Genomic DNA, 1,153,433 nt, shown 5'->3' with positions numbered 1-1,153,433 from the left:
TTCCTTTGTTTGAGAAACGTCTGGTAGGCCGGAAACGAAGAAATGAGAACAATACTGGGGAGGTTGTAGCAAAAAGACAAAAAGTGAATGAACCTAAAATTACAAGCAGAAACAAAGAGGATTCTGTTGAAGATGTTGTTGGTTTTCAGTTTGAAAACAGTTCTGGTGTCAACTGCTATGCTAATGTAGTAATTAATGTTTTGTTTTCTCTAAAAAATGTAAAAGAAGAGATTGTGGTCAATTCTGATCAAAGATTTTGCAGTTTGTTAAATTCTGTGTTAGAGAAATGTACCACTGATAGAAGAAACATAGAAAGTGTGTCTGAAATTAGAAATCTGTTAGATAGATGTTCAGGCCAAACACAATTCTCTCAAAATATTCAGCAAGATTGTCAGGAGTTTTTAATGTATATGCTTGATGTATTACATGCTGAAGGTGTAGATGTAGATCAGCTGTTTGGGCTTTCTTATCAATGGCAGCATGACTGCGAGAACTGTATGGTATCAAGTACTACTAGTGTAGACTCAGAAAGATTTATATATTTAACTTTGCCAGACAGTAAATCAGTCTCCTTTAATAAGCTAGTAAAAGCTGCTAATCACAACATGGAGTGTAGCCAATGTAAATCTGAAATGATGTCCACATTATTTGTACGAACATATGGCCAGTACGTCATTTTAATGTTCCAACGATGTAGGCCTGATGGAACAAAATTGACAACTTTAATAAAAATTTTTGTAGCTTCGCAGTTGTCAATATCAGGAAGGACTTTTGTAACTACAGCAATTATATATCATGACGGCCCTTCAATATCATCAGGACATTACACAGCTTATTTAAAGTCTAGAAATGGCTGGTCATTCTGCAATGATTCTGTTTTAATTTTCAAAAAAAAATTGCCGTATGACCTTAAAAACTCTTACCTGGTGTTTTTAAAACCAAAATTTTAGGAAAATAATCTCGGGATATGATCTGTGGAATTTCAAGAAGTTCTAATGGCTCCTACACAATTTGGCCTTGAGGATAAGTGTAGTTCAGAGACATAACTTCTAATCATAGGATTGGACATCATGGAGATGTATGTGCACTTTAAATGAGTTCAGAAAAACTGTTTCTTTTCATAAGCTAATTGAAGCAGCCAATCAAAACATGGAGTAGAGGGAATGTAAGTCTGCAATGCTGTCTACTGTTTTACATTGCTTTGTGATTAAAAGTGATGTAGAGAATTAAATAATTGTAGTACTCATAGAGGTAGTGTAAGTCTGCTTCATATTAAGCAGTATCAGTGTCATAGGAAATGTAGAACATGACTGAGCAAGAAGGGGAAGATATTACTATTCCAGGATTGTGAAAATGATCTTCAACATTTTAATTCTGAAAGTTGCGGAAATGCCAAATGATGGGATTGGCTTACAAGAAATCCAAGAGTTATAAATATCTCTGACTAGATTTGGCCTTGTGGAAAATAGTGGTAGAGAGCAAGAAGTCATTTATTGCATGTAACGTGTTTTTAAAAACGATGGAGGTTTTCTTTCAGAAAGTGGCGGGCTGAAAGTAATAACAGCACAAAAGAGTGTAAGCTGTTCATAGGACATCCTTGGACGTCATGGAAAGTAAGTTAACTTTAAGGAGTTCTGAATTTTAATTTCTGATGTTGTATGGGTTTTTTAAACACAATCATTTTGATTGTGTTTTTTTTTCCCCGCTGTTACATGATGAATACCTTCAAGTCACTGTTTTTAGTGAATTTTGATACATTCTGAGAACAGCAAAAATAAACCATTTAACATGTATAATTAATTCTGTACTGTTTGCATTTATGATGTATATGTAGAACTGTGTAGGAGGCATGGAGAAGGTGAGTTTTCTGTAAGTGTTAAATTTATTGTATGCAGTGCTGCACTTCTACGTATTCTTTCATATGCTGGACTACATCTGCACAATGAGATACCTAAGCAAAGGAAACACAAGTGATGTGATTGTGAAATGAGCAAAATAAATTGCACATATTTCAATTACATCACCTGTGTTTCCTATCATTACGAATCACATTGTGCAGATCAAGTTTAGGTCTGTCCAGGGAAACATAGGAGGTTTCTACTTTGTTGAAGAGTGCAGTGGACATGACTCACTTCATTAGTAGACTTTCACAGATATTATCTCCTCTGTACACTTCAACAAGTGTAAATCTCATCTTGAACTCTGAGTAGGCCTCACCTCAAACAAATCTCTGGATAGGAGACATGTTATTGGCATACTGAAGCGACACTTTTCTGAAACAAGAGCAATGCAAAAGATGCACCATGTTTTAAGATAGGCCTCACTTCATCTGCATCAAGATACTGTTAGTTTAAAATGTATATCTTTAGGATTGTGTAGAGGACCTGGAGAAGCAGAAGCTTCTGTCAGTGTCAAAGTTGTTGAAAAACTATTTGTCCTTCAATATTTTCCCTTGTCTTTTGTAATTTTTAAATACATATTTTAATTTTTTTCAAATGTTGGTTCTCTCTTTCACAGATTGAAAGTATAGAAATAAAATGTGATTAATTTAACGGCAATTACAAGGTAAATAGTTGTACTCTTTTCGTTACATTTCTATCACATTCACCTACTATTAGATCCACTGCTTCACTTCTTTAATCCTCAGTTTCCTGCCTTTGCTACTTTCCTCATTCCTTTCTCTATTACCTATTTACTCAACTCCTTCCCCTCTTTTTCTCAGTCCCTCTGTTCTCATAGTTCCTCAGTCTTGTTCACTCACTCCATCTCTATTACTCTTAGTGTCTGTGAATTACTTTCCCAACTTTTTTTTTTTTGGACCGCTTCCCGGGAAGTTGCCCGGTTCGCAAACCAGCAGCGTTATGGCAGTCCACCATTTTGTGTTTCGGTCGAATCAAGATACAAGATGGAGGGCAAATAATGTTCAGAATGGGTAGAAGGGGGCACGGTAGATGTATCTTGACCCCCTTGGTTTTCTGAGGGTGGCTGAGGAGGACCATAGTTCTTCACTCTTGTTCACTCTCTCTGTTTCTATTAATGTCACTGTTTATGACTGATCAAAAAAATGTTTTTTAAAAAAGAACAGTAACTATAAGGGAAGGAAATAGACAGTTATGTTAAAAGAAAGACAGCTATAGGGAGTAAACTAAGGATACTGTTACCTACAATCCACTGCTGTTGATGTTACTGACCATGTCATGAATGATGTAATATGTGACATCATCAGCAGTGGATTGTAGGTAACAGTATCCTTAGTTTACTCCCTAGAGCTGTCTTTCTTTTAACATAACTGTCTGTTTGCTTACCTTATACTTACTGTTCTTTTTAAAAAAAAATATTTTTTTTGGTTAGCTTCCGGTACGCGTACCGGGTAGCGCTCCGGGAGCGAACTAAGAGAAATAGAGGTTGGCAGAGTTCCAAATATTCTACCAATTTTTTTATAATGGGGAGTTAGTTCTGAAAAGAACTTTTTTTTTATGTTTTTGTTGTTTTATATTTTTTTTAGTATTTTTTGAACATTTTTTTACTTTTTTTGTATTTTCTGAACGTTTTAAAATTTTTTTTGGTTTTTTTGGGGGGGGGGAAACAAAAACGATCCATTATAAAGGGCTCAACAGGAGCAAAAAAAAAAAAAAGAATTTATTTTTTGGTGCGTTTCGTACAAACATTAATATGATTTTGAATTGCTCGCAAAATCAAAGTGATGCTACTTTCTCTGTAGCAGATGAAAGTGCCACATTCCACGCACACTTGCTTTACGTGCCCAAACAACATTTGGATGTTTGCGATCATCTCCCTCGCCTCTGGTCCCGACACCTCTGGAACCACCGATCTTCTTGCCATTGGGAGGGGATTTTGTTGTTCGTCACGTAGCTGGGCAGCACTATAATTATTTGGGTGCCACCTACTCATATGCCGATGCATAGTATGATTGCCATAACTGTATTTTTTATCAGTGCCCCTTGACAATCTATCACCGCATATGCGGCAAAACACGTAACGTGCATTCACTTTCTTTTGCCCCTCAGGAATTCTGTAGAATTGCCAGATGTAATTCTCCTTTCGATTGTACCTCCTGGGCTCCTCTGGCAAAAACTCATGCTCTTCCTCCTCTTCCTGTTCTTCCTCTTCTTGCAAAATTACTTCTGCAGGTGGTCCTCTCTTTCTTGGATTTGGTGGAGGTGGTGGGCTAGCACCAGCTGAAGCTACTAATGAAGCCATCTCAAAGTCTCAATAAAGGGTCTTTCTCTCACCAAGATGAAAGTCAGAGTGATGAAAGAAGGAGGGGTTTTCATCATTTGGGAAAAACAAAAGTTCTAAACCAATGAAAAGTGTCCATTTTAGATCACATGACCTTGTATTACATCATTAGGAAACCAAAAGTGAAATGAACCAATGAAAAGTGTTATTACCGAGTCACATGACCTGCTATGTTTACGTTACGCGGTCGGCGCCGCGCCGCGGATCGCTTCCGGTTCGCGTACCGCTGCGCTTCCGGGTACGCGAACGTAGCACGTAATATGACGTATTACGCGAGAACGCGAAACGTCATGCTGACGCGAAGCGTCACGATGTTGTTTTGTAACGCGAGAGGTGCGCAAAAGGAACGTTTACCAGTTCGCGTACCGGGTCGCGCCTCCGGATTGAGCTAACGGGAAGCTAACCGGTACGCGTACTGGGAGCGAAACAAAAAAAAATAAAAAAAAAATTGTATAAAAAACATGTAAAAAATATTTTTCTTTTTAAAGAATAATACATTGTAAAGGTTTTGATATTAGCTATTAAAAAACCAATGAAATTCACTGAAAAAACCATAGGTTATAGACCATATATAGTTAGGAATTAGCATTTACAAAACCTTAAAAATTCACTGACAAAAACCATAGGTTATACACCATATATAGTTAGGAATTAGCATTTAAAAAACCTTATTTTACTCACACAAAACCAATGAAATTCCATATATAGTTAGTTGTACTAACTATATATCACGCACCCGCAATCCACTGCTGATGATGTCACATATTACATCATTCATGACATGGTCAGTGACATCACTGATGACATCACTGATGACATCTCAAATGACATCACTGATGACATCACTGATGACAAAATCCAGTGACTGTATTTTTCTGTAAAGTTAAAATATGTCTTACATATTTATGAATGAGTCGATGTATAAGTGTCTGGACGAAGGATTTAGTAGGTGCATGACTGAATGTATGAGTGAGTGATTAAATGTGTCTCACTGAGTGCATGGGTTAGTGACTAAACTGTCTTAATTTGTGCATCATTATGTCTGTTGTTCTGTAAACTGCTGCATGTGTTGATCAGTAGCTATATGAGTAACTATATAGGTTATTGATTGGTTGCACAAGCATTTGTATGGGAGACTGAGTGTGTGTGTGGGTGGCTGGGAAGTGTATGACTCTGTGCATAGATGTATGGATTCAAAAGTGCATGTTGGAAACAGCTGTATGGGCGGTTGACTGTGTGCATGACTGTATTGGTGAGTGAATAGATATCTCAGTGCTACATGTCAAATTAAGTACATATGTAAAATACAGTACATGTGAGAGTTGACATATATAAATAACTGTGCATAAGAGCCAGTGAATGTGTGAGTGGCTGTATGGATCATTGTGAACTTGTATCCAGGATTGTATAAGTGAGTAAATATGTTTTAGTATATGTTTGAATAAGTAAGGTGTGTTTAACTGTATAGTTAAGGAAACGGAGGTGTGATTGATTGTTTGCATGACTGTCTAGGTGTGTGTGTAACTTCATGGATGAGTGACAATCTGTGAGTCTGTGTTTACACTGAGTGTATCTAAGGTTATATTAGAGTCTGAAGAGGTTCATCGTATTATCACATGAATGATTTTATCAGTGATGTCATCAGTAATGTCATTTGAGATGTCATCAGTGATGTCATCAGTGATGTCATTTGAGATGTCATCAGTGATGTCATCAGTGATGTCACTGACCATGTCATGAATGATGTAATATGTGACATCATCAGCAGTGGATTGCGGGTGCGTGATATATAGTTAGTACAACTAACTATATATGGAATTTCATTGGTTTTGTGTGAGTAAAATAAGGTTTTTTAAATGCTAATTCCTAACTATATATGGTGTATAACCTATGGTTTTTGTCAGTGAATTTTTAAGGTTTTGTAAATGCTAATTCCTAACTATATATGGTCTATAACCTATGGTTTTTTCAGTGAATATATATATATATATATATATATATATATATATATTACCTACTGGCGGTCGCCAGTAGGTATATATAGTTAGGATTTTTTCTCTATGGGTTTTTTGAAAATTCTATGTCTAATAACTTTGGCGTTTGTGGACGGAATTGGCTGAAATTTTCTGGAAAATGGCACATTTTGTTTCTGAGCAGCCCCTGAAAATTGGGGGGGGGGGTTCGTCCAGGGGGGGTCGAGAAAAAAGGGGGGTCCCAAAACGTGTTTTTAACATTGAGTTTTCCATAGGGCGGTTGGCCTCACTTTTAGCCCGAACGGCTGAATGGATTTGCACGAAACTTGGCAAAATTGTAGGGACTGGTAGCCCGATGTGCCTTTTGTAGGTCTCAATATATGTGCTACAGTGGATTTTGAGAAATTAACGTTTAAAAAAAGATATATATCTGTAACAGCGGACCGGGCAGCGCTCCAGGACGCGTACTTTTCGCGCAACGGAGCTTTGCGAAGCGAAGCTGATTGGCTCTCCGGTGTCTGTAAACATTCCAAACAGTACGTAGCGGCCGCCATCTTGTCTCTCGGTAGGATCGAGAGACAAGAGGAGGCCAAAGCGAAGGGGCAAATGACCATAAGGGGGCATAGTAGATCCTCGCTGACCCCCTAGGTTTGATGTGGAGGTTTTAAAAGGGCCCCGCGGGGCAAAAAAAAATAATAATAATAATAATCGAACGGCTGAATGGATTTGCATGAAACTTGGTAAAATATTAGGGACTGGTAGCCCGATGTGCCTTTGCTAGGTCTCAATATATGTGCTTCAGTGCATTTTGAGAAATTAACGTTCAAAAACAAGATATATATCTGTAACAGCGCTCCGCTTCGCGGAGATAAAATTATATCTGTATTACCTAGCTGTTGCTAACACCAGTTAGCGACGGCTAGTAGGAGATAGCGACCATCTTGGGCCCCACTTTGCATGTGAGTGATATTTATCACTAATGACATGCAAAGTGGGCATGCCAAGATGTTAGCGACTGGAAACAGTCGCTAACATCGCTATCTCCTATTATCAACTTTTGGAAATATTCGAGATAAGCGCGAATATCTCCAAAAAGTAACAGCTGCCCTGAGCAGTTCTTAGCCATGTTATCCAATGGGAGGTGGATAACATGGCTAAGAGCATTAGCTCGGTAATGCATGAATATCGCTGAGTTTTCAGCGATATCAATGCATTGCGGTCGTTTTTTATCGTATTTGCGATAAACCTTGATAATAGCAAGGTTTATCTGCGATCATTTCTGACGGTAAAAAAATCTTTGCAATGCATTGTTAGGGATAAATATCGCTTAACTTTGGTAATATGCCCCAACGTCTGTTAACGTTCGATTCGAAGGAAATCAGGAAGTGTTGAAAAACATTGTCTGCGCCATCTTGTCTTTTTTCAAATGCCACACTTTTGTCGTGCACGGCAGCCATTTTAGATGCCTTGACCAGACCCACTCTGTGCACGCTGTCGATCCTTAGCATGGCTCCCCACCCTCGCAAGCATCTCACCCAGGCAGTGGTCACCCCCGCTCTCTGTCTTATGCATGGGTAATAAACCTCCCCCCATCTGCGCTGCTCTTCCCTGAGAATCACACCCTGTGCCCGCCCGACACCTCCCTTTCGCCCTATTCACTACCGCACCCTCTGACACTTCTTTTCCTCTGTGTCCGATTGTCCAGGCCGGTCCTAGGCTATCAGCTAGCCCTGCAGATGTAGTTTATGGCCACAGCTGTAAAGAATCACCCCTCTTCAAAGGAGTTATAGTAGATCAAGGCCCACACTCGATGAGATCCGTCACAGCAGAAGCGTTGCTATTATCTGAAAACCATCCTGTATTGTGATTGGGGAGGGGACCGAGCGTGAAGCGGAAGATTCCAGGGATGACTCTTTGTACATCAAAGTTTTTACAATTATGTGTCACATTAAAAATATATAGCACTCCGACAAAGTAGTAAGATTATAAAACTTTAATAATTTATAAATATATACAAGAAAACAAAAATAGTAATAACATATAAACATTTTTAGGGAAAAACAACGAAGTAGCGGTCGGCTGTGCGAATAGTCCCAACGCAGCACAACGTCCAGATTTCCGGCGTGGGGCGTCGCGGGGGGTGGGTCATCAGTAGCAAACTGTTGTGCGAATAGTTCCAAGGCAGCAGAACGCGCCGAAATCTAGATGACACGAAAGTGATGTCTAGTAAGTTGCCACCCAGCAAATAACGGCGTGGGGCGTCGCGGGGGGTGGGTCATCAGTAGCAAACTGTTGTGCGAATAGTTCCAAGGCAGCAGAACGATGGCACCAAGGTGATGTCCAGTAAGTTGCCGCACTGGTTTTGGTATCCTACAATGCTGCTCCGAATAACGGCATGGGGCGCCCCGGGGGAGGCGGCGTGAACGGGCCTCTCCAGGTGGAGTGTCATCTGTTGTAGTGGGGCGCCCCTTTACCGTTTCAGTTGCCATTCCGTCCGTTTTTGGTCCACTGTGTCAAAAGCCGCAATTCAGCTGAGTTGCGCCCACTCTTGCGGTGCAGCGATAGGCGGCTGTCACAGGACTCTCAAAATGGCGGCAGGCTCTTTCCTTTTTGGGCCTGGTCCACTGAAATGGCCCTGGGACACCTTGGAAATCGGACGCTTGTCTGCTAGGTCTTGGACCCCATTCTCGAAAGCGTCCCCTCCGCCTTGAGGATTCATCAAAAGTTTTGGGGGCCCCCGACTCCTGTAGGCTTCTGGTGGGGAGCGGTTGCCATGATTGCTCGCGGAATGACCACGACGGAGCTACGAGATGGTGGTGCTCTCATGCTGACGCCAGCTTCAGTCTGAAACATCCAGAAACAAGGTGGGGCTTTCATCGTTTGGGAAAAAAAAAAAGTTTTCATCCAATGAAAAGTGTTGTTTTTAGGTCATATGATCAAGCCTTCCATCATTAGGAAACAAAAAGTAAAATGAACCAATGAAAAGTTTTATAAACAAGTCACATGACCTGTTATGCGGCATAGGGTATAAAATGCGGAGAAAATACGTTGGCACGTGAGGCGGCGTCAGTAGCGGACCGATGTGCGAATAGGCCGAAGGCAATACAACGCGCCAAGATCCGGATGGCACCGAGGTGGTGTCCAGCAAGTTGCAGCACTGGTGTGGCCATCCTACAATGCTGAAAGTCGGCGTGGGGCGCCCCGTTGGCCTGTGAGTTTGCGTCAGTAGCGGACCGATGTGCGAATAGGCCGAAGGCAGCACAACGCGCCAAGATCCGGATGGCACCGAGGTGGTGTCTAGTAAGTTGCCGCACTGGTGTGGCCATCCTACAATGTTGAAAGTCGGCATGGGGCGCCCCGTTGGCCTGTGAGATGGCGGCAGTAGCGGACCGATGTGCGAATGGGGCCAAAGGCAGCGCAACAATATTTTCGGAATAGAAGACACCACAAGGCGCTGAGATGCCAAGATCCGGATGGCACCGAGGTGGTGTCTAGCAAGTTGTGGCACTGGTGTGGCCATCCTACAATGGTAAAAGTCGGCGTGGGGCGCCCTGTTGGCCTGTGAGATGATGTCAGTAGCGGACTGATGTGCGAATGGGGCCAAAGGCAGCGCAACAATATTTTCTGACTGACACCACAAGGCGCTGAGATGCCAAGATCCGGATGGCACCGAGGTGATGTCTAAGTTGCGGACCGATGTGCGAATGGGGCCAAAGGCAGCGCAACAATATTTTCTGTATGGAAGATACCACTAGGCGTTGAGATGCCAAGATCCGGATGGCACCGAGGTGATGTCTAGCAAGTTGCTGTACTGGTGTGGTCATCCTACAATGCTGAAACTCGGCGTGGGGCGCCCTATTAGCCTGTGAGATGGCGTCATTAGCGGACCGATGTGTGAATGGGGCAAAGGTAGCGCAAGAATATTTTCTGAATAGAAGACACCACAAGGCGCTGAGATGCCAAGATCCGGATGGCACCGAGGTGGTGTCTAGTAAGGTGCACTGGTGTGGTCATCCTACAATGCTGAAACTCGGCGTGGGGCGCCCCATTAGTCTGTGAGATGGCGTCAGTAGCGGACCGATGTGCGAATAGGCATAATCAACAAACAATGTAAAACAGGAGCAATACGGAAGTACCCCTCGTCAATCTATGCAGTAACTCAGGAGATCTAAGTATCAACACAGCCACAGGATTAGAGAAGGTTTGCTTTTTTTAAATGAAAGAAAGTCAGGATCTGACGCCACACAATGAGACCCCAGCGAGACCGGGGTTACACATGAAAAAAGGGGATATCCGCAGCAGGAGTACTATAAGCAGGACATTATGTCAGGATGCAGCAACAGGATATTCAATCAACATTACACGTCTCCACCCAAAACAATACCCGCCCGCCGTGCAGTGAAACAACATAAAACACACACCATATACTCGAACCAGGATAAGGCACGGCGAGTTACCTCCAGACAAACCCGTGAAAAGGAGAGAAAAGGGGAAGAGAAAAACAAAAAACAAAAAAGAACAGTCAAGGCCATAGAACAAAAAATTAAACACAAGAACAACCCCCCACCCTGCACCTCTGCATACGGCCACGGCCTACCCCCCTAGCAGCGTGCCTGTCGCCCACATGTGAACCCGAAATATAGAGAAGAGAGAAAAAGAGAAAGAAAAGAGACAATATTCCACACAAGATAAAGAAAAACAAGGAATAAAGGGGAAAAAAGGAGGAAAATCAAACCCCCACGAAAGGGGAAGGTAGAAACAGGGAGGGACCCCAATACAGGCCTCCGCCCCCCCCCCGCCGCCCCTCGCCATCATAGTATTACCAAGGTAGACAATACGTATCAAAAAGCAACACAATCATAATCAGGATTACGGCCCAGCCCCTCAAACTACCCGTGCAAGATGGAAAGTCCCCCACGATGACACAAGGAACGAAACGTCATTGATGCACAGGAATCACGCCGTCCCAAGCAGAAGTATGTCACAAATATCAGGAGGCGGGAGAAGGCAATTAAATCGCATCGAATGGGCAGACCAGATCGGAAAAGAACAGGAAGCCATGCATAGTTCCAGGTAATTGCGTTATCAAAGTGAATCCGCCGCCATGTTATCCGTTTGCGATCCGGGGAACAGTGCGTAAAACAACAAGGACGCCCATTTTGTAGCGTCCGGCACCCACCGTGAGACTCTCCGCCAGGATATACGAACCTCTCCTCCGCTGCCAATAAAGTCAAAACAAAGTCCCAGAATAGCGCGTGCACAATACGGCTGAGCCGGAGCCACAAAAACAATGTCACACAACCAGGAGACCAGCGGCAGGTTGTTGTCCCCAGTCCGATGAGAACAGGCTCACCCCTGTAGCAATCCAGAACCAGGTCCGCCCTTCTAGCGCACGGGAGGAATAAAATCCCACTCCCCTCGGTCGATCGAGCGCATTGCCAACGCCATATGTGGAAACACCTCCGTGCAACAGTACTCACAAAAGGGACCCCCAATAGAAGCCTCAGCGACCGGTGTCAGGGCCGCCCGCCCCAGGATCAGGGAAAAGGGGGATGGCAGAAACAGTTCCAAAGCGGTAGCTTACAACAGAGGCAGCGCCCCCACTTCGTGATGCAGGAGCACAGACGGCCCCCCCCCCAAGGTCAGGATGGGGCAACAGCGGTACCGCTCCGCAACCAGAACCGAGGAGCTGCGATGCGGGGCGGAGGCAGCTCGTCGCAGGCCAAGCAGAGTCCCAAAAGAGTAGCAAAAAGCCAGCCGCAAATAACCAATTCCATCGGGGGGGGACCAAAGAACAGCAGACAGCATGTCCTCATGCCCCACAGGCCACATGAACGCCAGGTGCTTGGGGGCAGGCCGACCGGCATAGCGGGTCACCGGTACCTTCTAGGTCCACGCATCCATTGTTGTCGCACTGCCAGGCGGCAGTGAAATCACCCGGGGTCCCGGCTGCCAATCTCGAGCAGGCCAGAATCACGGAGGTCCGTAGCTTCGCCTCCCGAGCACGGAAAGCACTCAGAGTCGGGCGTGTCCACTGAGCGCACCATCCAACACACGGGGGCACCGGAGCTGTGCGGGGCGGGCGACGGGATCAGGCGGCGGGAGAGGAGAGCCGGCGGAGCCGGGAGCCCGAGCGACCATCTTGGCTGCCGGTCCGGCTCCGCCCCGGTATTTGATTTTTTAACGGATGAGAGCCCAGATGTCCTTTTCCTTACTGAAACCTGGCTTACTCATGACTGAGTGGCAGAGGCTTGGCTCACCCTCCCAGATGGCTATATTTTAAATAACATTACCAGAGAGGGGGTGGTATTGCTGTGGTGACCAAGGAAGCTTATGCTGTCAGTTTGATCAATTTGAATTTATTTTGAATTTAAAAACATTTATTGAGCGCTCTTATACCAAGCGGTTTCATGGCGCTTTGAAGATTACGACCAGCAAACAGCAGCAGGAGAGGACGTACTAGGTGGCAAAAGCACTAGAAAAAAGAAAAGTTTTCAAGCTTTTCCGGAACTCTAAATAAGAGGATGAGGTTCGGAGTGCCAGGGGAAGGGAGTTCCAGAACACAGGTGCAAGGGCCGCGAATTTCGCCCCGCCAGCTTTCTTTTTCTTAGAACGGGGTATGGCCAGGAGTGCCATGTGAGTAGAGCGGAGTTCTCTGCCTGGTAAGTAGAGACTGACCGCTGAGCAGATGAACTCGGGAGCAGTGCCCATCCTGGCCTGGAAGGTGAGGCAGCCTAGTTTGAATAAGGACCGCTCTCTCACGGGCAGCCAGTGCAGTGCCTTCAGCAATGGGGTGGCTCGGTGGAATTTGGGCAGTCCGTGAATCAGGCGGGCAGCCTGATTCTGCACTAGCTGCAAGCGGTGTATGGCATAGGCTGGCGCGCCGTTGTAGATTATGTTTCCATATTCAAGGCGCGAGAGCACCATAGCCATTACAATAACCTTTAGCGCCGGAAGGGAGAAAAAGCGGGATATTTTCCTGATTATCCTGAGAGAGAAGAAGCAGGAGGATACCCCCGAACTAACTTGGGAGTGCACAGAAAGTTGATAGTTAAGCAGAATCCCAAGGGTTTTAACTTTAGGGACTGGGAGTGGGGGGGCACCAAGTGATGAGGGCCAAAAAGATGGGGACCATGGACTGCAACCACCTCCAGTCAAGACCAACTCAGTCTTGTCTGGATTAAGCTTGAGGTGGTTGCAGTTCATCCAGTCCTGAATGAATAACATAACAGTTTGAACGTTCTGAGCGGACGAGGGGGAGTGGGAAAGATTGAAGATTAGCTGGAGGTCATCGGCGTAATTAAACACCGTGACCTCCAGCTGGTTTAACATAAAAATGAGGGGGTAGATGTATAGATTAAACAGAAGGGGGGAAAGTGAGGAACCCTGAGGGACGCCACACTCCACCTTACGGGAGGCGGCAGTGAAGTCAGCAAGGTGGACCGCTTGAGCCCTGCCGCACAGGAAGGACTCAATCCATGAGAGGGCTAAGCCCTCTATGCCCGCCGCCCTGACACGGGTGAGGAGGATGGAATGGTCCACCGTGTCAAAGGCGGCGGACAGGTCCAGGAGGACAAGGGCCTGCGGGAGATTGGTGTCAATGCCCTCGCGAAGTCCGTCCATTACCGAAATCACTACCTTCTCCGTGGAGTGTAGAGGTCGAAAGCCCGCCTGGCGGGGAGAGAGGCAATGATTTGCCTCTACATAAGTACTCAGGGTGCTGGTGACGTGGGTTTCCAAAACCTTTCCCAGGTAGGGCAGCAGGGAAATGGGACGATAATTGGAAGGGGATGAGGGATCGGCGCCAGTTTTTTTTAGGATTGGAATAACAACCGCTGCTTTGTGAAAGTTGGGGACAACACCATTGCTGAGCGAGTCGTTAAGGAGTGTGAGGGGAGGGGTAGGGCAAGCCAGGAAAATTTCTCTGAGGACGTGGGCGGGGCCGAAGTCCAGGGGGGAGCCCGACTTTACCCGTTGAAGCAACGGAGGAAGTGAGTCCATAGTCAACAGAGGAATCAAGGACAATATAGCAGATTGTGAAAGTGCCCTGTTTAAAATTAAGCTTAACTGCAATTTCACAATGTCTGGTCTTTTGATTTATAGACCCCCTGGGCCGTCAGGTACTTTTAGAGAAGACCTAGCGAACAAAATCGGACAACTGGCCAGCAAGGCGGCGAACTTTACTATCCTGGGTGATCTTAATCTCCACCGTGAGCTAGTTGGAAAGGCCGAGATTACGAGTTTTTTAGCGGACCTGGAAGATTTCCAGCTGTCGCAACTCGTCCTCGAGAACACCCATGTAGCTGGTCACTTACTTGACCCCATTTTTTCCAACCGTAGCTGCTTAAAAATCTTCCCCCCTGTCCCCCAGATGTGGACTGATCATTCATTTGTGTCAATCTCCCTGCTTTGGCCTGGTAGAGCCAATTTGGCCCGCCCAGCCTTAGTGAAAAAGCGGCCTTGGCATAGGTTAGACCAGGGGATGCTTGCCTCCTGGTTAATAAAGCACAAACCCCAGCTTCCATCAGATATTGAGAAGGCGCAGTCGTGTTTTCATGATTGGCTGGTGACTGGCTTAGATAGCTGCATCCCAGCCAAATGGGGAGGTAAGGGTCTTGGGACGTCGAACCCTAGGTTTAATGACTCTCTAGCTCAGGCCAAGAAGGGATGCAAGCAACTGGAGCGCGCTTGGCGCCGCTCCTATGAGGCATCTGCTAAACTAGCTTATCGTGCGGCGGTTAAGGAATACCACAGGCTCATACGCTGAGCGCGGGCTGAGTTTGTGGCTAACAAAATCCTCGCCAGCTCTAACCCTGCCAAGACCATTTTCTCCCTGCTTAAAAACATGAAAAGTGCTGGCGCAACTAGCGCCTCTCCTATAGCCTCTAATCAACAATGTGAGGACTTAGCTCACCACTTTGTAAATAAGGTTGAGCTGATACATCAGAGCCTATCCAATGTGACTACCCCCACTGGGAATGACATGCTGGCAGGGACGGACATAGTGGAGGACAATAACTTATCTGTCTTCCCTTTGTTGTCACCCCAGGAATTTGAGGCCTTAAGTGCGAAAATTAAGTCTGGCTCCCCAGCTGACCCGTTACCATCCGCTAATTTTCGCCAGCTTCAGTTACCTATCGCTCCTGTGGGCTTAGAACTAGTCAACCTGTCTTTGAACTTATCCGCCGTTCCAAGGGCATGGAAACATGCTAAAGTTATTCCATTGTTAAAAAAGCCATCATTGAACGTGGAAGATCCCGGAAATTATCGCCCAATATCCCAGCTTCCGTTTTTGCCCAAACTCGTGGAGGCGCAAGTGAATTCTATTCTGTCCAAATACATTGATGAGTGTAACATCTATGATCCGTCGCAACATGGCTTCCGCGCTTGCCACAGTACTGAGTCAGCACTCTTGGCCATCACGGAATCTATACGGATTGGGCTAGATGTGGGAGACTCTGCGGCTTTGGTCCTATTGGACCTAAGCGCCGCTTTCAACGCGGTGTCTCACACAATTCTCCTTGAACGCCTATGGGCAGTTGGAATTAGGGGTGCTCTTGACTGGATCCGATCCTTCTTGGCAGGGCGGTCTTTTCAGGTTTCAGTGCCACCTTTTCACTCTCAGGATCATGCTTTGTGCCATGGGGTACCTCAAGGATCTATTTTGAGTCCGCTCTTATTTAATCTCTATGTGAGGCCCTTGGCTGAGGTGGCTAGAGGCAGGGGGGTTGTCGCTGGTGTCATATGCTGATGACACCCAGCTGGTGATCGCTTTTTCTAAAAACTGCCGTGCCAATCTTGAGAAGTTTAAGGAGGATTTGTCAGCTGTCTCTGACTGGATGAGAGCTAATTGTCTCCAATTAAACATGAGTAAATCTTAGATTCTTCTGTTTGGGTAGGACCAAGATCTCTGGTCTGAACAGTGGTGGCCTGTTCACCTCAAACCCGCCCCTTTACCCAAGGAGGCTGTCAAGAACTTAGGCATTTGGCTGGATAGGGGATTGACTTTCGAGAAACAGACAAGAGCGGTTGCCGCTGTTTGTTTCGAGCTCTTGAGAGGACTGGGACCCTTACTGGGTTTCTTGCCCCCCAGGGCGCGCCAGACCATTGTGCAGTCTTCTATACTGGCTAGACTGGATTATGGCAACTCTCTATACCTAGGTGCCTATAAAGCTAGCATCAAGCGCCTGCAGCGGGTCCAGAACGCGGCGGCGTGGATATTAGTAGCCTTACCCAAATTCCATTCAGTGGCTTATGTGCTTCCTAAGTTGCAATGGCTGCCCATAGCAGAACGTATTCAGTTCAAAGTGCTGTGCATCTCTTATGAAATATTGATGCACCAAGCCCCCACTGGATTATCTGGCTTATTGAAGCCTTATGTGCCCAGGCGCACTTTGCGTTCTGTTGATCAAGGGCTTGTCTGTGTCCCTCGGGTCTGGAGAGCGAGGGCCGGTGGCCGTTCATTCGGCCTCCTTGCGGCCAAGCACTGGAATTCTCTCCCAGTGCAGTTTCGAGGCATTCCTAATCTACTGATGTTTCGCAGAGCAATAAAGCCCTGGCTGTTTCCTATTTCTTCTGTTTAGGTGCATGTAGGCTTTTCCGCTATTTCTCTGGTTTCTGGTTGCGCTGGGACGCCCCGTCACTGTGGCAGCCATGCGCATTACAAATCCAAAAAGAAAGAAATAGATAAAATATGCCCTAGCGTGTGAGTGGGGGCTGTTACCCTTTGGGAGAGCCCTATAAGCCTAAATTGTCTAACAGATTAATTACTTCTGGGTTAAGTAAATCATCAACAGCAAAGTTGAAATCTCCCAGAGCAGTAAAGTTGGCGTATTGGAGCGTAGAAGGGGCAAGTGCATCCCTAATGTAGACACAAACGAAGCTCCAGGACCAAGGGGCAGTAAAGTACACAACCTGCTGCGGACTGAGAAGAGTTGATTTTAAGGCAATAACCTAAGATCTCTGCTCCTTTTAGGGTGTAGAAATCAAAGGAGTTACATTGTAGTGAATCCCTAAAAATAATGGGCATTCCAAACCCACAACTTTCATCTCTGTCACGCCTAATTGATCGTATATACTGGCAGAAGTGCAGTAACAATATCAGGGTTAACCCAAGGCTTTATCCAGGTTACAGTGATAAATAAAACATCCAGTTGATTATCAATTAAATCATTCGCGTCTTGTGCATGTTTGCTTGGAGCTTGAACATTTATTAGACCTCCGGACAGGAGGCAGGAGATTGAGATTGATTTAAGTGGCTTGACTGATGTGGCTCATGGGAAACACCAATCTAATTTCTACATTGGATACAAGCGACGGGGCCCATTATACGATTAGGTCCCAGGTATGACAGTTCTTATTTGGGTTAGGCCTGAGGTACTCAAATAACAGAAGTTAGGACTTTTCCTGTTTTCAAACTGGCAGAGTGGCTGGCACTAGCCGTGGAGACACGGACAGATGCAGACGGGCTTGCCTTTGCAGTGCCTTTGGTGTGCCAGTGGCACGTCCATGCCACGGGCTTGCACATCCACGCCACAGGCCTGCACATAAAGGAAGCTTTAGCCCCGCCTCCAATAACAGCTAATGCGGTACCTTTCAATAATTGCTCACAATCAGAATACAAATTACGGCACAGTTAAAAATAAAGATAACCCAGGTTTTACATGCAACAACAAAGATCCTCCGTTTATAGCAGCAGCCTGGATCATGATGCCCTCGCACGTGATCATAATTTAGCTTTGATGCAGAGTTCCTAACACGGAGCACCTGTAATCAGTAGTGTCTGGAAAGGTAGTACCAAGCAGGCCGCATCCACGTTGCAGGACTGCACATAAACCCAGCTTTACCAATGCCTCCCAATAACAGCTAAAATTGACCCCCAGCCACATGGCCAGGCCCTGCCTGGACCAGGTCTCAAAATGGCCGCCACCCACATGGTCAGGCCCCAACAACACCCAAAAAAGTCGAAAAACACACAAAAATCACCACAATCCATTGCCATCTATGCCCTCAATGATGTTTAAATTCAAGACACCCCTCAGAAAGACTTGGTCCATGCACCACTCACTACCCCTGGGCCTAATGGAAGGAAGCAAGGCAAACTGGGTGCAGACCTGAGCACACTGCCTGGCTTCAAAGAGGGCCCTTGACCCCCAGCCACATGGCCAGGCCCTGCCTGGACCAGGCCTCAAAATGGCCCCCACCCACATGGCCAGGCCCCAACAACACCCCAAAAAGTCGAAACACACACAAAAATCACCACAATCCAATGCCATCCATGCCCTCAATGATTTCTAAATTAAAGACACCCCACAGAAAGACTTGGTCCATGCACCACTCACTACCCCTGGGCCTACTGGCTAGTGAGGCTTTACAGGCAACCCAATTAAAAAAAAAAATCAACATATAAAAGTGAGCTAAAATTCCATGACATAAATGAGAATTAAGTTAAAAAAAAAATCACAGAAACAGTTGTATCATGCACCCATGACTAACCCTGGGCCTACTGGATACTGCTACCCACAATATATATATATTTTTTACTTGTAAAATAAGTTTTAAAACTGTAGTTGCAGCAACTGCAATGCCCCAAACAAACAACACCAACTTACTTCCAAAAGTGATCCAAACTCCAAAGTCCAAAAAGTCCTCAAATACAAATATCCTGCAGCAGCCACAAAAAGTAATCCTTCCAGCTCCAGATCCAAATCCAAAGTGACCAGGACATGGACAAAGCACTGGGAGGAGCCTGCTGGACAGGAACAGGAAGTTGGAGGCTCTGGGGCACTTCCTTCCTCCCACCCCCCCCCAAAAATGGACTCCTTGCACCAAAAAGTGCAGCCAAATGTCAATCTGAGGAGTTATACTGATCAAAATCATAATTTTCAGAAGGTTTATGCTGCCTGCGGTGGATTTCTTGTGCAGAATTGCAATTTTTGGCAATTTCGGGAAAGCGAGCTGTTCAAATCTCCCGCCGGAAGTCAGCTGCGCGCCGCATCTATGTGTTCGGCATTGTTTACACCCGCAATACGTAATCGGGGGTCCTTATGACGTACTCGCGTTATCAAACTCATGACGTAATTGCGGTCGAAAAACTCTCACGCAGCAAGATCAAAAATAGAGCAGCACACGCAAACCGGGAGAAAAACAACTCGGCGAACACAGAATCACGGTAAGTCAACGCAGCGCGCGCGATATTGTATTTTTCAAGCGCGACCAAGCAAAAAGATCCGCAGCTTGCGAATTTGCGGATTTATGGGCAAATTTGCGCGATTCGCAGACCGCAGTTTGCCAAAAATCCGCAAATTCCGCAAACAAAACGGATTTTACGCCCACGCTTAATTGATTCATAAAGCATTCGAATAAAGTCTCTTTGAATTTGAACTCATGACTCTCATCTAGAATTTTTTTGATCTTGTAAAAGATAAATTGGCCTAAGTGTGAGGCGGTGTCACTCACATGTAGGAATCAGAAAACCATACAAGATGGTTTTGGTTTCACGTGGAAGGCCTCAGGTTTGAAGTATCTGGGTCTGTTTATAAATAGAGGTCTACATAATATGGTGGTTGATAATATCCAGCCATTGAGGAATGAGATGGAACAGGACTTTATGAGATGGCCGCCTTTTAGGTCTCTTTTTTGTGGTATGGTTTAGATGATTAAGATGGTGACGGCTCACAGATATAACTATGTTTTTGGTACGCTTCCCTTGACTGTTCCTGCGCATACCCTTCACTCTATAAATCAGAGCATAAAGGGCAGGCACGAAAACTCAACTTAAATCGTCAAGGTTACATATGGATTACAGATCAAGTGGACTTCGGCTTCCTGACATGTGGCTTTTGTATTTGGCTGAACATTTATAACAATTGGCTTATCTTTTGGTTCCTGTTCGGCCACATTGGGTGGCATGATAGCGGAATATTGCTAGGGCTCCTCCGACCATAAGAGATAAGCGGGCCACTTGGAGAGATTTGCATAGACTCTTGAGAGTGTTTAGGACAGTTCATGAGGACGCACCACTTTTGGAACAATTTTGTGAATTAATGTAGATCGAAAACAGATTAGATGGCTTTAATGGAAGCAACTGGGAATAAAAACAATTAGAGCTCTCCTTGATGGGGACTCGTTCTTTTCCTATGAATCTTTTAAATCAGAATTTTCTCTTCCCCAGTCACAGCTCCTAAAGTATTGGCAGGTGCGGCATTGCTTGAGAGGTAAACTAGGGCGGGATCTGATTTATCTATCAGCTTTGCTGATTGTGGTTTACATTAGCCTGTGGGGCTTTTCCAAGGGTGGTGTGTCTAATATGTACTAAATACTTATTGACAATTTATACTCATGAGATACTTATTACACGACTAAATCTTACTGGCAGGAATGGTTAGGAGGGGACTACTCGGAAAGTGACTGGAAGGAAATCTTGGATTATCATGATCGCTCTCTCAGAGAAGCGTGCTGTTGTAATTTTATATTGGTTCCTTCCCCTCTCACGCCCCCCTCCCCTCCCCAGGTTGTGGTTTAGCCCAGCTGTCAGACTAGAGGCAGCCTTAGAATGTTGCGTGAGATTGTCCACCCAGCTGGGAGCACCTGATGTGAATTTATCTTATTAAACCCAGAGAACTATTTACTGTTTCAAGTGTATTTATTACACTTTTTGGCGATGAGGGTCAAGGAGCTGAGCCAGGGTCAGCGTGGTGCCCCCCCCTGGATGAAATTCTGCTGGGACGGAACAACTGCTGCCTGACGATCAACTTACCCTGCGTAAGGACCTTGATTTTAATCACCACGGCGCTGTATATCTTCTTCGCGCCACTGCTTCGCCATTTTAATGAACATTGCGGGAGAGGAATAAGGTGAATTGTGAATATACGGGGGCCGCTTTTCGCCTATTCTGTGGTACTCCGTGATTCCGAATCACCGCTCTGGAGGTCCGTCCACTGTCTTCTACGGACGTTCGGAGGTGAGCTGTGGTGTGCTGCGTTGAGTCTGAGGCGTTTTCAACTGCCCCTCACAGCAATTGGGGAGGCGAAGCCGGCGGTGAGTCAGCCAGCGCTTGTCAGGCGATCGGCGTTCGTTGGGCGTTCTGTGTTGCCCCGTGAAGTGGAGGTTTCCATGCTGACTACGTGTCTGGTGAAGACTTTGCTTGTTGGCGCTGTGGAGGAGGCGGAGCGGCCCGGGTGAGCAGCGCCTGCCCAGCGTGTCTTTTCTTCGCTGTTTTTCGAGGTGTCTGCGGGGGTTCCAGCGGCGCTACATTAGTCAAGTTCCCTCACTCTGGCTGGGTGAGAAGGGTGGGTTGACTTTCAGAGAGGCTATTGCTGCACCATCGGGTTTCTTTTGACGATCTCTTCTGAGGTACTTGTGATCTTCACAGGAAGTTCCCGCCTACAACCGAGCTTTGTGGGAAATGAAGAGACAGAAATAGGACTTGAGTTGTTTTATTTTTTTCAGGTGAAGAGAAAAGACAGCCAGCATTGATTTTCAAAGTTTTTCCATCAGTGGGGTGGTTTATTTTCCTGTGTTTATTAAGGTTTACTACCTGAGCAAGCTTTCTCCCGTTATATTTAATTCCTTTCTCTCCTTATTCATTTCCTGGTTCACCTTTAGTCATTTTCATTTCCCCATCACATTTATTGTAACCCAGTGGATGGCCATGGCAGGGGCAGGAATGAGCCAGCCTCCACCATTTCTAAATGACCTGTGGGAGCCCGAAATACCATGGAAGAGATGGGAAGGGATTTTCAAGTCCTATCTCATAGCAATAGGAGGTGGGAATTATAACAATGTGAGAAAACAGCACATTTTGTTACACAATTTAGGCATACATGGGAGAAAAGTGTTTGAGGATATAACTGGCAGACTAGTTGATGATGAACAAGAAGAAGTTGAAGGGGTGAATGTATATGATTATACCTTGATGAAACTAGAGGAACACTTTAAAATTAAAATAAATGTTGTGCTGGAGAGACATAAATTCTACAAAAGAGCCCAGAAGAAAGATGAAAAAGTGATTAATTATGTAGCTGTTCTAAGGGGTTTAGCAGCTACGTGTGATTTTGGGGCACTTACTGATTCAATGATAAGGGACCAGATTGTGAGGTGTACTAATGACCCAAGAATACAAGAGGAACTCCTTACTAGGAACCCTGACCTGGAAGAAACATTGAGCATAGCTAAAGGGTTGGAGCATACAGCCATGTGTATGAAGGAGATGAAAATACATGAAGGAGCAATCAGAGAAAAAGTAGAAAGCAAAGTATCACATGAGGGGGAGACCATTTGTAAGGTGGGAGAGAAGGCTAAGGGTGATCAGCGCAGCAACCCTCAGGGATTACTCTGTTATAAATGTGGCAGCCCAAGTCATTTAGCGAATAACTGGAAGTGCCCTGCCAGGAATACTCTGTGTAGAAAATGTAACAAAAGAGGGCATTTCTCCAAGGTATGTAAAAACTTCAACCAGAAAGTACATATGGTGGAAAATGTAGAAATTGTAGATGAGAGAGAGAAAACATATATCTTCCAGGTGGGGGATGAGGAAGAAAATGAATGTAATGTTTATCCCACATGTGAAATTATTTTGGATGGTAAGAAATTTGTTGCTTATGCAGATTCATGCTCCCCTTACACACTTATAGACAAGAGGGAGTTCGATGAGAAGTTTGCAGGACAAGGAGTAGTGTTAGAGAAGGCCGACATAAATCCCGTTGGATACTTCAAGGAGCGCATACCGCTTGAGGGTATGACAAAAATGAGAATATCCTTTAAAGATAGGCACACGGTGGGGAAGGTGTATGTCTCCATGAGAGGTTCTAATCTGTTGGGGTGGAAAGATCAGAAGAAACTGGGCATTAAGCTAGATCCAAACAACAAAGAACAAGTGCTTTTAGAGGAACCCACCAGTGTAGCAGAAGATGTAACTCAAGAATTTAAGGAGGTGTTTAGTGAGGATTTGGGAGTGTTAAAGAACTATGTGCATAAGATTACTCTCAAGGAGGATGCTGAACCAGTGATACACAAAACATGCTCCATACCTCTACGCATGAGAGAGCCGTTGAAAATTGAATTAGACAAATTGGTCAGACAAGGGGTGATTAAAGAAATAGAGACATCTTCTTGGTTGGCCCCGGTCGTTCTCACGACCAAGGATGGAGGAAAGAACATTAGGTTGTGTGTAGACCTAAGGGACTTGAATGCAAACATCCTGATCGACCGGTACCCACTCCCCAGAATTGGAGAAATGTTGACCACCATACAGGGTGCCAGGTACTTCAGCGTTCTGGATTTGTCCTCGGCATACTATCAGGTAGTGCTACATCCGGACTCACAGACTCTGACGGCGTTCACCACTCCATTCGGCAATTACAAATTTCTACGGATGCCTTTTGGCTTGGCCTCGGCGGCAGCAGCCTTCCAACGGGTGATGCAACACGTCCTTAGGGATTGCAGTAAGACTATGTGTTTCCAGGATGATATACTAATCTATGGCTCCGACGTGGAAGAACATAATGATCCCCTCATCGCTGCTGTGCTGAGTGGTCGCTCCCCAGTCTCACTGCCGAGACCTGGTATCGTTGTGCTGCATTTTGAAATAATAGCGCCTGGAAATTACTTGCATTTTACTGCCTTGGTTGCTGCTTCGCTTGCTCTGAAATTGACATTGTGACTTTTTGATTTAAAACGCGATATCCCCCGGCGCCCTGCTCTGCTCTCCCCTCCATTTTGTTTGTTGTTGTTGTTGTGCTCTGTTTGCGTCCTCTTGAGCCCGCCCCGCCTCCCAGCTGAGCCGCCCTCCCACTAACTACATACAGCGCTCCCGTACCTGGAAGCGCTGCGATCCCCTCATCGCTGCTGTGCTGAGTGGTCGCTCCCCAGTCTCACTGCCGAGACCTGGTATCGTTGTGCTGCATTTTGAAATAATAGCACCTGGAAATTACTTGCATTTTACTGCCTTGGTTGCTGCTTCGCTTGCTCTGAAATTGACATTGTGACTTTTTGATTTAAAACGCGATATCCCCCGGCGCCCTGCTCTGCTCTCCCCTCCATTTTGTTTGTTGTTGTTGTTGTGCTCGGTTTGCGTCCTCTTGAGCCCGCCCCGCCTCCCAGCTGAGCCGCCCTCCCACTAACTACATACAGCGCTCCCGTACCTGGAAGCGCTGCGATCCCCTCATCGCTGCTGTGCTGAGTGGTCGCTCCCCAGTCTCACTGCCGAGACCTGGTATCGTTGTGCTGCATTTTGAAATAATAGCGCCTGGAAATTACTTGCATTTTACTGCCTTGGTTGCTGCTTCGCTTGCTCTGAAATTGACATTGTGACTTTTTGATTTAAAACGCGATATCCCCCGGCGCCCTGCTCTGCTCTCCCCTCCATTTTGTTTGTTGTTGTTGTTGTGCTCAGTGTGAGTCCTCTTGAGCCCGCCCCGCCTCCCAGCTGAGCCGCCCTCGCCCCTCCCCCTCCCCACTATCCATATATGACTGATGCATTTGCGCGCAGCGTTCACGCGCAGCGAGCGCGCCGAAGGTGCGCCAAAGGTAAGCCCGTCTACGCCCGTCCGCGCCTGGACCGCGCCCAGCGCCAGACCCCCTGGTTCCCGTAATGCCCAGCCCACTCGCATCACTTACGATGCTACCACCCTCCTAGCCCTTAACCCCGGCTGTTCCCCCAACTGCGTCCAAGCCGCTCCTGGTCACACCCATGGACCCTTCTCTTGCAACTCCTGCAAGTTCAACGGCACCACAACCAACTCCTCATCCACCAACACCAATCAGAGACCTGACACCAACCACCTTAAATGCATCCTGCTCAACACCCGCTCGGTCCACAGACACGCCATCGACCTCTGGAATCTACTAGACACCATCTCACCGGACGTCGCCTTCCTAACAGAAACTTGGATGAATACCTCTTCAGCTCCAGACATCACCATTGCCATCCCGGAAGGATACAAGATCATCCGCAAGGACCGCATCAAGCAAACAGGAGGAGGCATCGCTATCGTCCATAAAAACTCCATCCGCATCTCAACCAGCTCAGACGTCAACCTTGCCAGCGCCGAACACCTCCACTTCCAGATCCACACCGACCCCAAGACCACACTCAGAGGCACCCTCCTCTACCGGCCTCCAGGACCCCGTGCACAATTCAGTGACGACATCACTGACTTTATCACCCCACACGCCCTCCCCTCCGAGGACTACATTCTATTGGGAGACCTCAATTTTCACCTGGAAAAGAGCAACGACAGCAGCGCCACCACCCTTCTGGACAATCTCGCCAACCTCGGACTCAAACAACTTGTCACTACCCCCACCCACATTGCAGGTCACACACTCGACCCCATCTTCACCTCCAGCAAACATGTCTCACTCAGTCACACCACAGCTCTTCATTGGACAGACCACAGCTGCGTTCACTTTATCTACAATAAGACCACAACCCACAACCATCCTCAACCCACCCCGCGAAGAAACTGGAACAAAATCACCATCGACCAGATCTCTTCATTGCTTCTTCTAAACCCCCCCGCCCACTCCTCAAACCCTGACCAAGCAGCCATTAACCTCACCCAATGGCTATCCAACAGCGCCGACATCCTAGCACCGTTGAAAAAACGTCAAATCAAACTAGGCAGCAAATACGCCTCCTGGTTCAACGATGATCTTAAGAAATCTAAGAAACTCTGTCGCTCCCTCGAGAAGGCCTGGAAAAAAGACCCAAACACCAGCACCAGGGAAGCCTTCAAAAACGCCACCCGCACACACCACCAACTAATCCGGTCTGCCAAGAAAGCTGCATTCAAAGACCGACTAGATAACAGCGCCCACAACAGCAAGGAATTATTCAACATCGTCAAAGAATTTACCAACCCATCAGCCAACTCCAACGACATCACCCCCTCCCAAGCCCTCTGCGACTCCCTAGCCTCCTTCTTCCACAACAAAATTGCAGACATCCACAACAGCTTCGACAACCGACCCGGAGACCAACCCACCCAACCTTCTGCAGGACCTTCACCCCCCCTGAACATCCTTAACGACTGGAACCCAATCTCCACTGAGGACACCATCCGCCTGATGAACTCCATCCACTCAGGATCCCCAACTGACCCATGCCCTCACCACATCTTCAACAAAGCAGACTCCATCATAGCACCACACCTCCGAGATGTCATCAACTGCTCCCTCAACTCCGCCACCTTCCCGGAAAGCTGGAAACACGCTGAACTCAGCGCCCTTTTGAAAAAACCCACAGCTGACCCCACCGAACTCAAAAACTACCGCCCCATCTCGCTCCTTCCATTTCCGGCCAAAGTCATCGAGAAAGCTGTCAACAACCAGCTCGCCGCCTTCCTCGAAACCAACAAATCCCTCGACTCCTCTCAGTCCGGCTTCCGAGCCAAACACAGCACTGAGACCGCACTTATCGCAGCAACAGACGACATTCGAACGCTACTGGACAACGGAGACACAGTCGCCCTCATCCTCCTTGACCTCTCCGCAGCCTTCGACACAGTCTGCCATAGCACCCTGTTACAACGCCTCAGAAACATCGGAATACAAGGAAAAGCATTGGAATGGATCACCTCATTCCTCAACGGAAGAACCCAGAGAGTCCGCCTCCCACCATTCAAATCTGAGGCCTCTGAAGTCATCTGCGGCGTGCCACAAGGATCGTCACTCAGCCCCCTGGCGGCCATCGCTCGCCAACACAATCTCAACATCATCTCCTACGCTGACGACACTCAACTGATCCTCTCACTCACCAAAGACCCTAACACCGCCAAAACCAACTTACACAAAGGAATGAAAGAAGTAGCCGAGTGGATGAAGCACAGCCGTCTGAAACTTAACTCAGACAAAACAGAAGTCCTCCTCTTAGGCACCTCCCCCTCCACCTGGGATGACTCTTGGTGGCCAGAGGCCCTTGGAAAAGCACCCATCCCGACGGACCACGCACGGAACCTGGGCGTTATCCTGGACTCCTCACTCTCGATGACCAGACAAGTCAACGCCGTTTCATCATCTTGCTTCAACATTCTTCGCATGCTCAAAAAAACATTTCGCTGGATCCCCACTGAAACTAGAAAAACGGTCACCCACGCACTGGTCACGAGCCGTCTGGACTACGGAAACACCCTATATGCCGGGACCACCGCAAAACTCCAGAAAAAACTCCAACGCATCCAGAACGCTTCAGCCAGGCTCATAGACATCCCGCGCAAAGAACACATCTCTGGTCACCTGAAAAACCTCCACTGGCTCCCCGTAAATAAAAGGATCACTTTCCGCCTCCTAACCCACGCACACAAAGCACTTTACGAACTTGGACCCGAATGCCTCAACACACGACTGTCCTTCTACACCCCCTCCCGTCAGCTACGATCCTCCAACCAAGCCCTTGCCACTGTACCTCGCATCAACAAAGCCACCATGGGAGGTAGATCCTTCTCCTACCTGGCAGCTAAAACCTGGAACTCACTTCCCACTCACCTTCGCCTTACTCAGAACCACCTAGCATTCAGAAAGCAACTTAAAACTTGGATATTCGATAAGTAATTCCCATCCATTCCTCAAGCGCCTTGAGACCCTATGGGTATGTAGCGCGCTATATAAATCCTTTGACTTGACTTGACTTGAATGAGAACCTAAGAGAGGTGCTAAAAAGACTGAAGGAGGTAGGATTCACCACCAGATTGAGTAAATGTAAATTGGGGGTGAGTTCAGTGGATTATTTGGGCCATACCATCTCCGAAGAAGGGATTAAAAATGTGATTTGGTCAATGCTGTCAGAGATGCACCTACACCCACCAACAAAGAGGAAGTGTTGTCGTTTTTGGGACTAGCTGAATACATGGCCAAGTTCATAAAAGACTTTGCTGTCAGGACACATGCCATGAGAGAATTGGTCAAGAAAGACAACAACTTCGAGTGGGGTGAGAAACAAGAAATGGCTTTCAGAGATATAAAAAATGCCATAATTCAGGCACCTTCCATTGGCAAATTTGACCAAGATAAAGAAATAATAATAACCACTGATGCGAGCAACAGGGGAATTGGAGCAACCCTATCACAAAGAGGAGAGAAGCAACTTAGGGTAATTGCTTTTGCGTCAAGAACACTTACTTCTCCAGAAACGAACTATTCGACAGTGGAAAAGGAAGCACTTGCAGTATACTGGGCCATCAAACACTTCAAATTCTATGTGTGGGGGCACCATTCGAGGTGCACACGGATCACAAGCCGTTGGTTCCTCTGTTTTCAAAGAAGAACATGGAAGAAATTACCCCGCGCATTGCCAAGTGGGTTTTGGGCCTACAGGGTTATAACTTCCGGGCGGTGTACATTCCTGGACAACAGAATAGAGCAGCGGATTTCCTCTCAAGAGCTCCAGTTCGTAGTGAAACAGAAGAGGGAAAGGTGGAAGACACAATCCTGGAGATAAGTGTAGCAGCTGTAATGAAGGAAGATTGGGATAATCACATGGAAAGAGATGAGACTTTGAAGAAGGTGAAGAAGCACATTGTCATGGGTTGGCCGAAGAAGTGCAAAGAGTTGGAAAGGGAGATCCAACCGTATTGGAATGTGAGAGAAGATCTCTCAGTTGAGGCGAACTATGTCATGAAGTCGGGAAAACTAGTTCCCCCGGAGGGAGTGAGACAGCATGTCATCGCCTTAGCCCATGAGGGTCATCTGGGCAGAAGCCTGTGCAAATCCAGATTAAGAGCAGACTATTGGTTCCCGGAGATGGACCGAGAAAAGGAAGAGAAAGTACGTGACTGTTACGCATGCAGCATCAGTGACAAGTCCAAAGTTACCAAGCATTCACCTCTGATACCAGTGGAAGTACCTCTGGCCCCTTGGAAAAAACTGGGATTTGACATCACGGGACCCATTCATGGAAGAGGCCCACAAGATTGGTACCTATTAGTACTAATAGACTACTATTCCAACTGGATTGCTCACAAGTTTGTGGTGAACATCAGTACTAAGTCCGTTATTTGTTTCTTGAAGGAGGTGTTCTCGAGAGAGGGGATACCAGCAACACTTATAACGGACAATGGGGTCCAGCTGACATCGGACGAAATGAAAGAATTTTTGAGAGACTGTTCAATTTCCCATATCCGCACGCCGTTGTACTGTCCCAAGGCCAATGGCAAAGTGGAAAGGGCGAACCGTTTACTTAAGGAGAGCATCAAGTTAGCAGGAAAATCGGGAAAAAATATGGAAGTGGCGGTAATGGAGACATTATGGGCCTACCATACTACCCCCAACTCCACCACAGAACGATCACCTTTCGAGCTAATGAGAGGAAGAAAAGCAGGTTCTAAGCTGTCCCCACAGTGGATGGGGAGAGCCAATCACACTGAAGTAGATTCGGAGGAGATGAAGAGGAGAATTGAAGACAAGCAAGACAAGTACAAAGAGTGGTACGACAGAAAGTGGGGGGTGAAGGAAAGGAACCTCAGTAGAGGATAGTTGGTGTACATCAGGAGACCAGACAGAGTGGGGAAAAGTGAGGACAGGTTTTATGCCCCAGGAAGGATAAGGGAGGTCAAGAGCAATGTCGTAGTTATGCAGGACGGTAGAGTGTGGAGTCAAGATAAAGTGGTTCCTGTCACTTCCAAGAGTGATCAGTCGAGGGAGGTTAGGGCACAGCCAGATGACAGAGCTGCTATTCTGGGGCAGCGTAGGGAAAGTCACAGGAAGAAGACCGCTCCGTCCTGGCATAGGCAGTATAGCATGAGATGATCCCTTACTACATAAATGTTGCATATGCAGTATAGCATGAGATGATTCCTTACTACAGAAATGTTTTGTTTTGTACCTCTTTACTAGGTCTGGTTCTTGTATTATTGTCCGCCCGGCGGACCAATGTTTTCTCACCCTTATCGTCCCCTCTCCTTCCCTTTTCTCCTCTCCCCTCTTTTCCTTTAGGGAGGAAGATGTGTTGTAATTTTATATTGGTTCCTTCCCCTCTCACGCCCCCCTCCCCTCCCCAGGTTGTGGTTTAGCCCAGCTGTCAGACTAGAGGCAGCCTTAGAATGTTGCGTGAGATTGTCCGCCCAGCTGGGAGCACCTGATGTGAATTTATCTTATTAAACCCAGAGAACTATTTACTGTTTCAAGTGTATTTATTACACGTGCTTAAAGTTTGCTTATTTTGAAATTCTTCATAATTGGTATTGGTCTCCATCCAAGTTGGCCGACGCTCGTCTAGTTCCCAAGGCGGCATGTTGAAAGTGTTCTAGCATGGCATGTGATTTCTACCACATACTATGGTAGCCCCACCTTAGATACATATTGGCATTATATATGGGAAACACTTAGTTCCACTAGTTTTATCCCTTTTAAGGATTCAGATAAAATGGCTCGGTTTCATGACTTTCTGGATTGGAAAATACGACTTCCCATTGGCATAGATGGATGTTGTTGGCCCTTATGGTGCATTTGAGGCATTGACGTACAGCACAGAATGCATTAAGAGTGGATAACTGAGCTTTATAGGTTGGCTGAATATGAACGCTGAGTCTACAAGGTTCAGGATTAAATTCCTGTTTTGGGTCCTTTTTTGAGACTGAGACAAATGACTGTTATCCTTTGGCATTGTACTATTTTATTTATTCATTTAATTAGGATGGTGTTTGGAGTCTGGGATGATATGCCTGGGGTTTGAGGCGTAATATGTTTGTTTGTCTGGAGTACATTTTATGTGGGCGATGGTTACCCTAGGTATTGTCTACACTGTACTGGTTAAAAATGATGGCTCATATTATTCCTTATTGGGATCATATATCATGTGATCAAGCCTCTGGAGAGAGGCGAAACGCGTCATGGCGGGCATGCTGGCGATCTTATGCACAAAATAAAAGCGACAGAAATAATCAGCACCAGACTTGGGTTTTGCTCATCGTCATTTCTTCTCCTGCTAAAACATTGGCTGGATACGTGTTTTCAATATATATATATATAATTTTATTTAAAGTGAGGTACTTTGTAGATTACTTTGATTGTTATTACAGTTTTTTGTGCAATTTTGTTTGTGAAAATCACAATAAAGAAATGTTTTTAAAAGAAGTATGTGCTGTAGCCAAAAGCTAACAACAGAACTTAAACATAAATGTACAATATGCAGTATCCATATTTCCATTACAAAATCTTCATTTACTTAAAGTCCTTACAATATCATACAAATCCTTCTGACAGTTGACCACTTTCACCTTCACAGTGTAAGTTCACTCACCATGTTGCTCATAAAGCTGTCAGCCATTAACTCTAATAATACACCCCCCAATCTCTGGAACTATACTCAAAAAATAGGATGCCCTTCTCTCATCATCCTATGGCTTTGTGTGCTGCTTTATGCAACATTTTTGTTTTTGCTGAGATCACGGACATATAATCCATACAGCCACTAATGCCTTCTGGTGCTTGAGTGTCAAGAAACTAAATACAAAATGTGTTTTTATGTCCTGGGCACATGCTCTAATATAAGAAATTGTATTTGGCTTAAACCATGCACATTTTCCTGCCTATGTCCTGTTAGGGGATATTTTTCTTCTGATATTAGAGCACTGCTAATTCTTCTTTTATATCAAAGCATTTTATTGTTTTTTATAAGAAGAAAATAGAGGACAAAAACATAAACAATACAATAGAAAGAACTACAGAGGATGCATTGAATACAGTTGGGGGGCTGCCTCGCAGCTAGGATTGTCTGGAGGGACGTTTCAGAGGAGCCTTGATTGCAGGACTACAGTGTGATCTTTGTTGGGCCCCCAGCAGAGGGAGATTGCCAGCCTGCTCCCCGTCCCCCCGCCTGCCGTGAGGTTTCGTAGGATTCACTGGACTACGAGTCCCAGCAGCTCAGAGACGGCGAACACCTGAGGCTCATTAGAACTGCCCCAATAAAACTTCTCGCAGCTAGGATTGTCTGGCAGGACATTGCAGAGGAGCCTTGATTGCGGAACTACAGTGTGATCTTTGTTGGGGGCCCAGGAGAGGGAGATTCCAAGCCTGCTCCCCGTCCCCCTGCCTGCCGTGAGGTGTCGTAGGATTCACGGGACTACGAGTCCCAGCAGCCCAGCGACGGCGAACACCTGAGGCTCATTAGAACTGCCCCGATAAAACATTTCGCAGCATCCGCTGCCGCAGGTGCCGCTTAGCAGCTAGGATTGTCTGGAGGGACGTTGCAGGGGAGTCTTGATTGCAGGACTACAGTGTGATCTTTGTTGGGGGCCCAGCAGAGGGAGATTGCCAGCCTGCTTCCCGTCACCCCGCCTGCCATGAGGTTTCGTAGGATTCACAGGACTACGAGTCCCAGCAGCCCAGCGACGGCGAACACCTGAGGCTCATTAGAACTGCCCCGATAAAACATCTCGCAGCTAGGATTGTCCGGAGGGACGTTGCAGAGGAACCTTGATTGCGGGACTACAGTGTGATCTTTGTTGGAGGCCCAGCAGAGGGAGATTGCCAGCCTGCTCCCCGTCCCCCAGCCTGCCTTGAGGTTTCGTAGGATTCATGGAACTACGAGTCCAAGCAGCCCAGCGACTGCGAACACCTGAGGCTCATTAGAACTGCCCCGATAAAACATCTCGCAGCTAGGATTGTCTGGAGGGACGTTGCAGAGGAGCCTTGATTGCGGGACTACAGTGTGATCTTTGTTGGGGGCCCAGCAGAGGGAGATTGCCAGCCTGCTCCCCGTCCCCCGCCTGCCGTGAGGTTTCATAGGATTCACGGGACTACGAGTCCCAGCAGCCCAGCGACGGCGAACACCTGAGGCTTAATAGGCCTCTCCCATTGCCTGTATATAACAGTCTCCATTTCCCGCTACGTGGGACGCGTGCGGGCGTGTGCCAGGCGAAGCCCGGGACAAGGGCGGGCCGTCTGCGCCCATCAGAGGCCGAAGGAGGCCGGGCTGGGCCCCCCCATTTGGCTCTGTACATAGGGGTTGAATAAACTACGAAAGAGGGAGGTAATGTGTGAACCTCACAAACTTTTATTAATTTATAAGTGCTCCTGCCCTCAGAGTCCTAATTCAGTCACCACCCTCTAAGAATTTAATAGATCACTGTGTAAAATGAGTAAGCGGAGAGGGGTAGTGGGAACGCTGGATGACTTCATCATAAGGGCTGAATCAGTACTCATACACGAGATACAGGCAACCGAGAGAAGATTATCCCTGGATCCTGTCTCGCATGAACTGCGCCTGTCACTTGGGGGTCCACGTGATCCAACTCCATCCGACATTCTAAGATTGTCCCCTGTGCCATTTAGTCCGGGCATAGCAAATACGCACATACCGCCTTTATCCCCCTCTGTTATCCAGAATTTAAGTACTCCTGCTACCAATACACGAGGGAACTGTAGTAAGACAGCCACCTCATCAACTAGGGGAAAGAAAAATGCAGCAAAATTAACTCAGTCCAAATCCAAACAGAAATCGAAAAATGTTAATACAGGAGCCTCCTGTGGCAGCGGTGGCAGCGGGGCGACAGTTGAGATCCTGATGACAAACTCGATTGCTACACAGACTGATGATACCCCGGAAAATGGACTCAATGCAGTAGACATGGGCATCGTAATTCTGGATACTTTGATGGAGGGGTTTGAGTCAAGACTGGACGATTTAAGGGAGATTTTTGTTAAAAAACTTGATATATTATGGGAGAAAATGCCCAAACCCAATTTAATGGTAGCCAATACAAATGGGGGTGGGGGCGGGGGAACTGATACTAACCCAGCGTTGAACGGCCAAAACAACTGTAATGATGTATTACAACCCCGCAGTTGACCATACGGCAACCTCCCAAATTGTACCATGTGCAACCTGTGGGAACAAGGGGGCATCCTCCTTAACAATTGACGGCCCCATTAATAGAAGTAGTAGGACGATATCAGGATTGGAAGGTATATGTAAGCAGAAGGTGGGCGCAAATCAATATAGGTCCAGTATTAGCTACTCGCACTAATGATACGAAGGTAGGTGCGAGTAACTTTGGTACAAATCTCAATTCAGACATCTTACATCTCCCACCAGCTTCTGCCCCTTATGTGCTCGTCCTAACTGGTGTTCCCACGCTTGGTGTGGGCCAGAGAGAGACTTGGTCAAATCTACGAAATAAATCGGTAGATTGGCTCCACAAACATAAGAATTTTGACCCACGCATGATGGAGGAAATAATCATGGTCAGGAGAGTGGGGTGGGTCGGACCATCAGATAAGAGCATAGATGGGATTGTATTGTTTTAAACTTTAGCAGACCCCAACTGGTTTGACATTTATATCCATCAGAGAACAATCATTGGACCCTCCAACTAACATTAGTGCACTCCCTCTGGGCTATTTTTGTAAGCCATCCACAATCCCAAATAGGAGCATTGAAACAGTTGTGCCTCAGCTGAAAAGAAATCACGCACTCTCTAGTTTGGACACACAGGGTTGACCATCAGTCATGGCTTCTAACACACAAGCCCCTGATAGGCCAATCCTAAATTCACCATCTAGACCTAGTGGCACCCTAGAGAGGAAAATTACATCTAGAAGTGGCAATGGAGCGACCTTGAGTATCATCAACTGGAACGTGGCAGGTTTACGTTCCAGACTTGATAATCAAGACTGGCTAAACATGATTAGGGAGCATGACATCGTCATGTTCCAGGAAACCTGGGCCACAGAAGAGTTATACATCGAGGGGTTCAATTGTTTTTGCGTGACAGCCCAAACACATAGGATTGTGAGACCATCAGGAGGATTGTTCATAGGGATTAATGTGACTGCCGGAGGAAGTTTTGAGGCAATCTCATCCCGTAGTCCAGATTTCCAGGTAGTGATCTATAAAAGACGGATCCATTTTCACCTGGTAAATTTTTATAATAATGACTTTCATTCAGTTCCAAACAAGAGTTTTATTAAGCTCTTTGATTTTATTTCAAACCTGGATACCCAGTCTAATAATGGGGATCCCTTAGGTATTCTTCTGGGGGGTGATTTTAATGCCAAAACTCCTGGCACGCAATCTGAAAGAGGGCTGGTCTATTATGGTAAATCCACACGTAGAGGTGCAGAACTTGGCCAGTTCATAAGATCTTATAATCTGGCCAATGTCATGGATTTGGTAGCAGGTCAACCTTGATTAACCATCCAACTTTCAGGGGTAGGGGCTGTAGCTCCATAATAGATTTTATTTTCATATGTCCTTTGATAGAAAAACAGTTAGTATCAGCCGAGGTTATTCCCTCAGACTTCGGAGACCACAATCCTATTAAAATATTGATGAACACCGCCCCTAGGCCGATTTTCCAGACAGAATGCGGGGCCACAAATCTAACGTTGTCAGCTGACAACTTAAGATTACATTGGAAGCGGGTTGATAGTTCCAAAATATTTAGGAAATTGGCTAAGGACAAAATGCACCTGATTGATTCCTGTCTTTCATTGCAAACTTCGCCTGTAAAGATAATTCGGGATTTTGGTAAACTGTGTCAAACGATTAAAACCCTTCTCTCCAGACCCACTTCTCAAATGGCAAGCACCCCCAGATGGTTTAATCACGAACGCACGCATGCAAACAGGAATTTACGCAGGGCACTCTCAGCGACTCCAAGATGTATAATAGAAGTTAAACTGTCCAGAAAGAAGTATAATGAGGTGATTGGAGACAGGAAGAAGGATCTCTTGAGTGAGTGCTGGGAAAAACTCTCCGAGGCTGCCAACCAAAAAAAGGGTATTATATTTTGGGCAGCAGTAAGGGACCTTCGATCAATGGGCCAGACTTCCACCCCGATTAGCTGCAATATTTCTAGTGATGCATGGGTCGAACATTTTTCAAAAAATTATGCCACACTGTTATCAAGTGAGGCAACCCTTGCTCCAGGTAGCCCTGTACCTATAGAAATAAGTATTTTAGAAGTTGTAGAAGCCATCAATCAAAGTTTAGGTAAGAAAGCAGATGGGCTCCCTATTGATTTAATCAAGTGGAATCCGGATTTCTGGGCCCCTTTGCTTTTGAATGTTTTTAATAGCCTAACTGCGGCAAAATTACCCGATACTTGGGCCAGGAGTATAATAGTGCCGATTTTTAAGAAGGGAGACAGATCACTGCCATGTAATAATAGACCTATTTCCCTAATAGACAACACCCTCAAAATCTTAGGAAGAGTCCTGTACAATAAAATGTTGGCTTGGACAGAAGCGAATGCCATCTTAGATCCTTGCCAGTTGGGCTTTAGGCGTAAGGTTGGAACAATCGAACAATGTCTCAACCTAAATTTAATTGTTGGGAAATATACCATCACACGGAGGTCACCTATTTATATGGCTTTTATGGATCTGTCCACAGCTTTTGACCTAGTGAATAGGGCAAAGCTGTGGACAATCCTTCTGGCAGGAGGGTTGGATGAGCCATTAGTGCATTTTTTAGTGTATTTACATAAAGACCTCCAGGCTCAAGTAAGGCTCGGCATGGGAGGTGAGGTTTCGGGGACTATTGATGTAGGCAGGGGTGTCAGACAAGGCTGCGTCCTGGCCCCCCTACTTTTTATCATATATATCAACTGGCTGAATAGCTCTTTGAAAACGGCCACTCAAGACGTCCCATACATAAATGAGAAGTCCATTCCTGGGCTTCTTTATGCAGATGATACGGTCCTTATAGGCCGCACCCCAAACTCTTTGCGTCGCCTGGTCCAAAATTTTAATGATTATATGATAGAGATGGATCTGCGGGTAAATTTTAAGAAATCTTTTTTAATGTGCAGCGGGCCAGGGAAGCGTGAGATAGGCACTATCACAACAGATAGCCAAAAACTGACCTCTGTAAGATCATTTGTTTATTTGGGGTTGGCCTTTGCTGCGAATGGCTCCTGGAGTGAGCATTTAGCTCACTCCAGGAGCAAGTTCTCAAAGGCCATCAATTCGATCTTGAGCCTGCCCTGTCCTAAAACTACTGGAGCTCTCCTAGCAGTTCAGAAAATTTATAAACTTCAGTGCACCCCGGTGGCTACTTATGGAGCCGAGATTTGGGGAACAGTTAAACCTTTAGGTATCCAACAGGAAGAAAATAGGTTTTGTAGGAAACTGATGAGCACTCCAATCTCAATCCCTCAATATATATGTCATAAGGAGCTCAACATTAATTTATAACTGATTTTATTCGTGCTCGACCTGCACTTTTTTGGATATCAGTGTGGAAGAACGAAGCGGCATCCCTGACACGGCAGATTATTATTGATTGTTTACATTGTGATAAAGGATTGGAAATTCCATGGCTAAGAGGCGCGCTTCAAAGTTTGCGCAGTGTCAAAAGAGAGAATCTCTTCCTAGACCCCCATCTTAGCAGAATCAGCTTCAAAAAAGGAACTGCGGGACGCTTTATAATTTTTTTATAACAGTGAGTGGGATTTCGTGGAGTCAGGTAAAACAATTGTGCGCAACTATATGGTCATTGAACAGCATTGCCATCCGCTTCATATGTATTTGATCTTAGCCATGAGCCGTTGGGAAAGGAGCCTATTGTCCAGATTAAGGGCAGGCACAATTAGATTTGCACTTTGTTTTCCATTGGGCTACAGCCCAAATGTTAACCCAAATCTGTGCGCCTGTGATGAGAGGAGTGAGCAATCTATTATGCACTTTATATTCTTTTGTAAATATTATTTTAAATACTCTAAGCAGTTTCTTCATGCATATTTTAAAAAGAGAAGACCAATTACCCTGGATGTAGCATATCAGCGTATATTAGCTTTAGATGATGTTGAACTGATTTCCGCATTAGCAGCACTTTCCTTAAAATTGCGATCAGAGCACGTAGGTCTATGATGGATCCCTGATCACATTATGATACAATTTGAGAATATATATATATACCGCAAATGTCAGTTTCAGCCAGCAGAGTGCAGTAGAGAGCTGCAGAACGGGAGTTGCAGCAATCACAGCGAAAGCAGGCAAGTGATCGGACGGCGGTCGGGCGCAGTACGAACGCCGAAAACGCCATTTGCCAAACCCACTAAACTCGGCAGCTTGCATCAGGAGCAAAGACAAGCCAAGCCGACTCTCCTGACATTTGCAGTGCGATCTGAGCTAGGACTGGGGCGGCGGCGGTGGCGAGGTAAAAGCGAGGTGAAGGGCACTGCAAGGAGAGGCAGCAAGAGGTGAACTGCAGCGTGGTGAATTGGTGCTCGGAGAACGCCCGGCCCCTGCCTCTGGACTGCGGTGAGGCGAGGTGAGGTTTGGAGAGGCGCAGCGAGGAGGGGCGACGCAGGGAGAGGCGCTATGAAGTGCACTGTATTGATGCCCTGATAACGCCCTGCCTTTTGCTTCTAGCCTCTTGCCTCTTGCCTCTTGCCTCCCCGTCACCATACAACACCTGAGACAGCTTCCAGACAGCCTCCCTGCGTACGTTACACAACAAACCGCAAACACCAAACGGCATTCGGCTCCCCACCCACGAGTGAGGGAGGGTGAGGGAAAGCCGAGCTGCGGAGGACCATTGACAGCATCAAACGGTGAGCAGGGTAGAGTGGGGAGAGATATTCAGGCATCGTGGTATACCAGCATCAGCGGATCCCTGCCCTTAACGGGCTGTTAATTGCCTAACTAATAGCTGACATCATATGCCTACCTACCTAACTCCTGGGTGTAATTGTTGAACTTGTTGAACTTATAGGAATTTGTGTACAGCCAGAGGTACACTTGAGGCCGCTGATTGATAGCGCAATAATATTTACCCCACCTCCAAAAGTGGTTATAGGGGGAACTGAAGGCAAAGGCAAAGGCGTAGGGTGATCAAAGGAGGTAACAGAATCTTCAAATACACTTTGCCACCCTCCTAAGCAGCCATTTGATCACTTCTTCCATCCTCCCACTCTATCTTGTCCACACGGGATGAGATCCGGCAGGCTAAGGACAAGTGCACCACAAAAGAAAAAGAAACGTAGAGGGGAAATTGCGCTGACAAGTACGGAATCTGATCAGATTGTAAATCTGTCGCTGAGTGACCCTGAAATCTTTATAGACAATACTTCTCAACTTCCCGTGAAGGGTTCTGCCAGGCTGGCCCGCAAATCATTTAGAAACCAACCAAAAATAACATCAAAATTTGCCCTTCTGAAAGACGCCGGGTCAGTCGTCTATTCAAGCAATAAGGATATCGTGGGCTTGCCAATTCCCCTGAGTCCCATAGTAAACATCAAAAAGGGCAGTCTTGGTGGAAACGTGGTCAGCAGTCATCTGTCAGGCATCGGCAAGTCTGAAGTGGCAGCTCAACTCGAAGACAAGGTTCTGGGAAATCCAGCAACTAAGCCCACTTCAACCCACCAAGAGCTGTTCAATGCTACCCATAGTATAAAGGACGTTCAAACCGAACCAAATGGAGGGCCAATGAGAATTTCAGTTGTAACCAACCCTGCCCTTCGCGAGGCCAGTTTCAGTATACCATGCAGTCAAACTCGCGATCCCGTAACTTATCTTAAAAAGGCTAGTAAAAAGGAAACGAAGAAGGAAGACATTGACACCCTTTCTCCACTTGAGGACGGCGAAACTGATCACGTTCAACGGGAACATCACATAGCCAGTGTTTCTGAGCCCACGACACTCATAGAGGAAACTGATCCAGCTGAAAAAGATCTCTCCTATCTTGAGTCAAAGGAATGGGAAAAAATGCTGCTCTCATACGGAAATGCCATCCCCGGTAATCCTGGGCCATCGTCTTCACCAAAGGAAGTGAAAAACGAGGACTACACTCAAGAAAAAGCATGGGCCACTGCCTTAGACATCCTCCAAAGGTCAGCAGAAGCAATGACCTATCAAGCTAACAAAATGGATATCCAAATCAGCCTCCTGAATGCACTGGCCGTGTACGTAGTCAAAATCGACGACAAGATCTCAAACCTTAACAGCTTGATCAGACGGGCCCAGGCAGCAGCAGACCTCCCGCAATAAGGATGCGACTGCTCACCAATAATAAAGAAACTTTGCACACTCCCAGGGATAATGGAAAAACTTTTGGCAGATCTAAAAGAAATTACAAATCTTAAGCCCCCCCTGGGAAACTGCAGTGACGGCGTCCTTAGTGAGGACAACATAGTAAAAATGGGAAAAAACTCAAAGGAACGAGGAGTCACAGAAATCGATTTACCTCAATCAAATGATACATCGGGGATTGTCTGCCAAAAGAGTGAACAGCAAAAAAACACAATTGTCGATAGAGCAAATTCCACCCCTCCATCTCCAATCGAACAAGCCTGGGGAGATCCTGCGGGAAAGGGGAAAAGACAAAGGAAGCGGAAAGGCCGCAACAAATTGGGTGAGCGCAAACAAGAACTGAGCCTTTACCCGATGTTTAACACCCTTAGACGTCCGACAGCTACAGAGTGTGTTAACCCAAAAGAAACTGAGGAGTCCAGAACTAAATTAGAAGAACTACCAACACAGGTGGAAAGGAAAAGCAGGACGAGCGGGGCTTCCCCCACGCCAACAGAAAAGCTATCAATACGGACAATCTCAGGAAAAAAGGCGGGCAGCGGGTCAATGGAGCAAATCACAACTACTGACACGCCTCCTTCAAATACTCCTCTGCCACAGGACGTAAAGGGGCAGGGCCAAAATTCTAGCCACCCTGCAAAACAAGTCGACAGTAGCATCACTCCAAATCAGGTGCATACCAACAGTTCTGTAATAAACCATCAGGGCGCAAGCCCTGTGAGAGATAAGGGAGCTGTGGTAGGGAGAAAAACCCAAAAGAGCCCTAGCGATCAGAAGGAGGCACTGAATCTTGACCCCTCGACAAGTACAGATCATTGGCTCTGCGCCCAAACATCAGAGGCAAATTCAAGGCTGAATAGGGCCCCTCCATGTCGCGACTCCAACTTTACACTCTTCTACCCGGAGTACAAGTCCAAAGGCAGCCATGACATTCTCAATCGTGGTAACATCTTAAAGCTAATACAAGCCACTGGCCTGTTAAACGGCATAACCACATAAGATATCACATCGATAGAATTCATTGCACCAAGTCACGGCCAAATAAATGAAACCACAAAGGTCACTTGGAGATCGGCATAGGTTATGAATACCATCCTAGGGCACACAGACTCCTTCAAGCAGTGGGGCATACTGCTACAACCTGGTAGGGTAGCGGGATACCCACATGTCTTGCTGGTAAGTCAGGATCCTAAGCACACACGGGCAGAAAGGGGAGAAGTGCATTCAGTCCTCAGGGGCGCATGCAACAAAACTCCCACCCGCGACGACAAACAAAGAATACTGAGAGAAGACCAGATCACACCAAATAGGGATCGGGAAGAGATCGGCACATGGTCATGGTTGGCAGGCACCCTAAATACAACTCGCCTGTTACGATGACAAAATAACAGTGGAAAGGACCTAAATATGTGTCCTTTAAAGATATGTTCTTGGAACATTAACGGACTAGCCAACAAACTGGAAGATAAAGCCATAATCTCTTATTTCCAGGAATTCGAGATACTACCACTCCAAGAGACATGGCTTCTCGAACCGCAGCAAATCGAAGGTTTCAAAACACATCACATTCCAGCACAAAAACTGAAACCTTCGGGAAGAGGCAGTGGTGGCCTAGCAATTTACATATCCATCAAAAATGCAATCGCTTCATGGGATTTAGGTGGTTCATCACATTCCCTCCAGTGCGTGGGAATTTCCTTTATCTCTGACAAAGCCCAGCGCAGGACCCTGTTTTTAATTAATGCCTATGCCCGTCCGAACACAGCATCAAGGCAATCCGTCGCAGAAGAAGCAATAGCAACTGTACTAAGAGTGAAAATCGGATCCCTCGAACCAGAAATAATTCTATCAGGTGATTTTAACATGTGGCTAATGTCGGACCTGGGCAAAAACGAGATAACCAAATCACATGAAAGCATTTGGGTCATACCCCCGCAGGACCCCCCAGGTTGGCACAAGGACGACTCGAAAGGACGCTCCTTACAAGGCAACCTGGAAAATCTGGGCCTCAGAGCCTTACATGGGCGCTTTCTCCAGACAAGCCACCCTGCTTCTCCTATCTGAGTAAAAATGGCGCTTCGTTAATTGACTAGACCTTTGTCAGTCTTCCACTTCTTCACCAAATAACAGGGTTTAGCCTTGGAAGCAGAACTGAAAGCGACCACTGCCCACAAGAAATATCGCTTATGACCAGATTAATCCAACACGAAGAAGACAGGACACTGCCATCTGACTGCTACACGATTAACTTAAAACGAATTAAGTGCTCTTTCAGCAACTTTCAACAAATAGCAGCGGATGCTAAACTTATTATGGAGAGTACCAGTAGGCCCACAATTGATGAAATTGTTAACTGGTCAACATTTGCAATCGAACTGATCGATAAACACGCAAAACCAATAAGGCAGGTGAACCTGTACGGGCAAAGGCAGACGCCCAGTCGCAACCCCGCAATACAATCTGCTACAAGAAACGTGAATCGGACATGGCGGGCTTTAAAAACGAATCCAACGGATCCTCAGTTAGTAATAAAATTGAGAGAGGCTAGCAGATATCCAAAGAAGGCTAAAAGAGAACAACGCAGAAGTTTCTGGAACTCCTTCTGGGCTAGGCTGCAGTATGACATTAAAACAAACAATTCTGCTAGGTTCAGGCGAACCATCAACAGAATTTCTGGGCGAGCCCCGAAAGTCGCGTCCTCATGTATACTGGAGACTGAGTGGGTCGCCTCCCTGTATCTTCACTTTAATGACCAAAAAGTAAAAACCCTTCATCAAAATTTTAATGTCGAAGAAATTTTTGCTCAAATAGCGGCAGCTAAGCCAACTGATTGTAACATCAAATCCCCTTCAATGAAGGAATCTTCTAACGTCGGCCAGAAAACTGCACTACCAAACGTGTGCCCCACGACGCAAAGCAACAAAGAATCATCAACAATCGAGGCGGCCCAAATCGAAAAACTGATCAAAGAGGGTCGGAAGGACGGTGCCCCGGGCCCTAGTGGAATCCCTCAGGCTCTGTTTAAGGAGGACACAACCTTCTGGGCCTCGAAGCTAACCACCCTCTTCAACTGTATCCTGCAAAATAACATCATACCACCCTCCTGGCAGGGATCAATTTTGGCACCATTCTTCAAAGGTGGGGACGAAAAATCTCCCGGGAATTATCGCCTCATAGACCTCATTGACAATGAAGCAAAGTATTTTGCTGGTCTGCTTCTTAACTCACTTAGGGCATGGGCTGATGAACATTCTGTAATTCCTCCGAACCAAACTGGCTTTACAAGTAACACCGGCACCTCGGTCAATCTTATGACCCTCTCTTGTCTGATCGACCAGGCGGAGGTAAGCACTTGCCCACTTTATATGGGATTTATTGATTATAAAGCTGCCTTCGATAAGATGAACAGAGCTAAGCTCTGGCAGAAGCTGTACAGCCTAAACATCCCAAATGATCTCTTAAGAGCTATACAGCTTCTCCATCAGGACACATGGGTCAGGATAAAGATTGGGGACGGGTCGAGACTATCACGTCCAATTCCGACGACAAAAGGGCTCAAACAAGGATGTGTCCTTGCCCCAACACTTTTTAATTTGTTCCTATCCGACCTTCCTGAAGCCTTAAATAAGGTAAATTCTCATTCTCCCAAAGTAGCTAGTTTCCTGTTGTCAAATCTTTTATACGCTGATGATGTCGTACTTCTTAGCAAAACAAAGATTGGCTTGCAAAGACTCATGGACGCCACCTCTGACTATTCAAATAAGAATGAGCTCCAGATAAACAGCAAGAAAACAAAAATGTTGGCGGTACGTTCAGGAAAGGCCAAGAAGTTGGTTTGGGCCTTGAATCAAGAAAGGATTGCTGAATCTAAATGCCATAAGTACCTTGGTGTCTCTTTTAACAACAACGGTAGATACAAAACTCATCTAGAAGAACAAAAAAAGAAGGGTTCCGCGCTTGCTTTCGCAATCAGTTCTATACATAAGAAACTACAAGGCCCAACGTTTGCTCCAACAATTCAGGTAGCGCAAGCAAAAATTATTCCCACATTAACCTACGGAAGCAAGGTCCTAAAAGGCTTGGATAGCGGCCAACTGGACAAAATTATTGCAAAAATTTATAGAATAGTGTTCAAGCTACCAAGTCAAACATCACCGGCCCAAATTAGGTTGGAACTGGGAATCTGCCACCAATCACTTGCCAGAGCCATGTGTTTTCTAACGTGCTGTCATAAATTGAGGTCATCGAAGGAAGGCAGCCTAGCGCAACACCTATGGTTTTGCCTTCAAACGAATCTATGGCGAGCAGGGCATGCATATTGGGAAAGAGGATTAAAAACATTAGGCTTGAAAGACCTTTGGGGCATGCAAGTAAGCCATAACGAATTCAAACGTCTAGCGAAATTAAGCACAAAAAAGCTCTCTTCAGTGGAAGACAAGGCTCGGCTAGCAAAAAGAAGTCACGGATGGATGTCCTTGCAATCCTACGTCCAGTTGACCCCACAGGAGTACCTAACTCAACCATTCACTGCACAAATAAAATTAAGTTTCCTAAAGTTGAGACTGGGAGTTATCAACCTGTTGGTCCATTTGCCAAAATGGAAAGGAGCCCACGGACAGGAACAATGCAGACTCTGCGGGAATCACAAAGAAGACATAGTACACATCCTTTGTCTTTGCCTAAACCTGCTGAACGAAAGACGGTCCCTTCTGAGGACACTCTGGAACACAAACATGATTAGATCGTGTAGAGAGGCAGTCTTGGCTTGCTTTGACCCTCGGAACACTAAATTAAACTGTGCCCTAGTAAGGCTTTTGGAACAAGCAGAAAAAAAACTTGGTAAGGAGTGCCAAGCATGCGATTTCTAACCAGCACAATTACTAGCCTAGTTCCAACTGCCACCTTACTGTATAACGGACACGATCTCCCTTTTTATAAGTATGTTTTTATACATTTTTACAATTTTCATAACGCATATGATCTTATATTCATTTTTATATGTACTTCGTGGTATATCGTTCTTAAAATTCTGTAACTTGCAAAGGTTTCTTTTTGAATCATGCAATAAAGACTTATAATTTGAGAATTGTTTTAACCGTTCTACGTACAAATTATGGCTGTTCTTTGCACTATGCTCTTTAGATATATGAATATGAATTTTAATACTTGTATGAACTGTTTGTGATGTATTTATGTTTTGTGCTTTTATGGGTAATACTGTATCCGAATAAAGTTGAACTGAACTGAACTGAACAGTTTGGTTGAGTTATTATGACACATTCAAGTCAGTAGGCAAAATTTGTTTCGTTTACAATCTTTATTTCGATCTGTTTAGATCCTAAAAGATTACAACAATTTAAAATAAATTAAAAATGGTGTCAAACATAGAAAGGTTAAAAATAAAAAACAATGCAGGTAAACAAGGGTTAGGAACAATACAGAAAACATGTTTAAAAATCAGTTGCAGTGCATTACATTTGAAATCATCAAGCAGTGCATTTATCAGTTTCTAACTTAATACAGCGGTTACGAGTGTGCCACATTGCTGTTAAAAATGTTGCCACTGCAAACACAATTGGGGGGATAATTCTGTCTTTAATATTCTGTAGGCTGGGAGGTAGAGCCTGAAGCCAAGATTTTTGAGGAGGGGGACAAGCCAGTATTTCCTGGGTCTTCGGTAAGCTTTGCAAAAAAATATTATGTGCAGATCATTTTCTTGGGGGTATAGGCAAACTGGGCACTGTGTGGAGGCTTGGGACTTAGCCCAACGATCCGTAAATGTCCTAAGAGGAAGGGTGCCGTATCGCCACTGCATGAATAGTTTTCTAGTCAGGACGGGACTAATTCCATCAAGGACAAGCTCTAAGAGGTATGAATCTTTGGACTTGATGAACAGATTTGTTAGAGACCCCTCGCGTGTACTCTCAATTGAGACGAGCAACTTTCGCTCGTAATACTCTCTCGAAAGAAGTTTGCGCTGGGTCCTGCAACAAGCATTTCCCGGGTCAAGCCATAGTTCTGGCCTTCCTAGTGTCTCGCATGTTTGTTTAACATATCTCAGCCATGGGATTAGAGTAGCATTTGGTAAGCGTAGGATCTCCTCGAGCTCAACCCTGTAGTTCATTAATTCTGGGGTGCTCCAGACTCTACGCCAGAAAGGTATAGGTTTTAGTCCCAGCTCTTCAGTAATAGGTCTGAGACCCAGATCTAGTCTCAGCGGGAGGAGGGGGTGCTAGGTGGTAGGGCTGCCAGCTGCCTTATAAAGTTGTTCTCACTAATCTGCAGTGTCTGGACGATTGTATGACCCCACAGTTCTCCACCATAGGTAACAGCCCTTCTTGCCTGCATTTTATAAATATGAAGAAGGGGACCAAAAGGCTTGTAGGTCGACCTACTTGCCATCCTACAAATGCCACCCGTTAGCTGAACCAGTTTCATATTGGCCTTGGTGCAATGTGAATCCCATGCCATGTTCTGGTTGATGGTTAGCCCCAGGTATTCGAAGGAGAAGACCCTCTCTAATCTCAACGGCCCTATGGTAGGATTTGGGCGAGTTGAGGAGGGAGGGTTAAAGATCATGAATTTTGTTTTCAGGGCATTGATCTCTAGCCCACGCTCCACGCAAAAAATCGAAAACCCGTCCAAAACCGGTTGTATACCCATGGGGGACTTTGATAGCAGCAGGGTGTCGTCCGCAAACATGATAGCGGGCACCCTGCTGCCATTGAGCTTGGGAGCGTCGATATCGACCAACCTATTCAAGTGGTCGATCACCCCGTTGACAAAGAGGTGCTAGCACGCAGCCCTGTCTTACCCCTTTGTCAACGGGGAAACTACCCGAGAGTGCACCACCTCTGCCATACCTAACCCGAGCGAAATTCCCCTGCTGAAATCTTATCAAGATTAACAAAATGTCCGCGGAGATCCCTAAGTCCGGCAGGACCATCCATAGTCTATCTCTTGGCACTAAATCGAAGGCTGCTCGCAAGTCCACGAATACCGTGTACTAGTTGCCGCCCTCGATTGCCACGGTCTTCCAGAACAGAAGATTCAGACGGAAGATCTGGTCCGTGGTTGAGACCCCCCTTCTGAACCCAGCCTGATAGGGACTCAGGATAGCAAGTTCCTCAATCCAATTTTGGAGGCGGTCAAGTATCAGCCTCCCGAAAATTTTCAGAGTTACATCAATGAGGCTAATGGGCCTGTAGTTGGCTGGGAGCAGAGGCGACCCCTTCTTGTACATAGGGATAATCTCTGCGCCCAGCCAAGTACCAGGCACCTCCATGCCTCTCAGGACAGCGTTGAATAACGTCGTCAGGTAAGGTGCCCTTACATCGGGCTCCTGTTTGAATAGGTCTCCCGGTAGACCATCCAAACCAGGCGCCTTACCTGGTATCAACCCTGCAATGGCTACTCGCACCTCCTTTTCAGTGAAGAGGTCCCCATCTGGTACAATGCTGGTGGTCGGTAAGGGATTATTAAGGGCGCCATCGTCAACCCCGTAGAGGGACTGGAAGTGATCTTGCCAGGCCTTGGCTGAGATGTTAGGTTCAATTGCAGAGGCTAACTCCTCAGACCCCGTGTTAACAATGTGCCAGAATTTGCGTGAATCCGTAAGTGATAGTGAAACGGTGAGGTTTTCCCATTTCTCCTGTTCCCATTCGCTTTTAGCATGGGAAATCAGCGACTTGTAGACCCTTCTCCTGGCCCTAATCACAGATCTGTCTCTGCCTTCCTTAATCGAAGTCAGCAGATCTGATTTTGCCTTGCGGCATGCAACATTATACTAGGTGAGTCGGGTGTAGCGACCACCACCACTCTTTCCTGTCGAGAAGAGAACTTCAGCCACAGACTTAATCAGGTCCTCGTGCATCAACCACTGCTGTTCGTTAGTACCCTGCGTGGTTGGTTGCTCCGTTAGTGCACAAACCTTTTCAAGTGTGGGAATGACCCGGGCATAGAGCCCTGAGACCTTCTCTGGGTTTGAGGCAAACTTCTCCCATCTAACTCTCCGTCTGTTATTCGTCAGGACTAGGCCATGGGCGGGAGGGCCTGCCACCACCCCTCTGTCGTCTAGGCCAGGAAGGGCATATTCCAATTCCAGTGTGTTGTGGTCGCTGTCCTCCCTGGGTATCACCTGAAAGTCGCTAATGTATGACCACAAGGAAAGTGGGACCAGAATGTAGTCTAGTCTCGACTCCTTACCTACTCTATTATAAGTATATTTAGGCGGGACATCAGAATTTGTGCGTCCATTGCAGGCCTGCACACCATGTTTTAGGGTCATGGCAGTAATTTGGACGGCTAGGGGAGTCCAGGCTCTGGGTACAGGCGCTGCCGTTGGAGGTACGGACCATAGTGCGTCCTCCTCCTGGGAAAGTCCATCCACCAAACCTGAGAGGGGCTCAAAGTGGCAATTCAGATCCCCTCCAATTAGGAGGGGGGTGCCCTGAGAAATATCACTAAGGGCGGCCGAGAGTTCGTCAATGGTGTGTGACTCTTGTGTGATGCCAACCGGTCTAGAATAGATGTTTAACACCACAAGTCTGCTCAAATTCGGCCACTCCAACAAAAGACCAAGAATGTCCTCTGTGGCTAGCGGAAGCTCGGTGACCGTGCATCCCGAGTCGACCGCCACCCAGGTCGCAAGACCACCTGAAGGGCGCCCCCTACCCCCCACTTTGCGGGGATGGAGTATGCTGCAAAACCTGTGCTAGGGACTTCCTCTCTCGCCCAGGTTTCTTGGAACAAACATATATCCCTACCCTCGATGAATGAACTCCAATCCGGGGAGTATAGTTTGTTCCCCAGGCCAGCCACATTCCAAGATAGTATATTTAGGAGGGGCGATCTGGGGTTCAGGGTCAGAAGGGGAGGAGTGCCCTTATTAGGTGGACTCATTAATGGTGTGTTACAGTGGGGTCTTTCCCCTTGTTCACCAGGGGTTGTACTAGGACGACGAGGTGTCTGAGCTAATGTTTGTGTAGGGGGATTCAGCGGGGGTAATGGCATATTTTTCCTCGGAGATGTGTGTCCCTTGCTGCTTAATCCCAGTTTGGTTCCCCCCGCTACGGAGTTGTGCTTTGCTACCTTAGCCTTGCGCCCCCCAGGGTTTTGTGTCCCTCTTTTCCTTTTTGGGATGGCTCCTTCCCTTTCCCCCTGAGTAGGGCAACTAACTATATCAGTGGTGTCATCCGTGTTAGCCAGAGTGGCGGTGACAGTAAATGGGGGAGGAGGGGGCTGGGGTAGGGGTAATAGGCTTAACTCTACAGTGGCGCTAGTATCGATATCGTTGTCAGGAAAGGTAGAATTGGTTAGGTCAGGTATATCTAACGTACCACTAACCCCATTCTCCCCATTATCAGACACTATACGATCCAGTCTCTTTTCCGGGGTCCTAGCCTGCGCTATTGGACCCATGGAGGATCTCTTTACCCAGTCTATTTCTTGAGATATTCGCCTTTCCAAAATCATGATTTCATCAATGAGGAGAGACCCCGCTTTTGCAAAATAGGTGTCCAAAGTACCTTTTGCTGTCCCAGCAGCTAGCGTGCTCTTGCTCCTTGTCTCTCTCGTGGCCATAGTTCAAGGCCACGAGATTAAGGCACTGATCAATGGTACTGCGCCCCTTTCGGAACCGGTACTGTAATGCTGACAGAGTGTTATTGTCCTTTAGCCAATCAGATAATTTAGTCAGAACCACTCTGCCCAGGACCTTCACTGCAGAATCTATAAGGGAGATTGGCTGATAATTACTTGGTTCACCCCTATTCCCTTTTTTGAAGATTGGTACAATTACCGACTGTGACCAGGTCGTTGGGATACCAGATTTAGAAATTCTATTAAAAACATTGGATAAAACTTTAGACCATATTGCTATATTAGACTTAAAAAGATCGGCTAGTATGCCATCTGGGCCAGGGGCCTTGTTACTTGTCATGTTACAGATGGCTTCAGCTACCTCAGCCTCGGTTACTACTAAGGTATATTGATGAGTAACCCCTAAGGTTGAATCGTCAACCCCTACGGACACATGTTCATAGACTGACTTAAAATGGGAGAACCACTTATCCTCCTGTATACCACAGTCTAAAACATTATTACTTGTATCTACAAAGTAGGGTTGATTTATCACTGCCCAGAATTTGGCGCTGTTTTTTATAACATCAATGGAGGTCAGTTCTGCCCAAGCATCTTCCCTAATCTCCCGCCTCCTCTGTTCAACTGCTACTTTGTAAGCTTTCCTTAAAAGCGCCACATGTTTTCTATCAACAGGCTTGCATTTCAAGGCCTCCTTCAATTTACGGTTGGCTACTGAGCAGTTGTGATTGAACCAGCCGACTGGCCCTGCTTCTTTAGATTTTCCTTGATGTGTTAAATCAGACAATATCTGCTGGCAAACCCTTTGGAATGCCTCCATTACCTCGCTATCCCCAGCTTCCTTGTCCATACATGTATGCAACTCCACCCCCCTACTATTTAAAAGATTGCCTTGGAAATCCTTAGGGATGATTTTACACCATTTAATTCTCCGTGCCTGATCTATGGCCCTAATATCTTGTTTGTCAACCCCGTTCAGTTGCGTCCCGGATTTACTGAAAATACCTCCAACACGCAAAAAAACGGGATTATGGTCACTGAAATGAGACCAGACAGGGAAATAATCTACCAAATTATTCCCCAATGTTAGGCTTGTAAAGATTAAATCAATGGTTGACCCACCACCATTTCCCTTAAAAGTTGGTATGTTCACCTCATTCCCCACGGGTAACATTAAGCCATTTTCAGCTAAGATATATTCCAATAAGGTCCCTTGCTCCGTATGCTCAAAGTGTGAGTCAGCCTGTTCAATGGGAGCAAAGGGATCACTGAGCGGACATTTATCTGGGCATCTATGGATATTAAAATCCCCTAATAATATTATATAACATTCATTTTCAGATAACTCCCTATAGTCTGCTAAAAAGGAATGTAAAGCTGTTAAATTACTGGTGGTGGTAGCTCTGTCAAATGAGTTATAAAAGTTAACAATCAGGACATCATAAGCCCCTTTACAGATGATTTTAACTACCAAGCAATAGGGGGAGCCAGAATCAATCACCATGTGTTTTCCTAAGATATTAGCTGCCACTAGAGTTACCAACCCTCCCTTCGCTCTCCCTCTAGTGGTAGGGACCGCGGGGAGAGAATAGGTGGTATATCCATCCATGGCGAATGTGTTATTTGTGTCCCACGTCTCCTGCAAGGCGATGATATCTCCCGTTCCCAAAAATTCCCTCCAGATCGGGTCGTCTGCTTTATTTCTTAGCCCTACAATATTCCAGGTTCCTATCTGGGTGTATCTAATGTCTCTAAGGACATCCCTACCCACTGAGCTAATTTCTAAATCTTTCTTATTCCCGATCTCACAGGCGACATTAGGCAGTACCCTAGTATCCACACTTAAGTTTGCGGGGGAAACGGGATTGGTCTTATTTCCCTTAGCGGTTCCCGGTACTATTCCTGCCTCTTGTAAATTGAAATTGTAAATTGATACTTGTATAGCGCACTACTCACCCGCAAGGGTCTCAAGGCGCTTGTACGAATACCGCTGTGGAACCCATCCTGGCTTTCCCTGTGAGGTGTCCACTCCTGGGCACCCCCAAGGTGGAGGCCAGGCATCCTTAGCGTTGTGGGGGCCATTGTGGAGATTAAGCAAGCTATTGCCCAGAGTTACAGAGTGGGACTCCATGATTGGAATAGGCACTGAGGCGAGAATTATCAGGTCCGTGGAATTTTGAGCCCAAGACCCGCCGAGGCGGGGAATTGAACCCTGGTCCCGGGCTAGACCTCTGCATCAGAGTCTGCCGCTCTAACCATTGAGCCACACTTCTCCACTTCTCCACTTGTCAATCAACCCAGCCCAGATTGGACAGGCAATCATACTGGTTTGATATTGGGATGTTGAAAGGATTATCTAGGGGATAGGGGATTTGAGCATGGTTATAAGTGTGACCAGCATTCATCCCGCTGTCCCTAAACCTGTCTACATAATGACCCATGTCTCGACTATGTCTGCCTTCTCATCTCTGGGCTAAAGTCCACCTCTCCTCGCCACCCCTGTCCCAGTTATAGGTGTAGCTTTCCCTAGGTGTCTCTTGCCTAATTCTCCTCTACGGTGGATCGGATCGTTGAACCAACTCCATCTACAATCCTGCTGTTCATTGGGCATGTAAAAATAAGAAAGGGGCTTGGCCGTAACCGTAGTCCCTTTATTATCATAACGAGGATTCCCCCGGCAGATATAGATCCTCAAAGGCCACTACAATACAGTCTCCCTGAATTCTTTTCTTATTATGTCCTACCCAAGGTGCTCTCTCCACCATTAGGATATTGCCATGAAGGTTTGGTAGTAAGAGGTGATTGTTCGTTAACCAGTGGCATACCTTGTTTTTGAGCGCCTGATAAGTTTCTTTGTTAGGGGGTACCAGTTCTGTGACCCCCGTCAGGATAATCACGTAAGAAGAGGCATCTGGCGGTAGGTGAATGTTTCTCCGTATCAGGTTCTTTTGGGTTGGTGCAGGGCCAATTTTGGGAATGGGGATGGCAGGGTTATTTGTGTCAACTTGGTCACTGGACTTATTGTTTATTGGGGTTTGGGTGCTGACTTTGTTAGTCAAATGGTTGGGGGGGTTTGAAGTCAGATTCTTTGACGTCTTATTTTTTACCCCGGCTATGGACTTAGCCACGGGTCGAGGTTTACTGGCTGAAGCGATGTTAGTAGTGACCCTATTAGCGAGGCTACTATCATGATACCATATGTCCTTATGTATGTCATGGAGAACTTTTTCGATGCCATGAAGCCTAGCCTCTAAAGGAGCAAGTAAAGTTTTAATAATTTTTGTTATAGTGCAACCTATGGGCTCCTCCTCCCCATTAGCCGTCCCGATTGCACCCTCCCCTAATGTATCAGCAATGATGTCATCCTCAAGGATGTCCACCATAGAATCATCCAGAATTGTATCATTGATAATAGCAAGGGGTAGGCTAGCAGCCTCTGAGTGAGCCACCACTGCCCCTGTTTTCTCCCCACTGGGTTCAATATCCAAGACTCTCGTCTCTGCAGATCCTCCCTTCCCATTTAGTTCATTACTGTTTTTCCTTAGAGAGTCAACACAAGCTTTCTTAGCTCCAATGATGTTAGTATTAGTTTGCTTTCGTTTGGGGATTGCCCCCTCCCTCTTCCCCCTTTTTTGCTCATCGGTAGACACTACCAAAAGATCAACCTGGGAATTAAGCTGGTTGTGCTCCAGGCTAGTCTCTTTTGGATCGTGAATATCAACCTGAGGGTCGAGGGGTAGTGGGTCTAATATACATGGTTGACTACGGTCTTTCTCATGGATATCAGCGAGGACCTGTATTGGATTGGGTATAAGTAATGAGGTATCAGGCGTACGGGCTGAGCCAATATGACCCAAAGTCGATCTTCTAGCTATTGCTAATTCCTGGGAAACCCTCCTTTCCATGGGTACAATACCTTGATTGATTAAGGAGTTATTTCGCACAATGAAGTCATCTAAGGTTCCGGTCAATTGTTTTCTGCCTGCCGCAACCATACTTCTGGTTTTGCGGCACTCCATGAGCCTCAACAGTGCGAGAATTTACTCAACAAAATGGACAACCCTTTTCTACAGCGGCCGACCAAGAGCCTTGGCCCAGTCCAGTCTCTTCCGGCCTCTGACGGCCACAGGCTTCTCCCGCGCAGCAGGTTTAGTAAGTTGTTAATATAGGGACGTGAGTTAGTGGGGCGGGGCAAGCAGGGAGAGCGGCCCAGGTGCTGGTAATTCGGGCTGGCGGGCGCTCCTGGGAGTTGAAGTCCCGGACCCACTGCTCGCAGCCCTGCCTGCCACTCGTACACCCACAGTTGATGGTCACCACAAACACTGCCCTCTCCGCTGGCAAAGGGCTTCCACGAAGCGGGACCCGCGAAGCGGGTTCCGTGAGAAGTAGCGCTAAGAGAAGTAGCGCTAAGAGGCTAGCGCAAAAGGACTAGAAGCACAGGGTCCCAGCAGGTGAGCAAGTCTGCAACAAAGCGTTTACTAATACTCCCCAAGCCTGTGCTCTCTCAAGTCTACCTATGCCACGTTGGGCATTCCGAAGCAGTATTCTATGTTTGCAGTCCGCCCACTTCTCTAATTCCCATTTCCAGTTGACCACCCCAGACCTGCTGGGGCCTTCCATTTGCTTTTTAGTTCGCGTTTTGCTAATATATATGCTAGGTCTTGGAACCTTGGCGAGACCTTGGTCTTAGCGAGTGGGGGAACAGGTTGAGCAGCACATGTCTGGAGGTGCATGGGATCTCCTGCCCTGTGACGTGCGCTGTCTCCCTAACCACTTCTTGCCAGTACCCTTCTAGCTGTGGGCAGCTCCACATCATGTGGTTGTAGCTAGCTTCTATCTCTTTGCAGTGAGGGCAACTCGCATCATCTCGATGAAAATAGCGATTAATTCTGTCAGGTGTAATGTATGCTCTATGCAGGGTGTAAAAACTAATTATTTGGAATTGTGCACTATGGGATACCTTGGTGGCCCGGAGAAGCGCATTTTCCCAATCCTTATCCTCTATGGGAATCCCAAGGTCAGCCTCCCATTTATCCTTCAGTCCCTCCAGCGGTCTCGTGGAGTCCCACCGAATGGCTCGATAGAGGCACGATACCGCCTTGATGACGCCTCCTGCTAAGCTTAGGTATTCACATGTGGAGTGCGTAAGTGGTTCGGTTGTCCCCTGTCCCCAGTGTCTGCGCATGGCCCCAGTAACAGCCCCATATAGTAAAAAGTGTCCCTGCGAGATGTCCCAGTTTGTTTGGAAGGCCACGAACGTAAGCAGTTCCCGGTCACCATATAGGTCCCCTATTTTAGTGACTCCCGCTTGCTCCAATTCCTCTAATCCCCTCCAATGGCCCCCATGTCGGAGCACCTCCAGCAACGCCACCGACATCTCTGGGGAGTAAGGACGTTTGATTTTGGTCTTCTGGAGACACCATGAACCAGCAATTCATTATCACTCTTTGTTCCGAAAAGCTTATCTTTCGCTGCTTAATGGTGCCCCTTTAATGTGCTCAAGACATCCGCCCTATTTGGGGAGAATGGGGGCTCCCTCCTTTCCGGGGCTAGACTACCTGCCACCTATTGCGTAAAGCATTGGAGTTGTCCTGCCAGGTAATAGTTCTCCATATCTGGCACCACTAATCCTCCCTCCACCTGCACCCTTCTCAACGTAGCTAAGGCCACTCTGTTTCTGCTGGGCCCCCAGATAAAAGTAGTAATAAGAGAGTCGAGCGAGCAAAACCATGCACTGGTGATCCACACCGGTAGGGTGGTGAAGAAATATAGCATTCGGGGCGGGGCTATCATTCTCAGTAGGGAAATTCGCCCCGCCACCGACAGGGGTAGCGTTCACCAGAAAGCCATACAACCTTTTAGCGATCACAGAGCCCCCCCCCCATTCCCCTCCTGAACATCAGAGAGGTCATGATATACTTTCACCCCTAGGTATCTAAAACAACGCGGCTCCCACTGTAGGTCTCCGAGGCCCTCTGGGAGGCGGAGTATCTCTTGTCACCGGAAAGAGTCGTGACTTCTGCCAGTTAATGTCCAGAAAGTGTTCCGAACTCCTCCATCATGGGCCGGGCCACCCTTAAAGCTGCGACAGTGTCTTTTAGGAATAGCAGAATATCATCTGCATATAATGCAATGTGGTGTGTCTGCTCATCTAATCTAATACCCTCATATGGCATCCCCGAGCGAGCTACGCACGCAAGTGGCTCTATCGCTAGAGCCAATAATAGGAGGGAGAGGGGGCACCCCTGTCTCGTGCCCCTCTCCACCCGGTATTGCGTGGAAATGGTGCGGCCCATGCGGACCCTCGCTACTGGGTCCTTATATAGTATTTTAACCCACTGGACGAACTCCTCTCCCAGCCCCATTCGTGTGAGCACCACATACAAAAATTCCCATTCGAGACTATCGAATGCTTTCTCAATATCGATAGCAAAGATCGCCCCCTCCGGAACTTCCTCCGTACCCTGTTGTAGAACTGCGAAAAGACACCTGATGTTAAGGGATAAATCCTGCTTGGTCGGAATGGACCAAGGAGGTCATATGTGGTAGCAATCTTACTTAGGATTTTAAAATCTAAGTTCAGTATCGACAGCGGTCTGTATGCTGCGCACTCTGTTGGGGTCTTGTCGGGCTTGAACAGGGGAATCTTTAACGCCTCTCTCGTTGTCTGTGTTAGACTCCCACCCCCCCATGTTTCCGCGTATAGTACCACCAATCTAGGGGCTAGTTCTGCAAGGTATGTGGCATAGAATTCCTGGGGGTAATCCTTCAGTGCCTGGGGTTTTCCCTTGTGCCATAGCTTTGACCGCCCCCTGATCTCCTGTTCTGTTATTGCGACTCCCAGTAACTCTGCCTCCCCCGCCTCAAGGGTGTGGAGCGGGAGGGGTGACAAATAGTCTGTAATCCTATCTATTTCCCGGCTGCCAGTGCTCTTGTACAAGTGGGCAAAGTATTCACGGAAGAGGTTATTAATCTCCTCTTGTCTATGTAAGGGTCGTCCTATCTGGTCATGAATTGTCAATATAGTACTGCCCCGCTTGGACGGGTTGGCAAGCCATGCCAACAGAATCCCTGCTTTGTCTCATTCAGCATGCGTCCTATCCATGTATTTCTGGTAGTCAAAGCAGCGCAGATGCTCTTCCTGCACTGCCACCTCTCCTTTGGCCTCTAGTAGTTCCTGCCTCAATTCCGGGTGTTCCGGCTGTCTACGCTCTAAGTTCTTGAGTTCCACATCTGCTCTCTCTATGTCGGCTGTAAGCGTCCTATGAACCCCAATAGATGTTGCCATGCATCGCCCTCTGATTGCGGCCTTAAAGCCCTCCCATTCTGTGATTCTAGAGTCTGTGGAGGCCGCATTGTCAGCGAAATATTGTATGATATGTTCCTTAGTCTCGTGTTGGAAGACTTGGTCTTCCAGGGCTTCCGGCTTTAGGCACATGTAGGGAAGGGTTGTGATAGCGTCCCCCCCTTGAACCTGAGCATGAGTGGGTTATGGTCCGAGACTGTTCTGGTCAGGTACTCCGCCCCCCGAGTCGAGTGTAGAGGTCCAGTGTTCTTAAAAAAGTGTCTAGGTGTACATGCAAATCGTGAGTGTGGGATAGGTGCGAGTAGTCCCTGTCAGTTGGGTGCGTGGTGCGCCATGCATCCACTAACCCCCAGCGAGTTTGCCAGTCTTGAAAGGATCGAGCTACAGTGTGTACAGGAGAGTCCCGAAGTGGCGGGTGCCATCTGTCCATTTCGGGGTCTGCTATGCAATTGAAATCTCCCCCTTTTAAGTCCGCTCCAGTCATGTACGGTGCCAGGACCCGACAACGGCTCCAGAAATCGACTATGATCTACATTGGGGCCATACACATTTACAAGGTTGATATCCTGTCCATCAAGGCTCCCAGAGATGAGCACATAGTGTCCCTCGGGATCAATTTGATGCTCAATAGGTTGGAAGGAGACCCCAACCCGCACCCAGATCAGGACTCCTCAGGCAAATGCTGAATATGATGTGTAAAATGCTTGACCTCTCCAGCGCCTGCGCAGTGCCGCCCCCTCTGTGTCCAATGTGTGAGTGTCTTGGAGCATCGCTATCTGCCCTCCCGCCTATTCAACCGAGAGAATATGTTATACCTTTTGCTCATGGAGTGCAAGCCCCTAACATTCCACTACATTATGTTATAGGTGGCCTTTGTCGGCTGCACAAGTTTTCATACTCCCCCTGTTCGTACCCCGATACCCAGATCCACTTTGTGTGTCTCGCAGAAATCCCATGCGGGATGTCATGCCATGGCCCTTCCCCCTTTGAATGCAGCGCCCCCCGTTAATAATAAAACTAGATAAACGTCCCAACTCCCTCTCCCCCTAATACTACCATCCCAACTCCCCCTCCCCAGGACTAGTGAGAACGTCTCCCCCATCCAACCCATGCACTCTTGTGCCTGAACTGTCAAAGTTCAGAAGTGGTGGCTAGGCCAATGTCTGCCTGAAGGACAATCGTACTCTCCGCCCCCCAGACCCACCCCCCTCCAGTGTGAAGGTCTCGGGTACCTACGGAGGGACTCCTCCGGACAATGTGCAGAGCTATATAAACGCCATGTCACCCACCCCGCAATACAGTCCAGGCGGTACTTGCGTGCGCGATCCGCTTCACATCAGGTCATCCGCTGATCTGGGAGTTACATGCGGCAAGGCCTGACTGGCCTCCCCCTACCGAACTCGAGCTGGTTTCAGAGACTGAGTCCCTCTGCTCTTCCCCGGAATGCACCAGTGGGTCCCGGGTGCCCACCGCGCTCAACGAGGCCAACGCTGCGATCGCACTGGCTCTGGCCCGGTTCACCTCTTCCCCCGTCGGATGTGTCTTTGAGGTTGTTCCCCTGTCAGGAGAATGTGCCGACTCTTTTCCAACTGCGTTTTTGTCTGCTCATTGTGAGTCACGGGGATCCTGCTCCTCAATCCAGTCCCAAACACCCTGAGGAATAGTGAAGAATGTAGTGCTCCCGGAGTGCACTATGCGAAGCTTAGCTGGGAAGACCATATAATAAGACACCCCCATCTGGCGCAGTTTTCTTTTGACCGCCGTAAAGGACGCTCTCTGTTGCTGTACTTCTCGGGAGAAATCTGGGAAAATCCGTACAATGCTGTTGACCACCCTAAGTTGCCCTCTGAGGCGCGCCTGACACAGCACGTGGTCTCTATCTTTGTAGTGTAGTAGGCGGGTCACCACCGGCCTCTGCGGCCTGCCAGGCTGTGGTGCTCGGGTGGGAACTCTGTTCACCCGTTCCAAGGCGCAGAATGTCGATAATCCCTCTTCTGCCACGGCGGTGCGCAGCCAGTGCCTCAAGATACGCCACCTTGTCGTTCCCCTCAAATTTTTCGGGTAGGCCCGTGACCCTAATGTTGTTTTGGCGGGCCCTGTTTTCGGCATCCTCTGCGCGTTGTTCTAGAATCAGGACTCTTTTTTCTATGTCCGTGAGCTTGGGTGCAGTCGTGGCTACTGGCGGCTTCAAGCTTTCTATCTCCTCTTCTGCGACCTTGACCCTGTCCGCCCGCTTCCTATGGTCTGCTCATAGGAGACCCAGGTCTTCCCAGATTGTGTCAATCTTGGTCACTACTGCCATCCGCGATCGTTCTATGGCCTGCAGGATGCCATGGACGGACAGCTCCTCTTGGGGCGTTGTTCCTTCCTTCCTGGTCCCTGGGCGAGAGCTGGAGTCCCCATTGTCATCGCTCGGTGTCTCTTGCTGCTCAGTATCCCGTCTCTTGGTGGTCCACCCCATGCTGCCTTTGACGTTGGTACTCACTGCCCTTAATGTGGCGTACGCCAAGATGTGCCTGCGATCATGGTACGGTTAGTACCATGGTCCGTGCGCATCCTCTGCGCGTTGTTTCAGAATCAGGACTCTTTTTTCTATGTCCGTGAGGTTGCGTGCAGTCGTGGCTACTGGCAGCTTCAAGCTTTCAATCTCCTCTTCTGCGACCTTGACCCGGTCTGCCCGCTTCCTATGGTCTGCTCGTAGGAGACCCAGGTCTTCCCAGATCGTGTCAATCTTGGTCTCTACTGCCATCCGCGATCGTTCTATGGCTTGTAGGATGTCATTGAGAGACAGCTCTTCTTGGGGCATCGCCCCTTCCTTCCTGGTCCCCGGGCGAGAGCTGGAGTCCCCATTGTCATCGCTCGGTGTCTCTTGCTGCTCAGTATCCCGTCTCTTGGTGGTCCACCCCATGCTGCCTCTGACGTTGGTACTCACTGCCCTTAATGTGGCGTACGCCAAGATGTGCCTGCGATCAGGGTACGGTCAGTACTGTGGTCTGTTCGCTTCACCTGCTGCTCCTGATTCCCAAGGTCGTGGTTGTGCTCACTCCTGCTATGGAGTAGGTGGGAGCCGACCTCCCCGACCTTCCACCATTCCTCCACACTGTATCTGCACAGTGATATCCACTCCTGAACACCCTTGTTCCACTGTGCTTGTGGAGATCAAACTCCTGCTCCACCGCAGCCGCTACTGCCTTTAGACCTGTCTGGTCCAGTCAGGCCGTGCCACGTTCGTGCCAGTCGTGAAGTTCTAGCCACCACTGCAGGTCCTCTTGTTGCTCAGCGGGCCGGCACACAACCGATCAATGTCCCGACCAGCCTAGTCAAGCCACCGCATCCATGTCGCTCTCCCCCATGAGAAGTTCGATAGTGGTAGCAGCCGCTCCGCCCTCATATAAGTCCCAGCCTGCTATCTGCAACGCCACGGTCGCTGTTTCCACCCCCAGCTCTGTAGTTTAAGCCTGAGGAGGTCTCACCATCGGCGGCCATATGCCCGCCGGCTTAGTGCGCTGCTGTACCTCCGTGTCTGCAGCTCCCAGCGCTGTCTGCTGTTGACCACCAGGCGTTTGTCTTTGTGTCCTAGAGCCACCCAATGGCCCAATCGCTCCCTTCAGTGTCCGGCCGTGTGCCCCACCTTACTCACAGCTTTAGCCTGCAGTTTTCGCCTTCTCAGTGCGATCACCGCTCTATCTGCTTATAAGGCCGCCATTGTATAATTCAGACGTGCCGCCATTAGGGGTGCGGGGCGCCCTGATCTTCTGGCCGTTCTGGCTGCATGGGTGCACTGCTTCTTTTTAGTTCAATATCGGTCCCCTGAGCCCTAGCCGGGGCCGGGTGACTCTCATCCGCAGCTGAGGACCGCTGCTCGCCAGACTCAGGGTCCCCGTCGATGGTATCACAGCGCTACCTCTTTTCGCGGCTATTTCCTGGATCCAGCTGTTCCGACCAGGCCAGGTGATTAGCGCACACAGATTGGGGCCCCCGTGCACCAGACCCAGGGTCCTGCTCTTCTTCTGCTCAGCGCTGCCTCCGTACCTGTCAATTTTCCCGGCTCCAGTCGCGCTGTCAAGGCCCAGTGACCGTCGCTCTCTGATGGGGCCTTTTTCGCGCCAGATCCCAGGCTCTGCCTTATGCCCGCACAGTGCCTAATGAGTTGCTTCACGGCTTCAGCCGCCGCCGGTGCCCCTCTTCTGTCTCTGGGGCAGTGGGGCAACAGGAACAGCAGTTAGTCGCTCAGCAGCCTCTACGTGGCGGCCGTCCTGGGGTTACTGCTGCCGCGAGACCGCCATTTTGTGCATTGCGCAGCTTAGTGGGTCCATCCGCCGTGTGACTTCAGGGTAAGGCTTCAATCCCCGGCAATTATTGTCCCCAACGCCCCGGAGGTTCCGACGCCCACTGGTCCTGTTACCGGGAGTGGGGCCCCTCTACAGTGGGCAGGATGGTGCTGGAGAGGGGATCACCGGCGGGAGCTCCGAATAAGGCTCCCGTCCCCATTGGCGTCAGGCCACGCCCCCTCCCAAATCCTCCAGAAGTGTGGTTAGGATTTTCAAATATATCTTAGCATCTAAAGTGAGAAAAGCTATCGGTCTATACAAACTACAGAGCTGAGGGTTCTTTCCCGGTTTAGGTATAACTGCTACCAGGGCCTCGCTCATAGAGCGCATCACTGCTTGTTCCATCGCTATGTGATTAAAAAGAAGAGTTAAATGAGGAACTAGGTCAGAACAATAAGTTCTGTAAAACTGAGCTGTTAGGCCGTCTGGCTCGGCGATTAATTACGTTTTAGGCCCCCTATCGCCTGACGTACCTCGTCCTCCATGATAGGTGCCCCCAGCAGTTTATTCTGTGTTGCTGACACCTGGGGGAGGTCTTTAGTGTGGAGAAAGCTCAGCTCTGCCACTTCCTCTGCTGGCTCTGGTATGTATAAACAACTTGTTTCCCTGTTCATATGCCGTCTTTTTTAGTTTTAACAGTGTGAACTCTGCTCTATTGGTGTAAATTGCATTTAGTTTCCCCTTTAATGATGTAACTTGCCTCCGGAGCATTAAAGTTGGAGATGCTATGTGCTCCAGTTCACAGTTTTTCAGTTCTTCTTCTCTTGCGGGTTCTCTGTGTGTTTTTAGCTGGGACATCAATTGTATACATTTACCCCATATTACACCGTTAAAAGCATCCCAGTTATTTAGAGAATTAGGGGGCATATTACCAAGACTGGCGATATTAGATTATCGCTGCTTTAGCGGCCGTTTTCGGCCGCTAAGTGGCGATAATTATATCGCCCTATTAGCAAGCTGTCGCTAACTGATGTTAGCGACAGCTTTGAGGCGATAGCGAGCGGTTTGGAGCCCGCTTTGCATGTCAGCGATATTTATCGCTAATGATATGCAAAGTGGGCGTACCCAACCTGTTAGCGACTAAAAACAGTCGCTAACATCGCTATCGCCTATTATCAACGCAGGCGTAGCGATGGAAATATTCACGCTTAGCGCGAATATCTCCAAAAGCTAATGCCTGCTCAGACCAGTTCTTAGCCATTATATCCAATGGGAGGTGGATATTATGGCTAAAACCCTATTGGCGTTAATGCGTAAATATCGCTGTATTCTCAGAGATATTCACGCATTTCGCCGCTATCGCCGGATATTTTATCGCTTTAGAGATAACGTTGCTAACAGCACATTATCTCTGCAATAATATCCGGTGATGCTTGGCGATAAAAAAAAAAACTCCCTTAAATATCGCTAGTTGTTTGTAATTTGCCCCTAGTTTCCTTGGGAAAGTTTAGTTGGAAGTACTCTTGCTTTCCTGAGTTCGTTCTGCTGGAGTCTATCTCTCACCAGAGGCCTGGGGAAGTACCACCTCCCTGTCTTGGGTTGTGGTAAATACCACTCCAACTCTGCTGAAAACTGGGCATGGTCGGAGATTGCAATGGGGTGTATGGGTGATGCTCTTAGCTCAGGGAACAGGGTTTTACTAATAAAGATATGATCCAATCTGGAATAGGAGCGTTGTGTGTGGGAGTAGAAAGTGGTGTGATCTCCATGATTGGAGTGTATGGCCCTGCATGCATCTACTAGTCCCAAATATTGCATTGCAACTTTTAAGCTTCTCTGGAAACTACTAATCAGGGATATCTGGGGATGTGTACTGTCTATGCTGAAGTGCCATGTCAAGTTGAAGTCTCCCATTAAAATGATATCACCCTCTGTGAAACCACCCAAAACTACCAAGAGAGTGAAGAAAGGGTCCTTAATTGGTATTTGGGGCGTAGACTGACACGAAAGTGCACAGTTTCCCTTTGAGCCACCCATTAACCATTACCCATCTACCCTCCCTGTCCTCCTTGTTGCTTTTTGGTTGAAAGTTTGAGTCAGTGTGGAATAATAGCATCACCCTGTTGTGTTTGGTTGATGCCGAGGAGCGAAAGATCTGGGCATATTGCTTATGTTTAAACCTGTAGTCCTCCGATCAATTGAGTTGAGTCTATTGTATGGCTATAATATCAATTTGAGAATTAATTAAATATCTCCGAGTTTTTGTGACATTTAAGTGGGAAGTTGCGTCCCCGTACATTCCAGGACAAAGTGGTAATCATCTGTGTAGTCTAATAAGAATCATTCTCAGACCTCGCTCTATCCTAGTTTCCTCCCTCTCCCCCTCCCCTTCAGCATCTTTGATGCGTTCAATATATAGTACTTTGAGCATGACTGTTCTGTCCTTCAGGTGCATCTTGACTGGATTCCTTGTGATGACTGAGCAAAAAGTAAGAAATCCCCCTAACTCCCCCTGAAAAAACATAGGAACCCTCAGGTCCCAACCCTTGTAACCGAATAATGAAACAAACATTCTATGAGGCTATCCGGTCAGGTACCGCCACCAATGAGTAACTGTCAAACTAGATTTTGGGCCAGTGTCCTCCCAGTGTTGGCCCCACAGGAGTGTGTTACTCATGGACTGTCACCATCTGAGAGTTGCATTTAAGTCACCAGGCTGTCCTGTTTCCTTAACCCCCCTGGTTAGCGTCTCTTATATGACCGTGCATTTCTCTGGGAGAGCCATGCGCCTTCTCCCAGCGAGCCCAAGGGACCTCGAGTCAGAGTCCTACATCATTCTCGGCTGCTCCCCTCTAGGAGTCGGATACCCAGTGCCTTCATTGCCTCTGTTACATCGGACACATGGTGGGTTTTCTTATGACATTCAAATACTAGACCGGAGGGAAATGTCCAGTGGTACCTGATGCGATCTTTTTTAAATTTTTCTGTCACTGGGCGAAACATTTGGCGGCGGTCAAGTGTTGCTTGCACCAAATCTTGATATAGAGCACAGGAGACCCCCTGAAAGGACATCTTTCTTGCTGCTTGGAGTATAGCCTCTTTGACTTTGAATAAGTGGACTTTCACAAGGACATCCTTTGGTCTCTTTTTCTCTCCTGTCAGGGACCTCCCACCCAGTGTGCTCTTTTCAACTTGATTTTTAACTGCAACTCTCCAATTAATTCTCCAAATAGTCCCACGACGAAGGCTTCCAGGTCAGGACCCTCCACTCCTTCCTCCAGGTCCTTTATTCTGATGATGTCGCGGCGCGACCTATTTTCCTAATCTTCGCTTTTCAAGATGGTTGCTTGCAGTTGAGCCTTTGTATTTGCTCCTCTGCTTGGTGTGTGTGTTTTTCCCATTGTGATATTTTAGTTTCTAGGTCTATTATTCCCGCTCCCACTGAATCGACATCTTGCTGGAGCGTCGTCAAACAATCCTTTAATTCTATCTTTAGGGCCTCCAGGGAGTATGTGAGAGTAGTCTTGTGTTGAGTGTGTAATTTTCATTTGAATTCTCACAGGGAAGCAAGAAGGTCATCCTTCATTAGAGTCATGCCTGCCCCCTTCCCGAGCTCCCCTGGGTGCTCTTGTGCATCTGTCTTGGCGAAGTAGCTCGAAACCCTGCTGGATTGTGGTTAAGATTTTTTTGCCAGAGTCAAGATGTATCCACTGTTGCAGAAGCAGGGTGAATACTGCAGCGCACTGCATAGTCTTCGTCTAACCCCCCCGACTGGGGGCCTGCACTAGATGAGCGCTTTCGGCGGAACCAACTCACTGCGAGTGACTCTATGCTCCCACTTGCCGGTTCAATCACTGGAATGACCTGCCCATTCTTTCCTGGTTAATTTGGCGTCCCTCGGGTACCACTGCTTGTCTCCTGCTTGCTTCCTGTCCTCGGAGGACTCTCAACTCTTCCCGAGCCCTGTTTCTTGTCTCTCACTCAGGTGGGTCAGGAGGACGCCATTTTGGAGTCAGGCATCATTCTTCAACTACGATGGCTCCCTGTCGTCGTTTGGATCTGGGATGGCTCTGATATTTATGAACTGGTTGGGGTAGCCAAGACCATACAAGCCGGGGTTATTTCTGCCCCGATCCAGTTCATAGGTAGTTTAACTGCAAACATCTGTCCGCGGAATTGCCATCCCGCCACACCTCTCCAATGTGGGAGAGGTGTGGCGCCGCGGCCAGGGCGACTGACGCTGGAATCTGGGGATCAGGGTTCGATCCCCGGCTCTGGCGGCAGGTTAGCCCAGCACCATGTGACTCTGGGCAATAGCTCGCTTAATCTTCCCGACGGCCCCCAGCGCCTAGAGACCCTTACGGTGATTGTGCGCTTTACAAATGTGGATTATTATTATTATTATTCCAAAGTCAGGCATTAACGCCCCGGTCCCCGGCGCCAATTTCTGCCGTCCTGACTCTGCCGCTCCCAGCCCTCGGTTGCTGCTTCTCACTTTCGCTTTTGCTCCTTGTGCCATGCAGGCTGCCAAGTGGCAAAGCCAGCTGCTCCGCTGTCTGCACGCACCCGTTCTTCCTCTTCAAGGCTGTCCGTGCTCTGGCTTGATTCCGACCTCTCTCCCGGGGTTACGTTGCTATGTAAGCCCTCTCAGAATCCCGCTACGTCCTCAGAGCTGGGACCTCATTCACGCCGCCATGTTGTCCCTGGCCCTTTTGCAATAATCCAGAGTCATCCAGTAAATTCTTTGCAATCGGGCACCTTCCTCCATGGCCCTAGCCTGCAGCTGTTGACCCCTGCATCAGAGCTCTGAAAACGCCGCTGATTAGTGCCTCAGGCCCATCATTTGAATTAGTTGGTGGCAGAGCCTCTGCAGATTACATTCATTCGGCCATCTTGGCTCAATTATAATAGCACTTCCATTTTATCTCAGATTAAGAATTATGTCTGTAACCCTCAGAGCACTTCCAGATTATATTCACTAGGGTCAGGATGGATTTTTCAGTGCCTGCGGTGTATATCACAATTTTATTATCATATGCTGCTGATGTAAGAGTGCATTGAGCTACTGGTTATGCATGGGTCACTCTTAATGTGTCTAAGAAGAGGATCAATAGGCAGATACATACCTTTACTGAGTTGAAATCAGTCTGATTGAACACCATTTAATCTTATCTTTGCCTGAAGGCATGTATATAAGGCCATTGTCATTTTGATGAATTGATTGCCAAGAGCATAATGTTGTAGGGTTACTCATAGATAAGACCAGGAAACCTTATCGAAGGCCTTTTCTACGTCTAATGCGATTGCGGCCATGGGTGTGACGTATGTTTGCGCTCTTGGTGTCACAGATGCGGGTGTTGTCACTGGCCATTCAGCTGTTTACAAAGCCTATTTTTGAAGGGTGTATTTATTTATGTATTTAGCCATTCATTTGTAGGGGTTAGCAGCTTCCTAGAAAGATGTACTGTTGCTAATAGCCTAATATACTGATCCCTCTCTACACATGATTAAAGCTAATAAAGTGAAGTCTTAGGCACGGTGAGATTAAGTGATTTGCCCAGAATCACAGGTTGTTCAGCATCATTGCTGAGACTCAAACCCAGTTCCCCAGATTGAAGGTCGACCGCCCCCGTTAGGCCAACTCCTCTCCCCTAATTATTACTATCACATCTGTTTTTCCTGCTAAGGGTTTGTATGATGACATTGTTTGTAGCTAGATTGAAATTCATAATCTCACAGGATGTTTTATAAAATTATTTAAAAAATTAAACTCTCCATCACATCCAAAGTAAAAGTGGTTACTTGACGATAAAACATATATTTCCTAAAACTTATTTAAAATCTTTCTGTAGTTGTTCCTTTTCAAAACTAGGACTTGTTTTGTACAAAGATTACTTGTAGACCCAAATTGCAAAGAAACTTAAACAAATGTATTTTGGTCTGCAAAAATAGTGGAAGATATTGGAAGTATTAAGTAATACATGTAAAACAATTTCCACAATGTGAGGATGACCAGTCCATTCTATTACTTGTGCGTTATAGCTACGGCTCCCGGTTTTATGGTATTTATTTTTTTAACTTTCCATCTTTATTTATCAACATTTATTTTTTGGCCATCTTATTGCTATTTACCTATATTTATTTTGTGTTTTGTGAACAGATGAGGTGGTAACCTGTATATTTCCCCATTTATTTAGCGGTTAATTGTGCACTCATACTTCACGGCATGTCAGGTTTTAGCACATTATACAGCCAAAAATAAGATAATAAGATGACATAAATGAGCATATTAGCACAAATATATGTATGTAATAATGTAAGCAAATCTCATTGAGCTTTGTACCTCCCCATGCTGCCATTATGTAACGCTATTGGCCTGAAAGTCAGTAGCCTCAGCTTGGGTAGACACGAAAAAGAAGCCAAATTATCTGCATATTCCTGCTTTTACTAATAAATACAGACAGGAAACAATGTGTTCTGTCTGTATTTATCTGTAAAATCAGTACAAACTGAAAACAGGGAGCCCTATTTATAGTCCATAGTGCTTGTAATATGGCAAAAGGGTAGAATTGCCATGTTTTGACAGACAATCCTAAGCACCAACCTCCAAATAGGGTAGAATTGCCATGTTTTGACAGACAATCCTAAGCACCAACCTCCAAATAAGGCCCTATGTTTTCTTTGTGCGCCTTGGTTGTGTTTCTATTCCTTTTTTTTTTATTTCTAGCTTTCTGTTGTCCTTTGATCTTGGTCTAAAAAAGACGATGTCTGGTTTGACATGCTCCCAATAGTTGTATTAATTGGATAAATACGCATTGCGTTAACTATGGCTACTTTCCCACAGTTAAATACAATGGACCCTATTAAATTCGTATAACTGAAAGTTGACTTAACATCTGCAACCACCAATTCCACTAATGCTAAACCTTTGTGGGACAGCTCGTAATCCGCTCCTGGACGTCGCAGATGCCCCAGAGCCCACGTGACAGCAGAGAGAAGCTCCTCAACAACCACCTGATTGCGCCCGACATTGCCTGGTTCCGTCCTGGTTCCACCCTGGTCACTGCTGAGTGACCCAGACTCTGTCCCCTCTGTTCAGGTACTTTTCAACTTGGATCCACCCTTGGATCCCACCGGACACTTCTCCTTCACATCGCCTGCAGCCTCTTCAGCTTCAAGCACCAAGAATCTGCGTGACGAAACCCAACGCTACTTCGACCCTATGCACCCGCTTCCTGTGGGTGAGGTAACATTGCAACGCCGGTGTTCCCACACTGGTACACACCTCTAGGGCCTGTGTATAAAGTTTTGTCTTTCTAGGTTCAGCGGAAGTGTCCTAAAACTCTATTTGTGTAACTTTTACGCACCATTGACTAACATTGGTGCATGCGTGCGCTTTCAGCGCTGCACCCGAATCTCGCGTGCTTTTCCCGACTTCAGCATTGCTTGTCCCGACTTCTCCCAGCGATTCCCTAGGCCCTAGGCCTAACCACTGATCGATTGGTATCCCTTATACCATTTTTTTAGTATATGGTCTGAGTGGCCCCTCGCCCTCATCCATAATTGTGCAACTTTGTATGTTATACTGTGCTTTTGATTTAACGCTTGTGCCCCTTTATTCATAAAGAGTACTGGGGATTATTCTTAGAAATAAATACATATATTTTTATAATATATACTTGTGTGGTGTCCTTTCATTTGATATTACAGGATTGTGATTGGTAAAACAGCTCGCTTAACACGACCTCTTGAGTTAAGCCTTTAAGGCTGCTTAGTCTATGCTACCATTAAGATAGCTTGTCTACAAGGTTGACTTACAACCAGACACCATAAGGGGTTATTTGAACTGATACAAGTTGGTTCCAGAATTGGAAACATCATATATCAGGCCAACTTTTCACAAGTGGTGATTGTTTAATTACAGAATCCAGTAGGCAACTAACTACAACATCTATTTAAATATACACAATATCCTTTTAGTGTAGTTGCTCGAAGAACTTTTTTTAGATGAGTTATAGGTTTAGTACAATGGCCAAATCCTTCTTGGTAGTGAAAAAAAACTCTGAATAACAGTCTAAAGTGTGGACAGCAGAGGTCGCAATTTGAATTGTTTTGATTTATTTATTGCAGAGTTTTTGGTAATTTATGTTGTTGTATTTTGTGAAGAGGAAGTGAGAAAAAGTATTCATTGATGTCTGTGTTGACTACTGCCTTCAATTTACACTGCAGACAGCAGTGTTCATAATTCAGATTGAGTTGCTATTGTAGATGACAGTCCTGTAGGCAAAAGACATTGCTCCAGTGTGCGCTGTCCGCTCCGCACATACGCATTATCACAGGCTCCGCACATGCTTTTTGTTGCTTTGTGTATTGCAAACTGGGCATCTCAAGTCAACGCCACATGGCTGTGGGACCTTGCTGACCGCTCTTTCTGGCCTACACTACAGACAGCAGTGTTAACAATTTAGGTTGAGTCGCTATTGCAAATGATGCAGTCCTGTAGGCAACAGACATTGCTCCTAGTACGGCCCGCCCGCAGCACGCATCATCGCTGGCTGTGCACATGCTGAATGCTATTGATGTGGCTATGGGAGTGCACTAGAACTGATGGACCCTTTATGATACAATCTTTTTGTGTATTATTTCAGATCTACTGCCTGTGTCTCAGTATAACACAAGTTATGGTTATTTTACGATAGAATCTTTTGTGTATTATTTCACATCTACTGTCCCTACCTTACTGCAGCACAAACTATTGACCCTTTTATTATTAAATCTCTGTGTATGATCCAATGATTACTATTGTAGTTGATGCTAGCAGCAACTATTCCCTGAAGGCTGGTTTACACTCATCCCACACGCATCCAGCACAGACGTCACTGGATATGTGACCCGGGTAATAAAAAGGAGTCGAGCAAATGTGCCCGTACCCACTTCCACTATTTATCTGTGTCCATGTGCTCATTATCTATGCATGATACTGCCCCTGGGCCGTACCACATTACATTGTGCTGTGGATAGCGTATGCAACCATGTTACCTCTGGCAGAGGGGAAAACCTTGCTTATGTAACATTTAGGTGCATGGCTATCACAGGTGGAAGGCTACTTTACAGACCATGAATATTGATGAAGATGATGGTTGTATGTTGTGTGTAGTGTAAGATATGTGTACATAGCAAAAAGTTTGCAAAAAAGCTTTCTAAGCAGAAGAGGTGTGTCTCATCAAATGCTGCAGAGAGAATGACTAAAGTGGGTGGCGTTCTCTAACTGCTACAATTGGAAATGTTATGAACAAATCAAATGCTTTTTGTAAGGTCACATGGCAATCGCGCACCCAGCGTGCAAGGAGACCGCACCTGACGCGATTTTGAGAAAATAAATTTACTATAATATAAGTTTATTACAGTTAGAAATATATAAATGTTTAAAATATTTTAGATTATCGCTTGCTCTCATATACACTTATTTCGATATAGTTTAGAGGGGAAACATCCTTTACAACGCAACTTTTACCACGCAGTGCCTTTGCGACGCAACTTTTACAACGCAAACCATTACAACGCATTGCGCTGGGGGGCGCTCTAGGATAGGGAATAGGTTTAATTTACTGTCCAACACCTTCCCTGCTATCCACGGGGACTGGAGTTGGAATAGTAAATTAAACTATTCACTATCCAGCGCCCCAAAGCACTATGCGTTGTAATGGTATGCGTTGTAAAAACCCCATTATAAAAGCATGCAATGTAAAAGCATGCGTTGTAATGTCATACATCCAGTTTAGAGACAAAAAAAATGAGGTAATGGCGTACCAGTCACGACACCATATGTCTATCATGTATCACAGGACCTGGCGGCGTGCACTCATCGCATACGCAATGCGCAGCGGGCATGACCCCGTACATACATGACGTAACACACAGCTTGGTACTGCGTAACCGTCGCAAGTAGCAGCTGGCGCGACCTCATACGTATCTGATGTTATGCGGAACACAGTGCCACAAACCCGCCGGTACGAAATGCGCATCATTTAGGAGTTTAGCAATATGGCAGATAGGATTTGCGTGCTCATAGAGCTTGGTGCACTACAGGTACAGGACAGTTTTCTAAAAAAAATATCAATTTTTTTTGAAGATATAAAACATTACATAATTTTTAAAGTTAAAAAAATGATAACAGAGTTCCAAAATATTTTTTAAAAAATAGAAGAATATAGGTTTTATAAATATTAAAATACAAAATTAACATTTAAAAATCTTTCGAAATTCAGTGAAAAAACCATAGGCTTTACAGATGTTATAGTTAGGAATTAGCATTTAAAAACATTGGAAATTCACTAAAAAACGATAGGTTTCAGGGACGTTATAGTTAATTGATACAGAAAAGGGGGTGGTGATGAACAGAGTGTCTGAATTAAGCAGACCACTCTTACCCAGTCCAAAGATCAGGGCTTGATCCATCACCGTTATTTATCTCACTGCCCCATCCCAGCTCAGAACCTGGCTATATGCAAATTAGTCTGTCCCTGGCCCAGTGCATCATGGGAACAGGGCAGACCAAACTACCAAGCCAATTCTTCACCAGAAAGGAGACAAGCTACCGGGGACCGGTTTCTGGCATTTCAGCCTCTTCGGCCCGGCTTGCTTGAATCCTGATGGAGCAGTGAGAAAGGGACTCATGTCTGAGTATACCCTGCCACACCTATAGTGGCCAAAAACGATACAGAAAAGGGGGTGGTGATGAACAGAGTGTCTGAATTAAGCAGACCACTCTTACCCAGTCCAAAGATCAGGGCTTGATCCATCACCGTTATTTATCTCACTGCCCCATCCCAGCTCAGAACCTGGCTATATGCAAATTAGTCTGTCCCTGGCCCAGTGCATCATGGGAACAGGGCAGACCAAACTACCAAGCCAATTCTTCACCAGAAAGGAGACAAGCTACCGGGGACCGGTTTCTGGCATTTCAGCCTCTTCGGCCCGGCTTGCTTGAATCCTGATGGAGCAGTGAGAAAGGGACTCATGTCTGAGTATACCCTGCCACACCTATAGTGGCCAAAAACGATACAGAAAAGGGGGTGGTGATGAACAGAGTGTCTGAATTAAGCAGACCACTCTTACCCAGTCCAAAGATCAGGGCTTGATCCATCACCGTTATTTATCTCACTGCCCCATCCCAGCTCAGAACCTGGCTATATGCAAATTAGTCTGTCCCTGGCCCAGTGCATCATGGGAACAGGGCAGACCAAACTACCAAGCCAATTCTTCACCAGAAAGGAGACAAGCTACCGGGGACCGGTTTCTGGCATTTCAGCCTCTTCGGCCCGGCTTGCTTGAATCCTGATGGAGCAGTGAGAAAGGGACTCATGTCTGAGTATACCCTGCCACACCTATAGTGGCCAAAAACGATACAGAAAAGGGGGTGGTGATGAACAGAGTGTCTGAATTAAGCAGACCACTCTTACCCAGTCCAAAGATCAGGGCTTGATCCATCACCGTTATTTATCTCACTGCCCCATCCCAGCTCAGAACCTGGCTATATGCAAATTAGTCTGTCCCTGGCCCAGTGCATCATGGGAACAGGGCAGACCAAACTACCAAGCCAATTCTTCACCAGAAAGGAGACAAGCTACCGGGGACCGGTTTCTGGCATTTCAGCCTCTTCGGCCCGGCTTGCTTGAATCCTGATGGAGCAGTGAGAAAGGGACTCATGTCTGAGTATACCCTGCCACACCTATAGTGGCCAAAAACGATACAGAAAAGGGGGTGGTGATGAACAGAGTGTCTGAATTAAGCAGACCACTCTTACCCAGTCCAAAGATCAGGGCTTGATCCATCACCGTTATTTATCTCACTGCCCCATCCCAGCTCAGAACCTGGCTATATGCAAATTAGTCTGTCCCTGGCCCAGTGCATCATGGGAACAGGGCAGACCAAACTACCAAGCCAATTCTTCACCAGAAAGGAGACAAGCTACCGGGGACCGGTTTCTGGCATTTCAGCCTCTTCGGCCCGGCTTGCTTGAATCCTGATGGAGCAGTGAGAAAGGGACTCATGTCTGAGTATACCCTGCCACACCTATAGTGGCCAAAAACGATACAGAAAAGGGGGTGGTGATGAACAGAGTGTCTGAATTAAGCAGACCACTCTTACCCAGTCCAAAGATCAGGGCTTGATCCATCACCGTTATTTATCTCACTGCCCCATCCCAGCTCAGAACCTGGCTATATGCAAATTAGTCTGTCCCTGGCCCAGTGCATCATGGGAACAGGGCAGACCAAACTACCAAGCCAATTCTTCACCAGAAAGGAGACAAGCTACCGGGGACCGGTTTCTGGCATTTCAGCCTCTTCGGCCCGGCTTGCTTGAATCCTGATGGAGCAGTGAGAAAGGGACTCATGTCTGAGTATACCCTGCCACACCTATAGTGGCCAAAAACGATACAGAAAAGGGGGTGGTGATGAACAGAGTGTCTGAATTAAGCAGACCACTCTTACCCAGTCCAAAGATCAGGGCTTGATCCATCACCGTTATTTATCTCACTGCCCCATCCCAGCTCAGAACCTGGCTATATGCAAATTAGTCTGTCCCTGGCCCAGTGCATCATGGGAACAGGGCAGACCAAACTACCAAGCCAATTCTTCACCAGAAAGGAGACAAGCTACCGGGGACCGGTTTCTGGCATTTCAGCCAAGGGACAGACTAATTTGCATACAGCCAGGTTCTGAAACTGGGATGGTGCAATGAGCTAAAAAACGGTGTTGGATCTAGCCCTGATCTCTTGACTGGGTGAGAGTACTCTGCTTAATTCAGAGACTCTGTCCATCACCACCCCTTGTTGTAAATAATTTTGTCCACCCTAAGCGTGGAAGGGTATACTCAGATGTGAGTCCCTTGCTCATTGCACCATCAGGATTCAAGCAAGCCGGGCCGAAGACGCCTGAAATGGCAGAAACCGGTCCCCGGAAGCTTGTTTAAAAAATGGCAGTCATTTGAATATGGGTTATGAATATTTTAAGGACCCTCCTAAAGATGGATATTTATGTGAATACGGTTTGGTCTCATCACAACTTTGTGCATTGTGGGGCAATGGTTAGTGATTCCTCAAGACACGTCCCTTGCTGCTTCAGTGAGGTACATATGAAGACTACTAGGCATTTTATGTTTTTTTGTCTGAGATTAAATGATCTTCACTTAAATATATCTATAATTGTTTTAACTCCATTGTTAAATGCAACATTACTATTCTTTATTTATGAGAACTTAGTTCTTAATTTACTTTTAATTTTTAATGATATATGCCCACTATTTTACAATGTAATGTTGATTAACTTATAGATTATTCCTTCATAAACCTTGCATAAACTGCAGTTTACAAAAACAGTTTGATTGCCCATTCATTTTGGCTGCATTTTATGCCCTCTCAATAGGATGTGCATTTTCTACTAAAAGCCCCATCTCAACGTAGGAGCTAGAATTATACGTATTCTTCCTCTACTTTGTTAACTTGAAAGGCATCATAACAAGATCATGAAACAAACTATACTTCGTAGTGCCCATAAAAACAACAAGAAAACATATAATCAAAACCATCCAATTATGCTGCAAAAGTCCTAGCAACATTCCTGTAGCCAGCCATACTAGTGTGTAAATTCTTCAAACATTTTGTTGCTTGTTTCTCCATTCTGTTCATGTCACTCTTGTATCTGTTCTGCTCCTATACCAAAGAAAATACATTTTAGTGTTACCGAAAATAAACAGATTTCACCAAACCTTCTCTTCACAACCATATAGTAATATATAAGTACCTCCAAAGCACATTTGTACAAGTCGTCATTGTATGATACCAAAACCACCATCAATCAAATTGCAATCCCTTCAATCATCCTATACATGGATGGGATCAGAGTAAAAGTAATCCACTGCAGGGTATGGGAAGAATAATCCTTGCCTCATGGCCTTATTAGAATGTAAACTCACCTCATCGCTGTATATACTTCCCCCCAAAACTACCACACTTAGGCGAATCAAAAGAGTGAGCCCTGCCCCCTGGTACACTCCAGAGCTTAATCTTTTACGGAAGGAGTGTAAAAGAACGGAACGCTCTTGGAGGAAGGATAAGTCGACAGTCAAGAAGGATGCCTTCCATACCTCCTTAAAAAATTACAAGCTCGCTCTTCGTAATACTAAAAGCGCATTCTACCAGGAAAGGATTGCAAACTCCTCTTGCTCCAGTAAGGGAACTTTTATCATTTTAAAAGAATGACTTAAAACTCCGGACCCCGGATATAAGATCCCGCCAGACCCCAAAGCAGATGAAGAAAAATGCCTTAAGTTGGCCAAATTCTTCGAGGAGAAGGTTCAGAAAATCCTTGCCTCCATTCCACCCATTAATCTCAGCGTGGAAGATGGTATTAATATGAATCCTACCGCCCCCCGTCTAACTTCTCTGGGACCAGTAACTACCGAAGAGGTCGCAACCACGCTAGACACCATCAAAAGCGGTTCCCCTGAGGACCCTGTCCCGCTTCGCATCCTTAAGAAAGTCGCCCCTACCATCGTCCCCCCACTCACCCATCTTATAAATGCTTCATTGCTACAGGGAAAAGTTCCTCTCAGCTGGAAGGCGGCTGTCGTTAAGGCGCTACTAAAAAAACCCTCTCTGGACCCCTCGGATTTGGCCAGTTACAGGCCAATCTCTCTCCTCCCTGGAACCAGTAAAATTGCTGAAAAGCTAGTGAACAAAAAACTTTAGCAGTATCTGGAAACCAACAATCTGCTTAGATATTCGCAGACTGGATTCCGTCCAGGGCAGGGCACTGACATCACCCTTCTCGCAGCAGTGGAGGAGGCCAGAGCACTTCTGGATGCAGGGGGATCAGTGGCAGTGATCCTCCTGGACCTACAAAGCCCCAAGATCCCTCCGTTCTGATCAGGAATACCTCATTACCATCCCCAGATTCAAGAAGGTGCGCAAGGGTGGATGGCGCTTTTCTGTTAACACTGCCCGCCTTTGGAACTCCCTTCCCCGTGACCTTAGGACGGAACCAGACTACCTCCGATTCAGGAAGCGGCTGAAAACGCACCTTTTCCCCTGATCTGTTTTTCCCCCTGCCCTGGTTGACCCTCAGTTGTTTGGATCTTAGCGCTGGGATACTTACGGGTGACTACGCGCTTTATAAAATGTATTAATGATAATAATAATAATAACGTTCTCAATAGTTAAGAACACTTTATTTAATGCCATAATTGAATGTGAGAATTATGCTATTTCAAAGCTTATGTACTCATAGTTAATTCCATATCCAGCACTGGTTAAAAATTAAATTGCTTACTTTTTGATTCCGAGAACCAATTCACAGCTTTCAGATGTGCTCAAATGTCCTCTGATCTATAGCCCAGAAAAAAAGCTTTGGCAGCTGTGGCTCTCCTAAAGAACGGGCCGGAAAAAGTGGTACAGCAATGTCAGTCTTCTGCATTACCTATCACACCAAAGTGCTAACGCGAACAGAACTCTGCAGAAGATGGTTTACAAATGGAAATCAACACTTGCTGTACTCTCCCTCTCTTAGCCAGATGTAGGTCGCCCAATACCGGTCGGTAACGGCAGAAATTACCGAATTTCGGCCGTTACTGACTGGTATTGGGCTTTTTAGATGTAGGTGGCATTTTTGTAGGATTCGGTATTTTACCGAATCGGTAATTTAAGGATTCGGTAAAATACCGAATTCTTAACATACCGATTCGGTAAATTACCGAATCCAGGATGTAGGGAGCACTCAAGTTAGTGCATTCCTCAGTGAAGGATTCGTTATTTACTACCAACTACAAGTTGGTGGTAAATAATGAAAACCTTTGAAAAAGCATTTTTTTTGCTTTTCCAACAGTGCCACATAGTCGATCCAGGGGCGCTCCAACCACAAGACCCGGTCGCCTCTGTATCACCAAGAGACCAGAAAGTGATCTCATAATAACCAGGAAGGCAGACAAGATGTCTCAGGCAATGAAGAACCCTGCACGTACTATCTCCATTCGGACCTTTTATTGGCTGGTAGTCCGATAACAATATGGCGTGGGGTGCCTCCCATTGGACATGGAGACTTAGGCCTAATCATCGGACCCGGGGGGAAAAAAACCAACAACAAAAAAACACGTGTAGGTTAACTGTTCCGTCTCCATTCAATCAGCAGATTCCAGAATCTCACAGTACGAGGACTACATATTCTAGCTAGGTCTACCTTCGATGTTGCATATAGTGAAGACAACCACTCTGCATGGGTCGGGGAGTTCATATTGACCCAGTTTTTACAGATTTCTCTTCTTGCTAGTAGAATAGCATAGTAAAGAAATTCTCTTTCTAATCCCTTGATGTTATTGTTTAGGCCAAAGATAATTAAAGACCATGAAAATGGGATAGAGATTCTGAGAATTGATTCAAGTGATACCTTGATTTCTTGCCAATAGGTGGCGATGTTCGGACATTCCCAAAACATGTGTAGGTCTGAGGCTGCTGGGAAAAAGCATTTACTGCAGCATTTCCCGGATTGGAATTTCGAGAGTTTCTTGGGGGAGTAATACGCCCGATGTAGTGTAAAGAGTTGATTGCGCCTCAGCCATGCTGGTTTTATGATTTTGTAGAGAAGGGTGAAGGATTCTACCCATTTATCCTCTGTCTGGAATTCTCCCTCACCTCCCCACAATTTTATCGGTAGGTTGAGCTCGCCCTCCCCATCCTCTATGATATTCCAATAGTACAATGCAACTTCCTTGCCTCCAGCGGGTTTCTCAACTAGGTTGTTTTGTAGAGAGCTGTATCCACCCGTTATTATTTTTTTCTTAGTTTGGGTTCGCAGCCAGCTGGCCAGTTGTATGTGTACAAGCCAGGAGAGTAATGATGTTACCCTGACCTTGAATGTTTCCCATTTCATAAGGGATCCTCCTGCCACTAACTCCCCCCATCGTATTATTCCTGCTTCCCGTAAGACCATTTTAACCGTCTCAGTATATTGTGGGGAGAACCCAGGTAAATCCCAAATCGGTGCGTAGTTAGAAAAATACCCTATCCCGGCCTTAGATTTGATTTGTGTCCATTCTTTTATGGGACCCTGTAGTGACTTCAACCTAACTTTTTCAAAGAATTTCTGGTGTCCGAACTTGAATAAGAAGCCATTCAGTGGAAGGTCCGAGCCCAATAGCATTGCTTTAAACATATTGCCATTTGCATTGTCTAACGGGATCTTAAGTAGCATCCTGGAGTGGGTCCGATGGAACGCCCAAGCGTAGTATTCCAGATCTGGCAAGGCGAGTCCTCCCTTTTCTCTTCTCCTTCTCAGTTTCTTCCATGCTAGTATGCTTGACTTATATCCCCAGATAAATGAATTGATATTTCGTTGACATTTTGAAAGTTGCTTTGTTTCAAAAATGAATGGGATGGTGTTAAAAATAAATGTATATTTGGGGAGGATGCTCATTTTGACTAGACTGGTTCTCCCATAGATAGTGAGCGGGAGAAAGGACCAGGATTTCATCAAGGTTTTAGATTCACGAGAGATCCGATCTAAGTTATTTTGGGTCAAGAGATTTAGGTCTTTGGTGATTGTTATCCCCAGGTATCTCATTGAGGGTTTTACCGGAAGCTGAAGATTTGTGATATTCCAAGCCATTATTTCTGTTTTCCCGGCATTTATTTCGTAGCCTGAGTGTTTTCCAAATTCCTCCGCCCTTCTAATGACCGTTGGAAATGTCAGAGCCGGGTCCGTTGTGTAGATGAGAATATCGTCGGCATATAGTCCAACTTTCTTCTCCCATCCGGAAAAAGAGAAATGCGGGATATTAGTATCTTCTCTTATGGACTGTGCAAATGGCTCCACATATAAATTAAAAAGGAGGGGAGAGAGGGGACACCCCTGCCTTGTCCCTCTACTGATTTTAAAGGGATTTGTTTGCGTGCCATTGATTAGCAGACAGGCTCTAGGGTTGTTATATAGTAGGCCTATCGCTCTGCAGAATTTAGGGCCAAGTTGAAATTTTTCCATGGTTGCGTTTAGGTAGGACCAATTAACCCTATCAAAAGCTTTTGTAGCATCAAGTGTCATGATTGCAAGGGGTAAAGAAAAGGTTGAGGCGATGTCGATGGCTCCGACTAAGTCGTATGTTAAATCAGCCAGTTGTCGGCCTCTAATAAATCCCTTTTGGTCTTGGTGGATAATTGATCCAATCTCGCTTCCCAAACGTGCAGCCAAAATTGATGAAAAGATCTTATAATCGTTGTTGAGAAGCGAGATTGGACGATATGATCCACAATCTACTGGGTCTTTACCTGCTTTTAATATTAGGGCTATATTTGCTTCTCCCCAGGAACTAGGTGGTATCTCGCCTCTTATTAATATATTGTTAAATAGGTTCGTTAGAACCAGGGTGAGGGTAGAGTTAAGTACCCGGTATAATTCTCCCGGAAGACCGTCCGGTCCTGCAGCCTTCCCCTGTTTTAGTTGTTTAAACGCATTTTCAACTTCTATCTCGGTTATTTCTTTATCAAGATTTTCACTTTGGGGCCTGTTTAGCTTTGGAAGAATTACCCTATCTAGCCAATCCGATCTTTCCTCTGGATTAGTATTAATCTCTTCTGTATAAATGTTTTGAAAAAAAGCACTGAAGGCTTCACCGATGTCGAAATCAGTCTTCCTATTGACCGTTTCTCCAGTTACTCTCACTTCTTTTATATAATTTCTAGTCTGGTCAGCTTTTATTTTCCAGGCTAGTAGCTTCCCTGCAGATTCACCGTATTCAAAGTGAGAGAGTTTACTGGCCTGCCATCGTTTATTCAGTCTCTCCTGCAATAGCATTTCTAATTTACCTTTTAGTTCTCTTTTCTCCTCTAGATTGGGTGAGGGAGCTTGATCTACCGACTCCAAGCGAGTCAAATCTTGCTCTATTGTTAAAATCTCCTCTCTGTATTTTTTTTCCTGTAAGAGGCCCTGTTAGTAATACAGCCCCTTATGTAAGCTTTCCAAGTCTCCCATACATTTACCGAAGAGGCAGAGCCTATATTCCACACTAGAAAGGAGGCGGTTTCAAATATGAGGTGTTCTCTTTCCTCTTCCTCTAGTAATATGGTTCGATCAAAGGACCATGATGCATGGATGGGTTCCTGATCTAATTTAGGGCATGTATGTCTGCAACATGTGCACCCATACACAATTGAGGGGTGCAACAGGGTGTCAAAGTGACACCCTGCCACCCTTCAATGTTTTCCCCCTTTTACCGAATCGGTATTTACCGATTCGGTAATTGCCATTCATTCCTATGGGCCTCCAGGCCCATAGGAATGAATGGCAATTACCGAATCAGTAAATACCGAATTTTACAGATTCGGTAAAATTTACCGAAAAATTACCTACATACTATTTACCTATTCTTAAATACCGAATCGGTATGATTCGGTATTTAAGAATAGGTAAATAGTATTTACCTACATCTGGCCCTTAGGGCCAGATGTAGGTGGCCCAATACCGGTTGGTAACGGCCGAAATTACCGAATTTCGGCAGTTACCGACCGGTATTGGACATTTGGGATGTAGGTGTCCTAAATTACAAATTCGGTAATTTACCGATTCGGTATTTTAAAGGAATCGGTAAATTACCGATTCCTTAAAATACCGAATCGGTAAATTACCGAATTTGCAATGTAGGGAGCACTCAAATGAGTGCTTTTCCCATTTTAGGATTCATTATTTACCACCAACTATAAGTTGGTGGTAGATAAGGAATACCTTTGAAAATGCAAATCAGTGCATTTTCAACTGTGCCATGTGGCAGACATACATGCCCTTAGGGCATGTATGTGTGCCACATCTGCACACATGTGTAGGAACAACAGGAGTAAACCCATAGACCGCGAACAGGATGGGTATGTAGTATGAACAAAAACAATTCCCAACAGGTATCAATAGAGGGCAGTTAAACAATGTATGCAATCCGCATTACATCAACAAGGAGTCTCGAAAAGTTTTAAAAGCTTATTATTCACCAATTAGAAGAATGGTCTTTCACATGGCAATACAGTTAAACAGCACTGTACAGAGCAAATCATGTGACAACCCGAAGGCACTTGGTGAGTAGTGATATATACAATTGGTGATGGTGAAAGTGCAAGTGCTAAGGTGAACAGCGTGAACGACGCATAGTGACAAAGAATAATACAGTGATGGCTCCACAAGGTCAAGTTGCAGTTACTTAAAGCATGATTAAATAATTTTACAGGAGCACAAAACGTAAAATGCGCCATATAATTATGCTGTAATGTCGACGGCGTTTCGATCCCCGTGAGTCGGGATCGTCATCAGGACAGGGTTGTCGATGAGAACAGTGTTAATCATGTAAACGGAGAAGCGTGAATGATTGGAATCTGGGCCGTTGCTCAGGAATCGGCGGCTGATCGTGAATGAGTAGCAGTTAGTCCGATCAGCGAAGAGGCGCCTGAATATAGCAGGGCAGTGGAGGGCGATTAGGGCTCTCGGGGCTGGAACGGCTCGCAGTGGATGCAGGAGCTACCTGCATCCACTGCGAGCCGTTCCAGCCCCGAGAGCCCTAATCGCCCTCCACTGCCCTGCTCGGACTAACTGCTACTCATTCACGATCAGCCGCCGATTCCTGAGCAACGGCCCGGATTCCAATCATTCACGCTTCTCCGTTTACGTGATTAACACTGTCCTCATCGACAACCCTGTCCTGATGACGATCCCGACTCACGGGGATCGAAACGCCGTCGACATTACAGCATAATTATATGGCGCATTTTACGTTTTGTGCTCCTGTAAAATTTATTTAATCATTCTTTAAGTAACTGTAACTTGACCTTGTGGAGCCATCACTGTATTATTCTTTGTCACTATGCGTCGTTCACGCTGTTCACCTTAGCACTTGCACTTTCACCATCACCAATTGTATATATCACTACTCACCAAGTGCCTTCGGGTTGTCACATGATTTGCTCTGTACAGTGCTGTTTAACTGTATTGCCATGTGAAAGACCCTTCTTCTAATTGGTGAATAATAAGCTTTTAAAACTTTTCGAGACTCCTTGTTGCTTGTTGATGTAATGCGGATTGCATACATTGTTTAACTGCCCTCTATTGACATCTGCACACAAGCACGATTCAGGGGTGCAACAGGGTGTCAAAGTGACACCCTGGCACCCTTGAATGTGTCCCCCATTTTACCGAATCAGTATTTACCGATTCGGTAATTGCCATTCATTCCAATGGGCCTCCAGGCCCACAGGAATGAATGAATGATTCGGTAATTTTTACCAATTTTTTTGCTGCATAGCATTTACCAATTCTAAAATACCGAATCGGTAAAATTCGGTATTTTAGAATCGGTAAATGTACTTTACCTACATCTGGCCCTTAGTCTACATTCCTTCGTGAGGACCTGCATACCATTCAGAGGTTAGGATTATCAGAGAAACCTTGGTAAAACATAACTTGAGCATTGTTTTATATATTTATATCTTAAATGCAACAGTTCTGGGGTAAAAACCCCACCAGACAGATCCAATGCTCCGTCATCTAAAACAAGCTTGCAAGAAATTAAACACAAAAGCATTGCCATATTTCCTGAGATTTATTTTATGAGTGAATTTTAATTTGTCGCCCAATCAATGAAGTGCCACAGAACCTTATTGAAATGCCACACATGCAAGCCCCTCAGTTTTAGTGTTAGCCCAAAAAGATGGCATGAGACTCTTAATTTTGTGTAGTAAACGCAAATAACAGCTTATTTAAAGAAATTAAGTATCCTAGTAAGCAATTCCTTTCCCCATTACTTTTCTTGAAAAACTGGCAATCTTTGTCACGTGTTCCCAAGTGATCAAGTTCGCTATTCCAAGCACCAATAAAATGTTCCTTTCCAGTCAGACCTGTGTCTCTTATACAGCTCCTCAAGCCCTCTCATAGAACAGTGAAACATCGTTTGAAATGCGGAGGACATGTCAGTGTCTCTTTAAATCCTTCATCTGCTGCTTTGAGCACCACAGCCAAAACTCAGAACGAATCTGACAAATTGATTAGACTTCGCAAAAAGCAAATCCGGACGGATTTGCACGGCCATTTTTTGTTGCAACATTTGAGAGCAGGCACCATACCAGCAGGGCTCCAAATACATAACATTCCAGTGGTCTTCACGGAGGACCCGGAGTACAAGAAGGGGTTTAGCTGCATTGAGACTAAGTGTAGCAGAGACCTAATGGTCTTAACCGTTGAAACAGCACATAGAATCTCACAAAAGCAACTGGAGGAGATCAGCATCTTGGAAACAGAAATCCAAAATAATCAACTTATCACCGATTCAAAAGCACTATTGTTCAAAATTGAGAAAGAAATTCTAGAGTTCAAGGATTTCACGGTTAATCAGAAAAGTAACAAATTTGAACTTGACAAAAAGAATTTTTCATTGGAAACAACGTATCCATATCTGCATAAGGATTTCTACACAAGAACAGAATCAAGAAGGTTCCTCCAGGATAATCAAGGAAGGTCTAGGAATACGTTTCTCACCTTTTCCGATACCTCATCATCTTCATCAGGAGGAGATTCAGATTCTGGGGACATAAGGAATAATCAAAACAGAAGAGCAAATCAACAGAATCAACAACCTCAACCTCAACAACAAAATCAGACCACTTTTTTAGGGAGAGGCCAACGGAGAGGGAGAGGATGAACACGCTACAATCTACAACCATGGGAGATGACAACCCGCCGCCATTACTACAAGAGTTGAATTCTTCGGCAGTTTTTAATCTATCGGAACGAACCCTGTCCACAATGGAAATGGCTATACTAAACAAAGGACTCTCCTTCATCCCTACTAAACCAACTAATTTTGTCAGGATGAAACTTGAAGCGATGGAGTTTTGTCGCAAGATTCGTTTAAAAACGTTCTTTAAAGATACACCGGATCGCAATAACTTGGAAGTTACGGGACTTAAAAAGAAGTCCACTTTCATCCCTCCTTGTTTTAAAATTCCCAAAGAAGTATTAACATTTGAAAAAACTTTACTCTCGGGTATTTCAGCGATCGAGCAGAAAAAGCAATATGTAAAGTACAATCTCCAAAAAAGCGAAAAGGAGGCCTTGATGACGTTAAAAAACGACAAAACAGTTGTGATAAAACAGGCGGATAAGGGAGGAGCGGTAGTCGTCTGGGACATTAATAAATACAAAGATGAAATATTCAGACAATTAAATGACACCAATTGTTATAGAAGGATTGGGAAGAATCCCACGAATGATCTCCAAATAGAACTTTTTTCCATCCTTCAAAGAGGCTTTGACTGTGGAATTCTTGGACCGAAAGAATTCCTTTTTCTTCAAAACAAAACTCCGAGAACACCTGTGTTCTACGTCCTCCCCAAAATACACAAAAGTGAGACCAATCCGCCAGGACGCCCGATTGTTTCGGGGTGTGACTCCTTGATAGAACCAGTGGCAAAATATATAGATTTCTTTCTAAAGCCTTTTGTGGAGGAGGTCCCAGCACATCTAAAGGACACTACAGCATTCATAAACCAACTACAGACAGTGCAATTTGACAACTCGAAACAGCTACTAGTCACAATGGATGTAGTCTCCCTTTACACCCAGATACCCCAAGAACAAGCGTTGGAAACTTTGGAATACTTTTTGGAAACGAGACCTCGCCCCAGACGGGTCCCCACAGAATTTTTGCTGGAATTAGCGAAATTCTCTTTACAGAGGAACTTTTTTTCATTTGACTCGGAATTTTTCTTCCAGATAAAGGGGGTAGCTATGGGGTGTCCCTTCGCCCCGGAGCTGGCTATCCTCTTCATGGGACTTTATGAAGACAAGTTCATTTACAATGACAACCCCTATTCAGACAGCATTTCGAAGTACATGAGGTACATAGACGATGTCTTCTTCATTTGGACCGGACTTCAAGAACAATTGGACCAGTTCATCCTTTGGCTAAATTCAAGATCACAGGATATCAAATTTAGTGCCGAAGCATCGGACAGAGCTATCACATTCTTAGACGTGAAGGTTTTTCCATTCGAAGGAGGTTTAGGGACCACGTTATATCGAAAGTCAACGGACAGAAATAAAACCCTCCATTATACGAGCTACCACCCGAGAAGTTTGCGGCAAAACTTGCCGTTCGGACAATTCTTAAGGATACGGAGGAATTGTTGCTGCAAGGACGAATACTTCGAACATGCTCACAAACTGATGGAAAGATTAATTGACAGAGACTATCCAAAGAAACTTTTGAAGCATGCCCTTAAACGAGCTTGGTGGGTACCGAGAGAGTCACTATTGGAAAAAAGGTCAAAACCTGCATCCACCAGAATAGTGTGTGTAACAACTTTCTGTCCCAATGCACATCAACTAAAGAAAATGATTACTGGAAATTGGCATCTACTTCAGAATCTACATGAGGACTTTGCAGAACTACCATTGTTCGCCTTTAAGAAGGATATGAACGTGGCCAACCATTTAGTAAGGGCAGCCCTACCAAGCGAGAAACCAGCGAACCTCAGGGACATGCTCCAACTTCCACCAATAGTTGGACATCATAAATGCGGCACCTGTACGTGTTGCGAGCAGACGTTGGAAGGAACCGTCTTCTCTTTTGAAGGGATACATTGGAAACACAAGAGTTTCACTAATTGCAAAACAAAAAATGTGGTGTATGGCATAGTATGCCCATGCCCTAAGCTGTACATTGGCAAGACCACACAAGAAATTCGCCAGAGGATTACCCAGCATAAATCACGGGTAAGAAGAACAGTGGCATTGGTTAATCATTGGGTATCAAAAAACCATAAGGAATCTGACCTCAGAGGGACGGTAATATCAAAAATCGAAATGGACAAACGCGGAAGTAATTTAGATGCCAGACTGAGCCAACGAGAAGCGTTGTTAATTATGAAATATAACACTGCAATTAATGGCCTCAATGAAATCTCTGAAATCTTTCAAACACAGTAAGTCTAGTCCTAAGATTCTTTCATGCACACCCAGTGACAACTTGATCAGGTCTTAAGGAACAGTTCTCATTTCCTACTGAGAGAGTAGAATCTGGCCCAAATACTATTAGAGTCAGGTTCTATTCCCCTCCGGGATTCTCGAAGACATGACTAAGGCACCTTGAGTGTCTAAACTACATTTCCCAGAAGTCATGCAGCGCTGTACCCCACGTGACCACCAGGAAGTAACCACACTATCTCCACGGTCATTTCGAGCGTTGAGATCGACCGGAGAAGCACAGTATTCAGCCCGGCAGTTTTGCCAAAAACCAGCATTGACTCAGGTAAGAGAAAGTATCCTTAAGAGTTGCACGCGACAAAGATTATCAAAGTCGGCCGCGTTTATAACTCGTAGAGCCGAAATATCCATGCCGCTAGTAGAGGAGACGGCTAGCACAAGTAGCACCCATGAGCCTTGAGCCTGCACATTTGATTTTTATAATGCACCCCGTGGCTTCGCAACCGCGATGTTTAGAATAACACGCAGCATTTGACATCGCCGCCGCAAAAACAATTAATACGTGAAATTGTTTCACAGGCAGTTTCATCACGAAAAAAAGTCACGTACGACCACAAGCGAGGATAGAAAATTAGCATACGGCGAACCTGGGGCTACATTTGGTAAGTCCTTCGTGATGACAAGCCAATTTCTGCAACCCAGATTCAATAAATAGAAGCTGAATGCATTTCTCTATTCCAACAGGCAGGTCAAACCTCCCGAGTCATCAATAGGGGTAAGTGACCTCAGGCCACAGATCTGAATGTTTGATACATGAGTGTTACTAACATGTGACTAAGTGTTATTATTGACCTATCAGGTAGAGCATGGAAGGTTTCAACTTGGGTCTATGTAATTTTCAGATTCAAAGACAACTTCATCACATAAGAAAAAGGGTTTGCTGAGAAGACTTAAGGTAGGGGAGCCGACATTTGGTTAGGCACTTACGAATAATTTCTGCAGAGCAGCCATCCACAAATTGGTTTTTGGTTTTGTCTCGTAGAGTCTTTTTGGGTCCTGATGAGAACCCCACCAGTTTGAGGGTTCGAAACGCGTCGACCTTGTCCCAAGTCACAAGAACTAAGGAGTCATCATTGTTTCTTTAGTTTAAGTCAAAATCATAAATCTTAAAATTACTAGAAATGTTTTTTTTAATCAATTTCATTCTTGAAGTGTAATTTTGGATTTCATTACAGTATGACTACGGACTATTGTTTAGTTTGCGTGTGAGTATGAAAGAAGTATGTATGTGGTGTAAGTGAAACTTTTTCAATTGTAAATGTATTGTTTATTGTGTACATATTTGTATATATAATCAGTTTTTTTGTATTATAAGGTTTGTTGCACAAAGAATACTTTTCAAAAATTTGTTTAAAAAAAAATAATGCAAGCTATATCATTAAATGATGCAAATTAAAAATTAGGCGTTTATGTTTCATTCATAAGGGTCATTATCAAGTATTAGTTTAAAATCACTATCAGTTCTGGCACACATATTGTTCTTTAGATCAGTAACAGGGACGCCTCAAGCATGATTGGATTTGTGAAAGTTCTCAGGTCCATCAGAATCATAAGTTCCTAGGGTAGCAGAATTGTAAAATCCAAAGAAAGTCCAAGGAAGTTTCATTAGAACTAGAACCCAATAATGCAATCTCCAAACTGGTGTCACTACTACCACATTATCTCCCTGCTTTGTCAAATTGGATTTCCACTCTGTTGAGTAATTCTGGGCCACCAGTCCTCAAAGCTGCAAGAAGATGTCTATTGCTACCACATTCGGGTCCAGACTTGATCTGAAAAACTCTGAAAAGTGTTCATCCAGTAAGCACACAGATCCATGTAACAGGGGCCCCACCTGGCCATCAGAGCTCAGAATATCTTAGGAGGAAGACTCCTGTCGCTGAAATACACTAGATGCCTGGAAATCAGGTCTCTTTTACATTGGATTTCCTTGGAAAATACTCCACAGTCAATGCATTCTTCTGGTCAAGGTAATGGAGCTAGAAGTCCATGGCCACCTCTGCCAAGAGTCTGGAGCTAGTGCATTCCAATCGGTTTATGTACCTGGTCACATACAAATTATCCATATGGAGGAGGATCATGTATCTTGCTTTATCCTTCATGTGACATTTGATTGTGAATGAGACCTCTTAGAGTTCAGGTAGTTCATGTGGAGATGCAACTCTTCTCTGGCCCAACTTCTGTCTCTAGATATAAACAAGCATCAGGTGCCCCATTCTAGCCTGCTGATGTCCAACTACATCAAGTCATCTGGACTAGATCCAAAGAGGGACTTTACACACTACGCCTGTGTTGCAGCTACCTGATCCTGAGAAAGGGTGATTGCGCTAGCATAAGATGAGCCTTTTCTCAAATGGCGATCTTTAACCTCTGGAGAGCACTACAATTTAGGTTTAAATCTTTTTTATTGAGATTCATAAGCCAATAAGAAAGGCCCAACATTGCATTACATACATTATCTCTTGGGCGAAACAGGCCCTGGATGTCTAGCGTGCTGATGGGGGACAGAAGGAACCAAACAACAAATATAAAGGAAATTATTCTTATTCTACCCGTCCCCACCACCCCCCCACCCAACCCTCGTCCACCGGTCGGACTGTTGATGAAAGACCCCTCTGAGCAGCCTTGTGCGACTGTGTGTCCTGTCTCTCTACTGTGTGCGGTTCTGAAAGGCGCAAGAGGCGTTGGTACCTTGGACATGTGAGCTCGCGGAACTCAGAGGCCAGGAGAGATAGGAATGGTTGCCAAAGATCATCAAAAGTGGATCCCCTCCAGGCCAGAGTAAGAGTCATCTTTTCCATTCCAGGGACCTGCCACAGGCGCTGCAGCCAGCCCGTGAAGGTGGGGGTGCGAGGGGTTATCCAGGATGTTTTGTGTAGCAGAGCCCAGGGCAATCGCAATCTGACGGCCCGTTGAGATTTGTGCGGATATGTCAAGGGGTTCGGTAGGCCTAAGAGGACGTAGGCAAGAAACCTCTGGACTTGGGTTTTGAGGTGCTTATCTATCTCATCAAGGATTTAGGACCAATAGGGCTGTATATGCTCACAGTCTCAAAGGAGATGCACTAGTGTGCCCAGCTTCCCGCAACCCCGCCAACAGTCAGGGCTCTGTCAAGGATCCGTCTTGTGAATGCGTACAGGCGTGCAGTACCAATATGTGGCCACCTTCATCAGTGTTTTAATCAGCCCCATGTTGTGTGCCGAATGACGTGCCCTGTAATACACACCCTCCCACTCTTTATGGCTTAGGGTCCGACCAAGATCTCGCTCCCACACACGTGGCCCCTGTTATACATGTGTATTTGTGCCGGGAAAGCAGTGTCTTGTAAAGGTGTGAAATTAGATTCTTATCTGTTGTGCGTGTGATGAGTCATTTTTCGTAGGGAGTAAGGTGACGCTGTGCATGCGGTCTAATATTTGGGTTTAGTTCCCAGTGACGGAGCTGCAAGTACTGTAACGTTTCGGACTTGGGGATCCCATAGACTGCTCTAATCTGAGGGAAAGGGAGAAACCCCTACACATCAAATAAGTGCCCCAGTGAGTGACATTGTATGGGGTGCCAGCACGCAAGAGCAGTCTTGCCAACCCATTCCCAGTTGGAAGTCGAGATTGTCATAGAGTGGGGTGAGTGGGGAAGGGAAGGTAGTCAATTTATGTTTGCAGTTGGTCTGGTCCCAGGTTTCCAGGGTCGTCCTAGTAATGTGGGATGCATAGAGGTTGGGGGGGGGGGCAGTGCGCCTTGCGAAGGAAGGTTTTTTTTTGTAATGGTGTGGCCGCTAACGCCAGGCCCGGACTGGCCATAGTTGGCACCGGGCAATACCCCGGTGCGCCGCACGGGTGGGGGCCGGTTTTGGGCCCCTGAGGGCCGATTTTGTTACAGGCCCGTTTTTGCAGCAAAGCTGCAAAATCGGTCCTGTAACAAAATCAGCCGAAAACCGGCCCCTGCAAAGATTTCGGCAGCACCCCCAACCCCCCCGAGGAGGGGGGTGGGAGGTGGCCGAGCACTTTGCCAGGGCCGGTTTTGGTTCCCAGTCCGGCCCTGGCTAACGCCCGGTCCTGAAACAACCAGTGCTTCTCAGACTCAGCGCGGCTCCACTCGACCAGATGGCATAATTGTGCCTCGTGGTAATAGAGCTGAAGATCAGGGACACCTAGGCCTCCCTCCTCAGGGGGTAATGTAGCGATGATTCCCTTCATTCGGGGTCTGTGGCCCTGCCAAATAAATTGTGAGAGCTCGGATTGGACCTGCTTGATCCACATGGTGGTCTCAGGGGGAGAGTCTGGAACAAATATAGTATTTGGGGCAGTACCGTCATTTTAGTAGCGGCTACCCTACCTAACCAGGAAATCGGGTAGTCCTTCCACCGGCGCAGTTCCGAGCGTATCTGTGCCCGTAGCCTGGTATAGTTGGTAGAGACCACCACCGGCAACGTTGTTGCCAGCTGAATGCCGAGTAAGGGACAGTATCTTCTGCCCATTGAATGGGGTGCTGAGTCCTGAGGCGCGCCAGTGTTGGAGGCGACAAAGAGAGATTAGGCGCGACCGACTTTTCTACATTAACCTTAAAGCCCGAGGCCTGCGAGAAGCAGTCCAGCTCCGCCAGAAAGGCCCCCCGCGCTGGGACAGGGTCCGAGAGTGTTACCAGGACGTCGTCCGTGTAGAGGCTGATGGTATGAATGTCGCTAGATCTAGATAAGGCCAGTGGACCCTATCAAAGGCCTTCTCCGAGTCGAAGGTAAGGAGCATATACTCTCCTTGCATCCGAGAGGCTTGCTCTATCAGATGGAGAACCCGTTTAGTGTTGTCGCTTGTCTGGTGCTGGGGGATAAATCCCGTCTGGTCGGAGTCATTCAGCCCCGGCATGTAGGGAACCAGCCGAGAAGCGAGGATCCCTGTGTAGAGCTTAAGATCAATGTTAAGGAGGGATATAGTGCGGTATGCCCCTCAGCTAGCTTTGTTCTTCGTGGGTTTTGGAATAACAACTATGGTTGCCTCAAGCATATCCTCTGGGATTGCCCGGTAAGTGCAAAGGAATTGAAGAGTCGGGTTAAAAAGGGTGCCACTGTCGGGCAAAATGTTTTGTAAAAAGCCGCTGAATAGCCGTCTGGCCCAGGCGATTTGGCAAGTTTGCGGCGCGAGAAGGCAGCTATGACTTCCTCGACTCGAATATCGATGTCCAAATGGTCTGCCTTATCCTTCGTTAGGGAGGGAAGCTGCACTTCCGCTATGTAGGGGTCTCCAAAGGGACCATCCAGTGATTGTGCCGTATAAAGATGGCATAAAAATCACGAAAAGTCTTGGCTATGCCCGCATCATCTGTCACCGTCTGACCGGCAGTGTCACGTAGCTCGTGAACCCCCTGTTTCTGTCTGGACTCTCACATCTTGTGTGCCAAGAGGCGGCCGCATCTGTCTCCCCGTGTAAAAGGCCGAATATTCATCCCTGTCCTGATCGATAGCCACCAGCTGTGCCCACATCGCGTGCTTTTGATGCCAAATCCAGGGCTCCCTCGTTCTCTGGTGCATTTGCTCTAACTCTTTGGTCCATTGTGTAAAGTCTTCCCTCTTCCACTGGCGCACGGCGTTGTCTGCCATCAAGATTGCTATGAATTCCCCCAAATTACTGCCTGGAGCGCTACCCATTGCGTTGAGATGAGGGTGTCCCGATTATCGTTGTGCGTTAAGTAATCCTCTATGGCGTGCTGTACTTGTGTGACCACGTTTGGGCGGTGTAAGAGAGTGTCTCGCAGGCACCACTGATGGGAGGGTCGCTGCAGTAGGGGAAGTGTGAGTGTAGCTATGACTGGGGAATGATCTGATTAGGCGGCAACCAGTATCTCCACGTCAGTGACAAGAGTACAGATGGACTCCGAGCCCAGTAGGTAATCAAGCCTAGCATAAGTTTTATGCGCACTCGAGAAGGAGTTGTCGCGGCTGTGAAGGTGGAAGCAACACCAGAGGTCAACCATACCCAAGTCCCTCAGTCTGTCCAGGCCTGTCTCGGAGAGCGCCCCGTCTAGTTCGATCGCTTGTGGGAGAGGTGTGGCGCCGCGGCCAGGGCGACTGACGCTGGAATCTGGGGATCACGGTTCGATCCCTGGCTCCGGCGGCAGGTTAGCCCAGCACCATGCGACTCTGGGCAATAGCTCGCTTAATCTTCCCGACGGCCCCCAGCGCCTAGAGACCCTTACGGGTGATTGTGCGCTTTACAAATGTGGATTATTATTATTATTATATTATGTGCCGACCTGTTCAAAGTGTTGTCAAGTACTAGATTTAAGTCGCCCCCAAGCTGGATTCTACGTTCTACTGTCACTGTGGCTTCTATCAGTGCTTCATGGAAAAACCTCACCTGACCCTCGTTGGGAGCGTAGATGGACCCAACTACAAACGTCTGACCCTCTATAGAAAAATGATAGGTGAGTAGCCTCCTCTTAATTTCGGCCTCCTTCTGGAGGACTCTGCCCTGGAAAGCATGGGAGACTAAGATGCCCCCCAGCAGTTTTAGTGGAGCTGGATGAAAAGAGCTGTGTCTGGAACATGCAAGACTTTAAGCGGTGACAATCCCGGGCTAGTAAGTGCGTCTCTTGTAGGAGGCAAATGTCAGCCTTAGAATGTTCGAAGTATGAAAGGACTGCTCTGCGTTTAACAGGGTTGCTGAGTCCCCGCACAGTCAGGGTAAGGACACAAAGCTCAGTGGGGGCCATCTAGGGACCAGGGACCCATGAATACAGGTGAGTACATAGGCTGGGACTACGAAAAGAGGTAAGCACTAGGAGCAACCCAGTGGTGTCGGTGGGCATCTTGTGGATTAAAAATGGTGGACGAGGAGCGGAGCTAGAGGGCGCATGGCAAGATGGCCGCACCTCTGTGAGGCTCTGCCTGACCGAGTCAAAATCCGCTTAAAATCTGCTGCATCCACTGCTCTCTGTTCTGGTTCTTGGAGGATAGGGACCTCACGTGTCCTGCGGAATCGGGACATGCTGTTTGCAGCTCTCCAGGGCCCCTACAATCGGTCTGCTGAGTATCGCTGCCCTGACCGCGAGGCACTACAAGATGGCGGCCCTCCAGGGGTAGTGGGCCTTTCTCCCTGCCGGATCCCTGCCTGTGATACTCCCAGCTGTGCTTAAATCCCCACCTGGAAATCGCGATCTCTGGGCCCTCAGAGGGTGAACATTGCCGTGTGGATCCCCGCTGGGTGAGAGCGGTGAGTGCCGCGCGGGTCCGCAGACTGTGTCGGAGCTGCTCGGCCGGAGTGTGGAGGAGTGTGGAGGGCCGAGAAGAGAAGAATTGACCACCTGGGGCCTCCGGCTTGGAATTGCGGAGCGCCTTGGACTGCTGCCGGATCCGCTGCGATCCTGCTGGTGCTGGCGGTGGTGAGTGGGGTTGGGGCCTGGTGGCGGCCGGGGACGCGGAGGCAGTACCGGGCCTAGCGCTGGGCTGCGCACTGCGAGCTGTGGCTGGTGCGGGCGAGGGAGCACTGTAACGGAGGAGGTGGTATCCTACCTGGGGACCTGCGGCGACTGCACCTGATCCTACGCGGAGTGTGCCTGGCGCTTCCTGACATCGGCAGGGGGGTGCCTCCTGTTTGCACTGTGGGGGGTAGGCCATAAATCCCCGGCCTGGGTTAGCTGTTGACATCATCGGGGTCAGGGACTGCGGAGCTGCGGATGCTTCCTGCTTCCTCATTGGTCACAGCCATGGCACCCGGTGTTCTGGCACACTGAGGTGTGCTGTCTTGCACTGTGTTATGCCGCGTTCTGCTCCTGGGCTGCGAGGCAGATGTTAAGAGGCTGCATGGGAGGCTAGGTGTGGACAGTCTGTGACACAACGTGGAGGGCTGCGGGAGAAGGTGCATTCTTTAGTTGGAGGTGGTGCCTTGCCTTGAGAACAACATCGGAAGTTTTGAGGAGTAGTAGACGCCCCCGGCACTGGCCCTGGGTCTAACTGGTGCTGCCTGTGGGAACTTTGCTTCTGGAGTGTGCTTCGGAGTGGGCCGTGAATCCCCGGCCTGGAGTGGCGGCCTGCCTGTGCTGGCTGGGGACGTAGGCGTCATCCTGCTCGTCTGCCTTGGCTGTAGGGCTTATCGTTCTGCTCTTGCGATGTGGTAGCCTGCTTGGGTGAGTGCAAGGGTCGCTGTCTGTCTACGCTGTGACTGTGCTTATTGCGACCTACACTCCCTTTCCTTGGGGGGCGCCTGTATATTTTGGCCCGTGTTTACGACAACGTACAATTACTCCTATCCGACTGTGGTATCGACTGGGGTGCTGTGAGAAAGGGAGGTGATCATATGTAATCTGGGCCTAGTGGTCCCTGCCATCGCATTCCCCTCTTTGCACAGGCACACGACTGGTCCTGACAACATGGGCCGCACGGATAAAACTCAGCCAAAGCTCTCTTTTGAGACTAAGCGGCCACACAGGGCCTCGCAGAGGGCGGCCTGGATTCGGAGACTGATGCGGGGGTGGATGGGACCCCCACCTTGGAGGCCACCTTGGTGGCCATGCAGCGGACATTACAATCCATTGAAGGCACTATGACGGCGGTCAACCACAGATTGGATCATATGTCCTCCCAGCTTGAGAAGCAGAGTGCACGCATGGGGGAGGTGGAGCAGAGGGTCTCGGCCGCGGAGGATGGCCTATCCACGGTGGCAGACAAGACTCTAGGTATGGAGAAGATCATATCTCTCATTCAGGCCAAGAACGAGGAGCTGGATGCGCGTTCCAGATGCAATAATATCCGTGTCACAGGGCTGCCGGAATCCCTAAACGTGGGTAAAATGGAGACGTACATGGAGCGACTCATTGTGGACATTTTTGGGACTGAACAGCTGTCCACCATGTTCATTGTCGAGCGTGCCCACCACTCTTTGGCTGCCCGTCATGTACCCGGGGCCCCTCCCCATCCTATAATAGCCAGGTTATTAAATAACAGAGATAGGGATGCCATTTTACACATGGCCAGAGACAAAGGGACAATTGAGCACCAAGCTCGAATTTTTCCCGGATTTCACTGTTGCAGTGCAGGCCGCGCGTAGGGAGTTTGGTGCTGTGAAGCAATTTTTGCGTAAGGAATAAGTCCCATATACCATGCTATACCCTGCCTGTCTCCGCATTGGTGTGATTGCTGAGAACAAGATCTTCACCTCTCCCAAAGCTGCGATGGACTATGCAAAGAAATTGAAGCGCAGGAAGTGGGATTCAGCTGCTGAGCGCGATGAAGAGGAGTTGGGGAACCCGGAGAGCTAAGAGACTGTTTTTGATGGGCTGAATGGCCGCCTGTAGTCTAAAGCTCATGATCTGTTCCGAGAACTGCCCCAGGGACTGGACTTACTAGTATAGGAGATGCTACTGTTCTTTGTTCCGGGGGATGGAGGGTCTTAATGCTGTTTATATGGACTATCACACAGGTGCTATTAGCGCAGTCATTTTAGTCTTTACTTCCAGATGCTAGCCCTCTAATTGCTGATTCATTTTTTTTACGTTACTCCTGGAATCTGTGGGGGGCTGCACTTTTTCCTTTTTTGCTATTGGATACTGCATGCTCAGGTGGTGGGGTTTTGAGACGAGGATATGATTAACTTTTTATATTACTGTGGCAGTGCAGGCTATAATTACCTGCTTGGTGAGTCGCGAGGTTCATCCCCGCCTGACTATTTTTCTCCTGACATAGTATTGTATTAGCTCTGGCCCACTCATCTTACAGTTGAACTTGCCCCTGGGGACCTGCAGTGTTAGCTGTGATGTACTGTGTATGTCAACTGGAGCAGGGATGTTTATCTATTGACTGCTCGGTTAACTCCTGCTCTGCGGGAGGGTTGTGCTTTAGCGCCCCTGTGTATGGGTGTACCCCGCATTATGTTTCTTATTGTTGTACTGGGGGGTGGGTTGGGGTGGGCTCTGAGGTGGCTTTGGCAGAGTTGGGGTGCTGAAGTGGGTGGGGTGGACAGGGGGGGACTGGGTGTTCGGGGGGAGGGGGAAGGTGGCTGGGCTAAGCTATCTATCTCATCTGGCATTGTGTGGGGGGAGGTGGGGGGGTTCGGTTTGTCATTGATGGTTTGTGCAGTATTTGAGGGTGTGCTGTTGCTCTTCCATCTTGCTGGGCCTCGAGCGGGTTCAGTGTACTCAAAGGTTGTCAACTTATTACCACTGATTGATACTGGATAAGGTGGGTAAAATTACATGCATTACTTGGAATGTTCGGGGGTTAAATAACCCCAAAAAGACGAGACAGATGTTAGCCTATCTAGATCGGCACAATGTGCAATTGGCTTTCATACAGGAAACGCACCTTACTGACAGGACTGCGAACTGTGTGGCGAAAAAATGGGCTGGTGTGAGGATTGCTTCTTCCTATTCATCGTATGCAAGGGGCGTGATGGTATTGATTAAGAGAGGAGTGCCATTTGAGATTACGCATGAAGAAGTTGATAGGGAAGGCAGGTATATTATTCTTCAGGGGAGGTTATGTGGAACACTGGTTACATTGGTTAATGTGTACGGCCCTAATGTTGATGATCCTGAATTCTTCACACTATTATGGAACAAGATATTTGCATTGCCGATCTCTGCCATTCTTTTTGGGGGGGACTTCAATGTTGTCCTGGATGAGATGCTGGACAGAAAGTCGCGCGTAAATGCACACGTCAAGAGGGCTGCGCAGGCTGTAAGTAACGGTGTGAATGACTTGGGGCTTGTGGATGTGTGGCGGATGTGACACCCTGGGGTCAAGGAAGGGACTTGCTACACGTATGCTCATGACACTTGGTCCCGTCTCGACTATTGGGTGGTTACGCGCGATGTCGCAACTTGGGTGTCTAGGGTCTCGCACTTGCCGCGTACTCTATCGGACCATGCCCCGGTTTTGCTTGAAATGCTTCTCCCTAGTTACGCCCCGGCCCCGTTCAGATGGAAGTTACGACCTACAGCATTGCTAGATCTTGTGTTTAAGGAGGGTGTTCGAGAGGCTATTGAACACTACTTTAGTGACAACGCAGGGTCTGTGCGGAGTGAGTGTGTCCTCTGGGAGGCCTTCAAAGTAACCATTAGAGGGGCTTGTATAGGCTTGCAGGCAGGGGTGCTCAAATCACTGAGGAACTCTATGGTACGTCTGGAGCGTGAATTGCTGCACCTGGAGAGACAGTATGAGGAGGTCCCCGATGCGGCGACTTTGGCTGCCATTCGCTCACATGTCACCGAGTATAATGACGTAGCTGATCAGGAAGTGCGCCATCTGTCGGGCCGCTGCAAGGCTCGGTATTATGGTGAGGCGGGCAGGCCCGGGCGCGTGTTGGCTGAACGTATTATGGACCCTTGGGCTAAATATTGCGGTATTCAGGTGCTTACGGAAGGCGATCGGTCCATCCCTGACACTGGGACATCTTAGAATGCTTTGTCACCTATTATAAAACCATGTATGGCCATAACCCGACAGCTAGCGAAGAGGATATAGCGCAGTACCTGGCTGACGTTGCATTAGTATGGTTATCTAAGGGGCAACACGATTTTTTGATGCACCGTATCACAGAACAAGAACTTAGGGATGCCATCGCTGCACTACCTAACGGTAAGGCGGCAGGAACGGATGGTCTGCCGTCTGAATTTTATAAAGAGTATGCCGATTTGTTAATACCGAGACTTGCGGCTATGTATGAGGAGGCATTTGAACAGCAGCAGTTACCGGATACACTTAGGGAGGCATTGATTGTAGTATTGTTGAAGCCAGGCAAGCCACCTGACAAGTGCGAGTCGTATAGACCGCTCTCGCTCATGAACACCGACATCAAAATACTTGCTAAGATTCTTGCCATGCGCCTACATCTTTTACTAAACGTCATGGTCCTCCCGGATCAGTCGGGGTTTATCCCCATGCGGTCTACGGCGCATAACTTGCGAACGTTGTTATGGTCCTACATCTAGTGCAACCGGAACTTCCAGCGGTGGCAGTACTGTTAGACGTCGCCAAGGCGTTTGATTCCATTGCGTGGACTTACATGTTCGCCGTGATGCATCGTATGGGAGTGCCCTATTTCTTTACTAGCTGGATAAAGTTACTCTATACAGATCCGGTTGCTCGGGTGCGGGTAAATGGCCACGTCTCAGAGGTGTTTCCGATTCAAAGGGGCACTCGCGAGGGATGTCCCCTCTCCCCCTTAATATTCGCGCTAGTTTTAGAGCCCCTTGCGGGCATACTGAGGCAGAGACATGCCAGATCTGGGTTGGCCTTCCATCAACGGCCTTTAGCCGTGTCGATGTATGCGGACGATATGACCCTGTATGTTAGGGAACCGGAGCAGTATCTTGAACAACTTATTAGGGAGTACATCCCTTTTGAACGGTTCTCGGGATTGGCCATCAATTGGAATAAATCTATTGTCCTACCTCTTACCCCGAGTACGGTACCATTCACGTTGAATTACCCGTTAGAATGGGCCTCTGAACCTGTGCGGTACCTTGGTGTCTGGGTGCACCAGGACCCGCAGGAAATTCTCAGAGCCAACTACGGGGTGGCAGTGTCTAAACTCGAGGATCAAGTGGCTAGGTGGGTGCGGCTACCCCTGACATTTGCGGACAGGGTCGCTTTAATTAAAATGGTGGTTTTGCCGACATTTTTATACCTATTCGTGAATGTCCCTCTCCTTCTGAAGTGGCATTTTTTTGTATCATTGCGCTCCTTGTTGATCACTTTCGTCTGGGGTGGTAAGAAGGCCCGTGTAGGATGGGAGACATTGATCAAGCCCTACGACTTGGGTGGGTTTTCGGTGCCTGATATGCAGTTATATTATTTATGCGCTCAGGCACAGTTTGCGCATTATTGGCAGACTGCGCCACCCTTCATGCCACATGTCGCTGTTAAAGCGGGTGCGGTACAACTGATTCCCCTGCAGGCAATGATAGTCAACACCCATACAGTGTATGAGCATGGGGAAATAGACACGGTGCAATGCACGACTAAGGCGTGGGCTGAACTTGGAAGAAGATTGTAAAAAACACAGTTGATGGACAGAATGTAGAACAATGTCATACATTCACCCCAGTACAAGGATCTGGGCCTAAATCCATCGTTTTTTTGCACTCCACACCACCCTGGGTTAGACACTGGCTATATGCAAATCAGCTCTGACCCTGTGCCTCATGGGAACAGTCCAGTCCGAACTACCAAGCCATGTCTTTCCCAGACCGGAATCAAGCATCCAAGGACCGGTTTCTGGCTATCAGCCTTCATTCAGCCTGGATAGCTTGACTCCAGTGGCGTGGAGAGCCTGGGACTCACGTCTGAGCATACCCAGCCCACTCGGGGTGAAAATTGCAAAAAACACAGTTGATGGACAGAATGTAGAACAATGTCATACATTCACCCCAGTACAAGGATCTGGGCCTAAATCCATCGTTTTGTTGCACTCCACACCACCCTGGGTTAGACACTGGCTATATGCAAATCAGCTCTGACCCTGTGCCTCATGAGAACAGTCCAGTCCGAACTACCAAGCCATGTCTTTCCCAGACCGGAATCAAACATCCAAGGACCGGTTTCTGGCTATCAGACTTCATTCAGCCTGGATAGCTTGAATCCAGTGGCGCGGAGAGCCTGGGACTCACGTCTGAGCATACCCAGCCCACTCGGGGTGAAAATTGCAAAAAACACAGTTGATGGACAGAATGTAGAACAATGTCATACATTCACCCCAGTACAAGGATCTGGGCCTCAATCCATCGTTGTTTTGCACTCCACACCACCCCGGGTTAGACACTGGCTATATGCAAATCAGCTCTGACCCTGTGCCTCATGGGAACAGTCCAGTCCGAACTACCAAGCCATGTCTTTCCCAGACCGGAATCAAGCATCCAAGGACCGGTTTCTGGCTATCAGCCTTCATTCAGTCGGATAGCTTGACTCCAGTGGCGTGGAGAGCCTGGGACTCACGTCTGAGCATACCCAGCCCACTCGGGGTGAAAATTGCAAAAAACACAGTTGATGAACAGAATGTAGAACAATGTCATACATTCACCCCAGTACAAGGATCTGGGCCTAAATCCATCGTTTTTTTGCACTCCACACCACCCTGGGTTACACACTGGCTATATGAAAATCAGCTCTGACCCTGTGCCTCATGGGAACAGTCCAGTCCGAACTACCAAGCCATATCTTTCCCAGACCGGAATCAAGCATCCAAGGACCGGTTTCTGGCTATCAGCCTTCATTCAGCCTGGATAGCTTGACTCAGGTGGCGTGGAGAGCCTGGGACTCACGTCTGAGCACACCCAGCCCACTCGGGGTGAAAATTGCAAAAAACACAGTTGATGGACAGAATGTAGAACAATGTCATACATTCACCCCAGTACAAGGATCTGGGCCTAAATCCATCGTTTTTTTGCACTCCACACCACCCTGGGCTAGACACTGGCTATATGCAAATCAGCTCTGACCCTGTGCCTCATGGGAACAGTCCAGTCCGAACTACCAAGCCATGTCTTTCCCAGACCGGAATCAAGCATCCAAGGACCGGTTTCTGGCTATCAGCCTTCATTCAGCCTGGATAGCTTGACTCCAGTGGCGTGGAGAGCCTGGGACTCACGTCTGAGCATACCCAGCCCACTCGGGGTGAAAATTGCAAAAAACACAGTTGATGGACAGAATGTAGAACAATGTCATACATTCACCCCAGTACAAGGATCTGGGCCTAAATCCATCGTTTTTTTGCACTCCACACCACCCTGGGTTAGACACTGGCTATATGCAAATCAGCTCTGACCCTGTGCCTCATGGGAACAGTCCAGTCAGAACTACCAAGCCATGTCTTTCCCAGACCGGAATCAAGCATCCAAGGACCGGTTTCTGGCTATCAGCCTTCATTCAGCCGGATAGCTTGACTCCAGTGGCGTGGAGAGCCTGGGACTCACGTCTGAGTATACCCAGCCCACTCGGGGTGAAAATTGCAAAAAACACAGTTGATGGACAGAATGTAGAACAATGTCATACATTCACCCCAGTACAAGGATCTGGGCCTAAATCCATCATTTTTTTGCACTCCACACCACCCTGGGTTAGACACTGGCTATATGCAAATCAGCTCTAACCCTGTGCCTCATGGGAACAGTCCAGTCCGAACTACCAAGCCATGTCTTTCCCAGACCGGAATCAAGCATCCAAGGACCAGTTTCTGGCTATCAGCCTTCATTCAGCCTGGATAGCTTGACTCCAGTGGCGTGGAGAGCCTGGGACTCACGTCTGAGCATACCCAGCCCACTCGGGGTGAAAATTGCAAAAAACACAGTTGATGGACAGAATGTAGAACAATGTCATACATTCACCCCAGTACAAGGATCTGGGCCTAAATCCATCGTTTTTTTGCACTCCACACCACCCTGGGTTAGACACTGGCTATATGCAAATCAGCTCTGACCCTGTGCCTCATGGGAACAGTCCAGTCCGAACGACCAAGCCATGTCTTTCCCAGACAGGAATCAAGCATCCAAGGACCGGTTTCTGGCTATCAGCCTTCATTCAGCCTGGATAGCTTGACTCCAGTGGCGTGGAGAGCCTGGGACTCACGTCTGAGCATACCCAGCCCACTCGGGGTGAAAATTGCAAAAAACACAGTTGCTGGACAGAATGTAGAACAATATCATACATTCACCCCAGTACAAGGATCTGGGCCTAAATCCATCGTTTTCTTCCACTCCACACCACCATGGGTTACACACTGGCTGTATGCAACTCAGCTCTGACCCTGTGCCTCATGGGAACAGTCCAGTCAGAACTACCAAGCCATGTCTTTCCCAGACCGGAATCAAGCATCCAAGGACCGGTTTCTGGCTATCATCGGGGTGAAAATTGCAAAAAACACACTTGATGGACAAAATGTAGAACAATGTCATACATTCACCCCAGTACACGGATCTGGGCCTCAATCCATCGTTTTTTTGCACTCCACACCACCCTGGGTTACACACTGGCTATATGCAAATCAGCTCTGACCCTGTGCCTCATGGGAACAGTCCAGTCGGAATTACCAAGCCATGTCTTTCCCAGACCAAAATCAAGCATCCAAGGACCGGTTTCTGGCTATCAGCCTTCATTCAGCCTGGATAGCTTGACTCCAGTGGCGTGGAGAGCCTGGGACTCACGTCTGAGCATACCCAGCCCACTCGGGGTGAAAATTGCAAAAAACACAGTTGATGGACAGAATGTAGAACAATGTCATACATTCACCCCAGTACAAGGATCTGGGCCTAAATTCATCGTTTTTTGCACTCCACACCACCCTGGGTTACACATTGGCTATATGCAAATCAGCTCTGACCCTGTGCCTCATGGGAACAGTCCAGTCCGAACTACCAAGCCATGTCTTTCCCAGACCGGAATCAAGCATCCAAGGACCGGTTTCTGGCTATCAGCCTTCATTCAGCCTGGATAGCTTGACTCCAGTGGCGTGGAGAGCCTGGGACTCACGTCTGAGCACCACTGGATTCAAGATAGCCTGGCTGATGAGGATAATGAATCCGAAACCGGTCCCAGGATGCTTGTTTCCGGTCCATGGAAGACATGGCTTGGCAGTTCGGGCTGGACTGTTCCTAGGAGGCACAGGGTCAGACTGATTTGCATATAGCCATGTCTGAAATGGGGTGGCTGAGTGGGCTAAAGAATGGTGATGGATTAAACCCAGATCAGTTGACTGGGGTGAGTGTTTGATTTGCTCAAACGCTCCGTCCATCATCCCCTTTTGTATCGCTTTGTTCGCCCTAAGTGTGGCAGGGTATGCTCAGACGTGAGTCCCTTGCTCACTTGGCCACTGGATTCAAGATAGCCTGGCTGATGAGGAGTATGAATCCGAAACCGGTCCCAGGATGCTTGTTTCCGGTCCATGGAAGACATGGCTTGGCAGTTCGGGCTGGACTGTTCTCTGGAGGCACAGGGTCAGACTGATTTGCATATAGCCATGTCTGAAATAGGGTGGCTGAGTGTGCTAAAGAATGGTGATGGATTAAACCCAGATCAGTTGACTGGGGGTGAGTGTTTGATTTGCTCAAACGCTCCGTCCATCATCCCCTTTTGTATCGCTTTGTTCGCCCTAAGTGTGGCATGGTATGCTCAGACGTGAGTCCCTTGCTCACTTGGCCACTGGATTCAAGATAGCCTGGCTGATGAGGATTACGAATCCGAAACCGGTCACAGGATGCTTGTTTCCGGTCCATGGAAGACATGGCTTGGCAGTTCGGGCTGGACTGTTACCAGGAGGCACAGGGTCAGACTGATTTGCATATAGCCATATCTGAAATGGGGTGGCTGAGTGGGCTAAAGAATGGTGATGGATTAATCCCAGATCAGTTGACTGGGGGTGAGTGTTTGATTTGCTCAAACGCTCCGTCCATCATCCCCTTTTGTATCGCTTTGTCGCCCTAAGTGTGGCAGGGTATGCTCAGACGTGAGTCCCTTGCTCACTTGGCCACTGGATTCAAGATAGCCTGGCTGATGAGGATTATGAATCCGAAACCGGTCCCAGGATGCTTGTTTCCGGTCCATGGAAGACATGGCTTGGCAGTACGGGCTAGACTGTTCCCAGGAGGCACAGGGTCAGACTGATTTGCATATAGCCATGTCTGAAATGGGGTGGCTGAGTGGGCTAAAGAATGGTGATGGATTAAACCCAGATCAGGTGACTGGGGTTGAGTGTTTGATTTGCTCAAACGCTCCGTCCATCATCCCCTTTTGTTTCGCTTTGTTCGCCCTAAGTGTGGCAGGGTATGCTCAGACGTGAGTCCCTTGCTCACTTGGCCTCTGGATTCAAGATAGCCTGGCTGATGAGGATTATGAATCCGAAACCGGTCCCAGGATGCTTGTTTCCGGTCCATGGAAGACATGGCTTGGCAGTTCGGGCTGGACTGTTCCCAGGAGGCACAGGGTCAGACTGATTTGCATATAGCCATGTCTGAAATGGAGTGGCTGAGTGGGCTAAAGAATGGTGACGGATTAAACCCAGATCAGTTGACTGGGGGTGAGTGTTTGATTTGCTCAAACGCTCCGTCCATCATCCCCTTTTGTATCGCTTTGTTCACCCTAAGTGTGGCAGGGTATGCTCAGATGTGAGTCCCTTGCTCACTTGGCCACTGGTTTCAAGATAGCCTGGCTGATGAGGATTATGAATCCGAAACCGGTCCCAGGATGCTTGTCCGGTCCATGGAAGACATGGCTTGGCAGTTCGGGCTGGACTGTTCCCAGGAGGCACAGGGTCAGACTGATTTGCATATAGCCATGTCTGAAATGGGGTGGCTGAGTGGGCTAAAGAATGGTGATGGATTAAACCCAGATCAGTTTACTGGGGGTGAGTGTTTGATTTGCTCAAACGCTCCGTCCATCATCCCCTTTTGTAGAACTTGGAAAAAGGGCATAGCGTCTGCCGCTGCATGCTCCTGCAATGCCATTATTACACGAGGCACTGTTGGTGACGGGTGAAGCGGGGGCGCTTAAGGTCATGCATGCTGCTGGGATACGGGAATGGGGGATGTGTTTGTGGGTGGGACGTTCATCTCTTTGCCCGCTTTCATACCCGCTGGAGTGAATGGGGTGATGCCCACGTTTATTTACGCTAGACTTCGAGCGGCGCTGCGCGACTTGTACCCCTGCTTTCCGGATGAACCAGCGACACTGGGGGCGCTGCAGTTAGTCTGCACGGCAACCACTGCCACCAAGCTACTATCCCATCTTTACCATACTTCACAGGTCGATGAAGGTGCGGCGTCCCGAACCTCCAGAGATAGGTGGGATGCATGTATGCTGCAACAACTGACGGATGAGGAATGGGGTGAGAGCTGCCGAATGACTGGGTGTTTTGCGGTGAATGGTAATTTTAGACTTCTCCATTATAAATTTTTACACCAAATGTATTATACCCCATCAAAGTTACATAAGTATGGTTTATGTGACTCTCCCTGTTGCAAGCGAAGTGGTGCGGATGTGGCTGATTTTGCGCACTTAGCGTGGGGCTGTCCTAAAATTAGTAATTTCTGGGATGAGGTACTGCAGGCCCTGATCAGGATGACTGGTGTGCAGCTTGAACGAGATATGCGACTATGTCTGCTGGGCATTGTATCCGGTGTTCCTCTGAAAGTTCGTAAATTAGTGGCTCTGTCCCTACAAGTGGCTAAACGCCGTGTGGCTATATGTTGGGATGGTAGGCCCGCCCCCACGGTAACTCAGTGGCTACGAGATATGGCCTATTGTCATGATCAACTTACCTGCTATGCGGAAGGTCTGCCAGGTGCGTCTCGACATTTGGGGTCCGTATACTGATTATGTCTTAACACGAATTGATGATGACCCGCAGTGATATAACATTGTAGAGTCTGTGTACTGTTCAACCTTTTTAGGTTGGGGTGTTGCTCCACTAACCAATGCTTGTACATGGTAGATATGTGAATGATAGCTTTAAGTGAAAGAATATTGCAGTTCAATCTGTCTTTGATGTTTCATGTATAATGCTGCTACCTGCCCTGGACGTTCCTATTATTGTCGATAATGATGACTGTCTATGACTATTGTAATGGTTGAAATGCAACTGTGGATATGTTATATGATGGGGGCCTGCGAGCACCCCCGTGCTGCATTTTGTTTGTGTTCTTGATGCTTAAACTTGAGAAATAAAACATTAAAAAAAAAGAAAATGGTGGACAAGGGACCCTAAAAAAGAATGGAAAAAGGAACCCTAAACAAACAATAACAACAATGCGAAATGCAAGAACCACAAATCAGAAAAAAAGTCCGTTATCCAGGGATGACCAGAAAAACGTCACTGTGGGGTCCATAATGTGGCCAAGCATTGTCTCCCCCCTCCTGCCCGTCGCCCGCCCCAGTAGCAATGATGGAACTTGGGATAACCATCCCCAGTTCGATGCTTTAAGAATGTGTCTTCACCAGAGCCTCCGTCATGGACACCAAGACTGTCTGCTGGCCCTTTGCGATTTCCGCTGGTCTGGGTGCCGTGCTCTTCGCCTGCAACCTTGTCATTGCCAGCCCGATGGGGAGACATTAGATTTGACTGTAGAACTTTGCTGTTCGTCCTCGTCTTGGGGAAGCTCAACTCCCAGGAGCAGGCCGGCTTCTGTGAAGGAACGCAGCTGAAGTAGCTTGCCGTTGTACCTGAAGATGAGGTGAAACGGGTGACCACAGGAGTAGGAGATGCCCAGTTGGCGTAGGTGGGTTGTGATTGGCCAGAACTGCTGCAGTTTCTGGAGGGTAAGAAGGGCAAGAACCTGGAACAGCACAGGTGAATGGCCTTTGAACTTAATGGGGTACATGGACCTGGCTTTGTTTAAGATTGCTTTCTTAGTCCTGAAGTCTTGGACACAGACCATGATTTCCGCAGGAGGGGTATTGCCAGACCGGGGTGGTCCGACTCTGTGAGCATGGTCCAGTGTGATGGCTGCATCTGGAGGGTTACCGAGGACATGATTTAAAAGCTCAATGGTTGAAAGGGAAAAGGTCATCTGTGTCCGGCGTGACTGGTACTCCCGGAATCCTGATGTTATGCCTTTGGGAGCAATTCTCCAAGTCCACCTTCAGGTGAGTCTGTAGAACCACGTGTTGGTATCAGTAATTTCTAATATCCCCGGTGCCCCTATCCCCGGGTCTTATAAAAAATGTTGGGGACCGTGGGGGGAGCCACAATGCCCCCATGTTCCCGCCGGCTCCCCGCGTCCTTCGTGAGCCGGCATTGCTTTTCCACATGGGGAGATGCTAACTTGCATGTGGAAAAGCAATCTGGTTTGGATTTTGAAAGCGAGAACAAATTTCACTGCTCTGTCTTTCAAAATCCAAACCAAGCTTGCTATGGGATGGCGGGAGTCATGAGACTCCCGACCTCTCATAGCAATCAGCAGTGTCCCAGGGGTAGGCACCCCGGGACACTGCAGGAGCCAGCCCTGGGGCCCTCGAGGGCTCCAGGCGGAGGGCCACGCAGTCTGCCTCCCACAATACACAAATCCCCAGGGGTGGTGGTTCCCGGGGCTTGAGGGGGGTCGTTGAGGCCCCCACACTTCTAATTTTGCAGGGGGCCTTGGAGGCAAAAGTGGTGCAAGGGGGTTGTATATCTGGTACACAGTGTTCTGTTTTAGTTTGCTTCCCTTTCTGTCATGTAGAGGATCCTCTGTAAATATAACGGTTTCTGTACAGCCAGAACCTTTCAACCCTACCCCCAAACGGCTTACTGCCTGTTACCATAGTAACAGTTCATGGAACACTTAAGTGAGCACAGAGGTTAGAAGTTCACCACACTATGTTGCTAATCGAAACAGTTACTGTGCTGGAGTTATAACGTTTTTCTATAGGAACCGTTAGTCGTAGAAGAAGTCAGTGGAAAATATAATAAAAATAATAGCGGGGGTTCGCTGGGGCCCCCACAGTCCCGGGGCTTCACTCATGTTGCGAGGGGGGTGCAGTCGCCTGTGAAAATTATATCGGGAAAACAACAATGCGGCTTATTGCAGCTTTGCTTTAATATAATATGGAATAATGTTTATTTATTAGGCAGTGTTCACTTTTGCTACGGATACAGTCACTTTGTTACAGGAAATGTTGTATGGAGGACTTTCCTGAGGTTTATGTTGGTTGGTTGCGAGCTATTGAAATTAGAAGTGTTGTCAGCCATTCATTTGCACTCTGCAGAGTAGGAGGGACATTTGATTTGCTGACGTGTTCCAAGGAGGACTTTCTCAAGCTTAATGTTGATTGGCTGTAATCTGTTAAAAGTGAAAGTGTTGTTTGCGATTCCTTCCCTCTTCGCGGAGTATTAGGGACATTTCATTGGGTAACGTGTTCCAAGCGGGACCTTACGAAGCTTAATGTTCATTGACTGTGAAGCATTAAAAGTAGAAGTGTTGGCAGCCATTCCCTCCTCCTCTGCGGAACAACATGGACATTTTATTGGCTAAAGCGTTTCGAGCACAAGTTTGCTCCTTATTGGGTGGAACCGGTTCACTGTTGTCAGTGATTTTGTGACGCACTTGGAAAAGAAAGTAGTAGAGGGGAGGTTAGGAACACTATTAACTCTGTACAATGGTCACAGGGTGGTGGAGAGGGATTATGAAGGTAAAAATTGTTTTTAAATGTTTTAAGGGTAATTTATATAATTGCCGTGTGGTGTACAAATCACAGCGGAAAAATGACAGTTTTTTGCGCTGTTTTTTTTAAATCAAGTTTGCAGGTGACATACTTCCCAGGAGCACTATTTACTTCTAATGTGGTGTTTACTTTTCTGATGGGGAGGTGTGGTTGCGCAGCAAAAAATTCAGTCTAGGTTTGAAACAGTTTTTATTTAGCAAATACAAATAAACTTTCTTCTGAAACTGACGCTGTATGTATGAAAGTGTAACAATTAAAAATGGAATTTCATAAAATATTAATTAAGCGTGGCCATATCGTTCTTTTTTCTGCTATAGTTTGTAAAAGTGTTGCCTCATATTCTTGATAATCAGTTACTTTTAGATAAAGTAGAATGGAAGTACAACAACAAACACTCCTGCACTACATTATCTGAGGTCAAGAGAACAAGTAAAAAACAGTTAAATACAAGTGACTTTATATTACATACAAATGTATGCATTATTATTTTTCAATTTTGTATTCTGTAGAATTCAGGAACGTTCTGTCGTAGTGCTTTGAGGTCGCACACTGTTCCGCTAATAAATCACATACTCAAGAATATATAGGATAGTACGATTATAATATACAGTACTGGTTCTATATATTCTTTATGGAGAATGTGAATAAGAACCGCAAATAAGAATAGAAATTAGAAAATAACATTCAGAAATATAGGGTTTATCAAATATTTAAAGTAACAAAGTATGCATATAACTATATTTTTTATTCTGCAATTTCGTAAAATATGCTTCTTGAAAAAAATATCTGATCAAGTACGCTCTAATATTTCGTAAGCTGTATTACAAATGGTGCAGAAAAATCTCCTATTCCTCTTCTGTAACAATAGGACACTCTATTACAATATAACGATTGATACCATTGTTACAGTAAAAAAAAAGGAAAATAAAGTTATCTATTTAACAGAACATCCATAACGAAATACTTTCGAGCGGTAATTATTTTCTGAGCTTCTTTCTCCGGGAGGTCAAAAAGTTTGACCTTCGTGGCGACGGGTCACAAACTCCTCTGAGATCATGACTGTGAAAATTATAATATAAGCACTGCACCAACCGGTTTGCAGTTAAATACACTCATATGCAGAGCGCCTGAAATCCCTTTCAACACACCATGGCGCTGACGAGGCCAGATGAGGCCGAAATGCATACGCCACAATTGAAGAAATAAAGGTGTCGCTGTCATTCCCCCATGTGGCTTCTGCTTCTTTCAACTTTGGGAGGAGATTGCTTTTCATTCGATTCACGCGCTTTTCCAGAGGCGCGTTCAGTTGCCCATCCTTCACAAGCTGGCCTGGAGGTTCTGGTTCCTGCTTCGTCTAGAAGTATTCTGTTTCCTTCAAGCAATTGAAACGCCAGGCTCACCTACGAGCGCGAGTTAAACTGCAGCGGTGCAACGAGGTTATTAACCTCAGCCTGGTCAGGTTGCATTCCTTCCTGCCCCCGTTTTATGTTTACTCGTGCTGTAGGTCGAAGGATCAGGGGACTTGATTGACATTTTTTCTACATTTTTTACTGGGATTTCTACAACGCTGTGCGCAATTTTGAACTACCCGCATTCATTTTGGACAATTCCGAGTATGACCCTCTGCAGCACTTACCTGGACTCCAATGGTGCATCCTGGGTGTTTGAGTCCTGGATTCTGCTAGGACCTACACAATCGAGTGATTTCACCTGTGGAGGGGCGGAGCAAGCACTGCACCAACCGGTTTGCAGTTAAATACACTCATATGCAGAGCGCCTGAAATCCCTTTCAACACACCATGGCGCTGACGAGGCCAGATGAGGCCGAAATGCATACGCCACAATTGAAGAAATAAAGGTGTCGCTGTCATTCCCCCATGTGGCTTCTGCTTCTTTCAACTTTGGGAGGAGATTGCTTTTCATTCGATTCACGCGCTTTTCCAGAGGCGCGTTCAGTTGCCCATCCTTCACAAGCTGGCCTGGAGGTTCTGGTTCCTGCTTCGTCTAGAAGTATTCTGTTTCCTTCAAGCAATTGAAACGCCAGGCTCACCTACGAGCGCGAGTTAAACTGCAGCGGTGCAACGAGGTTATTAACCTCAGCCTGGTCAGGTTGCATTCCTTCCTGCCCCCGTTTTATATATACTCGTGCTGTAGGTCGAAGGATCAGGGGACTTGATTGACATTTTTTCTACATTTTTTACTGGGATTTCTACAACGCTGTGCGCAATTTTGAACTACCCGCATTCATTTTGGACAATTCCGAGTATGACCCTCTGCAGCACTTACCTGGACTCCAATGGTGCATCCTGGGTGTTTGAGTCCTGGATTCTGCTAGGACCTACACAATCGAGTGATTTCACCTGTGGAGGGGCGGAGCAAGCACTGCACCAACCGGTTTGCAGTTAAATACACTCATATGCAGAGCGCCTGAAATCCCTTTCAACACACCATGGCGCTGACGAGGCCAGATGAGGCCGAAATGCATACGCCACAATTGAAGAAATAAAGGTGTCGCTGTCATTCCCCCATGTGGCTTCTGCTTCTTTCAACTTTGGGAGGAGATTGCTTTTCATTCGATTCACGCGCTTTTCCAGAGGCGCGTTCAGTTGCCCATCCTTCACAAGCTGGCCTGGAGGTTCTGGTTCCTGCTTCGTCTAGAAGTATTCTGTTTCCTTCAAGCAATTGAAACGCCAGGCTCACCTACGAGCGCGAGTTAAACTGCAGCGGTGCAACGAGGTTATTAACCTCAGCCTGGTCAGGTTGCATTCCTTCCTGCCCCCGTTTTATGTATACTCGTGCTGTAGGTCGAAGGATCAGGGGACTTGATTGACATTTTTTCTACATTTTTTACTGGGATTTCTACAACGCTGTGCGCAATTTTGAACTACCCGCATTCATTTTGGACAATTCCGAGTATGACCCTCTGCAGCACTTACCTGGACTCCAATGGTGCATCCTGGGTGTTTGAGTCCTGGATTCTGCTAGGACCTACACAATCGAGTGATTTCACCTGTGGAGGGGCGGAGCAAGCACTGCACCAACCGGTTTGCAGTTAAATACACTCATATGCAGAGCGCCTGAAATCCCTTTCAACACACCATGGCGCTGACGAGGCCAGATGAGGCCGAAATGCATACGCCACAATTGAAGAAATAAAGGTGTCGCTGTCATTCCCCCATGTGGCTTCTGCTTCTTTCAACTTTGGGAGGAGATTGCTTTTCATTCGATTCACGCGCTTTTCCAGAGGCGCGTTCAGTTGCCCATCCTTCACAAGCTGGCCTGGAGGTTCTGGTTCCTGCTTCGTCTAGAAGTATTCTGTTTCCTTCAAGCAATTGAAACGCCAGGCTCACCTACGAGCGCGAGTTAAACTGCAGCGGTGCAACGAGGTTATTAACCTCAGCCTGGTCAGGTTGCATTCCTTCCTGCCCCCGTTTTATGTATACTCGTGCTGTAGGTCGAAGGATCAGGGGACTTGATTGACATTTTTTCTACATTTTTTACTGGGATTTCTACAACGCTGTGCGCAATTTTGAACTACCCGCATTCATTTTGGACAATTCCGAGTATGACCCTCTGCAGCACTTACCTGGACTCCAATGGTGCATCCTGGGTGTTTGAGTCCTGGATTCTGCTAGGACCTACACAATCGAGTGATTTCACCTGTGGAGGGGCGGAGCAAGCACTGCACCAACCGGTTTGCAGTTAAATACACTCATATGCAGAGCGCCTGAAATCCCTTTCAACACACCATGGCGCTGACGAGGCCAGATGAGGCCGAAATGCATACGCCACAATTGAAGAAATAAAGGTGTCGCTGTCATTCCCCCATTTGGCTTCTGCTTCTTTCAACTTTGGGAGGAGATTGCTATATATATATATATATATATATATATATATATATATATATATATATATATATATATATATATATATATATATATATATATATATATATATATATATATATATATATATATATATATATATATATATATATATATATATATATATATATATATATATATATATATTCACTGAAAAAACCATAGGTTATAGACCATATATAGTTAGGAATTAGCATTTAAAAAACCTTATTTTACTCACACAAAACCATTGAAATTCCATATATAGTTAGTTGCACTAACTATATATCGCGCACCCGCAATCCACTGCTGATCATGTCACATATTACATCATTCATGACATGGTCAGTGACATCACTGATGACATCTCAAATGACATCACTGATGACATCACTGATGACATCTCAAATGACATCACTGATGACATCACTGATGACAACATCCAGTGACTGTATGTTTCTGTAAAGTTAAAATATGTCTTACATATTGAAGAATGAGTGGATGTAGAAGTGTCTGAACAAAGGATTTAGTAGGTGCGTGACTGACTGTATGAGTGAGTGATTAAATGTGTCTCACTGAGTGCATGGGTTAGTGACTAAACTGTCTTAATTTGTGCATCATTATGTCTGTTGTTCTGTAAACTGCTGCATGTGTTGATCAGTAGCTATATGATTAACTATATGGGTTATTGATTGGTTGCCCAAGTATTTGTATGGGAGACTGAGAGTGTGTATGGGTGGCTGGGAGGTGTATGACTCTCTGCATAGATGTATGGGTTCAAAAGTGCATGTGGAAACAGCTGTATGGGCGGTTGACTGTGTGCATGACTGTATTGGTGAGTGAATAGATATCTCAGTGCTACATGTCAAAGTAAGTACATATGTAAAATACAGTACATGTGAGAGTTGACATATATAAATAACTGTGCATAAGAGCCAGTGAATGTGTGAGTGGCTGTATGGATCATTGTGAACTTGTATCCAGGATTGTATAAGTGAGTAAATATGTTTTAGTATATGTTTGAATAAGTAAGGTGTGTTTAACTGTATAGTTAAGGAAATGGAGGTGTGATTGATTGTTTGCATGACTGACTAGGTGTGTGTGTAACTTCATGGATGAGTGACAGTCTATGAGTGTCTGTTTACACTGAGTGTATCTAAGGTTATATTAGAGTCTGAAGAGGTTCATCGTATTATCACATGAATGATGTCATCAGTGATGTGATCAGTAATGTCAAATGAGATGTCATCAGTGATGTAATCAGTGATGTCATTTGAGATGTCATCAGTGATGTCATCAGTGATGTCATTTGAGATGTCATCAGTGATGTCATCAGTGATGTCACTGACCATGTCATGAATGATGTAATATGTGACATGATCAGCAGTGGATTGCGGGTGCGCGATATATAGTTAGTGCAACTAACTATATATGGAATTTCAATGGTTTTGTGTGAGTAAAATAAGGTTTTTTAAATGCTAATTCCTAACTATATATGGTCTATAACCTATGGTTTTTTCAGTGAATTTTCAAGGTTTTGTAAATGCTAATTCCTAACTATATATGGTCTATAACCTATGGTTTTTTCAGTGAATTTCATTGGTTTTTTAAAAGCTAATATCTACAGCTGTAAAATGTATTCTTCTTTAAATCCAAAAATATATTTTATATGTTTATTAATAATTTTTTTTAAATATTTTTTTTGTTTCGCTCCCGGTCCGCGAACCGGGAAGCTTCCCGTTAGCTCAATTCGATTCCGCGATCCGGTCCGCGAACCGGTAACAAATCAACATAGTTACGGTATCGCGTTGCCGCGTAATGCGTCTTATGACGTACTGCGTTAGCGCACCCGGAAGTGCCCCGGGGCGCGGACCGAGGCGCGAAACGCAACTCCCCGGAAGCGATCCGCGGCGCGAAAGCGCGACGTATCGCGTTGCCGCGAAATGCGTCTTGTGACGTACTGCGTTAGCGCACCCGGAAGTGTCCCCGGGCGCGGACCGAGGCGCGAAGCGCAGCGAACCGGAAGCTAACCGGGGAGCGTTCCGCAGCGCGTAACATGAAAGTTAGAGTCATGTGACTTGTTAATAAAGCTTTTCATTGGTTCATTTCACTTTTAGTTTCATAATTATGGAAGGCTAGGTCAGGTGACCTAAAAATAACACTTTTCATTGGTTGAGAAGTATTGTTTTTCCCAAATGATGAAAACCCCTCCTTCTTTCCTCACTCTGACTTTCATCATTGTGAGAGGAAGACCTTCATTAGTATATCAGAAATGGCTTCAGTAGTTGCTTCAGCTGGTGGACCCCCACCACCACCTCCACCTCCTCATGGGAAGAGAGGACCACCTCCCCAGGTGATGACCAACACTGAGGAGGAAGAGGAAGAAATGGAGGAAGAGGAGGGAGAAGAACCACAGTTCTTGGAAGAGGTGCCCCGGGTTTCCCATAGGAAAGCCAGTTTCATCTGGCAGTTTTATTCAATCCCTCCAGGGCAAAAGAAAGTGAATGCGAGGTATGTGACCTGCCTCATCTGCAAAGAGAAATTATCAAGAGGGACTGATAAAAAGTATAGCTATGGGAACTATACCATGCATCGGCACATGACCAGGAAGTATCCACTTAATTACAGCCGGGCGGAAATACGGGATATGGAACAAAACCCAACAGCAACTCCTGTGGCCAGGTCAACATCGTCAATATCATTGACACCAGCAGAGGCACGGGAAACTGTGCCAAACATCCAAGAGAATTTTGGGCACATGAAACATACTTGTATGCACTGTGGTGCGTTGATATCATGTGGTAACATGAGTATTAATGCCATCAACCTGGCTTATGACAATCATAATTGCCCTAACCGCCCCCAGTAATTTTTTTTTGCTCCTGTTGAGCCCTTTTCAACGCCTGTTTTTTGTTGTTCCCCCCCCCCCAAAAAAACCCAAAAAAAATATAAAATCGTTCAAAAAATACAAAAAAAACAAAAAATGTTCAAAAAATACAAAAAAAATATAAAACAACAAAAATATAAAAAAAAAGTTCTTTTCAGAACTACCTTCCCTTTCCAAAAAAATTGCTAGAATGTTTAGCACTCTGGCAAGCTCTATTTCTTTTGGTTCGCTTCCGGTTTAGCTTCCCGGTACGCGTACCGGGAGCTAACCAAAAAAAAAACTTTTTAAAAAAAAAGAGTAAGTATAAGGAAAGTAAACAGAGAGTGATGTTTCAAGAAAGACAGCTATAGGTAGTAAAGAAGAGATACTATTTAATAGATCTATTTACCAAAGAACAGACAGAAGATGGTATAATTGTGAAAAACAAAATAGATAACGAAGTGAAAGAAAAACAAGCATTGGCATAGCCAATAGGTATCGACTTTTGGACCTTCTAAGTCTTTAGTTATGCAGCATAATATCCTTGGTGCAGCAACATCAACTGTTGCATGGCTAAACACGTATAAGGTCCCAAAGGCGAGACCTATTGTCTATGCCAATGCTTGTTTCTTAAGTAGAATTGCAATACGTATGGCTCTTCCATGTAAAAAAATCTTATCTTGTGCTCTAAAGATTGCTAAAGTCTCGACAGAGAACAGGCTAGATTGTAAGTAGGGTAAATTGCGCTTGGTGATCTGTTTGAGGGAGCGTCTGCTTTGCCTGGTGTCTTTGGAGAGCAATTTTGATTGTTATACTGGACAATATAGCCCTAATGTAAATAACATAGGGGCATATTATCAACATAGGCAATAAAAGTTTTGCAGCTTTTATAGGCAGAAATGTGTCGCTAAAGCTGCTTTTGCGGCAGAAAACTGCCGCTAAAGCCGCTTTTGCACCAGTTTTCTGCCAATAAAAAGAGCAATAATTTTATTGGCTGCATTCATAATATGCCCCTTAGTGTGCTTCAACTACACAGAGAAAGCATTATGAACAAATAGTGATACAGTGATCAGTCAAAGACACTAAGAGTAATAGAGACGGAGTGAGTGAACAAGAGTGAGGAACTATGAAAAGAGAGGGACTGAGAAAAAAAGTGGAAGGAGTTGAGTAAGTAGGTAATAGAGAAAGGAATGAGGGAAGTAGCAAAGGCAGGAAACTGAGGATTAAAGAAATGAAGCAGTGGAACTAATAGTAGTTCAATGTGATAGAAATGTAACGAAAAGAGTACAAAATACTTACCTTATAATTGTCGTTAAATTCCTCACTTTTTATTTTTATACTTTCAATCTGTGAAAGAGAGAACAAACATTTGAAAAATATAAAAACATGTATTGAAAAATTACAAAAGACAAGGGCAAAGATTGAAGGACAAACAGTTTTTCAATAACTTTGACACTTACAGAAGCTACACAGTCCTAAAGATATACATTTTAAAGTAACACTATCTTGATGCAGATGAAGTGAGGCCTATCTTAAAACATGGTGCATCTTTTGCATTGCTGTTGTCTCAGAAAAGTGTCGCAAGACACTAAAATTTAAAATAATTGCTTCAGGATGCCAATAAGATGTCTACTATCCAGAGTTTTGTTTCAGGTGAGGCCTACTCAGGGTTGCAGATGAAATTTCAAGTTGTTGAAGAGAATAGAAGACATAATACATGTGAAGGTCTACCAATGAAGTGAGTCATGTCCACTGCAATCTTCAACAAAGTCCAAACCTCCTATGTTTCCCTGGACAGACCTAAACTTGATCTGCACAATGTGATTCGTAATGATAGGAAACACAGGTGATGTAATTGAAATACATGCAATTTATTTTGCTCATTTCACAATCACATCACTTCTGTTTCCTTTGCTTAGGTATCTCATTGTGCAGATGTAGTCTAGCATATCAAAGAATACGCAGAAGTGCAGCACTGCATGCAACAACTTTGACACTTACAGAAGCCTCACCTTCTCCATGCCTTCTACACAGTTCTACATATACATCATAAATGGAAACATTACAGAATTAATTATACATGTTAAATGGTTTATTTTTGCTGTTCTCAGAATGTATCAAAATTCACTAAAAACAGTGACTTGAAGGTATTCATCATGTAACAGCGGGGAAAAAAAAACACAATCAAAATGATTGTGTTTAAAAAACCCATACAAGATCAGAAATCAAAAATCAGAACTCCTTAAAGTTATCTTACTTTCCATGACGTCCAAGGATGTCCTATGAATAGCTTATACTCTTTTGTGCTGTTATTACTTTCAGCCCACCAGTTTCTGAAAGAAAATCTCCATCGTTTTTAAAAACATGTTACATACAATAAATGACTTCTTGCTCTCTACCACAAGATTCCACAAGGCCAAATTTTGTCAGAGCCATGTATAACTCTTGGATTTCTTGTTAACCAATCCCATCATTTGGCATTCCCGCAACTTTCAGAATTAAAATGTTGAAGATCATTTTCACAATCCTGGAATAGTAATATCTTCCCCTTCTTGCTCAGTCATGTTCTACATTTCGTATGACACTGATACTGCTTAATATGAAGCAGACTTACACTACCTCTATGAGTACTACAATTATTTAATTCTCTACATCACTTTTAATCACAAAGTAATGTAAAACAGTAGACAGCATTGCAGACTTACATTCCCTCTACTCCATGTTTTGATTGGCTGCTTTAATTAGCTTATGAAAAGAAACAGTTTTTCTGAACTCATTTAAACTGCACATACATGTCCATGATGTCCAATCCTATGATTAGAAGTTATGTCTCTGAACTACACTTATCCTCAAGGCCAAATTGTGTAGGAGCCATTAGAACTTCTTGAAATTCCACAGATCATATCCCGAGATTATTTTCCTAAAATTTTGGTTTTAAAAACACCAGGTAAGAGTTTTTAAGGTCATACGGCAATTTTTTTTTGAAAATTACAACAGAATCATTACAGAATGACCAGCCATTTCTAGACTTTAAATAAGCTGTGTAATGTCCTGATGATATTGAAGGGCCGTCATGATATATAATTGCTGTAGTTACAAAAGTCCTTCCTGATATTGACAACTGCGAAGCTACAAAATTTTTTATTAAAGTTGTCAATTTTGTTCCATCAGGCCTACATCGTTGGAACATTAAAATGATGTACTGGCCATATGTTCGTATAAATAATGTGGACATCATTTCAGATTTACATTGGCTACACTCCATGTTGTGATTAGCAGCTTTTACTAGCTTATTAAAGGAGACTGATTTACTGTCTGGCAAAGTTAAATATACAAATCTTTCTGAGTCTACACTAGTAGTACTTGATACCATACAGTTCTCGCAGTCATGCTGCCATTGATAAGAAAGCCCAAACAGCTGATCTACATCTACACCTTCAGCATGTAATACATGAAGCATATACATTAAAAACTCCTGACAATCTTGCTGAATATTTTGAGAGAATTGTGTTTGGCCTGAACATCTATCTAACAGATTTCTAATTTCAGACACACTTTCTATGTTTCTTCTATCAGTGGTACATTTCTCTAACACAGAATTTAACAAACTGCAAAATCTTTGATCAGAATTGACCACAATCTCTTCTTTTACATTTTTTAGAGAAAACAAAACATTCATTACTACATTAGCATAGCAGTTGACACCAGAACTGTTTTCAAACTGAAAACCAACAACATCTTCAACAGAATCCTCTTTGTTTCTGCTTGTAATTTTAGGTTCATTCACTTTTTTTCTTTTTGCTACAACCTGCCCAGTATTGTTCTCATTTCTTCGTTTCCGGCCTACCAGACGTTTCTCAAACAAAGGAAACTGAGGCAAATGTGGCGCATACTCTCTTCTTAACCTATTGTATTCCTTAACACAATCTAGATCTGCACAAATGTTTCTGACATCACAGTCAATCAAGTACAATCCCGATAAAGTTCTAACTCGTGACAATGCCACATATGCCATACCCTCCTTGAACACAGAACTGCCAATATTCACCAATGCAGTGTCTACACTTAAACCTTGCGATTTATGAATTGTCACCGCATATGCCAAGCAAACAGGGAACTGCTTACGGCGAACATATAAGTCTTTTACAAGCAAAAATCTAGCAGAACAACGAGCAATTAGCTGTACTTCCTCAATGCCATCAAATTTAATTTTTAAAAATTCAATTCCATCTCTATTTCTGTATTTCACAAAATCAACAACATTACCCATTGATCCATTTACCAGACCTCTTTCAACATGTAAATTCCTTCTTAAAATTATACGGCAGTTCAAGCACACATTCAGAGTCTTTTCAAAACCTGCAGTTTTAGATATACTCTTCTCTAATGAATCCAATTTTGTTTTCAGATTCTCAGACAAAATAATTGTTGATCCCATATGCTCTACTCTATCAATAGCTTCCACTTTCACAATCTCTTGCTTTTCTAAATGCAACATTTTGTTGTTAAATTTTGCACATTCTGCAAGAGTTGGCATCAAACATATTCCAGATTTCTTATCAGTAATTTTCTGAAAAATATTCTCAGGCACAACATCTTGTTCTGGATATAAATTTGACAGTAATCGTGCATGTAAAGCTTCTTTCCCATGCTCAGTCACTTTTCCAATTCTAACATCTTGTAGAATAGTCTTGTAAACTTCATCCTTTGCCTGACGCATATTTTCATGCAGTTCAGCATAATTGAAGTTTAACCATATATTGACGTTGCCAATGCTGCCTAGGCACTTCCTGGTATCTTCATGCGTGAGCATTTTGAACACAGGTTGCCCTTTCACTGGTGTCAGCTGCAGAAGATCTCCAAAAACAATGATGTGTTTGCCACCGAATAACACATCATACTCTGTTTTGAGAACTTCTTGCATCCTCAAATGCACAAAGGCAAGCATGACATTGGAAACCATGCTTACTTCGTCAATGATAAGAAGTTTCATTTTCCTCAAGATTCTTGAAACTTCAAAACAAGCATCTCCAGATAGCTTGTGATATTCTAATTTGTTGTCATGCTCCACTGGCAGCATCAGTAAACGATGTAAAGTAATCCCTTTAATATTATGTGCTGCCAGTCCAGTTGGAGCAGTGACAACACAAGACAGTGATGACTCTGTCCTTTCCTGCAAATAGCATGAAATTGCTTTAATGAGGAAACTTTTTCCAGTTCCCGCTTCTCCACTCACGTACAGTCGGACAGGCTTCAACGACGTACATGAGCACTCTTTCTTATCATGACTTAATCCATGATCAATTTGCATGGTAACTTCGTCATATATTTTCCTCTGCTCAACGTTGAGTTGCCTTTCCAACTCTTCTAAGTTAACCGCATCCTCTTGAGCATGTGCCATGGCTCTTTCCACCTCATTCATAGCAGTGGCAGCTTCATTTTCAATAAGAGGTCCTCCTAGTGGATCCTGACTCAATGAAGCAGAACTCTGACTGTCCTGAGAACTGTCTCTGGCAATCTCGGCTGCAATCGTTGCTTCCTGCTCAATTTCCGCATTCAACATTTCTACATATTTGGGAAAAGCAGGACATTCTATGGTCTCCTTGGCGGCATTGAAAGAGTCTTCGTAACAGAGGAAATCTCCAAGCAGTTCCTCTTCTGCACGCCAAGGCTTGAAAAGTTGCAAAAGTGCTAAATAGAAAAACTCCTTTTTTTCAGGAGATTCGCCACTCAATTTTCGATGGTTTATCAAGTGGCATTTTCTTTGCTTGACCAGACATCCCTCACTTCCTATTACAGCATACACTCCTTTCTCAGTATCTTCTTTGATGTTCCTCTTGAACATGTAATTTTGCAGAACCTCATACAGACAAACATTCTCTAGGTGACTGCTTCGATTTGGATAATATGTATCCAACATGTTTGTCTTCAAAATGTCGGTACTGTTTGGCTCCTTTTCCGCCAAATACTCAATTTCCCGCACAGGTTTGAGAACTCGATTACGCGTTGCAGCAAGACCAAGACTCGCCCAAACGATACTCCTGGACTTGGCATAGAGACTTGCTGAAGACAACCGGTCAGAACATTCGTACGCTCCGATTTCTCGATGCGACAACATCTTCAGACTGAAACTGTACAACTTCTTGCTGAGGCTCTTTTCATGGGAAATGTCCTCCCACATATCCTTCAATTCTGTCTTCTCTTTTTTGGTGATATACGACGTCACATACCGAGCCACAGCCATACAGTTATCAGCCACAAACTGTATATCCATGTTAGCATTCCACATGGACAAAATCACCGGGTTGTAGTCGTTGATATACTTGGACTCTTCGTTCCTCTTCAAATTGTAAGTGTTTTTAGGTGATTTCTTCATCACATTATGTCGCAGCGAAGACATCAAACTGTTTACTCTTCCTTTAGAAATCACCGGTCGTGGGAAGCCGAAACGACATTTGGTGTAGAACTTGTCTTTGTTTCGGAATTTACGACGGCAGTACTTTCCACATCGATGGCTTTGGAAACGCAGAACTTTTTCTCTTAGGCTTTTCTTCTCCTTTGCGTTTGGAACAGCACACGTAGAATACTGTTGGATGAAACTCATCACTGAGTCTTCTGGATCCGTTCCAAATTTAGGTGCATCCTTGATCCACAGCAACATATGTATATGAGGAGCTCCTCTTGCTTGGTACTCCTTTCTCCAGAAGAAATCCAACACCTCTCCAAGAGGTGGATTCTTCTTATTCATGATGAAAGACATCATAGCTTCAAATCTATGATTGAAGTACCTACATACATTGACTGGATCCAAAGAGCACAGTTCTCCGGGTGTCTTGAATTCGATGTTTTCTACGTTAGCATTTGCCTCTCGTAGAAATTGAAGTAAGTCTTCCCAGCCATACTCGGCACAACTCAGAGTGAGGAACCATGTGGGAGTACCTAAGTTCCTCAGCATACATTTTAAATCACCATGACGACGGTACCAGTACTCATTAGTACCACGCTGACACGCCATGAGATTAATCAGGTGAGATTCCAAAATACTATCTTGGACATTCACTTTATCCATAAAATCACTTGCCGAGATGTTTTGCATGTGTATACCACTTTTCAAGATGTGGTTCACTGCATATGACAGTCCAGACAGATCGCTTTCAAACAGGAGATGAAACAAATAAGGAATGCATTGTCGAAACCTAGCATCTCCTGCATACAATCGCAAAGTCCGGTATTCAGAAGCAGGAATTTGATGAGGTCGCTCATCATATCTTCCTCCCTGACCTGTTGGAAAAAGCTGTGGGAAACACCGAGCTTCCAAACTTTCCTCCCAAACACTAATGGGACTCCCTTTGGCTTGTTTCATTTGAAACAACTCAATAGCATTCCCCATGACTTCCTTTGAATGCAAAGGATGAACACTATAATGTTCATATATTTCCTCACTAGTAGAGGGTTCTACTTTCTCAATTTGACCAGCACACAAATCGCTATCCTCTTCCTCACTTACTTCCTCTTCTGCAACATATACATTCTTATAGTATTTATTATTTTTTTTCAAATACAATGTTGCCTTTTTAACTTTCCTAACATCTACTAAATCTTGCCATATTTTCTTATTCTTTGTCGGAACCCCATTAACTAAGATAACCAGAGGTTCCTCTTCCACTTTTTCTACTCCAATTGTGTTAATGTTTTTCTTCAAATCTAGAGGCAAATAAACAACTCTTCCCTTTAATCCTCTCTGTAAATCTGATGGAGGCAATTTCCCTGTCTTTGGCTCCATTCTTACAATAGCCTGAAAGGGATGGATACTTTGAATCAAAATAGATTCATAAGTATTTAAATCCTTCAATTCAGAAGGAATCTCAACCAATTCCAGATTATTATGAACTGCTCTAGCAGGCATCTGGTTTTGTTTTAATTTGTTACAACAATAAGTACACACACGTTGATCCAATCCCAAATCAAAACAATTTTCTACCATCAAGTATGTTGCAAAATCCTTCCATTCACTATTATTTTCCCTTTCACTTTTTGCATATAAATCCACTAACTTAGTCTGATTCTTATAATAAGTGCGTCTACAACACACACAAGTGAAATTAGGCCTCTCACTTGATTTCATGTCAAACGTCGCAATTTCCCTCTGGAAATTATCTGTACTGGAAACCTGTACACTATCTTCCAAATGACCCTCTACTTCTTGCTCAATTTCAACATTCTCCTCTTTACTTCCAAAGTAACAAAACTCAATTTCTTCACATATATTCTTCACATCTATTTCAGAACCATGCAAAAGAGCAGCGCATAATTGTTTCAGCATAATTGCTGGACTCTTAGCATAATACAACAGTCTAACTAACTTCCTCACTTTGTTATGATGCACTGCTAGCATCCTGAAATGATGAAAAACACTCTGGCATACTCTCCTGGAAAGACAAGCCAGTGAATGACCATGCAAACCTGTCACTTCTCTCACTCTGCAAGGATCTAATTCTTGCAACAACCTTATTTTCTGCTTCAAACTTTTCTTGTTAAATGACCGTACAAAATCACAAAGCAAATTGATGGAATCCTGTCGCACACTGCAAATACTACTACACTTCCAGGTGTACACAGGACCCTTAGCACGTCTTCCTAAAACCTCATTACCTAACAACTCTTCTGCCTCTGTTGTCACAAGTTTTTCTTTTTCAACTGGACAACCATCTTTCACTTCATAAGCACGACCACTGATGTCAACTGCATGCACCAAATCATTATCCTGGAAATAACTCTCTTCATTAAAAAATGCCTCACAGCTTGAACTATGTATCCATTCTCCAGAAAAAACTTCACAAAAATTACTACGATTAACTATTCTCTTCCATCTACTATTTCTTTTGAAATCAAAAATTGCCTTGTTTAGCTTCCTAATTCTATTGATTATCAAAATAAATAACTTACGTTTAATTTCAAAAGCCTGATCAATAACTTTCTCAACTTTTTTTTTTCTCCTATAAAAAACTAATTTCTGTTGACCTTTCTTAATATTTTTTAACAAATTGCCAATTATCCTGTTACGGAACATTCGTTTACGAATCTCCGTAAACTGTTGTTTCCTTCTACTATCATGCACAGATTTATCTCTTGCTCTAGCAGTAACATTTTCATTTGTCCTTTTCTTTCCATTTGATTTACTTGTGTTGTTATGGATTGAAACATTTTCTGTACTAATATTTTTTTTATTAGAAATATTTCTTATGAAATATTTAGAGCTCTTACCCGGTGCTTTCTTCATCGCTTGAGAAATCTTTTTGTTAGAGGACTGCTGCATTTTTTTTTTCTCCTGCTGTCTTTGACGTTTTGCAGCCTTCATCTCTCTTATTTTTGTAGGCATAGTTGAATCTGAGGAAAAATATAATAAAAATGTTATTAAACATTATTATCAAACAGTAAATCAGTAATAGTGATCAAAAACATAACACACTACTTGACATTTTAAATAGAAGATTTTTTAGTCCTTGCAAATTTACAATACAGAAATAGCAGAAAAGAAATGAGATTTATATTTATGTTACCTATGCTATTTTATATGTGAATCTGATCTAATTTTATGAGCATATTTTAATATTTTATTGAAGACACTACACATAACCTGTTTTTGAAGGTGTCTTTATTTTTAAATTAAACGGTTTACCTTTTTACTTTTTATTGATTATAAATTTTAAAAATAAATGTTTATAATTCCAAAGGCTCAAGCAGGTCAGCTTCCCATCCTATATCATATAATTCGGACAAATCTGCATCCTCATCACGCTCTTCTTCATCCTCAGGATTTAAATCATCCAATGGATCAACATCCACTGATGTTTCAATTACAAGTTCAATGATGAGGTCAAAATCAACTGATTGCAGATTGTCGCTCATGTTGAGGTTGTCTTTATCTTTAAAGAAAGACAACAACAATGAGATGTTGCAGAGTAAGAGACAAATCTCACAGATTATAATAGTAAAATTATTTAACAAGAGTAACATTTTGCAGCTATTATTTAGCCATGTCCAGCGATGCTGAGCAGGTGAAGCCTATGTCTAATTTTTCACTGAACAGGACTCATCTGTTCTTAACCTTGGATAAGCCTCAACGACTCTGTGTCCACTGCACATACTCAAATGTTAAAGTGCAGATTTATATTAAATGGCACATCCCCAGGCATGCACCAGTTAATGTGCACCACTGCTTTACCACCCATGGTGTGCCGCATTTACAATCAGATAGGAGAAAGCTGCTTCAAAACCCTGCGCCTGCTTGAAGCTGGCATAGGTCTTGACGCAGCATTGTATAGATGGGGCACCCCTGATCCTTGCTGGAGCTGCATCGCACTTACGATACAACTCCAGCAATGTGCCACCTTTACAGCACAGATGCGTCACGCATCTGTGCCTTTTTTGCCCCATGCTGCGCCGCATTGTAAATGCAGCACACCATGGGTGGCGGAACAGTGGCGCAGGATGACTGTCACATCCCTGGGGATGCGCCACTCATCATAAATCTATCCCTAAGCTTCTTATCTTGTTACAGATGAACTGCCATATGTATCATCAAAATATTTTACATATTATAAATAGCAAATTTTAAGGAATAAATAGCGATTCTTTACTATTCCTAATTTGCAATGAGCAAATTGCTAATTGCAAATTACCCATTCATTTCCATAGGCTAGGAGGCTCATAGGAATTAATGTTGCAAGTTGTGATTAGCAATTAGCTCATCACAAAATAGGATTTTTTTCAAGCGTGCAGGGGTATCTCAAGAACACCCTGCTGCACCCCTGAAAAAGAAATTTGGGAGCACATGTTACATCTACATGCCCTAATGGCATGTATGGGCGTCATATGGGACCTTTTTTTTTTAAAAAAAAAAATGCTTTTTGAAAAGAATTCGCAAATTACCACAAACTAGAAGTTGGTGGTAGTTTCCAAATCCTTAATATCATTTTTTACATATTTTTTTTTGATACATTGCATTTAAGGAATCACAAATTTTGAATTATTGACATTTTAAGTAATTTCCACATGTGCACTGTTTTCTAAATATAATTTGAAAATCGTTTTTGGGGAAAAGTAATGGTTTGCAAATTTATGACAAGGACATAATGGTGTATGCTTCTCTATAAGGCATTTCAGTATCTCTAATGTCATTTTTCCCATATTACATTATAAGACCTTTCCCCATGAAGCACATTCCTTGTAAATATGCTCCCACCAGTGCATTGCAAATTTAGATTTTGACTGTTTCAGACACATAGCCATGTTGAAAGTGACCCAAAAAAATTGCAAACGTTTTAAAAAAAAACATTCATGTGTCTTAATGACATTTTAAGTCATTTCCCCATGGACAATGTTTTCTAAGTGGCACAAAAGAGGTATACACATATCATAAATCTGTCCCTAGCATTATAAATGATTAAATCAGGATGACAATAAGATGTGGCCTATCCAGAGGTTTGTTTAAGGTGAGGCCTACTCAGGATTGCAGATTAAAGTTATGCTTGATGAAGAATACAGAGGAGATAATTTATTGTAAAGGCCTACCAATGAAGTAAGTGATTTCTACTTCATTGCACCAGTCATCATAAATGTATCCATAAGCTTCTTATCTTGTTAGACATCAACCGCCATATGTATCATATAACTATTTTGCATTTCCAAAAAAGCGAATTTTAAGGAATAAATAGCGATTCTTTACCATTCCAAATTTGTTTGAGAAAATTGCTAATTGCAAATTACCCATTCATTTCCATGGGCTAGGAGGCTCATATAAATGAAGGTGCAATTTGCGATTAACAATTTGCTCATCACAAATTAGGAATTTATTCCAAAAGTGCAGGGGTGTCTCAAGAACACCCTGCTGCAACCCTGAAAAAGAAATTTGGGGGCATATGGCGAACATAAATTTTAACAACATTCCTTTACCTCAAAAACGATTTTCAAATCATAACTTCAAAACACTACACATGGGAAAATTACTTAAATTGTCCTTAAGACACATAAAAGCGTTTTTTGATTGGCTTTCCTGCATGGTAGGGTCACTTTTAACATGGCTATGTAACATAAACATTCAAAATCAAAATTTTCAATGTACAGGTGGGAGCATATTTACAAGCAATTTGCGCCACAAAGAAAGGTCTGACATTAAAATGGGAAAAATAACATCAGGGACAGTCAATTGCCTTATAAAGAACCATACACCATTATGTCCTTCTCATGAATTTAAAAACAATTCCTTTTTCCCAAAAACGATTTTCAGATCATAATTTCAAAAAACTGCACATGAGAAAATGACTTAAAATGTCATTGAAACACATGAAAGCGTTTTTTTTTTGGCTTTCCTGCATGGTTGGTTCACTTTTATCATGGCTATGTAACACAAACATTGATAATTAAAATTTTCATGCACATGTAAGAGCATATTTACAAGCAATTTGCGCCACAGAGAAAGGTCTTACACTAAAATGAGAAAAATAACATCAAGGACAGTCAATTGCCTTATAAATAACCATACACCATTATATCCTTGTCATGAATTTAAAAACAATTCCTTTTCCACAAAAACGATTTTCAAATCATAATTTCTAAACACTGCACATCAGAAAATGACTTAAAATGTCATTAAAACACATGAAATCATTTTTTGATTGGCTTTCCAGCATGGTTGCGTCACTTTTAACATGGCTATATAACAAAAACATTCAAAATCTAAATTTTCCATGCACATGTGAGAGCATATTTACAAGCAATTTGCGCCACATAAATCATAATTTTCTCCTTAAAGCACACTATTCTCTATCTAAAGTAAAGAAATATTTTCTCACCTTAGCAAATACTTTGAGTTTGAAAACAGTCTCAGAAACACACCAATTTGTCTTCAGCAGAGCAAAAGGTATGCACTCCAGAGTCTGCAGCTATCAAAAGCACAGAAATGGTGTAATTCTTCACACATATTTCTCATGTCACCCAATCAAAACTCTTCCCTCACTTTTTTTCAAATGAAAACCCTTCCCCCTCTGCCCTTTCTGCCTATTTTCCATAGCAACCACCTCTTGGAGAAACTCTGGTGTTTGCAAATTCACACAACAATGTTGCAATTGAACTCTGAACTCTCAGTGCACCTGCATATCCAGTGCTTTCTTTCATTTAATGATTTTTTATTGACCACTCAAAATACATCTTTCAAAGAACACATCTCTACACCCTAACTTTCTGTTTTCATCAATCAAAATCCACCAATCACTGTTACTACTTCATGAACACAGAAACTCCACAGTTTTTTTCATTTCAAACTCACATTTTTTCAACTGCCATTTCATTGCCACACTTCATCTGACTGCAGGAGAACCTTCTCTCACCATGTTTTCTGTCTGGATTGTTGGTCATAGTTATATTCACTGGGCTCAAAGGTACGTTGAAAGCAGGAATTTACCTAACCTCAATTTACAAGATGTGGAAATTAAGTGGTTTGGCCACAGAGGATTAAAATGTCACCAATTGATACCATTGGTGAAAACCTTTATGCATTTGCCCAAACCTGACCTGTTAATTGTGCACTGTGGAGGTAATGACTTGGGCACTTTGACTGGTGTAGGTCTGGAAATGCTTTTAAAGGACACCTTTGAGCAATTGATGGCACTTTTTCCTCAGACTGCCTTGGTATATTCAAATATATGCCAAAGACAGAAATGGAGGTGGTCAAACCAATTTTGTCCACAAATTGAGAAGTCGAGGAAGCATGTAAACAAATCTGTTTCAGCTTACATGAGAGACCATGGAATGGGCTCCCTGTACAACAATAACTTGCGTTACTACATGCAAGATATCTACAGAGGAGATGGAGTTCACTTCTCAGATGAGGGCAACAGAGTTTTCACTCTGAATTTAAAAATGTGCATTGGTACCTACTTATAAGTACCAAAATGTACCATAAACCCAAAAGCTCTTCTCAGAGCTACCCTACATCTAATCACTCACAATTATTATTTTACTCTAACTTTTTTTACTAATTTTCAACAAAGTACGCTCCCTGGGGCGCTACCCGGTACGCGTACCGGGAGCTAACCTCGCGAAATTTAAAAAAAAAATGTTTTTTTTTCGCACATATGGGCCTCCTCAGCCACCCTCACAAAACCTAGGGGGTCAAGATAAGTCTACCATGCCCCCTTCTACCTATTCTGAACATTATTTGCCCTCCATCTTGTATCATAATTCGACCGAAACACAAAATGGTGGACTCCCGTTACGCTTAAGGTTCGCGTACCAGGGCGCTCACCGGTTCGCGTACCGGGTCGCTTCCTGGGAAGCGCACCATCAAAAAAGGTGGGAAAGTAGTTCACAGAAAAGCCACTGGAGACAATTTCACCAAATATAGATTAGCTCATACTACATACCAATCCCTACCATTTTCACAAATTTGATTGGAATTCCATTTAGCCATTTAGCCTATAGAACTCACTAAATACCGTGAGGTAAATTACTTCACAAAACACATCTGAAGTGTTGGAATTGACAACCAATTAAAATGTTACTTTCATTTTCTACCTTTTTTACCTGACATTTGATTGGTTATGTACCCGAATATATATAAAGGAAGAGAAGGAAACACAGCCATTTTGACTACTACTTCCTGGTGTACATTTCTATTAGAATTTTCATTAATAACTTCAACTTCTTTTTAAAGGTAAGTTGTTATTTTTAAAACTGAAGTATATTGAGCACTTTAAGTTAATATGGCAAACTTTTTCTGTTAGTTATATACTATCCCTCTGTAGTACTTATAAATTTAGATACACTTTTTTATATTCCTACTTCCACTCTGATACTATACACTGCCCAAAGATAAATTCTCTGTTAAAAACTGCCTATCTAAAATTAATCCCAACAGTGCCCTACCTCTACTAATATATATTTTTTTTATGCAAATTTCAGGAAAAATGGAAAGTGAACAAAACATTTCATTTGAAATTGTCCTTCCAGAGTCCAACACAGAAATCATTGATCCAAATGAGATTGAATTTATGGATGAATCTTGGGACCAAGAACTACTGCAATGTGTACAAGCAGTAGATAACCTCCTTGCAAATGAGGACATTTTACAACCTCAGAGACTACAATCTATATTCCATGATTATGAAATTTCTGACAATGAAATGTTAGAAAGTTTATTAAATTATGAAACACAATAAAAAAAACTTAAAAAAAAAAAAATAATCAACAAAACCAACAATCAATTAACATACAGCATTTGAAAAGTCTATCATTCATTTTTCATTGTGATACGCTCCCCAGAACGCTTCCCGGTTCGCGTACCGGGCGCTAACCACGAAAAAAAACAAAAAAAATTTATTTTTTTTTGCTTCGCGGGGCCCCTTTAAAGCCTCCACATCAAACCTAGGGGGTCAGGGAGGATCTACTATGCCCCCTTATAGTTATTTCCCCCTTTGTTTTGGCCTCCTCTTGTCTCTCAATCCTACCGAGAGACAAGATGGCGGCCGCTCCGGACTGTTTAGAATGTTGACAGACACCGGAGAGCCAATCAGCTTAGCTACGCGAAGTTCCGGTACGCTTAAGGTCCGCGGACCGGAGCGCTGCCCAGAGCGCGCTTACAGATATATATCTTTTTTTAAACGTTAATTTCTCAAAATCCACTGGAGCACATATATTGAGACCTACAAAAGGCACATCGGGCTATCAGTCCCTAATATTTTGCCAAGTTTCGTGCAAATCCATTCAGCCGTTCGGGCTAAAAGTGAGGCTAACCGCCCTATGGAAAACTCAATGTTAAAAACACGTTTTGGGACCCCCCTTTTTTCTCGGCCCCCCCTGGACCAACTCCCCCCAAATTTCCAGTGGCTGCTCAGAAACAAAATGTTCCATTTTCCAGAAAATTTCAGCCAATTCCGTCCACAAACGCCAAAGTTATTAGACATAGAATTTTCAAAAATCCCATAGGGAAAAAATCCTAACTATATATACCTACTGGCGACCGCCAGTAGGTAATATATATATATATTCACAGTATATGATCAAAAGTGGGGAACAGACTAAAAACCAGAAGCCGGTGACGTTGCTTATATATCTTTACTCTTTAGGCCGATGGGTCATGAACTCCACTGAGTTCAGCATAACGGTTAATATTATAATATACATATTAACAATATATGATCCCTAGGGGAAAACACAGTAACAACTGGAAGGTGGTGACATTGATTGTAAATGTTTAGGGTTTGCGCCGACGGGTCACCAACACCTCTCAAGCGAAGTACAGTGTCAATATTATAATATAGAAAGTCACAATATATAAGCTGAAAGGAGCCAGAAAAGGAGCAATGTTTCTTGTAATCTATCGGTTTCTGAAAACAAAGTGCTGACGTTACAGAGAAAAAGGGAAAAACATGCAATAACACTTTTTCTAGATATAAATGTTTAAATATTGACAAATAGCCATAAATTATAAGTATCTACTATGCTAATGCCATATTGAAACAACTTACAACTCCGGAATATGTTTGTTGACGCAAAACAAGAATCCGATGCTAGAAAAGGGAACCTGCATCACAGATTGGCGACGCAGAAATAACTCGCGAAAACGAAACTAATCGCACAATAGGTGTGGTTTGTATAGCTTTTGGTTGTTTAGTAGTCTATGGAAGGAAGATTCGGCTCTGCCTATGTAGATGTCACGTTTTATAGTTTACACGTGCTCACGTTTTAACTGTTTTACTTCTGCACGTGTTGGGAAAAGTTACAAACTGTGAAGCTGTAAAGGTTTCGGTTTCCATAGTAACATGTATAAGGTCATTATTATCCACATACGTTGGAGAGTTTAAAAAGTGTTACCTGGTAAACTGTGTCCTTTGCATTCTCATGATTAAAAACATCTCAATAGAAGACATAAAAAAATATATAGTTTACAACGTATTAATATTTGTTATCACTATGCTTCTTAATTAAAAAAATGCCAGCATTTGTAAAGCGTAAAGCTATACCCGGAAAGGTGTGCTGGCGCTTGGGGAGTTGGGAAGATTAAGCAAGGTGTTACTTACAGTGAAATAGTGGTGGGCTAAGATGCCGATGGACTTTGCAATCGAACTGTGAACGCTGTTCTTGAAAGTCATGTATTATAGGTGCTGCGTCATACTTTTACCACACTTATATGTTAATTACTGCTAATGAAGTTGAAAATATTCTTAAATTATAAGTAGGGCTCCTTGATTTATGTTTCAAAATCACCGCGTCTGGGGCCACACCTGTTTGCACGCCGCAGTTCCAGCCTTCCCTGCTTCGCGGGGACGCCGACTGACAGCTGGGGCTTCCGCCGGGAGGCGCATATTAACGAGCCCTTCCTCCGGTGGAGCGGGGGACAAAATCACCGCGTCTGGGGCCACACCTGTTTGCACGCCGCAGTTCCAGCCTTCCCTGCTAGCCTCCGCCGCCGCAGGACACACGCGGCCGCCGAGAGGGGCGAGCAGGAGAACTACAGCTCCCAGCATCCCCTGCTTCGCGGGGACGCCGACTGACAGCTGGGGCTTCCGCCGGGAGGCGCATATTAACGAGCCCTTCCTCCGGTGGAGCGGGGGACAAAATCACCGTGTCTGGGGCCACACCTGTTTGCACGCCGCAGTTCCAGCCTTCCCTGCTAGCCTCCGCCGCCGCAGGACACACGCGGCCGCCGAGAGGGGCGAGCAGGAGAACTACAGCCCCCAGCGTCCCCTGCTTCGCGGGGACGCCGACTGACAGCTGGGGCTTCCGCCGGGAGGCGCATATTAACGAGCCCTTCCTCCGGTGGAGCGGGGGACAAAATCACCGCGTCTGGGGCCACACCTGTTTGCACGCCGCAGTTCCAGCCTTCCCTGCTAGCCTCCGCCGCCGCAGGACACACGCGGCCGCCAAGAGGGGCGAGCAGGAGAACTACAGCCCCCAGCGTCCCCTGCTTCGCGGGGACGCCGACTGACAGCTGGGGCTTCCGCCGGGAGGCGCATATTAACGAGCCCTTCCTCCGGTGGAGCGGGGGACAAAATCACCGCGTCTGGGGCCACACCTGTTTGCACGCCGCAGTTCCAGCCTTCCCTGCTAGCCTCCGCCGCCGCAGGACACACGCGGCCGCCGAGAGGGGCGTGCAGGAGAACTACAGCCCCCAGCGTCCCCTGCTTCGCGGGGACGCCGACTGACAGCTGGGGCTTCCGCCGGGAGGCGCATATTAACGAGCCCTTCCTCCGGTGGAGCGGGGGACAAAATCACCGCGTCTGGGGCCACACCTGTTTGCACGCCGCAGTTCCAGCCTTCACTGCTAGCCTCCGCCGCCGCAGGACACACGCGGCCGCCGAGAGGGGCGAGCAGGAGAACTACAGCCCCCAGCGTCCCCTGCTTCACGGGGACGCCGACTGACAGCTGGGGCTTCCGCCGGGAGGCGCATATTAACGAGCCCTTCCTCCCGCGTCGCGGGATGCGCGCGGGCAGCGCCGGGCTGAGCCCGGGCAGAGGGCGGGCCGTCTACGGCCGACTGAGGACAGGACAGGCCACCCCCCTAAGATCATCCATCATGGGTAAGCGCAAACAAACATGTAATGGGAGCCTTCATAGCAAAAAACCCAAGATACCAAGAAAGGCTGATTCCATACTCTCGTATTTAACCTCTGCTGTTGGGGTTATTACTAAAGAAATTGCTATTGTAGAAAAAGAACTGGCCATCTCTCATACATTAGACATTACATCTGGCCCAGCCTCTGAAGGACATAAAATGTTGCCTAACCCAGATAGCCTACCTGACGCACCTGTGGTTAAATGCCCTAACATGGATCCTGGCACTTCTACCACCACACCTATAAATGGGAAAGGACAGGTCATAACTTCATCTCACGATACAATACAAGTATTAATAGAGAACCCAGTCAAGGGGGGAAGACAACATTTAAAAAAATGTACTGAGAAGACCAAGCACACAGATGCATTAAATGAACTCCAGGAAGAGGACTTGATTAATAGACTCAGCAACAAAATTGAAGGACTTGTAAATTTACATCTAGAGCCTATTTTAACCGGCATAGCGAAGGATATAATTGACGTTCTGAACACTTGCGTGGCTGGTCTGTTAAAAAAATGTAATCTGATAGAGTCCTTTTTACAAGAACAACGTGAGCATTCAAAAAGAGATCACACACAAGTGACCCTGCCTGCAGAGTCACATACGGCAGATGGTAAATGTGGCCCTCTGGCAGATAGCAATATACCCATTGTCACGACAGGGCCTAGTAGCTCGGCATTGGGGGGGACATATGAGGCAACCTCATGCGGGGAAAAGTGTATCTGACACCAAAAAAAGTTCTGACACCCCAATCATGCCAAACATTGATAAACACACAAATTTGCTACCATGCAAATCCAGGCTGCATCTTCCCCCACAAGCAGCTCCCCTGGTAGTTGTGCTAACAGAGGTTCCTCCCTTGAAAACTAAAGTTTATGAGAGTCCTAAATACTTAATGGAGAAGACCAAAAACTGGTGCTAGGATTATTGTAGTGGTGACATGGATATAGCCTCCCACATAAATGTGGTAAGAAGGGTGGGTTGGGTAGGCCCTAAAACAAAGACAATTGAAGGGGATTGGTTGGTGATAAACCTCAAAACCAAGAACGTGGCAGAGCGTCTACTCTGGGATGGCTCAAGTATTACAAATCTAGGCATTAGACCTTTACCTCTAGGGTTTTTTTATCCTCCCCCTCAGGTTAAAATAGGATTGCTCCCCGTCCTATGTGTTTCAAATGGAAATACAACATCAGTTCCTGTCCAACATGGTCACATGACTACTCAGCATATAAAAGATGCAAAAATTCCATTGTGTAGCATAAGCTATAATACCAGTTTAACATAGCCAGCTCCCTGCACACTCGCAAATCGTTTTTCCCCACTTTCCAACCTAGAAGAAAACGATTGACTAAAAAACAATAAGTTATCTGCAAATGTAAAGGAGGCAGGCAAACCTACTCAACTATGTAGAATAGCGAGTTGGAACATGGCAGGTGTAAAAGCAAAAATGGCGAATGACATCTGGATTAGCTATTTAAAAACATTTCAAATAATAGCTTTACAAGAAACTTGGGACCATCAAAATAGTTTTACTCTGGACGGGTACTCCCACTTTCATGTCCCAGCTAGGAAAAATGGGGCAGGAAGGGCCAGAGGGGGATTAATCACCCTGTTCTCTTTAGAAATAAAGGGATCGCTTACACAGCTAGACATAGGAGGTCAAAATTGCCTGGTTGTAGAACTCTCAGCACCAGATTCCGATAATATTTTATTTTTAAACTTTTATAACTCCAAGGATACAGATAAAAACCTCGATACGTTAGAGGATTTACTATTATTATATAGCAGTAGGTCAACTTCCTTCGAAGTAATCCTAATGGGGGATCTAAACACACACCCGTGCGAAAATAAATGTGGGAGCAAGACGTATCAAGGACCACAGTTTTCAGCCCACTCTCACTTTGAACATACCAAACAAGGGGAGGACCTGGAACATTTCCTAGCAAACCGGAACCTATACGAATCAGGGTGTGCTGAGGAGGGACAAAGGATCCCAACATTCAAAGGGAGGGATGGAGATACGGGCACAGTTATCGATTATATTTTTTTAACTTCTTTTATGTTAGGGTCAGTTCTTAGGTATTTCACAGAGGTTTCTGCCTTTAGCGACCATAACCCCGTGATAATTGAATTAGCAGCAGTGGGTGCATTGTCTTTAAGATCTGACCCCCAAAGGATAGCAAGAGGTCATACCAACGGACCAAGGGAGGAAATTAAAATGGGGAAAAGTGGTCCCTGAGGTTTTTACATCAGAAATCCTATCGAATACAGGGGCCGAGATAACCACCTGCTTAGATGACACGGGATTAGGCCCAAACATAATACACGCATTTGACGTTATTTGTGCACACATAAATCAAAAGCTGACAGTTAAGGATAAACGCAAATTCCAAATGGAGCATAGATGGTTTGACAAGAATTGTTCCAGGGCTCATACTGCACTACTTAAATCCCTGAAGATAGCTCCACGGGATAGGGGATTGGTAGCCCAAAATAGAGCTTACTACAAACAAGCTGTATTTATCCGAAAAAGAGAATTGCGGGATGAGGCTTGGACTGATTTGTTGTCAACTGAAGTTTTGAAAAACAGCTCTAGATTTTGGGAAGTAATAAATCAGCCATTGTTTGAAAATAATGTCAATACCGTGTTAGATTGTAACATCACTGATGAGGCTTGGATCGCCCACTTTGAGCAAATATACAGTCTTCCTCAAGGTGGAGATTACATTATGAACCATGCTGCAGACCGTGCTGTACATCGCCTAAGGTTTGAGACTGTAGAAACTGAAAGATCTATAGGGGAAATGACCAAAAGCAAGGCGCCTGGCCCGGACGGGGTCCCTGCTGACCTGTTTAGAGCCGCACCCAAGCTGTGGGCAAAAGTTCTAACAAATGTTTTTAACTCAATAGGACAGGATAGTATCCCCGGTACATGGGCCACATCAATAATTGTGCCAATTTTTAAGAAGGGTTCTAGACAGGACCCTACTTGCTACAGACCCATTTCATTGATCGACTCCTCTGTTAAAATTCTGGGTCGGGTTCTGTTGCATAGATTGAACGATAGTCTAGCTGATAGAGGTGTCCTGTCCAAAACTCAGTACGGTTTTAAATCAAAACATAGTACCATAGATCAATGTCTGAATTTACATCTTTTAATTAATAAGTATACTGTGGCCAGGGGGGGGTCCATGTACATGGGGTTCATGGACCTCTCCTCTGCATTTGAATTTGTAAACAGATCCAAACTCTGGAACATTTTGCTTGAAATGGGGGTAGACGCACCCTTAGTGCACTTTATAGCAGACCTGCACACAAACCTCACGGCTAAAATTAGAGTAAACTCAGATGGAAGATGCACCAAGCAGTTCAAGTCAGACAGGGGCGTTAGGCAGGGGTGCATTATGGCACCCTTGTTGTTTACACTTTATATAAACGCCCTAGAACAAACCCTAGGGGAGGTACTCGCAGATAGTCCGCGTGTGGGGGAAATGGTTTTACCAGTTCTACTATACGCGGACGACGCGGTCCTCCTATCGCAAACCGGGGTAGGCCTACAAAGACTGTTGAATGCTTTTGGTTCCTTCATGCAGAACCTGGACTTAAAGGTAAATGCAAAGAAATCTCAGGTACTCATTATAGGAAGAAGCAAATTGAAGAACAAAGCAAAAACCTTCTTCTGCAACGGTGAAATGGTTTGCAGGGTCCCCACATTTCCCTATTTGGGGGTAATTTTCGATCAGAACGGTACCTGGCGGGCACAAAATCATAGCCGCTCAGTGGCATTCACGAGAGCAGTCTCAGGGCTTATGGGTTTTAGTAAAAAATTGGGAGCCAAACCAATAAAGGCAATCTTAAAAGTATATGAATCCAAGTGCCTGTCGGTGGCAACCCATGGGTGCGAAATATGGGGTTACAACAGCGAAGAGAAACTACAATTAGTTGAGAACAAATTTTTAAGAAGCGTACTCTCAGTTCCTCAATCAACCCCCACTTTCTCAACCCACACAGAACTGGGACTTGGGTACATTTCTGACCGGATTAAAATCGCACCCTTGATTTATTGGCTAAAAATATGGGTGAACGACGAGATTCCCCTAAATCATTCAATAATCAGGGATTGCCAGATTTTGGACAAAGCATACAAAATTCCCTGGTTGGCATACATAAGAGCTGGATTTCAGAGAATTGGGCGCATTGGTTTATTTACCTCTCCGGAAACAATAACTAATAAAGATATCAACTCAACAAAAAAAGCCCTTTTAGAAATGTTTTCCTTAGAGCGGGAGGAAATAGAGATGGGAAAACCCAGGGTATGAGAAAACTATGCATTGGTCACCTGCATAGGACCGGAACCATATCTGGTTACAGTAAATAAACCATACCATCGGTTTCTGTTGACCAGATTTTGGTTTAATTTAATTCATTATACACTGGGTGTATACCAAAAATGGTGTTCCCCAGAACAAGCAGCCCCTTGCTCATGTGATAATTTCTCACCACAAGATACTTTACATTTTATGATGTTTTGTGAACATTTTAATGAGTCCAGGAGGAAATATTTATTGCCAATTCTCAGAGAGGCAGGATTTGTACAAGTTAGACCGGCACTAGTGTACCTAAAACAACTTGGCTCACCTAAAATAATGTTCCATGTTGCCAGCTTTTTAATTGCGGCTAATCGAATGAGGAGAAGGAATGTCACATTTCCACCGCTCTTGAATATCTGTGATAAATTGACCCTATGTTTACGCATACCCTCCCTTTTTATATGACATGAAATGTATTTTAAGAAAAACATTGCTCTATTTTTATGATTTTTTTTTAAATTTAATTCGTACCCACTGTAATTGATTGTATATTTTTAATTCACATTTGTTGTAACTGTTTGTATGTTTATATGCCTGTGTCTTCGTCTTTATATGATATTAATTTATCGAAAATAAAGGAATTGACTGACTTCTCATCCGATTTATGTTTTTACTGGTTTTTACAGATAAATACAGACAAAGGTATTTTTTTTCTCTGTATTTATTTTAAAGTGTGGATGAATACGGAAATTGGGTTATTTTTTGAGCATTTGTAAATGCTGTCAATGATGAGTAGTAGGCCAATAGGTCTGTCGTTATGAAAGTAAAAGGGTAAAAACAATAAAAGACTTTTAGAAAAGAACCTTAAAGAGCAATGTATAATAAAAGTTGCACATTTTAATATGAAGGTTGTGTATAGTTTATCATCTAAGAGTGTTTACATGAGTGAAAACGGTCAGTCTTTCAGCCAGGACTGCATATTTATCAGTAAAATAAATGTGGAAATATACTAATTTCAGATTCATTTATTTACAAAATCCGAAATATATATGGGTAAATACACATCCAATTATTTAAAAAAAAAATATGGATAAATATAGATGGAAATGTCCAAAAAATAAATACCATAAAACCAGGAGGTATAATTATAAGATATAACACACAACTGTTCAGTTTGTTTTTACTGTAAAAAGTATACACGTGTTTTTACTTAACAAACACTATAGGTTATAGGGATATTGTAGTTAGATATTGACATTTTAAAAAACTTTGAAATTAACTGAAAAAACCATAGGTTTCAGTTATGTTAAAGTTAGAAATTAGCATTTAAAAAACCTTTAAAATTCACTGAAAAAACCATAGTTTTGAGGCAGGTTATAGTTAGGAATTATCATTTAAAAAACCTTACAAATTCCCTGAAAAAGATGGGAGCAAGATGGAATCTACGTGAGTTCGTGACACTCTGCCGCTCACGCCGGAAGCGTTGCGCTCGGCCAGCCGCCCTGCGCAGACCTGACAGATGCCAGAGCGATGCGGAGACAGATTTCACCCGGGCGAGGCCAGACGCGCGCTCGAACATCAAAACTCCCATATCCGGGGGGGGGGGGGCATGCTGATCACGATCACGATTTCGGACGAGGTGAAGGTCCTTAGCGCAGTGTTGGAAGCACTACTCTCTATACCGGCTGCTGACACACAAGCGGGAGTGATTCTGCGCTATATTCTGACAGCGAGCATCGTCTCCTTTTTCACCCACGACCCCGCTGAACCCTTGGCCGAAGGTGAACTTAACAACGGCCCGACCTGGCAGAATCACCGGCACAGAAGTAACATGAGTGCCAGAGGGGCGCGGCGAGGCCTTAAAACGAAGATAATTGACTCTCAAAACTCCAAGGAATGCCGCATCAGCAGCTGTCAGTACTGTTACTTCAGGAGGAGCATCGGGAGGCACATCCAGCCACGGTCTTGAGGTTAGTGCTGGATCTAAACCACAGGGAAAACCGGCAATCAAGCCAGGTGGGGGCGGTGGCTAAGGAACTAAAAACTCTGATGTAGCTTACCCCACCCTGCTAAAATCTTCCTGGGTTTAAAAAAGACTTGCAACAACTCCACCATTATCACCAAAACCCAAACAACTGCTCAGGTAGAGGGGGCCACGACAAAAGAGAGCTCCAGGGGCGAAAACATACTAAACTCTGAAGAAGATGCAGGAGGCACTCTGGCTCTAGCGCCAGATCAGACCATAGAATTACTCGAAAACACAGACACCTTCCCCCTTCCAGAGCAACCCCCTGGCGACCACTCTGTACCGCAGGCTTTGAGCATTGGCAACAAAACCCCCCGCAGCGAGCAATCATCCCACGCTCCTAGCTCAGTGTCGACTAACGACTCACAATCTAAGGAGATTGACAAGGTTATTTGAAGCTTGGTGGTGCCCTCCTCTTCTCAAATCCCTGGACACCCGAAACTGGTCCAGAGCACTTTTACTCCATCTCAGACGGCACCCCTTCATCGTCAAGTGATAACGTGTCCGAAGGTGCCAGCGAAGGAGACAGCGAGGTCTCGCACAAAGACACCGACACTGTACAGAGACTTAAAAAGCCCAGCAACAGGAATAAGCGGCGCAGTCAGCTAAAATGGGATTACTCTGATTCGCAAGTATCATATCCAGCTGAGGAGGAAGACTACAATACAACTCAGTGGGGGAGCTCCAAAAACTTGCTTGGTGAGCCATCTGAACCTTCATTAGCCTCCATACTAACCTCAATAAAGGAGTTTCATGAAGAAGCCTGGGCCGATAACCGTGCAGCAAAAAACGCTGCCAAGAAGTTACAAGGTGGTCTAAGGCGGCTGAACAAAACCTGCTCTGACATCAGTGATCGCGTCACGATGATTGAGGCATGAACAGAGCACCTAGAGACAGAAAGTCTGGCCAACAAACAACTTGGAGAGTCCAACACAGCCTGCATGGTCGACCTGATGACAAAAATTGAGGATCTGGAAAACCGCCAGCGTCGAAACAACTTACGCTTACTGGGTATCCCTGAAGGGAAGGAGGGGGAAGACCCAAGGCGCTTCATCGTCAAACTGCTCCAGGATTCCTTCCCTGGTGACACTGGCTGGAACTGGGACCATGAAGTGCAGAGGGCCCATCGCTTCCCCTTCCATCTAAAGCAACAACACAATTCTGGAGGGCACCCAAGAGTTTTCTTGGTATACTTTGGAAATTTTCTTCTTAGAGAAATGGTCTACGACAAAGCCTGCTTCAATTCTAAAAAAGGTGCCAATGGAATAACTTTCTTTGCTAAGCCAGACTTCTGTCACCAGACAGTGGCGCCTAAGACAATTAATCTTACCTCTTCAACAGCAAGGGGCGGACGTATATCTCATGAACCCGGCCAGGCTCAAAGTCATCCATAATGGAATCACAAAAATGTTCCTTTCCGAAATAAAAGCCGGGGAATATCTAGCTGAACTGAAGTCCAAAAGCAGTAGGAGATGAACTAAGTTATAATTGTCAAACTTTCTCTCTTTCATACGCCACTGTGCTCTTCTACCTCTTTTTTTTCCCTCACTCCTCTTCCTCTTCCTACCACAATATTAGTTTACATATAGTAACTTGCAGGGGGGGATGCTTTGACTACTGACTACTGGCCACTTTAGAGCAAGAAATCTAAACTGGGCTTTCGCTTATTTTTTCTTTTTCTTTTTTTTCTTCTCACTCCGGGGTGGCTGACGGCCGGGACTCATGTAAATTCCCATCATTCAGGGTTTTCCTGATTGCTCAAATAAGGGGGGGGAGGGCACACAATCTTCTTTTTTTATTGGAAAAATGGGCTTAGGAATATGTTGTAATATATCCTTTAAGTCAGTCTTGAAACATGCTAAACAGAATGTACTCTCTTTTCTTTTGTTTTTTTTCTTTCTCTCCCGTTTTGGCACCGAAGGTTACTACAAATCCCTTCTAAATGGCTAACTCAGATACTTTAAGAATTGTTTGTGTGAATATTTGCGGACTCAATGATCGCTCCAAACGGCAAAGTGTGTCTCAGGGTCTTAGATCTCTGAGGGGAGACATTTTTTAATTACAGGAGACACACATCGAGGGCTCACAGAAACAACTGTTGGTTTCCTTACGCTTCAAAGTTCTGGGGGCAACTACCCAAAGCTCCAAAACTAGAGGGGTGGGCATACTTGCAGAGAAAAGACTCCCTCTTAACACTCCTCAGGTCAAAGCGGATCCTCTAGGCAGATGGGCCATAACTGAATGCCTTCTTCCTGGCAGTCTTCCCTTTACATTATGCTCAATCTATGGTAGCAATATGGATGATCCTGGAGTAATCAACTTCATATCAGGGGAACTAGCCCACTGGCCCACTCCCATAGTTCTATGTGGCGACCTCAATTTACATCTGCCTAATAGCTGGGCAACCGATATTAGCTGGAGGTACAATGGCAGAAAACCACTAGTTTTTCAAGCCCTGACCAACTTGGCTGAGACACATGGCTTGAAATATGCATGGGCTCACTTGAATCCTTCGCTCCTCTGCTACACCTTTTTCTCTGCTCCTCACCGCACCCTTGTCAGGCTAGATTACTTTTTTATATCATCCTCTCTTATTAATAGTAGTACTATTGAGACCGCCCCGCGTTTTCTAACTGACCACAACCCTCTTATCCTTAACATCAAGGGGTTGGGAAAACCGAGAACGCCCCCCTCCTGGAGCTTTGGGAAAGCTTTACTTCAGGATCTAGCTTATCAAACACACATGCGGGGTTGGATACAGGACTTTCTAGACGTAAACTTGGGGTCAGCTTCTCTGGCAATGGTTTGGGATACGCTTAAAGCAGGCATCCGGGGCGAGACGCTTGGTTTCTCAGCGGGCAGACACAAAAAGGAGAGGCTTTTGATAAACCATCTTCAGGAAAAGCTAAAGGAGGTCGAAACTAAGTTAACCCAAGCCATCCAAGCATGGCTAAACACTCAGAGTATCCAAGAAGAGGTTATTCTGGCTAGATCTAGAATAGGAGCAATCTTCTCTGAAAAAACTGCAGCAAAATGGGTGAATACACGGCACGAAAATTATGAATGTAGCGATCGCATAGGGCACTACTTAGCAGTCAGGACCCGACAGCAAGTCTCGAGTAATGAGATACACACAATTAAACTCCAATCAGGTGAAGAGACCAAAGACTTTGATCTGATACGAAAGGGTTTTCAGGACTACTTTGCTAAATTATATACCGAGGAGAATAAAGATCCGGCTGATATTTTTGAAAAGGACATCACTAGATATCTCAGCGGGATCAATCTACAAACACTCTCCGCTGACTCCAGCAAGGCTTTAGACTTAACCCCCACCTGGGAAGAGATACAGGAATCCCTTAATTCCCTTCCTGATGGAAAAGCCGCCGGGCTGGATTGCATCCTCGTAGAATTTTATAAGGTTTTCGCACCTCAATTCCCAAAAAATTTAACAGAGCTAGTGTCATCTATCTTCAACGGGGATGCACCTCCACCCTCCTGGTCTAATGCCAGGATAGCAATCTTCCCTAAAAAGATAAATCCCCGCTGGACATGAGCTCATACAGGCCAATAACACTTATTACCTGTGATTCCAAGATTTTCTCTAAAATACTGGGAAATCGAATCTCCTCGGTAGTGGAATCTCTAGTATCAGAGTGGCAGCATGGGTTCATCCCGAAAAAGGGCACAACAGAGCATGTAAGGAGAGCCATCACTCTATTTGACGCCGCACAGATAGCAGGGGACCCCATGTCTCTAATATTATTGGACGCCGAAAAGGCCTTTGACCGGGTCTCCTGGAGATATTTGTGGGCGGTCATGAAGAGGATGAGTTTTGGGTCAAAACTGATACAAGCTGTACAAACGCTCTATTTAAAACCCTCCGCTTGTGTCTCTATAAATGGGTAACTAACCGGGCAACTTGACTTCTCCCGTGGCACTAGGCAGGGGTGTCCTTGCTCCCCTCTTCTTTTTGCCCTATATCTGGACCCCTTCATCAAGCAGATTGCGAACAACCAGAACATCTTACTGGTTAATTATCAAGGCTGCAGCACCAAAATCCTAGCTTACGCGGATGATTTGGCCATTACTTCTCCTGATCCCCTAAGCGCCCTAGTGGGTTTGGAAAATGAGGCAAATAAATTCGGAAAAATATCGGGGTATGCTCTTAACAAAAACAAGACCCAGATAATAACAAATAGTTAAATCTCCTGGGCTGACCATAGGGTAGTTTCTAAAGCCAAATATTTAGGAGTCTCTATATCCTCTAATTTGGATGAAGTTGTTTCTAACAACTTACTACCGTTCGCCACACAAACCAGAAAAGCGCTGAAGCAAATAAACAACCTACACCTCACGTTAGTTGGTAGGTATTGTAGGAGAGTAGGGTCTGCTTTCCTATGGTCACCCTAAATTGTTGCTTTTTGCTTCACTGGTTTTCGACTTAATGTGGCTGTGGGCCTGCTAATCAGACCCACAGCCTGCTGTTCTCTCTCTAAATTCACAGACATGTTCTTTAGGTACATCACCAATTGGGTATTGGATCACCTTATCAGCCCCTGTACAGTGTACTATAGGTACCCAGGGCATAGATGCATCACAGGCCTACCAGGGGCTGCAGCATATCTTTTGCCACCCCTGGCTGGCTATCCAAACTGACACAACTGGCTGATCACTCAGCCGGGGCAAGTTTGTGTAATCACCCCTTGCTTAGATATAGTATACCTATATCTAACCCTATATCTGGACACATATATGCCTATAAGTCAGTCCATTGGCAGGCCTTAACAATCCTGGAGGCAGAGTGCTTGGTGTTATGTGAGATGGTGCTCTAGCATGAGCTGAGCCTGTCTGCAGCTTTCGGAACCATGTCCATATAGCTGTTCTGGGATATTGCCATACCATATACTCTTAAGTGCATTATAATCCTCGCGGTTATTACTAACTTTGGTTTGGCTTTATCAAAACATGTCATGTAAGGTGTCATACACTTTGGAATACTACCCCCTCACTAGTTCTGGCAACGGGGGTAGCATTTCACCCTTCTAGAGGGAGAAGGCATGTTACTTTACTTAAACGCTGTTAAATCTAACCAGAGCCCCAGCATCACAAAATGGATGCTGCTGCCACAGTCACAAGTCTGGCCTCCTGCTGCTGACCGAAACTCCGGCAGAGGAGGTCTGGACAAATGGTATCCTGTCACAGGGAGGTGTTACACCACCCCAGACAGGAGATAGTGGATTGAGGCAGGCAGGGCGAGTGAAACTAGACACTGCCTGGGGCGCACAAGGCTCCCCATGCATAGCCCAGATCAAACCGGTGCTGGGGCACTCCAGCCCCAGCTCTGGCGCGAAACTGGACAAAGGGAAAGGGGTGTAACCACCCCCTTCCTGGGTCCCACCCATAGGAGGGACCTAGCAGGTAATCCAGCCCCTTGATTTGGAATAAAGGTAGGAGCTGTGTCCATAGACTTTAGATAATCCTGACTGAAACTTTGAAACAACACTCTGGACCCTTCGACATCCCACTCGACGTGGAAGACTGAAGAATCTCCCTTGTGGTCAAGGAGTGACCACCCTGTGCAAGCAGGCACCATCCATCTCCTAACATCTAGCCCTGCCATTGATAACCTGTCCATCCCGTCTCAGGCAGAGGCCATTAACAGTTGGCTGTCTTCAACATGCGATCAGGTGGCCCCCCTCAGGCGCGTTAAAGTGAAGCGCTCCCACGATGCGAACAAATGGTTCGGCCCTGAACTTAAGGCGAAAAAGTTGGCTGCCCGTCAGGCAGAGCGCACTTGGAGGCGTAATTACAGCGAGTCCTCCAAACTCTTGTACAACTCCATTCAGGCGGAGTACAAGAGAGCTATCCTTAAGGCCAAGACCTCCTATTTTTCCGATAAGATCCTCCAGGCGGAGAATCAATTGAGGGAAATCTTCGCTACCGTATTTGAACTGGCCACTTCAGACAGAACTTCAGCTAAACCAGTCCCTTCTCAACCCTTATGTGACTCCCTCAATGATTTTTTTATAAATAAAATTGCAGATATTAAACTCCACATTCCACCCCCCTCCTCTGCTTTTATTGACATCATTCCACCGCCCAACCCCTATCATTTTGACCAATTTACACTGTTATCCGAAGAGACTTTTCTTTCCATCCTCCCTACTGTGAAATCTGGATCCCCAGTGGATGTCTGCCCTGCCCACATTATGTGTAAAATTTTTCAAACTTGCCCTCTCCCTCCCCTGACCTTTCTTAATGACTCCTTAAGAAGGGGAATTGTTCCCATCTCGCATAAGTCAGCCACGATTGTCCCCATCTTAAAAAAGCCTGGGGCAGACCTCACAGTCCTATCCAATTATCGCCCTATCTCCCTCCTTCCCTACTTGGCCAAGGTCCTTGAGCGGCATATCACCAAAACCCTGAGTACCTTTGTTGAGACTAGTAAGTTCTTAGCCCCTTCTCAAGCTGGCTTCCGCCCCCTGCACTCCACCGAGAAGGTGGTGGTATCCGTGATGGACACACTCAGAGAGGGGCTGGACTCCAATCTTCCACAGGCGCTGATCCTTCTTGATCTTTCTGCCGCCTTCGACACGGTTGATCATACCATCCTTCTTTCCCGTGTCGAGGCGGCAGGCGTTGGGGGTTCCGCCCTGTCTTGGGTTAGATCGTTTCTCAACGACCGTACCCAGGCCGTTCACTTAGCGGACTTTTCTTCCACAGCTCACAAGGTACAATGTGGTGTCCCTCAGGGCTCTTCTCTTTCCCCTCTCCTTTTTAATCTTTATATTTTTCCTCTTATTTTTGCGTTACAGCAGATGGAGGTCACAGTGTTTAATTACGCTGATGACCTCCAGCTCATCTTTAATTTATCTGATTCTTCCCTTTCTATCTTTAACTTCCAGTCAGTGATGGTATTCATCAGGGATTGGATGAATACCAATCATCTAAAACTTAACCCAGACAAGACCGAGCTTGTCCTGACTGGTGGGAAACTCAACCCTTGGTCCTCTGTTTTCTGGCCCCCCTTGCTCGGTTCCCCCCCTCTCCCTTCCTTTTCTGTTAAAACCTTGGGGATCACTCTAAATCAACACCTCACTCTCCATTCACACGTGAGCACGGTCTGTTTTTTTGTTTTACGCACCATTCGTAAAATCTCACGTTTTTTTTTCATTGTCAGCCCTCAAACTTATCCTTATGGCGCTGGTCCTTTCACGTTTAGATTACGGCAATGCACTTTACAATGGTATCCCCAATTATGCTTTGCGCCGACTCCAGCTTGTGCAAAACCAAGCGGTCCGCCTGGTTTTTGGTTTACCTAGATTTCAGCATATCACTCCCGCTCTGTGCTCCCTCCACTGGCTCCCAATCAAAGAGAGAGCTCTGTTCAAACTTGGCTGTCTTGCCTTCCAAGTTCTGGCTGGAACAGCCCCGGCCTTTATGACATCTCTTATTCACCCTTATGTTCCCAGCAGACAACTGCGATCCTCCGCCCTCTCTCTTCTGGTGGTCCCCCGCTTTAGGAGGAAGAGGACGGGAGGATGCAAGTTTGCTGTTCTTGCCCCGTCCTTTTGGAACTCCCTACCCCTACCTATTCGTTCCTCAGCTTCCTACATGGAGTTCCGAGGGAGACTCAAAACTTTTCTTTTTTTGCAGGCATTTCCAGCCTGAGCCAGCTTGGAGTATGTAGTCTGAATTGAGCTACCCCACAGCGCCATGAAACCTCTCGGTATACGTGCGCTATATAAATATGTTTAAATTCAAATTAAAAAAAAATTCAAATTCAAATTAAATTCAAATTCAAATCCAGCTCCCAATAGTTTGCTTTGTTGTAGCTCCCGCCGGAGCTCGAGCGACAGAGATCGACAAGAACCAAATTCCCTGACTTCCAACAGCCCGATCCACAGTCCCAGCAAATCTGAGACCCGTGGAGGCGACGTGAGGCGTGGGGCCGGCCATCTTGAAAAGACTGCCCGTGCAGCTCCCGAGGCACCCTCGAAGCTGTGCATTGGGGTTTGAGAAGCCCCATCCCCGAGCAGCTTGTGCACTGAAGATCACCCCTCCACACTCATCGAGTGCTGCGTGGGGCCCTTTTGCATTTTCCAGCTTGACACGACTGTCCGGTCACTTGCCCGTTGGCTAGTGGCCTCTACGACAACGAAACTACAAAACTACTCTGCTGGTCTGGTTGCTTCAGACTGGCCCTCGCTCCCCTAAAAAGGAGCCACCACTCTGACCTTGCTGGTCCGAGTAAGAAGCAATCTTCACATCCTGCATGGGTTGCGTTTGCCAAGGCCTGTTGACTCCGATCCAGAAGCCGACACCGCCAACAGCGAGAGCCTTTGTGGGTGGGTCCGTGTTCCACTCCAGTTCATCGTCGATGCCCCAGAGTCCACGTGGCAGCGGAGACAAACTTCATGACAACCACCTGATTGCGCCCGACATCGCCTGGTTCCTTCCTGGTTCCATCCTGGTCACTGGCTAGTGACCCAGACTCTGTCAACTCTGCTTTCAGGTACTCTACAACTTCAATCCACCCTTGGATCCACCCGGTCTCTTCTCTCCTGGCCGCCTGCAGCATCTTCATCTCCAGGCTCCATAGAACTCCACGACGAAACCCGACACACTTTGGCACCCATGCACCCGCTTCCTGTGAGTGAGGTAACGATCAAACACCGGTGCTCCTGTAGTGGTTTACACCTCTAGTGTCCTAGTTTAAAGTGGTTTAATTCTACTCCAGTCGGAAGACTTCCAAAACAGTAAATGTATAACTTAACGCACCATTGACATTGCATTGGTGCATGCGTGTGCTTTTAGCGCTGCACCCGAATCCCGCGGGCTACTCCCGTCCTAACTGCTGTTAGTCCAGTGTAGTCCCAGCGATTCCCAAGGCCCGAGGCCTTACCATTGTTCGAGAAGTGGTTCTTATACCACTTATTATGTATATGGTTGGAGTGGCCACCGTTCCTATCCATAATTGTGCAACTTGTGTATGTTTAACTGTGCTTTTGTTTAAACGCTTGTGCCTCTGGACTCATAAAGAGTACAGAGGATTATTCTAGTAATAAATACATATATTTTCATAATATATAACTTGTGTGGTGTCCTTTCATTTGATATTACAGGATTGCGTATGGTAAAATAGCTGGCTTCACATGCCCTCTTGAGTTAAGCCTAAGACTGCTTAGTCCATGCTACCATTAGGATAGCTTGTCTTTAAGGTTAACTTTACAACCACCACCATATGGGATAGTTTGGACTAATACAAGGTGCTCACTAGAATAGTGAACATCATACATCAGGCCAACTTCTCACAGGTGTAACATCATAAAAATGACCTACTTCCCCAAACTCTTATACCTTTTTCGCACTATCCCTCTAGAATTCAACAAAGCTAGCCTCACGAAATTTCAACAGATATATACACAATTTATTTGGGCATATTCACAACCCAGGAGGGCACTTAAATAACTATGCCTCCCAAAAGACCGTGGAGGTTGGGCCTTCCCTAACATCACCTTATATTACTGGGCCGCTGTCATGCAATATAGCTCGGAACTAATCAAAGAACTACCCGATACCTATTTGTAGGAGAGTAGGGTCTGCTATCCTATGGTCACCCCAAATTTTTGCTTTTTGCTTCACTGGTTTTCGACTACTGAGGCTGTGGGCCTGCTGATCAGACCCCCAGCCTGCTGTTCTCTCACTAAATTAATGACACATGTGCTATAGGCACATACCAATTGGAAATGGACTCCTTGTCAGCCCCTGTAGAATGCACTATAGGTGCACAGGGCACAGGAGCCACTAAGGCCTACCAGGGGCTGCAGCATATCTTTTGCCACCCCTGTCTGGTTCTTAAATTGACACAACTGGCTGATAACTCAGCTGGGGTAAGGTGGTGTACACACCCCTTGCTTAGATATAGTATACCTATGTCTAAACCTATATCTGGACACATGTAAACCTGTGAGCCACTCCTATAGTCAGGCCTCACCAATCCTGGAGGCTGGGTGCATGGTTTTTATGTGAGATGGAGCTCTAGCATGAGCTGAGCCTGTCTGCAGCCGTCGGGAACAAATCCCTAAGCTGTTTCAGGATAATGCCATACCATATACTATTAAGTGCCTTATAATCCTCGCGGTTATTTAGCAACTTTGGTTTGGCTTTATCAAAACATGTCGTGTAAGGTGTCATACGCTTTGGAATACCATCCCCTCGCCAGTTCTGGCGACGGGGATGGCATTCCACCCCTCTAGAGGGGTAAGACATGTTACTTCACTTTAATGCGGTTGATTTCTCCAAAGGCCTTAAGATCCACAAAATGGATGCCTCTGCCACAGACAAATGTCTGAACCCCTGGAGCTGACCGAAACTCAGTCAAGGGGGTCCTGGACAAAGGGTTTCCTGTCACAGGAGGGTGTCACCGCCCTCCAGACAGGAGATAGTGTATTGTAGCAGGGAGGTTTGAAAGAAACCAGACACTGCCTGGGGCGCACAAGGCTGCCCCTTGCATAATCCGGCCAAACCGGTTCTGGGGCACTCCAGCCCTCGTGCCAGGGCGGCCTGGATCAAAGGAAGGGGGTGTATCCACCCACTTCCTGGGTCCCACCCATAGGAGGGGACCTAGCAGGTAATCACGCCCACCAGATTCGAATAAGAGTGGGAGCAGTGCCAATGCACATCAGATTTCCTGGAAGAAACATTTGAAACGATATTCTGGACCCTTCGCCCTCCATCTCAACGTGGAAGCCCGAAGAATCTCCCTTGTGGTCAAGGAGTGACCACCCTGCAGCAGCAGGCACCATCCAGCCCTCGACGTCTACTTAGTTGCAGTTCCCGCCGGAACTCGAGCGACTGAGATCGACGAGATCAAGCCTGCCCAGCTTCTAACAGCCCGATCCACAGTCCCTGCAAAGCTGAGACCCGTGGAGGCGACCGGAAGCGTGGGGCACGCCATCTTGAAGTGACCACGAGACGCTGACCGTGCAGCCCACGAGTGACCCTCGAAGCTGTACACCGGGGTTTGAGAAGCCCCCACCCTGAGCTACTCCTGAGCCGAAGTTCAGCCCTCCACACTCGACGAGTGCTGCGTGGGGCCCTTTGGCACGATTTGGCTCAACGCGTTGGCCCGGTCACTTGCCAGCTGGCTTGTGGTCCCTGTGCCGACGAACTACCTAAAAAGACTTGTGATTCTGGTTGCTCCAGATCCACACCAGCTCCCCTGAAAAGGAGCCCCGACTCTGACCTTCCTGGTCCGAGTGAGAAGCAATCTTCCGATCCTGCGTGGATTGCTCTTACCAAGGCTTGTTTGCTCCAAACTTTAAGCCGACTGCACCGACGGTGAGAGCCTGCGTGGGACAGATCGTGACCTGCTCCTGGACGTCGCAGATGCCCCAGAGCCCACGTGACAGCGGAGAGAAGCTCCTCGACGACCACCTGATTGCGCCCGACATTGCCTGGTTCCGTCCTGGTTCCACCCTGGTCACTGCTGAGTGACCCAGACTCTGTCCCCTCTGCTTTCAGGTACTCTACAACTTGAGTCCACCCTTGGACTCCACCGGACACTTCGTCTTCACCCTGCCTGCGGCCCTTTCAGCTTCAAGCACCAAGAGCCTGCGTGTCAAAACCCGACGCCACTTCGACCCTGTGCACCCACTTCCTGTGGGTGAGGTAACCTTGCTCCGCCGGTGTTCCCACACTGGTGCACACCTCTAGGGTCTGTGTGTTAAGTTTTGTTCCTCTAGGTTCAGCGGAAGTGTCCTTAAACTTTAACTCTTTGACTTTTACGCACCATTGGTTAACATTGGTGCATGCGTGCGCTTTCTGCACATCTCCCGAATCCCGAGGGCCATTCCCGACTTCAGCATTGCTTGTCCTGACTGCTCCCAGCGATTCCCTAGGCCCTAGGCCTAACCACTGCTCGAGTGGCCTTTCTTATACCACTTGTTTAGTATATGGTTTGAGTGGCCACCCGCCCTCATCCATAATTGTGCAACTTGTATGTTTAAACAGTGCTTTTGATTTAACGCTTGTGCCCCTTTATTCATAAAGAATACTGGGGATTGTTTTTAGTAATAAACACATATATTTTTATAATATATACTTGTGTGGTGTCCTTTCATTTGGTATTACAGGATTGTATGTGGTAAAACAGCTCGCTTAACACGACCTCTTAAGTTAAGCCTTTAGGCTGCTTAGTCCATGCTACCCCTAGGATAGCTTGTCTAATAAGGTTGACTTACAACCAGACACCATAAGGGATTGTTTGGTCAGGTAGTAGGTGGTTCCAGAATTGGAAACATCCCCTACCAGGCCAACTTCTCACATTGGTGAGCAGCGGTGCGGATTTGAGCTTGCTGTTGTTTTACCATTGCAATCTTTATATCAAATTGAAAGATCACATCAAGTACCTCTAGGTACATATAAAATCAAAAGCTTAGCATATTAAGTTCTACTGAACTTAGTAGTTGTAGGTTGAAGGGAGTAGCACACCCCTGACTACAACTCACTAGCAAGGTCCAGTAGGAAAACACTTAGTGTAGGTAAGTGCACCACTTACACCTCACTAGTAACCATGTCTGACACAGGAAAGGCCTCAGGGTCTAGTCCTGTGACAGTTGACCCTACCCAGGCAACTTTTGGATATGACAAACTAACCCGCAGAGACTTGATTGCCTTGTGCAAAGCAAGAGGGTTAAAAAGGGGCAGAAGCCCCACCTGCCTAATCCTGGTAGAAATCCTAGAACAGGATGACTTAGAGAAGGCAAAAGCAGCTTCCCTAGATACAGGAACTGGAGGGAACCCCCCTGCAGTTGATCCCCTTGAAGAGGAGGATGATGATGACTTGGATGAGGACTCAGATGTTGAGGACTTAGGAGTACAGGATCAGGGTAGCCAGGTTCCAGTTGGTAGGCTTAGCCAGGCCAACTTGGACCTACTGGGGAATGGAGAGGGCCAGCACCTCCCCAGAACCCAACATATGATTCCCCCAGGCAACAGAAGAGTGAGATCTCCCTCAGGGGACTCTCATCTTTCTAGTGCCTCCAGAGAATCACAGAGAGGCATGAATGCTTCTCAAAAGTTAGAGCATAGGGCCAGAATGAGGGCTGTCAAACTCCAGATAGAGAGGGAGGAGGTAGCCTTGGCTCAAGCTAGACTTGCCTTGGCAAGAGAGCAGAAATTAAGTGGCTTAGATGTCACTGGTGGCAGCAATTTTCCAAGAGAAAAAGACAGGACCTATGATAATAGAAACCTGACCAAGATTGTGCCCCCCTTTAAAGAAGGGGATGACATCCACAAATGGATGACTGCTCTTGAGAGAGCCTGCATGGTACAGCAGGTTCCTGAGAATCAGTGGGCTGCAATTTTGTGGTACTCCTTTTCTGAGAAAGGGAGGGACAGGCTCCTCACAGTTAGACCTGAGGATGCCAAAAACTACTCTGTTTTGAAGAGTGCTCTCATTGAAGGGTATGGCCTAACCACTGAGCAATACAGGTTGTTGTTCAGAGACACCCAGAAAGCACAGACTAAAGACTGGACTGATTTTGTGGAGTGTGCCACTAAGGCTTTGGAGGGTTGGTTGCAGGGAAGTAAAGTTTCAGACTATACAGGATTGTACAATCTTATGATGAGAGAACAGATCCTTAATAACTGTACAAACCAGCTGTTGCATCAATACCTTATTGACTCTGATCTGACCTCTCCCCAAGAATTGGGAAAGAAGGCAGACAAATGGGTCAGAACAAGGATTAAGCAGAAACCCCAGAACCAAGGTGGTGACCAGAAGAAAACAGACCAGAAGGGTGGTAATCAGAATCAGAAAGATAAAGAAAAAGACCAGAAGTCTTCAGGCCCCCAAACTAATAGTAAGGAGGGTGGTTCCCAAACTGGTAACAAGAAGAAGAAGAACAAAGGTCCAAAGACACCTTGGTGTAATACCTGCAAATCAGTTTCACACTGGGGCAGTGAGTGCACCAAGGCAAATCCAGTTCCCACCACTACAGCTCCTAAAGCAACTGCAACCCCAAGTACAGTAAGCAGTGGTGGAACACAGTCCAAGGGTGTAGCTGGGTTGACCCTGGGTATTGAAGTAGGATCTGGCCTAGTCAGAGTCCCTACACAGGCAGTTCTCCTGTATGATGTGGACATTGAGTTGCCCACTGCAGTAAGCCCCACTAACCTGGGCAAATACAGGCAGACTCCCTTAATAAATGAGAAACTGGCTCAAGCTTACAGGGACACATGTGCTAGTGTCACCATGGTGACCCCTGGCTTTGTGGACCCTGGACAGATTGTACTAGGAGAGAGCTACCTAGTAACCAATGCAAGCAACTCCACTACCTCCCATAGTGTGGCAGTTGTGAACTTCTCCTGGGGAGGGGTTGATGGCCTAAAGAAAGTTGTGGTGAGTGCAGACCTACCAGTAGACTGTCTGTTAGGCAATGACCTTGAAAGCTCAGCATGGTCAGAAGTGGAGTACAGGACTCATGCAGAAATGCTAGGGATTTCAGAGCATGTCCTTGCCATGACAAGGGCTCAGGCTAAGAAGTGCCTTCCTGAACCAGTGGTGGATCTTGAGACAATAGACCAGCCACAACCCAAGAGAAGGAGCAAGAGAGGAAAGGCCTCGCCTTCCACCTTGCCCCAGGTTGAGGATCAGGTTTCAGAGGAAACTGATTCTGCAGTCCAAGAGGAGACTGTCTCTGAGGAGCTTGAACCTGACCAGGTTGAGTTTCTGGGGACAGGGGGACCCTCAAGGGCAGACCTGAGGCAGGCTCAATTAGATTGCCCTTCCCTTGAACCCCTCAGACAGCAGGCTGCTGCTGAGGCTGCTGGGGATGCCCAAGGTACCCATACTGTGTATTGGGATGAGGGACTCCTTTACTCAGAGGCTAGAGCCCCCAAGCCTGGCATGACCAGGAGGTTGGTGATACCTCTGCAGTTTAGGGGATTCCTCCTTACCTTGGCCCATGATATTCCCCTTGCAGGACACTTAGGCCAGAACAAGACGTGGGACAGGCTTGTTCCACACTTTCACTGGCCTCACATGTCAGAGGATGTCAAGGAGTTTTGTCGCTCCTGTGTCACTTGCCAAGCCAGTGGTAAGTCAGGTGGCACAACAAAGGCCCCCCTAATACCACTACCTGTGGTGGGGGTCCCCTTTGAGAGAGTTGGAATTGATATTGTGGGTCCAATGGACCCCCAAACAGCATCTGGGAACAGATTCATACTGGTGGTAGTGGATCATGCCACCAGGTACCCAGAGGCTATTCCCCTAAGGACCACCACAGCACCTGTGGTGGCAAAAGCCCTCATTGCAGTTTTCTCAAGAGTGGGCTTCCCTAAGGAGGTACTATCAGATAGAGGGACAAATTTTATGTCCAGCTATCTAAAAGCAATGTGGAAGGAATGTGGAGTAAACTATAAGTTTACCACCCCATATCATCCACAATGCAATGGGCTTGTGGAGAGATTTAACAAGACCCTTAAAGGCATGATAAAAGGATTACCAGAGAAGCTCAGGCGGAAATGGGACATTCTTTTACCCTGCCTGCTCTTTGCTTACAGAGAGGTCCCACAGAAGGGGGTTGGCTACAGCCCTTTTGAACTTTTGTTTGGCCACCCTGTGAGAGGTCCATTGTGTTTGGTGAAGGAAGGATGGGAGTTACCTCTCAAAAAGCCCAAACTAGACATAGTGGACTATGTACTTGGTCTCCGCTCCAGGATGGCTGAGTACATGGAAAGAGCATCTAAAAACCTGGAGGCCAGCCAAGAATTGCAGAAAGCTTGGCATGACCAAAAGGCTGTGCTGGTAGAGTTCCAACCAGGACAGAAGGTATGGGTACTGGAGCCAGTGGCTCCAGCAGCACTCCAGGACAAATGGAGTGGACCCTATCCTATTATTGAGAAGAAAGGGGAAGTCACCTACTTGGTAGACTTTGGAACACCCAGGAGCCCTCACAGGGTAATCCATGTGAATCGCTTGAAAGCATTTGTAGACAGGGAGGACATGAGCTTGCTCATGGCCACAGATGGGGAACAGGAGGAAGAGAGTGACCCTCTCCCAGACCTGCTTTCTCAGAACCCTGATGATGGTTCAGTTGATGGAGTAGCCTTGGCAGGCAGCCTCACTGACCAGCAACAGAGGGACTGCAGACAAGTTTTGCAGGCTCACAGGCAAATGTTTTCACTCACACCCAGCCAAACTGACTGGTGTACCCATGTTGTGGACACTGGTGACAGTCTGCCTGTCAAGAATAAGATCTACAGGCAACCTGATCATGTCAGGGATTGCATCAAGGCTGAGGTGCAAAAGATGTTGGAGCTTGGAGTGATTGAGCCATCAGAGAGCCCATGGGCCAGCCCAGTAGTCCTGGTGCCAAAACCTCATACCCAAGATGGTAAGAGAGAAATGAGGTTTTGCGTGGATTACAGGGGTCTCAATGCTGTCACTAGGACAGATGCTCACCCCATTCCAAGAGCAGATGAGCTCATTGACAGATTGGCTTCTGCCAAGTTTCTGAGCACATTTGATCTGACAGCTGGCTACTGGCAAATCAGACTAGCTGAGGAGTCAAAGGCCAAGACAGCATTCTCTACCCCTAGTGGACATTATCAGTTTGTGGTAATGCCCTTTGGTTTGAAGAATGCACCTGCCACTTTCCAAAGGTTGGTGAACCAAGTCCTTACTGGGTTGGATGACTTTTGTGCAGCTTATCTAGATGATGTTGCTGTCTTTAGCTCCACCTGGGAGGATCACCTGATCCACCTGAAGAAAGTTTTGGAGGCCCTGCAAAAGGCAGGCCTAACTATCAAGGCCACAAAGTGCCAGATAGGGCAGAGTAAGGTTGTATACCTGGGCCACCTAGTAGGTGGAGGCCAGGTTCAGCCACTGGAAAGCAAAATCCAGGCCATACAGGACTGGGCTCCTCCAGTTACCCAGACACAAGTCAGAGCCTTCTTGGGCCTGACTGGGTATTACAGAAAGTTTGTGAAAAACTATGGGTCTATAGTGACACCATTAAATGACTTGACATCCAAGAAGATGCCAAAAAAGGTTCAGTGGACAGTTAGCTGTCAGAAGGCATTTGAAGACCTGAAGAAGGCCATGTGCTCTGCACCTATCCTAAAGAGTCCTGACTACTCCAAACAGTTCATTGTTCAGACAGATGCTTCTGAGTTGGGGGTGGGAGCTGTACTCTCACAACTTAATCAAGATGGTCAAGACCAGCCAATTGCTTTCATTAGCAGGAGGCTAACCCCAAGAGAAAAACGTTGGTCAGCCATTGAGAGGGAGGCCTTTGCTGTGGTTTGGGCATTAAAGAAGTTGAGGTCCTACTTGTTTGGAACTCACTTCCTGGTGCAAACAGACCATAAGCCCCTCTTATGGCTTAATCAGATGAAGGGTGAAAATCCCAAACTACTCAGGTGGTCCATTTCCCTACAGGGGATGGACTTTACAGTGGAGCACCGCCCAGGGACTGACCATGGTAATGCAGATGGTCTCTCCAGGTACTTCCACTTAGAACATGAAGACTTATCTGGTCAAGGTTAGTTTAATGTCCCTGCGTTTGGGGGGGGGTTGTGTAGGAGAGTAGGGTCTGCTATCCTATGGTCACCCCAAATTTTTGCTTTTTGCTTCACTGGTTTTCGACTACTGAGGCTGTGGGCCTGCTGATCAGACCCCCAGCCTGCTGTTCTCTCACTAAATTAATGACACATGTGCTATAGGCACATACCAATTGGAAATGGACTCCTTGTCAGCCCCTGTAGAATGCACTATAGGTGCACAGGGCACAGGAGCCACTAAGGCCTACCAGGGGCTGCAGCATATCTTTTGCCACCCCTGGCTGGTTCTTAAATTGACACAACTGGCTGATAACTCAGCTGGGGTAAGGTGGTGTACACACCCCTTGCTTAGATATAGTATACCTATGTCTAAACCTATATCTGGACACATGTAAACCTGTGAGCCACTCCTATAGTCAGGCCTCACCAATCCTGGAGGCTGGGTGCATGGTTTTTATGTGAGATGGAGCTCTAGCATGAGCTGAGCCTGTCTGCAGCCGTCGGGAACAAATCCCTAAGCTGTTTCAGGATAATGCCATACCATATACTATTAAGTGCCTTATAATCCTCGCGGTTATTTAGCAACTTTGGTTTGGCTTTATCAAAACATGTCGTGTAAGGTGTCATACGCTTTGGAATACCATCCCCTCGCCAGTTCTGGCGACGGGGATGGCATTCCACCCCTCTAGAGGGGTAAGACATGTTACTTCACTTTAATGCGGTTGATTTCTCCAAAGGCCTTAAGATCCACAAAATGGATGCCTCTGCCACAGACAAATGTCTGAACCCCTGGAGCTGACCGAAACTCAGTCAAGGGGGTCCTGGACAAAGGGTTTCCTGTCACAGGAGGGTGTCACCGCCCTCCAGACAGGAGATAGTGTATTGTAGCAGGGAGGTTTGAAAGAAACCAGACACTGCCTGGGGCGCACAAGGCTGCCCCTTGCATAATCCGGCCAAACCGGTTCTGGGGCACTCCAGCCCTCGTGCCAGGGCGGCCTGGATCAAAGGAAGGGGGTGTATCCACCCACTTCCTGGGTCCCACCCATAGGAGGGGACCTAGCAGGTAATCACGCCCACCAGATTCGAATAAGAGTGGGAGCAGTGCCAATGCACATCAGATTTCCTGGAAGAAACATTTGAAACGATATTCTGGACCCTTCGCCCTCCATCTCAACGTGGAAGCCCGAAGAATCTCCCTTGTGGTCAAGGAGTGACCACCCTGCAGCAGCAGGCACCATCCAGCCCTCGACGTCTACTTAGGTGCAGTTCCCGCCGGAACTCGAGCGACTGAGATCGACGAGATCAAGCCTGCCCAGCTTCTAACAGCCCGATCCACAGTCCCTGCAAAGCTGAGACCCGTGGAGGCGACCGGAAGCGTGGGGCACGCCATCTTGAAGTGACCACGAGACGCTGACCATGCAGCCCACGAGTGACCCTCGAAGCTGTACACCGGGGTTTGAGAAGCCCCCACCCTGAGCTACTCCTGAGCCGAAGTTCAGCCCTCCACACTCGACGAGTGCTGCGTGGGGCCCTTTGGCACGATTTGGCTCAACGCGTTGGCGCGGTCACTTGCCAGCTGGCTTGTGGTCCCTGTGCCGACGAACTACCTAAAAAGACTTGTGATTCTGGTTGCTCCAGATCCACACCAGCTCCCCTGAAAAGGAGCCCCGACTCTGACCTTCCTGGTCCGAGTGAGAAGCAATCTTCCGATCCTGCGTGGATTGCTCTTACCAAGGCTTGTTTGCTCCAAACTTGAAGCCGACTGCACCGACGGTGAGAGCCTGCGTGGGACAGATCGTGACCTGCTCCTGGACGTCGCAGATGCCCCAGAGCCCACGTGACAGCGGAGAGAAGCTCCTCGACGACCACCTGATTGCGCCCGACATTGCCTGGTTCCGTCCTGGTTCCACCCTGGTCACTGCTGAGTGACCCAGACTCTGTCCCCTCTGCTTTCAGGTACTCTACAACTTGAGTCCACCCTTGGACTCCACCGGACACTTCGTCTTCACCCTGCCTGCGGCCCTTTCAGCTTCAAGCACCAAGAGCCTGCGTGTCAAAACCCGACGCCACTTCGACCCTGTGCACCCACTTCCTGTGGGTGAGGTAACCTTGCTCCGCCGGTGTTCCCACACTGGTGCACACCTCTAGGGTCTGTGTGTTAAGTTTTGTTCCTCTAGGTTCAGCGGAAGTGTCCTTAAACTTTAACTCTTTGACTTTTACGCACCATTGGTTAACATTGGTGCATGCGTGCGCTTTCCGCACATCTCCCGAATCCCGAGGGCCATTCCCGACTTCAGCATTGCTTGTCCTGACTGCTCCCAGCGATTCCCTAGGCCCTAGGCCTAACCACTGCTCGAGTGGCCTTTCTTATACCACTTGTTTAGTATATGGTTTGAGTGGCCACCCGCCCTCATCCATAATTGTGCAACTTGTATGTTTAAACAGTGCTTTTGATTTAACGCTTGTGCCCCTTTATTCATAAAGAATACTGGGGATTGTTTTTAGTAATAAACACATATATTTTTATAATATATACTTGTGTGGTGTCCTTTCATTTGGTATTACAGGATTGTATGTGGTAAAACAGCTCGCTTAACACGACCTCTTAAGTTAAGCCTTTAGGCTGCTTAGTCCATGCTACCCCTAGGATAGCTTGTCTAATAAGGTTGACTTACAACCAGACACCATAAGGGATTGTTTGGTCAGGTAGTAGGTGGTTCCAGAATTGGAAACATCCCCTACCAGGCCAACTTCTCACACTATTCCACAGTGTTACCCTCTCCCTTCCGACTGCTGGTTGGGGAGAATACCTGGGGATGTCTTCTACGAGAAACTACCTTTGGATACTTCAAACGAGCTAGATTTAAGACTTTGCTTAGCTCATTTAAGGTTTTCCGGAGCATCCGTAGACACTTTGGTATAGGCAGGTATAATCATTACTCTCCCATTTTAAATAATACAAATCTTCCCGATATCTTTGAAAAGGCCTACTTCTCTCATTGGTATAGGGCAGGCATTAGAAAACTAGGTGACCTAATTACCAGCGAGGGAGTTATCCCCTTTTCTGACCTTCTAGCCAAATTCAGCCTCAAGAGAGAGGACGCTTTTAAATATCTGTCTATCCACAACTTCCTCTCCAGAAAGGTTGGGGGTGCCTCAGGATTCAAGGAGGTGGAATTCCTTAATGTTCTGCGGAAACCACAGACTCCCCGGATTGGCCTCCCATACACCATTATAAATAGACAGACGCCTGATGACTTACAAACTTTCGCAGACAAATGGCATGTTAAACTGGATACCCCCGGAAATGTGTTCTTTAACCCACTCATTATGTCACAAAACATTTTACTCTCAGCAAAACTGCAAGCTCAGCATTTTAAAACAATTTTCTTCTTATATATCACTCCTAACAAAATTAAATTGCAAAGTGGGGGACTGGACAGGGCACTCTCTGTCCTAGATGTGCCGAATTCGGGGCCAATTCCGTGCACACCTTAGTTTCTTGCTTAAATCTTTCACCCACTCTGAATCGAATACAGGGTTTTTAAAGAGAAGTCACCTCTCAGCAGATAACCTTGAACCCCACCATTATCATGCTTGGAACACAAGCAGAAACACCACTCCTGAAAAGGGAGGGCTTAATTTTGATAGCAATGGCAGTTTGGAGAATCTGTGTGGCTGCAGCCTGGTTAGACCCGGAGCCTCCCTCATTTTCTCAATGGCTTGCTAGATACGTAGCAACATACCACCTTGAAAAAGCAATTTACTCCAAAAAGGGACGCAGGGGTCGGAAGAAGGGATTGGAGGTGTGGGACAAACTTACCGATTGGCTTACTCCGCCGGAGTAGATAGTGTAATGTTATTGCTGCTTCAGCTCATCCAACGACTGGCTGGCCGAGCAAGGTTTATCTCCCTGTAACTATTTTATATAAGAATGTACATTCATTCACTGTTATTCCATGTATTTATTTTTCACTTTCTTGATTTTTTTTTACTTACTGTTCGCTCGTGCCCTTTTTTCCAATTTCACAATGTATCTCTATCCTAATGTGGGAGAGGGTGCGGGGGGGGGATCATCGTCGGATCTTTGATGTGAATTTCATTTGTACGTATTTTGCAATTTGAATTAAAAAAAAAAAAAAATTCACTGAACAAAACATAGGTTTTAGGGGTGTTATAGTTAGCTGGACATTTCACTCATACAAAACCATTGAAATTCCTCCGTTATAGTTAGTTGCACTAAGTATAACTCGCGTGCCCGCAATCCACTGCTGATGATGTCACATATGACATCATTCATGACATGGTCAGTGACATCACTGATAACATCACTCATGACATCTCAAATGACATCACTGATGTCATCATGCATGTGACAATCAGATACACCTCATCATACACTAGTATAACCTTTGATCACTTACTGTAAAATACAGAGTACCATATTTGAATGCATTGATACACCGATACAACTTTCTAAAAACCAACTCAGTGATTCCTAGATCTACACACATCTAAACACTTGCCAATAGATTCGCTCACACATGCTAACAAAGATCAATAGAACACTATTAAATATACTTATACACCTACATCGGCATCACACACCAGCACACACCCTATTCACTTATACAGTCATCCTACCCACTTATGCAGAAAATTGATCATACTTACATTTACTAAGCTTCCCACTTATACAAACATCACTTTATTTATTCATCCAGATAATAACTCATACTTAGTGTGTTATAAAATCACTATCACAAGTATACAGTTTTCGATAAGTCACTCATACAATCACGGAGTCTTATGTATACTTATTTATATACAGCAAATGCCACATACATTGACTTTTATATTTCTGGTTTGTCAGACATATATCATTGACAAGTAGATTTACTCATCAACACATCCATAAAGAGATTCACTCACCCAAAGCAACTGTTTTCACATACAGTCTTAACATCATATATGTACCTAATGAACTATTTACACATCTTTAGACAGTCACACACCTTCCATTCAACTACACACACATGTATTCACTCATACAAATACTCTCTTAACTAATTAAAAACTAATATAGAGTTTCACATACCTAGTAACCAACTTATGCAGTAGTTTACACAGCAAGACACAGAGTAAAACAAATATTCACACAGTTAATTCACTACCCAATATATTTAGTGAGACACTTTAAATTACTCGCTTACACAGTCAATCACAGTAGTAGTAAATCCTCCATCCAGACACTTCTACATCCACTCAGGCTTCAATGCAGATTCCTATATATATATAATAATTATATAAATAACAGACCAAACCACATTCCCTGGATGATGTAATCAGTGATGTCATCAGTGACGTCATTTGAGATGTCATCAGTGATATCATCAGTGATGTCACTGACCATGTCATGAATGATGTAATATGTGACATCATCAGCAGTGGATTGCGGGCGCGCAAGTTATACTTAGTACAACTAACTATAACGGAGGCATTTCAATGTTTTTTTATGCGTGAAATGTCCAGCTAACTATAACACCCCTAAAACCTATGTTTTTTTCAGTGAGTTTCTAAGGTTTTTGAATTGATAATTCCTAACTATAACCTGCCTCAAACCTATGTTTGTTCAGTGAATATAGATATAGGTATACTATATATAAATAAGGGGTGATTACACCACCTTACCCAGGCTGCACGTGCAGACCTGTGGTGTCAGTTTGGAAGTCTAGCCAGGGGTAGCAGAATACATGCTGCAGCCCCTGGTAGGCCTAGGGTGTACCTATGCCCTGGGTACCTATGGTACTCTATACAGGGGCTCACAAGGGTGACCCAGTAACCAATCTGGTATGTACCTGAAGTACATGGTATCAATTTAGAGAGAGAACAACTAGGCTGTGGGTCTGATTAGCAGGGCCACAGCCATACTAAAGTCGAAAAACCAGTGAAGCACAGCAAAAAGTGGGGATAACCATAGGATGCAGACCCTACTCTCCTATACAACCCCCCAACGCAGTTACATTAAACTAACCTTGACCAGTTGAGTCTTCATGTTCAAAGTGGAAATATCTGGAGAGTCCATCTGCATTGGCATGGTTACTCCCAGGTCTATATTCCACTGTATAGTCCATCCCCTGTAGGGAAATGGATCACCTGAGTAGTTTGGGATTTTCACCCTTCATCTTTTTTAGCCATAAGAAGGGCTTACGGTCTGTCTGAACTGTGAAATGAGTACCAAACAAGTATGGCCTCAGCTTCTTCAGAGCCCAAACCACAGGAAACGCCTCCCTTTCAATAGCTGACCAACGTTTCTCTCTAGGGATCAGCCTTCTGCTAATAAAAGCTACTGGCTGGTCCTGACCTTCTTTATTCCATTGTGATAGCACAGCCCCTACCCTCAACTCAGAAGCATCTGTTTGAACAATTAATTCTTTGGAGTAGTTAGGACTTTGCAGAATGGGTGCAGTGCACATGGCCTGCTTCAGGTCATCAAATGCCTTTTGACAGCTGACTGTCCACTGAACTTTCTTAGGCATTCTTTTAGAAGTTAAGTCATTCAGGGGTGTCACAATGGAACCATAGCCCTTGACAAATCTCCTATAGTACCCAGTCAGGCAGAAGAAAGCTCTGACCTGAGTCTGGGTGGTTGGAGCAACCCAGTCCATTGTGGTCTTGATTTTACTCTGCAATGGTTGAACCTGGCCTTCACCTACAAGGTGGCCCAGGTACACAACCTGACTCTGTCCTATCTGGCACTTAGTAGCCTTGATAGTTAGGCATTTCTTCTGCAGGGCCTCCATAGGCTCAGTCTAAATATGGTAATGATTTCTATGCCTATATAAGGATAGGATAATCTGTACCTATATAAGGGCATGAATCGGGAAAATTTACACTAGGGTCCTTGATTCATTTACAACACCCACTCTACGATCTTAAGTTCAATAAAACTAAACCTATAAGCACTGAACATATCTAAAGCTGGTGTATACAATCCCACCCAAAATACAACATACAAAATTGCATTTGAAAAGGATTGTTTGAATGTAACTAGTATAGAAGAAGCACGTCTCTATAGACATGAAGCATAGTATACATTCTATCATTCATAAAATACATTCATGAAATGTCTCTGAAGCTTTACAAAAAGGAAAAAAAGAAATTCGAGACCATCCCATATCATACTTTATAAACGTTTTAGTACTAATTTTTAGGCCAAAAAAAAATAAAAAATCATTTTGAAATTTATTTTCAAAAGAAATCTTGTTCTCTAAGAATAGTTCTACTTTAAGCAGATTGCTCTGTGTCAAAAGTTCTATTTTGGAAAAAGTTCAAATTAGTAGATTGTTTAGAAAAATGAAGGCCGAATTTCAGAGTTCAGAGAACGCCGTGTGAATTAATCAAAAGTTATTCTCAGGAGTGTCAGGAGAAAACATCAGATCGTCTAGGCTGGCAAAGAAACCGTCTCCCGTAATAGGTGAAAGTGAAACCACTTCAGTTAGCAGATCAAAAGCGCAGAAGTGTGGATCATTGCCGTCAGCGTTTGATGCATTAGCAATGTCCGCAGTAGATGGTACCTGTATGCCTGTAGTCTCTCGTATCTCACCCTCAGTTAGACTTGCCGGTGAGACCTCAATGAATGCTATCATGAGAATAGGCGGCCGTTGGGGGCAACACGATGCATGAGCCGTTACTGGACCTAGCAAAGCGTCAACATCCGATGGCAGTACTGATGGAAGTGTAAGACAAATGTCTAACACGCATTCCTGTCCGCAAAGCAGGCAACGAAGAACAGGTAAGATGCAATCTTGCCAGATTAATCTGAACGATAGAAACCAGGTTGTGTTCAGATCTCTTAAACGAGCCAAGCTAAGAATCTGTGAAATTCTTTCACGATACCTCATGGCTAGGAGGCATTGTTCCATGGTAGTTTCAGTGTTGCTGGTGACCGGACTTGCCATATCGGAGCAGAAGGAATAAAAATAGAATTCCTGCTACTAGTCCCAAGATGAGAGGCAGGCCGCCGAACACAGAGTGCACGAAAATTGGAAAAATGCCTAGGACTGCTTTAAATGGTTTTAACAGTCCCGAAAAAATATTCTTAAATACATGTGGGATGCCGCTGGTATCAGACATGTTTAAGATTTGACTTAACATTTCTGTGAAATGTACTGGGCAGTTTGTTGATAATAATGCATGTATCTCTGCAGAAGACCTTGCAACTTGCAGATCATACGTTTCTCTAGGCGAGGTCGGTGGCACATTTTTTTGTAAAATAATGACTTTCATTCTGCTTAAAGTATCAATTCATATAGTAGAGATATTCAGTGAAGGCCATAATTCCGTACCTCTGTCTGTCTTGTGCGTTGGATACAATACTTGCATACAACAAGTGACCATGGACAACACACTAACTAGATAAGCTTTTCCTGGCAACATGCCACAACAGCTGTGATCATTGAGCTTAACGTAACTGCCATTGGATAGCTGCCTGAAAATTGGTTCTATCACTGTGGAGGGTGTACTGTGCAGATGGCATGAAAGGTTATTTGCAGAACCGTCGCAGGCTCCGTGTAAATTAATACCTTTGCACAAAAGTGTACAGCTTAGTGAGTTCTTACAATTATTACCACAAAGGAATACCTCTTTTCCCTTATTCCAACATTTGTGTGTCTAATGTAAAGTCCAAGTCGACTTAATGTATTCTTTACCCAACCTTTCATACAGGCCTGCTGGTTTATGCTGTAGACAATACTCAAACTGGAAAATCGTCACAGGTATCGTAATGGTGACATGTATTATCCATTCAATGACAGGCTTCTCAGAAACTGTTAATGGTAATCTTTCCAGTTTTTCAATGCTCAGCACCATATAGTCTGCTCCTTTTTGTGCCAACGAGATGTATTTATCTGTAAGGTTAAATACAGAAAACAGTGACGTGGTGTTGATTAGATGCCATGGCACGTAGCCTGAACGCAGATTTTGCAACGTCCAGCTCAGCTGCATTATAGAACGTAATTGAGACTGGCCATGTTGTGACATTAGCAAACCTTGCTCTATTATGTCGATTGCAGAAGATGATACAATGCTGTCCAAAGAATATATTCTGGAGGACTGTGTTGTTAACCTATTGTCCACTACAGAGAGAGTTTTCTCTAGATTAATACGATTAATTTCCCATATTCTTTCTGCAGTTTCTATTTGCGTTACTTTCCATGCTTCCTTGTACGCAGCATATATACCGGCGCATATGAAACGTTTTTGGCGTGGTTTGCGAGGCCCCATTAAGAAATCTTGCAAATCATTGCCTTCTTTAAGTAAAGATAAGTGTTGTTTGATTTCCGGAAGTGTAGATTTCTGTAGCCACTCAAGGCATAGCTTTCCTACACTGTAAGTAGTTACTATCCCTGGATGTTGTCTCTGGGAGTATCTTGGATCTGGCCTATTCACTGTCAACCCTTGTGTTTTCTTCAGGAATCTATCATGACAGTTATTAGTGTCGGTGGGCCAGATTAACCATTCTTTCCAATCGGGATCAGTACTGTTCTGTTTTAAAATATAGGGTACATCTAACTCCCCTTCTGTAGTATCATCACTGTCAGATGTGTGTTTAGGTATAGATGGTTTATTTAAATCTTTTATCTTAGCTAAGCCAAGACAAGAAGTTTTTTGAACAGTGTCATTTAAAAACATTATTTGTTCTGGTATAATGCAGGCTCTGAACAGGGCTTCTAAACCTTGCACCTGCCAGTCTTTCGTGCCCCAGACAGTTTTTGTCTCGATGTTGTCTTTCCAAAAGTCAAAACCTAATGTAGACAGTTGATCATAAAAGTTTGCAGAATAAATTTGTTTTGTATTGGTCAACATTGTTTTCATGCCTGTCTTATTCTCATTTTTTAAATAAAACGTTTCTGGATTTGTAACATTAACCCCTGTGAAGTATGGAAATTTTTCATAGAATGTTTTTGAGCTGCCTATTGGCGGCATTGGACAGTGTTCCCATTGATTATATGTATAAACATTCCTATTCCTAGGGCTTGCAGATTTATGCAAATAATGGTGACCATAATGATTAAAACAATACATTTGTTCATAATTTGATGAACCTTGTAAGTATTCATGTTCAGTAAATTTAGCTGACATTTCTAAATCTGACATCATATTATTAATAGTCTCAAAGACCCAATCATCAGAAAAAGTGTTTGGTGATACAAAGTCACTTAAAGAGATCTTGAACTGGTGCGGAATCTTCAGAAGCTCTACCGGGCCATAGATGTCATACTCAGTTTTGTCCCATGCTATACCACCAGGTATAGAAACGGCTGTGATGTTCACAGATGACAGATCTCTTCTTTCACGATGGGAAGATTTATGAGGTTTCAGGACCAAGTTGATTTTCTGACTTGCTGTGTCCATTGTATTATATTTTCCATCTATCATTCTTCCCAAGCTCAAAACCAGAATGAGCCAGAGGAGGAGGAATAGTACACCTAACACAATCCAAAATTCAATCCATGGTGAAACAAGATATATTTTCTCAAGTTGATGTAGTAGTTCTTTTATTTTTACTTTGAAGTTTTATTTGCTGGCGTATCTTCGGGTTCACTGGAATCCTCAGAAAATGTATCAAAGTTAATAAAATAGCCAGAGGCAGTTCTGTCAATTGTTGGAATTGCATCAGGATTGTTATTAATCTTTGGAGCTGCTTCTTCCTTTGTCATATTTGTATAGTCAGAGGCTACATCATTGTAGACAGGTGTTTCTTGACAAACGGGTATTTGGGTGTCAAGAGGCACGAGTTCCATGGCTTTGTTGCAAAGTCCTTCTTTTCTCACTGCAGGTTTATCAAAGGTGATAAGTCTTTCAATTTGAACCTCTTGAATAGTAGCGAGATTTGGTCTTCTGCTACTTCTTGGGAGTCCACTGGGCCTACTACTTATTATTGGCCACATGTTGTGGTTTGACCAGGTCGATTGATACAACTCTGTTCTCCCTTTTACCAGCAAGGGGCGGTAGTACTACTGATCTTGTTCCTTGGATTGCCAAGACAGGTACTGCTTTTCTGTAAGAACGCCCAAATTCCTTCTTCACCGCGATCTTCTCTCTTACTAGATCCTCAATCTTTGGAATCCAGATAGGTCTTGATGGGACAGGTGGTTTTTCTTCAGTGGATGTTGGTTTTTTTGTTGTGTTACTTAGACTCCTTCTTCTTTCGTTTAAGTCATGTAAAACAGCCAAACGATCTTTGACATCAAAGAGTTTTTGTTCCACCACTGAAGTTTAACAATCGAGGCCTTCGATTATCATTCTAGTACCAAACAATAATTCATATGGACTGATTCCACTGAGAGAATTTCTTGGCAGATTGTTAAGACTAATTTGGACACTTATTAGATGTTTGACCCACCAATCACCTGAACCTAATACCTTAGCTGTTATGGATTGCTTTATGTCAGGGCTTTTCTTTCCACTACCGCAATACCCTCAGGATGGAAGGGACTAGAATACCGCAAGGCAAAGCCCAAACTAGCCATGGCCGCCTCGTAAGCTCGAGAGCTAAACGCAGGACCCTGGTCAGAATATAGCGTGCCGATTGCGTATGTGCCGATAAGGACTCGCAAATCCAAATAAATCTTGTCCTAGTAGTTTTGGGACCGCATTTGTCCATTATGACGTTTGCGTGTAGATAGTCTATTGCTGTCTAATAGTGGTGTCTGGACTGGGCTGGCTACACTGTAGTCAGGTATCTGGTGGTGTTCAAAACTATGGCTTAGAAACCATACCATGCTTTTACAGTACTACTTTATAATACTTTTCGTATTATATGCCTTGTACTTTATAACCAGTATTACGATTGTAGCAGTAGTTTCTTATGCTTGAGAAAGAAGACTGTTCAATAAATACTTTTTATTGAAAACGCCCGTCTCTCTATTTCTATTTCTATCTCTCGAGAACATTTCTAGTGACCTCTGAGCTAGCTGGCACTCACAATTAAGTTTATTATATTCGGTAGAGACCTAGTCTGTAGTGTAGTTCCTATATTCCCAATAGGCTCTGTGCATTGGAATAACATATACTATAGTTTAGACATAGGACTGAAGTCGACTAGGTCTCTATCGTATATATTAGACTTAATTGTGAGTGCCAGCTAGCTCAGAGGTCACTAGACACTTTCTCGAATTCACAAGAAGGGATTAGTTTCTGACAACCGCATAAACATGACAACTTTGTTTCCCAAGAATAAGAAATCAATCTCTAGAGTCGCGGAAATAATAGATAGCTATTTTACTCAGTCATTTGTGCATGATTCGTTTCACCAGAGGTGCTGAGAAAATAGAGAGACGGGCGTTTTCAATAAAAGTATTTATTGAACAGCCTTCTTTCCCAAGAATAAGAAATGTACTGCTAAAATTGTAATTCCGGTAATAAAGTACAGAGTGCATAGTACGAACAGTATTATAAAGTAGTACTGTAAAAGCATGATATGGTTTCTAAGTCATAAATTGCCTTAAAACGGATAAAATACATACAGTGTTAAAATGATGGCTAAAAGTATTTAACTGGTCCTTCTAAAATACGCCTACCCCGGTGTACCTGACCTAAGACTAGCACAAGGGAAGAAGTAAGTGAGGAGTAGTTTAAGTTTAGTATTTTTGCAAAGAATCTAATCAAGAATTCTGTAAGGGTCTAATCAGCTCCGTACCTTGGTTTCGAATGAAGGAGGTCTTGTATCTCTCTCTCATGACTCGATTTCCCAGTAATCCGCAAGGGTAACCTGGAAACACTGGAGCTGGATTTCTCGGCAAGAGAAAAGAGAGCTTCTCTCAGTGCATCAGCTGGAGGGTCGGCTTCCTTCAGAACTTGCTGCTACAGGGTGTCGGGCATGTAGTTAGTCGATTTGCTCCAAACCACCGTGTGTTTGCTTGGGCAAATCTAGGCATATTTATACTATGAAGGTGCCGAGTTTGACGTGTGATTGGACTTAATAACGTCATAGAAGACTCAGTTCTTCGAAAACTCAATGATTTCCTAGATAAATTAGTATTCAGGCAAGGGGATGTCCCTAGCTGCGGAAGGCGGGTTTCTCTAAGAAATCGTTGCTGATTCTTGGAACATAGTGGAAGTAGACATACCGTATTTGGGCTGCATAGGCTCAGTCTAAATATGGTAATAATTTCTATGCCTATATTAGGATAGGATAATCTGTACCCATATAAGGGCATGAATCGGGAACATTTACACTAGGGTCCTTGATTCATTTACAACACCCACTCCACGATCTTAAGTTCAATAAAACTAAACCTATAAGCACTGAACATATCTACAGCTGGTGTATACAATCCCACCCAAAATTCAACATACAAAATTGCATTTGAAAAGGCTTGTTTGAATGTAATTAGTATAGAAGAAGCAGGTCTGTATAGACAGGAAGCATAGTATACATTCTATCATTCGTAAAATACATTCATGAAATGTCTCTGAAGATTTACAAACAGGAAAAAAGAAATTTCGAGACCATCCCATATCATACTTTATAAACGTTTTTGTATAAATTTTTAGGCCAAAAAAAATAAAAAATAACTTTGGAAATTTATTTTCAAAAGAAATCTTGTTCTGTAAGAATAGTTCTACTTTAAGCAGATTGCTCTGTGTCAAAATTTCTAGTTTGGAAAAAGTTCAAATTAGTAGATTGTTTTGAAAAATGAAGGCCGAATTTCAGAGTTCAGAGAACGCTGTGTGAATTAATCAAAAGTTATTCTCAGGAGTGTCAGGAAAAAACATCAGATCGTCTAGGCTGGCAAAGAAACCGTCTACCCTAATAGGTGAAAGTGGAACCACTTCAGTTAGCAGATCAAAATTGTAGAAGTGTGGATCATTGCCGTCAGCGTTTGATGCATTAGCAATGTCCGCAGCAGATGGTACCTGTATGCCTGTAGTCTCTCGTATCTCACCCTCAGTTAGACTTGCCGGTGAGACCTCAATGAATGCCGTCATCAGAATAGGCAGCCGTTGGGGGCAACACAATGCATGAGCCGTTACTGGACCTAGCAAAGCGTTAACATCCGATGGCAGTACTGATGGAAGTGTCCAACACGCATTCCTGTCCGCAAAGCGGGCAACGAAGAACAGGTAAGATGCAATCTTGCCAGATTGGTCTGAACGATAGAAACCAGGTTGTGTTCAGATCTCTTAAATGAACCAAGCCAAGAATCTGTAAAATTCTTTCAAGATACCTCATGGCAAGAAGGTATTGTTCCATGGTAGTTACGGTGTTGCTGGTGACCGGACTTGCAATATCGGAGCAGAAGGAATAAAAATAGAATTCCTGCTTCTAGTTCCAAGATGAGAGGCAGGCCGCCGAACACAGAGTGCACGAAATTTGGAAAAATGACTAGGACTGCTTTAAATGTTGTTAACAGTCCCGAAAAAATCATCTTAAATACATGTGGGATACCGCTGGTATCAGACATGTTTAAGATTTGACTTAACATTTCTGTGAAATGTACTGGGCAGTTTGTTGATAATAATGCATGTATCTCTGCAGAAGACCTTGCAACTTGCAGATCACACGTTTCTCTAGGCGAGGTCAGTGGCAATTTTTTTTGTAAAAGAATGACTTTCATTCTGCTTAAAGTATCAATTCATATAGAAGAGATATTCAGTGAAGGCCATAATTCCGTCCCTCTGTCTGTCTTGTGCGTTGGATACAATACTTGCATACAACAAGTGACCATGGACGACACTAACTAGATAAGCTTTTCCTGGCAACATGCCACAACAGCTGTGATCATTGAGCTTAACGTAACTGCCATTGGATAGCTGCCTGAAAATTGGTTCTATCACTGTGGAGGGTGTACTGTGCAGATGGCATGAAAGGTTATTTGCAGAACCGTCGCAGGCTCCGTGTAAATTAATACCTTTGCACAAAAGTGTACCGCTTAGTGAGTTCTTACAATTATTACCACAAAGGAATACCTCTTTTCCCTTATTCCAACATTTGTGTGTGTAAGGTAAAGTCCAGGTCGACTTAATGTATTCTTTACCCAACCTTTCATACAGGCCCGCTGGTTTATGCTGTAGACAATACTCAAACTGGAAAATCGTCACTGGTATCGTAATGGTGCCATGTATTATCCATTCAATGACAGGCTTCTCAGAAACTGTTAATGGTAATCTTTCCAGTTTTTCAATGCTCAGCACCGTATAGTCTGCTCCTTTTTGTGCCAACGAGATTTATTTATCTGTAAGGTTAAATACAGAAAACAGTGACGTGGTGTTGATTAGGCGCCATGGCACGTAGCCTGAACGCAGATTTTGCAACGTCCAGCCCATTATAGAACGTAATTGAGACTGGCCATGTTGTAACATTAGCAAGCCTTGCTCTATTATGTCAATTGCAAATGATACAATGCTGTTCAAAGAATATATTCTGGAGGACAGAGTCGTTAACCTAATGTCCACTACAGAGAGAGTTTTCTCTAGATTAATACGATCAATTTCTCGTATTCTTTCTGCAGTTTCTATTTGCGTTACTTTCCATGCTTCCTTGTACGCAGCATATATACCGGCGTATATGAAACGTTTTTGGCGTGGTTTGCGAGGCCCCATTAAGAAATCTTGCAAATCATTGCCTTCTTTAAGTAAAGATAAGTGCTGTTTGATTTCCGGAAGTGTAGATTTCTGTAGCCACTCAAGGCATAGCTTTCCTACACTGTAAATAGTTACTATCTCTGGATGTTGTCTCTGGTAGTATCTTGGATCTGGCCTATTCACTGTCAACCCTTGTGTTTTCTACAGGAATCTATCATGACAGTTATTAGTGTATGTGGGCCAGATTAACCATTTTTTCCAATCAGGATCAGTTCTGTTCTGTTTTAAAATATAGGGTACATCTAACTCCCCTTCTGTAGTATCATCACTGTCAGATGTGGGTTTCGGTATAGATGGTTTATTTAAATCTTTTATCTTAGCTAAGCCAAGACAAGAAGTTTTTTGAACAGTGTCATTTAAAAACATTATTTGTTCTTGTATAATGCAGGCTCTGAACAGGGCTTCTAAACCTTGCACCTTCCAGTCTTTCGTGCCCCAGACAGTTTTTGTCTCGATGTTGTCTTTCCAAAAGTCAAAACCTAATGTAGACAGTTGAGCATAAACGTTTGCAGAATAAATTTGTTTTGTATTGGTCAACATTGTTTTCATGCCTGTCTTATTCTCATTTTTTTTTGTTGTAACTTTTTATTATAATAAAACATCAACAAACAAACAAGGCAATATAACAATAGTGCAACCATCAGGCGTATGCTCAAGGAGGACGGGAGATACACGATAACAAAAGACAAAAGTCTTCGATTGCAGGTAAGGGGGGGCTGGGGGTGAGAATCACATATGGACAATAAAATACATCACATCATAGCAGGAATGCAGGTCAGGGCGATTGGGGAGGACTAGAGATCTCTGTGAGCGGGGGCGTACATATATCCCCCTATACGAGTTCCACTGAGTCCAAATTTTCCCCCATTTCCTGGGTCTACCTCTCGCCACATACACCGTTTTCTCTCTGAACATGCACCAGTCCATACTCTCTTTCCAGGCAGTCACTGTAGGGGGCCTCTGGGACCCCCATAGTTGTGCAATATCTCGTTAGGCTATCATATTGGCAAGAGTCGCCCATCGAAGCTGTGACACATCATAATCATTCGGTCCCAATACATTTAATAGACATTGCCGGGCTTCTGGCATCATCACAACACCCGTTACCTTACTCATCACTTCATGTATACGGTTCCAAAAATGCACCACCTCAGGGCATTCCCAAATTATATGAATAAAGGTGCCGAGGAGACCACAACCACGCTTACATTCGTTAAAATCCTGAATAACCGAGATAGGGACGTGCTACTGAGTCAAGCCCGAATAAAGTCAATCATAGAGTACGAGAATAAACGCATATCGCTGTATCCGGACTACACCAACTTGGTGCAGAAACAGCGATCCTCCTACTACGAGGTCAAAAAGAGGCTTCAGAAGGCTAAACTGCGCTACGCTCTGTTATTTCCGGCGCACCTGAAGGTGATCCACGATAACAAAACTCACTTCTTTGAAAGCCCCACAGACGCGGAAGAATGGATGGAGGTGATGGATATCGATGAACGCCTGAGCTCGGCACAGGGATCGCCGGCAAACGGATCTAAAGCAGGCTCAAGTCGTGAGGAGGACAGGACTGGCGCCCGGAGTAAGTACTCGAGACGGCATAGACCTACTACACACCAACAGAAGCAAGGACAAGAAGATGCTGTTGCAAAGGTGGGTTCGTTCAGAGAGGAGCGAAAGACAATCGACACGGACACTGAAGACAGCACTATCCACTCGGACTCGGAAAATAGTATGGTGCTATTCCCGACTGTAACGCCCGGAACGGCAGAAGAACTACTGGACAATGCTCACGAATACTCCTCATATGGACAGAAACTGCGGACTCAGACCAAATTGGTATCCTTTTCTGTATGACCTGCTGGTACAGCAAGGTGTTGGGATGGGAGGGAACCTGCGAACAAGGTACATTTATGTGTTTCTTTTTTGATGGTGCGTAACTTTGATCACACAGTGGGGGAGGGAGAGAGGATTGTACTGCAAATGGTTCACAGGAAGAGAAGTGCATGCTTCCCACGCTCCTGAGATACATAGAAATGGGCTGTTATATGTATGGAGGGATGACCCCCCCTTCGTCCCCCCCCTTTTTTCTCTTGTTCCCCCCGCCGTACAACGCCGCTACCAGCACTAGACAGCTCCACATTGGCTCTCCCGGCTGCACCGTTGAGCCGACGGCAAGGACGAGTATGGCCCTTAGGACACGGCTCATGCTTCGCCGACCCCCCATAAGCGTATGCACCGCAATTTGTTTAACTCTGTTTCATAGATTATCGTTTGGCACAGCAGGGTTCAGAGGCTGCGCCTCAAGAGTTGGGGTTTGGGATAGGGAGGGTCTTCTGGTCGACAATGAAGGAATACACCATGCAATGTACAAGGACACTCATTTCAACACCCACATTGGGATATGGCTGACACAAGAGGGAAATATAGGCTGGTCACCTGGAATGTTCGAGGGCTAGGGGTGGTCCAAAAAAGACACAGAGTACATGCTTTCTTGCTTCGCCAAAGGGCACACATAGTATTCCTACAGGATTCGCACTTAACACAGTCCGAGGCACTCCTACTACGGAAAAAATGGAGAGGGGCTGTATTCTCCACGACATACTCTGCTTTTTCCAGGGGGGCCACGATATGGGTACGACATGGTACTCCGTTTGTAGAGATAGAACGACGACCGGACGAACATGGACGTTATGTACTGGTGAAGGGCACCCTGGATGGGTCGGTGGTAGTTTTGGGTAGCATTTACGCCCCAAATTTTGACCAGGATAGATTCCTTATTGCAGTGGGCCGGGCGCTGGTAGACTAGGTAGATGTCCCCTGGTTGCTGGGTGGTGATTGGAACATGATCTTAGATGTGGCCCTGGACAGATCACACCCCCCCCCCCTTCAGGCGACAGGGATATACAAACTGTCGGAGTCGTTTGGGACATGGATTCAGGGATGGGGAATGACTGATATATGGCGTACACTACATCCAACACACAAGGAATACTCCTACCACTCCCCTGTGCACAACCTGCATACCCGACTGGACAGATTTGTCTGCTCCACCTCCCTCACGACTAAGTGTATCTCCTCGGACTATCTAGCTAAAACGTTTTCGGACCACAGGCCACTCACACTTGACATACACTGGGGCAAGATACCCTCACCAGTCCCTACCTGGAGACTTCACCCCCCACTACTTGAAGACGGCCCATTTCGCGCACACCTCTCCGACACCTTGACTGAATACTTCCACAAAAACTGGGACTCTACATCCCCGAACCTGATAGTGTGGGATGCGATGAAGGCTGTGGTGCGGGGGGCCGCTATTGGCTGACTAGTGGGACCAGACAGGAAATTTCCGATAAACTTTGTGAAGTGGAGGGTCGCATGAGGGACCTCGAAACTGCGGCGGGACTAGACCCTGATCGTAAAGATGACCTACAGCTATGTAACATTGAGCACGCTGAACTCCTGGAAACCCTAAGGGTGATGGACTATAGGAGCTATCTGAAACGCCAACAGGCGGAAGCAGACAGATCTGGGGCCTTACTTGCTCGCCTGATCAGGGACACCCCTGAGAGCCCTGCGATAACGAGCATTCGTGATATAACAGGCAAACAGGTACACACACAACTGGAAATTAACGCTGTGTTTAGGAACCACCTAGAAAAACTCTATGCTCCTCCCCCTATAGATGCCAGAGAGGACATGATGAACTTCCTGGGAGAATTAACAATCCCAACCTTAAACCGGGAAGTCCAGGCAGCGCTAGCTGGACCCATAACGCAGCAGGAAATAAAAGTAGCGATCCACACACTTAACCGGGGTAAAACTCCAGGTATGGATGGGCTGCCTGGCGAATTTTATCAAACGTACTCTGACATACTGGCACCCGTCCTTGAAAAAACTTACAAAACTGCTTACGAAGCGGGCCACCTACCTGCCACGACCATGCAGGCTCTGGTGATATCTATTCCAAAACCCGGTAGAGATACCCTAGACGTGAGTAATTATAGACCCCTCTCTATGCTCTCCATGGAGTATAAAATACTTAGTAAAGCTATCGCCCTGCGGATACAAAACCATCTCCCTGGCCTGATTCACACTGACCAGTGTGGCTTCCTCCCGGAGAGAAGCACCTCGCAAAACTCGAGGAGACTCCACGCCCTAATGACAACTACCCCCCAGGACTTACCACATGCTGGCTGCATAGCCCTGGACCTCCGACAGGCATTTGACTCTCTGACGTGGGATTTTATGTTCGAAGTCCTATGCCGCTTCGGCTTTCCAGATGCCCTCATAAAATGGGTTTGCTTGCTATATGCGAGCCCGACAGCTAGGGCGTGCACGGGACGGTACACCTCGGACAGTTATGGCATTTACAGGGGCACACGTCAAGGCTGCCCGCTGTCACCGCTGCTGTTCGTGCTGACGCTGGAACCCCTGCCAATCGCACTCCAAACCAGAGCTGCGGAGGAGGGCATACCGGTTGGAGACACTAATAACTTAGTCTCTATATATGCAGACGACATAATGGTGTTTCTCCGGAATCTACGTGGGGACCACTCGCGCCTGGCGACCATTTTCGAATGATTCGAGATTATCTCTGGATTAGCCTTAAACCTGGGGAAATCCCTAGGCTTCTTTTTCCGGGAGGGGCAACAGCCTCCCCACATACGGTTCGGTGCCTGTGAGATCCAGGTGGCACCGACCACATTTAAATATCTCGGGATAAATGTGTACCTGAACTCGGAAGACTAGATTGACGGTAATGTCCGAAGGGCAATCAATGGCCTGCGAGGCAGTGTGAACTTTTGGACATCCCTACCCCTATCTGTAATGGGACGAGTGGCGATCTCTAAGATGGTCCTACTCCCCCGGGTACTGTATTATTTTGTCAATCTACCGGTGCTACTCCCACAGCAAATTTTTACCACTCTAAATTCATTATTGATCAACCTCGTCTGGGGCTCGGGGAGAAGAAGAATTAGCCTTAAAAAATTGCAATTAAGCACCAGACGGGGAGGCCTGGGCGTACCGGGCCTACGGAGTTACTACTATGCAAGCCAACTCCAATGGCTGACACGTTGGGTGGCGGGCAGGGACCTACATGAGATCGCTTACACTACGGGCAAGTTGGCGCGCGGGGATCTCCACTCCCTCCTCCTACCCACTGCCAGGATCCCCAGAGACTGCCACCCACTCCTACATGTGGCTCTGTCCTGCTGGAGGAAGGCATTGAAATACACAGCAGGGACGCCTCCCTATGCGGATAACATCCCCCTCTTGGGACTCCCAACACCGCAGGGACACCTGACGCGACGCAGACTGCGTCCCTGGTCAGAAACTGGGGTGGATAGAGTAGGAGACCTGTTCGGAGACGACACTTTACTGGATCATGCCTCATTTGTACAGCTCACAGGAGCCCCACCCCGATTATACCTTTTACATGCCTCGGTGACACACTACATACGGAGAGCCTGGGCTCCGCAACGCGCAAAACCAGACCAACATGAATTAGTACATCTTCTACATCATATGGGTACGGGAGGACACCTGGTGAGATGGCTAAATGCGGGCATAAGAGAGCAGGTGGCGTCGCCCCTCACCACACTCAGGGAGATCTGGGCTGAGGACACAGGGGAACCCATAACTGACGGAGCATGGAAAATCATTCTTGGTCATCACAGGAGGGTGTCTAGAAACGTTAAGTTCAAGTTTATACAGGCCATGATTCTCCATAGAGCATATCTCACACCCCAGAGGCTCCACAGGATGTTCCCTGGCACTACACATTGCTGCCCAAGATGCCTAGAGGAGGAAGCACACATCCTCCACATGCTATGGACATGCCCGAAAGTACAGCGTTACTGGGGGACGATCAAAACCACATTGCACACTGTCACGGCACTACAGATCCCGGAGGGGGCATTACCCTGTCTGTTGGGACACAGGAAAAGACCCAAAACACGTAAGGCACAACTGCAATTTCTGGACCTGGCGCTCTTATTGGCACTCAGGGTACTTACTATGAGGTGGAAATCGCCCAGATCCCCAAATGCAGAATTATGGAGATCTGACTTGTTGAAATGGGGCAAGGCTGAAACCGCAGTGCTGCGGGGAGAGGGGGAAAAGGGCCTTCGCAAATACCCCATTGCGTTAGAATGGGACCAAATGCTGATAGAACTGGAAGAGGTAGACTTAGAAACATCACAAGACCCAGTGCTATGATTACACACACACAATAATAGATGGCCGAAGGGCACGAGCACGGCTACCGGATGACGTGGGTAGCCTAGCCTGCGAGCTGTAATAACCCCTGTAAAGGCGGAATTTCCCAAAATCGACGTGTAGAGTGTGTGCAGGAGAACGACCGGAAGACCGAGGGAGGGAGGATGGGGAGAGAAGGGGAGTTGGGGGGTTAAGCGAACACTGTAAGTTACATGTAAGATACTTGAATGCTGTAACTGAGATACACCCGGAGAAATGTAAGACATGATGAGAGAGAACCCGGATGATATGCTACTACAGTTAATGTTACAGAAAAGAGAAAAGACTGACTCAAAATGTATTGATTATATGTAATGTAAAAAAACTGATACAGTCATGAATAAAGAGTAAAAAAAAAAAAAAACACGCTTACATAAGCCATCCGCGGAATAGCCCATATGAATCAGGCGGGGGCCGGTGACATAAATTCGATGGAAGATCTTGAGCTGGACCAGGCGGAGGCGGGCCGGAATCGCAACCTCCCTGGGAGAGGAGATCGCGGACTGCCAGTCCTCGTCGTCTAATTCAATACCATCAGCAATCCAGGCGTCCCTAAGACGGTCAAGCAAGCTCGACCGGTCATTAATGATCCACATTTGTGGATTTTTATAAAACAATGAAATGGTACTATCCGGCACATGACCATCCAATATACGATCTTCGAGGGGGGAGGATTCCGGAACGTCACTACCCACAGGAAAAACAGAATTCAAGGCATGACGTACTTGAACATAACGAAAGAATTCCCTATCACTCAGCTGATATTCCACTTGCAAGTCCGAATAGGTCTTTACCCCTCCCTTAACCCAGAGATCACGTACTTTACTAATACCGATCGTATCCCATTTGTCAAAACCCTTAGTCTTCCACAGGGAACCCAATTTTGCGGAGGCATAAAGTGGAGTTGCACGGGTTAATCTATCCCTCCAGCCCATAGCCGCAGTCGCACTATGCCATATATGTACGGCTATAGCGGTAGGTCCTGAGAGACCTAAACGGGCGGGTCCCGAATAAAGCGCCCTGTTATAGTCACCACCCGGTAGTAGACACCTATCCATTTCAAACGCTGGATTCAACGCCGGACCATACATTCCATGGTTGATGGCAGCAAGTTGGGAAGCCCAATAATACCTTCGAATATCCGAAAGTGCTATGCCGCCATCATACCAGGGAAGCGTTAACTTTGGAAGAGCAATGCGCGAACGTCCGTCCCATATCAATTGCCTCTGCAAGGATTCTACCTCCCGGAAATATTTTGACGGAATCACGTCAAAACTGTTCTGGAGTGCATATAGAAATCGCGGTAAGGACATCATTTTAAAGAGGGCCGCACGCCCCAGCGGAGACAACAGCAATTTACGCCAGCTCACTACATCCGAGCGCAAACGTTGGAGTGGGGGGAGTAGATTACGGTCATAGCGAACCGCAGGGTCCAGCGAGATAAACACACCCAAGTATTTAAAACCAGACTGTGACACCTGGATGGGGCAACCCCGCGGCAGAAGGGGGATACCACCCGCGAGAACATAAATATAGGATTTCGATCAGTTGATAACAAGGCCCGAGTTCTTCCGGAAGGAGTTAAGCACGTCGAACAACACATTAAGCGATTTTTGGGGAGACGTGAGGTACAATAAAATATCATCCGCGTACAATGAAATACGATCGTCTAGGCTGGCAAAGAAACCGTCTACCCTAATAGGTGAAAGTGGAACCACTTCAGTTAGCAGATCAAAATTGTAGAAGTGTGGATCATTGCCGTCAGCGTTTGATGCATTAGCAATGTCCGCAGCAGATGGTACCTGTATGCCTGTAGTCTCTCGTATCTCACCCTCAGTTAGACTTGCCGGTGAGACCTCAATGAATGCCGTCATCAGAATAGGCGATTCAGAAAAGGGGGTGGTGATGAACAGAGTGTCTGAATTAAGCAGACCACTCTTACCCAGTCCAAAGATCAGGGCTTGATCCATCACCGTTATTTAGCTCACTGCCCCATCCCAGCTCAGAACCTGGCTATATGCAAATTAGTCTGTCCCTGGCCCAGTGCATCATGGGAACAGGGCAGACCAAACTACCAAGCCAATTCTTCACCAGAAAGGAAACAAGCTACCGGGGACCGGTTTCTGGCATTTCAGCCTCGTCGGCCCGGCTTGCTTGAATCCTGATGGAGCAGTGAGCAAGGGACTCATGTCTGAGTATACCCTGCCACACCTATAGTGGCCAAAAACGATTCAGAAAAGGGGGTGGTGATGAACAGAGTGTCTGAATTAAGCAGACCACTCTTACCCAGTCCAAAGATCAGGGCTTGATCCATCACCGTTATTTAGCTCACTGCCCCATCCCAGCTCAGAACCTGGCTATATGCAAATTAGTCTGTCCCTGGCCCAGTGCATCATGGGAACAGGGCAGACCAAACTACCAAGCCAATTCTTCACCAGAAAGGAAACAAGCTACCGGGGACCGGTTTCTGGCATTTCAGCCTCGTCGGCCCGGCTTGCTTGAATCCTGATGGAGCAGTGAGCAAGGGACTCATGTCTGAGTATACCCTGCCACACCTATAGTGGCCAAAAATGATTCAGAAAAGGGGGTGGTGATGAACAGAGTGTCTGAATTAAGCAGACCACTCTTACCCAGTCCAAAGATCAGGGCTTGATCCATCACCGTTATTTAGCTCACTGCCCCATCCCAGCTCAGAACCTGGCTATATGCAAATTAGTCTGTCCCTGGCCCAGTGCATCATGGGAAGCTTGTTTCCTTCCCAGTGTAAGAATTGGCTTGGTAGTTTGGTTTGCCCTGTTCCCATCATGCACTGGGACAGGAACAGACTAATTTGCATATAGCCAGGTTCTGAACTGGGATGGTGCAGTGAGCTAAAAAACGGTGTTGGATCTAGCCCTGATCTCTTGACTGGGTGAGAGTATTCTGCTTAATTCAGAAACTCTGTCCATCACCACCCCTTGTTGTTAAATGTCATCAGAATAGGCAGCCGTTGGGGGCAACAAGATGCATGAGCCGTTACTGGACCTAGCAAAGCGTTAACATCCGATGGCAGTACTGATGGAAGTGTAAGACAAATGTCCAACACGCATTCCTGTCCGCAAACCAGGCAACGAAGAACAGGTAAGATGCAATCTTGCCAGATTGGTCTGAACGATAGAAACCAGGTTGTGTTCAGATCTCTTAAATGAACCAAGCCAAGAATCTGTAAAATTCTTTCAAGATACCTCATGGCAAGAAGGTATTGTTCCATGGTAGTTTCGGTGTTGCTGGTGACCGGACTTGCAATATCGGAGCAGAAGGAATAAAAATAGAATTCCTGCTTCTAGTTCCAAGATGAGAGGCAGGCCGCCGAACACAGAGTGCACGAAATTTGGAAAAATGACTAGGACTGCTTTAAATGGTGTTAACAGTCCCGAAAAAATCATCTTAAATACATGTGGGATACCACTGGTATCAGACATGTTTAAGATTTGACTTAACATTTCTGTGAAATGTACTGGGCAGTTTGTTGATAATAATGCATGTATCTCTGCAGAAGACCTTGCAACTTGCAGATCACACGTTTCTCTAGGCGAGGTCAGTGGCAAATTTTTTTTGTAAAAGAATGACTTTCATTCTGCTCAAAGTATCAATTCATATAGAAGAGATATTCAGTGAAGGCCATAATTCCGTCCCTCTGTCTGTCTTGTGCGTTGGATACAATACTTGCATACAACAAGTGACCATGGACGACACTAACTAGATAAGCTTTTCCTGGCAACATGCCACAACAGCTGTGATCATTGAGCTTAACGTAACTGCCATTGGATAGCTGCCTGAAAATTGGTTCTATCACTGTGGAGGGTGTACTGTGCAGATGGCATGAAAGGTTATTTGCAGAACCGTCGCAGGCTCCGTGTAAATTAATACCTTTGCACAAAAGTGTACCGCTTAGTGAGTTCTTACAATTATTACCACAAAGGAATACCTCTTTTCCCTTATTCCAACATTTGTGTGTGTAAGGTAAAGTCCAGGTTGACTTAATGTATTCTTTACCCAACCTTTCATACAGGCCCACTGGTTTATGCTGTAGACAATACTCAAACTGGAAAATCGTCACTGGTATCGTAATGGTGCCATGTATTATTATCCATTCAATGACAGGCTTCTCAGAAACTGTTAATGGTAATCTTTCCAGTTTTTCAATGCTCAGCACCGTATAGTCTGCTCCTTTTTGTGCCAACGAGATTTATTTATCTGTAAGGTTAAATACAGAAAACAGTGACGTGGTGTTGATTAGGCGCCATGGCACGTAGCCTGAACGCAGATTTTGCAACGTCCAGCCCATTATAGAACGTAATTGAGACTGGCCATGTTGTAACATTAGCAAGCCTTGCTCTATTATGTCAATTGCAGATGATACAATGCTGTCCAAAGAATATATTCTGGAGGACAGAGTCGTTAACCTATTGTCCACTACAGAGAGAGTTTTCTCTAGATTAATACGATCAATTTCTCGTATTCTTTCTGCAGTTTCTATTTGCGTTACTTTCCATGCTTCCTTGTACGCAGCATATATACCGGCGTATATGAAACGTTTTTGGCGTGGTTTGCGAGGCCCCATTAAGAAATCTTGCAAATCATTGCCTTCTTTAAGTAAAGATAAGTGCTGTTTGATTTCCGGAAGTGTAGATTTCTGTAGCCACTCAAGGCATAGCTTTCCTACACTGTAAATAGTTACTATCTCTGGATGTTGTCTCTGGTAGTATCTTGGATCTGGCCTATTCACTGTCAACCCTTGTGTTTTCTACAGGAATCTATCATGACAGTTATTAGTGTCTGTGGGCCAGATTAACCATTTTTTCCAATCAGGATCAGTTCTGTTCTGTTTTTAAATATAGGGTACATCTAACTCCCCTTCTGTAGTATCATCACTGTCAGATGTGGGTTTCGGTATAGATGGTTTATTTAAATCTTTTATCTTAGCTAAGCCAAGACAAGAAGTTTTTTGAATAGTGTCATTTAAAAACATTATTTGTTCTTGTATAATGCAGGCTCTGAACAGGGCTTCTAAACCTTGCACCTTCCAGTCTTTCGTGCCCCAGACAGTTTTTGTCTCGATGTTGTCTTTCCAAAAGTCAAAACCTAATGTAGACAGTTGAGCATAAAAGTTTGCAGAATAAATTTGTTTTGTATTGGTCAACATTGTTTTCATGCCTGTCTTATTCTCATTTTTTTTTTTTTTACTTTTTATTATAATAAAACATCAACAAACAAACAAGGCAATATAACAATAGTGCAACCATCAGGCGTATGCTCAAGGAGGACGGGAGATACACGATAACAAAAGACAAAAGTCTTCGATTGCAGGTAAGGGGGGTCTGGGGGTGAGAATCACATATGGACAATAAAATACATCACATCATAGCAGGAATGCAGGTCAGGGCGATTTGGGAGGACTAGAGATCTCTGTGAGCGGGGGCGTACATATATCCCCCCTATACGAGTTCCACTGAGTCCAAACTTTCCCCCTTTCCTGGGTCTACCTCTCGCCACATACACCGTTTTCTCTCTGAACATGCACCAGTCCATACTCTCTTTCCAGGCAGTCACTGTAGGGGGCCTCTGGGACCCCCATAGTTGTGCAATATCTCGTTAGGCTATCATATTGGCAAGAGTCGCCCATCGAAGCTGTGACACATCATAATCATTCGGTCCCCATACATTTAATAGACATTGCCGGGCTTCTGGCATCATCACAACACCCGTTACCTTACTCATCACTTCATGTATACGGTTCCAAAAACGCACCACCTCAGGGCATTCCCAAATTATATGAATAAAGGTGCCGAGGAGATAACAACCACGCTTACATTCGTTAAAATCCTGAATTACCGAGATAGGGACGTGCTACTGAGTCAAGCCCGAAAAAAATCAATCATAGAGTACTAGAATAAACGCATATCGCTGTATCCGGACTACACCAACTTGGTGCAGAAACAGCGATCCTCCTACTACGAGGTCAAAAAGAGGCTTCAGAAGGCTAAACTGCGCTACGCTCTGTTATTTCCGGCGCACCTGAAGGTGATCCACGATAACAAAACTCACTTCTTTGAAAGCCCCACAGACGCGGAAGAATGGATGGAGGTGATGGATATCGATGAACGCCTGAGCTCGGCACAGGGATCGCCGGCAAACGGATCTAAAGCAGGCTCAAGTCGTGAGGAGGACAGGACTGGCGCCCGGAGTAAGGACTCGAGACGGCATAGACCTACTACACACCAACAGAAGCAAGGACAAGAAGATGCTGTTGCAAAGGTGGGTTCGTTCAGAGAGGAGCGAAAGACAATCGACACGGACACTGAAGACAGCACTATCCACTCGGACTCGGAAAATAGTATGGTGCTATTCCCGACTGTAACGCCCGGAACGGCAGAAGAACTACTGGACAATGCTCACGAATAACTCCTCATATGGACAGGAACTGCGGACTCAGACCAAATTGGTATCCTTTTCTGTATGACCTGCTGGTACAGCAAGGTAGTGGGATGGGAGGGAACCTGCGAACAAGGTACATTTATGTGTTTCTTTTTTGATGGTGCGTAACTTTGATCACACAGTGGGGGAGGGAGAGAGGATTTTACTGCATATGGTTCACAGGAAGAGAAGTGCATGCTTCCCACGCTCCTGAGATACATAGAAATGGGCTGTTATATGTATGAAGGGATGACCCCCCCTTCCTCCCCCCCTCTTTTTTCTCTTGTTCCCCCCGCCGTACAACGCGGCTACCAGCACTAGACAGCTCCACATTGGCTCTCCCGGCTGCACCGTTGAGCCGACGGTAAGGACGAGTATGGCACTTAGGACACGGCTCATGCTTCGCCGACCCCCCCATAAGCGTATGCACCGCAATTTGTTTAACTCTGTTTCATAGTTTATCGTTTGGCACAGCAGGGTTCAGAGGCAGCGCCTCAAGAGTTGGGGTTTGGGATAGGGAGGGTACCGTCTTCTGGTCGACACTGAAGGAATACACCATGCAATGTACAAGGACACTCATTTCAACACCCACATTGGGATATGGCTGACACGAGAGGGAAATATAGGCTGGTCACCTGGAATGTTCGAGGGCTAGGGGCGGTCCAAAAAAGACACAGAGTACATGCTTTCTTGCTTCGCCAAAGGGCACACATAGTATTCCTACAGGAATCACACTTAACACAGTCCGAGGCACTCCTACTACGGAAAAAATGGAGAGGGGCTGTATTCTCCACGACATACTCTGCCTTTTCCAGGGGGGCCACGATATGGATACGACATGGTACTCCGTTTGTAGAGATAGAACGACGAACGGACGAACATGGACGTTATGTACTGGTGAAGGGCACCCTGGATGGGTCGGTGGTAGTTTTGGGTAGCATTTACGCCCCGAATTTTGACCAGGATAGATTCCTTATTGCAGTGGGCCGGGCGTTGGTAGACTGGGTAGATGTCCCCTGGTTGCTGGGTGGTGATTGGAACATGATCTTAGATGTGGCCCTGGACAGATCACACCCCCCCTTCAGGCGACAGGGATATGCAAACTGTCTGAGTCGTTTGGGACATGGCTTCAGGGATGGGGAATGACTGATATATGGCGTACACTACATCCAACACACAAGGAATACTCCTCCCACTCCCCTGTGCACAACCTGCATACCCGACTGGACAGATTTGTCTGCTCCACCACCCTCAAGACTAAGTGTATCTCCTCGGACTATCTAGCTAAAACGTTTTCGGACCACAGGCCACTCACACTTGACATACACTGGGGCAAGATACCCTCACCAGTCCCTACCTGCAGACTTCACCCCCCACTACTTGAAGACGGCCCATTTCGCGCACACCTCTCCGACACCTTGACTGAATACTTCCACAAAAACTGGGACTCTACGTCCTCGAACCTGATAGTGTGGGACGCGATGAAGGCTGTGGTGCGGGGCGCCGCTATTGGCCGACTAGTGGGAGCCAGACAGGAAATTCACGATAAACTTTGTGAAGTGGAGGGTCGCATGAGGGACCTCGAAACTGCGGCGGGACTAGACCCTGATCGTAAAGATGACCTACAGCTATGTAACATTGAGCACGCTGAACTCCTGGAAACCCTAAGGGTGATGGACTATAGGAGCTATCTGAAACGCCAACAGGCGGAAGCAGACAGATCTGGGGCCTTACTTGCTCGCCTGATCAGGGACACCCCTGAGAGCCCTGCGATAACGAGCATTCGTGATATAACAGGCAAACAGGTACACACACAACTGGAAATTAACGCTGTGTTTAGGAACCACCTAGAAAAACTCTATGCTCCTCCCCCTATAGATGCCAGAGAGGACATGATGGACTTCCTGGGAGAATTAACAATCCCAACCTTAAACCGGGAAGTCCAGGCAGCGCTAGCTGGACCCATAACGCAGCAGGAAATAAAAGTAGCGATCCACACACTTAACCGGGGTAAAACTCCAGGTATGGATGGGCTGCCTGGCGAATTTGATCAAACGTACTCTGACATACTGGCACCTGTCCTGGAAAAAATTTACAAAACTGCTTACGAAGCGGGCCACCTACCTGCCACGACCATGCAGGCTCTGGTGATATCTATTCCGAAACCCGGTAGAGATACCCTAGACCTGAGTAATTATAGACCCCTCTCTATGCTCTCCACAGAGTATTCAATACTTAGTAAAGCTATCGCCCTGCGGATACAAAACCATCTCCCTGGCCTGATTCATACTGACCAGTGTGGCTTCCTCCCGGAGAGAAGCACCTCGCAAAACTCGAGGAGACTCCACGCCCTAATGACAACTACCCCCAGGACTTACCACATGCTGGCTGCATAGCCCTGGACCTCCGACAGGCATTTGACTCTCTGACATGGGATTTTATGTTCGAAGTCCTACGCCGCTTCGGCTTTCCAGATGCCCTCATAAAATGGGTTTGCTTGCTATATGCGAGCCCGACAGCTAGGGCGTGCACGGGACGGTACACCTCGGACAGTTATGGCATTTACAGGGGCACACGTCAAGGCTGCCCGCTGTCACCGCTGCTGTTCGTGCTGACGCTGGAACCCCTGCCAATCGCACTCCAAACCAGAGCTGCGGAGGAGGGCATACCGGTTGGAGACACTAATAACTTAGTCTCTATATATGCAGACGACATAATGGTGTTTCTCCGGAATCTACGTGGGGACCACTCGCGCCTGGCGACCATTTTCGAACGATTCAAGATTATCTCTGGATTAGCCTTAAACCCGGGGAAATCCCTAGGCTTCTTTTTCCGGGAGGGGCAACAGCCTCCCCACATACTGTTCGGTGCCTGTGAGATCCAGGTGGCACCGACCACATTTAAATATCTCGGGATAAATGTGTACCGGAACTCGGAAGACTAGATTGACGGTAATGTCCGAAGGGCAATCAATGGCCTGCGAGGCAGTGTGAACTTTTGGACATCCCTACCCCTATCTGTAATGGGACGAGTGGCGATCTCTAAGATGGTCCTACTCCCCCGGGTACTGTATTATTTTGTCAATCTACCGGTGCTACTCCCACAGCAAATTTTTACCACTCTAAATTCATTATTGATCAACCTCGTCTGGGGCTCGGGGAGAAGAAGAATTAGCCTTAAAAAATTGCAATTAAGCAACAGACAGGGAGGCCTGGGCGTACCGGGCCTACGGAGTTACTACTATGCAAGCCAACTCCAACGGCTGACACGTTGGGTGGCGGGCAGGGACCTACATGAGATCGCTTACACTACGGGCAAGTTGGCGCGCGGGGATCTCCACTCCCTCCTCCTACCCACTGCCAGGATCCCCAGAGACTGCCACCCACTCCTACATGTGGCTCTGTCCTGCTGGAGGAAGGCATTGAAATACACAGCAGGGACTCCTCCCTATGCGGATAACATCCCCCTCTTGGGACTCCCAACACCGCAGGGACACCTGACGCGACGCAGACTGTGTCCCTGGTCAGAAACTGGGGTGGATAGAGTAGGAGACCTGTTCGGAGACGACACTTTACTGGATCATGCCTCATTTGTACAGCTCACAGGAGCCCCACCCCGATTATACCTTTTACATGCCTCGGTGACACACTACATACGGAGAGCCTGGGCTCCGCAACGCGCAAAACCAGACCAACATGAATTAGTACATCTTCTACATCATATGGGTACGGGAGGACACCTGGTGAGATGGCTAAATGCGGGCATCAGAGAGCAGGTGGCGTCGCCCCTCACCACACTCAGGGAGATCTGGGCTGAGGACACAGGGGAACCCATAACTGACGGAGCATGGAAAATCATTCTTGGTCATCACAGGAGGGTGTCTAGAAACGTTAAGTTCAAGTTTATACAGGCCATGATTCTCCATAGAGCATATCTCACACCCCAGAGGCTCCACAGGATGTTCCCTGGCACTACACATTGCTGCCCAAGATGCCTAGAGGAGGAAGCACACATCCTCCACATGCTATGGACATGCCCGAAAGTACAGCGTTACTGGGGGACGATCAAAACCACATTGCACACTGTCACGGCACTACAGATCCCGGAGGGGGCATTACCCTGTCTGTTAGGACACAGGAAAAGACCCAAAACACGTAAGGCACAACTGCAATTTCTGGACCTGGCGCTCTTATTGGCACTCAGGGTACTTACTATGAGGTGGAAATCGCCCAGATCCCCAAATGCAGAATTATGGAGATCTGACTTGTTGAAATGGGGCAAGGCTGAAACCGCAGTGCTGCGGGGAGAGGGGGAAAAGGGCCTTCGCAAATACCCCATTGCGTTAGAATGGGACCAAATGCTGATAGAACTGGAAGAGGTAGACTTAGAAACATCACAAGACCCAGTGCTATGATTACACACACACAATAATAGATGGCCGAAGGGCACGAGCACGGCTACCGGATGACGTGGGTAGCCTAGCCTGCGAGCTGTAATAACCCCTGTAAAGGCGGAATTTCCCAAAATCGACGTGTAGAGTGTGTGCAGGAGAACGACCTGAAGACCGAGGGAGGGAGGATGGGGAGGGAAGGGGAGTTGGGGAGTTTAGCGAACACTGTAAGTTACATGTAAGATACTTGAATGCTGTAACTGAGATACACCCGGAGAAATGTAAGACATGATGAGAGAGAACTCGGATGATATGCTACTACAGTTAATGTTAAAGAAAAGAGAAAAGACTGACTCAAAATGTATTGATTATATGTAATGTAAAAGAACTGATACAGTCATGAATAAAGAGTTAAAAAAAAAAAAAAAACACGCTTACATAAGCCATCTGCGGAATAGCCCATATGAATCAGGCGGGGGCCGGTGACATAAATTCGATGGAAGATCTTGAGCTGGACCAGGCGGAGGCGGGCCGGAATCGCAACCTCCCTGGGAGAGGAGATCGCGGACTGCCAGTCCTCGTCGTCTAATTCAATACCATCAGCAATCCAGGCATCCCTAAGACGGTCAAGCAAGCTCGACCGGTCATTAATGATCCACATTTGTGGATTTTTATAAAACAATGAAATGGTACTATCCGGCACATGACCATCCAATATACGATCTTCGAGGGGGGAGGATTCCGGAACGTCACTACCCACAGGAAAAACTGAATTCAAGGCAAGACGTACTTGAACATAACGAAAGAATTCCCTATCACTCAGCTGATATTCCACTTGCAAGTCCGAATAGGTCTTTACCCCTCCCTTAACCCAGAGATCACGTACTTTACTAATATCGATCGTATCCCATTTGTCAAACCCCTTAGTCTTCCACAGGGAACCCAATTTTGCGGAGGCATAAAGTGGAGTTGCCGGGTTAATCTATCCCTCCAGCCCATAGCCGCAGTCGCACTATGCCATTTATGCACGGCTATAGCGGTAGGTCCTGAGAGACCTAAACGGGCGGATCCCGAATAAAGCGCCCTGTTATAGTCACCACCCGGTAGTAGCCACCTATCCATTTCAAACGCTGGATTTAACGCCGGACCATACATTCCATGCTTGATGGCAGCAAGTTGGGAAGCCCAATAATACCTTCGAATATCCGAAAGTGCTATGCCGCCATCATACCAGGGAAGCGTTAACTTTGGAAGAGCAATGCGCGAACGTCCGTCCCATATCAATTGCCTCTGCAAGGATTCTACCTCCCGGAAATATTTTGACGGAATCACGTCAAAACTGTTCTGGAGTGCATATAGAAATCGCGGTAAGGACATCATTTTAAAGAGGGCCGCACGCCCCAGCGGAGACAACAGCAATTTACGCCAGCTCACTACATCCGAGCGCAAACTTTGGAGTGGGGGGAGTAGATTACGGTCATAGCGAACCGCAGGGTCCAGCGAGATAAACACACCCAAGTATTTAAAACCAGACTGTGACACCTGGATGGGGCAACCCCGCGGCAGAAGGGGGATACCACCCGCGAGAACATAAATATAGGATTTCGACCAGTTGATAACAAGGCCCGAGTTCTTCCGGAAGGAGTTAAGCATGTCGAACAACACATTAAGCGATTTTTGGGGAGACGTGAGGTACAATAAAATATCATCCGCGTACAATGAAATACGATCTTCAAAGCCCGGAGTCCAATATATACCCCTCATAGAGGGTTCCCACCACAGCCAAGCAGCGAGTGGCTCCAACGCAAGAGCAAAGAGAAGCGGGGATAATGGACAACCCTGCCGCGTGCCCCTTCCGAGAGCAAAGGGCATGGAGACCCGACCATTAACCACTACCTGCGCCAGTGGCGTCTCGTACAGGAGTTTAACCCAACTAATAAAGCCAGCGCCGAAACCGAACTTGGCGAGTGTGGCCCAAAGATACGGCCATTCGATTGTGTCGAAGGCCATCGTGGCATCTAAGGACGCCAAGATGGCCGGTTCACTCAAAGTCGCTGCCCTCGCGAGAACACCATGCAAAAGCCTTAAATTCAATGCTGTGTTACGGTGTGGGATAAAGCCCGACTGGTCGGGATGAATCAGATCACTAATCACCGTAATAAGGCGGTTAGTGAGTAACTTGGCAAGAATCTTAGGCTCAGCATTCAGGAGCGAAATAGGTCTGTAAGATGTGGAACAATCCCGTGGCTTACCTTCCTTGTGAATCACCACAATGGTTGCAAGACGCTGATCCCGAGGGAGGAAGCCAGTTTCTCGCGCAGCCAAAAACATATCACGGACGTATGGCGCTAGTGTATCAGGGCATAGTTTATACAGTTCGATGGGGAGGCCATTGGGACCCAAAGCCTTTCCGGAGCGTATAGAGCGCACCGCCAGAGCTACCTCATCCACCGAGGGTGTGGCATCCAAACAGTCCCGATCAGGCTCTGACAAACAAGGTAATGCGATATCCCTAAGTAACGACTGAGAATCCTCCTCGGGTCTGTCGGACACCGAGGTATAAACCTCCCGGAAATAATCAGCAAAGCATCCAACAATGTCAACAGGGTCTGTCACACGCACACCATCTGATTTCTCAATCACAGGAAGCACACGACTCGCTCTCTCCTTTCTGTCCAACCAGGCAATCAATTTTCCTGCCTTATCGCCCACATCATACAATCGTCCCTGTGGTTCCCTACTCATCATCTTGGCAGCATCAGTTACTAAGGTTTTGTATTATAATTGCTTAAGATTGAGGATATGCAATGCGTCTCGAGTAACGTTGCGCTCCAATGCAGTCTCTAATTCAGTAATTTCCGTCTCGAGACGAACAACTGCCTCATTTTTACATTTCTTGGCACACCCTATCAAAGACAATGCCTGTCCCCTAATAACAGTCTTGAAAGCTTCCCACAATGAAACAGGCGAGGACACGGATCCCACGTTTTCAGCAAAATACAAATCTAATGATTTAATCAACTCAGTACGGGTTTTGGGGTTAAGAAGATACCAGGTATTAATCGGGGCCACCCTCCCTTCAGCGCCTGTATTCGAGTTAAAATAGAACCAGAGAGGGGAGTGGTCTGATATACCCCGAGCTAGGTGTCTAATCTCTCCAATCGAGGAGGACTGGGCCGCCGGCACCAGGATATAATCTGATCTAGAAAGACTACCATGTGCGCCCGAGTGGAAAGTGAACTGCGTCTGCTCTGGGTGCATTAGCCGCCAACAGTCCACAAGCCCCAATGTCTCCAAAAATTCACCCAACCAGGAGTGCGTAGCTGTAAGGTCTCTGGGTGGATAGCAATCCGCTCTGCCAGAGACGACTGAGTTAAAATCACCACCTAATATCAGAACACCCTCTGGGAGACCCAAAACCATCCGCCCCAAGTCTGCAAATGTTGTGGATTGTAAGCCAGGAGGAACGTACACCGACACCAATGAAACTGTTTTCCCCTCCCACCTTCCTACCAATGCAGCATATCGACCCCTAGCATCAAGAACCACTTCATCAACCAAGAGGGGGAGTGAGGTCTTAAGCAGTATACCCACCCCTCTAGAACTAGAAGTAAAGCCAGAATGAGCAACAAGACGATAGCCCCTCCTATTGAGAGTGTGGCAAGTATTCCCAATCAAATGTGTCTCTTGTAGCAGTACAACATCGGGCGAGAGGCGCCGCAAAAGCTGCATAACCACCCCTCTCTTTATCCGATCTCCCAACCCATTTACATTCCAGCACAGTAACTTCAACCCCCTACACCCCATCCAAACCCACGATGAACTCCCATCTCAGAACGAGCACCACACCAATGTCCGAAGTCGTAACAGTTCGTTGCCTTGTAAAAAGAAAAAAAGAAAACAACCCCCACACATTTCCCCCCCTCCCCCCAATGATCCTCAACACAACTCCCCCCACCCTGCACCCCTGCACAGACTCAGAAGCCACCCCAATTTGCAGTGTGCCTGTCGCCCTAGCAAAAACAACAACTAATCTACACAAAGAAACCCCAGAGGAGGAAAGGGTCCCTCCGTCCCCGCCACCCCCCAGGAGACACATAGAATGATCAAAGAGGTCAGTGAGCCGCAGCTGTCCACGGTGGATAGTGTTCAGGACTCAGGCACCATTGTCATTCTTGGTCCATTAGGCCCCCCTCTGCGCCACCAGCATGGTCTCGGCCAGCGCGACGAGCAGGCAACGTGTCCAACCAATCACTCGCTTCCTCAGGCCGGAGAAAAAAGAATGTCCGATCGTCGTATCCACACGCAGCCTGGCCGGGAACAACATCGCATATTTAAACTCCATGTCTCTAAGCCGCCGTTTCACCCCTTGAAATCCCATTCGTTGCTCCTGGACCGACTGGGAAAAGTCCGGATAAAAGTTCACCGCAGCGTTCTCGAACTGCGTAGGACCACTTGTCCCTGCAGCCTGCAAAATGGCGTTGCGGTCCCTGAAGTTAAAGATCCTTGCGATGATTGGACGGGGGGGGAAACCGGGCTTTGCCTGTCCCCCCGGCACCCTTTGTGCACGTTCGACCGCGAAGAATTTGCTCAGGCCCTTGGGTGCGAGATGATTGAGGATAAGATCCTCTACTCGAAGATCAGTAGAGAGTGAGCTAGAGTCCTCCGGGACCCCAATAATACGCACGTTGTTGTGTCGTGCACGGCCCTCAAAATCCTCCAAGCGACGAGTAAAGAAGTCATTAGCTGTTCTCAGGTTGCGGACTTCTGTTTGCAAGTCGGACATATCCGTCGTGAGGCTGGATGTCGTTAGATCAAGAGACTTCACCTTTTCGTTTGTCTTAGCCAGATCTGTTCTAATTAGATTGACATCAATGGCCACCGTATCCTGTTTCAGGGCCAGGGCTTCATATTGTTGGCCGATAGAAGTCTTGATGCCAGCAATGGCGCCCATCACGTCCTGTAGCGTTAAGTTCGCCGACATAGCAGGATCGTCGATAGCCTCCTCCCGGATCTTAGGTGCGCCACCGGGGGATCCTTTAGGAAGTGTGTAGTGGTCCATGACATTCGTCAGGGCTGAGCCTCTACGGAGGGTGGTCTTAACTTTCCGTTTATCACCCTCGGGCTTGCCAGTCATGGCGAGCCGGGTGCCCCGAAGGGAAGTTTGAGACCTGGTCCAAATGGCTCCTCAGAATTCACCCACAAGAACACCAGAGGCAGAGACGAATCAATATGAGTTCACAGCCACACTGTCGCTAGCCCCGAGCCCAATGAACTGACATAGGAGCCAGCCGCGTTCAGCATTCACCCCGATGAAGGGATACGATATGCAGGAGAAACGAAACCGAAAGTGAACTGGGGCTGCGGGCTGATCTCCGTCAGCCGTTGTTGTTGAATTATTGTCCGGGTAGAGCCACAACTCAAGGCCCAGGCGATCCCATGGAGAAGGCCACCAAATACAGGATGGCGTAACTCGGGAACCCGAAGTCCGATTTCGTCTCTGAAAGCAGCTAGTACATCAGCCGGGCTGTGTCCTCAATGATCTTCCGTCAAATCAGGATATTATCCAGGATAGATGCGGGAGGTGGCGAAGGGTCTAGGGAGCCCTGTGCTCACGCGGCCATCTCGGATGCGCGCGAAGCTCCTCCTCCCTTATTCTCATTTTTGAAATAAAACGTTTCTGGATTTGTAACATTAAACCCTGTGAAGTATGGAAATTTTTCATAGAATGTTTTTGAGCTGCCTATTGGCGGCGTTGGACAGTGTTCCCATTGATTATATGTATAAACATTCCTAGGGCTTGCAGATTTATGCAAATAATGGTGACCATAATGATTAAAACAATACATTTGTTCATAATCTGATGAACCTTGTAAGTATGTAATAACAACAAAGGAGTGACTGTGATTGAAATTATATCGAAAATAAAATAAAATAAAAGGGTGTGATATTATCCCGCTTTGTGCCGCAAATGTGATCAATGCTCACACACGTGCAAGCACCTAGCAAGGAAAAGAAAAGTCTGTCTCCCTGTGTGCGCCCGGTAGGTCCTCCTTAGAGGAAGAAACCTGAAGGGCCTAATAATCACCCAGTGCTGAAAAGAAGGAGGAAGAACCTTACTTATTAGAAGGACCCTCACTCACCACTAGTTGGTGACATGCTTCATCATTGGGTCCCCGCTGGGGTGACCGAGTGTCCCCCCAGCGTGCATCGATGCCTGGTTACAGCGGAGCAGGATGTGGTGAGTGCAACAGTGCCCAAATTAGGAGGTGACTAAAAGTGAATGTGTAAGTGTGTTAAAAAATGCAAGGTTGTGCCTTTACAAAAATCTTTAATAATGGCCAGCCTGCATTGGATAAAAACAAAGTGGACGGACTCCTCAGGTTCTAAATTAAGGAACCGGAGTCCTGGTCAGGATCAGAAATTGGTCAACATGTTTCTGCTGTAAGTTGCATTTAGCTCAGCATTCGTCAGGACCTTAGCAAAAAGTCCTCCAGTGGTGTGCGAGCGCTAAGGCGCACCCTCCCGGGAGGCTCGAAATGTGAAAAATATATACAGTGTTGAAAATCAGGAACGTTTCCGTGATTTAGTCTCTACAGTTTCAGTAGAGATACATAAAAAACCTCCTTGGAGGCAAAATCATGCCCCTTCGGAACAGACAGCGCGGGACATCTTCACGCGGTGTAAATTTTAACCTCTGCGGCTCCCCTCAGTGTACCTGCTCACTCGGCTGCTGTCTTCCGGGAGTGATGATGATGAACCTTGTAAGTATTCATGTTCAGTAAATTTAGCTGACATTTCTAAATCTGACATCATATTATTAATAGTCTCAAAGTCCCAATCATCAGAAAATATGTTTGGTGATACAAAGTCACTTAAAGAGATCTTGAACTGGTGCGGAATCTTCAGAAGCTCTACCGGGCCATAGATGTCATACTCAGTTTTGTCCCATGCTATACCACCAGGTATAGAAACGGCTGTGATGTTCAATGATGACAGATCTCTTCTTTCACGATGGAAAGATTTATGAGGTTTCAGGACCAAGTTGATTTTCTGACTTGCTGTGTCCATTCTAATATATTTTCCATCTATCATTCTTCCCAAGCTCAAAACCAGAATGAGCCAGAGGAGGAGGAGTGGTACACCTAACACAATCCAAAATTAAATCCATGGTGAAACAAGATATATTTTCTCAAGTAGATGAAGTTTATTTCTTTATTTTATTATTTATTTAGCGATTTATAAAGCGCCTGGTGACCCGGAGGCATCCCCGCGCTAATGATACAAGTGGAGACCAGAGGGGGAAGGGGAGCTTATTTGGGGAAAAGCAGAGTTTTCAGTTTTTTACGGAAGAGGAGGTGGCAGGGTTCCAGTCGCAGGAAGCGGGGGAGTGAGTTCCATCCTGCAGACGCTTTTACTGCGAACCGTCTACCGCCAGTGCGTGCCTTCCTGAATCTCGGGACGGTGGCCAGGCGTTCGTTGTCAGAGCGTAGGAGTCTAGGGGCCTTGTAGGGGGTGACCATGTCTCTCAGGATAGAAGGGCCAAGACCATTGAGGAGTTTGTGGGCAGTGCACATCGCCTTGAATTCTACCCTCTGCCGCACTGAAAGCCAATGTAGGGCCTTCAGCGCTGGTCTGGCAGAGGTTCTGGAAGGGAGGCCCATAAGGAGCCGGGCTGCCGCGTTTTGAGTTCGCTGGAGTTTGGCCAGGGTAGATTCAGGGGCTCCCAGATAGACAGCATTGCTATAGTCTAGCCGGGCAAGGATCAAACCTTGAATCAAGAGTTTCCTAGATAGGGGCGGGAGTAGTGGGAGGATTTTACGGATGGAACGCATAAGTCCGAAGCAGGTGCCTGCTGTTTTGGCTGCCTGGGTCTTCATGGACAACTCCGGTTCAAGCCAGACTCCCAAGGTCTTGATTTCTGGTTTCGGGGAGGGCACCTCACCGAAAGCGTCTGGCCAGACCGAAGGTGGGATGGTGGACCATTTCTTGCCCATGAGCATGACTTCGGTTTTCGATCCGTTGTGATTCAATGATGACTCGCACATCCAGTGGTGGATTTCCTGGAGGCAGTTCAACAGATTGTCCGGGTGATTGTCAAGATGAGAGAGTGAGACGACCAGTTGCGTGTCATCCGCATAGCTCACTATCTTGATTCCGAAAGGGGAGACGACATCCTCAAGGGAGGCCATATAAGCGTTGAACAAAGTAGGGCTTAATGACGACCCCTGGGGAACTCCACTAGTGAGGGGGAAAGGGGCTGAGCGGGAATTGCCGTCCCATACCTGGAAAGAGCGGCCTGATAGGAGAGATTCTATCCACGCAAGCGCCGTGTCCGCGAGTCCCGCCACGGCCAGCCGGTGGAGTAGGACACGGTGATTCACCGTGTCAAAGGCTGCACTGAGGTCCAGGAGGATCACTGCGACTGACCCTCCTGAATCCAGAATGCACCTAGCCTCCTCGATGACAGCGAGGAGGGCGGTGTCTGTACCGTGGCCAGGGCGGAACCCAGTTTGGGACCGATGTAGAAGGTAGTTTGATTCAAGGAACTGGGACAGTTGGACGTTTACCAGTTTCTCGGCTATTTTGCTGATACTGGGGAGCAGCGAGATTGGCCGATAATTGGCCAAGTCGGAGGGGTCTAGTTGGGGGTTTTTGAGAAGAGCCTTAACTACAGCGCTCTTCCAGCTCGGTGGAACAGAGCCCTGGGATAGCGAGATGTTGATGAGTTCCGTGTTGGTGGGGAGGATAGTGGGAACGACTGCTTTCAGGAATCTGATGGGTACGGGGTCAAGGGGGGAGCCGCTATTCAGTTTGGCCAGGGCTGATCCTACTTTGTCCAATGATACTGCCCTAAAGGCAGTGAGTTGTGGGGGCAGTATATTTCCTGTCTGATTGGTGAGTGCGTCAGAGTCCATGTGATTAGGTAGACTAGGAGGCGGGAGGGAGACTAGGATACGGGTGATTTTAGAGTCGAAGTAGGTTGCCAGTTCATCGCTTCTGTCCGGCGAAGATGGATTGTAAGAAGGGGGCGCCGGTATTTTCAGCAGTTCTTTGGCGATGAGGTAAGATTCTCTCGCTGAGTTGGTGGCATTCCTTATTCTGGTGTCATAATATGCGGCTTTGGTGCACCTCAAGGCGGCTTTGTAAGATCTCACCGACCTACGGTAGGCGTCCTTGTTAGTATGGAGCCAGTCCCTTCTCCATAGTCGCTCCGTTTTTTTACACTCAATGCGGAGAGTTCTTAGTTCTGGGCTGTACCATGGAGCTGACCCAGTTTTCCCGTTTTTTGAAGTAGTTCTTTTATTTTTACTTTGAGAGTTTTATTTGCTGGCGTATCTTCGGGTTCACTGGGATCCTCAGAAAATGTATCAAAGTTGATAAAATAGCCAGAGGCAGTTCTGTCCATTGTTGGAACAGCATCAGGATTGTTATTAATCTTTGGAGCTGCTTCTTCCTTTGTCATATTTGTATAGTCAGAGCCTACATCATTGTAGACCGGTGTTTCTTGACAAACTGTTATTTGGGTCTCAAGAGGCACGAGTTCCATGGCTTTGTTGCATAGTCCTTCTCTGTTCTCACTTCAGGTTTATCAAAGGTGATAAGTCTTTCAGTTTGAACCTCTTGAATAGTAGCGAGATTTGGTCTTCTGCTACTTCTTGGGAGTCCACTGGGCCTACTACGTATTATTGGCCCCATGTTGTGGTTTGACCAGGTCGATTGATACAACTCTGTTCTCCCTTTTACCAGCAAGGGGCGGTATTACTACTGATCTTGTTCCTTGGATTGCCAAGACAGGTACTGCTTTTCTGTAAGAACGCCCAAATTCCTTCTTCACCGCGATCTTCTCTCTGACTAGATCCCCAATCTTTGGAATCCAGACAGGTCTTACTGGGACAGGTGGTTTTTCTTCAGTGGATGTTGTTTTTTTTGTTGTGTTACTTAGACTCCTTCTTGTTTCGTTTAAGTCCTGTAAAACAGGCAAACGATCTTTGACATCAAAGAGTTTTTGTTCCACCACTGAAGTATGACAATCGAGGCCTTCGATTATCATTCTAGTACCAAACAATAATTCATATGGAGTGATTCCACCCAAAGAATTTCTTGGCAGATTGTTAAGACTACGTTGGACACTTATTAGATATTTGACCCACCCATCACCCGAACCTAATACCTTAGCTGTTATGGATTGCTTTATGTCACGTTTTTTTTCTTTGCACTACCGCATTACCCTCAGGATGGAAGGGACTACAATACCGCAATGCAACGCCCAAACTAGCCATGGCCTCCTTGTAAGCTCGAGAGCTAAACGCAGGACCCTGGTCAGAATATAGCGTGCCGATTGCGTATGTGCCTATAAAGACTCGCTAATCCTTTATAACAGTTCTGGCGTCAGCCGAGCGCTGGGGCCACATCCAAATAAATCTTGTCCTAGTAGTTATCGGACCGCATTTGTCCATTATGACGTTTGCGTGTAGATAGTCTAGTGCTGTCTAACAGTGGTGTCTGGACTGGGCTGGCTACACTGTAGTCAGGTATCTGGTGTTGTTCAAAACTATGATATCCGTAACAGGTATCGCAGTTGATTCCATATTCGTAAACCTGGACACTCATCCCTGGCCACCAGTACATCTCTTCTAGTTGTATTAGCGATTCTAAGATCCCTAAATGTCTCAGACCCTCTCCCATATGTGCTTTGTGTACCAAAGCAGCTCTCCGATTCCTGTTTGGAATTACTCTGTCCCCGACTCCAGGGATTCGAGCAAAAGGAACGGAGATTGCATCAATCATGTATGTTTTTGTGGGTGGATAGTTTAGAGGTAACGCTGCAAAGCTGCCTTCCATTGAGGCTTTTACTGCTAGTAACGTTTCACCGTCTATTACTCTTTTTGATTGAGTGATTGTAGCTACGGAAGCCGTTTGCACGGCTGCCTTCACGGCTTCATCAGCCAATATATTCCCTGCAACGTGAACGCGATCACGCTGATGACTCGGTGCGTGAATCACGTGAGTCTTTTGTAGTTCTTTTTGCAAGAGAACTACTTGTTCCCAAAGTGTTTTATGCTTGATTGTGCCACCTTTTGCATTTTTGAAACCGTTTCGAACCCAGTTCTGCAAGTGCTTGTTGTAAGACGCAGAAATACGAATCGCACACTATTAGTGTGGGGAATTCGCAATCAGTATTTTCAAGCGCCATCTTGAAAGCCTGTAGTTCAGCTCGCTGAGCTGTACAGTCTCCGAGTGATTGTGTTTTAGTGACCATAGGTCTGAATTTACCTTCACGCCAACTACCTTTAACGATCTCGCACGCAGCACTATAAGCTTGTTTACCCCCAATTGCGGGCTGTGCTGATCCGCCTGTATAGATTATACATCCGTAATGTTCTAGACACAGAATCTCGGTCGGCAGTGGACATTCGTATTCGTATTGTAAGAAGAATTCTTGTGTTTTTAAATAGGGTCAAACACGTATTCAACGTCTGTTGCAGCAAGAGGGTTAACCCATTGTATCCATCTTGGATGTAAAGCTTTTGCATTGGGAATGCTTGCTCTCGTCACTGCCTCTAAGGCAGGTACAGGTGTAACGATCCTTATGCGTTTACCCTGTGCGAGGGCTCTCTCCTTTGCTACTGCAGTTTGAACCGCCGTCAGAATTTTCTCTGTAGAAGTGAATTTTACTTCCGCTTGTGTGTACAAGTGTGATTTATATGCTAGTGTTAACTTTTTACCTTCATTAAAAGTCAGGTACGTGTATCCGCATCTCCCTGGGATGATTCGGATCACAAGATTGCACGCATTGTCGCGTGTCTCTAACTTTGTTTTTGCTAACATGTCTGTTTGCACTGAACACAAAATTTCCGTGTGTGTTTGAGTCCAATTTGTTGGTTTGAAATAAGGTTTGATTAGTTCCTAGAGAGGTTTAACCCTTTCTGCGTAATTCAGAACATATGTTCTTCCAAAATTCAGGAAACCTAGAATTGACTGTAAGTTCTTCAGCGTTTTTGGAGGTTGGAGCAGCACACATTTCTCTAGAAAGTTTGCTGCCAGGCTTTTGCCTTCACTTGATAACTCGTACCCTAAGAATAGGACGATGAGGTGGGCAATTTGTGATTTCTTGAAATTGAATGTATACCCTTCAGAAGCAAACCCAAGTATTATTGTGTTCACTCTTTTCAAGTGCACGTCCAAATCATCATCCGTAAGATAGATGTCATCGACATATGATAATGCCTCATCATCGTACGTTTGTAGTAACTCTGTTACTCTGGCTGAAAATAACCCTGGACTATTCTTGAATCCTTGGGGGAGACGGCAAAATTGTCGCTGTGTCCCCATAATTGAAAAAGCGGTCAAGCCTGCTTTCAGGTGCAATGTTTTGACAGAAAAACCCATTTGAAATATCTAATGTGGTTTTATATTTTTTCCGCACGATGTTATTCATCAGTGCTGCACTATGTGCATTCTGTACTGCAAAAGTTTTGCAGCAGGAGTTTAGATGTCTGTAATCCAAAAGTAGACGATATGAATTATCTGGTTTGGAGACAGGAAACAAAGGATTGTTCATTGACGAGGTGCATGTTTCAATCACCCCTTGGTATTCAAGTTGATTTAAAATCTCTCTGACTTGTTTCTTAGCTTCTTGCTTAACTGGATACTGCCTTTGTGCAGTAGGTTGATTTTTTACCTGGATTTTATGGTGAGGGGAATCCTCATCCCATCCTGCATGATTTTTATATAATGCTGGAGCTTGAGCACCCGCCCATTTTCTGGCATAGGTGTCTTTTTTATGAATAGGAATATGATTTAAGAAGGCTGGCATAATTACTTCCTCGCCATGTTGGCACTCCCTAACAAATTCAGGTGGCCAGTCTTGTTCAGCTAGAAGAATGTCATAGCCCTTAGAGAGCTTCTCCCAAAAGAGTGCTTTTATTTTTCTAGTTATGTCCCCCTCCATGCAGAGTGTTACTTCGTATAACTTGTGGGGTACAGTAACCCTGGTGTCGGCAGTTTCAACCTGAATGCATTCAAGTCCACTGTCTCCAGATGATCCATCTGGATCCTGTGAACTATGGTGACTTCTGCTGCACTGTCTAGCATTGTCTGGGCCCACTCCCCGTTCTTGAGTTGTGTCCTCAAGATCCTCGGCATTTCTGATCTTTATGCTTGCTACCTTCTTTTTTGTGTATTGGGTTTTCTTATTTTTTGGAACGTGCTGTTCTTCTTTGGACTTCACACGTTCCTCTTTCAGTTCTGATCGTCCTCTCCTCTCGGATTTCTGGAGGAAGTCTGAAAGGTACGAGAGGAACCAGTATCAGTATCTTGATATCTATCAGGTTTTCTTAAAGTATCCCTATTTCTAAGGTTATACCTTTTTTCAGAGGGCTCCTGTTGGGGAGACCTACCTCTGGATTGAGAATGTTTCTCTTTAGGAGGCTTCTGTTTAGTATTTTCCCACTTCTTTTTAGGAGTAGTGAGATTATTTTTAATAAAAACTTTTTCAGGATTTTCATTTTGCTGGGGTTTTAATGGTTTCCCACCCAAACTATCTCTTTCTAGTTCTTCATATGATTTTCAATAATTCTTGCAAGCTCATATGGTTGGTCTGTTATATCTGTTTCTTTTAACTTCTGGCGGATTGCCACTGATGCTGCTTCACCTTTAATGTTGGCTAATAATATAGCTGAGATCTGTTTGAAATCTTTTAGTAGTTTCATACCCAGATTTAAGGCAGGTTCTGGTCCGTATTCATTTTGAATCTGGCTTAGAACATCTGGTATTACAGCCATAGACGGAACACCATGTGTTTTTGTGTAGATTGAAGCAAAGACTGTACCCCAAGTGTCACAGTCCTCCACATGTGGTGCTATCCCCATTGGTAAACAGATTGTCAGATTTCTGTGTTTCTCATGAGGTGTACTATCAGGGAAAACTGCCTCAATTTGAGTAATTTTTTGTGCTAACCAAAACGGAATTTGTTGCCTTTTGGCAGGCATCTTACCAATGACTGATTGTATAGTCTGTGGTGTGATTTTGTTTATGTTCCCCTGGTGAGGGGTGTGCTGTGGAATCCTTACAGTAGGTGGGACTGTTAAGGTCTGCATGACATATTGAACCAATTGTCTATGTATTTTGATTAACTGTTTCAGCTGAGCTAACAGTTCTCTGCCTGTCATACTTTCTATGTCAGGATGTGGTGTATAGCTGGCTAGTACCGGCCATGTAGCTCCTGGTCTACCTAGTGGACCGAGCCTGGTAATGTGATTTTCATGTTTTAGGGCACCTTTAAACCAGAGCTGATGCTCTTGGTACGTTAATGGAATTTTAACGTCCTCGTAAGGAACGTATTCCTCTGGAGGTTCCTCTACTTTGTAGTAGTGGAACTCGTGTGTTCCTCCATATGCTGGAGGAAAGTGAATCCATGAATAGAATATGTATGTCTGCTGATATTCATGTGCCTCTATAACAAAGATTACTTTACCACCCCTCGATGATACTCCATTATTTATGAGTTTGTAAGTTATAGTTTTCCTTACGTTTACCGGGATGATTATAGCATCCGGGTCCTTCTGTAGGAGATTTCTGTCATCTAAAACAGGTTGAGCTGCAGCTGCAGCTAATTCTTCGTCACTATTCATTATTTGACTGAAGAGTTTTGCAGAACAAGTTTCAAGGACACAAATATTAGGTGCACAATATTTTGGAACACTGTATCCTTCAACGTTGAACAAACCAAAAAACTAATACATAGGATTTTCGTCCTACTCAGTTTTGGCGGATATTTAGCCTTTCACCCACTCCAGACGTCTATTGGAGTTTTTACAGGAGAAAGAGGTCTGTGTTTAAAGCACGACTGAGTTACTCTAGTATCTAGCGTTAAATTATCGCCTTACCAAACGTTGGGCGCCATGTAGTGTAGTTCCTATATTCCCAATAGGATCTGCGCATTGGAATAACATATACTATAGTTTAGACATAGGACTTAAGTCGACCAGGTCTCTATCATATATATTAGACTTAATTGTGAGTGCCAGCTAGCTCAGAGGTCACTAGAAACTTTCTCAAATTCAAAAGAAGGGATTAGTTTCTGACAACCGCATAAACATGACAACTTTGTTTCCCAAGAATAAGAAATCAATCTCTACAGTCGCGGAAACAATACATAGCTATTTTACTCAGTCATTCGTGCATGCTTTGTTTCACCAGAGGTGCTGAGAAAATAGAGAGACGGGCGTTTTCAATAAAAGTATTTATTGAACAGTCTTCTTTCTCAAGCATAAGAAATGTACTGCTACAGTCTTAATACCGGTAATAAAGTACAGAGTGTATAATACAAACAGTATTATAAAGTAACAGAAAAGTGGTTAAAGAGAGCACATTCCTAAAATACTGCTGTACATAAAGAAGACTAATAGGTCTATTTGGTAATTAAGCAACACTTGAACTATAATCGATCTGTGGTTTCAACATTTAGACAGGACAAATAAGCGGGAAAGTTCAATTTTTTCTTTTTTCTTTATTAGAAGATCAACAGCCGACACGTGTTTCGTCAGTACTATGTGTTAGTACTCTGACTTTTTCAAAGCAGTGTGAACGAGGTTAGCGCGTTATATCCAAGGTATGGCCATGTCCCAGTCAAGAAATGTAAGAGCGACCAGAAAAAGTTAGCATTAAGGTCGGGCAAGCAGTTGTAAGCATATAATCCGATGGTATCTCTTGAGGCAGATGTAATGGGCTGTCAACTAGTGTAACATGAGAGCGTTCCCCTGAGATTGTGGGGGCAACAAATCTCAAAAGTACGAGTCATAAGAGAAAGGGTTATAAGAAGACCATATATAGAGTAAGATGGTTTAGTGTCCAAGTCAAGTACAACTCGAAAGATCCTAAAATTTAACTGTTCAAAATAAGCGACGTCCCTCCAATAGCATGAAGAGAAGATATCACGAATAATATCGAGTTTGTACCATGTACGAGGTTGGATGGTAAAATACCACAATTAGTAAAAACAAGAGAACCTGAATTTGGCCAAAAGAGTGAGCGACGTCCCTCACCGACAGTTACAGCACGCTAGAGCCCAGCCCCACAATAGTCAGGGAGCGGTCGCGTGATGAGAGATTCCACGTGGTAACGGAATCCGAGGAGTAGTACTGTAAAAGCATGATATGGTTTCTAAGCCATAAATTGCCTTCAAACGGATAAAATACATACAGTGTTAAAATGATGGCTACAAGTACTCAACTGGTGCTTCTAAAATACCTGACCTAATCCTAGCACAAGAGAAGAAGTAAGTGAGGAGTGGTTTAAGTTTAGTATTTTTTTGGGGCGTGGCTAGCAGCATGGCCGGCTGAGACGTGTCCCGCCGGAGCTCCGGCCGGGCTGCCCACTGATCCGTCATTTATACCCCACTCTGGAAGACTTACTTCACAGCAGGTGAAGCCTAGGAACACGCTTCATCGGGGGCATCCTCTCTGGCGTTGAACACAGCGTGAATCGCCTGCAAATCCGCCGACACCGGCACCGGATCGGGTGCACCCGCTCCAATCAAGATGGCGCCGCCGGCATAGGAGGCGACAGCGGACAGGTGAACTAGCCCACGGAGTTCCAACCAGGTGCGGAGCAAGACCCGGCGGCAGCGCGGACAGACTGGATCCCGACCGGCGCCCCGGGGCGGACGAGTGTAGCCCGCCTAACGCGAGGAATCCCGAGTCAGGCCCCGGCACCCTTTACCAAGATGGCGGCCGCCTGCTGCAGGAGCTGGTGAGCGGCGGCGGGGATTAAGACAACCTTGCCCGCAACCGGGGGCGTTGTGCGGTGACGTGGCACAGGAGCGGGAGGAATACGGGGCTGTCTCCCCCCCAAACCCCCCCCCCCAGGCGACAGGGACCAGGATCATCGGGAGCGGCAGAGATCCCCCGCCCCCCGCGAGGTGAACGGGGGCGGGAGCGGAGGAGGGGGTGACCTCAGGGGGAGTGTCCCGGGGGTGAGGACGACCGGAGGAAAGATCTACAGGGGGAACCAGACATTCCACTCTGGGCGCAAGACTGTGGCATTGGCACTGAGGGGGGCGCGCCTCCTGCCCCCCCTCCCCCCCCCGGCACCCGCTCCGCTTGGTGAGTGGCGCAACGGCACCGTGTGGCCCCCAGGTGGCGGGCCCGACAGCAGGCGGCAGCAGGAGGCAGGCAACGGCAGGTAGTGACTGCCAGCATACACCGCGCCTGGGGAGGCACGGCCCAATACCGAACCATACGGTAGAAGAGACGGCGGGGGAGCTAGGCCTGGAGATACGCTCTAGTCCCCGAGAGCTGCTCCCTCCCCGTGGACTGGATCCTGGGCCCTGCGCTGGGGGTGGTGCAGTGGGGAAGCACCGTGATTGAGTGGAAGACAGGAGGAGAGACCCCCCGCGTACACCCCGCTGTGGTCCTACACAGGCAAGAGAATACGTCTTGGACACTCTGGTGGACACGGAGAGAGCGGCAACCTGTGACGCTTGGGTTCTGACCCAGACATAGCAACTTTCCGGCGGGCTCGGAGGGGGCGGAACGAGGTACCCCAGTGGGGGCGTGGAGTGCACGAACCAGCAGCCACACGAGGCTCGCCCCCCTCCCCCCCCCCTGGGGGCGACCCACGAACCGACGGCAGCAACCCAAAATAAAAGGTCTTCACGTGCGGGGGACAGCTGCTGGTGCTCATCTCCACCAAGCTGAAGGCGCCAGCAGAGATCGCGCCGTCATCACAGCCGGATACGCGGCGAGGGCAGCCATGGGGAAACGGGATCCGATCCCCAAGCCAACGAAGCAAGGCCCCATGGACAACTTTGCGACATCTAGGCCGAACACGGAACAAAAGATGGACACGCCGGGACCGCTCACAGAAACGGCAATGCTCCTGGCAGCCATCCAGGCATCAAGAAGTGATATCCAGGAATCGCGAGCGGCGTTGGAGGTAAAAATCGGAGAAGTGGGCTCAGAGATAACGCTGTTACGACAGGACTTTCGCAATTTAACTGAGAGAGTAACGATGGCTGAGAGCAGAGTCACAGACAATGAGACATCGATTACAGCGTTAAAAAAGGATATGGCAGAGTTACAGGCCTCCCATCGGCACCTACAATGGAAGGTGGATGATGCCGAAAATAGATCCCGCCGCAACAACCTCCGCTTCGTGGGCTTTAGGGAGGGACTTGAGGAAAGGGATGTGGCCTCCTTCCTCCACGCGTGGCTCAAGACTACTTTCCCTGCAGCTAAGTTCTCAGAATGTTTCATCATCGAGAGGGCCCACAGGGCGCTGCTGGCCAAACCGCCGGAGGGCGCAAGACCGAGACCGATCATCGCGAGATTCCTAAATTATGCTGACAGAGACTTAATCCTTAGGGAAGCCAGGAAGCTGGGGGAGATCAGATTCGAAAATACCACTATTATGATCTTTCCGGACTATAGCCAAGAAGTGTCAAAACAACGCCGCTCCTTCGACTCAGTGAAGATGAAATTACGTGCCTTGCAAATAGACTATATGCTTCTCTTCCCGGCAAAACTCAAAGTCATATACAAAGACAAGACCATCTTCTTCACGTGTCCGGAGGACGCCTGGCTATGGCTTGAGGAACGCCCGATCTTGAACAGTAGAGAATCTGTGGGTAGAGACGCCCTGGACAGATCACTGAGGGGAAGGCCGCGATGGGAACAGCCGAAGCCGCAAAGACGAAGAACCGGAAGGAACAGAGGACGTAAACCAGCGACGCCCTATCAGTCCCGAGGTGCCGGCGGGAGGAGAGGGGGTAGATCGACATCCCCGAATGACAACTCTGTGGAGGGCTCCAGGTTCAGCAGCCTACGAAATGGTATCCGCTCGGAGGGAGACGAGGAGGAGGACTCGGAGGGGCGGGAATCCGGAGAAGATGGAGAGAACAGCCGTGCAGAATCAATCCACCCCTTGGTCACCGAGATACAGCGGCTGGAACAGGATTCCTCGGGCCTAGGTCCTGCGGCGGACACTCAGGACTCGCACTCATGAATATGGACTTCCGGGGGACACTGAGATAGCAGCCCGGTACCGGGGTCACGCAAGTTGACACGCCTTCCTATGTTGTTTTTCTTGTTTTTTACAGTTGTTTGGTAGGTGATGGGGGGGAATGTGGGAGGGCGACAGGCCTTCTCCCGCGGATGGTTAGGTCCCTGGAAGGGCCGCGACTGGAAGGGGAGGGAGGCAGGGGGGACATGGTTTTTTTGCAATTGGGAGTTGGGGGTTCAAGGGGCTTGGGGAGGGAGAGGAACACAAGTTGAGAAACAGCGACTGCATGCCATAACGCACCTTACACTACACCACTTCAAGTGCCATTCCTGGAAGTACGAAAGGAATACACAATGGCAGACCCACTAGATCACAATCTCACTGGTGACACAGGCGTCACGATACTCTCTTGGAATGTGAATGGTCTTGGGTCAAAGATCAAAAGGGGCCTGGTGAATGCATATCTTAAGAGGCTAGCGCCAGACATTATATTACTCCAGGAGACTCACCTAAGAGGCACTCAATGCGCCTTTATAGCACGGGGTAGGCACGTGGTACTAGCGCACGCAGGATACACTGCAGACTCTAGGGGGGCGGCTGTCCTCGTTAAAAAATCCACGCCGTTTGCGGTCACTCGTACTTGGTTGGACCCGCAGGGGACATATGCAGGAGTACAGGGTACATGGAGGAGGCGCAGGTACACAATCGTCTCAGTATATGCCCCACCAAAACTACAGGCACGCACCCTTAATGCAGTCTCTGCTATCCTTCTAGACACGGCAGATACGATTCAGATTGTGGGGGGGGACTTTAACGACGTAATGTGTGCCGTGGGGGACAGGTCGGGGGCCTCACACGCAGCGGGGCGTGGTACGGCGCTGGCAAGACAAATGCACACTTTGGGCCTCACAGACGTCTGGAGATGGCTCTACCCGACTCAGGAGGCCTACTCCTTCTACTCTGGGGCTCACCGGGTCTTCTCCAGGTTGGATTATATATTTACTTCTAGGCAAGAAATCACGGTCAATGACTTGGCGGACTATAAAGCACGAGGAATTTCGGACCACTCCCCCCTATATGTACATTTGGGACATGGGAGGAGGGTAAAAACCATGGAATGGCGCCTGGGGACATGGGACCTGCAGTCGCCAGATCTATTGAAGGGAATTAGAGCAGACATAAAGGTATACGTGGCGGAGAATGAGGGCTCAGTGGACTCAGGGATCACGCTCTGGTAAGCATTAAAGCCAACCCTTAGGGATCGTATAAATAGCAGATTGGGAGCGGCGAGGAGGGAGTTACATCATGAGGTGGCGAACGAGGAGGCCACGATCTTAGCCCTCGAAACAGAATATCACCAGCGGAAAGAGGAAAGATTACTTAGGAAACTACTAGACACACAGAGGCACTATAGAGAACTGGTCACTGGGGAAGCACGCACACAGGCATTGGCGACACTCCACCGCCTATATGACGTGGGTGACAAATCGGGCAAACTTCTAGCATGGCTGAGCAGGAGAGAAAGGGCGGAGCGCTGGGTTGATAGGATTGAAGTGCTAGGGGGCAGATTAGCCTGTACGGACGAGGCTATAGCGGAGGCCTTTGCGGCATATTACGAGGACTTTTATAGAGCTAGGGATTTGGGTGGCGAGGCGGAAGCCAGCCAATATCTGTGCGACATGGAGGTCCCGACGCTGTCCCAGGAGGACGCCACGGACCTGGAAGCAGAGATCACACTAGAAGAAATAGAAGAGGCAATAGCGTCCCTGAAGCCGGGGAAGACACCGGGACCCAACGGCTTCCCGGCGGAATTTTTCAAACGTATGACGGACCTGCTGCAACGCCATCTTAAAAAGCTATTTGTCGAGGCATTCCAAAAGGCGAGCCTGCCGCCTGATCTAACCACAGCCACAATTGTCCCTATTCACAAGGAGGGTAAACCCAGAGACAAGTGTGCCTCCTACCGCCCGATCTCCCTCCTTAATATGGAGACGAAGATCCTGGCTACGGTACTTGCCCGGCGCCTGCGGGGGGTAATTTCTGATTTGGTCCATGCAGATCAGTCCGGGTTCCTTCCAGACAGGGCGACCAAATTAAACCTCCGCCGCACCCATAACTGGCTGCAGGAAGTCAGAGGGAGGAGCGAGCCCCACTGGTTCCTCTCGTTAGATGCCGAGAAGGCCTTCGACGCAGTCCACTGGCCCTTCTTGTTTGAGACGTTACGGAGGTTCAGCTTTGGCCCTAAGTTTTTACAATGGATTAGACTCCTATACTCAGCCCCGAAGGCACGAGTGCGCGTGAATGGACGATTGTCACGCGAATTCCGCATTAACAGGGGAACACGGCAGGGGTGCCCACTGTCCCCCCTCCTGTTCACATTGACGATTGAAATACTAGCAATCCGGATCCGACAGAATCAAGGGATTAGGGGGTTCACCTGGGGAGGCTCGGAAGCTGCCCAGGAAAAAATCTCATTATATGCGGACGACGTTCTGCTGTTTGTGACGGACCCGGATGACACGATCCCGGTCCTGTTCAAAGAATTAGATGATTTTGGGGCGAGAGCTGGTCATACTATCAACTGGCATAAATCGATTCTGTATGACCCACAGGGCCGAGAGCGGAGGGAGTGCCTACCTGAACTCCTTATTCACACCACAGAGGGATTCCAGTACTTGGGGGTATTCATAACGATAGACAAAACACTCTCCCTTAACAACAATGTGATGCGCATCGTGGCAAGTGCGAAGCTAGAAATGGACCGGTGGAGACAGCTTCCGCTCACCCTACTGGGGCGCGCAGCTCTGTACAAAATGGTCCTGCTACCAAAGTTCCTCTATGCACTGCAAAATGAGTACTACCCACTCCCTCCCACAACCTTGCCCAAAATTCACAGTGAATTGCGGACTTTCTTATGGTTGGGGAAACACCCGAGAATAGCCTTGGCCACACTACAACGCCACCAATACAGTGGTGGGATCTCCCTTCCCAACCTGGAGGCATACTACTGGGCAGAGCACCTTGCCCCGATAAATGAATGGTTACATGCAGCGATAGATCACCCTACTTATGCCCTAGAAAGATCACAATGGTCTCACACAAACGTTCTATACTACTTATACTGTGGTTCAGCGGGGAGACACCTTCTGCCGGCTACTAAGATCACGCTGGCCGCGTGGAACAGGGCGACCAAACGCATGGGATGGGACAAACGACCCACCCGACAGACCCCGCTATGGCACTGCAAGTGGCTGGGTGAACTCAACAAACTGACAGGCTTTAGACAGTGGGATACCATCGGCATCTCCACCGTAGGAGACGTGATTGCCAGGGGAGAACTCAAAACATTCCACGCTTTACAGGAGGACTTTGGCCTACACAACACTCAGTACTACAGATACTCACAGCTCAGACACGCTTGGAGGGCACAGAACATCGATCTGACAGACATCCCAGAATACGCCCCATTGGAGGGTAGATTACTACAGGAGCAGATTGGGAGAGGGGCGGTGTCCCTTACATACAGAACACTGACCAACACCACATTAGGAACCCTACAAGACTTGCGTCATAGATGGGAGGCGGACACGGGGGAAATGGAAGATCTGGACTGGGAGCTGATTCTCATGCACCCTCGTGAAGTCGCGATTAAGTCCAGACTCCGTCTCATACAGTTGAAAGTGCTGCATAGAGTATACTACGATAGGGTGAGATTGTACAAAATGGGGAAGGCCATGGATACGACATGCCTTAGGTGCCACCAGCCGGAGGGAAATTTCTACCACACACTTTGGGGATGTAGAATCATACAGTCATACTGGGAGGACATATTCGGGGAATTAGAGGAGGTCCTGGAAACTACTCTACCACGTGACCCAAAGCTAGCGTTGCTGGGGTTGACGACCGAAGTCGACTTGGCCCGCCCTCTGACCATATTTCTAGTGCTGGCCCTAGTGGTGGCCAAGAGAGACATTGCTCGCCGCTAGGGAGCGGCCGAGCCACCAGAAGTGGAGGAGTGGAGGAGGGGGCTCGACCTCTATATGGCGGCGGAGAGAGTGACATATAAGGCCAGGGGTTGCCCAAAGAAGTTCCGGAGAGTATGGACAAAATGGAGGCAATACCACGGATTAGAGTGAACCTACAGGAGCTCTAAAAGAGGGCGCTCCTTTACATGATGATCAATCCATGCATGATAATGGGGGCTGAGGTTGGGCCTCTTAAACTGTGACACGGTGGTACCCTATGTTAGTTCGACGGTGGTAATTTCATCAGGAAAGGGAGGACGGACTCTGGGGTGGGGGTGGGGGGCGGGCAGGGCAGGAGCTGTTTGTTAGGGGTTGTTATTTCTTCATCACCTGCATTTGTAACATGCTTTGGTTTGAATTGCAATGTTGCGGTTGATTGGTGGGCGATCCTCATGGGCAAAAGAAAAGTTGCGGATCCGACGGATACTGGCTGAATGTTGAAGCCAGCCCGTGTCCTCATGTATTCTCCTGTGATGCGCCTTGTGCAACAATAAAAATTTATTGGGAAAGTTTAGTATTTTTGCCAAGATTCTAATCAAGAATTCTCTAAGGGTCTAATCAGCTCCGTACCTTGGTTTAGAATGAAGGAGGTCCTGTATCTCTCTCTCAATACTCGATTTCCCAGTAACCGGCAAGGGTAACCTGGAAACACTTGAGCTGGATTTCTCGGCAAGAGAAAAGACAGCTTCTCTCAGTGCGTCAGCTGGAGGGTCGGCTTCCTTCGGCACTTGCTGCTGCAGGGCGTCGGGCAAGTAGTCAGTCGATCTGCTCCAAACCACCGTGTGTTTGCTTGGGCAAATCTAGGCATATTTATACTATGAAGGTGCCGAGTTTGACGTGTGATTGGACTTAATAACGTCATAGAAGACTCAGTTCTTCGAAAACTCCATGATTTCCTAGATAAATTAGTATTCAGGCAAAGCGATGTCCCTAGCTGCTGAAGGCGGGTATCTCTAAGAAATCATTGCTGATTCTTGGAATATAGTGGAAGTAGCCATGCCGTATTTGGGCTGCATAGGCTCAGTCTAAATATGGTAATGATTTCTATGTACCTATATAAGGGCATGAATCGGGAAAATTTACACTAGGGTCTTAGATTCATTTACAATAAGTCGACCTCAGTCCTACGTCTAAACTACAGGATATATCATTCCAATGCGCAGAGCCTATTGGGAATATAGGAACTACACTACAATGGGGGCTCCTGGGAGTTCCAAGATCTACCAAATAGGTAACCTCTCCCTTCTGTTTAACAATAGTGTGGGGTCCACTCGACTTGTCTTGGAGAGCTGCTGGGGCCACAGGCTCCAACACCCACACTTTCTGCCTGGCTGGTAAACAGTCAGTCAGCCTTTTGGTCATGCCAGGCCTTCTGTAATTCCTGGCTAGCCTCAAGGTTTTTGGATGCCTTATTCATGTACTCAGCCATCCTGGAGCGGAGACCAAGTACATATTCCACAATATCCTATTTGGGAAGTTTGAGAGGTAACTCCCATCCTCCCTTCACCAGACAAAGTGGAAAAGGGCTGTAGCCAACCCCCTTCTGTGGAACCTCCCTGTATGCAAACAAAAGGCAGAGTAGCAGGATATCCCATCTCCGCCTGAGCTTTTCTGGGTGACCCTTAATCATACCCTTTAAGGTCTTGTTGAACCTTTCAACCAGACCATTGCATTGTGGGTGATAGGGTGTGGTGAACTTATAGTTCACTCCACACTCATTCCACATTGCAGTCAGGTAACTAGACATAAAGTTTGAACCTCTGTCTGAAACAACCCCCTTAGGGAAACCCACTCTTGAGAAAACTCCCAAGAGGGCTCTTGCCACAACAGGTACTGTAGTGGTCCTAAGGGGTATAGCTTCTGGGTTCCTGATGGCATGATCCACTACCACCAGGATAAACCTGTGCCCAGATGCTGTCTGAGGATCCATTGGTCCAACAATATCAATCCCCACTCTTTCAAAGGGAACCCCCACCACAGGTAGTGGTATAAGGGGGGTCTTTGTAGTGCCACCTGCTTTGCACTGGCTTGGCAGGTTACACATTAGTGACAAAACTCTTTGGTGTCTTCTGACATGTGAGGCCAGTGAAAGTGAGGGACAAGCCTGTCCCAAGTCTTGTTCTGGCCAAGATGTCCTGCTAAGGGAATATCATGGGCTAGTGTCAAAAGGAAGCCCCTGAATGCCAAAGGTATAACCAACCTCCTGGAAGCACCAGGCTTGGGGTCTATACCATCTGAATACAGGAACCCTTCGTTCCAATATACTTTATGTGTGCCACTAGCATTCCCTGCAACCTCAGCAGCAGCTTGCTGTCTGAGGGGTTCAAGAGAAGGGCAGTCCAACTGCGACAGCCTCAGATCTTCCCTGGAAGGGCACCCTGTCCCAAGAAACTCAACCTGATCAGGTTCAAGTTCTTCTAGGACAGTTCCATCTTTAAGGCTCACAATCAGCTTCCTCAGAAGGCTGATCCTTGTGAGAAGTTGGCCTGGTATATGATGTCCACTATTCTAGTGGGCACCTTGCACCAGTCCAAACGACCCTTATTGATGGTAGGTTGTAAAGTGAACGTTATAGAAAGCTATCCTAGTGGTAGCAGTGGCGAGCAGCCTTCAGACTAAGAGTTAGAGGTGAGTTAAGCAAGTTGTTTTACCAATTATAATCTCTTAAATGATCAAATGAAAGCACACCACACAAGGTATATATCAAATATATTTGTATTTATTCTAAACACAACCCCTTGGGACTCTTTATGAGGTCAGAGATAAAAGTACAATACAAGGAACTTAATTAGCGTACGATAAGTTGCACAGTATACGTTATGCCTAGGGGCCTCACAAACCATTTACTAAAATAGTGGTATAAGAACCACGAGAGGAATATAAAACAGGCTTAGGGCCTGTGGAATCGTTGGGGCTACCGAGAACCCCCAAAGGTTAGGATGCCCACAGGAGACGCGTGCAGTTTCTAAACACAGCCGCGGGTTACCATTGACTTTCTATGGGGAACGAACAAGTTACAAATTTACAGTTTAAGGACACTTCTAGGTTAACTACAATGGAAACCTTTTAGACTAGAACACTTTGAGAGTCAAGACCCACGGGAGCACTGGAGTACTCGTGTTACCTCACCCAGGGAAGCCCGGTGCATAGGTATGTTTTGGTGTCGGGTTTCGTTGTCGATTCCAATGGAGAGCTACGAAGAAGTGCTGCAGGCGGCCTCAGAAAAAGTGTCCGGGTGGATCCATGGGTGGATCGAAGATCTGAAGAACCTGAAAGCAGAAGGGACAGAGTCTGGGTCACTAGCCAGTGACCAGTATGGCGATGGGAAGCTGCCAGCCAATGTCTGTTGATTTCAGGTGAAAGAGGTGAAGCTTGTCTCTTCAGCCACGTGGTCCAGGAGGTGTCGATGATGAACAGGAGCTGGATTTGAGCTGTACCATGAAGGATCTAGTTGACTGCAGTGTCGGAATCCAGATTAGACTAAACGAACCTTGGCAAACGCAATCCACGCAGGATGTCGAGATTGGCTTCGGTGCAGACCAGCAAGGTCTAGGGGACTTCTCCTTTGGAGAGAAGTTGGAGCACATCTGGAACACTGGAGTGGTGTGGCTCACTGGTTAGAGGCGGCAGACCCGTAAGCAGAGTACGGCCCGGGACCAGGGTTCAATGCCCGACGCGGCAGGGTCGTGGACCAGGGTCAAATCGGACTCGATAATTCTCGCCTCGGTGCCTACTCTAACCAGGGAACACACTCGGCAACTCTGGGCATTAAGCTTGCCTCATCTCTACAACGGCCCCCCACAGACCCCGGGGATGCCTAGTTTCACCTTGGAGATACCCAAGAAGGGACCATCTCACAGGGAAAACCAGGACGGGTTCCCCAGCGGTCTTCAGCGCCAGGATACTCCTTGGAGTCGCAGTGCGCTTTACAAGTACACCCACATTTACATTTACATTTACAATAAGGAAAGCTCACTAACTCAAAGATGGACCTTCGTAGGGGCTCACTAGCCAATGGACTAGGAACCGCGAAGGTAACTCAAGCAGAAATGCACAAAGCGGGCCCACGGGACACTCGTAGAGTGTAGGCCTCTGAGCTTTGGTGCTAAAGGTGCACAGGGCAGGGGCTTCAAATATCCCGATGCACAACTTCGGGATGCCTCGGGAAGTAGGTGCAGTTTGCAAAATGCAGGATGTCCAGGAGTTCCTGTCCCACGTCTCTCGTGTCAGCTACAGGTCTCAGCTTTGCTGGGAGCCCAGGTCAGTTTTAGAGATGTCTGGAAGTCCGTGTCCTGTGTCGCAGATTCTTCGGGATCCGGCGGGAGCCTCGAAAATGCAGACTGGCAAAGATTTAGTTGTTGCCTGTTTGAACAGGGTTGTCACTCCTTGACCACAAGGGAGATTTCTTCCATCTTCCAGTCGATATGAAATGTCGAAGGTCCAAGATATATGTTGCAGAGTTTCACCCAGGGTAATCTAAATTCCTAGGGACTGGCATGCTATTCGTATAGCAAGATTAGGGGTTGGACTAACTCTAGGGTCCCACCTATGGGAAGACCTGGGGAGGGGGTGGTTACACCCCTTCCCCTTCGTCCAGTTTTGCCCCAGAGCTGGGTCTGAGTGCCCCAGCAACCGGTTTGAACTGGGAAATGCAGGGAGCACCTTGTGTGCCCCAGGCAGTGTCTGAAAAACATTCACTGAATGCAACCCACCCTGCCTGCCCCAATACAATAAAGCCTGTCTGGGGAGGTGCCAGCACCTCCCTGGACAGGAAACCTATTGTCCAGGCCTCCCCTGCCGGAGTTTCGTCCAGCAGCAGGAGGGCAGACTCATGTCTGTGGCAGCAGCATCCATTTTGTGATGCTGGGGCTCTGTTTAACTTTAATCTGGTTTACCAGTACTTACATGTCTTCTCCCTCTAGAAGGGTGGAATGCTACCCCCGCCGCCAGATCTGGCGTGGTGGGTAGTATTACAAAGTGTTTGACACCTTACACAACATGTTTTGATAAAGCCAAACCAAAGTTATCTGCCATCCACCCCTCTGCCTACCGGCATCCATATCTACTGGCCACCGGACCTCCAGGGTCGATGTTTGCCCACCTGCAAGGTTGTTTCTCTTGACCCCTGACAAGCCCTTGCCTCCGCTGCATTGCCGCTCCCCTCCTGGGTCGAGCGCTGCGCTTTTGGTGAGGACGCTCTCAACCACACCCCCATCGATGACAGTCTCGTTCCGATGGCTGAGACAATCGCAGGCATCCCGCCTGCCACCACGCTAATCTCACCTAGGAGAAATAAGCCTTATGCCATAACGGCAGCACACCGAGGATTGCCCGTCTTGCCTGACCCTGTCATGGCGGCTGGCACTCTACTGAAGCAGTGATGTCTGGAGGGGGCTCACATATCAGTTTCAGAGAATCAATACGGGAGAAGAAACTAAGAGCAAGGTAATGATTCGGGATTGCAGAAGCATCTAGACAATATCTTTCATTTCCTCAGAGGGAACATACTGTTAATGTATATTTAAAAATACATAAAACATTATGTCCCCTCCAGAGGAGTTGGATGAATTTCGACGGAGGAAGGAAAGAATATCGAAGAGAGGTAAATTATCTTAATGGGTATATGTTTTATATATTTAAGAAAGAAAGCAAAAATATTTAAATGATTATAGAATGTGATATGATTACCTTTAAATACAATATAATAACGAGTTCAGTAAAAAACCATTACAAGAAATATAGGTTATTTAAGGAATTACTACGTGCAAAGTAATGATTATAAGCGATGTCATAATCTTCAATTTATCTTTCATTTCCACAGAGGGATCATATTGTTAATATATATTTTAATTTATATTAAACTTTATGATCCTTCAACTGGAGTTGGATGACTTACAACCAATAATTTCTTTTTTTTTTAGTATGCAAGTATTTCTTTTTTTTTTTAGAGTATTTTGCAGTTATATACAAGGCACGGCTTCATTAATACAGAAAGAACGAGGGAAAAAAGTATAAACAAAACATTCAAAGACCAAACTAAAAAGCAGTCAATAAAATATCAACAGGCGAGGTAGATATGACAACAAGCAAATTAGGACACAAAAATAGCATAAATTGGGGCATAGTGTACTTTCATGTTATGTGACATTGATATTGTAATTACACCGAGTTATTATTTCCTTATCTCTAGGCAAGCCTATATTTCATACAATTATTCCTCCTTCCATCGTGTTATGGGATCCCATATTAACTTACCTAACTTCCTTCCTCTTTTTCCCTTCCTTGCATATATCTCTTTCTCCACTTTATGTGTTATTAGTAACTTAGCCAACCATTTGTGAAAGGTAGGCGGTACAGGATCTATCCATGCAGAGGCTATACATAGTCTCATAATAGACATAGCGACAAACAAAAATTCCCTCCCACAAATAGGCCGTACATCCTCAACATTGACTCCTAGTAGAATAGTTCCTGGGGTTAATACAATTTCACTTTCTAAGATTTTGTTTATAAAACATTCGATTTCTTTTTTAAATAAATCTAGACGGGGGCATAGAGCAAATACGTGTTGCAGATCAGCATCTAAACTACCACACCTATAGCACGTAATACCCGCTAAACCTCCCCATTGTGCTATTTTAGCCGGTGTATAATACAAATGATAGAGTGTTTTGTAGTGTTGAGCCTGTAATGGTGCTGAACATAGTAATGAATTCCCCTTTTCTAAGGAGATACCAAAACTTTCAGAGCTGATTTTAAGATTATCCTTCCATTTTTCGCTCCATTTTTGGTGGTCATCTTGTTTTACTTTAATCAGTTCAGCATATAATCTTTTGATTGTGCAATCCTGCCCCCTTTGAATAATTTCCATAATAGCGTTACGCCTGAATCCCAAATCGCCACCTTTTTTATTCCAGAGAAAGCTCCTGATTTGGAGATATTTGAAAAATTGCCTAGTTTCTAAGTTGAATCTGTCTTGCAGATCTTTAAATTGGAGAACACCCTGATCCCCCTTTATATCTCCAATAGTTCTAATTCCCCTGTTTTCCCACTCTGCAATTATAGGTCCCGAAAAGATATCTTGTGGGAGGGTTGGATTGTGTAACAGTCTTGTGTATGAATTATATTTTCCTAGACCAATTTTTTTAGCAAAACTTTTCCAAATTTCAAATGCTGCTATTATTGTCTTAAACTTTGTCCTCTTATAATAACTAGCCTCTGTAAATTTCAGGAAAACATCCTTCGCTTCCATTCCCAAGGTTAATCCATAGATTGCTAATGATCCAAATTTACTCCACTCCTCTAATCCACAGCACTGTTCACCTCCCATTAAACCAGTCATGTTTTGTAAAGCCGCCGCACAATAATAAGATTTTAAATCTGGGACTCCCCAGCCTCCCCTTTCTTTCGGCAATGTCATATATCTGAGGGCCCTTCTCGTTTTCCCTTTTGCCCAGATAAATCTATTTAGTATACTCTCAAGTTTTTTAAATATTTTGCTATCGAAGAAAAGCGGTATTGCCCTAAATAAATATAAAAATTTTGGAAGAATGATCATTTTTACTATATTAGACCTTCCCACTATTGACAGGTGCAAATTATCCCATCTATCCAAATCTTTCTCTACTTTCTTGATTAAAGGGGTGATATTCCTTTCCACTAAGAAATCCAGATCTGCCATTATGATAACCCCTAAATACATGCCTTCTTGCACCACTCGGTTATCTAAACATGGGGTATATGAATTTTTTATTATCTGTGTTTTTGATGTATTTACTTTATATCCCGATATCTTTCCAAATTTCAACGCCTCAAATTCAAGATGTTCTATGGTTTCAGATGGATTTGGAGAAATAACAGCAATGTCATCTGCATACGCTAAGATTTAACACTGCCCAATGACTGTTGTTACCGGAATTATCATCTCAGATGCCTCTATTCTGCGTATAAATGGGTCGATATATATAGCAAACAATAAAGGTGAGCAAGGGCACCCCTGTCTAGTCCCTCTTTTTATACGGAATTGACCTGTGTTTCCACCATTCACTCGTAGAGTCCCTACTGGTTCTAAGTAAAGAGTTTGTAAAGCTTTAATAAAGCCTTGTTTAATTCCTGTTCTAGCTAAAGCATACCAGAGGTAGCCCCAGGAGACCCGATCGAATGCTTTTTCTGCATCAAGTAACATCACTGCAATCGGGTCTCCTGTGACTGACGCTACATCAAATAACGTTATTGCTTTCCGTATATGGTGGGTGGTGCCTCTCCCTGGTATAAAACCGTGTTGGCAACTACTGACAATTTTATCTATAACTTTTGCCAGCCTTGATGCCAATACTTTAGAGAAGACTTTTACATCCGCATTAAGTAGAGTTATAGGCCTATACGAGCCTGGTTCCTCCGGATTTTTACCTTTTTTTAGTATTACAACCACCTCTGCGCCCCCCCATGATTTAGGTGCTGTTTTGCCCAACTGTGCTCCATGCATCACCTTTATCATTTCTTCTCTCAAACAATCCCAAAATACTTTATAGAATTCTATAGGTATCTGATCAGGGCCTGCTGCTTTACCAGAAGGTAGGTTCCATATTGCCTCCTTAATTTCTTCTGACTGCAGCTCTCCCTCTAACCCATCTGCTTCCTCTTCCTCTAATAGGTCTATAGGAGTCTCTCGGAGATACTCCATCATTTCTTCATTGTCTTTTATAGGATCACGACCCTGTAATTCGTCGTCGTATAGCTTCTCGTAAAATATCCTAAAGACTTCTCTTATTTTATTCGGGTCTGAATGAACCGTACCCGAAGTATCCCTGATTTCCCTCACTATGCCTGCAGCTTCTTGTTGTCGTGTTCGAGTAGCCAGTATCCTGCCTACTGACTCGCTCAACTCATAGCACTTCTCTCTTTTAGTATTATAAATTTTCGCTGCCTTACTAGCAATTTCGCCCTCTGCCTCACCTTTAGCTTTGACTAAGTCAACCCAAGCTTTTTCCCGATCACGCCCCGAAACCACGCTGTTTTCTAGGCTTTCTTCTGCCATCAGAACCTTCAGAGCTAATTCTGAGTTCCTCAACTATGTTTGTTTCCTTTTATAAGAATTAAAACTCTTTGTTTCCCCTCGTATTCCAGCTTTAAAGGTATCCCAGACCACTCCAATTTCTGCTGTATCTCTATTAAAAGAAAAAAAATCAATAATCCATTTATTCATGTGTTCTATATACTTTTCGTCTTTCAATAACTCTCTTTCAAAGGTCCAGTTTGTATACTGTCTCGTACTTGTTTTTGTTATTATAGTGAGTACTAGAGGGTTATGGTCGCTGAGGATCCGTGGCAGCCTTTCAATCTTTGAGTTAGAAATATTAGTACTTGAAATAAAAAAATAATCTAGTCTTGCACATGTTTGATGCGGAGCAGAATAGTACGTATAACCGTTATTATCCATTCCCTTTTTCCCCCATACATCTGAGAGAGCATTGTTTAACACCAGGCTATGTAGTGCCTGAAATACTTTTTTTTTTCCTGCCGTTATACTTTCCAAAAGAGCCCAGTCCTAATCCGTCTGCTCCATTAATATTAAAATCGCCTCCCAGTATAATTTTTGGAGCCCATGTCGCTAACTCAACATCTAAAAATTGAAAAATATCAGGGTCGTCCTCTGTTGAGCCATATACATTTACCAATGTTATCCACTCTCCATCAATAAAACACTCAACCATCGCCCATCTTCCCCATTTATCTTGTGCTTTCTTTCTGATTAAGATATTATTGTTCCTAGCTAGAATCGCTACCCCTCTTTTTTTAACCCCTTGACTCGAATGAACTAGGACCTTAAATCCTAACTGCGACAGAGCATAGGCTTGTGATATCATAATATGAGTTTCCTGAATGTATGCAAAGTCCAGATTCATTTGTTTCAACATTAATGCTATTTTCGCTCTTTTTTGGGGATCGTTTAGCCCACAAACATTCCAAGTTACAACTCTAACCCCCATTATCCTCATTCTCAAGTCTCCTTTCCCTCCTACACTCTCTTCTATAAGTTATCCATATGATAATCCAAAATTTCATTATCACTAGCTTGGCGTTATTTATTACGTTACATCCTTTACTTTTTCTCAGCCCCACCTGTTCCCTTTGACTAAAAAATGTCTTTTTTAAACTCCCTCTCTGTATTATTTGTCGTGCCGTGCCCTGTTCCCCCTGTGCTTCCCACCCCGCACCCCCTTCTCTTTCCCCTCCCTCCCCACCCTTCCCCTTACTGGCAAATAGGTCAATCCTGACCTATATGTGACAGCCGCGTCCCCCCAGGGGAGTTTCCCCCAGCCACTCCCCATGCTGCAACATTTCGAAAATATAATCACATTTACTCAAAAAAGGACAAGAAAGGCTCAGTTATCTCTTTGTGATAGAGACTACTTCTTTTATACTCTCTGTGCGATCCAATTGTCCATTTCGGTCCCTATGTCTTCTCTCTTCTCGAAGATAAGTCAGGTATTCCTGTGCAACAATTTCAGAAAAGAAAATTCGAAACTGCCCATTGAGACCCACTTTGAGGCGGGAAGGAAACAGCAAGTAGACTTCGCAGCCAAAGTTCTGAAACGGTACTATAAGTTGCCGCATCCGCCATCTTCTCTCGACTGTTGTGTGACAAAAGTCTGGACGGGCAAAAAAAGTGATGTCTTTATATGTACGTTTCTTCGTAGGTTTAGCTTTCATTATCACTTCCTCCCTTAACAGATAGTTTCCTACATAAACAAGAATTGCCCTCGATCTTACGCCCGCATTGCCTTTTTTCTGTACAAGGGGGAAACGGTGCGCTCGTTGCACTTCCTTATCCCAATCCCATGCACCCATCTCTGGGAACGCACCTTTCAATAGTTCTACGACAAAGGCTCTTGTATCTCCCCCTTCTTTGCCTTCTTCCACTCCTAACAGTCTTATATTATTTCTCCTCTGGCGATTTTCAAAATCTTCCAGCTTCCATAATATGTCAGATTCAGTTTTTCCCTGGGTCTGCCTAAATTCCTGAATTTCTACCATCTCATCCTCCATTTTGCCAGTTCTTTGTTCTACCTCTGACAATCTGCCTGTTACTTCAGAGTACATGTCCTGTAAGTTATGGAGAGATTTCTGTATTTTTTTATTGGCCCGCTTGGCTCTTTGACTTTCCTGCCGTGCTTCTCCTTGTATTTGTTTCATTGTAGCAAGTAAAATGTCAAATTTGTCCTTGTACGGGTCAACTTCAGCCCCCTTGAGTATATTAGATATTTCTTTTTGCGGCATCTTTCCCTTCTTACTCCTGCTCTTACTCTCACTCTTATTATTGCTTACTAGAGTTCTTCCTCTAAATTTGCCCCTAACCTTATGAGTTTTATCTTTAATTTTAGATTTCAAATTACTTTCCTCTTCCGTCTTTTTTGAGCATAAAGAGTCAGCCTCAGACTCTTGGGCATCACTCATTGAAGAGTCTTCCAGCTCTACAGAAGAAGTGGGTGATGATTCCGACCCCTCTCCCTCCTCGTCCTCGTCCTCGTCCTCCTCCTCCTCCAGCAACTCACTACAGTCACTATCCTCGCTGTACATTGGGCTTTTAGACAGAGATACAGTTTTTATTACGCTCTTGCTTCTGTCCTTATCCTTATTCTTAGGAATTGCTCCTTGATTAGGTAATGGTGCATTCTAGAAGGGTGGAATGCTACCCCCGCCGCCAGATCTGGCGTGGTGGGTAGTATTACAAAGTGTTTGACACCTTACACAACATGTTTTGATAAAGCCAAACCAAAGTTATCTGCCATCCACCCCTCTGCCTACCGGCATCCATATCTACTGGCCACCGGACCTCCAGGGTCGATGTTTGCCCACCTGCAAGGTTGTTTCTCTTGACCCCTGACAAGCCCTTGCCTCCGCTGCATTGCCGCTCCCCTCCTGGGTCGAGCGCTGCGCTTTTGGTGAGGACGCTCTCAACCACACCCCCATCGATGACAGTCTCGTTCCGATGGCTGAGACAATCGCAGGCATCCCGCCTGCCACCACGCTAATCTCACCTAGGAGAAATAAGCCTTATGCCATAACGGCAGCACACCGAGGATTGCCCGTCTTGCCTGACCCTGTCATGGCGGCTGGCACTCTACTGAAGCAGTGATGTCTGGAGGGGGCTCACATATCAGTTTCAGAGAATCAATATGGGAGAAGAAACTAAGAGCAAGGTAATGATTCGGGATTGCAGAAGCATCTAGACAATATCTTTCATTTCCTCAGAGGGAACATACTGTTAATGTATATTTAAAAATACATAAAACATTATGTCCCCTCCAGAGGAGTTGGATGAATTTCGACGGAGGAAGGAAAGAATATCGAAGAGAGGTAAATTATCTTAATGGGTATATGTTTTATATATTTAAGAAAGAAAGCAAAAATATTTAAATGATTATAGAATGTGATATGATTACCTTTAAATACAATATAATAACGAGTTCAGTAAAAAACCATTACAAGAAATATAGGTTATTTAAGGAATTACTACGTGCAAAGTAATGATTATAAGCGATGTCATAATCTTCAATTTATCTTTCATTTCCACAGAGGGATCATATTGTTAATATATATTTTAATTTATATTAAACTTTATGATCCTTCAACTGGAGTTGGATGACTTACAACCAATAATTTCTTTTTTTTTTAGTATGCAAGTATTTCTTAATGATTGAAAAATATAGTATAAATAAGCTTTCGAGAAATACTTAGCAATAAAAGAGAATACTCTTTAACTTCTAGAGTGAAAATGGGCTAAAAGTATTTATATTGAGTAGTGCTTTCAGTAATTTTCACTCGTGAAGAACAAGAGGATTATCTTCGCAAGCACTTTTTTTCAACAAACTAATATAATTGTGTCTTCAAATATTAATGTGAATATTAATTCTTTCAATTTTTGTCGTTTTTTTGTTTGTCGTAGCACTTCTATTCTACTTTATCTGAATGTAAAAAAAGCCCAAACATTTAAAAAAAATGATGGGGCAACACTTATATAATGTAAACTTAAGAAATGAGTGCTTATGATAAAATAAAATAAATGTGGTCCAATGCGTGATACCAATGAATGAAAAAACAATATTTGCATTTCACCCATATGATGAATATAAAAGACTCAATAAAAATATTTTGAAAACTTGTGCATATTTTTAAATACCTTTAAAGTCAAGAAACTCGTAAGCAGAGTACAGTTTAAGTTAAAAACACCATACCACAACTAGTTTTTGAAACGCATTGTAAAATAAAATGTGTCACAAAATGGGCTACATACATGGTGAGTGTATCGTAACGTCACATAGAAAAAAAAAGCCAATCAAAATTAGCATCAGGAAGGTAGACGTAACCACACAACAGCCAATCAAATGTTTTTCAAAATCTGCGCAAGGAAAGGGATTTGTCGCTAATACGTCTTCTTACAATGCTTCACGACCAATCAAAAAGAGGTGTTGAAAGTATCTGTTTTTAACATACGAGCAAATCAGATAACCTTGCAAGTACACGCAGCGAGAGGCAATTATTAAAGATGACTTGCTTTCGCAAGACCCCGAAAGACTTCTTCCACAATAAGTACGCACTTCACTGCCAGACCCCATTTAATGATTATCCAGGCACTCAAGCCTAAACACGTCACAAATTATCTCTCATCACTTTCTCTTCTTTTTTAGTATATTGTGTGAGGCAGACTGGGTGTCCCTATGCCTAGAGCCCTCGAAGGCCCTGGAGACTGTCACGCCCCAGGGCCAGCTCCTGCAGTGTCCCGGAGCCACACGGCCCTCCTCCCAACATTTAAAAGCCCCGGAGGGTGGTGGTAAATTAATCGAGTCTGAATCCGATAGTACAGCCCACTCCGCTTACGCTACCAGGAAAACACAACAACACTACATGGCCCTGATTTCCATTGTAGTGATTTCTTAGTTCCAGGTCTAGTTGTCAGATCGGCACACACACTCCCTCATGGCTGTTATACACCCACACCACACCCATCCAGCACATACATCACTACACGTCACCCTACCTATAAAAGAGACGGGGCGCACGTGCTATACGCCATTTTAGAGTTGCTCCCATCGCTGTGATGGCCCTTCCTGGTGGTTCACACGCTTCATGTAGGCCCAAACTACCGAACAAGGGGGCCCACTACCACATGCATGGCCTCTTTGGTCACTGAGTTAGTGGTTTCCGAAGCACTGAGCGGGTGAAGAACCTGCGATGATGATGATGGGAGCACGAGTATGTCGTTAGCCATAGAGATATCAAGACTCAGCACCATATATGAGACTTCTTTGTGGCAGATCGGGACTACATGATGCAAAAGGTGTCCTGTCCATGAAAAGGTGAGCAGTGAGGCCTGGGTACGCATCGGAGGGAGTCAAAGGGCTGTAGCAGACTGGTTGCAAAAAAGCGATACAGCGATTTAGAAAAACGCAGTCCTATATAGTGTATCAAATTACATGTATATATATTTTTTCCAATAGCAGGAACGTTTTTATAATCGCTCAAACATCCGGAATATAAATTATAGAAATAGTTCTTTTAAATATGAGAGTGAACGTGTGTGAAAGGGCGATGTTATCAAACTCCACATTAAGACATTAACAATTACCAATCATAACATCTTTCTTTTACTATCTTTTAGATGTAGAGCTTCAGGGTGCATTATTTCCCAGCACGTGGTGAAAAACACACTGGTGACAGAAAGTTGAGCTGCGAATATTCTTCGCAATCACTCTGTCACTTCCTCTCTCCTTTGATAAAAAAATTACACACAATGTTAACTTACTTTTTATCTTACAGGTTGTGTTTCACAAATTGGCGTCCGCCCCAACACCTCCAAAACTCAATGTTCGAGGATTCTGCGATGATGCGTGGCCATCGTAACAACTTCTGAGAAAGCTGCTTCGACACGTAGTGCACCCTCTTTGAATCACACCAATAACACAAGGTGAGCAAAAAAGCTTGTGTCCGAAACAACGACAAGTCATCAGTGAAAGGAGAAAGTGGGACTATATTATTACTAACTCTTTTATACTATCTTTCAGATCACTAAACTGGAGGGTGCACTAAACCAGCACGTGCTTAGACACACAACGGAGGCAAAAGGTGAGCTACGAGTATTTTCTCCAGTATTAACTGCCCCGTCTATCACTTTCTCTCTCCCACGTTTTAATGTCGTCTTTTTCTCTCTGTCTCTTTTTCTCTCACATTGTTCCTCATTCTCTTTTAAAGTTATGGATGCTGCTGTCCACTCTGCCATGCACAACTTTACCTAAGAACAAGAAGTGAACTCTGTTGGCCACAGTGAAGCCTGCTTCGACACGTAGTGCACCCTCTTTGAATCACGCCAATGGCACTAGGTGAGCAAAGAAGCTTGTTTCCGAAACAATAACAAGTTATCTGTGAAAGGAGAGAGTGGGTAGTGTCCAGCACATTCACTGCGTAGAAATATACAATTACCTCCGAGCAGTGAGAATAGATAGGTTACAACAGTCTGACGAACAGATCTATAAGCTTCTTGCGCCACTTTTGTGTCACCTTTAACATGGAAAAAGTAGCGCAAGGAGCTTGTAAATCTGCCTCCGACTTCTCAAGAAAAACACTCACCTCCCGAATCTGCGAGTCAATGAGGTGCAACAGTCTAGGTACGCAGGGACAGGTCTACAAGAAAGTGCCGCAGCGTGCCACCGTAAGCCCTTTGGCTGCACCACGCTATGGCACTTTCAGAGCATAGGAATGCGACATATTTAGAAGAATATGTCGCATTCCTGTGCTCTCCCCTCCGCTGGCGCACAAACAGGCACCCTTGCACCATGGTGAAAGGATGCCTGCGCCAAGGGGAGATTGTTTTGTGCAGGAAGGGGCACCACTAGGGTGGCGTAGCATTCAGGCGCATCTCCAGATTTACGATTTCTTGTAAATCTGGAGATGTGTCTTGCTCCATGGGTGTTGCGTGGGAACACCCACAGCAACACCCATGAAACGCCCCTTCAACGCTAAGTGCTGCGTGTGAAGGGGCCATATTTACAAGGAGAGGAAAAGTCATGCAGGGTGGCTTTTCCTCTCCTTCTAAATATAGAGGAGTCCCTTGCGCCACCAGTACGTCACAAAAAGTGATGTACTGGTGGCGCAGGCCGCTTGTAAATCTGCCCTGCAATATTTACAACTCACCGCTATGCAGTGAGAGTGTATGTGATATATTACTTTGGAAGAAAAACAGCGCACAGACACCTCCTTACAGTGGAAGTTCAAAAAATACATTATCCTGAGTATACAAATAAATAAAGCGAAAATATACGTGTGCAGTTGTATGTACTAGGCTATTACTTTCCGATCACTAAACTGGAGGGTGCACTATAAAGCAGCACATGCTTGGACACACAACAGAGGCAAAAGGTGAGCTACGAATGTTTTCTCCAGTATTAACAACTCCATCGATAACTTTCTCTCTCCCGCGTTTTAATGTCATTTTTTCTCTCTTTCTCTTTCTCACTCTCTCTCACATCGTTTCCCTTTCTCTTTTAAAGTTATGGATGCTGCTGTCCACTCCGCCGTGTACAACCTTAGCTGACTTCAAGTTGTTAACTCTGTTGGCCACAGTGTTTACAGAAGGTAAGCACCTACCTACACTAAGTGTTACCTACTAAACCTCTCTAGGAGTTGTAGTCAGGGTGTGCTAAGCCCTTTGCTCTACAACAACTAAGTTCAGTAGAACTTAAGTATTATAAGACTTGTTATATGTACCTATGGTACCTTAATATGATCTTTCAAATTATATCTTAAGATTACAATTGGTAAAACAACAGCAAGCTCTTATCCCAACCGCTGCCCACCAATGTGAGAAGTTGGCCTGATATGTGATGTCCACTAGTCTAGTGGGCACGCTGTATCAGTCCAAACAACCCTTATGGTGATGGTTGTAAAGTCAACCTTATAGACCAGCTATCCTAGTGGTAGCATGGACAAAGCAGTCTTAGGCTAAAACTTCAGAGAGCATGTGAAGCCAGCTGTTTTACCATATGTAACCCCTTGAATACCAAATGAAAGGAGACCACACAGGTTATATATAAAATATATATGTATTTATTACTAACACAACCCCTCTGAATTCTTTATGAGGTCAGAGGCCAAAGCACATAACAAGTTACTCAATTATCATACAATAAGTTGCACAAAATACAGTCGTGCCCTAGGGGCGTTGCAAACCATATATTAAAATAGTGGTATAAGAACCACGTCACGAACAGTGAGTAGGCCTAGGGCCTAGGAAATCGCTGGGGCTACACTGAGCTAATGAGAGTTAGGAAGCAGGAGGCCCACGGGATGCGTGTGCAGTGTCTAAAAACACACGCGAGTTACCATAGGGATACAATGGGAATGTAAGAGTTAGAAACTAGTTGATTTAGGACGCTTCCGGATGAACTAGGAGAAAGCTACTGAAAACAAAGACACTTGGATAGTCAATACCCGCAGGAGCACCGGAGTACTCGCGTTACCTCACCCACAGGAGCCGGGTGCATAAGTGTCAAATTGTGTCGGGTTTCGTCGCTGAATCCTATGGAGGCCTGGAAAAAGATGCTGCAGGCGAACAGGAGGAAGATGTCCGGTTGGATCCAAGGGTGGATCGAGGATGAAGAGTACCTGAAAGCAGAGGGGACAGAGTCTGCGTCACTAGCCAGTGACCAGGAAGGAACCAGGCGATGTCGGGTGCGATCAGGTGAGGATGCAAAGATTGTCTCTGCAGCCACGTGGACCAGGAGGCGTCGGCAATGACCAGGAGCTGGATACGGACTGTCCCACGAAGGCTCTCGCTGTCGGCAGTGTCGGCTTCCGGATCGGAGTCAACAGGCCTTGGAAAATGCAACCCACGCAGGAATCGAAGATGGGCTTCTGTTCAGACCAGCAAGGTCTGGGGGCTTCTCCTTTTCAGGGAAGCAGGAGCAAGCCTGGAGCAACCAGGCCAGCAATGCAAATTCAAAGGTTCATCATCACAGAGTCCACTAGCAAACGGGCAAGTGACCGGACAGACGCGTCCAACACAAAAGTACCAGCAGGCCCCACGCAGCACTCGGTGAGTGTGGAGGGCTGTGCATCAGTGCAAAAGGTGCTCGGGGCTGGGGCTTCTCAATCCCCAATGCACAACTTTGAGGGTGCCTCAGAAGCTGCACAAGTAGCAATGAGCAGGTATTTCAAGATGTCCGGTCCCAAGTCTCTCGTCGCCTCCACGGGTCTCAGCTTTGCTGTGGGTGTGGATCGGGGTCAAAGAAGTCTGGAAGTCCAGTTCTTGTCGGGCTCTGTGCTCGGGCTCCGGTGGGAGCATCGACAAAGCAAACCGCAGATCACTTGATGGTGCCCGTTTGCAGTAGAATGTCAAAGGTCCAGAGTTTCGTTTCAAGTTTCAGTTCAGGATAAATCTAAAGTCTCTAGACTCAGCTCCTACCTTTATACTAATCAAAGGGGCTGGATTACCTGCTAGGTCCCTCCTATGGGTGGGACCAGGGAAGGGGGTGGTTACACCCCTTTCCCTTTGTCCAGTTTCGCGCCAGAGCTGGGGGTGGAGTGCCCTAGCAAGTGGTTTCAACCAGACTATGCATGGAGCACCTTGTGTGCCCCAGGCAGTGTCTCATTTCATTCAGCCCTCCCTGCCCCAATACACTAAGGCCTGCACGGGGTGGTGCTAGCACCTCCCAAGGCAGGAAATCTATTGTCCTAGCCTCCCTCGCTGGAAGGACTCCCAGCAGCAGGAGGTCAGACTTGTGTCTGTGGCAGCAGCATCCATTTTGTGATGCTGAGGCTCTGGTTAACTTTAACCGGGATTAACAGGAACAACATGTCTTCTCCCTCTAGAAGGGTGGAATGCTACCCCGTCAACAGAACTGGCGAGGGGGTAGTATTCCAAAGCGTATGACACCTTACACGGCATGTTTTGATAAAGCCAAACCAAAGTTAGCAATAACCGCGAGGATTATAATGCACTTAAGAGTATATGGTATGGCTATATCATAGAACAGCTATAAGGAGATGGTTCTGAAAGCTTCAGACAGGCTCAGCTCATGCTAGAGCCTCATCTCACATAAAACCACGCACTCTGCCTTCAGGATTGTTAAGGCCTGCCAGAGGAGTGACTTATAGGTGCATATGTGTCTATATATAAGGTTAGATATAAGAATACTATATCTAAGCAAGGGGTGATTACACAACCTTGCCCCAGCTGAGTGATCAGCCAGTTGTGTCAATTAGGATGGCCAGCCAGGGGTGGCATAATTCATGCTGCAGCCCCTGGTAGGTCTTGGATGCACTATGCCCTGGGTACCTATGGTACACTATACAGGGGCTCAAAAGATGACCCAATATCCAATTGGAGATGTACCTAAAGTACATGGAGTCCATTTTACAGTGAGAGCAGATAGCCTGGGGCCCTGATTAGCAGGATCCCAGGCCAACTAAGTTGAAAACCAGCTAAACACTAGGCAAAAAGTTGGGGGTAACCATAGTCAGATATACATCCTCCTACACCATGCACTTTAGGTACATACCAGATTGGGTAGTGGGTCACCTTTGTGAGTCACTGTTTAGTGTACCATAGGTACCCAGGGCATAGGTGCATCCAAGGCCTACCAGGGGCTGCAGCATGGATTATGCCACCCCAGGCTGGCCCTCCAAACTGACACCACAGGTCTGTTCACACAGCCTGGGTAAGGTGGTGTAATCACCCCTTACTTAGATACAGTATACCTATATCTACCTATATATATAGACACATATACATCTATAAGTCACTCCTATGGTAGGCCTCAACAATCCTGGAGGCAGAGTGCTTGGTTTCATGTGAGAGGGTGCCCTAGCATGAGCTGAGCCCCTCTGCAGCTTTCTGAACCATCTCCTTATAGCTGTTCTATGACATAGCCATACCATATACTCTTAAGTGCATTATAATCCTCGAGGTTAATGCTAACTTTGGTTTGGCTTTATCAAAACATATCGTGTAAGGTGTCAAACACTTTGGAATACTACCCCCCCCCCCGCCAATTCTGGCGGCGGGGGTAGCATTCCACCCTTCTAGAGGGAGAAGACATGTCAGACTCTGTACCCTCTGCTTTCAGGTTCTTCAGATCTTCGATCCACCCTTGGATCCACCTGGACACTTTTCCACTGGTCGCCTGCAGCACATCTTTGCAGCTCTCCAATGAAAACGACGACGAAACCGGACACGAAAAGGCACCTATGCACCCAGCTTCCCTGGGTGAGGTAACACGAGTACTCCGGTGCTCCCGTGGGTCTTGACTCTCGAAGTGTCCTAGTTTAAAAGGGTTCCATCCTAGTCCATCCGGAAGTGTCCTTAAATTGTACTTTTGTAACTTCTTCGTTTCCCACAGAAAGTCAATGGTAACCCGTGGCTGTGTTTAGACACTGCACGTGTCTCCCGTGGGCCTCCTACTTCCTAACCTTTGGTTGTTTAGAGTAGCCCCAGCAATTCCACAGGCCCCAGGCCTGCTTTCTATTCCAGACGTTGTTCTTATACCACTATTTTAGTATATGGTTCATGAGGCCCCTAGGGCATTACTATATATTGTGCAACTTATTGTATGCTAATTGAGAATCTTGTATTGTACTTTGACCTCTGACCTCATAAAGAGTGCAGAGGGGTTGTGTTTAAATTAAATACATATATATTTGATATATACCTTGTGTGGTGTCCTTTCATTTGGTATTCAAGGCATTATAATTGGTAAAACAACTAGCTTCACAAGCTCTCTGAAGTCTTAGCCTATTGACTGCTGGTCCATGCTACCACTAGGATAGCTTTCTATAAGGTTGACTTTACAACAACCATCAATAAGGGTCGACTAGACTGGTGCAAGGTGCCCACTAGAACTAGTGGACATCATATGCCAGGCTAACTTCTCACAAAGTGAAGCACATTAGAGTGCATACACGGCACGAAGACCACGTCACGGCGCCTGAGCCTCCAGTCTGCCATCACGGTGTGAGAGTGATAAAGAGGGTGAGTGCTGCCTGTTCCCTGCACAATCTGAAAGAGAACATGGCGGCCTTTCGCAGCGGCTGTGGAAGGCGCGCTGTTAGAGAATGGATGTTTCCTGGATGAACAGTAGACCTGCAGCAACCTAATTCAGTGCAGATCCCGCGCAGAGACGCTGCTTTTACTATAAAAGGCATCGCAGCATATACAATGAGACTGTGGAAGCTCCCCCTTATGGCATGACTGCAGGATATATGATATTTGGCGCCAAGCGGTGAATGAGCCCTGATTGGAACTGTTATGCGCTCCATCGGGGGGCCTGGCTCCCTGCTGCTGACTGCCCATAGTGCCACGAGGAGTGCAGTGTACCCGCTTCTGTGCTGAGTTAGGGGAGACTATAGCTGGGCCTAGCTAAAATGTACCTGCAGGCTGAAATTGCTGGTCATATACGATCCCTGAGCTAGACCTATATACCTGCAGGGATATAAGGAAGTGGTGTCTGACACGGGGACGGCCTGGAGGGGCGCTGAGCTGTGCTGTTTGTTGCTGGATATGAATCTCGCACTTTGAGGAGACACGAGGCCACAGGTGTGCTTGCCTTGTGGTGCAAGCAGGTCGACTACTGTTCTGGAACACGACACGCTTTTGAACAGCACCCTCGCTGGCCCGGGCACTGCATGATGGAAAAGATGGACGCGTGCCAACTGCGGCCTTTGAATCCAAAAAGAGCGCGCGTCAATAGGCTGCGGAGGCGGAGAATGGCACAGAGGGGGCACCCCCTGAGAAAGGTGATGGACCAAGTAATGACATGCACTCCATTTTGTTGGAGGTGCGCCAGGGCTTCGTAACAATGGCAGGCACGATGGACACTCTCACCATGCGCATGGATGCTATTGCCCACAAATTAGAAGGGCATGACACACGCCTAAAGGAAGCGGAGCAAAGAATATCAGATACAGAGGATGTCACGGCGCAACTGAAAACCGCAGTAACCCAGATGGCTAAAATGATGAAAATCATCAATGCAAAGAATGAAGACATTGAAGCCCGGAGTAGACGTAACAATGTTCGTATTTTGGGAGTACCTGAAAGCACAAATACGGGCAGGTTGGAGGGGTATGTTGAAAAGATGCTAACCACGGTGGTTGGCACAGAAGCACCCTCCCCCCAGTTCATTGTGGAGAGAGCTCATCGATCCCTCAGCCCAAGACCTCCTCCTGGTAGTGCTCCCAGATCTATCATAGCGCGCTTTCTAAATTACAGGGACACTGTATTAATAGTGGCAAGATAGAAGAAGCAGTTGAACTATGATGGTGTCTCTTTCACTATTTTCCCTGATTTTACGGCACATGTGCAGGAGGAAAGGCGCAAGTTCAATGTAGCGAAACAGAAATTGCGACAAGCTGAGGTGGATTAAGCCCTATTGTACCCAGTGCGTCCTCGCGTTACTTACCAGGGCACCCAAAATATCTACACGAAACCGCAACAAGTGGAGGACTTCCTCAAGAAACTCAAAAGAAGAAAGGCCACGACTCCAGAGACTGACGATGTATCAGAGACACACTTGTCGGACATGGAATGAGCTCCTCCAATGCTGGCGATGTCCTTGTTTTTTTTTCTTTTCTGGCTCTCATTGAAAATGCAACGCTGCTTGGCCTCTTTAATGGACAATAAGTGGTACTCGTGTTTGTAGTGTGCTATGGACCCCTAGCTGGGATTGCTGCAGCAGGGCGGAACACGGCTGAAATGGAGAGCCGGACACCCTTGCAACCTCTAAGGGGACTTAACAGCTGTTATGGGTCTCCTGAGTAGGTGTGAGGTACCTGTGGGCCACCTGGTAGGATTACCCCTAACGGGAGCACCACTGTTGTATTGTTCTTCTTGGTTGTTGGGGGGGAGGGGGGTGGGATCAAACAATGCAGGCATGATTGGGATGCTTCAGTGGGTGGGGGGAGGTAGGGGAAGGGAAGTTTACAGCTTTGATGACAGTACCATATGCTCTGTTGGTGCGATTTGTGATGAAATTTGGAACGTTGTGATGTATTATTGCATGTTGCAGGCTTGGGAGTATGATGACATAGGGCAATATGGCAATGAAGGGGGATGATTCAGATCTTCAGGTGATGTCCTGAAATGTTAGAGGGCTGAACGATGCCAGAAAATGCAGGTAGATTTTGACTTATCTGGATCGGCAGCAGATACAGGTGGCATTGCTTCAAGAGACCTTCAGTAACGCTAGTTCTAATAGCAAAGGTAATGATGAAAAGAATAAACTTTTGGATTTAAAAAAGAAACTCATCCGGATGGAAGCACATGGTGAGTTTATGTTAGCTTACCTAAGAACAGGTATTATTCCTAATGGTTTAAGAGTACGTAATATACCGGGTCTGTTTGTCCATCACAGACCCTTCCTTGAAAGATGGAGTCAAATAGCGAGTAGGTGCTCTCGCGACTTGATGATACTAATTGTAGAGACATCAAGAGAGTTAGCTGCTGCCATCAAAACTGATATAGATGAATTAGAAGACAAACTTAAACAATTAAATGGAGTAGAGGAAGCTATGAAAAGAATAGAGGAATCCAAAAAAGAACTCGAATCCTTTACTAACTATCTAAACAAAAGGAAAACTGATAAGTTAAATAAAGATAAAAGATTTTATACTGAAGAAACAGCATATCCTTATTTAAGGAAAGAATTTTATCAACAAAACCATTATGTCGACGATACTAGGAGTGCCCCCCAGAGAGTAAATAATTTTTCTGAGACATCTGACTCTGAGGGAGAAGGCCCCAGTAATTATTACGAACAAGAAGGAGGCTTTAACTCCTACTCAGGCTCCCGACCTCAACAACGGCCTTTTTTATCCAACCGGGGGACTCGTCGAGGACGCCCGAGAGTGAGCTTCCAGGGTCAAAACAGGGGAAATTTCCAGATGAACCAGCAACAACATCAAGTAAAGGAACCCCAGTTTATCAGAGAGACCCGCAACCGTCAATATTGGGGTCAGGGGATGTAATCCCCATCTTTAACTTATCATCCACTAGATTAGATAGCCAAAGTGAATCCTTATTATCTAGAGGCCTTTCTTATGTACCTCACACTTATGTAAACACTTTTGAATTATATCAAGATATTATTTCATTTTTCCATAAAATTAGATTAAAGAAATTTTTCAAAGCAACTGAAGAGATTAATAACGAACCAATTAGCAATAATGAGCTATCATTGCCATCTACATTTAGCCCTGGACTGGACCAACTGGGTACGGAGGTTGCAGCGTTTGAATTGGTGATCCTTCAAAAGCTTGAACGGACTCTCCGATTTATTCCTAAGCCCATTTATAACCTTAGTAGAGAGGAATCATTGGCCCTTAAAACGCTATCAGGTAACAAAGATCTTGTGATTAAAGGATGTGATAGGGTGCTGGAATTGTTGTTTTAGATTCTGACACCTATGAACATAACATGATTGTAATGTTAAACGACAACTCCACCTACCGCAAAATTAATTCTAACCCTTCACATCTGATATCTAGGAAGATACAACATTTAACCAATGAAGCATTAATGAATGGAGAAATTAGCACTAAGGAACACGACTTTCTAAACTCCAATAAGAATAAAACAGCTTGTATTTATGGGTTACCAAAGATACATAAGGATGTGAACAATCCACCATACAGACCCATTGTTTCCACAATTGGAACCATAACTGAACCCCTATCTAAATTTGTCGATTATCATCTGAGACCTCATATATCAAAAATTAAATCCTATATTAGAGACAGTGGCCACATTATTAATATAGTAGAAAATCTGAGTTTTGAGGCTAATAGAGATATTCTTGTAACTATGGATATCGAGTCTCTGTATAGTAACATTCCTTTAAATGAAGCTATTCTAGCGACCGATTGGTTTATCGACAAACATAACATAATTTGCCCTAAGAGATTCTTGATTGATTGCCTATTCATTGTTCTAACGGAGAACATTTTTGAATTTGGAGATTTACTATACCACCAGATAAAGGGAGTAAGCATGGTAGCATCAGTTGCACCATCGATAGCGAACATTTATATGTCTGCTTTTGAAAACAATTTTATCGAAAATGAGATTGCACCTTTTTTTGAATCTATCTCCCATTGGTCCAGATATATTGATGACATCTTCTTTATCTGGACTAATGGGAGAGAATCTCTGTTGGAATTTCTGGAGTGGATCAATCTTGCTGATGTCAACTTAAGGTTCACCGCTCAACATAGCACTGAGCAGGTAGAATTTTTAGACCTTTTAATAAGGAATCAGAACAATAGATTAGAGGTTGACCTGTATGTGAAGCCTATGGCACGCAACACGTTACTACATTTCCAAAGTTTCCACCCTAAGAGTCAACGTGAAAGTATTCCGTTTTCACAATTTCTAAGGGTTCGTAGAAACTGTACGAATCTCAAGGACTATGATAGGCAGGCATCTGTTATGCGAAAGAAGTTTCTTGATCGTGGTTACCCACACAGGATTGTCAGAAATTCTTATAAAAGAGCACGATTTTATGACCGCGATGCTCTTTTAAGATTGAAAGCACCAGCTAAGAATGACCAACTTGTTTGTGTCACAAAACATTCGACCTTAAATGAGCGTATCAGACAGATTGTTAATGCCAATTGGCATATTTTGAATTGTAACCCCACCTCTAAAAACAATCTGGCAAAACCGCTTTTTGCACACAAAAGGAATAAAAATATCAAGGATCATATTGTCCACTCAAAATTTGGAAAAAAATCGACCCCTATTGGATCAAGCCAAAGGTCATTGTTAAATAATCTTCCGGTCCGTGGTACTGTTAAGTGTTCGTCATGTAAGTCCTGCACCAATATTTTGGGTAGCGAACACTTTTCCCATAACGGCGTTTCCACTAAAGCGTGCGAAATCTGGAACTGCAAAACAGCAAACGTTGTGTATTTTATTGAATGCCCCTGTGGTCTAGGCTACGTGGGAGAAACCTGTAGACCTATTCAGGTACGTCTTACCGAACATAGATCAGCTGTTAAGACAAGTAAACTCTCAGCACCGTTAGTGAAACACTTTTTAGAGAACAATCATAAAGCAGAAGATTTCAAATGGCGCATCCTTGAAAGAATCAGAATACCTGATAGCAAGGGTGTCTGTGCTATCCATAAAAAGAAAGAAGTATACTGGATTTTTGTGTTGAATACTTTTAAACAGGGATTAAATGGAGATATTCCATGGGAAAACGCTATATTTTAAATCATCTAATTACATGGAACTTCATTATGTGATATGGTGACTGGTTCGGATATAAATTACCAGGGTTAACACCATACTACGCTGAGACTGTTCATTTGTGATACACACTTTTATAGTGTAGTACTCTTGAATCACTCCGAGTTTAGAATTATAATTGGGTAATACGTACTGTAGTAGATAGAGTAGTTAAACTTAGCTAGTATTCTTAGGGCCAGATGTAGGTAATTCATATTTACCGACTCTTAAATACCGAATTTTACCGATTCGGTATTTAAGAGTCGGTAAATATGAAGGGGGGAGATGTAGGTATTACAGATTCTGTAAATACCGAATCGTTAAGATTCGGTATTTACCGATTCTGTAATTACAGATTCGGTATTTCCCATTGATTCCTATGGGCTTTGAAGCCCATAGGAATCAATGGGAAATACCGATTCTGTAATTACAGAATCAGTAAATACCGATTTTAGCAAGGGTGCAGGGGGTGTCACTTTGACACCCTCTAGCACCCCAAAGACGGGCATGTGAGCCATGTGGCACACAGACATGCCCTAAGGGCATGTCTGTCTGTCACATGGCTAGGTGTGCATGCACACATGTGCATGCACACCTGGATTCGGTATTTTACCACCCAATTGGATTGGGTGGTAAAATACCGAATCTGTAAGGCCTGTGGCACTCTCAGGAGTGCCACCTACATTTGGATATACCGAATCAGTAAAAATACCGATTCGGTATTTTACAGAATCGGTAAATTTACCGAATCGGTAAATTTACCGATTCTGTAAAATATATGCCCCTACATCTGAAAACCCAAATACCGGTCGGTAACGGCCGAATTCGGCCGTTACCGGCCGGTATTTTGGCTCCTACATCTGGCCCTAAGTGTAGTATATATCTGTACTATTATTTGAGATCATATACCAGTTATACCAGTTAAAAGCATATTAAATCATTATATGATTTAACATTGGCCGAACATATTGGGCTATGTGCGCTTTCTTGTCCCTTTATTTTTCGAATGTTAGAATCTCTGATCCGACACTTTGTGTCACTTATTTGACACTGTTACTTTAAATTGTTTCACGTTACAAATCGCGTGACTGCAGTTAGATCGGTAGTCCGTTGGATCCTGCAACACATTTTATCTCTAGACCGCTGTCGCTTTAAATCGCGATATGAGGTAAATCACATGACCGCCTAGAGTAACGTATTTAAAATCGAGTCAGGCTCTAGGTAGGTGTTGCCGATTTTAACTGCCAAGAGGACGCCGACAGCCATCTCCTGTACGGGCTCCTGTGAACTTGACGAATGACCGCATCCTGGTAAGAAATCTTTTAGACTAGGACATCGTCGTAATTTATTAAACTTAGATATGGAAACAGTTGGTAGTCGAACTGACAATGTTTTTATTCTTTTTTACGTACATAGACTCGCATTTCTCGAGCCTGCGTCACAGCGACTGACAACAGATTAGGAAGTTGCGTTTTAATTTTACATCGCTATCTGACCCACATGAAGTAACTCGAACTTACCACAATTACCCTAGGGATTATATAGCAACCCCTTACGGTGAGTAGAGTTATACGATATTGTCACCTAACCGTAACGTCGCCTTCGTTTTTTTGTAGTTTTTTTTTAAACCTTTATTATAGCATTCAAGAAAATACAGGCATGGGCCTACAACCGCGGGGGCTGGCCGCTAGATAGATTAAGACCACCGATATTACAGTACTACACAGCCCATCAGCCGACAACCCAGAGGTTCGGCGGCGATTCAGGACAAAACTGGTATAAGAATGCAAAATTAAGTTTCAGAATGAGTCAGAGGTTTCGTTTTATATTATATGAGAGAGGATCAGGTGTCATACATTCAAACCAGATAATGCGGAGGACAGCGTAAGAAACAGGATAGACACATAATAACCACTGTGATGGAGAATCGGCGCCAAAGGATACAGATCGATGCAAATGAACACACAATATACATTCCATGTTGCGCCAATTCTCAGAGCCTGCCCACCCGGAAATCGGATATCAGAAAAGCATGAGCACTAGATACAAGCTTACGGTAAAAGTCCGGATGATTCGTAGCTATACTGATCCTTAAAAAAGAAAAGGAAGGAAAAGAAAGGCCATAGAAACTAAAAAAGGCAAAATAAAAAAAAAGCCGTCCAGCCCCCCACCCTGCACCCCTGCAGATTGCTACAGCCTAACCCCACTAGCAGCGTGCCTGTCGCCCCTAATAACTAAAACCCTAAAGGAAGGAAAAAGAATGGAGGAGGGCATAGACAGTCGGGCACCCAGCCCCTTTAGACCCCCCGCCAGATACAGCCACCCCCTATCAATAAAAGAACACTTATGACAACAGTATAGAAGAGAGTAGAGGGTACCGGAAAACACCGCCCAGCCTCTTAGAGCAAGCAGTTACAGGTCGAACACTTGTGAAAGTCACTAATACCCTTCCCGACCTAGTCAATCCTAACCTTCGCCCTTCCGAACAAGAATACGGACCCCTCCCATCGAGACCCAAAGGCACACCAAGAGGTAATAAAGGAGAAAAGAGTAATCAAAAAGCAATCCATGGCGACTCGCAGGCAGTAGGTCCACGGGAACCTTAGACGCTGAAGACCTCTCCCTCCTGGACGAAAAGTCCCAATGTATTCTGCACAGGAGTCGTAGAGTCACCAAGAGAGGAGAAGACGACCACAAAGTGAAAGGAAAGTCACAAACAAAAGTCTCCGGGAGGGGAACGCCTCTTGATATCTCCCCAGCCGGTAGTGGCGGAAGGTTCGGTGATACCATAACATCCTTGGGAACACCGCCTCCCAGGGCACCATCCGATGGTTCCAATGCCGGTTTCCTCACGGGGCTCTCGCACGGAGTCAAAATGGCCACGGCTTGAACGGCTGCAGATTCCTGTTTCAATCGTAAGGCCGGGTCCGGGTCCACCAGGAGCATCTCTGATAGGCGCGAGTCCAATTTGCTCAATAAGACATCAACCTGTGATCGAAACGCCCAAATTTCCGCCAGTACTGACTTCAGCGATGGCTCATGCATCGTTCGATCCACGGTTTCATGCCCGATATCAGTCCCAATCACCTCCCCGGGTGAATCCGGCATCCTCGGGGGGGACAAACAGGATCGCGAACATACAGATGCGGAGGGTGACCGGTCTTTACTCGCGGCCACGGTCCACACCGTTAAGGCCGCAGGTCAGAGGCCCCGAACCACGAACCCCGGCGGCCCCGATACCGGGAATCGGATATCAGAAAAGCATGAGCACTAGATACAAGCTTACGGTAAAAGTCCGGATGATTCGTAGCTATACTGATCCTTAAAAAAGAAAAGGAAGGAAAAGAAAGGCCATAGAAACTAAAAAAGGCAAAATAAAAAAAAAGCCGTCCAGCCCCCCACCCTGCACCCCTGCAGATGGCTACAGCCTAACCCCACTAGCAGCGTGCCTGTCGCCCCTAATAACTAAAACCCTAAAGGAAGGAAAAAGAATGGAGGAGGGCATAGACAGTCGGGCACCCAGCCCCTTTAGACCCCCTGCCAGATACAGCCACCCCCTATCAATAAAAGAACACTTATGACAACAGTATAGAAGAGAGTAGAGGGTACCGGAAAACACCGCCCAGCCTCTTAGAGCAAGCAGTTACAGGTCGAACACTTGTGAAAGTCACTAATACCCTTCCCAACCTAGTCAATCCTAACCTTCGCCCTTCCGAACAAGAATACGGACCCCTCCCATCGAGACCCAAAGGCACACCAAGAGGTAATAAAGGAGAAAAGAGTAATCAAAAAGCAATCCATGGCGACTCGCAGGCAGTAGGTCCACGGGAACCTTAGACGCTGAAGACCTCTCCCTCCTGGACGAACAGTCCCAATGTATTCTGCACAGGAGTCGTAGAGTCACCAAGAGAGGAGAAGACGGCCACAAAGTGAAAGGAAAGTCACAAACAAAAATCTCCGGGAGGGGAACGCCTCTTGATATCTCCCCAGCCGGTAGTGACGGAAGGTTCGGTGATACCATAACATCCTTGGGAACACCGCCTCCCAGGGCACCATCCGATGGTTCCAATGCCGGTTTCCTCACGGGGCTCTCGCACGGAGTCAAAATGGCCACGGCTTGAACGGCTGCAGATTCCTGTTTCAATCGTAAGGCCGGGTCCGGGTCCACCAGGAGCATCTCTGATAGGCGCGAGTCCAATTTGCTCAATAAGACATCAACCTGTGATCGAAACGCCCAAATTTCCGCCAGTACTGACTTCAGCGATGGCTCATGCATCGTTCGATCCACGGTTTCATGCCCGATATCAGTCCCAATCACCTCCCCGGGTGAATCCGGCATCCTCGGGGGGGACAAACAGGATCGCGAACATACAGATGCGGAGGGTGACCGGTCTTTACTCGCGGCCACGGTCCACACCGTTAAGGCCGCAGGTCAGAGGCCCCGAACCACGAACCCCGGCGGCCCCGATACCGGGTCCGCGGGACGGGAACCTCCACTCACAGCCAGCAATAAGCAGGATCACTCCTCCGTCGATAATGAGCAATTGAAACGATCACCGCCAAATTCGGGCTTAAACAAAGCCTCCACTCCGGTTGACCGGACCCAGCCTGGTTCTTCTGGCCGATGTTGTTGCACTGCAGCCCGGCTGTGAAAGTACTCGAGGCCCCGGCTTCACCGCTGGAGCAGGCCGCAAACTTCAACACGACAGAACTTCTTCCAACAAGCCGATAAAAGTTTCCGAATTTCACCATCGGAGTGCGGAACAGTTCATGAACACAGAGACCGGGCGTAAAGTCAGGATAATGTACAGGATATCGCGGCGGGTTACGGAGGTCGGCGGAGCCGGGAGCCTAAGCAGCCATCTTGTTTGCTGACGTAGCTCCTCCTCGCCTTCGTTTTTAACAGTTACATACAACTAAGTATTTTTATACGTATCGGTATTTTTCAGATATCCCGGACTAAGAAATTCCGATTGGGTCATATGAAATCATTGTTATCGATTGTCCCGCAAATGTCCAAGGGTAGAATCTAAGGAAAATCTAAAAATAAATACAACATCGTGAAAATAAACGGAACAACCGAAAAGGTAAATCTGTCAATAATGTTGTTTGAATTCAGTAGTTTGGCTGCAATTAGTTAATGACAGTAAAGATCGTAACAACTAATTGTATGCCTTCTTTAAATAGAACAGTATGAATACATCCCCCCCGATGAGAATACATCAACATATGGTTGTCGTTGTGTCTCCGTGAAGGATTATATATCTATAGACACCGCGAATGGCAAGTTCCTGTCGGTGAGTGTAATATATTATCCTCACTGTTATTACCATCGAGTCACTATATATGGCGTTTTTTTATCCCCTTTTTATTATTTTTTATAAATAATTCTCCTTACCCTGTTTTCATTATGAGTGAAGAAATACGATAACTACTTTCATTCTCTTTTTTTAACTATAAATAGGTGCAGACAGTGATATCTCCATCAAGACTGCCCTGTGTTTTTAAACGAAATTAGGCTATCACTATCTCAATATCAAATACAGATATCTGAAAATAACATCTATCATGTTTTAAGTAAGTTTTTATTAGTGAGTTTAAATAATCCCCAATAAAGCTTAGATCACATGAAATAATAAGGCTATCATTTATATACAATAAGGTGTCTTACTATACAGGCCTGACTGTGTGGCTAGAGAAGCATGATCTAAATGTTCCATCAACTTTGGCCCCTATGAAATAAAGTTACATCCTTCTCTTCCTTGATTCATCACTATTTCGATTTAATATTGTTAACACACTGTAAAAATATATAGTTAAATTTGGTGTCTCCTGAGGACGAAGGTCCCTTATTTTACTAAATGCAGCTGCTCATTTTGTTGTTAAAATTGATTATTTTTTAAATGAAATTACTGTTGGTTATTCAAAGAGGGAAAAAGGTTATGTCTTAGGATGAAATATAGATTTGAAAAGATGTATTATATATGGGTTTTTTTAAATTTACATTAATTGTTTATTGTAGAAAATTTAAATAGTTATATTTATTTATGTTTCTTTCAGAAATATTTGTGGCTCCTGAAGAAGGCGTTTTTCCTAACGCCGAAACATGCGTCGACACTAATCTTTGCCACTGATTGATTTCAAATTGATTATTTTGGAAAACTGTGTATATTTTTATGTATTTTATTGTTTATTATTGGATTTGTTTATTATGAACTGTAATTTTTTATTTTATATGTATGTTTAATTAAAAATAAGACCATTTTAAATAGTTTTTGCCTTAATTGTTCTCCTCCATTGCAATCTTGGTTCCCTCTATGTTGGTTCAAAATGCCTAGGTTTGACTTACACTTCAAGAGACGCATATACATCCGAAACCCCATAATACCTTTGCAAGTAAATGGGCGAGTGTACGAGCATTCTCTTCTTACTCCTGTGCGTGAGGCACAGCCATATTGGTTAAACAGAAGACACCCTTTGCACTTGCTGGGACATTAACGGACCCCAAAGGGAAGTATACCATTGTGTGGGGGAGAATGGGTAGGGATTCTGTTACGATTGCGAATTGTTATGCCCTCAATGTGGATACGCCTGAATTTATTGGATTGGATCTGGGATCTACAAATGTTAACTGGGGGGGAGATTTTAATGTTGCTATGGTTCCTGCTCAGGGCAGATCTGATGCTGCAGCACATTATAACAACAGGTCCCGAGATGTGCTGGCGGGCATTGTAGAAGAGGATGGCCTGATAGATAGCTGGCGGCAACTGCACCCGCTGAAAAGGGAGGGAACCCACTTCACATCACACATCGGGACATGGGCGAGGCTGGATTACTGCTTGATTTGCAGGGGGTTGGGACTTGACATTGGTAATGCTACACATCTAGCCAGGACTTATTTTGACCATTGCCCTGTATGAATTACGATCAATGTACCTGGTTATGATAAGCCCAGGCCAACTTAGAGAATGCAACCAAATGCTTTGCTGGATACAGTTTTTCAAACTGAACTGGGGGAGGAAATAAAGGATTTTTTTGTACGGAATAAAGTAGCAGTAGATAGTATAGAGGTTATATGGCAGGCTTTTAAAGTCACAATACGGGGATATTGTATTTCCAAAAGCTTTGGAGTACTGAGAGACATACAGCGCACATTACGGAAGTTAGAACGAGAATGAAGAGGCTGGAAGGTCGACTGCTGGGTGGGGAAACGGGGCAGGTGCAGAAGGAGTTTAGGGCCAAACTATCTGATTATGAGGAGGAGGCTGCCAGGGAGGTTAAATTTAGGGGGCCTACTGGGTGGCGCGTAGGTATGGAGAAGGTGAACGTCCGGGGAGGGCTCTGGCTGATATAACATGAAGCCTCAGTGATGTACATAGGGAGCTTCTCAGTTCTCCATTTGAGATCTATGAGATTAGGGAAGCAATCATGACCTTGAAGAACGGGAAGGCGCCAGGCTTGGATGGCACACCTGCTGAGTTTTATAAATGCTACATTGATGTAATGGCACCTGTCCTAAAGGAAGTCTTTGAAGAGTCCCTTGAAGTGGGAATACTCCCCCTCTCAATGAGAGAATTGGTAATAACGTCCCTATTAAAACCCGGTAAATCTCCCAGGGCTTGCGATTCTTTTAGACTGCTATCGCTCATTAATTGCGATACAAAAATTTTAGCCAAGGTGTTGGCCACGTGACTGACTCTGCTTATGGACAAAATTATTCTTCCCGATCAGTCTGGGTTCGTCCCTGGAAGGGCTACTACTCATAACTTGCGTACTCTATTCTCCCTAATACAAACTGTGTCGCCAGAATTCCCAGTCGCTGCTATTTTTTTAGACGCCTTCAAGGCATTTGATTCTGCAGAGTGGGGGTATCTCTTTGGTGCCCCACAGAGAATGGGATTCCCTAAGTTATTTATCTCATGGGTGCAACTGTTGTATCACCAGCCCTCGGCTAGGGTGTTGATCAATGGTCATCTGTCCCCCGCTCTTTCCATATCGCGGGGCACCCGACGGGGGTGCCAGCTTTCCCCGCTACTTTTTGCTATTGCGATTGAACCGCTGGCCTCTAGGCTGCGTCAGTTCCACCGGGACAGGGCGTTTCCGTGTTTCCAGCGGCAGGTCCTGATTTCATTATATGCTGACGACGTCACATTATACATTAGAGATCCACAACAGAATATTAATCCCCTACTGCGGGAATTTCTTGTGTTCAGTCGCTGTCGGGTGTTAATATAAATTGGGGGAAGTCGCAATTTTTTCCACTTATGTCTGCGGTCTCCAAATTTCAGTTAGACTTTCCCCTTAAGTGGTGTGACTCTGATCTTTGATATTTGGGCATACAGGTGTCCAGGGATAGGAAGGAAACGATCCGATTAAATTACGGTACAGCGATAACAAGATTGACCAATAATGTCACACGGTGGATCTCTCTGCCCTTGTCGCTTGCAGGAAGAGCATCTCTCATAAAAATGGTAGTTCTCCCCCAGTTTCTTTACTTATTTTTAAATGTCCCTTATTATCCCGGAGCATTTTTCTTTAAAACCCTTCGCACCGAGTTAATTCTCCTACTATGGGGAGGTAAGCAACCACGACTTAAATGGTCCATCCTCACCCAACCCTACGATAGGGGTGGATTTGACATTCCAGATTTTGAAATCTACTATGTTAGTGCGCAAGCACATTATTCATACCACTGGATGAGACCTACACCGTACATGCCACAATTGGCTACGGAGGATTGGCTGGCACATCCTCTTCCACTGAGCGATCTTATACATGAACCCGCTCGTGCGATAGAGACACCACTCACGATGGTAACTAGCGCAGTGGATGCCTGGAGATGTATGGCAGATCTCCTGGAGTCCCATTTATTATACTCTCCGCAGCTTCCACTAACATATCACCTGAATATGGTTTTACTACAGGAAGCGGGATTTCATGCTCTGTGCAAATGACTTCATGTCAATACTTGGGGAGACCTGTTCCAGGATGGTTTGTTTCATTCCTTAGAGCAACTGTTTCAGGGGGTGCAACCCACGCCCTTAGATGTCTTTTTGTATGTGCGACTGAGGCAAGGGATGAGAGTGATCATTCCAGATTTCCCCCGGGAATCGGAGACTTTTGGTTCGCTACATTACATGCTTAGCTCTCCGGATGGGAAGCATCTGGTGTCAGGACAATATAGGTGCATACGCACGCATCGACAGGGTACAGAGGGTTTGGCCCGTATGCATTGGAGTGAGGACTTGGGAGTGGAGGTGACAGACGACCAATGGAGATATTGCTGCAAGATAACTGAACATATTTTAGCTAGCTGCAGGTTTAAAGTAATACATTATAAATTCTTGCAGCGAGTATATTACACACCTGAAAAGAAGTTCAGATTTCAGCTGTCGGATAACGACAGGTGTGATAGATGTAGGAGACCTGGGGCGGGCTTCCTGCTTCTAGCATGGGAGTGTCCGGTGATATGGGAATTTTGGACGCAGGTGCATGCGGCCCTTGAAAACATGCTGGATACCACGCTGGAGAAAGACTCATTAGTTATGGGATTGGGATATAATGCACAAGTGCCCAAGCAACATAGGAAGTTCCTTGATATTGTTTTTCTTCTAGCCAAACGCAGGGTTGCTTGTCGCTGGGTTAGGGGACGAGCCCCAAAGTTTAAGGAATGGCTAAGGGATGATATATATTTCCAGGAGCAAACATCTGTATATGCAGTAACACAGCCGGTGGCCTCTAGACCAAGGGATGTGTGGGGGCCGCTTCAGACATACCCTTGCTCATGGGGAGGAAGGGGGTTCCGACTCCTCTGTGGAGAATGGTTCATGAATGTTGGAAGACTACTCCCGAGTACTGGATAACTGGAAATTTGGTATATATGCATGCCCTATTGTTGACCAACAATGGACTTGTATGAGGGACACTTATGTATTGGTTTGATATGTTCCTGATATCCCCTTGTTCATGTAACAGCACCTCTGCCAATTGATGCACTGTACTTACAGGTATATTGTTGCCTTCTATAAGCAATGTGGTTCGGACATGCTATTGCAATGCACTCACGGAGAATGTGGAAAAGTAATATCATCATCTATTGCATATGGTTTTGTGGATGTCAAGCTGTATGGTTATATAATATTGTATCTTTCTGAAAAACATCATAAATAAAAAATTTAAAAAAAACACTATTAAGGACTGAGGCTGTCCGATGACTCAATCAATAAAACGACGCAAGTGAATAAAAATTTTACAGTGAAAAAGTTAGTAAAGTGATAGTGTGACAGTATAAGTCTACTTAATATACAAGTGATAAGCAAATCCAAGTTAAAATTTCCAATTTCAACATATTTGGGTAAGGGTCTCAAGTACAGGAGTTGGTTTACGTTCTTTTTGAAGGATGAGACCTAGAGAGGATTGGTCTAGTAACAACCGTCAACGTTTCAACCCATATTATAGCAACGATGCGATTTGTTTTTTATATGTTGTGTTAGTTATATGATTGGCTCTACTATCTAAGAAATAGCTATACCCGACATAACTATTGTTTGTTATAGTACTACCTGATGTAGGCCCCACCTTTGGCTCGTCACGGTCAGGCTACGTCTTCGAGATGGTAAAGTGCGGCGGAGAATCGAATAGTTCGAGACCTTCCTCAGAACCCTGAAACCCGCTATTAGAGGCACATAACGGGGACCGGGTAGCCTAAGAGAACAAGTTCAATTTCTTTTTCAAGAACCCCGCTGCTTTCAAAAAAAAAAAACAGTCCATAGTGCTGGAAATTGTCACAGCATGAACCATAGCCGTGACCGTCTTACGATTACCTATTTTACCATACCCTAGCAGGGAAAGGAGTAGACAAATGACCAGGATGTTAAGTCTCTATCTATAGTTTGTCACTTCTTTCTCATGGGCCACGTGGGGGTTGGCAAGAAGCAGAAATGGTGAGAGCCTGTAGGTGGAAGACTTGTGAGATGTTTATAACGTGATGCAAGTGAGGCTTACCTTGCACCACTGGAGCCTTGGAAGACTGGTGTGTAGCAGTGATAGTAAATTCAATAGATAAGACGTCCTCTACAGTCCTTGATGGTCCAGCTCCACAGATGACGCCACCAAGAGGGGGGGGGCCCGGCTCTGATGGGAATGGATGGGCCTGCCGTTGGCCCAGGCTTTGTCTGGGCACGGCCCATGCTGTGCAAGCCCTCAGCCGGTTATAATGCACCTCCAGGCGCGAAAATGCCGTCGGTCGTGGCGGCGTACCGCTGGGGGTGCTTGGAGTCATGGTCCTGGAGTAGGGAGGCAACAAAAGTGCTGGCAACAACAGGTAAAAGGGCTTTCCGCGCTGCGGGAGCCCTCAGCTGAGTATAATGCGCCTACAGGCTTGAAATGCCGTCAGTCGTGAGGGCGTACAGCTAGGGATGCTGGGAATCATGGTCCCGGTGTCCCAGTGAAGGGCGGCAACAGCAGCGCTGTCAACAACACGTAAAAGGGCTTCCCGCGCTGCGGGTGCCCTCAGCTGGTTATAATGCACCTCCAGGTTCAAAATGCCATCGGTCGTTCTGGCGTTCCGCTGGGGATGCTGGGAGTCGAGGTCCCAGTGTCCCGGGAACAGGGCGGCAACAACAGTGCTGGCAACAACAGGTAAAAGGGCTTCTGTCTGGAGGAGCTATGCACCTGTCTGGGGTCTCAGGTACAACAACGTTATCAGTTTCTGTTGTTGCCAGAAACTTCTGGACATTCCAGCGTACCATAGAGACTTCTGCCGCCCTTTTGAGGAGAGTCACTGACTACCTCCTGTTCAGAAGGAGGGTTCTCCGTGTTTGTGGCATAGTTTGTGATTATAGCTGCAACTTTCTTTTTTTTAAATTGGGGCTTACTGGATGTGTTTTTTCCTCCCTCTTGAACTTCACGTAAGACGAGCGTTGTGATTCTCTCTTCAGTTTCACATATTCTTGTCTGCAGTCTGATTGCCCTCCTGTGTCATACCACTTACCAGATGAGTCCTGAAAGAAATGAGGAGAATGGGTATCAAAAGCTGATACCCATCAGCAGCTTAAATTTTTGTGCGAATACGCAAATTATAGTGCCTCTCCGTTAGTGGAGAACCTCCACGAGATTTAACTTTTTGTTTGTTTGGGATTGTCCCATTTTTTTAAAACAAACTTTGGGTGCGGCTTAGCAATGTCCTTGTCTGACCTACATGTGCCAAGTGGCTATTTATTAGGTCTGGTTTCCAAATTATTGTGTCCTATAGAAGTATAAACATCAGCAATAATTATAGGTAGCTCACGTGGCCATTCGCCTTGTACGACCTGCTGGAGCCACAGGTGTATAGCAAGAGATGCTGCTTTGCCTTTTATGTTAGACAGAATCATTGCAGACACTATGAGAAAGTTTCCCATTAGTTTCATCCCCAAATCCAGGGCAGCAGCTGCCACATGTTTGTTTTGTATTATATTAACACCTCCGGCAAGACTGACATATACGGAGTACCCTGACTGATGGTATAGACTGCAGCAAAGACTGTGCCCCAAGTGGTACAGTCATCCATTCCGGTAACCATTCCATGGGGTAAGCACATAGTCAATATTCTGTGCTTATCTTGTGGTTCTGTAAATGGAAGCAAAGCTTCAATGTTGATCGATTTGTTTTGAGCAACGCAGCATGGAATTTCCTCACGATTTATGAGAATTTTGCCCATAACAGAATGAATAATTGCAGGACTTCCAGTCAGCACTGCAGGCAACAGGACCTGACCGCTTGATGGAATTGACAGCAAAGTGTGTTAAGCATCTATAAAGTCTAACTAGACCAGTGTATAAGGCGTGTAGCTCATTACATTGAGATTCTGTATATCAGGGTATGGTGTTTAACCCGCTAATGCTGGCCAAGTGGCCCATTTATTACTAAGGGGACCCGTGCATACCAGATTGAATACTGGTTGTTAAGGTGCCTCAGAACTATGTATGATGTTCCCAATTTGATAGTGGTATTTCTAAGAGGGTATATACTCTGTATAGCTTTGATGGTGTAACATTAGTTTACACCTGAAATTTGTTTGCATTAGCATCCACAGTCAGAAAATTGACCCAAGAATAAAATACTTCAGGGTGGTGGAAGGCGTATAGGGGAATCTAAAAGAGTCTATAAGGTTCAAGGCGGAAATAGGATATACAGGAAGAAGAGGAGGGCGATCTCTCAGGGATGATACAGCAATAGTTGATGATGGGTTGTGAAAATGCAAACAATATGTAATAGATGTTGTGAAAAGAGAGTGTTCCTATTTACTGTAATGAAGATGTACTGAGCGGAATTAATAAAAAAAAAGATGTTTGGAAAAAAAGAATAAAAGACTTTAAAACAATAGCCTCTGTGGACTTCAACCACGAAAATAAAGTGACTGTCTGCATTTGTAAGGCCGTGTAATATTACATGGACACAAAGTGCAGGTATACAATTATCTTATTTGGAATTGGTTATGGCTGCGGCATGATCGCAATCAGTAATGGAAACTAAGAGCAAACACAAAAATGGGTTATCCTTTTAGAGGTTCAAGCGTTAACAACCAACTATAAAAAAAACAGGGGCTTCCTAAATTAACACAGAGGATTTATCCTCAACACCATGGACGTCTCCGGTGGTAGGTGTAAGGGCTATTATGGACACGCACAAGTGCTACTCAGGAGACCTGTTGAATAAGTACCAGACCGGCTTTGATAGCGCCATGTCGCAGGGACTCTGTTTGGAAACAGAACTGTGCCTGGGGAGTGCAGGACATCAGTATGTAGGGGCTGAGTCTCAATACAACATCAGTACCTGTAGGCCCCAAAGTTCGACTAGCTCATAGTGCTTCATCTGAAATCCTAACCTTCCCAGAGTAACAAGGGATTTGGCAAACTAGAACATGACCCTCTAGTCCCCAAAGGAATCGTGGAAACAGATAATCACCTTTTGTTTTCTCACTCATGCATGTCCACAATAAACAAAGAAAAGACCTAAAGAAATGTTACAATATTCATTAAAACTACAATTGTCAATTGTGAAGCAGTTGGGCGGCGATTAGAAAGCGCAACAACTTAGCAGACTAATTAGCATTATTAGCTAACTGTATACAATAAATAGTCCTAACATGGTAAATGATGTATCTGTCTAGGCCTACCCTCACTATATGAGCACAGGGATATATGAGTGATCTCTGGGATAAGCACTGGACCCCATACCTGGTATTGTAGTTAGGTGGTCTGCATCATATGTGTAAACTCAGTTTACGCAAGGCTTGTGCACCCGTTCCAAGACTTCCTCCCTTTTCTGGGATCCTCCTCTCTCGCTCCAAAGGAGCATGGCACAGTGTATATGATAAAAACTGTTGTGTTGGAAAACAGCAGATGTGCTACCGTGTTGGGTGTAAAACGTAAGGACACTTTGCTGTCCAAGCATTGGAAAACAGTATACCATGTTGTTCGACCTTGAACGAAATGTTCAGACTGAATCCCGAGAAGAAGAACTAAATAACCAAGAACATGTGCAGCGTATTACTAAAATAATGTCATGGCACAAAAACAAGTGTATTAAGTGTAAACGTGCAAAACAAAAGCAGCCTAAAAATGTGCAATGCACGTAGCTAAGGGAGAACAACAGTGGGTCCTCAAGGGAACTTAGTACAATGAGGGCCTTATGTCTAAAAAAAATTTCTTCACAACAATAATTATTTTTCTCCTTTCATTGGAAGAAAAAAATAAGTTGCCTCCTAATTCATTTTTCTTTCAGACCAAAATATGTAGGCATTGGGCTTATTCAAGGAAAGAAGGCCTCCATGTTGATTTTAAGCAACATTTTTGATTATAGACACATAATTAATAAACATTAGAACATTGGAATGTTAGGAGCTCCATTGAAGACAATGGAGTGCTCCATGCTTTTACGGGCCCGTAACGGCCCGCAAAGCAACATTTCAATGTTGTTATCAAAGGCCTCTCGGAGACCGACAGAATTTAAACCCCTTCGTTATATTTGTTGGAACATTCTGCCCTCTAGTGGCAGAATGTTCTAATAGCCTTATAGCCCTTTGTAGCTGGGCTGTACCGGCTATTAAAGTCCTGCTCCCTTGTTAAAGACCCTCGCCTTTGGCTCGGGCCTTTAACGCTGGAGCGGGCCTTTAATAGCTGGTATAGTCCGCAACGGTAGGCTATAAGGCTATAATAACAACATATAAGCACTTAAGGTATTTTCAATGACCTCTATATAAGTGAATAGACCAAATGCTTTACAGAAGGAAATTACATTCAAATTGAAATAGCTTTTATTTTGGTTAAAATAATCATATAAAGCACAACACGTTACAATTAATCTATAAAAGTGCCACAATAAAATAGAATACAGCAAATACAATATAGTAATTCATAAAAGTTCTGTTGGACTTGGCCCTTTTGGCAGGTTCACCCCTAAAGTGTTTTGCTTTGCAAGGTGACTTAGTGTGAGTTGTTTTTGGCTTCTGCGCACTTTAACACTGTGTCCCAGTGTAAAGTGCGTGCGCACTCTGAGTGCATGTTGTGAGATTGGCCTGCCCTCCCATAGGAATGCATGGGGAATGTGTGTGACCATGGTACTTCCTGATGCGTGGGGAGTGCAGGGGCGAGTTTGGTATGTGCAAACTCGTGAGATTAAATGCTGCGCGATGTTGTGCGTGGATTTATTGTGTCTGGTGTGGAAGTGCCACTTCTAGAAGTTGGTATGACTGTGTAGTAAATGTGAATTGACTGTCTGGCTTGTGAATGGCTGGAGCTGGCTGGTGGGTCTGGCTCCAGGAGTCAGGATGGGTCTGCCCCGGTGGTGAATGGAGAGATCTGCATGTTGATGGCAGGGAGGAGTACACCTGGGACCTGAATAGGGCTGGGCCTTCCCTACACAATGCTGGCTCCGCCCCCTGTGGTGTGACGGATGTCCCTAGCCTGTCCTCTGAATGTGGAGAGGGGCTGAGCACAACAAAGTGCTTCAAAACCAGTTGCATCTGGTTTTTCCTTAATCCTGTGCTGCCAGACAAAGGACAAATGTGTATAAAAAGGGGCTGTGACCCCATGTAAAATGTTCTTCTGATCCTAACCTGAGGGGGGCCTGCTGCTGCTGCTGGGAGCCAGGAGGACCGCCACTGGGGACTGCCTCCCTGTTGGAGGGCCCTGTGAGCTGGCCCCTGGGCCCTGCCTTTGCTCCCCTGCTTCCTAAAAAGACTTTCCTTGACTTTGCCTCTAAAAGCGCCTGGGAAGCGCTATATCCCGAGTGCTGGGAGCACTTTATTTTTCCACCTGTGGGAGAGCTTCTACTCTTAAATGCAGCACGGAGCTGCGATCGCCCTGCAGAGGGAGACCCCGGCATGGGGATCCCCCTGCCTTTATGCCCGGATCAAGCGGGTACCTGCCCCGCATATTTGCCTTGGTGATATCCCTAGCGGGTGTCCACCCGCCAGGGATCGTGTGCGTGGAACGGGAGCCTTCCCCGTGTACTGCCGCTTTTATTTGCCCGATTATGAGCGGGTGCCCACCCGCTCAATTTGTTCTATTGAGGATGCCTACCCCTCGTTTTGACGTCAAAAACTTCACTGCCGCCGTCCCGGGGTCTTCCGAGCAGAGTGCTATGCCCGCCTACTAACCGCGCTGGGATTGGTCCCCAGCTTTCAGGATTCCTGCTGCGTCATCCCAGGGCTGCGCAGGGATTGGTCCCCGGCTCAAGGGCTTCCCCACGCCCACCCAGGAAGTAGGGCGGGCCCTGGAGAAGAACCAGGAAGCGGACGGGCGCCCACCCCGCACTCCTGTGGCCCCACCGAGAGAGGCGCGCCAGTCAAAGGGCCCCGGAGTGCCTCCTGGGAAGGAGTAGGGCTGCCGGCGCTGGCGGGGCTCCCGTGATGTGAGGAGAGCTCCGCAACACCGCTGCAGCAAGAGGGAAGCTGGCCGGTACGTCGGAGCCTCCCCGTGTTGCAGATAAAAAACGGTGAGTGAGGGCTTTGGAGTGGGAGCAGCCTGGCTCGTTGAGTGGCCCCGGAAGGCAGCCGGCCGCTCCAACGGTTGTTGGGGCATTGTGGTAGTCCGAGCCCGAGAGACTCCACCGTTGTTTGGCCGCATATTTGTCTTAGAGCCCACGAGGCTCCCGGGGGCATTTCTTGTAGGTAGAGCCTGAAAGCCTCCAACGTGATTTGGGGGCATGGTTGTTTCTTTGAGCCCCAGAGGAGAGCCAGGGTGCACGCTGGTGCCCAGGCTCAGTTCCCTAGCTGCCCAGCACTTAGGGGGCAGCTGCATCGTTTAGGCCCTACAAACCCTTGCGCATTCTTCTTTGGCTGCCTGCGCAGCCCAGCCCTGACATTTTTGGACAAAGGGCATTTTAGCCCCTGAGAGGCCAAGTTGGTCTGGGGGTCAGTATCTAATGTAATTCTACGCAAGGTGATGGTATTTGTGTTCATGTTGGTAATGACCTGATGCCTAATGTGATTTATGCTTAATGTGCAATGCCTTTATGCTTGTGATACCTCTAACTGTGTTTATATGCTTAGGAGGTTGTGTTGCCTAGTATAATTTATGCTAGTGAGTTAATGGCTCCCTGCGTGATATATGCTTAAGGCGGTTAGGATTGCGTAGTGTGTACCTACCTGTTACCAGTGGTTACTGGTTGTGTTCTGCAAGTATTATTTTGTGCTACAATTATTCTACATTCTAAGTGCTATTTCTACTAAGTGCTAATTCTGACAGTGGCCCATGTGGCCCTGTCCTGTGTATATAATCCCCTGTAAATACTACCCAGTGCCAGTTGGCACAGTGTAGTTCTGTTATTATGATCTCATGTGTTTATGGTAATACAAAGGCTATTTTTATATATAACCTTGTGTGAAGTCCCTTTTTGTGATCTACCTAGTGTGTTGCTGCTGTGTGTGTGTATTGCGCAAACGCTTTACACATTGCCTACGGGATAAGCCTGACTGCTCGTGCCAAGCTACCAAGGGGGTGAGCAGGGGTTATCTTGGTGTGTGACTCCCTTGCCCAGACTAGAGGGGTGGTTTCTGCCTGGCTTTGGCGCTAGCCTCAGCCAACCAGAAACCCCAGTTCTAAAATTGGTGATCAGCGGTGGGAATTGGACTTGTGTTTGCACAATACCACAGCGACGACTGGTTGCACTACAAGCTCTGCATTTAGATAATCACATTTTGGGGATTTTTTTTTTATAGTTCCATTATTTCTTCTCCTAAAGGTGTCCTTTTTGAATTGCGTACTCCTGTTTTAGCTCAGACACCTAGGTTCCTTGTGTTAAAATTTTCTCGAGAACGTCCGCCAAAATGGAGCCTGCTTTTGATTTCTGTGGTCTGTTTAGATACAGTATGTTAGAGTTGGTAAGGTTCTGTGAAGAGAGAGACATAGAGGTGGGTGAGTCAGACACCAAGTCCAAACTGAGGGACAACCTGATCCTATGGCAAAAGGATCAATGGGATCTTGAGCGCAGTGAGGAGGAAAGGGACCGGGCCACACACCATGAGGGTGGTGAGTCTGAAGGGAGCCCTGAAGAGTCTGAAGAGGAGGGAGAAGATGACAGTACATGGATGCCAGTAGATAGTGAAGACCCCATAGATAGGCAGTCCCTTGCTGGGTCCTGCGTCGGGAGAAACGCCTCATCCCTTTCCCTGACCCAAGATGAGTGGGAAGATAGGAGGGAAGAAAGGGAGCACCAGCTGGCTTTGGAACAGCTCAGGTTAGAGCTTGCCAAGGAGATAGCGCAGCTGGGTGTTAAGAAGAAAAAGCTAGAGACTGAGAGGGTCTTAGCGCAGGAGAGAATGGAGGAGGCTGAGAGGGCCTTCACCAGAGAGAAATTAGCTCTGGAGGATAGATTATCCCCTGAGTGCAGTTATAGATTTCTGGATTCCCTAGGGAGGGTTGAGTCCAGTGGTGGCAGCGATATAGACTTCAGTGCAGGAAGTCCCATTACCAGTTCCCAGAGTATGGTACCTGTTTCCCAAGAAGAGGAGTATAGGTTGAAATTCAGGGGCAGTAAGAAACTGTCTCACAAGTCTTGGGAGGAGTTTGTGGATGAATGTAATGAGGCACTGGTCAAGTGGATAAGGCTTAACCCGGAACAGGATTTTGATGAACTGCTCGATATGGTTATCAAAGAGCAAATGCTCAGTATTTGTTGTTCAGGGTTGCGCCAACACCTGTTGAGGTTTAAAACCTTTTGTCCTTGGGAACTCGCAGAGGAAGCAGAGCGCTGGGAAAGTGCCAGAGATTCTGAAGAACCATTGGTGAGTGATCCCAAAAGTAGTGGTTCAGGTATCTTACAGCCTAGCGTGGTGGAAGAGGTTCAGAGTAGCCCAGCTAGGTCCCAAGTAGTGAGAGGGGTGTAGGGGCTCACGACCTGTCTCAGTGGAGTAGGAGTGAGTGTGACTGAGAGTCCCCTGATGCCCGAAGCCCTGCCTCAGAGCCTGCATGGTTTCTTAAGGGAACCCCAGGTTGGGGACCTAGGCTGTCCTATTATTCCATTTGAGGAGGATCTCCTAGTGTCTAGAGAACCTGGAGCATCTGTAAACAGAGCTCCCATGGTTCTAGTGACCGGCAGTGCCACTCCAGTTGGGAGGGCACAGAAGTCCGAAGTGAGGAGTGAATGGGGGATGTGTTCCCCAGTGGAAGAATCAGTGGGTCAGGGACTAGCCAGTTGGGCTACGTTCCCTTGGAGTGACCAGGGTGACACCACTTCTGTTCTGGGGGATCTTCGGGCACTGTCAGATGGACAGGGGACGGGAGATCTGCACCAGACAGACGGTCACCCGACATATGAATCATGTGTTAGCCTCAGGGGGATAGTGTGTGAGTCCCCAGAAGTCCTGGAGTGCCAGGCAAGAATTCCACCAAAGGTTTTAGACCCAAGGTTGGGAGGCCAGGTTCAGGATCCGCCTGACCTGGAGGGAAGGACGTCTGTAACCAGCGTCCTGACCGGTTCATCTTCCAGGGGTACCACTCCAATTGGGAGGGTGCAGAACTTTGGAAGGGGGTGCAGAGGGTAGGAGTCCTCGCCTCTGATCCCGGTGCAACCTGAGGGGTTAAACCCTAGGTTGGGAGAGTGGTGTTCTATGGGTACCTCTCAAAGGAGGAGGTACCCTAAAAGGAGAGGTAGGGGGAAGAGAGCCTCACCCATGACTTCTAGTCCACCTGAGGGTGCAGACCCTAGGCTGGAGGATCAGTGGCCGTCTAGAACTGCCCTGAGGAGAGGAAGTGTGGAGAATGGCTACTATGTACCAGGGGTAACTACCCCCCACTCTGTGAATAGGCAAGGACCAGCGGCACCTGGGTGGCCTACGGCCTGGTCCTGGCCGCTGACGGCTTGGGAGTACCAGTGGGGTAGCCCAGTTGTTCCAGACAGCGTTTTTAGAAGAAAGAATATGGGTTCACCGTGGCGTAGAACAGGAGGGTGTCCCTGCAGTTGCAGGCCCGCGTCCGTGTTCTATCGCCCAAAGCAGGGAAGCCCATCACGGTGGTGATTGATCTTCCCTGCGTTTTGGCTGGAAGGGGGTTGTGTTGGACTTGGCCCTTTTGGCAGGTTCACCCCTAAACTTTTTGCTTTGTATGGTGACTTGGTGTTAGTTGTTTTTGGCTTCTGCGCACTTTAACACTGTGTCCCAGTGTAAAGTGCGTGCGCACTCTGAGTGCATGTTGTGAGATTGGCCTGCCCTCCTATAGGAATGCATGGGGAATATGTGTGACCATGGTAGTTCCTGATGTGTGGGGAGAGCAGGGGCGAGCTTGGTATGTGCGAACTCGTGAGATTAAATGCTGCGCGATGATGTGCTTGGATATATTGTGTCTGGTGTGTAAGTGCGACTTCTAGAAGTTGGCATGTCTGTGTAGTAAATGTCAATTGACTGTCTGGCTTGTGATTGGCTGGAGCTGGCTGGTGTGCCTGGCTCCAGGAGTCAGGATGGGTCTGCCCCGGTGGTGAATGGAGAGATCTGCATGTTGATGGTAGGGAGGAGTGCACCTGGGACCTGAATAGGGCTGGGCCTTCCCTACACAATGCTGGCTCCGCCCCCTGTGGTGAGACTGATGTCCATAGCCTGTCCTCTGAATGGGGAGAGGGGCTGAGCACAACAAAGTGCTCCAAAACCAGTTGCATATAGTTTTTCCTTAACCCTGTGCTGCCAGACAAAGGAAGAATGTGTATAAAAAGGGGCTGTGACCCCATGTAAAATGTTCTTCTGATCCTAACCTGAGGGGGGCCTGCTGCTGGGTGCCAGGAGGACCGCCACTGGGGACTGCCTCCCTGTTGGAGGGCCCTGTGAGCTGGCCCCTGGGCCCAGCCTTTGCCCCCTGCTGCCTAAAAAGACTTTCCTGGACGTTGCCTCTAAAAGCGCCTGGGGAGCGCTATATCCTGAGTGATGGGAGCACTTTATTTTCCCTCCTGGGGGAGCGCTTCTACTCTTAACTGCAGCACGGAGCTGCGATCGCCCTGCAGAGGGAGTCCCCGGCGTGGGGATCCCCCTGCCTTTGTGCCCGGATCAAGCGGGTGCCTACCCCACCATTTTACCTTGGTGATATCCCTAGCGGGTGCCCACCTCGTCAGGGATCGTGTGTGTGGAACGGGAGCCTACCCTGTGTACTGCCGCTTTTATTTGCCCGATTCCGAGCGGTTGCCCATCCCGCTCATTTCGTTCTATTGAGGGTGCCTACCCCTCGTTTTGCCGTGGAAAACTTCACCGCCGCCGGCCCGGGGTCTTCCGGGCAGAGTGCTATGCCCGCCTACTAACCGTGCTGGGATTGGTCGCCGGCTTTCAGGATTCCCGCTGCGTCATTCCAGGCCCGCGCAGAGATTGGTCCCCGGCTCGAGGGCTTCCCCACGCCCACCCAGGAAGTAGGGCGGGCCCTGGAGAAGAACCAGGAAGCGGATGGGCGCCCACCCCGCGCTCCTGTGGCCCCACGAGAGAGGCGTGCCAGTCAAGGCACCCCAGAGTGGCTCCGGGGAAGGAGAAGGGCTGCCGGCGCTGGCGGGGCTCCCGTGGTGTGAGGAGAGCCCCGTAACACCGCTGCAGCAAGAGGGAAGTTGGCCGGTACGTCGGAGCCTCCCCGTGTTGCAGATAGAAGCTGATGAGTGAGGGCTTCGGAGTGGGAGCAGCCTGGCTCGTTGAGTTGCCCCGGAAGGCAGCGAGCCGCTCCAATGGTAGTTGGTGCATTGTGGTAGTCCGAGCCCGAGAGGCTCCACCGTTGTTTGGCCGCATATTTGTTTTAGAGCCCACGAGGCTCCCGGGGGCATTTCTTGTAGGTAGAGCCTGAAAGGTTCCAACGTGATTTGGGGGCACGGTTGTTTCTTTGAGCCCCAGAGGAGAGCCAGGGTGCACGCCGGTGCCCAGGCTCAGTACCCCAGCTGCCCAGCACTTTGGGGGCAGCTGCATCGTTTAGGCCCTACAAACCCTTGCGGATTCTTCTCTGGCTGCCTGCGCAGCCCAGCCCTGACATTTTTGGACAAAGGGCGTTTTAGCCCCTGAGAGGCCAAGTTGGTCTGGGGGTCAGTATCTAATGTAATTCTACGCAAGGTGATGGTATTTGTGTTCATGTTGGTAATGACCTGATGCCTAATGTGATTTATGCGTAATGTGCAATGCCTTTATGCTTGTGATACCTCTAACTGTGTGTATATGCTTAGGAGGTTGTGTTGCCTAGTATAATTTATGCTAGTGAGTTCATGGCTCCCTGCGTGATATATGCCTAAGGTGGTTAGGATTACGTAGTGTGTACCTACCTGTTACCATTGGTTACTGGTTGTGTTCTGCAAGTATTATTTTGTACTACAATTATTCTACATTCTAAGTGCTATTTCTACTAAGTGCTAATTCTGACAGTGGCCCATGTGGCCCTGTCCTGTGTATATAATCCCCTGTAAATACTGCCCAGTGCCAGTTGGCACAGTGTAATTCTGTGATTATGATCTAATGTGTTTATGGTAATAGAAAGGCTATTTTTATATCTAACCTTGGGCGGAGTACCTTTTTGTGGTGTCCCTAGTGTGTTGCTGCTGTGTGTGTGTGTTGCGCAAATGTTTTACATATTGCCTCCGGGATAAGCCTGGCTGCTCGTGCCAAGCTACCAAGGGGGTGAGCAGGGGTTATCTTGGCGTGTGACTCCCTTGCCCTGACTAGAGTGGTGGTTTCTGCCTGGCTTTTGATCAAGCCTTAGCCAACCAGAAATCCCTTTTCTAACAAGTTCATAATGTGCATGCTTTGCCGCCTTATTAAATGGAGTTGAAAACTGCTGAAAAAATGTTTAAACCTTGTCCATTTCCGCATTTTAAAACTTCAAACCATTCTTTTAGTGTATATGACTCGCAGCAAACAGATATCTACTAATACCAAAAACAATTGTCTGTGATGTATCCGTTTTTAAAATTCTCAGAGCCTCTAGATAGTTTCTGATCCCCAAACTTAAGCATAGATTGTGAAGTACTAAAATTATATACCATAGAGCTATACTTACCAATAGCCCATATACCTTATTTACCAAGAATAAGTCAGTCGGCAATGGAGAAGGTTCAATCGTTTATTTTGCAAAGCACCCTATATAGGGGAGCCTCTCTCTCGTCTTCACCCTCAAAGGTGCGCAGAGGACACTACTGGATTACATTCAAAACAGTGCATATATACTTTCAGCATACCTCATGAAGACCCCGTACATGGAAAAGTACCACTTCTCGTAAAGCCAACAGGAAAACCCATATAAGGCACAATGGATTGATTCAAAACTCAGCTCAAACTATTCCGGGGGTAGGTCAGTAAAGGTGCCTCCCTTTCGTTCTAGGGCATGGGAGTACAGGCACGGCGTCTGCAAGAATGTGCTCATCCTACAAGAAAGACAGATGCGACCTTAAGTTTCCTAAGTTAGAACCAATGGTCCGTTCATAGCCCAGGCTGACCTCTCAGGCTCTCTACACAGTAGCAGGTCACGTGTTTTCCTAGAAAAAGGAAGAGATACAGGGAAATGAGACCAAAATGCTGTTTGTTCAGTCGAGGCCCAATTCTTAATGTATGCATGGTTCGAGTGTATTTACGAGGGGTTTTCCTAAGGTGATATGCTAATATATTGGATACATTAGGCCAACATTATACAATATCGATTTATATTCCTTTAGACCGCCCTTTTGGCGTGATGTAGCCAATATATACAAAAAAAATGGCAGATATTAATCCAAAAACACACCTTCATCTATTTGCATTAGATCTGTAACTTCCTTTTGCACTAACTGCTTCTCTATTTTCGCCTGGCGCGGAACTGTCAACGAGGAAGTAAGCTTGGCAGCGCAATAAGAGCAACATGCTGGCTCACAATTCAGGCACAGGCAACAAGTAAATACCACCCCAATTATTCCAGCAAGGATCATAAAGATCTTCCAACCCCAGGTGGACAAGAGGTTCCAGAACCACCCTTTTAAGGACCAAGTACCAGTGTCAGCATGAACTTCCGCGGCCAAGCGATGTAATTTCTGAATGGCCAAATGTATAGTTGGAGCAGAATCAGGTATATACACACAGCAGGAGCTGCCGATCACGCGGCATGCTCCTCCTCGATCAGCTAGGATGACATCAATCACCATCCGATTTTGAAGCGAAACGAGCCTCGTTGCTTGAAGCTCTACCGTCAGGTTAGTCAAAATTCCAGCAGTAGTTTGAACTACATTTTCCACTATTCTGGACAGACGTCTAACATCTCTGCTGGTAAAAATAGGACCCCATATAGGAAAGAGACCTTTTGCTATGTCCACAAACTGCTGTAAGGCGGTGTCAGTCTGATCTGTACTATCAGTATCGATACTTCTACTAGCTCGTATGAAATCTGAATTTCATTTAGTCAGCTGGTGATTCTAATGATAGTTAGAAGGGGCTATATATACTGGAGGATAAAGGAAAGACAAGTAACACTGCCCTGCCCATCCTCCGGGAAGCCAAGTGTAAGCGTTTTTGCCGCATACAAAATACATGTTAGGCGGAGTTATCAAGGACGGAGTGCTATTGGTATGCAAAGTGTAGGTGTAGTTACATCTGCTATCTCCTACCTTAACATGACCTTTACCTCGAATACAAAATGAAGCAGTACTATTTAAAATGGGAACTGGCATTGCTTTATCATCTGTGACATTACGATCTTGGAAATACTGAAAATATTGCGTGGAGTTAAAGTGTTCAAAATCTAAAATTTCTTCCTTCAACCAAGTAACATTCTCATAAGTGGTATACATATTCATACAGGCATCTGGGTCTAAAGATCCCTATCCTTGGTTTCCCAAAGCGTTGAATACCTGATGTTGTTCTATATACCATAAAACAGCTTCATAATCCTTTTCGGTATATCTTTTGGGGTCGACTACATAATGTAAATATATAAGAGATAGCATCTGAAACCAGGCCTCACAACTTGCTAAGTGTGATAATGGCAGAGAAATGAATAAATCATGACGATGCATTACAGATGGCAAAAGGCCACATACCCAACAGATTGTCCTATTTGTGGTGCTATGAGCTTGATGTAGCATTTCAATGAACACATTTTTAACATACGTTTCTCGATGTCTTTCCTTATGGGGAGGCAAAGTATAAAAGAAATGTTCACGCGGAGCTGTTGTAGTACCTAACACCTTATGCATAGGATATTGAAATTCTAAATACACAAACACACTCATTAATATTATCATGATTTCTGCAATAATTATTACAAAGGCTATCTTCACTCTGATAGCCCAACCGAAAAACATGGGGATATTTTCAGAGAAAGGTCGGGGAGCAGGGGGTCGTTCATCTTCAAGGGCAAACCGGGCAAAGGGGTACATCCTAACTAAAAATCCAAACTAAACTCGGGAAAAGGTGCAAGCCAACTGCCAGAGGGTTTCTTCTTCCTGTGTCCATCTAGAGCCTCACAGGCAGGCTCCTATTGTTCATCAAAAAGGAACAACTTCACACTTTGATTCTACCGTTGCAATTTACGCCCTTAATGTAACACAGTCTTTCTTTCTGAACAGAGTAATGTGACAGTTCCAAGCTCTCTACGGGTTCAGTCCAGTGTCTTGCTCAGTACCCCAGTAAAGAGCTAACTTCAACCCTACAGCTCAAGTCTTTCCCTATCTCCTAGAATCCAAAACTGGAGGTACCGCGTTGTTTTTGGGGCCGTAAATTGTATCGAAGATGGCCAGGTTGTTCCTGGTCATGAAACAACACAGCAGCAGGGACATTTGGTGCAACAAGGTTCTCATAAGCCTCCGAGGAATCAGCCTTATCAAAAGATTCAGGGACTGGGGCTGATTCGTCTCCTTGCGGTATCAACAATCCTTCCTCTTGCCCGATTTCAAGGGCATCTGAGAAAGGCACAAAACTCAACCTCCGCTCTCCTTCTTGCGTTAGAACTCCGTCTCGGTTCTGCTGGTCAAAAGGGAGCGGAAGGGGCAATTTTTTTACGTGGGAGACGTGAATCCAGTGTTTCTCCCCGTCCACTTTCACTGCTGTCCGTGCTGCCAAAAGAATCTGGTAGGGACGGCTCCACCTTGGTTCCAAACTCGATTTCCGCTGATAATTTCGGACTAGGACCCACTGTCCTGGTTCCAAACTATGTCCGGGACCCTCCGGCAGCGGCTGCAGTACAGCTGACACCTGTTGATGAATGGAACGCAAATCTTTAGTTAAAGCGTACAGATAATCTGTCATCATAGGGTAATCAATATCACGGAAGGACCTAGGTCTCGGGACACCCCACACATTAGCTGGTCGACCAAAAACGACCTCATAAGGTGACAGCCCGGCTCGTGAATGGGGGGTTACTGTTAATGACATTAACGCTAGGGGCATAGCATCAGGCCAGCTCAAGCCTGTGCTTTCTTGAATCTTTGCCATCTTTAACTTCAGTGTACCATTATATTTCTCAACCAGTCCTGCAGCGGATGTCGTGCTGCATGAAATTTCTGTTTTATCTGTAAACCATTACAAATATATTTGACAAGGTCTGCATTAAAGTGTACCCCGTTGTCTGTCCAAATGACTCGAGGCAAACCGAACCGGGGCAGGAACTCTTTGATTAGGGCTTTTGCAGTGGCCATAGCGGTGTTATCTTTGGTAGGATATGCTTCAACCCATTTACTAAAAGCACATACCACCACCAGCACATATTTGAGGTTAATCACCCTTTTGAGTTGAATATAATCCATTTGTATTACTTCAAATGATAAAGAAGGAGTCACAAAATTCCCACTAAGGACTGTCTCCCTCCCTCCAGGATTATACTGCAAACAGACCATGCAGTATTTAACCACATGGGCAGCAGTTTTTGAAATATTCGGGTTATTCCACACAGGGTCTAATAATGCACAAATGCCTTTTGCACCAATGTGAGCGGGACCATGGGCCATCACAACTACTGCATATACCAATGCATTGGGCAGAAGCCATAGCTGTTTTTCAGTCAAATCAATCCAACAATTGTTTTTATCCAACTTCCCTATTTCCTGTTCCCATTTTATTATTTCATCAGGAGTAGCTTCTTTCTGTAGTTCTCTAACACTTTCAATAGTATTGTCAAACACTGTTGTCTCCGCCACCCACCTTGCTGATACACTGGGGAACATAGCAGACATTTTTGTTTGCGCTGTATCCTTTGCTACCTGATCGGCAAAGGCATTTCCCTCCCCTGTGGTATCAATAATTTTCTTGTGGGCGCTACACTTGATAATGACCACCTTAGGTTAAAGCATTCAACAATCTTTCAATCAAAGGGCTATGTTGTATCCTCTGACCATGGGAGGTAAGAAATCCCCGTTCCTTCCACAGCCGCCCAAAACTATGGACCACGCCAAAGGCGTACTGTCTGTCTGTAAAAATATTTACTCTTAAACCTTCGCTCAGTTCACATGCTCTTAACAATGCAATTAGTTCAGCTGCTTGCGCTGAGTGATGGGAAACCCGAGCGGTCTCCGCTACAGTTCTGAGGGTAGTTATAGCATATGCAGCTGTTGTTGTGCAATCTGGTAACTTAAAACATGAGCCATCCACATACAACTCCCCTTGGGGTTCAGATAAAGGGGTGTCGGTGAGGTCTACTCGTCCCTTTGTTTCTTCTTCAGTCCGAAATATACAATCATGGACATCGCCCTTTTGATCACTCAAAGGGAGGGGTAGTAACGTGGCTGGATTCAGAGTGGCACATCGTTTAATAGTAATGTGGGGGTGCAAATAGAGTTAATTCGTAACCAGTCAATCGCGCACTCGTAAGGTGCTGGGTTTTTGTTCGATTCAATAATATATCCACAGCATGCGGAACCATCACTGTGAGGTCAGTATTCAAAACAATCCCCTCCGACTGTCGAATGGCCACCGCCACAGCAGAAGTAGCCCTTAAACAGCTAGGAAGGGCTCTGGCAACATTATCCAATACGGCCGAAAAATATGCGCAAGGTTGTTGCTTTCCGCCAAAACCCTGTGTTAGCACTGAAAGTGAACAACCGTCCACCTCATGTACGTAGAGTACAAAAGGTTTTCGGTAGTCCGGAGTACCCAAGACGGGTGCAGAGCAAAGAGCAGATTTCAAAGAATCAAAAGCATCTTGACATTCATCCGTCCAGGGCAAGGGTTCATGCACATCTTTGGTAGTCAAATGCAACAAGGGTTTAGCAAAAAGAGAAAAATTAGGAATCCATTGGTGACAGTAAGAGGTTATGCCAAGAAAAGCACGAACATCACGTTGAGTACGGGGCACAGACATGTTAGTAATAACAGTTATTCGTTCAGGAGTTAGTCTTCTCCCCGCTTTCGACAGTAAATGATCAAGGTAGGTCACTTCCTGTCGACAATATTGAAATTTGGATAAGGATACTTTATTACCGTTAGCCGCTAAACGAGTCAATAATTTGACAGTGGTCTCTTTGCAACTTTCTGCCGTGTCTGCCGCCACCAGTATGTCATCCAAATATTGGATGAGAACATTACCAGGGGGTAGGACTAATTCATCTAGTACTGCTTTTAGTGCTTGGCTATAAATACTAGGACTCTCGGTATAGCCTTGAGGAGCACGACAAAATCTAAAACTGCAGCCAGATAATGAGAATCCGAAAATATGACGACTGTCAGGGTGGATTGGAATGCTAAAGAAAGCATTCTTAAAATATATCACTGAGAAATACTGGGCAGTAGGGGGAATCATAGTAAGAATTTCAGTGATATCCAGAACCACAGGATATTGGGGAATCACTATTTTATTAACCTCTCTGAGGTCAATCACAAAACGATACGTATTTTTATAATCAGGGTCACCATCCAGTGGGGCCTTTTTAAAAATCGGTAAAATGGGGCTATTACAAACGTTAGCAGCTGTTTCCACTAACACTCCTTTCTTAATCAAGTCACGAATAATCTGTAATAAGGCCTGTTCGCCTTCTGGAGAAATTCAATATTGTGAGATACGTGGCAAATGTGCATTCGGTTTTAAGTTAATTGATACAGGGGGTATTTTTAACAATCCCACATCTGTGTCCCCCATTGCCCAATTTTGGAAAATTCAGGTGGAAGATGTTCATTTTTGACAAAACATTGAGACGTGCATTTAGTGAGAGGCTGCATGGTTAAATAAACACCATCAGGAGAACAGTAAATGCAAGCATGCAATTTCTTCAATATATCCAATCCTAACCGATTTTCGCCACAACTGGAAGTAAGCAAAAATGAAGAGTCCACAGTAATTTGGCCGATAGTAAATGGAAGTGGCTTAGAAATGGGGCTTACTACTGGGATTCCTGAGAAACCCACTGATACGTTATTTTGCCCAGACAGAGTAGCCCCTGGGACCAGTGAATGGGCAACAGAACTATTCATTGCTCCAGTATCCACCAAAAACTTCTCAGATGTCCCCATCAATTGCCCCTTTACATTAGGCCCCTGTTGGTCAACTGGTACTGATATGTGGCCCCTGCTCTGTCCGTGGCTGTCTCATGCGTAACCATCTCCATCATATCCATCCTCCCGATAATCCTCATTGTAATATTATCTCCATTGAGGATCATCAAAATAATTTCTTCCTGACTCACCACCGGACATGTCCTCGTGCCTCATACTATTCCGATCACTACCACCTCGTCCTCTTCCTCTTCTTCTGTTAAAAACGCCTCGTCCATATAATAATGGACAATGAGCTCGCCAGTGTCCCTCTTGTCTACAATTGGAACACTGATTTATTCCTATATCAGGAGTCGGACCCGCTCCTCCTCTTCCTCCCATCATTGCCCTTCTTGTAAATGAACCTCTTCCTACCCTTCTAGCATTTTGTCCTCTACTAACCTGTTGCAGCAGCACTCGGGTTTTTAACTCTTTAACCTTTTTATCAGACTTTTCCTTGCTCTCATTTTCCCGATGTTCATAATACTGGGCCATGCTAAGAATAACTGAAGGGGTCGAAGTGGTCCATGTACTTTCAGCAGCCTGTAATCGTGTCATTATTTCAGGCAACAAATTAGTGACAAATCTATTCACAAATAATCGTATGCCACCTTCCGTGGACAAGTCTTGTCCACTAAAATCAATAAATACTTTCTCAAACCTGGTGAAAAAAATCAGACACACTTTCATCCTTTTTCTGTTTACAAGCCGTTAATTTATCCCAATCCACTTTTCGTGGGGGAATAAGAGTTTGCATGTATGTTATGATACCAGCGGGTATAGCTAAAATCTCATCTTTAGGTTTATCACCCGGCTTCTGATCTTTAGCTCATACTTTAATCTGATCCCAGGTCCCTCCAAGTTCTGCAGCATGATCTGAGTCATGTACCTGTCTCCATATATCTACTGGGATCAAGAGGCCAAAAAATAGCTCAATATCAGCTAAAGTCATGACGGCCGAGTTTGCGGCTTCGGTTAATTCTTTATAATAGGCTGTAGGATTTTTACGTGGGTCAGGAAGTTGAGCTTTTAATGTAAGAACCTCACTTCTCTTCCAAGGGGTATAAACCCATTGTTCTTGGAATCGTGACTCTACACGATTTCTAATCACTGTTCCACCAACATCTTTTACCTCGGGGATTTCAGGATGGAAGAGGGGGTGCACTTCTCTCATAGGATGTTGTTCCCCCCAGTCTGGACATTTCCTATGCATGTGCTCCCGGTAATGTATCAGTGTCTCGACATTCTGAAATACTTCTTTGAGTTGTAGTTCGAACTTAAAAGCTCGATCCCTGATATCACGTAGTATCCGAGGAGCCAGCCCTTCTTCAAAACATTGTTACCATAAGGAAATTAATCGGATTGCCATGTGTTCTAATGCCAATTGTTGCGCAACCGGTTCAAAATCTTTCATAGTACTCCAAACATCTTCTAAAGTATAAATCGGATTCCGCATCCATTGGGATGCCTGAATCACAATAGCCCGTTTTTCTTCAGATCCTAAGGACGTTCGAGTAAAAACTCGTCGGCCTTCCAAACCCCCCACGGGGCGTCGTAGCAAACCTCTGAAGAGGCAGTGGTCATTCCCATAGGGGAGACTGCTGGTCCTACGGCTGGGGGTGTTAAAACTACCTGGGACAAGGGAGAAGCAGCAACCGGCCCAGGTACCAAAGTAATCAAATCTGAGGTAGTTGGACGAAGGGTAGGAGGAGGAAACAACGGAGCTGGAGGGTGCATGGCTACCGGTGCGGTAGCGACTGAGGGCACCGCTGCGGGAGATGGAGCTCCAGCCATCCTAGTCCTAGCCATTGGGACCGCAGGATAAAAACCTTGAGGGGCATATGGAGGTGGCGGGCGGGCTTCTAATAATTCCTCTATATCATCTTCTGCCTCAGTTCGTGTCATATAACTCTTATCTGTTTGTAATCGAAGATGTCTATCCATTTGTTCAATATTTTTCTCTACCTTTTCTTTTTCATATGCTATTGCTTTTTGGGTAACAGTCTGTCCTGCTTTAATTTTTCCCAATTTTTCTTCTCTTATTGGCCGCCGTTTTGCCTCCTTTAACCATAGGTTCAAGGAATCGAACATAGTTTGACGGCTCTTCTTCATAAACAATTTGTTTTGTAAATAATTAATTTTTCTTTCATCAAAAGACCCCGTTAAAGGCCATTGTAACTCTGAATTATCCTTGGTATACTTGCTCCAAAGTGTATTAAACAAAATGGGAGGGATACCATGTTTTACATACATATCAAAACTAGGGCTGCCTTCCTGACGAGCAGGCTGTCTTTCTTCCAGACGACCACTCCGGCGACAGCAACATCCAAAACACAATTCACTAAAACACGACATGTTTATAAATTCAATAACTCATACCGTTTTAATTGGACTTACTCACATGAACGCTCTGTTTGTTTCATACCCATTCGCTCCTAAATCATACAGTCTCACTCGCCACTCATACATAAACTTCATAAATTTCGATCGATAAATGCTATTCCGTCACGGTTCTTAATACAAGGCAACGATTTCCGAAATACAAAATGACATGTCTTCCAAATTGAACAGAGCCTGTTGACTCCTGTTCGGGGAATTGATCACGCCGGATTCCAGACCACACAGATTAACAAAAGAGACAGTCCAAAGACTGCCCTGAGATCATCAGACAGGCGAACCACGAACCCTCTTACAGACCATCCCGTAGTCCTGTGCTGGTTGGGCCGGTGCGACTGGGCACGTAGCTCCAGACCCCAAGCTTACCCAGTTGCTCCTAGGGCTTTTCCAAAGAGGATCCGGCCGAGTGAGCACCCCCTTGTGCAACACTAAGGCGTCCGATGTTGTCCCAAATAATCACCAAACAAGTCTGTGGGGCATCTGCTCGTGCAGTCACTCCACTGCCACGTCAGACCCCCAAATTCCCTGTGGTTCACTAACCACCAAATTCCAAATACAGTTAACTGTTTCACTAAGCCACTTCTCAAAAGTGCTTGTTCCAAAGACGTCAAAAGACAAACAATACAATTCACTCACCTGGTGCACTCAGGTCTGATTGCATGTTCTCCACTGCCGACTCCTTTATAGACCAACACGGTCCGCTGTTCTGTGTTAAGCCCGAAGGACTCCGGCGAAGGGTTATTCAGCAGCTGGGAAGGTCACTGGGCTCGAGAGTGGAATTTCCTTTTCTACCACAAACTGGTTTCTCAATTAGGATCCTTTTTCAATCCACCCACTCGACCAGAACCCCTCCCTGTCCCTTTTCTCCTATTTACAGGAGGGGATGACCCTATCGCAGAGTCCCGGCGGAGTCGCCAACTGAAGTACTAAAATTATATACCATAGAGATATACTTACCAATAGCCCATATACCTTATTTACCAAGAATAAGTCAGTGGAGAAGGTTCAATCGTTTATTTTGCAAAGCACCCTATATAGGGGAGCCTCTCTCTCGTCTTCACCCTCAAAGGTGCGCAAAGGAGACTACTGGATTACATTCAAAACAGTGCATATATACTTTCAGCATACCTCATGAAGACCCCGTACATGGAAAAGTACCACTTCTCGTGAAGCCAACAGGAAAACCCATATAAGGCACAATTGATTGATTCGAAACTCAGCTCAAACTATTCCGGGGGTTGGTCAGTAAAGGTGCCTCACCACCCCCTTTTGTACCGCTTTTGGCCGCCATAAGTGTGGCAGGGTATGCTCAGACGTGAGTCCCTTGCTAACTTTGCCACTGGATTCAAGCGAGCCGGGCTGAAGACGGCTGGAATGCCAGAAACCGGTCCTCGGAAGCTTATTTCCGGTCCAGGGAAGACATGGCTTGGCAGTTCGGGCTGGACTGTTCCCATGAGGCATAGGGTCAGACTGATTTGCATATAGCCATGTCTGAACTGGGGTGGCACAGTGGGCTAAAGAACGGTGATGGATTAAACCCAGATTTTCTGACTGGGTGTGAGTGTTTGATTGATTCAGATGCTCCGTCCATCACCACCCCCTTTTGTATCCCTTTCGTTCTAGGGCACGGGAGTACAGGCACGGCGTCTGCAAGAATGTGCTCATCCTACAAGAAAGGCAGATGCGACCTTGCGTTTCCTAAGTTAGAACCAATGGTCCGTTCATAGCCCAGGCCGACCTCTCAGGCTCTCTACACAGTAGCAGGTCACGTGTTTTCCTAGAAAAAGCAAGCGATACAGGGAAATGAGACCAAAATGGCGTTTGTTCAGTCGAGGCCCGATTCTTAATGTATGCATGGTTCGAGTGTATTTACGAAGGGTTTTCCTAAGGTGGTATGGTAATATATTGGATATATTAGGCCAACATTATACAATATCGATATATATTCCTTCAATTGATCAATTTAATTCTCATAGGTGCATATTCCGGGCAAAAGAATAGAACATGTGCAATACTTTCTGCTACATTTAAAATGCATTAAGTGCAATCAGTTTCCTCACTTGTTAATGGGCCAGAAGAACATTTGGCTATGATCAAAGTAATCTGAAGGGTGTTGTATTACATCCAAGTAAGACTCAAAATTTGGCTGTAGTTTAAATGATATAAATTGGGAGGAGAGTCTTCCCATTCTAGGGTTAAGATGTACGCTATTTAGTAAATAGTCCTAATAAGTGTGTTTCAACTAGTTCTTGGAGCTTTATGTCAATAATCTAGGATTATTCCGGAAACTACTGAGGCCTAGCTTGCTAAACCAGGTTCGCGCATGACAGAGTCATGGATAAGCTAGTCGACCTTCGAGTTCCAGGAGCTTCTTCAGTCCTTGCTTGTACGGACCGAGTTCTTCTATGACCGAGAGTCTTATCCAAAATAATAAAGGTCTCAAGACAACTATATGTTCTAGTCTCTTGATACCAACATCGTAAAATAATGGAATCAGAGGGGTGTTTTTGGAAAGACACAACAACATCCTCCCGACAATTCCATTGGGGCCGCTGTCTGTGCCCTACGTTTATAAACTTCCACTGCTGGAGATACTGCCTTGACAGCCTGGTGTTTTTTTTCCAATTGACATGGAATTTTGAAGGAGTACTACATTTGCTTTATTGATGTGAGGTTTCCATGAAAGGTTTGCATAATTTGTAATTTCAAGGTAGCTAAAACTTGCCACCTGTTCCAGGAAGTTTGGGCCAATGGAAATATTTCCTTTGAAGCCTTTTTGTAGTCTAGTGGCTGAATACTTCATCTTACTGGTGTTTATTTCAAGGCCTTTCAGTCTGCAGTAATTGCTGAAGCTGGCTAGTAATCTTTGCGGTCCATTCAGTGTCTGCGACAGCTGAATAGTGTAGTCAGCAAACATTAGTATAAATATGGGAACGACACCTAGCTTTGGTGAATCGTGGTTACATTTCAGTAGGTGTAGGACAATGCCATGAAAATATAATGAGGACAGGGTAGGTGCCAATATGCACCCCTGTCTCACACCCCTCTTGATAGGGATAGCATCAGAGAGTTTATCGCCAGGTTCCCAAAGAACTTTGGCATGATTATCTTGGTGGAGACTGGTTATCTAGGTCAAATTTCATCCAGTACGCTGGGAGGGTGGACTATCAGAAGGAAGCCTGCCATTACAGGCTCTCAACCCATATTCAGCAACAAAATGGGCTAGTTTCATGGTAGCTACAGTACAAAATACAGGGCTATATGCATCTAGGGTCGCAAGACCTCTAGCTGAATCTTCTTCCTCAAATATTGATTCCATGCCCACAACAGGCTCAAATCTAAAGTTAAAATCTTCACCAATAAAAACAGCAACTGTAATATAGTTGACAGTCTAGTAGCTGGGGTGGGCGGAGCTAGGTGGGCTGAGGGGAAGAGGAGGAGTCAGAACAGGATGAGGACAGTTGGAAAAGGGACCCTGAAGGAGCAAGACGTGAATAATAAAGCACCACCATCTATCACCTGTAGTGTCTGTCTGATTGATTGCCAGGACACTACAACTGGCGACGAGGGTGGGATCAGCAGCCTGCTATCCTGAAACCCAGAAAGGAACATTGTCTGGTCCCTGGGCGTCGCGTTGAAGAGGTCGCCGAAGCGACACGTGAGCCCCAGCATGATCGCCGTCAGAAGATCAGCGATCGAAATGTGTGCTCCGCGATCAGTGAATTGTGTGGAGTTCCCCTGGTGCAGCAGAGGTAATTGCTGCCAGGGTGTCGGAGCAAATTTTGAACCGAGCGCTGTTCGCGCCAAAAGAAACTGAAAGTGCCCGAGTGAGGTGAGGGCTGAAACGGACTGAGCGAGGGATCGGGAGCCCAACCCCGACCCTGCCGTACTGCCGCCTAAAGAAGAAAGGCCAGCAGTGAGTGACCCTCTCCCCAGAGCCAGGGGATTGAGAGGGGCCCGAAGGAACCGGAGAAACGAGCACCAGAGCGTCGGGAAAAAGAAACGCTCAATCGCGCCAAAACGAGACTCACGCTTGATGCGTGTAATTTGGCATGCCCCAACGAAACAGAAGTCGGGAGCCCACTCCGACTCTGCCAAGCCCCAAAGGTGAAAGGAAAGTACCTCAGGGTGAAGGATATCGCCCCACGAAGGTCTACTGCCCCCACGAAGGTCTCCTGCCAAGCGCTGCTGAGCGCGGTGAAATTGGAGCCCGAGTGAGCTCCGACGTCAGAAAACCTCACGCCGGATGCGTGGGTTTTGGCACGCCGCCGCCGAAGGACCCTGCAAAGTAAGGCGGGAGCCCACCCCAACCTCACCTGACTGTAGCATTGACCAGAGGGAGCCAAATCCGGAGTATGCTGACCCTGGGAGCAACTGCCGGTGAGTCCTGTGTGAAGAATCGGGTCGAGTGCAGAGAGAGAAAGTAGTGCCTGCAGACAACTACGGCGGCCATCTTTGAGTCAGGCAGGTTTTAAGGACATACCCTGTGTGATCCATGAGCGGTCATCTTGAGGTCAGGCAACGTCAAGAAATCAAGCATTGGCAAAGCAAAGTCAACAAGCATTGATAACTGTAAGGAAACAAACAAACAAGCATTGGCGAAGACCAAACAAACATTAGCAAAAGCAAGCAAGCATTGGTACATGCAAATAAACAAGCATTGGTGCAGGCAAATAAACAAACATTGGTATATGCAAATAAAACAAGCATTGGCGAAGACCAAACAAACATTGGCAAAGACAAGCAAGCAAGCATTGGTACATGCAAATAAACAAGCATTGGTGCATGCAAATAAACAAGCATTGGTACACGCAAGTAAACAAACATTGGTATATGCAAATAAAACAAGCATTGGCGAAGACCAAACAAACATTGGCAAAGACAAGCAAGCAAGCATTGGTACATGCAAATAAACAAGCATTGGTGCATGCAAATAAACAAGCATTGGTACATGCAAGTCAACAAGCCTTGGTATGTGCAAATAAACAAGCACTGGTAAATGCCAAGAAATAGGCATTGGTAAGGCAAATAAATAAGCGTGGATAACGGCGCGTGAACAACAATGAACAAGTCTTGGCAACCAAAACAGAATAAGCACATGCAAACACAAGAGTGAATCAACTAACAAGCACGAGCAACCACAAGAGTGACTTAACAAACATGCATTGACAAAAACAAATGTCAGCACGGGTGGAAACGCGAACATTGAGAAACGCAAGCGAATGCGCAGTGGCGAATGTAATGAAGTAACACGTGTCTGTAAAATAAAAGAAGCACAAGCGAACACAAGGACCAAGCAAAGACAACAGCACAATGGAACAAGCATAAGCAAATGCAAGACACAGATAAAGACGACGCTGAGCACAAACCGAAGAGCACCGAAGGGAGAAGAGCTGCTGGGCAGAACTGCAGAAGACCCAGAGGAGGGCAGTCCTACAGAGGACCCCGGAGAGAGTAGAACCATCCAAGTTCATTCACCGGCGCATACTGTGATGGTTACAAAGACTATCAATTTCTACTAAGCAAACGACCAGACCAAAGACCTTGACCAGAATCTCCCTCTCTCATGGCGGGAAGAGACGTAGCACAGCGGGTCACTCCATACATTGAAGTACCGCCCCCAGCGGTGCAGACTGATGATTGGATCTCGGATCTCAAACGACACTGGTGGCTCGAAGCCTTGGAAGATTTCTTAAAAGCCAATGGTGAGCAAAGAGAGAGAAAATGTCTGATACTACTCCTCCATCTGGTGGGTCCTGAGGGCCGATGCCCAATCAGGACATTTTCCAAAGAGGATACAGAAATCTATAAAAGACTCCAAAGGGAGCTCTGTGCCCATCTCAACGCACAGACAGATGTGGATCATAATCGCATGGTTTTCAATACAGCACGGCAGGAACCAGGCGAACCGTTGCCAAATTTCATCACTCGGTTGCAAAGTCTGGTACGAGGCTGCCACTTCAACACTTTTACAAATGAGGATGCGGTTCGACTTCGGATAGTTGAAGGTTGCACAAACCCTGACACAAAGTGCAAGATCCTGCAAGGGCATTGGTCGTTAAAGGAAATCATCAAGAAGGCCAAAATTGGAATGCAAATCAAAGCAAGAGACGGATTGAAGGACGTGCACCTGAGAGCAAACCATCAAGATACCTGGGAAGATAGAACTCAGAAAACAAACAGAACTGAAAGGAGAGAGAGGGAAGGCAGACCAGCAAAAAGACAACGGGAAAGATACAGTGACAAAGAAAGTGACAAGGATTACTCAGAGTCAGATTCCTCAGCGTCCGACTACTCAAAGTCAACCAAGGATTACTCAGAGTCAGATGACTCAGAGTCAACCATCCAAAAGACAATTCCAAGGAGTTATTCACCCCCCAGGAGTTCCTCAAGGAGTCATTCAAAGTATGACACACAGTACTCTGATGAGGAAAGAGCGTCAAGTGGGACAGATCGCACTCCTGGACAAGAGGGCATCCTGCACAACAAGTGGGAGAGAAAGACAAACCATAGAAGAAGGGGTCGCACTGGTCAACACCGGAAGTCGGCGCAGGAACATCAGTCGCCAAGCAGTGAAGACGAGTCCAAGGAAACATCTGGCAGGAGAACACATCACCCTCAGATCAGAGGTGTTAGAGCATCAAACAAGTGTGAAGGAGAAACAGGTCGCACAAGACGGACTGATCCTCCACAACAACGAACCAGAAAAGATCCATGCATCCATGGCTCCCGCGACAACGAAGAAACGGAGAGGAAATTGTTAACTTCAGGCGAGAAGGACAAAGAGGCAAAAGCTTGGGATCAAGCACGGGATCATCAAACAACCTCCCAAATGAGACAGCATTGAAGATGTTCCAACAAAGGCACACGGAGAAGCATCTCAAAGACAATTCAAAGGGAAAGAGCAATTTGTCACGGACTACGGAACTCAAAAATCCATTACCCAAGACAGTTTCAAAGAAACGTTTGAGAAGGAATGGGAAGAAGGATCTCTCTGATGCGGAGTGCACATCTATCCGATCCTGGAAGTCGACAAAAGACTTCTCTGACCCAGAAAGCACGTCTATGGCCAGGAACTCCTCTGGTTCAGAGAGCGCGTCTGTCCGATCCTTTAAAAGGGGTATGGCCAGGACCTCCTCTGATTCAGAGAGCGCGTCTGCCCGATCCTGGAAGTCGACAAAAGACTTCTCTGACCCAGAGAGCACGTCTGTTCAACCCCGTGAGTCGACCGAGTCATGGTCCCGACAGCAGCCATGGCGTCAACCACCCGAACGCACCATGGAACCAGAGGACATCCTTCCCGTCAAGAGCAACATGTCACACACTAAGGTCTCTGAATACTCAGTCACTCCACAAGGCAACCTGTCATGTCAGTCACAAGTATATCCGGACATAGATCAGACACCGTCACCCCTGAAGGGGTCCGCAAGGCTGACTCAAAGGACCTACAAAAGGAAGACAGAGACAGTGGACCCTAGTCACCGGATGGGAAGGGACCAGCCAGTCACTCCGCAAGGAAAGCTGGACGTGTCAGTAGAGAGAGATCATCACTGGATGAGAGAAAGACATGCCCATGCACAGATAGCCCACAAGTTCGCCAGACAACCCGAGGCCGCGAATGAGTTATTGAACCAAACCAAGACAGTCTCGTCAGACAGTACCGTACTGTCTGGTATGCATGACCCTGAATTGGAGGACAGTGTTGCCCTCGACCGGACAAGACAAAAGGAAGTAAAAGTAAATGCAGGTGCTCAGAAAAGGACCAGAACATTATCCACTCATGAAAGGGACCGAGCATCTAAACCAACAGTTACACCACAGGAAGGAAACATGATGACTGCGGAGTGTGAGAGTAAACAGTTCACACGCAACGTAGTCATGAATGCCCTGATTAAGACAACGGAAAGATTGACCAAAGCCAAGCCCACCACTGATTCGACACTACTGAAGCTTGAAGAACAGGCTGTCCGCCGACCCGTGTGGTGGATTGAAGAATTGCGAACACTGAAGACATTAAGCTCATTTTTTTAAGAAAGGGGGAGATGTTAATATAGTTGACAGTCTAGTAGCTGGGGTGGGCGGAGCTAGGTGGGCTGAGGGGAAGAGGAGGAGTCAGAACAGGATGAGGACAGTTAGAATAGGGACCCTGAAGGAGCAAGACGTGAATAATAAAGCACCACCATATATCACCTGTAGTGTCTGTCTGATTGATTGCCAGGACACTACAGCAACTTCTAGACCAAGGGTGTCAAAGACACCTTGTAACAAGGTCATCGCTGGGGACTCCACAGTGACCAATCTTGGTCTAATAAAAACATCAAACAAATATAGGTCCTCTTAGTTGCGTGTTCATATCTTTAATCATAAAATATCTGGTGAACCAATATTCATAACCTCTACAGTAATGTTGAAGGTTATTTTAATCCATAGGACCAGTTCACCAGAGTCCCTTCCTCTTTTAGAGGGTACTGTACTGACATTATAAGTTCTACACCCCAATTTGTGTGGAGGCTCGATCATCCAAGTTTCATGCACCATACAGATGTCAAATTGCCCAATGTATTCCTGCCAATCTGGGTCATGCAGTTTTGATTTTAATCCTGCCACGTTCTCAGAAATTATAGATCTATTTGACGCTTGTGACCCTAGATGTACATCAGGGGCATGCTCAAACTTGTGCTTTTCCTTTATTAATTAGGTCAGTTTTAGCTGTATCCCCCTGATGCAGTATATGGTTCTCGTCAGGACAGGTCGCTAGCATATTATGATCAGTTCTATAAGGATTCAGCACAAAGGTATGTGTAGGGCTGTCCATTACTAGTCTTAAGCATCAATCAACAGAGTCCAAGTTATCGGTAGTCTGGGTTAAGGAGAAGGAGTTGGGTAGTTTCTTCTATGTGCCCTGAGTATAATTTGTTTTTCTGTTGATTTTACTTAATTTGAATTTTATTGCTGAGTGAGAGTGTGGGATAGTCCTCAAATCTAGTGCAATTTGGGCATCAACAATGGCCTGTGCTACGAATACCAACAGAACACTGTAAGTGTCCCCACGTGCATTTAATACATGTTCAGCCTTACCTAAATCAGGTCGTACTATAGACAAACACTGGTGATGATGTCTAATCCAATGAACCACCTTGTTCTTTAAAGAATCTCCGTTCTATTTCCCTGTTTTAGCTTCCACACATTGCTTATGTATACCTTATATTCTCCACCTCTTATTGGTCACCTATCGGGGTATTCTATTGGATGTTGTTTTGGATATAAATGTCTACGGCCAGGATGCATTTGTTCTTTTTGGAGGGTCATCTCCTTCTGTTCCTTGGTTCTGGTTTCTGCCTATACATGCCAAATGTTGAGGGTTGGTTTGACTCACTCACTAATTGAATATCAAAGACACTCATCACTGCTCACCCTCCTATTGGCCAGTAACCTCCAGAAGGTCTTGCCACCGTATTCCTTGTGCTCATGTTTACCCCTTTATTTGCATTTGGGTTACCAAAATTCTGCACATTGTTAGTAGGACCTGCTGGATTTACTGATGTTCTATTGGAAAGAGGAAGTGAATAGGGTCCCGGCTCAGGTATTGTTGAGGCCTGGTCTCTTCCAGCATACATAATGTTAGTCTTTTGAGTAATTTCCTTGTTATTTATCTCTGGATTACCGGCTTGGCCCACCAGTTTTCCTAATAATTGATTTAGCTCTTCAATGTCCTTAGTAAGAGCATCAAGTCTCAAGTAGAGCTCAGCCACTATTGTATTTGGGATTGTGGGGTTAGTCAAAGAACTACCTTCTGCTGTAGTTTGAATTATGAATTGTTCACTATTGTGTTCATTAAACTTGTGCTTATTATATGTATAATTCACTTCATTGCCTTCTAGTTCTTCTAGAGATGTTAACGGCTTAAATCAATTTACACAATTTATATTGATTGCACCCCCACCCTTATTTTCAGCACTATTCGAAACAATTACTTTAGGAAAGATATTAGAGTGGAGATCCTTTGTGCTGTCCTGAGCGAAGGAGGAAAGCAAAGACTCTACCATCCCAGCATCACCGGATGCAGTTTTTGTATTATTAGTGTTACATTCTGCAGATCCTATGCAGTGCGCTCTTCCCTGCTTTTTGTAAAAGGTTATTTTCTAAGTCCCTGCGCTAGGCACTTTCTTTTTATCAGATAATATTGATTTGACCTCCTCAATTAGGACGTCAATTGCTGCTAAGGTACAGTTCTTCGGTGCACTGGTCCTTATTTTCCCTGTTTTCCCATTACCTATTGCTACCTCTGTGGCCTTTCTCTTATCTTACTCATTCTTGTTGTTTTTGGGTACTAATGAATTATTTGTTTCTCCTTCCTATAACGCTTATTTTCGTTCCCCCACTTTGCTCAGTATAGAGGATATTTAAAATACCACAGATAGACGACAAAACGCCACACTCACATGATTTTCACACTGTTTAAGTGGAACAAGTAAGCCAGCAAGGGCATAATAATATTCCAAGGGGAGGTTGTTTCCACACCATTTCAAACAGTCAATAAGAATCTGGTAAAAAAAAAAAAAAAAAAAATCAAAATCAGCTTTATTCGATTTCATATCATAAAATCATAAAAGCACAATGTTAAAAAACAATTTAAAAGAAAGTACCATTTCCCACAAACAGCAATATGATAAAAAATATAATCCTTTTAAAAGGCATAAATACATGTCAAAATTCCATATATATATACAAAAAGGGTACAAGAACACCAGATATTCACAATAACTTCACATAGTATGCCTGAACCTTGACAGCCTTTAAGAAGGAAGAGGTAGCTACAATATTATGTTCATTTTCTAACATTTGTATGCTTAAAAAAGCTATTCTGCATTGTTTTAGGTTCCATCTTCTAAGAATGGAGAATAGAAAGTTTTTCCTCGGTGCAATATAATACTTACAGAATAAAGTGCAGTGCATTGTGGTCAATTTAGAGATATCATCGCATGGGCATAAAAGGTGATGTTCTGTCCAATCGTTGACATCGGGAAAAGTGAACATCCTAAAAAAGGACCCACTGCAAAAGTGGGCCAGGAGCATACGGGAGAAACTACTTTGTACCAATGTTAAATAGGGTTTATACCTGTGCAAGTGGACATCAAATGATTTGCCATGACAGATTTCTTTTCTCTCTCGATGAGCCATCGTTTATCCTCTAGGTGTTTCAGAAAGTGTATCTTAAGGGATTTTCTATGAACAGATTCCAAGCTGCTTGGATTGTGAAAATATTCTGGGTGGCCTATATCGTGTGTCATACTTTTTATATAACTGATCCAAAGCAGGTTTGCCACCCCATCCAGCTTGAGGCAGTCTTTAATTGCGTCCCTGTTGAAGCCCATCTATATCGACACACATACCTTGTGCCATAGAAGAAGAGGGATAATCTTTATGGTGTCAGAAATATGTACCAGACCAAGTTCTCTGTGACAACAATAAGTAGCGGTCGAACTTGGAAGCGCCAAAAATAACGCATAAAAGCGTTTTCAGAGCGTTGTATTTGGTCTGCATTTCATTACCCCCTTATGCCAGGCCCCATAGCTCCCTGTTGAGATACATTTAGATTTATAAATGGCCAGCAGCTCCGGGGCGGGTCTTCCACCTAGTTTTTTTGAAAAGTTAGTAAGAGCTCCCATGGCTCTCGAGAAAGTCAGCCTTCTGCTGTTCATGGCTGCTTTCCATGAGCCCTTCCTGTCAAAGGTTATACCTAGATAAGAGAATGTATCTGTGCTCACAATTTTTTTATTATTAATGAAGATGTCGCATGTCTTCCTCAATCTTGTTCCACAGCTCATGGTAAATGTCTTTGCAATATTTACCTTTAAACCCCACTCCGTCATGTAAGCGACAACATTTGAGACCGACCTTTGCAAGCCCAGCTGTGTCCGTGACATTATGACAGCGTCATCCGCATGTAATAAAATAGGACGGGGATATCCCTGATGGTTGGATAATCATGATGGAACTCGCTCATGTACTGTCCCACGCTGTTTATATAGAGGGATAAAAGCAAGGGGGCAAGGATGCACTTCTGCCTAACTCCTCTTTTTATGGGTGACTTAGCTGAGCATTCTCCCTGTTTCCCATACCGTACCCTCGCACCTGCCCCCCTATATAATTATTTTATGAACAGCAGCAGGGGTGGGTCCAACTCTAGATCTTTAAGGCTTTCCCACAGCATGACGTGTTTGACACAGTCAAATGCGGAACTTAAGTCCACAAAAGTGAGGGGTGCCGCTCGTAGTCGTGGAAATCTGCTTTAGCTCCAACTGGTGTTCACTTTGAATAACTTTGCTGTCACTTGACCGGGACTGCTGCTGATTTGGTGGCCGGACTTTGCTACGATTCTGGGAGCTGCTACTGCTCTGTGGGGGAGCGGAACTGCGAGGCCCAGAGGTCTCTGCGCTATCCCAACCTTGCGCACCAGGTGCCTATTCCCGCCCCTCCTCCCTGCTGCCCCCTGCTCACCTCAAATATGACTCGCGGCCCCCGCTCCGCGGGAGCCGCTCGTAGTCGTGGAAATCTGCTTTAGCTCCAACTGGTGTTCACTTTGAATAACTTTGCTGTCACTTGACCGGGACTGTTGCTGATTTGGTGGCCGGACTTTGCTACGATTCTGGGAGCTGCTACTGCTGTGTGGGGGAGCGGGACTGCGAGGCCCAGAAGTCTCTGCGCTATCCCAACCTTGCGCACCTGGTGCCTCTTCCCGCCCCTCCTCCCTGCTGCCCCCTGCTCACCTCAAATACGACTTGCGGCCCCCGCTCTGCGGGAGCCGCTCGTAGTCGTGGAAATCTGCTTTAGCTCCAACTGGTGTTCACTTTGAAAACCTTTGCTGTCACTTGACCGGGACTGCTGCTGATTTGGTGGCCGGACTTTGCTACGATTCTGGGAGCTGCTACTGCTGTGTGGGGGAGCGGGACTGCGAGGCCCAGAGGTCTCTGCGCTATCCCAACCTTGCGCACCTGGTGCCTCTTCCCGCCCCTCCTCCCTGCTGCCCCCTGCTCACCTCAAATACGACTCGCGGCCCCCGCTCAGCGGGAGCCGCTCGTAGTCGTGGAAATCTGCTTTAGCTCCAACTGGTGTTCACTTTGAATAACTTTGCTTTCACTTGACCGGGACTGCTGCTGATTTGGTGGCCGGACTTTGCTACGATTCTGGGAGCTGCTACTACTGTGTGGGGAAGCGGGACTGCAAGGCCCAGAGGTCTCTGCGCTATCCCAACCTTGCGCACCTGGTGCCTCTTCCCGCCCCTCCTCCCTGCTGCCCCCTGCTCACCTCAAATACGACTCGCGGCCCCCGCTCCGCGGGATCCGCTCGTTGTCGTGGAAATCTGCTTCAGCTCCAACTGGTGTTCACTTTGAATAACTTTGCTGTCACTTGACCGGGACTGCTGCTGATTTGGTGACCGGACTTTGCTACAATTCTGGGAGCTGCTACTGCTGTGTGGGGGAGCGGGACTGCAAGGCCCAGAGGTCTCTGCGCTATCCCAACCTTGCGCACCTGGTGCCTCTTCCCGCCCCTCCTCCCTGCTGCCCCCTGCTCACCTCAAATACGACTCACGGCCCCCCTCCACGGGAGCCGCTCGTAGTCGTGGAAATCTGCTTTAGCTCCAACTGGTGTCCACTTTGAATACCTTTGCTGTCACTTGACCGGGACTGCTGCTGATTTGGTGGCCGGACTTTGCTACGAAATTTGGGAGCTGCTACTGCTGTGTGGGGGAGCGGGACTGCGAGGCCCAGAGGTCTCTGCGCTATCCCAACCTTGCGCACCTGGTGCCTCTTCCCGCCCCTCCTCCCTGCTGCCCCCTGCTAACCTCAAATACAACTCGCGGCCCCAGCTCAGCGGGAGCCGCTCGTAGTCGTGGAAATCTGCTTTAGCTCCAACTGGTGTTCACTTTGAATAACTTTGCTGTCACTTGACCGGGACTGCTGCTGATTTGGTGGCCGGACTTTGCTACGATTCTGGGAGCTGCTACTGCTGTGTGGGGGAGCAGAACTGCGAGGTCCAGAGGTCTCTGCTCTATCCCAACCTTGCGCACCTGGTGCCTCTTCCCGCCTCCTCCTCCTCCTATATTAGGAATGCCCACCACGCTACTGCGGGACGCGCGAGGGCGGTCGCTGGGCTACGCCCGGGCAAAGGGCGGGCCGTCTAAGGCCGTCCAAGGTCATATAAGGTCGGGCCGGGCCTCCCCTCTTTCACCTTGTATGCTGTTGACGATTTTGTGTATTATTTCATCCAAGCTAAGTACCTAATTAAGTTCTGTATTACCATTGCCCACGCCAAAGTCCATAGGAATAAGTTATAATGTCCTTACGATCTGGGAAGGAGAGACATGTAACTCTTACTTCCTCTGGTGGGGCAGTTACTGGCACCCTAGATCAATTTTTTAAAAGGGCCACCACAATCATTGAAAAAGAGATTGCTTTTGCGGAGAAGCGCCTGTCCATAGACTTACTAACGGGGAAGCGTTCGTCGTTAGGTCGTATTGGGACTGTGGTCTCCCCTGTACCAACAATAGCACCAGGTTGTGACTTGAGTCTTCAGCCTGTTGAGACTGTTGAGGATGTGGACAGTCCCATCGCCAATGACACACCCTCCAGTCTGGTCCCCAGAATTAATATGTCTGGAGTTTCAAATTCTTGTATAGCTCATAGTTCCCCCCCGATTATTCAGAACCAGGGCACAACACCTGTGAATAAGCCCAATAGTAGGAAAAGAGGGGGTGGCCCTCTGAAGGGTGCTCGGGCCAAAATCCAAAAGAATTTTGGTATTTTAGAACCTCCCCCTGTTGTTATCCAGCCACCTAGCCCGCTTAGGGCCCCTACAGATGATATCCACATCTCCCCACCAGGAGTATTTGATGATGGAGGACTTTTGGGCAAAATCGAAATTTTGGTGAAATCGTTGATGCTACCTCTCTTAGAGAGAACAAGAATGATTAACTCTAAACTGGATCAGATTGAGAAACAGTTTACAGATAACACCCATATATTGGATGCCCTGGTGACAAAGATAGATAGTACCAGGGCCCGGACAACTCCAATACTGATCAGGGTCAGGGTAATAAACCTAGGACGGTCCTGCAGGTCTCTAGCAACAATTCCCTCCCTAAGGCGGAACGATCATGCCCAAAGAAACAGCCTATTGATAAAAATGTCCCGGACATAATCGGGACAAGGGGGAGTGCGACGGAGGCTGTGCCTAAGTCACAACCTCCAAAGAATAACCCAAACATAGGGAAAAATAGTAATAGTCAACCCCTGCAGGTGAGGGAGGCCCGTAAAGATCGTCTCACTTGCATTAATCTTACCCCAGAGTCTGCACCCTATTCAATACCTTTGGTGGGAGTACGTGCTTTAGGGGGTGAGAAAGTTGAGTCACATGGGGATTTGAAAAACAAGGTGACCCACTGGCTCAATAGAAATAGAACACTCCCCCTTCCTCAAAAACAGAGATCTTGGGAATAAGAAGGGTGAACTGGGTGGGTAACAATCCCAAGGACTTAGAGGGGGATTGTATTGTGGTGAAATTTAGGTACGCCTGGGTGGTAGATTACATCAAAAGAGAGCCTAGGTTTGGAGGAGGAGACATTCAATCCCTGAGCCTTGACTATTTTTATCCAGGGATTAGACTTGGCCGCCAAACTCAATTCCCCAATTATCGCCGGGGGGGATTCAAAGGGGTACCTACTCTTTATCGGGCAGTGCATCAACCCTTCCTCCCCGTGTTTAATAGGTTTGACCCCCTGGTAGATCTAGAGGGTGTGGATTGACTCCCAACAGTACCTGATGGAAATGTCACGCCCAAGCAACCTGGCAGCTTACACGAAGAATTGAGTTCGCATGGGGTGATTACCGTTGTGGCTAACAGCGCTGCGGAGTTGCTGGGTGATGAATCCCCACGGGGGTCCGAAAGAACACCAGTTTGTAACACAGCCACACCCCAATTGGCTTGTCTGGAAGTCCCCCTTAAAATAGTATCGTGGAACATCGCAGGGCTAAAGAGTAGGGTAGCAATTGGGGAGTGGGTTGAATTTGTAGTCACTCATGATATCCTACTGTTCCAGGAGACCTGGGCTATAGAACCCATATATCGCCTGGGTTATCTTAATTTTCACATACCCGCCATTAAGGTTGGTAAGGGTAGAGCATCAGGTGATCTGACTATCTGGGTAAGACAGTCACTTAAATGCAGGTCCATAGAGGTGACATTGTCTAACCCAGACATTCTTGGAATAAAACTTATTAGTCTTGACCACCGAGAAACCAACATTGTTAATGTCTATGCTCGTGGCTTACCCGGTGGTCGGAGTCCGGTGTCAATTATAAAAGAGCTTGATTCCGTACTTGGCTTGATAGGGAGGGATACGTTTGTAATTGTAGCTGGAGACCTCAATTGTACCATCGAGCCCCAAGGAGACAGTGGCGAGGACTTTGCTGCAGAAGAGGATATGCCATGGAATGTCCCCCCCCTCGACTTAAAACCCATTAAAAAAGCGACTGAGGCTGCACTCCATTGGTTAGGTTTCTGTTTTGAATGGGGGCTGAGAGCAGTAAATGGCTGATCAATTTCTGATAAAATGGGCAGGGCCACATTCGATAATGTGGTTAGAATGAGTAGAATCGACTACTTTCTCATAAAAATAGAGTTTTGGTAATCTCTGTTGGATATGTCTGTTCTTCCTCGTCCGGAGAGGGATCATAACCCCTGGGTTCTTAGTTTGAAGCGTGAAAATAGACCAACTGAAAGCTGCCCCACCGAGTGTGCAACTGCTGAAGCCATGTTAACAAATGACAGACGGAGGGTAAAATGGAATATGATAGTGGAAGACCCCGCAGTTTTAGATAAGATCTCTAACTTAGTTCTGAGAACTCTGCTTGCCATGCAGGCACTGTCTGACTCTCTGGTTAATAATCTGGCGCAAATAAGTGCATTACATGTACATCTCTTTAGTTCTCTGAAGGCCCTCTTCTCTAAAAAAACTACAAAGACCCTGGCCCCCTCGGTTGTGAAACCAGGACACAGACAGTACAACAAAAAGTGTCGGGAGGCACAGAGTGCCTTGATCCTTGCCCTAAAAACTCGTGTGAGCGTAGATATAAGGAAGGCTAGGCATGAGTACAAAAAGATCCAGTATGAGGCAAAAAGGAATTGGGAAGATTTGTATTGGTCGGATTTACATGAAGCGAGTCTGTCTAATAATCAGACTAAGTTCTGGCAAATCATAAAGTGGGGAAAAGTAACGAATCGCAAACCCCATCCAATCATGTTGCCGAAGAGGATTGGGTAGTTTATTTCGAATCCCAGTTCAAATGTACTGAAATAGTGGGTAGCGGTGTAACGGAATCAATCCCTGCACAGCAAGGACCGTGGTGCCCCTCTGCAGCATTTGAGTGCAAAGATACAGAGATTGCACTGGGACTCACGAAAGCTGGAAAGGCCCCAGGAATGGATTGTATTCCAGTTGATTTATTTAAACATGCTCCTGGGCTGTGGGTGCCATACATTACATTATTTGCAAATGCTATCGCAAATGGTGCCCCTATCCCGGACTCTTCGTTGGGAGCCGAAATTCTCCCCATATTTAAAAAGGGGGATTGTTCGGTCCCGGGGAACTACCGGCCAATTAGTCTGATAGACGCAATCCAAAAAATAATATCTAGGATGGTGTTGGCTAAAATCCATGTCTGGTTTGATAGTGAGAATATCTTATCCCCTATGCAGGCCGGTTTTAGATCCTGTGTCAGTACGATCGACCAGGTGTTCAGATTTATTCTCATCTTTTGGAAGGTGGTGTCCCTGGGTGGTGGAACGATCTATGCGATTCCCTGCGATTCCCTGCCTCGGCGGGTCTCGGGCTCAAAAATTCCACGGACTCGACAATTCTCGCTCCGGTGCCTACTCGACTCACGGGGTCACACTCTGCGACTCTGGGCAATAGCTTGCTTAATCTCCACTACGGCCCCTCGCGGCGGGATGCCTGGCTTTCACCTTGTGGATACCCTGCGGGGGTATCTCACAGGGGAATACCAGGACGGGTTCCCTAAGCAAGCGCCTTGATACCTTCGGGTGATACGTGCGCTATATAAGTCGAAATACAATACAAATACATATGCTGCGTTTGTAGACCTAAAGTCTGCATTCGACCTTGTCCCCAGACCTAAGTTATGGGAGGCCCTGAGAGTTATGGGTATGCCTAGTGAGCTCTTGGATCTGGTTATAAGACTGCATGAGGCAAACTATGCACAAGTTAGATGGGGGAAGCAGGGTCAGGTCACTCAGAGATTCCGGTCACACGTGGTGTACGCCAGGGGTGTGTCCTAGCCCCGACTCTGTTTTTATTATTCATAAACAGAGTAGTGCAGTTTTTTGCAGACACACCGACACATGCTCCTTCTCTGGGTGGCACTAAGTTTCCTCACCTTATTTTTGCAGACGACACCCTTATTCTCTCCAAAACCCAAACAGGTCTGCAAATAGCACTGAATAAATTTGAGGAATTTTGCAAGATCAATGACCTACAGGTCAATGTGAGTAAAACCAAATTTATGGTGCTATAAAAAAATAAGTCCCAGGCGGGTTTTGTCACAATGAATGGTATTCGTTTGAAGCAGGTGGAAACAATGACCTACCTGGGGGTAATCCTTGAGAATAGGGTCAGGTGGAAAGGACAGATCGATGAACTCTCCTTGAAGTATGCCCATTTGATGGGGTGTCTCATTAAGGAACAGAGATCCTCATTAACTAAAAGAATCGGTCCTGCACTTAAAATCTACAATGCTAAAATTCACTCTGCAATACTGTGTGGTGCAGACCTTTGGGGTCACTCGGATCTGTCTTCCCTTGTGAGAGTGCAAAATAAATTTCTGCGTTCCTTGGTTGGTTTGTCCCAATCAACTCCCATGAAACCCTTATTATTGGACCTAGGATGTCATCCGATCAATGAAGCCGCACGCTTCAGGACTACTGCCCTGTGGAGGAGGATTTGGTCAACTCCAGAACTCGCATCTTTTGCAAATGAAATTCAAGATGTAAGATCAATATTAGGCTCTGGTAACCTCCCTTGGTTTAAGTCTGTTAAATCCTTGCTAGAGATAATGGGCTTAAGTGAGTTATGGCTGAATCCTGGAGGTAATGCATTCCCGCCAAAAAAGGTATTTAAAGAACTATATTGGGTGGCTCAAAGGAACCAACTCGTGGCTCAGTCCGATTTAATTTCCCTGACTGGTAGGTTCCTGAATCACAAGCTTGATCCCTTGTTTGAAATCTACTGGGATGTTATTACTAAGAGCGCTGATAGAAAAGTGTACCACCAATTCAGGGTTGGGACGCTACTACTGAGATCCTTTACAAAGAAATGGGGTACTCCGACAATGGCCACTTGTCCATGGTGTTGTGATCAAATAGAGTCAGTCGATCATGTTTTTTTTGTATGTCCCGCCTACTTAGCCCCCCGGAGAAAATGGCTAAAACCAATTTGTAAAAACCTGAAAACTCGGTTGGAAAAAGATGCCATTTGGCGGCTGAGGACAATAACTTCTGCTCCAGTGGCCATTGCGGTCGCTACATTTTTGAGTTGGTGCTAGGTAATTAGAGGGAGGCACCTTACATCCACATGTTGATAAAGTTTTGATGTTCTTTTTTTTTGTAATTTTAGGGACGTCTTTATATGTTTATTTAATCCTGTTTTATGTATATTATTCCCTTGTCCAATTAGTATCACAGTGAAATGGTGCTACTATGTATAGGAAAGAGATGTGACTGGGTTTTATTACCAAACCATGATTTTAAAATCTGTCCTTTTATTCACTTATATTCTTCTTCTTGATAATTGCTGTAAATAGAAGATGATCATGTTTTAGCATGTCTTTTATGATGAAACTTATCGAAATAAAGAAGTTGAACTGAGCAAAAGTTTGCCCTTCTTAGCTTTTGTGTATTTATCAATGATCAGGGACAAATTGAACCCCTGTTCAATGGTGCCTAAACATGGTCGAAAACCATATTGGAAGACTGATAAAACACCTGTCTCTTCGGCCCATGTCTCAATCTTTTTTAAAATAACCCTTCCCTCTATTTGCATAAAGTCATCCAATAAGGATAAGGAATCTGGTCAGTATTCAATGAGTAGGGGCAAATAATATGTGAGCAGCGGCGGCTCCTCCACTATGGCAGAGGAGCGTCGCCCCCACGAAAACAGGAGGAAAGGAAAAATAAAATTATGGGTGCAATCCCTTCACTGCGCATGGCTGTTTGTCCGGCTGTCTCAGGCTGGCCAAACAGTCATGGGCAGTGAAGTTCTATCCATCTCCAGCAGCATTGCTGGGGTTAGAGAGAACAGGCACAGACTCCCAGTCTGTCCTGGAGCACTAATTAAAGGGCACTGAGGCCAATCTACCATTGTTCTTAACTCTTACATCCCGTCAGTGGCAGACAGAGGCAGGGTAGGGCCACCTCCCTTGGTTCTTATTCAGTCAAAATACTTTATTCGATTTTAAAAAAATCATAAAAAGACATTCCATACATAAAGAGCCTAAATACGTTTACAAATTATTTCAACTGCAATCATATTTAAAAAGTTTAAAATACATATTCAAAGTATTACAATACATCCTTAAAAAACAATTAAATGGGAAATATCTGCAAGGGCAGAAGGCTGTGCAATATATCGATGTAGTCTACAGTACAGGGGAATCATTAGGTACTGTCGATGAGTACCTGTTTATTTTTAATGCGCGCTGCTGCGGCCAAAAAACTTCCCGTACAGAATATTATGCGGGTGGTACTCATAGACTGTAGATAAAGGAGTGCCGGTTTAAGTTGTTTATAGCCCGCCTCCCTTAAAATTGGAAACAGGTATTTCTTTCGGGGCACTGAGAACAATGAACAAAACAAGACAAAATGAGTGGTGTCCTGAATTGAGTGGTTGTCACAGGAGCAAGGGGAGGCTGACTCTGGCTTAGCCCAGGATGGATAATTTCCCAGTTGGAAATGAATCAAATTAAATCTTAGTTTTGTCAGGAGGAACCTATGAAAAGGTCTAGTAACTACAGTAAGGTAAGGTTCCATGGCAGCAGAGCATTTTGTTAAATAATGAGACCTCACCAAAGGCTTCTGGAGTTCTTTTTCCTCTCGGATAGATCTTGCCAAGGTCATAAATTGCCTTTTGATCAAAACTACGTCTGTGATTCTTATAGATAGAGGGCATTCAAAAAGTTCCGGTCTTCCTAGTCGATGAAAAGACTTCCTCAAATAATCCAGCCAAGGGATCTTTTTGTAATGCTCCAATGACATAACATCCTCCATAATAGAGTGGTTCAGGGTTACCTCCTTGTTAAGCCACGTCCTTAGCCAGTAGATCAGCGGTGCCAGATTAAGCCTGTCTGTTATATAGTCCATACCCACCTCCGCATGAATGGAGTAAGTTGGAGTTGATTGGGGGACTGACAATAATGAACGTAAGAACCTGTTTTCGGCTCTCTGAATAGGTTCCAGCTGTGCATAACCCCAAATTGGGGCACCATACATGGCGATTGACAAACATTTTGAACTGTAGACCTTCAGAAGGGCCTCCATTGGCCTGGCCCCCAATCTTTTTGAAAAGGCCATAAGAGCTGCCGATGACCTGGTCACCGAAAGGCTTTTTGCCGTAACCTGTGGGCCCCACGATCCCCTCTCGTCGAAGAGCACCCCCAGGTAGGGAAAAACTGCCGTTCTGGAGACCTCTTGGCCCTTACATCTAAATGTTTTAATCATCCCTTTGCGCCTATGTGCTCCAACTATCTTTGTATGGGATTTGCCAGCATTGACCTTCATGTCCAAGCCATTCATGAAGGTACCAAATGCATGCAACAGACTCTGTAGGGCGTTACCTGGGCGGGCTATAAGGACTGCATCGCCCGCGTATAGGGGAGCAGGGATCTTAGCTTCTCCTACACGCGGAACGTCCCCCCCCAGTCTCCTCCAGGCACCTCCCCAGGCCATTGATATATATGGTAAACAATAGGGGGGCTAATATGCAGCCCTGCCGTACCCCACGCATGGACTTAAAATGGGGACTGCATCTACCCTCCCTGGTGACCCTGACCATGGCAGACAAGTCCTGATGTAAAGAGGCCATGAATCTAACCAGGGCCCCATCTATCCCGATCTTCAGCAGCATGGCCCAGAGCTTTGATCTGTTCACCAGATCGAAGGCCGAGGAGAGGTCCATAAATGCTAGAAATAAGGACCCCTCCTTGGCGACCGTATACTTGGCGATCAGAAGGTGTAAGTTGGAGCACTGTTCCACTGTGCCCCTCTTTTCCCTGAACCCGTATTGGATGTCGGCCAGCCCACCACATTTCTCTATACTCCCCCTCAGCTTTGTTAACAAGACTCTGCCTAGGATCTTAACGGCAGAGTCCAGGAGAGATATGGGCCTATAACAGCCTGGGTCATCCCGGTTACCTTTCTTGAAGATTGGGACGATGATGGAGGTTGCCCAGGAAGATGGATGGAACCTGCCTGGTGGCCGCATTAAATACATTAGTCAGGACACCAGCCCAGAGACCGGGGGAAGATTTATAAAGGTCGGCCGGCACCCCATCGGGGCCTGGTGCTTTGTTTTTTGAAGTTTCATGGATGGCTTTTTCCACTTCACCTATATTGAAACTCAGAGGGATAGTCTCTGGGGCAGCGGATGGGCTGAGGGGACAAACCATGCACTCTCCACCATATACTGCGCTAAAATGACTAATCAATTTTTCGTCCGGAATCACGCAGTCCATGTCTGAATTGGGGGTGTCGGAGAAAAAGGGCTGGTTTATTATATTCCAGAATTCTTTACTATCCCTTAAAATATCTACATTCAGTAGGTTATCCCAGGCTAGTTTCTTGATCGTCTCTTTCCTGGTTTTGATAGCCAACTTGTATTGCTTCCTAAGATGGGCTATGTTCTTCTTGTCCCTTGGTAGGTGCTTGAGTGCAAGCATCAGCAATCTGTGGGCTTTGGAGCAACTTGCGTCAAACCAGCGCTGGTGCTTGCTGGCTCCCATCCTCGTGCTGACCGAAAGGTCAGTCACGATTTGGTTGCAAATTGCTTCAAAAGCCCCCTTAATTTCATTGGCCAGGGACGTAGTGTTTTGGCAAATCTCTAGCTGGCTATTAATTTTGGGTAGAAGCTCTGTGTAAAAGGTGTAGGGCGCCACATTCGCCCACTTGAGTCTTCTCCCCTGGTCCACTGAACGTACTATGGTGTGGGCCTCTTGAGGTTGGGGTTTAGGCCCCATATACTGCCCCCAGGCTACCTCCACTACTACCGGATTGTGGTCGCTATGTACAGACACCAGCGTATTGTATGACATAACCCTATTCAGGATCCCTGGGGTCATAAATATGTAATCAATAATGGACCCCGGGATGGTACCTTTGTAGGTATGAGTTCTGGTAATGCCTTCGGGTGGGTTAGGTTCATAGAGATTATAGTTGGCCAGTAGATCTTCTAACTCAACTCCCTCAGTAGAGTGCTCAAAATGTGGGCCTTCTGGCCCTGCAAGGTCACCGCCATTCATTAAACCACAGAGACCGTTGCATGGGTGGATATTAAAATCCCCTAAGAGGATAAATTCATGGTTAAAACGTATATTTTGACTGACAGAAACTAAAAAGGAATCTAAACTGGCGATACTATTATTACCAGTATCCGTATTCATTGAATTATAAAAGTTAATATAAAAAGTGCTCATAGAAGGGGAAACTAACCTTTCGACAATTAGCAGGTTTGTGCAGGGATAATTGACCAGTTTCAAGGAGCCTTTAAGTTTTAGGGAAAAAAGAGTGATAAGACCTCCCCTAGCTCTGCCTGATCTACTTGAGGTTGCAGCTCTCGCGAAGCTGGTAAAGCCGTCCAGCCAGAAACTATCTGCAGTATCCCAAGTCTCCTGCAGGGCGATGACTTCATATCCACGGACCATACCCACCCAATCCTCATTTGTTACCTTGCTTTTGATGCCTGCCACGTTCCAACTAATGAGTTTACATACCACAGCCTCCCCACACTCACGGGATTCTTATTCACTTTGATGGCTTGTGAGTAAGACTTTGTGTTATACAGACTGTTCCTATTTGTCTCTTTTTTAAGGAGGCCGCGTTTAGCAAAGTACCTTGACGACTTTCATTTTACTATTTGATATTAACTGTTTGTTGCACCAGGACAATAGAGGGAATATAATTGGAGGGTGTATTAGTTCCCCATTGATCATACAGATCAAACAAGACTTTATTTCTAACTGTCCTGGACAGCAGCTGAGTTTGGCAATCAGAGTAGAAATCATCAACCTTGTTGGCTAGCTATTCTGGTCCTACTCATGCAAGATCAAGGTCTCGTGAAGATAATGTAAAGTATATTGCTGGTCTTATCTTGCATTATTTGACTTGTTTTAACATTGTTTTAAAATTACGATAATTACGCTAGTTGTACTAACCGGATCTTACTGTGTTTTAGTCTGTGGTTGAGATTGTGATTGTAATAGACCCCTATATTGCACTTGCACTTTACTATTTGAATACAATTATTTCAAGGCCCACTTTGCACTTACACTTGCACTTTACTATTAGAATATAACTATTTTAAGGCCTCAGGATGGTAAAGAAGACGACACCGGCAAAAACTTCTGTAACTTATGCTCCCTGTGCAACCATTGATTCATTCCTGGTACGTGTGGTTAGAGCAATAACTGATGAAATGGATAGAACTGAGCGTTGTCTCTCTATTGGGCTAGGTATAATGGTGAGAGGGTTACCAGCAGATGATAATGGGTTAGTTAAGTAAGGTGGTATCAGCCTGGAAAAATCAACCTCTACCTTGGGACAAGGAGCCCCCGATACCCCGGTAACAGTATTAAATCATGAGCCTAAAGTACAAGCTGATACCTGCTGTGTCCAAACGCTGAATGGTACACCTACCCCAAAGACAAAGAAAGGGGGTAGGAAAGCAACGATGGTTGCTAGTAAGAACGTGAAGGGTCCTACTGTGAGAGCTGGTACAAGACTAACCACCCTAGCCTGTAAAAGCACAAATGAGCAAGATATGCTTACAAATGCACAAATGACACAAATTACAGCTATCAATTTAGGCAAAATAGAGGAAATGTACATGCCGATTACTGATAAACTTAAGTTATCTACCGAAGTTTCCAAGATTAATGGTATACTTAAGGATATAAGCATTCATAATAAAAAAGAGATAGATACAAAAAGGGAAATGGCAATTGGTCCATCACCACAAATAATTGACGCTTCAAAAAAGTCATCTAGTAAAGACACGAAAAGGGATCTACCAAGGGGCATAAACGATTCATCAACTTCAGAGGAAATAATAGGGAGACCAACATTAGAAAATAATATCAACCAAAGGCAGCAGGTAGAGGCTAATCAAGAGGAGCAAAACAATGTGTGTAGATCTGGCACAGAAAGATCCCACATTATAAACTCTGAGAGGGAGGAGAATAGGGCCAATGATGGTAGAGTAGATGTATCTATAAACCTACCACCTGAATGTTGCTCTTATGTGGCAGGTTTGGTTAATATCTCCCCATTACAACCAGGGCAAAAGGAGTCTCATGATAGCCTAAAGGACAGAGTAGTCCATTGGTTAAATAAGAACGGTTGATTTCCAGTGGAAGGAGATGATCAAATACTCCTAACACAGAGAGTTAATTGGATAGGCCCATATCGTAAGACCCATAAAAGGGATTGCATATAATTAATTTCAAAAATCCAAGATTGGCAAGAACTACCCTAGACAGAGTAGGCTTGTCTAGGCAACACGATCAGAATATATCTCTATTACCCTTTTGTTTCTTTTATAGGCATCTACGGCCAACCCATTTGAGGCTAGAAGAAGAACACAGCAAACCATGCTCACTCACCCCCACAATACACAACCGGTTTCAAATAGATTTCAGGCGTTGAGCAATCTTCAAGATATCGACTGACAAAAGGGTAACTATCCGTCCGGTATTGATATCAACTGTACTGGAATAGGAATAGCAGACAGTCGTACGATTCAACAAGCTGTAAATGCTTCTCCTGAAAGGGCTTTATCTGACATATCGCTGATAGCTTTTGTATTGATTGATGTGATACTAACAGTACCATGATATTGCAAGTGGTAATCTCTCCGCCTGAAAGGTCACCATCGGATACTATAAGCAAAGAAAGTATTCGTAATAATTTAAATGATATAAACAGGGGCACTGATAGTCATCTGGAGACCCCTACTGCTATTTTAGAGAGCGGTATGGAAAATGATTACAAAATAGCCACTTGGAAAATTGCAGGAAAGGAGACAGGTTAGGATGGCAAGATTTTAGTAATGGGTTATGAGTGATTTGCCTGCAAGAAACTGGGCCAGATGTAGGTAGCCCTTTACCGGTCGGAAACGGCCGAAAATACCGATTTTCGGTCGTTTTCGACCGGTAAAGGGCTATGGAGATGTAGGGGCTAAAAAAACTTAAATTACAGAATCGGTAAATTTACCGATTCTGTAAATTTTACCGATTCGGTAAATTTACCATTCGGTAAAAATACCGAAAATGTATTTTGTGATGTAGGTAGCACTTCTAACAGTGCTACAGGGCCTTTAGAATTCGGTATTTACCATGCAATACAATTGCATGGTAAATTACGAACTCTTGTGTACATGCACATCTGTGCATGTACACCTGTGCCATGTGGCACACAGACATGCCCTAAGGGCATGTATGTGTGCCATATGGCGCAAACACCAGTTACAGGGGTGCAACAGGGTGTCAAAGTGACACCCTGTCCCCCTTAGCAAGTCGGTATTTTTACCGATTCGGTAAATACCGAATCGGTATTTGCTATTGAATCCTATGGGCTTCAAGGCCCATAGGATTCAATAGCAAATACCGATTCGGTATTTACCGAATCGGTAAATACCGAATCTTACGATTCGGTAAAAAATACAGAATTTTTACCTACATCTCATTTACAGATTCATAAATACCGAATCGGTAAAATTCGGTATTTATGAATCAGTAAATGAGATTTACCTACATCTGGCCCCATGTGCCTCAACCCAATATATATAGAAGGATTTTCATCATATTGGTTAGAGGCTCTACCATCAAGCTCTGAGAGAGCGAAAGGGAGGTTTTTGACTATCATTTCAAACAACTTACCAGTAACTGTTAAAAAAGTTGCTTCAATTGGGGCACACTCACAGATTAAATGGCTGCACTGCAAAGTAGGGAGGGATGTGATTGTGGTCAACTACTATAATAATATGTTTGACACTAACAGGAGTAACATTGTAACTGATTTGGACAAAGGGCTAGGTACCTTCTTAGATTCCATTAGTTATAATGTGGTACTTAAATGGGTTGGAGACTTTAACATCCAGACATGTCCCCTGACAGCTACCCATGTTTGTGGCATTAAGAATGATAAAGGGGATGATTGTATACATTTTATTTACAATGGATATGGGGAAATGTTAAACACAGTGATTGCTAAATATGATCTTTAAATATTACAGTGTGCCTGTGATATTAATCGGGACTCGATACCAACATGTATTAGGAGGAATGGCACTTTGATCATTGATCATGTTTTAATTTCATCTAGCGCTACCTACATGTGCGATACCCCATGGGTTGTCCAATTATCATTAAGTGATCACAATTGTATTGTTATGTAATTTCAAATGTGGGGCCCAAAAAGGCCAATACACCAAGGTACTGTAGTAAACGTTGCCCCACATAGGCCCAATGGGACTCATATTAGATGGGATGGAGTGAAACCCCAAAAAGTTATAAATTAAATTGTCCTAAAATGTAACAAAGAGATTAGTTATTGTTTAAAAGAAGAGGTAGACCCCAGGGAGTTGATTGCTAACTTTGCAAAGATTAATATTACTATTGACATGATTTTAGTGGCTCCCAATAAGGAGGGAATGAAGAAAAGAAAGGGGTGGTTCGACCATTCTTGTACTGAAGCATTAAAGCAACTGAAACAAGCACTACACTGTAATCCGAGAGATAATGTATTAAATAAAAAACTAAGATATCAATACAACCTTACCCTTCATATGAAGAAAAGGGAGCTACAGGAGAAAGAATGGGACAAACTCACCTTGGCAGCAAATATGGCAAATACTAAGCTATTTTGGGATACTGTAAACATGCCGTTTTTGAAGGATGATTCACACTCAGAATTGTTATCCCATGTTACATGCGAAGCGTGGGTGTCACATTTTAGGGGCATTTTTAATCCAAAGGGGTTTTGATACATACATGGTACAAAATCTAAAACAGACACCATTAAATATTACATGGTGCCACTCGCAGCAGTGTTTTGTGGGCTGACTGTTTTTACTCGTCTTGTTGCTTTCCTACCTGGATTTGCTTCTTGTGATACTTTGGGGAATTCGGCCATAGTGCGGGACTGCGAGGACCAGCAGCCGCAGCGAGAGATTATCGGCCACAGCTGGGGACTCTTCCCGCCCTTTCCTGCCTGCTCCCTTCATAACTGCTCCGCGGGGGCCACTCGTAGCAGTGTTTTGTGAGCTGACTGTTTTTACTCATCTTGTACCTTTCCTACCTGGATTTGCTTCTTGTGATACTTTTGGGAACTCGGCCATAGCGCGGGACTGTAAGGACCAGCAGCCGCAGCGAGAGATTATCGGCCACAGCTGGGGACTCTTCCCACCCTTTCCTGTCTACTCCTGCCTGTATATAGATACGCCCATTTGCGCGCATCGCGGGACGCGCGCGGGTGTGCGCCGGGAGAAGCCCGGGACAAGGGCGGGACTGTCTGAGGCCGTCCGAGGCTGACTGAGGCTGGGCTGTGCCACCCCTCTAAACTCGAGACTTATACTGTGAAACTTGAGGTTTTTTAAATGGTTTAATATTATTTATACCTGCTCGTTCTTATTATTAGTATTTTAATTATTTGAGTACTTTAACTATGGCGCTTCATTCTGGGAAAGGAAGAAAGGCTGTGCCCAGTACTATAGGGGGGTCAGTGACTGGTACGCTTGTGTAGTTTATTACTAGGGCGGCAGTTGTATTGGAACATGAGATTGCCTTAACCAAGAAACGTCTATCCTTAGATTTGCTATTCTCTAAACGCTCATCCTTGGGCACCATTAGGTCTGCAGTTACACCGGAGCAACAATTAGCTAAGCAGGCCATGGGTGATGTGAGCCCCAGAACAAGTTTAATATTGGTAGGTTCTGAGGGATCCGCCTCCTCCAATCTTTTGAACATATCTATAGAGAGCCTTCCCACTACAGAAATTAGGCGAGGGAATACAACAGTGCCACCTGTATCTAGTCCCCCCAGTATAAATACAAATTTGATTGCGGAGCCAAAAGCGAGTAAAGGTACCAAGACTCAGAAAACAATGGGGAAAAGAAAGCGTTGAGACGGGCCCCAAAAGGGAAGAACAGCGAAAATAACCAAAACGTTTAGACAGACACCCTCCTCAACTAGTAATGAGTACCTCCCTAACTCCACTGTGGATATAAGTTCTCAGAAGTCCGATCAACTGCCAGTTCAACTGGTTGTCAAACGACCAGATGATGGCCTTTTTGATCGAATTGAACAACTAGTAAAATCCTTGTTGTTATCACTCTTGGAGAGAATAAGGTTAATAAACGTGAATTTGGGAAAACTAGAAAAAGTTGTTACAGGGAACTCTAGTATGCTTGAAAAGGTTATGGAGAGTTTCCAGGGACCTGGTTCTATAGACTACCAAGACCAGGTTCCAGGTCCCAGGATCAATGCCAAGGTTTGCTCTACAAACGTACCTAGCGTTGTTGGCAGCGATAAAAATAGGAACACTGATCTCAGTTCCAAACATCCCACTGAACTGAGTAATCATTTAAACCCTTTTAGGGCGGGTGATAAAGTGTTGAGTAGGGAGGAAGGTGATCATTGTGCAAAACAGTGAACGGGTAGATGAGATGGTGACTAAAAAGACTAATGCCCAAAGTAAAGAGAGTGGGAAAAAGCATCTCCCCGTATCAACTTACCTCCTGAATCCGTCCCGTATACGGTAATTTTGGCTGGAGTCCCGGGGATTAATGAAGATAAAGTGGAATTTCACAGAGAGTTAAAAAATAAAGTCATACACTGGCTCAACAGGAATAGATCACTCCCAGCCTACACAAATGCAGACATTGTAAATGTAAGAAGGGTGAGCTGGGTGGGTTGTAGACCAAAAGATGTAGAGGGTGATTGCATTACTGTAAATCTTAGAGATCCAAGGGTGGTTAGGTTTATTTGCCATGAAGCAGGGATAGGAGGGGTGGGGGAAAACCAATCGATAGGTCTAAATTATTTTTATACGCAAATAAGAAATTCAAACTATAGACAAGAAAAGAGACCACATAGACAGAACCTTGAAGGTAGATCTGAGTTTTTTCTTCCCCTGGCCAATCGCTATGAAATATTTTCGGGGCTGGAAGGGGTAGACTGACTTAAGATTCATGCCAAGGGGTCTATAAAGGTACAGCACCCTTATAATAAGATGTTGGGAGAAATAAAAAGTAGGGTGCTAGAAACTGAACCAGGATTGATGATCTCTGATAGTGTCCCCCTTATGGTGGGTATGGGTCTAAGTTTACCACCTGGTCCCCCATCACCTCCAGGTGAATCCGGTTCGGTGGACATAGTGGGAATTCGTCTGGATGAGCGAATCCCAGAAAGGCGGGTTTTAGAGCCATCGGGTTATGGAGTGTCAAGAGGGGGAGGATTGGCTAGCTTAACCTTGTCCCCTGTTAATATTGATAAAAAGGTAAACCCTACTGTTGACAAACACATATTAAAAATTATCTTGTGGAATATCGCAGGCTTACAGAGTAAAATCTCCATAGCAGAATGGTGTGAATTAGTGGAAGATTATGACATCCTGATTTTCCAGGAGACTTGGGCTGTGAATTCTATCCACCGCCCTGGGTATCTAAACTTCCATAAACCGGCGGTTAGAGCTAAAAAAGGTAGACCCTCTGGAGGCTTAACCATTTGTGTTAGACAATCACTCAACTATAGACCACTTGAAGTACTGGTAGAAAGCCCCGATATCCTTGTTATCAAACTGAAGCGGCCAAATGAAATAGATTTGCTTATTATTAATGTGTATGTGAGAGGTCAACCTGGAGGGAGGGGTTCGGCAACCTTTCTGGAGCTTGACTCTTTTTTCAACACTGTGGGGTTGGACTGCCACATGGTTGTACAGGGGATTTTAATTGTTCGTTTGAACCCCTAAACCATGAAGGTGAGTCTTTCTTGGCTGAGGAAGATGCCTTATGGAATATTCCCCACCTTGACTAAAAACCTATAAAGAAGTGGGCAGAAGCTGCCCTACAGTGGATGGGCTTCTGCCTGGAGCAAGGCCTGAGAGCAGTAAATGGACGCTCAAACTCTGACAGAATTGGTTGGGCCACCTATGACAATAGTATTTGTTCAAGTTGAATTGACTATATTTTATTAAGGATAGAGCATAGGCTTATACTCGATGATATGACAATACTTGATCGACCAGAGAGCGACCACAATCCGCTTGCATTGAGTCTCAAATTTGGTGGGGGGCCTATGACCAAGAAACAAACTGAAATAGTCACTGCGTACGCCCGGCTTACAAATGATAGGCGTAGGGTTCGGTGGGCCAAGGTCAATTGTGACCCCAACACTCTAGAAAAGATCACCCAGGAAGTATCATGCACTTTGGGCATCCTGAGATCACTTCCCACTCAGGAAGACATAATAGGGAAGACAACAGCATTCCATGAGCAGCATTTTTTTATGAAATCCCATTTTTCGAAAACTTGTAAATTTACAAAATGTCCAACACAAAAGTCTGGGAATTCGTGGTATAACAAATCATGCTGTGTAGCCCATGGCTCACTGGTGTTAGCAATTAGGTCCCGTAATATTGTAGATATTAGGAAGGCCAGGCTAAATTATCGTAAAGTCCAAAGAATGGCCAAAAAAGACTGGGACGACCAACACTGGCAAGAGTTTCTTGAGGCTCGCAGGTTGAAAAACCAGACCAAGTTTTGGCATATTGTTAAATGGGGAAACTCTGCGCACTTTGAAGTCCCAGAAAATCATGTGTCACCCCATGACTGGGTAGAGTATTACCAGTCTCAGTTCAGGGGACTGGAACAGGAGAATGACCCAATTTTGGGCGATATATCTCCCCTGCCAACGTCACCTCCCCAAATTTTATTGTTTACTGAGAAAGACGTAGAGGATGCATTGAGAAAGGTGCAAGGTGGTAAAGCCCCAGGTATGGACTGTATTCCTGCCGACCTTTTTAAATAGGATCTAACAAATTGGGTGCCTTACATTTCTATTCTTGCGAATGCAATTGTGGGGGGGGGGCACATATTCCGGATTCCTGGCACGGGCTGAGATCCTGCCTATATTTAAAAAAGGAGATCGCTCAATACCAGGGAACTACCGTCCAATAAGTTTAATAGATGCAGTGCAGAAAATTATTGCAAGGATGGTGTTGGCAAGAATTCAGTCCTGGATGGAACTGGAGGAAGTGCGGACTCCCCTACAAGCCGGTTTTAGATCTTGTATTAGTATGATCGAGCAGGTTTTTAGATTTATTTTAATTTATTGGAGGGTTGTCTGGCTAGGTGGCGGCACTATTTTTGCCGCTTTTGTAGACCTTAAATCTGCTTTTGATTTAGTTCCCAGAGCCAAGTTGTGGGAGGACTTAAGAAATATGGGGTTGCCACTGGAGCTCTTAAATATGGTGATTAAGTTATATGAAGCAAACTTTGCACAGGTTCGATGGGGCAATAAAGGACAGGTTACGGAGAGATTCCCCGTGTCCCGCGGGGTACGTCAAGGGTGCGTACTAGCGCCAACCCTGTTTTTGTTGTTCATTAACAGGGTCGTGCAGTACTTTGAAGCTTGCCCAACTGATGCTCCTGCTTTGGGTGGCGTGAAGTTTCCGTTACTTATGTTTGCGGACGACACCCTAATCCTATCAAAAAATCAGATAGGCTTGCAGGTAGCATTAAATAAATTTGAGGAATTTTGTAAAGATAATGACCTACAGGTAAACATAACAAAAACTAACTTTATGGTTCTAACAAAAAACAGACAGGTGAATGGGTATGTTACTATGAATGGACTACATCTAGAACAGGTAAATGTTATGACATACCTTAGGGGTTGTCCTGGAGAGTAGGGTTAGATGGAAGCCTCAGGTGGATACACTTTCTCTTAAATTTGCTCAGCTAACGGGTTGCCTAATCAAAGTACAGAGGTCCTCATTAACTAAAAGGATAGGCCCTGCCTTAAAAATTTATAACGCCAAAATAAGTTCAGCGATCCTGTACGGAGCGGACCTATGGGTTTTGCTGACCTATCCAAGGTAGTTAGACTCCAAAATATTTTTTTTAGGACTCTAGAAGGCCTCCCTAGCTCAAGTCCCATAAAGTCTCTTTTATTGGATTTAGGGTGCCACGCAATTGATGACGTGGCGCGCTTTAGGCCGGCGGCTTTGTGGAGGCGGATTTGGACAACCCCTGAACTGTCACTTTTTGCTAAAGAAATCCTGGATGTTAGATCTGTGGTGGGCTCAGGTAACATCCCGTGGTTTAAAAGAGTTAGATTATTATTAGAAAACATGGGTCTGAGTAACTTGTGGACCGATCCGGCAAATGCTCTGTTTCCACCAAAAAAAGCTTATAAGGAACTATATTGGCTCACAGAACGCCAGCAATATATAGACCAGATTAATACCTCTTCTCTGTCCGGCAAGTTTTTTGAACATAAAATAGATCCATCCCTAGAAGAGTATTGGGACACTATTACCAAGAGTAGTGATAGGAAGCTATATCATCAGCTGAGATTGGCTCCCTCCCAATAAGATCGTTTACAAAAAAATGGAAAGGGCAAGTGGACGAGTTCTGCCCTTGGTGTGCTGAACAGAGGGAGGCAATTGGCCATATTTTCTTTGTATGTCCGGCATATTTAGCGCCACGTAATAAGTGGCTCAAACCTATGTGTAAACATTTGGGTACGCGGGCGGGTTTAGAGGCATTAAGGATTATGAGGACAGATACAAGGGAACCGTGGTAATTGCAGTAGGAACATTCTTGGGCTGGATGTGGATTATTAGAGCCAAATCGTGATGAAAAGGGTTAAATTTGGTATTTATCGGATTGTCCAAAGAGAATCGAATTCGTGGAAAAGCTTTTTACTTATATTCAACTAACCTGCGTATTATGCTGAAAGCTGCACCTTCTTAGCACTTTTGTATTTAAAGTATTTTTGTACTTGTTGTGTAAGTAAACTGTTATGTATGTATACAATTAATTGTCCAAATGTTTTTTAAATTATCATGAAGTGTTTTAGAGTACGGTGATTGTTTAAATGTTGTCTTTTATGATGAAATACTCGAAATAAAAACTCATGAACTGAACTGAAATATTACAGTGGATGAAGTCCAGGAAGGACTGAGGGGAAGTAGGGGAGGGAAAGATCCAGGCCCTGACAGAGAACTAGTCAATGTATAGAAAGCTGAGGTTGATCTGTGGGGGCCAATTCTTACAATGGTTTTTAACCTAGCGATGACAGAGTGTATACCCACCATTATGGGGTCAGTCAGTTATTGTCCTTATTTATAAAAAAGGAAATATGTCAGAAGCCAAAACCTATCACCCAATATCACTTTTAGATTCATCCGTAAAAGTGATGAGTAAAGTTTTATTATTGCGACTGTAGGAATGGGCAAATGATATGATATACTTTCCCCAGCACAATATGGTTTTAGAAGAGAATTAGGAACTATAGAACAATGTTTTAATTTAGAGCTGTTAAAAGGCAAATATACATGTGCCAAAGAAGGGCGAATATACCTGTTTCGCCGATCTCAGTAGTGCATTTGATTTAGTTGATCAAACCATTCTGTGGCCTACTTTACTTAACCGGGAGGCACCTATAGGTATTATACACTTCCTTGCCAGGCTTTATGAAATGTTATCCTGCAAAGTGAGATAAGGACAACAGGGCGAGTGCACTCCAATTTTTGTAGTAAAACATGGCATTTGCCAAGGCTGCGTCCTTGCTTTCTTACTTTTTTCGCTTTTTAATAATGAGATTGACAAAGTGCTGCAGCTGGAGAAGGCAGATGTACCATTAATATTGGGCGATCCCATACCGATTTTTCTATACACAGATGATGCGGTATTGCTTTCTAGGACCCCGGTTGGTCTACGACTCATGGATAAATTTAGCAAGTTCATTAGTGAAAGGAAAGTGCTAATTAACAAAAAAAAACTTTTACCATGTTATGTGGCACCAAAACAATGATATGAAAAACCTTTTATATAGATAGCAACCCAATTCGTACTGTTAAAACATTCTGTTATCTAGGAGTAACCTTTACTAGCAATGGGAAATGGAAACAGGAATCATCTAATGTCTGTTCCAAGATGGCTAAGCATGCTTATGGGGTTTTCAGATTCGCATCTAAATTAGGTAATCATCCTGTAAAGGATATGTTGACAATATATAAGGAGAGATGTGTCACTACAGCCTCATATGGTGCAGGGGTATGGGGTCATCATAGTTGTCAGGCCCTATAAGAAAAAAAAATGCTTTTTAAAATGTCTCCTAAGTCTACCACCTTCAGCATCTACTGAGGTAATACACCGGGAGGTGGATCTGACATACCTAGCAGATTTGACCTTTATGCAGCCACTGCTGGTATGGAGATCGATATGGGCCAAAGATGAGACAGCTTTTACTAGATCTATTATTATAGATTGTTTACTCCTTGAGAAACAATCACGTATCCCATGGCTAAAATATATTATGGATACATACAGCAAGCTATTTAATATCCAGATTCCTCATAACCCGGGCAAAGTGGTTTCCCTAAACAAAAAGGAAATCAAGGATACATCTTTGTTATACAAAAGAAAAAATCGTAAGAGTATCATTGAGAAACAATCAAGTTTTATATTGTATCAATCAATTGAATCCAAAAGAGGAATTCAAGATTATCTGATTAAAGTGAATAAATCCTCACATCGTTATGTGCTGACTAGATTGAGATTAGGTATGGCACATCACCTAGTCGCTTTTCCAGCTATTAAAATATATGCCCCTTGGATTCTCCCCCCTGCCCTTATGACTAGTTCTTCAAACAAAGCACTGTGCACTTTATGCTCTTTTGTAAATTTTATTTGTATTTTAGATGTTTTTATCTGAAAATGCTTTTTATAAAACACAATGTAAGATCGCATCATGCTGCTATGAAATTACGATATGCACCGAATGACCCAGGAACTTGCTATTATGTTGCGCTATATATTTTTAAAACAATTAATGCAAGGAAAGGTATTGTCAGTGTAAACTGATTAAGGAAAAGATATATGTGAGATCTCAAAATGTTGATATGAACAGCCATTGTTTGTAAATGGTTATGGAATTTGGTATCATGCTGTGTTATTGATTTTGTAAGATATGTTACCATCACTGTCTTCTATGGCTATGGACTTTTCGATCAAATTACATAATTGATTTTAAATGTGCATTTTAAACTTTTGTAAATGCTATTTTGGCTGTTCTAACAAACCAAATAAAGTATGTTGAATCAAATCAAACTCTTACATCTTTTCCATAAATGTTATTACTCTCCATATTCACTGCCCCATCATTGGGATATCTATTTCCCAAGTTGTAATAGTTTATTGAAATCGTATCTGACCATGCTAGGTTAAAAGGGTCTGTATAGGAATTTGATATGACTGTATACTTGCTAATATTTTCCTCATGGTTCCATCCCATAGGGGTGAATGTCTTCCCTTCTTGTGAATTCAGAGAAGTTGTTACACTCATTCCCTCGGTAGTAGATAACAGAGACAAAGGTGTTGTTGCTTGGATTTGAAGGAGAACTGCTGTTGTTCTCCCTGAGAATATTTGGCCCGGTAGACACACTAGAAGCAAGATTAATTTTTCTTTCACCTTTTCCAGAGATGTTTCGATTTTTAGTTTTCTTATTTTTTTAAAGATACCTTTGTTTTTTGGTTTTAGACAAAGTGGGAGGCTTTTCCTTACAGGAAGGGTTTGGAGAGACAGGATTTTTTTCCTTTTGCTATTTTTCAAAAATCCCCTTATTTTAAATTTTTAGATGAAGCGGAATTCTCCTCCTTGCCGGAAATGTCTGGAAAACAGACGTTCTCCAATACAGATGACTTCCTCATTTGAAATACAGGAATTAAGGGGGTCGCAACAGCATCCATATTTTTTGTGTTTTGTCCAGAGACTCCTTAACTAAATTTCTAAGCATGTATATTCTTTGCTCTTTCTCTTCTGTTTTTTTTCCATTTTCCTTTCCCTTCCTTTGTCAGAACGTAACAAAGTTTGGGTACCTACCTTTATGGAGAATGTTACCCTGGAGTTTGCAAGCATTCTTATTGCAGAGATATCCGAGGAATCCATTGCTGGGCAATCTGCTTAATTTCTTTTGCAGGTGTTTTGAACGGCCGTACTCTTTCCAGGGGGTTCGTTGTGCTGGAATACTTGCCCTCCATCATTTAAGGCCCCATCCCATTTAGAGATCAAACAATTCAGAAATGATGACAGAGAATCCTAAATATTATTTAAATTGGCCACTGATTTAGTAGCACTAAGAGAAAAGGATTTTCTCACTACATAGTAGAGACTCAAAGACTTTCACATATTTGCCTAGCAAGTTAAAAGATGATTGAAGGTTTACGTCTGAGATGGAGGAACGCTCAAATAATTATGGCGTTTTTATGGTCTGACATGAGAGCACAGCTGTTGTCAGCCAATTATATGAGCCTCATCAGAGCGGGGCTTAGGCTCCACCCATGTTTTGATTGGGCTGAAGTTGTATGCTTGCTCGAAAAAAGTGCTTGCCATCTACAAAACTGTTATCTTTTTGTCTATTTATACAGCTACCTGAGCTTGAACTCTCAAAGGCACTACACACAAGAGATTATAATTCTATTAAAGTGTCTTAGATAACTAGATTATTTTAGGTATTTGTCTTTTTCAGATGGGAGGAGGGTATTCATTAACCTACATGGACTTTTGGGTCTGGCTTGATAGTAGAACTGGTCAAAGAACAAAAGAGTGTTGTATGGTTAATTAGGACCACACGTAGGAGCAAGATAGAAAGGTAAACGGCCTCATTTAGGTAGGTTAGGAAAGCCCTCACTCACCACCTGGTGGTGACATGCTTCATCATTGGGCCCCACTAAAGAGGCAGAGTGCCTCGTTAGTGTGCTTCGACGTTAGAACTACTGCGGAGCAGGATTGTGAGTTTAGGGCGTGCAGTGAAAGTAAATTAAATTGTGGTGAGGAGTATATAAAAAATGTCTAAGTGTTACCAAAAATGATTTATTATGTGGTCACTTAGAGCATATATTTGAAATTATGTGTTGGGAAAATCGTCCACAGTTAATTGTGTGGTTATTTCCAATAATTATCGTCAGTCAACATGTTTCTGCCTATAAAACGGTGTAAGATTACCAGGCATTCTTCAGGACTTAAAAGTGTTCTAGACCCTGGTGGTATGGACGCGCTAAGGCCCACCCTTACCTAGGGACGTAAAAGTGAAAAGTGGGTGTAAAAAAAGTGCAAAAAGGAAGAAAAATGGTAAAAATTATCTTCCTAGGTAACTCCTGGTTTAGGAGGCTTCTACACGTTAGGTTTCTGCACCTGTGGAAGAAGACGACAAGGACATACATATAAGACAAGACAAATAATTAACGGGTTGTCTTAAACATACAAGTCGGTTTTTGGTGCTCCATAGATGGTGGGTGGGCAGTGAGCAGCGTCATAACAGTACGTTTAACACCACCTCTTTACCCGGGGTAATACGCTCTAATTCACTGGGACGTGCGCGGTGCTAAGAGTGGAATAAAATATGGTGATATTGGGTGTATTAAAAAGGAAAAGGAAAACCATTTCCTAGTGGCGATCAATGGAATAACAATGTTTTTATGGCGATCGCTAAATGTACAGATTAAAATGTCTCACTTTTATGGTGTAACGAGAGGACACCATGGGTCACAGGAGGGGGGTGGAGGCGTATTTGGCACACCCTTTGATGGAGAGAAACAAGCAAAGAATCAGGCACAGAATGACATAAACATTGGGCAGTACTTAGCTTAAAGAGATGTCGACACGGGAGTCGCTGCCCCTTTTCTTGCAGTCCACTTACGCCCTTAACGCTCGGCACCCGCAGTGTACCTGCGAAAGCCCTCTGACCGGACCCCGACGATGGAGAGCGGGGCCGGAGAGGTCAGATATAACCAGCGTCTTCCGGGTTCGCGGCATGCCGGTGAGGGGGCGGGGCCGGGAACGGTTAGCCAACCAGGGCATGGACTAGCGCGTGACGCGAGGAGTCACGTAACACGCAGGAGTGGCCATTGATAGTGTTTGTGTTACCAGGGAAACACAACATGGTCCGGACTATTGAAAGGGGGAGAGCTTTATTGAAAACAAATGAACACGGAATAATACGTGGTGTTTGACACTAACGTATATCTGGAGGAAGGTGTCACTTCAATTAGTATATGCGGGATGCGCATATATTTGTGCTAGATTTGGCTCACGCGTCTATTAATTTTGAAATAGGGTGGCATATAAAATGGAGGAGCCCTCGAGTTAACACACATTGGTATATGGAGGTGGGTAAGGTGGGGTCACTAGTTGAAGAGGTTGTTAGGGGTATCACATATTTGAATAGAGCCTGGATCGCATATTTAAGTAGAGCCTGGATCAGTGACCCTATGAGTCAAAGGGACAGGTGTAAACTAGTCCCACTATGAATCCGAGGTATACTGGTGGTTGTTAGCCGAGTTTAATCATTATGGATGTGGACTATCGTTGGACTTAGTACACGGGGTACCCTTACACTGTGTCAGTGTGCCAATTGAAAATAGGTGATTAGGACATAGTCTGGTAACTTAAAGAAAGATTACTTTAAAATAGAGGTCCAGGGGATGTCATCAATCAGTCCAGTTTGATGGGTCCCCAGTCTGTAGACCCACCTTTGCTCCTTTTCAAACAGACGATTGGTTATGTTGTTGCCAGTGTTAAGCTGCTCAATCACAGTCCACCGCATGTCGTTGGTAGTGTGATTATTCTCCAAAAAATGTTTACTCATTTTGGTTGTAGTTTTTTTGCACCTGATGTTTGATCTGTGCTCGCAGATCCTCTGCTTAACTTTCCTACTTGTCATGCCTACGTAACGTGGGTCACACGGGCGGGTAATGAGATAGATGACATTTGGAGAGTTGCAAAACACAAATTCCTAGGCACACAACATATCAATTCATTCGTATTATGCACAATAATCAAATGGATAGAGTCCACGAAAAAAATATTATTTCACTTCTTCTGTTTGAGCAATTGTAGTTCTTTATTGCCCAAAAGACCTTACGCCAGCCGACACGTGTTTCGTCAGAGTACAGAATTGCTCTGACTCTTCAGGGCTTTCTTGAAATGTTGGCGTATAATGTAGAACCACTTGACCGGTGATAATTCCAACCCGGTAAGGGTATCTTGCTCGTTCAATTGATGTGGCTCATTCAATGTTTCTTCAATGGCTAGAAAAAACGGGTTCAAGTAACTGCAATGGTGGCCGTATCCGCGGTGCAAAGAAATATGCAGTGAATCGATAAAATCCAAACGTCAGTATATGAAGATATATGCTCCACGGTTGGTAAGATAATTTTGTTGGAAAAACCTTGTTTGTCGAGTCCCGAGGTAAAGTCCGTATGTCCCTGGACCTTAACGTGTACCGAGCCGCCAATCCGGCGTTCTGTCCACCCGAGTAGCACCGACGTATGCGAGTTGCAGTTAGTATGGTCTCTCTACGTCCATACTTTTCCAGGTTCAAGTGCCAGGGATTTTGTTGGTGAAGTCAAGTGACAAACGCTACAATTGGAGCAAGGTAAATGTCCCGTAACTCGGGGAAGGCCCCATGTATCTGTTACTGATCTTGTTATTACTGCTGTAGGCTCCCTTGGTCGCGTGTGTACTAATGCATCTCTCAAGCTGCGTCCCTTCTTGAAGGAAAAAAGAGGCTTCTCCCACGTTTTTTTCGTGCTGGTAATTATCTTCCAGTTTTTGTTAATGGATTTTTTCATGAAGTTTGAGAGGGTACTGTAGGTAGTTACGCAGGTGAGTGGGATATCCTTGAGGTGGTTGTTGTTATCCTCAAGAAGAGCCTCCCATGGTTGATTGCGTGCATTTTTGTAACCCTTACTCAAGGTGGTCTGGGGATAACCTCTCAATTTCAGTTTTTCTGTAAGGTCTAGAGATTGTGCTTTGAAGTCTTGCACTTCTCAACAATTACGTCTGATCCGTAGGTATTGACCGTATGGTAGATTTTCTTTTAAAGGGCGAGGGTGAAAACTGGTAAACTCCAATAGATTGTTTTTAGCGGTTGGCTTATAGTGTGTTTTGGTTGTGAAGCCAGTGCCAGTAATCGTGATTGTTATATCAAGAAAGACCGCCTCAGTTCTACTAGTTGTATAAGTGAACTTTAGGTTATGATCTAAGGTGTTGATCCAGGTTAGAAAAGCTGTTAGTTGTTCGTCACTGCCGGTCCACATCAAGAGAACGTCATCAATATAACGTTTCCAGCACTGTATGGATGAGGTGAAAAGACCATTGGGTGGTGAAATATGTTTAGCCTCAAAATCTGCGACATACAGGCCTGCCACGCTTGGGGCAAAAGTACTACCCATAGAGGTACCTGTACATTGTAGGAACAGTTGGCCCTTGTACTGAAAGAAATTCTCTTTTAGTGCTAGTGTTGCACATTCGATGATGAACTCCTTTGGGGTTTGGTAATTCAAGACCACTGTATTCAGTGCTTTGCCCAGAACCCTGATGGTGTCATCCTGGGGAATGCTCGTGTAGAGACTTTCGAAGTCTAACGTGACTAGTGTCACTGTGTGTTCGGCGAAATTTAGGTTTTTTAAGAGCTGAAGTAGACTTTTTGTGTCTTTTAAATAGGTGGGAGTATTTTGCACAATCGGCTTTAGATAATGGTCACAAAATTGCGACAATGGCTCTAGTATGGAGCCGATGCCGGAGACGATAGGACGTCCGGGTGGTGGCATCTTATTTTTGTGCGTTTTAGGCAGTGTGTAGAAGTATGGTGTAACACTATTGTTAGTGCTCAGGAAATCTGCCTCATTTTTGGAGAGAAAGCCGTTGTCTTCCGCTCTTTTTGCAAGGTTAGAAATTCTTGTCCGCAGGTCCTCGGTAGGGTCCCTGTTTAAGGGGATATAGTTATTTTTGTCATCAAGGAGGGCTTGACACGCCTTTTCATAATCCCTGGTGTTTTGGATCACTAGGCCACCGCCTTTGTCTGCAGGTTTTATTGTTATATCTGGGTCGTGCTGGAGACCCTGTAGAGCATGATGTTCTGCTGTACTGAAGTTGCCCAAGGTAGTTGGATCCTGGCAGGTTTCCAAATCAAGAAAGACAGCTTGTTCAAAAGCACTGATGGATGCCGGTACTGTATGAGGTGGGGGGTTGAATGTGGAGTCCAATCTAAGTCCTGTGTCCCCTTTACGTAAAGCTTCATTTGGATCTTCCTTGCCTTCAAAGAAAGCTTTCAACTTTAGTTTCCTGAAGAAAGTCGACAACTCACAGTGGAGCCTAAATTTGTCAGGACGGGAGGTCGGGACGAAGCCTAAGCCTTTTTCGAGGACCCTCGTCTCTGTTAGACTTTTATCAGATAAGTTGGTGATGAGGCCTATAGGCCGCTCGTTCCCGTTGGAGGTTCTTGCTGCGTGTATGGTTGCCTACAGCATCTTCGTCTTCCCAAGATACCTGGTTGGAACCTCTCCTCTTTCCTCTTCCTCTCCGGCCTCTCTCTAAAAAAGGCTGTTGGTATTGAATGGGGAAGCCCGGTGGTTGCATGAATGCTGGATTCCAACCCATCAGTGGGAATGGAGGTTGTTGGAAAGGGAACTGATGTGCTCCATCTCCCATTTGAGGGACTTGTGGCCATCTTGATGGTTGATTGTAGTAGCCTGATCTCCCTCTGTTGTTGCGGTTACCCCTGTTGCCTCTTTTCCGTCCCTGTTTGTAGGAACTGTTACTGGACCCACTGCTGTTAGAGAGGAATCCTCATCTGATTGGTCAGTGTTGCTTGGGTTCCTTGCCGGTGGGGCATAGGTGGCTGACGAGTAGTGGTACACTTTCTCGAACTCAAATTTTTCGAGATCCTTTTGGAACTTGGTGATCTTTGATTGCGTCAAAGACTCCTTGTACTCATTGAGTTCTTTATTAATTTCATCCAGCTTTTTTTTAAAACCAGTAATTGTTGTTTTGAATTGTGATTCTGTATCCTGAATTTCTATCAGGAGTGTTTCTGATAGTCTCAGTGCAGTTTTGATTATTAAGACGAGCCAGTCACGGGTGCAATGCCATGCAATCATGGCCCATTCTTTTCGAAAAGTGGCATCGTTTAGAAAGATTCGTGGGGCATTCGTAACCAGTAATCCTTTGGGGGCTGTATTCTTCAACAGGTATTGCTTGAGAATTGTGCCGTGGAGAATAGTTTGTATCCTCTCACGTTTTAATTCTGTGAGTTTCTCCCACTCCGAGGTGTGAGCTATGACTTGCGAGATAGCCGGATCTGCGAAGACATTCGAGTCTGCTAGGATGTCCGCTATTTCTGATTCTGAGTATGTTAATCCCAAATTGGACATGGTGGACCCAGGTTTTTGAGACAGAGTTTAAACAGTAAAAGAGCAGACAGGGTCAAGCGCAGTAAAAATAGCTCTCACAGCTCTGCGCTGCTAAATATGTATAAACAAGAAGAGAGATAGGGAGAGGTGAGGAACACTCTTATTCCCCGGTTATATCTGTTCAAACAACAAAAGAGTGTTGTATGGTTAATTAGGACCACACGTAGGAGCAAGATAGAAAGGTAACCGGCCTCATTTAGGTAGGTTAGGAAAGCCCTCACTCACCACCTGGTGGTGACATGCTTCATCATTGGTGGGAGAAGTTGGCCTGATAGGTGATGTTTCCAATTCTGGAACCACCTATTATCAGACCAAACAATCGCTTATGGTGTCAGGTTGTAAGTCAACCTTGTTAGACAAGCTATCCTAGAGGTAGCATGGACTAAGCAGCCTAAAGGCTTAACTTAAGAGGTCGTGTTAAGCGAGCTGTTTTACCACATACAATCCTGTAATATCAAATGAAAGGACACCACACAAGTATATATTATAAAAATATATGTGTTTATTACTAAAAACAATCCCCAGTATTTTTTATGAATAAAGGGGCACAAGCGTTAAATCAAAAGCACAGTTTAAACATACAAAGTTGCACAATTATGGATGAGGGCGGGTGGCCACTCAAACCATATACTAAACATGTGGTATAAGAGATACCAATCGGACAGTGGTTAGGCCTAGGGCCTAGGGAATCGCTGGGAGCAGTCAGGACAAGCAGTGCTGAAGTCGGGAGAGGCCCACGGGATTCGGGAGCAGTGCGGAAAGCGCACGCATGCACCAATGTTAACCAATGGTGCGTAAAAGTTACAAAGTTAAAGTTTAAGGACACTTCCGCTGAACCTAGAGGAACAAAACTTAAGACACAGACCCTAGAGATGTGTACCAGTGTGGGAACACCGGCGGAGCAAAGTTACCTCACCCACAGGAAGCGGGTGCACAGGGTCGAAGTTGAGTCGGGTTTCGTCACGCAGGATCTTGGTGCTTGAAGCTGAAAGGGCTGCAGGCGGGGTGAAAGAGAAGTGTCCGGTGGAGTCCAAGGGTGGACTCGAGTCGAAAAGTACCTGAAAGCAGAGGGGACAGAGTCTGGGTCACTCAGCAGTGACCAGGGTGGAACCAGGACGGAACCAGGCAATGTCGGGCGCAATCAGGTCGCTGTCGAGGTGCTTCTCTCCGCTGTCACGTGGGCTCTGGGGCATCTACGATGTCCAGGAGCAGGTCACGATCTGTCCCACGCAGGCTCTCGCCGTCGGCGCTGTCGGCTTCAAGATTGGAGCAAACAACACTTGGCAAAAGCAATCCACGCGGAACCGGGAGATTGCTTCTCACTCGAACCAGGAGGGTCAGAGTGGGGGCTCCTTTTCAGGGGAGCTGGTGCAGATCTGGAGCAACCAGATTCACAAGTCGATTTCAAGTTTTCGTCGGCACAGGGGCCACTAGCCGGCTGGCAAGTGACCGGGCCAACGCGTTGAGCCAAAAGAAGCAGAAGGGCCCCACGCAGCACTCGTCGAGTGTGGAGGGATGAACTTCGGTGCAAGTGTGGCTCAGGGTTGGGGCTTCTCAAACCCCGGTGTACAGCTTCGAGGGTCACTCGTGGGCTGCACGGTCAGCGTCTCGTGGTCAATTCAAGATGGCGTGCCCCACGCTTCCGGTCGCCTCCACGGGTCTCAGCTCTGCAGGGACTGTGGATCCGGCTGTTGGAAAGCAGGCAAGCTTGATCTCGTCGATCTCTGTCGCTCGAGTTCCGGCGGGAACTGCAACAAAGGAGACGTCGATAGCTGGATGGTGCCTGTTTGCACAGGGTGGTCACTCCTTGACCACAAGGGAGATTCTTCGGGCTTCTACGTCGAGTAGGATGTCGAAGGGTCCAGAATTTTGTTTCTTATGTTTCTTCAGGATAATCTGAAGTGCATTGGCACTGCTCCCAGTCTTATACTAATTTTGGGGGCTGGATTACCTGCTAGGTCCCCTCCTATGGGTGGGACCCAGGAAGGGGGTGGATACACCCCTTTCCTTTGATCCAGGCCGCCCTGGCACGAGGGCTGGAGTGCCCCAGAACCGGTTTGGCCGGATTATGCAAGGGGCAGCCTTGTGCGCCCCAGGCAGTGTCTGGTTTCTTTCAGACCTCCCTGCTACAATCCACTATCTCCTGTCTGGAGGGTGGTAACACCCTCCTGCGACAGGAAACCCTTTGTCCAGGCCCCATTTGGCTGAGTTTCGGTCAGCTTCAGGGGGTCAGACTCTTGTCTGTGGCAGAGGCATCCATTTTGTGGATCTAAGGCCCTTTTAGAAATTAACCGCATTTAAGTAAAGTAACATGTCTTACCCCTCTAGAGGGGTGGAATGCTATCCCCGTCGCCAGAACTGGCGAGGGGATAGTATTCCAAATCGTATGACACCTTACACGACATGTTTTGATAAAGCCAAACCAAAGTTGCTATATAACCGCGAGGATTATAAGGCACTTAAGAGTATATGGTATGACCTTATCCTGAAACAGCTTAGGGAGTTGTTCCCGACAGCTGCAGACAGGCTCAGCTCATGCTAGAGCTCCATCTCACATTAAACCACGCACTCTGCCTCCAGGATTGATGAGGCCTTCCATAGGAGTGGCTCACAGGTTTATATGTGTCCAGATATAGGTTTAGATATAGGTATACTATATCTAAGTAAGGGGTGATTACACCACCTTACCCCAGCTGAGTGATCAGCCAGTTGTGTCAATTTAAGAACCAGCCAGGGGTGGCAAAAGATATGCTGCAGCCCCTGGTAGGCCTTGGTGGCCCCTATGCCCTGGGCACCTAAAGTGTATTATACAGGGGCTGACAAGGAGTCCATTTCCAATTGTGGTATGTGCCTATAGCACATGTATCAGTAATTTAGTGAGAGAACAGCAGGCTGGGGGTCTGATCAGCAGGCCCACAGCCTCAGTAGTCGAAAACCAGTGAAGCAAAAAAGCAAAAATTTGGGGTGACCATAGGATAGCAGACCCTACTCTCCTACACAACCCCCCCCCAACGCAGGGACATTAAACTAACCTTGACCAGATAAGTCTTCATGTTCTAAGTGGAAGTACCTGGAGAGACCATCTGCATTACCATGGTCAGTCCCTGGGCGGTGCTCCACTGTAAAGTCCATCCCCTGTAGGGAAATGGACCACCTGAGCAGTTTGGGGTTTTCACCCTTCATCTGATTGAGCCACAAGAGGGGCTTATGGTCTGTCTGAACTAGGAAGTGAGTTCCAAACAAGTAGGACCTCAACTTCTTCAGGGCCCAAACCACAGCAAAGGCCTCCCTCTCAATGGCTGACCAATGTTTCTCTCTGGGGGTCAGCCTCCTGCTAATAAAAGCAATGGGCTGGTCTTGACCATCTTGATTAAGTTGTGAGAGCACAGCTCCCACCCCCAACTCAGAAGCATCTGTCTGTACAATGAACTGTTTGGAGTAGTCAGGACTCTTCAGGATAGGTGCAGAGCACATGGCCTTCTTCAGGTCATCAAATGCCTTCTGACAGCTAACTGTCCACTGAACCTTTTTTGGCATCTTCTTGGATGTCAAGTCATTTAATGGTGTCACTATAGACCCATAGTTTTTCACAAACTTTCTGTAATACCCAGTCAGGCCCAAGAAGGCTCTGACTTGTGTCTGGGTAACTGGAGGAGCCCAGTCCTGTATGGCCTGGATTTTGCTCTCCAGTGGCTGAACCTGACCTCCGCCTACTAGGTGGCCCAGGTATACAACCTTACTCTGCCCTATCTGGCACTTGGTGGCCTTGATAGTCAGGCCTGCCTTTTGCAGGGCCTCCAGAACTTTCTTCAGGTGGATCAGGTGATCCTCCCAGGTGGAGCTAAAGACAGCAATATCATCTAGATATGCTGCACAAAAGTCATCCAACCCAGTAAGGACTTGGTTCACCAACCTTTGGAAAGTGGCAGGTGCATTCTTCAAACCAAAGGGCATTACCACAAACTGATAATGTCCACTAGGGGTAGAGAATGCTGTTTTGGCTTTTGACTCCTCAGCTAGTCTGATTTGCCAGTAGCCAGCTGTCAGATCAAATGTGCTCAGAAACTTGGCAGAAGCCAATCTGTCAATGAGCTCATCTGCTCTTGGAATGGGGTGAGCATCTGTCCTAGTGACAGCATTGAGACCCCTGTAGTCCACGCAAAATCTCATTTCTCTCTTTCCATCTTGGGTATGAGGTTTTGGCACAAGGACTACTGGGCTGGCCCATGGGCTCTCTGATGGCTCAATCACTCCAAGCTCCAACATCTTTTGCACCTCAGCCTTGATGCAATCCCTGACATGGTCAGGTTGCCTGTAGATCTTATTCTTCACAGGCAGACTGTCACCAGTGTCCACCACATGGGTACACCAGTCAGTCTGGCTGGGTGTGAGTGAAAACAAATGCCTGTGGGCCTGCAAAACTTGTCTGCAGTCCCTCTGTTGCTGGTCAGTGAGGCTGCCTGCCAAGGCTACTCCATCAACTGAACCATCATCAGGGTTCTGAGAAAGCAGGTCTGGGAGAGGGTCACTCTCTTCCTCCTGATCCCCATCTGTGGCCATGAGCAAGCTCATGTCCTCCCTGTCCACAAATGCTTTCAAACGATTCACATGGATTACCCTGTGAGGGCTCCTGGGTGTTCCAAATTCAACCAAGTAGGTGACTTCTCCCTTTTTCTCAATGATAGGATAGGGTCCACTCCATTTGTCCTGGAGTGCTGCTGGGGCCACTGGCTCCAGTACCCACACCTTCTGTCCTGGTTGGAACTCTACCAGTACAGCCTTTTGGTCATGCCAAGCTTTTTGTAATTCTTGGCTGGCCTCCAGGTTTTTGGATGCTCTTTCCATGTATTCAGCCATCCTGGAGCGGAGACCAAGTACATAGTCCACTATGTCTAGCTTAGGCTTTTTGAGAGGTAACTCCCATCCTTCCTTCACCAAACACAATGGACCCCTCACAGGGTGGCCAAACAAAAGTTCAAAAGGGCTGTAGCCAACCCCCTTCTGTGGGACCTCTCTGTAAGCAAAGAGCAGGCAAGGTAAAAGAATGTCCCATTTCCGCCTGAGCTTCTCTGGTAATCCTTTTATCATGCCTTTTAGGGTCTTGTTAAATCTCTCCACAAGCCCATTGCACTGTGGATGGTAGGGGGTGGTAAACTTGTAGTTTACTCCACACTCCTTCCACATTGCTTTCAGATAGCTAGACATAAAATGTGTGCCTCTATCTGATAGTACCTCCTTTGGAAAGCCCACTCTCAGGTGCTGTGGTGGTCCTCAGGGGAATAGCCTCCGGATACCTGGTGGCATGATCCACTACCACCAGTATAAATCTGTTCCCAGATGCTGTTTGGGGGTCCATTGGACCCACAATATCAATTCCAACTCTTTCAAAGGGAACCCCCACCACAGGTAGTGGTATTAGGGGGGCCTTTGTTGTGCCACCTGACTTACCACTGGCTTGGCAAGTGACACAGGAGCGACAAAACTCCTTGACATTTTCTGACATGTGAGGCCAGTGAAAGTGTGAGACAAGCCTGTCCCACGTCTTGTTCTGGCCTAAGTGTCCTGCAAGGGGAATATCATGGGCCAAGGTAAGGAGGAACCCCCTAAACTTCAGAGGTATAACCAACCTCCTGGTCATGCCAGGCTTGGGGTCTCTAGCCTCTGAGTAAAGGAGTCCATCATCCCAATACACAGTATGGGTACCTTGGGCATCCCCAGCAGCCTCAGCAGCAGCCTGTTGTCTGAGGGGTTCAAGGGAAGGGCAATCTAATTGAGCCTGCCTCAGGTCTGCCCTTGAGGGTCCCCCTGTCCCCAGAAACTCAACCTGGTCAGGTTCAAGTTCCTCAGAGACAGTCTCCTCTTGGAATGCAGAATCAATTTCCTCTGAAACTTGATCCTCAACCTGGGGCAAGGTGGAAGGCTCAGCCTTTCCTCTCTTGCTCCTTCTCTTGGGTTGTGGTTGGTCTATTGTTCCAAGATCCACCACTGGTTCAGGAAGGCATTTCTTAGCCTGAGACCTTGTCAGTGCAAGGACATGAGCTGACATCCCTAGCATTTCTGCATGAGTCCTGTACTCCACTTCTGACCAAACTGAGCTTTCAAGATCATTGCCTAACAGACAGTCTACTGGAAGGTCTGCACTCACAACAACTTTCTTTAGGCCATCTACCCCTCCCCAGGAGAAGTTCACAACTGCCACACTATGGGAAGTAGTGGAGTTGCTGGCGTTGGTCACTAGGTAACTCTCACCTAGTACAATCTGCCCAGGGTCCACAAAGTCAGGTGTCACCATTGTGACACTGGCACATGTGTCCCTGTAGGCCTGAGCCAGTTTCTCATTGATTAAAGGCGTCTGCCTATATTTGCCCAGGTTACTGGGACTCACTGTAGTGGACAAAGCTAGGTCCACATCATATAGGAGAACTGCCTGAGTAGGGATTCTGACTAGGCCAGATCCTACTTCAGTACCCAGGGTCAACCCTACTACACCCTTTGGCTGTGTTCCACCACTGCTAACTGTACTAGGGGGTGCAGGTGCTTTAGGAGCTGCAGTGGTGGGGACTGGATTTGTCTTGGTGCATTCACTACCCCAGTGGGAAACTGATTTGCAGTTATTACACCAAGGCTTCTTTGGGCCATTATTCTTCTTCTTTTTGTTTCCATTTTGGGAACCACCCTCCTTACCATTAGTTTGGGGGCCTGAAGACTTCTGGTCTTTTTCTTTATCTTTCTGATTTCCACCCTTCTGGTCTGTTTTCTTCTGGTCACCACCTTGGTTGTGGGGTTTCTGCTTAATCCTTGTTCTGACCCATTTGTCTGCCTTCTTTCCCAATTCTTGGGGAGAGGTCAGATCAGAGTCAATAAGGTATTGATGCAACAGCTGGTTTGTACAGTTATTAAGGATCTGCTCTCTCATTATAAGATTGTACAATCCTGTATAGTCTGAGACTTTACTTCCCTGCAACCAACCCTCCAGAGCCTTAGTGGCACAATCCACGAAATCAGTCCAGTCTTGAGTCTGTGCTTTTTGGGTGTCTCTGAACAACAACCTGTATTGCTCAGTGGTTAGGCCAAACCCTTCAATAAGAGCACTCTTCAAGGCAGTGTAGTTTTTGGCATCCTCAGGTCTAACTGTGAGGAGCATGTCCCTCCCTTTCTCAGAAAAGGAGTACCATAAAATTGCAGCCCACTGATCCTGAGGAACCTGCTGTACCATGCAGGCTCTCTCAAGAGCAGTCATCCATTTGTGGATGTCATCCCCTTCCTTGTAGGGGGCCACCATTTTTGTCAGGTTTCTATTATCATAGCTCCTGTCTTTTTCTCTAGGAATATTGCTGCCACCAGTGGCATCTAAGCCACACAATTTCTGCTCTCTTGCCAAGGCAAGTCTAGCTTGAGCCAAGGCTACCTCCTCCCTCTCTATTTGGAGTTTGACAGCCCTCATTCTGGCCCTATGCTCTAGCTTTTGAGAAGCAGTCATGCCTCTCTGAGATTCTCTTGAGGCACTAGAAATATGAGAGTCCCCTGAGGGAGATCTCACTCTTCTGTTGCCTGGGAGAATGGCATGGTGGGATCTGGGGAGGTGCTGGCCCTCTCCATTCCCCAGTAGGTCTAAGTTGGCCTGGTTAAGCCTGGCAACTTGGACCTGGCTACCCCTCTGATCCTGATTCTCTGGGTCCTCTACATCTGAGTCCTCCTCCTCCTCCTCTTCCTCTTCTTCTTCCTCCTCTGGAGTGGTATCAGTTACAGGGGGGTTCACTCCTTCTCCTGATTCTAAGGGAGGTTCATTTCCCTTCTCTACGTCATCCTGCTCTAGAATGGCTATCAGGATTGGACAGGTGGGACTTCTGCCCCTTTTAACCCTCTTGATATGCACAAGGCAATCAAGTCCTTTCGGGTTAGTTTGTCATAGCTGGAAGTTGCCTTGGTAAGGTCAACTGTCACAGGAGCAGACCCTGAGGCTTTTCCTGTGTCAGACATGACTGCTAGTGAGGTGTAAGTGGTGCACTTACCTACACTAAGTGTTTTCCTACTGTACCTTGCTAGTGAGTTGTAGTCAGGGTGTGCTAGTCCCTTTAACCTACAACTACTAAGTTCAGTAGAACTTAATATGCTAAGCTTTTGATTTATATGTACCTAGAGGTACTTGATGTGATCTTTCAATTTGATAAAAGATTGCAATGGTAAAACAACAGCAAGCTCAAATCCGCACCGCTGCTCACCAATGTGAGAAGTTGGCCTGATAGGCGATGTTTCCAATTCTGGAACCACCTATTATCAGACCAAACAATCCCTTATGGTGTCAGGTTATAAGTCAACCTTGTTAGACAAGCTATCCTAGGGGTAGCATGGACTAAGCAGCCTAAAGGCTTAACTTAAGAGGTCGTGTTAAGCGAGCTGTTTTACCACATACAATCCTGTAATATCAAATGAAAGGACACCACACAAGTATATATTATAAAAATATATGTGTTTATTACTAAAAACAATCCCCAGTATTCTTTATGAATAAAGGGGCACAAGCGTTAAATCAAAAGCACAGTTTAAACATACAAAGTTGCACAATTATGGATGAGGGCGGGTGGCCACTCAAACCATATACTAAACAAGTGGTATAAGAGATACCAATCGAACAGTGGTTAGGCCTAGGGCCTAGGGAATCACTGGGAGCAGTCAGGACAAGCAGTGCTGAAGTCGGGAGAGGCCCACGGGATTCGGGAGCAGTGCGGAAAGCGCACGCATGCACCAATGTTAACCAATGGTGCATAAAAGTTACAAAGTTAAAGTTTAAGGACACTTCCGCTGAACCTAGAGGAACAAAACTTAAGACACAGACCCTAGAGATGTGTACCAGTGTGGGAACACCGGCGGAGCAAAGTTACCTCACCCACAGGAAGCGGGTGCACAGGGTCGAAGTTGAGTCGGGTTTCGTCACGCAGGCTCTTGGTGCTTGAAGCTGAAAGGGCTGCAGTCGGGGTGAAAGAGAAGTGTCCGGTGGAGTCCAAGGGTGGACTCGAGTCGAAAAGTACCTGAAAGCAGAGGGGACAGAGTCTGGGTCACTCAGCAGTGACCAGGGTGGAACCAGGACGGAACCAGGCAATGTCGGGCGCAATCAGGTCGCTGTCGAGGTGCTTCTCTCCGCTGTCACGTGAGCTCTGCGGCATCTACGACGTCCAGGAGCAGGTCACGATCTGTCCCACGCAGGCTCTCGCCGTCGGCGCTGTCGGCTTCAAGATTGGAGCAAACAACACTTGGCAAAAGCAATCCACACGGAACCGGGAGATTGCTTCTCACTCGAACCAGGAGGGTCAGAGTGGGGGCTCCTTTTCAGGGGAGCTGGTGCAGATCTGGAGCAACCAGATTCACAAGTCGATTTCAAGTTTTCGTCGGCACAGGGGCCACTAGCCGGCTGGCAAGTGACCGGGCCAACGTGTTGAGCCAAAAGAAGCAGAAGGGCCCCACGCAGCACTCGTCGAGTGTGGAGGGATGAACTTCGGTGCAAGTGTGGCTCAGGGTTGGGGCTTCTCAAACCCCGGTGTACAGCTTCGAGGGTCACTCGTGGGCTGCACGGTCAGCGTCTCGTGGTCAATTCAAGATGGCGTGCCCCACGCTTCCGGTCGCCTCCACGGGTCACAGCTCTGCAGGGACTGTGGATCGGGCTGTTGGAAAGCAGGCAAGCTTGATCTCGTCGATCTCTGTCGCTCGAGTTCCGGCGGGAACTGCAACAAAGGAGATGTTGATAGCTGGATGGTGCCTGTTTGCACAGGGTGGTCACTCCTTGACCACAAGGGAGATTCTTCGGGCTTCTACGTCGAGTAGGATGTCGAAGGGTCCAGAATTTCGTTTCTTATGTTTCTTCAGGATAATCTGAAGTGCATTGGCACTGCTCCCAGTCTTATACTAATTTTGGGGGCTGGATTACCTGCTAGGTCCCCTCCTATGGGTGGGACCCAGGAAGGGGGTGGATACACCCCTTTTCTTTGATCCAGGCCGCCCTGGCACGAGGGCTGGAGTGCCCCAGAACCGGTTTGGCCGGATTATGCAAGGGGCAGCCTTGTGCGCCCCAGGCAGTGTCTGGTTTCTTTCAGACCTCCCTGCTACAATCCACTATCTCCTGTCTGGAGGGTGGTAACACCCTCCTGCGACAGGAAACCCTTTGTCCAGGCCCCATTTGGCTGAGTTTCGGTCAGCTTCAGGGGGTCAGACTCTTATCTGTGGCAGAGGCATCCATTTTGTGGATCTAAGGCCCTTTTAGAAATTAACCGCATTTAAGTAAAGTAACATGTCTTACCCCTCTAGAGGGGTGGAATGCTATCCCCGTCGCCAGAACTGGCGAGGGGATAGTATTCCAAATCGTATGACACCTTACACGACATGTTTTGATAAAGCCAAACCAAAGTTGCTATATAACCGCGAGGATTATAAGGCACTTAAGAGTATATGGTATGACCTTATCCTGAAACAGCTTAGGGAGTTGTTCCCGACAGCTGCAGACAGGCTCAGCTCATGCTAGAGCTCCATCTCACATTAAACCACGCACTCTGCCTCCAGGATTGATGAGGCCTTTCATAGGAGTGGCTCACAGGTTTATATGTGTCCAGATATAGGTTTAGATATAGGTATACTATATCTAAGTAAGGGGTGATTACACCACCTTACCCCAGCTGAGTGATCAGCCAGTTGTGTCAATTTAAGAACCAGCCAGGGGTGGCAAAAGATATGCTGCAGCCCCTGGTAGGCCTTGGTGGCCCCTATGCCCTGGGCACCTATAGTGTATTATACAGGGGCTGACAAGGAGTCCATTTCCAATTGTGGTATGTGCCTATAGCACATGTATCAGTAATTTAGTGAGAGAACAGCAGGCTGGGGGTCTGATCAGCAGGCCCACAGCCTCAGTAGTCGAAAACCAGTGAAGCAAAAAAGCAAAAATTTGGGGTGACCATAGGATAGCAGACCCTAATCTCCTACAATTGGGCTCCACTAAAGAGGCAGAGTGCCTCCTTAGTGTGCTTCGATGCCAGAACTACTGCGGAGCAGGATTGTGAGTTTAGGGCGTGCAGTGAAAGTAAATTAAATGGTGGTGAGGGGTATATAAAAAATGTCTAAATGTTACCAAAAATGATTTATTATGTGTTCACTTAGAGCATATATTTAAAATTATGTGTTGGGAAAATCGTCCACAGTTAATTGTGTGGTTATTTCCAATAATTATCGTCAGTCAACATGTTTCTGCCTATAAAACGGTGTAAGATTACCAGGCATTCTTCAGGACTTAAAAGTGTTCTAGACCGTGGTGGTATGGACGCGCTAAGGCCCACCCTTACCTAGGGACGTGAAAGTGAAAAGTGGGTGTAAAAATAGTGCAAAAAGGAAGAAAAATGGTAAAAATTATCTTCCTAGGTAACTCCTGGTTTAGGAGGCTTCTAAACGTTAGGTTTCTGCACCTGTGGAAGAAGACGACGAGGACATACATATAAGACAAGACAAATAATTAACGGGTTGTCTTAAACATACAGGTCGGTTTTTGGTGCTCCATAGATGGTGGGTGGGCACTGAGCAGCGTCATAACAGTATGTTTAACACCACCTCTTTACCCGGGGTAATACGCACTAATTCACTGGGACGTGTGCGGTGCTAAGAGTGGAATAAAATATGGTGATATTGGGTGTGTTAAAAAGGAAAAGGAAAACCATTTCCTAGTGGCGATCAATGGAATAACAATGTTTTTATGGCGATCGCTAAATGTACAGATTAAAATGTCTCACTTTTATGGTGTAACGAGAGGACACCATGGGTCACAGGAGGGGGGTGGAGGCGTATTTGGCACACCCTTTGATGGAGAGAAACAAGCAAAGAATCAGGCACAGAATGACATAAACATTGGGCAGTACTTAGCTTAAAGAGCTGTCGACACGGGATTCGCTGCCCCTTTTATTGCAGTCCACTTACGCCCTTGACGCTCGGCACCCGCAGTGTACCTGCGAAAGCCCTCTGACCGGACCCCGACGATGGAGAGCGGGGCCGGAGAGGTCAGATATAATCAACGTCTTCCGGGTTCGCGGCATGCCGGTGAGGGGCGGGGCCGGAACGGTTAGCCAACCAGGGCATGGACTAGCGCGTGACGCGAGGAGTACCGTAACACGCGGGAGTGGCCATTGATAGTGTTTGTGTTACCAGGGAAACACAACATGATCCGGGCTATTGAAAGGGGGAGAGCTTTATTGAAAACAAATGGACACGGAATAATACGTGGTGTTTGATACTAGCGTATATCTGGAGGAAGGTGTCACTTCAATTAGTATATGCGGGATGCGCATATATTTGTGCTAGATTTGGCTCACGCGTCTATTAATTTTGAAATAGGGTGGCATATAAAATGGAGGAGCCCTCGAGTTAACACACATTGGTATATGGAGGTGGGTAAGGTGGGGTCACTAGTTGAAGAGGTTGTTAGGGGTATCACATATTTGAATAGAGCCTGGATCGCATATTTAAGTAGAGCCTGGATCAGTGACCCTATGAGTCAAAGAGACAGGTGTAAACTAGTTCCACTATGAATCCGAGGTTTACTGGTGGTTGTTAGCCGAGTTTAATCATTATGGATGTGGACTATCGTTGGACTTAGTACACGGGGTACCCTTACACTGTGTCAGTGTGCCAATAGAAAATGGGTGATTAGGACATAGTCTGGTAACTTAAAGAAAGATTACTTTAAAATAGAGGTCCAGGGGATGTCGTCATTCAGTCCAGTTTGATGGGTCCCCAGTCTGTATACCCACCTTTGCTCCTTTTCAAACAGACGATTGGTTATGTTGTTGCCAGTGTTAAGCTGCTCAATCACAGTCCACCGCATGTCTCTGGTGGTGTGATTATTCGCCAAAAAATGTCTACTCATTTTGGTTGTAGTTTTTTTGCACCTGATGTTTGATCTGTGCTCGCAGATCCTCTGCTTAACTTTCCTACTCGTCATGCCTACGTAACGTAGGTCACACGGGCAGGTAATGAGATAGATGACATTTGGAGACTTGCAGTTAGTATGGTCTCTCTGCGTCCATACTTTTCCAGGTTCAAGTGCCAGGGATTTTGTTGGTGAAGTCAAGTGACAAACGCTACAATTGGAGCAAGGGAAATGTCCCGTAACTCGGGGAAGGCCCCATGTATCTGTCACTGATCTTGTTATTACTGCTGTAGGCTCCCTTGGTCGCGTGTGTACTAATGGATCTCTCAAGCTGCGTCCCTTCTTGAAGGAAAAAAGAGGCTTCTCCCACGTTTTTTTCGTGCTGGTAATTATCTTCCAGTTTTTGTTAATGGATTTTTTCATGAAGTTTGAGAGGGTACTGTAGGTAGTTACGCAGGTGAGTGGGATATCCTTGAGGTGGTTGTTGTTATCCTCAAGAAGAGCCTCCCGTGGTTGATTGCGTGCTCTTTTGTAACCCTTACTCAAGTTGGTCTGGGGATAACCTCTCAATTTCAGTTTTTCTGTAAGGTCTAGAGATTTTGCTTTGAAGTCTTGCACTTCTGAACAATTACGTCTGATCCGTAGGTATTGACCGTACGGCAGATTTTCTTTTAAAGGGCGAGGGTGAAAACTGGTAAACTCCAATAGATTGTTTTTAGCGGTTGGCTTATAGTGTGTTTTGGTTGTGAAGCCAGTGCCAGTAATCGTGATTGTTATATCAAGAAAGACCGCCTCATTTCTACTAGTTGTATAAGTGAACTTAAGGTTATGATCTAAGGTGTTGATCCAGGTTAGAAAAGCTGTTAGTTGTTCGTCACTGCCGGTCCAGATCAAGAGAACGTCATCAATATAACGTTTCCAGCACTGTATGGATGAGGTGAAAAGACCATTGGGTGGTGAAATATGTTTAGTCTCAAAATCTGCGACATACAGGCCTGCCACGCTTGGGGCAAAAGTACTACCCATAGAAGTACCTGTACATTGTAGGAACAGTTGGCCCTTGTACTGAAAGAAATTATCTTTTAGTGCTAGTGTTGCACATTCGATGATGAACTCCTTTGGGGTTTGGTAATTCCAGACCACTGTATTCAGTGCTTCGCCCAGAACCCTGATGGTGTCATCCTGGGGAATGCTCGTGTAGAGACTTTCGAAGTCTAACGTGACCAGTGTCACTGAGTTTTCGGCGAAATTTAGGTTTTTTAAAGCTGAAGTATCCCCTAACACTTCTGGTCAAACCTAGTTACCAAATCTGGTGCAGCTCCGCAGGGCCTCAGTCTAGGTCAGTCCCGCAGCCATTGTGTTGGCCTCCCATCCTCAATGTTTCCGTATGTGATTCTCATTCATGGTAGGCCCACAGTGCATTAGTGCTCGTCTCGTTGTTGGTCCCGGTGATCATTGCGGTCCTGTCTCCCCACCTTCAGCCATCCGTCCAGCCAATCCTTGGCCTTGTCAGGTGTGAGAAAGAACCACACCTTTCCTCCATCCTCCTCTCTCAACTTGGCCGGGAATAGCATAAAGTACTTTATCTCCCACTCACGGAGAGCCTTCTTCACTTTGAGGAACCCCCTGCGTTGTTTTGAGACTGCCGCGGTGTAGTCCGGGAAGATTGTGATGTTGGCGTTCTCGATGGCAATCGGTAGAGCCTTTCTGGCCGCTTTTAGAATGGCATTGCGGTCTCGAAAGTTAAAAATTCTCTCCAGGATCGGGCGTGGGGGCGCCCCGGGCTTGGGTCTGCCACCTGGGATCCGGTGAGCCCGCTCCACGGAAAAAAGTTGGATAACCCCCGAGGCTAAAGATGAAGTCGTTACCAGGTCCTCTACAAAGAGATCAAGGGCCGGCTCTCCCATTTTCTCTGGCACACCAACTAAGCGAATATTGTTCCTCCTCGAGCGCCCTTCTTGGTCCTCGAGGTGGGCCTTTAGAAATTTATTGTCTTCCTCCAACTGGTGCACTTGTTGTTTGAGGGTGGAGGTGTCCGTAACAAGGGTCTCAGTAGTGGTCCCAACATCCGAAATCTTGGAGGACAGTTTATTTAAATCCACCCGGATTAGAGCCAGGTCGACTGCAAGAGTCCCAATCCTGATGTCCACTTTATTTAATGTTGTCATTATGTCTCTCAGGGTGATGTCCTGCCCCGCCCTGCCTGGCTCCCCCTTGTTCTACTCCGCATCCTGCAATTTGGTGAAGGCAAATGTGTCCAACTTTCCCTGGGTGGCCCCGCTTGAGTTTCTACCACTCATGGCGGTAGCAGTTTAGAGAAGTGTTCTATGGGCAGGATATCAGGGTGATGTGTCCTCAGGGTAGGTAGCAGCGGTTCTTTCAGGTAGTGAAAACCAGAGGGGCCCCACTGAGGGAAGCGGCTAACACATGTGTGGCATTTCCGCAGGGCAGGCGGCAGCTCGGGCTTCGAAGGGCAGAGTACCTGGAAGAATGGAGGACACCAGGACTATAGGCGATGTCGATCTGTCCCACAGAGTACAGCGATGGCCCCGGGGGGACCGAGAGTCAGTTCCCTGGTCAATTCAATCAGATGGCATTGCAGCGTAATGCAAAAGTGGCAAGGTGGGGGGGGCGTTCGTCTGGCTGAAGTAGCCCCCTCGGGTATCACCGACACCCTCCTGTTCTGGCGCTATTCTTCTTAGGGGTCCCCACAGGGGTCCGAGTTCACACCTGCAAACGGGGCCAGGGACAGGCAAGCAGTGCAGATCAACAGAGAGGGGGGGATTTCCCGCCTCCCCTCCTCAGCTCCTGGTCAATGTCCCTGAGCACCCCCGCGCCCCTGGGGGTGGCAATCAACTAGGCAAAATGGCAGTCGGGGGGCTCTATCGGATCCCCTCTTTAATCAGCTCCGCCGGGCTCCCAGTCTCAGCGTTCCAACCGGCTTTTGCAGCACCGAGGAGGTCAATATTCCTTACTCTGCCGCAGTGTCCCTCGCAGACTATCAGCACACTCCGACTGGTAGTGGCGGCAGGGCAGTCTCCTCCATTCTGTCCCGGATCGTTGGCCTGCTCTCACGGGGAACTACGCCAGTCCTCACCCCGGGCCGCCAGCCACTCCCGGGCCGCCAGCCACTCCCGCGCCGCCTCCACTCACCACCCCTCGAAGGACACCAGGGGGAGGCGGAGTCTCCGATTTCCTCACCTGTCCGCGCTCAGGAGATCCGGCGCAGGGCCTCCTCTCTCGGGCACCACCGTCACTGTGGGTCCCGGTCTTCACACGCAGGTAGGACCCAGCCTTTCCACGACAACCACTGCTGCAGGCAAGGTCGCAGACTTCGGCGATCGGCACCGGACGGTACCGGACAGTTTCCGCCGCGATCCCACAAACTTTGGGGTCAAGGAGAGTACGGATAATTTATCGGATTAGTCGGGCTCCGTGTTAGGTGCTCGGAGCCTCTCTAGGCTGCGGCCATATTCCTCGGCTGCTAGCCATGCCTGTAAGGATTGCAGGTTGGTTCCGCAGGAGCGTCAGGAATCCGAAGAATATTCCACAGCCTTCCCCTACGGCCTTCCGACTCTATCAAGCACTAGAGTACGAGAGACACGCCAGGGGAAAACAGGGAGACAAAACAAGGAAAGTTTTTGGGGGGAAAATGTTCGATGATGATCTCCAGGATTGGATGCGTGGTGCTTCAATGAAGGGAACTGGATAACAGGTAGGCTGCAATAAAAGGTGAGTAAGTACTCTAGCTATAACACCTTATCTGGAATACTCTAAGATACCTTTACATAAAAAATATCACATACCCCAGGTTCTTAACGTGTCGCTGAATTAAACATATGGAGTCTTATATAAGGAAAATCTTCTGGAGCTGTGGTAGGGATGACACAATATGTAAATGAGCAATTGTAAACTAGATACTGGTAATAATAATATGGTCTAACTTGTCCCCTTCTTACTTCAACTGTCTTGTAACAGGCTTTGAAGAAACATTCACTAACATATGGCATGAAAAGAACCTTCAGCCCACTTCTTCTGCTGATGTTTATGACCATCTATGAAAACCAAAACGGAATATATAAATCATATGTGTGCCAATCGTGACAAAAGTATAAGTAGCGCAAAAGCGCTCTTACCGTGATTCCCTGTAGTGTAGCAGAAATGCACCCACCCTGGTCCACGCAAGAATCACTCCAAATACCAGGGAGCGGAAATCCAGTAAACAAATCAAGTGAAGGGAAGTAAACAGGTACCAGGGGGTTTGTAGGCTAATAGGAAGGAGACGGGAATAAAAGGACACTAGCTAACTGTCTAAATGGGAAAACAGGAGGGATAATGAAAAAACCTACACCGGACATCGGAGCACAATCCCGGCTGTCTGGTGAAGCACACTCGAACAGAGATGAAAGGATGAGCCCAGCCGGATGGCGGAGCAAAACCAGGCCGCCGGGCGAGACTCAAGGGCCAGGGGGGAAAGGAAGGTTCACGCCGAGTAACGTGAACAAACAACACTAGGGGGGAGCAAGGCTGAGCCCAGCCGGATGGCGGAGCAAAACCCGGCCGCCGGGCGAGACTCAAGGGCAAGGGGGAAACAGGCGCCCAAGTCTGAACGCCTGCAGGCAGCGAATAGCTGCAGCCTGTAAGCGTAGAATCGAAGCCCGCTCAGGAGCGCGGGGGCCGAAAACGCACAGCACAAACCAAACAGGAAGATCCAAGAGGAAATACGGAAGTCAGGCAACAGGATCCAGACGGATGCGGAAAACAAAGGGAGCTTGACGCATGAACGTGAAGCGTCGCTCCTTGTTTCCTGGTGCTCTAAATAGCACTTTTCTTAAAGGGACAGTGTATGGGAATCTCGAGGCATGACAATGCCCCCCGTCTCGAACCTTTTCTGTAGTGAGAGCTACTTCTGATTAGTGGAAGCAAATCGCGCATTGTTACCAGACACCCCTATGCCAAGTGTCCATAGAGCCAGATACAATCATTTGAACAAAATACTTGGACTAGGCACTATGACAGAGCTGCCATGTGTGTTAGAGTGTGGTCTACAGGGATGTATGAGTATATGCGTATGATAGTGGAAGTGAATGGCGCTTTGTTACCAGACACCCCTACTCCAAGTGTCCATAGAGCCAGATACAATCATTTGAAAAAAATACTTGGACTAGGCACTATGACAGAGCTGCCATGTGTGTTAGAGTGTGGTCTACAGGAATGTATGAGTATGTGCATATGAATGTAATATATGTGTATAGGTAAATGAGAGCCTGTGTTGTATGTACTTGTGGCACATGACATACCTTTTGCCATATGTGGCATAGTTACATCTGTATAACACAATATAGAACTATTTTTTTTTATGGCAAAAAATCATAGTGCTGACAAATGTTCTGCAAATATATTCATATTATGGAAATAATTTCTGAACTTTATATTTCTCCCACTTAAAATAATGGCTGTATCTTTCAGTTATAAATATGACACAGTGTCTACCAGCCACTGGGAGAAAGATGCCTGCTGTGAGCATAGGTGAAAATGGAAGTAAATTAAACTTAAGAGTTAGCTTTATGTTTATATGGATTTCATAAAACTCATCATTTAGAATTTCCCCTGGTTCCAAATGTCACATTTACAAACAGCAAGAATCTTTCTTCCAGTGGCCTTTGAACACAGTGCCACGTTTATAACAGACAGATACAGGCATTTGTTTAAATGGGAGAAATTAAAAGCAAAGAGACATGCTTTATCACACAATACAAAGTAATTTGCTTAGTTGAAAGTGGAGAAAAAAATCTATATATTTTTCAGTTATAAATTGTGGGAGAGTGTCTACTTGCCACTGGAAGTAACAGGCCTGCTGTTTGTAAATGTGGTGCTTTGAAGAGGGAAAACATTCAATTGAAGAGTTAACTTAATCATTAAATTAACTTTTCATTTTAATTTTCTCCCATTTATAATCATTCAGAAATATAATTTTGTATTCACGCTCCAATATTGAGTAGACAAGGATGGGACAGTGGAGAAAAACAAATTCATGAAATCAATCATTAAATCATGTAGTGTTGCTTGGTAGGCTTCACTACCTAATACTCTCACAATACCCCAAAGATGGTCCTTGGATTTACAATAATATATATTTAGCTCAGTCCTGCAAATGTGGCAAAGAGCAGCTAGGCTTTACTAGAGGAACATGTGTTAAGCATTTCAAAGTACCAACATGGATGATGAGTAAGTAAGTAAGTACATTTATTATGTATAGTTAATTAAAACCAGTACATTAGTTACATTTAAAACAATTTCTTAAAATATGATGACAATATGGTCTATGTAATCGTCTTTGTAAAAAAGGCATGCAGTGAGAAACCGAGGGTGATTGTCGGACAGTGTTTTCCTGAGCCAGGGCAGGCTAGTCTTTTGTGGCCCAAAATTCGTCCATTAGGTCCCAGAGCCAAAAGTTGCTGCCAGTTGTAGATTTTGCAGACTTTGCTCTATCGTGGTCAGAAATTTGACATATCTGCAGTTCAGTTTTGTATTTGCAGGGTTTAAGCATGCAAGCACAGCCTGCCTTCGCGTGCTAGTCCCTATCTGCTTGAACTGGTCCCTTAGTAGCAATCGACGGACTTGTCGGAACTCTTCGCAGAGGCAAGTCATATGTAATATGTCTCCGGTTGCTGATTTGCAGTGCGGACAGACTTCATGGCCATTGCTCCTGAGCCATGGTGGTTGGTGCTCTCTGCTGGGCAGGATCCCTAGTCTATATTTCAAAAACTTCAGTTTTGTAATTTTTGGGTAGCCCTGGCTGAAGTAAGGTTGTGGTGTCAAGGATTTGTACGTGTTTAATGTCATCCACCCATGGTTTCTTTTTGCAAAAGCGGCCTTGTCCTCTATTAGGGATATGGTTTTTACGTTTTTCCAAACCACTTTTTTAAAAGGGTTGTGCCCCAGTTGCATGTCCCAGAGTGCGGATTCCTTGACAGCCCCCAAGGCTGCCTTCAAATAGGAGCGTGCCTGAGATTCGTCCCTGCTTTGTATGTCTTGCCACAGTGTTACGTTTAAGGTGTCTTTGAAGGCTGAGCGAAGTTTGTGGCAGCAGATAATGAAAGCTCTTTGTCTTGCAAGGGCTTGTTTTTTTAAGCCAAACTCAAGCCTTATTTGGGCAGGTGAGGTGTAGGACGGGAGTGAGAACAGAGTTCTATATGCTTTTACCTGGATGTTATCTAGGTTCTTGGAATCTCTTCCTCGTAGTGCCTCGCTACCGTAGGAAATTGAAGGGTGCAATTTAGCCTGGATGACTTTTAAGTATGGCGTTAAAGTCGGTCCCGCTAGTTGGTTTGCTAAGTTTTTCAATGTGATAGCGATCAAGGCCCCTCTTCTTTTGATTTCCTCCATCTGCCGGACAAATGAGCCTTCGGTGTCGAAGATAAGTCCCAAGTATTTATATTCACGTGAAGACTCTATTTTTTGGCCCCCCAGAGTCCAGGGCTTCTGGTGTTTATTCCTGGTATTGATCGACATCGTACGCGTTTTGCTTGAGTTGATTTTTAAGTTGTTTTCCGTTGCGTAACTGTGCATTTCGATCAGCAGATTCTGGAGGCCGATGTATGTGTGGCTTAGGAGCACCACGTCGTCCGCGTATAAAAGATTGCTTAGGGTTTTTCCTCCCAGCCTTGGAGAGTGGGAGTTGCATGTGTTGAGTCGGCCTGATAAATCTGCCATAAACAGGTTGAACAAGGTCGGGCCAACACGCACCCTTGTTTTAGCCCTTTGGTCGTACAAACTTTGGAAGACAGATGGGTCCCACTTCCCAGCTTCACCTGCACCCAGGTATCATGGTGGAGTAACTTCAGCATGTTAAGAAGTGGTTGAGGTATTCCCCATTGTGCAAGTTTCTGCCACAGCATGCCTCTCTCGATGTTATCAAAGGCTGCGGAGAAATCGATGTAGCACAAATGCAACAGCAGTTTTTTTGTTTTAGCTCCGTCAATGATCAGCGAGATTGCCAAGATGTTAGTTGTTGTTCCGTTTTTTTTTCGGAAACCCGTCTGGTTCCATGGTATAATCTGCTTTGAGTCCGCCCATGTCACGATCTCCTGTAGGATTACTCCAGCAAAGTATTTCGCCTCGTTGTCAATGAGGGCTATTAATCGATAGTTATCGGGGTCGTTTTGTCTCCCTTTTTGTGTATGGGGACAATCGTCGACCCTCTCCATGAATCTGGAATTCTGTTTAGGAGTCTAACTTCTGAGAACAAAGGTTGTAGTATTGTTGCCCATTCTGTATCTTTCGCCTTGAACAGGGCTGGCTGGATGCCATTAGGGCCTGGAGCGCCTTCTTTCCTGCCCTTGCTGATCTGTTTTTTTATTAGGACTATTTGCTGGGCTACTGATGGTGCCAGAGTGTCGCCGGGATGGGGTTGATCTCCCCGGTTTGTCGGTGTTGACATGGTCGTTGCGAGTGCTTGCTCTCCATTGGTACTGCTTTGTACCCCTGTCTGTCCCAAGGGATCATTGAAGTGGCTGCCAAGGTAGGTAATCCACTGTTCTTCCCCAATGTGCGAACCGAGGTCCTTATGATCTGGGCGTAAGGTCGTATTTACTGATTGCCAAAAACGGGCACTATTGTTACTTTTAGAGTCATATAAGAGTTTAGCCCAGCCTTCGCTGTCTGCGTCTTTCTTTATTTCCCATTTTGTATGTTTGAGCTCCGCCCTTTGTTTTTTCAATGTGACTCGGAGTTGTTCATTTTGGGGTGCTGCTCTAAGCCTCCGTAAGGATAAGTTTACAGCTCTTTTTTGTGAGCGTAATTGCCGTTTGCGTCCTTGCTGTCAGATGGCTTTCCTGAGGACGATGATCACTTTCCCCCTGATCCCCCATTCTAAATTCCCGGATGTATGGGAATAGTGCCAGACTGGCAAAAGTGTAGTCCAGGATGGAGCTGGCACTGTGGGAGTAGAAAGAAGCTACTGGGGGGGAGTCTGTCGGAAATCTGCCGTTTAGTGCCCGGAGATTTTGATGTTCTAAATCCTGTAGAAGAGCATTATTTTGGCGCTTTCTCTGGTTTGGAAAGGAGCTTTGAGCTGGTATGCTGTAAATTTTGTTGAGTGAGAGGGCATCGTCGCCTTGTGACGAGCCAAGTAGATTTTGGTTGAAGTCCCCCGACACGAAGAGGAGTGGGTTCTCCAGTTGGGTGGCGTGCTCTGCCAGTTGGTTCAGGATGATCCTTGAGTCTTTGGCACTGTTTGTAGGTTGAACATATATATTAACAAAGCAGACTTCTTCTTCTTTGGAGCCCAGCTGTAACTTGATCTTTACGGATAAGGTTGACGATGTCGATGAGGCCAGATGAACTGCCGAGGGTATTGATATGGTGGATACATATGTTGCCAAACCTCCTGACCGATGTCCAAATTTATTGGTTTTGGCCGCAGCTGTTGAGAAGCAAGTGAAACCCGGGATGTGTTTTGTGCTCGAGAGCCAGGTTTCCTGCAGCATTATAATGTCGAATTGTGAGATGTACTTAATGAAGTCCGGGTCATCCATTTTCTTTTTTTTTTTTACTTTTTATTGAAATTTAAAAACAAGGAAACAGAGAAACAAAACAAAACAAGGCATTACGATAGAAATGTGTCATCATGTGGCCCATGGGGGGGTACAGAAGTAAATCAGATATCATAGCAAACAATAAGTCGGGGGGGGAGGGGGGAAGAGGAGACCAGAAGTACACAAAAACATCTATATTCCTGCGGAGGAAACATCAGGGTGGGAGGAAGACAAGTCAGTATCACATTCCGACATGGGGGAGCACATATATCTCCACGGTACGTGTTCCACTGAGACCAAATTTTCCCCCATTTGCCAGGCTTGCCACGGGAAACATAAACCGTTTTTTCTCGAAACATGCACCAATCCATGTTTTGTTTCCATACCAGAACTGTCGGAGGCCTCTGGGCGCCCCATAGCTGGGCAATGTCACGCTTAGCAATCATGTTACCCAAGGTCGCCCATCGAAGCTGCGCCAGGTTGTAGTCATTCGGCTCCCAGACATTCAACAAGCATCTCCGCGCTACAGGCATTAGCCGCACCCCCGTGACCTCACTCATTACAGCATGCACACGATTCCAATAGCGCAGCACGGCAGGACATTCCCAAATAATATGGAGAAATGTGGCCACCATACCGCAGCCACGCCTGCACAATCCATCCGCCGAGAACCCCATTCGCACCAGACGCGGACCAGTCACATACACCCTATGCAGAATTTTGAGTTGGACAAACCGAAGGCGTGCCGGGATAGCCACCTCTTTAGGGGAAGAGATCGCGGCCTGCCAGTCTTCATCATCGAGCTCCAGACCATCACTGGTCCACAACCCCCGGAGGCCATCCAATAGATCAATCCTGGTATTAATCAACTTTTTATAAATGAGCGAGATCGTGCTATCAGGGACATGCCCATCCAGTATCCGATCTTCAAGCGGGGATGCTTCCGGCACGTCCGAGCCTAGGGGAAAAACAGACAAGATTGCGTGCCGGACTTGTGTATACCAAAAGGATTCCCTATCATTCAGCCCATACTCAACTTTCTGTTCTTCAAACGTCTTGACTCTACCCTTGATCCACACATCATCGACCCTGCTGATTCCAATCATGTCCCACCGATCAAATCCCTTCGACTGCCAAAGGGAGCCAAGTTTATCCGAGGCATAGAGAGGAGTAGCCCGGGTCGGCCTGTCAGTCCATCCCGTGGCCGCCGTAGCCCGATGCCACACCTGCACCGCTGTTTTAGTGGGGCCTGTAAGAGATCCGCCGGCCGACTTCGCGTATAAAGCCCTATTGTAATCGCCACCGGGTAGCAACCATTTATCCATCGCAAAGGCCGGGTTCAGTGAATGATCATAGATGCCGTGATTGATGGCCCCCAATTGAGAGGCCCAATAATAGTGACGGATGTCCGGGAGTGCGATGCCGCCATCGTACCAAGGGAGCGTAAGCTTCGAAAGGGCAATACGAGAACGGCCCCCCCATATCAATTGTCGCTGTAGACTTTCAATCTCCCGGAAATAACCGGCTGGTACTACGTCAAGCGTGTTTTGAAGCGCATAAAGAAATCGGGGGAGCGACATCATCTTAAATAACGCCGCTCGTCCCAGGGGAGAGAGAGGGAGTCTGCTCCACGTCTCCATATCTGCCCGAAGGCGTCGGAGGGGGGGCAGCAAATTGCGCTTGTGACGAAGCGTGGGGTCCAGGGTAATAAAGATTCCCAGATATTTGAAACCCTCAAGCACCACCGAAATAGGATATCCACGTGGCAGTAGGGGAGCATCGCCGGAGAGAATATAAACGCAAGACTTTGACCAGTTGATGACTAGACCGGAATTTTTACGGAAAGAAGTCAAAACGTCGAAAAGGACGACCAACGACTTCCGGGGCGACGTAAGGTACAAGAGTATATCATCTGCATACAGAGATATAGGGTCTTCAAATTCCGGAGACCATCTAATACCTTTCAAGGATGGTTCCCATCTCAACCAAGCCGCCAGCGGCTCTAAAGCAAGGGCAAACAAAAGTGGGGACAGAGGACAGCCCTGGCGCGTACCCCGACAAGCGCAAAGGAGGTCGAAACACGCCCATTCACCACTACCTGGGCTAACGGGTCAGCATAAAGCAGCTGCACCCAACGGACAAAGGTGGGCCCAAAACCGAATTTAGAGAGGACCGCCCAAAGATAAGGCCATTCAAGCGTATCAAACGCCATGGTGGCGTCTTGAGATACCAAAATGGCCGACTCCCGAAGAGTCCCGGCTCGCGCAAGGACTCCATGCAGGCGCCGAAGATTAAGTGCCGTATTGCGATGTGGTATAAAGCCGGACTGGTCCGGGTGAACAAGATCGCCTATAACAGACACCAAACGAGTAGCGAGAACTTTGGCCAGAATCTTGGGTTCAGCATTGATCAGGGAAATGGGTCTGAAAGATTCACAGCGGTCACGCGGATAACCATTATGGAGGCCAATCTCTGATCAGGAGGAAGAGACCCCTTCTCCAGTGATTCCAAGTACATCGATCGCAGATACGGCGCCAGTGTGTCCGGAAGGAGCTTGTAAAGCTCGATGGGGAGTCCATTAGGTCCCGAGGCCTTCCCGGAGCGAATCGAACGGATAGCGGTCGCAATTTCATCAACCGTGGGCGGAGCTTCCAGCAGGGCCCGCTCTGGGTCAGACAAGCATGGCAGCGAGATATCGAATAGAAGCAAGTGGGAGTCTTGTTCAGGTCTATCGGACACAGGGGAGTACACTACCCGAAAATAGTCGGCGAACCGCGCAACGATCCCAGCAGGGTCAGTGATACTTTCACCATTCACATCAATTATGACGGGGACAACTCGACTCGCGCATTCTCTCCTATCCAACCAAGCAAGCAATTTACCAGCCTTATCTCCCACATCATACAGACGCCCCTGCTGTTCACGACCCATCTCCTTCGCTGCGTCAGTCACTAGTGCTCAATATTCATGCTGTTTTAGGTCCAACAAGTGCAGCTTCTCAGGGGAGGCTCCAGATTCCAACTCCCCCTCAAGGATGGTAAGTTCAGTCTCAAGACGGACAACCTCCTCCCGCCTACATCTCTTAACATTACCAAACGATGAGAGGGCTTGTCCCCGAATGACAGTTTTATACGCCTCCCACAAGGAGACAGAAGAGGACACTGAACCCACATTTTCAGCAAAATAATGATCGATTGCCTTGAGTAGTTCCACTCTAATCTTAGGATCACGGAGGTACCATGGATTTATCGGGGCAACCCGACCTTCCGATCCCATACGTGCGTTCACAACTAACCATAGTGGGGAGTGATCCGAAATACCCCTGGCAAGATGTTTCACCTCCCCTATGAGGGAAGCCTGGGAGGAGGGCATCAAAACATAATCCAATCTCGAAAGGCTGCAATGGGCCCCCGAGTGAAAAGTATACTGTTGTTGCCCAGGATGATGCAAGCGCCAGCAATCGGTCAGCCCCAGCGCCTCCAGAAAGTCCCCCAGCCAGGATTGAGACTTAACGAGTACACGGGGAGGGTAACGATCATACGTCCCAGACACTACAGAGTTGAAATCCCCCCCTACTACAAGCAAACCCTCGGGGACTCCCAGGATCACCCTTCCCAGATCAGCATAGGTCGTAGTTTGAAGGCCTGGGGGTATGTAAACCAAGAGCAAAGTAATCACCCTCCCCTCCCAGCGCCCTACAATGGCGGCATAACGCCCCCTATCATCAAGTACAATGTCATCAATGGCAAGAGGGAGGGAGGTCCGAACTAGAATGCCCACCCCTCTGGAGCCAGAAGTGAAACCTGAGTGTGCCATGAGACGGTAGCCACGCCTATTCATGGCGTGGCACGTGTTACCAAGCAAGTGCGTTTCTTGAAGCAAAACCACATCAGGAGACAAGCGTCGTAGCAGCTGTAAAACTACCCTCCGTTTAATTCTGTCTCCCAACCCATTTACGTTCCAACACAGTATGCGTAGTCCCCTATCCCCCATCCCAGAATCCACCCCAGGTCCCCTCCCACACCAGCCACGACACTGCAACACAGAAGACCATCAGCACTATGCCTTGAATGAAACAAAAAAACACAAACCTAAACCCCCTAACCCCCCAAAGCAACATCATACCCCCCACCCCGCACCCCTGCGTAAGACTCAGAAGCCACCCCAACTTGCAGTGTGCCTGTCGCCCTAACATACAACTAATCTACGAAAAGAACCCCAGAGGAGGAAGACTCACCCGATCCCCACCCACACCCCATTAAGACAACACAGTAGCGAACAATAGTAGCACAGCATCAAACCACTGCCGAAAGTCAATACGTTGGTCCAGGAGCCGATTCACTCCCTATTCCTGCTCCGTCGGGCCGCCCTCCGCTCCACCGGAGTGTTCCGAATAGTCAAATTGCCCTCGTCCCGGGGGCAACGAGTCCAACCAGTCACTAGCCGCTCCAGGATGGTCAAAGAAAAATGTTCTATCATTGTGGACCACACGCAATCGGGCCGGGAAAAGCATGGCATATTTCATGTCTCTGTTCCTCAGTCTCTTCTTCACCCCCTGAAATCCCAGTCGCTGCTTCTGAACCTGTTGGGTGAAGTCCGGGTAGAAGCTGACCGCGGCGTTCTCATATTCCGTAGGGCCCGATGTGCGGGAGGCCTGCAGGATCGCATCCCTATCGCGAAAGTTAAAGATCCGCGCAATGATGGGGCGCAGAGAAGTCCCAGCTTGGGCGGGCCTCCCGGGATTCGGTGGGCCCGTTCCACTGCAAAAAACTTGCTCAGGCCCTTGGGCGCTAAATGGTTCAGGACTAGGTCCTCCACCAGTAGGTCTACCGCTGACGAGTCCGGCTTCTCCGGGACACCGACCAACCGGACGTTGTTCCGTCGTGCGCGGCCTTTAAAATCGTCCAAGCGTCGAGAGAGGTAGTCACGGGCGGATCTCAAATTACCGACCTCCGTCTGCAATTCAGAGACATCGGTAACAAGACTAGATGTCTTCAGGTCAAGGGATTTGACCTTCTCGTTAGTCTTGGCGAGGTCCGCCCTGATCAGGGTAACATCTATAGCAACCGTGTCCAGCTTGTGGGTCAGGGCCTCATACTGTTGTCCCAGCGCGGCCTTCATCCCGGCAATGGCGCCCATGACGTCTGTCAACGACGGTTCTTCACCCAACAGGGATTCATCCCCAAAGTTGGCCGGGGGTTTAGTCATGCCACTCGGAGAGCCCTTAGTGAGGGTATATCGATCCATGACATTGGACTGCACAGGACCTCCCCGAGTCGCCGGTCTGGTCTTGCGTCTCTCCACCTCGGGCTTGGTGGCCATTTCAGGTCGTGCGCCCCGGAGGGTATTCTGAGACCTAGTAAAAATGGCTACTCTCGATGCGCCCGCAGCAAGTCGGAGAATAGGTTGAGGGCCAGCCGCAAATCAAAGAGCCGTGAAAGTCCGGATCTCCAAACGATGACGCGGTAGTAGAAGGAAGCAAGTGACCAGGGCGACCAAGACAAAGTCAATGAGGCCAGACCATAAGAATCGAAACTGAAAGTAGAAGACCGGGCAAAGGAGACTCGTCTGGGCCGTTGTTATTCAATTACCACCCGGCTGGCAGAGAAAGCAAGCCCGGGGCAGTACCATGGAGCAGGCCAAAAATTTTCAAAAGTCCATATCTTCGGTTCCCGGGGGCCAAATCGCAGTCAGGAAACGGATAAATGATCAGCAAGGTCTCAACCACAAAAGCCCGTCGTCTGAATCAGGATAAGGTGCAGGATGACCGGTGGAGGTGGCGAAGGTCCGGGAGCTCTGAGCTCACGCGACCATCTTGGGTGCACGCTAAGCTCCTCCTCTGGGTCATCCATTTTTGAGGCTAGGCCATGTATGTTCCAAGAACAGATGCCAAGGACTGGCACCCTTCCTCTGGTGTCTTCTCCCAGTTGATGTGGGCGTCATATCTCTTCGGGGCATGTGAAAATCGTTCGGGACAGTGTTCCTCTTAGTAGTGCGTGGTTTGAGTCAGTTGCTTTCTTTGTGCATGCTTCTGCCCATTCCCCCGAGCTGTTTCCCTTGGGGTTGGCGGTGGAGGATGTACGAGGCTGATGGTTCCTTGGGGCTGATTTGCGCCACCCTGTTGTGAGCACTGACTCCGAGCCAGTTGTCGTTGTCACGCTTTCCAGTGGTAGCTGCCAAGTGCTGTTATCCCTTTTTGTCGGTGATCTTCCCAGCGCACCCCTTAGTACGCTGCAGGGGTTGGTCTGTTGCATCGTTGGTGCAGCACTGTTATTTCTGCGGAGTGGCGAAGGGTATGCTGGTCTTTGTAAAGGAACGAGCTTAATACCCCAGTTCTTAAATTGGGCTGCTTCTGATGCAATTAGGTCAACGACATCGCTGGAGGACCAAGTCGTCCTAGTCGCCTCCTGGCTGCTTGTATTCGGAGCGGGCAAGAATTCAACCAAAAGTAAATCTTTGGAGTTTATGCCCCCCAAGGTGGGGACACATTTCATCAATTTAAGAATGTTGCCTCTGTTCAGCACGTCCTGCTGCCCTTTCGATGCATATTCCGGGTGGAAGACAAGGATCTCAGTTAGATGCATTTTGTTACCGACTTCCTCCAATTTTACGTTTGCAGCATGGGCGAGTGCTGCAACGCCAAGATCAGATGGAGTAGTATACGCTACTGGATTTCTGCCCTCACCTGGCGGATTGGAGCTGTGGGTTGGTTCTTTGGTTGGTGCTTTGATTGGCATTGATTGCTTCAGTGTTGTTTGCATCTCTTGTGGCCAAATTGACTTTGACTGTTCAGATTGGCTGTGGGTAGAGTGGATAGTTACGGTTGTCATAAGTGCCGCCCTGGTTTGATCGTCTTGCGATTGGCATGACGTATGGCCTGTTGCTCTTTCCCTAACCCCCTCCCTGATGATCGGTGGGTTGGGTGTTTTTGTTGCTGCTGAGGTTTGATGGATCTGGTTGAAGCACTCGGAGGGATTGGCCGTTCGATAAGAGGCTTCCCTGGTAGGCGATGTCAAGGCTGCCAATTGTCATTCAGTGACTGGCTCCTGCTTTGCGAAAGACACAATGGACTGTGTGTGCTGGCTAGTGCTTGTCGCAGTTGTTGTGTTTGTATCTAGGAGTCCAGGTAAGTTAGCAGCCAGTCGGGCTTGGGGCCCCTGTCCTTCCTGATGCAAAGGGCTGCTAGCTGAGTTTTGCGGCTGGGTTAGACTGATAGCTGCTGGGGTTTCCCCTGCAGGGAAGTTGCCCGTGTTAGAAGGCTCCATTTGTTTCCTGGTAAGGCCAGAGAATATAGGAAAGAGTTTTGTTGAGGTTGGCGACAGATTTTGTTTGCGACCTTTTCTTTTTTGTTGTCGTCGTTGTTTTGCATTAAGTTTTTTTGGGGACTCAGATTTCTTCTGGGCAAGTTCCTCGTTCGCAAAGGATTCGTGGTCGGTTGAGATTTTGTCATGTGGATTACTGCTGATGTTACTTTCTGCGAAGTTAGTGGAGCCCGTTTCTTTAGGGTCTTTGCCTTTGTGCAGCGATTTTATGTCCGCAATTAGATCTGTTAGCATTGAAGGCAGTGTGGCAAGTTTGTCTACTGCCTGATTGCAGTTACAGCTTAAGTATGTTTTTGTTTGTGCTCTTTGTATCAGGGTGTTCAGGTTACCTAACTTTTCGTCAATCCCTGCAGTAAAAACTGCCAGTGTGTTGAGGAGATTAAGTTGCAGATCCATTTTGTCCGATTGATATTGCATAGCTTCCACAGCTAGCTGGATTGTATTTAGGAGGGAGGTCCAGGCTCCGGTATTGTGGTCTTTTCCCTGGTCTCTGTCGATTGCTCCGATATTGTGAACTTTTTCCTGCTCTCTCTCATTTGCCAGTTGAGAATTCGCAATTGGGGCAGTGTTGATGGTGTTGTTGTCAACCAAAGAGGAGTTGAGGGAAAGCAGGTTGTTGTAGTCTAAGTTGTCTAGGTTGTTGGCTGTTGGCTTGTCCTCTCGCCCCTATGCGTGGACTTTGGTGAGGATACTGTGGTTGGGGCTCCTGAGGTGTCCGCCCTGGTCTGGTTGAGTATCCTTGGGAGTGGCCGGAGTTTGTGTCTTTACCGCTGTTAGAGGCTGTAGTCCAGCCCCTACTCCGCCCGCACTCAAGCGTCTGTCTAGAGGGTCCGGCTTTTTTGGTTTTCCTACTTCTTGTGCCTCTAAGGTGGATTTTAGGTTTGCAATGGTCCCCTCCGATGGTCGTTTTGGAGGACAGCTAGCCAGGTGGGCAGGTGTTGGCTGCTGTTTGGAGGTAGAGTCCGGGGACTTCCCAAACACAGGTGAGGTCTCTAGAGGCTCAAATGATGCGCTTGCACTTATTGACCTGTGGTTTGGAGTACCGTTTTGATGGAAATCAGCCATGACCGTGAAAGTTCCCTGGGGCAGGGTGCTTTTATCACGTGTGGTAGTGTCGCGCAGTGGTGCACCTTTGCCCAGCAGCGGTAAGGGTGACAATGGGGATTGCAATCCCTGGAGGTGCTTGTTGCTTGAAAAAATGGCTGAGCCTGCGTCCTTTAGGAACTCAAACTTAGTGTAAATTTTAGGCTGGTGGAGCTTTTTCCTATTGAGGGACTCAGTAGCCGGCGACACTTGGAGCAGGTCCTTTGAGTGCCCCTGTTTCGCTACGGTGCTGTCCAGGCCCAGTGGTGACTCAATTAGGGAGAGAAGATCCTGCTCCATTCCGAGGGGTGTTGGTCCATCGGTGGCTGTTTTCTTATTCTTATTCCCCTTTTTTGTCTTTGCTTTGTTGCTTGCTTTGTTACTTGAGGTTAGCTCCGGTGAACCCCTGGTCTTTCCAGACCTCATTTTGCTCTCTCAGTCTGCTCTCTAAGACTCTCGCTGTGACCCCCTCTGCGCTTACTGATCGATCGATGGAGTGATCGGCGATGATTGGTGATAGTAGCTGGAGCAGTTCAGGAGTAGGAGGAATCTGGTGGAGGGTTGCGAAAATATCGCTGGAGGGGGGGCCTGGATCACCTGTGAGCGGAGCACGCCAGGGGGGGCCCCTGGTCAATCAGACCTGGTCAGACTGCCCATCAGCCAACCCCTGGGGCTCTTACTTCGCGACCGCCTCTATCGGCTGCCGCGCTCACAGCTTCCCCCCCTCTGCAGGATCCCTCGATGCTGTATCAGAGCAGCGCGCAGTCAGTTGCTTGGACAGCTTCCTTTCCTCACCTTAATCCTGACATTGCCTTGCCACTTTTCTGCCTCTTTTCTGCCAGTTAGTGCCTGAGTTCCCTTGGCAGCTGAAGGGCGCCGCAGCCTCAGTGGCCTCAGCTTTGGCCACAGCTTTGGTGCACCACACTCATGCCCCCCACGGCTCCCCCAAGGCTCTGGTACACGGCTCCGGTACAGGTATAGTCCGGGTCTGGGGTTGGAGCGAATGAGTGATAGTGCAAGCAAGCAAGCAGGTACAATCGCGGTACTGACAGACAGCAGGCGGGTCAGGCGGGTCAGGTCATGTGTGTGGGACTCTTCCCAGATCAAGGTATAGGTGTATAAAGGTGGGCGCAGACGCAGGCGCTGAAAAACGGACAAGTACAGGCGCAGGCAGATACAGGTTCAGGTTACCTCTGCAGTGCCTCCCTGCGTGACTGCCGATGCGGGCGCGGGACCTTGCTGCCTCTGGTGAAAGTCCGGTGGGCGCAGACGCAGGCGCTGAAAAACGGACAAGTACAGGCGCAGGCAGATACAGGTTCAGGTTACCTCTGCAGTGCCTCCCTGCGTGACTGCCGATGCGGGCGCGGGACCTTGCTGCCTCTGGTGAAAGTCCGGTGTCCGGTGACAGGGAACAGGGAAGGTGCGCTATCACCGCTGCGCTGTTGTGCCTCCCTGCTCCGCCCGTGTTCGCCGTGTTAATTCGTGGTTAGGAGCGGTTCTCAGTGTTTCACAGCTCCCGGCAGCCTTCTGGCGTCTGAACCGAATGGCGATCAGCCGGTTACTGGCCGGCGTCTCTGTTAGCTCTCTGGCGCTCTCTGGTGGCTCACTCGCAGCACTGGTGAGGAATGGATGATGAGTAATTGACACAGCTTTAAGGGAATCTGAATCCAATTTATATAAAAAAGCAGATTTTTATATTAATTTAGTCACCAAAATGAATACAATCAGATGTATATAATTGGTATTATGGATTTGGGAAGAAACAATAATTCAGTGCAATTTACTGCTGTAAAACTTTACTATTGTGGTCAATAGGAAAAAGCACTAGTGACAATCAGTCACTTGCAGTTCGAGTTGTGTGGAACCCACGGGGGTTTAGGTGATGCAGGTTCCAGGACCAAGAAACAACTGTCAGTTCAATTTTACCTGGCGCAAGAGGCCAGGGTGCAGAGTTTTCCTAGCTGTCCTTGGTGTTGAAGAAGGAGACACAGGGGAGCTGGGTTTACCGCTTGGACGGTGTTGGGGAGAAAACTGATGCAAAAGGCCGACAACAGGGCAACTGCTATGGTCGGTTGAAGGTGCTCGTGGTTCCCACTTGATGCAGCGTCAAGTAAAGATGGTGGTAACCAGACTCCACCAACAAGCCGCGGCAGTGCTAAGGTCAGCAAGATGATACTTCGATGTCAGAACTACATTTCCCAAAATACACTGTACCATCTACTTTTTGACAATCCCTTGGAGGGCCCGATGGTCAGCGATTCTTTGGTTACGTGAATCTGTTTTTACTTGAGGGCTGCAGGGGACTAGTGGCGCTAATCCAAGGGAGCCTCGAGTTTTTTTTCATGCTCAAAGGGGCCTCTCTTTCTGGGGGAGACAGTCTTTGCTCTGGGACGAGTCTTAATCAAGCAGTTGCACGGTAGCTGCCACAGGTGCAGGTTATCACGTCTTTCCTTTGTGCATATCCTGAAGTCACAGACTCTGGTCTCTTCTTTGTCCTTGGTTGCAACTCTTCACAGATCTGGGGTTCAGGTGTCCTGTACATCCTAGGTTTAGGTCTGTGAGGGTTGTGGGTGCAAGTGGCCAATGGACTACAATGGACTACCTATTCTGCCCAGAACCCTCTATTCTGCAACTTATGAAAATGGCAGAAACCTCCCACAGCTGTACAGACCAGGTAGTCCACCCTAGGGATATGGATAGCTTTCTGGGGATGTACATCTCCTGACTATTTTTCCTGCCTGCCTGGGTGAAAATGTGCCTGAGGGCAGAGGGAGGGCGGCTTTCTCCTTTGGGAGTCAGCTTGCGTACATATCAGAGGCAGTGCATGCTTTGAAACTCGCCGCCTTGATGTGACATCTCTCTTCCTGACAGGATGGTTAGTGAAATGTTACCTTCTTCCCAGGCAAGCCTTTGTTCCTGACTCCTGGGAGTGTTCACACTGCCTCGCAGGAGGTCAGATTCCTGTCTTGGCAGTAGCAGCTGCAAGCTGCCAGCCAGACCACAGGTAGGAATGGAGCAACCAGGTAGGCAACCTCTAAGGTAGCCACCTGGGTGTAAGCCACATCAAACCCGACATTGCAATCATGACAGAGGTGAGGAGGCTTGTTGTTTGATCCCAAACATGATTATACTGTAAATAAATAGGAGAGAAGAGGGATAACAGAGAGGAGGGGCCTTATCTCCCTCAAACTATACAAAATTTAGAGAGCTCTACTCTACCATGAGCACTGTGCAGGGCTCCTTCTTAAAAAAAAGCAAAACATGTTTTTTATATATGTAAAACCCTCATCCACCAGGGTTGCCCTTTGGTGGCATGCTTCCTCATTGGGTGCCTCCTCTTTCTGCTGCAGAACAGGATGTGCTGCAACCAATGAGCTATACAAGAGCATTAAATAATATCAAACTGTTTGTTAGAGAATATGAGTTGGGGGGTCTATTAAAAATACCTGGCTGGCAACGGATACTTTAATATTTTCTCCAGTCGGTAAGATAAAAAAATGGAAAAGAAAAAGTGGGACGTTCTTATGGTAACTGTGGCCCTAACTTACTCCTTTGATCCGGTCTACATGTTTCTCCCACCCTTCCGGGTAGCTTTTGTAATGTCCAGAAATCTCACTCCCTGAGACCAATCCTTACACACTTATATGAATTTTCTACAGTGCATTCTCGTCACGCAGCATACATGCCAAAGATTTTTTCACCTGCTTGGTGTTTAATCCTCTGTATCTTAAATGATAAAGAGAAGGTTTAGCCTGAATAGTCCCAGGACACTGGGAAGATGTGTACGGGCCCATTTCTGACGTGTTACTAACATGTTGTATTGTATAATTTTGATTCTAGCAATTAGCTTAAGCACCATGACATAGCCAACCTGTCAGAGATGCCGTTTATTGGCAGAATCGTCTGGTTCGTGCTATGTTCAATAAATGATTGAACACTTCTAACATTTATACAGGAATACTGATCCCACGGTGTGTGTGTGGATGGGCCATGCTAGATCGGCGCAGTGGTCACTGGGGCGGGGCACACGGCAGGGGTGCCCGCTGTTGCCGCTATTGTTTGCTCTGGCTATAGAGCCTATGGCAGTATGGCAAGGCAGGAACTGGGCCGTTGGGGCATACAAATTGGAATCAGTTCGCATCTCATTTCACTTTATGCCGATTGTTCGTTGTTTTATGTTTCATCTCTGCACGAAGCCATACCGCAATTGTTGGGGTTGAGGGATCAGTTTACAACTTATTCGTGGCTGCGCATTTACAGGTGCAAATCCCTGGCTTTTCCCTTAGCGGGGATGAGAGAGAGAGAGGCTGGAGTACTGCCTAGACTGGAACTGAGATGGGAGACAAACTATTTCAGATACCTAGGGGTACAGGTGGCTCACGGGGATACTAGGCTGAATCAGCTGAATATGAATAGGGTGGTTGAGTCACTGAGGCGCTCTGTGGAATTCTGGAATTCTGGAATACGCTGCTGTTGTCGCTAATGAGTAGAATAGCGGTGGCAAAGAAGATGATGTTGACAAGATGCCTATATGCTTTGCAGAATGCGTTGTGCCCGATCCCTACGAAGGTATTTCGGGAATTCTCTTCTGGTAACTCTGCTTTGGACAGGTAAGCGTTGTAAGGTTGCGCTGCGTGTGCTCCAAAAGCGGTATGAGGAGAGTGGACTTGGGGTCCCAAGATTTGATCTGTATTATTATGCAACGCATTTGCAGCATGCTGTGCAGTGGTTGATGAAGGGGATTGTTGGGAAAAGCACCTGCTTGCTGGACGAGTGCTAGAGGAGGACCTACTTATGATTCTGATGAAAGGGGCTGGGGCAAGTGCGAAGCTGCCGTATGTGGTTAAGCAAACAGCCTGGATGTGGCAGAAAGTTGTTGAACGAGTACTGGGGCGGACTACTTTTCACCCGGAACTGTCCATCTGGCAGTTAGTTCCAGTGCGCAAGATGGTGGACAACATGTCCTTCCAGGCATGACGAGAGGGTGGCTGCATGGTGTTGCCACATCTGTATATTAATGAAACCTACCTCACGTTTGAGCAGGCATGTGAGGGATTTGGCTTGGGTCGGGGGCAATATCTTCAATATGCTGGCTTGATGGAAGTGGCTATGGCGACATGGCCGGTGTATCCGGCCATGCCTCGAACCATGAAAACCCTAGATATATTGCTAACTTGTGGATGCGGGCGCAGATTGGGGTCCTTGTTGTATAAGACTATGAGGGCTAATTCTGGCTCTTTGGCCCTTAAGGCGTGGGATGCGTGGAATGCAGATTTGCAAGAGCCAATGCAGGAAAAGGAGTGGGGAAGAACATGTACGCTAACGCGTAAGGTGTCCTGCAATGCCCGGTTGAAGCTGTTGCATTATAATTTTTTGCAACGGGTATACATGACTGCGGCAAGGCTCCATCGCATAGATGCCTCCCGTTCGCATGAATGTCCTATATGTCATGCAGTGCATGCAGGTATTATGCATCTGGTGTGGGGTTTCCCAGAAGTTCGCCAGTACTGGATTGATGTAGTAGCGCGAATCCGCGGAAGGGTGGGAATTGCCTTGGAGGTAACGCCTAGGCCCTGCCTCCTGGGGTTGGTACCGCGACGCAATAAAATAAAAATGGCAAATAAGTTAGTACACCTGGCACTAGTGCTGGCTAAATGGAGGGTAGCCATCTGTTGGATGGGTGAGAGGGCACCCTCTTTTGCGAATTGGCTAAGGGATTTACCTGAGTGAACCTTGGCTGAGGAATTGCATATTAAGGCCTGTCGATGGGACAAAAAGCTGGATGAGAACATATCAAGTTGGAGAGAGTTGTGTAGTGAACTGTTGTCTTCAGTGGCATCAGGCGGTAAACAGTTTAGTGGGTCTGATCGGGATAATGGTATGTGAGGTGCTTGTGTCAATCCTATTGTTCTTTGTAATATGTCACTGAAATGTACTGCCATGCAACGGAAAGTGTAGAAAGTATAATTACCTGTACTGGGCGCATGCGACTCTCATGCGTGAACTAAAGATGTGTCGTTGAGTACTGTCTCAAAGGATTCTGTAAACAATTGCTCAAGTTTGTTTTTCATTGTTAAAAATGTATAAATAAAGTTCTTAAAAAAAACATCCACATAGGACATTACCCTCATGATCTACAATACATCACACTATATACATGTTGCACAGTAAATGCATGTAGGAACACTTAATAGTGGTCCATAGGTACACGGATGTGAGGGGAGCCATCCGTGTCTCCATCTTAATGCAGTAGCTTGTTCCCCGAGGTTTTGAAATATTGTGATGAGTAAAAAATTTGAAATCATCATCTGTAACTATTAAAGACACTGTACTTCAAAAAATGGCTGAGCACAATATGATATGTTCAATGTAACCTAAGGTGTCTATTGCAGTTTATGGTGTAACTTGCCCCCTACGTATGTTATTGTCGAGGCCCACTATGTGAGTGTTCAATTTGAAGACCCAATGTTATTCCTTTTGCAGGAGTCTTTTTTCACGGTTCATAGTCTCTGGTATATGTTCTAGGGCCTGCCGCAGTGATCTGTCAACTTGTGACCCGTCTCAATGCAGACACAGGACATCTTGGTTGCGTTTCTTCCACATCTAAGATTACTCCAGTGTTTTCAGTTGAGTGGTCATGCCTATGTATCGGAGTTCAAAAGACTCACAAATGATGTACGGATGTCATGAATACGGTCCGTGTGGCTGCGGTTGTATGGTCCACTTCCTTGTGGGCAGTCTGTGGATTAACAGTCTAGCTTCCTAGTAGACCTAGAGGTTACCACCAAGGGCACTTCCGGGCGGAACTACATATAGACCAGCAGCGCTCAACCCGGGTTGCTTCTGAAACTGAATCTGACCTTGGCGGAGAGAGAGTCATCTGAGCCTCTAGGAGCCGCTCGACCAAAAGAAGGTATTTCCTTATTTGCACAAAGCGCAGGAGCGCTTGTGCACAGACCCATGGCATGCTCAGCGCAGGAGCATGTAACCACGAGACCGGCGTCTCCATTACAGCAAAGCGCTATATCGCTTTCAGACAGACAGGAGCCGGCGGCCAACCGTCCGTAAATTTCACGGACGGTCCGTAAATTAGAGCCTTTGTCCGTTGTCCGTGATGAATGTCTTAACGGACGGCATTTGTCCGTAATTTTAGCTTGTAAAATAAATACGATGTTATTTTCCACAGTTTAGAGTCCCGAGCTGAAGTGCAGGGGATTCTCCGGGTGCTGCATTCCGGAGAGAGGGGCAGACGGCTGAAAGAAGCCCAGGGTGTCTGCTTCCCCAAAGAAATGCAAATGTATGTTAATGGTTACTTGGCAAATCTAAAGGCTGCTTAGGAGGTGCTACCTGCGGGAATCCTTGGAGCTTCCTGAAGACATTTACAGAGTTCATGAACATGAACTAGAGAAAACATTGAAAGATCAAGAGATTAGGGCAAGGCAAGCCAAGGAAGACGAGTTCAAGACAGACAGAGAGGCACACAGCAAACTTGAGACAGAAAAAAAGGGCACAGAGATCGAACAGTTTAAAAACAGGTGATGCGTCATTTATTTTCAACTGCTGTATGGCAAGCAGTGGGCTAGCCACTTAGAAGTTTTGCAAAGAGCTCTGAAGTGTATATTTTCTACTTTATGGTACAGTTTGCAGATGTGTGCAATAGCACTGTAAAGGTTTGAGTGAGCACAGTTTTGTGTCATTTCAACGTACGTTATTTCTTGGATATTCTGATGACTTCTTTTGTTTGATTAGGAACTTCAACAATTTGTTAAGAAACGTAAACCTTCTGCAGTTTTTTTAACAGCTTTTATGCATCTCCTCTGATTCCTACATCTGGCATTGCCACCCTTTGACACGAAGGTGTACATTTTAAATGTATGTACCACACTACCTTTTAATTTTGGTTGTCTTGTAATAGTGCCACCTGAAAGCAGAAGTATTAGATTTTTTCCCCCCTAAAACCTGAGGAGCCATCTTGTCCATCAAGTTCTGGCCTACTACTTAGACCTCACGTTTGTTTTGGTTGTGTTCTCATGTGCTTTATTTGTTGCTCTTTGCTGTAGTTGTTGAAGTGGCTGACACACCAGATTTTGTGGGGGCAGGACTGCAAGCTTCAGCCCGCACCAGCACACTTGAGGCCAGAAAGAAGGGTCCTGAAATTTGCACCAGTCGGACGCATAAACAATGGATCTTTCTCCCGTCGCGCAGGATTCTCCCAGGCAAAGACTGGGCCAAAAGCGGGCCTGTTTGAGTCCGGAAGAGGCTGGGCTTGGCCATCGCCCTTGGTTTTGCGGCTAGGGGAATTGTAATTTCGGACTACAAGCTTGTAATGAGCTTGACCTGCGACTTTAATCAGCTGTAATTTTCTATTAAAAGCACCTTAGCTTATCTTGTTTTCTGCCCACTAGCATTGTTGGATGGCTAAGCGAAAGCTAGGTCCTAACATGGAGGGAGCCTCTGCGAAAAAAAAGATCAGTACACTAGATGGGTATATTAAAAAGGATTGAAGATTCCCTGACTTAAATATATGAAGCTGGAACTGACGAATCTGGGAAGGCTGGCCCTCTTCTCTAATCCAACCGCCATGACTAAATCCGATATAGTTTGGGCTATAACATTTTTTTAAAGCATTGCGGCACTGCCAAAGGGAGGAACCTGAAATCTCAAATACTACTATTAGGGAGTATGTTATGTTACAAACCTCACCAGCCTTGGAGCCGTATCTTGAGTGGGTGGATAAACTGAGACAGATTGCTCTTAATTTGGTTTAGACGAGGCTTCGTGAGATGGCACCTCGGTTTCCCCCTTGAGCAGTTTGATCCATCTAGAGTTTTAATATGTCCAACAGATTAAATCTCCCCTCAGAGTATGCTGCATTTTTTGGGAGTCAATTTTTCTCTGTTTTACTAAAATAAAATGTAATTCCATTCATAAGGGAATGGGGAATTAAGAGATGTATGTGGAGCATCCCAGGTCTATTTGCAACAACTAAACTCATCTTTGTAAATTTTTGTTCTGCTTTTTAGAAAGTGCAGTCAATAAAGAACAACTTATGTTATTCTGATTATTAGCAATTTTGGGACCTGTTGAGGGTGTTTTACAATCTCATATATAATGATATGCCCTCTGTGGTGAGGGGCGATATGTCCTTTTTGTTGAAGGGTCATAAGAGGCACACAAATCCTAGCCCCTTGCAGTGCATTGCCGCTGACTTAGGGTGGCTCTCGTCCTGAAAGGCTGCTATGGTCTCGCAGCACTCTCTGGCCTTTTCCTCGTATGTCCTCTTTTGTATCCCTTCCCTGGTATAGTCAGTGCTCGTCCAGACAGAAGTTCACACTAGTTTACACAGCTTTTCTCTCCTTCAGTCGGAATCCATGGGCTGATAATGCCATTCTGGAGTTCATCCTCATCTGAATTATATACTGTTGCGAGACCTCCTCTGATGTGTCTGTAAAACGTACTTTTTGTCCCAAATTTTTTGTCCTGAATTTTAACCTTCTGTCCTGAATTTCTGTCCTGAATTTTGACCCTTTGTCCTGAATTTTTACACTCACCGTCCTGAATTTGCACCAATGCCAGTTGGTCAGGAGCGCGTTGTCTTACCTTTTTTGCCTAAAGCACTTCTAGACCTGGTTGTATAGGCACGCGCAGGAGTGCGTTGTCGTCCTCAGTTGCACGTTTAACTTTGCAGACTTTGTTGGATGGAGGCACGGCACGATCGCTTTTGCCTTTCCATGTGCATTAACCAATTGCAGTACTTGTAGTATGCGGCATGTGCAGGAGCACATTGCCTTCCTCACATTTTTATTCACAGCACAGAAACGCTTATTACTTTGCTAAAAGGACACGCATAAGGGTGCGTCGTCAATTGCTTATTTTTGGTCACAGCGCCGGAGCGCTATTTGTTTCATTTCTAGTCTAAAGTGGAATCCTCACACCAGGATACTTCCTTCATACGCGCTGGTGCACCTACATTCCTGTTCCATCTTACTTTTGGTGTGTGAGGTCATACACTCAAACTTTACAAAGTGCCATATTCCAGGTGACTATAGATGCTTCCCCTGAATGTGTGTTCTAAATGGTGCAAATGTATGTATGCTTGTGTACAGGCGATAGTTCCTGGAGGGGTTTCTTTGTCTCCATTGGGCACCCCCAACCTGGTCTGCACACTAAAAGTACAAACCACTGCACACTATGATTACTTCCTCCGGCCTTCACCATCACACCGGTTTGTATATATGCTAAGATAGGGGAGAGGTGGGAGACGGTGGAGGTTGTTCATGTCATCCCTGCGAGACCCCTCTACAAGCAAAAGGTAAGACTTGTGGGGTCCCTGACAGAATCAGAAGCCCAAGTAGCATTTTCGTTCGGGCGACATGAGCAGCCCAGATATCACCTTGCAGGCTATAGCAGCTATGTTGACCTGTGTACAAGCAGAGAACCAGAGCTTGCAGCAAGACGTAACTGCCTCACAAAGCCAACTGGCTCTTAGTCAGCCGAGGGCTTGGGGTCAGACACCTACGGTTAGGGTCACACCGAAAGAGATACTAAGGCCACTCGTGTTCAACCCCAGGGGTTCCTTGCCACCTACCCAGGGTTCTATCCCTCCCATTCAGGTGATAACCCCTCACTCATTCCAATTAGCCGCCCCAGAACACTTTTATGGCAATAGTTCCATATATAGTATATTCCTCAAACAATGCCATCTTCATTTTATGGCTCATGCTTCAGCCTTCACAGAAGAAGCCTCCAAGGTTGCTTTCATATCATTGGTTGAAAACGACGATCCTATGCTTTACAACCTTCCCGTATTTAAGGAAACCCTGCAAAGAATGTTTGCCCGTCACTCATTCGTACAAGCAGTCGACAACGACCTCCTCAACCTCAAACAGGGTAACTCTAATCTCTTGCATTACAACACCACCATTAACAGATTAGTGGTTGAAGCAAAATGGCTTGAGTCAAAGAAGATGTCTGTATTCTACCAAGGGTTACGTGAGGATCTGAAGGATCTTATCTCCCAGATGCCAGATCCTGCAGAGGAGATTGAAATGTACATTGACTTGGTAGTTAAGTTGAACTATAGGGTACAAGAGGGAAGAACGGAGAAAACCAAGGGAGTTGATCCAAGTTCCTCGCATTCAGAGAGAAACCAAGAAATGAGATCGCAAAACACCAGATGCTTCTGAACCCATGCAAATAGGCGGAATCCGTGGTCCTTTGTCCAAGGGAGAGAAAGAAAACAGATGAAGACAGAACTAGTGCTTATATTGCGGCAAGAATGGATACTATGTCAAAGAATGTCTTGTGAAACCAAGCAAACCGAGATCGAGCATTACAAATGCCTTTCCGGTAACCCGGGGTGATCGGGCGGAAAACAAATAAACCCAGTAGAAAGAGGGGTCAGTCTGCTGGGTTCTTCATCTTTAAGTCCCCGACCTTAGCCTTTTATGAAAGCAACTAACATGTGGGTGTGAGAAGTTGGCCTGGTATATGCTGTCCACTAGTTATAGTGGGCACCTTGCACCAGTCCAAACAACCCTTATTGATGATTATGGTAAAGACAACCTTTATTGAAAGCTATCCTAGTGGTAGCTATTGAGAGCAGCCTTCAGCTAAGTCTCGAAGGAATGTAAAGCAGCTTGGTTACCAGAAGATAACCTCCTAAATGACCAATGAAAGAAGAACCACACCAGGTATATATAAAATATATGTATTTATTACTAAACACTCTCTACAAACCTCTTTATGAGATTAGAGAACAAGGCACACAATATTACAGTACTAGAACGACAGTATATAGCACAATACACAGTGGGCCCCAGGGGGAGACCAAACCACATATTAAGAAAGTGGTCTAACAACCACGAGTTGACTAGATATAGCGCCTAGAGCACGTAGAATCACTGGGACTCCAAGGAATCACCCAAGGTAGTGACACAGGGGATCCACGGGGGACGGGTGCGGTGTGAGAACACAGCCTCGAGCTCCGTACAATCCTATGGGAATGTCGCGGTTGGATGTTTAAAGATTAAGGACACTTAGGAGAGGACTTTGAGCAAACCCTTTCAGACTTAGAAGGTTCAAAGGCCAGCACCCATGTGAGCACTGGAGTACTCATGTTACCTCACCCAGGGAAGCCGGGTGCATAGGTGTCAAATGGTGTCGGGAATCGTTGTCGTTTTGAATGGCGAGATGCTGCAAAGTGTGGCTGCTGTGAAGAGGAAAACTGTCCGGTGTGATCCAAGCCTGCATCGGAGCTGAGAAGAACCTGAAAGCAGAGGGGACAGAGTCTGGGTCACTTGCCAGTAATCAGGGTCAGGATAGACGAATGCCCACCGATGTCGGGTGCTTCAGGTGCGAAGAGGTGAAGCTTGACTCTGCAGCCACGGGGACCAGGAGACGTTGAGGATGACAATAGTATAAAGGTGAGCTTTCCGACGAGGGATGTCGAGTCCTGGGGGGTCATTGTCCGTATCGAACACCAACAAGCCTTGGCAACTGCAACCCACGCGGTCAGAGAAAAGATGCTTCGGTGAGGACAAGCAAGGTCCTGGGGACTCCCTATACAATGGAGAGTCAGGGCACATCTGGAGCAACCAGGAAAGCCCACTGAAATTTAAAGTTGCCTTCTCCGGGACCCACAGGTCGATGGACCAGGGATCGCAAAGGGACCTCGAGAGGAATCATACAATACCAGCCCGTGGGCTGGAGTGTAGGCCAGTAATCTTCAGTGGAAACACTGCTCAAGCTTGGACTACAAGTATCCCAAAGCACAGCCTCAGGGATTGCCAAAAAGCATATGCTGCTGCAAATGTGCACGGTGTCCAGGGGTTCGGGTTGCACTATCCGCACGAGGGCTATGGGTCCCAGGTTTGCTGAGAGCACTGGTCGGCCTTGGGGAAGCTTGGGAACCCACCTCTTGTTTTGCAAAGTCTTTAGAGTCCTTCAGGAGCTGCGTAGATGCGTTTTAAGTGGCTGCCTTGCAGGGGAGTAACTCCTTTACACCAAAGGAGATTCTTCAGTCATCCAGCGTAATGTAGATCGTTGAAATACTTGGTTTCTTTAGCAGAGTTCCGTCCAAGTGTAATCTAAAGTCCTATAGCCAGGGGTTCCTTCTTTATACCCAAGGCAGGGGTGGGACAAACTCTGGGGACCCACCTATGGAAGGTTCAAGACAGAGGGGTGGCTACACCCATATCCTTTGTCCAGTTTCGTGTCAGAGCAGATGCTGATAGCCCCTGCAACCGGTTTGAGCTGGACGATACACAGGGACACCGAATGTGCCCCCAGTGCAGACATCAAAGCACTCTCAGAGTGCACCCACCCAGCCCCAATTCACTAAAGCTTGTCTGGGAGGTGGTCACACCTCCCTGTGATAGGAAACCTATTGTCCAGCCTCCCCTGCCGGAGTTTCATCCAGCAGCAGGAGGGTAGACTCGTGTCTGTGGCTGGCAGCATCAATTTTGTCATGCCAGGGTTCTGTAAAGCTGGTACCGGGTGTACCAGTGTGGCATGTCTCTCCTTCCAGGAGGTAGGAATCATACCTCCCACTCCAGTTACTGGTGTGGAGGTATGATTCCAAGGTGTTTGACACCAAACACAATATGTTTCCATGCAGCCGTTATAAAGTTTGCATTTACCACAAGGTTATAATGCACTTAAGAGTATATGGTTGTCTGCATCACAAGCATCCCTGGAATAGAGAGGTTCTGAAGGCTGCAGGCGGGGCTATGCTCATGCATGTGTACCCTCTCACCTAAAACCCAGCACCCTGCCTTCAGGATTGATAAGACCTGGTTTATATGAGTAGTGATTTGGATAGATATAGGGAACCTATATCTAAGTAAGGGGTGCATACACCACCTTACCCAGGCTGCTATAGCAGACCTGTTGTGACATTTTAAATGATCTCTCAGGGGTGGCATAATACATGCTGCAGCCCCTGGGAGGCCTCTGGGGTACCTATGCCCTGGGTACATAATGCCATTTACTAGGGACTGATAAGGGTACCCCAGAATTCAATCTGGAGTGTACCTAAAGTACATGCAATCAATTTAGAGGAGAAAGCAGCTAGACTGGGGTCCTGAATAGCAGGATCCCAGTCAGACTAAGTCAGACTAAGTCGAAAACAGTGAAACATCAGCAAAAAGTGGGGGAAACTATAAGAAGCAGATCCTACACTCCTACAGTGGGTATAACAGTAATGTTACATTCCCAAACAGGCCAGTTGTGCTTGTCACAGCTCTCATTGATTCGGGTGCTCCTGGGAATTTCATCAATACCCGATATATGGAAGGCCTTGGAATACCTGTCGTCACCAAGGAGAAACCGGAAATGGTAAAAGCAGTGGACAGCACAGACCTAACCTCCAGACTTATCCGTCACCAGACAGACGCCATGACGATGACATGTGGGAACGAAAACACGGAGACCATTGACTTTAATATCATAGATGCGCATCAGTTCAAACTCATTTTGGGCCTCCCATGGCATGTAACCCACAACACACACATCGATTGGGTGTCCCGGGTTATGACATTGGACTCGGTGCACTGCAACATCTCCCGCTATCCACAAGAAGCTACCTCAGGTGAACGAGCGACACAAGCCAAGGCTCGTCCTCTGACTGGAATGGGTACGTCACTCCCCGGCAATGCAATTCAAGAATTCCAAGGAGTGAAGCGTGAGATGGAGTTGCGTGCAGCCGGAATCAAAGACAAACACTAGGAAGCATGCGCGAGGGAGTCCCAAGCTCGAGGATACCAGTACACACACAGAGACAAAAAGCGCGAGAGCAGTAGTTGCTGATGCTGGTCATGTAACATGCATGTTGGTGTTGATGTGAAGCTGACTGTCATCCTTGGGTGTTATGGTGTATAAGTAGATGTCTAGTAGGAGTAATCCCCCATGAGACATGCAGCCATCTTCTTCCACAAGCAGGATATGGGTATATTGCACCACTCAATGGTACTTCATCTTACACTGTGAAATACTTTACAGGAGTTTGACGGGGCTTGCCTTTGCCACCGTACCTTGTTGGGGCCTTTTGCTGTCTTCTGCAGGGGGAGCATTGGGGTGCTCCTGCCGGGGGTGGAAAGGAGGAGTAGGAAACACCATCGCCCTGCCACACGCTCTCCTGTCTGCTGGGAGGGACTCCCCCTCATCTCTCCCTACGGTCTCCCCCACCCTTCTCACCATAGCCTCACATTCCCCCCTCTCTGGCTCACCCAATCTTTCATCCTACCCTGTTCCCCCCTCCCCCTCATCTCTCCTTACGGTCTCCCCCACCCTACTCCCCATAGCCTCACGTTCCCCCCTCTCTGACTCACCCAATCTTCCATCCAGCCCTGTTACCCACACCCAACCACAACTGTCCCCCTTAATTGACCACGTTACCACCAGCTCTGACTCCATACACCCATTCTCCCCCTTTTCTCTCTTTACCGTCTCCCCCTCCTCCTCCATGATCCCGGAGGCTCTCTCTCAACCAATACTAACCACTCATACCCCTAACTGTATAAACTGCTCCGACCCTCTTATCTCGCAATCTCCCAACTTCTCTGCTTCTCTCTCACCCACCCTCACTAATGGCTCCCTCTCCCCCTTCCCCTCTCTTTCCCCTCCCCTCCCTCCTCTATCTCTGACCCCCAATCCTACTCCCCCTCTCCCACTTCCCTCAATCCCTCTTTCATCCCCAACTCCCTACACTACTTCCCCGCTCCCTCACCTCTCAATCCCCCAGTACCACCGCGATCGCTCCGACTCCTGTATCGCCCACCCCTTGGATGCTATACATCCCCTCCCCCTCCGTGTCCTCGCCCCCCATAATCCCACAGCAACTCTTACAACTCCCCCGCTGACCACTTCCTCTCACACGCCCTTGCTCTCTCCTCCTACCCTCCCTAATACACCTACTTCCTCATCCTGTTCTATCCCTCCCCTTCCTGTATCTAACGATCTTATTAAACCCAATTCCCCAACCTCTCCTATCTCCTTGATCCCTCCCTTCCCTACCACGAAAGATCAAACCCATCATAACCCCCTTCTCCTCCCCCCCGGTTACACCTCCCTTCCTCTACCTAATCCTAACACTTACTCTTCACCCCTCCCAAAAACGCTTGATCCACTCCACTCCTCTCTCCTTACACTATCACTCCTTAATATCGAACTTCTCCTCTCGTCCCTTGTTTTAGATCTCTCCTCCCTCAGATCTGAAGTCTCTCTCCTTACTAAAGCCCACTCTTCGGATCACACACGCACATCTGCCCCTTCATTTAAAAGCGCATCATCACTCATCAGCTCCCCTTCTACTTCCCACAGCAACAACTCCCCTATTATAGACATCATCGAGCACTCTTCTCTTGTCGCCCTCCTACCTTCAAACTCCCCGACTTCACCTAAACCCATGGAACCCGCCAATGCACCCCTACCCTATACGGATACCTTGATTTCTACTCCCCAACATTTTACAGACCCAACATCCTTGGAGATGAACTTATCCTTGAACCCTCCCATCTCCCTCCTTCCCCCACCGCCCTCCAGTCCCCAGTTCCCTCAATCTACTATCCCTGTCCTCCTAGGAACGAGTCGTCTCCCCCTTCACCCGATATCTCCTAGACCCCCTCAACAACTAACTTCTATCCTCCCTGATCCCAGCACGAAATCCCCCGACACGGCACCCCTCTGCTGCATGCTGATTAACTGCCGATCCGCTTCCTGCCATGCGACTGATATTGCTGAAATCCTTCTTAATGAAAACATTGATATTGCATTCCTTACCAAAACCTGGCTCAACCCCCCACTCGACTCCTATCCTTGACCAGCTCATTCCTCCTGGCTATTCCATCATTAGAAAAGACAGAATAAAGCAAATTGGTGGAGGCCTTGCCCTAATTCATAAAAAGGAACTGAATCTCACACACGTTCATCTACAGGACCCTTCTTCCTTTGAATACCTTTGTGTTGATCTTACTGCTATGGACTCCCCCACCATTCGGCTACATACTATCTATCACCCACCCGGTAATCCCATCCCCTTCAGCACTGAGCTGTCTGATCTTATCACTCAATCCTTGCTCACTCACTCCAACAATCTCTTTCTTGGCGACTTTAACATTAACTGGAATAATAACGATGATCCATCAGTCATCCTCCTTAAAGATATCATGGACATTACTGACCTGACGCAACTCTGCCAATCCCCTACTCACTCTAAAGGCGCCACCCTTGATGCCATTATGACGAGCAAGGATCTGGCCTCTCTCTCAAAGAATCTTCCAGTAGACTGGTCTGATCATCACCTTATCCTCTTCACTATGAACTGCTCTATTCCCCTCCCCCCTCTTACTGACACTTTACCCTTGAAACTTACTCGTAATCTTCACCTTATTCCCCCCGGTGAGTTGGAATCCTCTATCAAATCCCGCTTTCTCCCCCCCCCCTTCGCGCAGCACCAATGACCTAACTGAACATTATAATAATTCTATCCTTCAAGTGCTCGACCAAATTGCCCCAATCAAAATGAAACAGCAAAAAAAATTCCTCCCAAATCCTGGTTTAATTCTGATCTTAACAATGAAAGACGGGCCCTCAGACAGTCGGAACGCTCTTGGAGGAATCATACCTCCCCCTGATAACCTGACACTCCTTAGACACACCAGAGCCAATTACAAGAAACACATCTTCGCTGCAAAAGCTTCTTTCTTCCGCACACAACTTGACCAGGCTAAAAACCGGCCCATAGAACTCTTTAGCATTATTAAAAAACAAACCTCCTTTGGCCCCCCTAAAATAACAGCCACAACCGAAAGATGTGAAGAAATCGCCAACTTCTTTTCGAACAAAGTCAACTCTATTGAATTATCCTTCTCTTCTCCACCTCTCCCATCCCAATCTACCATCAGCCAACAACACCCCCCTAACATTCCTAACTCAACATGCCCATCTGCCCCTCCATGTCACGACCCCTCTACACCCCCACCACTCTACTCCACCCTGACCCTATCGCTAAAGACACCTTTACCAAAAACAATGCCTCCTGGATGGAATTTCAGCCAGTTTCTGAATCTACTGTCCTCAATATCATCTCTAAACTCAAACTATCTTCTCACACCAATGACTCCCTACCCGCCCAGTTTGTCCAGGAACTTAAACACATCATTGCCCCCATCTGGACTAATATCATCAATTCCTCCCTTTCCACGGGTTGCGTGCCAGCATCCCTTCAACTTGGTCAAATCTCTCCCATCCTTAAAAACCCCACCGCTGATCCTAATGACCTGAACAACCTACGCCCTATCTCTAATCTTCCCTTCCTCTCCAAAGCTCTTGAAAAATGTGTACTTTTCCAGTTAGACAAACATATCACTTCCTTCAATCTCCTCGACGTTTTCCAATCTGGTTTTAGAAAAGGTTGCAGCACAGAAACTGCCATGCTCAGTATCACTGATGACATTCATCTCTCTCTTGACAAAGGTGAATCCTCCCTCCTTATCCTCCTTGACCTCTCTGCGGCGTTCGACACTGTCCACCATCCCACCCTTCTTAATACTCTTAAAGACCGCTTTGGGTTTGAGGGCACTGTTCACCAATGGTTCTCTTCCTATCTCCAAAACAGATCCCAACAAATTAAACTCAGTCACTGCCTCTCCAAACCTCAACCTGTCTCACTTGGGGGTCCCTCAAGCCTCTATCCTTTCTCCTACCCTATTTAATGTATTCATGGAACCGACGCTGGGTTGCAGTGAGCAGTCGCATACATCCCCTCTCTTGCCTTAAACCGAAGAAGAAGTATGAGTTGGTGATGCTGAATACTCGTAAATGGCCCCTGATTGCTGGCTATAGGCAGATAGGCGTTAATGGATTGAGGGGTTACGAGCTCGTCATAAACCAAATTGTGAAGAGCTTCTTGGACACACACTGGCTTAAGAGAAGTGTTGCAGCCCTGATGAGTGCGTTCGGATCAAAGAAGAAGCAACAGCCACAAGCGGCTAAAATGCCTTTACGGACTGTGAGGCAGGAAAGGGAAAAGCCGGTGGCCGCGACGATGGTGGTGGCAGCGGGCAAAGAAGACATGAATGGCCCGCACGAAACCTCGGCGCGATCCAGAAGACGGGGGATCCGTCAGGAAAGAAGAAAACAGATCAAAAGGGAAAAGCGAACATAATTGAACAGGACAGCCCTGCGGCACTCCAGAGCATGACAGCAACTAAAGCGGGAAGAACTGTCGAGAGACCAAAGGGCAAGGACTCTGCATTACGGCAGCCTACCTTAACAGAGGCATTTTCCACTAAGACGTTATCTCAGCACAACGGGGGCACTGGAGGCGGCAGAGTCAGCGGAGGTAGCGGTATCATCGGAGCCAGTGAAGCCGTCGGAAACCCGGATTCCCGTAAGAGCGTCCTCGAGGACGCTGAGGACGCAGAATTTGAGGTTGCTAGGCAACGCAACAGACCCAACCCAGAGAACAATCCTGTCTCACTCGCGGAGGCGTCTGACGCAGAACAGGCTGGCAGCGGGAAGGACACTGCTACAGACATGGTGAGCAGCGAAGGCAAAAATGGAGGGGGCTCGGGACTGTCTGAGACTGGAAATGCTGATATGATGAGGGCCATAATGTTACTAGAGGAAGAGATGAGAACTGCACAGAAACCCTGCAATACGTGGGGCAGCAGTGTTAGTCTTGCAAGCAGAGATATTGTGGGGGAAGGCAAGATTCAGGAAGTAATAGAAAAGGGCGAAGGAGGGTCTGTTGAAGGGGATTGTTTTTACTCCCTCAGTGAGGATTCTGAGTTAGACCAAACCAGTATGGGGAGCTCAGAGGAGACCTCTGGTTCAGAGTCCAGCATGGGTAAAGACACTACTCAAAAGAAGAAATCGTCAAAATTAAGCAGGCAGCTTTCTGGGGCGATAGAGGGGGCCCAAAGATGCCTAGCTTGGGACTATTCTGCAACTTCACAGTCATACCAGGAGGAGGATGGTAACACTACGGAAATACCTCCTGGGGGTTCGGCGCAACAGGTTCCTGTGGACCTTTTATTCAATACCCTTAAACAAATGCAAATGGAGGCCAGGGCTGAAAGCCGGAGAGCAAGGCAAGCCTAAAAAAAAATTCAGAATACAATGAGGAAAATGAACAAATTATATGATGGAATAGTAGACAGGGTAACTGAAGTTGAAGAACGAACAGGCAAGCTAGAGGATGACGTCGGAAGCTTGCAGACCTTCAAGACAGAACAGGAAAAACTTTCAGAAGATTTTCAGTGGAAACTGGAAGATTTTGAAAATCGTCAGAGACGCAACAACTTCAGACTGCTGGGTGTGGCAGAGGGGATTGAAGGGCAGGACATGAGACGATTTGTGGTGAACTTGTTGAAGGGGGCTTTTCCCGAGTCTGAGTGGCAGTGGGAGAAGGAGGTACAATGGGCACATAGGTTTCCATTTACAGTGAAGCAGGGGGTGAGAAAGGATGGTCAGGGCTCTTTTCCGAGGGCTATCTTAGTGAATGTGGGGAATTTCTTGTTAAGGGAGGAAATTATTGCTAAAGCTAGACCCAATAGCAAGAGATCGTTTGAGGGTACCACCTTTTTCGCCAGGCCTGATTTTTGCCACCTAACGGTGGAGAGAAGGTGGAGGCTCAGGCAGATGATCGCACCGTTACAGGCACTAGGCTCAGAAGCGTACCTCCTCTTCCCCGCTAAATTAAAAGTGATAACGAGGGGGAAAACAAGAATGTTTAACTCAGAGATTAAAGCTCAGCAGTTTCTCAAAGAACTCAAAAGCCAGAAAGGGGGTTAATATATCTTACATGTTTGAATGGAAATAGGATTGAAATTTGTGTCTGATGAAGATTGCTTAGATTAGGGGGTATTTCAGCATGCCGATATGCAGGCAGAGGGCGGATGCGATTGACGCAATTCATAAGCGGCCACACATAGGTCATTCTTGACCTATTTGCCAGTAATGGGGGGGGGCAGGAGGGGAGGGTAGAGTAAGGGAGGTAAGGGGTGGCAAGGGGGGGGTGAAAAATGTACAAAAGTTTGGTATTTATGGTTTGACTCAGCACATTGGCACATTGTCACAGGGTGTAGGTTAAGGGATATACGGCACATAAAAGTAGTAGGTTGTTTCATAAGATTACTGATGTGTTTTTATGACCTGTAAAATAGCCTCGATTAATGTTTGTGGGCTCAATGAGGTTAATAAGAGATTGAGAGTGGCGGCTTTATTAAGATCCTTACAGCTGGACCTGATATGTCTACAAGAGACTCATATAGAAGGAACAAGGTCATATTTATTGGAACAGTTGGGGTTTACAGTCTTAGCAAATACTAAGCAGGGGACAAAAACTAGAGGAGTCGCAGTACTGGGTAGAAACAGAGATGTAGTAGTAAGAAGAAAGAAGGAGGACCAATGGGGTAGATGGGTGATTCTCGAAATTTGCTTTAAAGGTGAAATTTTAACACTGGCTACAATATATGGCTCCACGGAGGATGATTCAGATGTTTTTAAATTTTTGGATGTAGAACTGGCCCAATGGCCGGAGCCTATTGTATGCTGTGGGGACCTTAATATTCACGATCCGGATAGCTCCTTTATGCAGGCAGGAGGAAAATACGTGGGGAGGAAAAAGAAAGTGTATAGAGCGCTTGTAGATATGGTGTTTCACAATTCTTTGGTAGACCCCTGGGTTAAGATACATCCACATTTGGACGGTAGCACGTTTTTTTCAGCTCCACACAAAACTCTGGCTAGGCTGGATTACTTCTTAATTTCTAACTCTTTGATTCTGAGCTCGCAGATAGAGAAGCAACCCCGGATAGTGTCAGACCATAGTCCTTTGGTATTGACCTTAAGAATGGGCCAGGTACAAAGAAGAAGTACGCAGTGAACATTTGAAAGAGCCTTATTAAAAGACCCAACATATAGGGAATATATGGAGGAGTGGATTACATTTTTTTGGGAGATTAATAGAGGGACTGCACCCCCAGGGGTGGTGTGGGACGCCTTTAAGGCTGGGATACGTGGCGAGACTCTGAGCTTCATTTTAGCAAGGCAGAAGAAAGAGAGAGTAAAGATGGAGGAAGTAGGGTAGAATTTGATAAATGAGGAAGAAGAATTGGCCTCAGCTATACTTCAGAATCGTTCTTTAGAAATACATCTTCTTAGAATCATAGTGCTTAAAGCGGAAGCTATAGAAGGCATAGCCAAGAAAGCAGCAAATAACTACCTGACCAAGAAAGAAAGTGCATATGAACTAAGCGAAAGGGTAGGGCATATCCTGGCTGTACGTACTAGGCAGAGATTTGCTACATCCGATATTAAAGAGATTAAGAATACACAGGGTAATTTGGTTGTGGAGGCTGATTTAGTTAGAGAAGTGTTTAGGAACTACTATACAGATTTGTATACTCCCGAAGAAATAAGGAGAACTGAGGATACAGCAAATTATCTTAGGGAAATCCTTCCTCCAACTTTGTCTGATGAAGAAAGAGAAGCTTTAGAAGTTACATTACAGCTGGACAAACTCATTGTTGCTTTGAGTAGCCTACCCTCGGGGAAGGCAGCAGGGCCGGATCAGATCCCGGTAGAGTTTTATAATGTATTTAAAGGAACACTGCTGGTGGATATGTTCAATATCATGGTTCAGGCACAAAGGGGGGAGTCTATTCCGGAGTCATGGGGCGGCGCGGATATCATTGTAATTCTTAAAAAGGGGAAGTCTCCAACAGTCCCGGGTTCATACAGGCCGATTACTTTGATGAACGCCGATGTAAAACTTTATTCTAAAATGCTAGCAAAGAGACTGTCGAGAATCATTGAGAATTTGGTAAGCCCTGCACAACACGGGTTTATACCTGGTAAAGGGACAACACAACATATCAGGACGGTGGTCACAATATTTGATGCAGCAGGTGTCCTGGGAGACCCCATGGCAGCGCTCTTTTTAGACGCAGAAAAGGAGTTCGACAGGGTCTCCTGGGACTACCTATGGCAGGCTCTGAGGTGGTGTGGTATTGGAGGAGGCTTTATAAAGGCCATACAGGCTTTATATAATGAACCTACCGCCAAGATTAGAGTTAACAAGGGGCACTCGGCAGCAGTGAAGATCGGAAGGGGGACGAGGCAAGGGTGCCCTTCATCCCCACTGGTGTTTGCATTGTATTTAGAGCCACTCTTCCGTAGGTTTGAAGGTAACCCTGATATTTCTCCGATGAGGGTAAATGGCTGCACGGTTAAAACACTAGCTTATGCCGATGACGTGGTCAAACTGACACCAGCTCCATTATTGGCTATTAGGGAGGTAGAAGCTGAGGCCGAGTTGTTTGGCCAGGTCTCCGGATATAGCCTGAATAGATCAAAGACGCAGATTGTAGAAAATGTGTACTCCAGCTGTAATGATGTAAGGGTGGTTACCTCAGCAGTATATTTGGGGGTGGCAATCTCAGCAGACTTGGATATGGTTGTAATGAATAATATGTCTCCACTAATTTCTAGGGTAAAGGCGGATTTGGAAAGATTGAATAATTTACATCTGTCTCTGGTGGGCACTACTAATGTTATAAAAATGCTGATCCTCCCAAGTTCCTTTACCTTTTTAGATCTATCCCACTATTTTGTTTAATTAAATGGTTTAATTCATTAAAGATTATATTGAATAGATTTATTTGGGCTCAGGGTAACACCCGGAAGGCCTATAGATTTATGTCCTTATCTAGAGAGAGAGGGGGGTGGGGTGTGCCGGATTTTAGATTTTATTATTTTGCTGCTGCTATACAGTATATGCAGGGTCTGATAGGAGGGGGTGGTATTGAGCAAAAAGTGACAACTATGTCTACGGAAGTGTATGCAGCAGTTCTAGGAGAAGAGGCAGAAAATTGTTTCTTGAACTGTACTGAGTATGGATATTATAAGAGGACCAGATTTAAAACGCTTAATGCAGCAATCAGGATTTGTAATGCCTTTTTGAAAAAAGGAGGATTGGGAAGATATAATAGGTATACCAGGTTGTATAAGAATAGATCCTTCCCCGCGGCAGTCTTTGCTGATTCAACAATGGATAGATGGGTTGAAAAGGGGATAGTACAGATTTGTGATTTGAGGGATTCAGAAGGGATAGTACAATTTACAGATCTTATAGTTAAATATGGCATTGATAGAAGGGATTTTTTTAAACACCTGCAGGTTAGGAGTTTCCTGAGTAACAAGCAAGGAGGGCCTGCAGGATATGATAGCAATGAAATTATGGAGAAAATAAAGATATATTAGATCTTTCTATGCATGTTTGGGACAGGGGAAAATCTACGACATCGATAAGTATAGTAATAAGTGGGTCGAGAAGCTGGGTGGAGCACCAGAAGGGTTTCATGAATCACTAGAATTGGGTCGCACCATTTTGTGTTCAGCTCCCCTCCAATCCCAGCATTATAAAACCTTGTATTCATTATATTTCACCCCAGCTAGAATAGCAAAATGGGGAGGTACCACGGGTATCGCTTGTCCGCGTTGCAACTCTTTTGAGGCAGATATTGTACATATCTTTGCCACTTGCCCTCAACTGCACACTTTGATTAAAAATATAGAAGGCTTCCTCGATAGGTCATTAGATATACAAATAACTTTAACCCCTACCCGGCTACTGCTGGGGATAGGCCCAGATGGGGGAAACCTACAGAGAGAATGTATTTTTATGGCCACCGCAGTATATAGATTAACTATAGCCAGGGCATGGCTGGATAGAAACCCTCCGGTTATGCAAAATTGGCTGGCTAACCTCTTAGCCGCCTATAATCTGGAGAAACCTATATATGCTCGGAAAGGTATGAGGGGTAAGATGCGAGGATTAGGAATCTGGGAGCCCATAGCTTGACGGAAAGACGCTTTGGGGTCGCATTAAGCTTGTTCGTATCTGATTGTTGCTAATAGTGTATAGTTTTGTTGTTTGTGTTTTGCTCTTACCCTCACTTTTTCTTTATCCTTTTCCTTGTTTTTCCTCTTTTTGTTTTGAGTTTGGTTATTTCTCCAATTTAAGAGGCATTATGGGGAAAATGTACTGTATATATATAAAGAAATTTTGTAGCGCTTGAAATGACATGAAATGCTTAAATGTACAATGTGTATAAACTAGAAAAATAAAAAGATATTTAAAAAAAAAACAAAAAAAACCACCGCTGATCCTAATGACCTGAACAACCTACGCCCTATCTCTAATCTTCCCTTCATCTCCAAAGCCCTTGAAAAATGTGTACTTTTCCAGTTAGACAAACATATCACTTCCTTCACTCTCCTCGACGTTTTCCAATCTGGTTTTAGAAAAGGTTGCAGCACAGAAACTGCCATGCTCAGTATCACTGATGACATTCATCGCTCTCTTGACAAAGGTGAATCCTCCCTCCTTATCCTCCTTGACCTCTCTGCGGCGTTCAACACTGTCCACCATCCCACCCTTCTTAATACTCTTAAAGACCGCTTTGGGTTTGAGGGCACTGTTCACCAATGGTTCTCTTCCTATTTCCAAAACAGATCCCAACAAATTAAACTCAGTCACTGCCTCTCCAAACCTCAACCTGTCTTACTTGGGGTCCTTCAAGGCTCTATCCTTTCTCCTACCCTATTTAATGTATTCATGGAACCACTCACCCTCATCCTTAAACAAGCTAATATTAGTTATCACCTATATGCGGACGACACACAACTTTACTACAATATTAAATCCCGCCATGACATCCATTTCCTCAACGATACCTTGAATAAAGTCCAAGCCTGGTTCCATCTCAACCATCTCAAATTGAATCCCAAAAAAACTGAAATCCTTCTTTTCACCCCCAAAAATTGCTCTCTGCCCATTCAAACCTGGATCAATGACATTAATGCAGTCAACTGCTCCCTCTCCACTTCTAACTCGGTCAAATCCTTGGGCATCAGCATTGATAACAATCTTACTCTCATCCCACACATTAAAAATGCCGCGAAAGGTGCTCTCTTCTCCCTTCTCCACCTTAAAAAAATCAAACCTTTCATTCCTGCAGATGATTTCAAAATTGTTGTCCAATCTCTTGTACTTTCCAGACTTGATTATGGTAACGCCACCCTTGCCGGCACCCCTAAAGTCCACCTTACCCCGATCAAATCTGTCCTCAACCTGGCTGCTAGACTCATCTCTGATTGTAAACGTTTCGATCACATTTCTCCTATCCTCAAAAACCTTAACTGGCTCCCAATTGAAGGTAGATCCACCTTCAAGTTGGCATGTATTACTCACAAAGCCCTTCACCAGAACACCCCCTCTTACCTCTCCAACAAACTGCAAAAAGCTGGGTGCTCCAGGTCCTTGAGAAGCACCAACCCCCTCGTCCTCATCCCCCCGAGACTCAATTGTACAAAGACACAATCACATGCATTCTCTGGTAATGCCCCTACGATTTGGAACTCGCTCCCCAAAGATCTTCGCTGCAACTCCTCCTACCCTCTCTTCAAAAAAAGACTCAAGGTACTTCTTCTAAATAAATATTGGGGCACCTAATAGTCCCTATTCTGATTCAGTCCTCATTTCATTCTCCTCAACCCACCCCGTCTCTCTTCTTTTCTTATTACCTCCCCTCCTTCTCACACTACCCTTTTCCCTCCTATCTTTCTATCCACCCTCATCCCCCCTACCTACCCCTAATTTACTTGCTTTCCTCAATCTCCTCTTCTAACTGATATGTTTGTTCACATGCCAGTTTTTATTCACTCTGTAACTGTGTTCTATTTTGTTCTAGTTGTTTATTTGTTCTTATGTTTGTTATGTGTACTAGATTTGTATTCTTCTTAACTGTCTGTAAAGCGCTCTGATACTCCTGGGTCCAGTAGCGCTATATAAAACCTTTTAAATAAATAAAAATAAAAATAAATAAATAAACTTACAGCCTACAAGTCCCAGCAAACCCAGCGCTCGCCACAGCGCCAGCAACACCTGAGGACAGTTGCCCCACCGGGATCAGTATATAACGCCTCGCAGCACCCGCTGGCACGGGTGCCGCTTCGTGGAGGAATTTGACGGGGCTTGCCTTTGCCTCCGTACCTTTTTGGGGCCATTTGCTGTCTTCTGCAGGGGGAGCATTGCGGCGCTCCTGCCGGGGGCGGAAAGGAGGAGTAGGAAACAACATCGCCCTGCCACATGCTCACCTATCTGCTGGTAGGGACTTACAGCCTACAAGTCCCAGCAAACCCAGCGCTCGCCACAGCGCCGGCAACACCTGAGGACAGTTAGCCCCTCCCCCTTTTGGTATATCTCAGCCCTGCTTCTCCCGCGCAGCAGTTCGCGCGCGGGTGGGCGACGGGCGAAGCCCGGCCAAGGGCGGGCCCGTCTGAGCCCGTTCGAGACTGAAGAGGCTGGGCTGGGCCAGGACTCTTGGTCCCAATTTCCTGTGATACAACTGAAGGACTATTGAGGACTGTCAGGCGGGTAAGGACTCCTTGAGTCAAACGTATTTGGACTGGACTGGTATTGGGCCCATACCCAGCACACTTTTATTATTTCTGCCCTTTTTAACACTTACAGTACTGTGTACTTGGCTCATTTCATAGGCTTTTTTCTTTGAAAAAGTTATAACATTTTATTTTATTAATGTCACGGCTCAAGGGTTGCAAAATCCCAGTTTAGCATGCCAGTTCTACTCTTGACAACTACTTGGTAAGAGCAGTGAGCATTATTAACGATCAAATAGTTAGAGCAGAACGGCGACTGTCTCTTGACCAAGGTAGTCCAATAATATCGGCAGTCCACCTAGTATCACCTGACAAAAGCAGGGGGAACAGTAGCATAGATATCACTTCACAAACCAGTTTAGCGGAGATACACACAGAGGTTGCTGCTACCCCTAGCCCATCTCCCGCTCCAAGAACTAGAAGGGGTTGTAGGAAAGCTCCAACCAAGCGAGGTCTAATTAATTCGGGTAAGGTCACGAAAAGAACAGCTGAGCACGCCTCCTCTGTCGATGATTATTTGGGTAACACCAATTCAGTGGTTATAACTGATTTACAGGCTGAACAACTTATGACTACTTTTGTTGCCAAAATTGAAGGATTAATTAAACCCCTATATGATAGAGTGGACAACCTAACTACAGAGTTTAATAGAAAGAGGGGTGACATTACCCAACAAAACGAATTACTAAGAACACAAGTGAAAGCGCCAGAAAATTGCCAGGTTAGCATGTCAACAGGAGATACGGCCAACCCCGAAGCTCAAAATAGAAATGGGAGGGCACATGCACATGTTCATACAAATGCACCTGTAGTAGAATTAAATAGTCACATTTCTGAAATTAAAAAGGGTAAAACAGTCCAAGAATCCAGGAGGGGGGACATAACCCAGAATGTCAAGCGAAGTAGGACTATTAATTTACACCCCGACTGTGCCCCATATGTGGCTGTTTTAACGAATGTTCCACCACTAAATGATAACCCGGCACCGAATCAGATGGAGTCCCATGAATCACTTAAAAATAAAACTGTTTTGTCGCTTAACAACCAGTGTGGATTCCCGGTGGCTTTATCTGATCAGATTCTCACCACAAGAAGGGTTAACTGGATTGGGAAATCAACTAAAAACATAAAGGGAGACTGTGTTATCATAAATTTCAGAAACCCTCACTTTGCTATAACATACTTGATTAGAGCAACATCACTACCACATAATGATCAAGGAATCACTTTACGCCCTCTTGGTTATTTTTATAGCCATTTAATGTATCAAAATAATATTGGACCTACTAGAGAGTTATGCCCACCCCCCCCCCCCCCACACACCTGGTCCGTTTCAGGTACCGGTATTTAATCGATTTCAATCCCTGAGTACTCTGGACACAAACGATTGACTTAATCAGGATCACACTATTACGGGTGAGGTGGTTACACCGATATGTGCTGAAACTGAGAGGGGTAACATAAGCGAGCCAGGGACCATTTATATAGCAGGAATTAGTAACGATATCCAGGATAGGGTAAGTTTGACTATTATGCAAATGGAGGGGGCCAAGGGACCGGGAGCACCCGACCCGGAGCAAATAATCGTCCCGCACAATAATGACAAGTACCGTCCCCATTGCTCTATCGTTAGTTGGAACATTGCCGGACTAGCCTCAAAAGGGGAATCCAGGGCTGGTCAGACTTTATTAATTCTTATGACATCATTTGTTTCCAGGAAACTTGGTGTCAGGATCTGATTAGCTATGATGGTTATGTCTCCTATAATTTACCAGCGGTGGGCTCTGTTTCTGGTAGGGTCAAAGGCGGCCTTTTGACACTGGTATCAGTCAACCTCCCAATTATTGTGAAGCGGCATATGAAGGTGGGGGCACATTCACAGGTCCTATGGCTGTTAGAAAAACTAGCACGTAATGTCCTTTTAATTAATTTCTATAATAATGTTTTTGACACTTAGTTGTAAAGGATTTAGAGATTGCTCTAGGCAAACTGATAGCAGGGGAAAATGTCATTTTTGATTTTATCTGGGTGAGTGATTTTAACATTCAGACTTGTCCACTGTCCAACCTTGTGGTGTGTGGAGTTAAAGGCAATTTAGAGGAGGATGACCTACATTTCCCTCATAACCTGTATGGTGAGTCTCTTAACAAAATATTGGCGGACCAAGATCTGGAACTTCAGGCAAAAATGATTTTGGTGATATTATCCCGACATATACGGGTTGAAATGCTAATACGGTGACTGACCATATATATGTATCATCTAACATCACTTCGCTATGTAAAGCTCCAAAGATTTTAGAAACCCTGTTGAGTGACCACAACTGTATTATCTTAGAAAATATTATATTGGAATGCAGACCACCACACATCTCACACATCGTGACGAATATTGAACCCCACAGACCCAATGGTGTGCGATTAAGATGGAATGGTGAAAAATTAGAAGAGGTTTTAAAATAAATTGTTAAAGGTTGCATTAGGGTAATTAACGCCATTCTTAATACTGATCATGACCTCGATTGCATCCTAGAAAATTTAATGTCTATTAACAGAGTTATCAACACTATGTTTACGAAAACCGGTCTGGGGACAACCACTCATATCAAAGGGTGGTTTGACCATGCCTGTACAGTACTGCAAACTGCTTTAAAGCGGGTTTTAGCAGTGAGGCAGAGAGATAAGATAGCGGTAAGTTAACTGAGATTTGTCTATAAAGCTGCCCTCAAACGCAGAAAGGTAGAGCTGCAACAAGAGGCATGGGAAAAACTGTCAGAAGCTGCAGTTACCTCTAACAGCACGTTATTGTTATGTTATCTTATGTTAAGGCAGATTTATAGAGCGCACAGCTACTCAAAGAGTGTCCCGGCGCTGAGACAGGGAAAAAGATGCAGAGACACAGTCAGTGAAAGAGAGACGAGGGTCCTAAAAGTGAGGTGATCAGCCTGCTTGTTGGAACAGCCATGTTTTCAGTTTCTTTCTGAAAACCAGAACATTTGCTATTTGCCGAAGCGGTAGAGGGATCCTATTCCAGGACCTGGTCACCAGGACCTGAAAGGAACGACCCCCACAACGGGCTTTAGCACATTTAGGAGTAACTACCAGATATTGAGACGCAGACCTAAGAGGTCTGCCGGGGGTGTCGAATGAGATTCTTTTACGTGTGTAGAGTGACCCCATACCATGCAGGGCTTTGAAGGCCAGAACCAGAGCTTTAAAGAGTATTCTGCAGCAGACTGGCAGCCAGTGCATTGCCTTCAGATGATGAGAGATCCGCTCTCTGGGCCCAAGGCTGAGAACTGCCCTTGCTGCCGAGTTCTGCACAGCTTACAATCTGTTGAGCAGAAACTCCGGGAGGCCCAAATAAAGGCTGTTGGCATAATCGAGCCTAGAAGTAATACGAGCCTGTACAACTGTCTTCCTATTAGAAATAGGTAGCAGGAACAGAAACCTGCGAAGCATCTTCAGGAGGCCAAAACAGGTGCCTACAACTGACTGTACTTGTGACTTCATGGATAATGTCTCATCCAACTTTACCCCTAAGTTCTTTACCGTCTTAACTGGAGTTTGAGGAGGGGACATATCAGGGGGTCACCTGGGCAACAGTCAACTCTCCTTTTTTAAAAGATGATTCGGTTCCCGAACTTTCATCCAACGTCAGCAGCGAGACATTGGTAGCCCACTTTTCTACCATATTTAAGTCAGACAACCCCCATTATGTTAATAATAGCTCTTGGCCAGTGGTCCCTCTGGATTTCACAATCGCCGAGGTAGAACTAGGCATCAATACTAGTAAAGGGGGGAAGGCTTAGGGGCCGGATGGGGTCCCTATTGATGTGTATAAAATTGCCCCTAAGTTGTGGAGCCCTGTGTTAACTATTGTATTTAATGCTGCTGTGAGTAATGGTGTCCCACCAACCTGGGGGGAATCCATCATAATTCCGATCCATAAAAAGGGGGACATGGGGGAGGTAAAAAATTACCGCCCCATTTCCTTGCTAGACTCCTCTGTCAAAATTATGAGCAGAATACTTCTGGCTCGACTGTAAGAATGGGCAGAGGAGAAAGGGATTATGGCCAGTTCCCAGTATGGTTTTAGGAAAGGGCGAGGAACTCTGGATCAGTGTTTAAATTTAAATTTGATTATCGGGGAGTATACCCAGGCCAAACAGGGTTCTCTCTACCTCTGCTTCGCTGATTTAAGCAGCGCTTTCGACCTGGTTGATCATGCTATCCTTTGGGCGAAGCTGCTTGAATTGGAGGCACCAGAAGGTATAATTTTCTTTTTAGCTCGGCTGTATGATAACCTTCAAACTAGTGTTCGTTACGGGGTGAAGGGGGAATGCACTCCTAAATTTAAGGTTAGGAGTGGTATAAGACAAGGTTGTGTCCTCGCACCCTTGCTTTTTATACTTTTTATCAATGAGGTAGATTTAGTTTTAAAAACAGTTAGAGCCGATGCTCCACAGGTTAATGGCCTCGACGTACCGGTATTATTATATGCGGATGATCCGTGTTACTGTCTAGGACTCCCATCGGCCTCCAACGCTTGATGGACAGATTCTCCATTTTTATTAGGGATAGGAAACTGCTCATAAATAAAACCAAAACCTACACTATGATCTGTGGGGGAGGCTGCAAGAAATCACATAGCTTTTTTATTGAAGGACAGAGAGTGCTCCAAGTTGAGAATTTCTGTTATCTGGGAATTAGCTTTGCCAGAGACCGTACTTGGGATGATGAATTTACCAACGTAGGGGCAAAAATGGCTAAGACTGCCCATGGGGTTTTTAGATTTGCAGCCAAGATAGGGGATAGACGCATTAGGGATATGCTTCAGATCCATCAATCGCGATGTGTGTCGATCGCCCTCTATGGGTCTGGGATCTTTGGACATTGTCCCAATAGATGTTTGCAAGTTGAGGAAAATGTTTTTCTCAAGAGACTTCTGTGTCTGCCAAGTTCCGCCCCAAATGATTTAACCCATAGAGAACTAGGTATCTTTCACCTATCAGATTTGAAAGCTTTGAGGCCACTTGTGTTATGGCGCTCAATCTGGCTTAAGGAGGAGACAGCTATGAATAGATCTGTAATTAGTGACTTCCTTTCTCTGGATAATTACTCCAAGATCCCCTGGTTAAAATATGTCATAGTTAGTTTCCAGGAAATCCTTGGTATTAATATTTTGGCCGACCCATATGCTGCTGCAGCAATGTCTAAACAAGAGCTGAAGACCACATTCATGAAATATAAAGCAGAGAGGCAGGCGAGCTTTAGTAGTTTAAAACCGACCTGTATGTTCTATAATAAATTTGCAGGAAATGGGGGTTTTCAATTATATTTGAGCCAGGTAACCAGACCCTCGCATAGATTTGTCCTTACGAGGATGAGGCTTGGGTTAGTACACCACCTGGTGGCCTTCCCGTCTCCAAAAAAACATCCGGCGGGCCCGTGCCGCTGTGACAGCCAATCCAAGCAAAGCACTCTGCACTTTCTTTTGCTATGTAACTTATTTATGAATTACCGCATTGTTTAGCTAAAACCTATCTTTGTGAAATATGGAGTCCGTACTGTCAATGAGGCGATGAATTTGCTTTTTAATATGCAGAACTTGGATGTATGCTTTTTTACTGCTACCTTTTTAAACAAATCAATTAATGCGAGAAAAAGTATGATGTTTTAATATTTTCTGTGTTAACTGATCTAATAACCCCTGTAAATCTTTGCCTGTCTATATTTGCATGTTATCCTGTGCTATTATGGTCATTTCTTTGATATGTACCGAATAAAGCTTTATGAAATTAAATGGTTACGGTTACCCAGGGGGTAGTACCGGATGTATATACCAATTTGACAGCAGTGTTCGATGAATAAAGAGCCGACACGCTGCCTCCACATCGCTTTTATGATTAAAGAAAAGACCTTCCTGGATCCAAGCTACCATGTAGCCGTGTTTACTCCCTCACTGAGAAGGAAAACTATCATCTACACATCTACTTGGATGACTACCTAAAGAACGTGTTCATACGCCATTCCAAATCACCTGTCTCTTCTTCCCTCTTCTTCGTGGCTAAGAAAGAAGGGGACCCACAGGGTGGTACCGTATGTATATACCAATTTGACAGCAGTGTTCGATGAATAAAGAGCCGACACGCTGCCTCCACATCGCTTTTATGATTGCAGAAAAGACCTTCCTGGATCCAAGCTACCATGTAGCCGTGTTTACTCCCTCCCTGAGAAGAAAAACTATCATCTACACATCTACTTGGATGACTACCTAAAGAACATGTTCATACGCCATTTCAAATCACCTGTCTCTTCTTCCCTCTTCTTCGTGGCTAAGAATGTGTATCGATTACAGAGCCATAAACACAATCACACTTGAAAATCGATATCCATTGCCCCCGATTTCTAACCTTTTGGATCAGGTGAAGGATGCAGCAGTCTATACCAAACTAGATCTGCGTGGGACCTACCATCTGGTTAGAGTCTGAAAGGGATACGAGTGGAAGACTGCATTTCAAACAAATATGGATGGCACGCTGGACTTAGGAATAGTATAATTTACTATTCCAACTCCAGTGTGTGCAACAGTAGGGAAGGTGTTGGAATAGTAATTTATACTATTCCTTAGTTTAGAGTGCCCTCTAGAGCAAGTCACTGTAACAACTTGCGTTGTAATGGTACTGCGTTGTAACAAAGCGGTCGTTGTAACAACTGCATTGTAAAGGTATTGCGGTGTAATGACTGCGTTGTAAAGGTTGTTTCCCGTGTCACGACCACCTCTTGTCTATACACCCTGGATATCACAAAACCATGGATCTGTTATGTAGACACTTCTGGTGACCATCCATGGATACAGACGTACACTCTTACATAACCCGTTGTGCCATCTGTACACAAGGAAAGGTTCTGTCCTGGCCCACAGTGGGTTTATTGAATTCTATTCCATTTCCTCCATATCCATGGCACATAGTATCAATGGATTTTATCGTTGAACTACCCTAACCTGGACAAGACGTACCACCATTCTCACCATTGTGGACCATCTGGCCAAAATGGCACACTTCGTACCATTAAGAAAACTACCATCCGCTGTCGAACTAGCAGTAATCTTCATGAACAACATGGTGCTGTTGCACGGAGTGCCTTCTTTGCTGATCACTGATAGGGGTTCCAAGTTCATATCTCGGTTTTGGGAAGCCGTTTGTGACGCTATAGGAATGGAGGTGCGTCTTTCCTCAGCATATCACCTGCAAACCGACAGACAGGCAGAAAGGACTAACCAAACTATTGAACAATACCTCTGTTGTTTACTGCTTTCCATAGAGAAAGAATGGTCCGAGGTGCTATGGATGGTCAAGTACGCCTGCAATTAGAGCCAACACACCTCCATAGGAATGTCACCTTTTTATTGCATCAAGGGTCTGCATCCACAAGCAACGCCCTGGGAAGAAACACAGACCAGCAACCTGCCCACAGTGCAGAATTATCACACCCTGCTACACGACCTATGGCAACAAGCCTGATTCGAACTGGCCAAAGCTACAGAAACTTACAAACATAATACAGATAAACACCGACAGGCAAGTTCGGAGATAAGGTGTGGATATCCATTAAGAACCTCAATTTGCACATCCCCAAAACGCTGCTACCTCAGCACGTAGGCCCTTACACCATTTCTAAAGTCATCAACCAGGTCTCCATGAGATTATCCTTGCCTCTGCAAGTAAAATACACCCTGTGTTCCACGTGTTCCTACTGAGGCGGGCTCCTCCCAAGAGCCTCGCCTCCTGTGCTCAGGGATGACCATATGGAATATGAGGTGTGAGCCATCCTTGATTCCCGTAGAACCAGGGGGAGGCTTTTCTATATGGTGGACTGGAAACGGTATGGTCTGGAGGAAAGATCCTGGGAACCCTTATCCCACGTACGTCACACCCTTCGGTTGGTACATGCATTCGACAATCGCCATCCCCTTAAACCTCGTCCTGCCACCCCTATTTAGAGGGGGTTCTGTCTCGGGAAGGGGTGCTGTCATGGATACTGTCCGTGTGGCTGCAGTTGTATGGTCCACTTCTTTGTGGGCAGTCTGTGGGGTTAACAGTCTAGCTTCCTTGAACAGAAAGTAGACCTAGAGGTTACCACCCAGGGCACTTCCGGTGAGACTGCATAAGGACCAGCGGTGCTCCATCCTGGTTGCTTCTGATATTGAATCTGACCTCGGTGGAGACGGAGTCATCTGAGCTTCTGCTTCCTCTAGGAGCCGCTCGACCAGAAAAAGGTATTTCCTTGTTTGTACAAAGCGCAGGAGTGCTTGTGCAGAGTCCGTTGACGTGCTCAAAGCAGGAGCACGTAGCCAAGAGACCGGTGTCTCCATTACGGCAAGGCGATGTAGCGCTTTCAGCCTTTTAGTGTGGAGGCGGGCATAGGAGCACATTGCCTTTCCTTTTTTGCCTACAGCATTTCTAGACCTGGTTGTAGAGGCACGCGCAGGAGCGCTATTGCCTTTCCTTTTTTATTTGCAGCATATCTAAACCTTGTGGCGTGTAGGCACGCGCAGGAGCGTGTTGCCTTTCCTTGCATTTCATCAATTCCAAAACCTCGTTGTTGGGGGACACACGCAGGAGTGCGTTGTCGTCCTCAGTTGCACATTTAACTTTGTAGACTTTGTTAGTTGGAAGCACGGCAGGAGCACTTTTGCCTTTCCATGTGCATTAACCAATTGCAGGAGCACTTTGCCTTTTTCACATTTTTGTTCACAGCACAGGAACGCTTATTACTTTGCTAAGAGGACACGCACAAGGGTGTGTCATCATTTGCTTATTCTTGGTTACAGTGCAGGAGCGCTATTTGTTTCATTTCTAGTCTAAAGTGGAATCCTCACATTGGCTACTTTCTTCATACACGCTGGTGCGCCTACATTTATGTTCCTTTTGGTGTGTGAGGTCATATACTCAAACTTCCCAAAGTGCCATATTCCAGGTAACTATAGATGTTTCCCCTGAATGTGTGTTTTAAATGGTGCAAATGTATGTATGCTTGTGGTACAAGGGGCAGTATTGATTACCTTATGGTTCGTTCTTACAGGCTGTAGTTCCTGGAGGGGTTCCTTCGTCTCCATTGGGTGCACCCAACCTGGTCTGCACACTAAAATCACAAAACCGCCACACAGTAGGATTACTTCTCCCGGCCTTCACCATCCCCCCGGTCTGTATATATACTAAGAAAAGGTAAAATTGGAGACGTGGAGGTTGTTCATGCCATTCCTGCGAGAACCATTTACAAGCAAAAGGTAAGACTTGTGAGCTTCCTGACAACGGAATGTGGAATGAATCAAACATTCACCCCCAGTCAAGAGATCTGGGTTAAATCCATTGTTCTTTTGCTAGCCCAGCCACCCCAGTTTAGACCCATCCATATGCAAATCAGTTTTGACCCTGCTCCTCATGGGAACAGTCCAACCTGAACTGCCAAACCAGGCCTTCCCTGGACCAGAAACAAGCATCCTGGGACGGGTTTTGCAATGGCATGGTTTGCAAATAAATGATGGATTTAAGCACAGATCTCCTTACTGGGGGTGAATGTTTGACAATGTTCCATCATTCTGTCCATCAATTGTTATTTTTGCTTTTGTAGCCCTAAGTGGGAAGGGTATGCCCAAACGTGGGCCCTGTGCTCACCATGCCAATGGAGTCAAGCTAGACTGGCTGATAAAGGGTGATACCCTGTAACCTGTCCTAGGGTGCTTGTTTCCGGTCTAGGGAGGACCTGGTAGTTCGGGATAGATTTTTTTAAGGGGGAGCAGGGTCAAGACTGATTTGCATATGGCTGGGTCTAAACTGGAATGTCATGGTGTGCAAAAAAAACGATGGATTTAGGCCCAGATCTCCATATTGGGGGTAAATGTTTGACATTGTTTTGGCATTCCGTCCATCAATTGTTCTTTTTGCATCTGTAGTCCTAAGTGGGTCCCCTGCTCAACATGCCACTGGAGTCATACTAGCCTGGCTGATGAGGGGTGACACCCTGAAATTGGTCCCGCGGGGCTTGTTTCCGGTATAGGGAGGACCGGGCCTGGCAGTCCGGGCTGGACTGTTCTAATGGGGGGGCAGGGTCAAGAATATTTGCATATGGCTGGGTCCAAACTGGAATGGCATGCTGTACAAAAAAACCAATGGATTTAGGCCTAGATCTCTGAACTGGGGGTGAATATTTGACATTGTTCAAGCATTCTGTCAATCAATTGTTCTTTTTGTATAAATCAGAGTTGACATGGGTATGTAATCATGTATGCCATCCTTGGAGTATTGCAGTTGGTGAATTGTCTCAACTCCTATTGAGTGTTGTTATCCGGATCAATCTTTTTTGTGGTCTCATGTGTCAGGGGGCAGACATTGCATCTACCACATGGGTGGCCAAAGGAACAAGTGGAAGAGAAAGAGCCAAGTAGACGCTGACCAACCAGAACACCAAGGGGTAACCATGAGGAGCATGATAAATGACAACCCGCCAGGCCAGAGCAGCTGTACAGCCTAGTCTTAAACCTATAAGGGAAAATGCTCACAGAACCACAGGTGAGAGTTCTACAGAAGGGACTAGGGTTTGTACCCACTGCACCCTAGACAAGTTTAAGCTGCACTCCGAGTTGTTTAAATTAATGAGGAAAACCAAACTCAAAATTTTCTTTAAAGGTAAACCACAAAATGAGAACAACACAGGTCCAAAACTCAAATCTACTTTCACCCCCTGTCCACCGATGTCACCATGGAAGTACAAGCCTTTGAGAAGGCGATAATGAAAGAGATAGGAGAGATCAGTCCAATCTTGATGAAAACCTTCCACAATATATTTAAAGAAGGCAGTCCAGCAATAGACAAGCTGAGGAGGGACAACACAATTATTATCAAGCCAGCACATAAGGATGGGGCTATGGTACTTCAATCAACTGAAAATTACCAGACGGAATGTCTCTGTCTTTTGAGTAACCAGAGGAACTATAAACGTTTAAAATCTGACCTCACCGAAGAAAAAGATTGACAGTATGACATAACAAGCCCTGTCCAATCATTGGATAACCAAAAAAAAGAGGCAGATTTCTTAGGAAATAAAACATCAATCACCCCATACTTTTACACAATCCCCAAGGCTTACAAGAACCTGATTAACCTCCCAGGGTGTCCTATAGTTTTGGGCATTGGCTTTATTTTAGAGCCAGTGTCGAAATTTGTAGATGCCTTTTAAAAGACAGATAGTACCGAGAACTAACATGTACCTGAAGGTAATAAAAGAGGCCCTACGTCTGCTCCGTAATATTGATTTCTACCCACCATTCAATCTACTAATAAGGCTGGATATAGAAAGCCTTTATAACAGCTTTCCCCAGACTGAAACCCTGGCAGTGATTGAGGAAGTACTCTTCAATAGAGACTGGGAGTATCACACTCTAGGAAATTTCATGGTGGAATGTTGTAGATGGGAATTGACACATTTATTTTTATTTGAGGGATCCCTATGTTTACAAAAAACATGGTACCAGTGTGGGGAGAACCTTCGCTCTAGTGTAGTGATATTGTACGCCCACCATCTAGAGACACATAAAACCTTAAATCTCAACAATCCATTTCTTCGCAACACAAAAATGTGGAAAAGGTACATTGATGATATTTTGATCATATGGGAAGATGAAGACATCAAATCAATTAGTTTCATCAACTGGCTTGATACCCAGAATAAGTTTCCGAAGTTCACCTATTCCACCGAGATGGTGTTCTTAGACCTAAACAATAGAGTGGAACAAGGTAAATTAAAAACAACGACTCATGAAAAACCAACAGCGTATAATTGCCTGCTACAGTATGACAGCTTAACCCTCCTCACCTGAGGTAGAATCTCCCTTTTGGCCAGTTTTTAAGGATAAGGCATAACTGCACTAATATCAGCAATTAAAAAACACAAGCGGCAAGTGTGCTCGCCAAGTTCAGAGCTAGGAAATATCCAGATAAAGTGGTTCAAAAAGCTATGACGAGAGCATGGAACAACAACAGGGATGACCTCCTGGATCACACTCCCCCCAAAAAATGCAGAGGAACGCTTTATCTGAGTCACAGCATTTAATATCGCATCGGAAAAGGTCAGAAAAGTAATCAAAAAGAATTGGAGCATCTTGACTTGTGGCCCCCTAAATCTGCCTAAACCAATGTATTCGCATAATAGAGGAAGAAGCCTAAAGGACTCCTCACAGGTACCTGAGAGTAGACAGACAACAGAGATAATCCACTGTGTAGGTGGGACACCAGCCATGTGGTAGATGCAATGTTTCCCCCTGACAAAGACCACAAAAATGATGAATCTGAGTAACAACACCCAATGGGAGTTGTGGCAATTTACCAACTGCAATACTCCATGGGTAGTATACATGATTACATGCCCATGTCAACTCTGATATATAGACATGACCACCCATAAAGTAAAGATATGGATCGGAGAACACCAGAGTAGTCTCAGATGTGAGAGAAACACTAAAAAGATGTCCACACACTTCATTGAAATGGGACATAAGGTGACACATTACCAGTGACTGGTCCTAGAACATATACCAGACACTATGAACTGTGGAAGAAGACTCCCAATAAGGAACAACGTTGCGTCTTTAAATCGAACACTCACATAGCGGGCCTCAACGATAACATATTTTGGGGGCAATTTACACCTTAGGCTGCAATAGACACCTTAGATTACATTGAATATCTCATATTATGCTCAGCCATTTCCCAAAGTCGAGTGTTTTTAATAGTTCCAGCTGACAATTTCTAATTCTTTACTCATGACAGTGTCATTTACATTTGATTTTTTAATATTGGATTCACAACTTTTTGACTAGAAATGTTTAGGCAAATTACCACATAAAATCCTCTGACAAAACTCCTCAAGCAGTAGATTGAAATTAATAAAAGGCTGACAAGCATTGTAGATAGGAACACACCCCAGGACATAGTTCCACAGAGATATGCAATCTTTGCTGGGTACGCAGACTAGTAGTCCGGTACACAGAGTCCTTCATGGCACGCATCCATGCGTAGTCTCTGAAAACCCCAGAGCGAGCAAGCTAGTGCATTAAGATACAGGCATGGATGACAGTATTTGCAGGGAAAGGGTCCAGGGTCCAAAGGGGACCATGAAGGAAAAAGTAGGGCATAGCTGCACAGATCCTAATTCTTAGAGTACAAGAGGAGGACACTATTGATAAAACACTTTCCTCTTTGGTTATATGCGCATACAAAGTGTGACAACAGGCTCGCCTCCTATCCATGGACCTATGGAGCACCCTTAAATGTTACTCCATGTATATACTGTGCAACATGTTTACTAATTTTGATATTGATAATATTTGTTAAGTATACGAATGCCCAAACTTGTCTCAGTGCTGGCATTTGCATGGTACGAAGCAGCCCAAGTGATTAATAAGGGGGCAAAAAAAGCCAGGATATGAGTTGTTTCTTGAAACTAATCGGATTCTGCCGGTTTTTGAGGTGCCAGGGAAGTTTATTCCAGAGTTTGCAAGTGGAATAAATGAAACTCCTACCGCCCGAAGACATTTTGTTGCATTTGGGAATTGTGACTGTGTTGGATGCAGCTGAGTGCAAAGCTCTTCTTGGGATGTACAATGTGAATTTCTTCCTCAAGTACTCTGGTCCTGAAGCATGGAATGATTTATACCCCATAGAGAGTGCCTTAAAGGCCACTCATTTTTTAACAGGGAGCCAGTGAAGCTCCACTTGGGCATGAGAGACTGAAATTCATGTATTCTCTTGAGGAGACGAGCTGCTGCATTCTGCAGTAGTTTAAGTTTATATAAGGAGCGCTGATGAATGCCCTGCTAAAGTTGTGATGTATGTGATAAAGGTGTGAAGGATGTGAGTGGTTGATCACAAATGCAATGTCCTGTGTGAATGTTAGGAGTGTTTACTTATTGATTGAACATAATCAATCCCATCAAGGGCTCAGGGAAGGAGCAATCCCTAAAAGAAAGCATGGGCCGCATACATCGGGGGGTAAAAAGCTGAAGGTCCTAAAACATCATAATTCTACTGATAATAAGAAGGGGAGGAAGGAAGGCGAGCCCATGCCCTTAGATACTAATACTCAAGCTAACACACATGTTCATAATCATCCAGTACTCTCAGTTAGCTTAACATCAGTGGATGGTTCACGAGGGGTGGGTGTTGATTTAGCTGAGCATAATAATTTGGGCAGTTTTCTTGAATCTCTAATTCATCTGCTTGAGGATAGACTCTCGCAAATGGAGGCTAGGCTCACAAGAATAGAAGAAGCAACAGGGGCAACTGTAGATTACCTTAAGCTAGCTAATCACAATCAGAGGAAGTTGGCTAATAATCATGCGGCTGATATCGTAGTGGGTCCACTTCCTCCTGTAGTCCCCCCTACCCGAGTATTCCACCTCCATCTTCCCAACCCCCCCTCCTCTTATCCCTTTTAGTAATTCATCCCTGGGCACAACCAGGACCATGGTGGAGGGTAAAACCCATAGCAACAAGTGAGTTATTCACCTTCCCCCTGAGGCAGCCGCGTTTGTGGTTATCCTAAGCGGAGTTCCCGAGCTTTCCACTTCTGCCAACTAAACTTTTACTTCTTTGAAAAATAAGGTCGTTAGTTGGCTAAATAAATACAGACCTCTCCCCCTTGGGCTCAACAGTGAAATTATGTCAGTTAGACGAGTACCATGGGTGGGTTTGACAAGGAAAAATATCACTGGTGGCCCATATCTGCAACTGGCCCCTGGCTTCACCAGACACCCCAATACAAACTCTGCCATTGTCTTCCTTCTATCCTGACAAATTTGAGCGGTTTGGGGACGAGATGGAAGAGGGCTGGTCTTAGGTAACACCCAGAAGACCTCGTAGGGGTGACTGGTTAAGGCCGCCACCAAGAGTCCGCGGGAGAGGCGACTGGTTTACGCCCCATCATCAGGGCTCATATAGTCAATTTTTGCACCCCAATAGATTCAGTTGCCTGGACATGGTCGATTGACATGGCAACAGGGGTGGGGCCACTCAGCAGTGGTGCACTAGCCCAGCTGGGTCTGGGTGCACTCGAGGTATAAGGGCGCGTACTATCAGTGACTTGAGTAAAGATGGGGGCAGAAATGTTGATATCGGACTACCTACCGCATCGGGCCATGTGAGAAATCTTCCTCCAGTATCAACAAGAGGAGTCCCATCCCTTGTGACCGGAATTGTCTGCAGGTCACTCGGGATTCACCTGATTCAGTTGTAAATGGGCCAAACAATTGCACCAATGAAGATCTGGGCGATAGGGGTTCTATCTCCATTGTTTCCTGGAATTTGGCAGGACTGGCTAAGAAACTTGACTCCCCGGCCTGGGGGGCATTCATAGATGCACAAGACGTTTGCCTCTTCCAGGAGACATGGGCTAGGGAAGATCATCGGCGTGCGGGGTTTGCCACATTTTCAATTTGGGCGAATTGGAAGGGGAAGGGACGCCCGTCTGGCGGACTACTCATCTGGGTGGGCTCCCATTTGGGGTGTAAAGCGAGGTCCCTCGAAACTAACTCTCTGGACGTCCAATGTGTACTTCTGGAATGGCCAAATGCCGTTAAACTGGCATTGGTCAATGTTTACTCAAGACCAGTGGGCATAGCAAATGTCTCTAGCACAATCGAGGAACTAGTATTGTTTCTGAGTACCATCCCCCAAGGCACCCCGTACGTGGTTGGGGGAGACTTCAATTACCAATTTGAGCCTCTCCCACTATTTTTAGAAGGCACAACTACGGAGGAGAATGACCAATGGGGAATCCCTACACTGGTAGGCCCTCAAGTGAAGTCCTGGACACCACTAGCCACACAAATCATGTGCTTGACCCTAGCAAATTGTCTAAGGGCCTGTAATGGCCGGGCAAGCGGAGATATTCCTCCCAAACCAACTTTTAACAAACCGGGGCACAATTCTCGCCTGGATTATATATTTGTGGAAACGTGTGACTGGGCCAGAGTTGTGGATTTCAATGTAATTCCTCGAGATGAAAGTGACCACAACGCGCTGATTTTAAAATTTGCGGTGCCGGGTGTTACTTTTCCACTCAGGGGGGCGATGATCTCACGGACTCGAGTATGATCCTATCTAGTAACCGGCGCAGAGTTCGATGGGCCAAAAATTATAGGAAACCCTAAAGATATTCAGAGGCTGTACACGAAGACTGTCCCAGTTTTACAAAAAGTTGGAAATCTTATCCACCAACTCCCGTCTGCGGAGAGCCATAGAGAACTGGGGGTCATTCATCTGGAGCTGTGTAGCACCTTGGCCGAGGTGCTGAACCCTGTGCAGAGGGTAAAGAAAGGGAAGGGGACGCGTGCCTCGTGGTATAACCCTGCTTGTAGATAGGCTAAAGCTGACCTACTAGAGGCCATGAAGCAACATGATAACATTCTATTGGTTAGGGCTAAGAGGAAGGAGTACAAATACATTATCCATAATGCCAAGATCGAATGGGACAATGACAACTGGACAGACATGACGGGCGCTCTCAAATCTCGAGACGCCCGGAAATTCTGGCAGATTGTCAAAAACGGCTCTGCCGATCCCACTCCAGCAGTAGAGGCTAATATTGCACCCAGTGTGTGGGAGGATCATTTTAGATCTTTGTATGTTCAGGCCGACGTAGATCTGTCTGGGAACCAAGAAGACCTGGTGGCAGGCTCGACCCTCATGCCACTTTTGGAGACGGATAAATTCACCATGGCGGAGGTTGGGGCAGCTATTGCTAGACTCGCTGCAGAAAAAGCCCCAGGGTTGGATAAACTCCCTGGTGACTTATTTAAACATGAACCCACGGTCTGGGCTCCTTACCTACAGGTGGTATTTAATGCAATTCTAGAAGGGATGCCGGTGCCTACTACTTGGCTGGGGGCGGAGATTGTCCCCATCTTTAAGAAGGATTCTCCCTTGCTCCCAGCCAATTATAGGCCCATCAGCTTAATTGACATCCCTCAAAAGATCTTTGCAAGGCTGATCTTGGATCGCCTATTAGAATGGATGCTAGACCACTCTGTCCTGAGCCCCTACCAAGCCGGGTTCAGGAATAAAGTATCCACTATAGATCAAGTCTTCCGTCTCACCCTCTTATTCTGGAAAACGGTACAGTTGGAGGGTGGCAGCCTCTATACTGTATTCGTTGACCTACGAGCGGCTTTTGATCTTGTACCCCGTAGGAAACTCTGGTCCGTGCTTTCTGACCTGGGGGTCCCGCAACATCTTCTAAATATAGTTATCAGACTACACACAGATAACTACGCTCAGGTCAGATGTGGCAGGGAGGGAACTTTATCCAATAGATTCCCCATTGGCAGGGGGGTAAGACAGGGTTGTGTGCTTGCACCGACCCTGTTTTGCCTCTATGTCAACGGGGTTATTGCCCATCTGAATGGGGTTGAAAACAGCGATGCCCCCAAACTTGGAGGCAGCAGGGGTGCCGGCGATTATGTTCGCAGACGACACCCTGCTGCTGTCCAAGTCGCCATTGGGGATTCAGCGAGTTCTCAATGGTTTCGAGGAATTTTGTAGAGACCATGGCCTTGAAATCAATGCATTGAAAACCAAATATATAGTTTTCAATCCACCATCTAAAACTCGCCCTAATCTGTATATTGGTGCTAACAGGCTAGAGAACCTTTGAGTACCTGGGGATCACCCTAAACGAAAAGATGTCGTGGGGGCACCACCAGGAGAAATCACAACTAAAGCTGGCCCAAATAGCAGGTGGAATTATTAAGCTCGTTACCAAAAATAAATCTTCCTCCAAGCCGGTTGGTCCCCCGTTAGAGATCTATAGAGCACAGGCTAGGGGTGCGGTTATGTATGGAAGCGAACTCTGGGGCTACGCGTGTAAACGCGATTTAGTAGCAACAGAGAACAAATTTATTAGATAGCTTTTATCACTTCCTCCTAGTACCCCCCTGTTGCCAATGAGACTTGATTTGGGTTTGAGACCCCTTGATGAAGATCTGGGCCTACGGCCTTTAATATTTTGGCGTAGGCTATGGTCTGTACCAGAGTTACTCAATTATAGGTCAGAATTGCAGGAAATCCTTACCCTCCCAAATGTCGGGAAAATTCCCTAGTTAAATTACATAAAGAATAAACTAGGGCAATTAGGACTACTCACCTTATGGTCCAATCCACTGTCATCATGTTCTAGGGTCACACGGAGGCAGCTTGCCACACTGTATCAGGAAAGCAAACTTGCTACACACTTAAAAAGAACAGGCCTGGGCACTTTAACGGAATCATTTTTAATGACCAAGGACATTTATAGGTTTGAAACTGGTATAGATGCCATATTCCCAATTACTATCAGGAAATTGTATCTTCAATGGAGATACGGCAGTTTGCCGATTCTGGCTTATACCAGTAAATGGGCCGAATCTTTGCCGAGCCATTGCCCAGGGTGTAAACTAGAGCAGGAAACTGACTTGCACATACTGTTTTTTTGCAATGCTTATGCGCAGGCTAGGAGGAAATGGATCGTCCCGGTGTGCAAAAACTTGGGGTTCTCTCACTGTTTGCATGCATATATGGTCCTCAAGACCGATTTATCTGGGCACACAGTTTTTGCAATAGCCAAATACCTGGGAATAGTCTGGCATAAGAGAAGATACTTATTAATTGGGGATGTATGACAACTGTTAAATTGCAAATTTATTACAGTAATAATGCCTGTATGTATGAGGCTGGTCTTCATTTTGAAAATTGGTTTTAACAATGTTCTTAATCTTTTATTTTTAGTCGTTCTTGATGTAATGCTTCTTTGTACCTTTTATGGCAATATGTTGCCGAAATAAAGATAATGATGATGATGATTGAACATAGCACCATCTGGAGGATCCTGCCATGAAACCTATACTCTCACAGACTGGATACGCCATGATGCCTAAGCTAATGGCTAGAATCAACATTATACAATAAGGCATTTTAGTACCACGCCGAAAATGGGTACACATGAATCTTCCAGTGTCCTGGGGCTATTCAGACTAAACGTTAGTAGGTGTAAAACATTTTGGGCATGCATGGTGCATGACTGGAATGCACCGTACAAAATTTATATAAGTGGGTAAATGGTGGTGTCTGAGTCAGATTTCTGGTTCTGACAAAGGCCACAGGGAAGCGTGGCAGAAACATGTAGAACACATCAAAGGAAGAGGGTAGGGCAAAAGTACCCCTAAGAACTTCTCACTTTTTCTTTCCCCTTTATCAATCTTACGGACTGGAGTATTTAATAAAGTAACAGTTACTATCAGCCAGGTATTTTTAACAGAACCCCTCTCCCCCATTCCTATTCTCTTACAAATAGTTTGATATTATTCAGTTCTCCTGTGTAGCTTATTGGTTGCAGAACGCCCTGTTCCGCGTGGAATGAGCAGGAACTCAGGGGCATATTATCAAGGACTGGTGTTAAAATTATCGTTGTTTTATTGGCAGGAAACTGCTGAAAAAACGGTGATAATGGGCTTGATAATATGCCCTTGTTAATTCCCATAGAACCATGTTAACATCAGAACATGGGCTTCTATGGGAATTAACAAGGGCGTATTATCAAGCCCATTATCGATGTTTTATCTGCAGTTTCCTGCCGATAAAATGGCGATAATTTTAACACCGGTCCTTGATAATATGCCACTCAATGATGAAGCATGCCACCAAAGGGCAACCATGGTGGGTGAGAGTTCTATATATAAAAAAAAACATGTTTTGCTTTTTTTAAGAAAGAGGCCTATGGACCGCTGATTACTTTTAGTAAATCTTAAGGGAAAGGGCTATTATATGGACAGATAAGATTGCATTTATAATTCCACAACTTTAATACACTGCATCCTGCGTCACTGGTTTAGGAGGCCTACCTAAGGGGTGACTGACTTATATTGATTGATTGATTGATTGATTGTGGGTTTCTAAAGCGCTAGAATCGACTCCCGAAGGAGTATCTCTGCGCTGTAGACCGCTGGGGAACCCGTCCTTGCTTTCCCTGTGAGATGGTCCCTACTGGGTATCTCCAAGGTGAAACGAGGCATCCCCGGCGTATGTGGGGGGCCGTTGTGGAGATGAGGCAAGCTAATGCCCAGAGTTGCAGAGTGTGATCCCTAGTTAGAGTAGGCACGAGGCGAGTATTATCGAGTCCGTTAACCCTGGTCCAAGACCCTGCCGCGTCGGGAATTGAACCCTGGTCCCGGGCCTTCCTCTGCTCCCGGGTCTGCCGCCTCTAACCAGTGAGCCAAACCACTCCACTCCATTAATGATAGTGTTGACCTTGCCACTCTTGGTGAGGTCAAAGTTGAGTTGGAGCAGTTTGCACTGTTCCTGCAGTCCGCAATGGCAGGCCTGCTGTCTACTGTTTTCTTGGGTCACTCAGGGTGGCACAATTAGTGCTTCAGGACCTGGTGACCCCTTTAGCACCCATGCCCTTGACGCACTTGGTACCATTTTCTAGGGACTTATAAGAGGGTAAACGTCCTTGCCAATTCGGAGTACCAATTTGCTTACATCGTGTTTAGAGTGGGAGCACTGGCATTGGGGCTTGGTTAGCAGGCTGCAATGCACTTTAAAAGTCTCAACCCAGCAGCTAGTAGTGTCAATGGGGGCAAGCAGTGGTGTGAAATCTGCCAAAAGCCTATTTTTCTACACAACTGCCCCCCCCCCCTCCACACACACAGCTTCCACGCCCAGGAGACTCAACCATACTCCGGTTGAGTTTTCTTGATTTGTTCAGCGAAGAAATACGTAGGGAAAACTGTCTGACATATTGTAGGACCTACTCTGCCATACATCCTTCTGTCAGGGTCATTGCCCCATGACAGTTGATGCATCTCCACTAGGACAGGACCCCAATTATATCCTACCTTAGCTGAAGTTATGTTTTACCCTCCTTGTCTTTTACCTTGGGTAGTGATGTGGCCTCTCTCCTAACTGTACCTTAGCTAAGGCAACACCTAGCCGAGCCAAGAGGTCACCCAACACTTGAGCAACCCTATATTGACCAACAGGGTCAGGGGGCCTAATTTACCTCTGGTCAAGTGGGCTAGCACCCAACAGAAGCTACTGAGAGCTGTCAGTGTCCAGAACCACATTCTAAGCTCTACACTGACAGGTTGGACTACCTATGGGGCAACTGTGGGTTCTTTGAGCCTCCCTAATTATTTACAATGGGGAGCTACCACCTCATGTGGCAGACATCCTTCTTCCACTCCTTCTGTCAGTTCAGGGGTGACTCCCTGTTTCTGAGCAATTGTCTGACTCACCAGGACTACTTGGGGTTCAGGAGAGCCCTTACCAGTGCCAAGTTTGGGTTCTCCTTTACTGAAATAGAATGCCATTGGCTGCCTGGGTCTCGTTCTAAAAGTGGCCTTCCTTTCTTACCTTTACTCTTCTTCTCATTCTGCTGGGGCCTCGGTCTACTAACCTTAGGGAAAGGACTTCCAGGTTCCTTGGGTTGAGCAGTGCCCTAGGCCACTGGTCATTCTGGATTTAGACCAACCTCTGGGAGGTCATTGCCAGAATGCAATCTAGGGTTAGGTCAAGACTAACCCTAAAGGCATCCCCTCTTTCAAGGGTCACTAAGGCCACAGGTCTGTGACTTCCCCTGGGATTACCCTTACTATTCTTACCTCTCCCAGCAAATACTGGTCTGGGAACACTAACCTGTCCCCCACTATGGTAACTATGGTATGACTGGCACCTGTATCTCTCAGGGCAGTGGTGGGGATCCCAATCAGGGATCACCAGCTTACCACCTGGACCCTTTTCCCTGTTAAAAGCTATAAAGTCCTCCTCATCTCAGGCCATCCTAGTGCTAACCTTTCTTTTGGGGCAGGCTGCATCTCTTCTGTAGTGCCCTGTCTGTTGACAGTCAAAGCACAGCCTGTTGTTCAAGAGGTTTTTTTTTAGCCCAGGGTCTCCCTTTACTCTGCTTGCCAGAGTTGGGGTGGGTCTGGCTCTCCTCCCTTTTAGAGTTTTGTTGTTCTGACTGAGTTTCTGTGATGGGCTTACCACCACACTCCTTTGCCTTCTTTGTTCCTATCCCCCCCATTCTTGAGGTCACCCAACTGAGTTTTGTAACCCAATCACCAGCCTTCTTGCCCAACTCTCTATGGCTAAGAAGTTCTCAAACACTAGATGCTGGTGTAGTTTTCAGAGGTACAGTTGCTTAATGTGTGGTCTTTCATAATCATTCAATACTACTGGTAACAATGAGGGAAAGACTTGTGCGCACTGTGAGTTATTAAACGATTCCAACTATTAATACTTATAGCCTTCTTACGCTCGACTTCTCATAGCCCACTGTTAAAGCCACTGAAACAAAAATATAAACCACCTAGTAGAAGGAGTGTCCAAGTAACACCAATATTAACAATTCAGTATTATAGTCCATAAAAAATTAGTATCCAACGCTAGCTTCCTTTATACTGTGTCCAGTCAGTTATTGTTGTACCCTGATTATTGCTTTTTTATCTTCATATCATTCAACACAAAATTCTTCAAGAAGATATTCACAAAATGCAAAAATGTACACTCCACAGCCTCCGCGTTTCGTCCCTCATGGGACATCATCAGGGCTTAAATCCTTGATCTGACAATTTTAATAATATGCACTGTAACAGTGCTTTAGTCTGTAATTGGATTCCTCCATTTAGTATATCCCTGGTGCCTAAAATCTGTCTACATCTTTTGTGCCATCATGAGCTGTAATGGAAGTCCTTATACGAAAAAGAAACACCACAGGCAAAGAACCTCTATCTCATATTGTAAGTCAAATATCCTTTGTAAATCACATTTTAAAAAATGTCATCATCATGAATCCTCTTATTCCTTCCTTATCACCTCCCCAAATTCAATCTTGATGCGCTTTCCTCCAGGACTCTCCAATCTCTTATACAAGTCTGTCGTTTTGCGTAAATAGCTTCTTATCTGGTTGTGCATACGTCCTTCCTCTTAGACAGCCAGGCCCGATAAATCCCGCTGCCGGTTTTCGACGGAGCACAGGCGCTGCTGTACTAACAGACAATGGAGATCTGTAAATGTGTTAAAACTCAATAAAAAAATTCTTTTTTTTTAAAGATTTAACAGACACTGGACGAGTTGGCTTCTACTGAAGCCAGAGCCGTGGCCAATGGAGGTCTCTTCGGAGAACCTTTTCTTAAGGAACTGTCCCAATTTGTCAACACCTTTTCTTCATTGGATAAAGCCCAACAACCAGAAGGTGTTCAGCCAACCGATATTTGGAGGGGCCGTAAGAGGTAAGGGGGCTCCTCCGGCGACCTTATAACAACAACCCCCACATGCTCCAGACTAAACGTTCCATGCAGTGGCAGGACCAGAAGAAGTTCGGAGAGTTCTATCCTTCAAGAGGACACGGCAAGGGACGTGGGAGAAGAGGCAGCCCCCCAGGAACGAACAAAGCACCTGGTGGACCCTCCGGTAAGGCCTATCCTTTTTTTCCTACCAGAGGGGGAAGGTTGCAAAGGTTTTGTCACAATTGGGAGGCAATGACAGGGGACGCTTGGGTGTTACAAACTGTTGGGGGTTTCCACATGAAGTTTCATAGGGTTCCCCAGCAAATGGTAGACGTGGATGTTCGGGAACTCCTAAACAAAAAGGCCTGGTTTCAGGCTTTGAGCCCTCATCAGCCAGGATAACTTGATTCCAGTGGCATGGAGAGCAAGGGACTCACCTCTGAGCATACACGTCCCACTCGGGGTGACAAATGCAAAAACAACAGTTGATGGACAGATGCAGAACAATGTCATACATTCACCCCAGTAGTGACATCTGGGCCTAAATCCATCGTATTTTTGCTCACCATGCCATTCCAATTTGAACCTAGCCATATGCAAATCACTCCTCACCCTGTGCGCCATGGGAACAGTCCAGGCCGAACTGCCAAACGAGGTCCTCCCTGGACTGGAAACAAGCATCCTAGGACCAGTTTCGGGTTTTCAGCCCTCATCAGCCAGGATAGCTTGATTTCAGTGGCATGGAGAGCACGGGACTCACGTCTGAACATACCGGTCCCACTCAGGGTGACAAATGCAAAAACAACAGTTGAGGGACAGAATGCAGAACACTGTCATACATTCACTGCAGTACAGAGATCTGGGCCTAAATCCATCATTTTTTGCTCACCATGCCATTCCAGTTTGAACCTAGCCATATGCAAATCAATCTTGACCCTATGCCCCATGGGAACAGTCCAGCCCGAACTGCCAAGCCAGGTCCTCCCTGGACTGGACTGGAAACAAGCATTCTAGGACCGGGTTCTGGCTTCCAGCCTTCATCAGCCAGGATAGCTTGATTCAGGGGCATGGAGAGCATGGGAGTCACCTCTGAGCATCTATGTTCCCTCTAGGGCGCGCGCGCGCGCGCCTGACGTCACCGCGCACCATCCCGTGTGGAGCGCGCACACAGGACGTACCGCGAGAGAGTCGCGCCGCCGGCCGCTTTGAAGAGGCGAGCGGCGCGATCATCACTCATTAGGCACTTTTGACTCTGGTGCAGGCGTAAGGAGTGCAGGTAAGGAGGCGGGGGTGGCTGGTGGGCTGTGGAGCACGTGGGGCTGACTGTGGCTTTTGTTTAAGTATTGCTGTTAATCAGAGCCCCTTCACGGGCTCCGATTAACAGCAATACTTAAACAAAAGCCACAGTCTGCCCCGCTTTTACTAACAAAAGCGTAGACAGTTTCCGAACACAGCGCGTACTTTAGCACACGCTGTGTTTGGAAAGTGTCTACGCTTTTGTTAGTAAACGCGGGGCAGACTCTCAGCCATGAGGGTTGTTTTAACTTGGTGGCATATCTGCTGGTCTATGTGCAGGGCTTAGAGGGATATGAAAACAGATGTGCAGAGGTTTGGCTCTAGAAAAACTGGTTTTTTTGTGTGCCTCAAAGACCAATTAACATATATCTTTGCTTGTTGCAAAACGGCATTGTGCTCTAAATTGGTTTATTAGCAAATAGGTGCATGGTTTAAATTAAATATACATTTGGCATTTGCAAGTGGGGTTCTAACACAGATCTTGCTACACTTCTATAGTGAATATTTATACCTGCCATTTCGGAAATTCTTTTAATCTTTCCTTATTCAGATACCATCTTATCTCAAGCCCCTCATGAAGCATGAGATATGCTACTCTGAGGCTCAATGACTTCTTGAAAAAATGTTGGTGAGCATGAATCAGAAACGTGAACATCAAAGGTTGATAGTAGCAGTGTCACACCTTAACCAGTGTTCTGAACCTTAGCAGATCAGGTACAAGAGCACCAGCTGGATGGTATTTTTTCAAGAAAGTGAATTATTTTGTGATTGTTTTTTGAGCTCCATATCTCACATTCTAACATCTTGTTGGCGCCATGAGGCTGAGATGGCAAATACAGTGCATAAACTTGGTATTCATTTCATACAGGAGGCTCCTCTTGTTTATCAATCGAGCTAGTGGCAGCAATGCAGCATACATTAATGATAACATGGGGTGGGAAAAATACTTTGCATGATATAACTTTTATTTAATTACAATTAGCACACAATCACCATATTCTAAAGCAAAAATCCTTATGAACTGAAATGATGAAATAGTGTTTTGTTTCACAGTCTTGTGGATTAAAATAGTACAAGCAAGGGACCTGTACTGTGTCCAACAACAAACTTTTGTTCTTAGAAGTGTATGTACAGACAGGCTACTTATGTACAATTTAAGGCAATGAACAGTGTTCTCTATGATTTAAAGCGGTAATGTTTTTTTAAGCTGACCTAGCTCTTCTAAATAGGTCAAGGTTCAGATGAAGGGCTGAACAAACGAATGAGTTGTGAGTCTCCCAGACAGAGATAAGTTCTCCTTCTAATATCACATTCTGATATCTGTGATGCGGGAGACAATCAGTCCAGCTGGCACCTTTTTATTAAGGCTTGTCCCTTGCCTAAAGAACCCCAATCTATCAACAACTGATCCAAACAGTGGGACAGAGGGCAGAACGGCACCAAAAAAGAGGGGGAAACGAAGTGGAACACAGGACAGAAAGGCACATAAAATGAGTGAAATAGAGGGCAGAAAGGCACAAAAAACGAATGGAAGAGAGCAGAAGGGCACAAAAAAACGAGGGGAGAACAAAGTGGGACAGAGGGCAGAAAGGCACAAAAAATGAGTGGAACAGAGGGCGGAAAGGCTAAAAAAACGAGGGAAACAAGTGGAACAGAAGGCAAAAGGGGCAGAAAAACGAGTGGCACAGAGGACAGATGGGCACAAAAAACGAGTGGAACAGAAGGCAAAAGGGGCAGAAAAACGAGTGGCACAGAGGGCAGATGGGCACAAAAAAGTAATGGCACAGAGGCAAAATACAGAAATATAGGGGCAGCTAAGAACAGAAGGCAGAACGGGCAGAGAGGCACTGGGGCATCGAGGGGAACAGAAGGGAAAACTGGGCAGAGACACGGCCAGCGAGGGGTACAGAAGGAAAGACCGGGCAGAGAGAGCATGGGGACAGCGAGGGGAACAGAGGGAAGAAAAAGGAGCACAGATTTTCGTGCTTCTGTCTGATTGCTCATTTTCCACAAGCCCTTGCGTACCACTAATTAATACAATGCTGTATTCATACAAGTCCATGCCGATAGACCCAATTCAGGCTGCCTCCCTCTTGAAATTGCCTCTGCTTCAAAAGGCGTTTTTAAAAAGTAATTTAAGTTGTACAAATCACTAGGGTATCCATTTCTGGAATTGTGAGTCTGACATTTTTTTACAAGACGTTTGTTGCATGAATTACATGCCAATATCATGTGGCTCAGGCTGGACCAAGGTTTCAGATTGCTTATGTCTTGTGCTTTTCTAAACTTGAAGTGTACTTGCCAGTGTAACCAATTCATGTCATGGCGTGCTTATCCAATTTGCAAACTGCCCTTAAGACCCTTATTGTGGACCTGTATGTGTGAAAATGCACCATCTTTTCACTTTTTAAAGTAAACATTTTAAGTGCTATTTGGCGCCGCAGACACGCGCGGTTTGGTTCCTGGCGCACATAGCCATGGTTGCAGCGCACAGAGACTCTCCACTGCCGCACACAGAGGAAAAAAATTAGAGGGAACATTGCTGAGCATACCCGTCCCACTCGGGGTGACAAATGCAAAAACAACAGTTGATGGAAAGAATGCAGGACAATGTCATACATTCACCCCAGTACAGAGATCTGAGCATAAATCCATCGTTGTTTTGCTCACCATGCCATTCCAGTTTGAAGCTAGCCATATGCAAATCACTCTTGACCCTGTGCCCCAAGGGAACAGTCCGATACAGAAAAGGGGGTGGTGATGAACAGAGTGTCTGAATTAAGCAGACCACTCTTACCCAGTCCAAAGATCAGGGCTTGATCCATCACCGTTATTTATCTCACTGCCCCATCCCAGCTCAGAACCTGGCTATATGCAAATTAGTCTGTCCCTGGCCCAGTGCATCATGGGAACAGGGCAGACCAAACTACCAAGCCAATTCTTCACCAGAAAGGAGACAAGCTACCGGGGACCGGTTTCTGGCATTTCAGCCTCTTCGGCCCGGCTTGCTTGAATCCTGATGGAGCAGTGAGAAAGGGACTCATGTCTGAGTATACCCTGCCACACCTATAGTGGCCAAAAACGATACAGAAAAGGGGGTGGTGATGAACAGAGTGTCTGAATTAAGCAGACCACTCTTACCCAGTCCAAAGATCAGGGCTTGATCCATCACCGTTATTTATCTCACTGCCCCATCCCAGCTCAGAACCTGGCTATATGCAAATTAGTCTGTCCCTGGCCCAGTGCATCATGGGAACAGGGCAGACCAAACTACCAAGCCAATTCTTCACCAGAAAGGAGACAAGCTACCGGGGACCCATGGGAACAGTCCAGCCCGAACTGCCAACCCAGGTCCTCCCTGGACTGGACTGGAAACAAGCATCCTAGGATCGGTTTCGGGCTTTCAGTCCTCATCAGCCAGGATAGCTTCATTCAGGGGCATGGAGAGCATGGGAGTCACGTCTGAGCATACCCGTCCCACTCCGGGTGACGAATGCAAAAACAACAGTTGATGGACAGAATGCAGAAAAATGTCATACATTCACCCCAGTAGAGATCTGGGCCTAAATACATCATTTTTGCTCACCATGCCATTCCACTTTGAACCTTTCCATATGCAAATCAGTCTTGACCCTGTTCCCCATGGGAACAGTCCAGCCCGAACTGCCAAGCAAGGTCTTCCCTGGACTGGAAACAAGCATCCTAGAGAGGAAATAAAATTGGCAATTGTGCCCCATCGTTTCCCTTCTCTGCCTGTCTGCCATTTTGATTCAGACAACAACCCTCTTTTTGCGTGTCATCCATTTTGTCTCCGAACCCACGAGCAAGAGCAAGACACCCTGCACCTGGCCCCTCCGTTCATTGACCACACATTCTTGCGGCCCAGCTAATTCCGAGAAACCAACGAGATAGTTCCTGTTTTAAGAGACAGTTCCTGTTCTTGACTCTAAGCCAGAAATAACCCCCCGGTTGAGAAAGGGCCTTCAACTGAAAGAGCATTTCGACACTGAGGAAGGACCCTCAACGGAAGGGAGCACATTTCGACACACTGCATGCACTCTCACGAGACACAAGAGACGCCCATACCTTGACACATCTGTTTGGAAATTACTGTTTGTCACTTCCTTATTCTTCTTCTTCTTCTTCTTTTTGCCTATTGCCTGAACTGTATAAATAACCTGCTGTATGAATAAAACACCAGACCACTCCTGAACCCGCTTGGTGAAGGAGCTCTCCCTTAACTCGAGTTATTGAATAAACCCTTCTTTACTCGAATACCACGGACTCCTCTCTTTACTTAATTTAAAGTATTTACTAATACAGAAATTCTAAGATAAGGTAATATTAAATTATTTACCACATTTCTGGCGCCTGAACAGAGACGTTCCCTCTCTCCCATGCGCCGCGATGTCGGACCCGGTACTGCCTCCTCCCGACCTTCGACGGACTTCAAAGTGCACAGACGCGGGGAATTCCTGCTAACGCCCTCGAGACGAAGGGGAGGACCGACTGCGGCCCGTCATCCACACGAGGCGGTGAGGAAGATTGCAGAACGTCCAGACCCAGAGCCCAACCCGTGAAGAAGACGAGTCCGAGGTCTTGTGAGCCCCGTTTTCAGAAGCTGCGCGCATTTCAAGATCAACAGGCCTTCTAGTTTGCTTCTCGGTGAGTACTGCTGAAAGTATAAAGACGGACCCACAACTTTTGTGGGTACGGTAAAGATATATGTTTGTTGTTTCTCATTTCTATTTTTATTAGAAAGTCTGCCATCATGCCTATTTTTTCGAAAATACGTAAGATGGGAACTAGAAAAAGTATTCTCGAGAAGGAGATTCCCCTCCCTCCTCGGGATACTCCAGTACATTTTATGTATACAAAACTTGGCATTGGTGCAATTGTTTATTGTGATTTATGGGTAGATTACACCAAAGATTTCGAATGTAAATATAGGTGGCCCGAGACAGGGACTTTTGACATGGAATGTGTACTGAAACTAGAAGAACAGTTGTGGAAAAGAAAGGTCCGACAGTCACAAAGTGACACGGTCGAACTATGGAGAAAAGAGGCCCATAGGAGGCAGGAGAAAGCATTGAACAAAGTCGAAAAGGGTAAGAGAATGTCAGAACAGGTCCGGAATGAACGATTACAAGAAATAGGACGAGAACTAGAAAATGATAGAAATAATAGGGAAGGACTAGCCATTTCCACCGGGCTATATCCTGTATTACCGAATACTTCCTCGCAGATAGAGACCGTCCCACCTAAGACACAACCTACTGCCCCATTTGCAGAGGATACTTTCACCACCTTCCTCTTGGACACCCCGCCTCCATATGACACCCCGATAGCCCAGGCACCCCCACAACAGCTTGTGAATACCGAACAAGTCCAACCACGGCTTGGAAATAACGAAGGTGCAGAGGGAATAGCCACAGGGGACACGATTCCCGAGTGCCCCTATGATCCGGCCCCAAGTACCACTGGGGAGGCGGGCCGAATAACAAAAATACTTCACGACTCATGGATAGAGATCAAGGGTTTACCTGCTATAAGCCCACTCCTTGAGGCAGCTTCTGAGTTTCTCCGTACCGGGGAAGACTCTAAGGCTGTTAACAGATTAACCAAAAGCAGACTTTACGCTATTAAGGTACACATGTATAGGTTCCTTATTTGTTGTTTTATTAAACACCTACAAGTGGGAGGAAAAGATGTACCCACGTCATTTTATGAGTTATTGGACTCAACTTCTGACCATACCGATGTAGGTTTGGTAAATGACGCACTTGATAGGTTCACCCGTAAGGTGACACGTACTTGGCAAAATGTGCAGGCCGAGGAGGAAGAGAACAGAGGTGAGGAAAACATAACACAACCGGTTGTAAAGGTTCTACCAGTAAGACCCTCCATTTCCGCGTCACGACTCCCACCCCTCCCATTCCTCCAGGGCCATCCAGAACGGCCGTCCCCAGATGACCTGTTTGAAGCCACGGTAGTAGCATTAGACGACTGGCTAGACCAGGAACCTCCGCTTACATCGGCGGAGAAGGAAATAGCCAGAACGGCGACCCTATGGGTCTCTCAATATAAGATATATGACAATGATCTCATAGCCCAACTCTTTTTAGCATTACCACGCCCACATCAAAGATTAGCGAGTCTCTACATGATACAGCATCTCATCACTCTCAATGACACATTTTTAAAACATGATCCAAGACTAGAAGATTTTTTGTCTGACTGTGCTGATAACATATTCCTCTACAATGGCTCAGTTCTTCTCAACAGATTCATAGATTTTAGACAGGAATACCAGAAAGCGGTTGAATATAGATTTTTCACTGATACTTGTGGATCGATTAATAGACTTCCTCAAACACGCCACTTTCCCATGAGAGAGGTTCACCCCAGAGCTGACGCAGATGGCGCGTTACAACGCGTTTTTATTTATGTACCCTTGACAAAACTTGAATTACTAAGGATGAAAGAGATGGTTCCCCCTCACTCAAAAGATCCTGCTGGATTTTTTAAGGAATTAGGAGACGTATTAATGATGGGAACATATACTCTTTCTGATATCACAGCAATTCTGAAATTATTGTTGCCCTCGGGTATACATGACAAACTACGAGAAAAAGATTGGGAGGTGGCAGGTGAACACATTAGATGGACCGAACTTCAGAATGACGAAAACACTAGGGTAGCAGGTCAAGGTGTAGGAGCCAGACTCAAAGCACTTCCTGGCACTATTTTGAAGGTGTTACCACAGTTATTGACAGTGAAAAAGGAGGACTGGGATGCCATTTCCTCCTGCAAACAGAAACATGGTGAAGACATAGGAGATTATTATAAAAGACTTGAAAAGTGTTTTGCGGTAAATAGCGGTCTTACGCCGACAAGCGAAGCTTACCCGCATCTGTTTGTTTCCAAATTAGTAGACAACGATTTGCCAGCTATAAAGGAAAGAGTACTGAAGGTAGAAAGTACCTGGCAAGCCCATACACCGCCACAGGTGTTACAAATGCTACAATACCATCTAAACCGCATTAGGGATGAAGACGAGAATGATAAGAAGCGCATGAAAGACACAAAGATGAAAGCATTAGTAGCCCAGACTGCACCCCAGCGCCAACAGACACCAGGTAGCCAGACAAACGCGAAGGGTACTTGCAATTATTGCAAAAAGTCGGGACACTTCGTTAAAGACTGTCCTGTCTTAAAACACAATTTGGCCACTGGTAAGACACAGCCCCGTCCATATCAGCCAAAACAGAATGCCCCACAAGGCACTACAGCACCTCCAGCTCCACCGACAGCACAAATGACCCAAATGTACATTGGAGATGATGGCTATACTGAATACTACCCAGATTTTTCATGATGTTGCCCAGGGAGAGAAGACGACAAACTGCCCCTAATCCCCATCCCAGTAGATCAGACAGGTCCATTTGTAGAGGTCCGACCTCTTGGGGAGGATAGAAAGTTTCTACTGGACACTGGGGCCAGTAAAACAACAATAAGCCATCAAGAGGTCCCAGAGGCTCCTCTCTCGGGTTCAAAAAGTATTTCTCTGGGTTTCTCCGGACAGCCTGTGACAAACGTCACATCAAAACCACTGCCCTTACAGGTTGGTCCCCTTACGACAACCACAGATCTTATATTGACAAAATCATGTCTAGAAAATGTGCTTGGTATCAAGACATTGAAAGAATTAGGAGCTGTTATTGTTTGCTCTCCTAAGGATGTTAGATTATTCCTACGAGATTTTAAAGGCCACTACACCAGTAGAGAATTAGACGAACGTTTGAAAGATTTGCACACACCCTTTGGGCCACTGATTCCACCACAGTAGGGTGTATGGAAATAACACCTCACAACGTTACACTGAAGGAGGGAGCCCAACTGCCTCGCGTAAGACAATACAAAATTCCACCTCAAGCTGAACAGGCGTTAATGTTAATTATTCAGGATCTAATACGGTCAGGTGTGGTTAAAGAAACAATTTCTAATACTTGTAATTCCCCAGTTTTAGCAGTTCATAAAAAAGTGGAACTGGGAACACCCCCTGTCTATAGACTAGTGGTGGATTGGAGAGAACTTAATAAATGTGTCATTCCCCAAAACCCCGTGGTCCCAGACATCTCCACGTTACTCACAGCCATAGATGCAGAAGCGACACATTTTACTGTAATTGACTTAAAAAACGCATTCTTCAGTATACCCATTCACCCAGACAGCCAATACCTTTTCGGCTTCTCCCTACAAGGACGAAGCTTCCAATTTAGAAGAGCTCCCCAAGGTTTCACCGAAAGCCCAAGTGTATATAGCCAAGCAATAAAAAGACAATTGGATACATTGGAAATCCCCCATGACACTGCATTGTTGCAGTATGTTGATGACATCCTCATTACGGCCAGATCTGACCCAGCCTGTGCTGAAGCATCATTGCTGGTACTAAAATTCTTAGCTGAGAATGGCCATAAAGTTTCCCCTGGTAAGCTCGAATTTGGTTTGCAGCAAGTGGCATACTTAGGGCACTTGCTGTCAAAGGAGGGTAGGCAGCTTACACAGGAACGCATCCAACTTATACAACAAATGCCACAGCCAACAACACAGAAACAAGTTTGAGCCTTTGTTGGTCTTACCTCATATTGTAGACAGTGGATCCCGCAATTTGCCCTCATTGCTAAACCATTAGTACAGCTGACAATACTTGAAGCTGGCGCTGCCCCAAAATTACCCTGGACGGATGAACACACACAAGCTTTTCAGTCTCTTAAACAGGCTATGTGTCAAGCCCCAGTGTTGGCAACACCTAATTACACCAAAGATTTTACCTTATTTGTAACAGAAAGCTCAGGTACAGCCCTGTCGGTCCTGACCCAACTTCAGGCAGACAGGCATAGACCATGTGGTTATTTTTCCAGTACATTAGATCCGGTGGCCCAAGCACTCCCTGCATGCCTCAAATCAGTGGCTGCCACAGCACAAGCCATTAGACAAAGTGACACTATCAGACTAGGACACCATCTGGTAGTCCTGGTTCCACATGCTGTTGAACTTCTGCTAAACAGAACGCAAACACATCTGACAATAGCCAGACTTACAGGATACAAGATGACACTTTTTCAGCCACACATTGCGATCCGACGATGCAACATTTTAAACTCAGCAACACTGTTGCCACTTACCTCTTCTGCTGAACAGCTTCACGATTGTATTGATACAATTGATTTAGTGACCAAACCCAGACCAGATTTACAAGATACACCCCTCCCTGAGGCAGAGATGACACTTTTTGTTGATGGTTCTTGCATGAGACTCCCCACTGGAGAACTGGCAGCAGCTTATGCCGTCACAAATGGTATAAACACTTTGGAAGCACACAAAATAGAGATACTGTCAGCACAAGCAGCCGAACTAGTAGCACTAACACGAGCATGTCACTTAGCAAAAGGAAAATCAGTTAACATCTACACTGACTCACAAAACGCTTTCGGGGTTGTACACAATTTCGGCACATTATGGAGGGAGAGGTGATTTCTCACATCACATGGGTCCAAAATACAACATGCTGCCCTCATAACTGCCCTCTTGGAGGCTAGTCAGTTACCAACAAAAATAGCGGTGCTGAAATGTAAGGCACACACAAAAGGAACAGATGAAATATCGAAAGGAAATGATTTCGCAGACAATGCAGCCAAACTGGCGGCGAACACAGAATTGAATATACTACAGCGCCAATACACAATACGAGACCCCTTTTCTGACATCCAGGATGTTCAAAGTCACACCACACCACAGGAACTGCTAGAATGGAAGGAAAAAGGAGGGGTCCTTACAGACCAGGGTTGGATGACACCTGAGAGAGCAGTATGGCTACTGCCGGATGCTATGGTTCAAGTTATAGTAAACACCGTACATGGACCAGCGCATCTGGGAGAAAAAGCAATGTTAGATAGCATACAGAACATATGGCATAACAAACATTTGAGAGCTGCAGCCAAACAAAAAGTAAAAACATGCATGATTTGTAACCAGCTCAACCCAGGAAAAGGCACGCTGGTGGAGCAGGGTGGATTCCAACCCCCTGACCATCCATTTGAAGCTCTCCAGATGGACTATATTCAGATGAAGAGATGTAGAGGTTAAAAGTATGTACTGGTGGTGGTGTGCGCATTAACAAGGTGGGCTGAAGCTTATCCCGTCCCTGACTATACCGCCACAACGACTGCTAAGGTTCTAGTAAGAGAGTGCTTCCCCCGTTATGGGTTGCCAAGAGTGATATATTCAGACAATGGCCAACCTTTCTCTTCCGAGCTAATGAAACATGTCTCCGTTCTATTAGGATACACTTGGAAATTTCATTGCGTGAGACACCCCCAGGCAGCAGGATTGGTAGAAAGACACAATCAGACTCTTAAAACTAAGGGGCATATTACCAAGCATAGCGATAATTATCGCTATTGCTTGGTTAGAGACAAAAATTTACCGCTGAGCTGCGGCGATTTTTATCGCAGATAAACCTTGGTATTACCAAGGTTTATCGCAAATGCGATAAAAATCGGCCGCAATGCATGAATATCGCTGAAAAGTCAGCGATATTCATGCATTACCGAGCTAATGCTCTTAGCCATGTTATCCACCTCCCATTGGATAACATGGCTAAAAACTGCTCGGGGGGGCGTGTCCAAGATGGCGGACAAGTAAGACGCGCCTTTCGTCCCTCCGATACAGCACTTGCCTTAGCTTTGGCTAGCACCTGTCCGAGCCCTACCAAGACGGATCCGTCCAGTGGCGTTGGCTCCGGGGCCCGTTGGGAGCTTTCCCTGGCGCTGCTTGCGGGACCTCACGGCTTCACCGGAGGAGAGATCGGCCCCTGCGCGCTCCGGGGCCTGCAGCGTGGTTGGACTACTGAAGTCGGGGCCTTGCGTGGTTGGCGGTGGGGACTGCAGGCCCCCCTTCACTGCTACAACAGCGGCGGCTGCTGCCTGGGGCACCAGGGCCCCCTCCGGGAGAAACGACTGGCGTCCCTGCTCCCTGCATTTGCCGGGACGGCTCCGCTGCTGCCTCTAGGCTGTGCCGACGGCCCGGTGCCCTCGGCTGGCTGGCGCCGGCTTCCACCTGAGACCGGGGATTGGCGAGCGGACCGGGCCTGACCTTGCTGCCCCGCGCCGCCCTTGTGCCCGGCTGTTGAACGGCACACGGGAGTCTTGCTGCTGAGGCCGGAGCCTCCCTCTGACACCTCCTGAGGATTTTCGGGTGGCCGGGACGTGGGAGCGGAGCTCGCGCTCCGTCCGGGGCGGCCCCGAGGAGCCGGGGCACGGAGAGGGGACTGCTTGCCCGCACAGATCGGCGAGGCCGCCTGCCACCCGGAGAGACCGCCTACTGGGAGGTGAGCCTGAGCGCTATACCGGGGGTCCCGCGTGAGCTCGCCGGGGCCCGGAGTGACCGTGTCCAGAGGTCCAGCTTACTGCGCTACTAGAGCCTGGGGATCTTGGGCCTACTACCCCTTCCTCTGCCTGGTGCCGGCTCTGGTTCTGTACAACCTCTCCAGGGCCTCTGACATTACCGTGGGCGCTGCGGATGGACTTCTCTCCCCCCTTGGCACGCTATCTTCGGGGCACCAATAGTTTGGTCTGCTGCGGCGCCATCCCTGGCGCTCTCCCCCTGCTGACGCCCCACCGGGCGGGATTGTTGGCCCTCTGCGATATTGGCGGAAGTAGTACCACGAAGCTGGGTTGGGGCCCCCTTCCCTCGGGCCCGCGGCTTGCAGTTCACGCAAGGTCTGCTGTCTCATCTCTGGAGCCTGCTCTGGACTGCGCAGCTTACGGGGCCTAGGAGTAGCCGCTGCAGGGCCCATCAGACGCCAAGGTAGTTGCCCTGACGCCCCCGTCGAATTGGGGCCATGTCCAAAAGGCTGCTGCGTTAAGAGAAGCCGGGCAAGGACGCCCCGTCAAGGAGCTCCCAGCCGCCGGCATCGCCCGGTCCCAGCGCTTCGCCCAAGCCCAGGGACGATGAAGCACCCGCCACTAAAGCTTTCATGCTGGAACTGTTCTCCGTCATTAAAGAGGACATCTCGGAGCTCCACTCCCAACTCACATCGGATCTCCGCGAGATGAGGAAAGATGTAGATGACATTGGAGAGCGAGTGGCCACGCTGGAGGACCATGATTTGGGGATGGCTGACAAGGTGCACCAGCTCCAGCAGGACGTGATCCGCCTCACGGAACAGAACTTAGACCTCCAGGCCCACGCGGAGGACCTGGAAAATAGGTCCCGACGTAATAACATCCGCATCCGAGCAGTGCCCTGGGATGGAGAAGCTGGAGACCTGCGGGGCTATGTGGAGGCCCTTTTCCTGCAGATCTTGGGAGAGGAGGATCTTCACAAAATCCGAATGGACAGAGTCCATAGAGTGGGCCTACCTAGAAGCGGTGGAGCTCCCCCTCCTGACATCCTCGTTTGCGTCCACGACTACCAACTGAAAGAAGGCATCCTTAGGAAAGCGCGGGGGCTTCCTGCATTGCAGTTTCGGGACCATCACCCTCAGCTTTTTCAAGACTTAGCGGCCTCGACGCTTCGGAAGCGACGCGAATTTCGACCAGTTACCTCCTTCCTGCGCGATCACAATGTGGCCTACTCCTGGGGACATCCCTTCCGTCTCATCATCCGATGGCAAAAGAGGTTGATTCAGCTTCGACCCCTGCTGGCTGCCAAAGACCTCCTGGGTTTGGACGACGCGGCTCCCTCCCCGAGAGGAGGGAGCTCCCCTTCAAGGCGGAGAAGGCGCTCTCCCTCCTGGCACTGAGTGGGCGCCGCGGTGGGGAGACCGGACCCCACTGCCAGCCAGCATGAACGGGGAGCAGCGGTCGCATCCGTGACCACGGCCACGGTGGCTTCGTCGCAGGGCAGCTCCGGAGCGGCCTGAATCCTGGACGGCTGAACAGTTCATGTCGGAGGGACGCCTCCGAATCAGGTACCGTGGGTTCTTATGTACTTTGGGGGAAGACACCCCGGACCGGACCTCTGGGGAATCACTGACTATTCCCCAGGATCTTCTTCCTTACGGATGCCCAAACCAGTTCGCCTTCTGGACCTGTTGTTTCCTCTGAACTGTTTGGAGAGACCTTCCTTTGATCCCCCCCCACTGCTTCCCTCTGTTCTGTTGCTCTGTAAGGGGGTTTCGGGGATTGGGGGGGATGTTTTGTGGGTGGGTCCTAGCGGGGGGTGGGGATGTTGGGGATTGGGGGGACAGTGGTGGTGACCGGGAAGTATGCATGCGGACGGATGCCTGTTGTTGGACTGTTGTGTTTCTTTGGGGAGTACCATCCCGCCACGACTCTCGGCTGCTTGGAGTGAGGGGAGTTGTGAGATTTCCTTGCAGTGTACGCGCAGCGAAAGGGGAGGTCTTTCTTGTACCATGCCACTTAATATAGGTACGTGGAATGTGAAGGGTCTGAACTCCCCGCAAAAACGCCAGAAACTCTGGAAGTTTGTGTAAGACCATCAACTGGATGTGGTGGGCCTCCAGGAGACCCACCCGGCACGCAAGGACGAGCTACGCCTCAAACATAAGAATTTTCCCCTTATTTACAGGTCATCGGCCCTCACGAAGCACAGGGGGGTGGCCCTTCTCTTCCGGTCCGCTCTTCACTTCCAGCCCCTGGGTGTGCGCAGCGATAAAGAAGGACGTTGGCTGATGGTTAAGGGGATGCTGTATGAGAGACAATGCACCTTTGTGGTTGTGTATGCTCCGAATGCGGGCTAGAATAGCTTTCTACAGGACCTACTACGGAGGGTGGATGACTTTGTGGAGGGTGTCCTGTTTGTGATGGGTGATTTTAACCTGGTTTGGAACAAGGATGTAGATAGTTCCCACAGTCAGCGTTCAGATACTGGGGTGTTCTCCACTGAATCACAATGCCTGGTGGGTGACCTAGGGCTGGTGGATGGGTGGCGCGATTTTCACCCCCTAGCTCGAGATTACACCTTCTTCTCCCATGTTCATCATACCTACTCTCGCCTGGACCACATTTTTTTAAGCCAATCCCTTAGGGGGGATGTCCGCGATGCCCATATGTTTCCACTTTCGGTCTCTGACCAAAGCTTGCTAGTGCTAGGCCTACGCTGGTCAGCAAGGGGAGACGGCCTCCGCAAATGGTATTTCCCGGCCTCGCATGTCCGGGATGACACTTCGTGCAAAGACCTGCGCAAGGCTATACGAGAATTTTTCGACCTTAACCCCGTTTCAGACACATCGTTTTTTACCACCTGGGACGCCTTTAAGGCGTCCATAAGAGGCACATGCTTGGCCCTCAATGCCCAACTTAATAGGCTGCGGCATGAGGAGCGTGAGGAGTTAGAAAGGGAACTCGCCATTCTTGAACAGGAACATAAACGGAACCCTTCTAGGCTGACCCTTCGCCCATTGACGGCGGTTAGGGGGAAGCTTAGAGCCCACTATAACAACAGAGCGGAGTTCATGCTCTTGAAACTTCGACACCTCTCCTATGCCCAGGGAAGCAATATGGGGAGACACCTGGCTCGCCAGCTCCGGGATAAGCGGGAACGGGAGTATGTAGGAGGAATTCAGGATGCGGCGGGGACATTGCACCACAGAGATGAGGCCAAGGCCGATCTCTTTAGCTGTTTTTACGCGGCGCTCTATAGAGGGGAGGCCTCTGACCCTGTGAGTCAGCAGGCCTATCTGGACGGTCTTCCGCTGACCCGGGTTTCCGAGGAGTGGAATGGGTTACTGGAGGCCCCGTTCACTAGAGAGGAGGTCCTGGCTGCTATTCGCAAATTGAAACCCCATAAGGCTCCTGGGCCTGATGGCTATACCGCTCTTTTCTATCAAACCTTTGCATCAGAGGTGAGCGACTTTCTGGTCTCTCTTTTTAACGCCATGGCAGAAGCCGGGGAAACGACAGGCTCAATGGCCGAATCTGTGATTTCCATTATTCCCAAAACGGGGAAAGACCCGTCTAAATGCTCCTCTTACCGGCTGATAGCCCTCCTCAATATAGCCGCCAAACTGTACTCCTCCATCATTGCGGGCCGGCTCCAGGACTTGATGCCGGCACTCATCCATCCCGATCAATATGGCTTTATTAAGGGGCGCCAGACCCATGATAATACGAGGAGGGTCATCCATTTGATTGAGAAGGCCCACTGGTTCAGGATTCCAGCCATCCTGGTGGGCCTTGATGCCGAAAAGGCCTTTGACCGAGTGGACTGGGGATTTGTATTCCACACCCTGACAGCCTTCGGTTTTTCGGCTAAATTCCTTGCTATGGTGCGAGCGAATTACAGCAGCCCCCGCTCGAGAGTGGCAGTGAATGGTCACCTTTCTGCCCCTTTCTCGCACTAGCGCGGCACTAGGCAGGGCTGTCCCCTCTCCCCCTGCTCTTCGCCTTGAGTATTGAGCCGCTGGCGATTGCGGTACGTGAGCACGGGGGATACGTGGCCTTCCATTGTCCCGAGAGCAGCATAAAATTACCTTGTTTGCTGATGATGTCCTCCTCTCTCTTGAGGACCCAGCTCACTCCCTCCCGCACGTCCAGCAAGTTTTGTCACGCTTCGAGGAAGTGGCCGGCTTCAAAGTCAACTACGATAAGTCCTTTGTACTCAATCTCACGCTTCCCTCAGCAGAAGTGGATCGACTGCGGCCAAGCACGGCCCTGTCGTGGGCCCCCCGCTCCATTCTATACCTGGGGATTCGGTTGACTCCCTCCCTTGGGCAGCTGTATGCCGCGAACTTCCCCCCGCTGTTGGCACAAACTCGGGCGGACCAGGAGCGCTGGAGACCGAAATACATCTCGAGGCTGGGTAGAATCCACGCCCTTAAAATGGTCCTTCTCCCCAAATTCTTATATCTTTTCCAAGCGCTCCCTATACCACTTGAGGCCGACTTTTTCCGACGTCTTAAGACCCAGATGCTACGGTTTGTCTGGCAGGGGGGACGGGCACGCCTCTCTTTTGCTACTCTCCGCCGTCCGCGGAAGGAGGGAGGGGTGGGCCTCCCTGATATGCACTTATATTACAAAGCCGCGCTGTTGCGGGTTTTAGTGGAGTGGTCCCAACAACTCTCGGAGAAGCATTGGCTGCACATGGACAGGAGTGTAGCCGGTCGATCAATCTGGGATCTGGCTTGGAAGCCTAAACACGACAGGCCCAAGAATGCATACATTAGTACTCCCACTAGCACTACTCTAAAGGTCTGGGACACGGTGGCCGTTGATGAGCGTTGGACTATGTTCCCCTCTTCCTTTACGCCCATACACTTTAACCCGGCCTTCCCGCCGGCGTTACGTGACGGGCCCTTTGACGGTTGGCGAGAGGGAGGATGTTGTGCTCTTACGCATCTGTTCCATGGCCATGCTCCTCTCACCTTTGACAACTGTATGCGGGACTACGGAGTGCCGCGATCCGAGCGCTTTCACCAGGTCCAGCTGCTCCATTGGGCTACGTCCCCTGCGGTCAATGCCGCGGCCACGAGACCCCCTTCCGCCTTTGAGGCCTTCCTCTTACGCACTTCCTCCATGAAAGGCGTTATCTCAATCCTCTACAACCTTCTGCTTACTTCTGCGGTGGCACCTCGCCCCCGTTACATGAGTACCTGGGAGGATCTCCTCGGGCGGGACATCTCAGACGGGGAATGGTCGAATCTGTGGCGAGACATCACCACGCACAATCACTCGGTGGAGCTCAGGGAGGCCCACCTCAAAACCCTCATGGACTGGTATTTGCACCCCGCCCGCTTACATCGCATCTTCCCATCCTCTTCTGACAGGTGCTGGAGGGGCTGCCGACTGCTTGGGGATTTCCGCCACATCTGGTGGGACTGCCCGGTCATCCGCCCATACTGGAGGAGATTCTGTCTCATATTAGAGAGATTCTAGGGTACCCGATCGCCGACTCAATGGCTCATGTCCTGCTGGGTCTTCGAGACCCGGCGCTCGAACACCAGACACGAGTGGATAAACAGATTCTGTGGTTATGTCTCAGAGCTGCTAAACTCACTCTGGCGGCATCCTGGAAGAAGGTGGGGGCTCCGTCGATCTCCCTGTGGCACGCGAGGCTGTGGAAACTACTGAGCATGGAGCGGGTAGCGGACATCTTCCTGGGCAACTTCAAAAACGTTATGTTTCGCTGGGGACCCTTAGTGCACTTCCTCTCCAGGGGACTACCGTCCGCTGTATGTCCGGCCACAGTCCGAGCTCTCCATTTATTCCAGGTATGAGTGATGTTCTCGGTATGTCTACTAGTATGATTGTTGTCACCACCACTGGGGGGAGGGGGGAGGGAGGGGGGGGTTTGTTCTTCCTTCCTTGTTTTCTTGCGACACTTTTCATGGCATCGGAAGCGGATTCAGAGCTTACGCAACCGGGGACACTCTTTAATGTTGCCAGCTTACCTAACTGACCGTTTCTCCCCGCTATGCCCTTTGATCCCGCCTTATTTCGGACATTACCGTGACTGCCTAGAGACCTTCTGGTCTGTACCTTTGATTGCATATTGTCCGCTTTTTTGGTCCTCAAGGCCTTAATGTCTAGCCGCTTGGTTTGCCCCTTGTGTAGGGAGTTGTATGGAATTGTCGCTTCTTAATTTTGTTTTCTTGCCTTCCTTCTATGTCTGCCTTTCTTAAACCAAAATAAAGGTTTTATTAAAAAAACTGCTCAGGGCAGGTGTTAGCTTTAGGAGATATTCGCGCTTAGCGCGTATATCTCCAAAAGTTGGTAATAGGAGATAGCGATGTTAGCGACTGTTTCCAGTCGCTAACATCTTGGCACGCCCACTTTGCATGTCATTAGTGATAAATATCACTGACATGCAAAGTGGGGCCCAAGATGGTCGCTATCTCCTACTAGCTGTCGCTAACTGGTGTTAGCGACAGCTAGGTAATAGGGAGATAATTTTATCTCCGCTTTCTTGGCTTTTAAAGCCAAAAAAGCGGAGATAAACCCCCTTGATAATATGCCCCTAAGTTAGCCAAAATTACAGCAGAAAAGGGTGTAGATTGGATGACTGCCTTACCAGTAGCCCTGTTCTATATGCGAATGGTACCACACTCCCGGATAGAATTAGCCCCATTCGAGATGGTCTTTGGCCGATCACCAAACATGTGGGGAGTTCCAAGACCAAAATCTATTACTGATGTAGATAGCAGAATATTGACTGATTACCTGGCTTCCTTGATGTCTGCACTCCATTCTTGTCGTTCACAGGTGGCTGCAGCCTTCCCAGACAAAACCAACCCAGAAGAACACACCATCCGACCCGGTGGACTGGGTCTCAGTCCGGAACTTCGACAGGACAAATCCCCTCCAGCCCAGGTGGAAGGAACCGAAGTTGGTCCTCTTAACTACGCGGACTGCCATCAAGATCGAATGCCGAAAAGGCTGGCTACATGCCAGCCATTGTAAAAAATACTTTGGAGAAATAGACTCTTTTGCCAGCGAGATCGCCAAATCCAGTGACACTGTGACTGAACAATCCTCATTGCCCTTGGAACAGACCCCACAACAGGAATATAAATCAAAACTGAGGTCCGCCACCCGGATTCTGGCTGATTAAGCCCACGGACACAGGTCTCGAGGTGAAGCGGTTAGTGCATGGGAGCAGACTCAGACACTCTGACTATGTGGGAAAAAGAGAAAATGAGGCGCCTAAAGAAGAATATTAAGAAGTTGCATAGCGGCCCTATCATATGTTTGATCATACTGTTTTTCTTGATAACAATCATGACGTGTCTTGGTTGGGCCCTCCACATTGCTTTCCCGCCAGCACCACATTCCTCTCCTACACCTAACAACACTCAAGAACACACACACCTCGACTTGCCCCCTCATGAACAAGCTCATAGGCTAGCTCTCCGAAACAATAACTTCATACAGATGCTACACTATACGCATCAGGCCAGCAATACCACAGATTGCTGGATATGTGGCCGCCTCCCACCACATCAAAAGGAGGGAGGGATGCCTCTCTTCCCCTTCCCGTTTTCTTATAATGGAACTTGCGAGGCCTGGTTCACCATAATAACAGCCGACAGGACTACCCCCACCTCCTGCCCTGATGCAAATATGTCATGCAAGAATGGGTTGCCTTGGGGGGACTTAAATAAGGTCATTAATGCTGTCTGCTACCCAAATGAGAATGGAGACCCTCAGGCGACAGGTACGGTCCTAGAAAGCGAAGAGTACAAACAGGGGAACGTGAGCATGTCCTATAGGATATTAAATACCAAACCAAAAAAGAATGCCGGGCCCCCTTCTATCTCGGTCTCAACAGTAAAAGGGCACCTGTGCGTCCGGAAAAATGGCTCTGTCCCCTTAGGACACAGTAACTGCCATACCACTGTGAGTTTTGAAGACAAGGGAAAATCATCATCTTTAGCATCCCGCCATACTTATTTCATCTGCGGGCAAACAGCCTATGTGCGGCTGCCCTTGAACTGGGGGGGAACATGCTATATAGCATTTCTGCTGCCTCCTGTCTTTGTGGGCCCCATCCACCTACCACAGAGACCTCCTAGTGCCCCATGTTAGACATAAGAGAATGATCGATATCTCTGGGATTGATCACACGGAAACTACATTAGACCAATATACAGACTTCAACAAAGGATTCTTTTTCTTTATCGGCCCTGTGCTGAACAGCAAGCTCACACGCAAGTTGACAAGGACCTTGGAGGCTGTTGTAAATCAGACGGCGTCTGCTCTGGGGAACTTGACCCAGGAACAGTCTGCCATAAGATTGGTTGCCCTCCAAAACCGCGTTGTCCTTGACGTCATCCTGGCTGACAGAGGCGGAGCCTGTCGAATTATCGGCTCTAGCTGCTGTATTTTCATCCCTGATAATTTTCCATCTGTATATACGGCTATAACAAAATTACACAAGATAGCCGCCAGCCTCCATCAAGAACCTGGCACTTGGACATTGTCTGACTGGTTTTGGACAATAATATCATCCTGGGGATGGAAACTGCTGTCAGCAGCAGGCATAATATTCCTGGTAATAACTGGATGCTGCCTTTGCATCCAATGTGACCCTGCCCTGTGCGGGCTATGCGCCGCAAGCTGTATTCCTAAACCACATATCCAGCAGAAAGAAACAATTATGCTACAGGAATGCATAGACAATCTCATGCAAATTGAGATATAGATACAGGTACACTCTGGGGCAAGGAGGGAATGAGGAAATAAAATTGGCAATTGTGCCCCGTCGTTTCCCTTCTCTGCCTGTCTGCCATTTTGATTCAGACAACAACCCTCTTTTTGCGTGTCATCCATTTTGTCTCCGAACCCACGAGCAAGACAACCTGCACCTGGCCCCTCCGTTCATTGACCACACATTCTGGCGGCCCGGCCAATTCCGAGAAACCAACGAGATAGTTCCTGTTTTAAGAGACAGTTCCTGTTCTTGACTTGAAAGAGCATTTCGACACTGAGGAAGGACCCTCAACTGAAGGGAGCACATTTCGACACACTGCATGCACTCTCACGAGACACAAGAGAAGCCCATACCTTGACACATCTGTTTGGCAATTACTGTTTGTCACTTCCTTATTCTTCTTCTTCTTCTTCTTCTTTTTGCCTATTGCCTGAACTGTATAAATAACCTGCTGTATGATTAAAACACCAGACCACTCCTGAACCCGCTTGGTGAAGGAGCTCTCCCTTAACTCGAGTTATTGAATAAACCCTTCTTTACTCGAATACCACGGACTCCTCTCTTTACTTAATTTAAAGTATTTACTAATATAGAAATTCTAAGATAAGGTAATATTAAATTATTTACCACACTAGGACTGGTTTCAGGCTTTCAGCCCTCATCAGCCAGGATAGCTTGATTCCAGTAGAATGGAGAGCAAGGGACTCACCTCTGAGCATACACGTCCCACTCGGGGTGACAAATGCAAAAACAACAGTTGATGGACAGATGCAGAACAATGTCATACATTCACCCCAGTACAGACATCTGGGCCTAAATCCATGGTTTTTTGCTCACCATGCCATGCCAGTTTGAACCTAGCCATATGCAAATCACTCCTCACCCTGTGCCCCATGGGAACAGTCCAGGCCGAACTGCCAAACCAGGTCCTCCCTGGACTGGAAACAAGCATCCTAGGACCAGTTTTGGGTTTTCAGCCCTCATCGGCCAGGATAGCTTGATTCCAGTGGCATGGAGAGCACGGGACTCACGTCTGAACATACCGGTCCCACTCAGGGTGACAAATGCAAAAACAACAGTTGAGGGACAGAATGCAGAACAATGTCATACATTCACTGCAGTACAGAGATCTGGGCATAAATCCATCATTTTTTGCTCACCATGCCATTCCAGTTTGAACCTAGCCATATGCAAATCAATCTTGTCCCTATGCCCCATGGGAACAGTCCAGCCCGAACTGCCAAGCCAGGTCCTCCCTGCACTGGACTGGAAACAAGCATCCTAGGACCGGTTTTGGACTTTCAGATCTCATCAGCAAGGATAGCTTGATTCAGGGGCATGGAGAGCATGGGAGTCACGTCTGAGCATACCCGTCCAACTCGGGGTGACAAATGCAAAAACAACAGTTGATGGACAGAATGCAAAAACATTTCATACATTCACCCCAGTACAGAGATCTGGGCCTAAATACATCATTTTTTGCTCACCATGCCATTCCAATTTGAACCTAACCATATGCAAATCAGTCTTGACCCTGTGCCCCATGGGAACAGTCCAGCCCGAACTGCCAAGCAAGGTCCTCCCTGGATCGGAAACAAGCATCCTAGGACTGGTTTTGGGCTTTCAGCCCTCATCAGCCAGGATAGGATGATTCCAGTGGCATGGAGAGCAAGGGACTCACCTATTAGCATACACGTCCCACTCGGGGTGACAAATGCAAAAACAACAGTTGATGGACAGAATGCAGAACAATGTCATACATTCACCCCAGTACAGGCATCTGGGCCTAAATCCATCGTTTTTTTGCTCACTATGCCATTCCAGTTTGAACCTAGCCATATGCAAATCACTCTTGACCCTGTGATCATGGGAACAGTCCAGCCCGAACTGCCAAACCAGGTCCTCCCTGGACTGGAAACAAGCATCCTAGGACCAGTTTCGTGTTTTCAGCCCTCATCAGCCAGGAAAGCTTGATTCCAGTGGCATGGAAAGCACGGGACTCACGTGAGAGCATACTCGTCCCACTCGGGGTTGACAAATGCAAAAAGAACAGTTGATGGACAGAATGCAGAAAAATGTCATACGTTCACCCTAGTACAGAGATCTAGGCCTGTATCTATCGTTTTTTGCACACCATGCCATTCCAGTTTGAACCTAGCCATATGCAAATCAGTCTTGACCCTGTGCCCCATGGGAACAGTCCAGCCCAAAATGCCAAGCCAGGTACTCCCTGGACTGGACTGAAAACAAGCATCCTAGGACTGGTTTCGGCCTTTCAGCCCTTATCAGCCAGGATAGCTTGATTCCAGTGGCATGGACAGCACGGGACTCACGTTTGAGTATACCAGTCCCACTCGGGGTGACCAATGCAAAAACAACAGTTGATGGACAGAATACAGAACAATGTCATACATTAACCCCTGTACAGAGATCTGGGCCTAAATCCATTGTTTTTTTGCTCACCATGTCATTCCAATTTGAACCGAGCCATAAGCCAATCAGTCTTGACCCTGTGCCCCATGGGAACAGTCCAGCCCGAAATGCCAAGCCAGGTCCTCCCTGGACTGGAAACAAGCATCCTAGGACCGGTTTTGGTTCACCCCTCATCAGCCAGGATAGCCTGATTCCAGTGGCATGGAGAACACGGGACTCACGTCTGAGCATACCCGTCCCACTCTGGGTGACAAATGCAAAAACAACAGTTGATGGACAGAATGCAGAACAATGTCAGACACTCACCCCAGTATAGAGATCTGGGCCTAAATCCTTTGTTTTTATGTTCACCATGCCATTCCAGTAGGAACCTAGCAATATGCAAATCAGTCTTGACCCTGAGCCCCATGGGAACAGTTCAGCCAGAACTGCCAAGCCAGGTCCTCCCTGGACTGGAAACAAGCATCCAAGGGCCGGGTTCGGGCTTTTAGCCTTCATCAGCCAGGATAGCTTGATACCAGTGGCATGGAGAGCACAGGACTCACGTCTGAGGATACCTGTCCCTCTCGGGGTGACAAATGCAAAAACGGTTGATGGAGAGAATACAGAATAATGTCATACATTCACCCCAGTACAGAGATCTGGGCCTAAATTCATCGTTTTTTTGTTCACCATGCCATTCCAGATTGAAGCTACCCATATGCAAATCACTCTTGACCCTGTGCCCCATGGGAACAGTCCGGCCAGAACTGCCAAGCCAGGTCCACCATGGACTGGACTGGAAACAAGCATCCTAGGACCGTTTCGGGCTTTCAGCCCTCATCAGCCAGGATAGCTTGATTCCAGTGACATGGAGAGCATGGGAGTCACGTCTGAGCATACCCGTCCCACTCGGGGTGACAAATGCAAAAACAACAGTTGATGGCAGAATGCAGAACAATGTCATACATTCACCCCAGTACAGGGATCTGGGCCTAACTCCATCGTTTTTTTGCTCACCATGCCATTCCAGTTTGAACCTACCCATATTCAAATCACTCTTGTCCCTGTGCCTCATGGGAACAGTCCAGCCCGATCTGCCAAACCAGGTCCTCCCTGGACTGGAAACAAGCATCCTAGGACCAGTTTCATGTTTTCAGCCCTCATCAGCTAGGATAACTTGATTCCAGTCGCATGGAAAGCACGGGACTCACGTCTGACCATACCCGTCCCACTCGGGGTTGACAAATGCAAAAAGAACAGTTGATGGACAGAACGCAGAAAAATGTCATACATTCACCCTAGTACAGAGATCTAGGCCGGAATCCATTGTTTTTGCACACCATGCCATTCCAGTTTGAACCTAGCAATATGCAAATCAGTCTTGACCTTATGCCTCATGGGAACAGCCCAGCCCGAACTGCCAAGGAAAGTCTTACCTGGACTGGAAACAAGCATCCTAGTACTGGTTTCGAGCTTTCAGCCCTCATCAGCCAGGATCGCTTGATTCCAGTGGCATGGAGAGCACGGTACTCACGTCTGAGCATACCGTCCCACTCTGGGTGACAAATGCAAACACAACAGTTGATGGACAGAATGCAGAAACATGTCATACATTCACCCCAGTACAGAGATCTGGGCCTAAATCCATCATTTTTTGCTCGCCATGCCATTCCAATTTGAACCTAGCCATATGCAAATCAGTCTTGAACCTGTGCCCCATGGGAACAGTCCAGCTCGAACTGCCAAACCAGGTCCTCCCTAGACTGGAAACAAGCATCCTAGGACCAGTTTCCCAGTTTCGGGCGTTCAGCCCTCATCAGCCAGGATAGCTTGATTCCAGTGGCATGGAGAGCACGGGACTCACGTCTGAGCATACCCGTCCCACTCAGGGTGACAAATGCAAAAACAACAGTTGAGGGACAGAATGCAAAACAATGTCATACATTCACTGCAGTACAGAGATCTGGGCCTAAATCTACATTTTTTTGCTCACCATGCCATTCCAGTTTGAACCTAGCCATATGCAAATCAATCTTGTCCCTATGCCCCATGGGAACAGTCCAGCCTGAACTGCCAAGCCAGGTCCTCCCTGGACTGGACTGGAAACAAGCATCCTAGGACCGGTTTTGGACTTTCAGACCGCATCAGCCAGGATAGCTTGATTCCAGTGGCATGGAGAGCACGGGACTCACGTTTTAGCATACCAGTCCCACTCGGGGTGACCAATGCAAAAACAACAGTTGATGGACAGAATACAGAACAATGTCATACATTAACCCCTGTACAGAGATCTGGGCCTAAATCCATCGTTCTTTTGCTCACCATGTCATTCCAATTTGAACCTAGCCATAAGCCATTCAGTCTTGACCCTGTGCCCCATGGGAACAGTCCAGCCCGAAATGCCAAGTCAGGTCCTCCCTGGACTGGAAACAAGCATCCTAGGACCGGTTTTGGTTCAGCCCTCATCAGCCAGGATAGCCTGATTCCAGTGGCATGGAGAGCACGGGACTCACGTCTGAGCATACCCGTCCCACTCTGGGTGACAAATGCAAAAACAACAGTTGATGGACAGAATGCAGAACAATGTCAGACACTCACCCCAGTACAGAGATCTGGGCCTAAATCCTTTGTTTTTATGCTCACCATGCCATTCCAGTAGGAACCTAGCAATATGCAAATCAGTCTTGACCCTGAGCCCCATGGGAACAGTTCAGCCCGAACTGCCAAGCCAGGTCCTCCCTGGACTGGAAACAAGCATCCAAGGGCCGGGTTCGGGCTTTTAGCCCTCATCAGCCAGGATAGCTTGATACCAGTGGCATGGAGAGCACAGGACTCACGTCTGAGGATACCTGTCCCTCTCGGGGTGACAAATGCAAAAACAGTTGATGGACAGAATACAGAATAATGTCATACATTCACCCCAGTACAGAGATCTGGGCCTAAATTCATCGTTTTTTTGTTCACCATGCCATTCCAGTTTGAAGCTACCCATATGCAAATCACTCTTGACCCTGTGCCCCATGGGAACAGTCCAGCCGGAACTGCCAAACCAGATCCTCCCTGGACTGGGAACAACCATCCTAGGACCAGTTTCAGGCTTTCAGCCCTCATCAGCCAGGATAGCTGGATTCCAGTGGCATGGAGAGCACGGAACTCACTTCTGAGCATACCCGTCCCACTCAGGGTGACAAATGCAAAAACAACAGTTGATGGACAGAATGCAGAACAATGTCATACATTCACCCCAGTACAGAAATCTGGTCCTAAATCCATCGTTTTTTTGCTCACCATGCCATTCCAGTTTGAACCTAGCCATATGCAAATCACTCTTGACCCTGTGCCTCATGGGAACAGTCCAGCCAGAACTGCCAAGCCAGGTCCTCCATGGACTGGACTGGAAACAAGCATCCTAGGACCGTTTCGGGTTTTCAGCCCTCATCAGCCAGGATAGCTTGATTCCAGTGGCATGGAGAGCACGGGACTCACGTTTGAGCATACCAGTCCCACTCGGGGAGACAAATGCAAAAACAACAGTTGATGGATAGAATACAGAACAATGTCATACATTCACCCCCGTACAGAGATCTGGGCCTAAACCCATCGTTTTTTTGCTCACCATGTCATTCCAATTTGAAACTAGCCATAAGCCAATCAATCTTGATCCTGCGCCCCATGGGAACAATCCAGCCCTAAATGCCAAGCCAGGTCCTCCCTGGACTGGAAACAAGCATCCTAGGACCAGTTTCGGGCTTTCAGCCCTCATCAGCCAGGATAGCTTGATTCCAGTGGCATGGAGAGCATGGTAGTCACGTCTGAGCATACCGGTCCCACTCGGGATGACACATGCAAAAACAACAGTTGATGGCAGAATGCAGAACAATGTCATACACTCACCCGAGTACAGAGATCTGGGCCTAAATCCATCGTGTTTTGCTCACTATGCCATTCCAGTTTGAGCCTTGCCATATGCAAGTGAGTCTTGACCCTGTGCCCCATGGAAACAGTCCAGGCTTAACTGCCAAAACCAGGTCCTCCCTGGACTGGAAACAAGCATGCTAGGACCGGTGGCAGGCTTTCAGTCCTCATCAGCCAGGATAGCTTGATTCCAGTGGCATGGAGAGCACAGGAATCACGTCTGAGCATTCCAGTCCCAAACGGGGTGACAAATGCAAAAACAACAGTTGATGGACAGAATGCAGAAAAATGTCATACATTCACCCCAGTACAGAGATCTGGGCCTAAAGCTATTATTTTTTGCTCACCATGCCATTCCAGTTTGAACCTAGCCATGTGCAAATCAGTCTTGGCCCTGTGCCCCATGGGAACAGTCCAGCCCGAACTGCCAAGCAAGGTCCTCCCTGGACTGGAAACAAGCATGCTAGGACCGGTTTGGGCTTTCAGTCCTCATCAGCCAGGATAGCTTGATTCCAGTGGCATGGAGACCACAGGACTCACGTCTGAGCATTCCTGTCGAAAAAGGGGTGACAAATGCAAAAACAACAGTTGATGGACAGAATGCAGAACAATGTCATACATTGACCCCAGTACAGAGATCTGGGCCTAAATCCATCATTTTTTTGCTCACCATGCCCTTCCAGTTTGGACCTAGCCATATGCAATTCAGTCTTGACCCTGTGCCCCATGGGCACTGTCCAGCCCGAACCTCCAAGCAAGGTCCTACCTGGACTGGAAACAAGTATCCTAGGACCAGTTTCGGGCTTTCAGCCCTCATCAGCCAGGATCGCTTGATCCAGTGGCATGGATAGCACGGTACTCATGTCTGAGCATACCCGTCCCACTATGGGTGACAAATGCAAAAACAACACTTGATGACAGAATGCAGAAACATGTCATACATTCACCCCAGTACAGAGTTCTGAGCCTAAATCCACCATTTTTTGCTCACCATGCCATTCCAGTTTGAACCTAGCCATGTGCAAATCAGTCTTGGCCCTGTGCCCCATGGGAACAGTCCAGCCCGAACTGCCAAGCCAGGTCCACCCTGAACTGGACTGGAAACAAGTATCCTAGGACTGGTTTCAGGCTTTCAGTCCTCATCAGCCAGGATAGCTTGATTCCAGTGGCATGGAGAGCACAGGACTCACGTCTGAGCATTCCCGTCCCAATCGGGGTGACAAATGCAAAAATAACAGTTGATGGACAGAATGCAGAAAAATGTCATACATTCACCCCAGTACAGAGATCTGGGCCTAAATCCATCGTGTTTTGCTCACCATGCCATTTCAGTTTGAACCTAGCCATGTGCAAATCAGTCTTGGCCCTGTGCCCCATGGGAACAGTCCAGCCCGAACTGCATTGCAAGGTCCTCTCTGGACTGGAAACAACCATTCTAGGACTGGTTTCGGGCTTTAAGCCCTCATCAGCCAGGATCGCTTGATTCCAGTGGCATGGAGAGCACGGGAGTCACGTCTGAGCATACCCGTCCCACTCGGGGTGACAAATGCAAAAACAAGAGTTGATGGACAGAATGCAGAACAATGTCATACATTCACCCCAGTACAGAGATCTGGGCCTAAATTCATCATTTTTTTGCTCACCAAGCCCTTACAGTTTGGACCTAGCCATATGCAAGTCAGTCTTGACCATGTGCCCCATGGGAACTGTCCAGCCCGAACCGCCAAGCAAGGTCCTCCCTGGACTGGAAACAAGTATCCTAGGACCAGTTTCGGGCTTTCAGCCCTCATCAGCCAGGATCGCTTGATTCCAGTGGCACGGAGAGCACGGTACTCACGTCTGAGCATACCGATCCCACTCTGTATGACAAATGCAAAAACAACAGTTGATGGACAGAATGCAGAACAATGTCAGACATTCACCCCAGTACAGAGATCTGGGCCTAAATCCATTGTTTTTCTGCTCACCATGGCATTCCAGTTTGAACCTAGCAATAGGCAAATCAGTCTTCACCCTGTGCCCCATGGGAACAGTCCAGCCCGAACTGCCAAGCCAGGTCCTCCCTGGACTGGAAACAAGCATCCTAGGACTGGTTTCGGACTTTCAGCCCGCATCAGCCAGGATAGCTTGATTCCAGTGGCATGGAGAGCACGGGACTCACGTCTGAGCATACCAGTCCCACTCGGGGTGACAAATGCAAAAACAACAGTTGATGGACAGAATACAGAACAATGTCATACATTCACCCCTATACAGAGATCTGGGCCTAAATCCATCGTTTTTTTGCTCACCATGTCATTCCAATTTGAACCTAGCCATAAGCAATTGAGTCTTGACCCTGTGCCCCATGGGAACACTCCAGCTCGAACTGCCAAACCAGGTCCTCCCTGGACTGGAAACAAGCACCCTAGGACCAGTTTCGGACTTTCAGCCCTCATCAGCCAGGATAGCTTGATTCCAGAGGCATGGAGAGCACGGGACTCACGTCTGAGCATACCCGTCCCACTCAGGGTGACAAATGCAAAAACAATAGTTGAGGGACAGAATGCAGAGCAATGTCATACATTCACTGCAGTACAGAGATCTGGGCCTAAATCTACAATTATTTGCTCACCATGCCATTCCAGTTTGAACCTAGCCATATGCAAATCAATCTTGACCCTATGCCCCATGGGAACAGTCCAGCCCGAACTTCCAAGCCAGGTCCTCCCTGGACTGGACTGGAAACAAGCATCCTAGGACCAGTTTCGGGCTTTCAGCCCTCATCAGCCAGGATAGCTTGATTCCAGTGGCATGGAGAGCATGGGAGTCACGTCTGAGCATACCGGTCCCACTCGGGATGACACATGCAAAAACAACAGTTGATGGCAGAATGCAGAACAATGTCATACACTCACCCGAGTACAGAGATCTGGGCCTAAATCCATCGTGTTTTGCTCACCATGCCATTCCAGTTTGAACCTAGCCATGTGCAAATCAGTCTTGGCCCTGTGCCCCATGGGTACAGTCCAGCCCGAACTGCATTGCAAGGTCCTCCCTGGACTGGAAACAACCATTCTAGGACTGGTTTCGGGCTTTAAGCCCTCATCAGCCAGGATCGCTTGATTACAGTGGCATGGAGAGCACGGGAGTCACGTCTGAGCATACCCGTCCCACTCGGGGTGACAAATGCAAAAACAAGAGTCGATGGACAGAATGCAGAACAATGTCATACATTCACTCCAGTACAGATATCTGGGCCTAAATTCATCATTTTTTTGCTCACCAAGCCCTTACAGTTTGGACCTAGCCATATGCAAGTCAGTCTTGACCATGTGCCCCATGGGAACTGTCCAGCCCGAACCGCCAAGCAAGGTCCTCCCTGGACTGGAAACAAGTATCCTAGGACCAGTTTCGGGCTTTCAGCCCTCATCAGCCAGGATCGCTTGATTCCAGTGGCACGGAAAGCACGGTACTCACGTCTGAGCATACCCATCCCACTCTGTATGACAAATGCAAAAACAACAGTTGATGGACAGAATGCAGAACAATGTCAGACATTCACCCCAGTACAGAGATCTGGGCCTAAATCCATTGTTGTTTCTGCTCACCATGGCATTCCAGTTTGAACCTAGCAATAGGCAAATCAGTCTTCACCCTGTGCCCCATGGGAACAGTCCAGCCCGAACTGCCAAGCCAGGTCCTCCCTGGACTGGAAACAAGCATCCTAGGACTGATTTCGGGCTTTCAGCCCTCATCAGCCAGGATAGCTTGATTCTAGTGGCATGGAGAGCACGGGACTCACGTCTGAGCATACCAGTCCCACTCGGGGTGACAAATGCAAAAACAACAGTTGATGGACAGAATACAGAACAATGTCATACATTCACCCCTATACAGAGATCTGGGCCTAAATCCATCGTTTTTTTGCTCACCATGTCATTCCAATTTGAACCTAGTCATAAGCAATTGAGTCTTGACCCTGTGCCCCATGGGAACACTCCAGCTCGAACTGCCAAACCAGGTCCTCCCTGGACTGGAAACAAGCATCCTAGGACCAGTTTCGGGCTTTCAGCCCTCATCAGCCAGGATAGCTTGATTCCAGAGGCATGGAGAGCACGGGACTCACGTCTGAGCATACCCGTCCCACTCAGGGTGACAAATGCAAAAACAATAGTTGAGGGACAGAATGCAGAGCAATGTCATACATTCACTGCAGTACAGAGATCTGGGCCTAAATCTACAATTATTTGCTCACCATGCCATTCCAGTTTGAACCTAGCCATATGCAAATCAATCTTGACCCTATGCCCCATGGGAACAGTCCAGCCCGAACTTCCAAGCCAGGTCCTCCCTGGACTGGACTGGAAACAAGCATCCTAGGACCGGTTTCGGGCTTTCAGACCTCATCAGCCAGGATAGCTTGATTCAGGGGCATGGAGAGCATGGGAGTCACGTCTGAGCATACCCGTCCCACTCGGGGTGACAAATGCAAAAACAAGAGTTGATGGAAAGAATGCAGAACAATGTCATACATTCACCCCAGTACAGAGATCTGGGCCTAAATACATCATTTTTTGCTCACCATGCCATTCCAATTTGAACCTAACCTTATGCAAATCAGTCTTGACCCTGTTCCCCATGGCAACAGTCCAGCCCAAACTGCCAAGCAAGGTCCTCCCTGGATCGGAAACAAGCATCCTAGGACTGGTTTCGGGCTTTCAGCCCTCATCAGCCAGGATAGCTTGATTCCAGTGGCATGGAGAGCACAGGACTCACGTCTGAGCATTCCCGTCCCAAACGGGGTGACGAATGCAAAAACAACAGTTGATGGACGGAATGCAGAAAAATATCATACATTCACCCTAGTACAGAGATCTGGGCCTAAATCCATCCTTTTTTGCTCACTATGCCATTCCAGTTTGAGCCTTGCCATATGCAAGTGAGTCTTGACCCTGTGCCCCATGGAAACAGTCCAGGCTTAACTGCCAAAACCAGGTCCTCCCTGGACTGGAAACAAGCATGCTAGGACCGGTGGCAGGCTTTCAGTCCTCATCAGCCAGGATAGCTTGATTCCAGTGGCATGGAGAGCACAGGAATCACGTCTGAGCATTCCAGTCCCAAACGGGGTGACAAATGCAAAAACAACAGTTGATGGACAGAATGCAGAAAAATGTCATACATTCACCCCAGTACAGAGATCTGGGCCTAAAGCTATTATTTTTTGCTCACCATGCCATTCCAGTTTGAACCTAGCCATGTGCAAATCAGTCTTGGCCCTGTGCCCCATGGGAACAGTCCAGCCCGAACTGCCAAGCAAGGTCCTCCCTGGACTGGAAACAAGCATGCTAGGACCGGTTTGGGCTTTCAGTCCTCATCAGCCAGGATAGCTTGATTCCAGTGGCATGGAGACCACAGGACTCACGTCTGAGCATTCCTGTCGAAAAAGGGGTGACAAATGCAAAAACAACAGTTGATGGACAGAATGCAGAACAATGTCATACATTGACCCCAGTACAGAGATCTGGGCCTAAATCCATCATTTTTTTGCTCACCATGCCCTTCCAGTTTGGACCTAGCCATATGCAATTCAGTCTTGACCCTGTGCCCCATGGGCACTGTCCAGCCCGAACCTCCAAGCAAGGTCCTACCTGGACTGGAAACAAGTATCCTAGGACCAGTTTCGGGCTTTCAGCCCTCATCAGCCAGGATCGCTTGATCCAGTGGCATGGATAGCACGGTACTCATGTCTGAGCATACCCGTCCCACTATGGGTGACAAATGCAAAAACAACACTTGATGGACAGAATGCAGAAACATGTCATACATTCACCCCAGTACAGAGTTCTGAGCCTAAATCCACCATTTTTTGCTCACCATGCCATTCCAATTTGAACCTAGCCATATGCAGATCAGTCTTGACCCTGTGCCCCATGGGAACAGTCCAGCTCGAACTGCCAAACCAGGTCCTCCCTGGACTGGAAACAAGCATCCTAGGACGAGTTCATCAGCCAGGATAGCTTGAGTCCAGTGGCATGGAGAGCAAGGGACTCACCTCTGAGCATACATGTCCCACTCGGGGTGACAAATACAAAAACAACAGTTGATGGATAGAATGCAGAACAATGTCATACATTCACCCCAGTACAGACATCTGGGCCTAAATCCATCGTTTTATTTCTCACCATGCCATTGAAGTTTGAACCTAGCCATATGCAAATCACTCTTGACCCTGTGCCCCATGGGAACAGTCCAGCCCAAACGGCCAAGCCAGGTCCTCCATGGACTGGAAACAAGCATCCTAGGACCGGTTTCGGGCTTTCAGTGCTCATCAGCCAGGATAGCTTGATTCCAGTGGCATGGAGAGCACGGGACTCACGTCTGAGCATACCAGTCCCACTCGGGGTGACAAATGCAAAAACAACAGTTGATGGACAGAATACAGAACAATGGCATACATTCACCCCTGTACAGAGATCTTGGCCTAAATCCATTGTTTTTTTGCTCACCATGTCATTCCAATTTGAACCTAGCCATAAGCAATTCAGTCTTGACCCTGTGCCTCATGGGAACAGCCCAGCCCGAACTGCCAAGGAAGGTCTTACCTGGACTGGAAACAAGCATCCTAGTACTGGTTTCGAGCTTTCAGCCCTCATCAGCCAGGCTCGCTTGATTCCAGTGGCACGGAGAGCACGGTACTCACGTCTGAGCATACCCGTCCCACTCTGGGTGACAAATGCAAACACAACAGTTGATGGACAGAATGCAGAAATATGTCATACATTCACCCCAGTACAGAGTTCTGGGCCTAAATCCATCATTTTTTGCTCACCATGCCATTCCAATTTGAACCTAGCCATATGCAAATCAGTCTTGAACCTGTGCCCCATGGGAACAGTCCAGCTCGAACTGCCAAACCAGGACCTCCCTGGACTGGAAACAAGCATCCTAGGACCAGTTTCGGGCTTTCAGCCCTCATCAGCCAGGATAGCTTGATTCCAGTGGCATGGAGAGCACGGGACTCACCTCTGAGCATACCCGTCCAACTCAGGGTGACAAATGCAAAAATAACAGTTGAGGGACAGAATGCAGAAAAATTTAATACATTCACCCCAGTACAGAGATCTGGGCCTAAATACATTATTTTTTGCTCACCATGCCATTCCAATTTGAACCTAACCATATGCAAATCAGTCTTGACCCTGTGTCCCATGGGAACAGTCCAGCCCGAACTGCCAAGCAAGGTCCTCCCTGGATCGGAAACAAGCATCCTAGGACTGGTTTCGGGCTTTCAGCCCTCATCAGCCAGGATAGCTTGATTCCAGTGGCATGGAGAGCAAGGGACTCACCTATTAGCTAGCATACACGTCCCACTCGGGGTGACAAATGCAAAAACAACAGTTGATGGACAGAATGCAGAACAATGGCATACATTCACCCCAGTACAGAAATCTGGGCCTAAATCCATCGTTTTTTTGCTCACTATGCCATTCCAGTTTGAACCTAGCCATATGCAAATCACTCTTCACCCTGTGCCCCATGGGAACAGTCCAGCCCGAACTGCCAAACCAGGTCCTCCCTGGACTGGAAACAAGCATCCTAGGACCAGTTTCGTGTTTTCAGCCCTCATCAGCCAGGAAAGCTTGATTCCAGTGGCATGGAAAGCACGGGACTCGCGTCTGAGCATACCCGTCCCACTCGGGGTTGACAAATGCAAAAAGAACAGTTGATGGACAGAATGCAGATAAATGTCATACATTCAGCCTAGTACAGAGATCTAGGCCTGAATCCATCGTTTTTTGCACACCATGCCATTCCAGTTTGAACCTAGCCATATGCAAATCAGTCTTGACCCTGTGCCCCATGGGAACAGTCCAGCCCGAAATGCCAAGCCAGGTACTCCCTGGACTGGACTGAAAACAAGCATCATAGGACTGGTTTTGGGCTTTCAGCCCTCATCAGCCAGGATAGCTTGATTCCAGTGGCATGGAGAGCACGGGACTCACGTTTGAGCATACCAGTCCCACTCGGGGTGACAAATGCAAAAACAACAGTTGATGGACAGAATACAGAACAATGTCATACATTAACCCCTGTACAGAGGTCTGGGCCTAAATCCATTGTTTTTTTGCTCACCATGTCATTCCAATTTGAACCTAGCCATAAGCCAATCAGTCTTGACCCTGTGCCCCATGGGAACAGTCCAGCCCGAAACGCCAAGCCAGGTCCTCCCTGGACTAGAAACAAGCATGTCATGTCAAGTCAAGTTAAAAATTTGTATAGCGCACTACTCACCCAGAGGGTCTCAAGGCGCTTGAGGGACGGGCGGTACGGTATTTATCAAATGTCCAAGTTTTGAGTTGTTTTCTGAAGGAGAGGTGGTTCTGTGTAAGGCGGAGGTGGGTGGGGAGAGAGTTCCAGGTTTTGGCCGCTAAGTAGGAGAAAGATCTTCCTCCCATGGTGGATCTTTGGATGCGTGGAATCGCGGCGAGGGCTTGATTGGACGATCGTAGTTGGCGGGTGGGGGTGTAAAAGGCCAGGCACGTGTTGAGGTATTTGGGTCCTAGGTTGTAGAGGGCTTTGTGTGCGTGGGTGAGGAGACGGAACGTTATTCTCTTGTTGACGGGGAGCCAGTGGAGGTCTCTCAGGTGACTGGATATGTAATTGTGGCGGGGGATGTCAAGGATGAGTCTGGCGGAGGCGTTCTGAATGCTTTGGAGTTTTTCCTGTAATTTGGCTGTGGTTCCGGCGTAGAGGGTGTTTCCGTAGTCCAGTCGGCTTGAGACAAGTGCTTGGGTGACCGTCTTTCTTGTTTTGGTGGGGATCCAACGGAAGATCTTTTTGAGCATTCGTAGGATGTTAAAGCATGATGATGAGATGGTGTTGACTTGTCTGTTCATCGAGAGGGAGGAGTCCAGGATGAAGCCCAGGTTGCGTGCGTGGTCCGTTGGTTTGGGTGCGCTGCCCAGGGCCGGTGGCCACCATGAGTCATCCCAAGATGAGGGGGATGATCCTAGGATAAGGACTTCCGTCTTGTCTGAATTTAGTTTTAAACGGCTGTTCTTCATCCACTCGGCTACGTTTTTCATCCCTTCGTGTAGGTTGGTTTTGGCGGTGTTTGAGTCTTTGGTGAGGGAGAGGATCAGCTGGGTGTCGTCTGCGTAGGAGATGATGTTGAGGTTGTGTTGGCGGGCGATGGATGCGAGGGGGCTCATGTAGACGTTGAAGAGGGTGGGGCTGAGCGATGATCCTTGTGGTACGCCGCAGATGACTTCAGTGGCCTCTGATCTGAAAGGGGGGAGGCGGACTCTCTGGGTTCTTCCGGTGAGGAACGAGATGATCCAGTCCAATGCTTTTCCTTGTATCCCGACGTTGCTGAGGCGTTTTATAAGGGGGCTATGACAGACCGTGTCGAACGCTGCGGAGAGGTCCAGTAGGATGAGGGCAGCTGTTTCTCCGTTGTCAAGTAGTGTTCGAATGTCGTCTGTGGCTGCGATGAGGGCGGTCTCGGTGCTGTGTTTGGCTCGGAAGCCGGATTGAGATGGGTCGAGGGAGCCGTTAGACTCGAGGAAGGCGGCGAGCTGACTGTTGACGGTTTTCTCAATGACTTTGGCAGGGAATGGGAGGAGCGAAATGGGGGGCGGTAGTTCTTAAGTTCGGTGGGGTCTGCTGTGGGTTTCTTCAGGAGGGCGCTGAGTTCGGCATGTTTCCAGCTTCCCGAGAAGGTAGCGGTGTTGAGGGAGCAGTTGATGATATCTCGGAGATGGGGTGCGATGATGGAGTCGGCTTTGTTGAAGATGTGGTGGGGGCATGGGTCGGTTGGCGATCCGGAGTGGATGGAGTTCATCAAGCGGATGGTGTCTTCAGTGCTGATTGGGTTCCAGGCGTAAAGGTTGGTGGTGGGGGGTTTTGGTTCGGAGGTAAGGGGGTGGACTGGTCGCCGAAGCTGTTATGTATGTCAGTGATTTTGCTGTGGAAGAACGAGGCTAGAGAGTCGCAGAGGTCTTGAGAGGGAGTGATGTCGTTGGTGCCGGCGCTGGGATTGGTAAACTCTTTGACGATGTTGAAGAGTTCCTTGCTGTTGTGGGCGTTGTTGTCGAGTCGATCCTTAAATGCTGATCTCTTGGTGGATCGGATCAACTGATGGTGTTTGCGGGTGGCGTTCTTGAGGGCGGTCATGTTGTCTGTGGTTGGGTTTTTTCGCCAGGCTTTCTCGAGGGTGCGGCAGATCTGTTTGGATTTCTTAAGGTCGTCATTGAACCAGGGGGCTTTTTTGCTACCTGGCTTGTTTTTGTTTTTTTTTTGTTTAAAAACCTTTATTGCACCTTCAAATTTACACAGCTGTAAGCCTACAACCCAATGGGCTGGCCGCTACAACGATCTTGCAATCATCATGCAGTAGCATCGAGTTAACGTCAGAATATCATTCTTTTTAAATTCCATTGTAACTGCACCAATTAAAAGGTACTTTGTAGTCATTATAATGTCAATCAGTACTGGTTCTTGATTTTCCATTTTTCAAAAACAACAACAAAACACAAGAAACTCAAGGAATCACATTGTGGTCATGTTTTGTTTAGTATCGGTCGTGTTCAACTGAATCAGGAAGTGCTCCCCCAGTAGAACTCCATCCGGTCCCTCCAGTACTGCCTAAATGCATGTTAGTGTGAGTACATCGGCTTCTTTGAACTCTACTCCCTAGTAACCTCCCCTATTCGTCCCACGATACTATCCTTTAAAATCTAATGAAACCCTTGATCTATGGTTTCCCTCCCCATCATACTCTGTGGGAGCTATCATTCCTCCTCCTCCTCCCCATCCGACACATCCTGGTCGTCTTCCGGCAAGGGATCACATATTTCCCCTCTGTACACGTTCCACTTGGCCCAGATTTTGTTCCATTTCCCCGGACAGGCTCGGTTAGAGTACACCGCCCTTTCCGTTACCATCACCCTATCCATGTTCAGGCACCATTGTGTCTTCGTTGGCACTTCTACCGCTCCCCATCGCTGTGCGATATCACGTTTCGCCACTATCAAGCCCACTGTGACCCAAAGTTGACCATACCTGGACAGATCAGTAGGTTCCCATACATTTAGGAGGCACCTCTTTGGTTCAGGTAACAGTGAGATCTCCAATGTCTGTGATATTGTTCGCAGTATTTGTCTCCAAAACTCCTGGACCCGGGGGCAGTCCCATATGGTGTGAAAAAACGTGCCCTCCTCCCCGCACCCACGAAGGCAGTAAGGGTGTTGTGCTCTGTTAATGCAGTGTAGCATAGTCCTCGTGTAGTACACCCTATGCAACACTTTCAGTTGTACAAGTCTCAGTCGTGCGGAGATGCCTACTTCCTTAGGCGATGCTATCACCTCATTCCACTCATGTTCGTCCATCTCACAAGTGTCCCCCTCCCATTTCTCCTTCAAAGGGGTCAGTGGGTCCGGTAAGTTGTTAAGTAGTTTACGGTACGTAAGTGATGTCGCGTGTTCAATCATAAAGTCGGTGAGAATGCGGTCTTCTAGTGGGGACGATTCTGGCAGAACTGTGTCCGGGGGTATAGCAGCGAGCAACGCATGTTGTATCTGAATATATCTATATAGCTCCCGTTCACCCAGGTCATACAGCTCCCTCAGTCTACTAAATGGTACCACACCTCCCCTCTCCCAAAGATCCCCCACTGTAGATATACCTATAGTATCCCAGTGTGAGAACCCTCTGCTGTTTCTCATGTTACCTAGGGCTCGAGAATCCCATAATGGGGTAAGCTTGGTTATTCTCCCCTTACATCCCAGTGCTGCCGTCGCTGTATGCCACAGCGTCACAGTTAGTCTGGTGGGCCCCACCAATTTGTGCATTTTGCGTCGGTCATACAACGGAGCTAATAAACTATTCGTGCCCAGTTGTGCCCTGTCTGCCTGAAATGCTGGCTCGTTTTGTGGAGTGTGTATCCAGTAGTTGATGGGTTTCAGGTGCGCCGCCCAATAATACAATTTTAGATTAGGCAACGCGATCCCGCCATCGTACCATCCCCTGTGCAATTTGGGTTGTGCGATGCGTGCCGGGAGGTTTCCCCATAAAAGATTGGACACCATTGCCGCTACTTTCTGAAAAAATCTCGGAGCCACCGGATATGGCGTGTTTTCAAGTATGTACAAAAATCGGGGCAAGGCCATCATTTTATACAGAGCCGCCCTTCCCAGTAGCGTTAAAGGCAGTCCCGACCAAAACTGAACGTCCTGCTTAAGTCTATCCACGTGGGGCCCCAGATTTATATCCATAAACTCCGATGGGTCCCTAGTAACCTGGATACCCAAGTATTTGAAGGATGAGCCTGCTATCTTCAGAGGGCATTCTGCACTCAGTGTCGGGACCGGTCCCTTCAGTACATATATTTCCGATTTGCTCCAGTTCAACGTATATCCTGATACCTTACCATGACTGTCACAGAGATGCAATAGAGCCGGCACCCCGCGTTCTGGGTCCGTTAGATATACCAGCATATCGTCTGCATAGAGTGAAAGCCAGTCCTCCCAGCCCTCCGCCCAGCGTATGCCCGTCAGGAGCGGCGAGGTCCTTATTAGAGTGGCTAGTGGTTCCAAGGAGATCGCAAATAGCAATGGCGAGAGGGGGCATCCTTGACGTGTGCCCCTCCCCAGTGGGAACGTTCGCGAGATATGGCCGTTTGCCACTACCTGCACCACCGGGTCAGCGTATAACAATCTAATCCATGCGGTAAACCTGGGGCCGAATCCGAAACGAGACAGAACCTCAAACAAGTAGTTCCACTCTACAAGGTCAAAGGCCATCTTGGCATCAAGGGTCAAGATCACTGCCTGTGTTGCGATCGAATCCGCCCTAGCCAGCACTCCATGCAGTCTGCGCAGATTTAATGCCGTATTTCTATGAGGCATAAATCCGGACTGGTCCGGGTGTATGAGGGATGGCAGATGAGGCAAAATTCTGGTCGCCAAGAGTTTGGCGAGGATTTTAACTTCTGCATTAAGCAGCGAGATGGGGCGGTATGAGGAGCAATCTTCAGGTGGCTTCCCCGGCTTGGGGATGGCTACTATAGTTGCCGACCTCTGATCTGGTGGAAGTATGCCCTTCTCTAAACATTCCTTAAACATCGATAGTAGATGTTTGCTTAGGCTCTCGGGCGTCGCTTGATACCATTCTATAGGTATGCCGTTCGGTCCCAGCGCCTTACCCGGATTCAACGCATTAATAGCCATTTGGATTTTCTCAGCGGTGATGTCCGCATCTAACTCAGTTGCCACCTCCGAAGAGAGCGTACGGACCTCTATCTGTTCTAGTGCTTCTCTGGCCATCTCGGGTGTTACTATGCGCTCGGGGGTGTAGACCCCCTCGAAGCTTCTCAACTATTTGTACTGGGGTAGTGTGCATCATCCCCAGATTGTCCCTCACTTGTTGGATTCCTCTAGAACTTCCTCCTCTCTTGTCGAGCCATGCCAGCATCCTTCCTGCCTTGTCTCCCACCTCATAAATCCTATTCTGTGTGTCAGTCATCTGCCCCTTAACCTGAAAACGTAAGTGGTCAGTGTAAAGCTGTTGTTGAAGGTTAAGTGCGTGTGATGTAGCCGGCGTGGAGTGTTGTTCATGTGCCGTTGTCCTCTCCTGCAACGTTAATTCCAATGTGGCTAGTTCCTGAGCCTGTTCCCTTTTGTAACCCGTGATTGAGTTCATTGGCATGCCCCCTGAAGACCGTCTTATACGCCTCCCACACGACCTCTGGGGAGCGTACTGAGTTTACATTCTCGTTGAAATACTGTGTCGTCACTTTTTTAAGAGCCTTGCGAACTTGGGGAATCTTAAGATATGCAGCATGTATGGGGTATATACGTTTGCGTGACTTCTCCTGAGTGGAGATCGTAAGGGTAAGTGGGGAGTGGTCCGAGATTCCCCTAGGGTGAATTCCTACGGTGTCTATATGCTGGATACCATTGCCCAGGGCCAGGAAGTGGTCAATTCTTGACATACTACCGTGTACTGCGGCGTGGAAGGTGTATTGTTTGGCCTTGGGGTAGCTGTACCTCCAGACGTCGATTAGACCCATGGCTGTTAAGAAACGTTGGAAGCGGGGGGGTCCCCCCGTGTGAACTGGCGTTGGGAACCTATCAAGTTGTGTATCTACAATGGCGTTGAAGTCCCCCCCAAGAATAACGTCCCCCTCGGGAAGAGTCAGTATAAAGTCCGCCAGTTTCGGGAGTTGCACCGAGTGTAGTGCCGGTGGGATGTATACTGAAACCAAGTTAAGGAGCCTACCCTCCCACTATCCCTGCAGTGCCGCGAAGCGCCCTTGATCGTCAGTTTTAGTCTGTAATGGAATGAACTTTGAGGATTTCTGAATCAGAATACCAGTCCCCCTGGACCCCGACGTGAAGTCCGAGTGGACTACCATTTTGTATCCCCTCCTATCCATGGCCTTGGATGCCCCCCGTCAAATGTGTCTCCTGTAGTAGTGCTATAGTGGGTTTCTGCCTTTTCAGCGCGGTCAGTACCAGTCCTCGTTTTACCTTATCTCCCAGCCCCCTCACATTCCAAGTCAGTAATCGTAGGGACGTGCCTTGTGAATCTATGTCTCCTCTTTCCACTCTGGGTGCTGGGTCATCAGCCATTTGCAATTATGAGGCCCATGGTATGTCTGACATGGTTCATGTCATGAGTGTTGGCTTTGTACCTGTCCAGTAAACTGCTTAGAGTCCCCATGGAGGAGCTGGACCAGTGTTGCATATTCCAAACCTTTGTCAAACCGCCCGTATGCATAACAGCATTCTTCGACCTTACTTGTGTATTCCGAACTGTGTCTAAACAACCCCCCCTCCGTCCCCCCTCCCTGCACCCCTGCTTAAAGGACTTCCAACTGCCCGCCTCCCCAACTGAGCAGAGTGCTTAACCCATCCCACAACCAGAGTACTTGCGTGTAGGGGGGAGAGCGTCTCCCCGAGCAGGCGGCATCCCTGCTTACACCCGGGGCTAACCAGGCCAGCGTCCACCTGCAACTGCAAACCAGTATGTCCATAAACAAAAGACAGCGGCCAATACGGTCTCTTATGTTCCAGGTCATTCTTCTCCGTCGACCCCTGCGAATCCATGAGTCAGGGATCCTCCCGCTCCCCCTCAGCCTGATGTTTGCGACCCTGTCCGGCTGTCTTCTCTGTGCCCGTGGTTTGGCCTATGAGTTCTCCGTGGCTGGTCCGTAGTGCGCCAACCCTCCAGCCAATCCCTGGCCGCATCCGGGGAGTCGAAGAACCAGACCTTTTTATCTGCTACCACTCGGAGCCGTGCTGGGAAGAGCATCGAGTATGGCAATTCTTTTTCTCGTAATGTCTTTTTCACCTCAAGAAAAGTTCTCCTTCTCCTCGAGACCTCCGCCGTATAGTCTGGGAAAAAGGACACCCTCGAGTTCTGGATCTGAATGGCTGGAGCCACTCTCGCCGCTTGTAAAATGGCGTCCCGGTCCCTGAAGTTAAATAGTCTCGCCAGTATTGGCCTCGGCGGACCTCCTGTCTTTGGCTTACCCCCTGGCACCCTGTGGGCCCTTTCCACAGAGAAGAAATGTGAGAGGCCCTTAGGCTGGAGCCGAGTTTTGATCATATCCTCCACGTAGAGGTCCATCGCTGCCGTATCTTCAGATTCCGGTACACCTAAAATTCGAACGTTGTTTCGCCGAGAGCGCCCTTCCTGATCGTCAAGTTTTTCTCTGAGTATTTTGTTGTCCGCTTGCAGTTTACCCATTTCGGTTTGTAGTTCCGACACATCCTCGACTAATGATTTGGTCACCACTTCAACTTGTTTAACTCTCTCATTCATCTTCTGGAGGTCCGCTCGTATCAGGGTAACCTCAGTAGCCGTAGCCCCCACTGTCGCTTGTACCTGGGCCAATGCGGCCAAAACATCGTCCAGTGTAGCCCTCTTCGTCCCTTCGGTTTCTGTCATTTTCCCCGTGGGCTTGCGTTGTTCTTGGGGGGGAGTCTGTTTCTCATAGGCGAATTTGTGGAGTTTGGCCTGTGTGGAGTTGTGTCTGGGGCCTCTGTTCGCCATGTTGCGCCTCCAACGAGCGTTCTATTCATCCACAGAGGCGCGGTACCTGGGCAGAAGGAGGGGCACACCCGTGCCTTCTGGTTGATGTCTGCTTGGTAGTCGCGGCAGCCACTCCGCAGTGCGTGATACAGGCCTCTCCCCGCGAGCCCTCGTCCACTGTGTCATCCGCTGTGGACAATGCAGGATCGGGCAGCGCCCCGAGTAGGTTATGGACACTGGGGTGTCCCCCCGCCTCTTTCCAGGTGCAAAGGGCTCCGCACTCCTCTCCAATACCCCCGAGCAGTGGCCAGTCTAGTCGGGGCATATGTTGCCTTCCCTTTGCGCTGCCCAGCGCGGCAGTGCGTCACCGGTCCGGAGCTCCTTCTTTAAAATTCAGGCGCTCGACCTCCAGGCTGCCGAGCGTCACTTGTGTTCCAGCAATAAGAGGGGGGGGGGCGATTCCTCGTAGGCCCTCAGTCCGGCCTGCTCCGCGTCCCCCAGATGGTACACCCCCAATTGTTCACGAGAAACGTGGATCGCCTCTTACTCCCCCGGGGTACCCCCAATCGTATCACGCCAGGCGTACCTTCACAAAGGGTCCCGCTTTTGTCTCTTGGGGTCGCTGCCCACGATGCGATTCCGCCGCCCAAGATGGTGGTTCCACCCTTCCGGGCAGCGGTGTCTTCTATGGTGTGTCGAGCATTTTCTCAGGCAGCGTTCACTATTTTGGGTCTGCGCCCGGCCCTCTGTCGCCTATAGAAGCTTTCCGACTGTTTTCCCACGGCGCGGCCGGACGACCGGCACTTCCGGCCGGCAGCACCCGCCAGGACACAGCTTCCGGCCGGATTCGCTCTGCCCACTACTCCGCTGCTGCGAGGAGGAGAGCAGGCCCCTCCTCCCTCCTTGTCGTTTCGTCAATTGTCGGGCCGCCGCTGTCTTTAAACTGCTCCGGTGGGCGCCGCACGGATGCCGGACCCAGTCCGCCCCGACTGGTAAAGAAAGCTATCGGATTAGTATAGCGGATTTGTGTGGGTAGCCGCCTTGCCGCGGGAGCCTCCCTAAGCTGCGGCCGCCATCGTTGGCTGCTAGCCACGCCCCCTCCTACCTGGCTTGTTTTGATGGTTTTTCAAGGGTGCTAATTCGTCAGCGCTGTGGGTGATCCATTGTGTCAGGTTGATGGCTGCTTGATTTGGGTCCAATGATTTGGCGGGAGGGTTTTGGTATAGCGATGTGGTGAGCTGGTCGGTGGTAATTTTGTTCCAGTATCTACGGGGGATTTGTTGTGGGTGGTGGTGGGTCGTGGTCTTTCTGTAGTTGAAGTGGACGCAGCTGTGGTCCGTCCAATGGAGTCCTGTGGCGTGCTTGAAGGCGATGTGCTTGCTGGAGGAGAAGATTGGGTCGAGCGTGTGTCTGGCGTAGTGGGTGGGGGTGTTTACCAGTTGTTTGAGTCCGAGATTGGCGAGGTTGTCCAGAAGGGTGGTGAAGTTGCTGTCGTTGTTCTTTTCCAGGTGGAAATTGAGGTTCCCTAGTAGAATGTAATCCTCGGAGGGGAGGGCGTGTGGGCTGATGAAGTCAGTGATATCTTCGCTGAATTGTGTGTGGGGTCCTGGTGGTCTGTAGATGAGGGTGCCTCTGAGTGTGGTCTTAGGGTCGGTGTGAATCTGGAAGTGAAGGTGTTCGGCGGCTGCGAGGTTGTCGTCGGAACTGGTAGTGATGCGGATGGTGTTCTTATGGACGATGGCGATACCTCCTCCTGTTTGGTTGATGCGGTCCTTTCGGATGATCTTGTAACCGTCCGGGATGGCTATGGCGATGTCGGGCGCTGATGAGGCGTTCATCCAGGTTTCTGTAAGAAAGGCGACGTCCGGCGTTGTGGTGTCTAGTAGGTTCCATAGTTCAGTGGCGTGTTTGTGGACCGAGCGGGTGTTGAGCAGGATGCACTCCAGGTGGTTGGTGTCGGAGCTCTGTATGGCGTTTGTGGGTTTAGTGTGGGTCCTGATGCAGTCGAACTTGCAGGAGTGGCAGGTGAAGGGTCCATGGGTGTGTCCTGGGGCGGCTTGGTGGCAGTCTGGGAGACGGCCGGAGTTGAGTGCAGAGAGGATTGCGGCGTTGTACGTTATGCGGGTGGAGTGCATTTTGCGGGGACCAGGGGGCCTGGCGCTGGGCGCGGTCCAGGCGTAGACGGGCTTACCTTTGGCGCGCCCGCTGCGCGTATGTTGCTCTGACATAAGTGGATAGAGGAGGGGGGCGGAGCGAGGGAGGAGCAGCTGGGAGGCGGGAGCGGGGTGGAGAGACGGGCTAGGAGGCACAACAACAAAATGGCTGCAAAAACAAAAGCGAAACAGGACGAGATTGGGGCACAATCTGGAATATCGCTATAATATGAGCAGTGGCACCGGCACAAATAATTTTTACAAGCAATGCGAGCAATGCAAAATTAATTATTAACATCAATGAGCAGTATAGCGCTACGATACCAAGCAGCAATGAGCAGTATAGCGCTACGATACCAAGCAGCAATGAGCAGTATAGCGCTACGATATCGAGCAGCAATGAGCAGTATAGCGCTAGGATACCAAGCAGCAATGAGCAGTATAGCGCTACGATATCGAGCAGCAATGAGCAGTATAGCGCTAGGATACCAAGCAGCAATGAGCAGTATAGCGCTACGATACCAAGCAGCAATGAGCAGTATAGCTCTACGATATCGAGCAGCAATGAGCAGTACAGCACTAGGATACCAAGCAGCAATGAGCAGTATAGCGCTACGATACCAAGTTGACCAGGGAGCGTGAGGAGCGACCGCTTCTGAACAAGTCAGGACGGTCACAGTGCTTAACCAAACTGGTCGATCCTTAACTTTCAGTGGGAGGGAGGAGCAGCTGTGAGGCGGGAGCGGGGTGGAGAGACGGGCTAGGAGGCACAACAACAAAATGGCTTCAAAAACAAAAGCGAAACAGGACGAGATTGGGGCACAATCTGGAATATCGCTATGATATGGGCAGTGGCACCGGCACAATCAGGCACAAATAATTTTTACAAGCAATGCAAGATTAATTATTAACATCAATGAGCAGTATAGCGCTACGATATCAAGCAGCAATCAGCAGTATAGCGCTACGATACCAAGCAGCAATGAGCAGTATAGCGCTACGATATCGAGCAGCAATGAGCAGTATAGCGCTAGGATACCAAGCAGCAATGAGCAGTATAGTGCTACGATACCAAGTTGACCAGGGAGCGTGAGGAGCGACCGCTTCTGAACAAGTCAGCCCTCATCAGCCAGGTTAGCCTGATTCCAGTGGCATGGAGAGCACGGGACTCACGTCTGAGCATACCCGTCCCACTCTGGGTGACAAATGCTAAAACAACAGTTGATGGACAGAATGCAGAACAATGTCAGACATCCACCCCAGTACAGAGATCTGGGCCTAAATCCATTGTTTTTTTGCTCACCCTGCCATTCCAGTTTGAAGCTACCCATATGCAAATCACTCTTGACCCTGTGCCACATGGGAACAGTCCAGCCAGAACTGCCAAGCCAGGTCCTCCATGGACTGGACTGGAAACAAGCATCCTAGGACCGTTTCGGGCTTTCAGCCCTCATCAGCCAGGATAGCTTGATTCCAGTGGCATGGAGAGCATGGGAGTCACGTCTGAGCATACCCGTCCCACTCGGGGTGACAAATGCAAAAACAACAGTTGATGGCAGAATGCAGAACAATCTCATACATTCACCCCAGTGCAGGGATCTGGGCCTAAATCCATTGTTTTTTTGCTCACCATGCCATTCCAGTTTGAACCTACCCATATTCAAATCACTCTTGTCCCAGTGCCTCATGGGAACAGTCCAGCCGGAACTGCCAAACCAGATCCTCCCTGGACTGGGAACAACCATCCTAGGACCAGTTTCAGGCTTTCAGCCCTCATCAGCCAGGATAGCTTGATTCCAGTGGCATGGAGTGCACGGGACTCACTTCTGAGCATACCCGTCCCACTCAGAGTGACAAATGCAAAAACAACAGTTGATGGACAGAATGTGGACAAATATCATACATTCACCCGAGTACAGAGATCTGCGCCTAAATCCATCATTTTTTGGCCACCATGCCATTCCAGTTTGAACCTAGCCTTATGCAAATCAGTCTTGACCCTGTGCCCCATGGGAACAGTCCAGCCCAAACTGGCAAGCCAGGTCCTTCCTGGACTGGAAACAATTATCCTAGGACCAGTTTCGGGCTTTCAGCCCTCATCAGCCAGAATAGCTTGATACCAGTAACATGGAGAGCACACGACTAATGTCTAAGCATACCCGTCCCACTCGGGGTGACGAATGCAAAAACAACAGTTGATGGACAGAATACAGAATAATGTCATATATTCACCCCAGTACAGAGATCTGGGCCTAAATTCATCGTTTTTTTGTTCACCATGCCATTCCAGTTTGAAGCTACCCATATGCAAATCACTCTTGACCCTGTGCCCCATGGGAACAGTCCAGCCAGAACTGCCAAGCCAGGTCCTCCATGGACTGGACTGGAAACAAGCATCCTAGGACCGTTTCGGGCTTTCAGCCCTCATCAGCCAGGATAGCTTGATTCCAGTGGCATGGAGAGCACAGGACTCACTTCTGAGCATTCCCGTCCCAAACGGGGTGACAAATGCAAAAACAACAGTTGATGGACAGAATGCAGAAAAATGTCATACATTCACCCCAGTACAGAGATCTGGGCCTAAATCCATCTTTTTTTGCTAACCATGCCATTCCAGTTTGAACCTAGCCATGTGCAAATCAGTCTTGGCCCTGTGCCCCATGGGAACAGTCCAGCCCGAACTGCATTGCAAGGTCCTCCCTGGACTGGAAACAAGCATTCTAGGACTGGTTTTGGGCTTTAAGCCCTCATCAGCCAGGATCGCTTGATTCCAGTGGCATGGAGAGCACGGGAGTCACGTCTGAGCATACCCGTCCCACTCGGGGTGACAAATGCAAAAACAAAAGTTGATGGACAGAATGCAGAACAATGTCATACATTCACCCCAGTACAGAGATCTGGGCCTAAATCCATCATTTTTTTGCTCACCAAGCCCTTACAGTTTGGACCTAGCCATATGCAAGTCAGTCTTTTTTTTTTTTTTTTTTTGAAAACCTTTATTTGCATCAATAGGATAGACAAGCGTGGGCCCACAACCAATCCGGCCGGCCACAAGTCAAAAAATGATCAAAAGTCAAAATAAGCGACACAAGGCCAGCTGGCAGGCAGGCAAACATATGTAAAACAGTGCTAAGGATAGGACAAGCGACATTAATGGCCCAATATCAGGATCAATGAGGTCCATTTTATAATAAGGGGACAAGGCTCATGGCAGACTCATAAAAATACGGGAAAAAACAATAAACAGAAATACACCCACGCCAAAATGGGAAGAGGAGGGGGGGGAGGAGGACGTGAAGACACGAGTCGATCGTAGCACAAAACAAACGCAAAATATAGTAGATAAGCATACAAGTACTACCAGCATCTCATGCCCCCCACCCAATAACACGCTAACAAAGGCAAGGGGAGCGGATAAACTGCACGATCGAAACCTACTCGCCATACGAGCCTGGGGAAAAAAAGGGGGGGGAGGGGAGGGGGGAGGGAAAGGGGGAAAAATAGGGGGGAAACAGAGGGGAGGAAACCAATAAGGGCAAGAACAGGGAAAGGGGAAGAAGAAGGAACAAAGAAGAAGAAATATAAAAGGAGAAACACAATCGTGCAAGATGGGCGCCACCCCGGGCCAGGCATCCCGCGGCTAATAATACAGAAGAAAGTAGAGAGCTAGCGAGAAGAAGGGTGTGGCAGTCGCGACGGAGCATCGAAACTGATAAAAGTGGCATAGCAACAGACCCCAACCCACTCATGCCAGAGAAGCGAGGACAGAAGCGGCACCGCTATAAAGGGATAGAAAAGGGCCATAGAACCAAAAAAGACACATCTGAAAGACCCCGCCCACCCGTCCCACCCCGCACCCCTGCAGAAGGCTACGGCCTACCCTCCAAACAGCGTGCCTGTCGCCCTAATCCGAAACCCGAAATATAGTAAAGAAAGAAAGTAGAATAAGGAGACAAAAAGAAGGAGGAGAGGGAATATGAAACAAAAATAAGATGTGAGGGAGGAGCCAGAGGATATGAACAAACACACTCGGCTACGACCCTCCCCCGACCAGCAAATGAATAATTATCAAATCAGTACTACACCTTCACATACAGCAAAAACCGCAGGGGGGGGGGAGGGGGAAATATTAACGTTTCACAATGTCGAGAGTACAAGCATCAGTGCAACGGACAGGTAAACCAGCAATCTATCAGTGTTGTGCAACTTACCCCCAGCCCTTCCTAATCACAAAACCAACCCAATAAAGGATAACATGGAGCGGACCACCCAGCACAGAATAATCGTAATGTTGACCAGGGTTACGGCAGTGATGTAGATTAGGGAGAGCCACCATACTAATGGAACACAAAAAGTCAATGAAGCAAGTCAATTGTAGCAGCAGCGACAGGGCAAGCAAAAGCAAGCCGGAGTCCAGTTTCGCAGTTCGACAATGCAAAGGTACCCCTCCAGGACAAAAGCTCGAATCCATCGAAGCGGGAGCAAACAGCGGTCCACCATAGTTCCCAGTTGTCCGGGAAGGAGCACATCTCCACGTCGTGTGCAAGACCTCGAAGTCCGGGCGGTGAAAAAGCGGAGGTTCAAAAGCCACCGGCCCATCAAGCGGCCGAAGAACAGCGGCAGCAACTCCTGGCGCAGCCGAAGGGGGCGAAGCAATGGAGGCATCAGGACGACAGGGGTGCAGGAAAGAGCGGCGACCCAAAATGGCGGTGGGCCGCATGGGGTCGGTAGAAGCACCGGGGGCCAAGACAGCGTACAAGGACATCAAGGCGTCCAGGACATCTCCGAGCGTGGGCGCACGAGCACACGCCCAGGCCTCCGCGCAATCCGGCCAGCAAGGTTCGTCGGTGCAGAGCGGATCACCCCCCACGTTGTTGGTAGCCATTTTATGAGTTTCGCCGCCCCGCACTCCACCGTGGGCCCCCAAACAGTTCCCAAATGTAGGACTTTACAGACCTCCGGAGGTTCCCAACAACAGCCTCACCGGCACAGAACGGGCAGGCGCTCGATGGGGGGGGGGCCCCCTCCGAACCGTGGCGGGCCCCACAAGCAGGTGCTAGGCGCGGGGTCCAGGGCTGCCGGACAGAACAAAGGCGAAGGGACCCCTTCACACAGTCAGCCCCCAACACATCTCGTCCCCCTCCAGCCGCACGGTCCACAAATCGGGGCCGGTTCAGGATCGCCGGGGCATACACACAACGGCTCCCACCAGTGGCTCACTCTCGCGGCCGGGGCCGGCAATCTCAGCACCGCCGGTCGGGTCCCACAGGCGAGGTCCCGGTCTCGAGCGCCCGGAGGCCCCAATCCTACCGAGGGCACAACCGCGGACCCACAGCACGCAGGAACCTCCGGACCAGACGGTGAGTAAGAGTGGGTCGTTAAATTCCAAAATCTGTAGTGAAGTATCGTCGTAGTACAGGATATATTGCAGGATATTCGAGGTTGGCCGGAGGGCCGACGGAGCCGAGCTAAAAGGCGGCCATTACGCTCTCGAGCTAGGCTCCTCCCCCGCAAGTCAGTCTTGACCCTGTGCCCCATGGGAACTGTCCAGCCCGAACCGCCAAGCAAGGTTCTCCCTGGACTGGAAACAAGTATCCTAGGACCAGTTTCGGGCTTTCAGCCCTCATCAGCCAGGATCGCTTGATTCCAGTGGCATGGAGAGCACGGTACTCACGTCTGAGCATACCCGTCCCACTCTGTATGACAAATGCAAAAACAACAGTTGATGGACAGAATGCAGAACAATGTCAGACATTCACCCCAGTACAGAGATCTGGGCCTAAATCCATCGTTTTTTTGCTCACCATGCCATTCCAGTTTGAACCTAGCAATAGGCAAATCAGTCTTGACCCTGTGCCCCATGGGAACAGTCCAGCCCGAACTGCCAAGCCAGGTCCCCCCTGGACTGGAAACAAGCATCCTAGGACTGGTTTCGGGCTTTCAGCCCTCATCAGCCAGGTTAGCTTGATTCCAGTGGCATGGAGAGCACGGGACTCACGTCTGAGCATACCAGTCCCACTCGGGGTGACAAATGCAAAAACAACAGTTGATGGACAGAATACAGAACAATGTCATACATTCACCCCTGTACAGAGATCTGTGCCTAAATCCATCGTTTTTTTGCTCACCATGTCATTCCAATTTGAACCTAGCCATAAGCAATTCAGTCTTGACCCGGTGCCCCATGGGAACAGTGCAGCCCGAAATGCCAAGCCAGGTCCTCCCTGGACTGGAAACAAGCATCCTAGGACCGGTTCTGGTTCAGCCCTCATCAGCCAGATTAGCCTGATTCCAGTGGCATGGAGAGCACGGGACTCACGTCTGAGCATACGAGTCCCACTCGGGGTGACAAATGCAAAAACAACAGTTGATGGACAGAATGCAGAAACATGTCATACATACACCCCAGTACAGAGTTCTGGGCCTAAATCCATCATTTTTTGCTCATCATGCCATTCCAATTTGAACCTAGCCATATGCAAATCAGTCTTGACCCTGTGCCCATTGGTAACACTCCAGCTCGAACTGCCAAACCAGGTCCTCCCTTGACTGGAAACAAGCATCCTAGGACCAGTTTCGGGCTTTCAGCCCTGGTCAGCCAGGATAGCTTGATTCCAGAGGCATGGAGAGCACTGGACTCACGTCTGAGCATACCCGTCCCACTCAGGGTGACAAATGCAAAAACAACAGTTGAGGGACAGAATGCAGAACGATGTCATGCATTCACTGCAGTACAGAGATCTGGGCCTAAATCTACAATTTTTTGCTCACCATGCCATTCCAGTTTGAACTTAGCCATATGCAAATCAATCTTGACCCTATGCCCCATGGGAACAGTCCAACCCGAACTTCCAAGCCAGGTCCTCCCTGGACTGGACTGGAAACAAGCATCCTAGGACCGGTTTCGGGCTTTCAGACCTCATCAGCCAGGTTAGCTTGATTCCAGTGGCATGGAGAGCACGGGACTCACGTCTGAGCATACCAGTCCCACTCGGGGTGACAAATGCAAAAACAACAGTTGATGGACAGAATACAGAACAATGTCATACATTCACCCCTGTACAGAGATCTGTGCCTAAATCCATCGTTTTTTTGCTCACCATGTCATTCCAATTTGAACCTAGCCATAAGCAATTCAGTCTTGACCCTGTGCCCCATGGGAACAGTGCAGCCCGAAATGCCAAGCCAGGACCTCCCTGGACTGGAAACAAGCATCCTAGGACCGGTTCTGGTTCAGACCTCATCAGCCAGGATAGCCTGATTCCAGTGGCATGGAGAGCACGGGACTCATGTTTAAGCATACCCGTCCCACTCAGGGTGACAAATGCAAAAACAAGCATTTACAATGCAATGGTTTTGCCTTTGTTAAAGTTAGAGCTATTGGCATTGCTCTTGACATTATTTTTATTTATGTTTTTTTTTAACATAAATAAATGGCATTGTCATTTACAATGCCACTAGCTTTATCTCTCGCAAATGACACACACAAACACCCACAGAGAGCCCCCCCAAACACACAGAGCCCCCCCACACACACACCCACACAGAGCCCCCCACACACACAGCCACACAGAGCCCCCCACACACACAGCCACACAGAGCCCCCCACACACACAGCCACACAAAGCCCCCCACACACACCCACACAGAGCCCTCCACACACACCCACACAGAGCCCCCCCACACACCTTCTGGCCCATTATCTTTTCTCCTCATCAAAATAACTGCCACGCCCCTTTCTTTGTTCTGAAAATGGTAGGTAGCAAGCCATTTCAAATCTAGGGGCCTGTGGCCTAAAGAGAACTTTCTGAGGGCATGGAAAGAACAGCAGCCTCTTTTTTCATGGATGAGCATCCCCTAGCTCGGTTCTTATGCTCCACCTGTCTTTCTTTGATACTTCCTCCATTCTTTCCATAGTGTCAACAGTGGGTCAATATGCTTTGGCCTTTCTTTCCATAGCATCATGGCCGCTGTTGGATTCGATACCAAGTCCCCTCTTTCCATTGCTATCATAAACAGTCTGTCTCGATTCCTCCTCTTTTCGTTCAATAGCTTTCAAAGACTGTCTGGGAAAACGCGTGCTCTAAATGTAAGACTGGAGGCAAATAATATCTAGAGGCAAATAATATCTGGAGGCACTCGCATCATGCACACTCCCAGACTTGCTTGTGCATGTTTTTTTTGTAAAACAGATAAACAAATGGCTTTGTCGTTGACTAGTAAATATCTTTATAGTTACGAAATGTGAGACCTATTGCATTTGCACTTATACACACATATAGGTATATGTACACAGAGCTATACACACACACACAGAGCTCCTCCTCTACACACATTGACAGGCTTTGTATACACAGCTACATACACACACAGCTACAGACATGCACAGTTATACAGACAGACACAGTTCCACACACACACACACACAGTATTGTACATACATAGCATCACACACACATAGCATTACACACAGACAGCATCACTCAGCTCCTGGACACATATCTGCACACATACACAGCTACAGACACACACAGCCACACATTGCTACACACATACACATAGCATAATACACACATAGCATCACACACACATACACAGCATCACTTAGCTCTTGTACACATAGCTGCACACATACACAGGTACAGAGGTGCACAGTTTGAACTTGTTATAGACACATACAGCATCACACACATAGTATCACACACACATAGCTCTACACATACACAGCCACTCACTGGCACTCTGGACTCGCACTCTGGACTCGCACTCTCAAGAAGGCAACAGGGTCACAAGCAGGCAACAGGGTCACGAAAACGGAGGCACAAGCAGGCAACAGGGTCACGAAAACGGAGGCACACGCAGGCAACAGGGTCAAGAAAACGGAGGCACAAGCAGGCAACAGGGTCACGAAAACGGAGGCACAAGCAGGCAACAGGGTCACGAAAACGGAGGCACAAGCAGGCAACAGGGGCACGAAAACGGAGGCACAAGCAGGCAACAGGGTCACGAAAACGGAGGCACAAGCAGGCAACAGGGTCACGAAAACGGAGGCACAAGCAGGCAACAGGGGCACTAAAACGGAGGCACAAGCAGGCAACAGGGTCACGAAAACGGAGGCACAAGCAGGCGACAGGGTCACGAAAACGGAGGCACAAGCAGGCAACAGGGGCACGAAAATGGAGGCACAAGCAGGCGACAGGGGCACGAAAACGGAGGCACAAGCAGGCGACAACAAGTTATTGTGGGCACAAACAGTGGACCAGTCCCACCCACTAGCCAAATTGACTGGTCAGGATTTTAGTTGACATGGTTTTCAGCCATACTGTAAAATTACATAGGCCAGGTCTCCTGTACAAGATTCCTACCATAAACACAATTTTCGTACAATAAAAGAGGTGGTTGAAAAACAAAAACACACGTGTAACTGGTAGCTGAATTTCGCACTAAAGGAGGGGTCAGTAGGGGTCGTTGAAACAAACCAGCAAGTGAAACTGTGGGAGGACCCCTGCCAGCCGGAACAGGGAGGACAAGGGTACCCCGTGAGGAGGGGGCGTCGAAAACAAAGAGGAGGGAGGGGCAGCGAGGACAAAGGGTAGCACTAGACATGAAACAGAAGAGATAGGCCGAGGCACAGAGGTGTTTGAAGCCCTTTCGCCGCTATAACCTAGAGTACCTGTTTTCAAATGCCTAGCACCCCCTCTAGGACCAGTGCTCCTAATGAAGGCGGGGCGGGGGGCTTCCTATCATTGTGATGCGAGGCACATAAACATCGTTCAAGGGCAAACGGAGGGAGGGGGGCTATGTCTGATAGCAGTTTAGGGTCATGAAAAGAGATTTAACCCCCAAAAACATCCCTTGTGCCCAAGTAGACAATAGAACTATCACAGCACTGATACAATTGATCAAGTACACCGTCCTCAACAAAGTGCTACAAATAAAGGTACGTTTTGTCTCGCCGTTGCCTACGTTAAGCATCAAGCCTTTGTTGACCCCACAAGTCCGGGCAGCAGATAGATGGTTTAAATGTGAAGGGGGCTCTCCCGGTAACACCCTGTCTCCCAATAACGGACAGAGTGTATGAACGACGATATGTCACCGTTAAAAACAATTAAAACTTCCAAAACCACACCAGCGGTGTATTGAAACGAGTCACTACACAACGTTCAGCGTGGAAATAAAATACAAATTACAAGCAAATAAAAGTGAAAATCATGAATATACAAGAAACGTCTGTGTTTACTGGGGAGGAGGACCACGCAATCCCAGTGCCCCCCCAGCCTCTTTCTACTGCAAGTCGTGACCTACTGGTCACACTGGCAGCTGGGGACTTTTTTTTTTTATCATGAATGTAATTTTTAAATGTTATGCGTTTTTATATAGCGCAGACTTTACCCGAAGGTGTCAGAGCGCTTCACCAAAGGAACAGTACAGCCACTCTGAGAAGCAACCCCAGAGAATGTAGGGCTCCAACACGCCGCCCAGTGCCACTCTTACATCGCGACTGCTTCCCCCATGAGCCACACCAATGCCCTCAGAGTCACCGAAGCAAAACCAATGCCAGACCGCAGGCCCGAACTCCACTCTTTCCCCCCAACAAAACACAGCGTCCACAACAGCCCGACATGCCCAAGCTTACTTGTCTTAAGTCACAAATGTATTAGGCAGTAGAGTCGGGCAACTACTATACAGCCCGGCACTCAGTTAACTCCCAATTAAACTACCCTGACCAGCATGCCCTTGAGGTACCTGCGCACTGAAGGGCCTCAGGATGCTTGCCACGTCTTGCTGTCAAACAAGAAAAGCAACGGATTCAAACTCGAGCGTCTGAGTATCCAATAAATGCCACTGAGGTTCGGCAGGTTGCAGTATTCCGCAAATGAACTGGAACTCACTTTTCTCGCAATGTTATGGGAGGGTGTATGCTGGTTTGGAATAGCAAGTGCTCCCCGTTCCCTTTTGGAACAAGTCCCTCAAAAAGCAGCGACAAATAATTTCTCATGCTGCCTCACCTTCAGCGCTGAAGTGCCGGACAGCAAAGTCTGCCCATTTGTTATCCCAGGTTATTGCACGGCTACAGGAGCCGGTATCCGGCATGTTCAGGACACTCCAGCAACACAACTTCCAGAAACCCGTAGGTACCCCGCCCACTCACTACTCCTGCTGGAGCGGGTGCGGTGGCTACCTCCCTGGGAACTCACAGCTCAACCGGCAAAGGCAAGCAAGCCTTGAACAAAAAGGCCGAGCCGAGCCGAGCGCGTGCCGCTCACTCACACTCGGATTGCAGTTTTCTCTTACCTTACAACAACTGCAAGGGCTGGAAAATCTTCGGTGCTGAACCAGCTTCTGTGAACTCTGCAGCGCATGGTTAAGTACGGCCGTGACAGGTACTGTGAGGAGAGACGCTGACGATGGGCACACGGACAGTGGGAGGGGGGGGGCGGGAAAGGAAAGGCCAGCGGGAGGGGGGGAGCGGGAAAGGAACGGCCAGCGGGGGGGGGGAGGAACGGCCAGCGGGAGGGGGGGAGCGGGAAAGGAACGGCCAGCGGGAGGGGGGGGCGGGAAAGGAACGGCCAGCGGGAGGGGGAGGGCGGGAAAGGAACCGACAGCGGGAGGGGGGACAGGAAAGGAAAGGAACCACTCACCTGGACTTCCTCGGCCGGCGGTCGGCCGCCAAATGGCCCAAACAAACCTCGACGAGCCCAAAAAAAAGCCCCGCCCACCGCTGCATGACGTGGCCAAAAGAGAAAAATTCTCGGGAACGCCCACGAATCTTGTCCGGCCTTGACGGACAGATCCGGCTCCCAATGGCTAGCCTCCATTTATGGAGCTAGCCAATGGGAGGAGGGGGCGAGGAGGGGGCGGATACCCGACCCCACAGAGAAACATAAGATTTTGCTAGCGCATGCGTACTTCGTACGTATTGGCTAGGCAAAACCTAACAACAGTTGATGGACAGAATGCAGAAACATGTCATACATTCACCCCTGGACAGAGATCTGTGCCTAAATCCATCGTTTTTTTGCTCACCATGTCATTCCAATTTGAACCTAGCCAAAAGCAATTCAGTCTTGACCCTGTGCCCCATGGGAACAGTGCAGCCCGAAATGCCAAGCCAGGACCTCCCTGGACTGGAAACAAGCATCCTAGGACCGGTTCTGGTTCAGACCTCATCAGCCAGGATAGCCTGATTCCAGTGGCATGGAGAGCACGGGACTCATGTTTAAGCATACCCGTCCCACTCAGGGTGACAAATGCAAAAACAACAGTTGATGGACAGAATGCAGAAACATGTCATACATTCACCCCAGTACAGAGTTCTGGGCCTAAATCCATCATTTTTTGCTCATCATGCCATTCCAATTTGAACCTAGCCATATGCAAATCAGTCTTGACCCTGTGCCCCATGGGAACACTCCAGCTCGAACTGCCAAACCAGGTCCTCCCTGGACTGGAAACAAGCATCCTAGGACCAGTTTCGGGCTTTCAGCCCTCATCAGCCAGGATAGCTTAATACCAGTAACATGGAGAGCATACGACTAATGTCTAAGCATACCCGTCCCACTCGGGGTGACGAATGCATAAACAACAGTTGATGGACAGAATACAGAACAATGTCATTCACCCCTGTACAGAGATCTGTGCCTAAATCCATAGTTTTTTTGCTCACCATGTCATTCCAATTTGAACCTAGCCATAAGCAATTCAGTCTTGACCCTGTGCCCCATGGGAACAGTGCAGCCTGAAATGCCAAGCCAGGTCCTCCCTGGACTGGAAACAAGCATCCTAGGACCGGTTCTGGTTCAGCCCTCATCAGCCAGGATAGCTTGATTCCAGTGGCATGGAGTGCACGGGACTCACTTCTGAGCATACCCGTCCCACTCAGAGTGACAAATGCAAAAACAACAGTTGATGGACAGAATGTGGACAAATATCATACATTCACCCCAGTACAGAGATCTGGGCCTAAATCCATCATTTTTTGCCCACCATGCCATTCCAGTTTGAACCTAGCTTTATGCAAATCAGTCTTGACCCTGTGCCCCATGGGAACAGTCCAGCCCAAACTGGCAAGCCAGGTCCTTCCTGGACTGGAAACAATTATCCTAGGACCAGTTTCGGGCTTTCAGCCCTCATCAGCCAGGATAGCTTGATACCAGTAACATGGAGAGCACACGACTAATGTCTAAGCATACCCATCCCACTCGGGGTGACGAATACAAAAACAACAGTTGATGGACAGAATACAGAATAATGTCATACATTCACCCCAGTACAGAGATCTGGGCCTAAATTCATCGTTTTTTTGTTCACCATGCCATTCCAGTTTGAATCTACCCATATGCAAATGACTCTTGACCCTGTGCCCCATGGGAACAGTCCAGTCAGAACTGCCAAGCCAGGTCCTCCATGGACTGGACTGGAAACAAGCATCCTAGGACCGTTTCGGGCTTTCAGCCCTCATCAGCCAGGATAGCTTGATTCCAGTGGCATGGAGAGCATGGGAGTCTCGTCTGAGCATACCCGTGCCAATCGGGATGACAAATGCAAAAACAACAGTTGATGGCAGAATGCAGAACAATGTCATACACTCAACCCAGTACAAAGATCTGGGCCTAAATCCATCGTTTTTTAGCTCACCATGCCATTCCAGTTTGAAACTAGCCATATGCAAATTATCTTGACCCTATGCCCCATGGGAACAGTCCAGCCTGAACTGCCAAGCCAGGTCCTCCCTGGACTGGACTGGAAACAAGCATCCTAGGACCGGTTTCGGGCTTTCAGTCCTCATCAGCCAGGATAGCTTGATTCCAGTGGCATGGAGAGCACAGGACTCACTTCTGAGCATTCCCGTCCCAAACGGCGTGACAAATGCAAAAACAACAGTTGATGGACAAAATGCAGAAACATTTCATACATTCACCCCAGTACAGAGATCTGGGCCTAAATCCATCTTTTTTTGCTAACCATGCCATTCCAGTTTGAACCTAGCCATGTGCAAATCAGTCTTGGCCCTGTGCCCCATGGGAACAGTCCAGCCCGAACCGCCAAGCAAGGTTCTCCCTGGACTGGAAACAAGTATCCTAGGACCAGTTTCGGGCTTTCAGCCCTCATCAGCCAGGATCGCTTGATTCCAGTGGCATGGAGAGCACGGTACTCACGTCTGAGCATACCCGTCCCACTCTGTATGACAAATGCAAAAACAACAGTTGATGGACAGAATGCAGAACAATGTCAGACATTCACCCCAGTACAGAGATCTGGGCCTAAATCCATCGTTTTTTTGCTCACCATGCCATTCCAGTTTGAACCTAGCAATAGGCAAATCAGTCTTGACCCTGTGCCCCATGGGAACAGTCCAGCCCAAACTGCCAAGCCAGGTCGTCCCCTGGACTGGAAACAAGCATCCTAAGATTGGTTTCGGGCTTTCAGCCCTCATCAGCCAGGTTAGCTTGATTCCAGTGGCATGGAGAGCACGGGACTCACATCTGAGCATACCAGTCCCACTCGGGGTGACAAATGCAAAAACAACAGTTGATGGACAGAATACAGAACAATGTCATACATTCACCCCTGTACAGAGATCTGTGCCTAAATCCATCGTTTTTTTGCTCACCATGTCATTCCAATTTGAACCTAGCCATAAGCAATTCAGTCTTGACCCTGTGCCCCATGGGAATAGAGCAGCCCGAAATGCCAAGCCAGGTCCTCCCTGGACTGGAAACAAGCATCCTAGGACCGGTTCTGGTTCAGCCCTCATCAGCCAAATTAGCCTGATTCCAGTGGCATGGAGAGCACGGGACTCACGTCTGAGCATACCAGTCCCACTCGGGGTGACAAATGCAAAAACAACAGCTGATGGACAGAATGCAGAAACATGTCATACATTCACCCCAGTACAGAGATCTGGGCCTAAATCCATTGTTTTTTTGCTCACCATGCCTTTCCAGTTTGAACTTAGCCATATGCAAATCAGTCTTGACCCTGTGCCCCATGGGAACAGTCCAGCCCGAACTGCTAAGCCAGGTCATCCCTGGACTGGAAACAAGCATCCAAGGACTGGTTTCGGGCTTTCAGCCCTCTTCAGCCTGGATAGCTTGATTCCAGTGGCATGGAGAGCACGGGACTCACGTCTGAGCATACCCGTCCCACTCAGGGTGACAAATGCAAAACAGGTGATGGACAGAATGCAGAACAATGTCATACATTCACCCCAGTACAGAGATGTTACAGTTGATGTTACACGGTGTTCCCAGCTTCATATCAGACTATGCCTGGTAGACTGTGTAATATAAGCTGTATGAAGGCTTCTATTTGCTATATGATACCAGTCCCAGAGCAGTTCCTTTTTTCCAGGCAGGCATGATGCAAGGACAGTTCCATATCAAATCTCACTCGGTGCTCATCTTGAAGAAGCCATATCTTGAGGCTGGGACTGTTTATCCTCTGTATGCACAGGTGCCATCTGTTGACCTCAATTGCTGGTACTGGTAAAGCATTTTATGGGGTTTTGCTTTTCTACTTCTGTACTTTAGCCTGTCTTTCTTCTTTTATGCTATGAGCTCTATAGTTCAAAATCCAGCGAGACCGTGTCTAAAAATGTTACCATGTAAAACTATGGCATCATATGGGGCAGAGCTAAGAGTCTCCACTTTCCTCTTCACTTGAAAACAGAACAAAAATGTAAGAGCACTGTTAGAAGGGGCGATCTCAGAGGGCCAGGTTATGCTCACCTGACCACCCCGGGATCCACCTCTCCCACAAGTACTGACGAGTCTTAACGTGGGGTCCCCACCGGGGGGGACTTCGAGTCTAGGATCGTACACACTGAGCTCACACCACACTTACGAACGGACACCACACAGTAGGTTTTCAGTAACAAGTTCTTTATCAACAGTAAAAAGGAATCAGCACTCTTATTTACAAGCGATCGAGGGATCGTAAAGTCTCAGGAATTCGGGAAGAGGGAAGCGGGACAGTCTTAGTCTTTAGGCCAGTACGAAGCGTACCCTGCGCACAGCTCTCAATCCTCGAGCCGGGGGATACGGAAGATGATGGTCGTACTGGCTGCTTCACTCACTTCGAATTGAGTCAGGTCGTGTTGGTAGCGTCGATGGTCCATCCGGACCAGAGTTCTCCTCGAGCTGCGACGAGGTCAGCAGGGCTCGATCCGGAGGTGTTCTTGAGGAGCCGCAACAGCGTCAGCAGGGCTCAGGAGGTTTCACGAAGATCTCTTTAGAGTTCAAGATCGAGCCGCGACGAGGTCAGCAGGGCTCCGAGGTCTTAGTTCCGTCTTTACGAGGACGAGCCGCAACAGCAGGGCTCCGATGTTCCAGTTCCGTGTTACGAGAAGGAGCCGCGACAGCGTCAGCAGGGCTCGAAGAGTTCGAAGGTTCAGTTTTCCCCAAGGGTCAGCCGCGATCAGATCAGCAGGGCTTTCTTGTCCAGGATACAACTGCCCGCTAGTTCTCGGGCGGGCCTTGATATAGTCCAGTGGCCTTTTGATGTCCGGACCCTCGCAGGCGGAGGTCTCATGCCTTGGGGGCTGGTCCGGCGGTTGGCTCTTTGATCCATTTTGAAGATGCGCCCGGGAATTCCCAGACGCCCAGCAGGTCTGGAGCCAGCACTCGGGGAGGCCAGAGGTGTGATTGAAACTGGCCCTCAGGGGGAGGATAGAGGTGTGAGAGAAACCAGTCTCTCGGGGGAGGCCGGAGGTGCAATCGAAACTCCCCGTCTTATCTCACTCGGGGAGCCCTTTACCCCCCCAGCCGGGACTGGAGCGTCTGGAGCCTAAGTTTCGCTGGGGCCGGGGTCATGCTAGGCCCAGGGAGTCAGGGACCTCGGGCAGGGAAAATGGCTGCCGGGGGCCCTGTGGGGTGATGCAGGTTCTGGGCGCTCGGAGCCGGGACGTAGGCCGGGGGCATGCGGGGCTGGTCGTCGGTTGCGGGGTCGTGCGGGGGGGTTTGGGCGTACAGTGAACAGGACGACCAGGGGACTCTGGGTGCAGGGCTAGGCTAATGGGGTGCTGAGGAAAGGGGGGGGGAACCACGCCACGAGGCCAGGTCCAACAAGCACATTACCATATGGACATTAATATGTTGCAGTCTACCAGACAGCACCGCTGCCTGGTTTGCTAAAGACATCTTGGACATTCAGAAAGTTGACCTTGGAATGCATTCTGCCCGTTGCTTACCATTGGCTTTGTGGTTTGTAACTCACATTTGCTGGCTTTGCCAGCGGTTCTAATTGCTTTGCGGAGGCGTGCTGGCCCTGTTGGTGGCCCGGGGGTCCCCTTCTTGGTGCAGCCCGCCCGCCGGGGTGGGGCCCCCGTCCAGAGGACCCTGATATCGCTGGTCAGTGTGCCTGCTCCCTCCGCCTGCCCTACTCGCACTTCCTTGATTGACTGGGGTGTCCTGCGGAGCGCTCCGATGTTTGCTGTCGATCATTCTGCGGAGGTGCGAGGTGACGGAGAGTGCTCATTGCGAACCGTTCTGGCCGCCATTGGGGACTTGTGCTCCTACGTGGCCACTCTGTCCCACGAGACGATCGCGGATGACACCGAAACTGCCCGATCGCGCGAGGACTCAGTTCTGTTGGGCCCCCCTACGCTGGCCGTTTTTCCCGCTTTGCCCCAGGACTCTGTGGACCGTGGCCCATCCAGTGTCGTAGCCTGGAGGACACTATCTGGATCGCAGTGCGCGACGGAACCCACCGCCATGGCGCGTCGCCCGCCAACGTTGGCGAGTTCGCCTGTGAATGTGCTCATATGCCCGTCCCCTACTGACTTGGCTGGAATTGTGACCCGACGGAGACTGCACGTATTTCTCGACCGTGTGAGCTGTGTGGCGACGTGGAACCTGAGGTGGACGGGGACTGGTCGAGCTGGGGCGAGTGTCATGGCGGCGTTGGATTGTGGTGGTTTGCGCTTTTCTGTTGTGCTCGCCGTGCAGATTTGTGGACTGGCTGGACTTATGATTTGTCCTGTGGATGGGCTGGTGCGATATGAGGGACCCGGAGTTACTGTTCGTAGAGGTCAAGGATGAGACTTATGTCCATTGCTTATGCTGGGGACTTGTGAGGTACCGGGGTCCACCATTTTCTTGCATTGGGGGATGGGGCGGGATTAGGCGTTCTCCCTGACTACCGCCGTCTATGACTTGCTTTGTTGCTGATTGGTCAGTGTCTAGGGTTTCACGTCGCGGGGGGGGGGGCGGCTGAGGGAATGTGCAACTCTCCTCCTCCCTTCATTTTCTTTTCTTGCCTTTTTCTTTTCTCCCCTTTTTATAGCTCTCTTTCTCCTATATTTCGGGTTTTTGGTTGCTGGGCGACAGGCATGCTGCTGGGGGGTGGGCCGTAGCCGTTTGCAGAGGTGCAGGGTGGGGGGTTGGGGTTGGGGTGCTTTTTGTTCCGTTTTCTGTTTCTATGGCCCTTTTCGTTTTTCTCTATTTTTCGGTTGCACTTGATTCCCTTTCCTTTTTCTCCTTCTGGGTTAGGGACCAGTATGTCGGGTTATTGTTTGGACTTTTTGGACGGGGCTGGGACTGTTGCCGTTTCGTTTCTCCTGTTACTGGATTCGTCGGGGGGTGTGGGGGAGCGTCAGTCGGGAGTACCTAGGGTTGGTCTGCCTGCTTCTACTGGTTCCTCCTACTTGCTGTCGTCTCTTGCTTTGTACTTGCTTCTCTGCCGGCCCGACGACCGAATCTACCTCAGATCCCGTACCCGGTCCCCTCCCGTTTCCTTTTCTCTCTTCTTGTTAATGTACTGCACTGTGTCACGTCTTTATTGTGTATATCCTGGTTTATTTTCAACAAAAAAGAAAATTTAACCCTTTTCATCCTGTATTGTTCTCCTGTGTGTGCCGTATCAGTTTGGTTCTCGATTCTGCTGCCATGCCTCCGGGATGTTTGGCTGATTAGCTGTGTGCACCTTTTCGTAAATAAAGGTTTAAAAAAAAAAAAAAAAAAAAAAACATTTGCTGGCTTTATTTGCTTTAGACTGTCCAGCTAGAGTTTGTCCCACCTTTAGCCCAGACCTTGTTTACTGCATTCTTCCAGAAACTCGCTTCCTGTACACATGCCCTTAAATCATGTTCTTATATTGTCACATTTGATGTGCAGTCTACAGAGGTCAAATTCCAGGCTGTGTCTCCCAGGGAGCTTAGTGTTTATTTATTTTTTCTGTGACTTCAAAGTGAGAGGATTTATATGACAATACTCCTGGCTACTGGGGTTTCTTAGAGGAAGGCTGTATGATGTTCGTTCTTTTTTTTTTTTTATACACAAAAATTGAAAGGTCTGTAAATGAACTGTGCTGACAATCAAATCCAAAACAACAGGTGATGGACAGAATGCAGAACAATGCCATACATTCACCCCAGTACAGAGATCTGAACCTAAATCCATAGTTTTTTTGCTCACCATGCCTTTCCAGTTTGAACCCAGCTATCTGCAAATCAGTCTTGACCCTGTGCCCCATGGGAACAGTCCAGCCCGAACTGCTAAGCCAGGTCCGCCCTGGACTGAAAACAAGCATCCAAGGACCGGTTTCGGGCTTTCAGCCCTCTTCTGCCTGGATAGCTTGATTCCAGTGGCATGGAGAGCACGGGACTCACGTCTGAGCATACCCGTCCCACTCAGGGTGACAAATGCAAAACAACAGCTGATGGACAGAATGCAGAACAATGTCATACATTCACCCCAGTACAGAGATCTGGGCCTAAATCCATCGTTTTTTTGCTCACCATGCCTTTCCAGTTTGAACCCAGCTATATGCAAATCAGTCTTGACCCTGTGCCCCATGGGAACAGTCCAGCCCGAACTGCTATGCCAGGTCCTCCCTGGACTGGAAACAAGCATCCAAGGACCGGTTTCGGGCTTTCAGCCCTCTTCAGCCTGGATAGCTTGATTCCAGTGGCATGGAGAGCACGGGACTCACGTCTGAGCATACCCGTCCCACTCAGGGTGACAAATGCAAAACAACAGCTGATGGACAGAATGCAGAACAATGTCATACATTCACCCCAGTACAGAGATCTGGGCCTAAATCCATCGTTTTTTTGCTCACCATGCCTTTCCAGTTTGAACCCAGCTATATGCAAATCAGTCTTGACCCTGTGCCCCATGGGAACAGTCCAGCCCGAACTGCTATGCCAGGTCCTCCCTGGACTGGAAACAAGCATCCAAGGACCGGTTTTGGGCTTTCAGCCCTCTTCAGCCTGGATAGCTTGATTCCAGTGGCATGGAGAGCACGGGACTCACGTCTAAGCATACCCGTCCCACTCAGGGTGACAAATGCAAAACAACAGGTGATGGACATAATGCAGAACAATGTCATACATTCCCCCCAGTACAGAGATCTGGGCCTAAATCCATTGTTTTTTTGCTCAACATGCCTTTCCAGTTTGAACCCAGCTATATGCAAATCAGTCTTGACCCTGTGCCCCATGGGAACAGTCCAGCCCGAACTGCTAAGCCAGGTTCTCCCTGGACTGGAAACAAGCATCCAAGGACCGGTTTCGGGCTTTCAGCCCTCTTCAGCCTGGATAGCTTGATTCCAGTGGCATGGAGAGCACGGGACTCACGTCTGAGCATACCCGTCCAACTCAGGGTGACAAATGCAAAACAACAGGTGATGGACAGAATGCAGAACAATGTCATACATTCACCCCAGTACAGAGATCTGGGCCTAAATCCATCGTTTTTTTGCTCACCATGCCTTTCCAGTTTGAACCCAGCTATATGCAAATCAGTCTTGACCCTGTGCCCCATGGGAACAGTCCAGCCCGAACTGCTAAGCCAGGTCATCCCTGGACTGGAAACAAGCATCCAAGGACCGGTTTCGGGCTTTCAGCCCTCTTCAGCCTGGATAGCTTGATTCCAGTGGCATGGAGAGCACGGGACTCACGTCTGAGCATACCCGTCCCACTCAGGGTGACAAATGCAAAACAGGTGATGGACAGAATGCAGAACAATGTCATACATTCACCCCAGTACAGAGATGTTACAGTTGATGTTACACGGTGTTCCCAGCTTCATATCAGACTATGCCTGGTAGACTGTGTAATATAAGCTGTATGAAGGCTTCTATTTGCTATATGATACCAGTTCCAGAGCAGTTCCTTTTTTCTAGGCAGGCATGATGCAAGGACAGTTCCATATCAAATCTCACTCGGTGCTCATCTTGAAGAAGCCATATCTTGAGGCTGGGACTGTTTATCCTCTGTATGCACAGGTGCCATCTGTTGACCTCAATTGCTGGTACTGGTAAAGCATTTTATTGGGTTTTGCTTTTCTACTTCTGTACTTTAGCCTGTCTTTCTTCTTTTATGCTATGAGCTCTATAGTTCAAAATCCAGCGAGACCGTGTCTAAAAATGTTACCATGTAAAACTATGGCATCATATGGGGCAGAGCTAAGAGTCTCCACTTTCCTCTTCACTTGAAAACAGAACAAAAATGAAAGAGCACTGTTAGAAGGGGCGATCTCAGAGGGCCAGGTTATGCTCACCTGACCACCCCGGGACCCACCTCTCCCACAAGTACTGCCGAGTCTTAACGTGGGGTCCCCACCGGGGGGGATTTCGAGTCTAGGATCGTACACACTGAGCTCACACCACACTTACGAACGGACACCACACCGTAGGTTTTCAGTAACAAGTTCTTTATCAACAGTAAAAAGGAATCAGCACTCTTATTTACAAGCGATCGAGGGATCGTAAAGTCTCAGGAATTCGGGAAGAGGGAAGCGGGACAGTCTTAGTCTTTAGGCCAGTACGAAGCGTACCCTGCGCACAGCTCTTAATCCTCGAGCCGGGGGATACGGAAGATGATGGTCGTACTGGCTGCTTCACTCACTTCGAGTTGACTCAGGTCGTGTTGGTAGCGTCGATGGTCCATCCGGACCAGAGTTCTCCTCGAGCTGCGACGAGGTCAGCAGGGCTCGATCCGGAGGTGTTCTTGAGGAACAGCAACAGTGTCAGCAGGGCTCAGGAGGTTTCACGGAAATCTCTTTAGAGTTCCAGGTCGAGCCGCGACGAGGTCAGCAGGGCTCCGAGGTCTTAGTTCCGTCTTTACGAGGATGAGCGCAACAGCGTCAGCAGGGCTCCGATGTTCCAGTTCCGTGTTACGAGAAGGAGCCGCGACAGCGTCAGCAGGGCTCGAAGAGTTCGAAGGTTCAGTTTTCCCCAAGGGTCAGCCGCGATCAGATCAGCAGGGCTTTCTTGTCCAGGATACAACTGCCCGCTAGTTCTCGGGCGGGCCTTGATATAGTCCAGTGGCCTTTTGATGTCCGGACCCTCGCAGGCGGAGGTTTCATGCCTTGGGGGCTGGTCCGGCGATTGGCTCTTTGATCCATTTTGAAGATGCGCCCGGGAATTCCCAGATGCCCAGCAGGTCTGGAGCCAGCACTCGGGGAGGCCAGAGGTGTGATCGAAACTGGCCATCAGGGGGAGGATAGAGGTGTGAGAGAAACCAGTCTCTCGGGGGAGGCCGGAGGTGCAATCGAAACTCCCTGTCTTATCTCACTCGGGGAGCCCTTTACCCCCCCAGCCGGGACTGGCGCGTGTGGAGCCTAAGTTTCGCTGGGGCCGGGGTCATGCTAGGCCCAGGGAGTCAGGGACCTCGGGCAGGGAAAATGGCTGCCGGGGGCCCTGTGGGGTGATGCAGGTTCTGGGCGCTCGGAGCCGGGACGTAGGCCGGGGGCATGCGGGGCTGGTCGTCGGTTGCGGGGTCGTGCGGGGGGGTTTGGGCGTACAGTGAACAGGACGACCAGGGGATTCTGGGGTGCTGAGGAAAGGGGGGAGAACCACGCCACGAGGCCAGGTCCAACAAGCACATTACCATATGGACATTATTATGTTGCAGTGTACCAGACAGCACCGCTGCCTGGTTTGCTAAAGACATCTTGGACATTCAGAAAGTTGACCTTGGAATGCATTCTGCCCGTTGCTTACCATTGGCTTTGTGGTTTGTAACTCACATTTGCTGGCTTTATTTGCTTTAGAATGTCCAGCTAGAGTTTGTCCCACCTGTAGCCCAGACCTTGTTTACTGAATTCTTCCACAAACTCGCTTCCTGTACACATGCCCTTAAATCATGTTCTTATATTGTCACATTTGCTGTGTAGTCTACAGAGGTCAAATTCCAGGCTGTGTCTTCCAGGGAGCTTAGTGTTTATTTATTTTTTCTGTGACTTCAAAGTGAGAGGATTTATATGACAATACTCCTGGCTACTGGGGTTTCTTAGAGGAAGGCTGTATGATGTTCGTTCTTTTTTTGTTTATACATAAAAATTGAAAGGTCTGTAAATGAACTGTGCTGACAATCAAATCCAAAACAACAGGTGATGGACAGAAGGCAGAACAATGACATACATTCACCCCAGTACAGAGATCTGGGCCTAAATCCATCGTTGTTTTGCTCACCATGCCTTTCCAGTTTGAACCCAGCTATATGCAAATCAGTCTTGACCCTGTGCCCCATGGGAACAGTCCAGCCCGAACTGCTAAGCCAGGTCCGCCCTGGACTGGAAACAAGCATCCAAGGACCCGTTTCGGGCTTTCAGCCCTCTTCAGCCTGGATAGCTTGATTCCAGTGGCATGGAGAGCACGGGACTCACGTCTGAGCATACCCGTCCCACTCAGGGTGACAAATGCAAAACAACAGATGATGGACAGAATGAAGAACAATGTCATACATTCACCCCAGTACAGAGATCTGAGCCTAAATCCATCGTTTTTTTGCTCACCATGCCTTTCCAGTTTGAACCCAGCTATATGCAAATCAGTCTTGACCCTGTGCCCCATAGGAACAGTCCAGCCCGAACTGCTAAGCCCGGTCCTACCTGGACTGGAAACAAGCATCCAAGGACCGGTTTCGGGCTTTCAGCCCATTTCAGCCTGGATAGCTTGATTCCAGTAGCATGGAGAGCACGGGACTCACGTCTGAGCATACCCGTCCCACTCAGGGTGACGAATGCAAAACAACAGGTGATGGACAGAATGCAGAACAATGTCATACATTCACCCCAGTACAGAGATCTGGGCCTAAATCCATCGTTTTTTTGCTCACCATGCCTTTCCAGTTTGAACCCAGCTATATGCAAATCAGTCTTGACCCTGTGCCCCATGGGAACAGTCCAGCCCGAACTGCTAAGCCAGGTCATCCCTGGACTGGAAACAAGCATCCAAGGACCGGTTTCGGGCTTTCAGCCCTCTTCAGCCTGGATAGCTTGATTCCAGTGGCATGGAGAGCACAGGACTCACGTCTGAGCATACCCGTCCCACTCAGGGTGACAAATGCAAAACAGGTGATGGACAGAATGCAGAACAATGTCATACATTCACCCCAGTACAGAGATCTGGGCCTAAATCCATCGTTTTTTTGCTCACCATTCCTTTCCAGTTTGAACCCAGCTATATGCAAATCAGTCTTAACCCTGTGCCCCATGGGAACAGTCCAGCCCGAACTGCTAAGCCAGGTTCTCCCTGGACTTGCTGCGCCACTACGCTGCAAAGTACCGCGCCCGCTCGTAAGGTCACACAGCCCCCACCCCCACAGTGCAGTGGTATTGTTTCCACGGCCGTGACGCAGGAATTAGGGAAAACGGCTGCTGAGCTGACGCCTGACCGGCAAGATTTACAGCGATTGAAGGCAAGGGCGTCCGCAGGGGGGGGCAAGGGGGGGCACTTGCCCCCCCCCGGATCACCCAGCCTGCAATGTCTGGTGCTGAGTCAGTGGCATTTTTATTTCCATGCAGCATTGTTATATATTAGAATGATGATCGTCGATCGGAACTTTTAATTTTGTGAGCATGCAGCCAGGCAGGCCTCTTTTTTGTATAATTTTAGGCCAGCAGCAGGCAGCAGCACCAAATCCCTATGACATCATGGCGGCAGACGGAGAGTGCTGCGCCACTACGCTGCAAAGTACCGCGCCCACACGTAAGGTCACACAGCCCCCACCCCCACAGTGCAGTGGTATTGTTTCCACGGCCGTGACGCAGGAATTAGGGAAAACGGCTGCTGAGCTGACGCCTGACCGGCAAGATTTACAGCGATTGAAGGCCCGGGCTTGCCTGCTCCCAGAAGTTGAAAGTAAGTGAGTCATCATTCATAGCATCTTAGCATGTTGTCCTTGCAAGTTGCGGGCTATAATAGCTGATTTTGTAGCGAGGTGACGAGTCCGACGGGACGTTTTTGAACCCCGTGGACTGGTCTGCTCACCTCCCTCTCCCTTCGCACTGGTGGCCGCGCAGCTGATGCGTCTGTTGTGAGGCCCCTGTGTCATTTGCCGGCCATTCTGCTGCTCGATCAGCACCGTGTTTAAGTTCAACAGCTACCCGTCTACATTGACAAAAGTTACCCCCCAAATAATCATGCGAAGATCTGGGGTAAATGGAGAGAATAATACTATGAACTTGGGCTAATGGGATGGATGGGATCACTAAGAGAGCTGCAAGGATTGCTTTGCGCTGTACTAGGTTGAGGTGAGGAGTGTGTAAGATGGTGCTGTATGTTTTGTTAACTGAGAAAACCAAATACAATTGTTTATAAAAAAAAATAAACTTGTCACATGGCCACAACCAATACTCATGATGTTGAAAGCGAGGACCCCCTGTCTAATTGCAGTTGTTGCAGTTTCATCTATGTGAGCAAGATGAGTAAAGCCCTTCAGTCGGACCTGCTGTTTACGGGCCTTTGGAGCATTTTCTGAATCTGAAAGATGGTGAGGGGTGCTGCCTTCTGTTTTCCTCCCTGCAGGAAACTGTAGTCGTGTCCGTGCTGTGCTTGCTGCGCATTAATATTAGAGAATATAAGTATATCAATTCTCTGTTCCAGATCGCTGATAATTAGTGTGAATCTCTGAATAGGGTGCTCCTATAATGAATTTAACAACTCACCTGCCATTTCCTAGCCTGTTTACCTTCTATTGCATTACAATTTATATTCTGTATCTTTTATTTCTATTTTCTCAGTATGCCTCACTAGACATTTTTTTAAACTCTAAACGCAGGCCGAAATTGCCATCGGCTTCAGCAGATCATTTTAATCTGTTTTTCTTCTGCTTACAAACTGAGACCTGACAGGCTTTCTAGTAGGCAAGCTAGACCCCGAATGGACAGGGATCCATATTTGCGTGTATCGGGTACAAAAATCCAGTCTCAAATATTATTCAAGTCTAACCCAGCTTAAGGATGACAGTGAGGTGTCCATACTTGTCAACCTTGGAAACACTCCCAGCCCAGACAAGTACATATCCTGATTGACCAGTAGGTCAAGCCATTAAATCGCTGGCTAGATTGAGAAAGATTTATTGAACAGCGGTTGTAACCTTGCTGACAAGTCTCCAGTTGTAACCTTGCTGACAAGTTTCCAGTTGCTATGGAATATACTCCTTAGTTGATCTTCTGATCATATACTGTCACTAATAATGCTTACCTCAATGGCACTTTCTCATTCTTTGAAAATGAGATCCAGTTTTAGGTTCAGATCATTTCGCTCCTCTGGCAGTGCTTAATTGTTTAAAATAAAATAATGAAAGACAATATCAAGTACATGGGTGCTATATTTGTTTTAGTAGCCTGCTATTGTCACTGCCAGGGTATCTGAATATAAATGCTGAATGGTCTTGTGTCTACTTCATGCCATGGGCGTCCGCAGGGGGGCAAGGATTGGCGCTTGCCACCCCCCCTCTCCCCCCGGAGCGCCCTTTTTGCCCCCCCTGCCAGGGCCGGCTCTAGGGCGGTGCGACCGGTGCCATCGCACCTGCTAGCTTCCTGGGGGCGCCGTGTTTACAACTGAATTATGATTTTAAAAGCACCTGCTGCACGTTCCTTTCCTCTTGTAATTACGGGGCCTCACAAAAATGTCAAGATAACTCCTGTGATTAATGTTCTTCCTGGCCAAAGATCAGAGTTTTGTGATGTTTTTGACTCATGTGAAGGTAGTACAGAGGGTTAATATGCCTACTGCAAAGAACGTGTAACAAACAGATTACAGATTGCATTTAATGTAAATAGATCACGGAGCATCTGCCTCTTGCTCTGGTGTTGTTTTTGTCCCCAGGCAGCACCACGCCCCTTCTCACCTCTCTGAGAGCCAGAGCGCCCTTTGACCCTCTACCTGCCACCCACCCCTTACCCGCCTCTTTTCCCGGTTCACACCTTGGTGCTTTCACACTTAACATTCACATCTTGGTACTTTCACACTTAACTTCACCTCGAGCTCGCATTTTCAGAGAAGGCCCGCGCTCCCTATCACCGACATGAGGAGGAGGAAGAGAGAGGGGGGACAGAGGAAGACTTGGTGGGGTCGGGGAGACTGACACGGTGGGGGTGAGAGTGAACGAAGAAGGAGTAGAGAAAGAGAGAGAGAAGCAGTGGGGAAAGAGAGACTGAGAAGTAGGGAGGAAGGAAGATGAGAGAGCAAGTGGAGGGGGGAGTGGGTGGTCTGGGTGAGGGAGAAAAGCTTGGGAGAAGTGAGACCTCCGCCAGCGAAGACAGCGGGTCCAAAGGAGGAAGAACCAGGCCAGACAGAGTAGGTACAGGCAGTGTGCATGGAGGCAGGCTCGGTGGGTATGAAAGAGGGACAGGGCAGGCAGAACAGTTCCAGAGAAGGGCGAGCAGAACCGGACCAGCAGATCCTCCCTGAGCTCAGGGAGACGGTGCGATACACAATCAGAATGTAGTATTCAGCTTTTGGGGTGCCACGCGGCAACTTTAGGGTTCAGGGTGGGTGTGGGTTTTAAGGTGCCAGGGAGTAATATTAAGGTTCACGGTGGGTTAGGGATTGGGGTGCCAGGGGGATAATTTTAGAGTTCAGGGTGGTTATGGGTTTTGGGATACAAAGGGGGAAATTTTAGGGTTCAGGGCGGGTATGGGTTTTGGGGTGCCTGGGGGACAATTTCACAGTTCAGGGTGGGTATGGGTTTTGGGGTGCCAGGGGGACAATTTTAGGGGTCAGGGTGGGTATAGATTATGGGTGCCAGGTGGGGATATTTTAGGGTTCAGGGCGGGTATGAGTTGTGGGGGGCAGGGGTAATTTTAGGGTTCAGGGTGGGTATGGGTATGGGTTTTGGGGTGCTAGGGGGTCATTTTAGAGTTCAGGGTGGGTATGGGTTTTGGGGTGCTAGGGGTGTAATTTTTGGGTTCAGGGAGGGTATGAGTTTTGGGGGGTGGGCTAATTTTAGGGTTCAGGGTGGGTATGGGTTTTGGGGTGCTAAGGGGTAATTTTAGGGACCAGGGCAGGTATGGATTTTGGGGTGCCACAAAACAAAGAGATGGCTGTGGCACAAGAACCCTATGGTGTATGAGATCATATGCGGCCTGCTTCCTGCCCCCATAGCTCCTCCTGCGCCCCAGTGCTTCTTGTGCCCCATCTGGCACACATCATGTTGGAGGATGGTGATGACGTTAACATTTTGCCCCCCCCCTGGAAAAATTTCTGCGGACGCCCATGGGCCCACCATTGATGGCAAACCTCGAGACGTTGTGTTTATATGCACAAATACATAGATGATAGATCTCACCCCTTGGTAGGTAGGGTAAGATCCCATGAGTTCAGTGAGGGTCACTTGAGAGCTGTAATGAAAAAGAAAACAGAAAACCACGTGACATTTTAGTGGGCTTCTTAAGGCTCTAAGGTATAACCCACAGCTGGTTTTATCAATGAAGGGAAGAGATGCAGCCATGTGCAGGATCTGTCCTGTACCGATCTTACATCTTAGTTACTCACGGTTCTCTCGGTGCATCTGGGCTGTGTCACCTGTGTGCCTCTCGTTGTCTCCGCAGGTGGTGAAGTGAAAGCCATGTCTCCTTTTATAGGAGTAGCCTGCTTCTGGGCGGGGCGTTAATTGGTTAATCACTTGATTGATTGCAAAGTTTTTGTTGTTACTATGGGTGCCATCTTAGAGTGGTATACTCTATATTAAGTTGGTATGAGGAATATTCTTGGGGTGTTGCATATTTGTGTGCTGATTGTTTTTATGTGTCGCAGGCATGGTGATATTTCTCAAAAGGAGGCAATGCATGTATTGTGCATAAAGTTATATATATATATATTTTATTTTAGTGCTGCGGGTATGGGAAATGTTGCGGTCGCCATCTTGGAGTGGGTTCTTTCGATAGACGTTGGCAAGTAAAGTATCCCTGCTGGACTAATGAATAGCAATAAAAGGTTACCACATTTATTGGTGTTATTTGCGGTACATCAGTGTCCTCTTTGTCAGTTTTTACAGTTGTTGAATCATTTTGCAGTGGGTGGTGCACCTTTGACATTTTCATTGTGTTTTCACATAGTCATCACTATAGTGTTTATGAATGTTGCACTGGTGAGGTCGAAGTCAAGAGTTTGGTTTCTATAGTCCCTCAATCCAAGGTATTTCATCGTTAAGACCCTGGGCGTTCATTTTGGAGGCAATGGACCTATCTTTGCTCTTTTTGGAACAGGGTCTTTGTTGTCCAAAGTGGATAGGACTCAATGACGGCCCAATTGACTTGGTCTGGTGTATGTCCCTTTTCAATGTAGTGCCTGTGTATTTTGGTGGTGGTCCTACCGCAACGGATGTTGCTCCTGTGTTCATTTACCCTAGTTTTTACAGTTCTAGAGGTCATCCCTATGTATAGTAGGTTACAAGGACATTTCACCATGTAGGCGCAATTTTTTGTATTGCAATTGGTGTCTCTTTTATGTCCAATCCTGGTTCTTCAATTGGAGTGTTTTGGGATGTGCTGTGAGTGGGAAGACATTACAAGTTCCGCATGGATAGTGTCCCTTGACTGTCGGCAGGTCCCATAATGTCCTCTGACTGTCCCCCTGTTTTTTCAGTGGTCTTGTGTGGACAACAATATCGTTTATGTTCTGTGTACGTCTGAATGCGAATCTTGGGTGTTGCAATTGTATTACGCCTGTGTTCAGGATCTTCCAATGTTTTAATAGGACCTTTTTAACCTGATTAGATTGAGGCATGTAAGTTTTAACACATGTAATTGTTTCACTCTGCGCTTTTCTTGTGTTTCTAAAAGCGCTCCTCGATGGTTGTTCCGTGCGCGTTTCTTGGCATACTTTATGATTTTTTGTGATTAGTTTCTTTTTTCCAGATTTTTGCTAAGTTCTGATGCCTGTATTTCATAGTCCTGGGTAGTGCTGCAATTTCTCATTAGCTTGAGAAATTGCCCGAAGGGGAGATTGTGTCTCAAGGCTTTGGTGTGATGGCTGTCATAAGGTAGTAAGCTGTTGTGATCTGTAGGCTTCCGGCATTGTCGTGGTCGACAGTTTTCCATCTTTGAAGAGAATTAGGAAGTCCAGGAATAGTATTTCTTCACTTGTGGATAATAATGTGAATTTGAGGAAGGGGTACTGTTGGTTGATCCAGGAGTGGAATTCTTTACATCGATCCTCTGTCCCCGTCCACAACATAAGTACATTGTCTATGTACCGTTTACACTTTTTATTTCCAATTTGAAGGGGTTAGTTTCAGGTAGAATATGCTGGGCCTCAAAATGGGCCATGTATAGACATGCTAGGCTTGGTGCAAATGTACTGCCCTTACAAGTTCCATGGATTTGTTAATAGGGTTGGTCATGGAACTTGAAGAAGCTGTTCTTCATGGCAAGTTCGGCGCATTTCAGAATGAAGTTAATGGGTTGTTGTGTGGGAGGATCACTGTTTCTCAGGGTTTCTTCAATCACTCTTAGTGTGGCTTCTTGTGGAATGTTAGTATTTAATGCCTCCACATCGAGTGTTACCAGTAAAGTGATTTCCTCAGGTTCTCTGATGTTTTCAATGAGGTTGATGGTCTCCTTGGTGTTCTTGAGGTAGGACGGTGTTGCTTGAACTAGTGGCCGTAGAAAATTGTCACAATATTGACTCAGTGGCTCGAGGATGGAGTTGATCCCTGACACTATTAGTCTGCCGGGTGGGGGCATGATGTTTTTGTGGATCTTTGGTAAGATGTAGAAATATGGCGTTGTTGGTTTGGGGTTCACTAGATACTCCGCTTCGTTCTTGGTGATTCAACCATTCTATAGTGTTTCTGTCACTGACATGCTGATTGTTCTTGTGAGAGAATCCGTCGGGTCTGCGTCTATTTTGTGGTAGTATTTTTTATCAGCTAGTTGTCTAAGGCATTCATTGTTATAGTCGTCTGTGTTAAGTATGACAATAGCTCCGCCTTTGTCTGCAGGTTTTATGATGATTGCCACATCATCGTTGAGGTCTTGAAGGGATTTCCTTTCTTTTGTAGGTAAACTGTCATATGTTCTCTTGGGTTGTAGTTTGTTAGTGTCTTGTAAGACTGCTTTTTCATAGGTCAGTATCTCACTTGCAGTCATTGCTGTGGTGGGCGTGAATCTGAAGGGATTACGTAAGCCTGTATCCGTAGTATCCGTATCCATCCTGCTGGTATCCTGTGTTTGAAAAAATTATTTCAGACGTAGCTTACGAAAAAACACGTGTAGTTCACCAGTGAGTCTGAACGAGTCTTCTTTCGGTGTTGGGACAAAACCCAATCCTCTCTGTAGGACGGGTTCTTCTGTTGTCGTCAGGGTCCTTGTAGATAGGTTTACCACTATTTTTTCTTCGTTTGACTCCGTGTCCTGCATTGGTCCTCGTCCTCCGTCCATTGCACCTGGTCTTTGGTCATTTTTTCACCTGCCTCTTCCTCTGCCTCTGTTCCAAAAAGGAGGACGTTGTTGTTGTTGTTAATAGAATGGATGAGGCGGTGGTGGTCCATGGTAGCCCGGATATCATGGTGGTGGTGCTCTTGGATAGCCTGGAATTGGGTAGTTGAACATTGGAAGAGTTGGTAGTAGTCCTGAACCTCCTTGGAAGTTCTTCCAACTTACGTTACCGGAATTACTGCTAGATCTTTTTGATCTTGTCAAGGATGTTGATTCATCGTCTGGTGAAGTGTCTTGGTTATTTGTCACGTAGTCTTCCTTAGTGTACGGGTACACTTTATCCCTCTCAAAATTGTTGATATCTTTTTTCAGTTTGATGAGTTTTCAAAGTGTAGAGACAAGCCTCTCGGAGTATTTTAGGTTTCTTGCAAAATTTCTTGTATTTAAAAACATTTTAAAAAAGGGACTTGGAACCTACCCCTTACTTACCTATACTTACCATTGGCTAGTTTCCGTGTGGTTCCATCCTCCCTTTGCTTACCATTGGCTGGCTCCCATTGAGGCTCCCACGTCACTCTGCTGGTCAGTGCCTTCTCCTCACCTCCGTTGTCTTGCAATGGAGCCTGGACCAAGTACTACCTGTGGTGGCAGGTGGCAGCATGCCTGCAAAGGTACTTTTTTATCAGAGTGCATCGTTTTGCAGGTTGTCTCTATGCCCTCATTTGATGATGCTTTGCCTGGCCCCCAACCACCTCCCTCCAATCACTTCTTCCCAGCTCTCACCTCACATTGTTTGCCATAGCATCAGACCATCACTGCTTTTCCTTTTTTTGCTTATCTGCCATTGCCATAAATCATTTGTATACTTTGCCTGTATGTAATATTAGGTCACATGTAGGAGGGTGAGTAAGGTGCGGGAGAAGACGGCACCATGTGCCACAAGGATGAGTGCTACAGTATAGATCCCTAGACTCCTATGAGTCAAACAAGGCTGGAAGTGACTCTTATTTATTAAGCAATTTGTACTGCGCAAACTAAAACCCGAAGGTGTCAAGGCGACTCTTGTGAGGTCAGTGGGACACAAGTAGCTCAGTGGGTTCATGCTAAAGTTATCAGATAGTACAGTCACTGATAGGATTTTTTGTCTCTGAGTTGTAGTCTTGGATCACTTCAATTGGACCAAAACACCTGGTGATTTGCAAACTGTAACACCCCAGGAAACATAGAAGCAACAGACACTATTCATTTTTAACAAAATCATTTCCTAAAGTCTGGGGCTTGGTGTCTCGAATCACTTCAAACTCTGAACTAAAGTGACAAATCACACTTGCTTTGGCGCTAGACAACTAGGCACATGAGGACAGAGTGTCACTCGACTTTCTCAATTTAATGCAGACGTCTTTTTGTAAAACGCTCACAGGTATTAGTCCCTGGCTCAGCATTTCATCTCTCCGAGGTTGCCGAAATGAGTTCCATGTGTTGATATTAGTGACGTCTACTATTGTACTGCTAAAAAACACACACAGGCATGTCAGCAAGTGCCATCTATAATGTGTTATTGGCATGCTACATTTAATTCTCAAGTTGCCTCAGTCCTAGGTTCAAAAAGAGGAGGTATGCAGCATACTCTGGGGATACAGCATCGTTTTCACTACTAGCGCCAAGATGCCTTGGAATTTGTATGTTTAACAAATACTACTCTATATTAGAACATTTATTGTCTTCGATGTTGAGTGCTCCATCGAAGACAATAGAGGAGCAGCGGCCTATCTGAACTGATATAGGCCCGCTGCACTCAACATTTCAAAGTACAAATAAACAGCCTTGTCTTTTCTATTTTGCTGCCTCTCTAAAATACATGGAGTGGGCAGGGGAAAGCGAAAGGCAGAGACTGTGCTGCAGGGACTTTACCCTTCCTCCTCCCTAGCTCAGAGTCACTTCGGCATCGGAAGGTGGGAGGGGGAATGCTCCTCACCTCCTGGGTCTCATTGTTTTGGCTGAACTACAAACACCAGTTTAGCCAAGCCGAGGAGAACAGAGGCTGACTTCAGCCCCTTTTCACTGCTCTTGCTGTGAATGTTCAAACCATGACAGCCTTGGCCCCGTGCCTGGCTGTTAGCTGCAGAACATTCGTAGCAATAGCTGTGAACAAAGAAAGGCCTCACAGAGCCAGAGGGGATTTCAACCCCCTCGAGCTCAGTGTGGCCTTTGTTTTAGTGATTAGAGCATTCTGCCCTGATGGGGCAGAATGTTCTAACAGCTTTATAGCCAGCCATAGCTGGGCTATACCGATCATTAAAGGCCCGCTCCCTCGTTAAATGCCTGTGCCTTTGGCACAGGTCTTTAACGCTGGAGTGGGCTTTTAATTGCGGGTAAAGCCCGCTAAGGTGGGCTATAAAGCTATATTTAAGGCGTGCATCATGATTTGCTTGCCTTAGTGCTGCTCTATGCTTCAGGAATGTAACATTCAATAATTACTACTGCAAACTACAGTTTTTCTTCTGTACAAGAACATTCAATTGTGTCTCTATGATTGTTCAAGGTTACCAGAGGACTCCTTTACCAAGGACATTGTATCTTAATCCTAGGCTTTCATTTAGGAAGCTAGAGAACTCTAGGAGCTGCAGTCCTAGTTTCTTTCAGTTTATTCTATTTACCTAAACTAAACCACCTCAAAACAAGGACTTGAAAAAGAAAAGCACGGTACTTGAACATTGTGCCATTGCTCGCATGGGGCCATCTACTCAATTTAAGCTTGTATAAACCCATGTAAAACTGTTTTAAAGCGCTATTTGGGTAACAAAAGAGGAAGGGGAATTAGTATTTTCTGCTGCCTCTGTATTTGCACCCTGATGGGGCTCTGCATGTCACACATACAAGTTTTGGGTTTACAAAACTTACTCCGAGAGGAGATGGAGAGGTGGGAGCCCCCCTATCTCTCCTCTGCATTTGCATCCCACTGCTGTGCCTTTGTCACTAACTCCATGGAGGGAAGCACAGCAGTGGTGGAGAGGTGACTATTTACCTTTTCTAGGTACCCAAGGCTGTAATGCCAACAACTTTGTAAGGCCATATGTTTTTAATGACTAATTAAAATTTTTATTTAGTAGTAAAAAAAAAGCACAATGATGCGCAAAACGCTGGCCGTGTCATAGCGCTTTTTAACATAAAATGTAACCCATATTGCACAACAGCTAAACTGCTGTTCAACATGTAAAAAACACTGACAAAGGAAATAGGTTTCTCATAGGTAGCGTGCTACTTGCCAAAAAAGCGCTTTGACACCTCGTCATGGGTAGTATATGGTATATAAATGCAATTACAATACAATAGGTGAAACCTGTTGACTTTGCCACTGCTTGTTTCTATTGTTATAGTGTTAGATTATTATTTTGTTTACTAGCCACAGTAGATATCTCACTGGGTTGGACAGAAGCACATGTCCTAAATAACAATCTGACTTAGGGGATGTCCTCTCCAGTAAGAGGGGGAGGTATGTTTGAGACCTGGCTCCCTGCTAGTTTGGTTTATTTTTCCCAGAGCTGTGTCCCTCAGCTACTTCTTTTCCCATCTAGGTTCTTAAAAACTCACTGCGATGTAACCTATTTTATATCCTTGCAGAACCTTCATTATTTAAAAAATGCAATTGGTGTATGGCTTGACCTAGTAGTACCTACTTCTTTGATATTTGGGTTAAAACTGTAGATGCAATGCATCAAAACTATGGTTGCTGGTGTAAATAAAGGTGCTACAAATGGAATAGGCACTAACAAAGTGGGAGGGCTGAACTGTTCCTGCGAAGGAGGAGGGAAAAAAAAGGGGGGGGGAGACTAAGAAGGACTACGTACACGCTGGCGTAACCAGAGGTGTAAATGTAACACCTGTGGGCATCCCTTTTGTTGGATGTAATTGCCTCACACACCCCGAAGGATGTCATGCTTCATCATTGGCGGTTGCTCCAATTTTATTCTGGTGGTCCCCCTATTGCAGTTAAAATCGTGAAAGTAAGCTCACTCAGTGTCACCTCGTTAAGTAGAGTGACCTATGTGGAGCTATGAAAAACAACAAGTGGTCAACATGTTTCTCGCAAACGGATAAATATCCTGCGATTCATCAGGACCGTAAAAAGTGAAAAATAATAAGAAAATTAACTCAATAACATGCTAATGTCATGTATATGGTGTGGTATGGGTATGCAGTTTACCTCCATAGAAAGTCCTATGCCTAGAATATGAGAAAGAAAGCAAATGCACATTGTTTTTCATAGCTCCACATAGGTCAAATTGTTTCCGGTACCTCTTACTGCATTTTAACCTTCACCTCAGACTCAGTTGCCTCCCCGCCCACACACCCACACTTCACCATAGGGCAGTTGGATACAAAAGATCTCCGCCAAAGTGCCCCTCTTTGAGGTGTGCCCGTCGGGGATTGCACCGCCCCCCCGACGAGGAGCAACCGCCAATGATGAAGCATGACATCCTTCGGGGTGTGTGAGGCAATTACATCCAACAAAAGGGATGCCCACAGGTGTTACATTTACACCTCTGGTTACGCCAGCGTGTACGTAGTCCTTCTTAGTCTCCCCCCCCCTTTTTTTCCCTCCTCCTTCGCAGGAACAGTTCAGCCCTCCCACTTTGTTAGTGCAGACCACCCGCGGACACATGCTGTAACTGGACCTTCCACTCATCCTTAGTGGTAATTAGTGTCCGTTGATCCATTGATCTCTCTCTCCCCCCTTTTGATAAACAAATGGAATAGGAGCATGCAAAATAGGGATGAACAGAAGGAGGAAGAAAGAAAGAAGATAGAAAGTGAGATACTATATGAGGGAAGGTCAAGAATATCAATGGAGCAAATGTACAGTAAAGAGAACAAACATTGGAAATGCAATAGGTCTCGCATTTACTCGAGTTAGAGCTATTGGCGTTGTAAATGAGGCACAGGGACAAGTTTACTTTGGGGATGCTGTTGTAATCTCTTTCTCTTTCCCCTTCTTCCCCCGACTTGGTATATTCCTGCCCGCCCCTTCCCTGTTGTACTCAGTGGACTCTCCCCCTGGAGTCTGCATTAAAATGTTAGTGATGCACTCTAGTCTGGAGAGCGGATGGCTAATGAAGAAGTTGCTGAAATCTTACCTCGTCTTCTGGTGATCACCTTTCAACAGATGCCTTATCAGATTTGAAAACAAAATACTGAAAAACAATACTCCGAATCAGTTTATCAATGTGTTTGTGCGGTGCAGAGAAAGCACCTCCATGGCCTCCAGGCACAAGCAAACGTATTCAGTCACTGGCGCTGCTCACTTCTGCATACTTTGCAATCACCGTAGTTTCAGATCTTATGTTTGAAACAATAAGATTGTCCTTTACTTATTATTATGAAGTGTTATTTTTGTAGGCGAAAAGAAAAACAAAATCCATTCCAGATACAGTTGCAGATTCTCAGAAACAACACTTACCTAGCCTCCATTAGTCAAAAATCTTTAGAAGATCCATGCGTGTGATTTTGCCTCACTTCCGGGCAACTTTAATAAGTTCCTAAGCAACTTTAAACACAGACCGTAGGGAAAGCTTGTTTCTGGTGACTGACAGGTAGTTGGAAAACAAAACATTTGCTCCAGAAGAAATTAAACTAGAAATTATCCCCCCAGCTACATGCAGACCGGGTTTTCTGTGGGTGCAATACCAGGGAAGCTTAAAGTTATATTTTTTGTGAAACGTGCTGGGTTAATATAAAGTGCGGAGTCCCTGAAGCAGACACAGCGCTTAGCTTTAGAGTTTAAAATAAAAAGCTGAAACATAAAGCGCGGTGTCCCTGAAGCGGGAGCCGTGGTCAGTTTTCAAGTGAAAAAAAAAGAAAAAAAGCTGAAATAAACTGCAGTGTCCCTGAGGCGGGCACCGGGCTCAATTTTAAAATTAAAAAAAACTTCAATGGCACGGCTAAAGTAGCGAAAGGAGAGAAGGGTGTTTGTAGACTAGCTTGTGGAGTATGCGGTGGATGGGGGAGGGCTTGTAACACACAGCGGAAGGGAGAAGACAAACTAACATTTATAAAAAGAGTTCTTGCAAACAGCACATAAAGAATGGTAGTCTATAGAAACTGTAATCAGCTTGTGTTCCTCATCCTTAAACGGAAGTGAGGTATCGCTGCAGGAACGAATTAGAAGGCAGTAAAGTAGATCGACGCTGTACTGAGCCTATGGTAAGTGGCTGGCGGGAGTAGTAGTATTGATTTACAGCAGGTCTTGCAGACAGCGCATGCACGCTGCCTAGACTAGACCCAAAAAGGTGAAGAGAAAGATGATCATTGTGAATGAAAGGGAAACTATGGGAAAAGGAAAAAAAACAGTAAGGTGGATAAAAGTGAAAACGGAAACGAATGAAATAGGCAAGAGGTACAAGAAGCTGAAGGAAATGTAGAAAATATGTGTAAACAGAGTGTATTAAGGGCAAGAAAGAGACTAAGGGCCTCATTTGTGGGTATTTGGTGTAGGGCAGCGCAGCAAGTCATCTTGCTGAGCTGCCCTACATCAAAGTGAAAGGAATGCACAGTATTTATCTAATACAGTGCATTCCTCCCCTTTCCCCCAGCACCATGGTGCAGTTTCGGTTTCAGTGTGGTGTCAGCAGGATTGTTTTTGCTCAGGAAGGGGCACCTTACTGCACAAAAACAATCCAGAGAGGTGGTCTCCTCTTTCTACGTGTGCTGCAGAATGGAACACATGGAAAGAGGGAAAAACAAGGACAAATGAAGGTATTTCTCCTTATTGCGCCTCACCCCGCGAGGAGTAAGATTTTGGCACATCCCCAGGTTTACATGGTTTTGTAAATCGGAGGAAGCGTTAAAATTCATGGATGTTGCATGGGAAGACCCACCACAACACCCATGGATCGACTCCCGAGAGCGGATTAAGGCAATGCGGGGATTTGCGCTGGCTTGCCTTACTCCATTTCTATGAGGCCATTCAAAGTCACACCTCACAGATATCATTTTGTAGTTTGCGCCTCCAGAGCGCCACAAAAAGGGACACTACGGGGGTAAAAGGAGATCATAGATATGTCCCCATGTATTTTTGCAAAATCACAGGTTTGAAAAAGTAAGGGAGAAGAAATTAAAAGGAACATTCCTCTGTGAATTCCGCAGTATCAGAAATCCACCCAACCTCTTTTAATGCGTTTCCAATTTGAAAAAGCTGAAAACTTTAAAGCTTTAAAGAGTGTGAGACAAAGAAAGCATACCTCTTGTCTTCAAAGTCAATGTATTCATTTGTAGTTCCTCTGCACTCAGAAACATGGTCTTGAAAGACAATGGTGTCTCTGTGGTCAAGGGTGTGTTGGCCATCTCTTTTGGCTTTGAACTGGTGAAGAAGCTGACAACCAACACTAGCATCTTTGTGATGTCACTGCGGGCCCCTTCGTTGACAAAGCAGTACAGAATGGGGTCAGCAATGCAATTGAGGCTGGTGAGAGCCAGTGAAGTGTGGTAAGCCACAAAAATCTTCTCCTCAAAGCTGCAGTCACAGGACTGGCTGAGGTACATGGCACTACGGGTCAGCAGGATAGCATGGTAAGGTGCAAAACAAATTAGGATAATGATAATGAGGCTGAGGGCTAGTCGCTTAATTTTGACTTTCTCTTGCTTTTCAGTGGAGATGTTTCCCCTAACTGCTCTTAGGATTCCATTGTACGACAGTAGCATAACCACCCATGGGAAAAGAAAACCTATGAAGATGCGGTAGAGATTCATCCAAGCTACCCACTCCTCCATAGGGTACTTCTCAAAGCAGAAAGTATGGTTGTAGCGATCATTGAAGAGCTCATCATGGAAGAGTGGGGCTGAATTGGCACATATCTCAATGGTCCACACCAATGCACTCACCCCTACAGCTGTTTTAACCCGCCGGAGTGTAGGAAATTTTAGTGGGTGGGCCACGGCCAAGTACCGGTCCAGGGAAATGCAGCAGAGGAAGGCAATGCTGATGTAGATATTAGTATAGAAAATAAAGCCAAAGAGCTTGCAGGACTCCTGCCCATGGATCCAGTTGTCATAGTGTAAAAAGTAGTCTATCCAGAGAGGCAGAGTTCCTATGTAGAAAAGGTCAGCAATGGACAGGTTGATCAGGTAGACTCCTAGCTCATTCTTTTGCTTTACTTGAAGATAGGCAGCCCACACCGCCAAACAGTTGGCTGGAAATCCAATGATGATGACAATGATGTACAAAGTAGGTGGGAAGAGATGGTCAATCTTAGACTCCACATTGCAGCTTTTTTGTAGTGTTGCGTTGCACATGATATCTACTTCACTTCTGTCATGTCTGTCATTCTGTCTACCCCTGTCACTGAAGGAAGCTACTAGATGATCATACGCTAAAGATAGTCGAACTATTGGAAATCCCTTGGTGCAGGAAGCAAGCCCCGCTTTTCCAGGCGACAAATGTCATCATGCTGGAACCTAGCTCAAGGCAACACCATATGGGAAAGGAATTCCACCCTGTCACTTAGTAAAATGTCATCCAAGTCCTCATTTAAACGCTTTGAACTTACTTTCCTGCAACACTTCTTCACTTTCAGTATGATTAATGTTTTCAGTACCTTTCTTTGAAAAGTCCACTATTTTACCCGGTTACCCTGATTTTGTCTCTAAGGCAGCTGTAAATTCAACAATAAAAGGTCCACATGGATAGAGCTCCCCACATCTGCTACTCCAGTTTCCAGGTACCAAGGTTATTTGTACTCGGGGTGACCTTTGGAAAAAATGCAAAACAGTATTAGTATTATAACAGCCACATTAAGGTTCTAGCATAATATCAGAAGGCTTGACAGAAATAGGGAGGGGTGACTGTAATAACAGTTTTATGTGTTTATCCTCAAGCTACATTCACCCTTCATTCTTTCAGTTCCCTCATCGTCTTCCTTCTAACTCTCGTCCTTCTCCTTGGTCACTTCTCTTATGGCCGGACTTAGAGGCAGTTGATAAAAGGACAGCTGTTAAAAAAAATTACAGGTCCCATCCATCCACCTCTGCATGACACATTTAGAAAACTAAAGAAAGCTGCCTTCCCCTTCCTGCTGGTGGGGCCCATTATCTGGAACACCATGTCACAGCAGCAACCTCTGAACACTTCCGCGGATCAGTCACCAAACTTAAGGTTAAAGCAAACACAATGAGACCAGATTGCCACCATTTCCAGTGGTGCCTACTCTGTCATTCACATGCTGGCCACTAACTCTCAGATTCATTTTCCACATTGGTAATTATAATTCACCATACCAAAAAGAAACTGCTGTATTGGACATGTTTCTCCCGAGACTGCTAGCTCCATGCTGGCAGGAACTGTCTCAAGTAAAATATACACTTTATGTTGTTTTTTTTGTAATCTAGTACACTTTCGCTTACGTGGAATAGCTGTTTTTTCCCTACACTTGAGGTTGGGAAGTACCACTACCAGCTTCAAACTGGGCCTTGATAGCATCTCTTTAAATTTCTAACCTCTTTTTTTTCCTCTCTTCTCATTGATTTTTAACTTCTCCCTACCTCTCCATTTTCCCATCCCCTCTCCCCACTGTCAACTTCCACTCCTTCTTTCCCTACTTTCCATCACCTGCCAAGAATTCCAAAAACTCTCAATCTTTTTGTGGTGCTTTCTTATGTTATATTCACACACTTGTTCCCTTTGCTCACTCTCCTCTTTATGCTGCCACATTTCCTTATTTCAGCATTCACTCCCTTTCCTTTTCTTTCAAGATCTTCTCAAGCTGTAGAAATTGGAGAAATGTGCACTAACCTGATTACAGGACATTTCTGCGATTTGCACATATTTTAAGTGGAAATACTGAGAATATGTTCCGCTAGCATAAGATTTGTTTAAAGCAAACATCAATAATGGAGATGAGACTGCAGTAGTTAGCTCAAGTTATTTCCGATATATTTGCATCAGATACTAAGTGAGAGATTAACACCTTGTGGTAATCACATTATAAACCAGAGCTTTAACCTGAGATTTTGTACAGGGCTCTAAACAATGATGGGCATTGGAAGTGTGGGGGACGCGGGGGATATATCACCCAGATTTTGTAGTGGTGGGCTCACGGGGGACAATGTTGGGGGGGACAGGGGAACAAAATAATGTTCCCTCTCTCTCTGTCAGTTGCAGGGCCATTGGCACCTCAAAGTCTTTCACGTGCCAATCGCCCTCCTCTTTTGTTGTGCTGCAAACCTCCAGGAATTTTCACACCTTGCCCTAACCCTCCCCGCCATAGCTGCCTGCACTCTGCACTTTCAGGACAAAGGAGGAGAGACAGTTTTTTGATTGCTGTCTGCATCCTGGAGCTCCTCAGCCCAGACCCTAGCTTATTTTGACTGTTTCACACTGTGCAATTCAGCCATTCAAAGGCTAATGTTTGGTGAAATGTTTATTTTTAGCAGTTGAACCTCGCTAAGGAACATAAAAACAATTAGTATCAGACACGGTCAGACTATACTTCTGTTGTGTGTCAAATGTGTTGGTCTGTTCTAATATTTACACAAATAACAATCTAGATACCACTATTTTGTCTGATTTCTTTTATATCGCCACTCAACCCAATCCAGGGTATCGGAGCGCCTTACATCACATATGCACATTGACAATAAAGCATATGTTTCTAAATCAACTTACTGGATGTGTTACATAACAGAGGAGTACAAGGTTTAGGAGTCACATGTCCTTTCCTTCATAGTTCACTGTGCTATATTATAAGGATTACAATTTATGAACTGCAAGTAACTACAGGATCTCTGTGTTAAAACCAATAACCCACTTACCCATCCACATAAAATAAAAATCGGTCATCTGTGTGTCACATGATGTTCTTTGTAGGAGACACATTAACCTTCCATTGCAACTTTGACAAAAACTGGGACTAGACAAAACACCTCTCTCTCCAGCAAGTGCATTAACCTCCAGAGTTATCTTACCATTATTATTATTCCCTCAGATTTACTGGGTAAATAAAGATCTATGCAGCAGGCGCCTTAACCCCATAAGATATTTTAAAATGCAGACTTTGCAAGCAATTAAGCAGATCAGATATACTGCCACATTTCTCCTTGTTGCCAATTTCTTTCTGGCAGAGGTTTAATAAATAATTGTGTGATCTGAGACCTAGATCTTGCACTGGGGTTGCAACACCTTTTTGGCACAACTCCGACGCAAGATGTAATTTGTTAAATATTGTAATATGCCCAAATCTACTCATGACAGACCTGCTTAACATAGATGACGTTTTAAAATCTGATGTCATTTTTTGTCATATCACTTCCTGTGAGGTCGTGGGTTGTGATGTTACGTGCTGTGATGTCACTTACATACTGTCTAACTTGGTTAGTGCCCCACTTCTTTTTTAAAGGACTTGTACCCTGGTTGGAGAAGCCTAATGGAGAACTGGTGTTGATGGTTGTAGGAGGCTGGCTGAGTATATAGTGTACACTCAGGAGTGATGCACCTTGCACTAATCCAGATAATCCTTATGGTGATTTTAGTCGTCTTTCATAACCATAGAAAGCTCTCAAAGTGGTAGCTGTGGAGAGCAGCCTTCAGGCTTATCTTGAAGAGTGTAAAGCAGCATGTTTTACCACATTTATTCAACAGTGTAGATCAGATTAAAAAGAACCACACAATGTTTATAAAAATAGGTCTATGTATTATGCAACACAATCACTGACACATTGGCATATCTCCTACCCGGAGATATCAACAATACACACAAGAATACTTCAAAATAATCAGTAAAGTAGCACAAATACACACTGGTCTCCAGGAGGAGACCAACCCATATACTAAGTGTGAGAAGTTAGCCTGGCATATGATGTCCACTAGTTCTAGTGGGCACCTTGCACCAGTCTATTTGACCCTTATTGATGGTGGTTGTAAAGTCAACCTTATAGAAAGCTATCCTAGTGGTAGCATGGGCTAGCAGTCATCAGGCTAAGACTTCAGAGAGCGCATTAAGCAAGTTGTTTTACCAATTATAATCCCTTGAGTACCAAATGAAAGTACACCACACAAGGTATATATCAAATATATATGTATTTATTCTAAACACAACCCCTCTGCACTCCTTATGAGGTCAGATGTCAAACTACATTACAAGAGTCTCAATTAGCATACGATAAGTTGCACAGTACACGTTATGCCCTGGGGGCCTCACAAACCATATACTAAAATAGTAGTATAAGAACCACGTCTGAGATAGAAAGCAGGCCTAGGGCCTGGGGAATCGCTGGGGCTTCTAGGAACAACCAAGGGTTGGGAAGTAGGAGGCCCACGGGAGACGCGTGCAGTGTCTAAACACAGCCACGCGTTACCATTGACTTTCTATGGAAAACAAACAAGTTACAAAATTACAATTTAAGGACACTTCCGGATGGACTACAATGAAACCCCTTTTAACTAGGACACTTCGAGAGTCAAGACCCACGGGAGCACCGGAGTACTCGAGTTACCTCACCCAGGGAAGCCGGGCGCAAAGGTGCCTTTTGGTGCCGGGTTTCGACGTCGTTTTCAATGGAGAGCTGTAAAGGAGTGCTGCATGCGACCAGAGGAAAAGTGTCCGGGTGGATCCAAGATCTTAAGAACCTGAAAGCAGAAGTGACAGAGTCTACGTCACTTGCCAGTGACCAGGATGGCGATGGAAAGCTGCCAGCCAATGTCGGGTGATTTCAGGTGAGAAGGTGAAGTTTGTCTCTCTAGCCACGTGGTCCAGGAGGCGTCGACGATGACCAGGAGCTAGATTCGAGCTGCCGCACGAAGGATCTAGTTGACTGGTTTGTCAGAATCCGGATTGGACCCAACAAGCCTTGGCAAATGCAACCCACGCAGGATGTCAAGATTGATTTTGTTGCAGACAAGCAAGGTCTGGGGCGCTTCTCCTTTGCAGGAAAGCTGGAGCAAGCCTGAGGCAACCTGGCAAGCAAGTTAGATTCAAAAGAAAGTCTTCAGGGGGCTCACTAGCCAACAGGCAAGGAACTGCGAAGACGCATCGAGCTGAAATGCAAGAGCGGGGCCCACGGGACACTCGTGGAGTGTGGGCCTCTGAGCTTCAGTGCAAAGGGTGCTCGGGGCTGGGGCTTCAAGCATCCCAATGCACAACTTCGGGATACCTCGGAAAGTTGGTGCAGTTAGCAAAATGCAGGATGTCCAGGAGTTCTGGTCCCACGTCTCTCGTGGCTACCACGTGTCTCAGCTTTGCTGTGAGCGAAGGTTGGGATCAGAGATGTCTGGAAGTCTGTGTCCTGTGTCGCCGATTCTTCAGGATCCGGCGGGAGCCTCGAAAATGCAGACCGGCAAAGTGTCTGTTGGTGCCTGTTTGACCAGGGTGGTCACTCCTTGACCACAAGGGAGATGCCTTCCATCTTCCAGTCGAAATGTAATGACAATTGTCCAGAATATATGTTTCAAAGTTTCTTCCAGGGTAATCAAAAGTCCTAGGGACTGGGGTTCTATCTTTATGGGAAATATAGGGGATGGGGATGGACTAACTCTATGGCTCCTCCTATGGGTGGGCCTGGGGAGGGGGTGGTTACACCCCGTCCCCTTTGTCCAGTTTCGCGCCAGAGCTGGGGCTGAGTGCCCCAGCAACCGGTTTGAACTGGGCTATGCATGGAGCCCCTTGTGTGCCCAAAGCAGTGTCTGAAAAGCATTCACTGAATACAACCCTCCCTGCCCCAATATACTAAAGCCTGTCTGGGGAGGTGCCATCACCTCCCTGGACAGGAAACCTATTGTCCAAGCCTCCCCTGCCGGAGTTTCGTCCAGCCGCAGAAGGGCAGACTCGTGTCTGTGGCAGCAGCATCCATTTTGTGATGCTGGGGCTATGTTTAACTTTACTCTGGTTTAACAGTAACTACATGTCTTATCCCTCTAGAAGGGTGGAATGCTACCCCCGCCACCAGGACTGGCGGGGGGGGGGGGTAGTATTCTAAAGTGTTTGACACCTTACACAACATGTTTTGATAAAGCCAAACCAACGGCGAGGATTATAATGAATTTAAGAGTATATGGTATGGCTATATCATAGAACAGCTATAAGGAGATGGTTCCGAAAGCTGCAGAGGGGCTCAGCTCATGCTAGGGCACCCTCTCACATAAAACCAAGCAATCTGCCTCCAGGATTGGCGAGGCCTGCCATAGGAGTGGCTTATAGGTTCATATGTGACTATAAATATATATAAATATAGGTATACTATATCTAAGTAAGGGGTGCTTACACCACCTTACCCAGGTTGCAATTGCAAACCTGTGGTGTCAGTTTGGAGGGCCAGCCAGGGATGGCATAATACATGCTGCAGCCCCTGGTAGGCCTTGGATGCACCTATGCCCTGGGTACCTATGGTACACTATACAGGGGCTCATAAAGGTGACCCAATACCCAATCTGGTATGTACCTAAAGTACATGGTAACAATTTAGAGAGAGAACAGCTAGGCTGTGGTCCTGATTAGCAGGGCCACAGCCAGACTAAAGTCGAAAAACCAGAGAATCACAGCAGAAAAGTGAAGGTAACCATAGGAAGCAGACCCTACTCTCCTACACAACCCCGCCCCCCACAAACGCAGGGACATAAAACTAACATTGACCAGTTGAGTCTTCATGTTCTAAGTGGAAATATCTGGCGAGTCCATCTGCTTTGGCATGGTTACTCCCAGGTCTTTGTTTCACTGTATAGACCATCCCCTGCAGGGAAATGGACCACCTGAGCAGTTTGGGATTTTCACCCTTCGTCTGTTTTAGCCACAAGAGGGGCTTATGGTTTGTCTGAACTTTGAAGCAAGTGCCAAACAAGTATGGTCTCAACTTCTTCAGGGCCCAAACCACAGCAAAGGCCTCCCTCTCAATAGCGGACCAACCTTTCTATCTAGGGGTCAGCCTTCTGCTAATAAAAGCTACTGGCTAGTCTTGACCATCTTTATTCAATTGTGATAGCACGGCCCCTACCCCCAACTCAGAAGCATCTGTTTGGACAATGAATTATTTGGAGTAGTCTGGACTTTGCAGAATTGGTGCAGTGCACATGGCCTGCTTCAGGTCAGCAAATGCCTTTTGACAGCTGACTGTCCACTGAACTTTCTTAGGCATTTTCTTGGAAGTTAAGTCATTAAGGGGTGTCACAACAGAACCATGCCCCTTGACAAATTACATGTAGTATGCAGTCAGGCCCAAGAAAGCTCTGACCTGAGTCTGGGTGGTTGGAGCAGTCCAGTCCATTATGGTCTGGATTTTGCTCTGCAATGGTTGAACCTGGCCTCCACCTACAAGGTGGCCCAGGTATACAACATGACTCTGCCCTATATGGCACTTGGTCGCCTTGATAGTTGGGCCTGCTTTCTGTAGGGCCTCTGAAACATTTTTTAATGGATCAGGTGATCTTCCCAGGTGGAGCTAAAGACAGCAATATCATCTAGATAAGCTTCACAGTAGTCATCCAGGCCGAGAGGACTTGGTTCACCAACCTTTGAAATGTGGCAGGTGCATTTTTCAGACCAAAGGGCATGCTGTCTTTGGCTTTGCATCATCAGCTAGTCTGATCGGCCAGTAGCCAGCTGTTAGATCAAATGTGCTCAAGAACTTGGCAGATGCCAACTTGTCTATGAGCTCATCTGCTCTGGGTATTTGATGGGCACATGTCCTAGTGACAGCATTGAGACCCCTGTAGTCCACACAAAACTCTCTCTCTTACCACCCTGGATGTGAGGTTTAGGCACAAGGACTACTGGACTGCCCCAAGGGCTCTCTAAGGGCTAAATAACTCCCAATTCCAACATTTTCTGGACTTTTGTCCTGATACAGTCCCTGACAAGATCAGGTTGCCTGTAAATCTTACTTTTAACAGGCAGACTGTCTCCAGTGTCCACTTCATGAGTGCACCAGGTGGTCTGACTTGGAGTCAGTGAAAACATATGTCTGAAGGCCTGCAGAACTTGTCTGCAGTCTTTCTGCTGTTGGTCAGTGAGGCTGCCTGCCAAAGCTACACCATCAACTGACCCATCATCAGGGTTCTGAGAGAGCAGGTGTGGGAGAGGGTCACTCTCTTCCTCCTGTCCTTCATCAGTAGCAATGAGTAAGCCCATGTCTGCCCTGTCAACATATGGTTTAAGTCTGTTGACATGAACCACCCTAAGGGGGCTCCTGGGAGTTCCAAGATATACCAAATAGGTAACCTCTCCCTTCTGTTCAACAATAGTGTGGGGTCCACTCCACTTGTCTTGGAGAGCTGCTGGGGCCACAGGCACCAACATCCACACTTTCTGTCCTGGCTGGTAAACACTCAGTACAGCCTTTTGGTCATGCCAGGCCTTTTGCAATTCCTGACTTGCCTCAAGGTTTTTGAATGCATTTTTCATATACTCACCCATCCTGGAGCGGAGACCAAGTACATAGTCCACAATGTCTTATTTGGGAAGTTTGAGAGGTAACTCTCATCCTTCCTTCACCAGACAAAGGAGTCCTCTTACAGGATGCCCAAACAAAAGTTTAAAAGGGCTGTAGCCAACTCCCCTTTGTGGGACCTCTCTGTAGACAATTAAAAGGCAGGGCAGCAGGATGTCCCATCTCTGCCTGAGCTTTTCAGGGAGACCCTTAATCATGCCCTTTAAGGTCTTGTTGGATCTCTCAACTAGACCATTGCATTGTGGGGGATAGGGTGTGGTAAACGTATAGTTTACTCCACACTCCTTCCACATTGCAGCCAGGTAACTAGACATGAGGTTTGCACCTATATCTGATACTACCTCCTTAGGGACACCTACTCTTGAGAAAACTCTCAAGAGGGCTCTTGCCACAACAGGTGCTGTAGTGGTCCTAAGGGGAATAGCCTCTGGGTACCTGGTGGCATGATCCACTACCACCAGGATAAACCTTTGCCCAGATGCTGTTTGGGGATCCATTGGTCCAACAATGTCAATCCCTACTCTTTCAAAGGGAACCCCCACCACAGGTAGTGGTATAAGGGGGGCCTTTGTAGTGCCACCTGATTTGCAACTGGCTTGGCAGGTGACACAGGAGTGACAAAACTCCATGGTGTCTTCTGACATGTGGGGCCAGTGAAAGTGAGGGACAAGCCTGTCCCAAGTCTTGTTCTGGCCAAGTTGGCCTGCAAGGGGAATATCAGCGTCAAAAGGAAGCCCCCTGAATGCCAAAGTTATGACCAACCACCTGGAAGCACCAGGCTTGGGGTCTCTAGCCTCTGAATACAGGAGCAATTCATCCCAGTAAACCTTATGGGTTCCACTAGCATTCCCTACAGCCTCAGCAGCAGCTTGCTGTCTGAGGAGTTCAACAGAAGGGCAGTCCAACTGCCCCTGCCTCAGATGTGCCCTGGAAGGTCCCCCTGTCCCAAGAAACTCAACCTGATCAGGTTCAAGCTCTTCTAGGACAGTTCCTTCTTCAGGCCCACACCCAGCTTCCTCAGAAGGCTGATCCTCATCCTGAGGCAAGGGGGAAGGCACTGCCTCAACCCTACTGCTTCTCCTCCTGGTAGGCAACTGGTCCATTATTCCAGAATCCAGTGCCTGTTCAGTGTTGCAATTTCTGACCTGTGACCTAGTCACAGCAAGCACATGTGCTGAGATGCCTGACATTTCTGCATGTGTCCTATACTCCACTTCAGACCAGGCTGAAGTCTCTAGGTCATTGCCAAGCAAACATTCTACAGGGAGGTCTAAGCTAACAACAACCTTCTTTAGGCCAGTTACCCCACCCCAGGAGAAATTAACAACTGCCATCTCATGTGTGGTAATGACATTGCTAGCATTGGTCACTAGGTAATTTTCACCTAGTATGATCTGTCCAGGGTTCACAAAGCTGGGTGTCACCATTGTGACACTAGCACATGTGTCCCTGTAGGCCTAAGCCACTTTATCATTGATTAAAGGAGTTTGTCTGTACTTGCCCAAGTTATTGGCACTCACAGTAGAGGGCATGGCTATATCCCCATCACAGATCAAAACAGCTTGAGTTGGTATTCTGACTAGGCAAGAATCCATCTCAGTTCCCAGGGTTAACCCTACTACACCCTTCTGCTGGGAACCAGGGGGAACAGTTGCCTTAGGGGCAATGGTGGTTGGAGCTGCCTCCTTCTTGGTGCAGTCACTGGTCCAGTGAGTATTAACTTTACAATTCATGCACCATGGTTTTCTAGGACCTTCTTTCTTTTTGGATTGTTGGGGACCCCCACCATTAGAAGCTTTTTGGGGACCTTGAGAAGACTTCTGGTCTTCTGCTTTCTCCCCACCCTTTTGGTCTAGCTTCTTCTGATCACCACCTTGGTTCTGTGCCTTCTGCTTCACCCTAGTTCTGACCCGTTTGTCTGCCCTCTTACCCAATTCTTATGGAGAGGTCAAATCAGTCAACCAGGTGTTGATGCAATAACTGGTTCTGACAATTATTAAGAATCTGTTCTCTCATGATAACGTTATACAATCCCGTATAGTCACTTACTTTATTGCCCAGTAACCAGCATTCCAGGGCCTTAGTAGCACAATCTACAAAGTCAGTCCAGTCCCGAGTCTGTCTTTTGGGTGTCTCTGAACAGCAACCTGTACTGCTCAGTGGTTAGGCCAAACCCATCTATCAGAGCACTCTTCAGGGCATTGTAGTTGTCAGCATCCTCTTCTCTAACAGTGAGGAGCTTGTCTCTACCTTTGTCTGCAAAGGCGAGCCACACAATTGCTGCCCACTGACTTTGGGGTACCTGCTGTACTTTGAAGGCCCTCTCCAAAGCAGTTATCCACTTGTGGATGTCATCCCCAATCTGATAGGGCGGGACACTTTTGTTCAGGTTTCTATGGTCATGAGACCTTTCCCTACTACTAGGGTTGTTGCTGCCACCAGTGGGCTCTAGCTCACATAATTTCTTCTCTCTTTCAAGAGCTAGGGTCTTTTTTGCAAGGGCAACTTCTTTCCTCTTGATCCTAAGCTGGACCTCTTTCATCCTAGAGTTGTGCTCTCTAATCTGGGGGGACGTCATTCTCCTTTGAGCAGAGGCAGAGGACCCTACTGATGAGTCAGAATTCCCAGATTCTTCTGAAAGAGATCTGTGTCTTCTGATCACATTAGGCCTACCTGGAGGGACAGATGGTGACCCTCTTAGGCCTCCTCCACCCTCAGGTAGTCCTGTGTTTCCAAGGTCCGGTTCATTCACCTCATCCTGGCCTACATCCTCATCATCCTCAGACACCAGTGGGGCTGCCCCACTAGGATCTTCCTTTGATGAAGGATGGCCCCACTCCCTTCTACCCTGAGTATCTGGATCTGATGTTTTTGCAACATCATCTATCACTAAGATATTTACCAGGTGTTGAAAGGTTGGACTCTGTCCTTGCTTTAACTTTCTTATGGCACACAAGCTTCTCAGTTCTTGAAAAGTGAAAGTGTCATATTTAGAAGGCAACCTTGGGTTGTCTTCTTGCAGAGGCACACTAGGACCTGTTTTTAAAGCCATGACTAGTGAGGTGTGGTGTGTGCACATACCTACACTACTTGCTTCCTACTAGAACCTCTCTAGGAGTTGTAGTCAGTTTGTGCTAAGCCCTTAACACCTACAACTGCTAAGTTCAGTAGAACGTATGTATTATAAGACTTGATTTATATGTACCTACAGGTACCTTGATGTGATTTTTCAAATGATATTCTCAAGATATGATGTCCACTAGTTCTAGTGGGCACCTTGCACCAGTCTAATTGACACTTATTGATGGTGGTTGTAAAGTCAACCTTATAGAAAGCTATCCTAGTGGTAGCATGGGCCAGCAGTCATCAGGCTAAGACTTTATGAGCGCATTAAGCAGGTTGTTTTACCAATTATAATCCCTTGAGTACCAAATGAAAGTACACCACACAAGGTATATATATCAAATATATATGTATTTATTCTAAACACAACCCCTCTGCACTCTTTATAAGGTCAGAGGTCAAAGTACATTACAAGAGTCTCAATTAGCATTCGATACATTGCATAGTACACGTTATGCTCTAGGGGCCTCACAAACCATTTACTAAAATAGTGGTATAAGAACCACGTCTGCCATAGAAAGGAGGCCTAGGGCCTGGGTAATCGCGGGGGCTTCTAGGAACAACCAAGGGTTAGGAAGTAGGAGGCTCACGGGAGACGCGTGCAGTGTCTAAACACAGCCGCGGGTTACTATTGACTTTCTATGGAAAACAAACAAGTTACAAAATTACAATTTAAGGACACTTCCGGATGGACTACGATGAAACCCTTTTAAACTAGGTCACTTCGAGAGTCAAGACCCACGGGAGCACCAGAGTACTCGAGTTACCTCACCCAGGGAAGCCGGGTAAATAGGTGCCTTTTGGTGTAGGGTTTCGTCGTCATTTTCAATGGAGAGCTGCAAAGAAGTGCTGCATGCGACCAGAGGAAAAGTGTCCGGGTGGATCCAATGGTGGATCGAAGATCTGAAGAACCTGAAAGCAGAAGGGACAGAGTCTGGGTCACTTGCCAGTGACCAGGGTGGCGATGGAAAGCTGCCAGCCAATGTCGGGTGACTTCAGGCGAGAAGGTTTAGTTTTTCTCTTCAGCCACGTGGTCCAGGAGGCGTCAACGACAACCAGGAGCTGGATTCGAGCTGTCCCACGAAGGATCTAGTGGACTGCGTTGTCGGTATCCGGATTGGACCCAACAAGTCTTGTCAAATGCAAACCACGTAGGATGACAAGATTGACTTCATTGCAGACCAGCAAGGTCTGGGGCGCTTCTTGTGGAGAAGTGTGGCTCACTGGTTAGAAGCGGCAGACCCTGAAGCAGAGATCGGCCCGGGACCAGGGTTCAATGCCCGATGCGGCAGTGTCTTGGGTCAATGTCCGCGGACTCGATAATTCTCGCCTAGGTGCCTAAGCTAACCATGGGTCCCACTCTGCAACTCTGGGCAATAGCTTGCTTAATCTCCACAACGGCCCTATCAGCGCCGGGGATGGCTGGCTTCACCTTGGGGGTTCCCAGGAGGGATCATCTCACAGGGAAAGCCAGGACGGGTTCCCCAGCGGTATACAGCGCCAGGACACTCCGAGATGGAGTAACAGTGTGCTTTACAAGTATACATTTACATTTTAAATTTTTTTCTCCTTAGCAGGGAAGCTGGAGCAAGCCTGGAGCAACCAGGCAAGCAAGTTAGATTCAAAAGGAGGCGTGGCTTAGCAAAATGACGTGTCTGTGTCTAGCTCCTGCCCAAGGCCTCCATAATCCTGCAATATCCTGGCACTCTGACCCTTTTCCAGACAGCCCCTGGGGTGTGAAGCCCCCTTGTGCCTCGGTGACCCAGCGGCAGCGCTGAAATCCTCCCTCCTGCTGATGTTTTGATCATCGGCCTGCGACGGACCCGCCAGAGTCTTCAGTCGGAAAATGGCGGCAGCAGTCCTACGGAGCGCCTGAGGGGAGCCGGAGCTCTCGCTGGAGCCCTGGGGGTCATCGGCACCCTGCGCAAGGAGACAACGTGGAGTGCAGTCCCCCGGCGGGGGGAAACTGGTGATTGGTGAAAGTGGCCGGGACCAGCGGGCGGATCGCCGCGGTCCCTCGGCACCCGTGCCTACTTGAGGACGCTGCAGATCGCCGCGGTCCCTCGGCGCCCGCGCCTACTTGAGGACGCTGCAGAGGGTCCTGCTCACGGCCTGGCTGCGGCCGCAGGTGAGAGCCGGGAGGGCCCACGAGAGAGGCGGCCTCCGCGGAGGTCGGGCTGCCTGGGGGCATTGCCCCCTCCCCCCCTTGCCATCTGGGGGACAGTGGGGTCCCGGTGGTGCTGAGAGTGGAAGTTTACCCTGGACTGCTGGCTCCCGGGGCTAGGTGCGTGGAGAGCTCAGGCCCCTTGAGATTGGTGAGACGCGATTCGCCGACGCTGCGGCTCCTGTGACTGAGGGGAGAGGAGTACATCTGCGGGTTGGACTACCCAGTTTGTGAGGTGCCCCCCGCCTTCCTCCTTGCACGCTGGAGGCGAGCCTTTGGAGCCTGGCAGAGGGCCCCCGAGGTGTGGAGTGCGTCGCTGGGGCGGATGGTGTACTCTTGCACGGCATCATCATCCCAGGAGGCTGCGACCGAGAGTTGCTGAGACGTCCACCAGCGAGGCCTACAGACGGGGTGAGAGGGGGTCTGGACAGTGTGGACGCTGCCCTGTGGCCGACGCCGACGGAATCTGCGCGACGGCCTCCGGGGTCAGGCCGGGACTTGCGAGGTGGTCCTACCTGGGGTTGCTCTGGACGATCGCGGTCCCCACCCTGCGTGCCCCCCTCTGAGACGTCCCTGGGTGGTCACGCCGTCATGGGGAAGGACCGGCCGACAAGGGGAGCCCAGGCGAATAAGATAGTGCAATATACGGTTCCGGGCCCCACAGCGGCGGAGCGTCCCAGAATGGATCGTGAGGTGGGGTCCCATCAAGATACCGCAGCCCAGGACAAAGCTGACATTTTGGCGGCTATCCCCGACTCCAGGGTGACCAAAATGGACGGGAATGGCCAGTAGGCTCCTCCCCTATCTTAGGCGTCTGGTCCACGAGGACCAATCGGGTTTTATTCTGGGCAGGAATAAGTTATGGAATATTCGTCGTCTGGCCCATGTCATGCAGGCCTTGGAGGGACATGCCAAACAGAACACACTAGTATTCCTTGATATCGAACAAGCGTTCGACTCCATCCGATGGACGTACCTCTGGAGGGTGCTTTTGAAACTGGGTTTGGGGGAGGGGTTTGTAAAGTGGGTGCAACTGCTTTACACCTGACCAGTGGCCAAGATCCGCACGGGCGTTATGTATCTGATGCAATACCCATAACGAGGGGGACGCGTCAGGGGTGCCCGGTCTCGCCCTTACTGTTTGCCCTGGCAATGGAGCCGCTGGCTTGTCATCTCCGCGATGTTCTAGAGGGTCAGGGCATTCGAGTGGGGGAGGTGGAGCATGTGGTGTCCCTGTATGCGGACGACGCGCTGATATATTTAAGGCAGCCTACGCGGTCATTGCCGACCTTGTTGGCCGCTCTGTCGCAGTTTGCGGCGGCTTCCGGCCTTGTGGTGAATAGTGCAAAATCTCAGCTCTACGCGATCGGAGAGGGGTCTGACTGGGAGGGGGTCCACCGCCCGGAGATGGGACTCCCGTGGGTGGAAGATGCACTTCGCTATCTTGGGATCCGGATCGGACGGGACATGTCCACCTTCTTCCAGCACAATATGGGTAGGATAATCCAGGGTCTGAAAGGGAGTATAGGCTTTTGGAATACCCTTAAACTTTCCCTGATGGGGAAGTTCGCCCTAATCAAAATGGTGGTCCTCCCGCGCTGTCTGTATACAATGCAAGGGTCCTTTTATGACCTGCCGCATCAGGTCTTCCGGGACCTGGATTCCTTACTGGTTCTCCTATTGTGGAAAGGGAAGCGGTGCAGGGTGAGTCTGGAGGTCCTAAAGCGTAGATGGGGCTGTGGAAAAGTAAATTTTGCCATGTTCTGTGTCCCTACGTGTCCTCCATCTTATGTTATGTGTGCATGATTAAATATGCATATGTATCCCCCATGTTTGATTAAAGACGCAATTACAGTTGTGTCCATCACTAGTATGCCAGTTTCCAGTTCTCGTGAAAGCTACGAGTATCAGGCCTATGTAAAGTTACGTTGCCACGTTTCTCAGTGTGCACGTTATTTCATTGTAAAGTCCCCGTTTCTAGGCCTCAAAAGGGCCCGGACACCAGATTCAGCTCCTGTCTTCTGAGTCCTCGCTGAGGAGCGATACAGCCCCCACCTGTATCCTCGACCCTTCACTTACTTCCTGCCTCACAGTGCCCGGCTCAGCCTGGCTCTGCCTCTGAGTCTGCCAAGAGTATGTTATGATTCTAGTTATCAGTCCAGCCCTCCTTCTCTGCATTCCTAAGCTACTGAATCGCATCAATAGTTTCCGTCATTGTCTAGCCTTTACGTCTCCATGTAAGAGAAATACTGCATTTAATGGTCATTTAATATTCTTCATCACGCACTACATGTAGAATAATGCATGCACCATTCTTAGAGTCTGTTAGCCTTTACCCCGATAACTTTTGGATTCTATCAACATGTTCTCTAAACATCAGATACTAGATACTGTTTAGGTACATGTCGCCCTGACTCTCCAGACTTCAGTCTCTGCTCCTAGCACAGAGTTCATAGCCCCCAGCTTCTCCTAGTAACACGTTATTGTCAGTTTGCGCGCACCATTAGGTTAGAGGTCCCGGCTCCTTAGGTAGCCCCCTCCATGTTTCCGCCCCATTTATGACATATTCTGTTACGTTTGCATCACATGTCTATGTATACGCCCCTGTTGCACCCATTTTCACCCTTATCTTTCGCGACTGCTATTGACCACACCCACTGCTCCGCCTATCATATGTATTGTAATGCAACTGTTTTAATATATATGCTTGTGCACTGCTATTAAATGTGACCCATTCCCTTGTGCCGATTCTGATCCTGCCCCCGGCAGCGCTGTCCATCCTGTTCCCGTGCAGGTTGTCCTGTTCCTGTCCTTTATGCTGTATTAAACCTGCAAACTCCTACTACCTCGAATCTTGACTCTTATTTATTGAGCTATCTGTTATTGCTATGTCCAGTCAAACCTAGATCCGGTATTATTTATTTATATACCACAGGGCGCTGGAGGTCTGGAAGTCCCGGACCTGGAACTTTATTATTTTGCATCACAATTACAACACGCGATCACATGGCTGGATACGGACCCCTTCTGGGAGAGGTCCCTGATGGCCGGAACATATAGAAACCGACAGTTGGGCACGCTGCTCTGGCGGCGGGGAGGACGACAAGACCTGGACCCTCCGCTGGCGCGTTTGATGGCCTCGATATGGGACCGAGTACTACGGTGCTTGATCCGGGTTAGACCGTTCACCCCCCGACATGGATCTTTGGTTACTGCCACCCTTTGGCTAAATTGAACAGGTTATGTCCATGGACAAGTGGAAGGAGGGGGGCTGCCTGATGTTGGCAGACCTCTACCCGGACGGTATATTTATTACCTACCAGGAGGCAGTGTCCTCCTTTGAATTGGGTCCTGGACAATTCCTCCACCACGCTAAACTAGCGGCGACGGCGAGACAGCTCTGGCCTTCGTTTCCAGAGGCCCCGGAGCACACCCGCACTCTGGTTACTATGTTGGCGATGGCCGGGGGCCGTAAGTTTGTGACTCACTTATACAGGGCCCTGCGGGAGGACAAGAAGTTGCGGCCCCTGGCGGTGGAAGACAAATGGCAGCAGGCGTGTCCGCAGGAGATTATCACCCGGGAGTGGGAAAAAATACATGAAAGTGTGAGGAAGGTGTCAGTGAGCAACCTCTTTAAGCAAATCCAGTATATCGTACACATGGCGTACCTCTCGCCTAAACGGCTTCACGCCATTGATAGTGACAGAGACTCTCACTGCCCCAAGTGTCGTTGAGCACAGGCGGATTTTATACACATGGTTTGGGCGTGTCCCGTGCTCCAGTCATACTGGCGTTTAGTTTTGGAGGTTCTGACGAAGGTGACGGGATGGATAGTTGACATGGACCCGCGTGCTTGCCTCCTTGGCTTCATCCCCCGAGATCCCAAATGAAAAGTAAGCAGGCGATTCCTGATGTTGGGCCTGGTCCACTGGTTGTCCCCACAGGGCCCGACGTTGTTGAAATGGAGGGCAGACCTCCGGGAATGGGCAATGGCTGAGGAAGGACACATGGGCAACACTAGGAGGGATGCCAAACTATCTGAGGTCCTGCTGGCTTGGGGGGTGATGTTCCAAGAATTGGTGGAACGGGGCGATCCATCGACTCAGGGCAGCCTGGAGTCAGAGCTCCTGGAGCGGAGGCAGGTTCCCGCTCCGGAGGGAAGGACTCACGGCGACTCAACATAGGGGATACGAGACCCGGACCCTTATACCTTTTATCCTTGGTTTTGTTACGGACCCGGCAGCGGGGGGGGGGAGGGGGTTGTGGGGGGACGGGGTTGGGGGGGGGGGGGGGGGGGGAGTTCCCATATAGTTGTACACGGTTTCAGAGCACAGGGAGGCGACCATCAAGTCTTCGAACAGTAACGTTGTCTGTGGTGGATGGAAGACTTCTTCGACGACAACTAAGCAACACAACATGTTCAAACATGACCAACGGGCGAAGAAGGAGGACAAATAAGTCTATGTGCTGCGAGGGGTAGACTGCTTCTTGTACTGAGGAAGTTAGGACTGTGTTGTAATGATAGAAGTTTTGTCACCCTATTGAAATGAATGTCGACAGCATGTACTGAAGATTATAAGGATTGTTGCTTATGATGCGCTGTGTTTAAACTGAAAAATCAATAAAAACATTTTTTTTAAAAAAATAATAAATCAGTGTAATATCAGTGTAACCAGGTTATGCAAGATTATGGGAAACATGAAAATAAACAATCATTGGCAAAGCAGATAGGCCTGAAAAAAAAAAAGTTAGATTCAAAAGAGTCTTCGGGGGGCTCACTAGCCAACAGGCAAGGAACCGTGAAGACGTGTCGAGCTGAAATGCAAGATCGGGGCCCACTGGACACTCGCGGAGTGTGGGCCTCTGAGCTTCGGTGCAAATGGTGCTTCAGGCTGGGGCTTCAAGCACCCCAATGCACAACTTCGGGATACCTCGGGAAGTTGGTGCAGTTAGCAAAATGCAGGATGTCCAGGAGTTCCGGTCCCACGTCTCTCGTGGCCGCCACGTGTCTCAACTTTGCTGTGAGCTAAGGTCGGGGTCAGAGATGTCCGGAAGTCCCTGTCCTGTGTCGCAGATTCTTCAGGATCTGGCGGGAGCCTCAAAAATGCAGCCCGGCAAAGTTGCTGTTGGTTCCTGTTTGAACGGGGTGGTCATTCCTTGACCACAAGGGAGATGTCTTCCATCTTCCAGTCTAAATGGAACATCGAAGGTCCAGGATATATGTTTCAAAGTTTCGTCCAGGGAATCAAAAGTCCTAGGGACTGGGGTTTTATCTTTATAGGAAAGATAGGGGATGGACTAACTCTATGGCCCCTCCTATGGGTGGGCCTGGGGAGGGGGTGGTTACATCCCTTCCCCTTTGTCCAATTTCGCGCCAGAGCTGGGGCTGAGTGCCCCAGCAACCGGTTTGAACTGGGCTAGGCATGGAGCATCTTGTGTGCCCCAGGCAGTGTCTGAAAAGCATTCACTGAATGCAACCTTCCCTGCCTCAATACACTAAAGCCTGTCTGGGGAGATGCCAGCACCTCCTTGGACAGGAAACCTATTGTCCAAGCCTCCCCTGCCAGAGTTTAACAGTAACTACATGTCTTCACCCTCTAGAAGGGTGGAATGCTACCCCCGCCACCAGGACTGGCGGGGGGGGGGGGGTAGTATTTCAAAGTGTTTGACAGCTTACACGACATGTTTTGATAAAGCCAGACCAAAGTTAGCATTAACCGCAAGGATTATAATGCACTTAAGAGTATATGGTATGGCTATATCATAGAACAGCTATAAGAAGATGGTTCCGAAAGCTGCAGAGGGGCTCAGCTTATGCTAGGGCACCCTCTCACATAAAACCAAGCACTCTGCCTCCAGGATTGTGGAGGCCTGCCATAGGAGTGGCTTATAGGTTCATATGTGTATATATATATATATATATATATATATATATATATATATATATATATATATATATATATATATATATATATATATATATATAGATAGATAGATAGATAGATAGATAGATAGATATTTTGATAGATAGATATAGATATATAGATATAGGTATACTGTATCTAAGTAAGGGGTGCTTACACCACCTTACCCAGGTTGCAATTGCAGACCTGTGGTGTCAGTTTGGAGGGCCAGCCAGGGGTGGCATAATACATGCTGCAGCCCTGGTAGGCCTTGGATGCACTTATGCCCTGGGTACCTATGGTACACTATACAGGGGAGGTGACCCAATACCCAATCTGGTATGTACCTAAAGTATATGGTAACAATTTAGAGGCAGAACAGCTAGGCTGTGGTCCTGATTAGCAGGGCCACAGCCAGACTAAAGTCGAAAAACCAGAGAATCACAGCAAAAAATGGGGGTAACCATAGGAAACAGACCCTAATCTCCTACACTAAGAAAGTGGAATGTAAACTGCAAAGGAGAATGGCACTTGGACCAGAGACTCAGAGGAGCTGGGGACACAAGGGACCACCCAAGGTAAGTACCCAGGAACCCCACAGAGGCCAGATGCAGAGTGGAAACACAGCCACATGCCCAATGGAAGTCAATGGAGAAGTCACGGTTGCAGTTTTAAAGAAGAAGGACCCTTCCCGGAGGAGTCCGAAGAAACCCTTTGGAAGATGGGAGGTTGGAGAATCACCCCAACTGTGGATGTCCCAGGAATCAGGTTACTAGCACAATAGGAAAGCCAGGTGCATAGGGTGAAGTGACGTCAGAACCTGCCGTAGACTACAATAGAAGACTTTGAAAAATATGCCTCTGGAGATGCTTGTGAAGGAGTCTGGTGGAATCCAAGAGTAGACTCTTCAAGAGGAGAACCTGCAAGCAGAGGGGACATGGTCTATGCCACTCGGAAGTGACCAGGAGGCACGGAAGCACAATGCCCACCTATGTCTGGAGGTTCAGGAGTGAAAGAGACACTTCTGTTAGAACCAAGATCCCTTTGGGCTCTTTTTAAGCATTGCAAACACAATGCTATCCTCCATGCACAACACTCTCAAGCAAAGAATATTCAGCTAGTCAACACCGAATGGAAACCAAAACAACAATATAAAAAACTATAATATACATTATATTTTATTATTCACAATCCTAATAGGATTCAATTCTTAAAAACCATGTTAAAAAGCATATAAAAAAGCGAATAGTTCAATTATAACAATTTAAATGCACACATGAATTGAAAATATTTCGTAAAAGAAATGATCTAGGCGCAAATAGTTCAATTATTACAATTCATATGTACACATCAATTGAAAACATTGCGTGGAAGAAATAATCTGGGAGCTAATATCATAGTGGTTCAGGAGTGAAGCCAGTGAACTTGTACCTGCAGCTGTGAGGACCAGGCAATGCTGAGGAAGACCAGGAGCCGTGCACGAGCTTGCCCACACCAGGTGTCAGTGTCCAGGTGTCTGATGGGAGCAGCAACAAGTCTTGGTAGCCACACTTGGCGTAGAAAGCGAAAAGATGCAAACGTTGGGACCAGCAAGGTCCAAGGGACTCACCAACAGCAGGAGAATCAGAGCAGGCCCTGAGCAAGCAGTGGAGCCCACTGCAGCAAAGTAAGACCCTTGAGAGGATTCACAGGCCGAAGGCACAGGAGTCGCAAGAGGACCTCAGGCTGCTCACCAAGGATGGAGGCCCACCGTGCAGAGGATGCAATGCGGATGTTGATCTTCCACGGATGAGAGACTTGAGGTTTGGGCTTCTTGTGAAGATCTCTGGACTGCAGAGCCAACAAGCATTGGCAATAGCAAGTAGATGCAGTGCACAGGGGGTCAGTCCCAGTGGCTCCGACGAGGGATACTGTCCTCACAAGGTCAGGCCTCTGGGGAGCTGCAGAACCACCACTTGTGTTGCTAGGCCTCAGGAAGCCTGTAGAACGACAGTAGCATCAGACCAATAAGCTTTGTTGCGGTGTCTGCAGATGCAAGGGAGTGACTCCTTCACACCAAGGGAGATTACTTTAGATGTCCTTGATGCACACAGGCCTTCTGGACAACCTGGATGAAGCACAGGTATGGACGACTCAGAAGACTTGAAGAACAGCAAGACCAGGAGCAGAAGGACTCTTCCTTGATGCAGTGTCCGTTCCAGTCGAAGCCCAACGAAGTTCAAGTGTCCAGACGGTCAAAGAGTGTTGTCTTGGTTTCAGAGGTGAGTCTTGTTACACTATGAATCTGAGAACCCACCCACAGGGGAGCCCTTAAGTACCCAATGGAAAGGGTTGGAACGACACCAGGCTCCCTCACAGAGGAGGGGCTGGACAGAGGGAGGATACTGCCCTGTCCTTTGTCAAGTTTCTCCCCAGAGCGGGAACCAAGGGTTCCTGAACTGGCTCAAACTGGAGAATGCAAAGAGGGCATCAAGTGTGCCCTATATAACAGTATTGTGGCCTCGAAGGCGACCCCACCCAAGCCCAATATACTAAATCCTCTCTGGGAGGGGGTCACAACTCCTGTGACAGGAAACCTATTGTTCTACCTTCCCCTGCTTGAGCTCAGCTCAGCAGCAGGAGGGCAGAATCGTGTCTGTGGTTGGCAGCGGCACTAGCTTGCTGGCAGACTAAAAAAGGCTATTGCCAGGAGTACATGGGAGCCCCACAGTACATGGGATCATACTTCCAGCACCAGAATTAGGACTTTGCAGATTTGAAGCAGAACACATGGCTTGCTTCAGGTCATCAAAGGCCTTCTGACGGCTAAGTGTCCACTGAACTTTCTTAGGCATTCTTTTGGAGGTGAGATTATTAAGGGGTGTCGCTATAGATTCATAGCCCTTAACAAACCTCCTGTCGTACTCACTCAGGCCCAAGAAAGCTCTGACCTGAGTCTGAGTAGTGGGAGCACCCCGTCCATTATGATCTGAATTTTGCTCTCTAATGTTTGAAGTTGACCTCCAACTACAAGGTGGCCTGAATACACAACTTTACTCTGCCCTATATGGCACTTTCTGATCTTCATAGTGAGGCCTGCCTTCTGCAGAGCCTCAAGTACATTTTTGAGGTGGACCGGTTGACCCTCCCAGGTGGAGATAAAGACAGCTATATCATCTAGATATGCTGCACTATAGATTTCCAGGCCTGTTAAGACTTTATTCACCAGCTTCTGAAATGTGGCAGGTGCATTTTTCAAACCAAAAGGCATCACAATAAATTGATAATGCCCACTGGGGTTTGAAAATACTGTTTTTTATTTGGTATTATCATAGAGTCTAATTTGCCAGTAACCAGCAGTGAGGTCAAATTTACTGACATATTTGGCAGAGGCCAAAGTATCAATCAGTTCATCTGCCCTGGGAATTGGATGGACATCAGTCCTGGTGACTGCATTGAGGCCTCGATAGTAAACATAAAACCTAATCCCTCGCTTACATTCCTGGGTATGAGTTTTTGGTACAAGGGCTACAGGGCTAGCCTAAGGACTGTATGAAGGCTCAATGACCCTCCAACTCCAGCATCTTTTGGGCCTCTTTTCTGATGCGATCTCTGACATGGTCAGGATGTGTGTAAATGTTGTGTGAGAAGTTGGCCTGGCATATGCTGTCCACTAGTTATAGTGGGCACCTTGCACGAGTCCAAACAACCCTTATTGATGATAGGTTTAAAGACAACCTATATAGAAAGCTATCCTAGTGGTAGCTATGGAGAGCAGCCTTCAGGCTAAATCTTGAAGGAGTGTAAAGCAGCTTGGTTTACCAGATTATAACCTCTAGGATAACTAAATGAAAGGAGAACCACACAAGGTATATATAAAATATATGTATTTATTACTAAACACTCACTACTAATCTCTTTATGAGATTAGAGTGCAAGATGCACAATGTTAAAGCACCAAAACAACAGTAATATAGCACAATATACAATGGGCCACAGGGAGGACCAAACCATGTATTAAGAAAGTGGTATAAGAACCACGACTTGACCAGGCACAGTGCCTAGAGCACGTAGAATCGGTGGGACCCCAAGGAACCACCCAAGGTAGTGACGAAGGGGACATGTGCAGTGTGAGAACACAGCCCAGAGCCCCGTACAATGCTATGCGAAAGTCGCAGTTGATATTATAAAGTTTAAGGACACTTAGGAGAGGACTTTGAGCAAACCCCTTTAGACTTAGGAGGTTCTAGGGCCAACACCCACGGGAGCACCGGAGTACTCAAGTTACCTCACCCAGGGAAGCGGGTGCATAGGTGTCAAATGGTGTCAGGAATCGTCGTTGATTTCAATGGCGATCTGCTGCAAAGTGCTGCTACCGTGTAAAGGAAAAGTGTCCAGTGTGATCCAAGCCTGGATCGAAGACGTGATGAACCTGAAAGCAGAGGGGACAGAGTCTGGGTCACTTGCCAGTGACCAGGGGCACGATAGACGAATGCCCACCGATGTCGGGTGTTTCAGGTGAGAAGGGGTGAAGCTTGACTCTGCAGCCACGAGGACCAGGAGGCATCAACGAAGACCAGGAGCTGGATTCGAGCTGTCCCACGAAGGACGTCAAGTCCTGCAGTGTCGGTGCTCGGATTGAACACAACAAACCTTGGCAACAGCAACCCACACAGGAAGAGAAAATATGCTTCGGTGCGGACCAGCAAGCTCAGGGGACTCCCCAAGCGATGGAGAGTCAGGGCACGTCTAGAGCAACCAGGTAAGCTCAATCAGAGATAAAGTTGCCTTTACAGGGACCCACCAGTCGACGAACCAGGGATCACGAAGGGACATCAAGAGAAAACACAAAGGGCCAGCTCACTGAACACTCGTGGAGTGCAGGCTGGTAATCTTCAGTGCAAATGCGGCTCGGAGTCAGGGCTACAAGTAACCCAAAGCTCAGCCTCAGAGGTCGCCTCAAAGCTGATGCTTCTGCAAATGGTAGCGGTGTCCAGGGGTTCGATTGCACAGTCTTCCACGAGGGATATGGGCTCAGAATTTCTGAGTGCACGGATCGACCTCAGAAACTACGGAAGTCCACCTCCTGTGTTACAAAATTCTTCGGAGTCCAGCGGGAGCTTCAGAGATGCAAACCGGACAGATGCGTCTTTGGTGCCTGCCAAGCAGGGGAGTAACTCCGTTACTCCAAGGGAGATTCTTCAGTCATCTAGCTCTCTGTTGATTGTCGAAGTTCCGGGATTACGTATCAGAGTTTCGTCCAGGTCAATCTAAAGTCCTGTAGTCAGGGGTTCCTTCTTTATACCCAAGGAAGGGGTAGGACAAATTCTGGGGACCCACCTATGGGAGGGTCAGGAAAGAGGGGTGGCTACACCCATTTCCTTTGTCCAGTTTCACGCCAGAGCAAGGGCTGGTAGTCCCTGCAACCGGTTTGAGCTGGACTATGCACAGGGACACCAAATGTGCCCCGAGTGCTGACTTCAAAGCACTCCTGGAGTGCAACCACCCAGCCCCAATACACTAAAGCCTGTCTGGGAGGTGGCCACACCTCCCTGTGACAGGAAACCTATTGTCCAGCCTCCCCTGCCGGAGTTTTGTCCATGCAGCAGGGAGGCAGACTTGTGTCTGTGGCTGGCAGCATCAATTTTGTGATGCCAGGGTTTTGCAAAGCTGGTACCGGGTGTACCAGTTGTGCAATCTTTCTCCCTCTAGTAGGATGGAATCATACCTCCCACTACAGTTACTGGGGTGGAGGTATGATTCCAAGGTGTTTGACGCCACCTTGGAATCATACCTCCACCCCAGTAACTGGAGTGGGAGGTATGATTCCACCCTACACAACATGTTTCCATGCAGCCATTGCAAAGTTAGCCTTTACCGCAAGGTTATAATGCACTTAAGAGTATATGGTTTGGCTGCATCACAAACAACCCTGGAATAAAGATTCCGAAAGCTGCAGAGGGGCTACGCTCATGCATGGGCACCCTCTCTCATAAAACCCAGCACCCTGCCTTCAGGATTGTTAAGGCCTGCCATAGAAGTGACTGATAGGTAGATATGTGCAGTGATATGGAGAGACATAGGGAATCTATGTTTCAGTAAGGGGTGCATACATCACCTTACACAGGCTGCTGTAGCAGACCTGTTGTGTCATTTTAAAAGGCTTACCAAGGGTGGCATTATACATGCTGCAGCCCCTGGTAGGCCTCTGGGGTACCTATGCCCTGAGTACATAGTATACCTTATACTAGGGACTCACAAGGGTACCGCAGAATCCAATCTGGAGTGTACCTAAAGTACATACATCAATTTAAAGGGGAAAGCAGATAGTTGAATGGGATCCTGCTAATCAGGAACCCAGTCTAAGTCGAAAACCAGCAAAACGCCAGGAAAAAAGTGGGGGCAACCATGCAGTCAGATTCCACCTTCCAACATTGCTCTTCAGAGGCAGACTGTCCCCTGTGTCCACGTCATGGGTACACCAGGTGGTTTGACTGGATGTCAGAGGAAGAGAACATGAAACTGATTGAGAACATGTCTGCAATCAGCTTGCTGTTGATAAGTGAGCCTGTCTGCCAAGACTACTCCTTCAACTGATCCATCAATAGGAGGTGATCAGGGAGAGGGTCACTCTCTTCCTCCTGTCCCTCATCAAAGGCCATGAGCAACCTCATGTCAGCCCTGTCAATAAATGTTTTCAGGCAATTCACATGAAGTATATAATAAGAAATCAGCACCCATCCAGAAAGTAATGTCTTTATAGTCTCAATGTCCACAGTACATACAAAAATGCACAATCTTTTGAAAAAAAGTTCCAGATTCTTGCAGAGTTTCTTGTTCAGGTTCTTTATTATAATATTTCAGCACAAGAAAAATCCAAGAACACAAAAGGATTTACTTCTTAGCCAACGTGTTTCGTCTCTACAATGAGACTTCTTCAGGGCTTCAATGGAAAAATGGTAATCATACATCAATATATCACGGTAAATTTCCTCTAAAACAGCATATTAAGGTAATTTCTCTTTGTTCTGACGAGAAATGTTCAAGAGGACCGAACCCATACAAAGTCAGGATTCCCTGTCTGTAGTGTTTCCACATCAACAGCAGTTGCTGTCCTACCGTTGATGTGGAAACACTACTGGTTACCATACCTTTTTAAGACTACTAAGAGTAAGCACAGCAAAAACAGTGTGAGCAATACAGCTATCAAACAGACAGGGAATCCTGACTTAGAGGAAATTTACCGTGATGTATTGATGTATGATTACCATTTTTCCATTGAAGCCCTGAAGAAGTCTCATTGTAGAGACGAAACGCGTTTGCTAAGTGTAGGAAGGTGGATACCTGACTATGGTTACCCCAGATTTTTTTGCCTTGAGTTTAGCTGGTTTTCGACTTAGTTTGCCTGGTTCCCTGCTAATCAGGGCCCCAGGCCATCTGCTCTCTCTGTAAAATGGATTCCATGTACCCTAGGTGCATAACTAGATTGGCTTGGGTCACCTATCTGTACAGAGCACTATTGGTGCCCAGGGCATAGGTGCATCCAAGGCCTACCAGGGGCTGCAGCATATCTTTTGCCACCCCTGGCTGGCTATCTTAAATTGACACAACTGGCTGATCACTCAGCTGGGGCAAGGTGGTGTAGTCACCCCTTGCTTAGATATAGTATGCCTATATCTAAACCTATCTGGACACATATAGACCTGTGAGCTACTCCTATGGAAGGCCTCATCAATCCTGGAGGCAGAGTGCGTGGTTTGATGTGAGATGGAGCTCTAGCATGAGCTGAGCCTGTCTGCAGCTGTCGGGAACAACTCCCTAAGCTGTTCCGGGATAATGCCATACCATATACTCTTAAGTTCATTATAATCCTCGCGGTTATATAGCAACTTTGGTTTGGCTTCATCAAAACATGTCGTGTAAGGTGTCATACGATTTGGAATACTATCCCCTCGCCAGTCCTGGTGACGGGGATAGCAATCCACCCCTCTAGAGGGAGAAGACATGTTACTTTGCTGAAATGCGGTTAATTTTAAAAGGAGCCTCAGATCCACAAGATGGATGCTTCTGCCACAGACACAAGTCTGACCCCCTGTAGCTGACCGAAACTCAGCCAAGGGGGCCTGGACAAAGGGTTTCCTGTCGCAGGGAGGTGTCACACCACCCCAGACAGGAGATAGTGGATTGTAGCAGGGAGGTTTGAAAGAAACCAGACACTGCTTGGAGCGCACAAGGCTGCCCCTTGCATAATCCGGCCAAACCGGTTCTGGGGCACACCAGCCCCCGTCCCAGTGCGGCCTGGATCAAAGGAAAGGGGTGTACCCACCCCCTTCCTGGGTCCCACCCATAGGAGGGGACCTAGCAGGTAATCCAGCCCCCTAGATTGGTATAAGAATGGGAGCAGTGCCAATGCACTTCAGATTATCCTGATGAAACATAAGAAACAAAACTCTGGACCCTTCGACATCCTACTCAACGTAGAAGACTGAAGAATCTTCCTTGTGGTCAAGGAGTGACCACCCTGTGCAAACAGGCACCATCCAGCCCTCGACGTCTGCTTTGTTGCAGTTCCCGCCGGAACTCGAGCGACAGAGATCGACGAGATCAAGCTTGCCTGCCTTCTTACAGCCCGATCCACAGTCCCTGCAGAGCTGAGACCCGTGGAGGCGACCGGAAGCGTGGGGCACGCCATCTTGAAAAGACCACGAGATGCTGACCGTGCAGCCCACAAGTGACCCTCGAAGCTGTACACCGGGGTTTGAGAGCCCCAACCCTGAGCCACTCTTGCTCCGAAGTTCACCCCTCTACACTCGACGAGTGCTGCGTGGGGCCCTTCTGCTTCCTTTGGCTCAATGCGTTGGCCCGGTCACTTGCCAGCCGGCTTGTGGGCCCTGTGCCGACGAAACTCGAAGTACGACTTGTGATTCTGGTTGCTCCAGATTTGCACCAGCTCCCCTGAAAAGGAGCCCCTACTCTGACCCTCCTGGTCCGAGTGAGAAGCAATCTAACAGTTCCGCGTGGATTGCTTTTGCCAAGTGTTGTTTGCTCCAATCTTGAAGCCGACAGCGCCGACGGCGAGAGCCTACGTGGGACAGATCGTGACCTGCTCCTGGACGTCGCAGATGCCCCAGAGCCCATGTGACAGCGGAGAGAAGCTCCTCGACAACCACCTGATTGCGCCCGACATTGCCTGGTTCCGTCCTGGTTCCACCCTGGTCACTGCTGAGTGACCCCGACTCTGTCCCCTCTGCTTTCAGGTACTTCTCGACTTGGGTCCACCCTTGGATCCCACCGGACACTTCTCCTTCACATCGCCTGCAGCCTCTTCAGCTTCAAGCACCAAGAACCTGCGTGACGAAACCCGACGTCACTTCGACCCTATGCACCCGCTTCCTGTGGGTGAGGTAACATTGCACCACCGGTGTTCCCACACTGGTACACACCTCTAGGGCCGGTGTCTAAAGTTTTGTCTTTCTAGGTTCAGCGGAAGTGTCCTTAAACTCTATTTGTGTAACTTTTACGCACCATTGACTAACATTGGTGCATGCGTGCACTTTCAGCGCTGCACCCGAATCCCGCGGGCTTTTCCCGACTTCAGCATTGCTTGTCCCGACTGCTCCCAGCGATTCCCTAGGCCCTAGGCCTAACCACTGATCGATTGGTATCCCTTATACCATTTTTTTTAGTATATGGTCTGAGTGGCCCCCGCCCTCATCCATAATTGTGCAACTTTGTATGTTATACTGTGCTTTTGATTTAACGCTTGTGCCCCTTTATTCATAAAGAGTACTGGGGATTATTCTTAGAAATAAATACATATATTTTTATAATTTATACTTGTGTGGTGTCCTTTCATTTGACTGTGATTGGTAAAACAGCTCGCTTAACACGACCTCTTGAGTTAAGCCTTTAAGGCTGCTTAGTCTATGCTACCATTAAGATAGCTTGTCTACAAGGTTGACTTACAACCAGACACCATAAGGGGTTATTTGGACTGATACAAGGTGGTTCCAGAATTGGAAACATCATATATCAGGCCAACTTCTCACATTGGTGCGCAGCGGTGCGGATTTGAGCTTGCTGTTGTTTTACCATTGCAATCTTTTTATCAAATAGAAAGATCACATCAAGTACCTTAGGTACATATAAATCAAAAGCTTAGCATATTTAAGTTCTACCGAACTTAGTAGTTGTAGATTAAAGGGAGTAGCACACCCTGACTACAACTCACTAGCAAGGTACAGTAGGTAAACACTTAGTGTAGGTAGGTGCATCACTTACACCACACTAGAGTCATGTCGGGCACAGGTGAAGCTCCAAGCTCTCTGCCTGTGACAGTTGACCTTACCCAGGCAACTTCCAACTATGAAAAACTTAGCCATAAAGACTTGTGTGCCTTGTGCATATCAAGAGGGCTAAAAAGGGGTCGTGGCCCCACCATTCCTACCCTGATAGCCATTCTGGAAAAGGATGACTTAGATAAGGCGAGTGCAGCTCCCTTAGACTTAGGAGATGGAGTGAACCCCCCTGTAAATGAGACCACTCCAGAGGAGGAAGAAGAAGAGGAGGAAGAAGAGGAGGAGGACTCAGATGTAGAGGATCCTGAAAATGAGGATCAGAGGGGTAACCAGGTTGTAGTTGCCAGGCTTAACCAGGCCAACTTAGACCTACTTGGGAATGGAGAGGGCCAGCACCTCCCCAGATCCCATAATATCATTCTCCCAGGAAACAGAAGGGTGAGATCTCCATCAGGGGACTCTCATATTTCTAGTGCCTCAAGAGAATCTCAGAGAGGAATGACTTCTCTCAGAAGATAGAGCATAGGGCCAGGATGAGGGCTGTCAAACTTCAGATAGAGAGGGAGGAGGTAGCCCTGGCTCAAGCTAGACGTGCTTTGGCAAGAGAACAGAAAATGTGTGGCTTAGATGCCACTGGTGGCAGCAATATTCCTAGAGAGAAACCCAGGTCCTATGATAGTAGAAACCTGAAAAAGATTGTGCCCCCCTACAAGGAAGGGGATGACATCCACAAATGGATGACTGCTCTGGAGAGAGCCTGCATGGTACAGTAGGTTCCTGAAGAACAGTGGGCTGCAATCTTATGGTACTCCTTTTCAGAGAAAGGGAGAGATAAGCTCCTCACTGTCAGACATGAGGATGCAAACAATTACAAAGTCCTGAGGAGTGTTCTGATAGATGGGTTTGGCTTAACCACTGAACAATACAGGTTAAGGTTCAGAGACACCCAGAAGACACAGACTCAGGACTGGACTGATTTTGTAGATTGTGCTACTAAGGCTCTGGAGGGTTGGCTACATGGCAGCAAAGTACATGACTTCACAGGATTGTATAATTTGATTATGAGGGAGCAGATCCTAAGTAATTGTCAGAACCAGCTCTTACACCAGCACCTGGTGGACTCAGATTTGACCTCTCCCCAAGAATTGGGAAAGAGGGCAGATAAATGGGTCAGAACCAGGATTAGGCCTAAGAATCAGGACAGTAACCAGAAGAAGGGGTCTACCAATCCTCAAGATAAGGGTGGGGATAAAAGTAAAGAAAATACTTCCCCAGGGCCCCAAAACTTAAAGAATGGGGGTGGGTCCCAAGACACTTCTTCAACTGAGAAAAAGCCCTATTGCCATGTCTGTAAACAGGTTGGGCATTACAAAACAGACAACTGTTGTCCCACGAATGGCAATAAAGAGAATATACCTCCAAAGCCAGCTCCAACACCTCCTGTTACTGTCAGCAGTAATCCCCCAGGAAGTGGGAGCACACCCAGGAATCTGGGTGGGTTTACTTTTGGAGCACAGATGGACCCTGGCCTATCCAGGTCCCCATCCCCAAATGAACTTGTTTATGAGACTGGCATGGAGTTTGCCAACTTCTCTGATTGCCCAAATACCTTGAGCAAATATAGACAAGAACCCATCATCAATGGTTTGAAAGTTGAAGCTTTTAGAGACACAGGGGCTAGCATCACCATGGTGGCTGACTGTATAGTCCCCTCTAAGCAACTTTTACCTGGTGCCACATACCAGGTAACCAACATTGATGGCATCCAAACAAATCATCCCATGGCAGTAGTAAGTCTCAGCTGGGGAGGTGTCACTGGCCCAAAGAGAGTGGCAGTGTCACCAAACTTGCCTGTAGACTGCCTACTGGGTAATGATTTAGAAATCCCAGCCTGGGCTGAGGTTGAACAGGAAACCCATTCTAGAATGGTAAATTCTAATGGAAAGGTTAGTGGGGCTGTAATGGCTACATCCCCAATTCAAGATGTCCTTCCTGAAAAGGTTGGTAGGGCTGAGCAACTCTCTGCCCCATCTTTAACAGAAGCTCTTCCTGAACAGAATAGCAAAGCTGTTATGATAACAGCAGAAACCCAAAAAGAGTCCCCTCCTGAAAAGGTTGGTGGGGCTGTGATGGCCACAGCCCAAACTCAAACTGATATGTGTGTTGTGAAGCCTGAAATGATGGATAGCTCCACACAAACTGAGAGCATGGAGGAGGAAGAGAAATCTCCCCCTCACCAGACATTAGGACAGGATCAGCCTCCTCAGGGAACTGATCTTACCCCTGATGAAGGAGCTGCCCCAGAGGTTGTTAGGCCTGGCCTGGCCTGACAGAGCCTCTGATAGCAGTGGACCCTTCTCAGGTGGGACCCAGTCTGGAGCAGGTAACCTGCCCCTCTCTACCTTGCCTTAGTCAGCCCAGGGCTACAGAGGACAAGAAGGACAGTGAGACCCAGAGGGCCCCCTGTCAAATAAAGCACCCCATCAACAGATTAGGGGCACCAAAACTAGTAGCCCTAGTAAGGTGAAAACTTTAAAAACTCCTGAGGGAGCCCCCTTAAAACAGTTAGGGACCTCCCACAGATAGATTCTGTTGGGCACAGCCAAACCTGGGACCCAAAGGGCCCAAACCTGAACTGTCCCTCCAGCAAGCCAAACAGAGGGACCCAACCTCCAGCTTTAGGTAGCCAGAGGTTGACCCTGAGAGCACAGTGCAACTCAGTTGAAGAAAGAAAGGCACACATGGTGGAAGATAATTGGAGGAAGCTGAGCCCTAAATTAGTGGAGCCTCACTTCAATACTCCATATCCAAACCAGCCTTTGACTTTGCATAAACACACCCAAGGTAGTGATTCCCTATGGTGGAGACCCTCTAATACCCCAAGGGTGAGGGACTGCTTAGTGGACCATGAGACAGGGGGTACCCATGCTAGTGCAGGTACTTCCTTATATGGCCACTCAGGCAATATAGGCTTACCTGGCCAAGGATAGCCTTATCTCCTTTCGTTTGGGGGGGGGGGGGGGGTTGTGTAGGAAGGTGGATACCTGACTATGGTTACCCCAGATTTTTTTGCCTTGTGTTTAGCTGGTTTTCGACTTAGTTGGCTGGTTCCCTGCTAATCAGGGCCCCAGGCCATCTGCTCTCTCTGTAAAATGGATTCCATGTACCCTAGGTGCATAACTAGATTGGCCTGGGTCACCTTATCAGCCCCTGTACAGAGCACTATAGGTGCCCAGGGCATAGGTGCATCCAAGGCCTACCAGGGGCTGCAGCATATATTTTGCCACCCCTGGCTGGCTATCTTAAATTGACACAACTGGCTGATCACACAGCTGGGGCAAGGTGGTGTAATCACCCCTTGCTTAGATATAGTATGCCTATATCTAAACCTATCTGGACACATATAAACCTGTGAGCCACTCCTATGGAAGGCCTCATCAATCCTGGAGGCAGAGTGCGTGGTTTAATGTGAGATGGAGCTCTAGCATGAGCTGAGCCTGTCTGCAGCTGTCGGGAACAACTCCCTAAGCTGTTCCGGGATAATGCCATACCATATACTCTTAAGTGCATTATAATCCTCGCGGTTATATAGCAACTTTGGTTTGGCTTTACCAAAACATGTCGTGTAAGGTGTCATACGATTTGGAATACTATCCCCTCGCCAGTCCTGGCAACGGGGATAGCATTCCACCCCTCTAGAGGGAGAAGACATGTTACTTTGCTGAAATGCTGTTAATTTTAAAAGGAGCCTCAGATCCACCAAATGGATGCTTCTGCCACAGGCACAAGTCTGACCCCCTGTAGCTGACCGAAACTCAGCCAAGGGGGTCTGGACAAAGGGTTTCCTGTCGCAGGGAGGTGTCACACCACCCCAGACAGGAGATAGTGGATTGTAGCAGGGAGGTTTGAAAGAAACCAGACACTGCTTGGGGCGCACAAGGCTGCCCCGTGCATAATCCGGCCAAACCGGTTCTGGGGCACCCAAGCCCCCGTCCCAGCGCGGCCTGGATCAAAGGAAAGGGGTGTACCCACCCCCTTCCTGGGTCCCACCCATAGGAGGGGACCTAGCAGGTAATCCAGCCCCCTAGATTGGTATAAGAATGGGAGCAGTGCCAATGCACTTCAGATTATCCTGATGAAACATAAGAAACAAAACTCTGGACCCTTCGACATCCTACTCAACGTAGAAGACTGAAGAATCTCCCTTGTGGTCAAGGAGTGACCACCCTGTGCAAACAGGCACCATCCAGCCCTCGACGTCTGCTTTGTTGCAGTTCCCCCGGAACTCGAGCGACAGAGATCGACGAGATCAAGCTTGCCTGCCTTCTTACAGCCCGATCCACAGTCCCTGCAGAGCTGAGACCCGTGGAGGCGACCGGAAGCGTGGGGCACGCCATCTTGAAAAGACCACGAGACGCTTGTGCAGCCCACAAGTGACCCTCAAAGCTGTACACCGGGGTTTGAGAGCCCCAACCCTGAGCCACTCTTGCACCGAAGTTCACCCCTCTACACTCGACGAGTGCTGCGTGGGGCCCTTCTGCTTCTTTTGGCTCAACGCGTTGGCCCGGTCACTTGCCAGCCGGCTTGTGGGCCCTGTGCCGACGAAACTCGAAATACGACTTGTGATTCTGGTTGCTCCAGATTTGCACCAGCTCCCCTGAAAAGGAGCCCCTACTCTGACCCTCCTGGTCCGAGTGAGAAGCAATCTTCCAGTTCCGCGTGGATTGCTTTTGCCAAGTGTTGTTTGCTCCAATCTTGAAGCCGACAGCGCCGACGGCGAGAGCCTACGTGGGACAGATCGTGACCTGCTCCTGGACGTCGCAGATGCCCCAGAGCCCATGTGACAGCGGAGAGAAGCTCCTCGACAACCACCTGATTGCGCCCGACATTGCCTGGTTCCGTCCTGGTTCCACCCTGGTCACTGCTGAGTGACCCCGACTCTGTCCCCTCTGCTTTCAGGTACTTCTCGACTTGGGTCCACCCTTGGATCCCACCGGACACTTCTCCTTCACATCGCCTGCAGCCTCTTCAGCTTCAAGCACCAAGAACCTGCGTGACGAAACCCGACGCCACTTCGACCCTATGCACCCGCTTCCTGTGGGTGAGGTAACATTGCAACGCCGGTGTTCCCACACTGGTACACACCTCTATGGCCTGTGTCTAAAGTTTTGTCTTTCTAGGTTCAGCGGAAGTGTCCTTAAACTCTATTTGTGTAACTTTTACGCACCATTGACTAACATTGGTGCATGCGTGCGCTTTCAGCGCTGCACCCGAATCCCGCGGGCTTTTCCCGACTTCAGCATTGCTTGTCCCGACTGCTCCCAGCGATTCCCTAGGCCCTAGGCCTAACCACTGATCGATTGGTATCCCTTATACCATTTTTTTTAGTATATGGTCTGAGTGGCCCCCGCCCTCATCCATAATTGTGCAACTCTGTATGTTATACTGTGCTTTTGATTTAACGCTTGTGCCCCTTTATTCATAAAGAGTACTGGGGATTATTCTTAGAAATAAATACATATATTTTTATAATATATACTTGTGTGGTGTCCTTTCATTTGATATTACAGGACTGTGATTGGTAAAACAGCTTGCTTAACACGACCTCTTGAGTTAAGCCTTTAAGGCTGCTTAGTCTATGCTACCATTAGGATAGCTTGTCTACAAGGTTGACTTACAACCAGACACCATAAGGGGTTATTTGGACTGATACAAGGTGGTTCCAGAATTGGAAACATCATATATCAGGCCAACTTCTCACACTAAGAAGTAAATCCTTTTGTGTTCTTGGATTTTTCTTGTGCTGAAATATTATAATAAAGAACCTGAACAAGAAACTCTGCAAGAATCTGGAACTTTTTTTCACAAGATTGTGCATTTTTGTATGTACTGTGGACATTTGAGACTATAAAGACATTACTTTCTGGATGGGTGCTGATTTCTTATTATACATTACAATTTTGGGCTTTGCCCTTGAAGGAACAAACTGGGTTGTGTTCCTTGGAATCACAAGCACCATCAATTCGAATTAAAAGCCACAGGTGAAAGCAGGTGCAATTTGTTTTACCTCAACCCTTGTTGTCTTTTACATAAATAATTCACATGAAGTACCCTGTGGGGACTTCTTGAAGTACCTAGGTCAACTAAGTAGGTGGCCTCACCTTTCTTTTCCAGTATAATATGGGGCCACGCTTTGGGAATCAACAGAAATTGCTGTTAGCGTGAACTGAAGCCATTTTAGTTGTTGCATTCAATTTGTTGACCATGTGGTTCTTTCCATCTTCACTGTTGCTTGTCGTTCTATTCTGCTTGAGTCATCAACAGTAGTTAACTCCTTCAGTACTGAGCTGGAGCAATGTATGAGCTCAGAAAGGCTTGTAGCTGCTAGAATGCATCTGTTTTAGAATGTAACTGTCAGGCTATTCCAACTGATGTAATCAGTTCTGTTTCTCCTCCCACTCTGCTGACAAAGTGGTTTCTATCTGTCCATGTTAGTCGACAGCTATTCAGTCAGTCAGTCAGTTCAACTTTATTCGGATACAATAGTACCCATAAAAGCACACAAAACAAGTACATCAAAGTAGATAACCAAAATTTTGTTTTAAAATGATTAAAATATCCAATATACAGATACTAAAGTGACTTGTGCAGAACTATACAGAGTATCAGTACATACAAAAAGAAATCATTTACTAGAATATTTTATGTAGCAATATCAAGGGTCCATCATGGATCTTCGCGCCCTTACTGCAAATTTAAAAAAAAGTACTAGTACGGAAAATAAGATCAACGTCATCTAATTCTATCATTAATCGATATGCTACCTCCAAACATATTGGTCTTTTTTTGTTAAAATAAGAGCATAAAAACTGTTTAAAATATTTGGTATAGTATTTGCAGAAAAATATGAAGTGCATAATGGTTTTCCGACTCCTCCCGTCACAAGGGCACAAGTTGAGATTTAAGTTTGGGCTATAACCAAGTGAGAAGCAGAGCGAAAATCTAATTGTGCCGGCTCTCAGACTGCACAGACTCAGACGGCACTGCTTTTAAAAAAACTGCACTTACCTGCTTGTAAAGCGCTCATTTCTAGCGCCAAGCAGGGTTGACTTCATTCCCCCTGACACAGCCGATCGAGGGCTGACACAGGGAAACTCCCCTCCACCGCCATTGCCGCTCGAAGGGCAGACACGCCCACTTAGAAGCCACGCCCCCTTGTGGTATTTAAACGCTGAATTCTAGCGACCCCACAAGTTTGTAGACCTCTGAGGCGAAAGCCGGAGGTGTGTTGTTTGTGCTTATTATTGTTGTTTTAAAACCGAAATTCTCACTTATCACTGCACTGCTTTTAAAAAAACTGCACTTACCTGCTTGTAAAGCGCTCGTTGCTAGCGCCAAGCAGGGTTGACTTCATTCCCCCTGACACAGCCGATCGAGGGCTGACACAGGGAAACTCCCCTCCACCGCCATTGCCGCTCGAAGGGCAGACACGCCCACTTAGAAGCCACGCCCCCTTGTGGTATTTAAACGCTGAATTCTAGCGACCCCACAAGTTTGTTGACCTCTGAGGCGGAAGCCGGAGGTGTGTTGTTTGTGCTTATTATTGTTGTTTTAAAACCGAAATTCTCACTTATCACAGCACTGCTTTTAAAAAAACTGCACTTACCTGCTTGTAAAGCGCTCGTTTCTAGCGCCAAGCAGGGTTGACTTCATTCCCCCTGACACAGCCGATCGAGGGCTGACACAGGGAAACTCCCCTCCACCGCCATTGCCGCTCGAAGGGCAGACACGCCCACTTAGAAGCCACGCCCCCTTGTGGTATTTAAACGCTGAATTCTAGCGACCCCACAAGTTTGTTGACCTCTGAGGCGGAAGCCGGAGGTGTGTTGTTTGTGCTTATTATTGTTGTTTTAAAACCGAAATTCTCACTTATCACTGCACTGCTTTTAAAAAAACTGCACTTACCTGCTTGTAAAGCGCTCGTTTCTAGCGCCAAGCAGGGTTGACTTCATTCCCCCTGACACAGCCGATCGAGGGCTGACACAGGGAAACTCCCCTCCACCGCCATTGCCGCTCGAAGGGCAGACACGCCCACTTAGAAGCCACGCCCCCTTTATCTACCTCAAATGTGCCGGCCATACCAGCGCAGCGGACGAGCGCAGCGGGAGCGCCGAAGGCGCGCCTAAGGCAAGCCCGTCTACGCCCGTCCGCGCACGACCGGGCACAGGGCCAGACACCATGCCGGACCCCACTGCCACAAGGAGACATTATTCTCGTCGAGATCTCCTCAGCCTCAGACCTACTAGAAACAGCAACTGTCATGCCATATCCGACCCCACCAACCCCTTCACTATATGCAACTCCTGCAAAATTGGAAATTTAACCGTTCCCAGTACTACCCCCCCGCTCCCGGGGCTCAAAATAGCGACACTCAATTGCAGATCGCTGCCAAAACACGCCCTACTCATAAACCATATTATCGTCGATTACGAGTTAGATATACTTTTTCTAACCGAAACATGGATCACCGGACACTCTAACTCCGACATAGTCTCAGCCCTCCCCCCGGGCTTTCTTATCATGTCCCAACCTCGTCCTCTTGGTCGAGGAGGCGGACTTGCTATCATTCACCGAGACTACTTTACCTGTCGATCCACGGAGACCCAGAGCCAGGAGTCGGAGAGCTGCCATTTCTCGCTCCAGCTTTCCCCGACCAACTCCCTGTCGGGCCTTTTGGTCTATCGGCCCCCAGGGCACTTCGGCTCCTTCTCTGCTGCTTTTCTGGAAACCGTCGCATCCCTGGCTCACCTAACATCTAACTTCCTGATTACAGGTGACCTCAACATCCACTTCGACGACCCATTCGACACAGGAGCATCCGACCTTATTTATGATCTGGGCGCCTTCGGCCTCTCCCTGGCTAACTCAGGAGCCACGCATTTGAAAGGACATCTGCTCGACCCTGTGTTCTCTAACATTCCTGCCCTTCAGTTCACTAACTCCCTCCCCCTCCCGTGGACAGATCACTTCTTGGTTTCGGTCTTCCTCCCAGGTTCTTTTAAAAAACCTCATAAACCTCCTACCTTCACCAAGAACAGATCCTGGGCCAGACTTTCGGTTGAAGACTGGCTCTGGATGCCACCACCCCCAATCTCACAGCCGACCCCGCCTTCGCGTACACTCAGGTTAGAGACTGGATTTCTTCCTCCCTTGACAGCCTCATTCCTCTTAAAAACCGAGAGGTCAAAAATAAGATCAAGGGCCACGCACCTTGGTATAATCCCGACCTCAGAGCGCTCCGTAAAGAGTGTAAAAAGGCCGAGAGAGTGTGGAGGAAAGACTGGCTTCACAGTAACAAAGACAAGTATAACCTGGCAGTAAGACGCTACAAAACTGCCTTGAAGTCAGCCAAATCGTCATATTATGACATTAGAATCAAAACCGCTACAAACTCCTCCAAGGAATCATACCGGATAGTTAAAGAACTACTGAACATCCCTACAGCACCCTCTTCTCGCTCCCCCCCCCAGACAGAAGTCAGGATCTGGCCAACTATTTTGATTCTAAAATCTTGCGGATACTGGACTCCCTACCCACCTTTAGCCCCCCTTCCATCTCGGACATAGCGGACGGTAACAACAATCCACAGCTGGACACTTTCAGAGCAGTCTCCCTTCCTGAAGTCACTTCCACGCTGGAGAAAATGAAAAGCGGTTCCCCTCTCGATCCAGCCCCGGCTAGATTCCTAAAAAAGGTATCTCACATTATAGCCCCTATCATCAAGGACCTTATCAACACTTCCTTGTCGGAAGGCACGGTGCCCCCCAACTGGAAGAATGCAGTCGTGAAGGCCCTGTTAAAAAAGCCCCAACTCAACCCGGACGACATGGCTAACTACCGCCCTATCTCACTGCTCCCTTGTATCAGTAAGATGGCGGAAAAGCTAGTCAACTCGCAACTGTCCCAATTCCTTGAGACCAACCATCTCTTGCGCCAATCCCAAACCGGGTTCCGACCCGGCCATGGTACGGACACCGCCCTCCTCTCTGTCATCGAGGAGGCAAGGGGCATTCTGGACTCAGGAGGATCGGTGGCAGTGATCCTCCTGGACCTTAGCGCCGCCTTTGATACGGTGGATCACCGTGTCTTATTACATCGCCTGGCCAAGGCAGGTATTGTGGGCACGGCGCGAGCATGGATCGAATCCTTTCTCTCCAACCGCTCCTTCCAGGTGTGGGACGGTAACTCTCGGTCGGAACCTCTTCCTCTCAAGAACGGTGTTCCCCAGGGGTCGTCGCTCAGCCCCACCTTGTTTAATGTTTACATGGCCCCCCTGGAAGACGTAGTAGCCCCTTATGGGATTAAAATAATAAACTACGCAGACGACACTCAATTAGTCGTCTCCCTGTCTCACCTGGATAACCATCCTGACAGCCTGCTGAACTGTCTTCAGGACATCCACACCTGGATGTGTGACTCGGCCTTGAAGCTGAACGGTGCAAAGACCGAGATCATGCTACTGGGAAATAAATGGACATCCATTCCACCTTCAGTTTGGCCTGACTCCTTTGGCGAAATCCCCGCACCTAAAAAGGAGATCAAAACTCTAGGAGTGTGGTTGGAACCCGACCTAACCATGAAGACGCAGGCGACCAAGACTGCTGGTACGTGCATTGGTCTCTTGCGTTCGGTGCGTAAGATTCTACCCCTTCTCCCCCCGCTATCTAGGAAATTACTGATCCAGGGACTTGTCTTAGCCCGGCTCGATTACTGCAACGCCATCTATCTCGGGGCTCCGGAAAACACCCTGGCCAAACTCCAACGCACCCAAAATGCGGCGGCTAGACTAATTATGAACCTTCCCCCCAGAGTGTCAGCCAAGCCTGCCCTCAAAGCCCTCCACTGGCTTCCTGTCCGACAGCGAGTAGAATTTAAAGCCCTGTGCACCACCCATAAGCTTATCAATGGAGTTGGCCCAGCCGCACTAAAACACATGGTTATACCATACAAAGCTTCCAGACCCCTCCGCTCTAACGCCGAACATCTGGCCACTGTACCAAAATTCAGGAAGGCTAGAACCGGCGGCCGTCGCTTTGCGGTCAAAGCTTCCAAAGGCTGGAATGCACTCCCTCACAGCCTTCGTCTGGAACCCTCGCACACCCTGTTTCGTAAGAAACTCAAGACCCTTCTGTTTCCCAAATAATCCTTCCCTTCTCTTCCCCCTCTTGGTCTGAACAGATTTATAGCACGGGGATGCCTACGGGTCACCAGGCGCTCTAGAAATCATAAAATAAAATAAATAAAATAATCAGACGAAACAACACACTAGTTTCCCAACGGCTCATGGGTTAAAACAGGTATTTATGGAGTGGGTGACTGTACCATTCAATAGCCATATAATTATGCACAGATGTCTTCCTGACCTCTATAATCTCCCGCTTGTTCTTATATAGGGTATACAGTGTGTTCTGCAATTCTTTTTTAGCGACCGAGGCCGCAAGTGTGGAGTCCCAAAAGATGCTTTCCATCTTTATACTGCGCAAGCTACCCACCACACCACTCAGACATGGGATATCTAAACACTTATCGCAACGTAAGCAGTCCTTAATTATTCACTGTGTCAAGGAAGCTGCTTCGTTCTTCCATACTGCAATCCACATAAGTGCCGGACGTGCCCGAATAAAATAGGTTATAAAATTGATGTTAAGCTCTTGGTGACATACATATTGGAGGGTTGAAATTGGGACATTCAATAGTTTCCGGCAAAACCTATTCTCTTCCTGCTGTATAGGTAAGCAATTAGCCGTTCGCCAGATCTCAGCACCGTATGAAGCCACCGGGGTACACTGGAGTTTGTAGATTTTCTGTGCGGCTAAAGGTGCACCTACAGTCTTAGGGCGAGGTATACTTAAAATCGAATTGGTGGCCTTTGAGAACTTGCTTCTGGCATGAGCTATATGCTCACTCCAGGAGCTGTTCGCAGCAAAGGCCAATCCCAGATAAACAAAAGATTTTACAGATGTCATCTCATGGCCATCAATGGTAATTGGGCGTAGAATATGCTTTCCCGGGCCACTGCTCATTAAGAATGATTTTTTTAAATGTACCCGTAGGTCTAAGTTTTTCATATAACTATTAACATTTTGGACAAGGAGGCGCAGTGAATTAGCTGTACGGCCAATAAGAACTGCATCGCCTGCATAAAGCAGCACGGGGATGGGTTATTTGTTAATATATGGGACATCTTGGGTGGCCAGTTTCAAAGATGCATTCAGGCCATTGATATATATGATAAAAAGCAGGGGGGCCAACACGCATCCTTGTCTGACCCCCCTGCCGATATCAATGACACTCGAGACCTCTCCACCCATCCAGAGTCTTACTTGGGCCTTAAGGTCTCTGTGCAGGAAAGCCAGATAATTCACCAAAGTTTCATCAAGGCCCCCTGCCAAAAGGATAGCCCACAGCTTTGACCTATTAACGAGGTCAAAGGCTGTGGACAGATCCATAAAAGCCATATAGACCGGGGAGATTTTGGCGATAGCATATTTGCCAATAATTAGGTTCAGGTTCAGGCATTGTTCTTTGGTTCCTACATTTCCTCTGAAACCCAGCTGACAGGGGTCTGAAATATTATTAGCTTCTGTCCAATCTATAATCTTATTGTAGAGAACTCTACCTAATATTTTTAGCGGGTTATCTATTAGGGAGATGGGGCAGTAATTACACGGTAGGGATCTGTCTCCCTTTTTAAAAATCGGGACTATTATACTTGTGACCCATGTGGCAGGTGTCTTTGCCAGCGTCAAGTTATTAAAAATATTCAGAAGCAGGGGTGCCCAAAAATCCGGGTTCCACTTAATTAAGTCTATAGGCAGCCCATCAGGGCCTGGCGCCTTATTGCCCAGGCTTTAGTTAATTGCTTCAATTACTTCTGAAATACGGATCTCTATGGGAGTAGGTTTGCCTGGGATTGTAGTGTAGTTCCTATTATCCCAATAGGCTCTGCGCATTGGAATAATATCTTCAATAGTATAGACGTAGGACTGTGGTTAACTAGGTCTTCTACTGACGATATTAGACTTAAAGTTATGTGTGCCAGCTAGCTCAGAGTTCACTAGAAACTTTCTCGAATAGGCAAGGAGGAGTTTAACCTCCCTGGATAGACAAGAAGGGATTTAGTTTCTGACAACCATAGAACATGACAACTTTGCTCCCCCTAATCAAGAGTATATCTCTAGAGTCGTGTGAAAACAAAAGACAACTTATTTTACTCAGTCAGTACGTGCATTCTTAGTTTCACCAGATTGTAGAGAAAAGGAAGAGACGGGCGTGTTCAATAAAAAGGTGTTATTTATTGATCAGTCTCTTTTCTCGTACAAGAGAAATGAATCGCTATTATTGCAATACTTATAGTTAAGTACAGTGCATACAGTAAAAGCAGAATTATAAAATAATACTGTAAAAGCATTGATATGGTTTCTTAGCCATATGATACTTTAAAATGGATAAAATAGATACATACATATATACATTGACTAATCGTACTCAACTGGTGCTTCTAACTACGCCTACCCCAGTGTACCTGACCTAAGCATAATACGTGGGCGGGAGTAGATAAGTAGCAGTTTAAGTTAAGTTTGCTTTGCCAAGGGTCTGACTCAAGAATTCTCTGTAAGGGGTTATTCAGTTCAGTACCTGGGATTTAGAAGGCTGGAGGGCTGGTATCTCTATCTCAGGACTTGATATCCCAGCTGCCTGCGAGGGCGGCTGGAAACGCCGGAGCTGGATTTCTCGGCAAGAGAAAAGGCAGCGTCTCTCTCTCAGCGCGTCAAAAGGGAGGGGCAGCGTCCGTGGGCTTTCTGCATCAGCTGGGCTCCTCGGCAAGTCGCGCTGCTCCAATCTCGTCACCACCGTGTGTTTGCTTAGGGCAATGTCGGTATTATTTATACCTGAAAGGTGCCGAGATTGACGTAAGGATGGACATAAATACGTCAATAAGGATGTCATAAGAACTGGTCGTTCTTACATTCTTTACTGGAGTTCTTGGCTAAATCAAAACAATAGCTGCGGGGGATTTCCCAGGTTGCTGGAGGTTTGATTTGTTTTGAGAACTCGGTATGCTTTCTAGGGGGGCTGGAGGGATAGTGCTTGCCTAATGTGATAGCATGCGCTATGACCTAATCAGAAAACGGGTTTCTGTGCCGTTGTATGGCCACTAGTGATTTATTAACCGGACAAGGGTCAGAAACAGGAATATCGATACAGTTCCCATAGTAAATACATTACACCCACTCCACGGAATCTGTGTCCATATTTACTAACCTAAGCATAGTAAACATAACCTAATAGTGTAAGTGTACACGAAACCACCCCAAAATACATTAATTTGCACAAAAAAAATGGTTTTGCGTAAATACATGAAAATGAATATAGCTACTGTATGCATGAAGCAGTGTAATCATTTAAAAGAGGATGCAAATTCATATTAGCATGAATGATTTTGCGAAAATAACACAAAATAATACAGAAGAAAAAGTGCGAGACCACTTCATCACATAGAAATACAATTTTACTTGTAGATAACCTAGAGGTCGAGGTAATAGTCTCTAGAGTTCCCTAAAATAGAAGTTCTGTTCTCTAAGAATAGTTTTACTTTAAGCAGAAGATAAGTGCCAAAAAAAAATATGTAAATATTTTGGTTTTGGTGAAAAAGTTCTTGTTTTCTTGCAAAAACTGGAAAAAAATTCTTAGTGGCTTAGTTTACAAATTCGAAGGCCAAATTCAGAGTTCAGGGAACGCTGTGTGCAAGTTGCTTAAAGTCATTCTCTCTGTTCTGGTGAAAACATCATATCATTTAGATTTTCGAAAAAACAGTCAACAGCTTCTGGTGAGAGTTCGACTAGGTCGGAAAATGACGCTACCATGCAGTCATGAGCATGATTGCTTTCAGTGATGGTTTGATCAGCATAGCTGACAGAAGGTCGTACCTGATCGATGCTGCTTTCATCTTGTACTTCACTACCCTTCAATCGTAGTGGTGAAGTCTCCACAATGCCGTCATCAGGATAGGTAGCCGCTGGGGACAGCACAATGCATGAGCCTTAACTGGACTCAACAAAGTCTCTGCATCCAGTGGTACTTCTGATTGTAGTGTGAGACAGGTGTCCAACACGCATTCCTCGACGCAAAGCATGCACCTTAGTACAGGCATAACTCAATTCTGCCACAAGGGTCTGAATGAAAGAAACCAAGTCATATTCAGATCTCTTAGCCGGGCTAGTCCAAGGACTTTAGTTATGCGGTCCCGGTAGCGGATAGCTAGGATTGTTTCTTCCATTGTCGCTGGAGTCATGTCTGTGACACGGTTTGCCATAGCGAAGCAAAAGTACCAAATATAGGACGCCTGCTACTAGTCCCAAAAGGAGAGGAAGTCCGCCAAAAATGGAATGGACGAAGTTAGGAAAAATACCCAGGATTGCTTTGAATGGTATTGAAGCTCCTGAAAAAACTGTCTTAAATACACTCGCGATACCACTTGTATCAGAAATATTTAGAATTTCGTTTAGTATTTCTGCGAAGTGTAGGGGGCTATTTGTTGATAACAGTGAATGAATCTCTGCCGTTGTCCTTGCAACTTGGAGATCATACGTTTCTTTTGATGACGTCAACTGGGTTGGCGTCTGTAGGAGCACAGTCTTCATTCTGCTTAAAGTATCAATTCGAATAGAAGAGATTTTCAAACTGGGCCATAACCTTGCCTCCCTGTCTGGGGCATCATTCGGGAACAATACCCTTTCACAGCACATGACCCTGGTAGTCACGCTTACGAGATAAGGTTTTTCTGGCAGCAGGCTGCAACATCTGTGATCTACAATTAGAATGTAACTCCCGTTCGAAAGTCTTTTAAAGAATGGTTCTATTAGTGTTGCAGGTGTGCCTAACTGGTGACATGAAAGGTTATTTGAATTCCCTTCACAGGCCCCATGCAAACTTATACCCTGACACAGAAGTATACCACTTAGTGATTTTGCACAATTATTGCCACTAAGAAATACACTCTGTCCATTATTACTGACACATGTGTGTATATAGGGCAAGTTCCATGTTGACTTAATGTATCCTTTACCCAACCTTTCATACTGGCCTGCCTGTATATATTTTTGGCAGTATTGAAACTGGAAAGTCGTTATTGGAATATTTTTTATCCCATGTATTATCCATTCAATGACAGGTCGTTCTGACATTGTCAATGGTAATCTCTCAAGTTTCCAATGCTCAGAATTGTATAGTCAGCACCCTTCTGTGCCAAACTGATTTGTTTATCAGTAAGGTTAAAGATATTAAATAGTGACGTCGTGTTGATTAAACGCCAAGGCACATAGCCTGAACGCAGATTTTGTAACGTCCACCCAAGCTGTACAATAGAACGTAATTGAGACTGACCGTGTTGTAACATCAGTAAGTCTTGCTCTATTATATCGATTGCTGAAGACACAATACTGTCCAGTGAATATATTCTGGAAAACAGAGTCATTAACCCATTGTCCACAACAGAAAGTGATTTTTCCAAATTAACACGGTCAATTTCCCGTATTTTTTCTGCTGTCTCAATTTGAGTTTCTTTCCAAGCTTCGTTATAAGCTGCATATATAGAGGCCGCTATGAAACGTTGTTGACGCTGTTTGCGTGGTCCCAAAATGAAATCACGCACGTCAGCACCTTCTTTAAGTAGAGTTAGGTGTTGCTTAATTTCTGCCAGTGTGGATGTATGTAGCCATTGAAGGCAGAGTTTTCCCACACTGTAAGTAGTTACAATCCCTGGATGTTGTCCCTGGGAGTATCTAGGGTCTGGCCTGGTCAATGTGAACCCCTGTATTTTGTTCAGGAATCTGTCTTGACAGTTATTTGTGTCTGTGGGCCAGATCAACCATTGTTTCCAATCAGGATGTGTTCTGTTTTGGTTTAAAATATGGGTTACGTCTATCTCAACATCCGTAGTACTATTACTGTCCGTTGTTGGCTTTGGAATAGACGGTTTATTTAAGTCTTTGATCTTGGCTAGGCCAAGACAGGTAGTCTGTTGAATGGTGTCATTCAAAAATATAATTTGTTCTGGGATCATGCAGGCTCTAAATAATGATTCTACACCTTGCACTTGCCAATCTTTTGTCCCCCAGATCGTTTTCGTATCAATGTTATTGTTCCAGAAATCAAAACCAAATGTATTAATTTTTTCAAAAAATGAGTCCGAATATATCAATTTTGTGTTTGTAAGCATGGTTTTCACTCCTGTCTTATTTAACAATTTGAAATAGAATGTTTCTTCATTACTTGTGTTAAACCCTGAAAAGTAGGAATATTTATCATAAAATGTTTTTGAACTGCCTTTTGGTGGAGTTGCACAATGTTCCCATTGGTTATAATTTAAAACATTTCTAGGTTGAGAAGATTTATGCAGATAATGGTTACCATAGTGGTTGTAGCAAAACATCTCATCATAATTAGATGAACCTTGCAAATAATCATGTTCTGTAAATTTAGCTGACATCACTAGATCAGACATCATATCATTAATACTTTCAAAGTCCCAATCATCAGCAAATGTGCTTGGTTTTACAAAGTCACTCAATGAAATGTTAAATTGGTGTGGATACTTCAGGATCTCAACCGGGCCATATATTTCGTATTCAGTATTGTCCCATGCTACCCCGCCGGGTATAGGATTGGCTGTGAAGTTTACTGAAGAAAGTTCTCTTCTCTCGACGTGTGAAGACGTGTGAGGTTTAAGGACCAAGTTGATATTCTGGCTTGCTGTGTCCATTTTAGCATATTTTCCCTCAATGAAATGTCCCAAGCATAGTACCATGATAAGCCAAAGTATGAGGACAAATGCACCTAGTGCCACCCAAATTTCAATCCATGGAGAAATCAGATAGGTTTCTTTGAGTTGATGAAAAAGTTCCTTTGCTTTGTCTTTAAAAGTTTTTGTTGTCGGCTGTACTTCTGGTTCACTTGGATCCTCAGAAAAATCATCGAAGTTGATGAAGTAGCCGGATGCTGTTCTGTCAATTGTTCCAATTGCTTCTGTGTTCCTTTTTGCTTTAGGAATTTGTTTTGTTTCAACTGAATAGTCTGTGGTTACATCACTGTAGAATGGAATTTCTTGATGTAAAGCTTTGATTTGGGTTTTAAGAGGTTTAAGTTCCATGGCTTCGTTGCATAGTCCTTGTTGAATCACTGTAGGTTTATCAGGTGTGATTAGTCTCTCAGTTTGAACCTCTGTATTTGTAGCAAACTTTGGTGTTCTGCTACTTCTTGGGAGTCCACTTGGCCTACTACTTGTTATCGGCCACATGATTGTGGTTTAACCAGGTCGATGGATACAACTCGGTTCTCCTTTTTACCAGCAAGGGGCGGTAGTACTACTGATCTTGTCTCGTTGATAGACAAGACAGGAACTGCTTTTCTGTAAGAAGGCCCAAATTCCTTCTTTACCGCGATCTTTTCTCTGACCAGATCCCCGATCTTTGGAATCCAGACAGGCCTTGCTGGGACAGGTGGTTTCTCTTCAGTGGTTGTTGGCTGTTGTTTCAACTTTATGTTGCTCAGGTCCTTTCTTGTTTCATTTAAGTCCTGTAAAATAGCCAAACGATCTTTGATATCAAAGCATTTTTCTTTGACCACTGAAGTCTGACTATCAAGGTCCTGGACTAACATTCTAGTCCCAAACAATAGTTCGTACGGACTGAGACCTCTCAGAGAATTTCTTGGCAGATTATTAAGACTACGTTGGACACTTATTAAATGTTTGACCCACCCAGCTCCTGAACCTAATACCTTTGCTGTTATAGATTGCTTTATGCCTTGGTTTTTTCTTTACACCATCCCGTTTCCCTCAGGAAGGAAGTGAGAAGAGTCCCGCAATGCAATGCTCATTCTGGCCAGGCACCCCCCTTAAGCTCGAGAGCTAAAGGAAAGATATTGGTCAGGACGTAGCATGCTTCTAGCGTATATGCCATTATAGACTCGCAAATCTTTTATAACAGTTCAGACGTCAGCCGAGAGTTGGGGTCTACATTATAAGTGAAAATAGTCTTTACATGTTAATTTGACGCATTATTCATACTGGGTTTATTTTTTATTTTTTATTGTTGATCCAATCTGGAGCGAAACGCCATGGTAATATACCGTCTCTCTCGCCACTGCGATCTCTGTTGCAGTCTGGGCAGTTTTTTACAAAAATGTGATGATGCAGGCTCATGCCTGGCCACCAGTAAATTAATTGTAACTCTTCCAGAGAATCTTTAAGCTTAAGGTGTCTAAGACCCTCACCCATATGTGCGTCTGCTATTAACAATCCTCTCCTGTCCGTGTTTGGAATTACTCTATCCCCCACTCCAGGGATTCCAGCAAAAGGAACGGAGTTTGCATCGATTATGTATGTATAATTGAGTGGATAGTTGATCGGTAGCGCTGAGCAGTCGCCTTTTGATGACGTTTTTACCGCCAGCACTGTTTCACCGTCAATGTATTTTACTGAACGCTTTTTTCTAGCTACGGAAGCCGATTTAGTTGGTTCCGCTGTGGCTATCTTAGCCAATGAATTCCCTGCAACGTGAACGCCATCACGCTGATGACTCAGTGGGTGTATCACGTGAGTTTTTGGTAGTTCTTTCTGTAAAAGAACTACTTGTTCCCAAAGCACTTTCTGCTTTATTGTGGCACCTGTGTCATCTTTGTAACCGTTTTGAATCCATTTCTGTAAATCGTTATTGTATGATTTGACGCAGTAATACGAATCGCACACTATAAGTGTCGGGAATTCGCGATCAGCATTATCTAGCGCCATCTTTAACGCTATTATTTCAGTTTGTTGTTCTGAATTATTTTCCACAGAGTGTGTTTTCGTAAATAGAGGTCTCAGTTTACCTCCGCGCCACACGTCTTTTACAATCTCGCATGTGGCGTTGTATGCTTGCTCTCCCCAAACTGAGGGTTGAGCATGTCCGTCTGTATAGATTACACAGGCGTATTGTCGTAAGGGCAGAATGTCGATTGGCAGAGGGTATTCTCTTTCATATTCAAGATATTTTAATTTTTTCATGTTCGGTCCAAAGTAGTAATTTACTTTGTCTTTATCAAGGGAATTTTCCCATTGTAACCATTTTGGATTTAATGCCATATTAGGTAAATTACATGGGCTTGTTAATGCCTCAAAAGCTGATTCTGCTGTTACAACAGTAATCCGTCTGCCGTCAGCTTGGTATTTTTCTTTTGCTATAGCCATTTGAACCGCATGAACAATGTTTTCCTTAATGCTGAACGTTTTTTCAGCTTCTGTGTACAAGTGTGATTTGTATGCAATTGGTACCGTTTCTCCCTCATTAGAGGTCAGGTATGTGAATCCGCATCTTCCTGGGATGACTCGAATCACAAGGTTGCGTGTGTTGTCGCGTGTTTGTAGTTTTGTTTTAACTAACATGTCTGTTTGTAAAGATCTCAAAATTTCTGTGTGTTTTTGAGTCCAGTTGATTCTTTTAAAATCTGGTTTTATTAGATCATAGAGGGGTTTGACCCTCTCCGCATAATTTATAATGTATGTTCTTCCGAAATTTAGGAAACCTAGAATTGATTGTAAGTTTTTTAGTGTTCTGGGTGCTTGGATTACAGCACATTTCTCTAAGAAATTGTCAGCCAGGCTTTTGCCTTCACTTGATAGTTCATATCCTAAAAACAGGACAGTTAGATGGGCAATTCTTGACTTTTGAAAGTTGAATTTGTAACCCTCTGCTGCAAACCCAAGTATTATGGTGTTCACTCTTTTCAAGTGAGTATCCAAGTCATCATCTGTTAGATAGATGTCATCGACATAAGATAATGCCTCATCATCATATAGTTGTAGTAACTCTGTTACTCTCGCTGAGAATAATCCTGGGCTGTTCTTGAACCCCTGTGGTAAACAACAGAAATTTGTTTGCGAGCCGTTTATTGAGAACGCGGTCAAATATCTTCCTTCTGGTGCTATATTTTGACAAAAGAATCCATTAGAGATGTCTAATGTTGTTTTGTATTTTTTGCACACTATGTTATTCATTAGTGCTGCACTGTGTGAGTTTTGCACTGCAAAAGTTTTGCAACATGAGTTCAAGTGTCTGTAGTCCAAAACAAGACGATATGAATCATCTGGTTTGGAGACAGGAAATAAAGGATTGTTCATTTGTGAGGTGCAAGTTTCAATCACCCCCTGGTATTCAAGTTGATCTAGGATCTCTTTTACCTGTTTTTTAGCTTCTTGCTTAATTGGGTACTGCCTCTGTGCAGTAGGTTGTGATTTTAACTGGATTTTGTGAGGAGGAGAGTCCTCATCCCATCCCACATGGTTTTTATATAATGCAGGAGCTTGGGCTACTGCCCACTTTCTTGCAAGTGTATATTTTTTATGTATTGGAATATGATTTGAGAAGGCAGGCATAATTATTTCTTCACCATGAGGGCACTCCCTGACAAACTCTGGTGGCCAGTCTTTTTCAGCTAGAAGGATGTCATAGCCCTTGGAGAGATTATCCCAAAATAGACCCCTTATTTTCCTAGTCTTATCCCCCTCTATACGCAATGTTATTTCATATATTTTATGAGGTTTGCTAACTCTGGTATCTGCAGTTTCCACCTGAATGTATTCATTCGTGTCCACTGTCTCCAGATGATTCATCAGGATCTTGCGAGCTATGCTCACTTCTGCTGCACTGTCTAGCATTGTCGGAGCCCACTCTCCGTTTTTCAGCTGTGTCCTCAGTATTCTCGGCATGGTTGATTACTTTAATACTGGCTACCTTCTTCTTTGGAAATTGTAATTTTTATTTTGATGAGCAGGTTCCTTGTCTTTGTACTTGACGTGCTCTTCCCTGTGTTCTGATCGTCCTCTTCTTTCCGATTTCTGCTAGGAAGTCTGAAAAGATCGAGAGGGACATGTATCAATATCTTGATATCTATCAGGTTTCTTTATATTATCCCTATTTCTAAGGTTGTATTTTTTCCCAGAGGGCTCCCTTTGGGGAGACTTGTGTCCTTGGTCCGGAGATCTTTCTCTCCGCCGAGGAGACCTTCCTCTGGTTTGGAATCTTTTTTCCTTTGGAGCGGATTGTTTATTTCCATCCCAGCTCTTTTTTTGAGTGTTTAGATTATTTTTAATAAATACCTTTTCAGGATTTTCTATTAGTTGGGGTTTCACCGGTATTCCACCCAAACTATCTCTTCCTAGTTCTTCATAGGATTTTTCTATGATTCTGGCAATTTCAAATGGTTGGTCTGCTATATCTGTCTCTTTCAACCTCTGGCGGATCGCCACATTTGCTGCTTCTCCCTTTATATTGGCTAGTAATATTGCCGAGACCTGCTTGAAGTCTTTCAGTAATTTCATACCCAGAGTTAGGGCCGGTTCTGGACCGTATTCATCTTGAATTTGTTTTAGCACATCTGGTATTACTGACATGGAGGGAACACCATGGGGTCGATTCCGATCCGGTAAAATGCGCTCCGAATCGTCGTACGGAGCGTTTTTTCCCCGTACGAATCGTACCCGTAAACGTCCCGTACGTACGTCGAAGTACGATCCGTACCAGGAGCCGAACTCCGTACGAGTCGTACAGGACTCCGTACGACTCAAATCTCCGTACGAGTCTCACTCGGAACCCGCTGTACACGACATCACTACTGTTCGTGGCTGGTTTTTACGACCCAGCAAGTACGATTCGTGTCGGGTACGCACCGTACGACCCTTTTCCTACGGGAGCCGAAAACAGTCGTAAACGCAGAGTTCGCGCCGAAACAGGTACGGAACGCCCCCCCCGGGTACGGCACGTACCCCCCATGATCGCAGGGGTACGCGCCGTACCCCTGTGATCATGCGGGGTATGTGCCGTACACCCAGCGTACATGGGGTACGCACCGTACCCCATGTACGGTGGGTGTACGGCACGTACCCCATGTACGCTGGGTGTACGGCACGTACCCCGCATGATCACAGGGGTACGGCACGTACCCCTGCGATCATGGGGGGTACGCGCCGTACGGTGTGTAGGTGATCGTGCGCTTTTCCGTACGAATCGACGTGTACCGTACGAATCGCGCCCGGGTCGGACGATCGGGATCGGAATCGTCCGGTCGTACGGCGTCCGTACGAGTCGTACGGAAACGGCTCCGGATACGAATCGTACGGACGGTGATTTTACCGGATCGGAATCGACACCCATGTGTTTTTGTGAAAATGGAAGCAAAGACTGTACCCCAAGTGTCACAGTCCTCCACATGTGGTGCGATTCCCATTGGAAGACAGATATTCAGAATTCTGTGTTTCTCAACAGGGGTGGTATCTGGAAATACCGCCTCTATTTGAGTGATTTTTTGTGCTAACCAGAATGGAATTTGTTCCCGTTTTGCGGGTACTTTACCTAGACAGGACTGTATGTTTTGTGGTGTAATTTTATTTGTGTTCCCCTGATGAGGGGTCAGCTGTGGAATTTTAATAGCTGGTTGGACTGTTGAAGTCCGCATTACATATTGGACTAATTGTCTGTGTATTTTGATTAGTTGTTTTAGCTGTGCTAAAAGATCTGGTGCAGACATTTCTTCAATGTCTGGATGTGGTTTGTATCCGGCTAGGACCGGCCACGTTGCTTCTGGTCTACCTAGTGGACCGAGCCTGGTGATGTGATTATTATGTTTTAGGGCGCCATTAAACCAGAGCAGGTGCTCTTGGTATTTGAGTGATATCTCCACTTCCTCGAAAGGAGTGTATTCATTCGGAGGTTCCTCTGTTTTGTAATAGTGGAACTCCTTTGTTACAGCGTTTGCTGCTGGAAAGTTTATCCATGAGTAGAATACCTCTGTCTGCCGATATTCGTGTGCCTCAATTACGAATATTACTGTACCACCTCTCGGTGTCAGTCCATTTTCTATAAGTTTTAAAGTTATAGTTTTTCTTATGTTGACCGGGATTAGTATTGCCTCCGTGTCTTGCTGTAGGAGACTATTGTCATCCGCTAGGAGTTGAGCTGCTACTCTAGCTGTCTCCCTTCCTTCTTCACTGTATGACATTTTACTGACAGGAAGGTTATTTTGTTTATTTGTAGGTCAGGTTTCTACGGAAACAAAGATTAGATGCACAATATTTTGGAACAGTGTATCCTTCAACGTTGAATAAACCAAGAACCATACATAGGAGTCTCCTCCTACGAAGTTTGGCGGATTTAACCTTTCACCCACTCCAGACGTCTTTGGAGTATTATGGGAAAAAAGGGTCTGTGTGAAAAAGCAGGCTGAGTTACTCTATTGTCTTACGTTAGATTTATCGCCTATCCAAACAGTTGGGCGCCATGTAGTGTAGTTCCTATTATCCCAATAGGCTCTGCGCATTGGAATAATATCTTCAATAGTATAGACGTAGGACTGTGGTTAACTAGGTCTTCTACTGACGATATTAGACTTAAAGTTATGTGTGCCAGCTAGCTCAGAGTTCACTAGAAACTTTCTCGAATAGGCAAGGAGGAGTTTAACCTCCCTGGATAGACAAGAAGGGATTTAGTTTCTGACAACCATACAACATGACAACTTTGCTCCCCCTAATCAAGAGTATATCTCTAGAGTCGTGTGAAAACAAAAGACAACTTATTTTACTCAGTCAGTACGTGCATTCTTAGTTTCACCAGATTGTAGAGAAAAGGAAGAGACGGGCGTGTTCAATAAAAAGGTGTTATTTATTGATCAGTCTCTTTTCTCGTACAAGAGAAATTAATCGCTATTATTGCAATACTTATAGTTAAGTACAGTGCATACAGTAAAAGCAGAATTATAAAATAATACTGTAAAAGCATTGATATGGTTTCTTAGCCATATGATACTTTAATATGGATAAAATAGATACATACATATATACATTGACTAATCGTACTCAACTGGTGCTTCTAACTACGCCTACCCCAGTGTACCTGACCTAAGCCTAATACGTGGGCGGGAGTAGATAAGTAGCAGTTTAAGTTAAGTTTGCTTTGCCAAGGGTCTGACTCAAGAATTCTCTGTAAGGGGTTATTCAGTTCAGTACCTGGGATTTAGAAGGCTGGAGGGCTGGTATCTCTATCTCAGGACTTGATATCCCAGCTGCCTGCGAGGGCGGCTGGAAACGCCGGAGCTGGATTTCTCGGCAAGAGAAAAGGCAGCGTCTCTCTCTCAGCGCGTCAAAAGGGAGGGGCAGCGTCCGTGGGCTTTCTGCATCAGCTGGGCTCCTCGGCAAGTCGCGCTGCTTCAATCTCGTCACCACCGTGTGTTTGCTTAGGGCAATGTCGGTATTATTTATACCTGAAAGGTGCCGAGATTAACGTAAGGATGGACATAAATACGTCAATAAGGATGTCATAAGAACTGGTCGTTCTTACATTCTTTACTGGAGTTCTTGGCTAAATCAAAACAATAGCTGCGGGGGATTTCCCAGGTTGCCTGAGGTTTGATTTGTTTTGAGAACTCGGTATGCTTTCTAGGGGGGCTGGAGGGATAGTGCTTGCCTAATGTGATAGCATGCGCTATGACCTAATCAGAAAACGGGTTTCTGTGCCGTTGTATGGCCACTAGTGATTTATAAACCGGACAAGGGTCAGAAACAGGAATATCGATACAGTTCCCATAGTAAATACATTACAGGATAGGAAGTGAATTGCTTGGGGTGGGGCAGAATAAATAGTTGAAAAATGATCCACCCAGGCGTCACTAGCTATATTGCAGCTAATTGGCGTCAGTGACTGACCCATAGAGCGCACTTCTCTCACTGCCGCCCAAAAGATATTACCATTTTTTTGGTTAGCTGCATCAGATAATTTAACCCAAATTTCAGTCAAAACTTCGTTCTTCCTATTTTTAATAGCCACCTTATATTCCTCTCTTGCCCGTTTAACTGTCATAGGACATCTTGGAGTAATAGTTAGTGCCCTACCTAGGATCCTATTTGCCCCAGAGCAATCATGGTTGAACCATCTGGGGGTAAATGCCACCTTTTAAGAGGTTTGGATAAAATGGTTTTAACCATCCCGCAGATCTTTCCAAAGTCCCCAATCATCTGCAATGGTGGAGTTTCGAGAGAAAGACAGGAATCAATAAGTGACATATTACGATTTACCAATGTCCTGAAAATTTCTGAATTATCGACCCCCTTCCAATGTAATCCTAATTTATCAGTTGAAACCGATAAATTGGCTTCCCCGCATTCAATCTGAAAAATGGGCCGACGAGTTGTATGTAATATTATTTTAATGGGGTTATGATCCCCAAAGTCAGAAGGTATAACTTCAGCAGTGGCCAACTGTTTTTCGATTATGGGGCATACAAAAATATAATCTATTGTAGAGCTACACCCCTTCCCCTATATGTTGGGTAATTTATCATGTCAGGACCTGCTGCCTGGTCCATAACGTTAAATAGATTATGGGATTTTATCAGCCCATTGAGTTCCTTGCCTCTACTAAGTGATGGTTGTACAAAAGGGGCTGTGCCCTTCACTGTTCCTATTTCGTTAATCTTAGCATTAAAATCGCCTCCTACTAAAATTCCCAAGGGGACTCCCTTATCAGATTGGTTATCTAAATCTGAGATGAAGTCGAAAAGCTTTATGAAGCTTTTGCTTGGAACGGACTGGAAATCATTATTATAAAAATTTAACAAATAAAATTGAATTCCTCTTTTAAACAGTACGGCCTGAAAATTTAGGCTGTAAATTGGGATTATTTTAAAACTTCCCCAGCTGTCACCTTAAGTCCCATAAATAAACCACCCGATGGCCTTCCCATCCTGGGTATTTCTGAGGGTACACTGAAACAGTGGTATCCCTCAATATATAAATCTTCAGTGGCCCAGGTTTCTTGGAACATGAGGATATCATATTCCCTTATTAATTTTACCCACTCAGTATTGTCTAATTTTGACCGTAGACATGCCACATTCCAGCTTAATACGCTCAGACTAGATTCCTTATCTCTATTTACCAGGTCTTTCTTCCCTTGGTCACGATTTGGTGCCTTCAGTGTATTTTCTGCTGGCATATTGCTATTGATCGCAAAACCTAAGAGCTGTGATGGTCAATCTTGGAGGTCTAGGCTATTGAGAGCTTGATAATTATTAGTCAAGGGTATAGCTACCCTCAGGTTACTGTCGAAGGTGGGTGGGCGTTTATAGAAATATCCCAACGGAAGGGCACTAATACTCGTGGGGGGATTTAGAGTTTTGTCAGTAATGGACAAGAGATGGCAAATCTGCTGGGGCCTTCTGAAATTTAGGACAACGCAGTCCCCCTTGATGCATTTATTTGAATGGCATACCCATCCTACTCTTCTGGCCATAATTATTTCCTCCCTTCTATAAGGATCACATTTTTTATGCTTGTGAAGCCAGTCCACAGATGTTCTTTGTAAATCAAACCAGGACTCCCTCTGCCCCTTCTTTATTGCAGGGACGCCGCTTAGAACCAGCACATAAGGTGCAGAGGCTGGTGGGAGATCTAAAACATCTGGATTATCAGTGGCATTTGGCTCCCTAGAAGCTTGGATAGCTTTTTTAATATCAACAGTTGGCATCTGGGACTGTTTAGACAATCTACTTGGATTTATATTTGCTTTGCATGTGTTATTTTGCACGCTCCCAGGTAGTGACCCATCACTTTTGCTGGTATTATTGACGTCTTTATTAGAAGACGATGGGCCGAAGACGCCTGAAATGGCAGAAACCGGTCCCCGGAAGCTTGTTTCCTTCCCAGTACAAGAATTGGCTTGGTAGTTTGGTTTGCCCTTTTCCCATCATGCACTGGGACAGGAACAGACTAATTTGCATATAGCCAAGTTCTGAGCTGGGATGGTGCAGTGAGCTAAAAAACGGTGATGGATCAAGCCCTGATCTTTGGACTGGGTAAGAGTGGTCTGCTTAATTCAGGCACTCTGTTCATCACCACCCCCTTTTCTGAATCATTTTGTCCACCATAAGCGTGGAAGGGTATACTCAGATGTGAGTCCCTTGCTCATTGCACCATCAGGATTCAAGCAAGCCGGGCCGAAGACGCCTGAAATGGCAGAAACCGGTCCCCGGAAGCTTGTTTCCTTCCCAGTACAAGAATTGGCTTGGTAGTTTGGTTTGCCCTGTTCCCATCATGCACTGGGACAGGAACAGACTAATTTGCATATAGCCAAGTTCTGAGCTGGGATGGTGCAGTGAGCTAAAAAACGGTGATGGATCAAGCCCTGATCTTTGGACTGGGTAAGAGTGGTCTGCTTAATTCAGGCACTCTGTTCATCACCACCCCCTTTTCTGAATCATTTTGTCCACCATAAGCGTGGAAGGGTATACTCAGATGTGAGTCCCTTGCTCATTGCACCATCAGGATTCAAGCAAGCCGGGCCGAAGACGCCTGAAATGGCAGAAACCGGTCCCCGGAAGCTTGTTTCCTTCCCAGTACAAGAATTGGCTTGGTAGTTTGGTTTGCCCTGTTCCCATCATGCACTGGGACAGGAACAGACTAATTTGCATATAGCCAAGTTCTGAGCTGGGATGGTGCAGTGAGCTAAAAAACGGTGATGGATCAAGCCCTGATCTTTGGACTGGGTAAGAGTGGTCTGCTTAATTCAGGCACTCTGTTCATCACCACCCCCTTTTCTGAATCATTTTGTCCACCATAAGCGTGGAAGGGTATACTCAGATGTGAGTCCCTTGCTCATTGCACCATCAGGATTCAAGCAAGCCGGGCCGAAGACGCCTGAAATGGCAGAAACCGGTCCCCGGAAGCTTGTTTCCTTCCCAGTACAAGAATTGGCTTGGTAGTTTGGTTTGCCCTGTTCCCATCATGCACTGGGACAGGAACAGACTAATTTGCATATAGCCAAGTTCTGAGCTGGGATGGTGCAGTGAGCTAAAAAACGGTGATGGATCAAGCCCTGATCTTTGGACTGGGTAAGAGTGGTTTGCTTAATTCAGGCACTCTGTTCATCACCACCCCCTTTTCTGAATCATTTTGTCCACCATAAGCGTGGAAGGGTATACTCAGATGTGAGTCCCTTGCTCATTGCACCATCAGGATTCAAGCAAGCCGGGCCGAAGACGCCTGAAATGGCAGAAACCGGTCCCCGGAAGCTTGTTTCCTTCCCAGTACAAGAATTGGCTTGGTAGTTTGGTTTGCCCTGTTCCCATCATGCACTGGGACAGGAACAGACTAATTTGCATATAGCCAAGTTCTGAGCTGGGATGGTGCAGTGAGCTAAAAAACGGTGATGGATCAAGCCCTGATCTTTGGACTGGGTAAGAGTGGTCTGCTTAATTCAGGCACTCTGTTCATCACCACCCCCTTTTCTGAATCATTTTGTCCACCATAAGCGTGGAAGGGTATACTCAGATGTGAGTCCCTTGCTCATTGCACCATCAGGATTCAAGCAAGCCGGGCCGAAGACGCCTGAAATGGCAGAAACCGGTCCCCGGAAGCTTGTTTCCTTCCCAGTACAAGAATTGGCTTGGTAGTTTGGTTTGCCCTGTTCCCATTATGCACTGGGACAGGAACAGACTAATTTGCATATAGCCAAGTTCTGAGCTGGGATGGTGCAGTGAGCTAAAAAACGGTGATGGATCAAGCCCTGATCTTTGGACTGGGTAAGAGTGGTCTGCTTAATTCAGGCACTCTGTTCATCACCACCCCCTTTTCTGAATCGCGTATAATACTTGGCGTTATTTGGGGTAATATAGTGGTGGCAGCTACACTTATAGGGGGCGGGAGCTTATTAACAGTTAAGTGGCCAGGCTGCAAGGGTTGTAACGCGATTATACTTTTTCCGACCCTTTTTATGTTAGCAGCTACATCATTTATTTTGGACACTTCTTTCCATAAGCCATCAAGTTTTTTAGCAAATACCCCCATTAAATCGTCCAATCTAGACTCTCAACCTTCCATTAAGGTGTCCAGAATTTCAATGCCCATGTCCGTTGCTATAGAGCCAATGGCAGAAGGGAGTTCAGTCTGAGTCGAAATAGAATTGGAGACCGTGGCCTCCAATAATCCGTTTTCAACATTATTGCCCAGGGCGTCTGTAGTAGGGTCAGTTAGCTTACAACTGTGATCCACCTGATTGGATTTTGGTGCGTTTTTCTTTCCGCCAAGTGCTGAGACAGTCGGAATCCGTCGTCTAATTGTCTTGCCTCGAGTATTACTGGCTGGGGCAAGTGAGTCTTGAATATTCAGGAAAGGGGCAAGTGGAACACTTAATACCTCTATATCCGGGCTCAGAGGCATCGGTGTCGCTCTCGAAATGACCGACAGAGGTGAGTCAGTTGAGCCCCCAATTGACAGACGTGGGTGGGGCCCAACAAGGTCTAGAGATAACCATCTCCCGGTTGCCTGGATCTCGTATGAGAGCACTGATTCAGCCAATGTGCCAGCTACCCCCTGCCTTTTACTCATTGTGGACATATTTCCCAACTGTACGCTGTGTGGATGTAATAGTGAAACACCAATACTTTCTCAAAAGGCAGTTCTACCTTGAATATTAGATCGTTGGACCTTTAATCGCAGCACCAAGAGGGATGGCTCGGCCCGGCCTCTTCTGGTCCCTGATGGCCACAGATGATCCGCCCTTTGCCCGAGCTTCGTCCGGCGCCGCCCGCTCGCGCCCCGCGTGGCGGAAAGTACAAGTCAGTTATATCCGCCTCCGATGAATGCCTCCAGGTGAGGGTGAGACGGGGCGGCGGTCCGTTCGTGGCAGCCTGGAGCCTGTAGGCGCCGCTCTCCTGCTCAACGCTTGTAAATGTTATCTCACAACAAATAAAGCGCTCTGAGACCTTTGGGTAGAGCTAAAGCTATATAATGTTAAAGGCACTCAATAGGAAAAAGTAGGCCTCACAGAGAAAAACGGATTTGTGTGTTTGGACATATATTTTCCTAATTGTGTTAAACATTTTTTTAGTACAGTCTATCAGCTGTGCAAAATGTTACAGCACTATCCTTAGATACATCATATTAAATATTAAAAGGCCTTTCACATTATATGAGTAATTGGTTGCTGCTAAAATAAAAGCGTCCTCCTTTTACCACACTGCAACCAATAGATGTTGACTGGCTTGGAATGCCTTTTATTTTATTTTTTTAACTCTTTTTATTAACATAATAATCATAGGAAAACACCAGGTGACTTCAGCAGTTTTACATTCGGCAATATAACTTTCCATACGCACAGCATAATAGATCTAAAATCGTTATTATGGATCATGGGGATTCCAGCGCAGCAGCTTCTGTTGGAGGTATCGGGCGTGCAAATATCTCCACGGTGTCGGTTCCAGGCCTCCCATACCTTTCCCTACTTCTCAGGGCAACCTCTGGCCACATAGACAGACCTCTCCCTGAACATGCACCAATCCAGGTCCTCCTCCCATTTCACTACCAGGAGTGGCTGATTGGCTCCCCACAACTGTGCTATGTTTCGTTTCGCAACCATACATGCCAACGTCACCCATTGTTTCCGGTACACATTCAGATCTGTAGGTTCCCAAACATTTAATATGCACCTGCGGGCCTCTGGTAGTATCTCCACCCCAAGGATATCTCGCAGAACCTCATGGATCTTAACCCAATAATCATGGACCCTCACACAGTGCCACAAAATATGCATAAAGGTGCCAATTTCCCTGCAGCCCTTCCGGCACTCCCCACTCGGCCCATGTGTACCAGACGAGGCCCCGTGACATAGAACCTGTGTAAGATCTTCATCTGCACAAGTCTGAGCCTCATCTGTATCGCGACCACTCTCGGAGAAGAGACCGCCTCCCTCCAGTCCTCATCGTCCAGCTCAAATCCCTCTTCACTCCAATGTGACCGAAGGGACGTCAACAGGTCCTCCATATTGTTTACAAGCTTCCTATATATTAAAGAAATAGTCTTTTCTGGGAGGTGTCCGTAAAACACTCGGTCCTCGAGAGGGGAAGCTTCGGGAAGTGCCATGCCTCTAGGGATATGTGTAACTAGAGCGTGTTTGACCTGGAGGAAACGGTAGTGTTCATTATGGAGGCTGTACTGCTCTTTGAGAGAATCAAATGTGTGCACCGTGTCTGTCCCCCATACATCTTTGATCTGTGTGATACCGATAATATCCCATTTGTCGAATCCCTTAGATGTCCACAAGCTTCCCAACTTCTCCAAACTCCAGAGGGGGGTGGCAAGTGTGAGTTTCCCCTCCCACCCAAGATGTCTGTTGGCCGTGTGCCACACTTGCACAGCATGTGCCGTTGGTCCCGTCAGAGGAAATAGTCGAGGCCTGGCATACAGAGCCCTAGTAAAGTCATTCCCTGGCACCAGCCAGCGATCCATGGCGTAACCCGGATCCCTAGGGGGTCTGTACACGACCTGGTTCTCTGCCGCCAGCTGGAAAGCCCAATAGTATTTTCGTAAGTCCGGCAATCCTATCCCCCGTCATACCAGGGAAGGGTAAGTTTAGTGAATGCTGTTCGGGGTCTATCGTCATTGAAGGGCCTCTATCTCCTTAAAGTAAGATGCCGGTACTGGGTCTATCGTGTTCTGAAGTCCATATAAGAATCGAGGAAGGGCCATCATCTTGAACCTCTAGCGAGGTTTCTATAGTCGTCCTGCCTTAATTTTAAGACGTGCATATTATCCGGAGTCGCCGCCCTTGCTACTACCTCGTCCAGTTTTTATCACTTCCGCCTCCGCCCTGTCTATTTCAGCCTGGCGCTTCTTTTTCTTCCCCGCTACCAAGGACAGTACCTCCCGCCAAACCACTGTCCCGTAAGCTTCCCACAAGATTTGCAGTGAATCCACCGAGCCTTTATTTTCTTGAAAATATCTCTCCGTTATCTTGACGATCTCTTTCTTAGTGTCTGGGTCTTTCAGGTGCCATGTATTAATAGGAGCCACCCACTGCAGAGTGACCAAGCTCAAGTTGAAGCCATATGGGAGAGTGGCCGGAAATTCACATCCCTAGGTGTCGCGCTTCCCGGACCGCAGCGGCCTGGGCCGCCGGTACCAGAATATTGTCAATTCTAGACAGGCTGCGGTGTGCAGCTGAGACATGTGTATATTGCGATCCTGTGGGATTACGCATCCTCCAACCATCCAGCAGCCCCGTCATGTTTAGGAAGTCGGGGGAATGCCTTGTTTTTAATAGAATGAACTGAGCCTTATTCCCAGCACCAGAAAAAGAGCTTTTAACAGCTGTTCAAACTGTCTGTCCGAAGGAAGCTGTCTGTCAGAGCATATTGGAAACCAGTAGCATCATGAAGGGCCCTGTGTCATTAATTATCAGACAGGATTTATCAGTTCTAGAGCACAAGGCCATCACTCTCCTGAACAGTGTAGAAGCTAAACACCTGCCGGTCATACAACACAGCTAAGTAAATAGGACAGGCTTTACCCAGGCGCAAGCTACAAATAAACACTGTGGCACCTAGTTTTTAAGTTAATACAAAATGGCATAAAAGCACATGCATTAAAGATTACTCATTTTGAAAAGTTAGAAATACAGCTTCATTATTTTGGATAAAAGAGAAAGGATAAAAGTAAGGACTTTCTTTCCTGTTGCTTTCCTAAGAAGCACATTTGTGGATCTGATGGTAAATAATTACCACTTTCTACAGGGTGGAACAAACTTTCTATGTTTCAATAAAGCTTCTGTGCTTAGTTCCAAATGAAGTTTTGTACATGTTATAAATAAATGCATTGAAGGACAAAAAGAAAGGAATGAGGCTTGCTTTTCATATGTAGAAACAACAAAAGGGTTAGTGATCATTATTCAAAAAATGACATGTAAAAAATTGTTAAGTCATTACACTAAAATAATTTTTGCATTATTATGATCTTTATAATCTATACTAATATAATGAAGAGAGAGCCCAAACATTTGAGGCGGGTAATCTCAGGAACCACAGCACCAATCACAACACCCAATTCAGCGTTGGAAAGGGCAGTTGCAGCAGAAGGACATAGACTATGCAGACGCCCACCATATACATTTAAAAGGTAAAAGAACCGTGCCAGCAAAGTAGTCCCTTGTGGGCGTGTCTGCGTTGTGCTGTGGCCGTGTGCTGGGGGCGTGACAAACGCTGGGGGCGTGTGGTACGTTCTGCCCTTCATGCCATGTCTCATATCGCGTGCTAATCCCACCCTGCTCCCTTTAAATACCTCTGCACCCCATAATTATAACCCACCCATACTCCTTAAAATACCCCAACACCCTTAAACACTAACCCATCTTAACCCTATAAATATACCCTGTACCCCAAAACCCAAACCTATCCCTAAACCCTAAAAATACCCCTGTACCTCAAAACCCAAACCTAGCCCTGAACACTATAAATACCCCTGTACCTGAAAACCCAAACCTACTCCTGAATCATAAAAATACCCCTGTACCCCAAAACCCAAACCTAGCCCTGAACCCTAAAAATACCACTGTACCCCAAAACCCAAACCTACCCCTGAACCCTAAAATACCCCTGTACCCCAAAACCCAAACCTAGCCCTGAACCCATAAAATACCCCTGTACCCCAAAACCCAAACCTACCCCTGAACCCTAAAAATACCCCTGTACCCCAAAACCCAAACCTAGCCCTGAACCCTAAAAATAACCCTGTACCCCAAAACCCAAACCTACCCCTGAACTCTAAAATACCCCTGTACCACAAAACCCAAACCTAGCCCTGAACCCTAAAAATACCCCTGTACCCCAAAACCCAAACCTAGCCCTGAACCCTTAAAATACTCCTGTACCCCAAAACCCAAACCTGTCCCTGAACCCTAAAAATACCCTATACCCCAAAACCCAAACCTAGCCCTGAACCCTAAAAATACCCCTGTACCCCAAAACCCATACCTATCCCTAAACCCTAAAACTACCCCTGTACCCCATAACCCAAAACTATATCTGAACCCTTAAAATACCCAAACACCCCAAAAGATATACCTCAGTACCCCAAAACATATATCCCTATACCCATACTTACCTTATCCAAACATTAAAAAAAACATGCTTTTACCATTCATGCATTTACAACGAATTTCGTTGTAAATGTATGCGTGGTAAAAGCATATAAAATGTAATGCCATGCGTTATAATGGCATTGCGGAGTCATGGTACTTTCGTAATGAAAGTATGCGGAGCCATGGTATGCGGAAAGAAAGTTGCGGAATAATGGGTGATTTAGGCTCCTAAAAGTATCAGCATGCATAGGTGTGAAAGTCAGCAGGCATGGATGTCGAAGTCTCCCACACACAAAAGAACACCAGAGTATCTGACACTCCCACTACAGCAAAATACAGAGATTGCAAGTGGTCATAGCAACTGGGAATCAGACAGTGAAATGTCACAAGTGTATACACACACAAACACACACACTCTCTCTCTCAGGGAAAACACTTAGAGAATATATATTTTAGTAGTGGTTTGTTTTCTTTTTTTTCTATAGTAGGGCCTTTCCAAAATGAGAAAAATGTTGCTTTGTGACAGTTAATAAAAGAACATTTTATGGACCATTCCGCGTAGTGCACATAATATGCATGTGAATTTAGATAGTTGTAAGTGCAGTGTTGTGACTTTTGCTGGAGTCATATGTAACCTGCGGGACTCTGTTTTGAATACCAATGTGAATTTCTCAGTATTTCATCCTTCTGAAGTTGATGAAATCGAAGTCACTGGTTAGACAAATACAAATTCTTGCTATTTAGAATGCTTTATAATGGTACAATGTGGCTAAATATATTTTATGACGGAATATATTATATCAAGCACTATCAGACACATTTGTATATTTGTTCAATAAAAAAATAAAAGTTTCAGTGTGAGTTGAAGGTAAAATTGAATGTAAACTGCAACACAATAAAGAACAAGTCTCAAAAGTACTAAATCACATAATTGAAGATTTAAAACATCTTAGTATAAACAACTATTGTATCTATTTGTGATTATTGCAGGAAGTCTCTGCTTTTTGATGAGTAATTCTGTATATCACTGTGTGTTTTTTGTCACTGTACAATGTATGTATGCCAATTCCTTTGAGGTACATTTTTGTGTTGCAGCCTGCACAGATTTCACCCTGAACTCCTGTTAAAAACTATGCATTGAATTATCCCAGTGACCAAGGCCCTTGTAAGTAGTTGACCTTGAACACTGCGCCTGATCTTGGTAATCCGAGTAAGATGGTAATACCGCAGTCCAGAGATTAATACTGTGCATAAGCATGACCAATACAGATCCTTACTTTAGCATTTGAAAAACAGAATGGGGCAGTCATTTTTACCCATGCTAATAGCATGAGGTACAGGCTTGGAATTATCCCCGTTGACAGAATCAGCTGCTAAATCTTAAATCCTGATTGCCTGAGTCAAGTCTATCAGCCACTGATTCCCAAATCAATTAATAAACAATCCCAATAGTATGGCTGATAGTGAACCAGGCAGAGGTTTTCAGGTGGACGAGAGGAATGCTATCAGAGGAGGGGGAGTGGAGGCTCCTGTGCAAATGCACTGTTTTCACCTTTATTACTGTGAAGAGAAAATTTCAGAGGATCTGTTTCCCATCATTTCCTGGAAGTACTGTTACTCCCAATATCTCCAGAGTGGAATGGCTACCAAGAAGAATTTGAAGGTGCCCACAAATGTATATGCTTGTGGGTGTACCTAAAAAGTACTAAGGTGAATCACACCTTACAACACTCAATTCTCACACCTTAAGTGAGATTTACTATAAGGGATTTCTTTGCACTCTTGGTGGAGAAATAATCCACAGTAATAAATGCATAGCCACCTGTCAGGAGTTCCTTTATGAATTCCTTGCAGGTGTAAAAAGGGTACATTTAGTCATAAACCTATGTTTATGACAGAATTTATCTTTTGAGAATACAGCCCTATGGGCCAGATGTAGGTAGGGTTTTACCGGTCGGTAACGGCCGAATTCGGCCGTTACCGACCGGTATTTGGCATTTGATATGTAGGGGCAGGTAAACAGGGAAAATCGGTAATTTTACCGATTCGGTAAATATACCGGTCGGTAAATTTACCGACCGGTATATTTACAGAATCGGTAAAATTGATATGTAGGTGGGACTCTTCTGAGTCCCACAAGGCCTACAAAATCGGTATTTTACCATCAAATTGTATTTGATGTTAAAATACCGATTCAGGTGTGCATGCACATGTGTGCATGCACACCTGTGCCATATGACAGGCAGACCTGCCCTTAGGGCAGGTATGCCTGCCATATGGCCCCCGAACCTTTTGTGGGGGTGCTAGAGGGTGTCAAAGTGACACCCCCTGCACCCTTGTCAAAATCGGTATTTACCGAATCGGTAAATACCGACCGGTAATGCCCCATTCATTCCTATGGGCTTCAAAGCCCATAGGAATGAATGGAGCATTACCGGTCGGTATTTACCGAATCGGTAAATACCGATTCTTAACGATTCGGTAACTGGAACATCTGGATGTTCCTACATACCCCCACTTCTTATTTACCGATTCTTAATTACCGAATCGGTAAAATTCGGTAATTAAGAATCGGTAAATAAGTTTTACCTACATCTGGCCCTATAAGTTTATATATAGAGTATAAATACTCAACAATGAGGTATTATGGTTCCATAAAGGGATCCATGGAGTTGGAAATCTCAGTCCTTTGCATATATGTTTTTTAAACCTCTCGAGATTTGTGAAGTATGAAGCTGATAAAGCATTTCCAAATTATCCCTTTGTTGTACGGGGCCGTAATCACATCATTAGGCAACCCTATCTTACTGGTTGTGATGAGATGCTTACTTCCCTTTCCTGAGTACTGGTGGTCCAGGGCAGGCCTTGCCGTGCAGTGTAAGTTAAGGTGAGATATGCTATTCATTTCCCTGCTGGCTCTCAGCACTTAATGGCCGCAGGAAAAACCATTCCCTGCACATCTTCGGGCAAAGGATGGGTGTGATGCAAAAGGAACGGCAAGATCATAATTTGTATTGCTGCATTTCTATACATACTTACATGATATTCAACAATGAAAGAGTGATTTGTAAATCTCACTAGAACTCTATAACTTTACGTTATGTACTTTTAACATCACATGTTTTTAAAACATTAAAATATGCCTAGAAAACACTACATTTCACCACTTTAGTATACTACATTACACTTATTTCTGGTCTTATTATTGGTTGATACTGTAATAAATAATATAGATAATGAAAATAATTAATTAATCACTATGACATTATTTTTGTGAAATATGAGTTTTGAAATTGCTGCTGAAAGGATATTCAACTAATGATCCACAATCTAAAAACATTGCCTTTCACAAAGAGTATGGTCAGTTATGGTAACAGAGAACCTCCACCTTCGCAACCCATACATTTTAGTCATGCACTGTAGCCAAAAATATGTTCCCTACTATTGTGTCTAGGCATGGCTATGCTTAGTTGACCTTGAGCATGGTCACTACCCTTGCCCTCTAACAAGTGTCATGAGCCTCCAAACTGGTACTTCCTGCAGCAGTGCTCAGAGGGTATGGTTTGCAGCCATACCTTATGCCCAGTACCGCTGCAAACAGTACAATTTGGGTACTGAGAAGGGCCAATGTTCTGTTCAATTTGTAGTACTGAAAATTCTGGACCCGTGCCATAAACATCGTCGTATCATGACGATTTTGATATCCGCAGACCGAGAATGGCTAGTATACTATGCACAAGCATTTTCGTCATATTCGAGTGACGATTTCACCCCGAAACCAGAGATTCCGTCCTGAACCCTCGGGTTCCATTTTGTATAAGGCAGCCATTTCGGGATTGCCCTCACATAGGCCAGTGACTAAGGCCAAAACGAGTCTGAAGGACACGTACACCTTTGCTAACTTCTGCACGACCTGGGCAAGCTGACTCCACTGCCCAAGGCCAAACCTGTTCGGTCAGTTCCTCTCTCAGTGGCCGATCGAGATAGTATCAAGGCACAACATGCCATAAACCTTTCATCGCACACAAACCACACCTAATCTTACACACACCTGTCTCAGTTCCTTACTTTATGACCTGCTTTACGAGGAGGAGGTGCCCGAATTTAATAGGGGTCCGTCGATATCTGATGAAAAGGTTGGGCCTTGCCGGGTGATTTATTTTGGGCTGGACAAACTGACAATAAGCTTGTCATCATGATTCTGCTTTTTCTTTGTAGTCAAAATATGTGAATGGTCAACTGTAAAATAAGGAATGTTTGCCTGAAGCATAATATTTTGTATAAAAAGAGAAAGCTGGCTTTGTAAGATTGAGCAGTCTCCTGAGAATATACACCGTGTTGTACTTCTAGGATGCCTGTTACTGGTTGCAGCCAAAAAATACGATCTTTGACTTCACCTAGAAGACTCTGTGTTTCTGTAGTCTGAAACAGGAAGGACTCGAAGTCTTAGGGTGTACCCCTGGCACCGCTGGGTTCCAAAAAACCCAGTACTTCAGTTGGCGCCCAACGTAGGGCGATATCAGCGGTACCGGTCCAAGCCAGAGGTTCGTGAGGAGCTTCGTGTGAAAATTTTGGAGGAAGGCCGCCACTTCATCGACCCCTGCATGTCGACGTGGTCCCAAAGTCTTTGCTGCGAGGTTCCCCGCTTCCCGACGGCTACGAAGGACTGCTGCCCTGACTATCGCCCTGTTTTGGACCCTTGATGATTGGTAGAGCGAAACGATAGACGAGTCTTCTGGTGACGTCATCGATACCTCAGTTAAGTATAAGTGGAGCGTCTCCTAGTCCTTAGTTTAATTCTTAGTTTGGGTATCCCCTTGGGATCTTTGATTTGGAACTGGCAAGTACCAAAGCCGAGGGACTCGTGTATTCACGAGACTATCGTATTCGATAATCCTTTGAAGTTTGAAGCTAGACTAGAGAGCGAAGATGCCTGGTCTTAGCAGACTTGGAAATTTGTTTTGTCTTGGTTGTAATAGGGATTCCCGATTGGAGGACTTGTATCCGGTTCCTCCGATTGGAACTCCAACCTATGAACTATATGTGAAACATGGCGTAGGCCCCATCACATATAATGAAGTATGGATCCGATACACCAGAAAGGATGGTGTTCTAAAATGGCCCCAATATGGTAGTTTTGACTCGGAGATTTTAGATAATCTAGAGGTTAAACTTTTTAAGAAGAAAGCCCGGCCGGCGATGTTTGACTCTTTTCGCCTATGGCGTAAGGAAGCCAAACAGAAAGAAATTAAATTAGCAAAGAGAAATAAGAGAGAAAGGGGTATCTCGAGAATGCAAGCTGCTACTCAGTTTAAAGATAACGAAGAAGAAAAGGCAAGTGAGCAGTTGCACAGGCAACGTAAAATGGCGATTGATAAATGTTATCCAGTTTTGCCGCCTCTTCAGCAAGATGCAGCAAAAGAACTTGAAAAAGACCCCCTAATGTCACACTTATTGAGTCCACCACCCCCTTATGCGCAGAGTGCTACAGCACCTCCGCAACCTTTAGTTGTGCAACCTCCGATTGTTGTGCCTCAAGTTCTTCCACAGCCGCCAGCTCCTCTTCAGCTGGCTCCTATCCCCCTGGCGCAGCCTCCTCAAGGGCCGCCGACTTTGCTACCTGCTCTATCTGTACTTCCTACGATCTTGCATACTACATCGACTACCTCTTCTGGTATTCCTCCTGATACTGCCTCTGCGTCTGCATCTACCTTGCCTCACTCTGTTTTTCCTCCTGTTCTCTCGTCGACTTCTCCTTCCGTTCGACAGAGAATGACTGACACTGTTGCTAGCCTTCTATATCCTCTCTTTGGGGCATCGAGTATGACCCCTGTCTCAGCACGCAAACAGTTGCGTAGTCAACTGCCTGACTCTAGAGAACAGGAAACATTGGATTATTTGGCACATAAATGGGTTACCGACCCGACGAGATAGGAGCTAGAGTTTGTTATGGATGTCTTCCATCAGTGGGAAGCACCAAAGCAGAGGTACGTTTTTGAGAAAATGTGTACTTTTCTTTGTGAGGAATTAGAAGAAAATTATTTGGAATCCAATCCGCCTGATTTATGTCGTGTACGGTTCGAGTTTGCAAAGGGCGCAATTGTGGGTTCCGACGTTAAGAAAGCAGTTGCGACATTGTTGTCGTTTAGGAGTGAGGGTATTTCTCAGTCGTTGTTTGAGCCTGATTCCTCCATTAAGAAGAAGGCGAGACAATATCCCATGAGAGAAGTTCCCCCAGTTTGGAGAGACGGGGACCCAAATGTTAATCCACCCATTCTGCCTCATTTTCAGCGTGTCTGGGTACATGTTCCATGGAAAAGAGCGGAAGTATTGCCTCTTAAAAAGACATTACCTGACCCCCGTAAAAACCCTGCAGGGTACTCTAAGGAGTTATCTCAGACGGTAGACTCATGCATTATGAATTTAGCCGACATAGACATGTTGTTTGGAAATGTGGTTCCACAGCCTTTATGGGGTTTAATTCGTCATACAGATCATGCGCAAGAATTAGGCGACACATGGGCTAATATCAGTGCTGCAGACGGCCGACAAATTGGTGGTGCTAAACCCGAGCCTTTAGTTGCAGAACTCCCTGGTAGGATTGTTACTTATATGAAGACTTTAATGCCTGCGATGCGTGTAAACTGGGACAAATTGTCTGCGTGTAAGCAGAAGAAAGATGAAACAGTGTCTGATTTCTTCACCAGGTTTGAAGAAACATTTATTGATCACAGTGGTCAAGATATGAGTACAGAAGGTGGGCAACGGTTGTTCGTTGACAAGTTCGTGCACAATTTGCTTCCCGAGTTGTGTAAGAAATTAAAGGATTCAGAAAGTTCTTGGGCCGTTTCCTCTTCAGCACAGATATTGGCTACCGCACAGTACTATGAAAATCGAGATAAAGATGAAAAGGATAGAGCAGACAAGAAAACTAAAGAGTTAAAAACAAAGGTTCTTTTACAGCAATTGTATCCGCCTCGTGGTGGTCAGAGTAACTATCAGCAACCTCAACAGTTTCAGAGGAACTCGCAAAGGTTCGAGTATCCTCAACAGCGTGTCCCTGTAGGTCCCAATCAGTGTTCATATTGTAAAGAAGAGGGTCATTTCAAGTATAGTTGTCCTATTTTGCTACAGCGTATGAATGGTGCTTCTGGTGCAAGAGGTCGAGGTGTTCAACAAGCTCCTAGAGGTAGAGGACGTGGAAATTTTCACCAGAACGTGCGTTCCTTTCCGCCTCAAAATTCAATGAATAGTTTTGATCAGCAGAATAACACGTCTGGTAGGACAGCTCAGTACTATGCTGATGACTACTATGCAGAAGATGAGAATATGGAAGGTAATGATTGCTAGGACAGCCATAGACAAAGAGAGGGAGTTGTTTCAGTTCCAGTAGATCAGAGTGGACCTTACGTTGAGGTGATTACATCAGGTGTGTCAGAGCCTTTTCTGTTGGATACTGGTGCTACACAGAGGTCTATTATGCACTCTAAACTCCCTGGCGCACCTTTGTCTGGCGAAATGAATGTTTCAGTAGGTTTTTCTGGCGCCCCGGTTAGAAACCCGATTTCTAGTCCTATGTCCCTTTCTGTTAGACCTTGTGAATTAGAAGCACCCCTTATTCTGACGACAGGTTGTGGTGAAAACTTGTTAGGATTGGATCTGTTGAAAAGATTGTATGCGACTTTGTACTGTTCTCCTTCGGGAGTACAACTTACACTGGGTAAGAAAGTGGTTTCTCCAATGTATTTGTCGAGGGATAGACTTCCGACAGAATTGTCGTTTCTTCCTGATATTCTTTGGGCTACTGGTCCTAATGATGTGGGTCTTTTGGAAATACAGCCATATGTTGTGTTATGTTATGTTAAGTGCTATTTGTAAAGCGCACTGACGCCGAAGCTTCCTGGCGCTGCTAGACAGGTGAAGGAGACAGAAATACACAGAACCTAACACAAGGATGGGAACAGATGGGTCTTTAAGAGTTTCCTGAAGGAGAGAAGAGAGAGGGAGGATTTGATGGACAGGGGGAGGGAATTCCAGAAAGTGGGGGCTAAATAAGAGAAACGGCGGCCACCGAATTTCTTGGTTTTATTTTTTGGGGTGATTAGTAGGTCATTACGGGCAGAACGTAGATTAAGTGTAGGGCGGTAGGGGCGGATGAGGGACTTGAGAAACCCAGGACTAGGGCAGTGAAGACATTTGAAAGTGAGGCAAGCCACCTTAAAGGCGACCCTTTGATTCACAGGGAGCCAGTGAAGGCTATGAAGCAGAGGTTTAGCGGATTGCCAACGAGGTAGTCCATGGATCAGGCGAGCTGCCTGGTTTTGGACGACCTGGAGGCGATTTAGCAGATAAAGTGGAAGGCCGTGATAAATAGAGTTTGAAAAATCAAGACGTGAAAGTACCAGTGAAGTAACAGATTGGGTGAGTGCCGCAGGGGGGAGGAAGTGACGAACTTTGCGGATCCTTCGAAGCTGGAACATGCATGATGAAATTACCGCTCCGACTTGGGCTTTGAGGGTAAGTTCGGTGTCAATAATTACGCCCAGACTTTTTATTGTTTTAGCTGGGGTGGGGGGGGGACCAAGCTCCGACGGCCAGAACTGAGGGCCCCAGTGGATATGGCTGAGGCCGGGAAGGAGAAGCTCAGTTTTTCCTGGGTTGAGTTTTAATTGGTTCTGGTCCATCCAGAGTTGTATGTGAGTCATTACAGCATGGAACGTGTTGATGGCCAGAGGGGAATTGAGTGAAAAAACAAGCTGCAAATCATCAGCATAATTAAAGGTTGTGATGTCCCATTTGAGGAGGGATTGAATCAGTGGCCGGAGATACAAATTAAATAGGAGCGGGGAAAGAGAGGAGCCCTGGGGGACTCCGCAGGCCGTGGGAGATTTTTTTGCCGTAAAAGGACCCAAGCGGACTGCCTGTGTTCTACCAGTGAGAAAGGACCTGACCCAATCAAGTGCCACGCCTCGGATGCCGGCCTGTTCGACACGGTGGAGAAGGATGTTATGATCCACCGTGTCGAACGCAGCAGACAGATCCAAGAGGACAATAAAAGCCAATGTTAAAATGCCACGCATTCCCCAATATAAAATCTCTAGTGAAGGTGAAAAAGCGTTGCTAGCGATCATTTACGATTTGATTGAAAAAGATGTAATTGAAGAGACAAGAGGCAACGTTTGCAATAGTCCTGTTCTGCCTGTTTTGAAGCGTACCGACCCTTCACAGCCACCTGCTTACAGGTTTGTAATTGATCTTAGAGAGGTGAATAAAATCGTTGTGCCACAATTTCCGGTTGTTCCTGATATCACTGCCCTATTGACTATGATTCCAGCTTCCGCGACTTCGTTCTCCGTGATTGACTTGAAGAATGCTTTCTTCAGCATCCCGATTGCCGAGGAGAGAAGGGATATTTTTGGCTTCAGTTTAGGAGGCCGAAGCTTCCGCTTCAAACGCGCTCCCCAGGGCTACTGTGAAAGTCCATCGATATATAGTCAGGCTTTAAAAACACAGTTTGATACGATTGTTTTACCTGATGGCGCTACCCTTATTCAGTACGTTGATGATTTGCTTGTTGCTGCAGATACTGAGGAAATCTGTAAAGAAGCCACGTTGTCATTGTTGCGTCATTTGTCTGATTTACATCACAAAGTGTCTCTTTCAAAATTGCAATATTGTCGACAAGAAGTGACCTACTTAGGTCATCTCTTATCGAAGGAGGGAAGGAAACTGACCCAAGAAAGAATTCAGGTAATAGCGAAATTAAGTGTGCTAAGGACACAGAGAGAAGTGCGTGCTTTCTTGGGTATTACATCATATTGCAGACAATGGATACCGAATTTTTCTCTGTGGCTAAACCTTTGGTAGCATTGACCTGTAAAGATACACCGAATCCCCTTCCGTGGTCTGAAGAGTGTCAAAAAAGTTTTTCCGAATTGCGCAATGCATTATGTTCGGCTCCTGTGTTGGGTACCCCCGACTACAGTAAGCCCTTTACATTGTATGTCCATGAGAAAGAAGGTTGTGCATTGTCAGTGTTGACACAGTTGTTCGGAAACAAGCAGCGTCCATGCGCGTATTTTTCATCGACTTTGGACCCGGTAGCTAAAGCATTGCCGAGTTGCTTAAGAGCCACGGCGGCAGCAGCTGTTTCTATTCGGCAGTCTGCTGGTTTAGTGATGAATAATACATTGATTGTAATGGTTCCACATGCAGTGGACACGTTGTTAAACAAGACCAAGACACAGCACTTAACTAGTGCTCGATTGTCAGGTTACGAGTTGACACTGTTAGCAAGCCATGTGCACATAAAGAGATGCAACACGTTGAATCCAGCTACGTTGTTGCCGATTGTAACAGAGACAGATGCTTTTGAACAGCATGATTGTTTTCTCAGAACAGAAGAAGAAACGAAAGGGAGAGTAGATCTTCAGGACACTCCTCTTGTGAAGTGTGATGGTACCTTATGGGTGGATGGTTCATGCTTCAACTTTCCGAATGGTGATACGACTGCAGCATATGCTGTCACGACTTTGCATATGATTGTTGAAGCTGCACGTATCCCACATAATTCAGCTCAAGCAGCAGAGTTGATTGCACTTACGAGAGCGTGTGTGTTATCGAAAGGAATGAAAGTGACAATATATACCGACAGCCAGTATGCGTTTGGTGTGGCTCACAGTTTTGGACGATTGTGGAAAGAACGCGGGTTCCTGACTTCGCATGGAGCCAAGATTCAGCATGGTCAGTTGGTGAATGAGCTTCTCGAGTCACTTACTTTGCCCTTGCAAGTTGAGATTGTAAAATGCTGTGCACACAAGAAGGTGACTGATGATGTTGGTCGTGGAAATGCATTTGCTGATGAAGTCACAAAAGAAACAGCGAGGGATGTGATGAGCCGAATGTATGTTGCAGGCCCTGCAAGATGGATTGGTGACGTTGGAATATGTGAAGACACAATAGAGAGTGTGAAGTCTATTCAAGCTGAAGCTACAGAGAAAGAATTGAGTGTGTGGAGAGAGAGTACGGGTAAAATGGATGCAAATGGTTGTCGCGTCGAATTGTCAGAGCATCAGAGGTGGTTGTTACCCGATGCGTATGTGCTTGCAGTGGTTACAATGGCCCATGGAATGGCTCATATCAGTGTGAAAGGGATTTGTAAGTTGTTGGCTCCAGTATGGCAAAACGCTGGAATTCCTAAGTGTGCTAAGAATGTGGTCAAAAATTGTATGGTGTGTTTGAAATATAATCCTGGTAGGGGAACCCCAACTCCAGCTGGTTATTTTGACCTCCAACGTATCCGTTTGAGGTTTTGCAGCTAGATTTCATCCACATGGAAAGGTGCAACAATTTGAAATACGTACTCGTTGTTGTTTGTGCCTTTTCGAGATGGGTAGAAGCATATCCCCTGAAAGCAACACTGCCTTATCCACAGCTAAAGCCCTTGTCAAAGAATTTTTCCCTAGGTTTGGAATGCCGAGAATGGTCTGGAGTGACAATGGAAGTGAATTTGTGGGTCGAGTGATGAAGAAAGTATGCGAAGGGCTAGGTATCAAACAAAAAATCCACGCTGCAAATCACCCCCAATCAGCTGGAATAGTAGAATGCTACAACGGCGCTCTAAAACTTAAACTGGCCAAGATACAAGCAAGGTCTGGCCTTAAATGGCCCGATGCCTTACCCTTAGCACTCCTATCAACAAGAATGACTGTGCATTCGCGAGTGGGACTTAGTCCATACGAGATTGTGTTCGGCCGCCCGGCCAACATATGGGGAGTGCCAAGGCCGACAAAATTCAGTGAGATTGAACACCCTGTACTGCTTGACTATTTGTATGAATTGACGGCTAAATTGCGTGTTTTACACCAACAGGTTCACGATACTCTGCCTCAGGTCTCTGAAGCTCCAGGACATCATATCGATCCTGGATCCTGGGTGCTGGTCAAGAATTTACAGCGGACAAAGAATGACCAGCCCCGGTGGACCGGCCCTCACCTAGTTCTTCTCTCAACAAGATCAGCCGTTCGAGTGGAAGGAAAGAAAAACTGGATCCACGGCGTACATTGCAAGAGGGTCCCTTTGCCTCTGCCGTACGACCGGTGGGTCCAGGAGGGTATCGCTGACTCAGAGACTGAGACTGTGCCTCGTTTTCTGCCTTTCAGCGATGCACGTATAAAAGGAACAATTTCTGAACGAGAAAGTGACAATCTTTTGCAGGAAGCTGTGCCACCGTCAATCCGATTGGACACTACAGAGCCTGAACTCCTGTTCCAGGTCCAGACATTACCTGGAAAAAGACGCTATAACCTGAGGCCGAGAACTATGGACTAATAAAAATTTTTCCTTTTCTTTGCTAATTTTTGAAAGTGCAGCTCTCTCATCTGAGAAACTTTTTTTTATTTTTGTTTTTCGAACCACCATCCGGGTTCAGCTGTAGGGTCGCGGTTGCCCAAGTCTTTGGAGTGCAGCTGAAGACGTTAGGTCGACGGTTCTGGTTGGTCTAAGGGAGTTGCCCTGGACTGACAAAAGCATTCCTTAGCATAGAACACCCTACCATCGCGAGCAGCAATTAGAGAGGATGGGGTTTTTCGAGATGGGGAGACCTGCCAAGGAAACGAACTTTAAAGCTAAAATATGTAGAATGATGACCAAGAAAAGTTTTTATATATTATGCATTTTTATGTTGTTCAGTGTAATGATGTTTTTAATAGGATATGTTTTATTCTGTTTTCGAGTGACATTTGCACCCACTACACAGCCCATACCTCCTCCTACTGTTTCCTCGCATTCTTTCCACCCTTTTCCTGAACATGAGTCCGGTAGGAGATTAGAGTTTATTAATAACTCCTTCGTTCAGCTTTTACACCAACACCAACTAGTAATGAACACGACTAACTGTTGGGTGTGTGGTCTTATGCCTCACACAACGGATAAAGGTATCCCTTATCTGGTCCTGCCATTCAGCCACAATGGTTCTGTGTGGGTATACAGAACAATGTTCATCTACGCACATGAAGTCTACCCCCTACGTTCTGTAAAAGATAATCCAAAGAATAGTGCTCTAGTTAAGGGTATAGTAGATATGATTAGGGAAGATACTTCCTATGAGACTATCCTGAGAGATGAGACACTAGCATATATTGGATGGAACGTGACCGGATATGGAGTTACTCTGAGTGAGAAACTGCAAGCTAAGAGATCCGCCCCGATTTGGATTGTACCCCATCAGGGTCACCTATGTCTGCAAGGTACTGGCAAGAATCCCAGAGCTCAGTTAGGGAAGAGCGTCTGCACTGAGACATATGTTTTTGCGTCCCAGACTTCCCCTTCGTTCTTAGCAGCTAAGGGTATCTATTTCATCTGCCATGATAGAGCCTATACATGGTTGCCCCCTGACTTTTCGGGCACATGTTTTGTTTCATTCCTGTTGCCTCCCACCTACACAGCTGTGGCAGATTACCACAAGACAAGGATAGTTAGAGGTATCTTCAGTAAAGAAGACACTGCAGGACAAGAATTGGGAGACTTCTTTAAGGGTTTTCTGCCGTTTTGGGGACCCATGGTTAACAGCAGGAACATAAGGCAATTGACGAGGGTGGTTGAATCCACCGTAATTGAAACTGCCGGCGCCCTTAGTAACTTGAATGCTGAGCTTCAGTCGGATCGTTTTATGACCCTTCAGAACAGGGTCGCGTTAGACGTCATACTTGCAGACCGAGGTGGGGTATGTAGGGTGATCCAATCGAGTTGCTGTGTTTTCATTCCAGATAACGCTCCAACAGTGTACCAGGCCATCTCCAAACTACATAAGATCTCTGAATCTATTCATGTGGATAAAGGAGATTGGTCGTTGATGGGGTGGTTCTGGGAACTGTTATCCGCCTGGGGATGGAAGATTCTGATGGTCATTGGGATGATCTTAGCCATTCTTTTCCTCTTCTGTCTATGCGTACAGTGTGCTCCTGCTATATGTGGCCTCTGTGCTACATCGTGTGTAAGGAAACCTGTATCAAGGGACGAGCTAAGCAATAGAATGATGCTACAGCAACATCTCAATGACTATGAATATAGACCTGGACTCAGATTAGCGTGAGTATAGGTTATTGCCTATGTAAGGGCAAAAGGAGGGTATGTAGTACTGAAAATTCTGGACCCGTACACATCGTATCATGACGATTTTGATATCAGCAGACCGAGAATGGCTAGTATACTATGCACAAGCATTTTCGTCATATTCGAGTGACGATTTCACCCCGAAACCAGAGATTCCGTCCTGAACCCTCGGGTTCCATTTTGTATAAGGCAGCCATTTCGGGATTGCCCTCACATAGGCCAGTGACTAAGGCCAAAACGAGTCTGAAGGACACGTACACCTTTGCTAACTTCTGCACGACCTGGGCAAGCTGACTCCAATGCCCAAGGCCAAACCTGTTCGGTCAGTTCCTCTCTCAGTGGCCGATCGAGATAGTATCAAGGCACAACATGCCATAAACCTTTCATCGCACACAAACCACGCCTAATCTTACACACACCTGTCTCAGTTCCTTACTTTATGACCTGCTTTACGAGGAGGAGGTGCCTGAATTTATTAGGGGTCCGTCGATATCTGATGAAAATGTTGGGCCTTGCCGGGTGATTTATTTTGGGCTGGACAAGCTGACAATAAGCTTGTCATCATGATTCTGCTTTTTCTTTGTAGTGAACATATGTGAATGGTCAACTGTAAAATAAGGAATGTTTGCCTGAAGCATAATATTTTGTATAAAAAGAGAAGGCTGGCTTTGTAAGATTGAGCAGTCTCCTGAGAATATACACTGTGTTGTACTTCTAGGATGCCTGTTACTGGTTGCAGCCAATAAATACGATCTTTGACTTCCCCATGAAGACTCTGTGTTTCTGTAGTCTGAAACAGGAAGGACTTGAAATCTTAGGGTGTACCCCTGGCACCGCTGGGTTCCGAAAAACCCAGTACTTCAAATTAGGCCAAACATTAGTAAACATATGAATCTTTCACTTTGCAGACTTGTGAAAAGTGGGCCTATGTTGTCAGTGTCTAAAACAGCAGATCTTTTTTTGTGTGGAGTTTTATATAGCACAAACTACGCCCTGGAGGTATCAGAGCGCTTTACATGAGCACCAGTTACATTACAGATGGACACATTCCTTTTAGTAGGCACAGGGAAATTAAGTGATTTGCCCAGAATATTGAGCGTCCCTGCAGAAACTCGAACCAGGTTACGCAGCTCAGAGGTCGACCACCCTGGCCGATTGGCTACATTCTCTCCCCAATGCTCACAATCTTCCTGAATGCTTTTATTTTTTGCCTGCGCCACATCCATCATCTTGGCACACCCATGTTTCTTCATGGCCCTCCCAGAGTCAGAACCTTAGAGCCAGGCCTACTCCTACAGAGAGGAGCTTAAGGTCAGAATCACCTGACAGGGTGGGTGGTTTGGGAGGACATTGTTATCTCGCAGCTCGGAAACACAACAATGAATCTGCCTGACCATGGAGAGAACCAGCCTGGGATCGTGAGCGCCTGGTGCCGAAGATCACACATGCAGTACAGTCCCGGTGACATCTGTTGGTACAAGCATCTCTGCAGGGCCGCAGAAGGCTGGCGCTGGTATGAGGTTAGACACCCTGGAAAGGGGGAAACATTGTGATGAGTGTGCACGTGTTGTGCGAGCCAGATCAGTGACAGCATTTGCTGGGCCTCCTCCTGCCAGAGCCCAGAGCATGGCAAACTGCTTTTGTTTAGGGGCTCCTGTCACCTCACTAGGGTCCAAGCTCTGGGGAGGTGGAGGTTTCATTTTGGCACATGTTACCCAGGTGCATCCACTGTTAGCCTCTTAAACTGTCATTCAAGCAGTGATAATGGTAAAAATACAATTGCCCTTTATTATTTATTTCTTTTTCTCCAATAGTGCAAAGTTTCTGCTTTTGTGCTGTTATTATTTTCATGTTTACCCTGGCCCTCTGAGCCCCTTTAGCGTTTACACATCACATTTCCTTGGGATCATTGATCAGATCAGGTGTTTTTTTTCCAGTGGGAGAGAGGGGGCATGTAAGATCTGAGAAGCCTTAAGCTTTGATCGCTTTCTTCATTTTGTTTGTTTTGAATATGCAAGCTCAGGTATTGAAGTTTCACTCAGGCACACTACAGAAGCAGTGCAAAGTTCTCTCAACCTAATATAAACTTATTTTGTGTTGGTTGTCTATTTACTTATGTATTATTGCGCAACCTCCTCTGATGTGTCTGCAAAACGTACCCTTTGTCCCAAATTTTTGTCCTGTGTTCTGACCTTCTGTCCTGAATTTTTGTCCTGAATTTTGACCCTTTGTCCTGAATTTTTACACTCACTGTCCTGAATTTGCACCCACGCCAGTTGGTCACCCTAATAATGGCACCTAACGTGTGCGTATATACCTAGCACAATTATTGTGTGTTCGCTGCCAGTAGCATTCTTTCAGTCCGTGTTTTATAAATGTACTAGGTATATATGCACAGTTAGAATTGCATAAATCAGTTAGCAGCCTGCAGCGAGGTGCCGCCGCCCCTAATGTAATGCCGCCTGGGGCGGACCGGCCCCACTGCCTCCCCCCCAGCTATGCCAGTGGGAGAGACATGCCTGTTGGAAGGTGTAGTGTTGCGCTCTAGCTTCCAACGCTCACGCGTGATGATGCGGTGCGCCAGAGGGAGAGCGGAACACCTGCGCATGTAGAAAAAGGGGTCAGGCAGATCAGGTTGATTACCCCTTTTCAAGGTTTGCCCGGCGTTAGCCGCCTCTCACCCAACTCACGGTTACCAAATAAAGAGGCAGGCGCTGGCGACTGGAAGGCAGGAAACAGGAGTTTATTCCGACGGAGCAGAACACGTCAAATCAGACAACAGGGTATCTTCTCGAGGTGCTCTCACAGCCTCTCTGAGGCCTTATCTCTTACACGCTGGTTTATGACATGTGAACATTCTTTATTGCAATAAAGACACTTTGAAGTATGAAAAGACATCCCCGGAATCCCCGCTTCGGGCCCATTCCCACACATATCTACTGCAGAGGTCCCCACCCCACATACAATAGGAGATGGCTATCACACAGCTGGACATTCCGCCGATTCTCAGAATGTGTGCGCCTGATCGGATCTCAGGGGTGGGCCATGATCAATCGTAGCTCCTTTGAAGAGGGGCGATTCCATACAGTAAGGGGCAATAAACTGTATCCTCAGGCTAAGTGATGGCCTGGGATCCGTGCAGACAATCTGGCTCAGAGGAAGGGGTCATCAAAGGAGAGGTATTCAATTGTGTGGTAAATAAATAATTAATTACAGGTACTATTTTTGAATACAGTGAATAAAACAGATAGCTCAATAAATAAGAGACAGGATTCGAGGTATCGGAGTCTTACAGGCTTTAATCAGGCATAAGGGAAGGGACAGGAACGGGATAGCCTGCACGGAAATAGAATGAAGGCAGCTGCAATGCTTCATCGACATTGCAGCATATATATAGTAAAATACATTTCATTACATTGCATACAATAGGCGTAGCAGTAGGCGTAACTCGTAGCAGTCGCGAAAGATAAGAGTAAAATGGGTGTAACAAGAAGGCGTGTACAGGGCGTATACATAGACATGTGATGTAGACGTCACAAAAGTGTCATAAATGGGGCGGAAACATGGAGGGGGCTACCTGAGCAGCTGGGACCTCTAACCTAGTGGTGCGCGCAAACGGGCAATGACGTGTTACCAGGGAGAACTGGGGGCTATGACTTCTGCGCTAGAAGAGGAGACTAAAGTCTACGGTGTCAGGGCGACATGTACCTATAGCATATCTGGTATCTTGTGTTTGGAGTACATGTTGATAGAATCCAAAAGTTATCAGGGCAAAAGCTACTTGACACTAAGACTGGTGCATGCGTAATTCTACATGTATTGCGTGTGCTAGGAATATTCTATGAATATTAATACAGTATTTCTCTTACATGGAGACAGAAAGGCTAGACCATGGCTGAAACTGTTGATGCGATTCAGTAGCTTAGGAATGCAGAGAAGGAGGGCTGAACTGATAACTAGAAGCATAATATACTCTTGGCAGACAGGCAGGCAGAGCCAGGCCAGGCCGGGAACTGCGAGGCTGGAAGTAAGTGAAGGGTCAGGGATGCAGGTGGGGGCTGTATCGCTCCTCGGAATGGGTTCAGGAGACTGGAGCTGAATCTGATGTCCGGGCCCTTTTGAGGCCTAGGAACGGGGACAATTCAATGGATTAACGTGCATGCTGTAAAATGTGGCAACATAGGCCTAATACTCGTTGCTTTCACGAGAACTGGAAACTGGCGGACTAGAGTTGGACACAACTATAATTGTGTCTTTAATCGATCATAGGGGGATACATGCATATCGATCATGCACATATATCATAAGATGGGGAACACGTAGGCACATATAACATGGCAAAATGTACTTTTCCACATTCCCTCCTTGTGCCCTACGTTTCCATCAGGAAACATCAATATTCATGATACCATCTATCTGTTCATATAGCATCATTTGCTCATCTCGAATTGTCTTGGAACGGGATTTAGGACTAGGGATACAAGAGGTAGCACACATGCCGCAAATCGCAGGGCCACATTGTAAACAGAGGCAGCAACTGAATATGATCATTACTGCTATACCTAGGAATGACAATACTTTCCATCCCCAGGCAGATATGATACTCCAGAGCCAACCGGACCATGTCCAGGTACCTGGATTCTGGTGTAACTGATGGGCAATTTTATGAAGTCTGGTTATAGCTGAATAAACAGACGGCGCGTTATTAGGAATGAAAATGCAGCAACTAGATCCGATGACTCTACAAGCTCCTCCTCTATCGGCCAGTATGACGTCAAGAACGAGACGATTTTGGAGCACAACAAAACGCATAGCAGATTGTTCTTCGGTTAAGTTACCTAGAGCGGAAGTAGTCTCATTCACTACTGCTTCAAGGGTTCTGGTTAACCTACGTATTAACTTACTATTCTGGATAGGACCTATAAAGAAAAAGAAACCTCTATTGAAGTCTTGGTATTGTTCTAGAGTAGTTTCAGTTTGATCGACAATTGGGGACTCAGTCTCCCTTCTAGGTCTAACGTGTACTAGATGTGTGTTTCTGTGATAATCGGATGGGGCTAGAAAAACTGGTGGCAGTAGGAAGGCAATGTAACATGTTCCATCCCAATCGAGGGGCAGACGAACATATGCGGTCTGACCACAAACAAAATAAGAATGACGTGAGGCTTTGAAAATAGATTTCCCACTGTCACTATACTCGACGATAGTAGTACAATCACTATGTCCTACATGTGCGGAACCATTCTTTCTGACACATAACTCGCCTTTGACTGGTAGTACTGAAATAGCAGGCAAATCTGGAGTAGTCTCGGACTGAACATTCAGGACCATGAAATTCGAAGAATAATTACCAAAATCATATACTTCATTTTCTAGATCTAACCCTGTTCTATGGGAAAGACCTTGCTTGTCTGGGAAACATGTTCGATTCAGAAGGGACATATCAGTGGAGGATGATGTTAACGTGGACCATGCTCCACACGAACCATTATGTGAGAACGGATAGGGAAAAAGTGGCAGAACTCCCTTCGGTGTCTGAAAAGGGGGGAGCCGACCACACACCCAACAATTAGTAGCATTGCTGGTCTGGTGTGAATAGTGCAACATTCGGATGAATGTGTTGTTACGCATAGCAAGACGATGGGATAGCTCGTGAGGAGGCAGATCACTAAATGTGTGCTCTACTGTAGCATTAGAAAACATATGTACATGTGAAATTGGAAAACATAAATGTAAAGCATAACTTATGCATGTAACCATTAGACTCAAAAATAATAAAAAGAATAGAACGATAATACATCTTTTAGAGTTTTGACTAACTCTCTCACTGTGTGGGTCTGTCTCATACATGTCAGAAACCTGTCTAACCGTTTCACCCGAGAGGGACTTAGACAATTAAACTGGCTGACTTATTTTACTAGACCGGAGTTTGGCTTTATACTCCTGCTGCGGAGTTTTCTCTAACAGGGGAAGTTTGAATTCAGAGTCTGTCTCTGGGCAGTCCTTAAGAATAGGGCAGTCTTTGATAAATGTCTTTTGTCGTAATCCATGGAATTTCTTGATGTGACTGGTATGCACCCAGCCTTTGCGACCCTCAAGCTTGACGGCAGTCCTTGTTGTCAATAACACCAGCTGGGCTCCTTCCAACGGGGCTCCAACGGACTTGAACGATCAAAATTGCGTACCAGGACGAATTCTCCCGGAACGACTTCATGCGGTTTCACCTCAGTGTTGTCTGGAAATGCAGCGGCAACCTGTGAATGACAAGAGTGTAGGGCAGACATCAAGGAAGCTAGGTAATCTGTCAGCATATTACTGGAAACGTCTGTAATGCTACGGGGTCTAGGTGTACCCCACATGTTTGGAGGGCGGCCGAATACGACCTCGTAAGGGGACAGACCTGATCTGGAATGTGCAACCATTCTCATATAAAAAAGAGCAACTGGCAGAGCTACTAACCAATCTACACCTTTTTCTGTACACACTTTAGCAATGCGGATTTTCAAAGTCTGGTTATGTCTCTCTACAAGACCGGCTGCTTCAGGATGGCGTACACAATGGAACTTCCACTGGTACCCTAACAGAAGGGAAACTTGTTTCATGAGCTCGGATGAGAATGGCTGGCCGTTATCTGAATACACGACCCTAGGTAGTCCATAGCGGGGAAAATACTCACGAACCAACTACCTGGCAGTGGTCGCGGCTGTGTAATCTGGAACTGGATATGCTTCTGTCCACCTGGACAAAGCGCATACAACTACGAGGACATACTTGAAACCTCGACATCGCTCCATCTGAATATAATCCATCTGGAGGACTTCAAAAGGGTGGTCAGGAGGTTGGAATCCACCTTGTTCCACCGGGACACTTTTACCTGGATTGAACTGACAACATATCATACAGGTACGTACTTTCTGCTTGGCTGCTGCTCGTAAATGCTTGTTGAACCAAAGGTTCTGAATACTGTCTAACATAGCTTTTTCTCCTAGATGTGCTGGACTATGTGCGGTATTAATAATGACTTGAACCATAGAGTCGGGGAGAAACCATGTGGCTTTTCCCTTCGTCAACCATCCTTGATCTGTCTGGACCCCTCCTTGTTCAGACCATTTCGTGATTTCCTCGGAAGTAGCATGTGACTGTATATCTATTACATCTTGTGTAGGGTCCTTAACTGTCATACAAGTAGTCTGATCTGGAGTGAGTGTCTGGGTCGTGTTAACTGGAATGTCTGGAGTCTGAGCTGTGAGCTTGGCTGTTCGATCTGCTAGATCGTTACCTTGGGAAATGAGGTCAGTGACTTTCGTATGTGCCTTGCACTTCATGATAGCGATAGCTGTCGGTAAATGTATTGCATCTAACAGAGCTTGAATGAGGAGACCATGCTGGATCTTGGTTCCATGAGAAGTCATGAAACCTCGTTCCTGCCAGAGCACTCCAAAGTTGTGTACGACTCCGAATGCATAACGTGAATCTATATATATGTTTACTTTCAGGTTCTTGGCACGTATGCAGGCTTGGGTCAGAGCGACTAGCTCTGCTGCTTGAGCAGACAGGGTGTCAATACGATGTGTTTCTATAACTTCGGTGTCAGTAGTCACTGCATACGCGGCTACTAGTTCTCCTGTACTTGTTCTCATACATGAACCATCCACATAAAGTGTCAGGTCGGGATCAGGTAATGCAATATCTGTCAGATCTTGTCTTGGCTTTGTCATAGTGTTAACAACTTCCACACAGTCATGTGTGGCAGGATTTGAAGTAACTGACGGTAACAGTGTAGCTGGATTTAGAATGTTGCAGCGTCTGATTTCTATGTGTGGCTGGAATAGTGTCAGTTCATAACCTGTTAAACGTGCAATTGTCAAGTGCTGAGTCTGTGTTCGGTTTAAAAGAACTTCCACGGAGTGTGGAACCTGTACTGTCAGGGAGTGTCCTAACACTATGGAATCACTTTGTCTGATAGCTAGAGCTGTGGCTGCAACTGATTTGAGGCACACAGGCAGAGCCTGGGCCACTGGATCTAATGTGCTCGAAAAATAAGCACAGGGCTTGTATTGTCCTGCTTGATCTTGTGTGAGAACAGATAATGCAGTACCATCACGTTCTGTGACAAAAAGTGTAAAAGGCTTACTGTAGTTCGGTGTTGCTAGAACAGGTGCTTGACATAAGGCTTTCTTTAACTCATTAAAAACAAGTGTATGTTCCTGGGTCCAAGGGAGGACAGTCGATACGGCTGCCTCCTGTGTCGTTAACTGTATCAGTGGCTTGGCTAGAAATGCGTACTGAGGAATCCATTGTCTGCAGTAAGAAGTGAGGCCGATAAAAGCTCGTACCTCCTTCTGTGTCTTGGGCTGTGGAAGACGTGCTATTAACTGGATACGGTCAGGTGTCAACTGCCTACCCCTCTTGGATAGTAAGTGTCCCAAGTAGACCACTTGCTGGACACAGAATTGCAATTTGGAAGGGGACACCTTGTGCCCCATCTCGTCCAGAAAATACAGAACTGTAAGTGACGCTCGCTCGCAATCACGTTCAGAACGGGCTGTGATCAGTAGATCATCGACATACTGGAGCAGGGCAGTGTCAGTTGGCATGTGAATATTGTCTAGTTGTCTCTTAAGTGCTTGACTGTAAATACTAGGGCTTTCTGTAAAACCTTGAGGTGCTCGTGTGAATTTATAGCTTCTTCCATTTAAACAGAAACCGAAAAGGAACTGGCTGTCTGGATGAATGGGGACACTGAAGAATGCGTTCTTGAGATCGATAACTGTGAAGAACGTAGCTTCAGAATCAATGGCTGTCAAGAGGGATGAAATATCTGGGACTACTGGGTACTGGGGTATGATACATTTATTAAGTTCTCGAAGGTCAATCACTAATCGATATACTGGAGGTGCATTTGGATCAGTACGTTTCAGGACTGGAATGATAGGAGAATTACATACATTGGAGTCAGTTTCTACAACCACTCCTTGGGCAATAAGCTCGTCAATAATTTTGGATAAGGCTGTTACAGCCTCAGGTGGCAATTTGTACTGTCTGATTCGTGGTAAAACCACACCTTGCTTTAGAGTCACACGATGGGGTGTGATATGCATACAACCTACATCAGTTGGACCTTGCGCCTATAAATGCTGTGGTACATTCAATAATCTTGGATCAAAATCACGTAATACATAATGACCTTTGAAATCTCGCAAGAACAGGCGGACCCCTTCTGGGGAACAACAAATGACTGCTCCTAATTCTTTCAATGTCTTAATGCCTAACAAATTTTCTGGACAAGATTTCGTGAGTAACAAATCAGTAGTTCGGGACAATGGACCGACTTCTAGAGTAACTGGTTTCGATATTTCATTAACAATAGGCTTTCCTGAAAATCCAAGGGAAACATTTCTAGAGCCTGAGAGCGGAGCCCCTGGAACCTCGTGATGACTGATGGTAGTCCTACTTGCCCCTGTATCAATCAGAAACTTTCTGTCTTTCCCTAATACTTGACTGTGTACATAGGGACCCTCTTGATCTACAGGTATCTCGATGAGAGGCAAGCCTACCTCCCTCTCTAGGCTGTTTCATGAATACGGCTGATAATCTGGATACTCTGTCTGTGCATACTGGTACATCTGCTGTGTAGCATGCTGTGTTGCAGCGATAGGCTGCGGTGCTGTAACTGTCTGTTGTGCATTCTGTGGCGGCTGAGAAGTCTGTGAAACTTGTTCTTGTCTAGGCGGACGTGGTCTTTCTTTAGTTTTACCAGTAGCTATGTTGTGTTTCAGAACTGCACACTCGTTTATAAAATGACCTGGCTGTTTACAGTAATTGCAGGTCCCTTTAACGGGAGCTGCAGGATGACTGGCTTGATTCGGACCCCTCTTCTGACTGTCTTGTGGAACAGATTGTGCAACTAATACTTTCATTTTCGTGTCTTTCATACGTCTCCTTTCGTGTTCCTGCTCTTCCCTGATTCTGTTCTGGTGATACTGGAGCATTTGAAGCATTTGTGACGGAGTATTAGCTTGCCAGGTACTTTCTACTTTCAATACTCGATTTTTAACTTGTGGACTTGAATTCTCGACCAGTTTGGTAACAAAAAGATGAGGGTACGATTCACTACTTGTTTTCAGACCACTGTTAATAATAAAACATTTTTCAAATCTAGAATAAAAATCACTAGTATCTTCGTCTTGTTTCTGTTTACAGGCTGAAATGGCATCCCAATCTTCCTTTTTCGTGGCGAGTAATCTTGGCAAAACTTGTATCAATAACTCGGGCAAATCTTTAGCTTTCTCCCCAAGACCGGTACCTGGTACTCGTGTATTATCTTCAGCTTCTAGAGCTGTCCAATCGATCTTTTTCTCTCCCACCTCCCATTCTTTTTCCTTGAGTTTTTCATATACGCCCGCGGGCAACAAGACCTTTAGCATTTTAATGATATCAGGATACGTGTATTCTCCCATACGGAGCATGTCTTTTAATTCACGGTGGGACCCTGCTGGATCTTTATCGTGACAGGGAATTAGCTTTTTCATCTCTAAGAGTTCCATTTTTGTGATGGGGGTGTAAACAAATACTCGTTCTAGATCACCACCCGTTGTCCTAACTGGGTGTACTTCTCGTAACGGATTCTGTCTATCTATGTAAAATGATTTACTTTCTGGAGATGAGACGTGAACGAAATGTGGATTCAGAAACGTTCGATATTTGTGGCGCTGTTCTAGAATGACACTAATTAAATCAGTACCTAGACCTCTCCATCTGTACTGGAGTAACTCGTTCAAAACATCATGTAGCGGACCTGGGTCAGAATGCTGTTCCTCATACAGTGTAATGAGGTGCTGGATCATATACATACCCACCAGTCGCTGCTCGGCTGGGGGCAGTTTCAGAAACATTTGTGCCACTATTTCGTCTGGAAAAGTGGTAGAATCAGTAGTCCACCGGACTGCTGATCGGGCTAGTTCTTGTTCATGCATTGTACTGAGCTCACTATAACCTATTCGTGATTTCAGAATGTGATCGGTAGCTTGGAATACTTGCTCAAGAGAACCTTGTTCTGGTGCTGGGGGAGGGAAAACTTTCTTGTGATCTGGGCGTGAATGTCGGTCGGAAAGTCTAGTTCTACCTACATACGCTATTCTGGAGGGATTCTCGTCGTCTACCTCTTCAGTAGAAGAGTTGTCTTCTTTCTCGGTTGCTTGTGTTGCTTCTCGATTCTCGTGTAACTTTATTATTTCCCTACGAATTTTCTTGTACATACTCTCTATACAGTTTTGTGTCCTGTGTCTTCCCTCGGCTATATGGTCACTCCACCTGGTCAGGACTTTCATTTCTTCTTGATCTTTTTCTGGACAATCTTGTTCTCTTATTAAACAGTTGATTAAAAACTTTAAAAGCATGAGCTGGGTCTCGACTTTTCTTTGAGTCATGGCTTCGCGAATACTTTCTGGATTCACTCCTGTACGGATAAAACGATATATTCTGTCTAGATGTTCTCTCATATCGGGCAGGGTGTCCAAATAGTCGGTCACCCGTCTTAAACGTAATGAATATATGACCATGGTACCATCGCCTGGAACTGGATCATAACGACATTCGGTAAGTGCTCGCTTGATATCTGTGAATGTATGAACTTTTGGCGTACGCTGTAACGCTAGTTCATGTAGCGTCATACGTCTGTGTTGAGGCGGGGTACGAGGAGAATCTCCCCCCGCGGCTCCTAAACTAGAATCGTCGGTGTGTACTGTACGTGCTGGGAGAGTGACTGATGTAGCGGGTACATGTACTGTGGGCTGGGCCGGGGGTGCTGTAACAGATGCTGCAACAGGTGCTGTAACGTGAACTGTACCCACGGCCCCGATGGCTGGAGGAGCAGGAATTACATTATTTACGGGAGCAGGCGGACCAGGATTTGCATATTCTGGGACTGTATCGTCCAAATAGGACGAGAGAAAAATATCAGCTGCGGTCGGTTTGTGTCGTAGCTTAATCGGGACCAATGGCGGCGGAAAATTACATGGTGCTTCCGGGGTTGCTTTTGGCAAGCCCTCGGCAAGAAGAGGATACATACCCTTAATGAGGGCATTTCTCTGTCTGTCTGACTGTTCTGCTTTAACTCGTTCACCTACTTCGATTAATTCCCTTTCTTGGGCTCTTTCTGAGGATTCCCTACTTAATTCTGTTTTTCTGATTTCTTTTTCGGTTCTTTTATGAGATTCTTTGCGCCATAACTCGATGGCATCTTTCTGGGACTGTCTGGCTTTCTTTTTCCATAATGCCTCTTCTACTCGCATGATGCACTCGGCATCCCATGTACCTGATATGGGCCATCTATATTTCTCTTCTAACTCCTTGGTATAGTCCACCCATAAATCTAGATATAATATGGCACCTAAGCCATGCTTATGATACATAAAATGTCCGGGACTGTCCCTAGGCGGGACAGGAACTGCTTCCTCGAGTAACCCTTTTCTGGTCTTTATCTGACGTAACTTGGAAAACAGAGGCATTCTAGGCTTGAGTCCGAACACAATACAATACACGATAAACACAGTAATGAATAGAAAAACAAATCACTCATACCACGACATTGAAAACACATTGAATAACATTTAGAATAACAGTTCGGACAGAATATTACCTGGTGTACTGAAAACAGAACACATGAATTTCTCGAGAATGAAACTTACTAGAATTACTAGATGCACTACTAAAACAGTACGAAACATACCGGTCCCATAAAGAGACACGTCAGGACCCGTGTCCACCTAGGTGAACACTTCGGACTGGATCTGTGTACCCAAACCCACTGGACCAGAGACAAATTAATAGACCCTGTCTAGATACTACCCCAGCAACGGTACTCACCGGGCAGCAAGAACGGAAGGCCTCGGACTGGACTGGACTGCTACGACGTCGGACTACGAACTTCGGACTTCAGTTACAGGTGGGCCTCCGGATACCTCGGACCTTGTACTCTCGGCTTGGGCTCTGGTCGGGACTCGCCGCGTTCCTCACCGCCTCGTCTGGATGCTGGACCGCAACCTCCGTCTCCTCCGTGGGCCTGAGGGATACTTGAAGCAGAAATATCTGCACGTGCACGGTATGGTTCCGTCACGGCTGTAGAGGGTCAGGGGGCATGCGTGGCTTCGCCGGCGCGTGGGGAAAGGGCAAGTCCCTGTTCGGGCGCCATTATGTGGTAAATAAATAATTAATTACCGGTACTATTTTTGAATACAGTGAATAAAACAGATAGCTCAATAAATAAGAGACAGGATTCGAGGTATCGGAGTCTTACAGGCTTTAATCAGGCATAAGGGAAGGGACAGGAACGGGATAGCTTGCACGGAAATAGAATGAAGGCAGCTGCAATGCTTCATCGACATTGCAGCATATATATAGTAAAATACATTTCATTACATTGCATACAATAGGCGTAGCAGTAGGCGTAACTCGTAGCAGTCGCGAAAGATAAGAGTAAAATGGGTGTAACAAGAAGGCGTGTACAGGGCGTATACATAGACATGTGATGTAGACGTCACAAAAGTGTCATAAATGGGGCGGAAACATGGAGGGGGCTACCTGAGCAGCTGGGACCTCTAACCTAGTGGTGCGCGCAAACGGGCAATGACGTGTTACCAGGGAGAACTGGGGGCTATGACTTCTGCGCTAGAAGAGGAGACTAAAGTCTGCGGTGTCAGGGCGACATGTACCTATAGCATATCTGGTATCTTGTGTTTGGAGTACATGTTGATAGAATCCAAAAGTTATCAGGGCAAAAGCTACTTGACACTAAGACTGGTGCATGCGTAATTCTACATGTATTGCGTGTGCTAGGAATATTCTATGAATATTAATACAGTATTTCTCTTACATGGAGACAGAAAGGCTAGACCATGGCTGAAACTGTTGATGCGATTCAGTAGCTTAGGAATGCAGAGAAGGAGGGCTGAACTGATAACTAGAAGCATAATATACTCTTGGCAGACAGGCAGGCAGAGCCAGGCCGGGCCGGGAACTGCGAGGCTGGAAGTAAGTGAAGGGTCAGGGATGCAGGTGGGGGCTGTATCGCTCCTCGGAATGGGTTCAGGAGACTGGAGCTGAATCTGATGTCCGGGCCCTTTTGAGGCCTAGGAACGGGGACAATTCAATGGATTAACGTGCATGCTGTAAAATGTGGCAACATAGGCCTAATACTCGTTGCTTTCACGAGAACTGGAAACTGGCGTACTAGAGTTGGACACAACTATAATTGAGTCTTTAATCGATCATAGGGGGATACATGCATATCGATCATGCACATATAGCATAAGATGGGGAACACGTAGGCACATATAACATGGCAAAATTTACTTTTCCACATTCCCTCCTTGTGCCCTACGTTTCCATCAGGAAACATCAATATTCATGATACCATCTATCTGTTCATATAGCATCATTTGCTCGTCTCGAATTGTCTTGGAACGGGATTTAGGACTAGGGATACAAGAGGTAGCACACATGCCGCAAATCGCAGGGCCACATTGTAAACAGAGGCAGCAACTGAATATGATCATTACTGCTATACCTAGGAATGACAATACTTTCCATCCCCAGGCAGATATGATACTCCAGAGCCAACCGGACCATGTCCAGGTACCTGGATTCTGGTGTAGCTGATGGGCAATTTTATGAAGTCTGGTTATAGCTGAATAAACAGACGGCGCGTTATTAGGAATGAAAATGCAGCAACTAGATCCGATGACTCTACAAGCTCCTCCTCTATCGGCCAGTATGACGTCAAGAACGAGACGATTTTGGAGCACAACAAAACGCATAGCAGATTGTTCTTCGGTTAAGTTACCTAGAGCGGAAGTAGTCTCATTCACTACTGCTTCAAGGGTTCTGGTTAACCTACGTATTAACTTACTATTCTGGATAGGACCTATAAAGAAAAAGAAACCTTTATTGAAGTCTTGGTATTGTTCTAGAGTAGTTTCAGTTTGATCGACAATTGGGGACTCAGTCTCCCTTCTAGGTCTAACGTGTACTAGATGTGTGTTTCTGTGATAATCGGATGGGGCTAGAAAAACTGGTGGCAGTAGGAAGGCAATGTAACATGTTCCATCCCAATCGAGGGGCAGACGAACATATGCGGTCTGACCACAAACAAAATAAGAATGACGTGAGGCTTTGAAAATAGATTTCCCACTGTCACTATACTCGACGATAGTAGTACAATCACTATGTCCTACATGTGCGGAACCATTCTTTCTGACACATAACTCGCCTTTGACTGGTAGTACTGAAATAGCAGGCAAATCTGGAGTAGTCTCGGACTGAACATTCAGGACCATGAAATTCGAAGAATAATTACCAAAATCATATACTTCATTTTCTAGATCTAACCCTGTTCTATGGGAAAGACCTTGCTTGTCTGGGAAACATGTTCGATTCAGAAGGGACATATCAGTGGAGGATGATGTTAACGTGGACCATGCTCCACACGAACCATTATGTGAGAACGGATAGGGAAAAAGTGGCAGAACTCCCTTCGGTGTCTGAAAAGGGGGGAGCCGACCACACACCCAACAATTAGTAGCATTGCTGGTCTGGTGTGAATAGTGCAACATTCGGATTAATGTGTTGTTACGCATAGCAAGACGATAGGATAGCTCGTGAGGAGGCAGATCACTAAATGTGTGCTCTACTGTAGCATTAGAAAACATATGTACATGTGAAATTGGAAAACATAAATGTAAAGCATAACTTAAGCATGTAACCATTAGACTCAAAAATAATAAAAAGAATAGAACGATAATACATCTTTTAGAGTTTTGACTAACTCTCTCACTGTGTGGGTCTGTCTCATACATGTCAGAAACCTGTCTAACCGTTTCACCCGAGAGGGACTTAGACAATTAAACTGGCTGACTTATTTTACTAGACCGGAGTTTGGCTTCATACTCCTGCTGCGGAGTTTTCTCTAACAGGGGAAGTTTGAATTCAGAGTCTGTCTCTGGGCAGTCCTTAAGAATAGGGCAGTCTTTGATAAATGTCTTTTGTCGTAATCCATGGAATTTCTTGATGTGACTGGTATGCACCCAGCCTTTGCGACCCTCAAGCTTGACGGCAGTCCTTGTTGTCAATAACACCAGCTGGGGCTCCTTCCAACGGGGCTCCAACGGACTTGAACGATCAAAATTGCGTACCAGGACGAATTCTCCCGGAACGACTTCATGCGGTTTCACCTCAGTGTTGTCTGGAAATGCAGCGGCAACCTGTGAACGACAAGAGTGTAGGGCAGACATCAAGGAAGCTAGGTAATCTGTCAGCATATTACTGGAAACGTCTAATGCTACTGGGTCTAGGTGTACCCCACATGTTTGGAGGGCGGCCGAATACGACCTCGTAAGGGGACAGACCTGATCTGGAATGTGCAACCATTCTCATATAAAAAAGAGCAACTGGCAGAGCTACTAACCAATCTACACCTTTTTCTGTACACACTTTAGCAATGCGGATTTTCAAAGTCTGGTTATGTCTCTCTACAAGACCGGCTGCTTCAGGATGGCGTACACAATGGAACTTCCACTGGTACCCTAACAGAAGGGAAACTTGTTTCATGAGCTCGGATGAGAATGGCTGGCCGTTATCTGAATACACGACCCTAGGTAGTCCATAGCGGGGAAAATACTCACGAACCAACTGCCTGGCAGTGGTAGCGGCTGTGTAATCTGGAACTGGATATGCTTCTGTCCACCTGGACAAAGCGCATACAACTACGAGGACATACTTGAAACCTCGACATCGCTCCATCTGAATATAATCCATCTGGAGGACTTCAAAAGGGTGGTCAGGAGGTTGGAATCCACCTTGTTCCACCGGGACACTTTTACCTGGATTGAACTGACAACATATCATACAGGTACGTACTTTCTGCTTGGCTGCTGCTCGTAAATGCTTGTTGAACCAAAGGTTCTGAATACTGTCTAACATAGCTTTTTCTCCTAGATGTGCTGGACTATGTGCGGTATTAATAATGACTTGAACCATAGAGTCGGGGAGAAACCATGTGGCTTTTCCCTTCGTCAACCATCCTTGATCTGTCTGGACCCCTCCTTGTTCAGACCATTTCGTGATTTCCTCGGAAGTAGCATGTGACTGTATATCTATTACATCTTGTGTAGGGTCCTTAACTGTCATACAAGTAGTCTGATCTGGAGTGAGTGTCTGGGTCGTGTTAACTGGAATGTCTGGAGTCTGAGCTGTGAGCTTGGCTGTTCGATCTGCTAGATCGTTACCTTGGGAAATGAGGTCAGTGACTTTCGTATGTGCCTTGCACTTCATGATAGCGATAGCTGTCGGTAAATGTATTGCATCTAACAGAGCTTGAATGAGGAGACCATGCTGGATCTTGGTTCCATGAGAAGTCATGAAACCTCGTTCCTGCCAGAGCACTCCAAAGTCGTGTACGACTCCGAATGCATAACGTGAATCTGTATATATGTTTACTTTCAGGTTCTTGGCACGTATGCAGGCTTGGGTCAGAGCGACTAGCTCTGCTGCTTGAGCAGACAGGGTGTCAATACGATGTGTTTCTATAACTTCGGTGTCAGTAGTCACTGCATACGCGGCTACTAGTTCTCCTGTACTTGTTCTCATACATGAACCATCCACATAAAGTGTCAGGTCGGGATCAGGTAATGCAATATCTGTCAGATCTTGTCTTGGCTTTGTCATAGTGTTAACAACTTCCACACAGTCATGTGTGGCAGGATTTGAAGTAACTGACGGTAACAGTGTAGCTGGATTTAGAATGTTGCAGCGTCTGATTTCTATGTGTGGCTGGAATAGTGTCAGTTCATAACCTGTTAAACGTGCAATTGTCAAGTGCTGAGTCTGTGTTCGGTTTAAAAGAACTTCCACGGAGTGTGGAACCTGTACTGTCAGGGAGTGTCCTAACACTATGGAATCACTTTGTCTGATAGCTAGAGCTGTGGCTGCAACTGATTTGAGGCACGCAGGCAGAGCCTGGGCCACTGGATCTAATGTGCTCGAAAAATAAGCACAGGGCTTGTATTGTCCTGCTTGATCTTGTGTGAGAACAGATAATGCAGTACCATCACGTTCTGTGACAAAAAGTGTAAAAGGCTTACTGTAGTTCGGTGTTGCTAGAACAGGTGCTTGACATAAGGCTTTCTTTAACTCATTAAAAACAAGTGTATGTTCCTGGGTCCAAGGGAGGACAGTCGATACGGCTGCCTCCTGTGTCGTTAACTGTATCAGTGGCTTGGCTAGAAATGCGTACTGAGGAATCCATTGTCTGCAGTAAGAAGTGAGGCCGATAAAAGCTCGTACCTCCTTCTGTGTCTTGGGCTGTGGAAGACGTGCTATTAACTGGATACGGTCAGGTGTCAACTGCCTACCCCTCTTGGACAGTAAGTGTCCCAAGTAGACCACTTGCTGGACACAGAATTGCAATTTGGAAGGGGACACCTTGTGCCCCATCTCGTCCAGAAAATACAGAACTGTAAGTGACGCTCGCTCGCAATCACGTTCAGAACGGGCTGTGATCAGTAGATCATCGACATACTGGAGCAGGGCAGTGTCAGTTGGCATGTGAATATTGTCTAGTTGTCTCTTAAGTGCTTGACTGTAAATACTAGGGCTTTCTGTAAAACCTTGAGGTGCTCGTGTGAATTTATAGCTTCTTCCATTTAAACAGAAACCGAAAAGGAACTGGCTGTCTGGATGAATGGGGACACTGAAGAATGCGTTCTTGAGATCGATAACTGTGAAGAACGTAGCTTCAGAATCAATGGCTGTCAAGAGGGATGAAATATCTGGGACTACTGGGTACTGGGGTATGATACATTTATTAAGTTCTCGAAGGTCAATCACTAATCGATATACTGGAGGTGCATTTGGATCAGTACGTTTCAGGACTGGAATGATAGGAGAATTACATACATTGGAGTCAGTTTCTACAACCACTCCTTGGGCAATAAGCTCGTCAATAATTTTGGATAAGGCTGTTACAGCCTCAGGTGGCAATTTGTACTGTCTGATTCGTGGTAAAACCACACCTTGCTTTAGAGTCACACGATGGGGTGTGATATGCATACAACCTACATCAGTTGGACCTTGCGCCTATAAATGCTGTGGTACATTCAATAATCTTGGATCAAAATCACGTAATACATAATGACCTTTGAAATCTCGCAAGAACAGGCGGACCCCTTCTGGGGAACAACAAATGACTGCTCCTAATTCTTTCAATGTCTTAATGCCTAACAAATTTTCTGGACAAGATTTTGTGAGTAACAAATCAGTAGTTCGGGACAATGGACCGACTTCTAGAGTAACTGGTTTCGATATTTCATTAACAATAGGCTTTCCTGAAAATCCAAGGGAAACATTTCTAGAGCCTGAGAGCGGAGCCCCTGGAACCTCGTCATGACTGATGGTAGTCCTACTTGCCCCTGTATCAATCAGAAACTTTCTGTCTTTCCCTAATACTTGACTGTGTACATAGGGACCCTCTTGATCTACAGGTATCTCGATGAGAGGCAAGCCTACCTCCCTCTCTAGGCTGTTTCATGAATACGGCTGATAATCTGGATACTCTGTCTGTGCATACTGGTACATCTGCTGTGTAACATGCTGTGTTGCAGCGATAGGCTGCGGTGCTGTAACTGTCTGTTGTGCATTCTGTGGCGGCTGAGAAGTCTGTGAAACTTGTTCTTGTCTAGGCGGACGTGGTCTTTCTTTAGTTTTACCAGTAGCTATGTTGTGTTTCAGAACTGCACATTCGTTTATAAAATGACCTGGCTGTTTACAGTAATTGCAGGTCCCTTTAACGGGAGCTGCAGGATGACTGGCTTGATTCGGACCCCTCTTCTGACTGTCTTGTGGAACAGATTGTGCAACTAATACTTTTATTTTCGTGTCTTTCATACGTCTCCTTTCGTGTTCCTGCTCTTCCCTGATTCTGTTCTGGTGATACTGGAGCATTTGAAGCATTTGTGACGGAGTATTAGCTTGCCAGGTACTTTCTACTTTCAATACTCGATTTTTAACTTGTGGACTTGAATTCTCGACCAGTTTGGTAACAAAAAGATGAGGGTACGATTCACTACTTGTTTTCAGACCACTGTTAATAATAAAACATTTTTCAAATCTAGAATAAAAATCACTAGTATCTTCGTCTTGTTTCTGTTTACAGGCTGAAATGGCATCCCAATCTTCCTTTTTCGTGGCTAGTAATCTTGGCAAAACTTGTATCAATAACTCGGGCAAATCTTTAGCTTTCTCCCCAAGACCGGTACCTGGTACTCGTGTATTATCTTCAGCTTCTAGAGCTGTCCAATCGATCTTTTTCTCTCCCACCTCCCATTCTTTTTCCTTGAGTTTTTCATATACGCCCGCGGGCAACAAGACCTTTAGCATTTTAATGATATCAGGATACGTGTATTCTCCCATACGGAGCATGTCTTTTAATTCACGGTGGAACCCTGCTGGATCTTTATCGTGACAGGGAATTAGCTTTTTCATCTCTAAGAGTTCCATTTTTGTGATGGGGGTGTAAACAAATACTCGTTCTAGATCACCACCCGTTGTCCTAACTGGGTGTACTTCTCGTAACGGATTCTGTCTATCTATGTAAAATGATTTACTTTCTGGAGATGAGACGTGAACGAAATGTGGATTCAGAAACGTTCGATATTTGTGGCGCTGTTCTAGAATGACACTAATTAAATCAGTACCTAGACCTCTCCATCTGTACTGGAGTAACTCGTTCAAAACATCATGTAGCGGACCTGGGTCAGAATGCTGTTCCTCATACAGTGTAATGAGGTGCTGGATCATATACATACCCACCAGTCGCTGCTCGGCTGGGGCAGTTTCAGAAACATTTGTGCCACTATTTTGTCTGGAAAAGTGGTAGAATCAGTAGTCCACCGGACTGCTGATCGGGCTAGTTCTTGTTCATGCATTGTACTGAGCTCACTATAACCTATTCGTGATTTCAGAATGTGATCGGTAGCTTGGAATACTTGCTCAAGAGAACCTTGTTCTGGTGCTGGGGGAGGGAAAACTTTCTTGTGATCTGGGCGTGAATGTCGGTCGGAAAGTCTAGTTCTACCTACATACGCTATTCTGGAGGGATTCTCGTCGTCTACCTCTTCAGTAGAAGAGTTGTCTTCTTTCTCGGTTGCTTGTGTTGCTTCTCGATTCTCGTGTAACTTTATTATTTCCCTACAAATTTTCTTGTACATACTCTCTATACAGTTTTGTGTCCTGTGTCTTCCCTCGGCTATATGGTCACTCCACCTGGTCAGGACTTTCATTTCTTCTTGATCTTTGTCTGGACAATCTTGTTCTCTTATTAAACAGTTGATTAAAAACTTTAAAAGCATGAGCTGGGTCTCGACTTTTCTTTGAGTCATGGCTTCGCGAATACTTTCTGGATTCACTCCTGTACGGATAAAACGATATATTCTGTCTAGATGTTCTCTCATATCGGGCAGGGTGTCCAAATAGTCGGTCACCCGTCTTAAACGTAATGAATATATGACCATGGTACCATCGCCTGGAACTGGATCATAACAACATTCGGTAAGTGCTCGCTTGATATCTGTGAATGTATGAACTTTTGGCGTACGCTGTAACGCTAGTTCATGTAGCGTCATACGTCTGTGTTGAGGCGGGGTACGAGGAGAATCTCCCCCCGCGGCTCCTAAACTAGAATCGTCGGTGTGTACTGTACGTGCTGGGAGAGTGACTGATGTAGCGGGTACATGTACTGTGGGCTGGGCCGGGGGTGCTGTAACAGATGCTGCAACAGGTGCTGTAACGTGAACTGTACCCACGGCCCCGATGGCTGGAGGAGCAGGAATTACATTATTTACGGGAGCAGGCGGACCAGGATTTTCATATTCTGGGACTGTATCGTCCAAATAGGACGAGAGAAAAATATCAGCTGCGGTCGGTTTGTGTCGTAGCTTAATCGGGACCAATGGCGGCGGAAAATTACATGGTGCTTCCGGGGTTGCTTTTGGCAAGCCCTCGGCAAGAAGAGGATACATACCCTTAATGAGGGCATTTCTCTGTCTGTCTGACTGTTCTGCTTTAACTCGTTCACCTACTTCGATTAATTCCCTTTCTTGGGCTCTTTCTGAGGATTCCCTACTTAATTCTGTTTTTCTGATTTCTTTTTCGGTTCTTTTATGAGATTCTTTGCGCCATAACTCGATGGCATCTTTCTGGGACTGTCTGGCTTTCTTTTTCCATAATGCCTCTTCTACTCGCATGATGCACTCGGCATCCCATGTACCTGATATGGGCCATCTATATTTCTCTTCTAACTCCTTGGTATAGTCCACCCATAAATCTAGATATAATACGGCACCTAAGCCATGCTTATGATACATAAAATGTCCGGGACTGTCCCTAGGCGGGACAGGAACTGCTTCCTCGAGTAACCCTTTTCTGGTCTTTATCTGACGTAACTTGGAAAACAGAGGCATTCTAGGCTTGAGTCCGAACACAATACAATACACGATAAACACAGTAATGAATAGAAAAACAAATCACTCATACCACGACATTGAAAACACATTGAATAACATTTAGAATAACAGTTCGGACAGAATATTACCTGGTGTACTGAAAACAGAACACATGAATTTCTCGAGAATGAAACTTACTAGAATTACTAGATGCACTGCTAAAACAGTACGAAACATACCGGTCCCATAAAGAGACACGTCAGGACCCGTGTCCACCTAGGTGAACACTTCGGACTGGATCTGTGTACCCAAACCCACTGGACCAGAGACAAATTAATAGACCCTGTCTAGATACTACCCCAGCAACGGTACTCACCGGGCAGCAAGAACGGAAGGCCTCGGACTGGACTGGACTGCTACGACGTCGGACTACGAACTTCGGACTTCAGTTACAGGTGGGCCTCCGGATACCTCGGACCTTGTACTCTCGGCTTGGGCTCTGGTCGGGACTCGCCGCGTTCCTCACCGCCTCGTCTGGATGCTGGACCGCAACCTCCGTCTCCTCCGTGGGCCTGAGGGATACTTGAAGCAGAAATATCTGCACGTGCACGGTATGGTTCCGTCACGGCTGTAGAGGGTCAGGGGGCATGCGTGGCTTCGCCGGCGCGTGGGGAAAGGGCAAGTCCCTGTTCGGGCGCCATTATGTGGTAAATAAATAATTAATTACCGGTACTATTTTTGAATACAGTGAATAAAACAGATAGCTCAATAAATAAGAGACAGGATTCGAGGTATCGGAGTCTTACAGGCTTTAATCAGGCATAAGGGAAGGGACAGGAACGGGATAGCCTGCACGGAAATAGAATGAAGGCAGCTGCAATGCTTCATCGACATTGCAGCATATATATAGTAAAATACATTTCATTACATTGCATACAATAGGCGTAGCAGTAGGCGTAACTCGTAGCAGTCGCGAAAGATAAGAGTAAAATGGGTGTAACAAGAAGGCGTGTACAGGGCGTATACATAGACATGTGATGTAGACGTCACAAAAGTGTCATAAATGGGGCGGAAACATGGAGGGGGCTACCTGAGCAGCTTGGACCTCTAACCTAGTGGTGCGCGCAAACGGGCAATGACGTGTTACCAGGGAGAACTGGGGGCTATGACTTCTGCGCTAGAAGAGGAGACTAAAGTCTGCGGTGTCAGGGCGACATGTACATATAGCATATCTGGTATCTTGTGTTTGGAGTGCATGTTGATAGAATCCAAAAGTTATCAGGGCAAAAGCTACTTGACACTAAGACTGGTGCATGCGTAATTCTACATGTATTGCGTGTACTAGGAATATTCTATGAATATTAATACAGTATTTCTCTTACATGGAGACAGAAAGGCTAGACCATGGCTGAAACTGTTGATGCGATTCAGTAGCTTAGGAATGCAGAGAAGGAGGGCTGAACTGATAACTAGAAGCATAATATACTCTTGGCAGACAGGCAGGCAGAGCCAGGCCGGGCCGGGAACTGCGAGGCTGGAAGTAAGTGAAGGGTCAGGGATGCAGGTGGGGGCTGTATCGCTCCTCGGAATGGGTTCAGGAGACTGGAGCTGAATCTGATGTCCGGGCCCTTTTGAGGCCTAGGAACGGGGACAATTCAATGGATTAACGTGCATGCTGTAAAATGTGGCAACATAGGCCTAATACTCGTTGCTTTCACGAGAACTGGAAACTGGCGTACTAGAGTTGGACACAACTATAATTGCGTCTTTAATCGATCATAGGGGGATACATGCATATCGATCATGCACATATAGCATAAGATGGGGAACACGTAGGCACATATAACATGGCAAAATTTACTTTTCCACAGGCAGGAAACAGGAGTTTATTCCGACGGAGCAGAACACGTCAAATCAGACAACAGGGTATCTTCTCGAGGTGCTCTCACAGCCTCTCTGAGGCCTTATCTCTTACACGCTGGTTTATGACATGTGAACATTCTTTATTGCAATAAAGACACTTTGAAGTATGAAAAGACATCCCCGGAATCCCCGCTTCGGGCCCATTCCCACACATATCTACTGCAGAGGTCCCCACCCCACATACAATAGGAGATGGCTATCACACAGCTGGACATTCCGCCGATTCTCAGAATGTGTGCGCCTGATCGGATCTCAGGGGGGGGGGCCATGATCAATCGTAGCTCCTTTGAAGAGGGGCGATTCCATACAGTAAGGGGCAATAAACTGTATCCTCAGGCTAAGTGATGGCCTGGGATGCGTGCAGACAATCTGGCTCAGAGGAAGGGGTCATCAAAGGAGAGGTATTCATGAAAGGAAGGGAGGTGTTGGTCAGGCGCGAGGTGTGATTCCCAGGGGCAGAGTCGCGCAGAAGGAGAGGTCTTATGACCCGTGCATGAGAGAGCGGGGGCAGCCAGAGTGCGCGGGGGGGGTGCTTGCAGCGCCAGGGGAATGTGCTGGCGACCGATCGTGAGCAGGGAGACCATGGTGCCTAAAATGGCTGCCGTGCATATTTGTGCGTGAGTCTGAGGAAATGGACAAGATGGCGCAGATGATGTTTAGTTCACAAACTAGATTTCAACAGTCCTCCCTTTTAACATGTCTCGCCAACTTGTCAATTCGGATCTATACCCATAAGACCACGTATTTCTACCTCATAGAAGGGACTCATGTGCTCAGTTCCGAAGTCCAAAGTCTTAGGGCACATGCAGTTAGCAATGAGTGAACACAAAGGTGGCAAGCATTGAATACCTAGGCAACACCCACACAGTACCACGACCGGTATCAATATAAATGTAAACAACCTCCATCCCCAGTCCTTCAAAGTAACCCAAAACCAGCTCCCAAGCGACCATAATTCCTGCTCCTGGTGAACCTCTGAGGAAAGTCTGTGGAGGTGCTCGATTGCTTTGTAGACTGAGGGCGAGTTATCTGGCACGTAGGTGCAACAGCTGGATCCGATGATGCAGCATGCTCCTCCGCGGTCAGCTAGAACCACATCTAGAACAAGGCGGTTCTGAAGAGCCACCAGGCGGACTGCCTGAAGCTCGGCCGTATTGTTAGTGAGGATGCCAGCCGTGATGTTCATGGTCGTTTCTACTGCCTGGGTCAGGTATCGGATGGCGCGGCTGTTTGCCATTGGGCCCCACAGAGGAACAAGTCCCTTCACTGCATCCAGGAACTGTGCTCCGGTGGAGTCGGCTTGTTCAATGTCTCTTGCGCGCTTCTGCCGGTGATGGTTTGCTGGGGCCACGTACGTTGGAGGGAGAATGAAGGCGATGTAGCAAGTACCCCCCCAACCTTTTGGAAGCCAAGTGTAAGCTTTGGTGCCACAAACAAAGTACATATTCGGGGAAGCAACAAAGGAGGGGGGGATCAATCGAGTCCAATGTTCTGGTGATGTGGCAGGAACTGTGACCCACCAGCTGTGTTCCCAGGCCTTCGAGGCACACGAGGCCCGTGACATTGATAACAGACAGAGCCACAGTCAGAGTGGCAGCAGTTCGTTTCCGTAGGTAGGAGAAGGTGGGTCTGGCTGGATTATGGAACACCTGCATTTCAACTCGTTCCTTGGCAGGGATGTCCATATGGAAGGAGGAACCAGAGGTCAAAGGACAAAAGGGAGCAGATGTCCTTCCGGTTTTGTTCAGCCAGAACCCATGGTAGAAGTGTGACACTGTTTGACCAGAAGTGGCGTTGTCCTTGTAGCTCTCTTGCAAGAGGATCAACCAGGCAAGGCAGGAGCCGTGAACTGAGAAAGGGGAAGGGATGAAAGGGATGGAGTGTCCGGTGGCATGCGGGAGCAACCCGCAGATCCAGCAGTTTGTGGCGTTGGCGGCAAGGTTGTGTTGGTGCAACAGTTGCACGAAGGAATTGTTCCAGAACTCCTTACGCCTTTCTCGGAGCTGAGGCGAAAGGGAGATCAGGTGATGCTCTATCATAGTGGTTGGCTGTGCAGTGGTCAGCAATATCTGATGAGCGGGTGCGCTCTCTTCCACGATCCAGAAGGAAGTCATGAGGAGGAGGCAAAAGAGGAGGACAATGAAAAGGTCAATTGTCTTCGATTTGTGCATACTGTCAGTCTTTGGGTTCCGGTAGTGGGTATTTCCGGTTGCTTCCATCATCTTCTTATCTGGCGCTTCCATCATCTTCGAGGTGCTCGGTAGTGGGCAGAACCACAGACTTCGTTTAGCTTCTCTCTGGGTAACCCTTGGTTGTGTTTAGGCTACCGTTCTGAGATTCAACTTAGTTCGTGGTCTACTTAGCCGAAGCTCCCTCCTTTCGACGCAGGAAATACCCTTCCCTGGATGGCACAGTGGGATCAGAGAATTTTGCAAGTTCGAGTGCCTCGGTATCAGGATAGCAGTTCAGTGATGGCCGGTCTTTGTTCAGGAGCTCTTCTTGGGTGCTGACGTTTTCTGTCGTGGCCAGGGTCGAGGAGACCTTCTTACAGTGGTGTGCATGCAGCCAGTGCCGTTTCCCCTCCACTCGAAGAGCCGTCCGGGTGGTGATCAGTACTTGCCAGGGGCCCGTCCACCGGGGTTCCAGACTCTTCGCCCGTTGGAAATTTCGGATCAGCACATAATCCCCCGGTTGGATATCGTGACCCGGACCCCTGGAAGCATCGGGGATGGCCTGCTGCACCTGCTGATGAATGACAGACAACGTTTTAGTCAATTTGCACAAGTAATCAGACAGTAGGACGTCCGGGACGTCGTGAATGGAGGTCGGTTTAGGGGCAGTCCAGAGGTTCATCGGTCGCCCAAATACAACCTCGTAGGGGGTCAAATGGTGCTTAGTGGGAGTGGAGCGCATCGATAGCAATGCCAGTGGGAGGGCATCTGGCCATTTAAGTCCTGTGGTGGCCACTATCTTCGACAGTTTTAGTTTCAGTGTGGCGTTGTGTCGCTCAACTAAGCCAGCAGATTGGGGGTGAAAGACTGCATGAAACCTCTGTTTCACACCCAACCCTTTCAAGATTAGTTGGATAACTTCAGCTATGAAGTGGGGGCCATTGTCGCTCCATAGAATTCGACAAAGCCCGTAGCGAGGGAAAAACTCTTTCAGTAGTACCTTGGCAGTGGTCATGGCGGTGTTATCACGGGTTGGGTAGGCTTCTACCCATTTGCTGAAGGCACACACAATGACTAATACATACTTCAGGCTTTGGCATCTTTCTAGTTCGATGTAGTCCATCTGGAGGACCTCAAAGGGATGGTCGGGGACCCCAAACCCTCCCCGGGGTACCACAGTTCCTTTCCCAGGGTTATGTTGCAGGCAGATAAGGCATTGCTGGACCAGGCGTCTGGCTGAGTCGGGGATTTTGTCGTTGTGCCAGACCTTGGAGATGAGTTCGATCATGGGGGCAGATCCTATGTGTGCGGGGGAGTGTGCCATAGTCAGTATGGGAATCAGGTACGAGTCAGGCAGCAACCATTTGTTTGTGTCTTTTGTCCGCCAGCAGCCTTCATCGTCTTTTAAACCCACCCGTGCCCACTCAGTCAGTTCGTGAGGTGTGCTGGCCGACTGGATGTCCCTAATCGTGTCCCTAGCGTCAGTCCATTTTTCTGCTTGTGACCTGGTCACATACATGCGTGTCGTCGTCCTATTCTCAGCTGTGGTTCGGGCAGTGATGTCGGCCAGTGCGTTTCCCTGTCCGACTAAGTCTGTCACCTTCTTGTGTGCCTGGCATTTGATTACTGCTAATCGTTTGGGGAGGAGAACTGCTTCAATCAGGACGGAGACTAGATCTCCGTGGAGAATGGGCATGCCGTGGGACGTCAGGAATCCCCTTTCTCTCCACAAGAGTCCAAAATGGTGAACCACTCCGAAGGCGTACTGGCTGTCCGTGTAAATGTTTGCCGTGGTCCCTGTCGCTATAATACATGCTCGTGTGAGGGCAATCAGTTCTGCCGCCTGTGCGGATCGTTGTGTGATGCGGGCTGTCTCAATTACTGTTCGGGCTGTCGTTACTGCATAGGCAGCTGAGGTGGTGCCGTCGGGGAGTTTGATGCAAGAGCCATCTACCCATAGCTCTCCGTCAGGGTCTGTGAAAGCAGTGTCTCGGAGGTCAACTCTACTCCTAGTCTGTTCGTCCGTGCGGGTCACACAGTCGTGTATAGGGGGCACATCGGGGTCGTTTTCAGGCAAGGGCAACAGTGTGGCGGGATTCAAAGTCGTACATCTTTTCAGAGTGATGTGGGGTGCAAGTAGTGTCAATTCGTACCCAGTCAGTCGTGCACTAGTCAGGTGTTGAGTCTTGGTCTGGTTCAAAAGGGTGTCGACCGCATGGGGTACTAACACAGTGAGGGAGTTCGAGAGTACGATCCCCTCACTTTGTCGGATAGAGACAGCAGCGGCAGCTACGGCTCGAAGGCAGGCAGGCAAGGCTCTCGCTACGGGGTCAAGGGTGGCAGAGAAATAGGCACATGGTCGTTGCTTGGGGCCAATGGTTTGAGTCAGGACAGACAAAGCGCACCCCTCCCTTTCGTGAGTGTAGAGAGAGAAGGGCTTGGTGTAATCGGGGGTTCCTAGGACTGGTGCAAAACAAAGGGCGTCTCGAAGTTCTTTGAAGGAAGATTGGCATTCGGGGGTCCAAGGGAGTGGGAAGGGGACATCTTTGGCTAGTAGGGAAAGTAGAGGTTTTACAATGAGACTGAAATTTGGTAACCACTGCCGGCAGAAGGAGGTGAGGCCTACCAGGGAGCGGACTTGTTTCTGGGTCTTTGGGACAGGGGTTTCTAGAATGGCCTGAATTCGATCGGGTGTAAGCTTTCTCCCGTCTTTGGACAAGAGGTGGCCTAGGTAGGTGACCTGGGGTTGGCAGAATTGCAACTTCTTCTTGGAGACCTTGTGGCCATTTTCCGCAAGGAAGTGCAAGAGTTGGATGGTGGCTGTGACTGCAAGTGGAGTGGTGTCGGCCGCCAAAAGGATGTCATCGACGTACTGTATCAACACCACTCCATCTGGTAGCTGAACGGCGTCCAGTTGTCGCTTGAGGGCCTGGCTATAGATGCTGGGACTTTCTGTGGAACCTTGGGGAGCTCTACAAAATCTATATGAGCGGGATTTTAACGTGAAGCCAAAAAGGTAGCGGCTGTCTGGGTGGATGGGGATGGAGAAGAAAGCGTTCTTGAGGTCTATTACAGTGAAGGTGGTGGCTGTGGAAGGAATCAGGGTCAGAATGGTGGTGATATCTGAGACTACGGGGTACTGAGGCACAACCACTTTGTTAACCTCTCGCAGGTCGATGATGAAGCGGTACGCTTTCTCATCTCCCTCGCCTTGCTTCTTAACAATGGGTAGGATAGGGCTGTTGCAGACATTGCTAACTACTTCCTCTACCACTCCTGCATCTACCAGGGACTGAATAATCGCTACCAGTGCCTTCTCGCCCTCGGGTGATATCCGATACTGTGGGAGTTTCGGGAGCATTGCGTCTTGTCGAACAGTTATGTGCACAGGGTCAATCATCATTCGTCCTACGTCTGAGTAGTTTTTGGCCCATAGGTACGGAGGTAGAGAGTCAAGTAAGGATGCGTCAGCATCAGAGATGGAGAACATGTGTTGTGCGGGATGAGGTCTGAGCAGAGTCGGGTTATCGTACAGAATGACTCGAACTCCGTCCTGTGAACACCTAATAGTGGCTCGAAAATGTTTCAACAAGTCAAGTCCCATAATGGCGTCGGGGGTGTTGGAGGAGAGCAAAAACGTCGTGTCAGTGGGGTTACTGTCCAAGTCGAAGGAAACCGGTGCGGATAAGGGGTTAGTGGAGGGCGTTCCATCAAAGCCTATTGATGTTATGTGTGAGCCAGACAAGGGTGCCCTTGGAATCAGTCGTTTAGATAACGCACTACGTGTCGCGCCAGTGTCTACCAGAAATGGAGACTTCGTACCTAGGACCTTAGCGGTGACATAAGGACCTTGCTGGTCAACATAGAGCTCGACTGGATCCCTCCCTTGCCCTAGGCAGTCCTATGCAAAGTCGCGGGCATCGTCACAGTCAGTCTGCTGGCATTGGTTCTGTCGGGGGTGGTCAAAAGTGTTCGGTCTGCCTGATCTGTCATTGCTGGCGTTGTTTGCATGCCCTCGTCCCTGCCCTCTAGTCCTGGGGCCATTCGTCATGTCCCTCGTCTCTTTATTTTTAATCATTTCCAGAAGAACCGGACATTGTTATGTTATGTTATGTTATGTTATCGGATTCTTCTATAGCGCAACGGCTACTCCAGTAGGAGTGTCCCGGCGCTTTGGCGAAGAAGTCCTTTAGGGCGAGGAGACATAACTGCAAAACATAAAGGAGCAATGAAATTAACTGGAAAAAAGCCAGGTTTTCAAGGCCTTTCTAAAAGACATCAGATTAGGGGCCTGTCTGAGAGAAATGGGAAGCTCATTCCAAGCGCACGGGGCCAGGTAATGAAAAGAGCGCCCCCCTTGTCTAGTCCGCTTAATGGACGGAACGACCATTTTGGACAAGGAGGCAGATCGCAAGGCTCTGTTCGGTTTGTACAGAACAAGACGTTTCCTAATGTACCTAGGACCAGAGTCATGAAGGGCCTTGTAGGTCAGCGTCAGGCTTTTGAAAAGAACCCTCTTGGCTATGGAAAGCCAGTGCAGTTCTTTTAACAAGTCAGAGGCACTGGCTCGTCTAGGGAGTCCATAAATAGCCCTGGCAGCTGAATTTTGGACTACTTGAAGTCTCCTCACAAGATATTTGGGGAGTCCTAGATAGAGGGCATTTGCGTAGTCTAAACGCGACCCAACAAGTGCTTGGACAATGACCCTTCGATGATTAAACGAAATCAAGGGGAGAAATTTCCTAAGCATACGGAGGATCCCGAAGCATTTCCCCGAAAGACAGGCTATTTGGGGCCCGAAGGTTAACTCATTATCGACAAGGATGCCTAGATTTTTAGCTTTGGAACTTGCGTTTGCAGGTGGAAACAGGTCTTGTGGCCACCAACTTTTCCAGTTTGGCTCAGAGACACACCCAAAAAAAAGCAACTCCGATTTATCGGAGTTGCATTTTAAGCCGTGTCGTTTGAACCAATCAAAGACTGCTTCAAGGCAGCCTCTGATGCGGATCCCATCGAACACCTCATTCTTGTCATATGTGAACAAGAGCTGGGTGTCGTCAGCATAGGACACAATCTGAGCGCCAAACGACTCCGCAACCTCTGCAAGGGGGGCCAGGAAGATGTTAAAAAGCAGGGGGCTAAGAATAGACCCCTGAGGAACCCCCACTTCCAGAGGTGCCATAGCTGCGGAGTGAGGTGGCGCCCAGATCGTTTGTCGACGGCTGGCAAGAAAAGATTTAAGCCAGTTCCACACCGTCCCCCGAAGACCACAATCCCAGAGTCGAATTAGGAGGGTATCATGGGGAACGGTGTCGAACGCCGCCGACAAGTCCAACATAACTAACATGGCCTTTCCTCCGATATCCAAGACCTCTCTGATGGCGGTGGTGACTTCAAGTAGCGCGGTCTCTGTGCTGTAATTCGCACGAAACCCAGATTGAGTATTGTGCAACAGATTATTATTCTCGATGAAATCAGAGATCGACCTGTGCACATGACTTTCCGCCACCTTCGCCAAAGCAGGGAGGAGAGAGATAGGCCTGTAGTTGGCATGTACGATGGGATCCAAAGCTGTTTTTTTTATGAGAGGAAGGATGAGAGCACTCTTCCAAGCCTGGGGGACTGTACCAGAAGACAGTGAAGAATTAATAATGGAATTGATGGGTCCATTTAGCACAGGGGCTATTTTGTTAAGACAAGAAACCGGGCAGGGATCTAGAGGAGAGCCCGACTTCAATCCTGTCAAATGGACTAATGAGGCAGCGAGGCTCAACTGAGGGAATTCCCAAAGAGTAGGTTGTGAAGAGGAAAGGACCCCAAGAGAAGCAACCTGAGGCTGTTTTGAGTAAATAGCAAGAGAGGCTTGGATAGCTGTGATCTTATTTACAAAATACTGTGCCAGTTCAATCAGCCAGGGTTCAGAGTGGGACTGAGCCGGGATGCCTAAGGACGGAGAAGTAAAATCCTTAACAATTTTAAAGATTTCCTTACAGGAGTTTTCTGATTTGTCTATCCGACGTTCAAGATAGGATTTTTTCCCACTCCATATCATCTTGTGGTAGGATCTGGTTAGGTTTTTAAATTTTTCTTTCACATTGAGACTTCCAATGGCCAAATCCTTTGCAAAACGCACACTGGTTCTCATCGAGGTCTGTTCGTGGAGCGCCGGGTGCGGGTGTGCGGTCTCTAGGGGGTGGATTTCTAGGAGCATTCGACTCGTAGTTTCCTCTACACTGTTCCCTTCCTGTCGTCACTCCTTGCAATTGAGCAATCATCACTCGTTCTTTCAAGTCCTTTTTCTTTTTCTCAGTCGCCCTATCGTTCTCGTTCTTTTGGTGTTCGTAGTACTGAGCCATCTGAAGGATAGCTGCAGGTTTGGAGGCCCCCCAACTACTCTCGCTCGTCTGTAACTTTTGGGAGACCTCTTGCGATAGACCCTTTACGTAGTTTTGCACGAATAGGTGTTGTCCGGTTGCAGTGGTCATGTCTTGGCCACTGTAGTCGGAGAACACCGTCTCAAATCGGGAGAAGTATTCTGATACGTCATCCTGGGGTTTCTGACGGCAAGCCGTGACTATCGACCAGTCTACCTTCTTCTCTGGGATCAATGTCTTTAGCTTCTGGACTATTTTGTCCGGGAGTTCCAGTATGTCTTTTACAGGTTTCTTTCCGGGCTCTCGCTGTCTATCTAGTTCACTGAGTTGATTCCAGGTATGTCCGAACAGATATGTGTGGTCGGTTTTCCGGATTTGCTTCCACACGTCAGCCGGCAGACATAACCCGAAAAACAAGTCAATGTCCGCTAGAGTCATTATTGTTGAACCCAAGGCTGTACCTAGTTCGGTATAAAATGCTGTCGGGTTCTTTCTTAAATCGGGCAGGGTTTGCCTAAAAGTTAAAATATCTTGCCGATCCCATGGTTGATAAACCCAGTTGTACACAACCCTCCCCTTCGCATCTGCGTGGTTGATATCGTCGCTTGTTCCCTGACCTCGCGGGGGAACCCAGTAGGGGGCGGCTTCTCTGATAGGCCTCATAGTGTTGGCTACTTCTGGTGAGGACCCAGTCGTTTCAGGGACTGTAATCTTAACTTCTGGTTTCTGTTCCGTGAGGTGGCGGAAGACCTCAAGCGTTTGCATGAAGAGGTCCGTCACGTCGTGCTCAGCCTCGTCTCCAACATTGACTTTTCTATATAAAGCTGTCAGTTTAGCAGGACCCTGATTCTGATACCTATCCTCATATGCGTTCAGGGTGTGGTAGCTAAACCGTAAAATGAAATGCCGTCTGTGGCTACCGGCATGTGAATTGTGCATATCTATCGTGTATTCTTCGCTCTCCTTCCGTTCTACCAGTGTCTTTACTATCTTGTCAATTCCATCCCGCTCATCTTTGCTCAATATATTCAGTCTGGCTGGTGGCTGCTTGCTAGTCTCGAGTTCATCTGATGTCGTTACTAATGCGGCCGGTGCGGAGGCCGTGAGGGCTGGGGCACTAGCTCCAAGGTCATTCTCATTTGCACTCGGAGCTGGCAGGTGCTGTACTAGAGGTTGGGAGGGGGCATATGGGGGGGGCATGTAGATGATCGGAGGACCTAGCAGTAACTCATCGTTCGCCCGTTGTTTGGAGGGCAGCTCAGGGTAGAGCGTAGAGGGGGTCCTAACCGGGCATTGGCCTGCCGACTCAGAGTCCTGCTTTTGTCTGGCCTCCTCTCTTTCTTTCATTTCTTCTTCTAGTTTCTTAGCGGCCAGGTGGGCTGCCTTTCGTAACTCTTTTCCTATTCTTGCTTCTTCTCTTTTCTTTCGTTGCTCTGCTTCTTTGCGCCACATGCCGAAACTATCAAGCATAGTGGGCGTTGTTTTATTGTTACAAAGGGCTGTTTCCAGCACGCTTATTTTTGCGTCATCGAAGGATCCTATCAGTGGCCACTGACTTTCCTGATCCTTTTTAGTATATTTATGCCATAACTTACTATAAGCTACGGCGACTAGTCCATACTTTAAAAACATATCCTTATTAGGGGTGCCCTCCAGAGGAGCCGGATGATCCACCTCTAATAAGCGGTCCGGGCTGAACCAACTACTGAACAATGGGGAGAAGATAGGCATGACGGGTTACAATGGGGACAAAAGTCTGCACTACCTATCCTTCACTACTTTGCGAAGACTAGATAGAATATTTCTATTCTACAGTATTCGCAAATAGGGAATATCCAAAGAGAGAACCAATTCCAAACAGTCAATGTTCGGACAAACAATCAATCAATCAAATGAGGAATAAAATAGGCGCGACGGGTTACAACGGGGGCAAAAGCCTGCGCTACCTACCCTTTCACTGCTTACAAAGACTAGACAGAATATCTCTATTCCACGTTATTTGTAAGCAGAGAATAGCTCCAAAGAACCAATATCGAACAATCAATGTCCGTTCAATCAAACAATCAGTGGCGAGAAAGAAATAGGCACGACGGGTTACAACGGGGGCAAAAGCCTGCGTTACCTATTCTTCACTATCTGCAAAGGAGGACAGAATACTTTTATCCTTCCCCGTTTGTAGACAGAGAATTCTCGAGAAAATAATCCTCGAACAAACAATGTTCGAGCAAACAATCAATCAGTGGGGGAGAAAGATAGGCACGACGGATTACAACGGGGGCAAAGGCCTGCGTTACCTACCCTTCACTACCTGCAAAGGAAGAGAGAATACTTTCTATTCCTCTCCGTTTGCAGACAGAGAATCTCCAAGAGAACCACCAATTCGGAGAGTAATACTAGTATTTTCCAATCAATCAATCAAATATTTCACAGTTTGTCGTGTTACACGACCTTACCCGGACCGCATGGACAGTTTCCTGTCTTCCGATTCCAGCGCCCGATCGTCCTCTATCTTCTGTCGTGGCACTCCTGATGGTTCCCAGTCAGGACCGTAGATCACTCGAGAGAGGTCTGCTCGGAACCAGTGAAGTTCGGATGATCGGCTGCCAGACGAGGGTCTATCGGGCAGGTGCACTTCCCGATCGTTGCAGTCGTTCACTCCGTCGTCAGGACCTCTCCCACTGGATCCACGTGTCGCTGATGGGCCCCACGTTTGGGACACCAATTGTAGAAAAAGGGGTCAGGCAGATCAGGTTGATTACCCCTTTTTAAGGTTTGCCCGGCGTTAGCCGCCTCTCACCCAACTCATGGTTACCAAATAAAGAGGCAGGCGCTGGAGACTGGAAGGCAGGAAACAGGAGTTTATTCCGACGGAGCAGAACACGTCAAATCAGACAACAGGGTATCTTCTCGAGGTGCTCTCACAGCCTCTCTGAGGCCTGGCCTCTTATACGCTGGTTTATGACATGTGAACATTCTTTATTGCAATAAAGACACTTTGAAGTATGAAAAGACATCCCCGGAATCCCCGCTTCGGGCCCATTCCCACACATATCTACTGCAGAGGTCCCCACCCCACATACAATAGGAGATGGCTATCACACAGCTGGACATTCCGCCGATTCTCAGAATGTGTGCGCCTGATCGGATCTCAGGGGGGGGGGGCCATGATCAATCGTAGCTCCTTTGAAGAGGGGTGATTCCATACAGTAAGGGGCAATAAACTGTATCCTCAGGCTAAGTGATGGCCTGGGATCCGTGCAGACAATCGGGCTCAGAGGAAGGGGTCATCAAAGGAGAGGTATTCATGAAAGGAAGGGAGGTGTTGGTCAGGCGCGAGGTGTGATTCCCAGGGGCAGAGTCGCGCAGAAGGAGAGGTCTTATGACCCGTGCATGAGAGAGCGGGGGCAGCCAGAGTGCGCGGGGGGGTGCTTGCAGCACCAGGGGAACGTGCTGGCGACCGATCATGAGCAGGGAGACCATGGTGCCTAAAATGGCTGCCGTGCATATTTGTGCGTGAGTCTGAGGAAATGGACAAGATGGCGCAGATGATGTTTAGTTCACAAACTAGATTTCAACACGCATGCGCAGGAGATCGCGGCAAAGCGCGCGAACGAGCATTACTGGGCGGAAGCGACCGGAGCCAGTCATGTTAGACGCTCGGCGCTCTTTTGGTATAGGAATGTTCTAGATGAATAAAGAGAACTATCTAAGCACCTACCACCGTTCTCTGTCCTCATTGGGGCTGAAACCAGAACATTACAGTGGCAACGAGGAGTGGGATCTCCCACCGACATCACCCCAGAAAAACAACGATCCAGATTGCTGCAACGGCGACCCCGGCTACGCAACAAGGTCAGAAATCGTTGAGGGGGCACCTGAAAAGAGAGCTCACCAAAGGTGCGAGCACGCTATTCACAAGAGAGCGCGGCAGCAGCGCACAACCCAGAAACGACGGCGCCAAGGGCCCAGAGCTTATCACTAACGTCCCCAAGACGATAAAGGGAGCTGAGAAGGCACACAACAGATACCCTGGCAGAAAAAGGTGATAGTGACACGGGGATGAAAAAGAACACGTCCCTGGCAGTGTGATGTATTCCTATAGGTTCTGTATCGATCCCCCTATTCCTGACCCTGTTCTGGTTAACAAGTTAACTAGCAGCCATCCCATGATGCAGAAACCGTTATCTGATGAAGCCACACCACGGCACAGGAACGTGTTATCTGATTAGGTCATAACGCTTGCCATCTAATTAGACAAGCGATAGTCCTCCAGCCCCTGATAAGGCATACGGAGTTCTCAAAACAAATCAAACCTATGACAACCTGGGAAAAACCCTGCGGCCATTGTTTTGATTTCACCGAGAACTTCAGCAAAAGAATGTGCTAACGACCAAGTCGTATGACATCCTTATTGACGTATCTATGTCCATCCTTACGTCAATCTCGGCACCTTACAGGTATAAATATTACCGGTATTGCCTTAAGCAAACACACGCGGTGGTGACGAGAACGGAGCAGCCAGACTTGCCGAAGCCCAGAGCAGAGCAGACCCTGCTGGCGCAGCCCCGCCTTCCTGATGCGCTGAGAACGAGACGCTGCTTTCTCCTGCCGAGAAATCCAGCTCCGGCGCTTCCGGGTAGCCCTCGCAGGCAGCCTGGAATATCGAGACCAGAGACGAGAGATACCATCCCTCATTCATCCTAGATTCCAGGTACAGAACTGAATAACCCCTCGCAGAGAATTCTTGAGTCAGCCACTTGGCAAAGCAAACTTAACTTAAACTGCTACTTTCTATTCCCGCCCACGTATTAGGCTTAGGTCAGGTACACTGGGGTAGGCGTAGTTAGAAGCACCAGTCGAGTACGATTAGTCAAATGTATATGTGTATGTATCTATTTTATCCATTTTAAACCACCTTATGGCTTAGAAACCATATAAATGTTTTTACAGTATTATTTTATACTTCTGCTTTTAATGTATGCACTTTACTTAACCATAAGTATTGCGATAATATCGATCCATTTCTCTTGTATGAGAAAAGAGACTGATCAATAAATAACATCTTTTATTGAACACGCCCGTCTCTTCCTTTTCTCTACAATCTGGTGAGCCTAAGAATGCACGTACTGACAGAGTAAAATAAGTTGTCTTTTGTTTTCACACGACTCTAGAGATACACTCTTGATTAGGGGAGAGCAAAGTTGTCATGTTCTATGGTTGTCAGAAACTAAATCCCTTCTTGTCTATCCAGGGAGGTTCAACTCCTCCTTGCCTATTCGAGAAAGTTTCTAGTGAACTCTGAGCTAGCTGGCAAACCCAAAACTTTAAGTCTAATATCGACAATAGAAGACCTAGTTAACGTCTGGTCTAGGCCTATACTATTGAAGGTATTATTCCAATGCTCAGAGCCTATTGGGATAATAGGAACTACACTACATGGCGCCCAACGCGTTTGGCAAAGGCGATAAAACTAACGTAAGACATTAGAGTAACTCAGTAGTGCTTTTTCACTCAGACCCCTTTTTTTCCCATAATACTCCAAAGACGTCTGGAGTGGGTGAAAGGTCATATCCGCCAAACCTCGCAGGAGGAAACTCCTATGTATGGTTCTTGGTTTAGTCAACGTTGAAGGATACACTGTTCCAAAATACTTGTTTCCACAAGAAACTTGATCTGCAAACAAACGGAATAACCTTCTGGACAGTACAATGTCAGACAGTGAAGGAGATAGAGAGGCAGCTAAAATAACTGCTGAACTAGTAGCAGCTGATAATGCACTGCAAGAAGCAGACCCGGGTATAATAATCATCCCGGTCAACACAAGGAAATCTATAACTTTAAAACTTATAGAAAATGGACTGACACCTAGAGGTGGCACAGTCATATTCGTAATCGAGGCACACGAATATCGGCAGACAGAGGTATTCTATACATGGATAAACTTTCCAGCAGCTAATGCTGTAACAAAGGTCTTCCACTATTACAAAACAGAGGAACCTCCTGAAGAGTACACTCCTTTCGAGGAGGTGGAAGTACCACTTAAATTTCAAGAGCACCTGCTCTTATTTAATGGCGCCCTAAAACATAATAATCACCACACCAGGCTCGGTCCGTTAGGTAGACCAGGAGCAACATGGCCGGTCCTAGCCGGATACACACCACATCCAGACATCGACGGGATGTCTGCAGCAAATCTTTTAATACAACTAAAACAATTAATAAAATTGCATAGACAATTAGTCCAATATGTAATGCGGACTTCAACAATCCAACCAGCAATTAAAATTCCACAGCTGACCCCTCATCAGGGGAACACAAATAAAATTACACCACAGAACATACAATCCTGCCTGGGTAAAGTACCAGCTAAACGGGAACAAATACCATTCTGGTTAGCACAAAAAATCACCCAAATAGAGGCGGTGTTTCCAGACACCACCCCGTTAGAAAAACACAGGATTCTGACTATCTGTCTTCCAATGGGAATCGCACCACACGTGGAGGACTGTGACACTTGGGGTACAGTCTTTGCTTCCATTTACACAAAAACTCATGGCGTTCCATCCATCTCGGTAATACCAGATGTGCTAAAACAAATTCAAGATGAATACGGTCCAGAACCCGCTTTAACTCTTGGTATGAAATTACTAAAAGACTTCAAGCAGGTCTCGGCTATATTACTAGCCAATATAAAGGGAGAAGCAGCAAACGTGGCGATCCGCCAGAGGTTAAAAGAAACAGATATAGCAGACCAACCAGCTGAAATTGCCAGAATCATAGAAAAATCCTATGAGGAACTAGGCAGAGATAGTTTAGGTGGAATACCAGTAAAACCACAACTGATTGAAAGTCCTGAAAAAGTATTTTTTAATAATAACTTAACATCACAAAAAAAGAGCTGGGATGGAAACAAACAATCCAATCCTAAAGAAAAGAAATTCCAGTCCAGAGGAAGGTCTCCTCTGCGAAGAGAAAAATCTCCAAACCAAAGACATAGGTCTCCCCAAAGTGATCCCTCTGGGAAAAGATATAACCTTAGAAATAGGGATAATATAAAGAAACCTGATAGATATCAAGATTTTGATACACGCCCCTCTCAATCTTTTCAGACTTCCTCGCAGAAATCGGAAAGAAGAGGACGATCAGAACAAAGAGAAGAGCACGCCAAGTCCAAAGACAAGGAACCTGCTCATCTAAAAAAGAAATTACAATTTCCAAAAAAGAAGGTAGCCAGTATTAAAGTAGTTAACAATGCCGAGAATACTGAGGACACAACTGAAAAACGGAGAATGGGCTCAGACAATGCTAGACAGCGCAGCAGAAGTGAGCATAGCTCGCAAAGTCCTTATGAATCTTCTGGAGACAGTGGACACGAATGAATATCTTCAAGTGGAAACTGCAGACACCAGAGTTAGCAAACCTCACAAAATATATGAAATAACTTTACGTATAGAAGGGGATAAGACTAGAAAAATAAGGGGACTATTTTGGGATAATCTCTCCAAAGGCTATGACATCCTTCTAGCTGAAAAAGACTGGCCACCAGAGTTTGTCAGGGACTGCCCTCATGGCGAAGAAATAATTATGCCTGTCTTCTCAAATCATATCCCAATTCATAAAAAATACACACTTGCTAGAAAGTGGGCAGTAGCTCAAGCTCCTGCTTTATATAAAAATCACGTAGGATGGGATGAGGACTCTCCTCCTCACAAAATCCAGTTAAAATCACAACCTACTGCACAAAGACAGTACCCAATTAAGCAAGAAGCTAAAAAACAGGTAAAAGAAATCCTAGATCAACTAGAATACCAGGGGGTGATTGAAACTTGCACCTCACAAATGAACAACCCTTTGTTTCCGGTCTCCAAACCAGACAATTCATATCGTCTAGTTTTGGATTACAGACACCTTAACTCATGTTGCAAAACTTTTGCAGTACAAAACTCGCATAGTGCTGCACTAATGAATAACATAGTGCGCAAAAAATACAAAACAACATTAGACATCTCTAATGGATTCTTTTGTCAAAATATAGCACCAGAGAGCAGATATTTGTCTGCGTTCTCAATAAATGGCACTCAAAAACAATTCTGTCGGTTAGCCCAGGGGTACAAGAACAGCCCAGGAGTATTCTCAGCGAGAGTAACAGAATTACTACAAACATATGATGACGAAGCATTATCTTATGTCGACGACATATACCTAACAGATGATGACTTGGATACTCACTTGAAGAGAGTGAACACCATAATACTTGGGTTCGCAGCAGAGGGTTACAAATTCAACTTTAAAAAATCCAGAATTGCCCATCTAACAGTCCTGTTCTTAGGATATGAATTATCAAGTGAAGGCAAAAGCCTGGCAGACAATTTCCTAGAGAAATGTGCCGTACTCCAAGCACCTAGAACACTAAAAAACCTACAGTCAATTCTAGGCTTCCTAAATTTCGGAAGAACATACATTGCAAATTACGCAGAAAGGGTCAAACCCCTTTATGATCTAATAAAACCAGATTTTAAAAGAACCAATTGGACTCAAATACACACAGAAATTTTGAGATCCTTACAAACAGACATGTTAATTAAAACAAAATTATAAACACGTGATAACACACGCAATCTTGTGATTCGAGTCATCCCAGGAAGATGCGGATTCACATACCTGACCTCTAATGAGGGAGAAAAGGTACCAATTGCATTCAAATCACACTTGTACACTAAAGCTGAAATGAAATTTAGCCCAACGGAAAAAATTCTAACTGCAACACAGACAGCTATAGCAAAAGAACGAGCCCTGGCACAAGGTAAACGAATAATAATCGTGACACCGATACCAGCCCTAGAGGCTGTAACAAAAGCAAGCATTCCGAATGCTAAAGCGCTCCATCCGAGATGGATACAATGGGCTAATTCTCTTGCTGCAACAGACGTGGCATACGAATTTGATCCTAACTTAAAAACACAAGAATTTCTCCAGTATGAATTCGAATGTCCTCCGCCGACTGAAATTCTGCCTCTAGAACATTACGGCTGTATAATATATACGGACGGATCAGCACAACCCGCAGTGGGGGGTAAACAAGCTTACAGTGCTGCGTGCGCGATTGTTAAAGGTCACTGGCACGAAGGGAAATTTAAACCAGCGATCACTAAAACACAATCTCTAGGAGATTGTACAGCTCAGCGAGCTGAACTACTGGCATTTAAGATGGCGCTTGAGAATACAGATCGAGAATTCCCCACACTCAAGTGTGCGATTCGTATTATTGCGTTCAGTCTTACAATGAATACTTACAGATCTGGCTTCAGAATGGTTTCAAGGATGCAAAAGGAGGCACAATCAAGCATAAAATGCTTTGGGAACAAGTAGTTCTTTTACAAAAGGAACTACCAAAGACTCACGTGATACATACACTGAGTCATCAACGTGATGGCGTTCACGTTGCAGGGAATTCATTGGCTGATGAGGCCGCGAAGGCAGCTGTGCAAATGGCTTCCGTAGCTGCCATCATACGGTCAAAAACAAAAATAGACAGCGAGATATTACAGGCTGTCAGCGCTACAGAAAAGGATTTGATAGAAACACTCCCGAAAGGCTTTCCAGTAAAATACTCATACATAACTGATGCAAACAATGTTCCTTTTGCTCGAATCCCTGGATTGGGGGATAGGGCAATTCCAAACATGGAACATAGGTTAGGACTAATAATAGCGGCACACGAAGGGCTCGCTTCTATACATGCTGGCGTCTCAGCCACAGTATCATTGTTAAAACAGAGATACTGGTGGCCACAAATGAGAAGACAGACAAGGAACTATGTTTTAGAATGTGAAATATGTCAAAGAATGAAAGTATCAACGGTGAGACGACCAGCGCAGACGCCCCTTCTAATCTCAGATAAACCATTAGCCTGTGTTTATCTGGACCACTGTGGTCCCTTACAAAGGGATGGTAACTATAAATATATCCTGGTCGCAGTGGATTCATGCACGAGATTCATATGGATGTGGCCCCAGCGATCGGCTGACGCCAGAACTGTTATAAAAGATTTGCGAGTCTTTATCGGCACATACGCAATTGGCATGCTGCATTCTGACCAGGGTCCTGCTTTTAGCTCTCGAGCTTATAAGGAGGCCATGACCAGCATGGGCATTGCATTGCGGTACTCTTGTCCATTTCACCCTGAGGGGAACAGAATTGTAGAAAGAAAAAACCGTGACATAAAGCAATCTATAACAGCCAAGGTATTAGGTTCGGGAGCTGGGTGGGTCAAACATCTAATAAGTGTCCAACGTAGTCTAAATAACCTGCCAAGAAATTCTCTGAAGGGATTCAGTCCGTACGAATTATTGTTTGGGACTAGGATGTTAGTCTTAGATCTCGACAGTCAGACTTCAGTGGTGAAGGAAAAAAGCTTTGATATCAAAGATCGTTTGGCTATTTTGCAGGACTTAAACGAAACAAGAAAAGACCTGAGCAACATAAAGTTGAAACAACAGCCAACAACCACTGAAGAACCACCACCTGTCCCAGCAAGACCTGTCTGGATTCCAAAAGTCGGGGATCTAGTCAGAGAAAAGATCGCGGTAAAGAAGGAATTTGGGCCTTCTTACAGAAAAGCAGTTCCTGTCTTGTCTATCAACGGGACAAGATCAGTTGTACTACCGCCGCTTGCTGGTAAAAAGGAGAACCGAGTTGTATCCATTGACCTGGTAAAACCACAATCATGTGGCCGATAACAAATAGTAGGCCAAGTGGACTCCCGATAAGTAGTAGAACACCAAGGTTTGCTACCAATACAGAGGTCCTAACTAAGAGGCTAATCACATTCGAAACGCCTACAGAACAACAACAAGGACTATGCAACAATGCAATGGAACTTAAACCTCTGAAAACCCACATAAAAACATTTAGTAGAGACACACCAACCTACAATGAAGTAACAAACGAATATGCAAGAAACAGTAATCCTGAAGCTATTGGAACAATTGACAGATCTGCATCCGGCTACTTCATAAACTTCGATGATTCCTCTGAAGACCTCAGTGAATCAAAGATACAGCCATCAACAAAAACCTTTAAAGATAAAGCTAAAGAACTTTTGAAACAACTGAAAGAAACATATCTGATTTCTCCATGGATTGAATTTTGGGTGGGCTTTGGTGCATTTATCCTCATACTTTGGCTCATCATGGTACTAACTTGGGGACGCTTCATTGAGGGAAAATATGCTAAAATGGACACAGCAAGTCAGAAAATCAACTTGATCCTCAAACCACACACATCTTCACACGTCGAGAAAAGAGAACTTTCTTCAGTCAACTTCACAGCCAATCCTATACCGGGTGGGGTAGCATGGGACAATACCGACTACGAAATTTATGGTCCGGTCGAAATCCTGAAATATCCACACCAAATCAAGATCTCGTTGAGTGACTTTGTAAAACCAAGCTCATTTGCTGATGATTGGGACTTTGAAAGTATAAATAATATGATGTCTGACCTAGTGATGTCTGCTAAATTTACCAAACATGATTATTTGCAGGGTTCGACAAATTATGATAGTATGTACTGTTACAACCACTATGGTAACCATTTTTTACATAAATCAGCACAACCTAGAAATGTTTTACATTATAATCAATGGGAACATTGTGCAACCCCTCCAAAAGGAAGCTCAAGAACCTTTTATGACAAATATTCATACTTTTCAGGGTTCAACACAAGTAATGCTGAAACATTTTATTTCAAATTGTCAAATAAGACAGGGACAAAGATCATGATAACAAACACAAAATTTATATATTCAGACTCATTTTTTGAACAAATGAATACTTTTGGTTTTGATTATTGGGACAAAAATGTTGAAGTAGAAAGTGTTTGGGGTACAAAAGACTGGCAAGTACAAGGTATAGAATCACTGTTTAGAGCCTGCATGATCCCAGAACAAATTATATTTTTGAATGACACTGTTCAACAAACAACCTGTCTTGGCCTAGCCAAAATCAAAGACTTAAATAAACCGTCTATTCCAAAGCCAACAATGAACAGCAATAGCTCTACAGATGAAGAGATAGACGTAAACTATGTATTAAACCAAAACAGAACACATCCTGATTGGAAACAATGGTTGATCTGGCCCACAGATACTAATAACTGTCAAGATAGATTCCTGAACAAAACACAGGGGTTCACATTGACCAGGCCAGACCCTAGATATTCCCAAAGACAACACCCAGGGATAATAATCCCCTACAGTGTGGGCAAATTATGCCTTCAATGGCTACAAACTTCCACACTGACAGAAATTAAGCAACACCTAACTTTACTTACTGATGGTGCTGACTTGCGTGATTTCATTATGGGACCGCGCAAACAGCGTCAAAAACGCTTCATAGCAGCCTCTGTATATGCAGCTTGCAACGAGGCCTGGAAGGTTACTCAAATTGAGACAGCAGAAAGTATACGGGAAATTGACCGTATTAATTTGGAAAAATCACTTTCTGTAGTGGACAATGGGTTAATGACTCTGTCCTCCAGAATTTTTTCTTTGGACAGCATTGTGTCTTCAGCAATCGACATAATATCGCAAGACTTACTGTTGTTACAACACGGTCAGTCTCAATTGCGTTCTATTGTACAGCTTGGCTGGACGTTACAAAATCTGCGTTCAGGCTATGTGCCTTGGCGTTTAATCAACACAACGTCACTATTCAATATCTTTAACCTTACTGATAAACAAATCAGTATGGTACAAAAGGGTGCTGATTATACAATCCTGAGAATTGAGAAACTCGAGAGATTACCAGTGACAATGTCAGAACGACCTGTCAGTGAATGGATAATACATGGGATAATTAATATTCCAATATCAACCTTCAGGTTTCAATACTGCCAAAAATATATACAGGCTGGCATGTACGAAAAATTGGGAAAAGGGTACATTAAGACAACATGGAACTTGCCCTATTCACATGCATGTGTCAGTAATAAAGGACAGAAAGTGTTTCTTAGTGGCAATAATTGTGCGATGTCACTAAGCGGTACACTTCTGTGTAACGGAATTAGTTTGCATGGAGCCTGTGAAGGGAACTCAAATAACCTTTCATGTCACCAGCTAGGCACACCTGCAACAGAGATAGAACCATTTTTTCAAAGACTCTATAATGGGAGTTACATTCTAATTGTGGATCGCAGATGTTGTAGTCTTATGCCCGGGACTCCTTATCTCGTAACTACGACTGCGAAGGTCATGTGCTGTGGACACTCATTGTTCCCCAGCTCCTTTCCAGACAGGGAGGCAAGGGCATGGCCTAACTTGAAAATTACTTCTATTCGAATAGATACTTTAAGCAGAATGAAAACAGTGCTTCTTTAGACGCCGACCAGGCTCACGTCATCAAAAGAAACGTATGATCTCCTAGTCGCAAGGACGACTGCAGAGATTCACTCATTGTTATCAACTGATTCCCCCATACATTTCGCAGAAATCCTGAATGAAATCTTAAATATTTCTGATACCAGTGGAGTCTCAAAAGTATTTAAGACAGTATTTTCGATGGCATTAACACCATTCAAAGCCATACTGGGTATTTTTCCAGATTTCGTCCATTCGATTTTTGGCGGACTTCCCCTCATTTTGGGACTAATTGCAGGAATCCTATTCCTAGTCCTTATATTTCGTTATGGCAAACCGTGTCACAGACAAAACACCTGCGACAAGGGAAGAAACAATCCGAGCCATTGGATACCGGGACCGGATATCAAAAATCCTGGGACTATCCCGGCTTAGAGACCTGAACATGACTTGGTTTCTTTCATTTCGACCAATGTGGCATCGATGTGTTTTACCTGTATTAAGGTGCTTGCTGTGCGGAGAAGAATGCGTGTTGGACACCTGTCTGACGCTACAATCGGATGCGCCTATGGATGCAGAAACATTGTTGGGTCCGATAACGGCCCATGCTTTGTGCTGCCCTCAACGGCTGCCAATCCTGATGACGGCATTCGTGGAAACTTCACCACTACGATTGAGGGGTAGTGAAGTTCAAGATGAAAGCAGCATCGATCAGGTACGACCTTTTGTTAGCAATACTAATCAAAACGTCAATGGAGACAATCATGCGCACGAATGCATGGTTACACCTTTTTCCGAGTTAGTGGAACTCTCCCAGGAAGCTGTTGACAGCTTTTTCGACAGTCTAAATGATATGATGTTCTCACCAGAGCAGAAATAGAGACTTTTGAGCAAGCTAGCACACGGCGTTCCCTGAATTTGGCCTTCAACTAGAATAGCAAAATAACATGAACAATTTCCCCTCCAGTTCACGGACAGCAATATTTTCAGCAGCCCCAAAATATTTTTACGATTTTTTCGGGACAGTAATCTTCTGCTTAAAGTAAGAACTATTCTTAGAGAACTAAAATTTCTATTTTTAGAAACTTTATAGACATTAGCTGCCCGCTGGTATGTTCATAATTATTTTTATTCTGTGATGAAATGGTCTCGAACTTTTTTCTTCTGTATTAAGAGCCATTTCATGTGTAAATTCTCATATACCAATTAGCAATAATGTATACATATGCGTGATTACTTTAGCATTATTCTGCAGCTTGAGTGCATATAATACATGTGACTGTTATTTCCGTATATTAGATAATTTCAAAATGCATTTTATGTATTTTGGGGTGGTAAGGTATACACGATACTCTACAGTATGTTTTACTATGCCTAGATTTGTAAACATGGCCATAGTTAGCGTGGAGTGGGTGTGATGTATTCCTATAGGTTCTGTATCGATCCCCCTATTCCTGACCCTGTTCTGGTTAACAAGTTAACTAGCAGCCATCCCATGATGCAGAAACCGTTATCTGATGAAGCCACACCACGGCACAGGAACGTGTTATCTGATTAGGTCATAACGCTTGCCATCTAATTAGACAAGCGATAGTCCTCCAGCCCCTGATAAGGCATACGGAGTTCTCAAAACAAATCAAACCTATGACAACCTGGGAAAAACCCTGCGGCCATTGTTTTGATTTCACCGAGAACTTCAGCAAAAGAATGTGCTAACGACCAAGTCGTATGACATCCTTATTGACGTATCTATGTCCATCCTTACGTCAATCTCGGCACCTTACAGGTATAAATATTACCGGTATTGCCTTAAGCAAACACACGCGGTGGTGACGAGATCGGAGCAGCCAGACTTGCCGAAGCCCAGAGCAGAGCAGACCCCGCTGGCGCAGCCCCGCCTTCCTGACGAGCTGAGAACGAGACGCTGCTTTCTCCTGCCGAGAAATCCAGCTCCGGCGCTTCCGGGTAGCCCTCGCAGGCAGCCTGGAATATCGAGACCAGAGACGAGAGATACCATCCCTCATTCATCCTAGATTCCAGGTACAGAACTGAATAACCCCTCGCAGAGAATTCTTGAGTCAGTCACTTGGCATAACAAACTTAACTTAAACTGCTACTTTCTATTCCCGCCCAAGTATTAGGCTTAGGTCAGGTACACTGGGGTAGGCGTAGTTAGAAGCACCAGTTGAGTACGATTAGTCAAATGTATATGTGTATGTATCTATTTTATCCATTTTAAACCACCTTATGGCTTAGAAACCATATAAATGTTTTTACAGTATTATTTTATACTTCAGCTTTTAATGTATGCACTTTACTTAACCATAAGTATTGCGATAATATCGATCCATTTCTCTTGTATGAGAAAAGAGACTGATCAATAAATAACATCTTTTATTGAACACGCCCGTCTCTTCCTTTTCTCTACAATCTGGTGAGACTAAGAATGCACGTACTGACTGAGTAAAATAAGTTGTCTTTTGTTTTCACACGACTCTAGAGATACACTCTTGATTAGGGGAGAGCAAAGTTGTCATGTTCTATGGTTGTCAGAAACTAAATCCCTTCTTGTCTATCCAGGGAGGTTCAACTCCTCCTTGCCTATTCGAGAAAGTTTCTAGTGAACTCTGAGCTAGCTGGCAAACCCAAAACTTTAAGTCTAATATCGACAATAGAAGACCTAGTTAACGTCTGGTCTAGGCCTATACTATTGAAGGTATTATTCCAATGCGCAGAGCCTATTGGGATAATAGGAACTACACTACAGCAGGTCGCGAGTCGGAAACACCAGCGCACCCGGCAGCCCCAAGAACCAGGGAGACAACTCGGACCGAGTGGGAAACAACAGTGCACCGGGCAGCCCCGGGAACCGAGGGGAAGGACCAGAAGTAGTACCCAAGATGAGTAACCAAGCTACATCCCTCACTGCACCCATTCCCTTCCTACCCAGACCAGGAGAGCCCCTGATGAAATGGGAGGATTGGAGGGAATACTTCAAAAACTACGTGGAAGCCCTGGAAGCCGAAAATGGGGAGCCATTTCCTCGCGCCAGGAAGAAACGATTATTGTTATGATAGAGCAAGATTTCGCATATTACGCGACTTGCTTGAGTCATGAACCTCGAATCTGTTATAACCCGGTAATATTTTGTATGTTGTACTAATTTCCCTTTATTTTGAATATGTGTGTATCTTAGTGATGCTTGCCTATGTGTTTTACTAAAACGATTAACTCTCGTCCCTAAAAATGGCCGCTGTTTTGGAATTTGCTTCTGCGCATGCGTTAGTCACACTCACGTGACGTGACGTAGTTGCAGTTTTGGTGGGAGAATGTGCGCATGCGTAATAGCCTCAAGATGGCTGCTTATGTATTAAAACGTGGTGAAGCTTGTGTAGATGCTCTCGTGTTATTGTGTGTTGCGCTAACCCGTAATTGCATAGTATATTTTTATAAGTAAGAAATGTAAAGTAGTTACTCATGGTATATGGTACATTCATTTATTTCTATGTTTTAATTTGTTCTCGCTTACTTTTCATGTATCCACGGCATGGAGGGGTAATGGGTTGCTTGGGAGTCCATGTTGAAGTGCAGTACTGCGCATGACCAAGGGTGGCAAAGTGGCATTGACTGAGTGCCAAGTGAAAGACTCTGCCAAGACGCGCCTGGGAAGATGCACCTTCACCCAGCTAGAGAAACTGAAATGTTCTACAGTGGATACATTTGTATATTTTCTATTGTATTCTGTCAAATCTTTCATGGGAACCCCAAACCTGCTAGGCGGTGCCCTAAAATGTAAAGAAGGACTTGTAGAAGTCTGTTCTGATTGGTGTGTTAACCTATCCTACTTTGGGACCAATCGAAATTGGGGATTCTGACACTTTGCAACATTGGGGGGTGGTACACTGACCCGAAAACAGTATATCTAGCCTAGGTTTAGCTAGAGAAATTGTCCGACTTGTCTGAATAGCTGACCTGTCACTGACCCAACGCACTCAATAGGTGACTGAATTTACAGAGCGCTGCGGAGCACTCTGTCCGAATTTGACCATAGACTCAAAGGTTTTACTAAACCTTAAGTGCTGGCGGAGCACTTTGCTGGGGAGTTTGCTAACCCAATCGGGGTTCTGACTGATAGCTGCAGAGAGGGTGGAGCGCAGGCGTTGCTTCCAAACTGCGGGTGCTGGTCGTGCCTTGGTGGTCCTGTCCTGATCCTAATCTGGTTTTCCTGTCCTGTCTTGGGGTGTCCATTCTGCACCTGCTGTCCCATTGATGACTGTCCTTCCGTGGGGTATTTCCTGTCCTTGACTGATCCGTGGCCAGGGTTGGTTTTCACACCATTCTAGGTAAACATTGCTGAGAACTCTATACTGCACCTTCTATTTTTCTGTCTTTGCTTTAATAAAGACATACCTTTGCACACGTTAATTTTCCATGCTTTCCGCAATCGACTGAATGAAAAAGCCATTGCATTTATTTTATAGCATGTTCCTATGTTACCCTACCTTTTAGTACAAACTCTCCGTACTACTTTGAATTATAGATGTGGTTTATGATTTTTCTCCTACAAGCTGACCTGAAGTAAATGTTGCTATAATTTAGCATGCTCCATTCTTTCCCCTTCCTATAGGTGTATGGAATTTATCTAAGTTCTCTCCCTACCCCTGAAGTATTTCCCAGTATTAAATTCCTAGTACGTGCATAAATTGGCCCTTTATAGATAGCCATTCTCGAATTTCATTTCTGAAATCTGCTTAGCATATTTATGTTCTTACCCTTTAATAAACCTTAAATGATTCCCCTTATGTTTTTGCTTTATGGTTATGTGATTTTCATTATCTTGATTATCGATTGTCTTTTTACTGTAAACCTTATGATTTCCGAAACTGATTTCTAGATAAAACCTTTGAAACTTTTCAGTTGTCCGTGGTCATTTTATGAATACAAAAGTTGGGTTTGTATTTTGCCTGCTTTCTTTTACAGCTAGCTCCCTGATCCATTGTGGTCATAGGTACCCGTAACAGTGGATTGGTAAGTCGGGTACACTAGAATTAAATAGGAAGGGATCAGGGTTGCTGGTAGTAGAGTTGTAAGGTCACCTGATTAATGTATATTGTGAATTGAAGTTTATGGGCCCGATACACATATGGTAAAATTATTGGTCGGGTGACCTGCGATCTCTATCAGCAATTTTCTGGTAGCAGAGCTATGGTTAGGGACTAGTTAAAGTTAGGTAGGACTAGTTAAGGTAGCTAGGTAGGTCGGATGCTGCTATAGAGATTTTGCTGCCAAAAAATTGTGAACATATTGTTGATAATAATTTGATCGATCACGTGAAATGTTTTGCTTTGAAAATTATGAAATGTTTTAAATTGTTTTTCCTATTATTGTACTGATACATGTATTAACCCATTCGTTAGTTACTGTTAAGTGTTTGTTGGGAATCCCCGGGGAATTGAATAGCGAGTGGTGAAGAGACTCCACTTGCTTTGAGGTCACTGGCTTTAGGAAAGTTGGTGCAGGTTAGGTCGAACTGGAAGCACTAACTAGGGTTTTCTGAATGAATAGTTGAATAAATGATAGCAACGAGTTTACTGGCAAAACTTCTATTGTGATTTAACCTAGTAAGGGTCGCACCGGAAGGAGTAGCAGGATTCATCGGAGCTTGGGTGATAGCAAAGGGGTTCGCTGGTGAAACTTTAGACTTAGTATATATCCCGGAAAGAAGTGGATAAGTCAAAGAAGTAGCAGGTTCCTTAATGCTTGAGTGAAGGGTAGGCAGAAGAGATCTATCCGTAGTGTGTGAAAAGTAAATGGAAGTAGTTTACTTGCAGTGAAACAAATCTTTTCTGTCTAGACACTTGAGTACAGTGGCGAACGTGTATTCGTTGTTAAATAACCAAGCACTAGCACTTTAGAAAGAAATAAAGTTTCCGTTACCTTGTGAAGGAGGGAGTCAGTTGCGAAGCTGCTCTGACGTCACTCCGTGCCGCGCTGGGATTGGTAGACGCAGCGGGTGTGTAGCGGAGCTGGAATTGTAAAGGAGGGGTGAGTGCCGAAGCGTGAGAACTGTCTCGCGAAAAGGCCGCGTACCCATTGGTCGAGATTATTTGAAACCGTGCACTTCATTGGTTGCACGAAAATAAAAGACGCACTTGGATTGGAAGTGATTTGTAAACAGAGTCACTCGCAGAAATCGTATGTGGCATTCGTATAGACCACATACTAGACCTGATCCGCGACATTTAGGGTTTGAAAACGATCAGTGGAAAGGGCATAACACCAGCATTATGTACGGAAATAAGAGAAAATTATCCCTTGTAAATAAGGTAAAGAATTATTTCAAAAAGGACAAACCGATTAGAACCAGAGAAGGTGTTGTCATTCCGCCACCGAATACTCCTGCATCTTTCATGATGTTCGATAAAGGGTATCACTCGTGTGTATGGTTGGAAAATTGGGCAGAATACACAAAAGATGACGCAGTATTGGCTTTCCCGTTGGAGGGTACATTCAATGGCAGGATTTTATTTAATTTGAGAACCCGAATGAATGATTTACATCCCAGACCTAGATTGACGCAGTACGAAGCATTAGAGGAATGGGAAAACAAAGCTTTTGAAAGGGATAAGCCCCGAATGGATAAAGGGTTAACAAAATTCTATCCAAAACTGAAACAAGAGACCCGAGACAAAAAGATGAAACAATGGAGACAGAATATGATTGTAGAAGGACTGTTTCCAATGATGTCGATGAGTGGTCCTCCTGGGGGGGGGAAAAGAAAACAGAAAAATGCAAACATTGGGTGCCCATCGGGGAGTCAGATGATGAATTGTTAGATGACATGTTTAATGGAAGTCCGCCTCCTTATAATGAAGGACGCCGACCCTCTAGTGAAGGGGATAATTCTCGGAGACCTCCTCCCCGGGAAGAGGCCAGATCAGTAAGTGTAGGAGAGGGTTATCAAATACCTCAGTATAATGAGGGTCTAGGACCCCTAGGGGCTAGAGATAACTGTCAAAGAGCACCCTTTTATGGAGAGGCGAGATACACACGTGAAAGAGACTTTTGCTCTAGACCTCTCTACGAGGGTGAGGCAAGGCCTTTAACGTCAGGACTTCCGTTCTCAAGACCCCCGTCTGAGGAGGAACAGAGATCCCTAGGCACAGGAAGTTTGTTCCCAAAACCAAACTACGGTGAAGGACCAAGTGAGACACATCCCACTGCCCCGAGTTATGCCCCAACTTTGACCCCGCAGGTATTACATGACAATTCCATAGACCGGATATTAGAGGACAGGGAACGAGAGGCTCTAGCTAAGCAGAGAGCTGAAATAATTCAGAAAATATCTCAGATAAATACAAGTCCTGAAGCTTTGACAATCCCGGTAACTATTGGACCAGTGGTTCCGCTGTATGGGGATAGACAGGGAAGTCCGAAGACTCCAGTTATTACTCCAGTTGTAGCACAGCCAAGACCGGAGCCTTTAATCGTAGATGACGAGACCAGTGAATGCGAGTCTGAGGTCTCGCTACTGGATCTGCCCATTAGGGGTACAGGGAAAAGGATGCAGAAAAGACATAATCCTTTCAACTCGAGGGAGATTCAAATGGAGTCAACTTCGGGTACCAAGAGGGTCACGTTGGTGACTCCTGAAGAAATCGAAAGATGGAGTCGAGAATTAGAGAAACAAGTTGCTCAGTCGAAACCTTTAGATCTCTACAAACTGAGAGTAGAAATAGAAGAATTAATGGCAGGAAATGTGGGATTAGACAGACTAAATACCTACTCTGAGGATGAGTTGCTGTTTATCTGTAAGAGCCTTACCCGGAATGCTAGAGTACTCCATGAAAAGCTAACAGACACTGCAGCTAGCATGGGAATAGATATTTCAAAATCGAAACCTTTGCAAAAACCGTACAGAGCAGATTTCTCAGACAAAGATTTAGAAAGCCTGAATGTGTCAGGAAAAAAGGCACAGGTCAAAGAACTATTGACAGTGTTACAGAAATGGGGAGATGTAGAAAGATGGAAAGCCAGATGGGCCAAGAAGAAAGATGAGGCCAGGTCTAAACAAGTAACCCCAGAATTCGTTCTAAAGGAAGCTGACAAGCCAGAGCAGTTATACCCTATGCGTGAAGTGCCAGGTGGAAAATACGTGCACGTTCCATGGTCCAGACAGGATATTGTGTCCTTTACAAATGATTTCCCAAAATTGCGAGAAAAACCCGTGGACTGGTACAGGCAGGTGGAAAGGTTTGTAAAGGTGCAAAAATGCCTGTGGAAAGACTTGGATGGGTTCTTTGACATTGTGGTCCCTGTAGATTTATGGACCGAGTGTAAAATAGCCATAGCTTGGCCTAGTGAGGAATACCCGAGGGATTCTAAAACAGGAGAACCCTCTAAGGAAGTGATGAAAAAATATGATCAGGTAATTCAACATCTGAAGCAAAAGGTGCCTGCAAAAGAAACTGATTGGACCAAGATAGATAGGACCACGCAGGAAAGGGATGAGACTGTACACTCCTTTTATGAAAGACTGTTACAGATGTTTAAAACCTACAGTGGTATAGATAACATCGAAATGAAGGACATGACCCACTTCATTTACAGGTTTGTAAATGGTTTAAGACCCGAAATTTGCCAGTGGATCAAAGATAATAAAATTTGTTGGCAGTCTAAGAAAATGGATGAGGTCCTACGGTACGCCAAGTACTGTGAGGATGAGATGGCAGAAAAGCGTAAGGCTTTGAAGGAGAAGGTCATGTGGGCACAAGTAAAATTAGCTGAGCAACAGGAAAAACAATAAAATAAAATAAATAAGAACACCCAAAATCAAAGTTCTGGGGGCGGGGGAAGCCCAAAGTAAAAATGAGCAGAGAAGAAGCTAAAAAGAAATTTCCCTGCCACCAGTGCGGAGAAATCGGGCACTGGAGAGACGAGTTTCCATATTTACAGAATGATAATGCCCAAACCCCTGATTTAATTCCACAGACGCAGAATGAAAAACCAAGAATGACCCAGCAACAGGTAAAAGCAAGCCAATTGCCCTGAGCGCCAAGACAAAATTATAAGGGAAAATCACTGCAGGGTGACGACATAGAAATCTGGGGAGGGAATGAGAATAGAAATGCAGCAACTTCGCAGTTTTTGTTGAATGACACTTTTCTCTGCGACGACCAGTACTGACGAGGCCTGAGAGGGGAGGACGAGGAGTGTGTACTTGGCGCCTCCTTGCCGGTAGACCAGTCAGGGCCATACATTGAAGGAAAGGTTGATGGAAATGATGTCACCTTTCTATTGGACACTGGTGCTACCCGTTCTACTGTGAGAACAGCGGACGTTCCAAACCTACCCCTCTCGGGAGAAGCAATCCAGGTAGTGGGTGTGTCTAATCAATTGATTAGTACCCCAGTTACTGAGCCCATGGAGATCACAATAGGGAACTTTAAAGAAATGCATAGATTTGTCGTTTGTGACACCAGTCCAGTAAACTTACTGGGACGTGATTTGTTGTGCAAAATGAACTGTACTATCTTTTGCTCACCAAAAGGCGTTGAAATCCAAACCCCAGACGAAGATGGCATATACAAATTAATGTTAATCAGACCTGACTCAGAAATTAAACGAATGACTATACAAGATTTACCTGAAGAACTCTAAAAGACATGAAACCAGAAGTATGGGACTTTACAGGAAAGGATGTAGGATTAATGGCCAATGTAGACCCAATAAAAATAGCCATGAAAGAAAATGCAGTTTACCCCAATACCAAACCATATAGAATGAGTGCTGAAGTGAGAGCAGGAGTTGCCATCGAAATACAGAAATTGCTAGAAGCCAACATCATACAAGAAGTAATGGGTAGTCCGTGTAATTCCCCCATAATTGGAATCAAAAAACCTAGTGGCAAGTACAGAGTAGTGCAGGACCTGAGAAAGGTAAACAAGATTGTGGTTCCTTGCTGTCCTGTTGTCCCGAACCCAGCAGTAATCCTGTATCAGATCCCCTGGGATGCTGAGTGGTTCACTGTGATTGACTTGTGTCACGCATTCTTTTCGATCCCATTGCATCCAGACAGCAAATTTCTTTTCTCATTTGCTTTCAACAGTCACGTGTATGTTTGGAATCGGGTCCCCCAGGGGTACACAGAAAGCCCCTCTATCTTTAATCAGATCCTGAAAAAATGCCTTGAATCTTTAGTATTACCCGGAAAGTCTGTTTTGGTGCAATATATAGACGACCTCTTAGTGGCGTCTAAAAGTCATAGATACTGTGTGATTGACACCATTGCTTTACTGAATCACCTAGGTGAAAAGGGACATAAAGTGGCCCCTGACAAATTGCAGTTCTGTTCAAAGTCAGTGAAATATCTGGGGCACCAGATCGAAAAAGGCATCAGAAAAGTCACCTCAGAGAGAGTCAGAATAATTCAAAAGATGCAGTTACCCCGTACTCAGAAAGAAGTTAGAATGTTCCTTGGGGTGGTAGGATATTGCAGGCAATGGATTGTGGGGTTCGCAGTCCTGGCAAAGCCTTTGATAAAAATGACAAAGAAAGGAGCAAAGGACCCAGTGGAATGGGATGATGAAAGCTTAACAGCATTCACTAAATTACGAGATTGTCTGTGTACAGCCCCTGCTTTAGGGATGCCTGACTATTCTAAAGAGTTTGCACTATTCTGTGACACACGAGACAATTGTGCATTGTCAGTCTTAACTCAGGAGCATGGGTTGACTAGACGTCCAGTGGCATATTTCTCTGCCACTTTGGATCCAGTGGCTGCTGGATTACCTGGGTGTCTGAAAGCAGTAGCTGCAACTTGCACAAGTCTAGAGCAGAGTGAATCTATTGTAATGGGACATCCTGTAACTGTGTATGTTCCACATGCAGTTGTAATTTTACTGACCCGAACCAAGACTCAGTATCTCACCCCTAGTCGGCTGACTAAATACGAGAGGATTCTCGTGGGTGCTGCAAATGTAGTCATCACTCGGTGCAATATCTTGAATCCAGCCACCCTACTCCCTGACTCTATGATAGTAGAAGCTGAGGGAGAGGACGAACATGACTGCATCAATCTGACAGAATTCAGTACTAAACCCCGCCCAGACATTAAAGAAACACCTTTACCTGTGAAAGACTTGGAGTTATTTGTGGATGGCTCATGTATGAGACATGAACTTATGGGCCTAGGAGCTGGCTATGCTGTAGTCACTTTAAACAGCATTAAAGAAGCGTCCTGTTTATTTGGAGTGAAGTCTGCACAAGTAGCCGAATTGATTGCATTGATAAGAGCTTGTAAAATTGGGAAAAACCAAAGAATAACAGTGTATACTGACAGTCAGTACTGTTATGGAGTTGTGCATGACTTCGGCCAATTATGGCTACAAAGAGAATTTTTGACTTCATCAGGTACTCCCATTCGAAATGGAAGGGTTGGACAAGATTTACTAGAGGCAATCCAATTACCAAAAGAATTGGCAGTGGTCAAATGTGCTGCTCATAAAAAGGGCCTTGACCACGTCTCATTGGGAAATAATTTTGCTGATGAAGTGGCAAAACATTGTGTCAGAAATTGCATGTCTATAAATGTTAAACTGGGAGGACCTGGAAACAGCTGCCAACTTATGGTGTTTGAAGAAGTGCCTACCTGGGATGAGGTGAGAGATTGGCAGCATGCTGTGCCATCGGAAGAGAAAGAAAAGTGGAGGAAACTTGGTTGTCGACCAAGGAGTGAGGATGGTGTCATTGTGGGCCCAAATGGTATGCCTGTGTTACCTAGACATCTGCTTGCGTCTATGGCAAGACTGATACATGGAGGTTCACACACTGGTAGGGATGCCATGGTTCTGGTTTTCCAGCAAACCTGGTACAATCCAAAGTTCAGGAAGGTAGCAGAGTTACTCTGCCAGAGGTGCTTGACATGCCAACAGTTCAACGCTGGCAAAAGAACAGTAGTTGAACTGGGGAAAATTGGGAAATCAGGGGGTCCCTTTGTAAGAATACAAATTGACTTCATCACCATGCCTCGTTGTGAGGGAAAGAGATATGTCCTTGTCATTGTCTGCCTATTTTCCAAATGGGTGGAAGCCTACCCTGCCAAACAGAGTGATGCCATAACAGTAGCCAAATTGTTACTACGAGAATTGATGCCTAGGTTCGGGGTTCCAGTCACTATTGAATCAGATAGAGGCAAACATTTTCAGAATGAGGTAATCGATCAGCTCTGTAAAGCATTCCAGATCACCCAAAAACTGCACTGTGCATATCGTCCAGAGGCTTCTGGAGTGGTAGAGCAAATAAATGGCACTATAAAATCGAGGTTGGCAAAGATGTGTGACTCTACTGGCTTGAACTGGATAAATGCCTTGCCTCTTGTTCTGATGGGACTCAGAAGTATTCCAGACCGAAAAACAGGCCTGAGCCCTCATGAAATCCTGATGGGAAGAGTGATGAGACAAGCATGGGTACCAGGATACAAACTGTTAAACATTGGTACTTGAGTACTGCAAGCAACTAGGTGACCAAGTGCGTTCAATCTCTCGCCAGATTGGGGAAGACGCCGTCGCCAATCCAACAACTCCAGTCCACAAATTGGTTCCTGGCGACTGGGTTAGAATCAAGAAACATACTCGTTCGAGTTGCCTTGCACCGAGGTGGGGAGAAAAACGCCAAATAATACTGGTGACCACGACAGCGGTGAAGTGTGCAGGCGTTCCCAAGTGGATCCATGCCAGCCATACACAGAAGGTAATTCCAGACAAGGAACCTGGAGCTGAAGGTTGTCCAGCTGAGGGGTCTGCAGAGGTCGGTCCTGAAGTAGCTGATGACGAACAGCCGAGCACCAGCCAAGATGATTGGATACCCATAATCGACCTAACTGAAGACCCAATCAGAACAAGAGAGCGAACCTACAAAGATAGAGAGTGGAATAGAGAGGACGAGAGAGGCACAGGTGAAGACCCTCAGATTATCGAGATTGACATCAAATCTGAGGACGAAGAGGAAGGTCAGACAGGGACAGAGCAAGTAATCGACACACCTCCACTAACTCCTGAAATTGAAAGGGGTCAGATTAGAACTAGTGTAAAAGTTCGAGCAGAAGAAAATCAAGGGATCGAAGTGCTTGAACAGGATCAGATAGAATTAGAAGAACGTGTTCAGGACACAGAAACAGAGACATTCGAAAGCCAAAACCAAAATTCACCTGAACCAGGCCAGCTTAGTAACCAGGCAGAAGAAATAGATACAAGACCTGGGACTAGTCAGACAGGAAGGGAAGAAACAGAAGCAGAAGTGCCACAAACAAACGAAAATAAAAGAGCATTAGAAGAAGGCCCAATCACAGCGCCAGCTAAAAGACTCAAGAAAAAGAAAAATATTGAGCCAAGATATATTAAGAGACTGAGACTAAGAATAAAAACAGTAGAAGAGAAACTTGCAGAAAGAAGGAAAAGTCCTCGTATTACAGAGCAAACTGGAGAGAGCTCCAAAAGAAGGAGTGATCGAATAAAAAGACTGAACGAAAAATACCAAGATCCTGAATGGACATACTTAATTTTGGAGGATTTTGAGGATCTTGATATAACTGACGAAAGTGACGGAGAACCGATTGCTGATCAGTCTGCGGAAGAAGAAGACGAACTAACCTGAAGTTGCGCAGAGTAAGCTACCTGTGCAAAGTTACAAAGAGGGGTTGAAAACTTCTTCTGAGCAAAATGTCTGATTCAAGGGTGAATGGAAGGCCTAGACGCAGTTGTTGTAAAACATGCTGCAAGATATGTATATGTAGTGTAGCTATAGTGCTAATAGTTTGGATAGGACTAACAGTTTTTATTCCTTATATGGTAAGCAAAAATACTAATATTGACCCTACAGAGACTGTGACTACTGATACTGAAGAACTGACAACACGGAGTGTAAAAAGACGTGAAAAAGCACTCAGACAAACAAAACGAGACTTAGAAGCATCAGATGAGGAAGGACTACATTACCATGGAGTTAAGAACCAGACTCATTTAAATGTTTTCGCAAACCTGTTAGTGCACTATGTAGAAACTATGGAAATAGAAGATTGCTATGTCTGCATGAAGCTACCTACCTCTGTAGCTGAAGGCGTGACTTATCACCACCTACCTTTGACTTACGGAATTTCCTGTAGTATTTTAGCAAGCTTATTTTACAAAAGAGGACCGTTACAGTACTACTACTCAAACTCAGACGTGATATTTTCTGAACTTCCTATACGTGGAAATCTGAATCCTGTACATACTAAAAGTGACGTTACACGTTATATGGGAGAATACTTACTGACAATAGGTACCATAGACCTAAATGACGCACACAGGGACAACTTGACCTGTTCATTACATGAACAAGAGAAAATGTTTCTAAACATGTCAGAGAAAAGAAGGGATAGTTTCCAAAGAAAGGCAAATGATAAGGGACAGAAAACTCCTAAATGGGCTGAAAACATGGAAAGCACCTCAGATGGTGGGAGTGGCCCTGCTTTGTTGCTGGATTTCGAAAGGAAAGGGAAACTCTGTCTTCATCGCGAGAAGACTAGTTATTATAATAACATTTTCATTGGTTCCAGTCAATGTGAACACAATTACAAGGTAATTGGAGGTTGGGGTTTCAAAAATGGGTCAGAACCTGTGTTTCCCGGAAGTTATTTTATATGTGGAAACAAGGCTTATTTCAAATTGCCGGATCACTGGTATGGAAGCTGCTACTTTGGCATTGTCTTCCCGAAAATATACCATGTGAATGAAATTGCTGGAAGCAATGAAAACACTAAAGGCTTAGCGCGTAGTAAAAGAAAAAGTGTTGGTGAAATAATGGGTAGTATTTTTAGTGCACTGATACCTGGAGTGGGAGTGGTTCTGAACACACACAGAATTTGCAAATTATCCACAATAGTGGATGTGTTGTCTACGGACACAGCTCATGGATTTCTGATGGTCAATACCGAAATGGTTGCGATCAGATCAATGGTTTTGCAGAACAGACTTGCGCTTGACACCTTATTAGCAAAAGAGGGCGGAGTCTGCCGGATGCTGAAGGCGCAACATTGTTGCACTTACATACCGGACAAAAGTGTACAAATTAAAAAATATGTGAAGAACATTACCAATTTGGAAAAGGAACTCAAACCACTGGAGGTTGATAGTGCCTGGAAGAGACTTACTGATGGTCTCTCCAATGTAGGTCATTGGTTTGCTAATTTAGGGAAAGGTTTACTGTTTAAGGTACTGATGCCAATTGGAGTGATAGGTTTCATCATATTCCTTATATTTGTCTGCTGCAAATGTCGCAAACACCAAAGGAAGTACACTATGAATAAGAGAGGTGTGAAACGGAGTGTGAATGAGCTCGAATTGGAAGAAATGAATAATCAAATTTACAAAAGGGTGAAAAATTCTCACCCTAGCAAAGATGTGAAAGAGAAACTGAATCGCCTGTTGGAAGAGATTGAGATGCACAAAGTGTGAGAGAAGTTGGCATCTGGTTCCATTTTTGTTTGTGATGATAGTAAATATCATCAAAGAGGGGATTGATAGAGCAAGATTTCGCATATTACGCTACTTGCTTGAGTCATGAACCTCGAATCTGTTATAACCCGGTAATCAAATTTGTATGATGTACTAATTTCCCTTTATTTTGAATATGTGTGTATCTTAGTGATGCTTGCCTATGTGTTTTACTAAAACGATTAACTCTCGTCCCTAAAAATGGCCGCTGTTTTGGAATTTGCTTCTGCGCATGCGTTAGTCACACTCACGTGACGTGACGTAGTTGCAGTTTTGGTGGGAGAATGTGCGCATGCGTAATAGCCTCAAGATGGCTGCTTATGTATTAAAACGTGGTGAAGCTTGTGTAGATGCTCTCGTGTTATTGTGTGTTGCGCTAACCCGTAATTGCATAGTATATTTTTATAAGTAAGAAATGTAAAGTAGTTACTCATGGTATATGGTACATTCATTTATTTCTATGTTTTAATTTGTTCTCGCTTACTTTTCATGTATCCACGGCATGGAGGGGTAATGGGTTGCTTGGGAGACAATGTTGAAGTGCAGTACTGCGCAAGACCAAGGGTGGCAAAGTGGCATTGACTAAGTGCCAAGTGAAAGACTCTGCCAAGACGCGCCTGGGAAGATGCACCTTCACCCAGCCAGAGAAACTGAAATGTTCTACAGTGGATACATTTGTATATTTTCTATTGTATTCTGTCAAATCTTTCATGGGAACCCCAAACCTGCTAGGCGGTGCCCTAAAATGTAAAGTAGGACTTGTAGAAGTCTGTTCTGATTGGTGTGTTAACCTATCCTACTTTGGGACCAATCGAAATTGGGGATTCTGACACTTTGCAACATTGGGGGGTGGTACACTGACCCGAAAACAGTATATCTAGCCTAGGTTTAGCTAGAGAAATTGTCCGACTTGTCTGAATAGCTGACCTGTCACTGACCCAACGCACTCAATAGGTGACTGAATTTACAGAGCGCTGCGGCGCACTCTGTCCGAATTTGACCATAGACTCAAAGGTTTTACTAAACCTTAAGTGCTGGCGGAGCACTTTGCTGGGGAGTTCGCTAACCCAATCGGGGTTCTGACTGATAGCTGCAGAGAGGGTGGAGCGCAGGCGTTGCTTCCAAACTGCGGGTGCTGGTCGTGCCTTGGTGGTCCTGTCCTGATCCTAATCTGGTTTTCCTGTCCTGTCCTGGGGTGTCCATTCTGCGCCTGCTGTCCCATTGATGACTGTCCTTCCGTGGGGTATTTCCTGTCCTTGACTGATCCGTGGCCAGGGTTGGTTTTCACACCATTCTAGGTAAATATTGCTGAGAACTCTATACTGCACCTTCTATTTTTCTGTCTTTGCTTTAATAAAGACATACCTTTGCACACGTTAATTTTCCATGCTTTCCGCAATCTACTGAATGAAAAAGCCATTGCATTTATTTTATAGCATGTTCCTATGTTACCCTACCTTTTAGTACAAACTCTCCATACTACTTTGAATTATAGATGTGGTTTATGATTTTTCTCCTACAAGCTGACCTGAAGTAAATGTTGCTATAATTTAGCATGCTCCATTCTTTCCCCTTCCTATAGGTGTATGGAATTTATCTAAGTTCTCTCCCTACCCCTGAAGTATTTCCCAGTATTAAATTCCTAGTACGTGCATAAATTGGCCCTTTATAGATACCCATTCTCGAATTTCATTTCTGAAATCTGCTTAGCATATTTATGTTCTTACCCTTTAATAAACCTTAAATGATTGCCCTTATGTTTTTGCTTTATGGTTATGTGATTTTCGTTATCTTGATTATCGATTGTCTTTTTACTGTAAACCTTATGATTTCCGAAACTGATTTCTAGATAAAACCTTTGAAACTTTTCAGTTGTCCGTGGTCATTTTATGAATACAAAAGTTGGGTTTGTATTTTGCCTGCTTTCTTTTACAGCTAGCTCCCTGATCCATTGTGGTCATAGGTACCCGTAACAGTGGATTGGTAAGTCGGGTACACTAGAATTAAATAGGAAGGAATCAGGGTTGCTGGTAGTAGAGTTGTAAGGTCACCTGATTAATGTATATTGTGAATTGAAGTTTATGGGCCCGATACACATATGGTAAAATTATTGGTCGGGTGACCTGCGATCTCTATCAGTTACACAACCTAGACCCGGAGGGCGTAAGAGTGTTTGCAAACATCGTACCTGCGACGAGACAAGCGGCGGACGACGACGTCTTCAAGCATGCCCTGGAAGACCTTGACAATCACTATCGCCCGGCAGTATGTGTCTCCATTGACAGGTTCAACTTCCAACAACGGAAGCAAGAAGAAGGTGAATCCATAGACGATTATGTCGCAGCGCTGCGACGGTTAGCGATCACGTCCAAATATGGACAACTCCAGGATGAATTCATCAAGGATCAGATTGTGATGCACACCACGAACAGATCTGTCCAGGATAAGCTGTGGGCGCAGGGAGAAGCAACTCTTAAAGAGGTGATCGCAATGGTAAAGAAGGCAGAACTCTCAAAGCGTTGCGCTGAAGCAGCAAAAAAGGAGAACTCTCAAAGACAAATGGTCAACAAGATTGATGAAGCTCAGTCACCGAACTGGCAGAGGAAAACCACGGGTGAAGGGAAACACGAACCCAAGTGGGCGAGCAGACAGGGACTGCCAAGAAAACAGTCCACGGACAGCAGAATCTCATGCTACAGGTGTGGGAGCACAGCACACACGGCACAGGACAAGCGGTGCCCTGCATTTCGCGCCAGATGCACGTTCTGCGGACTGGTTGGCCATTATGAGAAGGTATGCCGCAAGAAGGGGAAGAAGTCCATAGTGAAATGCATTGCGCAATCCCAGTCAGAAGACCCAGATGAAGAAGACCTGGAGGATGGTGACATGGTTCTATGTGTCGAGGAACAAGTACTGGAGGTAACGGAAAAACGTTCGGACAAACCACGAACGTACATGCTGATTGGAGGAGCGAACATCCGAATAGCGATAGACTCGGGGTCGCCATACTCCATCGTGCAGAGATCAGTGTGGGAGGAAGTATTCGCACCCAGTCTTGGCCCGCAATTAAATCTGCCGGACATACGACCGATTTCATATACCAACAACGAGATCCCCATGGTAGGGTACCGCACCCTGAAATTCGAATTCAGAGGGAGATCAGCACTATGCAAGCTGTATGTAGCGGAGCGAGGACCCTCAGTGCTAGGTTGGAGAGACCAGGGTGACCTTGGAATAAAATTAGACCCAGGAGGCAAGGAACAGATATTACTGACAGAAGACAGTGGGTGGCCCGACCTGGAGAAATTGAAGCAAGTCCTCCCCAAAGTGTTCGGGGGCACAGTCGGCAAACTTGAGAAATTTGTGCACAAAATTCTTCTCAAAGAAAATGCGAGCCCGGTGTCCCACAAAGTCAGAAACATTCCCATCGCAGTTAAGGAAGCCGTCCAGCAAGAACTACAGAGACTGGAGGAACAAGGCATAATTGAACCAATTGACAGCTCGGAATGGTTGGCCCCCTTAGTGGTAGCCAGGAAACCCAACGGCAAGGTACGCCTATGTGTGGACCTGCGCGAACTCAACAAATACCTGATAGTTGAAAAATTCCCATTACCAAGAATCGAAGAAATGTTGGCGAAAACAAGAGGAGTCACGTGGTTTTCAACCATCGACCTCACCTCGGCGTACCATCAAATAGACTTGCACCCCGCGAGCAGGAAGCTCACCTCTTTCATCACACCCTTTGGGTGTTATCAGTTTCGCCGTATGCCGTTCGGATTAGCGTCCGCTGCGGCTGTTTTCCAAAAGCTGATGCACCGCCTGTTCAAAGGTCTAGAAGGCGTCCAATACTTTCAGGACGACATCCTGATAATGGGGACAAACCGAGAAGACCATGACAGGAAACTGACCAACGTATTGGCGGTGCTGCAAGAGAAGGGCCTCACCGCTGAGTGGAGCAAATGTAAGCTGGGCATGTCGGCAGTCACCTATCTCGGACATGAGATTGGGAGTCAGGGAATTACACGAAAAGGCAAAACGTGAAAGCCATTTGTGATGCCAGGGCCCCGGCCAACAAGGATGAAGTGAGGTCATTCCTGGGAATGGCGGAGTATTATAGCAAGTTCGTCAGACATTTTGCAACCAAGACTCACAGGCTCAGACAACTGATCAGGGACAAAACGTCGTTCCAATGGGACGGAGAAGCCCAGAGTGAATTCGAAGAGCTGAAAAGCGACATAAGTCAGGCAGTTCCTCTACATGGATACGACCCCTTGGGTCGCACAATCTTGACGACCGACGCAGTGAAAGAGGCTTGGGAGCAGTGCTAGCGCAAGAGAGAGACGATGACACAGTGGAGACACTTAGCTTTGCCTCCCGGGCGTTGTCTCCCACAGAACAGAAATTCAGCGTCATCGAAAAAGAGATGCTTGCTGTCACATGGGCCATGGGCAAATTCAGGCAGTTCCTGTGGGGCACCTGCTTCAAACTGCAAACGGACCACAAACCATTGGTCAAAGTGCTCACCTCAAGTGGGCATGATACTGCAACACCTCGCATAGCAAAGATGACCCTCAAGTTGTTGGACTACACCTATGACGTAGAGTACTTACCAGGGACACGCAATAAAGTTGCGGATTATCTTAGCCGAGCCTCAGCTATGGAAGATGCACCGGAAGTCTCGCCGGGAACAGACGAAATGGTAGCTGCAATGGCGGCAAGACTGGGCCCAAGCCTATGAAGGTGACAATGAGATGAAAGACATCAAACACTACCTGATTGCAGGATGGCCAGAAAAAAGGAAACTTAAAGAGACCCTGAGGAAATACTTTGAAGTGCGAGAGGAGCTATCAATGAGTGATTCAGGGATCTTCATGTACCGCGGCGATAAGGTGGTTCCCTCCATGACATTGACACCACTACTGTTGAACCAATTGCACGAGGGGCACCTCGGTATCGTAAAAACGAAGATGTGAGTGAAACAAATGTACTGGTGGCCGGGCATGGACGTTCACATAGAGAGACAAGTGAGGGAGTGTGGCCAGTGCCAAGGAGCGGACAAAATTTTAAAACCATTGAGGCCCGCCTTAGGTGTGTTTGAGCAACCCCGCAACCCATGGGAAGACATTGCGGTGGACATATTGGGACCAGTACTTGACACCAGAGGAACAGCTAAGTACCTGTGTGTCGTCGTGGATAAATATTCCAAGTGGCCAGAGGTAGATGTGCAGGAGGTCATGGACACCGAGGCTGTGTTGAAATTTCTCACCTCAGTGTTTTTGCGTGAGGGCATACCTAGGACAATCCTGAGTGACAATGGGCCACAATTTACTTCGGAAAAATGGGCCAGATACATGGAGAGAAACGGGATCAAGTCCAAGCACACAGCAGTGTACCATCCCGCGAGCAACGGGCAAGTGGAGCGGTTCAACCGCGTCCTGATGGGGTCCATACAAGCCGCAATAATGCAAGGCAAAGAATGAGAGGTGGAGATTCAGAGCATGCTGTGGGCCTACAGAATCACCCCGACCTCGTTAGGTTACAGTCCTTTCCAGATTTTGAGGGGGCGACTCCCCTTTACGAGAGACAACGTCGTCTGGAGAGAGAAGACAATAAAGAGCAAGTGGTCGCCTGCTGTGGTACAACACAACCTGGAAAGAGCCCAAAAAGTGTACACCGATCATTACAATAGGAGGCACAATACCAATGACACAGAGCTCGAGAGAGGGGAATGGGCGAGAGTCAAACTTGCCACCCTCAAAAGAAAAGGAGAAAGCAAGTACAGCGAACCCCTGCAAGTAGAGGAAGTGTACGGAAGAGCCGCCTTACTTAGTGATGGTAGGGTGTGGTCCCAAGACCGCATGGTGAGAATTAACAGGATCATGCAGTGGCTCGCCAGGCAGGAGAAAGACCTAGGAGACCAGAGGCAGGCCGGTGGGACCGAAGAGACAATCGCAGGAAGAGGGAGTCAAGAGGAGAGACAAGTGCAAGTAGAGAAAGAAGAGTGCGAGGAAGCAAGTGTAGAAGAAGGGACGATCACTAACAAAACCACATCCACTGAGAGCGATGCTGGAACACCGGGGAAGGCGAGGAGTCCTGTGTGTGAAGGTACCAGAGAAACATCCACTCCAGTAAGACGCACCCGTGCTGGGAGGATAGTGGTCCTACCCACTAGATTTAAAGACTTTAAAATGAGAGACTAGTAAACTGGGACTCATGATGTTCTGTTTGTTGTTGGAAAAAGGGGAGATATGTAGTGCTGCGCTCTAGCTTCCAACGCTCACGCGTGATGACGCGGTGCACCGGAGGGAGAGCGGAACACCTGCGCATGCGCAGGAGATCGCGGCAAAGCGCGCAAACGAGAATTACTGGGCGGAAGCGACCGGAGCCAGTCATGTTAGACGCTCGGCGCTCTTTTGGTATAGCAATGTTCTAGATGAATAAAGAGAACTATCTAAGCACCTACCACCGTTCTCTGTCCTCATTGGGGGTGAAACCAGAACATTACAGAAGGGGGAACCCTAGCCGCTTTACCAGCACAAGGAGCCCCCGGCGGACACATGGTTTCAATCGTAGGGAACTATTTACAGCAGAAATTGAGCTGAGTGAACAGAACTGGATGAAAGGGATCTCGTGAGGACATGCAATAGTTGCCCCATGTCAGGTGTTAATTGTTCGTTCACCCTCTCATGCTTTTTTGATTACATTTTGCAACTTTCTCGTTTTGGTCGTTTAATTAAAAATGCATGAATACAAGTGCGGAAACCAAAAGTAAAGGCCAGTATGTTACTCAAGCCTGATATGATATTCTCTAAAATCATCTTGGCCCCAAAGGGTTAATTTTTTAAAAACATTTTTATACAGCGATTTATTCCGCCATAATTACCGTTTCAGGATGCTATCGACATTATCAGTAGCAGGTTATGAGAACGTTTACAACATGAAGAGGGGCGGCAGTGCACGAAAAACAGAACTATTTCCATTTCACACTAAAGCGGTACTCTTTTTATGATCTTAGAAATACTAAAGTTTCAGTTGGCCCTGCCTGGATTTAAATTTTCAAATCATAGACAAAACTAAGCCGCTGGTGCGTCAGTCACTAGACCACATTACCACTAAAGCAAGTGACTAAGTGAAAAAGGTGGTGGGGAAACACAAACGCACTTTATTTCCCCCGTCTCCCATCGCTGTACATAATAGATTCATACTTAACTCCTAAACCACCGAAATTTGATGTTTTTACCTCTGTCAGTATTGCCAGGCCTAAAACCTGCAATCATTATACTTGCATGGATGCGAGAGCTGATAGGAGGCTGAATGTTCGGATGCTTTAGGTGAATGAAAAACAAAATTCCCCTACAAAGCAGAGAATTCCCTTGTTATTCCTAGGAACATTTCAAACTGAATTTTTATTCAGTCCACCCAAAACATCTTTGTAAAGACCTTTGACCCCCCTCGCTGAAAGAAAAGGAGATAACTAACACAAAACAGTTAGTAGCTTAACACAAACATATGATGTGTTTTAGTTGCTTAGACTTCCTTTTGAATCAATTATGGGTTGTTCCCTTATCCAGTTCCACGCAAGTGTAGTGTGAAGCCCCCAGGCTAACTTGGGAAAACAAATGCTATCTGAGCCATTTTTTTTCTTAAAGTAACAAAGAAGTTGCAGATGATCAACATATTCTTGTTCTGAAGTCACTACTCTGCTGGAAATTAATGACTAGTTATCCCTAAAAGAAAGGCGGTCCCCAGATTAAATATGCATAAATTCACACTCGGCGACACACTGTGGTCTTCACATCCATGAATACTATCTTTTTGAAATCACACCCGTGTGTAAACACGTCTGACAGACTCACATTTCAAACCACCAGGCAACTTAATTGCTTCTTTTCTCAGGCAGTTTCCAAACAGAAATATGGTAACAGCACAGTTTAGCACGTTTCTGTGTTTGTATTTCAGGAGGCATGAAGGGATATAAATAAAGCCGAGCTTGAAAGAAAAGCTATGCTCTCGAACTAACAGGTGTTACTTGCAGAACACTGCATGTTGCAGCAGTGAGCATTAAAATTAAATGAAACGTCTTGCATCCCAACCCACAAACGGACTTGTCTCTTTGCAAGCGAAGTTTTAATGAATGAGTACAGTTATTTAATTAGATCAGATTATTTTTCTCCTCTCCATACGTGAAATGCTGCGCTGACTATGGTTAAAGTAGTCCTTAAATAAATAATGTCACAATATATTTCAAAACCGTCCACATACATCAAGGACATCTACATTCTACATTGCCTATTCTCAGTGAGTGTTAGAAATGAACCACTCCATTAAAAAAACAGTTTTTTACTTATCAGCGTTGGATGTTTTTTTTTAGCTTGTTGTTTTCATGGTCCCATATTTCAAGGCACCTGTCTGTTTGCTTCCGCACCCCACGTATACATGCGTGTCTCCTCGGAAGTGATAATCTGTTGTGCACGCTGTCCACTTCACAACTCGGCCCCTTGTGCACATCCTTTATTCTTACATGTTTTAAGCATTACTGGCGCAAGCCCCAGCGAAAACGGACACTCTTCTACACAGGTTCATTGTAGGAGAGTAGGGTCTGCTTCCTATGGTCCCCACACTTTTTGCTCTGATCCACTGGTTTTTCGACTTTAGTGTGGCTGTGGGCCTGCTAATTAGACCCACAGCCCAGCTGTTCTCTCTCTAAATTCACACCATGTACTTTAGGTACATATCCAATTGGGTATTGGGTCACCCTGTGAGCCCCTGTATAGTGTACTTTAGGTACCCAGGGCATAGGTGCATCCAAGGCCTACCAGGGGCTTCAGCATGAATTATGCCACCACTGGCTGGCCATCCAAACTGACACAACTGGCTGATCACTCAGCTGGGGCAAGGTCGTGTAATCACCCCTTGCTTAGGTATAGTATCCCTATACCTACCATTACATATAGACACATATATACCTATAAGTCACTCCTATGACAGGCCTTAACAATCCTGGAGGCAGAGTCCTTGGTTTTATGTGAGATGGTGCTCTAGCAAGAGCTGAGCCTGTCTGCAGCTTTCGGAACCATGTCCTTATAGCTGTTCTATGGTATAGCCATACCATATACTCTTAAGTGCATTATAATCCTCGCGGTTAAATGCTAACTTTGGTTTGGCTTTATCAAAACATGTTGTGTAAGGTGTCATATACTTTGGAATGCTACCCCCCCCTGCCAGTCCTGGCAGCGGGGGTAGCATTCCACCCTTCTAGAGGGAGAAGACATGTAGTTACTGCTTTACCCGGTTAAAGTTAAACAGAGCCTCAGCATCACAAAATGGATGCTGCTGCCACAGACATGAGTCTGACCTCCTGCTGCTGGACGAAACTCCGGCAGGGGAGGCCTGGACAATAAGATTCCTGCCTTGGGAGGTTCTAGCACCTCCTCAGACAGGCTTTGATGTATTGGGGCAGGGTGGGTTGAATGAAATGAGACACTGTCTGGGGCACACAAGGTGCTCCATGCATAGCCCGGTTCAAACCAGTTGCTGGGGCACTCCAGCCCTGGCACGAAACTGGACAAAGGGAAAGAGGTGTAACCACCCCCTTCCCAGGTCCCATCCATAGGAGGGACCTAGCAGGTAATCCAGCCCCTTTAATCAGTATAAAGCTAGGAGCTGAGTCTAGAGACTTTAGATTATCCTGACTGAAACTCCGAAACAGAACTCTGGACCTTCAACATTCTACTGCAACTAGAAGACTAAAGAAATCTCCCTTGTGGTCATGGAGTGACCACCCTGTGCAAACAGGCACCACCAGTAACTTGCCAGTTTGCTTTGTTGCCGCTCCCGAAGGAACCTGATGACCTAGCAATGCAGCCTCTAGACTTTAAGATTTCTCTGACTCCGACCCACATCCACAGCATAGCTGAGACCCGTTGCGGACACCAGAGACGTGGGGCTGGATATCCTGCAGTATCTGCTTTTTGCTAACTGTGCATCTTCTGAGGCGTCCTCGAAGTTGTGCATTGGGGTTTGAGAAGCCACAATCCAGAGCAGTAAGTGCACCGAAGCTCAGCCCTCCACACTCCACGAGAGACGCGTGGTGCCTGTGCATGCATTTCTCCTTGACGCGTCTTTGCTGTTGCTAGCCCGTTGGCTAGTGGCCCTCCTGAAGACTCAATTTTGAAACAACACCGCTTGCCTGGTTGCTCTGGGATTGCTCTTGCTTTCCTGTAAAGGGGAAGCGCTCCAGACCTTGCTGGTCTAAACAGAAGCCGCTCTTCCCTCCCTGCGAGGGTTGCCTTTGCCAAGGCTTGTTGACTCCAATCCGGAAGCCGACACCGCCAACAGCGAGATCCTTTGTGGGACAGTCCATATCCAGGTCCTGGGCATCGTTGACGCCTACTGGTCCACGTGGCTGCAGAGACAAGCTTCACCTCATCACCTGATTACATCGAGATATCGCCTGGTTCCTTCCTGGTTCCTTCCTGGTCACTGGTTAGTGACCCAGACTCTGTCCCCTCTGCTTTCAGGTTCTTCACTTCTTCGATCCACCCTTGGATCCACCCGGACATCTTCCTCCTGGTCGCCTGCAGAATCATCTTGCAGATCTCCATAGGATTCGACGACGAAACCCGACACGACTTCGCACCTATGCACCCGGCTTCCCTGGGTGAGGTAACTCAAGTACTCCGGTACTCCCGTGGGTGATAACTATCCAAGTGTCTTAGTTTAATTGGGTTTTTCCGTAGTCCATCCGGAAGTGTCCTAAATCAACTACTTTGTGACTTTTACGTTCCCATTGACTTTCTATGGTAACACGCGTGTGTGTTTAGACACTGCACACACATCCTGTGGGTCTCCTACTTCCAGTCCTTTGGTTGTTCAGTGTAGCCCCAGCGATTCCATAGGCCCTAGGCCTGTTCACCTCTCCTGAAGTGGTTCTTATACCACTTACTTAGTATATGGTTCGTGAGGCCCCTAGGGCAGAATTGTATTTGTGCAACTTATAGTATGCTTATTGAGTAACTTGTGCTGTATCTCGAACTCTGCCCTCATAAAGAGTGCAGAGGGGTTGTGTTAGTAATAAATACATATATATATATTATATATATATATACCTTGTGTGGTGTCCTTTCATCTGGTATTCAAGGGGTTATTATTGGTAAAACAATTGGCTTCACATGCTCTCTGAAGTGTTAGCCTAAGACTGCTCTGTCCATGCTACCACTAGAATAGCTGCTCTATAAGGTTGACTTTACAACCATCACCATAAGGGTTGTTTGGACTGGTGCAAGGTGCTCACTAGAATAGGGAACCTCATATACCAGGCCAACTTCTCACATTGGTGTGCAGCGGTTGGGATTGCTGATTGTTTTACCATAATATCTTGATATCATTTGAAAGATCACATTAAGGTACCTTGAGGTACATATAAAAACAAGTCTTAGAATACTTAAGTTCTACTGAACTTAGTTGTTGTAGAGCAAAGGGCCTTGCACACCCTGACTACAACTCCTAGAGAGGTTTTAGTAGAATACAAATAGTGAAGGTAGGTGCACACACCACACCTCACTAGATCATGTATCTGAGAACAGAACCAAGTGGATCTCTCCCAGTGGAGGTAGATCCTTTCAGGATACCTTCCAGATATGGTACCTTAACTTTCCATGATTTAAGGCACTTGTGCACACCTAGGAAGTTAAAACAGGGTTCCAACCCTACTCTCAAGCACCTGATGGAACTCATGGAGGAATATGATGCTAAGAAAGCAACTAACCCAGGTTCTACAGGCAGTGCAGAAGGGGGACTGCCCTCTACAGAAGATTCCCCTGATCCTAATCTGATTGATGAAGATGAGGTAGAAGAAGAAGACTCTGAGGAGGATGCTAATAGCCAGGTCCAAGTGGGAGTACTTAGCCAGGCTAACCTAAGCTTACATGGGACTGGAGAGGGCCTAATACCTTACAGACCCCCAAGCAGGCTTAACTCTGAGCACAGAAGGAGGAGATCCCTATTCAGGGAATCTCATCACTCTGGTGACTCAATAGGGTCAGATGCTATCAGGAGAATGCCTTCCCCTGAGAGAAGAGAACACCTGTCCAGAATGAGAGAAGTCAATCTGATGATTGAGAGGCAAGAACTTGCCCTAGCCAAAGAGAGACTTGCTCTTGCAAGAGAGCAAACGTTAAGTGGGTTAGAACCCACTGGTGGCAGCAATATCCCTAAGGATAAAGATAGGTCCTATGATAATAGAAACCTTAGCAAGATTGTCCCACCCTACAAGGTAGGAGATGACATCCACAAGAGGATAACTGCTTTGGAGAGGGCTTGCAAAGTACAGCAGGTACCCCAAAGTCAATGGGCAGCAATCTTATGGCTCTCCTTTTCAGAAAAAGGTAGAGACAAGCTCCTCACAGTTAGTGATGAGGATGCTAACAACTACACAGTCCTGAAGAGTGCTCTGATTGATGGGTTTGGCCTAACCACTGAACACTATAGGTTGCTGTTCAGAGATACCCAGAAGACTCAGACTCAGGACTGGGCTGATTTTGTAGATTGTGCCACTGAGGCTCTGGAAGGCTGGTTCCTGGGCAGTAAAGTTAAGGACTATACAGGATTGTATCATTTGATCATGAGAGAGCAAATACTTAACAATTGTCAGAACCAGTTGTTGCATCAGCACCTGATTGACTCTGATCTGACCTCTCCCCAAGAATTGGGAAAGAAGGCGGACAAATGGTTCAGAACCAGGGTAAAGCAGAAAAAACAGAACCAAGGTGGGGATCACAAGAAGCCAGACCAAAAGGGTGGGGATCAAAAAGTAAAAGACGAGAAGTCTTCAACAGGTCCCCAAAAGGCTTCTACTGAGGGGGTTTCCAAGAAATCCAAGAAGAACGAAGGCCAAAGAAAACCCTGTTGCAATATCTGTAAAAGTAACACTCACTGGAGTAGTGATTGTGCCAAAAAGGAGACCGCTCCAGCCACTATTGCCCCTAAGGCAACTGTTCCCCCTAGTGCAGCTAATACAGGTGGTTCTCAACTGAAGGGTGTAGTAGGGTTAACCCTGGGAACTGAGATGGACTCTGGCCTAGTCAGAGTACCAACTCAAGCTGTGGGTGTCTGTGATGTGGACATGGCTATGTCCTCTACTGTGAGCCCCAGTAACCTGGGCAAGTATAGACAGACACCTTTAATCAACAATAAAATGGCTCAGGCCTACAGAGACACATGTGCCAGTGTCGCCATGGTGACACCTAACTTTGTGGACCCTGGACAGATCATCCTAGGTGATAATTACCTAGTGACCAATGCTAGCAATGTCACTACCACCCATAGTATGGCACTTGTTAATTTCACCTGGGGAGGGGTAACTGGCCTCAAGAAGGTTGTTGTAAGTTCAGACCTCCCTGTAGAATGTCTGTTGGGCAATGATCTAGAATCTTCAGTTTGATCTGAAGTGGAGTATAGGACTCATACAGAGATGCTGGGCATATCAGCACATGTCCTTGCTGTGACCAGGTCACAGGCCAAAAAGTATCAAGCTGAACAGGAACTGGATCCTGCAACTATGGACCAGTTACCTACCAAGAGAAAGAGCAGTAGGATTAAGGCAGTGTCTTCCCCCCTCCCTTAGAGTGAAGATCAGCCTTCTGAGGAAGCTGATAGTGAGACCCAGGAAGAAACTGTCCTAGAAGAGCTTGAACCTGATCAGGTTGAGTTTCTTGGGACAGGGGGACCTTCCAGGGCAGAACTGAGGCAGGCGCAGCTGGACTGCCCCTCTCTTGAACCCCTCAGACAGCAAGCTGCTGCTGAGGCTGCTGGGAATGCTACAGGTACCCATAAAGTGTACTGGGATGAAGGACTTCTTTATTCAGAGGCTAGAGACCCCAAGCCTGGTGCTTCCAGGAGGTTGGTCATACCCCTGACATTTAGAGGTTTCCTTCTTCCTTTAGCCCATGAGATTCCCTTAGCAGGACATGTTGGCCAGAACAAGACTTGGGACAGGCCTGTCCCTCACTTTCACTGGCCACACATGTCAAAAGATGGCAGGGAGTTTTGTCGCTTCTGTGTCACCTGCCAAGCCAGTGGCAAATCAGGTGGCACCACAAAGGCCCCCCTTATACCACTACCTGTGGTGGGGGTACCCTTTGAAAGAGTTGGGATAGACATTGTTGGCCCGATGGATCCCCAAATAGCCTGTGGGCACAGATTTATACTGGTGATAGTGGATCATGCCACCAGGTATCCAGAAGCTATACCCTTATGGACCACAACAGTCCCTGTTGTGGCAAGAGCCCTCCTTGGAGTTTTCTCAAGAGTGGGGTTCTCGAAAGAGGTAATCTCAGACAGAGGTACAAACTTCATGTTTGGATATTTGACTGCTATGTGGAAAGAGTGTGGAGTGAACTACAAGTTCACCACACCCTACCATCCACAGTGCAATGGTCTAGTTGAAAGATTCAAGAAGACCTTAAAAGGCATGATTAAGGGACTCCCTGAAAAGCTTAGGCGAAGATGGGATATCTTACTGCCCTGCTTGTTGCTCGCTTATAGAGAGGTCCCACAAAAGGGGGTTGGCTACAGCCCTTTTGAACTTTTGTTTGGGCATCCTGTTAGAGGGCCCCTATGTCTTGTGAAGGAAGGATCGGAGTTACCTCTCAAAAAGCCTAAGCAGGACATAGTGGACTATGTACTTGGTCTCCGCTCCAGGATGGCCGAATACATGAAAAAGGCTTCTAAAAACCTTGAGGCTAGCCAGGAACTTCAAAAAACCTGGCATGACCAAAAGGCTGTACTGACTGTGTACCAGCCAGGACAGAAAGTTTGGGTATTGGAGCCAGTGGCCCCAGCAGCACTCCAAGACAAATGGTCTGGACCCCATACAATTGTTGAGCAAAAGAGGTAACCTACTTGGTTGATCTTGGGACTCCCAGAAGCCCCCACTGGGTGCTTCATGTCAACAGACTGAAGGCATATGTTGACAGGGAAGACATGGGCTTGCTCATGGCTACAGATGAGGGACAGGAGGAAGAGAGTGACCCTCTCGCAGACCTGCTTTCTCAGAACCCTGATGATGGTTCAGTTGATGGAGTGGCCTTGGTGGGCAGCCTCACTGACCAGCAGCAACAGGACTGCAGACAAGTTCTACAGGCCTATAGACATATGTTTCCCTGACCCCAAGTCAGACAAACTGGTGCACCCATGAGGTGGACACTGGTGACAGTCTGCCTGTCAAGAATAAAATCTACAGGCAACCTGACCATGTCAGGGACTGTATCAGGACAGAGGTCCAAAAGGTGTTGGAACTGGGAGTTATTGAGCCCTCTAATGAGCCCATGGGCCAGTCCAGTAGTCCTTGTGCCTAAACCTCACACCCAAGATGGTAAGAGAGAGATGAGGTCTTGTGTGGACTACAGAGGTCTCAATGCAGTCACTAGGTCAGATGCCCATACAATACCCAGGGCAGATGAGCTCATTGACAGATTGGCTTCTGCCAAGTTTTTGAGGAGATTTGACCTGACAGCAGGCTACTGGCAAATCAGACTAGCTGAGGATGCAAAAGCCAAAACAGCATTCTTAACCCCAGGAGGTCATTATCAATTTGTGGTAATGCCCTTTGGCTTGAAGAATGCACCTGCCACTTTCCAAAGGTTGGTGAACCAAGTCCTCTCTGGGTTGGATGACTTTTGTGCAGCTTATCTAGATGATATTGCTGTCTTTAGCTCCACCCGGGAAGATCACCTGGTCCACCTGAAGAAGGTTTTGGAGGCCCTGCAGAAGGCAGTCCTAACTATCAAGGCTACTAAGTGCCAGATAGGGCAGAGTAAGGTTGTGTACCTGGGCTACCTTGTAGGTGGGGGTCAGGTTTAACCACTGGAGAGCAAGATCCAGACCATCAAGGACTGGGCTCCTCCAATCACCCAGACACAGGTCAGAGCTTTCTTGGGCCTGTCTGGTTATTACAGAAAGTTTGTTAAGAATTATGGGTCCATTGTGACACCACTTAATGACTTAACCTCAAAGAAAATGCCAAAAAAGGTTCAGTGGACAGTAAGCTGTCAAAAGGCATTTGATGACCTGAAGCAGGCCATGCGCTCTGCACCTATTCTGAAAAGCCCAGATTACTCCAAGGAATTCATTGTCCAAACAGATGCTTCTGAGTTGGGTGTGGGAGCTGTTCTTTCACAATTGAATAAAGATGGGCAAGGCCAGCCCATTGCTTTTATTAGCAGAAGGCTGACCCCTAGAGAGAAACGTTGGTCAGCTATTGAGAGGGAGGCCTTTGCTGTGGTTTGGGCCCTGAAGAAGCTGAGGCCATATTTGTTTGGTACTCACTTCAAAATTCAGACAGACCATAAGCCCCTCTTGTGGCTAAATCAGATGATGGGTGAAAATCCCAAACTACTCAGGTGGTCCATTTCCCTACAGGGGATGGACTTTACTGTGGAACATAGACCTGGAACTGACCATGGCAATGCAGATGGACTCTCCAGATATTTCCACTTAGAACATGACGACTCAACTGGTCAAGGTTAGTTTAATGTCCCTGCGTTTGTGTGGGGGGGGTTGTGTAGGAGAATAGGGTCTGCTTTCTATGGTCCCCCCACTTTTTGCTCTGATCCATTGGTTTTTCGACTTTAGTGTGGCTGTGGGCCTGCTAATCAGACCCACAGCCCAGCTGTTCTCTCTCTGAATTCAGAACCATGTACTTTAGGTACATATCCAATTGGGTATTGGGTCACCCTGTGAGCCCCTGTATAGTGTACCTTGGGTACCCAGGGCATATGGGCATCCAAGGCCTACCAGGGGCTGCAGCATGAATTATGCCACCCCTGGCTGGCCATCTAAACTGACATGACTGGCTGATCAGTCAGCTGGGGCAAGGTCGTGTAATCACCCCTTGCTTAGGTATAGTATCCCTATAACTACCATTACATATAGACACATATATACACCTATAAGTCACTCCTATGGCTGGCCTTAACAATCCTGGAGGCAGAGTGCTTGGTTTTATGTGAGATGGTGCTCTAGCATGAGCTAAGCCTGTCTGCAGCTTTCGGAACCATGTCCTCTATGATATAGCCATACCATATACTCTTAAGTGCATTATAATCCTCGCGGTTAAATGCTAACTTTAGTTTGGCTTTATCAAAACAGGTCGTGTAAGGTGTCATACGCTTTGGAACAGTACCCCCTCGCCAGTTCTGGCGGCGGGGGTAGCATTCCACCCTTCTAGATGGAGAAGACATGTAATTTCTGCTTTACCCGGTTAAAGTTAAACAGAGCCTCAGCATCACAAAATGGATGCTGCTGCCACAGACACGAGTCTGACCTCCTGCTGCTGGACGAAACTCCAGCAGGAGAGGCCTGGACATTAGGTTTCCTACCTTGGGAGGTGCTGGCACCTCCCCAGACAGGCTTTAGTGTATTGGGGCAGGGTGGGTTGAATGAAATGAGACACTGCCTGGGGCACACAAGGTGCTCTATGTATAGCCCGGTTCAAACCAGTTGCTAGGGCACTCCAGCCCCAGCTCTGGCGCGAAACTGGACAAAGGTAAAAGGGGTGTAACCACCCCCTTCCCAGGTCCCACCCATAGGAGGGACCTAGCAGGTAATCCAGCCCCTTTAATCCGTATAAAGCTAGGAGCTGAGTCTAGAGACTTTAGATTATCCTGACTGAAACTCTGAAATGGAACTCTGGACCTTCGTCATTCTACTGCAACTAGAAGACTGAAGAAATCTCCCTTGTGGTCAAGGAGTGATCACCCTGTCCAAACAGGCACCACCAGTAACTTGCCGGTTTGATTTGTTGCCGCTCCCGACAAAACCCGATGACCTACCGATGCAGCCTCTGGACTTTTAGACTTCTCTAACTCCGACCCACATCCACAGCAAAGCTGAGACCCGTGGCGTACACGAGAGACGTGGGACTGGATATCCTGCAGTACCTTTTTGCTAATTGTGCAGCTTCTGAGGCATCCTCGAACTTGTGCATTGGGGTTTGAGAAGCCCCAACCCCGAGCAGTAAGTGCACCGAAGCCCAGCCCTCCACACTCCACGAGTGACGCGTGGGGCCTGTGCCTGCATTTCTCCGCGATGTGTCTTCGTGGTTGCTAGCCTGTTGGCTAGTGGCCCTCCTGAAGACTCCATTTTGAAACAACACCACTTGCCTGGTTGCTCTGGGATTGCTCTTGCTTTCCTGTAAAGGGAAAGCTCTCCAGACCTTGCTGGTCTAAACAGAAGCCGATCTTCCTTTCGTGCGTGGGTTGCCTTTGCCAAGGCTTGTTGACTCCAATCCGGAAGCCGACACCGGATCCACCCTTGGATCCACCCGGACATCTTCCTCCTGGTCGCCTGCAGCATCTTTTTGCAGATCTCCATAGGATTCGACGACGAAACCCGACACAACTTCGCACCTATGCACCCGGCTTCCCTGGGTGAGGTAACTCGAGTATTCCGGTACTCCTGTGGGTAATAACTATCCAAGTGTCTTAGTTTAATTGGGTTTTCCCGTAGTCCATCCGGAAGTGTCTTAAATCAACTACTTTGTGACTTTTACGTTCCCATTGACTTTCTATAGTAACACGCGCGTGTGTTTAGACACTGCACACACATCCTGTGGGTCTCCTACTTCCAGTCCTTTGGTTGTTCAGTGTAGCCCCAGCGATTTCCTAGGCCCTAGGCCTATTCACCTCTCCTGAAGTGGTTCTTATACCACTTACTTAGTATATGGTTCATGAGGCCCCTAGGGCAGAATTGTATTTGTGCAACTAATAGTATGCTTATTGAGTAACTTGTGCTGTATCTCGAACTCTGCCCTCATAAAGAGTGCAGAGGGGTTCTGTTATTAATAAATACATATATATTTTATATATATATATACCTTGTGTGGTGTCCTTTCATCTGGTATTCAAGCGGTTATTATTGGTAAAGCAATTGGCTTCACATGCTCTCTGAAGTGTTATCCTAAGACTGCTCTGTCCATGCTACCACAAGGATAGCTGGTCTATAAGGTTGACTTTACAACCATCACCATAAGGGTTGTTTGGACTGGTGCAAGGTGCTCACTAGAATAGAGAACATCATATACCAGGCCGACTTCTCACATTCATCCTGACATTTAGACTGTTCTTTCTTTTTCTTTTTCGATGTGATCCCACAGCAAAGCTCGTCCAGCAGTGGTGTTGCACAGCCACTCTACAGCAAAGATAGTCCTGCCGAGATGCCACATAACTAACCTAGTTTTAAATTGCTGGTGATACTTCAAAGAGTTAAGAGGGAGGTAAGCCTTTTTAGGTCTCGCCTATTCTATCACGTAGGGATGATAGGCGAGATTATAGTAAGCTGTCCAAAAAGTCTACCTAGCTGCGGATCGCGTACAGTTCTGTAGTGTAGTTCCTATTATCCCAATAGGCTCTGCGCATTGGAATAATATCTTCAATAGTATAGACGTAGGACAGAGGTTAACTAGGTCTTCTACTGACGATATTAGACTTAAGTTTTGTGTGCCAGCTAGCTCAGAGTTCACTAGAAACTTTCTCGAATAGGCGAGGAGGAGTTTTAACTTCCCTGGATAGACAAGAAGGGATTTAGTTTCTGACAACCATAGAACATGACAACTTTGCTCTCCCTGATCAAGAGTATATCTCTAGAGTTGTGTGAAAACAAAAGACAGCTATTTTACTCAGTCAATACGTGCATACTTAGTTTCACCAGATTGTGGAGAAAAGAAGAGACGGGCGTTTTCAATAAAAGGTGTTATTTATTGACCAGTCTCTTTTCTCATACAAGAGAAATGAATCGCTACAATTGTAATACTTATAGTTAAGTAAAATGCATACAGTAAAAGCAGGATTATAAAATAATACTGTAAAAGCATTGATATGGTTTCTTGGCCATATGTTACTTTAAAATGGATAAAAGATATACATACATATATACATTGACTAATCGTACTCAACTGGTGCTTCTAACTACGCCTACCCCGGTGTACCTGACCTAAGCCTAATACATGGGAGGGAGTAAGTAAGTAGCAGTTTAAGTTAAGTTTGTTTTGCCAAGAATCTGACTCAAGAATTCTCTGTAAGGGGTTAGTCAGTTCAGTACCTGGGATTTAGAAGGCAGGAGGGCTGGTATCTCTTTCTCAGGACTCGGTATCCCAGTTACCCGCGAGGGCAAGCTGGAAATGCTGGAGGCTGGATTCCTCGGCAAGAGGAAAGGCAGCGTTTTCCTCAGCGCGTCAAAAAGGGAGGGGGCAGCGTCCGTGGGCTCTCGCATCAGCTGGGCTCTCCGGCAAGTAGTCACTGCTCCAAGCTCATCACCACTGTGTCTTTACTTAGGGCAGCGTCGGTATATTTATACCTGAGAGGTGCCGGGTTTGACGTAAGGATGGACATAAGACGTCAATAAGGATGTCATTAAGAACTGGTCGTTCTTACATTCTTTACAGGAGTTCTCGAACGAAATCAAAAAAATAGCAGCGGGGATTTCCCAGGTTTGCTGGAGGCTTGGTTTGTTTAGAGAACTTGGTGTGCTTTCTAGGGGGCTGGAGGAATAGTGCTTGCTTAATGTGACAGCATGCGCTATGACTAATTTATGAAACGTGTTTCTGTGCCGTTGTATGGATATTAGTGATTTATAACCGGACAAGGGTCAGAAATTGGAGTATCGATACAGGTCCTTAGATAAACACACTACACCCACTCCACAAATTCATGTCCATATTTACTAACCTAATCAATAGTAAACATAAATAATAGTGCATGTGTATACCGAAACACCCCAAAATAAATTTTTTGCATTTGAAAATAGGCATATTCGAAATACACGAAAATGAGTATAGGTACTGTATGCATTCAAGCAGTGTAATCATTCAAAAAAGGATGCACAATTTATATCAGCATGAATGATTTGCAAAAATAACACATGAAATGGCTCTTAATACAGAAGAAAAAAGTGCGAGACCACTCCATCACATATAAACACAGTTACTTGTAAATACGCTAGAGGCTGAGGTAATGTATTGTCTCTAGAGTTCCTAAAAATAGAAGCTCTGTTCTCTAAGAATAGTTCTACTTTAAGCAGAAGATAAGTGCCAAAAAGGTAAATATTTTGGATTTGGGAAAGAAGTTTTCGTTTTCAGGGGAAGAAGGAAAAAAGTTCTCAGTAGCTTTGTTTTCAAAGCCGAAGGCCAAATTCAGAGTTCAGGGAACGCTGTGTGCACGTTTGCTTAAAGTCACTCTTTCTGTTCTGGTGAAAACATAATTTCAGACAGACTTTCAAAAAAACAGTTTACTGCCTCAGGTGAAAGTTCGACCAAGTTGGAAAATGTCGCTACCATGCAGTCGTGCGCATGTTCGCTTTCAGTGATGTTTTGATCAGCATTGCTTACAGAAGGCCGTACCTGGTTGATGCTGCTTTTATCCTGTACTTCACTACCCTTCAATCGTAGTGGTGAAGTCTCCACGAATGCCGTCATCAGGATAGGTAGCCGCTGGGGACAGCACAATGCATGAGCCTTTACTGGACCCAACAAAGTATCTGCATCCAATGGTACTTCTGATTGTAGTGTAAGACAGGTGTCCAACACGCATTCTTCGCCGCATAGCAGGCATCTCAATACAGGTAAGACACAATTCTGCCATATGGGTGTGAACGAAAGAAACCAGGTCATATTCAGATCTCTTAGCCGGGCTAATCCAAGGACTTTAGTTATGCGGTCCCGATAGCGTATAGCTAGGATCGTTTCTTCCATCGTTGCTGGAGTCTTGTCTGTGACATGGTTTGCCATAACGAAGCAGGAGTAGCAAAAATAGGATGCCTGCTACGAGTCCCAACAGGAGTGGAAGTCCGCCAAAGACAGAATGGACGAATTTGGGAAATATTCCCAGGACTGCTTTGAATGGAGTTAACAGTCCCGAAAAAACGGTCTTAAATACACTCGCGATACCATTTGTATCAGAAATATTTAAGATTTCGCTTAGCATTTCTGCGAAGTGTAGGGGGCAATTTGTTGATAACAATGCATGTATCTCTCCCGTTGTCCTTGCAACTTGGAGATCATATGTTTCTTTTGATGACGTCAAGTGAACTGGCGTCTGTAGGAGCACAGTCTTCATTCTGCTTAAAGTATCAATTCGAATAGAAGAGATTTTCAAACTGGGCCAAATTTTTCCCTCCCTGTCTGGAGTGTCGTTTGGAAACAATACTCGCTCACAACAAGTGACCATGGAGCTCACGCTTACTAGATAAGGTTTTCCTGGCAGTAAGCCACAACATCTGTGATCTACAATTAGAATGTAACTCCTGTTAGAAAGTCTTCTAAAGAATGGTTCTATTTTCGTTGCAGGTGTGCCGAGCTGATGACATGAAAGGTTATTTGAAGTCCCCTCACAGGCCCCATGCAAACTTATACCCAGACACAGAAGTATACCACTTAGTGATTTTTCACAATTATTACCACTAAGAAATACACTCTGTCCTGTATTACTATAACATGTGTGTGTATAAGGTAAGTTCCATGTTGACTTAATGTATCCTTTACCCAACCTTTCATACTGGCCTGCCTGTATATATTTTTGGCAGTATCGAAATTGGAAAGTCGTTATCGGAATAGTTATGATTCCATGTATTATCCATTCAATGACAGGTCGTTCTGACATTGTCAATTGTAATCTCTCAAGTTTTTCAATGCTCAGAATTGTATATTCTGCACCCTTTTGTGCCAAGCTGATTTGTGTATCAGTAAGGTTAAAGATAGTGAATAATGACGTTGTGTTGATTAAACGCCAAGGCACGTAGCCTGAACGCAGATTTTGTAACGTCCAGCCAAGCTGTACAATAGAACGCAATTGGGACTGACCGTGTTGTAACATCAGTAAGTCTTGTTCTATTATATCGATTGCAGATGATACAATACTGTCCAGTGAATATATTCTGGAAGACAGAGTCATTAACCCATTGTCCACAACAGAAAGTGATTTTTCCAAATTAACACGGTCAATTTCCCGTATTTTCTCTGCTGTTTCAATTTGAGTTACTTTCCAAGCTTCATTGTAAGCAGCATATATAGAGGCCGCTATGAAACGTTTTTGACGCTGTTTGCGTGGTCCCATAATGAAATCACGCAAGTCAGCACCCTCTTTAAGTAAAGTCAAGTGTTGCTTAATTTCTGCCAGTGTGGATGTTCGTAGCCATTCGAGGCAGAGTTTACCCACACTGTATGTGCTTACAATCCCTGGATGTTGTCGCTGGGAGTATCTAGGGTCTGGCCTGGATGACTTTTGTGCAGCTTATCTAGATGATATTGCTGTCTTTAGCTCCACCCGGGAAGATCACCTGGTCCACCTGAAGAAGGTTTTGGAGGCCCTGCAGAAGGCAGTCCTAACTATCAAGGCTACTAAGTGCCAGATAGGGCAGAGTAAGGTTGTGTACCTGGGCTACCTTGTAGGTGGGGGTCAGGTTTAACCACTGGAGAGCAAGATCCAGACCATCAAGGACTGGGCTCCTCCAATCACCCAGACACAGGTCAGAGCTTTCTTGGGCCTGTCTGGTTATTACAGAAAGTTTGTTAAGAATTATGGGTCCATTGTGACACCACTTAATGACTTAACCTCAAAGAAAATGCCAAAAAAGGTTCAGTGGACAGTAAGCTGTCAAAAGGCATTTGATGACCTGAAGCAGGCCATGCGCTCTGCACCTATTCTGAAAAGCCCAGATTACTCCAAGGAATTCATTGTCCAAACAGATGCTTCTGAGTTGGGTGTGGGAGCTGTTCTTTCACAATTGAATAAAGATGGGCAAGGCCAGCCCATTGCTTTTATTAGCAGAAGGCTGACCCCTAGAGAGAAACGTTGGTCAGCTATTGAGAGGGAGGCCTTTGCTGTGGTTTGGGCCCTGAAGAAGCTGAGGCCATACTTGTTTGGTACTCACTTCAAAATTCAGACAGACCATAAGCCCCTCTTGTGGCTAAATCAGATGATGGGTGAAAATCCCAAACTACTCAGGTGGTCCATTTCCCTACAGGGGATGGACTTTACTGTGGAACATAGACCTGGAACTGACCATGGCAATGCAGATGGACTCTCCAGATATTTCCACTTAGAACATGACGACTCAACTGGTCAAGGTTAGTTTAATGTCCCTGCGTTTGTGTGGGGGGGGGGTTGTGTAGGAGAATAGGGTCTGCTTTCTATGGTCCCCCCACTTTTTGCTCTGATCCATTGGTTTTTCGACTTTAGTGTGGCTGTGGGCCTGCTAATCAGACCCACAGCCCAGCTGTTCTCTCTCTGAATTCAGAACCATGTACTTTAGGTACATATCCAATTGGGTATTGGGTCACCCTGTGAGCCCCTGTATAGTGTACCTTGGGTACCCAGGGCATATGGGCATCCAAGGCCTACCAGGGGCTGCAGCATGAATTATGCCACCCCTGGCTGGCCATCTAAACTGACATGACTGGCTGATCAGTCAGCTGGGGCAAGGTCGTGTAATCACCCCTTGCTTAGGTATAGTATCCCTATAACTACCATTACATATAGACACATATATACACCTATAAGTCACTCCTATGGCTGGCCTTAACAATCCTGGAGGCAGAGTGCTTGGTTTTATGTGAGATGGTGCTCTAGCATGAGCTAAGCCTGTCTGCAGCTTTCGGAACCATGTCCTCTATGATATAGCCATACCATATACTCTTAAGTGCATTATAATCCTCGCGGTTAAATGCTAACTTTAGTTTGGCTTTATCAAAACAGGTCGTGTAAGGTGTCAAACGCTTTGGAACAGTACCCCCTCGCCAGTTCTGGCGGCGGGGGTAGCATTCCACCCTTCTAGATGGAGAAGACATGTAATTTCTGCTTTACCCGGTTAAAGTTAAACAGAGCCTCAGCATCACAAAATGGATGCTGCTGCCACAGACACGAGTCTGACCTCCTGCTGCTGGACGAAACTCCAGCAGGAGAGGCCTGGACATTAGGTTTCCTACCTTGGGAGGTGCTGGCACCTCCCCAGACAGGCTTTAGTGTATTGGGGCAGGGTGGGTTGAATGAAATGAGACACTGCCTGGGGCACACAAGGTGCTCTATGTATAGCCCGGTTCAAACCAGTTGCTAGGGCACTCCAGCCCCAGCTCTGGCGCGAAACTGGACAAAGGTAAAAGGGGTGTAACCACCCCCTTCCCAGGTCCCACCCATAGGAGGGACCTAGCAGGTAATCCAGCCCCTTTAATCAGTATAAAGCTAGGAGCTGAGTCTAGAGACTTTAGATTATCCTGACTGAAACTCTGAAATGGAACTCTGGACCTTCGTCATTCTACTGCAACTAGAAGACTGAAGAAATCTCCCTTGTGGTCAAGGAGTGATCACCCTGTCCAAACAGGCACCACCAGTAACTTGCCGGTTTGATTTGTTGCCGCTCCCGACAAAACCCGATGACCTACCGATGCAGCCTCTGGACTTTTAGACTTCTCTAACTCCGACCCACATCCACAGCAAAGCTGAGACCCGTGGCGTACACGAGAGACGTGGGACTGGATATCCTGCAGTACCTTTTTGCTAATTGTGCAGCTTCTGAGGCATCCTCGAACTTGTGCATTGGGGTTTGAGAAGCCCCAACCCCGAGCAGTAAGTGCACCGAAGCCCAGCCCTCCACACTCCACGAGTGACGCGTGGGGCCTGTGCCTGCATTTCTCCGCGATGTGTCTTCGTGGTTGCTAGCCTGTTGGCTAGTGGCCCTCCTGAGACTCCATTTTGAAACAACACCACTTGCCTGGTTGCTCTGGGATTGCTCTTGCTTTCCTGTAAAGGGAAAGCTCTCCAGACCTTGCTGGTCTAAACAGAAGCCGATCTTCCCTTCGTGCGTGGGTTGCCTTTGCCAAGGCTTGTTGACTCCAATCCGGAAGCCGACACCGGATCCACCCTTGGATCCACCCGGACATCTTCCTCCTGGTCGCCTGCAGCATCTTTTTGCAGATCTCCATAGGATTCGACGACGAAACCCGACACAACTTCGCACCTATGCACCCGGCTTCCCTGGGTGAGGTAACTCGAGTATTCCGGTACTCCTGTGGGTAATAACTATCCAAGTGTCTTAGTTTAATTGGGTTTTCCCGTAGTCCATCCGGAAGTGTCTTAAATCAACTACTTTGTGACTTTTACGTTCCCATTGACTTTCTATAGTAACACGCGCGTGTGTTTAGACACTGCACACACATCCTGTGGGTCTCCTACTTCCAGTCCTTTGGTTGTTCAGTGTAGCCCCAGCGATTTCCTAGGCCCTAGGCCTATTCACCTCTCCTGAAGTGGTTCTTATACCACTTACTTAGTATATGGTTCATGAGGCCCCTAGGGCAGAATTGTATTTGTGCAACTAATAGTATGCTTATTGAGTAACTTGTGCTGTATCTCGAACTCTGCCCTCATAAAGAGTGCAGAGGGGTTCTGTTATTAATAAATACATATATATTTTATATATATATATATACCTTGTGTGGTGTCCTTTCATCTGGTATTCAAGCGGTTATTATTGGTAAAGCAATTGGCTTCACATGCTCTCTGAAGTGTTATCCTAAGACTGCTCTGTCCATGCTACCACAAGGATAGCTGGTCTATAAGGTTGACTTTACAACCATCACCATAAGGGTTGTTTGGACTGGTGCAAGGTGCTCACTAGAATAGAGAACATCATATACCAGGCCGACTTCTCACATTCATCCTGACATTTAGACTGTTCTTTCTTTTTCTTTTTCGATGTGATCCCACAGCAAAGCTCGTCCAGCAGTGGTGTTGCACAGCCACTCTACAGCAAAGATAGTCCTGCCGAGATGCCACATAACTAACCTAGTTTTAAATTGCTGGTGATACTTCAAAGAGTTAAGAGGGAGGTAAGCCTTTTTAGGTCTCACCTATTCTATCACGTAGGGATGATAGGCGAGATTATAGTAAGCTGTCCAAAAAGTCTACCTAGCTGCGGATCGCGTACAGTTCTGTAGTGTAGTTCCTATTATCCCAATAGGCTCTGCGCATTGGAATAATATCTTCAATAGTATAGACGTAGGACAGAGGTTAACTAGGTCTTCTACTGACGATATTAGACTTAAGTTTTGTGTGCCAGCTAGCTCAGAGTTCACTAGAAACTTTCTCGAATAGGCGAGGAGGAGTTTTAACTTCCCTGGATAGACAAGAAGGGATTTAGTTTCTGACAACCATAGAACATGACAACTTTGCTCTCCCTGATCAAGAGTATATCTCTAGAGTTGTGTGAAAACAAAAGACAGCTATTTTACTCAGTCAATACGTGCATACTTAGTTTCACCAGATTGTAGAGAAAAGAAGAGACGGGCGTTTTCAATAAAAGGTGTTATTTATTGACCAGTCTCTTTTCTCATACAAGAGAAATGAATCGCTACAATTGTAATACTTATAGTTAAGTAAAATGCATACAGTAAAAGCAGGATTATAAAATAATACTGTAAAAGCATTGATATGGTTTCTTGGCCATATGTTACTTTAAAATGGATAAAAGATATACATACATATATACATTGACTAATCGTACTCAACTGGTGCTTCTAACTACGCCTACCCCGGTGTACCTGACCTAAGCCTAATACATGGGAGGGAGTAAGTAAGTAGCAGTTTAAGTTAAGTTTGTTTTGCCAAGAATCTGACTCAAGAATTCTCTGTAAGGGGTTAGTCAGTTCAGTACCTGGGATTTAGAAGGCAGGAGGGCTGGTATCTCTTTCTCAGGACTCGGTATCCCAGTTACCCGCGAGGGCAAGCTGGAAATGCTGGAGGCTGGATTCCTCGGCAAGAGGAAAGGCAGCGTTTTCCTCAGCGCGTCAAAAAGGGAGGGGGCAGCGTCCGTGGGCTCTCGCATCAGCTGGGCTCTCCGGCAAGTAGTCACTGCTCCAAGCTCATCACCACTGTGTCTTTACTTAGGGCAGCGTCGGTATATTTATACCTGAGAGGTGCCGGGTTTGACGTAAGGATGGACATAAGACGTCAATAAGGATGTCATTAAGAACTGGTCGTTCTTACATTCTTTACAGGAGTTCTCGAACGAAATCAAAAAAATAGCAGCGGGGATTTCCCAGGTTTGCTGGAGGCTTGGTTTGTTTAGAGAACTCGGTGTGCTTTCTAGGAGGCTGGAGGAATAGTGCTTGCTTAATGTGACAGCATGCGCTATGACTAATTTATGAAACGTGTTTCTGTGCCGTTGTATGGATATTAGTGATTTATAACCGGACAAGGGTCAGAAATTGGAGTATCGATACAGGTCCTTAGATAAACACACTACACCCACTCCACAAATTCATGTCCATATTTACTAACCTAATCAATAGTAAACATAAATAATAGTGCATGTGTATACCGAAACACCCCAAAATACATTTTTTGCATTTGAAAATAGGCATATTCGAAATACACGAAAATGAGTATAGGTACTGTATGCATTCAAGCAGTGTAATCATTCAAAAAAGGATGCACAATTTATATCAGCATGAATGATTTGCAAAAATAACACATGAAATGGCTCTTAATACAGAAGAAAAAAGTGCGAGACCACTCCATCACATATAAACACAGTTACTTGTAAATACGCTAGAGGCTGAGGTAATGTATTGTCTCTAGAGTTCCTAAAAATAGAAGCTCTGTTCTCTAAGAATAGTTCTACTTTAAGCAGAAGATAAGTGCCAAAAAGGTAAATATTTTGGATTTGGGAAAGAAGTTTTCGTTTTCAGGGGAAGAAGGAAAAAAGTTCTCAGTAGCTTTGTTTTCAAAGCCGAAGGCCAAATTCAGAGTTCAGGGAACGCTGTGTGCACGTTTGCTTAAAGTCACTCTTTCTGTTCTGGTGAAAACATCATTTCAGACAGACTTTCAAAAAAACAGTTTACTGCCTCAGGTGAAAGTTCGACCAAGTTGGAAAATGTCGCTACCATGCAGTCGTGCGCATGTTCGCTTTCAGTGATGTTTTGATCAGCATTGCTTACAGAAGGCCGTACCTGGTTGATGCTGCTTTTATCCTGTACTTCACTACCCTTCAATCGTAGTGGTGAAGTCTCCACGAATGCCGTCATCAGGATAGGTAGCCGCTGGGGACAGCACAATGCATGAGCCTTTACTGGACCCAACAAAGTATCTGCATCCAATGGTACTTCTGATTGTAGTGTAAGACAGGTGTCCAACACGCATTCTTCGCCGCATAGCAGGCATCTCAATACAGGTAAGACACAATTCTGCCATATGGGTGTGAATGAAAGAAACCAGGTCATATTCAGATCTCTTAGCCGGGCTAATCCAAGGACTTTAGTTATGCGGTCCCGATAGCGTATAGCTAGGATCGTTTCTTCCATCGTTGCTGGAGTCTTGTCTGTGACATGGTTTGCCATAACGAAGCAGGAGTAGCAAAAATAGGATGCCTGCTACGAGTCCCAACAGGAGTGGAAGTCCGCCAAAGACAGAATGGACGAATTTGGGAAATATTCCCAGGACTGCTTTGAATGGAGTTAACAGTCCCGAAAAAACGGTCTTAAATACACTCGCGATACCATTTGTATCAGAAATATTTAAGATTTCGCTTAGCATTTCTGCGAAGTGTAGGGGGCAATTTGTTGATAACAATGCATGTATCTCTCCCGTTGTCCTTGCAACTTGGAGATCATACGTTTCTTTTGATGACGTCAAGTGAACTGGCGTCTGTAGGAGCACAGTCTTCATTCTGCTTAAAGTATCAATTCGAATAGAAGAGATTTTCAAACTGGGCCAAATTTTTCCCTCCCTGTCTGGAGTGTCGTTTGGAAACAATACTCGCTCACAACAAGTGACCATGGAGCTCACGCTTACTAGATAAGGTTTTCCTGGCAGTAAGCCACAACATCTGTGATCTACAATTAGAATGTAACTCCTGTTAGAAAGTCTTCTAAAGAATGGTTCTATTTTCGTTGCAGGTGTGCCGAGCTGATGACATGAAAGGTTATTTGAAGTCCCCTCACAGGCCCCATGCAAACTTATACCCAGACACAGAAGTATACCACTTAGTGATTTTTCACAATTATTACCACTAAGAAATACACTCTGTCCTGTATTACTATAACATGTGTGTGTATAAGGTAAGTTCCATGTTGACTTAATGTATCCTTTACCCAACCTTTCATACTGGCCTGCCTGTATATATTTTTGGCAGTATCGAAATTGGAAAGTCGTTATCGGAATAGTTATGATTCCATGTATTATCCATTCAATGACAGGTCGTTCTGACATTGTCAATTGTAATCTCTCAAGTTTTTCAATGCTCAGAATTGTATATTCTGCACCCTTTTGTGCCAAGCTGATTTGTGTATCAGTAAGGTTAAAGATAGTGAATAATGACGTTGTGTTGATTAAACGCCAAGGCACGTAGCCTGAACGCAGATTTTGTAACGTCCAGCCAAGCTGTACAATAGAACGCAATTGGGACTGACCGTGTTGTAACATCAGTAAGTCTTGTTCTATTATATCGATTGCAGATGATACAATACTGTCCAGTGAATATATTCTGGAAGACAGAGTCATTAACCCATTGTCCACAACAGAAAGTGATTTTTCCAAATTAACACGGTCAATTTCCCGTATTTTCTCTGCTGTTTCAATTTGAGTTACTTTCCAAGCTTCATTGTAAGCAGCATATATAGAGGCCGCTATGAAACGTTTTTGACGCTGTTTGCGTGGTCCCATAATGAAATCACGCAAGTCAGCACCCTCTTTAAGTAAAGTCAAGTGTTGCTTAATTTCTGCCAGTGTGGATGTTCGTAGCCATTCGAGGCAGAGTTTACCCACACTGTATGTGCTTACAATCCCTGGATGTTGTCGCTGGGAGTATCTAGGGTCTGGCCTGGTCAATGTGAACCCCTGTATTTTATTCAGGAATCTATCTTGACAGTTATTTGTGTCTGTGGGCCACATCAACCATTTCTTCCAATCAGGATGTGTTCTGTTTTGGTTTAAAATATGGGATACGTCTATCTCAACATCTGTAGTGCTATTACTGTCAGGTGTTGGTTTTGGAATAGACGGTTTGTTTACGTCTTTAATTTTGGCTAGGCCAAGACAGGTTGTCTGTTGAATTGTGTCATTCAAGAATATAATTTGTTCTGGGATCATGCAGGCTCTAAACAATGATTCTATACCTTTGACCTGCCAATCTCTTGTACCCCAGATTGTTTTCGTTTCAATGTTATTGTTCCAGAAATCAAAACCGAATGTATTCATTTTGTCAAAAAATGATTCTGAATAGATTAATTTTGTATTTGTAAGCATGGTTTTCATTCCTATCTTATTTAACAATTTGAAATAAAACGTTTCTGCATCACTTGTGTTAAACCCTGAAAAATATGGAAATTTATCATAAAATGTTTTTGAACTGGCTTTTGGTGGAGTTGCTCAATGTTCCCATTGGTTATAATTAAAAACATTTCTAGGTTGAGCAGATTTATGCAGATAATGGTTACCATAGTGGTTGTAACAGTACATCTGGTCATAATTAGATGAACCCTGTAAATAATCATGTTCTGTAAATTTAGCTGACATCACTAGATCTGACATCATATCATTAATACTTTCAAAGTCCCAATCATCAGCGAATGTGCTTGGTTTCACAAAGTCACTTAATGAAATCTTGAATTGATGAGGATACTTCAGGAGCTCGACCGGGCCATAGATTTCGTAATCAGTTTTGTCCCATGCTACCCCACCGGGTATAGGATTCGCTGTGAAGTTTACTGAAGAAAGTTCTCTTTTCTCGATGTGTGAAGACTTGTGTGGTTTTAGGACCAAGTTGATTTTCTGACTTGCTGTGTCCATTGTAACATATTTTCCCTCAATAAAATGTCCCAAGTATAGTACCATGATAAGCCAAAGTATGAGGACAAATACACCTAGTGCCACCCAGAATTCAATCCATGGAGAAATCAGATAGGTTTCTTTTAGTTGATAAAAGAGTTCCTTTGCTTTGTCTTTAAAAGTCTTTGATGCTGTCGGCTGTTCCTCAGGTTCGCTCGGATCCTCGGAAAAATCATCGAAGTTGATGAAGTAGCCTGATGCTGTTCTGTCAATTGTTTCAATTGCTTCTGGACTCCTTTTTGTTTTTGGAATTTGCTTTGTTTCATTAGCATAGTCTGTGGTTACATCATTGTAGACTGGTGTTTCTTGATGTATTATTGTGATTTGGGTTTCAAGAGGTTTAAGTTCCATGGCTTTGTTGCATAGTCCTTGTTGATTCACTGTAGGTTTATCAAATGTGATTAGTCTCTCAGTTTGAACCTCTGTGTTTGTAGCAAACTTTGGTGTTCTGCTATTTCTTGGGAGTCCACTTGGCCTACTACTTATTATCGGCCACATGATTGTGGTTTAACCAAGTCGATGGATACAACTCGGTTCTCCTTTTTACCAGCAAGGGGCGGTAATACTACTGATCTTGTCCCGTTGATAGCCAAGACAGGTACTGCTTTTCTGTAAGAAGGCCCAAATTCCTTCTTTACCGCGATCTTCTCTCTGACCAGATCCCCGATTTTTGGAATCAAGACAGGCCTTGCTGGGACAGGTGGTTTCTCTTCAGTGGTTGCTGGCTGTTGTTTCAACTTTATGTTGCTCAGGTCTTTTCTTGTTTCATTTAAGTCCTGTAAAATAGCCAAACGATCTTTGATATCAAAGCATTTTTCTTTAACCACTGAAGTTTGACTATCGAGGTCCTGGATTAACATTCTAGTCCCAAACAATAGTTCGTACGGACTGAGACCTCTCAGAGAATTTCTTGGCAGATTATTAAGACTACGTTGGACACTTATTGAATGTTTGACCCACCCAGCTCCTGAACCTAATACCTTTGCCGTTATAGATTGCTCTATGCCTCGGTTTTTTCTTTCCACCATCCCGTTTCCCTCAGGAAGGAAGTGATAAGAGTCCCGCAATGCAATGCCCATGCTGGCCATTGCCTCACCCCAAGCTTGAGCTTAGAAGCAGGACATTGTTCAGAATGTAGCATGCCCATTGCGTATATGCTGTTTTAGACTCGCGAATCTTTTTATAACAGTTCTGGCGTCAGCCGAGAGCTGGGGTCTACATTTTAAGTGAAGCTAGTCTCTATATGTTAATATGACGCATTTATTTATACTGGGTATTTTTTAAGCATGGGCGGCAAATCCGTTACGTCCACGGATTTTTCGGATTTTTGGTGAATACGCAATCCGTGTATTTTACGTATTTTCCCAAAAATCCGACAAAATCCGCGGATGTAACGGATTCCCCCCACCCTTCCCCCCACCCACTCATGTAATGGCGCCAGCAAGCTGCCAACGCCGTTGTAAAATAGTTACAAAGTTAGCTTGCACAGAGCAGGTGCAGCTAACTTTGTAACTATTTTTCAACGGCGCTGGCAGCTTGCTGGCGCCGTTGGAAACAGTACACAGATGGTCCCTGGAACTTGTTGAAGCTCAAATGCAGTGACTCATTCATCAGCCCAGAAACAATCGAGAGCGCCGTCGAGGCTGGGCAATGTGCCTTCTTTACCCAATCTAGCCTCACACTGCCATTAAAACTGATTACGCACTACCAGAATCTGATGTAATCTACTGTGCTAAGATATATTGTGCTGCCCTTCCTCCTCCCTTTTCCCCTTCCTCGAACCCCCCCTTTCTTTCATGTCTCCTTGATCTGTTTGCAGTTGTGTCACTGTTCTACTTGGACTTAAATGCTAATAAAAACATTTATTTTTAAAAACCCTCTTTTCGAGCTCTTGCAGAGCCGTAATATCACAATGTGCCCTTAAAAGTGCTATGGATTGGAAATGGAATACGTTTGTCTTGAGGCATGATTTAACATCTTCATCTGCTGCTCTGATCGGTCTCTGACCTTTTATACACACAAGAGGCATGCCCACTCGCATGGAAGCCCGTCCGTTTGGCCATGAGTAGCCACATTGTGTTCGCACGGGTTTCTGCACGTTCGCGAGCGTTTTGTACAATAAAACCCTCGCGAACTTGCAGAAACCCGTGCGAACACGCAAAAAAAAAATACGCTGGGATCCGCGGATTTTGCGTATTGTCGCAATCCGCAAATACGCAAATACGCAGATCCGCGGATTGCCAATACGCAAAATCCGCCCATGCTTAGTATTTTTATATTTTATTGCTTGATTCCAATTTTGATCGAAACGCCATGGCAATACACCGTCTCGGTCGCCACTGCGATCTCTGTTGCAGTCTGGGCAGTTTTTTGCAAAACTGTGATGTTGCAGGCTCATTCCTGGCCACCAGTATATTGATTGTCATTCTTCTAGAGAATCTTTAAGCTTGAGGTGTCTAAGACCCTCACCCATATGTGCGTCTGCTATTAACAAGACTCTCCTGTTCGTGTTTGGAATTACTCTATCCCCCACGCCAGGGTTTGAGCAAAAGGAACGGAGTTTGCATCGATTATGTATGTATAATTGAGTGGATAGGTGATGGGTAGCGCTGAGCAGTCGCCTTTTGATGACGTTTTCACCGCCAGCATTGTTTCCCCGTCAATGTATTTTCCTGAACGCTTTTTTGTAGCTACGGAAGCCGATTTAGTTGCTTGCGCTTTGGCTGTCTCAGCCAATGAATTCCCTGCAGCGTGAACGCCATCACGCTGATGACTCAGTGTATGTATCACGTGAGTCTTTTGTAGTTCTTTTTGTAAAAGAACTACTTGTTCCCAAAGCGTTTTATGCTTGATTGTGCCACCTTTTGCTTCTTTAAAACCTTTCTGAACCCAGATCTGCAAGTATTCATTGTAAGACTGAACGCAATAATATGAATCGCACACTATGAGTGTGGGGAATTCGCGATCGGTATTTTCAAGCGCCATCTTAAATGCTAGTAGTTCAGCTCGCTGAGCTGTACAATCTCCTAGAGATTGCGTTTTAGTGACCAGTGGTCTAAATTTTCCTCCGTGCCAGCGACCTTTAACAATCGCGCACGCAGCACTGTAAGCTTGTTTACCCCCAACTGCGGGTTGTGCTGATCCGTCCGTATATATTATACAGCCGTAATGTTCAAGAGGCAGGATCTCGGTCGGCAGAGGACTTTCAAATTCATATTGGAGAAATTCTTGTGTTTTTAAATTAGGATCAAATTCGTATATCACGTCTGTTGCAGCAAGAGAATTAGCCCATTGTATCCATCTCGGATGTAGTGCTTTAGCATTCGGAATGCTTGCCTTTGTTACCACCTCCAGGGCTGGTACTGGTGTCACGATGATTATTCGTTTACCTTGTGCTAGGGCTCTTTCTTTCGCTACAGCAGTCTGTACCACGGTTAGAATTTTTTCCGTTGGGCTAAATTTCATTTCAGCTTTTGTGTACAAATGTGATTTGTATGCTATTGGTACAGTTTCTCCCTCATTAGAGGTTAGGTATGTGAATCCGCATCTTCCTGGGATGACTCGGATTACAAGGTTGCGTGTGTTATCGCGCGTTTGCAGTTTTGTTTTAACTAACATGTCTGTTTGCAATGATCTCAAAATCTCTGTGTGTTTTTGAGTCCAATTGATTCCTTTAAAATCTGGTTTTATTAGGTCATTGAGAGGTTTAACTCTCTCTGCATAATTTAGAATGTAAGTTCTTCCGAAATTCAGGAAACCTAGAATTGATTGTAAGTTTTTCAGCGTTCTTGGTGCTTGGATTACAGCGCATTTCTCTAAGAAATTGTCAGCCAGGCTTTTTCCTTCACTTGATAATTCATATCCTAAAAACAGGACAGTCAGATGGGCAATTCTTGACTTTTTGAAGTTGAATTTGTAACCCTCTGCTGCGAACCCAAGTATTATGGTGTTCACTCTTTTCAAGTGAGTATCCAAGTCATCATCTGTTAGATAGATGTCATCGACATAAGATAATGCCTCATCATCATATATTTGTAGTAACTCTGTTACTCTCGCTGAGAATAATCCTGGGCTGTTCTTGAACCCCTGTGGCAAACGACAGAAATTTTCTGCGAGCCATTTATTGAGAAAGCGGGCAAATATCTGCTTTCAGGTGCTATGTTTTGACAAAAGAATCCATTAGAGATGTCTAATGTTGTTTTGTAATTTTTGCGCACTATGTTATTCATTAGTGCTGCACTGTGTGAGTTTTGTACTGCAAATGTTTTGCAACATGAGTTTAGATGTCTGTAGTCCAAAACTAGACGATATGAATCATCTGGCTTGGAGACAGGAAACAAAGGATTGTTAATTTGTGAGGTGCATGTTTCAATCACCCCTTGGTATTCAAGTTGATCTAAGATCTCCCTGACCTGTTTTTTAGCTTCTTGATTAATTGGGTACTGCCTTTGTGCAGTCGGTTGAGATTTTAACTGGATTTTGTGAGGAAAAGAGTCCTCATCCCATCCCACATGGTTTTTATATAATGCAGGAGCCTGGGCTACTGCCCACTTTCTTGCAAGTGTATATTTTTTATGAATTGGAATGTGATTTGAGAAGGCAGGCATAATCATTTCATCGCCATGAGGGCACTCCCTGACAAACTCCGGTGACCAGTCTTTTTCAGCTAAAAGGATGTCATAGTCTTTGGAGAGGTTATCCCAAAATAGACCCCTTATTTTCCTAGTCTTATCTTCCTCTATACGTAATGTTATTTCGTATATTTTATGAGGTTTGCTAACTCTGGTATCTGCAATTTCCACCTGAATGTATTCATTCGTGTCCACTGTCTCCAGATGATTCATCAGGATCTTGCGAGCTATGCTCACTTCTGCTGCGCTGTCTAGCATTGTCTGAGCCCACTCTACGTTTTTCAGCTGTGTCCTCAGTATCCTCGGCATGTTTGATTACTTTAATACTGGCTACCTTCTTCTTTAAAAATTGTAACTTTTTACTTTGATGAGCAGGTTCCTTGTCTTTGGACTTGACGTGCTCTTCCCTGTGTTCTGACCGTCCTCTTCTTTCCGATTTCTGCGAGAAAGTCTAAAAAGATCGAGAGGGACGTGTATCAATATCTTGATATCTATCACGTTTCTTTAGATTATCCCTATTTCTAAGGTTATATCTTTTCTCAGAGGGCTCCCTCTGGGGAGACTTGTGTCCTTGGTCCGGAGATCTTTCTCTCCGCCGAGGAGACCTTCCTCTGGACTGGAATCTTTTTTCTTTGGGAGTGGATTGTTTATTTCCATCCCAGCTCTTTTTTGGTGTGTTTAGATTATTTTTAAAAAATATCTTTTCAGGATTTTCAGTTAGTTGGGGTTTTACTGGTTTCCCACCCAAACTATCTCTTCCTAGTTCTTCATAGGATTTTTCTATGATTCTGGCAAGTTCAAATGGTTGTTCTGCTATATCTGTTTCTTTCAACTTCTGGTGGATCGCCACAGATGCTGCTTCCCCTTTTATGTTTGATAATAATAAAGCTGAGACCTGCTTGAAGTCTTTCAGTAATTTCATACCCAGAGTTAAAGCAGGTTCTGGACCGTATTCTTTTTGAATCTGTCTTAGTAAATCTGGTATTACTGCCATGGACGGAACACCATGTGCTTTTGTGTAAATGGAAGCAAAGACTGTGCCCCAAGTGTCACAGTCCTCCATATGTGGTGCGATCCCCATTGGAAGACAGATAGTCAGAATTCTGTGTTTCTCAACAGGTGTAGTATCCGGAAATACTGCCTCTATTTGAGTGATTTTTTGTGCTAACCAGAATGGAATTTGTTCCCGTTTTGCGGGTACTTTATCCAGACATGACTGTATGTTCTGTGGTGTTATTTTGTTTGTGTTCCCCTGATGAGGGGTCAGCTGTGGAATGTTAATAGCTGGTTGGACTGTTGAAATCCGCATTACATATTGGACTAATTGTCTGTGTATTTTAATCAGTTGTTTTAGCTGTGCTAAAAGTCTGGTATTGACATTTTTTCAATGTCTGGATGTGGTGTGTATCCGGCTAGAACAGGCCACGTTGCTCCTGGTCTACCTAGTGGACCGAGCCTGGTGATGTGATTATTATGTTTTAGGGCGCCTTTAAACCAGAGCAGGTGCTCTTGGTATTTTAGTGGTATTTCCACCTCCTCGAAAGGAGTGTACTCTTCCGGAGGTTCCTCTATTTTGTAATAGTGGAATTCCTTTGTGACAGCGTTTGCTGCTGGAAAGTTTATCCATGAATAGAATACCTCTGTCTACCGATATTCATGTGCCTCAATTACGAATATGGTACACAAAAGTGAGCAACCCAATATACCCTTGAGGGTTTGGGCAATAGATATGTTATGGTAATTGGACCTTCAAGGGTTTTAATTGTCTTTGTTTCAAATATTATTTTAAATATCTACAATCGTACGACCTGATATATTTGATGCCGTTAATGCACAACAACTGTGACAAATGTTTTTTAAGTCAATTTCTGTTTGTCACTAAACAGTGATCTTTTTGAGACAAAAGAGAGCAAAAGAAAGGGTGTATATGAAAGAGTATTCGGATTTAATATTTGTTACAAGGGTACATGATAGATATACAACGTTGTAAGAGAACATACAAATAAATTGATCTACAAAAATTCTCTATACAACAATTGCAAGAGCTTTTCTACCTATTTACAATCTAATTTATTATCCGGTAGAAAAAGCAAGCGTCGACGTTTCGGTCTCTATTCTTGCGTTTCCGAGACCATCCTCAGGACATAAAAAATCATATCTTGGGAGACCCTAAAAATAACAAAGATGCCATTAAAAAACCATCTAAATATCCTTTGCTTAGGAAATAAGCAGTTATCAAAATATATAACACCCTGAGCTCTCAATATTTTATAAAACAAAATACATTGTATATCTATTTACATATCATTCTAGAGTTTGATTCAGAATTATCTAAGTTATACATCCCAAATGGTTACTTCCATCAAATGCAATCATTGTATAGATGTCTATTTCACAATTAAATTGTTTTCTGATTCAACACTGAATGATATAGTGCCTTGAATGATTTAAAAATGACCTTTCAAAAAAAGCGGTTTGCATGATTGTCAAAGCAGAAGGATAAAGAGTCACTCATGCTTGAACTGTGGTTACATTTACAAGAAAACATTGGTTTGTAATAATACTTCAATTTCAGTTATTAAATAATGTCTATATGTCTTGGAACAATATAATCCATTATTTATTGCATTTACTTGAAAATGATGTCTTGGCCTTAAAGAGTGTCATGTATGTATATAAAAAATTACCTCAACCACGGAAGTTCTGATTATAGTGGTAATGTGCGACACGGCATAAATCGAAATGATTGTATCTCTCTAAGTAGAATAACCTGCATCACAACCAAAAGAAATGTCTGTTTGAGAACACTGGCCTTAGAGACAATATTTTGACTGACATCGACATCCACAAGTTAAATATATCTTCCATGAGATCGGTCTATGGAACTACTCTATGTCCTTTGCTAGTTTTTCTGATAACTTAAAAACAACCGGGGCTGAACATTAGTCTCTAAAGGATTGAAGACATAACACTCAGTGTAATTACTAAATGCTGGTTTATACTAATTTTTCTAAAAAAACGGAGAGAGTGGGGGGGGAGGGGGGGGGTTGAACCTCTATTTCTTTATATCGAGCAACTAAATTTAAGAATACAAATTTATTTATAAGAAATATCACTACATGGATCGCATTATCGTGCAAGCGACAAAGAACAAACTGTCTCAGCATGGTCAATAAATACCTGTTTGAAGTCCTTATTCGCCTGACTTCATATGTGTATAGAAAAGGAATTGGGCAGATAAAATATCTGTGGACAGGTGGAGAGAAGCAATTAATTCCTATGCTTGTGTTACTCTTAAACAAATATAGTCTCTCACTATCATCTTATTTTGTACCTCAATCAGGCCGATCCGATATTAACCGTTAGGATTTAGTTAATCAAACACATAAGTTAATGTTATAGTAGGGGGCCTACAAAACTATGAAATTTTAAAATACTAGTGTGGGACCTCCAATATTATGAGGCTTTCAATAGCTTTATTCAGAGAGTAACATACCTAAGAAAATTGTGAAAATCTCCTATCGTGTTATTCTGGCGTTTGTAGTTACAACGTTGAGTCTATCGCAGTCAACTCTCAACAACTAAAAAACACAAAAAATGTGTATTAGTTAAAGGTTCAGTATAGAATTTAAGCCAAGCAAGTAGGGGGGAATTATCTAAATTGCCTGCTCTGTCAAATACCTGAAATTAGTTTGCTGCAGCCCGTCACTTCCAAGTCAGTTCAGGAGCAAGAATGAATGCATGTAACCCGAAGCTTTTTAAAGGGCTTCGTTTGGAGATCAAAAGAGGACTTTCATTTAGAGATCAAAAGAGGACTATCGTTTGTCAAAGGGTCCCATGTGTCTGATAGCAAACTGGCGGCCATCTTGGAAGGTGATATTTTACATATAATTCATATAATTCACATGTAATTCGAGCTTGCTAGTCAAAGTGTAGCTTCATCTTATAACATAAAAAACTTAAAAAACACAATATGGCAAAATTACTGTTCATCAAAGCAAAATATTAAATTTTGTAATTTTTCGTTGCATAATTACACAGGCTCTCATTAAAAATACAAAGTTCACCAAAGGTTGCCAAACAGTCGTATACCCTACTAATAACTGCAAAGAAATTAACAACTTTATCTGGCATCAGTGCATAAATCGTTAGGGTGTTCTTAAACCGGCAAATAGTATCCATAGAGGTTTTCTAACTACAAAGACTACTAACAATGCTCCATATATATCTAATGGAACAAAGCAGTCTATATTCATATTGGCCAATTATAACTTCCACAGTAAGCATGGTTTATAGGTCCATGTAGTGATATTTCTTATAAATAAATTTGTATTCTTAAATTTAGTTGCTCGATATAAAGAAATAGAGGTTCAACCCCCCCCCCTCTCCCCCCCACTCTCTCCGTTTTTTTAGAAAAATTAGTATAAACCAGCATTTAGTAATTACACTGAGTGTTATGTCTTCAATCCTTTAGAGACTAATGTTCAGCCCCGGTTGTTTTTAAGTTATCTGAAAAACTAGCAAAGGACATAGAGTAGTTCCATAGACCGATCTCATGGAAGATATATTTAACTTGTGGATGTCGATGTCAGTCAAAATATTGTCTCTAAGGCCAGTGTTCTCAAACAGACATTTCTTTTGGTTGTGATGCAGGTTATTCTACTAAGAGAGATACAATCATTTCGATTTATGCCGTGTCGCACATTACCACTATAATCAGAACTTCCGTGGTTGAGGTAATTTTTTATATACATACATGACACTCTTTAAGGCCAAGACATCATTTTCAAGTAAATGCAATAAATAATGGATTATATTGTTCCAAGACATATAGACATTATTTAATAACTGAAATTGAAGTATTATTACAAACCAATGTTTTCTTGTAAATGTAACCACAGTTCAAGCATGAGTGACTCTTTATACTTCTGCTTTGACAATCATGCAAACCGCTTTTTTTGAAAGGTCATTTTTAAATCATTCAAGGCACTATATCATTCAGTGTTGAATCAGAAAACAATTTAATTGTGAAATAGACATCTATACAATGATTGCATTTGATGGAAGTAACCATTTGGGATGTATAACTTAGATAATTCTGAATCAAACTCTAGAATGATATGTAAATAGATATACAATGTATTTTGTTTTATAAAATATTGAGAGCTCAGGGTGTTATATATTTTGATAACTGCTTATTTCCTAAGCAAAGGATATTTAGATGGTTTTTTAATGGCATCTTTGTTATTTTTAGGGTCTCCCAAGATATGATTTTTTATGTCCTGAGGATGGTCTCGGAAACGCAAGAATAGAGACCGAAACGTCGACGCTTGCTTTTTCTACCGGATAATAAATTAGATTGTAAATAGGTAGAAAAGCTCTTGCAATTGTTGTATAGAGAATTTTTGTAGATCAATTTATTTGCATGTTCTCTTACAACGTTGTATATCTATCATGTACCCTTGTAACAAATATTAAATCCGAATACTCTTTCATATACACCATTTCTTTTGCTCTCTTTTGTCTCAAAAAGATCACTGTTTAGTGACAAACAGAAATTGACTTAAAAAACATTTGTCACAGTTGTTGTGCATTAACGGCATCAAATATATCAGGTCGTACGATTGTAGATATTTAAAATAATATTTGAAACAAAGACAATTAAAACCCTTGAAGGTCCAATTACCATAACATATCAATTACGAATATGACTGTACCACCTCTCGATGTCAGTCCATTTTCTATAAGTTTTAAAGTTATAGTTTTTCTTATGTTGACCGGGATGAGTATTGCGTCCGGGTCAGTCTGCAGGAGACTTGTGTCATCCGCTAGGAGTTGAGCTGCTATTCTAGCTGCCTCCCTTTCTTCTTCGTTGTCTGACATTTTACTGACAGGAAGGTTTTTTGTTGCAGATCAGGTTTTCAAGGAAACAAAGATTAGGTGCACAATATTTTGGAACACTGTATCCTTCAACGTTGAATAAACCAAAAACCATACATAGGAGTCTCCTCCTACTAAGTTTGGCGGATTTTTAACCTTTGACCCACTCAAGACGTCTTTGGAGTATTTATGGGAGAAAGGGTCTGTGTGAAAAAGCACGACTGAGTTACTCTAATGCCTTGCGTTAGATTTATCGCCTTACCAAACCGTTGGGCGCCATGTAGTGTAGTTCCTATTATCCCAATAGGCTCTGCGCATTGGAATAATATCTTCAATAGTATAGACGTAGGACAGAGGTTAACTAGGTCTTCTACTGACGATATTAGACTTAAGTTTTGTGTGCCAGCTAGCTCACTCAGAGTTCACTAGAAACTTTCTCTAATAGGCGAGGAGGAGTTTTAACCTCCCTGGATAGACAAGAAGGGATTTAGTTTCTGACAACCATAGAACATGACAACTTTGCTCTCCCTGATCAAGAGTATATCTCTAGAGTCGTGTGAAAACAAAAGACAGCTATTTTACTCAGTCAATACGTGCATACTTAGTTTCACCAGATTGTAGAGAAAAGAAGAGACGGGCGTTTTCAATAAAAGGTGTTATTTATTGATCAGTCTCTTTTCTCATACAAGAGAAATGAATCACTACAATTGTAATACTTATAGTTAAGTAAAATGCATACAGTAAAAGCAGGTTTATAAAATAATACTGTAAAAGCATTGATATGGTTTCTTAGCCATATGTTACTTTAAAATGGATAAAAGATATACATACATATATACATTGACTAATCGTACTCAACTGGTGCTTCTAACTACGCCTACCCCGGTGTACCTGACCTAAGCCTAATACATGGGAGGGAGTAAGTAAGTAGCAGTTTAAGTTAAGTTTGTTTTGCCAAGAATCTGACTCAAGAATTCTCTGTAAGGGGTTAGTCAGTTCAGTACCTGGGATTTAGAAGGCAGGAGGGCTGGTATCTCTTTCTCAGGACTCGGTATCCCAGTTACCCGCGAGGGCAAGCTGGAAATGCTGGAGGCTGGATTCCTCGGCAAGAGGAAAGGCAGCGTTTTCCTCAGCGCGTCAAAAAGGGAGGGGGCAGCGTCCGTGGGCTCTCGCATCAGCTGGGCTCTCCGGCAAGTAGTCACTGCTCCAAGCTCATCACCACCGTGTCTTTACTTAGGGCAGCGTCGGTATATTTATACCTGAGAGGTGCCGGGTTTGACGTAAGGATGGACATAAGACGTCAATAAGGATGTCATTAAGAACTGGTCGTTCTTACATTCTTTACAGGAGTTCTCGAACGAAATCAAAACAATAGCAGCGGGGATTTCCCAGGTTTGCTGGAGGCTTGGTTTGTTTAGTGAACTCGGTGTGCTTTCTAGGGGGCTGGAGGAATAGTGCTTGCTTAATGTGACAGCATGCGCTATGACTAATTTATGAAACGGGTTTCTGTGCCGTTGTATGGATATTAGTGATTTATAACCGGACAAGGGTCAGAAATTGGAGTATCGATACAGGTCCTTAGATAAACACACTACAGTTCATGTGAACACAATCACGCGCATTGTCAACAGCTGCCACAACCACACGTATACTCAACAGCTTCCATTTGCTACCAGACACTTCCTGCGTGCGCCCGGTGGTCTTCATCATCGCCAGCCACATCCACATCGCACACCATTACCGTCTGTCTGAGCCTCGGCATCAGACTTCAAAGGAAGCCGTTCCCCCGCCACCCTCCGCGCAATGACAGAGCTTGTTTATTGGACCTGATCCAGTGTCCGCAAACAGGCTTTCATTAGACTTTGATGCCAGTTGCATTTTGGGAGCAGGAAGGTTGCTGAAAATACAGCTCTACTTTTTATTATTTAAGTTACATGCGCAGTCCGCTTACACGCTGCTTTCACTTTCGGGACCACGAGCACTATATTTTATTTTTTCTCTTCTCTTCTTTTCACTTCACTTTTGGTGTTTATCTTCTTGCACGATTTTACTTTCTCTTCGTCTCTTTTCACCCAATCTTTCTTCTACCTAGTTTCACACCTCCCTCTTTGACATTTTTCTAATGCTCCCTTCTCTCACGTCGTTCTAAGGCCCACTTCCACACAACTTCCTTCCTTCATTGCTTCCCAGCGCGCCCCCTCTAAGCTTCCATGGCTGCCCCAGTCCCACCCCTCGTGCTCCTCTTTTTCTCCGCGCCATGTTTGCTCCTCTTTTTACACATGCCTCGTTTGCTCCTCTTTTTCTTCATGCTGTAGTTGCTCCTCCTTTTCTCCACGCCGCGTTTGCTCCTCCATTTTCCTCAAACGCCCTCTACATTTCTCTTCCACGCTTGTTTCTTACCGGACGAGGCATGTTCCCGGAATCCAGCGCCTTTCCCACTTGAATGTGCCCTGGACCTGCCCCGCTTTACTCTTCTCCCCTCTTCCGGGACAGGATGGCACGTCCCAGAAGATAAATGCCACCTGCAACCAGCTCTTCCCTATAGCTACACTGGTCACTGTGTTTGCTGGTCCCTCCACCCAACTTTTTTCCCTCATTGCTTCTCAGCACGCCCCCTCTAACCTTCCCTCACTACCCCAGTCCCACCCCTCGTGCTCCTCTTTTTCTCTGCACCGTGTTTGCTCCTCTTTTCCCCATGCCTCGGTTGCCCCTCTTTTTCTCCATGCTGTATTTGCTCCTCCTTTTCTCCACGAAGCATTTGCTCCTCCGTTTTCCTCCAACGCCCTCTACATTTATCTTCCACGCTCGTTTCTTCCCGGACCAGACATATTCCCAGAATACAGCGCCTTTCCCACTTGAATGTGCCCTGGATTTGCCCTTCTCCCCTCTCCCGGGACAGGCTGGCATGTCCCATAAAATGAATGCCACCTGCAACCAGGTCTTCCCTATAGCTAAACTGGTCACTGTGTCAACTGGGCCCTACTTATCCTGCTTCCATGCTTCTGCGAAAAAGCATTGGCAAACTGGTCACTGTGTCAACTGGGCCCTACTTATCCTGCTTCCATGCTTCTGCGAAAAAACATTGGCAAAGTGAATGGGTCACCAAAATTCCAAGTCAGACTTATTTGTGGGTTATAACAAATCCAAACCAGACCTGTAGGCTTTGCCAATGCTGGTTAAGATTGTAAGTATGGAGTGAAATGCCCTCACATGCTTTGCAGTGGACTCCAACATAAATGACCTTGCCTTGAAGGCACGGGGACTCAGGTGGGACTCAGGTGAGGGGTCAGCTGGGAGCCCCCTGCCTCTGGCCCCTATTGCCATCACTCTATCTATCTATTGCCCTCACTCTATCTATCGCCCTCACTCTATCTATCTATCTATCTATCTATCTATCTATCTATCTATCTATCGCCCTCACTCTATCTAGCTATCACCCTCACTACATCTATCTATTTATCTATCGCCCTCATTCAGTCTCTCTATCTATCTATCGCCCTCACTCTATCTATCGCACTCACTCTATCTATCTATCGCATTACCACAGCATCACACAGCACCACCACAGCATCACTCTGGGTTACCACAACATCGCTATGCGCTACCACAACATCACTGAATGCCACAGCATCACTCATCTTCACCACAACATCACTCAGCGCTACCACAGCATCAATCTGTGCAACCATTCAACAACAACTGGTTTAAATATGTTCTCTCAATGTTTCAAGCTTTAGTACAAATGTCACAAAAAGATGTTAATATTTCACTTCTGTTCTTGGATTTTCGTCACAATAAAATACACTGAACATAATCTTCACAAAAGTTATTTACAAAAGTTTAAGCTATTGCCATTATAAATTACAATAACTTTTATTTAAGTATTAATTATTTAAAAAAATTAAAAGCCATTGTTATTTGTAATATCAATACATCCAAGTCACGTAAATACAACACATATTGCCTTACAAATGCTATAGGTGTCACATTTGCGAAAGTTAAAACTATTGGCACTATTAATTTCGCTATTTTCAAAACCAACACATAAATAAAACATTTGTCATTTACAGTACCAATAGCTCAAACTTTCCTAATGCGAGACCTATTGCATTGCAAATGCTTATTTACATTGGTAAGCATCTCTCTTCCACACAAACACTGTAGGTCTAATTTTTGTGTGAATCCGAAGCAAGGATAATTATTTTGCAAATCTGTTTTTACTGAGTTTTCACATAAGCGCAGCATGACAATTACAGGCATTTGTACTGTTGGGCGGTTCAGTCATTACAGCTCGCGCCACCTGTAGATGCTTATACAGTGTCAGTACATGTCTTAAGGCAACCTAACAAACTTGGAAGGGCAAAGTCAATGTGAGCATTTCCAATACATCTCCAGTACGTGAGCAAGGAAAGGAGAAAGGGAAGGGGAGGGGGACACAAGGACATAGTAGTCCATGCCAATCTCACAGTCTCAAGTGTCCAATGAAACTTGGGTATTAGTTCATGTTTGCCCCAGCATGCGTGCGCACATGTGGCCATGCAGAGTCCTTGGTTGCACTGACTCTCGTGTACAGGTAGGTGGCAGTAAAAGATTCACAAGTAACTACGCAATAAAACGTGTAAAACATATAAAACATATGACCCGCAACCCCCACACTAATGTATTGACCATGACATAGGTGGTCCATATAAGCCACAGTTATCAGCTGCTTCCCCGTGTCCACGATGTGCGTATGTGTGTTGTGTCAACCAGTTTGCAGTAAATGGAGTGGGGCGGTGTATGTGCTGTGCCAGTCAGTGCATGCACTAGTGGTCTGTAGCTTGGACGTCAGATGGATCCGCAGAAGGTGTATCTGTGCTGTATTGCAGCTCAGTATATATGGTGTCCCAGCATGTGGCGATAGGGATCTTACGTAGCCCCAGGGTTTCCTCGCGTTTAAGAGCGAAACTTTCCGCTTTGGCCCATGCAAACATGGAATTACGCCAAGCGTGTACATGAGGGGGGTCAGGTGCTTTCCACTTTTTACTAATCAGCCTCTTGGCCACTATTAATCCCAAACCTAGGAACCTGGATGTGACTTTCGTGGTGGGTGTCCTGTGGAACTTATGTAATAGGTATGCAGGCCACTTGAACAGCAATTCCTGAACGCAAGGATCATTCTTATTGCAAATTCATCTCATAGGGCATCTTATATTCTTGTGCATGATAATGTGGTTTGAGTGCACTCTACACGTATACCATCCATCTGCAATAGCACTTCTCATGGATTAGACAACAAAAGTTTTTGTGTGGTGTTGTATACTTTGAGATGCACTGAAGGTTCCTCCACCCTCAGGAATGCAGGCAATAAAATTACAGTGTTAGAGAAACTATTCTCGCTCTCCTTCTTGTGCCCTGCTAAACCAGGGGCTTCCAAAAAGGAGCCAACTGACTTCAATACTCAAACAGACGTACAGAATCCTATACCATACTGTTAGAGCTGTTAGCCTTAGGAAGGTCTTCCCTCAAACCTTTTTGCCTGCTTACCACCTCTTTTTGTGATTCTTTTTGTTGGACTTAGGACTCGGAGCACTTTACCACTGCCGACCAGGGCTAAAGTCCATGTCCTTCTCCCTTAAAAATGGTAACATTGGTGTATACACAATTGGCCTTTTTAATTTACTTGTAAATACCTTGTACAGTGGTACACCATACACCCAGGGCCTATAAATGAAATGCTACTAGTGGGTCTGCAGCACTGATTGTGCCACCCACACTAGTAGCTCTTTAAACATGTCTCAGGCCTGTCACTACAGAGCGTGTGTTTTCGGTTTTACTGTCATGCTGACTTGGTATTAAAATCCCTTCGCCAAGCCTTAAACTTCCTTTCATTACACATACGTCACCCCTAAGGTGGGCCCTAGGTAGCCCATGGAGCAGGGTGCTATGTTGCTAAAAGGTAGGACACGTACTTTTATGTTCATGTCTTCATAGTGAAAAACACATACATTCGTTTTTTACTAATGCAAGGCCTATTCTTCTCGTAGATTAACATTGGGAATTCCTAAATACACTCTTTTAAGGTGTAATTCCTGTTAGAAAGGAGTAGCTGTGGCATGTTGTATAACTTTAGAATGGCAATGATAAATCCTCTTTACTGGTAAGGTTGGATTGCACATTACTATTTTAGATATGCCACTTTTAGAAATTGGACATTTGTCTGCTCTTTCAGCTCTGTGTGCATGCAGCCTGTCTCCAGTAGACTCCAATATTAGTATGTTGAAATTCAACAGGAATCACAGTAGGATGAATAGAAGATTTAATGTCCAGCACAGCATTAACAACTTCCCTGCTACAGGTCCAGATCAGAACTGCCTTCAGCCTTTTACACCTTCTAGAATACAGAGTCCTATTAGAATCATAACATGGTGTGAAGGCAGGTATCTGAAGAACCTCATGATGTAATGCAAGCAGATATAATTAAATAAATGGGAGGCAAGATACAGAATGTAACGCAGTCCAATAGCATTTTGAGATTTAGGAATGTGGCAAAGAGGATTCAATTTATTCTCCCTTTTTTTTTGTCCCACCTTTGTTTGCTTGGTGCAGGAAGGTGTAAGATTCAAAAACATGTTTTTTCACATTTGGTCTAATTACTTTGTAAATGTAAATATTAATTAAAGCATATTTTCAAATTGTGACTACATGCCTGCCTTTATCAATTTTACACTACAAAACTATGCGATTGTATTCGTTTAACAGAGCGTGCAGCTCTCAAACAATGGGTGATTTGTATAGGGTCACTGGAAAGTCCAAACGGTTGTCCCTGCCCCCCTGGAATTTTAGTGTATCCTACGCCCCTGTAAACAGGCCTGGGTGTAGGTGTAATGTGACTGTCGACACACTGTGGCCCTCATTTATGGGTTTTGGGCATTGAGCAGCAAATCACCTGAACTCTGGCAGGGATCTTCCTACGATCTTTGCTGAGTGTGCTTTTTTTTTTTGTCAAATTTTTATTTGTAGTTTGAGAAAAACAAAACAACACATATAGGTTACCGAAGTGCCATACAGAGCCCACAAGGGCGCAAGGAAGCTTTATGAGGCAACATAAGCATAATGGAACCCAGCAGCATGTCTCAGGACTCAATGACCAGTTCCGTGCGGCCATCTGCTTGTTCGTGCATTGGAAAGGTCAGGCAGGAGTCTGTCCATCCCGCGGATCCTCACATCATAATCGCACAGGCTTTGGCCTCGTCTACATGTACCTCATTAAACCATAAACCATGAACAAGAAAAACTCCCCCCCTCCCTCCCTCCCCCTCCCCCCCATGGTGGCGACTCCATTCACATCAACACACATTCCATTCACATCACTAAACTTGGAACAGGTGCAGTGACCGTAGGGATGCAGGACACACAGCGGATGGCAGGCCTTTAGAGAGGAATGCGACCAAAGGACCCCACTGAAACTGGAAGTTTTTGAAATTGTCGAGGAAGATGTCCGCCATTCTTTCCATGCCTAGAAGCTTCCAAAGTCGAGCGTGCCACAATGAGATTGCCGGTGCCTCCTTCTTTTTCCATGCAGCAGCCAGAGTAATCGTGGCAGCTCCAATACAAAGCCATAAGATTTTCTTATCTGCTCGTGTCTGATGTTCAAGACCGGGGTCACGCAGGCCCAATAATACAGAGGCCATAGAATCCTCAATGGGATATTGAAGAATGTCCCTGATGTGTGAGAGGATTTCCTCCCAATACGGCCGAATCACTGGGCAGTCCCACCAGATATGCTGGAAGTCCCCGAGGAGCCCACATCCCCTCCAACATTTGTCGGAGGTGGCCGGATAGAACTGGTGGAGCCTGGTAGGGCACAGATACCATTGCATAAGGGTCTTGAGGTGGGCTTCCCTTAGATGGAGCGAGTGATTGAATGCTGTCAGGTCTCGCCATAACGCCGACCATTCACTGTCGGAGATATCCCTCCCTATCATTTCTTCCCATTGCTCCATGTATCTCGGCCTAGGCGAGATCGCTGATTTAAGTAGGAGCTGATATAGGAAAGAGATGACTCCTTTCATGACTGACGTCCGCAATATAAAGGCCTCGAAAGGCGACGGAGGTCTCGTAGCCGCCTCCAGCACCCCCGGCGACGTGGCCCAATGGAGCAACTGTACATGGCGATATCGGTCAGACTGGGGGATCCCATAATCCCTCATGCAGTTAGCAAATGTGAGGGGATCCTGACCATGGAACAGGTGAGTCAATGCCCTGCAGCCACCTTCTCTCCAAGCGTCAAAGGCCCCCTCCTGAGTCGCCGGGGGGAAAGCCGGGTTAAAGTGCACCGGCGTGAACAGCGAGGGGAACGTAGTCCAGCGGTCGTCCGACGCAAGGGTATCCCACACCTTTAGTGTGGTACCCGTAGGGGTACTAATATAGGCGTTCAGAGGTCGATCCTTCTTAGGCTTCCAAGCCAGGTCCCATATTGACCTGCCTGCCACACTCCGGTCCATGTGTAGCCAATGTTTTTCAGACTGTTGCTGTGACCATTCCACCAGTACCCTCAATTGCGCCGCTTTATAATAGAGCTGTAAGTCAGGCAGTCCCACACCACCCTCGGATTTCGGCCGACGCAACACCAAAAAAGAAAAACGCGCACGACCCCCTTGCCACACAAATCGCAAAATCTGCGTCTTGAGACGCCGAAAGTAGTCACTGTCTAGGGGTATGGGCAAGGCCTGAAATAAATACAGGAATTTAGGGAGGAGAACCATCTTCACCGCGTGGATCCTACCCAACCACGACAGGAACTTAGGCTTCCATCTCTCCAGTTCAGCTCGAGTCTTCGCTAACACCGGTGGGAAGTTGGCTGAGAATAGTTTGCCCACAGTCTGAGTCAGGTGGACCCCCAGATAGATAATGGAGTTATCGGCCCACGCCAGAGGCGTCAGAGGGCGCACGCATTCCACCTCGGATCCCGAGAGAGTAAGGTTCAAGATGTACGATTTGCCATAGTTTACCTTGAAACCGGCCACCTCCTCATACTGCCGCAGGGTCTCCATGATGCAAGGCAATGAGCATTCTGGGTCTGCCACGGAGAAGAGAATGTCGTCCGCGAAGAGCGTGATTTTATGTTGCTCTCCTGTGAACGGTATGCCCCGAATCCCCTCCCGCTCCCGCACCGCCACAGCCAAGGGTTCAATGCTAAGCGCGAACAGGAGCGGTGAAAGAGGGCAGCCCTGTCTAGTGCCTCTAGAGTGCGGAAAAAACGGCGACATGTGACCATTCACAGCTACGCGAGACCGAGGGTTGGAAAAGTTAGCCCTCACCATGGTGATAAACCTCTCCGAGAAGCCAAAGGCTACCATTGTATGAAACAGGAAGCTCCAGTCCACACGGTCGAAAGCCTTTTCGGCATCCAGCCCCACCAGGACCGCTGGTATGTGGAACCGGTTAGCCTTTTCTATTAGATGTACCACCCTGCGCGTATTATCGTGAGTTTGACGCCCCTTGATAAATCCAGACTGGTCAGGCTGAATAATTGCCGGCATCAAATCTTGTAACGTTTGCGCTAGGATCGACGAATATAGTTTGGCATCGATGTTGAGGAGCGCTATGGGGCGGTACGAAGCACACTGGGTGGGGTCTTTCCCCGGCTTCGGCAGCACCGTGATCACCGCCTCCGCCAATGAGCCGGTTGAGGAACCAGACTCTGCCATGTCATTGAATAGGGATACCAAAAAATCGCATATGTCAACGGCGTATGTTTTATAAAAAGCTGCAGTAAAGCCGTCCGGCCCGGGCGCCTTGTGTAGTTTTAATTTCTTGATAGCCTCTAGCACCTCTTCCCTGACAATCGGCCCCCCCAGCAACTCATTCCACTCCTGGGATATCTGGGGAAGAGGTAAACGCCGCAAATACTCCTTCTGTGCATCTGCATGTGACCTGTCCCCTGTGTAGAGGTCAGCATAAAAGCGGCCAAAGATGGCCGCCTTCGCCTCGTCCCTATGCTGCTCCTCACCCGTAGTATCCCGAATTCCCCCGATATATTCACGTTCCCGCCTGTCCCTCAGCTGTCGCGCCAGATGCCTTCCCACCTTGTTCCCACTAGAGTAGGATTGCCGTCCCAGCCTCAACAGCGTTAGTTCGGCCCTATTGTGTAGTGTGCTCTCAATTTCCCCCGAACCGCGGTCAATGGACGGAGGGTCACCCTCGAAGGTTTGAGCTTATGAGCCTGTTCAAGGTGCGCCAGTTCGAGTTCCAATTCCTCTCGGTCCTTGCGCCGCAACCTGTTAAGGTTAGCATTGAGGCCCAAGCACGTGCCCCTGACAGAAGCTTTAAAGGCGTCCCACGTATTGGACACCGAGGTGTCGGACACGGGATTAAGGTAAAAAAACTCCCTGATGGCCTTCCTCAATGCCTTATTAGAGGCGTCGTCCCTCAACACAGAGGCCGGGAAATACCATTTCCGATGCCCGTCACCGGAAGACGACCAGCGAAGACTAAGCACCAGCAAACTGTGGTCAGACACTGAAAGTGGAAGAATGGTGGCATCAACAACGTCTCCTCTGAGGGCCTGGCTAAGGAAAATGTGATCCAAAAGTGAGTAGGAGTGGTGTACGTGCGAAAAGAAGGTGTAGTCTCGTGTGGTAGGATGGAAAAAGCGCCAGCCATCAACCAGCCCCAGCTCCCCCACCAACTGCTGCGAGGAAGCAGAGAACACCCCCGCGTCAGCTCTATGGGACCCAGAGCTATCCATATCCTTATCCCACAACAGGTTAAAGTCCCCCAGAAGGAACAAGTGGCCTTCAGCAAAGTCACCCACTCTCTGTAACAAATCCTGTAAAAACTGATTTTGGCCCGCATTAGGCAGATACGTCACCACAAACGTACTCATCCGCCCCAAGACCAGACCTTTCACCATTAACCAGCGGCCATCCTTATCATTGCGCATGTCAATAGGTTGGAAGTGCAACGCAGCGCGGAACAGGAGTGCTACCCCCCTATGTTTTGTAGACGCAGATGCCCTGTATATAAGTGGATAAGCCCTATGCCGCAGGCGCAGTTCGTCTTTGCGTGCCAAATGGGTTTCTTGGAGCCCAACAACATCCAACTGATGGTCATTTAAATACTTCCATATTTTCTGTCTTTTCTGCGGTGAATTCAAGCCCTTAACATTCCAAGTCCCTATACTAACAGGCATAGCGGGACCAAAAAAACCATAGCTTTCGGTAGGCATTTCAGGAATCCCCCCCCTACAGACGGGAGTCCACCCGACAAGTGTTGCCCGGAAAAATGACCCATCCCTCCTCCCCAGGTACCAGCACAATATCCGTCAGCCTCCAGTAACTTTGACAACCCTACAGCCTGTTCCACGCACTCCCCAGTCTCCCCCCCCAGCATCGCCACGCACGCCACAGCTCACTCATGTCACCACCAACGCACCCCCCTGCATTCCCCCCCCAGAATCCCTCCCACCCCCCATTCACAAACCCCCCCCCCCAAACAGGGAACCAATAGAAAACAGCTCAGGACGCCACCAAACCCCCCTGCGCCTTCCGACTTTGGGACCTCCCCCCCCCACTCCCCCCCCGCAAACAAAAGAACAATAGAAGAAAATAACTCAGGACACTGAACCTGATGAAGTCACGTAACAGTTCCAGTAGGCCATAGTCCAAGAGGCCCCATCTGGACTGGAAGCGGGGCAGGGGTACCATCCCGGTGACCCCTAGGGCCTCGTACCGGGGAGTCTTCTCCAAAAGTACAATCGAACCCCCGGTACCTTAGGCCAGTGCCCCTCCGGCACCAAACCAAGTCAGCTGAAGCTCAGGCAGCCCCAGAGCTCTGTTGCGACGGTGGAAGCGTGGCGGAGGCCACAGAGGCCACTGCGTTCCCTCGCTCCTGTAGGCTAGTCGTGCGGTCGGGCCTCCTGCGATTCTCCGGGCCCACCCTGTGCCAGGACGAGGAACGGCGCCTCCTCCGCGGCGAGGGACTCCGATGCTCGGATGTCGGGGTCTCCTCCCCAATCCCCAAAAGCTCCTTCGCTTCCCGGAGAGAGCGAATTTGTGCCAACCTGTTCTGCCAACGGAAGATGATTCTGAAAGGGTGGCCCCAGGAGTAGGAGATATTGTGCTCCCGGAGATAGGCAGTGACGGGACGGAACTCGCGCCTCTTCTGAAGTGTCGTCGCGGCCAGGTCCTGGTAGAGCTGAGGACGATGATCTCGAAACTGCAGAGAGGGGATGTCCCGAGCCTTTCTCAGGATTCTTTCCTTGACCTGGAAGTCGTGGACACACACGAGGATATCCGGGGGGGGACCTCCGTTCCGCCGGGGCAGGCCCACTCTATGAACTCGATCCATTCTGATCTCCCGCAGGTCTTCCTCATCCAAGATCTGGAGGAAGAGAGCCTGTACATACTCTCGGAGATCTCCCGCCTCACCATCCCATGGGACCGCCCGAATGTGAATGTTGGTCCGGCGGGAACGGTTCTCAAGGTCTTCAGCATGGGCCTGCAGATCTATATTCTGTTCCATGAGGCGGAGCACGTCCTGCTGCAGCAGGTGAACATCATTGGCCATACTGAGATCATGGTCCTCCAGGGTGGCCACTCTGTCCCCAATACTGTCAACATCCCTCCGCACCTCGCGGAGATCCGATGTGAGCTGGGCGCGGAGCTCCGATATATCATCTTTGATGGAGGTAAAGAGTTCCTTCATAAAGGCCTTAGTTGCTGGGGCCTCATCATCAGATCTCCCCGACGATGAACTCTGGCCCGGGGAGGCCGGGGCCTGAGAGCCCTTAGCAGACCCGTCTTTCCCCGCTTTCACTTTGCGGGAATTAGCGGCCATCACTGCCCCTGTTCCTCGCCCCCAAGCGACGGGAGAGCGTTCCGCAGCAGAGCGGGGGGCAGGCCAGGCAACCCCACAAGACCACCAGCCGCGTCCCCGTGCGCCAATATCTAAGAGAGAGTTGTCGAGGCAGTCCCCCCGTCCAGAGCCCCAAGAGCGTCCGTAGAGGGGCGACGCGTGGCAACGCCAGAGGAGCCGGCCTCCCAGCTAGGCAGTACTGCTAGGCCCACAGCCGCGAAGATCTATGTGCACTCCCACTCTATGCCACCGTGATCCGGCTCCAGGCCTGGCCGCCCTCCACAAGTCGCTCGCTGGATCCGCACCACCTTCGGGGGCCCGGCCGCCAGGTAGATCCTCCTCCAAGCAAACGCTCCGCGCCTCAGAGCGGTCACTGCCGCAATGCTGCTGATGCCGGTCAAGAGCCCAACAACCACTCTCCACAGGGCTCCGGGCACAAGCGTTCCCCCTTCCAACTCGCCACTACTGGGTCACGCAGTCCCCCGGCGCCAAGGGAGGCCGCCACCCGCTCCGCCGCTCGCCCGCAGCACCTCCGCTCACGGGGGGGAGGCAAGCCCGCTCCAGCTGTATCAGCGGGCCGGCCACTTAGCGTCCCAGCAGCAGCACCGCTCACCTCCCGGACCAGGCCTCGATCCTCGGCCTCGAGTGATCCGCCGATCCCGCCGCCACTCGAGCCACCGCGGCCGCAGGCCCCGCCCCCTCCGGAGGCTCCAGGCCCGGAGCCCGGCAGATGGCCACCGACGAGCAGGGGGATTCGAGGGCGCCCACCAGGTAGCACCAGCACACCCCTCCAACTCCGGCTGATCCGCTCCAAGTCGTCTCTCGCTTCAGGCGAGGTCCCCGCCCGGAGCGCCGCACAGGCCCCAGACACCAGGTAGCGCCGCCGTCACGGGGCACGCGTCTCTCGGCTCAGGGGTTCTCGAGAGCTGCCCCCGCGCTGGTCCCCACTCCGGAGGGGGTCAGGAGCAATCCACCGGGCAAAGAGGCTCCAGTCACTGCCGCTAGACAAGGCTATGCAAGGCCGGGCGCCGGAGGGGACACACAACACGTCCTACTCCGTCGCCATCTTGGCCACGCCCCCTGAGTGTGCTTTTTTAACTACTCTGCGTAGTGCACTTTGTACTGACAATTATTATCATTGTAGCGCTTATGGGCGCAGGGAGATGCTTGGCTCCCCTCTGTTTTAATTTGTTGTTGTTTTGCACGTTCTCACCTTTAGGTTTCCGTTTTTATTTTAACCATTTTTATTTTCCCAGTATCGTCTTTCAGAAAAAGAAGCTTTCCTGACGGGCGTGGGGCTGTTGGGCCCCGGGTTAGTGCTGATTTGGCCAGCCCTGTTTCTCTGCCAATGGACTTATTTATTTATTTATGCGTTTTTATATAGCGCGGACTTTACCCGAAGGTGTCAGAGCGCTTCATAATAGGAACGTTAAGGATACATGAGGAGAAAATTACAAGTGAACAAATTACAAAAGCAAACGTTAAGTTACATGAGGTAAAAGTGACAATTGTGAGCAAACAAAATACAAGAGGTAGCAAACGGTACATTACAGGAGGAAATAAGTGACATGTGTGCAAGTTACAAAGGCGTACAAAGTATAAGTAGAGGTATAGTACTGCAATAAATGGCAGACACTCAAGCACAAGAACAAACGTTACGTAGGCAATGGTGGCAGTTGTGCAAGTATCTAAAGCTGACAAAATCTAGGAGGTAGCAAACAGTGTGTTACAAGAGAAAAGTGACGTGTGCATGTTACAAAAGAGTACCAAACACAGGTAGAAGGATAATACTTCAATAAATGGCAGACACTCAAACACAAGAACAAACGTTACGTAGGCAATGGTGGCACTTGTGCAAGTATCTGAAGCAAACAAAATGAAGGAGGTAGCAAACAGTGTGATACAAGAGAAAAGTGATGTGTGCATGTTACAAAAGAGTACCAGACACAGGTAGAAAGATAATACTTCAAAAAAATGGCAGACCACTCAAACCACAAGAACACACTGGGAAGGCACTTCCATAGTCATGGAGAATAGCATTTCCTATAATGGAACTTCCTCCTTCAGATAATAGAGAGGGCGAGCATTATATTTGGAAGTGTCAATGAAGGAGGAGAACTTTGAGGTCAGTTTTGAAGGCCTGGGAGGAGATGGTGGTCTGGAGCAGAGGCGGAAATGAGTTCCAGATTCTCACCGTGTTGCCTGAAAAGGATTGGCCCATCGATCTTTCCTTATTGAAAGTGGGAGGTTCAAGCAGTAGATTTTCCGCATTACGTGATGGTCTAGAGCCTCCAGAGAGTTTCAGTTTATTTGCCAGGTAGCTAGGAGAGGAGGAGTGCAAGGCTTTGTGGGTGATACAGGCAATCTTGTAGATAGATCTTGCCTTGATGGGAAGCCAGCGGAGGGTGGATAACAAGGGTGTGATGTGGATGCTTCTTTTAGCCCCATAAATGAAACGAGCTGCTGAATGGAGAACAGATTTAAGGGGGGACAGGTGGGATTTGGGGAGGCCAGTAAGAAGAGAATTACAGTTGTCCAGTCCGGAGAGTGACCAGCGATTAGACTAGGGTTTTAAGGTCTTGCTCCGAGAAGAAGCGACAAATTCCCCAAAGAAGGCGCAGTTGGTATCGAGCAGACTTTGCAACAGAATTGATGTGGGAGATTAGATTGAGTTTTTTGTCGAGTATGACACCAAGGGATTTTGCGCTGTCGACAATGATGGGTTTATTGGTAAGTAGATTCATCTGATCCATCCATGATTGTACCGGGCGAGGAGAAAGCGAGGAGGAGAGGAGGAGGAATTCAGTTTTGGCGGGATTCAGAATCAGTTGATGAGTTGACATCCAGTTTTGAATAGAGTTGAGAGTAGAGCTTAGGATAGAGAGATCGTGATTGGAGGCAACCTTGAGGTAGATTTGAGTGTCGTCTGCATAGAGATGATAGTGGATCCCGGATTTACTTAGGAGATTTCAAAGTGGTTCTAAGTAGAGGTTGAACAATGTGGGTGAACAATGTGGGTGCAAGTATGGAGCCTTGAGGAACACCTTGACCTACTGCCGAAGGAGATGAAAGACTAGTCGCTATTTTGATCATTTGGGATCTATCAGAGAGGAAGGAAGCAAACCATTTAAGCACAGTGCCCTCCATGCCCATTCTCTGTTGAAGAGTGTTGAGGAGAGTGTTGTGATTGACAGTGTCAAAGGCTGCAGAAAGGTCAAGGAGGATTAGAAATATGTGAAATAGCAGGGATCCCCTGAAAAAGTGGCGTACTTCTAGGACAGGGTAGAATACTATGTAGGTATCTTCCTAGACAGTCCAATTAATAGTGTCGTGGCAAGACTGAAATTTAAGTCTTGCCACAACACTATTAATTGGATCATATAAAGATACCACTTATTTTAAACAGTGAATCAAATATATCGTACATTGTTTGTTGAAAATTATTTGTCTCGATTTGATTGTGTTTTTATCTTTTTAATTTTTAATAAAATAGATCTTTTTTGATATAATTCATACTTGCTTGATAATGTATTTGTATAACCATTCAAATGACACTTCTAATCATTGATATTTGATAACTCAGACTGTCTAGGAAGATACCTACATAGCAAGGAGGATTAGAAGACAAGCACCCCCCCCCGAGTCGAGCATCCGCAGTGCATCATCAATCACTTGCAGCAAGGCTGTTTCAGTGCTGCAGTTTTGGATGAAGCCGGACTGAAAATTGTCAAGAAGATTATTGTCCTTGATATGACGAGAGAGTTGTTTCGCTACACATCTTTCTGTGATCTTCGCAAGAAAGGGTAGGTTAGTGATGGGGCGGAAATTGTTGACGTCATTCGCATCAGCAGTGGGTTTTTTAAGCAGAGGATTGACCTGCCCAGTTTTGAAGGAGAGGAAGGGAGCCTTGACAGAGGGAAAGGTTGACCAGAGTGGTCTAATAGGAAAGGGAATGGGTATAGAAGTCAATGGCAATGGCATTAGGGATGGGGTCAAGGGAATGGTTAGAGGGCTTTGTTTCGCGGATGCACTTGAGGAGGGCATCTTCAGAGATGGGGTCAAAGTTCTGCCAGATGGCTAAGGATTTGTGCTCCTCTGGAGGGGTAGGATGAACGACCTGATCCACAAGTGATTTCACTTTTTCGTCAAAGAATATAGCGAAATCCGCTGCTTTCTTCGTAGAATCCTCCAACTTGGAGGTTGGGGGAGAGCAGTTGGGAATCTTGATGAGATCGAATCATTTTTTGGGTCTATTTTTGGCTGAGTCAAGGAGGGGTCTGGAGTGCGACGCTTTCATTTTGTTTTGAATTTTGGAAAAACAACATTGAAACAAAAACCATCAGGGGTTCAAAAGACTGGCAGGTACAAGGTCTAGAAGCATTATTTAGAGCGTGCATGATCCCAGAACAGATAATATTCCTGAATGACACAATTCAGCAAACAACCTGTCTTGGTCTAGCGAAGATAAAAGACTTAAATAAACCATCTATTCCGAAGCCCATACCTGATAGTAATAGCACTACAGATGTGGAGATAGACGTATCCCATATTTTACACCAAAACAGAACACATCCTGATTGGAAAAAATGGTTGATCTGGCCCACAGACAGAAATAACTGTCAAGATAGATTCCTGAACAAAACACAGGGGTTTAAACAGAACAGGCCAGACCCTAGATACTCCCAGAACAACATCCAGGGATAGTTACAACATACAGTGTAGGGAAACTTTGCGTCGAATAGCTACAGAAATCGGCACTGGCTGAAATTAAGCAAAACTTGACTTCACTTAAAGACGGTGCTGACTTGCGTGATTTCATACTGGGACCACGCAAACAGCGTCAAAAACGTTTCATAGCGGCCGGTATATCCGCTGCATACAACGAAGCTTGGAAAGAAACACAAATTGAAACAGCTGAAAAAATACGAGAAATTGATCGTATAATTTTGGAAAAATCACTTTCTGTAGTGGACAATGGGTTAATGACTCTGTCCTCCAGAATATATTCACTGGACAGCATTGTATCATCTGCTATTGATATGATAGAGCAGGACTTGCTAATGTTACAACATGGTCAGTCCCAATTGCGTTCTATTGTACAGCTTGGCTGGACGTTGCAAAATCTGCGTTCAGGCTACGTGCCATGGCGTCTAATCAACATAAAGTCATTATTCTCTATCTTTAACTTTACTGATAAACAAATCAGTTTGGCACAAAAAGGAGCAGACTATATGATTCTGAGCATTGAAAAACTTGACAGATTACCATTGACAATGTCAGAAAGACCTGTCATTGAATGGATAATACACAGACCAATTACAATTCCGATAACAACTTTCCAGTTTAAATATTGCCAAGAGTATATACCAGCATGCCAGTATGAAAGGTTGGGTAAAGGATACATCAAATCAACCTGGGATTTACCTTACACACACAAATTTTATAGTGAAGGAAATAAGGAGGTATTCCTTAGTGGTAACAACTGTAAAAAATCACTAAGTGGTACACTTCTGTGTCAAGGTATTAACTTGCATGGAGCCTGCAAAGGGTCTTCAAATAACCTTTCATGTCACCTGCATGGCACTCCTGCAAAACAGATAGAGCCATTTTTCAGACAGCTTTCCAACGGCAGTTATGTTCTAATAAGTGACCACAGCTGTTGTGGCATGGTGCCAGGAAAACCCTATCTTGTAACCTTCACTTCCAGGGTAATTTGCTGTATGCAAGTATTGTATCCACACAGCAATCCAGACATGGAGGCTGCGTTATGGCCTTCTTTGAATATCTCTTCTAATCGAATTGATACTTTAAGCAGAATGAAATCCATTCTTTTACAGAAAACTGTGCCTTTAACCTCGTCCAAAGAGACGTATGATCTGCAAGTTGCAAGGACAGCAGCAGAGATACATTCCCTATTGTCAACAAATTGTCCCGTACATTTCATAGAAATGTTAAGCCAAATTTTAAACATGTCTGATACCAGTGGCATCGCACATGTATTTAGGACAATTTTATCGGGACTGTTAACACCCTTTGAAACAGTTTTGGGCATTTTTCCGAATTTTGTCCATTCTGTATTCGACGGCCTGCCTCTACTTTTGGGACTCGTAGCAGGAATTTTATTTTTGATCCTTCTGCTCCGATATGGCAAGCCAAGCCACAGGCAAAACTCCAGAAACAATGGAAGAGACGATCCTAGCAATACGCTACCGGGACCGCATCACTAAAGTCCTCGGATTAGCCCGGCTAAGAGATCTAAGTGCAACCTGGTTTCTTTCATTCAGACCTATCTGGCAAGATTGCATCTTACCTGTGCTTCGATGTCTGCTATGCAGAGAAGAATGCGTGTTAGACGTCTGTCTTACACTACCATCAGCAGTACCGATGGATATAGATACCTTGCTAGGTCCGGTAACGACTCATGCATCGTGTTGTCCCCAGCGGCTACCTATTCTGATGACTGCATTTGTTGAGACTTCACCACTACGAGTAGGTGGCGGTGAGGTACGAGAGGAAAGCAGCACCAAACAGGTACAACCTTCTGTGAGCATTGCTGATCCTGACATCGATGATAGCAATCATTCTCACATATGCACAATTTCAGCATTTTCGAACTTGGTCGAACTTTCACCTGATGTTGTAGACCAATGTTTTGCAAAGCCTGTCTGATATGATGTTCTCTCCCGAACAAAAAGAATAACTTTTTTAAAACAACGAGCACACAGCGTTCCCTGAACTCTGAATTCGGCCTTCAGGTTTTGATAAAGACAGCTACTGAAAACATTTGGAACTATTTTTCCCCTGAAAGCGAAATTATTTTTTTTCACTTCCAAAATATTTACCTTTTTCTGGCACATGGTACTCTGCTTAAAGTAGAACTATTCTTAGGGAACAGAGCTTCTATTTTTAGGATAACAAGAGACCATATTTTTCCTCAGCCTCTAGCACATGTACAGCATTTAGTATAAATATGTGATGGAATGGTCTCGACCTTTTCTGTATTCAGAGCCATTTCATGTGTAATTTTCGCAATTCATTCAGCTGATATATTTATGCATTTAACTGAATGATAACACTGCTTGAAAAGCGTACAGTACCAATACTCATTTTCGTGTATTTACCATACGCCATTTCAAATGCGAATTATGTATTTTGGGGTGGGTTTGAAAACACACATGCATCGTTATATGTTTAATATTGCTTAGTTTTTTAGTAATGATGGATATTAATACGTGGAGTGGGTGTTGTGTTTCTATCTAGGACCCTAATTCGATATTCCCGATTTATGCCCTTAAATGGTTATAATAAATAATATCCTTATAAAGGCATAAGAATCATATCCATATTAAGTAATAGCCCATGCAGTCCAAATACAGCAAGGCTACTCCCCTAGACTCCTAGAAAGTACAACGCGTTATTTAAACAAACCAAGCCTCCAGCAGCCCGGGAAATTCCCCTACTCTTGTTTTGATTTGCACAAGAACTCCTGGAGTCCATAAAAAACTGTTAGTTCTTAGTGACGTCTTATGTTCAACCTTACGTCAACCCCGGCACCTTTCAGGTATAAATATACCAACGTTGCCTTAAGCAAACACACCGTGGTTTGGAGCAGAGCGGCTATCTACTTGCCCGGAAGCCCAGCTGATGCGAGAGCCGAAGGAAGCCGCCCCTCCCTTTTGACGCACTGAGAAAGACGCTGTCTTTTTCTACAGCCGAGAAAACCCAGCTCCGGTGTTTCCAGTCACCCTTGCGGGTTGCTGGGAGATCGAGTCCTGAGAGAGATACAAGACCTCCTACATTCTATTAACAAGGTACGGAGCTGACTAAACCCTTAAGAGAATTATTGATTCAGATCCTTGGCAAAAAAACAACTTAACTTAAACTGCAACTTACTTACTCCTTCCCACGTATTAGGCTTAGGTCAGGTACACTGGGGTAGGCGTATATTAGAAGCACCAGTTGAGTACGTTAGTCAATGTTTTCATGTATGTATATATTTTATCCATTTTAAAGTATCATATGGATAAGAAACCATATCCATGCTTTTACAGTATTATTTTATAATACTCCTTTTACTGGACGCACTTTACTTCATGATAAGTATTGCAATTGTGGCAATTCATTTCTCTTGCATGAGAAAGAAGACTGCTCAATAAATAACACCTTTTATTGAAAACGCCCGTCTCTCTACTTCTCTGCACTCTGGTGAAACTAAGTATGCACGATTGACTGAGTGAAATAGCTGTCTATTGTTTTCACACGACTCTAGAGATACACTCTTTATTCTGAGGGAGCAAAGTTGTCATGTTTATGCGGTTGTCAGAAGCTAATCCCTTCTTGTCTAAATCCGGAGAGTTAACTCTTTCCTGAACATTCGAGAAAGTTTCTAGTGACCTCTGAGCTAGCTGGCAAAACTAATTAAGTCTAATATAGTCAGTAGAGACCTAATCGACCTCAGTCCTACGTCTACACTGCTGTTTATATTATTCCAATGCGCAGAGCCTATTGGGAATATAGGAACTACACTACAGTTTATTCCAAACTTGGGGATCTTAATAAGAATTATCTACAACTCTAGCAGAGGTCCTTAATCCCCCAGCGAGAAGAGGGAGAAGGGCGGGCAATAGACCCACTTGATATAACACTACATGCAGAAAGGCGAAAGTAGAACTCCTCCGGGCCCTGAAGCAAAATAACAATAGGGCATTGGTAAAACAAAGGAGGCTAGAATACAGGCAGCTAATACACCATGCCAAGGCCAAGTGGGATAATGACAACTGGGCTAATTTAATGTCTGCTCTTAAAACAAGAGACCCACGGAAGTTCTGGCTTATTGTCAACACGGGGTCGCATGACCCGGTATCGGCAGTAGGACCTAATATTGCGGCGGATGTGTGGGAAGATCCTTTTCGTACCCTCTATGGAGGGGAGAATCTTACTAATGAGATGGAAATAGGGGGGTTAGTGCCCAGCTCTACTGCCCAAATTAATGAGGATGAGTTACTGAGGGAGAGGTCCGTGCTGCTATTTCCAAACTTGCAGTTGGCAAAGCACCAGGGTTGGATAAACTCCCAGGCGACCTCTTCAAACATGAACCCATGGTCTGGGCCCCTTATCTAACGGTTTTATTTAATGCAATTCAAAGGGGCATGGCCATTCCTAGTACTTGGCTGGGAGCTGAGATAGTCCCTATCTTCAAGAAGGGCTCTTCTCTACTCCCAGCCAACTACAGGCCTATCAGCCTCATCGACGTGCCACAAGAAATCTTCGCGAGGCTGATTCTAGATCGCCTTCTAGAATGGACAGAGGAGTTTTCCATCTTAAGCCCTTACCAGGCAGGGTTCAAGAAAAATGTATCCACCACGGATCAGATTTTCCACCTGACCTTGCTTTTCTGGAAAACCGTTAAGATTGAGGGCGGTTCATTATATACTGTCTTTGTGGACCTCCGTGCGGCCTTCGATTTGGTGCTGCGCGGAAAACTATGGACTGTGCTTTTAGAACTGGGCATTCCATTCCCCCTCTTGAACATGATAATTCGACTCCATAGGGAGAACTTCGCGCAGGTCAGGTGCGGAAAAAATGGTGCTTTGTCAGCTAGATTCCCCTTTGGCAGAGGGGTGAGACAGGGGTGTGTCTTGGTGCCCACCCAGTTTTGCCTCTACGTCAACGGGGTAATCACACACCTGAATGCGCTACCCAACAGCGATGCTCCAAAACTCGCCAGCTGTCGGGTTTCTGCTATCATGTTCGCAGACGATACCTTATTGCTCTCAAAGTCCCCCATGGGTATCCTGTGGTTCTGAAAATTCTGGACTCGTGTAATAAACTTTGTTGTAGCATGACGATTTTTATATCAAAAGACCGAGAATGGCTAGTACATTATGTACAAGCATTTTCGTCTTATTCCAGTAACGATTTCACCTCGAAATCGTCATTTTCGTCCTGAACCCTTGGCTTCCATTTTTGTGTAGTGCCCTCACATAGGCTTATAATACAGCCAAATTCGATTCCAAAGGACACGTACACCTTAATTGACTTTTCGGTAACCTGGGCAAGCTGAAACCATTGCCCCAGGCCGAACCTGCCCGGCCAGTTCCTTTCCCAGTGGCCGAACGAGATAGCATCAAGGCACAGCCTGCCATAAACCTTTTCATCACACACACACCCTGCCTAATCTTGCTCACACCTGTCCCTGCTCCTTTTTCTCTCACTTGCTTTATGATGAGGAGGTGCCCGTTTTTATTGGGGGTCCACCGATATCTGATGAAAATGTTGGGCCTTGCCGGGTAATTTGTTGTGGCCTGGACGAACTGAAATGTGGGCTTGTCATCATGACTCTGCTTTTCCTTTGTAATGAAAATATGTGAATAGTCTACTGTAAATCTAAGAATGTTTGCCTGGAGCTTAATATTTCGTATAAAAAGAGAAGCCTGGCTTTGTAAGATTGAGCAGTCTCCTGAGAATATACACACAGTGTTGTACTTCTAGGACGCCTGTTACTTGGTTGCAGCCAATAAATTCGATCTTTGACTTCACCTAGAAGACTCTGAGTTTCTGTGTCTGAATCAGGAAAGTACTCGAGGTCTTAGGGTGTACCCTGACACCGCTGGGTTACCGGTTCGGTACCGGTTCTGAAAAACCCAGTACCTCAGCTGGCGCCCAACGTGGGGCGATACCAACGGTACCGGTCCAAGCCAGAGGTTCGTGAGGAGCTTCGTGTGAAAATTCTGGAGGAAGGCCGCCACTTCATCGACCCCTGCATGTCGACGTGGTCCGAAAGTCTTTGCTGCGAGGTTCCCCGCTTCCCGACGGCTTCGAAAGGACTGCTGCCCTGGCTATCGCCCTGATTTGGACCCTTGATGTTTGGTAGAGCGAAACGATAGATGAGTCTTCTGGTGACGTCATCGATATATCAGTTAAGTATAAGTGGAGCGTCTCCCAGTCCTTAGTTCGTTCTTAGTTTTGGGTATCCCTTCGGGATCTTTGATTTGGAACTTGCAAGTACCAAAGCCGAAGGACTCGTGTATTCACGAGAATATCGTAATCGATAATCCTTTGAAGTTTGAAGCAAGACTAGAGAGCGAAGATGCCTGGTCTTAGCAGACTTGGAAATTTGTTTTGTCTTGGTTGAAGTAATAGGGATTCCTGATTGGAGGACTCGTGTCCGGTTCCTCCGATTGGAACTCCGACTTGTGAATTGTATGTGAAACATGGAGTAGGCCCCATCACATATAATGAAGTGTGGATCAAATACACCAGAAAAGATGGTGTTTTAAAATGGCCCCAATATGGTAGCTTTGACACGAAAATCTTAGATAACCTTGAAGTTAAACTTTTTAAGAAGAAAGCCCGGCCGGCGATGTTTGACTCTTTCCGCCTATGGCGTAAGGAAGCCAAACAGAAGGAAATTAAGTTAGCGAAGAAAAATAAGAGAGAAAGGGGTATTTCGATAATGCAAGCTGCTATGCAGTTTAAAGATAACGAAGAAGAACAGATGAGTGAGCAGTTGCACAGGCAACGTAAAATGGTGATCGATAAATGTTATCCAGTTTTGCCGCCTCTTCAGCAAGATGCAGCAAAAGAAATTGAAAAAGATCCCCTAATGTCGCATTTGTTAAGTTCGCCACCCCCCTATGCGCAAAATGCTACGGCACCTCCGCAGCCTTTAGCTGCGCAACCTGTGATTGCATTGCCTCCTGCTCCTCCACAGCACCCACCAGCTGCTCTTCAGTTGGCTCCTGCTCCTCCGGTGCAGCCTCCTCAAGGGCCACCGGCTTTTACATCTGCTCTTCCTATACTTCCTACAACTTTGACTACTATATCGACTCCCACTTCTGGTATTACTTCTGACTCTGCCTCTGCATCTGCCTTGCCTCACCCTGCTTTCCCGCTTGTCTTTTCATCGACTTCTCCTTCTGTTCGTCAGAGAGTGGCTAGTACGGTCGCTAGTTTTTTGCATCCTCTCTTTGGTGCAACAGGTGTAACTCCTGACACAGAGCGCAAGCAGTTGCGTAGTCAACTGCCTGATTCTAGGGAGAAGGAAACGTTGAATTGTTTGGCACATAAATGGGTTACTGATCTGGAAAAATATGATTTAGAATGTGTTATGGATGTCTGTAATCAGTGGGAAGCATCGAAGCAGAGATACGTTTTTGAGAAAATGTGTGTTTTTCTGTGTGAAGATTTAGAGGAAAATGATTTGGACTCTAATCCGCCCGAGTTGAGCCATGTACGGTTAGAGTTTTCAAAAGGCGCAATTGTGGGTTCGGATGTTAAGAAAGCAGTTGCGACGTTGTTGTCGCTTAGGACTGAAGGTGTTTCCAAGTCGTTGTTTGAGTCTGAGTCTTCTGTTAAGAAGAAGGCGAGGCAATATCCCATGAGAGAAGTTCCTCCGGTATGGAAGGAAGAAGTAGCAGCTGGTCATAATAATATTCCCCCAGCTATACCAGCACATTTTCAGCGTGTGTGGGTACATGTTCCATGGAAGCAAGCTGAAGTTTTGGCCCTTAAGCAGACATTACCTGATCCCCGTAAAAATCCTGCAGGGTATTACAAGGAGTTGTCACAGACTGCTGGGTGATATATTATGAATTTAGCAGATATAGACATGTTGTTTGGGAATGTTGTTCCACAGCCTTTATGGGGAAAGATTCGTCATGCAGATCATGATCAGGAGTTAGGTGACTCATGGGCTAATATTGCTGCTGCAGATGACCGACAAGTTGGTGGTGCTAAACCTGAGCCTTTAGTAGCAGAACTTCCTGGTAAAATCATTGATTACATGAAGACTTTAATGCCTGCCATGCGAGTGAATTGGGATAAATTGTCTGCGTGTAAGCAGAAGAAATATGAAACAGTGTCAGATTTCTTCACCAGGTTTGAAGAGACGTTTGTCGACCACAGTGGTCAGGATATGAGTACAGAAGGTGGTCAACGGTTATTCGTCGATAAGTTCGTGCACAATTTACTTCCCGAGTTGTGTAAAAAGTTGAAAGATTCAGAGAGTTCTTGGGCAGTTTCCTCTTCAGCACAGATATTGGCTACTGCCCAGTACTACGAAAATAGGGACAAAGATGAGAAAGATAGAGCAGAGAAGAAAACTAAAGAGTTAAAAACGAAGGTTCTGTTACAGCAAGCGTATCCGAGTAACTATCAGAATAATTATCAGCAGCCTCCACAGTATCAGAGAAACTCGCAAAGAGTCGAGTATACTCAACCGCGTGTCCCTGTAGGTCCCAATCAGTGTTCATATTGTAAGGAAGAGGGTCATTTCAAGTATAGTTGCCCTGTTTTGTTACAGCGCGCAAATGGTGTTTCAGGTGCACGAGGTCGAGGTGTTCAGCAAGCGCCTAGAGGTAGAGGACATGGAAATTTCCCCCAGAACGCTCGTCCCCTTCCACCTCAAAATTCAATGAATAGTTTTGATCAGCAGAATAACGCGTCTGGTAGGACGGCTCAGTACTATGCTGATGATTACTATGCAGAAGATGAGCATGTGGAAGGTAATGATTGCTAGGACAGCCATAGACAAAGAGAGGGAGTTGTTTCAGTTCCAGTAGATCAGAGTGGACCTTACGTTGAGGTGATTACATCAGGTGTGTCAGAACCTTTTCTGTTGGATACTGGTGCTACAAAGAGTTCTATTATGCACTCCAAACTCCCTGGCGCACCTTTGTCTGGCGAAATGAATGTTTCTGTAGGTTTTTCTGGCGCCCCGGTTAGGAACCCGATTTCTAGTCCTATGTCCCTTTCTGTTGGTCCTTGTGAATTCGAAGCACCCCTTATTCTGACAACAGGTTGTGGTGAAAACTTGTTGGGGTTGGATCTGTTAAAAAGATTGTATGCGACTTTGTACTGTTCTCCCTCGGGAGTACAACTACACTGGGTAAGAAAGTGATCTCTCCAATGTATTTGTCAAGGGATAATCTTCCAACAGAATTGTCGTTTCTTCCTGATATTCTTTGGGCTACGGGTCCTAATGATGTGGGTCTTTTGGAAATACCACCATATGTTGTGACATTGAAAGCCAATGTTAAAATGCCACGAATTCCCCAATACAAAATCTCTAGTGAAGGTGAAAAAGCGTTGTTAGCGATCATTTACGATCTGATTGAAAAAGATGTGATTGAAGAGACAAGAGGCAGCGTTTGCAATAGTCCTGTTCTGCCTGTTTTGAAGCGAACTGACCCTTCCCAGCCACCTGTTTACAGATTCGTGATTGATCTTAGAGAGGTGAATAAAATAGTTGTGCCCCAATTTCCAGTTGTTCCTGACATTACTGCCCTATTGACTATGATTCCAGCTTCTGCCACCTGGTTCTCGGTGATTGACCTGAAGAATGCTTTCTTCAGCATCCCGATTGCTGAGGAGAGTAGGGATATTTTTGGCTTCAGTTTAGGAGGTCGAAGCTTCAGCTTCAAATGCGCCCCCCAGGGCTACTGTGAAAGTCCATCAATATATAGTCAAGCTCTAAAAACACAGCTTGATACAATTGTTTTACCTGATGGCGCTACCCTCATTCAGTATGTTGATGATTTGCTTGTTGCTGCAGATACTGAGGAAATCTGTAAAGAAGCCACGTTGTCTTTATTGCGTCATTTGTGTGAGTTGCATCACAAAGTGTCTCTCTCAAAATTGCAATATTGTCGACAAGAAGTGACCTACTTAGGTCATTTCTTATCGAAGGAGGGAAGGAAACTGATCCCAGAAAGAATTCAGGCAATAGCAAAATTAAGTGTGCCAAGAACACAGAGAGAAGTGCGTGCTTTCTTGGGTATTACATCGTACTGTAGACAATGGATACCAAATTTTTCCTTGCTGGCCAAGCCCTTGGTGGCATTAACGTGTAAAGATACACGGAATCCCGTCCCATGGTCTGAAGAGTGTCAGAAAAGTTTTTCCGAATTGCGCACAGCATTATGTTCGGCTCCTGTGTTGGGTACCCCTGACTACAGTAAGCCCTTTACATTGTATGTCCATGAGAAAGAGGGTTGTGCATTGTCAGTGTTGACACAGTTGTTTGGAGACAAGCAGCGTCCATGTGCGTATTTTTCGTCGACTTTGGATCTGGTAGCTAAAGCATTGCCGAGTTGCTTAAGAGCAACAGCGGCAGCAGCTGTTTCTATTCGACAGTCTGCTGGTTTAGTGATGAATAACACGTTAATTGTAATGGTCCCACATGCGGTGGACACGTTGTTAAACAGAACCAAGACACAGCACTTAACTAGTGCTCGACTGTCAGGTTACGAGTTGACATTGTTAGCGAGTCATGTGCACATAAAAAGATGTAACACTCTTAACCCAGCTACGTTGCTGCCGAGTATAGAGGAATTAGATGCTTCAGAACAGCATGATTGTTTTCTTAGAACAGAAGAAGAAACGAAAGGGAGAATAGATCTTAGGGACACTCCTCTTGCAAAATGTGATGGTACCTTATGGGTGGATGGTTCATGCTTCAAGCTTCCGAATGGTGATACGACTGCAGCATATGCTGTCACGACTTTGCATACGATTGTTGAAGCTGCACCTATCCCACATAATTCAGCTCAAGCAGCAGAACTGATTGCACTTACAAGAGCATGTGTGTTGTCGAAAGGAATGAAAGTGACCATCTACACCGACAGCCAGTATGCGTTTGGAGTGGCTCACAGTTTTGGACGATTGTGGAAAGAACGTGGGTTCCTGACTTCGCATGGAGCTAAGATACAGCATGGTCAGTTGATGAGGAGCTTCTTGAATCACTGACCTTGCCTCTGCAAGTTGCGATTGTGAAATGTAGTGCTCACAAGAAAGTGACTGATGATGTTGGTCGTGGAAATGCATTTGCTGACGAAATCGCAAAAGAAACAGCGAGGAATGTGATGAGCCGAATGTATGTAGCAGGCCCTGCAAGATGGGTTGGTGATGTTGGAATGTGTGAAGACACGATAGAGAGTGTGAAGTCTATTCAAGCTGAGGCTACAGAGAAAGAGTTGAACATATGGAGAGAAAGTACGGGTAGAATGGATGCAAATGGTTGTTGGGTTGAATTGTCAGAGCATCAGAGATGGTTGCTACCCGATGCGTATGGGCTTGCAGTGGTTACAATGGCTCATGGAATGGCTCATATCAGCGTGAAAGGGATTTGCAAGTTGTTGGCTCCAGTATGGCAAAATGCAGGAATTCCTAAGTGTGCAGAGAATGTGGTCAAGAATTGCATGGCGTGTCTGAAATACAATCCTGGTAGGGGAACCCCAACTCCAGCTGGTCATTTTGCGCCTCCTACGTATCCGTTCGAGGTTTTGCAGCTAGATTTCATCCACATGGAGAGGTGCAACAATTTAAAATACGTGCTCGTTGGGGTTTGTGCCTTTTCAAGATGGGTAGAAGCATATCCCCTAAAGGACAATACTGCCTTGTCCACAGCGAAAGCCCTTGTGAAAGAGTTTGTCCCTAGATTTGGAATGCCGAGAATGGTATGGAGCGACAATGGGAGTGAATTTGCGGGTCGAGTGATGAAGAAAGTATGTGAAGGGCTAGGCATTCTTCAGAAGTTTCACGCTGCAAATCACCCCCAATCAGCTGGACTAGTAGAATGCTACAACGGCACGTTAAAACTTAAACTGGCCAAAATTCAAGCGAGCACTGGTCTTAAATGGCCTGACGCTCTGCCCTTAGCACTCCTATCCACCAGAATGACTGTGCATTCGCGAGTGGGACTTAGTCCCTACGAGATCGTTTTTGGCCGCCCGGCCAACATATGGGGAGTGCCAAGGCCCACAAAGTTCAGTGAAATCGAACACCCTGTTTTGCTTGACTATTTGTACGAATTGACGGCTAAATTGCGTGTTTTACACCAACAGGTCCATGACACCCTGCCTCCGGTCTCTGAAACTCCAGGTCATCACATCGACCCTGGACCCTGGGTCACAGTAAAGAATTTCCAACGAACAAAGAACGATCAGCCCAGGTGGACCGGACCGCATCTCGTTCTTGTCTCAACAAGATCAGCTGTTCGAGTGGAGGGGAAGAAAAACTGGATCCACGGGATCCACTGCAAGCGGATCCCTTTGCCTCTGCCATACGACCGGTGGGTCCAGGAGGGTGTCGCCGACTCAGAGACTGAAACTGTGCCACGTTTTCTGCCTTTCAGTGATGCACGTGTGAAAGGAACAAGTACTGAAAAAGAGAGTGACAATATTGTGCAACCAGCTGTATCACCGTCAGTTCGATTGGACACTACAGAGCCTGAACTCTTGTTCCGAGACCAGACAGTACCTGGAAAGAAGCGCTATAATTTGAGGCCGAGACCTATGGACAAATAAAGTTTTTTTTTCCTTCCTCTATTTTTGACAGCGCAGCTCTCCCATCTGAGAAACTTGCTTATTTTTGTTTTTTTCGAACCGCCATCCGGGTTCCGCTGCTAGGGTCGCGATTGCCCAAAGTCTTTCGGGTGCAGCTGACGACGTTAGGTCGACAGTTCTGGTTGGTCTAAGGGAGTTGCCCTGGACTGACAGAAGCATTCCTTAGCAGAAACAACCTACCATCGCGAGCAGCACTTTAGAGAGGATGGAGTTTTTCGAGATGGAGAGACCTGCCAAAGGAACAAACTTTAAAAGCAGAATATGTAAAATGATGACAAAGAAAAGCTTTTTGATACTGTGCATTTTCATGTTATTCAGTGTGATGATGTTTTTTATAGGATATGTTTTCTTCACTTTTCGAGTAACATTTGCACCCACTACATCGCCTACATCTCCTCTTTCTACTGTTTCCTCTCATTCTTTTCAGCCCCTTCCTGAACACGAATCAGCTAGGAGATTAGAGTTTATTAATAACTCCTTTGTTCAGCTTTTGCACCAACACCAACTAGTAATGAACACAACTAACTGTTGGGTGTGTGGTCTTATGCCTCACACAACGGATAAAGGTATTCCCTATCTGGTCCTGCCATTCAGCCACAATGGTTCTGTGTGGGCATACAGAACAATGTTCATCTATGCACATGAAGTCTACCCCCTACGTTCTGTAACAGACAATCCTAAGAATAGTGCTCTAGTTAAGGGTATAGTGGACATGATTAAGGAAGATATTTCCTATGAGACTATCCCGAGAGATGAGACACTAGTATACATAGGATGGAACGTGACCAGATATGGAGCTACTCTGAGTGAAAAACAGCAAGCTAAGAGATCTTCCCCGATTTGGATTGTACCCCATCAGGGTCACCTGTGTCTGCAAGGTACTGGCAAGAATCCCAGAGCTCAGTTAGGGAAAAGTGTCTGTACTGAAACGTATGTTTTTGCATCTGAGACTTCCCCTTCGTTTTTAGCAGCTAATGGTACCTATTTCATCTGCCATGATAGAGACTATACATGGTTGCCCCCTGACTTTTCGGGCACATGTTTTGTTTCGTTCCTGTTGCCTCCCACCTACACAGCAGCGGCAGACTACCACAAGACAAGGATAGTTAGAGGTGTCTTGAGTAAAGTAGACACTGCAGGACAAGAATTTGGGGACTTCGTAAAGGGTTTTCTGCCGTTCTGGGGACCAATGGTTAACAGCAGGAACATAAGGCAATTGACAAGGGTGGTTGAATCCACCGTAGTTGAAACTGCCGGTGCCCTTAGTAACTTGACTGCTGAGCTCCAGTAGGACCGTCTTATGACCCTTCAGAACAGGGTCGCATTAGATGTCATACTTGCAGACCGAGGTGGGGTATGTAAATTGATCCAATCGAGTTGCTGTGTTTTCATTCCAGATAACGCTCCAACAGTGTACCAGGCCATCTCCAAACTACATAATATTTCCGAATCTATTCATGTGGATAAAGGAGATTGGTCGTTAATGGGATGGTTCTGGGAACTGATATCCGCCTGGGGGTGGAAAATTCTGATGGTCATTAGGATGGTCTTAGCCATTCTTTTCCTGTTCTGTCTATGCGTGCAGTGTGCTCCTGCAATATGTGGCCTCTGTGTTACATCATGTGTAAGGAAACCTGTATCAAAAGACGAGCTAAGTACTAGGATGATGTTACAGCAACATCTCAATGACTTTAGGAATATAGACCTGGACTCAGATTAGCATGAGGATAGGTTAATTGCCTATGTAAGGGCAAAAGGAGGGTTTGTGGTTCTGAAAAGTTCTGGACTGGTGTAATAAACTTTGTCGTAGCATGACGATTTTTATATCAAAAGACCGAGAATGGCTAGTACATTATGTACAAGCATTTTCGTCTTATTCGAGTAACGATTTCACCTTGAAGTCGTCATTTTCGTCCTGAACCCTTGGCTTCCATTTTTGTGTACGGCAGCCATTTTGTGAGTTGCCCTGAAATAGGCTTATAATACAGCCAAATTCGATTCCAAAGGACACGTAAACCCTAATTGACTTTTCTGTAACCTGGGCAAGCTGAAACCATTGCCCCAGGCCGAACCTGCCCGGCCAGTTCCTTTCCCAGTGGCCGAACGAGATAGCATCAAGGCACAGCCTGCCATAAACCTTTTCATCACACACACACCCTGCCTAATCTTGCTCACACCTGTCCCTGCTCCTTTTTCTCTCACTTGCTTTATGATGAGGAGGTGCCCGCTTTTATTGGGGGTCCACCGATATCTGATGTAAATGTTGGGCCTTGCCGGGTAATTTGTTGTGGGCTGGACGAACTGAAATGTGGGCTTGTCATCATGACTCTGCTTTTCCTTTGTAATGAAAATATGTGAATAGTCTACTGTAAATCTAAGAATGTTTGCCTGGAGCTTAATATTTCGTATAAAAAGAGAAGCCTGGCTTTGTAAGATTGAGCAGTCTCCTGAGAATATACACACCGTGTTGTTGTACTTCTAGGACGCCTGTTACTTGGTTGCAGCCAATAAATTCGATCTTTGACTTCACCTAGAAGACTCTGAGTTTCTGTGTCTGAATTAGGAAAGTACTCGAGGTCTTAGGGTGTACCCTGACACCGCTGGGTTACCGGTTCGGTACCGGTTCTGAAAAACCCAGTACCTCAATCCAACCAGTGCTGGACGGCTTTGAGTCATTTTGTCTGGAACGGGGTTTGGAAATAAACACCCTCAAAACAAAATTCATGATTTTTAACCCTCCTGCTACAACACGCCCAAACCCGAAGATAGGTGGAGTCCGCTTAGAAAGGGTCCAGACATTTGAGAATCTGGGGCTTACTTTAAATGAAACCATGACCTGGGTCCCACATCAAATAAAATACCAACTGAAGTTGGCCCAATTAGCGAGGGGTATTACTAAGCTTTTAAATAAATCCTCTGTTAAACCGATTGGCCCGCCTCTCGAAATATACAAATTACAGGCACGGGGGCAGTAATCTACGGCCGAGAACTCTGGGGCCACCAGTGTGGATCCGAGATTGTCGTCGTGGAAAATACATTTTTAAGACAGCTGGTAGCTTTGCCCCCCAGTACACCCCTATTGCCGCTGAGGCTTGATTTGGGCCACAGATCTATAGATGAGGAATTGGGCCTTAAACCGTTAACTTTCTGGCGGAGACTTTGGACCACCCCTGAGCTCAAGAACTATAGGAATGAGCTCGCGGATGTTTTAAAGCCCCCGAATGCGTGGAAACTCCCCTGGCTGAAGTATGTGAGTGAGGAATTTGGGAGAAAAGGTCTCCCGCAAATGTGGTCTGACCCGGAGTCTGTCTGCACTAAGGTCCCTCGCAAGTATTTGGCCAAATTTTACTACGCTAATAAATTAACCGCTCTTACATCAAATGCTCAAATTGGTACCTTAACCGGTACTTTTTTAATGATTAAAGACTTTTTTCAATTTGAGCCTGTCTTAGACGACGTTAGTCCTGCTTCTTCGAGAAAGTTGTACCTCCAGTGGAGACATGGCACCCTGCCTATTAGAGCCCTCACGAGTAAGTGGTGTCCGTCCTCGCCAAAAAATTGCCCTGGCTGTATTTCGGAGCAGGAAAATGAAATGCATGTTTTGTTCTTTTGCCCCGTGTATAAAAAATCCAGGAGGGGTTGGATCGTCCCTCTATGTAAAAATTTGGGGATAACTCACTGCAGGCAAGCTTTTAGAATACTGAAAACGGATCTCTCACCGTTGATTGTATTTGCTGAAGAAGTCCTTTATGGAACTGGGCCGCCCGGAACTCTTTACAGACCCCTCTGGCATCAAGAAACAGGATGTAGACATCGTCAAAAACCAGTTTATGCTAAGGGCAAGAATGTGCCGAGAGGAAAGGGAACTGCAGAAGCCAGCAGTGAGACGACACTATTTGTTAGTGAATTCCATCGCACTAGAACCCTATTTATGTTTTGTCACCAAGCCATTTCACAGGTTTCTTTTGACTAAATTTAGATTCAACCTTATACATTTTTATTTGGGAAGTTTTAACACATGGGTGAAACCAGAGTCAGCACCGCCCTGTACTTGTGATAATTTTTCTGTGCAAGACACCCTGCATTTTGTTATGTTTTGTGGTTTCTTTTTAGATCATAGAAAAAGATATTTGTTACCTATTCTAAGGGAAGTTGGTTTCTCCAAGGTGAGACCAGCCATGATTTATCTTCAATCATTGTGTAACATCCGCATCACATTTTGTATGGCAAACTTTTTAGTGGCGGCGGCTAGATCGAGATCACGTAAGATATCATAAGATTCCCGCGTATGAATTGCATTTTAACATCCTTTTATAAATCATGTTTTTAGCTTACATTTTTAGCCACATAAATTCGATTGATATGAAATTGTTTAATTGTGTTTTACTTGTACAAAAACGTTTTATTCTCTTTGTATGATTTTTAACTAAATCGAATAAAGACCCTTTGACTGACTGATTGTATTTGCTGTAACAAAATTCTTGGGAGCCATGTGGAACAAAAGAAGGTTGTATGTAAATACTGTTTGAATTTGGACCCAGTTTCCACACTTGTACAAATTCTGTGGCGCTTGCACTTATATTTTAGACTGCAATGGAGGAATGTGCAGACACCTGTCTATTTTCTCCCTGCTTCATTGACTGCCATGTAAGTTGGTGGGCACTCGTACTTTGTTTTTATTTATCGTCTTATTTATATATATGTACTGTACTCATTTTTACTTGTTTGAATATGTGACTTCTTTTATGACAACATTGTCGAAATAAAGATGATGATGATGAAAAACTGCAAACACGCGCAAACGAACGCAACCTTGTAATCCAAGTCATCCCAGGAAGATGCGGATTCACATACCTGACCTCTAATGAGGGAGAAACGGTACCGATAGCTTACAAATCACACTTGTACACACAAGCTGAAATGAAATTCAGTTCTACTGAAAAAAATCTGACTGCGGTTCAAACTGCTGTAGCAAAAGAAAGAGCCCTCGCACAAGGTAAATGTATAATAATCGTTACACCGGTATCTGCCCTAGAAGCGGTAACAAGAGCAAGCATTCCCAATGCTAAAGCTTTACATCCAAGATGGATACAATGGGTTTATTCTCTTGCTGCATCAGACGTAGTGTACGAATTTGATCCTAACTTAAAAACACAAGAATTTCTCCAATACGAATATGAATGTCCTCTGCCGACCGAAATCCTGCCTCTAGAACAGTACGGCTGTATAATATTTATAGACGGTTCAGCACAACCCGCAGTTGGGGGTAAACAAGCATATAGTGCTGCGTGCGCGATTGTTAAAGGTCGTTAGCACGAAGGAAAATTCAGACCGCTGGTCACTAAAACTCAATCACTCGGAGACTGTACAGCTCAGCGAGCTGAACTACAGGTTTTTAAGATGGCGCTTGAAAATACCGATCGCGAATTCCCCACACTAATAGTGTGCGATTCCTATTACTGCGTCCAGTCTTACAATGAATACTTGCAGAACTGGGTTCAAAACGGCTTCAAAGATGCAAAAGGTGGCACAATCAAGCATAAAATGCTTTGGGAACAAGTAGTTCTTTTACAGAAAGAACTTCAAAGGACTCACGTGATACATACACTGAGTTATCAACGTGATGATGTTCACGTTGCAGGGAATTCATTGGCTGATGAGGCCGCGAAGGCAGCTGTGCAAACGGCTTCCGTAGCTGCCATTACCCGGTCAAAAACAAAAATAGACAGCGAGATAATGCAAGCTGTCAGTGCTTCAGTAAAAGACAGTGGTAAGACACTCCCAAAAGGCTTTCCAGTAAAGTACTCATACAAAACTGATGCGAATAATGTTCCTTTTGCTGTAATCCCTGAAGTGGGGGATAGAGCAATTCCAAACATGGAACATAGGTTAGGACTAATTTTAGCTGCACATGAAGGGCTCGCTTCTGCATATGCTGTGTTTCCGCCACAGTATCTTTATTAAAACAGAGATATTGGTGGCCACGAATGAGAAAACAGACTAGAAACTATGTGATAGAATGTGAAATATGCCAAAGAATGAAAGGTTCGGGTGACGGGTGGGTCAAACATCTAATAAGTGTCCAACGTAGTCTTAATAATCTGTCAAGAAATTCTCTAGGAGGTATCACTCCCTACGAACTTTTGTTTGGTACTAGAATGATCATTCATGACCTCGATTGTCAGACTTCAGTGGTGAAACAAAAAACTTTTGATATCAAAGATCGTTTGGCTGTTTTACAGGACTTGAATGAAACAAGAAGAAGTCTAAGTAACACAAAGCTAAAGCCAACGACCACTGAAGAAAAACCACCTGTCCCAGCAAGACCTGTCTGGATTCCAAAGATTGGGGATCTGGTCAGAGAAAAGATCGCGGTGAAGAAGGAATTTGGGCCTTCTTACAGAAAAGCAGTACCTGTCTTAGCTGTCAGCGGAACAAGATCAGTAGTACTACCACCCCTTGCTGGTAAAAAGGAGAACAGAGTTGTATCAATCGACCTGGTAAAACCACAATCATGTGCCCAATAATAAGTAGTAGGCCCAGTGGACTCCCAAGAAGTAGCAGAAGACCAAACCTTACTACCATCCAAGAGGTTCAAACTGAGAAACTAATCACATTTGATAAACCTGCAGTAAATAAAAAAGGACTATGCAACAAAGCCATGGAACTTGTGCCTCTTGAAACCCAAATTGCAACAGTTCGTCAAGAAACACATGTTTGCAATGATGTAGCCTCTGAACATACAAATGCAAAAAATAATGAAAATCCGGAAGCTATTCCAACAATTGACAGAACTGCATCTGGCTACTTTATCAACTTCGATGACTTTTCTGATGATCCAAGTGAAAATGAAGAAACGCCAGCAACTAAAACTTTCAAAGAAAAAATGACTGAACTCTTTCATCAACTCAAAGAAACATATCTGATTTCACCATGGATTGAATTATGGATTGTGTTATGTGTACTTTTCCTCCTTCTATGGCTCATCTTGGTTTTAAGTTTGGGTAGATTTATTGATGGAAAATACAGTACAATGGACACAGCAAGTCAGAACATCAACTTGGTCCTAAAGCCTCACAGATCTTCTCACATTGAAAAAAGAGAACTGTCATCAGTGAACATCATAGCCATTCCTATTCCTGGTGGTGTAGCATGGGACGCAACTGATTACGAAATCTATGGCCCGGTTGAACTCTTGAAATATCCACACCAGTTCAAGGTTTCATTAAGTGACTTTGTATCACCTAGTACTTTCTCTGATGATTGAGACTTTGAAAATATTAATAATATGATAATATGATGTCAGATTTAGAAATGTCAGCAAAATTTACAGAACACGATTATTTACAGGGTTCATCAAATTATGAAGAAATGTATTGCTTTAATCATTATGGGCATCACTATTTGCATAAATCTGTTAATCCGAGATATGTTTTTACTTATAACCAATGGGAACATTGTCCAACACCGCCAAAAGGCAGTTCGAAAAGATTTTATGAAAAATTCCCATACTTCTCAGGGTTTAATAACATTGATCCAGAAACGTTTTATTTTAAAATGTTAAATGGGGCAGGAATGAAAAACATGTTGACAAATACTAAATTGATTTATTCGGAAAAATTTTATGAAAAAATGTCTACATTTGGTTTTGAATTTTGGAAAAACCACATAGAGACTTGACTTTACTTAAAGAAGGTGCTGACTTGCGAGATTTCTTACTGGGACCTCGCAAACGGCGTCAAAAACGTTTCATATTCGCCGGTATATACGCTGCTTACAACGAAGCTTGGAAAGTAATGCAAATTGAAACTGCTGAAAAAATACGAGAAATTGATCGTATTAATTTGGAAAAATCACTGTCTGTAGTGGACAATGGGTTAACGACTCTGTCCTCCAGAATGTATTCACTGGACAGCATTGTATCATCTGCTATTGATATAATAGAACAGGATATGCTAATGTTACAACATGGCCAGTCCCAATTACGGTCTATTGTACAGTTAGGCTGGACGTTACAAAACCTCCGTTCAGGCTACGTGCCATGGCGTCTAATCAACACAACGTCATTATTTTCTATCTTTAACCTTACAGATAAACAAATCTCTTTGGCACAAAAAGGAGCAGACTATACAGTGCTGAGCATTGAGAAACTAGAAAAATTACCACTGACAATGTCAGAACGACCTGTCATTGAATGGATAATACATGGTACAATTACAATTCCGATTACGACTTTTCAGTTTCAATATTGCCAAAAGTATATACAAGCAGGCTGTATGAAAGGTTGGGTAAAGGATACATCAAGTCAACCTGGAATTTACCTTATACACATAGATGTTATAGTGAAGGGAAAAAAGAGTTATTTCTTAGTGGCAACAACTGTAAAAAATCACCAAGCGGTACACTTCTGTGTCAAGGTATTAACTTGCATGGAGCCTGCGAAGGTTCATCAAATAACCTTTCATGTCACCTGCACGGCACCCCTGCGACACAGATAGAGCCTTTTTTCAGACAGCTTTCCAACTGCAGCTACGTTATAATAAGTGACCACAGCTTTTGTTGCATGGTGCCAGGAACGACCTATCTCGTGAGCCTTACTTCCAGGGTCATTTGCTGTATGCAAGTATTGTATCCAAGCAGCAAACCAGACAGGAAGGCAGCAATATGGCCTTCTCTGAATATCTCTTCTATTCGAATTGATACTTTAAGCAGAATGAAGTCTATTCTTTTACAGACAACTGTGCCTTTAACCTCGTCTAGAGAAACGTATGATCTGCAAGTTGCAAGGACAGCGGCAGAGATACATACACTATTATCGACAAATTGCCCCGTGCATTTCGTAGAAATGTTAGGTCAAATCTTAAACATGTCAGATACCAGTGGCATCGCACATGTATTTAAGACAATTATTTCGGGACTATTAGCACCCTTTGAAGCAGTCCTGAGCATCTTCCCGAATTTCGTGCACTCTGTGTTTGGCGGCCTGCCTCTCATCTTGGGACTCGTAGCAGGAATTTTATTTTTGTTCCTTCTGCTCTGATATGGCAAGTCAAGTCACAGACAAAACCCAGGTAACAATGGAAGACACAATCCTAGCAATGAGATACCGAGAGCGGATTACTAAGGTCCGCGGCTTGGCTCGGCTAAGAGATCTGAATACTACCTGGTTTCTTTCATTCAGACCAATCTGGCAAGATTGCATCTTACCTGTTCTACGATGTCTGCTATGCGGAGAAGAATGCGTGTTGGACGTCTGTCTTACACTACCATCAGCAGTACCTATAGATATCGATACTTTGCTTGGTTAGGTAACGGCTCATGCAACGTGTTGTCCCCAGCGTTTACCTATTCTGATGACGGCATTCGTTGAGACCTCACCACTACGATTAGGTGGTGGTGAGGTACGAGATGAAAGTGACACACAGGTACAACCTTCTGTGACCATTGCTGATCCAAACATCGATGTTGGCAATGAGTCTCACATTTGCACTATTTCTACTTTTTCGGACTTGGTCCAACTTTCACCTACTGTTGTAGACAAATTCTTTGCCAGCCTATCTGAACGTATGTTCTCCTCTAACAACGAGAATAACTTTTAAAACAAAACATGAGCACGTAGCGTTCTCTGAACTCTGAATTCGGCCTTCAGTTTTTGATAAACAACACTTCTGAAAACATTGGAACTATTTTTCTTCCCTGAAAGTGAAATTATTTTTTCCGTTCCCAAAATATTTACTTTTTTGGCACATGATACTCTGCTTGAAGTAGAACTATTCTTAGAGAACAGAACTTCTATTTTTAGAAACTCTAGAGACAATATTTTGACTTAGCCTCTAGCTAAGTACTAAGTACAGTCTTGTATAAATATGTGATGAAATGGTCTCGACCTTCTCTTCTGTATTAAGAGCCATTTCATAAATGTAATTTTCACAATTCATTCAGCAAAAATTTCTGGCGGCCTGGGTGAGGATGAACAAGTAGTTGCGGGGTTTGAATGGTCTCTGGAGGTGTCCAACAGAATTGCCATATATGCAGATGATATTTTATTCTTTATAACCGATCCATACAGAGCCGGCCCCGCCATATGGTGGGGGTGTTTGGAGTGACCTCTGGGCTCCATATGAACACGGCCAAGTCAGTCCTTTGGCCACTTTCGGGTACGATATCTAGGCATTTTCCTGACTTCCTCACAGCCCACGGCATGACAGCACAATTTGGCTCCATTAACGGAAAAAAGTGCAGACGTGAAATCATGGTCCCACCTACCACTTAACCTTTTTGGCCGCTCCACCAACTTTAATATGGTGTCCTTACCTCGTAGGCTATACCAGCTGTAAAATCATCTGTACCCGATATGGGCCACATGGTTTTGGCAAATCAATGTATATTAAGTCAATTCCTGTGGGGAGAGGGCACTTGCTATCTGTCAGCTGTCTACATACTGCAGAAGCATTACAGCATCGGCAGCACATCTGAAGATACTAAATGAATGGTGGTACGGGGATAGAGGTGATACAGCCTATGCAGTCGCAAGCTTGCTCATGGGACAAACCTGTCCATACATACCTATAGAGAGTCAGAGATCCGGGCTCTGCCACCCGTAACAGGAGTGTTTTTTAGGGTATGGAAACAATCACTGAAATGTATGGGATGGTAAGGCAAGCTAACATGGCAAACCCCAATGTGGTGTGGCGGCCTCCTCTCAAGGATGGCCACGTTACAGGGATTTCCGAACTGGGTGATATAGGTTTATCCACTTTAGGGCCAGTCATACACAAGTCATACACTAGATGACACTTACATCCTTTCAAGAACTGCAAACCGACTTTCATATGCCTCTTATACAATTCTACAAGTACTTGCAGTTCAGACATGCCTTGGCCCCATATATCAAAGATCTGACGACACTCCCTGAATTCAATCCCCTAGAAAGCAAACTACTCATGGGCGAGCTGGGCGACCACAAGATCACTACAATTGACCAAACCCTCATCACATACAGCCACAACTCATTACCAGACCTCCGGGAGACATGGCACACAGAAATAGGCCATTCCATCCCGCCTATGACTTATTCAATTTAAATACCTATATAGGGCATACTTCACACAATATAAATATTGGCGGTCTGGCCTGGTGCCCTCTCCTACCTGCCTATGCTGCAATGCTGCATAAGGTACTTTCCTAAACACAGTTAGGTCATGCTGCGTATTGGCCAGGTTTTGGCAGAGAGTACTTGCATGTCACTCAGAGGTCCTGGGTTGGGAGCTTCTCACATCCCCCAAATTAACCCTCCTACATGTAGCCGATAAATATAAAAGTCACCTTCTGTTTCTAGGCCTCACCATAGGTAAGAGAGACAGAGCTCGGCTCCGGAAAGCACCCATCTCCCCACTGATAGGTGTATGGAAGCAAGGACTTGATTTTTGTATGGGCCTCTAACACCCTGAATATATTGCCTCAGGTTTTCCGCAAAACACACCAAGATATGGCTGCGCAAAACCTTTATTGAACTTTAGGCACAATACACTTATGTATTCAGTTGTATAGCTTGACATCTTTACATAGCATGGATTGATGACTGCAACAGGATATAGGCAGACAGTTGGCATAGCACTACATCGTTGACAAGAGGAGGTGTAACTGATTTGTGTATGAAGTGTGCAAGTAGCTAGTGGAGCATAAGGGGTTGGTATAGTCGGTGTCAGCGCTTGTAGTCGGAGCATTGGGGGTGAGTGCCTGTCAGGAAGCTCCCCCGGGATTAGCAGTTCGATGTAAGTAGGAGATCAAAAGGCCCCATATATCAAGAGGTATGCTACCCACGCTCATCAAGTCCCAGTATTTGCATAGGAGTGTCTGGCAGTGGGCTGCATCAGCAAGCCAATGCTTGGGTTGTGCTGCCGGTCAGCGGCCCCAGTGTATCGCCACTCGCCCAAAACCAGCAGCATCGCGATCAGTTTGCAATTGGCATCTGTCACGTCTTTGAATGCGAATGGCCTGGAATCGCTAGATACCCAGGACTCTAGTGCGCACTACTGAATGAGGTTTTCCACTTAAACGTTTTTCACAAAGCTTTTATCATTACTATATTCAAAGGTTTTTCAAAGTATACATTGTTTTCATATACATATTCTCAATATAAAAATAACAGAACATTACATCATGTATACATTTTTCACGAAACAATACATTTTCAAAAACCCAATGCATTTCGGGGTTAAAACCCCTTCGTCGGGGGTCGCAAATTTGGGATCATTCGATAAGAATATCGGGCTGCTTGTACCGTTGTATTAAGGTTAATCTGTATCGTATTTGCAGGCAGTCTAAAAGTCTTGATTGGTGTCACTAAATTGACGAATCTGCGAGCCTTCACATTATAGCCGACGGTCTCGCTTGTTTTAGTCACGTCCAGCAAACGGTTGCCTCGAAGATAACTCTAACGACAGCGTCCCTGCTCGATTTCCAAAAAATTGTTCAAGTTCCTCTCACGTTACCCATACAGGGGTAACGTGAGAGGAACTTGAACAATTTTTTGGAAATCGGGCTGCTTGTACCGTTGTATTAAGGTTAATCTGTATCGTATTTGCAGGCAGTCTAAAAGTCTTGATTGGTGTCACTAAATTGACGAATCTGCGAGCCTTCACATTATAGCCGACGGTCTCGCTTGTTTTAGTCACGTCCAGCAAACGGTTGCCTCGAAGATAACTCTAACGACAGCGTCCCTGCTCGATTTCCAAAAAATTGTTCAAGGTTCTCTCACGTTACCCATATAACGTGAGAGGAACTTGAACAATTTTTTGGAAATCGAGCAGGGACGCTGTCGTTAGAGTTATCTTCGAGGCAACCGTTTGCTGGACGTGACTAAAACAAGCGAGACCGTCTGCTATAATGTGAAGGCTCGCAGATTCGTCAATTTAGTGGCACCAATCAAGACTTTTAGACTGCCTGCAAATACGATACAGATTAACCTTAATACAACGGTACAAGCAGCCCGATATTCTTATCGAATGATCCCAAATTTGCGACCCTCGACGAAGGGGTTTTAACCCCGAAATGCATTGGGTTTTTGAAAATATATTGTTTCGTGAAAAATGTATACATGATGTAATGTTCTGTTATTTTTATATTGAGAATATGTATATGAAAACAATGTATACTTTGAAAAACTTTTGAATATAGTAATGATAAAAGCTTTGTGAAAAACGTTTAAGTGGAAAACCTCATTCAGTAGTGCGCACTAGAGTCCTGGGTATCTAGCGATTCCAGGCCATTCGCATTCATTCACACAGTTAGCAGGCACTGATCTAGTGCAGCACACATATCGAATAAGCATTTAAGACATATCTTAATAGAGTGCAATACCCACATCTATTCATTGTTGATCTGTCACGTCTTTGACATGACCCAGTAGGCAGAGGAGAGGGTCCAGCGTAATCTGTTTGGTTGTGATGTCGCTAATGATTGTGCACACTTCACACCAAAGTTCTGTAACCGTGGGGCATGACCAGGCCAAATGCACGAAAGGCGGGTCCGGCGTCTCGCAGCACGCACATCTGTTATCGTCAGTCAGACCCATCCTGTGTAATGCAGTAGGAGTGCGGTAGAGCCGGTGTAAGAATTTAAAATGAATGACTCGCAGCCGGTAATTGGGGGAAAACTGTTTGATTTGGTTGCAGCAGTACTGCCACTGCAAGGGGGCGTCAGTTAGGTCGGTCGCCCACACGTTGCAGGCACACACAGTGTCGTTGGCGGAGGCTGCTAGTGTATGAGCATATAGTCTAGTAACACGTTTATGTGGGGAGGTAGCTGAGTATATAAATATTCCAGGGCATTGTTAGGCTGGGGGGCAAGTGGAAATGCAGGGTTAGCAGTTTTGCACTAATTTGGTAATAAGAGTAATTTGTCCAGTGGTGCTGGGCTCACAGGGAGGGAGAAAAAGTTGTTATTGGGGGTAGAGGTCAGTGTTAGTGTGAACATCCAGGTTAGCGGTGCACAGTGCTATGCCGGTTGTTAGTAGCGGAGGGAAGGAGGGGTTGTTAGCAAGTGGCATTGAAGGTGCAAATAAATACCAGTCCAGAGTGTGTTTACAGAGCCTATCCCAAGCCCAGTGCACTCATTCCACAGTGTCTATTTCAGCTCGGGGGGGGGGGGCTTGAATGGCAAAAACAATGCGTTCTGTAGTCAGAGTTCGAATAATCCAAAAAATGGTACTAGTCCTGCAGGACTAGTACCGTAAAAAATGTCCTCGACCTAACTGCAACCTACTTGACCTCCGTCTCTGAAAGCCTGCAACCTACTTGACCTCCGTCTCTGAAAGCGGAGCAAATGTGACAAGATATCAAGATTTAAAGGCATCTTGATTGCTCATTAACTTTGAGAGCAATAAAAATGCCTTTAAATCTTGTTATCTTGTCACATTTGCTCCGTTTTCACAGACAGAGGACAAAAGTTTGTTTTCCTACTCGCCAGAAAGGGCGAGTAGGACCTAAAAACAGCTCGACCTTGTTAAATTTAGCTCGACTATGCGAGCGGTAGAGTGGAATTTTCGAGCCCTGGTAGTGGCCATGGTGCAGCCAGGTCCGTCTCAACCATTACGTGTGTTTGAACGGGCGTACGGTGTAGCCAGAAGTAAAGGAAACTGGCTTGAGCACAGAGTGCATAAAGTGTGTGGTTTGGGGCCCCCATGCCGCCAGTAGAGAGAGGGAGAGTTAGGATGTCATAGGCGATGCGGGGTTGGCGGCCAGCCCAGATCAATGTAATCACATTCGAGCGCAGTCTTTTAAAAAACTGCAAAGTCAGTGGAATCGGGATGTTTGAAAACAGGTATAAAATTTTTTAGAGCACAATCATTTTGGCGATTGCGATGCGGCCAGCTAGCGAGAGATGGAGTCTTTGCCACACGGGTATTTTAGTTTCAAGCTTTTGACATTAGATTTCCAGAGCTCGTCAAGTTCTCTGCTCAACCAGATGCCAAGGTGTTCAGTGGGACCCGTAACCCATATGAACGGGTATTCTATGGAGAAGGGCAGTGTCGCGTCAGTGAGAGGAAAAAGGACTATTTATTCCAGTTCACTTGCACCCCGGAGTAGCAGCCATATCGGATCACCTCCAGAGTCATAGGGCTAGATTTTCTGGCGGTTAGCAAATATACAGCGTTATGTCATCTGCGTACATGGAAGTCACGAGGCTGCGGGTTGAGAAGCCGATGCCTAGTTCGGGTATAGGTATTGTAGGCGCGCCGCGACGGGCTCCATAGCGATGGCAAAAAGCATAGGCTACAGTGGGCAGCCTTGCCTTGTGCCTCCAGTGATGTCAATGTGGTCAGTGACCTGCCCATTTACACATTTCCGTTGGCGCGCAACTGGGTTAAGAAGTCAGATCTTTTGGATAAAGCCCTGACTATAGTCCAGCCAGTTAAAAAGATAGAAGAGAAAGGGCCATTCCAACATATAAAAGGCCTTGGTGGCATCCAATAGGGCTGCGGGCAAGGTGGGAATATTCTGATGCATTAGGGAAAAAATGGTGCGCACGTTGTGTGAAGTAGAATGACCTGGGATGAATCCGGACTGGTCAAGGCGAGCTATCAGGGGCATGATGGGAAAAAGTCAGTTAGCCAGCAATTTATCATATATTTTATTATCTGTGTTGATCAGCGATAGGGGGCGGTATGAGTTACAGCTTTCAGGTGATTTGTCAGGTTTGAGAAGGAGGGTAATCATAGCCTCGCAAAGTGAGGGGGGAAGCCTGCCAAGGGTGAGGGATTCATTGTACATCTCGGCTAGATGGGGAATTGGAAGGGGCACATAGTCTTTATAAAACGCGGTTGTAAGTCCACCAGAGCCAGGTGCTTTTTCACCCGGGAACCCTGCAATTACCCTACCTATCTTGTCAGTGATGAAAGGTTCATCCAAGTATTTGCAATGTGCATTGCAGAGCCAAAGTAACTAGATTGAGTCAAAATGTTGATCATGGGGTTCGGGCGAAGCCTTGCCGGCAGTGTACAATTGGGCATACAAAGAGGAGACCATGGCAATGATATGGCCGGGAGAAGTGGTCCTGCCAGCAGCATCATCACTGAGCACCGTGATGTATGAGGAGGCATGTGGTTTCCTCAATTTCTACTGGGGCAGTCGCCTTCCCCTTAACGGCGGGCTTGAGATTCTTTGCCTAAGAATGCTACTTCCTGTTAAGCTTCGACATGGTATTCAGATAGTTTGGTTCTGATGTCAGCGAGGGTAGTGGGGTTTGGAGCCTGGGCTTGTTGCTGGTCATTTATTTTAATGTCCGCCTTTAGGCACTTAAGGGTGCCTCTGATGGATTGAAGTACCCCGGACTGTGTGGCAAGGCACTCCCCTTGAATCACGACCTTAAAGGCCTCCCAGTGGGTCGAGGGTGATTCTACAGAGCTGGTGTCATGTTCGAAAAATTCAGCGATGGCTCCACGGATTTCTTCTCACAATGCAGCATTGCAGAGGGCGTTGGGAGGTAAGCGCCATGCAAACATGCGGCGAAGGGTGAGTGGAAAACGCAAGTTCAAGCGCAATGGGGCGTGGGCTGATAAGGTGCAGGCTAGGTGATCTACGGAGGTGGTCCAGGATGCGAAGTCATGGGTAATGAGCCATAGGTCGACACAGGACCAGAAGCTATGCGTGTTGGACACACAAGTGCCCTCGCGTGTGTCTGGGTGGGTGTGGCACCAAGCATCAAGCAGCGAGTTGTCATGGGAGATGGTGCGCAGGGCAGTAGTGGCCTGGGGGTGATGTATGCGAGTGCCCGAGCAATCAAGAGTCCCCGTAGGGATGATGTTGAAATTGCCTCCTCATATCAGTGGAAGTGGGCCGATGGAGGAAATTATACTCCATACTTGGGTATAGAATTGAGGGTCATCAGTGTTTGGCCCGTAAAGCGCCGTCAGAATCACTGGCTGGTTGTAAAGTGTACCGGCTAGTATCACAAACCTGACCTCTGTGTCAATAAAAGACTGCGTGGTGTGCCATGGGAGGTCTTTCCTAAAGAGTATGGAGACTCCGCACGCGTAGTTAGAGTAAAATGCAAAGTAGGTTTCCCCCCAGTACCAGGAGCGCAATCTGGATCCATTGGCGGAAGAAGGCGTGCCTCTTGAAGGAAACATACGTCAGCTTTATGCCTGCTAAGGTATGCGTGTATGAGGCGTGCCTTGCGATGATCGTTCGTGCCTCTAATGTTCCAAGTCAGGAAGGTCGTGTCAGTCATGGGTCAGGCAGAAGTGAGTTTATGATGCAGTGTCTGTGGTCAGTAGTTAGATCGGGATGTCTGATGTCAAGGAGAACAATGGTCTTACAGTGAGTGCGGACCGCATCATGCCTAGAACAATAGTGAAATAATGTAACGAAACTCCAGGGTTGGGGTCTTACATGGACCCTGGTAAGAAAATCACCCCTCCCACTCCAACCCCCAATTAGGGTTAGTTTCAATCCCCCCTCCACCTATGGATCCCAAACTTGGAGTGAATTGGATAAAAAATGGGAATTATCCCTTTGGGGTGCGAGGGCTCAGCCAGTTACTCCCCTTCTCATTAAGGCAGGATGGCCGAGCGATGGAGTTTGCGGGAGGGAGTTGTGTTTACATGGAGTGCAAATAGGCACAGACTCAATGTGAGGGCATAGTAGCTGTATAAATGGGATCAGAGCATGCAAACTCAGTTATTGTCACTGGTCTTCGGATATAGTACGCTGGCTCTGTAGGAGGGACTTTTGTAGCTGTTTGATGAATGTGCGGACGGCCTTTGGATCCATGAAAAATGTAGGTTTATCACCTGAGTCAATGCGGAGCTTTGCAGGGGATAGTAGTGCATAAGTTATGCTTAATTGCTGGAGTATGCACTTGGCGGGGAGAACGTCCCTACGGGCCGCCTTGACATAGAAGGTGAAATCTGGGTAAAATGACAGTATGTTGCCCTGGTGCCTGACCTCCCCCATTTCTCTGGCGCTTCAGAGGATAGAGTCTCGGTCCCGGTAGTTTAACAGGCAGGCAATTATGGATCTTGCAGGGGCTCCAGGAGGGGGCCGTGGGCCCAGATATATGTGTGCCCGTTCAATGATGAAGTGTTCGGACAGGACTGAGCCAAAGAGCTCACGATGCACGGATTCAAGGTAGTCTTCCATTCTCACGGTAGCAGTGGATTCGGGGATGCCAATAACGCCCAAGTTATTCCTCCGGGAATGGGATTCGAGGTCTTCGTTCTTGGCCTGGGTAATTTCGAGGACTTTGTACATTTTAAGGAACCTTTGCCGGTTTTCGGTGCCAACATAGTCGGCCTCGGAAATCCTTGCCTTGAGTTGAGTGATATGGGCATCATGAGAGTCAACGAGCTGCTAGACCTGAACGAGGCGTGACATAAGGTGATCGATCTTGGAGTCGAAGGACTTCAAGCTGAATTTGACATCAAGAAGTATGGCACAAAGGCTTTCGTCTTGATACTCAGAATAATCTGTCTGCGCGGATTGTTCACCAGCGTCAGGAGGCGACTCGCCACCTCAACCTGCCCCCGACCAGAGAACGTGAGCTTTGGTTGATTGGCATCGGTGTTGTCCATCGTAGGCATGCAGGGGCGGCAAGGTGTGCAAACAAAGATAGGCCAGGCAATCCTTGGAGGCGTCTCGGGGGGAGTGGGGCCCAGAGTGGCCGCCCACGGACGTCCCTGGGAGCAGTGAGTGCAGGCTGTTAGGTGGTAGTATTAGTCCTGCCTGTGTCAATGGCCCAGAATTTAAAGAGGACTGTGGGCTGGCAGATGCTGTGAGAGATACTCGAGGAGGCCACCAGAGGCACACAGTTTGTTTTCTCGGGTCCTGGCAGGCACGTGGAGTCCTGCCTGGGTCAAGGCAGGCCACAATCAGCAAAGTAAAGTGGGAAAATGTTCCAGCATGCCAGGCCCCACTAGGTGGGGCATCGCAGGTAGAGGAGATCCGGGGGAGAACAGGGCCCTCACATCAGAGCAGGCAGCCCGCAGGCAGGCGCATGCGGGAAAAGCAGTAGGTCGCCAGCACTGCAGCCGAGGGCGACTGGGCGCGGCGGCAGACCAGCCGCAGGGGCCTACGGCGTACAGCGTCAGTCCAGGATGTAGAGTCCTAGGGCAGACCCTCCGCAGGCAAGGGCACCGCAACTGCCACGGCCTGTGTTCGGGGCGGACTGGGAACCTGAGCCCAGGCAGGTAGTTAAGAGGAGACCGGTAGCCCCACACGCCGCAACCTTACTAGTGAAGGAGGGCGCAGCCAGCACCGTGTTGCTGCCTCCACCTCCGACGAGCAGCTCTCAGGGTGTGGAACATCCACGCGGGTGTTTAGAGCCCAAGGGTCAGGGCCCAAGCTGGGCCACGCCACCAGGGAGGCGAGCCGCCCGTTCCAAACGATAGACGAGGGTCCGGCGCCAGAACTCCGCGGGAAAGTGCAGCACAGGCCCCGCACCAAGCAGGATTACGGAGTCCTTGTGCAGGTCCGCAGCAGTCGAGTAGGCCCCAGCAAAGCGCAGTCGAGGCCGGCCCTGCACCTAGAGAGGTCCTAGCGCCTCGGGACGTCAAATCCGGCGGTGTTCTGTTACCCCATCAACACTAGACACACATGATACGACCCAACAGAGGTATAGCTAGCTAATAATAATTATATTGCGTATACAAGCTGATAATCAGATGTCACTGGGAACTTCCAAGGAGATAAATTGGGGCTATGGTATGCATTAGTATTCATGTTTAATGATTGATGTATCCGCTACAAAACTATGCCATAGTCATGTATTCTACCAATATACTCATGTATAATGGGCCCTAAGGGTCAAATGTGCTTACAAATACAAATAAAATATGTCATGAAAAAAAGAGATTACTTACCTCGGCATCCGGATTACCCCTAAGGTTTATGACCGTTTCAAAGCTAACTATCTACCGCTTCTTCAACAACTCAAGGAGGATTTTTGTGGATGGGATTCATGTATATCACGTGGCTGGGGCATATACAGGTTATCAAAATTAATGTCTAGCCTAGACTCTCGTATCTTTTCCAAGGGCTGCCAACTGAATTAGATCGCGGGTTACTACCAGGCTAACGATCTATTATTATACAGTTCATCTGGCAGGGTCAGAGCGTTCGTCTCCCTTACAAACAACTCCACCTCTACAGGAGCTCTGGGGGATTAGCTCTGCCAGATCTGGATCTTTATTATAAGGTGGGCCAGTTAAGATTGATTACTGAGTGATGAGCACGGACGTCTGTCAAACTCTGGTTCCATATGAACACAGCAGTGTCCTGTAGATGCATATTGGACCTTCTATGGAAGCCCAAAGCAGACAGGCCCGCTAAATGTGTATCTTAGTAGACCCACCAAGACTACTCTACGAGTCTGGGATGAGATTAATAGAAGGGTGGCCAGGATCACCTTTCCCTCCCCCTTCATTATAATCCAGCGTCCCCCCCAGCTTTACACTTGGGACCCATTGATGCGTGGAGAGAGGGGAGTTGCCTTACTCTCTCGGACCTTGTCCAAAACTGGGGGATCCTTACATTTGAGCACTGCCAGAGGTACTTCCATCTTCCAGCGTCAGAACACTATCATTATACCCAACACAGACACTGGGTTCTACATCCAGATGTTCGTGAGGTAGCCACCAGAGACCTCCAACCCATTGAAAGTTTTGTCAAAAGTGGAATTGGCTCTAAAAAGGTGTATCTCTTTTCTTTATTCCTTATTGCGCACAACAATTACTTCCCCTCAATCAGGGCACATGGGTTTTTGGGAGCGAATACTGGGCAACCCCATTTCGGACACACAGTTGAATAAGCTTTGGAGAGACATACCTAGGTTTAATCACTCCAAGGGGATCTGAGAAACCCACTATAAAGTACTATAGGACTGGTACCTCTATTTTACCAAACTGCAGAAAATCTTCTCCAATACATTGGACTTATGTTGGCGGGGCTGTGGTAGGTTGGGGGACTTCCGGCACATCTGGTGAGACTGCCCCACAATCCGCTCATTTTGGGCGGAAATACTAGCCTGGATCAAAGACTTTCTAGGACTTCCACTCCCAGATGATCCTGGCTTCACACTCCTAGGCCTCCGAGATGATTCCCTCAAATATCAGATCGTGGGTGATCACTCCATACTCTGGCTGTGCCTCGGGCATCAAAAATGGAGGTGGCTTCCACCTGGAAACAGAAAGAAGACACTTCCCTGACTCAATGACATGCCAGACTGTGGCAGGCTCCCACTCTGTAGCACATGGCAGACATCTTTAATGACAACTTCCGTTGGTAGCATACCTCTCTAGGGGACTCCCGCTACTGGCGTGTCCAACAAGAACAAGGGCACTTCACCTCTTTCAGTTATAAGAAAGTTTCTCCAACTAGTGATTGAGGGATGGTAAACCCTTCCTATAGATGTGATTCCAACAGCCAATAGCTGCAAATCACACACACTGGCCACACCCGTACACATTAGATGAAGTGCAGATTGTTTGTGGGTGGTGGGAATGGTAGGGTGGTTTTGGGGTAAATGTGCACTTATTGTTATATATACTTACAGCACAATATATTTACATTAAGTTCGTAAAATGATAATCCCGAGGATAGTAGCAACTGATCCTGCCAATGGAAACCATGTACTAAGAGACAGGGATTACACTCAGACAACAAAAATATAATGTTTCAATGAAACATTGTCTTAATGTTTTTCTCTACTTTAAATTAAGCCAATTAAGTCCTGTTTTATGACACATGTTTCTTCACTTTACATTCCTCACATTTAAACAAATTGCTGTATTTTCCTATTATAAATATGACATCATGTCTACAGGCCACTTGGATTAATATGCCTGCTGTTTTTAAAGTCACTTTGGCATGGGAAAAAAAATGTATATGATAAGTTTTATTCAATGCACATAAAACATAAAGCTAACCCTTCAGTTGATTTTTCTCCCATTTCAAAGAGCCGCATTCAGTGGAGGCTAGTGACTTTTGAAAGTCGTGGTGAGTAAAACTTGTGGCTGAGTGCACTTTGGCATGCAAGCGTAGTGAGCGCACCCGACCGATATAAGGAGGGGTTCGGGTGAGTTCTCTCCCTGGGTAAATTTTGAAAAAAAAGAGGGCAAACGGTGCATTTTTAAGCAAATTTTAGAAAGCAAGAAGGTTAATAAAGGAATTGCAAAAGTGTTGTTATGACATCAATAAAGTTTCTGCATAATTTACTGAACCCTGCAACATAATTTGTCCTTCTTCCGACGCATAATTCCAGTGGCTCTGCTTATGCTATGCAGACAACAGAAAACAACATATGCATTTATTCTTTCACATTACAGTCAGTGTCAGTGTGTGCAGCAGCTAAAGCTAGCTAGTAGATGCAGTGCACATGCACATTTGCTGTGACACTGACACAGCCTACATACACATACCTGCTAACTCCCTGGTGCCATCCCATGGAATCTATTAACGGACACTGTGAATTGGTTTATGATCTGAAAAATGACTTGAATGTTATTGCTTGCATTCCAAAGTGGACATGTTTGCAAGCAGCAAGCCTTGTGTCTGGCCATGAAAGACACTGACAGCAAGGACAAAGAGCCACGGAGGGCAGGCTATAAACAGAGGTCACTATCCGTGAGTGTAACATTATGTGTTTTCTGGCAGAATCACTGTAACATTCCTCCGTAGGTGATTTTCGTGACCCAAGTACAACAGTGTTTTCCTGCACGGACTTTATGAAAAGAGGCTTACAGGTCCAGTAACAGCACCTGGGACCCATACCCTGTGAAGCAGAGGGTCTTGAAAAACTAACAGCATGAGGGGTCTGGAGACATTAAAGCCCAGGTGGGGGGAAACGAAAGATATGCACCCCAGCCTGTCTCTGCCAGGCTCCTGGCCTCCTCTGGGCAGGAGCCAACTCCCTGCTGTGAAACCCACAAACTATTTATGAACAAGCTCTCTGGAATGTTCATAGACAGACAGATACTGGCAAGTTTGCGATCCATTACGGAAGTATTGGTGTCACATGGATCCAAGTGAGGAGGCCATGATCTCTGCTTCCTCGTGCATGTGTAAGCACGCTGACATTACTAATGCTGAGAATTACACTTCATATTAGTTACAAAAACGTAAGTTTTATTATTCCAGTTTAATGGCACTAATGAATTGATAATAGCCTTACAATCGTTGAGTTGACCGTTACGAGGTTCCAAACTGGTGCCTGCCGGAGGCATTCAGATTTTAGCAACAAGCCATTTTCCACTGAGCTCTCTTTCTGGCATGATAGGGAAGAAAATATGCTCAAAGGAAGGCCTGCACATTCCCCTTTCTAAATCTTTTGGCATGCTGCTGGACTCGGAAGACTGTAATGCATGTGCTGGATTTCCTAGTGTGTATTTATTTGAATATTCAAGGCCTCGTTGTTATTTTTGATGGGTCGGTAATGAAACTTTTACAAGACAATCGTATAAGAACAACCCCCTTTTTCGATTGCACGTCACGTCGCCATATTTCAAACATCCAAACAACACCTGTTGACAAAGCTGTAGAAAACGCAGCTTACAAACTCTTGTCACAGGCATCACACTATTATTGTCAGACGTTCTCTCACCGCTGTCCCTGACAGACACACAAACGCATAATGTCACACAGTAACACTTCACCACCACCTCAACTCATGAACCGGAGAATTAATCAGTCAGTGGACTAGCAATCACATCTTTGTAAATGAGCTGTTAAATGCCTCATTTAAACAAGCATTGGCATAGCCAATAGGTCTCACCTTTGGGATATTTTAAGCATTTAGCCATGCAGCACATTATCCTGGGTGCTACAACATCTACAGTTACTTCATCTGCCACTGGTGAATGGCCATACTGTAGCTAGGAGCAGTGCAGCCTGTGGGTCCTGAGCATGATAACAATGCCATTAATATGTCCTTAAACGTTCCGTTCAATGATAGTACAGGTCACATTTCATTACTGTTTCTGTTCTGGCTTCCTCTGAATAAGTCCAGCTGGTGGTATTACGAACAATGCACGTGCATAACTTAAAGGAGGACGTCCTTTGTTGTCCCCAAATTCAAGCATTGTTCCCGCTGTTTAGGTGTTTTAAGACAAAGTTTGGGGCAGTGTTGTAACTGAAAGGCAGAGTCCTTCCAGACTTTGTTATGCAGACATCCCTCAAAAACATATAGCGATCATAGACACGTTTTAGCCTTTGAAGACATTTCGGGGGATATCACTCTCATTTTAATAGTAAATGTAATTATAGAGACGCCCTGTGTCACATTAGTGCTGTAAGAAAAATGTTGAAAATATTGGCTGGCCGATAACGTGCTTGAGGTTAATGAAGCATTCCCATGTGTGTTCACATGCTTGAAATGAAGATGACCTCCGCTGACCTCGTCCACCCCCTCTGTAGTAGAGTAGGGTCTGCTTCTTATGGTTGCCCCCACGTTTTGCTGTAATTCTCTGGTTTTTCGACTTTAGTCTGGCTGTGGCCCTGCTAATCAGGACCACAGCCTAGCTGTTCTCTCTCTAAATTGTTACAATGTACTTTAGGTACATAAAAGATTGGGTATTGGGTCACCTTTGTGAGCCCCGGTATAGTGTACCATAGGTACCCAGGGCATAGGTGCATCCAAGGCCTACCAGGGGCTGCAGCATGTATTATGCCACCCCTGGCTGGCCCTCCAAACTGACACCACAGGTCTGCAATGGCAACCTGGGTAAGGTGGTGTAATCACCCCTTACTTAGATATAGTATACCTATATCTATATCTATATAAATAGACACATATGAACCTATAAGCACTCCTATGGCAGACCTCGACAATCCTGGAGGCAGAGTGCTTAGTTTTGTGTGAGAGCGTGACCCCTCTGCAGCTTTCGGAACCATCTCCTTATAGCTGTTCTATGATATAGCCATACCATATACTCTTAAATGCATTATAATCCTCGCGGTTAATGCTTTGGTTTGGCTTTATCAAAACATGTCGTGTAAGGTGTCAAACACTTTGGAATTCGTCCTGGCGGTGGGGGTAGCATTCCACCCTTCTAGAGGCAGAAGACATGAAGTTACTGGTAAACCCAGTTAAAGTTAAACAGAGCCCCAGCATTACAAAATGGATGCTGCTGCCACAGACACGAGTCTGCCCTCCTGCTGCTGGACGAAACTCCGGCAGGGGAGGCTTGGACAATAGGTTTCCTGTCCAGGGAGGTGCTGGCACCTCCCCAGACAGACTTTAGTGTATTAAGGCAGGGAGGATTGCATTCAGTGAATGTTTTTCAGACAATGCCTGGGGCACACAAGGTGCTCCATGCATAGCCCAGTTAAAACGGGTTGCTGGGCCACTCAGCCCTCGCTCTGGCGCGAAACTGGACAAAGGGGAAGGGAAAGGGGCCCCTCCCCAGGCCCACCTATAGGAGGGGCCATAGAGTTAGTCCATCCCCTATCTTTCCTATAAAGATAGAACCCCAGTTCCTAGGATTTTAGATTACCCTGTTATGAAACTTTGAAACATATATCCTGGACCTTCGACGTTCCATTTCAACTGAAAGACGGAAGACATCTCCCTTGTGGTCAAGGAGTGACCACCCTGTTCAAACAGGCACCAACAGCAACTTTGCCGGTCTGCATTTTTGAGGCTCCAGCCGGATCCCAAAGAATCTGCGAGACAGGACATGGACTTCCAGACATCTCTGACCCCGACCTTCGCTCACAGCAAAGCCGAGACAAGTGGCGGACATGAGCGACGTGGGACCGGAACTCCTGGACATCCTGCATTTTGCTAACTGCACCAACTTCCCGAGGTATCCCGAAGTTGTGCATTGGGGTGCTTGAAGCCCCAACCCCGATTACCATTTGCACCGAAGCTCAGAGGCCCACACTCCACGAGTGTCCCGTGGGCCCCGCTTTGCATTTCAGCTCAAAGCGTCTTCACGGGTCCTTGAAAGTTGGCTAGTGAGCCCCCCGAAGACTTTCCCTTGAATCTAAATTACTTTCCTGGGTGCTCCAGGCTTGCTCCAGCTTCCCTGCAAAGGAGAAGTGCCCCAGACCTTGCTGGTCTGCAACAAAGTCAATCTTGACATCCTGTGAGGGTTGTGTTTGCCAAGGCTTGTTGGGTCCAATCCAGATACCGACACTGCAGTCAACTAGATCCTTTGTGAGACAGCTCGAATCCAGCTCCTGGTTGTCATCCACGCCTCCTGGACCACGTGGCTGAAGAGACAAACTTCACCTTCTCATCTGAAATCACCAAACATTGGCTGGCAGCTTTCCATTGCCATCCTGGTCACTGGCAAGTGACCCAGACTCTGTGCCTTCTGCTTTCAGGTTCTTCAGATCTTCGATCCACCCTTGGATCCACCCAGACACTTTTCCTCTGGTCGCATGCAGCACTTCTTTGCAGCTCTCCATTGAAAACAACAACGAAACCCGACACCAAAAGGCACCTATGCACCCGGCTTCCCTGGGTGGGTAACTCGAGTACTCCGGTGCTCCCGTGGGTCTTGACTCTCAAAGTATCCTAGTTTAAAGGGGTTTCATCGTAGTCCATCCGGAAGTGTCCTTAAATTGTAATTTTGTAACTTGTTTGTTTTCCATAGAACGTCAATAGTAACCCGCGGCTGTGTTTAGACACTGCATGCGTCTCCCGTGGGCCTCCTACTACCTAACCCTTGGTTGTTTCTAGAAGCCCCAGCGATTCCCCAGGCCCTGGGCCTGCTTTCTATCTCAGACGTGGTTCTTACATCACTATTTTAGTACATGGTTTGTGAGGCCCCCAGGGCATAACGTATACTGTGCAACTTATCGTATGCTAATTGAGACTCTTGTAATGTACTTTGACCTCTGACCTCATAAAGAGTGCAGAGGGGTTGTGTTTAGAATAAACACATATATATTTGATATATACCTTGTGTGGTGTGCTTTCATTTGGTACTCAAGGGATTATAATTGGTAAAACAACTTGCTTAATGCGCTCTCTGAAGTCTTAGCCTGATGACTGCTGGTCCATGCTACCACTAGGATAGCTTTCTATAAGGTTGACTTTACAACCACCATCAATAAGGGTCGATTAAACTGGTGCAAGGTGCCCACTAGAACTAGTGGACATCATATGCCAGGCTAACTTCTCACTCCCTCTCCTTTGTACTGCGATCCTTACCCCTCCCGCTCTTTACAGCGTTTCCCTCGGGGGGCCCCAGTCTGTATTATAGGGGCTTTACTGTTGTGTAGAAATGGGCAGGGTCACAGTAACCTCGAGTCTTTGTTTACAACCTTGAGGCGTTATCTCAGGTTCCCTGTGTCCCCAGGGATGGGGCAGTGGGAAGCCAGGGGAAAATGCCTGGTGTATGTTTGTTTTCAGCCCAACATGGTAGTTGATGTAAAGCGTCTACTCTAGCACAACCACTTTCCCTATTCTGTGAACAGAAATCATGTACAATGCTCCGAGTCAGGCGGATTATTTCAAAGATTAACATGTGAGGGAGGTGCGTGATAACTTGTAGCAGCATTCGCCACGCTGCTATTATTCGGGCCAAGGGCTTGGGGCGTGAATTGGCCAGGCTCCCTTGATGAATATTCAGCAGCACATTATGTTCTCCCACCAACAGTTGAACAGATGGGAAACCTAAGCATCTGTACAGTCATAGGGCCGTTTCCTGCGTGGCTGCATCACAGATTTCACAAGCGTGCTCTGCAGTAGCCCCACCCCAGCGGGAATGGCAGACGCTGGACTGCATGGTGAATGCCTGCGTGGGGCACAGGCAAGAACCAGCACTAGCCTCCTTATAGCCATTTTGAGCTGCAATTTAGCACGGAAACTCCCCGTCAAAGGAACCAGACAGGGCAGGGGAGAGCTGCGTTACATCAATTCTTCACATTCCACACACGCATCGGGCAAGACTGCTTTTACTCTTGGCCAGAAATAGAAGCGCGAGCTGCACAGAACAATATCTAATAAAAACTAGAAGACACTCAAGGCAGAAGCGGCAGCGACCAATATGCTAATTAGTCATAGATGTAAGGCATGTCTGATTCTAGAATAGATTGCAGGTTGTAACGCTGGAATGGAAATTGGCTATGTTATACCTCGGGTATGACATATAATTGTATAAACGAATTTGATACAAAGCTGGGATTTTCACCAGTTTTAAATGCGGTAGGTAACGTACTAAGTTGCACATAGGGTGTTTTGCTTGTAACAATTGGAAGATTAGTATGTTGCTGGGCAAGATGTGGTCTCTAGTTTCAAGGAAGAATGAGATTGGAAATTTGGCTTTTCTTTTTTTTCCCATGAACATATTCACTTGGTGGTGGTGTTTTTACTACATTCACATTTCAATTAGGTGTGATAATGATTTAGAGACCCTAACCTCAAGGAATCTCCCCCTCTAGAATGGTAGTGGCACTCTAGGGTACCTGTGTCCGTGAAGTTAACTGTCTTGATAATGTGGCTATTTTAGATGTATATTTATTGTAATTTTTTGAATTTTGTCTTAGGTAAATACTGCGTGTTTTGTTTGCCCATTGTCCTGATGAGGCCTGAAACTGCTTGACAGGCCGAAACGCGTCGACAGTTTACTATTGATTTCGACACCCTTGGTTTGATTTGGAAGCAATATGGGATATATTCCCTAGGAGTTGGGTTGACTTGAGGAGCCACAAAAACATTGAGTTGTGCTTCACTGACTCCTATATATATATATATATGTATATATTTCTTGGTGTTCGAAAAAGGAATTAAGGTTACCAGAGATAATACCAGTTTTTCCTTATTTTTCAAACTATTTGGGCTTCAGACATTACCCATAGATTAAGGGTCAACAACTGTTTCATTTTATTTGTTATTTTTCTTGTATGTTCTGCTGAAAATTACTCGAGATAAGAATATGTATTATGTGATTCTTTGTGTATGACTAAAATACTGAAGATCTTTAAGAGAATCTTTAAAGATGAATACATGAAGATTATTTTTGTGTGTTGTATTTTCTTTAGAAAATTAGCCATATGATGAACATAAAAATAGGACTGATGATTTAGTCAGTATAAATGTGTATGTTGGAGAGAGATAATTGATGGTATCTGTCCCCTCAAATAATTATGTTTAAATTATAATACCTTTGGCATCGCTTGTATTTTGCTAGTGATTCTAAAATAGTAGCACACAAGAATCTGTCAAAAAGTCTGTTCTACAGGAAAGGAAGCTGCTGTTTAGAGTAATAAATAAGATAAAAGCGCTACTAGTCACGGCAAGTCAAGCAAGGATTAGAGCGGGGAACAACGAGCGTCTTCGAATAAGTTAAAAGAGGGGTTGCGGAGAAAGCAAAAGCAGGGAAAAAAAGACACACACAGCGTTTCCCTTGCGAGAGCAAGCAGGGGCACCATCTGTTTTCTAGATAATTAATAACAGATGGCGCTAATGCTCACTCCTTCAAGGGAAACGCCAAACGTGCACGCATTGCAATAGAAAACAATGCACAGCGTGCCTGTTTTTGGCCAAAAAAGCTGATCGATTCCAAGACGTCCCCTCCTATGCAACTCATGCGCGCTGCGTAAACGAGACCTAAAAAGCCTACATGTATGCATGGTGAACACTATACAATTTAGGTAGTAGTGTTCCCATAGGGAAGTGTCCGCACATCTCACTAAACAACACAATAATGTAACAAGAAGTAGAGCGTGAAAAATATGAATATACTATTAAATGCACAAAGCGGGTACTATATCCGCCCCAAACACCTACTACCTCAAGGGGCTGTAGGCACATATTGTGCAACCAAATTATACACACAAAATTAGCGCTGTTTTAAGCACAACATTAAGTTCCTATTTATTCTTAGCTCTAAATATCGCTTTGCAAACCATGTACTGGGAGTATTTTACATTTTCCATATACAAATAAAGGATTGGCGAAACAACAAGAAGACTGACCCATCTGGATCTTTATTCTCTGAATTAGTGTTATTGACCTGTTTTCATTGTCCAGTAGAGGGTTTATTGATACCCGAGGAAGCGATAATTAGAGCTAAGACTAAATAGGAACATAATGGTGAGCTTAAAACAGCCCTAATTTTGTGTGTATGTATGCATGGTGAATGATATACAGCAGCTGTACACACGCCCTTACCATTGGATAATACCCAACTCGTCTGGTTTTGCTTGCTTGGTCACTCCATGTGTAGAGAAACTTGAGAGCTATTGGCCTTCCTTGTGACTGATGCTGACTCAGCACTACTGGCCCGTCAAGACTAATAGTCAGACGTTTCACTGAGTGCTGCCTAGCTTGTGACTGACTCTACAACATGCCCTACCTACTTCTCAGAGGCTCAAACCTGCAGAGGAAATCGCCTGACATGGCCGAATCACCTCCTCACCCCTGTGGTGCTCTGGTGCCAGTGGGGTTCTTTTGTGCACGTCTCACTTGGGGAAAGGAATCCTCTCAGGTACTGGGGGCTCCTGCCCCTGTTCCCCCGACCATCCAGAAGGTGCTTCGGTGATATGTGCAGCGCGGGCCAGGGGCAGCCCTGGACAGTCATAGGAGCAGGAAGAGGTGAAGTGCAAAAGGGGTAGGAGTTTCTTGCCTTTGTTTGCCCTAGGAAATAGAGGGGCTTGTTCCTAGCCAAGGAAGTGCTGAGAAACTGCTTCAGGAACAAACATCTGACTGTCTGTCCTGGAGCATAAATGAGATTGAGATAGGCAGTTCTGAGACCAAATAGCTTATTGGGTATCACTGTAGGGCGGTTCTCTCAGCCAATCAAGATGCACGCTGCTCTCTTGCTGTCACCAAGCAAGAGAGCAGTGGCAGGATTGGCTTAAGCAGGCAAACTCGGAGCTCATTAGGAGACCGGGGGTATTGGGTTTGATCAGCCCCGCTCTTCTAATGTGCAGATGGAGAGAAGCCATTAGTGCGCATGTTGGGTTGGCAGGAGAAGGGCAGCCAGCAAACCCAATATGAGCACTTTGTGCCGTGCGTTCACTGCCACCCACCTAAGTCTCTGTCACTCACAGACTGCATCAATTAAAGCAGAGGCGCCAACACCCAATTCCAGGACTGAAGGCTGGAAGGCTGACTGGCGCACGGGCTATAAAAAATAAGTTGTTGACACAGGAAGTTGCCACAGTTTGAATTCTGCATACGTTTCTATGTGGTTGCATTTACACACAGCAGGCATCTTAATACAAGTTTGTTATACATGCTGCCATATTTCTAACTGAAAAATACTGCAATTTTTTTAAATGGGAGAAATTTAAACTGCAGAACAATATCAGGTCTGGAAAAATGATCCTTACTATGAACATTTCTGCAGAACATTTTTCAGCACATTGAATTTCTCCCATTTAAAAAAATGGTTGCATGTTTGTGCTGTACACGTAACGGTGACAATATGGTGAAAGGTATGTCCTGTGCCACAAGTACATACGACACAGGATCTCAGTTACCCATACACATTTATCCCATTCATTCACACAGGATCATACGTCCCCACAGACCATGCACTCACTGACGCACATGGCAACCCTATCATAATACCCCTAGTCACTGTTTTTTTGTTCCAACCATAGTAGCAGGCTCCATGGACATTAGGTTTAAAGTCAATGAAGCTGGGCAAAGGGGTGTCTGTTGCAAGTTACATAGTCTTCAGTACCTTACAACAATTTTCACTGATCAGAAGTAGCTCTCATTATAGAAAAGGTTGGAGACACCTATTTCACACTATACATCTTGGAAGCCACAGGGCAAGAACAATTGTTCTTTCAAGACCTTCCATCATCACGCTTAACCCCTTCCATGCTGGGGTAATGCCCCCGCGGTGCGGTAGGGGGCGCGCGTGGCGCAGCGGTACTCGTGACGAGCTCAGCTCGTCATGCTGCACAGTGGTGCTGTGCTCATGACAAGCTGAGCTCGTCTCGACTCCGCCCACTCAATGGAGCGCCCCGCACAGGCGGGGAATTATCCCCGTGTGGGTGCGCCGCGGTAGTTATGACAAGCTCGTCTCGTCATGAGCACAGCTCCACTGTGCCTCATGATGAGCTGAGCTCGTCATGAGCGCCGAAGGGGTTAAGCCAGGAGAGCCAAGAAGCTTTGGACGGAGTAATAATGGAGGGAAAGATGGCAGATGTCATCAAAGCAATGCCAACAGAAAAAGCACCAGGAAGAGATGGCTTCCTCAGATAATGTTACTAAATCACACCAAAGTACTAGGGAATATGTCCAGAGCAGCAAATTCTCAGACCCCACAACTTCTGGAATTTATGCTAGCCCTGATAACGCTTATACCAAAGTCAGAGAGAGGCCATTTTTGTTAAGAAAGCTACAATCCGATCTCCCTCATAAACTCAGATATGAAGATCTTTACCAAACTCCTGGCCACCAGACTTCAAAAGTACATTACATCACTAATCAGCCCCAACCAGGTGGGGTTTGTTGCGGGGCAAACATTGCATAATCATTTACGGACGGTCTCCCACTTTCTAGATCAGATGTTAGACCACCTGGGCCCAGTGTTCCTCATTTGGCTACAATTAGTATACTCCTCCCCAATGACCTCCAACAGCTGTAACGGCTTCCGCACCCCATCTCTGATCACTGAAAGGAGAACCAGACAGGGGTGCATGCTCTACACCTTGCTATTCATTCTCGCCCTGGAGCCATTGGCAATTACCATGCGTAAAACACCTAAAGATTCTGGAATATCTATGCTGGCCAGGCAACTGAGCCTCATGCTCGATGCTGATGACATGCTGCTAACTGTATCCTCCCCCGCTGAAACCATCCCAGCAGTGATGTGGAAATGGGACCGCTTCTTGATCTTAAGTGGCTACCAGATCAGCTGGTCCAAAATCGGGCTCTCTCCATGACCCAGATGATGACAATGGACAGTGTAAAAGGCTTTCCATTTTGCTTGATGCTGACAAGGCTAAAATACCTGGGAATCATGATCCAGTTCAATCCACACAACATGGCAGATGACAACATCGATTCTCTCATAGACCAGATGGTGAGAAACTTTCTAAAGTGGCGTTAATTTACAACTATCTTTATGGAGGAGATTGTAGGCTATTAAGATGGTTGTGGAATGCTACCAGTTCTGGTTCCTTTGCCGGAACTGCATCAAATTGACTCGGCTATCAGAGGATATATTTGGCAAGAAAGAGCCACAAGATTATCAGTCTCTAAATTGTACGCTACTACCATCTCAGGAATCAGACTTCCAAACTTAGAGATGTATCACACGGAGATCAGATCTCCCAATTTGTCTACTATTTCCAGTCTACTCTGAAAACACCGGACTGGGTATCACTGGAGAAATGGTTGCTTGGCGTACCAAAACATCAGTTTGGACGGTATCTGAATTATAGGGTCAGCTTACACTGTCAAGATTCAAGGTATCGAACACCTTAGCCATTTCTAAGCAGTCCAATGTGTGCAATACTACTGCGCCATAACATTTACACAACTGCAAACTGAATGGATGAAACAGTCTTCTAAAGTGCAACAGCTGCTCCCCAAGGAGCATCCCGGTTCTGTGAGCTAGGGAGATAGCTAGTGGATTAAAGATTGTAAAGTTGTGTTTTGAGCTTTTTCTTAAATATGTCCACAGTACAGCCTGTCTTAAAGAAGGCAGGTAGGTGTTAGCCACCAGGAAGGAAAAGGAGCTGCCTCCCTTATTAGCCCTGATGATCCTGGAAATGCCTAAAGAAGCTGAGCCCAGTGCACGTGTGGGGGTGTATACCTTAAAATGCAAATGGAGGTAGGCAGTATGCTTATTACACAAGGCCCTGGCTGTAATAAGCAGGGATTTGTCAAGAATTATCTTCTCAACCGGGAGCCATTGTAGATTCCTCAACATCTGGCTCAGCGAGTGTCTGCGTGACAAGTTGACAATGTGCCTTCCCACTTGTAAGAAAGTGCCTCTCTTGAAACGGTTAGCCCCCACTTTTTGCCTGGTGTATGATGTGATTTTTAATTGAACAGGCACTGGGTCCCCGCCAATCAGGTGTCCAGTCAGTGCCAGATCTCTTTCCTAAAACTGTACCACGGTTGGAAGAACTTCAGCCACCCCTGTAAGTCTCAAGTAAATGGTTTCTGTGGTACCTAGGCACTGGGACTCAAGAGGGTCCACTGGGGCTGCTGAACAAATGATGCCACCCTAGAGACAACATACCAAGACTATGCAGGCTGCCATGCAGGCTGTGTGTCTTGCTGTGGAGAAAACCAGAGTTGACATGGCACACAGCCCTGTGCACCATGCCCCCATACACGGCATAAGGTATAGGTAAGTCACCCCTACTGCAGGCCTTACAGGCATTAGGCAGGTTGAACTATATCCCATGTGTGGACATAACTGCATGAGTAGACATGAACCAGCAATATCTGAGCCATTCTTGGATACTGTAAGCGTACAGGGAAGCCATGGAGAGTACAAGGGCTGGATACTTGGAATCATGAGTTTCCTAGCTCCGTGATGGCTTCGCTGTACCCTAAGATGTTTAATACCAACAATCTTGTCTTAATAAATCCTCACTGATGCCAGTGTTAGATGTATTAATAAATGCGCACAGGGGACGTCTTAGATGGTCCCTGGAAAACCTACTAAGCTCTGTTGTGGTCTCTGACTAGTCTTAGCCATCCAGCCACCACCAGACATGTTACTGATCTCATGAGGTGAGAGCCAGCGCTCTCAGAGGCCAGGACGGCCTTCAAGGGTGGGAGGCTTCAAGGCGATGCCACCTTTGAAATGCAACCCAGGAATCTCCAGATAGTGGAGGACGCCAACCCCCCTTTACTACTCCACATTTGCTTGGAGGACAGGTGGGAAAATTAGTTAAATTAGGAGGTGGGTCCACATTCAGCACGCACCACCCCTAAGGTGGGGTAGATGATGTGGAGCCTGCTTTTCATTTCCCTCCATCTTGGTTTGAAAGAGAATTAGACAATTAGGGACAGAGTAGTGATCCCTTCACACAGGAAGAGGTCACTTGGAGATTGCAGACACCCTAAAGGTAAGTAGCCTATTGGCTACTACCCGTCACTCCCTCTAACGCCCCTAGATTTAGTATTTAGGTGGCATCCTTGGACCCTAAAGTCAGATTCGCTGGACAAAAAGAAGAAAAGGACAAAGCGCTGCTAACATGAGGACAGAAACGCTGCTGCAGAAAACAGGTGCTAAACTCTGCCTGCTGCCTTAAGGTTTCGACAAAAATGGTGTGCTGTCTCATCCTGCAACTGTGAGGCCTCCACGGACCCCAGAGAATCTCTGGATTTTTTGCCAAAGAACTCCCTTGGAGTGGAAGTACAGGTCCCCTGCAGCCGCAGGCACCAAACTACGATCTTATTGACTTGTTGCTCCCCGGTGACTCTGATGCAGCTACTGAACCAAAAGTGGTACATTAGCCTTGGAGGACATATCTGTGTCCCCTCCAAGTGTGGAGACACCACGATCTACTGGGGCCGTGCCGCACCAATACCTGGGGTACCGGACCCTCTGAGGCATTCACCAAGACTAAGAGTTCAATTCCGACTCCAACTGCCCAGGAAGCAAGCATCAATCGAGGGACGTCGGGACCTCTGACACCCACTTCGTGAGTGGCCCAGTAGTCCCGGAATCGCCTATTCAAGCTGGTTGCCGCTGACTGCGAGGAAAGATTGACGTGTACCACCAGCTGACCTATCTGCCCTGCACCCAGCCCCCCGTCCTGGGTACCGATGAACCAGTTCTGCCGCCTATGGTCCTTGCAACCTGCTCCCTCGAGAGAGACCCCTCGGACTACCCTTTAAGTCCCCTTGTGCAGTGTGTTTTCACTTGGTCCCCTTCATAGTGTAGTGTGTTTATCTAGGTACCTGAATCGATATTCCTATTCTTTGCCCTTGTCCGGTTATAAATCAATAATATCCCTACAACGGCATAGAAACCCTTTTCATAATTCAGTCATAGCGCATGCTGTCACATTAAGCAAGCCTATTCCTCCAGCACCCTAGAAAGCACACCGAGTTCTTAAACAAATCCAAGCCTCCAGCAACCTGGGAAATCCCTGCTGCTTGTTTTGATTTCGTCCAAGAACTCCTGTAAAGCACTGTAAGAACGACCAGTTCTTAGTGACATCTTTATTGACGTCTTATGTCCATCCTTACGTCAAACCCGGCACCTTTCAGGTATAAATATACCAACGCTGCCTTAAGCAAACACACGGTGGTAATCCTGGAGCAGAGCAGCTATCTACTTCCGAAGAGCCCAGCTGATGCGAGAGCCCACGGACGCTGCCCCTCCCTTTTGACGCGCTGAGAAAGACGCTGTCTTTTCTCTTGCCGAGAAATCCAGCCTCCGGCGTTTCCAGCTTACCCTTGCGGGTGACTGGGATACCGAGTCCTGAGAGAGAGATACCAGCCCTCCTGCCTTCTAATACCCAGGTACTGAACTGACTAAACCCTTACAGAGAATTCTTGAGTCAGATTCTTGGCAAAACAAACTTAACTTAAACTGCTACCTACTTACTCCTTCCCACGTATTAGGCTTAGGTCAGGTACACCGGGGTAGGCGTAGTTAGAAGCACCAGTTGAGTACGATTAGTCAATGTATATATGTATGTATCTATTTTATCCATTTTAAAGTATCATATGGCTAAGAAACCATATCCATGCTTTTACAGTATTATTTCATAATCCTGCTTTTACTGTATGCACTTTACTTAACTATAAGTATTGCAATTGTAGCAATTCATTTCTCTTGTATGAGGACAGAGACTGCTCAATAAATAACACCTTTTATTGAAAACGCCCGTCTCTCTTTTCTCTGCAATCTGGTGAAACTAAGTACGCACTTATTGACTGAGTGAAATAGCTGCCTTTTGTTTTCACACGACTCTAGAGATACACTCTTATTCAGGAAGAGCAAAGCTGTCATGTTTTATGGTTGTCAGAAACGAAATCCCTTCTTGTCTACCCAGGGAGGTTAAACTCCTCCTCGCTTATTCGAGAAAGTTTCTAGTGAACTCTGAGCTAGCTGGCAAAAAACTTAAGTCTAATATAGTCAGTAGAGACCTAGTTAAACTCTGTCCTACGTCTACACTACTGAAGATATTATTCCAATGCGCAGAGCCTATTGGGACTATAGGAACTACACTACATGGCGCCCAAACGTTTGGTAAGGCGATAAATCTAACGCAAGACATTAGAGTAAATCAGTCGTGCTTTTTCACACAGACCCTTTCTCCCGTAAATACTCCAAAGACGTCTGGAGTGGGTCAAAGGTTAAAATCCGCCGGAACTTAGTAGGAAGAGATTTCTATGTATAGTTTTTGGTTTATTCAACGTTGAAGGATACAGTGTTCCAAAATATTGTGCACCTAATCTTTGTTTCCTTGGAAACCTGCTCTGCAAACTTTCATTAAAACAATGTCAACTAACGGCGACAGCAACGAAACCGGTGAAACTGCAGTAGATGCAAATCAACGGGGTTTGTGGTTCTGAAATTCTGGACCCCGCTGTTATCCTGGTATCGAGATCCAATACCCGTGCCACACAATATCAACGTACCATGACGAATTTGGTGTCGACGGACCGGTAATGATTAGGACATCATCCCTATACATTTGCGTCATGATTGAGGGATGCCAACACCCCTAAATCGTAGTTTCCGTCCCGACCCCTTAGACTCCATTTTGTAAACGACATCCATCTTGTGTCTTGCCCTCATGATAAGTCAATTGAGTAAGGTCGAGCTTGATCTAAAAGGACACGTCCACCTTCCCTGACTCCCCCCTGACCTGTCCCAACTGACTCCATTGCCTCCAGCCGAACCTGTTTAGGCAGCTCCTCGCCCAGTGGCCGAATAAGATAGCATCAATGCATAACATGCCACAAACCATTCACTACGTACAGACCATGTTTTCTACACACACACACCTGTCCATGTTCCTTGTTTATGGCCAGTTTTATGACTAGGAGGTACCCTGCTTTATTGGGGTTTCATCGATATCTGATGGGAGTTCCGGGCCTGGCCGGGTAATCCGTCACGAACTGGACGTCTAAAATGTGGGTTGGCCTACATGACTTCGCTCTTTGTATTATTGTAGAAATATGTGTATAACCATATCGTAAACTCAAGAATTCTTGCCTGCAGCTATTATTTCTGTATATAAGGAGAAAGCTGGTTCTGTAAAAACGAACAGTCTCCTGGGAATACGCGACCCGGGTTGTCGTGTTTCTAGGACACGTGTTACTTGGTAGCTGCCAATAAAACTCGATCTCTGACTTCAGCTAGAAGACTCCATGTTTCTGTGGTCCGGAACAGGGAGAACTCAGAGGTCTTCGGGTGTTATCCCCTGGCACCACCGGGTTCCTAAAAACCCGTTACCTCAGTTGGCGCCCAACTCGGGGCGGTATCAAGCGGCGACGGTCCAAGCCAGATGTTCGTGAGGAGCTTCGTGTGAAAATTCCAGAGGACGGCCAGCCACTTCAGCGACCCCTGTATGTCGACGTGGTTCCGAAGGTCTTTGCTGCGAGGTTCCCCGCGTCCCGACGGCTACGAAGGACTGCTGCCCTGACTATCGCCCTGTTTTGGACCCAGTGATCCTTGGTAGAGCGAAACGATAGACGAGTCTTCTAGTGACGTCATCGATCTTCAAATACTTCAGTTAAGTATAAGTGGAGCGTCTCCCAGTCCTTAGTTTGATCCTTAGTTTTTGGTATCCTTGAGATACGTTTTGATTTGGTACTTGCAAGCCCCAAAGCCGAAGGACTCGTGTATTCACGAGAAATATCGTAATCGATAAATCCTTTGAAGTTTGAAGCTAGACTAGTGAGCAAAGATGCCTGGTTTTAGCAGACTTGGAAACTTGTTTTGTCTTGGTTGTAGTAAGGACTCCCGATTAGAGGATTCTTGTCCAGTTCCTCCGATTGGAACTCCAACATATGAGTTATACGTAAAACATGGCGTAGGTCCTTTCACATAAATTGAAGTGTGGATAAAATACACCCGCAAGGATGGTGTTTTAAAATGGCCCCAATATGGTAGTTTTGACTCAGAAATTTTAGATAACCTCGAGGTCAAATTGTTCAAGAAAAAAGCCCGGCCGGCGATGTTTGACTCTTTTCGCTTATGGCGCAAAGAAGCCAAACAGAAAGAAATAAAATTAGCAAAAAGGAATAAAAGAGGTATGTCGATGGTGCAAGCTGCCGTTGCATACAAGGATAACGAGGAAGAGCAAGAAAGCGAACAAGTGCTTAGGAGCAAGAAACTAGCAGTAGATAAATGCTACCCAATGTTACCTCAATCGGGGACAAGGTCAAGAGGAAAGATCCGAGAAAGATCCATTGATGTCCCACTTATTAAACTCACCACCGCCGTATGCGTTAGACGCTACCGCACCCCCAAAGCATTTTATTATACCGCGCCCCGGCGCATGAAACACAGCTCTTGCACACACGCCAGCTACTCTTCAGCTGGTTCCTACTTCTCCGGCGCAGCCTTCTCAAGGGCCGCCGCCTCTGCTACATACTCCATCTACTTCTACTACTTTGCCTACCGCTCCAACTGTTCCCTATGATACTACGTCTGCCACTGCTTCAACTTCCTCTGCTATTGCCTCGATTTCTTCTTCGAATCAGCCTGTTTTTTTGACGCATCTGCCCCTTCGCAAGCTTCTCCTTCTATTAGACAGAGAGTGGCAGGTACTGTCACTGGTCTGCTTTCACCTTTCTTTGGGCCGCCTAAAACGACCCCTAAAACAGAACGTAGACAGTTACGTAGTCAGCTGCCTGATTACGAGGAAAGAGAAGTGCTGAATGAGCTAGCACGCCAATGGATTACGGACACTGTTAGATATGATGTTCAGTCTGTTATGGAAGTTTTCCGTCAATGGGATGCACCCACTCAGAGATACATATTCGAAGAGATGTGTGTATATCTGTGTGAAGATTTGGAGACAAATGATCCCAAACGCAAAATGAACGAACTATGGCGTACGCGTTTTAAGTTCCATGAAGGTATGATTATAGGTGCCGAAGTTGAGGAAGCAATAGATTTATTGTTCTCTTATAGGAGTAAGGGAAACGCCTCTAGATCATTGTACGAAGACGACGTATCAGGTAGAAAGAAAGCGAGACAGTACCCCATGAGAGAGGTTCCTCCGGTTTGGAGGGAAGGTGATGCGAATGTAAACCCACCAATTCTGCCACATTTCCAGCGTGTATGGGTACATGTCACCTGGAAAAGATCCGAAGTTTTAGCACTCAAGCAGACATTACCTGATCCCCGTAAAAATCCGACTGGGTATTATAAGGAGTTATCGCAGACTGCCAGCTCATGTATAATGAATTTAGCGGATGTAGATATGTTGTTTGGGAATGTTGTTCCACATCCTTTATGGAGTAAAATCCGTCATACGGATCATGATCAAGAACTAGGTGACTCATGGGCTAATATTACCGCTATAGATGCTAGACAAATAGGTGGTTCTAAACCTGAGCCGTTAATAGCCGAACTTCCCGGTAGGATTATCGCGTACATGAAAACATTAATGCCTGAATTACGCGTAAATTGGGACAAGCTGTCTGCGTGCAAGCAGAAGAAAGATGAGAATGTGTCTGACTTTTTCACGAGATTTGAGGAGACTTTCACGGATCATAGTGGTCAGTGTATGGCTACCGAGGGTGGTCAAAGATTGTTTGTAGACAAATTTGTATATATTCTGCTTCCTGAACTGTGTAATAAACTGAAAGATTCAGAGAGTGCTTGGGCTGTCTCTACGTCAGCACAGATTTTAGCTACAGCCCAGTACTATGAAAATAGGCGCAAAGACGAGCTAGATAAGGTAGACAAAAAGACGAAAGATTTAAAAACTAAAGTTATTCTCCAGCAGGCCGATCCGCCTCGTACGGCTAGTCAGCCTAATTATCACCAACCACAGCAGTATTCGAGAAACGCGCAAGGAAACGAGTTTTCCCATCAGCGTCTTCCGTATGGCCCGAATCAATGTGCATATTGCAAGGAAGAGGGTCACTTTAAAGGTAATTGTCCGGCTCTTGCGCGACGTTTAAACGGTATTTCAGGTATAAGGGGTAGAGGTGTTCAACATGCTCCTAGGGGTAGGGGCCGTGGAAATTTCCCCCAGAATACAACTTCTTTTCCGCCTCAGAATTCCATGAACAGCTTTGACCAACAGAATAATGCATCGTCTAGGTCAGCTCAGTACTATGCTGACGACTATTACACCGAAAACGAGAATGAGGGAAATAATTGCTAGGACAGCCATGGACAAAGAGAGGGAGTCGTTTCAGTTCCAGTAGATCAGAATGGACCTTATGTCGAGGTGATTACCTCAGGAGTATCAGAGCCATTTCTGCTGGATACTGGTGCTACAAAAAGTTCTATCATGCACTCGAAACTTCCTGGCGCACCTTTGTCTGGCGAAATGAATGTTTCAGTAGGTTTCTCTGGCGCCCCTGTTAGAAACCCGATCTCTAGTCCCATATCCCTTTCTGTTGGGCCATGCGAATTAGAAGCACCCCTCATTCTTACAACAGGTTGCGGTGAAAATTTGTTAGGTTTAGATTTGCTAAAGAGGTTATATGCGACTTTGTACTGTTCTCCCTTGGGAGTACAACTTACCTTAGGTAAGAAAGTCATTTCTCCAATGTATTTGTCAAAGGAAAATATTCCAACTGAATTGTCATCTCTTCCGGATATACTCTGGGATAATGGTTCCAATGATGTAGGCCGTTTAGAGATAGCACCGTATGTCATAACATTGAAAGCCAACGTTAGGTTGCCACGTATTCCCCAATACAAAATATCTAGCGAATGCGAAAAGGCGTTGTTGACGATTATTTATGATCTGATCGAGAAAGATGTCATCGAAGAAACAACAGGCAACGTTTGTAACAGTCCAGTTTTGCCCGTTTTAAAGCGTACCGATCCTTCACAGCCCCCTGTGTACAGGTTTGTGATCGACCTCAGAGAAGTGAATAAGGTGGTTATTCCACAGTTTCCAGTTGTCCCCGACATTACTGCCTTGTTGACAATGGTTCCAGCTTCAGCAACTTGGTTTTCGGTGATTGACCTGAAGAACGCTTTCTTCAGCATCCCGATTGCTGAGGAGAGTAGGGATATTTTTGGCTTCAATTTAGGAGGACGAAGCTTCCGCTTCAAGTGCGCTCCTCAAGGCTACTGCGAAAGCCCATCAATATTCAGTCAGGCCCTGAAAACACAACTAGACACAATTGTTCTACCTAATGGGTCAACTCTGATTCAGTATGTCAACGATCTGCTGATCGCTGCAGACACTGAAGAAATTTGCAAGCGAGCTACATTGTCCTTATTGCGTCACTTATGTGACATGAAGCACAAAGTCTCTCTTTCAAAACTGCAATTTTGTCGACAAGAAGTAACCTACCTAGGTCACATCTTATCGAAGGAGGGAAGGAGACTGACACCAGAAAGAATACAGGCAATTGCAGAACTGAGTGCCCCAAGGACACAGAGAGAGGTTCGGGCCTTCTTGGGCATTACATCATACTGTAGACCGAATTTCTCACTACTAGCTAAACCCTTGCTGGCACTACTCTGTAAAGACACGCCCAATCCTATGCCCTGGTCTGAAGATTGTCAAACAAGTTTCCACGAGTTGCGTGATGCATTATGTTCGGCTCCTGTGTTGGGAAACCCCAACTACAGTAAGCCTTTTACATTATATGTCCATGAGAAGGAAGGTTGTGCATTATCAGTCCTAACACAATACTTTGGGGACAAACAGCGCCCATGTGCATATTTTTCGGCAACTCTAGATCCTGTGGCTAAGGCACTACCAAGTTGTCTGAGGGCCACCGCCGCAGCGGCTGTCTGCATTCGACAGTCCGCTGGGTTAGTCATGAATAATACTCTGATTGTTATGGTCCCGCATGCAGTAGACATTTTGCTAAACAGGACTAAGACACAACATCTTACTAGCGCTCGACTATCCAGTTACGAACTAACACTATTAGCGAGTCACATTCACATAAAGAGGTGTGATACACTCAACCCCGCTACGCTACTACCTATCCCGGCAGAGACAGACGAGGTTGAAAAACATGACTGCTGCTTTAGGACAGAAGAAGAGACCAAAGGGAGAGTAGACTTACAGGACACTCCCCTTCCTGAATGCAATGATACTTTATGGGTTGATGGTTCATGTTTCAAGTTGCCGAATGGGGATACGACTGCAGCATATGCCGTAACGACATTACACACCATTATAGAGACCGCGCGCATTTCCCACAATTCCGCACAAGCCGCAGAGCTAATCGCACTTACAAGAGCATGTGTGTTGGCGAAAGGAAAGCGAGTGAATGTGTACACTGACAGCCAATACGCCTTTGGCGTGGCTCACAGTTTTGGGAGATTATGGCGTGTACGTGGGTTCCTGACGTCGCATGGTGCAAAGATACAACATGGTCAGCTAGTTAATGAGCTCCTCGAGTCACTGACCTTGCCACTACAAGTTGCAATTATAAAATGCAGTGCACACAGAAAAATTCAAGACGATGTTGGCCGTGGGAATGCATTTGCAGATGAGGTTGCGAAAGAGACTGCAAGGAACACAATGAGTCGGATGTATGTTGTAGGTCCCGCTAGATGGATTACTGATGTGGGGATGTGTGAGGACACCATCGAAAGCGTGAAAACTATCCAAGCTGAGGCCACCGAGAAAAAGGTGAATGAATGGAGAGAAAGCCAGGGTAGATTAGATGCGAATGGTTGTTGGGTCGAATTGTCAGAACACCAGCGATGGCTATTACCTAACGGCATATGTACTTGCAGTGGTAACAATGGCCCATGGAATTACGCACATCAGTACGAAAGGAATCTGTAAACTATTGGCCCCAGTATGGCAGAATAGTAATATCCCAAAATGTGCAGAGAATGTGGTCAGAAACTGTATGGTGTGTTTAAAGCACAATCCCGGTAGGGGAACCCCAACTCCAGCTGGTCATTTTGCGCCTCCAACGTATCCGTTCGAGGTTTTGCAGCTCGATTTCATCCACATGGAGAGGTGCAACAATCTGAAGTATGTGCTCGTTGTTGTTTGCGCTTTCTCCAGGTGGGTGGAAGCGTATCCCCTTAAGGACAACACCGCCTTGTCAACTGCCAAAGCCCTTGTCAAGGAGTTCTTCCCTAGATTCAGTATGCCTAGAATCGTTTAGAGTGATAATGGAAGTGAATTCGTGGGACGTGTGATGAGGAGAGTGTGTGAGTGTCTAGGCATATTCCAGAAATTCCACGCTGCAAATCACCCCCAATCAGCTGGATTAGTGGAGTGCTACAATGGCACGTTAAAACTCAAACTAGCCAAGATCCAAGCCAGTACAGGTCTTAAATGGCCTGACGCCCTGCCTCTAGCACTCCTGTCGACCAGAACGACTGTCCATTCCAGATTAGGACTTAGCCCCCATGAAATAGTGTTTGGCCGCCCAGCCAACGTCTGGGGCGTGCCAAGGCCAAAGAAACTCAGCGAAATAGAGCACCCCGTACTGCTTGACTATTTGTGCGAATTAACAACTAAATTGCGTGTTTTACACCAACAGGTTCACAGTTCCTCTCCGCCAGCCTCTGATGATCCAGGTCACTCCGTCGAACCCGGCACCTGGGTGCTGGTGCGGAATTTTCAGCGCACGAACAACGAACAACCCAGGTGGACCGGACCATACCTTGTTCTTCTGTCCACGAGATCAGCCGTTCGGGTGGAAGGAAAGAAGAACTGGATCCACGGGACCCATTGTAAACGGGTCCCTCTGCCCCTTCCATACGACCGGTGGGTCAAGGAAGGAATTGCCGACTCCGAGACAGAGTCCATACCTCGCTTCATCCCTTTCAGCGATGCACATTTGAAAGGAACTGGTACCGAAAAGGAGAGTGATTATATTTTACAAGGACTTGTGCCACCGTCAATGCAGTTGGACACTACAGAACCTGAGACATTGTTTGAAGACCACACCGTACCTGGGAAACAACGATATAATCTAAGGTCGAGAGAAAGAGACTAATAAAAAAAGGCAAATTAATGCGATTTTCCTTTCCCCCAAGAACTATTTTTGATTTTTCAGCTCTCTCGCCCAGGGAACTTGCTCATTTTTGATTTTCGAACCGCCATCCGGTTCTGCTGCTAGGGTCGCGGTTGAAGTCTGGGGAGTGCAGCTGGGGACGTTTAGGTCAACGGTTCTGGTTGGTCCAAGGGAGTTACCCCAGACTGAACAGAGCGCACTCCCTGGCAGAATCAATCAATCTCCCACCGCGGGCAGCAACTAGAGGATGGAGTTTCCAAGGGTAGAGAGACCTACCAGATTCACGAACTTTGAAAGGCAATTATGCACAGTACTGGCCAGAAAAAGGTTTCTGATAATATGTATTTTAATGTTGTGCAGCATAACGATGTTCTTGATTGGTTATACTCTATTCACATTTCAAGTTACCTTTGCAAATGACACTCGGCCAACACCTCCTCCTACTATCTCTCCACACTCCTTTCACCCTCTACCTGAACACGAGTCTGCCAGAAGACTCGAATTTATAAATAACTCATTCATCCAACTCCTACACCAACACCAGTCCATAATGAACACTTCGAACTGTTGGATATGCGGACTCATGCCGCACACAACTGATAAGGGTATCCCATACTTCATCCTGCCATTCAGTTATTATGGTTCTCTGTGGGCTTTCCAGACTCTGTTCCTGTTCGCCCTAGAACCATACCCGCCCCGTTCCACTGAGAGCGATTCCAGCAACAAGGCACTAGTGGCAGGGATAAGAAATATGAGTAGGGATATTGACACATATCAAGCGATTCCCAAAGATGAACTCACTCCATACAGTCGTTGGAACATAACTAAGTATGGGGTTTCCTTGAGTAAGGGCCAGACAGCGAAGAAATCCCGCCCAGTTTGGATAGTGCCCCACCGAGGTCACTTATGTCTGCAAGGTATCGGCAGGGATCCTAAAGCACAATTAGGAAAGAGCATATGCACGGAAACATATGTATTTGCTTCCCGAACTTCCCCTCTATTCTTGGCAGCTAAAGGCACCTATTTCGTCTGCCATGACCAAGCCTATACATGGTTGCCCCCTGACTTTTCGGGCACGTGTTTTATCTCATTTCTGCTGCCACCCACCTACACGGCTAGGGCAGATTACCATCGGACAAGAACATCTAGGGGTGTCGTGAGTAAAGACGACACTGCGGGTCAGGAATTTGCAGACTTCGCAAAGGGTTTTCTTCCATTTTGGGGGCCTATGGTGAACAGCAGGAACATTCGCCAGTTATCGAGGATAGTTGAATCCGCCGTGACTGAAACGGCCGGAGCCCTTGGCAACTTAACAACTGAGCTTCAGTCGGATCGACTTATGACCCTTCAGAACAGGGTTGCCCTAGATATCATACTTGCAGACCGTGGTGGTGTATGTAGAGTGATCCAATCCAGTTGCTGCATTTTCATCCCTGATAATGCACCGACAGTGTACCAGGCCATCTCTAAGCTACACGAAATATCTGGTTCCCTTCACGTAGAAAAAGGGGATTGGTCTCTGCTAGGGTGGTTCTGGGAACTGATCACTGCCTGGGGATGGAAAACACTGATCTTCATTGGGATGATCTTAGCGCTTCTGTTTATGTTCTGCCTGTGTGTACAGTGCGCTCCTGCACTATGTGTCCTCTGTGCTACTCCATGTGTAAGGAAGCCTGTGTCAAAGGACGAACTGAGCAACAGAATGATGCTACAGCAGCATCTCCACGAATTCATTTATACAGATTTGGACTCAGATTAACATGAGTTATTGCCTTATATGAGGGCAAAAGGAGGGTCTGTGGTTCTGAAATTCTGGACCCCGCTGTTATCCCGGTATCGAGATCCAATACCCGTGCCGCACAATATCAACGTACCATGACGAATTTGGTGTCGACGGACCGGTAATGATTAGGACATCATCCCTATACATTTGCGTCATGATTGAGGGATACCAACACCCCTAAATCGTAGTTTCCGTCCCGACCCCTTAGACTCCATTTTGTAAACGACATCCATCTTGTGTCTTGCCCTCATGATAAGTCAATTGAGTAAGGTCGAGCTTGATCTAAAAGGACACGTCCACCTTCCCTGACTCCCCCCTGACCTGTCCCAACTGACTCCATTGCCTCCAGCCGAACCTGTTTGGGCAGCTCCTCGCCCAGTGGCCGAATAAGATAGCATCAATGCATAACATGCCACAAACCATTCACTACGTACAGACCATGTTTTCTACACACACACACATGTCCATGTTCCTTGTTTATGGTCAGTTTTATGACTAGGAGGTACCCTGCTTTATTGGGGTTTCATCGATATCTGATGGGAGTTCCGGGCCTGGCCGGGTAATCCGTCACGAACTGGACGTCTAAAATGTGGGTTGGCCTACATGACTTCGCTCTTTGTATTATTGTAGAAATATGTGTATAACCATATCGTAAACTCAAGAATTCTTGCCTGCAGCTATTATTTCTGTATATAAGGAGAAAGCTGGTTCTGTAAAAACGAACAGTCTCCTGGGAATACGCGACCCGGGTTGTCGTGTTTCTAGGACACGTGTTACTTGGTAGCTGCCAATAAAACTCGATCTCTGACTTCAGCTAGAAGACTCCGTGTTTCTGTGGTCCGGAACAGGGAGAACTCAGAGGTCTTCGGGTGTTATCCCCTGGCACCACCGGGTTCCTAAAAACCCGTTACCTCAGGTTTCGATGTTACAGGGTTTAATGAAAATGAACCGGGTGCAATTATTATGCCGGTCAACATAAGAAAAACTATAACTCTTAAACTTATAGAAAATGGACTTAGGGAGGAGGAGCCAAGATGGCGACCGAGATGGCTGCATAGACGCCCGGCTCCGTGAGCCTTCTCACCCCGCGCATACATCCTGGCAACTATCCTGAGCCGTACCGGCGTATTTAAGTAGGCGAAGGACAACTTTCACTGACCGTTTGCTCCTGAGGCTTTTACGTGCGGCAGACCTGTGGAAATGTCCCCGACTGTTTTGCGGCCTTCACAGAGCTGGGACCGGGGTGTCAAGTGAGGAGAGTAGCCGGCCGCGACTGCGACAACAGCGGCCTCTGGTGGAGGTGAGGAGTCGGCCGGAGGGAACCGGAGATCTGTTGGGCCGATGGCGACAGTGCCGACCCAGTCCATCTAGCGGAGTGCCTTGTGGGACGTGCGGTAAAGCAGGATCGAGGGGAGTGCACGATACTTGGCCCCCTTTCCAGTGTTGTGTCCGGGCATGATTATTGACTTCTCCCGGAATTGGCGGGCGGCTCCCAGGGAGCGGCGGAGATTTTGTTTAGCCTTTTGGTGACCCTCCGCTGGGAAGCCTGCCTTGACTTTCGGGATCCTCGTGGCTCATCCTGTTGTTCCCTGGTGTGGGGCCCGGTCCCGAGGTGAGGTGGAGAAGGACGAGGCCGGATCAACTAAGATGGCGGATGGCGCCCTCTTACGCACACCACACCCAGGCAGAGAAGCTGCTGTGCGGGAGAGTCCTGGGGTCTGGCGACACGAGAAAGAACCCACGTCCAGAGATATCCTGGCTGCGCTAACGACCCTGCATATGACCCTGATCCGGGACACCCTGGATCTGGGAAGAAGGATGGCCGCCATTGTTGTCCCACCGTTCCACACGGGCATGGCTCGATCTCTAGGAAGCGCCGATGTGCCCGCCTCTGCGTCAGTGATGAGTGCTCCAGCTACGCCTATGTTCGTGGAGACGCTGGAAGACCCGGTTCATGAGATCGCTTTGGCCAGATCTGTTGTACGTGTGAGTGAATTGTCGGCGCACTTCTCTATTCGGCGGCTGGGGAAACAACGTCGATCTATGTTGGACTGCCCCGGCGGCGTTTCGGCGCTTGCCGGAAGGTGTGACTCTCTCTCCCTGGCTGATGAGACTGTGTTCGGAATGGAGGATGTTTTCGGGGTCGGTACTGACACAGACGGATTTCCGCCATACATATTCGGCTGGGTTTTGGTGGCTGAAGTCCCATGGAGTAACAACACTGCCCGGTCCGCCCGGATCACTCGGACCCTCCACGCTGCTCTGTATGCCGATTGATAAGTGGACGTATGTTGGTACTACTGATAGGAAAGGCCAGGGGTGAGACCGTCTGGGACATGGTGGACCTTATTGTTGGCTGACGGTGCTTTGGGGGACACTCTGCGGGGATGTTATTGATTGTGCTATCGGTGATTACTGTTTTCCGTGGCTATTCTGATCTTGCTTTTAGGATGTTTACTGTGCGCGGTGGTGGAGAGGGGGCCGGGTGGCTAGATCGATGGCCCTTCCCCACATTTTTCCTCTTTTTCTTCTTTTTCTCTTCTTCTATATTTCGGGTCTCTTATTTAGGGTGACAGGCACGCTGCTGGGGGGGGATAGGCCGTAGCCTTCTGCAGGGATGCAGGGTGGGGGGTTGGGGGATGGGGTTTGTTAATTTGTCCTTTCTTTGTTTCTATGGCCCTTTGTCTTTCTTCTTTTTTGGTGTCGTTGTTTTTCATGTTTCCTACAGTATGTTTCGTTTTGAGGGTGGGGTGCAGCTCACTATGAAACGTGTTTGTTTTTACATTTATCCTGACTCGTATGCCTTACCCCAAATACTTCAAACGTATTTGCACTATTTGCGGATTTCCTGCTTCATGCTTGCTATTGTAGGACCATGTATGACCGTATGGCATTGATTCTGAGTTTTTCTTTATTGTAAAATGAACCTTCTCGAATCCTGAATCTTGCACAGTACTCTTGAATACAAGTATATCCTGGACACTTATTAGACCCCGATTTTCGGGCTGCTGTATCTTTCTATATTGATTGCTGTACTTACGACTTGACTAGCGGCCGGCCGGGGTGGTTGTAGGCCCATGCTTGTATTTACTTGAAGTAACAATAAAGGTTCTCAAAAAAAAAAAAAGAAAATGGACTGACACCGAGAGGTGGTACAGTCATATTCGTAATTGAGGCACACGAATATCGGCAGACAGAGGTATTCTATTCATGGATAAACTTTCCAGCAGCAAACGCTGTCACACGTGAGTTCCACTATTACAAAATAGAGGAACCTCCGGATGAGTACACTCCTCTCGAGGAGGTGGAAATCCCATTAAAATACCAAGAGCACCTGCTCTGGTTTAAAGGCGCCCTAAAACATAATAATCATATCACCAGGCTCGGTCCACTAGGTAGACCAGGAGCAACATGGCCGGTTCTAGCCAGCTACACATCACATCCTGACATTAATAAAATGTCAAGCGAAGAACTCTTAGTTAAAATAAAAGAATTAACACAGGCTTATAGAGACTTAGTTCAATTGGCAACTGAGGATATAACTTTCCTCCAGAAACTGAAAGAAACAGATATAGCAGAACAACCATTTGAACTTGCCAGAATCATAGAAAAATCCTAGGAAGAACTAGGAAGAGATAGTTTGGGTGGGAAACCAGTAAAACCCCAACTAACTGAAAATCCTGAAAAGATATTCATTAAAAATAATCTAAACACTCCAAAAAAGAGCTGGGATGGAAATAAACAATCCACTCCCAAAGAAAAAAGATTCCAGTCCAGAGGAAGGTCTCCTCGGCGGAGAGATAGATCTCCGGACCAAGGACACAAGTCTCCTCAGAGGGAGCCCTCTGAGAAAAGATACAACCTTAGAAATAGTGATAATTTGAAAAAACCTGATAGATATCAAGATATTGATACACGTCCCTCTCGATCTTTTCAGACTTCCTCGCAGAAATCGGAAAGAAGAGGACGGTCAGAACACAGGGAAGAGCACGTCAAGTCCAAAGACAAGGAACCTGCTCATCAAAGTAAAAAATTACAATTTCCAAAAAAGAAGGTAGCCAGTATTAAAGTAATCAAACATGCCGAGAATACTGAGGACACAGCTGAAAAACGGAGAGTGGGCTCAGACAATGCTAGACAGCGCAGCAGAAGTGAGCTTAGCTCGCAAGATCCTGATGAATCATCTGGAGACAGTGGACACGAATGAATACATTCAGGTGGAAACTGCAGATACCAGAGTTAGCAAACCTCATAAAATATACGAAATAACATTACGTATAGAGGGAGATAAGACTAGGAAAATAAGGGGTCTATTTTGGCATAACCTCTCCAAAGGCTATGACATCCTTTTAGCTGAAAAAGACTGGCCACCGGAGTTTGTCAGGGAGTGCCCTCATGGCGAAGAAATGATTATGCCTGCATTCTCAAATCGTATTCCAATTCATAAAAAATATACACTTGCAAGAACGTGGGCAGTAGCCCAAGCTCCTGCATTATATAAAAACCATGTTGGATGGGATGAGGACTCTCCTCCTCACAAAATCCAGATAAAATCTCAACCAACTGCACAGAGGCAGTACCCAATTAAGCAAGAAGCTAAAAAACAGGTCAGGGAGATCTTAGATCAACTTGAATACCAGGGGGTGATTGAAACTTGCACCTCACAAATGAACAATCCTTTGTTTCCTGTCTCCAAGCCAGACGATTCATATCGTCTAGTTTTGGACTACAGACTACACCACATTAGACATCTCTAATGGATTCTTTTGTCAAAACATAGCACCTGAAAGCAGATATTTGACCGCTTTCTCAATACTGGGCTCGCAGAAAAAATTCTGTCGACTCCCACAGGAGTTCAAGAACAGCCCAGGATTTTTCTCAGCAAGAGTAACAGAGGTACTACAAATGTATGATGAAGAGCAGCAAGAGCTTGAGAATGACCGGGATAATGTTAAGGGTGACAGAGAAGACAGAGGCATGAGGGGAGGTTCCCCTGAATTTTTCTCAGTCAATGAGGGCTCCGATACAACAGACATTAGTGAACCTGAAAATGGGGACGAGGGGAGCTGCACAGATCAGTCTTCTGGCTCAGACACAAGTAAAGACTCCAGGGATCTAGCGACTCAGAAAAAAAAGAGAGTTGGAGTCAGAAGAGACAGAAGAGATGGAAGAGGGTCTAGAAGTAGTATGAATAAAAAACTGTCGTGGGACTATTCTGCTACGTCAGAGACTTACCAGGAAAATGATCAGGGTGAGGGAGAAAATGCTGGGAGGCAAAATGTCAAAATGTAACTCTTGAAATGTTGTTTGGAACTCTGAAGCAGATGCAGTCGGAGGCCAGAGCAGAAAGCCGAAGAGCAAAAAGAGACACAAAAAAACTTCAAGCTTCTTTGAGAAGAGTAAATAGAAAGCAGGAAGAGGTTGAGGTGAGAGTAACTCAAGTTGAAGAAAGGACTAGCAGAGTGGAAGATGAGGTGACAGAATGGCAGACTTTTAAAATGGAACAAGGAAAGGTAGTGGAAGACCTACAATGGAAGCTAGAAGATTTCGAAAACCGCCAAAGGCGGAACAACGTAAGACTTTTGGGACTTGAGGAAGGGCGGGAGGGACAGGATCCTAGAGGATACGTGGTTAAAGTACTAAAAGAAGCCTTCCCAGAATCAAAATGGCACTGGGAACTAGAAGTGCAAAGAGCCCACAGATACCCTCTGTTCGTAAGAAAAAATCGTGGGGGGCAAGAGAATGTACTACCAAGAGCAATGCTGGTCTTTCTAGGGAACTTTTTAGCAAGGCAAGAAATAATTGATAAAGCTAGACCAGATTCCAGAAAGACAGCTGACGGAAACACATTCTTTGCCAGACCAGATTTTTGCCACGTCACCGTGGAAAGAAGGTGGAAGTTAAGGCAAATGATAGTACCCTTCCAAAAGCAAGGTGCAGAGGCTTATTTGTTGTTCCCGGCAACACTGAAAGTCATTAGGAAGGGGTACACCAAGATGTTTACGTCTGAGATAAAATTGGGGGAATATCTAGCAGAGATCACGGAGCTAGACAAAGGAAAGGAGAGTAGAGCCAGAACTCCACCGAAAACCCCACCAAGCAGCCCACAAAAAAACACGTAAGGGATAATATCAAAACAAAAGTACACATAGATATATCTAACAGTTGAGTGATCAGGATAGGAGAGAATACCGACTCTGCAGACTACAGGGGCTACACATAGGTCAGGATTGACCTATTTGCCTGTAGCAAGGGGGGGTGGGATCCAAAAGGGAGGGGGGCAGAGGGGAGAAGGGGGGGGAGAGGTGGGGGGGGGAAGACATGCACTTAGGAGGTGGTTGCAAGCACAGTATACGTAGGGGAATAAAGGAAGATTTGCGTGATAAATTACACAATAGCTCAGTAAATAAAACTGTAGGTAAGGAAACAATGAAGCTTATTGAATATTGCTGGCACAGGTACATACAGAGAGTAGGAAAAAGTTTGAAGTATAATGACTTGTAGGATAGTCTCAATAAACATCTGTGGACTAAATGAGCTAAATAAAAGGCTTAAAACGGCGGCCCTGCTAAAATCGTTAAATCCCGACTTAGTGTGCCTTCAGGAAACACACATTGAAGGTACTAAGGCTTATTTACTGGACCAGCTTGGTTTTAATGTACTAGCAAAAACTAACCAAAACACAAAGACAAGAGGTGTGGCGATTCTGGGTAGGAGACAGGATACGCAGGTTAAGAGGAAGAAGGAGGATCAGTGGGGTAGATGGGTTATAGCAGAGCTAATGTTCAGGGGGGAAACTATCACGGTTGTCTCGGTTTATGGATCTACAGGAGATGACCCGGATATTTTCCAATTTTTAGACACAGAACTGGCGCAATGGCCGGAGCCCATTATATTTTGCGGTGATCTGAATATACATGATGCAGATAGTAGTTTTTTAGACCCTGGTAGGAAATATTCAGGGAGGAAAAAGAGGACTTATAGAGCCTTAGCAGATATGGCAATGCATAACTCGTTGGAAGATCCGTGGTTAAAATGTCACCCAAACCTAGATGGGAGCACCTTTTTCTCAGCCCCTCATCAGATAATGGTTAGGCTGGATTATTTTTTAATAACGAGAGGACTGATGGATAGAACAAGAATAGATAGGGAACCAAGGATTATCTCAGATCACAGTCCGTTAGTCTTAACCGTAATAATTGGGCAAAGGAGAAATAAAGAGCTAAGACAATGGACATTTGATAGAACGCTGCTCCAGGATCAGTGCTACAGGGAAAGAATGAGTGATTGGATTAAGGAATACTGGGAAATAAACAGGGGTACATCATCACCAGGGATAGTCTGGGACGCTTTTAAAGCTGGAATAAGAGGGGAAACCCTGAGTTATGTTATTAAGGTTCAAAGAAAATTGAAGGCAAAAGCTGAACAAGCTAATAAACTAATCATGGAAGTAGAGGAAGCACTTATTTCAGCCATACATACACAATCTCCAATCGATCATATATTATTGAAAATAGCTGCTCTTAAAGCTGAAGCTATGGATGGGATGGCGAAAAAGACAGTAGAGAGGTACATAGTAAATAAAGAAAAGGTATATGAACTCAGTGAAAGAGTTGGCCATATATTGGCTGTGCGAGCTAGACAAAGGGGCGGGATGGCTGATATTAAGGAGATTAAAAACTCTCAGGGAGTTAGGGTTAATGAAGCTGAACAGATCAGAGAGGTTTTCAAACAATTTTATACGGAGCTTTACACAATAGATGGTCAGGAGAGAGAGGAGGATATAAGGACTTACCTAAGTGAGATAGAGCCCCCAGCACTAGCAGAGGAGGACAGAAAGGGGTTGGAAGAGATATTGCAGTTGGATGAACTGGTTGAGGCTTTGAGGGACTTACCATCAGGGAAGGCAGCTGGTCCGGACCAGATTCCGGTAGAATTTTACAAAATCTTTCAACCTTCTCTTTTAAAAGAATTGTTTAATGTGATGCTGCTAGCACAAAAGGGCGAGTCTGCTCCAGAATCATGGGGCGGCGCAGATATTATTGTAATACCGTAGAAGGGTAAACCTACAGACGTCCCGGGGTCCTATCGCCCCATTACTCTAATGAACGCAGACGTCAAGGTGTTCTCCAAAATTCTGGCGAAAAGGTTATCTAGGGTAATCGAATCATTGGTAACTCCTTCTCAGCATGGATTTATTCCGGGTAAGGGAACAACTCAACATACCAGACAAGTAATTACGGCATTTGATGTAGCAAGCACTTTAGAAGACCCTATGGCAGCTTTGTTTCTGGACGCTGAGAAAGCATTTGACAGGGTCTCCTGGAGGTACTTGTGGGAAGTTTTGAGATGGAACGGTATAGGGGTAGGATTTATAAAGGCCCTGCAGACCTTATATGTAAATCCGACGGCCAAGATAAGGGTTAACAGAGGACAATCATCTGCAGTTAATATCCAGAGAGGAACAAGGCAGGGTTGCCCCTCTTCTCCCCTGCTTTTTGCTCTATACCTCGATCCCTACATACGTAAGTTGGAAAGCAATGATCAGATTCCGCCGCTAGTTCTAAATGGTTGTAGATTTAAAACGCTAGCATACGCTGACGATGTGGCCATCCTGACTGCAAAGCCTACAGCCGCTATCAGGGCAATTGAAGATGAAGCTGTCCGATTCGGACAGTTTTCAGGATATAACCTGAATAATGCTAAAACTCAGATTGTCAAAAACCAGTGGGTAATATGTAACGATGACAGAGTGGTGGGAGCGGCAACTTATCTAGGGGTGCAAATTACAGCAGAAGTAGATAAGATTGTTAAAAACAATATGGACCCTTTGATAGCTCAAGGTAAAAAGGATTTGGAAAAAATGAATAATCTACACCTGTCGCTGGTAGGCTGTACAAACATCATCAAGATGATGATTTTACCTAAATGTTTATACTTCTTTAGGGCTATACCCCTGTTGTTTGAAGCCAGCTGGTTCAATGGTATAGAGGCTATATGTAATAGGTTCATCTGGGCACACGGTAAGACCCGGAGGGCCTATAGGTTTATGACACTTCCTAGAGAAAAAGGGGGATGGGGTGCACCAGATTTCCGTTTATACTATATGGCTACTGTTTTGCAATATATACAAGGATTAATTGGGGGGAATATTGATGATGATGTAAGAATGCAGAATATGTCTATTGAGGTTTATGCTGTTGTGCTAGGGGCAAATGCCTATAATTGTTTTCTAAAATGTACAGATTTTAGCTACTTCAAGAGAACCAGGTTTAAAACTGTTATAGCGGCAGTTACAGTATGGAATGCTTTTTCTAAGAAAGTCAAGATGGGGAGGTATAATAGATATGTCTTCTTGATTAATAATAGATCACTCCCAGCGGAAATATTTGCTGATCAAACAATGGCAGAGTGGGCAGTAAGGGGGATTACGCAAATAGGAGATTTGTTCTCTCAGGATGGTTTTAAGCAATTCTCAGACTTGCGAGATACATATGGTATAGACAACAGGAGTTTTTTCAAGTACTTGCAGATTAGAAGTTTTTTTAAAAACAAAGTGGGTGGTCCCGCAGGCTTTAATAAAATAGAAATAATGGAGAAAATAAAGCTGATGGGGGACTGCACAATTAGGTCCTTTTACGCAACTCTGTTGAAAGAAAAACAGGATGACCTAGAGAAATTTAGCATGAAATGGGCAGACAAACTGGGAGTTGAAAGCAATCTGTTTCTCGAATCTCTAAATTTAGGATGCACAATATTAAGCGCAGCCCCTCTGCAGTCTCAGCATTATAAAACATTATATTTTCTTTATTTTACGCCTGCAAGGATAGCAAAATGGGGTGGGAACACAGGAATTAACTGCCCCCGTTGCGATGCGTTGGAAGCAGATAGCATACATATCTTTGCAACATGTCCCCAGCTACAACCACTGATTAAAGAGATAGAGGGGTTTTTAGCAAGGTCCTTGGGTATAGTGATTTCTCTTGCACCATCATGGATCATGTTAGGAGTGGCTGAACGGGAGCAGGATCAGTATGCAGAATTTTTGTTTGTAATAATGGCTGTTTACAGATTGACAATAGCCAGGGCATGGCTAGATAAAAATCCCCCAAAATTTCAAACTTGGTTGGCAAATACGCTGTACGCAAACAATATAGAGGACAATATCTATGCTCGGAAAGGGAGGAGAGGAAGATGCTTGGGGAGAAGAATATGGGAGCCATTAAGTAAATGGAAAGAGAAGCAAAGAAAGGATGAATAGGGGGGGGGAAGATTGGGGGGACTTTATCTTTCCTTTATTCTCTGTTTTCTTCTTCATTGTTTGTTCTAGATTCCCCTATTGTTTAAAACAAAGTGCTAAAATAACTTGGTTGAATTTATTATTTGTATGGCATATTCCAAAGATGGAACTTATATAATAGAAAGTAAGCAAAATACTGTAACTGTTAAAGTGTACTCAGTGTAAGTTAAACTGTGCTTATTATGGTGAAGAAAAATAAAAACTTTATAAAAAAAACAAAAACAAATGTATGATGATGAGGCATTATCTTATGTCGATGACATCTATCTAACAGATGATGACTTGGATACTCACTTGAAGAGAATGAACACCATAATACTTGGGTTCGCAGCAGAGGGTTACAAATTCAACTTTAAAAAGTCAACTTTAAAAAGTCACGAATTGCCCATCTAACTGTCCTGTTTTTAGGATATGAATTATCAAGTGAAGGCAAAAGCCTGGCAGACAATTTCTTAGAAAAATGCGCTGTAATCCAAGCACCAAGAACGCTGAGAAACTTACAATCAATTCTAGGTTTCCTGAATTTTGGAAGAACTTACATTCTAAATTATGCAGAGAGGGTTAAACCTCTCTATGAACTAATAAAACCAGATTTTAAAACAATCAATTGGACTCAAAAACACACAGAAATTTTGAGAACATTGCAAACAGACATGTTAGCTAAAACAAAATTACAAACACGCGATAACACGCGCAACCTTGTGATTCGAGTCATCCCAGGAAGATGCGGATTCACATACCTAACCTCTAATGAGGGAGAAACGGTACCAATAGCATACAAATCACATTTGTACACAGAAGCTGAAAAAACATTCAGTATTAAGGAAAACATTGTACATGCGGTTCAAACAGCTGTAGCAAAAGAAAAAGACCAAGCCCAAGGCAGACAGATTACTGTTATAACAGCAGAATCCGCCTTTGAGGCATTAACAAGCCCATGTAATTTAACTACCATGGCATTAAATCCAAAATGGATACAATGGGAAAATTCTCTTGCTACAGACAAAGTAAAATACTATTTTGGCCCGAACATGAAAAGATTAAAAAATCTAGAATATGAAAGAGAATATCCTCTGCCAATCGACATTCTGCCCATTCAACAGTACGCCTGTGTAATATATACAGACGGATATGCACAACCCTCAGTTTGGGGAAAGCAAGCCTATAACGCCACATGCGAGATTGCAAAAAACGTGTGGCGCGGAGGTAAATTGAGACCTCTGGTAACAATATCACACTCTGTAGAAGACAATTCAGATCAACAAACTGAAGTAATAGCTTTGAAAATGGCGCTAGATAATGCCGATCGCGAATTCCCGACACTAATAGTGTGCGATTCGCATTACTGCGTCAAATCATACAATAACGACTTGCAGAAATGGGTTCAAAACGGTTACAAAGATGACACAGGTGCCACAATCAAGCAAAAATCGCTTTGGGAACAAGTAGTTATTTTACAGAAAGAACTACCAAAGACTCACGTGATACATTCACTGAGTCATGAACGTGATGGCGTTCACGTTTCAAGGAATTCATTGGCTGAGACAGCCACAGCGGAAGCAACTAAACTGGCTTCCGTAGCTACAAAAAAGCGTTCAGAAAAATACATAGACGGGGAAACCATGCTGGCGGTAAAAACGTCATCAAAAGGCGACCGTGCAGCGCTACCCGTCAACTATCCACTCAATTATACATACATAATCGATGCAAACTCCGTTCCTTTTGCTCAAATCCCTGGAGTGGGGGATAGGGTAATTCCAAACACGAACAGGAGAATATTGTTAATAGCGGACGCACACATGGGTGAGGGTCTTAGACACCTTAAGATTAAGGAATCTCTGAAAGAATTACAATCAATATACTGGTGGCCAGGAATGAGCCTGCAACATCACAAATTCGCAATAAACTGCCCAGACTGCAACAGAGATCGCAGTGGCGAACCGGCCGGTGTATTGCCATGGCCCTTCGCTTAGATATCACAATGCTGTCTATATGCACACCCCAGTAGGAATAATGCGTCATATTAACATATAGAGACTAGTTTCACTTTAAATGTAGACCCCAGCTCTCGGCTGACGTCTGAACTGTTATAAAAGATTCGCGAGTCTATAGCGGCATAGACGCAATTGGCATGCTACATTCTGACCAGGGTCCTGCTTTTTAGCTCTCGAGCTTATAAGGAGGCCGTGACCAGCATGGGCATTGCATTGCGGTAATCTTATCACTTCCTTCCTGAGGGAAATGGGATGGTGGAAAGAAAAAAACGAGACATAAAGCAATCTATAACGGCAAAGGTATTAGGTTCGGGGGTTGGGTGGGTCAAACATTTAATAAGTGTCCAACATAGTCTTAATAATCTGCCAAGAAATTCTCTAAAAGGTTTCAGTCCGTACGAACTATTGTTAGGGACTAGAATGCAAATCCAGGACCTCGATAGTCAAACTTCAGTGGTAGAAGGAAAATGCTTTGATATCAAAGATCGTTTGGCTATTTTACAGGACTTAAATGAAAAAAGAAAAGACCTGAGCAACATAAAGTTGAAACAACAGCCAACAGCCACTGAAGAGAAACCACCTGTCCCAGCAAGGCATGTCTGGATTCCGAGGATTGGGGATCTGGTCAGAGAGAAAATCGCGGTGAAGAAGGAATTTGGGCCTTCTTACAGAAAAGCAGTACCTGTCTTAGCTATCAACGGAACAAGATCAGTTGTACTACCGCCCCTTGCAGGTAAAAAGGAGAACCAAGTTGTATCCATCGACCTGGTTAAACCACAATCATGTGGTCAATAATAAGTAGTAGGCCAAGTGGGCTCCAAAGAAATAGCAGAACACCAAAGTTTACTACAAATCAAGAGGTTCAAACTGAGAGACTAATCACATTTGATAAACCTACAGTGAATCAACAAGGACTATGCAACAAAGCCATGGAACTTATGCCTCTTAAAACACAAATTGCAACAATTCGTCAAGAAACACCTGTCTACAACGATGTAGCCACAGACTATGCTAATGAAACAAAGAAAATTCCAAAAGCAAAAGAAAATCCAGAAACAATTCCAACAATTGACAGAACTGCATCAGGCTACTTCATCAATTTCGATGACTTTTCTGAGGATCCAAGCGAACCTGAGGAACAGCCAACAACAACAAAGACTTTTAAAGACAAAGCCAAAGAACTCTTTCATCAACACCAAGAAACCTACCTGATTTCTCCATGGATTGAATTTTAGGTGGTGCTAGGTGTATTTTTCTTCCTGCTTTGGCTCATCATGGTACTATGCTTGGGATACTTCATTGAGGGAAAATATATTACAATGGACACAGCAAGTCAGAATATCAACTTGGTCCTAAAGCCACACAAGTCTTCACACATCGAGAAAAGAGAACTTTCTTCAGTAAATTTCATAACCAATCCAATACCCTGTGGGGTAGCATGGGACAAAACAGATTACGAAATCTATGGCCCGGTCGAACTCTTGAAGTATCCACATCAATTTAAGATTTCTTTAAGTGACTTTGTAAAACCGAGCACATTCTCTGATGATTGGGACTTTGAAAGTATTAATGATATGATGTCAGACTTAGTTATGTCAGCAAAATTTACAGAACATGATTATTTACAGGGTTCGTCTAATTATGACCAGATGTACTGTTACAATCACTATGCTAACCATTATTTGCATAAATCTGCTCAACCTAGAAATGTTTTTAATTATAATCAATGGGAACATTGTGCAACTCCACCAAAAGGCAGTTCAAATTTTTTTTATGATAAATTCCCATACTTCTCAGGGTTTAACACAAGTGATGCAGAAACGTTTTATTTCAAACTGTTAAATAAGACAGGAATGAAAACCATGCTGACAAACACAAAATTAATCTATTCAGAAACATTTTTTGAAAAAATGAATACATTTGTTTTTGATTTTTGGAACAATAATATTGAAACAAAAACCATCTGGGGTACCAGAGATTGGCAGGTCCAAGGTAAAGAATCATTATTCAGAGCCTGCATGATCCCAGAACAAATTATATTCTTGAATGACACAATTCAACAGACAACCTCTCTTGGCCTAGCCAAAATTAAAGACTTAAACAAACCGTCTATTCCAAAGCCAATACCTGGCAGTAATAGCACTACAGATGTTGAGATAGACGTATCCCATATTTTAAACCAAAACAGAACACATCCTGATTGGAAGAAATGGTTGATTGGCCCACAGGCACAAATAACTGTCAAGATAGATTCCTGAACAAAATACAGGGGGTCAAATTGACCAGGCCAGACCCAAGATACTCCCAGAGACAACATCCAGGGATAATTACAACATACAGTGTAGGAAAACTCTGCCTCAAATGGCTACAGACATCCACACTGGCAGAAATTAAGCAACACTTGACTTTACTTAAAGAAGGTGCTGACTTGCGTGATTTCATAATGGGACCGCGCAAACAGCGTCAAAAACGTTTCATAGCGGCCTCTATATATGCAGCTTACAACGAAGCTTGGAAAGAAACTCAAATTGAAACAGCAGAGAAAATACGGGAAATTGACCGTATTAATTTGGAAAAATCACTTTCTGTTGTGGACAATGGGTTAATGACTCTGTCTTCCAGAATATATTCACTGGACAGTATTGTATCATCTGCAATCGATATAATAGAGCAGGACTTACTAATGTTACAACACGGTCAGTCCCAATTGCGTTCTATTGTACAGCTTGGCTGGACGTTACAAAATCTGCGTTCAGGCTACGTGCCTTGGCGTTTAATCAACACTACGTCATTATTCTCTATCTTTAACCTTACTGATACACAAATCAGCTTGGCACAAAAGGGAGCAGAATATACAATTCTGAGCATTGAAAAACTTGAGAGATTACCATTGACAATGTCAGAACGACCTGTCATTGAATGGATAATACACGGAATCATAACTATTCCGATAACAACTTTCCAATTTCGATACTGCCAAAAGTATATACAGGCAGGCCAGTATGAAAGGTTGGGTAAAGGATACCTTAAGTCAACATGGAAATTACCTTACACACACACATGTTATAGTGAAAAAGGACAGAATGTTTTTCTTAGTGGTAATAATTGTGAAAAATCACTAAGTGGTATACTTCTGTGTCAGGGTATAAATTTACACGGGGCCTGTGAGGGGACTTCAAATAACCTTTCATGTCACCAGCTTGCCACACCTGCAACTCGAATAGAGCCATTCTTTAGACGGCTTTCTAACGGGAGCTACATTCTAATTGTGGACCACAGATGTTGTGGCTTGGTGCCAGGAAAAGCTTATCTCGTAAGCGTTTCGTCCATGGTCACTTGTTGTATGCAAGTATTGTATCCGAACGACACTCCAGACAGGGAGGGAAATATTTGGCCCAGTTTGAAAATCTCTTCTATTCGAATTGATACTTTAAGCAGAATGAAGTCTGTTCTTCTACAGACGCCTGTGCCCTTGACGTCATCGAAAGAAACGTATGATCTCCAAGTTGCAAGGACAACGACAGAGATACATGCATTATCAACAAATTGCCCCTTGCATTTCGCAAATGCTAAACCAAATCTTAAACATTTCAGATACGAATGGTATCCCTAGTGTATTTAAGACAATTTTTTCGGGACTGTTGACACCATTCAAAGCAGTCCTGGGGATTTTTCCTAATTTTGTCCATTCGATCTTTGGCGGCCTTCCACTCCTGTTGGGACTCGTAGCAGGCATTTTATTTTTGATACTCCTGCTTCGTTATGGCAAGCCATGTCACAGACAAGACTCCAGCGACAATGGAAGAAACAATCCTAGCTATACGCTACCGGGACCGCATAACTAAAGTCCTTGGATTAGAGATCTGACTAAGAGATCTGAATATGACCTGGTTTCTTTCATTCAGACCCATCTGGCAGAATTGTATCTTACCTGTGTTAAGATGTATGCTGTGCGGAGAAGAATGCGTGTTGGACATCTGTCTCACACTACTATCAGAAGTACCATTGGATACAGATACTTTGCTAGGTCCAGTAACGGCTCATGCATCGTGTTGTCCCCAGCGGTTACCTATCCTGATGACGGATTCGTGGAAACTTCACCACTGCGATTAAAGGGTAGTGAAGTACAAGATGAGAGCATCATCAACCAGGTACGACCTTCTGTAAGCAATGCTGATCAATACATCGATGAAAGCGATTATGCTCACGATTGCATGGTAGCGACATTCTCCAACTTGGTCGAACTTTCACCTGAAGCGGTAAACTGCTTTTTTGAAAGTCTGTCTGAAATGATGTTTTTCCCCAAACAAAAAGAATAACTTTTAAGCAAACGAGCACACAGCGTTCCCTGAACTCTGAATTTGGCCTTCAGCTTTGAAAAACAAAAGCTACTGGAAATATTTGGAACTGTTTTTTCTTCTTCCCCTGAAAACGAAATAATTTTTTTCCCCCGATTCCAAAATATTTACTTTTTTTGGCACTCATCCTCTGCTTAAAGTAGAACTATTCTTAGAGAACAGAGCTTCTATTTGTAGGAACTCTAGAGACAATATATTACCTCAGCCTCTAGCATATTTACAAATAACTGTATTTATATGTGATGAAGTGGTCTCGCACTTTTTTCTGTATTAAGAGCCATTTCATGTGTAATTTCGCAAAATCATTCCGCTGATATATGCGTCCTATTTAATGGATGATTACTCTGCTAGAAATACTGTACCTATACGCATTTTTAGTGTATTTCGCATATGCCATTTCAAATGCAAAAAAATGTATTTTGGGGTGGATCCGTATACACATGCACCATTAGATATGTTTACTATTGCTTAGTTTTAGTAATTATGGACATGAATTTGTGGAGGGGTGTAGTGTGTTTATCTAGGTACCTGTATCGATATTCCTATTCTTTGCCCTTGTCCGGTTATAAATCAATAATATCCCTACAACGGCATAGAAACCCTTTTCATAATTCAGTCATAGCGCATGCTGTCACATTAAGCAAGCCTATTCCTCCAGCACCCTAGAAAGCACACCGAGTTCTTAAACAAATCCAAGCCTCCAGCAACCTGGGAAATCCCCGCTGCTTGTTTTGATTTCATCCAAGAACTCCTGTAAAGCACTGTAAGAACGACCAGTTGTTAGTGACATCTTTATTGACGTCTTATGTCCATCCTTACGTCAAACCCGGCACCTTTCAGGTATAAATATACCAACGCTGCCTTAAGCAAACACACAGTGGTAATCCTGGAGCAGAGCAGCTATCTACTACCGAAGAGCCCAGCTGATGCGAGAGCCCACGGACGCTGCCCCTCCCTTTTGACGTGCTGAGAAAGACGCTGTCTTTTCTCTTGCCGAGAAATCCAGCCTCCGGCGTTTCCAGCTTACCCTTGCGGGTGACTGGGATACCGAGTCCTGAGAGAGAGATACCAGCCCTCCTGCCTTCTAATACCCAGGTACTGAACTGACTAAACCCTTACAGAGAATTCTTGAGTCAGATTCTTGGCAAAACAAACTTAACTTAAACTGCTACTTACTTACTCCTTCCCACGTATTAGGCTTAGGTCAGGTACACCGGCGTAGGCGTAGTTAGAAGCACCAGTTGAGTACGATTAGTCAATGTATATATGTATGTATCTATTTTATCCATTTTAAAGTATCATATGGCTAAGAAACCATATCCATGCTTTTACAGTATTATTTCATAATCCTGCTTTTACTGTATGCACTTTACTTAACTATAAGTATTGCAATTGTAGCAATTCATTTCTCTTGTATGAGGACAGAGACTGCTCAATAAATAACACCTTTTATTGAAAACGCCCTTCTCTCTTTTCTCTGCAATCTGGTGAAACTAAGTACACACTTATTGACTGAGTGAAATAGCTGCCTTTTGTTTTCACACGACTCTAGAGATACACTCTTATTCAGGGAGAGCAAAGTTGTCATGTTTTATGGTTGTCAGAAACTAAATCCCTTCTTGTCTACCCAGGGAGGTTAAACTCCTCCTCGCTTATTCGAGAAAGTTTCTAGTGAACTCTGAGCTAGCTGGCAAAAAACTTAAGTCTAATATAGTCAGTAGAGACCTAATTAACCTCTGTCCTACGTCTACACTACTGAAGATATTATTCCAATGCGCAAAGCCTAGTGGGACTATAGGAACTACACTACAATAGCACACCAGCTACCAATGACCTCAGCACCCTGTTCCCTGTCAAATCCGGGACGCTACAGAGATTCCGCTGGTGGGACATTGGGCCTGGCCTTACTACTTACCTAAATCGCAAAGGTGAACCTTGAGATACAACTGTGAGATTTCATATTCATTGTTCCATTTTCTCCCATTGACTTCAATGGTGCATAATTGTGCACAAAGGTAATTTTTTTTTTGCAAACTTGAAAAATTCATTTCTTAAAAGTACTTACTATCGAAAAAAGTTCTTGGTCTGTTGCACAAAAATCTGTGTTCTTTTTGTAAATTGGTCTCTGATTTATTCTTTAGAGTGTGTCTCGTTTATTGCCTCTGTGAGAACAACAAATGCTTGTCACTACTATGATAATCCTAACTGCTCGCCCACACTACCACAAATAGAGCGTTCAAAATATCTAGTTTTGTCTCTGTATACCAATCTCGGTCTTCCTTGACTCTCTAAACAGTGTACTTTGTTTTAGTGCACTATATAGAGAGCCAGCGTCCTACACCGCAGCATTCTGATCCCTCTGCAATCTGTTGATTAAATGCAGGAGCCCCCAGGTAAAGAGAGTTGGAGTAATCAAACCTAGAGGTAACCAGACCATTTACCTGGGTCTTCCTGGAGTCCTTCAGGAGACATTTTATGAAAGATCCTAATGATTTCATCATGCCAAGTGCCTACCACTGCCTGAATCTGTGGTTCACAGAATAGGTCTTGATCGAACTTAACTCTCCCAGGTTCCTTATTACATCAGATGGGCCTGGGGGGTTACCCAGTTCTGAAGGTCACCAGCTCTGTTGGTCCTAGAGGATGGAGTTCCTGAAGAAGAGTATCTTAGAAATCTCCCCATTACATTTGAGACAAAACTTCTTCATCCAGTATGCTACTCCATTGAGGCAGCCCTGGAATTTTTCAGTGACCAAGCCTGCTATCTGATTGAAGGAAAGCATTAGCTGGGTGTCATCCGCGTAGGAGTCAACTTTGAAGCCCCATGTTTCCACCACTCCTGCCAATGGGGCCATGTAGATGTTAATAAACAGTGATGGACTCAGGGCCGTGCTTTGTGAGACTCAGTGCCCCAACTCCCAGTAGGGGGAGAGGAAAGGTGTCAAAAAGACAGCCTGATGTCTACAGCTAATAAAAAGACCCTAGCCCCTGCCATGCCTGACCCCTAACTCCTATGGTCTCCAGACAATCTGAAAGAATCCGGTGAGACACGGCGTCAAAGGCAGCAGAGAGATCTGCTAGTACTGAAAACAAGACACAAAAGACCCAGACATTTAAATATTTGCCGCTCAAGCACGATCAGACCTTTTGCATAAAGGGGGAGATGGGGACATATACACTACTCAAGAACGCTTCGACTTTTTGCATTAAGAGGGAGACGAAAATGCATAGACATTTCACTGCAAGAGAACTAGATGGCCTCAAAGCCAGATTGCAGAATTAAAGATGGGTTATGAGGGGAAGCACTCACCCACCAACCACTGAAAGGTACGCTAAGTTCTGGGTCCCTCTTGGCCCAATTGAACATTTTCCAAACAGCATTCTACACAAGGGTTCATCTGTGTAAATTTGAGTAAACTAATAATAAAATACGATCATGAAACAGTGGTCAAGGCAGCACGGTTTTCCCACACACTGTAAAGTGATACGATTTTAGACGTATACTGGGCAAAAGTTAGAAGAATGCTTGAGGTGACACTGGCATTCCCCTTAGCAGAGAAATAACACAATGATAGTGCAGTCCATCACCACCATCAATGGGGAATGTACGCATTAGGGATTAATGTGAGGCAGCAGACAGGGTAGAATATAAAGGTAGAAGCTGCTCCAAGATATTTGAAAGAAATCTAGGGGACCTGTGAGGAACCTAATGGACATAGTTATGAACTGTGTTAAAGCTCAGGGGGCATCTTCATTGCTAATTTGCACCGCGAATATCTCCGCCATTTTGGTCAGCGGTCCAGTTATTAAAGCTTACGCTTAAAAGAGGCTTCATGACGCGACCGCGCAGTGTTATGTGGTAGACTGCTACGAGCTGTGTTAAAGCTAGGGGGGGCTTTTTTAACTGTTCTTACCTGATTTCATTTACTTACTTGAACTTTACTGCTGAATTCGACTGTCAGGAGCTGTGTTAAAAGCTCCGGGGGGCATCTTCTATTGCCAATTTGCACCACTGAATATCTCAGACATTTTGGTCAGCGGTCCAGTTATTAAAGCGGACTCTTAAAAGAGGCTTCATGCACGACTGTGCAGGGTGCGCGCCACTGGCGCGGCACAGGCTTGTTAAAGGCAAGCCTGTCTGCACCACCAACCCTGCTCGTTCTCCTACAGACAAACGTCTCTTTACTTCGGATTAGCTTCTTCACTTAAGAGGGGTAACAGATGACAAATGTTTACATTCCATACTCATTTTACCAATTATTCTCGTTGCCCCCACTGTGCTTTTAAATTGTGTCTGTTCTCCAATCCCCAAGTTGCATTACCAAAAAAGGTATCCTTCAAAATGTTCCTGTTAAACTGTAGATCAATTTCTAAACATTTTGCAGAAATCTCTTTCCTATTAGAGGATGAACTACCAGATGCCCTGTTTTTAACGGAAACATGGCTCAACAACGAGCCAGATCCTGACCTTGTTCAAGCCCTTCCCCCGGGATACTCTATTCAGAAGCAAGATCGGGAATCAGGCAAAGGCGACGGCATTGCTATTTTATATAAAACTCAGCTAAATGCCGCTCATCTGCAGGACCTATACCTGATTGTGAGAACCTTTCCTTTGCGATAGGATTCTCACCCATTCTTACCTTCTCAGATATTTTAATTTACCCTTCCCCTGGTGCCTACGGACAATTCAGTAAAATACTCTCCCTGAATTAGCAGCTAATTTAGCCAGCTTCCCCTCCAATTTTACACTATTATGGGCTCTTAATCTTCACTTTGATGTTCCCTTTCATGTAGTTGCCTCGGAGCTGGTTACTGATTTGGCAGCCTTCCAGCTCAAACAAAAAGTCATCGGTTGTACCCACTCAAAAGGTCACCTACTTGACCCTATTTCTCCAATATTGAGGAGCTATTGATAGGAGATCCTATCTCAGTGCCTTGGTCTGACCATTTTTTAATTCCCTTCACATGGATCCCTACATATCCCTGTGTGGAAAGGTCACGGTCCCTACCTCAGCGGGGAAGCATCCTCGCGCGGGGTCCAACGTGTCTAACCCCGACTGCACCTTGTTCCCCTTCCTCAGGAATTCTTCTCTCTCTCATCCTCTGCAGGTACGACAGGATCCCATCGCGACAAACGGGATACCGGAAGCAGTTCTCCCTGACCCTGGAAGTCCCTCCCCCAACCGCGACCCGGAAGACAGAAAAGCCGACGGTCCACAGGAAACGAGGTTCCCACCAGCGGACTCGTGGCAGGAGACAGCAAGGAAGGAACCGGAGCGGAGAGTGAGCGGCGAGGAGTCGGAGAGTCGAGTTGAGGAAGAGGAGGAGGACGCCGACGGCGACGTGTGGTCTGAGGACTGGTGGAGTCCTCAGGAGGTGGCTGGAGAGCGGCCGCGACTCACCAGGGAGTTGCGGTGGGCCACGGGAGTAACCGTCAACCTTCTCCGTGTGTCCCTTGTAGATATAGTTGTAATTATTGTATAAAGCTACACAACCCTGAGCACTTTTAGCACTGTATATAGGTAAATAGTTCCCCTTTCACCCCCTTCGAACACCCTACTCACCCCTTCCCTCTATCGTCTGTCTCTTCCACCTCCCCGTCCGCCCCTTCCTCACCATCGCATTTTCCGTATTCCCCCACATCCCGGTGATGGTGGCAGTATACGTTATACACGAGAGTCAAGGACTGACGGCCCTGCACTTTCTCTCTTTTCATACCTCCGAGGCCCATCGGTGTAATCCACGAGACCAGACGACCCCACCCAGCAGAGGGAGAGAGCACACCGCCCTGACGACCACAGCCCAGCAGCGGGGAAGCGGACCCCTGTACTTTCCTGTGCGACGTGCTATACTATCCGGATACCGTCGTGGATACAAAGCTCCCCATACCAGAGACTGCCTATCACCTCTTGTACTCGGCAACAATAAAAACCGCTAGCCATAGCTCACTATATCTGGCCTCCCCGCTTGTTATTCCGGTCCGCCGAAGCCCACACACCACAGGTGGTGTCAGAAGTGGGATCCCCCGGAGGCATGGAGGCCGCTGTTAAGAAACTGGCTGAATGCCAGGAACAACTGGGACAAATGATGGAACGGTTTATGAAAACCGCTGAGGATGACCGCGGCCAACTGCATGACGTTTTGAAGGGACAAGGCACGGCACAAGACCAGGCCCTTGGAAAACTCACGGAGGCCATGGGACAGCAGAGACCCGTGGCTCCCCTACCGTCTGTGGTCTTGCAGAAATATGTGACGGGCGAAGATCCCGACTTCTTTTTCACGAACTTTGAACGGCTGGCACAGGCAGCGAATTGGCCTGTCGATCGCTGGGGACACTACTTGGGACCTCTGTTGACCGGTGAATTGCAGTCAGCCTACCAACAGGCCAACCTACAAGGGCAGACCCCGTACGCGGACATCAAGGCCTGCATCCTAGAGCGCCTAGGGATAGACGAGGACTCATACAGGATCCGCCTACGACAAGTCCGAGAAGGACCACAAGAAACACCGCGGGCCCTATCCTATCGTATTAAGGACTTAACAACCCGTTGGTTGAAACCCGCTACCTCCACCAAAGAGGAAATAGTGGCCAAGATTAATCTCGAACAATTCCTCGCTTCCCTTCATCCGGCAACCCAAAAGTGGGTACGACAACATGCCCGCTTAACACTGGACACGGCAATAGAAATAGCCAACGCCTACAGTAAAGCCCAAGAAGTCCAGAAAGTAAAGGACGAACACCTCCCTCGGGGGGCCACACAGCAGTCACCTCCGTCCCCAAAGAACCCCAGTCCCCAGAAGACCGGACCCAGTCCCTTTTGTACCCTATCCTGTAATGCCAAAACCAAACCCACCCGGACCTCAATGTTATCATTGTGGTGGTTTTGGTCATATCGCTCGTCATTGTCCTCAAAAGGAAGAGCCCATGGAAGTGGGGGTGTCCCGGAGCTATGTGTGCCTTACGTCGGAAGCCTCTCCCCCACCATTCAGGTGTCCTGTAACAATCAATGACCATCCCTTGATGGCGCTAGCTGACACCGGATGTAGACACAGCGTCTTACGTCCCCAGGATATGCCTTATTCTGTTGGCCCTATCACCGGTTCTGTGGCCATCAAATGTGTGCATGGAGATACCAAAAGCTACCCCACAGCCCGAGTGAAAGTGCAGAATACTACGGACCGAGGAAGTCTGCTGAATGTGGGACTGATACCCAACCTGCCGGAACAAGCAATATTGGGTAGCGATTATAGCGGTCTCCCCCTCCTGCTGCACGATACTACCTGCTCCCTGGAGAAATGGTGGAAGGAAGCCCCATTTGCGCAAAACCAACCCTCGAGCACTTCCTCGTCTAAACCCGTCAAATCGAAAAACCAAAAGAAAAAGGAAAGAAGAGGGTACGTTGGAGCATATCCCGTCCAAGAAGCACAGCATCCCTGGGAAACTGATCGCGAATTTCGAGCAGCACAGCAGGAAGATCCCGTGCTACAGGATGCCTGGGAACGGGCCCAGGACAACGAGGACCCGCTACATGTAGGTCCCTACTTCTTCCGTTCAAGAGGACTGTTATACCGGAAGGTAGGGCCACAACAAAACCCACAACTGATCATCCCTGGTCCGTTCCGTGACAAAGTGTTGTTCTTGGCCCATATAAATAAACAAAGTGGGATCCACTCAGGGTGATAGTGATCCCTAGAGTGATGGGGAACACACAGTGTTGTTTAAATGACCCTCCCTCACACACCAACAGGCCCCTTGGTGTCATGCTTCATCATCGGGGCCTTCGCACCCCTCTACGGGATGCGGCGTGCTACGACTCGCGAATACGCAGGAGCACTTGAAGTGAACTATGTGTGGGGGTGTGTGTTTTATATACAAAGATGTGAGTGAGGTGAGGTGAAAAAAAGTGAATGGTTAAAAAATACCTGGCACGTGGGAAAAAAATACTTTATTAAATCCCCGGCTGGTATTATTAAAATAAAAGTGCAGGGCGTGGTTTAAATAGATACGTATTAGGGTATCCAGACCACTGTTTCAAAAAGTCAACATGTTTCGGAGGTCAAAGCCCCCTTCTTCAGGACAAGGGTTAATGCACTTACCCTCCCCTTACTCACATGTAAAATGTAAAAGTGTCAATAAAAATTACCACAATGTGTAATGTTCCTAACAGTGTTATATGTTAGTGAATGTCGTTGCGCCCAATTGGCGTAAGAACCTGTGGAGACAAAATCATAGATAAACATACAGATCTATAATTCACAGGTTAAAAGAGAAGAATCACACTTCTCTGAAAAAAAAATCAGGTTGAACCAAAAATAATGGGACCCTGGAAAGAAAAAAGAAAAAAGAAAAAGGACACTACAAACACATAGACACACACAACACCAAAATTACTCTCTGCTCGGATGGAAGGAGAGCAAACATAAAGAAATAGAAGTCTTACTTAAAGTTCCCAAATACAGGACTTCATGGGCCTAAGCGTATATTGGGGAATCCTTCCTTTCTAATCAGAAACCTAAGAAATCAATATCAGGGGTTCAGTAGGAAAACTTCGTAGTCAATACATCAATAGTACAGAGAACAACTGCTTCTCTCAATGGTCTATAACTCACGGTTACTGCCACAGCTAATCGCCTGCCTTCCCTCAACGCGGCTCCGGTGAAGTGAGCTACGAAGAATTCAAGGCCCTTATATATGTTGTGCCTGTAGGTAATTAGTGCCGGTAAATTGAATAATGCAGCCCGGGGGAATGCCCAAATACGAAGATAACAACCTCCGAGCGTCCGGTGTTGCGCTAGCGCCTTCACTGCTCTGTCGCGCATGCGCATTACAGCTCTAAAGGTGCGCATGCGCGGCGAGCGAGGCTGCCGCGCATGCGCCGACGGAGACGCTACGTTAATACACGGAGCAATTGGTTTAACAACTAAAAGCCTGTTAAATGAATGGAGCTTCAATGGCAAATACAAAATAAGCGCTTCGGTGAAAAAGTATGCGCATATGAGGCAGTGCATTTGACAAATTTACAGCTAGATGCTGAACAAAAAATATAGGCAATAAGCACAATGGTGATGAATTAAACAACCTTTAAGAAGTAGACTACCTCAAAGGAGTTTTTGAAGGGCAACAGTGTACTGGTTGAACTCAACAGACGGTGATTATTTCACAGGGCTTGTTGTTAAAAAAGGGGGAACTCATGGAACATGGTCCCTACCGAAAGGGGATAAATCCTCGATCACAGCTAGGTAGTATCACATTGCAATGGTGTATTGACCCAAAGGAACCCCACAGTCATATTTGTTGGATGTAACCACACGTGTACATCAACAGTTTGTGATGGGTAGTCAGATAAGGTTTATCTGAGAAGGTTCCATGGAATAGAATCGTTCAGTCCGGTGGTGTCGGTTCCCAACCGAAACACCCACCGTTGCTCTTTTTCCAGGAGACCCACCTCTGAGGGTAGTTGTTCTATGATCGTCCACTGTAACTCATTCACACAGTGTTGATGTTCAATATAGTGGGTTGACATCTTGGTCGTAAGTTTCTTGCACCTGATGTTGCTTTTATGTTCATTCAACCTGACTCTCACAGGTCTGGTGGTCATCCCCACATACTCTTTTCCACAGGGGCAAGTAATCAGGTAAACAACATTTTTACTGTTGCAGTTCGTAAAAGCACGTTGTTCCCATTTTGTCCCATTGGTAAAGGTTAGATTCCGGCTCTTTTTTGTGAGGTGGCAGTTATTACAGTTGCCACACGGGTAATGCCCATGTACACCTTGCAACCTTGTCTGATCCTTAGTAGGAGGGGGTGGTCTCGTATGAACGAGTATATCTCTTAAGTTCCTACCCCTTCTATGTGCAAAGAGAGGTTTCTCCAGAGTCAAGCCACCACTCGTTAAAGTGCGCCAATGTTTGTGGACCAATTTTGTCACTTGGTTGCTGACCGGACTGTATGTGGTGACACAAACCGTCCTGTTTTCGGCATCCGCCCTTCGTGGATTGTCCTCCAAAAGGGCCTCACGGTTGTTATTTCGTGCTCTTATGAAAGCTTTTTTAATCACAGTCTCCGGATATTTCCTCTGTCTCAGTTTACCACTGAGATCCTTGGCCTGAGTTTTGTATCTTGCAACATCACTACAGTTCCGCCGGAGGCGTAGGAACTGTCCATAGGGAAGGTTCTCTCTCAGATGACGAGGATGAAAGCTGTCAAATCTGAGGAGACAGTTCCTCGCCGTTGGTTTAAAGTGAGTTTCTGTTTTTAAGATGCCAGCTTCATGGTAGATATTCAAATCTAGGAAGACCATGTTGATATTAGATGCCTGATGAGTGAATTTCAAAAAGGCATTTCGATTGTTCAGCCAGTTGATGAATTCAGTTATCGTGGTTGCATCTCCTTCCCAGATGACCAGGATATCATCAATGTACCTCCGCCAGGTGCGAATCCTCGCCCTGTAAGGATTATCCGGATGCAGGATTTTTGTAGATTCCAAATGGTGGACATACAGTCCAGCCAGACTTGGGGCAAATGTGCTGCCCATACTGGTCCCATGCTTCTGCCAGAAGAGAGTGCCCTTATATTCGAAAAAGTTTTTCGTGAGTGCCAAAGAAATGCACTCCATCACTACATTCCGTGGAGTGTGGTATTCCCAATTAGTAGAGTGCAGTACCTCCTCAATGATTTGGATAGTCTCATCGTGGGGGAGACTCGTATAGAGGCTCTCCACATCCAGACTAAGCAGCATCTGTGAAGTTGGATCAAAGGTTTGGTTATTCAACAGTTGTAGTACTGCTTTAGTGTCACGTAGATATGTGTCAGTAGCCTGTACAATGGGCCTCAAGAAGGCATCCGCAAACTTAGATAATGGTTCCAGGATGGATGAGATTCCGGAGACTATGGGGCGACCTGGGGGGTTCTCCAGGTTCTTGTGCACCTTGGGTATGGTGTAGAAGTAAGGGATGCGGGGGTTCCTCTGTGTCAGGAACTCGGACTCCTTTTTAGTAATCCAGTCGTGTGCAAGTGCCTCTTCCACCATACCACCTATCTGGACTCTTAAAGATTCAGTGGGATCTTCTGTAAGTATTTGGTAGTTCCTGTCATCAGAAAGAAGCCGTCTGCATTCCATGTCATAGGCTGTGGTTGTTTGGATAACCACTGCCCCACCCTTGTCTGCGGGTTTTATAACAATGTTTTTGTTCATCCTCAATTCCTTAATGGCCTCATTTTCTGTTCTGCTCATATTCTGAAAGACCCTTTGTCTGGTTTCTAGACATTTTAATTCCTGCATCATGGCTTTTTCAAAGGCCAGTACTTCAACCGGAAGTTGGTTGTCTAATGGTGTAAATGTTGACTTAGGTTTTAAGCCGGTGTCAGAAGTCTCTGTGGGTAGTTCCTTGTCTTGAAAGAATGCTCGTAATTTTATAGTCCTTATAAACTCCTGCATTTCCTTATGTAATAGGAAAATGTCTGGTTTATTGGTGGGGACATAACCCAGGTCTTTATTCAGTACCTCTTTTTGCAGATCAGTGAGGGGCCAGGGGGTTATATTGATAACTAGGTCCCCCTGTGGCTTGTTGACGCTTGATTGGCTGTCATGCTCCTCGTTACTGCACGTGGGTCTGACTCCTCTGTGGGTTGCCAATTCACGTTGTTGCCCTTCTTGTTCCGCCCTCTGCGGGATCCCTGACCCCAGGATAAAAAAGGTTGTTGGTTCTGGGGTACATTAGTTTGGTCTGGAACCCACTGAGGGTACATTTGTCCCATTTGGGGTGGGACAAACTGATATTGCGGGAATTGAAAAGGGGGCTGATAAGGGTTGAATTGAGGTCCTTGAAAACCCCGCCAACCTCTTTGACGTGGAAATTGGGCTCTTTGTTGGCGAAAACCTCCTCTTTGCTTTTTTTGCTGGAAACCTCCCGATTTGTTACTTGAGTTGCTGCCATCTGAGTTAACACTATCTGTATCACTCATGTTATCTTTCATGACATAATCTGCTCGAGTGTAAGGGTAGGCTCTCTCAGGGGTAAATCGGTCTTTGTCTTTTTTCAATTTATTGAATTTGCTTTGTTTTAAGCCAGCCTCAAAAACTTTCATTTGTTGGTTTAGTTCCTCTAAGCCCTTTTTAAGATCCGCTGGTGAAATGAAGGCCTTTAGCTGTACTTCAAGTCTTTGGATCTCTACTTTCAGCTCCATTGACTTCCTAGCTGCGGTCTGGACTATAAGTACCAGCCAATCCCTGGTACAGTGCCATGAGATAAGTGACCATGCCTTTTTAAAAACAAGGTCATCCTGGAAGATAAATGGTTCAGTTTTAACCAATAAACCTTGCGGGGCCATCTTGTTTCTTAAATACTCCCTCATTAGTAAGCCGTGAAGGGCTGTCCTGATTTGGATTTTACGGGTGTTCATCAGCTCATCCCAGTCCGCTACTGCAGGCCCCGGGTCGCTATTGCTTAGGCCTTCAAAAGGTCTATCATCTGCTAAAATGCGGTCAATGTCATCCTCGCTAAAGGTCAGTCCATGTTCATCCTCCATGTTGACAGATGAGGAGAGCAGGAAGGTTTTCGAGAAACAAAATTGTTATGTGTGAATAGGTATGTGTGTAGGTCCAAAGGAAAAGGGAAGGGGACTCCCACAGCTGCACGCTGTCTATAAACAAATTTTAACAGGAGGGGGGAGAGAGAGAGTCAGTGGATTCAGTCTCCCAGGTCATATAAATAAACAAAGTGGAATCCACTCAGGGTGATAGTGATCCCTAGAGTGATGGGGAACACACAGTGTTGTTTAAATGCCCCTCACACACCAACAGGCCCCATGGTGTCATGCTTCATCATCGGGGCCTTCGCACCCCTCTACGGGATGCGGCGTGCTACGACTCGCGAATACGCAGGAGCACTTGAAGTGAACTATGTGTGGGGGTGTGTGTTTTATTTACAAAGATGTGAGTGAGGTGAGGTGAAAAAAAGTGAATGGTTAAAAAATACCTGGCACGTGGGAAAAAAATACTTTATTAAATCCCCGGCTGGTATTATTAAAATAAAAGTGCAGGGCGTGGTTTAAATAGATACGTATTAGGGTATCCAGACCACTGTTTCAAAAAGTCAACATGTTTCGGAGGTCAAAGCCCCCTTCTTCAGGACAAGGGTTAATGCACTTACCCTCCCCTTACTCACATGTAAAATGTAAAAGTGTCAATAAAAATTACCACAATGTGTAATGTTCCTAACAGTGTTATATGTTAGTGAATGTCGTTGCGCCCAATTGGCGTAAGAACCTGTGGAGACAAAATCATAGATAAACATACAGATCTATAATTCACAGGTTAAAAGAGAAGAATCACACTTCTCTGAAAAAAAATCAGGTTGAACCAAAAATAATGGGACCCTGGAAAGAAAAAAGAAAAAAGAAAAAGGACACTACAAACACATAGACACACACAACACCAAAATTACTCTCTGCTCGGATGGAAGGAGAGCAAACATAAAGAAATAGAAGTCTTACTTAAAGTTCCCAAATACAGGACTTCATGGGCCTAAGCGTATATTGGGGAATCCTTCCTTTCTAATCAGAAACCTAAGAAATCAATATCAGGGGTTCAGTAGGAAAACTTCGTAGTCAATACATCAATAGTACAGAGAACAACTGCTTCTCTCAATGGTCTATAACTCACGGTTACTGCCACAGCTAATCGCCTGCCTTCCCTCAACGCGGCTCCGGTGAAGTGAGCTACGAAGAATTCAAGGCCCTTATATATGTTGTGCCTGTAGGTAATTAGTGCCGGTAAATTGAATAATGCAGCCCGGGGGAATGCCCAAATACGAAGATAACAACCTCTGAGCGTCCGGTGTTGCGCTAGCGCCTTTCACTGCTCTGTCGCGCATGCGCATTACAGCTCTAAAGGTGCGCATGCGCGGCGAGCGAGGCTGCCGCGCATGCGCCGACGGAGACGCTACGTTAATACACTTCAAGTGCTCCTGCGTATTCGCGAGTCGTAGCACGCCGCATCCCGTAGAGGGGTGCGAAGGCCCCGATGATGAAGCATGACACCAAGGGGCCTGTTGGTGTGTGAGGGGCATTTAAACAACACTGTGTGTTCCCCATCACTCTAGGGATCACTATCACCCTGAGTGGATTCCACTTTGTTTATTTATATGACCTGGGAGACTGAATCCACTGACTCTCTCTCTCCCCCCTCCTGTTAAAATTTGTTTATAGACAGCGTGCAGCTGTGGGAGTCCCCTTCCCTTTTCCTTTGGACCTACACACATACCTATTCACACATAACAATTTTGTTTCTCGAAAACCTTCCTGCTCTCCTCATCTGTCAACATGGAGGATGAACATGGACTGACCTTTAGCGAGGATGACATTGACCGCATTTTAGCAGATGATAGACCTTTTGAAGGCCTAAGCAATAGCGACCCGGGGCCTGCAGTAGCGGACTGGGATGAGCTGATGAACACCCGTAAAATCCAAATCAGGACAGCCCTTCACGGCTTACTAATGAGGGAGTATTTAAGAAACAAGATGGCCCCGCAAGGTTTATTGGTTAAAACTGAACCATTTATCTTCCAGGATGACCTTGTTTTTAAAAAGGCATGGTCACTTATCTCATGGCACTGTACCAGGGATTGGCTGGTACTTATAGTCCAGACCGCAGCTAGGAAGTCAATGGAGCTGAAAGTAGAGATCCAAAGACTTGAAGTACAGCTAAAGGCCTTCATTTCACCAGCGGATCTTAAAAAGGGCTTAGAGGAACTAAACCAACAAATGAAAGAATTTGAGGCTGGCTTAAAACAAAGCAAATTCAATAAATTGAAAAAAGACAAAGACCGATTTACCCCTGAGAGAGCCTACCCTTACACTCGAGCAGATTATGTCATGAAAGATAACATGAGTGATACAGATAGTGTTAACTCAGATGGCAGCAACTCAAGTAACAAATCGGGAGGTTTCCAGCAAAAAAAGCAAAGAGGAGGTTTTCGCCAACAAAGAGCCCAATTTCCACGTCAAAGAGGTTGGCGGGGTTTTCAAGGACCTCAATTCAACCCTTATCAGCCCCCTTTTCAATTCCCGCAATATCAGTTTGTCCCACCCCAAATGGGACAAATGTACCCTCAGTGGGTTCCAGACCAAACTAATGTACCCCAGAACCAACAACCTTTTTTATCCTGGGGTCAGGGATCCCGCAGAGGGCGGAACAAGAAGGGCAACAACGTGAATTGGCAACCCACAGAGGAGTCAGACCCACGTGCAGTAACGAGGAGCATGACAGCCAATCAAGCGTCAACAAGCCACAGGGGGACCTAGTTATCAATATAACCCCCTGGCCCCTCACTGATCTGCAAAAAGAGGTACTGAATAAAGGCCTGGGTTATGTCCCCACCAATAAACCAGACATTTTCCTATTACATAAGGAAATGCAGGAGTTTATAAGGACTATAAAATTACGAGCATTCTTTCAAGACAAGGAACTACCCACAGAGACTTCTGACACCGGCTTAAAACCTAAGTCAACATTTACACCATTAGACAACCAACTTCCGGTTGAAGTACTGGCCTTTGAAAAAGCCATGATGCAGGAATTAAAATGTCTAGAAACCAGACAAAGGGTCTTTCAGAATATGAGCAGAACAGAAAATGAGGCCATTAAGGAATTGAGGATGAACAAAAACATTGTTATAAAACCCGCAGACAAGGGTGGGGCAGTGGTTATCCAAACAACCACAGCCTATGACATGGAATGCAGACGGCTTCTTTCTGATGACAGGAACTACCAAATACTTACAGAAGATCCCACTGAATCTTTAAGAGTCCAGATAGGTGGTATGGTGGAAGAGGCACTTGCACACGACTGGATTACTAAAAAGGAGTCCGAGTTCCTGACACAGAGGAACCCCCGCATCCCTTACTTCTACACCATACCCAAGGTGCACAAGAACCTGGAGAACCCCCCAGGTCGCCCCATAGTCTCCGGAATCTCATCCATCCTGGAACCATTATCTAAGTTTGCGGATGCCTTCTTGAGGCCCATTGTACAGGCTACTGACACATATCTACGTGACACTAAAGCAGTACTACAACTGTTGAATAACCAAACCTTTGATCCAACTTCACAGATGCTGCTTAGTCTGGATGTGGAGAGCCTCTATACGAGTCTCCCCCACGATGAGACTATCCAAATCATTGAGGAGGTACTGCACTCTACTAATTGGGAATACCACACTCCACGGAATGTAGTGATGGAGTGCATTTCTTTGGCACTCACGAAAAACTTTTTCGAATATAAGGGCACTCTCTTCTGGCAGAAGCATGGGACCAGTATGGGCAGCACATTTGCCCCAAGTCTGGCTGGACTGTATGTCCACCATTTGGAATCTACAAAAATCCTGCATCCGGATAATCCTTCCAGGGCGAGGATTCGCACCTGGCGGAGGTACATTGATGATATCCTGGTCATCTGGGAAGGAGATGCAACCACGATAACTGAATTCATCAACTGGCTGAACAATCGAAATGCCTTTTTGAAATTCACTCATCAGGCATCTAATATCAACATGGTCTTCCTAGATTTGAATATCTACCATGAAGCTGGCATCTTAAAAACAGAAACTCACTTTAAACCAACGGCGAGGAACTGTCTCCTCAGATTTGACAGCTTTCATCCTCGTCATCTGAGAGTGTACCTTCCCTATGGACAGTTCCTACGCCTCCGGCGGAACTGTAGTGATGTTGCAAGATACAAAACTCAGGCCAAGGATCTCAGTGGTAAACTGAGACAGAGGAAATATCCGGAGACTGTGATTAAAAAAGCTTTCATAAGAGCACGAAATAACAACCGTGAGGCCCTTTTGGAGGACAATCCACGAAGGGCGGATGCCGAAAACAGGACGGTTTGTGTCACCACATACAGTCCGGTCAGCAACCAAGTGACAAAATTGGTCCACAAACATTGGCGCACTTTAACGAGTGGTGGCTTGACTCTGGAGAAACCTCTCTTTGCACATAGAAGGGGTAGGAACTTAAGAGATATACTCGTTCATACGAGACCACCCCCTCCTACTAAGGATCAGACAAGGTTGCAAGGTGTACATGGGCATTACCCGTGTGGCAACTGTAATAACTGCCACCTCACAAAAAAGAGCCGGAATCTAACCTTTACCAATGGGACAAAATGGGAACAACGTGCTTTTACGAACTGCAACAGTAAAAATGTTGTTTACCTGATTACTTGCCCCTGTGGAAAAGAGTATGTGGGGATGACCACCAGACCTGTGAGAGTCAGGTTGAATGAACATAAAAGCAACATCAGGTGCAAGAAACTTACGACCAAGATGTCAACCCACTATATTGAACATCAACACTGTGTGAATGAGTTACAGTGGACGATCATAGAACAACTACCCTCAGAGGTGGGTCTCCTGGAAAAAGAGCAACGGTGGGTGTTTCGGTTGGGAACCGACACCACCGGACTGAACGATTCTATTCCATGGAACCTTCTCAGATAAACCTTATCTGACTACCCATCACAAACTGTTGATGTACACGTGTGGTTACATCCAACAAATATGACTGTTGGGTTCCTTTGGGTCAATACACCATTGCAATGTGATACTACCTAGCTGTGATCGAGGATTTATCCCCTTTCGGTAGGGACCATGTTCCATGAGTTCCCCCTTTTTTAACAACAAGCCCTGTGAAATAATCACCGTCTGTTGAGTTCAACCAGTACACTGTTGCCCTTCAAAAACTCCTTTGAGGTAGTCTACTTCTTAAAGGTTGTTTAATTCATCACCATTGTGCTTATTGCCTATATTTTTTGTTCAGCATCTAGCTGTAAATTTGTCAAATGCACTGCCTCATATGCGCATACTTTTTCACCGAAGCGCTTATTTTGTATTTGCCATTGAAGCTCCATTCATTTAACAGGCTTTTAGTTGTTAAACCAATTGCTCCGTGTATTAACGTAGCGTCTCCGTCGGCGCATGCGCGGCAGCCTCGCTCGCCGCGCATGCGCACCTTTAGAGCTGTAATGCGCATGCGCGACAGAGCAGTGAAAGGCGCTAGCGCAACACCGGACGCTCGGAGGTTGTTATCTTCGTATTTGGGCATTCCACCGGGCTGCATTATTCAATTTACCGGCACTAATTACCTACAGGCACAACATATATAAGGGCCTTGAATTCTTCGTAGCTCACTTCACCGGAGCCGCGTTGAGGGAAGGCAGGCGATTAGCTGTGGCAGTAACCGTGAGTTATAGACCATTGAGAGAAGCAGTTGTTCTCTGTACTATTAATGTATTGACTACGAAGTTTTCCTACTGAACCCCTGATATTGATTTCTTAGGTTTCTGATTAGAAAGGAAGGATTCCCCAATATACGCTTAGGCCCATGAAGTCCTGTATTTGGGAACTTTAAGTAAGACTTCTATTTCTTTATGTTTGCTCTCCTTCCATCCGAGCAGAGAGTAATTTTGGTGTTGTGTGTGTCTATGTGTTTGTAGTGTCCTTTTTCTTTTTTCTTTTTTCTTTCCAGGGTCCCATTATTTTTGGTTCAACCTGATTTTTTTTTTTTTTTTTCCAGAGAAGTGTGATTCTTCTCTTTTAACCTGTGAATTATAGATCTGTATGTTTATCTATGATTTTGTCTCCACAGGTTCTTACGCCAATTGGGCGCAACGACATTCACTAACATATAACACTGTTAGGAACATTACACATTGTGGTAATTTTTATTGACACTTTTACATTTTACATGTGAGTAAGGGGAGGGTAAGTGCATTAACCCTTGTCCTGAAGAAGGGGGCTTTGACCTCCGAAACATGTTGACTTTTTGAAACAGTGGTCTGGATACCCTAATACGTATCTATTTAAACCACGCCCTGCACTTTTATTTTAATAATACCAGCCGGGGATTTAATAAAGTATTTTTTTCCCACGTGCCAGGTATTTTTTAACCATTCACTTTTTTTCACCTCACCTCACTCACATCTTTGTATATAAAACACACACCCCCACACATAGTTCACTTCAAGTGCTCCTGCGTATTCGCGAGTCGTAGCACGCCGCATCCCGTAGAGGGGTGCGAAGGCCCCGATGATGAAGCATGACACCAAGGGGCCTGTTGGTGTGTGAGGGGCATTTAAACAACACTGTGTGTTCCCCATCACTCTAGGGATCACTATCACCCTGAGTGGATTCCACTTTGTTTATTTATATGACCTGGGAGACTGAATCCACTGACTCTCTCTCTCCCCCCTCCTGTTAAAATTTGTTCTTGGCCCATAGCCATCTCTTGGGCGGCCATTTCGGTGAGGAAAAGACAGGAAAGGCAATCCTCGAGAAGTTCTACTGGCCCGGTGTTTATAGCCAAATCAAACGGTACCGTAAAGAATGTTCCATCTGCCAAAGGAACAGCCGCTACCGACCCCCTAAGGTACCCCTCCGTCCTCTTCCCCTCATTGACATCCCCTTCAGTCGAGTAGGGATGGACCTTATAGGTCCGATGTTGCCTTCCAGGAGCGGCTGTAGATACGCTCTAGTCGTGGTGGACTACGCTACGCGCTTTCCTGAGGCGGTCGCCCTAAAACAACTCACCACCCAAAACATCGCGAAAGCGTTGGTGTCTATCTTTACCCGTGTTGGGTTTCCCCGGGAGATCTTAACGGATCAAGGGACCGCTTTCGTATCCGCCTTAATGCGCCAGGTATGCTCTCAGTTGGGCATTAAGCAAATACGAACTTCCGCGTACCACCCACAAACCGATGATTTAGTGGAACGCTATAACGCCACGTTGAAAGCCACCCTTAAAAAATTGTTAGGTCTGGAAAGCAAGAGGTGGGAAGAGATGTTACCCCTGGCTCTCTTCGCCATCCGGTGTAAAACCCAAAGTAGCACCGGTTACTCGCCATACTAACTGTTATATGGGAGGCCTCCACGAACATTGCTGGATATGGCTCGCGAAGCCTGGGAAGCAGAACCTGATCGTACCCGACCCTTGCCCGAGTATGTTGACAACCTAAAAACACACCTTGTCCAGATCAGAGACATTGTACGACAGAACCTGGAAAACGCCCAAACCACACAAAAACAACAGTATGACAAGGGAACCAAGAATCGCTCCTTTGCCATCGGGGATTTGGTGTTATTGCTCCTGCCCTCCTCGGATCACAAACTCCTTGGTCAGTGGCAGGGACCGTTCTCCGTCATCAGACAGGTGACTCCTGTTACATATGAAATAGAGACCGAACCTACTCGAGGGGTCCGCCAGATATACCATATCAACCTCCTAAAGAAATGGGAGGGTCCCTGCCCCGTCCTATCCGGCGTCCAAGCGGTTACCACGCTACCCTTTGAGGGTTGCCTAGACCCGGACCTACCTCTCGGATTACAACAGGATTTGAGGCGAGTGTTGTCCCCTGCACAGAATGTCTTCTCCACCCTTCCCGGACACACAAATCTAGTGGAACATACCATTAGGACCGATCCCGGGGTCACGGTCAGACAACGGCCTTATCGTGTCCCGGAGGCCCGCCGAGCCATCAGAAGAAAAGAGACAGAACAAATGCTGCAAATGGGTATTATCGAGCCGTCGGTCAGTAGTTGGAACTCCCCGATAGTCCTGGTCCCCAAACCTGACGGCTTGGTTCGTTTCTGCATAGACTTTCGTGAAGTGAATAAGGTCTCCCGATTCGATGCCTATCCCCTCCCACGTGTGGACGAAATGGTGGAACGGATAGGTTCAGCAAAATACATAAGTACTCTTGATTTATGCAAGGGATACTGGCAAATACCCCTGAAAGAAGACGATAAAAGAAAGACAGCCTTCTCTACACCTGACGGCCTGTTTCAGTTCAGGGTAATGCCTTTTGGACTCCACGGAGCCCCCGCAACCTTTCAGAGGGCCATGAACCAGGTCCTGCAGCCTCATTCCCAATAAGCGGGGGCATATCTAGATGACATAGTGATCCATAGCGAAACCTGGGAACAACATAGGGGCCATCTCCGGGCGGTTGTGTCCTCTCTGGGAAACAGCGGCTTCACCATTAACCCAGCCATAACGACACTGGCGGCTCAAAGCGTCAAATATCTGGGTTATCTCTTGGGCGAAGGCCTTATCCGTCCCCAAGACAACAAAATAAAGGCCATTCAGTCCATCCCGTTCCCGAAAACCAAAAAAGAGCTCAGGGCCTTCCTAGGGCTTCTGGGCTACTACAGAAGGTTCATTCCCAACTTTTCACAAACGGCTGTTCCCCTGACTGATTTACTAAAGAAGACCACCAAAACAGAGAAGGAACTACGCCATCCCTCTTTTCCAATGTTACAAGCTTTTGAACAACTGAAACAGGCCCTGGTGTCCAGACCCGTCCTTGTTAGCCCAGATTATAGCCAACCTTTTATCCTACAAACAGATGCATCCGACCAAGGGTTGGGGGCCGTCTTGTCCCAAAGAGACCCACAAGGGAACGAAAGACCTATATTGTACCTAAGACGAAAACTATATCCCAGGGAAATTAACTACGCCTGTGTCGAGAAAGAGGCCCTAGCGATAAAATGGGCAGTGGACAGTCTCCGCTATTACCTCGAGGGGCGAGAATTTGTTTTATACACGGACCATGCACCCCTGGAATGGATGGCCCGCAATCGGGGCCACAATGATCGCGTCCTCAGATGGTTCCTTTCCTTCCAACCATATAGGTTCAGGACTGAACATAGAAAAGGGGCAAAACAGGGTAACGCTGATTACCTCTCCCGCTTCCCTTGCTCAGCAACCCCTACAAGGACAGCTAGGGAAAGGGGATGTGGAAAGGTCACGGTCCCTACCTCAGCGGGGAAGCATCCTCGCGCGGGGTCCAACGTGTCTAACCCCAACTGCACCTTGTTCCCCTTCCCCAGGAATTCTTCTCTCTCTCATCCTCTGCAGGTACGACAGGATCCCATCGCGACAAACGGGATACCGGAAGCAGTTCTCCCTGACCCCGGAAGTCCCTCCCCCAACCGCGACCCGGAAGACAGAAAAGCCGACGGTCCACAGGAAACGAGGTTCCCACCAGCGGACTCGTGGCAGGAGACAGCAAGGAAGGAACCGGAGCGGAGAGTGAGCGGCGAGGAGTCGGAGAGTCGAGTTGAGGAAGAGGAGGAGGACGGCGACGGCGACGTGTGGTCTGAGGACTGGTGGAGTCCTCAGGAGGTGGCTGGAGAGCGGCTGCGACTCACCAGGGAGTTGCGGCGGGCCACGTGAGTAACCGTCAACCTTCTCCGTGTGTCCCTTGTAGATATAGTTGTAATTATTGTATAAAGCTACACAACCCTGAGCACTTTTAGCACTGTATATAGGTAAATAGTTCCCCTTTCACCCCCCTCGAACACCCTACTCACCCCTTCCCTCTATCATCTGTGTCTTCCACCTCCCCGTCCGCCCCTTCCTCACCATCGCATTTTCCGTATTCCCCCACATCCCGGTGATGGTGGCAGTATACGTTATACACGAGAGTCAAGGACTAACGGCCCTGCACTTTCTCTCTTTTCATACCTCCGAGGCCCATCGGTGTAATCCACGAGACCAGACGACCCCACCCAGCAGAGGGAGAGAGCACATCGCCCTGACGACCACAGCCCAGCAGCGGGGAAGCGGACCCCTGTACTTTCCTGTGCGACGTGCTATACTATCCGGATACCGTTGTGGATACAAAGCTCCCCATACCAGAGACTGCCTATCACCTCTTGTACTCGGCAACAATAAAAACCGCTAGCCATAGCTCACTATATCTGGCCTCCCCGCTTGTTATTCCGGTCCGCCGAAGCCCACACACCACACCCTGCCAGCTCGGTCAAGAGTCAGACACGTTTATGGTCGAAACGTCCACTAGAATGTTGGATTACAGCTCTGGAAGACTCCAGACCGACCCTTGTCTCTAATCCCACCATTGCTAAGGATAATTTAAATAAATGGATTGAGTCTTCATTAGACCTTGTTCTCCCCAAGAAGTGTATTCAGTTATAACGTTTTTTTTTAATAACTTTTATTAAGCGTTCCAGAAGCATACAGCATGTTCATACCAATATCACAGAATACCAGCAGAGTAACGCTCATTTAACCCGTACAAAACAAAGCCAAAGGTCACATTAATCAGCTAATATTTGCAAGCACCATACAAATAACAGTATGCAATGGGCTGACACGCACTTCAATACAACCCAACCCCAGCATGCACGGATGGGATACAATGTCCAAGCTCTGTGGATATTAATGACAACCTACCAGCACAGATATGTCTCACTCAGAGTCCATTTCACTGCAGGTCAGTAGAAATTCCCGCAGGGGGGCCCATATGTCCTTGGGTCGCGATGAGCGTGGGAGTTCTTCGGCATATGTCTCCAGTTGTTCTCTGCAGTACACCATGTCCTTCATCCAGCCGTCCACATTGGGACTCAGCAGGCTGTCCCACGTGAACAAAGTCCGTCTCTTTGTCAAGAGCAAAGCCACCCGTACAAACTTACCCACTACACCTTTAATCTGAGGGACATGGCCCAGTAGACATACCAACGGGGTGTTATGTAATTCCAGACCTGTCATAGTAGTGAGAAGAGCTAAGACCTTTTCCCAATAACCTAGGACTCGCCCTCATCGCCATGCTAAGTGAATAAAATCAGCCCCAGCTGCACCACATCTTTTGCAGCCGTCGGACGCTCTGAGTCCCATCTTCCACAACTTGTGAGGGGTATGATATACTTGATGAAGAAATTTTAGGTGAATGATACCAAGATTGCTGTTGGACGTCAAGCATCCCGTCATCAAACATACTTGCTCCCATTCTACCTCAGTGATAGGTGGGTCTAGTACAGTGTTCCAGCGAGCCAGACTGATAGCAGTGTCATGTGAGGTGTCAGTTTGTATTGCTCTGTAAAACTTAGTGACCAGCTTCTTTCTCGTCGAGGCTGTGATCACCTGTTGCAGAGCCGCCAGTGTCGCTGGTTCATCTGAAAAAATAGGAAAATGCTCCTTCACCGCCCGTCGTAGCCGGTAACATGTAAATTGAAATAAAAGTGTAGGATTGTGTAAATAAGATAGGCCATCCCCTGTAACGTATGTCCCGTCTGGGAATAAATCGCTCATGTGCGTAATGCCAGCTTCACGAAGTGCCGTGACGGATCCCCAATCTTGAGCCACTGATAATGCGGCATGTCCAGCTATGGGCAATGCAGGTGCATACGGAAGAAGAAGTTTATTTGTACGCCTTCCGATTGCCTGCCACGCCGCAATCGTGACATCAATGGTGTTGATCTCCTCCCTAGGTGTACGCCTGTTAAGATGTGTAATTATACTGTGCAGAGGGATGGGATGGGATGGGCGTCACCCTCCTCCACCGCGACATGCGGGATAAATTTGTGCGGCTTATACCAATAGTATGCATACTGGGCCTGTCCACATAAGTAATAGACATAAAAATCTGGAGCATTGAACCCCCCTTTCTCATACGTCAAGGACAGTGTTCGCCAGCTGATTCTCGGTTGCTTGGTGCCCCATACTAGTCTCAGCAGTTGAGTCTGAACGGTTTTAAAAAATGCTTAGTCAGTGGGACTGGTACGTTACAGAAGAGATACAAATTAGGGTAAGATAGCCATCTTTATAATGGATATACCATCCGCCAGTGATAACGGGAGACAGAGCCACTTATCAACTTGTTGAACCAGCGTCGTATATGCTTTACCATAATTCTCGCTAATTACCACCCCGGGGTGGGGGGCGTGGCTAACCTAGCCAAGATGGTGGACGGGTTCCCTTAGAGCTCCGGAGGGCTACCCACCACACCGACAATGAATGCCACCATCCAGCTGAAATAACCCCACCATCGGCAACGGGAAACTCCCGAGACAGCCTGGGAGGTCTCGGAGAGACACGGCGAGCCCGAGGCGTACCCGAACCAGCTCCTAAAGTCCCCGGCGGATCCTCCTCCAAAATGGCGGCGCCCAGGAACTAACACGGGAGGCCCCAAGAGCTCGGAGCGGTCCCCTCTGACATCGGACCCGGGAGTGACCAACGTACCTTACCGGTAAGCGGTGACACCCGGAGAAGACTTCCGCTCGCAAGATTCAGCGGATTCCGATGGTGAGCTGTGAGCCTCGGACTCGGAGCAGACGCACGGCAGTCAGAGCGCCGATTGCAATCCCTCTGAGGCAGGGGAAGCCAGACAGACACTATCCCCGGGGACCCATCGCAGTGAATACTCGGGGAAGCCGACACTGACCCCACCGAACGACACTGGACGCCGGGGAGGATCACTGCGGAGGATCCTGGGAAGACCCCAACCCAAAATGGCGCCGCCGGAGAGAGCTGACTAGGGAGACACCGGAGCCCTGATCTGGGAGCTCAGGGGTCGGCGCCGATGTATACCATTTGGAGACTGCGCGCCACCACCACCATGTACATTCCAGCGACGAGCCCTGATACCTGACCGGTGACCCCCGGTGACTGACCCAGGGCCCTCTGGGAAGTGTCGACCCCCGGTGACTGTGCCCATCGGGTGGCCACTACAGTGTAGGCGAGAAGAGTCTGCTCCCCCATTCGCAGACGTACCATAGACCCCCAAAATCGAGGAGCCTGAAAGATTCACGCCGGAAAGAGGAGACCCCGGAGACCCAGCTCACACAGCGTTACAGAGGGCAAGAACCTGAACCACAACTAACGGTCGGTCCGGACCGGCGGGTCACCAACGATAATCATGGGACGACCACAACGGACGGTGCCTGCGACACCGGCGCCGGTTCAGAGAAGATCACCTTCCTCGGGCCCCTCACGTGGACCAAAGACCGGAGGCCCTCCACAAGAATCGAACATGTCTACAAAACTAGATAAAGTCCTGGCAGCCATCGAACACTCACGGGTCTCCATGGAAACTAAATTTGGGGAACTGGCCTCGGACATCACCCTACTACGTGACGACCACAGGAAGCTGGCGGATAAGGTGAAACAAGAGAGCCACACGATCCAAGAACTGAAACCCCAAGTCCATCTCAATCAGAAAGCCATCAAGGACCTGCAAGAGAAGGTCGCCTCTCTCGAACGCAAGACGGACGACTTAGAAGGACGCTCTAGACGGAGTAACATACGTCTGATCAATCTGCCGGAGGGAGTGGAGAAGGAAGACCCTATCCGATTCATAGAGACCTGGATCAAAACGTTCACCCGGACTCAGGATCTGACGCCATTCTTTTCAGTAGAAAGGGCGCACAGGGTCCCGACAGGTCGCCCTCGCACTGGCTTCCCGCCCAGACCATTCATCCTGAAACTTCTACACTATCAGGACAGAGACACGATTCTACGGGCGGCCAGGCAAGCGCAAGTCCTCAGAGTGGAAGACAAGAATGTGATGGTGTTCCCGGACTATTCACAAGCAGTGCAACGCCAACGCGCCACATTCCTGGCAGTAAAGCAAGCCTTGCGACATCATAAGATTCAATATGCCCTCCTGTTCCCAGCCCGCCTCAAAATCATCTACGAAGAGACAACGCACTTCTTCACGGATCCCGAGGAGGCAAGACACTGGTTAGACCATCGCAGCCAACCCCGATCAGACCGCGAGGATACGCCGTCAAGCTCTGAGTCCACCAAACGACGACGACTGCGAGCCAGGAAGGTCACTCTCACGCAGATGACTCGACCACTGTCGCCCAAAACCAAGCGGGTCCCGGACCTGGAGCAAATAATAGCAGACCGACGGAAAGCCATCCAAGCAGCGACAGAGGTCAGCCAACTGAATGATGGGCAGGAGATGGTCAGAGGCCCACACATCTTCACGTCCGATGACGAGGGCCAGAGCGACTTCCGCACCTCCAGAGATGGTTCAGCCTCCCCACCGCTGGTGACCCCGCAAACGGCGGATACGCTCATTTGATAGCAACTACTGCAACCGGCGGTAAGAATGAACTGGTGGAGCAACCTGCCAACGGGGGACGTCGAGAAGACACACCTAAGGTACGGGTGGTGGCATACACACACGCAGAGACACAATAAGGTGGGTGGCCTCGACCCGAGATCAGGGTCCCGCCACTTCAGCACCCCCTCGCACCAAACGAACTAGAGACAGTACGAGATGTACAGTTTGGGCTCAACATGCTTTGCAGAGAGCCCCTTCAGTTGGGACTGTTTCCCTTATGTTGTTTCCAAGTTACATCCTTTCCCTTTCAACCCTGATACCCGCACGGGAGGTGGTACTTTGGTCACGACGCTATCGCATACAGAGGGTGGTCACGCGAGCGAGAGGGTCACTGGGTATAATTGTGAAGGGGAGAGTACATCAACTAACACGATAGACATTCCTACATGACTAAACCTCCTAACTCGGACTTTACTTTTATCACGCTGAATGTCAGAGGACTACACACAGCAAGCAAAAGATATGCAGTCTATGCATACCTAAAGAGACAACAGGCTCATATAGCCCTCCTCCAAGAGACCCACTTGACGACAACTGAAGCCGGCAAGCTGCAGAGGAAATGGAGGGGTACGATCTGTGCCACAGGGTACTCCGCATTTGCTAGGGGCACACTTATATGGATCAGGCCGGGAGTCCCCTTCCGGGAACAATCCAGGGTGGTGGATAAGGAAGGACGCTATGTATTACTGGAGGGACAATTAGATGGACAGTCTATTCTGATAGGTAGTATATATGCCCCTAATGTGGAACAAAACACCTTCAGGCCTCGTCTCACGAATACACTGGCACATCACACACACACCCCCTGGCTACTAGGGGGGGACTATAACAGTGTCCTAGACACGGCCCTCGACCGGTCCCGCCCCCCGCCACCACGGTCACCAATCCACAGACAGACGGAAATATTCAATGAGTGGGTACAACACTGGACACTGACGGACACATGGAGATCACTGAACCCCACAACGAAACTGTATTCGTTTCACTCTGTTCCACACGATCTCCGGGTGCGACTTGACCGATTTCTCTGCTCCCCTACTATACACGCCAAAGCCAGACACACAGACTACCTAGGCAGAGTACTGTCAGATGATGACGCCCATGTCCTGACCCTCCGATGGAAACCGCCCCACCCCCCGGTACCGACCTGGAAGCTCCCTCGGGAGTGCCTCACAGACCCGGCATTCACGCACGACCACGGGGAACACCTGCAGGAACACTTCAGACTCAATGCGGGCTCATCGTCCTCTAGTCTTATTGAGTGGGACACACACAAAGTGGTGGCGAGGGGGCACTGCATTCAACAAGTGGTAGGAGTTCGAAAAGTACTAGAAGGCGCATTACATACCACAGAACAGGAACTGGCAGCCATATCGCAAGCAGATGACCGCGGCGAGGTGACCCAGTTGCAAATAGCAGCAGCTAAGACGAAATATGCCGAGACGTTGCGAGACCTACGAAAATATAATTTCAGAAAATATGCCAGTAGGGTACACCGGGAGGGCAACAGGAGCGGCACGCTGTTGGCATGGTTGGTCCGACAAGACCCCGACCTGAAACCTATCACGGAAATCACTGACCACAATGGTCACCTCCAGACCTCCCAGGTAGCGATTATGCAGGTTTTTTACACATATTACTCGCACATATACCAAACCTCCAGCCAGATCGATGCCCTAGAGGTGTCCAACTTCCTACTCCCTCTACCAATTCCCCAGATCTTGCCAGCACTCCGCAAGGATCTGGACAAAAAAATAACGCAAACGGAGATTAAAGCAGCGATAGGGATGCTTGCCAGAAACAAGGCCCCAGGAATGGACGGCTTCCCCCTCGAGTACTATCAGACGTTCGTGACTCACCTTGCCCCGCGACTAACGACTATGCTCGACGACGCTTCCAAGTCGGGAATCCTCCCGCGCTCCCTCAGAGAATCCTTAATAGTATCGTTCTTAAAACAACATAGGGACCCCCGACTCCCATCATCCTACAGACCGATCACATTACTCAACTCGGACTGTAAGATCCTAGGGAAACTGTTAGCGACCAGATATGCCCAAGTCGTGCCCCAATTGGTCCACCCCGACCAAAACGGATTCGTACCAAACCGCAATACGTCTCAAAATCTCCGTAGACTCTTCCATGTCCAGGACATGGCCCGAACCCAGTTCCCGAATGCGGCTTGCCTCATACTAGACCTTGAGAAGGCATTTGACACCCTCCTATGGCCATATTTGTTCGCAGTCATCACCAAGAACAACTTTGGCCTCCGCCTCATCTCTTACACTAAACTCTTGTACACCCAACTCAGATCCAGGGTCCGGATAGGCACTTATATCTCCCCGGAATTCACCGTAAACAGAGGGACCAGACAAGGGTGCCCGTTGTCACCCCTCTTAGTCGCCCTAGCTGTGGAACCTTTGGCGATACGCCTGAGACGGGAGGGGGAAGACTGGGGTATCCCCCTAGCGCATATGCGACACTGCGTATCACTGTACGCGGATGACCTCCTGATCTACGTTAGAGATGCCACGAGCGACCTGACGGGCATCTGGACAACGTTAGAGGAGTTTGCAACGGTATCAGGCCTAAGAGTCAACTGGGGGAAATCGTCCGTATACCCACTAAGCCCCCATATGGCCCCATTCGAGATTCGAATGGGTACTCAATCACTCGCCTGGAATGCCGACGCCCCTCGATACCTGGGAATACGACTGTACCATGCCCCGGAAGACCTATACACAGGAAATCACCGCAGGACGCTAGCCGGTCTAAGGTCAGCGGCCACCTTCTGGAAGACACTCCCACTGGCGCCCATAGGCCGAGTGGCACTGGCGAAAATGATCATGCTCCCCCGCCTGCTATACAGCTTCACGAATCTCCCAGTGATTCCACCCCGATCATTTTTCGGTGAACTGAACACTCTTCTGATAGACCTGATATGGGGAGGGGGCCGGAAACGAGTGGCGCTCACCACACTCTACCTACCTACCACGGAGGGGGGACTGGGAGCACCTGCCTTTGAGGCGTATTTTCTAGCGGCCCAACTCCAGTGGCTATCATACTGGACGGCGGGACGCCACACAGGAGAGACCAACACAAATACCGGCCCTCTCTCGCAGGCAGCGATCGCCAGACTCTTGTTACCGGGCACTAAGCCCCAGCGGACTCGCCCCCTGCAGGTGTCTGTCGCCCGAACGTGCATGATGCGGATACACCGCATGTCTAAAGCACAACCACCATACTCGCCTTTGCTGCCGCTGGTGGGTTTCCCCTCGCAGGAAATCGTATTACTCCCCGGGCACACTTCGAGTATGGACGGACCTAGGGGTCACAGAGATCGGGTCTTTGTACTAGGACGGACAGCTGCTGACGTTTGAGCAACTGATGGACCGATACGACATACCCCCTGGACAGTTTTTGCTACACAGGCAATTACTGGACAGCAGCGAGATGCAATGGAATCTTGGGGCCGACGAACCAGCGACACATCCGGTGATTCATTCGATCCTACACATGGGGGTGGGGAGGCACTTGGTAACTTGGCTCTACAGGGCGGTGCGCTCGTTAATCCTCCCGTCCCTCCAGTCCCTACGCCAGAAGTGGGAGACGGAATTGGGCAGAGTGGTCCATGACGGGGAATGGAAGTCTGCCCTGGAATATCCCAAAAAAGTCTCCAGGAACGCAAGGTTCCGCAATATACAGTTCAATGTCCTCCACAGGGCCTATCTCACACCGGGTCGCCTTCAACGATTTTTTCCAGACACACAGTTCGAATGCCCCCGATGCCGAACCCCAGGCGCAGATTTCAAGCACATGTTTTGGGATTGCCCCTCCCTCCGCCAGTATTGGGACACAATCCACCGAACCCTAGAAGAGACCACGACCATTACAGTCATGAACACATGGGAGGCATGCGCACTCGGAATTTTCCGTAAACGGAAAACTGAGAAAACAAAATACCGATTCCTATCACTAGCAATTCTCTTGGCAAAACGCAGTATCGCCATGCACTGGAGAGCCCCTGCGGGGCCACCAGAGGCGGCATGGATAGGTGCAGTACTTAAATGGGGTAAAGCGGAAGAGGAGATACTACGGGAAGAGGAGGTGCGGGGACATCGTAAAAATCCCATATCCCAGGAGTGGGCCCAACTACTATACACCTTCACACAGACGACATGCCCTCAGGAGTCCCCCACTGCCACTCAATCCCAACCACGACTGACGACACCGGCCCCCTTGTCTCCATAAACATATCATGGACTTTACACGCCGGCATGAGGTGACCACGAACATTGACCCCCCGAAATCCAGTCGCGAACCTCTGGTGCTCGCCAAAGACCTATACCCAGCAACTTATAAACACACGTACTGTACTTCCACGCATTGACCTAGAAAACTCCCCCCTCCCGCCCCCCTCCTCACTCTCACCCACCCCCGAGTTTACTAGTTCACCCCCATAGTTACTGGGAAAGTAGGCAAGCTTGAACCAGACAGAATGCTACTTGTAAACATTACCAACCAACTGATTACACACACAATCACCGCGGGGTCACATAATATCATGTATCACCCACAAGCTTTAGATACCCGTGGCGTCACCCGCACAATACCCGACATGACAAGTGCTAGCCCCCTTACGGGTGCAGCAGATAGTATAACATATACAGAGCGATCCTGATGGTGGTGAACTCTGTCGACGAGCTGGGAACCCACGGGATGCGTGCCACCAAGGCACACAGATAAGGACGGAAGAATGACAACGACCCTGCACTGTGAAATGCCTAACAAGAACCGCAGCCCTATTGTAATTATATCAGTCCAATGTTTGTAATGATCATTTAGCTTTGAATGCACACTGTCGTATTATTCATGTAAAAGCAACCTAAAACCCAATAAACAAATTTAAACAAAAAAAAAAAATTACCACCCCGGGGTCGCGGTGTATCCATACCCCTAAATATTTGACAGGGTCCGTGGACCAAACCAGTGGGTACTCAACTTGAGGAGACGTGGTAGCCTTTCTCAGTGGGACAATAACAGATTTGTCCCAGTTTATGTGGAGACCAGAAAAGTGGCCGAACTTGACGTATTCGTGTAGGACTGGGGAGAGATACAGCTGCGGCTCCCGAATGTAGAGGACCAGATCATCCGCATACATTGAAATCCCGACCGGCCTGTTGTAAAAATTGAGGGCCGCAGCTCTGTGTGTTTGTCGGATCTTACACACCAAAGGTTCGAACATGATGGCGAATAGGAGTTGGGACAGGGAGCAGCCCTGACGTGTACCCTGTCCTATGTCAAATGGCTCTGACGTGCTGCCGCCCACATTTAATAATAATAATAATAATAATAGGGGCATTTGTAAAGCGCTGAGTTACGCACATCGGCGTGTCCCTGCGCTAAGGTGAGAGAGGCAGAGGCAGGAAGTCTAGCTGACGGGCAGGCAGCCTATCTGACAAATAGGTACGTTTTTAATTTAGCGCGGAACTTGGTTTCTGCCGGTTCTAGGCGCAGATCAACCGGAAGTTTGTTCCAGTGGTTTGCCGCTAAGTACCTAAACGATCTGCCTCCCATACGGGCTTTCTTAACCATGGGAATTCTCAACAATCCTCCACCCGCAGATCTTAACGCTCGAGCAGGTTAATAGGATTCAATCAAGCTCTGCAGTGGTCGAGGTGCCCTGCCATTCAGAATCCGATGGCAGGTGCAGAAAGCCTTGTACTCTATTCTGCTCCTCACTGGGAGCCAGTGTAGTTTCTGCAAGGCTTCCCTCGAAGGGGCCCTCTTGGGCAGCCTGAGGATTAAATGTGCTGCCGCATTCTGCAGCACTTGAAGGCGGCCAAGACTTTTCCCCGGTGCCCCCAGGTACAGCAGGTTCGCGTAATCCAACCTTGCGGTCACCAAAGCATGTACCAAGGTTTTACGGGCCTCCATAGGCAGTAGTTCCAAAACCTTCCTCAGCCTTTTCAGGACTCCAAAACACATACCCACCACACGGTTGATTTGGGGCCCAAAGGTGAGACCCGCATCAAACCACACTCCAAGGTTTTTTGCCTCCGGACAGGGGTTGGGGGTCGGCCCAAGGCAGGGTGGCCACCAAGCCGATGACCAAGCAGACTGGTCTCTCCCCACCACTAGCACCTCTGTCTTGCTACCGTTAAGTTTTAAGCAATTCGTAGCCATCCAATCGGCAAGATCTTTCATGCACGACCGGAAGCTATCTGCAGCCAGACAGGGCGCGTGTGACAGGGAGATGACCAGCTGCGTGTCATCGGCGTAGGATACTATTTGGAGGCCATACCTCAGTACAATAGAGGCAAGAGGCGCTACATAAAGATTAAAGACGAGCCCTGAGGCACGCCCTGGCCCAAAGAAACCCCTTTGGAGTAGCAGTCTCCTTGCCTCACTTGGAAGCTTCTTCCCGTTAAGAAGGCCTGGATCCACCTCAGCGCGGTATTAGCAATGCCAGCTTTGCTCAGACACTGTAGCAAGGTGGAATGTGCTAGTGTCGAACGCCGCTCTGAGGTCCAACAGGATCAAGGCCATCGTATGCACCTCATCTACACCCTGTCTCAGATGTTCAGTGGCCATCAGTAGGGCAGACTCCGTCGAATGGCGGGGTCTAAAGCCGAACTGCGTGGGATGGAGCAACCCTGCCTCCTCCACATGCTCCATAATTTGGGTGTTTACCACCTTCTCAGCCACTTTGGTCATAAAAGGCAAGAGAGAGATGGGCCTCAGATTTTCTAACACCTCAAAGCTCATGTGAGGTTTCTTCCGGAGCGGGAGCACAACTGCCTGTTTCCACCCCTTAGGTAGCATACCCGACTTGAAAGAGACATCCAGGACATGCCTAATATAAGGCTCCAACACCTCCAGGCTGTCTCCCAGCCGTTTAGGGGACACCGGATCTAAAGGGGAGCCTGATTTTACAGAAAGGCATATCCTGACTAGCTCCTCAGGAGGGGGAGTGCTGAAGCTTGTAAGAAGTCCCAGGTTCTCCATATCCTCCGATGTTGTCTCAGGCTCAGCCCAAACAGGGGGAGAGTTAGGGAAGGTCGAGTAGATCTTTGCAACCTTAGCGGAGAAGTAGTCGGCAATGCGATCGCATGATTCCGTCGAACAAATCTCCGGATCTGCAGATGAGTCTATCGTTGTCAAAGACTTGTAAATGCCGAAGAGCTCCTTAGTCGAGTTCTTAGCCCCTAAGATTTTTCCTGCGAAGAAGGCCGCCTTCGATTTTTTGATCAGCCTAAGATGTATCCGCCTTTTTTCCAAGAACAGTTCTCTAGCCTGACTGTCGTACGCTACCCTCCATGATCTTTCCGCTCGCTTACATTCCGCCTTTGTCCGCCTCAGCTCCCCATTGAACCATGGAGCTGTTCTCTTCGTGCGGCCGCCCGCGGATGAGCGGCAGAGTGGTGCCGAATGATCTAGCGCCTCTTTAATGCGCCTATTCAGGTTAAGATCAGCCGATTCTATATCATCTCCTTCTGGCAGACATTCCCGTATCAATGCTTCATTAAAATCCTCCAAGGAGAATTTAGCCCACTTCCTCCTCAAGTAATTCAGGGGTGCTTGAATATAATTTACGGCCTTAGTGCTCCTTATGGAGAATATCACCAAAAAGTGGTCTGTCCAGGGAATCGGCTCCACTGCAGTGACCTCCACCCCTTCCCAATTTGCGAAAATCGGGTCCAGAAGATGTCCCTGACGATGAGTGGGGCTTGAGATCTTCAGTTCTAGCTGAAGGGCTTGAATGTCCCTGCAGAACTCCTCCACTCCTTTATCCCCGGGGCTATTCAGGTGTATATTTAAATCTCCCAGTAGCAGGAATTTATCCCTGCGTAGTGCTGCCTCAGTTATGTTATCTAACATACTCTCCCTGAACTTAGTGCAAGGCCCCGGGGGTCTATATATAAGAAAACCTTTGATCGTCATTCCCCCATTAATTTTTATAGTAAAGGCACCCGCCTCACTGTCTGCGACCGAGGCCATCTCTAATAAACAACCAAGGTGTTTTTTAAAAATGATTGCAATCCCCCCTCCTTTCCCCACTGGCCTGTCCTGCCTAACCATAGAGTAATCCTCCGGCATAGCCTCGCTGATGTCCGAATCAGAAAACTGGTCCAGCCACGTTTCCGTGAGGAAAAAAAGATCAAACTGTCTATCCATGAGCTGATCAAATATATCGAGCCTGTGCTTCCTCAGTGATCTTACATTGAGAAGGCCACAAACAAGCGTGGCTTGCTCCACAACACACGGCAGCCGGGTGATGAAGCGGAACCGACAGTGAGCACATTCCGCGTCCTCAGCTGTCAGACCATGCCTACACGGGTAGGTGGTCTCCGGGCGTAAACTGATGAGCAACTCCCTGTCCCAATAGATTTTCCCATGAGGAACAGGGCCTACCGCCCCGGGCCGTAGTCGGCCGCGGACGGGCGCAGACGGGCTCGACTTTGGCGACACTTCGGCACGCCTTCGTCGAGCCCGCTGGGCTCGTCCGCTGCGCTTCCGTGGGGAGATCCGCCTTTTTGTATCCCTCATCCCGTCTGCCTCCCAGCCACTAGACCGCTAACCGGCCCCTCGCGCAGCGGAAGTGACTGTCTCTCACCTCCACGCCCTCCGCTCAACGGTGCTAGCCACCCTGTCGGAACGAGGCGTGGAGGAAGGAAAGACAAGACAGCCGCCCCGAATGCGTCAGGTAAGTCTGGGGAGTGCGGGGGGGGAGTAGGAAGCCTCAGCCACTAGGGACTTGACCCCAACCGAGTCTCCGTGCAAATGCACTACAAAATAAGAATTTAAAAATGAAAGTTTAAAAATGCAGCAAAGTCCGCTTTAAAACACACGTATGCCAATTTGCAATCAGCGCGCTGGCGCCACAAAAGCAGCTATGGGCCCTGCCACTGCCCACTCACCACCACGCGGGCGGAATTTCCAGTGCCTTTTGTATCCCTCAGCCCGTCTGCCTCCCAGCCACTAGACCGCTAACCGGCCCCTCGCGCAGCGGAAGTGACTGTCTCTCACCTCCACGCCCTCCGCTCAACGGTGCTAGCCACCCTGTCGGAACGAGGCGTGGAGGAAGGAAAGACAAGACAGCCACCCCGAATGCGTCAGGTAAGTCTGGGGAGTGCGGGGGGGGGAGTAGGAAGCCTCAGCCACTAGGGACTTGACCCCAATCGAGTCTCCGTGCAAATGCACTGCAAAATAAGAATTTAAAAATGAAAGTTTAAAATTGCAGCAAAGTCCGCTTTAAAACACACGTATGCCAATATGCAATCAGCGCACTGGCGCCACACAAGCAGCTATGGGCCCTACCACTGCCCACTCACCACCCTCGCAGATGGCGCAGTATACAGGATCTGAATCCAGCGAATAAAGACCGGGGGAAAGCCCATTCTATGTAAAATATGCAACATGTACCTCCATTCTATAGAATCAAATGCCTTTGTGGCATCTAAAAGCACTGCAACCGCCGGCAAATCAGGACATGTAGCATGACAAAAATGGTATGTAGGTTAAGGGAGGTAGAGCGGCCAGGGATAAACCCGGCTTGATCTGGTAGCACCAACAGTGGCATAGGGGCTGTAACTTGATGGCAAGAATTGTCGGTAGTATCTTGGCATCCAAGTTTATAAGAGATAGGGGACAATATGAGTCACAGCACTCTGGAGTTTTGTCCTTCTTTAATAATGTAATAATCATGGCTTGACGTAGAGAGGGGGGGAACCGACCAGAGTCATACGCTTCCGTGTACATCGCTAAGAGATAGAGAGCCAGGAGGTCAGCGTTTGCCTTATAGAATTCCGCTGTAAGACCATCAAGTCCAGGAGCCTTGTTTTTAGGAAGAGACAAAATGGCTTCTTTCACGTCCTCCTCATCTAAGGGGAGACTGAGATATTTCCGGTGCACATCTGAAAGCCATGCACAGGCAATGTCATCTAGGTAGTCATTCATGGCCTTTTCGTCCATCCCACCCCTGGAAGCATAAAGATCAGCATAGAAGTTCAGAAATTGTTCAACTATGGCAGTCAAGGAATAATGTTCCTGTCCGCCCTTGTCAACAATGCGATCAATCGGAAGGTGAGAAGCCCTATCCAGTAGTCAACTGGCCAAGGACCTTCCGGGACGTCCCCCCTCACCATAGCGTCTAGCCATATGCCTTTTAGACATATACTTCACCTCTGTCTCTGCAAGGGCATTATATTCTTCAATGTGTTCATTAATGATGGCTAGCGTGTCTCTAGAGGGTACTCGGTCATATTGAGCTTCCAAATCTCCCAACTGCTTCTCTAGTGAAGCGAGCTTTCCTCGTATGTCCCTTAAAATCCCTTCCGATGTACTGATGCATGTTCCTCTAATCGTGGCCTGAAAGACTTCTCAAAGGGTCACTTGACTCTCTACCGACCCCACATTGATCTTGAAGTATTGTGTGATAGAAGCCCTGATAGTGTCGGCATATGTCGGATCTAGAAGCGACTCTGCCCGGAATTGCCATGTAAACGGTATGTGGGAATTATTGGGAATGGTCAAGGTAAGAAAAACCGGGTTATGGTCAGAGAGTGTTCTCGGGAGTGTACGGACCTCAAAGACCCACTCATGCGCTCCCTCACTTAACAGCCAATAATCTAATCTTGACCAACCATTGGTCTCCTGTGTGATGTGTGTGCCTGCCAATACCCCCATATTACGTTGACGCCAGACGTCTATCATTCCAAATTTCAGCATGCCGTCCTTTATACATTTTGCAACCTTAACCATTCGTGCGCCCTGTGGATTAGACTTATGTACCCGTGGGTCGAGGTGTGTATTGAGGTCTCCTCCCCATATGATTGCCGTCTCCGGCCAGGCACGCAGAACACCAAACATATGCAGATAAGAAGTTGTATCGCCCACCACAGGCCCATACATGTTAATCAATCAATCAATCAATCAAAGCATTTATATAGCGCACTACTCACCCGGAGGGTCTCAAGGTGCTAGGGGGGGGGGGGTCCGCTACTGCTCGAACAGCCAGGTCTTGAGCTGCTTCCTGAAGGCAAGGTGGTCCTGGGTCAGTCGGAGGTGGGTCGGGAGGGAGTTCCAAGTCTTGGCGGCCAGGTAGGAGAAGGACCTTCCTCCTGTGGTGGCTCTTCGGATGCGGGGGACGGAGGCGAGGGCGTGGCCGGTCGATTGAAGCTGGCGTGTGGGGGCGTAGAAGTTGAGGCGGCTGCTGAGGTATCCTGGGCCTTGGTTGTGTAGGGCTTTGTCTGCGTGGGTGAGGAGACGGAAGGTGATTCTCTTGTTGACCGGGAGCCAGTGCAGATCTCTCAGGTGTCCGGAGATGTGGCTGCGTCGGGGGATGTCCAGGATGAGTCGTGCAGAGGCGTTCTGAATCCGCTGGAGTCTCTTCTGGAGTTTGGCGGTGGTTCCGGCGTAGAGGGAGTTGCCGTAGTCCAGACGGCTGGTGACGAGGGCCTGGGTGACCCAGACGGATCTGCAGATGAGTCTATCGTTGTCAAAGACTTGTAAATGCCGAAGAGCTCCTTAGTCGAGTTCTTAGCCCCTAAGATTTTTCCTGCGAAGAAGGCCGCCTTCGATTTTTTGATCAGCCTATGATGTATCCGCCTTTTTTCCAAGAACAGTTCTCTAGCCTGACTGTCGTACGCTACCCTCCATGATCTTTCCGCTCGCTTACATTCCGCCTTTGTCCGCCTCAGCTCCCCATTGAACCATGGAGCTGTTCTCTTCGTGCGGCCGCCCGCGGATGAGCGGCAGAGTGGTGCCGAATGATCTAGCGCCTCTTTAATGCGCCTATTCAGGTTAAGATCAGCCGATTCTATATCATCTCCTCCTGGCAGACCTTCCCATATCAATGCTTCATTAAAATCCTCCAAGGAGAATTTAGCCCACTTCCTCCTCAAGTAATTCAGGGGTGCTTGAATATAATTTACGGCCTTAGTGCTCCTTATGGAGAATATCACCAAAAAGTGGTCTGTCCAGGGAATCGGCTCCACTGCAGAGACCTCCACCCCTTCCCAATTTGCGAAAATCGGGTCCAGAAGATGTCCCTGACGATGAGTGGGGCTTGAGATCTTCAGTTCTAGCTGAAGGGCTTGAATGTCCCTGCAGAACTCCTCCACTCCTTTATCCCCGGGGCTATTCAGGTGTATATTTAAATCTCCCAGTAGCAGGAATTAATCCCTGCGTAGTGCTGCCTCAGTTATGTTATCTAACATACTCTCCCTGAACTTAGTGCAAGGCCCCGGGGGTCTATATATAAGAAAACCTTTGATCGTCATTCCCCCATTAATTTTTATAGTAAAGGCACCCGCCTCACTGTCTGCGACCGAGGCCATCTCTAATAAACAACCAAGGTGTTTTTTAAAAATGATTGCAATCCCCCCTCCTTTCCCCACTGGCCTGTCCTGCCTAACCATAGAGTAATCCTTCGGCATAGCCTCGATGATGTCCGAATCAGAAAACTGGTCCAGCCACGTTTCCGTGAGGAAAACAAGATCAAACTGTCTATCCATGAGCTGATCAAATATATCGAGCCTGTACTTCCTCAATGATCTTACATTGAGAAGGCCACAAACAAGCGTGGCTTGCTCCACAACACTCGGCAGCCGGGTGATGAAGCGGAACCGACAGTGAGCACATTCCGCGTCCTCAGCTGTCAGACCATGCCTACACGGGTAGGTGGTCTCCGGGCGTAAACTGATGAGCAACTCCCTGTCCCAATGGATTTTCCCATGAGGAACAGGGCCTACCGCCCCGGGCCGTAGTCGGCCGCGGACGGGCGCAGACAGACTCGACTTTGGCGACACTTCGGCGCGCCTTTGTCGCGCCCGCTGCGCTCGTCCGCTGCGCTTCCGGGGGGACATCCGCCTTTTTGTATCCCTCAGCCTGTCTGCCTCCCAGCCACTAGACCGCTAACCGGCCCCTCGCGTAGCGGAAGTGACTGTCTCTCACCTCCACGCCCTCCGCTCAACGGTGCTAGCCACCCTGTCGGAACGAGGCGTGGAGGAAGGAAAGACAAGACAGCCGCCCCGAATGCGTCAGGTAAGTCTGGGGAGTGCGGGGGGGAGTAGGAAGCCTCAGCCACTAGGGACTTGACCCCAACCGAGTCTCCGTGCAAATGCACTGCAAAATAAGAATTTAAAAATGAAAGTTTAAAAATGCAGCAAAGTCCGCTTTAAAACACACGTATGCCAATATGCAATCAGCGCGCTGGCGCCACACAAGCAGCTATGGGCCCTGCCACTGCCCACTCACCACCACGCGGGCGGAATTTCCAGTGCCTTTTGTATCCCTCAGCCCGTCTGCCTCCCAGCCACTAGACCGCTAACCGGCCCCTCGCGCAGCGGAAGTGACTGTCTCTCACCTCCACGCCCTCCGCTCAACGGTGCTAGCCACCCTGTCGGAACGAGGCATGGAGGAAGGAAAGACAAGACAGCCACCCCGAATGCGTCAGGTAAGTCTGGGGAGTGCGGGGGGGGGGAGTAGGAAGCCTCAGCCACTAGGGACTTGACCCCAATCGAGTCTCCGTGCAAATGCACTGCAAAATAAGATTTAAAAATGAAAGTTTAAAAATGCAGCAAAGTCCGCTTTAAAACACACGTATGCCAATATGCAATCAGCGCGCTGGCGCCACACAAGCAGCTATGGGCCCTACCACTGCCCACTCACCACCCTCGCAGATGGCGCAGTATACAGGATCTGAATCCAGCGAATAAAGACCGGGGGAAAACCCATTCTATGTAAAATATGCAACATGTACCTCCAGGTATGTAGGTTAAGGGAGGTAGAGCGGCCAGGGATAAACCCGGCTTGATCTGGGAGCACCAACAGTGGCATAGGGGCTGTAACTTGATGGCAAGAATTGTCGGTAGTATCTTGGCATCCAAGTTTATAAGAGATAGGGGACAATATGAGTCACAGCACTCTGGAGTTTTGTCCTTCTTTAATAATGTAATAATCATGGCTTGACGTAGAGAGGGGGGGAACCGACCAGAGTCATACGCTTCCGTGTACATCGCTAAGAGATAGAGAGCCAGGAGGTCAGCGTTTGCCTTATAGAATTCCGCTGTAAGACCATCAAGTCCAGGAGCCTTGTTTTTAGGAAGAGACAAAATGGCTTCTTTCACGTCCTCCTCATCTAAGGGGAGACTGAGATATTTCCGGTGCACATCTGAAAGCCATGTACAGGCAATGTCATCTAGGTAGTCATTCATGGCCTTTTCGTCCATCCCACCCCTGGAAGCATAAAGATCGGCATAGAAGTTCAGAAATTGTTCAACTATGGCAGTCAAGGAATAATGTTCCTGTCCGCCCTTGTCAACAATGCGATCAATCGGAAGGTGAGAAGCCCTATCCAGTAGTCAACTGGCCAAGGACCTTCCGGGACGTCCCCCCTCACCATAGCGTCTAGCCATATGCCTTTTAGACATATACTTCACCTCTGTCTCTGCAAGGGCATTATATTCTTCAATGTGTTCATTAATGATGGCTAGCGTGTCTCTAGAGGGTACTCGGTCATATTGAGCTTCCAAATCTCCCAACTGCTTCTCTAGTGAAGCGAGCTTTCCTCGTATGTCCCTTAAAATCCCTTACGATGTACTGATGCATGTTCCTCTAATCGTGGCCTTGAAGGCTTCTCAAAGGGTCACTTGACTCTCTACCGACCCCACATTGATCTTGAAGTATTGTGTGATAGAAGCCCTGATAGTGTCGGCATATGTCGGATCTAGAAGCGACTCTGCCCGGAATCGCCATGTAAACGGTATGTGGGAATTATTGGGAATGGTCAAGGTAAGAAAAACCGGGTTATGGTCAGAGAGTGTTCTCGGGAGTGTACGGACCTCAAAGACCCACTCATGCGCTCCCTCACTTAACAGCCAATAATCTAATCTTGACCAACCATTGGTCTCCTGTGTGATGTGTGTGCCTGCCAATACCCCCATATTACGTTGACGCCAGACGTCTATCATTCCAAATTTCAGCATGCCGTCCTTTATACATTTTGCAACCTTAACCATTCGTGCGCCCTGTGGATTAGACTTATGTACCCGTGGGTCGAGGTGTGTATTGAGGTCTCCTCCCCATATGATTGCCGTCTCCGGCCAGGCACGCAGAACACCAAACATATGCAGATAAGAAGTTGTATCGCCCACCACAGGCCCATACATGTTAATCAATCAATCAATCAATCAAAGCATTTATATAGCGCACTACTCACCCGGAGGGTCTCAAGGTGCTAGGGGGGGGGGGGTCCGCTACTGCTCGAACAGCCAGGTCTTGAGCTGCTTCCTGAAGGCAAGGTGGTCCTGGGTCAGTCGGAGGTGGGTCGGGAGGGAGTTCCAAGTCTTGGCGGCCAGGTAGGAGAAGGACCTTCCTCCTGTGGTGGCTCTTCGGATGCGGGGGACGGAGGCGAGGGCGTGGCCGGTCGATTGAAGCTGGCGTGTGGGGGCGTAGAAGTTGAGGCGGCTGCTGAGGTATCCTGGGCCTTGGTTGTGTAGGGCTTTGTCTGCGTGGGTGAGGAGACGGAAGGTGATTCTCTTGTTGACCGGGAGCCAGTGCAGATCTCTCAGGTGTCCGGAGATGTGGCTGCGTCGGGGGATGTCCAGGATGAGTCGTGCAGAGGCGTTCTGAATCCGCTGGAGTCTCTTCTGGAGTTTGGCGGTGGTTCCGGCGTAGAGGGAGTTGCCGTAGTCCAGACGGCTGGTGACGAGGGCCTGGGTGACCCAGACGGATCTGCAGATGAGTCTATCGTTGTCAAAGACTTGTAAATGCCGAAGAGCTCCTTAGTCGAGTTCTTAGCCCCTAAGATTTTTCCTGCGAAGAAGGCCGCCTTCGATTTTTTGATCAGCCTATGATGTATCCGCCTTTTTTCCAAGAACAGTTCTCTAGCCTGACTGTCGTACGCTACCCTCCATGATCTTTCCGCTCGCTTACATTCCGCCTTTGTCCGCCTCAGCTCCCCATTGAACCATGGAGCTGTTCTCTTCGTGCGGCCGCCCGCGGATGAGCGGCAGAGTGGTGCCGAATGATCTAGCGCCTCTTTAATGCGCCTATTCAGGTTAAGATCAGCCGATTCTATATCATCTCCTCCTGGCAGACCTTCCCATATCAATGCTTCATTAAAATCCTCCAAGGAGAATTTAGCCCACTTCCTCCTCAAGTAATTCAGGGGTGCTTGAATATAATTTACGGCCTTAGTGCTCCTTATGGAGAATATCACCAAAAAGTGGTCTGTCCAGGGAATCGGCTCCACTGCAGAGACCTCCACCCCTTCCCAATTTGCGAAAATCGGGTCCAGAAGATGTCCCTGACGATGAGTGGGGCTTGAGATCTTCAGTTCTAGCTGAAGGGCTTGAATGTCCCTGCAGAACTCCTCCACTCCTTTATCCCCGGGGCTATTCAGGTGTATATTTAAATCTCCCAGTAGCAGGAATTAATCCCTGCGTAGTGCTGCCTCAGTTATGTTATCTAACATACTCTCCCTGAACTTAGTGCAAGGCCCCGGGGGTCTATATATAAGAAAACCTTTGATCGTCATTCCCCCATTAATTTTTATAGTAAAGGCACCCGCCTCACTGTCTGCGACCGAGGCCATCTCTAATAAACAACCAAGGTGTTTTTTAAAAATGATTGCAATCCCCCCTCCTTTCCCCACTGGCCTGTCCTGCCTAACCATAGAGTAATCCTTCGGCATAGCCTCGATGATGTCCGAATCAGAAAACTGGTCCAGCCACGTTTCCGTGAGGAAAAAAAGATCAAACTGTCTATCCATGAGCTGATCAAATATATCGAGCCTGTACTTCCTCAATGATCTTACATTGAGAAGGCCACAAACAAGCGTGGCTTGCTCCACAACACTCGGCAGCCGGGTGATGAAGCGGAACCGACAGTGAGCACATTCCGCGTCCTCAGCTGTCAGACCATGCCTACACGGGTAGGTGGTCTCCGGGCGTAAACTGATGAGCAACTCCCTGTCCCAATGGATTTTCCCATGAGGAACAGGGCCTACCGCCCCGGGCCGTAGTCGGCCGCGGACGGGCGCAGACAGACTCGACTTTGGCGACACTTCGGCGCGCCTTTGTCGCGCCCGCTGCGCTCGTCCGCTGCGCTTCCGGGGGGACATCCGCCTTTTTGTATCCCTCAGCCTGTCTGCCTCCCAGCCACTAGACCGCTAACCGGCCCCTCGCGTAGCGGAAGTGACTGTCTCTCACCTCCACGCCCTCCGCTCAACGGTGCTAGCCACCCTGTCGGAACGAGGCGTGGAGGAAGGAAAGACAAGACAGCCGCCCCGAATGCGTCAGGTAAGTCTGGGGAGTGCGGGGGGGAGTAGGAAGCCTCAGCCACTAGGGACTTGACCCCAACCGAGTCTCCGTGCAAATGCACTGCAAAATAAGAATTTAAAAATGAAAGTTTAAAAATGCAGCAAAGTCCGCTTTAAAACACACGTATGCCAATATGCAATCAGCGCGCTGGCGCCACACAAGCAGCTATGGGCCCTGCCACTGCCCACTCACCACCACGCGGGCGGAATTTCCAGTGCCTTTTGTATCCCTCAGCCCGTCTGCCTCCCAGCCACTAGACCGCTAACCGGCCTCTCGCGCAGCGGAAGTGACTGTCTCTCACCTCCACGCCCTCCGCTCAACGGTGCTAGCCACCCTGTCGGAACGAGGCATGGAGGAAGGAAAGACAAGACAGCCACCCCGAATGCGTCAGGTAAGTCTGGGGAGTGCGGGGGGGGGGAGTAGGAAGCCTCAGCCACTAGGGACTTGACCCCAATCGAGTCTCCGTGCAAATGCACTGCAAAATAAGATTTAAAAATGAAAGTTTAAAAATGCAGCAAAGTCCGCTTTAAAACACATGTATGCCAATATGCAATCAGCGCGCTGGCGCCACACAAGCAGCTATGGGCCCTACCACTGCCCACTCACCACCCTCGCAGATGGCGCAGTATACAGGATCTGAATCCAGCGAATAAAGACCGGGGGAAAACCCATTCTATGTAAAATATGCAACATGTACCTCCAGGTATGTAGGTTAAGGGAGGTAGAGCGGCCAGGGATAAACCCGGCTTGATCTGGGAGCACCAACAGTGGCATAGGGGCTGTAACTTGATGGCAAGAATTGTCGGTAGTATCTTGGCATCCAAGTTTATAAGAGATAGGGGACAATATGAGTCACAGCACTCTGGAGTTTTGTCCTTCTTTAATAATGTAATAATCATGGCTTGACGTAGAGAGGGGGGGAACCGACCAGAGTCATACGCTTCCGTGTACATCGCTAAGAGATAGAGAGCCAGGAGGTCAGCGTTTGCCTTATAGAATTCCGCTGTAAGACCATCAAGTCCAGGAGCCTTGTTTTTAGGAAGAGACAAAATGGCTTCTTTCACGTCCTCCTCATCTAAGGGGAGACTGAGATATTTCCGGTGCACATCTGAAAGCCATGTACAGGCAATGTCATCTAGGTAGTCATTCATGGCCTTTTCGTCCATCCCACCCCTGGAAGCATAAAGATCGGCATAGAAGTTCAGAAATTGTTCAACTATGGCAGTCAAGGAATAATGTTCCTGTCCGCCCTTGTCAACAATGCGATCAATCGGAAGGTGAGAAGCCCTATCCAGTAGTCAACTGGCCAAGGACCTTCCGGGACGTCCCCCCTCACCATAGCGTCTAGCCATATGCCTTTTAGACATATACTTCACCTCTGTCTCTGCAAGGGCATTATATTCTTCAATGTGTTCATTAATGATGGCTAGCGTGTCTCTAGAGGGTACTCGGTCATATTGAGCTTCCAAATCTCCCAACTGCTTCTCTAGTGAAGCGAGCTTTCCTCGTATGTCCCTTAAAATCCCTTACGATGTACTGATGCATGTTCCTCTAATCGTGGCCTTGAAGGCTTCTCAAAGGGTCACTTGACTCTCTACCGACCCCACATTGATCTTGAAGTATTGTGTGATAGAAGCCCTGATAGTGTCGGCATATGTCGGATCTAGAAGCGACTCTGCCCGGAATCGCCATGTAAACGGTATGTGGGAATTATTGGGAATGGTCAAGGTAAGAAAAACCGGGTTATGGTCAGAGAGTGTTCTCGGGAGTGTACGGACCTCAAAGACCCACTCATGCGCTCCCTCACTTAACAGCCAATAATCTAATCTTGACCAACCATTGGTCTCCTGTGTGATGTGTGTGCCTGCCAATACCCCCATATTACGTTGACGCCAGACGTCTATCATTCCAAATTTCAGCATGCCGTCCTTTATACATTTTGCAACCTTAACCATTTGTGCGCCCTGTGGATTAGACTTATTTACCCGTGGGTCGAGGTGTGTATTGAGGTCTCCTCCCCATATGATTGCCGTCTCCGGCCAGGCACGCAGAACACCAAACATATGCAGATAAGAAGTTGTATCGCCCACCACAGGCCCATACATGTTAATCAATCAATCAATCAATCAAAGCATTTATATAGCGCACTACTCACCCGGAGGGTCTCAAGGCGCTAGGGGGGGGGTCCGCTACTGCTCGAACAGCCAGGTCTTGAGCTGCTTCCTGAAGGCAAGGTGGTCCTGGGTCAGTCGGAGGTGGGTCGGGAGGGAGTTCCAAGTCTTGGCGGCCAGGTAGGAGAAGGACCTTCCTCCTGTGGTGGCTCTTCGGATGCGGGGGACGGAGGCGAGGGCGTGGCCGGTCGATTGAAGCTGGCGTGTGGGGGCGTAGAAGTTGAGGCGGCTGCTGAGGTATCCTGGGCCTTGGTTGTGTAGGGCTTTGTCTGCGTGGGTGAGGAGACGGAAGGTGATTCTCTTGTTGACCGGGAGCCAGTGCAGATCTCTCAGGTGTCCGGAGATGTGGCTGCGTCGGGGAATGTCCAGGATGAGTTGTGCAGAGGCGTTCTGAATCCGCTGGAGTCTCTTCTGGAGTTTGGCGGTGGTTCCGGCGTAGAGGGAGTTGCCGTAGTCCAGACGGCTGGTGACGAGGGCCTGGGTGACCGTCTTCCTGGTCTCGGTGGGGATCCACCATAAGATCTTACGTAGCATGCGCAGGATGTTGAAGCACGACGAGGAGACGGAGTTGACTTGTCTGGTCATGGAGAGGGAGGAGTCCAGGATGAAGCCCAGGTTGCGTGCGTGGTCTGTTGGTTTGGGTGCGCTGCCCAGGGCGGGGGGCCACCAGTAGTCGTCCCAGGCGGAGGGTGAAGATCCCAGGATGAGTGAGGACTTCCGTCTTGTCCGAATTCAGTTTCAGGCGGCTGTTCATCATCCATTTGGCTACGTCTGTCATCCCTTCGTGTAGGTTGGCTCTGGCGGTGGTTAACAATCGTTACTAACACATTTCCTAGTTTCCCCATCACCATAGCCCAACAACCTTCGTGATCTGTGCTAGTCTGTAGTGCCGTGACCTGAACACCCCTCTTAATCAGGATAAGGACTCTACTCGCATATGTAGAGTAGGAAGACGCTAACCGGTAGGAAGCCCTTCGCCTTGCCACCTTGTCCTCTGAGATCTTACTAAGGTGAGTTTCTTGCAAGAGAACAATCTTCACGTTGTGCCTATCTAGTTGTGCCGGCACTTGCCTACATTTCTGTGGTGTGTTGAGCCCTCGAACGTTCCACGTGACATAGTTATACTTTTCTCCCATCATGCACAGTGGTACACAAAAATGCAATAACATTGAATCATATCAAAATGCAGGCGCCCATAGTCGCACATCAAATGTATTATAATGCCCTGCGAATATGATACCGTTGGCAAAGAACCAATAGAACAAACCCTCCCACCCACCACCCACTTCAGCATTCCCAAAATGCCAAAGCCATGACCCACTTTGAACTCACATTGCAACCCCAAATATAGCAAACAGAATATCCATCGGGGATCACCCATCGGGTGTCGTGGCGGCATCAGCCACTCCCAGGTATAATTGGGAGAGGAGCCACCGACATGTTGTCGCCTCTATGAACCATGACCAATGTCTTATCCCAGTGTGCGGGAACTAGCATTCAAAAGGTACCATTTCAACTGTCCCATTTGGAATATACTTACCGATCACCACCCAGTCCCGCTATGGAGCAAAGCGCACAGCCTGTCCCAAATGGTACCGAACATAGAACCCCTTACTGTTCAATTGTCAATGTCCGACGTAGGAGATGAGGAGGTCCGCTGTCGTCGCAGAGACCTAGCATGCTCCAGAGCATGTTTAGGATTCGTGAATATCTTTCCACTGTCCACAGCGCCGATCCGCAGACGTGCTGGATAAGGCATTGCGTAAGGGATTTGCTCCTTTTGCAGCAATTTCTTAACATTCTGAAACTCCTTTCAAGCTGCCTGCACCGTGGCCATAAAGTCCGGATAGAAGGATAGAACTTTGCCCTGGTAAGTGATCGAGCCCTTCAGCCGGGTGATGCGCAGAACTGTGTCTCTATCCCTAAAATTGAGCAGGCGAGCTATTATCGGTCTCGGAGTAGCCCCCGGGGGAGGGCGCGCCACCAAAGGATCTCTGCGCCCGCTCAACAGCGAAGAGGGGTGAGAGTTCATCCTTGCAGCATACATCTTGAAACATCGCCTCCATGTAATCTTCCAATCGCCCCACATTGGTGGACTCCGGCAGACCCAGCACGCAAATATTATTGCGGCAGGACCGCGCTTCAATGTCCTCGTTCTTAGCCTGGATAGTTGCCAGTAGTTTCGTAATATCTGAAGTTTTCTCCGCCACCTGTTGAAGGCCATCTTCCGTATCCGCGATATGCTGCTCTGCCTCTCCTATACGTACAGCTTGTTTGTCCAGTTTCGCTGAAAAACTATCCATTCTACCATTGAGGGCTTCAATCTTGCCATCAATTGCCTAGAGGCTGGCCTGGATAGTAGCCAGGGATTTCTCAAGGGCCGTGGGAGCTGTCACAGGTAAGTCCAATTCCAAATTCAGAAGTCGCAGTCTGAGCCTGCTTACCTCCCTTGCGCAGCTCAAATGTGAGGCACGGCTGATTGCTGTCAGACTTCCCCCTGACACCTGCCGGCGCTGTGTGCAACCGTGGTAAAGTGCCACGTCCCACGCAAGGATGCGCCCCGAAGCCGCGCAGAACCACTATCTGCACTGGGATCTAAACAAGCTCAAACTTTCCAGTACAACCCGGCATCAGCAGTGAGATCTCTTCTGCGGACACGTTGACAATCCAGCGTTCTAGATATGGCATATAGTATCCCCGCGTAGCAGCCACACTGGAGCCCCAACCAACGTGTAGGTAGTTAGGCCGCTCGTTCTATCTAGACCGCAACCCTGAAGCCTCCAGCCCAGATTACAGGCCCTGTAATGTAGCACGATATAGGCAGGGCGGGTGGCAAAGGAAATACTAAGGAGTGGTACATCAGCTGAATAACCAGAATCATAACATTAGAGGGACTAACTAATGGAATTTTTGGATGGACATTTTCATGTTCTGAGACTAAATATTTTTGACTGAGGTAAGAGTGTGTGTTCAACACAGTAGGAATGTAGATTCTGAGATGGTTGATTCACTTTTTGTACTGTGAGGGTCATAGGAAATTACATTTAAACACCCTCGAATTTCTTTTAGGTGCAAAGTCTAGTGATACCAGAATACGTCGGACTGTGACAGATGACGGAAATGTGTATGAATTGATTTTGGTAAGATAATTAGTTGAGAGATAAGCTAGGATGTTACCACTTCTGGATGCCTAGCAGGGATGGCTTTGCTTAAATCTGCTTCATACATTTTGTTTTTCAGTCTGGAAACTCTTGAGTGGAGAAGGAATCAATGAAACCAATTGATGCGTTTAGGAGGAAGTTGACCTTATTGTGGTGTTTTTAGATAATAATTACAGTTATATAGGAGAAGGTGAGCTTGTTTCTTATTTCTAACAGACATCAATAGAACAGATTCACAGGGGATAATCTCTTATTTTATTTGGCGAGACAGGCCATATTGGGCAAGGGTAAACATTTCTCTATGTCGGAATCAAGATGCTTAATAATTCAGCACTCAATTAGATATATTCACATCTCGATGTGTAAATATGTAAAAATCAAGATTCTTAACAATTTAGTACTCAATTAGATATATTCACATCTCGATGTGTAAACATGTAAAAAATGAATTTGCAGTATGTTCAATAGGGAGGGTGGTGCCTTGCTAGTAGTTGTAGCATATGATGTTAGTATAAAATGTTCAATTGTATTTGTTTGGACTTGAGATGTTACAGATGTCTTTATGTTTGTTAATCATATATGGCTTATTACATTTATTTATATATGTTTTTTCAGATTTTTTGTCATTCACAGCCCTGATGATGTCCTGGATGGGGACGAAACGCGTTGGCTGTTCTTCTCCTTAGTATTTTCTGTATTTTCTTAGGTTTTAGATGGTGTACCTTGGGAGGTAGAGTGTGCACCTAGATATTGTTCTAACTGTTGAGAGACTAATGTGAGATTTGCCCCTTGGGTGCACTTTGAGAAACCCCACACCGTCGCATTTGTATAGAACCGGGTGGCAAAGGAGTCCACCCGGGGGGAGCAGCCAGGAGCAGATCTGCGCAGTCCCGCCACTGTACTTGATAATGCACTATGTTCTCAGCCCCTTAGCGCAAAAAACGTTGTCGTACACGCGTGATGCCACTCAGTTCGAATGCGCAGCAGGGGGCAACTACAGAAATATAACAGTGTCTTGGCGGCGTAATAAATCGTAGAGGGGTTAAGTCCGGCAGTCGATGGGAGGCCTCGCGTTCCAACTCCACAACTAGGCCTCTAATATCATGTGCCTGTCGAGCTCACTTCACGTAGGAATCACTCACCAGGTTGTGTTTATGACGAAGTAGGGGCCCAGTAGCACCGTCCCAATGTGTGGAAACACCGACGGCAGCCGCCGCCACCGCAACGCTCCGTCTGGTCCCAAAGACGAACAGCGCTCTATGTATCTGGGGCCCGCATTGAGCACACTAGACCGCCACAGGTCACATGCACCTCATCAGCGCCGCCAGCATGCAGTAGTCGAGGTCCTCAGCCCAGCGCCAGTCCACACTGCAGAGGGGGGGGCCTGCCGATGGTCCAATGCACAGGAGATAGAGCCGGAGCGGCCTGCACGCCACTCCGGAGCCGGCCGCTCATACGACGCGGCGCCCCCGACCTCCAGCACAGCCGCGCCTCCAACCTGCCGCCGCAGGCTGCGGCCGTTCTCTTGGGCGTCTGTACCTGCACCGGGACACCGCGCTGCTCTCTCCAGCCCTCTGGAACCTCCGCAGTCGCACAGCTCGTCAGCTCCCGTTGCCACAGCAGTCCGCTCCAGCCGCACTGCACGCCGCCATTACCACTGCATCTCGGGTGACCACGCGGCAATGCTCTCGCCACAATCCTGGAGAAAGCCACTCAAAAAAGATACCGCCGGAGTGGCTAGAAGCCCAGCAGTCTAGTTTCGGAGGCAAAGTACATGGATGGCATGGTTAGGACAGGATAAATGCAGGATATTGTTCAGCGGCTGGCAGAGCAGCACTACAGTGCAGCCATCTTGCAGAGCACCAGGCCATGCCCCCATTTAGTTATAAAGTTAGAACTAACGGAACGCTGTGGCACTCCCCTAAACTCGAGCTTAAACAAAATTGTAAAAAGTGTCAAAGAATATGGAGAAAGGGCTGTTCCTCAGTAATTAAATTGAAATACAGGGAGGCCATCAAAATATACAAAATGGAAATTAATTCTGCACAAGCCACGTATTATGAAGGAATTGGCATTTAACTGTCCACGCAAAATATTTCGTATTGCAAAAAACCTTCTCAAACCATCCTCCCCTCCAGTTACCTCTGATGACGCCTGCTCCTGCTGCAACAATCTTGCAGAGTTTTTTCACAATAAAATCCAAGACATTTACATGGCTTTTCCTCAAGCGCCTTGCTACAGCAATGTGTACTTTTGGCTTCTGCTCCGCTGATCAGCGAGCACCGCCTGGAGGAAATTCCGCCGATGGACCTCAAGTCAATACGAACGATCTTGGCTCTGGTAAAATCCAGCTCACCCAGAGACCTTGCACCCCCTACTATTTTTAAACAAGTAGCTGTAACTGTCTCTCCAGTGATACTTGATCTGATCAATGCCTCTATTGCCACAGGAGGGTTCCCCCCCTTCGTGGAAGTGTGCTATGGTGAAGGCGTTGCTAAAAAAGCAGAGTCTCAACACTGAACTCCTGGGGAATTATCGCCGTTTCACTCCTGCCAGGGATCAGTAAGATTGTTGAGAAATATGTTAATCTTGTTCTCTCTACATTTCTGAAATCTCACAATCTTCTCCACCCTTCACCGACCGGCTTTCGACCCAAAGAGGGTACAGAAACGGCTCTCTTAGCAGTAGTCAAAGAGGCCAGAAAAATCCCGTCTCAAAGAGGCACTGCGGCTATTATTCTTTTGGATCTCAAGCAGCCTATGACACTGTTAGCCACAAAACCTTAGTCTGTAGACTTAGGGATTTGGGGGTGACGGGAGGGGCCACTGCATGGTTGCAATCTTTCCTGAAAGACAGGTCTTTTCAGGTTTTTGAGGGAGATATCAGCTCGAAACTGTTGCCTCTCAGCTGCAGTGTTCCACAGGGATCAGCTTTGAGCCAAACCCTTTGTAACGTATATATAAGCTACTAGCTGAGATAGTTCTCCACATTGGTGGTAGGATTGTCACCTACACTGACAACACACAACTTGTTGTGGCCCTAAACCACGCCGACAACCTCTCTATCGGTCTTGGCCCACGTTTGGAGAAGGTGGCCAAATGGATGGAGGTTTCATTTTTAAAATTGAATGGAGATAAGACGGAGTCGATTCTCCTTGGCAATTCCCCTATTTGTAAGACAGGATTGCTGTGGCCAGCTTGTTTTGGCCCCGCACCCATCCCCAAAAACCAGATTAAAAGTCTGGGTTTTTGGCTTGATTGTGAGTTGAATTTCAAGCATCACGCTTTGAAATTAGCAGCCACCTTTATTGGAATCCTTAGGATGCTTCAAAAGATTCTTCCTCTTCTACCTTCCCTTGCAAGGAGAATCATGGTCCAGGCTCTAATTCTTTCTCGCCTGGATTATGGGAATGCTCTTTATTTAGGAGCTCCTCTTGCCACTATCGCGACGTTACATACTGTGCAAAACTGTGCAGCAAGTATACTTCTGTGGATTCCCAGCCGCCATTCTGCTAAACTAGCACACAATTTCCTTCACTGGCTTTCTATACAGGAGAGAATTAATTTTAAGGCTCGCTGTATTGTTTACAAGTCATTAGCAGAGAAGGGTCCGCAAATTAATCGATCCATTTTCTTACCCTATTGTTCAAACAGGTGCTTGCGCTCGGACAACCTCCGTCTCGCCGTAGTTCCTAAAATAAATAAGGTGAGAAGCGGTGGCCGTCTTTTCTCCTATAATGCTGCCAGGATGTGGAACACCCTCTCTCTCCACATGCTTTACAAGTCTAATCATTTGGCCTTTCGTAAACTCCTCAAAACTTGGCTTTTCATTACTCTAGTGTGCTAGCTCTGGTATTGTCTGTGCATAACTGCTATTAGCGCTGGGATGCCCTAGGGTAGCTACGCGCTTTATAAATGCTTATAACAATTATAATAATAATAGTTAGGTGAGGATGGCAAGTCAAGAGAAGTGGATAGTGATGAATGATCGTGCAGCTGTAAAAAATGCTTAGTTATGACAGGAACATAACATCTTCCCTGCAATAAACAGTTCATTAATGTAGCAGATTATACCAGTACAGGCAGATTATCATTCTATTTTGCCAGCATTATTCCCATAGTTGGCCAGTAGTACTATGTGCACTTTGCAAAGAATCCACATTTTCCTTTTGTATTGCTGTCACAAACAGTTACTTATTATTTAAATGGATATAAAAGATGAAAACTCAATATTTAAAAAAAAAAACTTTCTTCATTCTCTAAACTAAGAAATTCTAGATGAAGTTTCACCTAACTTTGTTTGTGTAACCATGTGTACATCCCAAGTTGGTATACAAAATATAGTGAACTTTGTTCAAAGATTTCTAATGAATTCCATGTGGGAAGTAAATGTACAGGAATGTAAATGTAAATGTACAGGAATGTACAGGAATTTATATAGCGCAAATCACCAAGCGGTTTCTAAGCGCTTGCTTAGGGAACCCGTCCTGGTATTCCCCTGTGAGATAACCCCGGCAGGGTATCCGCAAGGTGAAAGCCAGGCATCCCGCCGCGAGGGGCCGTTGTGGAGATTAAGCAAGCTATTGCCCAGAGTCGCAGAGTGTGAACCCGTGAATGGAGTAGGCACCGGAGCGAGAATTGTCAAGTCCATGGACATTTTAGGACTCAAGAGCCCGTAGAGCCGGGAATTGAACCCTGGTCCCGGGCTGACCTCTGCTTCCAGGTCTGCCTCCTCTAACCAGTGAGCCACACTTCTCCACAAGTCTAACAATCATATATATTCACTGAAAAAAACAGAGGTTAAGTTCTAAGTTATAGTTGAGTATGTTGGAAAACCTTAAAAATTCACTGAAAAAACAATAGTTAAAGGGACATTATAGTTAGGTGAAAATGTCAATTAAAACATAAGGTTTTAAACCAACAAAACAACTGAAATTCACCAGCTAGGTGCCTCAAGTAACTGAAACTAGTGCACAAAATTAACTAGAACTTGTGCCCCTGCCACGCACAATGTTTTCCTCAATTATGCCATTTCACATGTTACAGTGATGTTATCAATGTGGTAATTGAACATGCCATGAGTGTGGTAATGTGGGAGGAAATTAGCAGTGCATGGGAGGGAGGGAGTTATAGTTACTTTTGTGCACAAGTTAGTTACTTTAGATAACTATAACTGATGAATTTAAATAGTTTTGTTTATTTAAAACAGTATGTTACAACTAACATTCAACTAACTATATAATCCCTTTAACTTTTTGTCAGTACATTTCTATGTTTTTTAATACCTACCTTTAAGTCAATTTAACTTTGTCTTTTCTGTGAATTTCTATCATTTTTTTTAATGTAAAGTAAGATGTCCATCACTAAGCGTGAGGTTGAGAGCAAGACCTGGCCTGCAGCCTTGCCCTGCACCCAACCACACCATGGGCTTCAAACCCCATGCCTTTGTCCGTGCTCAGTGAGGGATTGGGCATAGTGCCTGGCCTGCAGCCAGGCCCTGCACCCAGCTCTCTTGTTGGCTACATCATATAACAATATAAAAGGTGTAAGTTTAAGTATGACAGATCTACTGGCTTCGTTAAAAGCTCAAAAAACTAAATATTAGTGACAGGGACTATTGGTTTTATCAAGTGGTCGTCAGATTAATATATTTAAAGAAAACCTATTGGCTTTGTCAAAAAATCACTAATAACTATAGTCAAGTGTATATTTCATAAATTCACATATTGCAATGCTTAACAATAGTAATGTAACAAATTGTTTTCAATAAAGCTGTTTAAAAAACATTAATGTGTGTCTGAGTTTTTAAAAACTTTTTCAGGCCACAAACCACAAAACCAACTACTAGAGGTCTCTGCACTTCAGCTGAAAAGCATACAGCTCCAGCTTGAATTGCTGTAAAAATATGTGGTAAACTCTCTTGGGTCCCTGGATTCAATGACCCAGAAGATTTACTGTGTTTTGTTTTTAATTGTGTTGGAGGGCTGGTGCACTCCCTGCAGCCCCCCCACAACATAAAAATAAGCATTTGCAATACAGTCGGTCTCGCCTTTGAGACCTTATATGTATTTAGCTATGCAGCACATTAGCCTGGGTGCTGAAACATCTACTGTTCTTTAACATGGAGGGAAAGTAAGAACTGTGTGACACGCCAGGTATGGGAACACATGGAAAGAAATATTAGTTTCAGCTGGAAATTGTATAATCCAAAGCCACGATTTGAAAAAAATATTATTGTCTACTTGTGTAAGACAATTTCTATGGACTGGAAACGAGAGAATGCTAATGTGATTCTGTTATTTTACTGACCACTGCTGGTCATTTTCTATCATGAAAGTTAAATAGAGGCAGTTGCCCAAAAAGAAAAAGAAAATCCCTCAGCAGAAAGCAGTGCTGGTATTTTAATGACCTCTACTGGTCGTTTTCTATCAAGACAGTTAAATAGAGGCAGTTGAACAAGCAGAAAGCAACTCTGGTATTTTACTGACCTCTACTGGTCGTTTTCTATCATGACAGTTAAACAGAGGCAATTGGACAGAAAAAAAAAGGCGGAAGCAGACAAGTCCTAGGGTTGATCTCCAGAGACCACAAAGTACATACACATATAAGTATATACTAAAGTATATACAAACGGTCTCGAATCCTTGACCTAATAATGGTGGTGCACCTGCCCCTTCTAGAGACACCACCACGTACAAAATAAATAATTAAAAAATGGCCTTGGCTATCATGGGGCACTCCTTGCTGGAGCAGTGAATAGTAAATGAGAAGTTTCTGCTGCTCATTTTTCTTACATTTTTAAAATTACATTTTGGGTGTACAGGGCACACCAGAGGCACCCACATATTTCATTTTCTTTGGGGGCCACAGGTGGAGCCCCAGTGCTCCTGTGACCCCAGCCAGCTCCATAGCCACCACACATTGTGAATGCCAGCATAAGCCGTCATTTTTTATTAAGTGGGTACCCCGGTGCACCCACAGCTCAATATCTGTTCGGGCCCACAAGGGACTCCCAGGGTCCCCACTCCCCCAGCCAGCTTCCTTTGTGGGAGCTGACCACTTCAATTTTTGGTCGGTGCCCATCAAGGGGACCCACAATCCTTGACCTGTTGGGGGCTGAGGGGAGGGGCACATTGCCATCTCTGCCAGCAATATACAAGGTACTGGTGAGACAGCACCATTCCTTTGCTCCTATCTGAGCAGGTGCAGAATATTTGACTACTCCCGCTGGGAGGGAGCAAAATTCAGCTTTCTGCCTAGGAGAGTGTGGGCAGGGTACACCCACACTCTCCCAAGCAGAAAACAGCAGTGTCCCTGGGAATGGGGTCCCCAGAACACTACAAAGGTCTGACAACAGGGAATAGGTCCCCAGGGCCACTGATCGGCTCAGGGAGGGGAGCCCTATGCACACTTGCCCCCTCTTCTTTGATTTTTAGGTCCCCAGGGGATGGAGTTCCCGTGGCCCTTTTAATAGTTGGGGAGGGGAGCAGGCCCTCGTCCATTAAATATCAATTATCAGCTATGTGGGACAGGGTCCCGGGGGCTATGAAAATCAAGGACAATTGGGTTGCGTGCCCTACCTTCCCATATTACTATTTGTGGCGCTAGGCGATGGGGTCGCCTGGGTCTCACAAAGGCTCAGAGATGGGTGGATGCATATTTCACCCATATTAAAATAATGCGCCACCACCCACGCCTTGGACCACGCCTCAGGGATATATTAATAAACACCGGGAGACCACCATTTTTTATCTTAGCCACAGCCCTACCCTGCCCTGTTATATATTTACATTTATTTACAGGACTGGGGACTCGGTCACCGAATCCTAAGATGGCTGGAGCTACATCTTTCTTGATCCTCCGCGGTGTGAAATATACAACATGTTTGAGCCCTAATTTCTCCAAATCTACTCAATGGATTTACGCCCAATCACAAAAGGCACGCTTTCTGGATCAAGATCTTCCTTTCTACCCTTCAGTGGCTTTGACCAGTTCCGTCTTAACGCATGGGCATGCTGGGCTGATGCCTGGGGGCCCCACGAGGCCACATGCAGACCAGAATTTAACACTCATTTTCCCTTCAACTTTTTTAGTCCTGTGAGTGGTTGTGAAGGCAGTGCCAGTGCACTGCTTTGCCTGGGGGTGTTAATGCTGTGAAAACGGCCCTGGCTTTGACTGTAGCTCTGTCTAATTTTCCTACAGAAAATTGAATGGGGAAATGCATTTGGGATCCTCCTTTTCATTAGCCACTGCTTGCCAGATCACTCTGAACCTTTTCCGGAAATGAGCTGAGATGGATGAGACTTTTTTTCTGGAAAGTTTTGTGAACCTTTGTCAAACTGCATTGGCAACATGTTAAGATTCCAACGATTTTCGTCCACTTAAAAGCAGTAAAAAAAAGAGGCCATAGAGGCAGCAGGAACATTTATGCTGCCAAATACCACTGCACTCCAGCTATATACATTTCAATATTCTGACAAGCAACGTACCTCCCCTTCACCACACATAAATTTCTGTTTAGGAATTTTTGCAGCAGGAAAAGGGAAGTATGTAGCCCGTTGGATGGCGGAGAGTGTGTTAAAAATGATACAACTGAACACGTGAGCATATAAAATATCAGCATCTGAAATGCTTTGTTGTTTTTGGCTGTTCCACATTCATGGCAGGCTCACAGTCCAAGCAATTGCACTTTAGAGTGAATTGCAGGGAATTGAGATGGGAATTTCAAACTTTAGGCCAAAGTAGCCAAGTTGGAAAAATTCTCCAATGCAGCTGAATGGGGGAATTTTTCCAACTCACCTACTGTGGTCTTAAGTTTGAAATTCCCATCTCAATTCCCTGCAATCCTCTCTTTGTGGAGTAGACCCTATAATCTGCACTATGACAAGTAGGCGGAGTAAATGTATGCTAATTATGTTGAGTGTGTGGAGCTTTGGGGCAGTGGATGTGATACATTTTCAAGTAAGAAGAAGATAGCTCTGCTGCGAAGTGTCACTGGAATTCTTTTCAAATGTTGCCAACTTTGTACTGGAGCCGAGAATGCTCTGCAATAACGCAAAATCTTCACGTTTTTTATTTCTCAAAGGCCAATTCCTGTGGAATGGTAGGTCTTTTTTGTAGCGCTTTTACCTGTCTTATGGGGGTTTTCAGCTCTACTAAAGGATTGAATTTGAACAGCCTTTCATAAACCAGCCCTTTTTTACACTACTCACTTCAAAGGTTAACTAACCTTTTTGCTTGTCCACTGTTAGTAAATTTTCCAGGCTACACGCAGAAGTACAATTAACCCATTGCTCCCTTCTTTTTCAGCCATCGAGCAATCTTGAGCATGGTCGATGCTTTTAATGGGCAGGTACTGTCCGATACTCAGTGCCTGCACTTATTTAAATTGAAACAGAAACACCTCCGGGGGCTGGGTGTCTCATACTCTTGGGGACATCCCTTCCGACTGATATTTCGGCATGGTGGTAAGCTGCAACAACTGCGATCCTTACAGGATGCCTGCCGGCTGTTGGGACTGACACTACCTACGGAGGAAGACGACGCAGGCGGCCCGAGCTGGGGGCCGAAGATCTCACCATCAGGCTGGCAACGACAGGGTAGGAGAAGGCGCCTGAGGAAGCCTGCTGCCTCGGACATTGCTAGGGGTCAGAAAGAGGTGCGGACTGTGGTAGCCGAAACATTAGCAGGGGAGTATTCTGCCGTCGGGTGATGGATGTACTTGGAGGCCCTGAGTCTTCTTCCTCTTTTAAGCTCCTCTGCTGTTCACTGGGGGGCGGCGAGTGGAGAAATTGTTCTCGTTCACCATACCACTGACCCTATTTTACAGTGATTCCAGTTGTCCTGGGACGACGGACCCTTTTTTCTCTTCATGGACTATTTCATGTTCACATGTTCTTGGGGTTTTGTTGAGTTGGGGTTCCTTCATCCACCTTTTTCAGTTCCCCTCTGGAGATACTCGGCTCGGCGACGCGACCTAGGTCTCCGGCCCTCACTCCAAACACATTGGCCATTCGCTCACACCAAGCTATACCTAGCTCACAGTTTTCAGATGCAGTCTGACCCCGTCAAAGTACTTACACGTAATGTAAGGGGCCTGAACTACCCCATTAGGCGTAGAGCTGTCCTCCGTTTCCTGGAACACTCCAAGGCGGATATCTGCCTCCTCCAGGAGACTCAACTCCTTGCAAAAGATCATCACAGAATGAGATTCAGGGTATTCCCCACGCAGCCCTTCTCCTCTAACACCTCAAAATCGGCAGGGGTGGCCATCCTGGTCTCTCGCTCCTTCCCGGGTAGGGTCCTGCAGAAAGAATCTGAAATAAAGGATTGCCTACTCACCTACCGGTTCTCCCTTGGGGATTTGAGCTTTGTGTTGGGTTCCATATATGCCCCTAACGAAGGACATGCCAAATTTCTGCATAAGGCGCTTAGTGCAGCAGCTGCATCATCAGACAGGCACTTGATACTGGGGGGGGGATCTTAACATTGTCTTTGATAATACAGTGAACTGCTCCTGCCAAAGAACGACACAAGTTGGGGTACTGACATCCACGGGGCAAGCACACCTTGATGACCTGGGACTCCTAGACTTATGACGACACTTCCACCCGCGTACACGCAGCTACACATTTTACTCAGGCGCCCACAAAACATATGCGCATCTAGATTACTTCCTCTGCTCCGCCTCCATGCGAGCTTATGCGGAGGACGTGGAGATACTGACAGCTTCCCTTTCAGATCACTCCCCTGTGCTCACTACCCTACGGCTCCCGCTCTCCCAGTGCTCTATTAGACACTGGCGCCTGCGAGACCCCCTGCTGCACATCCCGACAGTGGTCGACCAAATCGGGAAAGCCATCACTGATTTTGCTGCCCAGACACTTCCTGAGCGACCCAATGGACTGCCTTAAAGGCAGTCGTTCACAGTGAATTTATCGATATATCTTCTGCTCAGAATAGAGAACGTAGCCGTAAGCGAGCGGAGATCACACAAAGGGTGGCGGAGCTTGAACAGCTTCATCAGAGGACGGGCGCTTCCAGAGCTTGGCGGCAACTATGCACGGAGAGGAAGCAGCTGGCAGCCCTGGATCGGGACAGGGCGAAGTATGCTGCTCTCCGGCTCCGACACTCTTATTACACCGGAGGTGACGGGTGTGGCCGCCTCTTGGCGAATAAGCTACGAGAGGACCGACAGCGTCAGGGAGTCCAGACTATTTGGTCGCCCGCGGGGAACTCTGTCTCTAAAGACACGGAAATCACGGAAATGTTCCACGACTTTTATGTGGACCTCTATCAGGGGGATTCACTAGACAATCACCACAGCGCCGGGTATATAGCTGCGGCACGCATGCCTGCCCTAACCCAGACGCAGGCTGACCACTTAGATAGAGCAATCCAAACGGAGGAGGTAATCTCTGCCATCTACCGCCTTAAGGTGGGTGAATCGCCTGGCCCGGATGGCTACACAGCTGCCTTTTATAAGACGTTCTGCAACCTACTAGCTCCCAGCTTGACAGCCCTATTTAATACATTTGAACACACATGTACCATCCCGGGGGAAATGCTGGAGGCAGCAATAGTCGTTATCCCTAAGCCAGGGAAAGACAGGACCATGTGCAGCGCTTATAGGCCTATTTCGCTCCTAAACGTGGACATTAAATTGTACACGAGCATTCTGGCCACGCGTCTGGCGCCGTATATGGCCTAGCTTGTGGAACCTGACCAGGCCGGCTTCATTCCACAGAGACAGACCAGTGACAACACCAAGCGCATCCTGCATCTCATAGAGAAGGCATCTCGCGCGCTGGGCGAATATATGCTCCTAGCCATCGATGCAGAGAAGGCCTTTGACCGGGTGCACTGGCCCTATCTGGAGATGGTTCTGAAGGTTGTCAGTCTTGGGGAGAAATTCCGCAACCGGATTCTGAATTGCTATCGCTCCCCCATGGCCACGGTCCGTGTTAACGGACACACCTCTTCTCGTTGATCCCCATTGGTAGAGGTACCCGGTAAGGATGCCCCTTGTCGCCTCTTCTCTTCGCGCTCTATATGGAGCCCCTGGCACTTAGGATATGACGTAACCTCTTATAAATGGAATAAAATTTGGAGGAGACACGCACACCATCAGCCTATACGCCGATGATGTCCTCCTTTCCCTGTCAGACCCGATTACATTTCTGCGCTCCCTCTTCATAGAGTTAGATAGCTTTGCGCGCGGCTCAGGCTTTAAGATTAATATGGACAAATCCATGGCTCTTGACATTTCTCTCTCCCCGCACACCCTTACCTCCCTCCAATAGGAACATTCGGTTCAATGGGCTCACACTACGATCCCCTATCTGGGAATTCAACTAGCTCTCACTATCCAAGCCACCATCAACATAAATTATGCCACTCTTTGTACCCACATCCGCTCGGAACTGAACAGATGGAAACATTGCATGATTTCCTGGTTGGGTAGGATAGCAGCTACCAAGATGACGATTCTCCCCCAGATGTTATATCTCTTTCAGACCCTCCCTCTCAAGCCTCCGTTGGGCTGGATGCAACGAACTCAGAGAGATTTATCGCAATTCATCTGTCACGGTCGCAAACCCCGCTTTCGAGACCAGATAGCGATCCTCCCACCGAGAAAGGTGGAGTAGGGGTGCTGGACCTTCAGTTGTATTTTCATGCTGCCCAACTTAGGTATCTTGTGGAGTGGCAACGGCTGGAATCAGAGAAGCACTGGCTATTTCAGGATCAGGCAGTGGCAGGTAGACCGTTACAGGGTGTGCCCTTTCTCCGCAAGCATCAACGACCACCTAATTTATTTGCCTCATTCATTACGAGTACTATCATGGACTCCTGGGACCGCACCAATGTCGCCACCCAATTGACTAGTTTCCTGTCGCCCCTTACGCCGATATTTGACAACCCAGACTTCAATCCCGGCACCGACATCCGCTCTTTTCAGAACTGGCGCGCCTCCCCTTGTAGGACTCTAGGTCATCTCTTTGACTTGGACGGCATTATTGCTTTCCATCAGCTCAGGGAGCACTATGGGCTCTCGGAGATGGAGCGACTGCCGTACCTCCGAATTCGGCATTGGGCCCTGCACGCACAAGTCCAACCACACGCACAGCGCTTACTTATTGTTTATGAGAAATGATTAGTGACAAGCACCTCGGACAGAAAAATCATCTCCGATCTCTATAAAATGCTACTAGCCAACACTACATTCACATATAGCGCAGGGCGTACACGTTGGGAAAGAGACCTTGGAAGAACATTAAGACACAAGGAATGGGATGGAATTTACCACAGGGCCAGACACTCGGCCTACCAAATGGGGCTCACGGAGACCCTGACCAAGATCGTCACGTATTGGTACTACACCCCGGAGCGCTTGCATCGCTTTTACCCCCGGCGCAGCGATCTCTGCTGGTGGGAATGCGGGGAAGTGGGAACGTTAGAACATATACTCTGGAGCTGCCCCTGCTTACAGTCCTACTGGTCCCAAGTCTTAGATGAAATTGACCTGCATCTTGATATGCAGCTCCCACGCTTCCCTTCATATATTCTCTTGGGCCTCCCTAATCCATTCACATACCCACTTGTTATATTCTACATTATTGTGTATCTTTATTATTTACATGTACTTGATTTGTTCCTTTAAGAGCATGCAACATATTATGTTTCTGTATGGGTTCTATGTTCTAAACTGAGTCTTGCTCATGTATCATTCTACATTGCCTGTCAGTTACATTTCTGCTGTTGCCATGTCAGGACTACATGCTGTGATGTCTAATAAATCTTCTTAAACCTACTTGTGAATTGGATTCTTACAAAATTTGGCGACGAGGACAAACTACTCCAGCCATTTTCAGCACAGGAGCGGAGTTTGTACCCATTTCCATCATTATTTACTTAATTGGAGAATTTTCTACTTGATCCTGTTCTAACGCGTTTATAAAGAAAACGGAGGATTTTCGTTTCATTAAGGTACTGTGTGCAAGTTGTGCGGTGCTGCGCGCATGTTTTCCGGCTTCAATATCCAATTTTGACATTTTGGAGTTTCTTCGTTTTACTGCATCTTATGAAACTTACTGTTGCCTTCGCGTGTCAAGTTCGGCTCGAGACGGGAGCTGACGACACTGACGCACACGCGTCTCTTGAAGTTGGTAGGCAGCCATTAGTTTACTGGAGCTGACGGCACTGACGCACACGTGTCTCTTGAAGTTGCTAGGCAACCATTGGTTTACTGTAGCTGAAGGCACTGATCGCGTTTAGCTCGCTTCTACCTAAAGTTGCTTGGTAACCATTTGCTTCCGAGTTTCCACTCCGTGATCAGCTGACGGCGCTATTATTACCGCGTTTAGCTACTTGTTCCTTGGCAATCACCTCAATTGGAGTTTTATTACGACTTTTGAACTATCGATTTTCATCATTTATATTCAACTTCATGAAGTCAACGCGAGGAGGAACAAGCAAACAGAAGTGATTCCTGTTCTTATTTATTTCTCAACTTAATGTGCTGTTTTGCAGTTACAACCATTGGTGATTTTAATACTATAGTTCATGTTATTTCACATATTTTTGTTACTGACTTACTATTTTGTTTCTCAGCGCTGCATCTGGATTGTGTATTTGACAAGTACTTTCAAGCTTTAACTTCATTTCCTTTTACAGATTTGACTATTGGGTAGTATTAGCACCTTTGTTACAATGCAGTTTGATCCTCCAGCAAAATTTTTGCAGATCAAGGGTGATCCTCCCATGCCATGGTTCAGGTGGAAGGAGGAATTCTTTAACTACTTTGATGGGGAGCGTATGGGGGCTGAAAGAAAAAAAAGCATTCTACTTCACTGTATTGGTTCTGAAGGCCAAGAGGTTTTCAGAACTTTACCTCAATCTACATTGCCTTCTGGTAGTGGTGATTCGGTTAATGTTTATTTAGAAGCCCTCAATAAATTAGAAAAAAGATTTAAACCTGTGGCTAATATTGCGCTTAATCAATTCAAATTTTACACTAGAGCACAAAAACAAAATGAATCTTTTGATGATTTTCTCACTTCTTTAAGAGCCTTATGTTTACACTGTAACTTTGGAGCAATGTCTGATGAAATGATTGGGGATCAGATCATTGTTCATGTCAAAAACAAAAAGATTCAGGAGAAACTGTGGTGCATGGGTGATCCCAAATTAGAAGAAACTATTGCCATTGCTAAATCCACAGAAATGTCAGAAAAATGGATGGATGTCGTGTTTAAACAGAACTCTAGTTCCAGTAAAATTGCTTCTGAAGAAGAAGTTTGTATAGTTAAACCTAAAGTGGACAACAAAGTCTCATTTCCTACACAAGGGAAAACTAAGAATTCCTTTTACAATATTAATAGCAAGAGAACAGATTTTACTAATAACACCTTTTCTTGTTACAGGTGTGGGAGCAAATCACATATTGCATCTTTTCAGGGTTGTCCGGCTATCAATAAAGAATGTAATATTTGTGGAAGGTTAAGGCATTTTAGCAACGGTTGCAGAGAAAAACGTTATAACAGTCAATCACATGTGGGACAATCACGCTCACCCAACAATAATATTGTTGATGCGAAAGTGTCTGCTATTAATAATGTTGAAGAAGTTAATCAAGAGCTTGACAGAGGTTATGTTGTTTCTATTGTCCAAAGAGGGTGTATGATGTTATGCAGCAGGAATTCAACAAAATGTGTTTTTCATATTTTTATGGTTGAAATTGAACTCATGGTAGACTCAGGGTCTCCATGGACAATAATTACTAGGGAATATTTTAATGAAAAATTACAAGAAGTATGTGATTTTTCTAGTTTACAACAATCTGACATCATAGCTGAGAACTTTAATGGTAATAGAATTGATATTGAAGGTTATCTGAGAGTACCTTTAGTATTTAGAGGCAGATCAGCTCAAATTAAATGGTATATTGCCTTAAAAGTAGTTAATGTTCTCAGTTGGCATGACCAATGGGAATTAGGTATTACTTTAAATCCACGTGCGAAGGATCCTGTATCTCTGTGCAGTGAGCAGGATATGGTAAATGTTATCTGTCCTATGATAGATGGAAAAAATGACATTTCTTATTGGAGTAAGAAATTTAACAGAGTGTTTTGTGACCAATTAGGTAAATTGAAAAATTTTGCGCATAAAATAGTCCTTAAGGAGGGTGCTATTCCTGTGAAATAAAAGTTGAGAGGTGTTCCTCTTAATATTAGGGGTGAATTAAAAGAAATGTTGATTGACTTGTTGAAAGATAATATCATTGTACCCATTGAGTCATCCGAATGGGTTTCGCCCATAGTTCTAGTACGTAAACCTGATAAAAAGTTGAGAGTGTGCATTGATTTGAGGGCTCTTAATTCCAACATTATCATTGATTGTCATCCCCTCCCAAATATCAATGAGCTTGTTTCCTTATTTGATGGTGCGCAGATCTTCACCACCTTGGATCTTAGGTCAGCGTACCATCGAATTGAACTTACAGAAGAATCCAAAAAGTACACTGCTTTTATTACACCCATGGGTTTATTTCAGTACAAAAGGATGCCTTTTGGTCTGGCATTCGCTACCTCAGTTTTTCAACGTGTTATGTTTCAAATTTTTAGAGATCTTGATTTGTTTGTCAAATGTTTTCAAGATGATATCTTGGTCTTTTCCAAAAATGAGGTAGAACATGTGTCACATTTAGATGAGGTTTGCAGAAGATTAGAAAGTTTTGGTCTCACTCTTAAAGCGCACAAATGCAGGTTGTTCAAGAAATCTGTAGAATATTTAGGACATACACTTTCTGGGGAAGGGTTAGTTCCCAAAAAATCGAACGTGGAAGCTATTCTTAATGCTCCAGCCCCAAGTAATAAGGAACAGTTACTATCATTCCCGGGTATGTGCGAGTATTACAGTAAATTAGTTGAAAACTTTGCAACTAAAATGGAACCGTTAAGGAAATTGTTAAGGCAGAGTAATGCATTTCAATGGAAGGATGAACAAGAAAGGGCGTTTGTAAATATTAAAAATGATATTGTCAAGTCACCAACCTTGAAGCCTTTCAGGATAGGTAGAAATGTATTATTACCACTGATGCTAGTTTGGATGGACTTGGTTGCGTTTTATCTCAAGCTGATGGAAACATTCAGAGTGGAATGTGGCCTTTTCTTCTAGGACATTGAATAAGTATGCTGGTATTGAACGGGAGCTGCTTGCCTGTGTGTGGGCTATTGAACATTACAGAATTTACATATGGGGCAGCAAATGTATTCTTAGAACAGATCATAAACTACTGTTGCATATTTTATCGGTGGGTGGAATTCTACAGCAAGAATTGCACGTTTGGCATCTAAGTTACAGGAATATAATTTCACAGTGGAATATATACCTGGAAATAAAATGTTACTGCGGACTGTCTTTCACGTCTTCCATGTGGTAGTAGTAGTGATAATGTGAATGAGCTCAGGGAAGTTGATTTTGTTTTGGGTATTTCTGATGTAGTTTCTTCTCAGTATCAAGACATTACTGAACAGTTTTGGATGGAATGTCAAGGTGCTGATGATAAGTACATTCTGTTAAAAAAAATCTCCTAGAAGGAGGGCCCAACAAAACTAACATTAGACATGATTTACTCTCATTTCAGCAGAAGAATTATGGTGTGATGGTGAGTTGATTTTTAAAGATGGGAAATGTATCCCACCCAGAGGAGTACAGGAGTTGATATTGAAATTAGCACACAAAACTCACCCGGGGATCTCGGCCATGAAGCGGTTAATAAGATCATATTTTTGGGGGCCATGAATGGATAGATTCATTGACCGGACGGCTAGGGAGGGTAATGAGTGTTGTGCCAGTGACAAGATGTTAAGATTACATACCCCACCTCTCAGAACTGTGAAATGGCCTGAATGTTCATGGAATAAGATTGCTTTCGATATTTCAGGCCCCTTTCAATTATTACCGGAAGCTTCACGTTTTGCTTTGGTAATTATCGATTATCATTCAAAATGGCCAGAAGTGAAATTTGTGGCCAAGGCTACCACTAGTGCTGTTATTACCTTTTTCAAAGAAGTCTTTGCAAGAGAAGGATGCCCTTCTACTTTAGTATCTGATAATGGTGTGCAATTGCTTTCTTCAGAGATGCAATTGTTTTTGAAAAATTGCAATATCAAACACTTTCGCACATCCCTTTATGAACCTCATGAGAACGGACAGGTTGAGCGCTTTAATCGAGTTCTTAAACCTTTTATCTGTGATGCTATCAAAGAAAAGGGTAATTGGTTAAATGTTCTTAGGGAAAAACTTTAGACTTATCGCATAACTCCACATACCACCACGGAGATTAGCCCTTTTAAATTACTTAAAGGAAGGGATCCAGCTTCAGACATTTGTCCCTTATGGTTTAAGGAAAAATGTAAAAATCTGGTAGAAAATGAGGTAAATATTCAAGAGGTTGCCAACAAAGTTAGTTGCAAGCAGGACAGGTCAGCTTTGTGGTATAATAATAAGTGGAAGACATGGGAACACAATTTGAAGGTGGGTGATTGGGTGAGGATTTTGAAACCATTTATGGTTAGTAAAGGCATGAGTAAGTATGGCAGACATATTCAAATTAAAAAGGTTTTCAACAATACTGTGATCACTCAAGATGGTAAGGTGTGGAATTCGAGAAAAGTAGCAAAATGTCCTATACAAAATGTTACACAGTCTCATGGAGATTTTATTCATTGTGACAATTTCAGTCATGAACTAAAATGTGACTCTGTTGCCTCTAGAATTAAAAATGATGTAAGAGTCAGAAGGAGGCCTGTGTCTCTGCAATATTTTGTTTAAACTTTTTGTTTTCCTTTGGTCTTTTTGTGAATAAGGGAGATGTGTTATATTCTTGTTATGTTGCTGTATCTTTAAGAGTGTCATGGTCAGTGACATCACTAATAGAATAATTACATTCCAATGGTTGAGAATACAGTTTGCTGTAACTTCTGCTGGTTGATGGTTGTATCAATAAAGCTCCTACTTCATCTCACCAGTTTCCTGAGCTTTTATCACTGGCGACGAGGGTCAAGGCTTGATTGGGGACAAGCATCCACAACCATCAACTCCCCTACCACTGGATATCGGTTTGGATTTTTGATTCACTTAAATCTTTGTTTTTGGAATATCAGACTACTTTGGACACAAGATACCCAACTGGGTCTTACTCTTATTCCCTTGGATTTACTCCTATGGTGTATTTGAATGGATTATATATATTTTTTTCTTTCCTGACTCAATTTACATTTTTTGACTGCCTGTTTTGTGCTACATTGGAAGTCGCGCTGTTTGAGCTACATTGGAAGCTGAGAGGAAAATATTACTGAGCCTCCCTTCTGGACACCGCCCCCGAGTGGAGAACGAGCCAAATTTCCAGGTGTTGAGTGCCAAAAACAGGTATCATTATCGCCTCGGCGCTCACCGTTGTCTCCTGTTTGGATTTGAATTCCGGTGAAAGCATCTCGCGTGCCATTGCACCTCCTCATGCATCAGTGCGCGAGTGCTGCAGCGCTTCAGCGTTTACCTTGCTGCTCGCTCCTCTTGGCGAATCTTGGTCTCGCCTCGTCTTCCTGCTCGCTCCTCTCGGCGAACCGTGACCTCGCGTACAACGTCAACACGTTGTCACGCATTTCACGTAGCTTTGGCGGCCATTTTGTTACCTTGGTTACCTTGGTTACGCCGATGCGCACGGCAGCGCATTTTACCGAGTTTTCAAACGCTGATACACACAGCAGTGTATCTTTTGCGCAGGATTTAATCAAAAACAAATAACAAGCTGAAATTTACAACGCTGACACACACAGCAGTGTGTTAATTCTACAACATCAATGTGCTCGACAACACGCTGAGATACTGGTAATATTCAGCTGCACATTCTATTATTCGAAGGTTTGGACTAATAATTCTACGCTAATGTGCACAGCTGTTGTGGAATTGTTTGATTCTTCTTTGATAATTGGTATTTTTACTCGCTTTAGTTTACAATATTGAAAAATTAGCCTGTTACCATTATTATAGTGTTTTGCTTTTACTTATACATTGTTTCTTTATGGCCACTACTTCTAGCATGTCGCAACCTTCACCTTTTCTTTCAGAGGAGGGTGAACCCATTCTTCCTTGGAATAGGTGGAGAAACCTATTTGATTCATACTTAGTTGCTATTGGTGGAGAAAAGTTTTCGGCTGCCAGAAAACAAGCCATCTTGTTGCACAATTTGGGAGTTGAAGGTAGACATACCTATGACAGTATGGACAGTATACCTGTGGGGGGAGCTGATGGGGAACCTGCAGATATTTTCGAGATGTCTATGACTATGTTGGAACAGTATTTTGGACCTAGAATTAATGTTGTCTTAGAGCGACATAGATTCTTTACTCGTGTCCAAGGTTCCCGTGAGCGTATAGGTACATATGTTGCAGCTCTGAAAACTCTTTCTCGAACTTGTGATTTTGGTGAGTTGTCTGAATCTCTAGTTAGATATCAACTCGTTCGATGCACAAACAGTTCTAGAGTTCAAGAAAAGTTATTATCCAAAAATCCCACATTGAAAGAAGCTTTAGATATAGTAGAGGGTATGGAAAACACTTCTACATGGGTTAAAGAGATAAGAAAGAATAAAGAAGATGATAGTCACACTGTCATTGATGGTAAAAAGAAAGCCTCTGATTCTGTACATGTGCTAGAAGAGGACGAACTGTTTGGTGAATATCACGAAGATGTGGCTAAAGTCAGTGTAAGTGCTAAGAGCAAACCTATCCAAGAGACATTTGCCCAGAAAAACACTCTTGATAATCGTCCTTCTTCGACCAAAGAATCTATTTTCTCTAAGGAACGTGATCCTCGCCAACAACGTCCTATTAGTAACCAAAGAATGCGTTGTTTCAGGTGTGGGAGTTTCTCTCACACTTTCAATTTTCCCCATTGTTTCGCAAGAGATAGCATCTGCAATAGCTGTGGTATCAAAGGACACTATGCACGTGTATGTAGATCTGGCAAAAAGAGAGAAATTAGTGAGCCAACCTCTGATATTGTACGTACACTTGTGGTTTCCAATGTTAATGATGCAATGGTTGACACAGAACATATTTTTATGCCATTCTGTGATGTAACAATTGACAAATTTGTATTTAAACTTATGGCAGACTCTGGGTCTCCTTTTACTTTAATTGGTAATAAGATTTGGGATGAGGTGGTTGGGTTGGAAAATGTTCAACTATTACCTCCTGATATCTCTCCCCTTAGCTACAATAAGTCAAAAATAGAGATTTTAGGATACCTTGTGGCCAACATTTCCTTCAGTGGTAAGTGTATATCTGGGAAAGTTTATGTAGCCGTCAGAGGTGACAATCTCCTGGGATGGCGGCATCAGCATGATTTAGGGATTATTCTTAATCCGGGAGCAGAAGATCCAAAAAATCAAGTCATGCTGATGGAAGATTTTCTTTCCAGTTCTCTTCACTCCCAGATAGATCTTGTGTGTGAGTCTAGTAAATATTTTGATGATTATCCTAATGTCTTTTCTGACAAATTGGGGTGTCTGAAAGGATTTGAACATAAAATCATCCTTAAAAAATCTGCCAAACCGTGTGTACACAAGGTCAGGAAAGTACCTAACATGATGCTGGAGCCACTTAGACTTGAGATTGAGAAATTGATAAACTTAGGAGTGATTGAAGAGATTGAATCATCAGAGTGGTTGAGTCCAGTGGTTCTAGCACCCAAGGATGGTGGGAAATCGATTAGGATGTGTGTGGATCTTCGCGGCTTGAATGAATGGATCTGGGTAGACCGTCAGCCTTTACCTAACATAGCTGAGAGTATCAGCATTCTAAAAGGAGCAAAGATATTTAGTGTTCTTGATCTCTCTTCTGCTTACCACCAAGTTGTGCTACATAAAGATTGCAAAAACAACAAGTGATGGACTGAATGTGGATCAATGTCACACACTCCCCCAGTCAAAAGATCTGGGCCCCAATCCATCGTTTTTTTGCACTCCACACCACCCTGGGTTAGACAATGGCGATATGCAAATCAGCTCTGACCCTGTTGCCCCATGGGAACAGTCCAGTCCGAACTACAAAAGCCATGTCCTTCCCAGAACGGAATCAAGCATCCGAGGACCGGACCGGTTTCGAGGTAACACCTCTCTTCAGCCCGGCTAGCTTGACTCCAAGTGGTGTGGAGTGCCTGGGACCCACGTCTGGGCATCCCCAGCGCACTTAGGGCGGCAATTGCAAAAACAACAAGTGATGGACTGAATGTGGATCAATGTCACACACTCCCCCAGTCAAAAGATCTGGGCCCAAATCCATCGTTTTTTTGCACTCCACACCACCCTGGGTTAGACAATGGCGATATGCAAATCAGCTCTGACCCTGTTGCCCCATGGGAACAGTCCAGTCCGAACTACAAAAGCCATGTCCTTCCCAGAACGGAATCAAGCATCCGAGGACCGGACCGGTTTCGAGGTAACACCTCTCTTCAGCCCGGCTAGCTTGACTCCAAGTGGTGTGGAGTGCCTGGGACCCACGTCTGGGCATCCCCAGCGCACTTAGGGCGGCAATTGCAAAAACAACAAGTGATGGACTGAATGTGGATCAATGTCACACACTCCCCCAGTCAAAAGATCTGGGCCCAAATCCATCGTTTTTTTGCACTCCACACCACCCTGGGTTAGACAATGGCGATATGCAAATCAGCTCTGACCCTGTTGCCCCATGGGAACAGTCCAGTCCGAACTACAAAAGCCATGTCCTTCCCAGAACGGAATCAAGCATCCGAGGACCGGACCGGTTTCGAGGTAACACCTCTCTTCAGCCCGGCTAGCTTGACTCCAAGTGGTGTGGAGTGCCTGGGACCCACGTCTGGGCATCCCCAGCGCACTTAGGGCGGCAATTGCAAAAACAACAAGTGATGGACTGAATGTGGATCAATGTCACACACTCCCCCAGTCAAAAGATCTGGGCCCAAATCCATCGTTTTTTTGCACTCCACACCACCCTGGGTTAGACAATGGCGATATGCAAATCAGCTCTGACCCTGTTGCCCCATGGGAACAGTCCAGTCCGAACTACAAAAGCCATGTCCTTCCCAGAACGGAATCAAGCATCCGAGGACCGGACCGGTTTCGAGGTAACACCTCTCTTCAGCCCGGCTAGCTTGACTCCAAGTGGTGTGGAGTGCCTGGGACCCACGTCTGGGCATCCCCAGCGCACTTAGGGCGGCAATTGCAAAAACAACAAGTGATGGACTGAATGTGGATCAATGTCACACACTCCCCCAGTCAAAAGATCTGGGCCCAAATCCATCGTTTTTTTGCACTCCACACCACCCTGGGTTAGACAATGGCGATATGCAAATCAGCTCTGACCCTGTTGCCCCATGGGAACAGTCCAGTCCGAACTACAAAAGCCATGTCCTTCCCAGAACGGAATCAAGCATCCGAGGACCGGACCGGTTTCGAGGTAACACCTCTCTTCAGCCCGGCTAGCTTGACTCCAAGTGGTGTGGAGTGCCTGGGACCCACGTCTGGGCATCCCCAGCGCACTTAGGGCGGCAATTGCAAAAACAACAAGTGATGGACTGAATGTGGATCAATGTCACACACTCCCCCAGTCAAAAGATCTGGGCCCAAATCCATCGTTTTTTTGCACTCCACACCACCCTGGGTTAGACAATGGCGATATGCAAATCAGCTCTGACCCTGTTGCCCCATGGGAACAGTCCAGTCCGAACTACAAAAGCCATGTCCTTCCCAGAACGGAATCAAGCATCCGAGGACCGGACCGGTTTCGAGGTAACACCTCTCTTCAGCCCGGCTAGCTTGACTCCAAGTGGTGTGGAGTGCCTGGGACCCACGTCTGGGCATCCCCAGCGCACTTAGGGCGGCAATTGCAAAAACAACAAGTGATGGACTGAATGTGGATCAATGTCACACACTCCCCCAGTCAAAAGATCTGGGCCCAAATCCATCGTTTTTTTGCACTCCACACCACCCTGGGTTAGACAATGGCGATATGCAAATCAGCTCTGACCCTGTTGCCCCATGGGAACAGTCCAGTCCGAACTACAAAAGCCATGTCCTTCCCAGAACGGAATCAAGCATCCGAGGACCGGACCGGTTTCGAGGTAACACCTCTCTTCAGCCCGGCTAGCTTGACTCCAAGTGGTGTGGAGTGCCTGGGACCCACGTCTGGGCATCCCCAGCGCACTTAGGGCGGCAATTGCAAAAACAACAAGTGATGGACTGAATGTGGATCAATGTCACACACTCCCCCAGTCAAAAGATCTGGGCCCAAATCCATCGTTTTTTTGCACTCCACACCACCCTGGGTTAGACAATGGCGATATGCAAATCAGCTCTGACCCTGTTGCCCCATGGGAACAGTCCAGTCCGAACTACAAAAGCCATGTCCTTCCCAGAACGGAATCAAGCATCCGAGGACCGGACCGGTTTCGAGGTAACACCTCTCTTCAGCCCGGCTAGCTTGACTCCAAGTGGTGTGGAGTGCCTGGGACCCACGTCTGGGCATCCCCAGCGCACTTAGGGCGGCAATTGCAAAAACAACAAGTGATGGACTGAATGTGGATCAATGTCACACACTCCCCCAGTCAAAAGGTCTGGGCCCAAATCCATCGTTTTTTTGCACTCCACACCACCCTGGGTTAGACAATGGCGATATGCAAATCAGCTCTGACCCTGTTGCCCCATGGGAACAGTCCAGTCCGAACTACAAAAGCCATGTCCTTCCCAGAACGGAATCAAGCATCCGAGGACCGGACCGGTTTCGAGGTAACACCTCTCTTCAGCCCGGCTAGCTTGACTCCAAGTGGTGTGGAGTGCCTGGGACCCACGTCTGGGCATCCCCAGCGCACTTAGGGCGGCAATTGCAAAAACAACAAGTGATGGACTGAATGTGGATCAATGTCACACACTCCCCCAGTCAAAAGATCTGGGCCCAAATCCATCGTTTTTTTGCACTCCACACCACCCTGGGTTAGACAATGGCGATATGCAAATCAGCTCTGACCCTGTTGCCCCATGGGAACAGTCCAGTCCGAACTACAAAAGCCATGTCCTTCCCAGAACGGAATCAAGCATCCGAGGACCGGACCGGTTTCGAGGTAACACCTCTCTTCAGCCCGGCTAGCTTGACTCCAAGTGGTGTGGAGTGCCTGGGACCCACGTCTGGGCATCCCCAGCGCACTTAGGGCGGCAATTGCAAAAACAACAAGTGATGGACTGAATGTGGATCAATGTCACACACTCCCCCAGTCAAAAGATCTGGGCCCAAATCCATCGTTTTTTTGCACTCCACACCACCCTGGGTTAGACAATGGCGATATGCAAATCAGCTCTGACCCTGTTGCCCCATGGGAACAGTCCAGTCCGAACTACAAAAGCCATGTCCTTCCCAGAACGGAATCAAGCATCCGAGGACCGGACCGGTTTCGAGGTAACACCTCTCTTCAGCCCGGCTAGCTTGACTCCAAGTGGTGTGGAGTGCCTGGGACCCACGTCTGGGCATCCCCAGCGCACTTAGGGCGGCAATTGCAAAAACAACAAGTGATGGACTGAATGTGGATCAATGTCACACACTCCCCCAGTCAAAAGATCTGGGCCCAAATCCATCGTTTTTTTGCACTCCACACCACCCTGGGTTAGACAATGGCGATATGCAAATCAGCTCTGACCCTGTTGCCCCATGGGAACAGTCCAGTCCGAACTACAAAAGCCATGTCCTTCCCAGAACGGAATCAAGCATCCGAGGACCGGACCGGTTTCGAGGTAACACCTCTCTTCAGCCCGGCTAGCTTGACTCCAAGTGGTGTGGAGTGCCTGGGACCCACGTCTGGGCATCCCCAGCGCACTTAGGGCGGCAATTGCAAAAACAACAAGTGATGGACTGAATGTGGATCAATGTCACACACTCCCCCAGTCAAAAGATCTGGGCCCAAATCCATCGTTTTTTTGCACTCCACACCACCCTGGGTTAGACAATGGCGATATGCAAATCAGCTCTGACCCTGTTGCCCCATGGGAACAGTCCAGTCCGAACTACAAAAGCCATGTCCTTCCCAGAACGGAATCAAGCATCCGAGGACCGGACCGGTTTCGAGGTAACACCTCTCTTCAGCCCGGCTAGCTTGACTCCAAGTGGTGTGGAGTGCCTGGGACCCACGTCTGGGCATCCCCAGCGCACTTAGGGCGGCAATTGCAAAAACAACAAGATTGCAGACACTTAACATCGTTTGTTACACCTTTGGGTGCTTACCGTTTTTTAAGAATGCCGTTTGACTTAGCTTCAGCTGCCGCATGTTTCCAAAGGGTGATGAAAATGGTTTTGGGCAGTCTCTCCAATGTAATGTTCTTTCAGGACGATATTTTGATTCATGGTGTAGACTTGTGTGAGCATGACAAAGTGTTAAGATCTGTTTTAGATAAGTTAAACGATAGTGGACTTACAGTAAAAAAGGAAAAGTGTCGTATTGGCTTAGAGTCTGTCACGCATTTGGGACACGTTATTTCGGGGAACGGAATTCAGCCCAAATTAGAGTTAGCTGAGAGCATTGTTAAGGCACCTACTCCAGTGGATAAGGATCAGGTCAAATCATTTTTAGGGATGGCGGAATTTTATTCCAAGTTCGTTAAGGGTTTTGCCAGTCTTGTTGAGCCCATTAGGTCTCTTTTAAAAAAAGGTGTACATTTTTCCTGGTCTAGTGATTGCGAGAAAGCTTTTATTTTGGTTAAGAAAGAGATAGGTGAGATGCCAACTTTAGGTCATTTTGACTCCAAACTCAAAACAATTTTGTCTACCGATGCCAGCCTTAAAGGATTAGGTGCTGTGCTTTCCCAAGTTGTTGATGGTGAAGAAGTTGTTGTTGCTTTCGCTTCAAGAGCTCTAAAAGAAGCTGAGCATAATTATTCTTGCATCGAAAGAGAAGCGTTGGCAGTATATTGGTCTATATGTCACTTCAAATTTTACTTATGGGGGATACCATTTGTGGTTAAATCTGATCACCGTCCCCTAGTTCAAATTTTCTCATGTCATCAAAGTGATCATGTAACACCTAGGTTGAAAAGATGGAGTGAAGGTTTGCAAGAGTTCAACTTTACTGTGCAGTATATTCCAGGGTTGAACAATAAACCTGCTGATTGCTTATCACGTCTTCCCATAGATAGAGATTGTGTCACAGATGTTGCTACGTGTATAAACTGGGTTTTGGAGTCTAGCATTTCCGAGGAGGAATGGTCACGCAAGGTTGATGATGATGTTGTATTTCTATTGCTGAGGAATGTTATCAGGAGTGGTTGGCCGGATTATGATACTCGAGAGTGTGTTGAAGTCTTTTTGGTCCGTGAGAGATGATTTAACTTTTTTCCAAGGCAATTTAATGAGGGGTGATAGAGTGGTGCCTCCAAGTGAATTGAGAGAGAGGGTTGTCAACCTGGCTCATGAGGGGCATTTGGGAAGAAATTTGACGAAGGCTCGCATTAGGGAAAGATATTGGTGGCCTGGAATGGATCACATGGTGGAAACCGTGGTTAAAGATTGTCATTTGTGTGCAGTCAATGACAAGTCACGTACCACCAGTCATTCTCCATTGTCACCTGTGGAAGTTCCTGTTGCTGTTTGGACAAAGTTAGGCTGAGACATCGCCGGCCCTTTGGAGCTCATGCCCTCACATGAGAGATATGTTGTTTTATTGGTTGACTACACTTCAAAGTGGGTAGTGTCCAAATGTATGAGTGTGGTTAACTCAAGAACTGTGATTGAATTTTTAAAAGATGTGTTTGGGTCGGAGGGTGTTCCCAAGTTTTTACTCACTGATAATGGGGTACAATTCACTTCCAGTGAGATGGACAGTTTCTTGAAAAGTCTGGGTATTATTCATCAGAAAACAGCTCTTTACTCTTCTCAAGCAAATGGTCTCACGGAGAGGATGAATAGGGTTGTGAAAAGTTGTGCACAGAGGGCTTTAGAGTCCAAGACTTCATTCAACAGTGTTTTAAGGGAGACGTGGTGGGCTCATCGCACGACTCCCAATGCTGTTATGCAAAGGTCTCCTTTTGAGGCTTTGAGAGGTAGACTAGCTTGTTCAAAGCTAAATCCAACTTGGCTTCCGGAGAAGGTGGTTGAGGACAGTGTGGAAAGGGAAGTGAGAAGGAGGGCTGTGTTGACAAATTATCAGCAGAAATACAAACAACGTTATGATGCTAGAATGGTTGTCAAACACAGGAAAGGGAACGTGGGTGACAGTGTTCTCGTGAAAAAAACGAAATTTGGTCACAAGGGTGTTTCGAACTTCATTGGTCCTTTCACCATTGTTTCCATTAAGAAATATGTTGTCACCTTAGACAATGGTTGCACTTGGAACATGTCTAAACTGGCCAAATGCAATGATGTCAGAAATCATTACAATGATGGTCCCAAACTCTCCTGTAATCCCAATGTTTCTCCTTCCACCAGTTACCAGAGAAATACTCCTAGGAGGTCTTTACAGCTTCCCAAGAAGTTCAATGATTATGTGATGCATTAATGTCCTCTGTTACTCTTTGATCTTCTTCTTTTAGGTTATTTTGTTTCCTCATCAATATTCATTTTATTCTTTTATTATGTATAGGGGATGTGTTATCTTGCTGTATCTTTAAGAGTGTCATGGTCAGTGACATCACTAATAGAATGATTACATTCCAATGGTTGAGAATACAGTTTGCTGTAACTTCTGCTGGTTGATGGTTGTATCAATAACGCTCCTACTTCATCTCACCAGTTTCCTGAGCTTTTATCAATTCTACATTATTGTGTATCTTTATTATTTACATGTACTTGATTTGTTCCTTTAAGAGCATGCAACATATTATGTTTCTGAATGGGTTCTATGTTCTAAACAGAGTCTTGCTCATGTATCATTCTACATTGTCTGTCAGTTACATTTCTGCTGTTGCCATGTCAGGACTAAATGCTGTGCTGTCTGATAAATCTTCTTAAACCTACTTGTGAATTGGATTCTTACACCACTTAAATCCCGGAGGGGTAGATTAACCACGATTGCCCTGGGAGCTGCCATCCAAAACATCCTGATTCATTGGCGCACCACTCAGATCCCTACACAAACTGGCTGGCTACAGAGGCTTTGGCTGGTGTTGGGTATGGAGAAGGCAACCCTTACACTAGCAGCAGAGGATCAGAGTTTCCCGACCTGTGGAGGCCCTTTCTTACACTATTGGTGTCTGAATTCCGGGAGCTGACATCCCCCCGGTATCTACGCTTGCTTCGCCTCCCGGACAAGCCAATCCCAGACCAGGACTCCCAAAAATCTCGCAAGCGGTGACGTTTGTTAACCCCTTTTTCCAGTTAGTTCAAGGTGGACGAGGGGTGGAGGGTTATAGTTTTATTTTTTTCACTTATTAGGTTGGCCCGCTCCATGCTGCTTACCATTGGTAATTTTTGCAACGCGACTTTATTGTCTTATCTGTATGATCCATGAGGAGCTGAGGGCCTTACTTTTTCTTGTATGCTCTTAAAATGTCTTCAATAAAAAGACTTAAAACATAACATGAAATGGAGAGCCCCTGCCAGGCTCGGATTGGGTAGGCGGGCAATCGGGCATTGGCCAATGGGCCGGTGCCTTAAGGTCATCAATGGGCCAGTTTTTTGGGGCCTCTGTAACCCAGCGCAAGTGACTGACTTTCTTCCCCAGTCCCCACCACGCCACTTTAATGTGGGGCCAGTATCTTGGTCGCTCCCCTGCCGTGCTGTAAATTGAGGCTGGGGATCAGGTGTTGCTTAGCCTTTGGTACCACTTTGTTCGCCATATGTTGGCAGGGTATGCTCAGACGTGAGTCCCTTGCTCACTTTGCCACTGGATTCAAGCAAGCCGGGCTGAAGATGGCTGAAATGCCAGAAACCGGCCCTCGGAAGCTTATTTCCGGTCCAGGGAAGGCATGGCTTGGCAGTTCGGGCTGGACTGTTCCCATGAGGCACAGGGTCAGACTGATTTGCATATGGCCATGTCTGAACTGGGGTGGCAGAGTGGGCTAAAGAACGGTGATGGATTAAACCCAGATCTGTTGACTGGGTGTGAGTGTTTGATTGGTTCAGATGCTCCGTCCATCACCACCCCCTTTTGTACCGCTTAGCCTTTGGGGCATTCTCACCATGGCGCTCTGCCTCGCTTGCTCTGCTAGAAGCAGTTTTATCTACCCCGCCGGGTCATCAATTTTAGGCAATGGCAGGAGCAAGGAGGGTGGGTTGTTTGCAGGGTCCTCGAAAGGTGTGGCAAGATTAATTGATTCATTTTCACCTACCCCCCCTTGAGCAACAGTGTGCTTTTTGATACCTTCCCTGCCAGGAAAATGCCCTGAGGCTATAATGAGTGGGATGATCAGGGACTATGGGCCGCTTTTTTCTAGAGTGCCCAGGACTAATTGTGATCTCAATCCGACCCTGGCCCCTGCACTTTCGGGCACTGCTGCAATACATGTAATGGGAAATACTGCCACTTCTAATCACTTTAATTCAGACACTCTGTTCATCACCACCCCCTTTTCTGAATCGTTTTTGGCCACTATAGGTGTGGCAGGGTATACTCAGACATGAGTCCCTTTCTCACTGCTCCATCAGGATTCAAGCAAGCCGGGCCGAAGAGGCTGAAATGCCAGAAACCGGTCCCCGGTAGCTTGTCTCCTTTCTGGTGAAGAATTGGCTTGGTAGTTTGGTCTGCCCTGTTCCCATGATGCACTGGGCCAGGGACAGACTAATTTGCATATAGCCAGGTTCTGAGCTGGGATGGGGCAGTGAGATAAATAACGGTGATGGATCAAGCCCTGATCTTTGGACTGGGTAAGAGTGGTCTGCTTAATTCAGACACTCTGTTCATCACCACCCCCTTTTCTGAATCGTTTTTGGCCACTATAGGTGTGGCAGGGTATACTCAGACATGAGTCCCTTTCTCACTGCTCCATCAGGATTCAAGCAAGCCGGGCCGAAGAGGCTGAAATGCCAGAAACCGGTCCCCGGTAGCTTGTCTCCTTTCTGGTGAAGAATTGGCTTGGTAGTTTGGTCTGCCCTGTTCCCATGATGCACTGGGCCAGGGACAGACTAATTTGCATATAGCCAGGTTCTGAGCTGGGATGGGGCAGTGAGATAAATAACGGTGATGGATCAAGCCCTGATCTTTGGACTGGGTAAGAGTGGTCTGCTTAATTCAGACACTCTGTTCATCACCACCCCCTTTTCTGAATCGTTTTTGGCCACTATAGGTGTGGCAGGGTATACTCAGACATGAGTCCCTTTCTCACTGCTCCATCAGGATTCAAGCAAGCCGGGCCGAAGAGGCTGAAATGCCAGAAACCGGTCCCCGGTAGCTTGTCTCCTTTCTGGTGAAGAATTGGCTTGGTAGTTTGGTCTGCCCTGTTCCCATGATGCACTGGGCCAGGGACAGACTAATTTGCATATAGCCAGGTTCTGAGCTGGGATGGGGCAGTGAGATAAATAACGGTGATGGATCAAGCCCTGATCTTTGGACTGGGTAAGAGTGGTCTGCTTAATTCAGACACTCTGTTCATCACCACCCCCTTTTCTGAATCACTTCTAATCAGCAAGCAGCTAATCTGCAGTGTGAGTACCTGCACTTCTAAATTTCCATTTAAAGCACTGAGCATGATAGAATGGGCAACTCGTCTATGTACTAACTCAGTCTTTTATTTACCTTTTTCAAATGGTTTTCTGCAGGTTTAACTGTAAAAACTCACAAAAACTTGAACTGCATTTGAAAACAGTTTGCTTTGATAAATTAGTCTGACATAGCGTGGCTGCTTTTTCCTGAATTCTTCCTGCATTATATATGTGTCTCTAATCACAAAACCACCCCAACATTGAGACAGCCGTCATTACCGATAACCGAGCAGCAGGCTGAAAGGCCCATAGGGCTAAAAGGGCTTCATCCCCCCTTGGTCATGTGTCTCAGCCCGGGCTGCTGCAGCTCGAGTTGCTTTGGGCTCGGCTGGGCAGTGTCTGGAGTCTTATCTCCGGCACGCCCACGTTTTTCACAGGTCTTTAAAGACCATTTGCATATTTACATACTTTTGTAAACTGGTTACCAAGGCTTATTTTTTTTTCTGGTTCCAGTACCTCCGGGCACCCACTCTGCCACTCTTATATTTGTATTTGACATTAACTGTGTAGTGTGAGAATGCAATTCATGAAAAGGAATACATAGTAGGGTTGCCAAAAGATAAATGCCAGCCATGTGTTGTTTAAAGAGTCTGCAAAAACCTCATCTTGACACTAAATAGGGTTATACTTAAAAAAAAGTATGGATTCATTTGTAATGTGACTTTTCTGTCTTTGTTCCCTTTAATTATCAGTCATGGAGCATTCAGGTATCCCTAGAACACAATTAAAAGTGCTTTTTATTTATATTTACTGTTCGAAGTATGCACAAATAAGTGTTGAAAATATGGTTTTAGGTAACTGCTTATTTTTGTACCATCTGGAACATCAAAATATTGAGCTGCCAACCATATTCATGAGATTTCCTCCACCCTTGATCCCGGATTAATGCTGTAATAGCAAGGCCTTAAGTGGGCCGGGTCCTGAAAGCAGGCGCCGAGACGGGTCCCTATCAGGGTCTCCATTCTCAACCTCACACTGAGAAGGGAAAGAAAATATTAACTCTGCAGCAATTCACTGTTTTGATGTAACTTTTATTTCTTTGCAGTTCTTATTGCTAAACTCAAAGTGCTTTCCATGAGCACCAACAAGGACATCTGCATTTATTTTTTTGGTCGGCAGGGACGATTAAGTGATTTGCCCAGAAACACAGGATGTTGAACCGACGCTGAGACTCAAACTTGCCTCCTCAGCTCAAAAGTTGGCAGCTCTAGCCATTACGCCACAAACTCTTGCACAAGAACTAAAGCATTTTCAATATTATATACAACAAAGCCATAGCTGTATGTATGCATGTAGTATATTTATCTTATACAACTAACAACCTTTGACAAAGGCAATAGTCCTGGCTTGTTGTAGGTGTAACATTACTTATGTGGAAGAAATAACAGAAGCAGCGAAATACCAGTCGGGTGGCACATTATGCTGAGCACAGATTTTTAGCAGAAATGTTTTAGCCAACGCCCTTAATTATATCGGCCAAGCCCCTCTTTGAGAGACCCCCCCCCCAGTTTTTTCATCCCACTAAAAGCCCTGCATAAAAGCAATAGTTTAACTTATATCTGAAACCCTATGCCACCGTCAATAACATGCGGAGTTACTTCAAGTGTCTGAGAATGCACCCTGCATTCAGACAACTCACTCCTCATTCACTTTCAGGCTCACCCTGCACTCACAGCGATCACAATGAACTCACACCATTCACCCGGTCACCCTGCACTCACAGTGATCACTCACAATGCACATGCACTGTGCACTCTGTACCTCACCCTGCAGTCACACGAGCACACTACTCACCTTGCACTCATGTGCCTCTTCACTCACCTGCCCCCTCACTGCTCAATCTGCAATCTTACTGAAACAAGTTCGTCACTAACCATGCATTCACAGGGCCGGTTATATGATTTTGGGGGCCCTGGGATAAAAGGGAATGTGCAAGGCCCCTCATAATTTCTATGTGACATATTCAGGGCTCCGGAAGCTGCTTTGTTCAGACTTCTCCTGGGCCTCAGCTCCTCCTCTCATCCACCTACAAGCACCTCTTTTACAGCTCAATTCGGACTGAAGGCGTGAGAAATATTTGGAGGCTGAGAGTTTAACCTGTGGGGCGCTAAAGTGCTGACAATGGGCCTCCCGCAGTGTCTCTAAGTGGACAAACCTGCAAAATGTACCCCCTTGCAACTGGGACACCATCCCTAAGAAGCCGAGGCAGGGCCCCCTCCCTCTCATGGGCCCAATTACAAAGAGACTCCTTTTTTTCTTTTGAATCGACAGGAGTACAAGAGGGCTGGTGTTGTGTTGAACTGATGCGGGCCCCATGCTGGTGGGCTGAGTGCATGGCCCTGGGCAGCTGCCCACACTGCCCATGCCTAGCACCGGCCCTGTGCATTCATTCGTCCCACTCTGCACTTACACCCGCACCCAAATTCCTACGGTCACCTCCAGGCACGCATCGTCCCATTGGACTCAAAGGGCTTCGGCCCCTCCCCCCAGGCCTGTGTGTCAGCCCGGGTTGAGACAGCTTCCCGGGCACACACACAGTTTTTGAGCTTATCACAGCCACACCCGAGTACTTCACAGGTCTTTAAAAGACCATTCATGTGTTAGCAAGGCTTTGCTGTTTTTTCGCGCTTTCATCTCCACTCTGCCTATAGCTGTAAAAATGTGCCCCCTTCGAAATTTTTAGTAGCCCCTCCCAAAATTTGGCTCTAGTTGCGCCTCTGGTCATCTTACTCACCCTGCAGTCACTCCTATTATCCTACTCTCACACTGTCGCCTCGCTCACCGTGCACTCACATGGGCATTCCTGCCACCAACACAGCGCAGAGGGTTAATGTGCCTGCTACAAAGAATGTGTACCATGCAGATCACAGAACTGAGTTGGAGTAAACTACGTGTAGCACTATAACAAAATTAAATGTTTTTCAGAAAGGTGCTATAAAGAGACGAGAGACGAGGAGCATTGTTGGTGAATAGTACTGAGGTAGGGTGACCAGAATTTTAAAGCCAAAAACTGTGACACTTCACAAAAACAGAAGAAGGACTACAATTTTGCTTTCTTCAATTTTACTTCAATTCAAGTTAAGTGCACAGATGACAGCGCTCCACAGCAGAGAATTGCAGAACAGGTAGGAAGAACAAACATAAAATACGTGTTTTAAACCCAGTAAGCTTGTCTGTTAATTAAATTGCCTTCCTGAAAAACTGTTAACTATCCCTGCTTTATAAAACATAAAAAATCACCTCCCTCCGTTTTCAGCCCACACTCTAAAAACGGGAACATGAGCTACATTTCCTGAAATCTGCCGGGACAGCTGGTGAAAAACCAGGACTGCCCTGACAAATCCGGGACGTCTGGTACCCCCTATACGGAGGGAATTCGTGAAAAAAGGAGCAAATGGGGGAGGGGCGCAAAAAAAGACTGTTGCACCCCGCCCCAACGTTCGGGTCTAGTTGCGCCCCTGCCTTGCAGTAAGTAACACACATGTATTTATCTCCATCCCCGTACCGTGCCACAGCGGAGCTTAAAGTTTAAATCTGGGACGGGCCACACATAGCGTGTACTTGTAAGTGACCTTGTGGGGGCGGGGTATTTTCCAGCCCTTCCGGTGTTCCTGCACTTACCTCCATGTTCCTTGCCCCTTTGGATGATTTCTTTCACAACTGGAGTGTGGTAGCACTGAAACTGGGAGTGAGACCAGGTCTTCCAGCGGTCCTTTCCCTCCGTGGTCGGTGTCCAAGCACTGAGCTTCCTTCCCGTACGCTGTTAGGGGAGGGGCTTAGTGTGTAAATCTGCGTGTCGATTTTGCACACTGTTTCCTATTCCAGGGTATTGTTTATCGTTTGTAACACAGCTGTGAGATAAGATCAGCGCTTCTGCCTGTTTCTGCAAGGCCCGAGGAGGAGTTTGCGTTGGAAAATAGCCGAAGGGCAGGGAATACACGAATTATTTAGGAAAACCGCACAGCGGGCTAGGCTGGCCGATCGCCAAACCAAGGGCAGACTTCCACACTAACTAATCGGAAGCTGTTTTGATGTTTCCATCATGAAAAGGTCAGACTATGGGTAGCAAAAACCCTCCAGTCAGGGAACAATTGAACAAATTCTTTTTGACATCGGATTTTCACCTAATAAAATGCCAGCCGTGTTGGATGAGGTTATTAGAGGAGGCTAATGTCCAATTTTTTTTTGCTACTTACAATTCTTTTTTTCTATTAACAATTCCATTATTGAGAAGTTTTGAGATGTATGTCTCCATTAAGTGGTTGTGCAGCCGTGCCCTGACTGACCGGAGTGCATATGAAAAACTGGTATCCTGATTTTCCAGTCACGCAGCTGTCATACTAACTTAGAGTGTGTTTGAAGGTTAGGCCTGTTTTTTTTTGGAAAAAGTATACGCCCAGGCAGACTCTAGCTACAAGGAACTGGCTATTTAACAAAACATATTGTGAACAACAAACAGAGAATAAACAATAAATAGTGCAATAGACTGATATGATATCAAATAATTGTTTTTTAATTCTGATGTTTAAAAAGGGGTAATAAATATCACTTTATGTATTGGATATGCACAATAGAACATGTGATACATCAATTGTCTGTGACATTTCCAATATTTGAAGACATTTTAAAGAATATTTTTATTATCAACTTCCCCTTTCTTGGTTTTTATAATGTATCATGGAAATGTCACAGACAATTGATGTATCACATGTTCTATTGTGCATATCCAATACATAAAGTGATATTTATTACCCCTTTTTAAACATCAGAATTAAAAAACAATTATTTGATATCATATCAGTCTATTGCACTATTTATTGTTTATTCTCTGTTTGTTGTTCACAATATGTTTTGTTAAATAGCCAGTTCCTTGTAGCTAGAGTCTGCCTGGGCGTATACTTTAAAAAAAAAAAAACAGGCCTAACCTTCAAACACACTCTAAGTTAGTATGACAGCTGCATGACTGGAAAATCAGGATACCAGTTTTTCATATGCACTCCGGTCAGTCAGGGCACGGCTGCACAACCACTTAATGGAGACATACATCTCAAAACTTCTCAATAATGGAATTGTTAATAGAAAAAAAGAATTGTAAGTAGCAAAAAAAAATTGGACATTAGCCTCCTCTAATAACCTCATCCAACACGGCTGGCATTTTATTAGGTGAAAATCCGATGTCAAAAAGAATTTGTTCAATTGTTCCCTGACTGGAGGGTTTTTGCTACACATAGTCTGACCTTTTCATGATGGAAACATCATAACAGCTTCCGATTAGCTTCCGATTAGTTAGTGTGGAAGTCTGCCCTTGGTTTGGCGATCGGCCAGCCTAGCCCGCTATGTTTTGTTAAATAGCCAGTTCCTTGTAGCTAGAGTCTGCCTGGGCGTATACTTTTTCAGAAAAAATTTGTTTCCCTGACCCAGGAGTCGATCCTTAACAGGGGGTCCTTGATACTTACTGAAGGTTAGGCCTGTCCATGGTTAATCCGGACTGCCCTTGGGGACAGGAGCTCCCTGGACGGTATCTTTTTTTTTATTGAGATCTATTCACATTTACACAAATGCATCTGTATATCACAGTATCAGTAACAAGTAATGCACTTCCTAACAATAAATGCAGCATACATATTCTGAAGTGAAAAAAAAGAATACGTGATCCGAATAAAAGCTTAAATAACTTTGAGCTAAAAATCGCTAGAGACCGATACATCAGCGGCTTTTCATTTTAAGACCAATGAAAGTATCTATAGTGCATTGAAGTGCGAATCGAGTCAGCCGGTGAGCTGTGTTCCGCCTCATGTGTCTTAGAAATCCCGGCAGAGATGCTGAGATAGCTCGAGGGTCGGAGCGCCTGCTGCTCCAGGAAAGGGGAGGCCGCTCGGCCCCCTCGCACGTATGGCTGGGCCCGGCTTCCCCCCTCCCCCGTATCCTCGATGGTGGGGCGTGCCCCTCCCGTTTTGGCCATGTCCTGATGACGCGGCCGGGGGTGCCCCACCATCGATAGGTTCAGGCTCACCGTTGACCCGGAAGCAGTACAAGTGCTTCCGGGTCAAGGGGAGGGGCCGGGCGGGAAGGGCCAGCGTGAGCTGGGCGGCCCCCCAGTTTTACAAACGGGATAAAAGGCCTGGAGAGTGCGGGAGGTGTCCTCTTGCCCCCACACTCTCCACGCTCGCTCCGCGCCCCTCAGCGAGGGGCTGTATAATTTGAATTTTTTGCTTTCTCTTTCAGGTTTCGCACACGTATTCAGGCGGAATTTGATTTCCATTGGACATCGCGGTCGGCGGTCGACGGGAATCTTCCCTTCGTGACGGCAGTGGCAACCGGGCATAGGGCGAGGCATCAGCACCGAGCGATGGCGGTAGAAGCAACCAAAATCGGGTGCATTTTGAGAAGTAAGGCGTCAGGAGCTATAGGAGGGAGGCGAGGCCCGCATTGGCAAGTACGGTGAGCAACGGGGCGCTTGTTTGTCACAAAGGGCAGGCGGTGTGCTTACTGAGGTCCCAGGAGCAGGCGGGCGCGCTGTTGCAGGCCACAGAATTAATCGTAACAACGTAGCGACTGTGCAACTGCAGGCATCGTGACGGCTGCAATCGGCCGGGGATTAGACGCTCTGTGTAGCACTCGAGCTCTGGGATTGTTTAGTCAGGTGAAGCAGGGTCGGTCCTGGGTAACAAGTGGATGGGAGACCAGAGTAAAAAGCTCACTGGGTTTCCATTTGCAAAACGCTGGGAATTATAGCTCAATAAGACTACGCTCAGACAATCAAGCTCACTAGTCTATTAAAGCGAACTAGCTCTATTTGCAGATGGCACTGGCCCTGTAACATTAGGCAACGCATGGTCGTGGTTTCAATTACAAGGTACAAAATTTTGTTTACAGGAGATAGCATTGGGTCCTGACTTGCCTCTCATCATGTGTTTTCAAGCAGGGGTGGTCCTGTGGTATGTTCGGTGTACAGAAAGGTGGGGGCAAGGTGTACAGCAGCTAAGGGCAACGTTCTCTCTGGAGTGATAGTACTGTGCGCTAACTTTCCTTTCATCGTAGATCGTAAACCATTCACAAAGGGGCACCGCAGATTGAGCTGACAAGAATGGCGCGGCGGTCAACGCAATCCCGAGGACTCAGGCAGGCCTGCATTTTACTGCTTCTGTTGGGCCGCCGGGCTAGAGTGCGCTCGCCCAAGCACCCAGGCTAGCTGGTGTGTTGCGGTCACAGTTGCGTGGTGCTTACGGCCAGCCTGAGAGCCTCCAACTTTGACAGGTAGAAGGCACATCATGCCCATAGATGTGACAATGGTTTTCAGTATAGGTTGTTTTCCAATCGCAAAGGAAGAGAAATGTCTAGTATGCGCGGCGCAAAGCGTTCCCGCATGGAGCTCATGTTGCAGGGCATGATGCGCAGAATCTCAGCGATGGACAGGAAATTGGGGAAAGTGGATCAGTTGGGGAGGAACGTGGCGGAGGTAAGTCAGATGTTAGATAGTCAAGCAGGGCCATCTGGGAGACCCAAGCGGGTAATAGTGCCCCCCCAACCTAGGGGGGAACTAGAAGCGGTGCCAAAAAGGGGCAGGGCCAAGAGGAGTTATGGTTGGGCCCCCAATTCATGAGTGGTAGGGGTCACCTGGGACGGTCCCCGACGGAGTGCCCGCACCACTGGCAGCACCCATACCTACTCCACCAATCCCGACAAGTGTGCCAGTGGCATCGGCTCCAGCCACACCACCGACACCCCCTAATTTAGCGCCACCGGTGGTCCCAGCAGTAATTACAGGGGTACCAGTGGGGAACCCAGCACCTACCCCAGTGAGTGCACCACCCGGGGTTGGTCAGGTGCCCCCTGAGCTGGCGGCACAGATAGCGGCAGTACTCCCCTGGCTGGGGATTGGGGGGGATGTTACCCTCCTCGGAGGATCCCTCCGCAGAAGCGCAAAGAATGGTAGAAAAAATCTTGGTGGCCAGAAGTGGCAATGGGGTTCCAGGGGTACCGATTTCTCCTCAAATAGGTTCTAGCAGCGATGCGGGGACAGACAACAGTGTTGCACCAAAGCGAGTGGCAGAAAATGGTAAGGAGGTTGCTTTGCCGGTGCTAGGGGAAGGGACAATACCCTCCAGGAGGGAAAGCCTGGCCCAGCATGTTTCACAAGCGGTGAAGGAATTGATTTGGGCGGGCAAATATGTGAATATATTTTCATTGTTGGTTGATAACAGGGAAATGGAGTATGCCAAGTCACTGAAGGAATGGATGTTTCCTAGCGAGTGCCGGACCCAATTGGCTAAATTCAGGGTGGAAGAGACACTAATTAATTGGATCAGAGCCTTTTCTGTATTTATGGCAATCACGGCCGAACGTTCCCCCAACTTGCAGGCGGGAATGGCTTGTTACCAGAGTAGGATTACAATGTTCAGTGACAAGCATGGAGGAGATGGGTGGAAGGAGTATGACATAACCTTCAGGAAAGCCAAAGAGTTTGACCACTCATTGTCCTGGGATAGGGTTGATTCTATTTCATGGTATGGCCAGTTTACAGGTGGGCAGACAGTGGTTGCGGGCACAAGCTGGAACAAAGGTTATCCTTCCAAACCTCAGCAGACCTTTCGGCCAGTGCAAGGGGGTGATGCGGCCGGTAAGGCCAGAGGCAGTGGGGATAAAAAGGGCGTGTGTTGGGATTTTAACAGACTTACATGCACCAGGGCAGCGGGCACTTGTAAGTTCAAGCACGCATGCTACATATGTGGCCACTCTTCCCACCCAGAAACAGCATGCCGCTCAAAAGGTAACACCTCAGGAAACAGGGGAAGAAGGAAACAGGAATAGGGGGGAGGCTTGCGGGTCGCTCACTTGCCCATTGATGTCCTGGCTATGATTCCTTGGCTGAACAGGTACCCAGACCATACCTCTGCAAGATTGCTGCAGGAAGGTTTCTCCCATGGCTTCCGGATCCCAGCGGTGGGATATACCAGGACGCCAGAATGTAGGAATCAACTGCCAGATAGACACTACCCAGTGGCTACAAAAATTGAGAAGGAGCTGCGCCTGGGTAGGATAGCGGGTCCCTTTAATGACATCCCTGTACCGAATTTTGTTTGCTCACCCCTCGGAGTGGTCCCAAAGAAAGAAAAGGGCAAGTACATACTCATCCACAACCTCTCAGCACCTAGGAGCGCATCGTTGAACGACGCTATTGACGAAGGCATGTGCAGCGTTAAGTATGCGTCTTTTGACCAGGCAGTAGATATGTTGAGGATTCTTGAGCCTGGGGCATTGATGGCTAAAAGCGGTACCAAAGGGGGTGGTAATGGACGGAGCATCAAACACTCATTCCCAGTCAAAAGATCTGGGTTTAATCCATCACCATTCTTTAGCCCACTCTGCCACCCTAGTTCAGACATGGCTGTATGCAAATCAGTCTGACTCTGTGCCTCATGGGAACAGTCCAGCCCGAACTGCCAAGCCATGCCTTCCCTGGACCGGAAACGAGCTTCCGAGGACCGGTTTCTGGCATTACAGCCGTCTTCACCCACTGGATTCAAGATAGCCTGGCTGATGAGGATTATGAATCCGAAACCGGTCCCAGGATGCTTGTTTCCGCTCTATGGAAGACATGGCTTGGCAGTTCGGGCTGGACTGTTCCCATGAGGCACAGGGTCAGACTGATTTGCATATGGCCATGTCTGAAATGGGGTGGCTGAGTAGGCTAAAGAATGGTGATGGATTAAACCCAGATCAGTTGACTGGGGGTGAGTGTTTGATTTGCTCAAACGCTCCGTCCATCATCCCCTTTTGTATCGCATTGATGGCTAAATCAGACATTGAATCCGCTTTCCGACTGCTGCCAGTACACCCCATAGATCAACATCTGCTAGGTGTTTCCTTTGAAGGCAAATTCTATATGGATATGTGTATGCCCATGGGTTGCTCTGTTTCATGTGCGTACTTTGAGACATTCAGTTCTTTCCTTGAATGGGTTATGAGGCAGACAACGGGTCACCATCATGTCATGCATTACCTGGATGATTTTCTTTTTCTGGGCCCAGCGGGCTCACAGGAGTGTGCGTGGGAGGAATTTTGAGTGCTCATGCGTGCTTTTGGGGTCCCGCTGGCACCGGGAAAAACGGTGGGGCCAGCGACATGCTTGGAATTTTTAGGCATTGAACTGGACTCAGTGGAGGGTTGTTTCCGGTTACCCAAAGAAAATATTAAGAAATTCAGAGCAGCCTTACAGCAATGTTTGATTAAAGAGAAGGTGACGTTACAGCAGCTACAGCAGACTGTGGGTCAGCTGAATTTTGCACTAAGAGTGATGCCTATGGCACGCCCCTTCTCCCGCTCCATCGTGCAGGCCTGAAGGGACTGCGGGAAAAACACCATCACACTAGTCTGTCAGTCGAGGTGCGTCAGGACATGCGGATATGGATGGCATTCCTGGAGGATTTCAACGGCAGGGTAGTGTGGTGCGGCCCTCCCACTACGTCGGCAGAGTTAGGTCTATGGACTGACGCTGCAGTCATTGTTGGGTTTGGTGCCATACTTGGAAACAAGTGGGTGGCGCAACGGTGGCCGGCGTGGAGGGATGAAACTGGTTTGACAGCGAACATCGGCTTTTTGGAGCTGTTTCATTAACGGTTTGGCCCGAACATTTGTGCAATCAATCTGTGATTTTCTGGTCAGACAACATGACCGTAGTTGAATGTATCAATCAGCAGGCAGCCCGGTGTAAGTTTATACTCCGCCTCCTGAAAGAGATTGTGCTGAGATGCTTGAAGTTGAATGTACAGTTTAGGGCCAAACATGTCCCAGGGGTCCTAAATAACGCAGCTGACGCACTCTCTCGCTTTAAGATGCAGGTTTTCAGGGAACACCAGCACACTTCCCATCAACCCTTTGGCAGATTGGTTACTATCTGCAGAGGCTACACCGGCACACTTCCCATCCACACTTTGACAGATTGGTGCCCCTGACTACAGAACCTCGTGGCAGCCAGCCTAGCCCCCAGGACGGCCTACGAAGGGGCATTTACGTCTTATTGCTGTTTTTTGGGGCAGGACTGGGAGGTTAAGTGGGATCAGGAAGGGAATTTTGCCTCTTACATGGACATGTTGCACAGAGAGGGGCGCTCAGCGGCGACGGCTAGCAGACACAAGGCGGCCGTCTCTTTCTTCACGCAGTTAAGGGGAGCCAGAGATCCCACAAACAGTTTCATAGTGCGAAAGGCATTGAGGGGGTGGCAGCACCTACAAGCGAATACCGCTGATTCCAGACAACCAATAGGTTTAGAGCGGCTGGCAGCACTATTGGTGGCCTTGTCCGACACCTGTAGCTCCGCATGGGAGGTGCTCCTATTTAAAGCCGTGTTTTCATTGGCCTTTTATGGGGCTCTACGGGTAAGCAAACTGGTGGCTACCAGCAAATTGGACATGCTAGGTAGGCTCAGGCTCGAGAACACAAAAATAAAGGGCGATGCAATGCTGTTAACAATAATTACATCAAAAACAGATCAGGAGGCCCGGGTGGATAGCTTGGTACTCCACCAGGCTCGGGCGAATCCTTGCTGCCCCGTGTCCCATGTAGAGGCATTCTTCAGGCAACGGGTAGGCGCGGTAGTGGGAGCACTGTTAATACATGCAGACGGTACCCCTTTGACCAGGTTTCAGTTCACAAGAGTTTTGTCAATGGCAATCAGCAAGGCGGGTTTAAATCCGAAGGATTTTGGGACACATTCTTTTAGGATTGGAGCGGCCACTGAAGCAACAGCGAGAGGGTTGCATGCCAACAGTGTAAAGAGGATTGGGAGATGTTCTTCCAACTGTTATAAACGTTATGTGCGGCTGCACATGTTGTAAGGTGCAACTAAATCACCTGACACCCGCCTTTGTTGTTTGTTTATGTTTCAGTTTCTTGAGCCTGTGACGCAGGGTGGAAACTGGTATCGGGTCATCAACGGCATCCCTCATCATCACGGCGAACGCAAGAAGACAGAAGGAGGACACATGTAGTATGGGTTGTTGGTCACTCAGATGTCAAACGGGCTAAACCCGTTTTTCTGTCAGGCGAATGTAGACGGAGGGTGGAGCAGGGGGGTTTCAGGGTTTCCTTTCATGGTGGGGGGGGGGCTCTGCCTTAACCAGCTTAGGGGTTTATTTTCAGAATTACTTGACAAACACATCCCGCCGCCCTCAGTTGTTATCCTACACCTGGGGGGAAACGATTTGGTAAAACTGGGCAGGAGGGTCCAGTTGGAAGAGATTATCTCGGTAGCGGGTTGGCTTGCTAAGACATGCCCAGGCTGCACCATAGTGTGGTCTCAGTTGATACCTAGGTTGCAGTGGAGGGGGGACTCGGTTAGAGCGTTGAATCACTCGGTGAAGAGGATCAACAACAAGATAGAGAAATTGTTCCGAACACCTAAATTGCAGAGTATTCCACATGGGTGCATCTGGGGGGACCATTTCTACTTGCAGGATGGGATCCATCTGACCGAGACAGGCAATGAGTTACTAACAAAGAATATGTTGGCATGGTTGGAGGGTTTTGCGAGGTAGGCATGACCTTTTCAGAGTAGGAGTGTAGGGGGGCCAGATAGTCGGTAAACTATGCTGACTATGCTGGCCTTTGGCGGTAAGGTCATGATAGGTGAGCAGCAATTTAAGGTCCTTAGGGGGCGTCACCATTCTCAAATGGGGTCGCCCAAGGGGAGGGGCCAATGGTCTCTCCTATAACTTCAGGGGCAGGATATCCGCTTGGTTGGAAGGGCGCGGGGGATGGAGTCACGCTTTCCTTGGGCTGTTAGCCACCCCGCACGTACACTATGGTGTCATCAAACGGCGCAGAGTGAAAGGGCCCTCCTTTTGGTTTAATGGAGTTCACGGAGCGTACGGGGTAACCAGGAGAGGGATGTACTCTCCCGGTAACCGGGCCCTGTCGCGCATCCGCACTCATACGTGAGGGCGTAACTGGATAATAAGGATCTGACACCGGTTAGCGACCTTGCCGTAGGCCCAAAAATGCTAAGATGCAAAATTCATACGTCAGATGTTAGATTCGGTTAGGAAACACGCTGTATTAGACATTTTTTAAGGTTAGCCCTTCATACCTGTCTATATTGCTGTAAATCTAATGTCAGAATTTTGCATATCAATGATTGTATAAATTATGTTTTTATTTCAACAATTTTGATTTGTTTTCATATTTTAATAAATACGGCCGGGGGGGCGTGAGACCCCCTGCCTTCCAAAGAAACTCCTCGCATGGCTAATTACTGTAAGGTTTGCTGTAGTGGTGCACAGGACAGTGAGGGGGTGGTTGTTAGTCCCAGACCATACTGGAGGCTGCATACAGAGCCCAGGGTTGAATCCTCAAACCCGAAGCCTCCCAGTGAGCAGAGACGGGAGGGCTCTGGACCATCAAGAAGGACGCCGCGGCCAGGACTGGCATCCCTCCCTCCTTGTCTTCATTGCAGGCGATGTGCACGCGAAGGGCACAACGCACGCATTGCGTGCTTTTTTTTAATAATGCGAGGCTTAACCATAAGACATGGATGGCAACATTTAATCTTTTTTTAAATAAATATAGGCGCGCTGCGCTACAACTTTAACAATGGCAGCCGCATCATTAACTTTCTTGTTTCCTCTGAGTGCCTGAGCGTCTGTACACGTGCATATGTGTGTATAGTATACCCGTGTAAACATGTGTGCCTGTGTATTTATGTAGTGAGTATATTATGTATATGTGTGCGTGCGTGTGTGGCAGTCCGTGTCTGTGTGCATATAGTCTCTTCGGCTCCACTGTCTTCTTGCCCTGTGTGTGTGTTGAGGCAGCATGTCCCTGGACGCCAGCCGGCTGCCCGTGAGTGCCAGTGGCAGGTTATTCATAGCTCGCATAAAGCCCCTCTATCGTGTCTCTCGACTTCACGTCCTGAGAGAAGGCAGGGGAGGGGGAAGGGGGTTGCCTGTTTCAATCATCGTTGAAAATCATTTTTTCAGTCCGAGGCAGATAAAAAGCCCCGCTTACATCTTCGCTCATGTTTCCCGGTTATCTCTTGCCTGTTGATGCAATCATCCCCCAGGCCCCCTCACCACTTCTCCCCCGGGTCAATAGTTGAATTTTTATCGGTTTCAGTGATTGTACGAAATTGGTTCACTTTGGACAATGCGCCTCCATAAAAGACCCCTTTTGATTTATCCCCGCGACTGACAATCCTTTTCAAACTTTTTCTTAAAAATCAATGCCATTGCGCGGAAGCGAGAGCAGACGGATAGCATGTAGCATGAGGTTTTCGATACTTGTTTTTTTGTTTGAAAATCGCAGTCATAAATCCACCAAGCAGCGTGACAGGCATCAATCTGGGAGACTGTAAAGTTATATTTTCCCTCTGTGCTCTGAGATTTATTCCTCATTATTTTGACCCTGCTGTCCTTTGTTTAATTATTATGAAAGCTTTGTGATCTTTTTTCCAATAATGACAGTGACCAAAGGCACAATCATATGTATCATGTCGCAAATAGAGACACATTTTGAGTCCAATTAATGCAATTAGAGATCAGGTGCCGCGTTACACGTGATAAATATGTGTTATAAACTAACATATAGTTAACTGTGGATTGTGCTTGCATAACACACATCTTAGAATTTCCCCCTTATAAAACACACTGGACGCTTGTGACTCAAACCCATCTCTCTGCGCGCCTTGTGCCTGGGGTGTGTGTTGCAGTTTTATCACATAGTCTGGCCCACCGCAGGATGCATGTTACCGCCACCATTTACCAAGTTTGCACTACAGTGGAGAACAACGGCGGAACAACTGCAACTCGTTTTATTTTCTGATCTTTACTGTTTCACGATATTTACTTACCAAATAATGCACTTGAATCCCCACGCTAATTCTTTGACACAATACAATGGAACTAACCCGCGGTCAACTTTCTGCAACAAACTACCCCACCACATCCACCACCACATCCACCACATCCAACACCACATCCACCACATCCACCACCAGATCCACCACATCCACCACCACCACATCCACCACCTCTACCACATCCACCACCACATCCACCACCACCACCACATCCACCATCACATCCACCACACCCACCACCACCATATCCACCACCATATCCACCAACACATCCACCTCCACCACATCCACCACCATCACATCCACCATATCCACCACCACCACATCCACCACCACATCCACCACCACCACATCCACCACCACACATCCACCACCACTTCCACTGCCACATCCACCACCATATCCACCATCACCACCACATCCACCACCACCACCACATCCACCACCATCACATCCACCACCCCACCACATCCACCACCACCATATCCACCACCACCACATCCACCACCACATCCACCACCACCTCCACCACCACATCCACCACCACCACATCCACCATCACCACATCCACCACCACCACCACATCCACCACCACCATATCCACCACCACCACCACCTTATCCACCACCCCCACCCCATCCACCAGATCCACCATCACCACATCTATGTGTGTGTGTGTGTGTGTGTGTGTGGCTCTGTGTGTGTGGGGGTGTGGATGCAAATGCAATAGGTCTCGCATTTGCGAGAGATTAAGCTATTGGCATTGTAAATGACAATGCCATATATTTATCTGTTTTCCAAACTAACACATAAATTAAAAATGTGTCATTTACAATGCCAATAGCTCTAACTTTTGCAAAAGCGAGACCGTTGCATTGTAAATGCTTGTTAAGATAGATGCAGGGAAGAACCGCAACAAAAAACTTTCAGCCAACTGTTAGAATCCAATTCAATTAGACATTCAGCCTCCAAATGTCAGACAATATCATTCCAAACCCCCTGAATTAAAGGGCACTGTGCAATAATATGCGTCCAGTTGGCTGTCGTCTGATTTAAACAGCGAAAACACTGACTAGATTGATTAGAATAAACCTGGGATAGGAACTGTATATATAGCAGCTATTTGCTAAAAAATAGCATCCAGCGCCAATTGGCTACCCGTAACGTACTAAAATCAAGTTTATTCCTTTCAGTCCATGTTCTCACAGTTACCTCCAAACCTTCATGTTTTTCCCATTTTATTTTTGCCTTCTGGGCGAGATCCGGGCCTTTGGTGGGGGCAAAACGTTTTTTCCACTCCCCGGGTTTCCTATCTGTGCCATCTTCAAATAGCGTGTGCATCAGATTTTTACACTCATTAATCTGCGTCAGATCTGAATTACTAAGAAATTTGTAGAGCATTCTATAGGACCCAAGAAGAAGGAAATCATTTTGAATTAAATCATGCATTTTGGGAATATTGAGCCATCTATCCATTGCAATAAAGTCTGAGATTTTCCCAAATCCTACCTTCCCCATTTTTTTATAATTTCGGATGATTCTTGAATCCCAAATACCGAAGTTAGTTTGGATAAGGGGTTTGAAGTGTTAATAACTGAGATTGCGTATTTTCTACAAAAATCCAGGTGTCTGCTTAAGAACCACTGCATGCACTTATAACAGACTCATTTTGGTGATTTCGTCATTTTTAATGGACTACGTATCTGGTGCTCTATACAAATTAGACTCATGAAATAGTTAACGAATATTCCTGTATGCGATTCTGACTTGAACCTAGACATGTACTGTGGGGAGTATGCAAAACAATAATACCCGAGATTAGGTAGCGCTTACACACCCTTCTCCGGATCCTCATATAAAGTGCTGAGTGCGATTTGAGGGGCTTTTTTCCCCAAATGAAAGATGTAAACATGGAATCCAGCTTCCTGAAAAAGGGTGCTGTTTAAACACATGGAATAGCAGAGAATAAGAAATTGAACAGTGGGAGAACAGACATCTTAATCAACGAAACCCTCCCCATAATAGTTAATGGGAGAGAGTTCCAGCGGAGCAATACATCCTGTACTTTTAGAAACAGCTAAAAGACATTTAGATCATACAAGACAGCGATTCGTGATAAAAAATTAATTTCCAATTATTTTTATGGTTGAGAATTTACGCATGAGATTATATCCGCATGCAAGACGTCTGACTTGCATCCGCACTGAATTATTTACTTTTCCTTTTTACTAATATTATACCTGCCAAGTGATTCAAACTGTGCCGAGATCTCAAAGACCTTTCCTCTTAGTTGGTAGGGGGATGAATAGCTACTCTATTTCGAATAGCAATAGCCAGAGGCTCGATAAAAAAGGCAAATAAAACAGGAGACAGTGGGCAGACTTGTCTGGTCCCTTGTTTAACACTAACTTGCCCTACCACGGCGGTATTAACAAGAATGCTGTCTTCTCCATTATGATCCATTCTCTGAATCAACCCCATGATCTGGAGGGATACCGAACCTATACAAAATACAAAATAGAGTCTCCCAGACCACAGGGTCAAACACCTTCTCTGTATCCAACAGGAGGACCAGGGCTGATATATTCTTGGTCTCAAAGTAATCTAGTGCTTCCGCTAAATAAAGCATATTTGTCCCGAGCTGTCACCCTGAAATAAAACCATTTTAATCACAGTGGATCAGATTTGATGCTATTCTATTAAATCTATTGGCTAAAAGTTTTCTAATAATTTTGTAGTCCGAATTCAAAACTGTGATCGGGCGATATGAGTTGGGTTCTTCGCCGTCCTTTCCCTTTTTTAAAAAGCTGACTACATTCCCTTTTCAAAATTATACTGGTATCGGGCTTCCCTCAAGCATTATATTGGCAACCATTCCCCAAAAAATATTCTAATAAACCCCCAAAGAATGTTTACAAAGTTCCACCGGTAGACCATCCGGTCCGCAAGCTTTACCACTGAGGTGGTTCCTTAAAACTTCCCCCCGCTCTTCTTTGTAAAAGGGGTGCATCATATTAATTTTTTCAGTCTCAGAGAGTACCAGGATGTTCTGTACCCGAAGGAACCTCTCCAGGTACGTGTCATTGATTGATTGTTTTTCACCATAGATGCACCTATAGTGTTCCAGCGTTATATTCCCTATGTAAGATGGGCCTTCACTTTGGGTACCGGTAACTGGGCATTTCAAAGTGCTTATCCGGTTACTTGCGGCCTGCTCCCGAGCCTGCCATGCAAGAAACCTCCCTGTAAAATTACTTTCTTCATATACCTTATGCATATAATTACGATTCGAGATGTCACATTTTAAATAATAGGCATCGCTTAGCGCCCCTTCAGCCTGATCGAGCTTTCGTTGATTGGGGGCCGATGGACTTCTGAGTGAGCACCGCTGAACATTCTATTCTAGGATTTGTTTTTGTTCTTTATCTTTTTTTAAACTTTCTGCATCCTTACAAATAACCAGCCCATGAATATATGCCTTAAGGGAATCCCAGACAATATGAGGGTGGAGCCGTCCCTGGTTTATTACAAGAAATTATTTTATTTCTGTTTTACAGAATAGTATCCAGATTTCTTCCAGTAAGTACTGTCTATTAAAAGTCCACCTCATGGGATGTACTAAAATTTTACCTAACTCAACCTCTAAAATAATAATAGCATGAACCGAAAATCCGTTAGGCAAGGTTCTTTGATTACTAAAATTCAGAGTCTTGGATACAAGAAAAAAATCTTATGTGTGAAGAAGTGCGGAATCTACCAGAAAAATGGGTATATGTAATTTTAGTAGGCAATGCTTCCCTCTAGAGATCAATTAACTGCAAAGTTCTACTATAATTTTGAATACTTTTAATGTTTTAGCTTTTAGTTGCCTTACAGCTTTAACTGAATAATCAATTGTTGGGTTTAGTAAAAAATTGAAGTCCCCTTCTATGAGTATTTCACCAGAAAAGTGTATTAGTTATTGAAATAACTATTTGTACAACTCAGCTTGGGTGTAAATACAAATAAGGGTAAGATATCTACCCCCCTATCTTGCAAGTCACCCAGCACCACCTTCCATTTTTGTCACTTAAGAAATTTACCACCTCTGCTTGGAGTTTTTTACCTAGAAAAATCAAATTGCTCGATGTGTTACCTGGGAAGAGGAGAAGCCTTGATATGCTGCCCAAGATCTAAACATGGAGACGTCCGCTAACTTCCCCACCAGTATACGAGTTTCCTGAATTTAAACTACAGATGGGTTTTCCATCTTAATCCAGGTTTCAATAGCCCGCATTTTCTTTTAATTAAGGCCATTAACATTAAAGGAGACCACCTTTAGGATTTCCCTTTTATCCATTAGCGCAATATACTATTTAGCCATAAAAGGTCTCCAATATAAGGTGAAAACTTAAGAGAAATAAGTCCAGTATACCTGGCCAACCTCAAAGATACCCTGGAAGATCTGACATTTGCTGAAGCTCTGACACTCAGGAGGTACTTATTCACCAATAAAGTTCAGAAAGTGCAATTTAAATCTGGTTTTGGATTTTAAAATTAGATCTCTTTTTCCCCTCCTACTTCCCATTCCCGTGTACCACCTCCGCCCTACAACCCCCGTGACCTCCCCAAAAAATCTGGGGTTAGCAGTCCACCGTCCCTCTCACACCGGACAGGTTTATCCCAAAACTGGCACCTTGACCTTGTGCCAGAAGCTATCAACCTACCCACCCCATCTCACCCCACCCCAGGACATGAAGAAAAGAAAAAGAAACAGACCCGAATGATGCCTGAGGGGAATCAGAAAAAAGGAAGCAGTAAAGAAGTGGAAAATAAACAAATAAACATAGGATCAATTTGAGAGCCCTGAGCTGAAAGATTAGGTCTTGTTAGAAATTTGCTGCAGCAGTTCCTGGGCTTCGGTAACATTGCAGAATACATGAAATCTTCATTTTACCAGCACTTTTGGTTTACTTTACTGTGCAGTCATTGCCTGAGCCCTCTGTTCCCTTAACAGATGCAGCATTTTGCCAAATTCTTTCCGTCTTTCTGTCTTTTGGCTGCGGACCCGGACATATCTGGGAAGATACGACATAATGAAACTTCCGGTGAATTGAACTGTTGTTGCCTAACCACCTTGGATAGAATTTGCTCTTTCACCCAGTAATCTCCAAAGTTGACCAGGATCGTTCGAGGGAATTTGGCGTAGGGATGGAGATATGCCGACACACGATGGGCCCTTGTGAGAGTAAGATCCCCATGGTATTCCGGGAGGATGTTTTTTTAAATAAAAGAGTCGACCCATTGAAGTGTCTGCTGGCCCTCAAGACCCTCGGGAATACCAAGGATACGAAAATTAGAGCGTCTAGAGTAATTCTCCAGTTCCTCCAATATACATTCCATTGCGATTTTTGGCTCTGAAATGCAGCGACCTTATCTATCATAGTAATAACCTGGTCCTCCAGCTGTTATATTTGTGCTTCTGTCTTGTTAAGTCACGTCGGGATCCGGGTCATAGTGTCTTCGATTTTTGTGAGTGGGGCATCTCTAGCAGCAATCTCTACAGTTTGAGAGGTTTTAAGTTCCCTATTCGCCTCCAAAATTAGATTTAGCAGGCTCTTGGTGTACCATTGCAGAGAAAAAGATGTATCGACCTGAGAGGGGCCCGCCTGAATTACTTCAGACCTGGATTTAGTTTGTGCTGCTAGTGCTTCAACATTTCCGGTTACTGCCTGCCCAGTGGTTTCAGACCCAATGGCCTCTGTGAGAGAGACAGCGGAGATTGTGATAATGGTTGCGATAAAGCATTACTATCGCCCCTGGGAGACATTTCTTCCATTGAGCCAGGGGAATGCACAGCAACTGACGGAACGCTCTCCAATACATCTATGCCAGGTGCTAAGCCATATTTAGTCTTAAAGAATATGGTTTTTTTTTAACTTCCTTGGATTTGGTGCCCTCAGCATCATACATTGAATTAGGCTCTGATTTTTCTGCAGATGTTTGTATGGCTTCCCACCTCCATGGGGTCACTAAGAGCCGGGCTAAAGCTCATATCCAAGTCTGCTGAGGTACCCTCCTGACAGTCTTCCTGAGAGAGTTCTGAGGCTGCTAACCTGTTCTCCCGATTTCCTGTGGACATTACAAAATCTTTCTGCGAAGATGCAGCACGATTTTCCCGGGCTGCTGCTTGCCCTACTCCCTCTTTGACCCTCTGAGCCAGGACCGGGCAATCGAGATGGGTTGCGACTGTGCCTGTAGAAATATTTAACATATTGGAAGTTCCTCCAACCTTTACTCTTGCTCTCTCAAATATTCTCCGCCTCCACTCCTTCCTCACACACAGTTTACAGATTGGACATTAGTCAAATCATCAAAATCACTGCTAAAATTTCATGCTGGTTACTGCACTAGCAGAGGTTGCAGAAGTTCAGAAGGCAAAAGGTTGATATTATCGCACATAGAACCCCCCCCAGCGACCCTATGCCAGGCAGCGCCAAAGCCCTTTACCAGGGGCAGCGGTAAAAGTGCGTGCACATACTACCTGGTGACCTATGATGGCAGGGATACACAGCACATATGTAGCTGGCATGGTGAGGTCTGATGTGGTTCTGGGAGGCTGTTCAGCCAATTCAGGAGTCTCTCAGCATTCACCCAAATCATCACAAGCCAATTCAAATCAATTTAGTAAATTTTCCTCCCAGCTGCTAAATACAGAGACGTTAAAAATGCCGGTCCCAACCTTGCCTCCACGTCCGCAAAACTAGCCGCCAAGCAGAGCGGGGCAGCCCAAATCTCAATAAGCTCAACAAGCTGACCGCTTAATCAGCTCTGAGTCAGTGCAGGCATTTCTTCAGCTTTCAGATGTGAGGGCAAACGCAGACTTGGAGGACGATGACGTTTTTTGCATCATCTGGCACCCGGTGCAGAATTGTTATAGTCCCTCAGACTCAGGCTCTGCTCCTCTATCCTCAAACGCAGCAATTGCCGGTCACGATCGTGTCATACTGATATGGGGGGAGGGGCTTACGGCGTACCAGCCGACAGCCCGCATCGTTGTCCTTCCTCAGTAAAAAGTCACCTGGAGGGTATCAATGATTTAAGGATGGGAGATATCTTGTCTTCAAAGAAGTTGGACAAGTTATCTACCAACTCCTGAGTATTCTCAATTGCATTTCCAGCACATTTAGGAAATGAGAAATCATGTATAATTTAAATTCTCTCCTTGACAAACCAATCAGCCTCTAGAATATTTCTGCTATAAAAATTAGATTTTGCAGAGTCAACCATGATTTAATATATACTCAAGGCCTTCTTCAGTGCCTCCCTAGCTCAGCTAGAGCAGTCACAATGCTAAACTTTTTACAGCTTATGTTGCCACCCTCAAAGCTGGGAAATGCCAGGCAGCAGTAGGAGTAGACTGCTTGGTCTAAAAGGTCTTATGAGAAAATGGATCATTAGTTGGGGTGGAGGGCAATCCACCACAAGTAACAATGGCCCTATTCTTGCTAGCTCTGGTAAAGATTCCAGTAATTTAAACCTGAGGTCACGTTAGGGTTTGTGCACAGCAAAGAGCATGTCCCCTCTCATTGCACTAGTGGTCTCTGTAAAAGCTCTCTTTAAACATACTATTGAAAGCCTTTCTGACAAAGTATGGCTCTCCACAAAGAACCTAAATATAGAGGGATCCCGAAAGCTGCAACCACGTTTCATTTGACCCATTTAGTATAACTGCCATAGTAAACCCGTTAACAGTAAAATTGGACTTACCAAAAGAATTCCCAGTACATGCTACATTCCATGTGTCCTTGCTTAAGCCGTACGACCCAAAAACCCGACTCGAACCACCACCTCCACCCATACCAATTAAGGGAAATCTAGAATATGAAGTGAAAAGCATAAAAGACGCAAAAAGAATTCATGGACGTCTGTTTTATTTAGTAGAATGGAAAGGATATGACGAAACTGAGAATTAATGGAAACCAGCGTCCTATGTACATGCCCCACGGTTGATTAGACAGTTTTATCTAAAAAAATCCAGGAAAACCCCGTCCAGTAGGAGGGCTTTTGAGGAGGGCGACTGTTAGAGTTTGTGCACTGCAAAGAGCATGTCCCCTCTCATTGCACTAGTGGTCTCTGTAAAAGCTCTCTTTAAACATACTATTGAAAGCATTTCTTGTTATCTCAGCCCCTCCCTAAGACTTCTGTGTATGTTGCTCAATGTATTCACAAGTTTGGACATTGCTGTCTTGTTTACACATTGGACCTTGCTTTTACCAAGGCTTATTTAGAGCACTCCTCCCTAGGCCATGTGTTACTTCAACTCATTAGCATAATAACTGAAGCTCTGAACACCTGCTTGTGAGAACCACACCCAGTTCTTCGAACCACACCCAGCCCTTCGAACCACACCCAGCCCTGTCTATAAAAGGCAGCCCCTAAGCCTCACCCAGTGCTTGTACTCGTCTACCTCCCACTTACCTGAGAACAGATCCTTCGGCGCTGGCACTCCTGCTCTCTCCAGACCTTCATTGGCTTCAACGGGCGCGGCTGCTGGCTCTTCCTTCTTCCGGTTTCCAGCTCCTTCTTGCCTTCGCCCCTCTTCTGTCCACTGCAATCGACCTGCAAAAGAGAAAGAGGACAAGGTTAGACTGATCAGTATCCCTTTTCAGCAACAAGGGCAAAACTTTTTATTATCGGAAAGAACTTTGACGGCGATTTCTGGATTCATGTAAAGACAATTTGGAACAAGATATCTCCTACGAACTTTGTGGTTCAAACCCTTTGTTACAAGAATACTTTGTGGAACTTTGTGAAATAAACATTGTTTTACATGGAACTTTTAGGAATCGAACAGAGGAAACCATTGACAGCAAGGCAAACAGTATATCAAGGACTTGCACAAATTACCTGCTGTATTTTGATGTAAAAGTACAGTATTTGTTTTATAAAAAGTCTGGAAATGTGTGAAAAGTGAGTTTGCTATTAAGAATTTAGGCTTTAGTTATATTAAGGTGAATGTTAGATGTTGGTAATTCTGATAATGATATTCGTTTGATTTTACAGAAGATTTACAGTAATAGAAAGCACATCCCAGAACAGTAACACATTCCAAACCTGGAAGCTAGAGACCAGGATCCAAGAGGTACTTTTAGAAGAGAATTTCTAATAGATTAAGGGTTAGTCAGGAACACATTTAGGGATAGGTTGCACTTATCTGTTCTTTAGTTATGTTTCATTAGGCACCAGGTTCTTCAGAAGTCAGAGAGGGCCGCAGATTTTAGCAGCACTTCAACAGTGGAAACGCAAGAACGGTGTTGTCTCTCTTTTTTATTTTATCCACTTCCCCCCTTCCCGTGAGCTCCTAGTTCTTAGTGCACTGTTTAAAACGAGTGTGCTGGAACAAGCAGTTTCAGGGTGGGGTCGGACTGTCTTCAACCTCCATCAGAACTGATCAGAAACTCAGGTGAGCTGGGCTTTGACAGAAGCACAAGCACTCAAAATATTCAGTTCTGTTGGACGATGAATGCCGGGGAAGACATAGAGGGCATTGACGCCACGGATATGGCGCAGGCCCTAAACGAGGACTTGGCCCATAATGAATCAGTGTCTGGCATCTTGCAACATATGCAAGAGGAAATAGAGAAATTAAAGTTGGAAAACACCTTTTTAAAACAGGATTTAAGCAGGTATAAACCCAGGGAATCTCAGTGGAACACAGCTTTTACGCCTTTGTTTAAAACCTCCTCAGAGACAGGGGCGCGAGCAAAACATACAACTTTGCCTCCCCCAGTTGAGGTTACTGTTAATGTTCCTAATGCTGTGCCTTCAGCAGCACCTGAACGTTTTCATAGAGATAGTAACAAATTCCATGTTTTTATCAATCAATGTCAATTACACTTTGGTTGTAAACCACAACAGTTCCCTACTGATGGTACGAAAGTGGCATTCGTCTTGTCTTATTTGGGCAGTACAGCAGCCAATTGGTCAATTCCTTTCGTGGATAGAGATGATCCCATCCTCCATAATTGGAATCAATTTAAACGTACTATGACCAGCCTTTTTGCAAAATACACTTTTATGCAGGCAAGTGATAATGAGCTTTGAAATCTTAAACAAGGTAACAAGGATTTATTGACCTATCTCACTAGTTTTAATCGTTTACTCACCGAGACACGTTGGCCAGAAGAAAAGCGTGTCTCCCTTTTTTATAAAGGTTTGAGAGACGAGTTAAAAGACGTGCTGGCTCATATCGTTGATTTGCCAGAAGACTATTCTGACTTTGTAGATTTAGTCGTGAAATTGGAACACAGACTAGGAGAAAGAAAGGGAGATAAATCCAAACTGGAATTGCGGTTAACTTTTATTAGACATGAGAAGAAAGACACAGATAATAAACTCCCTGAACCTGAGCCTATGCAAATAGGGACACTCAGAGGTCCACTCACGTCAGAGGAAAAAGAAAGAAGGAGAAAACTTCAATTATGTTTATATTGTGGCAAGGCAGGACATTTTGCCAGAGAATGTCCAGTAAAACCTAAAACTTCACGAAAGGGTACTGTTTCCTCTATCTCCTCAACTGAGTCGGGAAACGGTTAAGCTCAACAAGGGGGGAGGTTACTTGTTCGAGAAAACATCTTAATCAAACCTCTAATTCTGAAGCCTTCATGGTACCGCACATACCTAGGCATTTCATAATTCAGATCTTTTTAATTGTTACTACCCAAGTTAGACATTCTCTCCCTGTCCTACTGGACTCAGGAGCAACAGGAAATTTTGTGGATAATAAGTTAGCTAACACATTAGGTCTTCCTATTTGCCTAAAGCCTTGTCCAGAAGCAGTATGTGCAGTGGATGGGTCAGAATTGACCTCTGGATTAATCACAAAACAAACAAGTCCCCTTGTCATGGTCTGTCAAAATGGGCACACAGAGATGATTAGCTTTGATCTGATAGATACCCCTAATTTTGGCTTGATTCTCGGGGTACCCTGGTTAACAACTCATAACCCAAAAATTGATTGGGTGAACAGAACAGTTACTTTGGATTCCTCATTCTGTAGAACCAATTGCTATCAAGAAGCAGGTACAGAACAGAGCACAGTAACACACTGTGCTAGTGTTACACAAGACGAACCAAGTCTCCCTCCTGAATATTCTGACTTTAAAGACGTTTTGATGATCCAGTGAAGGCTAGTGTGTTGCCCCCCCATCGGTCATATGACTGCTGTATAGATCTTATCCCAGGGGCCCCTTTACCTAATAACAGAGTATATGCTTTGACTGACGAAGAGACTCAATATTTAAGAACCTACCTAGACGACCGGGGGGGGCGCTAGAGGGCGCATGGCGGAATGGCTAACTCTTAAGACAGCTCCGCCGGCCAGGATCTCTCAACGGATATTTATGGAGTAAAGCTAGTCATCCAGATGACGAAAATGGCATAATATACAATCGGAATACACCGGGACTGCCGTGGCATGGCAGAATAAGCACGACGAGCAGCCATAGATTGGGAAACTGCCCTGAAGTTTGAGAGTGCGAGCGCCCGACGCGAACTAAGATGGCGGCTTCAAGGGCGGACTGAGCATCGAACACAAGACGGCAGCACACGGGGGTAATAGCGGCGCCCTGTCTGTCCGGAGCAGCGGTAAGGACGCTGACACAGAAACGGAGTGAAATGGGCACCCCAGATTGAAACAGCGGTGAGCAAAATAACAATGGATAACACCCAGATCTGTGACTGGGGTGAATGTTTTGCCACTGTGCAACATTCCGTCCACCAATTGTTGTTTTTGCATTTGTCACCCCAAGTGTGACTGTATGCTAAGACGTGACTCCTGTGCTTTCAATGCCACTGGATTCAAGCCATACTGGCTGATGAAGGCTGATAGCCAGAAACCGGTCTTAGGATGCTTGATTCCGATCCAGGGAAGAAATGACTTGGCAGTTCATGTTGGACTGTTGCCATGAGGAACAGGGTCAAGACTGATTTGCATATTCCCATGTCTGAACTGGGGTGAGCAAAATAACAATGGATTACACCCAGATCTGTGATTGGGGTGAATGTTTTGCCACTGTGCAACTTTCCGTCCATCAATTTTTGTTTTTGCATTTGTCACCCCAAGTGTGACTGTATGCTAAGACGTGAGTCCTGTTCTTTCCATGCCACTGGATTCAAGCCATACTGGCTGATGAAGGCTGATAGCCAGAAACCGGTCTTAGGATGCTTGATTCCGGTCCAGGGAAGAAATGGCTTGGCAGTTCATGCTGGACTGTTCCCATGAGGCACAGGGTCAAGACTGATTTGCATATGGCCATGTCTGAACTGGGGTGGTGTGGTGAGCAAAATAACAATGGATTAAACCCAGATCTGTGACTGGGGCTGAATGGTTTGCCATTGTGCAACATTCCGTCCATCAATTGTTGTTTTTGCATTTGTCACACCGAGTGTGTCCGGTATGCTAAGACGTGAGTCCTGTGCTCTCCATGCCACTGGAATCAAGCTATCCTGGCTGATGACGGCCGATAGTCAGAAACTGGTCCTAGGATGCTTGATTCCGGTCCAGGGAAGACATGGCTTGGCAGTTCGGGCTGGACTGTTCCCATGAGGCACAGGGTCAAGACTGATTTGCATATGGCCATGTCTGAACTGGGGTGGTGTGGTGAGCAAAATAACGATGGATTAAACCCAGATCTGTGACTGGGGTGAATGTTTTGCCATTGTGCAAAATTCCGTCCATCAATTGTTGTTTTTGCACTTGTCACCCCGAGTGGGACGGGTATGCTCAGACGTGAGTCCCGTGCTCTCCATGCCACTGGAATCAAGCTATCCTGGCTGATGACGGCCGATAGTCAGAAACTGGTCCTAGGATGCTTGATTCCGGTCCAGGGAAGACATGGCTTGGCAGTTCGGCTGGACTGTTCCCATGAGGCACAGGGTCAAGACTGATTTGCATATGGCCATGTCTGAACTGGGGTGGTGTGGTGAGCAAAATAACAATGGATTAAACCCAGATCTGTGACTGGGGTGAATGTTTTGCCACTGTGCAACATTCCGTCCATCAATTGTTGTTTTTGCATTTGTCACACCGAGTGTGACCGGTATGCTAAGATGTGAGTCCTGTGCTCACCATGCCACTGGATTCAAGCTATCCTGGCTGATGACGGCTGATAACCAGAAACCCGTGTTAGGATGCTTGATTCCGGTCCATGGAAGAAATGGCTTGGCAGTTCAGACTGGACTGTTCCCATGAGGCACAGGGTCAAGACTTATTTGCATATGGCCATGTTTGAACTGGGGTGGTGTGGTGAAAAAAATAACAATGGATTACACCCAGATCTGTGACTGGGGTTGAATGTTTTGCCACTTTGCAACATTCCGTCCATCAATTGTTGTTTTTGCATTTGTCACCCCGAGTGTGACTGTATGCTAAGACGGGAGTTCTGTGCTTTCCATGCCACTGGATTCAAGCCATACTGGCTGATGACAGCTGATAGCCAGAAAACGGTCCTAGGATGCTTGATTCCGGTCCGGGGAAGACATGGCTTGGCATTTCGGGCTGGACTGTTCCCATGAGGCACAGGGTCAAAACTGATTTGCATATGGCCATGTCTGAACTGGGGTGGTGTGGTGAGCAAAATAACGATGCATTAAACCCAGATCTGTGACTGGGGTGAATATTTTGCCATTGTGCAACATTCCGTCCCATCAATTGTCGTTTTTGCATTAGTCACACAGAGTGTGACCGGTATGCTAAGACGTGAGTCCTGTGCTCTCCATGCCACTGGAATCAAGCTATCCTGGCTGATGACGGCTGATAGTCAGAAACTGGTCCTAGGATGCTTGATTCCGGTCCAGGGAAGACATGGCTTGGCAGTTCGGGCTGGACTGTTCCCATGAGGCACAGAGTCAAGACTGATTTGCATATGGCCATGTCTGAACTGGGGTGGTGTGGTGAGCAAAATAATGATGGATTAAACCCAGATCTGTGACTGGGGTGAATGTTTTGCCATCGTGCAAAATTCCGTCCATCAATTGATGTTTTTTCATTTGTCACCCCGAGTGGGTCGGGTATGCTCAGACGTGAGTCCCGTGCTCTCCATGCCACTGGAATCAAGCTATCCTGGCTGGTGATGACTGATAGTTAGAAACTGGTGCCAGGATGCTTGATTCCGGTCCAGGGAAGAAATGGCTTAGCAGTTCATGCTGGACTGTTCTCATGAGGCACAGGGTCAAGACTTATTTGCATATGGCCATGTCTGAACTGGGGTGGTGTGGTGAGCAAAATCACAATGGATTAAACCCATATCTGTGACTGGGGCTGAATGGTTTGCCATTGTGCAACATTCCGTCCATCAATTGTCGTTTTTGCATTTGTCACACCAAGTGTGACCGGTATGCTAAGACGTGAGTCCTGTGCTCGCCATGCCACTGGAATCAAGCTATCCTGGCTGATGACGGCTGATAGTCAGAAACTGGTCCTAGGATGCTTGATTCCGGTCCAGGGAAGACATAGCTTGGCAGTTCGGGCTGGACTGTTCCCATGAGGCACAGGGTCAAGACTGATTTGCATATGGCCATGTCTGAACTGGGGTGGTGTGGTGAGCAAAATAACGATGCATTAAACCCAGATCTGTGACTGGGGTGAATGTTTTGCCAATGTGCAAAATTCCGTCCATCAATTGTTGTTTTTGCATTTGTCACCCCGAGTGGGACGGGTATGCTCAGACGTGAGTCCCGTGCTCTCCATGCCACTGGAATCAAGCTATCCTGGCTGATGATGGCTGATAACCAGAAACCTGTCTTAGGATGCTTGATTCCGTTCCAGGGAAGACATGGCTTGGCAGTTCGGGCTGGACTGTTCCCATGAGGCACAGGGTCAAGACTGATTTGCATATGGCCATGTCTGAAATGGGGTGGTGAGCAAAATAACAATGGATTAAACCCAGATCTGTGGGGGGTGAATGTTTTGCCATTGTGCAACATTCTGTCCATCAATTGTTGTTTTTGCATTTGTCACCCCGAGGGGTACAGGTATGCTCAGACGTGAGTCCCGTGCTCTCCATGCCACTAGAATCAAGCTATCCTGGCTGATGATGGCTGATAGCCAGAAACTGGTCCTAGGATGCTTGATTCCAGTCCAGGGAAGACATGGCTTGGCAGTTCGGGCTGGACTGTTTCCATGAGGCACAGGGTCAAGACTGATTTGCATATGGCCATGTCTGACCTGGGGTGGTGTGGTGAGCAAAATAACGATGGATTAAACCCAGATCTGTGACTGGATGTGAATAGTTTGCCATTGTGCAATATTCCGTCCATCAATTGTTGTTTTTGCATTTGTCACCCCGAGTGGGACGCATATGCTTAGACTTGAGTCCCGTGCTCTCCATGCCGCGGGAATCAAGCTATCCTGGCTGATGATGACTGATAGTTAGAAACTGGTCCTAGAATGCTTGATTCCGGTCCAGGGAAGACATGGCTTGGCAGTTCGGCTGGACTGTTCCCATGAGGCACAGGGTCAAGACTGATTTGCATATGGCCTTGTCTGAACTGGGGTGGTGTGGTGAGCAAAATAACAATGGATTAAACCCAGATCTGTGACTGGGGGTGAATGTTTTGCCACTGTGCAACATTCTGCCCATCAATTGTTGTTTTTTCATTTGTCACACCGAGTGTGACCGGTATGCTAAGACGTGAGTCCTGTGCTCTCCATGCCACTGGATTCAAGCTATCCTGGCTGATGACGGCTGATAGCCAGAAACACGTGTTAGGATGCTTGATTCCGGTCCAGGGAAGAAATGGCTTGGCAGTTCAGGCTGGACTGTTCCCATGAGGCACAGGGTCAAGACTTATTTGCATTTGGTCATGTTTGAACTGGGGTGGTGTGGTGAGCAAAATAACAATGGATTACACCCAGATCTGTGACTGGGGTTGAATGTTTTGCCACTGTGCAACATTCCGTCCATCAATTGTTGTTTTTGCATTTGTCACCCTGAGTGTGACTGTATGCTAAGACGCGATTCTTGTGCTTTACATGCCACTGGATTCAAGCCATACTGGCTGATGACAGCTGATAGCCAGAAAACAGTCCTAGGATGCTTGATTCTGGTCCAGGGAAGACATGGCTTGGTAGTTCGGACTGGACTGTTGCCATGAGGCACAGTGTCAAAACTGATTTGCATATGGCCATGTCTGAACTGGGGTGGTGTGGTGAGCAAAATAACGATGGATTAAACCCCGATCTGTGACTGGGGTGAATGTTTTTACATTTTGCAAAATTCCGTCCATCAATTGTTGTTTTTGTATTTGTCACACCGAGTGTGACCGGTATGCTAAGACTTGAGTCCTGTGCTCTCCATGCCACTGGATTCAAGCTATCCTGGCTGATGACGGCTGATAGCCAGAAACCCGTGTTAGGAGGCTTGATTCCGGTCCAGGGAAGAAATGGCTTGGCAGTTCAGGCTGGACTGTTCCCATGAGGCACAGGGTCAAGACCTATTTGCATATGGTCATGTTTGAACTGGGGTGGTGTGGTGAGCAAAATAACAATGGATTACACCCAGATCTGTGACTGGGGTTGAATGTTTTGCCACTGTGCAACATTCCGTCCATCAATTGTTGTTTTTGTATTTGTCACACCGAGTGTGACCGGTATGCTAAGACGTGAGTCCTGTGCTCTCCATGCCACTGGAATCAAGCTATCCTGGCTGTTGACGGCTGATAGTCAGAAACTGGTCCTAGGATGCTTGATTCCGGTCCAGGGAAGACATGGCTTGGCAGTTCGGGCTGGACTGTTCCCATGAGGCACAGGGTCAAGACTGATTTGCATATGGCCATGTCTGACCTGGGGTGGTGTGGTGAGCAAAGTAATGATGGATTAAACCCAGATCTGTGACTGGATGTGAATAGTTTGCCATTGTGCAATATTCCGTCCATCAATTGTTGTTTTTGCATTTGTCACGCCGAGTGGGACGCATATGCTTAGACTTGAATCCCGTGCTCTCCATGCCACTGGAATCAAGCTATCCTGGCTGATGATGACTGATAGTTAGAAACTGGTCCTAGGATGCTTGATTCCGGTCCAGGGAAGACATGGCTTGGCAGTTCGGCTGGACTGTTCCCATGAGGCACAGGGTCAAGACTGATTTGCATATGGCCTTGTCTGAACTGGGGTGGTGTGGTGAGCAAAATAACAATGGATTAAACCCAGATCTGTGACTGGGGGTGAATGTTTTGCCACTGTGCAACATTCTGTCCATCAATTGTTGTTTTTGCATTTGTCACACCGAGTGTGACCGGTATGCTAAGACGTGAGTCCTGTGCTCTCCATGCCACTGGATTCAAGCTATCCTGGCTGATGACGGCTGATAGCCAGAAACCCGTGTTAGGATGCTTGATTCCGGTCCAGGGAAGAAATGGCTTGGCAGTTCAGGCTGGACTGTTCCCATGAGGCACAGGGTCAAGACTTATTTGCATATGGTCATGTTTGAACTGGGGTGGTGTGGTGAGCAAAATAACAATGGATTACACCCAGATCTGTGACTGGGGTTGAATGTTTTGCCACTGTGCAACATTCCGTCCATCAATTGTTGTTTTTGCATTTGTCACCCTGAGTGTGACTGTATGCTAAGACGCGAGTCTTGTGCTTTCCATGCCACTGGATTCAAGCCATACTGGCTGATGACAGCTGATAGCCAGAAAACAGTCCTAGGATGCTTGATTCTGATCCAGGGAAGACATGGCTTGGTAGTTCGGACTGGACTGTTGCCATGAGGCACAGTGTCAAAACTGATTTGCATATGGCCATGTCTGAACTGGGGTGGTGTGGTGAGCAAAATAACGATGGATTAAACCCCGATCTGTGACTGGGGTGAATGTTTTTACATTGTGCAAAATTCCGTCCATCAATTGTTGTTTTTGTATTTGTCACACCGAGTGTGACCGGTATGCTAAGACGTGAGTCCTGTGCTCTCCATGCCACTGGATTCAAGCTATCCTGGCTGATGACGGCTGATAGCCAGAAACCCGTGTTAGGATGCTTGATTCCGGTCCAGGGAAGAAATGGCTTGGCAGTTCAGGCTGGACTGTTCCCATGAGGCACAGGGTCAAGACTTATTTGCATATGGTCATGTTTGAACTGGGGTGGTGTGGTGAGCAAAATAACAATGGATTACACCCAGATCTGTGACTGGGGTTGAATGTTTTGCCACTGTTGCAACATTCCGTCCATCAATTGTTGTTTTTGTATTTGTCACCCCGAGTGTGACTGTATGCTAAGACGCGAGTCCTGTGCTTTCCATGCCACTGGAATCAAGCTATCCTGGCTGATGACGGCTGATAGTCAGAAACTGGTCCTAGGATGCTTGATTCCGGTCCAGGGAAGACATGGCTTGGCAGTTCGGGCTGGACTGTTCCCAAGAGGCACAGGGTCAAGACTGATTTGTATATGGCCATGTCTGAACTGGGGTGGTGTGGTGAGCAAAATAACGATGGATTAAACCCAGATCTGTGACTGGGGTGAATGTTTTGCCATTGTGCAAAATTCCGTCCATCAATTGATGTTTTTTCATTTGTCACCCCGAGTGGGTCGGGTATGCTCAGACGTGAGTCCCGTGCTCTCCATGCCACTGGAATCAAGCTATCCTGGCTGGTGATGACTGATAGTTAGAAACTGGTGCCAGGATGCTTGATTCCGGTCCAGGGAAGAAATGGCTTGGCAGTTCATGCTGGACTGTTCTCATGAGGCACAGGGTCAAGACTTATTTGCATATGGCCATGTCTGAACTGGGGTGGTGTGGTGAGCAAAATAACAATGGATTAAACCCAGATCTGTGACTGGGGCTGAATGGTCTGCCATTGTGCAACATTCCGTCCATCAATTGTCGTTCTTGTATTTGTCACACCGAGTGTGACCGGTATGCTAAGACGTGAGTCCTGTGCTCTCCATGCCACTGGAATCAAGCTATCCTGGCTGATGACGGCTGATAGTCAGAAACTGGTCCTAGGATGCTTGATTCCGGTCCAGGGAAGACATGGCTTGGCAGTTCGGGCTGGACTGTTCCCATGAGGCACAGGGTCAAGACTGATTTGCATATGTCCATGTCTGAACTGGGGTGGTGTGGTGAGCAAAATAATGATGGATTAAACCCAGATCTGTGACTGGGGTGAATGTTTTGCCATTGTGCAAAATTCCGTCCATCAATTGATGTTTTTTCATTTGTCACCCCGAGTGGGTCGGGTATGCTCAGACGTGAGTCCCGTGCTCTCCATGCCACTGGAATCAAGCTATCCTGGCTGGTGATGACTGATAGTTAGAAACTGGTGCCAGGATGCTTGATTCCGGTCCAGGGAAGAAATGGCTTGGCAGTTCATGCTGGACTGTTCTCATGAGGCACAGGGTCAAGACTTATTTGCATATGGCCATGTCTGAACTGGGGTGGTGTGGTGAGCAAAATCACAATGGATTAAACCCAGATCTGTGACTGGGGCTGAATGGTTTGCCATTGTGCAACATTCCGTCCATCAATTGTCGTTTTTGCATTTGTCACACCGAGTGTGACCGGTATGCTAAGACGTGAGTCCTGTGCTCTCCATGCCACTGGAATCAAGCTATCCTGGCTGATGACGGCTGATAGTCAGAAACTGGTCCTAGGATGCTTGATTCCGGTCCAGGGAAGACATGGCTTGGCAGTTCGGGCTGGACTGTTCCCATGAGGCACAGGGTCAAGACTGATTTGCATATGGCCATGTCTGAACTGGGGTGGTGTGGTGAGCAAAATAACGATGCATTAAACCCAGATCTGTGACTGGGGTGAATGTTTTGCCAATGTGCAAAATTCCGTCCATCAATTGTAGTTTTTGCATTTGTCACCCCGAGTGGGACGGGTATGCTCAGACGTGAGTCCCTGCTCTCCATGCCACTGGAATCAAGCTATCCTGGCTGATTATGGCTGATAACCAGAAACCGGTCCTAGGATGCTTGATTCCGGTCCAGGGAAGACATGGCTTGACAGTACGGGCTGGACTGTTCCCATGAGGCACAGGGTCAAGACTGATTTGCATATGGCCATGTCTGAAGTAGGGTGGTGAGCAAAATAACGATAGATTAAACCCAGATCTTTGACCGGGGATGAATGTTTTGCCATTGTGCAACATTCCGTCCATCAATTGTTGTTTTTGCATTTGTCACCCCGAGTGTGACGGGTATGCTCAGACTTGAGTCCCGTGCTCTCCATGCCACTGGAATCAAGCTATCCTGGCTGATGATGACTGATGGTCAGAAACAGGTCCTAGGATGCTTGATTCCAGTCCAGGGAAGACATGGCTTGGCAGTTCGGCCGGACTGTTCCCATGAGGCACAGGGTCAAGACTGATTTGCATATGGCCATGTCTGAACTGGGGTGGTGTGGTGAGCAAAATAACAATGGATTAAACCCAGATCTGTGACTGGGGCTGAATGGTTTGCCATTGTGCAACATTCCGTCCATCAATTGTCGTTTTTGCATTTGTCACACCGAGTGTGACCGGTATGCTAAGATGTGAGTCCTGTGCTCTCCATGCCACTGGAATCAAGCTATCCTGGCTGATTACGGCTGATAGTCAGAAACTGGTCCTAGGATGCTTGATTCCGGTCCAGGGAAGACATGGCTTGGCAGTTCGGGCTGGACTGTTCCCATGAGGCACAGGGTCAAGACTGATTTGCATATGGCCATGTCTGAACTGGGGTGGTGTGGTGAGCAAAATAATGATGGATTAAACCCAGATCTGTGACTGGGGTGAATGTTTTGCCATTGTGCAAAATTCCGTCCATCAATTGATGTTTTTTCATTTGTCACCCGAGTGGGTCGGGTATGCTCAGACGTGAGTCCCGTGCTCTCCAAGCCACTGGAATCAAGCTATCCTGGCTGATGATGACTGATAGTTAGAAACTGGTGCCAGGATGCTTGATTCCGGTCCAGGGAAGAAATGGCTTGGCAGTTCATGCTGGACTGTTCTCATGAGGCACAGGGTCAAGACTTATTTGCATATGGCCATGTCTGAACTGGGGTGGTGTGGTGAGCAAAATCACAATGGATTAAACCCAGATCTGTGGGGGGTGAATGTTTTGCCATTGTGCAACATTCCGTCCATCAATTGTCGTTTTTGCATTTGTCACACCGAGTGGGACGGGTATGCTCAGACGTGAGTCCCGTGCTCTCCATGCCAATGGAATCAAGCTATCCTGGCTGATGATGGCTGATAACCAGAAACCGGTCCTAGGATGCTTGATTCCGGTCCAGGGAAGACATGGCTTGGCAGTTCGGGCTGGACTGTTCTCATGAGGCACAGGGTCAAGACTTATTTGCATATGGCCATGTCTGAACTGGGGTGGTGTGGTGAGCAAAATAACGATGGATTAAACCCAGATCTGTGACTGGATGTGAATAGTTTGCCATTGTGCAATATTCTGTCCATCAATTGTTGTTTTTGCATTTGTCACCCCGAGTGGGACGCATATGCTTAGACTTGAGTCCCGTGCTCTCCATGCCACTGGAATCAAGCTATCCTGGCTGATGATGACTGATAGTTAGAAACTGGTCCTAGGATGCTTGATTCCGGTCCAGGGAAGACATGGCTTGGCAGTTCGGCTGGATTGTTCCCATGAGGCACAGGGTCAAGACTGATTTGCATATGGCCTTGTCTGAACTGGGGTGGTGTGGTGAGCAAAATAACAATGGATTAAACCCAGATCTGTGACTGGGGGTGAATGTTTTGCCACTGTGCAACATTCTGTCCATCAATTGTTGTTTTTGCATTTGTCACACCGAGTGTGACCGGTATGCTAAGACGTGAGTCCTGTGCTCTCCATGCCACTGGATTCAAGCTATCCTGGCTGATGACGGCTGATAGCCAGAAACCCGTGTTAGGATGCTTGATTCCGGTCCAGGGAAGAAATGGCTTGGCAGTTCAGGCTGGACTGTTCCCATGAGGCACAGGGTCAAGACTTATTTGCATTTGGTCATGTTGGAACTGGGGTGGTGTGGTGAGCAAAAAAACAATGGATTACACCCAGATCTGTGACTGGGGTTGAATGTTTTGCCACTGTGCAACATTCCGTCCATCAATTGTTGTTTTTGCATTTGTCACCCTGAGTGTGACTGTATGCTAAGACGCGATTCTTGTGCTTTACATGCCACTGGATTCAAGCCATACTGGCTGATGACAGCTGATAGCCAGAAAACAGTCCTAGGATGCTTGATTCTGGTCCAGGGAAGACATGGCTTGGTAGTTCGGACTGGACTGTTGCCATGAGGCACAGTGTCAAAACTGATTTGCATATGGCCATGTCTGAACTGGGGTGGTGTGGTGAGCAAAATAACGATGGATTAAACCCCGATCTGTGACTGGGGTGAATGTTTTTACATTTTGCAAAATTCCGTCCATCAATTGTTGTTTTTGTATTTGTCACACCGAGTGTGACCGGTATGCTAAGACTTGAGTCCTGTGCTCTCCATGCCACTGGATTCAAGCTATCCTGGCTGATGACGGCTGATAGCCAGAAACCCGTGTTAGGATGCTTGATTCCGGTCCAGGGAAGAAATGGCTTGGCAGTTCAGGCTGGACTGTTCCCATGAGGCACAGGGTCAAGACTTATTTGCATATGGTCATGTTTGAACTGGGGTGGTGTGGTGAGCAAAATAACAATGGATTACACCCAGATCTGTGACTGGGGTTGAATGTTTTGCCACTGTGCAACATTCCGTCCATCAATTGTTGTTTTTGTATTTGTCACCCCGAGTGTGACTGTATGCTAAGACGCGAGTCCTGTGCTTTCCATGCCACTGGAATCAAGCTATCCTGGCTGATGACGGCTGATAGTCAGAAACTGGTCCTAGGATGCTTGATTCCGGTCCAGGGAAAAAATGGCTTGGCAGTTCATGCTGGACTGTTCTCATGAGGCACAGGGTCAAGACTTATTTGCATATGGCCATGTCTTAACTGGGGTGGTGTGGTGAGCAAAATAACAATGGATTAAACCCAGATCTGTGACTGGGGCTGAATGGTTTGCCATTGTGCAACATTCCGTCCATCAATTGTCGTTTTTGCATTTGTCACACCGAGTGTGACCGGTATGCTAAGACGTGAGTCCTGTGCTCTCCATGCCACTGGAATCAAGCTATCCTGGCTGTTGACGGCTGATAGTCAGAAACTGGTCCTAGGATGCTTGATTCCGGTCCAGGGAAGACATGGCTTGGCAGTTCGGGCTGGACTGTTCCCATGAGGCACAGGGTCAAGACTGATTTGCATATGGCCATGTCTGACCTGGGGTGGTGTGGTGAGCAAAATAATGATGGATTAAACCCAGATCTGTGACTGGATGTGAATAGTTTGCCATTGTGCAATATTCCGTCCATCAATTGTTGTTTTTGCATTTGTCACGCCGAGTGGGACGCATATGCTTAGACTTGAATCCCGTGCTCTCCATGCCACTGGAATCAAGCTATCCTGGCTGATGATGACTGATAGTTAGAAACTGGTCCTAGGATGCTTGATTCCGGTCCAGGGAAGACATGGCTTGGCAGTTCGGCTGGACTGTTCCCATGAGGCACAGGGTCAAGACTGATTTGCATATGGCCTTGTCTGAACTGGGGTGGTGTGGTGAGCAAAATAACAATGGATTAAACCCAGATCTGTGACTGGGGGTGAATGTTTTGCCACTGTGCAACATTCTGTCCATCAATTGTTGTTTTTGCATTTGTCACACCGAGTGTGACCGGTATGCTAAGACGTGAGTCCTGTGCTCTCCATGCCACTGGATTCAAGCTATCCTGGCTGATGACGGCTGATAGCCAGAAACCCGTGTTAGGATGCTTGATTCCGGTCCAGGGAAGAAATGGCTTGGCAGTTCAGGCTGGACTGTTCCCATGAGGCACAGGGTCAAGACTTATTTGCATATGGTCATGTTTGAACTGGGGTGGTGTGGTGAGCAAAATAACAATGGATTACACCCAGATCTGTGACTGGGGTTGAATGTTTTGCCACTGTGCAACATTCCGTCCATCAATTGTTGTTTTTGCATTTGTCACCCTGAGTGTGACTGTATGCTAAGACGCGAGTCTTGTGCTTTCCATGCCACTGGATTCAAGCCATACTGGCTGATGACAGCTGATAGCCAGAAAACAGTCCTAGGATGCTTGATTCTGATCCAGGGAAGACATGGCTTGGTAGTTCGGACTGGACTGTTGCCATGAGGCACAGTGTCAAAACTGATTTGCATATGGCCATGTCTGAACTGGGGTGGTGTGGTGAGCAAAATAACGATGGATTAAACCCCGATCTGTGACTGGGGTGAATGTTTTTACATTGTGCAAAATTCCGTCCATCAATTGTTGTTTTTGTATTTGTCACACCGAGTGTGACCGGTATGCTAAGACGTGAGTCCTGTGCTCTCCATGCCACTGGATTCAAGCTATCCTGGCTGATGACGGCTGATAGCCAGAAACCCGTGTTAGGATGCTTGATTCCGGTCCAGGGAAGAAATGGCTTGGCAGTTCAGGCTGGACTGTTCCCATGAGGCACAGGGTCAAGACTTATTTGCATATGGTCATGTTTGAACTGGGGTGGTGTGGTGAGCAAAATAACAATGGATTACACCCAGATCTGTGACTGGGGTTGAATGTTTTGCCACTGTTGCAACATTCCGTCCATCAATTGTTGTTTTTGTATTTGTCACCCCGAGTGTGACTGTATGCTAAGACGCGAGTCCTGTGCTTTCCATGCCACTGGAATCAAGCTATCCTGGCTGATGACGGCTGATAGTCAGAAACTGGTCCTAGGATGCTTGATTCCGGTCCAGGGAAGACATGGCTTGGCAGTTCGGGCTGGACTGTTCCCATGAGGCACAGGGTCAAGACTGATTTGTATATGGCCATGTCTGAACTGGGGTGGTGTGGTGAGCAAAATAACGATGGATTAAACCCAGATCTGTGACTGGGGTGAATGTTTTGCCATTGTGCAAAATTCCGTCCATCAATTGATGTTTTTTCATTTGTCACCCCGAGTGGGTCGGGTATGCTCAGACGTGAGTCCCGTGCTCTCCATGCCACTGGAATCAAGCTATCCTGGCTGGTGATGACTGATAGTTAGAAACTGGTGCCAGGATGCTTGATTCCGGTCCAGGGAAGAAATGGCTTGGCAGTTCATGCTGGACTGTTCTCATGAGGCACAGGGTCAAGACTTATTTGCATATGGCCATGTCTGAACTGGGGTGGTGTGGTGAGCAAAATAACAATGGATTAAACCCAGATCTGTGACTGGGGCTGAATGGTCTGCCATTGTGCAACATTCCGTCCATCAATTGTCGTTCTTGTATTTGTCACACCGAGTGTGACCGGTATGCTAAGACGTGAGTCCTGTGCTCTCCATGCCACTGGAATCAAGCTATCCTGGCTGATGACGGCTGATAGTCAGAAACTGGTCCTAGGATGCTTGATTCCGGTCCAGGGAAGACATGGCTTGGCAGTTCGGGCTGGACTGTTCCCATGAGGCACAGGGTCAAGACTGATTTGCATATGTCCATGTCTGAACTGGGGTGGTGTGGTGAGCAAAATAATGATGGATTAAACCCAGATCTGTGACTGGGGTGAATGTTTTGCCATTGTGCAAAATTCCGTCCATCAATTGATGTTTTTTCATTTGTCACCCCGAGTGGGTCGGGTATGCTCAGACGTGAGTCCCGTGCTCTCCATGCCACTGGAATCAAGCTATCCTGGCTGGTGATGACTGATAGTTAGAAACTGGTGCCAGGATGCTTGATTCCGGTCCAGGGAAGAAATGGCTTGGCAGTTCATGCTGGACTGTTCTCATGAGGCACAGGGTCAAGACTTATTTGCATATGGCCATGTCTGAACTGGGGTGGTGTGGTGAGCAAAATCACAATGGATTAAACCCAGATCTGTGACTGGGGCTGAATGGTTTGCCATTGTGCAACATTCCGTCCATCAATTGTCGTTTTTGCATTTGTCACACCGAGTGTGACCGGTATGCTAAGACGTGAGTCCTGTGCTCTCCATGCCACTGGAATCAAGCTATCCTGGCTGATGACGGCTGATAGTCAGAAACTGGTCCTAGGATGCTTGATTCCGGTCCAGGGAAGACATGGCTTGGCAGTTCGGGCTGGACTGTTCCCATGAGGCACAGGGTCAAGACTGATTTGCATATGGCCATGTCTGAACTGGGGTGGTGTGGTGAGCAAAATAACGATGCATTAAACCCAGATCTGTGACTGGGGTGAATGTTTTGCCAATGTGCAAAATTCCGTCCATCAATTGTAGTTTTTGCATTTGTCACCCCGAGTGGGACGGGTATGCTCAGACGTGAGTCCCTGCTCTCCATGCCACTGGAATCAAGCTATCCTGGCTGATTATTGCTGATAACCAGAAACCGGTCCTAGGATGCTTGATTCCGGTCCAGGGAAGACATGGCTTGGCAGTACGGGCTGGACTGTTCCCATGAGGCACAGGGTCAAGACTGATTTGCATATGGCCATGTCTGAAGTAGGGTGGTGAGCAAAATAACGATAGATTAAACCCAGATCTTTGACCGGGGATGAATGTTTTGCCATTGTGCAAAATTCCGTCCATCAATTGATGTTTTTTCATTTGTCACCCCGAGTGGGTCGGGTATGCTCAGACGTGAGTCCCGTGCTCTCCATGCCACTGGAATCAAGCTATCCTGGCTGGTGATGACTGATAGTTAGAAACTGGTGCCAGGATGCTTGATTCCGGTCCAGGGAAGAAATGGCTTAGCAGTTCATGCTGGACTGTTCTCATGAGGCACAGGGTCAAGACTTATTTGCATATGGCCATGTCTGAACTGGGGTGGTGTGGTGAGCAAAATCACAATGGATTAAACCCATATCTGTGACTGGGGCTGAATGGTTTGCCATTGTGCAACATTCCGTCCATCAATTGTCGTTTTTGCATTTGTCACACCAAGTGTGACCGGTATGCTAAGACGTGAGTCCTGTGCTCGCCATGCCACTGGAATCAAGCTATCCTGGCTGATGACGGCTGATAGTCAGAAACTGGTCCTAGGATGCTTGATTCCGGTCCAGGGAAGACATAGCTTGGCAGTTCGGGCTGGACTGTTCCCATGAGGCACAGGGTCAAGACTGATTTGCATATGGCCATGTCTGAACTGGGGTGGTGTGGTGAGCAAAATAACGATGCATTAAACCCAGATCTGTGACTGGGGTGAATGTTTTGCCAATGTGCAAAATTCCGTCCATCAATTGTTGTTTTTGCATTTGTCACCCCGAGTGGGACGGGTATGCTCAGACGTGAGTCCCGTGCTCTCCATGCCACTGGAATCAAGCTATCCTGGCTGATGATGGCTGATAACCAGAAACCTGTCTTAGGATGCTTGATTCCGTTCCAGGGAAGACATGGCTTGGCAGTTCGGGCTGGACTGTTCCCATGAGGCACAGGGTCAAGACTGATTTGCATATGGCCATGTCTGAAATGGGGTGGTGAGCAAAATAACAATGGATTAAACCCAGATCTGTGGGGGGTGAATGTTTTGCCATTGTGCAACATTCTGTCCATCAATTGTCGTTTTTGCATTTGTCACCCCGAGTGGGACGGGTATGCTCAGACGTGAGTCCCGTGCTCTCCATGCCACTAGAATCAAGCTATCCTGGCTGATGATGGCTGATAGCCAGAAACCGGTCCTAGGATGCTTGATTCCAGTCCAGGGAAGACATGGCTTGGCAGTTCGGGCTGGACTGTTTCCATGAGGCACAGGGTCAAGACTGATTTGCATATGGCCATGTCTGACCTGGGGTGGTGTGGTGAGCAAAATAACGATGGATTAAACCCAGATCTGTGACTGGATGTGAATAGTTTGCCATTGTGCAATATTCCGTCCATCAATTGTTGTTTTTGCATTTGTCACCCCGAGTGGGACGCATATGCTTAGACTTGAGTCCCGTGCTCTCCATGCCGCGGGAATCAAGCTATCCTGGCTGATGATGACTGATAGTTAGAAACTGGTCCTAGAATGCTTGATTCCGGTCCAGGGAAGACATGGCTTGGCAGTTCGGCTGGACTGTTCCCATGAGGCACAGGGTCAAGACTGATTTGCATATGGCCTTGTCTGAACTGGGGTGGTGTGGTGAGCAAAATAACAATGGATTAAACCCAGATCTGTGACTGGGGGTGAATGTTTTGCCACTGTGCAACATTCTGCCCATCAATTGTTGTTTTTTCATTTGTCACACCGAGTGTGACCGGTATGCTAAGACGTGAGTCCTGTGCTCTCCATGCCACTGGATTCAAGCTATCCTGGCTGATGACGGCTGATAGCCAGAAACACGTGTTAGGATGCTTGATTCCGGTCCAGGGAAGAAATGGCTTGGCAGTTCAGGCTGGACTGTTCCCATGAGGCACAGGGTCAAGACTTATTTGCATTTGGTCATGTTTGAACTGGGGTGGTGTGGTGAGCAAAATAACAATGGATTACACCCAGATCTGTGACTGGGGTTGAATGTTTTGCCACTGTGCAACATTCCGTCCATCAATTGTTGTTTTTGCATTTGTCACCCTGAGTGTGACTGTATGCTAAGACGCGATTCTTGTGCTTTACATGCCACTGGATTCAAGCCATACTGGCTGATGACAGCTGATAGCCAGAAAACAGTCCTAGGATGCTTGATTCTGGTCCAGGGAAGACATGGCTTGGTAGTTCGGACTGGACTGTTGCCATGAGGCACAGTGTCAAAACTGATTTGCATATGGCCATGTCTGAACTGGGGTGGTGTGGTGAGCAAAATAACGATGGATTAAACCCCGATCTGTGACTGGGGTGAATGTTTTTACATTTTGCAAAATTCCGTCCATCAATTGTTGTTTTTGTATTTGTCACACCGAGTGTGACCGGTATGCTAAGACTTGAGTCCTGTGCTCTCCATGCCACTGGATTCAAGCTATCCTGGCTGATGACGGCTGATAGCCAGAAACCCGTGTTAGGAGGCTTGATTCCGGTCCAGGGAAGAAATGGCTTGGCAGTTCAGGCTGGACTGTTCCCATGAGGCACAGGGTCAAGACCTATTTGCATATGGTCATGTTTGAACTGGGGTGGTGTGGTGAGCAAAATAACAATGGATTACACCCAGATCTGTGACTGGGGTTGAATGTTTTGCCACTGTGCAACATTCCGTCCATCAATTGTTGTTTTTGTATTTGTCACACCGAGTGTGACCGGTATGCTAAGACGTGAGTCCTGTGCTCTCCATGCCACTGGAATCAAGCTATCCTGGCTGTTGACGGCTGATAGTCAGAAACTGGTCCTAGGATGCTTGATTCCGGTCCAGGGAAGACATGGCTTGGCAGTTCGGGCTGGACTGTTCCCATGAGGCACAGGGTCAAGACTGATTTGCATATGGCCATGTCTGACCTGGGGTGGTGTGGTGAGCAAAGTAATGATGGATTAAACCCAGATCTGTGACTGGATGTGAATAGTTTGCCATTGTGCAATATTCCGTCCATCAATTGTTGTTTTTGCATTTGTCACGCCGAGTGGGACGCATATGCTTAGACTTGAATCCCGTGCTCTCCATGCCACTGGAATCAAGCTATCCTGGCTGATGATGACTGATAGTTAGAAACTGGTCCTAGGATGCTTGATTCCGGTCCAGGGAAGACATGGCTTGGCAGTTCGGCTGGACTGTTCCCATGAGGCACAGGGTCAAGACTGATTTGCATATGGCCTTGTCTGAACTGGGGTGGTGTGGTGAGCAAAATAACAATGGATTAAACCCAGATCTGTGACTGGGGGTGAATGTTTTGCCACTGTGCAACATTCTGTCCATCAATTGTTGTTTTTGCATTTGTCACACCGAGTGTGACCGGTATGCTAAGACGTGAGTCCTGTGCTCTCCATGCCACTGGATTCAAGCTATCCTGGCTGATGACGGCTGATAGCCAGAAACCCGTGTTAGGATGCTTGATTCCGGTCCAGGGAAGAAATGGCTTGGCAGTTCAGGCTGGACTGTTCCCATGAGGCACAGGGTCAAGACTTATTTGCATATGGTCATGTTTGAACTGGGGTGGTGTGGTGAGCAAAATAACAATGGATTACACCCAGATCTGTGACTGGGGTTGAATGTTTTGCCACTGTGCAACATTCCGTCCATCAATTGTTGTTTTTGCATTTGTCACCCTGAGTGTGACTGTATGCTAAGACGCGAGTCTTGTGCTTTCCATGCCACTGGATTCAAGCCATACTGGCTGATGACAGCTGATAGCCAGAAAACAGTCCTAGGATGCTTGATTCTGATCCAGGGAAGACATGGCTTGGTAGTTCGGACTGGACTGTTGCCATGAGGCACAGTGTCAAAACTGATTTGCATATGGCCATGTCTGAACTGGGGTGGTGTGGTGAGCAAAATAACGATGGATTAAACCCCGATCTGTGACTGGGGTGAATGTTTTTACATTGTGCAAAATTCCGTCCATCAATTGTTGTTTTTGTATTTGTCACACCGAGTGTGACCGGTATGCTAAGACGTGAGTCCTGTGCTCTCCATGCCACTGGATTCAAGCTATCCTGGCTGATGACGGCTGATAGCCAGAAACCCGTGTTAGGATGCTTGATTCCGGTCCAGGGAAGAAATGGCTTGGCAGTTCAGGCTGGACTGTTCCCATGAGGCACAGGGTCAAGACTTATTTGCATATGGTCATGTTTGAACTGGGGTGGTGTGGTGAGCAAAATAACAATGGATTACACCCAGATCTGTGACTGGGGTTGAATGTTTTGCCACTGTTGCAACATTCCGTCCATCAATTGTTGTTTTTGTATTTGTCACCCCGAGTGTGACTGTATGCTAAGACGCGAGTCCTGTGCTTTCCATGCCACTGGAATCAAGCTATCCTGGCTGATGACGGCTGATAGTCAGAAACTGGTCCTAGGATGCTTGATTCCGGTCCAGGGAAGACATGGCTTGGCAGTTCGGGCTGGACTGTTCCCAAGAGGCACAGGGTCAAGACTGATTTGTATATGGCCATGTCTGAACTGGGGTGGTGTGGTGAGCAAAATAACGATGGATTAAACCCAGATCTGTGACTGGGGTGAATGTTTTGCCATTGTGCAAAATTCCGTCCATCAATTGATGTTTTTTCATTTGTCACCCCGAGTGGGTCGGGTATGCTCAGACGTGAGTCCCGTGCTCTCCATGCCACTGGAATCAAGCTATCCTGGCTGGTGATGACTGATAGTTAGAAACTGGTGCCAGGATGCTTGATTCCGGTCCAGGGAAGAAATGGCTTGGCAGTTCATGCTGGACTGTTCTCATGAGGCACAGGGTCAAGACTTATTTGCATATGGCCATGTCTGAACTGGGGTGGTGTGGTGAGCAAAATAACAATGGATTAAACCCAGATCTGTGACTGGGGCTGAATGGTCTGCCATTGTGCAACATTCCGTCCATCAATTGTCGTTCTTGTATTTGTCACACCGAGTGTGACCGGTATGCTAAGACGTGAGTCCTGTGCTCTCCATGCCACTGGAATCAAGCTATCCTGGCTGATGACGGCTGATAGTCAGAAACTGGTCCTAGGATGCTTGATTCCGGTCCAGGGAAGACATGGCTTGGCAGTTCGGGCTGGACTGTTCCCATGAGGCACAGGGTCAAGACTGATTTGCATATGTCCATGTCTGAACTGGGGTGGTGTGGTGAGCAAAATAATGATGGATTAAACCCAGATCTGTGACTGGGGTGAATGTTTTGCCATTGTGCAAAATTCCGTCCATCAATTGATGTTTTTTCATTTGTCACCCCGAGTGGGTCGGGTATGCTCAGACGTGAGTCCCGTGCTCTCCATGCCACTGGAATCAAGCTATCCTGGCTGGTGATGACTGATAGTTAGAAACTGGTGCCAGGATGCTTGATTCCGGTCCAGGGAAGAAATGGCTTGGCAGTTCATGCTGGACTGTTCTCATGAGGCACAGGGTCAAGACTTATTTGCATATGGCCATGTCTGAACTGGGGTGGTGTGGTGAGCAAAATCACAATGGATTAAACCCAGATCTGTGACTGGGGCTGAATGGTTTGCCATTGTGCAACATTCCGTCCATCAATTGTCGTTTTTGCATTTGTCACACCGAGTGTGACCGGTATGCTAAGACGTGAGTCCTGTGCTCTCCATGCCACTGGAATCAAGCTATCCTGGCTGATGACGGCTGATAGTCAGAAACTGGTCCTAGGATGCTTGATTCCGGTCCAGGGAAGACATGGCTTGGCAGTTCGGGCTGGACTGTTCCCATGAGGCACAGGGTCAAGACTGATTTGCATATGGCCATGTCTGAACTGGGGTGGTGTGGTGAGCAAAATAACGATGCATTAAACCCAGATCTGTGACTGGGGTGAATGTTTTGCCAATGTGCAAAATTCCGTCCATCAATTGTAGTTTTTGCATTTGTCACCCCGAGTGGGACGGGTATGCTCAGACGTGAGTCCCTGCTCTCCATGCCACTGGAATCAAGCTATCCTGGCTGATTATGGCTGATAACCAGAAACCGGTCCTAGGATGCTTGATTCCGGTCCAGGGAAGACATGGCTTGACAGTACGGGCTGGACTGTTCCCATGAGGCACAGGGTCAAGACTGATTTGCATATGGCCATGTCTGAAGTAGGGTGGTGAGCAAAATAACGATAGATTAAACCCAGATCTTTGACCGGGGATGAATGTTTTGCCATTGTGCAACATTCCGTCCATCAATTGTTGTTTTTGCATTTGTCACCCCGAGTGTGACGGGTATGCTCAGACTTGAGTCCCGTGCTCTCCATGCCACTGGAATCAAGCTATCCTGGCTGATGATGACTGATGGTCAGAAACAGGTCCTAGGATGCTTGATTCCAGTCCAGGGAAGACATGGCTTGGCAGTTCGGCCGGACTGTTCCCATGAGGCACAGGGTCAAGACTGATTTGCATATGGCCATGTCTGAACTGGGGTGGTGTGGTGAGCAAAATAACAATGGATTAAACCCAGATCTGTGACTGGGGCTGAATGGTTTGCCATTGTGCAACATTCCGTCCATCAATTGTCGTTTTTGCATTTGTCACACCGAGTGTGACCGGTATGCTAAGATGTGAGTCCTGTGCTCTCCATGCCACTGGAATCAAGCTATCCTGGCTGATTACGGCTGATAGTCAGAAACTGGTCCTAGGATGCTTGATTCCGGTCCAGGGAAGACATGGCTTGGCAGTTCGGGCTGGACTGTTCCCATGAGGCACAGGGTCAAGACTGATTTGCATATGGCCATGTCTGAACTGGGGTGGTGTGGTGAGCAAAATAATGATGGATTAAACCCAGATCTGTGACTGGGGTGAATGTTTTGCCATTGTGCAAAATTCCGTCCATCAATTGATGTTTTTTCATTTGTCACCCGAGTGGGTCGGGTATGCTCAGACGTGAGTCCCGTGCTCTCCAAGCCACTGGAATCAAGCTATCCTGGCTGATGATGACTGATAGTTAGAAACTGGTGCCAGGATGCTTGATTCCGGTCCAGGGAAGAAATGGCTTGGCAGTTCATGCTGGACTGTTCTCATGAGGCACAGGGTCAAGACTTATTTGCATATGGCCATGTCTGAACTGGGGTGGTGTGGTGAGCAAAATCACAATGGATTAAACCCAGATCTGTGGGGGGTGAATGTTTTGCCATTGTGCAACATTCCGTCCATCAATTGTCGTTTTTGCATTTGTCACACCGAGTGGGACGGGTATGCTCAGACGTGAGTCCCGTGCTCTCCATGCCAATGGAATCAAGCTATCCTGGCTGATGATGGCTGATAACCAGAAACCGGTCCTAGGATGCTTGATTCCGGTCCAGGGAAGACATGGCTTGGCAGTTCGGGCTGGACTGTTCTCATGAGGCACAGGGTCAAGACTTATTTGCATATGGCCATGTCTGAACTGGGGTGGTGTGGTGAGCAAAATAACGATGGATTAAACCCAGATCTGTGACTGGATGTGAATAGTTTGCCATTGTGCAATATTCTGTCCATCAATTGTTGTTTTTGCATTTGTCACCCCGAGTGGGACGCATATGCTTAGACTTGAGTCCCGTGCTCTCCATGCCACTGGAATCAAGCTATCCTGGCTGATGATGACTGATAGTTAGAAACTGGTCCTAGGATGCTTGATTCCGGTCCAGGGAAGACATGGCTTGGCAGTTCGGCTGGACTGTTCCCATGAGGCACAGGGTCAAGACTGATTTGCATATGGCCTTGTCTGAACTGGGGTGGTGTGGTGAGCAAAATAACAATGGATTAAACCCAGATCTGTGACTGGGGGTGAATGTTTTGCCACTGTGCAACATTCTGTCCATCAATTGTTGTTTTTGCATTTGTCACACCGAGTGTGACCGGTATGCTAAGACGTGAGTCCTGTGCTCTCCATGCCACTGGATTCAAGCTATCCTGGCTGATGACGGCTGATAGCCAGAAACCCGTGTTAGGATGCTTGATTCCGGTCCAGGGAAGAAATGGCTTGGCAGTTCAGGCTGGACTGTTCCCATGAGGCACAGGGTCAAGACTTATTTGCATTTGGTCATGTTGGAACTGGGGTGGTGTGGTGAGCAAAAAAACAATGGATTACACCCAGATCTGTGACTGGGGTTGAATGTTTTGCCACTGTGCAACATTCCGTCCATCAATTGTTGTTTTTGCATTTGTCACCCTGAGTGTGACTGTATGCTAAGACGCGATTCTTGTGCTTTACATGCCACTGGATTCAAGCCATACTGGCTGATGACAGCTGATAGCCAGAAAACAGTCCTAGGATGCTTGATTCTGGTCCAGGGAAGACATGGCTTGGTAGTTCGGACTGGACTGTTGCCATGAGGCACAGTGTCAAAACTGATTTGCATATGGCCATGTCTGAACTGGGGTGGTGTGGTGAGCAAAATAACGATGGATTAAACCCCGATCTGTGACTGGGGTGAATGTTTTTACATTTTGCAAAATTCCGTCCATCAATTGTTGTTTTTGTATTTGTCACACCGAGTGTGACCGGTATGCTAAGACTTGAGTCCTGTGCTCTCCATGCCACTGGATTCAAGCTATCCTGGCTGATGACGGCTGATAGCCAGAAACCCGTGTTAGGATGCTTGATTCCGGTCCAGGGAAGAAATGGCTTGGCAGTTCAGGCTGGACTGTTCCCATGAGGCACAGGGTCAAGACTTATTTGCATATGGTCATGTTTGAACTGGGGTGGTGTGGTGAGCAAAATAACAATGGATTACACCCAGATCTGTGACTGGGGTTGAATGTTTTGCCACTGTGCAACATTCCGTCCATCAATTGTTGTTTTTGTATTTGTCACCCCGAGTGTGACTGTATGCTAAGACGCGAGTCCTGTGCTTTCCATGCCACTGGAATCAAGCTATCCTGGCTGATGACGGCTGATAGTCAGAAACTGGTCCTAGGATGCTTGATTCCGGTCCAGGGAAAAAATGGCTTGGCAGTTCATGCTGGACTGTTCTCATGAGGCACAGGGTCAAGACTTATTTGCATATGGCCATGTCTTAACTGGGGTGGTGTGGTGAGCAAAATAACAATGGATTAAACCCAGATCTGTGACTGGGGCTGAATGGTTTGCCATTGTGCAACATTCCGTCCATCAATTGTCGTTTTTGCATTTGTCACACCGAGTGTGACCGGTATGCTAAGACGTGAGTCCTGTGCTCTCCATGCCACTGGAATCAAGCTATCCTGGCTGTTGACGGCTGATAGTCAGAAACTGGTCCTAGGATGCTTGATTCCGGTCCAGGGAAGACATGGCTTGGCAGTTCGGGCTGGACTGTTCCCATGAGGCACAGGGTCAAGACTGATTTGCATATGGCCATGTCTGACCTGGGGTGGTGTGGTGAGCAAAATAATGATGGATTAAACCCAGATCTGTGACTGGATGTGAATAGTTTGCCATTGTGCAATATTCCGTCCATCAATTGTTGTTTTTGCATTTGTCACGCCGAGTGGGACGCATATGCTTAGACTTGAATCCCGTGCTCTCCATGCCACTGGAATCAAGCTATCCTGGCTGATGATGACTGATAGTTAGAAACTGGTCCTAGGATGCTTGATTCCGGTCCAGGGAAGACATGGCTTGGCAGTTCGGCTGGACTGTTCCCATGAGGCACAGGGTCAAGACTGATTTGCATATGGCCTTGTCTGAACTGGGGTGGTGTGGTGAGCAAAATAACAATGGATTAAACCCAGATCTGTGACTGGGGGTGAATGTTTTGCCACTGTGCAACATTCTGTCCATCAATTGTTGTTTTTGCATTTGTCACACCGAGTGTGACCGGTATGCTAAGACGTGAGTCCTGTGCTCTCCATGCCACTGGATTCAAGCTATCCTGGCTGATGACGGCTGATAGCCAGAAACCCGTGTTAGGATGCTTGATTCCGGTCCAGGGAAGAAATGGCTTGGCAGTTCAGGCTGGACTGTTCCCATGAGGCACAGGGTCAAGACTTATTTGCATATGGTCATGTTTGAACTGGGGTGGTGTGGTGAGCAAAATAACAATGGATTACACCCAGATCTGTGACTGGGGTTGAATGTTTTGCCACTGTGCAACATTCCGTCCATCAATTGTTGTTTTTGCATTTGTCACCCTGAGTGTGACTGTATGCTAAGACGCGAGTCTTGTGCTTTCCATGCCACTGGATTCAAGCCATACTGGCTGATGACAGCTGATAGCCAGAAAACAGTCCTAGGATGCTTGATTCTGATCCAGGGAAGACATGGCTTGGTAGTTCGGACTGGACTGTTGCCATGAGGCACAGTGTCAAAACTGATTTGCATATGGCCATGTCTGAACTGGGGTGGTGTGGTGAGCAAAATAACGATGGATTAAACCCCGATCTGTGACTGGGGTGAATGTTTTTACATTGTGCAAAATTCCGTCCATCAATTGTTGTTTTTGTATTTGTCACACCGAGTGTGACCGGTATGCTAAGACGTGAGTCCTGTGCTCTCCATGCCACTGGATTCAAGCTATCCTGGCTGATGACGGCTGATAGCCAGAAACCCGTGTTAGGATGCTTGATTCCGGTCCAGGGAAGAAATGGCTTGGCAGTTCAGGCTGGACTGTTCCCATGAGGCACAGGGTCAAGACTTATTTGCATATGGTCATGTTTGAACTGGGGTGGTGTGGTGAGCAAAATAACAATGGATTACACCCAGATCTGTGACTGGGGTTGAATGTTTTGCCACTGTTGCAACATTCCGTCCATCAATTGTTGTTTTTGTATTTGTCACCCCGAGTGTGACTGTATGCTAAGACGCGAGTCCTGTGCTTTCCATGCCACTGGAATCAAGCTATCCTGGCTGATGACGGCTGATAGTCAGAAACTGGTCCTAGGATGCTTGATTCCGGTCCAGGGAAGACATGGCTTGGCAGTTCGGGCTGGACTGTTCCCATGAGGCACAGGGTCAAGACTGATTTGTATATGGCCATGTCTGAACTGGGGTGGTGTGGTGAGCAAAATAACGATGGATTAAACCCAGATCTGTGACTGGGGTGAATGTTTTGCCATTGTGCAAAATTCCGTCCATCAATTGATGTTTTTTCATTTGTCACCCCGAGTGGGTCGGGTATGCTCAGACGTGAGTCCCGTGCTCTCCATGCCACTGGAATCAAGCTATCCTGGCTGGTGATGACTGATAGTTAGAAACTGGTGCCAGGATGCTTGATTCCGGTCCAGGGAAGAAATGGCTTGGCAGTTCATGCTGGACTGTTCTCATGAGGCACAGGGTCAAGACTTATTTGCATATGGCCATGTCTGAACTGGGGTGGTGTGGTGAGCAAAATAACAATGGATTAAACCCAGATCTGTGACTGGGGCTGAATGGTCTGCCATTGTGCAACATTCCGTCCATCAATTGTCGTTCTTGTATTTGTCACACCGAGTGTGACCGGTATGCTAAGACGTGAGTCCTGTGCTCTCCATGCCACTGGAATCAAGCTATCCTGGCTGATGACGGCTGATAGTCAGAAACTGGTCCTAGGATGCTTGATTCCGGTCCAGGGAAGACATGGCTTGGCAGTTCGGGCTGGACTGTTCCCATGAGGCACAGGGTCAAGACTGATTTGCATATGTCCATGTCTGAACTGGGGTGGTGTGGTGAGCAAAATAATGATGGATTAAACCCAGATCTGTGACTGGGGTGAATGTTTTGCCATTGTGCAAAATTCCGTCCATCAATTGATGTTTTTTCATTTGTCACCCCGAGTGGGTCGGGTATGCTCAGACGTGAGTCCCGTGCTCTCCATGCCACTGGAATCAAGCTATCCTGGCTGGTGATGACTGATAGTTAGAAACTGGTGCCAGGATGCTTGATTCCGGTCCAGGGAAGAAATGGCTTGGCAGTTCATGCTGGACTGTTCTCATGAGGCACAGGGTCAAGACTTATTTGCATATGGCCATGTCTGAACTGGGGTGGTGTGGTGAGCAAAATCACAATGGATTAAACCCAGATCTGTGACTGGGGCTGAATGGTTTGCCATTGTGCAACATTCCGTCCATCAATTGTCGTTTTTGCATTTGTCACACCGAGTGTGACCGGTATGCTAAGACGTGAGTCCTGTGCTCTCCATGCCACTGGAATCAAGCTATCCTGGCTGATGACGGCTGATAGTCAGAAACTGGTCCTAGGATGCTTGATTCCGGTCCAGGGAAGACATGGCTTGGCAGTTCGGGCTGGACTGTTCCCATGAGGCACAGGGTCAAGACTGATTTGCATATGGCCATGTCTGAACTGGGGTGGTGTGGTGAGCAAAATAACGATGCATTAAACCCAGATCTGTGACTGGGGTGAATGTTTTGCCAATGTGCAAAATTCCGTCCATCAATTGTAGTTTTTGCATTTGTCACCCCGAGTGGGACGGGTATGCTCAGACGTGAGTCCCTGCTCTCCATGCCACTGGAATCAAGCTATCCTGGCTGATTATTGCTGATAACCAGAAACCGGTCCTAGGATGCTTGATTCCGGTCCAGGGAAGACATGGCTTGGCAGTACGGGCTGGACTGTTCCCATGAGGCACAGGGTCAAGACTGATTTGCATATGGCCATGTCTGAAGTAGGGTGGTGAGCAAAATAACGATAGATTAAACCCAGATCTTTGACCGGGGATGAATGTTTTGCCATTGTGCAACATTCCGTCCATCAATTGTTGTTTTTGCATTTGTCACCCCGAGTGTGACGGGTATGCTCAGACTTGAGTCCCGTGCTCTCCATGCCACTGGAATCAAGCTATCCTGGCTGATGATGACTGATGGTCAGAAACAGGTCCTAGGATGCTTGATTCCAGTCCAGGGAAGACATGGCTTGGCAGTTCGGCCGGACTGTTCCCATGAGGCACAGGGTCAAGACTGATTTGCATATGGCCATGTCTGAACTGGGGTGGTGTGGTGAGCAAAATAACAATGGATTAAACCCAGATCTGTGACTGGGGCTGAATGGTTTGCCATTGTGCAACATTCCGTCCATCAATTGTCGTTTTTGCATTTGTCACACCGAGTGTGACCGGTATGCTAAGATGTGAGTCCTGTGCTCTCCATGCCACTGGAATCAAGCTATCCTGGCTGATTACGGCTGATAGTCAGAAACTGGTCCTAGGATGCTTGATTCCGGTCCAGGGAAGACATGGCTTGGCAGTTCGGGCTGGACTGTTCCCATGAGGCACAGGGTCAAGACTGATTTGCATATGGCCATGTCTGAACTGGGGTGGTGTGGTGAGCAAAATAATGATGGATTAAACCCAGATCTGTGACTGGGGTGAATGTTTTGCCATTGTGCAAAATTCCGTCCATCAATTGATGTTTTTTCATTTGTCACCCCGAGTGGGTCGGGTATGCTCAGACGTGAGTCCCGTGCTCTCCATGCCACTGGAATCAAGCTATCCTGGCTGATGATGACTGATAGTTAGAAACTGGTGCCAGGATGCTTGATTCCTGTCCAGGGAAGAAATGGCTTGGCAGTTCATGCTGGACTGTTCTCATGAGGCACAGGGTCAAGACTTATTTGCATATGGCCATGTCTGAACTGGGGTGGTGTGGTGAGCAAAATCACAATGGATTAAACCCAGATCTGTGGGGGGTGAATGTTTTGCCATTGTGCAACATTCCGTCCATCAATTGTCGTTTTTGCATTTGTCACACCGAGTGGGACGGGTATGCTCAGACGTGAGTCCCGTGCTCTCCATGCCAATGGAATCAAGCTATCCTGGCTGATGATGGCTGATAACCAGAAACCGGTCCTAGGATGCTTGATTCCGGTCCAGGGAAGACATGGCTTGGCAGTTCGGGCTGGACTGTTCCCATGAGGCACAGGGTCAAGACTGATTTGCATATGGCCATGTCTGAAATGGGGTGGTGTGGTGAGCAAAATAACAATGGATTAAACCCAGATCTGTGGGGGGTGAATGTTTTGCCATTGTGCGACATTCCGTCCATCAATTGTTGTTTTTGCATTTGTCAACCCGAGGGGGACAGGTATGCTCAGACGTGAGTCCCGTGCTCTCCATGCCACTGGAATCAAGCTATCCTGGCTGATAATGGCTGATAGCCAGAAACCGGTCCTAGGATGCTTGATTCCAGTCCAGGGAAGACATGGCTTGGCAGTTCGGGCTGGACTGTTTCCATGAGGCACAGGGTCAAGACTGATTTGCATATGGCCATGTCTGACCTGGGGTGGTGTGGTGAGCAAAATAACGATGGATTAAACCGAGATCTGTGACTGGATGTGAATAGTTTGCCATTGTGCAATATTCTGTCCATCAATTGTTGTTTTTGCATTTGTCACCCCGAGTGGGACGCATATGCTTAGACTTGAGTCCCGTGCTCTCCATGCCACTGGAATCAAGCTATCCTGGCTGATGATGACTGATAGTTAGAAACTGGTCCTAGGATGCTTGATTCCGGTCCAGGGAAGACATGGCTTGGCAGTTCGGCTGGACTGTTCCCATGAGGCACAGGGTCAAGACTGATTTGCATATGGCCTTGTCTGAACTGGGGTGGTGTGGTGAGCAAAATAACAATGGATTAAACCCAGATCTGTGACTGGGGGTGAATGTTTTGCCACTGTGCAACATTCTGTCCATCAATTGTTGTTTTTGCATTTGTCACACCGAGTGTGACCGGTATGCTAAGACGTGAGTCCTGTGCTCTCCATGCCACTGGATTCAAGCTATCCTGGCTGATGACGGCTGATAGCCAGAAACCCGTGTTAGGATGCTTGATTCCGGTCCAGGGAAGAAATGGCTTGGCAGTTCAGGCTGGACTGTTCCCATGAGGCACAGGGTCAAGACTTATTTGCATATGGTCATGTTTGAACTGGGGTGGTGTGGTGAGCAAAATAACAATGGATTACACCCAGATCTGTGACTGGAGTTGAATGTTTTGCCACTGTGCAACATTCTGTCCATCAATTGTTGTTTTGCATTTGTCACCCTGAGTGTGACTGTATGCTAAGACGCGAGTGTTGTGCTTTCCATGCCACTGGATTCAAGCCATACTCGCTGATGACAGCTGATAGTCAGAAAACAGTCCTAGGATGCTTGATTCTGGTCCAGGGAAGACATGGCTTGTCAGTTCGGACTGGACTGTTCTCATGAGGCACAGGGTCAAGACTTATTTGCATATGGCCATGTCTGAACTGGGGTGCTGTGGTGAGCAAAATAACAATGGATTAAACCCAGATCTGTGACTGGGGCTGAATGGTCTGCCATTGTGCAACATTCCGTCCATCAATTGTCGTTTTTGCATTTGTCACACCGAGTGTGACCGGTATGCTAAGACGTGAGTCCTGTGCTCTCCATGCCACTGGAATCAAGCTATCCTGGCTGATGACGGCTGATAGTCAGAAACTGGTCCTAGGATGCTTGATTCCGGTCCAGGGAAGACATGGCTTGGCAGTTCGGGCTGGACTGTTCCCATGAGGCACAGGGTCAAGACTGATTTGCATATGTCCATGTCTGAACTGGGGTGGTGTGGTGAGCAAAATAATGATGGATTAAACCCAGATCTGTGACTGGGGTGAATGTTTTGCCATTTTGCAAAATTCCGTCCATCAATTGATGTTTTTTCATTTGTCACCCCGAGTGGGTCGGGTATGTTCAGACGTGAGTCCCGTGCTCTCCATGCCACTGGAATCAAGCTATCCTGGATGGTGATGACTGATAGTTAGAAACTGATGCCAGGATGCTTGATTCCGGTCCAGGGAAGAAATGGCTTGGCAGTTCATGCTGGACTGTTCTCATGAGGCACAGGGTCAAGACTTATTTGCATATGGCCATGTCTGAACTGGGGTGGTGTGGTGAGCAAAATCACAATGGATTAAACCCAGATCTGTGACTGGGGCTGAATGGTTTGCCATTGTGCAACATTCTGTCCATCAATTGTCGCTTTTGCATTTGTCACACCGAGTGTGACCGGTATGCTTAGACGTGAGTCCTGTGCTCTCCATGCCACTGGAATCAAGCTATCCTGGTTGATGACGGCTGATAGTCAGAAACTGGTCCTAGGATGCTTGATTCCGGTCCAGGGAAGACATGGCTTGGCAGTTCGGGCTGGACTGTTTCCATGAGGCACAGGGTCAAGACTGATTTGCATATGGCCATGTCTGACCTGGGGTGGTGTGGTGAGCAAAATAACGATGGATTAAACCCAGATCTGTGACTGGATGTGAATAGTTTGCCATTGTGCAATATTCCGTCCATCAATTGTTGTTTTTGCATTTGTCACCCCGAGTGGGACGCATATGCTTAGACTTGAGTCCCGTGCTCTCCATGCCACTGGAATCAAGCTATCCTGGCTGATGACGGCTGATAGTCAGAAACTGGTCCTAGGATGCTTGATTCCGGTCCAGGGAAGACATGGCTTGGCAGTTCGGCTGGACTGTTCCCATGAGGCACAGGGTCAAGACTGATTTGCATATGGCCTTGTCTGAACTGGGGTGGTGTGGTGAGCAAAATAAAAATGGATTAAACCCAGATCTGTGACTGGGGGTGAATGTTTTGCCACTGTGCAACATTCTGTCCATCAATTGTTGTTTTTGCATTTGTCACACCTAGTGTGACCGGTATGCTAAGACGTGAGTCCTGTGCTCTCCATGCCACTGGATTCAAGCTATCCTGGCTGATGACGGCTGATAGTCAGAAACTGGTCCTAGGATGCTTGATTCCGGTCCAGGGAAGACATGGCTTGGCAGTTCGGCTGGACTGTTCCCATGAGGCACAGGGTCAAGACTGATTTGCATATGGCCTTGTCTGAACTGGGGTGGTGTGGTGAGCAAAATAACAATGGATTAAACCCAGATCTGTGACTGGGGGTGAATGTTTTGCCACTGTGCAACATTCTGTCCATCAATTGTTGTTTTTGCATTTGTCACACCGAGTGTGACCGGTATGCTAAGACGTGAGTCCTGTGCTCTCCATGCCACTGGATTCAAGCTATCCTGGCTGATGACGGCTGATAGCCAGAAACCCGTGTTAGGATGCTTGATTCCGGTCCAGGGAAGAAATGGCTTGGCAGTTCAGGCTGGACTGTTCCCATGAGGCACAGGGTCAAGACTTATTTGCATATGGTCATGTTTGAACTGGGGTGGTGTGGTGAGCAAAATAACAATGGATTACACCCAGATCTGTGACTGGAGTTGAATGTTTTGCCACTGTGCAACATTCTGTCCATCAATTGTTGTTTTGCATTTGTCACCCTGAGTGTGACTGTATGCTAAGACGCGAGTCTTGTGCTTTCCATGCCACTGGATTCAAGCCATACTGGCTGATGACAGCTGATAGCCAGAAAACAGTCCTAGGATGCTTGATTCTGGTCCAGGGAAGACATGGCTTGTCAGTTCGGACTGGACTGTTCTCATGAGGCACAGGGTCAAGACTTATTTGCATATGGCCATGTCTGAACTGGGGTGGTGTGGTGAGCAAAATAACAATGGATTAAACCCAGATCTGTGACTGGGGCTGAATGGTCTGCCATTGTGCAACATTCCGTCCATCAATTGTCGTTTTTGCATTTGTCACACCGAGTGTGACCGGTATGCTAAGACGTGAGTACTGTGCTCTCCATGCCACTGGAATCAAGCTATCCTGGCTGATGACGGCTGATAGTCAGGAACTGGTCCTAGGATGCTTGATTCCGGTCCAGGGAAGACATGGCTTGGCAGTTCGGGCTGGACTGTTCCCATGAGGCACAGGGTCAAGACTGATTTGCATATGGCCATGTCTGAACTGGGGTGGTGTGGTGAGCAAAATAATGATGGATTAAACCCAGATCTGTGACTGGGGTGAATGTTTTGCCATCGTGCAAAATTCCGTCCATCAATTGATGTTTTTTCATTTGTCACCCCGAGTGGGTCGGGTATGCTCAGACGTGAGTCCCGTGCTCTCCATGCCACTGGAATCAAGCTATCCTGGCTGATGATGACTGATAGTTAGAAACTGGTGCCAGGATGCTTGATTCCGGTCCAGGGAAGAAATGGCTTGGCAGTTCATGCTGGACTGTTCTCATGAGGCACAGGGTCAAGACTTATTTGCATATGGCCATGTCTGAACTGGGGTGGTGTGGTGAGCAAAATCACAATGGATTAAACCCAGATCTGTGGGGGGTGAATGTTTTGCCATTGTGCAACATTCCGTCCATCAATTGTCGTTTTTGCATATGTCACACCGAGTGGGACGGGTATGCTCAGACGTGAGTCCCGTGCTCTCCATGCCAATGGAATCAAGCTATCCTGGCTGATGATGGCTGATAACCAGAAACCGGTCCTAGGATGCTTGATTCCGGTCCAGGGAAGACATGGCTTGGCAGTTCGGGCTGGACTGTTCCCATGAGGCACAGGGTCAAGACTGATTTGCATATGGCCATGTCTGAAATGGGGTGGTGTGGTGAGCAAAATAACAATGGATTAAACCCAGATCTGTGGGGGGTGAATGTTTTGCCATTGTGCAACATTCCGTCCATCAATTGTTGTTTTTGCATTTGTCAACCCAAGGGGGACAGGTATGCTCAGACGTGAGTCCCGTGCTCTCCATGCCACTGGAATCAAGCTATCCTGGCTGATAATGGCTGATAGCCAGAAACCGGTCCTAGGATGCTTGATTCCAGTCCAGGGAAGACATGGCTTGGCAGTTCGGGCTGGACTGTTTCCATGAGGCACAGGGTCAAGACTGATTTGCATATGGCCATGTCTGACCTGGGGTGGTGTGGTGAGCAAAATAACGATGGATTAAACCCAGATCTGTGACTGGATGTGAATAGTTTGCCATTGTGCAATATTCTGTCCATCAATTGTTGTTTTTGCATTTGTCACCCCGAGTGGGACGCATATGCTTAGACTTGAGTCCCGTGCTCTCCATGCCACTGGAATCAAGCTATCCTGGCTGATGATGACTGATAGTTAGAAACTGGTCCTAGGATGCTTGATTCCGGTCCAGGGAAGACATGGCTTGGCAGTTCGGCTGGACTGTTCCCATGAGGCACAGGGTCAAGACTGATTTGCATATGGCCTTGTCTGAACTGGGGTGGTGTGGTGAGCAAAATAACAATGGATTAAACCCAGATCTGTGACTGGGGGTGAATGTTTTGCCACTGTGCAACATTCTGTCCATCAATTGTTGTTTTTGCATTTGTCACACCGAGTGTGACCGGTATGCTAAGACGTGAGTCCTGTGCTCTCCATGCCACTGGATTCAAGCTATCCTCGCTGATGACAGCTGATAGCCAGAAAACAGTCCTAGGATGCTTGATTCCGGTCCAGGGAAGAAATGGCTTGTCAGTTCGGACTGGACTGTTCTCATGAGGCACAGTGTCAAGACTTATTTGCATATGGTCATGTTTGAACTGGGGTGGTGTGGTGAGCAAAATAACAATGGATTAAACCCAGATCTGTGACTGGGGCTGAATGGTCTGCCATTGTGCAACATTCCGTCCATCAATTGTCGTTTTTGCATTTGTCACACCGAGTGTGACCGGTATGCTAAGACGTGAGTCCTGTGCTCTCCATGCCACTGGAATCAAGCTATCCTGGCTGATGACGGCTGATAGTCAGAAACTGGTCCTAGGATGCTTGATTCCGGTCCAGGGAAGACATGGCTTGGCAGTTCGGGCTGGACTGTTCCCATGAGGCACAGGGTCAAGACTGATTTGCATATGTCCATGTCTGAACTGGGGTGGTGTGGTGAGCAAAATAATGATGGATTAAACCCAGATCTGTGACTGGGGTGAATGTTTTGCCATTGTGCAAAATTCCGTCCATCAATTGATGTTTTTTCATTTGTCACCCCGAGTGGGTCGGGTATGCTCAGACGTGAGTCCCGTGCTCTCCATGCCACTGGAATCAAGCTATCCTGGCTGGTGATGACTGATAGTTAGAAACTGATGCCAGGATGCTTGATTCCGGTCCAGGGAAGAAATGGCTTGGCAGTTCATGCTGGACTGTTCTCATGAGGCACAGGGTCAAGACTTATTTGCATATGGCCATGTCTGAACTGGGGTGGTGTGGTGAGCAAAATCACAATGGATTAAACCCAGATCTGTGACTGGGGCTGAATGGTTTGCCATTGTGCAACATTCCGTCCATCAATTGTCGTTTTTGCATTTGTCACACCGAGTGTGACCGGTATGCTTAGACGTGAGTCCTGTGCTCTCCATGCCACTGGAATCAAGCTATCCTGGCTGATGACGGCTGATAGTCAGAAACTGGTCCTAGGATGCTTGATTCCGGTCCAGGGAAGACATGGCTTGGCAGTTCGGGCTGGACTGTTTCCATGAGGCACAGGGTCAAGACTGATTTGCATATGGCCATGTCTGACCTGGGGTGGTGTGGTGAGCAAAATAACGATGGATTAAACCCAGATCTGTGACTGGGGGTGAATGTTTTGCCACTGTGCAACATTCTGTCCATCAATTGTTGTTTTTGCATTTGTCACACCGAGTGTGACCGGTATGCTAAGACGTGAGTCCTGTGCTCTCCATGTCACTGGATTCAAGCTATCCTGGCTGATGACGGCTGATAGCCAGAAACCCGTGTTAGGATGCTTGATTCCGGTCCAGGGAAGAAATGGCTTGGCAGTTCAGGCTGGACTGTTCCCATGAGGCACAGGGTCAAGACTTATTTGCATATGGTCATGTTTGAACTGGGGTGGTGTGGTGAGCAAAATAACAATGGATTACACCCAGATCTGTGACTGGAGTTGAATGTTTTGCCACTGTGCAACATTCTGTCCATCAATTGTTGTTTTGCATTTGTCACCCTGAGTGTGACTGTATGCTAAGACGCGAGTCTTGTGCTTTCCATGCCACTGGATTCAAGCCATACTGGCTGATGACAGCTGATAGCCAGAAAACAGTCCTAGGATGCTTGATTCTGGTCCAGGGAAGACATGGCTTGTCAGTTCGGACTGGACTGTTCTCATGAGGCACAGGGTCAAGACTTATTTGCATATGGCCATGTCTGAACTGGGGTGGTGTGGTGAGCAAAATAACAATGGATTAAACCCAGATCTGTGACTGGGGCTGAATGGTCTGCCATTGTGCAACATTCCGTCCATCAATTGTCGTTTTTGCATTTGTCACACCGAGTGTGACCGGTATGCTAAGACGTGAGTACTGTGCTCTCCATGCCACTGGAATCAAGCTATCCTGGCTGATGACGGCTGATAGTCAGAAACTGGTCCTAGGATGCTTGATTCCGGTCCAGGGAAGACATGGCTTGGCAGTTCGGGCTGGACTGTTCCCATGAGGCACAGGGTCAAGACTGATTTGCATATGTCCATGTCTGAACTGGGGTGGTGTGGTGAGCAAAATAATGATGGATTAAACCCAGATCTGTGACTGGGGTGAATGTTTTGCCATTGTGCAAAATTCCGTCCATCAATTGATGTTTTTTCATTTGTCACCCCGAGTGGGTCGGGTATGCTCAGACGTGAGTCCCGTGCTCTCCATGCCACTGGAATCAAGCTATCCTGGCTGGTGATGACTGATAGTTAGAAACTGGTGCCAGGATGCTTGATTCCGGTCCAGGGAAGAAATGGCTTGGCAGTTCATGCTGGACTGTTCTCATGAGGCACAGGGTCAAGACTTATTTGCATATGGCCATGTCTGAACTGGGGTGGTGTGGTGAGCAAAATCACAATGGATTAAACCCAGATCTGTGACTGGGGCTGAATGGTTTGCCATTGTGCAAAATTCCGTCCATCAATTGTCGTTTTTGCATTTGTCACACCGAGTGTGACCGGTATGCTTAGACGTGAGTCCTGTGCTCTCCATGCCACTGGAATCAAGCTATCCTGGCTGATGACGGCTGATAGTCAGAAACTGGTCCTAGGATGCTTGATTCCGGTCCAGGGAAGACATGGCTTGGCAGTTCGGGCTGGACTGTTCCCATGAGGCACAGGGTCAAGACTGATTTGCATATGGCCATGTCTGAACTGGGGTGGTGTGGTGAGCAAAATAACGATGCATTAAACCCAGATATGTGACTGGGGTGAATGTTTTGCCAATGTGCAAAATTCCGTCCATCAATTGTAGTTTTTGCATTTGTCACCCCGAGTGGGACGGGTATGCTCAGACGTGAGTCCCGTGCTCTCCATGCCACTGGAATCAAGCTATCCTGGCTGATTATGGCTGATAAACAGAAACCGGTCCTAGGATGCTTGATTCCGGTCCAGGGAAGACATGGCTTGGCAGTACGGGCTGGACTGTTCCCATGAGGCACAGGGTCAAGACTGATTTGCATATGGCCATGTCTGAAGTAGGGTGGTGAGCAAAATAACGATAGATTAAACCCAGATCTTTGACCGGGGATGAATGTTTTGCCATTGTGCAACATTCCGTCCATCAATTGTTGTTTTTGCATTTGTCACCCCGAGTGTGACGGGTATGCTCAGACTTGAGTCCCGTGCTCTCCATGCCACTGGAATCAAGCTATCCTGGCTGATGATGACTGATGGTCAGAAACAGGTCCTAGGATGCTTGATTCCAGTCCAGGGAAGACATGGCTTGGCAGTTCGGCCGGACTGTTCCCATGAGGCACAGGGTCAAGACTGATTTGCATATGGCCATGTCTGAACTGGGGTGGGGTGGTGTGGTGAGCAAAATAACAATGGATTAAACCCAGATCTGTGACTGGGGCTGAATGGTTTGCCATTGTGCAACATTCCGTCCATCAATTGTCGTTTTTGCATTTGTCACACCGAGTGTGACCGGTATGCTAAGACGTGAGTCCTGTGCTCTCCATGCCACTGGAATCAAGCTATCCTGGCTGATGACGGCTGATAGTCAGAAACTGGTCCTAGGATGCTTGATTCCGGTCCAGGGAAGACATGGCTTGGCAGTTCGGGCTGGACTGTTCCCATGAGGCACAGGGTCAAGACTGATTTGCATATGGCCATGTCTGAACTGGGGTGGTGTGGTGAGCAAAATAATGATGGATTAAACCCAGATCTGTGACTGGGGTGAATGTTTTGCCATTGTGCAAAATTCCGTCCATCAATTGATGTTTTTTCATTTGTCAACCCGAGTGGGTCGGGTATGCTCAGACGTGAGTCCCGTGCTCTCCATGCCACTGGAATCAAGCTATCCTGGCTGATGATGACTGATAATTAGAAACTGGTGCCAGGATGCTTGATTCCGGTCCAGGGAAGAAATGGCTTGGCAGTTCATGCTGGACTGTTCTCATGAGGCACAGGGTCAAGACTTATATGCATATGGCCATGTCTGAACTGGGGTGGTGTGGTGAGCAAAATCACAATGGATTAAACCCAGATCTGTGACTGGGGCTGAATGGTTTGCCATTGTGCAACATTCCGTCCATCAATTGTCGTTTTTGCATTTGTCACACCGAGTGGGACGGGTATGCTCAGACGTGAGTCCCGTGCTCTCCATGCCACTGGAATCAAGCTATCCTGGCTGATGATGGCTGATAACCAGAAACCGGTCCTAGGATGCTTGATTCCGGTCCAGGGAAGACATGGCTTGGCAGTTCGGGCTGGACTGTTCCCATGAGGCACAGGGTCAAGACTGATTTGCATATGGCCATGTCTGAAATGGGGTGGTGTGGTGAGCAAAATAACAATGGATTAAACCCAGATCTGTGGGGGGTGAATGTTTTGCCATTGTGCAACATTCCGTCCATCAATTGTTGTTTTTGCATTTGTCACCCCGAGGGGGACAGGTATGCTCAGACGTGAGTCCCGTGCTCTCCATGCCACTGGAATCAAGCTATCCTGGCTGATAATGGCTGATAGCCAGAAACCGGTCCTAGGATGCTTGATTCCAGTCCAGGGAAGACATGGCTTGGCAGTTCGGGCTGGACTGTTTCCATGAGGCACAGGGTCAAGACTGATTTGCATATGGCCATGTCTGACCTGGGGTGGTGTGGTGAGCAAAATAACGATGGATTAAACCCAGATCTGTGACTGGATGTGAATAGTTTGCCATTGTGCAATATTCCGTCCATCAATTGTTGTTTTTGCATTTGTCACCCCGAGTGGGACGCATATGCTTAGACTTGAGTCCCGTGCTCTCCATGCCACTGGAATCAAGCTATCCTGGCTGATGATGACTGATAGTTAGAAACTGGTCCTAGGATGCTTGATTCCAGTCCAGGGAAGACATGGCTTGGCAGTTCGGCTGGACTGTTCCCATGAGTCACAGGGTCAAGACTGATTTGCATATGGCCATGTCTGAACTGGGGTGGTGTGGTGAGCAAAATAACAATGGATTACACCCAGATCTGTGACTGGGGTTGAATGTTTTGCCACTGTGCAACATTCAGTCCATCAATTGTTGTTTTGCATTTGTCACCCTGAGTGTGACTGTATGCCAAGACGCGAGTCTTGTGCTTTCCATGCCACTGGATTCAAGCCATACTGGCTGATGACAGCTGATAGCCAGAAAACAGTCCTAGGATGCTTGATTCTGGTCCAGGGAAGACATGGCTTGGCAGTTCGGACTAGACTGTTGCCATGAGGCAGAGTGTCAAAACTGATTTGCATATGGCCATGTCTGAACTGGGGTGGTGTGGTGAGCAAAATAACGATGGATTAAACCCAGATCTGTGACTGGGGTGAATGTTTTTACATTGTGCAAAATTCCGTCCATCAATTGTTGTTTTTGCATTAGTCACCCCGAGTGGGACGGGTATGCTCAGATGTGAGTCCCGTGCTCTTCATGCCACCGGAATCAAGCTATCCTGGCTGATGCTGGCTGATAGCCAGAAGCCGGTCCTAGGATGCTTGATTCCGGTCCAGGGAAGACATGGCTTGGCAGTTCGGGCTGGACTGTTCCCATGAGGCACAGGGTCAAGACTGATTTGCATATGGCCATGTCTGAAGTAGGGTGGTGAGCAAAATAACGATAGATTAAACCCAGATCTGTGACCGGGGATGAATGTTTTGCTATTGTGCAACGTTCCGTCCATCAATTGTTGTTTTTGCATTTGTCACCCCGAGTGCGACGGGTATGCTCAGACTTGAGTCCTGTGCTCTCCATGCCACTGGAATCAAGCTATCCTGGCTGATGACAACTGATAGTCAGAAACTGGTCCTAGGGTGCTTGATTCCAGTCCAGGGAAGACATGGCTTGGCAGTTCGGCTGGACTGTTCCCATGAGGCACAGGGTCATGACTGATTTGCATATGGCCATGTCTGAATTGGGGTGGTGTGGTGAGCAAAATAACAATGGATTAAACCGAGATCTGTGACTGGGGGTGAATGTTTTGCCACTGTGCAACATTCCTTCCATCAATTGCTGTTTTTGCATTTGTCACACCGTGTGTGACCGGTATGCTAAGACGTGAGTCCTTTGCTCTCCATGCCACTGGATTCAAACTATCCTGGCTGATGACGGCTGATAGCCAGAAACCCGTTTTAGGATGCTTGATTCCGGTCCAGGGAAGAAATGACTTGGCAGTTCATGCTGGACTGTTGCCATGAGGAACAGGGTCAAGACTGATTTGCATATTCCCATGTCTGAACTGGGGTGGTGTGGTGAGCAAAATAACAATGGATTACACCCAGATCTGTGGTTGGGGTGATTGTTTTGCCAATGTGCAACATTCCGTCCATCAATTGTTGTTTTTGCATTTGTCACCCCAAGTGTGACTGTATGCTAAGACGCGAGTCCTGTGCTTTCCATGCCACTGGATTCAAGCCATACTGGCTGATGACAGCTGATAGCCAGAAAACGGTCCTAGGATGCTTGATTTCGGTCCAGGGAAGACATGGCTTGGCAGTTCGGGCTGGACTGTTCCCATGAGGCACAGGGTCGAAACTGATTTGCATATGGCCATGTCTGAACTGGGGTGGTGTGGTGAGCAAAATAACAATGGATTAAACCCAGATCTGTGACTGGGGTGAATGTTTTGCCATTGTGCAAAATTCCATCCATCAATTGTTGTTTTTGCATTTGTCACCTCGAGTGGGATGCGTATGCTCAGACGTGAGTCCCGTGCTCTCCATGCCACTGGAATCAAGTTATCCTGGCTGATGACGGCTGATAGCCAGAAACCGGTCCTAGGATTCTTGATTCGGGTGCAGGGAAGACATGGCTTGGCAGTTCAGGATGGACTGTTCCCATGAGGCACAGGGTCAAGACTGATTTGCATATGGCCATGTCTGAAATGGGGTGGTGTGGTGAGCAAAATAACAATGGATTAAACCCACATCTGTGGGGGGTGAATGTTTTGCCATTGTTCAACATTCCGTCCATCAATTGTTGTTTTTGCATTTGTCACCCCGAGTGGGACGCATATTTTCAGACGTGAGTCCCGTGCTCTCCATGCCACTGGAATCAAGCTATCCTGGCTGATGACGGCTGATAGCCAGAAACCGGTCCTAGGATGCTTGATTCCGGTCCAGGGAAAACATGGCTTGGCAGTTCGGGCTGGACTGTTGCCATGAGGAACAGGGTCAAGACTGATTTGCATATTCCCATGTCTGAACTGGGGTGGTGTGGTGAGCAAAATAACGATGGATTAAACCCAGATCTGTGAATGGGGTGAATGTTTTGCCATTGTGCAACATTCTGTCCATCAATTGTTGTTTTTGCATTTGTCACCCCGAGTGGGACAGGTATGCTCAGACGTGAGTCCCATGCTCTCCATGCCACTGAAATCAAGCTATCCTTGCTGATGACAGCTGATAGCCAGAAAACAGTCCTAGGATGCTTGATTCCGGTCCAGGGACGACATGGCTTGGCAGTTCGGGCTGGACTGTTCCCATTAGGGACAGGGTCAAGACTGATTTGCATATGGCCATGTCTGAACTGGGGTGGTGTGGTGAGCAAAATAACAATGGATTAAACCCAGATCTGTGACTGGGGGTGAATGTTTTGCCACTGTGCAACATTCCATCCATCAATTGTTGTTTTTGCATTTGTCAAACCGAGTGTGACCGGTATGCTAAGACGTGAGTCCTGTGCTCTCCATGCCACTGGATTCAAGCTATCCTGGCTGATGACAGCTGATAGCCAGAAACCCGTGTTAGGATGCTTGATTCCGGTCCAGGGAAGAAATGGCTTGGCAGTTCAGGCTGGACTGTTCCCATGAGGCACAGGGTCAAGACTTATTTGCATATGGCCATGTTTGAACTGGGGTGGTGTGGTGAGCAAAATAACAATGGATTACACCCAGATCTGTGACTGGGGTTGAATGTTTTGCCACTGTGCAACATTCTGTCCATCAATTGTTGTTTTTGCATTTGTCACCCCGAGTGTGACTGTATGCTAAGACGTGAGTCCTGTGCTTTCCATGCCACTGGATTCAAGCCATACTGGCTGATGAAGGCTGATAGCCAGAAACCGGTCTTAGGATGCTTGATTCCAGTCCAGGGAAGAAATGGCTTGGCAGTTCATGCTGAACTCTTCCCTTGAGGCACAGGGTCAAGACTGATTTGCATATGGCCATGTCTGAACTGGGGTGGTGTGGTGAGCAAAATATCAATGGATTAAACCCAGATCTGTGACTGGGGCTGAATGGTTTGCCATTGTGCAACATTCTGTCCATCAATTGTCATTTTTGCATTTGTCACCCCGAGTGTGACGGGTATGCTCAGACTTGAGTCCCGTGCTCTCCATGCCACTGGAATCAAGCTATCCTGGCTGATGACGACTGATAGTCAGAAACTGGTCTTAGGATGCTTGATTCCGGTTACAGGGAAGACATGGCTTGGCAGTTCGGCTGGACTGTTCCCATGAGGCACAGGGTCAAGACTGATTGCATATGGCCATGTCTTAACTGGGGTGGTGTGGTGAGCAAAATAACAATGGATTAAACCCAGATCTGTGACTGGGGATGAATGTTTTGCCACTGTGTAACATTCCGTCCATCAATTGTTGTTTTTGCATTTGTCACACCGTGTGTGACCGGTATGCTAAGACGTGAGTTCTGTGCTCTCCATGCCACTGGATTCAAGCTATCCTGGCTGATGACGGCTGATAGCCAGAAACCCGTTTTAGGATGCTTGATTCCGGTCCAGGGAAGAAATGGCTTGGCAGTTCAGGCTGGACTGTTCCGATGAGGCACAGGGTAAAGACTTATTTGCATATGGCCATGTTTGAACTGGGGTGGTGTGGTGAGCAAAATAACAACAGATTACACCCAGATGTGTGACTGGGGTGAATGTTTTGCCACTGTGCAACATTCTGTCCATCAATTGTTGTTTTTGCATTTGTCACACCAAGTGTGACTGTATGCTAAGACGTGAGTCCTGTGCTTTCCATGCCACTGGATTCAAGCCATGCTGGCTGATGAAGGCTGATAGCCAGAAACAGGTCTTAGGATGCTTGATTCCGGTCCAGGGAAGAAATGGCTTAGCAGTTCATGCAGGACTGTTCCCTTGAGGCACAGGGTCAAGACTGATTTGCATATGGCCATGTCTGAACTGGGGTGGTGTGGTGAGCAAAATATCAATGGATTAAACCCAGATCTGTGACTGGGGCTGAATGGTTTGCCATTGTGCAACATTCTGTCCATCAATTGTCATTTTTGCATTTGTCACCCCGAGTGTGACGGGTATGCTCAGACTTGAGTCCCGTGCTCTCCATGCCACTGGAATCAAGCTATCCTGGCTGATGACGACTGATAGTCAGAAACTGGTCTTAGGATGCTTGATTCCGGTTACAGGGAAGACATGGCTTGGCAGTTCGGCTGGACTGTTCCCATGAGGCACAGGGTCAAGACTGATTGCATATGGCCATGTCTGAACTGGGGTGGTGTGGTGAGCAAAATAACAATGGATTAAACCCAGATCTGTGACTGGGGGTGAATGTTTTGCCACTGTGTAACATTCCGTCCATCAATTGTTGTTTTTGCATTTGTCACACCGTGTGTGACCGGTATGCTAAGACGTGAGTTCTGTGCTCTCCATGCCACTGGATTCAAGCTATCCTGGCTGATGATGGCTGATAGCCAGAAACCCGTTTTAGGATGCTTGTTTCCGGTCCAGGGAAGAAATGGCTTGGCAGTTCAGGCTGGACTGTTCCGATGAGGCACAGGGTAAAGACTTATTGGCATATGGCCATGTTTGAACTGGGGTGGTATGGTGAGCAAAATAACAACGGATTACACCCAGATGTGTGACTGGGGTGAATGTTTTGCCACTGTGCAACATTCTGTCCATCAATTGTTGTTTTTGCATTTGTCACACCAAGTGTGACTGTATGCTAAGACGTGAGTCCTGTGCTTTCCATGCCACTGGATTCAAGCCATGCTGGCTGATGAAGGCTGATAGCCAGAAACAGGTCTTAGGATGCTTGATTCCGGTCCAGGGAAGAAATGGCTTAGCAGTTCATGCAGGACTGTTCCCATGAGCACAGGGTCAAGACTGATTTGCATATGGCCATGTCTGAACTGGGGTGGTGTGGTGAGTAAAATAACAATAGATTAAACCCAGATCTGTGACTGGGGTTGAATGGTTTGCCATTGTGCAACATTCCGTCCATCAATTGTCGTTTTTGCATTTGTCACACCGAATGTGACCGGTATGCTAAGACGTGAGCCCTGTGCTCTCCATGCCACTGGGATCAAGCTATCCTGGCTGATGACGGCTGATAGTCAGAAACTGGTCCTAGGATGCTTGATTCCAGTCCAGGGAAGACATGGCTTGGCATTTCGGGCTGGACTGTTCCCATGAGGCACAGGGTCAAGACTGATTTGCATATGGCCGTGTCTGAACTGGGGTGGTGTGGTGAGCAAAATAACGATGGATTAAACCCAGATCTGTGGGGGGTGAATGTTTTGCCATTGTGCAACATTCCGTCCATCAATTGTTGTTTTTGCATTTGTCACCCCGAATGGGACAGGTATGCTCAGACGTGAGTCCCGTGCTCTCCATGCCACTGGAATCAAGCTATCCTGGCTGATGATGGCTGATAGCCAGAAAACGGTCCTAGGATGCTTGATTCCAGTCCAGGGAAGACATGGCTTAGCAGTTCGGGCTGGACTGTTTCCATGAGGCACAGGGTCAAAACTGATTTGCATATGGCCATGTCTGAACTGGGGTGGTGTGGTGAGCAAAATAACGATGGATTAAACCCAGATCTGTGACTGGGGTGAATGTTTTGCCATTGTGCAAAATTCCTTCCATCAATTGTTGTTTTTGCATTTGTCACCCCGAGTGGGACGCATATGCTTAGACTTGAGTCCCGTGCTCTCCATGCCACTGGAATCAAGCTATCCTGGCTGATGATGACTGATAGTTAGAAACTGGTCCTAGGATGCTTGATTCCGGTCCAGGGAAGACATGGCTTGGCAGTTCGGCTGGACTGTTCCCATGAGGCACAGGGTCAAGACTGATTTGCATATGGCCTTGTCTGAACTGGGGTGGTGTGGTGAGCAAAATAACAATGGATTAAACCCAGATCTGTGACTGGGGGTGAATGTTTTGCCACTGTGCAACATTCTGTCCATCAATTGTTGTTTTTGCATTTGTCACACCGAGTGTGACCGGTATGCTAAGACGTGAGTCCTGTGCTCTCCATGCCACTGGATTCAAGCTATCCTGGCTGATGACGGCTGATAGCCAGAAACCCGTTTTAGGATGCTTGATTCCGGTCCAGGGAAGAAATGGCTTGGCAGTTCAGGCTGGACTGTTCCGATGAGGCACAGGGTAAAGACTTATTTGCATATGGCCATGTTTGAACTGGGGTGGTGTGGTGAGCAAAATAACAACGGATTACACCCAGATGTGTGACTGGGGTGAATGTTTTGCCACTGTGCAACATTCTGTCCATCAATTGTTATTTTTGCATTTGTCACACCAAGTGTGACTGTATGCTAAGACGTGAGTCCTGTGCTTTCCATGCCACTGGATTCAAGCCATGCTGGCTGATGAAGGCTGATAGCCAGAAACAGGTCTTAGGATGCTTGATTCCGGTCCAGGGAAGAAATGGCTTAGCAGTTCATGCAGGACTGTTCCCATGAGCACAGGGTCAAGACTGATTTGCATATGGCCATGTCTGAACTGGGGTGGTGTGGTGAGTAAAATAACAATAGATTAAACCCAGATCTGTGACTGGGGTTGAATGGTTTGCCATTGTGCAACATTCCGTCCATCAATTGTCGTTTTTGCATTTGTCACACCGAATGTGACCGGTATGCTAAGACGTGAGCCCTGTGCTCTCCATGCCACTGGGATCAAGCTATCCTGGCTGATGACGGCTGATAGTCAGAAACTGGTCCTAGGATGCTTGATTCCAGTCCAGGGAAGACATGGCTTGGCATTTCGGGCTGGACTGTTCCCATGAGGCACAGGGTCAAAACTGATTTGCATATGGCCATGTCTGAACTGGGGTGGTGTGGTGAGCAAAATAACGATGGATTAAACCCAGATCTGTGACTGGGGTGAATGTTTTGCCATTGTGCAACATTCCGTCCATCAATTGTTGTTTTTGCATTTGTCACCCCGAATGGGACAGGTATGCTCAGACGTGAGTCCCGTGCTCTCCATGCCACTGGAATCAAGCTATCCTGGCTGATGATGGCTGATAGCCAGAAACCGGTCCTAGGATGCTTGATTCCAGTCCAGGGAAGACATGGCTTAGCAGTTCGGGCTGGACTGTTTCCATGAGGCACAGGGTCAAAACTGATTTGCATATGGCCATGTCTGAACTGGGGTGGTGTGGTGAGCAAAATAACGATGGATTAAACCCAGATCTGTGACTGGGGTGAATGTTTTGCCATTGTGCAAAATTCCTTCCATCAATTGTTGTTTTTGCATTTGTCACCCTGAGTGGGACGCATATGCTTAGACTTGAGTCCCGTGCTCTCCATGCCACTGGAATCAAGCTATCCTGGCTGATGATGACTGATAGTTAGAAACTGGTCCTAGGATGCTTGATTCCGGTCCAGAGAAGACATGGCTTGGCAGTTCGGCTGGACTGTTCCCATGAGGCACAAGGTCAAGACTGATTTGCATATGGCCTTGTCTGAACTGGGGTGGTGTGGTGAGCAAAATAACAATGGATTAAACCCAGATCTGTGACTGGGGGTGAATGTTTTGCCACTGTGCAACATTCTGTCCATCAATTGTTGTTTTTGCATTTGTCACACCGAGTGTGACCGGTATGCTAAGACGTGAGTCCTGTGCTCTCCATGCCACTGGATTCAAGCTATCCTGGCTGATGAAGGCTGATAGCCAGAAACCCGTGTTAGGATGCTTGATTCCGGTCCAGGGAAGAAATGGCTTGGCAGTTCAGGCTGGACTGTTCCCATGAGGCACAGGGTCAAGACTTATTTGCATATGGTCATGTTTGAACTGGGGTGGTGTGGTGAGCAAAATAACAATGGATTACACCCAGATCTGTGACTGGGGTTGAATGATTTGCCACTGTGCAACATTCCGTCCATCAATTGTTGTTTTGCATTTGTCACCCTGAGTGTGACTGTATGCTAAGACGCGAGTCTTGTGCTTTCCATGACACTGGATTCAAGCCATACTGGCTGATGACAGCTGATAGCCAGAAAACAGTCCTAGGATGCTTGATTCTGGTCCAGGGAAGACATGGCTTGGCAGTTCGGACTGGACTGTTGCCATGAGGCAGAGTGTCAAAACTGATTTGCATATGGCCATGTCTGAAATGGGGTGGTGTGGTGAGCAAAATAACAATGGATTAAACCCAGATCTGTGGGGGGTGAATGTTTTGCCATTGTGCAACATTCCGTCCATCAATTGTTGTTTTTGCATTTGTCACCCCGAGGGGGACAGGTATGCTCAGACGTGAGTTCCGTGCTCTCCATGCCACTGGAATCAAGCTATCCTGGCTGATAATGGCTGATAGCCAGAAACCGGTCCTAGGATGCTTGATTCCAGTCCAGGGAAGACATGGCTTGGCAGTTCGGGCTGGACTGTTTCCATGAGGCACAGGGTCAAGACTGATTTGCATATGGCCATGTCTGACCTGGGGTGGTGTGGTGAGCAAAATAACGATGGATTAAACCCAGATCTGTGACTGGATGTGAATAGTTTGCCATTGTGCAATATTCCGTCCATCAATTGTTGTTTTTGCATTTGTCACCCCGAGTGGGACGCATATGCTTAGACTTGAGTCCCGTGCTCTCCATGCCACTGGAATCAAGCTATCCTGGCTGATGATGACTGATAGTTAGAAACTGGTCCTAGGATGCTTGATTCCAGTCCAGGGAAGACATGGCTTGGCAGTTCGGCTGGACTGTTCCCATGAGTCACAGGGTCAAGACTGATTTGCATATGGCCATGTCTGAACTGGGGTGGTGTGGTGAGCAAAATAACAATGGATTAAACCCAGATCTGTGACTGGGGGTGAATGTTTTGCAACTGTGCAACATTCTGTCCATCAATTGTTGTTTTTGCATTTGTCACACCGAGTGTGACCGGTATGCTAAGACGTGAGTCCTGTGCTCTCCATGCCACTGGATTCAAGCTATCCTTGCTGATGACGGCTGATAGCCAGAAACCCGTGTTAGGATGCTTGATTCCGGTCCAGGGAAGAAATGGCTTGGCAGTTCAGGCTGGACTGTTCCCATGAGGCACAGGGTCAAGACTTATTTGCATATGGTCATGTTTGAACTGGGGTGGTGTGGTGAGCAAAATAACAATGGATTACACCCAGATCTGTGACTGGGGTTGAATGTTTTGCCACTGTGCAACATTCCGTCCATCAATTGTTGTTTTGCATTTGTCACCCTGAGTGTGACTGTATGCCAAGACGCGAGTCTTGTGCTTTCCATGCCACTGGATTCAAGCCATACTGGCTGATGACAGCTGATAGCCAGAAAACAGTCCTAGGATGCTTGATTCTGGTCCAGGGAAGACATGGCTTGGCAGTTCGGACTGGACTGTTGCCATGAGGCAGAGTGTCAAAACTGATTTGCATATGGCCATGTCTGAACTGGGGTGGTGTGGTGAGCAAAATAACGATGGATTAAACCCAGATCTGTGACTGGGGTGAATGTTTTTACATTGTGCAAAATTCCGTCCATCAATTGTTGTTTTTGCATTTGTCACCCCGAGTGGGACGGGTATGCTCAGATGTGAGTCTCGTGCTCTTCATGCCACCGGAATCAAGCTATCCTGGCTGATGCTGGCTGATAGCCAGAAGCCGGTCCTAGGATGCTTGATTCCGGTCCAGGGAAGACATGGCTTGGCAGTTCGGGCTGGACTGTTCCCATGAGGCACAGGGTCAAGACTGATTTGCATATGGCCATGTCTGAAGTAGGGTGGTGAGCAAAATAACGATAGATTAAACCCAGATCTGTGACCGGGGATGAATGTTTTGCTATTGTGCAGCGTTCCGTCCATCAATTGTTGTTTTTGCATTTGTCACCCCGAGTGCGACGGGTATGCTCAGACTTGAGTCCTGTGCTCTCCATGCCACTGGAATCAAGCTATCCTGGCTGATGACAACTGATAGTCAGAAACTGGTCCTAGGGTGCTTGATTCCAGTCCAGGGAAGACAAGGCTTGGCAGTTCGGCTGGACTGTTCCCATGAGGCACAGGGTCATGACTGATTTGCATATGGCCATGTCTGAATTGGGGTGGTGTGGTGAGCAAAATAACAATGGATTAAACCGAGATCTGTGACTGGGGGTGAATGTTTTGCCACTGTGCAACATTCCTTCCATCAATTGCTGTTTTTGCATTTGTCACACCGTGTGTGACCGGTATGCTAAGACGTGAGTCCTTTGCTCTCCATGCCACTGGATTCAAACTATCCTGGCTGATGACTGCTGATAGCCAGAAACCCGTTTTAGGATGCTTGATTCCGGTCCAGGGAAGAAATGACTTGGCAGTTCATGCTGGACTGTTGCCATGAGGAACAGGGTCAAGACTGATTTGCATATTCCCATGTCTGAACTGGGGTGGTGTGGTGAGCAAAATAACAATGGATTACACCCAGATCTGTGATTGGGGTGATTGTTTTGCCACTGTGCAACATTCCGTCCATCAATTGTTGTTTTTGCATTTGTCACCCCAAGTGTGACTGTATGCTAAGACGCGAGTCCTGTGCTTTCCATGCCACTGGATTCAAGCCATACTGGCTGATGACAGCTGATAGCCAGAAAACGGTCCTAGGATGCTTGATTCCGGTCCAGGGAAGACATGGCTTGGCAGTTCGGGCTGGACTGTTCCCATGAGGCACAGGGTCGAAACTGATTTGCATATGGCCATGTCTGAACTGGGGTGGTGTGGTGAGCAAAATAACAATGGATTAAACCCAGATCTGTGACTGGGGTGAATGTTTTGCCATTGTGCAAAATTCCATCCATCAATTGTTGTTTTTGCATTTGTCACCTCGAGTGGGATGCGTATGCTCAGACGTGAGTCCCGTGCTCTCCATGCCACTGGAATCAAGCTATCCTGGCTGATGACGGCTGATAGCCAGAAACCGGTCCTAGGATTCTTGATTCGGGTGCAGGGAAGACATGGCTTGGCAGTTCAGGATGGACTGTTCCCATGAGGCACAGGGTCAAGACTGATTTGCATATGGCCATGTCTGAAATGGGGTGGTGTGGTGAGCAAAATAACAATGGATTAAACCCACATCTGTGGGGGGTGAATGTTTTGCCATTGTTCAACATTCCGTCCATCAATTGTTGTTTTTGCATTTGTCACCCCGAGTGGGACGCATATTTTCAGACGTGAGTCCCGTGCTCTCCATGCCACTGGAATCAAGCTATCCTGGCTGATGACGGCTGATAGCCAGAAACCGGTCCTAGGATGCTTGATTCCGGTCCAGGGAAAACATGGCTTGGCAGTTCGGGCTGGACTGTTGCCATGAGGAACAGGGTCAAGACTGATTTGCATATTCCCATGTCTGAACTGGGGTGGTGTGGTGAGCAAAATAACGATGGATTAAACCCAGATCTGTGAATGGGGTGAATGTTTTGCCATTGTGCAACATTCTGTCCATCAATTGTTGTTTTTGCATTTGTCACCCCGAGTGGGACAGGTATGCTCAGACGTGAGTCCCATGCTCTCCATGCCACTGAAATCAAGCTATCCTTGCTGATGACAGCTGATAGCCAGAAAACAGTCCTAGGATGCTTGATTCCGGTCCAGGGACGACATGGCTTGGCAGTTCGGGCTGGACTGTTCCCATTAGGGACAGGGTCAAGACTGATTTGCATATGGCCATGTCTGAACTGGGGTGGTGTGGTGAGCAAAATAACAATGGATTAAACCCAGATCTGTGACTGGGGGTGAATGTTTTGCCACTGTGCAACATTCCATCCATCAATTGTTGTTTTTGCATTTGTCAAACCGAGTGTGACCGGTATGCTAAGACGTGAGTCCTGTGCTCTCCATGCCACTGGATTCAAGCTATCCTGGCTGATGACAGCTGATAGCCAGAAACCCGTGTTAGGATGCTTGATTCCGGTCCAGGGAAGAAATGGCTTGGCAGTTCAGGCTGGACTGTTCCCATGAGGCACAGGGTCAAGACTTATTTGCATATGGCCATGTTTGAACTGGGGTGGTGTGGTGAGCAAAATAACAATGGATTACACCCAGATCTGTGACTGGGGTTGAATGTTTTGCCACTGTGCAACATTCTGTCCATCAATTGTTGTTTTTGCATTTGTCACCCCGAGTGTGACTATATGCTAAGACGTGAGTCCTGTGCTTTCCATGCCACTGGATTCAAGCCATACTGGCTGATGAAGGCTGATAGCCAGAAACCGGTCTTAGGATGCTTGATTCCAGTCCAGGGAAGAAATGGCTTGGCAGTTCATGCTGAACTCTTCCCTTGAGGCACAGGGTCAAGACTGATTTGCATATGGCCATGTCTGAACTGGGGTGGTGTGGTGAGCAAAATATCAATGGATTAAACCCAGATCTGTGACTGGGGCTGAATGGTTTGCCATTGTGCAACATTCTGTCCATCAATTGTCATTTTTGCATTTGTCACCCCGAGTGTGACGGGTATGCTCAGACTTGAGTCCCGTGCTCTCCATGCCACTGGAATCAAGCTATCCTGGCTGATGACGACTGATAGTCAGAAACTGGTCTTAGGATGCTTGATTCCGGTTACAGGGAAGACATGGCTTGGCAGTTCGGCTGGACTGTTCCCATGAGGCACAGGGTCAAGACTGATTGCATATGGCCATGTCTGAACTGGGGTGGTGTGGTGAGCAAAATAACAATGGATTAAACCCAGATCTGTGACTGGGGGTGAATGTTTTGCCACTGTGTAACATTCCGTCCATCAATTGTTGTTTTTGCATTTGTCACACCGTGTGTGACCGGTATGCTAAGACGTGAGTTCTGTGCTCTCCATGCCACTGGATTCAAGCTATCCTGGCTGATGACGGCTGATAGCCAGAAACCCGTTTTAGGATGCTTGATTCCGGTCCAGGGAAGAAATGGCTTGGCAGTTCAGGCTGGACTGTTCCGATGAGGCACAGGGTAAAGACTTATTTGCATATGGCCATGTTTGAACTGGGGTGGTGTGGTGAGCAAAATAACAACGGATTACACCCAGATGTGTGACTGGGGTGAATGTTTTGCCACTGTGCAACATTCTGTCCATCAATTGTTGTTTTTGCATTTGTCACACCAAGTGTGACTGTATGCTAAGACGTGAGTCCTGTGCTTTCCATGCCACTGGATTCAAGCCATGCTGGCTGATGAAGGCTGATAGCCAGAAACAGGTCTTAGGATGCTTGATTCCGGTCCAGGGAAGAAATGGCTTAGCAGTTCATGCAGGACTGTTCCCTTGAGGCACAGGGTCAAGACTGATTTGCATATGACCATGTCTGAACTGGGGTGGTGTGGTGAGCAAAATATCAATGGATTAAACCCAGATCTGTGACTGGGGCTGAATGGTTTGCCATTGTGCAACATTCTGTCCATCAATTGTCATTTTTGCATTTGTCACCCCGAGTGTGACGGGTATGCTCAGACTTGAGTCCCGTGCTCTCCATGCCACTGGAATCAAGCTATCCTGGCTGATGACGACTGATAGTCAGAAACTGGTCTTAGGATGCTTGATTCCGGTTACAGGGAAGACATGGCTTGGCAGTTCGGCTGGACTGTTCCCATGAGGCACAGGGTCAAGACTCATTGCATATGGCCATGTCTGAACTGGGGTGGTGTGGTGAGCAAAATAACAATGGATTAAACCCAGATCTGTGACTGGGGGTGAATGTTTTGCCACTGTGTAACATTCCGTCCATCAATTGTTGTTTTTGCATTTGTCACACCGTGTGTGACCGGTATGCTAAGACGTGAGTTCTGTGCTCTCCATGCCACTGGATTCAAGCTATCCTGGCTGATGACGGCTGATAGCCAGAAACCCGTTTTAGGATGCTTGATTCCGGTCCAGGGAAGAAATGGCTTGGCAGTTCAGGCTGGACTGTTCCAATGAGGCACAGGGTAAAGACTTATTTGCATATGGCCATGTTTGAACTGGGGTGGTGTGGTGAGCAAAATAACAACGGATTACACCCAGATGTGTGACTGGGGTGAATGTTTTGCCACTGTGCAACATTCTGTCCATCAATTGTTGTTTTTGCATTTGTCACACCAAGTGTGACTGTATGGTAAGACGTGAGTCCTGTGCTTTCCATGCCACTGGATTCAAGCCATGCTGGCTGATGAAGGCTGATAGCCAGAAACAGGTCTTAGGATGCTTGATTCCGGTCCAGGGAAGAAATGGCTTAGCAGTTCATGCAGGACTGTTCCCATGAGCACAGGGTCAAGACTGATTTGCATATGGCCATGTCTGAACTGGGGTGGTGTGGTGAGTAAAATAACAATAGATTAAACCCAGATCTGTGACTGGGGTTGAATGGTTTGCCATTGTGCAACATTCCGTCCATCAATTGTCGTTTTTGCATTTGTCACACCGAATGTGACCGGTATGCTAAGACGTGAGCCCTGTGCTCTCCATGCCACTGGGATCAAGCTATCCTGGCTGATGACGGCTGATAGTCAGAAACTGGTCCTAGGATGCTTGATTCCAGTCCAGGGAAGACATGGCTTGGCATTTCGGGCTGGACTGTTCCCATGAGGCACAGGGTCAAGACTGATTTGCATATGGCCGTGTCTGAACTGGGGTGGTGTGGTGAGCAAAATAACGATGGATTAAACCCAGATCTGTGGGGGGTGAATGTTTTGCCATTGTGCAACATTCCGTCCATCAATTGTTATTTTTGCATTTGTCACCCCGAATGGGACAGGTATGCTCAGACGTGAGTCCCGTGCTCTCCATGCCACTGGAATCAAGCTATCCTGGCTGATGATGGCTGATAGCCAGAAACCGGTCCTAGGATGCTTGATTCCAGTCCAGGGAAGACATGGCTTAGCAGTTCGGGCTGGACTGTTTCCATGAGGCACAGGGTCAAAACTGATTTGCATATGGCCATGTCTGAACTGGGGTGGTGTGGTGAGCAAAATAACGATGGATTAAACCCAGATCTGTGACTGGGGTGAATGTTTTGCCATTGTGCAAAATTCCTTCCATCAATTGTTGTTTTTGCATTTGTCACCCCGAGTGGGACGCATATGCTTAGACTTGAGTCCCGTGCTCTCCATGCCACTGGAATCAAGCTATCCTGGCTGATGATGACTGATAGTTAGAAACTGGTCCTAGGATGCTTGATTCCGGTCCAGGGAAGACATGGCTTGGCAGTTCGGCTGGACTGTTCCCATGAGGCACAGGGTCAAGACTGATTTGCATATGGCCTTGTCTGAACTGGGGTGGTGTGGTGAGCAAAATAACAATGGATTAAACCCAGATCTGTGACTGGGGGTGAATGTTTTGCCACTGTGCAACATTCTGTCCATCAATTGTTGTTTTTGCATTTGTCACACCGAGTGTGACCGGTATGCTAAGACGTGAGTCCTGTGCTCTCCATGCCACTGGATTCAAGCTATCCTGGCTGATGACGGCTGATAGCCAGAAACCCGTTTTAGGATGCTTGATTCCGGTCCAGGGAAGAAATGGCTTGGCAGTTCAGGCTGGACTGTTCCGATGAGGCACAGGGTAAAGACTTATTTGCATATGGCCATGTTTGAACTGGGGTGGTGTGGTGAGCAAAATAACAACGGATTACACCCAGATGTGTGACTGGGGTGAATGTTTTGCCACTGTGCAACATTCTGTCCATCAATTGTTGTTTTTGCATTTGTCACACCAAGTGTGACTGTATGCTAAGACGTGAGTCCTGTGCTTTCCATGCCACTGGATTCAAGCCATGCTGGCTGATGAAGGCTGATAGCCAGAAACAGGTCTTAGGATGCTTGATTCCGGTCCAGGGAAGAAATGGCTTAGCAGTTCATGCAGGACTGTTCCCATGAGCACAGGGTCAAGACTGATTTGCATATGGCCATGTCTGAACTGGGGTGGTGTGGTGAGTAAAATAACAATAGATTAAACCCAGATCTGTGACTGGGGTTGAATGGTTTGCCATTGTGCAACATTCCGTCCATCAATTGTCGTTTTTGCATTTGTCACACCGAATGTGACCGGTATGCTAAGACGTGAGCCCTGTGCTCTCCATGCCACTGGGATCAAGCTATCCTGGCTGATGACGGCTGATAGTCAGAAACTGGTCCTAGGATGCTTGATTCCAGTCCAGGGAAGACATGGCTTGGCATTTCGGGCTGGACTGTTCCCATGAGGCACAGGGTCAAGACTGATTTGCATATGGCCGTGTCTGAACTGGGGTGGTGTGGTGAGCAAAATAACGATGGATTAAACCCAGATCTGTGGGGGGTGAATGTTTTGCCATTGTGCAACATTCCGTCCATCAATTGTTGTTTTTGCATTTGTCACCCCGAATGGGACAGGTATGCTCAGACGTGAGTCCCGTGCTCTCCATGCCACTGGAATCAAGCTATCCTGGCTGATGACGGCTGATAGTCAGAAACTGGTCCTAGGATGCTTGATTCCGGTCCAGGGAAGACATGGCTTGGCAGTTCGGGCTGGACTGTTCCCATGAGGCACAGGGTCAAGACTGATTTGCATATGGCCATGTCTGAACTGGGGTGGTGTGGTGAGCAAAATAACAATGGATTAAACAGAGATCTGTGACTGGGGTTGAATGGTTTGCCATTGTGCAACATTCCGTCTATCAATTGTCGTTTTTGCATTTGTCACACCTAGTGTGACCGGTATGCTAAGACGTGAGTCCTGTGCTCTCCATGCCACTGGAATCAAGCTATCCTGGCTGATGACAACTGATAGTCAGAAACTGGTCCTAGGGTGCCTGATTCCAGTCCAGGGAAGACATGGCTTGGCAGTTCGGCTGGACTGTTCCAATGAGGCACAGGGTCAAGACTGATTTGCATATGGCCATGTCTGAATTGGGGTGGTGTGGTGAGCAAAATAACAATGGATTAAACCGAGATCTGTGACTGGGGGTGAATGTTTTGCCACTGTGCAACATTCCTTCCATCAATTGCCGTTTTTGCATTTGTCACACCGTGTGTGACCGGTATGCTAAGACGTGAGTCCTTTGCTCTCCATGCCACTGGATTCAAACTATCCTGGCTGATGACGGCTGATAGCCAGAAACCCGTTTTAGGATGCTTGATTTCGGTCCAGGGAAGAAATGACTTGGCAGTTCATGCTGGACTGTTGCCATGAGGAACAGGGTCAAGACTGATTTGCATATTCCCATGTCTGAACTGGGGTGGTGTGGTGAGCAAAATAACAATGTATTACACCCAGATCTGTGATTGGGGTGATTGTTTTGCCACTGTGCAACATTCCGTCCATCAATTGTTGTTTTTGCATTTGTCACCCCAAGTGTGACTGTATGCTAAGACGCGAGTCCTGTGCTTTCCATGCCACTGGATTCAAGCCATACTGGCTGATGACAGCTGATAGCCAGAAAACGGTCCTAGGATGCTTGATTCCGGTCCAGGGAAGACATGGCTTGGCAGTTCGGGCTGGACTGTTCCCATGAGGCACAGGGTCGAAACTGATTTGCATATGGCCATGTCTGAACTGGGGTGGTGTGGTGAGCAAAATAACGATGGATTAAACCCAGATCTGTGACTGGGGTGAATGTTTTGCCATTGTGCAAAATTCCTTCCATCAATTGTTGTTTTTGCATTTGTCACCCCGAGTGGGACGCATATGCTTAGACTTGAGTCCCGTGCTCTCCATGCCACTGGAATCAAGCTATCCTGGCTGATGATGACTGATAGTTAGAAACTGGTCCTAGGATGCTTGATTCCGGTCCAGGGAAGACATGGCTTGGCAGTTTGGCTGGACTGTTCCCATGAGGCACAAGGTCAAGACTGATTTGCATATGGCCTTGTCTGAACTGGGGTGGTGTGGTGAGCAAAATAACAATGGATTAAACCCAGATCTGTGACTGGGGGTGAATGTTTTGCCACTGTGCAACATTCTGTCCATCAATTGTTGTTTTTGCATTTGTCACACCGAGTGTGACCGGTATGCTAAGACGTGAGTCCTGTGCTCTCCATGCCACTGGATTCAAGCTATCCTGGCTGATGAAGGCTGATAGCCAGAAACCCGTGTTAGGATGCTTGATTCCGGTCCAGGGAAGAAATGGCTTGGCAGTTCAGGCTGGACTGTTCCCATGAGGCACAGGGTCAAGACTTATTTGCATATGGTCATGTTTGAACTGGGGTGGTGTGGTGAGCAAAATAACAATGGATTACACCCAGATCTGTGACTGGGGTTGAATGATTTGCCACTGTGCAACATTCCGTCCATCAATTGTTGTTTTGCATTTGTCACCCTGAGTGTGACTGTATGCTAAGACGCGAGTCTTGTGCTTTCCATGCCACTGGATTCAAGCCATACTGGCTGATGACAGCTGATAGCCAGAAAACAGTCCTAGGATGCTTGATTCTGGTCCAGGGAAGACATGGCTTGGCAGTTCGGACTGGACTGTTGCCATGAGGCAGAGTGTCAAAACTGATTTGCATATGGCCATGTCTGAACTGGGGTGGTGTGGTGAGCAAAATAACGATGGATTAAACCCAGATCTGTGACTGGGGTGAATGTTTTTACATTGTGCAAAATTCCGTCCATCAATTGTTGTTTTTGCATTTGTCACCCCGAGTGGGACGGGTATGCTCAGATGTGAGTCCCGTGCTCTTCATGCCACCGGAATCAAGCTATCCTGGCTGATGCTGGCTGATAGCCAGAAGCCGGTCCTAGGATGCTTGATTCCGGTCCAGGGAAGACATGGCTTGGCAGTTCGGGCTGGACTGTTCCCATGAGGCACAGGGTCAAGACTGATTTGCATATGGCCATGTCTGAAGTAGGGTGGTGAGCAAAATAACGATAGATTAAACCCAGATCTGTGACCGGGGATGAATGTTTTGCTATTGTGCAACGTTCCGTCCATCAATTGTTTTTGCATTTGTCACCCCGAGTGCGACGGGTATGCTCAGACTTGAGTCCTGTGCTCTCCATGCCACTGGAATCAAGCTATCCTGGCTGATGACAACTGATAGTCAGAAACTGGTCCTAGGGTGCCTGATTCCAGTCCAGGGAAGACATGGCTTGGCAGTTCGGCTGGACTGTTCCAATGAGGCACAGGGTCAAGACTGATTTGCATATGGCCATGTCTGAATTGGGGTGGTGTGGTGAGCAAAATAACAATGGATTAAACCGAGATCTGTGACTGGGGGTGAATGTTTTGCCACTGTGCAACATTCCTTCCATCAATTGCCGTTTTTGCATTTGTCACACCGTGTGTGACCGGTATGCTAAGACGTGAGTCCTTTGCTCTCCATGCCACTGGATTCAAACTATCCTGGCTGATGACGGCTGATAGCCAGAAACCCGTTTTAGGATGCTTGATTTCGGTCCAGGGAAGAAATGACTTGGCAGTTCATGCTGGACTGTTGCCATGAGGAACAGGGTCAAGACTGATTTGCATATTCCCATGTCTGAACTGGGGTGGTGTGGTGAGCAAAATAACAATGTATTACACCCAGATCTGTGATTGGGGTGATTGTTTTGCCACTGTGCAACATTCCGTCCATCAATTGTTGTTTTTGCATTTGTCACCCCAAGTGTGACTGTATGCTAAGACGCGAGTCCTGTGCTTTCCATGCCACTGGATTCAAGCCATACTGGCTGATGACAGCTGATAGCCAGAAAACGGTCCTAGGATGCTTGATTCCGGTCCAGGGAAGACATGGCTTGGCAGTTCGGGCTGGACTGTTCCCATGAGGCACAGGGTCGAAACTGATTTGCATATGGCCATGTCTGAACTGGGGTGGTGTGGTGAGCAAAATAACGATGGATTAAACCCAGATCTGTGACTGGGGTGAATGTTTTGCCATTGTGCAAAATTCCTTCCATCAATTGTTGTTTTTGCATTTGTCACCCCGAGTGGGACGCATATGCTTAGACTTGAGTCCCGTGCTCTCCATGCCACTGGAATCAAGCTATCCTGGCTGATGATGACTGATAGTTAGAAACTGGTCCTAGGATGCTTGATTCCGGTCCAGGGAAGACATGGCTTGGCAGTTCGGCTGGACTGTTCCCATGAGGCACAGGGTCAAGACTGATTTGCATATGGCCTTGTCTGAACTGGGGTGGTGTGGTGAGCAAAATAACAATGGATTAAACCCAGATCTGTGACTGGGGGTGAATGTTTTGCCACTGTGCAACATTCTGTCCATCAATTGTTGTTTTTGCATTTGTCACACCGAGTGTGACCGGTATGCTAAGACGTGAGTCCTGTGCTCTCCATGCCACTGGATTCAAGCTATCCTGGCTGATGACGGCTGATAGCCAGAAACCCGTTTTAGGATGCTTGATTCCGGTCCAGGGAAGAAATGGCTTGGCAGTTCAGGCTGGACTGTTCCGATGAGGCACAGGGTAAAGACTTATTTGCATATGGCCATGTTTGAACTGGGGTGGTGTGGTGAGCAAAATAACAACGGATTACACCCAGATGTGTGACTGGGGTGAATGTTTTGCCACTGTGCAACATTCTGTCCATCAATTGTTGTTTTTGCATTTGTCACACCAAGTGTGACTGTATGCTAAGACGTGAGTCCTGTGCTTTCCATGCCACTGGATTCAAGCCATGCTGGCTGATGAAGGCTGATAGCCAGAAACAGGTCTTAGGATGCTTGATTCCGGTCCAGGGAAGAAATGGCTTAGCAGTTCATGCAGGACTGTTCCCATGAGCACAGGGTCAAGACTGATTTGCATATGGCCATGTCTGAACTGGGGTGGTGTGGTGAGTAAAATAACAATAGATTAAACCCAGATCTGTGACTGGGGTTGAATGGTTTGCCATTGTGCAACATTCCGTCCATCAATTGTCGTTTTTGCATTTGTCACACCGAATGTGACCGGTATGCTAAGACGTGAGGCCTGTGCTCTCCATGCCACTGGGATCAAGCTATCCTGGCTGATGACGGCTGATAGTCAGAAACTGGTCCTAGGATGCTTGATTCCAGTCCAGGGAAGACATGGCTTGGCATTTCGGGCTGGACTGTTCCCATGAGGCACAGGGTCAAGACTGATTTGCATATGGCCGTGTCTGAACTGGGGTGGTGTGGTGAGCAAAATAACGATGGATTAAACCCAGATCTGTGGGGGGTGAATGTTTTGCCATTGTGCAACATTCCGTCCATCAATTGTTGTTTTTGCATTTGTCACCCCGAATGGGACAGGTATGCTCAGACGTGAGTCCCGTGCTCTCCATGCCACTGGAATCAAGCTATCCTGGCTGATGATGGCTGATAGCCAGAAACCGGTCCTAGGATGCTTGATTCCAGTCCAGGGAAGACATGGCTTAGCAGTTCGGGCTGGACTGTTTCCATGAGGCACAGGGTCAAAACTGATTTGCATATGGCCATGTCTGAACTGGGGTGGTGTGGTGAGCAAAATAACGATGGATTAAACCCAGATCTGTGACTGGGGTGAATGTTTTGCCATTGTGCAAAATTCCTTCCATCAATTGTTGTTTTTGCATTTGTCACCCCGAGTGGGACGCATATGCTTAGACTTGAGTCCCGTGCTCTCCATGCCACTGGAATCAAGCTATCCTGGCTGATGATGACTGATAGTTAGAAACTGGTCCTAGGATGCTTGATTCCGGTCCAGGGAAGACATGGCTTGGCAGTTTGGCTGGACTGTTCCCATGAGGCACAAGGTCAAGACTGATTTGCATATGGCCTTGTCTGAACTGGGGTGGTGTGGTGAGCAAAATAACAATGGATTAAACCCAGATCTGTGACTGGGGGTGAATGTTTTGCCACTGTGCAACATTCTGTCCATCAATTGTTGTTTTTGCATTTGTCACACCGAGTGTGACCGGTATGCTAAGACGTGAGTCCTGTGCTCTCCATGCCACTGGATTCAAGCTATCCTGGCTGATGAAGGCTGATAGCCAGAAACCCGTGTTAGGATGCTTGATTCCGGTCCAGGGAAGAAATGGCTTGGCAGTTCAGGCTGGACTGTTCCCATGAGGCACAGGGTCAAGACTTATTTGCATATGGTCATGTTTGAACTGGGGTGGTGTGGTGAGCAAAATAACAATGGATTACACCCAGATCTGTGACTGGGGTTGAATGATTTGCCACTGTGCAACATTCCGTCCATCAATTGTTGTTTTGCATTTGTCACCCTGAGTGTGACTGTATGCTAAGACGCGAGTCTTGTGCTTTCCATGCCACTGGATTCAAGCCATACTGGCTGATGACAGCTGATAGCCAGAAAACAGTCCTAGGATGCTTGATTCTGGTCCAGGGAAGACATGGCTTGGCAGTTCGGACTGGACTGTTGCCATGAGGCAGAGTGTCAAAACTGATTTGCATATGGCCATGTCTGAACTGGGGTGGTGTGGTGAGCAAAATAACGATGGATTAAACCCAGATCTGTGACTGGGGTGAATGTTTTTACATTGTGCAAAATTCCGTCCATCAATTGTTGTTTTTGCATTTGTCACCCCGAGTGGGACGGGTATGCTCAGATGTGAGTCCCGTGCTCTTCATGCCACCGGAATCAAGCTATCCTGGCTGATGCTGGCTGATAGCCAGAAGCCGGTCCTAGGATGCTTGATTCCGGTCCAGGGAAGACATGGCTTGGCAGTTCGGGCTGGACTGTTCCCATGAGGCACAGGGTCAAGACTGATTTGCATATGGCCATGTCTGAAGTAGGGTGGTGAGCAAAATAACGATAGATTAAACCCAGATCTGTGACCGGGGATGAATGTTTTGCTATTGTGCAACGTTCCGTCCATCAATTGTTTTTGCATTTGTCACCCCGAGTGCGACGGGTATGCTCAGACTTGAGTCCTGTGCTCTCCATGCCACTGGAATCAAGCTATCCTGGCTGATGACAACTGATAGTCAGAAACTGGTCCTAGGGTGCCTGATTCCAGTCCAGGGAAGACATGGCTTGGCAGTTCGGCTGGACTGTTCCAATGAGGCACAGGGTCAAGACTGATTTGCATATGGCCATGTCTGAATTGGGGTGGTGTGGTGAGCAAAATAACAATGGATTAAACCGAGATCTGTGACTGGGGGTGAATGTTTTGCCACTGTGCAACATTCCTTCCATCAATTGCCGTTTTTGCATTTGTCACACCGTGTGTGACCGGTATGCTAAGACGTGAGTCCTTTGCTCTCCATGCCACTGGATTCAAACTATCCTGGCTGATGACGGCTGATAGCCAGAAACCCGTTTTAGGATGCTTGATTTCGGTCCAGGGAAGAAATGACTTGGCAGTTCATGCTGGACTGTTGCCATGAGGAACAGGGTCAAGACTGATTTGCATATTCCCATGTCTGAACTGGGGTGGTGTGGTGAGCAAAATAACAATGGATTACACCCAGATCTGTGATTGGGGTGATTGTTTTGCCACTGTGCAACATTCCGTCCATCAATTGTTGTTTTTGCATTTGTCACCCCAAGTGTGACTGTATGCTAAGACGCGAGTCCTGTGCTTTCCATGCCACTGGATTCAAGCCATACTGGCTGATGACAGCTGATAGCCAGAAAACGGTCCTAGGATGCTTGATTCCGGTCCAGGGAAGACATGGCTTGGCAGTTCGGGCTGGACTGTTCCCATGAGGCACAGGGTCGAAACTGATTTGCATATGGCCATGTCTGAACTGGGGTGGTGTGGTGAGCAAAATAACGATGGATTAAACCCAGATCTGTGACTGGGGTGAATGTTTTGCCATTGTGCAAAATTCCTTCCATCAATTGTTGTTTTTGCATTTGTCACCCCGAGTGGGACGCATATGCTTAGACTTGAGTCCCGTGCTCTCCATGCCACTGGAATCAAGCTATCCTGGCTGATGATGACTGATAGTTAGAAACTGGTCCTAGGATGCTTGATTCCGGTCCAGGGAAGACATGGCTTGGCAGTTCGGCTGGACTGTTCCCATGAGGCACAGGGTCAAGACTGATTTGCATATGGCCTTGTCTGAACTGGGGTGGTGTGGTGAGCAAAATAACAATGGATTAAACCCAGATCTGTGACTGGGGGTGAATGTTTTGCCACTGTGCAACATTCTGTCCATCAATTGTTGTTTTTGCATTTGTCACACCGAGTGTGACCGGTATGCTAAGACGTGAGTCCTGTGCTCTCCATGCCACTGGATTCAAGCTATCCTGGCTGATGACGGCTGATAGCCAGAAACCCGTTTTAGGATGCTTGATTCCGGTCCAGGGAAGAAATGGCTTGGCAGTTCAGGCTGGACTGTTCCGATGAGGCACAGGGTAAAGACTTATTTGCATATGGCCATGTTTGAACTGGGGTGGTGTGGTGAGCAAAATAACAACGGATTACACCCAGATGTGTGACTGGGGTGAATGTTTTGCCACTGTGCAACATTCTGTCCATCAATTGTTGTTTTTGCATTTGTCACACCAAGTGTGACTGTATGCTAAGACGTGAGTCCTGTGCTTTCCATGCCACTGGATTCAAGCCATGCTGGCTGATGAAGGCTGATAGCCAGAAACAGGTCTTAGGATGCTTGATTCCGGTCCAGGGAAGAAATGGCTTAGCAGTTCATGCAGGACTGTTCCCATGAGCACAGGGTCAAGACTGATTTGCATATGGCCATGTCTGAACTGGGGTGGTGTGGTGAGTAAAATAACAATAGATTAAACCCAGATCTGTGACTGGGGTTGAATGGTTTGCCATTGTGCAACATTCCGTCCATCAATTGTCGTTTTTGCATTTGTCACACCGAATGTGACCGGTATGCTAAGACGTGAGCCCTGTGCTCTCCATGCCACTGGGATCAAGCTATCCTGGCTGATGACGGCTGATAGTCAGAAACTGGTCGTAGGATGCTTGATTCCAGTCCAGGGAAGACATGGCTTGGCATTTCGGGCTGGACTGTTCCCATGAGGCACAGGGTCAAGACTGATTTGCATATGGCCGTGTCTGAACTGGGGTGGTGTGGTGAGCAAAATAACGATGGATTAAACCCAGATCTGTGGGGGGTGAATGTTTTGCCATTGTGCAACATTCCGTCCATCAATTGTTGTTTTTGCATTTGTCACCCCGAATGGGACAGGTATGCTCAGACGTGAGTCCCGTGCTCTCCATGCCACTGGAATCAAGCTATCCTGGCTGATGATGGCTGATAGCCAGAAACCGGTCCTAGGATGCTTGATTCCAGTCCAGGGAAGACATGGCTTAGCAGTTCGGGCTGGACTGTTTCCATGAGGCACAGGGTCAAAACTGATTTGCATATGGCCATGTCTGAACTGGGGTGGTGTGGTGAGCAAAATAACGATGGATTAAACCCAGATCTGTGACTGGGGTGAATGTTTTGCCATTGTGCAAAATTCCTTCCATCAATTGTTGTTTTTGCATTTGTCACCCCGAGTGGGACGCATATGCTTAGACTTGAGTCCCGTGCTCTCCATGCCACTGGAATCAAGCTATCCTGGCTGATGATGACTGATAGTTAGAAACTGGTCCTAGGATGCTTGATTCCGGTCCAGGGAAGACATGGCTTGGCAGTTTGGCTGGACTGTTCCCATGAGGCACAAGGTCAAGACTGATTTGCATATGGCCTTGTCTGAACTGGGGTGGTGTGGTGAGCAAAATAACAATGGATTAAACCCAGATCTGTGACTGGGGGTGAATGTTTTGCCACTGTGCAACATTCTGTCCATCAATTGTTGTTTTTGCATTTGTCACACCGAGTGTGACCGGTATGCTAAGACGTGAGTCCTGTGCTCTCCATGCCACTGGATTCAAGCTATCCTGGCTGATGAAGGCTGATAGCCAGAAACCCGTGTTAGGATGCTTGGTTCCGGTCCAGGGAAGAAATGGCTTGGCAGTTCAGGCTGGACTGTTCCCATGAGGCACAGGGTCAAGACTTATTTGCATATGGTCATGTTTGAACTGGGGTGGTGTGGTGAGCAAAATAACAATGGATTACACCCAGATCTGTGACTGGGGTTGAATGATTTGCCACTGTGCAACATTCCGTCCATCAATTGTTGTTTTGCATTTGTCACCCTGAGTGTGACTGTATGCTAAGACGCGAGTCTTGTGCTTTCCATGCCACTGGATTCAAGCCATACTGGCTGATGACAGCTGATAGCCAGAAAACAGTCCTAGGATGCTTGATTCTGGTCCAGGGAAGACATGGCTTGGCAGTTCGGACTGGACTGTTGCCATGAGGCAGAGTGTCAAAACTGATTTGCATATGGCCATGTCTGAACTGGGGTGGTGTGGTGAGCAAAATAACGATGGATTAAACCCAGATCTGTGACTGGGGTGAATGTTTTTACATTGTGCAAAATTCCGTCCATCAATTGTTGTTTTTGCATTTGTCACCCCGAGTGGGACGGGTATGCTCAGATGTGAGTCCCGTGCTCTTCATGCCACCGGAATCAAGCTATCCTGGCTGATGCTGGCTGATAGCCAGAAGCCGGTCCTAGGATGCTTGATTCCGGTCCAGGGAAGACATGGCTTGGCAGTTCGGGCTGGACTGTTCCCATGAGGCACAGGGTCAAGACTGATTTGCATATGGCCATGTCTGAAGTAGGGTGGTGAGCAAAATAACGATAGATTAAACCCAGATCTGTGACCGGGGATGAATGTTTTGCTATTGTGCAACGTTCCGTCCATCAATTGTTTTTGCATTTGTCACCCCGAGTGCGACGGGTATGCTCAGACTTGAGTCCTGTGCTCTCCATGCCACTGGAATCAAGCTATCCTGGCTGATGACAACTGATAGTCAGAAACTGGTCCTAGGGTGCCTGATTCCAGTCCAGGGAAGACATGGCTTGGCAGTTCGGCTGGACTGTTCCAATGAGGCACAGGGTCAAGACTGATTTGCATATGGCCATGTCTGAATTGGGGTGGTGTGGTGAGCAAAATAACAATGGATTAAACCGAGATCTGTGACTGGGGGTGAATGTTTTGCCACTGTGCAACATTCCTTCCATCAATTGCCGTTTTTGCATTTGTCACACCGTGTGTGACCGGTATGCTAAGACGTGAGTCCTTTGCTCTCCATGCCACTGGATTCAAACTATCCTGGCTGATGACGGCTGATAGCCAGAAACCCGTTTTAGGATGCTTGATTTCGGTCCAGGGAAGAAATGACTTGGCAGTTCATGCTGGACTGTTGCCATGAGGAACAGGGTCAAGACTGATTTGCATATTCCCATGTCTGAACTGGGGTGGTGTGGTGAGCAAAATAACAATGGATTACACCCAGATCTGTGATTGGGGTGATTGTTTTGCCACTGTGCAACATTCCGTCCATCAATTGTTGTTTTTGCATTTGTCCCCCCAAGTGTGACTGTATGCTAAGACGCGAGTCCTGTGCTTTCCATGCCACAGGATTCAAGCCATACTGGCTGATGACAGCTGATAGCCAGAAAACGGTCCTAGGATGCTTGATTCCGGTCCAGGGAAGACATGGCTTGGCAGTTCGGGCTGGACTGTTCGTATGAGGCACAGGGTCGAAACTGATTTGCATATGGCCATGTCTGAACTGGGGTGGTGTGGTGAGCAAAATAACAATGGATTAAACCCAGATCTGTGACTGGGGTGAATGTTTTGCCATTGTGCAAAATTCCATCCATCAATTGTTGTTTTTGCATTTGTCACCTCGAGTGGGATGCGTATGCTCAGACGTGAGTCCCGTGCTCTCCATGCCACTGGAATCAAGCTATCCTGGCTGATGACGGCTGATAGCCAGAAACCGGTCCTAGGATTCTTGATTCGGGTGCAGGGAAGACATGGCTTGGCAGTTCAGGATGGACTGTTCCCATGAGGCACAGGGTCAAGACTGATTTGCATATGGCCATGTCTGAAATGGGGTGGTGTGGTGAGCAAAATAACAATGGATTAAACCCAGATCTGTGGGGGGTGAATGTTTTGCCATTGTTCAACATTCCGTCCATCAATTGTTGTTTTTGCATTTGTCACCCCGAGTGGGACGCATATTTTCAGACGTGAGTCCCGTGCTCTCCATGCCACTGGAATCAAGCTATCCTGGCTGATGACGGCTGATAGCCAGAAACCGGTCCTAGGATGCTTGATTCCGGTCCAGGGAAAACATGGCTTGGCAGTTCGGGCTGGACTGTTGCCATGAGGAACAGGGTCAAGACTGATTTGCATATTCCCATGTCTGAACTGGGGTGGTGTGGTGAGCAAAATAACGATGGATTAAACCCAGATCTGTGAATGGGGTGAATGTTTTGCCATTGTGCAACATTCTGTCCATCAATTGTTGTTTTTGCATTTGTCACCCCGAGTGGGACAGGTATGCTCAGACGTGAGTCCCATGCTCTCCATGCCACTGAAATCAAGCTATCCTTGCTGATGACAGCTGATAGCCAGAAAACAGTCCTAGGATGCTTGATTCCGGTCCAGGGACGACATGGCTTGGCAGTTCGGGCTGGACTGTTCCCATTAGGGACAGGGTCAAGACTGATTTGCATATGGCCATGTCTGAACTGGGGTGGTGTGGTGAGCAAAATAACAATGGATTAAACCCAGATCTGTGACTGGGGGTGAATGTTTTGCCACTGTGCAACATTCCATCCATCAATTGTTGTTTTTGCATTTGTCAAACCGAGTGTGACCGGTATGCTAAGACGTGAGTCCTGTGCTCTCCATGCCACTGGATTCAAGCTATCCTGGCTGATGACAGCTGATAGCCAGAAACCCGTGTTAGGATGCTTGATTCCGGTCCAGGGAAGAAATGGCTTGGCAGTTCAGGCTGGACTGTTCCCATGAGGCACAGGGTCAAGACTTATTTGCATATGGCCATGTTTGAACTGGGGTGGTGTGGTGAGCAAAATAACAATGGATTACACCCAGATCTGTGACTGGGGTTGAATGTTTTGCCACTGTGCAACATTCTGTCCATCAATTGTTGTTTTTGCATTTGTCACCCCGAGTGTGACTGTATGCTAAGACGTGAGTCCTGTGCTTTCCATGCCACTGGATTCAAGCCATACTGGCTGATGAAGGCTGATAGCCAGAAACCGGTCTTAGGATGCTTGATTCCAGTCCAGGGAAGAAATGGCTTGGCAGTTCATGCTGAACTCTTCCCTTGAGGCACAGGGTCAAGACTGATTTGCATATGGCCATGTCTGAACTGGGGTGGTGTGGTGAGCAAAATATCAATGGATTAAACCCAGATCTGTGACTGGGGCTGAATGGTTTGCCATTGTGCAACATTCTGTCCATCAATTGTCATTTTTGCATTTGTCACCCCGAGTGTGACGGGTATGCTCAGACTTGAGTCCTGTGCTCTCCATGCCACTGGAATCAAGCTATCCTGGCTGATGACGACTGATAGTCAGAAACTGGTCTTAGGATGCTTGATTCCGGTTACAGGGAAGACATGGCTTGGCAGTTCGGCTGGACTGTTCCCATGAGGGACAGGGTCAAGACTGATTGCATATGGCCATGTCTGAACTGGGGTGGTGTGGTGAGCAAAATAACAATGGATTAAACCCAGATCTGTGACTGGGGGTGAATGTTTTGCCACTGTGTAACATTCCGTACATCAATTGTTGTTTTTGCATTTGTCACACCGTGTGTGACCGGTATGCTAAGACGTGAGTTCTGTGCTCTCCATGCCACTGGATTCAAGCTATCCTGGCTGATGACGGCTGATAGCCAGAAACCCGTTTTAGGATGCTTGATTCCGGTCCAGGGAAGAAATGGCTTGGCAGTTCAGGCTGGACTGTTCCGATGAGGCACAGGGTAAAGACTTATTTGCATATGGCCATGTTTGAACTGGGGTGGTGTGGTGAGCAAAATAACAACGGATTACACCCAGATGTGTGACTGGGGTGAATGTTTTGCCACTGTGCAACATTCTGTCCATCAATTGTTGTTTTTGTATTTGTCACACCAAGTGTGACTGTATGCTAAGACGTGAGTCCTGTGCTTTCCATGCCACTGGATTCAAGCCATGCTGGCTGATGAAGGCTGATAGCCAGAAACAGGTCTTAGGATGCTTGATTCCGGTCCAGGGAAGAAATGGCTTAGCAGTTCATGCAGGACTGTTCCCATGAGCACAGGGTCAAGACTGATTTGCATATGGCCATGTCTGAACTGGGGTGGTGTGGTGAGTAAAATAACAATAGATTAAACCCAGATCTGTGACTGGGGTTGAATGGTTTGCCATTGTGCAACATTCCGTCCATCAATTGTCGTTTTTGCATTTGTCACACCGAATGTGACCGGTATGCTAAGACGTGAGCCCTGTGCTCTCCATGCCACTGGGATCAAGCTATCCTGGCTGATGACAGCTGATAGTCAGAAACTGGTCCTAGGATGCTTGATTCCAGTCCAGGGAAGACATGGCTTGGCATTTCGGGCTGGACTGTTCCCATGAGGCACAGGGTCAAGACTGATTTGCATATGGCCGTGTCTGAACTGGGGTGGTGTGGTGAGCAAAATAACGATGGATTAAACCCAGATCTGTGGGGGGTGAATGTTTTGCCATTGTGCAACATTCCGTCCATCAATTGTTGTTTTTGCATTTGTCACCCCGAATGGGACAGGTATGCTCAGACGTGAGTCCCGTGCTCTCCATGCCACTGGAATCAAGCTATCCTGGCTGATGATGGCTGATAGCCAGAAACCGGTTCTAGGATGCTTGATTCCAGTCCAGGGAAGACATGGCTTAGCAGTTCGGGCTGGACTGTTTCCATGAGGCACAGGGTCAAAACTGATTTGCATATGGCCATGTCTGAACTGGGGTGGTGTGGTGAGCAAAATAACGATGGATTAAACCCAGATCTGTGACTGGGGTGAATGTTTTGCCATTGTGCAAAATTCCTTCCATCAATTGTTGTTTTTGCATTTGTCACCCCGAGTGGGACGCATATGCTTAGACTTGAGTCCCGTGCTCTCCATGCCACTGGAATCAAGCTATCCTGGCTGATGATGACTGATAGTTAGAAACTGGTCCTAGGATGCTTGATTCCGGTCCAGGGAAGACATGGCTTGGCAGTTTGGCTGGACTGTTCCCATGAGGCACAAGGTCAAGACTGATTTGCATATGGCCTTGTCTGAACTGGGGTGGTGTGGTGAGCAAAATAACAATGGATTAAACCCAGATCTGTGACTGGGGGTGAATGTTTTGCCACTGTGCAACATTCTGTCCATCAATTGTTGTTTTTGCATTTGTCACACCGAGTGTGACCGGTATGCTAAGACGTGAGTCCTGTGCTCTCCATGCCACTGGATTCAAGCTATCCTGGCTGATGAAGGCTGATAGCCAGAAACCCGTGTTAGGATGCTTGATTCCGGTCCAGGGAAGAAATGGCTTGGCAGTTCAGGCTGGACTGTTCCCATGAGGCACAGGGTCAAGACTTATTTGCATATGGTCATGTTTGAACTGGGGTGGTGTGGTGAGCAAAATAACAATGGATTACACCCAGATCTGTGACTGGGGTTGAATGATTTGCCACTGTGCAACATTCCGTCCATCAATTGTTGTTTTGCATTTGTCACCCTGAGTGTGACTGTATGCTAAGACGCGAGTCTTGTGCTTTCCATGCCACTGGATTCAAGCCATACTGGCTGATGACAGCTGATAGCCAGAAAACAGTCCTAGGATGCTTGATTCTGGTCCAGGGAAGACATGGCTTGGCAGTTCGGACTGGACTGTTGCCATGAGGCAGAGTGTCAAAACTGATTTGCATATGGCCATGTCTGAACTGGGGTGGTGTGGTGAGCAAAATAACGATGGATTAAACCCAGATCTGTGACTGGGGTGAATGTTTTTACATTGTGCAAAATTCCGTCCATCAATTGTTGTTTTTGCATTTGTCACCCCGAGTGGGACGGGTATGCTCAGATGTGAGTCCCGTGCTCTTCATGCCACCGGAATCAAGCTATCCTGGCTGATGCTGGCTGATAGCCAGAAGCCGGTCCTAGGATGCTTGATTCCGGTCCAGGGAAGACATGGCTTGGCAGTTCGGGCTGGACTGTTCCCATGAGGCACAGGGTCAAGACTGATTTGCATATGGCCATGTCTGAAGTAGGGTGGTGAGCAAAATAACGATAGATTAAACCCAGATCTGTGACCGGGGATGAATGTTTTGCTATTGTGCAACGTTCCGTCCATCAATTGTTTTTGCATTTGTCACCCCGAGTGCGACGGGTATGCTCAGACTTGAGTCCTGTGCTCTCCATGCCACTGGAATCAAGCTATCCTGGCTGATGACAACTGATAGTCAGAAACTGGTCCTAGGGTGCCTGATTCCAGTCCAGGGAAGACATGGCTTGGCAGTTCGGCTGGACTGTTCCAATGAGGCACAGGGTCAAGACTGATTTGCATATGGCCATGTCTGAATTGGGGTGGTGTGGTGAGCAAAATAACAATGGATTAAACCGAGATCTGTGACTGGGGGTGAATGTTTTGCCACTGTGCAACATTCCTTCCATCAATTGCCGTTTTTGCATTTGTCACACCGTGTGTGACCGGTATGCTAAGACGTGAGTCCTTTGCTCTCCATGCCACTGGATTCAAACTATCCTGGCTGATGACGGCTGATAGCCAGAAACCCGTTTTAGGATGCTTGATTTCGGTCCAGGGAAGAAATGACTTGGCAGTTCATGCTGGACTGTTGCCATGAGGAACAGGGTCAAGACTGATTTGCATATTCCCATGTCTGAACTGGGGTGGTGTGGTGAGCAAAATAACAATGGATTACACCCAGATCTGTGATTGGGGTGATTGTTTTGCCACTGTGCAACATTCCGTCCATCAATTGTTGTTTTTGCATTTGTCCCCCCAAGTGTGACTGTATGCTAAGACGCGAGTCCTGTGCTTTCCATGCCACAGGATTCAAGCCATACTGGCTGATGACAGCTGATAGCCAGAAAACGGTCCTAGGATGCTTGATTCCGGTCCAGGGAAGACATGGCTTGGCAGTTCGGGCTGGACTGTTCCCATGAGGCACAGGGTCGAAACTGATTTGCATATGGCCATGTCTGAACTGGGGTGGTGTGGTGAGCAAAATAACAATGGATTAAACCCAGATCTGTGACTGGGGTGAATGTTTTGCCATTGTGCAAAATTCCATCCATCAATTGTTGTTTTTGCATTTGTCACCTCGAGTGGGATGCGTATGCTCAGACGTGAGTCCCGTGCTCTCCATGCCACTGGAATCAAGCTATCCTGGCTGATGACGGCTGATAGCCAGAAACCGGTCCTAGGATTCTTGATTCGGGTGCAGGGAAGACATGGCTTGGCAGTTCAGGATGGACTGTTCCCATGAGGCACAGGGTCAAGACTGATTTGCATATGGCCATGTCTGAAATGGGGTGGCGTGGTGAGCAAAATAACAATGGATTAAACCCAGATCTGTGGGGGGTGAATGTTTTGCCATTGTTCAACATTCCGTCCATCAATTGTTGTTTTTGCATTTGTCACCCCGAGTGGGACGCATATTTTCAGACGTGAGTCCCGTGCTCTCCATGCCACTGGAATCAAGCTATCCTGGCTGATGACGGCTGATAGCCAGAAACCGGTCCTAGGATGCTTGATTCCGGTCCAGGGAAAACATGGCTTGGCAGTTCGGGCTGGACTGTTGCCATGAGGAACAGGGTCAAGACTGATTTGCATATTCCCATGTCTGAACTGGGGTGGTGTGGTGAGCAAAATAACGATGGATTAAACCCAGATCTGTGAATGGGGTGAATGTTTTGCCATTGTGCAACATTCTGTCCATCAATTGTTGTTTTTGCATTTGTCACCCGAGTGGGACAGGTATGCTCAGACGTGAGTCCCATGCTCTCCATGCCACTGAAATCAAGCTATCCTTGCTGATGACAGCTGATAGCCAGAAAACAGTCCTAGGATGCTTGATTCCGGTCCAGGGACGACATGGCTTGGCAGTTCGGGCTGGACTGTTCCCATTAGGGACAGGGTCAAGACTGATTTGCATATGGCCATGTCTGAACTGGGGTGGTGTGGTGAGCAAAATAACAATGGATTAAACCCAGATCTGTGACTGGGGGTGAATGTTTTGCCACTGTGCAACATTCCATCCATCAATTGTTGTTTTTGCATTTGTCAAACCGAGTGTGACCGGTATGCTAAGACGTGAGTCCTGTGCTCTCCATGCCACTGGATTCAAGCTATCCTGGCTGATGACAGCTGATAGCCAGAAACCCGTGTTAGGATGCTTGATTCCGGTCCAGGGAAGAAATGGCTTGGCAGTTCAGGCTGGACTGTTCCCATGAGGCACAGGGTCAAGACTTATTTGCATATGGCCATGTTTGAACTGGGGTGGTGTGGTGAGCAAAATAACAATGGATTACACCCAGATCTGTGACTGGGGTTGAATGTTTTGCCACTGTGCAACATTCTGTCCATCAATTGTTGTTTTTGCATTTGTCACCCCGAGTGTGACTGTATGCTAAGACGTGAGTCCTGTGCTTTCCATGCCACTGGATTCAAGCCATACTGGCTGATGAAGGCTGATAGCCAGAAACCGGTCTTAGGATGCTTGATTCCAGTCCAGGGAAGAAATGGCTTGGCAGTTCATGCTGAACTCTTCCCTTGAGGCACAGGGTCAAGACTGATTTGCATATGGCCATGTCTGAACTGGGGTGGTGTGGTGAGCAAAATATCAATGGATTAAACCCAGATCTGTGACTGGGGCTGAATGGTTTGCCATTGTGCAACATTCTGTCCATCAATTGTCATTTTTGCATTTGTCACCCCGAGTGTGACGGGTATGCTCAGACTTGAGTCCTGTGCTCTCCATGCCACTGGAATCAAGCTATCCTGGCTGATGACGACTGATAGTCAGAAACTGGTCTTAGGATGCTTGATTCCGGTTACAGGGAAGACATGGCTTGGCAGTTCGGCTGGACTGTTCCCATGAGGGACAGGGTCAAGACTGATTGCATATGGCCATGTCTGAACTGGGGTGGTGTGGTGAGCAAAATAACAATGGATTAAACCCAGATCTGTGACTGGGGGTGAATGTTTTGCCACTGTGTAACATTCCGTACATCAATTGTTGTTTTTGCATTTGTCACACCGTGTGTGACCGGTATGCTAAGACGTGAGTTCTGTGCTCTCCATGCCACTGGATTCAAGCTATCCTGGCTGATGACGGCTGATAGCCAGAAACCCGTTTTAGGATGCTTGATTCCGGTCCAGGGAAGAAATGGCTTGGCAGTTCAGGCTGGACTGTTCCGATGAGGCACAGGGTAAAGACTTATTTGCATATGGCCATGTTTGAACTGGGGTGGTGTGGTGAGCAAAATAACAACGGATTACACCCAGATGTGTGACTGGGGTGAATGTTTTGCCACTGTGCAACATTCTGTCCATCAATTGTTGTTTTTGTATTTGTCACACCAAGTGTGACTGTATGCTAAGACGTGAGTCCTGTGCTTTCCATGCCACTGGATTCAAGCCATGCTGGCTGATGAAGGCTGATAGCCAGAAACAGGTCTTAGGATGCTTGATTCCGGTCCAGGGAAGAAATGGCTTAGCAGTTCATGCAGGACTGTTCCCATGAGCACAGGGTCAAGACTGATTTGCATATGGCCATGTCTGAACTGGGGTGGTGTGGTGAGTAAAATAACAATAGATTAAACCCAGATCTGTGACTGGGGTTGAATGGTTTGCCATTGTGCAACATTCCGTCCATCAATTGTCGTTTTTGCATTTGTCACACCGAATGTGACCGGTATGCTAAGACGTGAGCCCTGTGCTCTCCATGCCACTGGGATCAAGCTATCCTGGCTGATGACAGCTGATAGTCAGAAACTGGTCCTAGGATGCTTGATTCCAGTCCAGGGAAGACATGGCTTGGCATTTCGGGCTGGACTGTTCCCATGAGGCACAGGGTCAAGACTGATTTGCATATGGCCGTGTCTGAACTGGGGTGGTGTGGTGAGCAAAATAACGATGGATTAAACCCAGATCTGTGGGGGGTGAATGTTTTGCCATTGTGCAACATTCCGTCCATCAATTGTTGTTTTTGCATTTGTCACCCCGAATGGGACAGGTATGCTCAGACGTGAGTCCCGTGCTCTCCATGCCACTGGAATCAAGCTATCCTGGCTGATGATGGCTGATAGCCAGAAACTGGTTCTAGGATGCTTGATTCCAGTCCAGGGAAGACATGGCTTAGCAGTTCGGGCTGGACTGTTTCCATGAGGCACAGGGTCAAAACTGATTTGCATATGGCCATGTCTGAACTGGGGTGGTGTGGTGAGCAAAATAACGATGGATTAAACCCAGATCTGTGACTGGGGTGAATGTTTTGCCATTGTGCAAAATTCCTTCCATCAATTGTTGTTTTTGCATTTGTCACCCCGAGTGGGACGGCTATGCTCAGACGTGAGTCCCGTGCTCTTCATGCCTCTGGAATCAAGCTATCCGGGCTGATGATGGCTGATAGCCAGAAGCCGGTCCTAGGATGCTTGATTCCGGTCCAGTGAAGACATGGCTTGGCAGTTCGGGTTGGACTGTTCCCATGAGGCACAGGGTCAAGACTGATTTGCATATGGCCATGTCTGACCTGGGGTGGTGTGGTGAGCAAAATAACAATGGATTAAACCCAGATCTGTGACTGGTGGTTAATGTTTTGCCACTGTGCAACATTCCGTCCATCAATTGTTGTTTTTGCATTTGTCACACCGAGTGTGACCAGTATGCTAAGACGTAAGTCCTGTGCTCTCCATACCACTGGATTCAAGCTATTCTGGCTGATGACGGTTGATAGCCAGAAACCCGTGTTAGGATGCTTGATTCTGGTCCAGGGAAGAAATGTCTTGGCAGTTCAGGCTGGACTGTTCCCATGAGGGACAGGGTAAAGACTTATTTGCATATGGTCATGTTTGAACTGGGGTGGTGTGGTGAGCAAAATAACAATGGAGTACACCCAGATCTGTGACTGGGGTTGAATGTTTTGCCACTGTGCAACATTCCGTCCATCAATTGTTGTTTTTGCATTTGTCACCCCGAGTGTGACTGTATGCTAAGACGCGAGTCCTGTGCTTTCCATGCCACTGGATTCAAGCCATACTAGCTGATGACAGCTGATAGCCAGAAAACAGTCCTAGGATGCTTGATTCTGGTCCAGGGAAGACATGGCTTGGCAGTTCGGACTGGACTGTCCCCATGAGGCACAGGGTCAAAACTGATTTGCATATGGCCATGTCTGAACTGGGGTGGTGTGGTGAGCAAAATAGCAATGGATTAAACCCAGATCTGTGACTGGGGCTGAATGGTTTGCCATTGTGCAACATTCCGTCCATCAATTGTCGTTTTTGCATTTGTCACACCGAGTGTGACCGGTATGCTAAGACGTGAGTCCTGTGCTCTCCATGCCACTGGAATCAAGCTATCCTGGCTGATGACGGCTGATAGTCAGAAACTGGTCCTAGGATGCTTGATTCCGGTCCAGGGAAGACATGGCTTGGCAGTTCGGGCTGGACTGTTCAAATGAGGTACAGGGTCAAGACTCATTTGCATATGGCCATGTCTGAACTGGGGTGGTGTGGTGAGCAAAATAACGATGGATTAAACCCAGATCTGTGACTGGGGAGAATGTTTTGCCATTGTGCAAAATTCCGTCCATCAATTGATGTTTTTGCATTTGTCACCCCGAGTGGGACGGGTATGCTCAGACGCGAGTCCCGTGCTCTCCATGCCACTGGAATCAAGCTATCCTGGCTGATGATGGCTGATAGCCAGAAACCGGTCGTAGGATGCTTGATTCCGGTCCAGGGAAGACATGGCTTGGCAGTTCGGGCTGGACTGGTCCCATGAGGCACAGGGTCAAGACTGATTTGCATATGGCCATGTCTGAAATGGGGTGGTGTGGTGAGCAAAATAACAATGGATTAAACCCAGATCTGTGGGGGGTGAATGTTTTGCCATTGTGCAACATTCCGTCCTGTCATATAGCTACTGTATATCTTTATAATGCGTTAAGTTAGCATAGGCTCATTCCATGTTTAAACGCCATATTTCCTTTTGCTGCTTCTGCACACGACACTCAATTGTTGATTTAGCTTTCAACCTACTAGTTCGTTGTGGTTTACATGAGAATAATATGTTATTGCTCTGATATCAGCTTTTCTTAATAAACTGTGTCTGTACAGAGAGTGCTGAAGCTTCAGGAATAACACGATACAGAATTGTTATGAGGTCTGATCTTCGCGCCTTCATAGACATAACATAAGTACAGCTTCTGCCAACTTTGGGCTTTAGGCGGGTTTTATATTGCTTTGCTTGAAGCACACAAACACACTTGATGCTGTTCGCATGCAGAGAGAGCTGGTGTATGCTGATGTGATCTCTTCATTTTAGGTTCCTGAGGTATGGACCCGCCCTAATTCAACCCAAAGAGACCTTCTTAGCTATTAATATAATATGTGAGTCAGGGAGGGTGAGAAATAAGTGTTGTTAACCCTTATTCATTACAGCATGTTAGCATGCTGTCACCATTTGCTTTCTATGGACTAGTAACTATGCTGATAACTTTGCTTCTGATAATATGTCTCCTTGTATTATCTAAGATACTGCGCCTGAGAAGACGGCATTAGTAAATAAATATTTCAAATGTGCACGTGTCCTCATTTACTCCAAGTTCTGATTTGAAATGATTGTATAACGAAAGAGTGCTCATGTGTTCCACGTAACCTGAGGTATTGTAAGCTCATGTTCTGGTTTGTCTAAACATTGGGAGTTTGTCATGACCAATGAGACACTGTAGCTAGCTCGGTAAGGGGTTTGTTGGGTACTAAGGTGAGTTTTGGGTCACCCTAATTCTCTGAGGTTCCAATCCTCTGTGCACAGTTCTGTGGGAGAACAGAAACCCTGCTACATGGCGCCCATACGTTGGTGGTCTTATATCATGACACTTGAGTAGTATATCATTCAAACCTTAACCCCTTCACTGTCGTTTCCGGAAAACGGTGGTGTCGGTGAAACCTGCCTATTTTTTGAAATAGGACTTTTTCAAGCTTGAATCTATCTAAAACGGTTTCTTTGAATTACTACCCAGTTGTGCTACAAAGTTTCCTTTGTTCTTCAGTAGTTCCGGTGCAATCATGGCGCAGGCTGTGGTAATCCCGCAGCATAGTCGCATTGCGGTACGCAATCATTTACAGGCTTTCCAAGTTCCATTGGAGGGCTTGGCTGTGATTTTAGTGGTATGTGCAGATCCGGCATACCCATTCGAGTTGTTTTATTCATGGGTGACGTTTCCGGAGGTGGACGCTACTTCTAACGTGTTCCACACCTACACACCCTCACCTGTACCGGCTGAATATACACCGTACAGGGCACTGGAGATACCTATTGATCATTGGCAGCATCGCGTTTGGTTTGATGGCTCCCTACCCCACTCTTTATCCGCTGCGAGGTTGGGTCCTTTGTCCATTCCAGGCACCAATTGGCCTGCATTGGGTGGATTCACCCCGCACCCGAATCACGGTGCTTGTCCCCTAGCAGATATTCGCAGACTACATGTTGTCTCGATTGCCGTGATTCGTGCATTAGTGCAATACATAGGTCGTCATCTCCCGGGTGGTCCCCCGGGGGGTCCGGCCGTTCAAACGGAACATGGCGGTTTAAGGCTCAATTCAGTTATGGTCAATTCGGTTTTTGGTAAGCGCGCAGATGATAAAGATGAATTCCCTTTCTGGCTTGCCGAGAAATTTGACCAGCTGGAGGCTGTGTTTCCGAATTCAACTCCTGCTGATAAACATAGAATGTTGACTATTACTTTGCCTAAGGATTTAACTCCTGAACTCGTTGACTGTGAAAGTTGGGGAAAAACTTTTGCGGCCGTTTATACGAGGTGTTTCGGCACCCGTCGTTGAACGTGCTGCCTGCGATCGTTAAGCGTGTTCAGGATGATCACGCTCCGGAAGCAGCGGTTGAATTGGGTATGCGCCTGTGTGGTTCTTATGAGATTGTTAGCGATCTCATCCTCTCCAATGTAAAGGGAGATGCGGTGAACTTTCAGGTGTCGAATGCTTTGGCTGCTCTACCCGATGCCGAAAAACCCCGACAGTTAGCGAAGATTGTTGTGGCCGCATATAAAACTATAGGTCGCACAAGTCGAGGTCTGAAATATTTTGCTATCAAGGAGAAGAAACAACCACAAGGACAGCCTGCTACGGCGGATGTCCAGCCCAAGTCCAAAAAACAGAATTGGCCTAAAAAACAGAATCAGGGGAAGCAACAACAGCGGACTCAGGAATCATATCCTGCGCCGCAAGTTCCTGCGCCGACAGAAAGAGTTTATGATTTGCGCGATCGCGCAATGATTAAATCACCTGATCGATTTCAGGTTTCTGATCAACGCTCTCCTCGTTCCTTTCAGGACTCATCGGCCCCGAAGACCGGTGGATGAGGAGGCGGGAGGGGACGTGGTGGCCAACAAGGACGTGGCCAGCCCCGCCAGACAGAGGGCGCAGGGAAGCAGGAGGATTCTACGCCAAAGAGACCGCAGTTTGCGAAAAAGAAAGTCGCAGCCTTAACAGCGCATCGATATGCCACAGATAGTGAGAACGCGGCTTCGGAATCTGACGTGGGCTCTCACCTTGCTGGACAGCGTGGTGGAGATTACCATAGTGAGAGAGGCGCTGCGTCCACTACTGAGGGTGACAGCGACTGATGTCTACGTTGTAATAGAAACGGCCGATACAAGACTTGCTCCCCCTGAAAGACTTTATGAAATTGTCCTGTTAATTGAAGGTGACATACAGCGTACCATCAAAGGGGTGTTTTGGGAAAATCTTTCTTCTACGTATGATATTTTGCTTTCGGAGGCTGACTGGCCCCCACCTTTTCTGCTCGCGGCGCCGCGAGGGGAGGAGGTAATCCTGCCCCGTTTCGCGAACGCTGTCTCGAAAGAGCATGCGCAGCATTTTGCAGAAGAGTGGGCTCGGGCTCTCGCACCGGCTCTGTACTGTAATCAATGTGGTTGGGATAAATTGTCCCCGAGCCACGAAATTCCCTTACGGTCTCAGCCGCAGCCTCAACCTCAATATCCCATCAGGCGTGAAGCAAAAACTTCCGTCGCGGAAATCCTTGACCAATTGGAATATGAGGGTGTTATTGAAACGTGTGTGTCACCGATGAATAATCCTCTTTTTACTGTGACCAAGCCTGACGGATCGTATCGTTTGGTATTGGATTACAGGCATTTGAACTCGCATTGCCGTAACTGTGCAGTACAGAATACTCACGGCTCTGCTCTAGTGGATAGTCTTGTGCGTAAGCGTTTTAAAACAACGCTTGACATTTCCAACGGTTTTTATGCCCACAGTTTGGATAGCTTAAGCTCCCAATGGACCAGTTTTACTTGCGCTGAGGTCTAAAAACAATTCCGGCGTCTACCAATGGGCTATAAGAATAGTCCTGGTATATTTACCGCACGCATAGTCTCTCTTTTAGAGAGAATCGACCCAGATGCTTGCTCGTACGTGGATGACATATATCTCACAGACGACGAAATTTGGGAGCATCTGTGTCGTGTAAATTCAATAATTTGTACCTTTGCAGACATGGGTTACAAATTTAACGTTGCAAAATCGCACATTACTGAGTACACAGTGTTGTTCCTGGGCTATGAGCTCAACAATGAAGGAAGAGGTTTGGCTCCTCACTTCTTGGAGAAATGCGCACTGTTGCACGCTCCAACAACGCTGAAAAGATTACAGTCATTACTGGGCTTTTTGAATTTCGGGAGGACATACGTTCCGGAATATGCCCAGCGTATCAAGCCTTTGTATGCTTTGATACAACCTACTTTTTCTAAATCATGCTGGCTGCCTGAGCACTCGGACATCTTGCAATCTTTACAGGCTGATCTGCTCGCTTCTAAATTTTTACTGACTCGTGATAACCACACCAACCTGGTGATAAGAATTATTCCTGGGACGGTGGGTTTCACGTACTTGACTTTTAATGAAGGAGACAAGGTACCTATTGCTTACAAGTCACACTTGTACACTTCGGCTGAGATGCGGTTTCCCACTGTGGAAAAGGTTTTAACAGCTGTGCAGATGGCGATTCTTAAGGAACGAGCTCTGTCACAGGGGAAACGCATGTTGGTTGTTACACCCTGCCCTCATTTGGAGGCAGTCACGAAAGCCAGTGTACCAAATTCAAAAGCTTTGCACCCTCGGTGGATTCAGTTGGCTGCGTCCTTGACGTCCTCTGATGTCACATTTATTTTTGATGCCTCATTGCGGTCTCAAGAGTACTTGCAGTATGAATGTGTTCATCCTGCTCCTCTAGCTATGCGACCTTTGGAGGACTTCCATTGCATCATTTACACTGATGGTTCGGTGCAGGTTGCGCATGGCTCTAAACACGCCTACGTTTCCGCATGCGCCATTGTGGTCGGTGCCATGTTGAACGATGAGTTCATATCCAGGGAGGTGCACACGCTGCCTCTGGGAGATTGCACCGCACAATTGGCAGAGCTTCGTGGTCTCTTACTAGCGTTGGAGTACGCTGATCCTAGTGTGACAACTCTTATTGTAAGTGATTCTTACTACTGTGTCCAGTCTTACAATGAAAACTTGTTCTTTTGGATTCAAAATGATTTTCGTGATTCCAAGGGTAGCACAATAAAACATAAGATGATCTGGGTTCGAGTGGCAGAGCTTAAGGCTAAGTTGCCGCTCGTTTTTGTGATTCATACTCTCGGCTACCAGCGTGTTGGAGTCCACGCTGTCGGTAACTCGCTTGCTGATGAAGCAGCGAAATCAGTGGTATCTACATACTTAGTTGCGGCCGTTACTAGGTCCAAAAATAAGATTGATAATGACATCTTGGCGGCTGTTGCTGCCACTGAGAAGGGGGGTAAACATCCTGCGGGGTTCCCTTCGAAGTACACATACCCCTTAAGTCCCAAAAAGGTTCCTTTTGTGAAAATTCCTGATGTTGGGGAACGTTTGATTCCCAACCTGGATCGCAGGGCTGACTTGATTACAGCGGCACATGAAGGTGTGGCGTCTGCTCATGCGGGCGTCTCGGCCACTGTATCTCAATTACAACAACGTTTCTGGTGGCGGGGACTGTACAAACAGACGCGTGATTATGTCCTTCTTTGTGACATTTGCCAGCGGATTAAACCTTCGACTGCTGCGCGTCCGCCACAGACACAGTTGTACATTTCTAATAAACCACTAGGTTGTGTTTATTTAGATCACTGCGGTCCTTTTTCCTCTGATACTGCGTATAAGTACATCTTAGTAGCAGTTGATTCATGCACACGCTTTGTGTGGGTCTGGCCCCATCGCAGCGCTGATTCACGGACTGTCATTAGAGATTTGCGCGTCTTTGTAGGGATTTTTGCCTGTGGTACCTTCCATTCGGATCAGGGTCCGGCTTTCGCCTCTAAGGCGTATAAGGATGCCATGACTTCGATGGGGGTCCAAGTCAAGTTTTCGTCTCCCTACAGACCTGAGGGTAATAGTGTAGTGGAGCGAATGAACCGTGATTTAAAGCAATCTTTGACAGCTCCAGTTATAGGCACTGGCAGAAACTGGCTGGCCCACCTCAATGGCGTGCAGCGTGCTCTTAATAATCTCCCTAGAAGGTCTCTGGGTGGGCGGACCCCATACGAAATGCTCTTTGGCATCAAGATGTACGTCCCTGAGGAGGAGCTTCGCGCGCACCCAAGATGGTCGCGTGAGCACAGGGCTCCCGGACCCTCGCCACCTCCACTGATTATCCTGTATTTTATCCTGCTTTGGACGACGGGTTGCTCATGGCGAAGCCCTGCTGATCATTTATCCGATCTCGAAAACTGTTTTGGACTTTGGGCACCGGAGCTACGGACCTTCGAATTTCTCGGGCCCGCTCATGGTGGTGCCCCGGGCTATGTTATCTCTGCCAGCCGGCCAGTAATTGAATAACAACGGCTTCCTGGATTCGTCTGAGCTCGGCAGTCACTTTCGGTTTCGATTCTTGTCCGGAGACCTAATTGACTTTGCCTGTCGTGCAGCTGGACTTGATTGCCCTTACTCGCCTTTCAACATTTGACGCCGGACTATTGTGGCTTTGGGCTTGGAGAAAGACGTCTACTCTACCCTCCTTGGTGCTGCAGATGCCTCTACAGTAACCATTTTTACCCGACACCTAGCGACCCTCCTGGGTCCGGGATCTAAGATGGCCACCAGACCAGAGGGTGAGAAGCGCAAAACCAAGCCGGGTGTCCGAGGAGGCGCTGTACAATCGAATGTCATGTACAGGTACACCCTTACTAAAGGATCACCGGGTGCAGTCTCTAAACCTTCGACCGTAGCTCAGGAGGACCCCTCGATTGAAGAGGAACTCTCGTTACGAGATGTCATGGGCGCCATTTCTGGTATGAAGGCTACACTGGGACAACAATATGAGGCCTTGTCCCTCAAGTTGGATACGGTCGCCATAGATGTAAACTTGATTAGGGCAGACCTGGTGAAAACGAATGAAAAGGTCAAATCCCTTGATATCAAGACTTCCAGCCTTGTTACCGATGTCTCTGATTTGCAAGCTGAGGTCGGGAATCTGCGGAAAGCTAATGACTATTTCTCCGGGCGGCTGGAGGATTTTGAGAGCCGTGCCAGACGAAATAACGTTCGCCTGATTGGTGTGCCGGAAAAATCGGAGGCTACCTCGACGGATCTCTTGGTGGAAGACCTGGTGCTGAACCACCTGGCACCCAAGGGTCTTAGCAAGTTTTTCGCTGTCGAGCGTGCACATAGGATCCCTGGCGGCACGCCTAAACTAGGTGCCAATCCACATCCCATCATTGCGAGGATTTTTAATTTCCGGGACAGAGACGCTATCCTGCAGGCATCGAGACAATCTGGTCCCATCGCCTTCGAGAACTCCACGGTCAACTTTTATCCGGACTTTACCCAACAGGTCCAGAAACAGAGACTGGGGTTTCAAGGGGTTAAGAAGCGGCTGAGAGACAGATCCATGAAGTACGCTATGCTCTTCCCGGCTCGCCTACGTGTGGTGCATAATGATCGAACCTTTTTCTTTGACCATCCTGGGGCTGTGAGTGACTGGCTGGATTCGCTACCTATGGATCAAGAACATTCCGAGGGTTTTGGTCAATCGGACCGTGCGGAAGGAGGCCTGCGGGAATAAGAATAGGGACCAGTATCGGCTCCCGCTCCCTTATAGTGGACTTTCAGCTGTGGCTAATGCCGTGACGTTATAGTTTGCAAGTATTTGGTCCTTTCAGGGGTGGGTGGGGGGTGAGTGAGTCCTTCTCCTTCTGGGTTTCTTTTCGTAGACTAGTTGGGTGGTAGGGCGACAGGCACACTGCAAGTTTATGGGGCTTTTTAGTCTTCCGCAGGGGTGCGGGGTGGGGGGTGAGACGGATAGGGCATGTTTGGGGAAAGGGGGGTTTTGGTTTGAGTTTCATTGTTGTTATTTGCAAGGTGAAGACAATACGAACTCCTGTTTTTGGATGTTGCTTAGGATGTGGAGCGGGGGTGGGGCTGGATGCGGGGATGGGGGTAGAGGACTTCGAATATTGTGTTGGAATGTAAATGGGTTGGGGGACGGGATTAAGAGGGGTGTAGTGTGGCAGTTGTTGAAACGTTTGTCTCCTGATGTCGTTTTATTACAGGAGACGCATTTGCTCGGCAACAAGTGCTATGCTCTAAATAGGCGTGGCTATCGTCTTGTGGTGCACTCCGGCTTCACTTCGGGCTCCAGAGGGGCGGGTATTCTAGTCCGGACTTCCCTCCCCCTGGCCATTGATGATGTCATGCTTGACGATAGGGGAAGATATGCCGCCATTGTTGGGCGTTGGGAGGGGAAGGTTGTTGTTTTGCTTTCTGTATACGTGCCCCCGGGCCTCCACGTTTGCCGATCTGAGTGGGGTTATCCTGGGACTTCCCGAGGGCTTGCTTGTAGTTGGTGGTGACTTCAATTCCGTGGTTTCTGGGTTGTGTGATCGCCACCCTCCCCGGGACCTTCCGAGGGCCCAGTCTTGGTTGAGTGGCTTTCTGGAGACCCTGGGGCTAACTGATTGCTGGCGCTTGCTCCACCCGGGGCAGTCGCAGTATACTTTCCATTCTGGTGCCCACGGCAGTCTCTCGAGACTGGACCATATTCTTGTTCCCTCTTCCCAAGCCTCCACCATACAGGAAGTAAAGCATCTTGCACGAGGCATTTCGGACCACTCTCCGATTTGGTTAGTTGTGGATGCACAACGGGGTTCGGCGGGCCGCGTGGCTCCGATCAACCCCTGGTATCTCTGGGATCCCAAGGTCAGGGCCGAACTGATTAAATCACACGATCACTATTTTGCTGAGAATGTGGGTTCTGTTTCCTCCCCAGTTTCTCTGTGGGAGGCTTACAAAACTGTCATTCGTGGCCAAGCTCTTTCTTTGATCGGCAGCGTCAAGTGGGCCAACCGTGCTGAGGTGGTTCATGTCGAGGGTGAAATCACTGCTCTGGAGGGAGACTTGGAATCTGGGGTCACCACGGAGGGACTGCATCTGCTGGAGTTGAAGCAGTATGAATACAGGGCTCTGGTCACGGATGCTGCTAAGGAAATGGGTAGGGAGCAACAGGGACGTCTGTATGATATGGGTGACAAAGCTGGTAAGCTGCTTGCTTGGCTGGATAAAAGGGAGAATGCAAGCCGGGTTGTTCCTGTGATTGTTGCCGCGAATGGAGAAAGTTACATTGACCCTGTTGATATTGTTACATGCTTTGCCGAATACTTCCAGGAAGTGTACTCCCCAGTGTCTGATAGATCCGAACAGGACTCCCACTTGCTTCTACGAGATATTGCACTTCCCCGTTTGTCTGATATTGACAGGGGCGCTTTGGATGTGCTGCCTACTGTGGAGGAGATTGCTGCTGCCGTCCGTTCGGTCCGATCTGGCAAGGCGTCGGGCCCAAATGGACTTCCCATTGAGCTCTACAAACTTCGCCCAGATACGCTAGCCCCGCACTTGCGCTTGATGTTCCTCGAATCTTTGAAGGTGGGTTCCCTCCCCTATGACCAAAGACTGGCCTCTATAGTCGTTATTCACAAGGAAGGAAAACCACGAGATCGCTGTGCCTCTTTTAGACCTATCTCGTTGATTAACGCCGAACCTAAGATCCTGGCCAAAATGCTAGCTACGCGTTTGGCTACTGTCATGGGGGACTTGGTTCACCCGGATCAATCCGGTTTTATACCGCATCGCAATACGGCGCTTAATCTTCGACGTTTGCATGGCGTCCTAGCGCGAGCTGGGACGTTGCGTGAGCCCGCCATTTTGGCGTCTTTGGACGCCACTATGGCATTTGATACAATAGAATGGCCGTACTTGTGGGCGGTTCTTGTAAAGTTTGGTTTCGGTCCGGAGTTCATTAAGTGGGTAAAACTGCTATACACTGATCCCATGGCTCAAGTAGTTGTTAATGGACATGTCTCCGCTCCCTTCACGCTTGGCAGGGGTACGCGTCAGGGCTGTCCTTTGTCCCCGCTTTTGTTTGCTCTCGCCTTGGAACCACTGGCGGCCTGGTTGAGGTGGGAACCGTCTCTGAGGGGCATTGGATGGAATTCGGAGCTTGAGGACTATGTGTCTCTCTATGCGGATTATATTCTGCTATATCTAACGTCACCTCGAAAATCCCTCATTGTTTTGTTTGATGTCTTGTCATCTTTTCGCAAGAACTCGGGTCTCGTCATTAACTGGTCGAAGTCCTGTATATATGTCCTATCGGGAGACACTCCCCTTCTGCCGCGAGGCTGCCCCATCGCGGTCGCGCAAGACGGATTTACTTATCTAGGCATCTTTATCACTCTGCAGCCTGCTCTGCGTTTTGACCGAAATCTGCTTCCCCCTCTCCAACGCCTCCGGGCAGATGTTATTGCTTGGGGTAAACTGCCTCTCTCCCCTCTGGGAAGGGCAGCATTGTTTAAAATGATGTCACTGCCCCGTTTCCTCTACGTACTGCAGAATACACTTGACATAGTGCCAACTAAATATTTTCGTGAGATTGAGAGCTTGCAGAGGCAATTGGTGTGGGGGGAAGATCTCGTATTGCTGTTGCTAAATTGACACTCCCGTGGTACGATGGTGGTATTGCTCTACCTGATATCCGTCGTTACTATTGGGCGTCCCAATTGGGGGCGATAAATCATTGTATGTACGGCCCTTCACCGAATCCGGCCTTCGCACTGGACAAATGGCTTTTGCCTGGGGGTGATTACTATAGAGCTCTTTACTCCAGACCTGTTCCCCGGAATGTAACGGGTCCCACCAGGATAGCTGTCCAAGTATGGCGCCATGCCTCAATGGCGTTAGGCTGGACTGATAAATTGACTCTCGCCACTCCACTGTATGCCTCCGATAGGCTCGGGTCTCTTTGGCAATCGAAGGGATTTGATAGATGGGATTTGATAGGTATCAGCAAGGTGAACGACGTATGGGCTGGAGGGAGAATGAAGACGTTTGACGAACTGAAAACTGAATACGGTCTGAATGATCGCGAATTTTTTCGCTATGCCCAGGTCCGTCACGCGGTCCTATCTGTTTTCCCCTCGGGCACGGACATACCGGAAGCGTCCCCACTTGAGGACAGAATACTGGACGGGCACGTCCCGGACAGTACGATTTCGCTCATTTATAAAAAATTGATTAATTCCAGGTCCGATCTCTTGTGTCACCTTAGAGAGAGTTGGACTAGCGACGGACTAGAGCTCGACGATGAAGATTGGCAGGCGGCGATCTCCTCCCCCAAAGAGGTGGCCATCCCGGCGCACCTCAGATTTGTACAGCTCAAAATCCTCCATAGAGTGTATGTGACTGGTCCCCGCTAGGTACACATGGGCTTTTCTGTTGATGGCCTGTGCCGGCGTGGCTGTGGTCTCGTGGGCACATTCCTACATATAATATGGGAGTGTCCCGAGATAGTGCGATTTTGGTCTCGTGTGCATGAAGTGAGTGAGGTTATGGGTGTGCGGTCGGTACCAGAGGCTAGGAGATGCTTGCTGAATGTATGGGAGCCGAATGACTACAATGTACCACAGCTCCGATGGGTGACCCTGGGTAATATGATCACCAAGAGGGATATTGCCCAATTATGGGGTGCTCAGGGACGCCCAGGGTTCGGCAATGGAAACAAAACATGGATTGGTGCATGTTCAGGGAAAAAACTGTGTATATTTCTCGAGGTACGCCCCGTAAATGGGGGAAGATATGGACTCAATGGAACTCTTACCATGGCGATATATGTACCCCCCCTCTCCCGGAATTGGATATCGACCTGACGTCCCCACAGCCCAATGATTCCTCCACTTGATGCTATACATTGAACCGTTGAACTGCTGTTGCTCCCACTACCCCCCCCCGAAATCCTTACTGAGATATTGTATGACCAATTGTACACTCTCCCCACTCCTCCCACATGATGCAACCCTGTAAAGAAATGTTGTCGTCTTATTTCTCTTTGTTCCTTGCAAAGTTGTCTGTGTTCTTTAAAATTAATAAAATGTTTTAAAAAAAAAAAAGATGTACGTCCCTGACCTTGACGGTCTAGACTGCGTGGCTCGCGCCACAACCTTTGACGTAGATGAACATTGTACTGTTTTACAGAATCTACAACAGACCAGAGACAGTCTTGCAAAGGAACACTTGCCCTCCACATCGGATGTTGCGTTGCAGATCCCGGTAGTTGGCTGGCTACCCCAAGCTGGAGAACTGGTTCGAGAGAAGATCGATAACAAGAAAGAATTTGGTCCTTCCTATCGAGCTCCGGTTCCAGTGCTTGGAGTGAAGGGCACAAGAACAGTCATTTTACCACCACTTCCTGGTTGTAAGGAAAACAGGTTTATCTCAATTGACAATGTCAAGATACACAGAGTGGCCGATTCTTCTTAGTATGACACCGGCTGTTTCCTGTCCTTCCATTGTGAGAAATTCAGTTTTGCCCACTGCTTCTAAAGATGAAACTGATGTGGCCATCGAATTACCTGCAATTTCCAGTCCTTTATTAAGTACTTTGCCCGGTACAGACCATGATGAATTAGACTATACCTACCCCACTGACTTATCCATGCCTGACCTGCAAGCACGTTTGGCCACAGAATCCAGATTTTCATTTGACTCTGTTTCCAATGCCTCGAAGAAACCCTCACGTTTTGCAGTTTATGCCAGCTTATTTAAAAAACATTTTTTAATTCCCCCTTGGACATATATTTGGCTGGTGCTGTTTTCAATTTACCTTTTTATGTCAATTGGATTTGTGTTTTATTTTTTCCGCTTGGTAAATGGACACTATGTCGAGGAAAGAACATGCATTCGGCATCTCAATGGAACTTTGGCCCCCATTTCCTTATCGCATTCTGCACACAGACTGAGAAGAGACTTGACATTTGTTAACATCACTGCTTGGCCTGTCCTTGATGGGATAGTATGGGATGCCGTTAGATTTCAAATTCATGGCCCTACGGAGGTTGTTAATGTCCCTAATGTGCTTAGAGTTAATATGGGGGATGTGGTGAAACAAAACATACGTTCTGATGATTGGGATGTTCAGGCCGTAGAGTCTTTGTTTTCTGATTTGAAATACTATGCTGCCTTTGATGCTGAAGATTTGTACTTAGAGTCTGCTAATTATGGTGATTTGTTTTGCTTTCAACATTTTGGCAATCACTTCTTGCATAAAACAACATCCAGACGGAGTACTGTAAATTATACACAATGGGAGCATTGCCCAGCTCCTAAACAGGGCAGTTCGAATACTTTTTTAAAGAAGTACACTTATTTTACTGACTTCAATCAGTCTAATCCCGAGTCCTTTTATTTCAAAATGACACAGAAGCCTATGTCCAAGGTTAGACTTACCGATACCAAATTATTGTACTCGAAGTCCTTTCTAGATCAACTGACTGTTGGCGGCTATGAATTATGGAAGGAAACTATTGACCTAAAATCTGTTTGGGGTTCAAAAAACTGGCAGGTACAAGGCACTGAGGCTTTGCACCGTGCATGTCTCATCCCGAATCAAATGTTGTTTTTGAATTCCACTATTTCGAGACAACGTGCTTTGGATTGGCTACTTCTAAAAAACTAAATTTTCCAACCATCCCAGAGTTAGAAGAATATTCTGGCTGGAGTAATTATACTCAGTTTTCGATTAGGGACTTACAGACCCTATTGCTGAATTCGTCCTTTAACATATCCAGTATGGACCCTAAGGGTTGGTTGGTGTGGCACAAAAGTGCTGATTCATGCCAGCACCATTTTCTGGGTTTGTCTGATGGCTTTACACAGGTCAGACCTGATCCACGTTTTGAAATTGGACATTCTGTCACAACTTACTCTGTGGGTAAATTGTGTCAGAGTTGGCTGAAACATTCTAAATTGTCTGCAGTTAAATTACATCTTGCAAAGCTGAATGATGATGTAGATTTAAATGATTTCATAAAAGGCCCGGCAAGTGGTAGATCAAAAAGATGGATATATGCTATTTACAATGAAATCTGGAAGACCTCACAGATTGAGGCTGCAACGCGACTTAGAGCTATAGATCAAGCAAATCTAGAGAAAGTGCTTGCAGTAGTTGACAATAGTATTAACATGCTTTCTTCCCGCATTTACACTTTAGATAACATTGTGTCTTCTGTAGTGGATATTGTATATGATGAAGTTTCTATGTTGTACCACGGTCAGAATCAATTACGTTCTATCACGCAATTTGCATGGACCCTTCAAATGCTTAAGTCTGGCAAGGTGCCATGGACCTACATGAATGTTTCTTCTCTCTTTGCCCCCTTTAATTTAACTGACAAGCAGCGCATGCTTTCTATGCGAGATGCTTCTTTTTCAATGTTACATATTGAGAGATTAGAGTCCTTGCCTTTTTCTGTGGCAGAAGCCTCCACTGCAACGTGGCTTATCCACGGATTAATAACTTTACCTTTTGCTTTGTATAAGTTTACAAATTGTATGAAATATGTTGCCATAGGTCGCTATGAGCCTTTAGGTAGTGCATTTCTCCATGAAGTGTGGTCCCTTCCTTTCACTTATAGATGTTTGAAAGATGGCCAGGAAGTTTATCTGAATGGGGAGGAATGTACAGAAACTCCAGATCACTCGTTAATGTGCAGGCACATACAATTACATGGCTCTTGTAACCAGGACCGACCAAACTTAGCATGTGTTTTGATAGGGACTCCTGTACCAGCAATCACCCCTACTTTTACCTTACTGGGGAACGGAAGTTATTTACTTTTAAATAATGAAGATTGTTGCGGGTTAATTAAAGGTGTAGCTTATGTGGTAACCGTAACTGAAGGTGTCGTTTGCTGCAGAAATGTCCTGTACCCACCCACACATGAAAATAGGGAGGTTTGCATTTGGCCACGCATCCCAACCTTAAAAGCAGAGTTCAACGGCATGAGCAGACTGAGGGCTCTATTGTCCCAGAAAGAAGTGGCCTTGAGTTCGGCTCGGGAAACTTTCGTGCTTCACATAGCTAACACCCGTACTGAGGTTCAGGCCCTTTTAAATACTGATTTACCGTTGCATTTTGGCAAAATGATACATTCTATCTTTAACGCGTCCTCCACAACTGGGCTGGCGCATTTTTTTAAAACCGTTAGTAGCGGTCTTGTAACTTCATTTGAAAAAATATTTGGAGTGATCCCTGCTTTCTTCCATTCCATTTTTTCGAGTTTGTTTGGAGGATTCCCGGTTTTACTGGCACTGGCGGCAGGCGTTCTAGTGGTCCTTTGCTTCCTTAAATATGGATGCCCCACATGTGGAAGAAGCCGCCCAGCCCCTTCTGGCGCTGTTTCGCAACCGGATGCTTGAATAATATGGCACGCTGCCGCTTGCGATTTTAAGCACGGCATATGGATTATCGTTTCGATTTTCCTACTTCACCTGTGTCCAGCCTGTGTTTCATTGCCTAAGCTGTGATTTTGACTGGGCCATTGATTTGTGTCTCTGCGGACCGGTTTCTCCTGAAGTCGACTTTAATCAGCTGATGAGTCCCGTCGTTACTCACGAGTTGGTTTGTACTGTCGACAGGATTATGGCCTTAGCAGCGATGCATGGACTAATGGGTCCTTGGAACATTCTTACAGCAGCGCAAGATTTCTTGGCACTGAGCTTTCTTGAAAACCCGCCGAGTTGTCCTCTGATGGTAATAGAGGCTCCAGTATTGGGGGATCATGTTTGTTCTTTTCCCCTTTTGAATTGGATGGCTGAACTGTTTTCGGATGAAGACGGTGATTTCCTGTTGGAGGCTGTTGCTGCATATTTTGCATATTCGGTCTTGCCTTGATGAACCTTATTGGTTTATGATGATGCCCCATTTTTTGCATTTTTTCACCTCCCAGTCCTATTGGCTTGTGTGCTGTTGATTTCTGGAATTGACACTGGAATCAAGCTATCCTGGCTGATGACAGCTGATAGTCAGAAACTGGTCCTAGGATGCTTGATTCTGGTCCAGGGAAGACATGGCTTGGCAGTTCAGGCTGGACTGTTCCCATGAGGCACAGGGTCAAGACTGATTTGCATATGGCCATGTCTGAACTGGGGTGGTGTGGTGAGCAAAATAACGATGGATTAAACCCAAATCTGTGACTGGATGTGAATAGTTTGCCATTGTGCAACATTCCGTCCATCAATTGTTGTTTTTGCATTTGTCACCCCGAGTGGGACGCATATGCTTAGACGTGAGTCCCGTGCTCTCCATGCCACTGGAATCAAGCTATCCTGGCTGGTGATGAATGATAGTTAGAAACTGGTGCCAGGATGCTTGATTCCGGTCCAGGGAAGAAATGGATTGGCAGTTCATGCTGGACTGTTCCCATGAGGCACAGGGTCAAGACTTATTTGCATATGGCCATGTCTGAACTGGGGTGGTGTGGTGAGCAAAATAACAATGGATTAAACCCAGATCTGTGACTGGGGCTGAATGGTTTGCCATTGTGCAACATTCCGTCCATCAATTGTTGTTTTTGCATTTGTCACCCCAAGTGGGACGGGTATGCTCAGACGTGAGTCCCGGGCTCTCCATGCCACTGGAATCAAGCTATCCTGGCTGATGACGGCTGATAGCCAGAAAACGGTCCTAGGATGCTTGATTCCGGTCCATGGAAGACATGGCTTGGCAGTTCGGGCTGGACTGTTCCCATGAGGCACAGGGTCGAAACTGATTTGCATATGGCCATGTCTGAACTGGGGTGGTGTGGTGAGCAAAATAACGATGGATTAAAACCAGATCTGTGACTGGGGTGAATGTTTTGCCATTGTGCAACATTCCGTCCATCAATTGTTGTTTTTGCATTTGTCACCCCAAGTGGGACGCATATGCTCAGACGTGAGTCCCGTGCTCTCCATGCCACTGGAATCTAGCTATCCTGGCTGATGACGGCTGATAGCCATAAACCGGTCCTAGGATGCTTGATTCCGGTCAGGGAAAACATGGCTTGGCAGTTCGGGCTGGACTGTTGCCATGAGGAACAGGGTCAAGACTGATTTGCATATTCCCATGTCTGAACTGGGGTGGTGTGGTGAGCAAAATAACGATGGATTAAACCCAGATCTGTGAATGGGGTGAATGTTTTGCCATTGTGCAACATTCCGTCCATCAATTGTTGTTTTTGCATTTGTCACCCCGAGTGGGACAGGTATGCTCAGATGTGAGTCCCATGCTCTCCATGCCACTGAAATCAAGCTATCCTTGCTGATGACAGCTGATAGCCAGAAAACAGTCCTAGGATGCTTGATTCCAGTCCAGGGAAGACATGGCTTGGCAGTTCGGGCTGGACTGTTCCCATGAGGCACAGGGTCAAGACTGATTTGCATATGGCCATGTCTGACCTGGGGTGGTGTGGTGAGCAAAATAACGATGGATTAAACCCAGATCTGTGACTGGGTGTGAATAGTTTGCCATTGTGCAACATGCCGTCCATCAATTGTTGTTTTTGCATTTGTGACTCCGAGTGGGACGCATGTGCTTAGACTTGAGTCCCGTGCTCTCCATGCCACTGGAATCAAGCTATCCTGGCTGATGATGACTGATAGTCAGAAACTGGTCCTAGGATGCTTAATTCCGGTCCAGGGAAGACATGGCTTGGCAGTACGGCTGGAATGTTTCCATGAGGCACAGGGTCAAGACTGATTTGCATATGGCCATGTGTGACCTGGGGTGGTGTGGTGAGAAAAATAACAATGGATTAAACCCAGATCTGTGACTGGGGTTGAATGGTTTGCCATTGTGCAACATTCCGTCCATCAATTGTCGTTTTTGCATTTGTCACACCGAGTGTGACCGGTATGCTAAGACGTGAGTCCTGTGCTCTCCGTGCCACTGGAATCAAGCTACCCTGGCTGATGACGGCTGATAGTCAGAAACTGGTCCTAGGATGCTTGATTCCGGTCCAGGGAAGACATGGCTTGGCATTTCGGGCTCGACTGTTCCCATGAGGCACAGGGTCAAGACGGATTTGCATATGGTCATGTCTGAACTGGGGTGGTGTGGTGAGCAAAATAACGATGGATTAAACCCAAATCTGTGACTGGATGTGAATAGTTTGCCATTGTGCAACATTCCGTCCATCAATTGTTGTTTTTGCATTTGTCACCCCGAGTGGGACGCATATGCTTAGACGTGAGTCCCGTGCTCTCCATGCCACTGGAATCAAGCTATCCTGGCTGGTGATGAATGATAGTTAGAAATTGGTGCCAGGATGCTTGATTCCGGTCCAGGGAAGAAATGGATTGGCAGTTCATGCTGGACTGTTCCCATGAGGCACAGGGTCAAGACTTATTTGCATATGGCCATGTCTGAACTGGGGTGGTGTGGTGAGCAAAATAACAATGGATTAAACCCAGATCTGTGACTGGGGCTGAATGGTTTGCCATTGTGCAACATTCCGTCCATCAATTGTTGTTTTTGCATTTGTCACCCCAAGTGGGACGGGTATGCTCAGACGTGAGTCCCGGGCTCTCCATGCCACTGGAATCAAGCTATCCTGGCTGATGTCGGCTGATAGCCAGAAAACGGTCCTAGGATGCTTGATTCCGGTCCATGGAAGACATGGCTTGGCAGTTCGGGCTGGACTGTTCCCATGAGGCACAGGGTCGAAACTGATTTGCATATGGCCATGTCTGAACTGGGGTGGTGTGGTGAGCAAAATAACGATGGATTAAAACCAGATCTGTGACTGGGGTGAATGTTTTGCCATTGTGCAACATTCCGTCCATCAATTGTTGTTTTTGCATTTGTCACCCCAAGTGGGACGCATATGCTCAGACGTGAGTCCCGTGCTCTCCATGCCACTGGAATCTAGCTATCCTGGCTGATGACGGCTGATAGCCATAAACCGGTCCTAGGATGCTTGATTCCGGTCAGGGAAAACATGGCTTGGCAGTTCGGGCTGGACTGTTGCCATGAGGAACAGGGTCAAGACTGATTTGCATATTCCCATGTCTGAACTGGGGTGGTGTGGTGAGCAAAATAACGATGGATTAAACCCAGATCTGTGAATGGGGTGAATGTTTTGCCATTGTGCAACATTCCGTCCATCAATTGTTGTTTTTGCATTTGTCACCCCGAGTGGGACAGGTATGCTCAGATGTGAGTCCCATGCTCTCCATGCCACTGAAATCAAGCTATCCTTGCTGATGACAGCTGATAGCCAGAAAACAGTCCTAGGATGCTTGATTCCAGTCCAGGGAAGACATGGCTTGGCAGTTCGGGCTGGACTGTTCCCATGAGGCACAGGGTCAAGACTGATTTGCATATGGCCATGTCTGACCTGGGGTGGTGTGGTGAGCAAAATAACGATGGATTAAACCCAGATCTGTGACTGGGTGTGAATAGTTTGCCATTGTGCAACATGCCGTCCATCAATTGTTGTTTTTGCATTTGTCACTCCGAGTGGGACGCATGTGCTTAGACTTGAGTCCCGTGCTCTCCATGCCACTGGAATCAAGCTATCCTGGCTGATGATGACTGATAGTCAGAAACTGGTCCTAGGATGCTTAATTCCGGTCCAGGGAAGACATGGCTTGGCAGTACGGCTGGAATGTTTCCATGAGGCACAGGGTCAAGACTGATTTGCATATGGCCATGTGTGACCTGGGGTGGTGTGGTGAGAAAAATAACGATGGATTAAACCCAGATCTGTGACTGGGGTTGAATGGTTTGCCATTGTGCAACATTCCGTCCATCAATTGTCGTTTTTGCATTTGTCACACCGAGTGTGACCGGTATGCTAAGACGTGAGTCCTGTGCTCTCCGTGCCACTGGAATCAAGCTACCCTGGCTGATGACGGCTGATAGTCAGAAACTGGTCCTAGGATGCTTGATTCCGGTCCAGGGAAGACATGGCTTGGCATTTCGGGCTCGACTGTTCCCATGAGGCACAGGGTCAAGACGGATTTGCATATGGTCATGTCTGAACTGGGGTGGTGTGGTGAGCAAAATAACGATGGATTAAACCCAGATCTGTGGGGGGTGAATGTTTTGCCATTGTGCAACATTCCGTCCATCAATTGTTGTTTTTGCATTTGTCACCCCGAGTGGGACAGGTATGCTCAGACGTGAGTCCCGTGCTCTCCATGCCACTGGAATCAAGCTATCCTGGCTGATGACGGCTGATAGCCAGAAACCGGTCCTAGGATGCTTGATTCCAGTCCAGGGAAGACATGGCTTAGCAGTTCGGGCTGGATTGTTTCCATGAGGCACAGGGTCAAGACTGATTTGCATATGGCCATGTCTGACCTGGGGTGGTGTGGTGAGCAAAATAATGATGGATTAAACCCAGATCTGTGACTGGGTGTGAATAGTTTGCCATTGTGCAACATTCCGTCCATCAATTGTTGTTTTTGCATTTGTCACCCCGAGTGGGACGCATAGGCTTAGACTTGAGTCCCGTGCTCTCCATGCCACTGGAATCAAGCTATCCTGGCTGATGATGACTGATAGTCAGAACCTGGTCCTAGGATGCTTGATTCCGGTCCAGGGAAGACATGGCTTGGCAGTTCGGCTGGACTGTTCCCATGAGGCACAGGGTCAAGACTGATTTGCATATGGCCATGTCTGAACTGGGGTGGTGTGGTGAGCAAAATAACAATGGATTAAACAGAGATCTGTGACTGGGGTTGAATGGTTTGCCATTGTGCAACATTCCGTCTATCAATTGTCGTTTTTGCATTTGTCACACCTAGTGTGACCGGTATGCTAAGATGTGAGTCCTGTGCTCTCCATGCCACTGGAATCAAGCTATCCTGGCTGATGACGGCTGATAGTCAGAAACTGGTCCTAGGATGCTTGATTCCGGTCCAGGGAAGACATGGCTTGGCATTTCGGGCTGGACTGTTCCCATGAGGCACAGGGTCAAGACTGATTTGCATATGGCCATGTCTGAACTGGGGTGGTGTGGTGAGCAAAATAACGATGGATTAAACCCAGATATGTGGGGGGTGAATGTTTTGCCATTGTGCAACATTCCGTCCATCAATTGTTGTTTTTGCATTTGTCACCCCGAGTGGGACAGGTATGCTCAGACGTGAGTCCCGTGCTCTCCATGCCACTGGAATCAAGCTATCCTGGCTGATGACAGCTGATAGCCAGAAAACGGTCTTAGAATGCTCGATTCCAGTCCAGGGAAGACATGGCTTAGCAGTTCGGGCTGGAATGTTTCCATGAGGCACAGGGTCAAGACTGATTTGCATATGGCCATGTGTGACCTGGGGTGGAGTGGTGAGAAAAATAACGATGGATTAAACCCAGATCTGTGACTGGGTGTGAATAGTTTGCCATTGTGCAACATTCCGTCCATCAATTGTTGTTTTTGCATTTGTCACCCCGAGTGGGACGCATATGCTTAGACTTGAGTCCCGTGCTCTCCATGCCACTGGAATCAAGCTATCCTGGCTGATGATGACTGATAGTCAGAAACTGGTCCTAGGATGCTTGATTCCTGTCCAGGGAAGACATGGCTTGGCAGTTCAGGTTGGTCTGTTCCCATGAGGCACAGGGTCAAGACTGATTTGCATATGGCCATGTCTGACCTGGGGTGGTGTGGTGAGCAAAATAACGATGGATTAAACCCAGATCTGTGACTGGGTGTGAATAGGTTGCCATTGTGCAACATTCCGTCCATCAATTGATGTTTTTGCATTTGTCACCCCGAGTGGGACGCATATGCTTAGACTTGAGTCCTGTGCTCTCCATGCAACTGGAATCAAGCTATCCTGGCTGATGATGACTGATAGTCAGAAACCCGTGTTAGGATGCTTGATTCCGGTCCAGGGAAGAAATGTCTTGGCAGTTCAGGCTGGACTGTTCCCATGAGGGACAGGGTAAAGACTTATTTGCATATGGTCATGTTTGAACTGGGGTGGTGTGGTGAGCAAAATAACAATGGATTACACCCAGATCTGTGACTGGGGTTGAATGTTTTGCCACTGTGCAACATTCCGTTCATCAATTGTTGTTTTTGCATTTGTCACCCCGAGTGTGACTGTATGCTAAGACGCGAGTCCTGTGCTTTCCATGCCACTGGATTCAAGCCATACTGTCTGATGACAGCTGATAGCCAGAAAACAGTCCTAGGATGCTTGATTCTGGTCCAGGGAAGACATGGCTTGGCAGTTTGGACTGGACTGTCCCCATGAGGCACAGGGTCAAAACTGATTTGCATATGGCCATGTCTGAACTGGGGTGGTGTGGTGAGCAAAATAACGATGGATTGAACCCAGATCTGTGACTGGGGTGAATGTTTTGCCATTGTGCAAAATTCCGTCAATCAATTGTTGTTTTTGCATTTGTCACCCCGAATGGGACGGGTATGCTCAGACGTGAGTCCCGTGCTCTTCATGCCACTGGAATCAAGCTATCCTGGCTGATGATGGCTGATAGCCAGAAGCCGGTCCTAGGATGCTTGATTCCGGTCAGGGAAAACATGGCTTGGCAGTTCGGGCTGGACTGTTGCCATGAGGAACAAGGTCAAGACTGATTTGCATATTCCCATGTCTGAACTGGGGTGGTGTGGTGAGCAAAATAACGATGGATTAAACCCAGATCTGTGAATGGGGTGAATGTTTTGCCATTGTGCAACATTCCGTCCATCAATTGTTGTTTTTGCATTTGGCACCCCGAGTGGGACAGGTATGCTCAGATGTGAGTCCCATGCTCTCCATGCCACTGAAATCAAGCTATCCTTGCTGATGACAGCTGATAGCCAGAAAACAGTCCTATGATGCTTGATTCCAGTCCAGGGAAGACATGGCTTGGCAGTTCGGGCTGGACTGTTCCCATGAGGCACAGGGTCAAGACTGATTTGCATATGGCCATGTCTGACCTGGGGTGGTGTGGTGAGTAAAATAACGATGGATTAAACCCAGATCTGTGACTGGGTGTGAATAGTTTGCCATTGTGCAACATGCCGTCCATCAATTGTTGTTTTTGCATTTGTCACTCCGAGTGGGACGCATGTGCTTAGACTTGAGTCCCGTGCTCTCCATGCCACTGGAATCAAGCTATCCTGGCTGATGATGACTGATAGTCAGAAACTGGTCCTAGGATGCTTAATTCCGGTCCAGGGAAGACATGGCTTGGCAGTACGGCTGGACTGTTCCCATGAGGCACAGGGTCAAGACTGATTTGCATATGGCCATGTCTGAACTGGGGTGGTGTGGTGAGCAAAATAACAATGGATTAAACCCAGATCTGTGACTGGGGTTGAATGGTTTGCCATTGTGCAACATTCCGTCCATCAATTGTCGTTTTTGCATTTGTCACACCGAGTGTGACCGGTATGCTAAGACGTGAGTCCTGTGCTCTCCATGCCACTGGAATCAAGCTACCCTGGCTGATGACGGCTGATAGTCAGAAACTGGTCCTAGGATGCTTGATTCCGGTCCAGGGAAGACATGGCTTGGCATTTCGGGCTCGACTGTTCCCATGAGGCACAGGGTCAAGACGGATTTGCATATGGTCATGTCTGAACCTGGGTGGTGTGGTGAGCAAAATAACGATGGATTAAACCCAGATCTGTGGGGGGTGAATGTTTTGCCATTGTGCAACATTCCGTCCATCAATTGTTGTTTTTGCATTTGTCACCCCGAGTGGGACAGGTATGCTCAGATGTGAGTCCCGTGCTCTCCATGCCACTGGAATCAAGCTATCCTGGCTGATGATGGCTGATAGCCAGAAACCGGTCCTAGGATGCTTGATTCCAGTCCAGGGAAGACATGGCTTAGCAGTTCGGGCTGGATTGTTTCCATGAGGCACAGGGTCAAGACTGATTTGCATATGGCCATGTCTGACCTGGGGTGGTGTGGTGAGCAAAATAACGATGGATTAAACCCAGATCTGTGACTGGGTGTGAATAGTTTGCCATTGTGCAACATTCCGTCCATCAATTGTTGTTTTTGCATTTGTCACCCCGAGTGGGACGCATAGGCTGAGACTTGAGTCCCGTGCTCTCCATGCCACTGGAATCAAGCTATCCTGGCTGATGATGACTGATAGTCAGAACCTGGTCCTAGGATGCTTGATTCTGGTCCAGGGAAGACATGGCTTGGCAGTTCGGCTGGACTGTTCCCATGAGGCACAGGGTCAAGACTGATTTGCATATGGCCATGTCTGAACTGGGGTGGTGTGGTGAGCAAAATAACAATGGATTAAACAGAGATCTGTGACTGGGGTTGAATGGTTTGCCATTGTGCAACATTCCGTCTATCAATTGTCGTTTTTGCATTTGTCACACCTAGTGTGACCGGTATGCTAAGACGTGAGTCCTGTGCTCTCAATGCCACTGGCATCAAGCTATCCTGGCTGATGACGGCTGATAGTCAGAAACTGGTCCTAGGATGCTTGATTCCGGTCCAGGGAAGACATGGCTTGGCATTTCGGGCTGGACTGTTCCCATGAGGCACAGGGTCAAGACTGATTTGCATATGGCCATGTCTGAACTGGGGTGGTGTGGTGAGCAAAATAACGATGGATTAAACCCAGATCTGTGGGGGGTGAATGTTTTGCCATTGTGCAACATTCCGTCCATCAATTGTTGTTTTTGCATTTGTCACCCCGAGTGGGACAGGTATGCTCAGACGTGAGTCCCGTGCTCTCCATGCCACTGGAATCAAGCTATCCTGGCTGATGACAGCTGATAGCCAGAAAACGGTCTTAGGATGCTCGATTCCAGTCCAGGGAAGACATGGCTTAGCAGTTCGGGCTGGAATGTTTCCATGAGGCACAGGGTCAAGACTGATTTGCATATGGCCATGTGTGACCTGGGGTGGTGTGGTGAGAAAAATAACGATGGATTAAACCCAGATCTGTGACTGGGTGTGAATAGTTTGCCATTGTGCAACATTCCGTCCATCAATTGTTGTTTTTGCATTTGTCACCCCGAGTGGGACGCATATGCTTAGACTTGAGTCCCGTGCTCTCCATGCCACTGGAATCAAGCTATCCTGGCTGATGATGACTGATAGTCAGAAACTGGTCCTAGGATGCTTGATTCCTGTCCAGGGAAGACATGGCTTGGCAGTTCAGGTTGGTCTGTTCCCATGAGGCACAGGGTCAAGACTGATTTGCATATGGCCATGTCTGACCTGGGGTGGTGTGGTGAGCAAAATAACGATGGATTAAACCCAGATCTGTGACTGGGTGTGAATAGGTTGCCATTGTGCAACATTCCGTCCATCAATTGATGTTTTTGCATTTGTCACCCCGAGTGGGACGCATATGCTTAGACTTGAGTCCTGTGCTCTCCATGCCACTGGAATCAAGCTATCCTGGCTGATGATGACTGATAGTCAGAAACCCGTGTTAGGATGCTTGATTCCGGTCCAGGGAAGAAATGTCTTGGCAGTTCAGGCTGGACTGTTCCCATGAGGGACAGGGTAAAGACTTATTTGCATATGGTCATGTATGAACTGGGGTGGTGTGGTGAGCAAAATAACAATGGATTACACCCAGATCTGTGACTGGGGTTGAATGTTTTGCCACTGTGCAACATTCCGTCCATCAATTGTTGTTTTTGCATTTGTCACCCCGAGTGTGACTGTATGCTAAGACGCGAGTCCTGTGCTTTCCATGCCACTGGATTCAAGCCATACTGTCTGATGACAGCTGATAGCCAGAAAACAGTCCTAGGATGCTTGATTCTGGTCCAGGGAAGACATGGCTTGGCAGTTTGGACTGGACTGTCCCCATGAGGCACAGGGTCAAAACTGATTTGCATATGGCCATGTCTGAACTGGGGTGGTGTGGTGAGCAAAATAACGATGGATTGAACCCAGATCTGTGACTGGGGTGAATGTTTTGCCATTGTGCAAAATTCCGTCAATCAATTGTTGTTTTTGCATTTGTCACCCCGAGTGGGACGGGTATGCTCAGACGTGAGTCCCGTGCTCTTCATGCCACTGGAATCAAGCTATCCTGGCTGATGATGGCTAATAGCCAGAAGCCGGTCCTAGGATGCTTGATTCCGGTCAGGGAAAACATGGCTTGGCAGTTCGGGCTGGACTGTTGCCATGAGGAACAAGGTCAAGACTGATTTGCATATTCCCATGTCTGAACTGGGGTGGTGTGGTGAGCAAAATAACGATGGATTAAACCCAGATCTGTGAATGGGGTGAATGTTTTGCCATTGTGCAACATTCCGTCCATCAATTGTTGTTTTTGCATTTGGCACCCCGAGTGGGACAGGTATGCTCAGATGTGAGTCCCATGCTCTCCATGCCACTGAAATCAAGCTATCCTTGCTGATGACAGCTGATAGCCAGAAAACAGTCCTAGGATGCTTGATTCCAGTCCAGGGAAGACATGGCTTGGCAGTTCGGGCTGGACTGTTCCCATGAGGCACAGGGTCAAGACTGATTTGCATATGGCCATGTCTGACCTGGGGTGGTGTGGTGAGCAAAATAACGATGGATTAAACCCAGATCTGTGACTGGGTGTGAATAGTTTGCCATTGTGCAACATGCCGTCCATCAATTGTTGTTTTTGCATTTGTCACTCCGAGTGGGACGCATGTGCTTAGACTTGAGTCCCGTGCTCTCCATGCCCCTGGAATCAAGCTATCCTGGCTGATGATGACTGATAGTCAGAAACTGGTCCTAGGATGCTTAATTCCGGTCCAGGGAAGACATGGCTTGGCAGTACGGCTGGACTGTTCCCATGAGGCACAGGGTCAAGACTGATTTGCATATGGCCATGTCTGAACTGGGGTGGTGTGGTGAGCAAAATAACAATGGATTAAACCCAGATCTGTGACTGGGGTTGAATGGTTTGCCATTGTGCAACATTCCGTCCATCAATTGTCGTTTTTGCATTTGTCACACCGAGTGTGACCGGTATGCTAAGACGTGAGTCCTGTGCTCTCCATGCCACTGGAATCAAGCTACCCTGGCTGATGACGGCTGATAGTCAGAAACTGGTCCTAGGATGCTTGATTCCGGTCCAGGGAAGACATGGCTTGGCATTTCGGGCTCGACTGTTCCCATGAGGCACAGGGTCAAGACGGATTTGCATATGGTCATGTCTGAACTGGGGTGGTGTGGTGAGCAAAATAACGATGGATTAAACCCAGATCTGTGGGGGGTGAATGTTTTGCCATTGTGCAACATTCCGTCCATCAATTGTTGTTTTTGCATTTGTCACCCCGAGTGGGACAGGTATGCTCAGACGTGAGTCCCGTGCTCTCCATGCCACTGGAATCAAGCTATCCTGGCTGATGATGGCTGATAGCCAGAAACCGGTCCTAGGATGCTTGATTCCAGTCCAGGGAAGACATGGCTTAGCAGTTCGGGCTGGATTGTTTCCATGAGGCACAGGGTCAAGACTGATTTGCATATGGCCATGTCTGACCTGGGGTGGTGTGGTGAGCAAAATAACGATGGATTAAACCCAGATCTGTGACTGGGTGTGAATAGTTTGCCATTGTGCAACATTCCGTCCATCAATTGTTGTTTTTGCATTTGTCACCCCGAGTGGGACGCATAGGCTTAGACTTGAGTCCCGTGCTCTCCATGCCACTGGAATCAAGCTATCCTGGCTGATGATGACTGATAGTCAGAAACTGGTCCTAGGATGCTTAATTCCGGTCCAGGGAAGACATGGCTTGGCAGTACGGCTGGACTGTTCCCATGAGGCACAGGGTCAAGACTGATTTGCATATGGCCATGTCTGAACTGGGGTGGTGTGGTGAGCAAAATAACAATGGATTAAACCCAGATCTGTGACTGGGGTTGAATGGTTTGCCATTGTGCAACATTCCGTCCATCAATTGTCGTTTTTGCATTTGTCACACCGAGTGTGACCGGTATGCTAAGACGTGAGTCCTGTGCTCTCCATGCCACTGGAATCAAGCTACCCTGGCTGATGACGGCTGATAGTCAGAAACTGGTCCTAGGATGCTTGATTCCGGTCCAGGGAAGACATGGCTTGGCATTTCGGGCTCGACTGTTCCCATGAGGCACAGGGTCAAGACGGATTTGCATATGGTCATGTCTGAACCTGGGTGGTGTGGTGAGCAAAATAACGATGGATTAAACCCAGATCTGTGGGGGGTGAATGTTTTGCCATTGTGCAACATTCCGTCCATCAATTGTTGTTTTTGCATTTGTCACCCCGAGTGGGACAGGTATGCTCAGATGTGAGTCCCGTGCTCTCCATGCCACTGGAATCAAGCTATCCTGGCTGATGATGGCTGATAGCCAGAAACCGGTCCTAGGATGCTTGATTCCAGTCCAGGGAAGACATGGCTTAGCAGTTCGGGCTGGATTGTTTCCATGAGGCACAGGGTCAAGACTGATTTGCATATGGCCATGTCTGACCTGGGGTGGTGTGGTGAGCAAAATAACGATGGATTAAACCCAGATCTGTGACTGGGTGTGAATAGTTTGCCATTGTGCAACATTCCGTCCATCAATTGTTGTTTTTGCATTTGTCACCCCGAGTGGGACGCATAGGCTGAGACTTGAGTCCCGTGCTCTCCATGCCACTGGAATCAAGCTATCCTGGCTGATGATGACTGATAGTCAGAACCTGGTCCTAGGATGCTTGATTCTGGTCCAGGGAAGACATGGCTTGGCAGTTCGGCTGGACTGTTCCCATGAGGCACAGGGTCAAGACTGATTTGCATATGGCCATGTCTGAACTGGGGTGGTGTGGTGAGCAAAATAACAATGGATTAAACAGAGATCTGTGACTGGGGTTGAATGGTTTGCCATTGTGCAACATTCCGTCTATCAATTGTCGTTTTTGCATTTGTCACACCTAGTGTGACCGGTATGCTAAGACGTGAGTCCTGTGCTCTCAATGCCACTGGCATCAAGCTATCCTGGCTGATGACGGCTGATAGTCAGAAACTGGTCCTAGGATGCTTGATTCCGGTCCAGGGAAGACATGGCTTGGCATTTCGGGCTGGACTGTTCCCATGAGGCACAGGGTCAAGACTGATTTGCATATGGCCATGTCTGAACTGGGGTGGTGTGGTGAGCAAAATAACGATGGATTAAACCCAGATCTGTGGGGGGTGAATGTTTTGCCATTGTGCAACATTCCGTCCATCAATTGTTGTTTTTGCATTTGTCACCCCGAGTGGGACAGGTATGCTCAGACGTGAGTCCCGTGCTCTCCATGCCACTGGAATCAAGCTATCCTGGCTGATGACAGCTGATAGCCAGAAAACGGTCTTAGGATGCTCGATTCCAGTCCAGGGAAGACATGGCTTAGCAGTTCGGGCTGGAATGTTTCCATGAGGCACAGGGTCAAGACTGATTTGCATATGGCCATGTGTGACCTCGGGTGGTGTGGTGAGAAAAATAACGATGGATTAAACCCAGATCTGTGACTGGGTGTGAATAGTTTGCCATTGTGCAACATTCCGTCCATCAATTGTTGTTTTTGCATTTGTCACCCCGAGTGGGACGCATATGCTTAGACTTGAGTCCCGTGCTCTCCATGCCACTGGAATCAAGCTATCCTGGCTGATGATGACTGATAGTCAGAAACTGGTCCTAGGATGCTTGATTCCTGTCCAGGGAAGACATGGCTTGGCAGTTCAGGTTGGTCTGTTCCCATGAGGCACAGGGTCAAGACTGATTTGCATATGGCCATGTCTGACCTGGGGTGGTGTGGTGAGCAAAATAACGATGGATTAAACCCAGATCTGTGACTGGGTGTGAATAGGTTGCCATTGTGCAACATTCCGTCCATCAATTGATGTTTTTGCATTTGTCACCCCGAGTGGGACGCATATGCTTAGACTTGAGTCCTGTGCTCTCCATGCCACTGGAATCAAGCTATCCTGGCTGATGATGACTGATAGTCAGAAACCCGTGTTAGGATGCTTGATTCCGGTCCAGGGAAGAAATGTCTTGGCAGTTCAGGCTGGACTGTTCCCATGAGGGACAGGGTAAAGACTTATTTGCATATGGTCATGTATGAACTGGGGTGGTGTGGTGAGCAAAATAACAATGGATTACACCCAGATCTGTGACTGGGGTTGAATGTTTTGCCACTGTGCAACATTCCGTCCATCAATTGTTGTTTTTGCATTTGTCACCCCGAGTGTGACTGTATGCTAAGACGCGAGTCCTGTGCTTTCCATGCCACTGGATTCAAGCCATACTGTCTGATGACAGCTGATAGCCAGAAAACAGTCCTAGGATGCTTGATTCTGGTCCAGGGAAGACATGGCTTGGCAGTTTGGACTGGACTGTCCCCATGAGGCACAGGGTCAAAACTGATTTGCATATGGCCATGTCTGAACTGGGGTGGTGTGGTGAGCAAAATAACGATGGATTGAACCCAGATCTGTGACTGGGGTGAATGTTTTGCCATTGTGCAAAATTCCGTCAATCAATTGTTGTTTTTGCATTTGTCACCCCGAGTGGGACGGGTATGCTCAGACGTGAGTCCCGTGCTCTTCATGCCACTGGAATCAAGCTATCCTGGCTGATGATGGCTAATAGCCAGAAGCCGGTCCTAGGATGCTTGATTCCGGTCAGGGAAAACATGGCTTGGCAGTTCGGGCTGGACTGTTGCCATGAGGAACAAGGTCAAGACTGATTTGCATATTCCCATGTCTGAACTGGGGTGGTGTGGTGAGCAAAATAACGATGGATTAAACCCAGATCTGTGAATGGGGTGAATGTTTTGCCATTGTGCAACATTCCGTCCATCAATTGTTGTTTTTGCATTTGGCACCCCGAGTGGGACAGGTATGCTCAGATGTGAGTCCCATGCTCTCCATGCCACTGAAATCAAGCTATCCTTGCTGATGACAGCTGATAGCCAGAAAACAGTCCTAGGATGCTTGATTCCAGTCCAGGGAAGACATGGCTTGGCAGTTCGGGCTGGACTGTTCCCATGAGGCACAGGGTCAAGACTGATTTGCATATGGCCATGTCTGACCTGGGGTGGTGTGGTGAGCAAAATAACGATGGATTAAACCCAGATCTGTGACTGGGTGTGAATAGTTTGCCATTGTGCAACATGCCGTCCATCAATTGTTGTTTTTGCATTTGTCACTCCGAGTGGGACGCATGTGCTTAGACTTGAGTCCCGTGCTCTCCATGCCCCTGGAATCAAGCTATCCTGGCTGATGATGACTGATAGTCAGAAACTGGTCCTAGGATGCTTAATTCCGGTCCAGGGAAGACATGGCTTGGCAGTACGGCTGGACTGTTCCCATGAGGCACAGGGTCAAGACTGATTTGCATATGGCCATGTCTGAACTGGGGTGGTGTGGTGAGCAAAATAACAATGGATTAAACCCAGATCTGTGACTGGGGTTGAATGGTTTGCCATTGTGCAACATTCCGTCCATCAATTGTCGTTTTTGCATTTGTCACACCGAGTGTGACCGGTATGCTAAGACGTGAGTCCTGTGCTCTCCATGCCACTGGAATCAAGCTACCCTGGCTGATGACGGCTGATAGTCAGAAACTGGTCCTAGGATGCTTGATTCCGGTCCAGGGAAGACATGGCTTGGCATTTCGGGCTCGACTGTTCCCATGAGGCACAGGGTCAAGACGGATTTGCATATGGTCATGTCTGAACTGGGGTGGTGTGGTGAGCAAAATAACGATGGATTAAACCCAGATCTGTGGGGGGTGAATGTTTTGCCATTGTGCAACATTCCGTCCATCAATTGTTGTTTTTGCATTTGTCACCCCGAGTGGGACAGGTATGCTCAGACGTGAGTCCCGTGCTCTCCATGCCACTGGAATCAAGCTATCCTGGCTGATGATGGCTGATAGCCAGAAACCGGTCCTAGGATGCTTGATTCCAGTCCAGGGAAGACATGGCTTAGCAGTTCGGGCTGGATTGTTTCCATGAGGCACAGGGTCAAGACTGATTTGCATATGGCCATGTCTGACCTGGGGTGGTGTGGTGAGCAAAATAACGATGGATTAAACCCAGATCTGTGACTGGGTGTGAATAGTTTGCCATTGTGCAACATTCCGTCCATCAATTGTTGTTTTTGCATTTGTCACCCCGAGTGGGACGCATAGGCTTAGACTTGAGTCCCGTGCTCTCCATGCCACTGGAATCAAGCTATCCTGGCTGATGATGACTGATAGTCAGAACCTGGTCCTAGGATGCTTGATTCCGGTCCAGGGAAGACATGGCTTGGCAGTTCGGCTGGACTGTTCCCATGAGGCACAGGGTCAAGACTGATTTGCATATGGCCATGTCTGAACTGGGGTGGTGTGGTGAGCAAAATAACAATGGATTAAACAGAGATCTGTGACTGGGGTTGAATGGTTTGCCATTGTGCAACATTCCGTCTATCAATTGTCGTTTTTGCATTTGTCACACCTAGTGTGACCGGTATGCTAAGACGTGAGTCCTGTGCTCTCCATGCCACTGGAATCAAGCTATCCTGGCTGATGACGGCTGATAGTCAGAAACTGGTCCTAGGATGCTTGATTCCGGTCCAGGGAAGACATGGCTTGGCATTTCGGGCTGGACTGTTCCCATGAGGCACAGGGTCAAGACTGATTTGCATATGGCCATGTCTGAACTGGGGTGGTGTGGTGAGCAAAATAACGATGGATTAAACCCAGATCTGTGGGGGGTGAATGTTTTGCCATTGTGCAACATTCCGTCCATCAATTGTTGTTTTTGCATTTGTCACCCCGAGTGGGACAGGTATGCTCAGACGTGAGTCCCGTGCTCTCCATGCCACTGGAATCAAGCTATCCTGGCTGATGACAGCTGATAGCCAGAAAACGGTCTTAGGATGCTCGATTCCAGTCCAGGGAAGACATGGCTTAGCAGTTCGGGCTGGAATGTTTCCATGAGGCACAGGGTCAAGACTGATTTGCATATGGCCATGTGTGACCTGGGGTGGTGTGGTGAGAAAAATAACGATGGATTAAACCCAGATCTGTGACTGGGTGTGAATAGTTTGCCATTGTGCAACATTCCGTCCATCAATTGTTGTTTTTGCATTTGTCACCCCGAGTGGGACGCATATGCTTAGACTTGAGTCCCGTGCTCTCCATGCCACTGGAATCAAGCTATCCTGGCTGATGATGACTGATAGTCAGAAACTGGTCCTAGGATGCTTGATTCCTGTCCAGGGAAGACATGGCTTGGCAGTTCAGGTTGGTCTGTTCCCATGAGGCACAGGGTCAAGACTGATTTGCATATGGCCATGTCTGACCTGGGGTGGTGTGGTGAGCAAAATAACGATGGATTAAACCCAGATCTGTGACTGGGTGTGAATAGGTTGCCATTGTGCAACATTCCGTCCATCAATTGATGTTTTTGCATTTGTCACCCCGAGTGGGACGCATATGCTTAGACTTGAGTCCTGTGCTCTCCATGCCACTGGAATCAAGCTATCCTGGCTGATGATGACTGATAGTCAGAAACCCGTGTTAGGATGCCTGATTCCGGTCCAGGGAAGAAATGTCTTGGCAGTTCAGGCTGGACTGTTCCCATGAGGGACAGGGTAAAGACTTATTTGCATATGGTCATGTTTGAACTGGGGTGGTGTGGTGAGCAAAATAACAATGGATTACACCCAGATCTGTGACTGGGGTTGAATGTTTTGCCACTGTGCAACATTCCGTCCATCAATTGTTGTTTTTGCATTTGTCACCCCGAGTGTGACTGTATGCTAAGACGCGAGTCCTGTGCTTTCCATGCCACTGGATTCAAGCCATACTGTCTGATGACAGCTGATAGCCAGAAAACAGTCCTAGGATGCTTGATTCTGGTCCAGGGAAGACATGGCTTGGCAGTTTGGACTGGACTGTCCCCATGAGGCACAGGGTCAAAACTGATTTGCATATGGCCATGTCTGAACTGGGGTGGTGTGGTGAGCAAAATAACGATGGATTGAACCCAGATCTGTGACTGGGGTGAATGTTTTGCCATTGTGCAAAATTCCGTCAATCAATTGTTGTTTTTGCATTTGTCACCCCGAGTGGGACGGGTATGCTCAGACGTGAGTCCCGTGCTCTTCATGCCACTGGAATCAAGCTATCCTGGCTGATGATGGCTGATAGCCAGAAGCCGGTCCTAGGATGCTTGATTCCGGTCCAGGGAAGGCGTGGCTTGGCAGTTCGGGCTGGACTGTTCCCATGAGGCACAGGGTCAAGACTGATTTGCATATGGCCATGTCTGAAGTAGGGTGGTGAGCAAAATAACGATAGATTAAACCTAGATCTGTGACCGGTGATGAATGTTTTGCCATTGTGCAACGTTCCGTCCTTCAATTGTTGTTTTTGCATTTGTCACCCCGAGTGTGACGGGTATGCTCAGACTTGAGTCCCGTGCTCTCCATGCCACTGGAATCAAGCTATCCTGGCTGATGATGACTGATAGTCAGAAACAGGTCCTAGGATGCTTGATTCCAGTCCAGGGAAGACATGGGTTGGCAGTTCGGCCGGACTGTTCCCATGAGGCACAGGGTCAAGACTGATTTGCATTTGGCCATGTCTGAACTGGGGTGGTGTGGTGAGCAAAATAACAATGGATTAAACCCAGATCTGTGACTGGGGTGAATGTTTTGCCACTGTGCAAAATTCCGTCCATCAATTGATGTTTTTGCATTTGTCACCCCGAGTGGGACGGGTATGCTCAGACGTGAGTCCTGTGCTCTCCATGCCACTGGAATCAAGCTATCCTGGCTGATGATGGCTGATAGCCAGAAACCGGTCCTAGGATGCTTGATTCCGGTCCAGGGAAGACATGGCTTGGCAGTTCGGGCTGGACTGTTCCCATGAGGCACAGGGTCAAGACTGATTTGCATATGGCCATGTCTGAAATGGGGTGGTGTGGTGAGCAAAATAACAATGGATTAAACCCAGATCTGTGGGGGGTGAATGGTTTGCCATTGTGCAACATTCCGTCCATCAATTGTCGTTTTTGCATTTGTCACACCTAGTGTGACCGGTATGCTAAGACGTGAGTCCTGTGCTCTCCATGCCACTGGAATCAAGCTATCCTGGCTGATGATGGCTGATAGCCAGAAGCCGGTCCTTGGATGCTTGATTCTGGTCCAGGGAAGACATGGCTTGGCAGTACGGGCTGGACTGTTCCCATGAGGCACAGGGTCAAGACTGATTTGCATATGGCCATGTCTGAAGTAGGGTGGTGAGCAAAATAACAATAGATTAAACCCAGATCTTTGACCGGGGATGAATGTTTTGCCATTGTGCAACATTCCGTCCATCAATTGTTGTTTTTGCATTTGTCACCCCGAGTGTGACGGGTATGCTCAGACTTGAGTGCCGTGCTGTCCATGCCACTGGAATCAAGCTATCCTGGCTGATGACGACTGATAGTCAGAAACTGGTCCTACGATGCTTGATTCCGGTTACAGGGAAGACATGGCTTGGCAGTTCGGCTGGACTGTTCCCATGAGGCACAGGGTCAAGACTGATTTGCATATGGCCATGTCTGAACTGGGGTGGTGTGGTGAGCAAAATAACAATGGATTAAACCCAGATCTGTGACTGGGGTTGAATGGTTTGCCATTGTGCAACATTCCGTCCATCAATTGTCGTTTTTGCATTTGTCACACCGAGTGTGACCGGTATGCTAAGACGTGAGTCCTGTGCTCTCCATGCCACTGGAACCAAGCTATCCTGGCTGATGACAACTGATAGTCAGAAACTGGTCCTAGGGTGCTTGATTCCAGTCCAGGGAAGACATGGCTTGGCAGTTCGGCTGGACTGTTCCCATGAGTCACAGGGTCAAGACTGATTTGCATATGGCCATGTCTGAACTGGGGTGGTGTGGTGAGCAAAATAAAAATGGATTAAACCCAGATCTGTGACTGGGGGTGAATGTTTTGCCACTGTGCAACATTCCTTCCATCAATTGCTGTTTTTGCATTTGTCACACCGTGTGTGACCGGTATGCTAAGACGTGAGTCCTGTGCTCTCCATGCCACTGGATTCAAGCTATCCTGGCTGATGACGGCTGATAGCCAGAAACCCGTTTTAGGATGCTTGATTCCGGTCCAGGGAAGAAATGGCTTGGCAGTTCATGCTGGACTGTTGCCATGATGATCAGGGTCAAGACTTATTTGCATATGGCCATGTTTGAACTTGGACGGTGTGGTGAGCAAAATAACAATGGATTACACCCAGATCTGTGACTGGGGTGAATGTTTTGCCATTGTGCAACATTCCGTCCATCAATTGTTGTTTTTGCATTTGTCACCCCAAGTGTGACTGTATGCTAAGACGTGAGTCCTGTGCTTTCAAAGCCACTGGATTCAAGCCATACTGGCTGATGAAGGCTGATAGCCAGAAACCGGTCTTAGGATGCTTGATTCCGATCCAGGGAAGAAATGACTTGGCAGTTCATGCTGGACTGTTGCCATGATGATCAGGGTCAAGACTGATTTGCATATTCCCATGTCTGAACTGGGGTGGTGTGGTGAGCAAAATAACAATGGATTACACCCAGATCTGTGATTGGGGTGATTGTTTTGCCACTGTGCAACATTCCGTCCATCAATTGTTGTTTTTGCATTTGTCACACCGTGTGTGACCGGTATGCTAAGACGTGAGTCCTGTGCTTTCCATGCCACTGGATTCAAGCCATACTGGCTGATGACAGCTGATAGCCAGAAAACGGTCCTAGGATGCTTGATTCCGGTCCAGGGAAGACATGGCTTGGCAGTTCGGGCTGGACTGTTCCCATGAGGCACAGGGTCGAAACTGATTTGCATATGGCCATGTCAGAACTGGGGTGGTGTGGTGAGCAAAATAACGATGGATTAAACCCAGATCTGTGACTGGGGTGAATGTTTTGCCATTGTGCAACATTCCGTCCATCAATTGTTGTTTTTGCATTTGTCACCCCGAGTGGGACGCATATGCTCAGACGTGAGTCCCGTGCTCTCCATGCCACTGGAATCAAGCTATCCTGGCTGATGACGGCTGATAGCCAGAAACCGGTCCTAGGATGCTTGATTCCGGTCAGGGAAAACATGGCTTGGCAGTTCGGGCTGGACTGTTGCCATGAGGAACAGGGTCAAGACTGATTTGCATATTCCCATGTCTGAACTGGGGTGGTGTGGTGAGCAAAATAACGATGGATTAAACCCAGATCTGTGAATGGGGTGAATGTTTTGCCATTGTGCAACATTCCGTCCATCAATTGTTGTTTTTGCATTTGTCACCCCGAGTGGGACGGGTATGCTCAGACGTGAGTCCCGGGCTCCCCATGCCACTGGAATCAAGCTATCCTGGCTGATGATGGCTGATAGCCAGAAACTGGTCCTAGGATGCTTGATTCCGGTCCAGGGAAGACATGGCTTGGCAGTTCGGGCTGGACTGTTCCCATGAGGCACAGGGTCAAGACTGATTTGCATATGGCCATGTCTGAAATGGGGTGGTGTGGTGAGCAAAATAACAATGGATTAAACCCAGATCTGTGGGGGGTGAATGTTTTGCCATTGTGCAACATTCCGTCCATCAATTGTTGTTTTTGCATTTGTCACCCCAAGTGGGACAGGTATGCTCAGACGTGAGTACCTTGCTCTCCATGCCACTGGAATCAAGCTATCCTGGCTGATGATGGCTGATAGCCAGAAACCGATCCTAGGATGCTTGATTCCAGTCCAGGGAAGACATTGCTTGGCAGTTCGGGCTGGACTGTTTCCATGAGGCACAGGGTCAAGACTGATTTGAATATGGCCATGTCTGACCTGGGGTAGTGTGGTGAGCAAAATAACGATGGATTAAACCCAGATCTGTGACTGGATGTGAATAGTTTGCCATTGTGCAATATTCCGTCCATCAATTGTTGTTTTTGCATTTGTCACCCCGAGTGGGACGCATATGCTTAGACTTGAGTCCCGTGCTCTCCATGCCACTGGGATCAAGCTATCCTGGCTGATGATGACTGATAGTTAGAAACTGGTCCTAGGATGCTTGATTCCGGTCCAGAGAAGACATGGCTTGGCAGTTCGGCTGGACTGTTCCCATGAGGCACAGGGTCAAGACTGATTTGCATATGGCCTTGTCTGAACTGGGGTGGTGTGGTGAGCAAAATAACAATGGATTAAACCCAGATCTGTGACTGGGGGTGAATGTTTTGCCACTGTGTAACATTCTGTCCATCAATTGTTGTTTTTGCATTTGTCACCCCGAGTGGGACGCATATGCTTAGACTTGAGTCCCGTGCTCTCCATGCCACTGGATTCAAGCTATCCTGGCTGATGACGGCTGATAGCCAGAAACCCGTGTTAGGATGCTTGATTCCGGTCCAGGGAAGAAATGGCTTGGCAGTTCAGGCTGGACTGTTCCCATGAGGCACAGGGTCTAGACTTATTTGCATATGGTCATGTTTGAACTGGGGTGGTGTGGTGAGCAAAATAACAATGGATTACACCCAGATCTGTGACTGGGGTTGAATGTTTTGCCACTGTGCAATATTCCGTCCATCAATTGTTGTTTTTCCATTTGTCACCCTGAGTGTGACTGTATGCTAAGATGCGAGTACTGTGCTTTCCATGCCACTGAATTCAAGCCATACTGGCTGATGACAGCTGATAGCCAGAAAACCGTCCTAGGATGCTTGATTCTGGTCCAGGGAAGACATGGCTTGGCAGTTCGGACTGGACTGTTGCCATGAGGCACAGTGTCAAAACTGATTTGCATATGGCCATGTCTGAACTGGGGTGGTGTGGTGAGAAAAATAACGATGGATTAAACCCAGATCTGTGACTGGGGTGAATGTTTTTACATTGCGCAAAATTCCGTCCATCAATTGTTGTTTTTGCATTTGTCACCCCGAGTGGGACGGGTATGCTCAGACGTGAGTCCCGGGCTCCCCATGCCACTGGAATCAAGCTATCCTGGCTGATGATGGCTGATAGCCAGAAACTGGTCCTAGGATGCTTGATTCCGGTCCAGGGAAGACATGGCTTGGCAGTTCGGGCTGGACTGTTCCCATGAGGCACAGGGTCAAGACTGATTTGCATATGGCCATGTCTGAAATGGGGTGGTGTGGTGAGCAAAATAACAATGGATTAAACCCAGATCTGTGGGGGGTGAATGTTTTGCCATTGTGCAACATTCCGTCCATCAATTGTTGTTTTTGCATTTGTCACCCCAAGTGGGACAGGTATGCTCAGACGTGAGTACCTTGCTCTCCATGCCACTGGAATCAAGCTATCCTGGCTGATGATGGCTGATAGCCAGAAACCGATCCTAGGATGCTTGATTCCAGTCCAGGGAAGACATTGCTTGGCAGTTCGGGCTGGACTGTTTCCATGAGGCACAGGGTCAAGACTGATTTGAATATGGCCATGTCTGACCTGGGGTAGTGTGGTGAGCAAAATAACGATGGATTAAACCCAGATCTGTGACTGGATGTGAATAGTTTGCCATTGTGCAATATTCCGTCCATCAATTGTTGTTTTTGCATTTGTCACCCCGAGTGGGACGCATATGCTTAGACTTGAGTCCCGTGCTCTCCATGCCACTGGGATCAAGCTATCCTGGCTGATGATGACTGATAGTTAGAAACTGGTCCTAGGATGCTTGATTCCGGTCCAGAGAAGACATGGCTTGGCAGTTCGGCTGGACTGTTCCCATGAGGCACAGGGTCAAGACTGATTTGCATATGGCCTTGTCTGAACTGGGGTGGTGTGGTGAGCAAAATAACAATGGATTAAACCCAGATCTGTGACTGGGGGTGAATGTTTTGCCACTGTGTAACATTCTGTCCATCAATTGTTGTTTTTGCATTTGTCACCCCGAGTGGGACGCATATGCTTAGACTTGAGTCCCGTGCTCTCCATGCCACTGGATTCAAGCTATCCTGGCTGATGACGGCTGATAGCCAGAAACCCGTGTTAGGATGCTTGATTCCGGTCCAGGGAAGAAATGGCTTGGCAGTTCAGGCTGGACTGTTCCCATGAGGCACAGGGTCTAGACTTATTTGCATATGGTCATGTTTGAACTGGGGTGGTGTGGTGAGCAAAATAACAATGGATTACACCCAGATCTGTGACTGGGGTTGAATGTTTTGCCACTGTGCAATATTCCGTCCATCAATTGTTGTTTTTCCATTTGTCACCCTGAGTGTGACTGTATGCTAAGATGCGAGTACTGTGCTTTCCATGCCACTGAATTCAAGCCATACTGGCTGATGACAGCTGATAGCCAGAAAACCGTCCTAGGATGCTTGATTCTGGTCCAGGGAAGACATGGCTTGGCAGTTCGGACTGGACTGTTGCCATGAGGCACAGTGTCAAAACTGATTTGCATATGGCCATGTCTGAACTGGGGTGGTGTGGTGAGAAAAATAACGATGGATTAAACCCAGATCTGTGACTGGGGTGAATGTTTTTACATTGCGCAAAATTCCGTCCATCAATTGTTGTTTTTGCATTTGTCACCCCGAGTGGGACGGGTATGCTCAGATGTGAGTCCCGTGCTCTTCATGCCACTGGAATCAAGCTATCCTGGCTGATGATGGCTGATAGCCAGAAGCCGGTCCTAGGATGCTTGATTCCGGTCCAGGGAAGACATGGCTTGGCAGTTCGGGCTGGACTGTTCCTATGAGGCACAGGGTCAAGACTGATTTGCATATGGCCATGTCTGAAGTAGGGTGGTGAGCAAAATAACGATAGATCAAACCCAGATCTGTGACCGGGGATGAATGTTTTGCCATTGTGCAACGTTCCGTCCATCAATTGTTGTTTTTGAATTTGTCACCCCGAGTGTGACGGGTAAGCTCAGACTTGAGTCCTGTGCTCTCCATGCCTCTGGAACCAAGCTATCCTGGCTGATGACAACTGATAGTCAGAAACTGGTCCTAGGGTGCTTGATTCCAGTCCAGGGAAGACATGGCTTGGCAGTTCGGCTGGACTGTTCCCATGAGTCACAGGTTCAAGACTGATTTGCATATGGCCATGTCTGAACTGGGGTGGTGTGGTGAGCAAAATAACAATGGATTAAACCCAGATCTGTGACTGGGGGTGAATGTTTTGCCACTGTGCAACATTCCTTCCATCAATTGCTGTTTTTGCATTTTTCACACCGTGTGTGACCGGTATGCTAAGACGTGAGTCCTGTGCTCTCCATGCCACTGGATTCAAGCTGGCTGATGACGGCTGATAGCCAGAAACCCGTTTTAGGATGCTTGATTCCGGTCCAGGGAAGAAATGTCTTGGCAGTTCAGGCTGGACTGTTCCCATGAGGCACAGGGTCAAGACTTATTTGCATATGGCCATGTTTGAACTTGGGCGGTGTGGTGAGCAAAATAACAATGGATTACACCCAGATCTGTGACTGGGGTGAATGTTTTGCCATTGTGCAACATTCCGTCCATCAATTGTTGTTTTTGCATTTGTCACCCAAAGTGTGACTGTATGCTAAGACGTGAGTCCTGTGCTTTCAAAGCCACTGGATTCAAGCCATACTGGCTGATGAAGGCTGATAGCCAGAAACCGGTCTTAGGATGCTTGATTCCGATCCAGGGAAGAAATGACTTGGCAGTTCATGCTGGACTGTTGCCATGAGGAACAGGGTCAAGACTGATTTGCATATTCCCATGTCTGAACTGGGGTGGTGTGGTGAGCAAAATAACGATGGATTACACCCAGATCTGTGATTGGGGTGATTGTTTTGCCACTGTGCAACATTCCGTCCATCAATTGTTGTTTTTGCATTTGTCACCCCAAGTGTGACTGTATGCTAAGACGCGAGTCCTGTGCTTTCCATGCCACTGGATTCAAGCCATACTGGCTGATGACAGCTGATAGCCAGAAAACGGTCCTAGGATGCTTGATTCCGGTCCAGGGAAGACATGGCTTGGCAGTTCGGGCTGGACTGTTCCCATGATGCACAGGGTCGAAACTGATTTGCATATGGCCATGTCTGAACTGGGGTGGTGTGGTGAGCAAAATAACAATGGATTAAACCCAGATCTGTGACTGGGGTGAATGTTTTGCCATTGTGCAACATTCCGTCCATCAATTGTTGTTTTTGCATTTGTCACCCCGAGTGGGACGCATATGCTCGGACGTGTGTCCCGTGCTCTCCATGCCACTGGAATCAAGCTATCCTGGCTGATGACGGCTGATAGCCAGAAACCGGTCCTAGGATGCTTGATTCCGGTCAGGGAAAACATGGCTTGGCAGTTCGGGCTGGACTGTTGCCATGAGGGTCAAGACTGATTTGCATATTCCCATGTCTGAACTGGGGTGGTGTGGTGAGCAAAATAACGATGGATTAAACCCAGATCTGTGAATGGGGTGAATGTTTTGCCATTGTGCAACATTCCGTCCATCAATTGTTGTTTTTGCATTTGTCACCCCGAGTGGGACAGGTATGCTTAGACTTGAGTCCCGTGCTCTCCATGCCACTGGAATCAAGCTATCCTGGCTGATGATGACTGATAGTCAGAAACTGGTCCTAGGATGCTTGATTCCGGTCCAGGGAAGACATGGATTGGCAGTACGGCTGGACTGTTCCCATGAGGCACAGGGTCAAGACTGATTTGCATATGGCCATGTCTGAACTGGGGTGGTGTGGTGAGCAAAATAACAATGGATTAAACCCAGATCTGTGACTGGGGTTGAATGGTTTGCCATTGTGCAACATTCCGTCCATCAATTGTCGTTTTTGCATTTATCACACCGAGTGTGACCGGTATGCTAAGACGTGAGTCGTGTGCTCTCCATGCCACTGGAATCAAGCTATCCTGGCTGATGACGGCTGATAGTCAGAAACTGGTCCTAGGATGCTTGATTCCGGTCCAGGGAAGACATGGCTTGGCATTTCGGGCTGGACTGTTCCCATGAGGCACAGGGTCAAGACGGATTTGCATATGGTCATGTCTGAACTGGGGTGGTGTGGTGAGCAAAATAACGATGGATTAAACCCAGATCTGTGGGGGGTGAATGTTTTGCCATTGTGCAACATTCCGTCCATCAATTGTTGTTTTTGCATTTGTCACCCCGAGTGGGACAGGTATGCTCAGACTTGAGTCCCGTGCTCTCCATGCCACTGGAATCAAGCTATCCTGGCTGATGATGGCTGATAGCCAGAAACCGGTCCTAGGATGCTTGATTCCAGTCCAGGGAAGACATGGCTTAGCAGTTCGGGCTGGATTGTTTCCATGAGGCACAGGGTCAAGACTGATTTGCATATGGCCATGTCTGACCTGGGGTGGTGTGGTGAGCAAAATAACGATGGATTAAACCCAGATCTGTGACTGGGTGTGAATAGTTTGCCATTGTGCAACATTCCGTCCATCAATTGTTGTTTTTGCATTTGTCACCCCGAGTGGGACGCATAGGCTTAGACTTGAGTCCCGTGCTCTCCATGCCACTGGAATCAAGCTATCCTGGCTGATGATGACTGATAGTCAGAAACGGGTCCTAGGATGCTTGATTCCGGTCCAGGGAAGACATGGCTTGGCAGTACGGCTGGACTGTCCCCATGAGGCACAGGGTCAAAACTGATTTGCATATGGCCATGTCTGAACTGGGGTGGTGTGGTGAGCAAAATAACGATGGATTAAACACAGATCTGTGACTGGGGTTGAATGGTTTGCCATTGTGCAACATTCCGTCCATCAATTGTCGTTTTTGCATTTGTCACACCTAGTGTGACCGGTATGCTCAGACGTGAGTCCTGTGCTCTCCATGCCACTGGAATCAAGCTATCCTGGCTGATGACGGCTGATAGTCAGAAACTGGTCCTAGGATGCTTGATTCCGGTCCAGGAAAGACGTGGCTTGGCAGTTCGGGCTGGACTGTTCCCATGAGGCACAGGGTCAAGACTGATTTGCATATGTCTGAAGTAGGGTGGTGAGCAAAATAACGATAGATTAAACCTAGATCTGTGACCGGTGATGAATGTTTTGCCATTGTGCAACGTTCCGTCCATCAATTGTTGTTTTTGCATTTGTCACCCCGAGTGTGACGGGTATGCTCAGACTTGAGTCCCGTGCTCTCCATGCCACTGGAATCAAGCTATCCTGGCTGATGATGCCTGATAGTCAGAAACAGGTCCTAGGATGCTTGATTCCAGTCCAGGCTTGGCAGTTCGGCCGGACTGTTCCCATGAGGCACAGGGTCAAGACTGATTTGCATATGGCCATGTCTGAACTGGGGTGGTGTGGTGAGCAAAATAACAATGGATTAAACCCAGATCTGTGGGGGGTGAATATTTTGCCATTGTGCAAAATTCCGTCCATCAATTGTCGTTTTTGCATTTGTCACACCTAGTGTGACCGGTATGCTAAGACGTGAGTCCTGTGCTCTCCATGCCACTGGAATCAAGCTATCCTGGCTGATGATGGCTGATAGCCAGAAGCCGGTCCTAGGATGCTTGATTCTGGTCCAGGGAAGACATGGCTTGGCAGTACGGGCTGGACTGTTCCCATGAGGCACAGGGTCAAGACTGATTTGCATATGGCCATGTCTGAAGTAGGGTGGTGAGCAAAATAACGATAGATCAAACCCAGATCTGTGACCGGGGATGAATGTTTTGCCATTGTGCAACGTTCCGTCCATCAATTGTTGTTTTTGCATTTGTCACCCCGAGTGGGACGGGTATGCTCAGACGTGAGTCCCGGGCTCCCCATGCCACTGGAATCAAGCTATCCTGGCTGATGATGGCTGATAGCCAGAAACTGGTCCTAGGATGCTTGATTCCGGTCCAGGGAAGACATGGCTTGGCAGTTCGGGCTGGACTGTTCCCATGAGGCACAGGGTCAAGACTGATTTGCATATGGCCATGTCTGAAATGGGGTGGTGTGGTGAGCAAAATAACAATGGATTAAACCCAGATCTGTGGGGGGTGAATGGTTTGCCATTGTGCAACATTCCGTCCATCAATTGTCGTTTTTGCATTTGTCACACCTAGTGTGACCGGTATGCTCAGAAGTGAGTCCCGGGCTCCCCATGCCACTGGAATCAAGCTATCCTGGCTGATGATGGCTGATAGCCAGAAACTGGTCCTAGGATGCTTGATTCCGGTCCAGGGAAGACATGGCTTGGCAGTTCGGGCTGGACTGTTCCCATGAGGCACAGGGTCAAGACTGATTTGCATATGGCCATGTCTGAAATGGGGTGGTGTGGTGAGCAAAATAACAATGGATTAAACCCAGATCTGTGACTGGGGTGAATGTTTTGCCACTGTGCAAAATTCCGTCCATCAATTGATGTTTTTGCATTTGTCACCCCGAGTGGGACGGGTATGCTCAGACGTGAGTCCTGTGCTCTCCATGCCACTGGAATCAAGCTATCCTGGCTGATGATGGCTGATAGCCAGAAACCGGTCCTAGGATGCTTGATTCCGGTCCAGGGAAGACATGGCTTGGCAGTTCGGGCTGGACTGTTCCCATGAGGCACAGGGTCAAGACTGATTTGCATATGGCCATGTCTGAAATGGGGTGGTGTGGTGAGCAAAATAACAATGGATTAAACCCAGATCTGTGGGGGGGTGAATGGTTTGCCATTGTGCAACATTCCGTCCATCAATTGTCGTTTTTGCATTTGTCACACCTAGTGTGACCGGTATGCTAAGACGTGAGTCCTGTGCTCTCCATGCCACTGGAATCAAGCTATCCTGGCTGATGATGGCTGATAGCCAGAAGCCGGTCCTAGGATGCTTGATTCTGGTCCAGGGAAGACATGGCTTGGCAGTACGGGCTGGACTGTTCCCATGAGGCACAGGGTCAAGACTGATTTGCATATGGCCATGTCTGAAGTAGGGTGGTGAGCAAAATAACGATAGATTAAACCCAGATCTTTGACCGGGGATGAATGTTTTGCCATTGTGCAACATTCCGTCCATCAATTGTTGTTTTTGCATTTGTCACCCCGAGTGTGACGGGTATGCTCAGACTTGAGTCCCGTGCTGTCCATGCCACTGGAATCAAGCTATCCTGGCTGATGACGACTGATAGTCAGAAACTGGTCCTACGATGCTTGATTCCGGTTACAGGGAAGACATGGCTTGGCAGTTCGGCTGGACTGTTCCCATGAGGCACAGGGTCAAGACTGATTTGCATATGGCCATGTCTGAACTGGGGTGGTGTGGTGAGCAAAATAACAATGGATTAAACCCAGATCTGTGACTGGGGTTGAATGGTTTGCCATTGTGCAACATTCCGTCCATCAATTGTCGTTTTTGCATTTGTCACACCGAGTGTGACCGGTATGCTAAGACGTGAGTCCTGTGCTCTCCATGCCACTGGAACCAAGCTATCCTGGCTGATGACAACTGATAGTCAGAAACTGGTCCTAGGGTGCTTGATTCCAGTCCAGGGAAGACATGGCTTGGCAGTTCGGCTGGACTGTTCCCATGAGTCACAGGGTCAAGACTGATTTGCATATGGCCATGTCTGAACTGGGGTGGTGTGGTGAGCAAAATAAAAATGGATTAAACCCAGATCTGTGACTGGGGGTGAATGTTTTGCCACTGTGCAACATTCCTTCCATCAATTGCTGTTTTTGCATTTGTCACACCGTGTGTGACCGGTATGCTAAGACGTGAGTCCTGTGCTCTCCATGCCACTGGATTCAAGCTATCCTGGCTGATGACGGCTGATAGCCAGAAACCCGTTTTAGGATGCTTGATTCCGGTCCAGGGAAGAAATGGCTTGGCAGTTCATGCTGGACTGTTGCCATGATGATCAGGGTCAAGACTTATTTGCATATGGCCATGTTTGAACTTGGACGGTGTGGTGAGCAAAATAACAATGGATTACACCCAGATCTGTGACTGGGGTGAATGTTTTGCCATTGTGCAACATTCCGTCCATCAATTGTTGTTTTTGCATTTGTCACCCCAAGTGTGACTGTATGCTAAGACGTGAGTCCTGTGCTTTCAAAGCCACTGGATTCAAGCCATACTGGCTGATGAAGGCTGATAGCCAGAAACCGGTCTTAGGATGCTTGATTCCGATCCAGGGAAGAAATGACTTGGCAGTTCATGCTGGACTGTTGCCATGATGATCAGGGTCAAGACTGATTTGCATATTCCCATGTCTGAACTGGGGTGGTGTGGTGAGCAAAATAACAATGGATTACACCCAGATCTGTGATTGGGGTGATTGTTTTGCCACTGTGCAACATTCCGTCCATCAATTGTTGTTTTTGCATTTGTCACACCGTGTGTGACCGGTATGCTAAGACGTGAGTCCTGTGCTTTCCATGCCACTGGATTCAAGCCATACTGGCTGATGACAGCTGATAGCCAGAAAACGGTCCTAGGATGCTTGATTCCGGTCCAGGGAAGACATGGCTTGGCAGTTCGGGCTGGACTGTTCCCATGAGGCACAGGGTCGAAACTGATTTGCATATGGCCATGTCAGAACTGGGGTGGTGTGGTGAGCAAAATAACGATGGATTAAACCCAGATCTGTGACTGGGGTGAATGTTTTGCCATTGTGCAACATTCCGTCCATCAATTGTTGTTTTTGCATTTGTCACCCCGAGTGGGACGCATATGCTCAGACGTGAGTCCCGTGCTCTCCATGCCACTGGAATCAAGCTATCCTGGCTGATGACGGCTGATAGCCAGAAACCGGTCCTAGGATGCTTGATTCCGGTCAGGGAAAACATGGCTTGGCAGTTCGGGCTGGACTGTTGCCATGAGGAACAGGGTCAAGACTGATTTGCATATTCCCATGTCTGAACTGGGGTGGTGTGGTGAGCAAAATAACGATGGATTAAACCCAGATCTGTGAATGGGGTGAATGTTTTGCCATTGTGCAACATTCCGTCCATCAATTGTTGTTTTTGCATTTGTCACCCCGAGTGGGACGGGTATGCTCAGACGTGAGTCCCGGGCTCCCCATGCCACTGGAATCAAGCTATCCTGGCTGATGATGGCTGATAGCCAGAAACTGGTCCTAGGATGCTTGATTCCGGTCCAGGGAAGACATGGCTTGGCAGTTCGGGCTGGACTGTTCCCATGAGGCACAGGGTCAAGACTGATTTGCATATGGCCATGTCTGAAATGGGGTGGTGTGGTGAGCAAAATAACAATGGATTAAACCCAGATCTGTGGGGGGTGAATGTTTTGCCATTGTGCAACATTCCGTCCATCAATTGTTGTTTTTGCATTTGTCACCCCAAGTGGGACAGGTATGCTCAGACGTGAGTACCTTGCTCTCCATGCCACTGGAATCAAGCTATCCTGGCTGATGATGGCTGATAGCCAGAAACCGATCCTAGGATGCTTGATTCCAGTCCAGGGAAGACATTGCTTGGCAGTTCGGGCTGGACTGTTTCCATGAGGCACAGGGTCAAGACTGATTTGAATATGGCCATGTCTGACCTGGGGTAGTGTGGTGAGCAAAATAACGATGGATTAAACCCAGATCTGTGACTGGATGTGAATAGTTTGCCATTGTGCAATATTCCGTCCATCAATTGTTGTTTTTGCATTTGTCACCCCGAGTGGGACGCATATGCTTAGACTTGAGTCCCGTGCTCTCCATGCCACTGGGATCAAGCTATCCTGGCTGATGATGACTGATAGTTAGAAACTGGTCCTAGGATGCTTGATTCCGGTCCAGAGAAGACATGGCTTGGCAGTTCGGCTGGACTGTTCCCATGAGGCACAGGGTCAAGACTGATTTGCATATGGCCTTGTCTGAACTGGGGTGGTGTGGTGAGCAAAATAACAATGGATTAAACCCAGATCTGTGACTGGGGGTGAATGTTTTGCCACTGTGTAACATTCTGTCCATCAATTGTTGTTTTTGCATTTGTCACCCCGAGTGGGACGCATATGCTTAGACTTGAGTCCCGTGCTCTCCATGCCACTGGATTCAAGCTATCCTGGCTGATGACGGCTGATAGCCAGAAACCCGTGTTAGGATGCTTGATTCCGGTCCAGGGAAGAAATGGCTTGGCAGTTCAGGCTGGACTGTTCCCATGAGGCACAGGGTCTAGACTTATTTGCATATGGTCATGTTTGAACTGGGGTGGTGTGGTGAGCAAAATAACAATGGATTACACCCAGATCTGTGACTGGGGTTGAATGTTTTGCCACTGTGCAATATTCCGTCCATCAATTGTTGTTTTTCCATTTGTCACCCTGAGTGTGACTGTATGCTAAGATGCGAGTACTGTGCTTTCCATGCCACTGAATTCAAGCCATACTGGCTGATGACAGCTGATAGCCAGAAAACCGTCCTAGGATGCTTGATTCTGGTCCAGGGAAGACATGGCTTGGCAGTTCGGACTGGACTGTTGCCATGAGGCACAGTGTCAAAACTGATTTGCATATGGCCATGTCTGAACTGGGGTGGTGTGGTGAGAAAAATAACGATGGATTAAACCCAGATCTGTGACTGGGGTGAATGTTTTTACATTGCGCAAAATTCCGTCCATCAATTGTTGTTTTTGCATTTGTCACCCCGAGTGGGACGGGTATGCTCAGATGTGAGTCCCGTGCTCTTCATGCCACTGGAATCAAGCTATCCTGGCTGATGATGGCTGATAGCCAGAAGCCGGTCCTAGGATGCTTGATTCCGGTCCAGGGAAGACATGGCTTGGCAGTTCGGGCTGGACTGTTCCTATGAGGCACAGGGTCAAGACTGATTTGCATATGGCCATGTCTGAAGTAGGGTGGTGAGCAAAATAACGATAGATCAAACCCAGATCTGTGACCGGGGATGAATGTTTTGCCATTGTGCAACGTTCCGTCCATCAATTGTTGTTTTTGAATTTGTCACCCCGAGTGTGACGGGTAAGCTCAGACTTGAGTCCTGTGCTCTCCATGCCTCTGGAACCAAGCTATCCTGGCTGATGACAACTGATAGTCAGAAACTGGTCCTAGGGTGCTTGATTCCAGTCCAGGGAAGACATGGCTTGGCAGTTCGGCTGGACTGTTCCCATGAGTCACAGGTTCAAGACTGATTTGCATATGGCCATGTCTGAACTGGGGTGGTGTGGTGAGCAAAATAACAATGGATTAAACCCAGATCTGTGACTGGGGGTGAATGTTTTGCCACTGTGCAACATTCCTTCCATCAATTGCTGTTTTTGCATTTTTCACACCGTGTGTGACCGGTATGCTAAGACGTGAGTCCTGTGCTCTCCATGCCACTGGATTCAAGCTGGCTGATGACGGCTGATAGCCAGAAACCCGTTTTAGGATGCTTGATTCCGGTCCAGGGAAGAAATGTCTTGGCAGTTCAGGCTGGACTGTTCCCATGAGGCACAGGGTCAAGACTTATTTGCATATGGCCATGTTTGAACTTGGGCGGTGTGGTGAGCAAAATAACAATGGATTACACCCAGATCTGTGACTGGGGTGAATGTTTTGCCATTGTGCAACATTCCGTCCATCAATTGTTGTTTTTGCATTTGTCACCCCAAGTGTGACTGTATGCTAAGACGTGAGTCCTGTGCTTTCAAAGCCACTGGATTCAAGCCATACTGGCTGATGAAGGCTGATAGCCAGAAACCGGTCTTAGGATGCTTGATTCCGATCCAGGGAAGAAATGACTTGGCAGTTCATGCTGGACTGTTGCCATGAGGAACAGGGTCAAGACTGATTTGCATATTCCCATGTCTGAACTGGGGTGGTGTGGTGAGCAAAATAACGATGGATTACACCCAGATCTGTGATTGGGGTGATTGTTTTGCCACTGTGCAACATTCCGTCCATCAATTGTTGTTTTTGCATTTGTCACCCCAAGTGTGACTGTATGCTAAGACCCGAGTCCTGTGCTTTCCATGCCACTGGATTCAAGCCATACTGGCTGATGACAGCTGATAGCCAGAAAACGGTCCTAGGATGCTTGATTCCGGTCCAGGGAAGACATGGCTTGGCAGTTCGGGCTGGACTGTTCCCATGATGCACAGGGTCGAAACTGATTTGCATATGGCCATGTCTGAACTGGGGTGGTGTGGTGAGCAAAATAACAATGGATTAAACCCAGATCTGTGACTGGGGTGAATGTTTTGCCATTGTGCAACATTCCGTCCATCAATTGTTGTTTTTGCATTTGTCACCCCGAGTGGGACGCATATGCTCGGACGTGAGTCCCGTGCTCTCCATGCCACTGGAATCAAGCTATCCTGGCTGATGACGGCTGATAGCCAGAAACCGGTCCTAGGATGCTTGATTCCGGTCAGGGAAAACATGGCTTGGCAGTTCGGGCTGGACTGTTGCCATGAGGGTCAAGACTGATTTGCATATTCCCATGTCTGAACTGGGGTGGTGTGGTGAGCAAAATAACGATGGATTAAACCCAGATCTGTGAATGGGGTGAATGTTTTGCCATTGTGCAACATTCCGTCCATCAATTGTTGTTTTTGCATTTGTCACCCCGAGTGGGACAGGTATGCTTAGACTTGAGTCCCGTGCTCTCCATGCCACTGGAATCAAGCTATCCTGGCTGATGATGACTGATAGTCAGAAACTGGTCCTAGGATGCTTGATTCCGGTCCAGGGAAGACATGGATTGGCAGTACGGCTGGACTGTTCCCATGAGGCACAGGGTCAAGACTGATTTGCATATGGCCATGTCTGAACTGGGGTGGTGTGGTGAGCAAAATAACAATGGATTAAACCCAGATCTGTGACTGGGGTTGAATGGTTTGCCATTGTGCAACATTCCGTCCATCAATTGTCGTTTTTGCATTTATCACACCGAGTGTGACCGGTATGCTAAGACGTGAGTCGTGTGCTCTCCATGCCACTGGAATCAAGCTATCCTGGCTGATGACGGCTGATAGTCAGAAACTGGTCCTAGGATGCTTGATTCCGGTCCAGGGAAGACATGGCTTGGCATTTCGGGCTGGACTGTTCCCATGAGGCACAGGGTCAAGACGGATTTGCATATGGTCATGTCTGAACTGGGGTGGTGTGGTGAGCAAAATAACGATGGATTAAACCCAGATCTGTGGGGGGTGAATGTTTTGCCATTGTGCAACATTCCGTCCATCAATTGTTGTTTTTGCATTTGTCACCCCGAGTGGGACAGGTATGCTCAGACTTGAGTCCCGTGCTCTCCATGCCACTGGAATCAAGCTATCCTGGCTGATGATGGCTGATAGCCAGAAACCGGTCCTAGGATGCTTGATTCCAGTCCAGGGAAGACATGGCTTAGCAGTTCGGGCTGGATTGTTTCCATGAGGCACAGGGTCAAGACTGATTTGCATATGGCCATGTCTGACCTGGGGTGGTGTGGTGAGCAAAATAACGATGGATTAAACCCAGATCTGTGACTGGGTGTGAATAGTTTGCCATTGTGCAACATTCCGTCCATCAATTGTTGTTTTTGCATTTGTCACCCCGAGTGGGACGCATAGGCTTAGACTTGAGTCCCGTGCTCTCCATGCCACTGGAATCAAGCTATCCTGGCTGATGATGACTGATAGTCAGAAACGGGTCCTAGGATGCTTGATTCCGGTCCAGGGAAGACATGGCTTGGCAGTACGGCTGGACTGTCCCCATGAGGCACAGGGTCAAAACTGATTTGCATATGGCCATGTCTGAACTGGGGTGGTGTGGTGAGCAAAATAACGATGGATTAAACACAGATCTGTGACTGGGGTTGAATGGTTTGCCATTGTGCAACATTCCGTCCATCAATTGTCGTTTTTGCATTTGTCACACCTAGTGTGACCGGTATGCTCAGACGTGAGTCCTGTGCTCTCCATGCCACTGGAATCAAGCTATCCTGGCTGATGACGGCTGATAGTCAGAAACTGGTCCTAGGATGCTTGATTCCGGTCCAGGAAAGACGTGGCTTGGCAGTTCGGGCTGGACTGTTCCCATGAGGCACAGGGTCAAGACTGATTTGCATATGTCTGAAGTAGGGTGGTGAGCAAAATAACGATAGATTAAACCTAGATCTGTGACCGGTGATGAATGTTTTGCCATTGTGCAACGTTCCGTCCATCAATTGTTGTTTTTGCATTTGTCACCCCGAGTGTGACGGGTATGCTCAGACTTGAGTCCCGTGCTCTCCATGCCACTGGAATCAAGCTATCCTGGCTGATGATGCCTGATAGTCAGAAACAGGTCCTAGGATGCTTGATTCCAGTCCAGGCTTGGCAGTTCGGCCGGACTGTTCCCATGAGGCACAGGGTCAAGACTGATTTGCATATGGCCATGTCTGAACTGGGGTGGTGTGGTGAGCAAAATAACAATGGATTAAACCCAGATCTGTGGGGGGTGAATATTTTGCCATTGTGCAAAATTCCGTCCATCAATTGTCGTTTTTGCATTTGTCACACCTAGTGTGACCGGTATGCTAAGACGTGAGTCCTGTGCTCTCCATGCCACTGGAATCAAGCTATCCTGGCTGATGATGGCTGATAGCCAGAAGCCGGTCCTAGGATGCTTGATTCTGGTCCAGGGAAGACATGGCTTGGCAGTACGGGCTGGACTGTTCCCATGAGGCACAGGGTCAAGACTGATTTGCATATGGCCATGTCTGAAGTAGGGTGGTGAGCAAAATAACGATAGATTAAACCCAGATCTTTGACCGGGGATGAATGTTTTGCCATTGTGCAACATTCCGTCCATCAATTGTTGTTTTTGCATTTGTCACCCCGAGTGTGACGGGTATGCTCAGACTTGAGTCCCGTGCTCTCCATGCCACTGGAATCAAGCTATCCTGGCTGATGTCGACTGATAGTGAGAAACTGGTCCTACGATGGTTGATTCCGGTTACAGGGAAGACATGGCTTGGCAGTTCGGCTGGACTGTTCCCATGAGGCACAGGGTCAAGACTGATTTGCATATGGCCATGTCTGAACTGGGGTGGTGTGGTGAGCAAAATAACAATGGATTAAACCCAGATCTGTGACTGGGGTTGAATGGTTTGCCATTGTGCAACATTCCGTCCATCAATTGTCGTTTTTGCATTTGTCACACCGAGTGTGACCGGTATGCTAAGACGTGAGTCCTGTGCTCTCCATGCCACTGGAACCAAGCTATCCTGGCTGATGACAACTGATAGTCAGAAACTGGTCCTAGGGTGCTTGATTCCAGTCCAGGGAAGACATGGCTTGGCAGTTCGGCTGGACTGTTCCCATGAGGCACAGGGTCAAGACTGATTTGCATATGGCCATGTCTGACCTGGGGTGGTGTGGTGAGCAAAATAACGATGGATTAAACCCAGATCTGTGACTGGGTGTGAATAGTTTGCCATTGTGCAACATTCCGTCCATCAATTGTTGTTTTTGCATTTGTCACCCCGAGTGGGACGCATGTGCTTAGACTTGAGTCCCGTGCTCTCCATGCCACTGGAATCAAGCTATCCTGGCTGATGATGACTGATAGTCAGAAACTGGTCCTAGGATGCTTGATTCCGGTCCAGGGAAGACATGGATTGGCAGTACGGCTGGACTGTTCCCATGAGGCACAGGGTCAAGACTGATTTGCATATGGCCATGTCTGAACTGGGGTGGTGTGGTGAGCAAAATAACAATGGATTAAACCCAGATCTGTGACTGGGGTTGAATGGTTTGCCATTGTGCAACATTCCGTCCATCAATTGTCGTTTTTGCATTTGTCACACCGAGTGTGACCGGTATGCTAAGACGTGAGTCCTGTGCTCTCCATGCCACTGGAATCAAGCTATCCTGGCTGATGACGGCTGATAGTCAGAAACTGGTCCTAGGATGCTTGATTCCGGTCCAGGGAAGACATGGCTTGGCATTTCGGGCTGGACTGTTCCCATGAGGCACAGGGTCAAGACGGATTAGCATATGGTCATGTCTCAACTGGGGTGGTGTGGTGAGCAAAATAACGATGGATTAAACCCAGATCTGTGGGGGGTGAATGTTTTGCCATTGTGCAACATTCCGTCCATCAATTGTTGTTTTTGCATTTGTCACCCCGAGTGGGACAGGTATGCTCAGACTTGAGTCCCGTGCTCTCCATGCCACTGGAATCAAGCTATCCTGGCTGATGATGGCTGATAGCCAGAAACCGGTCCTAGGATGCTTGATTCCAGTCCAGGGAAGACATGGCTTAGCAGTTCGGGCTGGATTGTTTCCATGAGGCACAGGGTCAAGACTGATTTGCATATGGCCATGTCTGACCTGGGGTGGTGTGGTGAGCAAAATAACGATGGATTAAACCCAGATCTGTGACTGGGTGTGAATAGTTTGCCATTGTGCAACATTCCGTCCATCAATTGTTGTTTTTGCATTTGTCACCCCGAGTGGGACGCATAGGCTTAGACTTGAGTCCCGTGCTCTCCATGCCACTGGAATCAAGCTATCCTGGCTGATGATGACTGATAGTCAGAAACGGGTCCTAGGATGCTTGATTCCGGTCCAGGGAAGACATGGCTTGGCAGTACGGCTGGACTGTCCCCATGAGGCACAGGGTCAAAACTGATTTGCATATGGCCATGTCTGAACTGGGGTGGTGTGGTGAGCAAAATAACGATGGATTAAACACAGATCTGTGACTGGGGTTGAATGGTTTGCCATTGTGCAACATTCCGTCCATCAATTGTCGTTTTTGCATTTGTCACACCTAGTGTGACCGGTATGCTCAGACGTGAGTCCTGTGCTCTCCATGCCACTGGAATCAAGCTATCCTGGCTGATGACGGCTGATAGTCAGAAACTGGTCCTAGGATGCTTGATTCCGGTCCAGGAAAGACGTGGCTTGGCAGTTCGGGCTGGACTGTTCCCTAGAGGCACAGGGTCAAGACTGATTTGCATATGGCCATGTCTGAAGTAGGGTGGTGAGCAAAATAACGATAGATTAAACCTAGATCTGTGACCGGTGATGAATGTTTTGCCATTGTGCAACGTTCCGTCCATCAATTGTTGTTTTTGCATTTGTCACCCCGAGTGTGACGGGTATGCTCAGACTTGAGTCCCGTGCTCTCCATGCCACTGGAATCAAGCTATCCTGGCTGATGATGCCTGATAGTCAGAAACAGGTCCTAGGATGCTTGATTCCAGTCCAGGGAAGACATGGCTTGGCAGTTCGGCCGGACTGTTCCCATGAGGCACAGGGTCAAGACTGATTTGCATATGGCCATGTCTGAACTGGGGTGGTGTGGTGAGCAAAATAACAATGGATTAAACCCAGATCTGTGGGGGGTGAATGTTTTGCCATTGTGCAAAATTCCGTCCATCAATTGTCGTTTTTGCATTTGTCACACCTAGTGTGACCGGTATGCTAAGACGTGAGTCCTGTGCTCTCCATGCCACTGGAATCAAGCTATCCTGGCTGATGATGGCTGATAGCCAGAAGCCGGTCCTAGGATGCTTGATTCTGGTCCAGGGAAGACATGGCTTGGCAGTACGGGCTGGACTGTTCCCATGAGGCACAGGGTCAAGACTGATTTGCATATGGCCATGTCTGAAGTAGGGTGGTGAGCAAAATAACGATAGATTAAACCCAGATCTTTGACCGGGGATGAATGTTTTGCCATTGTGCAACATTCCGTCCATCAATTGTTGTTTTTGCATTTGTCACCCCGAGTGTGACGGGTATGCTCAGACTTGAGTCCCGTGCTCTCCATGCCACTGGAATCAAGCTATCCTGGCTGATGTCGACTGATAGTGAGAAACTGGTCCTACGATGCTTGATTCCGGTTACAGGGAAGACATGGCTTGGCAGTTCGGCTGGACTGTTCCCATGAGGCACAGGGTCAAGACTGATTTGCATATGGCCATGTCTGAACTGGGGTGGTGTGGTGAGCAAAATAACAATGGATTACACCCAGATCTGTGACTGGGGTGAATGTTTTGCCATTGTGCAACATTCCGTCCATCAATTGTTGTTTTTGCATTTGTCACCCCAAGTGTGACTGTATGCTAAGACGTGAGTCCTGTGCTTTCAAAGCCACTGGATTCAAGCCATACTGGCTGATGAAGGCTGATAGCCAGAAACCGGTCTTAGGATGCTTGATTCCGATCCAGGGAAGAAATGACTTGGCAGTTCATGCTGGACTGTTGCCATGATGATCAGGGTCAAGACTGATTTGCATATTCCCATGTCTGAACTGGGGTGGTGTGGTGAGCAAAATAACAATGGATTACACCCAGATCTGTGATTGGGGTGATTGTTTTGCCACTGTGCAACATTCCGTCCATCAATTGTTGTTTTTGCATTTGTCACACCGTGTGTGACCGGTATGCTAAGACGTGAGTCCTGTGCTTTCCATGCCACTGGATTCAAGCCATACTGGCTGATGACAGCTGATAGCCAGAAAACGGTCCTAGGATGCTTGATTCCGGTCCAGGGAAGACATGGCTTGGCAGTTCGGGCTGGACTGTTCCCATGAGGCACAGGGTCGAAACTGATTTGCATATGGCCATGTCAGAACTGGGGTGGTGTGGTGAGCAAAATAACGATGGATTAAACCCAGATCTGTGACTGGGGTGAATGTTTTGCCATTGTGCAACATTCCGTCCATCAATTGTTGTTTTTGCATTTGTCACCCCGAGTGGGACGCATATGCTCAGACGTGAGTCCCGTGCTCTCCATGCCACTGGAATCAAGCTATCCTGGCTGATGACGGCTGATAGCCAGAAACCGGTCCTAGGATGCTTGATTCCGGTCAGGGAAAACATGGCTTGGCAGTTCGGGCTGGACTGTTGCCATGAGGAACAGGGTCAAGACTGATTTGCATATTCCCATGTCTGAACTGGGGTGGTGTGGTGAGCAAAATAACGATGGATTAAACCCAGATCTGTGAATGGGGTGAATGTTTTGCCATTGTGCAACATTCCGTCCATCAATTGTTGTTTTTGCATTTGTCACCCCGAGTGGGACGGGTATGCTCAGACGTGAGTCCCGGGCTCCCCATGCCACTGGAATCAAGCTATCCTGGCTGATGATGGCTGATAGCCAGAAACTGGTCCTAGGATGCTTGATTCCGGTCCAGGGAAGACATGGCTTGGCAGTTCGGGCTGGACTGTTCCCATGAGGCACAGGGTCAAGACTGATTTGCATATGGCCATGTCTGAAATGGGGTGGTGTGGTGAGCAAAATAACAATGGATTAAACCCAGATCTGTGGGGGGTGAATGTTTTGCCATTGTGCAACATTCCGTCCATCAATTGTTGTTTTTGCATTTGTCACCCCAAGTGGGACAGGTATGCTCAGACGTGAGTACCTTGCTCTCCATGCCACTGGAATCAAGCTATCCTGGCTGATGATGGCTGATAGCCAGAAACCGATCCTAGGATGCTTGATTCCAGTCCAGGGAAGACATTGCTTGGCAGTTCGGGCTGGACTGTTTCCATGAGGCACAGGGTCAAGACTGATTTGAATATGGCCATGTCTGACCTGGGGTAGTGTGGTGAGCAAAATAACGATGGATTAAACCCAGATCTGTGACTGGATGTGAATAGTTTGCCATTGTGCAATATTCCGTCCATCAATTGTTGTTTTTGCATTTGTCACCCCGAGTGGGACGCATATGCTTAGACTTGAGTCCCGTGCTCTCCATGCCACTGGGATCAAGCTATCCTGGCTGATGATGACTGATAGTTAGAAACTGGTCCTAGGATGCTTGATTCCGGTCCAGAGAAGACATGGCTTGGCAGTTCGGCTGGACTGTTCCCATGAGGCACAGGGTCAAGACTGATTTGCATATGGCCTTGTCTGAACTGGGGTGGTGTGGTGAGCAAAATAACAATGGATTAAACCCAGATCTGTGACTGGGGGTGAATGTTTTGCCACTGTGTAACATTCTGTCCATCAATTGTTGTTTTTGCATTTGTCACCCCGAGTGGGACGCATATGCTTAGACTTGAGTCCCGTGCTCTCCATGCCACTGGATTCAAGCTATCCTGGCTGATGACGGCTGATAGCCAGAAACCCGTGTTAGGATGCTTGATTCCGGTCCAGGGAAGAAATGGCTTGGCAGTTCAGGCTGGACTGTTCCCATGAGGCACAGGGTCTAGACTTATTTGCATATGGTCATGTTTGAACTGGGGTGGTGTGGTGAGCAAAATAACAATGGATTACACCCAGATCTGTGACTGGGGTTGAATGTTTTGCCACTGTGCAATATTCCGTCCATCAATTGTTGTTTTTCCATTTGTCACCCTGAGTGTGACTGTATGCTAAGATGCGAGTCCTGTGCTTTCCATGCCACTGAATTCAAGCCATACTGGCTGATGACAGCTGATAGCCAGAAAACCGTCCTAGGATGCTTGATTCTGGTCCAGGGAAGACATGGCTTGGCAGTTCGGACTGGACTGTTGCCATGAGGCACAGTGTCAAAACTGATTTGCATATGGCCATGTCTGAACTGGGGTGGTGTGGTGAGAAAAATAACGATGGATTAAACCCAGATCTGTGACTGGGGTGAATGTTTTTACATTGCGCAAAATTCCGTCCATCAATTGTTGTTTTTGCATTTGTCACCCCGAGTGGGACGGGTATGCTCAGATGTGAGTCCCGTGCTCTTCATGCCACTGGAATCAAGCTATCCTGGCTGATGATGGCTGATAGCCAGAAGCCGGTCCTAGGATGCTTGATTCCGGTCCAGGGAAGACATGGCTTGGCAGTTCGGGCTGGACTGTTCCTATGAGGCACAGGGTCAAGACTGATTTGCATATGGCCATGTCTGAAGTAGGGTGGTGAGCAAAATAACGATAGATCAAACCCAGATCTGTGACCGGGGATGAATGTTTTGCCATTGTGCAACGTTCCGTCCATCAATTGTTGTTTTTGAATTTGTCACCCCGAGTGTGACGGGTAAGCTCAGACTTGAGTCCTGTGATCTCCATGCCTCTGGAACCAAGCTATCCTGGCTGATGACAACTGATAGTCAGAAACTGGTCCTAGGGTGCTTGATTCCAGTCCAGGGAAGACATGGCTTGGCAGTTCGGCTGGACTGTTCCCATGAGTCACAGGTTCAAGACTGATTTGCATATGGCCATGTCTGAACTGGGGTGGTGTGGTGAGCAAAATAACAATGGATTAAACCCAGATCTGTGACTGGGGGTGAATGTTTTGCCACTGTGCAACATTCCTTCCATCAATTGCTGTTTTTGCATTTTTCACACCGTGTGTGACCGGTATGCTAAGACGTGAGTCCTGTGCTCTCCATGCCACTGGATTCAAGCTGGCTGATGACGGCTGATAGCCAGAAACCCGTTTTAGGATGCTTGATTCCGGTCCAGGGAAGAAATGTCTTGGCAGTTCAGGCTGGACTGTTCCCATGAGGCACAGGGTCAAGACTTATTTGCATATGGCCATGTTTGAACTTGGGCGGTGTGGTGAGCAAAATAACAATGGATTACACCCAGATCTGTGACTGGGGTGAATGTTTTGCCATTGTGCAACATTCCGTCCATCAATTGTTGTTTTTGCATTTGTCACCCCAAGTGTGACTGTATGCTAAGATGTGAGTCCTGTGCTTTCAAAGCCACTGGATTCAAGCCATACTGGCTGATGAAGGCTGATAGCCAGAAACCGGTCTTAGGATGCTTGATTCCGATCCAGGGAAGAAATGACTTGGCAGTTCATGCTGGACTGTTGCCATGAGGAACAGGGTCAAGACTGATTTGCATATTCCCATGTCTGAACTGGGGTGGTGTGGTGAGCAAAATAACGATGGATTACACCCAGATCTGTGATTGGGGTGATTGTTTTGCCACTGTGCAACATTCCGTCCATCAATTGTTGTTTTTGCATTTGTCACCCCAAGTGTGACTGTATGCTAAGACGCGAGTCCTGTGCTTTCCATGCCACTGGATTCAAGCCATACTGGCTGATGACAGCTGATAGCCAGAAAACGGTCCTAGGATGCTTGATTCCGGTCCAGGGAAGACATGGCTTGGCAGTTCGGGCTGGACTGTTCCCATGATGCACAGGGTCGAAACTGATTTGCATATGGCCATGTCTGAACTGGGGTGGTGTGGTGAGCAAAATAACAATGGATTAAACCCAGATCTGTGACTGGGGTGAATGTTTTGCCATTGTGCAACATTCCGTCCATCAATTGTTGTTTTTGCATTTGTCACCCCGAGTGGGACGCATATGCTCGGACGTGAGTCCCGTGCTCTCCATGCCACTGGAATCAAGCTATCCTGGCTGATGACGGCTGATAGCCAGAAACCGGTCCTAGGATGCTTGATTCCGGTCAGGGAAAACATGGCTTGGCAGTTCGGGCTGGACTGTTGCCATGAGGGTCAAGACTGATTTGCATATTCCCATGTCTGAACTGGGGTGGTGTGGTGAGCAAAATAACGATGGATTAAACCCAGATCTGTGAATGGGGTGAATGTTTTGCCATTGTGCAACATTCCGTCCATCAATTGTTGTTTTTGCATTTGTCACCCCGAGTGGGACAGGTATGCTTAGACTTGAGTCCCGTGCTCTCCATGCCACTGGAATCAAGCTATCCTGGCTGATGATGACTGATAGTCAGAAACTGGTCCTAGGATGCTTGATTCCGGTCCAGGGAAGACATGGATTGGCAGTACGGCTGGACTGTTCCCATGAGGCACAGGGTCAAGACTGATTTGCATATGGCCATGTCTGAACTGGGGTGGTGTGGTGAGTAAAATAACAATGGATTAAACCCAGATCTGTGACTGGGGTTGAATGGTTTGCCATTGTGCAACATTCCGTCCATCAATTGTCGTTTTTGCATTTATCACACCGAGTGTGACCGGTATGCTAAGACGTGAGTCGTGTGCTCTCCATGCCACTGGAATCAAGCTATCCTGGCTGATGACGGCTGATGGTCAGAAACTGGTCCTAGGATGCTTGATTCCGGTCCAGGGAAGACATGGCTTGGCATTTCGGGCTGGACTGTTCCCATGAGGCACAGGGTCAAGACGGATTTGCATATGGTCATGTCTGAACTGGGGTGGTGTGGTGAGCAAAATAACGATGGATTAAACCCAGATCTGTGGGGGGTGAATGTTTTGCCATTGTGCAACATTCCGTCCATCAATTGTTGTTTTTGCATTTGTCACCCCGAGTGGGACAGGTATGCTCAGACTTCAGTCCCGTGCTCTCCATGCCACTGGAATCAAGCTATCCTGGCTGATGATGGCTGATAGCCAGAAACCGGTCCTAGGATGCTTGATTCCAGTCCAGGGAAGACATGGCTTAGCAGTTCGGGCTGGATTGTTTCCATGAGGCACAGGGTCAAGACTGATTTGCATATGGCCATGTCTGACCTGGGGTGGTGTGGTGAGCAAAATAACGATGGATTAAACCCAGATCTGTGACTGGGTGTGAATAGTTTGCCATTGTGCAACATTCCGTCCATCAATTGTTGTTTTTGCATTTGTCACCCCGAGTGGGACGCATAGGCTTAGACTTGAGTCCCGTGCTCTCCATGCCACTGGAATCAAGCTATCCTGGCTGATGATGACTGATAGTCAGAAACGGGTCCTAGGATGCTTGATTCCGGTCCAGGGAAGACATGGCTTGGCAGTACGGCTGGACTGTCCCCATGAGGCACAGGGTCAAAACTGATTTGCATATGGCCATGTCTGAACTGGGGTGGTGTGGTGAGCAAAATAACGATGGATTAAACACAGATCTGTGACTGGGGTTGAATGGTTTGCCATTGTGCAACATTCCGTCCATCAATTGTCGTTTTTGCATTTGTCACACCTAGTGTGACCGGTATGCTCAGACGTGAGTCCTGTGCTCTCCATGCCACTGGAATCAAGCTATCCTGGCTGATGACGGCTGATAGTCAGAAACTGGTCCTAGGATGCTTGATTCCGGTCCAGGAAAGACGTGGCTTGGCAGTTCGGGCTGGACTGTTCCCATGAGGCACAGGGTCAAGACTGATTTGCATATGTCTGAAGTAGGGTGATGAGCAAAATAACGATAGATTAAACCTAGATCTGTGACCGGTGATGAATGTTTTGCCATTGTGCAACGTTCCGTCCATCAATTGTTGTTTTTGCATTTGTCACCCCGAGTGTGACCGGTATGCTCAGACGTGAGTCCCGTGCTCTCCATGCCACTGGAATCAAGCTATCCTGGCTGATGATGCCTGATAGTCAGAAACAGGTCCTAGGATGCTTGATTCCAGTCCAGGCTTGGCAGTTCGGCCGGACTGTTCCCATGAGGCACAGGGTCAAGACTGATTTGCATATGGCCATGTCTGAACTGGGGTGGTGTGGTGAGCAAAATAACAATGGATTAAACCCAGATCTGTGGGGGGGTGAATATTTTGCCATTGTGCAAAATTCCGTCCATCAATTGTCGTTTTTGCATTTGTCACACCTAGTGTGACCGGTATGCTAAGACGTGAGTCCTGTGCTCTCCATGCCACTGGAATCAAGCTATCCTGGCTGATGATGGCTGATAGCCAGAAGCCGGTCCTAGGATGCTTGATTCTGGTCCAGGGAAGACATGGCTTGGCAGTACGGGCTGGACTGTTCCCATGAGGCACAGGGTCAAGACTGATTTGCATATGGCCATGTCTGAAGTAGGGTGGTGAGCAAAATAACGATAGATTAAACCCAGATCTTTGACCGGGGATGAATGTTTTGCCATTGTGCAACATTCCGTCCATCAATTGTTGTTTTTGCATTTGTCACCCCGAGTGTGACGGGTATGCTCAGACTTGAGTCCCGTGCTCTCCATGCCACTGGAATCAAGCTATCCTGGCTGATGATGCCTGATAGTCAGAAACAGGTCCTAGGATGCTTGATTCCAGTCCAGGCTTGGCAGTTCGGCCGGACTGTTCCCATGAGGCACAGGGTCAAGACTGATTTGCATATGGCCATGTCTGAACTGGGGTGGTGTGGTGAGCAAAATAACAATGGATTAAACCCAGATCTGTAGGGGGGTGAATATTTTGCCATTGTGCAAAATTCCGTCCATCAATTGTCGTTTTTGCATTTGTCACACCTAGTGTGACCGGTATGCTAAGACGTGAGTCCTGTGCTCTCCATGCCACTGGAATCAAGCTATCCTGGCTGATGATGGCTGATAGCCAGAAGCCGGTCCTAGGATGCTTGATTCTGGTCCAGGGAAGACATGGCTTGGCAGTACGGGCTGGACTGTTCCCATGAGGCACAGGGTCAAGACTGATTTGCATATGGCCATGTCTGAAGTAGGGTGGTGAGCAAAATAACGATAGATTAAACCCAGATCTTTGACCGGGGATGAATGTTTTGCCATTGTGCAACATTCCGTCCATCAATTGTTGTTTTTGCATTTGTCACCCCGAGTGTGACGGGTATGCTCAGACTTGAGTCCCGTGCTCTCCATGCCACTGGAATCAAGCTATCCTGGCTGATGTCGACTGATAGTGAGAAACTGGTCCTACGATGGTTGATTCCGGTTACAGGGAAGACATGGCTTGGCAGTTCGGCTGGACTGTTCCCATGAGGCACAGGGTCAAGACTGATTTGCATATGGCCATGTCTGAACTGGGGTGGTGTGGTGAGCAAAATAACAATGGATTAAACCCAGATCTGTGACTGGGGTTGAATGGTTTGCCATTGTGCAACATTCCGTCCATCAATTGTCGTTTTTGCATTTGTCACACCGAGTGTGACCGGTATGCTAAGACGTGAGTCCTGTGCTCTCCATGCCACTGGAACCAAGCTATCCTGGCTGATGACAACTGATAGTCAGAAACTGGTCCTAGGGTGCTTGATTCCAGTCCAGGGAAGACATGGCTTGGCAGTTCGGCTGGACTGTTCCCATGAGGCACAGGGTCAAGACTGATTTGCATATGGCCATGTCTGACCTGGGGTGGTGTGGTGAGCAAAATAACGATGGATTAAACCCAGATCTGTGACTGGGTGTGAATAGTTTGCCATTGTGCAACATTCCGTCCATCAATTGTTGTTTTTGCATTTGTCACCCCGAGTGGGACGCATGTGCTTAGACTTGAGTCCCGTGCTCTCCATGCCACTGGAATCAAGCTATCCTGGCTGATGATGACTGATAGTCAGAAACTGGTCCTAGGATGCTTGATTCCGGTCCAGGGAAGACATGGATTGGCAGTACGGCTGGACTGTTCCCATGAGGCACAGGGTCAAGACTGATTTGCATATGGCCATGTCTGAACTGGGGTGGTGTGGTGAGCAAAATAACAATGGATTAAACCCAGATCTGTGACTGGGGTTGAATGGTTTGCCATTGTGCAACATTCCGTCCATCAATTGTCGTTTTTGCATTTGTCACACCGAGTGTGACCGGTATGCTAAGACGTGAGTCCTGTGCTCTCCATGCCACTGGAATCAAGCTATCCTGGCTGATGACGGCTGATAGTCAGAAACTGGTCCTAGGATGCTTGATTCCGGTCCAGGGAAGACATGGCTTGGCATTTCGGGCTGGACTGTTCCCATGAGGCACAGGGTCAAGACGGATTAGCATATGGTCGTGTCTCAACTGGGGTGGTGTGGTGAGCAAAATAACGATGGATTAAACCCAGATCTGTGGGGGGTGAATGTTTTGCCATTGTGCAACATTCCGTCCATCAATTGTTGTTTTTGCATTTGTCACCCCGAGTGGGACAGGTATGCTCAGACTTGAGTCCCGTGCTCTCCATGCCACTGGAATCAAGCTATCCTGGCTGATGATGGCTGATAGCCAGAAACCGGTCCTAGGATGCTTGATTCCAGTCCAGGGAAGACATGGCTTAGCAGTTCGGGCTGGATTGTTTCCATGAGGCACAGGGTCAAGACTGATTTGCATATGGCCATGTCTGACCTGGGGTGGTGTGGTGAGCAAAATAACGATGGATTAAACCCAGATCTGTGACTGGGTGTGAATAGTTTGCCATTGTGCAACATTCCGTCCATCAATTGTTGTTTTTGCATTTGTCACCCCGAGTGGGACGCATAGGCTTAGACTTGAGTCCCGTGCTCTCCATGCCACTGGAATCAAGCTATCCTGGCTGATGATGACTGATAGTCAGAAACGGGTCCTAGGATGCTTGATTCCGGTCCAGGGAAGACATGGCTTGGCAGTACGGCTGGACTGTCCCCATGAGGCACAGGGTCAAAACTGATTTGCATATGGCCATGTCTGAACTGGGGTGGTGTGGTGAGCAAAATAACGATGGATTAAACACAGATCTGTGACTGGGGTTGAATGGTTTGCCATTGTGCAACATTCCGTCCATCAATTGTCGTTTTTGCATTTGTCACACCTAGTGTGACCGGTATGCTCAGACGTGAGTCCTGTGCTCTCCATGCCACTGGAATCAAGCTATCCTGGCTGATGACGGCTGATAGTCAGAAACTGGTCCTAGGATGCTTGATTCCGGTCCAGGAAAGACGTGGCTTGGCAGTTCGGGCTGGACTGTTCCCTAGAGGCACAGGGTCAAGACTGATTTGCATATGGCCATGTCTGAAGTAGGGTGGTGAGCAAAATAACGATAGATTAAACCTAGATCTGTGACCGGTGATGAATGTTTTGCCATTGTGCAACGTTCCGTCCATCAATTGTTGTTTTTGCATTTGTCACCCCGAGTGTGACGGGTATGCTCAGACTTGAGTCCCGTGCTCTCCATGCCACTGGAATCAAGCTATCCTGGCTGATGATGCCTGATAGTCAGAAACAGGTCCTAGGATGCTTGATTCCAGTCCAGGGAAGACATGGCTTGGCAGTTCGGCCGGACTGTTCCCATGAGGCACAGGGTCAAGACTGATTTGCATATGGCCATGTCTGAACTGGGGTGGTGTGGTGAGCAAAATAACAATGGATTAAACCCAGATCTGTGGGGGGTGAATGTTTTGCCATTGTGCAAAATTCCGTCCATCAATTGTCATTTTTGCATTTGTCACACCTAGTGTGACCGGTATGCTAAGACGTGAGTCCTGTGCTCTCCATGCCACTGGAATCAAGCTATCCTGGCTGATGATGGCTGATAGCCAGAAGCCGGTCCTAGGATGCTTGATTCTGGTCCAGGGAAGACATGGCTTGGCAGTACGGGCTGGACTGTTCCCATGAGGCACAGGGTCAAGACTGATTTGCATATGGCCATGTCTGAAGTAGGGTGGTGAGCAAAATAACGATAGATTAAACCCAGATCTTTGACCGGGGATGAATGTTTTGCCATTGTGCAACATTCCGTCCATCAATTGTTGTTTTTGCATTTGTCACCCCGAGTGTGACGGGTATGCTCAGACTTGAGTCCCGTGCTCTCCATGCCACTGGAATCAAGCTATCCTGGCTGATGTCGACTGATAGTGAGAAACTGGTCCTACGATGCTTGATTCCGGTTACAGGGAAGACATGGCTTGGCAGTTCGGCTGGACTGTTCCCATGAGGCACAGGGTCAAGACTGATTTGCATATGGCCATGTCTGAACTGGGGTGGTGTGGTGAGCAAAATAACAATGGATTAAACCCAGATCTGTGACTGGGGTTGAATGGTTTGCCATTGTGCAACATTCCGTCCATCAATTGTCGTTTTTGCATTTGTCACACCGAGTGTGACCGGTATGCTAAGACGTGAGTCCTGTGCTCTCCATGCCACTGGAACCAAGCTATCCTGGCTGATGACAACTGATAGTCAGAAACTGGTCCTAGGGTGCTTGATTCCAGTCCAGGGAAGACATGGCTTGGCAGTTCGGCTGGACTGTTCCCATGAGGCACAGGGTCAAGACTGATTTGCATATGGCCATGTCTGACCTGGGGTGGTGTGGTGAGCAAAATAACGATGGATTAAACCCAGATCTGTGACTGGGTGTGAATAGTTTGCCATTGTGCAACATTCCGTCCATCAATTGTTGTTTTTGCATTTGTCACCCCGAGTGGGACGCATGTGCTTAGACTTGAGTCCCGTGCTCTCCATGCCACTGGAATCAAGCTATCCTGGCTGATGATGACTGATAGTCAGAAACTGGTCCTAGGATGCTTGATTCCGGTCCAGGGAAGACATGGATTGGCAGTACGGCTGGACTGTTCCCATGAGGCACAGGGTCAAGACTGATTTGCATATGGCCATGTCTGAACTGGGGTGGTGTGGTGAGCAAAATAACAATGGATTAAACCCAGATCTGTGACTGGGGTTGAATGGTTTGCCATTGTGCAACATTCCGTCCATCAATTGTCGTTTTTGCATTTGTCACACCAAGTGTGACCGGTATGCTAAGACGTGAGTCCTGTGCTCTCCATGCCACTGGAATCAAGCTATCCTGGCTGATGACGGCTGATAGTCAGAAACTGGTCCTAGGATGCTTGATTCCGGTCCAGGGAAGACATGGCTTGGCATTTCGGGCTGGACTGTTCCCATGAGGCACAGGGTCAAGACGGATTAGCATATGGTCATGTCTCAACTGGGGTGGTGTGGTGAGCAAAATAACGATGGATTAAACCCAGATCTGTGGGGGGTGAATGTTTTGCCATTGTGCAACATTCCGTCCATCAATTGTTGTTTTTGCATTTGTCACCCCGAGTGGGACAGGTATGCTCAGACTTGAGTCCCGTGCTCTCCATGCCACTGGAATCAAGCTATCCTGGCTGATGATGGCTGATAGCCAGAAACCGGTCCTAGGATGCTTGATTCCAGTCCAGGGAAGACATGGCTTAGCAGTTCGGGCTGGATTGTTTCCATGAGGCACAGGGTCAAGACTGATTTGCATATGGCCATGTCTGACCTGGGGTGGTGTGGTGAGCAAAATAACGATGGATTAAACCCAGATCTGTGACTGGGTGTGAATAGTTTGCCATTGTGCAACATTCCGTCCATCAATTGTTGTTTTTGCATTTGTCACCCCGAGTGGGACGCATAGGCTTAGACTTGAGTCCCGTGCTCTCCATGCCACTGGAATCAAGCTATCCTGGCTGATGATGACTGATAGTCAGAAACGGGTCCTAGGATGCTTGATTCCGGTCCAGGGAAGACATGGCTTGGCAGTACGGCTGGACTGTCCCCATGAGGCACAGGGTCAAAACTGATTTGCATATGGCCATGTCTGAACTGGGGTGGTGTGGTGAGCAAAATAACGATGGATTAAACACAGATCTGTGACTGGGGTTGAATGGTTTGCCATTGTGCAACATTCCGTCCATCAATTGTCGTTTTTGCATTTGTCACACCTAGTGTGACCGGTATGCTCAGACGTGAGTCCTGTGCTCTCCATGCCACTGGAATCAAGCTATCCTGGCTGATGACGGCTGATAGTCAGAAACTGGTCCTAGGATGCTTGATTCCGGTCCAGGAAAGACGTGGCTTGGCAGTTCGGGCTGGACTGTTCCCATGAGGCACAGGGTCAAGACTGATTTGCATATGGCCATGTCTGAAGTAGGGTGGTGAGCAAAATAACGATAGATTAAACCTAGATCTGTGACCGGTGATGAATGTTTTGCCATTGTGCAACGTTCCGTCCATCAATTGTTGTTTTTGCATTTGTCACCCCGAGTGTGACGGGTATGCTCAGACTTGAGTCCCGTGCTCTCCATGCCACTGGAATCAAGCTATCCTGGCTGATGATGCCTGATAGTCAGAAACAGGTCCTAGGATGCTTGATTCCAGTCCAGGGAAGACATGGCTTGGCAGTTCGGCCGGACTGTTCCCATGAGGCACAGGGTCAAGACTGATTTGCATATGGCCATGTCTGAACTGGGGTGGTGTGGTGAGCAAAATAACAATGGATTAAACCCAGATCTGTGGGGGGTGAATGTTTTGCCATTGTGCAAAATTCCGTCCATCAATTGTCGTTTTTGCATTTGTCACACCTAGTGTGACCGGTATGCTAAGACGTGAGTCCTGTGCTCTCCATGCCACTGGAATCAAGCTATCCTGGCTGATGATGGCTGATAGCCAGAAGCCGGTCCTAGGATGCTTGATTCTGGTCCAGGGAAGACATGGCTTGGCAGTACGGGCTGGACTGTTCCCATGAGGCACAGGGTCAAGACTGATTTGCTTATGGCCATGTCTGAAGTAGGGTGGTGAGCAAAATAACGATAGATTAAACCCAGATCTTTGACCGGGGATGAATGTTTTGCCATTGTGCAACATTCCGTCCATCAATTGTTGTTTTTGCATTTGTCACCCCGAGTGTGACGGGTATGCTCAGACTTGAGTCCCGTGCTCTCCATGCCACTGGAATCAAGCTATCCTGGCTGATGTCGACTGATAGTGAGAAACTGGTCCTACGATGCTTGATTCCGGTTACAGGGAAGACATGGCTTGGCAGTTCGGCTGGACTGTTCCCATGAGGCACAGGGTCAAGACTGATTTGCATATGGCCATGTCTGAACTGGGGTGGTGTGGTGAGCAAAATAACAATGGATTAAACCCAGATCTGTGACTGGGGTTGAATGGTTTGCCATTGTGCAACATTCCGTCCATCAATTGTCGTTTTTGCATTTGTCACACCGAGTGTGACCGGTATGCTAAGACGTGAGTCCTGTGCTCTCCATGCCACTGGAACCAAGCTATCCTGGCTGATGACAACTGATAGTCAGAAACTGGTCCTAGGGTGCTTGATTCCAGTCCAGGGAAGACATGGCTTGGCAGTTCGGCTGGACTGTTCCCATGAGTCACAGGGTCAAGACTGATTTGCATATGGCCATGTCTGAACTGGGGTGGTGTGGTGAGCAAAATAACAATGGATTAAACCCAGATCTGTGACTGCGTGTGAATAGTTTGCCATTGTGGAACATTCCGTCCATCAATTGTTGTTTTTGCATTTGTCACCCCGAGTGGGACGCATATGCTTAGACTTGAGTCCCGTGCTCTCCATGCCACTGGAATCAAGCTATCCTGGCTGATGATGACTGATAGTCAGAAACTGGTCCTAAGATGCTTGATTCCGGTCCAGGGAAGACATGGCTTAGCAGTTCAGCTGGACTGTTCCCATGACGCACAGGGTCAAGACTGATTTGCATATGGCCATGTCTGAACTGGGGTGGTGTGGTGAGCAAAATAACAATGGATTAAACCCAGATCTGTGACTGGTGGTGAATGTTTTGCCACTGTGCAACATTCCGTCCATCAATTGTTGTTTTTGCATTTGTCACACCGAGTGTGACCAGTATGCTAAGACGTGAGTCCTGTGCTCTCCATACCACTGGATTCAAGCTATCCTGGCTGATGACGGTTGATAGCCAGAAACCCGTGTTAGGATGCTTGATTCCGGTCCAGGGAAGAAATGTCTTGGCAGTTCAGGTTGGACTGTTCCCATGAGGGACAGGGTAAAGACTTATTTGCATATGGTCATGTTTGAACTGGGGTGGTGTGGTGAGCAAAATAACAATGGATTACACCCAGATCTGTGACTGGGGTTGAATGTTTTGCCACTGTGCAACATTCCATCCATCAATTGTTGTTTTTGCATTTGTCACACCAAGTGTGACTGTATGCTAAGACGTGAGTCCTGTGCTTTCCATGCCACTGGATTCAAGCCATACTGGCTGATGACAGCTGATAGCCAGAAAACAGTCCTAGGATGCTTGATTCTGGTCCAGGGAAGACATGGCTTGGCAGTTCGGACTGGACTGTCCCCATTAGGCACAGGGTCAAAACTGATTTGCATATGGCCATGTCTGAAGTAGGGTGGTGAGAAAAATAACGATAGATTAAACCTAGATCTGTGACCGGTGATGAATATTTTGCCATTGTGCAACGTTCCGTCCATCAATTGTTGTTTTTGCATTTGTCACCCCGAGTGTGACGGGTATGCTCAGACTTGAGTCCCGTGCTCTCCATGCCACTGGAATCAAGCTATCCTGGCTGATGATGACTGATAGTCAGAAACAGGTCCTAGGATGCTTGATTCCAGTCCAGGGAAGACATGGCTTGGCAGTTCGGCCAGACTGTTCCCATGAGGCACAGGGTCAAGACTGATTTGCATATGGCCATGTCTGAACTGGGGTGGTGTGGTGAGAAAAATAACGATGGATTAAACCCAGATCTGTGACTGGGTGTGAATAGTTTGCCATTGTGCAACATTCCGTCCATCAATTGTTGTTTTTGCATTTGTCACCCCGAGTGGGACGCATATGCTTAGACTTGAGTCCCGTGCTCTCAATGCCACTGGAATCAAGGTATCCTGGCTGATGATGACTGATAGTCAGAAACTGGTCCTAGGATGCTTGATTCCTGTCCAGGGAAGACATGGCTTGGCAGTTCAGGTTGGTCTGTTCCCATGAGGCACAGGGTCAAGACTGATTTGCATATGGCCATGTCTGACCTGGGGTGGTGTGGTGAGCAAAATAACAATGGATTAAACCCAGATCTGTGACTGGGTGTGAATAGGTTGCCATTATGCAACATTCCGTCCATCAATTGATGTTTTTGAATTTGTCACCCCGAGTGGGACGCATATGCTTAGACTTGAGTCCTGTGCTCTCCATGCCACTGGAATCAAGCTATCCTGGCTGATGATGACTGATAGTCAGAAACCCGTGTTAGGATGCTTGATTCCGGTCCAGGGAAGAAATGTCTTGGCAGTTCAGGCTGGACTGTTCCCATGAGGGACAGGGTAAAGACTTATTTGCATATGGTCATGTTTGAACTGGGGTGGTGTGGTGAGCAAAATAACAATGGATTACACCCAGATCTGTGACTGGGGTTGAATGTTTTGCCACTGTGCAACATTCCGTCCATCAATTGTTGTTTTTGCATTTGTCACCCCGAGTGTGACTGTATGCTAAGACGCGAGTCCTGTGCTTTCCATGCCACTGGATTCAAGCCATACTGTCTGATGACAGCTGATAGCCAGAAAACAGTCCTAGGATGCTTGATTCTGGTCCAGGGAAGACATGGCTTGGCAGTTTGGACTGGACTGTCCCCATGAGGCACAGGGTCAAAACTGATTTGCATATGGCCATGTCTGAACTGGGGTGGTGTGGTGAGCAAAATAACGATGGATTGAACCCAGATCTGTGACTGGGGTGAATGTTTTGCCATTGTGCAAAATTCCGTCAATCAATTGTTGTTTTTGCATTTGTCACCCCGAGTGGGACGGGTATGCTCAGACGTGAGTCCCGTGCTCTTCATGCCACTGGAATCAAGCTATCCTGGCTGATGATGGCTGATAGCCAGAAGCCGGTCCTAGGATGCTTGATTCAGGTCCAGGGAAGACGTGGCTTGGCAGTTCGGGCTGGACTGTTCCCATGAGGCACAGGGTCAAGACTGATTTGCATATGGCCATGTCTGAAGTAGGGTGGTGAGCAAAATAACGATAGATTAAACCTAGATCTGTGACCGGTGATGAATTTTTTGCCATTGTGCAACGTTCCGTCCATCAATTGTTGTTTTTGCATTTGTCACCCCGAGTGTGACGGGTATGCTCAGACTTGAGTCCCGTGCTCTCCATGCCACTGGAATCAAGCTATCCTGGCTGATGATGACTGATAGTCAGAAACAGGTCCTAGGATGCTTGATTCCAGTCCAGGGAAGACATGGCTTGGCAGTTCGGCCGGACTGTTCCCATGAGGCACAGGGTCAAGACTGATTTGCATATGGCCATGTCTGAACTGGGGTGGTGAGGTGAGCAAAATAACAATGGATTAAACCCAGATCTGTGGGGGGTGAATGTTTTGCCATTGTGCAAAATTCCGTCCATCAATTGTCGTTTTTGCATTTGTCACACCTAGTGTGACCGGTATGCTAAGACGTGAGTCCTGTGCTCTCCATGCCACTGGAATCAAGCTATCCTGGCTGATGATGGCTGATAGCCAGAAGCCGGTCCTAGGATGCTTGATTCTGGTCCAGGGAAGACATGGCTTGGCAGTACGGGCTGGACTGTTCCCATGAGGCACAGGGTCAAGACTGATTTGCATATGGCCATGTCTGAAGTAGGGTGGTGAGCAAAATAACGATAGATTAAACCCAGATCTTTGACCGGGGATGAATGTTTTGCCATTGTGCAACATTCCGTCCATCAATTGTTGTTTTTGCATTTGTCACCCCGAGTGTGACGGGTATGCTCAGACTTGAGTCCCGTGCTCTCCATGCCACTGGAATCAAGCTATCCTGGCTGATGTCGACTGATAGTCAGAAACTGGTCCTACGATGCTTGATTCCGGTTACAGGGAAGACATGGCTTGGCAGTTCGGCTGGACTGTTCCCATGAGGCACAGGGTCAAGACTGATTTGCATATGGCCATGTCTGAACTGGGGTGGTGTGGTGAGCAAAATAACAATGGATTAAACCCAGATCTGTGACTGGGGTTGAATGGTTTGCCCTTGTGCAACATTCCGTCCATCAATTGTCGTTTTTGCATTTGTCACACCGAGTGTGACCGGTATGCTAAGACGTGAGTCCTGTGCTCTCCATGCCACTGGAACTAAGCTATCCTGGCTGATGACAACTGATAGTCACAAACTGGTCCTAGGGTGCTTGATTCCAGTCCAGGGAAGACATGGCTTGGCAGTTCGGCTGGACTGTTCCCATGAGTCACAGGGTCAAGACTGATTTGCATATGGCCATGTCTGAACTGGGGTGGTGTGGTGAGCAAAATAACAATGGATTAAACCCAGATCTGTGACTGGGGGTGAATGTTTTGCCACTGTGCAACATTCCTTCCATCAATTGCTGTTTTTGCATTTGTCACACCGTGTGTGACCGGTATGCTAAGACGTGAGTCCTGTGCTCTCCATGCCACTGGATTCAAGCTATCCTGGCTGATGACGGCTGATAGCCAGAAATCCGTTTTAGGATGCTTGATTCCGGTCCAGGGAAGAAATGGCTTGGCAGTTCAGGCTGGACTGTTCCCATGAGGCACAGGGTCAAGACTTATTTGCATATGGCCATGTTTGAACTTGGGCGGTGTGGTGAGCAAAATAACAATGGATTACACCCAGATCTGTGACTGGGGTGAATGTTTTGCCATTGTGCAACATTCCTTCCATCAATTGTTGTTTTTGCATTTGTCACCCCAAGTGTGACTGTATGCTAAGACGTGAGTCCTGTGCTTTCAAAGCCACTGGATTCAAGCCATACTGGCTGATGAAGGCTGATAGCCAGAAACCGGTCTTAGGATGCTTGATTCCGATCCAGGGAAGAAATGACTTGGCAGTTCATGCTGGACTGTTGCCATGAGGAACAGGGTCAAGACTGATTTGCATATTCCCATGTCTGAACTGGGGTGGTGTGGTGAGCAAAATAACAATGGGTTACACCCAGATCTGTGATTGAGGTGATTGTTTTGCCACTGTGCAACATTCCGCCCATCAATTGTTGTTTTTGCATTTGTCACCCCAAGTGTGACTGTATGCTAAGACGCGAGTCCTGTGCTTTCCATGCCACTGGATTCAAGCCATACTGGCTGATGACAGCTGATAGCCAGAAAACGGTCCTAGGATGCTTGATTCCGGTCCAGGGAAGACATGGCTTGGCAGTTCGGGCTGGACTGTTCCCATGAGGCACAGGGTCGAAACTGATTTGCATATGGCCATGTCTGAAGTAGGGTGGTGAGCAAAATAACGATAGATTAAACCCAGATCTTTGACCGGGGATGAATGTTTTGCCATTGTGCAACATTCCGTCCATCAATTGTTGTTTTTGCATTTGTCACCCCGAGTGTGACGGGTATGCTCAGACTTGAGTCCCGTGCTCTCCATGCCACTGGAATCAAGCTATCCTGGCTGATGACGACTGATAGTCAGAAACTGGTCCTACGATGCTTGATTCCGGTTACAGGGAAGACATGGCTTGGCAGTTCGGCTGGACTGTTCCCATGAGGCACAGGGTCAAGACTGATTTGCATATGGCCATGTCTGAACTGGGGTGGTGTGGTGAGCAAAATAACAATGGATTAAACCCAGAACGTGACTGGGGTTGAATGGTTTGCCATTGTGAAACATTCCGTCCATCAATTGTCGTTTTTGTATTTGTCACACCGAGTGTGACCGGTATGCTAAGACGTGAGTCCTGTGCTCTCCATGCCACTGGAATCAAGCTATCCTGGCTGATGACGGCTGATAGTCAGAAACTGGTCCTAGGATGCTTGATTCCGGTCCAGGGAAGACATGGCTTGGCATTTCGGGCTAGACTGTTCCCATGAGGCACAGGGTCAAGATGGATTTGCATATGGCCATGTCTGAACTTGGGTGGTGTGGTGAGCAAAATAACGATGGATTAAACCCAGATCTGTGGGGGGGTGAATGTTTTGCCATTGTGCAACATTCCGTCCATCAATTGTTGTTTTTGCATTTGTCACCCCGAGTAGGACAGGTATGCTCAGACGTGAGTCCCGTGCTCTCCATGCCACTGGAATCAAGCTATCCTGGCTGATGATGGCTGATATCCAGAAACCGGTCCTAGGATGCTTGATTCCAGTCCAGGGAAGACATGGCTTAGCAGTTCGGGCTGGACTGTTTCCATGAGGCACAGGGTCAAGACTGATTTGCATATGGCCATGTCTGACCTGGGGTGGTGTGGTGAGCAAAATAACGATGGATTAAACCCAGATCTGTGACTGGGTGTGAATAATTTGCCATTGTGCAACATTCCGTCCATCAATTGTTGTTTTTGCGTTTGTCACCCTGAGTGGGACGCATAGGCTTAGACTTGAGTCCCGTGCTCTCCATTCCACTGGAATCAAGCTATCCTGGCTGATGATGACTGATAGTCAGAAACTGGTCCTAGGATGCTTGATTCTGGTCCAGGGAAGACATGGCTTGGCAGTACGGCTGGACTGTTCCCATGAGGCACAGGGTCAAGACTGATTTGCATATGGCCATGTCTGAACTGGGGTGGTGTGGTGAGCAAAATAACAATGGATTAAACACAGATCTGTGACTGGGGTTGAATGGTTTGCCATTGTGCAACATTCCGTCCATCAATTGTCGTTTTTGCATTTGTCACACCTAGTGTGACCAGTCTGCTAAGACGTGAGTCCTGTGCTCTCCATGCCACTGGAATCAAGCTACCCTGGCTGATGACAGCTGATAGTCAGAAACTGGTCCTAGGATGCTTGATTCCGGTCCAGGGAAGACATGGCTTGGCAATTCGGGCTGAACTGTTCCCATGAGGCACAGGGTCAAGACTGATTTGCATATGGCATTGGCCATGTCTGAACTGGGGTGGTGTGGTGAGCAAAATAACAATGGATTAAACCCAGATCTGTGGGGGGTGAATGTTTTGCCATTGTGCAACATTCCGTCCATCAATTGTTGTTTTTGCATTTGTCACCCCGAGTGGGACAGGTATGCTCAGACGTGAGTCCCGTGCTCTCCATGCCACTGGAATCAAGCTATCCTGGCTGATGACGGCTGATAGCCAGAAACCGGTCCTAGGATGCTTGATTCCGGTCAGGGAAAACATGGCTTGGCAGTTCGGGCTGGACTGTTGCCATGAGGAACAGGGTCAAGACTGATTTGCATATTCCCATGTCTGAACTGGGGTAGTGTGGTGAGCAAAATAACGATGGATTAAACCCAGATCTGTGAATGGGGTGAATGTTTTGCCATTGTGCAACATTCCGTCCATCAATTGTTGTTTTTGCATTTGTCACCCCGAGTGGGACAGGTATGCTCAGACGTGAGTCCCATGCTCTCCATGCCACTGAAATCAAGCTATCCTTGCTGATGACAGCTGATAGCCAGAAAACAGTCCTAGGATGCTTGATTCCGGTCCAGGGAAGACATGGCTTGGCAGTTCCGGGCTGGACTGTTCCCATGAGGCACAGGGTCAAGACTGATTTGCATATGGCCATGTCTGACCTGGGGTGTGGTGGTGAGCAAAATAATGATGGATTAAACCCAGATCTGTGACTGGGTGTGAAAAGTTTGCCATTGTGCAACATTCCATCCATCAATTGTTGTTTTTGCATTTGTCACCCCGAGTGGGACGCATGTGTTTAGACTTGAGTCCCGTGCTCTCCATGCCACTGGAATCAAGCTATCCTGGCTGATGATGACTGATAGACAGAAACTGGTCCTAGGATGCTTGATTCCGGTCCAGGGAAGACATGGCTTGGCAGTACGGCTGGACTGTTCCCATGAGGCACAGGGTCAAGACTGATTTGCATATGGCCATGTCTGAACTGGGGTGGTGTGGTGAGCAAAATAACAATGGATTAAACCCAGATCTGTGACTGGGGTTGAATGGTTTGCCATTGTGCAACATTCCGTCCATCAATTGTCGTTTTTGCATTTGTCACACCGAGTGTGACCGGTATGCTAAGACGTGAGTCCTGTGCTCTCCATGCCACTGGAATCAAGCTATCCTGGCTGATGACGACTGATAGTCAGAAACTGGTCCTACGATGCTTGATTCCGGTTACAGGGAAGACATGGCTTGGCAGTTCGGCTGGACTGTTCCCATGAGGCACAGGGTCAAGACTGATTTGCATATGGCCATGTCTGAACTGGGGTGGTGTGGTGAGCAAAATAACAATGGATTAAACCCAGATCTGTGGGGGGGTGAATGTTTTGCCATTGTGCAACATTCCGTCCATCAATTGTTGTTTTTGCATTTGTCACCCCGAGTAGGACAGGTATGCTCAGACGTGAGTCCCGTGCTCTCCATGCCACTGGAATCAAGCTATCCTGGCTGATGATGGCTGATAGCCAGAAACCGGTCCTAGGATGCTTGATTCCAGTCCAGGGAAGACATGGCTTAGCAGTTCGGGCTGGACTGTTTCCATGAGGCACAGGGTCAAGACTGATTTGCATATGGCCATGTCTGACCTGGGGTGGTGTGGTGAGCAAAATAACGATGGATTAAACCCAGATCTGTGACTGGGTGTGAATAATTTGCCATTGTGCAACATTCCGTCCATCAATTGTTGTTTTTGCATTTGTCACCCTGAGTGGGACGCATAGGCTTAGACTTGAGTCCCGTGCTCTCCATGCCACTGGAATCAAGCTATCCTGGCTGATGATGACTGATAGTCAGAAACTGGTCCTAGGATGCTTGATTCTGGTCCAGGGAAGACATGGCTTGGCAGTACGGCTGGACTGTTCCCATGAGGCACAGGGTCAAGACTGATTTGCATATGGCCATTGGCCATGTCTGAACTGGGGTGGTGTGGTGAGCAAAATAACAATGGATTAAACACAGATCTGTGACTGGGGTTGAATGGTTTGCCATTGTGCAACATTCCGTCCATCAATTGTCGTTTTTGCATTTGTCACACCTAGTGTGACCAGTCTGCTAAGACGTGAGTCCTGTGCTCTCCATTCCACTGGAATCAAGCTATCCTGGCTGATGACAGCTGATAGTCAGAAACTGGTCCTAGGATGCTTGATTCCGGTCCAGGGAAGACATGGCTTGGCATTTCGGGCTGAACTGTTCCCATGAGGCACAGGGTCAAGACTGATTTGCATATGGCCATGTCTGAACTGGGGTGGTGTGGTGAGCAAAATAACAATGGATTAAACCCAGATCTGTGACTGGGGTTGAATGGTTTGCCATTGTGCAACATTCCGTCCATCAATTGTCGTTTTTGCATTTGTCACACCGAGTGTGACCGGTATGCTAATACGTGAGTCCTGTGCTCTCCATGCCACTGGAATCAAGCTATCCTGGCTGATGACGGCTGATAGTCAGAAACTGGTCCTAGGATGCTTGATTCCGGTCCAGGGAAGACATGGCTTGGCATTTCGGGCTGGAGTGTTCCCATGAGGCACAGGGTCAAGACGGATTTGCATATGGCCATGTCTGAACTGGGGTGGTGTAGTGAGCAAAATAACGATGGATTAAACCCAGATCTGTGGGGGGTGAATGTTTTGCCATTGTGCAACATTCCGTCCATCAATTGTTGTTTTTGCATTTGTCACCCCGAGTGGGACAGGTATGCTCAGACGTGAGTCCCGTGCTCCCCATGCCACTGGAATCAAGCTATCCTGGCTGATGATGGCTGATAGCCAGAAACCGGTCCTAGGATGCTTGATTCCAGTCCAGGGAAGACATGGCTTAGCAGTTCGGGCTGGATTGTTTCCATGAGGCACAGGGTCAAGACTGATTTGCATATGGCCATGTCTGACCTGGGGTGGTGTGGTGAGCAAAATAACGATGGATTAAACCCAGATCTGTGACTGGGTGTGAATAGTTTGCCATTGTGCAACATTCCGTCCATCAATTGTTGTTTTTGCATTTGTCACCCCGAGTGGGACGCATAGGCTTAGACTTGAGTCCCGTGCTCTCCATGCCACTGGAATCAAGCTATCCTGGCTGATGATGACTGATAGTCAGAAACTGGTCCTAGGATGCTTGATTCCGGTCCAGGGAAGACATGGCTTGGCAGTACGGCTGGACTGTTCCCATGAGGCACAGGGTCAAGACTGATTTGCATATGGCCATGTCTGAACTGGGGTGGTGTGGTGAGCAAAATAACAATGGATTAAACACAGATCTGTGACTGGGTTTGAATGGTTTGCCATTGTGCAACATTCCATCCATCAATTGTCGTTTTTGCATTTGTCACACCTAGTGTGACCGGTATGCTAAGACGTGAGTCCTGTGCTCTCCATGCCACTGGAATCAAGCTATCCTTGCTGATGACGGCTGATAGTCAGAAACTGGTCCTAGGATGCTTGATTCCGGTCCAGGGAAGACATGGCTTGGCATTTCGGGCTGGACTGTTCCCATGAGGCACAGGGTCAAGACTGATTTGCATATGGCCATGTCTGAACTGGGGTGGTGTGGTGAGCAAAATAACGATGGATTAAACCCAGATCTGTGGAGGGTGAATGTTTTGCCATTGTGCAACATTCCGTCCATCAATTGTTGTTTTTGCATTTGGCACCCCGAGTGGGACAGGTATGCTCAGACGTGAGTCCCGTGCTCTCCATGCCACTGGAATCAAGCTATCCTGGCTGATGACAGCTGATAGCCAGAAAACGGTCTTAGGATGCTCGATTCCAGTCCAGGGAAGACATGGCTTAGCAGTTCGGGCTGGACTGTTTCCATGAGGCACAGGGTCAAGACTGATTTGCATATGGCCATGTGTGACCTGGGGTGGTGTGGTGAGCAAAATAACGATGGATTAAACCCAGATCTGTGACTGGGTGTGAATAGTTTGCCATTGTGCAACATTCCGCCCATCAATTGTTGTTTTTGCATTTGTCACCCCGAGTGGGACGCATATGCTTAGACTTGAGTCCCGTGCTCTCCATGCCACTGGAATCAAGCTATCCTGGCTGATGATGACTGATAGTCAGAAACTGGTCCTAGGATGCTTGATTCCTGTCCAGGGAAGACATGGCTTGGCAGTTCGGGTTGGACAGTTCCCATGAGGCACAGGGTCAAGACTGATTTGCATATGGCCATGTCTGACCTGGGGTGGTGTGGTGAGCAAAATAACGATGGATTAAACCCAGATCTGTGACTGGGTGTGAATAGGTTGCCATTGTGCAACATTCCGTCCATCAATTGACGTTTTTGCATTTGTCACCCCGAGTGGGACGCATATGCTTAGACTTGAGTCCTGTGCTCTCCATGCCACTGGAATCAAGCTATCGTGGCTGATGATGACTGATAGTCAGAAACTGGTCCTAGGATGCTTGATTCTGGTCCAGGGAAGACATGGCTTGGCAGTTCGGCTGGACTGTTCCCATGAGGCACAGGGTCAAGACTGATTTGCATATGGCCATGTCTGAACTGGGGTGGTGTGGTGAGCAAAATAACAATGGATTAAACCCAGATCTGTGACTGGTGGTGAATGTTTTGCCACTGTGCAACATTCTGTCCATCAATTGTTGTTTTTGCATTTGTCACACCGAGTGTGACCAGTATGCTAAGACGTGAGTCCTGTGCTCTCCATACCACTGGATTCAAGCTATCCTGGCTGATGATGGTTTATAGCCAGAAACCCGTGTTAGGATGCTTGATTCCGGTCCAGGGAAGAAATGTCTTGGTAGTTCAGGCTGGACTGTTTCCATGAGGGACAGGGTAAAGACTTATTTGCATATGGTCATGTTTGAACTGGGGTGGTGTGGTGAGCAAAATAACAATGGATTACACCCAGATCTGTGACTGGGGTTGAATGTTTTGCCACTGTGCAACATTCCGTCCATCAATTGTTGTTTTTGCATTTGTCACCCCGAGTGTGACTGTATGCTAAGACGCGAGTCCTGTGCTTTCCATGCCACTGGATTTAAGCCATACTGGCTGATGACAGCTGATAGCCAGAAAACAGTCCTAGGATGCTTGATTCTGGTCCAGGGAAGACATGGCTTGGCAGTTCGGACTGGACTGTCCCCATGAGGCACAGGGTCAAAACTGATTTGCATATGGCCATGTCTGAACTGGGGTGGTGTGGTGAGCAAAATAACGATGGATTGAACCCAGATCTGTGACTGGGTGTGAATAGTTTGCCATTGTACAACATTCCATCCATCAATTGTTGTTTTTGCATTTGTCACCCCGAGTGGGACGCATGTGTTTAGACTTGAGTCCCGTGCTCTCCATGCCACTGGAATCAAGCTATCCTGGCTGATGATGACTGATAGACAGAAACTGGTCCTAGGATGCTTGATTCCGGTCCAGGGAAGACATGGCTTGGCAGTACGGTTGGACTGTTCCCATGAGGCACAGGGTCAAGACTGATTTGCATATGGCCATGTCTGAACTGGGGTGGTGTGGTGAGCAAAATAACAATGGATTAAACCCAGAACGTGACTGGGGTTGAATGGTTTGCCATTGTGCAACATTCCGTCCATCAATTGTCGTTTTTGCATTTGTCACACCGAGTGTGACCGGTATGCTAAGACGTGAGTCCTGTGCTCTCCATGCCACTGGAATGAAGCTATCCTGGCTGATGACGGCTGATAGTCAGAAACTGGTCCTAGGATGCTTGATTCCGGTCCAGGGAAGACATGGCTTGGCATTTCGGGCTGGACTGTTCCCATGAGGCACAGGGTCAAGATGGATTTGCATATGGCCATGTCTGAACTGGGGTGGTGTGGTGAGCAAAATAACGATGGATTAAACCCAGATCTGTGGGGGGGTGAATGTTTTGCCATTGTGCAACATTCCGTCCATCAATTGTTGTTTTTGCATTTGTCACCCCGAGTAGGACAGGTATGCTCAGACGTGAGTCCCGTGCTCTCCATGCCACTGGAATCAAGCTATCCTGGCTGATGATGGCTGATAGTCAGAAACTGGTCCTAGGATGCTTGATTCCGGTCCAGGGAAGACATGGCTTGGCAGTACGGCTGGACTGTTCCCATGAGGCATAGGGTCAAGACTGATTTGCATATGGCCATGTCTGAACTGGGGTGGTGTGGTGAGCAAAATAACAATGGATTAAACACAGATCTGTGACTGGGGTTGAATGGTTTGCCATTGTGCAACATTCCATCCATCAATTGTCGTTTTTGCATTTGTCACACCTAGTGTGACCGGTATGCTAAGACGTGAGTCCTGTGCTCTCCATGCCACTGGAATCAAGCTATCCTTGCTGATGACGGCTGATAGTCAGAAACTGGTCCTAGGATGCTTGATTCCGGTCCAGGGAAGACATGGCTTGGCATTTCGGGCTGGACTGTTCCCATGAGGCACAGGGTCAAGACTGATTTGCATATGGCCATGTCTGAACTGGGGTGGTGTGGTGAGCAAAATAACGATGGATTAAACCCAGATCTGTGGAGGGTGAATGTTTTGCCATTGTGCAACATTCCGTCCATCAATTGTTGTTTTTGCATTTGGCACCCCGAGTGGGACAGGTATGCTCAGACGTGAGTCCCGTGCTCTCCATGCCACTGGAATCAAGCTATCCTGGCTGATGACAGCTGATAGCCAGAAAACGGTCTTAGGATGCTCGATTCCAGTCCAGGGAAGACATGGCTTAGCAGTTCGGGCTGGACTGTTTCCATGAGGCACAGGGTCAAGACTGATTTGCATATGGCCATGTGTGACCTGGGGTGGTGTGGTGAGCAAAATAACGATGGATTAAACCCAGATCTGTGACTGGGTGTGAATAGTTTGCCATTGTGCAACATTCCGCCCATCAATTGTTGTTTTTGCATTTGTCACCCCGAGTGGGACGCATATGCTTAGACTTGAGTCCCGTGCTCTCCATGCCACTGGAATCAAGCTATCCTGGCTGATGATGACTGATAGTCAGAAACTGGTCCTAGGATGCTTGATTCCTGTCCAGGGAAGACATGGCTTGGCAGTTCGGGTTGGACTGTTCCCATGAGGCACAGGGTCAAGACTGATTTGCATATGGCCATGTCTGACCTGGGGTGGTGTGGTGAGCAAAATAACGATGGATTAAACCCAGATCTGTGACTGGGTGTGAATAGGTTGCCATTGTGCAACATTCCGTCCATCAATTGATGTTTTTGCATTTGTCACCCCGAGTGGGACGCATATGCTTAGACTTGAGTCCTGTGCTCTCCATGCCACTGGAATCAAGCTATCCTGGATGATGATGACTGATAGTCAGAAACTGGTCCTAGGATGCTTGATTCCGGTCCAGGGAAGACATGGCTTGGCAGTTCGGCTGGACTGTCCCATGAGGCACAGGGTCAAGACTGATTTGCATATGGCCATGTCTGAACTGGGGTGGTGTGGTGAGCAAAATAACAATGGATTAAACCCAGATCTGTGACTGGTGGTGAATGTTTTGCCACTGTGCAACATTCCGTCCATCAATTGTTGTTTTTGCATTTGTCACACCGAGTGTGACCAGTATGCTAAGACGTGAGTCCTGTGCTCTCCATACCACTGGATTCAAGCTATCCTGGCTGATGATGGTTTATAGCCAGAAACCCGTGTTAGGATGCTTGATTCCGGTCCAGGGAAGAAATGTCTTGGCAGTTCAGGCTGGACTGTTTCCATGAGGGACAGGGTAAAGACTTATTTGCATATGGTCATGTTTGAACTGGGGTGGTGTGGTGAGCAAAATAACAATGGATTACACCCAGATCTGTGACTGGGGTTGAATGTTTTGCCACTGTGCAACATTCCGTCCATCAATTGTTGTTTTTGCATTTGTCACCCCGAGTGTGACTGTATGCTAAGACGCGAGTCCTGTGCTTTCCATGCCACTGGATTTAAGCCATACTGGCTGATGACAGCTGATAGCCAGAAAACAGTCCTAGGATGCTTGATTCTGGTCCAGGGAAGACATGGCTTGGCAGTTCGGACTGGACTGTCCCCATGAGGCACAGGGTCAAAACTGATTTGCATATGGCCATGTCTGAACTGGGGTGGTGTGGTGAGCAAAATAACGATGGATTGAACCCAGATCTGTGACTGGGTGTGAATAGTTTGCCATTGTGCAACATTCCATCCATCAATTGTTGTTTTTGCATTTGTCACCCCGAGTGGGACGCATGTGTTTAGACTTGAGTCCCGTGCTCTCCATGCCACTGGAATCAAGCTATCCTGGCTGATGATGACTGATAGACAGAAACTGGTCCTAGGATGCTTGATTCCGGTCCAGGGAAGACATGGCTTGGCAGTACGGCTGGACTGTTCCCATGAGGCACAGGGTCAAGACTGATTTGCATATGGCCATGTCTGAACTGGGGTGGTGTGGTGAGCAAAATAACAATGGATTAAACCCAGAACGTGACTGGGGTTGAATGGTTTGCCATTGTGCAACATTCCGTCCATCAATTGTCGTTTTTGCATTTGTCACACCGAGTGTGACCGGTATGCTAAGACGTGAGTCCTGTGCTCTCCATGCCACTGGAATCAAGCTATCCTGGCTGATGACGGCTGATAGTCAGAAACTGGTCCTAGGATGCTTGATTCCGGTCCAGGGAAGACATGGCTTGGCATTTCGGGCTGGACTGTTCCCATGAGGCACAGGGTCAAGATGGATTTGCATATGGCCATGTTTGAACTGGGGTGGTGTGGTGAGCAAAATAACGATGGATTAAACCCAGATCTGTGGGGGGGTGAATGTTTTGCCATTGTGCAACATTCCGTCCATCAATTGTTGTTTTTGCATTTGTCACCCCGAGTAGGACAGGTATGCTCAGACGTGAGTCCAGTGCTCTCCATGCCACTGGAATCAAGCTATCCTGGCTGATGATGGCTGATAGCCAGAAACCGGTCCTAGGATGCTTGATTCCAGTCCAGGGAAGACATGGCTTAGCAGTTCGGGCTGGACTGTTTCCATGAGGCACAGGGTCAAGACTGATTTGCATATGGCCATGTCTGACCTGGGGTGGTGTGGTGAGCAAAATAACGATGGATTAAACCCAGATCTGTGACTGGGTGTGAATAATTTGCCATTGTGCAACATTCCGTCCATCAATTGTTGTTTTTGCATTTGTCACCCTGAGTGGGACGCATAGGCTTAGACTTGAGTCCCGTGCTCTCCATGCCACTGGAATCAAGCTATCCTGGCTGATGATGACTGATAGTCAGAAACTGGTCCTAGGATGCTTGATTCTGGTCCAGGGAAGACATGGCTTGGCAGTACGGCTGGACTGTTCCCATGAGGCACAGGGTCAAGACTGATTTGCATATGGCCATGTCTGAACTGGGGTGGTGTGGTGAGCAAAACAACAATGGATTAAACACAGATCTGTGACTGGGGTTGAATGGTTTGCCATTGTGCAACATTCCGTCCATCAATTGTCGTTTTTGCATTTGTCACACCTAGTGTGACCAGTCTGCTAAGACGTGAGTCCTGTGCTCTCCATGCCACTGGAATCAAGCTATCCTGGCTGATGACAGCTGATAGTCAGAAACTGGTCTTAGGATGCTTGATTCCGGTCCAGGGAAGACATGGCTTGGCATTTCGGGCTGAACTGTTCCCATGAGGCACAGGGTCAAGACTGATTTGCATATGGCCATGTCTGAACTGGGGTGGTGTGGTGAGCAAAATAACAATGGATTAATCCCAGATCTGTGGGGGGTGAATGTTTTGCCATTGTGCAACATTCCGTCCATCAATTGTTGTTTTTGCATTTGTCACCCCGAGTGGGACAGGTATGCTCAGACGTGAGTCCCGTGCTCTCCATGCCACTGGAATCAAGCTATCCTGGCTGATGACGGCTGATAGCCAGAAACCGGTCCTAGGATGCTTGATTCCGGTCAGGGAAAACATGGCTTGGCAGTTCGGGCTGGACTGTTGCCATGAGGAACAGGGTCAAGACTGATTTGCATATTCCCATGTCTGAACTGGGGTGGTGTGGTGAGCAAAATAACGATGGACTAAACCCAGATCTGTGAATGGGGTGAATGTTTTGCCATTGTGCAACATTCCGTCCATCAATTGTTGTTTTTGCATTTGTCACCCCGAGTGGGACAGGTATGCTCAGACGTGAGTCCCATGCTCTCCATGCCACTGAAATCAAGCTATCCTTGCTGATGACAGCTGATAGCCAGAAAACAGTCCTAGTGTGGTAAATAAATAAATAATACCTCTATTTTTGACTAGATATACAATATCAGATAGCTCAATAAATAAGAGTCAAGATTCGAGGTAGTAGGAGTATGCAGGTTTAATACAGCATAAAGGACAGGAACAGGACAACCTGCACGGGAATAGGATGGCAGCGCTGCACGGGGCAGGGACAAAGGAATGGAATGGCTTTTTAATAACAGTGCACAAGTATATATACTTAAACAAAATACATGGTATTCAATACAATAGGCGTAACAGTAGGCAGGGCCTATAGCAGTCGCGAGAGATAAGGCAGAAAGTAGGTGTAACAAGAGGCGTGAACAGGGCGTATACATAGACATGTGATGTAAACGTAACGGAATATGTCATAAATGGGGCGGAAACATGGAGGGGGCTACCTAAGGAGCCGGGACCTCTAACCTAGTGGTGCGCGCAAGCTGGCAATGACGTGTTACTAGGAGAAGCTGGGGGCTATGACTTCTGAGCTAGAAGGAGAGACGAAAGTCTGGAGAGTCAGAGCGACATGTACCTAAACACTATCTAGTATCTGATGTTTAGAGAACATGTTGATAGAATCCAAAAGTTATCAGGGCAAAGGCTAACAGACACTAAGACTGGTGCATGCATTATTCTACATGTAGTGTGTGTTGGGGAATATTAAATGACCATAAATACAGTATTTCTCTTACATGAGACGTAAAGGCTAGACGATGACTGAAACTATTGATGCGATTCAGTAGCTTAGGAATGCAGAGAAGGAGGGCTGGACTGATAACTAGAATCATAACATACTCTTGGCAGACTGGCAGGCAGAGCCAGGCCGAGCCGGGCACTGTGAGGCAGGAAGTAAGTGAAGGGTCAGGGATACAGGTGGGGGCTGTATTGCTCCTCGGAGAGGGTTCAGGAGACTGGAGCTGAATCTGAGTCCGGGCCCTTTTGAGGCCTAGAAACGGGGATTTTCAATGAAATAACGTGCACACTGAGAAACGTGGCAATGTAGCTTTACATAGGCCTAATACTCGTAGCTTTCACGAGAACTGGAAACTGGCATACTAGAGATGGACACAACTGTAATTGCGTCTTTAATCGATCATGGGGAATACATATGCATATTAATCATGCACATATAGCATAAGATGGGGAACACGTAGGGACACAGAACATGGCAAAATTTTACTTTTCCACATTCCCTCCTTGTCACTACGTTTCCATCAGGAAACATCGATATTCATGATACCATCTATCATTTCATACAGTATCATTTGCTCGTCTCGAATTTTCTTGGAACGGGATCTAGGACGGGACTTGGGACTAGGAATACAAGAGGTAGCACAAATGCCGCAAATCGCAGGGCCACATTGTATACAGAGGCAGCAACTGAATATGATCGCTACTGCAATACCTAGAAAGGACAATACTTTCCATCCCCAGGCAGAAATTATACTCCAAAACCAACCGGACCATGTCCAGGTGCCTGGATTCTGGTGTAACTGATGGGCAATTTTATGAAGTCTGGTTATAGCTGAATAAACAGACGGCGCGTTATTAGGAATGAAAATGCAGCAACTAGATCTGATGACTCTACATGCTCCTCCTCTATCGGCCAGTATGACGTCAAGAACGAGACGATTTTGGAGCACGACAAATCTCATAGCAGATTGCTCTTCGGTTAAGTTACCTAGGGCAGAGGCAGTCTCATTCACTACTGCTTCAAGAGTTCTTGTTAACCTACGGATTAACTTACTATTCTGGATAGGTCCTATAAAGAAAAAGAATCCTCTATTGAAATCTGTATACTGTTCTAGAGCAGTTTCAGTTTGATCGACAATTGGGGACTCGATCTCCCTTCTATGTCTAATGTGTACTAGATGTGTGTTTCTATGATAATCAGATGGGGCTAGAAAAACTGGTGGCAGTAGGAAGGCAATGTAACAGGTTCCCTCCCAATCGAGGGGCAGACGAACATATGCGGTCTGACCACAAACAAAATAAGAATGACGTGAAGCTTTGAAAATAGATTTCCCACTGTCACTATACTCGACAATAGTAGTACAATCACTATGTCCTACATGTACGGAACCATTATTTCTGACACATAATTCGCCTTTGACTGGTAATACTGAAATAGCAGGTAAGTCTGGAGTAGGATCAGACTGAACATTCAGAACCATGAAATTCGAAGAATAATTACCCAAATTATAAACTTCATTTTCTAGATCTAACCCTGTTCTGTGGGGAAGACCTTGCTTGTCTGGAAAACATGTACTATTCAGAAAGGACATATCAGTTGAGGATGACGTTAACGTGGACCATGCTCCACATGAACCATTATGTGAAAACGGATAAGGAAAGAGTGGCAGAACTCCCTTCGGTGTCTGGAAAGGGGGGAGTCGACCACACACCCAACAATTAGTGGCATTGCTGGTCTGGTGTGAATAATGCAACATACGGATAAAGGTATTGTTGCGCATAGCAAGACGATAAGATAGTTCGTGAGGAGGCAGATCACTAAATGTGTGCTCTACTGTAGCATTAGAAAACATATTTACATGAGAAATTGGAAAACATAAATGAAATGCATAACTCGTGCAGGTAACCATTAAGCTTAAAAACAATATAAAACTTAGAAAAACGATACATCGGATAGAGTTTTGACTAACTCTCTCACTATGGGGGTCTATCTCATACATGTCAGATACCGGTCTAACCGTTTCACCTAGGGGAGGACTTAGACAATTAAACTGTCTGACTTATTTTACTAGACCGTAGCTAACTTTTATACTCCTGCTGCGGAGTTTTTTCTAACAGGGAGGACTTGATATCAATGTCATTTGCGGGACAGTCCTTAAGAATAGTATCTTGGCAGTCTTTAAAATCTTGACAATCCTTGGAAATGTTCTTGGAAACAGTTTTTAGTCCGTGAAATTTCTTGACGTGTGACAGGTGCACCCACCCCTTCCTGCCTTCCAACTTGACGGCAGTACGGGTGGTTAGAAGGACTAACTTCGGCTCCTTCCAGCGAGGCTCCAGCGGACTTGAACGATCAAAATTGCGGACGAGGACCAGGGTGCCGGGAAGAATCTCGTGTGGCTTGACTTCAGTATTGTCGGGAAATGCAGCGGCAACCTGTGAACGACAAGAGTGTAGGGCAGACATCAAGGAAGCTAGGTAATCTGTCAGCATATTACTGGAAACATCGGTAATACTTCGGGGTCTAGGTGTACCCCACATATTCGGGGGGCGGCCGAATACGACCTCATAAGGGGACAGACCTGATCTGGAGTGTGCAACCATGCGCATATAAAACAAAGCGACTGGCAGAGCAATTAACCAGTCTACACCTTTTTCTTGACAGATTTTGGCAATGCGGATTTTCAAGGTTTGATTATGTCTCTCTACGAGACCGGCTGCTTCTGGATGGCGTACACAATGGAACTTCCACTGGTACCCTAACAAAAGGGAAACGTGCTTCATTAGTTCAGATGAGAATGGCTGGCCGTTATCAGAATACACGACCCTAGGGAGTCCATAACGGGGGAAGAATTCACGAACCAACTGCTTGGCAGTGGTCGCGGCTGTGTAATCTGGGACTGGATATGCTTCTGTCCACCTGGACAAAGCGCATACAACTACAAGGACATACTTGAAACCTCGACATCGCTCCATCTGAATATAATCCATTTGGAGGACTTCAAAAGGGTGGTCAGGAGGTTGGAATCCACCTTGTTCCACCGGGACACTTTTACCTGGATTGAACTGGCAACATATCATACAAGTACGGACTTTCTGCTTGGCTGCAGCTCGTAAATGCTTGTTAAACCAAATGTTCTGGATACTGTCTAACATGGCTTTTTCTCCTAAATGTGCAGGACTATGTGCGGTATTGATAATGACTTGAACCATTGAGTCGGGGAGAAACCATGTGGCTTTTCCCCTCGTCAACCATCCCTGATCCTTCTGGACCCCTCCTTGTTCGGACCATTTCTTGATTTCCTCGGGAGTAGCATGTGACTGGATATCTATGACATCTTGAGTAGGGTCCTTAACTGTCATACAAGTAGTCTGTTCGAGAGTGGATGTCGGTGTCTTGTTAACTGGTATGTCTGGTGTCTGTGCTGTAAGCTTGGCTGTTCGATCTGCTAGATCATTACCTTGGGAAATAATGTCAGTAACTTTCGTATGTGCCTTGCACTTCATGATAGCGATGGATGTCGGTAAATGTATTGCATCTAACAGAGCTTGAATAAGGAACCCATGCTGAATCTTGGTTCCATGAGAAGTCATGAAACCTCTCTCCTGCCAGAGCACTCCGAAGTCGTGTACAACTCCGAATGCGTAGCGTGAATCTGTGTAAATATTAACTTTCAGGTTCTTGGCACGTATGCAGGGTTGTGTCAGAGCGACTAGCTCTGCTGCTTGAGCAGACAGGGTGTCAATACGGTGTGTTTCAATAACTTCAGTGTCAGTAGTCACTGCATACGCGGCTACTAGTTCTCCTGTACTTATTCTCATACATGAACCATCCACATAAAGTGTCAGGTCGGGATCTGGTAACGGAATATCTGTCAGATCTTGTCTTGGCTTAGTCATAGTGTTAACTACTTCCACACAGTCATGCGTGGCAGGATTTGAAATAACTGACGGTAACAGTGTAGCAGGATTTAGAACGTTGCAGCGTCTGATTTCTATGTGTGGCTGGAACAGTGTCAGTTCATAACCTGTCAAACGTGCAATTGTCAAGTGCTGAGTCTGTGTTCGGTTTAAAAGAACTTCCACGGAGTGTGGAACTTGTACTGTCAAGGAATGTCCTAATACTATGGAATCACTTTGTCTAATAGCTAGTGCTGTGGCTGCAACTGACTTGAGGCACGCAGGCAGCGCCTGGGCTACTGGATCTAATGTGCTCGAAAAATAAGCACAGGGCTTGTATTGTCCGGCTTGATCTTGTGTGAGAACAGATAATGCTGTACCATCGCGTTCTGTGACAAAAAGTGTAAAAGGCTTACTGTAGTTCGGTGTAGCTAGAACGGGAGCTTGGCATAAAGCTTTCTTTAACTCATTGAAACTAAGTGTATGTTCAGATGTCCAAGGGAGGACAGTCGATACGGCTGCCTCCTGTGTCGTTAACTGTATCAGTGGCTTGGCTAGAAATGCATACTGAGGAATCCATTGTCTGCAATAAGAAGTAAGGCCGATAAAAGCACGTACCTCCTTCTGTGTCTTGGGCTGAGGGAGACTCGCTATTAACTGGATACGGTCAGGTGTCAACTGCCTACCCCACTTGGACAGTAAGTGGCCTAAGTAGATCACTTGCTGGACACAGAATTGAAGTTTTGAAGGGGACACCTTGTGCCCCATCTCGGCTAGGAAATACAGAACTGTGAGTGACGCTCGCTCGCAAGCACGTTCAGAACGGGCAGTGATCAGTAGATCATCGACATATTGGAGCAGGGCAGTGTCAGTTGGCATGTGAATATTGTCTAGTTGTCTCTTAAGTGCTTGACTGTAAATACTAGGACTTTCTGTGAAACCTTGAGGAGCTCGTGTGAATTTATAGCTCCTTCCATTTAAACATAATCCGAAAAGGTACTGGCTGTCTGGATGAATGGGGACACTGAAAAATGCGTTTTTGAGGTCTATGACTGTGAAAAATGTAGCCTCAGAATCAATGGCTGTCAATAGGGAAGAAATATCTGGAACAACTGGGTACTGGGGAATGATACATTTATTGAGTTCTCGAAGGTCAATCACTAATCGATATACTGGGGGTGCATTTGGATCAGTACGTTTCATGACTGGAATGATAGGAGAATTACATACATTGGAGTCAGTTTCTACAACTACTCCTTGAGCCATAAGCTCGTCAATAATTTTGGATAAGGCTGCTACAGCCTCAGGTGGCAATCTGTACTGTCTGATTCGTGGTAACACTACACCTTGCTTGAGAGTCACACGATGGGGTGTGATTCGCATGAAACCAACATCAGTTGGACCTTGCGCCCATAGATGTTGCGGGACATTTGACAATCTCGGATCAAAATCTCGTAATACATAGTGACCCTTGAAGTCACGTAAAAACAAACGTATCCCCTCTGGGGAACAGCAAATAACTGCACCTAATTCTTTCAGTGTCTTAATGCCTAACAAATTTTCTGGACATGACTTCGTAAGCAATAGATCAGTAGTTCGGGACAATGGACCAACTTCTAGAGTAACTGGCTTTGATATCTCGTTTACAATAGGCTTTCCTGAAAATCCAAGGGAAACATTTCTAGAGCCTGAGAGCGGAGCCCCTGGAACCTCGTCGTGACTAATGGTAGTCCTACTTGCCCCTGTATCAATCAGAAACTTTCTGTCTTTCCCTAATACTTGACTGTGTACGTAGGGACCTTCTTGATCTACAGGAATCTCGATGAGAGGCAAGCCTACCTCCCTCTCTAGGCTGTTTCATGAATACGCTTGATACTCTGGATACTCGGATTGTGCATACTGGTACATCTGCTGTGTAACATGCTGTGTTGCAGCTATAGGCTGCGGTGCTGGAACTGTCTGTTGTGCATTCTGCGGTGACTGAGAAGTCTGTGAAACTTGTTCTTGTCTAGGCGGACGTGGTCTTTCTTTAGTTTTACCAGTGGCTATATTGTGTTTCAGAACTGCACACTCGTTTATAAAATGACCTGGTTGTTTACAATAATTGCATGTCCCTTTAACGGGAGCTGCAGGATGACTGGCTTGATTCGGACCCCTCTTCTGACTGTCTTGAGGAACAGATTGTGCAACTAATACTTTCATTTTCGTGTCTTTCATACGTCTCTTTTCGTGTTCTTGCTCTTCCCTGATTCTATTCTGGTGATACTGGAGCATTTGGAGCATCTGGGACGGGGTACTAGCTTGCCAAGTACTTTCGACTTTCAAAACTCGATTTTTAACTTGTGGACTTGAATTCTCGACTAATTTAGTAACAAAAAGATGAGGGTATGACTCGCTACTCGTCTTCAAACCACTGTTTATTATAAAACATTTCTCAAATCTAGAATAAAAATCACTAGTGTCTTCGTCTTGTTTCTGTTTACAGGCTGAGATTGCATCCCAGTCTTCCTTTTTAGTGGCTAATAATCTAGGCAAAACTTGTATTAATAATTCTGGTAATTCTTTACATTTGTCTCCAAGACCGGTACCTGGTACACGTATCTTATCTTCAGCTTCTAGAGCTGTCCAATAGATCTTTTTCTCTCCCACCTCCCAATCTTTTTCCTTGAGTTTTTCGTATATGCCCGCAGGCAACAGGACTTTTAGCATTTTAATAATATCTGGATACGTGTATTCTCCCATACGGAGCATGTCTTTTAATTCTCGGTTGAACCCTGCTGGATCTTTGTCGTGACAGGGAATTAATTTCTTCATCTCTAAGAGTTCCATCTTGGTAACTGGGGTGTAAACAAATACTCGTTGCATTTCACCACCCGCTGTCCTAACTGGGTGTACTTCTCGTAACGGATGCTGTCTATCTATATAAAACGGTTTACTTTCTGGAGGTGAGACATGAACAAAATGCGGATTTAGGAATGTTCTATATTTGTGGCGCTGTTCTAGAATGACACTAATTAAATCGGTGCCTAAACCTTTCCATCTATACTGGAGTAACTCGTTCAGGACATCATGTAACGGACCTGGATCAGAATGTTGACCCTCATACAGAGTAATGAGGTGCTGGATCATATACATACCCACCAGTCGCTGCTCGGCTGGGGGCAGTTTCAGAAACATTTGTGCCACTATTTCGTCTGGAAAAGTGGTAGAATCAGTAATCCATCGGACTGCTGATCGGGCTAGTTCTTGTTCATGCATGGTACTTAACTCACTATAACCGATTCGTGATTTCAGAATGTGATCGGTAGCTTGAAATACTTGTTCTAGAGAACCTTGTTCTGGTGCTGGAAGAGGAACAGTTTTCTTGTGTTCTAGGCGTAAATGTCGGTCTGGAAATCTAGATTTACCTACATACGCTATTCTGGCGGTGTTCTCGTCGTCTACCTCTTCAGTAGGAGAGTCATTTTCTTTCTCGCTTCCTAGAGCTTCTTTGCGTTGTTCGTGTAACCTTATTATTTCTTTACGTATTTTCTTGTACATACTCTCTATACTATTGAGTGTCTTGTGCTTACCCTCGGCTATATTATCACTCCACTTTGTCAGAATTTTCATTTCGGTCGGATCTTTAGTCGGGGAATCTTGTTCCCTAATTAAACAATTGATCAGAAACTTTAACAGCATGAACTGGATCTCAGATTTTCTGTGAGACATGACTTCACCAATACTTTCTGGATCTTGTCCTGTACGAATGAAACGATACATTCTGTCTAGATCTTCTTTCATATTCGGTAGGGTGTCCAAATACTCGGTCACCCGTCTTACACGTAATGAATATATAACCATACTATCATCACCTGGGACCGGATCATAACGGCATTCGGTAAGAGCTCGTCTGATATCTGCAACAGACTGATGTTTGGGCGTGCGCTGTAACGCACGTTCATGTAACTCGACTGACATTACACGTTTGTGTGGCGGCGGGGTTCCCGGAGGACCTCCTCCCGCGGCCCCTAAACTGGAATCGTCGACTGATACTCTTCGTGCTGGCAGAGTGACCAGTGTAGCGGGTACTTGTAATGTAGGCTGGACCGGGGGTACCGTAACAGGTGCTGTAACAGGTGCCCCGGTGACTGAAGGAGCAGGATTTACATTATTTACAGGAGCTGGCGGAACAGGATTTGCATATTCTGGGACTGTGTCGTCCAAATAGGACGAGAGAAAAATATCAATTGCGGTCGGTTTGTGACGTAGCTTGGTCGGAACTAAGGGTGGCGGAAAATTACTGGATGCCTCCGGGGTTGCTTTTGGCAAGCCTTCGGCAAGAAGAGGATACATACCCTTAATGAGGGCATTCCTCTGTCTGTCTGACTGTTCGGTTTTAACTCGTTCACCTATTTCGATTAATTCCCTTTCTTGGGCTCTTTCTAAGGATTCTCTACTTAATTCTGACTTTCTGATTTCTTTTTCGGTTCTTTTATGAGATTCTTTGCGCCATAACTCGATGGCATCTTTCTGTGACTGTCTGGCTTTCTTTTTCCATAATGCTTCTTCTACTCGCATGATGCACTCGGCATCCCATGTACCCGATACGGGCCATCTATACTTTTCTTCTAACTGTTTGGTGTACTCCACCCACAAATCTAGATATAATATGGCACTTATGCCATGCTTTTGATACATAAAATGACCTGGACTGTCCCTAGGCGGGACAGGAACTGCTTCTTCTAACAGACCTTTTCTAGTTCTTAACTGACGTAACTTTGAAAACAATGGCATGACTGGGCTGGAGTCTAGACACAATTACAATACACAATGAACACGATAACTACTGAAGGTACACCACTTTCATACCACGACATTGAAATACATGAATGACATTTAAAATAACAGTTCGGACAAAATACTACCTGGAATACTGGAAACAGAATACATGAATTTCTCGAGAACAGAACGGACTAGAACAGAAACTAGATGCACTGCTAGAACAGTACGAAACTTACCGGTCTCATAAAGAGACACGTCAGGACCCGCATCCACCTAAGTGGACACTTCGTGTTGGATCTGCGTACCCAAACCCACGGACCAGAGACAATGCAATTGACCCTGTCTAGATACTACCCCAGCAACGGTACTCACCGGGCAGCAAGAACGGAAGGCCTCGGACTGGACTGGACTGCTACGACGACGGACGGACGAACTTCGGACTTCAGTTACAGGTGGGCCTCCGGATACCTCGGACCTTGGACTCTCGGCTTGGGCTCTGGTCGGGACTCGCCGCGTTCCTCCACCGCCTCGTCTGGACGCTGGACCGCAACCTCCGTCTCCTCCGTGGGCCTGAGGTATACTTGAAGCAGAAATATCTGCACGTGGCCGGTATGGTTCCGTCACGGCTGCAGAGGATCAGGGGGCTTGCGTGGCTTCACCGGCGCGTGGGGAAAGGGCAAGTCCCTGTTCGGGCGCCATTATGTGGTAAATAAATAATACCTCTATTTTTGACTAGATATACAATATCAGATAGCTCAATAAATAAGAGTCAAGATTCGAGGTAGTAGGAGTATGCAGGTTTAATACAGCATAAAGGACAGGAACAGGACAACCTGCACGGGAATAGGATGGCAGCGCTGCACGGGGCAGGGACAAAGGAATGGAATGGCTTTTTAATAACAGTGCACAAGTATATATACTTAAACAAAATACATGGTATTCAATACAATAGGCGTAACAGTAGGCAGGGCCTATAGCAGTCGCGAGAGATAAGGCAGAAAGTAGGTGTAACAAGAGGCGTGAACAGGGCGTATACATAGACATGTGATGTAAACGTAACGGAATATGTCATAAATGGGGCGGAAACATGGAGGGGGCTACCTAAGGAGCCGGGACCTCTAACCTAATGGTGCGCGCAAGCTGGCAATGACGTGTTACTAGGAGAAGCTGGGGGCTATGACTTCTGAGCTAGAAGGAGAGACGAAAGTCTGGAGAGTCAGAGCGACATGTACCTAAACACTATCTAGTATCTGATGTTTAGAGAACATGTTGATAGAATCCAAAAGTTATCAGGGCAAAGGCTAACAGACACTAAGACTGGTGCATGCATTATTCTACATGTAGTGTGTGTTGGGGAATATTAAATGACCATAAATACAGTATTTCTCTTACATGAGACGTAAAGGCTAGACGATGACTGAAACTATTGATGCGATTCAGTAGCTTAGGAATGCAGAGAAGGAGGGCTGGACTGATAACTAGAATCATAACATACTCTTGGCAGACTGGCAGGCAGAGCCAGGCCGAGCCGGGCACTGTGAGGCAGGAAGTAAGTGAAGGGTCAGGGATACAGGTGGGGGCTGTATTGCTCCTTGGAGAGGGTTCAGGAGACTGGAGCTGAATCTGAGTCCGGGCCCTTTTGAGGCCTAGAAACGGGGATTTTCAATGAAATAACGTGCACACTGAGAAACGTGGCAATGTAGCTTTACATAGGCCTAATACTCGTAGCTTTCACGAGAACTGGAAACTGGCATACTAGAGATGGACACAACTGTAATTGCGTCTTTAATCGATCATGGGGAATACATATGCATATTAATCATGCACATATAGCATAAGATGGGGAACACGTAGGGACACAGAACATGGCAAAATTTTACTTTTCCACACTAGGATGCTTGATTCCGGTCCAGGGAAGACATGGCTTGGCAGTTCCGGGCTGGACTGTTCCCATGAGGCACAGGGTCAAGACTGATTTGCATATGGCCATGTCTGAACTGGGGCGGTGTGGTGAGCAAAATAACGATGGATTACACCCAGATCTGTGACTGGGGTTGAATGTTTTGCCACTGTGCAACATTCCGTCCATCAATTGTTGTTTTTGCATTTGTCACCCCGAGTGTGACTGTATGCTAAGACGTGAGTCCTGTGCTCTCCATACCACTGGATTCAAGCTATCCTGGCTGATGATGGTTTATAGCCAGAAACCCGTGTTAGGATGCTTGATTCCGGTCCAGGGAAGAAATGTCTTGGCAGTTCAGGCTGGACTGTTTCCATGAGGGACAGGGTAAAGACTTATTTGCATATGGTCATGTTTGAACTGGGGTGGTGTGGTGAGCAAAATAACAATGGATTACACCCAGATCTGTGACTGGGGTTGAATGTTTTGCCACTGTGCAACATTCCGTCCATCAATTGTTGTTTTTGCATTTGTCACCCCGAGTGTGACTGTATGCTAAGACGCGAGTCCTGTGCTTTCCATGCCACTGGATTTAAGCCAAAACAGTCCTAGGATGCTTGATTCTGGTCCAGGGAAGACATGGCTTGGCAGTTCGGACTGGACTGTCCCCATGAGGCACAGGGTCAAAACTGATTTGCATATGGCCATGTCTGAACTGGGGTGGTGTGGTGAGCAAAATAACGATGGATTGAACCCAGATCTGTGACTGGGTGTGAATAGTTTGCCATTGTGCAACATTCCATCCATCAATTGTTGTTTTTGCATTTGTCACCCCGAGTGGGACGCATGTGTTTAGACTTGAGTCCCGTGCTCTCCATGCCACTGGAATCAAGCTATCCTGGCTGATGATGACTGATAGACAGAAACTGGTCCTAGGATGCTTGATTCCGGTCCAGGGAAGACATGGCTTGGCAGTTCGGGCTGGACTGTTCCCATGAGGCACAGGGTCAAGACTGATTTGCATATGGCCATGTCTGAAATGGGGTGGTGTGGTGAGCAAAATAACAATGGATTAAATCCAGATCTGTGGGGGGTGAATGTTTTGCCATTGTGCAACATTCCGTCCATCAATTGTCGTTTTTGCATTTGTCACACCTAGTGTGACCGGTATGCTAAGACGTGAGTCCTGTGCTCTCCATGCCACTGGAATCAAGCTATCCTGGCTGATGATGGCTGATAGCCAGAAGCCGGTCCTAGGATGCTTGTTTCTGGTCCAGGGAAGACATGGCTTGGCAGTACGGGCTGGACTGTTACCATGAGGCACAGGGTCAAGACTGATTTGCATATGGCCATGTCTGAAGTAGGGTGGTGAGCAAAATAACGATAGATTAAACCCAGATCTTTGACCGGGGATGAATGTTTTGCCATTGTGCAACATTCCGTCCATCAATTGTTGTTTTTGCATTTGTCACATTGAGTGTGACGGGTATGCTCAGACTTGAGTCCCGTGCTCTCCATGCCACTGGAATCAAGCTATCCTGGCTGATGACGACTGATAGTCAGAAACTGGTCCTACGATGCTTGATTCCGGTTACAGGGAAGACATGGCTTGGCAGTTCGGCTGGACTGTTCCCATGAGGCACAGGGTCAAGACTGATTTGCATATGGCCATGTCTGAACTGGGGTGGTGTGGTGAGCAAAATAACAATGGATTAAACCCAGATCTGTGACTGGGGTTGAATGGTTTGCCATTGTGCAACATTCCGTCCATCAATTGTCGTTTTTGCATTTGTCACACCGAGTGTGACCGGTATGCTAAGACATGAGTCCTGAGCTCTCCATGCCACTGGAATCAAGCTATCCTGGCTGATGATGGCTGATAGTCAGAAACTGGTCCTAGGATGCTTGATTCCGGTCCAGGGAAGACATGGCTTGGCATTTCGGGCTGGACTGTTTCCATGAGGCACAGGGTCAAGACTGCTTTGCATATGGCCATGTCTGACCTGGGGTGGTGTGGTGAGCAAAATAACGATGGATTAAACCCAGATCTGTGACTGGGTGTGAATAATTTGCCATTGTGCAACATTCCGTCCATCAATTGTTGTTTTTGCATTTGTCACCCCGAGTGGGACGCATAGGCTTAGACTTGAGTCCCGTGCTCTCCATGCCACTGGGATCAAGCTATCCTGGCTGATGATGAATGATAGTCAGAAACTGGTCCTAGAATGCTTGATTCTGGTCCAGGGAAGACATGGCTTGGCAGTACGGCTGGACTGTTCCCATGAGGCACAGGGTCAAGACTGATTTGCATATGGCCATGTCTGAACTGGGGTGGTGTGGTGAGCAAAATAACAATGGATTAAACACAGATCTGTGACTGGGGTTGAATGGTTTGCCATTGTGCAACATTTCGTCCATCAATTGTCGTTTTTGCATTTGTAACACCTAGTGTGACAGGTATGCTAAGACGTGAGTCCTGTGCTCTCCATGCCACTGGAATCAAGCTATCCTGGCTGATGACGGCTGATAGTCAGAAACTGGTCCTAGGATGCTTGATTCCGGTCCAGGGAAGACATGGCTTGGCATTTCGGGCTGAACTGTTCCCATGAGGCACAGGGTCAAGACTGATTTGCATATGGCCATGTCTGAACTGGGTGGTGTGGTGAGCAAAATAACGATGGATTAAACCCAGATCTGTGGGGGGTGAATGTTTTGCCATTGTGCAACATTCCGTCCATCAATTGTTGTTTTTGCATTTGTTACCCCGAGTGGGACAGGTATGCTCTGACGTGAGTCCCGTGCTCTCCATGCCACTGGAATCAAGCTATCCTGGCTGATGATGGCTTATAGCCAGAAACCGGTCCTAGGATGCTTGATTCCTGTCCAGGGAAGACATGGCTTAGCAGTTCGGGCTGGACTGTTTCCATGAGGCACAGGGTCAAGACTGATTTGCATATGGCCATGTGTGACCTGGGGTGGTGTGGTGAGCAAAATAACGATGGATTAAACCCATATCTGTGACTGGGTGTGAATAGTTTGCCATTGTGCAACATTCCGTCCATCAATTGTTGTTTTTGCATTTGTCACCCCGAGTGGGACGCATATGCTTAGACTTGAGTCCCGTGCTCTCCATGCCACTGGAATCAAGCTATCCTGGCTGATGATGACTGATAGTCAGAAACTGGTCCTAGGATGCTTGATTCCGGTCCAGGGAAGACATGGCTTGGCAGTGCGGCTGGACTGTTCCCATGAGGCACAGGGTCAAGACTGATTTGCATATGGCCATGTCTGAACTGGGGTGGTGTGGTGAGCAAAATAACAATGGATTAAACCCAGATCTGTGACTGGGGTTGAATGTTTTGCCACTATGCAACATTCCGTCCATCAATTGTTGTTTTTGCATTTGTCACCCCGAGTGGGACGGGTATGCTCAGACGCGAGTCCTGTGCTTTCCATGCCACTGGATTCAAGCCATACTGGCTGATGACAGCTGATAGCCAAAAACGGTCTTAGGATGCTCGATTCCGGTCCAGGGAAGACATGGCTTGGCAGTTCGGCTGGACAGTTCCCATGAGTCACAGGGTCAAAACTGATTTGCATATGGCCATGTCTGAACTGGGGTGGTGTGGTGAGCAAAATAATGATGGATTAAACCCATATCTGTGACTGGGTGTGAATAGTTTGCCATTGTGCAACATTCCGTCCATCAATTGTTGTTTTTGCATTTGTCACCCCGAGTGGGACGGGTATGCTCAGACGTGAGTCCCGTGCTCTTCTTGGCTCTGGAATCAAGCTATCCTGGCTGATGATGGCTTATAGCCAGAAACCGGTCCTAGGATGCTTGATTCCTGTCCAGGGAAGACATGGCTTAGCAGTTCGGGCTGGACTGTTTCCATGAGGCACAGGGTCAAGACTGATTTGCATATGGCCATGTGTGACCTGGGGTGGTGTGGTGAGCAAAATAACGATGGATTAAACCCATATCTGTGACTGGGTGTGAATAGTTTGCCATTGTGCAACATTCCGTCCATCAATTGTTGTTTTTGCATTTGTCACCCCGAGTGGGACGCATATGCTTAGACTTGAGTCCCGTGCTCTCCATGCCACTGGAATCAAGCTATCCTGGCTGATGATGACTGATAGTCAGAAACTGGTCCTAGGATGCTTGATTCCGGTCCAGGGAAGACATGGCTTGGCAGTGCGGCTGGACTGTTCCCATGAGGCACAGGGTCAAGACTGATTTGCATATGGCCATGTCTGAACTGGGGTGGTGTGGTGAGCAAAATAACAATGGATTAAACCCAGATCTGTGACTGGGGTTGAATGTTTTGCCACTATGCAACATTCCGTCCATCAATTGTTGTTTTTGCATTTGTCACCCCGAGTGGGACGGGTATGCTCAGACGCGAGTCCTGTGCTTTCCATGCCACTGGATTCAAGCCATACTGGCTGATGACAGCTGATAGCCAAAAAACGGTCTTAGGATGCTCGATTCCGGTCCAGGGAAGACATGGCTTGGCAGTTCGGCTGGACAGTTCCCATGAGTCACAGGGTCAAAACTGATTTGCATATGGCCATGTCTGAACTGGGGTGGTGTGGTGAGCAAAATAATGATGGATTAAACCCATATCTGTGACTGGGTGTGAATAGTTTGCCATTGTGCAACATTCCGTCCATCAATTGTTGTTTTTGCATTTGTCACCCCGAGTGGGACGGGTATGCTCAGACGTGAGTCCCGTGCTCTTCTTGGCTCTGGAATCAAGCTATTCGGGCTGATGATGGCTGATAGCCAGAAGCCGGTACTAGGATGCTTGATTCCTGTCCAGGGAAGACATGGCTTGGCAGTTCGGGTTGGACTGTTCCCATGAGGCACAGGGTCAAGACTGATTTGCATATGGCCATGTCTGACCTGGGGTGGTGTGGTGAGCAAAATAACGATGGATTAAACCCAGATCTGTGACTGGGTGTGAATAGGTTGCCATTGTGCAACATTCCGTCCATCAATTGATGTTTTGGCATTTGTCACCCCGAGTGGGACGCTTATGCTTAGACTTGAGTCCTGTGCTCTCCATGCCACTGGAATCAAGCTATCCTGGCTGATGATGACTGATAGTCAGAAACTGGTCCTAGGATGCTTGATTCCGGTCCAGGGAAGACATGGCTTGGCAGTCAGCTGGACTGTTCCCATGAGGCACAGGGTCAAGACTGATTTGCATATGGCCATGTCTGAACTGGGGTGGTGTGGTGAGCAAAATAACAATGGATTAAACCCAGATCTGTGACTGGTGGTGAATGTTTTGCCACTGTGCAACATTCCGTCCATCAATTGTTGTTTTTGCATTTGTCACACCGAGTGTGACCAGTATGCTAAGACGTGAGTCCTGTGCTCTCCATACCACTGGATTCAAGCTATCCTGGCTGATGACGGTTGATAGCCAGAAACCCGTGTTAGGATGCTTGATTTCGGTCCAGGAAAGAAATGTCTTGGCAGTTCAGGCTGGACTGTTCCCATGAGGGACAGGGTAAAGACTTATTTGCATATGGTCATGTTTGAACTGGGGTGGTGTGGTGAGCAAAATAACAATGGATTACACCCAGATCTGTGACTGGGGTTGAATGTTTTGCCACTGTGCAACATTCCGTCCATCAATTGTTGTTTTTGCATTTGTCACCCGAGTGTGACTGTATGCTAAGACGCGAGTCCTGTGCTTTCCATGCCACTGGATTCAAGCCATACTGGCTGATGACAGCTGATAGCCAGAAAACAGTCCTAGGATGCTTGATTCTGGTCCAGGGAAGACATGGCTTGGCAGTTCGGACTGGACTGTCCCCATGAGGCACAGGGTCAAAACTGCTTTGCATATGGCCATGTCTGAACTGGGGTGGTGTGGTGAGCAAAATAACGATGGATTGAACCCAGATATGTGACTGGGGTGAATATTTTGCCATTGTGCAAAATTCCGTCCATCAATTGTTGTTTTTGCATTTGTCACCCCGAGTGGGACGGGTATGCTCAGAAGTGAGTCCCGTGCTCTTCATGCCACTGGAATCAAGCTATCCTGGCTGATGATGGCTGATAGCCAGAAGCCGGTCCTAGGATGCTTGATTCCGGTCCAGGGAAGACATGGCTTGGCAGTTCGGGCTGGACTGTTCCCATGAGGCACAGGGTCAAGACTGATTTGCATATGGCCATGTCTGAAGTAGGGTGGTGAGCAAAATAACGATAGATTAAACCTAGATCTGTGACCAGTGATGAGTGTTTTGCCATTGTGCAACGTTCCGTCCATCAATTGTTGTTTTTGCATTTGTCACCCCGAGTGTGACGGGTATGCTCAGACTTGAGTCCCGTGCTCTCCATGCCACTGGAATCAAGCTATCCTGGCTGATGATGACTGATAGTCAGAAACAGGTCCTAGGATGCTTGATTCCAGTCCAGGGAAGACATGGCTTGGCAGTTCGGCCGGACTGTTCCCATGAGGCACACGGTCAAGACTGATTTGCATATGGCCATGTCTGAACTGGGGTGGTGTGGTGAGCAAAATAACGATGGCTTAAACCCAAATCTGTGACTGGATGTGAATAGTTTGCCATTGTGCAACATTCCGTCCATCAATTGTTGTTTTTGCATTTGTCACCCCGAGTGGGACGCATATGCTTAGACATGAGTCCCGTGCTCTCCATGCCACTGGAATCAAGCTATCCTGGCTGGTGATGACTGATAGTTAGAAACTGGTGCCAGGATGCTTGATTCCGGTCCAGGGAAGAAATGGATTGGCAGTTCATGCTGGACTGTTCCCATGAGGCACAGGGTCAAGACTTATTTGCATATGGCCATGTCTGAACTGGGGTGGTGTGGTGAGCAAAATAACAATGGATTAAACCCAGATCTGTGACTGGGGCTGAATGGTTTGCCATTGTGCAACATTCCGTCCATCAATTGTTGTTTTTGCATTTGTCACCCCGAGTGGGACGGGTATGCTCAGACGTGAGTCCCGGGCTCTCCATGCCACTGGAATCAAGCTATCCTGGCTGATGATGGCTGATAGCCAGAAACCGGTCCTAGGATGCTTGATTCCGGTCCAGGGAAGACATGGCTTGGCAGTTCGGGCTGGACTGTTCCCATGAGGCACAGGGTCAAGACTGATTTGCATATGGCCATGTCTGAAATGGGGTGGTGTGGTGAGCAAAATAACAATGGATTAAACCCAGATCTGTGGGGGGTGAATGTTTTGTCATTGTGCAACATTCCGTCCATCAATTGTTGTTTTTGCATTTGTCACCCCAAGTGGGACAGGTATGCTCAGACGTGAGTCCCGTGCTCTCCATGCCACTGGAATCAAGCTATCCTGGCTGATGATGGCTGATAGCCAGAAACCGATCCTAGGATGCGTGATTCCAGTCCAGGGAAGACATGGCTTGGCAGTTCGGGCTGGACTGTTTCCATGAGGCACAGGGTCAAGACTGATTTAAATATGGCCATGTCTGACCTGGGGTAGTGTGGTGAGCAAAATAACGATGGATTAAACCCAGATCTGTGACTGGATGTGAATAGTTTGCCAATGTGCAATATTCCGTCCATCAATTGTTGTTTTTGCATTTGTCACCCCGAGTGGGACGCATATGCTTAGACTTGAGTCCCGTGCTCTCCATGCCACTGGAATCAAGCTATCCTGGCTGATGATGACTGATAGTTAGAAACTGGTCCTAGGATGCTTGATTCCGGTCCAGAGAAGACATGGCTTGGCAGTTCGGCTGGACAGTTCCCATGAGGCACAGGGTCAAGACTGATTTGCATATGGCCTTGTCTGAACTGGGGTGGTGTGGTGAGCAAAATAACAACGGATTAAACCCAGATCTGTGACTGGGGGTGCATGTTTTGCCACTGTGCAACATTCTGTCCATCAATTGTTGTTTTTGGATTTGTCACCCCAAGTGGGAAGCATATGCTTAGACTTGAGTCCCGTGCTCTCCATGCCACTGGATTCAAGCTATCCTGGCTGATGACGGCTGATAGCCAGAAACCCGTGTTAGGATGCTTGATTCCGGTCCAGGGAAGAAATGGCTTGGCAGTTCAGGCTGGACTGTTCCCATGAGGCACAGGGTCTAGACTTATTTGCATATGGTCATGTTTGAACTGGGGTGGTGTGGTGAGCAAAATAACAATGGATTACACCCAGATCTGTGACTGGGGTTGAATGTTTTGCCACTGTGCAACATTCCGTCCATCAATTGTTGTTTTTGCATTTGTCACCCTGAGTGTGACTGTATGCTAAGACGCGAGTCCTGTGCTTTCCATGCCACTGAATTCAAGCCATACTGGCTGATGACAGCTGATAGCCAGAAAAACGTCCTAGGATGCTTGATTCTGGTCCAGGGAAGACATGGCTTGGCAGTTCGGACTGGACTGTTGCCATGAGGCACAGTGTCAAAACTGATTTGCATATGGCCATGTCTGAACTGGGGTGGTGTGGTGAGCAAAATAACGATGGATTAAACCCAGATCTGTGACTGGGGTGAATGTTTTTACATTGCGCAAAATTCCGTCCATCAATTGTTGTTTTTGCATTTGTCACCCCGAGTGGGACGGGTATGCTCAGATGTGAGTCCCGTGCTCTTCATGCCACTGGAATTAAGCTATCCTGGCTGATGATGGCTGATAGCCAGAAGCCGGTCCTAGGATGCTTGATTCCGGTCCAGGGAAGACATGGCTTGGCAGTTCGGGCTGGACTGTTCCCATGAGGCACAGGGTCAAGACTGATTTGCATATGGCCATGTCTGAAGTAGGGTGGTGAGCAAAATAATGATAGATCGAACCCAGATCTGTGACCGGGGATGAATGTTTTGCCATTGTGCAACGTTCCGTCCATCAATTGTTGTTTTTGCATTTGTCACCCCGAGTGTGACGGGTATGCTCAGACTTGAGTCCTGTGCTCTCCATGCCACTGGAACCAAGCTATCCCGGCTGATGACAACTGATAGTCAGAAACTGGTCCTAGGGTGCTTGATTCCAGTCCAGGGAAGACATGGCTTGGCAGTTCGGCTGGACTGTTCCCATGAGTCACAGGGTCAAGACTGATTTGCATATGGCCATGTCTGAACTGGGGTGGTGTGGTGAGCAAAATAACAATGGATTAAACCCAGATCTGTGACTGGGGGTGAATGTTTTGCCACTGTGCAACATTCCTTCCATCAATTGCTGTTTTTGCATTTGTCACACCGTGTGTGACCGGTATGCTAAGACGTGAGTCCTGTGCTCTCCATGCCACTGGATTCAAGCTATCCTGGCTGATGACGGCTGATAGCCAGAAACCCGTTTTAGGATGCTTGATTCCGGTCCAGGGAAGAAATGGCTTGGCAGTTCAGGCTGGACTGTTCCCATGAGGCACAGGGTCAAGACTTATTTGCATATGGCCATGTTTGAACTTGGGCGGTGTGGTGAGCAAAATAACAATGGATTACACCCAGATCTGTGACTGGGGTGAAAGTTTTGCCATTGTGCAACATTCCGTCCATCAATTGTTGTTTTTGCATTTGTCACCCCAAGTGTGACTGTATGCTAAGACGTGAGTCCTGTGCTTTCAAAGCCACTGGATTCAAGCCATACTGGCTGATGAAGGCTGATAGCCAGAAACCGGTCTTAGGATGCTTGATTCCGATCCAGGGAAGAAATGACTTGGCAGTTCATGCTGGACTGTTGCCATGAGGAACAGGGTCAAGACTGATTTGCATATTCCCATGTCTGAACTGGGGTGGTGTGGTGAGCAAAATAACAATGGATTACACCCAGATCTGTGATTGGGGTGATTGTTTTGCCACTGTGCAACATTCCATCCATCAATTGTTGTTTTTGCATTTGTCACCCCGAGTGTGACTGTATGCTAAGACGCGAGTCCTATGCTTTCCATGCCACTGGATTCAAGCCATACTGGCTGATGACAGCTGATAGTCAGAACCTGGTCCTAGGATGCTTGATTCCGGTCCAGGGAAGACTTGGCTTGGCATTTCGGGCTGGACTGTTCCCATGAGGCACAGGGTCAAGACGGATTTGCATATGGCCATGTCTGAACTGGGGTGGTGTGGTGAGCAAAATAACGATGGATTAAACCCAGATCTGTGACTGGGTGTGAATAGTTTGCCATTGTGCAACATTCCGTCCATCAATTGTTGTTTTTGCATTTGTCACCCCGAGTGGGACGCATAGGCTTAGACTTGAGTCCCGTGCTCTCCATGCCACTGGAATCAAGCTATCCTGGCTGATGATAACTGATAGTCAGAAACTGGTCCTAGGATGCTTGATTCCGGTCCAGGGAAGAAATGTCTTGGCAGTTCAGGCTGGACTGTTCCCATGAGGGACAGGGTAAAGACTTATTTGCATATGGTCATGTTTGAACTGGGGTGGTGTGGTGAGCAAAATAACAATGGATTACACCCAGATCTGTGACTGGGGTTGAATGTTTTGCCACTGTGCAACATTCCGTCCATCAATTGTTGTTTTTGCATTTGTCACCCCGAGTGTGACTGTATGCTAAGACGCGAGTCCTGTGCTTTCCATGCCACTGGATTCAAGCAATACTGGCTGATGACAGCTGATAGCCAGAAAACAGTCCTAGGATGCTTGATTCTGGTCCAGGGAAGACATGGCTTGGAAGTTCGGACTGGACTGTCCCCATGAGGCACAGGGTCAAGACTGATTTGCATATGGCCATGTCTGAACTGGGGTGGTGTGGTGAGCAAAATAACAATGGATTAAACCCAGATCTGTGACTGGGGTTGAATGGTTTGCCATTGTGCAACATTCCGTCCATCAATTGTCGTTTTTGCATTTGTCACACCGAGTGTGACCGGTATGCTAAGACGTGAGTCCTGTGCTCTCCATGCCACTGGAATCAAGCTATCCTGGCTGATGACGGCTGATAGTCAGAAACTGGTCCTAGGATGCTTGATTCCGGTCCAGGGAAGACATGGCTTGGCATTTCGGGCTGGACTGTTCCCATGAGGACCAGGGTCAAGACGGATTTGCATATGGCCATGTCTGAACTGGGGTGGTGTGGTGAGCAAAATAACGATGGATTAAACCCAGATCTGTGGGGGGTGAATGTTTTGCCATTGTGCAACATTCCGTCCATCAATTGTCGTTTTTGCATTGGTCACACCGAGTGTGACCGGTATGCTAAGACGTGAGTCCTGTGCTCTCCATGCCACTGGAATCAAGCTATCCTGGCTGATGACAGCTGATAGCCAGAAGCCGGTCCTAGGATGCTTGATTCTGGTCCAGGGAAGACATGGCTTGGCAGTACGGGCTGGACTGTTCCCATGAGGCACAGGGTCAAGATTGATTTGCATATGGCCATGTCTGAAGTAGGGTGGTGAGCAAAATAATGATAGATTAAACCCAGATCTTTGACCGGGGATGAATGTTTTGCCATTGTGCAACATTCCGTCCATCAATTGTTGTTTTTGCATTTGTCACCCCGAGTGTGACGGGTATGCTCAGACTTGAGTCCCGTGCTCTCCATGCCACTGGAACCAAGCTATCCTGGCTGATGACAACTGATAGTCAGAAACTGGTCCTAGGGTGCTTGATTCCAGTCCAGGGAAGACATGGCTTGGCAGTTCGGCTGGACTGTTCCCATGAGTCACAGGGTCAAGACTGATTTGCATACGGCCATGTGTGAACTGGGGTGGTGTGGTGAGCAAAATAACAATGGATTAAACCCAGATCTGTGACTGGGGGTGAATGTTTTGCCACTGTGCAACATTCCTTCCATCAATTGCTGTTTTTGCATTTGTCACACCGTGTGTGACCGGTATGCTAAGACGTGAGTCCTGTGTTCTCCATGCCACTGGATTCAAGCTATCCTGGCTGATGACGGCTGATAGCCAGAAACGCGTTTTAGGATGCTTGATTCCGGTCCAGGGAAGAAATGGCTTGGCAGTTCAGGCTGGACTGTTCCCATGAGGCACAGGGTCAAGACTTATTTGCATATGGCCATGTTTGAACTTGGGCGGTGTGGTGAGCAAAATAACAATGGATTACACCCAGATCTGTGACTGGGGTGAATGTTTTGCCATTGTGCAACATTCCGTCCATCAATTGTTGTTTTTGCATTTGTCACCCCGAGTGGGACGGGTATGCTCAGACGCGAGTCCTGTGCTTTCCATGCCACTGGATTCAAGCCATACTGGCTGATGACAGCTGATAGCCAGAAAACGGTCCTAGGATGCTCGATTCCGGTCCAGGGAAGACAGTGCTTGGCAGTTCGGCTGGACAGTTCCCATGAGGCACAGGATCAAAACTGATTTGCATATGGCTATGTCTGAACTGGGGTGGTGTGGTGAGCAAAATAATGATGGATTAAACCCAGATCTGTGACTGGTGGTGAATGTTTTGCCACTGTGCAACATTCCGTCCATCAATTGTTGTTTTTGCATTTGTCACACCGAGTGTGACCAGTATGCTAAGACGTGAGTCCTGTGCTCTCCATACCACTGGAATCAATCTATCCTGGCTGATGACGGTTGATAGCCAGAAAGCCGTGTTAGGATGCTTGATTCCGGTCCAGGGAAGAAATGTCTTGGCAGTTCAGGCTGGACTGTTCCCATGAGGGACAGGGTCAAGACTGATTTGCATATGGCCATGTCTGAAGTAGGGTGGAGAGCAAAATAATGATAGATTAAACCTAGATCTGTGACCGGTGAGGAATGTTTTGCCATTGTGCAACCTTCCGTCCATCAATTGTTTTTTTTGCATTTGTCACGCCGAGTGTGACCAGTATGCTAAGACGCGAGTCCTGTGCTTTCCATGCCACTGGATTCAAGCCATACTGGCTGATGACAGCTGATAGCCAGAAAACAGTCCTAGGATGCTTGATTCTGGTCCAGGAAAGACATGGCTTGGCAGTTCGGACTGGACTGTCCCCATGCCCATGAGGCACAGGGTCAAAACTGATTTGCATATGGCCATGTCTGAACTGGGGTGGTGTGGTGAGCAAAATAACGATGGATTGAACCCAGATCTGTGACTGGGGTGAATGTTTTGCCATTGTGCAAAATTCCGTCCATCAATTGTTTTTGCATTTGTCACCCCGAGTGGGACGGGTATGCTCAAACGTGAGTCCCGTGCTCTTCATGCCACTGGAATCAAGCTATCCTGGCTGATGATGGCTGAGAGCCAGAAGCCGGTCCTAGGATGCTTGATTCCGGTCCAGGGAAGACGTGGCTTGGCAGTTTGGGCTGGACTGTTCCCATGAGGCACAGGGTCAAGACTGATTTGCATATGGCCATGTCTGAAGTAGGGTGGTGAGCAAAATAACGATAGATTAAACCTAGATCTGTGACCGGTGATGAATGTTTTGCCATTGTGCAACGTTCCGTCCATCAATTGTTGTTTTTGCATTTGTCACCCCGAGTGTGACGGGTATGCTCAGACTTGAGTCCCGTGCTCTCCATGCCACTGGAATCAAGCTATCCTGGCTGATGATGACTGATAGTCAGAAACAGGTCCTAGGATGCTTGATTACAGTCCAGGGAAGACATGGCTTGGCAGTTCGGCCGGACTGTTCCCATGAGGCACAGGGTCAAGACTGATTTGGATATGGCCATGTCTGAACTGGGGTGGTGTGGTGAGCAAAATAACAATGGATTAAACCCAGATCTGTGACTGGGGTGAATGTTTTGCCATTGTGCAAAATTCCGTCCATCAATTGATGTTTTTGCATTTGTCACCCCGAGTGGGACGGGTATGCTCAGACGTGAGTCCCGTGCTCTCCATGCCACTGGAATCAAGCTATCCTGGCTGATGATGGCTGATAGCCAGAAACCGGTCCTAGGATGCTTGATTCCGGTCCAGGGAAGACATGGCTTGGCAGTTCGGGCTGGACTGTTCCCATGAGGCACAGGGTCAAGACTGATTTGCATATGGCCATGTCTGATATGGGGTGGGGTGGTGAGCAAAATAACAATGGATTAAACCCAGATCTGTGCGGGGTGAATGTTTTGCCATTGTGCAACATTCCGTCCATCAATTGTCGTTTTTGCATTTGTCACACCTAGTGTGACCGGTATGCTAAGACGTGAGTCCTGTGCTCTCCATGCCACTGGAATCAAGCTATCCTGGCTGATGATGGCTGATAGCCAGAAGCCGGTCCTAGGATGCTTGATTCTGGTCCAGGGAAGACATGGCTTGGCAGTACGGGCTGGACTGTTGCCATGAGGCACAGGGTCAAGACTGATTTGCATATGGCCATGTCTGAAGTAGGGTGGTGAGCAAAATAACGATAGATTAAACCCAGATCTTTGACCGGGGATGAATGTTTTGCCATTGTGCAACATTCCGTCCATCAAATGTTGTTTTTGCATTTGTCACCCCGAGTGTGACGGGTATGCTCAGACTTGAGTCCCGTGCTCTCCATGCCACTGGAATCAAGCTATCCTGGCTGATGACGACTGATAGTCAGAAACTGGTCCTACGATGCTTGATTGAAGACATGGCTTGGCAGTTCGGCTGGTCTGTTCCCATGAGGCACAGGGTCAAGACTGATTTGCATATGGCCATGTCTGAACTGGGGTGGTGTGGTGAGCAAAATAACAATGGATTAAACCCAGATCTGTGACTGGGGTTGAATGGTTTGCCATTGTGCAACATTCCGTCCATCAATTGTCGTTTTTGCATTTGTCACACCGAGTGTGACCGGTATGCTAAGACGTGAGTCCTGTGCTCTCCATGCCACTGGAATCAAGCTATCCTGGCTGATGACGGCTGATAGTCAGAAACTGGTCCTAGGATGCTTGATTGCGGTCCAGGGAAGACATGGCTTGGCATTTCGGGCTGGACTGTTCCCATGAGGCACAGGGTCAAGGCGGATTTGCATATGGCCATGTCTGAACTGGGGTGGTGTGGTGAGCAAAATAACGATGGATTAAACCCAGATCTGTGGGGGGTGAATGTTTTGCCATTGTGCAACATTCCGTCCATCAATTGTTGTTTTTGCATTTGTCACCCCGAGTGGGACAGGTATGCTCAGACGTGAGTCCCGTGCTCTCCATGCCACTGGAATCAAGCTATCCTGGCTGATGATGGCTGATAGCCAGAAACCGGTCCTAGGATGCTTGATTCCAGTCCAGGGAAGACGTGGCTTAGCAGTTCGGGCTGGACTGTTTCCATGAGGCACAGGGTCAAGACTGATTTGCATATGGCCATGTCTGACCTGGGGTGGTGTGGTGAGCAAAATAACGATGGATTAAACCCAGATCTGTGACTGGGTGTGAATAGTTTGCCATTGTGCAACATTCCGTCCATCAATTGTTGTTTTTGCATTTGTCACCCCGAGTGGGACGCATAGGCTTAGACTTGAGTCCCGTGCTCTCCATGCCACTGGAATCAAGCTATCCTGGCTGATGATGACTGATAGTCAGAAACTGGTCTTTTGATGCTTGATTCCGGTCCAGGGAAGACATGGCTTGGCAGTACGGCTGGACTGTTCCCATGAGGCACAGGGTCAAGACTGATTTGCATATGGCCATGTCTGAACTGGGGTGGTGTGGTGAGCAAAATAACAATGGATTAAACAGAGATCTGTGACTTGGGTTGAATGGTTTGCCATTGTGCAACATTCCGTCCATCAATTGTCGTTGTTGCATTTGTCACACCTAGTGTGACCGGTATGCTAAGACGTGAGTCCTGTGCTCTCCATGCCACTGGAATCAAGCTATCCTGGCTGATGACGGCTGATAGTCAGAAACTGGTCCTAGGATGCTTGATTCCGGTCCAGGGAAGACATGGCTTGGCATTTCGGGCTGGACTGTTCCCATGAGGCACAGGGTCAATACTGATTTGCATATGGCCATGTCTGAACTGGGGTGGTGTGGTGAGCAAAATAACGATGGATTAAACCCAGATCTGTGGGGGGTGAATGTTTTGCCATTGTGCAACATTCCGTCCATCAATTGTTGTTTTTGCATTTGTCACCCCGAGTGGGACGCATATGCTTAGACTTGAGTCCTGTGCTCTCCATGCCACTGGAATAAAGCTATCCTGGCTGATGATGACTGATAGTCAGAAACTGGTCCTAGGATGCTTGATTCCGGTCCAGGGAAGACATGGCTTGGCAGTTCGGCTGGACTGTTCCCATGAGGCACAGGGTCAAGACTGATTTGCATATGGCCATGTCTGAACTGGGGTGGTGTGGTGAGCAAAATAACAATGGATTAAACCCAGATCTGTGACTGGGGTTGAATGTTTTGCCACTGTGCAACATTCCGTCCATCAATTGTTGTTTTTGCATTTGTCACCCCGAGTGGGACGGGTATGCTCAGACGCGAGTCCTGTGCTTTCCATGCCACTGGATTCAAGCCATACTGGCTGATGACAGCTGATAGCCAGAAAACGGTCCTAGGATGCTCGATTCCGGTCCAGGGAAGACATTGCTTGGCAGTTCGGCTGGACAGTTCCCATCCCATGAGGCACAGGATCAAAACTGATTTGCATATGGCCATGTCTAAACTGGGGTGGTGTGGTGAGCAAAATAATGATGGATTAAACCCAGATCTGTGACTGGGGTGAATGTTTTGCCATTGTGCAAAATTCCATCCATCAATTGTTTTTTTTGCATTTGTCACCCCGAGTGGGACGGGTATGCTCAGACGTGAGTCCCGTGCTCTTCATGCCTCTGGAATCAAGCTATCCGGACTGATGATGGCTGATAGCCAGAAGCCGGTCCTAGGATGCTTGATTCCTGTCCAGGGAAGACATGGCTTGGCAGTTCGGGTTGGACTGTTCCCATGAGGCACAGGGTCAAGACTGATTTGCATATGGCCATGTCTGACCTGGGGTGGTGTGGTGAGCAAAATAACAATGGATTAAACCCAGATCTGTGACTGGGGTTGAATGTTTTGCCACTGTGCAACATTCCGTCCATCAATTGATGTTTTTGCATTTGTCACCCCGAGTGGGACGGGTATGCTCAGATGCGAGTCCTGTGCTTTCCATGCCACTGGATTCAAGCCATACTGGCTGATGACAGCTGATAGCCAGAAAACGGTCCTAGGATGCTCGATTCCGGTCCAGGGAAGACATTGCTTGGCAGTTCGGCTGGACAGTTCCCATGAGGCACAGGATCAAAACTGATTTGCATATGGCCATGTCTGAACTGGGGTGGTGTGGTGAGCAAAATAATGATGGATTAAACCCAGATCTGTGACTGGGGTGAATGTTTTGCCATTGTGCAAAATTCCATCCATCAATTGTTGTTTTTGCATTTGTCACCCCGAGTGGGACGGGTATGCTCAGACGTGAGTCCCGTGCTCTTCATGCCTCTGGAATCAAGCTATCCGGACTGATGATGGCTGATAGCCAGAAGCCGGTCCTAGGATGCTTGATTCCTGTCCAGGGAAGACATGGCTTGGCAGTTCGGGTTGGACTGTTCCCATGAGGCACAGGGTCAAGACTGATTTGCATATGGCCATGTCTGACCTGGGGTGGTGTGGTGAGCAAAATAACGATGGATTAAACCCAGATCTGTGACTGGGTGTGAATAGTTTGCCATTGTGCAACATTCCGTCCATCAATTGATGTTTTTGCATTTGTCACCCCGAGTGGGACGCATATGCTTAGACTTGAGTCCTGTGCTCTCCATGCCACTGGAATCAAGCTATCCTGGCTGATGATGACTGATAGTCAGAAACTGGTCCTAGGATGCTTGATTCCGGTCCAGGGAAGACATGGCTTGGCAGTTCTGCTGGACTGTTCCCATGAGGCACAGGGTCAAGACTGATTTGCATATGGCCATGTCTGAACTGGGGTGGTGTGGTGAGCAAAATAACAATGGATTAAACCCAGATCTGTGACTGGTGGTGAATGTTTTGCCACTGTGCAACATTCCGTCCATCAATTGTTGTTTTTGCATTTGTCACACCGAGTGTGACCAGTATGCTAAGACGTGAGTCCTGTGCTCTCCATACCACTGGATTAAAGCTATCCTGACTGATGACGGTTGATAGCCAGAAACCCGTGTTAGGATGCTTGATTCCGGTCCAGGGAAGACATGGCTTGGCATTTCGGGCTGGACTGTTCCCATGAGGCACAGGGTCAAGACTGATTTGCATATGGCCATGTCTGAACTGGGGTGGTGTGGTGAGCAAAATAACGATGGATTAAACCCAGATATGTGGGGGTGAATGTTTTGCCATTGTGCAACATTCCGTCCATCAATTGTTGTTTTTGCATTTGTCACCCCGAGTGGGACAGGTATGCTCAGACGTGAGTCCCGTGCTCTCCATGCCACTGGAATCAAGCTATCCTGGCTGATGATGGCTGATAGCCAGAAACCGGTCCTAGGATGCTTGATTCCAGTCCAGGGAAGACATGGCTTAGCAGTTCGGGCTGGACTGTTTCCATGAGGCACAGGGTCAAGACTGATTTGCATATGGCCATGTGTGACCTGGGGTGGTGTGGTGAGCAAAATAACGATGGATTAAACCCAGATCTGTGACTGGGTGAGAATAGTTTGCCATTGTGCAACATTCCGTCCATCAATTGTTGTTTTTGCATTTGTCACCCCGAGTGGGACGCATATGCTTAGACTTGAGTCCCGTGCTCTCCATGCCACTGGAATAAAGCTATCCTGGCTGATGATGACTGATAGTCAGAAACTGGTCCTAGGATGCTTGATTCCGGTCCAGGGAAGACATGGCTTGGCAGTTCGGCTGGACTGTTCCCATGAGGCACAGGGTCAAGACTGATTTGCATATGGCCATGTCTGAACTGGGGTGGTGTGGTGAGCAAAATAACAATGGATTAAACCCAGATCTGTGACTGGGGTTGAATGTTTTGCCACTGTGCAACATTCCGTCCATCAATTGTTGTTTTTGCATTTGTCACCCCGAGTGGGACGGGTATGCTCAGACGCGAGTCCTGTGCTTTCCATGCCACTGGATTCAAGCCATACTGGCTGATGACAGCTGATAGCCAGAAAACGGTCCTAGGATGCTCGATTCCGGTCCAGGGAAGACATTGCTTGGCAGTTCGGCTGGACAGTTCCCATCCCATGAGGCACAGGATCAAAACTGATTTGCATATGGCCATGTCTGAACTGGGGTGGTGTGGTGAGCAAAATAATGATGGATTAAACCCAGATCTGTGACTGGGGTGAATGTTTTGCCATTGTGCAAAATTCCATCCATCAATTGTTGTTTTTGCATTTGTCACCCCTAGTGGGACGGGTATGCTCAGACGTGAGTCCCGTGCTCTTCATGCCTCTGGAATCAAGCTATCCGGACTCATGATGGCTGATAGCCAGAAGCCGGTCCTAGGATGCTTGATTCCTGTCCAGGGAAGACATGGCTTGGCAGTTCGGGTTGGACTGTTCCCATGAGGCACAGGGTCAAGACTGATTTGCATATGGCCATGTCTGACCTGGGGTGGTGTGGTGAGCAAAATAACAATGGATTAAACCCAGATCTGTGACTGGGGTTGAATGTTTTGCCACTGTGCAACATTCCGTCCATCAATTGATGTTTTTGCATTTGTCACCCCGAGTGGGACGGGTATGCTCAGACGCGAGTCCTGTGCTTTCCATGCCACTGGATTCAAGCCATACTGGCTGATGACAGCTGATAGCCAGAAAACGGTCCTAGGATGCTCGATTCCGGTCCAGGGAAGACATTGCTTGGCAGTTCGGCTGGACAGTTCCCATGAGGCACAGGATCAAAACTGATTTGCATATGGCCATGTCTGAACTGGGGTGGTGTGGTGAGCAAAATAATGATGGATTAAACCCAGATCTGTGACTGGGGTGAATGTTTTGCCATTGTGCAAAATTCCATCCATCAATTGTTGTTTTTGCATTTGTCACCCCGAGTGGGACGGGTATGCTCAGACGTGAGTCCCGTGCTCTTCATGCCTCTGGAATCAAGCTATCCGGACTGATGATGGCTGATAGCCAGAAGCCGGTCCTAGGATACTTGATTCCTGTCCAGGGAAGACATGGCTTGGCAGTTCGGGTTGGACTGTGCCCATGAGGCACAGGGTCAAGACTGATTTGCATATGGCCATGTCTGACCTGGGGTGGTGTGGTGAGCAAAATAACGATGGATTAAACCCAGATCTGTGACTGGGTGTGAATAGTTTGCCATTGTGCAACATTCCGTCCATCAATTGATGTTTTTGCATTTGTCACCCCGAGTGGGACGCATATGCTTAGACTTGAGTCCTGTGCTCTCCATGCCACTGGAATCAAGCTATCCTGGCTGATGATGACTGATAGTCAGAAACTGGTCCTAGGATGCTTGATTCCGGTCCAGGGAAGACATGGCTTGGCAGTTCGGCTGGACTGTTCCCATGAGGCACAGGGTCAAGACTGATTTGCATATGGCCATGTCTGAACTGGGGTGGTGTGGTGAGCAAAATAACAATGGATTAAACCCAGATCTGTGACTGGTGGTGAATGTTTTGCCACGGTGCAACATTCTGTCCATCAATTGTTGTTTTTGCATTTGTCACACCGAGTGTGACCAGTATGCTAAGACGTGAGTCCTGTGCTCTCCATACCACTGGATTCAAGCTATCCTGACTGATGACGGTTGATAGCCAGAAACCCGTGTTAGGATGCTTGATTCCGGTCCAGGGAAGAAATGTCTTGGCAGTTCAGGCTGGACTGTTCCCATGAGGGACAGGGTAAAGACTTATTTGCATATGGTCATGTTTGAACTGGGGTGGTGTGGTGAGCAAAATAACAATGGATTACACCCAGATCTGTGACTGGGGTTGAATGTTTTGACACTGTGCAACATTCCGTCCATCAATTGTTGTTTTTGCATTTGTCACCCCGAGTGTGACTGTATGCTAAGACGCGAGTCCTGTGCTTTCCATGCCACTGGATTCAAGCCATACTGGCTGAAGACAGCTGATAGCCAGAAAACAGTCCTAGGATGCTTGATTCTGGTCCAGGGAAGACATGGCTTGGCAGTTCGGACTGGACTGTCCCCATGAGGCACAGGGTCAAAACTGATTTGCATATGGCCATGTCTGAACTGGGGTGGTGTGGTGAGCAAAATAACGATGGATTGAACCCAGATCTGTGACTGGGGTGAATGTTTTGCCATTGTGCAAAATTCCGTCCATCAATTGTTTTTGCATTTGTCACCGCGAGTGGGACGGGTATGCTCAAACGCGAGTCCTGTGCTTTCCATGCCACTGGATTCAAGCTATCCTGGCTGATGATGGCTGAGAGCCAGAAGCCGGTCCTAGGATGCTTGATTCCGGTCCAGGGAAGACGTGGCTTGGCAGTTTGGGCTGGACTGTTCCCATGAGGCACAGGGTCAAGACTGATTTGCATATGGCCATGTCTGAAGTAGGGTGGTGAGCAAAATAACGATAGATTAAACCTAGATCTGTGACCGGTGATGAATGTTTTGCCATTGTGCAACGTTCCGTCCATCAATTGTTGTTTTTGCATTTGTCACCCCGAGTGTGACGGGTATGCTCAGAATTGAGTCCCGTGCTCTCCATGCCACTGGAATCAAGCTATCCTGGCTGATGATGACTGATAGTCAGAAACAGGTCCTAGGATGCTTGATTCCAGTCCAGGGAAGACATGGCTTGGCAGTTCGGCCGGACTGTTCCCATGAGGCACAGGGTCAAGACTGATTTGCATATGGCCATGTCTGAACTGGGGTGGTGTGGTGAGCAAAATAACAATGGATTAAACCCAGATCTGTGACTGCGGCTGAATGGTTTGCCATTGTGCAACATTCCGTCCATCAATTGTCGTTTTTGCATTTGTCACACCGAGTGTGACCGGTATGCTAAGACGTGAGTCCTGTGCTCTCCATGCCACTGGAATCAAGCTATCCTGGATGATGACGGCTGATAGTCAGAAACTGGTCCTAGGATGCTTGATTCCGGTCCAGGGAAGACATGGCTTGGCAGTTCGGGCTGGACTGTTCAAATGAGGCACAGGGTCAAGACTGATTTGCATATGGCTGTGTCTGAACTGGGGTGGTGTGGTGAGCAAAATAACGATGGATTAAACCCAGATCTGTGACTAGGGTGAATGTTTTGCCATTGTGCAAAATTCTGTCCATCAATTGATGTATTTGCATTTGTCACCCCGAGTGGGACGGGTATGCTCAGACGTGAGTCCCGTGCTCTCCATGCCACTGGAATCAAGCTATCCTGGCTGATGATGGCTGATAGCCAGAAACCGGTCCTAGGATGCTTGATTCCGGTCCAGGGAAGACATGGCTTGGCAGTTCGGGCTGGACTGTTCCCATGAGGCACAGGGTCAAGACTGATTTGCATATGGCTATGTCTGAAATGGGGTGGTGTGGTGAGCAAAATAACAATGGATTAAACCCAGATCTGTGGGGGGTGAATGTTTTGCCATTGTGCAACATTCCGTCCATCAATTGTCGTTTTTGCATTTGTCACACCTAGTGTGACCGGTATGCTAAGATGTGAGTCCTGTGCTCTCCATGCCACTGGAATCAAGCTATCCTGGCTGATGATGGCTGATAGCCAGAAGCCGGTCCTAGGATGCTTGATTCTGGTCCAGGGAAGACATGGCTTGGCAGTACGGGCTGGACTGTTCCCATGAGGCACAGGGTCAAGACTGATTTGCATATGGCCATGTCTGAAGTAGGGTGGTGAGCAAAATAACGATAGATTAAACCCAGATCTTTGACCGGGGATGAATGTTTTGCCATTGTGCAACATTCCGTCCATGAATTGTTGTTTTTGCATTTGTCACCCCGAGTGTGACGGGTATGCTCAGACTTGAGTCCCGTGCTCTCCATGCCACTGGAATCAAGCTATCCTGGCTGATGACGACTGATAGTCAGAAATTGGTCCTAGGATGCTTGATTCCGGTTACAGGGAAGACATGGCTTGGCAGTTCGGCTGGACTGTTCCCATGAGGCACAGGGTCAAGACTGATTTGCATATGGCCATGTCTGAACTGGGGTGGTGTGGTGAGCAAAATAACAATGGATTAAACCCAGATCTGTGACTGGGGGGGAATGTTTTGCCACTGTGTAACATTCCGTCCATCAATTGTTGTTTTTGCATTTGTCACACCGTGTGTGACCGGTATGCTAAGACGTGAGTTCTGTGCTCTCCATGCCACTGGATTCAAGCTATCCTGGCTGATGACGGCTGATAGCCAGAAACCCGTTTTAGGATGCTTGATTCCGGTCCAGGGAAGAAATGGCTTGGCAGTTCAGGCTGGACTGTTCCGATGAGGCACAGGGTAAAGACTTATTTGCATATGGCCACGTTTGAACTGGGGTGGTGTGGTGAGCAAAATAACAATGGATTACACCCAGATCTGTGACTGGGGTTGAATGTTTTGCCACTGTGCAACATTCCGTCCATCAATTGTTGTTTTTGTATTTGTCACCCCGAGTGTGACTGTATGCTAAGACGCGAGTCCTGTGCTTTCCAATGCACTGGAATCAATCTATCCTGCCTGATGACGGCTGATAGTCAGAAACTGTTCCTAGGATGCTTGATTCCGGTCCAGGGAAGACATGGCTTGGCAGTTCGGGCTGGACTGTTCCCATGAGGCACAGGGTCGAAACTGATTTGCATATGGCCATGTCTGAACTGGGGTGGTGTGGTGAGCAAAATAACGATGGATTAAACCCAGATCTGTGACTGGGGTGAATGTTTTGCCATTGTGCAAAATTCCATCCATCAATTGTTGTTTTTGCATGTGTCACCTCGAGTGGGATGCGTATGCTCAGACGTGAGTCCCGTGCTCTCCATGCCACTGGAATCAAGCTATCCTGGCTGATGATGGCTGATAGCCAGAAACCGGTCCCAGGATGCTTGATTCCGGTCCAGGGAAGACATGGCTTGGCAGTTCGGGCTGGACTGTTCCCATGAGGCACAGGGTCAAGACTGATTTGCATATGGCCATGTCTGAAGTAGGGTGGTGAGCAAAATAACTATAGATTAAACCCAGATCTTTGACCGGGGATGAATGTTTTGCCATTGTGCAACATTCCGTCCATCAATTGTTGTTTTTGCATTTGTCACCCCGAGTGTGACGGGTATGCTCAGACTTGAGTCCCGTGCTCTCCATGCCACTGGAATCAAGCTATCCTGGCTGATGACGACTGATAGTCAGAAACTGGTCCTAGGATGCTTGATTCCGGTTACAGGGAAGACATGGCTTGGCAGTTCGGCTGGACTGTTCCCATGAGGCACAGGGTCAAGACTGATTTGCATATGGCCATGTCTGAACTGGGGTGGTGTGGTGAGCAAAATAACGATGGATTAAACCCAGATCTGTGACTGGGGTGAATGTTTTGCCATTATGCAAAATTCCGTCCATCAATTGATGTTTTTGCATTTGTCACCCCGAGTGGGACGGGTATGCTCAGACGTGAGTCCCGTGCTCTCCATGCCACTGGAATCAAGCTATCCTGGCTGATGATGGCTGATAGCCAGAAACCGGTCCTAGGATGCTTGATTCCGGTCCAGGGAAGACATGGCTTGGCAGTTCGGGCTGGACTGTTCCCATGAGGCACAGGGTCAAGACTGATTTGCATATGGCCATGTCTGAAATGGGGTGGTGTGGTGAGCAAAATAACAATGGATTAAACCCAGATCTGTGGGGGGTGAATGTTTTGCCATTGTGCAACATTCCGTCCATCAATTGTTGTTTTTGCATTTGTCACCCCGAGTGGGACAGGTATGCTCAGACGTGAGTCCCGTGCTCTCCATGCCACTGGAATCAAGCTATCCTGGTTGATGATGGCTGATAGCCAGAAACCGGTCCTAGGATGCTTGATTCCAGTCCAGGGAAGACATGGCTTAGCAGTTCGGGCTGGACTGTTTCCATGAGGCACAGGGTCAAGACTGATTTGCATATGGCCATGTCTGACCTGGGGTGGTGTGGTGAGCAAAATAACGATGGATTAAACCCAGATCTGTGACTTGGTGTGAATAGTTTGCCTTTGTGCAACATTCCGTCCATCAATTGTTGTTTTTGCATTTGTCACCCCGAGTGGGACGCATATGCTTAGACTTGAGTCCCGTGCTCTCCATGCCACTGGAATCAAGCTATCCTGGCTGATGATGACTGATAGTCAGAAACTGGTCCTAGGATGCTTGATTCCGGTCCAGGGAAGACATGGCTTGGCAGTTTGGCTGGACTGTTCCCATGAGGCACAGGGTCAAGACTGATTTGCATATGGCCATGTCTGAACTGGAGTGGTGTGGTGAGCAAAATAACAATGGATTAAACCCAGATCTGTGACTGGGGTTGAATGTTTTGCCACTGTGCAACATGCCGTCCATCAATTGTTGTTTTTGCATTTGTCACCCCGAGTGTGACTGTATGCTAAGACGAGAGTCCTGTGCTTTCCATGCCACTGGATTCAAGCCATACTGGCTGATGACAGCTGATAGCCAGAAAACGGTCCTAGGATGCTCGATTTCGGTCCAGGGAAGACATGGCTTGGCAGTTCGGCTGGACAGTTCCCATGAGGCACAGGGTCAAAACTGATTTGCATATGGCCATGTCTGAACTGGGGTGGTGTGGTGAGCAAAATAACGATGGATTAAACCCAGATCTGTGACTGGGGTGAATGTTTTGCCATTGTGCAAAATTCCATCCATCAATTGTTGTTTTTGCATTTGTCACCCCCAGTGGGACGGGTATGCTCAGACGTGAGTCCCGTGCTCTTCATGCCACTGGAATCAAGCTATCCTGGCTGATGATGGCTGATAGCCAGAAGCCGGTCCTAGGATGCTTGATTCCGGTCCAGGGAAGACATGGCTTGGCAGTTCGGGTTGGACTGTTCCCATGAGCCACAGGGTCAACACTGATTTGCATATGGCCATGTCTGAACTGGGGTGGTGTGGTGAGCAAAATAACAATGGATTAAACACAGATCTGTGACTGGGGTTGAATGGTTTGCCATTGTGCAACATTCCGTCCATCAATTGTCGTTTTTGCATTTGTCACACCTAGTGTGACCGGTATGTTAAGACATGAGTCCTGTGCTCTCCATGCCACTGGAATCAAGCTATCCTGGCTGATGACGGCTGATAGTCAGAAACTGGTCCTAGGATGCTTGATTCCGGTCCAGGGAAGACATGGCTTGGCATTTCGGGCTGGACTGTTCCCATGAGGCACAGGGTCAAGACTGATTTGCATATGGCCATGTCTGAACTGGGGTGGTGTGGTGAGCAAAATAACGATGGATTAAACCCAGATCTGTGGGGGGTGAATGTTTTGCCATTGTGCAACATTCCGTCCATCAATTGTTGTTTTTGCATTTGTTACCCCGAGTGGGACAGGTATGCTCAGACGTGAGTCCCGTGCTCTGCATGCCACTGGAATCAAGCTATCCTGGCTGATGATGGCTGATAGCCAGAAACCGGTCCTAGGATGCTTGATTCCAGTCCAGGGAAGACATGGATTAGCAGTTCGGGCTGGACTGTTTCCATGAGGCACAGGGTCAAGACTGATTTGCATATGGCCATGTGTGACCTGGGGTGGTGTGGTGAGCAAAATAACGATGGATTAAACACAGATCTGTGACTGGGTGTGAATAGTTTGCCATTGTGCAACATTCCGTCCATCAATTGTTGTTTTTGCATTTGTCACCCCGAGTGGGACGGGTATGCTCAGACGTGAGTCCTGTGCTTTCCATGCCACTGGATTCAAGCCATACTGGCTGATAACAGCTGATAGCCAGAAAACGGTCCTAGAATGCTCGATTCCGGTCCAGGGAAGACATGGCTTGGCAGTTCGGCTGGACAGTTCCCATGAGGCACAGGGTCAAAACTGATTTGCATATGGCCATGTCTGAACTGGGGTGGTGTGGTGAGCAAAATAACGATGGATTAAACCCAGATCTGTGACTGGGGTGAATGTTTTGCCATTGTGCAAAATTCCATCCATCAATTGTTGTTTTTGCATTTGTCACCCCGAGTGGGACGGGTATGCTCAGACGTGAGTCCCGTGCTCTTCATGCCACTGGAATCGAGCTATCCTGGCTGATGACGACTGATATTCAGAAACTGGTCCTAGGATGCTTGATTCCGGTCCAGGGAAGACATGGCTTGGCAGTTCGGCTGGACTGCTCCCATGAGGCACATGGTCAAGACTGATCTGCATATGGCCATGTCTGAACTGGAGTGGTGTGGTGAGCAAAATAACAATGGATTAAACCCAGATCTGTGACTGGGGTTGAATGTTTTGCCACTGTGCAACATTCCGTCCATCAATTGTTGTTTTTGCATTAGTCACCCCGAGTGTGACTGTATGCTAAGATGAGAGTCCTGTGCTTTCCATGACACTGGATTCAAGCCATACTGGCTGATGACAGCTGATAGCCAGAAAACGGTCCTAGGATGCTCGATTCCGGTCCAGGGAAGACATGGCTTGGCAGTTCGGCTGGACAGTTCCCATGAGGCACAGGGTCAAAACTGATTTGCATATGGCCATGTCTGAACTGGGGTGGTGTGGTGAGCAAAATAACGATGGATTAAACCCAGATCTGTGACTGGGGTGAATGTTTTGCCATTGTGCAAAATTCCATCCATCAATTGTTGTTTTTGCATTTGTCACCCCGAGTGGGACGGGTATGCTCAGACGTGAGTCCCGTGCTCTTCATGCCACTGGAATCAAGCTATCCTGGCTGATGATGGCTGATAGCCAGAAGCCGGTCCTAGGATGCTTGATTCCGGTTCAGGGAAGACATGGCTTGGCAGTTCGGGTTGGACTGTTCCCATGAGGCACAGGGTCAAGACTGATTTGCATATGGCCATATCTGACCTGGGGTGGTGTTGTGAGCAAAATAACGATGGATTAAACCCAGATCTGTGACTGGGTGTGAATAGTTTGCCATTGTGCAACATTCCGTCCATCAATTGATGTTTTTGCATTTGTCACCACGAGTGGGACGCATATGCTTAGAATTGAGTCCCGTGCTCTCCATGCCACTGGAATCAAGCTATCCTGGCTGATGATGACTGATAGTCAGAAAATGGTCCCAGGATGCTTGATTCCGGTCCAGGGAAGACATGGCTTGGCAGTTCGGCTGGACTGTTCCCATGAGGCACAGGGTCAAGACTGATTTGCTTATGGCCATGTCTGAACTGGGGTGGTGTGGTGAGCAAAATAACAATGGATTAAACCCAGATCTGTGACTGGGGGTGAATGTTTTGCCACTGTGCAACATTCTGTCCATCAATTGTTGTTTTTGCATTAGTCACACCGAGTGTGACCGGTATGCTAAGACGTGAGTCCTGTGCTCTCCATACCACTGGATTCAAGCTATCCTGGCTGATGACGGTTGATAGCCAGAAATCCGTGTTAGGATGCTTGATTCCGGTCCAGGGAAGAAATGTCTTGGCAGTTCAGGCTGGACTGTTCCCATGAGGGACAGGGTAAAGACTTATTTGCATATGGTCATGTTTGAACTGGGGTAGTGTGGTGAGCAAAATAACAATGGATTACACCCAGATCTGTGGCTGGGGTTGAATGTTTTGCCACTGTGCAACATTCCGTCCATCAATTGTTGTTTTTGCATTTGTCACCCCGAGTGTGACTGTATGCTAAGACGCGAGTCCTGTGCTTTCCATGCCACTGGATTCAAGCCATACTGGCTGAGGACAGCTGATAGCCAGAAAACAGTCCTAGGATGCTTGATTCTGGTCCAGGGAAGACATGGCTTGGCAGTTCGGAATGGACTGTCCCCATGAGGCACAGGGTCAAAACTGATTTGCATATGGCCATGTCTGAACTGGGGTGGTGTGGTGAGCAAAATAACGATGGATTAAACCCAGATCTGTGACTGGGGTGAATGTTTTGCCATTGTGCAAAATTCCGTCCATCAATTGTTGTTTTTGCATTTGTCACCCCGAGTGGGACGGGTATGCTCAGACGTGAGTCCCGTGCTCTTCATGCCACTGGAATCAAGCTATCCTGGCTGATGACGACTGATAGTCAGAAACTGGTCCTAGGATGCTTGATTCCGGTCCAGGGAAGACGTGGCTTGGCAGTTCGGGCTGGACTGTTCCCATGAGGCACAGGGTCAAGACTGATTTGCATATGGCCATGTCTGAAGTAGGGTGGTGAGCAAAATAACGATAGATTAAACCTAGATCTGTGATCGGTGATGAATGTTTTGCCATTGTGCAACGTTCCGTCCATCAATTGTTGTTTTTGCATTTGTCACCCCGAGTGTGACGGGTATGCTCAGACTTGAGTCCCGCACTCCCCAAGCCACTGGAATCAAGCTATCCTGGCTGATGATGACTGATAGTCAGAAACAGGTCCCAGGATGCTTGATTCCAGTCCAGGGAAGACATGGCTTGGCAGTTCGGGCTGGACTGATCCCATGAGGCACAGGGTCAAGACTGATTTGCATATGGCCATGTCTGAAATGGGGTGGTGTGGTGAGCAAAATAACAATGGATTAAACCCAGATCTGTTGGGGGTGAATGTTTTGCCATTGTGCAACATTCCGTCCATCAATTGTTGTTTTTGCATTAGTCACCCCGAGTGTGACTGTATGCTAAGACGAGAGTCCTGTGCTTTCCATGACACTGGATTCAAGCCATACTGGCTGATGACAGCTGATAGCCAGAAAACGGTCCTAGGATGCTCGATTCCGGTCCAGGGAAGACATGGCTTGGCAGTTCGGCTGGACAGTTCCCATGAGGCACAGGGTCAAAACTGATTTGCATATGGCCATGTCTGAACTGGGGTGTTGTGGTGAGCAAAATAACGATGGATTAAACCCAGATCTGTGACTGGGGTGAATGTTTTGCCATTGTGCAAAATTCCATCCATCAATTGTTGTTTTTGCATTTGTCACCCCGAGTGGGACGGGTATGCTCAGACGTGAGTCCCGTGCTCTTCATGCCACTGGAATCAAGCTATCCTGGCTGATGATGGCTGATAGCCAGAAGCCGGTCCTAGGATGCTTGATTCCGGTCCAGGGAAGACATGGCTTGGCAGTTCGGGTTGGACTGTTCCCATGAGGCACAGGGTCTAGACTTATTTGCATATGGTCATGTTTGAACTGGGGTGGTGTGGTGAGCAAAATAACAATGGATTACACCCAGATCTGTGACTGGGGTTGAATGTTTTGCCACTGTGCAACATTCCGTCCATCAATTGTTGTTTTTGCATTTGTCACCCCGAGTGTGACTGTATGCTAAGACGTGAGTCCTGTGCATTCCATGCCACTGGATTCAAGCCATACTGGCTGTTGACAGCTGATAGCCAGAAAACAGTCCTAGGATGCTTGATTCTGGTCCAGGGAAGACATGGCTTGGCAGTTCGGACTGGACTGTCCCCATGAGGCACAGGGCCAAAACTGATTTGCATATGGCCATGTCTGAACTGGGGTGGTGTGGTGAGCAAAATAACGATGGATTAAACCCAGATCTGTGACTGGGGTGAATGTTTTGCCATTGTGCAAAATTCCGTCCATCAATTGTTGTTTTTGCATTTGTCACCCCGAGTGGGACGGGTACACTCAGACGTGAGTCCCGTGCTCTTCATGCCACTGGAATCAAGCTATCCTGGCTGATGATGGCTGATAGCCAGAAGCCGGTCGTAGGATGCTTGATTCCGGTCCAGGGAAGACGTGGCTTGGCAGTTCGGGCTGGACTGTTCCCATGAGGCACAGGGTCAAGACTCATTTGCATATGGCCATGTCTGAAGTAGGGTGGTGAGTAAAATAACCATAGAATAAACCTAGATCTGTGACCGGTGATGAATGTTTTGCCATTGTGCAACGTTCCGTCCATCAGTTGTTGTTTTTGCATTTGTCACCCCGAGTGTGACTGTATGCTAAGACGCGAGTCCTGTGCTTTCCATGCCACTGGATTCAAGCCATACTGGCTGATGACAGCTGATAGCCAGAAAACAGTCCTAGGATGCTTGAATCTGGTCCAGGGAAGACATGGCTTGGCAGTTCGGACTGGACTGTCCCCATGAGGCACAGGGTCAAAACTGATTTGCATATGGCCATGTCTGAACTGGGGTGGTGTGGTGAGCAAAATAACAATGGATTAAACCTAGATCTGTGACCGGTGATGAATGTTTTGCCATTGTGCAACGTTCCGTCCATCAATTGTTGTTTTTGCATTTGTCACCCGAGTGTGACGGGTATGCTCAGACTTGAGTCCCGTGCTCTCCATGCCACTGGAATCAAGCTATCCTGGCTGATGACGACTGATAGTCAGAAACAGGTCCTAGGATGCTTGATTCCAGTCCAGGGAAGACATGGCTTGGCAGTTCGGGCTGGACTGTTCCCATGAGGCACCGGGTCAAGACTGATTTGCATATGGCCATGTCTGAACTGGGGTGGTGTGGTGAGCAAAATAACAATGGATTAAACCCAGATCTGTGACTGGGGGTGAATGTTTTGCCACTGTGCAACATTCCGTCCATCAATTGTTGTTTTTGCATTTGTCACACCGTGTGTGACCGGTATGCTAAGACGTGAGTCCAGTGCTCTCCATGCCACTGGATTCAAGCTATCCTGGCTGATGACGGCTGATAGCCAGAAACCAGTTTTAGGATCTCTTGATTCCGGTCCAGAGAAGAAATGGCTTGGCAGTTTGGGCTGGACTGTTCCCATGAGGCACAGGGTCAAGACTGATTTGCATATGGCCATGTCTGAAATGGGGTGGTGTGGTGAGCAAAATAACAATGGATTAAACCCAGATCTGTGGGGGGTGAATCTTTTGCCATTGTGCAACATTCCGTCCATCAATTGTTATTTTTGCATTTGTCACCCCGAGTGGGACAGGTATGCTCAGACGTGAGTCCCGTGCTCTCCATGCCACTGGAATCAAGCTATCCTGGCTGATGATGACTGATAGTCAGAAACAGGTCCTAGGATGCTTGATTCCAGTCCAGGGAAGACATGGCTTGGCAGTTCGGCTGGACTGTTCCCATGAGGCACAGGGTCAAGACTGATTTGCATATGGCCATGTCTGAACTGGGGTGGTGTGGTGAGCAAAATAACAATGGATTAAACCCAGATCTTTGACTGGGGGGAATGTTTTGCCATTGTGCAACATTCCGTCCATCAATTGTCTTTTTTGCATTTGTCACACCGAGTGTGACCGGTATGCTAAGACGTGAGTCCTGTGCTCTTCATGCCACTGGAATCAAGCTATCCTGGCTGATGACGGCTGATAGTCAGAAACTGGTCCTAGGATGCTTGATTCCGGGCCAGGGAAGACAAGGCTTAGCAGTTCGGGCTGGACTGTTCCCATGAGGCACAGGGTCAAGACTGATTTGCATATGGCCATGTCTGAACTGGGGTGGTGTGGTGAGCAAAATACCGATGGATTAAACCCAGATCTGTGACTGGGGTGAATGTTTTGCCAATGTGCAAAATTCCGTCCATCAATTGTTGTTTTTGCATTTGACACCCCGAGTGGGACGGGTATGCTCAGACGTGAGTCCCGTGCTCTTCATGCCACTGGAATCAAGCTATCCTGGCTGATGATGGCTGATAGCCAGAAACCGGTCCTAGGATGCTTGATTCCGGTCCAGGGAAGACATGGCTTGGCAGTTCGTGCTGGACTGTTCCCATGAGGCACAGGGTCAAGACTGATTTACATATGGCCATGTCTGAAATGTGGGTGGTGTGGTGAGCAAAATAACAATGGATTAAACCCAGATCTGTGGGGGGTGAATGTTTTGCCATTGTGCAACATTCCGTCCATCAATTGTTGTTTTTGCATTTGTCACCCGGAGTGGGACAGGTATGCTCAGACGTGAGTCCCGTGCTCTCCATGCCACTGGAATCAAGCTATCCTGGCTGATGACGACTGATAGTCAGAAACTGGTCCTAGGATGCTTGATTCCGGTCCAGGGAAGACATGGCTTGGCAGTACGGCTGGACTGTTCCCATGAGGCACAGGGTCAAGACTGATTTGCATATGGCCATGTCTGAACTGGGGTGGTGTGGTGAGCAAAATAATAATGGATTAAACCCAGATCTGTGACTGGGTGTGAATAGTTTGCCTTTGTGCAACATTCCGTCCATCAATTGTTGTTTTTGCATTTGTCACCCCGAGTGGGACGCATATGCTTAGACTTGAGTCCCGTGCTCTCCATGCCACTGGAATCAAGCTATCCTGGCTGATGATGACTGATATTCAGAAACTGGTCCTAGGATGCTTGATTCCGGTCCAGGGAAGACATGGCTTGGCAGTTCGGCTGGACTGTTCCCATGAGGCACATGGTCAAGACTGATTTGCATATGGCCATGTCTGAACTGGAGTGGTGTGGTGAGCAAAATAACAATGGATTAAACCCAGATCTGTGACTGGGGTTGAATGTTTTGCCACTGTGCAACATTGCGTCCATCAATTGTTGTTTTTGCATTAGTCACCCCGAGTGTGACTGTATGCTAAGACGAGAGTCCTGTGCTTTCCATGACACTGGATTCAAGCCATACTGGCTGATGACAGCTGATAGCCAGAAAACGGTCCTAGGATGCTCGATTCCGGTCCAGGGAAGACATGGCTTGGCAGTTCGGCTGGACAGTTCCCATGAGGCACAGGGTCAAAACTGATTTGCATATGGCCATGTCTGAACTGGGGTGGTGTGGTGAGCAAAATAACGATGGATTAAACCCAGATCTGTGACTGGGGTGAATGTTTTGCCATTGTGCAAAATTCCATCCATCAATTGTTGTTTTTGCATTTGTCACCCCGAGTTGGACGGGTATGCTCAGACGTGAGTCCCGTGCTCTTCATGCCACTGGAATCAAGCTATCCTGGCTGATGATGGCTGATAGCCAGAAGCCGGTCCTAGGATGCTTGATTCCGGTCCAGGGAAGACATGGCTTGGCAGTTCGGGTTGGACTGTTCCCATGAGGCACAGGGTCAGGACTGATTTGCATATGGCCATGTCTGACCTGGGGTGGTGTGGTGAGCAAAATAACGATGGATTAAACCCAGATCTGTGACTGGGTGTGAATAGTTTACCATTGTGCAACATTCCGTCCATCAATTGATGTTTTTGCATTTGTCACCCCGAGTGGGACGCATATGCTTAGACTTGAGTCCCGTGCTCTCCATGCCACTGGAATTAAGCTATCCTGGCTGATGATGACTGATAGTCAGAAACTGGTCCCAGGATGCTTGATTCCGGTCCAGGGAAGACATGGCTTGGCAGTTTGGCTGGACTGTTCCCATGAGGCACAGGGTCAAGACTGATTTGCTTATGGCCATGTCTGAACTGGGGTGGTGTGGTGAGCAAAATAACAATGGATTAAACCCAGATCTGTGACTGGTGATGAATGTTTTGCCACTGTGCAACATTCCATCCATCAATTGTTGTTTTTGCATTTGTCACACCGAGTGTGACCAGTATGCTAAGACGTGAGTCATGTGCTCTCCATACCACTGGATTCAAGCTATCCTGGCTGATGACGGTTGATAGCCAGAAATCCGTGTTAGGATGCTTGATTCCGGTCCAGGGAAGAAATGTCTTGGCAGTTCAGGCTGGACTGTTCCCATGAGGGACAGGGTAAAGACTTATTTGCATATGGTCATGTTTGAACTGGGGTAGTGTGGTGAGCAAAATAACAATGGATTACACCCAGATCTGTGACTGTTTTGCCACTGTGCAACATTCCGTCCATCAATTGTTGTTTTTGCATTTGTCACCCCGAGTGTGACTGTATGCTAAGACGCGAGTCCTGTGCTTTCCATGCCACTGGATTCAAGCCATACTGGCTGAGGACAGCTGATAGCCAGAAAACAGTCCTAGGATGCTTGATTCTGGTCCAGGGAAGACATGGCTTGGCAGTTCGGAATGGACTGTCCCCATGAGGCACAGGGTCAAAACTGATTTGCATAAGGCCATGTCTGAACTGGGGTGGTGTGGTGAGCAAAATAACGATGGATTAAACCCAGATCTGTGACTGGGGTGAATGTTTTGCCATTGTGCAAAATTCCGTCCATCAATTGTCGTTTTTGCATTTGTCACCCCGAGTGGGACGGGTATGCTCAGACGTGAGTCCCGTACTCTTCATGCCACTGGAATCAAGCTATCCTGGCTGATGACGACTGATAGTCAGAAACCGGTCCTAGGATGCTTGATTCCGGTCCAGGGAAGACGTGGCTTTGCAGTTCGGGCTGGACTGTTCCCATGAGGCACAGGGTCAAGACTGATTTGCATATGGCCATGTCTGAAGTAGGGTGGTGAGCAAAATAACGATAGATTAAACCTAGATCTGTGATCGGTGATGAATGTTTTGCCATTGTGCAACGTTCCGTCCATCAATTGTTGTGTTTGCATTTGTCACCCGAGTGGGACGGGTATGCTCAGACGTGAGTCCCGTGCTCTCCATGCCACTGGAATCAAGCTATCCTGGCTGATGATGACTGATAGTCAGAAACTGGTCCCAGGATGCTTGATTCCGGTCCAGGGAAGACATGGCTTGGCAGTTCGGCTGGACTGTTCCCATGAGGCACAGGGTCAAGACTGATTTGCATATGGCCATGTCTGAACTGGGGTGGTGTGGTGAGCAAAATAACAATGGATTAAACCCAGATCTGTGACTGGTGGTGAATGTTTTGCCACTGTGCAACATTCCGTCCATCAATTGTTGTTTTTGCATTTGTCACACCGAGTGTGACCAGTATGCTAAGACGTGAGTCATGTGCTCTCCATACCACTGGATTCAAGCTATCCTGGCTGATGACGGTTGATAGCCAGAAATCTGTGTTAGGATGCTTGATTCCGGTCCAGGGAAGAAATGTCTTGGCAGTTCAGGCTGGACTGTTCCCATGAGGGACAGGGTAAAGACTTATTTGCATATGGTCATTTTTGAACTGGGGTAGTGTGGTGAGCAAAATAACAATGGATTACACCCAGATCTGTGACTGGGGTTGAATGTTTTGCCACTGTGCAACATTCCGTCCATCAATTGTTGTTTTTGCATTTGTCACCCCGAGTGTGACTGTATGCTAAGACGCGAGTCCTGTGCTTTCCATGCCACTGGATTCAAGCCATACTGGCTGAGGACAGCTGATAGCCAGAAAACAGTCCTAGGATGCTTGATTCTGGTCCAGGGAAGACATGGCTTGGCAGTTCGGAATGGACTGTCCTCATGAGGCACAGGGTCAAAACTGATTTGCATATGGCCATGTCTGAACTGGGGTGGTGTGGTGAGCAAAATAACGATGGATTAAACCCAGATCTGTGACTGGGGTGAATGTTTTGCCATTGTGCAAAATTCCGTCCATCAATTGTCGTTTTTGCATTTGTCACCCCGAGTGGGACGGGTATGCTCAGACGTGAGTCCCGTACTCTTCATGCCACTGGAATCAAGCTATCCTGGCTGATGACGACTGATAGTCAGAAACTGGTCCTAGGATGCTTGATTCCGGTCCAGGGAAGACGTGGCTTTGCAGTTCGGGCTGGACTGTTCCCATGAGGCACAGGGTCAAGACTGATTTGCATATGGCCATGTCTGAAGTAGGGTGGTGAGCAAAATAACGATAGATTAAACCTAGATCTGTGATCGGTGATGAATGTTTTGCCATTGTGCAACGTTCCGTCCATCAATTGTTGTGTTTGCATTTGTCACCCGAGTGGGACGGGTATGCTCAGACGTGAGTCCCGTGCTCTCCATGCCACTGGAATCAAGCTATCCTGGCTGATGATGACTGATAGTCAGAAACTGGTCCTAAGATGCTTGATTCCGGTCCAGGGAAGACATAGCTTGGCAGTTCGGCTGGACTGTTCCCATGAGGCACAGGGTCAAGACTGATTTGCATATGGCCATGTCTAACCTGGGGTGGTGTGGTGAGCAAAATAACAATGGATTAAACCCAGATCTGTGACTGGGTGTGAATAGTTTGCCATTGTGCAAAATTCCATCCATCAATTCTTGTTTTTGCATTTGTCACCCCGAGTGGGACGGGTATGCTTAGACTTGAGTCCCGTGCTCTCCATGCCACTGGAATCAAGCTATCCTGGCTGATGATGACTGATAGTCAGAAACCGGTCCAAGGATGCTTGATTCCTATCCAGGGAAGACATGGCTTGGCAGTTCGGCTGGACTGTTCCCATGAGGCACAGGGTCAAGACTGATTTGCATATGGCCATGTCTGAACTAGGGTGGTGTGGTGAGCAAAATAACAATGGATTAAACCCAGATCTGTAACTGGGTGTGAATAGTTTGCCATTGTGCAAGATTCCATCCATCAATTGTTGTTTTTGCATTTGTCACCCCGAGTGGGACGGGTATGCTTAGACTTGAGTCCCGTGCTCTCCATGCCACTGGAATCAAGCTATCCTGGTTGATGATGGCTGATAGCCAGAAGCCGGTCCTAGGATGCTTGATTCCGGTCCAGGGAAGGCATGGCTTGGCAGTTCGGGTTGGACTGTTCCCATGAGGCACAGGGTCAAGACTGATTTGCATAAGGCCATGTCTGACCTGGGGTGGTGTGGTGAGCAAAATAACGATGGATTAAACCCAGATCTGTGACTGGGTGTGAATAGTTTGCCATTGTGCAAAATTCCATCCATCAATTGTTGTTTTTGCATTTGTCACCCCGAGTGGGTCGTTTATGCTTAGACTTGAGTCCCGTGCTCTCCATGCCACTGGAATCAAGCTATCCTGGCTGATGATGACTGATAGTCAGAAACTGGTCCAAGGATGCTTGATTCCTATCCAGGGAAGACATGGCTTGGCAGTTCGGCTGGACTGTTCCCATGAGGCACAGGGTCAAGACTGATTTGCATATGGCCATGTCTGAACTGGGGTGGTGTGGTGAGCAAAATAACAATGGATTAAACCCAGATCTGTGACTGGTGGTGAATGCTTTGCCACTGTGCAACATTCCGTCCATCAATTGTTGTTTTTGCATTTGTCACACCGAGTGTGACCAGTATGCTAAGACGTGAGTCATGTGCTCTCCATACCACTGGATTCAAGCTATCCTGGCTGATGACGGTTGATAGCCAGAAATCCGTGTTAGGATGCTTGATTCCGGTCCAGGGAAGAAATGTCTTGGCAGTTCAGGCTGGACTGTTCCCATGAGGGACAGGGTAAAGACTTATTTGCATATGGTCATGTTTGAACTGGGGTAGTGTGGTGAGCAAAATAACAATGGATTACACCCAGATCTGTGACTGGGGTTGAATGTTTTGCCACTGTGCAACATTCCGTCCATCAATTGTTGTTTTTGCATTTGTCACCCCGAGTGTGACTGTATGCTAAGACGCGAGTCCTGTGCTTTCCATGCCACTGGATTCAAGCCATACTGGCTAAGGACAGCTGATAGCCAGAAAACAGTCCTAGGATGCTTGATTCTGGTCCAGGGAAGACATGGCTTGGCAGTTCGGAATGGACTGTCCCCATGAGGCACAGGGTCAAAACTGATTTGCATAAGGCCATGTCTGAACTGGGGTGGTGTGGTGAGCAAAATAACGATGGATTAAACCCAGATCTGTGACTGGGGTGAATGTTTTGCCATTGTGCAAAATTCCGTCCATCAATTGTCGTTTTTGCATTTGTCACCCCGAGTGGGACGGGTATGCTCAGACGTGAGTCCCGTACTCTTCATGCCACTGGAATCAAGCTATCCTGGCTGATGACGACTGATAGTCAGAAACTGGTCCTAGGATGCTTGATTCCGGTCCAGGGAAGACGTGGCTTTGCAGTTCGGGCTGGACTGTTCCCATGAGGCACAGGGTCAAGACTGATTTGCATATGGCCATGTCTGAAGTAGGGTGGTGAGCAAAATAACGATAGATTAAACCTAGATCTGTGATCGGTGATGAATGTTTTGCCATTGTGCAACGTTCCGTCCATCAATTGTTGTGTTTGCATTTGTCACCCGAGTGGGACGGGTATGCTCAGACGTGAGTCCCGTGCTCTCCATGCCACTGGAATCAAGCTATCCTGGCTGATGATGACTGATAGTCAGAAACTGGTCCCAGGATGCTTGATTCCGGTCCAGGGAAGACATGGCTTGGCAGTTCGGCTGGACTGTTCCCATGAGGCACAGGGTCAAGACTGATTTGCATATGGCCATGTCTGAACTGGGGTGGTGTGGTGAGCAAAATAACAATGGATTAAACCCAGATCTGTGACTGGTGGTGAATGTTTTGCCACTGTGCAACTATCCGTCCATCAATTGTTGTTTTTGCATTTGTCACACCGAGTGTGACCAGTATGCTAAGACGTGAGTCATGTGCTCTCCATACCACTGGATTCAAGCTATCTTGGCTGATGGCGGTTGATAGCCAGAAATCCGTGTTAGGATGCTTGATTCCGGTCCAGGGAAGAAATGTCTTGGCAGTTCAGGCTGGACTGTTCCCATGAGGGACAGGGTAAAGACTTATTTGCATATGGTCATGTTTGAACTGGGGTAGTGTGGTGAGCAAAATAACAATGGATTACACCCAGATCTGTGACTGGGGTTGAATGTTTTGCCACTGTGCAACATTCCGTCCATCAATTGTTGTTTTTGCATTTGTCACCCCGAGTGTGACTGTATGCTAAGACGTGAGTCCTGTGCTTTCCATGCCACTGGATTCAAGCCATACTGGCTGAGGACAGCTGATAGCCAGAAAACAGTCCTAGGATGCTTGATTCTGGTCCAGGGAAGACATGGCTTGGCAGTTCGGAATGGACTGTCCCCATGAGGCACAGGGTCAAAACTGATTTGCATATGGCCATGTCTGAACTGGGGTGGTGTGGTGAGCAAAATAACGATGGATTAAACCCAGATCTGTGACTGGGGTGAATGTTTTGCCATTGTGCAAAATTCCGTCCATCAATTGTCGTTTTTGCATTTGTCACCCCGAGTGGGACGGGTATGCTCAGACGTGAGTCCCGTACTCTTCATGCCACTGGAATCAAGCTATCCTGGCTGATGACGACTGATAGTCAGAAACTGGTCCTAGGATGCTTGATTCCGGTCCAGGGAAGACGTGGCTTTGCAGTTCGGGCTGGACTGTTCCCATGAGGCACAGGGTCAAGACTGATTTGCATATGGCCATGTCTGAATTAGGGTGGTGAGCAAAATAACGATAGATTAAACCTAGATCTGTGATCGGTGATGAATGTTTTGCCATTGTGCAACGTTCCGTCCATCAATTGTTGTGTTTGCATTTGTCACCCGAGTGGGACGGGTATGCTCAGACGTGAGTCCCGTGCTCTCCATGCCACTGGAATCAAGCTATCCTGGCTGATGATGACTGATAGTCAGAAACTGGTCCTAAGATGCTTGATTCCGGTCCAGGGAAGACATAGCTTGGCAGTTCGGCTGGACTGTTCCCATGAGGCACAGGGTCAAGACTGATTTGCATATGGCCATGTCTGAACTGGGGTGGTGTGGTGGGCAAAATAACAATGGATTAAACCCAGATCTGTGACTGGGGTTGAATGTTTTGCCACTGTGCAACATTCCGTCCATCAATTGTTGTTTTTGCATTTGTCACCCCGAATGTGACTGTATGCTCAGACGCGAGTCCTGTGCTTTCCATGCCACTTGATTCAAGCCATACTGGCTGATGACAGCTGATAGCCAGAAAACGGTCCTAGGATGCTCGATTCCGGTCCAGGGAAGACATGGCTTGGCAGTTCGGCTGGACAGTTCCCATGAGGCACAGGGTCAAGACTGATTTGCATATGGCCATGTCTGACCTGGGGTGGTGTGGTGAGCAAAATAACGATGGATTAAACCCAGATCTGTGACTGGGTGTGAATAGTTTGCCATTGTGCAAAATTCCATCCATCAATTCTTGTTTTTGCATTTGTCACCCCGAGTGGGACGGGTATGCTTAGACTTGAGTCCCGTGCTCTCCATGCCACTGGAATCAAGCTATCCTGGCTGATGATGACTGATAGTCAGAAACCGGTCCAAGGATGCTTGATTCCTATCCAGGGAAGACATGGCTTGGCAGTTCGGCTGGACTGTTCCCATGAGGCACAGGGTCAAGACTGATTTGCATATGGCCATGTCTGAACTAGGGTGGTGTGGTGAGCAAAATAACAATGGATTAAACCCAGATCTGTAACTGGGTGTGAATAGTTTGCCATTGTGCAAAATTCCATCCATCAATTGTTGTTTTTGCATTTGTCACCCCGAGTGGGACGGGTATGCTTAGACTTGAGTCCCGTGCTCTCCATGCCACTGGAATCAAGCTATCCTGGTTGATGATGGCTGATAGCCAGAAGCCGGTCCTAGGATGCTTGATTCCGGTCCAGGGAAGGCATGGCTTGGCAGTTCGGGTTGGACTGTTCCCATGAGGCACAGGGTCAAGACTGATTTGCATAAGGCCATGTCTGACCTGGGGTGGTGTGGTGAGCAAAATAACGATGGATTAAACCCAGATCTGTGACTGGGTGTGAATAGTTTGCCATTGTGCAAAATTCCATCCATCAATTGTTGTTTTTGCATTTGTCACCCCGAGTGGGACGGGTATGCTTAGACTTGAGTCCCGTGCTCTCCATGCCACTGGAATCAAGCTATCCTGGCTGATGATGACTGATAGTCAGAAACTGGTCCAAGGATGCTTGATTCCTATCCAGGGAAGACATGGCTTGGCAGTTCGGCTGGACTGTTCCCATGAGGCACAGGGTCAAGACTGATTTGCATATGGCCATGTCTGAACTGGGGTGGTGTGGTGAGCAAAATAACAATGGATTAAACCCAGATCTGTGACTGGTGGTGAATGCTTTGCCACTGTGCAACATTCCGTCCATCAATTGTTGTTTTTGCATTTGTCACACCGAGTGTGACCGGTATACTAAGACGTGAGTCCTGTGCTCTCCATACCACTGGATTCAAGCTATCCTGGCTGATGACGGTTGATAGACAGAAACCCGTGTTAGGATGCTTGATTCCGGTCCAGGGAAGAAATGTCTTGGCAGTTCAGGCTGGACTGTTCCCATGAGGGACAGGGTAAAGACTTATTTGCATATGGTCATGTTTGAACTGGGGTGGTGTGGTGAGCAAAATAACAATGGATTACACCCAGATCTGTGACTGGGGTTGAATGTTTTGCCACTGTGCAACATTCCGTCCATCAATTGATGTTTTTGCATTTGTCACCCCGAGTGTGACTGTATGCTAAGACTCGAGTCCTGTGCTTTCCATGCCACTGGATTAAACCATACTGGCTGATGACAGCTGATAGCCAGAAAACAGTCCTAGGATGCTTGATTCTGGTCCAGGGAAGACATGGCTTGGCAGTTCGGACTGGACTGTCCCCATGAGGCACAGGGTCAAAACTGATTTGCATATGGCCATGTCTGAACAGGGTTGGTGTGGTGAGCAAAATAACAATGGATTAAACCTAGATCTGTGACCGGTGATGAATGTTTTGCCATTGTGCAACGTTCCGTCCATCAATTGTTGTTTTTGCATTTGTCACCCGAGTGTGACGGGTATGCTCAGACTTGAGTCCCGTGCTCTCCATGCCACTGGAATCAAGCTATCCTGGCTGATGACGACTGATAGTCAGAAACAGGTCCTAGGATGCTTGATTCCAGTCCAGGGAAGACATGGCTTGGCAGTTCCGCTGGACTGTTCCCATGAGGCACCGGGTCAAGACTGATTTGCATATGGCCATGTCTGAACTGGGGTGGTGTGGTGAGCAAAATAACAATGGATTAAACCCAGATCTGTAACTGGGGGTGAATGTTTTGCCACTGTGCAACATTCCGTCCATCAATTGTTGTTTTTGCATTTGTCACACCGTGTGTGACCGGTATGCTAAGACGTGAGTCCAGTGCTCTCCATGCCACTGGATTCAAGCTATCCTGGCTGATGACGGCTGATAGCCAGATACCCGTTTTAGGATCTCTTGATTCCGGTCCAGTGAAGAAATGGCTTGGCAGTTCGGGCTGGACTGTTCCCATGAGGCACAGGGTCAAGATTGATTTGCATATGGCCATGTCTGAAATGGGGTGGTGTGATGAGCAAAATAACAATGGATTAAACCCAGATCTGTTGGGGGTGAATGTTTTGCCATTGTACAACATTCCGTCCATCAGTTGTTGTTTTTGCATTTGTCACCCCGAGTGGGACAGGTATGCTCAGACGTGAGTCCCGTGCTCTCCATGCCACTGGAATCAAGCTATCCTGGCTGATGACGACTGATAGTCAGAAACAGGTCCTAGGATGCTTGATTCCAGTCCAGGGAAGACATGGCTTGGCAGTTCGGCTGGACTGTTCCCATGAGGCACAGGGTCAAGACTGATTTGCATATGGCCATGTCTGAACTGGGGTGGTGTGGTGAGCAAAATAACAATGGATTAAACCCAGATCTGTGACTGGGGGTGAATGTTTTGCCACTGTGCAACATTCCGTCCATCAATTGTTGTTTTTGCATTTGTCACACCGTGTGTGACCGGTATGCTAAGACGTGAGTCCAGTGCTCTCCATGCCACTGGATTCAAGCTATCCTGGCTGATGACGGCTGATAGCCAGAAACCCGTTTTAGGATCTCTTGATTCCGGTCCAGTGAAGAAATGGCTTGGCAGTTCGGGCTGGACTGTTCCCATGAGGCACAGGGTCAAGATTGATTTGCATATGGCCATGTCTGAAATGGGGTGGTGTGGTGAGCAAAATAACAATGGATTAAACCCAGATCTGTGGGGGGTGAATGTTTTGCCATTGTACAACATTCCGTCCATCAATTGTTGTTTTTGCATTTGTCACCCCGAGTGGGACAGGTATGCTCAGACGTGAGTCCCGTGCTCTCCATGCCACTGGAATCAAGCTATCCTGGCTGATGACGACTGATAGTCAGAAACAGGTCCTAGGATGCTTGATTCCAGTCCAGGGAAGACATGGCTTGGCAGTTCGGCTGGACTGTTCCCATGAGGCACAGGGTCAAGACTGATTTGCATATGGCCATGTCTGAACTGGGGTGGTGTGGTGAGCAAAATAACAATGGATTAAACCCAGATCTGTGGCTGGGGGTGAATGTTTGCCACTGTGCAACATTCCGTCCATCAATTGTTGTTTTTGCATTTGTCACACCGTGTGTGACCGGTATGCTAAGACGTGAGTCCTGTGCTCTCCATGCCACTGGAATCAAGCTATCCTCGCTGATGACGGCTGATAGTCAGAAACTGGTCCTAGGATGCTTGATTCCAGTCCAGGGAAGACATGGCTTGGCAGTTCGGGCTGGACTGTTCCCATGAGGCACAGGGTCAAGACTGATTTGCATATGGCCATGTCTGAACTGGGGTGGTGTGGTGAGCAAAATAACGATGGATTAAACCCAGATCTGTCACTGGGGTGAATGTTTTGCCAATGTGCAAAATTCCGTCCATCAATTGTTGTTTTTGCATTTGACACCCCGAGTGGGACGGGTATGCTCAGACGTGAGTCCCGTGCTCTTCATGCCACTGGAATCAAGCTATCCTGGCTGATGATGGCTGATAGCCAGAAACCGGTCCTAGGATGCTTGATTCCGGTCCAGGGAAGACATGGCTTGGCAGTTCGGGCTGGACTGTTCCCATGAGGGACAGGGTCAAGACTGATTTACATATGGCCATGTCTGAAATGTGGGTGGTGTGGTGAGCAAAATAACAATGGATTAAACCCAGATCTGTGGGGGGTGAATGTTTTGCCATTGTGCAACATTCCGTCCATCAATTGTTGTTTTTGCATTTGTCACACGGAGTGGGACAGGTATGCTCAGACGTGAGTCCCGTGCTCTCCATGCCACTGGAATCAAGCTATCCTGGCTGATGACGACTGATAGTCAGAAACTGGTCCTAGGATGCTTGATTCCGGTCCAGGGAAGACATGGCTTGGCAGTACGGCTGGACTGTTCCCATGAGGCACAGGGTCAAGACTGATTTGCATATGGCCATGTCTGAACTGGGGTGGTGTGGTGAGCAAAATAACAATGGATTAAACCCAGATCTGTGACTGGGTGTGAATAGTTTGCCTTTGTGCAACATTCCGTCCATCAATTGTTGTTTTTGCATTTGTCACCCCGAGTGGGACGCATATGCTTAGACTTGAGTCCCGTGCTCTCCATGCCACTGGAATCAAGCTATCCTGGCTGATGATGACTGATATTCAGAAACTGGTCCTAGGATGCTTGATTCCGGTCCAGGGAAGACATGGCTTGGCAGTTCGGCTGGACTGTTTCCATGAGGCACATGGTCAAGACTGATTTGCATATGGCCATGTCTGAACTGGATTGGTGTGGTGAGCAAAATAACAATGGATTAAACCCAGATCTGTGACTGGGGTTGAATGTTTTGCCACTGTGCAACATTCCGTCCATCAATTGTTGTTTTTGCATTAGTCACCCCGAGTGTGACTGTATGCTAAGACGAGAGTCCTGTGCTTTCCATGACACTGGATTCAAGCCATACTGGCTGATGACAGCTGATAGCCAGAAAACGGTCCTAGGATGCTCGATTCCGGTCCAGGGAAGACATGGCTTGGCAGTTCGGCTGGACAGTTCCCATGAGGCACAGGGTCAAAACTGATTTGCATATGGCCATGTCTGAACTGGGGTGGTGTGGTGAGCAAAATAACGATGGATTAAACCCAGATCTGTGACTGGGGTGAATGTTTTGCCATTGTGCAAAATTCCATCCATCAATTGTTGTTTTTGCATTTGTCACACCGTGTGTGACCGGTATGCTAAGACGTGAGTCCAGTGCTCTCCATGCCACTGGATTCAAGCTATCCTGGCTGATGACGGCTGATAGCCAGAAACCAGTTTTAGGATCTCTTGATTCCGGTCCAGAGAAGAAATGGCTTGGCAGTTCGGGCTGGACTGTTCCCATGAGGCACAGGGTCAAGACTGATTTGCATATGGCCATGTCTGAAATGGGGTGGTGTGGTGAGCAAAATAACAATGGATTAAACCCAGATCTGTGGGGGGTGAATCTTTTGCCATTGTGCAACATTCCGTCCATCAATTGTTATTTTTGCATTTGTCACCCCGAGTGGGACAGGTATGCTCAGACGTGAGTCCCGTGCTCTCCATGCCACTGGAATCAAGCTATCCTGGCTGATGACGACTGATAGTCAGAAACAGGTCCTAGGATGCTTGATTCCAGTCCAGGGAAGACATGGCTTGGCAGTTCGGCTGGACTGTTCCCATGAGGCACAGGGTCAAGACTGATTTGCATATGGCCATGTCTGAACTGGGGTGGTGTGGTGAGCAAAATAACAATGGATTAAACCCAGATCTTTGACTGGGGGGAATGTTTTGCCATTGTGCAACATTCCGTTCATCAATTGTCTTTTTTGCATTTGTCACACCGAGTGTGACCGGTATGCTAAGACGTGAGTCCTGTGCTCTTCATGCCACTGGAATCAAGCTATCCTGGCTGATGACGGCTGATAGTCAGAAACTGGTCCTTGGATGCTTGATTCCGGTCCAGGGAAGACAAGGCTTAGCAGTTCGGGCTGGACTGTTCCCATGAGGCACAGGGTCAAGACTGATTTGCATATGGCCATGTCTGAACTGGGGTGGTGTGGTGAGCAAAATAACGATGGATTAAACCCAGATCCGTGACTGGGGTGAATGTTTTGCCAATGTGCAAAATTCCGTCCATCAATTGTTGTTTTTGCATTTGACACCCCGAGTGGGACGGGTATGCTCAGACGTGAGTCCCGTGCTCTTCATGCCACTGGAATCAAGCTATCCTGGCTGATGATGGCTGATAGCCAGAAACCGGTCCTAGGATGCTTGATTCCGGTCCAGGGAAGACATGGCTTGGCAGTTCGTGCTGGACTGTTCCCATGAGGCACAGGGTCAAGACTGATTTACATATGGCCATGTCTGAAATGTGGGTGGTGTGGTGAGCAAAATAACAATGGATTAAACCCAGATCTGTGGGGGGTGAATGTTTTGCCATTGTGCAACATTCCGTCCATCAATTGTTGTTTTTGCATTTGTCACCCGGAGTGGGACAGGTATGCTCAGACGTGAGTCCCGTGCTCTCCATGCCACTGGAATCAAGCTATCCTGGCTGATGACGACTGATAGTCAGAAACTGGTCCTAGGATGCTTGATTCCGGTCCAGGGAAGACATGGCTTGGCAGTACGGCTGGACTGTTCCCATGAGGCACAGGGTCAAGACTGATTTGCATATGGCCATGTCTGAACTGGGGTGGTGTGGTGAGCAAAATAACAATGGATTAAACCCAGATCTGTGACTGGGTGTGAATAGTTTGCCTTTGTGCAACATTCCGTCCATCAATTGTTGTTTTTGCATTTGTCACCCCGAGTGGGACGCATATGCTTAGACTTGAGTCCCGTGCTCTCCATGCCACTGGAATCAAGCTATCCTGGCTGATGATGACTGATATTCAGAAACTGGTCCTAGGATGCTTGATTCCGGTCCAGGGAAGACATGGCTTGGCAGTTCGGCTGGACTGTTCCCATGAGGCACATGGTCAAGACTGATTTGCATATGGCCATGTCTGAACTGGAGTGGTGTGGTGAGCAAAATAACAATGGATTAAACCCAGATCTGTGACTGGGGTTGAATGTTTTGCCACTGTGCAACATTCCGTCCATCAATTGTTGTTTTTGCATTAGTCACCCCGAGTGTGACTGTATGCTAAGACGAGAGTCCTGTGCTTTCCATGACACTGGATTCAAGCCATACTGGCTGATGACAGCTGATAGCCAGAAAACGGTCCTAGGATGCTCGATTCCGGTCCAGGGAAGACATGGCTTGGCAGTTCGGCTGGACAGTTCCCATGAGGCACAGGGTCAAAACTGATTTGCATATGGCCATGTCTGAACTGGGGTGGTGTGGTGAGCAAAATAAGGATGGATTAAACCCAGATCTGTGACTGGGGTGAATGTTTTGCCATTGTGCAAAATTCCATCCATCAATTGTTGTTTTTGCATTTGTCACACCGTGTGTGACCGGTATGCTAAGACGTGAGTCCAGTGCTCTCCATGCCACTGGATTCAAGCTATCCTGGCTGATGACGGCTGATAGCCAGAAACCAGTTTTAGGATCTCTTGATTCCGGTCCAGAGAAGAAATGGCTTGGCAGTTCGGGCTGGACTGTTCCCATGAGGCACAGGGTCAAGACTGATTTGCATATGGCCATGTCTGAAATGGGGTGGTGTGGTGAGCAAAATAACAATGGATTAAACCCAGATCTGTGACTGGTGGTGAATGTTTTGCCACTGTGCAACATTCCGTCCATCAATTGATGTTTTTGCATTTGTCAAACCCCGAGTGGGACGCATATGCTTAGACTTGAGTCCCGTGCTCTCCATGCCACTGGAATCAAGCTATCCTGGCTGATGATGACTGATAGTCAGAAACTGGTCCCAGGATGCTTGATTCCGGTCCAGGGAAGACATGGCTTGGCAGTTCGGCTGGACTGTTCCCATGAGGCACAGGGTCAAGACTGATTTGCATATGGCCATGTCTGAACTGGGGTGGTGTGGTGAGCAAAATAACAATGGATTAAACCCAGATCTGTGACTGGTGGTGAATGTTTTGCCACTGTGCAACATTCCGTCCATCAATTGTTGTTATTGCATTTGTCACACCGAGTGTGACCAGTATGCTAAGACGTGAGTCATGTGCTCTCCATACCACTGGATTCAAGCTATCCTGGCTGATGACGGTTGATAGCCTGAAATCCGTGTTAGGATGCTTGATTCCGGTCCAGGGAAGAAATGTCTTGGCAGTTCAGGCTGGACTGTTCCCATGAGGGACAGGGTAAAGACTTATTTGCATATGGTCATGTTTGAACTGGGGTAGTGTGGCGAGCAAAATAACAATGGATTACACCCAGATCTGTGACTGGGGTTGAATGTTTTGCCACTGTGCAACATTCCGTCCATCAATTGTTGTTTTTGCATTTGTCACCCCGAGTGTGACTGTATGCTAAGACGCGAGTCCTGTGCTTTCCATGCCACTGGATTCAAGCCATACTGGCTGAGGACAGCTGATAGCCAGAAAACAGTCCTAGGATGCTTGATTCTGGTCCAGGGAAGACATGGCTTGGCAGTTCGGAATGGACTGTCCCCATGAGGCACAGGGTCAAAACTGATTTGCATATGGCCATGTCTGAACTGGGGTGGTGTGGTGAGCAAAATAACGATGGATTAAACCCAGATCTGTGACTGGGGTGAATGTTTTGCCATTGTGCAAAATTCCGTCCATCAATTGTCGTTTTTGCATTTGTCACCCCGAGTGGGACGGGTATGCTCAGACGTGAGTCCCGTACTCTTCATGCCACTGGAATCAAGCTATCCTGGCTGATGACGACTGATAGTCAGAAACTGGTCATAGGATGCTTGATTCCGGTCCAGGGAAGACGTGGCTTTGCAGTTCGGGCTGGACTGTTCCCATGAGGCACAGGGTCAAGACTGATTTGCATATGGCCATGTCTGAAGTAGGGTGGTGAGCAAAATAACGATAGATTAAACCTAGATCTGTGATCGGTGATGAATGTTTTGCCATTGTGCAACGTTCCGTCCATCAATTGTTGTGTTTGCATTTGTCACCCCGAGTGGGACGGGTATGCTCAGACGTGAGTACCGTGCTCTCCATGCCACTGGAATCAAGCTATCCTGGCTGATGATGACTGATAGTCAGAAACTGGTCCTAAGATGCTTGATTCCGGTCCAGGGAAGACATAGCTTGGCAGTTCGGCTGGACTGTTCCCATGAGGCACAGGGTCAAGACTGATTTGCATATGGCCATGTCTGAACTGGGGTGGTGTGGTGGGCAAAATAACAATGGATTAAACCCAGATCTGTGACTGGGGTTGAATGTTTTGCCACTGTGCAACATTCCGTCCATCAATTGTTGTTTTTGCATTTGTCACCCCGAGTGTGACTGTATGCTAAGATGCGAGTCCTGTGCTTTCCATGCCACTTGATTCAAGCCATACTGTCTGATGACAGCTGATAGCCAGAAAACGGTCCTAGGATGCTCGATTCCGGTCCAGGGAAGACATGGCTTGGCAGTTCGGCTGGACAGTTCCCATGAGGCACAGGGTCAAAACTGATTTGCATATGGCCATGTCTGAACTGGGGTGGTGTGGTGAGCAAAATAATGATGGATTAAACCCAGATCTTTGACTGGGGTGAATGTTTTGCCATTGTGCAAAATTCCATCCATCAATTGTTGTTTTTGCATTTGTCACCCCGAGTGGGACGGGTATGCTCAGACGTGAGTCCCGTGCTCTTCATGCCACTGGAATCGAGCTATCCTGGCTGATGATGGCTGATAGCCAGAAGCCGGTCCTAGGATGCTTGATTCCGGTCCCGGGAAGGCATGGCTTGGCAGTTCGGGTTGGACTGTTCCCATGAGGCACAGGGTCAAGACTGATTTGCATATGGCCATGTGTGACCTGGGGTGGTGTGGTGAGCAAAATAACGATGGATTAAACCCAGATCTGTGACTGGGTGTGAATAGTTTGCCATTGTGCAAAATTCCATCCATCAATTGTTGTTTTTGCATTTGTCACCCCGAGTGGGACGGGTATGCTTAGACTTGAGTCCCGTGCTCTCCATGCCACTGGAATCAAGCTATCCTGGCTGATGATGACTGATAGTCAGAAACCGGTCCAAGGATGCTTGATTCCTATCCAGGGAAGACATGGCTTGGCAGTTCGGCTGGACTGTTCCCATGAGGCACAGGGTCAAGACTGATTTGCATATGGCCATGTCTGAACTAGGGTGGTGTGGTGAGCAAAATAACAATGGATTAAACCCAGATCTGTAACTGGGTGTGAATAGTTTGCCATTGTGCAAAATTCCATCCATCAATTGTTGTTTTTGCATTTGTCACCCCGAGTGGGACGGGTATGCTTAGACTTGAGTCCCGTGCTCTCCATGCCACTGGAATCAAGCTATCCTGGTTGATGATGGCTGATAGCCAGAAGCCGGTCCTAGGATGCTTGATTCCGGTCCAGGGAAGGCATGGCTTGGCAGTTCGGGTTGGACTGTTCCCATGAGGCACAGGGTCAAGACTGATTTGCATAAGGCCATGTCTGACCTGGGGTGGTGTGGTGAGCAAAATAACGATGGATTAAACCCAGATCTGTGACTGGGTGTGAATAGTTTGCCATTGTGCAAAATTCCATCCATCAATTGTTGTTTTTGCATTTGTCACCCCGAGTGGGACGGGTATGCTTAGACTTGAGTCCCGTGCTCTCCATGCCACTGGAATCAAGCTATCCTGGCTGATGATGACTGATAGTCAGAAACTGGTCCAAGGATGCTTGATTCCTATCCAGGGAAGACATGGCTTGGCAGTTCGGCTGGACTGTTCCCATGAGGCACAGGGTCAAGACTGATTTGCATATGGCCATGTCTGAACTGGGGTGGTGTGGTGAGCAAAATAACAATGGATTAAACCCAGATCTGTGACTGGTGGTGAATGCTTTGCCACTGTGCAACATTCCGTCCATCAATTGTTGTTTTTGCATTTGTCACACTGAGTGTGACCGGTATACTAAGACGTGAGTCCTGTGCTCTCCATACCACTGGATTCAAGCTATCCTGGCTGATGACGGTTGATAGACAGAAACCCGTGTTAGGATGCTTGATTCCGGTCCAGGGAAGAAATGTCTTGGCAGTTCAGGCTGGACTGTTCCCATGAGGGACAGGGTAAAGACTTATTTGCATATGGTCATGTTTGAACTGGGGTGGTGTGGTTAGCAAAATAACAATGGATTACACCCAGATCTGTGACTGGGGTTGAATGTTTTGCCACTGTGCAACATTCCGTCCATCAATTGATGTTTTTGCATTTGTCACCCCGAGTGTGACTGTATGCTAAGACTCGAGTCCTGTGCTTTCCATGCCACTGGATTAAACCATACTGGCTGATGACAGCTGATAGCCAGAAAACAGTCCTAGGATGCTTGATTCTGGTCCAGGGAAGACATGGCTTGGCAGTTCGGACTGGACTGTCCCCATGAGGCACAGGGTCAAAACTGATTTGCATATGGCCATGTCTGAACAGGGGTGGTGTGGTGAGCAAAATAACAATGGATTAAACCTAGATCTGTGACCGGTGATGAATGTTTTGCCATTGTGCAACGTTCCGTCCATCAATTGTTGTTTTTGCATTTGTCACCCGAGTGTGACGGGTATGCTCAGACTTGAGTCCCGTGCTCTCCATGCCACTGGAATCAAGCTATCCTAGCTGATGACGACTGATAGTCAGAAACAGGTCCTAGGATGCTTGATTCCAGTCCAGGGAAGACATGGCTTGGCAGTTCGGCTGGACTGTTCCCATGAGGCACCGGGTCAAGACTGATTTGCATATGGCCATGTCTGAACTGGGGTGGTGTGGTGAGCAAAATAACAATGGATTAAACCCAGATCTGTAACTGGGGGTGAATGTTTTGCCACTGTGCAACATTCCGTCCATCAATTGTTGTTTTTGCATTTGTCACACTGTGTGTGACCGGTATGCTAAGACGTGAGTCCAGTGCTCTCCATGCCACTGGATTCAAGCTATCCTGGCTGATGACGACTGATAGCCAGATACCCGTTTTAGGATCTCTTGATTCCAGTCCAGTGAAGAAATGGCTTGGCAGTTCGGGCTGGACTGTTCCCATGAGGCACAGGGTCAAGATTGATTTGCATATGGCCATGTCTGAAATGGGGTGGTGTGGTGAGCAAAATAACAATGGATTAAACCCAGATCTGTTGGGGGTGAATGTTTTGCCATTGTACAACATTCCGTCCATCAATTGTTGTTTTTGCATTTGTCACCCCGAGTGGGACAGGTATGCTCAGACGTGAGTCCCGTGCTCTCCATGCCACTGGAATCAAGATATACTGGCTGATGACGACTGATAGTCAGAAACAGGTCCTAGGATGCTTGATTCCAGTCCAGGGAAGACATGGCTTGGCAGTTCGGCTGGACTGTTCCCATGAGGCACAGGGTCAAGACTGATTTGCATATGGCCATGTCTGAACTGGGGTGGTGTGGTGAGCAAAATAACAATGGATTAAACCCAGATCTGTGACTGGGGGTGAATGTTTTGCCACTGTGCAACATTCCGTCCATCAATTGTTGTTTTTGCATTTGTCACACCGTGTGTGACCGGTATGCTAAGACGTGAGTCCAGTGCTCTCCATGCCACTGGATTCAAGCTATCCTGGCTGATGACGGCTGATAGCCAGAAACCCGTTTTAGGATCTCTTGATTCCGGTCCAGTGAAGAAATGGCTTGGCAGTTCGGGCTGGACTGTTCCCATGAGGCACAGGGTCAAGATTGATTTGCATATGGCCATGTCTGAAATGGGGTGGTGTGGTGAGCAAAATAACAATGGATTAAACCCAGATCTGTGGGGGGTGAATGTTTTGCCATTGTACAACATTCCGTCCATCAATTGTTGTTTTTGCATTTGTCACCCCGAGTGGGACAGGTATGCTCAGACGTGAGTCCCGTGCTCTCCATGCCACTGGAATCAAGCTATCCTGGCTGATGACGACTGATAGTCAGAAACAGGTCCTAGGATGCTTGATTCCAGTCCAGGGAAGACATGGCTTGGCAGTTCGGCTGGACTGTTCCCATGAGGCACAGGGTCAAGACTGATTTGCATATGGCCATGTCTGAACTGGGGTGGTGTGGTGAGCAAAATAACGATGGATTAAACCCAGATCTGTGACTGGGTGTGAATAGTTTGCCATTGTGCAAAATTCCATCCATCAATTGTTGTTTTTGCATTTGTCACCCCGAGTGGGACGGGTATGCTTAGACTTGAGTCCCGTGCTCTCCATGCCACTGGAATCAAGCTATCCTGGCTGATGATGACTGATAGTCAGAAACTGGTCCAAGGATGCTTGATTCCTATCCAGGGAAGACATGGCTTGGCAGTTCGGCTGGACTGTTCCCATGAGGCACAGGGTCAAGACTGATTTGCATATGGCTATGTCTGAACTGGGGTGGTGTGGTGAGCAAAATAACAATGGATTAAACCCAGATCTGTGACTGGTAGTAAATGCTTTGCCACTGTGCAACATTCCGTCCATCAATTGTTGTTTTTGCATTTGTCACACCGAGTGTGACCGGTATACTTAGACGTGAGTCCTGTGCTCTCCATACCACTGGATTCAAGCTATCCTGGCTGATGACGGTTGATAGACAGAAACCCGTGTTAGGATGCTTGATTCCGGTCCAGGGAAGAAATGTCTTGGCAGTTCAGGCTGGACTGTTCCCATGAGGGACAGGGTAAAGACTTATTTGCATATGGTCATGTTTGAACTGTGGTGGTGTGGTGAGCAAAATAACAATGGATTACACCCAGATCTGTGACTGGGGTTAAATGTTTTGCCACTGTGCAACATTCCGTCCATCAATTGATGTTTTTGCATTTGTCACCCCGAGTGTGACTGTATGCTAAGACTCGAGTCCTGTGCTTTCCATGCCACTGGGTTAAACCATACTGGCTGATGACAGCTGATAGCCAGAAAACAGTCCTAGGATGCTTGATTCTGGTCCAGGGAAGACATGGCTTGGCAGTTCGGACTGGACTGTCCCCATGAGGCACAGGGTCAAAACTGATTTGCATATGGCCATGTCTGAACAGGGGTGGTGTGGTGAGCAAAATAACAATGGATTAAACCTAGATCTGTGACCGGTGATGAATGTTTTGCCATTGTGCAACGTTCCGTCCATCAATTGTTGTTTTTGCATTTGTCACCCGAGTGTGACGGGTATGCTCAGACTTGAGTCCCGTGCTCTCCATGCCACTGGAATCAAGCTAGCCAAGCTGATGACGACTGATAGTCAGAAACAGGTCCTAGGATGCTTGATTCCAGTCCAGGGAAGACATGGCTTGGCAGTTCGGCTGGACTGTTCCCATGAGGCACCGGGTCAAGACTGATTTGCATATGGCCATGTCTGAACTGGGGTGGTGTGGTGAGCAAAATAACAATGGATTAAACCCAGATCTGTAACTGGGGGTGAATGTTTTGCCACTGTGCAACATTCCGTCCATCAATTGTTGTTTTTGCATTTGTCACACCGTGTGTGACCGGTATGCTAAGACGTGAGTCCAGTGCTCTCCATGCCACTGGATTCAAGCTATCCTAGCTGATGACGGGTGATAGCCAGATACCCGTTTTAGGATCTCTTGATTCCGGTCCAGTGAAGAAATGGCTTGGCAGTTCGGGCTGGACTGTTCCCATGAGGCACAGGGTCAAGATTGATTTGCATATGGCCATGTCTGAAATGGGGTGGTGTGGTGAGCAAAATAACAATGGATTAAACCCAGATCTGTTGGGGGTGATTGTTTTGCCATTGTACAACATTCCGTCCATCAATTGTTGTTTTTGCATTTGTCACCCCGAGTGGGACAGGTATGCTCAGACGTGAGTCCCGTGCTCTCCATGCCACTGGAATCAAGCTATCCTGGCTGATGACGACTGATAGTCAGAAACAGGTCCTAGGATGCTTGATTCCAGTCCAGGGAAGACATGGCTTGGCAGTTCGGCTGGACTGTTCCCATGAGGCACAGGGTCAAGACTGATTTGCATATGGCCATGTCTGAACTGGGGTGGTGTGGTGAGCAAAATAACAATGGATTAAACCCAGATCTGTGACTGGGGGTGAATGTTTGCCACTGTGCAACATTCCGTCCATCAATTGTTGTTTTTGCATTTGTCACACCGTGTGTGACCGGTATGCTAAGACGTGAGTCCTGTGCTCTCCATGCCACTGGAATCAAGCTATCCTCGCTGATGACGGCTGATAGTCAGAAACTGGTCCTAGGATGCTTGATTCCAGTCCAGGGAAGACATGGCTTGGCAGTTCGGGCTGGACTGTTCCCATGAGGCACAGGGTCAAGACTGATTTGCATATGGCCATGTCTGAACTGGGGTGGTGTGGTGAGCAAAATAACGATGGATTAAACCCAGATCTGTCACTGGGGTGAATGTTTTGCCAATGTGCAAAATTCCGTCCATCAATTGTTGTTTTTGCATTTGACACCCCGAGTGGGACGGGTATGCTCAGACGTGAGTCTCGTGCTCTTCATGCCTCTGGAATCAAGCTATCCTGGCTGATGATGGCTGATAGCCAGAAACCGGTCCTAGGATGCTTGATTCCGGTCCAGGGAAGACATGGCTTGGCAGTTCGGGCTGGACTGTTCCCATGAGGCACAGGGTCAAGACTGATTTACACATGGCCATGTCTGAAATGTGGGTGGTGTGGTGAGCAAAATAACAATGGATTAAACCCAGATCTGTGGGGGGTGAATGTTTTGCCATTGTGCAACATTCCGTCCATCAATTGTTGTTTTTGCATTTGTCACCCGGAGTGGGACAGGTATGCTCAGACGTGAGTCCCGTGCTCTCCATGCCACTGGAATCAAGCTATCCTGGCTGATGACGACTGATAGTCAGAAACTGGTCCTAGGATGCTTGATTCCGGTCCAGGGAAGACATGGCTTGGCAGTACGGCTGGACTGTTCCCATGAGGCACAGGGTCAAGACTGATTTGCATATGGCCATGTCTGAACTGGGGTGGTGTGGTGAGCAAAATAACAATGGATTAAACCCAGATCTGTGACTGGGTGTGAATAGTTTGCCTTTGTGCAACATTCCGTCCATCAATTGTTGTTTTTGCATTTGTCACCCCGAGTGGGACGCATATGCTTAGACTTGAGTCCCGTGCTCTCCATGCCACTGGAATCAAGCTATCCTGGCTGATGATGACTGATATTCAGAAACTGGTCCTAGGATGCTTGATTCCGGTCCAGGGAAGACATGGCTTGGCAGTTCGGCTGGACTGTTCCCATGAGGCACATGGTCAAGACTGATTTGCATATGGCCATGTCTGAACTGGAGGGGTGTGGTGAGCAAAATAACAATGGATTAAACCCAGATCTGTGACTGGGGTTGAATGTTTTGCCACTGTGCAACATTCCGTCCATCAATTGTTGTTTTTGCATTAGTCACCCCGAGTGTGACTGTATGCTAAGACGAGAGTCCTGTGCTTTCCATGACACTGGATTCAAGCCATACTGGCTGATGACAGCTGATAGCCAGAAAATGGTCCTAGGATGCTCGATTCCGGTCCAGGGAAGACATGGCTTGGCAGTTCGGGTTGGACTGTTCCCATGAGGCACAGGGTCAAGACTGATTTGCATATGGCCATGTCTGACCTGGGGTGGTGTGGTGAGCAAAATAACGATGGATTAAACCCAGATCTGTGACTGGTGGTGAATGTTTTGCCACTGTGCAACATTCCGTCCATCAATTGTTGTTTTTGCATTTGTCACACCGAGTGTGACCAGTATGCTAAGACGTGAGTCATGTGCTCTCCATACCACTGAATTCAAGCTATCCTGGCTGATGACGGTTGATAGCCAGAAATCCGTGTTAGGATGCTTGATTCCGGTCCAGGGAAGAAATGTCTTGGCAGTTCAGGCTGGACTGTTCCCATGAGGGACAGGGTAAAGACTTATTTGCATATGGTCATGTTTGAACTGGGGTAGTGTGGTGAGCAAAATAACAATGGATTACACCCAGATCTGTGACTGGGGTTGAATGTTTTGCCACTGTGCAACATTCCGTCCATCAATTGTTGTTTTTGCATTTGTCACCCGAGTGTGACTGTATGCTAAGACGCGAGTCCTGTGCTTTCCATGCCACTGGATTCAAGCCATACTGGCTGAGGACAGCTGATAGCCAGAAAACAGTCCTAGGATGCTTGATTCTGGTCCAAGGAAGACATGGCTTGGCAGTTCGGAATGGACTGTCCCCATGAGGCACAGGGTCAAAACTGATTTGCATATGGCCATGTCTGAACTGGGGTGGTGTGGTGAGCAAAATAACGATGGATTAAACCCAGATCTGTGACTGGGTGTGAATAGTTTGCCATTGTGCAACATTCCGTCCATCAATTGATGTTTTTGCATTTGTCACCCCGAGTGGGACGCATATGCTTAGACTTGAGTCCCGTGCTCTCCATGCCACTGGAATCAAGCTATCCTGGCTGATGACGACTGATAGTCAGAAACTGGTCCTAGGATGCTTGATTCCGGTCCAGGGAAGACGTGGCTTTGCAGTTCGGGCTGGACTGTTCCCATGAGGCACAGGGTCAAGACTGATTTGCATATGGCCATGTCTGAAGTAGGGTGGTGAGCAAAATAACGATAGATTAAACCTAGATCTGTGATCGGTGATGAATGTTTTGCCATTGTGCAACGTTCCGTCCATCAATTGTTGTGTTTGCATTTGTCACCCCGAGTGTGACGGGTATGCTCAGACTTGAGTCCCGTGCTCTCCATGCCACTGGAATCAAGCTATCCTGGCTGATGATGACTGATAGTCAGAAACTGGTCCTAAGATGCTTGATTCCGGTCCAGGGAAGACATGGCTTGGCAGTTCGGCTGGACAGTTCCCATGAGGCACAGGGTACAAAACTGATTTGCATATGGCCATGTCTGAACTGGGGTGGTGTGGTGAGCAAAATAATGATGGATTAAACCCAGATCTTTGACTGGGGTGAATGTTTTGCCATTGTGCAAAATTCCATCCATCAATTGTTGTTTTTGCATTTGTCACCCCGAGTGGGACGGGTATGCTCAGACGTGAGTCCCGTGCTCTTCATGCCACTGGAATCGAGCTATCCTGGCTGATGATGGCTGATAGCCAGAAGCCGGTCCTAGGATGCTTGATTCCGGTCCAGGGAAGACGTGGCTTTGCAGTTCGGGCTGGACTGTTCCCATGAGGCACAGGGTCAAGACTGATTTGCATAAGGCCATGTCTGACCTGGGGTGGTGTGGTGAGCAAAATAACGATGGATTAAACCCAGATCTGTGACTGGGTGTGAATAGTTTGCCATTGTGCAAAATTCCATCCATCAATTATTGTTTTTGCATTTGTCACCCCGAGTGGGACGGGTATGCTTAGACTTGAGTCCCGTGCTCTCCATGCCACTGGAATCAAGCTATCCTGGCTGATGATGACTGATAGTCAGAAACTGGTCCAAGGATGCTTGATTCCTATCCAGGGAAGACATGTCTTGGCAGTTCAGGCTGGACTGTTCCCATGAGGGACAGGGTAAAGACTTATTTGCATATGGTCATGTTTGAACTGGGGTGGTGTGGTGAGCAAAATAACAATGGATTACACCCAGATCTGTGACTGGGGTTGAATGTTTTGCCACTGTGCAACATTCCGTCCATCAATTGATGTTTTTGCATTTGTCACCCCGAGTGTGACTGTATGCTAAGACTCGAGTCCTGTGCTTTCCATGCCACTGGATTAAACCATACTGGCTGATGACAGCTGATAGCCAGAAAACAGTCCTAGGATGCTTGATTCTGGTCCAGGGAAGACATGGCTTGGCAGTTCGGACTGGACTGTCCCCATGAGGCACAGGGTCAAAACTGATTTGCATATGGCCATGTCTGAACAGGGGTGCTGTGGTGAGCAAAATAACAATGGATTAAACCTAGATCTGTGACCGGTGATGAATGTTTTGCCATTGTGCAACGTTCCGTCCATCAATTGTTGTTTTTGCATTTGTCACCCGAGTGTGACGGGTATGCTCAGACGTGAGTCCCGTGCTCTCCATGCCACTGGAATCAAGCTATCCTGGCTGATGACGACTGATAGTCAGAAACAGGTCCTAGGATGCTTGATTCCAGTCCAGGGAAGACATGGCTTGGCAGTTCGGCTGGACTGTTCCCATGAGGCACCGGGTCAAGACTGATTTGCATATGGCCATGTCTGAACTGGGGTGGTGTGGTGAGCAAAATAACAATGGATTAAACCCAGATCTGTAACTGGGGGTGAATGTTTTGCCACTGTGCAACATTCCGTCCATCAATTGTTGTTTTTGCATTTGTCACACCGTGTGTGACCGGTATGCTAAGACGTGAGTCCAGTGCTCTCCATGCCACTGGATTCAAGCTATCCTGGCTGATGATGGCTGATAGCCAGATACCCGTTTTAGGATCTCTTGATTCCGGTCCAGTGAAGAAATGGCTTGGCAGTTCGGGCTGGACTGTTCCCATGATGCACAGGGTCAAGATTGATTTGCATATGGCCATGTCTGAAATGGGGTGGTGTGGTGAGCAAAATAACAATGGATTAAACCCAGATCTGTTGGGGGTGAATGTTTTGCCATTGTACAACATTCCGTCCATCAATTGTTGTTTTTGCATTTGTCACCCCGAGTGGGACAGGTATGCTCAGACGTGAGTCCCGTGCTCTCCATGCCACTGGAATCAAGCTATCCTGGCTGATGACGACTGATAGTCAGAAACAGGTCCTAGGATGCTTGATTCCAGTCCAGGGAAGACATGGCTTGGCAGTTCGGCTGGACTGTTCCCATGAGGCACAGGGTCAAGACTGATTTGCATATGGCCATGTCTGAACTGGGGTGGTGTGGTGAGCAAAATAACAATGATTAAACCCAGATCTGTGACTGGGGGTGAATGTTTTGCCACTGTGCAACATTCCGTCCATCAATTGTTGTTTTTGCATTTGTCACACCGTGTGTGACCGGTATGCTAAGACGTGAGTCCAGTGCTCTCCATGCCACTGGATTCAAGCTATCCTGGCTGATAGCCAGAAACCCGTTTTAGGATCTCTTGATTCCGGTCCAGTGAAGAAATGGCTTGGCAGTTCGGGCTGGACTGTTCCCATGAGGCACAGGGTCAAGATTGATTTGCATATGGCCATGTCTGAAATGGGGTGGTGTGGTGAGCAAAATAACAATGGATTAAACCCAGATCTGTGGGGGGTGAATGTTTTGCCATTGTACAACATTCCGTCCATCAATTGTTGTTTTTGCATTTGTCACCCCGAGTGGGACAGGTATGCTCAGACGAGAGTCCCGTGCTCTCCATGCCACTGGAATCAAGCTATCCTGGCTGATGACGACTGATAGTCAGAAACAGGTCCTAGGATGCTTGATTCCAGTCCAGGGAAGACATGGCTTAGCAGTTCGGGCTGGACTGTTTCAATGAGGCACAGGGTCAAGACTGATTTGCATATGGCCATGTCTGACCTGGGGTGGTGTGGTGAGCAAAATAACGATGGATTAACCCCAGATCTGTGACTGGGTGTGAATAGTTTGCCATTTTGCAACATTCCGTCCATCAATTGTTGTTTTTGCATTTGCCACCCCGAGTGGGACGCATCTGCTTAGACTTGAGTCCCGTGCTCTCCATGCCACTGGAATCAAGCTATCCTGGCTGATGATGACTGATAGTCAGAAACTGGTCCTAAGATGCTTGATTCCGGTCCAGGGAAGACATAGCTTGGCAGTTCTGCTGGACTGTTCCCATGAGGCACAGGGTCAAGACTGATTTGCATATGGCCAGGTCTGAACTGGGGTGGTGTGGTGAGCAAAATAACAATGGATTAAACCCAGATCTGTGACTGGGGTTGAATGTTTTGCCACTGTGCAACATTCCGTCCATCAATTGTTGTTTTTGCATTTGTCACCCCGAGTGTGACTGTATGCTAAGACGCGAGTCCTGTGCTTTCCATGCCACTGGATTCAAGCCATACTGGCTGATGACAGCTGATAGCCAGAAAACGGTCCTAGGATGCTCGATTCCGGTCCAGGGAAGACATGGCTTGGCAGTTCGGCTGGACAGTTCCCATGAGGCACAGGGTCAAAACTGATTTGCATATGGCCATGTCTGAACTGGGGTGGTGTGGTGAGCAAAATAACGATGGATTAAACCCAGATCTTCGACTGGGGTGAATGTTTTGCCATTGTGCAAAATTCCTTCCATCAATTGTTGTTTTTGCATTTGTCACCCCGAGTGGGACGGGTATGCTCAGACGTGAGTCCCGTGCTCTTCATGCCACTGGAATCAAGCTATCCTGGCTGATGATGGCTGATAGCCAGAAGCCGGTCCTAGGATGCTTGATTCCGGTCCAGGGAAGGCATGGCTTGGCAGTTTGGGTTCGACTGTTCCCATGAGGCACAGGGTCAAGATTGATTTGCATGTGGCCATGTCTGACCTGGGGTGGTGTGGTGAGAAAAATAACGATGGATTAAACCCAGATCTGTGACTGGGTGTGAATAGTTTACCATTGTGCAACATTCCGTCCATCAATTGATGTTTTTGCATTTGTCACCCCGAGTTGGACGCATATGCTTAGACTTGAGTCCCGTGCTCTCCATGCCACTGGAATCAAGCTATCCTGGCTGATGATGACTGATAGTCAGAAACTGGTCCAAGGATGCTTGATTCCTATCCAGGGAAGACATGGCTTGGCAGTTCGGCTGGACTGTTCCCATGAGGCACAGGGTCAAGACTGATTTGCATATGGCCATGTCTGAACTGGGGTGGTGTGGTGAGCAAAATAACAATGGATTAAACCCAGATCTGTGACTGGTGGTGAATGTTTTGCCACTGTGCAACATTCCGTCCATCAATTGTTGTTTTTGCATTTGTCACACCGAGTGTGACCGGTATGCTAAGACGTGAGTCCCGTGCTCTCCATGCCACTGGATTCAAGCTATCCTGGCTGATGACGGCTGATGGCCAGAAACCCGTGTTAGGATGCTTGATTCCGGTCCAGGGAAGAATTGGCTTGGCAGTTCAGGCTGGACTGTTCCCATGAGGCACAGGGTCTAGACTTATTTGCATATGGTCATGTTTGAACTGGGGTGGTGTGGTGAGCAAAATAACAATGGATTACACCCAGATCTGTGACTGGGGTTGAATGTTTTGCCACCGTGCAACATTCCGTCCATCAATTGTTGTTTTTGCATTTGTCACCCCGAGTGTGACTGTATGCTAAGACGTGAGTCCTGTGCTTTCCATGCCACTGGATTCAAGCCATACTGGCTGATGACAGCTGATAGCCAGAAAACAGTCCTAGGATGCTTGATTCTGGTCCAGGGAAGACATGGCTTGGCAGTTCGGACTGGACTGTCCCCATGAGGCACAGGGTCAAAACTGATTTGCATATGGCCATGTCTGAACTGGGGTGGTGTGGTGAGCAAAATAACGATGGATTAAACCCAGATCTATGACTGGGGTGAATGTTTTGCCATTGTGCAAAATTCCGTCCATCAGTTGTTGTTTTTGCATTTGTCACCCCGAGTGGGACGGGTACGCTCAGACGTGAGTCCCGTGCTCTTCATGCCACTGGAATCAAGCTATCCTGGCTGATGATGGCTGATAGCCAGAAGCCGGTCGTAGGATGCTTGATTCCGGTCCAGGGAAGACGTGGCTTGGCAGTTCGGGCTGGACTGTTCCCATGAGGCACAGGGTCAAGACTGATTTGCATATGGCCATGTCTGAAGTAGGGTGGTGTGGTGAGCAAAATAACAATGGATTAAACCTAGATCTGTGACCGGTGATGAATGTTTTGCCATTGTGCAACGTTCCGTCCATCAATTGTTGTTTTTGCATTTGTCACCCGAGTGTGACGGGTATGCTCAGACTTGAGTCCCGTGCTCTCCATGCCACTGGAATCAAGCTATCCTGGCTGATGACGACTGATAGTCAGAAACAGGTCCTAGGATGCTTGATTCCAGTCCAGGGAAGACATGGCTTGGCAGTTCGGCTGGACTGTTCCCATGAGGCACCGGGTCAAGACTGATTTGCATATGGCCATGTCTGAACTGGGGTGGTGTGGTGAGCAAAATAACAATGGATTAAACCCAGATCTGTGACTGGGGGCGAATGTTTTGCCACTGTGCAACATTCCGTCCATCAATTGTTGTTTTTGCATTTGTCACACCGTGTGTGACCGGTATGCTAAGACGTGAGTCCAGTGCTCTCCATGCCACTGGATTCAAGCTATCCTGGCTGATGACGGCTGATAGCCAGAAACCCGTTTTAGGATCTCTTGATTCCGGTCCAGAGAAGAAATGGCTTGGCAGTTCGGGCTGGACTGTTCCCATGAGGCACAGGGTCAAGACTGATTTGCATATGGCCATGTCTGAAATGGGGTGGTGTGGTGAGCAAAATAACAATGGATTAAACCCAGATCTGTGGGGGGTGAATGTTTTGCCATTGTGCAACATTCCGTCCATCAATTGTTGTTTTTGCATTTGTCACCCCGAGTGGGACAGGTATGCTCAGACGTGAGTCCCGTGCTCTCCATGCCACTGGAATCAAGCTATCCTGGCTGATGACGACTGATAGTCAGAAACAGGTCCTAGGATGCTTGATTCCAGTCCAGGGAAGACATGGCTTGGCAGTTTGGCTGGACTGTTCCCATGAGGCACAGGGTCAAGACTGATTTGCATATGGCCATGTCTGAACTGGGGTGGTGTGGTGAGCAAAATAACTATGGATTAAACCCAGATCTGTGACTGGGGGTGAATGTTTTTTGCATTTGTCACACCGTGTGTGACCGGTATGGTAAGACGTGAGTCCTGTGCTCTCCATGCCACTGGATTCAAGCTATCCTGGCTGATGACAGCTGATAGCCAGAAACCCGTTTTAGGATGCTTGATTCCGGTCCAGGGAAGAAATGGCTTGGCAGTTCAGGCTGGAATGTTCCCATGAGGCACAGGGTCAAGACTTATTTGCATGTGGCCATGTCTGAACTGGGGTAGTGTGGTGAGCAAAATAACGATGGATTAAACCCAGATCTTTGACTGGGGGGAATGTTTTGCCATTGTGCAACATTCCGTCCATCAATTGTCTTTTTTGCATTTGTCACACCGAGTGTGACCGGTATGCTAAGACGTGAGTCCTGTGCTCTTCATGCCACTGGAATCAAGCTATCCTGGCTGATGACAGCTGATAGTCAGAAACTGGTCCTAGGATGCTTGATTCCGGTCCAGGGAAGACATGGCTTGGCAGTTCGGGCTGGACTGTTTCCATGAGGCACAGGGTCAAGACTGATTTGCATATGGCCATGTCTGAACTGGGGTGGTGTGGTGAGCAAAATAACGATGGATTAAACCCAGATCTGTGACTGGGGTGAATGTTTTGCCAATGTGCAAAATTCCGTCCATCAATTGTTGTTTTTGCATTTGTCACCCCGAGTGGGACGGGTATGCTCTGACGTGAGTCCCGTGCTCTTCATGCCACTGGAATCAAGCTATCCTGGCTGATGATGGCTGATAGCCAGAAACCGGTCCTAGGATGCTTGATTCCGGTCCAGGGAAGACATGGCTTGGCAGTTCGGGCTGGACTGTTCCCATGAGGCACAGGGTCAAGACTGATTTGCATATGGCCATGTCTGAAATGTGGGTGGTGTGGTGAGCAAAATAACAATGGATTAAACCCAGATCTGTGGGGGGTGAATATTTTGCCATTGTGCAACATTCCGTCCATCAATTGTTGTTTTTGCATTTGTCACCCGGAGTGGGACAGGTATGCTCAGACGTGAGTCCCGTGCTCTCCTTGCCACTGGAAACAAGCTATCCTGGCTGATGATGGCTGATAGCCAGAATCCGGTCCTAGGATGCTTGATTCCAGTCCAGGGAAGACATGGCTTAGCAGTTCGGGCTGGACTGTTTCAATGAGGCACAGGGTCAAGACTGATTTGCATATGGCCATGTCTGACCTGGGGTGGTGTGGTGAGCAAAATAACGATGGATTAAACCCAGATCTGTGACTGGGGTTGAATGTTTTGCCACTGTCAACATTCCGTCCATCAATTGTTGTTTTTGCATTTGTCACCCCGAGAGGGACGCATATGCTTAGACTTGAGTCCCGTGCTCTTCATGCCACTGGAATCAAGCTATCCTGGCTGATGATGACTGATAGTCAGAAACTGGTCCTAAGATGCTTGATTCCGGTCCAGGGAAGACATAGCTTGGCAGTTCGGCTGGACTGTTCCCATGAGGCACAGGGTCAAGACTGATTTGCATATGGCCATGTCTGAACTGGGGTGGTGTGGTGAGCAAAATAACAATGGATTAAACCCAGATCTGTGACTGGGGTTGAATGTTTTGCCACTGTGCAACATTCCGTCCATCAATTGTTGTTTTTGCATTTGTCACCCCGAGTGTGACTGTATGCTAAGACGCGAGTCCTGTGCTTTCCATGCCACTGGATTCAAGCCATACTGGCTGATGACAGCTGATAGTCAGAAAACGGTCCTAGGATGCTCGATTCCGGTCCAGGGAAGACATGGCTTGGCAGTTCGGCTGGACAGTTCCCATGAGGCACAGGGTCAAAACTGATTTGCATATGGCCATGTCTGAACTGGGGTGGTGTGGTGAGCAAAATAATGATGGATTAAACCCAGATCTTTGACTGGGGTGAATGTTTTGCCATTGTGCAAAATTCCATCCATCAAATGTTGTTTTTGCATTTGTCACCCCGAGTTGGACGGGTATGCTCAGACGTGAGTCCCGTGCTCTTCATGCCACTGGAATCAAGCTATACTGGCTGATGATGGCTGATAGCCAGAAGCCGGTCCTAGGATGCTTGATTCCGGTCCAGGGAAGGCATGGCTTGGCAGTTCGGGTTGGACTGTTCCCATGAGGCAAAGGGTCAAGACTGATTTGCATATGGCCATGTCTGACCTGGGGTGGTGTGGTGAGCAAAATAACGATGGATTAAACCCAGATGTGTGACTGGGTGTGAATAGTTTGCCATTGTGCAAAATTCCTTCCATCAATTGTTGTTTTTGCATTTGTCACCCCGAGTGGGCCGGGTATGCTTAGATTTGAGTCCCGTGCTGTCCATGCCACTGGAATCAAGCTATCCTGGCTGATGATGACTGATAGTCAGAAACTGGTCCAAGGATGCTTGATTCCTATCCAGGGAAGACATGGCTTGGCAGTTCGGCTGGACTGTTCCCATGAGGCACAGGGTAAAGACTGATTTGCATATGGCCATGTCTGAACTAGGGTGGTGTGGTGAGCAAAATAACAATGGATTAAACCCAGATCTGTGACTGGTGGTGAATGTTTTGCCACTGTGCAACATTCCGTCCATCAATTGTTGTTTTTGCATTTGTCACACCGAGTGTGACCGGTATGCTAAGACGTGAGTCCCGTGCTCTCCATGCCACTGGATTCAAGCTATCCTGGCTGATGACGGCTGATAGCCAGAAACCCGTGTTAGGATGCTTGATTCCGGTCCAGGGAAGAAATGGCTTGGCAGTTCCGGCTGGACTGTTCCCATGAGGCACAGGGTCTAGACTTATTTGCATATGGTCATGTTTGAACTGGGGTGGTGTGGTGAGCAAAATAACAATGGATTACACCCAGATCTGTGATTGGGGTTGAATGTTTTGCCACTGTGCAACATTCCGTCCATCAATTGTTGTTTTTGCATTTGTCACCCCGAGTGTGACTGTATGCTAAGACGTGAGTCCTGTGCTTTGCATGCCACTGGATTCAAGCCATACTGGCTGATGACAGCTGATAGCCAGAAAACAGTCCTAGGATGCTTGATTCTGGTCCAGGGAAGACATGGCTTGGCAGTTCGGACTGGACTGTCCCCATGAGGCACAGGGTCAAAACTTATTTGCATATGGCCATGTCTGAACTGGGGTGGTGTGGTGAGCAAAATAACGATGGATTAAACCCAGATCTGTGACTGGGGTGAATGTTTTGCCATTGTGCAAAATTCCGTCCATCAATTGTTGTTTTTGCATTTGTCACCCCGAGTGGGACGGGTACGCTCAGACGTTAGTCCCGTGCTCTTCATGCCACTGGAATCAAGCTATCCTGGGTGATGATGGCTGATAGCCAGAAGCCGGTCCTAGGATGCTTGATTCCGGCCCAGGGAAGACGTGGCTTGGCAGTTCGGGCTGGACTGTTCCCATGAGGCACAGGGTCAAGACTGATTTGCATATGGCCATGTCTGAAGTAGGGTGGTGAGCAAAATAACGATAGATTAAACCTAGATCTGTGACCGGTGATGAATGTTTTGCCATTGTGCAACGTTCCGTCCATCAATTGTTGTTTTTGCATTTGTCACCCCGAGTGTGACGGGTATGCTCAGACGTGAGTCCCGTGCTCTCCATGCCACTGGAATCAAGCTATCCTGGCTGATGATGACTGATAGTCAGAACCAGGTCCTAGGATGCTTGATTCCAGTCCAGGGAAGACATGGCTTGGCAGTTCGGGCTTGGACTGTTCCCATGAGGCACAGGGTCAAGACTGATTTGCATATGGCCATGTCTGAACTGGGGTGGTGTGGTGAGCAAAATAACAATGGATTAAACCCAGATCTGTGACTGGTGGTGAATGTTTTGCCACTGTGCAACATTCCGTCCATCAATTGTTGTTTTTGCATTTGTCACACCGTGTGTGACCGGTATGCTAAGACGTGAGTCCAGTGCTCTCCATGCCACTGGATTCAAGCTATCCTGGCTGATGACGGCTGATAGCCAGAAACCCGTGTTAGGATGCTTGATTCCGGTCCAGGGAAGAAATGTCTTGGCAGTTCAGGCTGGACTGTTCCCATGAGGGACAGGGTAAAGACTTATTTGCATATGGTCATGTCTGAACTGGGGTGGTGTGGTGAGCAAAATAACAATGGATTAAACCTAGATCTGTGACCGGTGATGAATGTTTTGCCATTGTGCAACCTTCCGTCCATCAATTGTTGTTTTTGCATTTGTCACCCCGAGTGTGACTGTATGCTAAGACGCGGGTCCTGTGCTTTCCATGCCACTGGATTCAAGCCATACTGGCTGATGACAGCTGATAGCCAGAAAACAGTCCTAGGATGCTTGATTCTGGTCCAGGGAAGACATTGCTTGGCAGTTCGGACTGGACTGTCCCCATGAGGCACAGGGTCAAAACTGATTTGCATATGGCCATGTCTGAACTGGGGTGGTGTGGTGAGCAAAATAACAATGGATTAAACCTAGATCTGTGACCGGTGATGAATGTTTTGCCATTGTGCAACGTTCCGTCCATCAATTGTTGTTTTTGCATTTGTCACCCGAGTGTGACGGGTATGCTCAGACTTGAGTCCCGTGCTCTCCATGCCACTGGAATCAAGCTATCCTGGCTGATGACGACTGATAGTCAGAAACATGTCCTAGGATGCTTGATTCCAGTCCAGGGAAGACATGGCTTGGCAGTTCAGCTGGACTGTTCCCATGAGGCACCGGGTCAAGACTGATTTGCATATGGCCATGTCTGAACTGGGGTGGTGTGGTGAGCAAAATAACAATGGATTAAACCCAGATCTGTAACTGGGGGTGAATGTTTTGCCACTGTGCAACATTCCGTCCATCAATTGTTGTTTTTGCATTTGTCACACCGTGTGTGACCGGTATGCTAAGACGTGAGTCCAGTGCTCTCCATGCCACTGGATTCAAGCTATCCTGGCTGATGACGGCTGATAGCCAGAAACCCGTTTTAGGATCTCTTGATTCCGGTCCAGTGAAGAAATGGCTTGGCAGTTCGGGCTGGACTGTTCCCATGAGGCACAGGGTCAAGACTGATTTGCATATGGCCATGTCTGAAATGGGGTGGTGTGGTGAGCAAAATAACAATGGATTAAACCCAGATCTGTGGGGGGTGAATGTTTTGCCATTGTGCAACATTCCGTCCATCAATTGTTGTTTTTGCATTTGTCACCCCGAGTGGCACAGGTATGCTCAGACGTGAGTCCCGTGCTCTCCATGCCACTGGAATCAAGCTATCCTGGCTGATGACGCCTGATAGTCAGAAACAGGTCCTAGGATGCTTGATTCCAGTCCAGGGAAGACATGGCTTGGCAGTTCGGCTGGACTGTTCCCATGAGGCACAGGGTCAAGACTGATTTGCATATGGCCATGTCTGAACTGGGGTGGTGTGGTGAGCAAAATAACAATGGATTAAACCGAGATCTGTGACTGGGGGTGAATGTTTTGCCACTGTGCAACATTCCGTCCATCAATTGTTGTTTTTGCATTTGTCACCCCGAGTGGGACGGGTATGCTCAGACGTGAGTCCCATGCTCTCCATGCCACTGGAATCAAGCTATCCTGGCTGATGATGGCTGATAGCCAGAAACCGGTCCTAGGATGCTTGATTCCGGTCCAGGGAAGACATGGCTTGGCAGTTCGGGCTGGACTGTTCCCATGAGGCACAGGGTCAAGACTGATTTGCATATGGCCATGTCTGAAATGGGGTGGTGTGGTGAGCAAAATAACAATGGATTAAACCTAGATCTGTGACCGGTGATGAATGTTTTGCCATTGTGCAACGTTCCGTCCATCAATTGTTGTTTTTAGGTCGAGCAGACGGAGTGTCTGCTCGACAACTATTGTTGCCCGTTAATGGGAATGTGGACACCGATGTGGACGAGCGTTTCCTTCGCGGTTTTCACCGCGGGAGCGCGCGTCTCACCCGCGCATGCGCAGAGTAACTCAGCCATTTTTTTTTTTTTCTTTTTTTCCCAGCCCCGAACCGAATCGGGTATCAGAGCGCTTTACATATAGGCAGCCCCCACCCCCCACCCCCACACACAGGCGAGCGCATGCACACGCAGGCACACACATACAGGCACACGGCAGACACTTGCTCACACACACCCCCCTCCCCCACAGTCACACACACGCACTCCAGACACATACACACACGCACGCACACACACACATACACAGCCCGCCCCCCCGCACTCGCGCGCGCGCACACATGCTCCCCCCCCCCCGGCTCAGCAACCCACTCACCGGCTTCATTCCTGCAGCGGCTCTCCTCAGCTGCAGGGCCCGGCAGCAGGACTCTTCTTCCCTCCTTCGGCACCCGCAGGGTAGGCTCCTGCCAGCTCCGGTGCTTGAAACGCGGCTCCGGCTCCTGCCAGCTCCGGTGCTTGAAACACGGCTCCCGTCGCGGCTCTTCCGTTGGAGGCGGGGTAGGCTCCCGCCCTCCTACTTCCTGTTTCCTGTTGTCACGCCGGCCTGCCTGACTTCCTGGTCGCAGGCCGGCACAGTGACGGCGGTGATTTGCGGTACTAATTAATTTAGGGGCATATTATCAAGCCTGTGCGATAAAACTATCGCCGCTTTATCGGCCGAAAACGGCCGATAAAGCGGCGATAATGGGCTTGATCATATGCTCTAAGAAATTCCAATCGAAGCCCATGTTAGATGTCTTCACATCTAACATGGGCTTCGATTGGAATACCATAGAGCATATTATCAAGCCCATCATCGCCGCTTTATCGTCCGTTTTCGGCCGATAAAGCGGCGATAATTTTATCGCACAGGCTTGATAATATGCCCCTTAGTTATTTATGCATTTTCCTTCCTTGTCTCCCTGTACTTCTTTTTCCCCTTTTCAGTATTCCTTCCATTCTTTAAAGATGTCGCCTTCCCTTTGCTCTTACTTTCTTTTTCTTAGCTTTATTCCTTCACTTCTAATTCTTATTTACCATATTCCTTAAGTTTTTTTATTCGGTTTTCTTGCTGTCTTTCTTTCCTCCCTCGTTTCATTCAGTTTACCTGCTTTCCTTCCTTACATTCTTTACTTGTTTCCTATCCTTATTCCTTTGTTTCCGGACATCGCATTTTACCTTTCTGTTCTGACACCCCATTAGCATCTTGCGTGTTTTTTTCATCTTCACCATTTTGTCTTTCTGTCAAGCGGTTCATCCATTTGGTGTCCCTTTGTCCCCTCCCACAGCTTTGCTTTGGTATCCTGTTTCCTGCAATATTTACTAGTTCCTGTCTTGAAACCTGCAAGTCATGTAAAAAAAAAAAGGCAATAATAAGCTATAGAGGGCACGTTATTATGACCCCGGCTGCAGCTTGTAAAGCGAATGCTCGCCTAGCCCTTTCTTTCAGTTCATGTATGCAGTGCTGCCGGGGTTCTTTTTCTTAAAGAAAGTGTATAGAAAAGTTGTTTTCTTTACCCAGTCGTGCCCCGCTAACAATCACCGGCAGTGAGCATTCTAGAAAGTTGCTTTTTTTAATGTCAGATGGCTCTTGTTAAGTATTGCGATATCATTCATTGGGTCCCCTTTAAAAGTTTACACACACAATCACGCTGTATGTGCATCCGAATCCCCTCCTCTATGCTTTTAGCAATGACATAATTTGACGAGCTAATGTGAGTGTCACGTGTGCTTAAACACACGTTAAAATACATGGAGATTTGCTTACAAATTATTTTATATAAAATCCGGCGTGAGCGCCTGTATCACTCATCTTAAATTGCAGTTTCATTGTTCTGGTTATTGGCTGTTCAGTGTCCAAATAATACAGAAATACATGCAGGGGAGCCGGTGCTAGCAGGCATAGGGAGGGGGGTTCAACTGCTTGGACTGTTCAGACACCTCGCACCTCACACGGGGATAGGGTCCTGCCCCTTAGACACTCTCTTAAATACTTATTTTTTCAGCGCTCACTACAAATACGTTCTTTCCGTTGTTTTAAACTGTACATAAATCGCTTTTTTCTGTTCCTTGGTGCCTCATGGCGCTTCACGGAGCAACTGCGCTGTGTGTGCTGCGGAGAGAATGTGCCTGAAGGAGTCACTCACATAGATATTCAATGACTGACTGGAAAATTGGGCCGCAGGGCTCAGGTGCAGTGCGTAATTTGTGACAATATACGTGTCAGGTGGGCACTTCTGCATGCATCACTCATTGGCCCTTGCCAGCGCTGCAGGCTGCAGTAGCAACACAACTACTACTAACCATCACACTCCTACAAGTGTGACAATTCTGACTACTCCAGCCTCCCAACATATAAGAGCAGGTATTAGTCATTTTTACTTTATACTGAATAAATAAACAACTGTTATGCGTTTCTATAAATGAGTCAAACATGGCCACCCTGTGGCAGACTGCCAGAAGGGCTGGTGTTGCAAATGAAGTGCCGGTGTGTTGCACCGGAAACCATCTGCTCAAATTAAACACTGCTCCGGTGCCTGTTTTCCTACCAGATGCAATACCTGTACCCCCTGTGTAGACGTCACAGTATGCGTCTCTCTGGGCCCCCTTCCTGTACCATAACATAAGGCTTTCAAATAACTGCACGTTGCCAATGACGCAGTGCTCAATGTTTGGGGTTTCTTAAAGCTAACCCAATGCTTTTTGGCAGTTGTAGTCCTGGTTCACTTCATTTGTTACCCTTGAAGTGACACCTAAAACAATGATTTGTGAAAGGGAAGTCTAGGGCTGGAACTGCCCGATTGATGACCTGGGGTCATCTGATAATGGTAATCACACGGGGTGCAGCGCCTGGAGTTCTATTCACAAGCTTCAAAGTAGCAACATCACACAGGTTGTGTCCCTGACAACCCCAGTTCACCAAAGGCTAGTGTCCCCCCCCCAAAACACTCTAAGCCTCCTTCCCCCGACTAACCGACACCCCCCCCCTTCAACTATTCGAGGTTTACTCTAAGGCGCGCGCACCATTAGTCCGCCTGCAGCTTTGGGAGCAATTTTGCGGCCGCTTTGATGTTCTCAGTGAGCCGCGCGGCCACTGATAACATCAAAGCGGCCACGAAATGCTCACCATTTGCCTCCCCCTCTAATCTGTTTTGTTTTTCTTGGCCTCGAAATCTCCTCCCCTCGGTTTCACTTTCTCGTTATAACAACTGACCATCTTTCTTTGCCAAACAGTTTTCCATTTACTGTTTAAGAGTATATCTTTGTTCCACCCTAAACTGCCCAAACACGTTCAAATGCGGACTACTACGCTTTATTTACTGTATCCTCTCAGCCTAAGGTTAATTCGTGATAGACAAGTAAGTGTTGCTGCATTACTCCATGGCAGCCGCTCCCGCTAACATTTTTCAAACGTACTACTTTTCTTTGACAAACGTTACTCATTCATTGCTTAAAGCGTATAATCTTGTTCCACACTAAACTGCTCAAACATGCTTAAATACGGACTATTACGGTTTGTTTTCTGCATCCTCTCTGGCCTAAGGTTAATTCGCAGTCTAGAGCGGTCACGCTCCCTCACGCACTTCCTTGATGATCAATTGATCTATCACAGTTCAGAAGTAGTGTCCTCCTTCTTATTAATTTTTTTCTTGATATGCCTTGTATATTGAGTTTGATTATGTAAACATACAGTAGGTTGATTCTTCTAAATGAATAGGTGATAACTGTCATTTTAAAACCAGTTGTTTATTTAGATCTATTGCATAAAATATATGCACTCTCTTTTTAAAGTTACAGTTTACCATATATGTATAAATTAACGAATGTATTGCTTCTGACTTCACTGCAATATTCATTGGAAAGAGAATTACATCGCTATGGATACTGTTTTGGGGGGACCACATAATTACACTTCACATAATTACACTGCGCACAATGCAACATACACTCCAAATCCCACTCAGTGCCACATAATTACACGCCACATAATTAAACAGCACTCAATGCAACATACACTCCAACTACCACTCAGTGCCATATAATTACATGCCACGTAATTACACTGCGCTCAATGCAACATACACTCCAAATACCACTCAGTGCCACATAATTACACGCCACACAATTACTCTACTGAATACATTATACACTCCAAATTCAACTCAATGCCACATAATTACACGCCACATAATTAAACAGCACTCAATGCAACATACACCAAATACCACTCAGTGCCACATAATTACACGCCACATAATTACACTGCACTCAATGCAACATACACTCCAAATACCACTCAGTGCCACATAATTACATGCCACATAATTACACAGCGCTCAATGCAACATTCGCTCCAAATACCACTCAGTGCCACATAATTACATGCCACATAATTACACTGCACTCAATGCAACATACATTCCAAATCCCACTCAGTGCCATATAATTACACGCCGCATAATTACACTGCACTCAATGCAACATACACTCCAAATACCACTCAGTGCCACATAATTACACGCCACATAATTACACTGCACTCAATGCAACATAGTCCAAATCCCAATCAGTGCCACATAATTACATGCCACATAATTACACAGCACTCAATGAAACATACACTCCAAATGCCACTCGGTTCCACATAATTACACGTCACATAATTACACTACTCTCAATGCAACATACACTCCAAATACCACTCAGTGCCATATAATTACACGCCACATAATTACACTGAGCTCAATGCAACATACACTCCAAATACCACTCAGTGACACATAATGACATGCCACACAATTACACTCTACTGAATACAACATACACTCCAAATCCCACTAAGTGCCACATAATTACACAGCACTCAATGCAACATACACTCCAAATACTACTCAGTGCCACATAATTACACGCCAAATAATTACACTACGCTCAATGCAACATACACTACAAATACCACTCAGTGGCATAGAATAACAAGCCACATAATTACACTGCGCTCAATGCAACATACACTCCAAATGCCACTCAGTGCCACATAATTACACGCCACATAATTACACTGCACTCAATGCAACATACACTCCAAATACCACTCAGTGCCATATAATCACACACAACATAATTACACAGCACTCAATGCAACATACACCAAATACCACTCAGTGCCACATAATTACACGCCACATAATTACACTGCACTCAATGCAACATACACTCCAAATACAACTCAGTGCCACATAATTACATGCCACATATTTACACTGCACTCAATGCAACATATACTCCAAATATCACTCAGTGCCACATAATTAAACGCCACATAATTACACAGCACACAATGCAACATACACCAAATACCACTCAGTGCCACATAATTACACACCACATAATTACACAGCACTCAATGCAACATACACTCCAAATACTACTCAGTGCCACATAATTACACGCCACATAATTACACTGCACTCAATGCAACATATACTCCAAATCCCACTCAGTGCCACATAATTACACGCCACATAATTACACAGCACTCAATGCAACATACACTCCAAATATCACTCAGTGCCACATAATTAAACGCCACATAATTACACAGCACTCAATGCAACATACACCAAATACCACTCAGTGCCATATAATTAAACTCCACATAATTACACTACGCTCAATGCAACATACACTCCAAATTCCAGTCAGTGCCACATAATTACACAACACATAATTACACAGCACTCAATGCAACATATACTCCAAATTCCACTCAGTGCCACATAATTACGAGCCACATAATTGCACTGCACTCAATGCAACATAGTCCAAATCCCACTCAGTGCCACATAATTACACGCCACATATTTACACAGCACTCAATGCAACATACACTCCAAAAGCCACTCCGTGCCACATAATTACACGCCACATAAATACACTACGCTCAATGCAACATACACTCCAAATACCACTCAGTGCCATATAATTACACACCACATAATTACACTGAGCTCAATGCAACATACACTCCAAATACCACTCACTGCCATATAATTACACGCCACATAATTACACTGAGCTCAATGCAACATACACTCCAAATACCAGTCAGTGCCACATAATTACATGCCACACAATTACACTCTACTGAATACAACATACACTCCAAATCTCACTAAGTGCCACATAATTACACAGCACGCAATGCAACATACACCAAATACCACTCAGTGCCACATAATTACATGCCAGATAATTACAATGCGCTCAATGCAACATACACTCCAAATACCACTCAGTGCCACATAATTACACGCCACATAATTACACTTCACTCAATGCAACATACACTCCAAATACCACTCAGTGCCACATAATTACACGCCACATAATTACAGTGCACTCAATGCAACATATACTCCAAATCCCACTCAGTGCTACATAATTACACGCCACATAATTACACAGCACTCAATGCAACATACACTCCAAATACCACTCAGTGCCACATAATTAAACGCCACATAATTACAGTACGCTCAATGCAACATACACTCCAACTACCACTCAGTGCCATATAATTACACGCCACATAATTACACTGCGCTCAATGCAACATACACTCCAAATACCACTCACTGCCACATAATTGCACGCCACACAATTACTCTACTGAATACAACATACACTCCAAATTCCAGTGAGTGCCACATGATTACACGCCACATAATAACACAGCACTCAATGCAACATACACCAAATACCACTCAGTGCCACATAATTACACTGCACTTACTGCAAAATACACTCCAAATACCACTCAGTGCCATATAATTACACGCCACATAATTACACTGCACTCAATGCAACATATACTCCAAATCCCACTCAGTGCCACATAATAACACGCCACATAATTACACAGCACTCAATGCAACATACGCCAAATACCACTCAGTGCCACAGAATTACACGCCACATAATTATACTGCACGCAATGCAACATGCACTCCAAATACCACTCAGTGCCACATAATTACATGCCACATAATTACTCAGCGCTCAATGCAACATACACTCCAAATCCCACTCAGTGCCACATAATTACATGCCACATAATTACACTGCACTCAATGCAACATACATTCCAAATCCCACTCAGTGCCACATAATTATACGCCACATAATTACACAGCACTCAATGCAATATACACTCCAAAAACCACTCAGCGCCACATAATTACACACCACATAATTACACTGCACTCAATGCAACATAGTCCAAATCCCACTCAGTTCCACATAATTACACGCCACATAATTACACAACATTCAATGCAACATACACTCCAAATACCACTCAGTGCCACATAATTACATGCCACACAATTACACTCTACTGAATACAACATACACTCCAAATCCCACTAAGTGCCACATAATTACACAGCACTCAATGCAACATACACTCCAAATACTACTCTGTGCCACATAAATACATGCCAAATAATTACACTACGCTCAATGCAACATACACTACAAATACCACTCAGTGCCATAGAATTACACGCCACAGAGTTACACTGCACTCAATGCAACATACACTCCAAATGCCACTCAGTGCCACATATTTACACGCCACAAAATTACACTCTACTGACTACAACATACACTCCAAATCCCACTCAGTGCCACATAATTACACGCCACATAATTACACTGCACTCAATGCAACATACTCCAAATCCCACTCAGTGCCTCACTCTATCTATGTATCGCCCTCACTCTATCTATCTATCGCCCTCCCTCTATCTATCGCACTCACTCTATCTATCGCACTCACTATCTATCTATCTATCGCACTCACCACAACATCACTAAGCACCACCACAGCATCACTCAGAGGCACCACAGCATCACTCAGGGGCACCACAACATCACTCAGGGGCACCGCAACATCACTCAGGGGCACCACAACACCGCGATGCACTACCACAGCATCACTGAACGCCACAGCATCACTCGTCGCCACCATAACATCACTCAGCCCCACCACAGCATCAATCTGTGCAACTATTCAACAACAACTGGTTCAAATATGTTCTCTCAGTGGTTTAAGCTTTATTACCAATGTCACAAAAAGATGTTAATATTTCACTTCTATTCTTGGATTTTCGTCATAATAAAATACAATGAACATAATCTTCACAAAAGTTATTTACAAAAGTTTAAGCTATTGCCATTATAATAAATTACAATAACTTTTTTAAAGTATTAATTATTTAAAAAATGACAAGCCATTGTTATTTGTAATATCAATAAATCTAAGTCATGTAAAAACAACACATATTGCGTTACAAATGCTATAGGTGTCACATTTGCGAAAGTTAAAACTATTGGCATTGTAAATGACAAATCTATTAATTTCGCTATTTTCAAAACCAGCACATAAATAAAAAATGTGTCATTTACAATACCAATAGCTCAAACTTTCCTAATGCGAGACCTATTGCATTGTAAATGCTTGTTGCATTTGTCACCCGAGTGTGACGGGTATGCTCAGACTTGAGTCCCGTGCTCTCCATGCCACTGGAATCAAGCTATCCTGGCTGATGACGACTGATAGTCAGAAACAGGTCCTACGATGCTTGATTCCAGTCCAGGGAAGACATGGCTTGGCAGTTCGGCTGGACTGTTCCCATGAGGCACCGGGTCAAGACTGATTTGCATATGGCCATGTCTGAACTGGGGTGGTGTGGTGAGCAAAATAACAATGGATTAAACCCAGATCTGTAACTGGGGGTGAATGTTTTGCCACTGTGCAACATTCCGTCCCTCAATTGTTGTTTTTGCATTTGTCACACCGTGTGTGACCGGTATGCTAAGACGTGAGTCCAGTGCTCTCCATGCCACTGGATTCAAGCTATCCTGGCTGATGACGGCTGATAGCCAGAAACCCGTTTTAGGATCTCTTGATTCCGGTCCAGTGAAGAAATGGCTTGGCAGTTTGGGCTGGACTGTTCCCATGAGGCACAGGGTCAAGACTGATTTGCATATGGCCATGTCTGAAATGGGGTGGTTTGGTGAGCAAAATAACAATGGATTAAACCCAGATCTGTGGGGGGTGAATGTTTTGCCATTGTGCAACATTCCGTCCATCAATTGTTGTTTTTGCATTTGTCACCCCGAGTGGGACAGGTATGCTCAGATGTGAGTCCCGTGCTCTCCATGCCACTGGAATCAAGCTATCCTGGCTGATGACGACTGATAGTCAGAAACAGGTCCTAGGATGCTTGATTCCAGTCCAGGGAAGACATGGCTTGGCAGTTCGGCTGGACTGTTCCCATGAGGCACAGGGTCAAGACTGATTTGCATATGGCCATGTCTGAACTGGGGTGGTGTGGTGAGCAAAATAGCAATGGATTAAACCCAGATCTGTGACTGGGGGTGAATGTTTTGCCACTGTGCAACATTCCGTCCATCAATTGTTGTTTTTGCATTTGTCACACCGTGTGTGACCGGTATGGTAAGACGTGAGTCCTGTGCTCTCCATGCCACTGGATTCAAGCTATCCTGGCTGATGACGGCTGATAGCCAGAAACCCGTTTTAGGATGCTTGATTCCGGTCCAGGGAAGAAATGGCTTGGCAGTTCAGGCTGGAATGTTCCCATGAGGCACAGGGTCAAGACTTATTTGCATATGGCCATGTCTGAACTGGGGTAGTGTGGTGAGCAAAATAACAATGGATTAAACCCAGATCTTTGACTGGGGGGAATGTTTTGCCATTGTGCAACATTCCGTCCATCAATTGTCTTTTTTGCATTTGTCACACCGAGTGTGACCGGTATGCTAAGACGTGATTCCTGTGCTCTTCATGCCACTGGAATCAAGCTATCCTGGCTGATGATGGCTGATAGTCAGAAACTGGTCCTAGGATGCTTGATTCCGGTCCAGGGAAGACATGGCTTGGCAGTTCGGGCTGGACTGTTTCCATGAGGCACAGGGTCAAGACTGATTTACATATGGCCATGTCTGAAATGTGGGTGGTGTGGTGAGCAAAATAACAATGGATTAAACCCAGATCTGTGACTGGGGTGAATGTTTTGCCATTGTGCAACATTCCGTCCATCAATTGTTGTTTTTGCATTTGTCACCCGGAGTGGGACAGGTATGCTCAGACGTGAGTCCCGTGCTCTCCATGCCACTGGAATCAAGCTATCCTGGCTGATGATGGCTGATAGCCAGAATCTGGTCCTAGGATGCTTGATTCCAGTCCAGGGAAGACATGGCTTAGCAGTTCGGGCTGGACTGTTTCCATGAGGCACAGGGTCAAGACTGATTTGCATATGGCCATGTCTGACCTGGAGTGGTGTGGTGAGCAAAATAACGATGGATTAAACCCAGATCTGTGACTGGGTGTGAATAGTTTGCCTTTGTGCAACATTCCGTCCATCAATTGTTGTTTTTGCATTTGTCACCCCGAGTGGGACGCATATGCTTAGACTTGAGTCCCGTGCTCTCCATGCCACTGGAATCAAGCTATCCTGGCTGATGATGACTGATATTCAGAAACTGGTCCTAGGATGCTTGATTCCGGTCCAGGGAAGACATGGCTTGGCAGTTTGGCTGGACTGTTCCCATGAGGCACATGGTCAAGACTGATTTGCATATGTCCATGTCTGAACTGGAGTGGTGTGGTGAGCAAAATAACAATGGATTAAACCCAGATCTGTGACTGGGGTTGAATGTTTTGCCACTGTGCAACATTCCGTCCATCAATTGTTGTTTTTGCATTAGTCACCCCGAGTGTGACTGTATGCTAAGACGAGAGTCCTGTGCTTTCCATGACACTGGATTCAAGCCATACTGGCTGATGACAGCTGATAGCCAGAAAACGGTCCTAGGATGCTCGATTCCGGTCCAGAAAAGACATGGCTTGGCAGTTCAGCTGGACAGTTCCCATGAGGCACAGGGTCAAAACTGATTTGCATATGGCCATGTCTGAACTGGGGTGGTGTGGTGAGTAAAATACCGATGGATTAAACCCAGATCTGTGACTGGGGTGAATGTTTTGCCATTGTGCAAAATTCCGTCCATCAATTGTTGTTTTTGCATTTGTCACCCCGAGTGGGACGGGTATGCTCAGACGTGAGTCCCGTGCTCTTCATGCCACTGGAATCAAGCTATCCTGGCTGATGACGACTGATAGTCAGAAACTGGTCCTAGGATGCTTGATTCCGGCCCAGGGAAGACGTGGCTTGGCAGTTCGGGCTGGACTGTTCCCATGAGGCACAGGGTCAAGACTGATTTGCATATGGCCATGTCTGAAGTAGGGTGGTGAGCAAAATAACGATAGATTAAACCTAGATCTGTGATCGGTGATGAATGTTTTGCCATTGTGCAATGTTCCGTCCATCAATTGTTGTTTTTGCATTTGTCACCCCGAGTGTGACGGGTATGCTCAGACTTGAGTCCCGTGCTCTCCATGCCACTGGAATCAAGCTATCCTGGCTGATGATGACTGATAGTCAAAAACTGGTCCTAAGATGCTTGATTCCGGTCCAGGGAAGACATAGCTTGGCAGTTCTGCTGGACTGTTCCCATGAGGCACAGGGTCAAGACTGATTTGCATATGACCATGTCTGAACTGGGGTGGTGTGGTGGGCAAAATAACAATGGATTAAACCCAGATCTGTGACTGGGGTTGAATGTTTTGCCACTGTGCAACATTCCGTCCATCAATTGTTGTTTTTGCATTAGTCACCCCGAGTGTGACTGTATGCTAAGACGAGAGTCCTGTGCTTTCCATGACACTGGATTCAAGCCATACTGGCTGATGACAGCTGATAGCCAGAAAACGGTCCTAGGATGCTCGATTCCGGTCCAGGAAAGACATGGCTTGGCAGTTCAGCTGGACAGTTCCCATGAGGCACAGGGTCAAAACTGATTTGCATATGGCCATGTCTGAACTGGGGTGGTGTGGTGAGCAAAATAACGATGGATTAAACCCAGATCTGTGACTGGGGTGAATGTTTTGCCAATGTGCAAAATTCCGTCCATCAATTGTTGTTTTTGCATTTGTCACCCCGAGTGGGACGGATATGCTCAGACATTTATCCCGTGCTCTTCATGCCACTGGAATCAAGCTATCCTGGCTGATGATGGCTGATAGCCAGAAACCGGTCCTAGGATGCTTGATTCCGGTCCAGGGAAGACATGGCTTGGCAGTTCGGGCTGGACTGTTCCCATGAGGCACAGGGTCAAGACTGATTTACATATGGCCATGACTGAAATGTGGGTGGTGTGGTGAGCAAAATAACAATGGATTAAACCCAGATCTGTGGGGGTGAATGTTTTGCCATTGTGCAACATTCCGTCCATCAATTGTTGTTTTTGCATTTGTCACCCGGAGTGGGACAGGTATGCTCAGACGTGAGTCCCGTGCTCTCCATGCCACTGGAATCAAGCTATCCTGGCTGATGATGGCTGATAGCCAGAATCCGGTCCTAGGATGCTTGATTCCAGTCCAGGGAAGACATGGCTTAGCAGTTCGGGCTGGACTGTTTCCATGAGGCACAGGGTCAAGACTGATTTGCATATGGCCATGTCTGACCTGGGGTGGTGTGGTGAGCAAAATAACGATGGATTAAACCCAGATCTGTGACTGGGTGTGAATAGTTTGCCTTTGTGCAACATTCCGTCCATCAATTGTTGTTTTTGCATTTGTCACCCCGAGTGGGACGCATATGCTTAGACTTGAGTCCCGTGCTCTCCATGCCACTGGAATCAAGCTATCCTGGCTGATGATGGCTGATAGCCAGAATCCGGTCCTAGGATGCTTGATTCCAGTCCAGGGAAGACATGGCTTAGCAGTTCGGGCTGGACTGTTTCCATGAGGCACAGGGTCAAGACTGATTTGCATATGGCCATGTCTGACCTGGGGTGGTGTGGTGAGCAAAATAACGATGGATTAAACCCAGATCTGTGACTGGGTGTGAATAGTTTGCCTTTGTGCAACATTCCGTCCATCAATTGTTGTTTTTGCATTTGTCACCCCGAGTGGGACGCATATGCTTAGACTTGAGTCCCGTGCTCTCCATGCCACTGGAATCAAGCTATCCTGGCTGATGATGACTGATATTCAGAAACTGGTCCTAGGATGCTTGATTCCGGTCCAGGGAAGACATGGCTTGGCAGTTCGGTTGGACTGTTCCCATGAGGCAAATGGTCAAGACTGATTTGCATATGTCCATGTCTGAACTGGAGTGGTGTGGTGAGCAAAATAACAATGGATTAAACCCAGATCTGTGACTGGGGTGGAATGTTTTGCCACTGTGCAACATTCCGTCCATCAATTGTTGTTTTTGCATTAGTCACCCCGAGTGTGACTGTATGCTAAGACGAGAGTCCTGTGCTTTCCATGACACTGGATTCAAGCCATACTGGCTGATGACAGCTGATAGCCAGAAAACGGTCCTAGGATGCTCGATTCCGGTCCAGGAAAGACATGGCTTGGCAGTTCAGCTGGACAGTTCCCATGAGGCACAGGGTCAAAACTGATTTGCATATGGCCATGTCTGAACTGGGGTGGTGTGGTGAGCAAAATAACTATGGATCAAACCCAGATCTGTGACTGGGTGTGAATAGTTTGCCTTTGTGCAACATTCCGTCCATCAATTGTTGTTTTTGCATTTGTCACCCCGAGTGGGACGCATATGCTTAGACTTGAGTCCCGTGCTCTCCATGCCACTGGAATCAAGCTATCCTGGCTGATGATGACTGATATTCAGAAACAGGTCCTAGGATGCTTGATTCCGGTCCAGGGAAGACATGGCTTGGCAGTTCGGCTGGACTGTTCCCATGAGGCACATGGTCAAGACTGATTTGCATATGTCCATGTCTGAACTGGAGTGGTGTGGTGAGCAAAATAACAATGGATTAAACCCAGATCTGTGACTGGGGTTGAATGTTTTGCCACTGTGCAACATTCCGTCCATCAATTGTTGTTTTTGCATTAGTCACCCCGAGTGTGACTGTATGCTAAGACGAGAGTCCTGTGCTTTCCATGACACTGGATTCAAGCCATACTGGCTGATGACAGCTGATAGCCAGAAAACGGTCCTAGGATGCTCGATTCCGGTCCAGGAAAGACATGGCTTGGCAGTTCAGCTGGACAGTTCCCATGAGGCACAGGGTCAAAACTGATTTGCATATGGCCATGTCTGAACTGGGGTGGTGTGGTGAGTAAAATAACGATGGATTAAACCCAGATCTGTGACTGGGGTGAATGTTTTGCCATTGTGCAAAATTCCGTCCATCAATTGTTGTTTTTGCATTTGTCACCCCGAGTGGGACGGGTATGCTCAGACGTGAGTCCCGTGCTCTTCATGCCACTGGAATCAAGCTATCCTGGCTGATGACGACTGATAGTCAGAAACTGGTCCTAGGATGCTTGATTCCGGCCCAGGGAAGACGTGGCTTGGCAGTTCGGGCTGGACTGTTCCCATGAGGCACAGGGTCAAGACTGATTTGCATATGGCCATGTCTGAAGTAGGGTGGTGAGCAAAATAACGATAGATTAAACCTAGATCTGTGATCGGTGATGAATGTTTTGCCATTGTGCAATGTTCCGTCCATCAATTGTTGTTTTTGCATTTGTCACCCCGAGTGTGACGGGTATGCTCAGACTTGAGTCCCGTGCTCTCCATGCCACTGGAATCAAGCTATCCTGGCTGATGATGACTGATAGTCAAAAACTGGTCCTAAGATGCTTGATTCCGGTCCAGGGAAGACATAGCTTGGCAGTTCTGCTGGACTGTTCCCATGAGGCACAGGGTCAAGACTGATTTGCATATGACCATGTCTGAACTGGGGTGGTGTGGTGGGCAAAATAACAATGGATTAAACCCAGATCTGTGACTGGGGTTGAATGTTTTGCCACTGTGCAACATTCCGTCCATCAATTGTTGTTTTTGCATTAGTCACCCCGAGTGTGACTGTATGCTAAGACGAGAGTCCTGTGCTTTCCATGACACTGGATTCAAGCCATACTGGCTGATGACAGCTGATAGCCAGAAAACGGTCCTAGGATGCTCGATTCCGGTCCAGGAAAGACATGGCTTGGCAGTTCAGCTGGACAGTTCCCATGAGGCACAGGGTCAAAACTGATTTGCATATGGCCATGTCTGAACTGGGGTGGTGTGGTGAGCAAAATAACGATGGATTAAACCCAGATCTGTGACTGGGGTGAATGTTTTGCCAATGTGCAAAATTCCGTCCATCAATTGTTGTTTTTGCATTTGTCACCCCGAGTGGGACGGATATGCTCAGACATTTGTCCCGTGCTCTTCATGCCACTGGAATCAAGCTATCCTGGCTGATGATGGCTGATAGCCAGAAACCGGTCCTAGGATGCTTGATTCCGGTCCAGGGAAGACATGGCTTGGCAGTTCGGGCTGGACTGTTCCCATGAGGCACAGGGTCAAGACTGATTTACATATGGCCATGACTGAAATGTGGGTGGTGTGGTGAGCAAAATAACAATGGATTAAACCCAGATCTGTGGGGGTGAATGTTTTGCCATTGTGCAACATTCCGTCCATCAATTGTTGTTTTTGCATTTGTCACCCGGAGTGGGACAGGTATGCTCAGACGTGAGTCCCGTGCTCTCCATGCCACTGGAATCAAGCTATCCTGGCTGATGATGGCTGATAGCCAGAATCCGGTCCTAGGATGCTTGATTCCAGTCCAGGGAAGACATGGCTTAGCAGTTCGGGCTGGACTGTTTCCATGAGGCACAGGGTCAAGACTGATTTGCATATGGCCATGTCTGACCTGGGGTGGTGTGGTGAGCAAAATAACGATGGATTAAACCCAGATCTGTGACTGGGTGTGAATAGTTTGCCTTTGTGCAACATTCCGTCCATCAATTGTTGTTTTTGCATTTGTCACCCCGAGTGGGACGCATATGCTTAGACTTGAGTCCCGTGCTCTCCATGCCACTGGAATCAAGCTATCCTGGCTGATGATGGCTGATAGCCAGAATCCGGTCCTAGGATGCTTGATTCCAGTCCAGGGAAGACATGGCTTAGCAGTTCGGGCTGGACTGTTTCCATGAGGCACAGGGTCAAGACTGATTTGCATATGGCCATGTCTGACCTGGGGTGGTGTGGTGAGCAAAATAACGATGGATTAAACCCAGATCTGTGACTGGGTGTGAATAGTTTGCCTTTGTGCAACATTCCGTCCATCAATTGTTGTTTTTGCATTTGTCACCCCGAGTGGGACGCATATGCTTAGACTTGAGTCCCGTGCTCTCCATGCCACTGGAATCAAGCTATCCTGGCTGATGATGACTGATATTCAGAAACTGGTCCTAGGATGCTTGATTCCGGTCCAGGGAAGACATGGCTTGGCAGTTCGGTTGGACTGTTCCCATGAGGCAAATGGTCAAGACTGATTTGCATATGTCCATGTCTGAACTGGAGTGGTGTGGTGAGCAAAATAACAATGGATTAAACCCAGATCTGTGACTGGGGTGGAATGTTTTGCCACTGTGCAACATTCCGTCCATCAATTGTTGTTTTTGCATTAGTCACCCCGAGTGTGACTGTATGCTAAGACGAGAGTCCTGTGCTTTCCATGACACTGGATTCAAGCCATACTGGCTGATGACAGCTGATAGCCAGAAAACGGTCCTAGGATGCTCGATTCCGGTCCAGGAAAGACATGGCTTGGCAGTTCAGCTGAACAGTTCCCATGAGGCACAGGGTCAAAACTGATTTGCATATGGCCATGTCTGAACTGGGGTGGTGTGGTGAGCAAAATAACGATGGATCAAACCCAGATCTGTGACTGGGGTGAATGTTTTGCCACTGTGCAAAATTCCATCCATCAATTGTTGTTTTTGCATTTGTCACCCCGAGTGGGACGGGTATGCTCAGACGTGAGTCCCGTGCTCTTCATGCCACTGGAATCAAGCTATCCTGGCTGATGATGGCTGATAGCCAGAAGCCGGTCCTAGGATGCTTGATTCCGGTCCAGGGAAGACATGGCTTGGCAGTTCGGGTTGGACTGTTCCCATGAGGCACAGGGTCAAGACTGATTTGCATATGGCCATGTCTGACCTGGGGTGGTGTGGTGAGCAAAATAACGATGGATTAAACCCAGATCTGTGACTGGGTGTGAATAGTTTGCCATTGTGCAACATTCCGTCCATCAATTGATGTTTTTGCATTTGTCACACCGAGTGTGACCAGTATGCTAAGACGTGAGTCATGTGCTCTCCATACCACTGGATTCAAGCTATCCTGGCTGATGACGGTTGATAGCCAGAAATCCGTGTTAGGATGCTTGATTCCGGTCCATGGAAGAAATGTCTTGGCAGTTCAGGCTGGACTGTTCCCATGAGGGACAGGGTAAAGACTTATTTGCATATGGTCATGTTTGAACTGGGGTAGTGTGGTGAGCAAAATAACAATGGATTACACCCAGATCTGTGACTGGGGTTGAATGTTTTGCCACTGTGCAACATTCCGTCCATCAATTGTTGTTTTTGCATTTGTCACCCCGAGTGTGACTGTATGCTAAGACGCGAGTCCTGTGCTTTCCATGCCACTGGATTCAAGCCATACTGGCTGAGGACAGCTGATAGCCAGAAAACAGTCCTAGGATGCTTGATTCTGGTCCAGGGAAGACATGGCTTGGCAGTTCGGAATGGACTGTCCCCATGAGGCACAGGGTCAAAACTGATTTGCATATGGCCATGTCTGAACTGGGGTGGTGTGGTGAGCAAAATAACGATGGATTAAACCCAGATCTGTGACTGGGGTGAATGTTTTGCCATTGTGCAAAATTCCGTCCATCATTTGTTATTTTTGCATTTGTCACCCCGAGTGGGACGGGTATGCTCAGACGTGAGTCCCGTGCTCTTCATGCCACTGGAATCAAGCTATCCTGGCTGATGACGACTAATAGTCAGAAACTGGTCCTAGGATGCTTGATTCCGGCCCAGGGAAGACGTGGCTTGGCAGTTCGGGCTGGACTGTTCCCATGAGGCACAGGGTCAAGACTGATTTGCATATGGCCATGTCTGAACTGGGGTGGTGTGGTGGGCAAAATAACAATGGATTAAACCCAGATCTGTGATCGGTGATGAATGTTTTGCCATTGTGCAACGTTCCGTCCATCAATTGTTGTTTTTGCATTTGTCACCCCGAGTGTGACGGGTATGCTCAGACTTGAGTCCCGTGCTCTCCATGCCACTGGAATCAAGCTATCCTGGCTGATGATGACTGATAGTCAGAAACTGGTCCTAAGATGCTTGATTCCGGTCCAGGGAAGACATAGCTTGGCAGTTCGGCTGGACTGTTCCCATGAGGCACAGGGTCAAGACTGATTTGCATATGGCCATGTCTGAACTGGGGTGGTGTGGTGGGCAAAATAACAATGGATTAAACCCAGATCTGTGACTGGGGTTGAATGTTTTGCCACTGTGCAACATTCCGTCCATCAATTGTTGTTTTTGCATTAGTCACCCCGAGTGTGACTGTATGCTAAGACGAGAGTCCTGTGCTTTCCATGACACTGGATTCAAACCATACTGGCTGATGACAGCTGATAGCCAGAAACGGTCCTAGGATGCTCGATTCCGGTCCAGGAAAGACATGGCTTGGCAGTTCAGCTGGACAGTTCCCATGAGGCACAGGGTCAAAACTGATTTGCATATGGCCATGTCTGAACTGGGGTGGTGTGGTGAGCAAAATAACAATGGATTAAACCCAGATCTGTGACTGGGGTGAATGTTTTGCCATTGTGCAAAATTCCATCCATCAATTGTTGTCTTTGCATTTGTCACCCCGAGTGGGACGGGTATGCTCAGACGTGAGTCCCGTGCTCTTCATGCCACTGGAATCAAGCTATCCTGGCTGATGATGGCTGATAGCCAGAAGCCGGTCCTAGGATGCTTGATTCCGGTCCAGGGAAGACATGGCTTGGCAGTTCGGGTTGGACTGTTCCCATGAGGCACAGGGTCAAGACTGATTTGCATATGGCCATGTCTGACCTGGGGTGGTGTGGTGAGCAAAATAACGATGGATTAAACCCAGATCTGTGACTGGGTGTGAATAGTTTGCCATTGTGCAACATTCCGTCCATCAATTGATGTTTTTGCATTTGTCACACCGAGTGTGACCAGTATGCTAAGACGTGAGTCATGTGCTCTCCATACCACTGGATTCAAGCTATCCTGGCTGATGACGGTTGATAGCCAGAAATCCGTGTTAGGATGCTTGATTCCGGTCCAGGGAAGAAATGTCTTGGAAGTTCAGGCTGGACTGTTCCCATGAGGGACAGGGTAAAGACTTATTTTCATATGGTCATGTTTGAACTGGGGTAGTGTGGTGAGCAAAATAACAATGGATTACACCCAGATCTGTGACTGGGGTTGAATGTTTTGCCACTGTGCAACATTCCATCCATCAATTGTTGTTTTTGCATTTGTCACCCCGAGTGTGACTGTATGCTAAGACGCGAGTCCTGTGCTTTCCATGCCACTGGATTCAAGCCATACTGGCTGAGGACAGCTGATAGCCAGAAAACAGTCCTAGGATGCTTGATTCTGGTCCAGGGAAGACATGGCTTGGCAGTTCGGAATGGACTGTCCCCATGAGGCACAGGGTCAAAACTGATTTGCATATGGCCATGTCTGAACTGGGGTGGTGTGGTGAGCAAAATAACGATGGATTAAACCCAGATCTGTGACTGGGGTGAATGTGTTGCCATTGTGCAAAATTCGGTCCATCAATTGTTGTTTTTGCATTTGTCACCCCGAGTGGGACGGGTATGCTCAGACGTGAGTCCCGTGCTCTTCATGCCACTGGAATCAAGCTATCCTGGCTGATGACGACTGATAGTCAGAAACTGGTCCTAGGATGCTTGATTCCGGCCCAGGGAAGACGTGGCTTGGCAGTTCGGGCTGGACTGTTCCCATGAGGCACAGGGTCAAGACTGATTTGCATATGACCATGTCTGAAGTAGGGTGGTGAGCAAAATAACGATAGATTAAACCTAGATCTGTGATCGGTGATGAATGTTTTGCCATTGTGCAACGTTCCGTCCATCAATTGCTGTTTTTGCATTTGTCACCCCGAGTGTGACGGGTATGCTCAGACTTGAGTCCCGTGCTCTCCATGCCACTGGAATCAAGCTATCCTGGCTGATGATGACTGATAGTCAGAAACTGGTCCTAAGATGCTTGATTCCGGTCCAGGGAAGACATAGCTTGGCAGTTCGGCTGGACTGTTCCCATGAGGCACAGGGTCAAGACTGATTTGCATATGGCCATGTCTGAACTGGGGTGGTGTGGTTGGCAAAATAACAATGGATTAAACCCAGATCTGTGACTGGGGTTGAATGTTTTGCCACTGTGCAACATTCCATCCATCAATTGTTGTTTTTCCATTTGTCACCCCGAGTGTGACTGTATGCTAAGACGCGAGTCCTGTGCTTTCCATGCCACTGGATTCAAGCCATACTAGCTGATGACAGCTGATAGCCAGAAAACGGTCCTAGGATGCTCGATTCCGGTCCAGGGAAGACATGGCTTGGCAGTTCGGCTGGACAGTTCCCATGAGGCACAGGGTCAAAACTGATTTGCATATGGCCATGTCTGAACTGGGGTGGTGTGGTGAGCAAAATAATGATGGATTAAACCCAGATCTTTGACTGGGGTGAATGTTTTGCCATTGTGCAAAATTCCATCCATCAATTGTTGTTTTTGCATTTGTCACCCCGAGTGGGACGGGTATGCTCAGACGTGAGTCCCGTGCTCTTCATGCCACTGGAATCAAGCTATCCTGGCTGATTATGGCTGATAGCCAGAAGCCGGTCCTAGGATGCTTGATTCCGGTCCAGGGAAGGCATGGCTTGGCAGTTCGGGTTGGACTGTTCCCATGAGGCACAGGGTCAAGACTGATTTGCATATGGCCATGTCTGACCTGGGGTGGTGTGGTGAGCAAAATAACGATGGATTAAACCCAGATCTGTGACTGGGTGTGAATAGTTTGCCATTGTGCAAAATTCCATCCATCAATTGTTGTTTTTGCATTTGTCACCCCGAGTGGGACGGGTATGCTTAGACTTGAGTCCCGTGCTCTCCATGCCACTGGAATCAAGCTATCCTGGCTGATGATGACTGATAGTCAGAAACTGGTCCAAGGATGCTTGATTCCTATCCAAGGAAGACATGGCTTGGCAGTTCGGCTGGACTGTTCCCATGAGGCACAGGGTCAAGGCTGATTTGCATATGGCCATGTCTGAACTAGGGTGGTGTGGTGAGCAAAATAACAATGGATTAAACCCAGATCTGTGACTGGTGGTGAATGTTTTGCCACTGTGCAACATTCCGTCGATCAATTGTTGTTTTTGCATTTGTCACGCCGAGTGTGACCGGTATGCTAAGACCTGAGTCCCGTGCTCTCCATGCCACTGGATTCAAGCTATCCTGGCTGATGATGGCTGATAGCCAGAAACCCGTGTTAGGATGCTTGATTCCGGTCCAGGGAAGAAATGGCTTGGCAGTTCCGGCTGGACTGTTCCCATGAGGCACAGGGTCTAGACTTATTTGCATATGGTCATGTTTGAACTGGGGTGGTGTGGTGAGCAAAATAACAATGGATTACACCCAGATCTGTGACTGGGGTTGAATGTTTTGCCACTGTGCAACATTCCGTCCATCAATTGTTGTTTTTGCATTTGTCACCCCGAGTGTGACTGTATGCTAAGACGTGAGTCCTGTGCTTTCCATGCCACTGGATTCAAGCCATACTGGCTGATGACAGCTGATAGCCAGAAAACAGTCCTAGGATGCTTGATTCTGGTCCAGGGAAGACATGGCTTGGAAGTTCGGACTGGACTGTCCCCATGAGGCACAGGGTCAAGACTGATTTGCATATGGCCATGTCTGAAGTAGGGTGGTGAGCAAAATAACGATAGATTAAACCTAGATCTGTGACCGGTGATGAATGTTTTGCCATTGTGCAACGTTCCGTCCATCAATTGTTGTTTTTGCATTTGTCACCCCGAGTGTGACGGGTATGCTCAGACTTGAGTCCCGTGCTCTCCATGCCACTGGAATCAAGCTATACTGGCTGATGATGACTGATAGTCAGAAACAGGTCCTAGGATGCTTGATTCCAGTCCAGGGAAGACACGGCTTGGCAGTTCGGGCTTGGACTGTTCCCATGAGGCACAGGGTCTAGACTTATTTGCATATGGTCATGTTTGAACTGGGGTGGTGTGGTGAGCAAAATAACAATGGATTACACCCAGATCTGTGACTGGGGTTGAATGTTTTGCCACTGTGCAACATTCCGTCCATCAATTGTTGTTTTTGCATTTGTCACCCCGAGTGTGACTGTATGCTAAGACGTGAGTCCTGTGCTTTCCATGCCACTGGATTCAAGCCACACTGGCTGATGACAGCTGATAGCCAGAAAACAGTCCTAGGATGCTTGATTCTGGTCCAGGGAAGACATGGCTTGGCAGTTCGGACTGGACTGTCCCCATGAGGCACAGGGTCAAAACTGATTTGCATATGGCCATGTCTGAACTGGGGTGGTGTGGTGAGCAAAATAACGATGGATTAAACCCAGATCTGTGACTGGGGTGAATGTTTTGCCATTGTGCAAAATTCCGTCCATCAATTGTTGTTTTTGCATTTGTCACCCCGAGTGGGACAGGTATGCTCAGACGTGAGTCCCGTGCTCTCCATGCCACTGGAATCAAGCTATCCTGGCTGATGATGACTGATAGTCAGAAACAGGTCCTAGGATGCTTGATTCCAGTCCAGGGAAGACATGGCTTGGCAGTTCGGGCTTGGACTGTTCCCATGAGGCACAGGGTCAAGACTGATTTGCATATGGCCATGTCTGAACTGGGGTGGTGTGGTGAGCAAAATAACAATGGATTAAACCCAAATCTGTGACTGGTGGTGAATGTTTTGCCACTGTGCAACATTCCGTCCATCAATTGTTGTTTTTGCATTTGTCACACCGAGTGTGACCGGTATACTAAGACGTGAGTCCTGTGCTCTCCATACCACTGGATTCAAGCTATCCTGGCTGATGTCAGTTGATAGACAGAAACCCGTGTTAGGATGCTTGATTCCGGTCCAGGGAAGAAATGTCTTGGCAGTTCAGGCTGGACTGTTCCCATGAGGGACAGGGTAAAGACTTATTTGCATATGGTCATGTTTGAACTGGGGTGGTGTGGTGAGCAAAATAACAATGGATTACACCCAGATCTGTGACTGGGGTTGAATGTTTTGCCACTGTGCAACATTCCGTCCATCAATTGTTGTTTTTGCATTTGTCACCCCGAGTGTGACTGTATGCTAAGACGTGAGTCCTGTGCTTTCCATGCCACTGGATTCAAGCCATACTGGCTGATGACAGCTGATAGCCTGAAAACAGTCCTAGGATGCTTGATTCTGGTCCAGGGAAGACATGGCTTGGCAGTTCGGAATGGACTGTCCCCATGAGGCACAGGGTCAAAACTGATTTGCATATGGCCATGTCTGAACTGGGGTGGTGTGGTGAGCAAAATAACGATGGATTAAACCCAGATCTGTGACTGGGGTGAATGTGTTGCCATTGTGCAAAATTCGGTCCATCAATTGTTGTTTTTGCATTTGTCACCCCGAGTGGGACGGGTATGCTCAGACGTGAGTCCCGTGCTCTTCATGCCACTGGAATCAAGCTATCCTGGCTGATGACGACTGATAGTCAGAAACTGGTCCTAGGATGCTTGATTCCGGCCCAGGGAAGACATGGCTTGGCAGTTCGGGCTGGACTGTTCCCATGAGGCACAGGGTCAAGACTGATTTGCATATGACCATGTCTGAAGTAGGGTGGTGAGCAAAATAACGATAGATTAAACCTAGATCTGTGATCGGTGATGAATGTTTTGCCATTGTGCAACGTTCCGTCCATCAATTGCTGTTTTTGCATTTGTCACCCCGAGTGTGACGGGTATGCTCAGACTTGAGTCCCGTGCTCTCCATGCCACTGGAATCAAGCTATCCTGGCTGATGATGACTGATAGTCAGAAACTGGTCCTAAGATGCTTGATTCCGGTCCAGGGAAGACATAGCTTGGCAGTTCGGCTGGACTGTTCCCATGAGGCACAGGGTCAAGACTGATTTGCATATGGCCATGTCTGAACTGGGGTGGTGTGGTTGGCAAAATAACAATGGATTAAACCCAGATCTGTGACTGGGGTTGAATGTTTTGCCACTGTGCAACATTCCGTCCATCAATTGTTGTTTTTCCATTTGTCACCCCGAGTGTGACTGTATGCTAAGACGCGAGTCCTGTGCTTTCCATGCCACTGGATTCAAGCCATACTAGCTGATGACAGCTGATAGCCAGAAAACGGTCCTAGGATGCTCGATTCCGGTCCAGGGAAGACATGGCTTGGCAGTTCGGCTGGACAGTTCCCATGAGGCACAGGGTCAAAACTGATTTGCATATGGCCATGTCTGAACTGGGGTGGTGTGGTGAGCAAAATAATGATGGATTAAACCCAGATCTTTGACTGGGGTGAATGTTTTGCCATTGTGCAAAATTCCATCCATCAATTGTTGTTTTTGCATTTGTCACCCCGAGTGGGACGGGTATGCTCAGACGTGAGTCCCGTGCTCTTCATGCCACTGGAATCAAGCTATCCTGGCTGATTATGGCTGATAGCCAGAAGCCGGTCCTAGGATGCTTGATTCCGGTCCAGGGAAGGCATGGCTTGGCAGTTCGGGTTGGACTGTTCCCATGAGGCACAGGGTCAAGACTGATTTGCATATGGCCATGTCTGACCTGGGGTGGTGTGGTGAGCAAAATAACGATGGATTAAACCCAGATCTGTGACTGGGTGTGAATAGTTTGCCATTGTGCAAAATTCCATCCATCAATTGTTGTTTTTGCATTTGTCACCCCGAGTGGGACGGGTATGCTTAGACTTGAGTCCCGTGCTCCCCATGCCACTGGAATCAAGCTATCCTGGCTGATGATGACTGATAGTCAGAAACTGGTCCAAGGATGCTTGATTCCTATCCAAGGAAGACATGGCTTGGCAGTTCGGCTGGACTGTTCCCATGAGGCACAGGGTCAAGGCTGATTTGCATATGGCCATGTCTGAACTAGGGTGGTGTGGTGAGCAAAATAACAATGGATTAAACCCAGATCTGTGACTGGTGGTGAATGTTTTGCCACTGTGCAACATTCCGTCGATCAATTGTTGTTTTTGCATTTGTCACGCCGAGTGTGACCGGTATGCTAAGACGTGAGTCCCGTGCTCTCCATGCCACTGGATTCAAGCTATCCTGGCTGATGATGGCTGATAGCCAGAAACCCGTGTTAGGATGCTTGATTCCGGTCCAGGGAAGAAATGGCTTGGCAGTTCCGGCTGGACTGTTCCCATGAGGCACAGGGTCTAGACTTATTTGCATATGGTCATGTTTGAACTGGGGTGGTGTGGTGAGCAAAATAACAATGGATTACACCCAGATCTGTGACTGGGGTTGAATGTTTTGCCACTGTGCAACATTCCGTCCATCAATTGTTGTTTTTGCATTTGTCACCCCGAGTGTGACTGTATGCTAAGACGTGAGTCCTGTGCTTTCCATGCCACTGGATTCAAGCCATACTGGCTGATGACAGCTGATAGCCAGAAAACAGTCCTAGGATGCTTGATTCTGGTCCAGGGAAGACATGGCTTGGCAGTTCGGACTGGACTGTCCCCATGAGGCACAGGGTCAAGACTGATTTGCATATGGCCATGTCTGAAGTAGGGTGGTGAGCAAAATAACGATAGATTAAACCTAGATCTGTGACCGGTGATGAATGTTTTGCCATTGTGCAACGTTCCGTCCATCAATTGTTGTTTTTGCATTTGTCACCCCGAGTGTGACGGGTATGCTCAGACTTGAGTCCCGTGCTCTCCATGCCACTGGAATCAAGCTATCCTGGCTGATGATGACTGATAGTCAGAAACAGGTCCTAGGATGCTTGATTCCAGTCCAGGGAAGACATGGCTTGGCAGTTCGGGCTTGGACTGTTCCCATGAGGCACAGGGTCTAGACTTATTTGCATATGGTCATGTTTGAACTGGGGTGGTGTGGTGAGCAAAATAACAATGGATTACACCCAGATCTGTGACTGGGGTTGAATGTTTTGCCACTGTGCAACATTCCGTCCATCAATTGTTGTTTTTGCATTTGTCACCCCGAGTGTGACTGTATGCTAAGACGTGAGTCCTGTGCTTTCCATGCCACTGGATTCAAGCCACACTGGCTGATGACAGCTGATAGCCAGAAAACAGTCCTAGGATGCTTGATTCTGGTCCAGGGAAGACATGGCTTGGCAGTTCGGACTGGACTGTCCCCATGAGGCACAGGGTCAAAACTGATTTGCATATGGCCATGTCTGAACTGGGGTGGTGTGGTGAGCAAAATAACGATGGATTAAACCCAGATCTGTGACTGGGGTGAATGTTTTGCCATTGTGCAAAATTCCATCCATCAATTGTTGTTTTTGCATTTGTCACCCCGAGTGGGACGGGTATGCTCAGACGTGAGTCCCGTGCTCTTCATGCCACTGGAATCAAGCTATCCTGGCTGATTATGGCTGATAGCCAGAAGCCGGTCCTAGGATGCTTGATTCCGGTCCAGGGAAGGCATGGCTTGGCAGTTCGGGTTGGACTGTTCCCATGAGGCACAGGGTCAAGACTGATTTGCATATGGCCATGTCTGACCTGGGGTGGTGTGGTGAGCAAAATAACGATGGATTAAACCCAGATCTGTGACTGGGTGTGAATAGTTTGCCATTGTGCAAAATTCCATCCATCAATTGTTGTTTTTGCATTTGTCACCCCGAGTGGGACGGGTATGCTTAGACTTGAGTCCCGTGCTCTCCATGCCACTGGAATCAAGCTATCCTGGCTGATGATGACTGATAGTCAGAAACTGGTCCAAGGATGCTTGATTCCTATCCAAGGAAGACATGGCTTGGCAGTTCGGCTGGACTGTTCCCATGAGGCACAGGGTCAAGGCTGATTTGCATATGGCCATGTCTGAACTAGGGTGGTGTGGTGAGCAAAATAACAATGGATTAAACCCAGATCTGTGACTGGTGGTGAATGTTTTGCCACTGTGCAACATTCCGTCGATCAATTGTTGTTTTTGCATTTGTCACGCCGAGTGTGACCGGTATGCTAAGACGTGAGTCCCGTGCTCTCCATGCCACTGGATTCAAGCTATCCTGGCTGATGATGGCTGATAGCCAGAAACCCGTGTTAGGATGCTTGATTCCGGTCCAGGGAAGAAATGGCTTGGCAGTTCCGGCTGGACTGTTCCCATGAGGCACAGGGTCTAGACTTATTTGCATATGGTCATGTTTGAACTGGGGTGGTGTGGTGAGCAAAATAACAATGGATTACACCCAGATCTGTGACTGGGGTTGAATGTTTTGCCACTGTGCAACATTCCGTCCATCAATTGTTGTTTTTGCATTTGTCACCCCGAGTGTGACTGTATGCTAAGACGTGAGTCCTGTGCTTTCCATGCCACTGGATTCAAGCCATACTGGCTGATGACAGCTGATAGCCAGAAAACAGTCCTAGGATGCTTGATTCTGGTCCAGGGAAGACATGGCTTGGCAGTTCGGACTGGACTGTCCCCATGAGGCACAGGGTCAAGACTGATTTGCATATGGCCATGTCTGAAGTAGGGTGGTGAGCAAAATAACGATAGATTAAACCTAGATCTGTGACCGGTGATGAATGTTTTGCCATTGTGCAACGTTCCGTCCATCAATTGTTGTTTTTGCATTTGTCACCCCGAGTGTGACGGGTATGCTCAGACTTGAGTCCCGTGCTCTCCATGCCACTGGAATCAAGCTATCCTGGCTGATGATGACTGATAGTCAGAAACAGGTCCTAGGATGCTTGATTCCAGTCCAGGGAAGACATGGCTTGGCAGTTCGGGCTTGGACTGTTCCCATGAGGCACAGGGTCTAGACTTATTTGCATATGGTCATGTTTGAACTGGGGTGGTGTGGTGAGCAAAATAACAATGGATTACACCCAGATCTGTGACTGGGGTTGAATGTTTTGCCACTGTGCAACATTCCGTCCATCAATTGTTGTTTTGGCATTTGTCACCCCGAGTGTGACTGTATGCTAAGACGTGAGTCCTGTGCTTTCCATGCCACTGGATTCAAGCCACACTGGCTGATGACAGCTGATAGCCAGAAAACAGTCCTAGGATGCTTGATTCTGGTCCAGGGAAGACATGGCTTGGCAGTTCGGACTGGACTGTCCCCATGAGGCACAGGGTCAAAACTGATTTGCATATGGCCATGTCTGAACTGGGGTGGTGTGGTGAGCAAAATAACGATGGATTAAACCCAGATCTGTGACTGGGGTGAATGTTTTGCCATTGTGCAAAATTCCGTCCATCAATTGTTGTTTTTGCATTTGTCACCCCGAGTGGGACAGGTATGCTCAGACGTGAGTCCCGTGCTCTCCATGCCACTGGAATCAAGCTATCCTGGCTGATGATGACTGATAGTCAGAAACAGGTCCTAGGATGCTTGATTCCAGTCCAGGGAAGACATGGCTTGGCAGTTCGGGCTTGGACTGTTCCCATGAGGCACAGGGTCAAGACTGATTTGCATATGGCCATGTCTGAACTGGGGTGGTGTGGTGAGCAAAATAACAATGGATTAAACCCAAATCTGTGACTGGTGGTGAATGTTTTGCCACTGTGCAACATTCCGTCCATCAATTGTTGTTTTTGCATTTGTCACACCGAGTGTGACCGGTATACTAAGACGTGAGTCCTGTGCTCTCCATACCACTGGATTCAAGCTATCCTGGCTGATGTCAGTTGATAGACAGAAACCCGTGTTAGGATGCTTGATTCCGGTCCAGGGAAGAAATGTCTTGGCAGTTCAGGCTGGACTGTTCCCATGAGGGACAGGGTAAAGACTTATTTGCATATGGTCATGTTTGAACTGGGGTGGTGTGGTGAGCAAAATAACAATGGATTACACCCAGATCTGTGACTGGGGTTGAATGTTTTGCCACTGTGCAACATTCCGTCCATCAATTGTTGTTTTTGCATTTGTCACCCCGAGTGTGACTGTATGCTAAGACGTGAGTCCTGTGCTTTCCATGCCACTGGATTCAAGCCATACTGGCTGATGACAGCTGATAGCCTGAAAACAGTCCTAGGATGCTTGATTCTGGTCCAGGGAAGACATGGCTTGGCAGTTCGGAATGGACTGTCCCCATGAGGCACAGGGTCAAAACTGATTTGCATATGGCCATGTCTGAACTGGGGTGGTGTGGTGAGCAAAATAACGATGGATTAAACCCAGATCTGTGACTGGGGTGAATGTGTTGCCATTGTGCAAAATTCGGTCCATCAATTGTTGTTTTTGCATTTGTCACCCCGAGTGGGACGGGTATGCTCAGACGTGAGTCCCGTGCTCTTCATGCCACTGGAATCAAGCTATCCTGGCTGATGACGACTGATAGTCAGAAACTGGTCCTAGGATGCTTGATTCCGGCCCAGGGAAGACGTGGCTTGGCAGTTCGGGCTGGACTGTTCCCATGAGGCACAGGGTCAAGACTGATTTGCATATGACCATGTCTGAAGTAGGGTGGTGAGCAAAATAACGATAGATTAAACCTAGATCTGTGATCGGTGTTGAATGTTTTGCCATTGTGCAACGTTCCGTCCATCAATTGCTGTTTTTGCATTTGTCACCCCGAGTGTGACGGGTATGCTCAGACTTGAGTCCCGTGCTCTCCATGCCACTGGAATCAAGCTATCCTGGCTGATGATGACTGATAGTCAGAAACTGGTCCTAAGATGCTTGATTCCGGTCCAGGGAAGACATAGCTTGGCAGTTCGGCTGGACTGTTCCCATGAGGCACAGGGTCAAGACTGATTTGCATATGGCCATGTCTGAACTGGGGTGGTGTGGTTGGCAAAATAACAATGGATTAAACCCAGATCTGTGACTGGGGTTGAATGTTTTGCCACTGTGCAACATTCCGTCCATCAATTGTTGTTTTTCCATTTGTCACCCCGAGTGTGACTGTATGCTAAGACGCGAGTCCTGTGCTTTCCATGCCACTGGATTCAAGCCATACTAGCTGATGACAGCTGATAGCCAGAAAACGGTCCTAGGATGCTCGATTCCGGTCCAGGGAAGACATGGCTTGGCAGTTCGGCTGGACAGTTCCCATGAGGCACAGGGTCAAAACTGATTTGCATATAGCCATGTCTGAACTGGGGTGGTGTGGTGAGCAAAATAATGATGGATTAAACCCAGATCTTTGACTGGGGTGAATGTTTTGCCATTGTGCAAAATTCCATCCATCAATTGTTGTTTTTGCATTTGTCACCCCGAGTGGGACGGGTATGCTCAGACGTGAGTCCCGTGCTCTTCATGCCACTGGAATCAAGCTATCCTGGCTGATTATGGCTGATAGCCAGAAGCCGGTCCTAGGATGCTTGATTCCGGTCCAGGGAAGGCATGGCTTGGCAGTTCGGGTTGGACTGTTCCCATGAGGCACAGGGTCAAGACTGATTTGCATATGGCCATGTCTGACCTGGGGTGGTGTGGTGAGCAAAATAACGATGGATTAAACCCAGATCTGTGACTGGGTGTGAATAGTTTGCCATTGTGCAAAATTCCATCCATCAATTGTTGTTTTTGCATTTGTCACCCCGAGTGGGACGGGTATGCTTAGACTTGAGTCCCGTGCTCTCCATGCCACTGGAATCAAGCTATCCTGGCTGATGATGACTGATAGTCAGAAACTGGTCCAAGGATGCTTGATTCCTATCCAAGGAAGACATGGCTTGGCAGTTCGGCTGGACTGTTCCCATGAGGCACAGGGTCAAGGCTGATTTGCATATGGCCATGTCTGAACTAGGGTGGTGTGGTGAGCAAAATAACAATGGATTAAACCCAGATCTGTGACTGGTGGTGAATGTTTTGCCACTGTGCAACATTCCGTCGATCAATTGTTGTTTTTGCATTTGTCACGCCGAGTGTGACCGGTATGCTAAGACGTGAGTCCCGTGCTCTCCATGCCACTGGATTCAAGCTATCCTGGCTGATGATGGCTGATAGCCAGAAACCCGTGTTAGGATGCTTGATTCCGGTCCAGGGAAGAAATGGCTTGGCAGTTCCGGCTGGACTGTTCCCATGAGGCACAGGGTCTAGACTTATTTGCATATGGTCATGTTTGAACTGGGGTGGTGTGGTGAGCAAAATAACAATGGATTACACCCAGATCTGTGACTGGGGTTGAATGTTTTGCCACTGTGCAACATTCCGTCCATCAATTGTTGTTTTTGCATTTGTCACCCCGAGTGTGACTGTATGCTAAGACGTGAGTCCTGTGCTTTCCATGCCACTGGATTCAAGCCATACTGGCTGATGACAGCTGATAGCCAGAAAACAGTCCTAGGATGCTTGATTCTGGTCCAGGGAAGACATGGCTTGGCAGTTCGGACTGGACTGTCCCCATGAGGCACAGGGTCAAGACTGATTTGCATATGGCCATGTCTGAAGTAGGGTGGTGAGCAAAATAACGATAGATTAAACCTAGATCTGTGACCGGTGATGAATGTTTTGCCATTGTGCAACGTTCCGTCCATCAATTGTTGTTTTTGCATTTGTCACCCCGAGTGTGACGGGTATGCTCAGACTTGAGTCCCGTGCTCTCCATGCCACTGGAATCAAGCTATCCTGGCTGATGATGACTGATAGTCAGAAACAGGTCCTAGGATGCTTGATTCCAGTCCAGGGAAGACATGGCTTGGCAGTTCGGGCTTGGACTGTTCCCATGAGGCACAGGGTCTAGACTTATTTGCATATGGTCATGTTTGAACTGGGGTGGTGTGGTGAGCAAAATAACAATGGATTACACCCAGATCTGTGACTGGGGTTGAATGTTTTGCCACTGTGCAACATTCCGTCCATCAATTGTTGTTTTTGCATTTGTCACCCCGAGTGTGACTGTATGCTAAGACGTGAGTCCTGTGCTTTCCATGCCACTGGATTCAAGCCACACTGGCTGATGACAGCTGATAGCCAGAAAACAGTCCTAGGATGCTTGATTCTGGTCCAGGGAAGACATGGCTTGGCAGTTCGGACTGGACTGTCCCCATGAGGCACAGGGTCAAAACTGATTTGCATATGGCCATGTCTGAACTGGGGTGGTGTGGTGAGCAAAATAACGATGGATTAAACCCAGATCTGTGACTGGGGTGAATGTTTTGCCATTGTGCAAAATTCCGTCCATCAATTGTTGTTTTTGCATTTGTCACCCCGAGTGGGACAGGTATGCTCAGACGTGAGTCCCGTGCTCTCCATGCCACTGGAATCAAGCTATCCTGGCTGATGATGACTGATAGTCAGAAACAGGTCCTAGGATGCTTGATTCCAGTCCAGGGAAGACATGGCTTGGCAGTTCGGGCTTGGACTGTTCCCATGAGGCACAGGGTCAAGACTGATTTGCATATGGCCATGTCTGAACTGGGGTGGTGTGGTGAGCAAAATAACAATGGATTAAACCCAAATCTGTGACTGGTGGTGAATGTTTTGCCACTGTGCAACATTCCGTCCATCAATTGTTGTTTTTGCATTTGTCACACCGAGTGTGACCGGTATACTAAGACGTGAGTCCTGTGCTCTCCATACCACTGGATTCAAGCTATCCTGGCTGATGTCAGTTGATAGACAGAAACCCGTGTTAGGATGCTTGATTCCGGTCCAGGGAAGAAATGTCTTGGCAGTTCAGGCTGGACTGTTCCCATGAGGGACAGGGTAAAGACTTATTTGCATATGGTCATGTTTGATCTGGGGTGGTGTGGTGAGCAAAATAACAATGGATTACACCCAGATCTGTGACTGGGGTTGAATGTTTTGCCACTGTGCAACATTCCGTCCATCAATTGTTGTTTTTGCATTTGTCACCCCGAGTGTGACTGTATGCTAAGACGTGAGTCCTGTGCTTTCCATGCCACTGGATTCAAGCCATACTGGCTGATGACAGCTGATAGCCTGAAAACAGTCCTAGGATGCTTGATTCTGGTCCAGGGAAGACATGGCTTGGCAGTTCGGACTGGACTGTCCCCATGAGGTACAGGGTCAAAACTGATTTGCATATGGCCATGTCTGAACTGGGGCGGTGTGGTGAGCAAAATAACGATGGATTAAACCCAGATCTGTGACTGGGGTGAATGTTTTGCCATTGTGCAAAATTCCGTCCATCAATTGTTGTTTTTGCATTTGTCACCCGAGTGTGACGCGTATGCTCAGACTTGAGTCCCGTGCTCTCCATGCCACTGGAATCAAGCTATCCTGGCTGATGACGACTGATAGTCAGAAACAGGTCCTAGGTTGCTTGATTCCAGTCCAGGGAAGACATGGCTTGGCAGTTCGGCTGGACTGTTCCCATGAGGCACCGGGTCAAGACTGATTTGCATATGGCCATGTCTGAACTGGGGTGGTGTGGTGAGCAAAATAACAATGGATTAAACCCAGATCTGTAACTGGGGGTGAATGTTTTGCCAATGTGCAACATTCCGTCCATCAATTGTTGTTTTTGCATTTGTCACACCGTGTGTGACCGGTATGCTAAGACGTGAGTCCAGTGCTCTCCATGCCACTGGATTTAAGCTATCCTGGTTGATGACGGCTGATAGCCAGAAACCCGTTTTAGGATCTCTTGATTCCGGTCCAGTGAAGAAATGGCTTGGCAGTTCGGGCTGGACTGTTCCCATGAGGCACAGGGTCAAGATTGATTTGCATATGGCCATGTCTGAAATGGGGTGGTGTGGTGAGCAAAATAACAATGGATTAAACCCAGATCTGTGGGGGGTGAATGTTTTGCCATTGTGCAACATTCCGTCCATCAATTGTTGTTTTTGCATTTGTCACCCAGAGTGGGACAGGTATGCTCAGACGTGAGTCCCGTGCTCTCCATGCCACTGGAATCAAGCTATCCTGGCTGATGACGACTGATAGTCAGAAACAGGTCCTAGGATGTTTGATTCCAGTCCAGGGAAGACATGGCTTGGCAGTTCGGCTGGACTGTTCCCATGAGGCACAGGGTCAAGACTGATTTGCATATGGCCATGTCTGAACTGGGGTGGTGTGGTGAGCAAAATAACAATGGATTAAACCCAGATCTGTGACTGGGGGTGAATGTTTTGCCACTGTGCAACATTCCGTCCATCAATTGTTGTTTTTGCATTTGTCACACCGTGTGTGACCGGTATGCTAAGACATGAGTCCTGTGCTCTCCATGCCACTGGAATCAAGCTATCCTGGCTGATGACGGCTGATAGTCAGAAACTGGTCCTAGGATGCTTGATTCCGGTCCAGGGAAGACATGGCTTGGCAGTTCGGGCTGGACTGTTCCCATGAGGCACAGGGTCAAGACTGATTTGCATATGGCCATGTCTGAACTGGGGTGGTGTGGTGAGCAAAATAACGATGGATTAAACCCAGATCTGTGACTGGGGTGAATGTTTTGCCAATGTGCAAAATTCCGTCCATCAATTGTTGTTTTTGCATTTGTCACCCCGAGTGGGACGGGTATGCTCAGACGTGAGTCCCATGCTCTCCATGCCACTGGAATCAAGCTATCCTGGCTGATGATGACTGATAGTCAGAAACAGGTCCTAGGATGCTTGATTCCAGTCCAGGGAAGACATGGCTTGGCAGTTCGGGCTTGGACTGTTCCCATGAGGCACAGGGTCAAGACTGATTTGCATATGGCCATGTCTGAACTGGGGTGGTGTGGTGAGCAAAATAACAATGGATTAAACCCAGATCTGTGACTGGTGGTGAATGTTTTGCCACTGTGCAACATTCCGTCCATCAATTGTTGTTTTTGCATTTGTCACACCGAGTGTGACCGGTATACTAAGACGTGAGTCCTGTGCTCTCCATACCACTGGATTCAAGCTATCCTGGCTGATGACGGTTGATAGACAGAAACCCGTGTTAGGATGCTTGATTCCGGTCCAGGGAAGAAATGTCTTGGCAGTTCAGGCTGGACTGTTCCCATGAGGGACAGGGTAAAGACTTATTTGCATATGGTCATGTTTGAACTGGGGTGGTGTGGTGAGCAAAATAACAATGGATTACACCCAGATCTGTGACTGGGGTTGAATGTTTTGCCATTGTGCAAAATTCCGTCCATCAATTGTTGTTTTTGCATTTGTCACCCGAGTGTGACGCGTATGCTCAGACTTGAGTCCGGTGCTCTCCATGCCACTGGAATCAAGCTATCCTGGCTGATGACGACTGATAGTCAGAAACAGGTCCTAGGATGCTTGATTCCAGTCCAGGGAAGACATGGCTTGGCAGTTCGGCTGGACTGTTCCCATGAGGCACCGGGTCAAGACTGATTTGCATATGGCCATGTCTGAACTGGGGTGGTGTGGTGAGCAAAATAACAATGGATTAAACCCAGATCTGTAACTGGGGGTGAATGTTTTGCCACTGTGCAACATTCCGTCCATCAATTGTTGTTTTTGCATTCGTCACACCGTGTGTGACCGGTATGCTAAGACGTGAGTCCAGTGCTCTCCATGCCACTGGATTTAAGCTATCCTGGTTGATGACGGCTGATAGCCAGAAACCTGTTTTAGGATCTCTTGATTCCGGTCCAGTGAAGAAATGGATTGGCAATTCGGGCTGGACTGTTCCCATGAGGCACAGGGTCAAGATTGATTTGCATATGGCCATGTCTGAAATGGGGTGGTGTGGTGAGCAAAATAACAATGGATTAAACCCAGATCTGTGGGGGGTGAATGTTTTGCCATTGTGCAACATTCCGTCCATCAATTGTTGTTTTTGCATTTGTCACCCAGAGTGGGACAGGTATGCTCAGACGTGAGTCCCGTGCTCTCCATGCCACTGGAATCAAGCTATCCTGGCTGATGACGACTGATAGTCAGAAACAGGTCCTAGGATGCTTGATTCCAGTCCAGGGAAGACATGGCTTGGCAGTTCGGCTGGACTGTTCCCATGAGGCACAGGGTCAAGACTGATTTGCATATGGCCATGTCTGAACTGGGGTGGTGTGGTGAGCAAAATAACAATGGATTAAACCCAGATCTGTGACTGGGGGTGAATGTTTTGCCACTGTGCAACATTCCGTCCACCAATTGTTGTTTTTGCATTTGTCACACCGTGTGTGACCGGTATGCTAAGACATGAGTCCTGTGCTCTCCATGCCACTGGAATCAAGCTATCCTGGCTGATGACGGCTGATAGTCAGAAACTGGTCCTAGGATGCTTGATTCCGGTCCAGGGAAGACATGGCTTGGCAGTTCGGGCTGGACTGTTCCCATGAGGCACAGGGTCAAGACTGATTTGCATATGGCCATGTCTGAACTGGGGTGGTGTGGTGAGCAAAATAACGATGGATTAAACCCAGATCTGTGACTGGGGTGAATGTTTTGCCAATGTGCAAAATTCCGTCCATCAATTGTTGTTTTTGCATTTGTCACCCCGAGTGGGACGGGTATGCTCAGACGTGAGTCCCATGCTCTCCATGCCACTGGAATCAAGCTATCCTGGCTGATGATGACTGATAGTCAGAAACAGGTCCTAGGATGCTTGATTCCAGTCCAGGGAAGACATGGCTTGGCAGTTCGGGCTTGGACTGTTCCCATGAGGCACAGGGTCAAGACTGATTTGCATATGGCCATGTCTGAACTGGGGTGGTGTGGTGAGCAAAATAACAATGGATTAAACCCAGATCTGTGACTGGTGGTGAATGTTTTGCCACTGTGCAACATTCCGTCCATCAATTGTTGTTTTTGCATTTGTCACACCGAGTGTGACCGGTATACTAAGACGTGAGTCCTGTGCTCTCCATACCACTGGATTCAAGCTATCCTGGCTGATGACGGTTGATAGACAGAAACCCGTGTTAGGATGCTTGATTCCGGTCCAGGGAAGAAATGTCTTGGCAGTTCAGGCTGGACTGTTCCCATGAGGGACAGGGTAAAGACTTATTTGCATATGGTCATCTTTGAACTGGGGTGGTGTGGTGAGCAAAATAACAATGGATTACACCCAGATCTGTGACTGGGGTTGAATGTTTTGCCATTGTGCAAAATTCCGTCCATCAATTGTTGTTTTTGCATTTGTCACCCGAGTGTGACGCGTATGCTCAGACTTGAGTCCCGTGCTCTCCATGCCACTGGAATCAAGCTATCCTGGCTGATGACGACTGATAGTCAGAAACAGGTCCTAGGATGCTTGATTCCAGTCCAGGGAAGACATGGCTTGGCAGTTCGGCTGGACTGTTCCCATGAAGCACCGGGTCAAGACTGATTTGCATATGGCCATGTCTGAACTGGGGTGGTGTGGTGAGCAAAATAACAATGGATTAAACCCAGATCTGTAACTGGGGGTGAATGTTTTGCCACTGTGCAACATTCCGTCCATCAATTGTTGTTTTTGCATTTGTCACACCGTGTGTGACCGGTATGCTAAGACGTGAGTCCAGTGCTCTCCATGCCACTGGATTTAAGCTATCCTGGTTGATGACGGCTGATAGCCAGAAACCCGTTTTAGGATCTCTTGATTCCGGTCCAGTGAAGAAATGGCTTGGCAGTTCGGGCTGGACTGTTCCCATGAGGCACAGGGTCAAGATTGATTTGCATATGGCCATGTCTGAAATGGGGTGGTGTGTGAGCAAAATAACGATGGATTAAACCCAGATCTGTGGGGGGTGAATGTTTTGCCATTGTGCAACATTCCGTCCATCAATTGTTGTTTTTGCATTTGTCACCCAGAGTGGGACAGGTATGCTCAGACGTGAGTCCCGTGCTCTCCATGCCACTGGAATCAAGCTATCCTGGCTGATGACGACTGATAGTCAGAAACAGGTCCTAGGATGCTTGATTCCAGTCCAGGGAAGACATGGCTTGGCAGTTCGGCTGGACTGTTCCCATGAGGCACAGGGTCAAGACTGATTTGCATATGGCCATGTCTGAACTGGGGTGGTGTGGTGAGCAAAATAACAATGGATTAAACCCAGATCTGTGACTGGGGGTGAATGTTTTGCCACTGTGCAACATTCCGTCCATCAATTGTTGTTTTTGCATTTGTCACACCGTGTGTGACCGGTATGCTAAGACATGAGTCCTGTGCTCTCCATGCCACTGGAATCAAGCTATCCTGGCTGATGACGGCTGATAGTCAGAAACTGGTCCTAGGATGCTTGATTCCGGTCCAGGGAAGACATGGCTTGGCAGTTCGGGCTGGACTGTTCCCATGAGGCACAGGGTCAAGACTGATTTGCATATGGCCATGTCTGAACTGGGGTGGTGTGGTGAGCAAAATAACGATGGATTAAACCCAGATCTGTGACTGGGGTGAATGTTTTGCCAATGTGCAAAATTCCGTCCATCAATTGTTGTTTTTGCATTTGTCACCCCGAGTGGGACGGGTATGCTCAGACGTGAGTCCCATGCTCTCCATGCCACTGGAATCAAGCTATCCTGGCTGATGATGACTGATAGTCAGAAACAGGTCCTAGGATGCTTGATTCCAGTCCAGGGAAGACATGGCTTGGCAGTTCGGGCTTGGACTGTTCCCATGAGGCACAGGGTCAAGACTGATTTGCATATGGCCATGTCTGAACTGGGGTGGTGTGGTGAGCAAAATAACAATGGATTAAACCCAGATCTGTGACTGGTGGTGAATGTTTTGCCACTGTGCAACATTCCGTCCATCACTTGTTGTTTTTGCATTTGTCACACCGAGTGTGACCGGTATACTAAGACGTGAGTCCTGTGCTCTCCATACCACTGGATTCAAGCTATCCTGGCTGATGACGGTTGATAGACAGAAATCCGTGTTAGGATGCTTGATTCCGGTCCAGGGAAGAAATGTCTTGGCAGTTCAGGCTGGACTGTTCCCATGAGGGACAGGGTAAAGACTTATTTGCATATGGCCATGTTTGAACTGGGGTGGTGTGGTGAGCAAAATAACAATGGATTACACCCAGATCTGTGACTGGGGTTGAATGTTTTGCCACTGTGCAACATTCCGTCCATCAATTGATGTTTTTGCATTTGTCACCCGAGTGTGACTGTATGCTAAGACTCGAGTCCTGTGCTTTCCATGCCACTGGATTCAAGCCATACTGGCTGATGACAGCTGATAGCCAGAAAACAGTCCTAGGATGCTTGATTCTGGTCCAGGGAAGACATGGCTTGGCAGTTCGGACTGGACTGTCCCCATGAGGCACAGGGTCAAAACTGATTTGCATATGGCCATGTCTGAACTGGGGTGGTGTGGTGAGCAAAATAACAATGGATTAAACCTAGATCTGTGACCGGTGATGAATGTTTTGCCATTGTGCAACGTTCCGTCCATCAATTGTTGTTTTTGCATTTGTCACCCGAGTGTGACGGGTATGCTCAGACTTGAGTCCCGTGCTCTCCATGCCACTGGAATCAAGCTATCCTGGCTGATGACGACTGATAGTCAGAAACAGGTCCTAGGATGCTTGATTCCAGTCCAGGGAAGACATGGCTTGGCAGTTCGACTGGACTGTTCCCATGAGGTACCGGGTCAAGACTGATTTGCATATGGCCATGTCTGAACTGGGGTGGTGTGGTGAGCAAAATAACAATGGATTAAACCCAGATCTGTAACTGGGGGTGAATGTTTTGCCACTGTGCAACATTCCGTCCATCAATTGTTGTTTTTGCATTTGTCACACCGTGTGTGACCGGTATGCTAAGTCGTGAGTCCAGTGCTCTCCATGCCACTGGATTCAAGCTATCCTGGCTGATGACGGCTGATAGCCAGAAACCCGTTTTAGGATCTCTTGATTCCGGTCCAGTGAAGAAATGGCTTGGCAGTTCGGGCTGGACTGTTCCCATGAGGCACAGGGTCAAGACTGATTTGCATATGGCCATGTCTGAACTGGGGTGGTGTGGTGAGCAAAATAACAATGGATTAAACCCAGATCTGTGACTGGGGTGAATGTTTTGCCAATGTGCAAAATTCCGTCCATCAATTGTTGTTTTTGCATTTGTCACCCCGAGTGGGACGGGTAT

At 46.9% G+C, this 1,153,433-nt stretch overlaps 1 protein-coding gene across 2 annotated transcripts; it reads right to left on the bottom strand.

Annotated features, from left to right (window-relative positions):
• Nucleotides 1-263,426: 263,426 nt before the first annotated feature.
• GPR4 (G protein-coupled receptor 4) lies at nt 263,427-845,213 on the bottom strand. 2 transcript variants are annotated; one of them, XM_078660891.1, is made up of 4 exons: nt 845,042-845,213; nt 482,475-483,979; nt 282,641-282,742; nt 263,427-266,534 (listed from the first exon to the last, which is right to left on the bottom strand). In XM_078660891.1, the coding sequence occupies exons 2-3, from the start codon at nt 483,523-483,525 to the stop codon at nt 282,732-282,734; spliced, it is 1,062 nt and encodes a 353-aa protein (XP_078517017.1). In that variant the 5' UTR covers nt 483,526-483,979; nt 845,042-845,213; the 3' UTR covers nt 263,427-266,534; nt 282,641-282,731. The 2 variants fall into 2 exon arrangements, with proteins under 2 accessions (XP_078517017.1, XP_078517016.1); XM_078660890.1 differs by lacking the exon at nt 282,641-282,742 and having other exon boundaries at nt 845,042-845,179.
• Nucleotides 845,214-1,153,433: the final 308,220 nt, after the last annotated feature.

The sequence above is a fragment of the Lissotriton helveticus genome, chromosome 9, assembly GCF_964261635.1.
Source record: "Lissotriton helveticus chromosome 9, aLisHel1.1, whole genome shotgun sequence".
Lineage (NCBI taxonomy): Eukaryota > Metazoa > Chordata > Amphibia > Caudata > Salamandridae > Lissotriton > Lissotriton helveticus.
This window is presented reverse-complemented; position numbering and strand designations above follow the sequence as displayed.

Excerpts from the sequence above, each read along its gene's own strand:
- GPR4 (XM_078660890.1), bottom strand. The coding sequence starts at position 483,525 with ATGTGCAACGCAACACTACAAAAAAGCTGCAATGTGGAGTCTAAGATT. Across the intron at positions 266,535-482,474 it reads ATTGACTTTGAAGACAAGAG|GTGTCAGCTGTACTGCAGCC; the intron begins GTATGCTTTCTT and ends ATTCATCAACAG.